Source organism: Lepidochelys kempii, chromosome 5 (genome assembly GCF_965140265.1).
Source record: "Lepidochelys kempii isolate rLepKem1 chromosome 5, rLepKem1.hap2, whole genome shotgun sequence".
In the NCBI taxonomy this organism is placed as follows: domain Eukaryota; kingdom Metazoa; phylum Chordata; order Testudines; family Cheloniidae; genus Lepidochelys; species Lepidochelys kempii.
The window spans coordinates 47,782,640-48,936,072 of record NC_133260.1 but is presented as its reverse complement, the minus strand read 5'-3'; the positions used below and the strand labels follow the sequence as shown (position 1 = coordinate 48,936,072).

Here is a 1,153,433-nt window from a genome sequence, read left to right as displayed (position 1 = left end):
CCAGCATCCTGTCCTGGTGTGCCCATCCCGATTCCCTTTAGGAGTCAGAAGGTACTGCAGTCTCCATGCCCATAACTCTAGGCCTTTCTGTGGAGACTGAGAATTATTGCCATGGGGTTGTTGGATTCTGGGATATCGACACCACTAGTCCATTGAGAACAGGACTGAGACCAGCAACTCTTTTGATATAGGCCAGTTCACAGATAGCAACAGCTTTCAGTCACTGCAAGCCAGGAATCGGTACCCTTTACCATAAGCCATCCAGTTCCCCACAATTGATTTACCCAAGAAAACCAGTGATATCACTGAACAGCAACAGTTGCAGACAGTCTCTCTTTCCTTCTTCCTCCAATGAGAGCCTGGTCCTGCTTCCTTTGAAGTCAGTGGCAAAGTTCATATTGACAGTTAAGGTACCAGGCCTGGAGTGAAAAGCGAAGATGTCAAGAACCGTTGTAGAGGTCTCTGAAACTAAGTCAGTGTTATGCACCATATTGCAGCAGTCCTGTTGACTGCCAAATCAGAGGCTTCATAATATTTATTCTTTGTCATGCTTTCCGTCCAGCCCTGGAGAAGGGAGGGGAGCATCCTGCTATGCCCTCCAAAAGGGAAAACAAAAAGCAGACAACAGAGCAGTGGTGGTAGTCCCATATGAATGAGCATTTAATAACCAGTGGAGTTATCTAAAGACTCCAGAATACATCACTAGCACCTGATGTAAGACTGTTGTGCCTTTGACATGTCATATACAAAGATAGCTGACAATCCTACTGTCCTCGTTATCTCACCTGCAGTCTGAAGCTAGCCATGAACATACACTGAAGTTGATTCACCACTGCCTTGCCCCTTCAATAGCAAGTGCAGAGTGGGTATAACATGTTACCGTTCTGATCTGGTAATGTTTTACATACTCGTTCTACAGGTCTAAGTGGACTACTCAAGGTCTAAAGCAGGGGAGAATCAGGCCCAATGAATCTTTTAAATATTACCAATATATCTGTCTTAGTGGAGTGCCACCACCATACAGTAAAGGATGTACGTTCTTTTCATATTGATTAAACTTGTTAGTCACTTCTTCCATGACAATACTAATGAGAGAATTGCCTTGCCACCAGTTGCTTATCTAGTCATCTATTCCATATGATAGAGATCACAACCAGTGGTTTCAGAGGAAGGTTAAATTAATCATGTTAAGGACAATTATGGAACAACCTGCCAATAGGGGGAGTTTCCTTCTGTTAGGCAATTAGAGTTGGATATAATACAGAAAGGAGCAAAGAGAAAATGAACTCTCCAGCATTTTAGTCACTATCAATTAGCACAATAGCAAAGGTCATGCTGTGTGCCGCATCATAGCATTTTACTAGTCTTCCCATTCGCTACAAGTTGACACCTTCCCTGGATCTTGGCTCCCCTCCACTCAAAAGGCAGTTGTGCTTTCTCCCCCTCCACATGATGTAGCCACATTTAGTGTACAGCCTTCTCTTCAGCTCCTGTTATCCAAAGCAGCACTATCTACCCACTAATTCTTTTCAAATTGCATCTAAAAACATACCTTTCATTAACAATGGACCAGGGCTAGAACCTACTTCCATCAATGGACTGCTCTGGGAGAACATTCCCCTACAGAAAGAGCCACATGATGCATCATGTTCCTCCACTTCCGCCTTCCCCATAGCTAATGCAATAAAGCTATTTTCCTTCCCAGAGCCAACCCCAGACAGTCAGTGTTGGGTAATTACTTATGATAATGAGCATCACATGTGCTGGATCAAGCTGTTTCTTAGGAACATTTTGGTAGTGACTGGGGCTCTGGAGCATTTTGATGCTGACCCATCCCCCAGTGGGATGAGTTTTAAATCATTCTTTGAATAGTGATAGCTGGTGAAACCCACCCTAACAACAACAGTCTCACACTTGGAAGTGATCAACTTTAACAAAGCTAAGTGATACTGATAAGGAGCTTGCACTAATGTTTAAAATGAAGGTATTTTAATACTGGTTTTGAGTTTTTCCAGAGTACTGTGGAGGGGTTACTCATGCACTGCAAGCCAGGCAAAATCCTACAATAATCCCTTTAACTAAACAACATTTCTTTAGTTTACATCAAAGTTTTGTCTAATTTGCACCTCCCAAAGGAAAACATATTCCCACTAGAAATATTAACACAAACTGTTAATGAGTTGTGAATTCCTTATATACTCAGGCAAAGACAACTTGCTGAGCTTCAAGCAAGCAAACAGAATTTAAAGCAGATTGCACAAGAAGAGGGAAAAACTCCATGATTGTATATACCCAGGAACGACGACCAGCACACAAGAGGAAAGAGCAATGTAGTAACAGAGACGTAGAGCTTATATATGGTTGAGTTTAGAGATATACCACAAATCTACAGGACAAGATAGTAATCCCACAAAGGTATTTAAAGAAATCAGATGTGATGTTTTTTAATTACATGAGACCTCACAGTAGGTAAATCCCTTTTCACCTGATTTTCCAATTCAACCAAGTGACATAAATAGATATGCAGATTTCAGAATGAGCCCTTAACACCAGCTCCCAAAAGCCAGTTTCCAGTGGAACTGGGAGCTGATGGAAATTAAGGTCTTTCACAGTACTTAAACAGCACCTCACCATCTTTAATTAAGGCCTAATTTAAAAGGGGTGTTAACTGGTATTTGCAATTAAATTTGGTTCCAGTAATTAAAGGGATTTTCTAAATCTTATCCTCAGTGTTAACATACTCATTTGAATAGTTGAAGACTGTTTCCTAAGTCTTTCTTATGAAGGAAAATTTTAAAGAGAAAAGAGGAGATTTGGAAGTGCCACCAAAAATAGACAACATGAGCCTGAAATTATTTGTTGGACTCTAATTAAAAACAAAGGTCTCACTTTATTAGAAATGGCTCATGCATGCGTTTTGAAAGGCTTTCCCCCTTTTGTACAGTTGAGTCAGTCTGCATATTTCACAGCTGCTTCACAAACATAACTGGGCATAAGTGATCCACATGCCACAGTTTGTGTGGATTTACAGCTAATGCATAAGTGTCCTCATTCTCTTGTACTCAGTGTCCAGGGGTAGTGTACACTAGCTGGGCACTGAAAGAAAGGGCATTCCTTTATTAACTCAATATGAAAGTCTTATCATATTCAGAATGTTTAGGAACACACTGTACAGAAGACTGATTAGCATATGGGAGAACATATTGTATCGGGGGGAGAGAACTGATTGCTGCTAAAGCATATTAGCACAGCTTCATGACTGTCAAACTCATCAAAGAGAAAGTGCTCACACAATTCAGTCAGATGGCTGGAGTATTTCAACACAAGGCCATGAGCGTGTAAAGAATTACTCACATGCTTAATTTAAATCACTGTGAGTAGTCTCACAAACTTTCCACACAGGATGGATGGCCTAGTGGTTAGGGTGCTAGACTAGGGCTAACGAGAGTTGGGTTCAGTTCCCTCCTCTCCCATAATCTGCCTGAATAACCTTACGCAAGTCCCTAAGGCCTTATCTACACAGCAAAGTTATGCTGGTATAATGGAAGGTTATACCAGTATACAGCTGCCTGTTAGGACTCATTATATAGGTCTCCCTCTCTCTAGCCATGTTGCTATGACTGTGTTAGAAGAGGCTCAGTCAAAGAAATACACCTGGCACTTGGAGTAGGTGGTGGGGATGTTTGTGGTGGTTCTTAATTCCTGTGGAATTTCATTTCACAGTCTCAATCTGGCTCTTGAGAAACCTCTGCTTCCTGCACAGGTGAGCTCTACCCTTTTAGTAGAGCATTCCATTGTGCCACAGGAGTGAAGTTACCAAAGTCTTCACCCCAGAGCTTGCAGTATGCTTTAAGCATCAAAAGCTCTATACATTTATCAGAGGGGAGAATTTGGCTTGACTACTATTTTCCCTCCGCACAGTAATAGTAAGGATAGTCAAGAGCTTGGCTGGAAATACGTTCCAGAAAGGACTAAGATGAATGCATGTGTCCATACCTTTTATATTATAACAGCAAAGGTTGATAGTGTACTGTGCAATATAGGCCTGATCCAAAGTCTACTGAAGTCAGTGACTTGGATCAGGCCCTTCCACATTTTACTAACCTATAGCTTCCATGGACATTCTTTTTCTCTACTCCCCTCCTCCTTCTCTTCACTCTTATAGCCTTCTCTCTGTCCCTCCACCCGATCTAGCCATTACCGGCATAAGAGCATTCTCCTCTGCAGCTCCTGCCCTCTGGAACAGCATCCCTGTATCTTCCCTCTTGATCCAGCCTTCAGGTGTTTTCATTTCTCATCTAGAGACATCTTTCCTCCCTTTCCTGTACTTCTTAACTGCTCTCTCCCCTCTGATTTTTTTTCCTGTTTTCATTCAACGGCAAAAAAGCATTTGGGGCCACACTTTGTATAATAGGTGCTCCACAAAATAAAGTCAGATCGCATCACATTGTAGCCTTCACTGGCTCTACATCCATTCCTGAATCCAATGCACAACTACCCACCTGGTTTTCAAAAGCCCCTTTGACTTGTTCCACCTTGTTGCTATATCATACTTCTCTGATAGCTCACTCCAGCCCTGCAATGGTGGCCTCCTCTCTTCTAATACCTGCACTTCGGGTATATTCTCTTTCACTTGGACAGTCCTGTCTATCTGGTTAGACCTTCCTTCCTCTACAGGGATGGCTTCAGAATTTGAACACCCAGGGCAATTATTTTGGGAGGCCCTCATCTACTTATTCAATCCTCCCCCACCCAAATCCCGTCACTATCCCTATGCTCATTCACCCTGCTACTTCTCTCCTCTCACCCTCTTCCCTGCCATAGCTGCAAAGTAAAGTACCCACAGATCTGCTGTTTTAGCAACACGGTGGGTAAAGAGGCCTAGCAACCAGGTCTTTTCCCAGAGAGAGCAAGTGAAGACATTAATGATCTTTGCTCTGCAGATATCAATGCATCGTCAGTGCATTCAGACAGAACCCATAGTGCCAAGTTAATTTTGGGACTGTCTCAAAATAATGGGGACCCTCATGATTCAAGAACCCCTTCAGCTACAGGTTTCAGAGTAGCAGCCGTGTTAGTCTGTATCCGCAAAAAGAAGAGGAGGACTTGTGGCAAATTAGAGACAAACAAATTTATATGAGCATAAGCTTTCATGAGCTACAGCTCACTTCATCAGATGCATTCAGTGGAAAATACAGTGGGGAGATTTATATACATAGAAAACATGAAACAATGAGTGTTACCATATACACTGTAACCAGAGTGATCAGGTAAGGTGAGCTATAACCAGCAGGAGGGCGGGGGAAAAAAACCTTTTGTAGTGATAATCAAGGTGGGCCATTTACAGTTGACAAGAATGTCTGAGGAACAGCGGTGGGCGGGGCGCAGGGGAATAAACATGGGGAAATAGTTTTACTTTGTGTGATGACCCATCCACTCCCAGTCTTTATTCAAGCCTAGTTAATCATATCCAGTTTGCAAATTAATTCCAATTTAGTAGTCTCTCCTTGGAGTCTGTTTTTTTGCTGAAGAATTGCCACTTTTAGTCTGTAATCGAGTGACCAGAGAGATTGAAGTGTTCTCCGACTGGTTTTTGAATGTTATAATTCTTGACGTCTGATTTGTGTCCATTTATTCTTTTACGTAGAGACTGTCCAGTTTGACCAATGTACACGGCAGAGGGGCATTGCTGGCACATGATGGCATATATCACATTGGTGGATGTGCAGGTGAACGAGCCTCTGATAGTGTGGCTGATGTGATTAGGCCCTATGATGGTGTCTCCTGAATAGATATGTGGACACAGTTGGCAACGGGCTTTGTTGCAAGGATAGCTTCCTGGGTTAGTGGTTCTGTTGTGTGGTGTGTGGTTGCTGGTGAGTATTTGCTTCAGGTTGGGGGGCTGTCTGTAAGCAAGGACTGGCCTGTCTCCCAAGATCTGTGAGAGTGATGTATCGTCCTTCAGGATAGGTTGTAGATCCTTGATGATGCGTTGGAGAGGTTTTAGTTGGGGGCTGAAGGTGATGGCTAGTGGTGTTCTGTTATTTTCTTTGTTGTGCCTGTCCTTTAGTAGGTAACTTCTGGGTACTCTTCTGGCTCTGTCAATCTGTTTCTTCACTTCCGCAGGTGGGTATTGTAGTTGTAAGAACGCTTGATAGAGATCTTGTAGGTGTTTGTCTCTATCTGAGGTGTTGGAGCAAATGTGGTTGTATTGTAGAGCTTGGCTGTAGACAATGGATTGTGTGGTGTGGTCTGGATAAAGCTGGAGGCATGTAGGTAAGCATAGCGGTCAGTAGGTTTCCGGTATAGGGTGGTGTTTATGTGACCATCGCTTATTAGCACCGTAGCATCCAGGAAGTGGATCTCTTGTGTGGACTGGTCCAGGCTGAGGTTGATGATGGGATGGAAATTGTTGAAATCATGGTGGAATTCCTCAAGGGCTTCTTTTCCATGGGTCCAGATGATGAAGATGTGATCAATGTAGTGCAAGTAGAGTAGGGGCGTTAGGGGACAAGAGCTGAGGAAGCGTTGTTCTAAATCAGCCATAAAAATGTTGGCATACTGTGGGGCCATGCGGGTACCCATAGCAGTGCCGCTGATTTGAAGGTATACATTGTCCCCAAATGTGAAATAGTTATGGGTTTGGAAGATCCCATCTCCATACTGCCAGATCTTGCCATGTGTTATTCACTTTTAGCTTACAACCAACACTAAACACCAAGGACATTTCCATTCCTGTTACTTTAGCAACACTATTTGTGTCCCACTAGCTAGTGCAAGTGCCTATTCCTACAAACCTCTATCTTTTTAACCCTATGCTTTTTTCTCAATCTCTCTGTACCACGTTGTCCTTTTAAAGACAGACTGCAGAAAGTTCTAGATTATTCACTTTTGTACCTAGAAAGCAATATTCATATTGAGTGAAGGATGCTCCATTGGGCTGCTTCTCCTTTTACTCATCTGTGTGTGTAAATTGGCACTAAGGATTCACTTCAATAAAGTTACAGTGGTGTTATATCGGTTTTAGTGAGAAGAAACAACATTCACTGTATTGCATTATATGGTAAATAGATTTCTTTCATATCATTCTATGCATGTAGATTAACTGATAACCACATTGAACTCAACAAGTATTCCCAGGTTTGCTGACAATTTTTTCCTCAAATATTATTTGATCTAGTTTAAAAAGATGAAAAACAGCCAAAAAACTGATTACTCAGTTATGGCCATGCCATGTACTTTCATAACCAATAGCTGTCACCTGGCTGCAAAGTTATTACATGTTTGTGCCTTGTGAGAAAAGCTATATCAGGAATTCTGTTCTCAAAGACAAAGAAACATTGTAATATTTAGAGCAACTATAAGTTAGGAAGAGTGTGCGCACCACTAAGAATGAACTGGAAACCCACTATATTGTGATTACTTTCATGCTAATTTAACAGATCTTTAACAGCAAAGAGACAGGATAATTGATAAATTTATAAAAATATTTTTCTGCCTAAAAATGAGAATAGTTTATCTGTCCAATTGTCCATTGAAGAACTTTTTCCATAGAAAATAGCTAAACAACTTGCTGATTAGAAGCCCATGATTGGTCTAAAAAGCCCACTTCAGTCCAGTGATGGTCAGCTGACACCACAACAGGTCATGGTGGAGTTAGTTTGCACAACTACCTTGACTGCATGTTTAGCATAGTATAGGAGGCACTGAGCAAACGCTATTTGAAAAGTGCACTTGATTTCATTATCCCAACACTTTCTCTTAAGGGAAGCAGACAACATTTCCTCTCTCCTCCCCCACCCATTATTATTGCTTTTCTTTTTAAAAAGAATGTGCAATTTTTCACCTGGTGTTAACAGACTTCTGTCGACTCAGTTTCATGAAACCCTGATTCCTCTTCACCTTCTGTTGATCTACAAGGGCTGAAAAATTATAGACCCTCTTCCCCAGATTTTCCACTGGGCACAGGGGAATAAATGAAGAGCCTGCGCAGCACCCCTTGCACACCACAGAGTAACATCCTGCAATGGCTACCTCCAAACTAGTCTTTGCTAGCTAAATTATCTCTTGCCGACAGTAGATGCAGCTGAACCACTGCTAGCCCCCACTTAGCCATGGCCAGACTGTTCAGTCACCATATGTAAGGGGGTGAGGTCTCCCAACACCCCTAGCAGCAGGGACATGTCCCTGCAGGTCTCACACGTCACTGGAAAAATCCCTATGGAGGCTCTAGTCCCACCCCAAACCATAGCCTTAACAAAGTCCCCAAGGAACAGCTATGACTATCCCATATGATTTCTTATGCTGTCTGTTCAGCCAGACCCATTTTAAGTTTCATGCCACTCCCACTTCTGATGGAGGACCACCAGATTCTGCCCTGCCCAATGTTGCCTGACAAATGAAGAAATTAAGCCATCCTCTCCATCCTGAGGTTAAATCTTAGTTCCAGACAAAGTATAATCCACCTGGGCTTGTATCTGCTCCAGGAGATTCTGGCAATGCCACCTAATTACCCCTGAGATGCTACCTCTCTAACCCCAAGGCAGACCAGTTGAGAAAGGCCCCTTTTCTGTCTGCCCTTCATTTTATATAGTGCTGTCCCAGCCCTTCCCCAGCTGTTTACTGATAGCCCCACATGTACTCAACCAGGCAAAATCGGCCCCACTGAGAGGCAGCCACCTACTCAAAAGGGGACTGTCCCATTCCCTCTTAAAGGGACCATGCACCCTGTGACACCACATTTAAAACACATGTTGTTGAGCTAGAGTGTGCATTGAGAATGTAGAAATAGTTCATATAATTTAGCTTGAGAGAAAACTCTTGGAAGGAGGTAGACATACATGATGGCTATCCCAACAGGCAACTGCCTTTCAAAATGCTGAAGAGCAAGTCCACAGGGAGGAAAAGAGGACTTTAAAGAAGTTGTGGCCTTTGGAGTCACACGCCTGATGCTGACTAGCTGCATAACCTAGGATGAGCCCCTTTAATTCTTTGGCTCAGATCCTGTTAAAGGGTAGATGCTCCAACCCTGCCAATCTCTACCACCATAATGGGATGTTGTCCCTTGAGTAGATTGGATCTTCATTTCAGACTTCTAATACTAACAGTAAGACCTTGAATCTCATTTGCTAGACATTCAGTAGCCAATGCAACATTAGACTGTTATGTCTACACTACAAGCAAGGATGTGATTCCCCTACTCATGGGTCTCCATGGCTCTCATGGAGCTAGGGCTAGTATAAATAGCAGTGTAGTCACAGTAGCATAGGCAGTACCAGTGGAGGCCAGTTTAGCCAGGCCAAGTACAATCCCCCCCAAACTGGTGGATGTGTATTTAGCACCACTGAGCCCTGCCCCTGCTACCTGTGCTACCAGGGCTACCCTGCTATGTATACTTGTGCTACAATGATGAGAGCTAGCATGAGTACGTGTACACAGGCAGGGGAATCACACCCCCAGCTCACAGTGTAGATTTAGCCTTCAGCTGTACTGATATTTCTGTATATTCTTTGGTATAACAATATGCTTCTGGAGAAACAATGTTAAGAACATAACATAACATAAGAATGGCCCTAGTGGGTCAGACCAAAGGTTCATCTAGCCCAGTATCCTGTCTTCCGACAGGGGCCAGTGCCAGGTTCCCCAGAGGGAATGAACAGAACAGGGAATCATCAAGTGATCCATCCCCTGTTGCTCATTCCCAGCTTCTGGCAAACAGAGGCTAGGGACATCATTCCTGCCCATCCTGGCTAATAGCCATTGATGGACCTATCCTCCATGAATTTATCTAGTTCTTTTTTGAACCCTGTTATGGTCTTGGCCTTCACAACATCCTCTGGCAAGGAGTTCCACAGGTTGACTGTGCGTTGTGTGAAGAAATACTTCCTTTTATTTGTTTTAAACCTGCTGCCTATTAATTTCATTGATGACCCCTAGTTCGTGTGTTATGAAAAGGAGTAAATAACCACTTCCTTATTTACATTCTCTACACCAGTCATGGATTTTATATAAATGTTGAAATTGTTGTCTTTGGAGTTGCAACTATTATGCGTCCCCAGTCAAATTAGTAAGACAAAAAACAGTGACTGCCTTTAATAAAGGCTAAATTCAACTGCAGCAGAAAGCTGGAGCTAATTCTAATACTAGCAGAAAGACTCCACTCCTTGAAAAAAGAAAAGGAGTACTTGTGGCACCTTAGAGACTAAAATATAAATTTGTTACTCTCTAAGGTGCCACAAGTACTCCTTTTCTTTTTGTGAATACAGACTAATGTGGCTGCTACTCTGAATCCACTCCTTGAATTCCCCTCAACAGGATATCAGAGCAGAATACACTCTATCAGAAATGCCAGGCAGAAACATTACACCATCAGAACAAGCTTTCATTGGCTGTTCAATGATCAAACATGTAGCTACCTAGCAACTTCTCCGAGCTGATTAACCCTTTTGTAGGTATTCCATACACCATAGTGATCACTTTAAAAACAAAGTGAAACCTGATACTGGAGCCTGCCAGGATTTTCCCTAGAAAATTATCCTGTATCTTGGGTCCTCTTTAACCTGCCATTAAACTCATTTGCTAGAACACTTGTGGAAAGTAAACATGGCTGAAGCAAATTCAATTTTTATTTCAGCAAATAGTTGCAGACATTTTGGGGGGAGGCAGAGAGGAGAGACACTCAGCTCCAGCTCAGCCTCTTCTGAGCTCTAGTCGATGATTCAGCCCAAACAACACATAGCCCTTATACAGCCCTTGGTCTTTTCATCGCATTATATAAACATCAAATACAAATTCTCTCGTGTTTCAAAGGCTTCCAAGCCCCACCACTTTTGTTTTGGAGAGCAGCAGCTCTTTCAGGCGCAGGCCCTTAAGCAGTCATGCTGCCTCGCTTTGCAGCATTGTAGCTACAAGCCGCTGTACAGGTGCTTTAAAGGGTAACTCCTTCTCCTTCCAGGAGTAAAAAGAAAAGGAGTACTTGTGGCACCTTAGCGACTAACCAATTTATTTGAGCATGAGCTTTCGTGAGCTACAGCTCACTTCATCGGATGCATGCCGTGGAAACTGCAGCAGACTTTATTTATACACAGAGAATATGAAAAAATACCTCCTCCCACCCCACTGTCCTGCTGGTAATAGCTTATCTAAAGTGATCATCAGGTGGGCCATTTCCAGCACAAATCCAGGTTTTCTCACCCTCCACCCCCCCACACAAATTCACTCTCCTGCTGGTGATAGCCCATCCAAAGTGACAACTCTTTACACAATGTGCATGATAATAAAGTTGGGCCATTTCCTGCACAAATCCAGGTTCTCTCACCCCCTCACCTCCCTCCCAAAAACCACACACACAAACTCACTCTCCTGCTGGTAATAGCTCATCCAAAGTGACCATTCTCCCTACAATGTGCATAATTAAGGTGGGCCATTTCCAGCACAAATCCAGGTTTTCTCACATCCCCCCCACCCCCATACACACACAAACTCACTCTCCTGCTGGTAATAGCTCATCCAAACTGACCACTCTCCAAGTTTAAATCCAAGTTAAACCAGAACATCTGGGGGGGGGGGGTAGGAAAAAACAAGAGGAAATAGGCTACCTTGCATAATGACTTAGCCACTCCCAGTCTCTATTTAAGCCTAAATTAATAGTATCCAATTTGCAAATGAATTCCAATTCAGCAGTTTCTCGCTGGAGTCTGGATTTGAAGTTTTTTTGTTTTAAGATAGCGACCTTCATGTCTGTGATTGCGTGACCAGAGAGATTGAAGTGTTCTCCGACTGGTTTATGAATGTTATAATTCTTGACATCTGATTTGTGTCCATTTATTCTTTTACGTAGAGACTGTCCAGTTTGACCAATGTACATGGCAGAGGGGCATTGCTGGCACATGATGGCATATATCACATTGGTGGATGTGCAGGTATACGAGCCTCTGATAGTGTGGCTGATGTTATTAGGCCCTGTGATGGTCATCTCAGGCATTGGCACCCTGACAGCAGGATTGTCTGGCTATGTAGACTCCCTCCTCAGGCCCTACGCTACCAGCACTCCCAGCTACCTTCGAGACACCACTGACTTCCTAAGGAAACTTCAATCCATCGGTGATCTTCCTGATAACACCATCCTGGCCAGTATGGATGTAGAAGCCCTCTACACCAACATTCCACACAAAGATGGACTACAAGCCGTCAGGAACACTATCCCCGATAATGTCACGGCTAACCTGGTGGCTGAACTTTGTGACTTTGTGCTTACCCATAACTATTTCACATTTGGGGACAATGTATACCTTCAGATCAGCGGCACTGCTATGGATACCCGCATGGCCCCACAGTATGCCAACATTTTTATGGCTGATTTAGAACAACGCTTCTTCAGCTCTCGTCCCCTAAAGCCCCTACTCTACTTGCGCTATATTGATGACATCTTCATCATCTGGACCCATGGAAAAGAAGCCCTTGAGGAATTCCACCATGATTTCAACAATTTCCATCCCACCACCAACCTCAGCCTGGTCCAGTCCACACGAGAGATCCACTTCCTGGACACTACAGTGCTAATAAACAATGGTCACATAAACACCACCCTATACCGGAAACCTACTGACCGCTATTCCTACCTGCATGCCTCCAGCTTTCACCCTGACCACACCACACGATCCATCGTCTACAGCCAAGCTCTGCGATACAACCGCATTTGCTCCAACCCCTCAGACAGAGACAAACACCTACAAGATCTCTGTCAAGCTTTCTTACAACTACAATACCCACCTGCAGAAGTAAAGAAACAGATTGATAGAGCCAGAAGAGTTCCCAGAAGTTACCTACTACAGGACAGGCCTAACAAAGAAAATAACAGAACGCCACTAGCCGTCACCTTCAGCCCCCAACTAAAACCCCTCCAACGCATTATTAAGGATCTACAACCTATCCTAAAGGATGACCCAGCACTCTCACAAATCTTGGGAGACAGGCCAGTCCTTGCCTACAGACAGCCCCGCAACCTGAAGCAAATACTCACCAACAACCACATACCACACAACAGAACCACTAACCCAGGAACTTATCCTTGCAACAAAGCCCGTTGCCAATTGTGCCCACATATCTATTCAGGGGACACCATCACAGGGCCTAATAACATCAGCCACACTATCAGAGGCTCGTATACCTGCACATCCACCAATGTGATATATGTCATCATGTGCCAGCAATGCCCCTCTGCCATGTACATTGGTCAAACTGGACAGTCTCTACGTAAAAGAATAAATGAACACAAATCAGATGTCAAGAATTATAACATTCATAAACCAGTCGGAGAACACTTCAATCTCTCTGGTCACGCAATCACAGACATGAAGGTCGCTATCTTAAAACAAAAAAACTTCAAATCCAGACTCCAGCGAGAAACTGCTGAATTGGAATTCATTTGCAAATTGGATACTATTAATTTAGGCTTAAATAGAGACTGGGAGTGGCTAAGTCATTATGCAAGGTAGCCTATTTCCTCTTGTTTTTTCCTACCCCCCCCCCCAAGATGTTCTGGTTTAACTTGGATTTAAACTTGGAGAGTGGTCAGTTTGGATGAGCTATTACCAGCAGGAGAGTGAGTTTGTGTGTGTATGGGGGTGGGGGGGATGTGAGAAAACCTGGATTTGTGCTGGAAATGGCCCACCTTAATTATGCACATTGTAGGGAGAATGGTCACTTTGGATGAGCTATTACCAGCAGGAGAGTGAGTTTGTGTGTGTGGTTTTTGGGAGGGAGGTGAGGGGGTGAGAGAACCTGGATTTGTGCAGGAAATGGCCCAACTTTATTATCATGCACATTGTGTAAAGAGTTGTCACTTTGGATGGGCTATCACCAGCAGGAGAGTGAATTTGTGTGGGGGGGTGGAGGGTGAGAAAACCTGGATTTGTGCTGGAAATGGCCCACCTGATGATCACTTTAGATAAGCTATTACCAGCAGGACAGTGGGGTGGGAGGAGGTATTTTTTCATATTCTCTGTGTATAAATAAAGTCTGCTGCAGTTTCCACGGCATGCATCCGATGAAGTGAGCTGTAGCTCACAAAAGCTCATGCTCAAATAAATTGGTTAGTCTCTAAGGTGCCACAAGTACTCCTTTTCTTTTTGCGAATACAGACTAACACGGCTGTTACTCTGAAAGCTTCCAGGAGTGTTTATCCACCCTACAGGCTATGAAGCGCAATAGCAAGGTCTATGTCCAAAGGTATTATTTGATTATGGCCAGGAGGAGCAATTAAGGCCATGGCATGATGACTTTGCTCACTGTGATTTGTATTGGATCTTTATGAACCATACAGGTAAACAAGCTACTGCCTCTACGTTTACTGACCGGCTGTTTCTGTAGAATGGGAATTTACAAAGCCTCTCATGTCATCATTGTATAACTTGTAACAACTGGTAAATATCTCCCTCTAATATACCAATGTTATGGTAACAGATTAGCATAGTTTATTTTACACAGACAGCAGGCCCAATCCTGAATTAATTTCACACCCCAAATCGCTGTTAATTTCATTAGGAGTTTTGCCTGTCACACTGACCAGGTTCCTTACTGTTTTCTCTGTACTTCTATTGGTCTGTTTATATCCATCTTTTGTCTCGTATTCCATATGTGCAGACTTCTGCTGGCACCAGTGGGTGCTCGACCCCCCTCTGCTCCTGGCCTGACTCCACCCCTGCCCTGTCCCCATTCCAACCCCTTCCCCAAATCCCCGCCCCGGCTCTGCCTCTTTCCCGCCTGCTCCCCTGATTATGCTACCTTCCCGCTCCTCCTCCTCCCTCCCTCCCTCCCTCCCTCCCAGAGCTTGTTACACCGCAAAACAGCTGTTTTGTGGCGGCAATCTTTGGGAGAAGCAGGGACATGGCGCACTGAGGGGAGGAGGCAGAGTCGAGGTGGGACGGGGGGGTGGAGCAGAGCAGGGAGGGGAGCTTGGCTGCTGGTAGATGCAGAGCACCCACCAATTTTTCCCTGTGGGTGCTCCAGCCCTGGAGCACCCATGGAGTCAGCACCTCTGTTGTATTCTATACATAGGCTCTGGTTACACTACAGAGCTTACAGCAGCACAGCTGCAGTGCAGACACTCTAAGCTGATGTCAGAGAGCATACCTGTCAACTAATTATTCCGGTCCCCATGAGCAGCGGTAGCTATGTCAGTGGGAGAAGCTCTCCACACCAGCACTTAGGTTGGTGAAATTTACATCCCTCAAGGCGGTGGCTTATTCACATCCCTGAGTGACATAACTTATACTGACGTACAGTGCAGTGTACATAGCCTTAGATTGTAAGCTTTTAGGACAGGGACTGTCTTTTTGTTCTTTGTACAGCACCTAGCACAATAGGGTCCTAGTCCATGACTAGGGCTCCTAGGCACTATGGTAATAATGATAATAATTGGAAGAGCCCAAGAAATGCAGAATTGGGTCCTCTTCTTGTGATGGGATACAACTGCTAATATCTAATGATGGGAACTTTTTTGGCTGCAAAGCTACTATAATTTACTTGTTGGACCAATAAAAAAATCACATTATCTACCCTGTCCATAAAATTTATAGTCCATCCATAATGTAGCAGAGTTCTAAATTCCTACCCTATTGTAAAAGGAGTAATCCTTATTTTTTTTACATTCTGAAAGGCAAGGTAGCGGACTGCATGCGTGTAGCCTTTTTAAATAGTCAATATATTTAGGATTCCCCACTCCCAGGTAGTAGAAGTTATGGTCAGAGCCCCCTGCCAGTGTTGAAAATATATGGAACTCTTGACATTAATATTGCCCATCCCACAGCGAGTTCAAAGAGAGGAGGTTATTTTAAAATATACAGTGCTATTGAAATCCTTTGAAATGACATGGGCATGGTTTCCATAGATGGTATTAGAGTGGAACTGTGATAAATGTAGCGAAGTTTTGTACTAATTTAAAGTTAACTCCTCTCTGCTGTAGCGACATTCCAGTCAACTGTGTAAATATATATTCTATACATAAATAAGTTAAAAAACCTTTGTGTGGAAGTGAATTTTCATGCCTAGTATTTTAAAAAATTTATCTGAGTACATTACTATGTAGAAGATAACTTTAGTGCTACTTACATAGAAATATTGGACATCCACTCATTCTAAGCTGATCATTCTTTCATTAGCAGCAATGAAATAACTGAATCAAGAATAACACATTTATGTGCATACCAGGAATAGCCAGAGCGATTAGAGTAAATGTTAAAATAATTAAAATGAGTTTTGGAAGGGAGATAAACCCTCATGCTTCAGGGGTTTAAGCCAACCTCTAACTATTGGGGGTTAGGAAGAAACGTTCTTCGGAGGCAGGTTACCCCATAATTGCCTACTGTGGGTTTCTTGCACCAATTATGAAACTTTTAGTACTGGCCACTGTCACTAAGAGGACACTAAACTAGATGTGCCAGTATAACAGTTCCTAGGATCCTAATCTATAGCCCTGATCCTGAGAGGTGCAAGTACCCACAACACTCCTTGAAATCAAAGGGGGTTGCAGGTGCTTAGTACCACTCTGGATCAGGCTCTGCTGCCCAGCCACTACCAACTAAGTATTTAACTCCCAAATTCAACTGTCAAGACTAGTTTGTAGGTAACCTATTCCTAATTGCTAGAAAACACCTTTTTAAAGCTCTAAACTCCACCCCACCACATGCCATTTTAGACAAAACGTTGTTTACTATCAAATGGTTGGGTTTTTTTTTTTTAAATGTATTACTCAGGGATAAAACTGAATAAAGACAAAATTATTCTCTGGGATCTATACAGCCATGCTCAATGCTGGCAATCTGCTCTCCCTACACATGTGAATCTCCCAGGGATGTCAGTGGGAGTTCTGCACATGGAGGGAGCATATATTTGAGTACCACTACATGGTTCTAAGAGAATTTTGTACTCAGCGGTTTCAGTTTGGTTAAGAGACTGTAGCAGGTCGACAGTATTAATGTTTGCACAAAACACTGGAGAGATCAGTGATATATACTGTTGGACAAATTCTTTGCTTCTGTAAATTGGCACAGCTCCACTGAAGTGATTTAAACTTACTGAGCCTTGAGTTCCACTGAGTCAAGTATGGTGAGACAATTTACACCAGCAGAGAAAGTGACAAGATATTATTAGACAATAAGTGTCTTCAACAGGGACTGTGATCTCTGCCACAAAGGAGAAAATTGGAGCTAAGGTTGGCAGCAGCAGACCACTCCGTGACAGCTGTGGATCTAGCCAGGAAGATTAAAGAGGACGTGACTGAGAACAAAGATGGAAGAGAATTGGTGGACTGTAGGCCTTCTGGAACTGGGCGTAAAACCTGTCTGGGCTGGCTTCCTACTTTAGATATTATAGAAGAGCCCAGCCTGCACCCAGCTTGGTCCAGTTTGAATTTAGTTTACCCAAACTCATAAGAACAGAAGAAATTAACTTGGATGATTTTTCCATCTATTCCAAGGCCAGAAGGGAGAATTGGGAACATGTAGTCTGATACTGGACAGCACTAAGCACAGGTCATAGAAGAATTCCTAGAGCAGGTCTTTTAGAAAAACATCCCATCTTGATTTAAAGTTGTCGCTCGTGGAGAATCCACCAGAACCTTTGGGCAATTGTCCCAATGGTTAATTACACTCACTGTTAAAAATGTACACTTTATTTCTAGTCTGAGTTTGTCTAGCTTCAGCTTCCTGCCTTTGAATCATGTTATATCTTTCTCTGCTAGATAGAGGATCCCATTATTAATTATTTGTTCCTGTCACCAGGGTTCCTACAGGAGGGCATCCCATAGGCTCTGGGCCAAGCCCCAGCACTCACCCAGGCCTCTGCTCTGAAGCGTCTGCATGTCTCAGCACATTAATCTGCTTGTAAGAGGCTCAGCCCTCCAACTGAGCACCAGATAGTCCACCCCTTCCAGGGTTTGTCAATAAACACAGCTGAAGTAACAACACATGAAACTTCCCACAGGTGGAGTAAGAGTCCTCATCCCTCAGAGGGCTTCTGTAAAGTAGCGGGCACAAGTAGGTAAGTCCATCCATCCTCCCTGACTAGAGGGGTACCAGGCAACAGTTAGCTCAGGAGTCCTTGCCTTTAGCTAGGCCTGACTCCAGGAGCTAAGGAAGGGAGAGCTGTTTTTCTCACTAGCTGCCACCAAGTGAGCTGGATTTCTCCCTTTGAAGTGCTTCCCTCCAATGTTGACATCTCCCACAGGTGCAGCAGGGCAGGGCCACCTGAGCCCACGTTAGCTCATTAACTCTGTGTTATACAGTGTGGGGTTTGTATGCAACATCGTAGTTCCTCATGTAAGTACTTATAGATAGTAACCAAGTTACCCTTTAACCTTCTCTTTATTAAGCTAAATAGACTCAAGTACATTTTCTAATCCTTTTAGCATTCTCTTGGATCTTTTTCTGATTCCTCTCCAAATTATCAAGATTCTTCTTGAATTGTGGGCACCACAACCGGATGCAGTATTCCAGCAGTGATCGCACCTGGGCCAAATTCAGAGGCAAATTAACCTGTCTACTCCTTTTTGAGATTCCCAACTTCATGCATCAATGGATCACATTAGCCCTTGGCCACACCATTTGTACTGGGAGCTCATGTTCATCTGATTAGCCACCATGACCCCCAAATCTTTTTCAGAGTCACTGCTTCCCAGGATAGAGTCCCCCATCCTGTAAGTATGGCCTACACTCTTTTTCCTAGATGTATACATTTACAGTTAGCCATATTTGCACCCAGTTTACCAATCAATCCAGATCACTCTGTATTAGGGACCTGTCCTCTTCACTATTTATCTCCCCCAGTATTTGTGTTATGTACAAACTTTACCAGTGATTATTTTATACTTTCTTCCAGGTCACTGGTAAAAATGTTAAATAGAATCAAGTACTGATCACTGTGAGACCCCACTAGAAATATACTCACTTGATGATGATTCCCCATTTACAGTTACATTTTGAAACCTATCAGCTAGCCAGCTTTTAATCCATTTAATTTGTGACATATTAATTTTATATATTTTTAGTTTTTTAATCAAAACGTCATGTGATACCTATTCAAATGCCTTACAGAAGTTTACTACATCAAGGTTATTATCTTTATCAACCAAATGTGTAATCTCATCAAAAAAAGATATCAAGTTAGTTTGGCAGGATCTATTTTCCATATATCCATGCTAATTGGCATTAATTATATTACCCTCCTTTAATTCTTTGTTAATTAAGCCCCTCATTAGGTGTTCCATTATCTTGCCCAGAATCAATATCACAGGCCTATAATTGCCTGGGTTATTCTGTTTACCCTTTTAAAATATTTCAACAACATTAGCTTTCTTCCAGTCTTCTGGAATTTCTCCAGTGTTCCAAGATAATGAAAATCAACATTAATGATCCAGAGAGCTCCTCAGCCAGCTCTTTTAAAACTCTTGGATGCAAGTTATCTGGACCTGCTGATTTAAAAATGTCTAATTTTAATAGTTTAACATTCTCCTGAGATACCAATGGAATGGAAAGAGTGTTATCATGATATGATGAGACTACATCATCTGTTTACCTATTTTTTATCTAATGATATCCCGGTATTACAAAAATTGAAGCTGTTTTTCATGAAGTGAAAAAGCAACTAAAAGATCTGGGGATAGAACATGTTATGCTCCTGCCAAAAGTTATAATTATGCATACTATGGTATGGTAGTAACTAGAGGTCCCAGCTAAAATCAGGGCCCATTGGGTTAGGTGCTGTACAAATAGCATAAGAAATAGTCCTACCCCAAAGAGCTTACAATCTAAACAGAAGATAGACAAAGGGGGCAGGAGAAGGTGAAGTACAAGTGTAGAGGAGTGAAATGACTTGCCCAAGGTCACATAGCAAGTCAGTGGCAAGGTTAGACCCGAGGTCTCCTGACTCCCAGTCCAGTCACATAGCTGCTAGGCCATGAAAAAAAATTCTTGGCAGTATTTAGTGGTCAGAAGTATATTTTAACTTCTCTGGAGATTGCTACTTGCTTTGTTGACCACTGTACAAAATACTATGACAGTGGATACAATGGATTCAGTAACTGAAGGTTCTTAGGAGGCATAAACATTCTTCATCTCAAAAATTAAATATTAGGGGTTGTGTGTATATTATGGAGTGTTCTTACATTGCCACTCACTCATTACAGCCTTTTTTATTTTATTTTCCATGGTAAACTGAAATTAAGATTTAGAGCAAATTCAGATTCACACAAAGTTCACACAAAATCTGCATCTTCTATCTACTGGTTTAGTGTGAATAAGCACTGATATTATTATAAGTTTCCCACACCCCAGGGATGGATCATTTGCTCTACAAGGTGAGGCAGGTTGGCAGGGATGTTCTTCAGACAGAACAGGGCTGCCATTCTCGACTATTTCCATAAACGATAGATGGGGAAAGCATCCTTTTCTATATTTTACTTCAGACATACTTTGAAATATTGCTTGGTTATTTGTGTCGGATTCGTTTGTGCCCAACAAGAGAAATGGACTTTTAGTTTGAAACCGTAATAGGTTTGTGGCATTAACTCCGATTTATGACGGCGTTAATTATGTTGAATTTCTCTTTCTCGGATGAGAACTGCAGAAAACATTGAGCGTGGAAGTGACAGTGAAAGTTCTGTACAAAGAGGGCTTGCAGATCTGGGTCTCTTGCATGGGGAAGGTATTGCCCTCCTGTTCATTCTGAAGAATTAATTCCCTCCATGGCTGCTTAAATGAATGTACCCACAGCAGAGCTAATGCATTGCAATGTAGATTTCAGTTGCCAGACCCATAGCTACTGCAGCTAAGCATGCCCTTTAGGCAGCATTAGAGGTGCTATCTATGGGATTTACTGTTTAAATGGTTGGAGTAAATTCCAGTGGCTGCCTAGTTGTTTTGCTGCACTGAATGTTTTATAATTATTCTATGAACCTACTACTTTGTATGGTTTGGAAACTTTAAATATGATCTAATTATAACATTTTGAAAATATTAACTGAAAAAAACTCTGAAGTATTTATAATCTCCTGGTATCAGAAGTTAAGTGCAATTTCTGATGTTGTCAAGCCACAGCAGTTCAAACAATACTGTTCCTCTCTCTTTTTTTCTCAAAAGTATTGTTTTCGAATTTTAAAAAGTAAAATTCAAGAGCTTGCAGGTCCCTCAGCTGAATTAAAAACAGTGTCCTGAAACAATACTCTAGGAAATTGTGGAACTATTTTGCCTTTTTTACCAATCTAGGCCCCAATCCTCCAAAGACACAAATTTAACTTTATGGACTGCAAGTAATCCTATCAAATTCAGTGGGATTACTCCCACTGTGTAAAGCTAAGGTCATGCATAAATATTAGCGCTCATAAGAGGACAAAAAAGATTTTTATTTTATTGGCCAGATCCTCATCAGGTGTAAATTAGCATAGGTCCATGGACATCAAAAAACGCACTTTTTCAAACACTGAAGACCAACACTAAAGAGTTTGTTGTTCTCCCAGATGAGTTAAAAAGCTGCTCCTAGAGCTTTTATTTAAATGTGCTTGCTGAAGAGTATGATTATGTAAATGAGCAATAATCCAGTATTGTTTACCAAGGCATTTTAAAAGTTTATGTACAAAAGATTCCTACAGTTGGCTTTTTTAAACCATAAGTACTACTTTTTCCTTCTTGAGATTTTGACATGGATTAGACAAAGGGGAATGGGCTGAGTCCCTCTAACAGGGGAGGCGTCAGAAAGAGCTGCGAAGAGTTTATAGGCGGCCTTATTTGTATTGTCTACAGTTGAACACAGGTCTAGAGTCAGAATCCAAAGCCACCTATAAATTCTCTGGGGTTGTAATCAGAACTTGACCTCTGAAAGCAGGAGAGCCTTGTTTTCAGTAGAAAGGGTTCTGAGAAACCAGACCTTCTGTAATCTGTGGGAAGGCCTGAATGAAAGCCTTGTTAGAGAGGGGATTAGGGTTTAGACTCCAGCAGGCTGAACCATTTTCTGGGAGTATTCGCAAGGGCTTTTGACTGTCTTCCACTGAGACTGCAGGTGGTCCCGGGAACTCCTTTCAGCTTTATCGGAACACACAGGCAGATTGGAATTCTCAGCAGGTATTGGGAAGAGACGTTAGAGCAAACTCGGCTGGAACCATCTGTCCATAACTGCTGTCTAATTACATGAACTGCTTCTTGCCATTTTTAAGATCCGACACCCTGTCTCTGGCAAATGACATTGAGTGGCAGTAACAGAGTTATGCAAAAAAATCTGCAAAAATGTGATTCGGGGAAAGACATGCAAGAATGAAGAACTGGTCTGGTGGGGGGTTAAACACTGATTGGGTGGAACAATGATTTGACTTCATTTAATTTCAGGGCTAGGAAGTCTAGCTTATTCTATTACTACAAGGTCTTTGTGCTTCCCTCAACTTTAAATTGTTGTTTGAAAATAGTAAATGAAAAATAAACTCTGTTAGATAATATATTGGATAACTACTTTGTAAGAATGATGTAGGCTATGTTTAAAAATCTGAATGCACAGCAGTGCTATATACAAAATTTTTTAATAAAAATATGCATTAAACTGTTCCAAAACCTTTTATTTAAAAAAAAAGAGGAGCATTTCACATCAAATGAAGAGAACTTACATCATCAGTGCTGAATAGCCTTTTAGAGTTAACCAAACGCTACCTACCACAACACATCAGATCTTACTTAATGACTCTGGTATTTTTAGGGAACTGTGAAGTTAACCAGAAGCCACTACTAGATACTGTGATGTGCCAGAGTTACTGTTTAAACTGCAAACCATTTTGCAAGGGACGATAAAGCTTTTTCAGGTAGAATGAGTCGCATTCCAGCAATGTTCAGGGCTGTCACACAATGGGATTCAGACACAGGATCAAATTCAGAGGTGATCCTTCAGACTCAGAGGGTCCAATTCATCCCTGTGCCTGCGCTTTGCCTGGCACAGGGACGCTGAGGAGGCAGCTTGTGCCTCCAGTATCCTGGGGCTGCCAGGGCTGGTCAGTCTGGCCCCTAAGGGAATAGCTAGGGCACAGAAATACTCTGGCCACACCTTCTACTTCCCCCAGTTTACCCCCTGCCCGCAGGGAAGAAGGGTGTGCAGCGCCAGAAGAGCCAGAAGGAGGCCTTATGGCTGCTGCTTTGCAACCCCTTTGTACCAGCATAGCCAGCTCAAATGAACCACAGGCCACCGATGAGTTGGGTCCAGACTCCCTTAGACCTACTTATATCCACTTAATCATGCAGAGAGTACAGGAGTCCAAGCTGGAGTAACTTACACACAGTGGAGCTTCAAGGAGGTGTAATTTCAAGTGTGGCGTGACCCACTTTAACTCCCTCCCTCCCGATTTTTTGCTAGTCTTGCTGCTCTTCTCTTCTGGCTCCAGGGTATGTGAATTACAGCAATGTAGCGGAATGTAGTGTTTAGTAGAATCACGGGGGGCGGGGGGGAGCCGCTGTGTAGCTGTGACATACATGAGAAGGGGTTCAGGGAGGGGAGCTGAGGTTGGGATAAAATGTAAGGTGCACGAGCCCCTCTACACTAACCTCTGAATTTAGCCTTAGTCTTTAATTTTTAAAATGAGGTAATTCTAGTCTTGTAACTGAGAGTAAATGTATCACTTTGGGATGAAAAATCAGAATTGTATCTTCATTTCTTATTGCTTAGGGACTCCATTGCACAGAGACCAAAAGCTCCTAGTGTCTGAAGGCATCCTGCAGCTCTTGATATCTTTTCTCACATGCAAATACTGTGCTATCAGCAGGTCCCTAAGTCCGTCTGTTTCCTATCAGCTGTCCTTAACTAGCTAAAGTGTAACCATCTTCCTGAAAGAACCATTGTTCCTTTCATGAGCCTATTAAACAAAGTGCCAGCCAGTTTGTTTACCTTGTGGCATTTTTCTACAGCTCCATTTCAGTCTGGGAGACATCAATTCTGTACACATTTTAGTTACTTCTCACACCCATAAATGAATAAATAAAAATTTAGGTTATCACAGCCAGTCTTACTGAGAAGCCCCAACCCTCAGATATCCATTAGGAAAATGGAATTGTATGCATAATAGTCTTGTGCTTACGGTAAGTGAAAGTCTAAGGCCTGTTCCACACTATAGGGTTAGGTTGACATAGGCTGGCTTCCGCCTATGTAAGTGCCTCTCTATGCCAATTTAGTAACACCACCTCCCCAAGCAGCACAGAGGCACCGTCAACGTAATTAGATACAGCGCCGGGTCAGTGCAGACACTGCATTGCTTGTGTCCAATGTTACTGGCTTTCAGGAGCTGTCCCACAATGCCCACATGGACAATACAATTGATATAAGCGCTCCTGGTAAGGATGCACACTGCCGACACACGGAACCAAGGGTGCGCACGCCCAAGCGATCTAATGATGGAAGTGGCTGTATGCCAATGTAAGTTAGGACAACATAATTTTGTAGTGTAGACATGGCCTGAGGTTTGGTCCTTAGCTCTGCTATAGACTGCCTTATGTGACATCAAGGTAAGTCACCTAGCCTCTCTGTGCCTCAGTCTCCCTTTCTTGGATACTGGGGAGTGTTCTTAAGCCACATCAATTAATGAACCATTCTGAAATCTGATAAAAGGTGTTACAGATGTGTAAAGTATTATTATTTATCATTGTGACCATATTACTATTTAAATATCTAGTTTTATGCAGTGTTGTAGCCATGTCAGTTCGAGGATATTAGAAAGACATGATGCGTGAGGTAATATCTTTCATTGGGCCAACTTTTGTTGGTGAGAGAGACAAGTTTTCAAGCTTACACTGAGCTGTTCTTCGGGTCTGGGAAACTTAATGAGAGTGTCACAGCTTAATACAAGATGGAACAAATTGTTTAGCATAAGCAGTTAACACATATTTCAAGGGACCATTCAAGGTGAAGTAAGCATGGCAGAAATCATCATACTGAAGAGGGCTGAGACCAGTACTCAGCCCTGCTTGAATCCATTGGTGACTGGGAATGGTTCAGATGACTCACCGTCGTCCATAACACAAGCGAGCACGGCATCGTGGAATTGCCGAACCATTGAGATGAATTTCTCCGGGCAATCAGATTTTGCCATGATCTCCCAAAGGCACTCCCACTGACTGTAACAAATCCTTTTGTCAGGTCAATGAAAGTCAGACACAGATTGGAGTTCTGTTCCTGGCATTTCTCCTGAAGTTGACAAGCTGCAAACACAATGTCTATGGCTCCGCGTCCTTTCCTGAAGCCAAGCTGACTCTCAGGCAAGAGCCCTTCTTCAATGTGTTGCACAAGGCGAGCAGAATTCTGGTGAGAATTTTGCCAGCGATTGACAACAAGGAGATGTTCCGATAGTTGTTGCAGGATTGTGTGTTACCTTTCTGCTTGTACAAGTGGACGATGCATGCATCCTTGTACTCCTGGGGTATAGTTCCTTGAGTCCACAATAACTGGAAAAATTCAGCCAGTTTCCGGCCTTATAGACTTCTGCTGGTATAGCATCTGCTCCAGGTGCTTTACCATTTGACAGCAAGTCAATCGCTTTCGCAGTTTCAGTCAGCATTAGAGATATTTTGATATCAGTCTGGGGCAGTCGATCACTTGCCTCCTTGCTAATAGATGATTGTTGATGGAGGATATTGTTAGTGTTCTGCCCACCTTTTGCAGTATCTTTTCTTTGTCAGTGAGTAGTGTGGTGCCATCAGCACTCAGTATTGGAGATGTACCTGGTGATCATGGTCCATAAATGTCCTCAGAGCATCACAGAAGTTCTTCATATCATTTCTGTCTGCATAGTACTGAATCTCATCTGCCTTGTTGCTCAGCCATGAGTTTTGCATCTCTCTAAGTTTGCATTGGACAGTCCTCTTGATATTGTTGAAGGTCTGCCTTCTTAAATATTGAAGTTCTGCCTCCTAAACAGGCCTTATGGAGCCAATGTTTCTTGTTCAATAGTCTCCCTATGTCAGTATCATTTTCATCAAAGCAATCTTGATGTTTACATGTGATGGAACCGAGGGTATTGGACGCAGCTGAGTACACAGTCTCTAAAGGATGCCCAATTTTCCTCAATGTTATTAGAGTTTGCATCAATTATTACAAGTTGGTTGTACGGTCCTTCAGTATGATGTTTTCTGCCATGCTTACAGATGCTGTTCGTGACTGTGACACTGGGATTGGCATCAGAAACCAGATTGATGGCAAGCTTTTCAATCTGAAGAGACTACAGGCAAAGACAAAGGTACAGGAAGTGACTGTTTGTGATCATCTGTTTGTTGAAAAAAGAAAAGGAGTACTTGTGGCAGCTTAGAGACTAACCAATTTATTTGAGCATAAGCTTTCGTGAGCTACAGCTGACTTCATCGGATGTTTGTTGATGACTGTTCCCTGAATGTCAAATTTGAGTCTGACATGCAGCGGAGGATGGACTATTTCTCTTCATCTTGTGACACTTTTGGTCTCACAATCAACATCAAGAAGACAGAAGTGATGTATTAGCCTTCACCAGAAAAGCTTTACATAGAGCCTTCTATCACAGTGAATGGCCAAACCCTCCAGGCAGTGAACAAGTTCACCTACCTCAGCACTACACTGTCATGTGCAGTTCACGTTGACGATTAAACCAACGCTAGAACTGCCAAAGCAAGTGTGGCCCTTGGCAGACTATGTGCACATGTGTGGGAGCGTAGTGGCATTAGTCAACAAACAAAACTGAAGGCCTACAAAAGTCATTGTGTTGCCAACTCTGACGTATGCATACCTGGAAGGTGTAAAGATGCCATGCTGTGAAGCTGAATAAATTTCACCTCGGCTGTCTGAGGAAACTGATGAGGATAAGATGGCAAGACAAGGTTCCAGATACTGAGGTTCTCATACGGGCAGGTATTCCAAGCATCCATATTCTTTTGATGAGACGAGCAGGCAATGTCACCAGAATGTCAAATGAGCGACTGCCAAAGAAGATCTTTTATGGTGAGTTAAAGGAGGGAAAGCACTCTCAGGGAGGCCAGAAGAAATGTTTCAAGGACTCCCTCAAGTTATTCTTGAGGCGTTTCAACATTGACCCAGAGTTTTGAGAAGATCTCGCTCATCATCTTTCTATCTGGCAAAATCTCATCCATACTGGAGCCAGAGACTATGAGCAGAGGATAACTGCTGAGGCAGAGCAGAAGCTCCAGCAGCATAAATCCCGCAACAACAGCATGTCCACTGTTAATCAAGTAACTCAGAGCAGCATCTCTTGTTCAGTGTACCACAGACAGTTTACAGCTCAAATTGGCCTGATCAACCAAACCAATCAGTGATGTCATGGTCATCTTCAACCATGAAGGATCAAAACAACAACAACAAGGTGAAGTGGCCAGTTAACACCCTCCAGTTACAGTGAGGAAAGGAACTGGGGGGAGAACAGGGCCGGCTCCAGCGTTTTTCCCACCCCAAGCGGCAAAAAAACCCCCAACTTGCCGCCGAACGGGGAAGCGGAATCCTGCCTGCCGAACACAGAGGTGGAGTGATGGTGCAGCCGCCAAATCGCCGCCGGCAACCAAAGAAGAGTCGTGTCCCCGCTGCCAAATTGCTGCCAAGAGTGAAACGGGCTGTGATGGAGCGGCTGCCGAATTCCCGCCACTGCCGAGGGCGGATTGCAGCCCCAGAGCCCGATGTCCTGCCGCCCCTTTACATTTGCCGCCCCAGGCACCTGCTTGGTTCGCTGGTGCCTGGAGCCGGCCCTGGGGGAGAAGCAGCTTGGGGGTTGTTACTACAATGATCCACACCCGTCACAACAAATTTTTCAAGTCCATGAGTCCTAGACATGCCTATTACAACATGTGGTGTACCTCATCCAGTGTTCTAAACACCCCAATAGCAACCATGTGGGTGAAACCAGACAATCACTATGCTCTCGAGTGAACTCACACAGGAAAACGATAAAAATCAAAAACTCCATGTCATCTGTGGGTGAGCACTTTTCACAAAGCGATCACTCTATATTTGACCTATCAGTCCTCATCCTCAGAGGAAACCTGCACACTTTCAAAAGACAAGCTTGGGAGCTTAAGTTCATAATTTTGCTCGACACCAAAAATCATGGACTGAATGCAGACATTGGATTTATGGCTTATTAAAACAATCTATAGCTCACTAACAACCTCCCCGCCAATTTCTTTCCCGCTTCCCGCCCCCCACCATCCCCGTCCCCCCCGCCACCGCTTTCCTCCCTATGATTGGAGGGATGTTAATGGACCACTTCACCTTGAATGGTCCCTTGAAATATGTGTTAAATTACTGATGCTAAACAATCCGTTCCACCTTGTATTTAGCTGTGACACTTTGTTTCCCAGACCTTAAGAGGTCTGTGAAAGCTTGTGTCTCTCACCAACAGAAGTTGGACCAATAAAATATATTACTTCAACCACCTGGTCTCTCTAGTTTTATGAAAATTAAATGCAGTCAGCCATAGATTTTATCTTTGAATCAAGGGATCTGCATATGATCAATAAAAGGGGCCTTAGATTTTACAAAATATCAAACACACACCCCAGCACCATCTAGTATGCAAGTGTGAAATAACCGAACAGCGAAAATCTGATAACATAAGAAAAGGATTAGCAGGGGTTTTAGCTGAAATTCCTACTGCTCTCCCTCCTCCACTGCTCCCCATCTCTTCAGAGATAAAGATTATGGTTGCTAGGGAAACCGGACCAAAAAAAGAAAAAAAGAGGGAAACTTTGTCTAATTTGGTTTCCTGAGACTCTCAAAGCACTGCTGGGCCAGAAGCACAGCCTAAACATGATTGCGAGAGATTTGTAATTTACTTAACTAAACTCATTTTAATTCATAGTCATGCCTTACATATTGAGGCTGACTCTTACTCCTAGCTGTACTGTCTCTAACAAATAATGATGCTTTAAAATTCATAGATCACCATTAAAGTCACATTCCAGACAGATGGTCTCATCTACCTGTATGTCTTAGACAGAGGGAACTCATATCTTATACATTTACAACAAGCCTATAAATACAATGTAAATCTGTGTGTAAACGTCACCTTTACCTATAAGATACATATGCATGTTTGCGTATGTCGTATTCATGCACACAGACATAAATTCTCATTTCTGCTCCAGCCCCTTTGCACTATTTGGGCAAGGAGGAAGAGTGAGTAAGGGGACATGATAGGGATGAAAAGACAGTATGGTGACACCACGCTATCCCATATCACTCCTCCACTGGTGTAAGAGCTAACAGAAGCCTATGCCAGTAATCTAAGTCAGAGTAAACTGTGCTAACTCATGTTGGAGGCAGGGTCAACCAAGAGAATCGAAGGTCCAGATCCTCAAAGGTATTTAGGCTCCTAACTGCCATTAATTTCAATGAAAGTTAGGAGCCTGAATAACTTTGAGAATCTGGGCCAAAGAGACTAACTGGCTCCCTGATGCCTACTCTGCTTCCCCGCGCCAAGCTGCTCCAGTCTCTCTCTATGTAAGTATGCGCATACACATTCATACTATCTATACACAACGGATTAAAAAGCCTCATTATACCTTATTTTTAAAAACTACACAAGAAAATACTTTACCTGCTTAGACAAAGCGCTGAGGATCCTGCCATTTCATACACTCTCGTGCACATGATTCTCTCCGCTTTAGCTCTCTCCCCTTATCACCTTCAAGGTCCCCAGTTGCAGCATCTATCCTTCTGGACAAGCAGTAGGTATCAACCCTCCTTTTGGAACCCATCCGTTCTACTCCTGGAGTCCCTGTAGGATGATACAAGGCATTCCTTCCCCCCATCAATCCTGCGATACTACATTGACATGAAATGCTATGACTGTTATCTGAGGTCTCTGACAGAGGTAGGTACAATTAATCTCCCCAGTCATCTAAGGACTGATCATGTTACCAAGGAAGCATTTCAAGGCCTTCTTAGCTGAGGACTGAGCATCTAGGTATGCTTAATTTCAGTGCAAGGAGCCCTACCACAATGCTAATAAATGGTGACCCCCTGCAACTATTAAAGAGTGTTTCCTATTCACTCTTACTGTGCCTACCATCTTGATTCTTGGCATTTACATTTGGTAATTCATATAATCCATTTCAATCACCCTGCCCTGCAATCCCTTCAGCTTTCATGGGCTAAGTGGGTCAGGCCAAGCCAGTGTTTGGATGGAAGTCCTCCCCAGAACAACTTGGTGCTGCAAGAAACGATGCTGATGGCATTCAACTCTGAGTCATCATGGCCATGCATAGAGCTGTACATAGTGCCATATTACCAGATTAGATGTAAACCCAGCACCCAGAGCTGTGTCGAGGCAATAGTGTGCAGGGAATAATTTACTCCATTCCTTTATCCTTTTTTATCTCAGCAGATGGCAATTTACTTCAATTTTTTCCATTATTCAAAATTACTCCAGTGACTAATTTGTTTTCATCCCTCTATGGATTGTAAACAGCTGAGCATTGGATACTCAAGCTATGTTGGTTAGTTCTGCCTAGTCCTATAAGTTACTATGTATTGTGTCCCTGAGTAAGTCAGCAGAAGCCTCTGAGCAGAAAGAGGGCTTGAAAAAGAACTGGGCTATTGAATCTCTCAGGGAGTAGCAGCAGAATTTAGTGAGAGCCTGGTAGCAAGATTAGGGGATTTGGGAAAACTGCATCTTTTTCTTTCTGGTCTTACCCAAAGCACTGCACTCTTAAGCACAATAGGTTACTGTAGATTGCAGTATTAGTTGGGGGCTGATTTTAAATGTAATTGTCTCATTATATTCACACAAGTGATTATACATACACAGCCCACAGTACCAAAGGTGAAGCCATATACCCACATAGTGCCTGATCCAAAGGCCCTTGAAGTCAATGGAAAGAGTCCATTAACTTCAGTGCTTTGAATCAGTCCTTTAACTCATGATGTACCAAATTTTTTTGAACATGGTCCCTCTCTATTTCTGTGAGGTGACACGACTTGCCCTAGATCACATGGCTGACCAGTAGCAGAACCCAGGTCTCCTGACTCCCAACCCAGTGCTCTATCCACTAAACCATTGCTTTTTCTGCGTATCCTGCATACTAGAGGGGATTTCTGGGAACAACCATGGTAGGGAAAGCACAACTATACTATCCAGAGACTAGTGGAAGCCAGTGAAGCCACACAGCAGCCCAAGGCTACACCTTGCATCCTTTAGTGCTGTGCAGCTCTCAAGTGATCTGCAGGTTAAGAAGTAGAACACCTGGTCTCTTTCTCACTGGGGAGTGATCCCCTCCTCTGCCACCTCCAAGGAAGAATTCCTCGGAATCACAATGGGTTGACAAGTGTAGAATTATCCCTCCCCTAGGCAGAAGAATGGGGCCATTGGCCACAAACCTTGGCAGTACCCTGGGGTATGCATGCATGGGTCTCATTGTGGGATGGGGGCCTCAGTTTATAAAAGGATCCCCAAACCAATAGCACAAAAAGTAAGCTTAGAAATTCATAGGCTGTGCTGGTGTAAATAAGAGATTTTAGCTCAGTGTGTGCGTCTGTGTATATACACATACAAATATATACATCTTAAAATGCTTTATACAGATCCAGGAACTTTTTTTCCTCAGGAACTATGCTGGAAGATCTGACTTGTCTAATTCTGTTCTAGATTCATATTAGACCCTAAACTGTACTTCAAAGGCCAAAAGAAATCATGAAGGCTTGCATTTCCTGCTGGTCGTTGTTTTAAAGCTCTTGTAGTTTTACCTATTGAACTTTGAGATCTAGATCATAATAAAGGGGCCTAATAGAGCAAAGGGAACAGTCCAAGTACAACTGAAGCAGAAGTTTAAAACAAACCAGTAAACTACATATCAAGGATGTCTTTTTATGAAAGAGATGCAAGTTACAAGGATAAAAAAAAAAATGGCAGGCAAACAAACAAACCCAACCCTCAAAGGAACTACTCATTGAAGAGAAAATCTCTAATAATTTATTGACCTTCAGTTTCACATTGTGAAAAAAAAATGCAGTTTTACAAAACCTTAAAATATAGTAGCAAACAGAGACAGAACATAGACATTTTCCTTCTTCACTTGTACAATTTTCTGTTAGTATGTGAACCACAACTTCAATAGTCAGGGAAGGGGCATTATTCAGCTCTAATCACTCTTATTAGACAGGTGTCAGGCCTAGAGAAAAGGGTCTACACAATTATACCAGAAGTGGAAGGCTGTCCTTTGTTATAAGTTTCTACAGCAACCAGCCTACAAAATAAGAAGAACCTTCCCGTCCTATGCCAAGGTTTTTGTGTGCACTCTGCTGTGAATTGCATTTGCTTCAAAGTGTGGGATGTTTTGCACGACTGGAATGGTCAAGTAGTAAGCCAGAATTCCCACATCAATTCAAAGAGCAGAAGCCCAGAATATTCCCTGCAGGGCCTGAGGCCCACCCTGACTTCAGTTTCCTTCAGCCTACACAGAGGAATTAATCAAGCAGTTGAAAGCACACCACAACTTTGAAAACAGCTGCAGAAAATTCATCCCACTTTCAGAAGTTACATGGTATTAGAAAACAGATTTTTGTCAGAAGCTAAATAGCAATGTACGGTGCAGCTTCAAGACAGAACTATATATATCCCTTCGTTCAATAAAGAAAACGGAGGGCTTGATCAGATATACCTTTAGTCAAATGAGTCGTCTCATTGGACCCAACAGTTCACTTCCCTGTAACTTGTGTAGCCACAGACACCTGTGCGAGGAGGAGGTAAAACGTGACTATTTGGATTTGGGAGCATTTTACACCCACATCGCACAGGTGTGAATAACTGTCCAACCTACAAGGCAGTGGAGAATCCAGCCCATTTACTTTACTGGGGCAACTCGGGCTTATAGGAAGGTGCTCTACCTAAGAAGCATGTCTATCGTTTAAAGCCATGTCGAAGAAGGGGACTGATGTTTTAACACTTCAACAGCTCAACCTAACCTAGCGGAACTACAACTGTAACTCGTTTACTACACGGTTATGGAGTCCTGTTCATGTCAAACCTTGGGTCACCGTTTAAAAATTCTTCCCTTGTGAGAAAAATTTAAGGGTGATCACTGTAAACATTTTCAGATGGTAAGCTTAAAGAGCACAGTGACTTCACCATCATAGAGAGAAATGCAAACATCAACATTATCACTTTTGTTTTTGCATGCATGCAACTAAGAATCTTTTACTTATACTGCAGCAGAATACTACCACCATGTTGTTGACCACATCATTATTATGTTGGGCTCAACAGACTTATGAAAAACACAACATGTGCTTCACAGTGAAATCTGGCAAGGAAAGCACCTGTGAAACAGAAGAAGAAATGAATGGGTTCATACCCGATTCAAGACTAGACTGAGCAAATAAAATGGGCATTCTTTTTTTAATCCTTTGGTTTATCATGATTATATTTGACATTTCTCAATACCAAAGTGTCTGAAGACTCATCTCTGGGCTGTGTGAAAATAAAAGATGCAGCAGAGTTTGAGGATTATTTTGAAGTTCTAGTTCTGCAATTTTTCATGCTTCATCGTAACAACTGTGCCACACCTTTCGGGTCTTTTGACACCATGGCACTCATTCATCCCACTTCCGTGCAGAGAGAGGAGCCAATCCTGTCAGTGCAAGTTGTTGGTTTTTTGTTTTGTTTTTTAACTAGTTCACTACTAATCTATTTTGTTTTTGTGAGTCAGCCAGACTCCACTCAGTCAGGTAAATGTAGTTATGGTAAACGTCCCATAGTCTAAACTCATAAATAAATAAATAAATAACTTTTTGGCCAATGCCTTTCTTGGGGCTCTGTGTACAGAAACCATCCCACAGCATCTTCTAGGTAATTGAGAAGCTGCACAAAGAGAAAGCTGTCTATAGTTTTGGCTAGTTCCAGATAAGAAATAGAAAGGCATAAACTGGCCAATGAAAAGGAGCAGGGACGCTATCTACAGGATAAACCACATCTAACCTGGGGAGTTGGTGGCCTGAGAAAGTGACCTCCATGGCTTCTTCCTTTAGTATGTGTGTAATTTAAGATCCTGCCTTGTAATCCTTCCATTTCCGACTGAGGAAGCCATCCCATCACTCGCTCCCACCTCCAACTATTATTCAACAGTTTTCTTTTTTGTGTGCAGCAGAGTGAGTCAGAGACCACAAAATGTGCAAAACAAACAACAAATCACACAAATCCTTACAACATGAAGACAACTGCAGGCATTGTTTCAGCATGCAAGCACTGAACAATAAATAGCTACATCTACAAGTAACATAACAGGAATGGGACAGTTTAAGTCACCTATAAATACAGGGAGGAAGGGAAAGAAAACATTTGGGGAAAATGAGTTCTTTTTAGTTCCCCCACTATTGCAAAAACCTTTTATTTTTTAATTGTGCTGTTCCTTAGCCAATGAAGGGTCACTCACTGCAGATAGGACAATCGAATGGATTCTTCAGACACTGCCTATAAACAAGTTCATTCCTGCAGCAGTACTCTGCAGTGACACAGCTGTATCTTCATTCACGCGACATCTCACTGTTTCAAACCTGGCCTGCTTCCCCGGCAGCTGGTGCTGACACGTCAAACTGTCACAGGGAGAGGTGACAACCATTTCAAATTTCACACACACACACAATGGAGTCCATGAAAATCAAGAGTTGTAGGTTGCACAGTTTTGGAAAGTTCTGGACTTTTTTTGTTTTTCCTTTTCCCCATCCCCTCCCTTTAAGGTCTGATTAACACTGACATTAATCCACTATTACTAGTGCAAGGAATCAGACCATAGGTTCATTCTTTCATATTTAAACCATGTGCTGATGCACCAAAGACAGTTTTTTCCTCCCATTCCTTCATGTCCAGGTTAGATAATTTACAAGGTGCAGATATTTTTCTTCAAACTCAAAGACTCTGAACAATTTTTCTTCATTAAAACCATTTCTCCGTAGCTGAGATTCCAAGTCTCTTCTCCAACTAACAGAGCAAACTAAAAAAAAAAAAGGAGGGGGAGAAGAAAAGATTTACAGGATTCTCATGAGACAATATACAATAAAGCAATAAGGTTTTCATTAGATGTCAAAGAAAAACTAAAAGCCTTTTGTGCATCTCTGTGTAATAACTAATCACGGATAGTAAATAAACCAACCACAACATTTAGGTCAGATTCTGCCTTCTTTACTTGCCTGGCCTTACTCTGCAAGCAGTCCCAGAGACTCCAATAGGGACTAGCCATGGAGTAGAGTTGTACTTCTGAGTGAATCTGACCCTTATAAAATAAAAGGTTAAATAGCATTTGGTCGATAGTGCTGTTTTTGCAACACACTGCTTTTCCTGTTCTCAACAAATGGGGTAGGAATATGCTTAAAAAAAAAAAAGAAAACAACCTCATGCAACTTCTCTCTTCCAGAAAAGCCTCAAAAATTATTAGGGCAACCAGTTTATTCTACTCATGGGCCCTACTGAACTAGAGCAGACTGATGTTGAAGAAAGAGCTGGGAGGGAGCCGGGAGGCTGGGTGCTCCTCTGTTCACCATGAAGAACTCTAAATTGAATTTATTCACCATAGAGAAAGTGGACATATTAATCCCCTTATTTAAAACTTCTCTGCTATTCATTATGGCAGAAATCTGTCTCGCTTCTTTTCACATGACAATGCACCATGCCTCAACAACTCCACACGGGAGTCTTTTCCAGGAGCTGATTATTCAGTGAAAAATATAGCCCTTGGATCCTGAGATTTGGCTACCATATTTAATTATGAAGCCTATGTTAAGTGCAAGTTTCCAAACCAGACACCAGCCTCATTATTACAGTAGCTTTAAATAGCACAGCGGGAATTTAGGGTGCACATGCAGAGTAACTCTTCTGAAGCCAATGTAGTTAATCTGAACGAACACAGATATTCAGGAGAGCAGACTGTAGCCCTATATGGTCAGTGCCGCAATGCCCAAGAACAGCCGGGTATACTCACAGCCTTAGCCTGAAATCTCTTTGCCTTTGTGGGTTTAAGACAGACCCTTTTCATTATTTCCAGTGTAATTTTTTGCCATTTCTTATTGCTGATTAGCGTCACCTAGACATTCTTCAGACTAGTGTGTCATTTTTTCCCTTCTTGAAAGGTATATCTCAACACTGAGGCCAAAAATTATGTTTCCTGTCATGGGATGATTAACCAAAAGAAAAAAAAAATAACTCTTGCAAGGAGAAAATAAAACTAAACCTACTCAAAAGAGCAAAGTTTGAAGGAAGAAACAAAGCAGACTAAAATCTTCCTAAGCTGCGGCAGGCTGGGGCCACACAACACCATGAAAACAGAGGATAATCAGAAGTAATTTCCTTCTTGTCCCTCCCACCCACTGACAGAACAGTGGGAGTCAGTAAAAATCTACTGGCTAGATGAGCATGCTGCACTAGAGTGGTTTCAGTTTACGGTTGCATTCATCCCGTTATCTTACAGGCTAGTGAGGCTAAAGTAATGGCCTTTAACAGGATATCGCAAAGCAAATGAAAGCCTTTAGTGCCATTATATTCGGACTACTATTTTTCAGGAAAAAACCCCCTCTGTTTCTATGTGCTGTAAATTTTAGAACAATGAAGTCAATCTTAGGAAAATAAAAGTCAGTATTTTTCTTGGCACAGATCCTGAGTTTGGCCATTCGTTACTACTGTTCTGATAACACTGAGCCCTGCTGAAATGAGTAATAATAGAAACTGGTTGAATGGTATGGATTTAAAGATGTGTTCCCAGCTTTCCGGCTAGCAAGGAAGTAGTCTCAAAGAAGCCTATTTACTCAGTTTTTGAGTTATCGGAAGTGTGTGATTAGTCTCAGATACCCAGGATATGATCAGTCTCCAATGTTTGCAAACGTTGGATGGAATCCAAAACTCTGTTTTTCTAAGACTAAGTTGTGGGTGGAGATGGAAAAGTTACAGGTGGTTATTCAACTCAAAGACCAAAGTGTCATTGAAAACATGACCTCACTACATTTCCTACTAGATTTCACCTCTGAGTTGTTACTCTGCGGTGGCCCAAAAATGCACTTCTTACTTAGTCAAAATTCCTATTCAGCTCAAGGGGAAACAGCAAGATGAGGCCTCAGCACACCACTGGGTGAAAAAATTCCACAATGATCCCCAAATTATCAGATTTACCCTGTTACAAGGACAATCGGATGTCCTGCTATTTATTGCAGGAGCCAGCCAGCCATCTCCTTGTAGTCCAGTTGCCAATAAAATCCTGTCAACATGACCCTTCTGAAGAGCTAGATGCTATGAAGTCTATAAAAGCAGACTGGTATCATTATCTTTCTGAGGTATCTACTTTGACCTGGAGGTTCTAGGTTACTGCAAAGCTGATTTAATTATTTTAAACTGTTTTTCCTTCAATAGTTTTTTGCAACCTGGCTGGTTTTATGGTTACATTATGCAGTATTCAAATCCCTTAAGAAATTACTACTCACAAGGCATGGCTCATTTAAGCAACAAAGGGTGCTTCTGAGGGTTAAACATGCCATCAAAATGTGTTTGTAGCCACAATGCTGCATTGCAGTCTCTCAGAAAAAACTGAGCAACACACACTAAAGCATAGTATTTGTACGTTTTAATGCAAAATAACTCAAGTAAGAACTCTAGAAAATATCAGAGACTTAAGTGATGCAATTCAGGAAAATATTGGGGGGGGGGGAATAATGAAAAATCAGATTTAGTTTAAGACAATGGCTAGCAAGTTAACTCTGTTTTGTTTATAAACTGACAATATTTTGGGCTGCTCAGATATTTTAGTGGTTTTCCAAATGAAGAAGAAACAAAAAGTAAAAAAGTGGAGCCACATAACCAGCAAAACAAGCAAGGCCAAACTTAGACTTGCCTGTAAGAAATTGCACGTGGTGTGAGTTTGGCCCATAATGCTTAACTGTAAATGAGACTGCATTTGCTTTGAAACACTGCCAAGTAATTATTTGAACCACAGTATTACTGGTATATTGGAGTGACATTATATATAGTCAGACATATAAACACAACTTTCCTTTGAAAAACAAGCGCTTTAAAAGTATATTTAATGGGCCCAATTCAAAATTAGCATAAGCAGGTGCAATTCCATTTACTTCAGCTGTTGCAGAAGGGTTGACTTGACCCAGTGTGTTTGTGCAACACCTTACATATCCACTGGTAACAATGCAGCTGCAGCAAGATTGTTCACACAAACAGAGAGCTGTCCATTTGGACCGAGTCACCACCCTGCTGCAGCTCATGATTAGAGGGTTAACAGAAGTCTTTTTAGGTTCTCATGTTGATTGACCAGTTCTGTATAGTTAAGGAAACACCACCTATCCCTAGTAGGTTAATGATTTATAACTGAATTTGTCATAATTAAACTATATTTTCCCATCAGCATTAGACCTAGTGGAAATAACATATTCAACATCTAAACTGGGAGGCAAAGTGATCAATCCAGTCAAGAGAGCATGGTACGGGGAGCCAAGCAATCTGGGTTCCATTCCTGGCTCGGCCACGAATTTGATGCATGACCTTGGACAAGTCACTTAACAGCTGTGTGCCTCAGTTTTCCTTACTGTAAAATACAAATAATTTACTTACCCTCCTTTGAGATCTGTGGATGTAAAGCACTGTGAGTGCTAAGTACTATTATATTTGTATTCATAAGTCTATTTTCTTACCTGGCAAGCTGCAATCGCAACACACACACAGTTATGAGGGGAGGTGTTTCCATGTGCTGACAAATGCTGTGGGAATTAGTGAATAGGGCACTGTGGTTATGCTGTTCCATACATCTAATGTGGGATCATAGCAGTCCAATGTTTTGCATCTTTGAATCCCAAAATAGCCTCCCACTACATATAGTTTGTTTCCAGATGCTACTGCATGGCAGCTCATTCGCTTAGCTGTCACATCTCCCACCTTAGTCCACTGGTATGTTTCACTGTTGAATTTATAAGCTGAGCATGCAGAGAATTCAGTATCTCCACCCATAATAAAAATCTGGTTACCCAAAACAGCTGCAGCTGTGTAGCGCCAGGGCTGGGGGCAGGTGGCTGGTACTGTCCATCTATTTTCACATTGATCATAACATTGAACTTTGGGCAGCTTGTCATGGCTAACACTGGTGCCACCAAAAGCAAATAGCTTAAGCTTTGCACTAACTACAGCTGCATTGCTTACTCCTTCTCGAAGTGGTGCAACCATTGTCCATTTGTTGGTCACAGGGTCATACTGTTCTACTTGCTTTAAGGATACTGAAGGGGAAGCTGGAAGGCAACCAGTTGCTGCTGTGTGTCCTCCTACTACATACAAACAGTGTTTGAGTTCAGCAGAACCATGCCCAAACCTAGCTACCAGCATGGGGGCAGCCTTTGACCACTCCTCATGAAGAGTGTCATACACCCAAACATCTTTGGAGACTCCATTTTCTGATCCCCGACCTCCAGTGATATACACTTTGCAGCCAATAGCACAAGCACTGAACTCTTTCCGTGGACTTGGGATGTCAGCCTTTGGAATGATCTCTTTTGCCTTTTGGTCCACCAGATACAGCTTGTCACACATAAAGGTTTGGCCCCCCAGAAGAAACAGTGCATGGCCAGTTTTACGAGGTCTGGCACACAAACTGGTGACCACACCATCATTCTGTAAGATCTTTAGCTTGCATCTTATTGCTTCTTCTACTATATCTTTGCTTTTCCTTTGCTTAGTGATAAGTTCTTCCATGGCTACATTCTCCATAAGGTAGATGGCTGGCAAGAGAGCCAGTCTCACAGTTTGCAATAGTTCAGGGAGATAACAGTGGCGCTTATTCAGATCATAGTTAACCCAGTTAATAGCTGACTCATATACTAATCTTTCATCTTCAGTTTCTAGTTCTTCACTGGAAAGGAGCTGCACAACCATGTCTTTTGGCAGCTGGAGAAAATCTTCACTTTTACTGATGGTTTGGAAGTTGCTAAGACACATCGTCCAAGAGAGTTCATAAAGCTTGGTGCACTGGTGAGCATCTGACAGCAGCAGCATGCCAAGGCAGTTGGTGGGATGAAGGTTCTTCTCCAGAAACTCTGCACAAGCATCTCTGATATCCTGGAATTCTAGCATGTCTCCAGCCTCTAGCAGGGACTCTGCATTCTCTTCATTGATGATAACCCTGGAGGAGTACGCATAGTCCAGCAGAAGTTCTAAAACTTCTGGATGAATAGAATTATGAAAATTGACTTCACTAGCCTGGCTCTCTTTAAGTCCACCGCTGAACATTGCTTCAAAATAGCGACTACATGCAGCTAGGACAGCTCTGTGGCAAGGGAATGACCTGTTGCCAGCATGGAGAAGTACATCTGTAAAAAGCCTTTGTTGGCGTAGAAGGTTCAGGTGAGTAAGGACGCTATCAGCATATGATGATTTATGGAATAAGTATATGTTTATAGAGCCAGTGCTGGCTCTAGACTTGCGATTCTCATGCATGCTGACTGACATTTTCTGCCACACCTAAAAATAAACAAAAATTAAATAAGATTAAGGGTTCTCATGACAAATGTTTATGACATACCTCTTTTAATTAAAAACAATTATATGCATCCCTGATAATGATTGTAAGCAGGAAGACTGCTCTGAGCCTATTATAGACATGAGAGGACAAAGAATTGTATCTACTTCAGTGTATGTTTATTTTTTTCCCCGATAAGTTTCTTAAATGACATGCCCCACTATTATTGCCCAAGAGCAGGTTTACCTTGGGAAACCTGATCTCCAACTTTCATGACAATAGTAGGCAAGGAAGACAGAGGAAAAATAAGGACCGAGAGCTGATTTTCTCACCCCTCCCCAGTGTAGCACAGCTGATTCATCACATACACACACTCAAACACACTTGAAACATTCTCCTGCTTTGAATCATAGTAGGAAGAGCCACCGGAGAGAATACCTCTTGGAATGTAAAAAAACTGCACGGGAGAACAAGAAGGTACTCATTCCATTTTGATGATTTCTTTTGATATAATGGTTCCATATCCAACAGCAGGGAGTGGGAAAGATACGACAGAGACAGATAACATTGCAAGGATATTGTTACATGACCAAAGCTTTATTACAATATCATGGCTAAGTATTATAGAGATCTACATCTTGAATATCTCCAGTGGAAGCCTGCTACTGGGTGACAGTATATGCGTACAGTCTTGGCAGGGTAAAGCGATTGTACTGTCTGCTGATATCAATGCAGGACTGCTATTCTGCAGTCCCCCTGAGTTAGGCTCTCAGAGCACAAGAGTCTGCAGTTGTTGGTTTGGGGGTGGGAGGAAAGAATATTCTACATTGCTACCCCATCCTTTCAAAACCAGGGCTGTTCTGCTCCCATTTTAAGGGAAACAAGTTATATGTGACCTTGGAAGGATTCAACTGCCCTCCATGGTCCCTTCCAACCATTTGCAAGTTTATATATTTTGTATGGGCCAATCTTCTGGATTAAGTAAGGCAAGTGGTTGGCCCTGAATGAAACTGAACTGATGTGTGCTATGGGACACGGGCTCTAGATTTGCATCTACACAGATCCATTGACCAAATCACACAGGTGGGCAGTGGAGGTTTGACAGACTAACAGCATCCACAGAAGTTACTGCAGACCAGGGGCTGCCATCATGGAACAGCTTCACTGGTGCTCTACAGCCTGGATAGATGGTGGTGGGGAAGAGGTTTGGTGAAGGAGTTCAGCTTCTCTGATTACCATGAAATTCCCCTCCCCATTTATATTCCTGAACATATATTTCTATGCTGCTAATTAAGACATCATTCCATTTCCACAAGGTTCATGTTTTTTAGAGGAAAACTTTGCCCATTGCCCTCAGACCAGTGCTCTGATAAAGAGACTATGTAAGAATCTGAATAGCCTCAGAGGTCTGTATGTCATTCTAAAAATCAATACAATATTCCTTTCATTCTTTTGGAAATCATAGGCTAGAACTCACAACAGAATAAAAACCTGATTTTTCCAGCATTTAATAATATTACATTTATATCTGCGAAATTATAGACTTCTCATACACCTGCTCATGGATTGCTGCATACCAAATAACCTGTGCTCTGCTCCAAGCAAGCAGCAGTATGGCATAGCTCTGCACAAATGGCATATCACAGACAATAGGAAGTTTGTGATTTGCCTTTGACTTCATGGTCATGCTCAAATAAGCACCAAAATACTGCAACCTCTTTCTTTTAAGCTGGAACTTAATTTCCTAATGATTATCATCAGGACTTTAAAGAAGGAGCAACATGGGAAATACACAGTGTTTGTCTTTATCAGGCCTGATCCAAAGCCCACTAAAATCTATCGGAATCTTTTCAGTTACTTCGGTAAGGTTTAGATCAAGCCCTCTTCATTGTGACTGAAAACATGAGCTGCACAAAGCACTTTGGACCAATGTTTTAGGTTAACTGCAATAACTGTAAACACAGTACAAGTAGCCAAGTATGCTATTAAAATGCATGCAACTACTTTTACATGGTAAGTATAATTGCAATACCCATTATATATAATTGCATTACCTGACAAATAATCATCATTCAGAGGACATTCAAGGGTCACATACACTAATCCAGGACTAAATGTACCCATTTACCCTCTTGCCAAAGGTTAAACTGAACATGCGCCTCAGTTTCAGATTTGTTGTGGCTACAGAATTACACAGAGGATCATGGCTCTGCGTATTGGTGCATCAACACTTTAGATGCAAAAGTGGGAAGATCAACCCTCATTTGGCAAACATTGTGGAGTCAGATTTTAAAACCGTTACAGGATTTTGTTATTTCATAAGTTGTTATGATTCAAATACACAACATTCTGTATGTTTTTCTGGATTGGTCTGTCTCACATGTAGGGCCCAATCCTGCAAGAGGCTGAGTGCCTCCTGTGGGGTGTGGAGCCACCTCAGCTTCCAGTCTCTGAAGTCAGTGGGAGATGCAGGCACTCAACATCCCCAGGCAGCATTTAGCGTTTTATAGGATTAGGACCTTAGGTGCTCATCCTAACACGAGCTACATGTGGACAGATCCCTGCACTCTTGGGCATCCCCAGTTAAGTCAATGGGGGACCAAGCAGACACAGGGATCCCCCCTGGGTGATATTCACTGCAGGATGGAGTCTTTGATTGCAAGTTCTTTGCATCTGGGACTATGTATCCCGCTATGTACTGCTGCAATGCTAAGCATACCAACAGCACTCAGCACTAAATAATAATAATAATTAAAAAAAAAATCACAGCAGCATTGATAAAGAAAAGTTCAAACTTTGGAAATATAGGTCTGTTCTGATCCAGAGTGGTGCTGTGAGTTCTCATGAGTTGTGGCTGCACAGAACCATGCAGGATCAGGTCCTGAACACAAAATAAGAGCTAAGAAACTAGAGTTATCCCTATGTTTGAGAATGGTGAAACTACAGACCCTATGCAGAGGGGTAGGACAGAGGTAGGAAAGTGCAGATCACTGCATGTTGCCCAAGCCCACCCACAGCCCTACCACGAAATACTGATCTCAGCTGCAAAAAGATAAAAACCACCGTGAGACTTTTGTGGCATAGGGAGGTTCAGGGTTTCACGTCATTTCTGTTTTGCACACAGCAATATCCTAAAAGACAAGGTCTGATCTTTCAGTGTCCAAAGCCATTTTTATTAATTACTTGCAGTACTCATATTTGTTCCTCTTTAGCAAACCTTAACAAAATCATTACTTGTATCATTCTAAAGTTGCCTCTTTAGAAGAATTCAAGGTGTGGCAAGTCACATTTTAGTAAGCTAAACATATTTCCTCAAACAAAACAAAGATACACACTGTAATTGTACATCTTCCCCCTCAAGTCCCACACTAGTTTTTGACTTGTTCTACAAGTCAATATGTCGAGGCAAAGTACCATTAAAAAGGATTCCTTATAATTTACTAGCAAAGTAGTGTTTTTGTGAATAAATGTGGTTTGTGATTGTTGAGAATGCAATTTGGGCCAAAATGTTAATAAGTATATTCAAAACTACAAAAATATTCAAACAGACATCTCTGATTTCTCTATTTGTTTCTGCAAATTATGCAAGCCTCAAACATTTCAGCAGAGGTAATTCACAGTCACTGAGCAAGTGTTCATCTTGAATAAAATGAGTGAACTTCCGTCAGGCAATTTTTCCTTAGAAACAGTAACATTTGAATAGAAAGGACAAATGGTCAGTAAAATACAAATCTATATTTATCATGAATCACTAATGAAACAGACATTGAAGCAAGGGATGATTTATGATGTACTTCAACCAGCTACTTGTCACAGCAACCTCAAATCTGGTAGTACACAATGTTCAACAACCTCTTGCCCTACTTCTTAACAGCTTTAGATTCTGAAGATCTCACCTCAGTCAAATAAATTCTTTTTAAAGTGTTTTCAGTTATTTGCACATTTATTATGTACAAGATAAAACTTCCTCTCAGAACACTATAATCTCATCGGTTCTCCAGTGAGATACTTGGGAAAAAAATCACCGTTTCACGACTATCCACTGCATGAATTGATCCTTTTCTCAGCTGCTAAGTCTGCAGTGATGCCCAGCCCCTCTCTAACACTCCACAGTATAACCCATTGCACAGAAGTTATATGAAGTGTAAATCAGGCGATCACTTATCATGCATTAATTTTTTGTACAGTTCCTGGGTTTTTTTTTGCCAAATGCAGACCATTTCAAAATGACTGTGTGATTGTACACACCTATGTACCTACGTGCCTATATGCTTGCTCCCCTTCAATGTAGTATCCGAACACCTCCCCAGTATTTCAAATCAGCAATAGTATCTGTTTCTTGCCAACCTGCAGAAGAAATAACTTAATTAGCTTATACAGATTTCTGTTTTATCTTTGTGTAAATGAGCATTGTATTGGTTGTGTATGAAAAACTTCCTAAAAGAAAGAATAGAAGAAATGGGTTTTGCCTTTGATTCTGAAAGTGGTAAAGTCCATGGTCATTCAAATTCTGGTTACTCAGACTTATTAAAAAAGCCAACTGATATTTCTTATGTGTATTTTCCAAATTAGTCATTTGAGAAATTTGAAAAGGAAACTACAATAAATCAATATTTAAGGTTAGTATCTAGTATTAAGTGTTTCTATTTGCCAAAGACAGCCACATACCAGAAATATCTATCCACCAGTGTTGCATTTTCCTTCAAAAGGTTGCAATGGGCACATGGTGCAGAAACAGCGGGACCTGCTTCCAGGAGTGAACACAGGATGCTTACTAATGCACAGAATCTATCATTTGCGTGATCTGATGTTACCATCAAGCCCACACAGTCGTTCAATATTCAATTAGAGATCGATACACAGACTCAGTTCATGTGTATAGTAAAAAAAAAGCTATGAGGCTGCTGAAAATGCGCCCTGACAGCGAGATGAAAATATCTCCCAACTTAACAGCCTCAGTGCAGTGGTGCTTCATTTTGCAACACAGACAATCAGCCCGCCAGCTGATTTATGCAGGGAACAAGTTGCACGAAGTCTGCTAAGCTGGGGGGGGAGCGGGGTGCGCTCCCTGCCAATGCACCTTTTCAGCCGCCCGCAAGGCTGTCCGTGGCAACGGGTCCCGCACCCGGCTCGCTTCGCTTTGGAGTGAGACTCAGGGCGACCCCTGCGAAGGGAGAGAGGGAGCCTAGCGCAGTCCTCCCCTCCCCTCCCCACAGCCTCCCCCTTCCCGGGGCTGGGGACGCAGACGCGCGCCCTGCCGGGAGCGCCCCGCCAGCAGGGAGAGAAGAGCTGCTGCCCCAGCCCCGAGTGCTGCCCGAACACCCGCCCGCGGACCGGCAGCCCCCGCCAGCCCGCCCGGCCCCCCGCAACAGGTCAGCGCGCAGGAACTTACAGCCGCGGCGCCGGGCTCCCCCCTGTCTCACGGCCGCTGCTCAGGGCAGGCGAGAGGCTGCGGGAGCCTGTCCCGTCCCGCCCCTTCCCCGGCGGCCAGCAGCCTCCGGCTCGCTCCTTCCTCCCTTCTCCTGCCGGGCCGCGCCGGGGGGCTGCGGTGCCTCCCCACTGGAGCCCGGGCTGGGGGCAGGAGAGCCGCGGGCAGCCGCACTCGGGCCGGGCGAGCGCGTGCGCGGAGCGGAGGCGCTGTTGCTGCTGCGGGAGGCGGCCGCTCGCCGGCTGCTGCGCTTTGCGGCGCGGGGAAGCGGGTATATGGGCTGCGGCCGGGAGGGTGGGGGGCACATATGCAAAGAGGCTGAGTGACACACGGGGGAGGGGAGGGGCGGGGAGGGCCGGGGGAGGAGGACGCGAGTTAACGGAGCCGCGGGGAGGCTGCAAGCAATGCTGTCACATGGGCCAGCGCGGGGAGGGACACAAAGGGAAGAGGCTCCGCGGCTGGGTTGGGGCACCTCGCCCAGCCCGGGCCCCAGGAGGAGCCGCGCGACCTGTGCGCCCAGTGTCCCTAGTGAGGAAGGCCAGCCCCCGCGCAGAGCAGGAGACCACCGTCTCCCTCCCCACGTCCTCAGCAGCCCGGTGGATCCCAGTGCACTCAGCAAGGGCCACACCTCCCATCTCCCTCGGACAGGTCTGCGGGGCACGGGCTCCTCTCCAGCCTCCTCAGACAATGAGGAGCCAAAGGTGGCTCCTCCAGCGTCCGGGGCTGAGCTCTGCCCCGGCATCGGTGCAGGCAATCTCCATTGCCGGGCACACCGCAGGGACACGCCCGCCACCGGAGAGCTCGTGTCTCCGCACCGAAGGAATGAGACAGCGTCGATCTGCAAAATGCTACAGACGCTAACGGAGGAGATGTGCTATGAGGTGTATTTTAAGAGATGAGCTACATGAGATGGACTCAAATATATGTTACAGGGAGCCCGGGTAGACCACGCTGAGAAAAACCCATCATAGATCTGATTACATATAAAAAGGCTTAAGCTGTGATTTGCAGAAATAATAAGGCATGTCACAGAGCTTTTTAACTGTGCAGAAATTCCCCAGGCTAATGCAATGCAAGGGAACAGGGTGAATCCGTCACACGTGGGAAGCCAGGCTTTAGGAAGCGAAGCGAAAAGCGAGGCAGGACTGTTTTGTCTTTAAATGCTTTTCTGTGCGATGATAAAGCTAGTTCTGGGAGCGGAACAAAGCAGCTGTTGGCAACTCCATCTGCAGCCCGCTAGGATCTTCCTCCCTGGAAGAAAAACCAGGCTCGGCGCTGGAAGCATCTGCTGCTGACCTAGGAACACTACGGCACCCTCTCGGTCTTATGCGAGTGGAAGTGGCCAGTTTCTACTGCTGGCAATGCGTCTTCCTCCACCCCCTCCACGTGTTTCTCAACCAATAGCCAGCAGCGTAGGATTCAAAGCAAACTACAGTGCTCAGAGGAACTGTACACTGGGGTTCCTTCTGTCTGCTGAGATAAAACATTCGGTTGTGATTGCATTTTCATTAAGCCTTTTTAGTTTTATCGCTTAGCGCTTATACAGTAAAGTAATTGAGCATCGCAAACTTCGGCCTGACTTTAATTATTCGCCAATTAGCAAAACGGAAAAAAATAATGGGCAAGAAGGCTGATTTTAAAAATAAACATCTAAGCATACAATAATATTATATAAAGACACTGAGCAACTCACTACATTTTAGTAGATAAGAAATCTGATACTGTCATAAAGTTCGTCAAACTTGTTACCAAAATATGTAAGGAGATTTGGGGGTGGCATTTATTTTGGGGTTTTGTTTGTTTTGTTTTTTTAATGGTCTCTAATAGCTACAGAAAGAAAATGGAAATGACTTTAAGCTCTCTGGATAGATCAGTTTGGGAAGTTCATTCTTTCTTCACAATGAAAGAAATGGAGGACTTGTGGCACCTTAGAGACTAACAAATTTATTTGAGCATAAGCTTGCGTGAGCTACAGCTCACTTCCTCGGGTGCATTCAGTGGAAAATACAGTGGGGAGATTTACATAGTTTATGCTCAAATAAATTTGTTAGTCTCTAAGGTGCCACAAGTCCTCCTTTTCTTTTTGCAGATACAGACTAACACGGCTGCTATTCTGAAACCAATGAAAGAAATGTTATCCAATGGCCAATTCATAAGACCTGTTTCCTGTTTCCTTTTTCATGTACGTGTCTGGATTCAAAATACTCCATAGAATACAGATATGCACACAATCAATTTACAGCAGGAGCACATCATGAGGAATTCTAGAGAGCCGAGCGGCATGCATATGGAAATAAAAAATGGTGCAGTGGTGAGCAAATGAAAGGGTAATTTGTTACACAGTTTTGTTCTGTTTTTTAAATACAAAATTAAATTATGAAATTAGGCACAAGAGATACAGAGATGTTAAGATATTGCACATCTGTATGTAATAAAATACGTTTAAAGCCTGTTTGGGTATGTGAATTTCTCAGAACTCATGCAGAGTAAGCGACTTCTTGTAAAAGATGCTGTAGCCTAGAAACCAAGAGCCTGATCCAGTGCCCGCTGAAGTCATTGGAAAGTCTCCCATTGACTTGAAGGAGCTTTGGATTTTTGAACATTTGGGGTTGACCATACTGTCAGTCCATCCTCAACTCAGGCCTCATCCACTCACAGAAGTTGCACCATTTTAACTAAACTTGTTTAGCAACACACTTTTAGTGTAGATGTGGTTCATACTGGCAAAAAAAAGTCCTTTTGCTAGCATAGCTTATTTCACCCAGGGCAATGGTATAAACACCACCAGAAACAGGACTTTTTTTGCCAGTATGTACCACATCTACACTAGCAGGGTCTGCTGATATAGCTGTACTGGAAAACCTTTGAAAACACAGACCAGGCATACGCGCCTGCAGCACAGACTGCAATCTCATATTTAATGCTATTAACAGCTGTGTCCTGGTCTGGTGCCTTGTTAGACTCTTAACATCATTATTTTGTTAGACTGCTAAATAAACAGCATGGGGTTAAATGTATTAGCAGCCTTCAAAGGTAATTTTTCTTCATTCCTTCCTAATTTACACTTTGACTGAATTAATTAGAATGATCTAATTAACACTGTACAACAGCCATACGAGTGTCAGACACATCTCAGGAGGATAGGGCCACGCACACCTCTCAATGGCCCACACCTGTTTTTCTTATCAATTTACTTTTATGGGTTTCTCCAATATGCCTCTAAAATATAGTTCCCATTTGATGTAGCACAATATTTTCTTGTTGAATGCCAAAGATATTTATAAACATTTTGAAAGAAGATTAAAATATAGTGATTCTTGATGAAAACTGTTACCAGTCACCCATTTTATGGGAAAAGACAAAAGGAAAAAGCTCAACTTTTAAGAAGGGGAAAAACTATTTTAGATTTTCTTCCAGGGATTGTAATCTGTGGCCATCGCCCTTAGACGTCCTCACTGCCTGGCATTGAAATGCAAAGCAAAATAAAGCCTGTTTCAGGCTGAAATTTGGTAGCCCTGTGGGCCGAATTCTACTCATAGACTTTAAGGCCAGAAGGGACCATCATGATCATCTAATCTGACCTGCACATTGCAGGCTACAGAACTTCACCCACTCACGCCTGTCATAGACACCTAACCTCTGGCTGAGTTACTGAAGTCCTCAAATCATGATTTAAAGATTTCAAGTTACAGAGAATCCAACATTTACATTAGTTTAAACCAGCAAGTGACTCATGTCCCATGTTGCAGAGGAAGGTGAAAAACTCCCAGAGTCTTGGCCATTCTGACCTGGAGGAAAATTCCTTCCCAACCCCAAATATGGTGATCAGTTAGACCCTGAGCATGTTGACAAGACCCACCAGACACCTGGGAAAGAATTTGTAGTAACTCTAAGCCCTTCCCATCCAGTGCCACATCTCCAGACGTTGGGATTTTTTCTACTAGCAATCGCAGATGGGCCACATGCCATTGTAGGCAATCTCATCATATCATCCCCTCCATAAATTTACCAAGCTCAGTCTTGCTTTAAAGCAGGTTTGTGTTTATTTTGTGCCAGTTTGTGTTCCCTGCCCCCACACACTGCTCCCATTGGAAGGCTGTTCCAGAACTTCACTCCTCTGATGGTTAGAAACCTTTGTCTAATTTCAAATCTAAACTTGTTGATGGCCACTTTATATCCATTGGTTCTTGTGTCAACATTGACACTTCACTTAGGCGACTGGTAACTGCTGATAGTGGGGGACACAACGGCAGCCCCCGATTACAGCCTTGGTCAACTTCCTGGTGACTGCCAAAAGAGCCTCCAGCAACAGCCTCTTGATGATGGTGCCCCCTTGATCACGGCAAGACCGCCCACCCTTAAGGTCAGCCTCCTCCAGCCCCCCCACTCCTGATATCTCCCCTGGACCGCCAGCCCTCCCCATCCCCTTGGCCCACCCTGCCTCCCCCACCCCCTTATTGCCACTCTGCCCCTCCCCAGGGTCCCCACCCCATCTCCCCTGGCTCCCACTGCCTCCCCAGAACCCCGCCCATGGTCCCTGGCCTCTGCTGCCTCCCTCACCCCCCACTAACCCTGTGGCCCCCCACCCTCCCCTGTCCACCCCACATTTCCCCTGGCTCCCACTGTCTCCCCAGCCCCCCACTTATCCACCCCATGGCTCCTGCTGCCTCCCCTCCCAAATCCCCAATTGCCCATATCTTCACTGCCTCCCTCAGATGCCCACCCTTCCCCCCTGGCTCCCACTGCCTCCCCCCCTGGCTCCCACTGCCTCCCCCAGCACCCTACCCTTCCACCCCATGGCCCCTGGCCCCACTGCCTCCCCTCAGATGCCCACCTATTGCCCCTGAGCCCACTGCCTTCCCAGGCTCCCCACATATCCCCTATCCCTGCTGGACCCTGCTGCCTCCCACAACCCTCCACCCATCCACGCCATGGCTCCTGCTGCCTCGCCCAGACACCCACCCTTCCCCCCTAGCTCCCACTAGCTCCCCCAGTCCCCCACCTACCCACCCTATGGCCCCTGACCTCATTGCCTCCCCCATCCCCATTGCCCCAGCTGCCTCCACTGGCCCCACACCCCATCCCCAGGCCCCCCTTCCTCCCCTCGCTCCCTTTGCTTACCCCAGTCAGTGGTACTCAGGCAGGCTAGCCCAGACATGTACCTGAGCAGGTAACTGCAGCTGCCAGCCAGGAAGGGACAGAACTGCTTCCCCACACACACACCCCCGGCAGAGCTGGGCTGCCAGCCCAGTCTCTCTTCCCTGCTCTAGGCGCCACCTTCTGGGGATCAGTGGGGTCACTAGCTGCTGGTGCCTTTCCTGGGCATATCTCTGCAGTGGAGCTCCCACCCTAGCAGATATCTGGGCGGACATATGACCCCTCAGCCCCCACCGCCCTGTCACCTCTGCTCCCTAGTATTTATCCTCTGATGTATTTATACAGCACAATCATGTCTCCCCTCAGCCTTCATTTGGTTAGGCTAAACAAGCCAAGCTCTTTGAGTATCCTCTCCTAAAGTAGGTATTCCTTCCTCTGATCATCCTAGTAACCCTTCTCTGCACATGTTCCAGTTTGAATTCATCTTTCTTAAGCATGGGAGACCAGAACGGCACACAGTACTCCAGACAAGGTCTCACTGGTGCCTTGTATAATTAGGGTGACCAGATAGCAACTGTGAAACAACGGGACGGGGGTGGGGGGTAATAGGAGGTAATATATAAGAAAAAGTCCCCAAAAATGGGACTGTCCCTTTTAAAATGGGACATATGGTCACCCTATGTATAATGGTACTTCCCTACCTCTACTGAAAATATCTCACCTGATGCATCCTAGGATTGCATTAGCCTTTTTCATGGCTGCGTTATAACACTGTTGGCCCATAGGCATCCTGTGATCAACCAAGGTCTTTCTTCTCCTTTGCACCCAGGTCTTTCTCCTCCTTTGTCGTTTCCATCTCAGTAACACTGATAAAACTCCGAAGTCAATGGGATTGCACCAGTGTAACTAAGAGTTTTGGGGCCTGAGTCTCTGGGCATTTGCACTGCTGTAAATCACCAATAGCCCCACTGAAATCAATGGAGTTACACCACTGTGTACTGGTACTATGTGGTTTCCATAAGATTTAATGTTACGTGACACAATAGAAAAAAAAGCAGTTTGGTTTCTTTTAAGCAATAATTTTAAGAATCTATCAATCAATGTATATGGCAATGGTTACAAATGCTTTTTTGTAGTCCCGCAAATGAAAATGGATTTGCTTTTTATATTGATATTTTTCAGGCAGGTTTATAACATTGGGTATTTTGGGGAGGAGGGAAAAATTATACTTGTTTCATTACAAGTTAGCATAAGACTCAAACTCCATCCTTAATTTTTAGGGAGGATAGAGCTGGAAAGGCCCTCTGGACATCTAGTCCAAAAGTGCTCCAAGTTTCATATTGTGTGAGCCACATCGTAGTCATGGAAGTGCCTGGTGGATCATCTCTTCGCTCATCACAATTATTCAGTTCCTCTGTGGCAGCTGCTAACATGGAGGAGTAATGTTAGGAGAGAATTTAGTTGTTTAACCATCTTTAAAGCAAGAAGTGTTTTGTCATTTAAAAAAATCACTAGTTTTGCTTTTCAATGTGTTTCCCTCACCCATCTGCTATTTTCCAATTCCTCTCAATCTCCACTTGCCCTATATCTCTCACCCTTTCTCTACTCCCTGAAAATAGTTACCTGATACCTGGTCCTCTTCTTACCAGGAGAGGTCAACCCTTGTGCAGAGGACTAGTACAAAGACAATGCACCACTTAAGTCACACTGAAGCTCTGTTTTGACTAGTGCCTAGTTCTTATGCTTGCTCTCTCCAAATTTAATTTCCTCTGATGCTAGGTTCCCTTCTTCAACCAGTGGCTCCAACTCCATTGGCAACTCCTGGCTTCTCTCCTGCAGGTTGCTCCCATCCCAGTGTTGACTCTGGTCCCTGCAGGCAGCTCCCATTTTCATCTTCTCCTCCTATGTAGCAGTGGCCCCCAGTGGAAAGAGCTATCTTTTACAGCCCTGAAGACCGCAAGAAAAAGCCTGGAAGCAGAAAATTGACATAGGTGGAGGAGTCATCCCCATGTCATCTTCCATCCATTCACAGACCACAAGCCAGTGCTCTGTGGACCTGCAAGGGCCCCACAGACCACAGTTTGGAATCCACTGATCTAGTCTAAGCTCTTAGAGTCAGATCGTACGCTACATTAATCACTTCAGTGGTTTAGCTAGTTTTTTTCTTAAAGACTTTTAGTGATGAACGGTAATTAAATGAACGAATGGAATAAGTCATCTAGCAAGGTCCCTGAATGATCAAGGAGTTTGGTTATCGCCAATTTACTGGTATTATTATCTAAAGTGAGTGCACAAAAATGCACGTGTACTAACACCTGAATGCAAAGCCACATTTGTACAGACAAACAGAAGGAGTGCGTGTCTAAGTACTTGTTTACACATTCATAAGTACCAGTTTGTACATGTATTTAAATGGTGTGCATGGTTTTGTACATCTGATGGAATTGCATATTTTGTTATGGGTGGATATCGGGGCACTAATGTCTAAAAATTTAGAATTTTGTATCTGTCTCAATCTTTTCTGAGTTAGTTTTAGGACTTTACTTATTATAGAACCTTCAACCTATTTCCCCACCTCTTTCACATTATATCCCCTCAGATAGGTTAGGCCCTGATCCTGCACCCATTAAAGTCACTGGCGAAGTTCAGGGTCAACCCCTATATACTGTGCACAGGTACTGCAGCAACTTTGAACAGTGGGTGATTCCATATGAGCAGAAATGCCCTGACCAGGATGTGTGTTCAGGACAGAGTTTCAGATTTGATTCAGGCTGGTAAGGAAGAAAGAGAGAGATTGTTATTTCTATTGTTGAGTACTTGGGAGGCATTCGTATGGTGACTGATATGGGCCATGTAAATATTGAGAGACCGTCCGACCGAGAATTCCATGGATTCAGGGCAGACCCAGCGTGTTATTTTAAAGCAGGTTTGTGTGAATGTAACTTTGTCCATTTTACTGCTGAGCTATTTACCAGGTACAACTGGAAAAAACACTACCTCGGAGGCCATCTGAACTTTGCACATCCTCAAGTGAATTTCAACAAAGGGACACTTTTTGAAAGCTCTACCAGAATAGGAAAGTGCTCCACTGGAGTCTCAATTCTCTGCTTTTGCTCTGAGCTGGCTGGCTGTGTTCGCCTGATTCCATAGTATTTTCACAGAAATGAAATGTGTCATAAGGATACGGTATTTCTGTGGTTTAGATCTAACTTTTGAAATCCTTGGCTAGACCAGGACATCAGTGAGTACAGAGGCTGTTTCCCAGCAGTTCTCCTAAGTATAATATACTCTTCAATATCCTATCCACCCATTTCAACTTAACTGGATTCATGGAGGGGGACCCTTTTGTTTTTTTGTTTTAAATGAGTTTACTTACTCCCTAATAGCATTTATTTGAGTCTTTACTGTTCTTGTGCATAAAGGAAACAACTGACTTGGATTTTTGCCATATAGTTTATGCATTATGCACAAGATTACAGGCTCTTTGTGAGGTTTAATCCTTCACTGATACCAGTAGCATTTTTTTAAATAACCTGAGTGAAAGAGAAATTCACTGTTATTGTAATGCTGCTGCAGTCTCTATTGCTATGTATAATAAGACCTTTTAAAGGAAAAACAATTTACATATGAAGAAATTCTACATAATTATAGGTTAAACTAGTTTGAAACCTTGAAATATTCCTGTTCAGAGAAAAAAAATAACCAAAGCTTGTAGGTTACTTTGGTTCCAAAAGTTCAAATTATCTTTCTGCTTTAAATATTGATTTAGATGAGTTAGTCATGTCTAAGCCTCTCTCTCTGCACTACACATTTTCCCATGTTTCAGCATAATCCTTAAGCATGGTAAAACACGTAGGGTAGGCTGGGCTTTAATGATTTTTAGTAATATCATTCGTAAGACATTTATTCTGATTGTTGATTTGCATCTGTAAAGTTCTTTTTGCTTTTAGGTTACTGTTTTTTAATTAAATTAGAAATATGATCACTGCTGAAAGTGGTAAAAATGAAAGTGTCACTATTTTATTTGAGCTGTGTATTTTCTGGCAATTTTCCAAGCCTCCAGAGCATGTCTGAGCATGTCCATACCTGAAGAAGGAACCATTGTGGTATGAAAATTCATGTATATCCTAATTTAGTAAAAGGACTCTCAGTAGTTTAGAAATACAGGCAATACTTTCTCCCCTTAATAATCAGCTGTGTACTGGGATATAGAAGAGATGAGGTTTAAATTAAATTAGAAAGAATTTGAAATATGCATTGGAAGAGTGTAAAGAGATGGTAATACCAGAGTATTGATGATTTGCATTTACAAAATAGGGTTGCCAACTTTCTAATTGCACAAAACCGAACACTCTTGCCCTTCCCCAAGGCCCCCCTCCTCCCCCCCTCCACTCACTCAATTTCCCTCCCTTCTGTCACTTGTTCTCCCCCACCCTTGCTCATTTTCACCAGGCTGGGGCAGGGGGTTGGGGTGCGGCAGGGGGTGAGGGCACCGGCTGGGGGTACAGGCTCCAGGGTGGGCCAGGGATGAGGGGTTTGGGGTGCAGGAAGGAGCTCCGGGCTGGGAGGTGGAGCTCAGGGGTTTGGAGTGTGGGAGGTGGCTCTGGGCTGAGGCAGGGGGTTGAGGTGTGGAAGGGGGTATGGGCTCCGGGAGGGAATTTGTTGTGGGAGCGGGGGCTCTGGGCAGCACTTACCTTGTGGAGCTTCCCAGAAGAGGCAACATGTCCCTTGGCTCCTAGGCGGAGGCACGGCCAGGTGGCTCTACGTGCTGCCTCCACCCACAGGCACAGCCCCCGCAGCTCCCACTGGCCATGGTTCCTGGCCAATGGGAGCTGTGGAGCTGGTGCCCGAGGTGGGAGCAGTGCACAGAGCCCCCCTGGCCACACCTCCTCCTAGGAGCCGAGGGACATGTCGCTGCTTCCGGGGAGCCAGGTAGGGAGCCTGCCAGCCCTGCCAACCAGACTTTTAACAGCTTGGTCAGCGATGCTGACTGGAGCCACCAGGATCCCTTTTCGAACGGCGTTCCAGCTGAAAACCGGACACCTGGCAACGCTATTACATAAGGAAATTTACCTACTACTTTTCTGGACAAAGTCTTTTTAGAATCTACCTTTAACTCTACATAGATACTAAAGTTCACTCAAACAGAACCACAAAGGCAAGTGATTCATTTCATTTGAATACACGGAGGAGGAAATACTAGATTTTCATAATGGAATAAAGCAGACAAATGAAAGAAAGCACTAACCTATGCCTGCTAAATGACCCCAGAAGGTGTTCACCAATATGTTCTTCCGTGAATATAGGCACATCTTTAACATACATTGTTAGTGGCCAGAAAATGCACAAATCTCTTCATCTCACAATTCTGGATGGAAAAACTGCTTATAGCTGTGTCATTAAAATTAGCATAGTGCATTTTAAAAATCTGCATTCTGAATTGCTTGCCTGACAAGTACTGTCTAACTAAACGGCATTTAACTGGACAATTCTGTAGTGCAGCCACCTACTTGCAAATGTAGCCAAGCTGACATCTTCAACTAACGAATATATGTGAAGCACCAATATGTCTCCAATGATACATGAAAGAACATCCTGAAGTTCAAATCAACAAATTTGCAGCATTTTGTTCTAATTTGCACTAATGGTCTTTGACATATACAGATGAGGTGTGGAGAAACAGCCAAGCATACATATTACCTGTGAGCTTTTCAAACATAGCCTCAACAATTATGCATGCTAATTTAGTATGTGCATTTTTCATGTGAACAATGTGTGGAGTGCAAACTGCATAGCTGCACATCTTACAGGAAGAATTGCATGCAAACGACAGCTTTCTGCATGTACAAAACAAAATTCACTTGTACTTCTATGACAGATGCACTCTGGACAGCACTTCTGTTTTTCTTTTGTCTGAATACATTTGACCTATTTTTCCTTCTGTTTGTTGGGAATCAATCAATGAGGTTCCAGTATTAACATATTACCAGTCTGATGTTAAGAAACAATTACTGCACAATAATTACAATATCTTTGACTGCTACAGAGCAGGGACCACAAAGTGCTGTCCAGATGTCAATCAATTATGCCTTACAAAGTAGGTAAGTATTACACCTATTTTACAGATGTGGAATCTGAGAAGAACAGAAAGATCAAGTAAATTGCTCGGGATCATGCAGGTAGTCTGTAGCAGAGATGAATAAAACACAGGGTCTCTTGGCTTCTCATTCTATGTCATAACTACATTACAGTCTTTCATTACCTATTCCAGCCTACTACAAAGAGCAACAACAGTAAATTGTAATCTGATGAAGTATGAAATATCTGATAAGATCATGTGAAGAAAGGGCTCTTAGTGCACCTAGAGGTGACAGGCACATTGTGTAGAAAATGGAATTAAAAAAAGACACAAAAACTCTCAGTATCTGAAGCAAGAAACTACATGGAATTTTGTCACTAACATTCTGAAATAAATTTACATGAAGGCTAACATTTAAATTCCTTTATTTTTCAGAAGTCCAGTTTTTCTTTACTCTGTCTTATCATTTACCCAGGTTTGCTCAAAGGATTACAAAACCAAGACTAGTGTTTTACATGACAAAACAGATTATCCAATCAATTAAATGACTTAACAAACTCAAGGAATCTTTTACTTGCTAGACACTCAATATCACTTTTCAATGGTGATAACCCACAAAACCCAGACTGAGAGTTTTGTACCTAGATTACCTGCTCTTCTCCCGCCACCATGTTGCACTGCTGCTGAATGTACTGGATATGAAGATACCTGCAAGTGAAATTGTATTTTTATATATTTGAGTGAAACAAGAGCGCCCTCTTATGGTTTCAGGTTAAGGATTAATGCACATAATAGGGTATAAAACCCACAAAAAACCCACCAACAAACAAACACACACACACACCAAAAATTTCCAAATAATACAGAACAAAATATTGCCCAAGATTATGAGGCTTGATCATAAATAGATTGTTTGGACAATCTTTTAACAGCAATATGAGTAAACATAAAGTTATTAAAGAGAATGAAATCCTGGCTCAATGAAGTAAATGGGAGTTTTCCAATCAATCAATACAACAAAATAAATAATCATTCATAAGACACCCATGACTATGGCACTGTTTTCTTCCACCTCTTTCTCGCCCTCAGTGTGTTTCTCTGTCCTCATCTGTCCTTTTCCCCCTCCCTCCATCCCAGTATAGTCAGTTTGGAAATGCCACTTCTCTGAGCAGCTCCTCCTAGTTTTACAATATTTGGTCTATAAAGATGAGAGAAGCTTCAGGGAGTTGCTGAGCGTCTACACTTAGGCCATGTCTATGTCTACTAGAGACCTTATTGTGGCATAGCTGCACTGGTGCAGCTGCGCCCTGTAAGATGTCCTGTGTACCCGCTCTATGCGGACGGGAGAAAGCTCTCCTGTCAACATAACTAAACCACCTCCAATGAGCAGTGATAGCTACATAGTGCTGTCCACGCTGGTACTTCTGTCGGTGTAACTTTCGTCACTCAGAGAGGTGTTTTTTCACACCCCTGAGTGACATACGTTATACCAATAAAAGTGTTAGTGTGGACATAGCCTCAGTCATGTCCTTGCAATTCCATTGACTTCCGTAAGTTTGCAAAGGTGTGACTAAGATCACAATATTTATGTAATCCAATCTCCATTCAACTCCTTTTATTTTAGTAGGTACCATACAGACGGATGGAGCTGTCGAAAGATCGGTCTGATCTGTTGATGCCTGTAGGCCACAGTTTGTCCACTCCAATCTAGCGACACCAGTTTGAACCAATTTAACTCAAATTTCTGAAATAAATTTGTAATCAATATTCATTTAAGAACAAATCCCAGCTCCACTGAAGCTAATGGGAGTTTGCCAAATTTCAGCACCTTTACTGGTCTATTCCTAGGTCTCTCTTAAGCAGAGACTGCCACTCATGAAACATTATGGAGTGATTTTGTGATGGGTCCAATCCTGCTCCCAGTAAAGTCAATGGAAAAATCATCCACTGTCTTCAAAGGGAGCAGGCTCAGGCCTTACGAGCAGACCACCCAATCACTTTTTAACCAGAGAGGAAATTCAAGCCCAAGTCTACAGAGCTGACAGACTAGACCACTACCCACAAGAGCACTGAGCCCCCATGTGAGAGTTGTTTTAATAAAGGTTTTCCTCTCTTTCAGAAGCCAAACATTTTACATTTGCTGTTGAACCAACAATCAGCCTTTGGTAGGCTGCATGCTAATCGACCTAATTAGGCTCCATGCTGTTATTACATGCAAATGATTTTAAGAGGTGAGAAAACACACTGCAATTTGTTATTTAAAAAAAAAAATCCAAACTGCATCTGTTATAGGAAAATCATCTTCAGTTCTGTAACAATTCGTGAATTTTCACTTGAGTCCCTCAGCGTACAGGGTTAATAGTGGGGACAGGCATTCTTTTAAGTTGATCATTCAAAAATTCAGCATTAAGCAGCCTCTTCAGCTGTACCAGAGCAGCACTTGGCACAGTATCATCACTCCAAGCTGCCCCAGCACATCCCTTTGCAGGCAGGTGTTGTGTTGCAAATGAGCCTTTCTTTCATTTCCCCCCTCACCAAAGGTCTCAACAACTCCAAAGAGCCCAGTTGATGCTGAAGAGCACCACTCAGAGGGGGTCTGATTTATTAACAGAAAAGCCAAAGCAGAACACAGACAACACCCCAACATCTCAGCTGGGTAGCTACATCATTCTTAGACCATCTATCCCCAACCTGAGCCCAGCACTTGCCTCTACCTAGCCTCTTCCCTAAGGATTCTCTCAGTTCCAGTCTCTGCCCCCGGTGTTAGGCCCCTTGCTCCTACTGAAGTAATATCCCTCCCTAGAGTCAGGGGTTCAGTGGCCATGTGCATTCAAAGTCACCAGCAGTGAAAAACAAAGACGGAAAGTTCTGACTACTTTGTGACGTCTGTTTTTAATTCTGAATTGGTATTTTCACTATGTTGACCAATAGAATCACTTTCTGACACCTTCTACTAGTTTCAGTAAATATAATAAAAAGAAAAGGAGTACTTGTGGCACCTTAGAGACTAACCAATTTATTTGAGCATGAGCTTTCGTGAGCTACAGCTCACTTCATCTGATGAAGTGAGCTGTAGCTCACGAAAGCTCATGCTCAAATAAATTGGTTAGTCTCTAAGGTGCCACAAGTACTCCTTTTCTTTTTGCGAATACAGACTAACACGGCTGTTCCTCTGAAACCAGTAAATATAATGCAGACTATCTTTACACAGAACATCCCAGGTAACAGCAGTAGCTGCACTGACCAAAAGATGTGTGAGGTATTAAGTAATACATCACATGATTTCCTTTGCTACACATACAGTACACAATCTTTAGAACTCAGAGAACAAAAGAGATTGTTTATAAGCTTTCAAGATAGGAAGGAACATCTGTTAATGGTGTTTATTACAAAGAAAACAGTATTACCATTCAGATTTATTAGTCTCTAAGGTGCCACAAGTACTCCTTTTCTTTTTGCAAATACAGACTAACACGGCTGCTACTCGGAAACCTGTTATTACCATTCAGATGCAATCAAAATCATTCCAGAGCTCCTACAATCCAGAATCCACTTTAAATATATTTTACTTTCTTTGAAGACTGAAATTTTCTAGGGTTTCCTTATCATTTAAAAGTGGTTTCCCCCTTCCCCCCAAGACATTTCACAATAAATATTGGAATTTTTTTCAGCAAGTACAACTCTATTTACAAATGTGTATCATCTACTCACCCTGGGCAGTATGTCCTAGGGCAACTTTGGATCATGATTCAATGTTACGTTACTCCTATTTTCTAAGGATCGTTGTCATACAATTCCTAGTTGTAACTCTCAGTTTCCGTGTTGCATTCCTGGAAGCCTTGTATATTAAATTGCAATCAGCGGGCCAAATGCTGAGCAACTCATTATTTTTGTTCAAGCTCTCATTGTCATCACTGGGAGTTTGCCTTAAATTATGAATAAGGATTTCAGCAGAGCCAGAGCTAAAGCTAGAAAGAAATCTGGCCATGCTGTGGAGATTGTAATAGATAGAATTACACACAAGAAAAATGTAGAAGGAAAAAGCAAGTTCAGGATCAAGGATGGCCGCAAGATTTCTATCCTTCACCCCCATGAAAGATACATAGGCAAATTATAATGGCACTTGGGTTCCATTTATAAAGTTTAAAGAAGAAGATTCCACAGCAGCCAAGCCAACATCTCACCTGTCTGTTTTCCACAGTAAATCATAAGGAGAGATGTGCTATGAGTATTGTACTGATATTTTGTATACTTGTAACTTACACAAGTTCAGCCTGCTCTCACTTCATGCATTTTCCTTAGAGTGGTCTATAAAATAGTCATTTTGAACTACACATCTAGTGTGTTTGGTATTTGTTCTTGAGGCTGTATTGGTTTGGTCCAGTTAAAAATGTAATTAAAAAAAAGGTTCAAAAGAGATTAAAAACAGAATGGGGCAAAGAGTTTTCAGCAAACTGTAAATTTGCCAAAAAATGCATTTTGACAGGCAATGAAACTATTCACAGATATGGGCTAAAAAGAGAGAGAGAGAGAAAATTTCAGAAATGTCAAAATGGTTCATTTTGAAAATGTTGAAACCAACTATTTTGACCAGGGCTGGATCAACCTTTTGTGAGCTCAGTGCCGAAAGTATTTGTGGGCCCCCATGAACGCAATGGAGCATGGCAGAGGGAGGTCAGTCCCCATAGCAAGGGGCCAGCCATGGGCAATGGGGCATGGCATGGAAGGGGCGGCCCCGCTCCGCCCACCTAGTAGAAGGGCACTATTTACAAATCGGCCGTTGACAGATGCCTAGCAGCCCACCCGGCCCTGTCCCTCAGGGACAGAGGTCCCCATGCCACACCACACAACACCTCCCCCCTCGCCCAACATGAACACCCCTCCCCAACGCCCTATGGCCAGAGCCCTCCAGACCTGCTATGCCCAGCGCCCCAGCCAGACCCTCTCCACAAATGCACAGCACCCTGCACTACACCACCCCTGTCCAGCACCCCCCTGCCCACAGCCCCAGCACAACTGCCCAGCACCCCCCACAGAATCCCCACTCTCTAGTGCCCCAACACACACATCTTCCCCACCCCCTCACAGTCCAGCACCCCCCCAGACACACACTCCCCCATGCCCTGTCTCCCGGCCACATCCTTACTAGCCCTGCTGGGAGATGACTGTCTGCCGGGTTGAGCCAGCAGCAAAGCCAGGGCTGGTCCCGGGGCAGGGAATCACTCTGGCCCCTCAGGAGTGGCATGATCAGCCAGGACAGGGCCTGCCCAGCCAGGCTCCCTCAGGACCCACTTGCCTGGGGGTGCCCCGCTAAGCCCCCAACACTGTCTGTCCCCCCAGCTGGCCAAGACTGTCCAGGCTTCTGCACCAATCCCAGGCGGCTCAGCTCCTGGGTGACAGGTGGGGCCCCACATTTGGTGGGAAGCAGAGACTGCCCGGAGGGGGGGTGCACTGGGTCTGGCCAGGGGGCAGAGAGGAGCTGGTGGGTGGGGCCAGAGGGTGGAGAGGAGTCCTTGGCCTGGTGGTGGGCAGGCTGAGAGGAGCAAATGGTGGGCTGGGGGAAGCCAGCGGGATGGTGGGGTCTCGGGGCGCAGCGCAAGCAGAGCAGGCCAGGGCCCCTTCTGAGCACGGGCCCGGCTCCGTGCCGCCATTGTAAGCCCGGCACTGATTTCGACATTTTCTTTTGATCAACATTTCAAATTGAGATTACATTTCATTTCAAATTGACATTTGAAAAGTTTCGTTCAACCCACATGAATTTTTGTTGATGTTTCATCGTGGCAAGAATGGCTACCGAAACCAAAAGTCAGTTATTCACTTAGCTCTAATTAGAAATTGAGAGCTCAGTTAAGAATAATGAAAATGGAATAAAGGACACAGAACAGAAGAGACTTCAGCAAAGAAGAAAGATAGTAGTGGGGATGTGTTGTGTAACTGGGAAACAGACCAGATTCAAGGAGTTGCAGAGTTGGGCACTGTCCTTATCAAAGTACTTACGAGTAAGACTGACGATAGCAGAGATCTTAGATGGTGAAGAGAGCCAAAGAGGACTAGAAAATAAGCATATCAATGCTATCTACTTTTGAAGTCAGCTCGGGAAATAGCAGTCATAAAAGTGAGGTGGATGGAGTAGCTTTTCTATCAAACATTTGAAATTCATTCCACTGAAACCCCATGCAGGACTGTAAAAACAGAGATTGTGCAGGTGGCTTACATGCAAAGTTATTATCTTAATGAGAAAATGTGAAAGGCTGGAGAATAAACATAAAGGAATAATTATTTCATAGAGTTGTAAATTTAACAGAACACAGGCCTAGTAAGGACATAAACAACTGAAGATCAAAGGATTCATGATCCCATTCATTGGAATAGTAAATGGAAATTTATTAGTAGAGTTCTCTTTTCTTTAAAGCCATCTCACAATAAGTGCATAGTTTAATGTCAGCTTAAATTATATCTGCAGTTTTCAGACAGATTCACTCACTTTTTCAGGTTTATACCTGACACATTGACAGTTTCTAATCAATGGGATACAATTCCCTTTGAGAGTTATTAAAATATACCTTGCATTTAAATGCAATAAAAAGCATGACTGAACACGCCTCTGTTCTTCATAACACATAAATACCACATCTGGTCCATAAAAAATCCCATGCTTTATACAGCGGTTGTATGGATGCCAGATCCATATTATTACATAGAACTGGTTTATCCATTTAGTCTAATTTTCCAGATGTTTTATAACTTGTAGACAAGAGTGTTGTCAAAACTGTTGCTGAAGTCCATTCATTTCAAGGGGAAATGGGGAGATATGGTGGGTTTAGCTACATGGAACATTTCTGCGATATTGTTAATGGTATGTCACGTGATACTGATGAATGACGTGTGATGGGGAGTCTCATTCACCCATTACATTGAAAGGGATACATTTAAATAATGCTATCAGCTAAAATTTCTACGGCTGCCTTTTAAAGATGTACTTAGTTAATATTTCACATGTAAATGCAGGCACAAATATTGAGGCAATGTTTACTATGAGCAGATCAAGCAACTAATGTAATTGAAACTGGAAATATTAGTGCAAGCAGTATTGCCAACCTCAAATGTTCAAAAATATAGGAGTCAGGCCTCAGAAAGTCATGAGCCTGGCTAAAAAGTCACAAAGTTTTTTAAGATAGTAAACATTAGCTTCTCCTTATTTGCTTTGGAACCTGTAGGGTTTGCTTTCAAGCTTTACTCCACAAGCACGAGGCCTGGAACTTTTGTTTAAAAAAAAAAAAAAAAAGTAGAGATTTTCATGGAATCATATGACTTCTGATGTTGGAGCTTTAGGACAGACACCAAATATTGTGAGATTTGTGATCAAATAGTGAGATCTAGCAACACTGTAACAAGTGAACGCACAGTACAATGAAATACTGGATGAAATACTATGGGCTGTATTATGCAGGGGGTCAGACGAGATGACCACAATGGCCCCTTCTGGCATTAAAATCTGTTGAGGAAGCAAATGCACATGCAAAGCAGGGATTTAAGAAAAATACCGTAGAGCCCATGAATCTTTGTTCAATAACTTCAGAATATGAGGAGGAGGGATAGCTCAGTGGTTTGAGCATTGGCCTGCTAAACCCAGGGTTGTGAGTTCAATCCTTGAGGGGGCCATTTAGGGATCTGGGGCAAAAATTGGGGATTGGTCCTGCTTTGAGCAGGGGTTTGGACTAGATGACCTCCTGAGGTCCCTTCCAACCCTGATATTCTATGATTCTAAGATTCACTGGAATTGCATCACATCAGACCACACCGTCTGTCCCTGTCTGCACAATCCTCTCACAAAGGACTAGAACTCCATTTGAGACACTTAGCAGCATGATATACCTATACTATGTGTTCGTGCAGGCATGCATGCCCCAAGTTCACCAACACTGATAAAAGAACAAAACTTTTCCCAAAGCCCTGGTGATTTCATACAATATAAAATGTAAATACCTTCAATGGATACACAAAAGTGGGTAGGAACAAACTACAAGCCATTCATTGTCTGGGGCTCTAACCTTTTTATTTTTTGCCTTTGTGAGTTTAGCTGCTATGTCATTTTACCAAGGAAAGTTCCATTTGATTTCCTTCGTTGTATAACTTACGAAGCATGGGATACTTTCATGGATAGAAAATCTGTCCCTATCCCATACGCTGCAACAGTTACACTCTCTTTATTAACTAGAATCTTATCAAAGTATGTGACTAGTGAGTTTGTGTCTTACTACTCAAAATTTAAATAATCTATGAAATAAGTGTCTCATTTTCATTGATCTCTTGCATAGTAACAAAGTGTAGTAATACCTGTTTATTTCCCAAGAATGTATATGAGAACACAGTCAGGACACAATACACACAAAGCCACAATACAACCAGTAACCCACTGCTTGCAAATCAGCGAACAGCAGATCTAGATAGGACTTTAAGAGTTAGCCCAGGGACTTAATGAAAGACACTAGTGAGTACTGTACTGCCTACTGGCTGAGATTAGACTTTCACTAATAAAGCATTCCTCCATCCTTCATTTGAGTCAAAACAAAAAGAAGTCACAAAAACTCTACACCATGTGTAGGGCTGTCTACAAATTAGGTAACACATTTCTGGTGATTTTCCAAGACCTGTGGCTTGTAACACTTTGTAACACTGAAACAAACAAGCACCATTAAGGACCCACCCACCCTCTTAAGTGTTACATAATTTATGGACAGCCCCTATACTAAATGGGTGTAGTCTGCCATTCCAACAGGTTTCCAGGTTGGTCTAACGACCCATATCTCATTCACAATCAAGGAGCTAGATGCACCTTTATTCCCCCTCTCTGGTTACTTGAGGGCACCTACTTTAGGCTTCTGGCTCCTCATCCATGACTTCTCTTGGGCAAGGAGTCCCACATCTCTCTCACTCCTGACCAGGGTTTTTCCAAGCTGCACAGTTCCCTGCCTATTCTGCAATATCTCCTGCAAGTCAGACTGCCTAAATAGGCCACTGTCTGTGCTTTGCTTTTTTTAAGAAGCTCATGAACAGCTGTAATTGCAGCAGTTATAAGTTACCACTCAGCCTTTTTTAAGCATGCACGTTTATTCTTAAGGTGAAAGGATTACAGAGAAAACATATTAAAAACAATAAAAGAACCTACACACATGTTAATGAGCTTCCAGAGATCACAGCAATGGCTCTGATAGAAGTCAGTCCTTCAAACTCCACAAAGGGTTTTGCTGTGGTTACAAGTTCGTTACAGCCTTAGAACCATGAATAGTTCAGTCTTTACTGTGCACAGCGTGGGACTTTGAACTTCAGATTCCAGGAACAATCAGCAGACAAAGGCCCACTCCTTAGAATGTAGCTTCAGAAGGCTGGGTTTTACATATCTGGGGTGGGGAATTTCCATTCCCCTCCACAAAATATTTCCCAGGAGATCCACTTCACACACATTGCCCCAAAGACCATTCTTGTCTCCACATTGTTCAATATAGTCCCGTGATCTTCCAGGCCCACAATAAGCTTAGGGGGGAAAGGCTGGCACAGGGGCGGGGCTTTGGGTGGAAGGAGCGGCACAGGAGGGCAGGCCCACAGTTCAGGCACCAGGGGCTTTCCCACTTTTAGGTAGCTTCCACTGCTTCTGTTTACATGGCTCTCCCACACAGCAGGTGTTCTTCACATCTGCCTTAATGGTGGCAGGCAAGTTACTATATGCTCTGTGGATGTGCAAGAGCTGGGTAAGAGGGGAGTTGGCCCTCTCTGGTGTTCGCCTGAGTCAGTAGGGAGATGATGTGGTCAGTTCTCCCCTAACCGATTGACTCCCATGTTTGGGGGGAGAGGGGAGAAATGAGGATGCAGGTCTCTCCAGGTCAGTGGAGGGTTGAACTGGGGTGAGTCTATCCTGGCGGGTATGTAGGGAAAAAGGCGGTAGACTCCCTCACAGTGCCAGTACCAGCTGTTCAGACCTATGGCTGGGCAGGCTGTCACCAGGGGGAACAGGCAAGCTGTAGTGGTTACAAAGCTCTACTCGGCAACAGCAAAGCTTTATTTCCTCTCTGCCCCCTTTGTACTTCTGGAGTGGTTGGCAGGGAAATGGGGAACCCGCTGTGTGCACCTATAAATAATGGTGCGGAGTGTGGGGGAGCGGGGCTTTTGCAACAGCTGCTGCAGTTACAATAGTGCTTGCCCTCTCTGAGGGCTGGACGTAGAGTGGCCTTATCATTTTACCTCCATTTTGCCATAACTGTTTTCCCACCTCCTCCCATAAATGATACCCAATTTCTATCTACAACTATCACTCCATTATGCTTAGCCAGATGATTCTTTGGAATACACCCTACATTTCACTGATTCTTTTTATATAAGACTTATTGAGGCGGTGGGTCTCTACATCACCCCATCTGCCTGTTTCAGAAGTGGAGCCCAGCTATATATGTTTTAATTTTAGCAATTAGTTTTTATTTTCAAGGTTTCCCTGAGGCAAAGGGCTAGAAACTTTAAGATAAATGCCTAGATTCTTCTGTACAAGATCCAGAGGCCATGTCATAAACATATAGCTCAGGGTAGCATAAAATCCCTCCTTTACCTGTAAAGGGTTAAGAAGCTCAAATAACCTGGTTGGCACCTGACCAAAAGGACCAATAGGGGAAGAAGATACTTTCAAATCTGTGGGGAAAGGTTTTGTTTTGTGCTCTCTTGGTGTTCTCTCCAGGATAGAGAGAGACCAGGGCAGGAAAAATACAACTCCTAAAGTCAGACCTGAAACAAGCATGTAAGATTACAAATTGTAAGTAATAGCAAGGAAATGCGTTAGGTTATCTTTTGTTTTAGCTTGTGAATTTTCCCTATGCTAAGAGGGAGGTTTATTCCTGTTTTTTGTAACTTTAAGGTTTTTGCCTGGAGGGGAATCCTCTGTGTTTTAAATCTTATTACCCTGTAAAATTACCTTCCATCCTGATTTTACAGAGGTGCTTCTTTTATTTTTTCTTTATAATAAAGTTCTGTTTTTAAGAAACTGATTTTTAAGAACCTTTTTAGTGTCCTAAAAGCCCAAGGGTCTGGTCTGTGCTCACCTTGTTTACCTATTTGGTTAGTATATTATTCTCAAGCCTCCCCAGGAAAGGTGGTGAAGGGACTTGGGGGATATTTTGGGGAAACAGGAACTCCAAGTGGTCCTTTTCCTGAATCTTTGTCTAACTCACTTGGTGGTGGCAGTGATACTGTCCAAGGACAAGGAAGAATTTGTGCCTTGGTGAAGTTTTTAACCGAAGCTGGTGGAAATTAGCTTGGGGGGGGTCTTTCATGTGGGTCCCCACATCTGAACCCTCGAGTTCAAAGTGGGGAGGGAACGCTGACAGGCCAGCTCTGTTAACAGGATGATCAGACAAGTTCCCTCCAGCTCATCAGTAATTTCTGCTTGCAATACTTTTTTTTAATTTCCATAGAAATGCAAAGTATTAATAACTACTGTTACTCATTTTTAAAATGTCAGTTGTGGGCTGTTAAGTTACACAAGACCTTATTACAAGCATAGATAAAAATATGTTCCCTGCCCTAAAGAGTTTACAATCCAAACAAGGAAAGACAATCAAGATAAAACCTCGGAGAACAGTCAGATTAGGAGTGAGATTTTGTGCTGCACCTCTAAGGCCCTGTCTACACTACAAAGTTTTGTTGGCAAAAATTATGCCGCTTTAATTAAAACAGCTATCGCATATCCATGCTAGCTCCTTGTGTGGGCAAAGTGCATCTGCATCTAGTAACAACTCTTGCATTGGCACAGAGAGCAGTGCACTGTGGTAGTATCCCACTGTGCAACTGGCCACAGGCCACGTGCTTTGGGAAGGGTTTGCAATGCCTCATGGGGCAGGTACAGCATCACACGATGCAGGTTTCTCAACCCCATCACTCCGGGGCATCCTAATAGGTTGTCATGTCAGACACTTTTCAACTGAAGCGGAGGGCGGGGAAGGGAGAGGGGTGTGTCTGGGGCCAGGGTCACAGCAGGCTGGTGGACCTATCCTGAGACAGGGGGAAGGGGACACCCCTCCCCCACTTCAGACCCCGACTCCGCTCGGCACAGCAGTCTCTCCCGAAGCAGCCCACTCTGCCTGCCTGCCTATGGTTCTGTGATTCCCTCTGAGTTCTCCCACAGCCTCCTCAGCTTCTTCCGCACTGAGGAATGTCAAAGCAGCACAGCAGTCTGCCCCTCGCCCCCTCAGCACAGGAGCAGTCCATGCTAATGATTTGCTCTGTGTTCCCCAAAGGGAGCAGCAGGCTCAGCTGTCAGATAGTTCCCGGAGCTTTGGAAGGGGAGGGGTGCATGCCTGCAGGGCGGCAGAGATCAAAACAGTGAGCAGAGCGGTCACGGCAGGCATTGTGGGATACTGGTGGAAGCCAGTTCTGTCGACAAAACAGACAGCAGTGTCTACACTGACCCTTTGTTGCTTTAACTTTGCGACAAAAAGCTTTATGCCTCTCGTCGAGGTGATTTTATTTTGTCGGCAAAACAGCAGAGTTTTTTTGCCAAAATTAGCTTTGTAGTGTTTACACCTCCTGTTCTGTCGGCAAAAGCTGCCTTTTGCCGACAAAACTTTGTAGTGTAGACAAGGCCTAAGAGTACACCTACACTGCAAAAAAAAATACCCTCTCCCCTCTCCCCAAACCCTGCAGCAGCAAGTCTACGGACTCAGGTTTGCAGCGGTTGTGCTCCAGCACTAAAAATAGCCAGGAAGATATTCCAGCTTAGATCTGAAAACCCATTCCCCGCCCTGGAATTCAGAGCCTGAGCTCCAGACCAAGAGGGAATGTCTACATGGTTATTTTTAAGCACTGCAGTGTGATCCCCAGGAGCCCAACGATTTAGACCCAGGGTCTGAGACTTGCTGCTACAGGGCTTTTTTTGCAGTGTAGACGTACCCTAAGAAAGACAGCACAAAACTTGCACCCCTGGGGGAGGAACAGTGGTGGAGGTGTCTTTATGCCACTTTTGTAGTCTAGTGATTCCAAGCTGGCTCCTGGCATAAGTTACAGCACCTCCCCAGGGTGCCTTATGGCTTAGCAGCACAAAGCTAGAATGGCCCATAGGGGAAGATTACTTTAGCAGAAACATTTAATAGCAGCAGTAGCATGGTAATGTCACCACAGTTGAGGCTGCATCTGGATTCACCATTTAAACCTCTTTGTAACTCACACCATGTGCCTTTAAAAAAAAATTAAAACACTCTCAGTGGTGCCTTGGAATTTCAGAGTCCATTTGGCACACCATAACGTGTTCCTATTCCATGAGCAGGAAGGATCCTACATTCAGGCTCCAGCCCAAGCCCAAATGTCTACACTTCAGCTGTATAGCCCCGCAGCCAGCAGAGCCCACAAACCCAAGTCAGCTGATACAGGCCAGCTACAGGATGTTGTAGTGTAGACATACCCAATGAGACTGGAAAATGCTCAGCTCTCTGCTACTAACCCTAGCTGCTCTTCCCCCAGTTCCTTGGAGAACAGCAGAGGATTCCCCACCACAATCCTGCCTTCTCCACACTTACTCCCCCTACTCCATCCCAGTACTACTCTCTCCTCTGCCCTCCAGCATCTCTCCTTTCCCCCCAGTTACTAACTCCTACAGGATTCTATACAAATAAAAGCTAAAAAAAACAGGAAGTTCCCACAAACCAGAACTTCTTTAAGAAGCAGACAAGGGTAAATTCCAGCCACACAAGCCTTTCAAAATAAGGAAATCACAAGTTCAGGAAACCTTCTTTAACGTGCCTCCCAGGGGCGTCATTTGAGAAAAATTCAGGAGGGGAGGGGGGAAGTTGTGTCAGGGTATAGAACACTAAATGTGATTATATTATATCCTGCAAAGTCAGAGGGGGGAGGAGCAAAAAGTGATGCATATCTATATCTATGAAAAGTCAAACATAACTGCCCCTCTTTATCCCATAGTAAATAACATCCCTATGTCTCACCACCCACACATCCCATTAGCTACTCCCACCAACAGAGGCCACACCTCCCCAAATAACTCCCTTTTACCTCTAAAAAGTTAAAATAACAAACACACCAGTCACATACAATACACTTCACTAACATGCACCACAGCACAAATCCTGAACTCTGACCTTAGCCACAGTGCATGTACATGTCATGTGTGCACTATCAAAGTAGGTGGTTTCTTATACTCTTAAGGGAAGCATGAGGATGGAGTTCCTTGTTTTGAATGGTTTGTGTGGTTATGTTTCTCCTACTCACCCGTATCTGTTTTTAATGAAGTTTTTGTTTGTGAGAATCTTATCATATACAGGATTAATTAACATAAATGTGGCTGATTCACACTATTCACGGACTTTTTACATACGTCTATCTGGCCAGTTATTTATGCCACACTCATCATCATTTCTGACTCCTTTGATAAGTGCTTTTAAAGATAGGCAACTTTCAACAGCATTGATTTAGGATCCATTTAAGTCTTCTTGGTCTGTGTCCTCTCCCCTGACCAAGGTAGTACAAAGAAAGAGCCTTGCAGAAATGTCTGCCTAAAGCATACAAAAAATGCAGAGGCTCACTTGCCCACCATTTTCTATCCTCACGTTCCTTTCAATATCTCAGCAGACCTAGCCCACTTTTACAATATCTTTATTAATATTTAATGTACCGTTGATACGCTCCCTGGATTCCCCCTGAGAAGCTGCCCATAAAGTGCCTTGGGGTCTTTTTGCTTCTCATTGAGTTACATTGCCACCTTCTCATCCAACTGCTTGTACACAGTGATCAAAATGGCTAAGGCCCCAAACCTGCAATTTGTTGCACACAGGCAGACTGCTGTGTTGCATGGAACTTCCACTGACGTCAGTGGGGGTCCATGAGGACCCAGCTGTCCGTCCATATGCAATACATTGTACGATTGAGGCCAAAAGCCATTAAGTACTCCTGAATTCCACAGTCCTCTATTTAACCTTTACATGTCTTCTCAGTCTTAAAACCACAGCCACCAGATGGAATATGGAATCTAATTACATTGCAAAATTGCAAACACAAAACAGTATGAAAAAAAACCTACGCAAGTCCTGACCATTTATGGCTATTAAAGATTAGAAAGCAAGGGTCTTTATGAAGGCCAGATCATCAGCTGGAAGTAAAGTCCCAAGAAGACTCTGTGACACTCTGTACCCCAGACCAACGCCCTTACACTCCCCTATTTACCATGGTGATATGATTATAATATGTTTTGAACAAAGTATGCCTTGTGAAGTATCATTCTAAAAGTCTTGATCTGTTGAACATTAATATCCTGTTGAATTGTATGTGCTGTCATTGTATGTGAAGTTATGAAGTTTTGCTCTGTGTATGTTACTGAAATATATTGTGAGGTTGGGAACACCCACAACTAGCCTTTCTGGTACAACGATGGAGAAGCTAGATGGTGCTAATGGCCGCATTAAGGGAAAACACACTCAAAAGGACTATCACAGGAGCTATGTGCAATGAAGACTTCTCAGAGGGAGCATGTAGACAATGGAAGGTGCTTGACCGGGGCGGGGGGACCCCCATGTTATGAGCAAAGTTCTTTCCAGCAAGCTGCAACAAGCTATAAAAGAGGAGAAATGACATGATCACTTGGCCTCACTCCAAACTGAACACCTGAAAACACATCTAGAAGACAAAGACTTGGACTGGGGAGTGGTTCCAGGTGGAAAAGGAGGAATCCCAGTCTGTGTATGGAAGATTAGTGAACTGTTTGTACCATCAGGGTAGACACTGCTTATTTCAAATCCTGTCTAGTTTATAGAACTTAGATTGCAGTTTTGTTGTATTTCTTAGGTAATCTACTTTGATCTGTACACTTATTACTTTTAATAACTTAAAATCTATCTTTCTTTAGATAATAAATCTGTTTTATATTTTACCTAAAAACAGTGTGGTTTGAGTTAAGTGTATGAAAAATCTTAGCTCAGTTAAAAAAACCTGGTTATGTCGTCTCCACACTGAGGGAGGGAAGGACTGGGTAATAAATTTACACTGGTCAGGCTTTTGACCAGGGCAGGATGGTACAGTTCAGGGATGCAACGCTGGGGAGCTGGGGGAACTGGCTGGAGCCTCTTTATTGTTGGTTCATGAGTGGCTGGAAAAAGCATTCATGTAACTCAGCAGATTGTGTTCTTGCCTGTGGATGGTTGTGTAACTGCAGCACTTGGCTCAGGTTTGTAGCTGGTCACAGCATCACAGTGAGAGAGGGAACCCAGGCTGGTGAGACAGAGGGTTCAGCAGTACCCAGTTCCAGGTTGCACTTGAGAACGCCCGTCACAGACTCCAGCTACATTCCTAACCATGACTCTGGAATAGTTAGAGCCTGCCACAAAATGGACTACCATCTTAAGTTTTATAATTGACCCAGTGCATGCTGGGAGAGAACTTTGGGACTTTATTGAATGCTCTGTACATGCCCTGCAGTGATATGGTCGATATGAGGTAGTTATTTTCTTTAATGATGAGTCTTGGAACATTAATTCAAGAAGGTCAGTGATCTTAAACACTATATCATTTGTTTTAATCAATTTGACAAGCTTGTATACTGACTACATGGGGAGTTGCATTGCATTACCTTGGGGTTGTTTTTGTTTTCTGAGAGATGGACCCAACCTCCCACTCAGTTGACTACAGCCTCTCACCATAGAGTCAGTACAACCTGCATCAGCGCTGAGCACCATCCTACTTTGCTGAGAAGATCACACACATTTGGCAAGCCTTCTTTAACAGCATGGATCTGATCTGCCTGCACCCACCAACCAATATCCCACCTGCATTCCCAGAATCCAATACATTCACTCATCAAAAAGTTCTGGACACCCTAAAGGAGTCCCAACCCCAGACCTGTGAATCCAATCCATGCTCTTCCTGACTCTCTTTCACAAACTAGGAACAAATGGTGCCACTCCTGATTGAAACTGTCAACCCCTCATTCAGAGGTGGCCCCTTCCTTTCCTCCTTCAAACATGAAATAGTCCTACCAATATTGAAGAAACTCACCCTGGAGACTTCAGTGCTAGCCATGGGTGGTGGGTGGAGCCCCCCCTTTGGGGAGGCTAGCCCCTGGCTCCATCCCTTCTGCCTGACGCCCCGGGCCGGACCCCAAGCCCCTCCAGAGCCCCAAGCCCCCCCTGCCTGGAGGAGCCCCAGGCTGGCTGAAGGCCCGAGCCCCCCATACTTGCCCAGAGGAGCCCTGAACCCCCCCACCCCCCACACTTGCCTCGAGGAGTTCCAGGCCAGCCAAGCCATGCCGCGCCTCCCCTCCCCAGACCCCAAGCCACCTGGGAAAAGCCATAGCATGACAGTGAAGAAGAACCTGAGCTTTTGATATGCCTCATGCAGGTTCCGGGGTGGCTGAGAAGGTGATATCTGTTACTCAGCTTCCTGGATTCATCAGTAATCTCTCTGGAACCCAGGGAGATTACTGATGAACCTGGAAAGATGAATAGCACATACTACCTCCTCAGCCGCCCCAGAACCTGCGTGGGACATAATAAAGCAAAAACTTTCCCAGCCAAACCCTGCAACAGGGGGTCCGATGGCCACGGCAGAGCCTCCCCTGGCCTATTATACCTGCTGCCCATGGTGCTAACTATCGCCCTATGTCAAACCTGTCATTCCTGTGCAAGCTCAGTGAGACCTGCTGCTGGTCCCTTCCAGGGCGCAGCATAGTGTCACAACAGGTAGGGACTAGCCTGCCTTAGCCAGGCAGCACCGCCAACAGGACTTGTAACAGCCCAGTTGGCAGTGCTGACCAGAGCCACTGCAACCCAGTGCCTTACATTCCATGACCCAGTCCTGGGTCATGACGCGCAGTTTGAAAACCCCTGCACTAAGGAACTGTCCATAAATTCTGTAACACATTTTTTGGTGGTTTTCAAGACCCACCCACCCCTTGTAACTCTTTGTAACACTGAAACAAACATGCAAAATTAAGGACCCCTCCAATGCAATACATTATTTATGGCCAGCCCCAAAAATGGTTTGAGTCCTTCCTGGAGGAAAGCACCCACAGAGTAGTTATGGGATACTGCACATCCAACATTAGACCCCTCTCTTGTGAAGACTGACAAAGATCAGTTCTGGTTTTGGTTCCTTTCAACATTATGCAATCAGTAGGTGAAGTGGTCAGATGATATGAACTCAAGTGCCAGCAATATGCAGATGACATTCTACCTATCCTTTACCACATACAACCAAACCCCTCCAGCAAGATAGTCCAGTGCATGGATGAGATCAGCTCACGGATGAAGAACAGCTGTCTGAAGCTGAACCAGAGCATGACAGGGATGATGCTGGTGGGCAGAAGAAAGTATTTTGAGGAGTTTGCACCCATGGTGCAGGCTCCTTTGATTGAAAGTTCACTCCACAAATGATCAATTCAATGTGTTGTCTAGATTAAGCACGCTTGGATTCCTTGATGACACTGAGCTCTTATATCACAACAGTCGCAAGTAATTCTTTCTACTATCCCCAGTTGGCGAGAACACTGCCACAGCCTGGTGGATGAAGACCTGGCCTCAGTTATTCATTCCTCCATCACCTCTCATCTGGACTACTGCAATACGATATACCTGGGCATGAAACCTTCAGTACAAACTCCAACTAGTACAAAACACTGCAGCACATCTCCTCAGCAACACAGGCTTCCGTGAGCACATCAAACCTGTCCTCCACTCTCTACCCTGGCTTCCCATAGAATTTCTAATCAAGTTCAAATTTTCAGTCCATCTCTTCAAAGTGCTCCATGACTTGGGCCCAAGATAACTAAAAGACCATTTAAAGCCCAGGATGAAGACTGTGGTTGACAACTTCGCTCCTCTGGCACAATAGAACTCTCAACAATAAAAGTAACGCTTGCCTCTGTGGGAGACAGAACCTTTTCCAGGTGTGATCAGAGACTATGGAATGAACTCCTGCAGAAACTAAGGACTACCACTAATCTCTCCACATTCTACTACCAGTGTATGACACATTTCTTTGACCTTGACTTCTCTAATATAAACACATAGCAACAGGTATATTTAACAACAAAAACCTCAACTCCCTACCAACACAAGACATTCCTGTCCACATGCTTCTCCTTCTGGGGACAAGATGAGAGAACAAACAAACATGATAGATGTTAGTCACATTGCTTAGTGCACTACAGATAGCCTGAAACAATGACGCAGAACTGTGAACACCTGTTAATTTGAATGGAGTATCAACTTTAAAGCCCAATGAGAACATTTTATTTAATTAGAGTGGGGCAAAACTCAATTTTCATTCCATGGGAAATTCTGACATTTCAAAATTTGATTTTGTTCGAATTAGAATGAAAACAAAAATTTTGAAGTTTCCCATTGACTGAAAATTCCCCCCAAAATTTGTTTCAGATCAATCAATCAATCAATCAATCAAAAAAAAAAAAAGAAGTCACCATACTCCCATGGAAAGTTTTAATTTTTGACGAGCTCTATGGATGGTAGGAGATGGACATGAGGAGCCCTGAAGAGGAAATCAGGAATTGCTGCATGGAAGAAGATGCAGAAAAGAACAGAAAAGATTTACACAGCTAGGCAAGAGAAAGAGAAACATAGAGAAGAGGATGGGGAAGGAAGAGAAACAAACAACGGAAACAATTGTGGGCCTAAAAGGGAGCTTATTTTTTCCCTGAGTGATGACAGCAACTATTAGGTGTTGAACAAATAATTAATAAATAGGTTTAATTATTCCTTGATCTCTGTGCAAATCTCCTGCTGACATCTGTGGGCATTCCACTCTACACTCTCTGGTGTATATAGTCCTGAATATATACCCTGGCCAATGGGACACAGAATTCCTCCCTCTTCTCCAAATGGGTTAAACATCCCTACCCTATGTGGCAAGACACTATATGAATCCATGTGCTGCTTTCTGTGAGCTAGTCACAAAATGGCAGCATCACACCGGATCTATCTAACTTCAGGATTTTGACTTGAGAGTCAGGCTTTTGACGATTTGTCAGGCCCTCAGGACAGCCTCTCAAAATCTTGGGATTTTCAACAGCAAGGGACGCAGGGACTTCTTCATGCCAACTGGCAGAGAACACAGGGATGCATCGGATTATCCAGGGATTCCCTAAGTCAGATATATGCATATTAGTTCACCAAAGGGTGGCATGTGAGGTCTTTTCCAAGATCCAGTAGCCCACTGGTCATCATAACCATTTAAAAATGTAAGTACAGATACTATTTAAGATGTTATGTAGCTATACTGGAAATAATGTTTTCAAAGCCTTGGCGTTAAGGAAGGTAAACAGGAGATGACATGCCTTGAGCAAGTCTCTTTCAGGGAGGGGGCAATAGATGTTTATCTCCCTGGCTGGTAATTGTGTTTTGTCTGCTTTGCAATGTAGGTCTATTTTCATACTGACTAAACAAGAGAGTGCAAAATCAACAAGACATTGTGAAATCCTCAAGAAAGGAATATGGGGTGGGGTGGCGGGGGAGGCAGGGTGATGTCTTGTTTACAAATGAAGACAAAGGAAGGGACTTGTTATCTAGAGAAGCAAAGGAACACATGGTTATCTTTTATGTAGGGGGCAAGCTGGCAAAATGCTTGTTCTCATGAATAAAGGATCACAGCCAGGCCTGGCTGAAAAGTGCTGGAAGGACTTTGGGGTGAGCTTTGCTCTATAAGACACTAAAGTGTCTAGGTCCTAGAATGCAAGTTATGAATTTATTGTATATGTAATCACAGCTTTCCAATACTTCTGCTTGCTCTCATTAGAATCTTTTTGTTAAATAATTTTTTATTTTCACTATAAACATCTAAGTGCTGTGCATCTAGCAGAATGGTGATCTGAGGTGGAACTGGGAAGCTGGGGTGTTCTGCTTCATTGGGAGCAGCGAATCTGTGAATACTGCATGAGTCCAGTGTAACAGGGGCTGGGCACTTTTGGGAGATGTTTGGAACACTCTAGAGTTGGAGCGTGACTATCGCTAGCCTTCAGAGGGACAGTGGAGCCTGCGTTTGCTGAGAGGTGAATGTTTGTGTTGCCCGTGGTTGGTAGAGTCAGGGAGCTGGCCAGCACAGACAAGGCTTCCTCATGCTACAGGCAGGTGGTTGTGAGTATCCCATAACCCGGCTTTCCCCCAGCAAGTGCCACAGCACCACAATCATGAAAGTGACACCAAAGTGTGCTCACAGGGAGTAATGAGATGAGCCCTGTCCCTTTATCACAGGACAGAAGTAACTCCAGCTGAAATCAAATGGGAGTCACCTCCACACTGGGGTAACCAGCTCCACCCACTTCCCCATTCACTTGGGGCAGGAGATATGGTTTTGTTAAAGTGTATTGGAGATCAGGGATTTTCCTTTAAATGGCAGACAGAAACTGAACAGGGCAGGAGAGTCTACCCCCAGGAAAATCAGGCACTTCACTTTGCAAAGGGAGGTATGTGTCACTCACACACAAACACAGCACCGGGACAGGTAGCACCCAGCAGCGAATCAGAGCAGGCGCATATTGCTGAAGGGACACCTGGTGCCCCAGGCCAGACATTGCCTGGAGCCCTGTGCTAGCAGCTGGCTAATAGCCGACATAGGCCCAGTGCCTTCAGAGCTTTGGGGGAAGGAGGGAGCCGAAGAAGTGGGCAGCGATGCAAGGAACTCAGCGGGAGGGGATGAGGGCAGAAGGAGCCTGCGAATGGCCCTTTTAACAGCCTCTTGGGGGAGCAGACATGCCAAACCCGTGGAAAAAAACACAAAAATTGGGCTTGTTTTTGGCTTAATTGGCTTGTGAGTTGTTTGTTGGCTAGTTTTTGGCTTTAGCTTGTTTGGCTTATAACTTGTTGCTGCTTCTTCTTTTGGATCAGCTCCTGGCAAGCAGGGGAGAGAGCCAGGGGTACACAGTAGGCCCACCACAGTCCCAGACTGCATGCCACGGGATCTAGTCACCTAGAGTGTTGGGATTCTCCGGGATTGGCTTGTTTTGAAAGGCAATTAGCTTGATTTTGGGGTTATTGTGAAAGTCACGGTGCTTATTTACCCCTGAAAGCTGGCAACTGTGCAGGGATGTCAGGGCCCAGGGCACGCCAGGGGAGCAGCGGGAGGGAGGGGCCAGGCCAGGCCAGAGCCACCGCCCTGGCCTTGGCCCCAGCGCCCCCCCGGGCCGAAGTCCGGACGCCAGCACCGCTGGCTGCCGGTACAGACGGAGCCGGGCTGCGCCTCGCTGCCTCGTGACAGGTCGGAGGCGGAGCTCGGGGATCATTTGATCCGGTCCCGCCCGGGCGGCTCATCACGCAGGGACAGCGCCAAGCCATGGAGCCAGCCCGGCTGTTCCTGGGGCTCCTGTGCGCCTCCGCGGCGCTGGCCGCCTCCAGCCTCCACCAGCGCGCCCCGCCGCCCGAGCCCCTGCTGCTGGAGGAGGAGCCGGAGCTGGGCGAGTCCCCCTCCGGCTCCCTCTGGCCTCTGCCCCGCTCGCTCCGCATCCTCCCGCGCCAGCTCCAGCTGGCCCCGGCCCGCTTCGAGCTGGTGCACGGCCCGGGCTCCACGGCGGGGCCCGGCTGCGCCCTCCTGCAGGACGCCTTCCGCAGGTGAGGAGGGGCCCGGCCGGGGCTGGGGGCCCGCGCTCCTGCAGCTCACCGTTGCTGTGGGGTGGAAAGCAGAGCGACTTATGGGGCAAGCGCAGATCAACCTGCCAGTGGCCGCCGAAAGCGACTTCCTTCCTCCTAGATGCAAGCAAAGCAAAACGGAGAGAAGGGGCATCTGCACTTTGAGCCTCTCCAGACTGTCCCTCGCCTGATTGTTTTTATAGGATCGCGGCTAATTGGGAGTGGGAATTAGCCTGAGGCTTCTGTGCCCTGGTTCCCTGTACAAAATTTCCCCAGCTCCATTGCGTTGGTCCTGGGCACTGAGGGTGGGAAGGAGGGGCCACTACTCACTTCAGAGCTTCCTTCCCTGGCTTTGCTTCTTGTGCAGATATTACGAGTACATCTTTGGTTATTCCAAATGGCAAAATCAGGGTCAAAGACAGCTTCCTGCCGGAACAGAGTTATTGCAGCTTCAAGTCATAATTGGTTCCAAAGACTCTGAGTGCGACAATTATCCCAACATCACCTCGAATGAGGCCTGTGAGTATCTGACCTAGTCTTGGGGAGGAAGGAAAAGTCCATTGGAATCATACACTTCAGCTTTCTGTAGGTCAGCTTTTTTTCCTTCCACAGCTATAAGAGCCGTTCACAATTTCCTCACTAGTATTTGTTTTCCAAGCACACACATCATCTGAATGTAATAGTCAGCAGCATATTTAAAGGTTTATTACAAATGAAACTAACAATAGGCTCACTCAAGCTGTTAAAAGACCTTGAAAACCTCTCACAGTTGTAGCAGCCTGACACTGATGGCTGCTTTTATAGCTCTGATGAGTTTTTTTTACTTATTCTTACTAGATAAGTTGGTCAGTGACTTCTTCAGTTTACATTCCAGGTAAACAGGTTAAATGGTGGAATTCTTAGACCTTGTCTATGCTTGCCCATGCCTGTGGCAGCACATAGGGTACACAAAGCTATGTGCTGCAGTGAAAGGCAGGTTGTGTCCATGGTCACTGGGAAATGCTCTGGCAGTGGGGAAGAGCTCTGACAGCTGGAGCCTTTACCCGCTGTCTCCCCCTGCCAGAGCTGTCTCCCCCTTCTACAGTCTTTCACTGTGGCGGGGAAAGGCTCCAGCAGTATGGAGGCAGCAGGATGCTACCCTGCTAAAAATAGCCGCGTAGACATGGGAGGCACTGCTTTGGTGCACAGAGAGCTGTGTAGGGCATACGCCCTGGGGTTCAGATGTGTAGGGTACTCTGCTCGCCTAAGCAGTGCCTCGCTGTCTACCCTGTTGTTTATACCTTTGCTAGCTGGGTGTACGGGGTCAGTATCGTACATGCTGCCCAAGTGTAGATCTACCGCTAATAGTAATTGTGATAGATCCTGGAGTAACTGACACTTCCCCAGATCTAATTCTGCAGGACACGATTTAGAAATATTCAGGACTTAAACATCTGTTCAAATTCTGGAAGGTGGGGGAGGGATGGTTTTACAACTTCTTACTTACAGATCTACTTCCTTCTTGAAATCACTTCATATGCAGTTGTGGTAACCTTTCTTAGCATAAACACTGCAGTGTTTGCATCTCAAGAAATATAGGAAGAACTTACTGCAATAACTTTCTTATTGCAACATTGTACATCTACTTTACTTTCCTTCCATTGGGTGAAACTTGTCCTTTTCAGTAACAAAATGAATTTTCATTGTTAATAAATATACGTGTGCAAAAGGACATACACTAACGCAAAGTTGAAATAGTACAACACCACCACTTAAAAGCAGCGGAAGTCAGAGTTAAAAGTTGTTATAAAGAAAGGTTAGGATTTGTAGAGTCCTATTCTAGCACTCTGTCTGTTACAGTCATTATTATCTTTTTGTTTAAAGTTAACTAATCCCCATTTTATCTTGTTGAGACAATAACTTGTATTTTGTCCATTTCCATCAAAGATCAGTTAAGCGTAACAGAACCTGTGGCAGTACTGAAGGCAGAAAAGGTCTGGGGTGCATTAAGAGGTAAATTAACATTTTATATGCTGCTCTCTAAGGGTTTCAATACCTCAGAGTGAAGTATTTTGTTCCTGTTTGTATAATAAAAGCAAATACATGACAAGAAAACCATAGAACTACTAAAAGTGTATTCTGAATGGTACTTAGTAAACGAATGTCTTTGAGTGAAAACACCTATCAAGATTTTATCATACTGTTTAAGGTTCTGTTTTCCTATAACTTGTGGAAGAAGGATGTTGTCCAAATCCTTCTTAAACTTGAAACTGAAAATGAATGTTCACACTGAATCTGGAATTTCTTCCATTGTGTAACTTTTCTTTGCTAATATTTGAAAATAGAATTGGACTTGTCAGTATCTTGGAATTTTCTGGCTCATAAGCACAAGCTTAGTGAAATCCTTCTTTATTTTCTGGAGGGCTGTATGTATGTAAAGGTTTCCATTCCTTTACAAGGTTAATTTGGTGCAGTGGAGAAGTCTTAGTACATTTAAATTTAATATACATAGAATAGTGGAGAGAAGTTTACCTTATCTTCAGGATTAACAGTTTCCTCTTCCCAATTAACATAACTAAAGTTGGGTCTTGGAGGGAACTGAGATGCAGTGTACAGTGGAGAGGAGAACGTATCTCAAAGGATACCTGAAACATGCTTTTTAGCTACGTAAACTACAATAACTGGTGATGCTCCCATGTTAGACTGTGTTTCAGTGACATACGTATTTGGATTGTTCTCCACAAACCTCAATCTCTTTGATTCTTCTAGGTTTGGAAACCTTCAGTCAGTTGGTCTATGAAGATGACTACGGGAGTGTGAGTATAGCTGTTAACTAAAAACCTGTTCTTGGTAGCAATAGAACCACATGCTGCTATTGCTAAGAGACACTACTACAGATCTTCTCGACTAGAGGCTGCATTGATGATCCTCCCCATGATGTCTTGTCTTCCTAAATGGTCCTCTGAAGCTAGTTAATAGAGACTTTTCACTTGATGTATGGTTAACTTAAGACTTTAGAGGTATTATCTATTTGAACTATATTTCTGTACACTGTACTATAGCTGAACTTAATGATACATTTATGAGAATCTGTTTTAAAATAACATCTTTTTAATTCTTCAAATCCTGTTTGTAATAGTTCCTTATCAATGAATCAGAAATCACTGACTACCCAAGATTTGCTCACAGAGGAATCTTACTTGATACATCAAGACACTTTCTACCCCTCAAAAGCATTCTTACAAACCTGGTAAGTTGGCATTTTGTAATAATCAGTGGTTTTTTCTCAAATGTCTGCTCAGTTCTTGTTATACACCTTATCTTGACAAACTTCACTAAATCTGTCACTGTAAAACAATAACTTTATAAAATAATCACAGGTGGCTAATTGTTAAGAAAGCAATTAGTCCTAGAAACTTGGAGACATTAACGAATGCTTATTTCAATTGCTAGGCAACTTAGAATTGCCTAGGACTGTCTAAAACTATCTTGGTCTAGTTTCCTCTCTGTCTGGACATACAGCATGCTTTAACTTGTAAATTTCAATCTAAAGAGAAACTGATGGGGGGGATTGACTGATGGAAACGCTCTAGATTTAGAACAGAGGGACTAACATCACTTGGCACAAATATTCTTCATAACTTTATTTAAATACAAATGGCTATGCTAACAGACCAGAACACTGAAATGTTTGGGGGAGCGTAACTTCTTCTGTATCTACATGCATACAAAGGTAAAGACAAAAACAACTATTTAAAAAATGAGCAGGAGCAGCAAAAGTTCTTTCTTACCATGTAGTAATATCAAACAAGTTGAATTTCCCCAGTGGTAGATGGGATAATGTATAGCCCGTAACTGTTTAAGGGAGTGGGCAAATGAGCCCTTATTGAATTAATATTCATAATTTAGATCATCTCTTCAGGGCTATGGGAATAGAGCTATTGGAGGGGCAGTGTGGTTTGGTGGCTTGAATAAGTGGACTTGAAACAGGGAAATCTGGGTTCTGTTATATACTGATTTATTACGAGACCCTGAACAAATCTCAGCCTCTCTTCGTCCACTTCTCCCAACTGAAAGGGGAGATACTTGCCCCCCTTTGTGAAGCACTCCTGAGGTTTTAGTGAGTTTCTTCTGTCCCCATCTGCTATTTCCATCCTGGTTGCTTCCATTATCCCCATACAAAGAAGAGGACAACTGCTGTAGGAGAAGCCCCTGAAGTCCTGGCGTCAGGTCCCCCTCTTTTCAGGAGTTGATTGATAGCCCTTACTTCCTAATCAAACAGAAAGTGACCTCTGCATCTACATCGTGATCCTACAAAGAGGAAATTGGCCGTGAGTTGAGGTGGGGAAAGAGATGAAAATGAAACAGACTAAATATTTTTAAAAGTTTCTGAAGTGGTTCACAAATGAAATGGGATTAAGGTGTAGAACCACATTGTAAGTGGTTTAATTACTGTTTTAAGTAATAGTGACAGGTAGCTTTCCCGTTTATTGTACTTTACAAAGTGCAACCCACTTCAATGCAGGTGTTTTAACACATTCAACAAGGGTTTTTATTAAAGTTAATCTTGATGCACTAACATTCTGGATCCTTCAGGAAATCTTGTAATCTGATTTGCAAACACAAGTTCTTCACAGTGTTCAGAGAGAGCCATGGGGGCACAGCATTGAAGTTGATGGTTTCTGGCCTCCTAAAAACATTTTTCTCCCATCAAGCTGTCTCTTCTAACCACTAGCTGCACAACTGAGGAATGATGTGGATGCTCTTGACAACCTAGCTTTTCCAGATTGGGTGGTGTGTGTCTCTCTCCAGCCTATTGTATAGAGGCTGTGTCTACATGGCTCCTCTATTTGGACTGTGGGAACGTGAACGGCAGTATTCATTAAAGTGCTACACTGTAACTCCCTTGTGTGGACGCTGTAGGCACAAACTAAAAGGTGTCTAGTGTGCATATCTTTTTCGTTTGCACCTGCAGTATCCAATGGGGGCGTTGCAGTGTTGCACTTTAATGCATATTGCAGTTCACACTCCCGCAGTCCAAATGGTAGAGCTATGTAGACACATTTTAAGATTACTAGACTTTTTTCACTCTGACCTAATCTGAAGTTGAGCCTACTCTTTGAGGGTAATGCATTTAAAGGAACAGCAGTGATGTTAAACCTATCTTGAAGATTTCAGGTTCACTTCTTCAAACTGATCGATGTTGCAGTGGAAAAGAGTATATTTGCCAATCACTATACTATAGCACATGCAACACTGGGTAATATATCAGAGGAGGAGCCATGTTAGTCTGGATCTATAAAAGTCTGGATCTTAAAAGCGGCCAAGAGTCCTGTGGCACCTTATAGATTAACAGACGTATTGGAGCATAAGCTTTCGTGGGTGAATACCCACTTCGTCGTATTCACCCACGAAAGCTTATGCTCCAATACGTCTATTAGTCTAGAAGGTGCCACAGGATTCTTTGCTGCTTTTACTGGGTTATATGGTTCCCCTCCACAGTCCTGCAACATGGTTTATTTGGTAGAGGAAAAATGTACCTAGGATCATGTAGAGAAGCCTTTGAATAGGAGAATATATAACTTCCTCAATTCCTTATTGCCTTTTTTGTTGCTTTTTTAAGACTGAATCAAGTGCTTAAAGTCTTTTTCACTATTTACTGCAGTTTACCTGTAACAATTCTGATGCATTTAGATCTAAGTCAGCTGGTATGTCGACTCAGTGTGTGTTTGACCTCTAAAATGCTTATTTTTAGGATTCTGTTTGTGCCCAGCAAACCAGGTGTTTGTACACTCAGTAATTTATAGACTCATGCTGCATATTCTGCAGCATTTCCAGTGAAAATAATACTTGTTCCTCTTTTCTCTGAAAGGGCTGACCTCTTAACATTCTAAGAAAGTTAGACAAATGTAAGTTGACTCTCTCTTAAGACTTACATTATTCTTAAAGCTTACCCACATATTTCTTGCTTTCCTAATGTTTTTTCTAAATGCACTAAGTTTGTAGCGGTCATACAGTGGCTCTCAAATGAGGGCTGCCACTTGTTCAGGGAAAGCCCCTGGTGGGCTGGGCCGGTTTTACCTGCCGCATCTGCAGGTTCGGCCGATCGCAGTTCCCACTGGCCGTGGTTTGCCGCTCCATTCCAATGGGGGCTGCAGGAAGCAGCGCGGGCTGAGGGATGTGTTGGCCGCCCTTCCTGCAGCCCCCATTGGCCTGGAGCGGCGAACCGCGGCCAGTGGGAGCCACAATCAGCCGAACCTGCGGACGTGGCAGGTAAACTAGCCCGGCCCACCAGGGGTTTTCCCTGAACAAGCAGTGCCCCTAGTTTGAGAACCACTGCTCTAATACCCTCCCACCTTCTTGCTTTTTATGTCCTTTCTACTTGCTTGAAAACATGCATAACTTTCCTCTTATCTGTCTAGCTAAACTTCTGTTTGAATTCAGTACTAATCTTCCAGTAATGAATTATAGACAATTACCAGGTAAGTTAAAATACTTGTTCTATCATTAGTAAAGGTGGATAACACAGTTTTGAGAGACTACAAACGGTGTAGGTCTTAACTTGGCTTGAGAGAGAACCTGGAAAAGAGATGGCAACGTTTTTTTTTTTTTCCAATAATCCCCAAAGTGGGGAGCCCCATATATCACATCTAGTCTCAGTACTACAACTCCATATGGAGAACTTGTATTAATGTGGGAAATCTCAACTATATCCAGTTCCCAGGATGTAAGTGTTGCTGCCAAATTAACTGTAAACATAAGGGGGAAAACCAATCCTGATGAGGAACCAATAGACAAAAATTCAGTTGCATGCAAAATAAAGTAGAGATGTAAAAACCTGTCGACTCTAGAATCCCTTGGCACACTGCTTGCATCTAAACCCCTGGTATCTGGGGGGAAGCAGTGGTGATATAATGCTGACTGACTATAGCACTGCATGAAGAACTAGCAGGATTTGGTGTGAAATTCAAACTCGTCAGTTTCTTAATTTGACAGCTGCTTTGCTATGAGCCAGTCAGCTAGAATCAGGTTGACTACCTGCAATGGATGGCGAGAGAGAGTAGTAGTAGGAAAAACACCTAAAAGCATATTCAAAATTCATTTAGGCTTCAAGAATGTGTGGCAGCGGAGGCGGTGAGGACACTTGCAATGCGCCATAAGGCACTACGGGATACTGCAGCTGAAACTAGAGCAGGACCAGTAGTAGCACCCTTCAAACAGTGATGCAGTGTCGGGGAAGCACTTAACTAAAATGTTAATCTTGCATTGTTCATTTCAGGATGCCATGGCTTTTAACAAGTTTAACGTTCTCCACTGGCACATAGTAGATGACCATTCATTCCCTTACCAGAGTATCACTTTCCCCGAGTTGAGTGGCAAGGTGAGTCAAAAACATCAGTGGAATATTTTGAATTTCTTGGCATGAAATCCTCTACAATAAAATATTTAGGTATCTGTCACATTTTGAAGTTCAACCCAGGCCAGTGAGAGGTTGCATTTTTGCTTAATCTATAACCCTGAGTGCCTCAAAACACTCTGCTGCTGTAGCTCCTTGCTTGAACTCTTTCAGACATCATACAAGCATGCACTAAGTGTCCGTGTGTTAAACAGCCCCGGTTCAGCAAATCTGACTCCAGCAGCCTGCTTGTTACACCACAGCCACACACTGGTCTCCTCCAGCCTTGGTTATTACTAGCCAAATGACCCCCAACACACCCGAATATCCCCCAAACCCTCTGCCCTGAAATGTCTAGCCCTCTTGTGGATCATTCAGAGCAGTAATAAGTAAGGCTACATTTTAGTCATGGGTATTTTTAGTAAAAGTCCTGGACAGGTCATGGGCAGTAAACAAAAATTCATGGCCCGTGACCTGTCCAGGACTTGTACTATATACCCCTAACTATTACTTGGCCCGGAGTGGGGGGGATGGCGCGGGTGCTCTGGGGTGGCCTGGGATGTGTTGGATTAAAGTAAAACAAGTTTATTAACAGAAAGAAAAGAGGTTTTAAGTGAGCTCAAGTATAAGGGATAAAGTCAGAAATGGTTACAAACAAATAAAAGGGCAAACGCATCTTAAAGTCTGAATTTTAATCTGGCAAGATACAGTCTTTGTTCAAGATGGTTTTCTCTCATCCGTGGTTGTCTTTCCAACTTTTTGCTGGCTGGCCTGGTCAGGACCCATCACAGAGGTCAAATCACGTGGTTTCTTTGTCTGAAAGTGAAGGATAACTTAGGGGTTCGCTCCCCCTCTCTTTATAGTTCAGTGAACCTCTGAAATGTATTCTTCAGAAGGGTACAAAGGTGATTAGTTCATGCTGAGTAAAGAAGCCATGAGGTCTGGAAAATAAGTCTCTGTGATGGTTCCTCCCCTGCTTGTGGTTGCTACTGTGCAAATCCTCTCTTCCTGCTGCAGCCTCCAGCACAAATGAATAGCCCATTGAACTTGGGCCCCACCTGGTTTGGGATGTCAGCTACCTTCCTTTGTCTAGGAACTGACCTGCTTATCACCTTTACCTAGGCCCAGCTGTCTGTCTTACACATGTTCTAGTAACATAATGGGAATTCATAACTTAACCATACATGTGAACACACATGCATTTTACAACAATATTAATAAACAGCGTGGTGTTAGTTTTCATGTGAGATACCTTCCAAGGCATATTTTGTACAAATATTATTGCATTAGTGTGTAGAGTGAGAGTACAGGAGTGTGTCGGGTCACAGCATGTGAACAGTATAAGTGATACATCTAGCTTCTCAACTGGCCTTGAAAAGAGAAACACTGGTTCTTTGTCAGTGTTCTCTTAAATTCAGCAGGCATCTGCAACATCACAGGCTTAGCCCAGTAAATGAAGGTGGTCTTGCACCATATACAGTTTTCACCCTAGTTTCTGCAAGATGGGCATAAGCCGTGCCAATCGTACATAATTCGCACATGCCAGTGGCTTCTCTGCAGTCTTCTATGATCCATCAAGCAGAGCCAATAGTGAGATCTTGTACGAACAGATTAATGTTCCAAAATATACTACAGAATATTCATAGCATACTATGAAAGTCTCTTAAATGACACTTTAGTGTACATCATTATGCTGGTTAGTCACTAATTCACAGTGTGTTACCTTATCAGTAATGAGGTTCTGCTCTACGCACAACACCACAAAAATTTGACCAAATTTAAATTTTGTTGGATTACTCCGTTATTGGAATTCTATCCTGTTGAGCGTAAGAACAACAAATATGTCTCACCAAATTCATGCTCTTCTATTAAAAGTTGTTTGACAGCTGCTGATCTTCATATCAAAAAATCCAATGGCAGTGCTTGGGGTAGAGGTTTGAAGAACTTATTTAAAATCAAGGTGGGGATTCCATATGGTGCACTTGAGTTAATTTTCCTGTTGCTGGCTACAGTCCGTCCTGCCTCTTTCCAACCTGCAGGCTGTGGGAGGGAAAGCATCTTGCCTCAATGACCAGTTGCATTTTTGTCAATGTCTGTTTCTGCAATTGAGTCCCCATTTAGCTACAACTCTGAGGCTTAAGATCCTGTTGATAGCCACAAAGGGTCATGTTGTTGTCCGTTGAGAATTCACTTTGTGACTAGCATGTGCTACACCAAGTCAATAGCTGGAGAAGGCAGTACAGTGCTCAAACTCAGCACCATAAAATGGACACCATAGTTTCAAATCAGGCAGCAGACGAAAACTGACAACCAAAGACATAGTAACTTCAAACTGACTCCACCTCTCAACTCAATCAGCCTTTTCCATTAATTTGGTCTTTCATGGGGCCAGCAAAAGGGCCCATAATGTTTCAGAACCAGTAAAGCTGGTATGACCAGATGGATGTGGGGAGAAGTCTAATAAACAATTACTTTGCACTTTGTCAAACCCATGACTCTTATAGGAACTGGCTTGTTCAAATCAGACTTTTTTGTAACTGGAAATCAGTGACTGATTTCATTTATTAAGCAAGATCTAGGACAGAATAAATCTCTTCAAGTGCAGACCATTCATTCTTGTTGGATAAAAATGCAGTTCTCACAGGGCTGGACTGCCAGACTTATTGGACCATAATTATCCCTGGTGTAATTGCACATTATTTGTGACTTGCTTTCAATCTGAGCTGAAGGGATTGCAAAATTTCAATTTTTTTTTTTTGCAAGTTCCTTGTATACTTTATAAACATTCTCTTTAAATGTGAACATTTCACAGGGCTCTTATACCTATGATCACATCTATACTCCGACTGATGTCCGTCTGGTGGTTGACTATGCTCGGTTAAGAGGCATTAGGGTTATCCCAGAGTTTGATAGCCCAGGACATACACAATCTTGGGGGAAAGGTAAGATCCATGTTTCTCTAACAAGGTTACAAAGGTTAATGCTTGTAATGAAGTGAGGCACAGAGTAATGTGACTATATGAATTACTACCCATGCTCAAAGCACATTATGAAGATTTTGAAAGGCTTTTCAGTGAGAGGTAGAAGAATGATAAAAGCCCTGAGAAGGATTCAGTGAAGATCATGACCTTAGTTTGAGAAACAAAAGTGACATTGGAAGCAATTGAAATCCTATGCTAGGTACATGCTGAGCTTTCATTTCATTGCAGAGTGGATAGGCACAAGTGCGGGCATAGGAAAGCGCATAAATGCCGCTGTATTTATTTCATTATCTGAGTGTGTTAGAATTTTCGGGACTCTTCATGACATGTTCTAGTTCAGTTGCTGTTAGAATGATGGAGATAGGGATAGCTCAGTGGTTTGAGCATTGGCCTGCTAAACCCAGGGTGTGAGTTCAATCCTTGAGGGGGCCATTTAGGGATCTGGGGCAAAAATTGGGGAGTGGTCCTGCTTTGAGCAGGGGGTTGGACTAGATGACCTCCTGAGGTCCCTTCTAACCCTGATATTCTATGAGATAGGAAGTTGATTCAGCTTGTGGAATGCTATTACAGTGAGAGGTGGAGTCTCACTTTGTTGTTTGTTTGAACTTCTTCTTAAGGCAGAGTTGCAATGGAATGTTAACCAACTACATCATATATTACTTATTCAGGATCAGGTTAATATGAAAAGAACTTGGCTAAAGATTCAAGCTTACTTGCTGGGGAGCCTTCCTTCTCTGACTACATTAAAATACACCACATTTCTAAATACCTGTCCTCTCTTTGCCACTTTGGTTGGGTATGTATTTGGTGTGAAAGCTTTTCTTTTACAAGGACAGTCTGTTTTACCATGCTACAGTTCTACTGGAGGAGAAGTCAGATTTTTCCAATAACACGATACTCCACCAAAGCATAGATGACCGCAACATAGGTCACTTGCAGCAGTTGGGGGTCGCAAACACCAGAGTAACACTTTTTAAAATAAAATACCAAACCCAATACTGTACAGGGCATTGAGATTATCTAGAATTGATGGAGGAGGCCATACCACTTGGCATCCCCATAGTGTCTATTTTATATAGGTTTTTATACTGCGATCATCACCAGAGCATCTGAACACCTTCCCATAGTGCATTAAGCAACATGACTATGCATGTGTCATGTGTTGCTTATTCTCTTCTTCTCTCCCCCGAGGGAAAAGTGTGTGTGGGGGGGGGAGGAGGGGAGAAGCGTCTTATTTGGTAAGGTGGTTGCGTGGGCTGTGTGTTTTGTTTTAAATATACCTGTTGCTGTGTGTTTATATTCGGGAAGGCAAGGTCAAAGAAAATGTGCCTTCCATTTGGAATGGAAAGTCGTGAAGTTTGTTCTAGTCCTTAGTTCCTTGGGGAGTTCATTCCACAGTCTTAGCCCCTGGGGAGGTTCTGTCTCCTGCACAGACAAGTTTAATCGTCTTATTGAGTATTTCATTGTGCCAGAGGAGCAAAGTTGTCAACCACGGTCTTTGTCCTGGATCTTTAAACAGTCGTTTGGTATCTTGGGCCCAGGCTCTGGAATGCTTTGAAGATAAGGACTGAGACACCCTGAATTCAATTAGAATTCTGTGGGAAACCAGTGTAGAAAGCAGAAGTCAGGTGTGATGTGCTCAGAGCAGCCTGCGTTGTCAAGGAGATGCACTGCCACATTTTGTACTAGGTGAAATTGAGAGCTGATGGTTTCATGCCCAGGTATAGCCTGGCATCGGAGGATTTCATGTTACTTTACAGAGTCTATTGAATGAAGTCTGCTCTTCCTCCTGCAATGTAGGGAAACAGGCTCTATTTTCAGGTGGGGAAATGAGACGTGCAGACATAGTGACTTGACCTAAATCACACAGGAATCTGGCAGCAAAGCTAGGATTAGGACAGAACTCCTGATTCTTAGGAGTGTGCTTCGGCCACAAGACTGTCCTTCGTTTCTTTGCGGCCATTGCTTATAAACAACCTGGCACTCTTCTTGGGGGTGGGGAGAGGGTAACTTTATTAAAATGTTAGAACCTGCATATGCCCCCTGACAAGTACCCAGGAGCAAAGCTTTGGTGGGAAGCATTAAGATGTGAAGCAGTAGGCGATTCATAATTAGGAGGAGAGAGGAATAAGACCAAGAAGCTGCATTTGCTAAAAAGCTTTTTCTAAATCCTTAGTCTGGGAATGGTAGGTGCTTTTTCTATATAGACCTAACTGTGACAGGTCAGGGCAACTGCACCCATATTTTCCCTCAGTGGTCCAGCAAAGTCACCCGCTCTCCTGGCCATCACTCCCTTTGGTGGAGAGCTGTCTCTCACCCCGGTCAGAAGGGAGTCTCTCCAGGCTGCACATTACCCTGCCTTCGCTCTGTATGTCCCAGCATGGACAGTCAGTCTAAACACTCCAGATTGCTTTCTCTTCAGAGACTGATAGCTGAATGATTACTACAGATATGTTACGATGCAACACTTCCTATGCAAGTCTACTTTAACTTAAGGTAAAAAGCATTCCAGAGAAAACATATCATACCTTTCTGTGCCCCAGATGATTATTTTGAGTCTGTTGAGTGGCTGTTTGATCAATTGTGATCAGATTTGCAGATGACTCTACAGCTCTGGAGGAGTGACAGAAGGCCAAAACCTCAAACTGTAAAGTAACAGAGTGATTTAAAAATAGTGGGTGTACAGGCAACAAGAAGAAAGTTGGTATAAAAATCCTACTGTTAGGGAGAAGAAATAGGGAGGGTACAAAATAGATGTAAAAAGCAATGGCTATTTCATTATCTTGTCTTAATACTGACATTTTCCACATAATTTTGCATTGGTTTCTGCAAGGAAAGTGTTCTTAGAACGAGTAGGTGACAGGGACTCCTGTCCTAAATTAACGAGGAGTCCTTGTGGCACCTTAGAGACTAACCTATTTATTTGGGCATAAACTTTCATGGGCTAAAGCCCACTTCATCAGATGCATAGAGTGGAACATACAGCAGGGAGGTATAAATACACAGCATATGAAAAGATGGGAGTTGCCTTACCAAGTCTGGGGTGGGGAGAGGGGGAGGGAAGTCAGTGCTAATGAGCCAATTCAATTAAGGTGGAAGTGGGCTATTCTCAACAGTTGGCAAGAAGGGGGAAATCACTTTTGTAGTGCTAATGACACCAGTGTAGACAAGGTGGCCTACTTTGAACAGTTGACCAGAAGGTGTGAGTATCAGCAGGGGGAAATTAGTTTTTGTAGTGACCCATCCACTCCCAGTCTTTATTCAGGCCTAATTTGATGGTATCAGTTTGCAAATTAATTCCAGTTCTGCAGTTTCTCATTGGAGTCTGTTTTTGAAGTTTTTTTGTTGAAGAATTGTCACTTTTAAGTCTGTCATTGAGCGTCCAGGGAGATTGAAGTGTTCGCCTATTGGTTTTTGAATGTTACAATTCCTGATGTCAGATTTGTGTCCATTTATTCTTTTGCATAGAGACTGTCTGGTTTTGCTAATGTACATGGCAGAGGGGCACTGCTGGCACATGATGGCATATATCACATTGGTAGATGTGCAGGTGCACGAGCCCCTGATGGTTTGGCTTATGTGGTTAGGTCCAATGGTGGTGTCTCCCTTTAATAGATATACGGACATAGTTGGCAGCGGGGTTGGTTGCAGGGCTTGGTTCTTGGGTTAGTGTTTTTGTTGTGTGGTGTGTAGTTGCTGGTGAATATTTGCTTCTGGTTGGGGGTCTGTCTGTAAGCGAGGACTGGCCTGTCTTCCAAGGTCTGTGAGAGTGAGGGATGTCATTTAAGATCCTTGATGATGCGCTGGAGAGGTTTTAGTTGTGGGCTGTAGGTGACGGCTAGTGGCGTTCTGTTACTTCCTTTGTTGGGCCTGTCCTGTAGTAGGTGACTTCTGGGTACCCTTCTGGCTCTGTCAGTCTGTTTCTTCACTTCACCATGTGGGTATTGTAGTTTTAAGAATGCTTGACAGAGATCCTGTAGGTGTTTGTCTCTGTCTGAGGGATTGGAACAAATGTGGTTGTACCTCAGAGCTTGGCTGTAGATAATGGATCATGTGGTGTGGTCTGGATGAAAGCTAGAGGCATGTAGGTAGGCATAGCGCTCAGTAGGTTTCCGGTATAGGGTGGTGTTTATGTGACCATCACTTATTAGCACTGTAATGTCTAGGAAGTGGATCTCTTGTGTGGACTGGTCCATGCTGAGGTTGATGGTGGGCTGGAAATTGTTGAAATCCTGCTGGTTGAAATCCTACAGTGTTAATAAGAAATCTGCAAAAATGGTCTGAAGTGGATGCGGATACCCACGGATACAAAGCGGATTTGCAGGGCTCTACCCATCCAGGGATGCATCAGAATCCGGTTTTCCAGATGGTAGCCTGTTCTGTAAATATTTAGACATTAAATTGGACATCAGGAAGTCCTGAGTTCTAATCTTGACCCAAACTCCCTCTGGGGTCTTCATTTAACTCCCTCTTCTTTTGCCGATTACATAAAGTAGTAATAATACTTAAACCAGTTTTGGGTGTGCTAATATTTGTAAAGCATTTTGTCTAATAAAAGAACTAGAAGTTTTGCATATCCTCTTAATTGCTTCCTTTATTAGGTCAAAAAGACCTTCTCACACCATGTTTCAATGGAGAGCACCAGAGTGGTTCTTATGGACCTGTAAACCCCATTTTGAATACAACTTATCATTTCATGACTGACCTCTTCAAAGAAATTAGCAGTGTATTTCCTGATGCCTACATCCACTTGGGAGGAGATGAAGTGGACTTCACTTGTTGGTATGATGTGACCGTTCAAAGCATAGAGGCTGGTGCATCTAAAATGTACCTAAAGTCAGCAATTACAGCATTCAGTTCAGTGATGCATATGGAAAGTAATGTGGCTTTCCCTGTTTGACGTAAGGGTGGGGTCTCGTGACTTGAGGTTTCTTCTAATCATAGCTACATAACAAGGTGCATTATAGGGAGAAGTGTTTGCAACTTCTAGGAAGTGAAGGGACTAAAGTGGGGCTAATTCTATCTAGCATGGATGTTTGTTGTTTAGATTAAAACATTCAAAGTGACATTAAAGATGCCTTTATAAAACTAATATGGCAAAAGGGAGCTACAGCCTTGTGGAAAAGTGGTATATGAAATAACTCATCTAATCCAAAAAATTGAACTCTTAATGCATTTTGAAAACTGAAAAGCAGCCTCTTCTTAAATAAATGGACTTTTTCTTTAAAAACCTGCCTTTTCTCCACCTGCCCAACTGGGTTTAAAAGGATAGTAGTACAGATAGCTGTATGCTGTTAGTTTGCAGTTTAAGTTACTTTAAATGGTAGTGAGCACTGAATATTTTGGGGAGTCTATAAGTAGGAGTGACTATGGTACAGAACTTAGCTTCTGCAACCTGCCTTACAGGCATGGTTCCAGTGGAAGTATGTTGAAATCAAACAGTGTCTGAAATGTTTCAGTTCTGACAAACTCCACTGAAATTTTTTCAACCCGCTCTACTAGAGTCTTCCTAGAATTGGGAACATGGAGTAGGGAAATTTCTGAAAATAAGTTAGACTGTACTAGTAATTTAACACTTCATATATACATACATATTTTTAAATATCAACATGATAAACTTAGGCCTGATCTAGAAAGGATTTAGATTTATCTACCTGCCTGCTGCCCCGCCCTGTTCCTTGGCAGCCCACCCCGCAGACTGCTTTGGAGAAGGGGACCCTAAGACTTCTGGACAGCCTGCCAGATGAATTGCCCCAGATATGGGAATCCATGCCTTTTGGAGAACTTTTTCTGATTTGGAACAAAACTCAAAGTTGAAGTTTTGAATTACCAAAATTCTCTGTAAAAAGGAATTGCTTTTCTCTGCCTAGCCTTACACTCTGGGTTGTGACATTTGTCTTGCCTCATCTTGTGCATCTACAATGGGATATCAGTAGCGGTAACACATAGCGAGCAGTCTTGTGCTAAGTATAACTCACATTACTGAAAACTGGGTTTGGGAATCTTTGTAAGGAATCAGAATTACACTGCTAATATTTTCCCCTCTTAAGGAAATCTAACCCTGACGTGACAGAGTTTATGATGCAGCAAGGATTTGGCATTGACTATGCTAAACTGGAATCTTACTATATTCAGAAGTAAGTAGTTTTTCACTTTTGCCAGCATATTTAATAAAACATATTTTTTCTTTCTGCCCAGTCCTTTGCCCCACCCTCAAAAAATTGTCAGCCCTAAAAACACCTAGTTTGTTAGAGTGCATATGTGAAGGAGTGGGGGGGTAGGGTAGGCTGAATTACAAGAACACCCATATTTTTCCTTTTCAAAGGTGGAGCATGAAACTTACAACTTTGTGGTGTAGTGCAGCATTAACATTCAGGTGCTTGCATGATCATGATAAGCATGCTCTAAATACATACGTTGTATATGTCTGGTCATTTAAATGCCTTAAACCAGAGCTGACTGTTTAAAATTTTGGTAGAAGGACTCAGGTGTGACCTTTGTCTCCCTTAACATTTTTGAGCTAACTTATTTCCTTAAAAAAAAAAATTAACTAAAAACTTTGCTAACTTTGTAGCAATGAATCGCTGGCTAAGGTCACCAGTTTGCATTAATGCTCATGAATTTCCTGACAGTATGGCCACTTCCCTTTCATGTGATTCTTAGAGCTCGTGTCTTGTGTAAGGTGGATGGGTGAAGGACAAGAAATGCAAAGATCAGGTTTTCTCTTAGGCCCTCCACAACACTGCACAGTGGGCTGAGAGCCTGTTATGGCATAAACATCACACAGGCTCAGTATTTCTGCGGTAAAATCAGGTGATCTAAGATCTGCCATTCTTAACTGTAATCCTATTTTATTTTAAAATTCTAGAATCTTGGATATCGTTTCCTCTGCTCACAAAGGATACATAGTCTGGCAGGAGGTATTTGATAAAGGAGTAAAGGTAAGATCTGACAACTGGACAAATCACTTAACACCACAGGACTGCAGTAGGCTTGTAAAATGCCTTGGTAAAACACGTCTCTGAACCTGCAAAGGTTTAGGCATATGAGTAGTTCACGGACACCAATGGGGTTGTACAGGTGCTCAAACTTTACAGAATTGGAGCCTAACTTGATTCATAGTCATAAAGGACCGTCATGATCATGTAGTCTGATCTCCTGCACATTGCAGGTCACAGAACCTCACCCACCCACTCCTGTTATAGACCCCCTAACCACTGGCTGAGTTACTGGGAAGTCCTCAAATCATGATTTAAAGACTTCAAGTTACACAGAATCCACCATTTACGCTAGTATAACCTGCTGGTGACTCATGCCCCAGGCTGCAGAGGAAGGAGAAAAACTCCCAGGTTCTCTGCCAATGTGATCCAGCGAAAAATTCCTTCCTGACCCCAAATATAGAGATCAGTTAGACCCTGACCCTTCAGTCAGACACCTGGGAAAGAATTCTCTATACTAACTCGGAGCCCTCCCCATCTAGTGTCCCATCACCAGCCATTGGAGATATTTGCTACTAGCGGTTGCAGATCAGCCACACGCCATTGTAGGCATCCCCTCCATAAACCTATCAAGCTCAGTCTTGAAGCCAGTTAGGGTTTTTGGCCCCCACTGCTCCCCAGAGTTAAAATGCTAGAACAGGAACTTTACCAAGCTTCTTTCGACAGCACTTGATTTGAAAATGATAGTCCTAAGGACTTCAGAACTTCTTGGTAGGGGTGGGAAAGTCCAAAGAGTAATCTGTTTGTCCTGGGCTCTGTGATCTATAATTTTGTACTCTGAAACTGCATTGGAATAGTTCTGATATCTGAACTGGGAGTTAAAGTTTACTAATAAGCTACTTTCTATTTCATCCAGACCAACCCTAAGGCATTTACTTTTAAAAGAGATTGTAACAAAATGAAGTCTGGAACATATATTTTAAAAATATCACATTGATATATCAAATCCAAGAACTTAATTTTAGAGAATACTCTAATTTCTGTAGAAAAAAACCCCAAGGAATGGAAATCTGACATCTTTGAAATACTGGTCTTACTAAAACAAACCCTTTGTTTGGCACTAGACTCAGGTATTCAGTGATTAAACTAATTGCAAAATCATATGTAGCCATTTACTTATGTTAGTGTGTTTTCTTATTTTTCTAGCTAAAACCTGACACAATAGTTGAAGTGTGGATAGGGAGTTGGTATACTGTAGAACTAAGCCGTGTAACAGGAGCTGGGTTCACCACTATCCTGGCAGCCCCCTGGTACCTAGACTATATTAGTTATGGACAGGACTGGAAGAAATACTACAGCGTTGAACCACTCAACTTCATTGGTTTGTTAAACTGTTTTTAAATTACTCATTTCTATTTGGATAACTACTCATATGTGGCTCTTCTGTGTGCATGAATCTCTCTTATGAAAGTCCCGTGGCTACACAGGCTATGTCTACACCGTGTTTCGGAGCCTGCAGGAGCCATCCTCCCAGCCTGGGTCAATAGACTTGGGCTACAGGGGCTGACGCTGTCAGTCCAAGAATAGCGGTACAGACAGCACTTTGAAGCTGGGGCTTGCGGGAGGAAGTGTCCAGGTGGCTCTTTTTCTGGGTCACTAATACAATATAAAAATATGCAGTTATTTGCATTATGTTCTTACATCCCCCAACTAATACAAAATTCATCACAAGAGAACCACAATAATGGCCAAATAATTAGGGGTTTTTTTTTTTTTTAAGGGCAACTGCTTTTCAGAGTTGCAGTCTTCACATCCATACACCTACCCTTTTTACGTAATCAAAATATTTACTGGTACTTGAGTGCACTTCATGATACAGAATGATTCAAGATGGCTTCAGAAACTTAACTAACATGTAAGACTTCATTTAGTTCATGCTAAACTTGTGAGCCTATCCTAGACTGTGTTAAACGTCTAATGGCTGTGATCTGTTTAACGTTCATGTTAGGGGATTTGAGTTTGGGTTTTTTTTGGGAAAATCTACATTCAGCTATCAAAAGTGAAGTTTATGCCTGTCAGCTGTACCTGGAGCGAACAGTTAATTTCCATGCTATTTTTGTGGTTTGAATACAGGATCTGAAAAGCAGAAAAAGCTGATGATAGGTGGAGAAGCCTGCCTTTGGGGAGAATTTGTGGATGCAACTAACCTCACACCAAGATTATGGTAGAGAACTTCTTGATCACTTTCAGATTTTTTGGAAAATGTTAACCGTCATGAGGATTGAATTAATCCCACAGTCTACTTAGAATTTAAAGCCAGAAGGGTCCATTAGCTCTTCAAGTCTGATTTACATATCACAGGCCATTAAATTTCACTGTTGTCCAGGTTGAGCCCAATAGTTAGAGCGCAATACAACATTTGTCCTCAGCCTAAATGGTTGTGTGCCACAGGCAGAATAAGAAACACTGAGGTGCCATTAATCCCTGGGGATGGATTAGGTGAGATGCCCAGGTGATCCATGCTGCAGAGGTAGTAAAAATCCCCCGAGTCCCTGCCAAGCTGACCTGGGAGAAAATTCCTTCTTGAGTCAGATGTGGCAATCAGTTTGACCATGAGCCTGTGGACAGGACTCACCAGCTAAGCATCGAAGAAAAAGAGGATTCTCTGTACCACCTCAGAGCTCTGACTTACTCTATCAGATGTCCTGTATCCAGCTGTGGCCAGTCCCTGATACTGGAGAGGAAGGCTAAAAACCCCAGCCTACATCTAGCCAATTGTGCATCAGGGGAAAAATTGCATCCTGATCTCTGCAGGTGCAGCAGCTGAAGCATGAGATTTGATTAATCATTGTCAGTGCAGAGCTGCAAGTGTTCTGAACACGTTGAAGGCACTGCAGAGCTTTGTAGCTTTCTTTGTTGCTAATATTGGTCAGTGTAAAAAACTTTCCTCTGGGCTCAAGCCCCAGTATTAAATTCATTCTATTCTGGGAAATAGAATAAATTCTTAGACTGAATTGAATGTCTTTGTACAGGCCTCGAGCAAGTGCTGTTGGGGAGAGGCTCTGGAGCAGTGAAAATGTGACTAACATAAAGGATGCTTATAACAGACTAGTGAAGCATCGTTGTCGCATGCTCAGGTAAGATAGCAGGAATTAGAGTAACCCTCAGCTCCATGATTCATTAGAACTAATGAATTTCAACCACTATCAAGTATGATTGTAAATTGCTTATTTAGAAACAATCCACTGTCTTGTTTTAATGCATTTAACTTGCTGTCTTCAATTCTAAGGTTTGCATGGAACAGTTACTTAACCAATAACTGTAGATCTCTCTACTTAGTGGTACCTCTGCATAGTCACACTTGTCAAATGCACTGAGTTTCAGGAGCTTTCTAGAAAAGCCATACCTATTGGGTCTGTACAAACTACTTCATGCTACCAAACACTCAGCCAAGGTCGCATACATGGAGGTCATGGGTCTAAAGAGAAATCTCCCTGCTCTGAGGGTTCTAATTCAGGACGAATGTGTAGTGACAAAAATTTCTGGATATTGGAAAAGAATGCTCTAGTTTGTATAAAGTCCAAAATAGAACTGCTGAAAGATGATCAGTGGCTGCCTTATTTATCTACAAATCTAGGGATTGAAATGCACTGCACATTATTTCCAGGTATTTCTAAACCTTTTTATGGCTGATTCAGACTCTTTCTTACCTATCGAGGGACAGATAAACAACTATTACCTGCTGCTTATGATATGCAGCTACCACAGCCAATATGTAGCATAAAACTACAGTAGATTATCCAAATGGCAAGATTTGGAAATGATTGTCTCCACCACGAAAGTACATGTCCTTTCAGTAAGCTAGCCTAAATGCATGCCATTTTTTTAAAAGGTGAAGAGTCCCAACTAATCTCTCTCTCTGAGAGGACAGGGATAACAGAAGCTACAGCCAGCAGTTGGAACTTGATACCCCCAGGACAGTCTTCCGGACAAGTAGTACCATACATTAGGCCCAATCTAAATGCACTGTTGCACTAGCTTAACCCAAAGTCAATTAAAAAACTCTTAACCTAGTGTAAACCCTTGTGTGGACACTTATTTGAACCTCACTTAAACAAATCAAGTTGAGGGGCTAGAGAAGGGTTTCCAGGTTAACTAAATGTTTTTAAACAGTTTTTAGTTAAATGAGGGCCTTCATGCCTTTCCTCCAAAGATCTACAGTGCCTCTTATTAATAATGAATCCCACCTTTGCTCTGAGCAGGGTCTTGTAAAGGGATGCGGGGGAAATGAACTGTATCTCCAACACTCAGCATAGCATAGCCGTAGATTGACTATTTTTCTTTATAACAAACATGCTCTAGGAGATAACAAATGCAGCAAAAAAAGAGTTTGGAGAAACTTGTCATTTTTTAAGGCTGGGTGGATAAGGATGGAAACTTACCTGAACTTTTTATTTTCCAGTGTATCACCTGTTGTTGGCATAGATGAAACTTGTGCGGAAGTGTCAGATAAAGGGAACTTCATTCTGTTGCTGGGTTGTGTCAACTGTAGCGATTGTGCTGTAGATTCAACCTCCTTTTCCAGACCTATGTGGATTTTGCTGGCATACAAATCCTCACCTTGAGAGATCTTATTTTAGCCAAAGCCACCTCTCAACAGCAAGACTAGACTAGTGGAGAGTGAGATGCCTCTTTCTGGGTTATATTTTGATTCCAGCATTCCTCATATCAGCCCCTGCCTGCTGGATAAACCAACTGTGAACACAAAGGAAAAACCACCATCCTCCTTTCCCTTTGCAAAAAACCCCAACTTTTTGAAAAGGAAGTGTGTGGAAAAAAATCACACAGTGCTTGTGTGTGGCCTTAAATTACACACTGCCTATGTGAGGTGGGACCTGCTGAAACTTTCCTTTCTTGAGATAAATTAGATTTAGGGACCCAAACTGGGTGAGGATAGTCTAGTTTATTAGGACCTAAGCACTTTAGTAGACTAACCTGTCCTTCCAGCAGTGTCTTAGATGCTAAGAGGTTCAAACAAAAACTCCATAAAGGCAGCATCTGTGAGCCTGTTTGCCCTGCTGCAGTAAGGATTTGTGGACTGAAGCTGCCCATCTGTGGTTCTTGAGATGTCCTTGCTAATGCTCCACTTCTGGGCTGCTCTAGCTGTCTGTGCAGTGGTGGGTGGGGGAAAACTGAAAAGCTTTCCAGGCCTCGAGGGAAGGTCCCATACTTGCAGCTAGCCTCAGAATGGAACTGAGGTGGGTAGTTTCTTATAACCTTGTGCTGAATGTTCCCATCACAGACTGCTTTTACAGAGCATGCCTGAAGCTCAGAGCCAGGAGGTGTATCCCACAAATGGGATCATGCAGAGGTTCCTCAGAACTATTTCTCCATGTAAATGATCTAAACAAATTTAAACGCTACCACTAACGGTCATGCTGAGATGCCACAATGCTGGAGGGAGGAGGACTTGACAATTGCCAATAGTAAAGTTACCATTGTAAATGCTCTTTACCAGGGATTTAATTGAGGTAGTTCCTAGCTATTTACTGTTCCTGCACTTTCTGGGTGGCTGCATCAGTATCTGACTCTTCAATTAAAAAGAAAAAGTTGCAGCCCTTCTTATTCAGAACGTGACCTGGTGTAGTGCTGAGGCTAGAGGAAGCCAGTATCTTCAAGACAATCAGTGCCCTGCCCTCCTCAACAAGCGAAGGAAACCACCACACCAAGGCCTTTACAGCTGTTGCAGTGGTGATATAGGGGCAATGGCTACTGTTCAGAGCCACAGCTGTAACTCCCTATGTAGGAAAACAAAAGTCAATGGGCCTGTAGGATTGGCAGCAGAATAGCTGGACCCCCATTCCACAGAGTTGGGAGATAAGAGCCTCTTATCTAGAATCTGTCAGTGCAGAATCAATTAAACCTGCTGTAGAGGTGTGCAAGATTTGACTGACGTACTGACTATGCCATTTCTTTCACTGTAGCTTTGAAGCTTAATTTAGATGCCAACAATATTGCACCATTAATCATTTTAGCAGAGATTATAAATACCACCACTTCCCATCCCCAAACTTTCTTCAATCCATACTGCACCCACATCTTATTTGCACAAATATTACTAAAGTATTATGTAGAAGTCAAGGATCTACTGCACCATCAAGTCTGATTTTAAGACCTCACTATTTCCTGTACAGGCTGCTACCCCAAAAACTAGAATAGCCTTAAAAGACTGAAGAGGAATTGAGTGGGAATGGAGTGAATCTGACAGACATTAATGCTATACTGGGACAGAGGTCTTGTGCACCAGACTATTTCAGCTGTACTATAAACTGGCCCAAAGTAAAATAACTAAAGCTACATATAAAGGCAAAATGTAGTCTATTTTTTATGATTCTCCTGCATGCTGTATGTTTTCAAATGGCAGCCAGGCTATGCTGAAGCTCCTCCAACAGTATGGAGCACCCTGTACTAAGATTTAGTATTCACTATATGCCAGTATCTCTAGTTAGACCACAAACAGTAGTATACTTCATAAGCCAAGTGTGACTTTTAAAGCTCAGAATGGGGCCATCTTTTCATCCCCTCAGTAAGTCATCCATTATTTTATTGCCTTGACTGACAAGTTCTCTTACTGCTTGGGCCTAATTTGCTCTGTAAGCAAAGCTAACACTGTCTCATCTTACTATTTGTACTACTAATTCCTTATATATAAACGTGCATGGTATAAGACATTTTTTCTTTTAACAGACGTGGAATAGCAGCTGAACCCCTCTTTGTTGGGTATTGTGATCATGAAGCTAGAGGTCTGTAACTGCTGCAGCAAGATTTTACCGAATTACCTGAAGTGTCTTTGTGGGAAGTGAATTTACACATTCAGCACCTGAAATTTGCACTGAAAAAAAAGAAAAAATCCTGACAGTTTCATAGATGTTTTAAAACTATTAAAGTTGATACTAATGCAATAATAAATCACAGTAGATGTACAGAGAATCAAGGACTCATCTACTGAAATCTCTGTAGTTATGCTGTATATATGTAGCAGGTTTTATTCCTTTTGAACAAGTATAATTCCAAATGGCAGCTACCAGCACCTGACGTAGATGTCGCCATCCATATAGCTGTCAACTGGAATTCTTCACTCTACAATCCTTGAGCATGACAATCACAATGAGATGACTGACAGACCACTCAACGTTAGGCAGTAGAGGACAACAGAACACTGTGCCTAGAGGCTCAGAGCTTACAGTAAACTAGCATTAAGTGGTAAAGGCAAGTTATTTATATAAATGTGTGACCATAAGGGATATGAACAGTACGCTTTTGATAAAGCACTTAATCTGTTACAGCTGTATAAGTATTATGTTAGCAATACAAGCTTCCTCAAATGTACTCTGGATAGAGTATGAGGGGAAGAGGAAAGTAGTTCATTATCTGTGTCTAATCAATCCTTAGTCTGCTACCTCAAATAACCCAGAGGTTGCAAAGAACTGGCATGAGACTAGACAATTTCAAGTAGACAAGTTCTGATCCCTAGTGACCCAGAGCTGACTGGCTATAGGATATACATTACCGTAAACCATTCATTTACTCTTGAGGGTCATAGATTCATATAAGCTGGACTTTGCACTTATACATAATGCTAGCAGCAGAAACAATTCTTTCTTTAAATAAGCGTAGCATTATTGGGCACAGATCTTTTGTGGAAAGATCCTGCACTTAACCAACATTTCCCCCTTTCCACGAAAGGTTTTTGTCATATACAACATTCTTCACTCTACCTTTAACTAAATTTGTTTCAGTAGTTAAACCATGATGCCCAAAACTACTATTTGCTATAGCCATGTTGGTCCCAGGATATTAGAGATACAAGGTGGGTGAGGCAATACTGTTTATTGGACCAACTTCTGTTAGCAAAAGACATAAGCTTTTAAGCTGACACAGGGCTCACTCACCTTATATGCTACCTACCCTGTACCATACAACATTCTAACATTAAGGCAAGTAATTCTTGTTTGGACAGCTTAAATGACAATAGCAGCTTTCAGTGTTCAGTTGAAGCTAGACCAACAGAAGACGCTGACTAGCAGAGTGGCCAATAGTTAAGTTTACTTTTATATGTGAAATATTAAATGTTTTAAAAACAAGTTTTACTACATACTTTAGGTGAAACAGTTCTGACATGATTCAGTAAGTTGCATGTAGTGCTCACTTTCACAGAAAGAGCTGCACCATCATTTCTTGTAGGGGATTTGGAATGTTGTCTTCCAGTAAGGTATCAGCTCCAACTGTTAGGCATGTGAAGTGTAGTACACGGAATATGGTGGATATCAAAACAGTCAATTCTAGTTATCTCTGGTCTAACTCCCTTCATGCAAACAAGGCAATTCCAGGATTTCACAGCACTTTTTTCTTTGCCACTTACCACTGGACAGCCGTAGCATGTTATTTTAAGACCGTTCTAACCCCACACACTTTACCCAACCCATTTTTCAGAAAGAGGATACTTGGCAAACAGTTCCCCTAACATTTTCTAGTGAGAATAAAGCAGGTCTTCGTTGTTCTCCCATGGAGTAAAAGTGGTCACACCAACCCACTCCTCTTCTGAAGCAGTGCGCTTTGCTCCTGAATGTTCATGGCTTGGTAACTGGCTAGTTCCAAAGTGAAAGTTGCTGAGCCTGATGTTAAAGAGCGCAGAACTGTTGAGTAACCCTAGACAAAAAACAAACTATGTTTAAATGTAATTACTATAATCAAATAAAATTAGGGTTGGGTGGAGATAAAGAAAGCTTTCTGCCCTGATTTAATTTACTACAGTGTGATTCAGCTGGGGAAAAGACTATCACAAGCATAATACAAAGTATACAGTAAACATTACCTTTTTAATAAGTGCACTATTTTTCACCCATATTCCCAATATTACAGAAACAAGTGTTGGTTCAGTACAACATAAACGATGAGACATTTTCTTTCATAGCTGTGTGAACCACACTGTATCCTCCCAAGATCTTAATCCAGACCTTCGGCAAAATTAGAAATATCAGTTCCTGACTTCATCATGTGAAAACAACTGCATATATCAAAAAGAATCAGAAGTGGGCAGGCACACTTTTTTGCTTTTCTTTCATCATTATCACCACCACATACCATCATTTCTGCTAGGGGAACAGCTGCAATCACTACTTTGTTATCTTGACGAATTTGGATTTCCTGAATGCTGCCTCTTCTCTGCGCAAGGTCACCAAGCACTGCACTGAGGAGATCTTCGCTCACTGTAATTTCCAGATTCATTAAGGGTTCCAGCAGTTGTTTACTGGCTTTCTTCAAAGCCTAAAATCAAAAAGAAATAAGTTACCCTTGGCTCCCTTTTAAAAATGCAAATCTTCTATGGTGTGGACTATATAATGAAACTAACTTCTGTCTCATAATCCCTACATCCCATAGGGTATGTTCCTACAGAGTGTATTAGATCAGAGAAAAAGGAAACTATGCTATACCGATAATTGTGTGTATACATACACACACACACACACACCCCCCTCGCTTTCCCTACACATGAACCAGAGATGACAACAACAATTTATTACTAAGAGGCCTCCAGCCATGTCTCAGCCCCCAACAGCAGTAGAAAACTATATTATGCCAACTCCAAGTGTTAAGGGAAAAAAAAGTATACAAACGTCAAGAATCCCGTGATTCAGCGTGAACAACAAAACATGATGACATGAAACAATGGCTATTGCAAGTTAATATGTTAAAAGAAATGAAGTAGCTGAAATTGAAGGCTTTAAAGCTTAAAAAAAGCAAGATGTTGTGAATTAATGGTACAGTACCTCACTTTGGAATAAGGTAAGATTGACCCAAGGCTAAAAGGGACAAAAATATTTTCACAGGAAAAAATATAGGATATAGAGGAGCTTAGTAAACCCAAGACAGTGCCAACTTCGCTCCACGCAACAAGCCATATTATGTTGAATCTCCAATTCTTAACTAATTCAACCCGGATAACACCACACAAAATGGTAAGGATTGATGCCAAAAAGTTGAGTGAATATTCCCACAGTGCAATCTGCTCTAATCTGGGGGCTCCTGAAGGGGTGTTAAAGAGCTTATTTCATTCCAATCGATTACACAATTTTATTTGATACTCTAGGTATCTAAAATAGTTTGCAAAAAATACTACTAGTGCTGTAACCACAGGCAACCAGGTTATGCACTTCAATAGCTCACACCGAGTTTTAAGCAGTAAAGCCAATTTTACCAAGAACGCATTACAAAGCCCATAGCAAAAAAGTTTCATTTTTCAGCTGACAGTAACTGTATATATCGCTACATACAAAGCTGGGAAGTGGTACATGCCACTAAAGAAGTGCACAAGATCAGTACAAATTCAGAACTGATTTCTTAGGATTAAGAAGAAAGATTCCAATAGGATGTGTGAATTAATAATATGCAGAGAAAGTAGAAGCTACAGGGAACACACTTCAAGAAACCTGATGGAAAGTAAAGACAAATAATGTGACACTACATAAGAAGTAACTGAGCGTATATCTTAAATCTATGCAAAATATAATGCAGATCACAAAAACTGCCAAGAGAACACAATGATAAAATCCAAGTATTCCTGAGGTAAACAGCCCTCCAGATGTAAAGAAAATTATGTTGATTTTCTAACATGAAAGACTAAAGACCTATCACGTACACCTGGAGGAGTTTAAATGTTTTGCTGGAAGCTACCTGGCTAGAGGTGACAATCAAAATTCTGAAGGACATCAAACAAGGGAAAAAGGAAGATTCAAGACATTCCTTATGTTGTGAGTGTTGTATATGTTTCTGAACAAGTAGTAAGGTGCACACATCTCTGCCATCTTCCTAAAGGCTGCATTTTTGTCTAATTCACCATCATATTTCCCCATGAAACTGCACTGTAGAATAGTCTTCTAGTTGCATTATACCTTTTGCATACAACGAGAAACACAAGCAGAAATCATAGTCAGGGAAGTTTCAGGGTGCATGGTCATGGAATACACAGTCACTGCTACATCCTGAACTGGGAATCCCAGGAGCGGTCCTAGACAAAGAACAAACAATGTGTTAGCATTACAATGTTTCATGTCATTTTTCACATTATCAAGTTATAGAAAAAGTATTTGGGGATTAACCTGAAGGGTCTGACATCCCCTCTGACCTACTCAGTAGACAAGCTATTTGTTTTATTTCTTGCTCTAACAATCATTTTATCATTGTCCAACTTTGCCAAAAGGGGCAGATAGGCAAATCATCATGTAGCCTTATGGTTTATTATCCCTCTTGGTCAACAGCATAAGCAACATTTGCCAGAATTAGGTCTCTGATGTTCCCAGAGTGTATTATAGAAACAAAAAAGTGGACCAAATTAATCTTACAAAAGAAAAAAGAAATCATTTTCAGAATAGACTTGACTGCTAAAGTGTCTTCATAAAGAGAGAGAACATTTAATTATGATTAAAGATGTAAGGACATTCATGTTAATCAAAAATAGATGTACCACCATAGCACTTTTTTAATAAATTGTTATAACAACTAAGGGCAGCTGTTGACTTCCTGATCCAAATGTAGATTTTAACCCTCCTGGAGTGAGGTCAGCTGTCTCCCTGGCACCATTTTCTTCCCTACCCAAATCCTGAAGAGCATTCTTAGCAAAACATGGATCTGTGTGGGGGAGTAGGCAGAGGCCCATACTGGGCAAGGACAGGACTTGGGGAAAACAAAAACAACCCCACCCCACCATCCAGCAGTCCCAAAAGGAGGTATTATGACCAGAGCACCTTTTCTGCAACTCCCATTTAAGTGAGAGGATGTATGCCTGAGGCAGACACACGTCAGGTAGGCCCTGTTAGTGGGGCTCTGAAACCAGCAGGTGCCTTATTTCATGCCAGGAGTGGGGAGCAAACCCTGCTCCTGTCAGAATATTATGGGGAAAACTTTACAATGTTTTCCATCTAGAGTTTTTCTCCCCTTACCACCACATCTTCCCATTGACTTTCCTATAGTAAAGAGCAATTTGGCCATGTTATTAACTTATATAGTGAGAGTATAGTTAATGTTTTGTGACGTCAAGAGATGGTTAGTAATAAAACTAAATACCAATAATCAATCAGTACAATGTGTCTGACGAGTCTGATGCTTTATCCATATTTGAACTTCAGATGAATATTATTTGCAGTTACTTACTGGGCAATGGGCTGGATTTGAATCAGTGACTCAGAGCTACATTAACCCTCTGTCATTTTCTCTGACTTTATGCTGTGCTCTCTTTGCATTATGACTGCTGCACTCCTTTTTCCCCATTATTTCTTATTTTCCCTTCTGCCTCACACTGCCCTTCCACTCCATTTCCTGATCTGTGTTTTCCATGATGTCCTGAGCCAAGTATCTTAGCAGTCCAAAGAAACTTCACTGGAACCCCACACTTTGATGTGCTGGCCAAGGTGGTTTCAGAGACTGCGATTTCTGTTAACTTCACAGTGCATGTCAGAGAGATGGTGAGAAACACCAACCAGCATGTCAACACAGAATGAAGTTATAGAACAGCAGTTTAATGCCTTTTTTTTTTTTTTTTTTTTTAAAAAAAGCCTATATTGTGCAGTTAGGCAAAGCTTTTTATTTTACACCTTCAGAGACTATAATATATTTGAACGCATGCAAAACAATTCAGATAATATGGCAAAAATATGGCATTTTCATGACTGCCTCCCACCCCACAGGTCAGTTCCATCACACCAGCATTGTTTATGGAATATCATAAGAATAATACACTTCTCATCATGTGGGATATGGAGTCAAATCAAAGTGGGGTTCAATATCGAGATACCCAAGAGGAAGAAAAAAAGTGGAGTTTTAAAAATATGCCAAATTTCCGCCCGAGTCAAGGGGCATTCAGCACATTCTGTGGAAGATGAAGGAATTCTGAAAATTTGCTTTTGCCCCTGTCATTTTAATAGTGCTACCATGATGCATTTTAGTTTTCTGGCTATGAAGAAGCCCTTCTTTCTAATAGCTAAGGCTACAATTATGTCATGGAAGTCTCGCAATCCGTGCCTTCCAGAGACCTCTAGAACATTTTCCACTTCAGCCCTGGGACAGTGGGGCTAGAGCGGTCAGCTGGTAACCCCCATGCAGCTCCCAGCCACTGCAGGTGGCATGGGGACTCCAGAGATCCCAGCCACCATTAGGTGCAGGGGTGGGGAGAACCCAGAGTCCAAGCAGCTGTGGGCACTGGATCCTCTTCCTTTCCCATTCTGTCAGGGATATTTTTAGTCAAAGTCATGGACAGGTCATGGGCTTCTGTAAATTTTTGATTACTGCCCGTGACCTGTCCATGACTTACTAAAAGTATCCATGACAAAACCTTAGCCTTACTAATAGCACTCGGACCATGTAATTTCTAATGTGAAATTTTATTCAAATACCTACAAAAATTTGTCATAATGGTTTCTTTACCTTGAAGATATGAACTGTTAATTCCATTTTCTATAGCTTCTTGAATGTCTTTCTGAAGTGGTTCCATGAAATTGTCAGCATATTCAATGACTGGTGTTACTGATGATCTCTCTCCTACCCATGGTCTTACTCCCAGCTGGGTGGTCACCAAGTGCCGTTTATCTCCTATCGTTCTGTCCAACGTATCTATGGTAAAATGAAGGACATATTTGAGAAACAGTTAATATGCTCCACACATCATCTAAAAGTTAATGTTAACTAGTCACGTCATTAGAAGACCATTTAAAAATGAGTAAGCAAACAAGTTGCAAGGACAGAAAACTAATATTCTCTGTATTCTTTCATTTTACCTGTGGCTTGGACCGAGTTTAGGATGGTTTCTCTATATGCTATCTGAAGGGGTCCTAGATAGGTCTCAATGCCATATTCCCGTTTGATTCGGTCATGAATAATCTCAATGTGCAGCTCTCCCATGCCACAGAGAACAGTCTAGATAAAGAAGTGAATCAAATAAAAAAAGTGAGAGACAAAGTAAATATTCACACAATCTTACAATCTCTCTTCCTCCATGGGTCATGTTTATAGGATTTCATTTTAATCTGATCAGATACACAATACTTATTGCATTTATAATGTGAACACCATTTATAGTGCCTTTCACCGAAGGATCTCAGAACTCTAAAATAACTGCTTATAACTATAGGAATTAGGGAACTAAGTTTAAGTCAGCAATGTATCGACAATCTTACTTGTCCAGTGTCAGGATCTATCTTCACTTTCAAACTTGGATCTTCACGCTGAAGGCAGTTCAATGCATTATCCAAGTCTGTGTATAAACAACAAATATTGCTATATATAAAAATATATTAGTAACTTGTAACTAGCTATGAGTAGCTATCTGAAGCATTCACCCATAAGATCAGATTCTATCCTCAGTGGTATTGTAGAGTCATACAAGAAAAGTATGACAAAGTATAACCTTGTCATGGCAGCCTTTACAAGAAAAGTATAGAACTATAGTTTGCCTCATTTCAAAGTAATGGGTTCTTGAGTTAACAAGGTGTAATAAAGTAACTGGTATACAAGTTTTAAAAAAATGCCTCATCAGAGTAATATTTGGCACTTCTATAGCTCCTCAGAGAATCTGAAAGCACTTTACCAAGAGGGGTAAATATCCCCATTTTACAGATGGGGACACTGACACACAAAAATTAAATGATTTGTCTCCGATTTCAATGTGAGTCAGCTGTGGAGTTCAAAATACAAACTAGATCTCCTGACTCCCCATCCTCTGCTCTAATTACTAGAAGACAGCAACTCCAAAAATAAAGTAATAAGCTAATAGTTTTGACTTGTTTATGCACTTTGTAGGTTTTTTCCAAAGATTGTAATCAAAGGATCAATACCCAGGCAATCCACTCAATCATTCTGCACCCCTTCCCTCCAATTCCACTAGAATCCAGGAGACCAGATGGACATGCTAGAAGTCCTGATAGTCAACAAATCTAGGCTCTGCTGGGCTAAGGAGAGAGAAAAGAGGGTTTCCAGAATCAAAGATCCAAAGTTGCCCATCAGGTTCTCAGAAAGATGTTTATGAAAGAGGCAGTGTTCTGTGGGTGAATTTGCAAAAAGAAAAGGAGTACTTGTGGCACCTTAGAGACTAACCAATTTATTTGAGCATAAGCTTTCGTGAGCTACAGCTCACTTCACTGGATGCATCCTAAGGTGCCACAAGTACTCCTTTTCTTTTTGCGAATACAGACTAACATGGCTGTTACTCTGAAACCTGTGGGTGAATTGTGATAAGTGACTTCCAGACTCCTGATCAGTGGAGATAAAGGCCATAGAGGGTGGTGGATAGTGCTGACTGGAGAAAGTACCTAGACTTGGAAATGTACTTTCATTCAAACACATTGCACACAATACAATATCCTGCTCTCTCAGCAAGAGGCTGCAAGTCTCAAAGCTAACTGTGCAAGTGGAAACGGATGTAGGAAGACAAAAGTGCAGCTCTCCCACCTTCCAAAATGAGGTAAGAACCAATCATCTAATCTTTAGGGTTGACCAAAAAAAAAATCATGAAAAGAATAGTAGCAAAGCACACACAAATTATAAAATTTAGCACTTATGCAAAATCATTAAGGGTCTCATTGTGTTACTGATCCATGCATGCAATTCAATTACATCACATCAACTGTATGCGCATGCACAGATCAAGGATCATTGTGGATGATAGTATATAGTATAACTCTAAAACTGCTTTAGTAGCTGTGTTGTACCTGGCTGTTTGGACATCGAAGGTGGTTCTATTGTACAAAAGAAGACTGGCTCGGGGATCTCTACGCCAGCTAATAAAAGGCTCTCTACTTCACTGTTACCGCCAGGCTTTCTCCCAACCTCTCTTCCAGCTCGACGGGCTGCAGCCACAGCAGACGCCTTTGATGAAACAATGGTGTCTCCAGTGGCACTCTAAAGTACGCCAAACGTCAAATGACATCAGGTTGTTTGCAAAGAATTGTTTTTTTAACGCTCTTCATGATAAAAACTAAGTAATTACTGTAGGTTCTCTTTGGATAATTAAATTAAAACCAGATTCAGAAGGACATCAGAAGCTCTAATTACATAGCTGTCTGTTCAGTACCAGCTGAGTTTTTAGTAGTTCTTGTATGCCAAAGTGACTGTATTTTTAAAAGACACAACATATACAGAAAACAGAGGAAATAGATCAACTACATTTATAAAAAAAAATAACTGAAATACAGTGAATTTAAATAGAACATTAAAAGCTAAAAATATTTGAAACTAAAAGAAAACGTGATCTTGTATCTCATATTTATGTGGTGAGTAGCTTTTCAAATAAAACTCTTGAGAATCAAATGTCTTCCTTTACCTGTTTCAGCCCAACAGTAAGGGCAATATTGCCAGCCATTAGTGAAGGTATTTCTATTTGCTGGTCAGCAAAAGGCAGCAGAAGGCGACTCATTCTCTCTCTGCAAATGAATTACTCATGTTATCTACTATTCAAATACAAATGCCAATGCTTCAATGAACATCTCTCATCTCACTCCTACTCACGTGCAATTTTTGTTGATGTTATATACAGCTGATTGAGGTTTCATTGTGCCTGAGTAAATGCGTATAAAAACTAATGGCCCACGTTGTTTATCATGAAGAACTTTAAATGCCAGGGCACACAAGTCATCTTTGTACCATGGCCTGTAAAACATAACCAATGAATCAGAAGAGCAACCTCATACAACTCATTAACAAAAAACAACCTAGTTCCAGTTTTAGCTACATTTCCACTCATTTACAATACCTATTTGTAACTATTAATTCAGAGGCAGATTTTTTTTTATTTTTACAGCATATAAATTTACACAATTAGGATTACTCTAGGTAGTCCCCCTAACAGTAAAAATAGCTGTGCTGAAATATGATGTAAATCAGTGGATATTAGAGATGTCCCCTACTGGGCTTTGCAGGAGTATGGTGAACGTTAGATACTTTTTTGAGGTGAAATTAAGAACAGAAGGTGGCTCATGCAAGGCCCTTTGTGCTCTGCAGGAAGGTCATCTTGGAGTACCTCAGGCTACTTCAGAACAGTGCCTAGTCAATGATTGCTCCTATTAACAACCAGAATGCACCAGTTCAAAAGCATCAAACCTGGAAGACCATGAAATAATAATTCACATGTATGGCTTTTAAATTAAGCTTTGAAATAGGAGCAGTTCACTCAGACAAATCAGTTAAGGAACGGGCTTACCTACTTCTCTTCCCCACCCCCCTTTTTTATGGTTAAACTATGAGTAACAGCAATTAGAGAACTAAATAGGGAAGAGACCTAGCTTTTATTTTCAGCTTCATTGCTAACACACTGCATAACCTTGGCAAGTCACCTATAAAATGGAGAAATAATATTCACCCACCTTTGTAAAACGCCTGGATCTACAGATGAAAGGTGGTTTACAGCTATAAATTATGATTAAACAATAAGTTTTGCAGTCAAAAAATATACACAGATGCTTTGGATAGTACTGACCAAGTAGCTTCAGTACTCGAGTATATTTTTATGACTGCATATCTTAGTGTTATACCTGGTGTAAAACATCATTCCTACTGGATAAAAAAACCCTCAATACTTCAAAAAAATATACCCCGATTTTGGAAATCACAAACAGTTCTACATTTTCTCCTTGTAATTTTACCAATTCATTTTCCCAAACAGTTGTTAAATCACTTTATCTTCTCATTACACTTACAGAAAGTCATAGGAACGCTCATTAGGTGCAGGTAAGTACATAGCAATGGCATCCAGTAAAGGCTGTACTCCTTTATTCTTCAATGCGCTTCCACAGAACACAGGTACTGCTTTCTGTGCCAGTGTTACTCTACGTACAGCAGACTGTAACTGCAGAAGGAGAAAGGAGTATTTTCAATTCATGTATTTATGACTTAGCCTTTAAAAAAAAAAAAAAAAAAAAAAAGAATACAGAGAAGTAGTGAGGAAAATTAAGGCACAATTCCAGAAACCCTCCACACATGGGCCTTCCACTGATTTGAATGGGAGTTTTTCCTCACAGAGCCACACCTATAATTTGTAGTAACTGTAGATTACAAATCAGGTGGTTTCTGGGTGCACAAAAATCATGATTTTTAAAAATCCTGTTTAAAATTTAAACAATTTCTTAATTTAAATCAGATTTCTTTTATTTATATGTTGCTAGTTCTTTATTATATTTCCATTTTGTAGTCTTAAATTACTGAAGTGGATGTGTTCTGCTGGTTTCTTTCTTTAGTTTGATTTTTTTTCTGAGAAATTTCATAGTAAAAGTGCTCATCTACCCTGAATAAAACAAGTCCAAGGCCATTATTACAGCCTTACGGTGAGACCACCACACACTCAAACACAAAATTGACATGCAAATAGCCCAATACTGTATTTGCCAACAAAAATAAATGAGATCATGACTTTCACAAGTGAAGAAAGTGAAAGTGGACATGCTTCAGACAGGCTATACTCCTTTCATCAGGGTTTGCGTCTGCATCAAATGGGACTTGTGCTCCTGAGTCACTTAGGGTACGACTACCAGGGCGGGTGGGGGGAGGGAAGTGGGAGCGGGAAATCCATGGCAGCGTGTCTCAGAGTCTGAATCAACTGACGCAGGCTTGCGAGGTTCATCCTATGGATCTAAAGATACCCATGTGTAGACATTCAGGCTTGGAGCCCAGGCTCTAGCCTAAGCATCTACACACCTTTTTTTTACCCCCATAGGGCTCTGAGTTGACCTGGGCTCTGTGACTTGCTGCCGTGAGTCTTTTTTTCCTGTATAGACATACTGTTAGGTTCTTTTGAAAACCTTACCCGTAGATGCCTAAATATGAGCTTAGGAGTCTAACTTGAGACTCCTGTTTTTGAAAATTTTGATATGTTTGTACAAAGTAAGTTCACAATTACTTAGTGAAAATCTAAATAACCTTTCAGTGTGAACAATGAAGCAATCTGTTTTGAAGTGAAATATTTTGGGGGAGAATTTTTTTTTTCAAATACAATTTTAGTTCCTGACGCTGCAAACACTTATGTACATGTGTAACTCTAAGCACATGAGAAGTCCTACTGAAGTCAACGGGGCTATTTGCATGAGCAAAGTTGTGTACCTAGTTCACTGTTACAGCATCATGGCCTTGATTTTCAATATTTTGCTTTTTTGCCTATAGCAGTTTTATAAGCCTCAGTAAAATATTCTGCAGTGGCTTAAAAAAAAATCCACAGACTTTATAATGTAGTTCATTATTAATTCTAATCTAAAGTTGCAATAGCACAAATTTTACAATTAGCTTTATTTTATTTTTACTACAAAGCCTCCAACTGATTTATATCCCTGATATTAAAATAAAAAATAAAAATAAAATGATCTTGATTTAAAATTGCTCCACCCTGGCTCGTTTTGATTTTAACAGTTAACCTTTCTGTTGGAATATACAAGTGACAATACTGTGCCCCACATTTTAATTGCGTTCCTTACATTTTAAAGGGGACTGCAGGTCTATATTTGATCTCAGGAAGGTTAGAAAGTATTTCAAACTACTTTAAATACAGTTGTACAAAACTCACATCAAGGTAACAAAATTGTTCAAAAACAATAGCCTCCTCCAAGAGCCTGATCCGAAGCCCACTGGAGTCTTTCCTCTGACTCCAACGGGCTATGGATCAGACTATAAAACAACTGCATGTTTAGGTGCTGCAACAGACAAGAGCCCCTGGGCCCCAGACCCCATGACTTCAGAACAACAACAAAAGTCACACAAGGCAAGGACCATCTTTTTGTTGTGTATTTGTAAAGCATCTAGCCCAACATGGTCCTGGGCTATGACGAGGGCCCCATAGGCACACTAAGGTGGTGGTAATAATAAATGTCAATAAGGCGGTCACTATTTCCCCCCATCCCCTATAAGAGGAAAGTCAATCAAGGGACTCTGTGTCAGACATCCATCCTGGGATGTTTGAACATCCCATCAATTCACACCAACCAGATTCTGCTCTCAATTACACTGGTGTAAATCCAGACCTGCTCAAAGTGGAAACTGGCCCGCTGCATAGGATGTTCTATTTTCCCTTCCTTAGCCTCTTCCTCCAATATCCAGGTAACTTTAAACGAAAATCACCCATGATCAAATTAACTTATTTTTATTAATTGTGTCCAACATGTTTGAGAATCAGATTCAATAGCAATATCAGATGAAATCCTTACATTATACAGTTTGAGTATAATACTGCTTGTTAAATTCACAGCACCTTAATCACCATCTAAACTGGCTTAATGCTTTAGTACCAAAAGAAAAGGAAAAACTTCTTCACATGATCTACAGCTGGCTATGGTAGCTTTTGTCTGAAATTTAAACGTTTATTTATTTATTTATTTTAGCACTGGTCAACACAGAATGCATGCTTGCCACATCACACTTAATCCACATGCACAACAGAAAAAAATATAATCAGAATGACAACTAGTAAAAACATACAGTCATAGTAACTGGATGGTAAAAATGTACCTTATCAGCTGGTAGTAAGTCAAAATTTTCACTAAAATCTCCTAAAACCAACTCAGCAAATTCATCATCCAGATCTGCAACCTGCAAGAGAGAATATTTCTGCATTATCAGTAACTATACTATTCCACAGTTGGCCCAGCAATACTACCTATCTGAGCCAGAAAACTAATGCAGAATGAAGCTTTTGCAAACATTGGAGATCATGGATTCAGAGTCTTGCAAACATAATTTACATTTATTACAATAAAATTGAAAAATTGACAAGATTAGCTAACAACATTGATGGAATATGAATTATTGAGATGCTGAATTTTGAATAAAAGCGGTTTTATTTTAGAAAATTTCAATTTTGAATACATTGTTAAAATGAATGTTTCCCTCTTATGTTACAGAATCTGTTAGTTTATAACAATAGATACTTTAGTATGCTACCAAATAAAAAAAGTAAACTGAAGCAATCTGCTGTGTTATGAGGAAAGAAAACTTTGAAATAATAAATGAACATTACATGCTAAAATGTCCACTTGCTAATATCAGGGGGTAGCCATGTTCGTCTGTATCCACAAAAACAACAAGGAGTCCGGTGGCACCTTAAAGACTAACAGATTTATTTGGGCATAAGCTTTCGTGGGTAAACAAAACAAAACAAAACAAAACACTCTTTCAGATGCATGGAGTGAAAATTACAGATTCAGGCATTACATACTGACACGTGAAGAGAAGGAAGTTACCTCACAAGTGGAGAACCAGTGTTGACAGGGCCAATTTGATCAGGGTGAATGTAGTCCACTCCCAATAATTGATGAAACTTGCTAATATGCACTCTCCACCTAGCCCAACTGCTTTTTCAGACCCTTTTAGGTACTTTAGACTGCTATCTGGGATTTTGGGGGACTGTCTGGAGAGTGAATCCACAACGAGAAAAATCAGAGCCTCTGGGGTAATGGTTCTTCAAGAAGTGAGAACTGCAGGCTGACAAAGTTGCTGGACAATGTATTAGACCGACAGATAATGCACGTCCATCATCTCTCAGACTGAAAGATTTCAGCCAACAGTGACAGCTGTGAAGGGCTCAATTAGAATAAATGCTTCTCAGCTGTAAAGGATTATGCTCCCTCTTCTGACTAACAGAGCCACTGATCAGCTAAAACTGAAATATATATATATATATATATATATATATATATATATATATATATATAGGGAAAACAGATAATCAGCTAAAACATGAAAAGTAATAAATTTACTTCATTAACTAAATGAAAGGAAAATGCTACAAATTTTCCCCACAAGATTTGTATTCCAACTATTACATTTTAGATCAGCATTAAGTGGACAGCTCTCACACAAAGTTATTCAATCAAACAACATTACTGGTCCATCAGATCTTATATCCAGCTTCTGCAAAGGACCAGTAAACACTCTGCCCTTATATAGTGCTTTTTATTAAATTATTCCAATGTAAATCCCTTTGACAAATGGTGAAGCACTATCACCCCCATTTTACAACTGGAGAATTTGAGGAACTAGGTGGTTAAATGATCCTCCTAATGTGACTTTGCGAGGAACATAAAACAGATCTCCCAACTCTCAGACTGATACTCCGATCATTTCATCGCCATCTCCCATAGCTGATGTTTTAGAAGAATTTGAAAATCCTCAATCATCTACTTAGCCAGTTGTGCAGTGCTACAAATGCTGTTCCTTGACCACTACAGTAAGTCAGATTATACCACAATTTTAACTTGCATAACTACAAATATTAGAAATTATAAAACTATCCATTAGTTTCCTTATTCTCCAATCAACATTACTCTTGTAAATATCAGAGCTAACAGCATGCACTAAAACCCTGTATTTTGAGAGAAAAAACCGCAATGAAATGCAGCAAAATCATTCAGATATGGCTAACCCCTCTATTACAATTTATGAGTTTATTCCAAAGTGTGTGACATTAGAATTATAGCAAAGGAAAAAGACGCGCTGAACAGACAACTCAAAGACGATGCCCTGTTTAAAATGTCATAGAATTTAAGGCCAGAAGGAACCACTGTGATACTGTATTCATTCTCTGGGCCCAAAAAATAGCAACCTAAACTGATCCAACTGTACCACCTGTGTGTTTCAAGATTTTTATACAGAAATAGATGGAGTTTATATCTTGTCTTCATAACACAGTAGTGCTGAAAAGATTCCAAAAGTTGCAATCTGCAAAAGGGAAGGATAGCTAACACAAAGAACTGGGAGTTAGGAAATATTGGTTCTTCTAGTCTCAGCTCTGCCATGGACTTCCTGCATGAGCTTGGCCAAGTTATTTAATCTCTCTGTACTTTAGTTTTGTCATCCCTATGTTGTCACATAGGTGTTGCGAGACTAAAGGGCCCAATTCTGCTTACACTCAAGTCAGTGGCAGTTTTGTCAGACTTTGGTCAGAGTAGGTTTGGGCCCTAATTTATTAATGTTCATGAAGTGCCTTGAGATCTTTTGATGGAAGGAAAGCAGTGTAGATATACAGAATAGGGCTGTCAAGCGATTAAAAAAATTAATCGCGATTAATCGCACTGTTAAACAATAATAGAATACCATTAATTTAAATATTTTTGGATGTTTTCCACATTTTCAAATATACTGATTTCAATTACAACACAGAATACAAAGTGTACAGTGCTCATTTTCTATTTATTTTTGATTACAAGTATTTGCACTGTAAAAAAAATATATATAGTATTTCTCAATTCACCTAATACAAGTACTGTAGTACAATCTCTTCATCATGAAAGATGAACTTACAAATGTAGAATTATGTACAAAAAAACTGTATTCAAAAATAAAACACTAAAATTTGAGAGCCTGCAAGTCCACTCAGCCTTTCTTCTTGTTCAGCCAATCGCTCAGACAAACAAGTTTGTTTACATTTGCAGGAGATAATGCTACCTGCTTGTTGCTTATAATATCACTTGAAAGTGAGAACAGGCATTCTCATGGCACTGTTGTGGGCGGTGTCGCAAGATATTTATGTGCCAGATGTGCTAAAGATTCATATGTCCCTTCATGCTTCAGCCACCATTCTAGGGGACATGCGTCCATGCTGATGATGGGTTCTGCTCGATAACAATCCAAAGCAGTGTGGATCAACGCATGTTCATTTTCACTATCCGAGTCAGATGCTACCAGGACAAGGTTGATTTTCTTTTTTGGTGGTTTGGGTTCTGTTGTTTCCGTATCAGAGTGTTGCTCTTTTAAGACTTGTGAAAGCATGCGCCACACCCTGTCCCAATCAGATTTTGGAAGGCACTTCAGATTCTTAAATCTTGGGTTGAGTGCTGTAGCTATCTTTAGAAATCTCACATTGGTATCTTCTTTGCGTTTTGTCAAATCTGCTGTGAAAGTGTTCTTAAAATGAACAACATGTGCCGGGTCATCATCCAAGACTGCTATAACATGAAATATATGGCAGAATGCAGGTAAAACAGAGCCGGGGACATACAATTCTCCCCCAAGGAGTTCAGTCAGAAATTTAATCAACACATTATTTTAATGAGCATCATCAGCATGGAAGCATGTCCTCTGGAATGGTGGCTGAAGCATGAAGTGGCATACGAATGTTTAGCATATCTGGCATGTAAATACCTTGCAATGCCGGCTACAAAAGTGCCATGCAAATGTCTGTTCTCACTTTCTGGTGACATTGTAAATAAGAAAAGGACAGCATTTTCTCCTGTAAATGTAAACAAATTTGTTTCTCTTAGCGATTGTCAGAACGAGAAGTAGGACTGAGTGGCCTTGTAGGCTCTGAAATTTTACACTGTTTTGTTTTTGAGTGCAGTTATGTAACCAAACAAAAAAAAAAAAAATCTACATTTCATGACAAAGATTGCACTACAGGTACTTGTATGAGGCGAATTGAAAAATACTAATTTCTTTTGTTTATAATTTTACAGTGCAAATATTTAGAATGAAAAATATGCGCTTTATTTCAATTACAACACAGAATACAACGTGAAAATGTAGAAAAACATCCAAAATATTTAATAAATTTCAATTGGTATTCTATTATTTAACAGTGCGATTAAAACTATGATTAATCGTGATTTTTTAATCACAATTAATTTGAGTTAATCACGTGAGTTCACTGCGATTAATCGATAGCCCTAATAAAAATATATTAATTTAAAAAATACTGTGTAAGTACTTTACATATTTACTTTAGAAACTTTACTTGTTCTATTAAGGCATTTCTTGCATCGTTGACATCCTTTAACAATTCAGGATCTTCAGTTTCTGTCAGGGGTTTTTGCTCAAAAACTTTTCCATCATCCAGACTAGAAGCAGGGTTCCAAATAATTTGTTCCTTGGTCACTACATCAACCAGTCCCTTGAAGGTCTTGGCCTCACCAATTGGCAACTGTAAAGAGAAAGGAAAATTACACAATTAGGAAACACTAGCATGAATACAAAACCTACCTGTCACATGCAGATTTGTTCAACAGTAAAATTATTAACACTGCAAATAATGAGCATTGCATTTTGTTATTTATATGCTATTTCCATTGTGTGAATGTATTTAACACTATTTGTTGGTTGTTTATAACAATAAAAATAAAGTTAAAAAATAATTAACATTAAATTTCTTAGTTTACCTGTAAAAGCAAAGGTTTTGTCTTCAACTTTTGCTTGATACTGTCAACAGCATAAGTAAAACTATATTAAAAAAAAATAACAGAAGTTAAACAGAAGAGTTAGCCAACTTTAATGCTACACATCAGTTTATCCATTGGTTTAATATTTCTTATTTATTGCTAAACTAGTTCCACAATCAAAAAAAAAATCTTTTGAATAAGATTTAGCATTATAATTTTTTGCTGGCCACACCCACTGTGATATTTTCAACTCTATTTCATAAAATGTTCCGCTTCATTATAATTAAGGCTACGATTAGATCACAGAGGTCATGGAATCCATGACTTCCACTGACCTCCGTGATATTTTCTGCCCCAGGGCTGGAGCTCCCAGCCCCTGCCCTGGTTGGGAGACCGGAGCTGCCCAGCTGTGGCAAAGGGCGGGGCGGACTCCCTGCAGCTGCCCAGCCATGACGGGACCCCACAGCTGTCTAGCCAGCAGGGACTCCCGGAGGGATCCTACAGCTGCCCAGCCTCTGTTGGGTGCCTGGCGGACCCTGCGGCTGCCCAGCCGTGGCAAGGGGTCCCCATTGCAGGCCAACCTTGCAGGCAGGAGGACCCTAGAGCTCCCATACACCGCAGCAGTGGGTGCAGAACCTGCCTACTCCTTTTGTCAGGGCTATTTTTAGTGAAAGTCAGAGATAGAACTCTGTGATTGTTTATTGCCTGTGACCTGTCCATGACTTCCACTAAAAATATCCATGACCAAAAAACAGCCTTAATTATAATTAGAAATATTCTCTCAAACCAGCCCCCCTGTAGTGTGCTTATCGTTTATAAATAAATAAAATTGTGGTCTTCATACCTTGCCCCATTTTTGTCCATCTTATTTAAAAAACAAATTCGTGGTATATGATGCTTGTCTGCTTGTCGCCATACTGTTAGAGTCTGTGCCTAAAGAAAAATGACAGAAAACATCAAAATGCTTGCCCTGATGGCCGAATGGCAGCTCACTGATTTACGAGACCCAGATTAATTTTCTCATCTTGAGCTCTTGCTCCCTTGCTGCAAGGGCAGTGTGATCAGCATATGCAGGGGAAGGGACCGCTCAGCCACTACTCCTTGACCTGTTAAACTGCAGTGTTGATAGGCTCCAAAATGAGCCTTGTCCCATCCAGGCTTCTCAAAGGTGGAAGGAATGACTGTGCCCCGGATTGGGGCCTCAAGGACGCCAGGGATAAAATGAGGGGAAAATGGAAGCAATCTAAGTGATGTGGGGGATTCCATAAGGAATAAAAACCTAATACGTATGCACACTATAATTATTATTGCTAACATGTCAAAGTGCATGCAAAGTAAACACTTGTATAGCTATGAATAGGCCACCGATTTTTACTGCAATTGGGTTGGCATAACAGCAGCAATCAATACAACCTGCACATTGCTGGGCATTTCTAATATTTTTTTATTAAAGCAAATTAAATCTGGTATATTAGAAATAGTTCAAATATTGAAGTCTAGTCACTTAACACATGAGGAAAGTTAATACAAGTGTTCCATGTATTAGTTGATGATTAGAACCCTTAAGCTCTATTTTTGTTGTTGGTAATCAAAAGCGTCTCTCCAACATGGCAGCACATACTGTGCCACAAAGGAAACTCAAATAATGGGCTGTTCCCAAGACTTCTGTACTCTGATCTGATGGTCATACTAGACACTCCAAGCAGGACCTGGAGAACCTCCAAGGAGAAACAGCATTCTAGCTGAGAATTAAAGTAATTCTCTACAATTAAATTTGATGTGAGAAATGAACAGCTACTTATTTCTTCCCACAGATGAAGCTAGCCCAAAACATCTTAAAGATCTCAATCTCTGTATCTGTTACAAAAGACCAATGGTGAAAACACTTATTTGTGCCCTGTCATCAGGAACAAGCACATGAAATCAGATCTCAAAATTAGGTCGGAAACCAAACTTTGACTGACTGAAACCATCAGAGCATAAACTGCATTCACACTGAACAGGGTCTCAGAGGAAGCTACTTGAGCCTATTTTAAGTCATTACATGTTGCAAAATCTTCACTGCGAGTAATTTTTACCTCCACACCAGCTGAAGCATCAAATACAGCCACTGCCCCATCCAACACTCTCAGGGAACGTTCAACTTCCACTGTAAAGTCCACATGACCTAAATGATTTACATTACGCAATGTCATAATTCAAACAGGTAAAAAGTAATAAGATAGATAACAAGTTTTTCACCATGTTAAAATGGCAACACTTTTTTAAGTTTATAAAAATACTCACATCCAGTGTTATGGGCTCTCATATACTCATTACAGAATCATAGAAATATAGGGCTGCAAAGGACCTTGAGAGTCCAGCCCCATGCTGAGGTAGGACAAGTATTCCTAGGCCACCCCAGACAGGTGTTTTTCTAAACTGTTCTTAAAAACCTCCAGTGATGGGGATTCCATAACCTCCCATGGTAACCTATTTCAGTATTTACCTATTGTTATAGTTAGAAAATTTCCCCTAACATCTAATCTAAATCTCCCTTGCTGCAGATTAAGCATATAATTTATTGGCCTACCATCATGGAAAACAATTGATCACCATCCTCATTGTAACAGCCCTTTACATATTTGAAGAATGTTATCAGGTGCTCCCTCAGTCTTCTTTTCTCAATACTAATCACACCCAGTATTTATTACCTTTCCTCGTAAATCAGGTTTTCTGAACCTTATATCATTTTTGTAGCTCTCCTATGTGCTCTCTCCAATTTGTCCACATCTTTTTTAAATTGTGGCAACCAGAACTGGACACAGTATTCCAGATAAGGCCTCACCAGTGCCAAGTAGAGCAAGTAAATTACCTCCAGTCTAACATATGGCATTCTTGTTAATTTACCCCAGAATATTAGTCTTTTCCGCAACTGTCACATTATTGCCTTATATTCAATTTGTGATCCACCCAGATCCTTTTCAGCAGTTCTACTGCCTTACAAGTTATTTCCCGTTTTGTGTTGTACATTGGAGTTTTTCCTTCATAAGCGTAGTACTTCGTACTTGTCTTACTTGAATTTCATCTTGCTGATTTCAGATCAATTCAGCTTGTCAAGGTTGTTTTGAATTCTAATCCTGTCCTCTAATGTGCTTGCAATGCCTCCCAGCTTGGTATGATCCACAAATTTTATAAGAACACTCTCGATTCCATTATCCAAGTCATTAATGAAAATACTGAACAGTACCAGATGCAGGACTAACCCATGCAAGACTCACTAGATACGTCCTCACAGCAAACCACTGATAACTATTTCGAGTTATGCACCCCTCTTTATAATAATTTCATCTAGACCACATTTTCCTAGTTTGTTTAGGAGACTCATGTAGGACTGTACCAAAAGCTTACTACAAATCAAGATATATCACATCTGCTGCTTCCCTCTTCCTCCCCACATCCACTAGGTCAGTAACCCTGTTAAACGAGGAAATGAGGTTGATTTGGCAAGATTTGTTCTTGATAAATCCACGTTGGCTATTATTTATTACCCCATTATTCTCTAAGTGCTTACAAATTGCTCCAGTATCTTTCCAGGTATCAAAGTTAGGCTGACTGATCTATAATTTCCCAGGTCTTCTTTGTTCCCCATTTTAAATATAGGTATTATGTTGGCCCTTCTCCAGTCCTAAGAGAACTCACCCATCATTTCTGAGTTCTAGAAGATAATTGCTAATAGCTCCAAAATTGCTTCAGCCAATTCCTTAAGTATTCTAGAGTGAATTTCATCAGGCTCTGGTGACTTGAATACATCTAACTTATCTAAATATTCTTTAATCTGTTCTTTATAAAACAACACCAACAGTTGGGTCCAGCATCCAACCAACTAAACCTTCTGAGATTGCACAAAAATTTAAAACCAAGATTCACTTTCTAAGCTACCTGAGCCCATCTATTCCTCCCCACTACCAGCAGGAGAAAACCTGATAGAACATATTCAAAATACTGTACCTGGTGTGTCAATCAGGTTCATTCTATAGCCCTTCCAATCAAAAGTAACAGCAGCAGACTGAATGGTAATGCCACGTTCTCGCTCTTGTACCATGAAATCCGTCACTGTGTCCCCATCATCGACATCTAATCAGTATGAACATATGCACCATTTCAGTTTGGTCACATAACTTTACATTTTGAATTACCTGCCTTGGACCAAAGTAAAGATGATGATTATTTCTCCTAGACCATATTTACTCTGTATACTTCCAAGCCATGAAAATTGCTTCCGATACAGAAAATCATAGAACTGGAAGGGACCTTGAGAGATGATCTAGTCCAGTCCCCTGCACTCATGGCAGGACTAAGTATTATCTAGACCATCCCCACAGGTGTTTGTCTAACCTGCTCTTAAAATCTCCAATGATGGAGATTTCACAACCTCCCTAGGAAATTTATTCCAGTGCTTAACCACCCTGACAGTTAGGAAGTTTTTCCTAACATCCAGCCTAAACCTCCCTTGTTGCAATTTAAGCCCATTGCTTTTTGTCCTATCCTCTGAGGTTAAGAAAAACAACTTTTCTCCCTCCTCCTTGTAACAACCTTTTACGTACTTGAAAACTGTTACGTTCCCCCTCAGTCTTCTCTTTTCCAGACTAATAGAACAGAATGATAAGGCTGATAACTAAACTCCTCCTCTTTAGAAAACAAATGCTCTAAATAAATAAATAAATCTAATAAAGCCCACCTCCCCACTCATGTCTGAAATCTCAGCTGTGGTAGAACACTGCTGAATGCAGCCAAGGAGTGGTAAACTTATGCCACCTTTATGTTCACTCCCCTCAGTCCTGTGGATTGATATGGGCTGGTTTATGCTCCCCCAACTCCCATGTAACTTTAAAACCATCTCAGAGCTACTTTAAGTTGTGTTGGCAGACAGCCCCCAACAATTTCCAGCAGCTGGAGATCACCAGAGCACAGCAGTGCTCGTGCCACACATCTTTCCCACAAAATACTGCCTATGCCAAGGCCAGGCAAGCAGGTTGTGTAGAGCCAGCTACTTCAGCTTCTTGCCGCATGGGGAATCCAGGGCCAGGAACTATTATCCAGTTGCATTTATTCAATCTTTCTTGCTTTCATTTGCATTTGCTTCTTTGATATATTAATACAAAATCCTCCCAGCAGTAAGAAGCCAAAACACTTTAACACAGATGTACCTATTTCTTCTCCTAAATATTAATTTACTTTATACTTAGTTTCTCATCCTGAATGCCTACTAGTTTATAATTAGACTGCTGACCCCACTCATAATGCTGTTCTCAGACACCAGCCTAAACGAACACAGGAAAGAGAATTCAGCATCCTCGTGGAATACTTGATAAATTCTCAAACAACTCAGTGGGGAAAACCACAGTCAAGTGCTGCCAACAACAGGGTTTTTGCTACTGAAGAGTCACTGTGCAAAATGTAAATAGCAAGACAAAAACACAAAACCTGCGAGCCGGAAGGCACTATTACAAAAAGGAATATCACTGGGAGCATTTACTATATGCACCCTGATTACTTTTATTTTAATGTTTTAAAATATATCTTAAAGCTGCTTTTTGATAAATATTGTTACTGTCAAAGCGGCAGCCCTTCTTTCCCAAACAAGTGCGTCAGAACTTTCAGCAACTGGGATCTCTGGCGCAGCTGAACATTCATGGATGCTTTATTTTTGTAGAATTAATGGATGGGATTCTGTGATGTTCCAGTTAACAAGTGAAGCACAGAACTCACAACACAGGAGGGTGGGAGGCTAAAGTATGCCAGGTTTGTGCCACCCCGATCTTCAGTTTTTCCAAAACTGAGCTATTCCAAGGGCTGGAGATAGGCTGGGCCTGTCTATGCAGCTTCCTTGGGCTGCCTTAGGGGCAACAGGTACTGCCCAGAAACTTTGCTATAGTCTACCCTCCATCATGCCCCCCCTATGTCCAGGCTTACAAAGAATGCAGGCTCAAAGCTTTCTGTTTCAGTTCCTATGCCAGGAAAATCATTCCCTGGACAGATATTAGGCTTTTAGGGACTTTTTATACCACTCTGTCCTTGTTACTTGGCACGCTGGAGCAAAACTGAGGATCTCGCTAGCATTTCTATCTGAGTTTGGCTACGATATTCTGTGAACAATACAAAATAGATAAACTAGGGGGATCCTGAAATTTGAAGTTAACCCAATTAAAAGCTGTTTACGAATTAAAAACTGAAAACCTGTCAAGATTCTTACTGCCCTAGTGTTACACATTGTACTATATAATGAAATATGCATCGTGCTTTCATTGTATTTCAGTATAATATCGGAATGACAGATTATATTTGATAAAACATATTCTACAGGACAACCTCTAATTTTATATTAATTTTTGCTAAATTTCTCAAAGCTACTAAAATAAAAAAAGCAGTTCTAACCTCCCAGTGCTCTTGTGTATCCGGAATAGTATAACATTCTCTCTGTGGTTGTAGTTTTCCCTGCATCAATATGAGCCATGATGCCAATGTTACGGATCCTGCATAAAACGAGCAAAGGCATTTAATGTATATGTTTCTTTATTCAGCAATATTGTGATTTTGATCAATTAAATGACTTCATGATCAACAGAGGTAGCTTTTTTCCCCATTCACTGCACAAATGATGTAGTTAGTGCATAACTGTAGTATATATACTCATAACACTTCGATGGTAAAATATGGTAGAAATATAGCTCCAGGCTTTCTTCCACATCACCGCTAATCACCCATTTTCAAAACAAATGGGCACAATACTAAGAAGATTAAAATGAAGGAACACATGTTTGCACTACAGTTTATATTCAGATATTAAGCACTGGAATCAGAACAGACAGCTAGACTGCATGCCACTAGGTTCTCACTGGCAACCACTGCTACCAAGATCAGAACAGATTGACTTCCAATCAGTATATACATTGACCTTTCCACTAAGGGTTCAATCCAGAGCCCATTGAAGTCAATGGAAAGACTCCCATTCTACCAACCTGAAACCCCCTCCACAATTGGTTCCTGCTTCCTTACATTTATTCCTAGAATATATCCCTGATTCCCCATTAAAAAAAAAAAAGAACTGCTATCAAGTGCAATTTAGAACATGGGTAGATTGAAGCAGTGGTCATTACAGTATTCTGTGGTTCTTTTGAAACACACACCACTATGATATCTATTGCTTACATACAGAAAATAGACAGTACTTACTTAGATATAGGAGGGGTAATGATAGAACGCAAAGATTTGACATCTCCTATTGCAGAAAAAAAAAAAAAGCAATGGTCAAAATTTAAATTCATGGTCTATGAATGAAACCTGAGATCTCACCACTGCTGAGTAGAGCAAGACAATTATCTATTTTGTCTTACATATGACACCCATTAATACGTCCTACGACGCATTTCTTTTTTCGCAACTACATCATGCTGTTGGCTTATATTCCATCTGAGATCCACTATAATCCCCAGATCCTTTGCAGCAATACTACTGCCTAGCCAGTTATTCCCCATTTTGTAGTTGTAAATTTGATTTTTCCTTCCTAAGAGTAGTACCTGGCACTTGTCTTTACTGAATTTCATCCTGTTCAGACCAATACTCCAATTTGTCAAGGTCATTTTGAATTCTAATCCTCGACTCCAAAATGCTTCTAACCCCTTCCAGCTCGGTGTCACCTGCAAATTTTATAAGCATACTCTCTACTCCATTACCCAAGTCCTCAATGAAAATATTGAATAGTATTGGACCCCACTAGATATGTCCTCCCCATTTAACAACAAATTTAAATTAATTTTTTGTTTTCACAGAAATTTTCCCACCAGTCCCCTTTTAACAAAGATTCAATAATGAAACTGTCCATCAGGAAGTTCAAAACATCTCTATCTGAGCAGGAATCCCTCTCTCTCCCTTCACATGCTACATGCTCGAGGCAGATTTTGATATTACTAGCCATTCTATCTTTACTGAGCACTTCAAGCCAAAAGGCCAGGTCTCAAGAACACTTAGCTCATGGTCTGATTCTTTTTCATTTTTGCTAAAGGATTTACATTTTCCTCTTATGCCCTCTGCTATGCAATGCCTCTCTGCTCTGTCCTTAAGCCTCTTCTCTACACTGCTCTTTTCCTGCTTGATATACTAAATGTTATACACAATGGTTATAAAATCATAAGATTACAAGGAAGTATATTTTAGGATTTTTCCCCCCATTTTCTTTCTACTACAGATAAGTGAAAGGCAAGTTAAGAAAAATTAAAAAATAATTTAAAGTATTACCTGATGGAAAGCTGTAATTTCTTTGATGACATTCTTGTGATTTTAGTCTTTTTACAACCATCGTTCTTGCCCACTTGCAGTACGTACACTTTAAAGAAAAAAAAATTAAAAATAGTTACTTTGTAGAAATACTTTTTGGAAACTATGGTAACTTCTTGCACTGCCTTTTCCTAAAATGAATATTAATGATATCTGCAGCAACAGATGTGTAAATAATTTGATCATGCTTTTGTGTGAGCTATCCTGAATAATATTTTGGACTCTTGCAGGCATCTTAGCATTACTTGCTAGAGTCAAAGACCAAAAACAAATCCATACCCAACAGAATTTGTAAAGCCTAATGAAAGTGCAAGTCAAAGACTATACTGAAATAAATATAAACTGTCAGTATCAACAGTATTTAAACACATACAAGGAGTGAGGCAAAATCGTATACTGGACCTCACTGGAATCACAAGTATAAACCAAAACATTTACAGAAACTGCCACTTTATTGAGGTAAAGATATACACATGAAAACCCATTTACCTATTTCTGAGCTTCCCCACAAACTATAAAATAAAAACTTTTTTTGATATTTGAAACAAAATGAATATTAAGCTTCATTCCAGACATTAAAATATTTATATTTATTCAGATTGGCCTAGGTATCCCATTTTGCTTAAAAGAAAATATTTAGCAAATGCTCATTGGCAAATAAAAATCTGAGAAAAGCTTACCTCATTGCACAAACTTGATGCTTTCAGGACATTCAGTGAAAATTTCCTTGGAACTCTCAACATTATTACACTATTGTCTACAGCTGTACCCTGCCAATATAAGCAAATACTGTGTAAAAAGATCATGATCCAAATTAAGTATCTGAACAGTTTCCATTCAAGTCACCGGGAAAACTCTCACTGGCCTAAATGGGAACTGTATTGGACCATATTTTATCAAAAATAGAGTAATGCCAACAGATGTTAAAACTGTACATGTACATCTACATACAATATAAAGTATACAGTACAGACCCGTTTACACACGAATCTGCTTAACGTGCGGTAGCACCATGCCTCCCACTGCTACCTATTTAACACGCGAGGCTCGTTAACACGCGGTACAGGAACTTGCTATGTAACGCTACAGATTTGCTCACTAACTCACTGACACAGAAATCAGCAAGAAGTGCAGAGCAGAAACGTGTTGTACGTCTTTACTGATATTGGTAAAGACGTATCACGCATGCTTAGTCATTGTCACACTAGAGAGATATATAATATATAGTAGTTATATAGTAATATATACACTATATTAGAAAATTTTAACCGTATGCCTAATATAATGGCAGAGGGCAAGCATCAGCGTTCCTATACTGTAGAAGAAAAGCTAGCTGCAATAGATCGAGTCAACAGCAGAGAAACAGAGGCCAAAGTTTCAAAAGATATTGGGACTGCCGAATCTACTCTCAGAGGATGGCTAAAAAACTAATCTAAACCGAATGGCTTTGTACAAAATATCGATTCTGCCACGGGGCTTAAGCGAAAACGTGTGCGCTATTCAGCAAAACCCACAATAGACAAGGCCATGCGCATGTGGCTTGCTCAGGAAAGCCTGAAAGGAATGCCACTAAGTGGGCCAATTCTTCAAGCCCAAGCGACAAAATTTGGAAATTTAATGGGGGATGAATCATTCCAAGCCAGCAAGGGGTTTATAAGTCATTTTAAAAAGCGTCATGGCATAGCGCAGGTATCAATTTCTGGAGAAAGCTGATCAGCAGATGAATCGGCCGAGAACGCGTTTCCTGCTGAATTGAAATCTATTTTACAAAATGAAGAATACCACGAAGAACAACTTTATAATTGTGATGAAACAGCTTTATTTGCAAAACTGCTACCTGATAAGACTTTAGCCTTTAATTATGAGACACAGAAAACAGCTGGATTTAAAAAGATAAAAGATCGTGTGACTCTTCTTTTTTGTAGTAATAAGACAGGCAGCCACAAGCTTGCCCCTCTTCTCGTTGGCCAGTTTCATAACCCTTGCTGCTTTAACAACCTCAATAGAGCCAAACTGCCAGTAATATTTCAAAAATAGCAAAAATGCTTGGATGACGAGACATTTTCGATGACTGGTTCCACAACAGCTTTGTTCCAGCTGTTCGTAAGTATCTGCGGTCGAAGAAACTCGAAGCCAAAGCACTTTTACTACTTGACAATTGTCCAGCCCATCCCCCAGCCGAATCATTGTTATCAAGCGATGGAAAAATTTGAGTGTTATACCTACCATTCAACACAACATCAAAAATTCAACCTTTAGACCAGGGCATTATTCAGAATTTTAAAAACAATTATCAACGGGAGCTGATTTTGGCGATCGTGTCATGCACATCTTCAGGCATTTCCGAATTCCTGAAACAGTTAAACATGAAGGAAATTATTTATTTAGTTAAAACAATCTTGGGACGGAGTAAAACAGAAGTCCATTGAAAACTGCTGGATGAAGGCTCGCGGTGATGCCTTTTCTGTCAAAGACGGCTCAGACTCAGAAAACTCCAGCAGTGGCACTGATTCAGAGCCAGACTTTGAAGGATTTTCGGAAGAAGATTCCTACAAACACGCACACAGACAAAGGAGGATAAAGGTAAACTTCTCTTTCAAATGATAAAAGATTTTAGTTTGGATACGTTGCCAGAAATCATTGCCGAGTGGCTGGAGATGGATGAAGATTGCCCGACTTCAGAATTTCTGTCTGAGGAAGAAATATTAATGGGCTGCGAGGCTCAGTTGGACCACGAAATTGATGGTGAGGATGTCACTGAAAAGGTCAAAATTTCGCCCACAGAAGCCCTTAGTGCTGTAGAAACTGTTGTAAGATTTATGGAGGAGCAAAATACGGAAAATATCATTCATCTGCGGCAAATGACAGACTTCATAAGAAAGAAAAAAAATGCGAACCAGAAAGAGCAGAAAATAACGGCATTTTTTTCTTAGTGAATCATAGACACTTTTTTCAGCATGGCCCTCTTAATCCGCGGTCCATTAACAAGCGGTCGTGATGGCTTGACTCCTGATATCTGCGCGTAAACGGGTCTGTACTGCATTTCTAAGACAAAAAATATGCCAGTACTTACTTTGTAACCATAAACTACTCAGTTTAAAAGCATGGGCCATATTCAGGCCCAAATGGTTGCTGAAACTCCTGGACCTCAGGGCTAAGTTCCAGAAGTTGTACAGTATGCCTCTAATTCCGAGGCGGAAATATGGTTTGGTAGCAACAGCATAATACCAGTTCAGGTTTTCAACAGCATCAAATCCATTACATAGCAATCAGACTCAAGGGAATACTCAATGACTCAAGATCCCAGAAGACAAGCTCTTGAACGTCAGTCAGCAAGGAAACAATTCTAAAAAAGAGCAGAGCCCACAAAACACAGGCTTTTGCTGATCTTAAGCTGTATTTGGGAGCTCAACCAGAGAAATGAAAAGAAGTCATGTCTCATGACCCGCATTATCTCCTTCACATGACAACTAGAGACTGGTTGGAGCCAAGGAAGGAAGAATCTTCCCCTGCAAAACACCAACTGCCCATACTCGAAATCCTGCAGTTTGCTCAGGAGAGGTAGGGGCAGAAAGAATGGAAAACATTAACTTCTCTCTTCCTCTAGGTTGGACAAACTGGTATACAAATTTTAGCTCTCTCTCTTGGGATCCAAGTATCATTACTACAGCTATTAGGTCTATAAGACCTCCCAGGACTAATACCTACAGTATTCCTGGGATTATGCGTTGTGCAAAGTGTCAGGTTTTTTTATCTTGTCCAAATGCTTAAGATGTGCTGTGGCCACACACACGCTAGATAGACTTTTTGATCATCACACTGTATTTTTGTTTTCGGTCTGTAGGGCTATTAAAAATTTAAAAAAATTAAAGTGAGCTTAAGTTTGGTGAAGAAAATAATATATTTGCTTTACAGTTTGTGGCTAATAAGGAAAAGGCCCCAAATAGCAAATAAAATAAGGCTGTAAGAATAATAAGTAGTATTCCTTATTATTTGCAATGTGGGAAGGATGCATGGTCCAAAAAGTAATGAATAAAATAAAGAGCTGCAGTAACAAGACAAAGAAAAACGGTCTTAAAAGAAACGAGCACAAACCTTCCCCCTGTTCTGCTGGTAAGCAAGGATGGGGGAGGAGATAAAAAAGGAAGGCAGCAAGGATAAACTGCTTCAAACTGGGTTTTTGCTAAAACTAGCAAGTTAGCTGAAGGGTATAAAACAAAGCCATGAACCTGAAGGTTCTTTGTCAGACTGGAGCATATCAGGACAAGACAGTTTTCCCAAAGTCTATCCTATTTGTACATACACTGATCACATGCCTATGGTAACTTTGTTACTGTACGGGGTGTAACGACTACTTATTTTTAGGCTATTAGGCATGTTTAGTGCAATTATACAAAATATCATTTGGCCTTTGGACTTAATAAATGAATTTTTGGTTGAATTGGTGTCTAGTGGTCTCCCTGATTAATATTAACAATGTCAAATATCATGAGTAATTCCAACATTGTCTGATTAACATAAAAAAGTTTGAATTAACACTTCAAATTAAACACACAGCAAATCTACATAACCTTATTTTTCCCATTACTGTTACTTCCCCTCCTCTCCATGTCCTCCTGGTAAGTCATGTTTATTTAGGCCTTAATCATGCATTGCAATCTGTGCAGGTGTAGCAGTCCATCCATGCAGATCACAATCCTGCATCAGGCAGACTATAAGATTTTCACAGAAAGGTTTGTAGTGCAAACATCACAATGGAGCCATAATCCAGTCTAGCACCCTTGCGCTCTATCACAAATCATCAGCCTAAAGCAGAGGTGGGCAAACTACAGCCCACAGGCCACATCCGGCCCACAGGACCGTCCTGCCCGGCCCCTGAGCTCCCAACCAGGGAGGCTAGACCCCAGCCCCTCCCCTACTGTCCCTGCTCCTGCTGCAGCAGCCTGACTGGCTCCGGCAGGGCGGTTGCTCCTGCTGCTCTGAGCAGCATGGTAAGGGGGTGGGGAGGGGTTGGATAACGGGTAAGAAATCCTGGGTGGCAGTCATGAGGCGGTTGGATAGGGCAGAGGTTCGGCGGGGGGAGCGGTCAGAGGACTGGGAACAGGGGGGGTTGGATAGATGTGGGAGTCCCAGGGGGCCTGTCAGGTGGCGGGGGTGTGGATGGGGGTCGGAGCAGTCAGGGGACAAGAAGCAAGGGAAGGTTGGATGTGGGTGGGGTCCCAGGGGCAGTTAGTGTTGGGGGCATCCTGTGGGGGGGATCAGGGGTCAAGGAGCAGGGGGGGTTGGATAGGTTGCAGGTTCTGAGGGGGGCGGCCAGGGGCAGGAAGCAGGAGGCGGTATACAGGGGGCTGGGTCAGGCTGTTTGGGGAGGCACAGCCTTCCCTACCCGGCCCTCCATACATTTTCACAATCCTCATGTGGCCCTCAGGCCAAAAAGTTTGCCCACCCCTGGCCTAAAGATTTCCATATACATTTTCTTTTTACGTTAAGTTTCTCTTTTAACCATGTGTTGTCTCGGTAACGACAACACTGGGTACAGTTATAAATATTAATGACCTGTTATTAATAATGGCTTCTCAGGAAAACGTGAGACGAGAAACAAACAACTCCCCAAGCATCACCAACCCCAACGGCAGCAGAAAGGCAGGCTGGTGGTGTGGTTAAGGCACTAGACTGGGCGTCAGGGTTAAAGTCCACAGACCCCTTAGGCAAGCCACTTTGCCTCCCTGCCCCTCAGATCCCATCTATCAGGGATCCCGCCCGGCCTCTCGAGGAGCTGGGACAGAGCCTGGGAGACGCCGCGATGAGCCGCACGGAAAACTCCGTCAGTGACCCACACCAGCAGGGAGCCGGGACCGGGGGCTGCGCCCGGCCAGCCCAGCCTCTCCAGCCCAGCGGCTCGGCAGCTCGCTCTCGGTCCCAGGCGCCGCTGCCCGGCAACACTCACCGGCCGCAGCCAGGACACCAGCTCCCAGAGCCTCCTCGCTCACTCCGGCCCGGCCTACGAGGGGTGCGGAGAAGGGGGCCTCGCCCGCGGCTGCCCGGTGTCCCCGTGCGGAGACGGGTGGCGACCTCCCGGAAAGATCTGACCCGTCACGCTGCGCCCCCAGCAGCTTCCTTCCGCTTCCGCCCTGCTCGGCCGCGCCGGCACCGCCTCCCGAGCCCCGAGAAAGCCTGCAATGAAAACACGCCTTCCCAGAACGCACCGCGGCTCGGTGTCCTTTCTCTCCCTCCCGGCCAGCCCCTCCGACTCTCCCCGGGTTCCGGGCCCCGCAGGGAGGTCCCAGCAGGCCCTGCTGGCGATGCAGCTGCCGGGTTATGATTCACGCTTTTTTCAACGCCTCGAGGCGGGTGGAAGGGAAGGGCCTTGGCCAAAAGGGGCGTGTGCCGCTTGCTACAGGCGGAACGAAAGTGCCAGTGCCGGAAGCGGTTCTACCCGGCGGCGTTTCCCGGACGCACCAACCCTTTCCTTCTAGTCGCGCGGCAGCCAGACAGGATCGCCGGCCGCTGAAACTTGAGCGCGGGCTGCTAACAGCCGCACCCAGCCCCACGAGCTAGGCCGCCATGGTGAGAGGAGGAGGAGGCTGTTTGAGAAGCAGGGGGCGCTGGGAGGGGTGACGAGTGTCTCCGCCGAGAGAAGGGGGGAGGGGTGGTCTGTGCCTGGAGCGGGCCTTGGGCCAGGCGTAGCCGGAGTGCAGAGTCCCGGTCTGACCCGAGAGCAGCGGGGCCCTGCGCCCCCTTTGGAGCGTCACGTCCCGGGCGCCTCTTCCTCGGAGATAGGCTGGCCTGGCTCCGGCGAGTCACGAAGCAGCCCCCGTCCCAGGCTCTGCGGGGCAGAGAGCGGCTCACCGAGCGGGGAGCGGGTGGGTCGCGGCGGGAGGAGCCCGTGGCAGTGCTGCATAGACCGGGGTCCGTCCGTCCCCCACCCCGGGCTCCCCATTAGGGTTTAAAATACGCGTCTCTATGAGCACAGCAGGCCCGCCGGGCCACGGTGAATGATACGGCTAAAGCCGCGGGTCAGCGCCCAGGAGAGCAGCAGGCTGCTGCCGGGCCTGGGCTTCCCGGTGCCCCCCTAGAGACTCTCCCTATTGCTGCCTTGCCCCAGCGGACACGCGTCTGGACGCGCTCCCCTCTTTTCCTCACACCCCCCCCCCGCGGTGGGGCGCCCCACAGTTCACAAAACCATGCCCTGGGGCAAATGGCCTCAATCTCTAGCCCCCGCTGCGGCATTTCCGCTGGTGCCTCCCTGTGCACATAGACAAAGCATCAGCCTGACAGCTCGGTAGTGTGCTATACCCCCTACCCCGCAGCTCAGTCTCTGTGAAGGACAGGTGAAGGGGAGCTCAGCCAGACACGCATCGCACTGATCACACTCCTAGAAACGAAACCCAGGAAACTAATCCAGCTGTTGCTCCTCCAAGCTAGGATGGAAGAAGAGAATATTTTATATCTGTTTTGCAACATGCAGGAGATGGTCTGATCATGTGATGTTAGCGACCCAGTTAATTGTGTAGATATTTAAACATTGGGCAATCTAAACTGTAACTTAAGTGCTTATCACTTTCACACAAGCCACCATTACATTCCTGTGTGGCTAAACTAGAGCACTAGAAAAGAGCTGTTGGAGGAATACAATATAATAGGTCTGCATTAATTTGGGCAGGCTCCCAGGACCCTGTATAGGGATACAGGACTTCTCTTTTGAGTTATCCTGAAGTTGGGAGCATGAACCATGGGAGCAGATACAGCTCATTAATTGCAAACAGGATATGAGGGATTGACACATCTATCTTTATCATCAATTATATATATGGCCTCCACTACCATAATGTGAGTGCCTCACAACCTTAAATATGTTTATCCTCACAGCACCTATATGAGGTAGGGAAAGATTATTATACCCACTTTTCATAATGGGAACTAAGGCAAAGAGAGAGACTGATCACCCAGGAAGTGTGTGGTCAAGTAAACCTGGCAATAGCTGCTTTATCTCTCTGGAAGAGGCAGTCCTGCAGGGAAACTCTGGGAATAGCCAAGCTTCAGACTGAGGATTAGCTCTGTTTTTGTTTGAGTTAACACTAAGATGACCTCAGGAATGAGGTATGTGTGGACTCTAGATCCAGTGTGTGCATTCTGTCCTGAACAGTGCAGGAACCCCACCTGTTTAGTATCACAAATCTGAAAAACTAAAGTAATTTTTGCTTATACATTGACTGTTGTAACAGCATAGTACTGTTATTAGTCCATTATTAATTGACCATGTCACGTGTGATGCATCCATCAGTTTTGGAACCAGCTATCTCCAAGAAGTATTCCACTATGCAGATAAGAGGAGATTGAGTATATTGTGCAAAAAGCCTCACCACACTTTACTAACTTCTAAACAAAATATCTCCTTGCCTGTACAGCCACAGAATGATTACATAGAGTTACACCGCAAGCGATATGGTTATCGCTTGGATTACCATGAGAAGAAGAGGAAGAAGGAGGGCCGTGAGGCTCATGAACGGTCAAAGAAGGCCAAGAAATTGATTGGGTTGAAGGCCAAACTCTACCATAAGCAGCGCCATGCTGAGAAGATACAAATGAAAAAGACGTGCGTATCCATTTTTTTTCCTTGACACTGTTACACTCTCATGGTAGTTTAAGGTTGTGACTAGACATTGATATAGTTATGAATTATTAAACTGTCCATTGAGGCCTGTTTGAATTGCGCACTAAAATTTGAAAAATGCATCTGACTTGCAGGAACAAATTATTGTGTCATAATTAAAATATTTCTCCTTCTTGCTCTCCCCTATCAAAATTGTTCCTACTATTAGATGTTAGCAGTGGACTTAGCATCTAGCATTGTCAGGGATGAACATTAAATACTAGAACTGCTTCTAGATCTAAAACTGATCGAGGGGTGGGGCTTAATGGAACAATACAAGGTAATGTGTTTAAAGGGCTTTCCATGACTTTTGTATTCATTCAGATGTTTCTCTGTTGCTCTTCTTGTAAACTGTTAACAGAAAAAGCACAGTGGTTTATACCATATTATTTGGATCTTAAGATAAATTACCATACTAATCTTAACACTGTCAAATTAAAATCACACTTCTGTTTGAAACTTTTACCCTATATTGTTGCAGATAACACCCACAATTTATTATAACTGAATTAATTAGAAGAAAAATATTCTTATTTAGCTTGTGCACTTGACAACATTTTGTGCATAGATAGTTTTGGTCATATGCTGCTGTTGGAAATAACTTATCTTTAAAGAGAGCCTCTGAGCATACATAAGGCTTAAGATGACAGGTCAATGTGATAGTGGCTCATGTTGTCAAGCTTCTACATTAGATTTTTTTTTGTACACCCTGAGGATGTTTTTCTGAATACTTGTTGTTTTTCCTTTTAGCATTAAGATGCACGAAAAGAGAAACACCAAGCAAAAGAATGATGAGAAAACCCCAGAAGGAGCTGTACCAGCATACTTGCTGGATAGAGAGGGCCAGTCCCGGGCTAAAGTTCTCTCCAACATGATCAAACAGAAACGAAAAGAAAAAGCTGTAAGTAACAATAGAAAAATTCAGATAATTGCTATTACTACGGTTTATTTAATGACCATTCGCAGTATTCATGCTGACTTCACTTGCAATCTGGAGGCAGAGTCTGAATAGTTCTGCAGGTTTGATTAGCACCTTGTTAAGCACTTTTTTTTTTGCAGTAAATATAAACTTAGTATATTGGTTCCTGCAAAAACTCTTAATGGCAGAGCTATTGAGTCAGAAAAATAGCTAACAATCATATACAGTAACTTAACTTTCATGACATTTAGCAACAGTGTTAAATCACCATTGACTTCAATAGAATATGAGGAGGAAGAACAATCAGTAATGTTTCCTGCATTTAAAAAATATTGCCAGAAAAAGAACAGCAACTAAAAATGTATCATCTAATAGATATAAAGAATTCAGATGTTTGAGACAATAGTGTGTTCCCTATGCTAATTGCCCCAGTTTGTCAGAATGATGGTCAGTGGCTCTTTTTATACATGTCTTTATTACAATAATATTTTGAGTTGCTACACTGTAAATCATATAAAAAGGAAGAACTATAATTACTCTTTAGTAAAACTGTATTTTATTCTTTGATATCTCTTCCCTTCCATTCACCAACACTATAATAATGCTACCGGCCCTCCATTGTAGGGGAAATGGGAAGTTCCTGTGCCAAAAGTCCGTGCACAAGGAGAAACAGAAGTTTTAAAGGTGATTCGTACGGGAAAGAGAAAGAAGAAGGCCTGGAAGAGGATGGTTACCAAAGTCTGCTTTGTTGGGGATGGCTTTACTCGAAAACCTCCTAAATATGAACGATTTATTCGACCAATGGTAAGTTACTTGTATACAAATATAGTTTAACGTATATTTATAGCATTGAGTCAGTACATAGTATTTGTCAACAGTGACTCTCCCCAGTGAAAAGAAAAGGAGGACTTGTGGCACCTTAGTTTCTAACAAATTTCCAGTGAGGAAATATACTTTGGTGATAATTAAGGTTAAGATTTTATTATTTTTAGTAAAAGTCATGGACAGATTGCTGGCACTAAACAAGAATTTACAGAAGCCTGATCCCCACTGCCAGGGCTGACAGCGAGAGAGAGAGTGAGGATGTGGGTGTGGCTGACAGCTAGAGCCCCGCTGCTTGGGGCTCACCAAGGTTGAACAAATCTGGGTTATCAGGGTTGAACAAATCTGACATCTTACAACTGACAGGAGACTCTTTAAAAAATACCAAAAATCACTTCAATCACTTCTTGCTGTAATTCCTAAAAATACAGGAAATTATGGAAACAGCAATTTAGTTAGTTGGAGGTCAATTTTTTTTACTAATGGCTTTTATAATTTTATATTTATATAACAGGGCTTACGTTTCAAGAAGGCTCATGTAACACATCCTGAACTTAAAGCTACTTTTTGTCTACCGATACTTGGTGTAAAAAAGAATCCCTCTTCCCCTCTGTACACAACATTGGGTGTAATTACCAAAGGTACTGTCATTGAGGTGAATGTGAGTGAGCTTGGCCTTGTGACACAAGGGGGCAAAGTTATCTGGGGTAAGTATCCAACAAAAAGTTATCAGCTGTATTCCATAACTAGTCTAGAATTTTAACAAAGAATAAAGAGATTTTAATCTGATTTGTTATATTATAAGCATGTTAGTCTTAAGCTTTCAGTTCACCTTGCAAATGTCAAATTATGTAAGGGTCCAAAATCAACAATACAATACCCAAAATACTTGAATATAGCTGTTTTGGGATTTAAAGTTCTTCATTATAAACTCTGAGCTCTGGAGGGCGCTTTCATGCGTAAGCTGAAAAATGTTGCTAAATTGAAATCTATTTTTCTTTAAGAATATTATCAAAATGCAGTTCTTATATTGCAATTAGTGTTTTGGAATGGGAGTCCATTAGACTACACAGGGTGGGATTGGTGGAGGGAACTTTTAAAGGTGAATAAGCTTACATTTATTCTTAAAACATAAGAATTAGGGGTCACCAAATGCAATTAATAGGCAGCAGGTAAAAAAACAAACACAAGGAAGCATTTCTTCACACAACACACAGTCAACCTGCGGAACTCTTTGCCAAAACATATTGTGAAGGCCAAGACATTATAACAGGGTTCAAAAAGGAAATAAACCTATCCTCCATGAATTTATCTATCAATGGCTATTAGCCAGGATGGGCAGCAATGGTGTCTCTAGCCGTTTGCCAGAAGCTGGGAATAGGCTACAAGGGATGGATCACTTGATACAGGTTCTATTCATTCCCTCTGAAGCATCTGGTACTGGCCACGGTCAAAAGACAGGATATGGGGCTAGATGGACCTTTGGTCTGACCCAGTATGGCCGTTCTTATGTACATTTAACTGTCTTTCAGGGTTAAGTTTTTATTTTCTGTAGAACCAGAAGCTGTTGGAAAATGATGCTTTATTCCAAGTTCTTTTCTCTTTTTTTTTTTTTTTCCTTTAGGGAAATATGCACAGGTAACCAACAATCCAGAAAATGATGGCTGTATTAATGCAGTCCTGCTTGTTTGATTGGGGCCTTACTAAATATTGCACATGGACTCTTGCAAAATTGAGGCGAGTAAATCAAGAAGCTTGCAAGCAATTTAAGACTTTTAGCTTCCCACAAACCAAGCGTCAAACTTGAACCTAAGAGAGGAAGGTCAAAGAACTTAAACAATCAAGTTCCTGAAAATTTTACAATTAAAGCCCAATGGTATATAAACTGTTTGTTCCATTGAATGTTACCAGAATAAAGTCAATAAGCTTTCCAATTTTGTTTTTGTTGGGACAAAGTTATGTTTTTCTAAACTTTCTACTGTAACTAATTGAAAGTGATGGTTGCTCTCCTTCTGCAATTTGTGATGCAGGAATCACTTTAGAATTGCTAAATCTGGAAGAAAATTCAACTGAGGTTCTTGACAATGGGAAACAAGAAGGCAGAGTCATGCATGCAAACTGCCCATCAGTGCATAGGTTAAGTTGGGGTCCTAAAGGTGGATGGAAAACAAGAGGAAACCCCAGATACAGAGAAGAAAGATCAAGATGATGATGATGCAGTTAAGGGCCAAGCAGCTGCAGCAAAGAGTGCTGATTGTCAGAAACTGCACAGCACAAAGGGCATGTTCTGCCATATCTCCAGCTTACTTGCTGGTGGGAAAACCCCATAAAGAGGGAAGATATGTACCTAAAACTCCACATGTTCACATGTTCATCTGTGAACTAATGGAGAGAACCTACAGGAAGCAGTGCAGCTGGGAGAAGGGAAGGAGATAGTGATATCTGAGCACAAGTAATAGTACCAACATTTTAGTACTTGCCACTAAGTATCCTGCTGGGGTTAGAAGGAGGAAAGGCTCTGACTTGCAGGCATTAGTATCTAAGAAGTGTGTGCTTTGAACAGTTTTTTTTTCCATCACTCAGACTTTTGATGCAAGGATTGCCAGAGGTGTGTCAATCTTTATCCTATGTATGAACCTACTGTCTTCATCATCATTTCCTCCCCCCCCCCCCCCCCCCAAAATCTCAGCTGCATCAGAGGAGGAAGTAGGGCCTGAGAGCATGACTCTGTGCTTCCAGGCAAGGAGGTAGTGAATACTGAGGAGTCTGTATTCATAGATTTCTTTGCTGCCTTGTTTCCTGATAGATGGCAGTATCTGCTAGATGTATATACCATCTACTGAATTATCTAAGAAGTGAAGGAAAATACAATACCTACAATTAAATCAATGACTCACTTTTTTTTGTTTTTTTAAAGCACTAATGTAAGTTCTTTAGTGAATGTGTAAATTCAGGGGTTATTCTAAATTCAAATTAGTTTGAATGCCATTTGGTTATACTCTAAATATTTATTCAGAAAGCAATCAAGCCTTCAAAATAAGAATTTTTCCTTCTGCTATAATATTGGTCAGAGATCATGAACATACCAACAAGCTGTAGAAAAACTCCTACCTCAATTAGTAGTAGCTGAAAGTTATGCAGTGAGTTTTTAAAAATAACTTTTTTGTACTGGTTGAAATATGCTTTAACAATTGGAAACAGAACTTTTTCAATAAGTGACAAAGACTTGAGTTATTCAGAGTACGTGGCTTGATTTTAAGAGGTACATAATTTTAGTCTATAAGTACAGTGGGACTTACAAAACCATCCAGTCAAGCTTCATTTGTTAGAGGACACTGCTAGTGTGAAGCTAAATTAGACCCTTAACTTTATTTTGAATTTTGGAAAAAGATACTCATTTCAGAAGTGCTTGTTGATGCAGTTACTACTGGTTACAAGTGTAATGATGGTAGTAGACTAGACGAGTAGTCCCCCAAACTTTTCAGGGTTGTGCTCCCTCCCTGCCCTTTGTGGGGGCTGGTCCTGTCCTGTCCCATAGGGGGATGTGCCCCACAGTTTGGGGACCTTTGGACTAGACAAATACTGATTCCTGGCTCTTCTCATACTGGGGGTATGATCTAGTCAAAGCTTTGTTCCCCCTCCTCTCCCAAAAATACATCTTCAGTAGTTCCCTCTATTACAATCTCCCAGATTGTACAGTTTGTGCTTATTAAGTTTGATTGGAATGAACAATCTGATATGCTGAACATGCAGTTACTTTCAGCTTTTATCTTCTGTCAGTTGTTCGGGAATACAAGTTTTTGGGTTGGATGACCCACTATATCAGAAGTTAGAAAAAACAAACAACCAGATTCTTTAAAGCGGTGCATGAAACCATCACCACCACCAATAAATATCCAATCAAAGATGTTAAAGGTCAGGTAGCTCAGAAGCTAACTTGTCTTTAGCTACTCCATCTATACTTGTTTCAAGCCCTCAGCAATTATACATATCAACTATCTTATTCTGATGATTTAAGAAGCCAGAGGTAGTCCTAAACAAGGAAATAATTTGCAATTAAAGTTATTTTGTACATGTAGAAAGTATACCACTAGCAGTACCTTATGCTGCATGATCACATTTCTAGCTCCATAATGGTATAGTTGTAAAGGTAGAATTTTTGTAATAGAAGGCAACGTAAAAAATAGAATATAAATTAAGGCCCCAAACCTGCAAACATTTGCACACATACTTCAGTCTGTAATCCCACTCTTAAACAGGCCTTGTATGAAACACACTGTTGCAAGCTCATGCCATATGTGATTTCTTAAAGCCCCAGTCCCCTTGTGTCAGGTGATTACATAAGAATTGGCTTTTGTTTTAAAAAAAGTTCCAGCCCCCCCTTTTTTTGTAGAAAAAAGGACCCAAAGTCCCAAAGGTATTTAGGCTCCGAACTTCCATTGATGTCAAAACCTTTGAAGCTCTGGACCAAGATGCCTAAACACTCGACAGTGTGATTTTTCTGGACCCGACTCATTTATTTGAATGCTTGGAGTTGATGGTACTAGATATATCAAAAGGTACTCTACAGACATAGTCAAATGGGACTGCTGACATGCAGAAAGTGACGCATATGCACAATGCTAAGTGTCCGCAGAACTGGGACTTAAGTCCATAAGAAACTGCCATTAAATGGATCAAGCTAAATGCATTTTTTGTACCAATTTAACTACAGAAGCTTCTGTCTAAAGTTACGTTCACGCACTGATTGGCTTAACTGCATTTTTTTTTAAAGCCAGAATTTGTGTGTGTTTTAGGAAAGTCTTGTCAGAGCCATGTATGTCCCAAGACTGTGCCTTCTAATTGGTTAACTAGTTTTCAGACAAACATTTATACAATGAACAAACAAAAAAGTTACATGACTGATTTGAATTTAATGAGGTTCACAAGCAAATATAGTGTGTATTGATATTTGCTTGGCAGGTGGGGGGACATTTTTGTGATGATAGGCTCTGGCCCCAGCCCCAACCCCTCCCACGTCTCATGTCTGAAATACCAGTTGAATTTGTTAAGATCTACACATACAGATAGACAATTAGAGGGACGTTTTCATCTAATTGTGGTCTCTGTTTATGAAAACACAATCTTAAATATGTGTTTTAACTTAACTTGTATTCATGCTATAAACACAATCCACTGTGAGCTGCATAATACAGCTGTTGCCAATAAGGACTTACTCCCGCAATTGTGTCTTCATGGCACCTTGTGGAGCCACGCGGGCCTCACTTGGGGGGAGTTCACATAGGTCCGTCCACCTGCATGGATGCAGTTGCAGGATCAGGACCTACATATGCGATCTCTACCTTCTCTCAACTTACGTTTTTGTTCCTCCAATCTGTGTATTATCATGTTGCAATTTGTATTTTGTTACTATTTTAAAAACTTAAGGTTAAAGAACCTCTAACTCTGGTTCTAAGACCTGTTTAAGATATGTTTGAAATATACTGCATTGACTGGATAAATTATTAGTTCTACCTTATACCACCAATAGTTTAGTCTGAAGTTGTTAATGTATAAGAAAATTAAATGTGGACATATGAAGCTATAAAGTGGGGAGTGAGGGGGGAAAATCAGTTTTGTCTTGCAGTTCACATTTTAAGCCTGCAATCCTGGGGTTTATTGAACAGTATTTTTCATTAGGTGAAAAGTTCAGATTCCTAAAGCAAAGTTCCATAGTAGTATTTAAATTATGGACTAAAGCTAACATAGTTAAATACTGACATTTGGAGAACTATAAATTGTACCTTAGTGAGCTACAGTGATTGAAAATGTTTGCTGTTTAGCAGAGGGGACTCAAATACTGAAACCAAGAAAGAAAAGTCACAAAATATAAGTTTAATTACTACTTTGAAACATCTCAAAAGCCATTAAGACAATACCAAAGGAAAAACTAAAAATACTATAACAAGACTTAACACAGTAATCCAGAATAGCAGTACATCTTCCATAAGAGATTTATAAACATAGTACCACATGTTTAGAAAACATTCAACACCACATTTATGAAAATAAATTTAAAATGTATCTCCTTGGAAATAAAGTTTGAAAATGGTGTATCATTAATCAGAATGGAGCACATAAGCTGACACTAGGACTATTTATTGCTAGCGTATGTATAACTTAGGTAGTGGTGTTGATGTCATTGCAAATGAGATCTAATTACTGAAGTCCAGGAAATATTATGATGGGCGGGGGGGGAGACACAGCAAAGAATAAGCAACATAGCATTTATCAAGCTAAAACTCAAATTCCATTTCTGAAAGAAGATATGAATTCTAAGTTTAATGTGATGGGTTCTGAGAAACAGAATGAGAACAGTAAACAATATTTCTGCATGAAATGAACATGGCCTTTACAAAGAAAAGAATACAAATTTGTGGGAAGCAGAGCAATCTTCATGAAAATTAGTGAGCAATACAAATAAGACATGAACAAATGTCAGGTTCAAATACAAAGCCATTTATCATCTAAGGGTGAGGCGGAGATCAAAAGTTAGTGTTCTTTAAGCTCTGATTCTAGACTAAATAAGGCTCAAGAATAATACTGCTTGCTTTAGTTGTCCATATATTGTTCCACATCGTGTTTTAGTAACATTTAGTACAAATTGTATAAAAATCAAACACTATTCTGATTTTGGATTGCTGGTGTGGTAAGACCTTAAAAAGTTCTAACCGTTCAATGGTAATCCGAAACAAGACAGTATTTTACTTCTGTTAAGCCTAAAAAAGGGTAATTTTATTTCCCAAAGTTAAACTTTTCATTGACATGCTTAGTTGTAAATGGAGATGTTCTCTTTGCAATAGCATAGCAGAAAGTATATTTGAGATTATGCTATGTTGTAATTAGACTTTCAACACTGTAATGAAAATTAATTATTTTGTGTGAATAGCTTGATTTCACCAGCTCATTGTTCAGATAGCCGATACCAAATATGACATTTAGCTCAAATGACTGGTGTAATCCTTCTGTAGTAGTAGGATATCCCTATTAGCAGCAGAATGGCTGTAAGAATTCTTAATTATGCACCTGTTCTCCATACTCCTAATAATCAGGGGCCTGATTCTGATCTCAGTTTTGCTAGTTTTACACAAGTGTAACTCCTTTGGACATCAATGAGTAACTCAGTTTACACCAGTTTAAGTGAAATCAGATTCAACCCCTAAGACTCTGCTCTTGCTGCCACATAAGTCAAGTGGAGTTTTACTGTTGAAATAATAATTGGTGCTAACTGTGCGAATGCAAATGTAAATGTGCAATGAACAGGAAATATCTGAAACAGGATATGTTAGAATAAGTTAGTTCTGAGTTATCCATATGGGGGGAAAAAAAAAAACACACACAAGTGAACTGACCTTAAATGCAGCAAGCCAGGGTGCATGGTCTGAAAAATGCTGTTGTTCAACACAATTGAAAATGAAAGTGAGTTTTAATTAAAAGTAGATATTTTTGTAAGTATCTACTGAAGTACACGAGTCTATTACTCTTTCCCAAGGCTTAACTCTTTGCAACTAACAGCCTAACATTCATATCCTCCACTTTTTAAAATTTACTATACACAAAAAACATATTTTTAGGTCAACCCCCGTCCCTAACGAGTTCAATTCTTGCAACAACAAAATGTAGTGTTTTCCAACTGTCTATTTTTACAACTAATCTTAGCACTAAAAGAGAAGCCACAGCATACATAACAGGTTTTTCTTGTGTGCTTTATAGAAAATGTTTAATTGGTTTTTAGAAAGGCTGAAGGTTCACTTGAATATTTATAAGCAATCAAGAAAAGTTCTGCTTATACCTCTCATCCACAGTGTTAATATACAACAAATGTACATTGACAGGAAAAGTTGCAACATTTTAAGAACTCCAAATATAACTCAATGATTCTATGAACCCCAATTCCAGAGCATATGCAATACAAGCCTCTAAAAAACCTGCACCCTCATTGTAAAGTGAGTGAAAACAGTTTAAAAGAACAAGGGTGTTTCACCAGCTAAATAAGATAAGAAAATATCTAAAAAGTTAAACTGTACATTCATAAAATCAAAGCAGATTCTTATACTTGTTTCATAGAGGATAAAAATTAAAAGATCATTGATGTTATTCAAGTGAACCTTTTATTTATAAACCCTAAAGAGAAATAAGTAGGTACCTCCAATTTTGAGACATTTAGGTGCCAACTTTTGCTCATCTATCTTATAAAATATGTAAGAGTACAAATAGTAACATTTCTTCCTTTCTGTGCACGCACCACTGCTCACTCTTATTCCTGAGTTTTTACCCATTATTGCAGAAGCTTCATTATTGGACAGAAATAAACGGCGATTTAAAAATATATAAATTGATGTATAACATTGCAATTTGAGTCAAATGTGTTAGAGGTATCACTGAAGATGGGGTAAAAGGGACTATTCAGAAACATGGATGAATGGTCTAGTTTTTTTCCTGCCAACTCTGTCTGTCTGTCTGAATGCTGCAAGCTTGGGTGTTACTAGCCAAGTAACCAAACTGGAAAGCTGTTATCCCAGAAATTATATCAGAGTCAGGGCTACTTCACTCTTTCATCTAACTGCAACAATCTCCTGGTAGTTAGACAAAGACAAGAATTTGGCATACACGGATGTTTGCTGCAACTCCGATTAATGTTTACTTTACACTAATGAAATGTCATGGTATACCTGGAATTTTTGGGCCCACAGAAGTCTTGCACCTGATAGACATCACATCTACCGGCTGCTGAATGTACCAGCTAAGTATTTGGAAGATACCAGGTAGCATTCCCTATTCAGCCCATTTCCAGCTGAAGGGTTATTTTAAGTTATTTTCTGCACTGTGACACAAAGAACCAAATCAGCACATGTACATGGGGTGGCAGTCCAAACAGATCTGTAAACGTATGGGTGGCTCAACACACAAGTAAAAGTAGATGCTATAAAAGTATGCTTAATGTTGAATTTTGAAATTATAAATGTATAACTTACCATATAAGCATCATTAATGCTCCACTAAAAAAGCTTCATTATTGTATTGTACAATGCTAGACATTGTTTTGACAGTGCTTCAGATCATGGACTCAGCTGTTTTTCTTTCAAATGAATAGTAAATGGGATTTGGAAGTAGGGGTGGAAAATCAGTTCACCTAAAACAATACTAGAGAAAAAATAGATAGTACTGTTCATGTTATTTTGGACCATTAAGTTGTAAGAGTAAGTTCTTGTGTATACTCCCCTCATCTTGAGATCAATATTTATGCCATATATTCTTTTTCTCTACTCTATTCTCTGGTAGCCTATGTGGGCTTTCCCCCCGCTGTCCTGCTTTTTTCTCAAGCGGAGAACACAATTTTATAAACATCTGGTGTGAAATCCTGGCCTCACTGAAGTCAATGGGTTTAGGATTTCACAGATGGTATTTTCTTCTAACAATTCTAATCTTAAATGTAAATTCTGTTGCTTTGCTAACACAACTGTTCCATTTATTCAGCATTTATCCTTTATAAAGGGGGAGATTGGCCATTTACTTCCATACTCCGATGAAGCTCATTGTATAGTGGTTAAAAATTCGAGAAAAGTTGAGGAAAGGTGGTGAATCCCGAAGAGAAGTCTAACCCAAACTTCTGAATACATGTGTATCCTGTGTCCCATGCAATTTAATAATACCCTATTTTAAATGAAATAATAACTTACAAATAGCTGGATTAACAAGCGACTTCATTGTTAAGCTGGCTTTCCTTTCTTCTTGGGTGGTCCTTTGTATCCTTTGGCCTTTCTTCGTAAGTTCCTCCGATCTACTATTGGTACCTCAATTTCTGTTTCTTCTGAGCTGCTGTCAGCAACTCTCTCTGCTGCTGTCTGCGTGTATTGATCCATCTGTTCAGAAGACTCCTCATACTGCTCTTCTGATTGGTTCTTTTGTCCTTCTGAATGTTGCTGGAACGACACATCCTCAAGTTCAACCACTATCAAAGAACTCTGACCAAGGACAACAGGGGTTTCTTGTGAATCATGCCCTGCTTCCTCACTTTGCTCCTCCAAGGAAGAAGATGCGTTGGGCGACACATTTTCAGAAACTGATTCTTCTAGTGCTTCAGTTACCACAGAGTTTGAAAGGCCATTATCGGATGGTTCTTCTTTTGGCACTGAAGCTACAGTATCTGTACTTTCATCAGATGATTTCTTCCTTTGCGCTGTTTGCTGCTCCTCTTCAATGCCCTCTTTTTCCATAGATATACTTTCCTCCGTCAGTATTTCTGAATCAGTAGTGTTCATAACCTGAGAAAAAAATAAGAGTCAAAACCATCAAGGGGACAATTCACATGTTCTGGAGATGGTACAGACTCTGGGCCTTCCCCTGCAAGGTGCTGAACACCCTCAGCTCACAGTGGGAGTTGAAGCACCCAGCAATTTACAGCATTGGGTGGACCATTAACAATCCTCTCCTTCCCCTCACACAAGCCATCTTCCTGGCTTAAGGGCCTTGACATTATCTGATGTTTTCTAAAACTTTGAAATACAAAAATTCAGAGGATCACTCATGCACAATGGGGCACACTTCAAAAGCAGTGCAGAGTAAGCATATGGACATTGGCTTGTCTGTACTTGTTCCAATAGTTAGCATTCTGCTTGGTGCCTATAACTGACTGTGCCTTTAGATTGTAAATTCCTTGGGATGTGGATCTCCCTCTCTATTGTATCAAACATAAATTACTTGTCTTCGCTGTCAAGGCCCTTCAAGACCTATCCACACCCTACCGATCATATCTCATTCAGTATCAAAAGGTTGACTCCCACCGCTGATCACCCTATGATGCCAGCCACCATCGCCCACTGTTCAATTTTCAAACAAGCATCTTTGTGCTTTCTCCCATGCTGCTCCCTACTCTTGGGAGCAGCTCCTCGTACATATCCACAAAACTACATTATCCTCCTTAAAACTCTTTTGCCTAGAAAAAACTTGACAACAGTTCAGTTGCTACAGTGCTGAGACCACTGTATCATGGTGACCAATATTGTCTCATTTCCTTGTTCTCCTGTCTGTCTGTATCATCTCTGGTCTTAGATAGATTGTAAAGCTCTTTGGGGCAGGGACCATCTTTCTGTTCTGTGTTTGTACAGCACCTAGCACACTGGTTCCCAAACTGGGGGGCATGAAGAAATTCCAAGGGGGGCGCGAGGCTACCCAGTCCTTGAGCTCCCGGCCGGGGAGGCTAGCCCCCAGCCCCTCCCCTCCTGTCCACCCTCCCCCACAGCCATGCCGGGAGCGCAGCTTGCGCCCGCCCACCTCCCAGGCTTTCCAATAAGCCAGTCCTGCCGCTCTGAGCGGCCTGGTAAGGGGTGGGAGGGGTTGGATAAGGGGCAGGAGGTCCCATGGGGGGCAGTCAGGGGACAGGGAGCGGTTGGATGGGGCGGAGGTTCTGGGAGGCAGTCAGGAGACAGGGAGCGGGGGGGGGGTTGGATGAGCTGTGGGGTCCCGGGTGGAGGTGGTCAGGGGACAAAGAGCAGGGTGGGGGTTGGATGTGGGTAAAGGAGAGGTGGGGGGTGTGAGGGTTTCTTGAAAATTAAAAAGGGGGCCTGATGCCAAAAAGTTTGGAAACCACTGACCTAGCACAATGATGTCCTGGCCCAGAACTGGGGCTCTTAGGCGCTATGGTATTACAAATAAATAATAAGTTTCTTATACTTTACCAGCAATTAATGGTGTAATATATTTTATTTTCCCCTACTCATTTTATCAAATCTAAGTACTGAGAGAAATTACTAGCCACAACAGAGGGACGGCTTGTTGAATATCGCTATTTTCCCTGACGATACTGGAGACGTATTTGAGTATTACTAAGGGAGATTGGACCAGAGCGTTGTTTTCCTTAGTTTTAATGAACATAGATTTATTGTTATTGCATATTACTAAAACACCAGTCTTATTTTATTTATGGATTTTGCCATGTGTTCTGACAACTGCTTTTGCAAGTAATTCATGGCCTATACCTATTAAATAAATAAACGTACTATATGCATTGCAGAAAAAAGACCTAAAATATCATTTTGTTGCACTTCCCTCACCTTATCTGATGCAGTGTCTTCAGAAGATTTTGCTGAAGAGTCAAGAATTAACGGAACAAACAGAGTTAAAGATTCTTCTTCGGGATTGTCAGACTGTAATTTTGATTCACCATCTAGTATTTCACTAGCTGTTTCCTCTTCAGTCATGAGAGATGGTTTGATAGTCTTTTCTGTTAGCTCACCATTGAGTGGCTCTGATTCAGTTTCCTAAAGTGACATTCATAAGTCAAGGTAGGGCACAGCCATTGTTCAAAACATCAGCGTAAAAAACGTCAGAGGCAGTACTTTTGCATACAGACATTGATCAGCAGGGTGTGAGGTTCTACCAAGACGCAAATGTTACTTCTAGCTTTAATTTCATAACTTCTGTTACAGAGTAAAACTGTTGTTCAAACAGTTATATTTATCATGTTTTTTTTATTTTTTGGCTTTTTTCAAGCATAAAAATTAAAGCACACATTTTCAAAATTTACAGGAGTCTCTGATATACAGCAAGCCATTGGTTCCTTAAGGATCATCTAATTTTCTTCAGAGATACTAGACCAGATTCTGGCCTCTGCTCCAGCTACTTTGTGCTGCCAGAGTTAACAGGCTAGCTGGGGATTTACGTTACAGAAGCTCTTGTGGACTCTAATGTTCACAGTAAGTATAGAGGACATTTCCCTAACCTTAATTCTGTACCAGCTTCATCTTCCAAATGGATTTAAGATGTAGTCCTACATAAAGTGCATTGCAATAAATTTCATATAGAGTTAGCAAACACACACACAAGATGGTAGCAAAGACCACATTTGACACAAAAGGTTGCAATTTCCTGCTCAGATGTGGATGGAAAGCTTCCTCAAGCCTATCACCACCACCTGGGCCTTATTTACAGGGAACCTCAGCCAGACTCAGCTCCTACCTCTTTCTCATCTTGTTTTTCAGGTGGTGATGTACATAACTCTTGTGTTTCCAATACTGACTGGTCCTCATTTTCAGCTACTGTTTCCTCTTCATTTTCAACTACATTTTCTTCAGTTTCTTCTACTAACTCTTCTGAGCTTTCAGATGTATGTGCTACAGGTTCCAACCTGCAACAGAAAATAAAACAACTCTTTTTTTAGGTTAATAATCTCAGTGACACCATTTAATAATGAGAACTTTCTCCTACAGCAAGTTAATTAGTATAATACACATTCATCATATAGGAGTGTGGAACCCAGCTAAATAAATAAAATTATATGTTGAAAATGGACAACTCCTAACTAGACAGCTATTCAACTAGACTGTTGCTGCACCAATACATAAAGAGGCCTCTATCTTGCATCCGTTAAATTCAAAGCTAGAAATCAGGAATACCTTCGTGAGGGCTGCAAGCTTTTGAAGTAATAAAACGTTAATCCCTTAACTGTAAAAAAAAATTTGGACCCTGTGAAAAGAGACCCAGCTTCTCCCAACCCAGGTATACCAGTATCAGTCTCATGTGACTTAATTGTCTGAGTAGCCTTATAGAGCTAAAATGATCGTTAATTTCATATAGTTTACAAAATGTCTAACTGGATTAGAATTCAAGATAGCAGACAGCATGCAGATTGGCTGGAAAAGTAAAGCTTTGATGTAGCCAAAAGGTAATGAGGTCTCGGAAATGTTCACTTTTTATTTTTGGGATGATGGAATTTTTTCATCTTCAAGTGCACTTAGGTTTTATATATGAAGAAATGATAGTGTGCACAGCTGACTTGTATACAGTTGTTTCACCAGCATTCTATAACTACACACCACAGTTTCTCAAGATAGATTATGGCAGTGGTGCCACAAATTTTTTACCACAAGCCCTAATATCCTGATTTTCAAGAACAGTCATGAGCTTCCCAACTATCCAACTAGCCAATTATCTGTGGCTACAAGTCTCGAAGCACTGATTGCCAATCTGTGGGACAGGTGGTTAGAAATCACAGAATAAATTTCATATATTCCAAACACTGTCCATTTTACAGCAGCACATTGTCTACAAGTGCATAATAGCAGCATATCATCTCTGGTTCCATTTAGCTATTCATCAGGAAAGTAAAAAGCAGACCCCGGACAGTAGCGTAGCTAGAGGGGGGAGCAACTGCTCCCCCACTGAGCACAAGTGGAGCCTTTTTAATTTTTTTGCGCCTTTTTTAATTTTTACTCACCCGGCGGCACTCTGGGTCTTCGCCGGCGGGTCTGACGCTTCGGCAGCGGGGGACTTCACGCATTCTGGGTCCTCGGGGGCATTTCGGTGGCAAGGGCCTTCAGTGCTGCCGAGGACCCGGTGCGCCGCCCGGCAAGTACAAGCAGGTGGCACCTTTTTTTATGTCTGCTGCCCCTGTTCGCTCCACCTAGCTGCGCCACTGACCCTTGAGAGTGCAGGACACGTGAAGCCGCTTAGGGCTTGTCTACACTGGCAATTTACAGCGCTGAAACTTGCAGCGCTGTAAAGTGCCAGTGTAGACAGTGCTTTGAGCGCCAGTAGCTGCGCTCCCAGCGCTGGTAGCTATTCCCCTCATGGAGGTGGTTTTTTTAGAGTGCTGGGAGAGCTCTCTCCCAGCACTATGCTGCAACTACACAAACCATGTTAAAGCACTGCAGCGTTGTTCCTATGGTTCCCAAAATCTGCTGAGTTTATATGGAGAAACAAACCATTGCTTTGGTGCGATCACTTCAGAGTTGGCAGCTTGCTTTTTCCCCCTAGAGTTTTATTTTTAAAGTAATCAGCAAATCAGACTAAAGCAGGGGAAGGGAGGATATATCAATTTTGCTTTTTAATGGGATAGGAAATAGCATGTACCACATGAGTAGGTACACCACAGCTCTGACACCACTGAAACTGCAAAATGAAAAAAGTGACACATTACCTGCTTCCTGATATCCAAAGAAGGTTTTCATCCTCTCCTGAAGGAATTTCAGTTTCAGATTCCTGGCTCCTCTTTCCTATCCTGGGACGTTTTAACTGACTGCTTCGTGTTCGAGTAGAAACGGGTGTAACATCAAGCTCTTAAAGATACAAAAAATGAATGTAAATGAAAGAATACTCATACCTAATGGATCTGCACATTGTAAGAGAATAACTTTAGTATTTTTCATAAAAGTAGGCATATGCAGAGCCTAATTGAAAAAGCATTTCATTATAGGATTTTTTTTAAACACACCAAAATAAATATACAATACTAGCATTCATCCAAGGATGTTAAAGTACTTTACAAACATTGCTTAGGCTTCAAAACACCTCTAAAAGAGGTATTATAATTTATCCATTTTGCAGATGACTAAATCAAGGCACAGAGAAGTTAAAAGTAATGGTGAAAATGGGCCATTACCCTACTAAAATTTAAGAACCATAATACTGATGTTCAACATTATTTTTACCTTCAGAAGTGCTTGCATGGGCATCAAAGATGTCTTTGCCTTTTTGAGAATCAACCTAAAGCAGAAAAACATACTGTACTTTAAAAGTCTGAACCACTGGAGAGTCTATTCTCCTGATTGAAATGCCTTCATCTCCCAACCCCCAGTTACATTCTGGAGTATTAATTCAAGTCACTCTTTGGGAGACCGACTACAGTCAGGTGAAGAAATACGTGAAAAAACGGTATCTTCTCGACAAAGAGATTGGCTCATGAGGTAAATTTAGAATCAGATCTACTCTCTTACGGACTAATACACATTTTTACTATCCCAAAACATATAGCTTGGGATTATTAAAAGAAAAATCAACCAAATTAATAAATCTCTATTACTGGTGATGATGTGTCAAGCTGGGTAAAACAGAGCTTCAGCCTTAGATTCTAGGTGTAGTCTGCAGAGCCAGCAGGTACCAGGTCTTTTTATTTATGACCAAACTAGATCTGCAGTCATTGAGAGACAAGCATCCAACCCCACAAATCTATTTTTACAATAATTTCTCAGAGTATAAACTTCTTGTTTTTAAAACAGAACTATGATTAATTGCCCTAGATTAGCTACTTTAGGTAAACTAGCACTAAAAAGAGGCCATGTCCACCTGCTCTGCTGCAATTCCAACCCACCCCACAGACCTCTGCTGCAAGACCCAGTGGGTTGCAATCAGTTCTGTAACACATTGATATTTGAGATAACATCAAGTAAACTTAAATAGTGGGGTTTGTTTAATTATATATTAGTGTTACAATCATTTCAGTATTCCTTGTGTTTTAAAAGATAAAAATAATGTAATACACAGGTACATGTGGGAATCGTTTTCCACATTAATATTTTACACTACTCCTAAATCTTCAGTGTGCTGCAGAATTTTGTACAGATAATGCAGTCATCAGGGAGAAAGCCAGTTCTAGTATTTTGGAAGGGATTCTGGGATTTGGGATTCTGGCCTCCAGAAGATATTTGAGGCTTTTGACATTGGGTGCATTTCTTTTTTCCCCTCCAACTTTTGGGCAGAGGCACAGGTGACTTGACTTTTTTGGGAGGGCTTGAATTCCTAATTCACCACTACAGCAAGCCTTAACAGCAACTAAATGTTCCACTGCTCCTTCCCCCATAATACGTGACTGCATCCAACAACCTTATATAAGTGCATTAATCAGTTGTTTCTGCTAAAACAATTACCAGTGGAGATGACATTTAAATAATCATAATCAAGTTTCAGAGTAAGAAACTTACTGTTATGAATGACAGCTCTCAGAGTTGTTGTTTCAGGCTTGTTTAAAAACTCAAGAAGAAAATACTATATCTGTTTGCATTCAGTTTACCCTTGGGAGGTAACCTTCTCAACCATGCTACACACTTAATTTTACTTTGAACGCAAAGTTTAAATTTCAGTAGCTAGGTTTTGTGCCTAAGGCACTGGTCTTGCATAATTAAAGTTTACTCCCAACTGCATTTTGACTGGTTTGTACAATGCAAATTACTACCTCATTAACATTCATCATTATTCACTGTATGCAATCTTGCAGAATGTTCCATCTCTTAACAGCTGCCTAATAGTCAACAAACAAAAATATTCAACTGCATATCCATATGCGGGTGAAATTTGGCTGAGGTTTCAAATATGCACAAAGAGACTCGCATTCCTTTTGTGGTGGAACTGAATAAACCTGAATGCAGGCTGTACACTTTACATCATGATCATCTACAATGCGATTATGCACTCTAAGACACTATCTTCTTAGACTTATGCATTTGATGCGTCCATCTGATGCCAAAGAAATGCAGCCTTTGCACTCTTTGTGAGTACAATGCTTCTAAGTGTCATAATCTGGATATTCACATATCCCAAGAGTGCAGGGTCGGGGAGGAAATCAGTTGAAATACCCTCCCCCCCAAACCTATAACAATCTACTAGTGCAAGTTATTAGACACTACTAAGGCCATCTCATACCCTACAGCATACGAAGAGAGCATTGGTTGAAAAAAATGATAGTACAAGATGCATCCTAGTTTTCTATTAACACTAGGTGAATTTGCAATGTCTAAACAACAAGCTGGTGCTGCTTTGCTGAAAAAAGTAACATTAAACCAAGTGTAACAAAAGCATCTGTCTTTCATAGATCCTGACACCCATGTCAATTTAGTTCAACCACAACAAAATTTCACAATAAGTATGTTCCTGGCTTTCTCATTGAAGCCAGAACTATGTCTTCAAGGGTAATCTGATAAAAAGTCATGGGTTTTGATAGACTGGATAATTCAAAAGAAAGGCTATAGTCCAGGCTCACAGGCCCAGAGAACACTGAGGAGATACTGGAAGTTCAAGATGGATTGCTGAAAGGACTTACTGAGGGAGAGAAGCACAGGAAAATGGAGGCTAAAGCTGGAGTATTTAACAAGGAGGGCACACACTTTTATTAAATTCATGGACTTTATAATTTATTTCCTAGGAATCATCTATATTTTTCCCAAAAGTTTATCTAGTATCACTGCTCTCTAATTAAAAGTTTAAAAATGGATAATTAAAAAATATATAACTTCCTATATGGAGACCCATCTCTTTCTCTTCAGTAAAAGATTTTACGGAACAAGTAATTAAGGAAGCCAGAAGAATATGAAAATATAAATTATATAATTCTGTAAAAGCTCTTTGCTTTTATGTATACAGAAAACACTGTGTGTACCTACCCTTAGCTGCGTTTCAATCTCTGTGCTTTGTTCACTTCCTGTTTCAGATTCCATTGCAGACGGCAGAAAACACTCCTCAGTCTGGGAACTGTTGTTTTCTTTTTGAGAGGCTCCTGCTCTTAGAAAAATTCAACAGAAAAAAAGTGCAGATACAATTTAAATAATGAAGTTAGCTGGCATCTTTCCAATGACTTCTATGGGGATTGTTCACAGTGGGACTGTCTACAAAAATTGTTGTAGACACTGTACAATGTAACTTTACTTTTCAAGTTTCAATAGTTTCCTGGCCTTGCTTCCAAAGCCTCTTTACCTGTAGTTTTGAGTGTTTCTCTCTGCAATACACTGGTAATAGGTGTTCTCTGGAACCAGTGTCCTGCTCCTTCAACTTCCCATAGAAGATCATGATCCCCTGGGTACTTTTCAAAATACTGCTTACAAGCTGAAGAAACATAAATAAAACAAAACCACACCACACAGTATGCACATCTGTAACTCATCTTAAGAAATTATTCAAACACTATCCTACCGAGTCAATTATAATCTGACCTTCTACTTTATCATATTTATAATACATCACAAACAAAATGGAACTGAGCCAGCAAGATGTGCATGTCTAACCTGAGTAACTATATGATAACATTTCTGTAATCCTCATCCATCTAGAACCCAGTCCCGTCCTCTTATTTAGCACCTTTCATCATTGTGCTATGTCTTACATTTAGATTGGTTTCAGAGTAGCAGCCGTGTTAGTCTGTATTCGCAAAAAGAAAAGGAGTACTTGTGGCACCTTAGAGACTAACAAATTTATTTGAGCATAAGCTTTCGTGAGCTACAGCTCACAAGTGAGCTGTCATAAATATAAAGGGAAGGGTAAACTCCTTTAAACTCCCTCCTGGCCAGAGGAAAAATCCTCTCACCTGTAAAGGGTTAAGAAACTAAAGGTAACCTAAAGGTAAAGCTAAAGGTAACCTCACTGGCACCTGACCAAAATGACCAATGAGGAGACAAGATACTTTCAAAAGCTGGGAGGAGGGAGAGAAACAAAGGGTCCGTGTCTGTTGGTATGCTGCTTTTGTCGGGGATAGAACAGGAATGGAGTCTTAGACCTTTTAGTAAGTAATCTAGCTAGGTATGCGTTAGATTATGATTTCTCTAAATGGCTGAGAAAAGAATTGTGCTGAATAGAATGACTATTTCTGTCTGTGTGTCTTTTTTGTAACTTAAGGTTTTGCCTAGAGGGATTCTCTACGTTTTGAATCTAATTACCCTGTAAGGTATCTACCATCCTGATTTTACAGAGGTGATTCCTTTACCTCTATTTACTTCTATTTCTATTAAAAGTCTTCTTGTAAGAAAACTGAATGCTTTTTCATTGTTCTCAGATCCAAGGGTTTGGGTCTGTGGTCACCTATGCAAATTGGTGAGGATTTTTACCAAACCTTTCCCAGGAAGTGGGGTGCAAGGGTTGGGAGGATTTTGGGGGGAAAGACATGTCCAAACTACATTTCCCACTAAACCCAGTTAGAGTTTGGTGGTGGCAGTGGTTATTCCAAGGACAAAGGATAAAATTAATTTGTACCTTGGGGAAGTTTTAACCTAAGCTGGTAAAAGTAAGCTTAGGAGGTTTTCATGCAGGTCCCCACATCTGTACCCTAGAGTTCAGAGTGGGGGAGGAACCTTGACATGAGCGTTAAATTTAGATGGTAATCTTAAGGGGGCAGGGACTGTAGGGTTTTTTTCCTGTCTTTTAGGAAGCATTTTTGGGTATTAAAAATAGTTACAGTAACTGCTTGCTTAATGTTGTAGTTATGTTCCTGAAAAATGTGACTTCAAGTGAAACGATGTTAAGCGAATTCAATTTCCCCATAAGAATTAACGTAAATAGCATGGGTTAGGTTCCAGGGACATTTTTTTTGCCAGACAAAAGACTATATATAGATATCTATATAGAAGACTATATAGTTAGATATATAGATATACACACACACATATATATACACAGTATAAGTTTTAAACAAACAATTTAATACTGTACACAGCAATGATGATTGTGAAGCTTGGTTGAGGTGGTGGAGCCAGAGGGTGGAAGAGGGTGGGATATTTCCCAGGGAATACCTTACTGATAAATGATGAAGTAGCACTCGGCTGAGCCCTCAAGGGGTTAACACATTGTTGTTAATGTAGCCTCACACACTTCAAGGCAGCACAAATGAAGGGAGGAGACACAGCATGGTAGAGAGAGACAGACACACAGTGTGTGTGTGTGAGTGTGAGTGTATGTGTGTGTGTGAGAGAGAGAGTGTGAGTGTGAGTGTGTGTGTGAGAGAGCGAGCGAGAGAGCCAGACAGACAACATACTGTGTGTGTGAAAGAGAGATGCACATTTCCCCTTTAAGTGCGCTGGCCCCACTCTAAGCACATTGCCCTTTTAAATAGATCAGCCAGTTGAGACAGCAACTACTGCCAGCAAGCTCCTTCCATCCTGAGCCCTGTCATGTCCCATCTCATCCCCCACTCTGTAGAGGCAGGAGACAGAGTGTGTGTTCTGGTTCCTGAACCATTTCTGGATATTGCCCCTGGCAGTAGAGAGTAGACAGGAACCCCAGAGGACTCCCACAGCCAGTATGCTTCATTGTGGGAGTGCAGGAAGCGCCTCCACACGTTATTAAACTGCCCTTATATTTTGGCTTTGGGACATACCACAGCCTCAGGAACCAGGAACCTTCTCTCCCTCCTCCACACGCATTCTGGGGTAACATTTGCCCTCAGAGCTTGTCAATATTTGTATCTCACCCATGAACACTTCAGTTATTTCACCAGTTTGGATTCTTGTTCACCTCTGTGGCAAGATCTCAGCAAGCCAGCACCGGAGAGACAGCAATCCCCCCTCCCCTTATTTAATACTAACTAATGTTACAATTAAAATAAACTAATATTTTAAACTTTTAAAACTAAAGGGGAAAAGCATTATGGACTTATTTTGGGAAGAGCACTTTCAGCCAAGTGTATCTGCAATTCCAAAAGTAGCAGAGTCAGAAAGAGTAGGATTTTTCTGGTGCCCACAGAAATATGAAATATGTGTCAGAATGCAGGTAAAATGGAACAGGGGAACCCCCAAGGAGTTCAGTCACAAATTTAATTAAACCATTATTTTTGTAAACAAGCGTCATAGGCATGGAAGTATGTCCTCTGGAATGGGGGCCGAAGCATGAAGGGTCCTACGAATCTTTAGCACATCTGGCACGTAAATACCTTGCAATGCCGGCTACAAAAGTGCCATGTGAATGACTGTTCTCACTTTCTGGTGACATTGTAAATAAGAAGTGAGCAGAATTATCTCCTGTAAATGTAAACAAACTTGTTTTTCTGAGTGATTGGCTGAATAAGAAGTAGGACAGAGTGGACTTGCAGGCTCTGAAGTTTTACATTGTTTTGTTTTTGACTGCGGTTATGTAACAACAAAAGCTACATTTGTAAATTGCACTTTCACAACAAAGAGATAGCACTACAGTACTTGTATGAGGTGAATTGAAAAATACTATTTCTTTTGGTTATCATTTTTACAATGCAAATATTTGTAATAAACAATATACACTGATTTCAATGACAACACAGAATACCATATGAAAATGTAGAAAAAATCCAAAATATTTAATAAATTTCAATTGGTATTCTATTGTTTAACAGTGCGATTAAAACTGCGATTAATCGTGATTAATTTTTTTTTGAGTTAATTGCATGAGTTAACTGCGATTAATTGACAGCCCTAGATATAATATTAACCAATAGAAATTCAAGGATTACAAGAAAATAAAACAGCATGCACATTCTCCATCTGATTTTTTAAGGTTCATTGAATAACAGCATATTTTATATTTATTTAAATTTAAAGTTTGTCATGAACTTTAAGAAATTTAATCTCTTCCTTCCATGTTGAACTGAGATGGGAGTATTTATTTGGAAGTTTAAAGAAAGCCAGAGTGGACAAGACAGGAAAAAAATTACAGAGTTTACCTGTATATATGAAAGATGACAGTGGGTAGCGAAGACCAAGTGTGTCTTCAGTGAAGGAATCCACAAAATCCTCCAACATCATTAACCCAAAATCTTTCCCACGATGTCTCTTTCTCACAAACATTGTGTCCAGCACTGGAAGCTGATAACTTTGGGTAAGATAGGAGCTACATAGGCTTCCTGAAATCATGAAAAACCATACATCATTATTTCATCATTGATTTGTCACAGTTTTAGATCATCAGCAACATATAGGGGCTTGGCTTTTACTGTATCCTGATGATAATAGATGTACTGCACACATAGCAGCCACATTCAGTCACTCACTGGCTCGCTGGCCCAACTTTGTATTTTTGCAGCTTTACAGATGTAAGAAAGCTTGTCTGGTATAGTGGCCTACTACTACACGATAAAAAATGGAAGGCTACAGATGAGAAGGTAGTGGGGGGAAAGGCACACTTTGGAATCCTGCTGAGTTATTTCTTGGGGAAATCTGGAAAAGAGAATGCAGTGAAAAGATGGAAGAAAAAGCCAAGAGGCTCAATCCAAATATATTCTCTTTACATAGATTAAAAAACTGTTTAAAAACAAACCCATAATTATGGAAGTCAGCTCTCATTTAGGAACTGAAACACAAATCATTATCCCCCCCCAACTTTTTACAGAACATCAATAATGCTGAAGTCAAGGCAAAATTTTACAAGAAGGGATTTTTCCATTCATAGTATAGCATGGATTACAAATAATAATTATAATTAAAAACAGGTGCACTGTGACACAACACAGCAATTTAAGTATTGAAGAATTCTTGAATGGTAACCATGAACTCACTGGTAGAGTGTAGTAGGGTAGACACCCGCTCCGGCCCAGAAGGGTTTAAGATAGCCCTGGGAGAGGGGCTGGGGCAGGGGAAGAGCTGGGCTGATTGGCAGAGCAGCCGCAGCTGGGGGCCTCGCCCCAAACAGACCCAGTGGGCCTTGTAAAAGCCAGGGAAGCCAGGAGCAGAAAGACACTCTCTCTCTAGTTCTGAGAGAGAGGGACCTAAGCAGAGTACCTAGATTGGAGCGGGGCTAGGGAAGGGCCTGAGGAGCTCCAGCCAGGAAAGCCCCAGGCTGTGGCCTAGCATTAGGCCCAACAGGTACTGCGGTTGCAGGAGACAGCCCAAGGTTAGACAGAGGCAGCAGGTCCAAACCCAACCTTGCCTCTGATGAGTGGCTCATACTGCAGTCTGCCCCAGGGTGCGGGGGCTAGCTGGTGACTGGCAGGAGCCTAAAACTGAGGCGAGGTATGGATAGTGGGTGCAAGGTTCCCCTGGGAGGGGGAGACCCAGAACTGTGGGGTACTGCCAGTGGGCAGCAGCCAGTGAAAGGGGCACCAGGCACCACTGGGAGGGACATGGGAGCCAGCAGCAAGGCGAGACACCAGCCTGAAGAGGGCCCCCTAGAGGCTGGAACGCTAATTCCCTGAGATGACCAGCAGGAGGTACCGCCGGTGATTCTGCGCCCGGTTACATAGAGTAATAAATGTTATTTATCTGGATTTGTATTACAGTGGTAAATACTGGTCCCAAGGTGGGACTGGAACTCCACAGTGCTAGGCCCTGTGCACACAAAGAAAAGAAAGCCCCTACCCTAAAGAGTTTACAATCCAAATAAAATAATAATACACATCTCATATATAGCACTCATCACAGACATTAACTAATTAGTCCTCACAATACTTTTGTGAGGTCAATTGCTATTCTCATTTGCCAAGCAAGAAAAACTCAGGCAAGAGAGATTAAGTCATTTGTCTAAGGTTACGCAGTAAGTCCACATCCAAGATGAAATTAGAAAAAAACCCAGTCCTGTGGTCTGACCACTGGACTACATCTCAGTCTATCACCGCAGAAAGGAGGGGGGGAAACCCATGAAGTATAACAGTATTTCACATACAAATAGTCTTGGATGTTTATTATCTCCGGATTAGTAAATGATAGAACATGAAAAGTAAGTGTACTTGCATGATCTAATTGCCACAACGTATATGGAACAAATATTTATTATAAACACTCCTCCCTCACTCAGAATGTAATAAAATCAGTTGTAACAGAAACTAGAATAAAGTATTAACATTTCAACCCAGAAGTCATTTTTGTGATCATTGTGGCGGCTTAAATTTTAGCGTGAATATTGCTCCATTAGGACCTGAGCAGTTTCATAGCTATGTTCACAGACACAATATTGATAAACAAAACAAAGACATGCCATCTGCCAATTACCTTCCACACAGGAATTACCATACTGGAACAGATCAATGGCCCATCTGGCCCAATATCATGTTTCTGATAGTGGACAAGGCCAGATGCTTCAGAGGAAGGCATAGAACCCTTCTTGTGCACTTAGCTGTACAACAGTTGCAATTCACCACAAATTTCCCTGAAGTTAATTCAAAAACCTTCTACTGAGACGAGGATAAAGTTAGGATGTCAGATCATACCACTTTGGCCCAAAATTAGATATTCTATTATTTAAGGAGGGCTGTCAGTGTGCTCAACAAATTATTTACAATTAAGTTAGATTTAATCCAGCAAAAGTGAAAAATGCAATCAAGTTTTATAACAATCAGAATTTATAATGTATATTTAAGCAGTGAGAAGAAATGAGAGAACTATCTATAAAGCAATGTTAATGACATGGAAACATGCTACTTAAATTGTAAGCTCCTTGGACCAATCATTTTGTTCTATGTTTGTACAGCACCTAGCAAAATGGGGTCATGGTCTGTGACTGGGGTCCTAGGCACTAGCACAATACACACAAATAAAGAACAGCAGTAATGAGACCCGACCCTGCAGCCACCCTGAGATCAACTAGGGTTCTGCACACAGGAGAATTGCAGGATCAGACCCTAAATGTGCACAATACAGCATTAATGTTTGTAACTTCCACAGTCTGGGTGAATTTCACCTTCACCAAATTGTTCTGACCATATGCAAAATATATTAGACTGTGCACAAAATATTGTCCCCTATGACGCACATATGTCTTTATGCAGCACTACTGTACATCTTCAGTGTTAAAAGGGTAGAACACTGGACAAAATTTTTGCCTCTTGAGTTATGGGGATATAAGAAGAAGCTACTTACCTTTGTAATTGGAGGTTCTTGTGGTCCCTATCTGTATTCCACTGTGAGGTATGCAGGTGCTCCATGCACCCAGAGCCGGAGAATTCTGAAAGCTGTACCTGTCAGTCTGGCATGCACCTTCACTCTCCTCATGTCTCCAACAGAAGAGATTGTAGTAGGGCAGACTGATTGCTTCTCCAGTTCCTTCTCTACCATGAATCAAAAGATGATTCAAAGCAGCAGGGAAGAAGAGCGGGTACTGGAATATAGATCGGGACCAAATATCTTGAAGGACCTCTAGTTACGAAGGTAAGTAACTTTCTCTTTAAGTACTGGTCCCTATATGTATTCCAACATGGGTGAGTGCAAACAGTACTCAAGCAGAACAAGGGTATGAGGATATAGATGGCAGGGCAGACCAAGGACTGCCCTTCCAAAAGAACGTATCAGCATAGGAATCTTGTACTAAACATAACGCCTCGCAGACGTGTTGATGGAACGCCATGTAGCTGCTTTGCAAATATTATATAGAGGTACTTCTTGAAGCGATGCCATAGACGTCACTTGTGCTCTTGTGGAATGAACCCTTGCCCCATGAGTGAGAGGGAGAGAGAACAAAATACAGCCTGAGATATATTTCGAGATTCTTTGAGAGGTTATAGCTTGACCCTGAACACTTTCTGCTACAGTGACAAACAGTTTAGGAGATTTTGGATTGGACTCTCGAGATATCGAGTGCCTTGTGCTGTGTGGTTGCCAATATGAGCTACCTAATCTAACAAGGAGGTATCTGTAATGATCATCCGATCCAGTAAGGAGGAAAGGAATGGCATGCCAATGCATTCTTGGCAGAGTCTTCCACCACAGCAGAAATGATATTAATTTGATGGGTGGGAACAGTTACTATTGTGTTCATGGATGCTGATTTGGTGAGCACACTGTTCGAAGCCACGCTTCCAGACCAACTGACAATGGATGGTACTAGAGACACTACTGTCGCCAAACTGTGGTCTGGTACCAACAGAGCCCTAGATTTGTGGGCTTTCTTGTCATGCCCCTGAAACTTAGGACGTTCTAAATTCTCTTGGATTGAGCTAGAAGACTTGCTCAATTTAGGCAGGGCTCTATTCAACTTCTTCTAAGTGGATTTGGAGGAGGATTTACTCTTTTATATTTATGAAAATGCTCCCTGTCCTCCTGACAAGATGACACCAAGAGATCTGTGGGGGTCGACTCCCTCACTCCTGAGTCGGCCCTAGTGGCATGAGACACACACCTTACTAAGTCAGGCTGAAGTATGGGAGTGGTCCCATGGCCTAGGTACGACTGCAGCCTCAAGGCCTTTTCCATTAGATGAAGTTCCCACCCTTCTTGGGGAACAAGCAGCAGACACTGCACCTTGCCACGATATGGGTTTCGCCGTGGCACTACAGGCATTGTTGGTGGTGTGACAAAGTTCCTGCTCTTCCTTGGTGGTCTTGCGTTTATTGGCAGATTTGCTCGCCTTGGAGCCTCACGGCAGCCCTCAGCTTGGCTGGGTTTTTTTCTGAATTCACAATCCAGGTAGACTCCTCCTGTGTCTGACCAGGAGTTGGGGGGAACCCGGGCCCGCCCTCTACTCCGGGTTCCAGCCCAGGGCCCTGTGGAATGCTGCTGTCTAGAGTGCCTCCTGGAACAGCTGTGCAACAGCTACAACTCCCTTGGCTACTTCCCCATGGCCTCCTCCCAACACCTTCTTTATCCTCACCAGAGGACCTTCCTCCTGGTGTCTGATAATGCTTGTACACCTCAGTCCTCCAACAGTCCGCATTCTCACTTTCAGCTCCTAGTGCCTCTTGCTCCCAGCTTCTCACACGCACACCACAAACTGAAGTGAGCTCCTTTTTAAAACCCAGGTGCCCTGATTAGCCTGCCTTAATTGATTCTAGCAGCTTCTTGATTGGCTGCAGGTGTTCTAATCAGCCTGTCTTAATGGTCTCCAGAAGGTTCCTGATTGTTCTGGAACCTTCCCTGTTACCTTACCCAGGGAAAAAGGGACCTACTTAGCCTGGGGCTAATGTATCTGCCTTCTATTACTCTCCTATAGACATCTGGCCCGACCCTGTCACAATGGTCATTGCTGACTAAGAAGGATTGTGTGCAGGAAGCAAAAATTTTGAAACCTAGAATCCTGGGCATAGTGCAGTACCCATAATGACTACTAAAAAGATTATGGGCAAAATTAAAAAAAAAAAAAAAAAAAAAAGCATAAGTGATTTCAGAGCCTAAAGTCACTTTTGAAAATTTTACCCAAAACCTTGCCTGCTCTAAGAATTCAAGAAAAGGTTGATGTCTCAATCACACACATGAGTGCACCTTAAAAGTTCTGATAAAGGAGTTTGGTTTTCCATTGCTTTATTTAAAAAAAAATAATTATTTTTACCTGCAGGTTTAACAGAATAGAACCCAATGGCCTCTCCTTTTTTCCACAGAATCTTAGCATAGTCATTGCTGCTGTGACAGAGGAAGGGGATCTCATTTCGCTCAATTTCTTGTTTGCGATAAATAATTCGATTCAGAACATACAGAACCACCCTCTCTCCAAGAGTCTTCACCTATGGAAACATGTAACTACATTTAAATGTGCAACAGTTAAAAGGCAAACATCAATTTAGTTGAAGCTTAGATGTTAGGGGGCTTATTTTCCGAGGTGCTGACTATCCATAACTCCAGCTGATGTCAGCAGGAGCTGCGAATGACGAGCACTTCTGAAAGACCAGGCCTAACATTTTTTGAGGGGTGAAGAGAGCTCAGATGCCATGGTGACACAGTGTATAAAATCAGAGATTAGATAAAATGCACTGAACACCTTAATATTAAAAATGTGTTTTGATGACTTAAAGGCTTTATTTTTGTTTTTTGAATTTAAATGAACACAGTATTTTGGGATTTTAAGAAACATTCGCCAAATACAACAGCACTGTGTCAGTTAGTCTTAGTCTTCCCAGGCTAGCTGGAGTTTGGAGTGCTACAAAGAACATGTGCTCAGATCTTCTGGGAAGGCCCGCATAACATACTTCTCCATCATTATTGGATGTAGAGGTATAGCACTCACACAGAAATGTCAGAGTTAGATTTACCTGTGCCCTGCCCCCCTCCCATTAAGGACCGAAGGTCTGCTGAAGGAGCCAAAGAGGATAGCACTGGTTGCAGCAGTAAAGTTGTGTGTGCTCTAAAAGAACTGAGCAGCAATGGGGCTTCTGCAAAAGCTGTGTTTCTTTAACTAAATTTTATTAAACTCCAGTTTGGAACAGTCTCTGATGTAGGAATGTAACACTTAACAAGCACAGACAGGAGAAGCTGAATGCAATGATCTGACCACCTTGAGGCCTTGTCTACACTACAAAATTACTCCGATTTTACAGAAGTAGATTTTTGGGAACAGATCGTATAAAGTAGAGTGCATGCATCCACACTAAGCACATTAATCGGTGGTGTGCGTCCACAGTACCGTGGCAAGTGCTGACATTCCGAGCGGTGCACTGTGAGTAGCTAATCCCACAGTTCCCGCAGTCCCCGCTGCCCATTGGAATTCTGGGCTGAGCTCCCAATGCCCGATGGGGCCAAAAATTTGTTGCAGGTGGTTATGGGTAAGTGTCGTCAGTCAACGTTCCCTCTGTGAAAGCAATGGCAGACAATCATTTCACACCCTTTTCCCTGGATTGCCCGAGCAGACGCCATAGCACGCCAAGCATGGAGCCCGTTCAGCTCACCGCAGCAGTTATGGCCATTGTAAACACCTCGCGCAGTATCCTGCAGTTTATGCAGAACCAGAACCTGAAAAAACAGGCAAGGAGGCGATGGTGGCACAGTGACGAGAGTGATGAGGACATGGACACAGATTTCTCTAAAACCATGGTCCCCGCAATTTGGAGATCATGGTGTTAATGGGGCAGGCTCATGCCGTGGAACGCCGATTCTGGGCCCGGGAAACAAGCACAAAGTGGTGGGACCGCATAGCGTTGCAGGTTTGGGACGATTCCCAGTGGCTGCAAAACTTTCGCATGCATAAGGACACTTCCATGGAACTTTGTGATTTGCTTTCCCCTGCCCTGAAGCGCAAGAATACCAAGATGAGCAGCCTCACAGTTGAGAAGCGAGTGGCAATAGCCCTGTGGAAGCTTGCAATGCCAGACAGCTACCGGTCAGTCGGGAATCAATTTGGAGTGGGCAAATCTACTGTGGGGATTGCTGTGATACAAGTAGCCAACGCAATCATTGAGCTGCTGCTATCAAAGGTAGTGACTCTGGGAAATGTGCAGGTCATAATAGATGGCTTTGCTGCAATGGGATTCCCTAACTGTGGTGGGGCAATATACAGAACGCATACCCCTATCTTGGGACCAGACCACGAGGGCAGCCAGTACATAACCTCAATGGGTACTTTTCAGTGGTGATGCAAGCACTGGTGGATCACAAGGGACGTTTCACCAACATCAATGTGGGATGGCTGGGAAAGGTACATGATGCTCACATCTTCAGGAACTCTGGTCTGTTTCAAAAGCTGCAGAAAGGGACTTTATTCCCAGACCAGAAAATAACCGTTGGGGATGTTGAAATGCCTATAGTTATCCTTGGGGACCCAGCCTACTCCCTAATGCCCTGGCTCATGAAGCTGTACACAGGCAGCCTGGACAGTAGTCAGGAGCTGTTCAACTACAGGATGAGCAAGTGCAGAATGGTGGTAGAATGTGCATTTGGATGTTTAAAAGCGCACTGGCGCAGTTTACTGACTCGCTTAGACCTCAGCGAAACCAATATTCCCACTGTTATTGTTGCTTGCTGTGTGCTCCACAATCTCTGAGACAGTAAGGGGGAAACATTTATGGCAGGGTGGGAGGTTGAGGCAAATCGCCTAGCCGCTGAATATGCACAGCCAGACAGCAGGGCGATTAGAAGAGCACAGCAGGAAGCCCTGTGCATCAGAGAAGCTTTGAAAACCAGTTTCATGACTGGCCAGGGTACCGTGCGACGCTTCGATTGGTTTCTCCTTGATGAAAACCCGCCCCCTTGGTTGACTCCAATTCCCTGTAAGCCACCCGCCCTCCCCCCTTCGATCACAGCTTGCCTGCAAAGGAAAAAGTCACTATGTATTCTTTATTAATTGATTATAAAAATAGGGAGACAACTCACAAGGTAGCCTGGGTGGGGTGTGGGAGGAGGGTAGGAGGGAAGGAAAAGGCCACTTCAAAACCTGTTGAATGACAGCCTTCTGTTGCTTGGGCTGTCCACTGGGGTGGAATGGTTGGGTGCCCAGAGCCTCCCCCACCCGCACATTCTTGGGCGTCTGGGTGAGGAGGCTATGGAACTTGGGGAGGAGGAAGGGCGCTGCAGCAGCAGTCTGTGATCCTGCTACCATTCATGAACCTCCACCAGATGCCAGAGCCTGTCCGTTTGATCCCGCAGTAGCCCCAGCGTTGCGTCCTTCCTTCTCTGATCTTCCTGCCGCCATCTCTCCTCTCGATCATCCCTCCTGTCCTCACATTCATTGGCCGCTTTCCTGTACTGTGCTACTGTGTCTCTCCACACATTCTGCTGAGCTCTGTCAGTGCCGGACAACTGCATGAGCTCAGAGAACATTTCATCACACGTGTGTTTTTTTTCACCGCCTTATCTGAGATAGCCTTTGGGACGGAGGAGGGAAGCTTGAAACATTTGCAGCTGCGGGAGGAAAAAAAGGGAGTGAAGTATTTAAAAAGACACATTTTACAGAACAATGGCTATACTCTTTCATGGTGAACACTACTATTCACATTAGATAGCACATGTGATTTCGGTACAAGGTCGCATTTCGCATCTTATATTGAGTGCCTGCGGCTTTGCTGTTAGAGATCACACACGCAGTGCCGGGCAACAGAATTCAGCTTGCAGGCGGCCATGGTAAGCCATAGTCTTTCGGCTTCTGCAACCTTCGTAAGAGCAGCGCCCCCCTTTCCCATACCAAGCAAAGCCCGTTGAGTTGACAATTTAGTTCTGTGGTTTTCATGCAGCAGCAGAAACCAAACTAACCCCCCCAATCCAATTCTCTGGGATGATTGCTTTACCCTCCCCCCCACCACGTGGCTGGTATCAAGGAAGATCACTGCTAGCCAAACGTGAACAACTCAGCACCAATGCATCCCCCTCCGCCCCCCACTAGGCTAACTACAGGGAGGATTTCTTTTCAGCCACAGGCAAACAGCCTAGTAGGAATGGCCACCTCTGAATGTCCCCTTAATCAAATTCCCCTATTTCAACCAGGTTACCATGAACGATATCACAGAATAAGGCTGCTCTCCCCAGAAACCTTCTGCAAAGGCTTTTAGAGTACCTCCAGAAGAGCTTCATGGAGATGTCCCTGGAGGATTTCCGCTCTATCCCCAGACATGTTAACAGACTTTTCCAGTAGCTGTACTGACCACAAATGCATCCCAAACCTCAGGGCAAATTAATCATTAAAAAACGCTTGCTTTTAAAACATGTATTATATTTAAAAAGGTACACTCACCGGAGGTCCCTTCTCCGGCTTGGTTGGGTTGGGAGGGTATTTCAGTCAAGGTGATAAAAAGATCCTGGCTGTCAGAGAGAACGATGTGCTGTGTGCTCTCCTCAAGCTCATCCTCCTCATCTTCTCTGTCCGCAAAATCCTCTGGCATGGCGGAGAGTAACCCATCATCAGTGGCATAGCCAGGTGGAGAAAACAGGGGGAGTGGAGATAAAAAGGCACCACCCGTTTGTACTCACCCAGCGGCGCTCTGGTCGTCAGCGGCAGTTCGGTATCAGGTCCTTCACTTGCTCCGGTCTTTGGCGGCACGGAAGGACCCCCCACTGTTGAAATGCCGCTGAAGACCGGAGCGAGTGAAGGACCTGATGCCAAAGTGCTGCTGAAAACCCGGAGCGCTGCCCGCCCCGCCGCCGAACACCCGGAGTGCTGCCAGGCAAGTAAAAATTAAAGTGGCACCAAAAAAGTAAAAAGGTGCCACTTCTGCTCGGTGGGAGAGCAGCCGCTGTTCCACCCCCCCCCAGCTACACTACTGCCCATCATCAGAGTCCACGGACAGGGGTGGGGTAGTGGTGGCGGCACCCCCTAGAATTGCATGCAGCTCAGTATAGAAGCGGCATGTCTGGGGCTCTGTCCCCGAGCGTCCCTTTGATTCTTTGGTTTTCTGGTATGCTTGTCTGAGCTCCTTAAGTGTCACACAGCACTGTGTTGAGTCCCTGCTGTAGCCTCTGTCCCTCATGGCCTTGGAGATTTTTTTAAATGTTTTGGCATTTCGTCTTTTGGAACATAGTTCTGATAACACGGATTCATCTCCCCATACAGCGATCAGATCCAGTACCTCCCGTTCGGTCCATGCTGGAGCTCTTTTTCGATTCTGGGACTGCATGCTCACCTGTGCTGATGAGCTCACCTGGCCAAACAGGAAATGAGATTCAAAAGTTCCCGGAGCTTTTCCTGTACACCTGGCCAGTGCATCAGAGTTCAGAGCGCTGTCTAGAGTGGTCACAATGGTGCACTGTGGGTTAGCTCCCAGAGGCCAATACCATCGAATTGTGTCCACCCTAACCCTAATTTGAAACAGCGATGTCAATTTCAGCACTAATCCCCTCGTTGGGGAGAAGTACAGAAATCGATTTTAAGAGCCCTTTTTATGTTGACAAAAATGGCTTCGTTGTGTGGACGGGTGCATGGTTAATTCGATTTAACGCTCCTAAATTCGACAAACTCGTAGAGTAGACCAGGCCTGAGAGATGAACCTACAGGAAACTGCTGTAGACTATTCCAGGAAAAGCTGCCAGGGAAGATTTAATTGTTTGCAAGCATTATGGCTGGCAAAGAATTAGAGGACCTTCACAGGGAGGTAGACTTTTATACCAGCCAAAGGATGAGCATTTAAGAGAAGTTTGTGACTCTTTGAGCATTTCTGGAACAAGTTACTGTGAAAATGCAGCAAAAAAACCCATTTTGCTTAGGGTGAACATACATCCCATTTTGGCCAGCACAGTCCCTTTTTTAAGCTCTGTCCTGATCGTCCCAATTTTTTTGGCAAAATTATTTTTGCTCTTAATCACTTGGCAAGAGCAAATGGGACAAATGCCCAGTTTTGTCAAAAAAGTGGGGTGCAGAGGTACATGCAAGGGGCCAAGCAGTGATACCAGCCCCAGGCAGGGGGGCAAGTAGGGCTCGGGCGAGCAGTGATAACAGCCCAACCTCGCGCAGGGGTCAGGCAGGTCTCAGGTGAGCCGCAACGCTGACATCAGCCCCATGCGGGGAGGGGAGCTCAGGCGAGTGGCTTTGGGGGTGGGGACAGGAAGGACTCAGGCTAGCCCCACGCCATATCCCATTTTCACTTTGGGAAATACGGTCACCCTAATTTTGCTTTAATCAAATCTATAATAAGCTTAAATGCACAGGAAGAGTTGAAAGATCAAGGATTGTATACACTGCTGGGATTAAAAGATAAGCTTTTATATCTCATTGCTATAGCAAAGCAGCAAACTGGAACATTTGAACTAGAGAGAGTGCAGAACCAGTATGCTGAAAAATAAAGATATTTCTGAAACTGTATTTCAAGCTGTGTGAAAAATTAAAAGCCAAACGTCTATGGAAAATTTGTCACTCCCAACTCAGAAAACAGACCCAATTTTAAAGAAAGACTTTAAAACAATGGGACAGAGTGGGAACTCCCACCAAAAGGGCAGGTTTAAGCCTAACTAGTCTGGTTTATTAAATTGAAAGTGGGATTCAAAAGGGGGTACACTGACGCAGAGATCACAGAAGCTGTAATCAGGGCAGTTTGACCAGGACTGAGCCTCAGCTAATCTGAGCCTGCCAAAATGGAGGTGTACCTTAAAATCCTATTACCAGGAAAAAGGTGCAACTGAACTTTACCTAAAAAGAAAAGGAGTACTTGTGGCACCTTAGAGACTAACAAATTTATTTGAGTATAAGCTTTCGTGAGCTACAGCTCACTTCATCGGATGCATTCAGTGGAAAATACAGTAGGGGGATTTTATATACACAGAGAAAAATGAAACAATGGGTGTTACCATACACACTGTAACAAAAGTGATCAGGTTAGGTGAGCTATTACCAGCGGGGGGGGGGGGGGATCTTTTGGAGTGATAATCAAGGTGGGCCATATCCAGCAGTTGACAAGAACGTGTGAGGAACAGTAGGGGGGGAAATAAACATGGGGAAATAGTTTTACTATTGACACTAAACTGGGAGGAGAGGTAGATACACTGGAGGGCAGGGATAGGATACAGAGGGACCTAGACAAATTAGAGGATTGGGCCAAAAGAAATCTGATGAGGTTCAACAAGGACAAGTGCAGAGTCCTGCACTTAGGATGGAAGAATCCCATGCACTGCTACAGACTAGGGACCGAATGGCTCGGCAGCAGTTCTGCAGAAAAGGACCTTGGGGTTACAGTGGACGAGAAGCTGGATGTGAGTCAACAGTGTGCCCTTGTTGACAAGAAGGCCAATGGCATTTTGGGATGTATACGTAGGGGCATTGCCAGCAGATCGAGGGACGTGATCATTCCCCTCTATTCAAGATTGGTGAGGCCTCATCTGGAGTACTGTGTCCAGTTTTGGGCCCCACACTACAAGAAGGATGTGGAAATATTGGAAAACATCCAGCGGAGGGCAACAAAAATGATTAGGGGTCTGGAACACATGACTTATAAGGAGAGGCTGAGGGAACTGGGATTGTTTAGTCTGCGGAAGAGAAGAATGAGGGGGGATTTGATAGCTGCTTTCAACTACCTGAAAGGCGGTTCCTAAGAGGATGGTTCTAGACTGTTCTCAGTGGTAGCTGATGACAGAACAAGGAATAATGGTCTCAAGTTGCAGTGGGGAAGGTTTAGGATGGATATTAGGAAAAACTTTTTCACTAGGAGGGTGGTGAAACACTGGAATGCATTACCTAGGGAGGTGGTGGAATGTCCTTCCTTAGATATTTTTAAGGTCAGGCTTGACAAAGCCCTGGCTGGGATGATTTAGTTGGGGACTGGTCCTGCTTTGAGCAGAGGGTTGGACTAGATGACCTCATGAGGTCCCTTCCAACTCTGATATTCTGTGATGCTATACTTCGTGTAATGACCCATCCACTCCCAGTCTTTATTCAAGCCTAAGTTAATGGTGTCCAGTTTGCAAATTAATTCCAATTCAGCAGTCTCTCGTTGGAGTCTGTTTTTGAAGTCTTTTTGTTGAAGAATTGCCACTTTAGGTCTGTAATCGAGTGACAAGAGAGATTGAAGTGTTCTCCAACTGGTTTTGAATGTTGTTATTCTTGACGTCTGATTTGTGTCCATTTATTCTTTTATGTAGAGACTGTCCGGTTTGGCCAATGTACATGGCAGAGGGGCATTGCTGGCACATGATGACATATCACATTGGTAGCTGTGCAGGTGAACGAGCCTCTGATAGTGTGGCTGATGTGATTAGGCCCTATGATGGTGTCCCCTGAATAGATATGTGGACACAGTTAGCAACGGCCTTTTTGCAAGGATAGGTTCCTGGGTTAGTGTTTTTGTTGTGTGGTTGCTGGTGAGTATTTGCTTCAGATTGGGGGACTGTCTGTAAGCAAGAACTGGCCTGTCTCCCAAGTTCTGTGAGAGTGATGGGTCATCCTTCTGGATAGGTTGTAGATCCTTGATGATGCACTCGAGAGGTTTTAGTTGGGGGCTGAAGGTGACTGCTAGTGGTGTTCTGTTACTTTCTTTGTTGGGCCTGTCTTGTAGTAGGTGACTTCTGGGTACTCTTCTGGCTCTGTCAATCTGTTTCTTCACTTCAGCAGGTGGGCACTGTAGTGTAAGAATGCTGATAGAGATCTTGTAGGTGTTTGTCTCTGTCTGAGGGGTTGGAGCAAATGCGGTTGTATTGTAGAGCTTGGCTGTAGACAAGGGATCGTGTGGTGTGGTCGGGGTGAAAGCTGGAGGCGTGTAGGTAAGTATAGCACTCAGTAGGTTTCTGGTATAGGGTGGTGTTTATGTGACCATCGCTCATTAGCACTGTAGTGTCCAGGAAGTGGATCTCTTGTGTGGACTGGTTCAGGCTGAGGTTGATGGTGGGATGGAAATTGTTGAAATGATGGTGGGATTCCTCAAGGGCTTCTTTTCCATGGGTCCAGATGATGAAGATGTCATCAATGTCATGCAAGTAGAGTAGGGGCATTAGGGGACGAGAGCTGAGGAAGCGTTGTTCTAGGACAGCCATAAAAATGTTGGCATACTGTGGGGCCATGCGGGTACCCATAGCAGTGCCGTTGATTTGAAGGTATACATTGTCCCCAAATGTGAAATAGTTATGGGTGAGGACAAAGTCACAAAGTTCAGCCACCAGGTTTGCCGTGACATTATCGGAGATACTGTTCCTGACAGCTTGTAGTTCATCTTTGTGTGGAATGTTGGTGTAGAAGGCTTCTACATCCGTAGTGGCTAGGATGGTGTTTTCAGGAAGATCATCGATGGATTGTAGTTTCCTCAGGAAGTCAGTGGTGTCTCGAACATAGCTAGGACTACTGGTAGTGTAGGGCCTGAGGAGGGAGTCTCCATAACCAGACAATCCTGCTGACAAGGTGCCAATGCCTGAGATGATGGGGCATCCAAGATTTCCAGGTTTATGGGTCTTGGGTAGCAGATAGAATACCCCTGCTCGAGGTTCTAGGCGCGTGTCTGTGCGGATTTGCTCTTGTGCTTTTTTCAGGGAGTTTCTTGAGTAGATGGTGTAGTTTCTTTTGGTAACCCTCAGTGGGATCAGAGGGTAATGCCTTGCAGAATGTGGTGTTGAAGATATCATCCTATTCTTATACAACACAAGTTTCTCTATTCAGTCCTGACAGGATTGCAGAATGTCAACATTTGGACTGTGATGCAGCCTTATTTAAAAGATAATCAGGCCGCAGATGAGACCTTGTTTGAGAAGCTGCACACTGCTGCAAGGCAGAGAAACCACTGATGAGGTAGAGAAACAGCACAGGAGCATGTACTAGGGCAGTAGCATGTAATTCTGTGCAATCACCCTACACTGACCACCAGTCACAGAGTAAAGTGGCACCTCCTCCTCGGGTACAAGGAGTCTCCACACATGACCCATTTACAAATCAGAAAAAGGAACTTTAGGCTAATATTGATTAAATCAAAGGTGTGAAAGCCAAAATTAACATATTAAAGCAACCTGCCCAGGAGTGGGACAAAATAACTGATAATGTCATTGGGGCGGGGGAGTGAGAGAATCTTTTCTTAGACCCAACTGCCGTTGCTGAGAGAGACAAACTTTTCGCTCACACAGCTCGAAAGCTTGATTCTCTCTCACAATTGGTCCAATAAAAGATATTACCTCACTCACATAGTCTCTCTAATAAATATCCTGGGACCGACCCAGCTACAACAACCCTGCATACAATGAACAGTATGAGCAGACAAGCAATCCCAGAGAAGAGAATCTGGCAGGCAATCTGGCACAGGCAGTACCTGTGACCGCTGTTACAGATGTAGAAGTAAAGAACACTACCAGTCAGGATGTCATGCAGGAAAATCACAAGAGAGCAGAGACAAAGCTGACACAACATGGGATTTATCAGGAGCAGGTGGCCTACCTTTGTTATCTAACACCCAAGCAGCAAACCAGAGTAGCTAATTTAGTTGGAAAGAGATGTTTGGTTTGATGTTTCCTCAATAAAGTACACTGGAACACAGGTGTGCATGATCTCAAGTCAGTGGGTAGAAGACAATCTCCCAGAGACACACCTCAAGCTTGAAGAGTTATTGGAAATAGAAGATAGGCTTGATTTTAAAGCTACCAATGGAACTCAAATCCCTTACAAAGGATGGACTCCACTTCCAATTAAGCAAAGATGATGACATCTTGACTGTTCCTGTGCTGGTCAGTCCACATAAATTGGAGAACTTGATCAGGGGCTACAATGTTATTAAGGAGACAATCAAATGCCAGTGCTGCAGTTCCCCTGCAGTTAGTGAGACACCAGCCTCATTAACATATGACATGGGAATTGTCTCATGTTGGCATGGCAAAAGTGGAAGCTCTTGTGAACTTCATCAGAAACAGTTCAGACAATCTGTAGATGGCTAAAATGGGGAGAAGGGATGTAATCACTAATGTAACATGTTGGGCTCATGCAAGCCCAGATACTGAAAGTTTAATAGCAATATTTGAGCCATATGCTGCTGCTCAGTGGCCTGAAGATTTGGACATAAAGGAAATACTAAACACATTACCAAAAGGATCATTTTGCCAGATAAATATCTTGAAAGTAACCTATAAAACTATATCATCGTTTTGAAAAGACAAATTGCTGGGTAATTTATAGCAGATTAAATCTGAAATACCAGTGGATACTCAGCAGATAAAATTCTTACTAGAGGCACCAGTGTCAAAAGAGAGAGACGGTGGTACCAAGAATCAAGGACTAAGGGCAAGTCCACACTTAAAATGCTGCATCGGCACAGCTGCTCCACTGTAGAACTTTAATGAAGACGCTCTAATTCGATGGGAGAGAACTCCCCTGTTAGTGAAGTTAATCCACCTAAGCGAGAGACCTTTTCTTTATAGAAGGCAGTATATGGTAGGTCCACCACGAACACGCTCAGCTCACCGACTCTTCTGGCTGACATTATGGTTATTAGAAAGGCCACCTTCAAGGACAGATGGGCCATAGAGCATATGGTCCGAGACTCCAAGGAGGGGCAGGTTAGTGAGAGATGACGGAACATAACTGATATTCCACTGAGGTGCGAACTTCACCAATGGTGGACAAGATTTGAGAATCTCCTTCAGAAATCTGTAGTAAAATCTTATTTGACTAAGCTGGCCTAATAATTTGAGATCCTGAACCAGAGAGAAATGGAAGAGAAGACCTTTCTCCCTAGAAGGTTGAGTAGCTTGTGTACCTTAGAGGAAGTAGCCTTTGGGTGCTGTTGCTTGGACTGATCTGCAACCTCCCGCACTAAAGAGTTAGGCTGTGGGTGAAGGGAAAAAAAACACACCTCTCCCCCCTTGGACAGAACAAAGTAACGCTTCTCGGCCCTCTGAGTGGTAGGGGCACAAGAAACAGGAGTGTGCCAAATCATCTCTGCCAGTCCATGATGGCCTTGTTGGGGAGGGCCACTCAACTGGGACCAGAAAGCTGCAGAATGTCTTGTAAACTATGCTGAGGCTCCTGGACTTCCTCAAGCTAAATCTATAGCTCTGCATGAGCTCTTGATACTGTTTCAAGTGGTCTGGTGGAGATGATGAGATTGCTCCCAGTACCATTGGACTCTGTGGATCTGGCTCACCTTCCCCTTCCGAACATTCCAATAGGACCAGTTCTGGGTGTCTGAGCGATGACAAATAGGACTCCTATGCTGATCCTGGATGTCTAGGGTAGGACTCCGATGCTCCCCAATATAGCCAGTAGGATGGATCAATTGGCAAAGGAGAACCCAATGGCATAGGGTACCACCATTCTCTTGACCAGTCAGATCTGGTGGGAGGCCAGAACCCCAATCTTCTGGAACTCCTATCTTGTGCCACCTCTGCCCAGTGCTGCAGAGACTCCTGTGGGGTCTCAGATTCATTTGAAGATAAAGACTGATTCCTTGTATCTGTCATAACTGACAGTACCAATGGGTGCACCTCAAGGCTGAAAGATGGGATAGGAGAACACTTTGCCTCATTGGGGTAGTCTCTTCCTTAGTATATGAATGTCCCGGAATAGAGACAGTCCTGATAGGAAGGAAAAATGTGGATAGGGAAGAGCAAAGATGTCTCTGGAGAGACGTAGGTTTCTGATTGCCCTGGGGTACGAGGAAAGTCCATTGGCAGAGCCTTCAGAACTCGAGCTTCCCTGGTCACAAGGGTGGTCAGCTCCCACCAGGGCCACATCGCTACCGGTATCATATCGGCTTTAGAAGTGGATGGGAGCACCGGTAGCTGTTTATCCCAAGCCTTCACCATCAGATATATCAGGGGTCAGCAGCCTTTCAGAAGTGGTATGCCGAGTCTTCATTTATTCACTCTAATTTAAGGTTCCGCATGCCAGTAATACATTTTAACGTTTTTAGAAAGTCTCTTTCTAGAAGTCGATAATATATAACAAAACTATTGTTGTATGTAAAGTAAATAAGGTTTTTAAAATGTTTAAGAAGCTTCATTTAAAATTAAATTAAAATGCAGATCTTATCAGTTTAGTGACATTGTGTTAGTCTGTATCAGCAAAAAGAACGAGGAGTACTTGTGGCACCTTAGAGACTAAGGATAAATTTGTTTTGTCTCTAAGGTGCCACAACTACTCCTTGTTCTTTTTAACAGTTCAGTGTGATCCTTGCTTTTCCTTTCTGAGTTTTCCAATGTTTGGCATGTATTTGAATACTTGAAGCTGCACACAGGATTCTGAGTGATTAGTTGTTAACTGGCTCCGAGAGGGACAGAGGACAGATTTCATGTGTGAAAATACCTGTTCACACAGGTATGTGGATCAAAATGCTGAAAGCACTGCAAACACAATTTTCTTCTAACAGTTAAATTTCACTGGCAGGGATGTCCAGCAGGTCAGAATAGAAGCCCCATGATCTCTCTTGGTAACTTCAAGTGCACTCCGCAGATCTCCAAACTTTGATGGCCGCAATTCTGAGCTTTTTAATTGAATGAGCTGCATTTCGAAATCTTCGACACCCATCCACTGAAATACAAACAAATCCAAGTCGCTTTCGTTGAACTTTTCAGGTTTAATTAGAAAAAGCATTGGGCCAAATGGCTTGAAATCTGTCAAATTCTGATTCCAGTTCTTGCATGTACACTCTAATCTTAACGTCAAATGCAGTGCGCTGTTCCACATGGCATGATAGTGATGTAAGCAGGACTTAAAAATATCCTAGCACAGTGGCGCTGGAACAATTTTTAAGGTAGGGGTGCTGAGCTGCACCCCCTCTTGCTCCTGTCTGCATCCCTCATTACCCCAGGCTGGGGCCAGTGGGCCACAGCTGGAGGCAGCTGCAGAGCCCCAGGCCGGCAGCCAGGACCCCAGGCCAGCAGCAGAACTCCCCAGACCGGTGACCAGGACCCAGGGCCAGCAGTGTGCTGAGCGGGGCCGGCGGATGGAACCCCGGCTGGCAGGGGGCCAGCAGCCAGTACCCCAGACCAGCAACGGAGCTCCTGGGACTGGTGGCCAGGACGCAGGGCCGACAGCGGGCTGAGCGGGCCTGGTGGACAGAACCCCAGCTGGCGGGGGGCCAGTACCCCAGGCCAGCAGCAGAGCACCCAGGACCAGTGGCCAGGACCCGGGCAGTGTGAGTGCCACTGAAAATCAGCCTGTGTGCCACCTTTGGCATGTGTGCCACCTTTGGCATGCGTGCCACAGGTTGCCTACCCCTGAGATACATAAACTTGCACGCCTCCTTCTCCTGTCAAGAATATTTACTGAGGCCTAAGTTCTTAGTGCCTGTGCACACTGGCTCTCCCAACTTTGATGGAGTTGGGGAAGGATCCTCTCTCTTTGGGGCAGTTGTAGATGAAGATGGCGATGGCTTGTCCTTATGTCTATGAGAGTACCCTTTGCTCATGTGAAGCCTTCTCCTTAGGCTTAGCACCCTTAGCTTTTGTCCGTGAGCTCATGCTCAAACCAAACACTTGATGAGAGTGATGAACAGAGGGTGGTTCCTGGGCCAGATCTCCTTCTCCATGAGATCTTTTCTGAGTCTCAGTTCCAGACCCTCATAAGTTCTGGGGCAAAGAGAGAGGCAGACCCTGCACTTGGCAGAACTGCGAGCAGTGAGGCAGTGTAGATGTTTACCGCTCGCCGAAAAAGATGGCAGGAAACAGTTTTTGAACCCCTGGGCTGTGGGCGTAATCCCCGACTTCTTGAGGGGGAAAAAGTCACCCGAAGGGAAGAAAATGGGGAAAAATACAATCCAACTACACTATGTAGACTATAGTATAAAGACTACTAAAATAACTATATACAATATCTTATCGCAATGACGCAGTAACAAAAAAAGGCGCTGAGGAATACTGAAGATTCTGACTCAGAACATGAGGTGGTAAGAAGGAACTGGAGAGGCATCGGATCACCCCACATTTTATGCCCTGGGCTTGGAGCATGGGGAGAGAAATGGCACACATGTAGGCCAACAGATACGGCTTGCAAAAAAATTCCAGACTCAGGCACAGAGTATGCATGCATATCCCACATGAGGAACACACATAGGGACCATCACTCAAAGAAAAACTTGGAGTTACATAGTTATACCATTGATCATTTAAGAACTGTTATTTCATAAGGTATGCGCATCGTTCAGGATTTAAGGTGTTCAGAACTGACTATTCAGTTGGATAGTGGAACTAAAATTGCTGCAAACATTTTCTGTTTAATGTGAAATAAACTGAAGAAAGATACAGAAGCCTCCACCATCAGTACCAGAACTTGTGACAGAGGAATGACTCAAAGAATCACTTGAAAATGACTGTTATGATCTTGTGCATGACTTCTAATAAGTCAAATGGATGAACTGTATTTTAAATTTTGTTAATAGAAATGTTGGGATGACATTACATTTATTCGGGGGTGGGGGAGGCGGGGAAGAGAAGGCTGAGTACAGTTTTCATAAGGGAATGTCAGGGTTAGATTTACTTGGTCCCTGTCCCATTAAGGATTGAAGGTCTGCTGCTCAAGGGATCAAAGGAGATTGCTGCTGCAACCAGAGCTAAGTTGTGTATAGTCTAAAATGACTGCAATGGGGTGTATGCACACAGTTTTTGTTCGTTTGTTTTTTTTTATATACCAAGCTTAATGAAACTCCAGTTTTAAAACTGTCTCTGGTCTTGGAGTGTAACATTGGCAGATTTTGGGATGTGTGGCAGAACTAGCTATCATCAAGATTTTCTGTGACGGGAAACAAGGAATTCAACCCCCCTTTACACTGAAAATCCAGAGTCACCATCATCCTGCCCCAAAAGAAGAGACACATCCCCTCTTCCCCCATGCCAAAAGTCTCAGGCACCCTAACCAAGCTTCCCTCATTTCTCCACACACATTTCAATTATGCTTCACACTGAAAGAGATTGTGTAGTCGGGGGAGCTGCATCACATAAAATCAGTTTAAATATAAAAAATAAATTAAACAACAACGCTGCATTGATTCTACTGAACATGGGGGCAGCAAAGAGGAAGAGGCTTGTGTGGCAATGCTGAAATATTCTGGACTCCCTGCTGCAAAATTAGAGTCTAATGTGCTTCAGAAGACACAGGCTTTAGCTATGGTTTAACAAAAGTTATACAAGCTTGATGATGAATGATAATTAAGGCTGCGAGTTTCTCAGAGAGGTCACGGATTCCATGACTTTCTGGGATCTCCGGGACTTCTGCAGCTCCCGGTACAGCTGACCCAGGGGCCGACTGAGCAGCTCAGGCAGCCCCTGGGCCAGTCGCAGCAGCCATTGCCCCCAGCAGTAGCAGGAGTTTAGCTGTGGGAGGGGGCTCAGGGCTGGGAGTTGCAGAGCAGGAGGGGGTGAGGGCTCTGGGCAGCACTTACCTTGGTGGGGGGGCTCCCAAGAAGTGGCAACACCCTCAGCTCCTAGTCAAAGGCACAGCCAGACAGCTCTGCACACTGCCTCCACCTGTAGGTGCCAACCCTGTAGCTACCATTGGCCGCAGTTCCCAGCCAATGGGAGCTGCGAAGCCAGCTCTCTGGGCGGAGCCGGCGTGCAGAGCTGTCTGGCCACGCCTCTGCCCATGACCTGTCCATGACTTTTAGTAAAAGTACCCATGACTAAAACATAGCCTTAATGATAATAGACAGTAGGGCATGTCCTTTATCTGGATTTCCTGGCTACCATCCCTGTATTTCACTTAACTCATCCCCAACCTTTTCCCTCAGAAAGATACTCTAACAATTAACAAACTTAAAGGGGGGGGGGGGCGAGGCCAGCAAGCTTCTCCAGTAGTACAATGCACAACTCCCATGATGTACCTTATTGCCAGGGGCCCAGACAGCAGGAGTCTCAGACGGTAGCCCTTAAACCATTAGTGGCAAAGTATCTTTCACATGAGAGTGCTGCACAAGAGCAATGTTGTTTTGAAGACGGCAGCTAAATGGAAAACTAATACGTGAAAAGAGCCCCAGCTCCTCGATCTCTGCTGATGCTTCCACTACGCGAGATGGCCCACCTATTTATTTGCACCATCAGGTTCATTTCCAAATCAAATCAAATCAAAATGTACAACACATCAGATCATTAACTATCCCCATTAAATCTATATAAAGTTGTCCTTACAAGATTAAAAACTGTTCAGATATAAATGCTGGAGCTCTTTACCTGCTGAAGTCCTTCTCTAGAAGGGATAGATGTTCTCACAATATCATTGACGGCCCACCATTGGTCAGCAAGATACAGGGCTACGGCTTGAAAGTTAAAAGATGGGGAAAAAAGTTAGTGGTCTTGACATTTTGAAATTTAAGATATTCACTAAAGTTATTAGTTTTACAACTATAGTTACCAAGTTATAGAGACATCTTAAATAAGCTGTAGTAAGAAGCACATTAATGCAGTTATTTTCTTTAGTGCAAACAATGTGCTCAGTGCTGTACAGCCACAAAACGAGACACTCCCTGCTCTGAAGAGATGATCATTTAAAAGGACAGTAAGCGAAGAGACGGGATATGCTCGGGACCAAAGGAGTTATTTTTTAAAAATTTTGTTTTAATTGTGGGCATCACAGAAAAACTGAATCTCAACAAGGGAGATGAATGTGGAGAGGGTGGCAGGATGGTGATCAGCATGAGGGAGGCATTCTATACTTGGGGTGGCATGGGCAAATTCAGAGACAGAGTTGGGAGAAGGAGACAAGCATAGCATTGAGAGTGGCACAGTGGAGGACTGGAAGGTAAATGCAATAAGAGATGTCAGCTGCAGCTGAGCAACGTAGGGTCTTGCAGGCAAATATAATGAGCCTGAATTTGATGTGGTAGACTAAAGGGTGCCTGAAGAGGTAGGCACATCAGTGGAGAGACTCAATTCCTGCTTGACAGAAGAGGAAGATAAATTTAGTAGCCTCATTTTAGATGGACTGGGGAGGATGGCTGGGTATCAAAGAAGCCAGAGAGGAGAAAATTCAAGAGAAAGTACATGGTGCATTTAATTATTATGCACATTAAATCAGGAAGGCACTGTCTTTCATTTTGTTACACACTTTCCAAATTAATCTAGCTGGTTCCGCTCCAATTGGTACAGTAATTTCACACTTATTGAGATGTGGATAAGAATCTACAACAGAAATTAACAATAATATGAAAGTGGAGATAATGGACACTGCATTCAAGCTGAAAAAGGTAATTTGTTATCGCAAGGTAGCATGGAATGAGTAAAGGATTGGTTACATGTATTTGCCACAAAATGCTACAACATTTAGATTAGAATTTTAAAATGAAACCTGTGAGCGAGTCCTCAGGTGCAAATAAAGCAAGAACTTTGTGTGTCTGATCTCCACCGTAAAGAGGAACGAAGCCTATAGTTGACAAGCTAATAGGAATCTGAAACAAGAGTTTAGAATGGTTCAATGGACTCTTGCTAATATAGCATTAGTAAAATATATAGAGCATGCTAAAGAGGACAAGCAAACCCAGTTTTCAAACTTGGGTGCATAAAGGTGACCTGCAAAAACAAAAAAACACCCCCACCACTGGAGTTTGGCCCTGTTTTGCCTCTTTATAATACAGATCTTCTTTATAAAGATGACCTCTAAGGTGTGTGCATGTCGGAGGGAGGAGGGTTAAAAAGTTTTTCCTCTGTTAAAACAAAAACAAACAAAGGAATTCACATTTTGTCTATCCTATTTTTCCTGGATGATTCTATCTATGACTGAGGAACTATTAAGTTTATGACATCAGATACACTGGGCCATTTGCTCAATTTTAATAGGCCAGCCTTAAATTTGGCCTCAGGGTACATGACTCTGCAAAATTCAATCAACCCGCAGCAGCGAGTCTTAGAGCCTGGGTCTATAGACTTGGGCTCACACTATGGCGCTAAAAACGGCAGTGTAGATGTTGCTGCTCAGGCTGGATATTAGGCTCTGAAACCTGGGGGAGGTGGATGGTTTTCAGAGCCTGAGCGGCAATATCTACACTGCTGTTTTTAGCACCATAGCATGAGCTCTGTGAGCCTGAGTCTGTAGGCCCGGGCTCTGAGACTCTCTCCCACCATATATAAATATATATTTATTTTATTTTATTTATTTTGCAGCACAGACATACTGTAAGTGACCAGCTGGAGATTCCACTGGTTAACACCGTTCACTGCCTCTGTTCAGGAGCATGATGGGGTGATCTCTGGCTGCTGTAACTTGTGCCAGGGAACAGTGGAATGCAAAGCTGACATATAGCCCCTATGTTCCTCTTTTCTCCCCACCATTAGGCTTTGCACTGAACAAAGCTCAGTCTAACATTATGATCTGACCCCAAGGAAGTGAATCTCTACTGAGAGGGGAAGCCATTTTTAGTTCTATTCATATCTATTCGACCCAAAAGCTGTATGAACTGGACGACAAGCTGTCTTTATTAAAGATTCAACATCTCGTCCTCAATTAAGGGCTAAGAAAGCCTCAAATACATTTTGTAGACTCTTCTAACAAAGACTTCCAGGAAACAGGAAAGAAAAGACTTGACATGCCTGATACACAGACCCGAATTGTCTTCCCTTGCAGGCCAGGTCACCTTTAAAACAGGGGAACATGTCCCACGTTTTGGTGCTAAAATAGGCACTTCAGCATCCAAATGCTCAATTGAGCACCAGAATGTGGCATTAAGGCACCTGCATATGAAAACTGGGACCACCTGTTTTAGAAAGTACAATATCTTCATCAAAAGGATTTTAAAGTTATTTAAATTCAAGTATTTCTAATATTTAATGAAGATATTTGAGAATATATATATATTAGCACTGATTGTGACGTGAACAAATGACTAGGCGTTCAGACTATGAGAAAGATTTGCTTGCTTATAAAACAGTTTAAAGCTTATGGTATGCTATGGCTCAGAATTTTTTTTTTTTTTTTTTAAACGCACACGGCACTTACCATAATTAGAGAAAAGTGCCTAAAACTCTGTTCCTGGAAAGGGATCTGCAAGTGAGGACCCCTACTCCCACTTAGAGTCCCACTGGCCTTGCTTACTCTTGACTCTTTAGTTAAAATTTCACACCATTGTTACCACAGATACTAGCAAGTGGGAGTGCCTGCATAGGCAGGCCCGATTTTGACTACTACATCACAGAGACAGGCTAAGCGATAAAGTGGGTCAGATTATGAAATTCCAGCATCCGGTCTCTATTAGTACCTCCACCAGTACAGCTGCTGTGATGGCAACAAGGAAAGTTTTACGACAAATCATCCAACAGACACCATTTTGGATGTCAGTGGGATGGCCTATGGGATTAAAGGTCCACCCAGGCAGACCACTTTGCAAAACTGAGGCATATATGACCAATTAGATGCAGTAACTGCTAGCATAACTTATGCCTGTGCGTTTCTGTGACTAATTCTAGCAAAGAGTTTGTCTGACTCACCAGTTGAGATTTAAAATGAAAGAGAATTGTTCAATATACTTAAATTCATCATCCAACAATCTGAGCGGCTGACACACAGATCCCACTTGGTACAAAACAATGTGTTTTTTGGTGTTCCAAAGTACAATAAAAATATAGTTTAAAGAGGATAGGAACATATAGAAAATATAATACTTATTTAAATAGTTATTTTTACACAGTAGAGACAGACTGGATTTATCTGCATTTTTACTCTAAGTTCAATTGCAAATAAAGAGGAAAATCTGCACTGATTTATTTCTTGATTCTTACTTTGATGTTGCTGACAAGAGACAAGAACTCTGGATTCTCCGGATCCCCACATCGAAGATCAGACATGTAGTCTTCTGCAGAACTCTCCAAGTCTTCATGACTGTAATTATCCAACATATCCACAGGGAATGCCATCCCCTTGAAAAATTGAACACACATATTTTTGTAGAGATACCACACAGTATATGCCTGAAGTTATCTTGTCCTACTAAACATAAAATTAGAATGAGTTTATTAACTAGCACCTCTTCTTCTCTATAGGGAAGCTGTTCAATTTTATTGGCAGTAAGGAGCATGAGTCACAGCCTCATGTCAATTTGTCACAACCATCGCAAACAATTATTTCCAAATGTTATTTGGGCAGAATAAGGTGATGTGTGTTCCAGCACAATTTGGTTAATTTAATACATGCTTTCTTTCTTTTTCTATACAATGTTTACAGAGTTGTGGTTGCATAAAGTACAAAGGATACATATAGAGCCAAATCTTTCATCACTTCACCTAACCAGAGTAAAATAGTTGTACAGGGGTTGCTGCATGGATGTTGGCGAGAACAGAATCTTCTCCACGCACCCGTCCATTGCTTCAAGCCTCCCACAATATGGCCTATGTATCCCACCTATGCACGGGGGAAGCAGGGAGAAAGGGATTGGCCAAAGGATCCCTGTAGACATCCATCCATGGACTAAAGGACATGCACAGATATCGGGGGGGCTTCCTTGCCTGTTTTCACCCAGCTGTTCCACTGACTGCACCATTGGTGCACTAAACTTCACTTCCTAGGGGTCCTAGGTGTGTTTTCTTTTGAAGTCCTCTTCCTGAAATTGCCATTGCCTGAACTTTTCCGCTAGTCCCCCAACTATGGTGAATCAGCACTATAGCCAGCAGCATGCTTCCTTGCCAATTGTCAATGGGAAGCCCTGCATTTAGAGCAGATGGTTTACCAAACTGACAGCAACGGCACCTAGAGTAAGAATTTTTTAAATATCAGTGATGAGAAGAGAAGAGAAGAGAAGAGAAGAGAAGAGAAGAGAAGAGAAGAGAAGAGAAGCTCTCTCACTCTTTAACACTCCCTCCACTAGCCCAAGAGCACTCACCAGGGCTCTCCAAGGTTCTTCCCAAGAACTCATGGCAAACTCAGAGTTTGCCTAAATAAATACTGATTATCTTTCAGGTTTTTCCACATCTGGTGGATATCTGATGTGTCAAGTAGTCTGATACTGTTCTTCAGGTCAAGAATTGTGTCCGTCCTGTGTATTTGTACTGTGCCTCTCACAAAGAGACTTTAATTTAGTAAGGATCTTTGAGCACTACCACAATTCAAAAAAAGAAGAGAAAAATGAAAGACCGTGGTTCCTCCTGAAGAGCGAGAGAGAGGACACCTATATCTCAGTGTCCATGCATCACAGGAATTATAGCTTTATGCATTCATTTCCACTAGTCTCACATTCGCACCATTCTCAAATACTAATAAAATCCAGCATCCTTCAGCAGGCATTTCTCTAGATAATTAGGTTTTTCAGGTTTAAGTTAATAAAAATGAAACCTGACTACCACACAAACCTAACAGGCTTTTAAAAATATACACACACAATAGGACAGACCAGTGGTTTGATCTGCATTGGTACTTAATATGTTCCTTCAATTACTCTGTTGCCTGTGCCCACCATTCCCTCTGCTCTCCACTCCAACACATGCACCGTATTCTCAGTGTCACACAAACACCCTCTATCCCCTCCTCCCTCCCTCCTCCTCAGTACAAGCACCCTTGCCAGCATAGCAATCATGCGCTAGCCAAGACCTCTATGGTTACTGTCAAAGAGTCATCCCACCACACAAGGGAGTTGGGTTTAGCCCCACCTGTGCCTAATTATCTGCATCCCAGGTGATGGGATTGATTTCCTTTATTGGTACTCACACAACCTTTACAACACAAGATACTGGCAACACAGCAAAAGGTCCTTTCAATGGGACCATAAAAATTTCAATCCAGATATTTACAAAATAACCACAAAATACAAAGAATTTTTTTTTCTTAATTGTGGAAATGGCAATAGCAAATAATAGACAGCTCCTAGCTGCTACTGATACTATTACTGTATAGTAGTGTCATAGAGTCAGCTGGTCCTTTAAGGGAGTTGTCTAGTTATCTGCCTCCCAGATGATGAGTTTGAGGCCAGGGAGCAGGTAACCTGAAAGCTAAAAGGTCAAACAGCAGCTCAGTTAGAGAGAGACCTGCAGGAAACAGAATCCGGTTTATCTGTTTAATTTACATAAGACTTTTGATTTTAAGAAATTAACCCATCCCTAAAAAAAGGATCGGAAATTCTGAAGCTGGGATGCACTAGTAGTGAGGGAGCCCACCAGCTTACAGTTACCATAAACCGGACCTAAGAGGCAACTGGGGGGGTGGAAACGACGAACAAATCACCTGGTGGCTGAAGTACAGCTGGCAGACAGACATGCCAAACCCGTGGGGGGGAAAAGCAGAAATTGGGCTTGTTTTTGGCTTACCTGGCTTGTGAGTTGCTTGTTGGCTAGTTTTTGGCTTGTAGCTTGTTTGGCTTGTTGCTTTTTTTTTTTTTTTAAATCTGCTCCTGGCAAGCAGGGGCTAGGGAGGGAGAGAGTCAGGGGTTCACAGCAGGCCCACCATAGTCCCAGACTGCACGCCAGGGGGATCTAGTCACATAGAGTGTTGGGGTTCTTAGGGATTGGTTTGTTTTGGCCTTGTTTTGAAATGGGATGAGCTTGATTTTTGGCTTATTGTGAAAGTTGGGGTGTTTGTTTACTGCGTGAAAATTGGCAACTGTGCTGGCAGTCGTGGCAGCAGCAGCTTCTCAACACTTGGGAGAACCTTTGATTCAACTGCCCCCAGTGAAAGCAGTGTCGACTTATGCCTCCTCCTCAAGATACCATCGGGCCAGAAGTTACACCCCCAAAAGAGCTCCACATAGGACAGAGAGGACCTCATTTTTAAGGTTTCATCCAGAGCTTCCACAAGCAGTGAACTACCACAGCTAACCAATTTATCTCCCTTGGAAGGATGAGGGGCTGAATTGACCTTGCCCATAGCTACCAAGTTGTATGGCTTCTTTATATGACTTTCAGATATGAGCAATCAAGTCTGGGAACTTTTCGCTGACAAAATTCCTGGTTGAAGTCTCAAATTTCTCCCCATTCATTTCTAGTCTCTCTTATGCATTCTGTGCTTTCACTTGGAAAGGTATGTCATATGACAAGACCCCTTCTTTTCCCCCGCCAGGAGACTCAAAGGTAATATATAAATCAAGCTTCACAAAAAGTAGGTAAGGGTGATATATAGTACCTATAGACACTAGGGTCCAGGAGAAGGGATAGGGTCACCTCTTTCACAGCCAAAGGGCAGAATTGTTTTCCTTTTTTAAAAACACAGCCATGATTTAGTCACAGATTAAAATTGCTGTCAAAACTAGATTTCCAGGAACATATAACATATGGCTCCCTCATTTTACTTTCCATTTTATCTACCTGCCCTTCACTATTGTTTGTATCTTGGTCTTTTCACTTTCTTAAAATGTCTGCTTTTCAATTGCTTTTCTATTTTTCCATCTCTTATCAAATCAAATCTCTTATCAAAGGATTTGTCCTTTTCTGATTCAGCCCACTTCTTCCCTTCACTGATTTTTAGTGTCAGTATTTTCTCTTACCTTCCCTTTTCTCCCTCAGTTCCTTCTCCACTTCCAGATCTCCCCATCATGTTTACTCCCTCTCCCCATTACTATCTCTCCATCCCCCATACTATTATTCACCATCCACCCCCTGTACTCAGTGATCTCATTCAACTCTACATCGGTCTCTCCTCACTCCAGAAAGATACTCATGGATGCCACTATTTTTGAAGTAATGGCAACAGGCAGGTGAGACATCTGACATTGGCAATTTCCCTCCTCATGCCCTATAGCAGTGAGTGAAAGGTAAAATTTGCAAGCAGACAGCAAGGGGCAATAAAGAGACAACCTTGTCTGCCTACAGCTGCCACAGTGCCCGAGAGTGACCAAAGCAGGAACTGCAAGCAAAAACTGTTCAACCCTAAGAATTTTTCCTCACCTCTGCCAGATCACACACTAAAATACACTTTGCACTGTCTATGCTAGAGTTTTTAAAACACTTTAAAACCCACCTTTTATTCAAGTGTGCACAAAAGCTAAAGAGCTGGAATTATCCTCCTGTCCCACAGTCCTGGGAACAAGAAAAGGAGTACTTGTGGCACCTTAGAGACTAACCAATTTATTTGAGCATAAGCTTTCGTGAGCTACAGCTCACTAAAGCTTATGCTCAAATAAATTGGTTAGTCTCTAAGGTGCCACAAGTACTCCTTTTCTTTTTGCGAATACAGACTAACACGGCTGTTACTCTGAAACCAGTCCTGGGAACCTCATCATCTATTCCCCTATCTTCTTCTGGCTTCCCATCCCCTTCCACATTACATTCACACACACTCTGATGGCCCATCCATGCCACTATAATTTCACCCTTCCCTGCCTAGTGGAATTAGGAAGCAGAGTACAAGGGACTAGTTTGCACAGGAGATTAAGAGACTAGGACAAAAGCTAGTCTTCATTGTAATAAAGGATGAGGTTGAAATTGCTTGTTAACATACAGACTTCCTTTCAGTCTACTACTTTTGTAAGGCCTACATTCAGGGCAGGAACTAAGGAGGTGTCAAGGTTCCTCCCCCACTCTGAACTCTAGGGTACAGATGTGGGGACCTGCATGAAAAACCTCCTAAGCTTATCTTTACCAGCTTAGGTCAAAACTTCCCCAAGGTACAAAATATTACCCCCGTTATCCTTGGACTGGCCGCTACCACCACCAAACTAATACTGGTTACTGGGGAAGAGCTGTTTGGACGCGTCCTTCCCCCCAAAATACTTCCCAAAACCTTGCACCCCACTTCCTGGACAAGGTTTGGTAAAAAACCTCACCAATTTGCCTAGGTGACTACAGACCCAGACCCTTGGATCTTAAGAACAATGAACAATCCTCCCAACACTTGCACCCCCCCCCCTTTCCTGGGAAATGTTGGATAAAAAGCCTCACCAATTTGCATAGGTGACCACAGACCCAAACCCTTGGATCTGAGAACAATGAAAAAGCATTCAGTGTTTTACAAGAAGACTTTTAATAAAAAATAGGAGTAAATAGAAATAAAGAAATCCCCCCTGTAAAATCAGGATGGTAGATATCTTACAGGGTAATTAGATTCAAAAGCATAGAGAACCCCTCTAGGCAAAACCTTAAGTTACAAAAAAGATACACAGACAGAAATAGTTATTCTATTCAGCACAATTCTTTTCTCAGCCAATTAAAGAAATCATAATCTAACACATACCTAGCTAGATTACTTACTAAAAGTTCTAAGACTCCATTCCTGTTCTGTCCCTGGCCAAGACGACTACAGACAGACACAGACCCTTTGTTTCTCTCCCTCCTCCCAGCTTTTGAAAGTATCTTGTCTCCTCATTGGTCATTTTGGTCAGGTGCCAGCGAGGTTACCTTTAGCTTCTTAACCCTTTACAGGTGAGAGGAGCTTTCCCCTGGCCAGGAGGGATTTCAAAGGGGTTTACCCTTCCCTTTATATTTATGACAGGAGGAAATGTGTGAGATCACATGTCACTGGAAAAGACTGATTGGATGACGCTTTAGAGTGAGATCTTAGCTGCATTAAGGTAAATAAAGACCCTAGGATAAAAGCAGAAATTTCACTTCAGGCAAAAGCTAGTTCCAGCTGCTAAAGAAGAGGTGAAGCTGAGAATCTTAAGCCAATAAATTCTGCTTTAAGGGAAATAAAATCACCTAAACAACTAAGATTTTGGTTTTCCTTATATTGGCAGAAACAAACTATCCAATAAACACCCAAGTAACTGAACTAATATGAGAACAATAAGGAATGATAGAGGTTCACTTCAAGTTACATGACAGTATGAGAAATGCAAGCCACAGGCTATTGCTAAAAGCCTCTACTCTAGGCCATCATTCTTGGCATTTTTTGAATTAAAAAAAGGCAGAATCAAAGCAGAAAACATGTAGCAACAGCTGGCTTACTGAATGAATGTTTTTGATTGCTAAGCCATTGTGAAAACAAAAACACAGAAATATATTTGTTTACATCTAAAAATTAACAAGAAATAATCAGTTCATATTTTAGGAACATATTAATAGGCAGAAAATTCCTTTAACATTCTAAAAGAAAATTTCTTCTATTCAACAAGAACTGATGATTATTTAATGAGTCCTGATCCCTGCTGTTTCGGTTTTTTTAACATGTACCACACTAAACAGCAAGGAGAACAGAAGCGAATTATTTATCACTGTAAAAAAAAAAAAAAAACTTTTTAATTTTATTCCCTCCCACCTTTCTCCTCAAGTAAATTAATGAATTTCCAACTCAGTAGTATTCCTACAGAGTTTGTATAAAAACATTGTTCATACATATCTACCATAGCACACAACAGCAGAAAGCTTGCCCATCATTGTTATTCATCATCCATAAATTTTGAATGTGCTGCAGATTACACATCTTTTAAAGCAAGTTCTCAAGCATGTTCATGGTGCAATTCATATCATAGATTCTGCCTTGTGGACTACCTCCCTCTCATTAAAAATCATAGTATTCCTGTGGAAATCACAGTAATTGCTTACATGGAGAATCATCTAATGGATTTTTTGCTGTCTTCTAGAGCAGTGGTTCTCAAAGCTGGTCTGCTGCTTGATCAGGGAAAGCCCCTGGCGGGCCGGACCGGTTTGTTTACCTGCCGCGTCCGCACGTTCGGCCAATCGCAGCTCCCACTGGCCACGGTTCACCGCTCCAGGCCAATGGGGGCTGCGGGAAGGGCGGCTAGCACGTCCCTTGGCCCAGTTCAGCAGCTGGAAACAAGAAGGGCCAGCAACATGTCACTAGCCAGCTCTCTGCAGACCAACAAGTAGCCCCACAAACCAACATTTAAGAATCTATTTTAAAGGAGAGATTAAGCTGTTGGAGGCAAAGCAACTCATTGATCCCAGCAATAAGCCAATTCCATTCCCACCTGCTATGACAATTTGAAATTTCACATTTTTAAGATTCTTTTGAACTCCAGAAAGCAAAAACCATGAAGGTTTTCATCTCCTGAAAGAAGTTGCTTATATAATCTATATTTGTGTGAATTATTGTTCAATTTTTCAGGTGAGAGCGCCTTGCATATTTTCACAATTCTAGGTTTTGGACTTTTTTGGGGGAGGGAGTTGGGGAGCGAAGGGGAAAAGAGAAACAAAGCAGGTCCTCATTGTGAAGCCTATCACTCCTCTTTTTTGTTTCTTTAAGCTTCTGTGTGTTGCATGACTGTAAAACTGTCATGTCAAATCCTTGTCACGTCCTGTGGGATTGTGCTCCATTCATGAGATAACCCTCCAATTGGCCAGGAAATATTCTGGCTGAATGAGCAAATTTGATGTAGCCTTAAGCAACCTAACTTATCATGAGCATTCATGCAAAACAGATATTAAAGGGGAAAGAATGTCCAAATAATTTGTTTTTTAATTAGGCAAAAAATGTAATTCTTTCTTTCATTAAAACAAAAGCCAAATGTCACTTTATCTCACTGTAAGTGCACCATCTTGCATAAGATATTAAAAATTGATTGTATTAAAGTCACACATGCTACACTCGCTTCAGCGTGGACTAGAATGAGACTTTTCACCCTCCCCCTATAAATTACTATTCTAAAATGGCACAACCTCTTTTAGAAACAGCTGTGGTACCAGAGAGTGTCTGAGATCAATTCAAGGAGCCCCTTGAAATAAAACATTTCACAAGAAAAGGAGTACTTGTGGCACCTTAGAGACTAACAAATTTATTTGAGCATAAGCTTTCGAGAGCTACAGCTCACTTCATCGGATGCATTCAGTGGAAAATACAGTGGGGAGATTTATATACACAGAGAACATGAAACAATGGGTGTTACCATACACACTGTAACAAGAGTGATCAGGTAAGGTGAGCTATAACCAGCAGGAGAGCGGGCTGGGGTGGGGAATCTTTTGTAGTGATAATCAAGGTGGGCCATTTCCAGCAGCTGACAAGAATGTCTGAGGAATAGTGGGGGGGAGGGGGCGAATAAACATGGGGTGGCATATATCACATTGGTAGATGTGCAGGTGAACGAGCCTCTGATAGTGTGACTGATGTGATTAGGCCCTATAATGGTGTCCCCTGAATAGATATGTGGGCACAGTTGGCAACGGGCTTTGTTGCAAGGATAGGTTCCCGGGTTAGTGGTTCTGTTGTGTGACAAACACCTACAAGATCTCTATCAAGCATTCTTACAACTACAATACCCACCTGCTGAAGTGTAGAAACAGATTGACAGAGTTAGAAGAGTACCCAGAAGTCACCTACTACAGGACAGGCCCAACAAAGAAAATAACAGAAATGCCACTAGCCATTACCTTCAGCCCCCAACTAAAACTTCTCCAATGCATCATCAGGGATCTAAAACCTATCCTGAAGGACGACCCATCACTCTCACAGATCTTGGGAGACAGGCCCCCAACCTGAAGCAAATACTCACCAGCAACCACACACCACACAACAGAACCACTAACCCAGGAACCTATCCTTGCAACAAAGCCCATTGCCAACTGTGTCCACATATCTATTCAGGGGACACCATCATAGGGCCTAATCACATCAGCCACACTATCAGAGGCTCGTTCACCTGTGCATCTACCAATGTGATATATGCCATCATGTGCCAGCAATGCCCCTCTGCCATGTACATTGGTCAAACTGGACAGTCTCTACGTAAAAAAATAAATGGACACAAATCAGACGTCAAGAATTATAACATTCAAAACCAGTCGGAGAACACTTCTATCTCTTTGGTCACTCGATTACAGACCTAAAAGTGGCAATTCTTCAACAAAAAAAACCTTCAAAAACAGACTCCAACGAGAGACTGCTGAACTGGAATGAATTTGCAAACTGGATACAATTAACTTAGGCTTGAATAAAGACTGGGAGTGGATGGGTCATTACACAAAGTAAAACTATTTTCCTGTGTTTATTCCCTCCCCGTTCCTCAGTTCTTGTCAACTGCTGGAAATGGCCCACCTTGATTATCACTGCAAAAGACTCCTGCCCCCCCGGGCTCTCCTGCTGGTTATAGCTCACCATACCTGATCACTCTCGTTACAGTGTGTATGGTAACACCCATTGTTTCATGTTCTCTGTGTATATAAATCTCCCCACTGTATTTTCCACTGAATACATCTGATGAAGTGAGCTGTAGCTCACGAAAGCTTATGCTCAAATAAATTTGTTAGTCTCTAAGGTGCCACAAGTACTCCTTTTCTTTTTGCGGATACAGACTAACACGGCTGCTACTCTGAAACCTGACATTTAACAAGATGAGTGAACATGATGTTACTGTGTGACTTTCCATCATATTCTAATTCCCAGACACAAAACCTTCATTTATTTAAAAAAATACTAATGCAGACAAGGTTGAAAATCCATTCAAGTTGTGAATCTGAATATTAACTGAGATGCATATTCTCAGTCTTATTTTTGAAAAGCATCATAACCTCCATCCTGTATTCCTGTCCACGAACATGTGTGTGCGCGTGCATAAAATCATCACAAAGATTCACACTGACTGACCAGATGATATTTGTTAGGTTTCCATCAAACTTTCCCCTTCCTAGCCCCTGCTTGCCAGGAGCAGATATTATTTCCCCTGAAAAGCCACACCAACCTATGCTGATTTAAAAAAAAAATCCCCCAAAATCTGATGCTTAACATGCACTCAGCAAATTCAGCTTTCATTCACGTGCAGTATAAACCCTCGACTACAGAGTGCCCTGCACAAAAAAATGAAGGACAAATAGTTTAAATCTAAAAAAATGTTATATTGTTACATACTCTGTGTGTCACAATTGTATAGTGCTTAAAATTATTTTTATGGGTCCTTGTTAGGAATATGAGGGGAAGGGCAGTCTAGTGGTCAGGGTACTAACGTTGGACTCAAGAGACCCAGGTTCAGTTCCCTGCTCCACCACAGACTTCCTGAGTGACCCTGGGCAAGTTACTTAATTTCTGTGTGCCTCAGTTCCCCTCTCTGTAAAATGGGGACAATCCCTATCTTGCAGAAGTATTGTGAGGATAAATTCATTAGATTGTGAGACTCTGGTAATGAGGCCATATAAGTACTTAAGTATTTAAATACATCACTAGCTTGTAATATTATAAAAAACCTACCAAAAAACTTTAGAGTAAAAAAACAACTGGTACAGTTACCACTCTCTGCTCAAAATATATGTCATGTAGTGCAGCCCAGTGAGGCTGCACATCAAGGCATCAGCAGGTCTTTTAACCCCCTCCTCCTCACTCCCCCAGAAACCACACAAACATAGCTCTTTCTACTGACTAGCGTACATACCTGCATTTCTTGATAATTGCAGGGGCTTAAGAGATGAACATAAGACAAGGCTGGAAAATCCCCAAATTTTAAGAACTAAATATTTGGTTTTTAAAAATTCATTCAAAAATACTTGTTTTGCACATTCCTTACTGTATTTCAAATTATTATGAACCACATCACATCACTAAAGTGAGCAAAAATTCCACATTTCAGATAATAATGGAGTTTATTCATTTTTACACAATATCAACATTTCAGAATAGCTGTAGGACTCCTAACCAATTCAGATGAGTTTCTGTTCAAAAAACCTACAACACATAAATCAGTCGTTCTCAAACTTTTGTACTAGTGACCCCTTTCACATAGCAAGCCTCTGAGTGTGACTCCTCCTTATAAATTAAAAACACATTTTTATATATTTAACACCATCATAAACGCTGGAGGAAAAGCCGGGTTCGGGGTGGAGGCTGACAGGTCGCACCCCCCCATGTAATAACCTCGTGACCCCCTGAGGGGTCCCAATTCCCAGTTTGAGAACCCCTGACATAAATACAACTCTTTTTAGCTATTTTCACTACCATGTTTAGCATTTGCACTTCCTTGACAAATCTCTCAGTACGCTACACAAACTTAAAATAAGAACCAAAAAAAACCCCTGTAACATTGATTTTGAAATGTACTGTATACAAATCCAAGCAGAAGCTTCACAAAATTAGATAGACGAGCAAAGCATCATATTTATAAAAAGGATTTATGCAAAATCCAGTTAGGGTTGTGTTTTTGTTGTTGTTTGGGGTTGTTTTTGTTTTGTTTTGTTTTTAAGATTTTGGATTATTTAATCCTTGTTTATCACTAACTCCTTTCAACATTAAAATTTGATCATCTCTTCCTATGTAACACAGCAGAAAGTGAACAGCTAGCTTGCATTACAAAGCATTTTTAAAGGCCCCAAACAAATGGAAACAACAAAGCTGTGAAAATGTTAAACATTTGAACAAAATGAAAACAATGGATTCAAAAGAAACTGATAAATGAATAATACTTTTCATTTCTATAATGCCTTTTATCAGAGGATCTCAAAACACTCTTCTAATATTAATGAATTTAGCCTCAATATCCCCAGGACTTTACCAAGACTACAAAGGGGATCTGTGGCAAAGCCCAAAATACAATTAGGTCTCCTGACTCCTTGTCTTGCACATTCTCCATACTATATTAGTGGTGCTTTTCTCACATACAACTACTAAAAGACTACAAACATGGGACCACAGGTTTATGTAACTTGTGAATTTGGAGATTAAAAACTAAAAGAGAAAAAGCCTTAAAACAGGATATCAAACCAAACAAGAATATACACAATGAAACCTCCATCAAAGATCACCTCAAGTCTGAACTGAACAAGAAGTTCCCCAAAAGTACCCCTGAGGTTTTGTTAATCCTCAGAATAGATAAAGGTCATCTCTATTAGTAAGTTGAAATGTAATGATTCTTTGAGGCAGGTTTAATTGTATTCCTATTTTTAAAAAAAACACAAACCTACCTTGACTACAGAATTTTCTTCATAATCCCTTCATGATAACATAGTGAAATTAACTGAGACCTGTACTTTATCACTCTCTTTAAGATAAGAGTCCACATGAAGACAAGTAACTTCTCTGGTTCTTAATACATCCAGCACTATGCTGATGAGAGAGAATAAAATCTCTTGTCTAGAAAACACTGTCAACATCCACCAAATCCTTTAGATTAATGCACCAACCACATTATTTGTAATCTGTTTCAAGCTTCTTACAATGTTCCGGGTGAGTACCAGAGAAACAAATCCGAGCTGCTGATTTGAAAAACAGAAATCACCATACTTTTTTTTTTTTTTGCCCTTGCCAGTACTACACTAATTTGACAATCATTAATGTTAACATTCTTGCACCACATGGACATGGAATCCTTATGTAGATAAAGGATTCGATCTCAACAATCCTCACATAAGCAGAACTTCAGTGGAGATCAGTTAGAATTTTGCTCGTGCAAGGCCTAAAGAATTGAGCTCAAATTGTGTCTTTTTTTTTTTTTAAGTGTGAATGTAAACACTGGATTCTGCAAGAGAAAGTCATCAGCTTGTAAAATACTACATCACAAATTTTTTTCATTCTAAATCACAACAGAAATATGAATATCTACATTAAACTACATTGTTCTGAATCAGAAGTCTAGCTCTGAGAAAGGATTAAAAGGTTCATTTTTAGTATTAAGATGGAAGATCACCACCATTTAATACCCCAAGAAGATGCCCACTTTTACCATGTGATTATTACTCAATGACATATAGTCACCACTGCCAAATATTTTTTAACTGATAGTCATTAAAAATAGAACTGGATGTTAAAAACACCTTCATGTTGTTAGTATAACAATTTATATATTACTTTTTCTATTAACATAATTGGGAATTTCTCCTACCCTGGATTCACAGCCTGAGAAAAAACAACCCCTGGAGACAAACAAATACATTATTGAATATGTAAGAACACTACTTATACAGCTCTTTACATCTTTTAAGTGCTTTATCAATACTGACTAATATTAGGGTTCAATATTGCTCCTATCGAAGTCAATGACAAAAATCAACGACCTCAATGGGAGCATGTTTGGGACCACAATTAATTGTTATAAACGCAGATGTGGTAGAGTTCAGTTAAGAGAAGCACGTTCTGTAATTGCACTTTAAGGCCCCAATTAAACAAAGTATTTTAGTATGTGTGCCTAATTTTAAACCTGTAACCCCACTGAAGTTATTCAAGTGATCAAAGTTAGGCATGTGATTAAGTATCTTGCTGAATAAGAGGCTAAGTTTCCTTAGTGATGATTCAGGTAGACAATATTTATGTGCTGTCTTGAATTTACATGTTCTGTCCCATGTATTCCTGTTGTAACAAGAAAATCACCAGGTTTCTTAAACAGTAGTCTCCATTCTATACAATTTTTGCCAATTAACCTCCAGGGCAGCTTTCTATAATGAGAATGGGCCAGGAAGTCTTCTAAATTAATTGATTAAAAATCTGTGTTTGAGAGCCTTTGAAGTAGGCACAGTTAATAATTAAATCTAAATGAAGAGTTCATCAATCTGAAAATTATTTCAGCCATCTTCCATCTCTGTCGCTCAAGCTACCAGTTAATGCAGTATTTCACAAAAACAATCTAACACGTAGTACGTCTTTGCTAATATTTCACATCTAAATGACAGAGAGCTATGACTAACTGGAGCAAAAGGGATTTTACTTCATAGTCTGTATTCTTCCTGTAATGTTCTCCTGATCTGCCTTGCCTTGCATCCACTCATCCCCTTATTCTTTTTCTTAACCTCTCTCTCTCTTCTGGCTCTTTCCCTTCTCAATTCAAGCATGCTTTAGTCTCTGCCATCTTAAAAAAACCCCACACTTGTCCCCACTTGCCTCTCCAACCACTGCCCCTTCTCCCTTTCATCTCTAAGCCCATTAAATGCATGGTGTACAATAGCTGTCTGAACTTCCTCCCCTCCAATTCCATCCTAGACCCTCTCTAATCCAGCTTCCACCATTTGCCCTGCTCTGAAACCACTCTCACCAAAGTCTATAATGACTTCTTTTTAGCCAAATCTCAGAAGCAGTACTCCATCTTTATCTTTCTTGACCTGTCAGCTGCCCGACACTGGTGACATTGCTCCTCTTCTTGAAATCTTCTCCTTCCTTGGCTTCTGTGACTCCATCCTATTCTGTATAACTTCTCCTTTAGCATGTCCTTTGGAGGATCCTCCTCACCTCTCCTCCAACTGTCTAGGCTTTCACAGGGCTCTGTCCTTGGTCCTCTTCTTATCTCTTTCTGTCCAAACTAAAATCTCAGCTGGTTTCTCAGACACCAACCCATCAACATCTAGCCATCAGCTCAAACTCAACATGGGCTAAAACAGCTCTTAGTTAATCCACACACACACCACAAGCTCTCTGTGTTAGCTTCAACACTACCATCCTTCCTGTCACACAGGCCCATAATCTGTGCATCATCTTCAACTCAGACCTCTCTCCAGGTCCTCACATATGGGCTACATATAAATCTGGCAGATTCTTTTTATATAACATCTCTAAGATGCAACCTTTCTTATCCATCAACACACAAAAAACCCCTTACCCACGCTCTCATCATCTTGATTACCGCAACATTCTTTTCTCTGGCCTCGACAAATGCAGTCTTCTTGCCCCACTCATGTTCACTCAGAATGCTGCTGCAAAGATCGTTTTCCTAGCCTGTTGCTTAGCCATGTCACCACCTCTCTAAGTCCTCTACTGGCTCTCCCTTCTCTATCACATCGAACAATCTGCTAGTCTTCACTTGCTTCACAACCTATCCCCACCCCACGTACCATCTCTCATTTGCTAGCAAAACATTGATTCCCACCTCCAAATGGCCCGTTATGCTGGCCTCCACAACCCATTTTTTAAATTTTCAGTCAAGCGCCTTTATGCTTTCTCCCATGGTGCTCCTCAGACTTGATACGAGTGCCTCATAAATAGCCAGAAAATTACCCCATTATCTACCTGCAAATCCCTCCTCAAAACTCTCCTTTGCTGTGACGTCTCCAGAAAACATGACAACAGTTAAGTTGATAGTTGCCTATCAATGCTGACCAATGTGGTCTCTTTGGGTATGTCTAAACAGCAATTAAACACCCATAAATGGCTTGTGTCAGCTAATTCGAGCTTGCAGGGGGAGGGCTGCAGGGCTGTTTAATTACAGTGTAGACATTCGGACTCAGGACCTCCCCCCACCGGGTCTCAGAGCTCCACAAGCCCAAGTCCTGCAAGCCTGAGTCAGCTGACAGACCAGCCATGGGTGTTTAATTACAGTGTAGACTTGCTCATTATTTCCTTGTATTTCCCCATTGGTCTGTAACCATATGTTATCTCTTGTAAGCTCCTTGGGGCAGGAACTTTTTTTTGTTCTGTGACAGTATAGCACCTTGCACAATGGAGTCCTAGGCCATGACTAGTGCTCCTTGGTGCTCCATAATACAAATAATAAACAACAAAAGTCAATGAGAAAAGGAGATAACTATAGTCTCTCTGTTACAGATGGAGCAATGTGATGGGTTTGGTCATATCCCTATATCCTGTATCTGTGTGATTTGTTTCTTCTTCCTCATTGTTTGCAGCCCCTACTGTCCAGATCGCTTCGCAATTTGGTTCTATCTTCTCTGTTTTTGCCATTGCAACATCTGACAAAGCCATAAAGCAGTACACAAGGGGCTAACAGGATTTGTTTTTTTCATTTGTTTTTAAGTAAAGGTGATCTTGAGTGCTTAAGAGTCCCTATAAGAATCCCTGACTTGACTACAACTAGCAGGAACCATCAATGCTTGGAGATTCCAGATGTTTCCCTATTGTGATAGAAATACCAAAGTAGCACTACATACCAGTTTGGAAACTGCTGCTTTTAAAAGTTGCGCTTTAAAATATATATATATATATATATATATATATATAGTTTGCAGTTCAAATTTGTGGTAGGTTTGTAATCAAGCAGGGTAAGTGAGGGAAAGGTAATCACTGCAAAACAACTAATCTGACAGCTTCATTTTCATATGTGCTAAGTTTCAACACAAAGTTGCCACACATCCTGCAGAACAACTATGCAGTGCCACTCTTCACATTAACCCAGAGTATCCCCTGAAGCAGGAAACAGCTGCAGAGGCTGAAACAGAGAATACAGCCGGTCATAAAAATAAAGGGAAGGTTAACCACCTTTCTATATACAGTGCTATAAAATTCCTCCTGGCCAGAGGCAAAACCCTTTCACCTGTAAAGGGTTAAGAAGCTAAGACAACCTCGCTGGCACCTGACCAAAATGACCAATGAGAAGATAAGAGGGAGGGGGAAACAAAGGGGTTCGTCTGTCTGGGTGATGCTTTTCCCAGGAACAGATCAGGAATGCAGTCTCAGAACTTCTGTTAGTTAGTAAGTAATCTAGCTAGAAATGCGTTAGATTTCCTTTTGTTTAATGGCTGGTAAAATAAGTTGTGCTGAATGGAATGTATATTCCTGTTTTTGTGTCCTTTTGTAACTTAAGGTTTTGCCTAGAGGGATTCTCTATGCTTTGAATCTGATTACCCTGTAAGGTATTTGCCATCCTGATTTTACAGAGGTGATTCTTTTACCTTTTCTTTAATTAAAATTCTTCTTTTAAGAACCTGATTGATTTTTCATTGTTCTTAAGATCCAAGCGTTTGGGTCTGTGTTCACCTGTACAAATTGGTAAGGATTCTTATCAAGCCTTCCTCAGGAAAGGGGGTATAGGGCTTGGGGGGATATTTTGGTGGAAGACATCTCCAAGTGGGCTCTTTCCCTGTTCTTTGTTTAACACGCTTGGTGGTGGCAGCATAGGGTTCAAGGACAAGGCAAAGTTTGTACCTTGGGGAAGTTTTTAACCTAAACTGGTAAGAATAAGCTTAGGGGGTCTTTCATGCAGGTCCCCACATCTGTACCCTAGAGTTCAGAGTGGAGAAGGAACCTTGACACAGCCAGTCTAGACTGTAGCAGCATCAGTAGGTGTTTGCTGTCTATACTATTATTTTAAGGATACGATTTGTCACGGATTCCGTGACTTTAACAGATCTCGATGACTTCTTCGTCTTCATGCTGTGCATGGTGGTGCTCAGGCTTCCATGATTTATTGCTTGTTGTCTGCGTCTTGTCAGTTATTTTTACTAAAAATACCCATGACAAAATCTTAGTCTTCGTTATTGTTAGTTAACTAAATTATCCTAAAATGTGCCTCACTTAGAAGACAGTGCATAAGTGCAGTATTATCTAAAAATATTCAAGCATATAAATTAAAACACCCTATCAATATAAGCGTCACATAAGGTTAATAATTTATGTTAACGAACATTTACCTATGACTCATCATTATTGCTAGCCATTGGTTTCAATGGATTATTTGTATATGGTGTCAATAATTTATATTCTCATTAATAAAGAGATAAATGTGGCTCAAGAACTTGAATGGCTAAAGATTTTATTTTAAGAACATAATCCAATTGAGTTAGCATTCCTAAAACTCTAGTTCAATACTCATTCTAAGTATCACATTAAGAATAATAAGAATTTGAAACATACTGTAGCTGAAGTATGGCACTCTTCAGAACAGTACTAGACAAATACCTGCGACATTATTATTATAGTCACTCCTATAGGTTGACAGGTAGGTAAAATATTGTGTTAAAGAGAGAACTGAATCTGAAAGTTATCTGATTCTGTTATCTATAGTAAGAATTTGCTGATATAGAAAGTTATCATTTGTACACATTGAAAATATTGGTGTTCCCCAGGGATCAGGACTGATGGTGTCCAATGTATTTATTAATGATCAAAAAAACAAGATGAATTGCATGGCACTCAGATACGATGATGATGAGATCCATTTAAAACAAGATGGCAAAATTTGCTAGCAACACAACTATTTAGATTAATCAAAAGTAGGGAGGATCAGGAACTCCAGAAGAATTTAAGCAAGCCTACGTAACTGGGTAGCAAAGAAAGAGAAGGTAGTTTAAAAGATAAAAGGAAAGACATATGAGAAGGAAGCCAGAGACACCAGCTATTGCGTTCAAAGAGGACTGTGCAATCAGTGGCATGAAATACATTGCACTTAGGCAGAGAGAATAAACATGACGAGGAAACCACTGCCAGCAGAGCAGAGGTGGTCCCAGACCATTCTGACAGGAGTAGTTTCAGGTTATAGTATCACTGGGATCAGTTAAAAGACAAATACTTTATAGCAATAGGCTGGAAGCAAATAAGATGTTAGGCTTAAGCAGAGGATATAGAATACTACAGAAGAATTTATAATGCCCCTACTGAACACCAATGATACAGTAGATCCTCAAAGTTACAAGCTGATGTATCAACCACATCCTTCATTTGGAACCAGAAGTATGCAATCAGACAGCAGCAGAGACCAAAAAAAAACATTTAAAAAAGCAAATACAGTACAGTACTGTGTTAAATGTAAACTACTAAGAAAATAAAGGAAAAGTTTAAAAAAATTTGACAAGGTAAAGAAACTGTTTCTATGCTTGTTTCATTTAAATTAAGATGCTTAAAAGCAGCATTTTTCTTCTGCATAGTAAAGCCCTATTAAGTCAATGTTCAGTTGTAAACTTTTGAAGAACAACCATAACGTTTTGTTCAGAGTTACGGACAACCTCCATTCCCGAGGTATTCATAACTCTGAGGTTCTATTGAACATTTGCACCTTTAATGCTGTATTGTATTGTTGTCCTTTTGTTTCAAGGATCACATAATGTAAGAAAGGTAGAAGTGAAACATGAGCAGGAACAAACACTCATGAAGTGTCTACACTAGTGTTTACAAAAATGTTAGTTAACACTTATTAACTGACAACCATTTAACATGTTACAACACAAACAAAAACTCTAGACAAGACTGGTGATAATCTGTTTGTTTGGTAGGTGAAAGGAATTCATGTACAAACCTCTCCCTACTATATCCCAACTTTCTCTTCATTATTCATTCTGGAACTCTCCTAGAGTCCCACACTCCTTTGTGGGTGTCCGATGCTCTCTTTCCCAAGCCTGTGTTTTGTATCACTAATTTAAGCTACTCCGACATTTCATAATTGTTTAACCTCTCCTGGTCCTATTCCAGGGTGAAGATGGGCTCTCAAGCTACAAAGTATCGTCAGACATTCAAAAATGATTGAACGGTTTAAGTTAGAGCAAAGCTGACACCCCCTTCCCTGCAAGGCTACAGCTGCTCATTTGCACTTGGGGGATGGCTTTAAGCAGCTGAAGCATGCTGCATACACCACTGCTCAAAACAAGATACTGTAGTACACGGACTATCAGTCTGTTCCAATATCAGCGTTACCAACTCTCATGATTTTCTCTCCAGTCTTGTGATTATTTGGTATTTTTATTAAAGCTCCAGTTTGTGGAATCAGATTTTTAACCAGAGAATCTTTGTTTTCATTAAAAAAGTTAAAAGTTTCTAGCCCTTAAGCCTTCAGAGAGAAGCTGGATATCATGAACCCTAAAATGCCAATACCATAACGCCAAAAAAAAAAAAATCCTGTATTTTTGGAATTTCGTGATTTCTAAGCCAATCTCAGAATTTTTGAGCCCTCCTTTGGGCTGGCAATGCTGCAATACAGCAGTTGTTACGCTGCTGCTGTGATGAACAACTAATACGCACTTGAGGCTCTCTGATGAAGTTTTTTTTTTAATCAATTTAGAAATCACCCAAGTTCCAATAGAAGAGTAAGTTTATTGGTTAATTTCCACCAAAGCTTTGATAACTGCCATTCACTAGAAAGCGTTTATCCTCTAAACTCCCTTGCTGAGTGTGTGTAGAATTACAAAGAGCCAGACAACTGATTTGTCTTCTAGTAACACATCAGAATGTACTAATAAAACACCTGCACATGTGACAGCCTGTGTACAAAAGTATAAACTAACTATGGTTAGTACAGCATTCGATACCGGCCCCTGAAGTTATAATGGTAAATAATCACATCTATGTGAAGTTTTCAAATAAGACACATTCTTCTAGCATTGCTCCAGGAGCTACTGATTTGATGAAGTTTCCACCCTTCCTAGTTATGTAAATTCCCCCCCCCAATGATTGCACAGGATTAAAGAAACTTGATAAAACATGTTAATGAAGCATATCTGTCACCTTTATTTTATTTGACTTCATGAAAGCTAGCAAATATCAACAGCAGTGTCAAGTTCTGTTCATCCTTACCCAGAGCTGGCAATTGTAGCCATGCAAGCACAGGGGTCTGCCCACATGGATGCAATTGGAAGACCTGGTCCCATGTTACTACAATATGAACCTCTTATTAAAGTCTCATTTTACTATTAAAACTACATAGCAGCCATAAAGGAGACAGATAAAACTACACTATTTGGTAGTACAAGCAAAGACGTAGAATACTAAATGACAGTTCACTATAAAGTCCACTCACTAGACTCATAGCACAAGGGGTTCAATTTTTATTTATAAAAAATAAAATTCCCAATTATTTTCAAAATACAGAAAAAAATAAGTTAGTCCTGTCTGTTCTCGCTAATTCTGGAAAAAATTTAAGGCAGCCTTGAAAGTCTCTTACTTTTGAAAAGACTGAGGGAATACATTCCAGGGAGATATTTAAAATCTCTCTTGTTGAAACTGACTCTCAGTTTGAGAGCTCCGAATACAACAAAATGTTAACTTTATTATTTGTAGTCACTAAGTAAGTGTTGGGTGTATTCTGTCATTTAAAAAAAAAAAGTTAGTATGCACAAACAAAACCGCAACGATGCCGGACAATAGTTACCCAGGCATAACTATCCTTTTGTGCCTTCCACTTCAGTAGTTTTTAAAAGGGTGCAAGGGGGGAGAAGTTATCCAGTCCCTCTGCACTGAGAATGGCTTATACCCATAATGACATTCCTCAGAGCAAGAGTTTGGTTTTTGTTTTCTTAATTTACAAACAACTTTATTACCAACTCAATGTTACAATGTGAACACACCAAGGGCCATGCACGGATAATAAAAAGTTCCAGAGATGAGTATGTACCTCACATTATTAAAAGCACACAAGCTATTATCTGCCCCAAATTTTACATTTCACAGACCACAACAGGATGACTAATACTTTTTGGAATTTACTGACTGATAAGATTTGATGACTAGGTTACAACTTTGGGGGAAGGGAAGAAAGCACTTTTCTATGCCAGGGTGAAGGAACGGGGCACGCATATAGTCAAATTACCAAGCTTTTCAAAATATATAAAAGCAAAGGAGCTCAAAATACAGTAAAGTTAAAGTCTGTTTCATTTTAGATCCAAAACTATTAATATTTTAAAATACTTGCCACTATAGTCAGTAATACCTGTGAGTGATCACCACAGCTTTGTATAAAGTAGACACTCCTATTACACCAAACCCTATTACATTTAAGAAGTGATACAAATAAAGCGTGGTTGTACTCTGAAGAATTACTCTGTAAAAGTGTCATCATGAGACTCCATACTTGTCTCTCAATGATTCCAGATCAGTTATAGTCTCTCTCTCTCTCTCTCTCTCTATATATATATATACATACATAACTAAGTGCCAGCCTGGTATACTCAAGAAGGTTCTTTCCAATTTGCAGCTCACTAGTAATAAAAATTCTGCACCCTAAATTCTGCCCTCAGAAATACCTGTGCAACCTTACCTTACATTAGCTTGCACAAATGAAACTGAATAATCAATTCTGTTGACAAACAAGCAAGAAGAGACTCAAGCTTACTCTTTCTGAGTTGTATATTCTTTAGAGTGCTAACAGGAGTAAAAAGATAGCAGATACGACTCAATACACACTTGAAGCAGATTAATGGGTAAACTGCTCATATACTTTTTATATACTTTTCAAAGGAGAACTTCTCTGTGTAGAAGTCGTTAACAAGTGCTCTGAAGGCAACCTTTGAACCACATTTGACTATTGGAGAGATTGAGGGGATTAAGTGGAGAATGTGCATTTTGAAAACTTCTCACTATTCTGTCAGATACATATGGGCTCCCTATGTAACTAAGTGACTTTGGTACTTTTGCTTCCCTAAACAATGGAGACTAGGTAGGGTCACATTGGGGGAAAACGTAATATTAAACACAAGTAATGCCCACAGTTCCAAAGTATCAGGAGGTTTCTACAAAAATGATCAGCAATAAAATAACTATTGTTCAAACAAATAGCTATCATTAGGCTTCAGAGTTAACACAATTTGAGATTAACTGAAGAGTTTACACCTCTTTCAGACATACTGTTTCCAACTAATTGAGATAATGGATAAATTCACATTCACGAAGTTTTTGTTGTAACCATTAAATTAATAAACCAGAAATTATTTTAACTGAAAGTTTAAAATTATACAGAAGCTGATGAAGCAACCCAGAAAAAAGCGTTGGTACAGTCAAGGCTTGGAATAACAAACTGACAATGTACTCAGTTTCTGTATTACAAGGTTGGGGGGGGGGGGAAGAGGTACAGACTACAGTGATCTCCAGTAACCCTTTACCAATCATTCAGTGGAGCAACACTGATTTCATTACGCTGATCATCCTACCATGACAAATACACCAATTAAAAACTGGAATAGATATACCACACTTCAGTAAACAGTGATGTATAATATACCAAAGGGAACACCTGTGTTTACTGGCAGTAGGTAAGAGAAGGGGAAAAAAAAGTTGGACACAAAAACAGAAAGAACAAGCAGTATCAACTAGATAATACTACCTCCCACAGTTGACTCATTTTTTTCAGTGTGCACATGGCTAAGGAGGGAAAGGAATCAAAGCTCATAAGACTTCCAAAATGGCAGTTTCCTATTTGGTGTTATTTTTAAAGACTGGTTTTATTGAGCACTTTACTCTTCAGATATAGTAATTAAAAATAAGTATAATGTACATTACACCTGAGATTTCCTTTAAGGTTGGTAAAAGCCATTGCTCTAAATCTGGCTTCCATGGAGTCATGCCACTTTTCCTCAAGCTGATTTGGTCCTCTACAAGAGGACAATAAGGCCAGACCAGCATAAGTTCTAGCCAAGACCTCTCTTCGCTTTATCAATGATGGCTCATGACAAAGTAAAACATTTTGCTGCGGGGCAAACAAAACACATCCCTCAAAGGTCCATTGTACAATATATACCCTTCACAAAAACCGCCTGGCTGCATCAAATAGTTTGGGCTAGAGATGTGGCCATTTCCTTGGAGCAAAGATAAACTTACATAAAACTTTAACAGTATGCAACATCCACCCCCAGGTGTTAGGGTGGATCCAAGTCCTGTGCAAAAGTAACAAGCCGTAGTGCAGCAGCTGACAAACCTAGCACACCTCCCTCATCTAGGTTAGGAAGTTTCCAGTGGACGGGGGAAGGGGACGGAGAGGGTTTTAAGGCAGGTTGTATAGCCCTCTTTACAATGAAGGATTTTGCTGTGTTTGACTAAGGCCTTTACAGTCGCCCTTGTTTATTCCCACCTATCCAAAAGTGACCTCCATTGATTTTTACTAGTACACCTTGAAACCGCTGCCTTTGCCGAACCCTAACCCTTTAATTCACATGCAGCTGGGGAGAGGGCTCCACGCAGCAGCACCCCGTGCCCCCGTCCCCCGGATTTCCGTGAGGCGGCGGCAGCCCAGGAGGGGGTGGCCGAGCCAGAGGAGGAACAGGCCAAAGAGCAGGGCCGAGAGCCCTTGGGGGGCAGGGAGGCCGGCACACACCTGGTGCGACGGCCCAGCCTAGGGGACGGGAAGACCAGCAGCGCAGCCTCCCCCGTGCCCCGGCCAGCGCCTTGCCCCCACCTGCCTGGCAGGGAGACGAGACGCGCCGCCCCCGGGCTAGCGGCGCCCCCGGCTGCAGGCCGGCCGCAGAGGAGGCCGGGCGGCCGCCTCGCGGCTCAACCCTCCGCGCCAGGCCCGGATGACGGGGGAGGAGGCTGGGAGGCCACCGCGGCAGCCAGGTTAGCGCGAGCCCCCCCTCCCCCGCAGTCGCGGCTCACTCACCTCGGCCGGCCCTTGCCGCTGGGAGCGCGGCGGCGGCGGCGGCGGGACTGGGCGCGCGGGTCGGGGAATGAATGGAGGCTGCAGCGCCCGGCTTCCCCAGCAGCGTCCCGCGTCTCACCTTCTGCCTCCCTCAGCGCCGCTGCCCGGCGCCTGAGCAGCTCGCCCCGGCCGCCCCCCCGCTCCGGCTCCCTTCCCCTCCCCTCCCCTCTGACGCACTGGCTGTGCAACGCCGCGAGCATCGCCCACCCTCGGCTCCCCGGCGCGCGGGGTACCCAGTGCAGCCGCCGCCTCTCTCCCCGCCCGCAAAGGCGGGCGCAAAACAGCGAGACTTCGGGACTAAAGCAAGCCGCCTTCGCACAGCAGCACCGAGGCAAGCGGGGCTGAGCCTCCCTTCTTTACCGAGCATGGGGCAGGGCTGGTGAACGACAATACTGGTCTAACAGACTTATCCGTGCTCAGTTGTTTTTTTTTTTCTCTCCAAAAGACACCGCAGGATCCTGCAATAAGACATGCAAATACTCCCAGTTGAGTACACTCTCGCGGATGGCGTGCGATGCCCTTACTGTCCGCGTGAGCGCCTGCGTTTCAGGGAAATAAAGAGCAGCCACAGAGAAAAGCAGGACAAAGCTTATTGTCAGGGACAGCCCTGCTGATGGTTGATTCATGGTACAAAACTAAACGGTTGTAGCACGATGCAAGCCTTTGCATAGATATTGCAGATAAGACGCATTCTAAATTGACATAGGTGGGAGGTTGGATGGTAAACAGCTAGTTGGGGCCATCCCTTAAAATAAGGGGCAAGTGGTCACCCCTCTTACTGCTGAATGCAGTAATGTTTTATGAAGATACATATTATTACAATAACAGGAAGAGAAGGGCACATACACAGTGGTATTTATCACTTTATAGCAGTTATATTTCCGAAGTGCTGTAACTACTGAAATCTATTCGATTACAAGAGGGTTTCTAAGAGATGGAATGGAAAATTCTCCTTTAAAAAAATATAGGGATTGTCTTAAACAAAGAGCTACTTGTATTCAGGCTTTGTCTAGACTGTGGCCTTTTGATCCTGCAAGTAGATTCAAATAGGTAGAATCTTGAACCATACAGAAACCCATTGGCTCCAATGGGGCTCCTTGTGGATTCAAAGATCCACCCACACAGCTCTGCTTGCAGGATCAGGACTTGATCTTTACTGTCTTTTATCCTTGTGTGTTGGTTGCTGATGTTTGTTACTCCTGCACCGGGAAATTGGAAAATATGCTGCTTTATATAATAGTACAAAGTAAGACTGTGATATTAAGATTGTGGATTTACATCCACAAGTAAGAAAATTTAAAAGTTTCACATAAATATTAATTCGCCTATGTTGTACAGATGTGTGCATCATGATATGCATGCAAAATATGCATATATTCAGTGCAAAAACTATGTTAAAAGAACATTAATGTTACAAAGTCAAGCATTCAAAATGCCAGTATTAAGATTGCCTGTGAAAACTAAATTCAGTCCCTTTGTGTGTATGCATTATATGATCTTTAATTACATGATCACATACTATTTTTTTCCACAGGATCCCTGTCTGATTTAGCGTGGGGGATCAACCTGCTCTGGTGATGAATCAGGCTTATGCAGTGAAGGAAGCTGTTTATGAACTCCCTGCCTCATTTGTTGCACAAGTTGGAAGATATGTCATGAATGAGGCAGGGACCTGCAAGAAGAGAAAATACCGTTTCATGGTGAATGGTGTTCTGGAGAACTGGATTTTATCCCTGACTCCAGCACAGAGTTCCTGTATGATGCTAGGCAAGTCAATTAAACCAAATTTTTCAGAAGTGGTTGCTAATTGTGTATTCCTCATTTTCTGGCTGCCCAGTTTGAGACTGATTGGAGGACTGCTGAGCACTCGGCTGCAAATAGGTCACAGGGAGGTGTGCTTTGAATATATAAAGTGCTATGTACTGTTAAGAACTCTGAACAAAATCAGGGCCAAGGCATCTCAAATTGGGCACCCAAAATTAGTGAACATTTTTTATCTGAATCTCTTTGTGTATGAGTTCCTCATCTGTAAAAAAAAAAAAAAAAAAAAAAAAAAATGGGGGGGGGTGGATAATATTATCCCTTCACCTCACAGAGGTGTGGATATGTTCCCCTTTTGACCAGAGCAGTTAGCTAAAATGTGGGGTCTTGTGGGTTGTTTCCATTAGGAGAAGAATTTGATGAGTCTTGTACATAAAGTCCTGTGTCCCTGAACTCAGTAGGAATCAAAAAACAGTAGACTGTTTATTTGCTCTCAGTTCCATGCTTCTTTTCAGCCAGCAGTCTGCCCAAAAGCTCTCTGTCTTAGCTTTATCTCAAGGTCACGCTACAAGTCCTTCTCTGGATGTGTCCAGGGTTTCCTTGCTGATTTTGCTATGTGCTTCTCTAGTGTTCTGCTCCTTCCCTCTCATACACTTGAAATCTATTTAATCCCGCCCCCTTGCATTTATCAAACTCCCAGAAAACCCCTTGGACTGCATGGCCAAGCCACTGCCCAGGCTTGCATGTGGTCTAGGCCTTGGGCAGAGGTTTTCCATTGTTTCAGCTATCCCCTGGCTGGAGCTGCAGGGATAGGCGGAGCCCAGTGGGAAGCCTGTGAGCCCCATCAATCTCCCCTCCTCGCCCCAGCACCAGCAATGTGCTGTCCCGGCACCAGTGGGGTGTCCTGTGCCACCCCCCCAGCACCAGTAGGGGTCCTGGGCCACACCCCCCCAGGACCTGATCACAGACAGAGACTAGTATTTTATTGAACCTTTCCCCTGTACTATATTATTATTGGCTTACAGTAATAAACCTGATGGATATTGGTTAATTGGCCTCTTGAATATATTTCATAATGAATCAAAGTGTGGTCAAGCAATTTACTATACAGTAGAACCTCAGAGTTATGAACACCAGAGTTACAAAGTGACCGGTCAACCACACACCTCATTTAAAACCGGAAGTACACAATCAGGCAGCAGCAGAGGGGAAAAGAAAAAAGTAAACACAGTACAATACTGTGTTAAATGTAAATTGCTAAAAAAATAAAGGGAAAGTTTAAAAAAAGGATTTGGCAAGGTAAGGAAACTGTTTCTGTGCTTGTTTCATTTAAATTAAGATGGTTAAAAGCAGCATTTTTCTTCTGCATAGTAAAGGTTCAAAGCTGTATTAAGTCAATGTTCAGTAGTAAACTTTTGAAAGAACAGCCATAATATTTTGTTCAGTTATGAACATTTTGGAGTTAAGAACAACCTCCATTCCTGAGGTGTTCATAACTATGAGATTCTACTGTACAATTTAACAACAACCCTGTCTCCTCCAACCTGTCCCAGTCCTATCTCTTCCCCACTCCTGGCTCCTCATTCCAGTCCCAGTCACCTTGCCCAGCCAGTCCTAGCCTCCTCCTCTAGACTCCAAGTCCCAGTCTCCTTGTCCAGCCAGTTCTGTTCTCTTTCAGGCTTCTCATCCAACTTCACCACTGGCTCCCAGTCTCCCCTGGCCTGTTCTCCATCCCAGTCTCAGTCCCAGCCTCCACTCACCCTCCCCAGTTCTCACTCTCCTTGCCCAACTAGTCCTTTCCTCCCCTCACAACTCCCAGTCATAGTTTCTCTACTTCCCTTCCCCACTCCAGTCCCAGACTCACCAGGCTCCCAGAACTACTCCTTTCCCTCCCTTCTGGTCCAGCTCTTGTCCCCCTGCATTCAAGCCAGGCAGCTCAGGTCAGCTGCCCAACCTCAGGTCCAGGGTATTGAGCTGGCTTGGACTTAGGTGACGAGCCTGAGCTGCTACAAATGCCACAATGTCCAAACTGCTTTTTAGTGCACTAGCTCAAGCTGAGCTAACATGAGTCTCTTTGCTAGTGCAGTGAATTACACACCCAGCCAGGAGCGGCAGAAGCTCCCTAGAAGTGTGTGTGGGGGGGGCACTGGTTCCTGGACCGTGGCCCCATCCCTGCCCTGCCCCTTCTGGCAAAGACCCATATCTGAGGCCTCACCCTCACTTTGCCTCTTGCCTGAGGCCCCGCCCCCTGCTGACTTGCCCTTAAGGCAGGTAAAAAATGATGGGGCCCTCCCGTTCCAGCGCCTCTGGACACAGCTGCAGAGTAGACATACCCAGAGAACACGGGATAGACAGGTTCCCTGCTCAGTTTTGGTGCCCAGACCCACCCTTTCCCAGAGCAGGAATATAGAGAAAATCCATTTTAGCCCTTGTTGCCACACGCTGGAGCCTGCTTGGTCAGTGTGGGGATGCTACACATGCAACCTGATCAGCACTAATTGCTGTGAGCAGCTGAAGCCTACTCAGTGGGGATGCAATCATCAGAGATTTTAGCTGCCAAAACCTCTTAAGAAGTCTGCGCATGTGCAAACAGAAATTTTTTCAAAGGCTTCTAACAGGTGAAGAAAAAAGCACGTTTCCTAACCAAAGACCAGCCCCTGCCAGCGTTCAAGTCCTTACTCCAGGGGGGGCAACCAAAGCTTCTCAAAGAAAAGGAAAGAGGCAAAACAATGTATTTTTTCCCTAGCCTCATTCTTGGAAATGGCTGAACAGTTTATGCTGGAACAGTCCAAAAAAAAAAAAATTCAGCCTGAGGCAGGCACCTGGCATGAAAAATTAAAGCCCAAATGGCTATAGTTTTGCAAAGTTATAAGCAACTGAAAACAGGGTCTTATAGTAGGAAGTGTTGGGCTACCTTAAGAGGTGATGCTACCAGTGGTGCTTATAAGTAAAGCACACATCTAACAGCATGAACAGTGACTGAAACGCTCCATATTTTGTGTGTGCAATACGGCAGCTACATTGTACCTGAACATTTGAACATCCTGACTTTCATGGATTTAAATTCTTAAATGGGAGAGCGGGGAGGAAATGACTGAAGCTATAATTTTGTTTCTCTAGAAGTATAAGGAAGACCTGATAGTAATTTTTGTTTGTTTGTTTTGCTATTTATTTAGGATTACCAGGAATATAAAATGTTTTCTTTCTAGTTTTTGCTGGCTGACTCCTGGAAGACCAGGGAAGGGGAGCAAAACCTTCCTTATCCCTCAGTAGGATGGATGGGGATGTGTTTAAAGAATCTTTTATTACAACTATTTATTAAGCATTTGAATTAAAAAGACATTAACAAAACAGGAGCTTTACTAACTAAAAATACATCCACCTTTCAGTTGCTCAGGATTCTCTCTCTTGGCCCTTTTGATGTCAGAGTTCCAGCCAGTTTTCCAGGGAAGCAAAGAGATAGCTATGACCTGAATTTCTAATGAACGGGGAGAGTTAAAAATAAAGCAAGAAAAAAGCAAACATTTCAGGCCCCTCTTTCTACATTATAAAGAGACCATAATCCTCAAACATTTACTTTCATTGCAGATCATCTTCAATGTTGTATTAAAATAGTTTTGCATTTAATTCTCTCCTTGTTTTTTCATTTTTTTTCTGTGCTGTCCCTTAGTCATGGAGATTGCTCCCTGTAAAAATCCACAAAGGCATCATATTATCCACTGTGACGGGGCAAGGCCAGATGGCTATAGAAAAGTAGTGGGAGATAGATATATTAGCTCCAGGATAAACAAATCTCTGGTACCAGGATAAGTGAAATGGCAGCTGCTCCAGGTCAACAAAGACACCTGGGGCCAATTAAGAACTTTCCAGAAGGCAGGGAGAAGGCTAGGTTGATTGGGACACCTGAAGCCAATCAGGGGCTGGCTGAAACTAGTTAAAAGCCTCCCAGTTAGTCAGGTGGGTGTGCATGTCAGGAGCTGTGGGAGGAAGTTGCGCTGTTGGAGAGACTGAGTAGTACACACCATATCAGGCACAAGGAAGGAGGCCCTGAGGTAAGGGTGAAGTGGAGCTTGAGGAAGTGAGGGCTGCTGTGGGGGAAGTAGCCCAGGGAATTGTACATGTCATGTTTCTAAAAGGTCAGCTACCATAGCTGACACTATTAGGGTCCCTGAGCTGGAGCCCGGAGTAGACGGTGGGTCCGGGCTCTCCCTCCCCTCCCTTTGCCCCCTGATCAATCACTGAGACTGGGAAACAACAGAGACTGTGCAAGGAAGGATAACTTCTCCTCACCTCCCTCGCTGGCTTATGATGAAAATGGCTCAGTAGACTGTGACCCTTGTCTCTAGAGAGAGAAGGGTTATGTGGAGGGTCACAGTGAGCCTCTGAGGCTAGCAAAATCCGCCAGGAAACGTTGGGACCCACGGAGGCAAGGACAGAGCTTTGTCACACCACCTACCTTCTGATTACACTTTCAAAATCACCTCTCTTGTAATCCCTCCAGAACTATTGGCAATAGATAGTTGTGACTGCTGCTTTTGACCTGTGCTTTTACGCTAATCCTAATCAACTTACTATGAGCTTGCACTCTTCTCATCTGTTTGTTGTATCCAAGAGTTGTCTCTCGTCTCATACTTAAGACCCAATCCTATGAACATTTATGCATGTGTTTAATTTTTCCCCTTTGAAAAGTCAGGGTAAAGGTGTGTCAGTGTAAGTTGCATAAGTGTTTGCAGGATGGGGGACCTTGGAAGTGTAAACTCGGAGGCGGGAATATCTCTTTTATATGTGTGTGCAATACCTATTATAACAGGCCCTTATCCCTGACTGATGGTTTTGTGTACTACTGCATTCCACCCCCCCCCGCATGGACAGGCTTTTCGGGAGACTTAGCCTCCTGTGACCTCTTATACACGCCACCCATGATTGTGATCACATCGTGTATTCAGTGCAGGTGCGTGAACATTCATCTAAACATATGTTCGACTTATCTAATAACACAGTGAAATATACATACAGTATTTGCATATTCTATAGCTTGTCTTGGGAGAAGGTGGGGGCTGAACTTCTCACTGGAGAAAATCAAGGGAAATTTGATAGCTGGGTGAGAGTGACAGGTATTCGCAAAAAGAAAAAGGAGTACTTGTGGCACCTTAGAGACTAACCAATTTATTTGAGCATAGGCTTTCGTGAGCTAGCTGTAGCTCACGAAAGCCTATGCTCAAATAAATTGGTTAGTCTCTAAGGTGCCACAAGTACTCCTTTTCTTTTTGCGAATACAGACTAACACGGCTGTTACTCTGAAAAGTGACAGGTATATCACTGGTACGGGGGGAGAAAGGGGGCAGGAAAAAATATTTAATATCAGATGGAGTTAAAATGCTTGAAGAGCCAAGTTCTGTATACAAGTTCTCACTGCCCTCCACTTACAAGTAATGGGGAAAACTGCAGGTTGTATCTAGCCTAACACTTTTTGTCTGCAGACAATGAGTCAAAGATTCAGGGCTTGAATGGGGAAATTTACTGGCATAACTATACTGGTTTAATTATACTGCTATAATTTGTATCACCATATCTCCCTCCCTGGACACTCACATTCTGGAGTCAGAATGCCTTTTTCCAGTTTATTTTATACCACTTCTGAAGCAACATAAGAGTCTCCACACAGGGAGTTATACAGGTATAACTATACTGATATAATTATACTGGTAAATATTCCTATGTAGATAATACCAAAGTTATAGGCCAATAGTCTTTGATCAAGGTACACAGATTTGCAGACCACTTTCCTCTTCCACCCCTCTTTTTATACAAAGTTCAGATAGAATTAACATCTCACAAGTCTAGGGGAAAACTGCAGGAGAATCATTGTGCAAAAGTTAAGGTGTATACAGGTGTTTCCAGACAGAGAGGTTTACCAATTTTCCAGATAAACACAGGGCCTATTTGAATATCAAATGCAATCAGTACAAGTACACACAAATAGAAACTCAAAATTAACAATACACATGCAGCCATACACAAAAAAGCCATTTGCGGATATCTGTGATTTTTAGGGCTGTCGATTAATCACAGTTAACTCAAGCGATTAACTAAAAAAAATTAATTGCGATTAAAAAAATTAATCGTGATTAATAGCAGTTTTAATCGCACTGTTAAACAATAGAATACCAATTCAAACTTATGACATATTTTGGATGTTTTTCTACATTTTCAAATATATTGCTTTCAATTGCAACACAGAATACAAAGTATACACTGCTCACTTTATAATATTACAAATATTTGCACTGTAAAAATGATAAAAGAAATAGTTTTCAATTCACCTCATACAAGTATTGTAGTGCAATCTCTTTATAGTGAAAGTGCAACTTACAAATGTAGACTTTTTTTTTTGTTACATAACTGCACTCAAAAACAAAACAATGCAAAACTTTAGTGCCTGCAATTCCACTCAGTCCTACTTCTTGTTCAGGCAATCGCTAAGAGAAACAAGTTTGTTTACATTTATGGGAGATAATGCTGCCCACTTCTTATTTACAATGTCACCTGAAAGTGAAAACAGATGTTCACATGGCACTTTTGTAGTCAGCATTGCAAGGTATTTACGTGCCAGATATGCTAAACAGTCTTATGCCCCTTCATGCCTTGGCCACCATTCCAGAGGACATGCTTCCATGCTGATGACACTAATTAAAAAAACAATTTGTTAATTAAACTTGTGACTGAACTCCTGGGGGGAGAATTGTATGTCTCCTGCTCAGTGTTTTACCCACATTCTGCCATATATTTCATGTAATAGCAGTCTTGGATGATGACCCAGCACGTTGTTCGTTTTAAGAACACTTTCCTGCAGATTTCACAAAACGCAAAGAAGGTACCAACGTGAAATTTCTAAAGATAGCTACAGCACTCAACCCAAGATTTAAGAATCTGAAGTGACTTCCAAAATCTGAGAGAGATGAACCCAAACCACCAAAAAAGAAAATCATCCTTCTGCTGGTGGCATCTGACTCAGATGATGAAAATGAACATGCATCGGTCTTCACTGCTTTGGATCGTTATCGAGCAGAACCCATCATCGACATGGAGGCATGTCCCCTAGAATGATGATTAAAGCATGAAGGGACATTTGAATCTTTAGCACATCTGGCACATAAATATCTTGCAATGCCGGCTACTAGAGTACCACATGACCACCTGTTCTCACTTTCAGGTGACATTGTAAACATGAAGCGGGCAGCATTATCTTCTGCAAATGTAAACAAGCTTATTTGTCTGAGCAATTGGCTGAACAAGAAGTAAGTCTGAGTGGATTTGTAGGCTTTAAAATTTTACATTGTTTTATTTTTGAATGCAGTTATTTTTTGTACATAATTCTAGATTTGTAAGTTCAACTTTCATGATAAAGAGATTGCACTACAGTACTTGTATTAGGTGAATTGAAAAATACTATTTCTTTTGTTTTTTACAGTAATACTTGTATTCAAAAACTTGTAATCATAAATAAATATGAAGTGAGCACTGTACATTTTGTATTCTGTGTTGTAATTGAAATCAATATATTTGAAAATGTGGAAAACAAAAAAATTATACAAATGGTATTATTGTTTAACAGGGTGATTAATTGCACAATTAATCATGATTAATTTTTTAAATCGTGCAATTAATCATTAATTTTTTTAATGGCTTCACAGCCCTAAAAAGAAAACTTTAACAGTTGGTCTTCAGTATGATCTTCCATCACATGTGAAATTACTGCACCTACTCCACAGGGGAAAGAGATATTGTAGTGTGTAAGGATACTTTCAGATGCTATAAACTTCTTGGCCTCATCAAAAGCATTGGTGCAGTGTGCATTTCTGTCCACTGTTCAATAGTTTGTTTACAGGATGTAACAATTTCACTATGTTAGGCAAGAATCTGTAGTAAAATTGTGTTAGCTTCAGAAAGGCATGTAATTGTGACACATTTTGAGGTTGGGGTGATTTAAGGATAGCTTCAACTTTGTCTTGTTATTTTGCAAATTATATTAATGGTATGGCCATAACTGAATCATTGAAAAATTCACATTTTCCTTATTTGCTCTAAGATCGCAGTCAGACAGCCTCATGAGTGCCTTCTGGAGGTTTGCAAGGTGCTATTCATCAGTAGTTCCTGTGACCAGTATATTGCCCAAGTAACAGTGAGCACCAGAAATCATCTGTAATACCTGGTCTATGGCTCACTGCCAAATGGGAGTCCTGGTGCACATAATGGAGTGAACGCTGAGACCCACCAATCAGTAGTCCTCAGAACTGTCCTACTGTTCTCACGGAGCTGGTGCCCAAAAGGGACACTGTTAACGGTTGGAGGAAAGTTGACCTACTTATTGATCATTTCTTTCAATAAGCAATGAGGGTTCCAGAACCTTTTTAGGGCCTGGGGTAGGTACCAGCGAATCAATCTAAAATGTTGACCAATTCACTCTTCTCCTCACCCCAACTTTAATTTTCACACGAATGAAGACCTTGTCTAGACTTAAAAGCTTTGCCAATATAGCTATGCTGGCAAAATCCTCCGAGTGTACATGCAGTTATACCGACCAAACAGTGCTTGGGTAGTATAGCTTATGTTGGTTTGGTGAGCTCAATAAACTATTACAGCAAAAACATTTTTTGCAAGTAGAACTGCGTCCACACTAGGGCTTTTGGCAGCAGAGGCATGTGTCAAGGTTCCTCCCCCACTCTGAACTCTAGGGTACAGATGTGGGGACCTGCATGAAAAACCTCCTAAACTTATCTTTACCAGCTTAGGTCAAAACTTCCCCAAGGTACAAAATATTCCCCCCGTTGTCCTTGGACTGGCCGCTACCACCACCAAACTAATACTGGTTACTGGGGAAGAGCTGTTTGGACGCGTCCTTCCCCCCAAAATACTTCCCAAAACCTTGCACCCCACTTCCTGGACAAGGTTTGGTAAAAAGCCTCACCAATTTGCCTAGGTGACTACAGACCCAGACCCTTGGATCTTAAGAACAATGAACAATCCTCCCAACACTTGCACCCCCCCTTTCCTGGGAAATGTTGGATAAAAAGCCTCACCAATTTGCATCGGTGACCACAGACCCAAACCCTTGGATCTGAGAACAATGAAAAAGCATTCAGTTTCTTACAAGACGACTTTTAATAAAAATAGAAGTAAATAGAAATAAAGAAATCCCCCCTGTAAAATCAGGATGGTAGATATCTTACAGGGTAATTAGATTAAAAAAACATAGAGAACCCCTCTAGGCAAAACCTTAAGTTACAAAAAAGATACACAGACAGAAATAGTTATTCTATTCAGCACAATCCTTTTCTCAGCCATTTAAAGAAATCATAATCTAACACATACCTAGCTGGATTACTTACTAAAAGTTCTAAGACTCCATTCCTGGTCTATCCCCCGCCGAAACCAGCATATAGACAGACACACAGACCCTTTGTTTCTCTCCCTCCTCCCAGCTTTTGAAAGTATCTTGTCTCCTCATTGGTCATTTTGGTCAGGTGCCAGCGAGGTTACCTTTAGCTTCTTAACCCTTTACAGGTGAGAGGAGCTTTCCCCTGGCCAGGAGGGATTTCAAAGGGGTTTACCCTTCCCTTTATTTTTATGACAGCATGTCATTAAAAAAAATAAATCACCCTCTAACCAGCATAGCTAAGCCTGCAAAACTTAAGCATAGACGTAACCGAAGAGACCTAAAACAGACACCTTTCTAATGGAAGGAATTCTTCATCCAGTAACAACTGCACAAGCTCTTCCTGTCATTTTCACAACTGGGTGCATTGAAGAGGATATGTATAAGGTTCTTTGGAGAGCATATTACTCAGGTTTTAAACTAAGTGTGGAATCCAATGTTCATACATTAAAAGTCACATAATTTATACCAATAAGGGATGGGGCAGTGAGGCTCTAGTTAGATGTGAGAAGGACAATTTGCCATCTGCGCCCTTTTCATCTGTTTTCAGACTTTTCCAGCTGAACTCAGTATGGTGCAAGGTTCTTTTTGTTAAGGAAAGAGAAATATTGTGCACGTTCAGTATGTCATTTTCAAACATTAATGACTATTTCAAAACCATGTTTTGAACTAGTGCAGTAAAGTTTTCAATACTCACTTGGAAGCAACAATATGCCAGGTTTGAATTTCTAAATTTAAGGCATTTTTTGAGTTATTCAAGTGCAAAAAAGATCTGACGCTTACGTTAAAGGTGAACTGCCACAGTTTACAAACAGCATAATGTGTTTGGCAAGCTTCCAAAAGTGGAAAATAGAATGTCATTGTTTTGAAAAAGTAATTTTCTGAATGAGGACGGGTTTGAGTGTGCTGGCAAACACTGGCTGAGATTTTGCTGAGTTATGAAAATTTGCATACACTGACTATTTTTTGGGTTTGTTTTTTTTTAGACCATGAACCACCAAGTTTCCAGAGGATGTTAACTGGGCTGCATACATATGCACATGTAACTGTGTAACAAGCCTGTACATCTCCTAAAGTTTTCATTAAGACTCTGAATCCTCTACCCAGCAGCCAATCCAAGCAGGCATGTTGGGCACTGGTTACATATACAAGAGTTAAATGGAAGTGTGGGGGGGAGGGGGAGAATCCCTCCCCCTGAGGCCCTCAAGCAGCTGGAAATCTACTCTTGCAGATCATGCTCTGGTTCAACTGCTCAAGTAGGAGTCGGAGCCCCTAATTAAGCTCACCTGCATAGCAGAGGGTAGAAGGATTTTTGCAATACCAGTTTCCTGATCTTGCACCACTCTCCCTTTTTCCACCTTCATGCTGCTAAGCAGGCACTCCCACCTGGTGAATTCCATACCACGTTGGGCAAACTTATCTCCTGCACAGCCCCCTTACAGCTAGCACCACCATTGCACAGCAGAAACACACTAATATAAACACACATGCATATAAAACCACAGAAAAACCTGTATAACTAATAAATTGTATTATTTGAGACATAGCATATGATCATATAACTAAAGACCAGGGATGAAATCAATGGCAAAACTCCAACTGACCTCACTGGAGCCAGGGTTTTACCCCATATCTTCAAAACCACTGCAGACAGGGATGGTGTTAAGTTTGCATGGTGATGTACGAATATTGCCTAGGCGGATGTAGTTTTCGGAGGATAAATTGCACATGTGGAGTAAAAGAAGGAAAATGTATGCAGTGGGATTTTTTTTAAATACAAGCCAACACTTTTACAGCTTACAATGTACCATTGCTCCCAATGTTTATTATTACAAATCAGGCATTTAGTAATTATTCTGAAGAGTTTTTTTTATTTTTGTTAAAGGGAGATAGATTATTTTAAAACCATATTTTTAAAAATATTTTCCCCCTTAGTTTTGTTACTTAGAAATCTCAGAGTGAAATTTGTTTTTAAATCCAATTTGGAATTCACCAGTTTTACGGTTTCTTTTCATATGCTAATTCCTATGCAGACAGAGAGTGTGCTTACACATCCTGGGACTTGCTGCTGAAATGCACCAGGATGACGACATCAGCATTCATTGCTCTGGAAACCACATACGCACTCCCCAAGAAGCCTGTGTATGAGGAGAGCTGCTGCACTAATGCGTTAGAGAAGTGGAAAAATAAGGATATTCGCTTTGCTTTGCTTTCCATCACTGTCAAACAGTATTCTGTGTGTGGGAGAACCAATAGCATTTGGGGGAAGGAAGGGAATCCCCCCACAATAGTATTTTGGGGATGCAGTATCCAAAAAAGCATTTTCAGAGAGGGGGATGAGGCACCATACCGGTGATGCAGTAGTATACTGGGTAGTGGTGGTGCGTATTCCCCCTGCAATACAATTTGGCAAGACCCCAGCAAGAACATTTTAGATAAAGCCTGTTCTGCACTAGCACCCACCATTTTTGGGAGGGAGGGGAAGAATGAAGGGGTGTCCAACATATTACATTGGATTTCTGCATCTTCTGCCACCCCACAACAGCTGGGGCTCTATAGCAACTAAGTTTTGCCCAGCATCGTGTGTGACATTTATTATTCATGCAAATTATTTGCAAATATGCAAGTTAACTCGTAAGAATGGCCATAAAAGGTCAGACCAATGGTCCAGTATCCTGTTTTCTGACAGTGCGTGATGCCCGATGCTTCAGAGGAAATGAACAAAACACAACAATTTATCAAGTGATTCAACCCCTGTCACCCACTCCAAGCTTCTGGCAGTCAGAGGTTTAAGGACACCCAGAGCATGAGGTTTGGTCCCTGACCATCTTGGCTAGTACCCATTGATGGACCTGTCCTCCATGAACTTATTTAATTCTTTAACTCATTGAATTATTTGCCAAGTTTGTAAATTACCATATGTCAAGGTTCCTTCCCCACTCTGAACTCTAGGGTACAGATGTGGGGACCTGCATGAAAAACCCCCTAAGCTTATTTTTACCAGCTTAAGTTAAAACTTCCCTAAGGTACAAACTGTTTTACCTTTTGCCCCTGGACTTTATTGCTGCCACCACCAAGAGCCTAATAAATATATAACAGGGAAAGAGCCCGCTTGGAAACATCTTTCCCCCCAAAATCCCCCCAAACCCAAGGTCCAAGGTAAGTCACTCTGTTTAGGCCTATTTGACACTTCTTAGCCTTAGGTTAAAACTTCCCTAAGGTACAAACTGTTTTACCTTTTGTCACTCTGTCACTCTAAGTCACTCTGTTTAGGCCTATTTGACACTTCTTAGCCTTAGGTTAAAACTTCCCTAAGGTACAAACTGTTTTACCTTTTGCCCCTGGACTTTATTGCTGCCACCACCAAGAGCCTAACAAATATATAACAGGGAAAGAGCCCGCTTGGAAACATCTTTCCCTCCAAAATCCCCCCAAACCCAAGGTCCAAGGTAAGTCACTCTGTTTAGGCCTATTTGACACTTCTTAGCCTTAACAGTTAGTCCTGCCTCCCTTATGCGCTCGAAGACTTTTTGTAGATGTTCCAGGTGTTCTGCCCAGGAATCCGAAAATATGGCCACATCGTCAAGGTAGGCGACTGCATATTCTCCCAATCCCGCTAGGAGACCATCTACAAGTCTTCGGAAGGTGGCAGGTGCATTCCGCAGCCCGAAAGGGAGTACATTAAAGTCATACAGCCTGACATGTGTGGTGAAGACTGACCTTTCCTTGGTGGATTCATCTAGCGGTACCTGCCAGTATCCCTTGGTTAAGTCCAAGGTAGAGATGAACTGGGCCCGTCCCAGTTTCTCTAATAGTTCATCTATGCGTGGCATTGGATAGTTGTCTGGGCGAGTTACAGTATTTAGCTTATGGTAGTCCACGCAAAAACGTATCTCCCCATCTGGTTTGGGAACTAGAACCACTGGAGATGCCCAGGCACTGCCAGAGGGGCGGATTACCCTCATCTGTAGCATATCCTGGATCTCCCGTTCTATAGCAGTTTTAACTTGAGGAGACACCTGGTAAGGTTGGACTTTAATTGGGTGAGCATTACCTGTGTCAATTGAGTGGTATGCCCGTTCAGTCAGTCCTGGGGTGGCTGAGAACGTCGGCGCTTAGCTAGTGCACAGCTCCTTGATCTCCTGTTGCTGCATACGCCCAAGGGTCATGAAGAGGTTCACCTCTTCCATGCCACCATCACTTTTCCCTTTGTAGTAGACACCTTGAGGCCACTCAGCTTCATCTCCTCCCTGGGCTGTAAACTAACAAACCTTTAATTCTTTGGAATAAAAGGGCTTTACAGAATTAATATGGTACACCTTAGGCTTTCGATTGGAGGTGGGGAATGCTATGAGATAATTAACAGCTCCCAGGCGCTCCTGGACCATGAATGGCCCTTCCCACGACACTTCCATTTTATGGGCCTGGAGCACCTTTAAGACCATGACCTGGTCCCCTACTTTGAAGAAACGCTCTCTGGCATGTTTATCATACCAGGCTTTTTGTTCTTTTTGAGCATCCTGTAGGTTTTCTTTAGCAAGGGCTAAAGAGGTTCGGAGGGTGTTTTGTAGGTTGGTTACAAAGTCCAGAATGTTAGTTCCTGGAGAAGGTGTAAACCCCTCCCATTGCTGCTTCACCAACTGTAATGGCCCCTTAACCTCGTGGCCATATACAAGTTCAAATGGTGAAAACCCTAAACTGGGATGTGGTACAGCTCTGTAGGCAAAGAGCAACTGTTGCAACACTAGGTCCCAATCATTGGAGGACTCATTTAGAAATTTACGTATCATGGCCCCCAAAGTCCCATTAAATTTCTCCACCAGGCCATTTGTTTGATGATGGTAAGGGGTGGCAACCAAGTGATTCACCCCATGAGCTTCCCAAAGGCTTTCCATAGTTCCTGCCAGGAAATTAGTTTGTGCATCTGTGAGGATGTCGGAGGGCCAACCTACCCTGGCAAAAATGTCTTTTTGCTAGTGCCTGGCATACACTTTTAGCCCTAATGTTGCTTAGAGCTACTGCTTCCGGCCATCGGGTGGCAAAATCCATGAAAGTCAGTATGTACTGCTTTCCTCTGGGTGTCTTTCTCGGAAAAGGACCCAGAATATCCACAGCTACTCGCTGAAATGGAACCTCAATGATGGGAGTGGCTGTAGAGGGGCTTTGACCTGATTTTGGGGTTTTCCCACTCTTTGGCATACCTCACAAGACCGGACATAGGTAGAAACATCCTTGCCCATTCCCTCTCAGTGAAATGACCTCCCAAAATGGTCTTTGGTCCTGTTCACCCCAGCATGGCCACTAGGATGATCGCGGGCTAAGCTCAAGAGTTTTACCCAGTACTTAGTTGGAACTACCAACTGTCTCTGAGGATGCCAGTCTTCCTGGTGTCCACCAGAAAGAGTTTCCTTGTATAAAAGTTTCTTTCTACAACAAACCTGGATCGATTAGGAGAGCTGAGATGCGGTGGGTTGCTCCGTGCCGCCGTCCAAGCTCTCTGGAGGCTTTCATCTGCTTCCTGTTCGGTCTGGAACTGTTCCTTTGATGCTGGAGACATCAGTTCCTCATGGGATTGTGGACCTAGGCTTGGTCCCTCTGGAAGCGATGTAGGGGATGGGGCTGTTTCTGTTGACTGTGAACCGCTCTCCGCTGGTGCACTATGTTGGGGTTCAGGCTCCGGCTGAGCCTCTTGTGTAGGGTTATCGGCTGCTGCCGGTTCAGGTTCGGTGGGGCCCTCTGGTGTTGAGGTTGCAAGTACTGGATTCAGTGCTGGCAATGGGTCTGGTGCTGGTTGCTGCGCCAGTTCCGGTTCTGGGACTGGCTCTGTCTGGGTCTGGGTCCACTACTGCTGTTGCAGATGTTGGCCTGGGGTCTGGGTCCATCACCTCTGACCGGGTCCTGGTAGAAGTTTCCGGGACAGAGCTAGGCGTGACGGCTTGATTAGCCTGGCTGCGGGTGACCATTCCCACCCTCTTGGCCGGCTTCACATGACTAGCCAAGTCTTCCCCCAACAGCATGTCACTGGGGGCTGTGTCTGAGGGAGACGCTGAGGGGGTGGCTGGGGCAGAGCACAGCAGGGCCCAGTTTCCCGGGTGAGGCACCTGCAGGGTAGCGGTCTGGCATAGGTAGAGGCGGTGCCCATGAGGTAACTGGAGGGAGAAGCTGGGCACAACAGGAGCAGGATGGGGCTTTGTGGTGCTGGGAACTGGGGCTGCTGCTGTCTGGCTAGGACTAGCCCCCCCCTTACCTGTTCCCACCTCCTCTGCTTGCTGCTGCTCCTCCAAGTCCCACCTGCTCCCTTTGCGCTTCAGGCAGCAGAGGAAGCAGTGAGGCAGGGGTCACTTGCCTGCCTGTGCAGCCAGAGCCACAGGTCATTGCAGGTCATTTGCCTGCAGCCCGCATGCATCGGTGTCAGTGGAGATGCACTTGGCTGATCTGGACTCTCAGCTACTGACCTCCCAAAAGGGAGGTGTTTGACTCTGAACGCATGCTTCCCTGGAAGCAGCCGCTCGTCTTTCTCGAGAAGCCCTGCGGCAGCTTAGACTTGGCGGGTGTGCTCCAAGTTCAAACTGTTCCCAGAGCGCTGGTGTCACTTCACATCCTGTGAATCCTTGGCCTTTTCCACACCCCAGCCTGAGTTGTTCACCTGCCAAAAACACACATGATGAAGAAAGATGAATGATTGCCAATACACAGAGAAATGTGGTAGAACAGGATGCGTGACCATACCTTCTTTAAAGTGCCCCAGGAAATTTAAGTTAGGGGCAGGGGTGAAAGTAACTTAAAGGACTTACCAGTACGCAGGGCACTGGGCTCCTGGGCAAGGTGGAGGGAGGCAGCTCTGGGTCCCCAGAAGGGGCGGGGCCTCGAGGGGAAGGGGTGGGGCTGGGGCCAGACTCCCCCAGCCAGCCCTTAAGCACTGCCCGGCTCACAACACCCGAGGCTCTGGCAGCGATTTAAAGGGCCAGGGGTTCCAGCCACTGCAGGGAGCCCAGGGCCCTTTTAAATTGCCAAACCCCGGGGCAGCTGCCCCTTTTGCCCTCCCCATCAGCGGCCCTGCCAGTACAGTGCTTAAAGCTTTAACGTTGGCTATGTACTGTACCGGCTTACTTTCACCTCTGGTTAGGGGCATCTCTTCAATTTAATATTTTGATTTTAATTTCTTAAGGGAATGGCCTAGTGTAATTTTGTAATAGATTCTTCCACCAGGAAAGAAGCTGATTATCTCATCACCCACCACTGAGAATTTTCCAGCTCCATGCAAGAAAGTGCTGTAGAGTGTTGGGAGGAACCTTGAACTTGGCTGATGTAGAGGGAATGAGTTAGTAAATTGCAGTAGCACTGGTTCTTAGCATTACACAGAGTAAAGGAGGGTACACACTTACACATTTGGGGTCCTCATCCTGCAGCCCTTATTCATGTCAGGACAAACATGCTATCTCTTTCCCTATTGCTAGGGTCCCAATCCTGCAAAGACATTCACTTACTTAACTTCCCACACTGAGTCCTCCCATCAAGGTCATTTTAATTTTGCTTATATTATTAGCATATCACTAAATTGCTTTACGATTAATTTTACATCTAGCTAATAGTTATTGACTTCAATTAGTGTGATTTAGATTAATGACTATTCCATTACATTTTCTATCTGTTGATAACTCTGAAAACTCTTTTTCATATCAGTAGTGTTTTTATTTGAAAACTCAGACAAGCCATTGACCTCAGCTGGGTACAGAATCATCTCAATAGATATATGTACCTTATATATATATACCTGCTTTTCCATGTGGGCACCAATGATACTGCCAAGAATGACATTGAGCAGATCACTGCAGACTACGTGGCTCTGGGAAGGAGGATAAAGGAGTATGAGGTGCAAGTGGTGTCTTCATCCATCCTCCCCGTGGAAGGAAAAGGCTGGGGTAGGGATCGTCGAATCGTGGAAATCAATGAATGGCTACGCAGGTGGTGTCTGAGAGAAGGCTTTGGATTCTTTGACCATGGGATGGTGTTCCAAGGAGGAGTGCTAGGCAGAGACGGGCTCCACCTAACAAAGAGAGGGAAGAGCATCTTCGCAAGCAGGCTAGCTAACCTAATGAAGAGGTGTCATAAATATAAAGGGAAGGGTAAACCCCTTTGAAATCCCTCCTGGCCAGGGGAAAGCTCCTCTCACCTGTAAAGGGTTAAGAAGCTAAAGGTAACCTCGCTGGCACCTGACCAAAATGACCAATGAGGAGACAAGATACTTTCAAAAGCTGGGAGGAGGGAGAGAAACAAAGGGTCTGTGTCTGTCTGTAGTCGTCTTGGCCGGGGATAGACCAGGAATGGAGTCTTAGAACTTTTAGTAAGTAATCTAGCTAGGTATGTGTTAGATTATGATTTCTTTAAATGGCTGAGAAAAGAATTGTGCTGAATAGAATAACTTTTTCTGTCTGTGTATCTTTTTTGTAACTTAAGGTTTTGCCTAGAGGGGTTCTCTATGTTTTTGAATCTAATTACCCTGTAAGATATCTACCATCCTGATTTTACAGGGGGGATTTCTTTATTTCTATTTACTTCTATTTTTTATTAAAAGTCTTCTTGTAAAAAACTGAATGCTTTTTCATTGTTCTCAGATCCAAGGGTTTGGGTCTGTTGTCACCTGTGCAAATTGGTGAGGCTTTTTATCCAACATTTCCCAGGAAAGGGGGGTGCAAGTGTTGGGAGGATTGTTCATTGTTCTTAAGATCCAAGGGTCTGGGTCTGTAGTCACCTAGGCAAATTGGTGAGGCTTTTTACTAAACCTTGTCCAGGAAGTGGGGTGCAGGGTTTTGGGAAGTATTTTGGGGGGAAAGACGCGTCCAAACAGCTCTTCCCCAGTAACCAGTATTAGTTTGGTGGTGGTAGCGGCCAGTCCAAGGACAACGGGGGGAATATTTTGTACCTTGGGGAAGTTTTGACCTAAACTGGTAAAGATAAGCTTAGGAGGTTTTTTCATGCAGGTCCCCACATCTGTACCCTAGAGTTCAGAGTGGGGGAGGAACCTTGACAGGAGGGCTTTAAATTAGGTTCACCGGGGGGAAGGAGACCAAAGCCCTGAGGTAGGTAGGGAAGCAGAATACCGGGAGGAAGCACAAGCAGGAGCATGTGAGAGGGGAGGGCTGCTGCCTCATACTGAGAATGAGGGGCGATCAGCGGGTTACCTCAAGTGCCTATATACAAATGCACAAAGCCTGGGAAACAAGCAGGGAGAGCTGGAGGTCCTGGCAAAGTCAAGAAATTATGATGTGATTGGAATAACAGAGACTTGGTGGGATAACTCGCATGACTGGAGTACTGTCATGGATGGGTATAAACTGTTCAGGAAGGACAGGCAGGGCAGAAAAGGTGGGGGAGTTGCACTGTATGTAAGGGACCAGTAAGACTGCTCAGAGCTCAAGTATGAAACTGCAGAAAAACCTGAGTGTCTCTGGATTAAGTTTAGAAGCATGAGCAACAAGGGTGATGTTGTGGTGGGAGTCTGCTATAGATCACCAGACCAGGGGGATGAGGTGGACGAGGCTTTCTTCCGGCAACTCGCAGAAGCTACTAGATCGCACGCCCTGGTTCTCATGGGAGACTTCAATCACCCTGATATCTGCTGGGAGAGCAATACAGCGGTGCACAGACAATCCAGGAAGTTTTTGGAAAATGTAGGGGATAATTTCCTGGTGCAAGTGCTGGAGGAACCAACTAGGGGCGGAGCTCTTCTTGACCTGCTGCTCACAAACTGGGAAGAATTAGTAGGGGAAGCAAAAGTGGATGGGAACCTGGGAGGCAGTGACCATGAGATGGTCGAGTTCAGGATCCTGACACAAGGAAGAAAGGAAAGCAGCAGAATACGGACCCTGGACTTCAGAAAAGCAGACTTTGACTCCCTCCGGGAACTGATGGGAAGGATCCTCTGGGAGAATAACATGGAAAGGAGTCCAGGAGAGCTGGCTGTATTTTAAAGAATCCTTATTGGGGTTACAGGGACAAACCATCCCGATGTGTAGAAAGAATAGTAAATATGGCAGGTGACCAGCTTGTCTTAACAGTGAAATCCTTGCTGATCTTAAACACAAAAAAGAGGCTTATGAGAAGTGGAAGATTGGACAAATGACCAGGGAGGAGTATAAAACTATTCCTCGGGCATGTAGGAGTGAAATCAGGAAGGCTAAATCACACCTGGAGTTGCAGCTAGCAAGAGATGTTAAGAGTAACAAGAAGGGTTTCTTCAGGTATGTTGGCAATAAGAAGAAAGCCAAGGAAAGTGTGGGCCCCTTACTGAATGAGGGAGGCAACCTAGTGACAGAGGATGCGGAAAAAGCTAATGTACTCAAAGCTTTTTTGGCCTCTGTCTTCACGAACAAGGTCAGCTCCTAGACTACTGCGCTGGGCAGCACAGCATGGGGAGGAGGTGGCCAGCCCTCTGTGAAGAAAGAAGTGGTTCGGGACTATTTAGAAAAGCTGGACGTCCATGGGGCTGGATGTGTTGCATCCGAGAGTGCTAAAGGAATTGGCGGATGTGATTGCAGAGCCATTGGCCATTATCTTTGAAAACTCATGGTGATCAGGGGAAGTCCCGGAAGACTGGAAAAAGGCTAATGTAGTGCCCATCTTTAAAAAAGGGAAGAAGGAGGATCCTGGGAACTACAGGCCAGTCAGCCTCACCTCAGTCCCCAAAAAAATCATGGAGCTGGTACTCAAGGAATCAATTCTGAAGCACTTAGACGAGAGGAAAGTGATCAGGAACAGTCAGCATGGATTCACCAAGGGCAAGTCATGCCTGACTAATCTAATTGCCTTCTATGATGAGATAACTGGTTCTGTGGATGAAGGGAAAGCAGTGGACATGTTATTCCTTGACTTTAGCAAAGCTTTTGACAGTGTCTCCCACAGTATTCTTGTCAGCAAGTTAAAGAAGTACGGGCTGGATGAATGCACTATAAGGTGGGTAGAAAGTTGGCTAGATTGTCAGGCTCAACGGGTAGTGATCAATGGCTCCATGTCTAGTTGGCAGCTGGTATCTAGCGGAGTGCCCCAAGGGTCGGTCCTGGGGCCGGTTTTGTTCAATATCTTCATTAATGATCTGGAGGATGGTGTGGATTGCACCCTCAGCAAGTTTGCGGATGACACTAAACTGGGAGGAATGGTAGATACGCTGGAGGGTAGGGATAGGATACAGAGGGCCCTAGACAAATTAGAGGATTGGGCCAAAAGAAATCTGATGAGGTTCAACAAGGACAAGTGCAGAGTCCTGCACTTAGGACGGAAGAATCCCATGCACCGCTACAGACTAGGGACCGAATGGCTTGGCAGCAGTTCTGCAGAAAAGGACCTAGGGGTTACAGTGGACAAGAATCATAGAATCATAGAATATCAGGGTTGGAAGGGACCCCAGAAGGTCATCTAGTCCAACCCCCTGCTCGAAGCAGGACCAATTCCCAGTTAAATCATCCCAGCCAGGGCTTTGTCAAGCCTGACCTTAAAAACCTCTAAGGAAGGAATTTCTACCATCTCCCTAGGTAACGCATTCCAGTGTTTCACCACCCTCTTAGTGACAAAGTTTTTCCTAATATCCAATCTAAACCTCCCCCACTGCAACTTGAGACCATTACTCCTCGTTCTGTCATCTGCTACCATTAAGAACAGTCTAGAGCCATCCTCTTTGGAACCCCCTTTCAGGTAGTTGAAAGCAGCTATCAAATCCCCCCTCATTCTTCTCTTCTGCAGGCTAAACAATCCCAGCTCCCTCAGCGTCTCCTCATAAGTCTTGTGTTCCAGACCCCTAATCATTTTTGTTGCCCTTCGCTGGACTCTCTCCAATTTTTCCACATCCTTCTTGTAGTGTGGGGCCCAAAACTGGACACAGTACTCCAGATGAGGCCTCACCAATGTCGAATAGAGGGGAACGATCACGTCCCTCGATCTGCTCGCTATGCCCCTACTTTTACATCCCAAAATGCCATTGGCCTTCTTGGCAACAAGGGCACACTGCTGACTCATATCCAGCTTCTCGTCCACTGTCACCCCTAGGTCCTTTTCCGCAGAACTGCTGCCTAGCCATTCGGTCCCTAGTCTGTAGCTGTGCATTGGGTTCTTCCGTCCTAAGTGCAGGACGCTGCACTTATCCTTATTGAACCTCATCAGATTTCTTTTGGCCCAATCCTCCAATTTGTCTAGGTCCTTCTGTATCCTATCCCTCCCCTCCAGCATATCTACCACTCCTCCCAGTTTAGTATCATCCGCAAATTTGCTGAGAGTGCAATCCACACCATCCTCCAGATCATTTATGAAGATATTGAACAAAACCGGCCCCAGGACCGACCCTTGGGGCACTCCACTTGATACCGGCTGCCAACTAGACATGGAGCCATTGATCACTACCCGTTGAGCCCGACAATCTAGCCAACTTTCTACCCACCTTATAGTGCATTCATCCAGCCCATACTTCCTTAACTTGCTGACAAGAATACTGTGGGAGACTGTGTCAAAAGCTTTGCTAAAGTCAAGAAACAATACATCCACTGCTTTCCCTTCATCCACAGAACCAGTAAGCTCATCATAAAAGGCAATTAGATTAGTCAGGCATGACCTTCCCTTGGTGAATCCATGCTGGCTGTTCCTGATCACTTTCCTCTCATGCAAGTGCTTCAGAATTGATTCTTTGAGGAGCTGCTCCATGATTTTTCCAGGGACTGAGGTGAGGCTGACTGGCCTGTAGTTCCCAGGATCCTCCTCCTTCCCTTTTTTAAAGATTGGCACTACATTAGCCTTTTTCCAGTCATCCGGGACTTCCCCGGTTCGCCACGAGTTTTCAAAGATAATGGCCAATGGCTCTGCAATCACAGCCGCCAATTCCTTCAGCACTCTCGGATGCAACTCGTCCGGCCCCATGGACTTGTGCACGTCCAGCTTTTCTAAATAGTCCCTAACCACCTCTATCTCCACAGAGGGCTGGCCATCTCTTCCCCATTTTGTGATGCCCAGCGCAGCAGTCTGGGAGCTGACCTTGTTCGTGAAAACAGAGGCAAAAAAAGCATTGAGTACATTTGCTTTTTCCACATCCTCTGTCACTAGGTTGCCTCCCTCATTCATTAAGGGGCCCACACTTTCCTTGGCTTTCTTCTTGTTGCCAACATACCTGAAGAAACCCTTCTTGTTACTCTTAACATCTCTGGCTAGCTGCAGCTCCAGGTGCGATTTGGCCCTCCTGATATCATTCCTACATGCCCGAGCAATATTTTTATACTCTTCCCTGGTCATATGTCCAACCTTCCACTTCTTGTAAGCTTCTTTTTTATGTTTAAGATCCGCTAGGATTTCACCATTAAGCCAAGCTGGTCGCCTGCCATATTTACTATTCTTTCGACTCATTGGGATGGTTTGTCCCTGTAACCTCAACAGGGATTCCTTGAAATACAGCCAGCTCCTCTGGACTCCTTTCCCCTTCAAGTTAGTCCCCCAGGGGATCCTGGCCATCCGTTCCCTGAGGGAGTCGAAGTCTGCTTTCCTGAAGTCCAGGGTCCGTATCCTGCTGCTTACCTTTCTTCCCTGCGTCAGGATCCTGAACTCAACCAACTCATGGTCACTGCCTCCCAGATTCCCATCCACTTTTGCTTCCCCCACTAATTCTACCCGGTTTGTGAGCAGCAGGTCAAGAAAAGCCCCCCCTAGTTGGCTCCTCTAACACTTGCGCCAGGAAATTGTCCCCTACGCTTTCCAAAAACTTCCTGGATTGTCTATGCACCGCTGTATTGGTCTCCCAGCAGATATCAGGAAAATTAAAGTCACCCATGAGAATCAGGGCATGCGATCTAGTAGCTTCCGTGAGCTGCCGGAAGAAAGCCTCATCCACCTCATCCCCCTGGTCCGGTGGTCTATAGCAGACTCCCACCACTACATCACTCTTGTTGCACACACTTCTAAACTTAATCCAGAGACACTCAGGTTTTTCTGCAGTTTCGTACCGGAGCTCTGAGCAGTCATACTGCTCCCTTACATACAGTGCTGCTCCCTTACATACAGTGCTACTCCCCCACCTTTTCTGCCCTGCCTGTCCTTCCTGAACAGTTTATAGCCATCCATGACAGTACTCCAGTCATGTGAGTTATCCCACCAAGTCTCTGGATTGGAGCTGGATAGGAGTCAACGGTGTGCCCTTGTTGCCAAGAAGGCCAATGGCATTTTGGGCTGTATAAGTAGGGGCATTGCCAGCAGATTGAGGGACGTGATCGTTCCCCTCTATTTGACATTGGTGAGGCCTCATCTGGAGTACTGTGTTCAGTTTTGGGCCCCACACTACAAGAAGGATGTGGAAAAATTGGAGAGAGTCCAGCGAAGGGCAACAAAAATGATTAGGGGTCTGGAACACATGACTTATGAGGCGAGGCTGAGGGAACTGGGATTGTTTAGTCTACAGAAGAGAAGAATGAGGGGGGATTTGATAGCTGCTTTTAACTACCTGAAAGGTGGATCCAAAGAGGATGGATCTAGACTGTTCTCAGTGATAGCAGATGACAGGACAAGGAGTAATGGTCTCAAGTTGCAGTGGGGGAGATTTAGGTTGGATATTAGGAAAAACTTTTTCACTAGGAGGGTGGTGAAACACTGGAATGCATTACCTAGGGAGGTGGTGGAATCCCCTTCCTTAGAAGGTTTTAAGGTCAGACTGGACAAAGCCATGGTTGGGATGATTTCGTTGGGGATTGGTCCTGCTCTGGGCAGGGTGTTAGATGACCTCCAGAGGTCCCTTCCAACTCTGATATTCTATATTAATTATGCTATTTTTAAGTATATGGTAAGCAGGAGACCTGATTCTGTGACGTAATAGTGGTATTTCTGTATACAAGGTCTGTGCACTGTCTTTAAAATTTATTCCAGGTGACCCAATTTAAGTTCTTTCACAATAACAGTTGAATATATTTCTGCATATGATTTTTCATTTCAGGCTAGGAGCGACAAAGCACGTAAGAGAAGGAGGGAATTTATATGCAACTCCAAAATATGCCCACATTAAAAAAAAAGTATTACAAAATAGTCAGTTGCTTAGTCAGAAGAATAGTTCTGTAGACAGATGCCAGCAAGCAGGATCCAAAGCAAAAACACCCACCCCCCACCCAGTGTCATATTTCAGAGTAGAGATAGTTGAAAAAAATTCTGGTAGAACATGTTTTCCATTGGAAAACACAGTTTAATTGAAATCTAAACAGGAAGGTGTTGATTCAGACATTTTTTGAGTGGAAATTTTTTTTGAAATTAATTGTTTAGACTGTTTCAATAATATTGAAATGTTTATTTCAATAAGGTGAATTTGTTTAGACACCACCATTTTGCTTATTTTTTGACAAGTTATATTAGGATAATATATATATTAGGATATATTAGGACAGTGGGGTGGGAATAGGTATAGTTTCATATTCTCTGTGTATATATAAAGCCTGCTGCAGTTTCCACGATATGCATCTGAGGAAGTGAGCTGTAGCTCACGAAAGCTTATGCTCTAATAAATTGGTTAGTCTCTAAGGTGCCACAAGTCCTCCTTTTCTTTTTGCGAATACAGACTAACACGGCTGTTACTCTGAAACCTATATTAGGATATTGATTTATATTTTATATTTAATATTTCAATAGTTATCTAGAAGATAAAAATGCTTTGCTTTGAAACACTGATTTGACATCAAAACTAAATATTTAAATAACCCAAAACAAAATTTCCTGTGGAACAAAAATTGTAAGAGTTTTGGCTTTTGGTTCCAATTCAGAATGAAAAAGATTCTGAATGTCAATTTCCAGTGGAACAAAAATTCAGTTTTCTGACTACTTGAGACAAGTCAAGTAAGGCTAAATAACACTACAGAACTTTTGCAATTATTTATGCAGAATAATCATAGACCCAACTATATGCACAGATCTATCTGTGCAGTTATGGCATATTAATCATCATAGTATCTGAGCACTTTGAAGAGGCCCTAGAGTGATCTGGAAGAATGTTCTCATTTTGCCCCAGGCAATTATACTGAAACAAAAATGCTGTTGTCCCAGTTTCAGTATAAGTAAGACACTGCTTGTTAGTCCCATTTGCAATCTCCCACCCTACAACACCCCTCTGTGTACCTAAAATAAATTTGGAGAATAGCTGCTTCTGTTCCGACACTGCATTTCTATAGAACTCTGTGTGTGCTGATGAACAAAAGGGTCCAGGTTACCCTATAACCTGTAGCCTCACAGATCAGGCCATGAAACACATAGAGAAGTTTAGGACAGGAAATGAAGGATACCATACCCATTTGAAATTGCAGGGAGAATTTAGATAGGCAACATGTAGTTATCCGAACTGAAATTAGGACTGTCTACTGGGATTACAGTATCCCAGTTAGAAAGGGACAGGAGATCTATAAAGGGACTTTTTAAAAAAGATTGCCAGCAGCGTAATTCTAAAAGCAGAAACAGCCATTTTTATTATAGAGATAACTTCTTCAATAAGTTTGTGAAGTATACAGGTGTGAGATGCAATCGCTAACATTTTAATTTGACCAAACGTTTTTGTCAAGAGTTCATCTGAAATTCATGTTACTCAATCTAAAGACTCAAGACTTCCTCTGTACTTACCAGTTTTATTAACCAAAATACAATTCAAAAACAAAAGCAAGTTATGGAAAGTAACACAAATAGTTCCATGACAGGAAACAACAAGAACTGACTGTCTGAAGTCTAACTTGGGATGCTCAATATTTATCAAAACTAATAAGCAAATTTAACAAACGTAATACATATAGTTATTCAGGCATGATTACAAAGCATTAACCTTGCTTAATTCTATTCTTCTACCATGAGAAGAAACTTTTTTGTCCAAACATGGTTCCTTTTAAGGTAAGATAAGTTTATCCCATTTAGTATTTATGGACTGACAGTGACAATCAAAAACGAACACCAAAATTAGAAATTAAGGCCCAGATTCTGCAGATAATCTTATATTTAAACAAACAAGTAGTTTTTGTTGATTCGCTCTTGACCATTCATGTTTGGCTGGGCTTTCAAGAAATAGGTAGATTCTTCAGTTCAAGATGTAACAATGACTGTAGTCTTTTCTCGTAATGCAGGTAGGCTTCTCTGTTCATGGACTGAAAGGGTATGCCTACACTGCAATAAAAACCTGTGGTGGCCCATGCCATCAGGCTCGCAGGTGGGACCCTGCGAGGGTCTCAGAGCCTGGGCTGCACATAAGCCTGAACAGCCCCATCACAATTAAACAGCCCCTTAGTCCGAGCCCCACAAGCCTAAGTCAGCTGGCATGGTCCAGCTATGGGTTTTTAATTGCAGTGTACATGCCCAGAGAGAGACAGTTAAAGATTGTGCCTGTTTTCCAACTGATCTTAGTGTTACCAAAAGAAGGGCTTCCTGGATGGACAGCCAGTCTGTCCAGCTGTTGTTCAGTTTACAGGAGGGAAGCAAAAAGATTTTGAGATCAGTGGGGTTTTCTATCCAAAACTGAAGGGTGCATCCTGCCTGTTACATCAAATAACGTAGGCCATAATTACAGGATCGGGGACCCTATCCCTCGAAAGAAGCGACTCTGAAATAGTTTTGGGAGTTGTGACATATAATCAGCTGAACATGAGTTCCCAGTGCTATGCTGTGGCCAAAAGGACTAATGCGATTCTTGGATGGATAAACAGGGGAACCTTGAATAGGAGCGTCAAGGTTCCTTCCCCACTCTGAACTCTAGGGTACAGATGTGAGGACCTGCATGAAAACCTCCTAAGCTTACTTTTACCAGCTTAGGTTAAAACTTCCCCAAGGTACAAACTATTTTACCTTTTGCCCTTGGACTTTCGCTGCCACCACCAAACGTCTAACCGGGTTTATTTTATTAGGAAAGAGCCTGTTTGGAAACATCTTTTCCCCCCAAAATCCTCACCAAAACCTTGCACCCCCCTTCCTGGGGAAGGTTTGATAAAAATCCTCACCAATTTGCATAGGTGACCACAGACCCAAACCCTTGGATCTTAAGAACAATGAAAAAAGCATTCAGTTTCTTAAAAGAAGAATTTTAATAGAAGAAAAAGTAAAAAAGAATCACCTCTGTAAAATCAGGATGGTAAATACCTTACAGGGTAATTAGATTCAAAACATAGAGAATCCCTCTAGGCAAAACCTTAAGTTACAAAAAGACACAAAAACAGGAACATCCATTCCATTCAGCATAGTTTATTTTCTCAGCCATTTAAGGAAATCATAATCTAACGCATATCTAACTAGATTACTTACTAAGTTCTAAGACTCCATTCCTGTTCTGTCCCCGGCAAAAGCATCACACAGACAGACACAGACTCTTTGTTTCTCTCCCCCTCCAGCTTTGAAAGTATCTTGTCTCCTCCTTGGTCACTGTGGTCAGGTGCCAGCGAGGTTATCCTAGCTTCTTAACCCTTTACAGGTGAAAGGGTTTTTCCTCTGGCCAGGAGAGATTTTAAAGGTAGGAGTAAAGAGGTTATTTGGCATGGTGCAACCACTGCTAGAATATTTTAAGAAGTGTTTAAGAAGGATGTTGCTAAATTGAAGAGGGTTCAGAAAAAGCCACAAGAATGATTAAAGGATTAGAAACCATGCCTTATAGTGACAGCCTCAAAGAGCTCAATCTGTTTAGCTTAACAGAGAAGGTTAAGAGGTGACATAATTACTGGCTATAAGTACCTCCATACAGAACAAATATTTGATAATGGGCTCTTCAGTCTGGCAGAGAAAGGTATAACATGATCCAGCAGCTGGAAGCTAAAGCTCGACAAAAGTCAGACTGGAAATGTGTACATTTTTAAACAGTGAGGGTATTTACCAAGGGTTGTGGTGAATTCTCCGTCACTAGCAATTTTTAATATCAAGGTTAGATGTTTCTCTAAAAGACCTGCTGTAGGAATTATTTTGGGGACGTTCCAGAGTCTGTTATACAGGAGGTCAAATGAGATGATCACAGTGGTTCCTCTTGGCCTGGGACTTTGATGACTCATTTTTCAAGAGTGCTACAGAAAACCTCCTTGTGTTGTTTCCGAATAGATCAGTACTTCAGGTTACCACAGTTCTTTTCTGAAATGACTTTTACATTGAGAGGAAGGATGGTTAGTGGCTAGGGAGTTGGAAGAGTGGGATCCAATTCCCAGCTCTGCTACAGACTTCCTGTGTAACCTTGGGCAAGTCACTGTTACTCAGCTCCCTATCTGTAAAGTGAGAATAAAGAGTACTTCCCTACCTCACCAGGTACTATGGAGGATAAAATCCATTCCTGATTGTGAGGCATTTGTTATGCAGTTCAGGAGGCAATCCAGACCAATGAGGGGTTGTATCACCACTTGCCCTGTAACCCTGGCTGCCTTACAATGCTGTAGCTCCCAGCCTGAGACGCTCACAACCAACTCACAAGCGTACAGGTCACACTCTGAAGTGTCTGTGTGCCAGGCAGGCTCAGTTCAGCAGCTCTGACCCCAGCAGCCTGCCTACAGCCCCACACGCCCATTCTGGCTTCCACCAACCTTGATTACAACTGGTATGTCCCCAATGCACTCTCAGACCTGAATTTTTCCAAAACTGTGCTTGCTATAGTGTCCAGCCCTCTCCTAGACAGTTCAGAGAAATAATAAGGTTCATTTGTTGAGCTGAAGACACAAAAGCACATCACTGAGTATTAACTTAACTGGGGTAAATACACCCCACTGAATTTGTTTGTAGTAAAAAAAAAAAAATTAAACCACAGGACATAAGTGATGCCAAGTAAAAGGAATAAAGTTAGAAAGGATTAAAAGCAAATCAAAGTGAAAACATGCATTTAAAACTTAATCTAGCAAATTACAGGTTTTGTTCAAGAATGTTTCTCTCACCAATCTTCCTTCTTCCCTGCCATGGCTGACTTCCCCTCAGTCAGGACCTTCCACAGAAGTATAAGGCACTGGGTTCCCCTGGATTCCAAGGTGGAAAATCTTGGCCTAAGCAGGTTTCTCACCTACATTCAGTTTCCAGAGACTTTGACGCCCCCTTGGTTGAAAGACCCCCCTTTCTCAGCTTGCACGAGCGCTGTTCCCTTGCATCAGTTTAGCAATGGATACCAAGGATGGCTTCTATTTTTGCTTATGTCTTCCATAATTCAATGACTTTGTTTCAAGAGGTAGGATGACCTCATGATGTTTTTCCCTTTCTGTGGGATCCTCCTGTTTGTGAATGGGGCTTCCATTCTTTTGATTCTACCATGCTTAAATTTACATAGGACATTTGAAATGTTCACAGGCATTAGAGTGGAGGAGGAGTTCAGAAAGGGAGCTGCTCTATGGCTGCTACTGCAGCCTCGTGTGGATATAGTAGCCCCATCTCTGTGGTGTTCCCCCTTTGTGCAAGGGCTGGGGTAAAGAAGATACAGATCCACTGGCCCCTTTCGGGGGCTGCTTCCCCTCTGCAAAAAACTTTCCTGTGTACTAGGATGCAGGGAGCCCAGAACAAAGCTGCATGGTACACAGAGGATACCCTTTGCAAGGAGTTCCCTCAGTTTTGACTGACCGTCACCCGCTATGCAATGGAACTTCACTTACAGCAACAACAGCTGTGTTCAGGGCCTTCCACAATTATGGTAAGGTGAGATGAAGTAGAATTTGCCCCACATGGCAGCAACAATCAGTTTTCAGGGTATAAATGACATGACTGGCATTAATATTTTACATTCTGAAAACCTAATGAATATATGTACAGTATTATTACATAAAATGAATACCTGGTAAAGGAATATTGCTGCTGAAAGAATTAACTCCCTGTGTCCCAAAGGGTAAAACATAACATAGCACTAACTTCATGAAAGAAAGCATGTGCTGAATGAATAAATACAATTTCTGTGCACCAAATTTAAATATTTTTAAAATGGAAGTGCTTTTAAATGAACACCTGCTAATCTTAATGGAGCAACATTTTATACTTTTATCTGTTTAGGAGATTTGTATACTTTACCACTGACTTTAGTGGGAATAGAGTTGGGAAAGAAAATGTATATGAAGTGTACTGCTATGACTTTAAAGCTGCATTATGAGGGGAAGTAATTATCTTTCTTTCCTCTAGATGGTGCTGCTTTAAAACTGTTTGCAGTTTTTTAAAGGTCAAATTTATGATAGGGAGACTGGCTTCTCCTTCTGTGATCTGATAACTTCAAATTTTATGACCAATCTTAATTAAGATGTTCAAACACATAATTGATTTTTAAATATAAAGCTTGTGAATTGTTTTTGCTTAAAAGGGTCCAATCCTGCTGAGCTTATTCTAGGAGATGCTGGGTGAAGTCAGAAGGTACTCGGTGGATTCCCAGTAGCCTTATCATGTAAAAAGTACGTAATACCTGGTTCTGACCCCCTCCACATGCACAGACCCGTGGTTTCTCAGAAAAAACTCAGAAATGAGGGACAAAGAGGACCACTGACTGCACCACTACCACCACTTTCTGTGTAACCAAAGGATCAGATTTAGGGAATCGGTCTCAATTTTTCCAGCATCTAATCCTGGTTCTGACACTTGCTGATTGATCCTGGGTAAATCACTAATCTCTTTGAGAGTCAGATCTCCCATCTGTAAAATGGGGCAGATATTTACCTTATGGGCATTTTTAGGCAATACTGGAATGCCGGATTACAGGATCCCAAAGAGTGTGCTGTATTCTGTAGTTCACAAAGGGTCTAGAAAGAGAGGCAGACCGCTGCATAGATTTCAGGATGATTGCAAAGATGATTTAGTATCCTTTGGAATCTCTGTGGTTGACTGGGGAAAAAAATGCAGAATGCCGCTCTGGTTGGCGGAGTCAGCTAGTAGATGGAGCGAGGCAGAAGATCATAAAATTGCATTATGATTATATTAACTGCACTGTGATTTGGTATTACAAAAACTTGTTTCACTGCTATGTCGATGTCTTACTGAGAAAAGAATATGGAGGCATCTGTTATTAGATTCTGATATTCTTTTAATGCACCATGTGGGACTGTGCAAATAAAATGAATTACTGTTTTATGTGATCTACTCAATGGACCAGATTAATCCCTGGAGTAAATCCACTGATTTAAAAATAAAGACTATATTTGGCCCCATATCCACAACAGAGCAGTAGACAAATGAGTGGAGCTTTTCTTTTTCTGTACTGTTAGGGGAAAATCCAATAACAAATGAGTTTGTTTTTTATTATTAATGTGGCTAGCAGATGGAAATAATTGCATTCATGCCTTGTCATTCTCCCTTTTGGAGCTCAAAAATAAACTATTGTGTACACTAAAGAACTGATCCAAGGAAGGGGAAGTATACTCAAAAAATCTCCAGAACAGGCATCCATTAAATATTACATGTGTTATATTCATATGCAAATGCTAGGGCTCCAATACTGCAAAGAGAAAGACTAGCATCGGCCACTGCATCCCTACAAAAGTACTCTACACTCTTCAGAGCAAAGACTGTCTGCCTGTCTGCGCAATAGCTAGCGTAATAGAGACCCAATTCTGACAGGAGTTTTGGAAGCTACTGCAATAATAAATAATAGTTACTTCTCCTGCTGCTGCAGGTCAAGGCTAACATATCTGTTTGTGGGCAATAATTACTAGGGGTGGGATTTTCAGAGGCACCTAAGGGAGGTTGAGGCACAAATTCCATTGAACTTCAATGGCATTTAGGTTCTTGAAAATTCCAGCCTAGACTTCTAACACAGTAATATAGTGTGTGATGATACATATTGGATATATACAGAAAATCCATGGTGTCTATGGGATGGAGATATTTAAATATTTTGCAAACAATCCCCATTCTCTGCATTTAGGTTGTTTCCTCCTATGTCCATTAAGAAGTCCTCCTGTTAACTAAACCTTCATTTAGTAGAGTAAATTAAATGTCCCCATGATGGGATGTTCACCCCACACCAGCCCTGAAAGGGTTAATGAAGCTGAGAAAGGGTCACTTAGTGTGATAGGCCACACGTGAGAAGATTAGGCTGGAAAAGCAACTCCTGATTGGAAGATGAAGCTCAGCTGAGCTAGTAAAAAGCCAGGAAGCAGCAACAGAAATAGCTGCAGTGAGGGAGCCGGTAGCCAGCCACTCTCCGGACATTAGAGCGGGAAGGAAGGAAACCCCAAGATGTCATGGGATACTCATTCACCAGAGGCGGTACCTCTTCCTGGCTGTTCTGGGTATTAGCTCTCTTCCACATCCAACGACTCACCTTGCAAGCTCTCAACTCACTATCCTTTCTCTCTGCAGCCCTTTTCTCACTCCAGGAGCTGCAGGTCCTCTGCGTGACTTGGCCTTCTGGCCAGGTCATTATGTGGTTTCCCCTTCTGAGGTACAGAGCCTCACTGGAGCTACTGTCCAGGCTATGCCACTCTAGCAGTGCTGGGTAGGGGAATTCAGGCCTGCTCACTACTCCAGGTTCCAGCCCAGGGACCCTACAACATTCAGCCAAAGTCTGCTCAATCCCCAACCTTGCTGTTCTCTCCCTGGGCTGCTTCCTATTCTGCCTCCCACAGGGTCTCTTCTCCACCCTTCTTGGTACCTCCTTCCCTCAGGGACAGGCTCCTAGAGGTTCTACTCTTTCCTTGGATTCTCTCCTTCCCTCTGTAATGCACAGAGGGTTTCTGCAGACTTACTCAATGCATCCCTTCTGTTGCCAGCTTCCTGGCTTTACACTAGCCCAGCTCACACCTGCTCAGCTAACCTTCATCTTCCAATAAGGAGTTGCTTCTCCAGCCTAATCCCCTGGTGGGCAGCCTATCACACTAATTGGCCCTTTCTCAGCTTTCTTAACCCTTTCAAGGCTGGTGTGGGGAGACCACCCCATCACAGTCCCCCACCCCTTTTGAATAGAATTATTAGTTCCTGTTTGTATTCTGGCAGCACCTAAAGACCCCAGCTGGAGTTGGTGCCTCCTTGTGGTAGGCACTCGACACACAGACTAGAAGATAGTCCTGTTCTGAAATGCTTACCATGTAAAAAGCAAGACAAAACAAGACAAACAGAAACAAACAAAAAAAGTAATATGTCAAAATTTCTGTACAATTTCCCCTACTTTCCACTCACATAATAATCCAGCCCCCACCCCTCTCTGCTGAGCTGCCAGTTACATTCTTTCACAACCCTTGCCTACCTAAAACATCCTCCTTTCTTTGCACCCTCCTCCCCCCAGGAAGATACTCCATCTCACTCTGTTTAAAGGAGTTCATCACAAACCCCCACTACCTATGTTTGGCAGGATTGCAAGCCCCAAACATTCCAAAATCATGAGTCAGGCCCTACAAAATCACAAGTGGATAAAAATCATGGAAATTTTAAAATAACACAGTGGGAGTTCTTATGTCCCTTTTGGGTTTTGAGCCTTTAAGATAAACTTGAGCCACGTTTTCAAGCTTTTCTTCACAACCATGAAAGCTAGAAACTTAGTTTAAGAAATGAAAGTTGAGATTCTTGCAAAATGATGTGGCTGGCATCTGTGGCTTTATGGAAAAAAAAAACATTGAATTTTGCTTATGTGCCCAGCTTCCACATCTCAGCAGAGGGGATGGGAGGGGCCTTACTGCCTCCCCTGGGTGCTGCTCTCTGAGTTCTACTTTATCAGCATTTACAGGAAAATGTCAGACATGTTGTGTACTTTTCCTATTCATGGAAGCACCTGCATACCAAATTTTAACTCACCTAAACTACTATCTTGAGTGAAGAAAGTATAAATATCCCAGAAGCTCTCTGAAGGCTCTGAACTCATAGTGCACATTCAAGATTTTGTATGCAGACCTGCGTAGGATGACAAAAATTAAAAAGCTTTTTCAAAGTGGAATATATTCTACCTTTATCATTACTTTAAGGAGATAAACATTTTGAGGGTTACAAAGACAAGAGGGTTACCCTGTACCCCTACATAATGACAGGTTTCAGAGTAGCAGCCGTGTTAGTCTGTATTCGCAAAAAAAAAAGGAGGACTTATGGCACCTTAGAGACTAACAAATTTATTTGAGCATAAGCTTTCGTGAGCATCTGATGAAGTGAGCTGTAGCTCACGAAAGCTCATGCTCAAATAAATTTGTTAGTTTCTAAGGTGCCACAAGTACTCCTTTTCCCTGTACCCCTAGAATCAAATCTAGATTAAGTGCCTTACTTTATATACTATTAGAGAAAGAATGCATCATCCTATACAAGAGTCCTGTAATCAATTGTAACATACGAGGTACATTTCTACAGTTGTTTGTTTTGTAGTTATATCGGTTTGCTGGAGTTAACATAGGTGAAAGCAAAACTATTGGTATTTGATTGTCAGGGTGGAAAGAGCTGCTGAAACGATTTCTACTTCAGAGTCTTTTCCAAGACAAAAATTATTTATTTGAATGAGGAGCCACTTTTCTTCATTAACAGATGAAACTCTAATGATTCCAAAACCAGATGAGTGTAGAGAAAATCTAGGTGCAAAGGTAATTTCTGTGATCTACTACAGTCAGTTACAGCACACGAATTAGGAAGCTGCATTCAGCAGTCTCTTTCCTGGTGATGTCACCAAGGCTAATAGAATAACCTTGCATGAGATTTACCTCAAAAATCCCTGCAGACAAAGCAAACTATGTCTATATGTCTATTTGCCACTGAGAGTTTTGCCATTGACTACAATGGGAGCTGGAGCAACCGCTATGTTTTGGAAACAGAATTATGGTTTAAGGGATTCCACATAAAATTGCTTTAATCCAAGGGTTCTCACAACAACATTTTGGTGGCCTCAGAGTGCAGCCAGCATCTCTTGCTGGTGGCCACTATGACAATTTTTCCAAAAAACTTAATTAACTTTAGGAAAAACAAATAAATATGTACATATACCTGTCCAAATAATTGTAATTTATTTATGTAGGGTTGTTTTTTTTGCAGACTCAATAACAACAACATACAGTTGTTTCTATTCTTTACTGGACCTAAACAGAATAGAAACACAAATAAGGTGTTTTGCATGTTCTTGTTGTTGTTGTTTCTTTTGCTTTTTTGGTTTCTGTTTTGTTTTGTTTGTTTGTTTTTTAAATAGAATTCCTAGCTAGTAAGTCTTCTTCTGTGAAAAGTGATATTTGTATGTTTGTTAATATCACTTTACACAACAGCAGACTTGTTAGATATCTGGGAAGCAGTGAAAAGTGATATTAACAAACATACAAATATCATTTTTCACAACAGACTTACTCAGCCCTGGCAAGCTGGAGGACAAATTAAGCCTTGGATGGGGAGGTGGGTAGGGAGGCATTGGGGGCTAGGGATGATGGGGTGGATGGGTCAGGGGCCGGGGGAGGCAGCAGGGGCCAGAGTCGATGAGGGGGGTGAAGAGCTTGAAGCCCAGTGGCCGGAGCCTGCCACCACGTGGCCACCAAAGCTTGCCCCCTGCCATCCCAGGGCTAAAGCCAGAAGCCTGAAACCCGCTGCCCATAGGAAGGTGGGGAACTCACACTGGCTGTCTGGTCCTCTGGTGTTTGTGGCTCAAGAGGGGGGCAGGGCCCAACCCCTAGTTGGAGACCAGGGGAGGGGCCAACGCCCTCCCCCTCCTCCTTCTCCCTCCCCCCTCAGTCACCAGTCCTGGCAGCTGTGGCCACAAGAAAAGCCTCTGGTGGCCACATGCGGCCACATTTGAGAAACACTGCTTTAATCTCATTTCGTGAAGTTATTATGGTCTCCTAGCAGAACATTGGGCAATGCTGCCATCTATCTGTTCAACCATGTTGTGTACGTGTGCTTTTGAAATAGCAGTTGTCTAAATAAAGCAAGCTATTTTTTCACATCAGAATAAGAGTGCAGGAATTTCTATGTGCCATTTCTGCCCTCTCAAAGATTATTTAATTTCCATTCTGTAACAGATTAAGCAAGTTCACACACAATCTAAACAGCAGTAATTGCTTTAGAAGATATAAATCTTGCTCTCTCTAGCTGCTTCTTGATTTTCTTGTATTTATTTGCCATGAACTTTTGTTAAAAGCTGCTGTACAATCTCTGAAATTCTCTCGATTACTTAAAGCAATACAGATACAATTACTAATAATTTAATAAGGCTTTTATTATGTGCCTACTGTATGTTCTGGAGAATATTTTATCTGGGATTAACAGTTTGTGCCATGTAAATTTTAGACAAGTCAATTTATAATTTCTGTTAGGGTGAGAGAAACCATAATGGACATACTGAACTTTAAAAATGAACTAGCCACTAGGGGACAGCAAGTAATCCGCTATTGTGATACATAATAATCAGCTATAATGTAACTAATAGATGTCAAAAGTAAATGTGTTGTGATATCTGCTGTGATATCTGTCTGAAAATAAGATGTCTCCCAGTTTACACTGGGGAATTACCCATCAGATTTAGTTGATCAGATAGTATAAATAAGAATTATTTATGATACAACAATGAAAAATGCAATAATGATTGTTAAAGGTCTATCAAACTGAGCTTCACTTTTGCTGCTGTTGAGTCTCCACCCACATTTTCTGTACAACTCTCCTCTTCTGGTAAGCAGTCCACTTCAAAATTTCTTCCAAAGGTTTTAATCAGAGTTTCTGAAAGCACACTTTGACCAACATTTGCATTAATTGATGCAATGCTTCATTACCCTTTAATGAATGTTTAAACAATGGGGCCTTTTGCTAATGTGCTTTGCAATTGCATACTGAGATCCACACCAAATTGAAAGCAAGACTCTCCCACAAACATGGTCTGAAACCATCAGATAATAAATAATCTATTGCTGTTCTTGTTATCAGATATTGGCTTGAAACTCAATAGCTTTTATGGTTTCCCACTAGAGTTGACAAACATGTGTCTGGTCCCCAAGAAAGAGGTATAGTGTAAGACAAAGGAATAGTAATGCTATGATCTTGTCGTTTTCCCTTGCATCATGTGAATATATAATTGGCCTGGATAGCAGATCTATCATGAAGAGCATGGTAAATAGGAGACTACTGAAATATTTCAGATAGATACAATGAACAAACACAAACTACAGTAGTATGTATCGTCAACCCAAGCATTCAAAATTTGTGAGTCAAGCCTCCACCCCATCAAGATATTGGCTTAAAAATCATGAGATTTAAGAAATAATAAACTTTGGATTTTCTCTCTCTGCTTTCTGGTTTTCAAGCCTTAAGTATTCATGCCTTTTCAAGCCTTAAGTTTGTGGACAATACTGAGCTGGGAGGGGTTGCAAGTGCTTTGGAGGATAGGCAAAATGATCTGGACAAATTGGAGAAATGGTCTGAAGTAAATAGGGTGAAATTCAATAAGGACAAATGCAAAGTACTCCACTTAGGACGGAACAATCAGTTGCACACATACAAAATGAGAAATGACTGCTTAGGAACGAGTACTGGGGAAAGGGATCTGGGGATCATAGTGGACCACAAGCTAAATATGAGTCAACAGTGTAACACTGTTGCAAAAAAAAAAAAATCATTCTGGGATGTATTAGCAGGAGTTGTAAGCAAGACACGATAATTAATTCTTCCACTCTTCTCTGTACTGATTAGGCCTCAACTGGTGTATTGTGTCCAGTTCTGGGTGCCACATTTCAGGAAAGATGTGGACAAACTGAAGGAAGTCCAGAGAAGAGCAAGAAAAAGGATTAAAGGTCTAGAAAACATGACCTATGAAGGAAGATTGAAAACACTGGGTTTGTTTAGTCTGGAAAAGAGAAGTCTGAGAGGGGTCATGATAACAGTTTTCAAGTACATAAAAGGTTATTACAAGGAGGAGGGAGAAAAATTGTTCTTAACCTCTAAGGATAGGACAAGAAGCAATGGGCTTAAATTGCAGCAAAGGCAGTTTAGGTTGGACATTAGGAAAAACTTCCTACTGTCAGGATGAAATAAATTGCCTAGGGAGATTGTGGAATCTCCATCATTGAAAATTTTTAAGAACAAGTAATCTGTCAGGGATGGTCTAGATAATATTTACTCCTGCCATGAGTACAGGGGACTGGATTAGATGACCTCTCAATGTCCTTTCCAGTCCTATGATTTTATGATTCTATGTGTTCAAGCTTCCTTCCACAATTATGAGGACTAGAAACTTATTTTTTTTAAAAAAAACCAACAGCTGAAATTCTCACAGTGTCTCACAACTTCAGGGCTTGGGGCTTTAAGGAAAAAACACCACATATCACTAGACTTCCAATACACAGGCAGTAACATTGCAAAACTTAGAGAAAGTCTTGAGACTCCTTTCTGTGTATCATCTGATACATTAAATATATTCAGACAATTACTTTTCTTATTATTCGTATGACATTGCTTAATCTCACTGATTGTGTGTTAATTAATAAGGATGTCTCCTGTAACAGTCATCGGACAGTCTAACTTTTAATGGGTCTGAGAGAGTAGTCTCCACTTTCTACATACTCTATAGCAGGAGCGTCAAACTCATTCTATGGCGATCAATGCCCAGGGGTAGCCTCCACACAGGCTTTGTGGGAAGCCTCTAAGAAAAAAATTAGAGGGACGACCCATTACGTATATGACACAAACCAAAATAGCCTTTTCAATAAAGAATTTGACCTTGCAAAAGAAACTAAAATCACATCAACAACAACTGATCACAAAAGACAGACAAACTCAGGCTGAAAAAATGTAGGGGAAGATTTGTTGTTGTTTTTTTTTTACAGTCTAATGGATTTGGGAATGCAAAGTAAGGTCTGGAAAAGGTTTGCTGCTATAGCTATATTGGTATCACTGTTAACTGGCAAGTCCTCCTAGTGTAAACACAGTTTATACAGGAAAAAAAGTGCTTTTGCCAGTATAGCTTACATCAGTTCCTCTCAAAAAGAAACTATACAATAAAAAGAAGTCTCTTGCCATTATAACTGCATCTGCATTTAAAAGTGTTGTAACCCCTCCCCCGCAATAAAATCCAACATGCTTAACCAACATTGCTATGCCAGCAAAAGTTACTAGTGTACAACAGGACCACATCCCATTGATTTTAAATGGGACTTATGTTCCTAAATCCTTTGGAGCTTTTGCAAATCTCCTGCATAGTTGTAACTTGACATCACATTTAGGGCACAAGCTGCTCTCTCAATGCACTCAACAACTGGTTTTTTTATATTTGGAAATAAATGCTTTCAAAAAAAAATATCAACTCAGTAATGCCTCAGCTATTATGCCTGCAATTAGGATGTTAGACAATAAAAATACAACTCTAGGAACAGACTTTTTTTCTTTTTAAGTTCTACCATTTTTTTTAATTTCCCCTCAGGAATTCCTACAAAAAAGTAAATATGTAATTTCTGGGAGAATTTAAAAATCCTGCAGGTTACAGAAGAATAGAAAATAGAGTTTGAACCAGAAGTGTCAACAGACAAAATGCAAAATGTTATAAGGAACCCTCCATATGACTAATTTCCAGGGCTTGGCAGCAAGATCTTTCAGTCTTTTCAGGAGCTCCTAGCACCTTCAATATTTCAAATGTTCTCCTACTTCCTTAAAGAGGAAAACACTGTCCGATTCCTGTTAGGAAGGTAGTGCAGCTGTACAATAGCTCTGATAAAAGATTTTTTTTTAAAAATCTTAAAGATTATGTATCATACCAACCAGTATAATTAATCCAAAATATAAGGCAAAGTCAACTATCTTTGATAGGGTTTTTTGGAACCATATTTTTGTAGTGCTGAATACATTTAATTTTGGACATCAATTAAAACCTCCGTCAAGCTGTTCTACCATTCTCCATGTGCATTCCTTTATTTGAATGGCTCCTGATCAGACACTCTCTCTTTAAAGAGTGGCACCAAGCAAGAGTTTCCTTACTCACTTCTTTTGTTTGCTCTAGCCATTGAACCTCTTGTAAAAGCTATCAGATTTTTCAGAGATTCAGAGCATCACAAGCTATGATGAAGAACATAAAAAAATTGCTGTTTTCAAAGATGACATCCTACTTTATCTCAATAATGCACGAGACTCCATTAGGGTATTTCAAGAAGTCTCAGATACCTACAGTACTACAGTATATTTGTTTTAAATAAAATATGAGAAAGTCAGAGGTGATGTCCTTAGGCAACCATCCAGTGAGACACATTAAATTTTCCATGCTGATGATTCCCTGAGGCATTCACATACCTGGGGGCACAAAGGTACTCACTTTTACTATAATGTAAAATCTGCACCCCTTTTTATGCACATTATACCAAGCCTTCCAAAGGTGGCAGAATTTGATAAAAATGAGTGTCCTTCCTTAGTATTATACTTCCTACAAGTCCTCCCAGTATTTCTACCTAATTGATAGAAAAAGCAGCAATTTCACCTGGCATGGAAAGAGACCAAGAATCAACTAGTTGGGCTCAAAACACAGAAAACAAAAGAAGTTGTAACTTTTTTTAACTCTGAGATTATTGAGCAGCTGCAATTAAATGTTTGGAACAGGTTACATTTTACAGGAACTCAGAACAGCCCTACTTGGCAAAGCACTGACGCAGCATAGTGAGTGAGCTCTTTTTATTCTTTCCAACCTGATTTATGGCAAAGACACTTTTCTGCCTCGGAGATCAGACAACATCCTATCTTAGGCACCACTCTGCAAATGTAGAAAAAGGAAATCAAGTAATTTGGGCCAAAATTCTGTGCATCTTCCCGAATATGTACACCAGCAGCTTTTCCTCCTGGACAGGAAGATGATAACTTAAAAGACGGGGTGCCAAATCCACTGGATATCTTTTCCCAGGGCCTAACACTACTAAACTTTGAACATCTCAGAATTAATTTACCTCCAGTTTTGAACAAAACAAATCAAGATCTACCTTTAAGGTGCTCTAAAGATGTTTGTCACCCTCATTCCTACATAGTTAATGGAGCCGCCATCATATACTGTATGCCAATTTTGGGCAATAATGAATAGTTTCATACCATCCATTTTAACAGGTGACTCAGTGTTTAAGCCTTTATTAAACATATTGGAAACTGAACTTAAAGCCAATTCTCTAGCAATGACTTAAGAGTACAAACTACAATGTCTTTTGTGGTTAAAAAACACCCTTGTCCTAAATCTACTGACTGTACAAAGAAAGTCGCTTTACAGATGTGACAATATGAAAGCTGACTCTCCCTTAACCTACTGAAAACACAACACAGAGCAAAGCTTCTATAATCTATGAGGGTACATATATAAATAGCCTGTGACTTTGCTAAAATGGTAAATCAACTGATTACCACTTGGGACTATAGAGATACCCAAGTGTTTCCCAAATTCAACCTATGTTCCCCAAAATATTATCAGCATTTAGTAATTAGATTTGTGAAGTTTAATAGGGATGTGACAGAAAGTTCATTACTTGGAAACTTTAATTTCTATGTGAAATATAAATTGTAAAAAGGAACCAAACAAAACTAGTCATTAATGGATACTTCAAAAACGTAATTATTTCCTTTTTCTTATTATGATTTGATGCAACTTTCAGTATTCAACCATTTCCATGGACTTTTTCTCTTTGTTTTACCCTGAATGCAGTTCAAGTAAGATTAGAAAAAAATAGTAGAGTAAGATGGTTCGCATATAAAAATGACTGTGTTGAGACATGTAAGGGCATCCAAGTGACAAAGAGGAAATTATTTATGCATTAAGGAAAGGGAGTTTGGTCTGTTGCTATGGAAGGCAACCCCATAGTATAATCCTGTTCATAAACTTATCTTAAAGCTAGTTAGGTTGTTTGCTCCCTTTGGTAAGCTGATCTAGAACCTCACTCCTCTGACAGTTTGAAACCTTCTTCTAATTTCCAGCCTGAATTTATTCATGGCTAGTTTATACTACCTGTTCTTGTGCCAACACTGTCCCTTAGCTTAAATAGCTCTTCTCCCTCCCTGGTGTTTTTCCCCCAAAGTATTTGTAGAAAGTGATCATATCCCCTCTCAGCCATTGTTTTGCTAGGCTACATAAGCTAAGCTCTTTTAGACTCCTCTCATAAGACAGGCTTTCCGTTCCCATGATCATCCTAATAGCCCTTCTCTCCATTTGTTCCAGTTTGAACACATCTTTCTTGAACATGGATGGCCATCCCTATCAAATGGATACAAAGCCATAGGGTGGGGTAAATCTGTTACATATTTTGAAATAATTGTTATTTCCCATTCCCTTTCAAACTGGCTGCAATGACTGGGGCATAGGCCATCGGGCCTAGTGGTCAGAGAAGGAGCCAGAGAAGAAGGTCAAAACCAAAGGCAGCATCAGGTGTCAAGCCAAAGGGCAGAGCCAGAGTCAAGTACCAGGCCAGGGGTCAGAGCTAGAGACAAAGTAAGGGATAAAGCGGAGAAGCAGGGCCTGGAGTAAGACACAATAACTGGAATGGAGAATAGACAGAAATCTGGGACGGGAAGACAAGAACCAGGAGCAGGTAGGGGAGCACGTGTCAGATATCCATCTGAGATCATCACAGCCAGCCATTGAGTCCTCTAGTTGCTCAGAAAACTTCCTGCTATTACTTCTTGGTTTATATAGTACTCCTTAGCCAATTGTGGGCTGGATGTTTCCCCCAATCGGGAGCTTTGGGCTCTCTGCAAGCTAGCCCTTCACTGGACCCGTCCCTAGTTATTGGGGTGAGCTGCTAGGTGGCAGTTGTGGCCTGAGTTGTGCCTGTGGGCCTGCGGTCAAGGCCTATGAGCCTTTGCATCAGTCTAAGTGCAATGTTGCTTTTGAGGTTTACTCTGCTCAAGTTGAGCGATGCAGTCATGCTGAATGTGTCCAGGATCCTATATAATTATCACCCATTTTCAAGAAGAGCTTTTAGACATCCTAGTGATGGCAGAGAAATTGAAGAAACAAAGAGCAAAAGACATAATTCAAAGCCCATTGAAGTCAGAAACTTCCATTAAGTTCAAAAGGCTATGGCTCAGGCCCTAGAAGAGCTGAGAATAGCACATGGGGACCCTGATTTCCTGTTCCCTGCTCTAACCATTGCCCTTCCTTCCTACTGTTATTAAAGTGATTACCAGCATGTCAGTAATTCTCTTTATCAACCTACCAATAAGGCTTGTTGTTTGAAAGGTCAGGCTGGGGCTGTGTTTCCTGATATCAATTTCTAGGTAGAGCATTAAATGGGATGTACTGAAATAGATTTACTGTGAAACTGAAAAAAACACAGGATGGACAGCGAGCAGTGGTGATTAGTTCAGGGAGATTTCCATAACCCTCTGGGTAATATTTAAACTAAGCTGTTTCTCTTCAGAGCACAAAAACATCTTCTCTGCAGTCCTTTGGCTTCTCATTTCTATTTTGATTGCACACTATTGTGTTTTTCCCTCTTTTTTTTTTTAATGCAGTGAGCAGACCTGAAGTGGAGAGACCATAGAATCAATCATAGAATCATAGACTATCAGGGTTGGAAGGGACCTCAGGAGGTCATCTAGTCCAACCCCCTGCTCAAAGCAGGACCAATCCCCATATAAATCATCCCAGCCAGGGCTTTGGCAAGCCTGACCTTAAAAACTTCAAAGGAAGGGGATTTCACCACCTCCCTAGGTAACGCGTTCCAGTGCTTCACCACCCTCCTAGTGAAAAAGTTTTTCCTAATATCCAACCTAAACCTCCCCCACTGCAACTTGAGACCATTACTCCTCATTCTCCCATCTGTTATCACTGAGAACAGTCTAGATCCATCCTCTTTGGAACCCCCTTAGTTGAAAGCAGCTACCAAATCCCCCCTCATTCTTCTTTCCCGCAGACTAAACAATCCCAGTTCCCTCAGCCTCTTCTCATAAGCCATGTGTTCCAGACCCCTAATCATTTTTGTTGCCCTTCGCTGGACTCTCTCCAATTTATCCACATCCTTCTTGTAGTGTGGGCCCCAAAACTGGACACAGTACTCCAGATGAGGCCTCACCAATGTCGAATAGAGGGGAACGATCACATCCCTCGATCTGCTGGCAATGCCCCTACTTACACAGCCCAAAGTGTCATTGGCCTTCTTGGCAACAAGGGCAAACTATTGACTCACATCCCGCTTCTCATCCACTGTAACCCCAAGGTCCTTTTCTCCAGAACTGCTGCCTAGCCATTCGGTTCCTAGTCTGTAGCGGTGCATGGGATTCTTCCGTCCTAAGTGCAGGACTCTGCACTTGTCCTTGTTGAACCTCATCAGATTTCTTTTGGCCCAATCCTCTAATTTGTCTAGGGCCCTCTGTATCCTATCCCTACCTTCCGGCATATCTACTTCTTCTCCCAATTTAGTGTGATTGGCAAACTTGCTGAGGGTGCAATCCACGCCATCCTCCAGATAGTTAATGATGATATTGAACAGAAGCGGCCCGAGGACCTACCCTGGGGGCACTCCACTTGATACCGGCTGCCAACTAGACATGGAGCCATTGATCAATACCCATTGAGCCTGACAATCTAGCCAGCTTTCTATCCACTTTATAGTCCATTCATCCAGCCCATACTTCTTTAACTTGCTGGCAAGAATACTGTGGGAGACACTGTCAAAAGATTTGCTAAAGTCAAGGAACAACAAGTCCACTGCTTTCCCCCCATCCACAAAGCCAGTTATCTCTTCACAGAAGGCAATTAGATTAGTCAGGCATGACTTGCCCTTGGTGAATCCATGCTGACTGTTCCGGATCACTTTCCTCTCCTCTAAGTGCTTCAGAATTGATTCCTTGAGGACCTGCTTCATGATTTTTCCAGAGACTGAGGTGAGGCTGACTGGCCTGTAGTTCCCAGGATCCTCCTTCTTCCCTTTTTTAAAGATGGGCACTACATTAGCCTTTTTTCAGTCGTTCGGGACCTCCCCCGACCACCATGAGTTTTCAAAGATAATGGCCAATGGCTCTGCAATCATACCCACCAACTCCTTTAGCACTCTCGGATGCAGCACATCTGGCCCCATGGACTTGTGCTCGTCCAGCTTTTCTAAATAGTCCCAAACCACTTCTTTCTCCACAGAGGGCTGGTCACCTCCTCCCAATGCTGTACTGCCCACTGCAGTAGTCTAGGAGTTGACCTTGTTCGTGAAGACAGAGGCAAAAAAAGCATTGAGTACATTAGCTTTTTCCGCATCCTCTGTCACTAGGCTGACTCCCTCATTCAGTAAGGAAACCTGGACTTTCCTGGACTTTCTTCTTGTTGCTAACATACCTGAAGAAACCCTTCTTGTTACTCTTAACATCTCTTCCTAGCTGCAACTCCAGGTGTGATTTGGCCTTTCTGATTTCACTCCTGCATTCCCGAGCAATATTTTTACACTCCTCCCTGGTCATTTGTCCAATCTTCCACTTCTTATAAGCTTCTTTTTTGTGTTTAAGATCAGCAAGGATTTCACTGTTAAGACAAGCTGGTCGCCTGCCATATTTACTATTCTTTCTACACATCGGGATGGTTTGTCCCTGTAACCTCAATAAGGATTCTTTAAAATACAGCCAGCTCTCCTGGACTCCTTTCCCCCTCATGTTATTCTCCCAGGGATCCTGCCCATCAGTTCCCGGAGGGAGTCAAAGTCTGCTTTTCTGAAGTCCAGGGTCCGTATTTTGCTGCTCTCTTTTCTTCCTTGTGTCAGGATCCTGAACTCGACCATCTCATGGTCACTGCCTCCCAGGTTCCCATCCACTTTTGCTTCCCCTATTAATTCTTCCCAGTTTGTGAGCAGCAGGTCAAGAAGAGCTCTGCCCCTAGTTGGTTCCTCCAGCACTTGCACCAGGAAATTGTCCCCTACACTTTCCAAAAACTTCCTGGATTGTCTGTGCACCACTGTATTGCTCTCCCAGATATCAGGGTGATTGAAGTCTCCCATGAGAACCAGGGCCTGTGATCTAGTAACTTCCATTTGCTGCCGGAAGAAAGCCTCGTCCCCCTCATCCCCCTGGTCCAGTGGTCTGTAGCAGACTCCCATCACTACATCACCCTTGTTGCTCACACTTCTAAACTTAATCCAGAGACTCTCAGGTTTTTCTGCAGGTTCATACTGGAGCTCTGAGCAGTCATACTGCTCTCTTACATACAATGCAACTCCCCCACCTTTTCAGCTCTGCCTGTCCTTCTTGAACAGTTTATATCCATCCATGACAACACTCCAGTCTTGAGACAGGTTTCAGAGTAGCAGCTGTGTTACTCTGTATCCGCAAAAAGAAAAGGAGTACTTGTGGCACCTTAGAGACTAACAAATTTATTTGAGCATAAGCTTTCGTGAGCTACAGCTCACTTCATCAGATGCATTCAGTGGAAAATACACTGGGGAGATTTATATACACAGAGAACATGAATCAATGGGTGTTACCATACACACTGTAACGAGAATGATCAGGTAAGGTGAGCTATTACCAGCAGGAGAGAAAAAAAACCTTTTGTAGTGATAATCAAGGTGGGCCATTTCCAGCAGTTGATAAGAACATCTGAGAAACAGTTTGGGGAGGGGGGGGAATAAACATGGGGAAATAGTTTTACTTTGTGTAATGACCCATCCACTCCCAGTCTTTATTCAAGCCTAAGTTAATTGTATCCAGTTTTCAAACTAATTCCAATTCAGCAGTCTCTCATTGGAGTCTGTTTTTGAAGTTTTTTTGTTGAAGAATTGCCACATTTAGGTCTGTAATCGAGTGACCAGAAAGATTGAAGTGTTCTCCGACTGGTTTTTGAATGTTATCATTCTTGACATCTGATTTGTGTCCATTTATTCTTTTACGTAGAGACGGTCTAGTTTGGCCAATGTACATGGCAGAGGGGCATTGCTGGCACATGATGGCATATATTACATTGGTAGATGTGCAGGTGAACGAGCCTCTGATAGTGTGGCTGATGTGATTAGGCCTATGATGGTGTCCCCTGAATAGATATGTGGGCACAGTTGGCAACAGGCTTTGTTGCAAGGATAGGTTCCTGGGCTAGTGGTTTTGTTGTGTGGTGTGTGGTTGCTGGTGAGTACTTGCTTCAGGTTGGGGGGCTGTCTGTAAGCAAGGACTGGCCTGTCTCCCAAGATCTGTGAGAGTGATGGGTCGTCTTTCAGGATAGGTTGTAGATCCTTGATGATGCGCTGGAGAGGTTTCAGTTGGGGGCTGAAGGTGATGGCTAGTGGCGTTCTGTTATTTTCTTTGTTGGGTCTGTCCTGTAGTAGGTAACTTCTGGGTACTCTTCTGGCTCTGTCAATATGTTTCTTCACTTCAGCAGGTGGCTACTGTAGTTGTAAGAACGCTTGATAGAGATCTTGTAGGTGTTTGTCTCTGTCTGAGGGGTTGGAGCAGTCTTGTAAGTTATCCCACCAAGTCTCTGTTATTCCAATCACATCATAATTCCTTGACTGTGCCAGGACTTCCAGTTCTCCCTGCTTGTTTCCCAGGCTTCTTGCATTTGTGTATAGGCACTTGAGATAACTTGCTGATCGTCCCTCTTTCTCAGTATGAGGCAGGAGCGCTCCCCTCTCACACTCTCCTGCTCGTGCTTCCTCCCTGTCATATCCTTTGTATCCCTTTTTCAGTATTGAGATGTCTTTGTATTCCTTCTCTCATATTACAATCTCATCTAACTTCATTATTTTTAAACATGAAAAATCTGTTCCCTCTCCATTGCACTAATTTATTTCTTTGCTATTTGCATTACTCAATAATGTAACACAGTGGTAGAAGCTCAAGATGGAAATTCAACTTGCATGCAAAATCTTCAGCAACGTCTGAGTCGTGGTGAAGGGAGGAAGATGCTAAATATAGAAATTAAATAGCTTCTATAGTTAAGATAGAGCAAATTAAATATTTACTACAGAAATTAAATAGTCTACATGGCATTTAATCAGTAAACTGATGGGTCACGTTTCCACATATAAAACCAAAACATTTCTTGTTCAATGTTTTCCAAGGGTAGCCGGTTATGCTTTGGAACATTTTTTTTTAGTTTCTGTTCATTGCGCTCATAAATCTGGATCAGATGTCAGATGCTTTAGATCATGTGATCATTTAGCCACTAGCCAGCTGAGGATTCACCCCAGGGTCTACCATAGCTTCTGCCACATCTGGCACCCAGAGGCTAAAAGTCTACTGGGTAGAGATTGCAAAGGCAAAAATCTGCCATGCCAGCGAGAGGCTATCGGAGTGACCTGAGTGTACCAGGCCAATTTAAGTACAATTCTGCCCCAGAATCATTGTATTCTATCTAAATTATTTCTTGTTTGACTAGATGCTGTAGTATAATTTTGAGTCACTTTTCTGCTGGCATCTGCTGCAATCAATGGATAAAATAGACTAAAACAGGAGAGGGAGCTCTCCCTGCACCAGCTGAGGAGGAGGAGGGGGAGCTGCAGGGAACCACTGCTTATCCAAGACAGAGAGCTCCTTTTTATTTCGGAAGGGAGAGCTGACCTCTCCTTCATTCCCAAGTTATTTAAGCCATGGCTGCTACAGTATCAACCTCTCCACCTTTGGCGTCTAAATGTAGTGCTTTAGGAGCTCTGTCTCTGCTCCATCTCACGCATCACATCCCAAAGGGTTCCTGAGGGTCTCCATTCCTTTTATTTCTGGGTTCATTGTTTTAATCTATTCTTCAGTCTACCATGCACTCTTTATCCACCAGGGAGGGTGGCTCAGCACGACTGCGGTCTTACTTCTGGGCATAATTTATTCATCTGCACCAATACAGTGATTCCCTAGAAGCCACGTAATACAATCATTCTCCCAGTTCCACAATAAATACATAGCAGGTTTTACCCATTTCCTCCTGATCCAGGGCCCAATTCAGGCCTCGGCTGCCCAAGTTGGGGTCAGCTAACCAGTAGCAGTTGCACAGGCTTCTTCCCGCTTCAAGGACCAGTGCTACCCTCTGACAGAACTGAGCAGGGGTTTCCCACGTCTAGAGGCAGTGCTAGCCCATTAGAGGCCCGACACAGGAATATTTCCCCCTCCCCCCCAGCCCATGCAACACCTACTAAAAAAGCAGCTGGGGCCCCCCTTGATCTACTCAGGGTCCAAAGCAAGTGCTTAGCCCACTTATGCCTCGTGTTGGTACCTTTCCCAGACGTGAAGAAGAGCTCTGTATAGCTTGAAAGCTTGTCTCTCTCACCAACAGAAGTTGGTCCAATAAAAGATATTACCTCACCCTACCTTGTTCCTCTAGTATCCTGGGACCAACATGGCTACAACAATGCTGCATACAATAAATTTATACAGCTGGCATGTAGGAGTAGTGTCATCATAAACACTACAGATGTTTTAATATTTACTGCAGTCTGTATTGGATACATTTTGCAATGCTGAACATGAAACAAGTGGCAATAACATGACAGGATGGATAAAATATTGAGTGTGTTTAGAAACAAGTTTTGAAACCTGAATATTTCAGCATGTGTGCATCTCTTCTTCAGATGTTTAAAGTGGAAGTTGGACTGCAATATAGGCCACTAACGAGGCCTAAAGTTGCTGTGTCTCCAGTTTAATACAGTAGAGCAAATCCCTGAAAATAAACAAGCTAGTATCTTTTGAAGGTGCTATGTAATTGCTAAGTAATTACTTTGCTCCATACACATAGCATAGGAGACATAAAATTAAATTAACCTCACATAAATTTCTTCTTGGAAGAAAAAAGGGGAGAGAGAAAGACTCACACATGGTAAATACTAATCATATTGCTTAATGCACTTTTGGAAGGTGCTGAGATACTACAGTGGTAAGAATCTGATAAGACTAGACTAAACTTGCAAAGTGCTTAGAGACTATATGACAGAATCAATTCGCCTACCACTGAAATGAAGACATATCTGGGTTGAACACCATTTAACAGCACACAGTAACATTGTCCACTGGTTTTGGAACAGAAGGGAGAGAATACCACTGAAATGGCATGATACACCTAGCAAGAACTGAATACCTGATTTGTACTGTAAGGTATATGGAATGCTGTGTGGTTCCACAATGCAGACACTGCCCTGCTGCCTATGGTGTGAATGACTTTCTTTGGACCGTTTAATTGTGCACTGTATAATTTTCATGCTCTTGAATTTCTCTCTCTTTTGTGGTAATTTTGTGGCAATTTTCACAGAGAAACATAGAACAAGTGGTCCATCTAATAGAACAGGGGTGGCCAACCTGTGGCTCCGGAGCCACACGCGGCTCTTCAGAGGTTAATATGCGGCTCCTTGTACAGGCACCGACTCCGGGGCTGGAGCTACAGGCGCCAACTTTCCAATGTGCCGGGGGCAGCTCACTGCACAGACCCTGCCTCCACTCCACCCCTTCCTGCCCCCTCCACTGAGCCTGTTGTGCCCTTGTTTCTCCTCTTCCTCCCCACAGAGCCTCCTGCATGCCACGAAACAGCTGACTGGGAGGCGAGGGGATGGAGGGTGGGAGGAGGGTTGCTGACATATTACTGTGGCTCTTTGGCAATGTACATTGGTAAATTCTGGCTCCTTCTCAGGCTCAGGTTGGCCACCCTTGTAATAGAATAATGATCAGACTCAGACCCAGGTCCCTCCCTGTCCCTTCCTTCCCCCCCAAAAAGTATTTATTTAAGATGGAGTTAAGGTTCTAAATAAATATCTAGTAATTCAAAGCAACATCATTACAATGTTAGAGTTATTAAAAAATGCAGAAATTTGAAGGTGAGGCAATTCATAGTTAAGAAACCACAACCAGCTTTAACTTTGCCCCATATCCTTGCCCAGTCTCAGCCTATGGTCCTGAAGCAGGAGGACACCTGCCCTACAGGCTCTCATATACATTTCTATGATAGGCCTCAAGCCATCACCTATGGACCAGAAAGTCCAATCTACTCCATCCACCCCTCCTTTTACAGATTGGGTACTCTACTATAGCTTCCTTATTCAACCTCCCCATATGAAGCAGACACTCCATTCTGCAGGCACAGACCTCACCTCCATCTTTACTTGATCCAGAGTAGCCCATTCATGAAACTAGATGGTGACTCAACAGTTCTGTTTTTTGTTGTCTTAGCTTTAAGAGGTCCTGCTGACTTTTAGTTTACTGGGAATCTCAGAGACAGTGACCTCCCAGCTTGTGGTTTTCATATGCAAAGTGTGAAATTCAAAGCTCCAAACCTAGAGCTCTGAGAAATGCATTTTGTCAGGCTCCGAGTCCTATCTCACTTCCCCGTCCCTCCCTAGGGTCAGAAGGAAGTACAGAGCTTTTGTGATGTAACAATACACTTTAGCCCTGCACTAAAAGTAGCACTGGAAGATTATAGGATACCCTACTATTTTTAGCAGATAAATTGATCCTGATGAATATTAGCTTAATTGGGAAAGCAAGAAGGTGATTTATCTCAACTAGAGCATATCTTCAGTCCAATTGTAATGAATGGCAGCATATAGGCAGAAATGTGCGTTTAACAGAGATGTTAAACTAATCTAAGAGCTGATGCCAAATAACTCTGGTGTGTTAATGCCAGCTTAACAAAACAGATGATTACACTGTAATTTGCAATGTCCTGTAACAAAGTCCCAGCCCAACACAAGCCCTATATCCAGAGACAATACAGATAATGCTAGTGTGAGACAAACATCCTTGCTGACATCAAATGTGCACAAGAACACTTTTAATGCACACCAATAGGGCCCACATGGGCCAATTAGTGCACAGCCTATGGGCACATTTAGAAATCACATCCCCTTAGGGTGACCAGACGAAATGGACAAAATATCGGGACACATGGGAGAAGCAAAAAAAAAAAACCAACACAACAACAACAAAAAATGCCAGAGTGGCCAAAGCCACAATATCGGGACAAATGGCATGCCAACCATACATTGGTCAGGACGCGGGACAAAGAACTAAAAATCGGGACAGTCCTGATTTTATCGGGACATCTGGTCACCCTACATCCCCTTAGTGTGTATTGCAGCACGGTGTAAACAAGCCATCAGTGGCAGAATCAGAAATAGAATTCAGGTTCCTGGCTTCCAGTCCCCTGCTCTGACAACTAGACCACGTTGTTTAGATTATTGAAACAGAGGGTGGGATTTTCAAAAGTGATCAGTGTTGGCCTGATGCTGCTCCCATGCCATGATGATGTGAACAGTAATGAATAGAAATCAATGTAAAACTCCCACTGACCTCACTTGGAGCAGAGTTAGGTCAGAACTGAGCACTTTTGAAAATACCTAGTGATAGACATTAGTGCTAGAAGAGATCCTATTACAATGGACAAGTTCCTCAGAATGCCTTAAGAAATAATTATGCTGGTCATCCATTGAATTAACCACAGTTCCTTTTTATGTGTTTAGCATAGGTAAATGAAACAGAATATTTGTTCATACTCATGGCTTACTGCATCAATCTATGAGAAGCAACAATATCAAACAGACTTTATATTGTGTGCCCTGTTTGTCATAGAAGGCTGTCATCATGAGTATAATCAAAAAGTTACATGTCTGGTGCTAGTGGAGATTGTTCTCCTCAAGGGGATGTGCTTGGGCTACAGGGTGAGGGCGCTGCATGCTTGCTGCTCAACTGCCTTCTGCCATCTGACGGGCAGCATTGGAAATGGGCTCAGAGGAGGCCTCGGAGCTGCCAGAGAAGAGCACTTTGATTACAGCCAGCAGGAGAGCGTTCGCAATAAAAAGGGTCACTGAAGAGATGGTAGCGCAGTTCATTCTCTCTTTGCAGCATGGCCTCAGTCACAATTTAGCCAGTGAAACCGTTACACTCGATTGTGTAGTTAAAAAACTTGGGAATTATCAAACAAAGTAATCCACGTAAAATGTGGGAGGCCAAATTCTGATTTCAGTCACAACACTGTAAATCCAGAGTAACACTGCTGTACTCACAAAGGCAGTGTCCACACTACAGTTACTAACTAGTGTTAAATAAAGTACATCCACATGGCAACTTTAAAAAGTGCTTTATCTGTTTTGAAGACTTCCATTTGAGCTCTGCTAAAGGTGTTGCTCTTGAACTTTGTTCTATATAAACTAGCTTAATTTTAGGTTTTACAACAGAACAATGTTAATGGAGCCTGCTAGGCCGGAAACCCCAAAATACACAGGACAATGCCATCAAGCTAGATGAAGTCCTTGCAGAGGGGAACCTCTGGAACCAGGAAGTAAAAGTGGAAAATAGAGGTGTGTGCAACCTGCTTCTTATTGAAGGAATTATGATTCTGACTTTTTGAATTGTTATTGCCAAGGAGAGACACACAAACCTTCTTTTCTTCAAAAGAGAGACCTCATGTTTCTTTCTCTTGCTGTAGAAACCTCAAAGTCTGCTTGGTGAGCTGAACTCCCTCCACTGTCAAATCAGGTTACAGTTGGTCAATGTTTGAGTCTGTCCAGGCTGTACCCAGCACAGTGTAAGAAAGATAGGGTATAAAACAAACCTGCAAACAATTGCTTAGCTGATTACCCATATCACTTTTCTTACAGTTCCTTTTTATTTCAATTGCTTAACTAAAGGAAAGGATTCAAGAGTTGAATTTAGTTTTATAAATATTATGAATTATCCTTAACAGCAGCCACTAATAGTATAGGATATAAGAGGGCAAAAGTTGTATTAGATTATGATTTGGTTACATAAATCAGAAAATTGATCATTATAACAATTCAGGTTTTCAGAATCAAATTACACAACCACAATAGAGAATAATACTTATTCTTAATTACTATCATGTGAAGGTGACTTTGCTTAGATTTTTGACCAAGAGTGCCTCAAAGGGAAAATATCCTCAAGCCAGATCATAATTTGAACAGTTACTTTCATGCCAATTCACCAATGCCTCCTTCCCAATAGATCCCACTGTAGTCAACCCTTTTGTGGCACTCTGGGCTTAGGCCTACATATCAACTAAGACTGTCAGGCTTAATGCTGCTGGAATGTTAAGTTGTTAAAATTGCAATAAAGGATTTAGTGTTTGGACTTTCCTAAATGCTGGTGAATGGATGACTGTAGTGCTAAGCTCTAGATTTGTCTTGTTAAGAGTAATGTCTGTACATTCATGTTATCCAACTCTCACATGGCTGGGACACACCCCAGCATAACAAAAGGCATTAATCGTTGCTGAGTTTCATCCATAGAAAGGTTTCAGAGTAACAGCCGTGTTAGTCTGTATTCGCAAAAAGAAAAGGAGGACTTGTGGCACCTTAGAGACTAACCAATTTATTAGAGCATAAGCTTTCGTGAGCTACAGCTCACATCTGAAGAAGTGAGCTGTAGCTCACGAAAGCTTATGCTCTAATAAATTGGTTAGTCTCTAAGGTGCCACAAGTCATCCATAGAAAGAGCTCCCTTAGGGGAAGGAGTAATCTATTAAGACTCATTAAAAAACAATGTGTCCATGGGAAACACCAGTACAGCAGATAGAAACCAGTTGCCAGGACAATGGAGAAGGGATGAGTCACACAGGATGACTTCACTGAAGAATTACCTCATGGACCTCTACCCCGCACACCCACCCCACCTTTACATCTGGGAGCCCTGGGATCAGAACGGTCACATGGCTGGGTTTTCAGATAAAAGCTACCTAAGGAAACAAGGTTCTTTTCACCAGACTTGGTTGTCAGTTGTAAAGACAGTGTGCCAGATAAACAAACCCTCGCTCCCACAGCTGAGACAAGCCTTAGAATCTGGACCTATCAGACTTTGTTACGTTGAACAGAAGTTTTATAAGGTAATAACCACAGTTTGTCTTTGTCTGCCTGTGTCTTTAGCAATGTGTAAATATTTCTTTATTAATTGAATGAAAATGAAGCAAGCCTACACAGGTTTATTACAGGTTCAGACTGAGCATTGCCTTATTGGATAAAGGAGGGAGATCTAAGAAGGAGCTGACCTGTGGTATGTGTCTGGTCCTTTTGAACAGAAGAATTTGGATTTTCTGTGACATTACAGTGAAAGGGGCCTAATATCCGAGAGGTCTACTTACTTTGTGTCAAGAGGGACTGTTTAAACTCTATACTGAGGCTGGCAAAAGTCTAGGGGAGTTAATAAGCAGTGTGGTTAGCTGGTGTGTCTAAGGAGTTAAAGACATAGCTGGCACTGGATTAAAGGTCACTGCTACTGAACAATCTGTCCTGAAGTGGAACCTATGATCTTGAGATAAGAAGGGGTGTGATACCTTTTAACTTAACTTATTTTTCAGTGAATGATATTAGCCCCAGGATCTGACTAACACTTCTAACGATCCAAAAATAAATTTTGACATTTGTGGTCGACAGAGTGGAGTTCAAAAAGCTTGCACATGTTGTCTTGTTTTATGTCTATATACACACCTAGAACTTGATAGACACTGTGAAACCATTAACTAGTGCAGTGTTCTATAAGCCTTGTTAACAATAACTTAGTCTGCTTGAGAGCTACTTTACAGCAATCTCAATTGAAAGCTGTTACAAGACAAAGACACACACTGTAACTCTGTGACAATTCATTACAACATACACACAAGCATATCAGGGACCCAGGGTGGGGCTTGAACATCTTAAGGTCAGTGATGAGAACTTGAGAATTGGGCAGAGCAAGAGTCAGACTCCAAGTCAGAGCCAAATTCAATGCGGAGAGTTTGGGAGCAGAGAAGAGGAATCAATCATGGCAGCTCACTGTTGAGCCAAGTTGTTGCTTGGATGCTTCCTGGTATGCCCCATGAGATTGTATGGGGACAAAGGGCATACTGAGAGCCTCCACGGCAGCTGCCAATTGGCTCTCAGGTGAGATTTTCCGTGGTGTAAAAAGCTGCTGTGATTTGTGGGTTGCAGCCAGAAGACAGCCGCTGCCTAGTGGCAGTGTGGAGGTGTCTGTTGCCTCCTAGCTTTGCTCACCTGGGTTTGAGTCTCACCAATCCCTACAAAGTATGCACACTGCCTTACTAATTAGGTGCCCTGTTTCAGGAAAAAGAAAAGGAGTACTTGTGGCACCTTAGAGACTAACCAATTTATTTCAGCATAAGCTTTCGTGAGCTACAGCTCACTTCATCGGATGGCTTATGCTCAAATAAATTGATTAGTCTCTAAGGTGCCACAAGTACTCCTTTTCTTTTTGCGAATACAGACTAACACGGCTGTTACTCTGAAACCTCTTTCAGGAAGTGGTCAATTGACTGATTTGCATCTTCACACAAGAACATGTCTGTATGTTACTGATCAGCAGATGTTTACTCAACCATAAGCTTTCAGCTCAGTTATCAGTTCACAGCAGGATTTGACACTGCAAACACAGGTGGAGAAAAGATAAGGCACAAGTGTTCTCTCTTCCTGGTGCCCTAGCAGGCAACCTGAACTGCTGAAAAATATAAACAGTCAGTTAAAGGTGCCTATATCCAAAACAGGTATTTGATGTCACCAGGAGGACTCTCGCGTAGGCTGTCCAGGGCTTCTATCTTCCCCCTTCTAGGAGTCTTTGGCTTTTGGGAAGTGATGTGCTGAAAGGTGATCCAACTTGGCTTCTCTTCTTGGATGTGCTGGCATAGACCAATCAGATGGTGACCCATACTTCTGAAGATTAAAAATTCCAACTAAAATGAGAGCTGTCCTGTTCCCTGATTGGATGGTGAGAGAGGACATCAGCTTTTAAGTCCTTGCAGCTGGGAGTAGAATTTTCCAGGCTCTGTAAAAAGAAAAGGAGTACTTGTGGCACTTTAGATACCAACAAATTTATTTGAGCATAAGCTTTCGTGAGCTACAGCTCACTTCATCAGATGCATTCAGTCTCTATGTAAACACATCTTATCACACTAGCTTGCGAAAGACAAGTTAGGCCATAACAATTGGTACAACCATCCTGGGACAGACCTTGAGCACTGGCTAGTTTGCTGCGGTCAGCAGCTTATCTCTGCAAGTCTGTGGGCCTCTTTGTGGTGCATGACTTAGCCAATTTTGCAATTATGCTTTTTTCAAGTTGCAGCTTCTTCATCAGCACTCTCCTAGCTGCAAGTGTCCAGTTTAAAGTATATACAATCAACACAAAAATCACTCTATATTCTTTGATGCTCTTTAAACTTGGTTTAACAGTCCATTATACAAAGTCACTTCAAGAACTCTTTGCAAGCCAGAACAGCTGTATAAATCTTGTGTGCCTGTTCTCCATGTTTTAACAAGAATGATAGGATGTTAGTATGTATGGCTGAGCTGATGCTGTGCACTATGAATGAAAGAGTTAATTTCTGATTATTCCACTCTTTGGTCAAGTGGGCTTATAAACATACGGTTTGATTTCAGTTCTTTTTATTTACGGCTCCTTTCAACACAGGTATTTCATGAACTTGATAGCATAAGCATGCTTGACTACAAATATTAACTTTACTTCTTCACTCTTACTAAATTAAGAGAAATCAATATGAATGCAACCCCTTTCTTTCCCTGACAGGATTGTCTGAGGTAAATCTTGTCATTAACTTTTACAATATTTTGCTCACAGCTGTGTCACTTATAGGTGACTTCCCTTTTATACACAGTTCAAATTAGATCAGATTCTATCATCAACTTCCCTCATTTACTACTGTATCGACCATATCATAGAATATCAGTGTTGTATTATTTTTAATTTATTAATAGACAAGGAAAAAAGGGAAGTCTCTTTCGCTGCTCCAGCGGCACACTCTTGCGAAAGGTGGCAGCAGCTGCATTTTCTCAGACTACTGAAGAAATCTAGGTGTTTAGATCTTGGGTTTTTATTTTCTCAGCTTTCTGTTCTATCTTTACGAAAAAGCCTAGAGACTTGGGTAATTCTTAAATAGCAATAACTCCTAATTTGGGGGCCTTACTTACCACAACAGGATGCACCACCTGCACACCACCTTTATGTCTTCCCCTCTCTGTGATCCTGGGGCTGATTCCCCCCCTGCCCCCAGCACAACTTTGAGCAGCCTCAGTGCTGCTCAGAATTACACCCAGCTGCAACAGCCTGTCAGAGGTCAGTCTGGCAGCCGCCAGGGTTTGAAAGAGAGCTGCTGCACTCGAACGCTTCTATTTGCTACACTCTCTCTGTCAGGGGCTGCGAAGAGGAGTGGTGTCGGGCCAGCAAACAGAGCCAGGTGCCTCTAGAGGAGTCACTCAGATGGAATGATCAGTTGGCCACTTAGCAGCACTTTGGTACCTTTTTCCCCCACACTAGGTCACATCAGTAGTTGAGAACCAATTCTTCTCGTTTAGTCAGGTTCTTCTAATGCACCCAGCACCGTGGCATCCAGGTACCCCGAGGGCCCTACAAGGTGCGGATTGCCTTAAACTGACATTGAAGGTGCTCAGCCCCTTGTAGGATTGGGCCTTAAATTTAGAGTCAGTTCAACAACGCTTCTTGCAACTGTTAATTGTGAAGGGTTCCTCAGAAACGAATATCTGAGCAGTGGGGTGGCCGAGCTGGGAGGATGCAATTGCTTGAGTACTAAGTCAGGAGATCAGACTAGACAGCCATTGTCTCTTCTGGCCTTAAATCTGTGGAACTCTGAAGATATTTCAATCTTCCTCAGCAAACAGAGCCACCTGAGGAATGGTGAGGCCAATTGGGGGTGTGGGAAAAACTAAATGACCTGACAGGTACTCACCACCATTACAGGTTAGTTACTTGTTCCTTCCATTAGTCCTTGCCTCACAAAGCACCTAGGACTGGTTTTCAGAGGTGCAGTCTGCTCTGGCTTGGTTGCAATAGCAGTTTAATACAGAATGCTGTGCAGCTTCAGCTGTCAAGCTAGGCCCTTTTTAAAGTGGTTTGTCTTTTTTACTTTGGAGGCTAAAGCCACAGGAACCAGCTTCACTAACCACTAAGAAAAACAATGTTAATCTGTGATCTGCACTAGTTCTAGCTGCATTCTGTTTCTAGCCCCTTTTGAATAAACTTCTTCACAACCCAATTCTAACACATGTTACCAAGGAGCCCACTTCACTCCACAATAACAGGTTATTCTAAGGTAATTCTCAGCATTACAATAGCCATGCGCTACAGAGCAGGAATTATGCTCAGCGGAGAAATGAGACACCATCTTTGTTACACTCTGATGGTTAAAAGCGCAGCTTGTCTCCTAAACCAGTGGAGAATGTTTGTGATTTTTGAGTCCACCATATACCATCGGGATACACGGACATCACCATCAGTCCAGAAAGCACTGACAACCTGGTGTAGCCTGACTGTTGTTGATGGTGGTGTCACATTACTGCAAGATGACGAACAAACAGCTGCCTTGAACAGGAGAAGAGGGTGAAATCGTGCCTATGGGACCCCAGAGGATAGATGTAAGGGTGTGCCTGATCAGGGGTTAGCAGGCAAATAGATATGGGTAGGATGCTTGTAGCCTGCGTCAATATGGTCACCAAAGATGTCTCCAGGATTCTGACTGTGGGTACATGGGAAGTTATTTTTCTCAATGTGTTATTTTCTGTAGTGATGTAACAGGATTAAACTCTGGGAGCTCTAGTGCAAAACTGTCCAGGCCAAATTCAGTGGCTGACGGGGCAAGTTTGCGGTCTACACTCATCGGGGAAACTGAGTCAGTGCTGAGTGTGTGTGTGTGGCCAAGAGTCCCGCTGGGTGTGGTGAGACCTTGATACAGCTTGGAGATACTAAGGGCCGGATCTTTGCTGGGAGCAGCTCAGATGGTGGCACAGCTTGAAGGTGCTGTGGCCCAGAACGCTGCTGGAACAGTGAGACATGGATACTGGTAGCGGATGCAGTGATTCAAAACTCCCCAGAAAAAGGGAAACCAAGGCACAGCCAGACGACTTGGGTCAGAGCTCCCCTGGAACCATGATGACAAATGCATGATACCTGGCAAAAGGTGGGGAAAGCCTCAGAGGGGGTGAAGCAACTGCTGGGAAGGGGTAGATGGGAAAGAGGGGGAGTTGCCCTTTAATTTATGGTTTCAGGGTGGTCAGTTGAGATGTAATTAAAACCTGAGGGGACGGCTGAAGGAAACACCTCACCCCTCCCCAAGGGGCTTTGACCTGTGATAGCGTCAAGAAACTCTATTTTGGAATTCATTGGAATTGTTTACTGACTAAATGTATGAAGTTCAAATTAATAAGTAGTAACAGCAGATGCTCTGTCTAGAAAGTGGGCTGCCACAACTTCCCTGAGGTATATGTCATGTACCCCTGCTCTGTTCTACAAATGGGGAGATGACCACAATGGTCCCTTCTGACCTTAAAGGCTATGAATCTATGAAAAGTTCTGTTTGTGCCACTTCTGAATTGCAGATGATTTTATGAAGTTGTATCATGATATTATTGTGTCATGGGAAGCCTCTATGTATGTGGCTCCCCACTGAGTTAGCCGGGTTGTGTCGAAGTCTCTGCCAGGCGAAAGACAGTGGTGAGTAATCAGCATTCAGCCATGGTCTACTCAAAGTAAAACACCTTAGAACAATGGGATTGCTTTAGCTGGGAGAAGACAGGCCCCCCCTCCCCTTCTCTGATGGGGAGAGGGAGGTTTGAAATCAAAAACGTAATAGAGAATTACCAAAAGGCAGATGAAAAGTAGCAGGTGACACCCCACCACGACCGGATTCTTTAAAGGGACTCAAGGGGGGTGGGGGGAGCCAGTTTGCACCAGACTAAGATGAGGGAGGCTGCTGCAGGGTCAGGGTAAACAATGGGATAGAGGACTCTCCCTGCCTGATGGAACACAGATGATCCCCCCAGGATTCCCAGGGAAGGGTGAGCTAGTGAGGAACATTTAGGATGTTCTATTGTTGTGTATGATCTGTACTCTCCTGTGCTTTACATGGTTAAATATAATGTGTCAGACTGGACGAAGCGTGAGTGTGTGCTGACTGCTTCACAAATACTGTGTGCACCTCAGGAATTTACTGTAAACCAGAAGCTTTACACCTTCTGGGTGGAGTTCTGGGAGAGGGGCGTATTTTAAGTACCAGGGAATCTGAAGTGTCAGGGCTAGAGGGGCTAGGTAGCTGGACAGCAGGTTCCAGCACTTGAGGGGGGTGCCAGAGAGAAGGTCTGCACCCTTTGTGCATGCCTAGAGACACCAAGGCTGGAGCAGTAGCTGGATTCCATTCAAACTCCAGCAGCTTGAAACACGCCAGGGATCCAGAACATCAAAGGCTTGGATTCCCCTCTCAGCACACCTCGAGGGTGGCCAGGAAAGGGCGCTCACTCGGGTCTGTGACAGAAGATAGTTCAGTGGCCTGATGCTGCATTGCTTACGCCCATGACTCTGCTAAGAGGACTTGCAAATGTAAACATGTAGGCATGTGAAGGTCCTGCCCATGTCACTGCTGCACATGAGAGAGCACTGTTGGACCAGGTCCTCTGAAAAAGGCTCACCTCCCTTTCTGCCTGGTTCCCTGCAGCCTTGAGCAAAGCCGATATAAACACTACCAAATCAGACTGCTAGCATTCTACAGCCACTGTATACAGCTAGAAGCAACTACACAAGGTGCAAGGCAATGGAGAATCAGAATCATCAGGGATATCCTGCTGCACCATGCATTTTAGTGGGCATCCCATTGAAGACAGCCATTCCGTGAAAAGGATGGTCTTGAGAAGTGGATGGATTACTCTAGTCATGTGTCATTTTAGGGTTTGATTCTGCATATTCCAGGTGCAAAAACTGTTGCACTTAAAATAAGTAGAAAGTGATGTACAGGATAGAGAATGTAGAGGAGCCTGATCCTGCATTAGGGAAAATGCTCGTATGCAACAACCAAGTGTCTCTTCTTTGCAGAAGCTTAAAAAAGGGGGGGGGGGTGTAATGATCAGAGCATAAGACTCAGGCCAGAAATTTTGACACCTGACCCCCTCTGGAGGGGCATCATGATGATTAGTTAATGTCAAAATGTGTGGAGATAAAAATGTTAAAATAATTAGCCTCCCTCCCCCCGGCAATTGTACCAGAATAATGAGTTTTGTTGCTGGTAAACAGCTGAAATGTATTTCAGAAGTATATGATCATAGATTCACATTATATATATCCCATGTACTGAAGATTCACACACACTGAAATTCTACTTCTGTGTCAGAGTCTAGTGTTGTTTTCTTCACATGAGCATGCTGAGCACTTTATATGACCTCTGATACAGGTGATTTAAAATACATTGATATTGCTGATTCTTCTTGTAGAAGCTCAAAAGAGCTTGTTTTTTTTCCAGACAGGAAAACTAAGAAAGACTGCTTCCTGTGTTGTATTTGTAGATAGAGCTGTGAAACATTTAACCGGAAACCCATTCATCTGCCTATCTAGTATTTAGTAGTTGTATCCCCACGGAGAAAATTGCCTACACTACTAAAACCATTAGACTGAGCCTTGAGAAACACAAATTCACAGCCCTAGCGCTTAATAGCAAACTAGCTACAATTACCCTCAGTGATAATCTAATCTAGTGATTTTTTCCTTGCTGTTTTTTCTCACGTATTACAACATCGCAATCACATATTTTCTATTTGATTCCCATTAGCTTAATGTTTCACACCACATACCCACCCACACACTGAACAAGAGACTTGTTTATTCTGAACACTGAAAAGCCAATTGTGCCTTTTGTATTCTATATTTCAGAAGCTGAACAAACTTAAGAAAATATGAATGAAATTATGAACCATAAATATGCATGGTATGTAACAGAGGAAAGATGTGGTCCCTGCCTCAAAGAGTCTAGAAGCGGATATACCTTATTCAGTTAAGCAGTTCTTATTCATGAAAAGAACCTTGCTGGGCTAGATTCTGATCTCACTGAGATCTGTGTAAATAAGAGTAACTCCACTGAAGTCAATAGTGTAATTCTGGATTGATGCTGCTGTAAACAAGGTCATAGATTCATAGCCTTTGTCTGCACGATGAGCTAGAAGTGCAAGTCCCCTGGTCCCAGATACATACTCACACTACCTTTCCCAGTAGTGTGGGCAGTGGCAGCAGAGGCGTGGCTCAGCTGTACTGAGCACATACAAACTTGCCTGAAACTGGGGGCTACTTGGCATGGCCAAACCAGGCCTCTGTTGCCTGTGCTACTGCAGCTACACTGCTCTTTATACTCTCACTAGCTCAGAGAGTTAGCACCACTATGTGAACGTGAGCAGGGGAATCACAGCCCTAGCTACTGGCGTAGACATAACCCCATATATTCCAAGACCAGAAGGGACTATAGTGATCTTCTCATCTGACCTTCTGTATCGCACAGGCCATAGAACTTCCCCAAAATAATTCCTAGAGCAGGTCTTTTAGGAAAACATCCAATCTGGACTTCAAAATTGTGAGTGAGGGAGAATCCACCACAACTTTTGCCTAAGTAGAGATTATGTGGAAAGGGGAGGCCTAACTATTTATTACTTTGTAATCAATCAGTGCCAAGCAAGCATAAAACACTACTACCAGTGTTTGTAAGTGGGAAATTTTGATTTGGCAGCATTTTTAGTCCAGGCAGTGGAAAGCAAGTTCTTGAGTAAAGATCACAGAAGGAGCACACACAATCAGCTCTATTTGTAGTGTTTAATTTAAAACAAACAAAAGAAACAAAAAAAACCCCAAACTTTACTTTTAGTATGCGTACACCTAAGGGTGAGTCACAAAATACTAACCACTCCCAAGGCTGAGTGACATGAGAGCCACAGAAAAATAAATACTTCTGAAATAGCTAGGCAAATATATATAACTCCTTCTGTGCACATAGGAGGGAGAGTCAAAAATATTCAAAAACAGGTCACTCCACACTTTCCCAGGTAAGTTCCAAACTATCTGTGGTCTTGACTCCCACATCTCCTGGTTGCTTTCTTACAATGTTATGATACAGGCACTTCAGCCATTCAAAATGTCTTAGTTATTTTGCTACTGAAAACATAAATTGTACCCAGTTTATGTATAAGAGGATTTGCAACCCATGGTATTTTTCAACATGCAGCCAACTCAGATGAGGCAACTTATTACTCTGGGTTTACACTAATGCCAACCATAAGAGTTAAAAATTATGAGTCAAGGCCTCAAATTTGAGATGATTATTTAAAATCTCAAGATTTTTAAGCCAAATACATTTTGGATTTTTTATTTGCCTACTTATTGAGTTTTTAGGGTTCACTTATTCAAGTTTTTATCCACCCCTAGGTGTCTGGGGAGGGGCATGTGACCATTCCTGCCTCTCCCTAATGTTACTCCTGCTGGCGAGCATCAGTGCACATGTGAGTGGAGGCTTGGCATGGGTGCAAGTAAAGTTCTACTTCTCTGCACTGAACAGTTGTCTCTAGTCCAGGGATGGGCAAACTTTTTGGGCCAAGGGCCACATATGGGACGGGAAATTGTATACAGGGCCGGGGCGGGGGTTGGGGTGTGGGAGGGGGTGCGGTGCGGCAGGGGACTCAGGACAGGGGGTTGGAGTGCAGGAAGGGTGTGAGTTGCAGGCAGGGAGTTGGGGGGCAGGGTGCAGGAGGGGTTCAGGCTCCAGGGCGGCAGCGGCACGCACCGGGGCAAGGGCAGGCTCCCTGCATGGCTGCCCCAGCCCCACTGCTCCAGGAAGCAGCTGGAACCATGTCCCTGTGCGGCCCCTGGGGGAGGGGGAGGCACAGGGCTCCGCGTGCTACCCTTGCCATGCCTCCAGGTACCTCCCCCGAAGCTCCCATTGGCTCCCAGCCAATGGGAGCTGCGGGGGGGGTGGTGGTTAGTGCCTGGAGGCAAGGGCCATGCACAGAGCCCTCTGCCCCCCACCCTGGGGCCCCAGGGACATGGTGCCAGCTGCTTCTGAGAGCGGCACGGGGCCTGCGGCACCACGGGGGGCAATCTCGTGGGCAGGATCTGGCCCGCGGGCCATAGTTTGCCCACCCCTGCTCTAGTCCCTTGCACGTCTATTCATGTACTCTCTGGAATGTGGGGTAAATAGGGGATAGGGGTTGTGCAGAGAATGAGGGTGTGAGGAGACAAGTGTAATACTCTGCCTGGAAGGCCCTGTCTTGACTGGCAAAAAGTGGATTTTTCATTGAGCTACCTTAACACAACTGCAAAACACTCCCTTTTTGCCCATCAAGATAGGACCTCTGAGATTCACTTCGCTACAAATTTCCCTCTTTGGTCTTATTCATGCTACCAGTAAGGAGAGAAGCACCATCAGCAATGCAGGATCAGGATCTCCTATGCTCCCCATTCCGCTCATCAGTGTTTACTATGTGTTAAACATATATTATGAACTGGGTGAAACCTACAGTTGCCAACTTTCACATGGTAAATAAGCACCCTGACATTCACAATAAGCCAAAAATCAAGAACCCCAACACTCTGACTAGATCCCCCCTGCATGCAGTCTGGGACTGTGGTGGGCCCCCTGTGCACCCCTGACTCTCCCCCGCTTGCTGGCAGCTGATCAAAAAAAGAAGCAACAAGCAACCAGCTACAAGGCAAACAAGTAATAAGCTAGAAGCCAAAAACTAGCCAACAAGCAACTCACAAGCCAATTAAGACAAAAACAAGTCCAATTTCTGCATTCCCCCCCCCCCCAGGTTTGGCATGTCTGGTGAAACCTTGTTAATGGGTTGAGTTAAAACCCCCTTGAGCTGGATAACTATGAACTCATACTTCAGTTAATTTAACTGTAAGCATAAACCCCCATTTAAGACAAGAGAAAAGGTGTGCGTGAACTCATCTGGGAGCTTTTGGCCAAGTATTGTGATTTGTGGGGGGGAGCAGAGAGAAAAACAAACATACACGCACCCCAACCACATAGACAGGAACAAAGAAAAAGGGAAAGCCAAGACAAAGCATGTAAGCACTGTGTGACCCTGGAAAAAGCTAGAGCACTTACTTTTGGGTCTGGTGTTGGCTAAAGAGAGACTGGGAGTAACCTGGATATTGTGATAAGGGACTGTCTATCACAAAGGCAAGCTTGCCTGGGTGGCAAGATAAACTGGAATGCCCAAGGGGACTGTCTGTGACTCCATATTAAAGCTGTCCTAGAGCCTGAGGAGTTCACACTTGATTGGTGAAATCTAGTTATAGAACACAACCAGCTTGGTGTTTGTGCCCTGGTTTGTAACAGTCTGCCCTGAGTTTGGCACACTCAGTCATGAGCCACTCTAGATAGCGTGACATTTGCTAAATCCAATAACTGAATGGCATCTTTTCAAATGCCATTTGCCAACTAGTCACAGAATGAAATACTGTAACCCAGAAAAAGCTTTCATCTGCACTCTGAGTAACTCTTTTCCATGTAATTAGAAAGTAGCATTATTAAGATGATTGAAATTTGACAAATGATATCCAAGTTCTTTGCATAACTAGTTCATTAAAGGAAAGGTGTTTTCATTACAAATACAACACATGGAACAATTTTGTAGGTTTCCACAAACTTGATGAAACTCAGAGCTTGTGTTTCTGTGACGAAGTTTTGGAATTAAAAAGGAAAGAAAGTGGAGATATTCCAGTCACAGAAGAAGAGTTGTCCAAATTCCTTGGAAAACAATGTGTACCAACCCTCACTGCAGCTGTGTGAGTCTCAAAGCAATACTAAAGACACTAGCTGTTCCAACTAATTGTAGTGCATAGGAATAGCGTAGTATCTGCTAAAGTGGTTTGTGAGCCTTCTAGAGGTGCTCACTGTTTTCTAGGTTCTGGAAGCCATCAGAAACCAGTCAAAGCAGCAGTGGGCATTAAGCTAGTCGTACGTTTGCACATAGTTAATAAAGGATGGTTATTTGGGGGGTCAAATGTGTCCATGTACTTTCTTCATATTATTTTTGATGTGTAATGAGCAAGAGACAATGATAATCATAACAAATGCATTTCTAACACACTTAAGTGTTGATAAATGTAGCCATTTTCCTGTTCTCCATTTGTCTAAGGAAGTTTGTAGGAATGCTTGTCTGTTCTAATAGACAGCTCTCAATATAATTTCTATGAAAATAGGATAGATGGATTTGCAACAAGTTAGTTAAATATAACATTCAGTTTATTTTTACATGCCTTTGGAACAGGGGTGGCCAACCTGTGGCTCCGGAGCCACACGCGGCTCTTCAGAGGTTAATATGCGGCTCCCTGTACAGGCACTGACTCCGGGGCTGGAGCTACAGGCGCCAACTTTCCAATGAGCCAGGGGTGCTCACTGTTCAACCCCTGGCTCTGCCACAGGCCCTGCCCCATTCCATGCCGTCCCGCCCCCTCCCTTGAGCCGGCAGTGCCCTTGCTTCTCCCTGCTACCCCCAGAGCCTCCTGCACACCACAAAACAGCTGATCAGGAGGTGTGTGGAGGGGTGAGGGGAAGGTGCTGATCGGCAGGGCTGCCAGTGGGTGGGAGGTGCTGGGAGGGGGGTGGGGGAGCTGATGTGGGGGGCTGCTGATGTATTACTGTGGCTCTTTGGCAACGTACCTTATTAAATTCTGGCTCCTTCTCAGACTCAGGTTGGCCACCCCTGCTTTAGAAGATGAAGTACAATATCTGAGAGAAGTTACCTCAAAAAAGAAAAAAAAACTTTTGCTATGGGTATGGCATCTCCCAGCTCCCTCAGGACAATCCGATGATGGTTGTGGGATGGGTCAGTTGGAGTGACCTGAGACTTGTATTGTCACATACAGTCAGTCAAAACCCAGCTCCTTATGGGATTATTTAATAGATTCAAAAATAAAATGTTTATCCCAATCATATTAATTTCTAAAAAAAATAATCTTACTTTGGATATATTTTTAAATAATTTTGGACTTTGAATAAGGAACTGGGAATTAGGAAACAACTTCATCCTCATTAGAGAATCCCACACTGCTACTATGGGAGCAGGAACTAAGGATCAGATTTTCAAAGGTATTCAGTGTCTAAAGATGCAGCTAGGTGCCTGGTAGGATTGTCAAAAGCTCTTAAGAAGGCTAAACACCCACCTCCCGTTATTCTAATGACATTTGTCACAACTACAGCCATGAGCACCCAGCCATTGGTGTAGCTGCACAGGTGCAACCCATAGTGTAGACAGGCAAAGCTACTATTCACACTAGTGGGGCTTAGCTCAGTTTCAAGCAAGAGTAAACTCGTCACCAATTGGTGTAATTAGGGCAAATCCCCAGGCAAGATAAAGCATCAAGGTAGTTTTGAAGACACAATGGGACACATCTGAGGAACTCTCCCATACTGAGGTGTCAACAGAGGTGGTTTTGGAACAAATGGATAAATTAAACAATAATAAAAGTTACTGGGACCAGATGGTCTTCTCCCAAGAGTTCTGAAGGAACTCAAATGTGAAACTGCAATACTAACTGTGGTATGTAACCTCTCAGTTAAATCAGCTTCTGTACCAGACTAGAGGATAGCTAATGTGACACCAATATTTTAAAAAGTCTTGACAGGTGATCCTGGCAATTACAGGCCTCTGAGCCTAACTTCAGTACCAGACAAACTGGTTGAAACTATAGTAAACAGAATTATCAAACACAGCTAAACACACTTCGTTGGGGAAGAGTCAACATGGTTTTTGTAAAGGGAAATTATGTCTCACAAGTCTATTTGAATTCTTTGAGGAAGTCATCAAGCATGTGGACAAGGGTGACCCAGTGGATACAGTGTACTTGGAACTCATTGCCAGGAGATGTTATGAAGGCCAAAACTATAACTGGATTAAAAAAAAGAATTAGATAAATTCCTGGAGGATAGGTCCATCAGTGGCTATTAACCAAGATGATCGGATGCAACACTATGCTCTGGGTGTCCCTAATCCTCTGCCAGATGCTGGGACTAGGGAACAGGGGATGGATCATCTGACGATTGCCCTGTTCTGTTCATTCCCTTTGAAGGGTCTGGTATTGGCCGCTGTCAGAAGACAGGATACTGGGTGTGACCTGTTGGACCCATTGGGATGCCACCTGATGTGCTGAGATACCACTGAGTCTACCTGTTCTGCCAGCATGGGCACCCTTTAACCTGTCTTGCTGAGCCTTCTCTAACACAGTCACACCCAGCTGCAGATCAGCTCTGGGAAGACTCATCTTAAGGGATTTGCTTCAGCACTCAGGTGTCCACCTCCCTTGGAGTGCAGACCTGCCACGGGATGAGACTCACCCCTGGGGTGCCTCCTGCTGGTCTCTCAGGAAATTAGCTCTTCCAGCCTCCGGAGCACCCTCTGCAGGCCAGTGTCTCACTATCCCCACCTTGCCTCAGTATATGGCTACTGCCCAGTCATCATCTAGCCCCTGTTCACTGGGGCAGACTGCAGTATATAAGCCAATCACCACAGGCAAGGGGGCGGGGGGGTTGGACCTGCTGCCTCTGCCTACCTGTGGGCTGCCCCCTGCAACCCCAGTATCTATCTTAGGCCATCTGCCAGGCCTGTAGCCCCCCTGGGGCTTTTCCAATCTGGAGCCTCCCAGCTCTTCTAGCCTTCCCCAGCCCTGCTTCACCTTAGGTACCCAGATATGCTCCCCAGCAACCAGGGGCTTCTCCCTCTAAAGGCAGAAAGAGACTCTGTCTGCTTCTAGCCCACTACCTTCTTATAAAGGGCCAGCTGGGCCCTGATTGGGGCGTGGCCACTGCTGAGGTTGCTTCCCCAATCAGCCTGGGAGCTGCTTTCCCCCAGCCACAGTCCTCTCCTGGGCTGTTTTAAGCCCCTCAGGGCAGGAGCGGGGTGATCACCCCGCTACAAGACCCAAAAATATATTATGAAATTCCCCCCCCCCCCGTCAATGTGGAGAGAGGTGTGTCCGCCCCCCATTAGAAATTACAAAAACTGGGTTTAAACAAAGAAAACAAGTTTTATTAACTAGAAAAGGCAGATTAAGTGGTAAAGGGGATAACAAACAGAACAAAGCAGATTACTAAGCAAATGAAATAAAATACGCAAACTAAGCTAGTTTCACTAAAGAAATTGGTTACAAATAGTATTTCTCACCCTAGATATTGTTGCAGGCAGATTACAGAAAGTCTTGAAAGGCAGACAGACACACTGGTCTCCCGCTTGAAACCTCACAAGCTGGATGCCCTTCCAGCCTGGGCTCAATCCTTCTCTCCCCAGTTCAGTTCTTGCTTCCAGGTGTTTTTCCAGTGTCTCTTTGGGTGAGGCGGCAGAGGAGAACCTTGATAATGTCACTCCCCTGCCTTATATAGCTCTTGTGCAAGGCAAAAGCCCTTTGTCATCTAGTGGAAAAAATCAATGGCATTCCAAAAGGGGAGAAGGGGTATCAGCACCAGGTGACTCAGACCCCTGTCTCTGCATGGCTGTGGGTGCCATTGCTTGTAGGTGGTCTCCTGTGTCCACAGGAAGACTAAGCCCTTTCACCGTCCATTGTTTCTGCTAATGACCCATTAGCCCTGTCTGGCTTTTCCACTGTTGTACCTGAAGAGCTGGTTGGGGTTGACACCCAAAGTAACACATTTGAAATACAGATCATAGAATATCAGGGTTGGAAGGGACCTCAGGAGGTCATCTAGTCCAACCCCCTGCTCAAAGCAGGACCAATCCCCAACGAAATCATCCCAGCCAGGGCTTTGTCAAGCCTGACCTTAAAAACTTCTAAGGAAGGAGATTCCACCACCTCCCTAGGTAACACATTCCAGTGCTTCACCACCCTCCTAGTGAAAGTTTTTTCCTAATACCCAATCAAAATCTCCCGCACTGCAACTTGAGACCATTGCTCCTTGTTCTGTCATCTGCTACCACTGAGAACAGTCTAGATCCATCCTCTTTGGAACCGCCTTTCAGGTAGTTGAAAGCAGTTATCAAATCCCCCCTCATTCTTCTCTTCCGCAGACTAAACAATCCCAGTTCCCTCAGTCTCTCCTCATAAGTCATGTGTTACAGTCCCCTAATCACTTTTGTTGCCCTCCACTGGATGCTTTCCAAATTTTTCCATATCCTTCTTGTAGTGTGGGGCCCAAAACTGGACACAGAACTCCAGATGAGGCCTCACCAATGTCGAATAGAGGGGAACGATCACGTCCCTCGATCTGCTGGCAATGCCCCTACTTATACAGCCCAAAATGCCATTGGCCTTCTTGGCAACAAGGGCACACTGTTGACTCATATCCAGCTTCTCATCCACTGTAACCCCAAGGTCCTTTTCTGCAGAACTGCTGCCAAGCCATTCGGTCCCTAGTCTGTAGCGGTGCATGGGGTTCTTCCATCCTAAGTGCAGGACTCTGCACTTGTCCTTGTTGAATCTCATCAGATTTCTTTTGGCCCAATCCTCTAATTTGTCTAGGGCCCTCTGTATCCTATCACTACCCTCCAGCATCTCTACCTCTTCTCCCAGTTTAGTGTCATCTTCAAACTTGCTGAGGGTGCAATCCATGCCATCCTCCAGATCATTAATGAAGATATTGAACAAAACCGACCCTTGGGACACTCCACTTGATACTGGCTGCCAACTAGACATGGAGCCATTGATCACTACCCATTGAGCCCGACAATCTAGCCAGCTTTCTATCCACCTTATAGTCCATTCATCCAGCCCATACTTCTTTAACTTGCTGGCAAGAATACTGTGGGAGACACTGTCAAAAGCTTTGTTAAAGTCAAGGAACAAGATGTCCACTGCTTTCCCCCCCGTCCACAGAGCCAGTTATCTTGTCATAGAAGGCAATTAGATTAGTCAGGCATGACTTGCCCTTGGTGAATCCATGCTGACTGTTCCGGATCACTTTCCTCTCCTCTAAGTGCTTCAGAATTGGATTCCTTGAGGACCTGCTCCATGATTTTTCCAGAGACTGAGGTGAGGCTGACTGGCCTGTAGTTCCCCAGATCCTCTTTCTTCCCTTTTTAAAAGATGGGCACTACATTAGCCTTTTTCCAGTCGTCCGGGACCTCCCCCGACCACCATGAGTTTTCAAAGATAATGGCCAATGGCTCTGCAATCACACCCACCAACTCCTTTAGCACTCTCGGATGCAGCACATCCAACCCCGTGGACTTGTGCTAATCCAGCTTTTCTAAATAGTCCCAAATCACTTTTCTCCACAGAGGGCTGGTTACCTCCTCCCAATGCTGTGCTGCCCAGTGCAGTAGTCTGGGAGCGGACCTTGTTCGTGAAGACAGAGGCAAAAAAAGCATTGAGTACATTAGCTTTTTCCACATCCTCTGTCACTAGGCTGACTCCCTCATTCAGTAAGGGACCCACACTCTCCTGGACTTTCTTCTTGTTGCTAATATACCTGAAGAAACCCTTCTTGTTACTCTTAACATCTCTTCCTAGCTGCAACTCCAGGTGTGATGTGGCCTTCCTGATTTCACTCCTGCATGCCCGAGCAATATTTTTACACTCCTCCCTGGTCATTTGTCCAATCTTCCACTTCTTATAAGCTTCTTTTTTGTGTTTAAGATCAGCAAGGATTTCACTGTTAAGACAAGCTGGTCACCTGCCATATTTACTATTCTTTCTACACATCGGGATGGTTTGTCCCTGTAACCTCAATAAGGATTCTTTAAAATACAGCCAGCTCTCCTGGACTCCTTTCCCCCTCATGTTATTCTCCCAGGGGATCCTGCCCATCAATTCCCTGAGGGAGTCAGTCTGCTTTTCTGTATTCCAGGGTCTGGTATTCTGCTGCTCTCCTTTCTTCCTTGTGTCAGGATCCTGAACTCGACCAGCTCATGGTCACTGCCTCCAGGTTCCCACCCACTTTTGCTTCCCCTACTAATTCTTCCCAGTTTGTGAGCAGCAGGTCAAGAAGAGCTCTGCCCCTAGCTGGTTCCTCCAGCACTTGCACCAGGAAATTGTCCCCCTGCAAAGTTAATATTCCTAACTTCAAATACAGAAATGATACAAGCATACAAATTGGATAATCACATTCAGTAAATCATAACCTTTCCAATGGTATCTTATATGAGCCATCTTGCATACAATACATATTCATATCAAGCATATTTTCATAATGGATATGGAATGACACGTCACACTGGGCTTTGATGGACCATTGGTCTGACCCACCCTGGCCATTTCTTATATTCCCATGTTCATTTAATCCTATTCTAAATGGCAGAAGCACCACTATTATGAATTAGGCCTATTTTATTTTAAGCAACAGCACTGTCAGTTCACTGATAATTAAGTGAAGGGCATGCTCCCTTACAGTGTTGTCCTCTGAGAAAACCGTCAGCTCACGTGGTCAAAAGGGATGAGTCACTGAGGTCAGCACTTTAGAGGGTATACAGGAAAATATCTTGGGCTAAATGTGCCTAGATCAGGCAGATGGGTGATATTAATGGAACAAAAGGGATCCTGCATCTGAATGTATAACTTTGGTTAGCTAAGCATGCAGACAGCTTCTCATGCCCTAAGAAACCAATCAATATTTTATAGGGTTCTATAGACATTCTAAAAACATACATCATTTAATCAAAAAGGTTAACATTTCTATAGGTATTTTAAAAACCATTCTACAGAATTCTATAGCAGGGATATAAGCTTCTGTTAATACTAAAGGATCTGACTGAGGAGATATCTGAGCCATTATTGATTATGGGGGCTGTTGATCAATCACAGTTAACGCATGCGATTAACTCAAAAAATTAATTGTAATTACAAAAGTTAAATCGCAATTAATCGCAGTTTTAATCACACTTAAATAATACCAATTGAAATGTATTACATATTTTTGGATGTAATTGAAATCAATATATTTGAAAATGTAGAAAAAACCACAGAATACAACGTGTACTCATTTATTACAAATATTTGCTCATTTATTACAAATATTTGCACTGTAACAAAAGAAATATGTTTCAATTCACCTCACACAAGTACTGCAGTGCAATTTCTACTATGAAAATGCAACTAACAAATGTAGGGTTTTTTTGTTAAATAACTGCACTTAACAAAACATTGCAAAATTTTAAGAGCCTACAAGTCCAGTCGGTCCTACTTCTTGTTCAACCAATAACTAAGAGAAACAAGTTTGTTTACATTTATGGGAGATACTGCAACCCACTCCTCACTTTCTGGTGGCATTGCAAATAAGAACAGGTGTTCACATGACACTGTTGCAGCCGGCATCACAAGATATTTAGATGCACTGAAGATTAATATGTCCCTTCATGCTTCGACCATCATTCCAGAGGACATGCTTCCATGCTGATGATTCTTGTTAAAAAAATAATAATAAAATAAAATAAAAAATGGTGTGTTAATTAAATTTGTGACTGAACCCCTTGGGGAGAATTGTATCTCTCCGGCTCTGTTTTACCCTTATTCTGCCACATATTTCATGCTATAGCAGTCTTGGATGAAGACTCAGCACATGTTCATTTTAAGAACACTTTCACTTTAGATTTGACAAAATGCAAAGAGGGTACCAAGACGAGATTTCTAAAGACCCAAGGTTTAAGAAAGTGAAGTGCCTTCCAAAATCTGTGAGGGACGAGGTGTGGAGCATGCTTTCAGAAGTCTTACAAGAGCAACACTTAGATGCAGGAACTACAGAACCCAAATCATCAAGAAAGAAAAATCAACCTTCTGCTGGTGGCAGCTGACTCAGATGATGAAATGAACATGCGTCGGTCCGCAGCGCTTGGGATTGTTATTGAGCAAAACCAGTCAGTCATCAGCATGGACGCACGTCCTTTGGAATGGTGGATGAAGCATGAAGGAACATATTAATCTTTAGTACATCTGGCATGTAAATATCTTGTGATACTGTCTGCAACAGTGCCATGTGAACGCCTGTTCTCACTTTCAGGTGACATTGTCAACAAGAAACGGGCAGCATTATCTCCTGCAAATGTAAACAAACTTGTTTGTCTGAGCGATTGGCTGAACAAGTAGGACTGAGTGGATTTGTAGGCTCCAAAGTTTTGCATTGTTTTATTTTTGAGTTGTACTTAATTCTACATTTGTAAGTTCAACTTTCATGATAAAGAGATTTCACTACGGTACTTGTATTAGGTGAATTGAAAAATACTATTTCTTTTGTTTACAGTGCAAATATTTGTAATCAAAAATATAAAGTGAGCACTGTGCACTTTTTATTGTGTTGTAATTGAAATAAATATTTGAAAATATAGAAAACATCAAAAATATTTAAATAAATAGTATTTTATTATTGTTTAACAGTGCAATTAATTGCAATTAATTTTTTTAATCACTTGACAGTCCTACTGATTATCTCTGAAAAGTCATGGAAGATGAGAGATTCCAGAGGACTGGAAAAGGGTAACTATAGTGCCAATCTATAAAAATGGAAATAAGGACAACCCAGGGAATTACAGACCAGTCCCCTTAACTTCAGTACCTGGAAAGATAATGTAGCAAATAATTAAACAATCAATTTGCAAACACCTAGAAGATAATATGGTGATAAACAGCCAGCATGGATTTGTCAAGAACAAATCATGTCAAACCAAATAGCTTTCTTTGACAGGGTAACAAGCCTTGTGGATGGGGATGGGGGGTGGGAGAGAGAAGGGGTAGATGTGGTATATCTTGACTTTAATAAGGCTTTTGATAGTGTGTCACATGACCTTCTCATAAACAAACTAGGGAAATGCAACTTAAATGGAGCTACTATAAGGTGCATGCATAACTGGTTGGAAAACTGTTCCCAGAGAATAGTTATCAGTGGTTCAGTCATGATGTAAGGGCATAACAAGTGGGGTCCCGTAGCGTCTGGTTCTGTTCAATATCTTCATCAGTGATTTAGATAATGGCATAGAGAGTACACTTATAAAGTTTGCAAATGATACAGGGGTGAAAGTAAGTTAGAGGACTTACCGGTACGCCAGAGTCCTGAGCAGGGGGCGTGGCCTCAACCGGAAGAGGCAGGGCCTTAAATCCCCGGGCCCTTTAAATCTTGATTTAAAGGGCCAGGGCTCCAGCTGTGGTAGTGGTGGCTGGGAGCCCGGGGCCCTTTAAATCACCACCAAGCTACCAGCTGCAGAGGCGGCTGGGACCCCCGGGGCTCAGGGGCAATTTAAAGGACACAGGGCTCCAGCTGCCACTACCGCAGCGTAGCCCCGGGCCCTTTAAATCACTGAGGAGCCCTGCGGGCTCCCGGCTGCCACCGCTACCCCGGGGCTCTGGCAGAGCTTTAAAGGGCCTGGGGCTCTGCTGTGGTAGCAGCTGCCGTAGCCCCGAGCCCTTTAAATCCCTGTCTAAGCCCTGCTGCCCAAGCCCTGGGGTAGCAGTGGCCGGGCTCCACTGGGGATTTAAAAAGGGCCCCGGGGCTCCAGCCACCGCTACCACCCCGGCCCTTTAAATCCCCTCCGGAGCCCCGCCGCCGCTACCCCAGGGCTTCGGCATCAGGGCTCCGGTGGGGATTTAAAGGGCCGGGGCAGTAGCGGTGGCTGGAGCTTCGGGGCTCTTTAAATCCCCACCAGAGCCCCCCCACCCCTACCCCAGGGCTCGGGCAGCAGAGCTCAGGCAGGGATTTAAAGGGCCCTGGAGCTCCACCCGCCGCTACTGCCCCGGGGCCCTTTAAATCCCCGCCAGAGCCCTGCCGCCGCAACCCCGGGGCTTGGGCAGCAGGGCTCAGGCCAGGATTTAAAGGGCCCCGGGCGGGGGTAGCAGCGGCTGGAGCTCCAGGGCCCTTTAAATCCCTGCCGCAGCCCCACCGCCGGTACCCCAGGGCTTTAAATTGCCCTCTCGGAAAGCCGGTCCTGGTACAGCGCACCGGCTCTTACTGGTACGCTGTACCGGGGTGTACCGGCTTACTTTCACCTCTGAAAGAATACCAAGGTAGGAGGGTTTGCAAGTGCTTTTGGAGGATACGATTAAAATTCAAAATGATCTGGATAAATGGTCTTAAGTAAACAGGATGAAATTCAATAAGGACAAATGCAAAGTACTCCACTTAGGAAGGGACAATCAGTTGCACACATACAAAATGGGAAAGGCCTGCCTTGGAAGGAATAATGCAGAAAGGGATCTGGGTATCATAGTGGATCACAAGGTAAATAGGAGTCAGTGTAACTATATTGCAAAAACAACAAAAAAACCCTCCCCCCAAAAAACCCCATCATTCTGGGATGTATTAGCCAGAGTGTTGTAAGCAAGACACGAGAAGTAATTCTTCTGCTCTACTCCACACTGATTAGGCCTCAATTGGAGTAGTGTGTCCACTTATGGGTACCACATTTCAGGAGAGATGTGAATAAACTGGAGAAAGTCCAGAGAAGAGCAACAAAAATAATTAAAGGTCTAGAAAACATTGAGGTCTAGGAGGGAAGATTGAAAAAACTGGGTTTGTTTAGTCTGGAGAGGAGAAGACTGAGAGGGGACATTATAACAGTTTTCAAGTACATAAAAGGTTGTTACAAGGAAGAGCGAGAAAAATTGTTCTCATTAACCTCTGAGGATAGGACAAGAAGCAATGGTCTTAAGTTGCAGCTGGGCAGTTTAGGTTGGACATTAGGAAAAGCTTCCTAACTGGCAAGGTGGTTAAGCACTGTGGTAAGTTGCCTAGGGAGGTTGTGGAATCTCCATCATTGTTTAACCTGCTTTTAAATATCTCTAAACACCTGTCAGGGATGGTCTCGATAATACTTAGTCCTGCCTTGAGTGCAGGATGCTGGACTAGATCCCCTCGAGATCTCTCCCCGATTCTATGATTTCTATAGGATTTCTTAAAATAAAAAAAATAAAAAGACACCCTATAACATTTTCATTTTCTATTAACCTATATGGAAAGGATTTGTCAAATTTAAATTTGTCCATCTAGGTTCTGAAACTGTCCCATCACAGTGTTATCTGAATGCCTCCAAACTGTCTGAGCACTTTCACTGGACAACAACAACAATTCAAAATCCATTCAGACAAAGATCTTTTGGTTTTGTTTTTCAGAAAGCATAGAAGTCTGTTATTTATAATGTAATGTAAGGGAATATTTGCTAGTACATGAATAATGGTATTTGCTAGCTAGTAATCTCAAATTGTCATACAAAATAAAACTGCTGCTTGGTGGACACCAATTTTCAACTGTACAGTGAGCATTATACTGGATTTTTATAAATTGAACTCCCCAGCTCCCCACAGAAAGGGATGATCCCCTCTGTTCTGACCTGAGGCCTGTAAACATGCCACCCAAAGCACATTGCCCTTTTCTGCTGCTCCACACTAAACACACTACAAACTCTTATTTCATTGGCAGACTTTGACCACCTCACTGCTCATTCAGAATTACTAATGGTTGCTGTAGTTGTGTTGGTCCCAGGATATTAGAGAGAAGGTGGATGAAGTAATATCTTCTATTGGATTGGTCTTCAAACCTAAAGAAGAGCTCTGTAGAAGTTCAAAAGCTTGTCGTTCTCACCAATAGAAAGCTGGTCCAATAAAAGATACTGCCTCACCCATCTTGTCCCTCTAACTTCTCGGTTTGTTTTTAAATGTCTTCCCCAAATACATTCACTTGCATTTTACCAAGCGAAACCCCATTTCATCTTCCACCTACGAGTAACCACCAGCAAAGCAGTTGCTTAATTTTCAGCACCTGACTAGTTTTCAGTGGGCAGGCGCTTAACTGGATTGGGTTCCAACTCCTTCTGTATTATTACTCTGTCCTCACTGGCGTTCACGACATTTTCCAATTTTGTATCATCTGCAACATTCATGACGGTGTCGCTTACCCTCACTACCAGACTATTAATGAAAACATGAAATAAGACTGTCCCTAACACTGATCTCTGTGGAACAATATCATATTTATCATTCACTATTTGACATTTCTCATGCCATTTGGCAAAACATCCTTATGTGGGTGACTACAAACGTGTGTGTCCCATGCACATTACAGCGCAGTGTGCTAATCCCAGTGTAAACGTTCACTGAGATCATTGTATTCCATTATTCTTAGTAACCACAATTACCTCTGACATACTGGGCATCTAGGAGAAGGTTCTACAGAATGCTGTTACCATGCCTGCCTCTTGAGTCACCCTGCATTGAATGCTCTCCCAAGGTCAACACTGATAATCCTTATGAACAAAAGGTGCCCTGAAAAATGTTCTAGGCAATATTTTAAATAGCTCTTGCAGATAAAAATACACATTAAAACCAGGTGCTTCAGGGATGTTTATACAATCACTAGAACAAATAAGAAATGTGAGTCGGACACCAGTTGTGCCATCACATTTCGGTTTTATCACCAGTCCCAGTTTTTAATGTGGCAGTCCCCAACCCTCCCCTTATTTCCCCTGTCATACTAAATGCTGCTCATCATAGCAACCTTCCCACTAGCTGAGGATGACTGGGCTAGCCTCCCTTGCCCGCAGCCATTCCCACCTTGTGTTGTGAATATATAAGCTAGACCCAAGCAGTGTTTGGACTAGAGATGTCCCAGGAAGGCCCAAGGGTTGCAAGACATGGTGCTGGTTGCAGGATGTACCAATTCAGTTGGTGGCATTTACTCCCTTTGAGTGAGTGCTGAACTAGAGGGGCGGCTGTGCTTCTGCAGTCTTTCAAATGGGAAAACCCAGCTCATTATGGCTTGAGGTCATTAAAGATCCTATATCATTTTTCCCCACAAGACTAGGGGGCTGAATCCTAGTATAAACCCCAAAACCAGAGACCTTAGAGGGCTTTAACTCTCCTCCTTCTAGAGGGTAGAATGGTAAGAGCCACATCTAGTCAGCTTTATTTACCTTAATTATAATATTCTTTACCTATAATTCCACGTATTCAGTTTGTTGCACTGGTTGGAATTATTTATGGTTTGATCGCACACACAGGTTATTGTTATGCTCTTGAAAGGGCATGGAAATCGTGCAGACGCTACCTCGGAATGAGTGGGTCACACGGAGCTTCCAGGGAGTGGACTCTGGTTTGGAACAAAACTCAAGCTCATCAAGGTGGAGGAGAGAAAGGGTTCTAACCCTTGAGTGCATCCTGGTTGCTAGGGTTTGTTTTGCTCTGGGTCCCCCACCTAGAACAACTAGACTAGCTCACTCTACAGCAAGACCAAAGCAAAGCAGTGGTGGAGCAAAGCTGATTTCACAGCGAAGCCCGATTGGATCAGCAGTAGCACAGAGCGGACTTTGCAACAACCTGACACGTGGTAAGACTGCTAGGATGACTTCGCAGCACACCAGGCCAGCCCATGCAGAGCGGATATCACAGAACTAGACCAACTAGCTGCACAATGGAGAGGACACTTCTGAAGCAGTTCTTTCTGCACTGGAGTGGACTGGCATGGGAGATCCATGCTTTGCCTGTCACTGGATCTACTTGGACGCAGGAGTGAGGGGTTTAGGTGGGTGGGGCTTGTGATGGACCTCCTTAAATTGGACAATTACTTTGCAAACTGTGATGATACCCAAACTCCTTGCTACATTGATTTGAGATGCCAATTTTCTGATATTTAAGTATATAGAGAGGTTTCATGTTTGTATTTTTTTTCTCCTTTTCCCCCCCAGATAATATACTTTGTAGTTGCACATTCCCAAAGGACTCAGTGCTTATAAGTGGGGAAGAGTCACCAGCCTACGTCACCCATGATCCACGACCCCCATAGAATTCCCAGGATGAATCATATTAATGTCCACCCAACCTGAAAGATGATATTTAGTTCTGGATAAACAAACTGGAACAGTTCAATTTGGAATGTTAAAACTTTTCAACATCCTGGAATCAAAGTTCAGAACTTTTCTTTCTGCAAAAAAGCTTCAATATTTTGACTGACTGTCATTCTAAACCAGACCAAAGTGTTGAATTTCCATGAGATGGAAATTCCTTTTTTCAATTAGCTTTAAACAGAATATGGTATTGTTTGTCTCTGAAATATTACCTTTCCTAATGTTGGAGCATATTAAATAAGTTCTGTATAAAAATCACAAATAAGTTTGATTCCCCATGGTTTAAATTCCAGGGTATTACTAATTAAGAGGTCTCTTGGTTTTTGGTACTGTTTCTCTCCCTTTATGGGTGAAACTTGCAAGCTGTTAATTGCGTTAGTACATTCTAAGACAGAGTCTGTTCTCAAAGCAATTCACCCAGAGAGACTCAAAGCAATATTCTGTAACAACAGAAACAGCACCCAGAGACTCCCCGTCCTTTTGTTGTATTAACAGTTGTGATTAAAATAGAGAGAGGATGTATGTGGATAGATGCTTGGTGTGGATAATAACTGAATGATCAGGGAAGTGCCAGCCTAAGAATCTAGTGTCCATCGGCTGAAGAAGGCATCAAGTGGAAATAACCAGAGGACCCCTGGAAGGCAGACTGGAATCCACCCAACAGCCTCAAGAATGGGAGAACAAAAGAACAAGATAACATCTAGCAGTATGAAACCGTCAGGAATGTGCTATCTGCTGATTGATTCAGCAACAGCATGATGAAGCAATTCCCATAGACTGGCATAGGAAGAAATGCCTATAAAAATGGACTCTAGAAAGTGAGAACTTTGGGGTCTGATTCTGCAAACCAACTTCCAGGAGCATCAGATGAGCATGTCCAGGCCACCTGGCCAGTGGCTTGGCATGAGCAACTCTAAGGCCGGTAACTATGATAACGACCTTGCAGAACCTCTGTGTGTGTGTGTGTGTGTGTGTGTGAGAGAATAAATATGAGATTGAATGGAATGTTATAGCTATAACTAACTGCTTACTATGATTCTTTCTGGATTCACAATAAATGTGGTATTTTGCCTTTTCCTCTTTAATAAGATCCTGCTGGTTTTTATTTTATTGGTACAACATTTTGGTGGAGAATTGCGGAAGGGGGAATATTGGTAAAAAACCTCAGTTATTGTAAATATTGGTGAGCACACCGCCAGCTCTATTGAGCTAGGCATTTCTATTAGGTTAACCAGACCTGCTGGCCTCCGGGAAGGTAGCAGGGGACCTGCTGGCCTCCGGGAAGGTAGCAGGGGACCTGCTGGCCTCCGGGAAGGTAGCAGGGGACCTGCTGGCCTCCGGGAAGGTAGCAGGGGACCTGCTGGCCTCCGGGAAGGTAGCAGGGGACCTGCTGGCCTCCGGGAAGGTAGCAGGGGACCTGCTGGCCTCCGGGAAGGTAGCAGGGGACCTGCTGGCCTCCGGGAAGGTAGCAGGGGACCTGCTGGCCTCCGGGAAGGTAGCAGGGGACCTGCTGGCCTCCGGGAAGGTAGCAGGGGACCTGCTGGCCTCCGGGAAGGTAGCAGGGTAAAAACACATAGATTAAGCTATGATTTCAGAATCTAGGCTGTGTCACTTGCTAAGTAATACCAGCAGTGACAAAGAGATTGAAATATCCATGTTAAGATGTTTAAAAGAAAACAGGGTAAGCCAGTACCAGAGAGAGGAATGGAGTCAGAAGGAACTCCAACCTCACCTTTTGTTAAAGAAATTACACCTTTTAAACAAATCCTTCAAAAATTTGGGTACAGTCCTTGGAATAAACAAGCCCTAGCTGATGTCTGCACTATTTCGGACCTAGAGGATAGATTGGCTCCATATATCCTCATATACAAACCTTCTAGTGCTGCCAAAAGAGAGCAGCAATTTGGTTGTTGTGGGAGGCATGTAAGGATTCTTACCTCCGCTTGTCTTCATGTAAAGAGGAAAAGGCACAAACGGAAAAAGGAGCGGACAATTGGAAGGTGCTGGCTACAAATACCCAAAGCCAGCTGAAAATAGTGAAAGAGGCACTCCAGGAATACAAAAAGTGAAAAAGTTAACTCTGCAGAGGCTGGGGGGACGCAGGTAAAGGGGGAGAAGGTCCTATGTACGGCACCCCCAGGCATAATTACAAAGAGAAAAGAGAGTAAAAAGGTTAACTCTGCAGAGACTGGAGGGAATTAAGCAGCTAAACTTTGTGAAAATGTTAAAAAGGAAAAGTGTTAGAGAAAGAGCATTCTTGGTTTCTTTGCAGCAATTCTGAAGGAAAAATGGGCCCTTTTCCAAAGGAATGTCTGTAAATTAGCCAGGCAAAAATAAACTCTCTGATTAAAATCATTTGACTGGACAATTTAGTCAAATTTGTTAAAAGAACATAAGGGGGTTCTATAGGAACTTAACTGCCTCAAATGTATAAAGGGAATGTAAGATGTAAAAAACAGAGCAGCATGGAAGGGATGTTAAGGAAAAGAAAATGTGTATGTATATATGTAAAGTTCTAAGGACCAATTGGTTTTGTTTTTGTTTTAAATAATGCCACTAAAAATCCATTTGACTCTTTAATTCAAAGTTGCAAAACAGACAGACCTTTTTGCTAGACACAGGTAATTAGTGTTTGGCTTTGGGATTTGGCATTTAACCCTTAAAAGGTAACTCAAAGCTTTACAAAATTTAAAATGTTTTTAAGCTGTGGCTGCAGCAAGGCAGTCGAAATCAGGAGAATAGAAAAAAATTCTGAATTCTTTGTTTATTTGATTTTTGGGTTTTTTTTGTAACAAAATAGCAGATGAGAGTTGTAGTAAAAAAAAATTAAAAAAGACAGTGGCCCTCTGAAGCAACAGCAGGGGTGAGGTACACAAAACAAAAAGAAGCAATGTTGGAAACACTGAGTCTTAAAATGGCTCTGAGTAATCAGACAGTCACTTTGATAAAGGTACATGAAAACTCTGTAAGCAAAAAAAAAAGAAATAGTGACACCTTATGTAAAAATTGATATGGATAATGTTATAGAAGTTAAACTATGGAAGGAATGTGCATTTGCCGCAGAACATGTGCAGGGTATATTGTAGAAGGGGCAAAAGAAATGCAAACATACAATGCTACTTAATTAAAATGCTATTAGGGCTCTAAAGGGAGCCACAATAGGTTGGGATTGCTTTTTCAGATTGCTGTGTGTTTTGGAAGCAGAAGTTAAAAGTGATCAAAACTCTGGTGAAAGTTGATTGTGTCCCTTTTAAGATAGAGTCTCTGAGCTGCTGATGGCTTTAAATCCAAAAGCAGGAAGTGTCTGTGAAAATGCAAATTATCTAAATGATAAAGGAAGGAAAGAACTAGCAGCACAAAGGAGCTACAGATAAAGGACACGCCTGGTCAGCAAACAAACTGTCTAAATAAAAGGCATGGGATAACAAGATAATTTTAATAAATTTAATGATAATAAGTACCCCTGTAACACTGTATAGTGTGTATGATTTTTGGAAAAACCCTTTAAGGTTGTATGGTAATGATGCTTCTCAGCTATTACCTGTAAATAAACTTAAAGCTTAACACAGCAGGAAAAACATTATAAACTTGGTCTGTTGTATAAGAAGGAAAACTGAGGTACCCCACCTCAGGGATTTAATGACTAAACAGTGGGATAATTTCCCCATAACCCTTAAAAGATAGAAACCATTGAAACCTGATCTGCCTATAGAACATAAACAGGAAAACGTGGGGGCCAATTCCTCTGTTTTGCCTGCAATCAGCAAGGGTATTTGTAAAAGAAATATTTTAAGCAATAATCTGCCACCCCAAAAGGGGTAGAAACATGTTCTTTTTGTCTTTCAGAAAATCAGGAAAAGCTGATGCCAGCTAAGAGCAACCCAATACCATGAATCTACTGTCACAACAGAAATTGTGTTTTGTGTTCTATGTTCTATGTTTTGTGTTGTTGCTAGCACAGTTGTGTGTTTAAAAAAAAATACTAAAGATCTGCAGGTAATTAAAAATAAATTAACCTCTCTGTCCCAGCTACAGGACAACCTGATACAAAAACAAGTACATGCCAATGTAGACTTGGTCTGGGTAACCTAAAAGCCCGATGGAATCTTTGGCAATGGCTTAATACTACCACATGGCTTATGTATAAGAAAAAAAAATAGGAAACTACACAGCCATAGCTATGGGATGCACTGAAATGCAGATACTTGCCCTAGCTACTTTGGAACACGAAATGTTCTGGGTCATATTGGGAAATATTAAGGGTTTGATGCATTTGTTAAAACAAAGAAAGAGATCATTGTTTGACACTTGTATTGCATCCATTCATATTGATGTTTCCAGTATTGTAAAACCAGACTTGTTAATGGGAGAAATTGTCAAAATTGCACACCAACAGTCCCTGGAGGCAAAGGTATTGAAGGTTAGCCCACTCCCCATATTACTCATGGGATCCTTCTGGCTATCCTGGACCTCGAGCCAGTGGGCTGGGGAGGGAGGAAAGCTATTGGACACTAGAGGTTGTACCGAATGGACTCCTCAAAAGTGGGTGTGCCTCACCTTGCCTGTTGCCCCAGAACCTTGTAGTAAAGATACAGCACTAGGATCATGTATGTGGCATGAATTGGAAACAAACTCAAATTGCCTCACAGTACCTTCTCTTGAATAGGCTACATAGAAAGTGACACTGACGATTATAAATCTTCATGTCAAAAGGGGGATTATGTTGGATCATATTAAAGAAGTTCTGTATTAAAATCACAAATGAGTTTGATTCCCCATAGTTTAAATTCCAGGGTATTACTAATTAAGAGGTCTCTTGGTTTTGGTACTGTTTCTCTCCCTCTATGGGTGAAACTTGCAAGCTGCTAATTGCGTTAGTACATCCTAAGACAGAGTCTGTTCTCAAAGCAATTCACCCAGAGAGACTCAAAGCAATACTCTAACAACAGAAACAGCACCCAGAGACTCCCCGTCCTTTTGTTGTATTAACAGTTGTGATTAAAATAGAGAGAGGATGTATGTGGATGGATGCTTGGTGTGGATAATAACTGAATGATCAGGGAGGTGCCAGCCTAAGAATCTAGTGTCCATCGGCTGAAGAAGGCGTCAAGTGGAAATAACCAGAAGACCCCCGGAGAGCAGACTGGAATCCACCCAACAGCCTCAAGAATGGGAGAACCAAAGAACAAGATAACATCTAGCAGCACGAAGCCGTCAGGAATGTGTTATCTGCTGAGCATCAGATGAGCATCTGACAAGGCCCTGCTCCCTCCTCATGTCCAGGCCACCTGGCCAGTGGCTTGGCATGAGCAACTCTAAGGCTGGTAACTATGATAACCTTGCAGAACCTGTGTGTGTGCGCGTGTGTGTGTATGAATAAATATGAGATTGAATGGAATGTTATAGCTATAACTAACTGCTTACTAGGATTCTTTCTGGATTCACAATAAATGTGGTATTTTGCCTTTTCCTCTTTAATGAGATCCTGCTGGTTTTTATTTTATTGGTGCAACACTAACTTGTTGGTCAACTTAGCGGTGCACTGTTAAACAGGTGTGCTGTTCTACCCCAGAAGTGGATGCACTTCAGTAATGGTCAACTGATTCCTGAACTGCTCATACATTTTGTGAATGGTTTTTGGATGCTCCATTAGGAAATATGCAGGAAAAATGCAAGAATTTTAGATTTTTTTCCTTCTCTGGAGCCCATTAACATCATTCTGAGAATTAGCCATGAGGGGAGGGGGGTTACCCAGATCCAGAAGGGAATGAATAAAACACTCCTAGCCATTACTAGCCCAGGGAGCTTAGTACACCAGCTGGACTCCTCAAATGGCAGCATGCCACCAGCTCCAATATTTATATACTTTATCATGCAAACATGCAGATGACTTTTATACAAATGTGCACATTAATAGCTAAAAAGTAGGTTAATGTAGTAGGGAGAGAAGATGGACAAACTCATTTGAAAATGACTTCTTTAATATCCTCTGTTAGCTCTCTAAAGACAGTCTCTGTATCTGTATGTTCAATCTAAGTGGATGCATCAGGAATGGATTCTGTGTTCTTGCTCAGGTCTGGATACGATTGTGTGTGTTCTGGTTGTCCCAGATTCGGAAGCATAAAATAGCTTTTGCTCTGCCCAAGTTCAGCCTTAGGAGTCTGCTGCTCCACATGACTGTCTTCGCAAACGCCTCAAGAGCTGCTCTGTGGGCTCTTTGGACACTGCAAGAGAATTATCTGCGCTGAAGAAGAAAAAATGTGCAGAACAGACTATTCCAGTGTCAGTGAGGATACTAACCGTCACAGCATGACCCTGAAGATCCACAGAGAGAAGGCACGACAGGAGCATTCTCCAACATATACACAGATGGATCTTCACACATTGGGCAAGTGGCTATTAAAAAAAAAAAAAGTGGGGGAGGGAAGTTGCTATAAACCAACACAGAGAAAGAGCCTCAGAGGGACCTTTTCTGGACTGCTGCACACTGCAAACATTCCCAAGGCTGATGCAGAAAGCAGGATTCATTTTCATAGATTACTGAAGCAAAACAAAACTTCCAGAAATAAATATCACATCCATGGCTGTTGTATTATTCACCATACATGTGCTGTTTGCAAATGTATGCCAAGGTGCATGGATATGAAGGAGTCAAATGCATTCCTAAGAAGCTACACCACAGAAGACAAACACAGCTCATTTCCTATGCAGGCCCCATTCTTGTGCATAAGTTTTTTTTTTAAAAAAAACAAAAACACTAGAGCTGAGGCCCAGTGCAGAATTTGGATATGAATTTTGATTTTTGCCCAAATTTTGGAGGTGTTTAGACCCAAAGATTTGGCTCCATCCAGGTTCATGTGGGATGACACTTACTTATTTGTTGTGCTTTTGGAGCACAGAGTTGCAGAATACAACAAGGAGGCTCTCACTTTCCCACTGACAATAGCTCATGAGCCTTTTTATTAAAAATGATTTACCTTCCTACAGCATCTCACAGACAAGCAGTATCACAAATATGCTTGGAGATGGAATTCTCCCACAGACAAATACAGACAAGACCACCAAACTGAATCATTCAGAAGGGAGTAGATGGGTTAGGGAGTCAACAAAAGAAGGGGGTGGATTTGAAGAGATTTTATCTGAGACCAAGTTATTAGTATTACCAACACTTACAGCCAAACTCTGCATTTGAATATACATGCATCATTCTTATTAGCTCCTCAAAGCGTTTAAAAAAACATTAGTAATCACTCCTCACACCATGGTAGCTGGTATCATGTCTATAGGGAAACGGAGATCCCTTAATCCCAACACAAGCGCAACCCCACCTGAATTCCCCCCGAAATCCCACCACCACCACTCCTAGGTCCAATTAGATGCAGTGATAGGCAGTTAGTAATGGCTTGCCATTAGATCTGAAAGGAGTTACAGATATTTACTGGTATTTAAATCAGCTGCACAAACATAGCAACAACAGTGGGTATTATGATCATTTTTAGAGGATCACAGTACACAGGGTTTCCATACCCTGAGTCAATCTCATGCTCATTATCTGTCCCCCCGAGCACTAGCAATATACCTTATGTCCAGTGCACTTTAGGAAATGGTAGATGTCAATAACAGACACTTTTAAAATTAAAATAGAGGAATTGTACATTTAGGGTTCACTCATGTGAGGCATGTGCCAAAAAACAGGTAATTCAGCAGCCAGTTGAATCTTATCTGCTGTGGAACTAGTGTCTTTATTTGTGGTGCTTAACTTATCACCATATGCACCACGTTAAAACTAGCTAGTGATCCTATTGGGATGCCATAGGCATTTCATAGTGTGGCAAGCTGGGGTGTTAAGTTTACAGTGCTCTAGCCTGCTGCACACTAACTGGCCACGTGGACTCTGCTGCTTCACACTAAAAGTTCTGTAGTGTGCCTGGATCTACTGCTGTGTTTTCTACTAGCGTTAAAGCAGTAAATCAAAGCACACTACTGCCAAAGATCATCATCCTAGAAGCGTGTATGCGGTGTTATTATAGCCATGTTGGTCCTAGGATATGAGAGACAAGGTGGCTGAGGTAATATCTTTTACTTGACCACTTCTGCTGCTGAGAGAAAAAAGCCTTCAAGCTGCAGAGACCTGAAGAAGAGCTCTGTGCAAGCTTGAGCACTTGTCTCTCTCACCAGCAGAAGTTGCCCCAATAAAATATATTACCTCACGCCTTGTCATTCTAGAACAGGGGTAGGCAACCTATGGCACGCATGCCAAAGGTGGCACGTGAGCGGATTTTCAGTGGCACTCACTCTGCCTGGGTCCTGGCCACCGGTCCGGGGGGCTCTGCATTTTAATTTAATTTTAAATGAAGCTTCTGAAACCTTTTTAAAACCTTATTTACTTTACATAGAACAATAGTTTAGTTATATATTATCGACTTCTAGAAATAGACCTTCTAAAAACATTAAAATGTATTACTGGCACGCAAAACCTTAAATTAGAGTGAATAAATGAAGACTCGGCCCCCCACTTCTGAAAGGTTGCCGACCTCTGTTCTAGAAGCTGTACACACTAAAGTTGCGTGGGCCACACCAACAAAGCGGCAAGTACATTTCATCTTTAATATAAGCTATGGCATCAAAAATATGTCTACTTACACTTGAGGATGGATACATCTAATGGATGTCTTTCAGTAAATATATAATTCACATATTTAAAGAGGTACTATTGAATAGCATAGCCCACACATTTTGCCTTTCTACTAGGGGTATAGCCTTCAGATTCTAAATATCTATTTAAGTCACAAATCTGTGGAGAATATTTTAAGACATTATTTATGCTTGATTCTTCAATAGTTTTGCTCTACAGCCTCAGATCCAGACACTCAGCATGCAGAGGGAGAACAAGCTAGCTCATCCCAAAGCTATGCTGATATCATTGACAATATAGAAGTCATCCTTGTGTTCCATAAGGAAAAGAGTGGGTGGAGAATTAGTGTTGGTCATGGAAATAGACCAAATTGGTAGAATACAGCATTGTTTAAGCTTTTAATGGCATAGTGCAATAGACAGGAAAAAAAAACCAAAAAGGACAGGTACTTGACCATCTCTCTAATATATATTTTTAAGTGTGTTGGCTCTTTTGAAATTAACAAGATTCCTTAAAAATAGCCCACACAATATTTTTTGCTAATAAATGCTGCATCCAATATTATGGACAAAATTCACACCTGGTGTAAAAAACAAAACAGATGCCACTCTGCTGCACTCAGTTCTTACCCTAGCTCTGTATTTAGCCCTTGATTTCTAATAACAATGTAAGTCCTGAGTCCTGCAACTGTGTTTCTGTTGATAGACCTCCGCATTATATCGCATCCCACTGAAGTCAGTATAGGTCCTGGCAGTTTCAGGGGATTTCCCCTGCAGAGCCAGTTGCAAGAGTGGAGTCTAAATTCATGTACTATAATGCAATGAAAGTCATTGCCAGTTCATTTAACAAAGGGCTAAAATATTTATAATCACAGAGAGGCGACACTGGTGTGGGTCACTGGGTAGTTTTGGCAGTGGAATATTGTAAGGCTTCAGTACATAAAATTACCATAAAGAAACTTGATGGGCCATATTCATCTCTGGTGCAACACCTCTATCGTTGTTGCTGTTGATATAGAGAGTAAAGGTGCATATCTAGTAGAAGACACACAATGGCATTCAGAGAATTACATTTGTTCCATGAGTTGGAGTTCACATTTTAATTGTGTTTTCCCCCTATTGTAATTACATATTAAATTCCATGTGAAAGACCCTGCATGGTGCCTAGCGAACTGGGATTTAAAACACTGTTTCAGGAAACCAGAGGCTTCACGACTTCCCATAATTATTCTGGAAACTTCTCCTCCTATCACCTAATTGTCAGCAGATATCAGATTCCTTTAGAGGGTGAGAATATAAACATAATTAGGAGAAATTATTCTCCTTGTCTGAAGTGGAATTCTGCTTGAAAAAGAGAGGAGATCAGACACAAGAGGAAGTGTTAAAGAAGTGATGGTGCAAAAATGGCACCTATTGACGTATGTTCAGTTACAGGTGTTTATTTCTGGTGATACAAACTCAGTTTTGCAGTCATGCATCATTGGCAGTTTAACAGAAAAACAAAAAACAAACAAAAACCCACTGCACACACTTAAAATAAAGCTATAGATAGGTGAACAACAATATTGTTTGTTAGTGAAAGGATTTTAAAATTTAGCCCCATGAAGAGCTCACTTTCAGTCCAGACTGGATTATTATATAGATGACAACTGTGGGGAGAGAGAGTGGGGGTGGATAGGGCAGGAGTCCAGGGGGGCTGTCAGGGGGCAAGAACCGGGGGGGGAAGGGGGATCAGATAGGTGGTGGGGGCCAGGCCATGCCTGGCTGTTTGGGGAGGCACAGCCTCCCCTAACTGGCCCTCCATACAATTTCAGAAACCCAATGCGGCCCTCAGGCCAAAAAGTTTGCCTGCCCCTGGGCTAGAGGCAAAGGGGTATCCTTTAAAAATTGGAAGTCAAATCCTACTAAGAAAAGTAGAAAGGAGCATAAACTATGGCAAGTCAAGTGTACTTAGGCAGGCCAAAAAGGAATTTGAAAAGCAACTAGCAAAAAGACACAAACTACCAGCAAAAAACTTCATAAGTACATAAGAAACAGGAAACCTGCCAAACAATCAGTGGGGTCACTGGATGATCAAGTTGCTAAAGGAGCACTCAAGAAAAAAAAAGAAAGGCTGTTACAGAGAAGCTAAATGAATTCTTTGCATTAGTCTTCACTGCAGAGGATGTGAGGGAGATTCCCACACCCGAGATATTCTTTTTAGGTGACAAATACGAGGAACTGTCCCAGATTGAGGTGTCAATAAAGGAGGCTTTGGGACGAATTGAGAAAGGAGGAAGGAACTCATATGAAATTGCAGAAATACAAACTGTAGCATGTAACCTGTTGCTTAAATCAGCCTCTGTACCAGATGCCTAGAAGAGAGCTAATGTAACCCCAATCTTTAAAAAAGGCTCCGGAGATGGTCCTGGTAATTACAAGCCACTAAACTTAACTTCAGTACAGGCAAATTGATTGAAACTAGGGTTCTCAATTAATCGCAGTTAACTCACGCAATTAATTCAAAAAAATTAATTGTGATTAATCACAGTTTTAAAATCACACTGTTATATAATAGAATACCAATTGAAATTTATGAAATATTTTGGATGTTTTCTACATTTTCATATATATTGTATTCTGCTTTGTAACTGAAATCAAAGTGTATATTATTTGATTATAAATATTTTCACTGTAAAAATTATACACAAAGGAAACAGTATTTTTCAATTCACTTCATACAAGTAGTGTAGTGTACAATCTTTGTTGTGACAGTGCAATTTACAAATGTAGAATTTTCTTTTGTTACATAACTGCACTCAAACAAAACAATGTAAAGCTTCAGAGCCTACAGGTCCATGCAGTCCTACTTATTGTTCAGCCAATCCACTAAAACAAAGAAGTTTGTTTACATTTACAGGAGATAATGCTGCCCTCTTATTTACAATGTTATCAGAAAGTGAGAACAGACATTTACATGTGCATGGCACTTTTGTAGCTGGCATTGCAAGGTATTTACGTGCCTCGTATGCCCCTTCATGCTTCAGCCACCATTCCAGAGGACATGTTTCTATGCTGATGACTCTTGTTAAAAAAAAAAGTGTAGGTTAAATTTGTGATTGAACTCCTAGGGGGAGAATTGTATGTCCCCTGCTCTGTTTTACCTGCATTCTGCCATGTATTTCATGTTACACCAATCTCAGATGGTGACCCAGCACATGTTCATTTTAAGAACACTTTCACTGCAGATTTGACAAAATGCAAAGATGGTACCAATGTGAGATTTCTAAAGATAGCTACAGCACTTGACCCAAGGTTTAAGAATCTGAAGTGCCTTCCAAAATCTGAGGCATGAGGTGTGGAACATGCTCTCAGAAGTCTTAAAAGTGCAGCACTGATGCTGAAACTACAGAACCCAAACCACCAAAAAAAAAAAAAGCTGCTTTGGATTGCTATTGAGCAGAACCGGTCATCAGCATGGACGCATGTCCTCTGGAATGGTGGTTGAAGCATGAAGGGACATATGAATCTTTAGCACATCTGGCACGTAAATATCTTGCGATGCTGGCTACAACAGTGCCATACAAATGCCTGTACTCACTTTCAGGTGACACTAAACAAGAAGCATGCAAAATTCTTTTTTTTTTTAATTGCTTGACAGCCCTAATTGAAACTATAGTAAAGAATAGAATTATCAGACACATGAATATAACATGCTGGGGAAAAGTCAACATGGCTTTTATAAAGCCTACCAATCTATTAGAGTACCTTAAGGGGGTCAACAAGCACATGGACAAGAGTGATCCAATGGACAGAGTGTGCTTAGACTTTCAGAAAGCCTTTGACAAGGTCCCTCACCAAAGTAAGTAGTCATGGGATAAGAGGGAAGGTCCTCTCATGGATCAGTAATTGATTAAAAAGATAGGGGGTAAAAGGGAGGGAATAAATGGTCAGTTTTCACAATAGAAAGTGGTAAATAGCAAGAACCCCCAAGGATGTGTACTGGGACTTGTGCTGTTGAACCTATTCATAAAGGATTTGGAAAAGGGGGTTAAAAAAAAATGAGGTGGCAAATTTGAAGAAATACTAAATTACTCAAGTTAAGTCCAAAGCAGACTGCAAAGAGTGACAAAGGGATCGCACAAAATTGGATGCCTGAGCAACAAAATGGCAGTTGAAATTCTATGTTAAGTGTAAAGTTAGGCACACTGGAAAACATAATCCCAACTATACATACAAAATGATGGATTCTAAATTAGTAACTACTCACGAGACAGATCTTGAGTCATTGTGGATAGTTCTCAGAAAACATCTGCTCAGTGTGCAGCAGCAGTCAAAAAATATCTAACAGAATATTAGGAACCATTTGGAAATGGATACATTAAAAAAGGGAAAAAAATAATACCACTACATAAATCCATGCTATACCCACACCTGGAATACTGCATGCAGTTCTGGTTGCCCCATCTGTACCTTTCCCAATTCCAATACATCTTTCTTGAGATGGGGCAACCAGAACCACACACAGGATTCAAGATGTGGGCATACCATGGACTTATATAGAGGCATTTAGTATTTTCTGTCTTGGGGAGAAAGGTGTCTGTCTTAGGTGCCTAAGGCAGGCATACTGATCCATCAGGAGCACTGGCATAATCTCCAAAGCCTTCTTGTTCCTCTCCCCAGCCTATTGGCATTTCTTTCATCTTAAGACGGTTGAGTCACAGCTACTTATCATAGGTTTCAGAGTAACAGCCATGTTAGTCTGTATTCGCAAAAAGAAAAGGAGTACTTGTGGCACCTTAGAGACTAACCAATTTATTTGAGCATGAGCTTTCGTGAGCTACAGCTCACTTCATCGGATGCATACCGTGGAAACTGCACGGTATGCATCCGATGAAGTGAGCTGTAGCTCACGAAAGCTCATGCTCAAATAAATTGGTTAGTCGCTGAGGTGCCACAAGTACTCCTTTTCTTCTTTCTACTTATCATAGAAGATTAGGTTGGAAGAGACCTCAGGAGGTCATCTAGTCCAACCCCCTGCTCAAAGAAGGGCCTACCTCAACTAAATCATCCCAGCCAGGGCTTTGTCAAGCTGGGCCTTAAAACCTCTAAGGATGGAGATTCCACCACCTCCATAAGTAACCTATTCCAGTGCTTCACCACCCTCCTAGTGAAATAGGTTTTCCTAATATCCAACCTAGACCTCCCCCACTGTAACTTGAGATCATTGCTCCTTGTTATGTCATCTGCCACCACTGAGAACAGCCTCGCTCCATCCTCTTTGGAACCTCCCACTTCAGGTAGTTGAAGGCTGCTATCAAATCCCCCTTCACTCTTCTCTTTTGCAGACTAAATAAGCCCAGTTCCCTTCATTTGTCCTTGGCCCAGTTTCTAGTCAATATTCAGTATGTGGCTTGGTTGCATCAGATGAGGTAAAGAACAACTGACCAGCAGTGTCTTCTGGAGCCTCTTAGGAAAAAAGTGATACTTGTTTTGTGTTTCATGCAAACTAGAAAGGGGGAGCATGATCAGAAGCTTGCCTGAAATGTTAAATACAATAAGAAATATTTATCCTGACAACAATTCAAGAGCTTTCACCGGAGGGGGGGTGGGGAGGAGAGAAGAGTATGAGTCTGTCTCTCTGATGAGACCAAGATTGTGATTACAGTGAACAAATATAACCACCCAACCTTTACAAGCCAGCACAGAGAGTTTTCATCCCTTACTTTTTGGATTTTGCTGCTTTGCAGTGGTGTTCAAGTTCCAGGAAATGCACTGGCTGGAGTCTAATGGAGCAAACTTGGATTGTTGACATGCTTGGGGAAGGATGGAGGAGACATCTCTTTCTGTTCACATTAAATTTCATATCATGATAACTTAATGGATTGTTTCTTATCAGTGTGTGTAGAGACCTATCAAGCTAAATTCCCTGAAGGTGCAAGATGGTAGAGAAACCAGGTAACAATCTAAGGCAGGGGTCTCAAACTCCCAGCCCGCAGACCATCTGCAGCCATAACCTCCCCACTGCCGCCCGCGGAAGAGAGACGGGAGAGACGCAGGCAGATGCTACCAGCAATGTCCACTGTAGGCGCCGCCCCTCCCCTTCCCCGTAGCTCCCATTAACTGGGGGAGAGGGACAGAGATATCATTAGTTGCCGGGCAAAGTCAGCCATGGAGGCAGCCTCACTTTTTCCCCCACAATGAATATAAACAAGTCAAAATACCGAACACAACTATCTGATGCCCACCTTGCTACAATCCTGAAGGTTTCAACTGCTCAGTCACAGAGGCCAAACACCAACAAACTGACAGAACTGAAGTGTTGCCAGGTGTCTGGCAAACACTAAAAACTCTCTGGCAGGCGATGAATTGTATAAAGTTGTATGACAGCTTTATTATTTCTAAGAAATTCAAAATAAAAAATACAATATAAATGTTTTCTTTTCTGAACACCATTTTCAGTGACATTATTGGCCCGCCAGGAGGATTTGAGGACTGGCACTGGCCCTAAGGCAAATTGAGTTTGAGACCCCTGGTCTAAGGACAGAGATATTGGATTCATTGAACTAGATCCACCATGATGTTCCTATTGCTTTACATCACTCTGGCAACACAAAGCCCTGTAGGACATCTTAGGTACTTAGAAGGCTCCCATTACCATAATGTCTGAGTGCTTCAAACTTTAGTTATTTATCCTCACGATGTCCCTGTGAGGAAGGATGTGCTGTTATCCCCATTTTACACATGGGAGGCTGACGCATGGATGGATGTCTAGATCCACAAAAGTATTTTGGCGACCCTAAATACCTTTGTGGATCTTGGCCAGAGAGACTAAGGCTTGGATCTACAGAAGCTTTGAGGTGCTGTTACATTCAGCATCATAACACCTAACTTCCGGGTTTAGTGTTGTTCCTGTGATTTTCCTATGATCCAGAAAGTCTGAGTTAGATATCCAGGCTCCCTGTACAATTAATGGAGAGAGATAGGCATCTTAGAGTGTAATCTAAGAAAGACAGCATCTTAGGCAGGGAGACCCTTACACTAGCCAATGGGAGATAATGAGGAGGGATGTGTCCTAAGCCCCACCCCCTCATGTGCACAGTCACCAATTCTCTTCCTACAGCCAAAGCTTACCTTTGCTAATGCACCATAGCCCAGAACCCCTGTCAGGCAGCTTAGCTGCCCAGGTCATTTCTTGCAAGAATGAGCGAGGCAGGCATCTAACTCCACACAGCCAGAAGAGGAATGGGTGTTTCCCCCCGCCAAACTTACAACTTTTAGCCCATAGGTTAGAGCACTCTTATGGAGCGTGGGAGATCCAGGTTCGATTCCTCTCAGCCCAAGAAGGAGAACGGAGACCTCTGTTCAAATGCCTTCTTTCCAGCAGGGAAAGAGGGAAATTGAACCTGGGTCTTCTCACTGTACACAAAAGTGTGCGCTAATCCTGAGCTATGGGATATGCTGCTGTGGGGCTCCTCACTCTTCTGAGGAAGCGGTTTCATTGTGAACAAATGTTAAAGAGTCATTGGGCCATAGATTCTGAGGCCAGATGGACCAGACCTCCTGTAGAGCAGAGGGTGCCTGAGAAATTCTGTAGCCTGGTGGCTAGGGCATCTACCTGGGAGGCCCAGAGCCCAGTCCCCCTGCTCCAATAATTTTTTTTGGAGGGTGTGGTGGGGATGAATCAAGGCCTAAGGGGCAGCTTTAGCATGAGTTCCATTGTACCCACAGAAACAAAACCAAGGGTGCCAAACCTGGGCAACTGTGCGACCCCCATGAGCCAGATCACAACACCTGGAGCAGGGAGCCAGGCCAGAGCCACCACTACAGGTTGAGCACAGCTCAGGCTCACTCTCCAGGCCCCACCCTCCTGGGACCTTCCTTCTGCACTGGACTAGGATTAGGATTGTGGTGCTGCTGCTGGTCTGTGCTCTCCTTGACTACAGCACAAAACCATGTCCAAGCAGAGTTTATTTTACTGTACCCATGGAGGCTACATCTGCCTCTGCCTACAGGACTTGCCCATGTGGCTGAGCAAATGCCAGTCTCCCAAGTCCCAGACCAGCACACTCTTTGCTGGGCCATCCTTCCTCGGACTCAAAGTGGCAGAGTAGAACAGAGCAGCTGGAGCATACTGGGGAATCTAGCTCACTGGCCTCAAAAGGCCCAGACTTGCAAGCCCCCTCGCCCCCTCTGCATGGAACTCCACTTAGAGTTCCAGGAGCAGAGGGCTTGTGCAATAAGAACACAGCTACTTGTTTATTTGATTGCTATCACCACATGGGAAGTCAGAGGAAAGCAAAGAAAGGAGTGAAAAATAATGTCTAGACTATATGTGATTTCTGTTTATGAGCATCCAAATTTTAGAAAGCCACACACTCTGTGTGGATATAAGTACAAGGTAACAGGTTATCTAGAGTTTTCTTCCATTCAAATGCATCTGAAAAGTCACCTTGAGAAGAGATCTTCAGCTGTATGGTGATATTGCCTTATTCATACTCATGAACTTTAAGTAGCTGTAAAGCACTGATAAAGATATTTTAAAATTGACCTTGACGCGTAGGTGTTGCAGTTTATCTTCTAGCCAAGCTTCCTAAGGAAGCTTTCTTCTCAGTAATTAAACTCCTAATTCTATAATTAGATATTAGACAAAAAATGAAGGGCAAAACTAGGCACCTGAATTAAAAAAAAAAATTGACTTTCCAGCCCTAATTCTCACTCTCTAGGTCTTGACCCTTTGCTGAACTGCCATTATTTACAGTTACTTGCTTTTGAACCTTGACAGTTTTGTACTTTAGCTTTTTCCTATTATTCAAGTTGCTTAAGTTCTTAAATCTCAATGATTTTTCATTATAAAATTTCTCAATTTTATTTGAATATACTGTAGATACTAGTATTTTCCTGCTATAACACTAATTTCCACCTTTGTGATAACTATTGTAGGAGTAACTGAATATCCAAATTTGCCCCGTCAGCATGTCTTTTACAAGCAACGTTGTTAGTTTTATTGTAAATTGTCTGCCAGGAGCATGCAAACTTTGCCCTACTGTGTGCTGATTTGGCAACATACCAAGAACACAGAGCTGCCCAAGCTTTTGCAATATAGAGTAGATTTAAGCCACCCTTATCTTCAATAAAGAAGTGTGACCAAGCAGAATTTAGGGCCCAGCTCATACTGCTTAGCACTTTTACGTGCTAGGAAATGGAGGCCACACACTTCCATATTAAGGAGAGTTGGTTCTGAACCACAGTGTAGAACTCTCGTGTTAGTGGACCAAACCCAGCCTACCTTTACATCACATTATAGCCCAGGTGACAGAATCCGAGCAGCTCTATAATACTTTATGAATATTGTATGTTGCCATGGCTACTGAGAATGTTTACTGTGTGAATATATTTGTTTAGCAATGGAGGGGCTTGTGGTTGTCAAGAAAGACAAGCAGGAAGGTAAACAATGGCTCAAGATAAGCTACTCCTCAGTAAAACGCTTAGGGTTTCTTAAGAGAAAGTGCTGGACAGGAAGAGATCTGGGAACAGGAGCTCAAAACGACTATAGCAGTTGAAAGAGGGATGCTAGGAGGGGAGGGAAGCAGTTGTAGAGGAGTTTTTCCACAAAACTACACCTGTCACACAGACACCTGCAGGGATGTCTGACAAAGATAGGCCTGCCTAGATTCCACCAGGGGATGCAAGTTTGACTGGTAAGATACATGGGTGTGGACTGTTTTAAAAAGCCTTCTCTCATGTTTTGTTCCCATTGTGGTAAATACATCCTTGTGTTTATGAAGGCTGTCTGGTCAATATATTCACCACTGGTCATAGACTACCAAAAGGAAGAACCACAAGTGCTGAATCCATTCAGACCTGCTAGGTAAGAATGGTTGATACAGAGGGTACTGTAGCTCAGAGCTCAGTCTCAGAGTGGGAGAATTGCAGGATTACACCCCAGGAGAGGTAAAGGCACAAGATCTGAGACCTGGGGGAAGGTGCATTCAGAGACCAGAAAGGGGTCAAATGTGCTGCTAGCCCTGTAGCTGTGTCTGCCCAATTGAGACCAATTGCACTGCAAGTAAAGGCTACAGGATCAGGTCCATACAGTCTGAAACCATAGCATGTTCAAGTTTGGGGGTGTGGTGTGTGTGTGTGAGAGAGAGAGAGAGGATTTTGGGGTGAAAACTGACACTCAGAGGAGTTAAGGACACATAGTATTGTGTTTAGTATTAATTGATGAATTAATAACACTAAAAAAAAATAAGTGGAAAAAATCATAGACACAAGAAATACAGAATTATGGGGGGGGGGGGAAACCATGCTTTTTTAAATTGTGGCCACATACTCTCAGGATTAAACTAACAAGTCCCCCATTCAGGGCTGAACTTGCTTTCTATATGGGCTGCTGTCACATTCTGGGGTGCTATCCAGACCAGTGAAAGATTGTGTCACCACCTGTCCTGGGTGCCTTAAATGCTCTGCTGGTGTGGCTCACAGCCCAGACACCAAAGAGCCCTGCAGTTCCCTCAGGGCATGCACTGTGCAGCTCTAGCTCAGTGCTCTGACCCTAGAAGTTTGCTTGTTACACCACAACAGCCCCACCCTGGTTACCTTGATTGCAACTTGCAGAGGTGACCCTAACACACTCCCAGCCCTGAAATTCCCCCAAACCATCTGCCCTGAAATGTCCATCCCTCTCCTGGAACACTCAGAAATAACAGGGTTGGTTCACTCCTTTAACTAGACAAAAAAGCACATTACAGCTTAGTAATTTAATTGTGGTAAATACACCCTTCCTTCAAGCACAGCACTGAGTTGGTTTATTGTAAAAACAAAAACAAACCAACAACCAACATAGGTTAAGTGATAACAAGTAGGAGGAATAAAGGTTAGAAAGAGTAACGGTGACAGCATGGGGGAACCCCATCCAGCGTGGGGCAAGTACAGCTGCCCTTGTGCTCAGGGCTATATGCTCTGGGGGCCAGAATCAAATGGCTGCCCTCACACTCAGGGCTGTGGAGACCTAATGCCAGAATCAATATGGCTGCTACCTGGGGAGGTATGGCAGGCAGGATAGGGGCACCTGGGCTCACTCTGCTCTACCAGGTCCCAGACCAGGACCCAAGCAGTGGCAGAGTGTTCCACCACTAAATAAGCAAGGCTCTGATCGAAACATGCCAACTTCCCACAGGACTATGGCTAGTCCCACCTCCCCTAGGCCACTTCTTACCATGTCTCTTGGAACAGTAGTCACGGCATCATCGGGGGCTCCATTCTCCTTGGCATATGAGAGGGACTGGAGTCACCAGGAACTGTGTATGTCTGTAGGTAAGAGAACTCCAGTAAGGGTGTGAGGGCATGTCTTCTTCAGCCCATACCGAGGAGTTAACCCTTCCCTATCCTGTGAGGGGCAAGTGCACTCATCACAATTACAAACAAAAGTAGGAATATGCTTCTAAGACTAAAACTTAATTTCAGCCAGTTACAATCTTTCTCTAAGCAGGTTTCTCGCTTACACTCAATTTCCAAAGACTTCAACACCCTTGGTTGAAAGGGCCATCTTTCTGAGATCTCAAGAGCTCTGGCCTCTTTAGTCACTCAAATGATGGATGCCAAGACGGCTTCTGCTCTGGCCTCATATCTTCCCAAACTTACTGTTTTGGTCTCAGATTCAGGACATTCTCATGCTGTTCTTCCTTTCCTGTGGGCTTCCCATCCCCCTGCAGATTGGTATGCAAATGGGGCTTCCATTGCTTTTGGACACACATTGCTTAATTGCATTAGAGACTGGTAGATGGCTGCCTTCCCTCCTGTCTGAGAGAAAAACTATTTCTCCCGGTGTTTAGCCACAGACTTTAAAACATAATATCATTAAGTATCCATATTTCCTCCCATAGTTTTTCATACATACATTTCACAATGATACTAACCACCATGGTGTCATTAGCTTTCAGAAAAGACCTTACTTGGTATACTTTTAAAATACAGTAATATTGTCTACTATCAGTTGAGGTTCAGACCCTCTGTCTTTATAGCTAGGAAGCCATTTTCCCCACCTGCTAGGCTGAGGGCTTTGTTTGCCTTTTATGTAAACGTGCCTTCCTTGTTTCTGCCTGACAACCAGGCTGGTCAGCCAAGCAAATACACATTTATTTGTTTCTGGCAGACTGGGCTGATGCATTGCTTGCCAAACACATTTTAAGAACATAATTCTAGCACACATCCATAACTCTTTTCCCACATCCTCTACATACATTGCACAAAAATAGCAATGATCAGTGAGTTCTTAGTTTTCCAATGCTATCTTATAGGATATCTTTTAGATACAGATTATAGCAAGTGTGTTAGGCCTGACTTACTCACTACACCTGACAAGAGTTGCTCACACAGAGTAGTTAGCCACAGATGGCCCTCTGCACCATACAGAGTCATTTGCTTATAATAGCCATAGCCTCTGTAGTTTGTAGGAAGCTTTCCCTGTTTCTATCCTCCACTGCCTTGTTGAAAGTGACCATGAAGTTTCAAATCATACACTCTAGTTAGAGAAAGCACTGTCCAGTTGGCCCAGTAACAGTACCCATTGTACTCCTGCTTTGTTGATATTCATTCAGGCACTAGACTAAATTAACTGGAATGACATTTATTCTAAACAGATTCTGGTTTCCCTTCTCTCCTTCCACCCCCAAATCTTTCTCCTACTTTATTTGTCATTTACAGAATTCACCTCCTTCTACTGAATTTTACTGGCACTATATTTCTTGACATGTCAAACATCTCTCTGCCTCCTAAGCCTCTGTGATGAAAAAGAGCAAACAGAATGGGGGAATAAGCATGGTTTGTGAGCAAAGGGAATAAATTTTCCTTGAAATATAATGGGGCAAACTGTGTTCCAGAGTCCCAGTTAGAGCCCTCATCCCCTTCCATACCCCAACCCCCTGCCCCAACCCAGAGCCTCCTCCCACATTCTGAACCCCCTGCGCTCTGAACTCCTCAGCCCCAGTCTAGAACCCCCTCTTGCACCCGAAGTCCCTCACCCCACCCCCACACACACTCCAACCCCCTGCCCAAGCCCAGAGCTCCCTCCCACACCCTGAACCCTTCATTTCTGGCCCCACCCCAGAGCCTGCAAACCCAGCTGGAGCCCTCACCTCCTCCCACATCCGAACCCCTGCCCCAGCTTAGGGGAAGTGAGTGAAGGTGGGGCGAGCGAGTGTCAGAGGAATGGAGTGAGTGGGGGTGGGGCCAGAGGTAGGGTGTTCAAGTTTGTGTGTTTATAAAAGTTAGCAACCCTAACTTTGGCTAGACTGATGAATCAAGGGGCCTTACAACTGTCATGGGACTGAACTGATAAAGAAAAGAACGAGAAAACAACCCTATAATCATGTAAAGCTAGGCTTCTGTCTTTTTTCTATGCTTATCTGTCTTCTCTCTAAGGTTATGGGTAGAAGGAATGTGAACTGTGTGTAACCTGTACTCCCCGTTTTGGGGAAAGAATTCCTTATACAGATAAGCCTCCATGTTCATACCTACCCCAGAACTTCAAACAGACCGGGTTAACCGGCTTGAACTGGAAGAGATATCACACTGTATGTTGAACCAGGCTATAAAAGCCCATCTCTGTTCTTTGTTCGGGGCTTCGCCATTTTCCTCTGTGAAGGAATTGGTGAGCCCTTCAGCTGTCGTACTTGCTAGCATTAAAGTGCCTCACTTTATCAAAGAGCCACGACTCTGCGTTTTGTTTGGCTAATACAGAAGTCCAGGGAAGGCTACCCTCCTAACCCTAGACGGGAGGGGAAACCTTTTTCCCTAACAATTTGGGGGCTCGTCCGGGATCCGCTTCTCCGGACCAGTGGACGGTCGGGACTCTGAATCCTTCTTGCCGGCACCAGGGTTGCTTTAACCCTGAAGGCTTCCCATCTTGCTTCCACCCGCTGTTTTGGCGAAATAAGGCGTCCCGAAGGCATTAGGGTCCGGACCTCTGGGTGAACACCGGCCGGTGGGAACTTGGTGAGTTCTGAATTTTTCCTTTGTGATTGTCTAGACAACAGCCGGGGGTTCCGTCCTTGGGAAAAGATGGGGAGGTCCAGTAGAACTGTTGATCCTTCTACTCCTCTGGGCTATATGTTAAAACATTAGGATAGGGATATCAAGGCCTTACAATCAGATGGCAACAAAGCTTTGTATAAGTTTATATTTCTTTGTCAAGGTCCCTGGGTGGGAATGACGCAAGACTACCCGGAACCAGGAAATCGCTGGCCGGGGGAGGGAACATTTGAGTTACATAACATTGTTCATTTACGGAAAGTATTGTATGATTTGCAACCGCGGCAACTTAAGTATTCTGATGTATGGATAAGGGAGGCCAAACGGCGCAAAAGCGCCAGTGTAACTACTAGTTTACGTGCTGAGGTAGAAAAACTTAAAGCCATGCGGCCTCCACCCTACAATCCAGAATCTAGTAATGCTGACCGGAAGCTAAAAGCGTCAAAGTCTATTTATCCCCAACTCCCACTGAAAGAAGCGGGGGACCCTATACCATTGGAAGAATGTACCTGGCTATGGGGTGGGGTACTGCAGCCTGACCCTGATGCACCAACGCCCCGAACGGGGAGAGGAGCGGCCCCACTCTCCCGCTAGCTACCGATACCCCCACAACCGACACAGAGCTGGGGATGATCCGGAGACTGGCACCTCTACCAGGGGGGTGGCACGTCCTGATCCGCAACACCCCAGTGATGCGACCCCTGCAAAGACCTGGTCTCAGTTCTCTAGGCACACCTAAGGCAAAAGTTACTGGAGCTGCAATAGCTAGCGCAGTCCAAATGCCTATGCGACAACTGCCAAGTGGTAGAGGGGGGACACAGATGGTGTATGTCCCTTTTACCAACACGGATCTAATGAATTGGTCATCTACTTTTCCCTCATTTCAACAGTGTCTGGAAGAATTTATTAAAAAGTTAAAGGGTATTTTCACAATGTATAATTGTAATTATGATGATGTGGAAATGATTTTGAATCAAGTGCTAAGAGAGGGTGAGAAGGAAACGGTGTATAAGAAAGCTAGAGAGGCGATGCAAGGGAGGGCGGCTTATCCGCAAGAGAAACCTGAAATGGATTGGGATGTTCCAGAGACCGTTCAAGAATGGGATAAAATGAGAAAGCGAATCTTAGAAGCATTAGAGGATATGTCTAAACCTGTGTATGACTGGGGAAAGATAGATGCATGTGTTCAAAAGCACGATGAGCACCTAGGGGAATTCTTCCACCACCTTTGTAAGGTTTTAAAAAACCACGGCGGCTTAGATCCAACCTCCCCTGTAGCAAAAACACAAGTGATCGGCCAGTATGTAAAAAACTTATTACCATTCGCTCGGAAGTATGTGTGTAGTCAACCAGCTTATAAAAACAAAATGCTGGAGGTGGTGGTGGGGTTAGCAGCCCATGCCTGGAGGAATAGGAAGAAATTAGACACTAGGAGGTCCGAAAAGCTCCTTAATCTGCAGTTGCAAGGTTTCCAAGACGGCTCTTGGGGACGAGATGCAAGCCATAGGAGGGGAGGCTTTCGGGGACGAGGTGGGAGAAGAGGCAGCTCTACCCAGGGATGGGGACCACAAGGTCAGAACTTCCAGCCACGGCCCGGGAGGGCAGGGCCAGATGAGTGCCAGCAGTGCCGACAAAAAGGACACTGGGCTGCCCAGTGCCCAAATTACCCCCTCCAGTCAGCTGACCCTCTTATGCAAGCCTACCAGAGGGTACAGGAAAGGGGGGGGGGGGGGGGGAAGAAGGGAGTACTGACTGAAAGCTAGCCGCCCACAATGCTTCGTTCCCCCCGCCTCTTCTTGGACAGTGCAGTTGGATGCAAACCACCCGAAACTTCCAGTTGTGGTGGGAGGAAAAACTTATTCAATGTTAACTGACAGCGGGGCAGATAGAAGTACTCTGCAGGACCCCACCCTTCCTACCACTTCTGCAAGCGTAAAAGCTATAGGCGTTGGTGGCACCGTGTGCGCCCTTCCTCTAACTGCGGAGCAAGCGGTCCAGCTTGGCCCGTTATCAGAGCATCATAGCTTTTTAATTGCAACTTCCTGTCCTGCAAATCTATTAGGCAGAGATTTGTTATGTAAACGACGAGCAACTATAACTTGCAGCCCGGAGGGGCTCTCTCTCTCAGTCCCTACTTCTGTCCCTGAAGCTACGGTAATGGCATTGTTAGCCACTAATGCCACCACAATGACACCCACTGCCCCCCTTGTCCCGGCTGAGTTATCCGATATTCCTGAAGCATTGTGGGCCTCGGCGTCCACTGAAACTGGACTTTTAAAGTCAGCAGAACCGGTTTATATCACTTACCGTACAGACATCCCTCTGCCCCAAAAAATGCAATATCCATTGCCTAAAGAGGCCATAGAGGGCATTCGGCCAGTCCTACAACAGCTTTTAACTCAAGGAATCATTAAAGAGGCTACCAGCCCTTGCAATACACCTATTCTTCCTGTTAAGAAACCCAAGCCTTGCCCAGATGGCAAACCGGTTTACCGCTTCGTGCATGACCTCCGACTGATTAATGCTATTGTGATCCCGAGAGCTCCAGTTGTTCCCAATCCAGCAACTATTTTAACTGCTATTCCCCCAGGAGCTACTTATTTTACTGTGATTGATCTGTCTTCAGCATTTTTCAGCATCCCTGTTCACCCAGACTCAGAGTTCCTATTTGCCTTTACCTTTGACGGATTTCAATACGTATGGACCCGCCTCCCTCAGGGCTACAGGGAAAGCCCTACCATCTTCAGCCAGTATTTAAAGCGAGATCTGGACTCTATTTCGTTGACTGTGGGTTCTACTTTGATTCAAAACATTGATGATCTGCTATTGTGCTCTACAGCCAAGACTGCCTGTGTACAAGACACTCGAATCCTTCTTTTTGCATTGGCCGAAAAAGGTCACAAGGTGGCACTCTCCAAGCTACAGTTTGCCCAACCCGAGGTGGAAATTTAGGGCATCATATTTCATATGCCTCTACTGCACTTACTCAGGACAGAATTGAAAGCGTTCTGAGTATGCCGAGGCCTACCACTAAAAAACAACTCCGCCAGTTACTGGGAGCAAGTGGCTATTGTAGAGCCTGGATTCCGGCCTATGCGGAGTTAGTGCACCCTCTCACCGATTTGCTGCTGGATTCCGTTCCCAAATCCCTGCCATGGACAACTCTACACAACAACGCCCTTACAGCCCTCAAACAAGCATTAACTTCTGCACCAGCCCTGGGCAGACCAGATTACGCAAAGCCTTTCACCTTGTTTTGCCATGAACAATCTGGCACGGCGTCTGGTGTGCTAACTCAGCCCTTTGGGCCTGGCCAGCGACCGGTGGCTTATTTTTCGGTCCTTCTTGACCCAGTGGCTCAGGGTCTTCCGCCCTGTCTCTGCGCTGTTGCGGCTGCCGCTGTATTGGTTGAGAAAGCTTCGGGACTTACTTTGGGCCACCCTCTTCTAGTTCAGGTGCCTCATGCCGTTGCAGCGCTTCTTAATCGTGGATCCACGCAGCACCTCACAGCAGCCAGATTGACCAGGTACGAGTTGGCCTTGCTCGCCAATCAGGCTGTTACCCTACGCCGCTGCAAAGTCCTGAATCCTGCAACCCTTTTGCCTCTGCCTGAGGACGGGGAACCTCATAATTGCCTCCACTTGGTGGATTTGATCTCCATGCCTCGTCCTAACCTCTCCGATATTCCATTGCAGAATCCTGACCTCCAATTGTTTTGTGACGGCTCCGCCTGTCAGGACGAGTTTGGAGCCTTACGAGTTGGCTATGCAATTGTTACCTTGATGACAACGCTTGAAGCGCATGCCTTACCTACTCAAAAGTCAGCACAAGCAGCAGAACTCGTGGCACTTGTTAGGGCCTGTCAATTAGCTGAAAACAAAACTGTGGCCATCTATACAGACTCCAAATATGCCTTTTCAATATGCCACTCTACTGGACAACTTTGGAAACATTGTGGGTTCCTTACCTCCAGTGGCTCTCAGATCTCCCATGTTGCCTTGATTTCGGCCTTGTTAGAGGCTATTCAACTTTCTGCAGCTGTTTCAGTTACACACTGTAAGGGCCACTTCCGTGCCTCAGACGAGGTTTCCAAGGGAAATGCTGCAGCCGATTCGGCGGCCCGTCATGCTGCCCTCTGTGGGGCTCCAGCCCCTTTTCCTTTTTTTGGCACCCCTGCTACTGCAACCAGTGACGCCAGCCGTTTTGCTCTCTGCCCAGCAGACAACGCCCCTGGCCAAAGTTAGCCATTGAAAATCCATTGGATGCCACCTAAATGAGGACAACCTCTATGTCATCCGGTCATCCGGTCATCCGGTTCTCCCAAGACAACTCCTCCCTCAGGTTTCCCAGGCACTCCACATGGCCTCGCACCTGGGAAAAGGGGGATTAGTGGCTCAAATGGATAAGTTGTTTTTTGCTCCGGGGGTCCATGCAGCTGCGAAGACCATCACTGCATAGTGTGAATTGTGTCAACGGTATAATCATCAAAGAGCAATCAAACCACAAGTTATGGGACATTGCAAACTGCCTGAGTACCCATTTGCTGTGATCCAGATGGACTTCATGGACTTACCACCAGTGACAGGACTAAAACACTTGCTTGTCCTGGTTGACTTTTTTTCAGGGTGGGTTGAGGCTTTCCCCACTCGAAGGGCAGATGCAGTATCCGTAGCAAAGTGTCTCCTCAAGGAGATTATCCCAAAGCAGGGAACAATGACTCATTTGGAAAGTGACCCAGGCCCCCATTTCACTTCCCAAATTATTCAACACTTCGCGAAGGCCCTCGGCATAAAACAGGCCTTGCATACCCCCTATCATCCACAAAGTTCAGGAAAAGTAGAAAGGGTGAATGGGCTGATAAAAACCCAATTAGCAAAGCTATGCGAGCAGACTGGATTAAAGTGGCCTGAAGTGTTTACCCATAGTGTTAACCAATCTTCGTAATACACCCCACAGGAAGCATTCATTGACACCGTTCGAAATTCTATTTGGCCGACCCTTGCCGATTCCCCTAACCAGTGTAGACGGGTTTGTCCCAGCGAAAATTTCATTAATGGCTGGGCAAGATAAGTTGGCGGGTTATTGTTGCATGTTGCAAGATGCATTGAGTGATGCGTGGGCCAGAGTAAAAGATGCCCAACCTTTACCGCTTGATACTTGTGCGCACTCTCTTTTTCCAGGTGACTTTGTCTGTGTTAAAATCCATCAAAGGAAGCATTGCCTGGAACCAAGGTGGTCGGCCCTGGCCCAAGTCCTTCTGACTACTCCGACTGCAGTGAAGGTCGAGGGCATCGATAGATGGGTGCACTGCAGCCACTGTAAGAAGGTTCCTGCTCCAACATCCCCAATGACTGCCCTCACGACCGCCGCTTCTACATGAACTGTGTACCGGTCGGTCAGTGGAATCAGAAGCAGCTATAGAACTGTGGAGCATTAGTTATGCTGTTACAAATATTGTATTAATATTATTTTTTGTGTGTTGTTAGTAGCCGGTAGTGTTTATAATGTATGCATGGCTATGGGCTTTAACCTGGGCCCCTGCCCTGGGGGGTTGGGATAAAAATACGTTTCTACAATTAGCCCAAAACTTAACCAACGCCTGGAATGTTAGTGATTGTTGGGTGTATTCCCACTTCTCCTCCCATTCACTGCAAGGTTTCCCCATTTTGCCAGTTCCAGCGCTCCTCGATTCTTGGCAAAATGGGTCGGCGTGGTACGGCCAAAAGGGAAAAAGGGGAAGGGGACCCATAGATTTTAGGACTTGGATCCCAAACCATCGCCCAGACTTGCTCATTAAGGCCCCCTTGTGCGTAGAGAAACAGTCACTACGCTCCCAAGGTAAAACTACACTGGGAAAATACTCAAAAACCCACTGTGAGAAAATTCTAATTTTGGGGAAAAATGCAAGCACTACTCTTTTGCGGTATCCCAATGGTACTGAGGTAGCCAACTATGCCCATGCTGGAGGCTGTGTGGGGTACATTCTCAGAGAAAATACGACTCAATTTGCCGGCCTTACATTATGGAACTTGGGGGGAATAGGACCCAATCCTGATGATGCTGCATCCCTGGTGGGACGATTGCAGGACGTTTCTCAGAACTCAGGGGGCAATAAAGGCAACTATAGCATAGTATTAGGAGATCACCATTTATGGTGGGAATGTGGTACTTGGGCAGGAAAAACCTTGCCCCCAAAGTGGTTAGGAAGATGCACGGTGGCCTTTGCCTGGCCAGGAGGGATGCATCATAGAGATGTAATAGAAATCAAAGACAACTCAACGTACCCATCGAGATACCAGTTATAATCCTATTGTCGAGTAAGGCAGTGCAGGCATGAGAGCCTTCCGTATTCTTTTTCCGTGGGTGGGGGTGGGCCAACTTGAATACTCTCTACAAAATATGTCAGCCGAAATGGAAATATTTACTAACGCCACTCGAGATGCAGTCCAAGCCTTGCAAGAAGAAATAAGCTCACTAGCTCGCTACAGTATGCAAAACAGGTTGGCCCTGGATCAGCTTTTAAGTGCGCAGGGAGGGGTGTGCACATTTTTCAATGCCACATGCTGCCTTTATGTGAATCAAAGCGGACGCATAGTCACGGATACTAATATAATTGCAAACGTGTCAGCCTTCTTTCATAAGCAGGCCTATATTTCTCCCAGTGTGGGCTTTGACTTATGAGGCTGGCTCACAGCTGGTTGCCTAACTTTGGATGGCTAAAAACCTTGTTTGTGTATGGAGTGGGATTCCTTATGATTGTGGGTCTGCTGTGTGTCCAGTTGTTGTGCCCTCTTCCACTGGGTATGTACCAAAGCCACGAGCCCAGCAAAGATATTATATATAAGAAAGGGTGGTGTTAACCAAGATGAAAAGCATATGAACATGTTAAACAATGAATAATGAGCCATGTAAGATAATTATCTTCAGGCTCAAAGGGGGGAACTGATAAAGAAAAGAACCAGAAAACAACCCTATAATCATGTAAAGCTAGGCTTCTGTCTTTTTTCTATGCTTATCTGTCTTCTCTCTAAGGTTATGGGTAGAAGGAATGTGAACTGTGTGTAACCTGTACTCCCCGTTTTGGGGAAAGAATTCCTTATACAGATAAGCCTCCATGTTCATACCTACCCCAGAACTTCAAACAGACCGGGTTAACCGGCTTGAACTGGAAGAGATATCACACTGTATGTTGAACCAGGCTATAAAAGCCCATCTCTGTTCTTTGTTCGGGGCTTCGCCATTTTCCTCTGTGAAGGAATTGGTGAGCCCTTCAGCTGTCGTACTTGCTAGCATTAAAGTGCCTCACTTTATCAAAGAGCCACAACTCTGTGTTTTGTTTGGCTAATACAGAAGTCCAGGGAAGGCTACCCTCCTAACCCTAGATGGGAGGGGAAACCTTTTTCCCTAACAGAATAAAAGTCCACACTTTTCTACTTGTTAGAACAGAAGTCCAGAATACATAAGGCACTTTCTAGGCATTAGGAAAACAATAGAATAACACTAGGTCTGTACGGACTAGAAAAAGATTAAAAGCAAGAAGTCATGGGTGGCAAATTGTCTGGCTGCCTTAACCAACTGGCACCCTCTCAAGCCATGCAGGATTTTGCAGCAAGTGTGGCTCAGTTTCCCCATCCCACCAATAATCATTTAGTTCTACATTTGCTAATTTCCTGTCATGACTCCAACCAAGTCATTAATAGTCTCACAAAAGAGTCTGGTGAACCAGGAGCCTAGTGACTCCAACAGAGGGTCAACAGTCCCAGAGCCCCACATGGCCCTGACCCCCTTGCTCCAAAGTCCTTACTATCTCCAGGGCTGCAGAAGGTAGCAGAACCCAGGCATATCCACTACAGTCTAGGGACCCTGTACATATCTGCTAGAACAAGTTCCTCCCAATCCCTCACTACTTCCTACCTCATCTCTCCCAGAGGCTTTTCCCAGACTCACATTTCAATGCTTCCACTCTGGAAAGCCAACTTCCTGGGCAGCTGCTTACCAGTCTGTGACTGAAAAAGTCTCTCCTCCGTAGCCCCTCAGCTTCTGAGAGCCACAGCTGTCCTCTAGTCTGCAGCCTTTTGATCTCCCCAGCAATTAGTCTCAGCTGAGGAGACAGCTAGTCTCCCTGTTAACCCCTTAGTGGCTGGAGTAGCATGGGGGTCTATTTGACCCATGACAATTTGCTTTTAATTTTTTCCCCTAGTACATACAGACCCAGTGCTAATCTATTGTTTTGCTATGCCCAGGAAGTGGCTTATAGGTTCTAGACTTCAAGATGGCTTAGAGTAAATGATAACAATAGTTTTCATTAATCAATACAAATATTTGTAAAGGTCCTAATGAGCTGGGACTGCTGTAGTAAAAAGACAAGAAATAATCTCATGAACAAGAGCACACATAATGCTAACTTCATAAAAGAAACATCTCATGTTTTCAGTGAGACCATTCTGCATCCTTGTAGGAAGAGCCCTTCTATCTGAAAGCCCCCTTGAATCTCCATCTCCATGGGTTAGAGAAAAATGCAGACCTCTGACATTTTTCATCTTGCTTCCCAGAGTAACCAGTGATTCAGTAGTGTTCATATATTTGGACCTCGTCTGTCTCCGACTGTGAGATTTCCAATTCCCATTATGTTTATGGACAAATAAAGCTCACTGAACCTCTGTGAGCTAGTTGTTTGTGTCCTTATTTTACATCATTTTATAGTGATGCTAATGCTACCTGCATGTCTCTCTGTACATTCTGTTCTCCCTTTCATTACTTTAAGCAAAAGTCATTCCATCCTGGAGAACAGACTGAGGCAGAAGTCAGAGAAAAGATGAAATAACAGAAATGCTGCTGCATTTAATGAACTTTTACTATTACAGGATACATTCTGACATGCAGTCTCTAATTGTTGCCCACAGAGGATTATTTAAAAATAAACTCAAACGTGTTTGGGTTCCTGTCAAAAGATTGCATTAGATGAAGAGTGAAAATCTGTCACCTCTTTCTCACATTTTCACTTCTTTAAATTAGCTTTAAATAAGCAACACAGAAAACTCCAATAAAAACGAGCGAACTGCCTTGGCCAAGGAAATTCTGAATGAAGATGACTGTTCTCTCAGATGCTGGCATGTTTTCCTGCCCTCTCTGACCCAAATATTGTAATCTTCTTCTCATTATTATTGTTGCAGCTTTGCCAAGCAGGAGCAGATTCTTAAGGCTTTGCAGTGGGTCTGATTCCTGGGGGAAGAGAAATTGATGCAGCTTTTGACAACTTTCTTCAAATCCATTTTTGTTTTCAAAATGTACCCAAGTCCTGTTTCCCTTGAGCAGAGGTGATAACCTCCAAGCTGCACACAGGCAATTCCACTTGCAGACATCCCAGCTAAGATATTTCTCTGTCCACTTCTGTAGTCAGAAAATAAGCTCTCTCTCTGTTCTGCCCTAGGCACGCTGTCTGGATCCTGCATATCTCATCTGAGAAACTTCCTAGACCTCATTGGGCATGTCTACACTGCAGCTGGGTCTCTGCACTGACCCAGTCTCTCACAGCGGGTAGACAGACTCATGCTAGCAGGGGTAGCAAGCGCACTAAAATTAGCAGTGTGGCCGGGGCAGCAGCTTGGGCTCTACAGCTTGTCCATCCCCTGGGTCTGAGCTAGCCTGAATCTCCACCAGAGACACAACGTCCACACTGCTATTTCTAACCCAAGCCCTGTCACCACAGTCTGTCTGCCCAGGCTGGGACGCTCACTCCCAGCTGTAGTCCAGACTTACCCTGTGTTCTGTGTTTGTACAGCCCCCCATGCAATGGAGTCCAGCTCTGTGACTGGGGCTCCTTGGTGCTATGGCAATATAAATAATAATAGCAACAGACCAGCTCACTTACAGCTACTGGGCCTGGCGCTGGCTTTTGTGTGAATCTCAACCCAACTACATGTTGAACCAACAATCATCTTAACAACCAAGATGTGGTTACTGTATTGAAAGACCTTATAGGGCCTTTTCGATAAGGCCTTTTCAGAGAGAAATATTTGTACATCAGCAATTCATAACATTTGTCCTCACCACTTTTGCCACACTTGTAGGTGTAATAAGAGTTAGTAACTCAGAGGGCTTTGGAACATGCTTTCTGGAACTAGAGGACTGTGTTGTCCTGCTTCACCCTAGCTGTGGGGACAAGCAAGCCAGAAGTGAGCAAGCAGAGCGCTGCCAGAGGATAGCAGAAGTGTCTGAGGTGGGACAGAAGATGTATGGAAACATACAAGAAGAATGGGCAGCAGTCACTCTCCTCTTCTGTCAGAGGAGGCCACCCTCTGCCAAGGGTTTTGGGAAGCAGGGAGGGACGCTTTGAATCCAGCCAGGGGCCAGGGCTCTCTTGTAGCTCTGTTGGCTCTTACTTTAGTGGTCCAGTCTTGCCTTCCTTACCCAGGAGAAGCCGTCACACCTCACCACTTAAATGAGTAAGGAAAGCAGCACTTGGCCCAGAAAGGAGAGGCACTGAACCAGGAGAATGAGAGGCAATGGAAAGGGCGTCTTCTGTCCCACCTCAGACACTTCTGCTATCCTAACTGTTCACCTCTGGCAGCGCTCTGCTTGCTCACTTCTGGCTTGCTTGTCCCCACAGCTAGGGTGAATCAGGACAACACAAGGCTCCTCTAGTTCCAGAAAGCATGTTCCAAAGCCCCCTGAGTTACTAACTCTTATTACACCTTCTTCGTGGTCTCCAGAACTTTCCAAAGGTCAGATGCTCCTGCTCTTCCCTCTCAAGGCAGCCCATCCTAGGACATGATTTGTTTTGATCTGAACTCTGCGACAACCCCTGCAGTACATACTCAGGTAACTCAGGGGCCACACACTTTGTAGCTTGTGTAGACCGAGATCATTGCACAAACCAGGGGCTTCTTGCATCCCTCCATTCTCCTCCACTGTGTGCCACTCTCCCATCCCGCTCTATTGCAGGGACTCCCTGTAACTCCCCCAATTTCCCCCCTGCCAGGGGTTCTGTTTACCTGCATCCCTCTCACCCCCCATACCAGGATCCCCCATTCTCCCCTCCTCATGGCAAGGGTTCTGTGGGTCCCCTGTTCTCTCCTTCTCTACAGCAAGGTTTCTCTCAATCCCATTCCCTTCCCCCCCCATACTAGGACCCCCCCATTCACCACCTGCATGCTAAGGGCTCTGTGCCCTGTCCCCCATATCAGATTTCCTTAATTTCACTCCCCAACACATACTAGGGTTCTGTAACCCCTTATTTCCTCCCTTCCCCATAACAGAGTCTCCTAGTTCCTCCACCCCATGCCAGGGCTGTATGCACTCTCTCATCTCCCTCTCTCCCCTCATTGTTGTTTTTCTGGGAGATGAGTCATTCAGGGTGGCAACATGTTAAACTCAATTGGGAGGAAAAGCAGAGAAGAGAAGGGGTTCTGTTATGCTGGAAGGTGTTAATAGATGCCATCAGCCAGTGCATGATCGACAGACAATCACAGACGTGTCCGAAGCCGTGACTTTGCTGATGCCAGGAGCTCCATATGTCACCTATGTTCTCCCCTTTGGTTTTCCATTCAGACCCCAGCCCCAGCTCAATAGGGCTCTGGCCACTGATGCCTAGAATGTTCCCTGAAATTTTGGAATTGATCAGATGCAGCATTCAAAAGTTAATGACAGACAGATAAATACCATCAAATTGAGTGTACGGCCTCGCAAACTAAGGCAAAATCCCATTACCTTCCCTGGGATGTTTGCCTGAGTATGTAGTGCAGGATCAGGCTCTGTTATTTCATGAACTTCAGACTAAAGGAAAAGGCTACACATTTTTCATCCAATTTGTTTTTTATTTCTGTTTAGTGCGGAGCCTATCGGCTCAGGATGACCAGCTATTGGAATAGTATTCTGTTGTGCAGCATTACATACTTGCATTCATAGGTCCGCAGGTACATTACCCATCTCTTCTGTACTGTACTATGAAAAACATTGTCGCACACTGGAATGTTTTCGAAGACTTTTATACTCTTTGTAAATGAATGGCCAAATCCCAATCCCATTGAGGGTCAGTGGGAAAATTCTCATGGAAGTCACTGGTGTTAGAACAAAATCCTATCTGTAGAAATAGAATCCATGGGCCAAACTCTGCTTGTCTTACTTGCACAATAATCCCACCCACCTGAGAAAGCGGGAGCAGGAGTCGGCCTTATACCACTTCAGGGGCTTGAGATGAAGAACAAGGGATAGACTGAGGAAGATGCATGATGTTCAGTTAGTCAGATTGTAGGCGTGTGTATACATGTGCTCCATCCAGATGTACGGCCTGATCCTTCTTTGTTGAATTTTTGCTATTAACTTGAATGGGAGAAGGGCCCAATCCTAAGTGGTGCTGAGCATCTGCAACTCAGTCCCATTGACTACTCAGGATTTGGCCTCAGTGACAAAGTAACTGTTATAAACTCATTAACCCATTCAAGCATGAGTGGTTACACTGTCATAAAATACACTCCTTATCTTTTGACCTTGTCCCTTGCAATGCTCCTGAGATGAGTGTACAGCATAACATTATGTCTACATTTCCAGCATGTATTATTGATGGATTGACCTCTGCAAAGGGAATGCGTATTTAAGACTGCACCCACTTACTGCCATTCATTAAAGGAGAGATCTCAAAGCCCACTTGATTTTTCATCAAGAGCAACAAAGTGAAATCCTATAAAATACAACTGAATAGAAAATTGATCTGGGGAAACAAACATAGCAGCAGTGTCTGCAAAAAGGTGTCACCAACTGAAATCAAACGTTTTTGGAAAGCTTTACAAGGAAAGGAGTATCAAACTATTCACTTGAAATACAAAAAGCACAGGAATATTTTCAGCAGATACTAGAATAAAATGCACACTGATTACATTATTCTTAAAAAAAAAAAAAAAAAAGGAAACCATCATTTTCACATAAACAGAAATCATTACCTTCAAGAGCTAATTTAAATTCTACAAAAACATCAACAAAGGTTATCCCTGTACTTAACAATCAAGGTCACACTGCTAATTCACAATAAGGTACCATCTACTCACCATTTTCATCTCCTGCATTTTGCTTTTCTCATGGGTCCACATTCTGATTTAAATGACACAAGCTAATGATACAGCAGTCATAGAAATTCTCAACCAAGACTTTTTTTTTTTACTGCAAATATAGAATGTATGATCATTTTCTATATTTGCTAATCTTCCTTTTAAAGTCCTTTTATTCCAACAGTAAAGAAAATATGAACACTGAGAACCACACATTCAAATTGGCAATCTCCCTCCTGCTTTCACCCCAGTCCATTTATTAGCATGACAAGTTACAAAAGTGTTGTCTGTGACTATTTTTCAAAATCGATCAATCTGCTGGCTAAACTTTTAAAGGCCCAATCTAATTCCCCTTGCTGTCAATATCAATCTTTCCATTGACTTCACTGGAAATAAATCAGCTTGGGACCCTTAGTACCAAAGCTTGGTTCCATTGGCATTAATGAGAGTTTTGCCATTGACTTCCATGACACCAACATTTGGGCTCTTGGTGACACTAATCCTGCAAAGACTTATGTGCTTAACTTTTAAGTACGTGAGAAGTCCCATTCTACTTAAAGTTAAGTACACACCTCAGTCATTGTAGGACTGGAGCCAAAGAGACCTGCAGATTCACTTGCCTGCCAAGCTCCAGAAATCCCCTTTCAATGAGCCAAGTAAATTCCTGCCAAAGCCACGAAATTCTCTATCTTCTGCGATTTTTTCTTTTTTCCTTCACACTTTCCCCCGTTTCTCTGACCTCTCAACGTCAGAGAGGCTGTGGTGGGGTGAGAGACTCATGGATGGATTTGGTAGGTTGGGGTTGGATCTGAGCACCAGTCAAGGGTGGACTGTGAACAGGTTTGGCAGTTGGGAGGTAGGGTTAGATCACTGGTTTAGCAGAGAGAAGTTGTTGCAGGCAGGTTCAGCAACTAGCTAGGAGGAGAGTCCATACTGCAGCATAGTCATTTGGGGGTGGTTAGTATCAGGGCGCCATTAACTCACCAGTGATGTGTATCTTCTTTTATATCATCAATCCATGGATTTTCACATTCTTAATTCTGAGATGGAGACAGTGCAGGTAACAGTGGATAAAGAATGTCTAAAGACCTTGAGTTGTAGTTGCTGAGCAACCATGCGATGAAACAACAGAGATGAACTTGGGCTGCAAATTTTGGATCCAAACTTTCCCAGGATTTAGGGTGTCTGGATGTAGGGTCTTGTTTCGTACTCTCATCTGTATCATACTTATTCAACTGCTCTCTGTTAAAAAGAGCCATTACTAAAATAAAGAGCTGCCTCTGATCAAGTGTGTGTATGATAGAGACATGGAGGAGAGGGGGATGGACAGATGACCACACCTAACAAATATGCATATTTCTCAAGTGAATTAAAGTGTACTTTAATTACTGTATACACTAATCATAACAACGATAGTAGAGGGAGGAGACTCAATACAATTTTATATGTCACATTCAAATAAGCTTTATTGTGGCATTCACAATAATTTACTTTGATGAAATCTGTGGCAAATCCTGAACAAAGTCAAGGAGGCGCTCGGCAAATACTGCCCTCCACCAAGAAGGTTTTCTTAGTCTCCTAAACTGGTCACTTTTTCCTCTTCCTTAAAAAATGCCTCTTAGAACTTAGTTACCACTTTTGTCAGCCTCCCCTATTTCCAGCCACTAAAATATCTTTGGCCTGATCCCGGGGACTAATTCTTCTGCCACAGCACAGCCTGGAAGATCCAATTAGCAGTGCTCTAAGTTGTGTCGTCTGCAAAGGCTACTCTGGCAGCCAGGAACCGCAGCAATGTTCTGCAATGTTCATGCCCTCTTTCTGTTGGTAATATCCCTTCCATGTTGCTTTCTCTCGGAAAATCCCCAGCTGGCCAGTTAAATTGCTTTTCCACCTGCTTTGTGCTACTGGAGCTGTGCAAAGGAGGTGGAATGGGACCATGAGCAGGCCCCTTGTATTTAATAGGATGGAAACATGGGACGCCATCTAATGATGCAAATATATTTTCCATTTGAAAATGCTATAGCCATGAACTTATATAGAAGGCTTTTGTGGAGGGTGTGGGGGAAGGTTCTGGCTTTAATAAGCAAAAATTCCCCTCTGTAGTATAATACCTAATTAATAATTGTTTGTATGCTAAGTTTTTGCCCACACTAAATTTTATACTTATCTCAGCATATGTTTGATATGGCCACATTTCTCATGAATGGCAAAGCCACAGGTGGGTCATACCAGTCATTTCAAACAAGTCCCAGCAGAGAGAGAGGGGCAGGGGATGACCTCAAAGATGCATAATTATTGTGATTTTTTGTTCATATTTTATCACAGAACAGTGCCAGGGGTCTCCACACTGCATGTATACATATATACTGTGTGTGTGTTATACATCTATCTATAGCCAATGTTAAATTTTACAAGTGAGGGGGCGAAAATAATCCAGAAATTTAATCTTAAATTTTAGGGATAGACTGTATTTGAAAACATTTTGTAGACCATCATGCCACAAGGTAGAAGAGCTTTGGATTATATCATCAAAAAGAACAGATATTCATCAGGATATTTACAATTCACAGCGTTGTGACTGGGCACACCTTGTACTTCACTTCAAACAAGTATTTCACAGTAACGTGTAGCATGATGGGGGCCCTGGGATACTAACTCAGCAGACAGCATCACTTCTACGTTCCCTTATTTTCCATGGTCTAGGAAGTCTATAAGGCCTTGTTCACACAGACTCGTAGTGGCTTAACTTAAGATGTGTTTTTAAACTGATTTAGTTAAACTGGTGCAAGTTGTCTTGTATAGACAAGGCCTAAGTTTGACCCTCTGACACCCTAACAGCCTTTCATGATATGACAGCATAATTCTATGTATACTATGAGTTCCCAAGTGTGAACATGGTAATGCACAACTCTGTAAATACAATCAATACTTCCTATTCTAAAAAGTCCCCATACACCATATTATCATGATAAACCAAAACAGTACCAAAGGAGTAATGGCAGGCTACCAGCCTAAATTGCATTTAGTTTTAAAAATATATTCCTATTTATGTGAACATCAAGGGAATCTGTGTTCCATGCATTTATAGACTTCATAAATAGTTTTGGTGAGAAGAAGTTGTTATAATCTATAATTTTAACCAAAATAGACTCGTCAGCCACAGATCTCGAGGTGCTTTACAAAGGTGGTTGAACAGCATTATTCCCATGTTACAGTTGGGGCAATTGAGACACAGAAGTTAAGTGACTTTACACAGCAAGTTGGTGGCTGATTTGGGAGGAAAGCCCATGACTCCTGACCCTCAGTGCCATTCTTAAACCACTAGTGACTAGTCCATGGCTACCCTATGTGATAAAGCTAAGACTGAATCACTTGCTCAAATTATGTATGTCCTCAATCCTATCAGTTTGAACCATAATTTTATGTAATCAGCTAAACACTTTCCATAAGTACTGTGCATCAAGGGTACTTCTGGTCCCAGTCTGTAAATGAGACAACAGGGCATTGTCATTACTGCAGCACTTTATGGATAGATAAAGACAAGAGCAATACTGTTATTGAACACCACGAGCCAGTCCCTGGGCTGTCTTGGGACAGTACAAAGCTCTTCTGGTCCCAGATCCAGGTCCCAGATGACTTCCCCCTGCATAGCGGGGCTTGTGGGTTACAACAGCTGCTGTAGAGACTCTTCTACCATCACCACCTCTCTGGGCCCCCAGAGTAGGGGGCATAGCTGAGAGAAAGGGGATGGCAAGGGCTCTGTCATGCCCCAAGATCCATGGCTACCAGGATAACCTTTGGGGCCATTGGCAGCTAGAGCAATTTGAAGCAAGTGGGTTCTAAGTTGAAGTGGGAGCCTGGCCTAGCACAGATCAGCCCAGGAGTAGGGAAGCACCAAGGTGGCATAAAGCCACCTCTGCACAGCACCCTCCTGAGCTGCACTGTGTGCGCCTCAGCCCCAACTCAGGATCTGGGCCTGTGGCTAGGACAAAATCTGGACTTGTGAATATTTTGCATTTTAATGTAACACCAAACTGTTGAATGCTAATTAGAAGCCGCATTTGTTACCTACTGTAGCTACACAGACCCAGGGCACCATCCTAAAATGGTGTCCCTGACCGGAATGACTGTGGTTTTGCAGGAGGATGTTTCTAATGGAGGAGACGGCAACTGAACTCAAATAATACGTGTTCGGGCACTGATTTCTGTTAGGGTTATGAAGGCTGTCATCTCCGATGAATACGTACAGACTTCAAAAGAACTGCCGTGTGTAATGCTGCCTCTATCAACCATCACCAAATTCACAGGTACAGAAAAGTGTATGGAAGCATAAAATTAATAGAGAGGAAAACTAAATACAGAGACACCTAGGCAAGAACACTGCTACTTCCAATGCAGTGGGCAAGGTTCCACGATCTCTCTCCTCTTATATCATCCAATCATATTCACATTGCAGAAATCATTGCTATGGGTCCAATCCTGCAAATGGCTAAGCACCATCACCTCCCATCTTCACAGGATCAGCCCTATGGCTCAGTGGTCATCAGACTCTCTCTTTAGACTCATTGGAGTTTTGGATTTTCCCCTTGCAGCTTTCCTGAGGTAGCAGACCTGGACACCTTCCTTCCTATGTTTCAAAACTTTTAAAGAAGAAGAGGGGAATAAGGAGGACAGACATGAGGAATTATCCTAGCTATTGCGCAAGCAGGCTCAATTTGAAGCATTCAATTACCACAGACAGTGCCACAGCCTCCCACAAAAGCATTCAAAAGCGGAGTTCATTTTTATAAGTATCACCTTGAAAGATATTAAGGACACAATGTTGGTTTGGTGATTTATACAATGATCCATCGCGTCTGGGGGCTGACTCTCCATTGCATTCTGATTCTCTATTGCACCTTGTGTAGTCATTTACACTTGTGCAGAAGGAGCATTCTGATTTGGTAGTATTTTACACCCCATAAATGACTGTACAAAGTCAAGGCTATGGAGCGTCAGACTCTGGATAACACTGACTACTGAGTATAGTGTACTGCTATAGTGAAACATCAGCAGAACGTCTGTGCATGAAAGAGCTTTCAGAAGACAAATCAACCCATTCCTTCTGTTGTTCAGCAAGTTTTTCAGCCAAGCATTTTATTAAAACAGGGTCCACTTTGGAGTCAAATTTATTGGCAAACCAGTGTCCATAATTTATAAGCCACCTTAATTCTGAAGCTCCATAGATGCACACACTGCGAAGATGTGTACCAGTACAAGGAGGATATAAGTGATCCTCCAGATAATTCCATTTTACCAGGCGAGTCTTGCTTTGCAGGTCCGTTATATCTTGAGCTGATCTTGAAATCTCCCCAGGTATTCCAGGCAGACGTGCAAGGGTTGCCCAGAAATGTTCATCTGGAGAATAAGTGTCCTTGGACCATTCAAAAAAATCTTTAGCAAGAGAATTTTCAAAGGTATATTGGATGAATGCTCTACTTAAAACAAAATAGGCACTGCCTACAAAAACCTCAATGTTATGAGGTGGTGGCTCTTTAGAAATGTTGGTTTTTACAGGCATCTGCATGTACTTATAAGGCACTGTCTCAAGTTCATAGTGATATGTGAATCGTTCCCTTTTGCTGCTACTTGGCTTTATGGTCTCCAGCATGTTTCCTCCATTGAGTTTCTTCAAATCAGATACCAATTCAAAGTTTGACCTCAAAGGAAAGTCTTGACCACACAAATTAATAACATACTTCCACGGAAACGACGACCTCATCAAGTCAGACAAACAATTAAAATCTGCTTGGAGCCTAGAAATGTGTGCATATTCCACTGTCTCCAATTTAGATGCAATGAAAATATTGGGGAAGCACTTAGCTAAATTGTCCATAGCACATTTGAAAGTATTAGCGGACTTTTGGTCATAATGGATGCAGTAAATATTTTGATGGCTGTATATTGTGTGTATGAGTCTTTCAACCATTATTGCATCTTTGTGAACAACCAAAGAGTAGGCTAATGGGAAACTTTCCTCCTCCGGGGAAACAGGCTTTAGGTGGTATCCTCTAAGTGTATAATACACCTGACAATCGCTGGTCATAGCTATAACGTCTTCATCTTCTAAATCAATGATGTCGTTTCTTCTTATCTCTAAACTCTTGCCAATTTCACCGGGTTCTTGTTCGTATATATATGAACAGTTAATTTCATACTGGAAGTCGTTTCTAAGATGGGAGTATTTGTTTTTAACATAAGAAGAAGTGCTTAAAAAGTGCTCAACCAAATAAATACCTTTGTGAGGGAATAAGAGTCTTTCAACATTGAGGAGTTTCAGAAGTGCAAGCAGCCACACCGTTAAAAACAGGATCAGGATCTTTTGTCTCATGGGATACTTGAAGGGACACTTATATCTCTTCATTCTGTAGGAAGACAGCAATATAGTGAGATTTTAATCATGAAAGGGTACAGTAAAGATATTCCAGCTTCTGCTAGAAACAAAACCGCATTGATTTGGCTACAGCTTAAAAACAATGATTAGCAGAAAGACAGGGCATTGAAAACACAATTATTTTCTTATATTAAACCTCACTTAGTAGCAGCAGATCATAAGCATGTTAATTCAGGGCCAGATTTTGTCAGCCTTGTTTGCACCAAGCTGTTCCTCATGCTGAAGTAGCATAGTGAAGTCAGTGGAACACTTTGCAGAGTAAGATACTATTCAGCCTGAGTAAGGGTATCTGCATCACATGATTGATTTGCCAACTCCCTTTCATCTCCACCTGCACGCCCCCAAGGAAGAAACCACCAGCAGTCCCTGGTATTGCAGCAGTGCAATTTTCATCTCTGTGCTACTAGGGAGTTGGGCTGAATTTAGCCCCTTGGCTAAAATCCCATTGAATTCAGTTGAAGCAGGATCAGAACCATACAGTTATTTCTTTACAGGTCAGTTAATAGTGGATATTTATTTTGTTCAGATATTTTAAATATTGCTTTTTAAAATTAAAAATAAAGAATTGAAGCCAGTGCTTTAAAAATCAGACAGAGCATCCTCTTTATCGGCAACATTGGGGCTGGCCAATGTGTGGGTGTATAAGCATGGAGGAGGGGTAAGGTACTTCCCCCCAACACCTCCAGGTATGGCTAATCCTTGCACAGAAGACCCTGCCCTCCCTCCAGGGGTAAGGGCTGCTCCCGGATGGTGGCAGCAACTGCTGCAAAGGAAGTGGCGGTGAGATGGGGTCATAACCCTGGCAGCAATGGAGGGGAGCACACAGTGCACCCTTCTGCCTCCTGGAGCTCTGGGAGACTGCTGCAAAGGCACTGCCGAGGTCTAGGTTGTGCAACAGCATATTAAAAGCCACCTGCTATGTAACCACTTTTAAACTTAGGTTTTATTCCAATGAAAGCGAAGTACAATGATCCTTTCTCCAGGTGTTTTTTTTGCTTTCAGCAGCAGAGTGTGAAGAGCATCGTGTCTATTACTGGATTAAAATGAGACAGGACTCAGCATCCAGGTGCGATCTTAGTTATAACTCCATTTTCTCTCTTAATGGAACTGCTCATGCATAGAGCAGTCTGCAATGTTTTTTCTCTGAAAGGAGCTGTTTAGCTACCACTGTATGAGTGTGTGGTTCATAGGAAGGCAAAGAGAAGAAGACAGCTTTGCTACCTTATGGTCATATGTTTTGCTGAATTTGAAAAATATGAAACTGAACCAGGGTGACCAGATAGCAAATGTGAAAAAATCGGGACGGGGGTGGGGGGTAATAGGAGCCTATAGAAGAAAAAAAAACCCAAATCAGGACTGTCCCTATAAAATCAGGGTATCTGGTCACCCTAAACTGAACAGTCAGCAAAGGATACATGTGCAAACTGCTGTGGCAAGGCCTTCTTCAGGAAATGTGCATAGGAAGTACTATTCAATTCCTGGTTTGCAAAACTGCTACAAGATCAGGAGCACCTCAGCCACAGAATGCGTTGATTAATACACTAATAACTATATAGGTATCGGCAATGAAATAAGATGATTTTGGAATAGCTTTTGAACACAGTGACTAGCCTCAGGATTAGGGGAATCCACAAATGGCATAAAGCCAGTATAACTGTCTCTATACTTCTATCCCCAGCACTCCCCCATGTCATAGGCAGGCTAGAGGTGGGTGGGTGAAAGGAGCTGGTGTCTCGTTGGAGTCCGTTGCATCCGATGAAGTGAGCTGTAGCTCACGAAAGCTTATGCTCAGATAAATTTGTTAGTCTCTAAGGTGCCACAAGTACTCCTTTTCTTTTTGCGAATACAGACTAACACAGCTGCTACTCTGACTCCTAATGACCTATAATTCTGTAGCAACTTGGCCTTAGAGCTTCTCTACATTATCCTAGAGTCCAAAACAACCTCAGTTAGCTCCAGGATTGGGGCAGGGTGTGTAGATGGTTTGTAGCCACTATTTCCTACCTCCTCAGCTAAATTCCTGCACCAGTATAGCTGAACCCAAGTGTCCATCCCTTTGTGCTTCTAATCCTGATCTCCATTACAAGAGCAAACCTCCCATCAAATTCAGTGTGAGTTTATGTGAGAGCAAAATGGGTTCTTTGGTGCACATTTTCAGCCCAGGATTAACTAGAGTCTGTTTTTGCACTCATGATTTTACAAATGCAAAAAATTGCAAAGGATAAAATTGTGGCCCCAATTATAAGTGGGTACAATTAGTCACTTGGATGTCTATGTACCTGCTCTGCAGGTGCAACCATAATTCAGAAGTCCAAGTGACATTTATTGAGGGTGCAAATAATTCAGATGCACTTTTTACACAATATTAGGACGTACTAGTTGTAGGCACAAAATCAAAAGCCAGCAGCTGAAAACCAGGCTCTCTTTGGGTGTCCTTTTTATTTTTATTGTTTTCTTTCTTTCTTCAGGTTGTCTGCTGTTCTTCCCACCTTTTCTTTTCCCTGTATGTCTTTCTCCTCCTTAATTATTTACTTTTTGGTGAAGCTGTGAAGAATTTCTTCAACACTCGCCCCTTCCTCCTTCCCCTCCTCTCCCCCACCCCCCACTTCATGCTCCTTTAAGCTTCCAGTATGAACTGATGCTCTTATTGAGAGCAGGATCTTTGTGTTGATCAGTGACTCACACTGCTGAGCATGTATGCAGCTGTGGTGTTCCCACCTCGTATGGATGCCTATACTGTGTCTGCCAGGTTCCCAGAATCCACTCAAGTCAACAGAACATTGTGAACATCACAGTGAATGGTTCTTGAGGCATGTTAGAGACTAGGGGAGCAGAGAGGTGATCTTTCTGGGAAGATCTTTCACAGGATCTAGACCTAGGTAAGAACTAACAGCCTTTTCTCTCCAACTTTATCAACAGTCTGAAGATTGATTCATAACAAAAACAGACAAGAACAACAAATCTCCATTCACAAAAAGACAAAAGAACATAAGAATGGCCATTTTGGGTCAGACCAATGGTCCACCTAGCCCAGTATCCTGTCTTCTGACACTGAGTGGTGTCAAAAGCTTCAGATGGAATTAATAGAACAGGGCAATTATCGAGTGATCCATCCCCTGCCATCCACTCCCGGCATCTGGCAGTCAGAGCCTTAGGGACACCCAGAGCAATGAACCATTTTGGCTAATAGCCATTGATGGACCTATCCCCCAGAAATTTACCTAATTCATTTTTTTAACTCAGTTATACTTTTGGCCTTCACAACATCCCCTAGCAATGAGTTCCACAGGTGGATTGTGTGTTGTGTGAAGAAATACTTCCTTATGTTTGTTTTAAACCTGCTGCCTATTAATTTCATTAGGTGACACCTGGTTCTTGTGCTATGTGAAGGCGTAAATAACACTTCCTTAGTCACTTTCTCCACACCACTCATGCTTTTATAAGCCTCTATCACATTTCCCCATAGTAGTCTCTTTAAAAAGACTGGGACTTTTCAGCTTGGAAAGCTCTCCTCCTATGGAAGCGGTTCCATGCCCCAACTCATTTTTGTTGCCCTTCTCTGTACTTTTTCCAATTCTAATCCTTTTTTTTTTTTTTTTTTTTTGAGATGGAGTGACCAGAACTACATACAGCATTTAAGGTGTGCGTACCATGGATTTCTATACTGACATCATGATATTTTCAGTCTTATTATCTCTCTCTTTCCTAAGGATTCCTAACGTTCTGTTAGCTTTTTTGATGGCTGCACCAACATGCTTTGCTGGCAGCAGTTTGTTTAGCTTCACTTCTTCTCTGAGCTCCTCCCAACTCAAATAAGCCAAGCTTTCCCTTTGCCTACTTAGCTCTTTTCTTAGCCCATGCTCCTGAAGCCAACCCCACTCCAAAGGCTGCTTAGAACCAATGACAGGTTTCAAGCCCTAGTACAGAAGACCTCATGGAGGGAGAAACTGCTGACTCATTTTTGCTTTTCCATGGCAGGAAATGGAACGGATTCTCAAGCTGCATGAATCAGCTCCCCCTATGCCAGCCAACAAACAGCTCACCTGAATTCCCAGAGGTCAGTACATCCTTCACTCTTCAAAAGTACAAGACACTCTGGACACAAGACCTGACAGCCTGACCCAGGCCCTTCCTGATAGGTGATAGAGTCCTGAGCAACTGGTGCCATTCATGACTGAAATAACCAATGCTTTATTAATTAGCATTATTAAGGCATTCTACGCCAACTCAAAATGCTGCATTAAAATGGAAAACAGATTGAGTAAGCCATTCAGCACCAAGACAGGTGTAAAGCAGGCATGTGTCCTGTCTCCTTTTTTGTTTATGCTAGTCATTGACTATGGATTAAAACAATGAGACAGTGATACATATGGCCTAAAGTGAAACAATTCAAGGCTATTTGATGTAGACTTTGCCGACGACATCACTCTTATCAGTGAAGATGCCAATGGACTATAAAAATGCACAAACCAAGTAAAAGAAGTAATGGAGAAGATACGTTTGAGATACAATGCAAAGAAATGTAAAGTCATGTTAGTGGGGACTATCAGGACAAATATCAAAATTGAAGAAGAGAAACTGGAGAAGGTGGACAATTTTACATATCTTGGAAGTATCATCAGCCAAGATGGTACTAGTTCTGAGGAAAGAAAGAAGAAGAACAAGAAGAATCGAGAAAGCAAACGCTGCATTTGGAAGACTCAAAAACATCTCCCTCAAGACAAAACTGAACATGCACAAAGCAATTGTTATCGCCATCACAACATAAAGCAGTGAGACATGGCAACTTACCAAGAAAGATATGCAAAAGTTGGATGCATTTCATCACAAATGTCTGAGAAGAATATTGGGAACAACATACAGAGATAGGAAGACGAATGAAGAAGTCAGAAAAATGACTGGACAAGGCACCCTCTCACAAATAATGTACAAAAGACGACATAGATGGCTGGGACATGTGCTGAGAATGGAAAAAGAATGCTTACCTAATACCGCCCTTGAATGGAAGCCAGAAAACGCAAGAAGAAAGAGAGGAAGACTGCAAATAACATGGAAACAAACAGTTCTGAATGACATCAAGCACATCAACAAGAAATGGGAATATTTGGCGAGAAGGGCGGTCGACAGGCAAGGATGGCAAATGAGAGTCGTTCAGTGTGCAGCAAAGCACGGGATGGGCTAAAGTCTAAGGTAAGGTCTAATTCAATGAAGGAAATTTTCCTTCAAACACACAGTAGTGTTATTAACAGTGAAGAAACCAAGCCAAATACATTGGTTCTAGCCAACTACCACCCAGTATCTCAAACCTTCCATTCCTGTCCTAGCTCATAGAGATGCTAGTCAAAGGCCAACTATAAACTTTCCTGACTGAAGTCAATATCTTAGACCTGGCACAATCTGGATTCAGGCAAGGACCTGGGACAAAAACAGTTTTAGTGGTACTGATGGATGATCTCCTCCTGACAACGGATAGAGGGCAGACATCCATTCTCATCCTCCTGGACATCTCTACAGCATTCAACACTCTTGACCTGAGATACTGCTATCCTGTTTCAGAGAGGTGGCAGAGATCCAGGTTAATGCACTGAAATGGTCTGAGTCCTTCCTGGAGGGGTGCACTCAAAGAATAGTGATAGAAAATTAAACCTCCATGACTAGACTCTTCATTTATGGGGTTCCACAAGGATAAATTCTCTCTCTGGTCCTATTCAGGATCTACCCATGGCCAGCGATGAACTGGTCAGACTACATGGACTCAAGTGCCAGCAATATGAAGATGATACACAACTTTACCTATTCTCCACCATATATGACCACACCACTACCACCAAGATGGCCCAATGTTTAGATGAGATCAGCTCATGGATGAACAACAACTGGCTGAAGCTGAGCCCTGCTGGTGAGCAGAGAAAAACACACTTCGAAGAGTTTGCAGCCTAGGTGCAGTCTCCTTTGACTGAAGGCACACACCCAATTGGTCAATTCAATCAATAGCTTAGGAGTGCTGTTGGAGTCTTAGCTGACATTAAGCTTTCACATAGCAGCATCTGGGAGAAATGCTTTCTACCATCTCCTGTTGGCTAGGAGATCGTGTCCCATCCTGGTGGATGATGAGCTGGCCTCAGTTAGACACACCTTCATCACTTCCCATCTGGGTTATAGCAATGGGATAAACCTGAGCATGAAGCCATTAGCTCTTAAGAAACTCCAGCTAGCACAGAACATTGCAGCACTTCTCGTTAGCAACATGGTTACCGCAAGCACATCAGACCTATCTTTGCTCCCTACACTGGCTTTCCATAGAACATGAAGTCAAGTTCAAGGTCTCTGTTCTTATCTTCAAGATGCTGAGTGGCCTGTGCTCAGCATATCTAAAAGATTGCCTACAGCCCTCAGAGGAAGACTGCGGTTGACAATGCCGCCCCTCTGGCAGAAAGGAGCTGTCCACCTCATCTGTGCAGGAGACCATGCTCTCTCAGGGGCAAGTTCGTCAATTCCAAGTACACAAGATATTTTTTCAACCAGCATGCCCTAACAAACACAAAGCATGTATGTTTAAAAAAACCAAAACCCTACCAAAACATAACACTCCACTGCGCACATCATTCAAACTCTGAGGAAAGGATGAGAGAGAGAGAGAGATGTCAGTCTTGACTAAGGCTAAAGTTTTGTCATGGATATTTTTAGTAAAACTCACGGACAGGTCACAGGCAATAAAGAAAAATTCACAAAAGCCGTGACATGTCCCTGACTTTTATTAAAAATATCCATGATAAAATGGGAAGGGGCTGAGCAGCTGTGGGGTAGCTGGGAGCTCCAGGGACCCTCACCACCCATGGGGGCTCGGCGCTCCAGGTCTCCCCTCCACCCACAGCTCAGAGCTGCAGGGTTCCCCTGTCCCCAGCGGCAGCAGGGAGCTGCAGGGGTCCCTCAGCCGTCCACGGTGGTGGGGAGCTGTGGGATACCCCCTCTGCTGTTTGCAGTGGCGAGGAGCTGCGGGGTACCCCTGCTGTTCATGGTGGCTCGGAGGTTGGGGGCCCTGCTGCCTCAGATGGTGGGGATACCTCACAGCTCCCTGCCATTGCGGGAGGTGGTGGGACCCTGCAGCTCCCAGCTGCTGGGGCTGAAGTCACGGAGGTCTTTGGAAGTCACGGATTCCATGACTTCCAAGACCCCTGTGACAAAATCGTAGTCTTAGTCATGATGCTTAATGCGCTACTGGAGAGTGCTCAGATACTATGATGATAAGAGTGGTATAAGAACCTATACAGAATAGAATAGAAATGCCCAAGTTTACCCTTCTCCTTGGCCTCTCGTTATCTAATCCAATCTCTGGCTGTGCCTAATAACGTATCTCAGGTGCTTATACCATTCCTCTTATTAAGTTCCATTTTCCTTATGTGTTGCATGCAGGGTCAATATTTTTTTTTCCCTTATGTAGGATTGTTATGGCAGGAAAGGAGGTGGGAGTCACCACCTTCTTTTGATGGCCAAGATCGGGTACCGCCAAGGTTATGCCACCTGGTAGCTGTAGTGATTCATCTACCTGCCTAAGGATAGTCCCTCAGGACTAAGTGAAAGCTTATTACATCTTGTAGCCCTCACTACTCTGCACTGACTATCCAGCCTGTCTAAGTTAGAGCAGGGACTTGCTAGCAGAGTAGATAGTAATGACAGAAGGTAAATCGGGTGCTTTTATTTACCTTTCCACATAATGCAAGAACACCATAAAACTGCTAAGCAACACATTTAAAACTGATTTAGGAAACACTTTCTAACCTTGTGGCAGGCTCGTTATATGTTGTATCATAGAGACCAAGAGCTCAGCAGCTTTGTAAGAGTAGGCATTTATCTGACTAATATGAACGTCCACAGTTACGTGAGACAGGGCACAAGTAGGGATAGGGCATATGAACTATTGTGTTTCAAGGCATGTGCTGACCGCTAACTGCCAAGTTTTCAGAGCAGAAACCACTAACAGGCATCTTATTTCACATGACCTATTATGCTATTGTCTGCATGTGGGTTTGGCCACTGATAGACCAGTCTAGATGGATTCACAGCTGCATCCTCCTCTGTTCCTGTGGTTTTTTTGCAAGACACAGATTTGAGCAGCTTTATAAATTCGAAAACCACAAATAATCTGGGGCAGTTTGTGATGGCCTTGTGTAAGTGGGTAAGGGAAAAGAGAGAGAGAGAGAGAGTGGAGGAGCCTCTCTCTTCCTTGTGTTACTGCAACAGGGGTCAACTACAGTTACTGTCCTTGCACTCCCTGAATGTAGAGATGCTCCAGGCTAACCCAAGTGGCTGTAGCCAACCCAAAGTGGGTGGAGTGGAGGTGGGGCCTGCTCCTCTCAGTATAGACATCAGTGTTGAGCTGAATACACACTATGCCCTTCAAATTGGAGGCGGGCTGCCGCTCCACCACGAGGAGACTGTGGAGGAATTTTGCAGTTCCCCAGGGGCTCCCCCTGCAGTGCAGCTGCATCATAACCCCCACAAGGAAGGACAAGCCTTAAACCCACAATCTAGCCCACCCCCCAGCCATCCCCCTTTTTTTTGTCTGTAAGATACTAGCCAGACACATCTCATGCTAGAGTAAATCAGGAACTGTTCCAACGAAGTCAGTGGAATTTCACTGCTGTAAATCCAGTCCAAGAACAGGATCATGTCCTTCCTTAGCAGTGATTGTTCCTCGGCAGTCACCAACTTGGGCAGACTACAGAAGCTGGCACTAATGTAGCTACACTGATGTAGTTAGACCTGGGCAAACCCCAGTTATTTGCACACCATAGCACACCAGTGCAAAACAGGGCTTACACCTGTACATCTTAACCCAGTAATTCACGTGGGTAAGTCACACAGAGTGACCCCCCTGACTTATAGCAGTGCAGTGTATCTATACTGTGAGTTTGCACTCATGTAATTACATAGGGACAAATAAACCAGTGTAGACAGAGCCATGGAGGCAGGACAAACAATATATTACTAAGCTAAGAGTTAATACAAGAATGCAGAAGGGGTTGAAATCCCACTGAGAGATACAGAGCCCCACCTAGCATACTGGTCTATAGACCAACCCACTGACTTGAGAAACCCCAGACAAGGCACCGCACAGTGTAAATAGAAACCTGCTCTTGAGATTCTTCTGAAGAAATATGCTAAATAAAGTTAAAGTATGATAATCACTGCAGTGACTCAACCGAGTCACAGCTCTTTAAATACAGTACCATGTGCCTAGCACAGCCTACCCCGCATGCTTCTCCAAATATCCCTTTGTGGGTGGCCAGTCAGATTCTGTCACAATCAGGAACAGGATCTTCAAAGATCAAAGCACAGAGAGGACTCTCTGCATGCTGATCTCTCCCATCCTGCGCAGAGTAGGAGTCAACAACTTTCACTGAAGCCTTGCTCTGATCCTGGCCACCCCCCACTTTGGACCCTCTGGAAGGACCCTCCATGGATCCAGAGCGCTGCTTGTGGGGAGGAATCTAGAAAGAGAGGGCCAAGGGAACACATCATTCCCTCAACCCAGCAACAACAAATCCAGCTAAAACAGCCTCCGTCGCCTTCTATGCTGGGAAATCAAAACAGCCTCCTCCTCACAACACACATACACTTCCAAAGAAGTTCTCAAAGTAGCAATGGGTGGGGGGAGTTTCCTATGTCAGCAACCCAGGAGGAGGACAGGGGCTCTGGATCTGGAGTGGAAGCACAGGACTTCTGTGTGGCTCTCCCCCAAGATCTATACGGATATTAGATGATCCACTGGCTCAAGGGGAATAGCTCCCCTGCACTTTCTGTAGGGGGCTCAACCTGGCCTCCTTGACAAACCTAGTGGGATTCTCCACCCACCTGCCCACCGAGAGCAGACAGCTCTGATAACACCAAACAGTCTTGGTTGCTCTGTTTGTAGTTAAAAAGACCTCTCCAGACACACTGACATTTTATGGTACCAATGTCTGTAGAATGTTCAAATCCAGGGCAGTCCATCTGAAGAGGTTTTTGTTTGACACATGCATATCTGCAGCTTGTCCGAGATGAAATCTGTTGTAGCCAAAGCAGGGGTGTCCAACCTCTGGCCCTCCAGGCTCTAAATCATGGCACTCAGAGACTATTGGATTAAGAAGAAAATGTGTATTTGATTAGGAGTTCAGTGTGTGTTCCCAGAGCCATGCCCTGTGATTTCTAAATGGAAGTATTTGAATGTGTTCAGGGGCTTCATTTCTCCCAGTGTCTCCCACTGCTTTGACTACAGTCAGGAATGGATCCTCATGGGAGGCGGGAGCACTCTGAACAGCTAGTGTCCTTCCCCTGCTGTTCCTCAGCCTGAGAGGCACAAAGGGAATGGAACAAGGCAGAGAATTGGTCCCCCTTAAGCGCGAATTGTGGTCTCTTGACTTCTTTGAAGCAATAAGTTCCACTGTCATGCTACAAGTGTTGGACACTGCTGATTGAAAGGATATTCAGAGTTTCCCATTCATAAGGCCATGAACACTGCTCAAGATCCTACCAAGTACACATTTAACAAAAAATGAATCCACTCACAAGCACGGGGGTGAGGGCAAATTCTGCCCCCATGCAGCTGAGCTTCACCGGTGTAACTGACAGCAGAATTGAGTCCAGGGTGTATAACTAAATGCTATCAACTCTGAGTGCCCACTTGCAGACCACAGAGGTCAATTACAATTGTTTTGCCTGACAGCAAATCTCTAGAGTTCGCAGCTGATTATTTGGAAAATCAAACTAAAATTAGAACATGGGTCTCAGTGGAAAGGGTTCAGCTGGGAGGGGCCGGTGGTTCCGCTGACATCAGATGCAGTTAATTCAGAGGAACCATAAACTTTATGTGTTGGCAACTGGTGGCCAGTAAAAGTCCTACTTGACATTTTAAAGAATATGTATGTTAATCCTGGTATCCCAGACAAAATCCAGGTGTAATAACTATGTTCTGCAGCAAGCATCCAGCTTTTAATTAAGTTAAGGGAACCATATATATGAAAAGAATTTGGCCCATAGTTTGTGAATAGAAGATAACATTATTGACTACAGTGCATGAGAAACTTTATAAGCTAGCATACACTATACTACGAGATCCTGCTATGTGACATGGGAATTCCACTGTACTGCATGGAGTTATTACATGATATTTAGGAACATTTCATGGCAACTAGAAGATAATGGGTGTACCCATTGTGGATAGAATTAATCTCTCTGGAGAGATTTTAAGTTTGGTTTCTGTTTATAGGCTACTCAGGAAAAATATCATCTTATTTCCTTCCTATTTCATGAATTCTTTGTACTCTAGCTATTTAATCAATGCATAGGGCCTATCACACTGGTATCTAAGTTCTTCGAGCTACTTGTGACCAGCAGTGCTCTGGCAATTAGGAGCACTAGATCGGTTTCTGACCTCACATCAGCGTAACTGAGGAGTAACTCCTGAGAAGTCAGTAGAGATAAATTGGTATAAAACTGGCACACAAGTTCTGAACGAGTCTCATTGTCCTGAAATTGCTAAGGCCAGCAACAGAATCTGGAATTTCAGGGCCAAGATTGCAGGTGCATTTCAGAATTAAACAAGAATAGAAGGGCTTTGCACCAATTCACTGGTCACTCTAGCTATAGGCAAACAAGGCACCACCGAACCAACAGATGGCTCAACGTATCCTCCCACCCCAAAAGTCTGTTCTGGGAGGGGCAGCACACTGAAGTTTTGCCTTGGGCACCAGATTGTCTTGACCAGCTCAGTGACAGCATTGCTATTTCAGCTGGATTTCAGGGCAAGAAAGGCTTAAATTGGGCTTCAAATGAACTAAACACGTTTATGGACTTAAATAATCAGAAGAGGATAGTAAACATAGTCTATGGGCTTGTGGTGTGGCGATATCTGAAGACCCGGACTTAGGCATGATTTCATTTGACTAAGACTAACGATTTACGCAGGGAGCATTTGGGTTGTTGGGAGATTTTAAATGTTTTACTGCAGCTCCTGACTATTATTACAACTGTTACCATAAACTGTGTGTACACAAAGTAACAGCAAATCCCAGGCTCCTTGTGAAACTCAGAGATGCCAATGACCTTTTCATGCACCACCAGCTTGTAGATACATTGACTGTACACAAGAACAGAGGACTGACTCCTACCTCTTCTGGGTAACTCTTTCCTGCATTAGGCCATTCTGTGCTCAGTACTGCTTCTTGCCTGCTTCCCACGCAAGCAGCTGTATCTAGCTGCTTCCTGAACTAGCAATGTGGGGAAGTGGGTCACATCAGGACTGCAGGCCAGGGGAAGAGGAGGAGGTGGTTCTCAGGTGTTCTCAACAACTTTTTCCACCACTAGACTCCTCACCCAGCCTTTCCAGATGGCATCACTCCTCCCTGGCATTGGACTCCCACGTGGCCGTGCAAAACTCTAGATTCTAGAAAAACAGCCAAGTGACATACCATACACTTGGGAATTAACCAGTGTCCAAGGATATATTTAAAGTAATAGCTACACTGTCTAAACTACATTTTTTTTAAAAAAAATCCAAATTTCTTCATCTTTTGGGTTACATATTAAGATAATTCAGTCCTGCCCCCACAGGGAGGGGATAACCATGAAGAACATTTATTGAAATCCAAGGGGGGACAGTTCTGATGAGGGCCACTGGTTATGCTCAGACCTGAAGGTCACCTGAACCAGAGTTCTGGATCTAATCTGTCCAGAAGGACAAACATGTCAATGGCAAGATCCGACATAACTGCTTCTACCCAGAGTCTTGTCCAACCTTTCCCATGAACTGTTGACACATTTCTTATCTTTGTTCAAATGGTGCTATTTTACTGGTGGCATCTTTGCAAGGGATTATTTGTGATCATAAGGAATTCTGCCATTACTAGATTCTTTATCTGATTTCCTCCTCACATTGTTTCTGTTTCTATGCAGCATGCACAGAATATAATTGCTTCAGTGACCCAAGTCAGGAGCTGCCAGATGGGTCTGCCAATTATGTAGTCCCACTATGCTGTCTTGTTAACCCTGCTAAGGAAGATTCAGTAGTGATCCACATAGATTCACTTGCTGATTGTATTCATATTTCTGGTGGGTAAAATCCTACCTTAAGAGTTTCACTTCTATATCCTAAGCCCTAGTATTTGTTCACATCAGAGGGTACATTGTATTTATATAATTATCTATTTGTATTTATACATCTATTGTATTTGTTCACATCAGAGGATACATCTACACTTCAATATAAACCCCACAGCACCAAGTCTCAGAACGCAGGTTGGCTGCCTCAGGCTCATGGAACTAAAAATCGCAGTGTAGACTTTTCGGTTCAGGCTGGAGCCTGGGCACTGAGACCCCACAAGGCGGGTGGGTGCACAGACTTATTTCTCATTCCCTACAGCACCAGATGCACCCAACGTTAACTATTTTACCTCTCTGTCTGTTACTCAGTCGTAGGTGTCTGTATGTTCTTTAAACTTCCTGTATGTTCTTTTCCATCCGTCTTAGGTATTTATATGGCCCAAATCACCATAGTATCTGATCGCCTGAAGCTTTTTAATATATTTATCCTCACAACACCTTGTGAGGGAGGGAAGAACTATTATCACTATTTTACTGATGGCAGCTGAGAAACTAAGTGACTTACCCAAGGTCACACAGGAAGTCTGTGGCAGAGCAGGAAAATGAACATAGGTCTCCTGAGTCCTAGGATACTGCTCTAACCACCAGACCTTTCTTCCCCCCAAGCAAAGTTTAGGTCCGGCCCTTTGTTATGTTATTTGATTGGGAGCTCTCAGGTACAATGCCCAAGATTCAGTAGGCAAATTTCTTCCACTCATATGTCCCAAATTACTGTGTCATGCCAGCTGAGGCCCAGAGATGCAGAACCCAGCAGGAGGGGGGAAATAAGCATAAGATCTAGGGATAAGTAAAGATATAGTTAATGGCAAAATTTTCAAACTTAGTTACCTAAAAGTTAAGCATCTAAATCCATATTTGGACTCCTAATTAAACATAACCTGATGTGAAAGCCCCTGATATGCTTTCCATGGGACATGAAATTTAGGTTAACATGGACAGAACTGGGGAGGGTTCGCAGAGGGCATTAGAAGGAGAGAGGATGATGCTTCCCGTTAAGCTGTAATGGAAGGGGAAACACCCTCGGCTAGTTACCCACAAGTTCTCTATGAGCACGAAGCAGCTCACATTACTACTGAGTTCCTTACGGACTCTTTGGTTTGAACCTTTGCTGTGGATCAGATACTTCAAGGCTATTATTCCACACAGGAATCCTCACCACTCCAACTTATACCTGCTGAGTCAACAACATTGCTCAAATCAACATTCAGTCTAAACCTACCTTTTGAACTTTGCTTTATCTTCTTTCCTTGGGAAAGTGTTCTAGAAAGCTTTGCTCAAGAGACACCATGACTGACTGGATACACAAGAGTAGTTGTTTTCCTCCATCCTCCTAGAACCCACAAACAGTGTTCCAAGCTTTAATATCCTCTTTAACTATGTTTTAATCGAGTATTCAGACATGTATATGTGAGGACCAGGGGGAACATTCCTGCCTGCAAAGAAAAAAAAAATATAAATTAAAATGTTAATTAAAAAGTACAGTAACCGTGGAAGTGTTATGTAATAAGCACATCTCTTTAGCTGCTTATGTTTAGTTCATAATTTAAACAGCTTGGTTTCGTGATTTCACTGTACCAAATCCTCTACTACCCATTCTTAGCATGAACTGTGTGAAATTACTGTTGTCTTTAACTATTGACATCTTCTAAATACCCACAATGACCTGAGTTTGACACTTGCTCAGACTTTCCCCTGATAGCAGGAGAACTATGTAAAAGAACATTTGGCATCTGAAAAATTTGATCTCAGCCCGTTGTTCAAACATACCGCTTAATACACTGAGGCATAGCACCTTATGCTGTCACTCATTTTCTTGTTATGTTATACAATGGAACATAATATCTGCTCCTGATGGTACCTGAATCTGGCAAACTTGAAAAATACGGTTTTGGAGAACTGCAGGTAAAGACATTTCTTTTATTAGACACCAGCTACTTTGAAAGACATTGGGCCTAATTTAACTTTCAGAAATCCTGGTATAAAACAGAAGTAACTCCCTCAAAGTCAGTGGAGTTCCACTAGTACGCAGATCCTGTATAAGTGGGAAGAGAAACAGGCTTTATTTCTTCAGATCAGTTGCAGGTACAAGCAGCGAGAAATTTTGCTCAGATGTTCAGTTTTTGAAATTTTGATTCATGTGTTTAGAAAGAAATGATATTTCAACCTCAGAGGTACTATTGTGATCAGAAAGGCAACATTGTAATTTCTGCAAAACCATATGACATACACACACACAATATCTACACTCTACCCCAGCACTAGATAAGAGGAGAGATATCATTACATACCAACACTAAGTTAACTGGGTCTCCAAGTGCATCTTCTTTTATGCATCTGTTTTTGGCTGGTAAACTCCTTGCAGCAGGAATGGTCTTATTGTTTTGTCTTACACAGTGCCCAGAACATCATGGGTCAAATTTTCTAAAGCACTTACGTAACTTAGAAGCGTAAGTCCCATTGCTTTTCAATTGGACTTAAACTTCTAAATCACTCAGGTGCTTTTGAAAATGTTGGCCCATTTTCTCTTAAAAATAATCTGCAATAATAATTCTCATCTCAATGTTTTCACTCTTGATTTACAATTACAAGGGGCCTAATCATCCTCTGAGACAGCAGCACTGGAACAATTTTTATTGTTGGGGTGCTGAAAGTCACTGAACAAAACTGTAGACCCTGTACATGATGGAAGCCACTTAAAGCTAGGTGGTGCTACCACACCGCCAGCTCCCCTAGTTCCAACACCCCTGTTCTGAGACCCATGTTGCCATTCTTTCTTCCCACTCCTCCTCTCTACAAAGTCAGAGATCCTCAAGTGGAGAGGGGCTAGGCATGTATTGCCTTCTCCAAAACTCATGGGAATCTGCAAAACAGTCAATGTAGCTTGAAGCTTCAAATAACTTTTTCATTGTCCCTCTCTATATCTTGAAATCACTATTCATGGGCGGGGGGAAGGGGCTATCAGTAGCTGCTGATGGAAGAAGCTCCCGTAGCATGGCTCCAATAAAGCTGAGCTACCTAGAATCCTAAAGGGATCATGGGGCCACAGAGCCAAGCTGACGGCTCAATGCCTATGCACAGATGTACCCAGCCTCGCAGACCTCAGATGTATGTGTGGAACTCTCTGTTCATTGCACAGGAGGGCAAACCCCAACCCCTGGAATAATTTAGGGAAACCTCTGTGGACCAGATCCTCAACTGGTGTAAATCAGTGTTGCTGTATGAAATTAAATGAAACAGTGATATACATCAGCCAAAGATCTGGCCTATTATGTGGAACTTCACGGCTAATTTTGCTCCCAATGACCTAATCCATGTATTTTTCTGTGGGATAGGGTGATCAGGTTTGCAGCATGGAAAAAGGAGAGTTCACTAACTAACTCCTCTTCTCTAGGGGGAAATGTTCTCCTGGCTAGACTAGCACTTAACATTTTTTAACTTTTTACCTCTACTAGAAAAAACTGGTCTTGAGTTTAACAAGAATAAATGTACTAGGAAGCTCAGTGCTACTATAAATTAATGCACTAGCCTTTCATCGGTGGAGACCTAACATCAAATGATAAAAAACAAATTTGAATGGCTCAGCCAACTTCTAAGTGGTATTGTAATGGGGAACCAAAATTTACTAAGAAGTTGGCATGATTAACAGTTGCTGTTCATAAAAAGGCCTTAAACTAGAACCGTAAGGCATGAGTGCTGCAGGTCAGACTGGAAGTGCATTAGCAGAGTTTGGAGTAATCTGAATGCCTGACCACAGCCAGTAAACCCAGTCCTTCATTTTTACAAGCCTAACAGTTCTCCTCAAATTGATTTTAAAAACATCCAGTATTCCTGTCAGAAATCTCAAGCAATACACCACTGACAAGAACATGGAATCTCCATCTTGGAGGAAAACCCTTGATATCATTCACTAACTACAGAAAAGAAGATCTAAAATTTTGAAAGCTCTGATCCTCCTCCCGCTTGCACCCACATGCGATAGAAGTAGTCAGTGGTATTGCACTGGTGTGAAGCTGATGCAGGTGAGAGCAGAATCAGGCCCACGTGCACCTTCTTCCCCCCCCACACACACATTTACCCTGTCTATTCCTTGTTTCATTTATGTCAATGGAGTGACAGATGTGGTGCATAGAGCTGAAGCACAAGCAGCAAATGTAAACATGCAATACAATTCCTACAAACTATCCTGTAAATATGTACATACTTCTCCAGATGGCAAGTTACAATTACAAATGTGTGGCTAGTAAAAAACAAACAAACAAAAGTATCATGCCATTCTGGTGCAACACCTGGCACAGAATATTCATTATTAATTACATTTATTAGTAAGTTTTCAAGGAGCATTCAGCACAAATACACACTGTGGAGCCTAAGTTATGCAACCGTTTTTGCAACATTTGGCCACAAACTGTAAATATTGTGCCAAAAAATGTAGACAGAGTAAAACATTCCTTGCCTGAAAGAACTTACAATCTAAAGAATGGTTCTCAGCCTTTCCAGACTACTGTACCCCTTTCAGGAGTCTGATTTCTCTTGCATACCCCCAGTTTCACCTCTCTTGAAAACTACTTGCTTGCAAAATCAGACATAAAAATACAAGCGTCACAGGATGCTGTTACTGAAAAAATTGCCTCCTTTCTCATATTACCATATAATTATAAATCAATTGACATATAAATATTGTACTTACATTTCAGCATATAGTATGTAGAGCAGTATAAACAAGTCATTGTATGAAATGTTAGTTTGTACTGACTTCGCTAGTGCTTTTTATGTAGCCTGTTGTAAAACTAGGCAGATATCTAAATGAGTTGATGTCCCCCGTGTATACCCCTGGTTGGGAACCACTGCTTTCTAACCCAGACCAACAGGGCACCGGCCCCCACAGTTGGTATCAATAAGCCGTGGCAGCAGCTCCCAATGAATTATTATTTCACATGACCTGGATGATAATTCTGTGCCGGCTGTTTCCCCACAAAGGCATGTGATTGGTGCGTGTTGTTCACTTTATTAGATCTTCCTTACGCCCCGGGACCTAGCCGGAGTGACACCAGCCCCTGAATGCTCCCCGAGGCTTCTCGGAGCACCAAGAGGACTCTGAAGTGCCTGGCCCTGGCGCCCCGAGCTTGAACACGGACAAACCAGTCCCGCTTTACCTTTGCAGCCATTGGGCTGAGCGCAGCAACTCAGTGGCTCCGGGCCTCCCCGCGGGTCCCTCCGGGCTTCCTTTCAGCCGGCGACCTTTGCTCCTCCCGCGCCGGGCCGGGCCCGCTGGAGTCCCCGGGAGGCAGCGAGCGCTCGCAGCGGCGAATACCCCTGAGCGAGCCCCTGCGCGCCTCCCCTCAGCTCGCTCGCTCTGTCCTCCCCCGCCGCCAGCCGGGGCCCGGGGGGAGGGAGGCAGAAGCCGCCGCTGTTGCCTCTGGGCTCGGCAGCTTTGGACACGATCCGTCACGAGCCCGCCCCGCCTCTGCCCGCCAGCTCCGAGCCGCGGCGCGCCGCTGCCCCCCCGGGCGGAGCCTGTGCGAAAGTTTGGGGCGCCGAGTGAGCCCCGCCCGGCAAACTGTGTGTGTAGCTGGCGGGCGAAAGCCGGTTCGCTTCGCAGCCCCGCGGTGCTCCCCACGCCCGGGGGCAGGCCGGGCTCCCCCTCCCCGAGGGGAACCCCGACATGCAAAGTTACGGCGGAGCCGGAGCAGCCGAGGGGCGGTGACCCCGCCTCCCGCGCGGGACCAGCCTTCCCGGCAGGGGAGCGGCTCTGAGCCGGGGCTGACTGGGTGGGAAGTTCCCGGGCCAGATTCACGGACGAAGGCGCCGCAGAGCGGGGGAGCCCAGGCTGCGGCTGCGGTCGCAGCAGCTGCGAGGCAGCGCGCGGGCTGCAGCAGATGTTAGCAGCAGGCGGAAGACAGCGGGGCTGGGGGAGGCGCCCCGGGCTGCTCCCTCCCTGGCTGCGGGGCTGACTGAGCACCCCAGGGCGTGACGGGAAAGGAGGGACGCCTCCGCCTCCCTCAACCTGCCGGCCGGCAGGAGCGAGAGGCAGAAGCGCTGGGATGTTGCAGTAACAGCTGGAGCGGCCCGCAATCCAGCTGTGCCCGGAGAGGCCGCGCCCCGCCCCGGGAATCCCCCCCTGCCCCGAGCCGCGCCGCTGGGGCTTGGCTCCCTGGCGGCGGGGTCGCTTTTGCAACCAGCGAACGCTTTGCACATCGTCTGGGGGTACTTGTGCCTCGATGTTGGTCATCTTTTGGTCTCAGCCCTGGGAGCCAGAAAGGGGAACTCATCATACCCAGCACCCCCCCCCCTTACTTTGGCAACCAGGGAAGTGGTGAAAGACGGGGGCGGGGGACGTTCAGTGCTAAACTGTTGCCTTTGAAAACGGGTTACTCATTTCACAGCCTCAACTTCTCTATCCCAGCTGCTGGAGCACAAAACCCGGCAGCAGTGAATCTATATACATCTCAAGTAACGCCTTTCTCTTCATGTTTGTGACCTAAATTTGGATATGCTTAGAAATGTTATAGCGGGCTACTTCTTTTATTTTTAAAGGGATTCACTTTTGCATAGGGTTTATGATGCTGACAGTCACTGAGATCATGTGAATTGGCATCAATCCTCCACTAACACAGGCTGTTTCCTCTCCAGATAAGCCCTAGGGGGACTCTGAAAGTTATGAAAACGTGAAGTGTTGACTGGGGAAAGCAACCATTTTATGTGCGGAAAAGGACTTTGTAACTGTTGTTCTTCGACATGTGTTGCTCATCTCCATTCCAATTAGGTGTGTGTGCGTCGTGTGCAGGATCGTAGGAAGATTTTTACCCCAGCCACAGGCAGTGGGTCAGCTGAGGCGCCTCCTGGAGTGGCGCCTTCACAGTGCTGAAAATATGCCCCAGCTGATCCAGCGCCAGCTCAGTTCCTTCCTGCCGGCTACTCCGACAGAGGGGAAGGAGGGCAGATTTGGAATGGATATGAGCAACACATCTCGAAGAACAACAGTTCTGGGTGGGAAGTTCCCGAGCCAGATTCACTGACGAAGGCTTGCTCATATCAATTCCAATTAGATGACTCTCAAGCCTTACCTAGGCGGTGGGGTCAGAGTGAGATGTCGCGGAGTGCAGAACTGCTGAACCAAATGCCGCATCACCTCTTGACTGCTGGACTATTGCATAGTGGGTAGCAAAGGTATGTACCGATGACCAAGTTGCTGCTCTACATATCTCCTGAATTGGTACATGAGCCAGGAAAGTGGAGGACAAAGCTTGGGCCCGGGTGAAGTGGCCAGTAAGGTGTGTAGTTGGGACACCAGCCAAATCATAGCACGCACAGATGCATGATGTGATCCAGGACGAGTTGCGCTGGGAGGAGACTGGGAGGCCTTTCATCCAGTCTGCCACAGCAACAAACAGCTGAGTTGTTTTCCTAAAAGGTTTTTGTTCGCTCGATGTAAAAGGCGAGGGCTCTGCGAATGTCTAGGAAGTGCAGTTGTTGGTCCCGTCGAGAGGCATGCAGCTTTGGATAGAAGACCAGGAGGAAGATGTCTTGGTTGACATGGAAGGCAGCGACCACCTTAGGAAGGAAGGCTGGGCGTGGTCACAGCTGTACCTTGTCCTTGTGGAACACCATGTATGATGGTTCCAACGTAAGAGTTCTAAGCTCGGACACATGCCTCGCCGAGATGATAGCTACGAGAAAGGCTGTCTTCCAGGAAAGGTACAGGAGCGAGCAGGTAGCCATCAGCTCGAACGGGGCACCCAAGAGTCTGGATAGGACCAGGTTGAGGTCCCACTTAGGGACCGGATGCCGAATTTGTGGGTACAGGTGTTCCAATCCCTTGAGGAACCTGCTGACCATAGGATTGGAGAAGACCAAGGGCCCATTTTCACCCGGGTAGAAGGCTGAAATCGCTGCTAGGTGTATTCTGATGGATGAAACTGCCAGGCCCTGCTGTTTCAAGGACAAGAGGTAGTCCAAGATGGTAGGTACTGACGCCTTCAGGGGGGGCCATATCACTCAGAGCACACCAGCAGTAAAAACGCTTCCACTTGGCCAAATACGTGGATCTGGTAGAGGGCTTTCTGCTACCCAGAAGGACCTGTTGCACCGAGCGGGAGCAACGTAGCTCAGATGGAGTTAGCCATGCAGCGTCCACACTGTAAGGTGGAGGGATCGCAGGTCAGGATGGCAGAGTCGTCCATGTTCCTGCGTGATCAGGTCCGGCCACAACGGAAGTGGAATTGGAGTGACCACCGACCACTCTAGGAGAGTGGTATACCAGTGCTGCCTGGGCCACGCCTGGGTGACCAAAATTAAGTGAGCTCTGTCCCTGCACAACTTGAGCAGGACCCTGTGGACTAACGGGAATGGAGGAAAGGCATAACACAGGTGGTTTTTCCACAGTATTAGGAAGGCGTCCGATAGGGAACCTGGGGAGCATCCTTGGAGAGAGCAGAACACCTGGCACTTCCGATTCTCGCGAGGGGCGAACAGGTCTATGTGGGGAAACCCCCACTTCTGGAAGACAGAGTGGATGACGTCTGGGCGAACCAACCACTTGTGAGCCTGGAAGGATCTGCTGAGGTGGTCCTCTAAGGTGTTCTGGACTCCTGGGAGAAAAGACGCCACCAGAGGGATCGAGTGGGCTATGCAGAATTCCCACAGGAGAATGGCTTCCTGACAGAGGAGGGACGATTGTGCTCCCCCTTGTTTGTTGATATAAAACATGACCGTTGTGTTGTCTGTGAGAACTGCAACAAAATGGCCCTGAAGCTGCCTGTGAAATACTTGACAAGCCAGGCGCACTGCTCTCAGCTCCTGTACATTGATGTGCAGGGATATCTCTTGTGTGGACCAAAGGCCCTGCATGCGAAGGTTCCCGAGGTGAGTGCCCCAACTCAGAAAAGATGCGTCCATGGTTAGGGCAAGGGAGGGCTGTGGGGCATGGAATGGTACTCCCTCGACTACTTACTTGAGGTTCAGCCACCAGTTCAGGGAGCCGAAGATGTCCGGCGGTACCGTGACCACCATGTCCATGCTGTGCCGGCCTGGATGGTATACGGTTGAGAGCCAGGCCTGAAGTGGACGGAGGTGTAGTCTGGCGTGTCTGGTCACAAATGTACAAGACGCCATGTGTCCCAGGAGACCTAGGCATGTCCGTACTGTCAAGGTCGGGAAGCCTTGCAGGCCATGAACGATGTTCACTAGGGCCTGAAAGCGTGCTTCCGGTAGAAATGCGCAGGCGAGTTTTGAATCTAGGACTGCGCCGATGAAGTCTATCCTTTGGGTCAGCTCCAAAGTGGACTTTTCTACACTGAGCAGCAGGCCTAGCTGTCTGAACACGCTCATGGTGAACTGAACATGAGATTGCACCTGGTCCCTGGAGCAGCCCTGAATGAGCCAGTCATCGAGGTACGGAAACACTTGGATACGATGTTGATGAAGGGAGACAGCTACGACAGCCATACACTTCATAAAGACCCTTGGTGCTGTGAATAGACCGAAGGGAAGGATGGTAGACTGGAAGTGCTGTCGGTTGACCACAAAGTGAAGGAAACGCCTGTGTGGCGGGTAAATCGCTATGTGGAAATACGCGTCCTTCATGTCGAGGGCAGTGTACCAGATCCAGGGAAGGAATAATGGTCTCCAGGGAAACCATGCAGAACTTCAACTTTACCATGAATTTGCTGAGTCCACGCAGGTCCAGGATGAGCCGTAGGCCCCCCTTTGCCTTGGGGATTAGGAAATATCGGGAGTAAAACTCCCTGCCCCTCAGTTCCCTTGGAACCTCCTCTATCACTCTGATAGCTAGGAGCATTTGCACCTCCTGTAGAAGGAGTTGCTCGTGAGAAGGGTCCCTGAAAAAGGACGGGGATGGGGGGGGGGCGAGCAAATTGAAGGCTGTATCTACTTTCCACTGTGCGTAGGATCCAGCGGTATGATGTTATAGAGGACCACGCACAGAGGAAATGGGAGAGGCGGTTGTAGAAAGGCAGGGAAGGATCCTGGAAGGAGACTGGTGCTCCGCCTTTGGGCACACCTTCAAAAGTGTTGTTTGGGTCCTGCAAATTATTTGGGGGGACCCTGGCTCTGGCCCATCTGCTGACCAGACTGTCTCCACCTACCACCTCGGCTGCGTCTTCTAAAGAAGTCCTGTCTGGGCCAGGGGTTGGGGTAGGTGTGCTGTGATTGGGATTGGAAGGGCCTACATTGCGTTACCAGGGTATGCATGCCCAGTGAACACATGATGGCCGAGTTGTCCTTCAGACTCTGAAGACTGGAGTCTGTCTTCTCCGAGAACAGACTCTGGCCATCAAAGGGTAGGTCCTGTATGGTTTGCTGGAATTCAGGTGGGAGACCGGAGACCTGTAGCCAGGAGATGCGGCGCATAGCTACTCCTGAGGCTAGAGTCCTAGCTGTCGAGTCTGCCACGTCTAATGAGGCTTGTTTCTTTCTGGCTACTTTCTTGCCCTCCTCTGCTAAAGCCCCGAACTCCTCCCTGGACTCTTGAGGGATAAGCTCCTTGAACTTCTGCATCAAGTTCCAGGTATTATAATTGAATCGACTCAAGAGGACCTGCTGGTTAGTCACTCTGAGTTACAAGCCACTAGTAGAGTATATGTTGCACCTGAATAAATCCAGGCATCTAGCATCCTTGGATTTAGGTCCGGGGGCTTGTTGGCTGTGTCTCTCCCTCTCGTTAACGAACTGTACAACAAGAGAGCATGGCTGAGGGTGAGTATACAAGTACTCGAAGTCTTTGGAGGGGACAAAATATTTCCTCTCCAACCCCTTGGCAGTAGGAGGAATAGAGGCTGGAGATTGCCAGATTGTAGTGGCATTAGCCTGAATAGTCCGAATGAAAGGCAAGGCTATTCTGGATGGTGTGTCGGCAGACAGAATGGCCACTACTGGATCCTCTACCTCCACCACCTCCTCCACCTGGAGGTTCCTGGTGGGCACGGAGGTCTATAGGTGGGGGGCTAGAGGAGGACGTACCCGCTATCCCCTCATCTGGGGAAGATGAGGAGGATACCCCCAGGACTAATGGGTTCTGGGGAAGGTCTTGCTGGGGAGGGTCTGGTTGCCCTAGGTCCACCACGCTAGGGGCGTGGGCCTGAACTGGGGACAGGGCAGTCGCCTCCGAGCCACCCAGGGGAGGGCGACTCACTGTGGCCTCTGGTACCCGGGGCTCTGAGTGGGCAGAGAGAAAAGCCCCCGAGGGGACACCCTGGGCCTGATGGTAAGCCCAAGGAGTCCAAAAGGACCATTGCAGAGGACTCTGACTAGGGTCCTGGCCCTCGTCCTGCCATTGGCTAGTACCGTCCACCTCTTGGTCCTGAACGTGGTAGCCACTTCCTGCTTGAGATGACCTCAAGGCGGAGCGGGATGGCCAAGGTGGGGCCGAGTATGTTTATGGTGCCATCTTGGCATGTGGTACTGCACTGCTCCAGGGAGATGGAGATCGGTGTCGAGATCCTGATCGGTACTGGTGGCTGTATCGGTACCGGGAGCCAGATCTGGACCCCAATGAAGATCTATGGGTGGATTGGCGCCAGGATCGATTCCGAGTAAATCGGCACTCAGACCGGTGCTGTGATCAGTGCCGGGAGCTGAACTGGTACCACCCGTACTGAGAAGAAGATCTTTGTGAGGCGGAGCGACCCCGCGAATGCGACTGGTGCCGAGATGGTGATCAGTGCCAGGACTGCGAGGGGTGCCATGAACGAGACCGGCGTCTGGATCGGGACGATGACCGGGATCGGTGCTGTCCTATCTCGCTCTGTGATGGAGGGTGTAGCATGGAGGGCTTTCCTTTTGAAGGAACAGCCTGTACCGGTGGCACCAGAGGCTGCGATGGTCCCGGTTCAGTGAGCGCCATCAGGTCGCGCGCCATGGAGAATGTCTCCGGCGTGGACAGTGGCCTAAGCTCAACCACGGTGCGCACGGGGGAGCTTGCAGCGCCAGAGCCTAGGGTGCAGGGCTTGGTGCCTATGCCGGTCACTCCAACACTGGATGCGGCTCTGAGGGAGGCCCAGGTGGCGCCAGCGACTGCAACGGGGCAGCATGTTGCTTGTGCTGCCTCTTCGGTCCCAGAGAGAGAGAGCGCGACGCTGCCGCGCTGGTAGGGGTGCCGGAGGCGTCCAGTGCCGGGAGTCTTTGTCGGTGCCCGGATGTTGCGCTGAGCGCTCCGGTGCCGCAGGTGCGCTCCGAACCAATGAAGTCTCGGCATGGGGCTGAGGACATCGGGCTAAGTGACGCTTCCATAAGGTGCTGCTTCAGACAAAAGTCCTGCTCCTTTTTAGTCCGAGGCTTGAATGCCTTGCAGATGAGGCACTTGTCAGCTTGATGGGATTCTCCTGGGCACTTCAAGCAGGAGTCATGGGGGTCTCCCGTAGGCATCAGCTTAAGGCAGGCCAAGCATGGTTTGAAACCCAGAGACCTAGGCATCAGCCCGGGTACTGGGAGGGAAGGGGAGAAGCCCCTTACCCCACAACTACTATTTACACTAAGAACTATAACTACTTACTAAAGAACTATTAACTATTTATAAACTATTTACAACTTTTAACAAGTGCTAATGAGAAGCTAGGGAAAGTGGAGTTCAGCTAAGCCACGCTCCACAGTTCCAACAACCATCACAGGTGGTAAGAAGAAACTGAGGGGGCACTGGATCAGGTGGGGCATATATTGGACACTGTGAAGGCGCCACTCCAGGGGGCACCTTAGCTGACCCCCCAGGTGTTGCTAGGGTAAAAATCTTCTGACGATCATGCGCGCGGCGCGCACACACCTAATTGGAATCGATATGAGGAAGCAGTCGAAGAAGAACAGGAGGTTTAGCTGTCTGTGCCACTGATTCATTGGCTTTCCTTAGGCAAGTCATTTAATCTCTCTGAGCCAAATTCATTGTGTTCCAGCTAATCTCTCTCTGCCAATTTCCCATGCAGAACATGAAGGAAAATCCCAGCTAAAAGTCTGGCTGAAACAAACACAGGACTAATATATGGGAGAGGGAGGGTCCCAACATTAACCAGTGACCTATATAATTATTACATTTACCTAATGTGCGCTCATGGGCTTTATAAACCCACAGCTGTGGATGTATGAAAATTCTCAGGATAATCCCTCAGGGCTTGTATGTCCCTCTTTGACATGTTACTCGTGCACCAGGTGAAGCTCTTTTTGGAGCCTTACATTCTTATTCATCGATTCCAAGGCCAGAAGGGACCATTGTGATCATCTAGAGAGTCTGACCTCCTGCATAACACAGGCCCAGGAAGTCCCCCAAAATAATTCCCACAGCAGATCCTGATTTTGAAATAGTCAGTCATGGAGCATCCACCAGGATTATTATTAGTGAGCATAAATAAATCGTCTGGTGAGACTCCATCACTGTTCCCCTTACAACAGCCCCAACAGCAACACATCCCCACCCCCAACTACCAGCCTCGATCTCAACTCATCCCATCACCCCCAAACCATCTCCACATACCAGAGATAATCCCCTGAGATCGGACACATGACCCCAAAGGACAGCCACCAGCACTAACTCAAAATAACCTCAAACGCCGCCTACCACCAGCCCAGCGCTGTCACCGAAACACCCTCCCCCTTCCCAGACCCCAGCCTGCTCGTTTCCTCCCTGGCGGACCCCAGACAAAGCCAGGCCGGCCCCCAGCGGGGCGCTGCCAGCGCCTTTGCTGCAGATGTTGGACCAGCGGCTGCTGGATCCTGAGGCCGATCTCTAGCCTGCCCCCCAGCTGTCCTGAGCCCGGCGCGGCCCCCCGCTCCTTCCCCCCAGCCGTCCCTGCCTACCTCTGCCCCCCTTTTCCCTTCCCAGCCCGGCTCCCCGCAGCCCGGTTCCTCCGCACCCGCTCCCCGAAGTCCCCTGTCGCTCTCTACCGCCCAAGCTCGGCTCCCCTGCTCTGTGCCCAGCCCGGCTGCCCCGACCGCTCGCTCACCTGGATGCAGAAAGTTTCACTCCTGGGTACAAAGTGGCAGCGATTGTTGCCGCAGCCGGGCCGGCTCCTCCCTCCGGCGAAGCTGTGGGGCTGCTGCCCCGACTCTCATCCTGCGGCCGCCCAGGGCCCCTCCTGCCCCAGCGCTGGCCGGCGGGGTGCGCGGAGCCTCGCGGGCCGGCCCGGCAGAGCTGCTCCGGAGCTTAGTTATTCTGTCTTTATTCCAATATTTTCCGTGATGGAAAAAGTGGCTTGTTTAAATATTTTATTCCACTTAATTGTTCATTACTTGAAACCATGGGAAAGGAGGCACATTCTCTTGCCTAATTTCCTGTCAGTTTCCTCTCTGCAGAACAAGGCTTTCAACTTTTCTGAGGAAAACATGCGACTGCAGGCTTGCCTCGGGGGCCCAGTTTTTGTACACAACAGCGAGTAGGGAATTTACTTATGCAAAGAACAGGGGTGTGGCTGCAGGGGAAAGGAGTTACTCACCCAATCTAATCTGTAATGAAAAAATAAGGTCCATGAATCAGTCCCCAGGAAATGTTGGTGTGTGAGCCAGGAGATAACTAACAACACTGACATGCAACACATTTTAAATTAATAAAATAACCTTTTTATACAATATCTAAAGACCAAGGGGAACTCACTGGCACAATATATTGTTGAGATGTAAACCAGAAAAGGTACACTAGAATAAGAGCTCCCACACAGGCGGTTACACCTGTTAAACTATACGGGTATAATTATATTGGTATAATTGGTGAAACTTTTCCAAGGGCAAAAATTCAGCATTCAAAAAATACAAGTACAAAAAAAAAAACCCAGCTTTAAAACCCCTTGCATACAGTCCCCTCTTTCAATTGCTGCACTGCCTTCCTTAAATTCACTGTATCAAATTTATTATTATTATTATTATCTGTATTACCAGAATGCCAAGTCATGAACCAGGATCCCATTGTGCAAAGCACTTGGCAAATACAAAACAGAAAGACTGCCTCTCCACCACGGAACTTACAATTTAAGTATGAGCAACAGAAGACACTTCTCATCCTTGTTTCCAAGGCCCTGAACAACTCTGTGGTAGCATAAATAAAGATCTCTTTTCTTTTTGTATCCTCCATGCCCCTTCCTCCACCAACAGTTTCACTGGATTTTTTTTAAAATTTAATAACTCAGTTCTCCACTGTTGAAATAAAAAAGGAAGGAGACGATACTTGCCAGATAAACCTGAGGGACGCTTGCAGAAATTATTTATACTTTGCTCTTAAAAATAAGAAACTGCTAGTGGGCTATTGTTAATATACACTTATGGACGTTTTCTGAGCAAGTAGCCAACCTAAGCACGACCTCTGTATAGTTCAGCCAATAAAGCTGGGTAAGAGAGAGGTAATCTGAGATATTTGGGCCCTAAATCCATTTCATAATGAGTAGATTAGGAACAGGAATTTAAATTGGACTATATGGGACCTGGATGTTTATTACTAGCTGACTGGCTGCTGGACAGCCTACCTCACTCCAAGAAGAAGGCAAAATGGCATCAATCACTTCTGCCTTTTTGTTTCTATTTTTTCTTCCCTTAATTTCTTTCAATTGTTTAATCATTAAGTTTTTCCTTCTGTCTCAAATTAGGACTTGAAAATCAGGGGGAAAAAACAACTCATCACTGTGACATAATTGTAAAAATACCCAACTAACCACTTACAGGGCCAAACTCTGCAGTGATTTATACCCTGTGTAACCTAGTGGGGCGACTGGGTTTGCAGGAGATGTAACTCAGCACAGAATCAAGCCCTTGTTGTTTATTTTCTCATTTCTTTACTTTTCCATTTCATATCTACTGTTTGCTCGCTCCCTTCAATGTATTCTCTCATTTTTCTCTTCTCTTCCTGTCTCTCTGTGTCCATTTTCTTTTTTCTGGAAAATGTAACTAGGCCCATTTCTTCTCAAAAAGAATCATGGTTCCTTCTTGTGATGCTGGCAGACTAGGTGCTAGCTCATGCCAAGGCCCAAGGTCTCACAGAACACTGACAAATACATACCTGGACACCAGTCTGTCTTACCTGTGGATTAGGATAGTTAAAAGAGAAATTAGTGTTATAAGAATGTGTTTAGCATTTAGACTTAATGGAAACTTTGTAGGATGCTGCACGTGTTAATCCTACTTATAATGTCGGTATCCCCTAGCAAAGGATAAGATTTTGTCATGGGGGTCACAGAAATCACAGATTCTGTGACTTTCAGAGACCTCTGTGACATTTTCCCTTCAGCTTCAGCTTCCGCAGCAGGGCCCCAAAGCTGTCAGCCACCATGGGGCTCGGGCATCAGTCATCCCCCCATCAACCCGCCCCCATCATTTATTATAAAAGTAATAGACAGTTCGTGGGCTTCCATGAATTTTTGTATATTGTATATTGCCTGCATCCTGTTTGTGACTTTTACTAAAAATAACAGTGATAAAATCTCAACCTTACCCATGGTCTAAAGCAGGGGTGGGCAAACGACGGCCTGTGGGCCGCATCTGGCCCGTCATACCTTTTGATCCATCCCTCGAGTTCCATTGCCCAACTCCGGCACTCCAGCCAGGGAACAGGGTCGGGCGCTTGCCCCACTTCAGCGTTCCAGCTGGGGAGTGGGGTTGGAGACTTGCCCCATTGCGCCCGTCCAGCACTCCTGGTGGGGAGTGAGGTCAGGGGCTTGCCCTGCTCCAGCGCTCTAGCCAGGGAGCCGCCCCACTCAGTGCTCCCGCTGGGGAGCTGGGGCGAGCAAACTTTTTGGCCCAAGGGCCACATCTGGGTATGGAAATTGTATGGTGGGCCATGAATGCTCATGAAATTAACAATTCAGAGATATTCAAATAAACTTCATATAATAAAGATATGTTTTAGTGGAAATAAACATAAAACTTTACTTACTATTGTAAATATACCATCATAACAACGTATTACAATAATTAAACCAAACTTACCCCCTTTCCATGCCCTTTTTTTCTAGCCTGGATTTGTCGGGGGTCAGCGTTCGGTCATTGGAACTCACTGAGATTCACCAGCTCCCTGCTCTGAGAAATCTCCTCCCACGTAGGTCCCAACAGTCCATAACTTTGAAAACTGCCACTGAGCACTCCCATGCCAACTACTCTTTGTTTTATCCTCAACAATGGAAAATTAACACTAGTAAAACATCAAAGTCACCTAAGCCAACAGGTAGCAGGCAAGTTGGCTTGCACATTCCAGGCTCTGATGGCGCCTGAGGCATATTTGGGTTGTGCAGGCAGAGTAACATGCGTGCCCTCACGCCCATCACGCAAGTCATGAACACATGGGAGCGCCAGGTGGGTGGAGCGGGGCCAGTCCCCTACCTCGCTCCCCAGCTGGAGCACCAGAGCGGGGCAATGGAGCTCGAGGGCCAGATCTAAAGGTCTGATGGGCCGATGCAGCCCATGGGCCTTAGTTTGCCCACCCCTGCTCTAAAGTTATACTGAGTGTTTGCATTGTAAACCTCTGTAATTGTAAAAGCTCACTGTAGCTCACGAAAGCTTATGCTCAAATAAATTAGTTAGTCTCTAAGGTGCCACAAGTCCTCCTTTTCTTTTTGCGAATACAGACTAACACGGCTGTTACTCTGAAACTCTGTAATTGTGCAACTCACCAAACAGGAAAAGAAGCATTAATTAAGGTAAAGTGCTTATCCTATTTGTAAATGTAAAGATGGCCCACTGAAGGCAAATGAGGCATTGTGTAGCACCAAAGGACACAGACAGACCTTGTTGACTGCATTCCTAACTCCCTCCAGGAAGGGGAGACCTGTGCATGATCTCATCCCACAAGCTTGGATTCTGTGGTGAAAGGGATAAAAAAATCCCTGACAAGGAGAAACTTGGTCTCTTTCTGCTGTCTGAACTCTGAGGGGCAAAAACTTCTAAACATACATAAGAGATCCTCATGCTGCCTGGCATAGGTCAGCCCTAAAGGACATATAGAGCTGCTTATTATAGAAGTTCATATCACCTTTTAAAATCAAAGCTGTAACTCACTTGTGGGTTTATGCTTCCTGTTTTAACCTTGTAAATAATTCTCATTTCTTTTTGTAGTTTATAAATGTTTAGTTAGTTTATTATAGGATTGGTGACAGGTGTTGTCTTTGGTTTGAGATCTGAGTACAATTGACCTGGGGTAAGTTACTAGTCCTTTGGGACTAGTAACCCAAATATTATTGTGATTTTTGGTGTAAAGTGATCATCTATCACAAAATCCATCTTGCCTGGGTGGCAAGATAGACTGGAATGGCCAAGGGGACTGTCTGTGACTCCATGGTAAGACTGCTGTAGTGCTTTAGGACTTCACATTTGTTACTGTGTCGGTGAAATCTAATTATAGAATTTACAAACAGTTTGGGGCTTCTGTCCTGCTTTTTGACAGTCTGCCCTGAGTTTGGCACTCATAGTCATGAGCCACTGCAGACAGTGTGACACTTGTATCTTCGTCTCATTCAAAATCCACTCTCCCTTCCTAGCTCTGTTGCTCATTCAAACTGTACTTTTGCAGTAAAACTTGAGGTCTCAGAGCAATTTCTAAAGGTGTTTAGGTGTCTAAAGATGCAGAGACATGCCTGGTGAGATTTTCAAAAGTGCCTAGATGCCTAGTACCTATGGGATTTAGGTGCTCAGGTGCTTTTGAAAATTCCACTAGGCATCTGTCTGCATTGTTAGCCAGGTAAATACCCTTTAAAATCTGGTCTTTTCTATCCCATGTCTCTTGATTTGCTCTGTTCTCTCTGGGTAAAATTCACCCCTGTGCAGAGAGCCAGTGCACCACTTCCTGTAATACCCTTGTGCTGGCCCTCTGCACTGGGTGAATTTTATTCTGTCCTTTTTGTTTCTTGTTCCATTGTCACTTCTCCCTTGCTTCCCTTCCCTATGCAGTTCTTTCATAACCTATGGCCTCTGTTATTCAGGAGGTCAGACTACCATAGTTGTCCCCTTCTGGCCTTAAAATCTATTAATCTGTATTCTATTGTCTGGTCCCCAGCTGCTTTCTTATGTTCCTGTTTCTCCCTCCTTATTCTTTTGTCAATCCCCTTTGCTTTCTTCCTCACTTATTTTCATCTCCCCTTTGCCTCCATGACTCTTCCTGGCCCCTCAAATCTCTCCTTTTTTCCTTACATGAAATATTAACAGTGGCAGTGATATCAGCTGATTCCTCCTCTTTGAATTCTCCTTCCTGGCTCCTCTGCTCTGCATAGCATAAGATGTACATTCATTCAGAGCATAGGAGAGGAGAAGTCATTTACTAAATAAGAGGAGTCAGCCAGTTGCTAAAAGCAGAAGGGTCGGGAGGACTAGCCACTACTGTCTGTCACCCTGGGTGTAATGCACCATATTAGATTCCCACTAGAACAGGGGTCTGATGATCCCGCATGTATTGCATAGTGTCTAGGATCAACTGTGCTTCTTTAGCATGGAATGAAAAGTAAAGCATTTACAAAGACACCACCCTTCTCTTGTCCTATTTCTTTAAGTTATGAAAAGAGTATGGATTTGGAAAGTAGAAAACTAGGTTTGCTAATTTTATTAATCAGTAGTTAGGCCAGATTAATTTCTTGCTGTCAAGCTGACACCTTAACGCTATTACTTGCTTAAAGTGCACATGTGAACACTGAAAAAAAATCAAAGAAAATTAAGCTTTTTTACGTTCACATACTGAATGAGTAAAAAACCAGCAGTTTACAAATAATACTTTACATCCTTTTCCCCCCACCTATGAATCAGCGTGTGATCCAATATTTTTGTCACCACCTCTCAATCTGCACTTCCATCATGTGCAATGTTATTATACTGACTATAACAAAGTGTTACTGTCAAGACCTTACAATTTTTGTTAACAATTTTATTTAATACCTTATAACAAAGAAAACATTCAAAATAAACTTACAAGCAATACAGTAGGTCTGATTGTCAAAGGTTATTTTTTTAAATAAGATGGTAGCCTTCTCCAAACAAGACATGAACAATATTTGAATAGCCATTTACTTTAAACTGATTTAGCTTTCTATTCTTCCACTGTAGCAGCTCAGAAAAACGGTTTCTCTCTTTTCTATGTGGAAACTGACTTTTATTGAATACTTATCACTCAAAAGCCTTTACCTTTTTGGCTTCATGACAGTTTGTATTTTTTCAATCTTTAAGGCCTTATCAATCAATGACTACTAATGCATGACAGGGCACAGTATTAACACACTTCCCATTAGAAGCATCCCTCTTCTTCCCCTGTATCAAGTTCATGCTCTGATAGTCTCCTTTTGCCTAAGGCAGTATTCAACTTCCCTTCAAGACAGTAATTCACACCCCAATAACTATTACAGGCTGCCATGTTTTGGCATGGGTCTCTCACTCTGTCCCATTCTCTGGAGTTAAGAGTATTGGGTGTTACCTTTGCACCTTTTCTATTTCTTGTAATCCAGGGAGTGAAAAAGCAAGACTGCAATTTGAATGCAGGTGACTCTCGTGATAGTAGTCAAATGTTGTATAAATGGGGAAGACTCAGACATTTTAAAATTTAAACAAATACAAATCCTCAGGTGGCTGGGGCAAATTTTGAAGCTGCTGTTAGATTTAAAAAATAAATACATTTTACCAGTAAATGACCTCGTTTCACTTTCTGCCGTGCACTAGTGCTTCCTTTGTCATTTCAGATTGCATACATCTGATAATCAGAGAAACCCCACATTTGAGAACTTCAAATGGATAAAATTTTGCTTTTAGCCACCTTGCTCCCATCCCCTTCCCCCACCTTCTAGAAATGTTTATATATTTCTAGGTCATGTAAAGCAATCAGCTATTTTAAAAGCTGCTTATCTTAATTTCTATTTAACAGAATTGCTTATATTGATACATGGACCTTTACAGTCATTTAGGGTGGCGTGTGCTCAAGCAGACTGCCTGTAACGTTAGTTGCAAATTGACTGGCAGTGCTGCTTTTATCTGGACAAGTGAGGACATATTCAGCCCTTGTATAAGTAGGTACAATGCCACTGAAGTCAATGGAGTTGCACCCACCTATGCTGGGACTGAGTATGACCGGAGGTGAGTGCCAAATTTATGAAAGGACTTTGTTTGCCTCTACACTCCCTTGTCTCAATAGTAAAACAAAACATGAGTTCAGCATTGACAATTATCTTCAGCTGCTGCAAATTAAGTTTCTTGTATTAAATCCAGACACCGGGTAATATTTTAGTATATCTGATTTACATTCATATTACCAGGCTAAAGAAGCTATTTAAATGCTAGAACAAGGCAATTTAATTCTAAAAAGTCAGTTTTACTCTTAACTGATGATGAAGAAAAACTGTTATAAATCAGAAGCGTTCTTAAAATCCAAAATTCTCACATTCCACATAGAACTTCCAATGCTGATCCATTATATGACATGGCAGAAGTTCCTCATTATTTATTAATACTATCTCATTTAACTGAAGAAAGCTTCTGGAGTTTTTTAAGGAGTCAGACTGGAGGGACGATTCTGTTGGGGGAAAAAAGCAAATGATTAAAAACACTACGTTAAAATAAGATCCAATTATTCCCGCTCCTATTTATATAGGATCATAGGTGTGAATGACTCTTTATAGACATATAAACTGTGACAGATCCCCTGCCCTGGGATCTTACAATCTTAGGCCCTGATCTGCAATTTATAGTGAAGGCACATTGCTGTACCCACAGAGCCCCACTGATTTCAGTGGGGCTCTACATGGAGGGCGTAGTGTACCTGTACACAGTAAATTGCAGGATCAGGCCTAAGGCTTCAATACTTGTCACCTGAGTATGTGCAGGATTGGAACCTTCTTTAAAATGCATAAAGTGAAGGAGACTGGGTAACTGAGGGTAGAATTTGGCCCTATGAGGTTTAGTTTGCATTATTAAAAACAGTAGCAATGTCACATTATAAAAATTCATTCATGAAAGATGTAGCAAGGCAACAGCTCAGCAGCTGTATGGAATTTGCTGTTCAAATCCAATAATCAGTGAACTGAGGTCTTTGGAAAGCTGTATTTTTTTATTTACTGTTTTGTTTATCCTTTCTTCATTAAATACATTTGCACGCACTATCACTGCTGCATGTCAGAATATTTTTGATGGGGTTTCTGGACACAACTATCACTGACGGAATGGTAGGTCTTACAATAACAGTGCAGCTGAAAGTATTGAAAAGGGGCTACACTCAAGCATAGCAGCTGCGAACCATGGCAGAGTTGTTACAGCTAGCAGTTGCCCTTAGGAGGAAGAATAGGGTTGGCATGAGAATAAGAGTGGCACCAGAATGAAAAGATCAGTGTTCAGTCCCTATTCAAATGTCCAGGGCTCTCTGGCCTTGTCTTAACAGACAAAAAGGATGTGTGCTGGACTCTTGTTAGCTCAATATCTTAACATGATTAAAAAGCCCCATTAAGATTTGCACTAACATATCTGAAGCCATGTTAGCTGGCCATGTTGTAGCCTAGCCTCCCCACTAGGCAACTACATGGCTTCAGATGCGTTAGTCTGCATCTTAATGGGGCTTTTCAATTGTGTGAAGCTAACTTGATTGAGCTAACACAAATGAAACATACCCTTTTTGTCCTTCAAGACATGACTTCTGACAAAAAACAACTCCACCCCACGCACTCTGAAAAAAATAATGAAAGAAGGATCTTGCACGGTGTGAAAAATGGCAAAGCTCCTTTTGACTTCAATCGGACCAGGATTTCACTCAGTTCCCAAAAGATAATTCTTCGATACTAGGGAGACAAGGTGGGTGAGGTTATATCATTTACTGGACCAACTTCTGTTGGTGTGAGAGACAAGCTTTCGAGCTTACAGAGAGCTCTTCTTCAAAGCTCAAAAGCTTGTCTCTCACACCAACAGAAGTTGGTCCAATAAAAGATACTACCTCACCCACCTTGTCTTTCTAATATCCTGGGACAAACACAGCTAGAACAGCACTGAATACAGTTCTTCAATATGTTCATTTCAGAACATAAGACACAGAAGAACAAAAAGTACTAAGGATCTACAATCTGATGTCCAGCATACATTCACATACCCTGGATCCCAGGCAAGCAAAGGCTGACAGCATCAAATAAGTTGTTTGTGTGTCTCTGAAGAGGTTATTACAATGCTGTTCACACAAAGACCTTTATCAACCAATCTCTGAAACAGTAGGCAGTAGCTCCAGAGGCAGTCACTTACCTTCCTGACTATAGGTAATGTGTTAGAAAAATAACTGATAGAAATAGTGGTATTGGGTGGAAGTCACAATGTAGTTTGAAAGAGATTATATTCAGACAGACAGACAGACGTTAACCTCAGAGGCAATTTTTTTATATATATAGGAACGTAAAACCTGCAAAACAATCTGGAGCTAAGGGCTATCATTATTATAGAAACATAGGACTGGAAGGGATCTCCTGGGTCACTCTGTACAGTTCCATGCTATATGACAGGTAACCCCATTCATGAATTTATCAAATTCTATTTTAAAACAACTAGAATGTTTGCCTACACTACTTCTGTTGGAAGAACTTCTTTCCTCTGATGGTTAGAAACCATCTTTTAATTTTTCATCTTAAAGTTATTCATGGCCAGTTTGTACCCATTTGTTCTTGCACCAACGTTTTCTTCTAGCTTAAATAGCACTTCACCCCCCATAATGTTTATCACCCAGATGTATTTGTAGAGAGCAATCATCTCCCCTCTCAGCCTTCATTTTGCTAGGCGAAACAAGCCAGCTCTTTTATTCTCCTCTCATAAAACATCCTCCCCTTTCCCCTGATCCTCCTAGCAGCCCTTTTCTGCTCCTGGTCCAGTTTGAATTCCTCTCTCTTGAACACGGGTGACCAGAATTGTACACAGTATTCCAGATGAGGTCTTACCTGTGCCTTGTACAGTGGCATTTATACTTCCCTCTCTCTTCTGGAAATACCTCACCTGACACATTCTAGAATCACTTTTGCTTTTTTATGGCTGCATTATGTTGGTAGCTTATAGTCATCCTCTGATTGCCTAATATACCCAGACCTTTCTTCTCCTGTATTGTTTCTAGCTGATGGTCCCCCAGTTTATAGCAGAATTATCGATCCAGCAGTAGCATCTCCATAGTTAAAATTGTATGAAATTTCCCATTATAAGGCTGATTTTGACCCCTTCTTCTAATCTGTTGATATTTTGTCTAATATTACTCCTTTATAAAATTTCCATATGTGGTTTCCAGCCAGAGAAAAACTTCTTCTCAAAGTCTGAAACTAATTAGACAAGGCATTTTTGAGATACGAGATTAATATCTCCAAATTTGTTTTATTCATTAATTACCAGTACACATAGCTATTTTAAAAATAAGTTTGGGGTTAATATTTTGAATGTAGCTGCTCAGAAAAATTAGAGTTCTGAGAACTCTATCAGATTTTTGTAAGCTTTATAAAGTTCTTCAGAAGTTTTACAGAGCTTATAAGATCATAGTGTATGGACTGGAGTCTGTAACCTCTCTAAAGTAAATAGTTCTGGTAGACCTTCTAAGCATTAGGAACTACAGAGCTCTTAATGAAGGAACTGAGAATCTTAGGTAGACATGGTCTGCAACCTAATCTTTAGGCCTTTTAGAGTGTCAGAGAAAGCATCTTTTCTGAGCATTTCAGCGAAGACTCTTCCCAAAAAGGTTCTCTGCTTTAAATTTTCTAGTAATTTCCTGGGGCTCTACATTCTCTAAAGGACAATTCCTCACATACAACAGGCCATGTATTGAATCACAGTTATCCTTTATCCTTACTAGCTCACAGAAGTTAATTTTCTTACTCAGATAATTTATCTTTCACCTTCTCTGCAAACCAGAATGCATTTAGGCTATCAAGATGATTGCCACTAAAAAAACCATTACTGAGTGCTTTAGCAAGATTGTAGAATGGTGAAACCAAACATTTTAGCATGTTCCAAGGTGGGAAGAAAAGGAGGACTTGTCGCACCTTAGAGACTAACAAATTTATCTGAGCATAAGCTTTCGTGAGCTACAGCTCACTTCATCGGATGCATTCAGTAGAAAATACAGTGAGGAGATTTATATACACAGAGAACATGAAAGAGCAGGAGAGCCGGGGCAGGGGGCGTGGAACCTTTTGTAGTGATAATCAAGGTGGGCCATTTCCAGCAGTTGACACAAACGTCTGAGGAACAGTGTGTGTGTGTGGGGGGGAGAAATAAACATAGGGAAATAATTTTACTTTGTGTAATGACCCATCCACTCCCAGTCTTTATTCAAGCCTAAGTTAATTGTATCTAGTTTGCAAATTAATTCCAATTCAGCAGTCTCTCGTTGGAATCTGTTTTTGAAGGTTTTTTGTTGAAGAATTGCCACTTTTAGGTCTGTAATCGAGTGACCAAAGAGATTGAAGTGTTCTGTGACTGGTTTTTGAATGTTATCATTCTTGACATCTGATTTGTGTCCATTTATTCTTTTACGTAGAGACTGTCCAGTTTGGCCAATGTACAGGGCAGAGGGGCATTACTGGCACATGATGGCATATATTACATTGGTAGATGTGCAGGTGAACAAGCCTCTGATAGTGTGGCTGATGTGATTAGGCCCTATGATGGTGTCCCCTGAATAGATATGTGAACACAGTTGGCAACAGGCTTTGTTGCAAGGATAGGTTCCTGGGTTAGTGGTTCTGTTGTGTGGTGTGTGGTTGCTGGTGAGTATTTGCTTCAGGTTGGGGGGCTGTCTGTAAGCAAGGACTGGCCTGTCTCCCAAGATCTGTGAGAGTGATGGGTCGTCCTTCAGGATAGGTTGTAGATCCTTGATGATGTGCTGGATAGGTTTTAGTTGGGGACTGAAGGTGATGGCTAGTGGTGTTCTGTTATTTTCTTTGTTGGGCCTGTCCTGTAGTAGGTGACTTCTGGGTACTCTTCTAACTCTGTCAGTCTGTTTCTACACTTCAGCAGGTGGGTATTGTAGTTGTAAGAATGCTTGATAGAGATCTTGTAGGTGTTTGTCTCTGTCTGAGGGGTTGGAGCAAATGCAGTTGTATCACAGAGCTTGGCTGTAGATAATGGATCATGTGGTGTGGTCTGGATGAAAGCTGGAGGTATGTAGGTAGGCATAGCAGTCAGTAGGTTTCCGATATAGGGTGGCGTTTATGTGATGTGATGGGGCAAGGCCAGATGGCTATAGAAAAGTAGTGGGAGATAGATATATTAGCTCCAGGATAAACAAATCCCTGGTACCAGGATAAGTGAAATGGCAGCTGCTCCAGGTCATTTAAGACACCTGGGGCCAAATAAGAACTTTCCAGAAGGCAGAGAGAAGGCTAGGTTGATTGGGACACCTGAAACCAATCAGGGGCTGGCTGAAACTAGTTAAAAGCCTCCCAGTTAGTCAGGTGGGTGTGCATGTCAGGAAATGTGGGAGGAAGTTGCGCTGTTGGAGAGACTGAGTAGTACACACCATATCAGGCACAAGGAAGGAGGCCCTGAGGTAAGGGTGAAGTGGAGCTTGAGGAAGTGAGGGCTGCTGTGGGGGAAGTAGCTCAGGGAATTGTATATGTCATGTTTCTAAAAGGTCAGCTACCATAGCTGATACTATTAGGGTCCCTGGGCTGGATCCTGGAGTAAGGGGGTGGGCCCGGGCTCCCCCTCCCACCCTTTGCCCCCTGATTAATCACTGAGACTGGGAGACAACAGAGACTGTGCAAGGAAGGATAACTTCTCCTTACCTCCCTCGCTGGCTTATGATGAAAATGGCTCAGTAGACTGTGACCCTTGTCTCTAAAGAGAGAAGGGTTACATGGAGGGTCACAGTGAGCCTCTGAGGCTAGCGAAATCCACCAGGAAACGCGGGACCAACGGAGGCAAGGACAGAGCTTTGTCACAGTGACCATCGCTTATTAGCACTGTAGTGTCCAGGAAGTGGATCTCGTGTGGACTGGTCCAGGCTGAGGTTGATGGTGGGATGGAAATTGTTGAAATCATGGTGGGATTCCTAAAGGGCTTCTTTTCCATGGGTCCAGATAATGAAGATGTCATCAATGTCACACAAGTAGAGTAGGGGCATTAGGGGACGAGAGCTGAGGAAGCGTTGTTCTAAGTCAGCCATAAAAATGTTGGCATACTGTGGGGCCATGTGGGTACCCATAGCAGTGCTGCTGATTTGAAGGTATACATTGTCCCCAAATGTGAAACAGTTATGGGTGAGGACAAAGTCACAAAGTTCAGCCACCAGGTTTGCTGTGACATTATCAGGGATACTGTTCCAGACGGCTTGTAGTCCATCTTTGTGTGGAACATTGGTGTAGAGGGCTTCTACATCCATAGTGGCCAGGATGGTGTTTTCAGGAAGATCACCGATGGATTGTAGTTTCCTCAGGAAGTCAGTGGTGTCTCCAAGATAGCTGGGAGTGCTGGTAGCGTAGGGCCTAAGGAGGGAGTCTACATAGCCAGACAATCCTGCTGTCAGGGTGCCAATGCCTGAGATGATGGGGCGCCCAGGATTTCCAGGTTTATGGATCTTGGGTAGCAGATAGAATACCCCTGGTCGAGGTTCCAGGGGTGTGTCTGTGCGGATTTGTTCTTGGGCTTTTTCAGGGAGTTTCTTGAGCAGATGGTGTAGTTTCTTTTGGTAATCCTCAGTGGGATCAGAGGGTAATGGTGGGAAGGTTTACCTTGGGGGGAAAACATCTGAATCTCTGCTGGTGGCCTGACAAGAAGTTCTTGGCCTGCTGGTTTCTGGAACCATACTTGTAAGTCTGAAACCATGTGAGGAGGCTTTAGACTTGCCCGACAAGCTTGTTTGATTTACTGGTTTGTAGAACCATACCTTTAGGCCAGAGACTGGATAAGGAGATAAATTTGTCAGACAAGTCACCTGAGTCTTCCTCAGGGCAAAGAGCTGTCTCCACGCCAGCTATGAAGAGTTCAGCGCCTTATTGCCTTTGCTCCTCAGTTTTTGATTTATTTTAATTAATTTTAGAAGGATTTCTCTCCCTGGTAGCTGCTTGCTGTGACTGTCTCACAAGAGCATGTCACTGAAGGAGGGACCAGACATTGTTATGTTAAAACAACAACAACGAATATTGCCCCTGCTGATGAACTGGTAGCTGCTTTTTTGTTTGGTGGCATAAAAAACTGGAACCTATCCATTCAGAGATTATACTCTGGCTCTTTGTGAGTTTTTCTTTCAAAAGAAAAAACTAAGGATATTTTTAGAGAAAATTTCAAGATAGACCTAAAGCTATAAATCAATAATTTGTAACAGCATTATTAAAATGTTACAATTATAAAGTAAAATGTGTGAAAATCAGAAAATGTGCATTTAAGGTTAAAACATAGATCACAGAATATCTGGCTTGGAACGGACCTCAGGAGGTCATCTAGTCCAACCCCCTACTCAAAGCAGGACCAATCCCCAATTTCTGCCCCAGATCCCTAAATGGCCCCCTCAAGGACTGAACTCACAACCAATACTCAAACCATTGAGCTAACATAAATGTTTGGAAATGAGGAAATAGCTTCTGTAGAAACTGAGTACAGTGTTCTAGCACCTTTTAGAAAAGCATTTCTAAAGCCAAACCTTCTAAAAGTATAAAAGATAGATTTAAGTGGCCCTATTGAAAGAATTTTCTTCAGCAGTTAATGACTTTGAGTGCTTCGTGGTCAAACTCACACTACAGTCCCACACTATCGGATACAGATTTTGTAAATTAAATGCCACCATTCTCCCTTAATAAATCCAACTTGAGCTGAGTGGATAACTGAGCTGAGTCACTACTCTCTTTAGTCTCACTGTAATCATTTTAGAAATTAATTTACAGTCAACAATTAGCAAAAAAAAAAAAAAAGCCTGTAATTCACACATTCTAAACTAGTGCTCCTCAGTTCTGAGATTCATGTTACACATATTTTCACAGTGGTTCACAGCCCCCACCCTCCCTTTTTTTTTTTTTTTTTTTTTTTTGGTTGGCCCCTCAGGATGAATTAATGGCCAAATAGTTAACCACCATCTCTCCAGTTTTCTGTCTGTGTTCTCTCTCCCTTCACCCTTTCTTTCTGTTTACTTCTTTGCTTACTCTTACTTTTTTTGCTCTTTGCTTACTCTTACTTTTTTTTGCTGACTTTTCTCCTCCCTCTTCCATTCTTGTAGCTCCAGTTCCCCTTCCAACTCACTAGAATACTGGCTGCTGGAGATGGAAGAGTTTCCATTGATGCCATCTAAAACTAAACTGAGTGCCTCAGGAACAGAGGAGGAAAGCTTGGATTGGTGAGCTGCTGCTTGAGCCTTCTGCCATCTACATTAGGGGACACATAGGCGCAGGGACGGAAGATGGGTGGCTTTCAAAGAGCAACTTTCTGTTTGTCAGTCAAGTATACACCAGAGTGCGTTTGCGGTGTGTCTATAGGGTATGGTGGGGGTGGAATTGGGGGGGTGGTGGGAGTGAAGGCTGTATCTGCTTTACAGCATTCACTACCCACAATGTCCTGTTCTCTGCCTCTTGGCTCCACCTTCCCACTATAGGGTAATTCACAACTTTCATGACTCACATTATAAAGACTCGTAGTTCACACTAATATCAGAATGACCCTTCTATAAAAATCAGGGAAAAATCATTCCCCTCCTAGGATTTTTTCCACCCTGCTCACTAATATCTTTTCCATCTTTGTCTACAGCTATGAGTTTATATATGATTAGTTTATAGGGTTTAAACCATTCTTAGTATGTTTGAAGTTTTATTTTCATTTTGTTTAGTTTTGCAACAGCTTGTCTATTATGGCTGACTTGCACCTGAAAACCGGGTTTAAAAAGTGCACTTTTTTGCAATACAAAAATGTCCATTTCAGACCAGCATCTCCAGTGATTGAATGAGGGTTACTCAAAAGGCTTTTCTTCTGTAAAAGGAGACACCATTCTCTGCTCATTTAAATTCCTACGGAAAACTCAACTTTTGCATGATGCCCACAACTTGCAAGTCAAAAATATCTATTCTTATTTTTTATCTTCTTCATATATTTAATTTAAAAATTGACTGAACCAACAAGCTGTGCACACAGCTAACAAAATACAACTCTCGTATTTCTGTAATTTATTTGTAATAGGATTTTATACTATCCTGTATGTTTATCACTTAAATATTTGAGAAGCTCACAAACATTAAAATCTAACCTCAACATTTCCATAAGGTAGGGAAGAATTATTACCCGCATTTTACAGATGATAAACTGAGGCACACAGAGTTTAAGTGACGTGCCCAAGATCACAAAGGACATTTGTGGCAAAGCTAGGGACAAAACCCAGATCTCCTGCATTTTACTCCAGTCCACAAGACCATCCTTCTTTTCTAAAAACTTGTTCTTTTGCCTTCTTCCTACTATATATCACCCCTCCTACATTCACTCATATCTAAAATTTAGACTAAGATCTTTTAGGTAAAGCCTGTATCTTTCTACATTTTGTGAAGCACTTGGTATTCTTTTGGCACTACAAAATAGCAGGCTATAATAATACAGTCCTGAGACAGGAATAACAGATGTGAGATCTTTTTTATGGCAGAAGACATGAGTGCTCCTGGACATAAGTGAGGCTCTCCTGTGGGAGATGCCCTGGGTCTAAATTACAAGTCTTTGGACTCTTCTTCAACAGGTTGTGCTGTTGAATCCTCTAAAGACTCAAAATGTTCCACTAGACACTGGCCTTCCAGACCAGGTAAAGTCTTGGAATTGCATGCTCTGTCTCTCACACAGCTTCTTTAGATGCAATGGGTCCTAAAAGTTGTAGGGCTTCCACTCATCTGAAGCAGCTGGTCTATGCTGGTGAGGATTTGGAATCAACTTCTCCTTCAGCCATTTAAGGCCTTTGTATCGCTTAGAAAAGAGTTGTCTGTGGGAAAATATTCTGAGACTGGATTTTTCCATGACGGAATGCAGTGCTTCCCTGGTAGTCAAGTTTTGTATGGAGATGATACTTCTATTATCTGGGTCTCTCCACAGAATTAAAAAATAGGAAGCATAAGCCTTTGGAAAATGCTGAACAATCACATATGAACTTGTAAGACTAGAAGCTGAGACAATGGGGGTTCTGGACTGCTGATGCTTCTGCATCACCACTGAACGCTTAGGCTGGCTTTCTGCTAGAAGACCCTGTGAGCTAGGGTTTGCAGCATGTACCACCCAGCAGGGTCTGCCGGGTGCTCCCATACAGCCCACTGATTGGCTGAGGGTTGGCTAGTATTTAAACCAGGAAACCACCATGGGGAGTTGTCTGAGCAACAGTACAGATCGCCTGCCTGCTTCCGCTCCAGTCTCTAACTTCTGATCCTGGTTCATCCTCAACTTTGCTATTTGACCGCTGTCTATAACCTGATGCCTGACCCTAATATCTTAGTATCCTGAGCCAGCTCCACCCTGATCCTGCTATCTGCCTATTTCCTGCAACCTGGTACCTGACCTTGACTTCCTGGCATTCTGACTCCCCTCACTCCAGATCCCGTTACTTAACTCCCAATTGCAATTTAGCCACAGACCAGGGCACACAGGCCACCCACAGCCTGGCCCTGACAAATCATCTGGTTCTAAATCTTTTGGTCCATCTGTCTCAGCATGGTTTGTACTCTGTTGTGGATCTGCATTCCAACAGCACTTTCCTCCCTATGGATTCTGCAGCTTGAAGGCTCTACCTTGACAGACAATAGATCAGTAATGGAGGGTCCTTGTTCTAGAAGAAGGACACAGCAGGCCCCCTTAAGGTCTAACTGTCTGTCTTCTAAAATGTCCGGGCCTGCAGAGATTGTTTCCCAATTGCCTTGTGACTCTTCCCAAGACTCCACTGTACTAAGTACTTTTCCAAAATCTCGTGATTTACCAGGTGAAACCAGGTTACCTATGTTGGATGTTAAAATAAAGTTATTAATTACTACTTTAATAGGACAAAGCCTTTAGGAATTCCAAAAAGTTTTGTGTACCATTTTAGAGGGGGAGGAGGGGAAAAGAAAGGTCAAGGTATTTCAGTCCAGATTAAACTCCAGACATGTTATGCATAGCTAGTGTTGTACCAGAAAGACTTAAACTACCTTCAGATACCCAACCAATCAATCAATGGTTCTCTCTCTCATTTATAAGACACTGATCACCAGAGTCTCTACATGTCAAAAGATAAGAGCCTCTGCAGCTTGTCTGTCACATGCCCTTAACTGACATTTGTACAGTGGCAACTTGGAATTCAATTCATACTTTTGCAAAACATTATTCGATTGATGAGGCCAGCTAGGACACCTGATTTGAAAAAGTAGTAATTCACGCCCTATTTAAACAGTAGTAGTCCTCTGCATTCCTAAGGACTGTCACTGTTTGCTGGTCTCCTAAAGTGAGGACCTGCAAAAGCAATATCATGAAGGAGAAAGAAAGTTCATTTACTAGTAACTGTTCCTTTCTGAATATATTGCATTAGCAGATCCAAAATGACACCTTTCCCTCCAGTCTACTTTGGAAATATAAAATAAGGGTCTGGAGGTAGACAGCAGCTAACATGCTTAGGGGGCTGGAATTCATGTCTTCTGTTACATAACACTGGATTCAAGGGTTACGTGTGTGCACCCCTATCAATTCACTACTTAGAAAGGTTTCCTTGGCTCACAAGGGAGGGAATATAGTGTGGATCTGCAGAGGCTATACTTTTGAAGAACAACTACTGGTACATCTTTCTTTCTGTCTCTAAATGTCTGAAAATTGTGTATCATTAATGATGGATAGCTTTCATAGAATATCAGGGTTGGAAGGGACCTCAGGAGGTCATCTAGTCCAACCCCCTGCTCAAAGCAGGGCCAATCCCCAATTTTTGCCCCAATCCCTAAATGGCCCCTTCAAGGATTGAACTCACAACCCTGGGTTTAGCAGGCCAATGCTCAAACCACTGAAATATCCTATGGACACGCCCTAAGTGATTGTTAATTTGACAGAAATGCAATACACAGTACTTCATTAAAAATCTTCACCAGCACCACAATCATATGCAATAATTGTTGAACTTTATTTTCTGTCTTTTCTTATCTTCATTAGATACATGAATGTATATCCACTAACATCTTCTCTTTGTTAAATGATACTTCCAGAATTACCCATTGTCCCTCAGGATCTTTAGACTGATTATGCATTCTGATATTTAAATTATTATTTAGCAATATAATCACTCCTATTTTTGAACTTCAAAATCCATGTTGATAATCCAGCAACATAACAACGACCTAATGGGCAAAAAACAGGATCCACTGAGATCTGAAACACGATATCTTCCTTAAGTATAGATGTAATCTGATTTTTAAAAGATTTAAGAAATGGAGTCATGACAACCATATATGTATATGCCAAACAGGGAATTCATACACCCTCCTACATAAAGGACTATATTCTAGATCAACAACAATAAAATATATATATTTAAATTTGATAATAAAAATATATAATGCCCAATTACATGTTCTTAGTGCACACAGATATTTTTGTGTAGCTGTCCAGATGGCCTTCCAGTCCCTCAGATCTAAATCCAGATTATGTTCTTCATTCCATTCAAATATCAAATTATTTATTTAATCCTCCATCACCAAATGTATCCCCTAGTATTCTTTATAAAAAGGCAATAAGCTGTCTTTTGAAGGATTCACAGTAGAGTATTTGTTCAGTATCACCAGTAGATTGCAGTTTCCAACCATATGTTTAAATTGTTATTAAACATTTTATTTTGGATTATAATTTTATTCCTGATTCTCCAGTGCATACACATGTGTGTAAAAGACATCATATGCTCACGTACTGGACTGTAATAAAACGATCATATGAAGGTAAAACATAGTTCTCTAAAATATGCAATTTAAACTAGTATGGATTTTATTAAGGAAGGCAGTGGATTAAAAACAAGATTTAAGGGGTGGTGTCATAAATATAAAGGGAAGGGTAAACCCCTTTAAAATCCCTCCTGGCCAGAGAAAAAAATCCTCTCACCTGTAAAGGGTTAAGAAGCTAAAGGTAACCTCACTGGCACCTGACCAAAATGACCAATGAGGTGACAAGATACTTTCAAAAGCTGGGAGGAGGGAGAGAAACAAAGGGTCTGGTCGGTCTGACTATATACTGCTTTGCCGGGGATAGACCAGGAATGGAGTCTTAGAACTTTTAGTAAGTAATCTAGCTAGGTATGCGTTAGATTATGATTTCTTTAAATGGCTGAGAAAAGAATTGTGCTGAATAGAATAACTATTTCTGACTGTGTATCTTTTTATAACTTAAGGTTTTGCCTAAAGGGGTTCTCTATGTTTTGAGTCTAATTACCCTGTAAGGTATCTACCATCCTGATGTTACAGGGGGAATTTCTTTACTTCTATTTACTTCTATCTCTATTAAAAGTCTTCTAGTAAGAAAACTGAATGCTTTTTCATTATTCTCAGATCCAAGGGTTTGGGTCTGTGGTCACCTATGCAAATTGGTGAGGCTTTTTATCCAACATTCCCCAGGAAAGGGGGGGTGCAAGTGTTGGGAGGATTGTTCATTGTTCTTAAGATCCAAGGGTCTGGATCTGTAGTCACCTAGGCAAATTGGTGAGGCTTTTTACCAAACCTTGTCCAGGAAGTGGGGTGCAAGGTTTTGGGAAGTATTTTGGGGGGAAAGACGTTTCCAAACAACTCTTCCCTAGTAACCAGTATTTGTTTGGTGGTGGTAGCGGCCAATCCAAGGACAAACGGTGGAATATTTTGTACCTTGGAGAAGTTTTGACCTAAGCTGGTAAAGATAAGCTTAGGAGGTTTTTCATGCAGGTCCCCACATCTGTACCCTAGCGTTCAGAGTGGGGAAGGAACCTTGACAGGTGGTCTGGGGTAAATTTATAAAAACAAAAAACTGTTTGATTTTAAAGTTCTTGCAGCTTTCAAGGCAGATTGATGAGTAGACTGGAAGGAATAGGGAAGAGATGGGCTATAAATCAAATTAAAGTGCAAGATAAATCCATGGTTTGAAAGGAAAGCCAACAGCTCGTAGTCATGCAACAACAAGATCTACAGGAGCTGTGATTAAGAGTCTTTGTCCCAGATTTGTAAAGAGACATTCATCAATAAAAATAAAAATGTCTTGTGCACAGATAGCTCAGACAACAGCTAATGAAATTTGTAAAATGGTCATTAGGTCATCCCCCACACTTTCATTTAACACAACTGAATGGTTCTGTCTTATTCTTCCTTTGTCAGAAAGTGCTTCAAGTAAAGCTGTAGGTAAGGCCACTTCCTCTTGAGGTCTGCAGCTTAACCATATTCACTGTCAGTTATCGTTCTTGCTAATTACAACAGGAAAAGAGGGATGTACACAAAGGAAGCTTACTTACAGTATTGCTGTTTGTCTTTGTCTTCTCTTCTCTCAGCCAACATCAAGACAGGTTTTGACTTGCTGGGAATGCCGCCTGCATGTCCCCACCAATGAAAGTGAGGCAGGGGGAACCAGCTGGTGTGAAATGTCAGTTGGTGGAGTCCCTCAGGAATCACAGAACCATAGGACTGGAAGGGACCTCGAGAGGACATCTAATCCAGTCCTCTGCACTCATGGCAGGACTAAGTATTATCTAGACCAGGAGTCGGCAACCTTTGGTATGCAAGCCAATTTTTAATGGCACGCTGCTGTCTGCCAGGGACAGCAGTGTGCAATTAAAAATCCTGCCCAGCCTGGCCCACTCTTCTCCGCCCCCGCCCACTGCTCTCTCCTTGCAGGGCAGACAAGCTTCCCCCTCCCCGCACCTCTTCCTCCAGCGTGCTGGTTTCCTGCCCCTCCTTCTCGCCCTCCCTGCAGCCGATCAGCTGATGGTCCTTGCTACAGAGGGGGAGAGGGAAAAGCAGAGCCACAGCGCGCTCTCTGCTCTGGGGACGTTGGGGAAGGAGGTGGAATCGGCATATCCCCTCCAGCCCCCTGCCGTGAGATGCTCAGGAGAGGGGGCTGGGAGCACCCCCATGACCCTAGCCCATACCCCCAGCCTTCTGCTCTGACCCCTGCACCCCCCACAACCCCCAGGCCCGTGCCCTAACCCCTGCAGCCCCCCACAACCCCAGCCCTGACTCTGGCACCCCCCACACATACTCAGCGCCCCCAGTCCCCTGCCCTGACTCCTGCACCCTCCTCACACACCCCCAGCCCTGACTCCTGCACCCCCCCCCACATATCCAGCCCCCCCACACCCCATGCCCTGACTCTTGCACCCCCGCACATCCACATCCCCACCCCCACCGTGAGCACCAAACGGGAGCTCCTGCACACACACACCCACACCCACATTCCCACTGCACCCCTCGCACCAAATGGGAGCTGCCCAGGTAAGTGCTCCCCACCCAAACCTCCTGCCCCAACCCTGAGCCCCCACCCTCATTCTAGCTCCTGGCCAGACCCTGCACCCCAACCCCCAGCCTGCTCCTTCACCCCCAGCCCTGTGCTCAGTGCACTCCCACCCTCATCTCAGTGCAGAGAGAGGAAGAGAATGGGCCAGAACCAGGGAGAAAGTAGGTACCTACTTTATGTGGACAGGGCCGGGACCCCAGACCGGCAGTGGGCTGAGTGGGACCGGTAGCCGGGACCCTGGCTGGCAGGAGCCGGTGGACAGAACCCCAGACCGGCAGCGGGCTGAGCTGCTCAGCCCACTGCTGGTCTGGGGTCCCGGCCGCCAGCTCCACTCAGCCCGCTGCCGGTCTGGGGTTCTGGCTGTCGGCCCCTTGCCAGTCAGCTCAGCCCACTGCCGGCCTAGGTGAATGGAACCCCAGGCCGGCAGCGGGCTGAGTGGCCCGGTGGTGTAAGATCAGCATTTTAATTTAATTTTAAATGAAGCTTCTTAAACATTCTGAAAACCTTGGTTACATACAACAATAGTTTAGTTATATGATATAGAGACTTATAGAGAGAGACCTTCTAAAAAACATTAAAATGTAGTATTGGCACGCGAAACCTTAAATTAAAGTGAATAAATGAAGACTCGGCACCCCACTTCTAAAAGGTTGCCGACTCCTGCATTAGAGAAAGATTGCTGAGAGTCATCTGTCCCTGTGACCCCATGTTGGTCATCAATGTGGGCACTAATGATACTACCAGATATGACCCTGAGCAGATCATCAGTAACTAGAGGGTTCTGGGAGTAAAGGCGAAGGAGTTGGGGGTGAAGATTATGTTCTCATCCATCCTCCCACTTGAGGGTAAGGGCCAAGGCAGGGACATACACACCCTGGAGATGAATGCATAGCTACACAGATGGTGTCAACGGATGTGCTTCGGCTTCCTTGAACATGGGATGCTGTTTTGAAAAGTGGAACTGCTGGGAAGAGATGGGGTCCACTTGACCAACAAGGGGAAGAGCATCTTCATGAACTGACTTGCCAGCCTAGTAAGTGGGCTTTAAACTAGGTTCAAAGGGGGAAGGTGAGAAAAGCCCACAGGCAAGCATAAAAAAGGCAACTGTGATACTGGCAGACCAGATGTCAGCTCATGCCAAGGTCCCCATGTCTCCACTGCACACTGACAAATACATAGCCAGAACCAGTCTGGCTCATCTCTGTGTTAGTATTGTTAAAATAGGAAATAGAATTATAAGAATGTGTTCAGTGTTAGACTTTATGGAATGCCTGAAGGTTGTTGCACGCATTAATCTCACTCATACCCTCTGTATCCCAAATTATAAGGTAATATTTGACCATTTGCATTGTAGCCTCTGTAACTGTGTAAATCACCAGACAGAAGAGAGACATTAACTTGTCTGAAATGGTGGTCTCCAACAGAAGCTGTTATGTCCTGCCCATCAAGGAAGACCCATCAACAGGAGACTGAATAGAGTGGTACATTAAAGAGGACAAAAGACTTTGTTTACTTTCTTCCCCACACCCTCATGAAGATGAGTCATGCAAGTGAATTCCACCCATCAGCTGAGTTTGTAACTCAGAGAAGAATGGGGGAAGGGAATAAAAACCAGCCTCCTGCTTAATTTCATCCGGCCCGTGGCACGGAGACTTGCCTCAGGCTGGAAGCCCTGAGCCTTGGTGTCCCCGTGTAGGCCTGGAGCCGCGAGCGCTGGCTCACCCTGCTGCGGGGGGAAGCTAAGGTGCCAGGCCAGTTGGACTGCTGTCTTTGTGGCCCCGGCTAGGTGCAGGAGCAATCAGGGAAGCTCTGAGTCCACAAGCACCCACCCTTGCCCACAGGCACCACTCCCCACAGCTGCCATTGGCCGGGGACCACAGCCAATGGGAGATGCAGGGGTGGTGCCTGCAGGGTGCCGCAGGCAGCGCGCACCGAGCAGAACTGCCTGGTCACATCGTGCCTACTTCCAGGAGTGGCACAGGGCCAGGGCAGGGGGGGAACCTGACTTAGCCCTGCTGTGCCACCGACTGGGAGCCACCTGAGGTAAGCGGCACCCGGCCGGAGCCTGCAGCGCTCACCCCCTCCTGCACCCCAACCACCGGCCCCAGCCCTGAGCCCCCTCCTGAACCCCAACCCACTCCCAGAGAATGCACACCCACCCTGAAACCCCTCGCCACGGTCGTAACCCCCTCCTGCACCCTAACTCTCTCCCAGAGCCTGCACCCCCTACCCCGAACTCCCTGCCCCAGCCATGAGCCCCCTCCCACACCCCAACCCCCTCCCAGAGCCCACACCCCAACCCCCTGCCCCATCCCGGAGCCCGCTCCCACACTCCAAACCCCTCAGCCCCAGTCCGGAGCCCCCTCCCACACCCTGAACCTCTCACTTCTGGCCCCACCCCAGAGCCTGGGGGAAGCCCTGAGCCTCTCCCGCAACCCCCGATGGGGCTGTGTGTGGCCCATGACTGATTTTTTTTCTGGGTTAGTGGCCCCCAATAGAAAAAAGGTTCCTCACCCCTGTTATAAACTTTAAACTATCTAAAGATTTATTATACAGACATTGAGGATTGGCTACAAGCATTGTCTCTAGTGTGAGCTCTAAAGTGCAAGTCACCAGTGGTAAGTGACTGGTCCTTTAGGACTGGGAGTAACTTGAAAATTGCTGGAAGGGACCATCACAAAAGTAAGTTTACCTCGTTGGCAAGACAGATACCCAAGACGACTGTCTGTGACTCCATGGTTAGACTGTTATAGTACCTGAGGAGTACTATCATTGATTGGTGAAATCTAAATATAGAACTCACAGCCAATGTGGGATTTGTGCCCTGGTTCTTATCAGTCTGCCCTGAGCCTGGTACTCACGCTCTTGAGCCACTGCAGGACAGCGACCTTAACAGAGGGCTAGATGTTGGGGAGGACATGGAAAACTACAATAGCCCATAGGGGCACCAAGAAGGAAATCAGTAGGGGAATCTGATCATATCTCAGATGTCTATACTCAAATGCAAGGAGTATGGGGAATAAACGGGAAGAACTTGCAGTATTAGTATATAAGCTGAATTATGACTTAACTAGCATCACAGAGACCTGGTGGAATAAATCTCATGACTGGAGTATTGATATAAAAGGGTATAGCTTGTTCAGGAAGGACAGGCAGAGAAAAAATGGAGGAGGGGTTGCATTATACATCAAGAATGTATACATTTGTTCTGAGAACCAGAAAGAGGTGAGAGGCCGACCAGTTGAAAGCCTCTGAGTAAAGATAAAGCAGGGAGGAGGGGGAAAAGAGGGGTGACATCATGGTAGGGTCTACTACAGACCTCCAAGTCAGGAAGAGGAGGTGAATGAGCCATTTCTAGAACAAACAACAGAAATATCCAGAAACACAAGGACTGATAATAATGGGGCCTTTAACTACTTAGGCATCTGTTGGAAAAGTAATATGACAAAACTGTCCAATAATAAGGGGGCTGGACTTGATGTCTTCTCAAGGTCCCTTCCAGCCCTACATTTCTATGGCTTTGTCTACACTGGCAACTGAACGACAAAACTTTTGTCATTCAGAGGTGTTAAAAAACCACCCCCTTGAAAGACAAAAGTTTTGTCAAGGACAAGCGCCGGTGTGAACAGCGTTTTGTCGGCAAGAGCACCCTCCTGCCGACAAAGCTACTGCCAGTCATTGGGGGTGGAAGTTTTTTGTCAGCGGGAGAGCTCTCTCCTGCCGATAAACAGCAGCTACATTGCACGCCTTTTAGCAGCACGGCTGTAGCAGCACAGCCATGTCACTAATAAGTGTGTAGTGTAGACAAAGCCTATCTGGTCTATACTACCACTTAAGTCGATGTAACTTACATTGCTCAGTGGTGTAAAAAAGCCCCTTCCCCCTGAGTGATGCAAGTTACAATGACTCCCACTGACATAGCTTCTGTGTCTCACAGAGGTGAGTAATTATGCCAATGGGAGTGCGCTTTCCCCACCCTCAGTTCCTTCTTGCTGGAAACTCAACAGTGGGGAAGGAGGTCGGGTTGTGGAATGGACAGGAGCAACGCATCTTGAAGAACACCAGTTACGGAAAAGGTAACTGTCTTTTCTTCTTTGAGTGCTTTTTCATGACTATTTCATATTAGGTGACTCCAAATCAGTACCCCTGGAGGTGGGTAGGAGTTCACGGATGTGTAGATTGCAACACAGCTCTGCCAAACCCAGCATCATCTCTGGCCTGCTGAGTGATGGCATAATGAGTGGTAAACGTGTGAACAGAGGACCATGTTACGGATCTACAGATGTCCTGGATAGGAATGTGCACAAGGAAGACTGCCGAAGACACCTGTGCTCTCGAGTGGGCTCTGACAATTGGTGGCGGTGGAACCCCCACCAAATTGTAACAGGTCCTTGAGGTAATCCAATTGGAAATCCTCTGCGAGGACACCGGGTGACCCTTCATCCTATCCACTGTAGCGATGAAGAGTTAAGTCGATTTTCAGAAAGGCTTGGTACATTCTAAGTAGAAAGCCAAGGCCCTCCGGACGTCCAGGGTGTGAAGATGCCTCTCCTCACTGGTCTTGTGCAGTTTGGGACAGAACACCAGGAGGAAGATGTCCTGGTTCATATGGAAGGTGAAGACCACCTTTGGCAGGAAGGCAGGCTGCGGCCGCAACTCAATCTTATCTTTGTTGAAGACCATGAATGGACGTTCTGAGGTCAAGGCTTTAATTTCAGAGACCCATCTTGCTGACATCACTGCCACCAGGAACGCGACCTTCCATGACAGGTGGAGAACTACTACTAAGGGTAACTAAGGAAACTACTAACTATGTATAACTATTTTACAGGATTTCAAAGTTAGGGAACAGGGAAGGAATCAATGCTAGCTGAAGCAGCAGACGTTCCAGCACCGTCACTGGCAGCAAGAAGGAACTGACGGTGGGGGGAACCGGCAGTGCCCTTTATATCGTGCCATGCGGGCGCCACTCCAAAAGACGCCAGAGCCAGTCCTCTGTGGATACTGCTGAGGGAAAAACTTCTGGCACCAGTCCATGTGGTGAGCACACACACCTAATGTGGAATGTACATGAGCAAGCATTTGAAGAAGAATAAATAATAATAAAGCTGCTCTCAGTTATTACTACAGAATGGAGAAGAGTGGGCTGCAGCCAAGAATATTATTAACATAAGTAATCTTCCCTAAAATCCTTCTTGCAAGCCACTTTTTAATTGATTTTAAAACTTTAATTTCCTCATATTTGCATATGTTTTTATGGAGAAACTAATTAATTTCTCTCAATAAAGACACACAACAGTGATCAGGGATTTGAAAGGTAACGGCACCATCCGATGCACAGTAGTGGTTTCAGCAGCTGCAGATCGCAAGCTATGGAATAGTAGAGGCAAATTTGTTTCTTTGGGTCTCACCCCAGGATGACAAAAGTGAAAGTGTTCTTTGAGGTTTCAAGCCAGTGGTTCTCAAACTATGACAGGCAAGAGTGGTGGACAGAGCTCATCAGATAAAAATGCTATAGGACAGTTGATGAGCCAATTCCCTTCTTCCCTCTTTCTCTTCTACCTTATCAGTTCTCCTTCTCCTTTTCATGAGGCTTCCTAGCCAGTGCTAAATAAAAAGTCTTACTTTTTAATACTCTGGACACAGGTTTGTCCTTCCACAGCTTCTACGTCAAGGGATGGCAGTATTCCCATTTCTTCCATTTGTGGAAGTGGTGGAATTTTTTGCTGTATGCTGTCTGCTTCACAGACCCCGGTGTGCTGAAAGGTGGGGGTAGTACCATGATTGAGGTGGCACCATGTGTGACTGCCTGGGTCCAATGTTACAAAAATTCATCTCTGGTAGCGAAAAGATTAAGACAAATTTTTTCCACAAACGGATATATTATTTAGTGCATACAGGTCCTATGAAAGAATGATTCATCATGAGGATTGAGTGAAGATCCTTGATTTAATTGGGTTCTCTTAGTGAGCTAAGTGGGTATATTTATGAGTACAGTGACTATAATTACAGAGATGAGATTAGAGAACTAAACAAATGTATTCAAACAAACTGAATGTATTCTGCTTTGGAGATGCATTTTAAAGTAGAAAATTATTTCCTTGTGGGTTGAAAAAGTCACTGCCATTGGGGTAGGGTGTTTGGAGTTGCAGGTCAGCAAAGTCTCAATCCTGCAGTTTACAAAGTTACCAAACCCCTAACCCACACAGAGACCCGCTGAAGTCATTATGGTTTACATTTAAACACAGGAACAAATCCTAAAATCCTCAATTTCGTGTGAGATCCTGTAACTTGTAGTGCATGGGGAAATCTCTGTTCCCCCATACAGTCACATTAACAGCAGCTGGGTCAATTGCAGGACTAGACATTAATTTTTACAGTCTTCCTTTGGTAAAATTCCATTGATCGCTATGTAAATTTTGTCAGAAAAAGAGACGAGTATAAGCTACATAAAGACTACATGATTTGGTTCAAGGAAAACAGAAATACACAGTATTACATGTAAAGGGGGAAAATTCTGCTCTCACTTACATCCATGCAATCCACTGAAGTCAACAGTTCACCACATGGCTGAACCAACAGTGAGATAAAAATTTTGAACCTGATCCCCAGCTATGGAAAAGTCAAAGGTAATATGTAAGGCCTTGTCTTCACTAGAAAAAAAGAGTGTGTTCCTAACTCCGCAAAAATCCGCACAAATCTGGAGGAGGAGGAGGACTTGCCTTATAATCTTTAGCCCAGTGGTTACTGGCAGTAGAACCCTGTTCAAATCCTTTCTCGTGAGGTAGATGGGGGACAAATTGGTGATCTCCCATATCTTAGGTGAGCATCCTACTGAGCTAATGGTCATAATGGAGGTATTTCTCCTCCTCCTCCAGCTGTTTTGTGTGGAGTGAGATGCCCGCTGAGCATATCTACTAGATCAGGCTCTGCGTGCAATTTATGAGAAGGAGCGCCTATCTTCCCCTAGTTTGTAGATCACTAACAGAGGTAGGCATCTCCCTGCAGCCTGGTCTTAGGCGCTTATCTCTGTGAGGGGGCAGAGCTTAGGATACACCCCTCTGATTGGCATCTCTCCCTGACCACCTTATGCAGCTCTCTGCCTAGCATACTGGCTTTTGTGGAATGAATTGTAAGGCACATATCTCCCCCCACTTAATGTACTGGGAGCCTAGGTGCTTACTCAGGCTTTGTGGATCACAATGCTGTTCCTGTGATTTTCTAGATGCCTAAAAGTTAGGTGTGGCAATGCTTAGTGTCACTATGCCTAAATCCCTTTGTGGATGTTTGAATTAATATACCGTACTTTGTGTTATTGTTTGTTCTTGTATATTGTTAGAGAGAAAAACACTCAGGTTAATAATATTTTTTCTTTTGAGTATTTTTCGGGGTCTCCACTTAAGCAGTTTATTTCTTCTGTTTGAAAAGCATGGTTTGCATACCTGCACAATAAACAATTAAAATGATGAGTAAGACTTTTATCTGTCTATACTTTAAATGTTTTTTTAATAAAATTATTTGGCACCCAAGGCATTTAAAATTACTCCTCCAGCACACTGCACTGTGTAAGGGGGGAAGGGAATATTTCTTTTACCATACAGATCAATTTTTGAAATAATTTTTTCAAGTCTAAGGTATGTAATGAGGGTTATTCCTGAACCAAATCAGTAAGGAGTGAGTGAACTGTGGAAGCCTGAGCGCTTCAGAGACCATTTTCTGCTACTTCCAGACAAAGTGGAAATTAGGTTTTAGTCTGTACATACCAGAAGGCTGTTTTTGTTGTACTGGTAATTCTGGTTCATTGGGAATACATGCTTCTTCAAGAAGAATTTTTGACAGCTCTGTTCCAAGGTATGTGACCTGTATATAAACAAATCTATATAAGTTACTGGTTATTTTATTTACGTTGTGTTTTCTGTGATAATAAGAGTAAAAAATATCAGGTTTCTTTCAAAATTAGGTGTATGCAATTGTAGGTCTAATTTGGTAAATGTTGTTACTTACTGCAAGTACATATTTTGAATACACAATTTGTATAGATAATGCATGCAAAAATTAGATGTGTTACATGAAATGCAATTTTTGCATCTGTCCTTGAAGATGTCTAATTTTGAACATTAGATCCATTGAGATCCTAGTAGCCTGGGACACGAGTTAAAATCTCACATAAAATCATTTTGTGACTGGGAAAAGGTTGTATCTAGTTGGCTTCTGAGGAGTTACTAGTTTCCTCAGGATCCAAGTACTTTTCTTTTGCTCTTCCTTAGCACTACTCCCTGGGCTCTAAAACGGTCACAGGAAAGATGCATTGGTGTGGGAAAGTTAAAGAGTCAATGCTGAGGGAGCAAGCATTGATACAAAATGCACTAAATCTACCACAGAAGCAAGTACAAATGGTAATACAAATGGTAAACAAGGCAACTGCTGAGAGAGAGAGAGAGAGAGAGAGAGAGAGAGAGAGAGAGACATCAACAGGGTGTGTGTATCTGGAGCTCAAGACAGAAGGGTTGCAACAAGCAGGCCCTCACAGAGTGAAGGAGCCAAGAACCTGCCCAAAGCCTGGGAGGGACAGAGTCACAGGCGCCAGCTTCGAATTGTCCTGGGGGGTGCTCAGCCCTAGGCCCCGCTCCTACTCCAACCCTCCTCCAAGCCTCTACCCCTACCCTCCATCTTCCCACCCTCTCTCTGCCCTCTCCCCGCCTCTTTCCGTCCACTCCCCTGAGCATGCTCCGTCCCCACTCCTCCCCCTCCCTCCCAGCACCTCCTGCATGCCTCAGAACAGCTGATTGCGGCAGGTGGGAGGTGCTGGGAGGGAGGGGGAGGAGTTGATCAGCAGAGCCACCACGGGCAGGAGGCACTGGGCACAGGGGAGTTTGGAGCACCCATGAAGTTGGCACCTATGGACAGAGAGGCCGACTGGGGACACCCCAGGACAGGGTCCAGGAGGAGCACTGTGCCAGTGAGGAATTGCCCAAGAAGGATAAACCGGAGCTTGACCCAGTATCACTGCTGCCCAGAGCTGTATGGGGTCGTGAGTACTGGGGCTTGTGACTTTGCATTGGGAATAACGAGGGAAGCTGTTAGCTAGTTAAGTGGAAAGGTTGTCACTCTGTGTGGCTTTGCAGAGAGCGACGGAAGAGGGCACCGGAGGGGTTTGTTGGGGAAAGTTTACTGGCACCAAAGACAACTGTCCAGGAGCACTCAAGACTCACCACTGGATTGGAACTTTCCCCAGGACTCCTGAACTCTGTGTGCAGACACATTGCTCGGTGTCTGCCCTTTCAGACTGTGGTATAGCTGGGCTTGTCAGGCCTTGTGTTGAATGCAACCCTGTTTTACCGCACCCCTTATATTTCCCCCTGTTGTTTTTCTCCTCTCATCCCTCTGCAAGTAAATATTTCTCCTTCCTATATTCATTGTTCTCTTCTGGTGTGTGTGTGTGTTCATTCATGGGGGTTTGGAACAGATGCTCCTGGGGTGGAAGGGTCTTTCCCTGCAGCATTCCTGTGCACGCCTTCTCTTGGTCAGAGCTGCCAGCAGAGCAACTCCATCTTGGCCATGAGAGCGCTAAAGTTACATTTGTTAACACCCATTTAACTAAACTTTATCCTTACCCCTTTTAATAAAGGAGTTAGAGCTCACTATAGACATGTTCTGAGTCACCCTCCAGAAAAAACAGGGAGTAACAGACTGCACATATATAAGGTAAAAACATCTTCTTTGAGCCTCCTTTATCTTAAAGAAATAAAGGCACAAGCTCAATTTAAAAAAAATCTTAGCACCTTTAAGGAGATCAAATAGGCCTGAAATGTGAATGCACTTACAGCAGCCAAAGGCTAAACACTACAAAAATTCTTTAAAGTCACCAGAGACCACAGGTTAGATGATGCTCAAAGCCTCATTTATGCAACGGGATACAACGTCCATGTAGAAGCAGGCCACAGGGCCAATAGCTTGGGTGTGCTGCTCAAGCAAGCAGCATTGGCCTCTCATTCACAGCGTTGCAGTTGTGCAGTGAATCTCCTATCCAAGGGTGTTGAGAAAAATTCCAATGTCTACTTTGTAGAGAGTGGCATCTTGATGAAACAAAATTCAGTTTTTAAAAGGCTGCAGGGGATTAAAAGATGGACAAAGTTGTTCAAGTGTCCATATGAGCTCAGATAAATGCTGCGAAAGTGCTGGCAAATTTTGGGGGACTTCTCAGATGTCTGGTGCTTTATGACTTAGAATTTCACACTAGCCACCTGATCACAAAGCTAGTAGCATGTATCTAAAAGTGACATGGGTATCTTTCTACAAAAGAATACAATAGCTTTTAAGAGATTTTTTAGAAATAACAGTGAGCCTACCTTATTCCACACATACTTCCAGCTCACAGAAATGTGATTTCCCAATAGTGCCTTAACCCACTGAACTGGATTCCCATAAGTTCTGTTGTCGCTCGTTCTGATTTTACCATCTCCCAAAAGAGTGACTTTATGGCTGAAGTCCTAAAAATGAAAATTAAGAAAAAAATTACAATTCAATTGACAAATCAAAATTAATATCCTTAAAATTTAAGCAAAATTCTAAACGTTCATATGAACTGAAAAGTTGCAGCTAGCTATTCTGCATCTTTTCTTTATTCTAGGGGTTTTTTTTCCAGAAACTCATGCCACGATCATAAACTGAAATAAATAAATATTTCAGTTGTAAACTGAGATAAATTTCATTGTATGAGCAACTTAAAAAATATAATACAAACACATGCAAATCACTGTCTGCACAAATATTAAGCTTGATAATTAAAAAAAAAGAGAGAGAGTTTGATGGTCTTCGGACTATGCACTGTTAATTAGGAGAGATTATAAGGACAGGTGCTTTAATAATATAAGAGTATGATCCTGCAAACATCTATGCACATACGTAACTTAGCTTATTTATTTCCAGTGTAGTTAGCATGCAGCATGGCTTATACTACTTATTGACATTATGGTATCTACACTGGGCTTAAGTTCAGATAACATATTTAAGCCAGATTTAAACTAAACTGTGCTCTAACAAGGTTAGGCTGACTGGTGTGTATGCAGTCAAACTGTTAGAACAAGAGATGGGCCTGACAACGTAACATTGGTCCACCCTCCATCTATAGAGTCCATGTCTATAGAGTGTCTGAATTGGAACACACTAAATCCAAGCACCTTGAGGAAACCTGACTTCAGATCTCAATTCTAGAGCTTGGGCCCATCTCTGGTTAGAATAGTGTTCAAAACTGCACTTTGTGAACCCAAGGTAAACCCTAAGTAAGTACCACAAACTCATTGCATCCTTTGTTACCATGTGGTTTTCCATAATCACAAAGGAGGAAGCTTTGTTGTGCTTTTCCTCTGCACAAAGCAACAGACCTAAGCACTAATTTCTATGGTATCCACTGCATCCCATAGGATGAGTGAGTGCTAGTCTCATCATGGTGCAGAAATACAGCTCTTCTACACCCAAAATAGCTACATTCTCTTCCTCGGGTTGCAAGTATTAAAGGCAAGGGTCAATATTGGAGATCATAACTAGAAGGGTCTTGAGACACTGCAATAGGCAGACTGAGTTCTTCATCCTTTAAGCTGGATCATCACATGTTCTGAAGCAATATTACAAACCCCATCCATAAAGGAAATGATTGCATATACTGATGGTTGACTTGTGACCCAGTATAGGGGAGGTCTGTGTCCAACTTAAGAGGCCTTCATGTCATGTAGCATGAAGATGCATAAAATGGCTCTTCCATCAAGAGAGGCACTTCCATAAAAGAGAGTCAGTGGGCCACAGGTGCAGACAAGGAAACCTTCCCATGCTTCAGTCCATAGGTGGCAGATGTAAGAGGCCAAGGGAGGCTAAGCTTCACCAAACAGCCATCGACATAATGCGTCTTCACCAGACGTGCTACATTGGCACCGCTGCATCGATGCAGCAATGCTTATTTAGCATAGTAGTGAAGACAAGCCCATGGTGTTATATTTTTGGCCTAAAGGACTTGAGAGTGTCCTCCTAAGTATCACATTTAGTCATAAAAAAACCTTAAAGCCACCTCTGAACTTTAAAAACCAAAATTATGCAGAAAAAAGGACCAGCCAACCATTCTATTTTGCTACTAGCAATGACAGTAAATGTTAAACAGATAACAGAAATTGCAACCAAAAGCTGTTAAATATACAGTATTCTGAATGCCGCTATTTGCTACATGGTTTGGCAGAAGGCATTTCACCCACTGAAGACTCAGTAAGACTCTTGGCAGAAAAACGTTTTAAAAGCTGATCTGTAAATATTGAATAAAAATTCAATATTACGTGCTGAAGATACTGACTAAAGAGATTAAGGAAACACTTGAACCCATTTCTAAATTAAAATACTGTTATGTTGGGATTTGGGCAATCACACCACCTTGCTGACACTGTTAGGTGTGAAAACTGCCTTCCATTCACGCTAAATGAGGGAGCAATTAACAGCCCTTTTGTTTGTTGATAGCTGAATGGAAAACACCACCTAATGAACAGATCACATGCTAGCCTGGGCAATGGCAGGGCCACGCAGTCCAAGGGTGGTCTGATAACAAATATGGGGGTGGCAGACTGACTTCGGTCTTGTCTACACTGGGAAGTTGTTGACAAAACTTTTGTCTTTCACGGGTACTTAAAAACGCCACCCTGAGAAAGACAAAAGTTTTGCCGACACAAGTGGCAGTGTCGGTTAGCTGTCCTGCCGACAAAGCTAACGCCGCTTGCGGGGCTGGAAGTGTCAACGCAGCTTTGTCGCTAAAAGCTGCGTGGTGTAGACAAGCCCTTCATTGCAGTTGTGTGTACAAAAGCAGCAGCAAAAACACTACAGAAGTACACATGGAAGAGAGCAAGGAAGTCCCACTTGTAGTGTGGCCATGAGAAAAAGCTAAAAAAACGTGCTTTAGGGTAGAGTGCTGGCTGGAAAGAGGCCTGAAACTGAACCATAAACAAAACAAAAATAAAGCACAATTGTCTTCTGTTGTTTGATTCCTATTGTGCCCAGGGCAATCTGACTTTATGTACATTATTTTTAAATAAATAGGGCTGCATTAAAGATATACCTGACTACCATCAATTTCTTCTCTTAACAGAAACTACCACCAAAGCTTGAATATTGTATAATTACTCTGATAAAAAGAGGTTTTAAACTGTACAGGTTTGAGGAGTCCAGACTATCCCTCCTGTTCCATTTCAAACACCTGCAGATGATGACCATATACACCACAGATCAGCACTGAAAACCAGCAACTGTTTCTTAAGGGTTCAGAGTAGTAGCCATGTTAGTCTGTATCTGTAAAAAGAAAAGGAGTACTTGTGGCACCTTAGAGACTAACAAATTTATTTGAGCATAAGCTTTCGTGAGTTACATGCATCCGATGAAGTGAGCTGTAGCTCATGAAAGCTTATGCTCAAATAAATTGGTTAGTCTCTAAGGTGCCCCAAGTACTCCTTTTCTTTTTGTCTCTTAAGGGAGTCCCAATTTTTCTAATTCTGCATGTTTTAAATAGTCTTTTGTCTGACAGGTTACAAGGATGTAAAAAAACCCCTTGTAACTTTAAAATATACAGTTGTGGGGGGAAAAAACAGGACTCTACTCAACTCTCTTCCAATAAGCTCAGGTCTCCAAGCAAAGGTCAGTGAGGAATAACTTCACCAGTAGAGTGGGTAGGGGTGAGCCACTAGAGTTGGCTGTTCAGACAGGAGTTTATTTTGATATTTACAGATTAACTTAATACTCAAACCGCTTTGGTACAGTATAATGTTCAATATTTAATCAAAAATTATTAAAGGTCTAGAAAACACGACTTATGGGGGAAGAATGAAAAAAATGGGTGTGTTTAGTCTAGAGAAGAGAAGACTGAGGTGGTAAACCAATTACCTGCAGTTTGAATTCTAGAACATTTTCTCCTGGCTTAATTTTTCCTAATTCAAGCAGATCTTTCAGTTGATTTTTTTTCCTTCTATTTCCTCTACGGTTCAATTGCTGTTGTTCACTATCCTGATTATCAGAGTACTGTGAAGAAGAATTTTGATTGATGTGTACTGGATAAGGTACATATGAGACCAGATCTGTAACATTACATGAGGTCCGATTATTTTCGAAGATATTTTGTTGAAGAGTAATAGGAGAGATTTCTGCAGATTCTGACACCACTATTGGTTGCGTCTGGGAAGCTTTATTCCTATGTCCACATCTTTGCAGAGTCTTACCAGCAAGAACCTGTTGACATTCAGCAATTGGCTGATGGATATTATTATTGATAACAAAGCTTTTGGCTTCTGAAATATTTAACATGCTGGTTACTGGCCTGGGATTTGGAGACTTGCTTCCTTGTTTTGCAATCGCTATATAATTATTTTTTTCTTGCTGTGAGCACTTTGTTGGAGTAATGCAAATAACAGGTTCTGACGGCGAAGTTCCCATTTCTATAGTATCTGTGGATTTTGATGTCTTATCACAGGTATATTCTCTGACCTTGTTTTCATATGTCAAAGCATGGGAAGAAACTTCTTTGCTTGTACTTGCCTCTTCATTTGCTCCTGTCTCATCTAAGCAGCTGTTTGGATGTTGGCTGTACTCTTGATCTGAAAATTTACCTTCTACAGGAAGAAGTGTTTCCACTAGGTTTCCATTAGTCAATTTGGCACCAGGATCTATACTTACTGTAACTACATCACGATGCACTATTTCATCAACAGTCAGATCATCTCTGTTGTCCTTTTCATGAGAAATAATTGAGTTTGGGATTTGTTTCTTTGAACATCTAGAATACACTTGCTTTGCTTTCCTATAGTTTTTTATTTTCTGGCCTAGTTCTTTCTGTTTTTGTGCCACAACCAAAAGACTCTTTTGCCTAGAAGCAAGTTTAACTAGTTGTTCCCTCAATGCTCCTTGTTTAAAAGACTCCACTGAAGCCCTATAGGAAATAAAACAAACAAACAGAAGATTAATTCAGAACACAAAATACAAACTCTCTCCCCCTCTCTCTCTGTGCACACGCATGTGCGTGTGTGTGTATAAAACTTCTAAAGAAACAGAAATATTTTTTAAAAACTCTGCCAAGGCCCAAAAATTGAACAACCTTTTTATTGTTTGTATAGTTTATGGTTCAAATTCCAATTCTTATGCAAAATAAGCGGTGTGCAGAGAAACCTTGTAGAGGCCAGAATCTTCCTCCTCAGCCTGGAGGCAGGATGTGAAGCATTGTAACTACTGTAATATTCTTGACCTACTATGCATCCCTAAGAGTGGAATTGAGAAATTGGATCCACACAGTCACTGGCCAATTCCCTACTCTCATATCACCAGAGGCCACTGCACAGGGGAAATATAAATCTTCTGGGTATTCCTCTGGACCCTTCCTCTCACAACACTGGTTTATTGCAATCAGGCCTTCTGCAGCCCTCACTTGGGCCCTGATTCTGCAATAAGCTCTGCACAGGCAAACTCATGGGCCTGGGTGGAGCCATACTGAAGTTCATGGAGCTCCACACAGATGCAAGAGTCTACCAGTCTGCCAGGATTTGACATTGTGTAGTCCTTCAAATAAATGTTATTTTGTAAAACAAATGCTTTCATATTCTTTATCCAAACCTTTCCTCCCAAAAATTGACATTAGCAGCCCAGAATTCATGACTTGCTATGCCATGATAATTGTGTGTGTGCACGTGTGTGCATGTACACTCACATAATGAATGAAAATTTCAGTAAGAGAGATTTCAATTTCAAGCTTCTACTGCTTCTTCAAGCTTCTTTCAAGCTTACTTAAGTAGAAGTAAGCAAAGCAATTATTTTTAAAATTGTGAAAAATATCTTGATAATATCCGTTATATTCAACTGATTTCCATGAGTGTCATACCCAGCTTGTGGGTGGCCAGACCTATTAGTTGGATCCAAAATCCACAGTCATGAACCAGGAGTCAAGGGCCAGCCTGACTGGGATACTGGGAGGTCAGAAGCAGGTGGAAAAAATGGAGGTTAGAACCATGAGTTGGGAACCTGAGTCAGGCCAGGTCAGGATACTGGAGGTCAGAGGCAGGAGACAAACTGGAGGTCAGGAACCACAAGTCAAGCCAGGTCGAATGCCAGGAGATCAAGCTGGGGAAACAAGAAGCATGAAGCACACTGTCCAAACCAGGGTGGAGCCCAATTGTTTGGACATATTCCTGTTCCTGCTGCTGACTTAAGTAGGGCCAGCAGACCAATCAGCTACTCTGGGACTCCACCAATCGGACCTCGGGATAGAGCCTCACATTGGGTTTGGGCCCAGGAACTTATAGTCTAGTTTCCAAGAGGGTCTGTCCATGCAGAGGTATCTTGTTGAAAGCTGTAGTTGCATCTATGAAATTGTCCACTGCTCCATAATCAATGAAGGCCCGTTGGAGGAGAGTCCACCAAGGATCCCCTAGGACGCACAGCTTGATAGGTACCTGCAAATGAGAAGCCCCTGGATGGGCACCAGGGTGCCTTTCAGTGAGAAATAAGTAACAGGGACGTTCTTTTCTCTGAAGGCCCATGCCAGTCTCCTCCCCCACAATTCCAGGGCTGGCTTGTGCCCCCAAGCTTTTTAGTGTTTGCAGTGGGCAGGCCGAGATGATGTGGCCAGGCTCACCACAGCAGAATCACAGGTGGCACTGATTGTGCCATTTCTTTTCTTCACATGTGAGTTGCTGATGAGACCTGCTTGCACGGGTTCAGCAGGTGATACAGAAGCTGATGTCACTGTCCCTGGGCATTGGGGCTGCAGCTAACTTCTTTTCTTCTCCCTTCATTCCTATAGTCAATTATCTATGTGGATGATAAGGTCCACCAAGGCATCTGGGCCCTTAGGCATCTCTATCTGGGCCAGTTCATCTTTGATTTCTTCCCACAAGCCCCACTGGAACTGATACTGCTGCTTTGTTCCACTCTGTATCTGCTGTGAGGTGGCGGAAGTGCACTGAATAGGAGGCCACTATGCCTTGCCCCTGCCTGAGTCCCCTCAGAGAGGCCTCAGGCATTTGAGCTCAGTGCAGATCATCGAAGATGGTTGACTTAAATTGGAGAAAGGTGTCTCAGTTTGACAGCACTGGGTATGGCCTTCCAGCCAAAGCGGAGGTCCAGTCTAACACAGCCTCCTGTCAGCAGGCTGATTACCAAGGTTACCTTGGCCAGGTCAGAAGCACAGATTTGGGAATGCATCAGAAACCAAAGGTGTGGTTCCTGTCAAACCATTTGGGCAAAGGTATTGCAGGCCCCTATTTGGGGAAAGACACTGTAGGCTATGTTCATAGCGTGGTGTTCTCAGTGCTCAGCTGCCTCTTTTCCTCTACAAAATGGCATCCTTTGCACAGCATGACCTCACATGTACTATATGTACATACTCATGCATTTTGCAGTACATACCATGCATGTGAGGTCATGCTTTGTGCAGGACACCATTTTGCTCTAAAAAATGGCATCCTCCATGCTAGAGTCCTGGGACGAAACAATTCATTCAAGTGGGCTCATGCCAACAACAAGGAATCCCTAGGCTGGGGCGTGTGTGATTTTTTTCTTCTGAAATAATGATACCATGAAAAGCTCTAGATTATAAACAGGTCTTATATTAGTATAGCTTATTCTATTTCCTGAATCAGAATAAGCTATATCAGTGTAAGCCCTTTTATACCAATATTACTGTGTCCATATGAGAGTTTGTTTTGATTTTTTTCTTCCCTGTTTTAATTATACTTTAAAGCAACAAAACTTTTCAGTATAGACAAGGCTTAAGAGAAAGCACCATGAAAAGAAGATTCGAATGACCTGAAAGTAAGCACAGTAATGAGCCCCATTTTAACTACTTTTCACATAATCAAATGGAAGTGTAAAGCTGGCATGCAGTTCATTACACTTGAAAGATAGCAGCTATATTGGTTACAGCACATTTGCAACACCTCAAAAATATTTATCAGTTCAGTGCTATAGAACACAGCTTCACTAATAACATTCAAAGATTGTCTGATAGGCTTGTGCAAATGTCAAATCAGTTATGCTGTCATTACTTGTCTCTTTAACTACTGAGGATTTGTCTATATGAACACTTACTTTGCAGGAAGGTAGGGTGTAAATCTAAAAATGTGTGCACTTTGATCTGTGAAATGGGAGTAGATTAAAGCACACTATGGAACTTTTAACGCATGGCAGCAGGGTTCACACGGACAATTAATGCACAGCAGGCTAACGTGAGATAGATTTACACTCCAACTGACCGCAAATTAAGAGTTCACATAAACAAGTCCTAGTTTATTCACAAGGATGATCTTGGAATGTTAACTCCTTTTCACTTAGAATCAGAATATCAGAGTTGGAAGGGACCTCAGGAGGTCATCTAGTCCAACCCCCTGCTCAAAGCAGGACCAGTCCCCAATTTTTGCCCCAGATACCTAATGGTCCCCTCAAGGATTGAACTCACAACTGTGGGTTTAGCAGGCCAATGCTCAAACCACTGAGCTATCCCTCCCCACAAGCCTCGCTTTTTTTAATGACCTATCTTATGTGTCTATATATATATTATCTCTTATGGGAGGTGCATGAACTGCTGGCTGGGGGAGGCTAGCCCACAGCTCCTCCCCTTCCACGCCCCCTGACGGAACCCAGCCCCTCCCCCTGCATGGTTGCCACCCTCCCCCAGGTTAGCACCCCCAGCCCTGGAGCGCTGGGAGGGCAGGTGGTGTGGCCACAGCCCCCAGCCCCGGAGCACTAGGCGGACGGGTGGCGTGGCCTTGGAGCACTGGGCGGGCTGGGCAGTGCAGCCCCAGCCCCAGTCCTAGCCAGGGCCACGGCACAGGGACAGGGGAAATGGCAGGAGGGGTTCTGGAGGAGGAGTGTGGGTGGGGCCATGCCTGGCTGTTTGGGGAGGCACAGCCTCCCCCAGCTTATGATTCCCGCTGCCCGAATGATCTATGGAATGAAGAGGGGTTAAGGGCTTGGATTGGACTCAGGAGATGTGGGTACAATCCCAGACACTGCCACAGATTTCCCCTGTGACCATAGGAAAGTAATCTAATATCTCTGTGCCTCAGTTTCTAATCTTCTGTCATATCCCTTTCTCTCAACCCTTATCTTCCTTTTTATTTAGACTGCTCTTTGGGGCAGGAAACATCTCTTATTATGTGTTTACACAAATATTTTACATGTTTGAGTCAGCCAAATCCTGAAATTCTCACTCAGGCACAAACTTTCACTGACGCCAATAGGAGTTATAGTTGATAAAAGACTGAGTTAGGACCACACAGTTTTGCCTTCACGTTACTGCTTGCTGGCCTTCTAATAAGATCCATCTGTGTTGCTTTTAAAAAATAAACCTTTAATAAAACCACAGTTTACATTCCACTTACCTGTATTTTTTAGCTAGGACATCCCTTTCTGCTTTCTGTTTGGCAAGCACTTCATTCAAAGTGTCTTGTATCTGTGATAGGCCATGAATATACAGTCCTGTTCAGCATTTAAACATAGTCAAAATTATTATTAAAATGAGAGGCAGAAATTATGATCATTACAATGGTTGAGGCAGCAAAAACAAGGCTGGAGAATGAAAATATTGTTATGGCAACAGGTGATACTATCATCTACGTTATGAGTCATTGCTTTATAAGCACTCAAGATTAAATTCTCCACAGGAAGTTATATTTAACTACTTAAATTTGAATAGCTCAAATTTTAGGAAGTATGGAATTGCAGTAGCCACACCCACACAGTAATAAGGGAATTGTGTAGGTTAAAGCGCACTCTTTTGGCTGATGGGCAATTAAATCTTTTTGAGGTCCTTTGAAATCAATGGAATTATGCTGACATACACTAGCTGAGGACCAGGCCCATTAAGACTATAGAAGCAAGAATTTGATAAATTGAATATTTTATATATTAGAGAATAGCCTGGATTTTATTTCTTCAAGCCAAATATGACATCTGAATCAATGTATAATAGTTTCACATACTGTATTAAAACATACATCACAGAAATTAGAAATTGATTAAGTTTGCTAGCTATATCCCTCTGTGAATCACAAGGAGGAACAATTTTTAAATGGTCCTATTAGATGCCCCCTTTTCTTTGGCCTATAATACAACAGAAAATTGAAAGGTCTCAACTGGCACAGATTTAACAACATCACAAGTGCAGTGTATGACCCAGGGACCTCTAGGTGCCAACTGGCAGAGTGTACAGGCATGCCCCATAACCTCAGCCATACAGAACGCAATGCCATCCAAAACTGGTTAGTCTCTAAGGTGCCACAAGTACTCCTTTTCTTTTTAGAAACAACTCTGACATTATAATCAAAGGAACTGGCAAAGGAGGTGCTATAGTCATAATGAACAGGTTGGATTATGAACAGGAGGCTGCCAAGCAACTCTCCAACACCACATTCTATAGGCGACTATCCTCTTATCCCACTGAGGGGTACCAAAAGAAACTACACCATTTGCTCAAGAAACTCCCTGAAAAAGCACAAGAACAAATCTGCACAGACACACCCCAAGAGCCCCGAGCAGGGGTATTCTATCTGCTACCCAGGATCCATAAACCTGGAAACCCTGGACGCCCCATCATCTCAGGCATTGGCACTCTTACAACAGGATTATCTGGTTATCTGGACTCTCTCCTCAGACCCTATGCTACCAGCACTCTTAGCCATCTTCGAGATACCACTGACTTCCTGAGGAAACTACAATTCCTGAAAACACCATCCTGGCCACCATGGATATAGAAGCTCTTTACACCAATATTCCACAATAGGACAGACTATAAGCTGTCAGGAACAGTATCCCTGATGAGGCCACGGCACACCTGGTGGCTGAGCTTTGTGACTTTGTCCTCACCCATAACTATTTCACATTTGGGGACAATGTATACCTTCAAGTCAGCGGCACTGCTATAGGTACCTGCATGGTCCCACAGTATGCCAACATTTTTATGGCTGACTTAAAAAAACGCTTCCTCAGCTCTCGTCCCCTAGCGCCCCTCCTCTACTTGCGCTACACTGATGACATCTTCATCATATGGACCCACAGGAAAGAGGCTCTTGAAGAATTCCACCAGGATTTCAACCATTTCCACCCCACCATCATAGAATCATAGAATATCAGGGTTGGAAGGGACCTCGGGAGATCATCTAGTCCAACCCCCTGCTCAAAAGCAGGACCAATCTCCAATTAAATCATCCCAGCCAGGGCTTTGTCAAGCCTGACCTTAAAAACTTCTAAGGAAGGAGATTCTACCACCTCCCTAGATAATGCATTCCAGTGTTTCACCACCCTCCTAGTGAAAAAGTTTTTCCTAATATCCAACCTAAACCTCCCCCACTGCAACTTGAGACCAACCTCAGCCTGGACCAGTCCACAAAAGAGTTCCACTTCCTGGACACTACAGTGCAAGTAAGTGATGGTCACATAAACACCACCCTATACCAGAAACCTACTGACTGCTATACTTACCTACATGCCTCCAGCTTCCATCCAGGACATATCACACGATCCATTGTCTACAGCCAAGCCCTAAGATACAATCAAATTTGCTCCAATCCCTCAGACAGAGACAAACACCTACAAGATCTTTATCAAGCATTCTTAAAACTACAATACCCACCTGGGAAAGTGAGGAAACAGAATGACAGAGCGAAATGGGTACCCAGAAGTCACCTACTTCAGGACAGGCCCAACAAGGAAAATAACAGAACACCACTGGCCATCACGTACAGCCCCCAGCTAAAACCTCTCCAGCACATCAACAATGATCTACAACCTATCCTGGAAAATGATCCCTCACTCTCACAGACCTTGGGAGGCAAGCCAGTCCTCGTTTACAGACAGCCCCCCAACATGAAGCAAAGACTTACCAGCAACTACACACCACACCACAGAAACACTAACCCAGGAACCAATCCCTGTAACAAACCCCGTTGCCTACTTTGCCCCATATCTACTCTAGTGACACCAGCAGAGGACCCAACCACATGAGCCACACCATCAGGGGCTCATTCATCTGCACGTCTACTAATGTGACATGTGCCATCATGTGCCAGCAATGCCCCTCTGCCATGTACATTGGCCACACCGGACAGTCTCCACATAAAAGAATAAATGGACACAAATCAGACATCAGGAATGGTAACATACAAAAGCCAGTAGGAGAACACTTCAATCTCCTTGGACATTCTACAACAGATTTAAAAGTAGCCATACTTCAACAAAAAAACTTCAAAAACAGACTTCAAAGAGAAACTGCAGAGCTACAATTCATTTGCAAATTTAACACCATTAATTTGGGCTTGAATAGGGACTGGGAGTGGCTGGCTCACTACAAAAGCAATTTTCCCTCTCTTGGTATATTGACACCTCCTCATCAATTATCGGGAATGGACCACCTCCACCCTGACTGAATTGGCCTTGTCAACACTGGTTCTCCACTTGTAAGACAATTCCCTTCTTATGTGTCAGTATACTTATGCCTGCATCTGTAATTTTCACTTCATGCATCTGAAGAAGTGTGTTTTTTACCCTCAAAAGCTTATGCCCAAATAAATCTGTTAGTGTTTAAGGTGCCACCGGACTGCTCGTTGTTCTTGAGGTATGTAAGACAGGTCACCAGAAAGTGATAAACAGGTTCTGTTCAGACAAGGAATAAGAGACATTTATCTCCCTGGCTGACCATTGTGTAGCTTACAACAGAAGTCTATTTGCATACAGAATCACCAGCTAATCAACACTACGAAGTTGAAAAGTGATCACAAAATCTACAGAAAGGAACACAGAGCAGGAGGGTGTCTGGTTTATGACTAAGATGAAAGAATTAGTCTGATGTATCAGGAGAATGCAAGGAGATGCCGAAGGTCTTCAATCTAGGAAGTAAGATGACCATATGTTTGCTTCACGAAAAATATTACAGCCAAGCTTGGCTGAAAACACTGGAGAGACTTTGGGGTGAGCTAAACTTAATTAGACAAAGTAGTATCTTGTTAATTAAGTTTAGGCTCTGGTACGTGTGTTATGATTTTATTTTATATGTAATCCTTTGTTTCCAATATTTCTGCTTCCTATCATTTTAATTTCTGCTCTTTGTTAAATAAGCGTATACTTACTTTCACTATAGACAAATCTAAGGACAGTGTGTTAAGTGGAGCTATGTACTATGGTGTAAAACTGGTAAGGTGCAGTGTACTTTTCCTTTGGGAACAGCAGGTCTGGTAATTCTGTGAGTGTCCAATGATCAGCAGCTGAACACTCCAGGGGGACATCCATAGGACTAGGCGGTTAGAATATGCCTTTCGCTAACCAGTAAAGAAAGAGTGTGTTCTGAGGAGGCCTGGTCGGGAGTGCTTTTATTGCCCATAGCCATGGAGTTGACCCATGGCAGGCACAGACAAGGCTTGCTCCTGCTAAGGGCAGGTGGTAGCAAGATACCTCACAACCCTAGGGACCCCTGAGAAGCGTCACACCAACATGTCCCTGTGGATGCCAGTGGGATGATATGACAACCAAATATCATCAAACCCATTAGTAAACAGGAAATACACAATTTTTGTTTCTATCAACCATTACACCTGAAAATGGAACACTGCAGAATGAAAAAAACAACCCACAACTCACAGAATGTGTTCAGAAAGCTGATTTTCTCATTTTACTGAGCATTGCATATATTTATTTATCAAAATAAGGGAAATGTGCACATATTGTGTTTATTAAAGTGACAAATCACAGTACTTCTAAGAGCTGGGTATACTGCATGTAACTGTGTTGCTAATTTATCTTCATAGTAATCCCAATGCACCTTTATACTGTTGATCATTCTTGTGCTTCTTCCTAAGCAACTAATTCAGTTTATGTTAAAAGGTGCCAAATTATTAGGTGGTTTTGTCACAAGGGACTTAAATAAAGACCATCATATCCATTTCTCTTGTGACCTTAGCCAGAGAAAGTCTGATACTCCTTATTTCTGTTTTACGAAACTGGGTGGATCTCTGCTTCAATCACACAGGAGCCTGTCTGGTTATTCAAACACATGGAAATGTAACCATTTTGATCAGTAATTCTCAGCTTTGATTTATTTATTCAGCTGTAAGCTCCATGGGTGTGACTGATATTCCACACTGCTGAGCAACTGACTGATGATATGATTGAAAAGCTTTTATATACAATCACCTGCGTCTTTTTTTCATTCCTTTTCCCTATGAACAAGAAGAACGTTTTCCCTAGTTCACATTTCTTTTAATGAGGCTCTGTTGATCTTTGCAGGACTCAAATTTAGTTAGTTTACAAGACATGTGGCTATATTCATCTTGGGTTTACACTGGTGTCCGCTAGTGCAAACCTAATCACTGAGCCCCAGCTATGAAAATTACACTAGGAGTGGTTTCAATGTTGGAAAACAGCTATAACTTCCTTTTGGGGGGAATAGAGTGATCACAGAGGGTCAGATCTGCCCAAAAAATAGACAGCACCAGCTGGGAAGGCCACATGTCAAGTGAGGCCAGGATATGCACTTTTTAAGTACATTCCCTCAGGAGCATCTGCCAGCTTGGTTCCTATGAATCTACAGCAACAAACTAAAGCTGATCTGCACCAGTAGAAATCCTGAGGTGGTAGGAGGTCTGCACCATCAGGTATCCTCTTTTGAAATTAATCAGTCCTGGGCACAAGAGGGCAAAGGTAATTTCCAAGGCACTTCCAAGTGCCATCACTTATGAATCTGCCCCATCATTTCCCCTAACACATTTTTTATTTTTTGCCATAAAATGTTTTGGGTCCCTACAACTATAATTGCACTGGAATGAAATGCTGCATTCATTTGTGCATATACATGCGTAGTTCTTCTTGCCTATGGAGAGGCTCCAAAACAACCATGTCCAGTCATGAATAAGAGATCCTTGTCAATAATATTGGACTTGAGTTATTGAGCACTGTGTGACTATTGCTTGCTGTTGTTCTTGTTGCTGTTCAGATATTCATGTTTTTTATGGCTAGCCTGATTTGTTCAAACTGAAAAGGTAATATTTCCATACCTCCAAATAGCTTGTTTCACTTTTTTATCATCTGGTATATTGCAGATATGACTGAAAGTACCCTGAAAGGTATGTATACCAAAAGTTGAGACCCCCCTACTTTAAAAGTCTTGAATTAAGTACTATCCTAGAACCGTACTCTCAAATTGTATTTTCCAGAAGGATGTATGAAAGTATATTACTTTGCAATACACTAGAGTAATGATTGCATACATTAGAGCAATAATGAAAATTGAACTTGAATTCACATCTACCTTCATCTTTTGGGTTTCTTACTTCAAACAGTGACAGTTTTTCCTGCTTCTTTTCTATATCTTGTAATGTGGCAATGATGGACTCATGCTATCAAATACAAACATTGTTAACTTTATTGTTACAGAGGTATAGACAAGGTTTTGTATACTGAACCTAAGCAAACTGAACCTAAATTTTATGGCAATATTCCTGACTTCCACAGTATACTGGCATGGTTGATTCATTTAAATAAAGAAAACATAGGTTTATAATTAAATATGAAAATGAATCAGTATGAAACTAGTACAGCAGCCCATGTGGTTTATTTTGATATTAAATTCACTCTATCTGATCTTTCTCCACATTTTACACTTTTGTTATGCCAAAGATTTTTGTATTGAGAAGCCTAACTGCGACGCAGAAGGGCAAAGCTGAAGATTTTGACAGCCGGGAAAAGGACAGCTGGGGTTTCTGGCACTTGTAGAAAAGAGGGAGGCAGTTGAGATAAGCACATTAGCTGAGCGCGTCTGTTAAAATGATCAGCAGTGGAATAATTAACGTTGATATTTAGAACCATTTTCCAGGCTTTTTTGCAGATTTGGGAACAGAACACTGCACCGGTTTACATTTGGTTAATGTTTTCAAGGTTTCCTGTGCAACCATATGGGATAGAACTTTTTTTTAATGAACGTTTTGTTTCTGCAGCACAATATGGGTGTTTTCAGCAATGGAATGCATGGGGCTCTAGGTATAAATAGTTTAAAAAAGGCATTTCCATCACCTCTAGTGCTGTGATTTAAGGTGCCACAGACTCATATGTATCAATGAGAGTTTTACTTTCGCAGGGCCAATGTTCAAATATTCCAGCTTTGTTTTAAACCAAAATAACCTTTCATCTCTCTCCAATTAACTTGATTGCCAAGTCATTGCTTCTCAAAAGGGCCACTTTGGAAATGCTGGTGAGAGACTTCATGGATCCTGGCATTTTCCATCCATATGAACAATATGAATATGAATGTAGCCTGCTAATTGTACAGGAAGTATAGATGCACAGAAATCATGAACAGAAACAGATGGAGATAGATTGCACAAACTGAATTTATCTTTACTTTCTTCATGCTTAGCTTCATAACATGCTGCTGCTCTCAGCATCCACTTCAGGGATTATTACTTTATCTAACCACATGGTGTAATTACATTATTCAATCAATGGATGACCATGTACAGAACAGAAATGTCCTGCACTGTAAAGCAATCTTTAAAAAACTCAACATCTATACTTACTGTGCCACATTTTTCTCTGGTCATATCATGGTGCAAAACCAATGGAACATCAGCCTTTTTACAGCAATCATAACAAGTATGAGTTGGTCTTCTTGACCTAGAAGGACCTATATCTTTTCCCCCCACAATTAAGAAAACAAACATAATTTTAAAATAATGATGGAAATATATGTATAAAACCAATAGAATAGAATAGACGCCAATTGTACAAATTACCAAGAGTAAAAAGCCGACCATGATATAAATAAAAAATTGTATATGCAGATGAGATCAAATCAAATTAGTCCAATACTGTTCCGGAGACTGTACTTAAGTCTAAGACCCACTAAAACATTATTCCAATACTGAATGCAAAAACGACAAGGTTTATGTGAGGGAAATACAGAAAACCAACAAAATTTAAGGGACCAAATACATCCTTTTTATAACCCCACTGACTTGACCAGGAAAGAATTTGTGCCATACATTCTACTGTCTTAACGATATAGATAAATAACCATCAAGGATATAAAAAGAAAAGGAGGACTTGTGGCACCTTAGAGACTAACCAATTTATTAGAGCATAAGCTTTCGTGAGCTACGGCTAGCTCACGAAAGCTTATGCTCTAATAAATTGGTTAGTCTCTAAGGTGCCACAAGTCCTCCTTTTCTTTTTGCGAATACAGACTAACACGGCTGCTACTCTGAAACCCATCAAGGATATACTACTACTAGAAAATGCCTGTCCCTGACATGAAAACAATAAAGCAAACTTGCAGCATGTTTGAGACGAGGATGTAAATCTGTGATTAACATTATGAAATAGCTAACGTACCAGTAACCTCCGTTGTTTCATAAGCAACTTCACTCTCAGTAGCACCATAAGACTTAAGCAATTCCTTCATTTTATCATTGCATGCTTCATCCAAAGCATTTTTCCCATACTTGTCCTTCTCATTAGGGTTTGCTCCATGATGTAACAGAATATTGACTGCCTACAATATAGTTCTTAATTATTATTATCATCGTAGTAGCCCCTAAAATGTGCTAAATGCTGTGCAGACAAATAAGATGACACAGTTCCTGTTCTGATGAGTTAACACTTTAACAGGACAAAGAAACATATGAACAGAGGGGGAGAGATACAGCAATTTAGCTTGCAAGTATCTTTGGCATTTATTTACTTAGTTCTATGTCTTATACTTTTAATTTGTTTATTACATATATGACCAATTCATAATTGCTTGTTTAGTTTGTCATCTTCATAGTGTTACTGTATGCAACACATTCCCATGTTGCTACAGAACATCATACATCAGTTCCAAATTAACAGAATCTGGTAAATGTCAAATAACCATTTTGGATAAATATAAACAAGATACAGAAAATAAGTGGACTTTTGTTTCTCAGTGGTATGTGATGGTGACTTCGGCCCCAATTCTACAAACACTTATTCACATGCCTAATTTTAAATACATGACTAGTCCCATTGAAGTTAATGGGACTATTTAAGTATTTAAAGCTAAGCTGTATGTGTTTGCACATGTAGGCCTTACCTGCTAAAAATTTTCAGATTTACGACTCTTATTTCCCTGCCTGAATCTTCCTGCTCCACCATTCATGCCAGTGGAATCATCTCCTTCATTTTTATTTTCTGTCACAGAGAAGATGAAAGAGATGGAAAACCTGCTCTTTTGACTAATTGGAGGAAGGGTGTGTATGTTTGAACCAATCTGGCATCATCTACCCAGCTTTAACTTAATGGAAGTCCCTATGCAAAACAGCATGGACTTTTAAGTGTCCTCTATATGGCACCCTTCCATGGCAAATACACAGGAATATTCTCATTTAGATTAATACTGTCATCACTAACTTACAAAGACAACTATTTTGGACCTTCAAACTATCTCACATGGAGGTGAAGTGAGCGTTAAAAGGGAAATATGTTGCTATGGGGGATGGAATGCCCCAGGGCAACTGCAGAAGGTATGAACCTCAGTGCAGATGCTCTGGTCCTTCTCAGATACCTCAGATTCCCCCTAAAGGATCAAGTCATCCATGAGTTGCTCTCCTGGCAAGCAAACCTCTGATCCTCTCTCTTCCTCCCTGATTGCATCCTACCTTAGAAACTCTGGACCTGTAAAATTGCTGGAAAGTTCTGAGTATCTCTCGTCCTCCCACAGCTTTTCATTTAGGAAGAAAAAATAAGGTACTTTGTTTATTTGTAATAACAATTTTCTCTTACTACCTTGTTAGTACATTTCTTTGCTGAAATGTGAGGGTGTCAAGAAACAGAAACCACCTGGCCATAAGCTAAACTTCTCAAGGTAGGGTCTCCTTTTTATGGGAACCTCTCCCAGCATTCTTTTCTGGTAGCTGGTGCTTTACATTTTGCAAGTACAACCAGCTACTACCATTAAGGGCAGATCTAGACTAGAAACTTGCATTGGTGCAGCTGCACCACTTAGTGCTTCTGGTGAAGACGCTTTAAACCGACAGGAGAGAGCTCTCCTATCAGCTTAATAACTTCATCTCCATGTCTACGCTAGCATTTAGGTCAGTATAACTACGTCAGTCATGGGTGTTGATTATTCACACCCCTGAGCAACACAGTTATACCGAAGTAATTCTATAGTGTAGACCAGGGCAATTGGCTAACTGGAAGGTGGCTTCAGCTTGATGCATCTCTCTCCCTTCCAGCTGGTAAGTATTCCTAATATGTTTTCAACTTTCTCTTGACATTGACGAGAAGCTGGCACAATCTCACATTAATTCTTACAACAAAACTGCAATTAAGACATATTTCTTCAAAGATTAATTGAAACACTTTTTAACAAACTGTTTATGATCCAAAATCATTAACACAAAAAAATGGAGATGTCAAAATTAAAAATGAATGCATTTTAAAAACACTGGGTTTGACTCTTTGTTCACTTACATCTGTTTTAACCTGATATAACCTCATTAACTTCAGTGGAGCTACTCCTCACTTACCCCATTGTGAGAGCAAAATCAGGCCCACCATCTGATTTTGAAAGGAATTTAAAGGTATTTAGGCACTTACCTCCCCTTGAAATCAGTGGAGTTAGGCACATGAATTCCTTTAAATATGTGACCCGCATTATTTAAAAATCACTTATTTCTTTACTTACTGGCAAAGACCTGCATTTCAGGCCTACAGGGTTCTGTATCTTCTTACGACAAAATTCTGTCCTCTGATATGTATGTTCAATTCCCAATATTTCAATGAGAGTTATACATGCACATCCCAAAGCAGAATTTGGTTCTTACAATTAACATCAACAGTACATAAAGTAGCAGAAGAAATACAGCTACATGCTCTGATTTAGATGTTCATATTGTCATTGTTTGTTGCAGAAGAGACACAATGCTGGACTTCACAGAATCATAGAATATCAAGGTTGGAAGGGACCTCAGGAGGTCACCTAATCCAACTCTCTGCTCAAAGCAGGACCTAATCCCCAACTAAATCATCCCAGCCTGGGCTTTGTCAAGCCTGACCTTAAAAACCTCTAAGGAAGGAGATTCCACCACCTCCCTAGGTAACCCACTCCAGTGCTTCACCATCCTCCTAGTGAAAAAGTTTTTCCTAATATTCAACCTAAACCTCCCCCACTGCAACTTGAGACCATTACTTCTTGTTCTATCATCTGATATCACTGAGAACAGTCTAGATCCATCCTCTTTGGAACCCCCTTTCAGGTAGTTGAGAGCAGCTATCAAATCCCCCCTCATTCTTCTCTTCTGCAGACTAAACAATCCCAGTTCCCTCAGCCTCTCCTTATAAGTCCAGTCCCCTAATCATTTTTGTTGCCCTCCACTGGATGCTTTCCAATTATTTCACATCCTTCTTGTAGTGTGGAGCCCAAAACTGGACACAGTACTCCAGATGAGGCCTCACCAGTGCTGAATATAGGGGAATGATCACGTCCCTCAATCTGCTGGCAATGCTCCTACTTATACGACCCAAAATGTCATTAGCCTTCTTGGCAACAAGGGCACACTGTTGACTCATATCCAGCTTCTTGTCCACTGTCACCCCTAGGTCCTTTTCTGCAGAACTGCTGCCTGGCCACTTGGTCCCTAGTCTGTAGCAGTGCACGGGATTCTTTCGTCCTAAGTGCAGGACTGCAATTGTCCTTGTTGAACCTCATCAGATTTCTTTTGGCCCTCTAATTTGTCTAGGGCCCTCTGTATCCTATCCTGACCCTCCAGCGTATCTACCACTCCTCACAGTTTAGTGTCATCGGCAAACTTGCTGAGGGTGCAATCCATGCCATCCTCCAGATCATTAATGAAGATATTGAACAAAACTGGCCCAAGACCGACCCTTGGGGCACTCTGCTTGATACAGCTGCCAACTAGATATGGAGCCATTGATCACTACCCGTTGAGCCCGATGATCTAGCCAGCTTTCTATCCACCTTATAGTCCATTCAACCAGCGCATACATCTCTAACTTGCTAGCAAGAATACTGTGGGAGACTGTATCAAAAGCTTCACTAAAGTCAAGGAATAACACATCCACTGCTTTCCCCTCATCCACAGAGCCAGTTTTCTCATCATAGAAGGCAATTAGGTTAGTCAGGCAGACTTCAATTTTGACGGGTTAAAAAATTAGGTTTTTATTTATTTTTAATGCAAATCTACATATGTATTCTATTAATAATTTTGGATTCAGTTATTTAAACCATCATTTTCATTTGCATGCGCAAATTGTGGTATTTGTATGCCCATAATTGAAAATCAGGCCCAGGCATGGTAATGTGAGTAGAATCGTACCTTGAAATAATTGCCAGAAACTGCATCATGTATTGGTAAAGTCCCATCCAGGCTTTTGCTATTAACATCAGCACCAGCTTTTAGTAACTCTAAGATCACCTCTGTAAATCCCCTGTTGGAAGCTTCATGAATTGCTGTCCAGCCTAGTAAAACCAGATCAAAATTTAGATTCTGATTCTGATGTCTAAAACCCACACCGGTCACAGACAATTATACACTTTTTTGTATTCAGTCCAGTAACTGTCAGACTTCTTTGTTTATAATAAATCTGAAACAAAGAATTGCCCTGAAACACTGGGGCAATTTTTCCCTGTTGTAACTCAGTTGACTTCAAAGATAAATTTATTCCAATACTGGCTAAAGAAATGTGCTATTTGCTTTTTAAATCATATTATCAGAAATAATAATAGCATAGAAACTGCAGATTAGAAATATCAGAAATCAAAAGCATAAATACTGACAATCCAATTTCTAGCACTGGTGGCATCATGTGATATCAAACTTTAAACCAGCCCTGGATCCAGAATGGATTACTAGCCATCCCTGGGGCTAAGGCTTGTGTAATTTAGGAGGAAATTCTACATTTAGGAGGAAAAGAAGGAAACGTCTACCTTGTAATTTAATTTTTTTAAAAATGGAACTGCCTGAAGTGGCTCAAAGGTTGAGAACTTGATTCTGCATTTATGCATGTGGATAACTTTACTTATGAGTAACGCCACTGCATTCACAAGCCAAGTGGGCAAAGTGAAGGGGAGGTACGTGATAAATGTGCATCACGTGTCCACAATTTATCACATACCTAAGCAATTTATTACATGGATGTTGTGACACTACACTCCATATTCATCCTAGTAATATTATTATGAGATGATTATGGCATAATTGTAATGTATTTTGTACAAAATAGGTCATATAAGGTATCATTGGAAAAGTTATGATTTGCTGAATACGATTATCCTATTTATATGCATGTGTCATTTTTGTATCATTTTTGTATCTGAAGTTCTGAATATTGACTATGTATCTGTATTTCACATGTAGTCACACCTGGGTGACACCCACAAGGCAAAAATGCTTCCAGTCTAGATAGCCGACTGTGAAGGGCCTATTCAAGGTAATGGGCCATTAGGAAAAACTTAGGAGAAGCTTATCCACCACCTGGTGAGTCTTCCTGAGAACACTCCAGACAGCCTGTAAGTAATGGCTGCTATGACTCAGCCACATGACACGGAATTCCATCTTGGATACCAGTGTTTTTCCACAAACTGAATTTGGGACAAAGGGTTCCAGCCGTATGCTAAAGCTATATAAGGCAGGGAGTGACATTGTCTGTTGTTCATTCCCCATACAAGAGGACTCCTGAAAACACCTGAGGAACAAAGACTGAACTGGAGGAAGAGCTGGACCCAGGCTAAAGGGATTTCTAGCTTGCGTATGGAACCCTGGGAAACCCAAATTGCAAAGCAAATGCAGCTTGTGCCTTAAGAATCTGCAAGCCTGCTTGTATCAACAGTCAGGGTGAGATTGTTAATTCGAATCCTATCCTTCTAGTATGTTAAGCTTAGTTTGAGATTTTGTTTATTTACTAGGTAATCTGCTTTGATCTGTTTGCTATCACTTATAATCACTTAAAATCTATCATTTTGTAGTTAATGAATTTATTTTATGTTTTAATCTAAACCAGTAGGTTTGGAGTGAAGTGTTTGGGAATCTTAGCTCAAGGGGCAGGGACTGTTCCATTTCTTCTCCACATCGGGAGGTGTGTGTGTGTGTGAACTCTATGAGTTTACGCTGTACAGTATACTGTGCGGCGCAAGACGGTATAATTTTGGGTTTATACTCCAGTGGGGTGGTGCATGCCTGGGGGCTGGGGGTAAGCTTGGCTGTAGTCTCTCTATTGTTGGTTCATAGAGTGGCTGGTCAGAGAGCCTGCATGTAACTGCACCTTGGCATGTCCCTACCTGTGTGAGTGCTGGTGGCAGTGTAGGACTGGGAGTGGGTCTGCAGCTTGTCACAGCAGCACAGTGTGAGAGAGAGCCCAGGCCGCTGAATCAGAGGGCTCAGTGGTACCCCAGTTCCAGGTGGCACCCTGAGGGGTACCCACCACAGATTACACCACAGTATGTGATCTGGGTGTATATGCATCCACACACACATTCATACAAGTGTGTATATAAATATATATACACAATTGTCTGATGCACTGGTCAATATACTGCACATTATTGTCAAAAGATTCATATGTATCATTTGAAAGACTGCAAATACAAATTCAAAGATAACAATGACATAACAAAGTAATCTTTCTAACTAACCTTGTTCAATAAAGTAGGTACCAATAAGTTATTTTCTAAAACATCTTGGTTACATTCTTTCAAGAGTTTAAAAAAAAAGTTGAGTTTCTTAATTGCCATCAAACTGAATCACTAGAGGATCACCAAAGAAGTAATTTTAAAACATCCAAACCTGCATTATCCTTTAGATTTACACATAGTCCAGATGCTATAAGAGTTTTCACTAAAGATAAATCTCCTTTTTTAGCAGCCAGGTGCAGGCGACTTTCCCCTTTGGCATTTCTTTTTTTTATCCCAGCTCTTATAATATAGGTAGACTGAGCAGATACAGCTGCTACCTCTTCTTTGCTTGATAGTGAAGATTCTAAAGACATATTGAACACCACAATTTCTCATTAGAAAACTGGGCCAAGCTTCTGATCTCACTTCAAACAGCATACCTCTATGCAATTCTATTGTCTTAATTATTATTACTTGACAGCACCAAAAATATAATACAGATCGAGTACACCTGGATTGTGGTCCAAAGAGTTTACAATCCACTACCAGACAACTTGCAATAAGGATGCAACTGGGTAAAGATGGAGGGAGACGATTACATAGTTATTCAGCACAACTACGTGGTATAGCAACAAGAAGGTCAGCATATTTCTTCACAGACTTCTTCTCAGTTACCAGGAATGACTTCAGAAGATATTACTACTTGCTGGGACTTCATCTCCTCTAGACAGAAATGGGAGGAAGCTGCATAGGGTTAGGTACTGAGAGGAGGAGCAACTGACAGTTTCTCCTGATAACACTGTGTGATGGTCTATACTATTATGTTCACCACTTTTACAAGACTATGATAATCTGCTGAACATTGTCCTGGTAAAGTATGTGTATTAACATTGTATGTAAAGTTTTAATTTTCTACTGCAGAACATTGCTGTAACATGTTTCAGAGTTAGATAGGCAGGCCCAAACTTTTCAGCGACAAAGACACAGTAGCATCCCCAGCCAGGTATCAGCATAATCAATTGGACAATCGCCTAATTAAATGACCATTCCTTGGCAGGAAAAAGGGTGTGAGCCAGGACTTTACATATTGGCAAAAACACAGTGGGGGAGTTTCTGTGTAAACAGTTTGCCTGTCACCTGAACCCCAGCTGGAGATAAACATAAAAAAGGGGAGAACTAAGGGTATAAGAATGGAGGACACAAACAACACAAATTACCTCTCTCATCCCCATCTCTACTTATGACTGCTACAATGCTTGAAAGACAAAGAAAGCATCATTGAACTGGGGGAGAGGTGGTTCTGGCTGGAAGGCTTTTCAGCCAATACAGACTGCTATAAACATGGGGTGAGACAAAACCTTTTTGCTTTTAAGTTCACTTGGTTTGTTAAATTAAGTATTAGCTTGCGTTTTCCTCTTCTATTTCTTTTGTAACCAATCCTTTTATGCACCGTTGCTTGTAATCACTTAAAATCTATCTTTCTATAGTTAATAGACATATCTTATTGTTGTATCTTAACCAGTGTGTTTGGATTAAAGTGTGCGGGGAAACTCCATTTGAGATAAGAAGGTTGGTGCATATCATTTTCCACTGATGAAATGACATACTTTATAGTGTAGTGTACTGAGCAGTACAAGGCACACGTTTCTGGGGGACAAGACTGGGATTAGGAATCTGCTGTATTCTTCTGCAGTGTAATTTACGAGGGGCTAACTAGTAGCACTCAATACTGTGCAGCTGGGAGCAAGTTACATGCTGGAGGCTGTGTGTTAACTGGCCAGGAGTGGCTGTTCACCAGTAAATCAGTGTAAAAGGCATCCTATAGAGAACTGAGGAAAGACAGCTATTCAGCAGTCTAGATTGTACCTTGGGGAATGGCACACTTCGCTGTCAGACAATGAAACCAGGCATAGGTATGTCACCAAAACTAAAGCCATCTGCTTGAAATTTCTCATATGTGGTCCTTGGTCAAAGGATTTCACATTCTATAAAGACAGGTTTCAGAGTAACAGCCGTGTTAGTCTGTATTCGCAAAAAGAAAAGGAGTACTTGTGGCACCTTAGAGACTAACAAATTTATTTGAGCATAAGCTTTCGTGAGCTACAGCTCACTTCATCGGATGCATACTGTGGAAAGTGTAGAAGATCTTTTATACACACAAAGCATGAAAAAATACCTCCCCCCACCCCACTCTTCTGCTGGCAATAGCTTATCTAAAGTGATCACTCTCCTTACAATGTGTATGATAATCAAGTTGGGCCATTTTCAGCACAAATCCAGGTTTTCTCACCCCCCTGCTCCCCCCACACAAACCCACTCTCCTGCTGGTAATAGCTTATCTAAAGTGACCACTCTCCTTACAATGTGTATGATAATCAAGGTGGGCCATTTGTTAAACCCTGGATTTGTGCTGGAAATAACACAAATGAAGTGAGCTGTAGCTCATGAAAGCTTATGCTCAAATAAACTGGTTAGTCTCTAAGGTGCCACAAGTACTCCTTTTCTTTTTTTAAAAGAATCCAAGTGTTCCTGTTAAGTATCAAAAAGAAAAGGAGTATTTGTGGCACCTTAGAGACTAACCAATTTATTTGAGCATAAGCTTTCGTGAGCTACGTGTTAGTCTCTAAGGTGCCACAAGTACTCCTTTGCTTTCAGTTACACCACTGGAAATCTGGAATAACTTCACTGAAGTCAAGGAAATTATTATAAATTTACATTTACAATGTACTCTAACCTGTTTAAAAAGATGCTTTTCTGATCATACAAATCCAGGGCATAATACACTAAAAGAATCCAGGTTTCAGAGTAACAGCCGTGTTAGTCTGTATTCGCAAAAAGAAAAGGAATACTTGTGGCACCTTAGAGACTAACCAATTTATTTGAGCATAAGCTTTCGTGAGCTACAGCTCACTTTATCGGATGTATTCAGTGGAAAATACAGTGGGGAGATTTATATACACAGAGAACATGAAACAAGCTATTAGCTATTATCAGCAGGAGAGTGGGGTGGGAGGAGGTATTGTTTCATGGTCTCTGTGTATATAATGTCTTCTGCAGTTTCCACAGTATGCATCCGATGAAGTGAGCTGATGCTCACGAAAGCTCATGCTCAAATAAATTGGTTAGTCTCTAAGGTGCCACAAGTACTCCTTTTCTTTTAACATGAAACAATGGGTGTTACCATACACACTGTAACAAGCTCACTTGGTAACACCCATTGTTTCATGTTATCTATGTATATAAATCTCCCCACTGTATTTTCCACTGAATACATCCGATGAAGTGAGCTGTAGCTCACGAAAGCTTATGCTCAAATAAATTGGTTAGTCTCTAAGGTGCCACAAGTACTCCTTTTCTTTTTGCGAATACAGACTAACACGGCTGTTACTCTGAAACCTGGATTCTTTTAGTGTATTATGCCCTGGATTTGTATGATCAGAAAAGCATCTTTTTAAACAGGTTAGAGTACATTGTAAATGTAAATTTATAATAATTTCCTTGACTTCAGTGAAGTTATTCCAGATTTCCAGTGGTGTAACTGAAAGCAAAGGAGTACTTGTGGCACCTTAGAGACTAACACGTAGCTCACGAAAGCTTATGCTCAAATAAATTGGTTAGTCTCTAAGGTGCCACAAATACTCCTTTTCTTTTTGCAAATACAGACTAACACGGCTGTTACTCTGTAACTGAAAGCAAAATTCGATACATTGTCTTTACATGCTACCTATAAGATGCTGTATAATAGTAGTATGAAACACACAGATTTCACTTTGTGCAAATTATAGTATACCTTTCATACTATGTATAGTGATGGAGAAAACATATTCCATTTGAATAGGAAGTAAAACCTACATTATAGAATTATAGGACTGGAAGGGACCTTGAGAGGTGATCTACTCCAGTCCATAGACTCTTGGCAGGGCTAAGTATTATCTAGACCATCCCTGACAGGTCTTTGTCTAACCTGCTCTTAAAAATCTCCAATGATGGAGATTCCACCACCTCCCTAGGCAATTTATTCCAGTGCTTAACCAGCCTGACAGTTAGGAAGTTTTTCCTAATGTCCAACCTAAACCTCCTTTCCAAGCTCTCCAGAAAATAAGCTTTGCCCATCTGAGATGCCAAAATTAGATGTCAATCACAGTAGATTTTGAAGAGGTTCAAACTATGGCGATGTTTACTCTGCTGGGCTCCTTGGCTTTGGCTCCCTCTACATGGGGTCCAACTAGATGCAGAGGCTCTGCTGATCCCTTCAATTTTTGCTTCTCCTCAGCAAATCCTCAGTTCCCTGCATTCCTAGAGATAGCCTCCTCCTTGATAGAGGAAAAAAAATAAGTGGTATTCTCTCAAGTGCCACCTGATCATGGTGCCAAAATGAGTTGTAACTCACAGCAGATTAGCAATATTGACATTTAAATGATCATTCTAAGTATCTGAGTTAACACCCATTAGAGATGGATAGGGGCAATACACACATCTCCCTGCGCTATTGTTTCTCACTCTTTGCAAACTCAGGTACATATCATTGTATCAGCTGAACTTGATTCACATTATCTTTGCAGCCTTAAAGGCTAGGGAATTACTTTTTCATAATGAAAGCTGAGATTCTGGAGCACACAATGGCAGCTTGTATCATCATGTACCCCTTCAACTCAACCCTTTGTTTTCTTTGAGATAATGTACTGTATTTTAGCCTAAAAGCTTCTGGCTCTGAAATCCCAAATCAATCATCTGTTCTCCAGTTCCTGCTTCTTCCTTAAACTCCTGGGACTGGAGGATGTCCAAGGGAGTCTTTAGAGAGGTAGACAAAGAAACCCAACAACAGCCCATTAAGCTAATGACTCTTAGCAACTGGCTGCAAATGAACACAAATAATAGCAAAGTTTTACAGTGCAGTTGTCATGCACAACAGTCTGCTGCAGTTTCCACGATATGCATCTGAGGAAGTGAGCTGTAGCTCACGAAAGCTTATGCTCTAATAAATTGGTTAGTCTCTAAGGTGCCACAAGTCCTCCTTTTCTTTTTGCGAATACAGACTAAGACGGCTGTTACTCTGAAACCAGTCTTCTTTATGTTTGCTAAAAAAACATTTGCAGCAGCACAATGAGGAACTGTTAGATTACTCTAAAGAACAATGATTCTCTCTGGAGTGCATCCTCAGGTGGGTTGTGGGTGGGAAAGGACAGGAACTTGGCAAATACAGCATCCAATTTGTTGCATGATTTTTTGGTTTGTTTTTTATGTAAATATTTTTGTGTGTGACTCAGTATTAAAATCCTATCAAACATAAAAATCAGATTTAAAAATCAAAAATGCAACTGGGTGGTATCCATACTTTAAACAAATATTCAAAACCTCAGCACTGACCTGTTAACTGTTTAGTGAGAAACATGTGACTTTTGTGACAGACCAAACTATACGAAGAGAGTTTAGCAATTTTCACCTAATTCTATGTAAGCCAAAAAGGAATGGGAAGGGCCTAATGAGTGATGTACTATAGATGGGTGAAGAGGATACTCATACTGACCACTGCATATATGACAATGTAGGAAGAACAAGTTTCTGTTCAGGAACAGAAAGGGTCAGAAAGTCCACGGGGGTGTGGAAGAGATAAGGTAAGGAAAAAAATAGCCATCCATGATGGACAACAAAGTTGATGAATGAGGAAGAAGAGCAAGCCAAGAAACATCAGCTCTCGTCCCCTAACGCCCCTACTCTACTTGCGCTATATTGATGACATCTTCATCATCTGGACCCGTGGAAAAGAAGCCCTTGAGGAATTCCACCATGATTTCAACAATTTCCATCCCACCATCAACCTCAGCCTGGTCCAGTCCACACAAGAGATCCACTTCCTGGACACTACAGTGCTAATAAACGATGGTCACATAAACACCACCCTATACCGGAAACCTACTGACCGCTATTCCTACCTACATGCCTCCAGCTTTCACCCTGACCACACCACACGATCCATTATCTACAGCCAAGCTCTGTGATACAACCGCATTTGCTCCAACCCCTCAGACAGAGACAAACACCTATAAGATCTCTATCAAGCATTCTTACAACTACAATACCCACCTGCAGAAGTGAAGAAACAGACTGATAGAGCCAGAAGAGTTCCCAGAAGTCACCTACTACAGGACAGGCCTAACAAAGAAAATAACAGAACGCCACTAGCCGTCACCTTCAGCCCCCAACTAAAACCCCTCCAACGCATTATTAAAGATCTACAACCTATCCTGAAGAATGACCCAACACTCTCACAAATCCTGGGAGACAGGCCAGTCCTTGCCTACAGACAGCCCCCCAACCTGAAGCAAATACTCACCAGCAACCACATACCACACAACAGAACCACTAACCCAGGAACCTATCCTTGCAACAAAGCCCGTTGCCAACTGTGCCCACATATCTATTCAGGGGACACCATCACAGGGCCTAATAACATCAGCCACACTATCAGAGGCTTGTTCACCTGCACATCTACCAATGTGATATATGCCATCATGTGCCAGCAATGCCCCTCTGCCATGTACATTGGTCAAACTGGACAGTCTCTATGTAAAAGAATAAATGGACACAAATCAGACGTCAAGAATTATAACATTTATAAACCAGTCGGAGAACACTTCAATCTCTCTGGTCACGCGATTACGGACATGAAAGTTGCAATTTTTTTGAAAAAAAAACTTCAAATCCAGACTCCAGCGAGAAACTGTTGATTTGGAATTCATTTGCAAATTGGATACAATTAACTTAGGCTTGAATAGAGACTGGGAGTGGCTAAGTCATTATGCAAGGTAACCTATTTCCCCTTGTTTTTTCCTAACCCCCCCCCCCAAGACGTTCTTGTTAAACCCTGGATTTGTGCTGGAAATGGCCCACCTTGATCATCATACACATTGTAAGGAGAGTGGTCACTTTAGATAAGCTATTACCAGCAGGAGAGTGGGTTTGTGTGTGGGGGGCAGGGGGGTGAGAAAACCTGGATTTGTGCTGAAAATGGCCCAACTTGATTATCATACACATTGTAAGGAGAGTGATCACTTTAGATAAGCTATTGCCAGCAGAAGAGTGGGGTGGGGGGAGGTATTTTTTCATGCTTTGTGTGTATAAAAGATCTTCTACACTTTCCACAGTATGCATCCGATGAAGTGAGCTGTAGCTCACGAAAGCTTATGCTCAAATAAACTGGTTAGTCTCTAAGGTGCCACAAGTACTCCTTTTCTTTTTGCGAATACAGACTAACACGGCTGTTACTCTGAAACCACCCATATATGTTCGTCCTTTTAGTGGTTCCCAATCTGCTTCTGCTGACAGCTGGAAGCCATGGTCCCAGTTTTCAGTGCCTTCAGCTACACCAGTGATGGCATCTCCTTCCCTGATTCATCAAAACAGCTGCTTTCCTATGGGGCCATGCAGCTAAAAAAATGCTGGATGAATAAAATGTTTTCTGGAGATAGTATCCTCAACTGGGCATGGCGGGGGGCGGGGAGGAGAGAGAGAGAGAGAAAGAGCTGAGCTGTGAAACGATCTTCCAAAGGAGATTACACTGCAAGATACATGGTTTTGATAAAGTTTTCCCACTACAACTGGAAATACAGAATGGGAGAACAAAATAATATGCATACAAGTATATACACATACATATCTCATTATACAGATCAAACAGAAGTGGCAAACAGGGGTTTTGGAAGGAGTTTGGTGAAAGTAGTGTGAGAAGCTTTCTCTCTAGGTACAGTTCTACATTCGTTACAGTGATGGCCAGTGATGGAACAGTTACTGTGATCTGGAGTGGATGTGCCATGTCTTCTTTCCTGCCTGAAGACAAAAGGGACTTCCTGTGTATAAAGAGCAAGTTTATGGCTGTGATGAAGGAAAGGATTAATGGTTTGAAGAATAAGTACTGACACTGCAGAGCATCAGAGAAGCTGAGGAGTACTTGGGGAACCAGATTCAGGAAGTGTCACCATCCCAGATTCAAGAAAGAAAGGAACTGGTAATCAAGGAATCAATGAGAGTGGAAATCAGAAAGGAGGACTGGCAGTTTGTAACCACCAGAGTCAAGAGGATCAGGCAGCATTCTACACAGCTGGAGGTGGATGGGGAGGAGTAGGCTGTGAACACCAGAGAGAAGAGGACATAGTATACGCATACAGCTGTTATGTTCTCAGCCTAAAAGCTGCAGAACACCACTGTGGCTATCCAGGTGGTCAAATGGAACGGAGAGCTGAACAGGACACAATTGCTGCTCAGCCCAACCTGCAAGACCATCAAGTGTGCCCACAAAGAGATCTTCAACCATCCAAAGAAGACAGATGAATCCTTGTACGAGATTCTACACTAGACCTGTGCTAGCTCAGCTGGCATGCAGTGTCTGTACTTGTCTACATGACACTACTGTAAATGTAGACAAACCCTTTAAGTCAGCTCTTTTCCCTGTAAAGAAGTAAGTACCAACGCAGAGAAAAAGTGCTTGAAACTTTGTTCGTTCTTGTAACTTTGTCAGTAAAAATATTTATCTTTTAAGTGCTTACTCTCCCATAGCTCCATAATAACTATCAATACATTTAGAAGCCCTGACAGTGGTTCACACACTTGGCATTTGTTGGACAGGACATATGCTTCATGCACTATGCTTATTTTTCTAAATCACTTACTATAAATTACCAAAAGTCTCCTTCTTATAAATCTTGAAAAATAAACATATCTTTATAAAATATTAACAACTCACCTGATTTCTCAGGCATTTCCTGTTCTGCTGCTTGACTGAATTGTGATAGATTAGATGAATTACTGTTATTGGCACATAAATCTGTATTTTGGCTGGTCTCCTGAAGGTCTTGTCTTATTCTTTCAGTTTGGATTGTTTCTGTTTCAAGTAATTGTAACATTATAGGAGTATTGTTCTTTGCAGTTCCTTCTGCTTCATTTTTCTCAGTGCAACATCTTCCAGTGCTTTGCTCTCCACTTCTCTCAGCAGTCATTCCATCATCTGTTTGTTGAACAAAAGGACTTAAAATATCTGTGCTATGACTCTCATAACTTTCAGAAACATTAGCTCTATTAACTGATAGATGAAAATTAATGTCAAAGTGTTTATGTAGCATAGGCGAAGTACTTCTATGATATAATTATCAAAACCTTTGGAAATATTTTTGCATTATAAACATTTTGTTCACCATTCACTATACAATGAAAATTGTAAACATTGAATCAATAAGGATTCAAAATTTCTTCTGTGAAAATGTGGTGTTTTAGTCTGGTTTCTCTTTAAAGAAAAATTCTTTAGCAAAGTTAGAGTGCTTAAGAATATCTTCATTTTCATTACTTTAGTCAATATCAATATTACAGTTATATTTTGATAGTAACAAAATAACTACCAGGGGTTCGGCTGCAAAAATGACCAATCAATTAATTTTGCATATCTGGCAATATTTCTGGAATGCAATTCATACATTTACCATTTGTGTATGCTACTGTATATGCTGCATATATTGTGCTGCTCTAAAAAATCTATAACAAACTACAACATGCCTACAGAGAATTCCTAAAATAATTTTTTTAAAAATAAAACTTTTCACCTGATTTTTGGGAAGTTTCCTGCTCTGTTTCTTGGGTCAGCTGAGATGGATGAAGTGAATTCTTGTTCATACAACTAGTGGAATACAAATCTGTGTCTAAGATGATTTCCTGAAGGTCCTGTCTCTTTCTTTTCACTCGAAATGCTTCTTTTTCATGTAGCTGTAAAGCTGTAGATGTGTTAATCTCTGAATTCATTTCATCTTCAATTTTCTCAGTGCAACATCTTCCAGTGCTTTCTTCTGCACTTAGCATCATCCTCATTCTGTCATCCGTTTGATGAGCAAAAGGCATTAGCACACTGATGCTAAAATTCTCAGGACTTTCAGAATCACTAGCTCTATTAACAGCTGCTGAAAATTCATGCAATGAAAGTATTTCTGTACTTGTCTGAAGTGTTTGTACAGTACACTTATCTACATCTTTAGAGATATTTTTATAAATGTTTTGATTCTCATTTTCAATATACTGTTCAGATAGGACTGTAGAGTCTGAATCAGTGAGGTTTACAGTTCCCTTTGGTGAAAATGTAGTTACGCTTCCTGATTCTAGCCAGTTTCCCTGTAAAGAAATATCTTCAAAAAGAGGTAAAGAGTGTTTTAAACTTTGTTCCTCATCATTAATTCTGTCTCTATCAATATCAAAGTTAATTTGATCTCTGAAGTTTTCAGAATAAAGAAACTGGTCTGACGGTCTATTATTCTCAGTGTAAATCATGTTTTCTTCAACGAAGTGGATACTACTTTTTCTCTTAGTTGTATTCAGATTCTTGTCACCCATGCTACCATCTTTATTGTGGTTAAGATAATGGTGTTCATTATCCTGATTCATAAAACATTGCTCTGCAGTCACAAGAGGAACAATAATTTCTTCACACAAAGAAAGTACTGAGTGAGAATCAGGTTCCGTTAACTCAACATTCTCAGACTGCTCTGTAGATGCTTTTACTAGAGGAATTGAGGATTCAGTGCATGGTAAACTAATTACCTGGTCTGTCATTATTATTGAAGGTTTGTTGTTGCTTCCACAAGTCTTCTCCCTTTCTTCTGAAACTGGAGTATCACTATTACAGAAGTCATATTCCTTTTGCATTTCTGTCTGTTTGGGTATGCTGGGCTTTCCCCCTACTTCACAAATGTTATCTGAACTATCATTACGATGTACAGAGGACCTAGTTATTCTTTTTGAGGAAGAGGTATTAACAGTGAACCCAGTGTTATTATGTCCAACATGAGGATCATATGTTTTGTGGCTTCTGCTTCTTGTTTTGTCTCTAGATGTATCTGAAGGAAATACAATTGTCCTGTACTCACTGATATTCTCGATGGATACAATCTTTTCTACAGTCCCTGCTGATTTCTTTGTCTGTGTTGGAACCAGTCTTCTATCTTTTGAGTTTTTTTCATTCAACAATCTATGATCCTCAAATACTCTGGAGATGGAACCTTTGGAGTTTCTTATTGAATTATCTTTGCTACTTTGTTCAAAGTTGATAAACCCTTGCTTTGATGTATTATTATTACCAACATCTGAATTGTGAACTGGGCTATCTGAATGTACTTCCAACTGCAAAAAACAAAACATATGATTAATTTAATTTTCTGGTAGATTGCTTTGTTATATTTCATTCTAGGTTGCTGCTTCGACTGTATAGTCAACGCTACAAGTCACAAAATATGGTAGACCTCAACTGGACTTGTCTTAGTGATTATTTCACATCTGGTGATCTGCCTGGAGCAGAAACACAACAAAAACTTAACTAAATGTTGAAAGCAGCAATTACACGATCAATAATATGTTTTCCAAATAAAGGGTCTATTTTTGTGTTTATGGTACTCTGTTTGGTGAATGCTTATCATCAATAAAATATAAAACAGTGTTTTAGGATGTAAGTTAAAAATAGAAAAAATGAAAACACTTATATTCCAATACAGCATTTCTGAGAATGATAGTCTCTACCAAGGTAAATTACACAGACATTTACCATAACACTTAAAATTATAGCAAGTAAGAAAAAAGGTCTTTCCACACCGCATCATATGCTACGGATATTATTAGTTATGAAATGTTTAGTATGTACTGGTTTCAGAGTAGCAGCCGTGTTAGTCTGTATTCAGAACCATCTGATCAACATCCTCTACAGCAAACAGGGAAAGATAAAGGAATGCATCCAATGAAGTGAGCTGTAGCTCACAAAAGCTTATGCTCAAATACATTGTTAGTCTCTAAGGTGCCACAAGTCCTCCTTTTCTTCTTAGTATGTACTGTTTCTCAAGGGCATTTCAGAAATGCGCTACCTTTCTATGATACTTTATTGTAGAATAGCAGATGCATGACAGTTCATCACCAAATGACAATGGTTGTTCCTTAAAAAAAAAAAAAAAAAAAGTTACCTGATGCTGGTTTGTGTCATTTATTCTTTGAGCATTTAATGTACTCTCTACATCCTTTTTAGCTGAAAGTAAAACGAGAGATTGAAAGGATCAATATCAAAAGAAAGTTACAATCCTCTGCTTTACAAGCACAGCGCCCTATGCTCAGAGTCTAGCTTGTAGTTAAACCTAACAGCCATTTGCTATCTGGAAATAACAAAAAAACATAAGGATCAAAAAAGTTAGACATTAAAATCATGGGCTCAGATCTCCAGTTGCACCAGAAGTCTGCTTGGTACAGTTGAGAAGCAGTAAATGTGGCTTTAAGCATCCTGATTCCTGAGGAGGTTGGTAGTCTGTCCGGCCCACAAGGCTTCTCTAAGTTACACATGCTGTACTGGCCCTTTAGAGGCCATTCTGAAGCCAGTGATAGCTGGCTCACAAGTTGCTCAAACCATGTCCCTTCCACCCCAGCATGCTTTGTACACTGGGCAAAGGAAGGTAACGGGATGGTGTAAAAGACAACTCATCAGCTCAGCACATGCCAGGGATTGCCCCCTGAATCAGTTTCGTTCCTGGCTGGTTGTTTAAATTAGCTTTCTGTCCACCCCTTTGTGTTGCCAGAGTGGCATAAGTGCGCTGGAATAGGGGCCAAGCTCTGGTTCTAGATAGTTATGTAAATAAATTAGGCACTAAAATCATAGCATATAACCACTGTGATCTTACATTCCAGTATTTATAGCTTCATCAACAGTTAAAAACACTCTTTTTAGAGCTGGGAGCTTCCTCCTAAGGCATACGTAAAGTTAATCAGGAGAGGAATAAAAGACATACATTCACCTTCTGTCAGTTACTAATTAGTCATACAACAGGACAGAAAAATGTAAAGAATAAATTCTTTATACAGAAAACATGGCGAGTATAAAAATTCTTATGTGTGACTACCTGATTGGCTATGAAACTGGTTTCAATAAAGTTCAAGTGACTGAAGAATTTTCATGGTGACAACCATGTCTCCATAGCCCACAAGCATCATGAAACTTTGCACTAAGATATCCTATGCTGAAACTCAATACCTGACTGACACACAGAATGAGGTTACTCACCTTGTGCAGTAACTGGAGTTCTTCAAGATGTGCGTCCCTATGGGTGCTCCACTTCAGATGTGGTTGCACTCCATGAGTCTTAGAGCTGAGATTTTCTGTAGCAGTGCCTGTTCAGCCCACACATGTGCTCCAGATATCCTCATGCCCTATACCAAGGATATATAGAGTTGCATGGGCAAAACGGCCTCAGTTCCTTCTCTGCCACGAAGTCCTATAAGACAAAACTCCAAAGCAGAGGGGAGGGAGGGTGCGTAGTAGAGCACCTATAGGGACACACATCTCAAAGAATTCCAGTTACTGCATATGACAGAATACACTCCTGTATTCAAGGAATTCAAGGCTGTATTTCAAGGAATCCCTGTTGAGGTTACAGGGACAAACCATCCCGATGTGTCGAAAGAATAGTAAATATGGCAGACGACCAGCTTGGCTTAACGGTGAAATCCTAGCGGATCTTAAACATAAAAAAGAAGCTTACAAGAAGAGGAAGGTTGGACATATGACCAGGGAAGAGTATAAAAATATTGCTCGGGCATGTAGGAATGAAATCAGGAGGGCCAAATCGCACCTGGAGCTGCAGCTAGCGAGAGATGTTAAGAGTAACAAGAAGGGTTTTTTCAGGTATGTTGGCAACAAGAAGAAAGCCAAGGAAAGCGTGGGCCCCTTAATGAATGAGGGAGGCAACCTAGTGACAGAGGATGTGGAAAAAGCTAATGTATTCAATGCTTTTTTTGCCTCTGTCTTCACGAACAAGGTCAGCTCCCAGACTGCTGCGCTGGGCATCACAACATGGGGAATAGATGGCCAGCCCTCTGTGAAGAAAGAGGTGGTTAGGGACTATTTAGAAAAGCTGGACGTGCACAAGTCCATGGGGCCGGACGAGTTGCATCCGAGAGTGCTAAAGGAACTGGCGGCTGTGATTGCAGAGCCATTGGCCATTATCTTTGAAAACTCGGGGCGAACGGGGGAAGTCCCGGATGACTGGAAAAAGGTTAATGTAGTGCCAATCTTTAAAAAAGGGAAGAAGGAGGATCCTGGGAACCAGTCAGCCTCACTTCAGTCCCCGGAAAAATCATGGAGCAGGTCCTCAAAAAATCAATCCTGAAGCACTTACATGAGAGGAAAGTGATCAGGAACAGTCAGCATGGATTCACCAAGGGAAGGTCATGCCTGACTAATCTAATGGCCTTCTATGATGAGATTACTGGTTCTGTGGATGAAGGGAAAGCAGTGGATGTATTGTATCTTGACTTTAGCAAAGCTTTTGACACGGTCTCGCACAGTATTCTTGTCAGCAAGTTAAAGAAGTACGGGCTGGATGAATGCACTATAAGGTGGGTAGAAAGTTGGCTAGATTGTCGGGCTCAACGGGTAGTGATCAATGGCTCCGTGTCTAGTTGGCAGCCGGTGTCAAGTGGAGTGCTCCAGGGGTCGGTCCTGGGGCCGGTTTTGTTCAATATCTTCATAAATGATCTGGAGGATGGTGTGGATTGCACTCTCAGCAAATTTGCGGATGATACTAAACTGGGAGGAGTGGTAGATACACTGGAGGGCAGGGATAGGATACAGAGGGACCTAGACAAACGGGAGGATTGGGCCAAAAGAAATCTGATGAGGTTCAATAAGGATAAGTGCAGCGTCCTGCACTTAGGACGGAAGAACCCAATGCACAGCTACAGACTAGGGACCGAATGGCTAGGCAGCAGTTCTGCGGAAAAGGACCTAGGGGTGACAGTGGACGAGAAGCTGGATATGAGTCAGCAGTGTGCCCTTGTTGCCAAGAAGGCCAATGGCATTTTGGGATGTATAAGTAGGGGCATAGAGAGCAGCTCGAGGGACATGATCGTCCCCCTCTATTCGACATTGGTGAGGCCTCATCTGGAGTACTGTGTCCAGTTTTGGGCCCCACACTACAAGAAGGATGTGGACAAATTGGAAAGAGTCCAGCGAAGCGCAACAAAAGTGATTAGGGGACTGTAACACATGACTTATGAGGAGAGACTGAGGGAACTGGGATTGTTTAGTCTGCAGAAGAGAAGAATGAGGGGGGATTTGATGGCTGCTTTCAACTACCTGAGAGGTGGTTCCAGAGAGGATGGTTCTAGACTATTCTCAGTGGTGGAAGAGGACAGGACAAGGAGTAATGGTCTCAAGTTGCAGTGGGGGAGGTTTAGGTTGGATATTAGGAAAAACTTTTTCACTAGGAGGGTGGTGAAACACTGGAATGCGTTGCCTAGGGAGGTGGTGGAATCTCCTTCCTTAGAAGTTTTTAAGGTCAGGCTTGACAAAGCCCTGGCTGGGATGATTTAGTTGGGGATTGGTCCTGCTTTTGGGCGGGGGGTTGGACTGGATGGCCTCCTGAGGTCCCTTCCAACCCTGATGTTCTATGATTCTATGATTCACACCCTACACGCTATTGTAATAATCTTTGTACAAAGTACAAAGCTGCCTTGTAAGGTATCATCTGAAAAACCTGTAATTTACTGGTTAGTATTGTCCTGGTAAAATATGTGCAGTAACATTGTATGTGAAGTTATAAGGTTCTCCTGTATGGTGTTATTAACACATGTTCCAAACCCCACAGCTCTGCTCAACAGATGGCTGACAAACAGGTCTGTCCTAAACAAAGAAATGTGTGCTCTGCTTAATGTGCATTTAAGCAATAAACAGAGTCATCAAGCAGGAAGGAAAGACAAAGGAAGTTCAAAAAGGTGGGGAAAAAAACAGCAGGGAACACCCTTCCACATAGATTCTTTGTCTCCTAGTGTCCAGCTGGAAATGTTTTTCAAGAGGGGGACTGAAACTAATAAAAGGGACAAACATCCCAACACATCCCTCTCTCTTTCTCCCTGCGCATCACATTCATTACACATGAAGACAAAAAGGAAGCAGATGCTGGACTCTGGGAGAAGGTCCTGACCTGAAACTTTTGGCCATAATCTGGTGAAGCATATGGTAAGAAACTTTGCTTGAATCTAATATAGTTTGCTAAGTTAGGCATTAGTAAACATCTTATCTTTATTTTTCTTGTAAGCATTTCTGACTTTTATGCCTCATTACTTGTACTCACTTAAAATCTCTCTTTGTAGTTCTGGAGTCAGAGTCAAGCCACGGGTCAAAACTGAAAACAGCATCAGCTACCAAGCCAAAGGTCAGAGCTGGAGACAGCAAAGGAAGTTAATGCGGAGAAGCAAGACCGTGGCTTAGGGCAGAACAGCAGGAACTGGGAGTAGATGGGAATCTGGGACAGGAACCAGGAGCAGGCAGGGAAGCAGGGCTCAGGAGTCAGATAAGCAAAAGGGGTCCATAGTAGCAGCCAGCCAGGGATTCCTCAAGTTGCTTGGACAATTTCCTGTTGACTCTTCCTGCTTTATATAGAGTACCTCAGCCAACTGGGGAGCTGGACGTTTCCCCCAATTGGGAGCTTTGGGGGCAGGGCCCTCTGTGAGCTAATTCCCTGGTTAGTTAGGTGAGCTGCTGGGTGGCAGTCATGGCCTGGACACTGCCTGGGGACCTGTGGGCCAGGGTTTGAGGCCTGTGATTCCCCTACAGGTTGATATGAAGGAGAGACTCTTGAGTTCCTGGCTTGTGGGTTGGCTGGAGCCTAGCACAGGAGTAACTCTACATCGTCATAGCCTGATAATTTGCCATTCTAAACTGGAGTGTCACAGAGGAGAAAGTTTTGTACCCAATGAGGTCAAGGCATCTATGTTGCTGTCTAGGGTTTTATTATTTATGCGACCCTATTGGAGGGGAGGACGGATCTTCCAGTGAACATAAACAGTCTTTTCCAGAGGCCACCCTCTGCGTAGTTGGAGCGGCCTCTCGTAAGCAGAGAACCACAGCACCACGCTTTGTCTTCACAGTAAACATGCAATACCACTGAATGTGTGTGCTCACTAAAGTTTAACTGGACTTTCATTGTAACTCAACTCAGCAGAGGTGCCTTCCCCGGCATCACGGTTGGCCACCATGATGTCCTGCAACCCACAGGGCTCCATGGTTAAAAATATTTCCTGGCTCTCGGGGAGAATGGATCCACCACTTGCCTGTCTCCCATTCTCCTCCTCCTCCTCCTCTTCCTCATCCACCATATCGTCCTTCTTGTTGTCCTTAGATTCATACATCTGTAAGGTGTCCACGTTGCTTGTGGGGGTGCTGGTAGGGTCACCCTTGAGAACTGCATGCAGCTCATTGCAGAACCTGCCTACGTGGGGTTCAGCACCAGAACGACTGTTCGCCTCCCATGCCTTCTGGTACGCTTGGTAAAGTTCTTTTATTTTCACACGGCACTGCTGTGTGTCCCTCATGTAGCCCTTCTCACCCATTCCACCAGCAATCTTTGCATCGATGTCAGCGTTTCTTCTTCTGGATTGGAACTCTGCCTGCACAGACTCTTCTCCCCACATAGCTATGAGATCCACCACCTCCTGTGAAGACCAGGCTGGAGCGCTTTTGGGGCGTGTAGTCTCCATGATCAGCTGTGCTCAAGCTGTGATCAAAGCTGTGATCAAACAGGAAATGGGAAATCAAAAATTCCTGGGGCGTTAGCAGGGCAGGGGCTGTTTCCTGTGTACCTGGCTGCAGTGCAGCAGAGTTGAGAATGATCTCCAGAGCAGTCACAGAAGAGCATTGTGGGACACCACCTGGAGGCCAATTAAGTCAAATTACACAACACTGCATCTGCACTACCTCACAGTCGACCCATGAAAATCAAATTAAGCACTACGCCTCTCGCAGAGGTGGGGTACAGAAGTCGACATTAAAGGCGACTCAGGTCAGTGTAAAGGACCTGATAATGTAGACACATACATTAACAGGTCAACGTAAGGTGGCTTCCTTCGATATAACTTTTTAGTGTAGACCAGGCCTCTGTGTCTAAGGTCTTTGCAATATGAGCAAAGGTCTCCTAAAAAGCCTTAAAACTGTCAACCCATGGGCAGAGGCTAGTTGAACTGTTGCATCAGGCAGTGACTATTATTCTTTTGGTGTTGACTGGGCATGCTAATGTTTTTCCTCTGCTCCTCCCAGCTCCTGGGCACCAACGCTGTGCTCTGGCGACAGTAAACAACGTCACCAGGGAGCCAGTTCTCCCCCTTTTCCTGGATCTGCAGGAAGGAGATCTACTACGGGACACTTGTAATGATAGTCCTCAGTAGGGCCAGCGTGCCTGGGTGGCACGTTGAATGAGTACTGGCCCAGTTGCAGCTGGCGAGCCCACTGCCATTCATGCCTCTGCTGGGTTGCTGCCTTGTGAGTGGGATCTCCAGAACCAGCCCTAGTGTTGCTCTCTTAGAGGAGAAGTGTTCTTGCTCAATGCCAGGGAGAAGGTGAGATGGTGACAAGGAGTCTTCAAACAGTACTCTTCAAACAGCAGTGCCATGGGTCAGTACGCTTGGCTCAGTGCCAGTCATCAGCCCCATGCCAGTGATGTCCCCAGACAGCATCTAGCTGTTTCCATGAGGGCATATCTCAGGCCCATAATCACCATGGTGGTCAGTGCTAGAAATTGAGTTTTGATCTCACTTTGGCAGAAGACTAAGACGCCCTGTCTCTGAAGGAGTGCTGTGTCTTCTCCTTCCAGGACAGCGATGTTTGATGCCCCCTTCACTCCACTCCACCTCTGTCAGTCTCACCCTTGTGTTGGGGCACCAATGCCAGTTCCAATAATGGCATTGCCAGTGGCTGCGATTGGCGGTGCTAAATCATTGGTCCCAGTACTGGTAGAAACGTTGATGCTGATGTAGTGGCCGGTGCCAGTGCTTCCAGTGCCAAGATGCTTGGCATCAATGTACTTGGCACTGATTTTGAAGGCATTTTCTTTCCTGTTTTCCTGTAGCTGCTCAACAGCAGAGTATGTTGCCTGCCTGAGGGAGCAGTCACTGAAGATGATCCTTTTCATTCCTTAGAGGTAGTAGTTTCCTCTGGGTCTGAGGTGGTGCACATCGATAGCTCAAGTAGATGTAGCTTCAGCCATGAGGTCCTGTGATGGGGCAACTGGATGGGACTCCGCTTCAGTGCCAGGAAGTGTGCATTCCTGCATATCGATGGCAGTAGAAGGCACTCGGTCCAGGCGACACCGTTTCAGATCCAGGGTGAACCCGTGGTCTTCCTCAAGGACGGGCAAACATACCAACATCTCGGCATGCCAACGGTTTCTGCGTCAAGCAGACATCTAAGGATACCATCACGGAGATCCTACGAGATGTGGCCAGGATCAACTCCTCCCTACTGGCACCGTGGCAGAAGATCAACGTCTTGAACACCTTCCTAATCCCCTGTATTTCATTTGTCCTGAGGGGATCTGCCATGGCGAAGGTACCTCTTAACAAGGCAGACAACACCATCCAGCAGCTGGTGAAAAAGTGGATTTTTCTTCCCCAGAGGGCCAGCAATGAACTGGTATACATCTCACACAGACAGAGCGGTACCAGCATCCCTCGAATGGGTAATCTGTGCGACGTTGCCGTGATCACTCATGGCTTCCACCTTCTGATGTGCCCAGACACCACGGTGAGGAACATCACGGAGAGTGCTCTGCAGGATGCCGTCAAGAGGTGAATCGCCAGGACCTCCTCCAATCAAGATGTCACCACCTATCTGAGTGGCTCCCTGGAAGGTGAATTTGGAAGAGATGGGGAAGACTTTGCTTTGCTCTGGACTCCTGCCCGCAGCACTACGTGATGACTGGAGAAGCGTATCGGCTGCCACTGGACGTGGTGCTAGGAATGCCAGGAGATGGTGTCACAGGTGAAGAACACAAAGCGCACCATCATCACTCCGAGAGCCAGAACCAAGCTGGAGAGGACCCTGAAGGATGCCATCTGCTACCAATACGTGGAAAACCTGAAACGGAAGCTGGACCAGAGCAAGGCCTTTAAAGTGACGCGCAAGTGGGACACCAGCAACCACTTTCTCCCCGGGGGCATCTTCACCCAATTTGCCAACTGGAGGTTCATCCACTGGGCCTGGCTCAACTGTGTCCTGCTGAATGGAACCATCCGCCACAAGAATTGGGACAAGCAATGCTGGAAGTGTGGCTAGGCCAACGAGACACTACCCCACGTTTTGTGTAGCTGCAAGCCCCATTCCAGAGCTTGGCAGCTGCGACAAAACGTCATCCAAGATCGCCTGGTCAGAGCCATCTCACCACCTGTGGAAAAGGTAGCCGTGAACTCCGCCATCCCTGGAACCAACAGCCAACTGCGACCGGACATCGTCATCACCAACGAGGACCGGAACAAGATCATCATGGTGGATGTCACAGTGCCCTTCGAAAACGGGACCTCGGCTTTCCACAATGCCCGATCTTGAAAGATGGAGAAATACGCCCCTCTGGCCGACACCCTGAGAGCTAGGGGCTACGAGGTCCAAACTCACGCGCTGATCGTTGGCGCCCTGGGGACCCCGGTAACGAGCGAGTTCTGAGAGAATGTGGAGTTGGTTAACACTACGCTCAGCTGACACGGCAACTCATGGTGTCAGACGCTGTCAGGTGGTCAAGGGACATCTACATAGAACACATCACCGGACATCGGCAATACCAGGAGGAATGAGCTGGAGTGCCGATGAGAAGCACAGTTGGGAAAGTAACTCAAATACTTTCCTGATGGACTGTATTTTTCTCTAAATGGACAACCTATCCTAAATTCTCAATTACTGAGGGACAATCTTCACTCATTGATATATTTTGTTTTCCACCACCAACTCTCTGTATAACTTTTTTCATGAGTAATGTACCCGAATGTATGGATGCTAAATATCTAAACTGTATTATTAAATTCATTCATCTAAATTTGGGTTATTGCTGATTATGCACTATATGTATTTTATTACTTTAAAAACAAATGTTGTATTTGTGGATAATCTAAACACTATACCCAGATGTACAGACACTCTTTTCTTAACCTTTGTATTATATAATTTTTTTAACATTAGCTTTCATAAAATTTTTAGTCTATATACTGTTCAAATATACACAAACGATACACAACTAAGATGCGCTCAGAGTTTATCACCGTATCATTTTATTTCATCTCATGCATGCATGTTAATGAAGACAACCAACTAGAGGACTCTGCTCCAAGTCTGCTAGTACAGTGGTTCTCGACCAGGGATACTCAGAGGTCTTCCAGGGGTACATCAACTCATCTAGATATTTGCCTAGTTTTACAACACGCGACATAAAATGCACTAGCGAAGTCAGTGAAAACTAAAATTTCACACAATGACTTGTTTATACTGCTCTATATACTATACACTGAAATGTAAGTACAATATTTATATTCCAATTGATTTATTTTATAATTATATGGTAAAAATGAGAAAGTATGCAATTTTTTGGTAATAATGTGGTGTGATACTTTTGTATTTTTATGTCTGATTTTGTAAGCAAGTAGTTTTTAAGTGAGATGAACCTGGGGGGTACACAAGAGAAATCAGACTCCTAATAGGGGTACAGTACTCTGGAAAGGTTGAGAACCACTGTGCTAGTATATCAAGCGAGCAAAGCCCATAGAAGTGTTGGCTATAAGTAAGGGAATGTGACAATGGGATTTCTGTTGTTCTCTATCTAATAGTCACGAATATGCCAGAATAGATCATTCCTACCTGATGTTGAACCTCTTCTAGACTTAGTTATATAACTTTCAAGCAGCTTCTTCATACGCTGGTCAGTAGCTTCATCAAAGGCGCACCTCCCCTTCTCATTTTTGAATAACGGATCAGCTCCATACCAAAGCAGTAACTCTGCCACCTAGAGGTAAAACTTTTCAGATACTTTTTCTTTTTCTTCTAATATTTTATTTTCCACTCCTCTCTCCTCATATATGCTTCTCTGTGGTGTACACAGAAATACCTGTCGCTAGTGTTAAAATACCACTAGAGTTTTAAAATTCCCAGTAATGGAATTTACCAGTACCAAACATTCCTCTAAATACAAGTTTGTTCCAAACCCTTCCATTTGTTTTTTTCATTTTTGAAAGCTTGCTTCAGTGAATAACCAGCTGACTTTCTAAAATCAAGGTCCAATAATAGAGTTTCTTGTTAACATGGTGATTTCTTAAATTATTTTTAAAAGGTTAATGTTGTGAATAAAGTCATAAGAATTCTGTCCAGTTTTACTCATTATCCAATAAGTAGTGTAGAACAATTATATTTAAGTATTAGAAAATTTGTAACTTAATGATTTCCTTTCTGGGACTTACTCCTCCCTCCCTCACTTCAGCACTACTGGGGTTTTGTTTTTCTCTGCATATCGAAAAGGCAGTTTAATTCTCGGCCTAGGTCACACCTTCTTCTTCTAGTCACTAGGAGAGCACTTCCTAAATTCACAGTTTGCAGGTGATTCTATCACTGACCCAGTTCTTTCTCTGCCTTCCCTGTTCACCTAATGGTGAAGGAGAATTAAGATAAAGGAGCACTCAATCTGCAGTGAAACCCTCTCTAAAGCCACACATTAGGGGAATGCTGCCAAAGGTGCTGCCAACCTGCAGACCCTTACTCAGCCAGAAATGTAGAGAACTCTTAGGCTTTGTCTACACTGGCAAGTGAAAGACAAAACTTTTGTTGTTCAGAGGTGCCATAAATATAAAGGGAAGGGTAAACACCTTTAAAATTCCTCCTGGCCAGAGGAAAAATCCTCTCACCTATAAAGGGTTAAGAAGCTAGGATAACCTCGCTGGCACCTGACCAAAATGACCAATGAGGAGACAAGATACTTTCAAAAGCTGGGAGGAGGGAGAAAAACAAAGGGTCTGTATCTGTCTGTGTGATGCTTTTGCCGGGGACAAACAGGAATGGAGTCTTAGAACTTAGTAAGTAATCTAGCTAGATATGCGTTAGATTATGATTTCTTTAAATGGCTGAGAAATTAAGCTGAATAGAATGAATATTCCTGTCTGTGTGTCTTTTTGTAACTTAAGGTTTTGGGGAGGGATTCTCTGTGTTTTGAATCTAATTACCCTGTAAGGTATTTACCATCCTGATTTTACAGAGGTGATTCTTTTTTACTTTTTACTTCTATTAAAATCCTTCTTTTCAGAAACTGAATGCTTTTTCATTGTTCTTAAGATCCAAGGGTTTGGGTCTGTGGTCATCTATGCAAATTGGTGAGGATTTTTACCAAACTTTCTCCAGGAAGTGGGGTGCAAGGGTTGGGAGGATTTTGGGGGGAAAGACATTTCCAAACAACACTTTCCTAATAAATAAACCCAGATAAACGTTTGGTGGTGGCAGTGGAAGTCCAAGGGCAAAGGATAAAATAGTTTGTACCTTGGGGAAGTTTTAACCTAAGCTGGTAAAAGTAAGTTTAGGAGGTTTTCATGCAGGTCCCCACATCTGTACCCTAGAGTTCAGAGTGGGGAAGGAACCTTGACAAGAGGTGTTAAACCCCCACCACCACCACCAAAAGACAAAAGTTTTGTTGACGACAAGTGCTGGTGTGAACAGCGCTTTGTTGGCAGGAGTGCTCTGCTGTCGACAACGCTAACCCCACTCATTAGGGGGTGGAATTTTTTTGTCGGCAGGAGACCTCTCTCCTGCCAACAAACAGCAGCTTCATTGTGTGTCTTTTAGCGGCATGGCTGTAGCTGCACAGCTGTGTCGCTAAAAGGTGCGTAGTGCAGACATAGCCTTACTTACCCAGTGTTAGTTGGAACTTCTATCCATGTAATGTACTTATACCTCCCTCATTACTGTATTATCCAAGGACCTCACAATCTTTAATATATTCTCCCTCACAACACTCCTGTGGGGTAGGGAAGTATCCCCATTTTACAGATAGGAAACTGAAGCAAAGAGAGACTAAATGACTTACCCAAGATCACACAGGAAGCTTGTGGAAGGGCAGAAAATTGAACCTGTGTTTCGCAAGTCCCAGATGAACACCCTAATTATGGGATCAGTGATGGACCTTGAGAAAGCAGGTCAATTTTCTTCTGGATTTGGAGAGCTGGAGAAGATTTTAGGAATAGAACTTGCTACTGCCGACCAAAAAAGCTACAAATCCTGAGATGAATAAGGGTTAGGCAGGAGCAATGAATCGCTCTCTGGGCAATGCTGGAGACAGACGTTCTGGCAGGTGGTGGAAGAAGTATGGCTTAGGCTTGGTCTACACTACAGAGCTAGGTCGACATAACGCAGCTCAAATGACTTACTCTGTTAACATAATGTTTTAGTGCAAAGTGAACAGAAAATAATTCAGACCAGTGATTACAGAGTAGTATTTCCATGGGTGTCATGCATTGTTTCCCTCTAGGCTAAATGCTTGCACAGCTGGACATCCTGCTAGCAGGCACTAGTGGGGGGAAAGTTCCACTGTGCTCCTCCTTCCTCTCTCTAGCCCTGGCTGATAAATTTCTTCATTTCTGTCTCCCTCACTTCCTCCTCTCTTCTTTTTGCCTGTTCTTTCCTCTCTCTCCCTAAGCTCTTCTCTCTCTCACACACATACACACACACACGCACTGAAAGTGAGGGAGAAGGTACCTGGACTTGGAAGAAAAGTGAGAGAAAATGAAAGGGAGACAGTGAGTGGTGGTGAAGAGACAATCAAGTATGGAACGAGTGAGGAAGGAAAATGATGCTATGTCTACAGTGGCTTGCATGCTTGAACACTGGACCATGTACATGCTCATGCATGGTCCCCATACCTGCCCGAAGTGTCTGCATATGCTGTGCTGGACACAGGTATAATGACATATACACACTCATACACATGTCCATACTGTCGCTGTTGTTACGTAAGATTAGTGCTACCATTTCATGGGCTGTATACAGGATTCTGTGCATCACAGGGAGACATGCTAGGAACCGCTTTGCTGTGTGTTGTGGGTACTGTCCCCTGCCTTCACACATTTGCTGATGGCAGTTCCTAATCATATCGCCCCTCATTGTTATTCCCTGAAAAAGTAGGTGGAAGACATTTAGCAATGAGATAACTATCTGATTCTGTTCCTGTTTCTTACAGTGGGACAAACGGTTATGCAGTAGAGTAGGCGACTGGTGAGATGTTGGATGGAATTTGGCCAGAACTTTCTGATACACTGAAGTCAGCTGACCGTGAGGGTCAATGACAATTCATTCAGCTCACATGGTACTGATATGGTGAATGCCAGTGTTGCCAAGGTATGTCCTTGGGTGGACCATCATTTCTGGTGCCGGAGAACCAGCATGTTGTGCTGGGATCACATCATTTTGGAAACCTGGAATGACCAGCAGTGGCTTCAGAACTTCCAAATGAAGAAACAGATCTTCATAGAGCCACGTGAGGAACTTGTATCAAACCTCTGGCACCAGAACACTCAATTCAGGGGAGCCACACCGGTTCAGAAGCAGGTTGCTATTGCTCTATGGAAGCTGGCACCACCAGGTCTGCTGCAAGTCACTTTGAGGTTGGAAAGTCCATTGTTGGGGTCACAGTTGTGCAGGTTTATGAGGCAGTTAACACTGCGATCTACTCAAGGTGGGTGCCATAAGAAAAGTTCCAGAAATAAGAGCTGGATTTCAGAGGATGGGCCTTCTAAACTATGCAGGGGCCATCAATGGCACCCACATCCCAATACTTTGCCTACCAAAAGGGGCAAATGCTTATGTGAACCACGTGTTCTGCAAAGCTTAGTGGTCCACAGAAGCAGATTCATGACTACAAACGTGGGAAATACTAAAAAGGTTCATGACACCAGAGTGCTGAGGTGATCAGCATTGTACCTGAAGGGAGTAGGACTTTATTCACCAGAAACTATATGGTTCTTTACAGTGTGTCGATGCCAACTGTTATTTTGGGGGACCTTGCATATCCACTCCTATCTTGTCTCATGAAGCCATTCCCCAACACCAATGACACTGGAAAAGGGGAATTCAGTTACAAGCTCAGAAGCTGCAGAACGGTTATGGTATGTGTTTCCTGGGCTGGAAGCTCATTGGTGCTGCCTACCCACCTGTGTCAGAATGGCCATTCATATACTCATCGCCTGCTGCACACTCCATAACATTTGTGAGGGTAAAAGAGGAGTGTTTTCATTCCAAATGGGCTCACAAGTCTGATTTGCAAACTTTGTACAGAAAACCAGATCCCACCCATGTGCACATTGGTCCTGGTTCCCAACAAGCAAGGGAAATTATGAACACCTTACATGCACACATCTTGGCACAGCAGGGAGGCAGAGGGTGACATCTGCCTGTGCTGAGGGATACCTTCCCACCTTATACAGCTGCTGGGAATGCATATAAGGGAACATTGGTGCCTATTTGTGAGGTGACATAGCTTTGTGAGGGTTTCGTTTTCCTGTAGCGAAAGATCAGGAACTATTCATTCCTGTGACATTGCACACACTGAAGACAATTACAACCCGGTGAAGATGCCCTGTTAACACCTTAGGGTTGAGTCTATGCTGTGGAGGGTGGCAGCTGAGTTGTAATGTGGTCATTGTGCAATGATTTTGTCTTCACTATTCACACTTTTTTATAAACCTCTTATTGGGAGCACTCAATCTCTCTTACCAACCTTATGAAGATTTCCTGGGGCAGGGGTGAGTATTCAGCCATTCTGCATGGTATGCTGTCATTTTGTTTTTTGACTGTTCATTGTCAGCAGTGCTAACTGCATTTAGGGGCTGTTACAGAGCACTAATCCCTATTACCACTGAAGCTGGTTAAGCTTTCAGTGGGAAGTGGGGGGTATTTATGCACAGGGTAGTGGCAGATGGTGTCATTACCTGTGTTGCTACTGGTACTGTTTCAATTTTCTGCATGTGAAGTAATCCATATAGATGTTCATCTACCCATTTTCTGTGTTTCTGACTTCTGTTACATTGAAAACTAGTAGCACTTTCTGTAAGAACATAATACTAATTGCACTTTCCCATCCCTCCCATGTATCCTTGGGACTTAGTATATTTCTGAACCGCAGGAGGGAGGGTTTGGTGGAGGACAGACAGAAAAGTGTTTGCAGTATCATGGCATCAGATAATTATATACCATTCAATTTCATGTGCTATGAATTGTGGGGCCCAATTCTGAATCTGAAAACATCTTCATCTCACCAAGCTTAGGAAGGAGGGGACACACACAAGTCTGGGAAATGATAACATTTATTAAAAGTATTAGATAGAATGGGTAATTGAAATAATTTTTAAAAGGAAGGGTCAAAAACAAATCTTTAAAAAATAAAGGGAATGCAAGTGGGAACACTGGCCATATATTAATGTCTCTGTAGCTGTCTCCTTGCCCACCTCCTGACAAGAAGGAATGACGGGAAAGTGACTTTTGGGGAAAAATGGGAATGTCTCCTGCGAGGGACTTGGGGGGTGGGCACTTGGTGGGGTTCTGGAACTCTTGCAGATTCATCATTCCCCTCCTGGTCACTCAGTAGGGTCCTCCTGTGAGGGGTTTTGGGTGCTAGTGGTGGGCAATGCCCCAGGAGTCCTGCAGGCTCTGGTGTCCTCCCAGTCTCTTAGGGGGGTCCTTGAAATAGGATCCTCTGGCTCAGTAGCATCCCGCGCAGCAGCTGGAGGAAGAAATGGATGTAGTGGTTCATGGACTGGTTCAGTTGATTCGGCAGCAGGTTGACCTCGAACTCATTCACAAGTTCAATGGGGGAATGTTCCCATTCTCTGTGCTGTGCCTCCTGCTCCATGAACCAGTACATCCGTGTCTCTTCCTGATGAAGTGCCCAATCCTTCCATGCCCAGAGGAATTTAAATGGTTCCTGGTTTCCCCTGCCCATGCCTATATGCAGCTCTTCCTATGTCCTTCTCCATCTGTCTCTGGGGCATTGCTCCAGCCCTTTTTGTGGGATGGTTTCACTCTCAGGAACTGAAGGTCCTGACAATTGAAAGAGAAGGGTAGAATTACAATTTTTGTCCTTGGGAAAAAGCTCAGAAATCCCCCCCACATAACATAATTTTACTGTAGAAGGCCACAATTTTGATACTTTTCAGCATTCCATGAATGTGACTTTTAAACTATCCTTGGTTCTTAGGCAACTTTTGCAGCCCATGAGGAAGGAGCACAGGCTCCTAAGAGTAAATAAACTGTACTAATACTTTTAAAAATTTAAATGTTCATAGTGTCTCAAGGTAGTGGGCAGGGGGAAGAGAGAGTGGCAGTTCCTTCCAGGGTGCTAAGTTACCAGTTTGCAATTCCTTTTTTAAAGGCTGGCTAACATTTGGAGAACATAGCTGTTTCCAAGATACGAGAACGGAAAAGAGAAGTGGCTTTCTGTCCTGTGGAGGAGATCTGCAATCTATGCAAGAGAGTTTGTTTCTGCTAATGGTCACTCCTCTACATATTGCGAAATGAAGAGGGTTGGTCAGCTATAAAAGTGGACCAAGCAGAGCTGCACTGCTGTAAAACCTCAAGACCCAGCTAGAGTTTCTGCTACACTGGAAACTTGCTGAAATATGCTTGTGCAGCATAGCTCAGTGGGGGAGAGGCAATACACCAGGGACAGGGACAGTAACAATTTTGTAATCTTCCAAGGGAGAAAGGACTGCTGTGACTAACATTTCCTCAGAGAACCAAAGTGTTCTACAACTGTGTTCTGCTCCCTCCCCATTCCCAGACCTAACATCCCCTCCACCTGCCCACCCCGTTCCACATAGCTACCATTTGTAAGGTGATGGTAAGATCAGAAGGTGGGAGAAGCACTAAAACTGTGTAATCTTTAAAAGACAAAAGATAGCTGTTACTAACTTTAGACAACCTACTATAAGCTTTCTGCAACTGTTCCATCCCCTATTGGGATTTTTCTAACTTGACCCCTTCCTTCCCAGGGTCTGTGCAGCCCCAGAGCCTTTGCTGTCTGACCCCTGGCCAAGAAATGCACAAACACAGAGGCAATGATTTTTCCTGAATAATCTGTTTTTAAGAAACAGCTTTATCCAAATGCATAATACAGGTTCATCAGAAATCAATAAAATCATTGATTTATAACTATGTCTTGCTTGGGGACCATCTGCGGGGGTGGGGAGCAGGGGCTGGAGGGAGCAGGGGAGAGTTGGAGGAGTTTGGTAGGGAGAGGGGGCATGACAATTCCATAGCTTTCAGCACTGCAGTTCAAACTCACAGACACATAGCAATGCATGGCATATTATCCAGAGGGGAATAGTCAGTGCACAGTATTTCAAATGCCCTGGATCATAAAATCAGTAATTTAGCATAAGATGAAGAGGGGATATTGGCAGGGAAGGTCCATTGTAACTTACCAGCGTTAGGTTTTGGTTCCTGCCGTGACTCGGGATCCTCCTTGGATTCATCAGGGTAGGAGGCTTCCTCAACAGGCTCCACTGGAGAGAGGTGCAGAATAACATGCTCTTCATCCTCCAGGTCTTCTGGGGCACCCTCCATGGTCCGTGCTGCCTCCTCACTCTACCCCTCAGCAGCATCCTATTGGACAATGAGGCTGGTGGGGTTGAGGAAGGGATCATGAACCACTTCAGGCTCTGTACCAGGAGCCCTTGACAGCACCTGGTCAAGCTCTTTATAGAAGGGGCATGTAGAAGAAGCCACATCCCAGAGAGACTGTTTGAGTCTTTTGCTCTCCTGTATGGGAGCCTCATCTGGTTCATGTGTTCCCGCCCCTGGGCTGGAGACCGCTCAACGCCTGCCTTCTCCAGCCTCCATGAAATTTCCTGGTACAGGTGTATGTTCCTGCCGCTCTGGCTGAAGTCACGGAAGACAGTGCACTCTGACCACACATTGATAAGCACCCAAGTGTGCTCAGTGGGCCAAGTGGCTGCTCTCAGAGCAGGATGCATTTTCACCTGTATTGATCTGTATGAGTTCAATGGAAAGCTGGTCACTGCAGCTCGCTACTTCCACTGAAAACGATGGGACAGGAACCTTTATAGAGTGGGCAAGGGTCAGGAAGAAAAGGGTCCAGTGCATTGTCAGAATGGGAGTGGAGGACTATTGAAACTTGAGTCCTGGTACATGACCCTTATCCACACCCCTCAGGCATGCTAGCTTACTCACTCTCTACATTCCTTCAGACACATGCTTTGGGGTTCAGGTGTGGGTTATGACACAACCGCATTCATAGGCACGTGTACAGTCACTAATATAGAAATAGTCCTTAGTCAATGGAGAGGAAGGAAATAGAGATTATGAGTGACCAAAGAGGTAGCAAGAATGAGGGAAAGGGCAGAGTAAGTGGAGAAAATAATATAGCAGGAGAAACTGCACCCATAAGTTTTAAACTTGAGCTCTAGAAGCCATTTGTTATGCACATGGGGGGAAAAAAATAGAAAAAAATATTGGTGTCAGTCCAGATCAAAACCCTGATCTACTTTCAGTCCATATTTTGTCTCCAACTGCAGTCTCATACTTCAAAAGGAAGTACAAAAAACATATTCAGTTGTGCAATAATGCGTATTTTGATGTCTTCAGACAACCTGAAGCGTGAGACCTGTAGCATTATCAATTTAGATGATCTTTTCTGTGCTATTTTCGTAAACAGTTAGAAAAATGCAGCTAATTTCTGCTATCACACACTAAAGAACAAATCTGTAAAGTGTTGCTCATGATTTTATCAGAAGTCGGGCAGCAAGAATTCCAAATACCCTGAAATCTTAACATGTAACCCTAAATTCTAAATAATTAGCAGGACATGTAATGAAACGGAAATGCAACGTAACCTCCCTGACCCAATCACAGGAATTTTTATAGGTAAAATGTAGTTTGTGCCCAAATATAAAAATCCTACCTCATAATGGCCCTCTTTAACTGCATCCTGTATTGGTGTTACTTGTTCACTTCCTTTACAGTTAACATCAGCTCCTGCTTTCAAAAGCTCATTTGCTGTCTTATAAAAACCTTCCACACTGGCTTCATGTAGTGGAGTCCAACCTACGACAAACGAAAATTGTCAGCTAAATCTTACATTTCATATCTGAATAATATTCTTGACACCAATTTTTATCCATTTTGAAGACCATTTAATAAAGTTTTAATTTTAAGATAGTCTAAATTTATTAGAAATTTCAATATTTTAAGAATAAGTTGACCATGTGACAAATTTTTATATGGTTCAAATGTGATGTAGGTGAGAGGTCCTAACTGTCAAAATATGCACTTGCCTAAGAACTGTAAGCCATTATAACAAATGTAGATGTTAGATTATGTATTGGCTCAAAAAGGAAAGAAACCTTAACCTTTGTATACCAGCAATTTCTCTGTGAATGAAACTTTTACACTTTGGGTATGTCTACTCAGCAGTTGGGATGTGTAATTCCCAGCGTGGGTAGACATACATGTGCTAGCTCTACTTGACCAAGCATGCTAAAAATAGCAGTGGAGCTACAGCAGCATGCGGGGCGGCTTGGGCTAGCTACCGGAGTACAACCTCATTGGAGGTCCTAGACAAGCCACTGCTATTTTTAGCATGCTAGCTCAAGCACAGTTAGCATGTGTAAGTCTACACAAACAGGTAATTATACTTCCCAGCTGCTAGATAGATACACCCAACAACCTTTGTGTGTGGTCTTGTTATTTGGTCAGTCACACTGAAGATGATAATTAAGAGAGAAGTGAGAAAATAAAGAACCTGAGCTATGAATAATACAACATATGTTCCTGTCTCAGGAACAGACACTAGCAATTAATAATGGTGGGGATCATGTTGATGTCCATTTCAGTATCTCCAAGCATCATTAAATGTATAAACTCGTAGACTTTAAGGCCAGAAGGGACCATTGTGATCACCTAGTCTCACCTCCTGCTTTAAGAACATCTAAGAATGTGAACATTAGAACCTCTAAGAATCTAAGAAATAATGTGATGAAAAATGTTTACTCGTTTTCCATTTCCCTTTCTGATCACACAGAACAAATCCAACTTTTACCTTTGCAGACAGCAGAACTGTAGCAATCAGAGGTTGAGTAGCAGGTGGAGCAGAGATGCTCTGCAGGGGGAGGGAGGGAAATCTGGGGCTGAGGGGGCAGGTTGGGTTCTCTGCATTGGGAACATGGGGAGCTACTGAGACATAGCGGGAAGTAGCTGTTCCTATTTGCTTCCCAGCCCAATCCCATGAGCCACAGCAGCTGCTCCAGCCCCACCAGTCCCACTTCACCTCCACCCTCCTATGCATGCACACAGCTTACAAGGAATGACATGTTGGGGTAGAAACATAAATCAGCCTCTACAATATTTCCATTTACTCCTGGGGCATTCTGCACCAAAAAATTTAAATTTCTATGCCAAAAAATTAAAAATTCTGCACACAATATTTTAAAATCCTACAGATTTTATTTGTCCAATAAATGAGGCGGCTCCAGCATGGCATTGCGGGAAACAGGCCACTGGCAGCACTGAGCTGGGAGATCACTCTGCAGCTCCCCCCGGGACCCAGACTCAACAGTGAGGCTGCACCCAAACCTTCCCCAGAGCAAGAACTGGGCCTGCCCCAGAAACACCCCAGGGCCCTGACCCTCTGTGCCAGGTGCACCAGGTGTGGGCATGCAGACTCAGTCCGGCAGGATCCAAGTGCAGAGGGACTTAGTGTGGGGGAATCCAGGTGTGGGTTGAGAGGGTTCTGTGTGGGGCAATCTGGGGTAGGCAGCTCAGTGGGGGATCCATGTGTGCATGTGCAATCTGGATGCACAGGGGTTTGTTGGGGGGTTCTGGGTGCAACAGTAAGGGGACTCTGCAGGGGGGTCCAGATGAAGGTGGTTGGAGCTCATCAGTGGGGGCTTGGGTGGGGGGGCAGAGCTGGGCAGGGGGGTCTGGCTATGGGGGGTTCAGTGTGGAGGTCCAGATGCTATGGGAATGGGGCTAATGAGGTTGGAGACCCAGGTGCTCCTGGTTGGGGCTCAGTGGAGATCTGGGTGACTCTTCAGGGTGGTCCAAGTGCAGGGGGAGTGGAGCTTGGCAGGAGGGGTTCTGGGTGTGTGTGGGGAGGTGAGGCTCAGCGGGAGGGCCTGGGCATGAGGGGGTCTGGATGCATGGGCACTGGGCAGATGAGGGAGCAGCTCCCTGTACAGTGATCCCTCCCTCTGCAGATGAGGAGTGATGGGTGTGTGTGGGGGGGAGAGTTTGCAGAGCTTCCTGGAGACTGGGGAGAAATCTAGGGCTGGGGCTGACCCGGCTCTGGATGCTGTGCAGGGGAAGAGGAAGTCCCATCCTCCCCAGCCCAGCCAGACTAGCGGCTGAGCCTGGCACAGGGTAGGAGCCACCAGCCAGGTCTTCCCCAGTCCTGCCCCCTGCCTCACAGTGATTTATCTCTCTGCCAGCTGCCCTGGGCACCCAAAACATACTGCTGGGGAGGGTCACATGACCACTCTTGTGGCTTCCCTTTGCTTCCCCCTCAGAAAGTCATTTTTCTGCAGGGAAGCAAAGAAATCTGTAGGGGGACATGAATTCTGCACATGAGAGGTGGCACAGAATTCCCCCAGGAGTATTCCATTGCAGGGGCACTAGCCTCCACTCCCTCTCACGTCGGTTCTGCCACCCAGGAAGCAATTCCACTCAATGGAGGAAAGAGGATTTGGGAAACATGAAGGCAGTATGTAAGCCCTGAGCTGCACTGACCTAGCTTTGCATGAGTTCCCTGTATGGCAGTGTTCTTACTGAATCGGCAGAGTGAACTGGGGGAGAAGATAGAAGATCCACGCCCAGAGTGCTTTCTAATCCTCCTTCCACCACTTCCTGCATCAAAACACACTAAGGTTCCATTGACCACAGTAGCTTTTTCCTTCAACCATCTCCCCACAGGTGGAGATACCCCAGTACATATCTAGAATGCTGGTTGGGCTCTAAATTTGACACAATCCTTTTCTCATTTAACTCAAGGGCAAAACTCTCATTAACTTCATAAGAAACAAGACTGATTCCATCAAGCCAAATTCTGGGCTGTTTTACAGATTATGCATGCCAGAAGGGTGTAAAATCAGTGCATTAAAATGGAGTTTTGGAGGTAATGTCTATATTACATATATGGCTCTTCACATTTATTACCTGTCTCGTGAGAACTTATAAGAACTTAAACTAATAAGAATTCAAAAAAGTGGTGGATCAACTCTAAAACATCTTTCTGTTTGTGATCTGGTAGCATGAGCATTTATTACTTATGCTTACATATTTGTTTTGTAATTCATAAAATTATCTTTTAATTGGAATTGAAACTTACCAGCATAATCCTGAGTATTTACATTTGCACCAACTTTTATAATTTTGTGTACAAGGTCTGTATCATCTTCAGCAACAGCTTTATGCAGTAAGGTCTCACCAAAAAGATTTTTCCTACAGATTTTTGAAAGAGGAATGGAGGCAACAGGTGCAGTATTTGAAAAATTTTTAACAGAGGTTTGTTTTGCTGAAAAACATAAAATAAAGATCTGGTAAACTGAAAAAATATGTTTGATTACTGTTTTGGCCTCAGCACTACAGTTAGCATACAAGTTTTCTGAAGAAAAATCTTGTCAACAGGAATTTTTGCCCAACTACTAACCTGTCAAAAACAGACATTTCAGAAAGTTGCTCCTTCAGTGAAATACGTAAACATCAATCTCACTTACTAAAGATTGTATTTAACCCCATAAACTCTGCACCGATCTCCTGATATCAAATGGGTTCAATGCACAGAATGAAAGAATATGGCTTTTAAACAGTGTTTTTTTTAAACTCTTGGCTCTCTACATTTTAGGCAAAGTGTACTAATCATTTTCAACAAGTTTGATCAAATCTGCTATCCTGTGCTACATTTCCTTAAAAGAAAAGCAGTCAATATATAGCTAGTTGCTTAGTCACTCCTCTCGTCCTTACCAAACCTATGGCATCTATTAGCAATTATTTTATGTTTTGTGTTTTATGTATGTTTCTAAGTTTACAAAACAAAATATAGAAACAAACATTATTACTATACTTTGGAACAAATCCTGCTTTCCATTATGCACCCATAATGTAGGATTCAAATGTAGTGGAACCATTTCTATTGTACTGGGGCACAAGACTACACTTTACCAGCAGTGAGGAATTCTGCCTTCTCCCTTCATGCTGTGGAGAGGTGTTCCAGGGCTACTGTCTATGCTGGAAGGCAAAAGGATGGGGATGCATTATGGCCAGGCAGGAGGCATGGCAAGGGCACGAGCATGGTCCATTCATTGTGCAGATCCAATAGCTTAACATTTTGCTCATGTGGGAGTAGAGAGCTACCCCTCTCCATAGTCTGTGGTTGTAGGCTGCACAAGAAGCCTGGCTGGTTGTGACTAAAGATTTCAATCTTCAGCCTTTTGATATTTTTGAAATGGAGGAAAGTCCATGTACATCAGTGGTCTCCAACCTTTTTACGCACAAAATCACTTTTTGAACTTAAGTGCAACCCAGGATCTACCCCATCCCTTCTGAGGCCCCACCCCTTCCCCAAAGCTCCACCTCGCTCACTCCGCACACACACACCCTGTCACTCGCTCTCCCCCACCCTCACTCACTTTCACCGGGCTGGGGCAGGGGGTTGAGGTTCGGAACGGGGTGCAGGCTCTGGGCTGGGGCCAACGGGTTCGGAGTGTGGGATGGGGCTCCAGGCTGAGCCTGGGGCAGGGAGTTGCGGTGCAGGAGGGGATATGGGGTGCTGGCTCTGCGAGGAGGCTCAGGGCTGGGGTGCAGGCTCCCACTGGGCAGCACTTACCTCGGGCGGCTCCCGGTCAGCGGTGGTGCAGCACGGCTAAGGCAGGCTCGCTGCCTGCTCTGGCCCCACACTACTCCCAGAAGGGGCCAGTGCACCCCTGCGGCGGGCACGTGGCTCCGTGTGGTGCCCCTCTCTGAAGGCACTGCTCCCGCAGATCCCATTGGCCACAGTTCCCCGTTCCCAACCAATGGGAGCTGTGGGGGCGGTGCTTGCAGGCAGGAGCAGTGCGTGGAGACCCCTACTTCCGCTCCCCTAGGGCCATGGGGGCATGCTGGCTGCTTCCAGAAGTGGCGTGAGGCTGGGACAGGCAGGGAGCCTGCCTTAGCAGCAGCCCCACTGCAGCCAGAGATCATGATCGACTGGTAGAGTCTCCAGATCAACCAGTCGATCGCGATTGGCCAGTTGGTGAACACTGATGTACATTAATTTTGCTCTACGCAATAGGATTTGCCCATATAACTACAGCCAATCATGATGAAAACAGAAAAATACATTTTATTTTGAGCATTTTGTTTTAAAAATAATATTTTGCTCTTGAATGAAAACCTGTTGCTGACTTTATTTTAATAAATATGAGTCATCTGATTAGAAAACCCATTGTAAGCATGGTTATAGTGGAAATACTGACAACCCTTCCTGAAAGCAAGGTGCTGGGTAGTGGTAGATTTATAATTAACAACTTATATTATACCTACTATTATAGTTCATATAACATATACCTTCAAAAAGTTTTAAAATATATTAGGTACACAGTTAAAGCCAAACTGGACTTGCATAAATGGAAATAATTATAACACTCCAATCTTAAAAGTAATTATGGTTCAATGGTTAGGGGATGAAGGAGTCAGGAGGCCCAGGTTCAATTGTGTGCTCTGCCACAGTCTTCCTGTGTCACCCTCAGCAAGTCTCTTTACATCTCAGTTCCTCACACGTAAAATGGGAATAATAGGACTTCTTTACTTTACAGGAGAAATATATCACAGAATGTGAGGTGCACAGATGTAATTGTGATGGAGGTCATAAAAATACATCAAATCAATTGAAACCTGCAATCTACTCCATGGGGGTGAATTCCTGTGCACGCTGAGTCACACTGACTTCAGAGAGACTCTGCACAAGCAGTTTGCCTTTGCAAGTCAAACTGTAGGACCTACATTTGTACTCTGGATCTATTTTTTGTTTTGGTGTTTCTGAATACTTAGTCATTTCAATTATAATGTTACAAAATTAGATTTTCACCCCTGAATGTTTTTCTTAAATTTTATGAAGGATGTGTGTAAGCAGGTCAATTATTAGAGTCTGTACTGTAAACAGTGAAATAAAAACTGGTACAAAGTATCATGGATTATTATTAAAACTAATGTATATAAAGCTTTTTAAAAAGGTAGCTCATAAATCCACATTTCAGTGACTTTGAAAACACCATCCAACATTTTCTGGTTCAGTACATTTGTTTGAATCAGTTCAACAGAAGAGTAACTTATCTGGCAAATAAATGTCAGAAGCATCTCTTACTAATTTTCTTTGCAAGCCTTTGGCTTTTCCTCATCTGCTCAACCTTGCTGTTTACATTCATAGTTGATGCTTGGTATGTACTGGCTTCCGGCTCTGAACACTGTTCTTTGCTGTCCTTACAAGCAGAGTCTTGTGTTCTACTGATAAGAGATTTATTCAGAATGAATAATAATATTCTCCACTTTATAAAACAACAATGTAGTATTTATACTAGATTTAAAAGTAAACATCTAATTTGTAAAGGAGGTTTATAATTATGTGCAGATGCATACTCCATGTAATCACACAAACTTCAATGGGATTGTAAGGAGTATAAATCAGTGCAGAATATTACCTTGAGTGTTTCAAAGAAAATGTAAAATCTTTACCTTTTAGGCAACTTAAATGAACATTTACACAATAGAAATGAGGAATGAAAGGCATGTATGTTTCATATTTATTAAATAAATTGGAAGAGAGATAGAGAAAGAGTTCATGCATAAAGAGAAGTAAGCTTTTTATGTTATATATGTCATACCCAAAATCTTTAGATGAAAGTTTATTTCCTGTTTCTTCATCATTACTATATATTCTCTGCTGAGTTTCTTCTAGCATTTTATAACAACTGGAAACTTCATGTATGTGCTTTCTAGTGCAGTTTTCTCTTATTCGAGTTGACTTCCTTAATGTATATGAAGTTGCTTTGGTAGCTTCTACATCCGAGATATTCTCTATTGAACTTGAATTTCCTTCACCAGCTTGTTTGTCATAAGAGGCGACATTGCAGTAATCAGAAATTATCAAGTCTTGGTTCTTCTGGTTACCTACAAGCTGTGACAAAAAGTATTATTTCAAACTACTGGTAGTCAAGCTTTAAAAAGAAATACTGTGCCTGGATTATTGTGTTTGGTGTTAAAAGTAAAATGTCATTTAAGTTATACATGCACAGATAGATAGATAGAGACTTAGAATAAATAGGTTACTTAATAACTGGAGTTCTGCAAATATATTCCCTACACAGGGGGAAGCACTTGGAGTTGTATGCCATGCTATGCAGGCCCTGGAACTACTAAGAACACCCAGCAAGGGAAGTGGATGGCTCAGGAAACAGGGATGTAATGGGACAAAGATGTAAAGTCAGTGGATGATATGGCTTTTTTAGCTGATGCCTTCAAACAGAATCAGGCATCTATTGAGGACAGGCCACAGAAAGAGGGATTTGAAACTGGTAGAAAGGGAGCCCCCTGGGAAGAGAGAAGCGGGTTGGGAGCCTAAACATTCTCTTACCCAAAAACATTCCTCTAACTTCATCCCAAATCTCCTGTAAAAGCAGAAGAGCCCAAAAGGTGCTATCAGTGTAATTCCACTGATCACCTAAGGAATAAATGCCCTGTGCTAGGAGGAAGTGGGCAACAAATAGCTTGCTAGTTCTGCTGTCCTCAACACAGAAACCCCCCAAGCAATTGAAACCTATCATATTGGTTTTGTGAGGTTAGCCTCTGCAGAACCAGATTTGGAGTATGTTAAGGCTGTCCAAATTGATGATAGGGAGTACTTGGGGCAGAGAGATACAGGGGCCCAGATCTCTCTGTTTAAGCAGAGTGTGGTCCCAAAGGCTAGTATGTTGCCTGGCCAAATGGCAGAGATTGTGGGGATGGGCGAAAGCACATTCCTCAGACCACTAGCTAAAATCCATGTGGTGTGGGGAGGTTTGGAAAGTGTTCTGACTCTGGGGGTAAGAAAACACCTCCTAGTCGACCTGTTTCTTGGTAATGATTTTTTCCGTGAAGCTCAGGTTAAAGTATTTGCCTGCAGCAGGAGGGAGTTTTAAGCTGGGACCCCCAAGGGAAAGGGTAAGGTCTCAGGAACTGCTGAGAGAATGGGAGAGAGTCTCCTTGATTCTTCTGCAGCAGGGAGAAACCACATGCTTCCAGGTGGGAGGGTGGTTGAGACCAACTCCTGCACTGCAGCTGGAGGCAACACCACATTAGGAAGGGATGGGGTGGGTGTAACACCCGCCAGGGAGAGAATTGCCCAGGTTGTTAGCTGCCAGCAGGTCGCAGCTGAACCAGAGGCAAAACCGGCTCTAGGGAACATAGAGCAATGTGTCCCAAAGGAGAGCCCAGAGAAGAGCAGGGGATCTCAGAAACCACTGAGGTGAGTGAGGATTCCTGAGACTCTGTACCGCAGGGAAGTAGGGTGCTTCCAAGTATGGGAGGGGCTGAGACTAGCTCCTTTCCAGCAGGAGGAAACATGCCCTCAGGCGCAGGGGCAGGAGAAGTGTTGTCAGTGATTAAGGAAACTGTCCCAGTTGTTAGCTGGCAGAGTTCTGCAGATGAACAAGAGACAGAACCCTTCCTAGGGAGCACAGAGAAATGTGTCTTAGGAGGGGCCCCAGAGGAGGAAACTGGGGAAGGAATAGTGGGGGCACAGGAATGTCTCCTCACTAGAAGGGGGTGTCTTCCCCCACAACAGAGAAAGCAATTATGGGAGAGCTGCTGGGAAAAGGTGCATCTGATTGAAGGGTTAACACACCTAGCCCAGAGAGCACAGATCACAGCCCTCTAGAGGGCAGCGAAGGACTCAGTGCTGGGAAGGGGAACACACAGAGTAACCCCAAAAGGGGAGCTGGATTTTCTGCATATGTACAGTCCTGGGTTAGGAGACCGCTCCCCAAAGGGCCAGCCAATGTGCAGGATCCCCCTGAACACCTATCTTGCCAGACCCTGTGTTGGATCTTATTAAAGAAGTTCTGTATTAAAATCACAAATGAGTTTGATTCCCCATAGTTTAAATTCCAGGGTATTACTAATTAAGAGGTCTCTTGGTTTTTGGTACTGTTTATCTCCCTCTATGGGTGAAACTTGCAAGCTGCTAATTGTGTTAGTACATTCTAAGACAGAGTCTGTTCTCAAAGCAAATCACACAGAGAGAGACTCAAAGCAATACTCTAACAACAGAAACAGCACCCAGAGACTCCCCACCCTTTTGTTGTATTAACCATTGTGATTAAAATAGAGATAGAGGATGTATGTGGATGGATGCTTGGTGTGGATAATAACTGAATGATCAGGGAGGTGCCAGCCTAAGAATCCAGTGTCCATCGGCTGAAGAAGGTGTTAAGTGGAAATAACCAGAGGGACACCCCCCCCCCCCCCGAGGGCAGACTGGAATCCACCCAACAGCCTCAAGAATGGGAGAACCAAAGAACAAGATAACATCTTGGAGCCGTCAGGAATGTGCTATCTGCTGATTGATTCAGCAACAGCATGATGAAGCAATTCCCATAGACTGGCATAGGAAGAAATTCCTATAAAAATAGACTCTAAAAAGTGAGAACTTTGGGGTCTGATTCTGCAAACCAACTTCCAGGAGCATCAGATGAGCATCTGACAAGGCTCTGCTCCCTCCTCATGTCCAGGCCACCTGGCCAGTGGCTTGGCATGAGCAACTCTAAGGCTGGTAACTATGATAACAACCTTGCAGAACCTGTGTGTGTGTGTGTGTTTGTATGAATGAATGTGTGAATAAATATGAGATTGAATGGAATGTTATAACTATAACTAACTGCTTACTATGATTCTTTCTGTATTCACAATAAATGTGGTATTTTGCCTTTTGCCCTTTAATAAGATCCTGCTGGTTTTTATTTTATTGGTATAACACCTGAGGCACCAAAATTCCAGAAACCTGATTAAATTAAGAGCCCATACAGGGGGAACAATGGAGGGAGGGAAAAGTCAGTGGCTGATTACATGGGAGAGGGTCAAAGGACACCCTGGGTAATAAACAAAATAACCTCATACTACACTATCTGAACAGAGGGTGTGGTATCATAAAGATACTTGTAAACACACAACATTAATACCAAAATTTTTATCACAGATAAGTTTTGGGGATAAGAATTTTGACATGGATGTTAAACCTTATGATAATGCTACTTTTCAATTAATACCTGTAAACAGGTTTAAAGATTATTACAGCAGAGAAACCATAAAAAACCTGGTTTGCTGTGTGTGAATGGGGAAACCGAGGCACACTGCCTCACAGCCTTAATGGCTGGATGCCAAGAGAACTGTAACACAAACTGCTTTCAAGCTAGTCAGTGACTAACCCTCCTTCAGTAAGCAAAGAGGGGAGGTGTGACACTCTGTACCTTGGGGGAACACCCTACACCCCCATGTTCATCTTTATAAAATGATTGTGTGCAACTGCAAATGCACTGTGTGCCAATGCAAAGTTTGTAATGTTGGGTGTCTTCGGAAGGCTCATGATGCACTGAGCATGGTTGTTATAGTGATGTTATAGTAATTGTTACAGTAATGTTATAGGTTATAATTTCATGTATATAGTTATGAGGCTGAAAATGTATCCTCATGGCTTAAAGAAAGCCCAGGCAAAAACTCTCCAAGAACAGAGAGGCAGTTCACATCTCATCAGGGCATGTATGGGACAAACCCAGCTCAGCCTCACAAGAACCAAGGATGAAGGCCTAGGCAACAACAAAAGGATCTTTTAGACTCTGAGTGAGTCACCCCCCTTCCTGAAGTGGGCAGGGGCGGGGCAAAGCCAAGAGGGAAGAAAGAACATGATAAAAGGGAGAGACGTTTGCCATGCTCTCTCTCTCTCTACCACCTCCATCTACAGACACCACACCAAGCGACTGAAGCACTGATCAAAGGGGAGAGCCTGGCTGAAGAGCTACCAGCCAGCTTGTGATGAGAAGCATCTAAGTTTGTAAGGGCATTGAAAGTGTTAAGATCAGCTTAGAATGCGTTTTGCTTTTATTTCATTTGACCAAATCTGATTTTTATGCTTTGACTTAGAATCACGTAAAATCTATCTTTATAGTTAATAAATTTGTTTATTCTATTTGAAGCAGTGCATTTGGTTTGAAGTGTGTCAGAGGCTCCCCTTGGGATAACAAGCCTGGTACATATCAATTTCTTTGCAAAATTGATGAACTCATATAAGCTTGCAGCGTCCAGAGGGTATAACTGGGCACTGCAAAACGGAGGTTCCTAGGGTTGTGTCCGGGACTAGAGATATTAGCTAGTGTCATTCAGTTGCAAAATCCAAGGAGCAGCTTACATGCCAGAGGCTGTGCGTGAACAGCCCAGGAATGGGGGTCTCACAGCAGAGCAGGGTAAGGCTGGCTCCCAGAGTCAAAGGTTGGAGTGACCTAGCAGATCACCGGTCCAGATAACACCAAGGGGAATGTCATACTCCCTTGCTGCAATTTAAGCCCATTGTTTCTTGTCCTATCCTCAGAGGTTAAGAACAACAATTCTTCTCCCTCCTCCTTGTGACAACCTTTTATGTACTTGAAAACGGTTATCATGTACCCTCTCAGTCTTCTCTTTTCCAGACTAAACAACCCCAATTTTTTCAATCTTCCCTCATAGGTCATGTTTTCTAGACCTTTAATCATTTTTGTTGCTCTTCTCTGGACTTTCTCCAATTTGTCCACATCTTTCCTGAAATGTGGCGCCCAGAACTGGACACAATACTCCAGCTGAGGCCTAATCAGCACAGAGTAGATCAGAAGAATTACTTCTCGTGACTTGCTTACAACACTTCTGGTAATACATCCCAGAATGATGCTCGCTTTTTTTTGCAACAGTGTTACACTATTGACTCATATTTAGCTTGTGGTCCACTATGACCCCCAGATCCCTTTCTGTAGACTCCTTCCTAGGCAGTCATTTCCCATTTTGTATGTGTACAACTGATTGTTCCTTCTTAAATGGAGTACTTTTTCCCTCAGTAAATTCTTCCCACATACACCACACAAACTCTCACATATAATTATACATACAAAATAATCCTTTCAGCTAATCAAGCTAGTTATTATACAGGCTGAGAAGAGATTATTTCTATTTTTAAATATCTGTGAGATGCTTAGATACTATAATGATGGGGAACGCAAAAGCAGATATTGCATAGCATAGAATAGTATGAAGCAAGAAGATGAAGTTTACTAGGATTTCTCCATTCTAAAAACTTCAATAACTGATGTGAAAAAGTAGAAAAGGATTAGTAGACTTTAAATAAAGAAAAAGACTGTAATAAAAATGTAAATTCCAGACTCAATAATTCTATACCAACACTAATAACATCTTAGAAAAAATTAACTCTTCAGTAAAATATTGTAAGATACACAAAACATTTAAAATAGCTATTAAAACATGTACATACTTGTTCATCTAAAGTACCCTGAAATGCAGCCTCTGTTAATGCTTTTATTTCTTCCAATTGCTTCACAGAAAATTGAGGTTCAAAATTGTTAATTGTTATTTGAGTGCAGTCATCTATCTGGAAAATACTGGGTTCTGATCTCAAATGTTCTTCTTCAGCATTAACCTCTCTTTCCTTCCCTACTAATTGACAGAGAGGCTGTACTACAGATTCTGAAAAGGAGTTCAGTGCTGTCAGAAGCTCTAGTGGCAGGACATTGCTGTTCTCATCTACTGATATATCTACAGATAGAGCATCCCCTTGACACTGTAATGTGTCTTGCAAGGGGTTTATCATTTCTGGACTCTCTGAATCACTGAGTGGTTTCAGCAAATCTCTAATTTCAAATTCATCAGCCATTATACTTTGTTCAGTTAATGTTTCCCTGGAAATCTTCTCTGATGTTGATGATAAAATAAAGTCAGGTGTAAACTTCTCAAGAGAATTATCTTTTACTCTAGTATCTAACTCAGTAATGGTCATAGTGGCACTTTGACAATCTTTTAAAACACCTGGAAATACATTCTCTGATGTCCATTCCTTTGGAGCCATTAGTGTTTCTTTTACAACTGCACTTGACAGTAGGCTTCTTTCGGGAGAGTCGTCTTCATCAGTTAATCGATGTGAAATCTAAATGAAAAAATGTTCACAAAAATGGAGAAATGTTTCTAAAAGCATGTAATGAACATTTACTTTACAGTTCATTAATGCTCATAATATTAGGTTTACAATTTTTTGATAAAGCAAGCTACAAGCCCCTAAGAATTTCCACAATGGAAAAATTCCGATTGACCGTAATAGGGGACAGACTGTACCCTTACTCATAAAGGCAGACTGAATTAAGTTGCTGACACCCTTATTACTGAAGATCCAGGATAAGATGCAGAATAAATCTACCACTATTTTGAGATCAAAGGTCTGATCCTGCTCTCAGGGTACTTGTGTCCCATGTTAATGCTCAGGATGATTTCTCTTCCTTTTTAGTACGACATGAAGTCATTATGTAGTCAAAGGAAATAGTAGAAGTGCAGACTACTGCAGATACAGTCTGACATATATGTTTTGTTTTAAATCACATGCAACTACTGACAGGGTGCAGAAAGTTTGTCCCACATCCAACACTGAATATTATGCAAAAAGTAGGGTAAATATAGTTATTTAGACTCATAGACTTTAAGGCAATAAGGCACCATCATGATCATCTAGTCTGACCTGCACATTGCAGGCCATAGAACCTCACCCACCCACTCCTGTAATAGACCAATAACCTCTGGCTGAGTTACTGAAGTCCTCAAATCATGATTTAAAGATTTCAAGTTACACAGAATCCACCATTTACCCTAGTTTCACCTTCAATTGACCCACGCCCCATGCTACAGAGGAAGGCAAAACAAACAAACAAACAAACAAAAAACCCAAAACCCAGGATCTCTGCCAATCTGACCTGGGGGAAAATTCCTTCCCGACCCCAAATATGGCAGTCATTTGAACCCAGAGCATTTTGGCAAGACTCACCAGCCAGACACGTGGGAAAAAATTCTCTGTAGTAACTCAGAGCCCTCCCCATACAGTGTCCCATCACTGCCTGTTGAGAATATTTGCTACTAGCAGTCACAGATTGGCTACATGCTATTGTAGGCAGTTTCACCAGTTTTATAGTAATTTTTGTCATGACACCAATAGACATGCCTGTGACAGACTGATAATATCCTGTAATATCCTGAACCTTGGGGAGTTAAGATAAACTTTATTGAATTAAGCTAATCCTTACTGAATTAGGTATAATACCTTTGGTTTCCACTGTATTACAAATACAATTGTATATGTGTTATTGTGGAATTGTATGTTTCTTCTCTAGTAGGAGGGGGATGCTAATGTACTTCTTCCATTATTGTCGTCTGACCCCACCCCCCTTGGAGAGGTATGCATATACTAGTTCAAACTGGATTCTCCAGGGACCAACAGACAAAGCAAGGATTTTTAGATAAATAGCCTGGTTTTAAACTGGCTCAGGGCCTTCTTTCTGATCCAGCAAATGGGCAAGATCTCTAGTCCACAGAGGGCCCCAATCCTTACAGAAGGGTTAGAAGGACTGGGCCTACTGAGGCCCATAAGACTGTGTGCTTGTCCTGAGCTGAAGCTGCGATGTGAACTTGTAACCACAAAAGAAACTTCTTGGGTGGGTTTGGAAGGACTGCTTCAGAACCCATGTTGGGGTAGGGGTAATCTCTGGTAAACTTATAAGCATTTGTGTAGGTTCTTTTATTGTTTTTAGTATGGTTTTTCCATAGTGCTTGTACCTTAAGAATAAAATAGGCTTACACAGAAAGAATTGTTTATAAGAAACGTATAACTTGACAATAACTCTTATCGGTCTCTGAACAGAAAACAAGCAGGTGTGTTTGTGCAGCCTACCAGTGCCTCTGCAGCCAACGACACAGTGAAGGCAGGAAACTGCACAGCCTGGAAATACCACCCCCAGAAGGGAGAGAGAGACATGGGACTTCACCTAAGAAAGGCAGTGACTGGGGAGCTAGAAACCTGAGAGCAGGTGCCCTCATGGGACCACTGAGGGGAAATACAGGTGCAGTTGCCCTGAACTGTGGAACTGTGCCTGTTCTTCATTCAGTGAAAATACAGAATTTTTTCTCCTTCCTATGAAGGATTGTCTGAAATTTCTGAGCCAGGTACCTCAGTTAGTAGCTCAGAGGACTGACGTGTTTACAGTTTTTACCAACATCATATTTTTCGCGGCTCATACTGTTGCCACAACATGGTATTTTAGGGTAAATTTCCTTCAAGAGACATTTTAAAATCTTTTGTTGCCAACACATGGCAAAACTGTATCGTGCAACAGCATTTTAATATCAGCAATTATAAATCTGATCAACCACACTGACAATTACAACTGTAATAAAACAACAAGACGACAAGATCGCTGAGGAGAAGAACCTTCTTCATACTGATTTATGGATTTTTAGAACAAACTTGGAACATGCAGTCCTTTAGAGAAACTAAATTTTAAGCATTATGATATAATCCAGTAACCAAGGATGCAAATTAAAAGATCTATTGGCAAGTTAGGAGGGAGAAGGAGAAACAAATTTGTTAAGTAACGGGAAAATTACTACCATCATATGATAAATATGATTTCCAAAAGAGACTAAGAATATAGTTAAAATGTTATAATTATACAACAGTTTAAGGGACTGAGAAAAGGAGGGATACTGAAATGATAATCTGATCCAGTTTAAAGAGATGTATTTTATAATTAAATGGAGAATTCAGTTTACTGCAGAAAAGGGCTTGATCCTGCACCCATACAGTGTATGCGCAGGAGGGTTAACTGAAGAAGAATTACGGTTTATGAAAGACCAACAATGGCCAACTTTTGTGAGATTAGAATAAAGATTATTGCAAGATACTAGGGCATAAGGAAAATCAGAAGACAGAGGAATGGTAGAATAAAAAGGAATACTACTTTGTCAAAATCAATAAAACCCAAATATGACTCATTTTAGGATATCAAACTTCTATTAAATTACAAAATCTTGACAGACAATTTGTCTTGAAGTTTTTTCACAGTTCTAGCTGCAAAACTGGCAAGCTTGAGACAGTCACAGTGTCTATGCTGGGAAGACTGTAATAGCTATCAGTTTCTCTTGCTACAGTTCTTTCTGGAGCATTTTGGTCTGTTCATCATATAGTGCTAGAGATCAGAGAATATGAAAAAATGAAATTTACTGTAGTAACTGAGTCTCAGGTACAAGAAAAAGCAAACTCAAAAGAGCCTTTTACTCCTACTAGTTTATCAAATATCATCTCTGGGAATTCTCCCTAGACACTGGAATTCCTAGTTCTCCTAGTATCTTTAGGTTTTACAACCTCCTTTGAGATTATTAATCATTGGTATTCTGTTTCAGGAACTTTCATATTGGATTTTATTCCATTGAACCAACTCTGTAATATAGGGAAGTTTTACTTGATGAAATTTGTTAGTATCAATATTAATATGTACTGTAAAGAAAATAATCTCCTGGCTTTGTTTATGATATGATTACTTACTCATATAGTTTAATCTGTTACAAGATATATGTTTTATTATATTGTCTTTAGTATTTTCTTTTGGGAATTTTAGAAGATTCTGTTATTTTTCAGATGTTAATCTCACTCAGAATCTATGAAGAAAGTAAATTCTATTTATATGAAACTTTAACAGCTTTCTTTTGGATGCAAATTTTGCTTCACCCACCTTATATAATTTAAACAAGGTGGCAACCCTTGTATGAAAAAATGTGTCTCTATTTCTCCCTAATAAACAGAATAACTTGTGGCTTAAAAAAAAAAATCAATGGTAAATGATTTATCTGTGTATGTGGCACAGACTTGGTCTTCTGTTACTTAACACTAGAGTATAACTCTAGTATGGAAAATGGCTTGCACAAATTACAGGTTGGTATCTGAAGTACACATATGCTAGTGAACTGATCATAAGCAAGGATTCACACAGCATGCATGATAACACAGGAATCTTTGGATTCAACACCACAGACAAAAGAGATACAAAATGCATCTCCCTGAACCAGCAGGGGCCAAGGTTCTAGAGCAGGGGTCTCAAACACGCGGCCCGTGGGGCTATTTCCTGCGGCCCACCAACTCCCTGCTGTTCCCTCTCCCCCTCCCCCCAACGTTTACCTAGAGTGGCTCCTGCCCAGTGTGCACGCCGGCGGCAGCAGGGCAGGCTCCCTGCCCTGCCCCTACGGTTCCCCCTTCCCAGACAATGGGAGCTGCTGGGGACGGTGCCTGGAGGCAACAGCAACACACAGGTCCCTGTGCCCCCCCCCCCCCAGGTTCCGGCCACTTCCCGGAGCAGCGCATGGGCAGGCAGGGAGCCTGACCTGCCCCGGTGTGCACCGGGCCAGAGCCCATCCCCTAACCCATCCCGCAGCCAAACCCCCTGCCCTGAGCCCCCTGCACCCTGACCCCCCTGCCGCACCCTGCACCCCTCCTGCACCCTGACACCTGCCCTGAGCCCTCTGCCACACCCTGCACCCCGACCCCCTGCCCTGAACCCTCTGCCACATCCCGCACCCCTCCTGCGGCCCAACCCTCTGCACCCTGACCCCCACTGCATCTCTCACCCTTCCTGCACCCCACACCCCAATTCCCTGCCCTGAACCCTCTGCCGCACCCCGCACCCCTCCTGCGGCCCAACCCCCTGCACCCTGACCCCCACCGCACCTCTCACCCCTCCTGCACCCCACACCCCAATTCCCTGCCCTGAGCCCCCAGCCGCACCCTGACCCATGCCCTGAGCCCCCTGCCGCACCCCTCACCCTCCTGCACCCCAACTCCCTGCCCTGAGCCCCCGCCACACCCCGCACCCCTCCTGCAGGTGGTGGAGGAGGGGGTGGAGTTAGGGTGGGGATTTCAGGGAAGGGGTTAGAATGGGGGCAGGGGATGGGTGGCAAGAGGTGGGGCAGGGCCTCATGAAAGGGCTGGAGTGGGGGCGGGGCCGAGGGCGGCGGCGGGGAGGTGTCAGTAATGTGGCCCTCAGGCCAATGTACTAGTCCTCATGTGGCCCTCGTGGGTCATTTGAAGGTTTGAGACCTCTGTTCTAGAGAATAATTCACTCCTCAAGCAAAATAGGCCATTTTATCACCAGCAGCCTCCAACACTGGTTTGTCAATCAGGAGAAGCTCTAAATTTAGCAGTTCTAACTTTTTGGATTACTACACACCTGTGGAAGGGAAAATTGCAACCACTTTAAGTAACTACAAGTCTGCCAGCAGGGCAGGTTTCCTAGGGCGTCAGCATCTAGGTGAACAGTGATTCTGGCCCATTAAAGGAAGCCACATTGTTTATAAGTTCGTGTCTATTTCAGCTTCAGACACACCACTCTTGCAGTAAGATATTGTCCCTCCCCAAACTGCTTTCAAGCTATATTATGCATCTGTGTTAAGAACATGTGCTTCACAGTGGGTTTGGACAAAGACTGGTATTTTTGCTTTAAATATTCTAAACATATGGAGCCTCATTTTTTCCCCCAGAAAATATTGTGTAACTGCTAATTAAATCAAATCAAATGGTTGACATGCATTCTGTTGTAAGAATATACTCACCTTTCTCTCTGTTTTCAGAAATCCAGACATGTCATCATCTAAACCTATAATGGTGGTGAATAAAATAATATTTTTCAAATTTACTGTCACTGAATTGCACTTGTTGAGCTTCTCAGCCTTTTCTGATTAAGGGGTCCCCTGGATGTTATAAGATGTTGAAGTTTCAAATTCCCTTCACACTTTTTTCTTGAGGTGGTCCCTGGCTGAAGCTAACTGAGTTTGGTGAAGGAAGCTCTATTTAACAACATTTTCTAACTTAATTACGTTTTTTTTATTACTTTTACCTCCTGTTTTCTTATATCTGTGACCCATAGTTCTGTGCCTTTAAAGGTTACCTATCAACTACCACCATCTGTTTCAGGGAATGCAGCATACTTCTCACACCCTCCACACTCAGTCAGCTCCGTTGCCCACTTCCTAGCGCTCAAGACACCCCTAAAAGGGGAGGAAGGAGCACAGGGGCCCACAGGGACTGTGATTTTCACACTCTCCCTTCCCTTTGCACATCCCTGGAACATCCAGGCAGTCTCACCCACAACTTTATTAAGCAGTGCTACCACAGTAAACTCAGCTTCAATCTAGAACTATATCAATATCTTAGGAAAACCATGAATAGCAATTATTTTATAAGAAACTTGCAAAAGTTATAGAGTCCCAACATCACATGAAAAATAATGTAACCTGTACTCCAGGACATCTTTGAAAAAGGAAGCAAGGGCCAGATTTTTAAAGGTACCTAGGCACAGGGGCACCATTTGGAGGGTGCAGGGGGGGCTCTACGCCCCCACCCCGAGTTTCGTACTGCAGGTCTACTCACCCTAGCCCCAGACGGATCTTTTAACTGCAACATAGCTCAGCCTGAGTGAAATATATGATGAGTTCGGAAGCTGGGAACAGTACAGCATTTGGGGCAGGGAGTTTGTTTATAAACAGAGGCAGGATGATTAATATAACAAAAAGCTGGTCATTAAAGTAAATTAAGGATCGTTAGATGATCCTGAAAAAATTTCCAGGCACTCCTGTTAAAAGATAGGAAACAAAGGGTAGGAATAAATGGTTAGAAGGGAGAGAGGTAAATAGTGGTGTCCCACAGGGATTTGTACTGGGACAAGTCCTATTCAACATATTCATAAATTATCTGGAAAAAGGGGTACGCATTGAGGTGGCAAAATTTGCAGATGATACAAAACTACTCAAGATAGTTAAGTACAAAGCAGACTGTGAAGAGCTACAAAGGGATCTCACAAACCTGGGTGACTGGGCAACAAAATGGTAGATAAAATTCAATGTTGACAAATGCAAAGTAACGCACGTGACAAAATATAATTCCAACTATACATACAAAATGATGGGGTCTAAACTAGCTGACCCCATCAATAAAGATATCTTGGAGTTGTGGATAATTCTCTAAAAACATCTGCTCAATCAAAAAAGCTAACAGAATGTTGGGAATCATTAGGAAAGGGATAGATAATAACAGAAAATATCATATTGCCTCTATATAAATCCATGGTATGCCCACATCTTGAAAACTGCATGCAGATCTGGTCGCCCCATCTCAAAAAAGATATACCGGAAAAGGTACCAAGAAGGGCAACAGAAATTATTAGGGGTATGGAACGGCTTCCATCTGAGGAGAGATTAAAAAGACTGGGACTTTTCATCTTGGAAGAGAGATGACTAAGGCAGGATATGATAGAGGTCTATAAAATCATGAATGGTGTGGAAAAATTGAATAAGGAAATGTTATTTACTCCTTCAAATAACACAAGAACCCAATGAAATTAATTGGCAGCAGATTTAAAACAAACAAAATGAAGTCTTTCTTCACAGGCAACCTGTGGAACTCTTTGCTAGGGGAGTTGTGAAGGCCAAAACTATAACGGGGTTCCAATAAGAACTAGATAGGTTTATGGAGGATAGGTCCAACAATGGCTATTAGTCAGGGTGTGCAGGGATCCAACACCATGTTCTGCATGTCCCTTGCCTCTGTTTGCCAGAATCTGGGAATGCATAGGAGCCGGAGCAGGGACATGCCGCTGCTTCTGGGAGCTGATTGAGGTAAGTGCTGTCCAGAGCCAGCACCCCGAACCCCTCCTGCACCCCAACCCCCTGCCCTAGCCCTGATCCTCCTCCTGCCCTCTGAGCCCCTCGATCCCAGCCCAGAGCACCCTCCTGCACCCCCAACCCCTCATGTCCAGCCCCACCCCAGAGCTCGCACCCCCAGCTGGAGCCCTCACCCCCCTGCACCCCAACCCCTTGCCCCACATCCGGAGCCCCTTCCCATACCCTGAATTCCTAATTTTTGGCCCAATCCCAGAGCCCTCTCCTGCACCCCAAACCCCAGATTCATGAGCATTCATGGCCCGCCATACAATTTCCATACCCAGATGTGGCCCTTGGGCCAAAAAGTTTGCCCACCCCTGCACTAGACCCCACTCTCCTCCCAGAGCTGAGATAGAACCCAGGAATCCTGAGAGGGTCTCTCTCCCCACAGAGTTAGTAACAATGTAAGAATATACGTTAAAATTTTAAACCTAACCAGTGTCCCTTAAGTGTCTTGCCACAAGACGTCAGAACATGTGAGTATTAGAGCTGAGTGGGTCTAATATTTATTTCATTTTCTTTCTTTTATATAGGAATTAGATACAGGGCTCCTGTCTGCTAATTGCTAAAGTTATCTGCCAAAATACTAGAGCTTTCAAGTGCCTAAGTAGCCCCTAGAATAACAGTTAAAGTTGGACCCCCCCACCAAAATCTGAAATGAGGTCCCTGCTTGGGCACTGTCCCACTCAGTGCCACATGTTTCACCACCTAGCGGAATTTTGAGAGCCAGGATAGGTGCCAGTTAAGCACTTTTCTCCCTATTCGCTTAGATGGGGACCATCTAAGCAGCTACATATGGGACTTTAAAAAGCTGAAATGAGCGCTGCCCTGCTTAACTGGATATCTTCTTACTCAAGCTAGGCAAGCTTGGAACTTTGCAAAGCGATGAGAGGCTGACCGGCCCTTACACACGTTTGACTGCTCCACAGTTCACAGGCCATTTCCACTATCTACTACAGCGCTGGAAAAGAGAAAATACATTTTATTCCCCTCCCCCTGGAGTCTCCCTGAGCACTCCTAGGAGCCCTAGCCACTTGATCAGACACACTCCACTTCCCTGCTGCCAGCCAGAACCAAACCACAGGACAGAAAAAATGGTGAGCTGAGCTTCCGACCATGCTGTCATGTCAGCATTCTGGAGGGTGGGAGAGGAGCAAATGGAGAGAAAGGGAGGGAGGCACGCCATGCCAAGCAGCACACACTAATCCAATTCCCGTTGTCCATAGCCTCAGAGGGTTCCCAGCAACTCCTGGAGGAAGTCAATTTCAACAATATCCCTGAACATATAAAAGATAGCTTTCGCCATCCAGCTGGGTTGAAGGAACCCTGAATTTATGCTCTGGATATACTCAAGTGCTTAGTGGATCCCCAACTGCTATAGGAATGCAAGGGGACAATCTCCTACAAGGGTGGAAGGAACAGGAGAGAGTCCTGCCTCTTCGTTTAGTCCTGGCTTTAGAGAATATGCTAACAGGAAAAATACATGAAAATCCCTCAAATACACAGGAAGAAAGTAAGAACCACCATCACTAAACTCCTAAAGTGACCCAGGGGGGTCCTGGTGCCGTTATGCCAACCCTGCTACTGATCTGAGCAAAACCTTCCCAACCCTCCTTTCCTATCTTCCCCACCAGGACACTCATGGACAGACATGCATTCCTCACTCACCCCTGCTCCAGACCACAGTTACTGGGTTACAAAGCTACAACCATTTGCTGTGGGGGAATGGCAGCACTTAGGACACTAAGGCTTAGATATTTCAGTGCCAATGGGCAGGAAAACAGTCACCCAGGGGGGTTAGGCAACTGCTGAGCAGGGGATTTTAAAATACCATGGGCATGTAAGTGGTGGATTTAGGCACTTAGTTCTTCTTTAGGCACCTAAGTACCTTTAAAAATCTGCCCCTCTGGTCTCAAAGGTCACATATCTATATCCTAAATAAATCTATATGTATACTCATTTACAGTTTCTCAGTTGTTTCTTCCAAATTTAGAGTGACTGTATTTTAGGTTGTTTTTTACAACATAAAACATACCTACAGTGTAATTTTGCTCTCTACCTACTGAGGCATTTAGCGGAAGACCAGGCTGAGAAATCTTTGTAGTAAATACTGCACCCCTAAAAAGAAATAAATATAATTTTAAAAGTTCACCATTCAAGGAGCAATGCACAAAAATACTTTGCCTGTTCTCATGGGCTAAGCCTTCCCTGGCGCAGCTGCCACTGACCTGCTGCTGGACACCTGGGCCGCAGTGGCCCTGCCTCTTCCCCGAGGCCCCAACCATCTGTTGCTGCCTGCCTGCTGCGGCTTGCCGCGTCTCACCTCCTTAGGGGTGGGGGAGTGAGGAGGAAACACAATGAGCCAGTGGTGGGTGAGAGGGTCTGGCGGGGGAGTAGTGAGGCTGCTCGCTTGGCCGTGCGCTGGGGCTTGCCGGCCATGGGAGGGGGGAAACGCTGGCAGGGGCCGGTGGCTCAGGCCGGTGCTCAGGGTGGCTGGTGGCTTGTCCCGGTGCTCGGCCTGGCAGCTCGGGGTGGTGGCTCAGCCTGGTGTGGCTGGGACTGGACTGGCAGGGGGCAGGAAGGGGGCAGCAGCCTGGCGTGGCTGGGGTGGGCAGGCTGTGGGGCTCTTCTTGTTATGGGGGAGTTTGGGGCTCCAGCGTGCGGGGGGTTGCTGCCTCAGGCAGAAGGGTCCCGGCCAGCAGGCTAGCCTCCCCAAAGCGGGGGTTCACCTGCCACTCATGCCTGTTCTGGTACTTTGGACAAAATTTTCAGCCTTGTCTTAACCAGGCCTCTGGTTGTAGTTAAGACAATTAATGTAATTTTTCTGTGCAATTATTTGTGGAAGCACTTTAGGTCTTTTAGAGGCATAAATTCCCAACTCACAAGTGTAATCAGTAACACACTTCTCAATTATCTAAATTGGGCTGGCTATTATATTCAAATTGCCACAACAGCCACACTCTGGCTTGCAGCAGCCTCGGCTACTATCTGCAGGGTGGCCGCGACATACTCCCCACCTTGAATTTTCCCAAAAGACATATATTCTGTACTGTCCAGCCCTTACCTGGACAGTTCAGATATTAGAGGCCCGTTGCCCCAGTTTGCTACTTTAATTGGAGTTACCAACCTATTCAGTGCAAACACAACCCTGGATTAGTTTTGATTAAAAAATAACACAAGTTTGTTTAACTATAAGGAGAGATTTTAAGTGAGTACAAGTACAAGGTATTAAAGTCAGAAATGGTTACAAGAGAAATAAAGATAGAATGCTTTCTAGTAGCTAAAACTTTACAAACTAGACTTGGGTCAAGATAAAATCCTGACCACATGTCCCCTGCAACCAGGCTGACCAAATTCTCAGGTCATAACCCCTGCCAAAGTCCAAAGGCTTGTTCCTGTGTTCTTAGGTGAGAGAGAGAAAGAATCTGGGGTGCTGTTGTCCCTCACTTTTATAGTCCAGGCACCCTTTGAAATGCATTTTCCTGAGGGCTACCCCTAGATAAAATTCCTTCCCGCTGTGAGGACGGAGACATGGAATTTCATGATGAAAGAGGTTCCACGCTGTTACTTGCTAAAATGCAGATCGATCTGTTCCTGCTCCCCACTCATTGCCAAAGAATGGCCATTTAACAGGTGATTGCCAATCAGCTTTCAGGACACCTGACTAGCAGCATTAGCTTGTCCTTTGTCTTTGAGGAGTAGGTTTACCCCCCTTCCCAGACTTGTCTGGTAAACACATTTAGGTCATAATTTCAGCTTATGTTCATAACTTTACATATAATGTTGCTACACACATTTCACCATGATATCAGTGACTATTGAGTTATTAGTTTTCAAACAATACCTCACAAGGCATATTTTATACAAAGATTACTACAGTGGTGTGTAGGGCAGAGGTCCCCAAACTGTGGAGTGTGCCCCCCCCAGGGTAGCACAGAGGAACATTCAGGGCCAGGCAGCGGGCCAGGCCAGCCCCCACGGGGGGGGAAGGAAAGGAGCACCACCCAGCCCCTAGTCGTGGCCCTGGGTCCCAGCCCCGGGTCTGACTCCCGTCCTCAGCCTCAGTGCAGTTCTGCGCCTGGCTGGAAGCCTGGCTGCGGCTCTGCTCCCGGCCCCACCCCCAGCCTCAGCTGCAGCCTCATCTCCCATACCCCTGTCTGCGTCCCCCACTGCAGAGCTGTGGCCCTGGGGGGGCCTGAGGGGGTAGATGGGTGTGGTCGGGGGAAGGGGGGTGCAACCTTCAAAAGTTTGGGGACCACTGCTGTAGGGTGTGAATACAGGAGTGCATTCAGTCACAATCTGCAATACCAATGTGACCAAATCGTTGAGTCCTCTTCATCAAGCAGGCAGGCGGTAGCCCAACCAGATGCAGGATTTTTGTGACCAGGAGCTTCACCAGTGGAGAACTTCCAGAGCTGGGTAAACATATGATCATCTTAGGCTATGCTGACCTTCTAGTTACTTTAAGCCTGATTGTTTCATGAGGTATTCTGTGTAGGTGCCCATACTGGTTTTGCCACATCACCGAAAACAAGTAAAGTTCCAAGAGAAATTTGTTTTTCTGTGACGTGGTAGCCACCAATATGGATTACTAAAGTCTGACCTGCAGACTGCACCCACGGAAGAGAAGAGTAACTACAGAGATGTTAAAATAGGCATGTCTAAAATGACAGTAGGGAAGAAACTGGGAGAGCAAGGTGTGTCAGAGCCTGCTGGAGTCTGGAAGAGAACTTCCAGAGAACTTGCTGACCAAATTCAGCATCAGCTGAATTCATCCACCGAGGTCACACCACGTTCAGCAAAGGGCATGACTGATGCCAACAACAGGGCCACCACTCAAGTACAGTGAGCTCAAAGCCTGTCTAAGCAGAGGAGATCTGCAAGGAAGGAGGAGTGCAGACAGAAGGTCTGAACCTGCAGGAAAGGACATACAGTATCTACGCCCTTTAGTGAGGTTCTTTGAACAGGATGAACAGGGACTTGGATTTGAGACCTATTCAGTTCAGGAAAATAAGACTAAGTTTGGCAGACATTCAGGGAGTGCTACCAGACCTCAAGTCTGGCTTTTGGGTGTGGGTAGAAGTTGGGGAGAGGGATCTCCTAGCTAAGGTTGGACCATCTGCAGGAGAAAACTGGAGCATGTTTGGAGAACTACTTTCACTTTTTGTAAAATGAGGCATGGGTGCCACAAGTCACATCTGGGTGCTCCCTGAATCACCAGGCTGTGGAGACCAACACTAAAAAGGCCACTTTCTATGCCAGGAGACAAAGTTGAATGTTGAGGATGGGTTCAAATGTTTCAGAACAGAAGTCATTTAGCACCAGGTTTGGGCTCCAAAGAGAACAAACTTAACAGGAGGCCTAAGGTAAGAAACTACTCTAAGGAACTTGGTTGGGAGCTCATTAAAAATCTTCCATAGAACTCCTAAAGGCGCTGCTAAAGGATGAGGCCCAAACCATAAAAGGTGAGGGCCCTTTCTCAAGCCCATCCAGATGAACTCTGCTAAACTGGCACTAGCAGATTTTCTGGTTTAGGTCCCAGGGAAGAGGAAAAGATATACACGATTCTGTAGTAAGAGGGGAAAACATCCTTCAGGGCATAAGCCTGCAGGAATCAAGAACGAGCTTTTTCTGCCATGTATATACCACTGACAACTGGATAGGTGCATTACTGAGTTTGTGAAGCATCAGGTATTGGCTACTGCTGGAGACAGAATACTCCATTAAAGGGACAAATGACCTGATATAGTATGGGAAATATAAAAAGATGTACTTGCAGTTGTTTATAAAGCAGGTTAAAAAACCCCAACCATTATCTCATGATACTTACATATTGATTTCCATTATCATAAATTCATAGTATTGAAACATATATTAGATCAATGATACTCAAACTGAGGCTTGCAAGCAGCTCTTTAACATGTCTCCTGCGGCTCTATGCAGCACATGATATTAAAACAGTGTGATTTACTTATAAACCAATCTAAGTTATTGACCAATCAGGATGTTTTTTCTATGTTATTAACCAATTGTGGTTGATAAAATAATAGTTGGTCAGTCATTTTGCTGTGAGAATTATACAACTAAATATTTCCCGTACATCTATCTATATGTATATAAATATAGTACACCTCTACCCCGATATAACGCGGGTTCACATACAACGCGGTAAAGCTCCTACACGCTGCTCTGAGCAGTGTGTTAAGGGGGCCAGGCCGGGCCAGGGCCGAGGGGTTGGATAAGGGGCAGAGGGTCTTGGGGGCGGTCAAGAGCTCCCCCCGCCCAGGGTTTAGGAGGCAGGAGCTGTGGGGGGGGCACTTTTGGGGACCCTGCAGTCCCAGAGTGGCATGGGAGGTTAGCGGGGGGCCAGGAGCACCCGCTCCGCTTCCCTCGCCCCAGCCCCAGCCGTGTCACTTGCGGGAGGGGGCTTGGGGGAAAGGATCGCCCCCACATTCACCAGCAGCGGCGGAAACGGAGCAGCCCAGTCCCAGCTCCCTCCACTCCGCCAGCTCCCAGCCATGGCGCTCCACTTTCCACCGCAGGTGAGTGCGGGATCTTTCCCCTATCTCCCCCTCCCCCCAGCGACACGGACAAGGAAAGCGGAGCGGGCTGGGGCCACGTCGCTCTGCTTCCCGCCACAGGTGAGTCTGGAGGCGTCCTTTCTCCAATCTCCCTGCACTCACTGGCAGTAGGAAGCAGAGCGCCGCGGCTGGGATGTGGCGGAGTGGAGCGGGCTGGGGCCATGTTGCTCCGCTTCCCGCCGCAGGTGAATATGGGGGTGTCCTTTCCCCAACCTCCCTGCACTCACCGGCGGTGGGAAGCGGAGCAGCCTGGCCCCAGCCCACTCTACTTTGCCAGCTTCCAGCTGCAGCACTCCGCTTCCTGCCGCAGGTGAGTACGGGGGGCTTCCTTTCCCCAACCTCCCTGCACTCACCGGTGGCGGGAAGCGGAGCGCCGCGGCTGGGAGGTGACGGAGTGGAGCGGGCTGGGGCTGCGTTGCTCCGCTTCCCGCCGCTGCCAGTGAGTGCCTGTCAGGGGGCGAGAGGTGTGGATAGGGGTCGGAGCAGGGGGGGTTGGTTAGGGGGTGGGGTCCTGGGGATGATTAGGGATGGGAGTCTCTGGAGAGGGAACAAGGAACAGGGGGACCAAAGCAAGTTCGATACAACACGGTCTCACCTATAACGCGGTGAGATTTTTTGTCTCCAGAGGACCGTGTTATATCTGGGTAGAGGTATACTATAGTAAACAAAACAATGAATTCACACTACCACGGCTTTTTTGGGTAATGTCGATCGCTAATTTGGTTCCTGAACCACTGAGTATCACTGTATTAGATCATCCAGCCTCTTTTCTTCCCAACACAGATTATTCTCTACCGGGTTTTAGGATTTTATGTTGTCTAGTGTTAAATGTTCCAAGGTGCTTCCACAATTATTCCATGGCATAAGCCATTCTACTAAATAAATCTCAGTGTCAGGACGTTTTTCTGACAACCTAAATTTTCCTTTATTATTTTCCAGTTATGCCCAGTTATATATCCTAACTACTACATACTAATATATATATATATGAATGGACACAAGAATGATTTCATCCATCACTGATATAAAGTGATCTCTGGCATTAAACACAACTGCTTATTAGCAACCAGTAAAATTATTTTATAGTTCAAGGCTGGAAAAAATATCCCATCCAAATAAGGCTACAAGGGAAACTTTTTGCTGGGAAATTACTGTTTGCCTGAATGGAATTTATCCAGTGCTTATTATACTCACTGTAGCAGAGACTGAGATTGTTCAGTTTCACTTCTCTTATGAGCCAGCTGGGAGAAAAAAGTGTTTGAACAACTTGGTGAATATAAACTACTCAGTGATTTAATTTTTCAGCATTACTATATACCTAGCCTCTTCCTATTATTAATGATTTTGGAAGACCTAAATACAGCAGTTATCAGTGAGACTCCGAATTCTGCTAGACCGGATTACTAATATTGCTATGACATATGGGCTACTTACTCAATCCAAGTCATAGAAGACAAAATACAGTCAGAATGAAAATATACCTTATATAATTAAATTGTAATACCCTTAAGCTTGAGCTATTTTATTTATGAAGTGACCAAAGTACAAATTAGATATATTCCTCGCCTCAAATTCACGCTCTTTAGTGGAGTCCTGCAAGCAAATACTCTCCTATCCCCAATTATTTCTAACCACTCTTTCTTCCCTCTGGTAACAATAACCGCATCTTCCAATTAAAGAGGATAGGCTGCTACTCCAGAAATGGCTGAAGTAATAGCATCAATCACAACAACTATGAGAAATGCTAATAGTAACCCAAACTGTCCCCTAAACTAAGGCCTTGTCTACATTGGAACGTATTTTTAACCTAAAATGTGAATTTAAATTAATATAGTTATGCCTGTATAACACACATTCCTCTCCCCTCCAGTGTGGACCCTCTTATTCTAGAATAAGAGTTCCTTCTTCTGGTTTAATTTATGTCTCTTGGGAAGGTTTTAAGCTAAACTAAAAATAAGTCACTCATATCAGAATAAGAGCGTTCACATAGGTGATTACATTGATGTAACTATACAGGTACAACTGGAAATATTTCCCCAGTTATTTAAGTCTAAAGAAATTCATATACAGCACAGGAATCTACACGGTAACAATCTATAGTTTCCTCCTACTCATTCTGTCAGCCTGTCATCTGCAGGTGGGAAAAACTGGTTACCAATTTGAACATCCGGTAATTTTACAGGCTAATTGCAGCCCTGCTCCTGAAACCGTAGCAAGGCACACCCCCATGAAACTCCAGAGGAGACTCTTCTGTGCATTCCTGGGCTGAGTATATACTGCAGGATTTCCTCCTTCCATAAAACCCTTTTCAGTTACATACACTCTGGCTCTTTCCACATATAGAAGCGGGAGGGGCACAGTCAGACACAGTGAATCTAATAATTATCAATTACAGTATGTGTGTAGCTGAGGAGCTGTAATTTCTATACATACCGGATTTATCTGGTTCTTTTGCTTCATATTTTCTAGATTATCACTCAATTTACAGACAAGCTGAATCTCTGGAGAGAGGTTTTCTAAAACTAAACACAAAAATAGGTAGTTAAAGCCATTTCTGTTGTGCTACTGTAACACAGACTCAAGGAATTTCTGCAAATTCCAACAGCCAGAAAAAATAATTGGACAAATCACACGTTCACACTGGTCACGTCTCTCAGCCTAGATTCTGAAAAACATAATATGGCAGATGCAAGAACTGAAAAGAAAACAATTTAGGGAAAAATTATTTTTTTTTTTGCAGACAATATTTTGGAAACATGGGCTACACATCAGACAGTACGATTCATTTCTGACAATAGTTTTTTTTCCTGACAACTGGAATTATAGTCAGTGTCCTGATGCACGTAATAAACTTTAGTACTCATCTTTACACATTAATTATCAAACTGAGATGAGAAGATTAAAATTACTGAATGATCATACTGAGAAAAACCCAGCTCTACAGTAATATAGAGTGCTGCTCTGTTTAATTTGATCCCTTATGCTGTAAAAATCACAACGCTGGTATCCACATTATTTTGTTGATTATTGTATTAATTTAGATTGACTATAGCCCATGTTTTCTTGTCATGAAATTGATGTGATAAAAATTAGCACAAATAATAACATGCTAATTACAGTGGGATGAATAGAAATGCCATCAATGCAAATATGCAAATCACATTTACAGGGACAACAAAAAAGCATGCAGACAAAGTCTCACTCCTACAAACCAAAAGCTTAACAATGAGCCAAACAGAAGCTTTGTACTCTGAAGCTCTAATTCCAGTGGATGACCAGGAGGAACAAGTTCCACGGGTGAGGATCCTCTCTGCTGACAAAACTCTATCATCAGACCTAAGATAATTCAGCTCCAGTAACTGACACCAAGAAACTCCTAGTCATTTAGAAAGACTCCCACGGAACTTTAATGGGGTTTGGAATCAGACCCTTACCTACTATGAGTAGATATAAAGTGAGAAGTAATCTCTCAAGGGGACAGATTTCAAACCATGCAGGGGGGGCTTAAAAATAGGCAAAAATGCCATGTTTTGGACCCAGAAACAAACAAGATGCTAGAGTAGAGTTCTTCACACGAGTATTTTGCGTTTGGAACAGCTCAAACACTTGCAAGGTAGACAGTAGAATTCTGCTTTGCCAGTCAAGTTTTTATTGACATGAGTATGAGATTACCAAATTACTTAAAAGTGATTAAGTGAGGCTGAATTACGGAAGGCAACCCAGACAGGTCCCAATGAAATTTTATGCCACACCATCAAATACTTGTTTATGCCCCTTACTTTGAGGAGCTATTGTAGAAACCTTTAGAGTTAACAAAAAATAAATTCATACCCCTACTCTTCTTAAACTAGGTACCCTTAGTAACAACATACAGGCAGAATGAAGGAAAATAAGCACTAACAAATTTATGTTTTAAATGTATTTATTTAAAATTTATGAAAAATTTGGCCTGAAAGATTATGCCTCTAACTTTTATTCAGATTTTTATTAGAGATACAAAATTATTCTGCTTAAAAATACTGTACAAAACTGTTCTAGGCTTAATTTTTAGCCTAAAAATTAAGAAAGAGTCAAAGAAATAAAGGTCTCAGGAAAAACAACATATATTTTCTACTGAAAAAAGAACAATTTCTTACCTCCATTTACTCTTCTTATTTCATCAGCAAAGATGGTTTCAGTTGTTAGAGATATGTCCTTATTAACAAAAGATAACCTTTAAAAAAAAACAAAAAACTACGAATTGTTCTATCATCCTCTTACCAGAGGTACAAACACAGGCAACAAAATATTAACCAAAGCCTATATTTCTAACTCCATTCCCTATAATATCACTCATTAAATACCACTGTAACTATGTAAGAACATTTTTAAGGTAAACACTATTTTTCAAAAGTTTAGAACCTGGTTGTAAAAATCTGCATCAAGCTGCAAATTGGCATAGAAGGATGTGAGTCATGAATACATCTTTGTTTTTACAAATTTCCAAAAATATTTAGTCAACATTTCTTAGGAAATACACAGTAAGGGTAATGTTGTTCAGTGGGTTTAATTTCCCAGTAACCAAAGTATCAGTTTGAATGAGATCATCAAGAGAGTTCTGAAATTAAAACATAAAAGAAACGTCCACATTTGCAGTATTTTAATTTTACCAATGTTTTTATCATTGATTTTATTTTCTTTGGGCTGGATTCTGATACCTTTATCCCATTTAGTAATACATTATTTCTCAGGTAGTCCCACAAAAACCAATGGGACTATTTCTGGAGTAAGCTACTATTGCACATAAGCAAAAAACAAACAAACAAACAAAACGAGGAGTACTTGTGGCACCTTAGAAACTAACAAATTTATTTGGGCATAAGCTTAACTTAGGGCACAAATACTCCTCGTTTTTTTTTGCTGATACAGACTAACACGGCTACCACTCTGAAACCTATTCCGTATAAGGGTCCATGGAATAGCGTATGGAGCTTTTTCCCCCTCACGCTTCAACCTGTCACAAAAAGTCTTAAAATAGATATTTATCAAAGAATCTAGGAAGGCTATTCTAAAACCATTTTATCCTCTAAGATTTTAGTCAGGTTTATATGAGGTAGATTCCAGTCTCATAGGACTGTTCTTTGTGTTTTTTGTTTTCAAAGGTGATAGCCTTAAATGGCATGGATGCAGCATTCAACTCATCACATATGTCCCAGAAATGTATTGACACTCATTTTTTAGACACACCTGCTCCTATACATATATATTTATCACCTCTTCATGTGCAGCTCCTCTTCGTCTAGGTCACTCTCAGTTACTGAGCCCTCCACTACTGTCTCATCACTGTCACTGTCAGAAATGTCAACTCCCTCCTTCATGCCTCCTTCTCCAGTCCTCAGCCTCCTAGGGACAGCTCCGCCAGACAGCCTCTCTCTCGCCCTTGGACAGCTCCTCCAGGCAGCCCTCCTCCCACACTTTGGGCAGGTCCCCCCACTCCTGAGGCACTGAATCACAAGCGGAGCAAGCAAAGGGTGGTGCAATGCCTTCTGGGAATTGTAGTCCTCAATGGAGCCTTCTTGTGATCATCCAAACAACAAATTTAACCTAATTGCAAGCTTAACTGTAAGGAGTGAGTGAAAGTTCATAAAAATGTCACAATAACCTATAATAAATAAACACCGATGGGAAAAGCTGCAAGAGAGAGAGAGACTGAATTAGTCCAAACAAGAAGGCCTACTAATGTAACTCAAGAACTGTGTTAAGATCAGGTCTGATTAATATGAAGTGTGTGCCACAGGACATCAACGAATCAAAATTGGTGTGTCAGAAATTAGGTCTAAACTGGCAAACAATATAGTGAGGGGACAGGCTATTACGCTCATCACTCCCTTTGGAGGTCCTTAAAAGAAAAGACCCTTGAGGGGAAAAAATAAAGAAGCAGCTGTCTCCCAACAACCTCTGACTGAAAGACAGGTGAACAGGAAAGTGTTGGGGACACTGAGGCATGGCCACTAGGTAACTCGAGGGGATGGAAGACCAAAAGTGTCCATGAAGCCCCCTCGCACTAGGCCCAAGTGTCCTTGGCCCCTCCCCCCCGCCTGGAGGCACTCGCAGCAGCTCTGCGTATTAGGCCCAAGTGTCCTTGGCCCTGCCCCGCCTGGAGGCACACACAGCAGTTATGCTGAGGATCTGCAACAATATGTTGCAGAGTCAGACTGCCTGAAACTAAGCAAGGCCAAACATGGCGGATACGGAAGAACAATGCTGAATAAAGCAGCTTTATGTACGGTTTAAGAAATGATACAGAGCACAAGGGCACTAGCTGGGAACTGGATTGGCTGGCTATATGGATACTTAGGGCAGCTTGCTATTGGATAAGTATGCTGGGAAAAAGGATGTATAAAAGCCTGTGTAACTTCCTGCTTTGTGTGCAGGATTTGAGATTTTATTCTCCCTGTACCTTTTTGCAGCTGCAAATAAACTTTTCTGCTTCTCCACCCCATTGTGATTATTGGGTGTAGCACACCGGGTAGCGAACCAACTCCAGCTGTTGTTTAGCCTCTTGGCACTGGGTGCCGGCAACAAAAGGAACAAGCTTTACCATCATGGCTGCCACCCGCAATCATCTTCTTGGATCCACTATGACACCATTGAGCTTTTGCCATCCTGATAAACAGAATCAGACTTTAACAACAGCTCCAGCCCATCCCAACTAACTTCTTCTCTGCTCCCCAAAGAGGACAATGATCATCATCTAAGAGACTGTCAAACAAGGGTTTTTTTCCTTCTAGACTTTCTCCAGCTAGAGGGAATGGGAACAAGAGATATTGGTAAAATGAAAGCCTTACTTAATATTCTACATTTCAAATGCTTTAACTGCATCTTTAATAAAAGGTTTAAAGATTTTTAATGGTGTGTTCACCATGGTACTAAGCAGGCTGAGCTCATGGTATACCAAACCCCAAACTTGGTACAACATTGTTTAATGTTGGATGTGACAGGGTCACGTTAACACTTTTGACTCTTTGGGCCCATTTATTCCATCTAAATTAATACAACAGCCTGAGGCATATGAAGCTGACAAGAACTACACATCGCAGACTCTGAGGGACAGGGCATTAAAGAAACTGCTGAAAGTGGCAGGAAACACAGGGCTGGTCTTCACTGGCCGAGAATTCTAATTGGTGGGAAGTGCCTCACTGAGGTCTATCTGTTAGGCGCCAAATTCCCTTTTATGGATCTGCCCCCTAAGCCCTTCCCCTGTCCTTTGCATTTCTCTCCTCCTGGCTATATTAGGCAGCTCCCTAGACAGCTTGCTGTCTTCTGTGAGTCTTTCTTAAAAGACTAACTCTCTCCCTACAATGCATGGCGAGTCTGGGCACTTAACTGAGGGCTGTGAATTGCACTGGGAGTCAGGGAGTTGGGCATAACATTGCAACACTGAGTACTGAAACACTTTGTGACACTAAGCATCCCTATATTCACACCCTACAAACTATTGCAATAATGTTTGTACAAAATGTGCCTTAGGTGGTATAATTTGAAAACAAATAACTCACTAGCCAATAATATCATTATGAAATGTATGTAGTAACATAATATGTGAAGTTAGGAAATCCCCCTGTATAATATTATTGGCACATGTTCAAAACACACATGTTCAAAACTATTCTAAACAAAGGCCTGTTTAGTAGTAGTAAACTTGGTCTTCGAGACAGCAGGGGAAGGAGATGGCAGAAAATAGAATAATATGCATTTTAGCAAACAATATGCATTTCAGTGGAGCTTGGCTGCCAGTGGGTACAGAGCACCCACCAATTTTTCCCCTGGATGCTCCAGCCTTGGAGCACCCCTGGAGTCGGTACTTATGGGTGATGTCCCTTTCTTCTGTAAGACTGTTCCCTTCTTTGTCTTGAATTGCATTAGCTTTGGTCCATCTTTCCTTCATCATAACTTTTACAACCTGGAAGACTCGTTTGCTATTTTTATTATTGATATACTCTTCAAGTTTAGAGCATTGTTTTTCAATCCATATCTCTAAGCCCTGGTCTACACTAGGACTTTAGGTCGAATTTAGCAGCGTTAAATCGATGTAAACCTGCACCCGTCCACACAATGAAGCCCTTTATTTCGACTTAAAGGGCTCTTAAAATCGATTTCCTTACTCCACCCCTGACAAGTGGATTAGCGCTTAAATCGACGTTGCCGGCTCGAATTTGGGGTACTGTGGACACAATTCGATGGTATTGGCCTCCGGGAGCTATCCCAGAGTGCTCCATTCTGACCGCTCTGGACAGCACTCTCAACTCAGATGCACTGGCCAGGTAGACAGGAAAAGAACCGCGAACTTTTGAATCTCATTTCCTGTTTGGCCAGCGTGGCAAGCTGCAGGTGACCATGCAGAGCTCATCAGCACAGGTGACCATGATGGAGTCCCAGAATCGCAAAAGAGCTCCAGCATGGACCGAACGGGAGGTACGGGATCTGATCGCTGTTTGGGGAGAGGAATCCATGCTATCAGAACTCCGTTCCAGTTTTCGAAATGCCAAAACCTTTGTGAAAATCTCCCAGGGCATGAAGGACAGAGGCCATAACAGGGACCCGAAGCAGTGCCGCGTGAAACTGAAGGAGCTGAGGCAAGCCTACCAGAAAACCAGAGAGGCGAACAGCCGCTCTGGGTCAGAGCCCCAAACATGCCGCTTCTATGATGAGCTGCATGCCATTTTAGGGGGTTCAGCCACCACTACCCCAGCCGTGTTGTTTGACTCCTTCAATGGAGATGGAGGCAATACGGAAGCAGGTTTTGGGGACGAAGAAGATGATGATGAGGAGGAGGAGGTTGTAGATAGCTCACAGCAAGCAAGCGGAGAAACCGGTTTTCCCGACAGCCAGGAACTGTTTCTCACCCTAGACCTGGAGCCAGTACCCCCCGAACCCACCCAAGGCTGCCTCCTGGACCCAGCAGGCGGAGAAGGGACCTCTGGTGAGTGTACCTTTTAAAATACCATACATGGTTTAAAAGCAAGCATGTGAAAGGATTACTTTGCCCTGGCATTTGCGGTTCTCCTAAATGTAGTCCTAAAGCCTTTGCAAAAGGTTTCTGGGGAGGGCAGCCTTATTTCGTCCTTCATGGTAGGACACTTTACCACTCCAGGCCAGTAACACATACTCGGGAATCATTGTAGAACAAAGCATTGCAGTGTATGTTTGCTGGCATTCAAACAACATCCGTTCTTTATCTCTCTGTGTTATCCTCAGGAGAGTGAGATATAATTCATGGTCACCTGGTTGAAATAGAGTGCTTTTCTTCAGGGGACACTCAGAGGAGCCCATTCCTGCTGGGCTGTTTGCCTGTGGCTAAACAGAAATGTTCCCCGCTGTTAGCCACAGGGAGGGGGGAAGGTTGAGGGGGTAGTCACGCGGTGGGAGGAGGCAAAATGCGACCTTGTAACGAAAGCACATGTGCTATGTATGTAATGTTAACAGCAAGGTTTACCCTGAAAGAGTGTAGCGACTGTTTTATAAAATGTGTCTTTTTAAATACCGCTGTCCCTTTTTTTTCTCCACCAGCTGCATGTGTTTCAATGATCACAGGATCTTCTCCTTCCCAGAGGCTAGTGAAGCTTAGAAAGAAAAAAAAACGCACTCGCGATGAAATGTTCTCCGAGCTCATGCTGTCCTCCCACACTGACAGAGCACAGACGAATGCGTGGAGGCAAATAATGTCAGAGTGCAGGAAAGCACAAAATGACCGGGAGGAGAGGTGGCGGGCTGAAGAGAGTAAGTGGCGGGCTGAAGAGAGTAAGTGGCGGGCTGAAGACAGGGCTGAAGCTCAAATGTGGTGGCAGCGTGATGAGAGGAGGCAGGATTCAATGCTGAGGCTGCTGCAGAACCAAACCAGTATGCTCCAGTGTATGGTTGAGCTGCAGCAAAGGCAGCTGGAGCACAGACTGCCACTGCTGCCCCTCTGTAACCAACCACCCTCCTCCCCAAGTTCCATAGCCTCCACACCCAGACGCCCAAGAACGCGGTGGGGGGGCCTCCGGCCAACCAGCCACTCCACCACAGAGGATTGCCCAAAAAAAAGAAGGCTGTCATTCAATAAATTTTAAAGTTGTAAACTTTTAAAGTGCTGTGCTTAAAGTGCTGTGTGGCATTTTCCTTCCCTCCTCCACCACCCCTCCTGGGCTACCTTGGTAGTTATCCCCCTATTTGTGTGATGAATGAATAACGAATGCATGAATGTGAAGCAACAATGACTTTATTGCCTCTGCAAGCGGTGATTGAAGGGAGGAAGGGCGGGTGGTTAGCTTACAGGGAAGTAGAGTGAACCAAGGGGCGGGGGGTTTCATCAAGGAGAAACAAACAGAACTTTCACACCGTAGCCTGGCCAGTCATGAAACTGGTTTTCAAAGCTTCTCTGATGCGTACCGCGCCCTCCTGTGCTCTTCTAACCGCCCTGGTGTCTGGCTGCGCATAACCAGCAGCCAGGCGATTTGCCTCAACCTCCCACCCCGCCATAAACGTCTCCCCCTTACTCTCACAGATATTGTGGAGCACACAGCAAGCAGTAATAACAGTGGGAATATTGGTTTCGCTGAGGTCTAAGCGAGTCAGTAAACTGCGCCAGTGCGCCTTTAAACGTCCAAATGCACATTCTACCACCATTCTGCACTTGCTCAGCCTGTAGTTGAACAGCTCCTGACTACTGTCCAGGCTGCCTGTGTACGGCTTCATGAGCCATGGCATTAAGGGGTAGGCTGGGTCCCCAAGGATACATATAGGCATTTCAACATCCCCAACAGTTATTTTCTGGTCTGGGAATAAAGTCCCTTCCTGCAGCTTTTGAAACAGACCAGAGTTCCTGAAGATGCGAGCGTCATGGACCTTTCCCGGCCATCCCATGTTGATGTTGGTGAAACGTCCCTTGTGATCCACCAGAGCTTGCAGCACTATCGAAAAGTACCCCTTGCAGTTTATGTACTCGGCGGCTTGGTGCTCCGGTGCCAAGATAGGGATATGGGTTCCGTCTATAGCCCCACCACAGTTAGGGAATCCCATTGCAGCAAAGCTATCCACTATGACCTGCACATTTCCCAGGGTCACTACCCTTGATATCAGCAGATCTTTGATTGCGTGGGCTACTTGCATCACAGCAGCCCCCACAGTAGATTTGCCCACTCCAAATTGATTCCCAACTGACCGGTAGCTGTCTGGCGTTGCAAGCTTCCACAGGGCTATCGCCACTCGCTTCTCAACTGTGAGGGCTGCTCTCATCTTGGTATTCATGCGCCTCAGGGCAGGGGAAAGCAAGTCACAAAGTTCCATGAAAGTGCCCTTACACATGCGAAAGTTTCGCAGCCACTGGGAATCGTCCCAGCCCTGCAACACTATGCAGTCCCACCAGTCTGTGCTTGTTTCCCGAGCCCAGAATCGGCGTTCCACCGCATGAACCTGCCCCATTAGCACCATGATGCATGCATTGGCAGGGCCCATGCTTTCAGAGAAATCTGTGTCCATGTCCTGATCACTCACGTGACCGCGCTGACGTCGCCTCCTCACCCGGTATCGCTTTGCCAGGTTCTGGTGCTGCATATACTGCTGGATAATGCGTGTGGTGTTTAATGTGCTCCTAATTGCCAAAGTGAGCTGAGCGGCCTCCATGCTTGCCTTGGTATGGCGTCCGCACAGAAAAAAGGCGCGGAACGATTGTCTGCCGTTGCTCTGACGGAGGGAGGGGCGACTGACGACACGGCTTACAGGGTTGGCTTCAGGGAGCTAAAATCAACAAAGGGGGTGCCTGTACATCAAGGAGTATTTCAGGCAGGACTGCACGGAGGGTTCCAATAAGAAATGGTGCACCTAAGTTATCATTCTTATTGGAACAAGGAGGTTAGCCTGGCCTCTGATTGATACATGGCTAGATTTACCTCGCTGCACCTTCTCTGTGACTGCAGTGTGATCTAGAGGAATGAGTCCCCTAGACAGGGGAGGAGGCAAATGAGTACAAAACAAATCTGGTCTATTTCTTGTTCTGACCCACTCCATCTATCTTTTACATCTTTGGCTGGCAGCAGACAGTGCAGAAGGACTGCATGCCATCCACATCTCATGGCTGCTCGGCAGAAGATGGTACAGTACGACTGCTAGCCATCCTCATCTCTTGCCTGCCTGGCAGAAGATGGTACAGTACGACTGCTAGCAGTCCGTATCGCCTGCCCGCTCACCATAAGACGGTTCAATAGGACTGACTGCAGGACTAAAGAGAATGACCTGGTCAAGTCACTCCAAATTTAGTCCCTGCGCCCATGTCTGCCCAGGCGCTCCCAGCCGATGTGGCCAGGAGCACCTCGGACACGACGAGGACGACTACCAGTCATATTGCACCATCTGCTGCCAGAAGGCAATGGGTTGCTGCTACTGTGCAGCAAAGCCATACCGCGTCTGCCAGCACCCAGGAGACATAGGGTGACGGTTACCTGAGCGGGCTCCATGCTTGCCGTGGTATGGCGTCTGCACAGGTAACTCAGGAAAAAAGGCGCAAAATGATTGTCTGCCCTTGCTTTCACGGAGGGAGGGAGGGAACGGGGGCCTGACGATACGTACCCAGAACCACCCGCGACAATGTTTTAGCCCCATCAGAGTGCTCCATTGTGACTGCTCTGGACAGCACTCTCAGATGCCCGATTGTTTGCCGTTGCTCTGACGCCGGGAGGGGCGACTGAGGACACGGCTTACAGGGTTGGCTTCAGGGAGCTAAAATCAACAAAGGGGGTGGCTTTACATCAAGGAGTATTTCAGGGAGGACTTCACGGAGGGTTCCAATAAGAAATGGTGCACCTAAGTTATTGTCCTTATTGGAACAAGAAGGTTAGCCTGGCCTCTGATTGATACATGGCTAGATTTACCTCGCTGCACCTTCTCTGTGAGTGACTGCAGTGTGATCTAGAAGAATGAGTCCCCTAGACAGGGGAGGGGGGGAAGCAAATGAGTAAAAAACAAATCTGGTCTATTTCTTGTTTTGATCCACTCCATCTATCTTTTACATCTTTGGCTGGCAGCAGACGGTGCAGAAGGACTGCATGCCATCCACATCTCATGGCTGCTTGGCAGAAGATGGTACAGTACAACTGCTAGCAGTCCGTATCGCCTGCCCGCTCACCATAAGACGGTTCAATAGGACTGACTGCAGGACTAAAGAGAATGACCTGGTCAAGTCACTCCAAATTTAGTCCCTGCGCCCATGTCTGCCCAGGCGCTCCCAGCCAACGTGGCCAGGAGCACCTCGGACATGACGATGACGGCTACCAGTCGTACTGTACCGTCTGCTGCCACAAGGCAAGGGGTTGCTGCTACTGTGTAGTAATGCCGTACCGCGTCTGCCAGCACCCAGGAGACATAGGGTGACGGTTACCTGAGCGGGCTCCATGCTTGCAGTGGTATGGCGTCTGCACAGGTAACTCAGGAAAAAAGGCGCGAAATGATTGTCTGCCCTTGCTTTCACGGAGGGAGGGAGGGAACGGGGGCCTGACGATATGTACCCAGAACCACCCGCGACAATGTTTTAGCCCCATCAGGCATTGGGATCTCAACCCAGAATTCCAATGGGCAGCGGAGACTGCGGGAACTGTGGGATAGCTACCCACAGTGCAACGCTCCGGAAGTCGACTCTAGCCTCGGTACTGTGGAAGCGCTCCGCCGAGTTAATGCACTTAATGCACTTAGAGCATTTTCTGTGGGGACACACACACTCGAATATATAAAACCGATTTCTAAAAAACCGACTTCTATAAATTCGACCTTATTCCGTAGTGTAGACATACCCTTAGCCACCTTCATTCCTTTCTTGGTCTTTCTGCCAATTGCTCTGTATTTATCAGCTCCCTTAGTGCTGTTCTTTTCTCTCTTAAGTCATCTTCTAATGTCACACATTTGTAGTATTTCATTTGTGACCCATGGTTTTGTCTTTTTACAATGTTTCCCATCTGTCCCCTGTGGGACAGAATAGGCCCACTGCTCCTCCTGCATGTCATAAGAGGCAACTAAAAGGGGGCTGCCTGGAAAGGGATGGGCTCCACCAGGTTAGAAATTTTCCCAAGACATACCGTATGATGAGCAAGTCAATGATGGCCATACCAGATTGATCGCAGCCCGGGTTAATAATGACGGCGCAATCCGTCTCCCACCAGGGGAGACACAACAAGTATACTACTAGTGTAATCCCAACAAAGAGGATCTGTGGAAGAGATAACATCACCATAGCCACTTGGAATGTAAGGACATTGAAACAAACTGGGAGGTTGAAAGAACTCACATACAAAATGGAACAATACACTTGGTATCTCCTAGGAATCTCTGAGGTCAGACGGAAGAACTTTGGAGAGGTACTAATAGAAGAAGGCCATGTACTCTATTGCAATGGAGAGGACAAACAGGTCAATGGCGTAGGATGTCTTGTGCATAAAGATAATCAAGAATTCAGTATTAGGATGCCGCTCAATGACCAGCAGGCTTATTTCCCTCCATCTAAAGGCAGTACCATTTAATATCACAGTGGTACAAGTCTACACCCCTACAACAGACTATGACGATGAGCAAATTGAAGATTTTTAGAATCAGCTCCAAGACATCATCGATAAGGTACGCAAGAAAGATATCTTGATTGTACAAGGAGATTGGAATACTAAAGTAGTATTGATGCACAGGGAGATTGGCAAGATTATTGTGGCCATTTCTGTAATGCGGTAACCAATGAGAGAGGATTGAGATTTTTGGAGTTTGCCAACTATAACAATATGGTTTTTGCAAACACTTTGGAGCACATAAAGCATCCAGACGATCAACATGGCCCACAACTAATGGTGTACATCACAGCCAGATTGACTACGTCATGGTGCAAAACCGATTTCGTTCTGGGATTAACAGAGCTAAAACAAGGAGCTTCCCCGGTGCTAATACTGGAAGTGAACAAGACCTTGTGATGCTACATTTTTGGCTGCAGCTAAGGAAAAACGTCAGGCCAAAGTTCACCAGAACCAAGTTTGACTTAGAAAGACTCAGAGACCGAAACATTGCAGTCATTCCAAGCAATGATTGGTGGAAAATTTGTCCCGTTGCTTGCTCTAGAGGAAGACGTAGAAACAATGACCAACAAATTTCAATGCTGTAATGAATGAGGCAGCAATGGACAAACATCAAACATCATATCTCAAATCACACGTAACAAAAACAGAAGAGGTTCAGAGATGGGTGATTTCTGTCTGAGAAGAGACTGAAAACAATAAGATTGTCTCCTCCATGAACTAAACAAATCCAAAAGGACAGGACAGAAGTACATAACAAAAAGAATGGGAAAGACCAGGTTTATCTGGCACCCCTGTTTGCCCTCTTAGTGCAAGAACATGAAAAGCAACAAATTTAAAACTGATAAAATACTTTTTATACATCACATAGTTAACCTGTTCAATTGATTGCCACAAGATATCAGAGAGGGCAAGAATTTAGTACGATTCTAAAAGGGATGACAGTTATATGGGTTTTGGGAACATCCACAGTTACATCACATAGGATTTTCAAAAAACATTGATTGCATACTTCAAGGAATAGACCAAATACTATTAGGCCCAGACAAAACCTTTTCTTCAGGGAGATTATTCCATAATTAGAAAAGGAGTACTTGGGGCACCTTAGAGACTAACCAATTTATTTGAGCATAAGCTTTCGTGAGCTACAGCTCACTTCATCAAATGCATCCGATGAAGTGAGCTGTAGCTCACGAAAGCTTATGCTCAAATAAATTGGTTAGTCTCTAAGGTGCCCCAAGTACTCCTTTTCTTTTTGCGAATATAGACTAACTCGGCTGCTACTCTGAAACCTATTCCATAATTGTGCATTATGGGGTTTCTTGCATCTTGTCCTTAAATCATCTGGCAGCCGATGCTACCAGGAGCAGCACACTGGACTGGACGGACCACTGCGGTAACCAGATGGCAACACTTTAGCTCCTGCCTCAAAGGGGCTATGCAAAGTTGGAACAAGTCAGAGGCAGCAGAAGTTATGGACCAGCGTGTTGTAACTGACAAAAGGGAGCACCCGAGCAGCCCGCACTGGCTCCCCTGGGGGAGAGCGGAGAGCGCACAGCTCAGTGGAGGAAGCGGGCATTAGCTCGTGCGGCAGACGCCCGGGGTGCCAGGCCACGCCTGGCGCTCGAGGGGCGGCACAGCGACCTGGGACCGCGAGGCGACCGGCAGGCGCCCGCGAAGCAGAAGCCCCGAGGACCGGCGGCCTGAGGGGCTGATGCAACGTCGGTGCGGACCCGGGGCCGCGTAGCCCTGCGGGAGTTTGCCCCGACAGCCGCTGGTACACGCCGGGAGGAGGCCGGGCCAGACAGCTCCGGCACCACGCCCCCAGCACGGCGGCGCTGGCAGGAGTGGCTCAGCCTGGCACAGGGCAGCGGTGCCCGGGCAGGTGCGCGCCGAGGGGCCGTCATTCAGGCCGGGGGAAGCGGGACCCAGGTGGGGAAGAAAGCGGAGTAGGGCCCCGCCCTCCGCTCTCCCCACAGCAGGAGGGAGATAGCCCCGCCTCCCTGCGCCACGGGGAGAGCTCTACCGGTCTGGACAGCCCGTCGCAGTCGCTCTCTAGATGGCCATATGCAAATAAACCCAGTCTGCCGACCAATGAGAGAGTACTTAAGAGGCAGCACAACGGCCCATTGGCCGTCCGCCCGTGGCGAGATGGCGCGTTCTCCCCTCCTGATCCGTCTCGCGTTGGGCAGCTTCTCTGGCCGGTTGCTAAGGCAACGGGCTAGTGACGCGTCGTGTCGGGCGCCCGCCATTGGTTGTGCGATCGGGCGATGGCGGCGGCCAGGGTGTCGCGCGCTGGGGTTGTCCTTGTCGCTGCGCGCGCGGCTTTCTCAGTCTGCCGCGGCGCGCCGCGCGAGACGAAAGAGGAGGGCAGCAGCTGCAGGTGCGAGCTTCAGCAGGCACGTCCAGCGATCGCGGGGGCTTGCGGGGCGGTGAGCGGGGAGACGGGTGAGAATTTCCGTCAGGCGGGGTGAGGACTGGCCTTTTTACGACACTGGCCCTTCCGCGCCGGGGGACCGCGGCCGTCTGGGCTTGACTTACAGGTCCTGAAAGACCGGCTGCGGTGAGTGGGTCCTGTCCCCGCTAGTGTTTGGTGTCTCCCCCCCCCCCCGGAGTCTGGGGCGGCTGGATAATGGGGGAAGCACCCGTGGGCTGCAGCTGCTCGCTCCCCCGGCGTGCCCGCCCCGCCCTCCGGCGCGCTGCAGTGCCCTGGGCAGCGGCGCAGGGATGGTCCCACCGGAGCCTCTGAGGCGCGATCGTTCTAAGCAGCCGGGCGGAGAGAGGTGTCCCGGGCTGTGGGGCACGGGGGAGAGAGGCCATAACGTGCCGCTGGCACACCGCGGGCTCGGGCCAGCTCCCAAACCCGGAGCAGTCACGTCGCTTGTTGCGTTTTTTGCGGGGGGAGGTGGGGAAGTGGGGAAGTCGTATCGCTGGCACGCGCCTGCCCCGGGTGCCCAGGGGAATTGAGGCCTCACCCCCGCTGACTGTACAGCGAGCCCCTGTGTGACTCCGCCCCAGCCCGGGTTCCCATGGCTTACCCCGAGGGACCCTCTCCCGGGAGCGCATCTTGTGATCCAGAAATGCAGCGCACGGAGCTAAGGGGGAGCCATTGGGCGGCACCTGCTTTCCCGGCTGTAGATTTCTGCAGTAAGATAAATAACACTTTTGTATACTGAGGTGGTGGTACTGTGAGGAAGCTCCACCCCTGCATCTGTATTAATTTCCAACACATCAAATAATGTTTCTCTGCATTGTGCCCGTTTAATGGGTATGGCTGGCTACAAGGAATTTTTGCATACTTAAAATTGATGAAAAAAGAAAAGGAGTACTTGTGAGCTGTAGCTCACGAAAGCTTATGCCCAAATAAATTTGTTAGTCTCTAAGGTGCCACAAGTACGCCTCGTTTTTATAAAATTGATGGGCTGCTCCTGAAACTCGGTGATATTTTTTTTTACTGGTGGTGGGGACCCACGCTGAATACATCCATACTGTGGTCAACCATCTTTTTAACTAAGAAGGACTGGACAGGATTTCCTTGGGAACTTGCCTCTGTAACTCAATGAGTTGTACCTCGGGTGACCAGATGTCCTGATTTGATAGAAACAGTCCTGATTTTGGGGGCTTTTTCTTATATAGGCACCTATTATCTCCTACCCCTGTCCTGATTTTTTACACTTACTATCTGGTCACCCTAGTTGTACCACAGGCTTTCTCATAATAAAGCTAGTGCCTCCCAAGTCAAATAGCAAGGGACAGAGCACTGCAGAGAGTTGCCCTGAGGCTTGTGAGATAACTCAGAGTATGACAGTTTTAAAGCTAACCAGATCATATTGCTGAATGTCAGAACAGTGGGATTAATAGAAAATTATATCCTTGGAATGCCACAACAACTGCCTAGCACTTTTTGTGGTTTGGGACAGTTGGCTCCAGTTGCATTTTTGGAAGAGCATGAATTAGTTGGTGTTGCAACTCTACTGTTTACATCATTCCTGAAAGGTAGGAGGCCTTCCACTCAGAAACTGTATCAAACACAATGTGTTCATCTTATATGCAGGCCCCAGGATGGCGCTTAAAAAAGGAGGTGAATGTGGGTAAACCAGTTGGTAATAGTGACCAAAGTGTAATTAAATTTAACATTACTCGAGGAGAGGAGATACCAAAGAAGCCCACTACAGTAGCATTTAACTTTCAAAAGAGAAGCTACACAGAAATGAGAAGGCTAATTAAATGGAAAATAAAAGGAAAAGTCTCGAGAGTGAAATGCCTGCAAGCTGTTTGGAAACTTTTTGAAAACACCATAATAGAGGCTCAAATTAAATGTGTACCCCAGAAAGAAAAAAGAAAAAAAAATAGAGGGCCAAAAAATGCCACCAGGGGTAAATAAGTAAAAGAGGCGGTTAGAGGCAAAAAGGTAACCTATACAAATTGGAGGTCGAATCGTACTGAGAAAGGAACATAAACTCTTGGCAAGCCAAGTATAAAAGTATAGTTAAACAAGCCAAAAAAGAATTTGAAGAGCAACTATCATGAGACACAAAAACTAACAGCAACAAATTTAAGTACTTCAGAAGCAGGAAGCCTGCGAAACAGGCAGGGACGACTTGACTGAGGTGCTAAAGGAGCACTGCAGGAAGAAAAGGCTGTTGCAGAGAAGCAAAATGAATTCTTTGCATTGGTCTTTACTTCAGAGGGTGTAGGGGAGATTCCTGCCTCATGAGCTATTCTTTTTAAATGTCAAATCTGAAGAACTGTTCCAGATTGAAGCATCAATTGAGGAGGTTTTGGAACAAATTGATAAATAGTAATAAGTCACCAGAATCAGATGGTATTCACCAAAAAGTACTGAAGGAACTCAACTATGAAATTGCAGAAATACTAACTGTGGTATGAAACCTATCACTTAAATCAGCCTCTGTACCGGATGACTGGAGGATAGCTAATGTAACTCCGATTTTTAAAAAAGGTCCAGAGGCAATCCTGGCAATTACAAGCCGGTAAGCTTAACTTTAGTACCAGGCAAATTGGTGGAAACTACAGTAAAATTTTTCTGGGGAAGAGTCAACAAGGCTTTTGTAAAAGGAAAACATTCCTCACCATTAATGCATCATTCTGTTTGCTAACAGAACATTTCCTTACATTTTTACTGCTATTTTTTATTTTGTTCTACTTCATCGTCTCATAGTTTCCACCTTTCTGTTCATATGAGTGTCTGTACTACATTGTAAAGCAATATTCTTATTATGCAATTCTATAAAGTGTTTGCAATAGTTGAATAGCTTCCCTTATAACAAGCAAGATGTATTTGTAATTAAAAATTCAAAATAAACATAGGAACATCTTAATGGTAACAAATAATGAGTTTGAAATGGCCAGAATAATTTAATGGTATTATAATTTTTTCTGTTAAGTAGTAAAAATGTTGCAGAATGTTCTGATCTCCAGGCTGCTGGGGTGGAATCCTTGCATCACTGAAATCAATGGCAAAATTCTTAGTTACTTTACCAGTCAAGATTTCACCTCTGTTCTCCAAAGTAATCAAGGCTAGCAACATTCCTGAACCTCCTTCCCATCAACACTTTAAAGCACTTCTACTGTTCTGAGCAAATAAAGTGACATTAATGTAAGGTTTTTCAAATCAAATTTCACTTCAGATGCTATTTCAGACACTTAAGAGCAAAGCCTGAACAGGTGTTTGTGTTATCAAATGTAAGTGATCTCACTAAAATCTGTTAAGAAAAAGAATGAAATGATTTATTTGACTGGGAAACTAAATCATGCAAAATATCTAGTATTTGTTACTACTGTACAATTAATTATTGATAATAAACACAAGGTGCCTCATTGCCAATCCTGCATACAAATGATTGCATCAGCCAGTGATGGGCTCCTGTTCCTAACCTAAAGACATCTTGTCATAGCGTTGTTAGCTAATGGAGTTCTAACATGGCTGAATGCAGCAGCATTCATAAAACTATGCTACTTGTTTTATCTTTATTTAAAATAATTGACATTTTAGATGGTGTCAAGATATTGAATTACATTATTAATTTGCTTTAAGAAATTTTGCATAGTTACACTGATTTGTGGCTTGAAATTAGCAAGACATGATTTTAAAAATAAGAAGATACACTAATGTTTACTATAAATTTCAATTTGAGTTTTCTTGGTTTCTGCTACATTTTTAGATGGTGTTGAAAAATAGAAACCTTAGAAATCTATCACCTTCTTGCCTGCCCTATTCACCCATAGCCAACTTTATTATTTTCAACACAGTCAAGGCTTCCTGACAAACAATTAAGCCAACAAATACATGGTTTTGAATCCCACCTTTTGAAAACTAGAATTGCAAAAACATCTCTACAAATATTTCAAATCTCATCAATAGTCTCTACAGAATCATTAAACGTATTTGATTTAAACCAGCTTCAGACCTATAGTTTTCCAGAATTAGAAAATTATTTATTGGATTATTGTAGAAGCTTGATTTTCTTGAAATGATGGGGAACAGTCTGCTACTCATCAATCTATGAAGTAGTGACCAAGTGCAATACTCTACAAACAGTAAAGTATCAGTTATTATTTAAATTTATACAAGACATTAAAGAGCACCTGTGCAAAATACGAAAGATTCTAGATGCCTTTGTCGTATATTAAAAATACAATCCAACTAATACAAACAAAAAAAATCCTATGGTAGCCTCCCCAAAACCTAGAAGGTAATTGGGGGTTGGGAAGAAGTACTCTTAACCAGAAAATGCAATCTGAAACATAGCCAGATTGCAAAGATCAAATGATGGGTACCCAGTCCAGTAGGTTCCCTCATTCCTGTTGAAGCTGTTCCATTTGGATAAATATATAAACAATTGCACCAGAGAGAGAATGACTCTAGTTGGGTGGTTAGGGCACACTTCTTAGAGATGGAAGACCCTGGCTCCAGTCCTCCTGCTCCAAGCACTCTTTCATTATTTAGCCACAGTGGAACAACTTCAACAGGAGGGACTGAAGGAGCTCCACATTGGAAAGCTCACAGCTCAGTGGTTAGAGTACTCTCCTGAGAGATGGGAAGACACCTGTTCAAATTGTTTTTCCCTCATTAGTAGAGAGGGAAAATTGAATCTGGGTCACCCACATCTCAGGCAAATGCTTTAACCACTAGCCTAAATGCTACATGCTGAAGGTCGGGGGTGAGGACAGGCGCCACCACCTCCTCTAGCTGTTTTGCATGGTGTGAGTCAGGTACCTAACTCATTCCTGCAAGAAATGCCTTAGGCACCTGACTCCAGCAAAGATGTGCCTGTGGGTGTATTGCTAAGCAGAGATAGGCTTCTCTCTACAGCCCAGACTTAGACACCTATCTGTGAGAGAGGGCCGGGGCTTAGCACCCCTCTTGCTTTTGGCTAGCTTAGGCGGCTCTTTGCCTTGCTTGTGGCTTTTTTGGATTGTATTTTAAGACCTCTCTGTCTCCCCTTTCATTGTATACGGAGCCTATGTGCCTAAAGTGGCTTTTTGGATCTCAGTGTTGTTCCTATGATTTTCTAGGCTCCTAAATATTAGGCGCCATGATGCTCAGCATTGGAATGCCTATATTCCTTTGTGGATCACACCCTAAATGATTATAAAGGCCAGCAAGTGTTCAGTTGAAGGGAAATGGAAGAGAGAAGCAACAGGAAGGGACAGGCTCCTTGTCCACGTTTGCTGCCCCACCCCCCCAAGAATTCGTGGATATATAAATGTAGATATATAAATACGAGCAGAGCTCATGCATAATTAACAATCCTTAACTCACAGGAAATGCTGCAAAGTCCTCTGTCTCTGCAGGAGGATGAAGAAAAATATTGTGGTGCTAGAACCCACCCCTGTGATTAAGGTGGTGCACTTGGACAGAAAAAGACTCTGCCAGCTGCTGAGGACCTCACCTCTTCAGCCTGTAGATAAGCATTTTTGCAGGCTGGTTTATGCCTCCCTGTTGAGTGACTGCAGCATTTTTGGTGTCTGAGAAGATGTGTTTTGAGAAGAAGGCATATCACTTCCCTGAAGGGGGACAGTTGCTACTTCTAATTTCTGTTAATGTGGTTTTTTTTTAATCATTTGTGTTATGGAAATGCTTAGAGGCCCCAATCCACAATTGGGTCCCCAGAGTCACATAATGAAAAGATGTCCCCTGGCCTAGTGATCTTATAATCTAAGTACTGATTAACTTTAAGGTTTCAAGTATTTTTAAAAAATTCATCTTAGATATTTAAAATAAATTGACTTAATGTCATAGAAAAATAAGCCACAAACTCCAGTAGTACTTGTCACAGTAACAGCCCTAAGGTGCAATGAAATTCTAGTTCTAACTATGTAACCTTAAACAGGGGGTAAACATCCCTGAAGAGCTTAGAATCCAAAAGTACAAGAAACAGCAAAGAAGATGGCGTGTGGTTTTCATAGTGGAAGGATTTACAGGATAGGTGGGCCTCTTGGTGAATGTTAACTAGGAGTGTTAAAAGAATAATGGGATGATGAAAGGCGGCACTGAAAAATAAGATTGTGAAAGAGGTAAAGGATATTGGAAAAGCTTGGGCAGAATATTGGTTGTGGAAGGGGATTAATATTTTTAGATGAAAGAAGAAATAGTGCCTTGAATTTGGTTTGGAAGCTAGTAATGGATATTGAGAGATGTGGCGAAAACAAGAGTCAGAGTAGTATGAGAGGAAAATAACCTTCACAGCAGCAATTTGGATGGTTTGAAGTGATAGGCAAGTTGAGAGGCAGGTAGGCTGGAGGGGGAATTAGTATAGTTGAGATGAAAACGATTAAGGATTAGAAGGAATTAAAAGAAAGGGATCAATTTTTAGTGGGATTTATAGTGAAGGAAGGTGCACTATTTGGTAAGGGCCTGAATACAGAGGAAGAAAGAAAGAAAGAAAAGTCAAAATGGCTTCAATTGAGTGCTGTGGAGGATGGTGCGAGTTGTCAACATTGGTAGAGAAGTGAGCCAGAGGAGGAGGGTGAGGAGGAAAGTTATCCTCAGATTTGAGGTGTCTATAAGGTGTCCAGGGGATGTTTGAGCTGCTGATGGAGATGCAGAAATGGAGAGAGGGTGAAAAATCAGGATAGAGAGGTAGATTTAGTAGTGATGAGTATAAAGATAATGGATAATAAAGATAATATAAAAGATAATAGATAAAAGAAAAAGTTGAGGTTTTAAGAGAAGATGTAGTTCCCCCCAAGAAATATTGAAAGAGAGGTCATTGAGATAAGAATCCGAGGCCTCATCTACGCTGAGCTTTTTGTGAAAATCTCCCACTGCTACAGTACCACTAGTGGCAGTGCTAACATGGAATGGCAGGTTGCATTTTGATCACAGCATTTATTACACAGGGTTAGATGATGTAGTATAGCTCAAACACCAGTGTTTTTAACACCAACTCCAACCATTACTAGCAAAAAACCTAAAATATAGGCACCGTCTGGAGAGTTCAAAGTCACTGAAGGCCATTGAGGAGAGTATGTGGAGAATGAAGCAGTTAACAAGGTCAGAGGTCAGGTCAAACAGAACAAGGATAGAGTAGAACTGGCCAGAGGTTGGTAAAATTTGTAAGTGGATTTCAGTGGATGGAAGAGTACAAAAGTAAGATTGGAAAAGAAGAAATCTGGGGGCTTTGAGTAGATCTCTGAGGGAAAAAAAAGGCAATGGAGTGCTTGCTGGCGAGGTGGGAAGATGACTTTTTTCAGGTTTTGAGGAATCTGGAGAAGCAGATAGATTAGAAGATTTTTTCAGAACAGGAGAGGCAAATACATATTTGGAGATGGATTCTGTAATGTCTTAAAACATACAGACTTGATGAGAAGTAGTAGCTTAGAGGAAATTATACAATGCTCATTCTTTTTCCACTTTTTGAAGTGTTTCACTTAATTACACTAAATTTTCTTTTGTTGCATATTCTAGGTGTAGAAAAACAAACTTGAAAATGCTGTCGAGACTCTTTCGAATGCATGGCCTTTTTGTAGCCTCTCATCCATGGGAAGTCATTGTTGGGACTGTGACTCTCACCATCTGTATGATGTCCATGAAGATGTTCACTGGCAATGATAAGATCTGTGGCTGGAATTATGAATGCCCAAAACTTGAAGAAGTAAGAAGTTAAATTTATTTTGAAACAGTTAATCTACTACGTAACCCTGAAACTACTCTTAAAATGCTGATTTTTCTCATAGAATAAGGGCAGAGGGAGGGAAATGGCCTAAAATTTTAGAAATGAAGTAATTCTCCTCGTGCTAGCCACCATAGAAAGGAATGTCTGCATAATTTCCCCATTTTGGATGTGTATAGCTATAAGCAATTAGTAGACAGTGTGACGCAGTAGGTCTTTATTAAATTGAACTCTTAATCATAAGACACTTGGTGAACTAGGAATTCTTGGCGTTAACACTTACATTTTTTGCAATATTTAAAGATTTTAAAATGTGATATAGTATGGTCACTTATTTTTCAGAAAATAATTACACATTTTTATTTTACAGCTTCAATAATTTAAATGTATGGTACTTTTAATTGTTAAAAATTCATTGGTTTTTAATATAAGAGCCAACTAAAGCCATCTTTATTTCAAACAGGATGTTCTGAGCAGCGACATCATAATCCTGACAATCACGCGCTGTATAGCAATCCTTTACATATACTTCCAGTTTCAGAATCTAAGGCAGCTTGGATCAAAATATATTTTGGGTAGAGTATCTTATTTTGTATTTGTTATTTGTTACCTTAGTTTCTTAGTTGGAGAAAAGTGTTAGTGAATGTTATAATATAAATGGTCACATATATAATGGAATCAATCTGCCCCTCTAACAGGTAGCAAGATGAACATTTCAGTACTGCTTAAAAGTGAAATGATTCTTTATTAAAATTTTGACTGTCTCATAGGTTTGGAAAGACAGAAGTGAGGTGCGAGTATATAACTGTTGTTTTAAAAAAATGTAATTATTGAAGTGTGTATTAACAAAACTTGAAATAACTTCTGTGAGATCATCCTCTCAGATTTCTCATGAGGTGCCTTTTTCCAGTGAGTAACCAGGAGATTTGTGGCTTGGATTCCTTAGGATCTTTAATTTTGTTAAAATGCAGTACTAATCACACTTTTGAAGTGCCATAAACTGTGATTCTCTTTGGGGAATCTTACAATTTTTTAAAAAAAAGAGTATTCACATTTAAATCCCAGTTCATCAGAACTTTGCACGTGCTTGTGATTTTCACATAGATTGACAAAAAATAATTGAAATTTGCGAAGAAAAGAGGAGGAACTTCTCCAAAGAGCATGTGTTTTCAAATGTTCTTATTAAAGGGCCAAAAAGACTAGTGTGTACCAAAACTAACCAAAGTTAAATACATTTCCCTTAGACTGAACTCCAGCCCCCATCCATTGCCTTTTCTCCCCTCAGCATACAACCATACGAGTTTTCAAACTGGATTTTGTTTATATGTTTATCCCCTTGGTAATTTCTTAACTCTGTAATTAGTTAATTAAAAACAAGCTATATTTAATTCAATCCGGAAATGATGGTTAACAATTTAAATCTGTATTTTAAAGCTCTTTTGGCTTATGTATTAATTCAGAAGGAATTTAAACTTGCAATTTCACAATTATCTTCAAACATTATTTCAATGATTGAGGAATAGTGGAAATCAGAAATTAGATTAAAATGTGGTCCAGGGCTAAATCCTAGAACTTGAAACATCTTTTAGAAAAGACAAACCCAGAGTATTAACAGTGAAAACTTAGCCTAAGAAAATACAGTATGAAAAGCTGAAGCAAAGCTAAACATCTTCATTAACCATTTTAATTCTGTATTTTACCTATGCATAATAAACATGCATTTGTCATGCTTCCTGGGGCTTGCTCTCTAATAACAGAAAAATAGATATTTTACCATGATCATTCATAAATGATAGGGTTGGAAATGTCCTCTCTCTTCATCATATTCAGCCATTGGTTTTAAGCAGGATTTCTGGACTCTCTAATAAAATATATAATCTGAACTAAACCCATCCCTCCCAAACTGAGATTAAATTGGAGCACAATATTGAAAAGTCTCTCTCAGCTAGTGTAGCAGTTAAATACTTGAGTCGGAGATACTTGTTTATTGCTGCAAACGAGAAGAATGGAGTGTAAAATCATGTGAAAAAGGTCCTTTGGAAGAAGGAGAAAGTTAGTTTGTAAAATGTTTGGGTTTAGGGGCCTTCTTATTTTAGTCTGGAATGATCTAAAAGTGCAACTCTTACAATTTTTTTAAGGTATTGCTGGCCTCTTCACAATCTTCTCAAGTTTTGTTTTCAGTACAGTGGTGATTCATTTCCTAGATAAAGAACTGACAGGTTTGAAGTAAGTATTGCATATTTTCAGGTTTTTAAAAATTTAAATAGCTTGAAATCCTTGTGCTTATGTTAAATCATGTTTTAATTCTAATATAAAGCATGGCTCATTCTGGTCTAAATTATGTAAAGCTCTGTAATTGATAGATTAACATGATTAGCTACTGCTTCAAAAAAAGTTTGATTTTTCCATTTTGTATAATGCACAAGTTTGGTTTTTTTAAACCTAATGTTATTGGATCATTAATGTATTCCTCTATGTCTCTTGTTTCAGTGAAGCTTTACCATTTTTCCTGCTTCTGATTGACCTTTCTAGAGCCAGTGCATTAGCCAAATTTGCACTCAGTTCCAACTCACAGGTCAGCCTTGCTTTTTATGATGTAGCTATTGAATTTAACATCTGAATATTAATGCCTCATGAGACATATATACATACATACTAATGCTATGTCAAGTGTTCCTACATAATCCTACAAACACTCAAGTGAATAGTTTTATTGAGGTCAATTGAATTAGTCAGGTGAATAAAGTTGCTCATGTGCATCAGTATACTTACAGGATCAGGCCCTGTGACTGTAGTGGAAACAATATTAGCAATGCTGTTTAGTGAGTCTACAGTTCCCAGACAAAAACATCATTAGAATTAAGTTAAGATTGTAAACTGTCACCAACTAAAGGAAAAATGTTGTAGTGGTCTAAAGAATATAATAAAAAGTATGCAGAAAATTTGTAAGTAAGATTAAAATAATAAAAAGAATGGAAGTACACAAGTACAGTAACCTGAACAAACTTAACAAAATAAAGTGTAAAATGTTCATTGGTATTGCAGAGCATGAAGTGGATTTTTGTTAGCACCCAGGCACTGTGTGGCATCTGTTGTGGACTCCATATCTAATATTTATGCAAGTCCAAATCAGCGTCCTCTCCCATCTCCTGGATTTGAACTGTGTCAAGAATCTTTGCTTTTTTCGAAGATACGAAAACATAAGAATGGCCATCCAGCACCATAAATAGCTAAACAGGATATAATACTAATTATGAGTACAGTAGATGGCCTAAGTTCCACAAGGATTTCTCACTATTTGGAGTGTCCTATGTGAAATTAGTGCAGAATAGATTTCTGGAGTTTTTAGTGTAACAGTTTACACGTTTAAAAAATAAAAAACTAGTAAATCCTTAGTTCTCTCAGGCATGTTAGTGATTTTCAGTTGCCAGTTCTCTGCTCTATTTCGTCAGACTTTCATCTTATTCCATACCAGGTCTGAGACTACTGTTGTGATGCTGATTCCATGACAGTAAATCTGTTTAGCTCTGTCGAACAGCTAATTAAATCCCTCAACACTAGTTTTTACAACCTGCATTAGCCCTGTAAATGATACAGCATTTTAATAAGGTTCAGGCTTTTGGATATTGAGATTTTTTAAATCTAAGAATCTAGATTTAATTCTTGTGGAGGAAGGAAGGCTCCTATTTGTCCCTCACTACAGTATGCTCACTATAATGAATCCCTGGGGATCCATTTGTTCGTTACAGCCGGGGGATCGTTATAGTGAAAGAGCCCTGCTGGGGGGAGGGGGCAGCTGACACCTCTAGCCTGGCAGTGGAAGCTGAGAGTTCTTTTGGCCCCATGGGGTTGGGGAGGTGACAGCTCCTCCGGCCCCCGGGGCGACGGTGGGGCACTGAGCTCCAGGTGGGGCCAAGGGAGCCGTCAGCCCCATAGGCTCCAGGTGGGATTCAGGGACTGGGTTCCCTATAGCCCAAGGTTTGTTATTGTGTAGGGCATTATAGCAAGGGTATACTATAGTTTTGTTTTTTTTTTTAAATGTCCTGAGTGGAAGAATTATTATTTTTTCATAATGGGGATATATCTGCATACAAACATACCCCAGTGGAATTGTCTTTTTATTATTGAAGACATGAGTGGCTTTTTTAAAAGTTGATTATACAAGTAATAAGACAAACAGGAAAGATGTGTTAGTGACATAGCCTTTGATCTGGAATATTCTAGGTTTCAGTATAGAACGCACAACCATTAAACTATTAAAAAACTACTAAACTACTTTAAAAGGATCAGAACTCAAGTAGACTCATGCATAGACTTTAAGTGTTCACTGATTTTTATCTTAACAAAACTTTGTGTCCTAGTCTCTTTAATAAATATTACCAAAGGTCTATCTCAATTAATGTAAGAAATTTAGAATAACTACCAGCTAAGGATGGAGAGCTGTACAGTCAGTACATAAATTGTGAAACAATACAAATTATTATCAAAGGTTAACATCTTGGATTAATTAAATGATTAAAGTAAAGAACAAAATCAGCCTTAGGAGAATTTGAGAAATGAACCCACATGTCTGTATTAAGCCATAGATTCACATACAATATGCATTTATATAATCAAGGTGTTAAACCTTTTTAATCCTCTTTATTAATCATGATTGCAGCTCTTTTTTATGAAGAAAAGATGGGAGCTCATATTCCTACCTTGGGCCTATTGGCTCTTTTATCGTGTTGTGAGGGGTTGGGTGAGAAATGTTAAGGACAACAAGTCTGCTTGACCTGTTGTGCCTGCTTTTTTCACATTTTATCTGAACCTCACTTTTTTGCTTAATCACCATGGTCTACAGTTCACTTCCTCTACACGAATCAAAAGTTCATGTGATTCATCCCATTCTCTGTCAGAGAGCTGTCTATTAGTATAACTTCGCAAACACATCACTGTTCGCATTTTGCCTTTATTTTAACTGAGGGAAATTCCTGTGTTTTTTAGGATGAAGTAAGAGAAAATATTTCACGGGGAATGGCAATTCTAGGTCCTACATTTACACTTGATGCCCTTGTTGAGTGTCTTGTGATTGGTGTTGGTACTATGTCAGGTGAGTAATGTAGTCAAGAGTCTAGTTATCTCAAGATAAAAAAAGAAAGAATTCACAGGTAAGGTGTCAATTATCTCCAGGTCCTCAAACAATAGATGTTCTTACTGGTCGTATTTCAGTGTCTTGGCACAATTAGGGAGCTATAGTCATTGCCTATATTTTGAATTTACAGTGGAGTCGCATCTTATGCGGGGGTTAGGTTCTAAAGTCAGCGCGTAAGGTGAAAATCGCATATAGTCAAAATTACCCTTGAAAATCCCTTAAATTGCCCATAAAGTACAGTATACTGTACATGGTTTTGTGTATACTGTACAACACTGTACAGCAATATGTATAAATGTCTAATATATACAGTCATGTACAGTATATAATAAAGAGTACATATGCAAAATATAATTTTACAGTATTTTAATTACAGCGGACCCTCACTAGTGCGTGCATCGCTATAGCATGGATTTGCATATAGCGTGGTTGTGGCGATGGATCCCAAATTTAAATATTTAAATTGGGATCCAGGGTAACGCGGCCACCGCTATAACGCAGTACTGCGCATAGTCCAGCGTTCTAGCGAGGGTCCAGTGTACATGAGAAAGAGAGAGATGGAAGAATGAAAGAATGAAAAAGGAAAACAGTAAACCTAACCACTCACCATTCATCCTGGATATTCTTGCTAGTCTACGACGACAATGATAATGGTGAAGTGGTTGGCTCTGGTTCAGCTCGAGAAGTTGATTGCATAGGCTCATCTGATGCTGGTTGTTTTTTCTTGAAAAACATGGTGATCGGCAACTGTCACTGTTGTCTCTTGAGCTGCTCAAACGTTTCTTGATACGGTCTCAAATCATCTGTAATACTACGTGTGATTTTGAGACTTTGTTCTATAGAGGGATCGTATTCAGAAATTAAATCATTCCAGTGTTTCACTGCTTGGAACACTTCAGCAAGTTTTTGAAGGTTCCAACTTGCTGGGTCTTCCTGTTCGTTGTCGTCATCTTCGTTTCTGTAGACAATTTTATCAGTTCCTCTAACTCTTCGTTAGTCAATGTTTCTCTATGGCCCTCAATTAATTCTTCAATTTCTTCCTCAAGGATGTCGACGAAGCCATCACCACCCACTTGCCTGGCCACCTGAACAATGCATTTCACTTCTTTCTCAATGGTCGGGAAACCCTTAAAATCATTCACACATTCTTTCCATAGATTTCGCCAATGTGCATTGACTGTTTCAGGCTTGATTGCATCCATTGCCTGTTTAATATATGTGATGCAATCGGCAATGTAGAAGGACTTCCAACACTCCATCACATTAAGATTGGGATCAGCATCCACAGCACTATGTATCTGTGAGAACGTAAGCCTCATGTACGTGGTCTTAAACCAGTGAATTGTGCCTTGTTCGAGAGGTGTTACGAATTACACCTGGTAGGACACGCACACCAATGCTGCGAATTACACCTGGTAGGACACGCACACCAATGCTGCGAATTACACCTGGTAGGACGCGCACAGTTCGAATCTAGGCTGAGGCACAGAAACAAAGTCCACAACTGCAGAGTTCCCAAAAAACACTAAGTTTATTACGCTCGAGTGTGGTGCCCCCCTGCTAGCCAGGGGGGGACCATGAATACAGATTATACAAAGGTTATATATTTTTTAGCAAAGCATGTTGCCCTCGTGCATCGGAAACCTTAGCCAATAAACAAACCTTTGTCTTATCTACCACCTATCCCTGCTTGGTGCATTCCTCGTGCTATACCAGTATGTTAATTACACAGCATGGTCCTAAAGCCATGCATCAGTAACTTTTATTATCAGAATGGGAGGCCTCACATCAAGGCCAAGAGACAGGGAGTTAGAGACTGATAAAAACCAGATACTGGGAGTCAAGGCAGGCTGGAGACAAGGAGGAAGATTTTCACAGGGATTCAGTATCTAAGGATCACTCCTCCTGGTGTATGATGTGCTGGCATTTAAACAATGGTGGGCCCCAAACCAAAATGGAGTCACATGTGCTAACTTTTCCTTAACAGTCCTCCCTTTTTTTTTTTTTTTATGTCAGTAAGCTATATTTGGGCTGAGTAACCGCGCTGCAGGGTTAGCAACTGCCGACAGCACATACTGCAGCATTGTAGGCATACAAAAAATAATGCAAAAACAATAACAGTAAAAAAGAAGTAAATACAAAATACGCCGTCCCCAAGTCCCCACATCCGGTAGCCATGAGGTGAGCCAGTCCCAGACCTTCTGGAATCCGGGGTTGGTAGTGTCGAGGCTGATGTGGTGGAATAGGGCTGCCTGTTGCTTGAGGATGTGGATGTCAGTTTCCACCCTATGGTGCTGATTTACAAATACACAACAGCTTGAATTGACCAGAGCACAAACCCCGCCCTGATTTGCAAGGAAATAATCCAGGGCTAGGCGGTTTTGCAATGTAGTTTGGGATAGCTGGGTGACTTCAATTTGAAGGGCAGAGAGAGCATCTGCAGTAGCATTTGCCATTAGTTCCAAAGCAGCTGAAATGTTAACTATAGCTTTTTTTCAGCTCGCTTACTCCCAACCATGGCAGAAACCAACGCACAAAGGAGTGAAAGCCTTTGGGCCAATAAGAAAGGGGGTTTAAAGGAATACTTCGTTGGTCCCTCTATACTAGATTGCGGATCTCTCCCCGGGTCAGGTTCTGGTGTACTGTCATGGTGGGTACTATAGCCCCTAAGGTACATGTACCACACCATCCTGCTGGGAGAACCTTATAGGCTGTGTGATTACATAACCAATACCAGCCAGACCCCTCGGGGACGGGCCACGGGTTCTGGAGTAGGTAGAGGGGCCTCCCGCACCAGAGCTGATTTGGGTGGTGTCCTTGGCACCCCACAAAATTCCCTACAAAAACTGTATTTTCTATGCCCTTACGTCATGACACACATAAAGCATAATTACTCTGGGCCACCATATCAATAGACCATATTTGAATTGTAACATTCCAGTTAAATGTAGTGTTTGCCCATAGCTTAGCTTGGAGTGTTCGATTAAGGGGGATAGGTACCCCTACCATGGGACCCCCTGACCTAAATATGTGGGGGTACGAATACAAATCCAACACTGCGTTCGATTTACACCCTGTTTGATAGCATGGGTTAAATTCAAGAAGCTATTGCCCTCCCATCCTTGTACTGGACTTGGAGAGGGAGAGGACCCCCCCCAGGCAAACCATACCAAAGTCGACATCCTCCCCTGTACTATACAAAAAACACTACCCCCAATGTAAGTCCAATAAACAGGAACACAAAAAGTCCTGGTGGGCTGTGAAGGTCCCAGTAGCTGGAAAGCTTAGTCCATGGGTTGGTCGTGGTGTTCATTCGTGAAGTGGCTCATCCAATGGCTTGTCAGGGTCAGGTGGGGGTCCCAGCGCCAACTTAACGTAGCTATGATGGATCCAGGAACCTTTACCTGCAAAGGAGTGGTGGCAGATGGTGGGAGTAATGTTCGTTGCTGTAATGCGTTTTTGGTATTTATACTTGCCTACAAGCACAGGTTCCAGCCTCTGGAATAAACCCACCCCACCACTTTACTTCACATTCCCAAGAATACATTCCGCAGCTTTCTCCCTGCCAATGTACAATGCTCCGTCTTTGCCATCAAGGCCAATTCTCAGTGTCTTTTGCAGTCAGGAATCCTTGGATTTTGGTGGTTTTAGCAGAGCAGGCGTTTCTTTTTTTTTGGAACAGTCATGGTTTTGCATTCTACAGGGGAGAGGTTACTAGCACGTCACCCTGTAGTGCTTTGTTTTTTTTTTTAGCAAATACTGAATGCAGGTTAGCTTTGTCAGTGGACAAGGGAGAGGTTACTAGCACTTCACCTTGTTATTTTTTTGCTGTTCAAAAGGAGGAAAGAAAAAAAACCCAGAAGGAGGGACAGGCTGATCAGTAGTCGAAGTGAAGTCACCTCGAGGTGGAGGGGTGTTTTTGCAGTAAGAAGCATGGGTCTAGGCAGTCAGTCCTTGGCACTTCACAGCGGTGTTGGTAGTTAGCAGGACTTAATAAGGGCCTTTTCAGCATGGGGCCAGAGTAGTCTTTTGTTGATGGACCTTTATGTAGACCCAGTCACCTGGTTTTAACAAATGGCAGGTTTGCTCAGGATTCTTGAAGCAGGACTTCTTTTACCTGTAAATACAGAGACCTAACACATTTCATTAATGTCTGGTAGTGTGTTGCAGATCTCACAGCTGCTTGGGCACATTTAAGCCCCCCTCTTTCTTGGCTGTTAGCCAAATCCTAGCTGTGAGTAGTGTCCTTGGGCAGGCCCGTGTCTTATCTTTGGACTGAGCCTGCCAGTTACAGCGTTGAATTAGCTCGTCCTCCGTTTTATTTTTTTTCCCCTTCTTGGCTTTTATTAACCTGCAAAGGAAACTTTCACTTTTTACTTATACACCTTTGTTTAAAAAGGAACACATGTACATTGCCCATTATACAGCACTTTAGTCTTATTGTATAATGTATGCCACATACACCCTTCTAGGAAAATGACTTTATTACAGAGCTTTGGAGCAACAAGCCAGGACAAGCACACCCACTTTTGAGGAGTCCACTTGGTACAACTTCTGGTGTCCAATAGCTTTCCTCCCTTCCCAGCCCTCTGGCTAGAAATGTGAGGTAGCCAGAAGGATTTCATGTATAATATGGGGAGTGGGTTAACCTTTCATGTCCTTGCTTTCAAAGACTGTTGGTGTGCAAATTTTAACAACAATTTTTTCAATTAAAAGATCTGGCCAATGAATTTTTTTTTTTTTTTTTTTTTTTTACTTAAGCAAATGTATTAAACTTTAGTATATCATATTTTTTGATATTATCCAAACACTTTGTATTCCAAGTTGAATAAAACAAGTATCTGCATTTTGATTTTAACCCTTCTATTTAGTTTTAAACTAAACTGTCCTATGAAAAATTAAACACAGCAATTCTGGCCACAAGACAAACACCACAAGACAGGACATAGAACACAGAACAGAATTCCTATTGTGCCAGTAAATTCATGAGATGTTGAATTGCTTTTCAGCTGGCATCAGTTTTTTTCTGATTTTCTGAAAGACAAAAAAACCCCACAGATCTACCCCTTTTGGGCAGTCAGTCATTGCTTAAAATATTTCCTTTTTATACAAATACCTTTGTTAATTGCAGGCAAAACAGAGGAATTACCCATATTTTCTTGTATTTGTTTTATAGGCAGCCCAGGTTTCAGTGGCCTCTACCTTATCAGGTAGGTAATTTACATTAAAACAAATGCTTTCCAGCTTGCTTTTGGATCCACAGGTTAAAGATTCTTACTTTAAAAAGGGCACAATAAACTTTACCAGACTTTTGATTGCCTTTTACTTTTAATTCCTGCTGTCAAACACACAGCGACCTGAAAAGGAAGACATCACCTATTGTAGCCTCTGGGAACCTAATAAGATACTAATTAAGTAGCACTGTATAATTGCATTTCTTTGGAAAAGGGCCCATTTTTTCCAAAATGGCTGCAAAGAAACCAAGAATTCTTTTTCTTTCCAGTATTTCACAAAGTTCAACTGCTTAATTCTTTCCAGCAACTAAAGAGTTAACTTTTTACTTTCCTTTCTTAAATCACTTGCTTATTTCCCAAAACGACACCCAATTAACTTAGATTTTACCATTCCAAGTATTATTCCGGGATTTATGTTTTCTATTCCTGTAATTATTTACTCCTCTTTTTTCACTATGACCTTCAAGTTTCCAACCTGTTTTCCAATCTCTCTATCTGTTGCCTGCCCGCTTGGGCCCGATCCTGTTTTTTTTCCTCTGAACTGTCCCTTCCATGAGCACCAGCTTTGTTTCACTACCAAATTAACAAGGAGGGTTCTTAACTAGCCACCAGCCCTCCTGGTCTCTTTTCTTAAATATTTTTACTTACAAGGGCTACCCGAGTCCTCCCCACATGAGGCTTGTCACCTGGACAGAAAGCTCGGCTAATTGGCAAGCAACGAGGTGACGGGCATAAGTCAGAAAGCCGAGGGTAAGCCGGAGGAGGGGCAGAAGCAGGCATAGCACAGAGTGGGGCTGGAGACCCCTGAGATGAATAAGAAAAGGAGGAGGAAAGAGGATGTCCTTTCGCATGCACATAAGCCCAGTTGTCCCATACATACCAATAATTCATCTGGGCTGGAGCTTTGTCCTCCAGCCTCCTTCTAAGCACTGTTAATGTATCCCCAGCAAAGGACCCATCCGGTGGCCATTCAACAGATGTTTGAGTTGTTAGTGTTGGCCACTCAACCTTACATAAAATAACAGCTTTCTTCCTGCCTAACCCATAGGTGCCAGAAATATTCCCCCCAATTCTCGAGAATTTCAGCCAAAGAGGTCCCCTTACTTATACTCTGCTCACAACCCATAATGGGCTACCAAAAGAACACAAAATGTGCCACCTTATCGCCTAAGCGACGGCTCACACACCCCCCTCCTCAGAGTTCTCAAAGGTGAACTCACCCTGTGCCGGCTGGAGCTGTCTGAGAGGAGGAGTGTAGTCTCGCTTGTTGGGGCGAGCCTAGAGTCCCATCTGGGTTGCCAAAACTGTTACGAATTACACCTGGTAGGACACGCATACAACTGCTGCGAATTATACCTTGTAGGACACGCACACAAATGCTACGAATTACACCTGGTAGGACACGCACACAACTGCTGCGAATTATACCTTGTAGGACACGCACACCAATGCTACGAATTACACCTGGTAGGACACGCACACCAATGCTACGAATTACACTTGATAGGACACGCACACCAATGCTACGAATTACACCTGATAGGACACACACAGTTCGAATCTAGGCTGAGGCACAGAAACAAAGTCCACAACTGCAGAGTTCCCAAAAAACACTAAGTTTATTACGCTCGAGCGTGGTGCCCCCCTGCTAGCCAGGGGGGACCATGAATACAGATTATACAAAGGTTATATACTTTTTAGCAAAGCATGTTGCCCTCGTGCATTGGAAACCTTAGCCAATAAACAAACCCTTGTCTTATCTACCACCTATCCTTGCTTGGTGCATTCCTCGTGCTATACCAGTATGTTAATTACACAGCATGGTCCTAAAGCCATGCATCAGTAACTTTTATTATCAGAATGGGAGGCCTCACATCAAGGCCAAGAGACAGGGAGTTAGAGACTGACAAAAACCAGATACTGGGAGTCAAGGCAGGCTGGAGACAAGGAGGAGGATTTTCACAGAGATTCAGTATCTAAGGATCACTCCTCCTGGTGTATGATGTGCTGGCATTTAAACAATGGTGGGCCCCAAACCAAAATGGAGTCACATGTGCTAACTTTTCCTTAACAGAGGTTGGAGGATGGAGGGGGTATTGTGGGGGAGAAAGACGACTTCAACATCGTTATGCGCAAACCAGAGTGCCGCAGGGTGGCCAGGAGCATTGTCTACGATCAGCAACACTTTAAAGTCAAGTCCTTTCTCTTCGAGGTACCACTTGACCTCTGGAATGAAACACTTGTGGAACCAATCCAGAAATAATGCTGCCGTCACCCAAGCCTTTTTATTTGATTGCCAGAACACAGGCAGGAGATTTTTTTGCCTTTTAGGGCATGGGGATTTGCAGCCCTGTAGACCAAGCCCAGCTTTATTAAATACCCAGCCGCATTGCCACAAAACAACACAGTCACACAGTCTTTAGCTGCTTTGAAGCCAGGAGCTTGTCTTTCTAATTTCGAAGTGTAAGTGCAGTTGGGCATTTATTTCCAGAAGAGCCCAGTCTCGTCAGCATTAAAAACTTGTTCCGGAAGATAGCCCTTTTCTTCTATGATTTTCTTTAATTGTTCGGGGTAGGCTTTTGCTGCCTCTTCATTGGCAGATGCAGCTTCACCAGTAGTCTGCACGTTTTTGAGGTTGAAGCGGTTCCTAAAACTGTTAAGCCAACTTTGGCTGGCTTTGAATTCCTTCTCATCAGAAGGCTGTCCCTCTTCGGCAGGAGGTTTGAACAGCACGTAGAGGCTAAGAACTTTTTCTCGCAAAGTGTTGCCTTCGATGGGCATATGTTTATGGTTCATGTCTTCCAGCCATAAGTTTAATGCCTTTTCAGTCTTCACTAAAGTCTGTCACACACCTGGCTCGTCACCTTAGCAGTTATTGGAGAACTTGATGCCACGGCTTGACGAGTTTCTCTCTCTCGAAACTTGATGGCACGGATGCTAGATTCATTGCGGCCATATTTACGCACCACATTGGAGACTGACATACTGTCTCTCAATAAGTCCAACACAGCCAGTTTTTCCTCCAGCATTGGAACAGATCGCTGTTTCTTCGGTTGAGCACCAGATGAAGTAGTTGGCTTGCGTTTAGGGGCCATGTTGTACAAAAAATACAGTATGTATCTTTAAACACTAGAATCACACTCAGCGCAGTGAGATGCTCACACTATGAGAGGCACGTGAGAACTGAGACCGACTGAGGGAACAGCAGATTCACATCTCACGCTCGCTCTGGGGCATACGCTCATTGAGTGGAATGGTGGGCGGAATATCCAGCACTACAATATTTAAATTGTTGTTTTTCTTTTTTTTTTGCCTAGCGCATATAGTTGAGTTTATGTAAGTTAAATGCGCATATGATGTGATTCCACTGTACTTGCTTTTTGTTATCTTAAAACAGATGTGAATAATATTGCAGGTGCTGATGACATAAAGGAAAATGTAGATTTCCATTGAATTCTTATAGGACACTGCATGGGTCAAGGGTCTCCTGCACAGATCACTTTACAGGGTTGGGATCTTATTTTGTACGCTGTTCCCTTACTATTTTGGGATGAACTGAAATCTCTCACTATAGTGGAACTTTTTAAATCTATTACACTTTCAGTACAGATGTATGAAATAACTATCACTTGCCTCCTTCATATTGTTGTAAGAACTAATGTTTCTAAAATGAATTACATGCTAGGGATTATTAGTCTGTTTTAACTGCAAACAGGCAAAGAAACTTCTACTTACATTTTTCTTTTCTATAATTTTTATCTTCATTGGCGCTGTAGATTTTTGTTTTAGGAAATGTAGCTACTAATCGTAAAAAGTAAGAGCTTTTCAGATGTAAATAATTCAGCTGTTTTTATTGGTTTGAAGACTTTTGTGCTTCTTTATGATGTATAAACAGAGTCTGAAACTGTGTGTGTGTGTGTGTGTGTGTGTGTGTGTGTGTGTGTGTGTGTGTGTGTGTGTGTGTGTGTGTGTGTGTGTGTGTGTGTGTGTGTGTGTGTGTGTGTGTGTGTGTGTGTGTGAGAGAGAGAGAGAGAGAGAGAGAGAGAGAGAGACACAAAGCCCTGGCTGGGATGATTTAGTTGGGGATTGGTCCTGCTTTGAGCAGGGGGTTGGACTAGATGACCTCCTGAGGTCCCTTCCAACCCTGAAATTCTATGATTCTTTGTTAACAAAAACATTGTTTAAACAGTCAGACTAAAAATTCCTTCCTCTCAGTTTCTCAGGTCTCATTCCTACTATTGTTGATGACATCATTTCATTAGCTCTCCAGCCCTCACAGAGGCTTCTAGGCTAGACAGGACCTGAATTTCTAATGTAAAAACAATTTTGGTGGGATGGGTTTGAAAAACCTTTCCGGCTACTTTTGTACATCAGAAAAGTGCACAAGACTACTTTTTTTCCCCCCTGAGACCTGCAGGGTGAGGTAATATCTTTTATTGGACCAACTTCTGTTGCTGAGAGAGACAAGGTTTTGAGCTTACACAGAGATCTTCTTCATGACCTGTCATCTTTAACCTTGAAAGCATATTTAAACCTGCCCATCTCAACCCCGTAGTTCTAAGTTTCAGCTCTGTGTGATTTAAATATACCTGTGGAAAAACCACGTAATGAAAACTTCAGTTTTCTTCTAATTACAGAAATGCTCATGGGGCAGACTAATTCTGAAAATATTCATAACATTTAATATCACTTCAAAACTTTTTTTAGTATAAAGCAAAGTTCAGAAGGAAGATCAGTAACTGCTCATATATGCAATGCTTACAAGAGAGTAGCCACAGATCAATACTTTTCCTGACTCCTTAAATACATGACAGACTACCTCTGCCCAAATATCACAGATTAAAGTTTACTTTGAAATCAACTTCTGGTAGACAGATGAATTAGGAGTCACAATCTGAAGCCTGCAAACTTAGAACCAGTCCTTCATTGAGAGCTTTAAAATACTAATGCTAATTTACACTTTAAATAAGATGACAGTAGTATTCTTAAAGGTACACCTTACAGTGTAGGTCCTCATCTTGCATTTGTAGATCCTAATTATTTCAACATCAATGCTTAATGTGCTCACTTTTCGCAATCTAGGGATGGGACAGTCAGTCCTTTTATGATGTACAAAGTCATGTTAATGTTGTGCTACCATTGTGATACCTTTTCAGCATAAAGAAAGCAAATTGTGTAAGATGTAAGCACAAAATGTAAGACTGTTTTTGCCTCTTTTTAATGTAGGAGTGCGACAGCTTGAAATCATGTGCTGCTTTGGCTGCATGTCTGTTCTTGCCAACTACTTTGTCTTCATGACTTTCTTTCCAGCATGTGTGTCCTTGGTATTAGAGGTAAGACCAGTTTCAAGATGGCATCAGTAGCATAAGAGCATGTTGGCCTAATGGTGGTGTCCTGTTTTTCTTTGTATAGCTATTTAATTTAAACTGAGAGATAACAATTTAGTATTGCACCCAAGTTTAGCCTTCACAATTTATATCCTATTATACATTTATTTCTTTGTTCAAGAGGAATCATAATCAAAGTCATAACTTGTATGGTTGTGGTATATCTGGAACAAAAACATGTCACCTTCAGTTGTTTTTAGATGTTGAAAATAATAATAGTATATAATCTTCCAGTTATCAATATTTAAAACTTGTAGTTGTTTTTTGTGTGTGTTCAACTTTATTCTTCTGCAATAGCTTCTAAACCAATAAGGTAATTGAATATTCCCTGTATACATATGTAATGAACTAATCTAATGAACATGAATGTGTGCTTGGAGGAATAAATTTCTCATAAAAACAGAGATAAATTATGTCCTGGGTAATATCCCCTTTTACAACTAACTCTGGAGCAGAATAGAGCAGAAAATTACACAGTTTCTTATACTACAGTTCCAGTAATTAACTTGAAAGGTCAGCATTCCAGTTTATATGATGTCCTTTAGCTTTCAGTATTAAGTTCAGGCACAATCTTACGCTAGGAAATGCTGTAGATCATATTTTGAGGTCTGTATTAGTGTTAATCTTGATTTCTGGATTTTTGATTTACAGGCAATATGATTTAAATAGTCAAAATTTGTTGCCTAATGTTACTCCTTCATTTGTATTTAAGCACCTAAGTGGCATGGATTTTGTTTTGTGCTGGGCAGCTCTCACTCTTGCTTCAGTGAGATTTGTGGATGCTCAGCTTCTCTGAAAATTGAGCCACTTCCAGGCCCCAATTCAGGAAAGCACATTCTTAAATATTTTCCTGAATGAGGAGGTTTTTGTGAACCAAGGCCTTATTTATTTTATGGATTTAAGGACTTAACTTTAGACATACAAATTTGAACATTTTGGGCTGAGAACCTCCTGCTTGGGTCTTAAATTTTCTGTTTTGTTCCTGTATTGCCACTGAGTCTTCAGTGTGGTATTAAGTGGATCAGATGTAACTACAGGCTTGTGTACAGGAGAAAGCTTAACCAATTTAACTAAAGGTGTGATTTTTAAATGATTTAGTTAAATTAGTGCAAAAGGCTGTATGGACACCCTTATTGTGGCTTAGGTTAAGTTGATTTGGATTCATTGTAAGCTAAACCAAAACAAGCCAGTTTTAAACCAAAAAGAAAGTGCCCAACATAGGTGGTTGCCATGGTTTAAAAACTGACTTAGATTAAACTTGGTACAGCTTCCTTGTGTTGACAGTTTTCTTGTATTTTCTAGTGACATACTATTAAAAAGTTTGCTTGCTGCTCTGTTTCTTCAAATATATGCACTGAACAGGATCTTTTGTTTTTTGTTGTAGCTTTCTCGTGAAAGTCGTGAGGGGCGACCCATATGGCAACTTAGTCATTTTGCCCGTGTTTTGGAAGAAGAAGAAAACAAACCAAACCCTGTAACGCAGAGGGTTAAAATGATTATGGTATGTGGGGTTTTTCCCTTTCTTTAGAGAAAAGCAACCATATAATTAAATGTATGCATAAATATTTCTCAGTTACTGTAAAGTTATATTCCCTGTCTGTTGTCAACAGCAGCTTTTAGTTTTAAACCTAGGAGGGCATGGGAAAGTAAAAAAATATTTTTTTTAAAAAATTGCTGCTTGTTACTAGATTTGCTGGCCAGTTACATCTGGAAACAGGTTTCACTCTTCTCTCTCTCTTTCCTTTTTAAGTCTCTAGGTCTGGTTCTTGTTCATGCTCACAGTCGCTGGATAGCAGAACCATCTGCTCAAAACAGTACAGCAGAAAATTCAGTGGGAATGGATGAAAATGCACCAAAGAGAATTGAACCTAATGTTTCTCTATGGCAATTTTACCTGTCTAGGTGAGTGAATATCTTGGTCCTTCTAAGTATTCTGTTGCATCTTCCACTTACTGGGGCTTATTCTCTGGTGCTTTCAGGTTACTTTGTAAGGCAAAGTACTTTGCAAAGCAGCCATAAACCCATCTGCTTTGGCCACTGTAGGATTTTCTACATATGGAGATCCTTGTGTGACATGGCATTCCATAGTCATTCCTGTACAAGCTCCACAGTCTAGCTATGGTCAGGGACTAGCAATCTTTCTTCATATGCCATAATGCTGCCTTAGGTCCATTGCTGATGTATTTCAAAGCAGGCTTAGGCAGACTGAGGATCTGCGGCATTATTTTTAAATTTTGTGATTGTACTACAGTAGATTTCATTTCTTAAATTAGTTCCTAAATATGAGTCTTTTATACCAGTTACTAAGTTAAACAAATCTTTTAACACACATTGCATAGCAGAGGAAAATTGGAGCTGACTGTGTGGAGAGATTGTGAATTTAATGGTAATTGATGTAGTCTAGTCAGGTGTTCAAACCAGCTTCCCTTCTCTCTGGGAACGTGCACAGCTTCTCCCACATGTGCACCACCCATCCCCAAGGACTGGGAAAAAGGGTCCTTGTCATTGTTCTCTTTCCTTGTGATTTTTTTCTAATGTTAAATTACTATGGGCTTGATTGTCAGAGGTTCTGACAACTCACAACTCAAAGTCAGTGGGAGCTGTGGATTCCTATCACCTCTGAAAATCAGCCTCTAAATCTCTTGATTCCTTACCTATTTAAGCGGCTTAATTTCTGTATCCACTAAAATAGCTGCCACGGATGGCAAGAGATGATAATTGAATCACACGACATTTACCAGGAAATAACTGTTAAATCAGTGATTTAGCTGTTGAATGGCACATGCCTTCTGAGCGATTTGGTATTACATTTCTCTTTGCTAGGGTTTCAACATAAGAATTGCTGTTCACTGTGGTTTAGTAAATATTTAGTGAGAGATGTTTCACGGCTTTTCTTCAAACATGCTGAACTGCCGTGCTGTTTCTTATCTAAAGTAACTTACTTAAATTATCTGTTACAAAGGGGGTAGAGTGATTGAGATTCTAATAACTGCATAAATTATGATCAACATATTGCTCTTGTTAAAGCAAATGGATGTCCCAGTGATACATTTTATCAAATGTAGCTATATACACAAGATTATATAAACATTGCTGGTTAGCTTTGTAGCAGTTTCTTGTTAGGTATTAGCTTGCATGTCTTGCTTGTTTGTTAAAGCAGTGTGAGTTTATAGTGATAAACAAACATTTTTTATATACTCAAAACACACTTAACTTTACTTCTTGTTTGATCCTCCTTCAGAATGGCCAGTTTGGACATTGAGCAAGTAATCACTCTTGGTTTAGCTCTTCTTCTTGCTGTGAAATACATCTTCTTTGAACAGACAGAGACGGAGTCCACACTCTCACTGAAGAACCCCATAACATCTCCCTTGATAGTTCAGAAAAAGATTCCTGATAACTGCTGCAGAAAACAATCTGGACTTGTAAAAAATAATCAGAAATCCAGCACTGTAGAAGAGTCTGTAATTTCCAAAGAGAGAAAAGGTAATATATATGCTTTGGGTATCTTAGGTACTGGGGCTGCTCCTGAAGGATCCAATGGTGGGGCTATTTTGCAACCAAAAAACTGTAGTCTGTTTGAGATTTTTGTAATCTAAATTCCTATTTTAATTTGTGTTTATGCAGTTGAAGTAATAAAACCTGCATTAGGAGAGCCATCAGCCAAGGCTACATTTGTGGTTGGTAGCTGCATCCCTACGGAAACTTCTTCACTCCTTAATAGAAAGGAGCCTGAAACTGAGTTGCCCAAAGAGCCACGCTCCACTGAAGAATGTTTATGTATACTTGGAAATGCAGAGGTAAGAAAAGAGAACTATAAGGTTTCAAAACCAAAAAATTTTAAGGAGTATTTTAAAATTTTACAGTGAAACCATTGTTTGTGGATACATTCTTCAGTTGATTGTATTGCTCTTACAATTGAATGTATGTGTAAATAGTGTGGCTTACTTACACTCTTAGTATACACCCATTGCAAAATGCACTTTAGAGATCATTTCTGGTCCAGTGGATTCCTGCTTTTCAATTATTTGTATACGTTCTGTTTCTTGAATGCATGCAGCCAAAAATTCAGTTTTTGCCCATTTTTGTAAACAAAAGATTTGTTACCATATCTTCCCCCCAAAATTCCATATCATGGTAGCTTTCCTGCTCATGAACAATTAGAGTGTTAGTCCATACGTCTATTAAAGGTGGCTGGTTGAGAGCAACATAAGGTGCTCAGTTTTCTTCACTCTCCACTCCCAAGCTGAAATCTCTGAGGTTATGTGGCTACTGATTCTGATTCCCCATGTGACAGAGTATTATGCTCCCTCCAGACCAGTGGTCCCCAAGCTTTTCATATCACACCTCCTCCCATCCCCCCGCACTACCCCCCGGTCTGCATGTCCGCCACAGGAGCTGCGGTCAGGAGCTGGGGCCTGGGGGAGGGTGGGGAAAGAGGGGAGGTGCGGACAGAGGTAAAGGGGCTGAGGTGGGGCCAGAGCCACGGCCAAGCCAGGGGCCTAGGCTGCAGGCGGGGCTGGTGGAGGGAGGGCTGGAGCAGAGCTGAGGACCAAGCAGGGCTGGGTGGTGCTCCCTCCCCACCTGCTGTGGGGGGTGGCTTGGGCCCCACATTGTGCCCCCTTTCCCCCCCAGGGGGCATGCCCTACAGTTTGGGGTCCACTGCTACAGACCACCAGACTTCCCCCTAATCCCTAATATGTACTTTACAGAAAAATTTCCATTTATAAACTTGTACATAATCTGTCTTCTTTAGATAGTTCAATACACAGAGCCAGATCCTCAGCTGGCATTTGACTTCAGTGGAGCTATGATAATTAATGCTACCTGAGGATGTGCCCTGTAGTGTTTAAAGTAAGAGTCTGCCTTCACTCTGGAAAAGCAATGAAATTTCGTAATGGAACTTTTAGTCTATACATAACTTTTTAGTTTGGGGCTAGGTATTGCAGGTTATTTGATGGTAAGCATGTACTAAAATACTTACACTACAATGAGTAAAAGCCTCACTCTGAAGTTTAAATTGCAGCTGGGGTATCTGGCTGCGGGTTGTTAGTTTTCTTTGCTTTTGGTTTATATGGATTCATGATTGACACAGACCAGAAATTCATTTAGAATTATTTTCTTTGTATGCTGCATTTTACTGATGTTGATAATGAAACAGATTCTTTAGGTATGATTTGCAGAAGTAACGAGTATCCTTTACCATACTGGAAAGATGAAATATTACTGGAAACATTAAAAGTTGTACTGCAGTTTGTACAAACACAAACAAAACTTTTTTTTTAATTTCTAGAAAGGTGCAAAATTCCTCACTGATGCAGAAGTCATCAACCTAGTCAATGCTAAGCATATTCCTGCTTACAAACTGGAAACTCTGATGGAAACTCATGAACGTGGTGTATCTATTCGCAGACAGATGTTATCTCAGAAGCTCCCTGAACCATCAGCCTTACAATATCTTCCTTACAGGCATTACAATTATTCTTTGGTAAGTATAATGGAGACAAGCAAGAGTGAATTAATTTTTAAATTTTAAGGTGACTCCTTTTGTATGTTTTCCCCAAATTCTTCTCAAAATTATAATTCATGTACACCACTTCCAAAGAATTAAGACAAAGCTGTCAATTATAGTTTCAATCTGTCTTCATACAAACACAGTCTGCATGGGTATTCATTCAGTTCACATCTGAAAGTTCTCACAGACATAAGATCTGGATACTTAATTTTTTGAAATGAAAACTTAAGAGTCCAGATCAGTTTTGTAGCATGATCAAAAAGGACAATTCTGTATTAATGTATAGAGTTCCCTAATCTCAGTAAATTTAGGGCTTTGATAATACCACAGCTGAGTTTACTGGGATGAGTGGAAACATGAGTTGAGTCATAATAAAAGGAAAGTTATTCAAAATCCAGATTGTTACTTTAATACAGTTTTCACTTTGTACAGTAACTCTCCTAATAGATACAAGTACATAGCATTCACTAATATAAAAAATTTTTTTCTGCAGTTTTATCTGTTACTATACATTACTTCAATGATTAAACACTTCAGTGAACTTCAGAAGGTTACGGTCAAGTTTTACTAAATACTTCCAAACTTTGTGCACAGTATAAAACATTGTAGTGTAAAAATGTTGTATTTTATTGAAAAATCAAGTTGGTAAAGTAGGCTAATTTTGATTTATTTTTTTGGTGATGACTATTTGTTATCAATTTCTCAACATGCTATAGCAATGCTGTATCCTTAATGACTGTTAAATCTAACATTTTTTTAAAGGTAATGGGAGCTTGCTGTGAAAATGTGATTGGATACATGCCCATCCCTGTAGGTGTAGCTGGGCCACTTTTCCTGGATAGCAAAGAGTTTCAAGTTCCAATGGCAACAACAGAAGGCTGTCTGATAGCAAGCACAAACAGAGGGTGCAGAGCAATATGCGTAAGTAAAATTCAGTCTTGGATGGTTAGCTCCTTGCCTTTGTTAAGAGCCCATCACTTAATACAAAATGAGGTGAATTGTGTAAGATAGATATCTGTTTAATTAAAGTTATTAAATATTACCAATAATTCCCAGTAATCGTATTCATTTTCCCCTTTGGTCTTAGCTTGGTGGAGGAGCAAATAGCTGTGTTCTAGCAGATGGGATGACTCGAGGACCGGTTGTAAGATTACCCACTGCCTGCCAGTCTGCAGAAGTAAAGGCTTGGCTTGAAAACTCTGAAGGGTTTAAAATAGTCAAAGATGCATTTGACAGCACAAGTAGGTTAGTGACATGGCTTTCTGTAAAGTATTTACTAATGTAAATCTATAATGAAATATAGAAATCTCCCAGCTTTAGGTGTACTACGATGCAAGAAATTACATGATACTAGTTTCAGGAATCCAAATAACTTTGGTCTAAGTAATCAACAACGTCTTTCATGTCCAATATCTGGTTAACCATTAGAACTACAAACAAATGTTATATCCCCTAGGAAAATAAGGAATTCAATCACAGCAAGAAAACGGAACTTAAAATGGTATTATTCTGATTACCATTCATACTTGTTTCCACCTCCAAAAACACACACACACTTCAGTTCTGACTTGATTTTAGTGGTCATTATCCTGCACTTGTAGAATTAGAACCAGTGTTGTACACCACCATCTAATCTTTCAAATGATATAACATGTTCTTCTCTAATTCTAGGGGCTAAAGAGAATATTGATCCTATAATGTCAGAACTGACAGGGTGGGGAGAAGCATAACAGTATTAAAAGTAATATGATTTAGAGCAGTGGTTCCCAAACTGGGGTTCTAGAACCCCTGGGGGTTCGCAAAATGTTACAGGGGGTTCTCGGGGGAAAAATTCCCTAATGGTGGACAGAGCTGTCCCTAGGGACCCCGGGCAGCACGGGGCCAGCAGCCTGGAGCCCCTGGACTTCCAAGAGCTAAGCAGATCAAAGCAAGCATATCTATCACACTGAGGAGATTTAAACTTCAAGACTCTTTATAAGAAATAGAAAGGGAGGTGGATTTTTTTGCTGTTTTTTTAAAATTAAATAGGCAGCTAGTATTGTTTTTAAACTTATTATGAAGAACAAGTTTAAGCTTTGTTGCAACGTGCGTTGTTTGCCTGGACTACCTGAATGCTTGTGTAGGAGGAACTCTTTGCATTGGCTTTTTAAATACCTTCATGCAGTTTCATATTTGATACTCCTTGATGAAATGTAGGAGCCTTGTCTTATAGTAGGCTTATTCAAAGTGATACAAGCTACGAAAGTGAGATCTTGGAAGAGTGTTGCCGTTTTCATAATGTAATAAAAAGACTGTAATGATAAATAATAATTAATAATAAATAGCAAGTAATAAGCATGTCATAAAAACAAATTTTATATTTCCAAGATCACAGTTTTTATAATTTATACTCAGGTAAAGGAGAAAATCCCTGGAAATACTCATTTTTAGGAGGGGGTTTGCGAGACTTGACGTTTCAGTGAAAGGGATTCACAGGTTGTTAAAGTTTGGGAACCACTGATTTAGAGCATGACTGTCATAACTTCTCTTATCCCCATCCCTCCCCAGTATTATTTGTTGTATATTATCTCTGGAAAATTGAAGACTGATTTTTCAGTATTGGTTAGCAGAGTCATGTTCCACAAAACCATGTGGAGGTCAGTAGTACACTTGAGCATATTCCAGCAAGGCTTGATAACCATGGTATAGAACCATCCTTGCTGCTGTTGAATAATGTGCAATATCTTCAAGTTTGTTTGTTTTTGCTTACTGCATAGCAATAGAATTGAGTTGTGGGACATGCCCTCACTATCACTGCTCTAGACACTGTTTCTGTATATAACTGACTTAAGAATTGCCAAATCTCCCTCTTTTATTAGTTTGTATGCAGTAACACAGAATTTGGGCGGGGGGAATGGAGGGAGGGAATTGTTGTTTGAAATTAGGTAACTATAACACTAGGATCCTGTATTTCACAAGTTGCAGGGCTAGAAAAATTAAGCAAACCAGTACAGATACTTTCAGGAGCAGTAAGTTTTCTTAAACATTTCTCTTGGATCAGCAGTCAGAGGATTTTGTGCCTGGTAGTTGGTGCTGATTTAGTTTTGAGCATAGAGCAGGAGGAGGAGCGCACAATGTGCATGGTGCTTAGCAGGGTTATCCGGGACTAATGGCTTACTGTCATTTGTAGCTGAAAAGCAGCCTGTAGTCTTTAGTGAGATAAGGGAGAGAGAAGGAATTGTAAATAGTTAGTTGATTCTCATTTATTTACAGGTTTGCTCGTCTGCAAAAGCTTCACATCAGTCTGGCTGGTCGTAACCTTTATATCCGTTTTCAGTCTGAAACAGGGGATGCAATGGGAATGAACATGATCTCAAAAGTAAGATCCAGTCTGTTTCTACTTAGCATTTTTTGAAAAAAGAACTAGTTAAATAATGTCACTAAATTAACTCTGAACTTCCTGTCTTACATGACCATACAGGGAGTGGAAGCAAGGACACAGGACTGTCTCCCCACTTCCCTCCCTCCCTTCAACTTCTCCCCCTCTCTTTTTCTGGGGCTTGTATAAGGGCCATCCAGTATCAGAGTCCTGTGTTAAGGTTCATAGTGCTTTTTAGAGTAAATTTTACTTTGTCCCTGAAGTGCTTAAATCTAAAATAGGCAAAACAGGTTTACATGAGTGAGAAATTAAAAGTGATTATTAATCCTACTTCAACTTCATTCTTATTGATCATCTTCCCATATGAACTTGAATTTTTTACCTTTTGCTTGTTTTATTTACCTATGGCAGGCTGTGTCTCTCTCTAGTGATATAAAATGGTAACATGTAATGGTTTAGCTTTGTGTCTTTGACCATAATCAAGAGTAGTACCTAAGCAATGAAAAAGGGAGGGTTAAAATGACTATATTTAAAAAGAAAAAAAATCTGCACATGCAACTCAGGCTCTCCTTCTTCCCCCAATCCAGAATAAAGGGAAGAATTGATCCCAGATTATTAAGATTCATGTTGTGTGCATACCTTGCTAAGTGCCAGTGTTCTCTGGTCCTATGTAGCCACTCGGGAGAGTTAGAGGGGGCAGAGCCTCCACCCACCTGTGCAGCCCCAGCATGCATGGTGGGGAGGAACAAGGGCTTGTGAATTCATTATTTCCTCTACGAGCAAGTGAGTGAGACGGGGGCAGAGCAATGATTATATTATCCCTACCCACCAGCACCATCTTACCTAAAAGGGGAGTCCAGGTTCCTCTGTGAGGAACAATTCCTTCCCATTGCTGCTCCTGAGGTAGCACAGTGATATGCTTTCCCTTGCACAGGGGCTGAGCCCAAAGGTTCAATCTAGCCCTGATGTGTTACTGTCTCTGTGATGGTTAGTCAAATATTAGTTACGTTCTCCAGTGGTTTATAATGCAACCTTCACTGGAAGTTACACTTCATTTATATCTGCTTCTGTCAGGGTACCGAAAAGGCACTTGCAAGACTGCAAGAAGAGTTTCCTGATCTCCATGTTCTAGCTATTAGTGGTAACTATTGTACAGACAAAAAGCCTGCTGCCATAAATTGGATAGAAGGCAGGGGGAAGTCTGTTGTCTGCGAAGCAGTTATTCCAGCCAAGGTGGTCAGAGAAGTAAGTACCGCTTTGATTCATCTTGGGAAAAAAAGCATGTTTTTTCTAACCAAACTAATCCTTTAATAAAAATTAAACTTGAAATCAAGATTTATAAATTGTACATAATGATCACTCTTCACTTTGAGCATTATTGTAGGATCATGGACGTTATAGATAAAAAATGACTTACTAGTAGAGGATTTTTCATTCAATATACTTTTGTGATGTCTAGTTTAAAATGTCTGAAGTGGTGGATCTTCTGCTCCTTCTTTTGAAAGACTGTTCCACAGTCTAATAGATCTGACACTTAAGTAGTTTACCTGATATTCAGTTCAGTTTTAATAACCTTTGTAACCGGTCCCTTGGGTACTCCATGGCAAATTAATCTGCAGCAGTTAGCCTGGGTTCTGCTACACATCACAGTACACAAGACTGGAAATTCTTTGGGACCTTCATATAAAGAGGTTTTGATTGAATTAAATATGAAAATAAATAATACAATCAGTAATATTTCTTGTGACTTAATTTGATATTTAATTTTATAGTGCCCCAGAACTTTTTTAACTTTCAGTTGTACTGCAGAATTTTGTATTAAAAATATATAACTACATTGTAGAAGTGATTGGGGGAAGCTGGAGATTGTGGCAAGCTGGGATGGGGACAATTGGGGGTTGTTGCTATTGGAGTTACCTGAGAGGCAGGTAGGTACTATCATAGCTTATTAACAGGCTTTTTCTTCCAAACTATTTTTATATTGTCATCATTAAGTTTCAAATTTAATGTCAACATTCCATTGAAATAAATGGGGTGGTTCACCACACCTCTTGGAAGTATTTATTTCAGGCTGTCTTTAGACTTAGGCAAATCTCTATGCATTGGTTTGCATTCTGTTCGTATTTAGAAAGTTTTAGCAACTGTAAGAGCTTAAATTATTTTCTTTTATATGAAAGTCTACATTTTAGAGAACTGTTCTGAGGCAAGTTCCTCAGCCATGGAATCATAGTCTGAGTGCTAATACTAAACAACATGGGATTACTACTGCTGTCTAATGAGAAGTATAATAAAAGCATATGGTTTTGTCTAGCTATTGAAGACTACTACAGAAGCCATGGTTGAGGTTAATATAAACAAAAATTTGGTGGGGTCTGCGATGGCTGGTAGCATAGGTGGCTATAACGCCCACGCAGCAAATATCGTCACAGCTATCTACATTGCATGTGGACAGGTAAGTTCAGCCAATTCACAGCACTATTAGGTTTTGGTTTTTTAAATATATTCTTAAGATAGTTGAACTAAATGTTTTTATTCTGACTTTAAGGATGCAGCACAGAATGTGGGCAGCTCTAACTGCATCACTCTGATGGAGTCAACAGGTCCCACAAATGAAGATCTGTATATCAGCTGCACAATGCCCTCTATAGAAATTGGAACAGTTGGTGGAGGAACCAACTTGCTACCACAGCAAGCTTGTTTGCAGGTACAAAGCATCAAAGAAAATTAAAATAACATCCTTTTAAACCAAAAGTCCTCCTGGTTCTATTGTATACTGTGTGTCTAAGTAATACTGCAAGTTTTTTTCAAACTTTAGTAGGCTTTAAGATATAACTAACTAAACTGTTCTAAAGAGTATTTATGCATCTGATTTTGAAGCTAAATGCTACTTTTTAATGTCTGAGGGACTTAAAAGCTGGTTTGGTTCACATAATTTAGTAAGGACCATTAAATAACTCTAACTGAACACAAATTTACCTTTACCAGCGCTTGGTTTTAAAGTGTAATGTTGTATATTTTTGTCTACAGATGTTAGGGGTCCAGGGTGCAAGTCAAGACAATCCTGGTGAAAATGCACGTCAGCTTGCTAAAATTGTATGTGCTACAGTAATGGCAGGGGAATTGTCATTAATGGCAGCACTGGCAGCTGGACATTTAGTCAAAAGCCACATGATTCATAACAGGTACGAAATGCAAAGCTTAGTACTATGCTCTGCATCTTCCCCTGTCCCAAATACAGCACAATATGTAATAAATGGTACATGAAACAGTTAAAGCTACAGAGAGAGTGCTGACTCCAAATGGCTTATCTTACTATTTTTGTTAGGTCAAAAATAAATCTACAAGATCTTCAGAGAAACTGCACCAAGAAAGCAGCTTGAATGTCAGAGGAGCACTGACCAGGAGTAAAGAATAATATATATTTATGAAATTTAGAAGGCAGTGTTCAGTACAAAGATTTTTGTGGAAGATAATTGAGAAGATCAGCAGACTTGTGATAAGTGAAACTCCTCCTTATGACTTTGACTTTCTTCAGCTGTTAAAAATTACTTCCTTTATGAAGATCCCAGATGTCTTGAACATGGTTTAGAATTTTTGATATTTCTCTTACTCTGCGCATGCTCTTCTGAAGGGTCAGCTTTATATCATTAAGGATTGAGGGTTTTTTGACTAGTGAACTCCCAGTTATGACTGAGATGGAAAACAAGTTCTGTAGCGTAATTTGTTGTGTGTTTAAAAAAATGATTTGGCTAAAATTGGTTTGTATGTAATGTTCCTTGTGGTTTTTGTTTTCTGGTTAAAAAAGTAGGTTTTAAATATAAAGTGATAGCAGCCTAATTGCTTCCATGAACTCCTGATTTTAATTTTGTTTGTTCAAGTTTTAAGCTTACGTCTTGAGTTATGAGATAATTTTATTGAGTCTCTCATTAATCTGTAGAAACATTGATCTATTTATAGTACTTCACTTGGTGCTGTTCCACTTAATTATTAGCTCCCTAATTGAGTTACATCATTTTTTCCTTTAAGGAAAATCTATTGCTACAAAGTGTAGAAATGTTTGACATTCTTTAATAGGAGTATGTGTTCAACCGCCTGGGCATTTTGTTCAGAGAGAAGTACTGTATCATGACTTTCTAAAACTTTCTTGATACAGATATAGAAACAATTACACATCAGGCAGTTTAGAGCTTTGATAATGTTAATACAGTTTTTTACATAACTTTTTCTGTAAGTAGCAATGGATTCAAGTGAATGAATCAAGAACAGATGTTTACACTTTTAAAATCTCATCTTTTTAAAGTACAGTGCGTTGGCACATTAATAATTTTTGGTGTTCGACACTTTCTCCCCAGGGATCGGTGTTTGACGTCTGCTTAACTTGAGATGTAATAAAGCCAGAAAAATCACGTGTCTTTAATGTTCCAGTTGGTTTTTATGTTTGATTCTTTTTAAATATTCTCTTTTGTGAAAAAACTGTAATTTATTTTCTGAAAAATCCAACTTATCCATCTTACGAAAACTTAAAGGGTCCATTGAAATGATGTTACTAGAAAAATTAATACAAGAAATGTAACTGTCCATTAAAATACTGTATTTGGATCAGTGAGATAACATAGGGTGTTTGTTAACATTATGCGGGAAATATTAGGTAGGTTTATTTTGGTTTGACTTGCTACTGAGAAAACGAGTATCAGTTACTATGCTAAACAGTTATTCTGTTCAGTCACTGAAGGAAAACTATAAATGGATTTGAACATTCCTGCTTACTGGAAGGATGGTGTCAGCAGGTTGGTCTTTTTATGGGGATACAGAGGCATTTCGGGGGTGGTGATGAAATAGAGAGAATGCTGTTCTTCTAATGTGCAAGCTTGGTATAACTCGTGAGGGACTGATTTTGTAGAACATCAGCTCTAATATTAATATATTGGTCTCACAGAGCTAACATTCAAGCTGGAAGACATACTACATGCTAGGTATGCTGTGGTAGCATGAAAATATCATGAATGTTTATCTTTTTGCATTATTATGAGTAGTTTTTTCTTATTTATGGAGAGTTGAAACTGCTTTGTTTCTGTGTTCAACCAGTGATTTATTATTTAAAGTAACACTGAGCTGGCAATAAATGGTGGTTCAGTGTTCATTTTGGTGAATGTAACTGACATTCTGTCTTGCAGAATTAACGTTTTGTATTATTACTAAATTGTGTACATTTTGGTACAGAATACTTTTTCAGTTTCAGTAAAACAATGGAAAAGCATTTTGGCTTAATTGTGATATTTTTAAGTATAATTAGTGACTTTATTAAATATTAAACATTGTTTCAGGGATTGTTTACATATTGTCCTTTGGTGGTATGAAGAACACTTAAGGAGTTGCAATAACTTCTCAATACAGTAGTTGAGTATGACACTTTCCATTGAGGCCTATTTTGGACATGTCTCTGTACTTTCCAGAAAAGAAGTTTTTCTTGCCTGGAATTTGGCACACGGTAGTGGTCTGCTAAAACAGAATATATTTTGCAAAGTCTGTGATGGTCATTTCAGAGAGATATGTGACCCTAAACACAAAAATGCACTTTTAGAAAAGTCTTCCAATCTGTTTGGGCTAGGAACGCTAAACTTACTGCATTCGTTCTGCATCAGTGAAAGCTAGTGCATCAAAATTAACTGACCAATATGTTACTCTCTACATTACACAGAACTCTTGAACATGAGAATTATTTAAGAGGAGGAGGGAGAACTCTCAAATGAAAGTACCAGACATACAGTTATGTAAATAAATATTTAATCTTAAAACCTAGTCAAATAATAACTACTTTTTTTAAGTTAGCAAATTTTAACATTTTAAAACGTAAGCTGAAAATAAGGGTTTTTAAACCACTTTCCCATTAAACAAAAAGTCTGGAAATATATACCAACTTTGACTCCCTAAATTTCATCTAGGAGCCAAAAATCCTACTATCACAAAGAAATCTGTCACCTACACCTTTACATTTAGAAGCTAAAGGCCTGATCAGAGCCTCTTCCCCTTCTGTTTCAGGTCCTTGGCCATAGTATAATTTCCATGTCTGGCCCACCCAATATCCAGCATTAGTCCACCTACAACTGGATACTCTTTCAGCTTCCTCTCTACATCTCATGCTCTAGACCAAGGGTAGAGATCAACTTTATATATGGAGCAAATAATTTTTGGTTCTCTATGAAGCCCTACATAAAACACTACAGTGGAACCGCTTACCACAAATGCAAAGTTTGGGGACTGATGTGGGTCCAGGGCAGAAGGTAACATGCTTACAACAAGCCACCCTCAGAAACAAAAACACCCTGAAACCAATATAGAGCACTTGTAATTGGATGGTTGGGGTCAGGTTCTTAGAGCTGCAGATGTCTAAAGGCTACTGTAGGGCAAAGGATGTATGTTTTAAAAACGTGTTGGCTAACATGTTAAATCTCAGCATAGATGGAATAAATTGTATTTTAACATGTTAGTTGATTGAGGTGAACCCTAGGCTGGCTTTCCTCCTCAACCCTGAGCACCTGGGGCTGGTTCACTTTCCTCTTCCAGCCTGGTTTTGCTGCCCTACCACATGCACAGACTTGGTCCAGGGCTATACTTAGGCTTTGCTAGTGTGGTGGCAGCTTATACTGGCAAAACTGTTCTTTTGCGGGTATAGCCTATTCCAGCCATCTTGAGCAAAACAAGCTACCCAGCAAGAGCTCAGTTTTGCCAAAATAACTGCATCTACAGCAGGGGCTTTTGGTGGCTCAGCTATGTCAGTCATAAATCACACCTCTGACTGACACAGCTATGGCGGCAAAAGTTGATCATGTAGACCTGGCCTTGGCTATAGTAGTTCTGTGCCCTCCTGCAGGACCCTCCAGCACAGGAGTTGTTCAGGCATCACAGTGGAGAGTTATTAGTCCGTTCCCAGAAGGACCAGGATTTAGAAATTCTGGCAGATAGATCTGCAGATTTGACATTCCAGTTGCCTGTCAATTTAATAGACAAACCACAATACCAGGTACATGCCCTGATATTTGCATGAGTGATGTTGCAGGTGATATTCTAGATGTCCTACCATTCAAGGGTGTGGGGATATGATGTTATTGACATGAACTGGGACCACATAGATCAGTGTTGCATAGATCAGTCCTGTAGTGGCACCGAATCTTGTATAAAGGGGGTCAAATGAGGTGTCTAAGACAAGATTATGGTTTGCTGATTATGATTATGCTGACTATATGTATCATTTTTGTAGTTAAAGTTATGAATATTGACTCTATACTGTCTGTATTTTCAAACTTGTGCTATGCTTCTGGGTGTCAGCTCTGCCTAGCCTGCTTGATGGTCCATTAAGGACCATCAGCTATACAACTGACCCACTGAGAGAAGGCAGACACGCCTTGCGATTCAGCAAGGTATGAAGGGACATGCCTTTGGACAGAACTCTGAGGTTTTTCCATGCCATGTGATGGACAGCTTGTCTTTGGAACAAAGAAAGAAAGACCATATGACAAGAGAATATAAAAAGCTGCTGCAGCTCCTCCATCTTGTCTTCAATCCTTCTTCTTACCTCTGAAGGAACTTTGCTACACTGAAGCATTGAACAAAGGACTGATGACCCATCCCAGCCGTGGATGTACTCCAGAGACTTGCTTTGAACCTGCAGTTTATTCCATCACTGCTACAAGCCTGAACCAAGAAATTTGCCATTACTGTATGTAATTTATTCCATGTAACCAATTCTAGCTCTCATCTATATCTTTTTCCTTTTATGTATAAACCTTTAGATTTTAGATTCTAAAGGACTGGCAACAGCATAATTTGTGGGTAAGATCTGATTTTTATATTGACCTGGGTCTGGGGCTTGGTCCTTTGGGATCTAGAGAACCTTTTTCCTTTTTCTTTTACTGGGGTATTGGTTTTCATAACCATTCATCCCCATAATGAGTGGCACTGGTGGAGACACTGGGAAACTGGAGTATCTAAGGGAATTGCTTGTGTGACTTATGGTTAGCCAGTGGGGTGAGACCAAAGTCTGCTCTGTTTGGCTGGTTTCATTTGCCTTAGAGGTGGAAAAACCCCAGCCTTGGGCTGTAACTTCCCTGCTTGAAGCAATTTGTCCTGAATTGGCACTCTCAGTTGGGTCCCGCCAGAACCAACATCATTACGGGAGGAAAAGACTAGATGACAGTGGTCCATCCCCATTTCATAGGGCAGCATTTCCCAAACTTGGGACGCCATTTGTTCAGGGAAAGCCCCGGCAGGCCGGGCTGGTTTGTTTACCTGCCGCGTCTGCAGGTTTGGCCGATCGCAGCTCCCCCTGGCAGCGGTTAGCTTTGCCCAGCCAATGGGGGCTGCAGGAACCGTCGCAGGCCGAGGGACATACTGGCCGTCGCTTCCCACAGTCGGGCACAGTGGGAAAAAAAAAAGGGGGGGCGGGCAGGAAAGAGGTTAGGAGATGCTACAAAATAGCCATTTTGAAATAGTATGCAGACCATCAAAAACAATCCAGATTGGAGTACTATCATTAAATTGTAATGAATCCATACTCCTAGGAGAGATCCTCAAGCCTCATAAAATGAAATATGCTACCAACTTTTCAACCAAATAATATTCTCTGTGTAATAAAGTGGAGCTGGAAACCAGACTTCTCTCTCCCCTTCTTCTGTCTTCCAATAAAAAGGACTTGGCAACGTGCCCACTCTCTCCCACCACCCTCTTCTGTGTCCACTTGCCGTTCCATGTTCAGGCTTATGGACCAAACCATAATTCTATTGAAAGGGCCTGATGTATACAGATATTTTGTACTGATATAACTATGTTGGTTAGGGGCTGGTTTTTGTTTTAACCAAAATAGTCACACTACTCCAATCCCTACTGTGGATGTAGTTATACAAGCATAAAAAGTGCTTTATAGCAATATAGCTATTCTTGTGTAGAAAGGGGAATAAGCTATATCAGTAGAAATACATCTGTACTGGTATCAGTGCATCCACTCTAGGGGGGAAAACCACTTTAACAATAGTGGCATAATTAAAGGTGTATAACCCTTAAACTGCTCCAATGATAAGGAAGAAGCGTCGGCCTACTAGAGACATAAAGAGGTATTACTGTTATGGGAGTTTCAGACTATACAGAGTTATCACGCTTCTCCCAAACTAGCTTCTTCAGAAACTATTTTGGGTTCTACTGAGAATGTCATGTGTAAGCTTCTGTAAGCTTCTGCCCTAACCTGGTCTGAAGGCTAAGCTTTCCCAGTTAGCCCAAAGACAAGAAGGCCCAAGCTGCCTGCAGTGGGCCCCTGGTGCAGACATCAGCTTTGGTGAGAGATGAACTGGGGTCAAGCAGCCTATTTCTCCACTTCTTCCATTGGCAGAGATCCGTGGCAGCGTCACTCCCTGGCACCGAAGACGCTGGGACTCGTCCGGCACTGATCCCATTCACCGGCGCAGAAGCAGCACCGGAGCCGGCCAATGGGGCGCATCCCAGGGAGGAACCCCGGCATCAAAACTTTTGTAGCCTGTGCTGCTGACTTCAGCCCCACAAGGGGGACCATTGAGTCCAGTGCAGTTGGACTCCCCGGGTCTGGTGGTGGAGGAGGTAGCACTGCCTTCCACCCCAGACACCTTTGAGGCTGCCACGAACCTCATTGTGATGATGGCACCGAGGTCCCCAGCCCTTCACATAAAGCTTCTGATACCGCCACGGGCAGCGCCATGCTGGGGAAAGCCAGCAATGATCCGCCCTTCGACTCAGCCTGCAGAGGGGAGGTACCGCTCAGAGTTCCGGCAGCTCTTGGAGTCCTGGTGCCGGTCGCACCTGCGGCGCCGGTTGCACTCGTGGCGCCGGTCTGACTCGCGGCACTGAACCAGATCCCGCCAGCATTCCCTCTCACAGCACGGATCGCCTTCACGCAGTAGGTCCCGATCTCAGCACTGTTTTATCAGCACCGATCTGGCTCTCTGCGCAGACCATGCTCACGGGACTGCTCCAGATCTCAGCACTACTCCCCAGCCTCGCAGCGCTGCTCCCCGGCTCAGCTGCGCTCGGCACCGCCATGGCCATCACAGTCCTGGGCCCCATCTTTGGACTCAGAGATGGGGTCCACATATTAGCAGCGACCCTGGCACAAGTAGGTGCGGGACATACCTAACATCGGTGCAGGATCATGGCCTGCGCAGTGGCACATGCCAGTGCAGTGGCTATTTTGGACCCATAGGCGTACCACCAGGCCCAGGGTGCCCAGGCCAAGGCCTCATGCTCATTGGATCTGAGCCTAGTGTGCCTGAGGCAGCGGTCAGTCGCCCCACCCCTAGGGGAGCAGAGGAGTCGGCTGTCGCACTACCTCTTCCGGAACCCACCCCAGTTCCTGAGCCAGACCCTGGAGTGGCTGGCACGGAACTAGAGGCGGGGCAGGAGGTCCCTGAGGACCAAGAGTCCAGAGGACCCAGTTCTCCCACTAGCGTCTCTGTCAACCACCGCGGACGAGGCGGTGGTGGGCACCTCCATCTTGGGGCCACCCCCTATAGATAGCCATGCCCACCAGGAACTCCTGCGCAGGGTGGCACGGAATATGAACCTGCAGGCTGAGGAAGTGGTAAACTCAGAAGACCTGTGGTGGACATCCTGGCACCAGAAGGGTCATCCAGGGTCGCTCTAGCCCTCATCAAAACTATACAAGCCAATACAAAGACCATTTAGCAGATCCCAGCATCCATCCCTTTCACCACTAAGGGTGTGGAGAGGAAGTACTTCGTACCCTCTAAGGGGTTCGACTACCTGTTCATACAACCACAGGCTTGCTCATTGGTAGTGTCGGCAGTAAATGAGAGGGAGAGGCAGGGTCAGCTAGCCCCAGCGCCTAAATCTAAGGACGCCAAGTGCCTGGATTTATTCGGACGCCAGTGAGCAGGCAATCCTGAGCAGGTACAGTTTTAACTCCTGGAATTCTGAGGAAGTTTAGGGAGCTGGTACCAGCGGAGTCCAGGGAGGAGTTTAGGGCAATTGTTGAGGAGGGCAAGGCAGTGGCATGGACCTCTTAACAGGCCTCTCTGGACGCTGCGGACTTGGCAGCACGCTCCTTGTCCTCAGGGACAGCTATGTGGCGTAGTGCATGGCTACAAGCCTTGGGCCTCCCGCCCGAGGTTCAGCAATCTATGCAAGACCTACCCTTTGATGGGGTGATCCTGTTTGCCGAACAGACTGACTCCACACTGCATAGCCTCAAAGACTCCAGGGCAACAATGAAATCTTGGGGTATGCACACCCCAGCAACCCAACGAAAGCCCTTTAAGCCCCAACCGCTGCAACGGCGCTTGTATCCTCCTCTGCCAAGGCAGGATTTTTACAGGCACAGGGGTAAGAATGGCAGGTATAAGCCTTCTCATCCCCTGTCCGCACAGGGCCAGGGCCCGACTAAGCCTTCATCAGGCTCAAAGCAGACATTTTGAAGGTGTGCCCAAGGACAGAGCACCTGTCTCAACACCGGATCCTTCCCTGTGTTTTTTGAACCAGCTATCCCACTTCTACCGTGTGTGGTCCCTAATAACATCGGACCACTGGGTTCTTTGCATGGTGGAAGTGGGATATTCTCCCCAATTCTACTCCTACCCGCCCTTCCCTGTCCCTCTTCAGGATCCTTCTCATGAGCACCTCCTTATCCAGGAGGTGCAGGCGCTCCTCAACGCAGCAGCGATGGAGGAGGTTCCTCAGGAGCTATGGGGCAAGGGATTCTATTCCCGCTACTTCTTAATCCCCAAAGCCAAGGGGAGGAGGGAGGTCTCAGACCCATTTTAGACCTGTGAGGACTAAACAAGTTCATGGTAAAGTTGAAGTTCCGCATGGTTTCCCTCAATACAATTATCCCTTCTCTGGATCCGGGAGACTGGTTCGCTGCCCTCGACATGAAGGATGGGTACTTTCACATAGCGATTCGCCCTGCACACAGACGCTTTTTAAGGTTCATGATTGACCAAAAACATCAGTTCACGGTCCTTCACTTCAGCCTGTCGACAGCCCCACCAAGTGCATGTCGGTGGTAACAGCCTTCCTCCAAAGCCTTCCTTACCTTGATGATTGGCTACTCAGGGGGCACACCAGAGAACAGGTGGAGTCGCAGGTCTGTCTGGCCATATCCACTTTCAAGAGACTGGGTCTCCTTCTCAACATGAATAAGTTCACCTTGTCTCTGACCCAGAGGATAGAGTTTATTGGGGGCGGTGTTGGACTCGGTCCAGGCAAGAGCAAGCCTGCCAGAATCCCGATTCCAAGCCATGGCAAGCATCATTCAATGCATGAGAGAGTACCTGACCACTACAGCAAGGAATTGCCTCAGTCTCCTTGGTCATATGGCGGCCTGCACGTACACGATCCGACCTGTCAGGCTGAGACTCAGGCCTCTACAGATGTGGCTCGCTTCGACATACTGCCCGGGGCGCCACAGCCTGGGACTAGAGGTCATGGTGCTACAGCAGATGCTAGAGTCACTCCAGTGGTGGCTCGATGCTTGAATAGTCTGCGAAGGAGTCCCCTTCAGCAGCCCTCAGCTATCCTTGTCTCTAGTTATGGATGCATCATCTCTAGGTTGGGGCGCCCATATGGAAGATCTCCGAAAGCAGGGCCTCTGGGTCACAGGATGAGCTCTCTCTCCATATCAATATCAAGGAGCTCAGAGCGGTGTGACTCGCATGCCAGATCTTTCAGTCTTGTCTGCAAGGCCAGCACAAGGCAGTCATGATGGACAACACCACTGCAATGTTTTACATCAACAAGCCCCTCTGTCAGGAGGCCCTCAGGCTCTGGGAATTCTGTATAGCCCACTCCATTCACCTGGAAGCATCACATCTGCCAGGAGTCTAGAACGTACTGGCTGACCACCTCAGCAGGTCCTTCCACAGCTAAGAGTGGTCCATCCGGCCACACATCATTCACTTCATCTTCCAGAGGTGGGGTTTCTCCAGGTCTACCTGTTTGCCACTCAGAGCAACAGTAAGTGCCCAGTGTTTTGCTCCTTCCAGGAAAGCAGCCCGGGCTCACTCGCAGACACATTCCTGCTTCCCTGGGGAGGTCGTCTGCTCTACGCCTTTCCCCCGTTCCCTATCGTGCACAAGGTCTTACTCAAGGTCCACAGAGACGGGGCAGAGATAATTCTGGTGGCACCGCTGTGACCTCGACAACACTGTACACCACACTTCTGGATCTGTTGGTTGCCACTCCTCCCCAACTTGATCGTTCAGAACCACGGTCATCTTCATCACTCAGACCTCCAGTCCCTCCATCCATGAAGCTTCCAGGCTGTGAGGCGAACCCTATGGATGTCTTGTGCTCGGAGCAGGTAAGGGAGGTCTTACTTGGCAGCAGAAAGCCCTCCGTGAGGGCCACAAATCTAGTGAAGTGGAAGAGGTTCACTTGCTGGTGTAACCAGTGACATACACCCCCACTTCAGGCGCCGTTACCCTTTATTCTGGAGTACCTTCTGCACCTGAAACAGCAAGGCCTGGCAGTATCATCTGTAAAGGTACACCTAATGGCTATCTCAGCTTTCCACCCCGGAGTCTCTGGACGTTCTGTCTTCACCAACCCCATGGTTGGACGGTTCCTCAAGGGTCTGAACTAGCTACATCCCCAAATTAGACAGCCTATTCCTGTGTGGGACCTTAATTTGGTCCTCTCCAAATTAATGGGTCCCCCATTTGAGCTGCTGGTGACTTGCTCCCTTCTCTACCTATTGTGGAAGGTAGGCTTCCTAATTGCCATCACATCAGCAAGAAGGGTGTCTGAGTTAAAGGACCTTACCTCCAACCCACCTTATACAGTTTTCCACAAGGACAAGGTGCAGCTCAGAACTCACCCAGCCTTTCTGTAAGGTGGTATCACATTTCCATACCAGCCAAGACATTTTCCTACCTGCTTTTTATCCAAAGCCTGATACCAGAAGCCATGAGCAGAGGCTGCACTCCTTGGCTGTTCAGTGAGTGTTAGCCTTCTATATCAAATGCATCAAGCCATTCACGAAATCGAACCAGTTGTTCATAGCGGTGGCTGATCACATGAAAGGACTACAGGTCTCATCTCAAAGAATATCTTCCTGGATCATGTCCTGCATTCGCACGTGCTATGAGTTGGCCAAGACACCAGCCCCGTCACTTACGGCATACTCCAGAAGGGCACAGGCCTCATCAGCGGCATTCCTGGCCCAGGTCCTGATACAAGAGATCTGCAGGGGAGCAAGTGGTCCTTGGTGCATACGTTCACCTCTCATTACGCCATTGTCCAGCATGTCAGAGATGATGCAGCTTTCAGCAGAGCGGTACTCCAATTTGCGATTCCATAACTCCAACCCCACGGCCTAGGTAAGGCTTGGGAGTCGATATGAGCAATCACTTGAAGAAGAAAAAACGGTTGCTCACCTTCTCGTAACTGTTGTTCTTCAAGATGTGTTGCTCATATCCATTCCAAACCCACTCGCCTTCCCCTCTGTCAGCGTAACCAGCAAGAAGGAACCGAAGAGGTGCCGGGTCATATATTGAGCACCATGAAGGCACCACTCCAGGGGGCTCCATAGCTGACCCGACGGGTGCTGCTAGGGGAAAAACTTTCCAACGACTGTGCACGCCATGCACACAAGTGAAAAAGGCTCTTTGATAAGAACTCTCCACGTATTCCCATGGGACTATTTTACACTCACTTTGGACAGACAAAAATGACTCCATAGGCAGCAGGGAACCAGGCCTGAGATCTGTGAGGTAGTTTGGAGCACGACCATGGTGGGTTTTAATAACAAGGAGGGGCAAACACTAAATCCTGCCCAGACCTGGGTGACCCTAATGGAGGCACTGAGAGAACACAGTCCTCTGTCCACAACATGCATTACTGTGTGCAGTCAGCACCACACAGAGCTAATGGCAGCTCTGAACCATAGATCCCCAGCTATTTGTCTCCTAATCCATTTACAAATTATGTTCCCTTTTTGTTAAAGGGACCTGGAAATGATATAGACAAGTCAAGAGGTTTGGGTTATATTTGCCATTTGGGGCTATTTACCCAGTACCTCTGGTGCATGGGATCCTTTCTGCATGAAAGACAACAATCTTTGGTCTTTCCGCTCTGCTCCCAAATTAGCTACTGTATGCTGACTTTCAACTCACACAGTCCCGTAGATTTCTGATTTCCAAACTAAAATAAACCTGGCATTTCCATGTTAGTAAACAGTTCAGTAGAGACACAGACAGTTCCACAATACAGACAGGAATGAAGACAGCCCAGAGGGTGTTAAAGCTGGGTATCAAACACACTGCCAAGAAAGGATGGGGGAAAAGAGTGTTAACTTCCAATTTCACTGTGGCTAGGAGATCTTTAAATTCCATGTAGACCAGGTAAATTCAAAGGGATAGAATGTTTTAATTGTTTGAGCACTGGAATGGGACTAAGAAGATCATGGTTCAGCGCTCACAACAGCAACAGACTTTCTGTGTGACCTTGGGCAAGTCACTTAATCTACCCTGCTATAAAATGGGGATGAGGACAAAATCCATTCATGGTCATGAGGAGGAGTGTACTATGATGACAAGGGCTGGATTAGTATCTAGATAGAAGGGGGTTGAAGGTCTTCTTTGAAATATTTGCACACAGTCAACTGGTACTTAATTTACCTACCATGGAAGCTGAAGAGCTGAGTCACAGTTTGCCACAGTTTGAACCTGTTGTTCCAGGGAGTCTGGAGATTTCAAACGTAGACTGGAACGTGAAGGTGGCCTAGGTCTTGCACTGCTCAGTTTCTGGCAACGTGATGCTTTGAACTGATGCCACTACAAGTCACCCCATACCTCCTCCTATAACTGTCAAGCCTACTAGCATCCTCTTGTTTTGAACTGCTGCCCTAGAAGATACAAACCACCATTACGTTATTTTGCAATAGAAAATCAGTTTTCTAATCCTGGGAGTCCCCCAGGCTTTTCAGGAAAGTTTTTTGTTCTCAGAGTCATAAGATGCAAGCTCCAGGCTGGGAGGCTTGGGTCAAGAAACAACAAACCAAAAAGGAATGTCCTGTCTAGACCAGAATACCTCAAAAAGGAATATGTTATCAGCGCAATAAACCTAGGAGTGAAGTGGGCCTATACCAACCCCCCTTTCGTTTCAAAGAAAAATCTCTCCTTGTGTCTTTAAAACTCCACAAAAAATATCTGTAGTTGGAAATGTTTTAATCCTTTTGTTTATTTCTTAAATGTTGAAATGCAAACACCTTTGTGAAACGGATACTTACAAATATGTTAGCTAAATGCCAAGTTCCTAGGATTATTACTATATAAATGGTAAAATGTTTTATGTATCAACATGGAATCTAATGACCTTGCTAAACTAATTAATATGTAAGAAGCCACTTAAGTATAGAACAGTGGTTCTCAAACTTTTTTTTCCCGCGGACCACTTAAATTGCTGAGGGTCTTGGTGGACCACTTAATGATCTTTCAAAATGTTGATTGTACCATTAGCGAACTATTGTAAAGCGCTTTGGATAAAAGCGCTAGATAAAAAAACTTTAATAATAATAAACTTTTTTTGTTCTACAAATAAAAGCACACAACTCATATTTTAATATCAGTAATCTTACTTTTCTAATGTGATGGATATACCCTCTCTCCCCCGCCGTGGCAGTCCCTGAGCTGGGGCTGGGAAGGAGAGGTGGGGGGGTCTCTCCCTCTCTGCCCTGCCGCGTCAGCCCCCGAGCTGGGGATGGGAAGGAGGGGGGTCTCTCCCTCATCACAGCACACACAGAGCTGAGGCTGGGAAGGAGGGCCCGTCTCTCCCTGGCAGCTGCAGCCCTGGAGCTGGGGAAAGTCGGCTCTTTCTCTGGCCGCTGCCGCCCTGTGCATCCTAAATTCCTCCCACCCAGTCTTCTCACCCCACCTCCCACTCCCACCTATGCCCTATTCCCCCCAAGACCACCACCTCACATGTGCGTCTTCTCCAGGGTCCAGGCACCTAATTAGTGGAGCCACACCTGAATGGGTGGGTGGACCTTCATTCTGTTATGTGCAGCCGCCCAGGCCCGCACCTTAGAGGGAACTATCCGCGGACCACAGTTTGAGAACCTCTGGTATAGAACATTTATATTAATGGGAAATTAATTAATTGCTGGTAATGCTCAAGCAACTTTCCTACCCAAATCAGGAAGATGAAGAATCATCACTCCAAAAATTGGCAGGTTTTTTTTTGAGAAAAAACTACTTTAATAACTAATTAAGCTAACGACTTCCTCCAAGTTATTTAGTTTAAAAAGAATGTCTTAAGAACAGTTTATATAAAGAATAGGAGTGTTTGGACTTTTTGAAATCAGAATTTCATTTCCTGTTACACTCTAATAAAAAAGGAGTATCTCTAAAGATGGGCTGAATTAAAAAAAAAGTTAAAACTAACTTTAAAAGTTATGTGATGTTTTCCTGCCAGAAGAAGAATAAAGGCAATTAAAGAAATGTTACATATTCATTAAGCATACTGCATATTCAGGAACTGAAGGTGAGACAATCCTGAAGGCATGAAGCCAAAAAAAGAGTGATCGCACCGACTCTGAATTTAAACAAGCCTGAAAGAGGTGTGTTATCCTATAATTTCATAGAAAGAAGGAGGAGTGTATAAAAATCTTTGAAGTAAGCATTCCTTCCCCTCCCCACACACTCCCTGCTATCCTGCTTAAACAGCAAGCACTCCATAACTCATCCTATTACAGACAGCTACAAAAAATAGGGATGACTCAAAAAACAAAACCAACCCAAGGAAAACTTCCCCAAGACTTCAACATGGATTGGTGAGAGAAAGTTAACAGAGACACTGCCAAGGGATTAGATTTAAGAAACTTGTAATAGTTTTTGCAATATGGAAATGCTGTTGTAACTTAATATTTTAACAGTTCTCCTGTTAATTACGAAATGGTTAGACCATGTATTCGTGGAGAAGAGACAGGGGCTAACCAGTGGGATTCAATTGGAGTTAAGATTCCTAATATTTGTAATTGGCCTGTTTTAAAACAGATCCTTAAATGGCTTATTTTAAGTAACTGATTTAAATATTTTCTTCAGTTTCATAGGCTTTAGTTACAATTGATTATTTTGCCCAATTATAAACTGGTTATTACTAACAACCAACAGGATCCACCTTTCCTTAAACAAAGTTATATTGCCCCTTAATTATCTAAGGATACACTAAGATTGGTTTCACAACCATTTTTGGAAATAAGCCCTTAGTCTCAACTTGCCAAAAGAAGAGTCCTCCATCAAAGGCAGGCCCACTCTCAGAGGGACATACAGAAGCAATTCCAACAGAAGTGAAAAATGGTTCTCTTCCTGTACTGTAACTGTTGTTCTTCGAAATGTGGGTGCAGACATGTATTCTGCTCAGGTGTGCGTGTGCCTCATTCACTGAAGCTGGAGAACTGTGCTTAACAGTACACACCCACTGGGGCAGCACTCGTACCATCTGGCCCTTGTACCCCCCTCATAGCCCCAACTCCCCTCAGTTTCTTCACCCTGGAATCTAAGACTGGGGACTCAGGTGCAGAGGGTGGATTGTGTAACACATCTCAAAGAATAACAGTTACAATACAGGTAGGCAACCCTTTTTTCTTCCTAGAGTGGTTACAGATGTGTGTATTCTACTCACAAACAGTAATTGGGACAGATGCAACTGAATAATGTCATCTACTACGGGACAGATGCAACTGAATAATGTAGCTGTCTTTAACGTGCATCAAGACCATATCAGGAAAGTAGATGTAAATAAGTTATACATCTTATAACTGCTGACAGTTATCCAGAAAGCTACAGTTAGACGTAATGTATTTAAACTGGGACATTAGTGAAGACAGCTTGTAGGTGATTGCAATGATTTTAATATGCTGTAATTCATGATAATGTAATTATGTAGTTCTTAACAATTAAAATAGTAGATACCAATGATACATACATACATATTCAATAACTAGAATGTGTATAAATATGCTGAAAATAGCCTCCCCACCAAAACTGGCAAAGCTCCCCCACAAGCACACACACCTCTTCAAAAGCACCCACCAGCAAAAACAAAAGTGCCTATGCTTACAGAGAATCTCATTGTGTTCACAGTAACCAGGAGGTAAAACCCACACAGGAAGCTCCAACTCAGACTGTGCTCAGTGCGAAGGAACTGAATGGGATCAGGACAGCGCCGCCCTTAAATAGCCATAGGAGGAGCCAGAGGGCACGAGCACTGCCCTGTCAGGTACTGCTGCACAAAGTTCTCCGGCTATAGTACACTGGGTGCATGCACACCTGAGTAGAATACATGTCTGCAACCACTTGGAGAACCATTTTATCAGTTGTGTCATGTCATTTATGTTTTTGTTTGTTTTCTTTTCCTCTCTTTAAGAATAATATAATCATGGTTAATAACTGTGATTGTTTTGCTTGGTCTCAATCATGGTGCCCCCTAAGGTACATCAAGACCCTCTGTGACTAAAATAGTGGAAATCAGATCTCTCTGAGATAGAATTAGTGATACAGGCAATTCATGAGAGTATCTTTTAACATTGGTTTTCCCTGAATTGTCAGTAAGACAAACAAACAATAAGAGCTGTCCTACTTTTCTTGATTCTCTGGACTAAATATTTATAGTAATTTAAAAAAATAAAATTACATGGTGTCAAACAATTTAAAGTTACCCCTTTCTATCCCACAGCTACCTGCAGGGATTGAATCATGAAGGCCAGATTCTCTGTTGCCCTGCATGTTGTGTCACCATTAACACTTGTGCGAAGTGGGCATATAGTGGTACCTTTCTGATCTGGCCGTATTTTACATTAACTTTGCACAGGTGTAGATGTCTATCCAAAGTACAGGGCCTTAACTGGCCCATAAATCTCTTCATGTGGTTCACAGACTAGACAGAGGACAAAGAAGGATGGCATACTGGGAAGTACACTGCTTTAGTACTCAAGACATCTGGATTCAATTGCCAGCTCACCTGCAGACTTCCTGTGTGACTTGAAGTCTCTACGCAAAAGAATAAATAGACATAAATCAGACGTCAAGAATTATAGCATTCAAAAACCAGTCGGAGAAAACCTCAATAACAAACTTAAAATCGGGAGCGGCAATTCTTCAACAAAAAAGCAGACTCCAATAAGAAACTGGAGAACTGGAATTAATTTGCAAACTGGACACCATCAAATTAGGCCTGAATAAAGACTGGGAGTGGATGGATCACAACAAAAACTAAAAACTAATTTCCCCATGCTAATTTCTCCCTACTGTACTCACACTTTCTTGTCAACTGTTTGACATGGGCCACCCTAATTACTGCTACAAAAGTGATTTTTCTCTCCTGTTGATAATAGCCCACTTTAATTGAATTGTCTTGTTAGAATTGAACCCCCACTTGGTAAGGCAATTCCCATCTTTTCATGTACTGTGTATATATATCTTCGTACCGTATTTTCCACTCCATGCATCTGATGAAGTGGGTTTTAGACCACGAAAGCTTATGCCCAAATAAATTTGTTAGTCTCTAAGGTGCCACAAGTACTCCTCATTGTTTTTTTTTAAAATTACTCTGTTCTTCATCTGTAAAATGAGGGTGCAAGTGCCCTACTGTACAGGTGTGATGTGAAGATAAAATCCTTTACCAAGGATAAGGTGTTCAGATACTATGGTGGTGAGGGTCAGAGAAAAACCCATGATGGTAATGTGGGTTATATAAAGAAATCAGTGGACAACCTTGTCACCTGGATCGATTGGTCTTCAGCTGTCGTTAAGACTGCACCGATCACAACACGTCCGCCATTCTTCTTGCATTCTTGCCTTTCTTCTCCACGTTCGTCCGAAACATTTAACAATGTCATCTTCCCATCAAGCCCCATATACAAAAGGAAAGTGGGGTGAGGGAGTGCCATGGCAGCACACTGCACAAGAATGAAACTTTGAGTGCAATTTCTACCAGCTCCTTTGAAACAGTCTGAGCATCATGGGGACCTGTTACAGACTCACCTGGGGTGACCCAAGACTTGTTTAGGCACATACAGTCAGCCAAACCCCAGGTTATTTGATTATCTAGTTAATAACTAATTACTGATTTACATGTTTATCAGATTAATTTTAATGCCATTTCTAAAAATTTAATCTTACCGAAAATTTAATTTTCGCCTTTTTAGAACGAACCCAAGGGCCACCAATAAGGAGCTGGGAATAAGGAACCAACTTCAGCCTCTTCCTGTGTTACCCGGGCTGGCCGCGGGGGGGGGCGGGGGCCGGCGGCGCTGAGGGAGGTGTGCCCCAGGCCGGCCGCGGGGAGGGAGGGTAGTGCTGAGGGGGAGGGGGGGTGTGCCGCGGGCCGGCCGCGGGCGGGGGTGGCGCTGAGGGGGGGTGTGCCCCGGGCCGGCCGCGGGGGGGGAGGGTGGCGCTGACGGGGGGTGTGCCCCGGGCCCGCCGCGGGGGGGGAGGGTGGCGCTGACGGGGGGTGTGCCCCGGGCCCGCCGCGGGGGGTGGGGGGGTGGCGGGCGGTGCTGAGGGGAAGGGGTGTGCCCCGGGCAGGCCGCGGGAGGGGGCGGCGCTGAGGGGGTGTGTGCCCCGGGCCGGCCGCGGGCGGGGGTGGCGCTGATGGGGTGTGTCCCGGGCTGGCCGCGGGGGGGGGCGGCGCTGAGGGGGTGTGTGCCCCGGGCCGGCCGCGGGCGGGGGTGGCGCTGAGGGGGGGTGTGCCCCGGGCCGGCCGCGGAGGGGGGAGGGTGGCGCTGACGGGGGGTGTGCCCCGGGCCCGCCGCGGGCGGTGCTGAGGGGAGGGGGTGTGCCCCGGGCTGGCCGCGGGCGGGGGTGGCGCTGATGGGGTGTGTCCCGGGCCGGCCGCGGGGGGGGAGGGTGGTGCTGAGGGGGGGTGTGTCCCGGGCCGGCCGCGGGGGGGGAGGGTGGTGCTGACGGGGGGCTGTGCCCCGAGCCGGCCGCGAGGGGGGGCGGTGCTGAAGGGGTGTGCCCCGGGCCGGCCGCGGGCGGGGGCTGCGCTGATGGGGTGTGCCCCGGGCCCGCCGCGGGGGGGGAGGGTGGTGCTGACGGGGGGTGTGCCCCGGGCCGGCCGCGGGGGGGGAGGGTGGTGCTGACGGGGGGTGTGCCCCGGGCCGGCAGCGGGCGGGGGGTGGTGGTGGTGGCGGGCGGTGCTGACGGGGGGCTGTGCCCCGGGCCGGCCGCGGGCGGGGGCTGCGCTGATGGGGTGTGCCCCGGGCCCGCCGCGGGGGGGGAGGGTGGTGCTGACGGGGGGTGTGCCCCGGGCCGGCAGCGGGCGGGGGGTGGTGGTGGTGGCGGGCGGTGCTGACGGGGGGCTGTGCCCCGAGCCGGCCGCGAGGGGGGGCGGCGCTGAAGGGGTGTGTGCCCCGGGCCGGCCGCGGGGGGGGGCGGCGCTGATGGGGGGTGCCCCGGGCTGGGCGCGGGCGGCGCTGACGGGGGGTGTGCCCCGAGTCGGCCGCGGGGGCAGGGCTGCTGAGCGGGATGTGCCCCGGGCTGGCCGCGAGGGGGGCCAAGGCATCGCGTACGTTTCTCCACGCAGACGAAGCCCCGCTGGTCTCCGCCTCGGAGCGAGCAGGAAACCCCGCCCCCCCTTTCCTCAGTCCGCCCGCCCGTGGGCGTGCGGCGCATGCGCGCTCGGGAGCAGGTCGGCGGCCTGGGCGGAGGAAGTGAGGTTGTGGCGGGGCGCGCGGGCCGGAGCCGGGGGAGCTTTGGCACAGCCCGTAAAGAGGGGAGCCCTCGCCGCGCCGCCCCGCCCCGCCGGTGAGAGGTGAGCGTCCGTCCTGCTCATGGGGCTCCAGGCCCCCCTCGGGGCCGGCTCCCGCTCCTCTTCCCCCCCCCGGGCCGGGTCCCCAAACCCCGCCATCCTTCCTCCCCCGCGGCTCACCTGCACCCCGGCCCCTCCCAGGAGGTTGTATCGAAGCCGCAGCCGGTTGCCCTACGCGCTCTGCAAGGAGCTGTTCCCGCGGGGAGCCCCTCATCGGGGCGTCGGTTCCCGTACAAGGAAGGGCAGCCTCCCTTCCCCCCCCCCCACACACACTGCGGGGTCGCGGGGGTCTCCCGGCGCCTGAAAGCCTGGTGTAGTCGTGGACCTGATTTCTTTGTGCTTCATCTAGGGAAGCCAAAACCATGGAGGCCCCACCGGTTACCATGATGCCTGTCACTGGCGGCACCATTAACATGATGGAGTATTTACTCCAAGGTAAGGCTGGTGGGAAGATGGCTTTGATTTCAGGTCACAGTGGTATGCTGCCAGGTTCTTCTGGAAACTCTCAGCTTCCCCGTACTGTACCTAAGTCATTCCAGTATTTAACGTTTTGAGATGAATTGGGGAGGGGGAATGGGGAAGAGAAGAAAAGACCTTACCTCAGTCAGAGCCTAAACTAGCGAGGTCAGACTTCTTTTGTGAAAGATGTTGACCTTTAGGGCTAAAACTCTCCAGAAGCAGGCGATCTGTGGACAACATCCCATCCCCCTCCCCCTTTCCAAACTCCTTTTTGGTGCAGAATATTCCATTACAGAAGATAAGATTTGTTTGGGGTTTTGCTCTTGCCCTTATAGTTTTTGGTTCTGCTGCAAATTCCTCTGGAAGCTTTTGCAACAGCCTCCAGTGTAATTATTAACATTATAGTGGTGTCTCGGTGCTGCTGTTGTAGCTACAGTGTGGAGTATAGACATTGAAAAACAGTACTAATGTACCTGCAGGTCCTAGGTGTGTTGTGTTGGGAGAGTGGTCCAGAGATTTGGACTAGTAATTAGAGCTACGTCTTTTTCGTCACTGCCGATCTTGGACAAAGTTATTCAAGTGTTGTACACCTCTTGTTCTATAAAAAATAAAATGGGGAATACATTTGTAAATGTTTTGAGATTCCCAGATGAAGAGCACTATGGATAAGTTTTGCATCCTCTGCTTCTTTTTGAAAAATGAGTTTGGATGAGCATTTGTTCTCTTTGCTTTTTTTTTTTAAATATGGTGCAATTATTTGGGGTGTCCCATGCACTGGTGGATGAAAAAATGCAATCATAATGGCTATAGTAAATGGCTCAGTGGTGAAATAATGAACTTGTTCTCCTTCCCAGGAAGTGTTTTGGATCAAAGCCTGGAGAGCCTCCTTCACCGGTTGCGTGGTCTGTGTGACAACATGGAACCTGAGACTTTCTTGGACCATGAGATGGTGTTCCTCCTGAAAGGGCAGCAGGCCAGTCCCTTTGTCCTGAGGGCACGGCGCTCGATGGACAAAACTGGCACACCCTGGCACTTACGCTATTTGGGACAGCCAGAAATGGGAGACAAAAACCGCCATGCTCTGGTGCGCAACTGTGTTGACATCGCCACCTCAGAGAACCTTACTGACTTTCTGGTGGAGATGGGCTTCCGCATGGATCATGAGTTTGTCGCCAAGGGCCATGTGTTCCGCAAGGGTATCATGAAGATTGTAGTGTACAAGATTTTCCGCATCCTGGTTCCAGGAAACACTGATAGCATTGAGCCCTTGTCTCTCTCCTACCTCGTGGAGCTGAGTGTAGTAGCTCCAGCAGGACAAGATGTAGTTTCTGATGACATGCGAAACTTTGCTGAGCAGCTAAAGCCCTTAGTTCACCTGGAGAAAATTGACCCTAAAAGGCTCATGTGAGTGAAAAGGACCCAACAAGTATGTCTAGTTCCTCTCTCTCCTAATGGTCCTGGTGACCAGCATGTAGAGACTCTTCTTCCAAAATGACTCTTGCAAGAACTGAGGAGATTAAAGATTTTTGGTTTTGCTGAGGGGTAGTGGAGAGGTTGTCTCTGGTGTGTTTTGTCACTGCAGTAATTGACAGTTGGATCACTTTTCCCCCCACTTAATGTTTCCCTTTATATAGATCTACCATCAGTTTGACATTTTTTGAAATTTACTAATTTGGAATTTTCTTATTAAGAATCCCTTTCAACAGCATGGATAGAAACATTTCTTAATTTCCTCTATTACTTCATATTAGTGTTTCTGCTTCCGTATTAATAAGGGTCTTACTCGCCAGAAAGTGAGATCTAAAGTATCAAACATGCTTAGGTTCAGTACTCTTTCTCAGTGCACATCTCTAGCTGCTGCCTCTTCATTTGCAGCATAGCTGCTTCTATTCTAATAGCCTCATCATGCAAAGACTGGAAAAGAGCATGTACATGAGCTTCATCCCTCAAGTAATGGAGGAGTGATATCCTAATGTTACTGCATGAGACAGGAAATACAACTATCAGAATCAACAATACAATGGAACTGACTGCACACTGTTGTCAAAGAGGAGCGCATTTTTCCTACACTAATTTTTTCAATTAGCGACCTTAGGTGTTACTTGTAACACTAGCAGATACAAAACTAAGGTGGAAATGAGTTTAAGGTAAAGGTGTACCCCTTTAAAAAGTATAGATTTTAAAAGCCAATTTGCTTAGCTATGTCATGACTTGAGGTTTTCAAAACTGAGAACTCTCAAAACATAACTTATTTTTAATTCTGTTTGTTGTATGTACTTCGCTGTGCTTGGCCTATGAAAATAACATGGTTAGTTTCTCAGGCTGTAGTAGCAGCAGCAGCTTGTAGATAATATTTAAAACAATGTTTTCAGGGGAATTTTAATAATTCTGTACATCTAAGGTTTTGCAAAAAGTCAGTTTTAGGAAAACCAAAATTTTTGGCGCCAGGTTTACCTCACCATATTGCCAGTTGCAGATTTTTTTTGAAGTCATACACTTCGGTGCCTGACCCCTCTGACTGTGTTAAACGAGTGAAACAAGACCTGGGGTTTGTGTACTCTTTACTATTAGAGCAATTGCTGCCTTCAGTTTTCTGCTGTAGTAAAATTGGAGGCATTAAAAGACTTATGACTAGTAGGTGCCCAACACTGTTAATTTACTATTTGGTGGTTTTGTTAATAGCCGTTCTGAGCTGTTTAATCAGTTCCTTATCCTGTGCCTCTGAGGGCTGTAGTCAAACTATACATATTTGTACTGACAGTTATTGTAATTCCAGAAAGGTCTTTTAACCACCCTCTCCCAGGGCTAATATTTATGGTAAAGTACAGTAAATAACTTACAATTGTCCTTCATTTAAAAAAATTGTCATTAATGCCAGTAAATATATAATAGGTTGTGTGTAAATGTTTCTTAACATGCTCTACAAACATGCACAGAGCAATCATTTCACTATTAACATGCAATCACCCTTGCCACAGAACTCTGTTGTAGTGGAATGGCATACAGAAATACAGTTAAGGATAGGCCCTGATGAAGAATACCACATTTAGATGAAACTGCAGAAGGAACTTCTAGGTGGACAGCAGAATTATACATAATAGAATTTGGCCAGAATAAACTATTCTTGTTGACTGCCAAGTGTTCTGAGGTGAGTGGAACATCCCATCTGCCACACAGATGAAGTTGAGAAACCAACTGGGAGTTGAAAAACAGAAATTGTTTTCCTCTTCCAATTTATGAATAAAATGGTGTGAGGATGAGTTCTACCATCATGAAGGACATAGGTATCTAAATACCTTTGACAGTTTGGGTCATACTGACCAAAACCAATCAATTCAATTCACTAACTACAGTTAATACTTCATTTAAATCAGTTAATTTTAAACAAGAAAAAAATTGTTTAAGAGCATAAGGTAGCTTTGTTTATCTAAAACAATTTTAGAATGCTGTTTTAAACGTTTGTGCATTTAATTGAATCAAACTTCCAACCAAATGCCACTTAACACAAATGAGTAAAAAAATTAAAGTGTCACTTGTCATTTTCTAACAAAAATAAATCAAGAACCTAAATAAATGGACATGTATATAATTGGTTAAGTAGATGTGTATACAGTGTATCCACTTGGTTAACTAAAAGTACCGAATTTAGCATAAAGGCTATAGTTAGTAGTTACCTCTCTTTAGGAAAATAAGTAAAAATGAAGAAAAAAAAAATTTAAATTAAGGTTTCCTTCTTCTTGATTTATATTAATTCACCCTGTCTTGTATGGTGCTTATTTTCCTAGGAACAGAATGTAGTTTTTCTCATGGGCCCAAAATGCACCTAGTGTCCTTTATGTCTCACTCAAGAAATAGACCTATTTTCTTTTGTAATCAAGCATGTTCTCTTCATTTTCAAGGTGCATAATACCCTTTCAAGATTTGCTCTCTCCTATATTTACACCACCTGTATATCCAGAGAGCAGAAAAACACTTCCTGTAACACCCTAAATGACAAACAGTAGGTACTGCTGTTTGCTACTGGGTAGCCTTCTGCTGGTACATAAACACTAAAGAATCTCGTGAGTCTCTGTCCTATGAGATAGATATAACTTCTATGACTTGACACAATCACCTGTGATATTTCTTCATTGAGTCAGAGACGGTGAAGGAGATAATACCTCTTATTGGACCAACTTCTGTTAGTGAAAGAGAGCAACTTTCAAGCTACACTGAGCTCTTCTTCAGGTCTGAAGAAGGTAATCAGAACGTCGCAGCTAAATTCAAGATGGAATAGATGTTAACTCTTGATGCTTAATCTATTCCACTTAGTATTTAGCTGTGACTTTCAGATTACCTTCCCCATACCTGAAGAAGAGCTCAGTGTTGCTCAAAATCTTATCACTTATCAGAAGTTAGTCCAAGAAGTGATATTACCTCACTGTCTCTTATTTCCTGAGACCAACATGGCTATAACACTACAACCAACATTTTTTACAGTGAAACATTAAGATGGCTTACAAAATGGTGTGTGTGCTTTGTTGTGCATTTTCACCCTCCTCAGCACTGATTTTTATTATTGTAATTGTGAGGAAGTCAAATTTCACCTGTTTCTACCCAAAGAATGGGAACTCAATTGGGAACTCCACTTGCTCCACTTCTAACTTGGCTTTGCTAAGAAAACGTGATCTTGTGAGTTTTACAAAGTAATCTGCTGTCCTGATAAGGAACTGGGATAACAGTGAAGCTAATAATGTTAGCACTGACAGAAAGATTTTTAATCTTCAGAATGCATAGCTACTGTTTCATCAGCAATCCTCTTCGCTCCCCATTCCTGTCCTCTTTCCTCCAAAATACTACATGAAAGGGTATTTGAATACAAACAAAAATGTTTAGGTGTGCTATCCTGTACTATCTTATGAGTCCTGGAGCTAGGTAACATGGGGTGGATACATAAAAAGCCATATGCTGAATGAGACAAATAGAGTCCAAGGAAAAGGGACTGATGGCGGGACAGTTACCACAGAACATACACTTTACAACTGCTAGTGATGATGGGGTCAAATCTTGACTAATGGGCTGAAGCAATGCCCTTTAAGTCAATGGAACTGTGTCCATTAATTTTAAGGATAACTTGATTAGGGCCCAGGTTTGTAGTTATCAAAAATAGCTCTACTCCTAACTGCAATACCCTTTCAAATGAATGGATCATCATACTCTATATTAGTAGTATTACCATATTGCTGGGGTCCCTAGTCATAGACCAGGACTCCTCTGTGTTAGGTGCTGTACACAGTCCTTGTAGATATCCAGCCTCAATGAATATGCATACTTTATGTTTATATGGTAATAAGGAGGCTTCAACCTTGACACCTGGAAATGAAAGGAGGTGGAGGGACTTCACAACAGTTATCGGTTAGCTTACACCCATAGTAATAAGATTTGTTACTTCATATATTTTTTTTAATGTTCTCTATCTGTAAAAACAAATAAACCTTTTTTAGATTCTGCTAAGCTCCTGAATTCGAATGGATCTTGGGACAATTGAGTTCCATAGAGTAATTTTCAGTATGCATAAGCACAAGTGTTAGAAAAACTACTTTTAAAATGAAACAGATTCTAGAACAGTAAAATCTATGAAAAGACCCATATGTGGGTTTTCTACATAGGCAACAACAATATATATCTGCATAACTGCCAATTTTCCCCTCTATTAAATTGTCTCTCTCAAAAGAGGGAAGACATGTAAAGTTTTCAGATTAGTTTTTTCCATAGGTAATGCACTACAGTTTTGAAAAGCCTAGTGGTTCCTATTAAGGCTGGTCAAATACATCCCCTAATTACCAGTGCCACCTGCTCAACAGAATGACTTTAAAAAGCTGAATTCAGAGTTGAAAGTTTGTGGGCTCATGTTCCACTTGAGAGATGGTGAAAAAGTGAGTGGAGAAGGACAGAGTGAGAAATCCTCTGAAAAAAATGAAACAGGCAAGAGCATATGGGAGGTGGAAAGAAATGGAAGTTTTAAAATGGTAAAGTTAGTTAAAAAATTTGAGAAATAAATGTTGGGAGATAAAGCTTTTACATGACAGGGAAATGATTAATAAATTTGAACTCATTTTCCAAACTTGTTGTCACATTGAGGTCAGTTAACACTGAGGACATGAAGCAACCCATCGGAAGTGTTCCATCTCTTCCCAGGATCAGAACCTTAGAGATTAATATTATGTAGTTCAGGATAGTGCTTTGTTTTACGTAATATGGTGAAAGGGTTAATTTCACTGGTTAGTAAAATAGAGGCCATGCTTCTAAGGAATGGAATGCTCCCACCATGAAGTTGTTTACCATCATGAAAGGATTAAAATGAGAAATTGCTACAGAAAGCCTCTTTTATCATCACAAATTCTTTTACTCTGGGAGGCAGATTGCCACTCTGATTTGAAACTTCTAGCACCTGGAGATTAAGCCATCTTTAATATTACCTATGAAGATAAATTTAGGATACAGACAGCTACCCACAACACTAGAGTACTTTTTAGGTGTGAAAAAAATGTTTACAGAATTACCCCCAAAGAAGTTGTTCAGTAGTACATGGATGTAAATGTCCATTGTCTACACAACGGTTGTGACTGAAAGAAGACATCCTTGGCTGATTCTTTTCTGTGGCCGTTTTGCAGCAGTGGTAAGATTGAGCCAAACCTACCTGTCCCTGTGCTGGGGGAAGAACAGGACACTGCTTGGTGAACCAGGGTGTGGATAACTGGGTAGTGCATGGCCTGCTCCTCCAAGCTGTGAGTAGAAATCCAATCATAGGGAAGACAACAACTCCGTGCCAGGAGGAATTTCAGGATTTAAGCAGAGTTGCCTGCCTGCCCACACCCTTCTCTGCTGAAGGTGTCCTGTTTTCTTTTCTAAATCACACAGGGACAAATAGATTTGAGCAGTGAAACAAGTGATCCATAAAACTAGTACAGGAACGAACAAGCAAAGGGCATCTTATTCTATTATCAGAACATGTTTGTTTAGGAATTATTCACCAGCCCCCTTGTGACTGGGATGACATCCATTCTGCACCAGCATCAGTACAACAGGTGTTTCTTTTAGCCCATGGGAAAATCAAGAGTAATGTCTCCAGTTAACAGAGGGAAATATGTTAAGTAGATACAAAATGACTTATGCTGGAATTTTGTCAAGACTTGTGTGTTGAATACTTAGTTACAAAAGATAACTACTGCCCATTCCACTAGGCAATGCTAGCAAATGGGGTTTATTTTCATAAGTCAGAATGTTGCAGACCTCGTTTGAGGCATCATCTGATTTATGGCAATTGGATGTTTATTAATCTGTGCTGTTAAAATGGTGCCTTCACCTCCAGTGCCCCCGTGCACACCATGTTGTCACCATGTCTCAAAGAGGAAGTTCAACATACAATGTATGTAGCCAACTAAAGAGTAAAGGAACCTGTCAGGATACCAACCATAAAACAGAGAAGTTTATTTTTGGGCAGGTGAGGGGGAGAGGAAAAGAGGAGAGCAACTTTGTAAAGCAACAGTTAGTTTACATAACACCTCCCACATCCTTGACTAGCCATTTGCCCAGATTTTAGGCCTTCAGAATGACCTAGCACTTTAAGAACCTGCATGCACAACAGTTCTAAGAGCTCTGTTTTTCTTTGAGCCAGTGCTATTGGATGGATGTGCCTGGAAGGTGCAACTGATGGACTGCTAATCCATTGTGCTCTGCACACGTGGGTTCGCATCCCATCCTCGTTGGGAGATGCTTTGGGGAGGGATAGCTCAGTGATTCGAGAATTGGCCTGCTAAACCCAGGGTTGTGAGTTCAATCCCTGAGGGGGCCATTTAGGGATCTGGGGCAAAAATTGGGGATTGGTCCTGCTTTGAGCAGGGGGTTGGACTAGATGACCTCCTGAGGTCCCTTCCAACCCCGATATTCTATGATTCTGTGGGAAAAAACAGTCAAACAATCGCAGAAACCCAAAGAAAACGGTAACCAGCAAGCCAAGTGTGTCATATAAAACAGTTTAACAGATCTTGGGTCTCATTCTTGGGACTGTGAGAGTTGCACTTGGCATAGGACCAAGGAGAGGGCAAAGAAATGTAGGTTTAAGCATGTAGTCCCCAAACTGTGGGGCATGCCCCACTAGGGGGACACAGAGGAACATTTAGGGGGATGCAGCTGGGCCTGGATCATCTTGGCACAACTTTTATATAAAAAAAACCTTTCTAGTTAAAAACAAATTCAAAATAAGTTAAGTATTTTTAAATCCTTCCCCCACTGAGAGTTTTAAAGTTACCAGTAAAGAGAAAAAAATCATCTGCAATATCCTTTAGCATGCCTCAGAGGAAGACTTATTTTACAAATCAATCCAATTTACTTTTGGACATTTCCACTAGGTGGCCACAGTAAATGAAAAATAGCTACTTTCCTACAAGCTCATTTCTTAGACTCAGGAATGAGAACTATGCAAGGCTTTGCTTGTTTTATTAAAACGCTATGTATGACATTTTACTTCTTCAAGGCACTAAATATTAAAAATAACTACAAACCAGAGCTATTTTTCATAATATTTTAATACTTTTCACTTTTAAATCTTGGTTTTAAATTTGTGATTGTAACATGGAAGAGTCAACTTTTAATTTTTTAAAACTTATCAGTATCATAAAGCTATCACAGAACAAACAGCTACACGCTATGCACTCAAGGTACTCAGAATATGATTCATGTTTTGGGTATGTGGAGGAACAGTGGCAATTCAAATACAGCTTCATCTGTACAACTGTGACAAAAATTTTGGTGAAAGATTTTTACTGGACAATTTGGTTAGTTTAAAGAAAAACCAACAACTTCAGATAAACCAGCTCAGCCCGATTAGGTAAAGGATGATTTCCTCTCAAAAGGTGCAATCACATTTTTTCTAGAGAAACTTATGAGAAATTATTCAGATTCAGAGAACTGGTTGAACCACCTCTTTCCCTGATCCCCTCATCCCCAATAAAAACTGTGTCTAGTCATGGAGAAGATCTAATCTGGTGACAGATCCAGGTTCCCAAGGTAACAGAAGTTAAGGGACACTATCACATTTGAAGGAGAAGATTGCTGCATTCTCTGAATAGGCTGAATTAAAAAGAACTGATTTAACTTACAAAAATGAAAATCTGAAGTCTGAGGCTAGTGCTCAGCAACAGTAACAAAACACATAGTTAAGGTGACATATTAATTGGCAGAAAAAAGCCCAAGTGTTGGAGGAGGAAGGAGAGAGATTTCATAAACGCAAAAAAGGTTCAGAGATCTCTTCTGGAAGAAAGGGCATAATGGATACTCAACATACATTTACACAGCATGAGAAGAAGCCTGCAGACTAAGCTTTTATTTGAAGGGTCAGTACTTATGACTCTTGAACCTGCAACTCTTTCCATATTCAGTAAGGAGCTTCTTCTAACTCTGATTGGGCAAGACTAGCTGTAGTGAAAGACCAGTGTTTTTATCTAAAAGTAAAATGTATTCTTTACAAATAGTATCTTTAGTGTAATTTTATTTACAGAATAAATTGCAAAAGTACATCACATTTAGTGCAAATGCAACTAATGATATTAAGATTTATATACTGCTTTGTAAACTTTCCATACCTTTGTAAAATAAAGCTCTCCATTTAAATTAAGAAACAGTTACTTGCCTGTGTTCAATGATAGTTACCAGAAATGGCAAATAAAGAGTTAAACAGTTGTATTTTGGGCATAAGACTTTTTGTAAAGTTCCCATTAGTGGCTATGGTCAATGAACCATTTTTCAGCTGATTTCAAAAAGATGAAACATTTGAGGTATAAGAAATTCTTTTCAACATCACTATATAAAATGCTTACTGGTGATATAGTAAACATGTACAATTTAATCTTGTTTGCCTTACTAGCATTACCATATAGGCACTTTTCTACATATTCAAATCAAGAACAGAATTATTCTGTAATAAGGCATATTCCATGCACACCATTTAGAGAAAGGCAAATAAATGAGACAAGTTTTATAGATCATGAAATCTGCATGTATGTGTGTAACCATGTGTTATATATGTGTTTGTACCTCTTTATATAGAAGACTAAGACACAAGGAGTAATTCACTTACAACATTGTGCAGATATCAGACATTTATCAGCCAACTCTTCATTACTACTCTTTTGTAGTTATATCCAGGCACCTGCAATACTATATTAAATAAGACTTTCAGCTTTCTTTTGAAAAAAATATATCTGAATCCTATGTTGTTCTACATATACAAGTTAGTGAAGTGCCCAAGAAATGCCTTTAAATAATCTCTACCTAAAGGCCACCAAGCGAGATATCCGCTCAAGTGAGTACTAGTCTCTGCCCCCACAGTCCACTCCTCACGGCTACTTCCAGAGATCAAAGGCAGGCAGATATTTGCATTCAAGTTCTCACAGCAACTAAGGGGAACTTTTCATTTAGAATCTGTGGATTCTTATAGCTCTGTTAAGTTTCTGATCAAGTAGTAAATATTAACAACTCACATTTTCTACACATATCTCATCGCATGGCTTTAATTAAGATGAGAAACAAAAATGTGCAGGACCAGGAAATAATATACTCGCTCTTATTTGCAGACTGGGAATGTTGTCCTATGTAGTCCAATTTGCTTTAATAAATATTACAGGGTACCTTCTTGTAGTTTCATGCAACCCACAGTCCACATGTAACGTAGCATGGACAGAGTACTGTTGTAGTTTTCAGGCACAATCTCGTCCTCTCATATAGAATCTACCTAGAAATTTCTGAATCATGTTCAATAAATTCTGTAGCACAAATTACATAACTAAAAAATACAATAGAAATATAAAGATATCTTGGAAAAAAAATAAAGCTTTTCACACTCTTCCTCCATCGGAGCCAAAGGTCTTCATAGGAGTAAGATAACAGAAAAGGCAAAGTCATATGGATATTGACAGCCCCCAATTAAGAGACATTTTACATAACAAGATGATTCATTATAGAAACCAGCAGCAATGAACTATGATTATACAAAGCAAAACAAAACCCCTGCCCAAAGGTCACCTAGACTTTACTGCAAACCTGAAAAAAATACCACACACAGGTTTTTGTGCACATAAAGCACATACAGTATGCTATATGTGCATTTGTCTTTTGTGCTTTTTAGACATGCACAAAAACAGAAAACTGTGTGAGTGTCTTATGAAGGGCCACAGTAAACAAAAGCTTTGCAAATTGTTTAAAATTGAAGCAGTAACCCAAGTTGGTGATTCAAAGTTGTATTTTTTTCTTCTCTAAAGCAAGCAAATAAAAATATATCCATATACATGTATCAATACATGTATTTCTAATTACACACTGATTCAACAAGGAGAGCTAGCAGGAGACAGCTAGTGTTAGATGTTCAGCCTCACGGCGTTGCAGTATTTCTTCACTTCAGAACACAAAGCCTAGGACTTGGGCCACAAAAAGACTGTAGATCCTACGTTCCAGCTTGGAGCCTTCAATTTGTTTTTTTTCCTCCAACATGGAATGTTCACACAGTCTTGTTCCAATCACTTTAGAAACATGGAAAGGACACAGCAGAATACATTTAGAACACTAGTAAGTAAATGAGAAATAGTTATGAAACATTCCAAAAGTACAATTTAGAAACAATGTCGTGTCTCCAAATTTTTCTTGTTTGATAATGACAAACACTTGAGTTTTTAATTATTCACATTTTCAGACAGGCCTTCTTTAACTAAATGCAACGGAAGTAAGTTGTGAGCTAGAACCTATAGGGACAAACTATCATTACCAAAGAAGATCAAATGACCCAGACTTCTAGGATTTTGTACACTGAATAAAACCTACTCAACATAGGCAACTATGGGAGATCAGGACAGCAAATAGGCAAAAAACCTCTATCAACTCTCCATAATATCAGAACTGCCAAATTCTGCATAAACTGCTGGCACTGGATTGTTTTGACAGGACTTATGCATAATGAAGAATACTGAAGTGTAGTGTAGTAATCTAAATCTAACATCACAAGAGTACATACTAAGATCTTCCAGTAAATGAAGGCCCAGTCTGCTATTAATATAAATATAGCCAGGCTGCCCTGAGGATGACTGAAACCTGGTTTAGCACATAATTTTGTTTTTGCTGATGTTTAACACATGCCATTTTTGAACACAAACTATATCTATGATTGAAATATATCCATAGAGAACACATATATATCTGTGTAGGGATGGGGTATCAAAAAGACTCTGAAAATCCAAAACTATACCCACCAAAACCCTTGAGTACTGATGACAACTAAGATTGCATTGGAACCATTATAACACATCCTAAAACATGACTATCCTGCCAACTAGGCAGCGTAAAAGAATGAGATTGTTCAGTCAAACACTGTGATGGACTTATATCAACTATTACATTATCTTGAAGTCCCTGCTTTAACTATTAGGTGGCCAACACCCCAAAGAATACCGGATAAACTCCTACAGTTTGAATGACAACATTCTGTTTTTACAAAAGTTTAAAATTATTTACACTACTCATTACACTGCATTATCTTATTCTAAAAGACACCAAATATTAAACGGTTTGATTTTGGCAGCTATCTGAAGAAAGGCCAGTGCTTGATCCTTTCTACCTGCATTTCTAGTTTGCTAAAAATATAAAATATACATTTTTATAATATGTCAACCTGTTCAGTCCAATATGTAGGTGATCCTATACTAAACCAAGATTTTCACTGAACTCAGAAAATCACCTATAATGCAAAAATACATTTTTAAAATTTGCACAAAGACTGTATATTTTTTTGTAGGAAGTCAACTAATTGTATTAACCTTATTATTTCTTTATGTATGTAGAAAATGCATTGGTTTATTAACTTCGCTTTAGCATATAGCTCAAAATACAGATAAACTCACAATAGCTGTGATAATTACAGTAATAAACACATTTCTAGATGGTCTAGCTTTTTTGTTTGGATTTTAATATTTAGAACAATATATACAGAAGACAACACTCCACAAAAAGTTTAGCAAATACCTGTTAATACTAGAAGAAAATAGGCTTTCCCGCTGTTTTGTCTTGCACGTATGATGTAAAACGCTTCAGGAATTTGGGATACTCTCGTTTTGCCACTGCTCGTAACACTGAGGCTGGTGCCCATCCCCCAGGATTCACTAAAAATAAAGATAAAACTAGATAAAAGCTATACTCTAAAACAAACACATATATAGCTGGACTAGTAAATGCTTAACACTAATTTGTAGACAAAACAAATTATTGGTTTAACATTGACTATCCATCCCTTTGCATCCAGAGTCAACATTTCTTGATAACTACTAGTTCAACAGCTAGGAGCATCAGAAAATCTGTACTATAACTCATTCAACATTTGTAATTTAATATTGATTGAAAGCACTATTTCAGTTTACTGGTTATATAGAACCACAATGTGTCATTTAATAGCACTCTTGCTTCTGAACTAGGTCAGGCTCAAATTCCAGATCAGGATTTGGGATCACAGCTAATACTGAGACTATAGGTACAGTATAGGTATATATTTGACACTGTTTACATCTTATCAGGAATACAGTGCAACATTAGGGGCTATTGCTTCATTAAGTGACCCGCAGAGGGGGAAAAACAACACCTCAGCTTTGACCAATTTTGCTTCTTTTTGGAGTGTGATGAAGACATGAAAGGTTTTTTTTTGTTTTTTAAATTGTATACAATTCTGCTTGTTTTTTACATGAGAAAATCAGGTCCTGTCTAGCTTGGAAGGCTGTAGTGCTGATCCTGCAATAGGATCCACATGGGCTGACCACTGAATCCATGCAGGGCTCAATGAAATCAATGGGACTATGCATAGATGCAGGGGTCCACCTGCATGAATCATCTTATAGGATCAGGTCTTACGGCAATAGGAGTCTACAAAATGAAAGCTGAGCAACTGGGAAGTTTAGTCAGATTGTTTAGAGTTTGCTTTTGTTAACACTAATATCACTTCTTCCCAAATTTTCATATTAATACTCAACATTCCCTCACCGTCCTGTTAGGATGAATGCTAACAAAACGCATCCTCAGACATTTCAGGAGATCCTTTAGCAAAGCCGGGGAAAAACAATTAGCATTCCCAATACTTTGAAGGTAAAACAAAATGGGGGAAAGTATCTTTCAGGCCCTCTTTATACGTCAAAGCAGCAGAAAAGGGCATGAGCCCAGATTTTAAGACCAATTGCAGTCCATTTTTAATGGTATCATCCCTTTGGAGAGGTTGTTAAAACAGAGTTACTTTTTCTCATCTTTGGTAGATGTCCAAATGGAAGACTATAATCTCATGGCATTTTTCAGAAAGAACAGGAGACAACTCCAGTGTCCTTGTCAACATTTTCAGTTTCAGAAATGTATTCTTATACAAAAGGCTATTTGATTTATTGCTGAGCGCTCAATGGCTGTTGTATTTGCCTGCACAACCACTGCACTCTCAATTTTTAGTGACTGCTTATTATAAAGCATTCATAAAGTTGAGTCCAAATGGATCTCTTTGGTCCTATGTACTCCTTTTCTGGAGCCAAGCAACTGGTCAGTGTCTGCCACTTTCTGCACAACTGTGCTTCAGAAACTAAGCTCTCATTACAAAAAAGTTTCTAGCCCTTGTGGTTGCAAAAACCTTCTAAACATGAACCAAATGCAAACCAATGCAGCCCTAAATATTTCCTCCCAGCTGTCAAAACCTCCAGCTTCCCCCAACACCTTCTATAATGAAGTTATGGTATTTTAAATACAATATCCCACAGCACAACGACAAATAAATATGTAGGATCAGCACAAAATTAAGTTCAGCATCACATTAACACAAGGAATACTGATTTAATTATTTTCATATTTCATTAGATTTATAAATGGAGGTCATGACTGATGTTTGAAACTTGAAGATTCTACAATACTGAAGTTTCTGCTGCAAAATTCAGATCAAATTTGCCACAGAATACTTGGGTGGGAGGGGTGTCTTCACTTACGAAACCCAATTATGAAGTAATTTAGTACTAGATTTACCTTTCCTTCTTATTAGTACTGTAATATATTTAATATTCAGATGTGCAGGTAACAATTGAGTCTTCACTATGCTATTTAATAGTGGGGCATAAGAATGTTGAAAACATGAAAGATATATAGGCTAGTTAGAAATGTTCTGCACTTCCATAAAAGTGGCAGACTGTTACATGGTTCCCATATTATTCTTTTCAAGCAGGCCTCTGAATGTGTGTACGTGTATAGGAATTTTAGTTTACTGACGATAATCTTATATTTGGCTGTTGAGGATTTTGGTCAGCATGGGAAGAAGCTGTCATTCTCAATTTCTACTGAAATCTATAGCCTATCTGCCTGGGGTCGTTTTCCAGCTAAACAAATGTATTTCCACTGTTTTGGCTAATTACTTTAAAAGAAAGAAAGATTTTACACCTTTATTACCAGCAGCTTCTCCTCAGCCTAGCCAATAGGTTGTTTACGGAAATAACAGACTTGACATCAAAAGATTAATACATGTATACTGCTAAAGAAAGTATGATGTATGCCAATCAACTCAAATAGGGGAGTTGAAACTTCTTTTTTTCAACACTCTTTCTATATTTATGATTGTGTGATGCAACACATTTGACATTTCTACTGTTCTCCCAACCAATCACACAGTGAATGTTTGAATTTATTGGTGACTGCGGCACCTGTCTTAGGTCTTTCTGATTTTGACTAAAAGGTTCATAGATGTTGATCTAAAAGTAAGTTTAACAGAAAACTCTGAACTTTATTTTTGCCAGCAATCACAACCCCTAGAAGTAATGTAAAGAATACTATATTGACAAATCTATACGTACCATTAGCTACATATGTAATCTTGCATAGGATATTGTCTCTGCTTATTTCCTTGTTCCCTTCTGGTGGGCTCACCAACGTCTGACAGATCATAGCAATGTTTATTTTGGCACGAACACATCGATTGTTCAGCTGCCAAGAAATTAAACATTTAATAAGCATTACCCAAAGTTTATTTCCTCTATCAGCATTTCTGACATCTGAATGTCAAAATATTAATTTACTTTACAGTAATGCTTGGTAGTGGCAATCAAGATTTGTGCGAGGCACTGCACAGACAAGTAATAAAGATGAGTCTCTGCCCCCAAGAGCTTACAGTCTCGGTGTCAGACAGGTTGTGATGTTTGGATGAAACAGAAAAATGTGGTAAGGGTGAACGGGGAGGGAACTAATAAAAAAACAGAGTTGAACTGAAAAGCACAGCTCTCCACTTGTCTAACCAATACGAGAAAGTGATTATTTGCAGGCATCATGGCAAAGGTGGATTTTTAAGGAAGCATTTAGAAGAGAATAAGGTGACAGCTTTATGAAGTGTGATGCATTTAAGATTTTTGGATTAAAAAATTCTGAATGCACAGTTTGACAATATTCAGAGGAATTACTTACAGGGGCACTATCATGTTCCACAGAGAAGTTACAGACAATCCAAGTTTCAGGATCATTTTCACTGAACGCTGGTATCTTTCTAATAGCAGACAGATACAGCACATCCCGCTGAGAAGCTGGCCACACTCTCTGCAGGGAGAGAGAGTAGCTGATTGTTAAAAAAAAGTTAAAATATTTACTGCCCAGATGTCAGCCTAAAGTCATCAATTACAAATCTGGCAAATGATATGGCCATAGCCATATTATTGTAGAGAAATTCAAGTTTGACAAAATCAAGTAGAAAGTTTCTTCAAGCTCAGTAACAGTTGATAATCCATTTCCTTTTTCAAAATATTTGAAATGGGATATAAGCTATTTCAAGCATTCTTATGTTTGGTTCCAGAGCTAAATTTATTCTGCTCATGTCCATCTCTGTTGGTCTGATTTTAAAAAAATGGATAAAATTTTCTCGCGTTCTATGAAAAGAGATGATGTGCCAGCTCACACAACAGGTTAGTCACCCTTTAACAACAACAAATATAGGCAGCTCCTTCAGGGTTTTCCAGTATCAGATCTAGGTTTTGTATGGTTTGGTGTCTGAGTCACCAAACTGAACTCCATGGTATATGTAATATATAGACCTATCCACCATTAGTAGGACTCCATATTTTGAACAGTACGTAATATTTAAATGGCAAGAACTATTGATTCAGTAATATATTATGTAGGAACGCTAAAGGAGGGTATGACAAACTATGTCACTTTCCAAGAAAAAAAAGTTTTAGAAGCAGAATAGCTACAAGATAAAATGCAAAGTGTATTATTGGTAGAGTTGGATCCAAGAAAAAAATTTGTTCTGGATCTCAGCCATCTTAAAGTTTGATTCAGACTCTTCTCTAATAATCAGAAGCTATTAATATTAAATGTTCGGTGCAGACTCTGTGGGTAGCACATAATACGAACAAGCATCCTGACAAATGTTTGCATAGGAACTAATTAAACAAGATTACAAAGTGAATATTGTACTTGTAACACACCAGTTCAGAATGTAACCTTGTCAGTTCTCTCAAACTGTGTGGGGTCAGCTATGGTCAGGACTACCCCAAATAAAAACCCATGGTGTTACAGGAAGTGGTCTTGATGACTCTGATGACTCAGGACTCTTCCCTGGAGTTACTAGTGATCCAATACTGCAACCTGGCATTAGGAGACACACTAATGATGGAGGTGCTATTATTTCAAAGAGATGTAAAAGAAAGCATGGACCCTAAAGTCTCCATGACATACATGCAAGGCTAAAAGTGATAATTCTGCCATCTTTGTTAAATTCCAAATTGAGGAAAATGCAACTGGGTACAGAATTCTTCACTTCCTGTCCTAAACTTTTGTATAGTGCTGTTAAACAGCTGCAACGTTTCACAATAGAGGAGACTATATTTAGTGATTGGTACAGCAGTTTCTATATAAAGTGCTTTGGGATCCTTCTGGATGTCAGGTGCTATATAAATGTAAGATATTGTTACCTTGTGTGTCTGGTAAATGATGATTGCATTATCTGCTAAAGTTTCCACAACATGGAAATTTTCAATGGTTGCTAAAAATAAAAGAACTAGATCAGTGTACAAGCATAAACATACATAAATTAGGTAAAGGTTTTAAACATTCAAACCAACAGTCATGACTTAAAAAAATGATTTCTTACTTTCCCAGTCATTACGAACATCAACATTCCAGAAGTACTGGCAGACCTCGTGTCCCGTAACCCCTTTGACTGCATGTGTGGCTTTCAAAGGATCTAGGACTATCCCATTTTCTTCCACCTCTCTTCTGTACACCTTTAGGCAAATACAAAATAGCACAAAAGAAATGCACAGTAGAAAAGGCTAAAACTGCTTTGGATTTTTGTTGTGCTTCTTCCTGAGAATCTAATTTGACAGTCCATTTAACAAAGTTACATCAAACAGCAGTAAGAATGACTGAACAATCCTAGGCAAAGTGGATTATTTTTTTAAACAGAATATTCATGCTATTTGAATGGTTTAATATTTTATAAAAAGACTATGTTTAGGAAGGAAATATGTCAGTGATTAAAATAGATAATCAAAGAAGCTAAGCATTAATATAATCCAGTACTTAAAGGGGTAAGAGAAAAATTCTGCAAGACTGATTTTTCATGCTAATGTGCTGGATGCAGTACTAAGATTAAAAGAAATAACTAAAGGCTGCCCTAACAGCAGAGGGAAATCCAGTTACCACAGATCTGACTACAACTTGGTGAATTGAAGGGAGTAAGAGAGGGAGAGAAAGGGACAAGAAAACAGTTATTTCAAAATATATTATGAAATGCTTAGGTGACCTGCAGAAAAAGAAAGCCAGAGTCAGCCCTGTCTTATACCACAGTGTTATCTGAGGACCTGACAAGGATGTCCCCACTAACCAGGTTGTCTGGGATATTCACCAGAGAGATGGAAACTAATTTGTTTTTCTTTAATCTTTAAAAGCTGATAGTATAGTATCTGAAATACTTTAGTACCTATGTGCTCCAATATGATCACACTATGCTAGACACTATACAGGAAGCACCACAAAGTCATCTGGCTGATTCCAGGTTTGCAGAATTTCGTGGAAGTCACTGATACAGGAATATTTCACTGTATTACTGAGCCAATCCATTATAATTTTTTGTACATGGTATGTTTTTCTAACTTATTTAATTATTAGAACAAGTATTTCATCTAATAAGAGGCACCTTCAGAGCTAAAGAAATATTGCCATCCAATTTTGGGGTATTTGTGACCTTTCAGAATGGAGCATTCTAAGATATCAGTGAGCATGTACTTTTGAGGACTCCACAGCACTTAAAACAGAAATTTGTCCATTCAAATTCTATTATTGATATCCGCTCCACCAAAGTATCTGATCACCAACAAAGTACCTAAAGATAAAGTATCCCTTTTGTAACAGGTAGGAGTAAATTTTTGATTAATATTAAGGTTTTGGATCCCCCCCTCCCGGAAAAGACAGGGGCCAATGGGTGAGTAAAGTCAAAAATAAATTTTACATTTATTTAAGTGTGTTCAGGTTACTGGCCATTTTTACCTCTGGCAGAAAGTTGAAAGCCTTGGCTCCATTACCATGAGAGTTCTATTTCCTATGCTCAAGAGTTTCCCCCTAATGAAGAACACTTTCACTTTGCAAGTGGAATAAAATCCCAATGAAAGGTCATGGATATGTATGGGGAAATGATCTGCAGAAGCCAAGGCCAGTCTCATGGACTTTAAAGATCAAGATAGAGACCTTACACTAGATTCTGTTTTCATTAAGAAGCTAATGAGCCCAATGGTGTTTTGCTCACAGCAACTCATGTTGCTTAGAATGGGTGCTGCATTTTGTACTAGTTTAGAGTTTTTTCAGGGAATCTGGCTTCATTCATAGTAAGAGGTACATTAAGCAAGCCTGGAGGTCATGAATCCATGGATCACCATAGCCAGGTCTGGTGTCTGACATATCTATGATTCTATGACACCAGAGGTAAATATACCCAAATCTCTACATCTAGAAGAGGGGCTTGTACATGTGAACATTTTGTGCAAGCTGGGGTGTGAACTAGCACTAACCTGCGGTGGACTAACTGTCCATGCGGCTCCTATGTACATGGGTCCTTGGAAGAAGAGGAGGCCAAAGGCACCCCCACATGTTCATCCAGGGGTAAATTGCACTCACAATCTGTTTCCAAATGGTCCTGCTCGAAGAGGGAGCTACTTCCTTGTCTTCCTCCTCCTGACAGCATTTCAGGCATCACTGTACATAATCCAGATGGGCTGGATCCGAGGATCTCTGGACTGCCAGATCCTTTGCAGATGAAACATTACCTCTCCTTCCACATAGAGGCTAACTGAGAAATTCCTGAGGTGGCCCACAATAAGGCAGCAGGACTGCCAGTTTCTCCAGCAATGGGGGTTTGGGAACATGCCTGCAGGTGGCAGACCACAGGTGGTACAAATAGAGCCACAGGTCGCCACATTCTTCTTCTATCTTCCTCCTGGTAAAGATATGGGTCTGGATCCAAGACAGAATGCACCGGGGATCAGTGGATCCAGAGGGAAGTATGGAGATCCAGTTCTTTGTGGGGACCTTGTAGGGATCCTAGGAGAAGGAAGCATAATGTGTTCTGGCCTCTTCCTAACAGAAGAAGGCAAGAATGTTCTTGGAACTGGGGAAACAGGTCTCCTTGTGGAAACCTTGTGTTTCATGCTCTGAAGCAATGAACACACTGGACTTGAAAGTAAATTTGGGCTACCATCGTGAGAGCGCTCTCCAAAACGGAGGATGAAGCTGGAACCAACCCAGGAACCGAAAACCGATCCGAAGAAGCGGATATCAGATCCAACATCATATGCAAATCCATCTCCCTTGTTACTGAAGTTGGTGGTGGAATGGGTCCCTCTTTTTTAAGGATAAGGCCTTTTCCTGTAGCCATATTGTAAGGGCTGAGGCGTTCGTCTGCAGCCATATTAAGAGAGCAGTAGACATGAGCTAAGAAGCAGAGTCACGTTCTCACATTCCATCTAAATTACATTAAAACATTGTAATATCGGGTTGTTAAGAAGGCGATCCTGTCCTAATACTACCTACCATCGCCAGATAAAGAAACAGATCTTAAGATGGTTAAAGAAAACTTAGTTTGATAGTATTCTGTCTGGCAAGAAATCACTTATCAATAGCTGTGGTTGTGAAATCCCCATTTCTTTATTGTTTTGTCTTTATGGTCCCCACTTCTCTATTGTTTATCGGTATGGTCTTTGTCTGGTTCTTTGATTGTTTCCGTCTGTCACGTAATTAATTTTGCTAGGTGTAAATCAATTAAGGTGGTGGGGTATGATTGGTTAAATAATCGTTTTACAATAGGTTAGGATTAGTTAGAAAATTGTTTAGTAATATTTTAGTAAAATGATTGGTTAAGGTATAGCTAAGCAGGACTCAAGTTTCACTATATAAACTGGGATCCAAGGAGACCAGCTGGTGGTGGTGGTGGGAGGAGGAGGAAAGACCTGGATGAAGAAGAAAAGGAACTCACTTCTAAGACACAGCCTAAGATCAGAGCTGCTAAGAATCCTTTGCACGACTGTGACGTGCAGCAACCAGAATCCAGACGAGACTGACCTTGCCTGGCCAACAGAGAAAGTCTGCCTGCATGATCAGGATTCGTGAGCATATCACTGTATGCTTAGCACGTGTATTTTGCTTGATAATTGTTAACAAACAGAGGATAAAGATATTACTGTGTAAGGCTCTTTCACTGTAAAAAGGTCCTGCAAACCCACAAAGAGTATGCCCTGAACCCTAGGAATTGGGAAAGGACAGCGGTGCCTAAATCAAGTAGGTTATGCTTTGAGCCCTGGGAAATAGGTAAAGTTGGGTGCCCTAGTGTGTGTGTGTAAGTAACAGAGAATGTGTGTGGGCAACACTTTGGAGATGTTATAGCCTTGTCAGAATTGATGGATCCAAAAGTTCTGATGCATGGGAACAGCCACTGCTAACAGCAGCTGTATTTTCCCTATGCCTCTTTCTTCGATGCCAGGACAGACAGAATTAAAAGGCACTGACGGCCCTGATTCTGACACATGAATCAAGTCCATCTTCCTAGATTTGGAAGTGGAAGTCAGAACAGACTCTGGTGCTGCAGCCGGAGGGGTTCCATCAGGGTTTGGTAACTGTGACGCAAGAGGTACAGGACCGGTGACAGAGGCCAAACTGTCTCTCAACATTTCTTGCGGAATCGAGGCAGTCGGATCTGGCCAGGTGGCCTTGGTTCAGACATGTGAAGCCTTGGGGGCTTGACTGAGGGAGTTACAGGGACTTGATCCAGCCCTGACAGGGGCTGTGGCCTCTTGGAATCCTTTAGTTACTGGGAACTACTGGAAGCCCCAGGAACTGAAGCTGGCCTCTCAGGGTATGTCTACACTGCAATTAAAAACCTGCAGCTGGCCTATGCTAGCTGACTTGGGCTCGCAGAGCTCAAGCTAACAGGCTGTTTAATTGCCATGTGTTCAGGACACTCCAACTTGCAGGATTCTAGGGGCCATGCTGCAGTCTGAGCCTGAACATTTATACTGCAATTAAAGCCTGAGTCAGTTAGCATAGGCAAGCCACGGGTGTTTAACTATAGTGTAGACTTACCCTTCGACCTTGGATCGGAGGACTGATTAGATCAGGAGAGTCTAGCATTGTGAGCTTCCTTGAGAAGGAGAAGCTCCAAATGAGTACCTTATCCTTGTGGGCTTTGGGAAAAAAGGTCTGATAAACTGAACACCCAGAAAGCAAATGTTCTTGTCCGAAACTTTTGAAGCACCACACGTGGTCATCAGATGCCAGGAAGACAACTGGGCAGGAAACACACTCTTAAATGCCAGCCTCTTCTGTTTCTTCAATTCTACCATAACCGGGAATAACACTAACTACACTAACAAAGCTAACACTAACGAAGAGGAGAAAGGTTCCGGCTCTGAAGACATCAGAAATGTTCACATCCTTCCAAGCACGTGCTTGGAAGGAACTGAGCTCCCTATCTAGACTTGCCCTCAGAACGTCAGTGCTGCTCAGGAGAAGGGTGCGTGACATGGCTCTAGCTGACACTGCTAGAAGAAGGTTCTACTGTAAGACACCACAAAGTGGTATAGTACCTATAAGTATGTATATGCAAAGCCATTTGAAGAAAAATAGTTTGTTAATGCACTTTGAGATAGCCCCATTTCAATGAGGCCTAGATGAAAGAGCAATAACAAAACTGTTAACGCGTGTCAGCATAGTCCAAGCAGTTAGTCCATGGCAGGCTAGTGTGGAGTAGATTCTCACTCCAGCTAGCCCAAGCCAGTCTAATATGGGACCTTCAGGAAGAGAGGGTGATAAAGGAAAGTGACCTCCCTCTGCACAGGAATGAAATGTCTGGCATGAAGTCATAAAGAATACTGTGTGTACTTAAAGATATAAAATGGTTATCCTTGTATATCTCATCAATAGTACCTTACTCAAATAGTCATGTTTTAAATCAATGTGACTACGTGTGGAGTAAGGGTATCAGAATATGGGCCTATATCAGTATTAACATGACAGACAGATTTCAGTGTAACATTTTATATAAATTCAAAAATGTTATAAAATATTGTGCAACGCAATTTTATTTACCTTCATTTCACCTTCTTCTACCACCAACTGCCAATTGGCATCTCCTCCTACATCCTGTAAAGAGTAAGTCATGTGATTCTGCACCATCTCTTCCACCTTTAGAAGAAAAAAAAAAATGCAACATTTATAAAGGTTCCTGCCACCTTCTTGCCAGCACATTCAGGGCACTGTACAGTAATATCTGAAGCCACTATAAAATACTAGCAATAGATCTAGTGCATGAGCTGGACATAAACAACGGAACAAAAAAAACAGTGAAGGTTAAATTAGCAGAGGCCTTGCAGCATTCAGAACCAAAAGCAAAACTGATCCCTAATAAAATGAATCTTCGCACAAGCACTTCCCACCCATCCCCATCTCTTTCACCCCCACCTTTAACAGTTGAATAATTGTACTAACTATTCAAGTTTTTACTTCTACCTATAGGGAAGGAAGAGAGATTACCTCTATTACAATATTTAAGAAGAAAAGGAGGACTTGTGGCATCTTAGAGACTAACAAATGTATTTGAGCATAAGCTTTTGTGAGCTACAGCTCACTTCATCGGATGCATATTTAAGAGGTGCTCTGATCCTACAGAGATATTGGCCATTATAAGTACCTAAATAAACAGAATCACACTGAAGTGCAGGACTTTTTTTTGAAAATTTACATTTAATGAAGAACAGCATTTAAGAACCTGAGCAATAAAAAAACCGATCAAAGCCACTAGTTTTCTACGCTTAGAAAGTTAAATCCATATTGTAAGCATTCAGATGTCTCAAAAGCTTTATAGGCTGTAGTGAAGGAAAACCAAGTACATGTGACATGTTGAACATTTACTATTCTGCATTAGCACAAGCTGCTATGGTCTTTCAATAGCATCCTGGGATGCCGATTGATTTAAAGGGACACTCTCAATAAGTTTAATTGCCAACGTGTTTGCACTCCTTCATTAAGTCATCTTTTAATTTTATGTTTTTGCATCATTTAAAAATATTTTAAACTTTTAAAATCACTGATGTATGTGAATTACTGTAGTCTTTAGAAAAATGTACTTGATATACCTCCATCTATTCTTTAAGCTACACAAACACTACCATATTTGTACTCCTTATGTCTGTATGAAAAGCATCCTTTAGGTATATGGCTGTGGGGTATGAACAGGGCTGAAAGGGTCCCTTTAAGTTTTCTAAACACATTTATAGTGTCTGCCCTGGAATGTAGGTGCCAAATCCTGTCAGATCACATTTCCAGACCTGCTCTTTTTCAATTGAAATTATAATCTGAGATAATTATGGAGGAAAGAAAGAATATTACAAGTTATTTCACAGATACGTTTTATAACATGGTAGAAAAGTTTGCTTCAGTTTTTTGTGTGTAATTTAAAAACAAGTGAATACTCAAAATAGGTGTTACAACACCTGCAGATTAATGTGTAATTTGCAATGTCTGTCAATCCTACAGAGGTAGTGACTAAAGGATGTTTACTGGAAAATATATATCTTGATTAAAAAATAAACAAGGTATTACATTGTATGTCTGGTACTTTAAGCAGTACACAATCATGAATAAAATTAGCAACACTAGGGCATAAATACCTTGTGTATGATATAGAAAGACATTTCTTTATACACAAACAAATGCCACTTGTCAAATAAAGGCATTTATCAAATGAAGTACATTATAACAAGTTTACATGGAGGAATGAGCAAAGGAATATTTATTAATGTGTTTTTCTAATTTGCTTGAGATGGAAACAAAAAAGGTTGTGTTTATATTTTATTTTAAAATAAAGAAGGCTTTTTTTGTACTATGTACCTTCTGGGCTGTACACTCAAGATCAGGAAAGGAGGTAACTGTACCCTGAATCACACTTTAAATGTTAAGCCTCTCAAACAAATAATGAAACACTGTATGCAATGAGGACTATATTTCATGGAAGTTCAGTGCTGATTTATAGATGTTCCGTGGAAGCAAAACGAGTGATATGGGAAGGATGAGAGACCAGACCACAAAGTTTTCGTTAAAACTAACTGACAAAGAAAAGTTTGTCTTCCTTTCACTTTATAACTCAGGCAGGAAGGCCACCCTTTCCTAGACTTGGGCAACAGGTTTCCTAGACACGATTCCTCCCCATCTCTGCTTTCCAGGACACCATTTACGATCTTCAAGTGGGCAGATTTTCTAAGTAAAGGTCCTCTAAAACTTCTGGACACTAAGAGTCAGCTAGGTAATTGATAATTAATGCAAATAATTGAAGAAATTCTTCTAGAGTAATGGAAACCTTACTGGCTTCAAGAAGATAATTAGGCTTGGCCGAATTAGATTTTTTTTAAAAATAATTTTGATGGATAACATTAATGATATTTTTAGCATTTTTTACATTTTTTTAATTCATTTAACTTTTCACAGCTGTGGGAAATGGGGGGGGCAGTGTCCGACTATTATTTAATGACAGTAGATGTAGAGATTAAAAAACTTAAAGCTTTATAACTCTTAAAACACACTGTACATTTTGACATCTGATATTGACAAAGTAAATATCCTTAAATCAAACTAAAGTACTCAAGCAGCATTTTTCTTACTTTGCCTATCTGTAAATTTCAATTATCAATGGAAATATTTATCGTTTTGTGTGTGCATGGTGAAATTGACATTTACCGATATTAGCAATAAAAATCGAACCCTTCCAAGTCTAAACAATTTACAAATTCCAAATACTCTATAAAATCCAATCAAAATTTAGAGCATGGTGCACAACTAAAATTATCTAAGATCAGCAAAGGTCCCTTGAAACCTAGAAGGGGGCCATAAAACTAACATGCTCAGAAAGCATTCTTCATCTACTTCCTCAATAGCATAAGTTAACTAGCAACGTTGGATTGTGTCTCATCTGTAACTCCAGTGATTTCTGAGGGCAGCATCTTTGGTTAATTCTCTGAGAACTCTGAATATTCCTTTCAGATTTAAACTTAGTCGTAGGTGCAAATACCAGACCACTGTTTGAACTGTATTTCGGTTTTTCTGTTCTTAATTATCAAAGCAGACTTTCTAGTAATCATCACTTGTGCACACAATGTTTGAACTGGACGCATTATTGCTAGAATCTCAGTACTGTACCTTCCACAGTAAAAGGAATCAACTCAATTCAGTCTTCACTCCCAGAAGTAACACAGCATTCCACAGAATTCAGAAAACAGAGGTCTAGTGGTGCCAACTGGCTCAAGGTTCACTGTTCTTTACAAGCTACTTCTGTCTAAGACCTGAGACACACACTACACCTAATACAATACTTTCATGATATTTATTTGTGAAGGGTAGCATGTAGGGTCTGTACTGAAAGCACATAACTTATCAAGATTCATAATCATTGTGAGATTTTTGTACAGATAATATTTAAGGAACAATGTAACAGATTGGCTAAGTAAGTGAGGTGGGCTTTAAACGAAGTTCGATGGGGGCAGGAGACAAAAGTCCACAGGTAAGTCCAGAACATGGAGACCTGGGTGAAGGGTTGAAATTTCGGGGTGGGGGGGGAGAAAGAGGGGCAATTAAAGCTGGGGCAAAGGAGAAACAAGAGGGAATACAGTTGGGAAATCTAATGAACATCTTAGATTTCTGCATACTAATCCAAGGAAGATAGAGAATAGTCTGGAAGAACTAGAAGGAACAGTAAATAATCACAATTACAACATCATTGGCATCACAGGGACTTGGTGGGATGATTCACATGACTGGAATATTGGTACAGAAGGGTACAGCTTTTTCAGGAAGGACAGGAAGAGGGAAAAGGGGAGGAGGTGTTGCCTTATATATCGACGCTTGCACTGAGGTAGAGATAGAAGTGGGAGGCAGACCTATTGAAAGTCTCCAGGTAAGGATAAAAGGGGTAAAAAACAAGGATGATGTCACTGTAGGGGTCTATTATAGACCACCTAATAAGGAAGAAGGGGTGGATGAAACTTTTATTAACTAACTAACAAAATCATCCAAAGTACAGGACTTGGTGGTGATGGGGGACTTCAACTACCCAGACATCCATTGGGAAAATGATATAGCACAAGGTAGATTATCCAACCAGTTCTTGGAGGTAACTTATTATAGCAAGTGGAGAAAGCAACTAGGAGAGAGGCTGTTCTAGATTTGATTCTGACAAACAGGAAAGAAATGCATGCGAATTTGAAGGTGGAAGGCAGTTTGACAGAAAGTAATCATGAAAAGATACAGTTCATGATTCTAAGGAATGGTAGGAGGGAGAACAGCAGACTGAAGAAAATGGACTTCAGCAAACTCAGAATTGATAAGTAAGGTTGTGTGGGAAACAAGTTTAAAGAAAAAAGTTCAGGAGAGTTGGCATTTTTTTGTAAAGAGACATTAAGGGCACAAGAGCAAACTATTCCAGTGCATAGGAAAGAGATGAAGCATGGAATCGGATCACCCTGGCTTAAAAAACAATTACTAACCTTTTGTAACTGTTGTTCTTCGAGATGTGTTGCTCATGTCCATTCCAAAGCAGATGTGTGCTCGCCCCAAGCACCACCACCATCAAGTTTTTTCCTCAGTGGTATCTGTTGGGTCAGCTCCAATGCCCCGGTATGACACGCTCATAGCGCCAGTATAAAGGGTCCTGCCACCCCGTTGATCCCTCAGTTCCTTCTTGCTGGCTAACTCCAACAGAGGGACAGGCAGGGGGTGTTGATGGTTTGGAATGGACATGTGCAACACATCTCAAAGAACAACAGTTATGAAAAGTTAGTAATAATTTTTTCTTCGAGTGCTTGCTCAGTCCATTCCGAAGTAGGTGACTCCCAAGCAGTTGTGCAGGTGGAGGGTTCGGAGTTCTTAGGCATGCTGACTGTAATACCACAGTGTCTGAAACCTGCATCATCTCTAGTCTGCTGGATGACGGTATAGCAAGACACGAAAGTGTGAACCGACGACTACATTGCCGCTAAACAGATGTCCTGGATAGGAACTTGAGCTACAAATGCTGCCAAAGATGTTTGAGCCCTGGTAGACTGTACCGTCAGGGCAGGAGAGGGGACTTTTGCCAGGTCGTAGCATGTGCGGATACATGAAGTGATCCATGATGAAATTCTCTGGGCTGAGACTGGAAGGCTTTTCATTCTGTCTGCAATGGCTACAAAAAGCTGAGCATATTTTTGAATTGATCTAGTCCTTTCTATGCAGAAGGCTAGTGCACACCTCACATCCAGAGAGTAGAGTGTGGTTTCAGACAGAAGACCGGTAGGAAGATATCCTGGTTACTATGGAATTGGAAGGAAGGCTGGATGTGGCTGCAATTGAACCTTGCCCCTGAAGAAGACCACATAAGGTGGTTCCAAAGTAAGGGCTTGGACCTCCAAGACTCTTCTGGCAGAAGTAATGGCCTCCAGGAAGGCCACCTTCCAAGACACGTAAAGCAGAGAGTGCATTGCCAGCAGTTCAAATGGAGGCCTTGTTAGCCTTGCCAACACCAAGTTGAGGTCCCAGGGAGGAAGTGGCTGCTGTACCTTTGGGTATAATCTCTCCAGGCCCTTAAGAAATAGACTATAGATGAAGTTTGAGAAAACAGAACGGCTGTTCATCCATGGGTGAAAGGCCGAGATTGCAGCTAGATGGACCCTAATAGATGACATGGTTAGGCCTTGTTGTTTCAAGTGGTATAAGTAATCTAAAATGAATGGAAGTGTTGACTGTGTAGGTGAAACTCACTTCTGCATAGAGCAGAGAGAGAATCTTTTCCATTTTGCCAGATAAGTGTCTCTAGCGGACATTTTTCTGTTCCCTAAAAGCACCTTGCGACCAGTCCCAGAGCACGTTAGCTCTGCGGGGTTCAGCCATGGAGCTTCCAGGCCATGAGATGAAGGGACTCAAGGTTTGGATGATGTAGACAGCTGTAGTCTTGAGAGATCATGTCTGAAAACTGAGACAGATGGATTGGCATTTCTACCGAGAGTTCTAAAAGGATGGTGAACCAGTGCAGATATGGCCAGGCCACGGCTATCAGGATGAGACCTTGTCTGTCCCTTAGGAAGGCCTTGTGTATGAGAGAGATGGGAGGGAATGCATAAAAGAGATGATCCATCCAAGGGAGGAGAAAGGCATCAGAGCAATCCTGGGCTGTGACCCAGGAAGGAGCAAAACTGAAGACATTTCCTGTTGTCTTTCATTGCCAGTAGATCTATCCGGGGAGTCCCCCACTTCTGAAAGACGCCTTTTATGACATCAGGATGGATGGACCACTCATGGTGGTTGGAGAAGGATCTGCTAAGGTGATCTGCTTCCTCGTACTGTGACTGCTGGAGATACAAGGCTTTGAGGCAGATTGAGTGGGCTATGCAGAATTCCCACAAGTGAAGAGCTTCCCTCACCAGTGAGAGGAACGCACTGCTCCACCTTGCCCGTTTATATAAAACATCGCTCTTGTGTTGTCTACAAGAACTGACACGCACTTGCCCTCCATGTGGGGCTGGAATGCACTGCAGACTAGGTGAACTGCCCTGAGCTCCCTGATGTTGATGTGTAGCAAGAACTCTTCTGGAGACCAGAGGCTGAGTTCTGAGAGACCCGAAGTGAGTTCCCAAGTCTATCGCCGAAGCATCTGTGATGAGAGACCTCGATGGTGGGGGTCTTGAGAATGGGACTCCTGCACATACTGCCAGCGGGTCCAACCAACAAAGAAGGGAAGTGATCACAGATGGGGGAAGTGTGACAACTATGCCCAAGTGGTGTTGCCCCAGTGTGTATAGCGACACCAGCCAGGAATGAACAAGTAGGAATAGGGAGCCTGGAAATGAGTGAGAAATTTGATGCCTGATGATGATTTCTCTTCACTGAATATCCAGATTGGTCATTCCAATCTGTCCATTAATTGGATGAACAAGTTTAGTTTAATGAAAACTGTTACAATGCTGTGAAGACACACTTATTCAAGGAAAGTTTATTACATACACACACATATTACTACACTGTTTTTCAGTTTTGGAAGTATTTTCACTGGCTTGCACATTCTGAAGAAGAGCCAAGTTGTCTTCCTGATGACCAACAGATCTGGTTCTGCCTCTAGTAATGGAGAGCAGAGGGAAAACCCAGTTGTGGGAATGGCAAGTCTGGGAATTCAGTAAGTTCTTCACTATTTTATCTTTCAAAATTCTTAAGTTTATGGACACTACTAATTTTCTTCCAAAATTTACAGCCCCCTACTCGTCTAGACACTAACAAGTTTTCATCAAAATGGGTCCGCAGCCCATCCTTCAATCTTTGCTGTTAACAATATAAGGGCTAAGGCCCAGATTTTTTAAAGGTATTTAGGCATTGACTGTTAAAGGGATTTGGTTCCTAAGTGCCTAAACCCCTTTTGGAAATTAAACTTGGGCTCCTAAATCAATTATGCTTTGCAATGCTGAGCACAGCAATGCCTAAATACTGTTAAAAATTTGGCCCGGAAGCTCTTGGTAGGGCTTATTAAAACAGGTGTATTGAGCAATTGTATCATGGCCATGGTTAAAAGCTGTAGACCAGCCTATATGACAGCAATATGTCAGCTTTTTGATGAAGTCCAACAGTCCTCCTTCTGTTGCTTAATTGTCAGAAGGGTGTATTGTTATTATCTTAGTACTGTTTTCCCCACTGCTTCTTTGAATAGCTTGTCCGTTGAACACTTCCAGGAGACCATTAAAATGTTTGGCTTGCTTATACAGATCTAAAAGTGTATTTTAGCTTTGGTATTGCATGCCTTAGTGAATCTGCCACAAATAGGTATAATAAAATATATTTTAAAAAAAGGTTCCAAACTCAAACTGTGCATGCCTAATAGAGTCTAGCATACACTTTTAGTGCTGAATTACAAACAAAGTCTCAGAGGTGCAAACAGTACCGTTGGACTGTAGAAAGATTTAGTTTCTTAATGGTCATTACAAGATATATGAACTAAATATGTGAAAAAGATTGGGAAATTAAACACTTCTTAGAATAAATGATTTACATGCAAACATAACAGCTCTCCCTCATTTTAAAGTCAAATTTATCTCCATCCCACACAGCTGTTATTTCACTTTTATTATTTTAAGTTATTACATCAGAAATGTGGGATCTTGAAGTTACACATTTTTTCTGCAGATATTAATCCTCATTATTTTTAAGATTCAGGCCCTTGCAAGAGTGATATAGATGCAAGCAGAATGCAAAAAGACAATCTTTCAGTAACAGGACTAGAGAATTCCTTGGTATGTGTCTATCCGTACTCATCTAAAACAAGCACAAGTGATTTATGGAACAAGGGGAACCCAGGTTAGAGAGAAGATGAACTACAGCAAAATGATATACAAAGCCACTATATGCTTACAATACCTGGGTGCTGAATCTGTGAACATCATCAGAGGCACTGACTAGATCAATGGAAGACATGGAGGAAGAGCGACTATAGGGCTACCAGAGACAGACAAAGAAAAAAATCAAGTAATCAGAACAAAGGCACAACAGAGCTTTCAGTACCAACTTCCAAGCACAAGATAATGAAGAAAAGGAAAACAAAAGCACCATAAGCAGCAAGCACAGCAGCAAAAGCTGATTTCATGCAACTATTATATATTATACTCCCAACATGGCCCTGAAAAAAAAAACAGTGTTTCCAGTAACATTGAAAAAGGTCAAAATCAACCCTGATTAAAAAACCTAGCTTTTTTTCTTTTAACTAGTTTAATGATTTTATATTTAAGAAAAAGCACATTTAAAGATTATTAAGTTACTGGCATAATTTTTTTTTTATCTCAAACTATGACATGCTTGCTACATATCAGGAATATTCTAAAATAGACACTCAAAGATTTTTTTTCAAGGAAAAAGTCCTCTCCAACCCTGGATATGTCAATTCTAATGAGTGACGTGTTCAAAGTTACTAGAAACATCTATAAATTAGATCTCACCAATCCGTATGACAAATGTGTTAGTTAAAATGGAAATATGATTTTATTTACAATAAGTACTCTCTAAAAAGATCCTGGGAAACATCTCACCTTTTGGACAAATCTGTGAGTCCCCACAGCAGAGTATCCATCACCAGAGGGTAATGATGTTGGCCAGTGTGATCTGACCTTTTCACTCTGAGACTAAGAGAAACAGGTTAAATGTATTAGTACATAGCTGTTTGGTGGAGTATTTAGTAGGTGGCAGTAGAACTGACAGACTTATATAAGAGGAGGGAGCAACTAGATAGTCTCTCTTTACTATTTCACAGGTCATGAACGGTAACAGGCACTTCAGGTGGCAACAACAATTAGATTTAAGAAATATTTATCATGTATTGGATATACTTATTTGTGTAGGTTATTCACCTAAGTACAGTCAAGGTGAGTTTTCTATAGGATTTTTTAGTTACTTGCATCTATTAAGAATTGCTTTAAAGATAATAGGGGAGACAAATTGACCCATATTAACAACACTTTTTATGCTGTCATGTTCTGTAGATAATGGACTTTTGTTTCCACTGTGCCCAAATTTCTCACATTATTTTAGTTTTAAAAATAAATAAATTAAAAAGAACCAAATGTTATATAGAAGGAAATGTTACTCACCTATGCACTAACTGTAGTTCTTCGAGATGAGTGTTCCTATGTGTGCTGTATTTCAGGTGCACATGTACCTCTCGAGCCTTCAATAGGAAATTTCTAGCTAGCAGTGTCCATTCGACCCACACATGCGCCCTGTCACCTCGTGGAAGAGGCTGAGACTATATAAAGGTGTGTGAACAAATTGCCCTCAGGTCCTTCTCTATTCAGTCATCCCCTAGGGAACAACTGAAGCAGAGGGGAAGGAGAGCCAATAGCAAAGCACCCATAGGGACACACATTTCCTCCTTCATTGAGAATTGTGCCTGTGGGTGCCTCACTTCAGGTGATTTCTGAGCACTATTCTAGGAGGAAAGTTTCAGAACAGGATCCAAAACTGAAGACAGTACTGCAGAGCCAAGTGTCGCAACAGATCTGATGGCATGAAGCAGGGTCTAAAACTTTAAAAACATATGGTCTGAAATCCATTTAGTGGCTCTGTGTGTCTCGAATAATTGAACATTCTTCAAAAATGCAGCAAATGTTGCCTGTGATCTGGTTGAATGTGTTCTAACCCCGGGGGGAAGGGGGATGAGCACCTGCAGACTCACAACAGGTAGAGATACAGCCCGATATCCATTTCAAAAGTCTGAGCAGAAACAGGGGCCCCCTCACATCTATCTGCAAAGGATACAGACAGTCTAGGAGCTTTCCTAAACTGCTTAGTCCTATCCAGGTAGAAGGCCAAGGCCTTTCTAACATCCAGAATATGAAAAGAGGACTCCTGCTGAGAACAATGGAGGTTTCAGAAAATATACTGTTAGATGGATTGATTGGTTAAGATGAAAATCCAATTGCAACCTTTGGTACGAACTTAGGATGCAGACATAAAAAGACTTTTTTTTTTTTAAAAATAAAAGGTAAAGGGGGTAATCTGCCATCAAGGCTCCAATCTCCCTTACCTTACTGGCCGATGAAGTAGGGAGCAGGTTGCCACTGGTACAAACTGAGGTCTTGTGAGATGGCTGAGAAACAGGTTAAGGTCTCAAGATGGGGTGGGAGGTCTAATGTGGGGAAGGAAATTACTTAGACCCTTAATAAATCTGGAGGATATCCAGGGAGCAAAAATGTCAAGTCCTTGGACAGGGAGATGAAAGGCTGATATGGTGGGCAAGTGTACCTTGACCAAAATGATGGATAAGCTGGGTGTCTTCAGATCCAGCAGGTAATCTAGGACGAGGGAAACAGGAGTGGATTCCAGCCAAAGTTATCAACCACCGTCCCAACAGATGAATCTCTTCCATATTTGCAGGTAAGTAGTGCGGATTGATGTTTTGCTACTGTTTAACACCACCTGCTGCACCTCCGTAGAGCTGAAAACCTGTATTCCTGAGAACCATCCAGGAACCATGCACTGAGGTGTAAAACTACTAGACTGGGGTGAAGCACATGACCAGCATCCTGAGACAGGAGATGTGGAATGGTTGGGAGCTCGATTGATAGCTGGACACAAGCAGTTAAGGGTACCAAGCTTGTCTTGGCCAGGTAGTACTAGAAGGATGACTCTGGCCTTGTCCTGCCTGATCTTGTTCAACACCCTTAGAATTATGGGTGCTGGGGGAAAGGCATAGAACAGGCTCTTCCTCCACAGGATTGGTGACTCAGACCTGCCTTGAACAGAAAAGAGGACACTTCCTGTTCTTGGAGGTGATGAAAAGACTGATCTCTGGCAGTGTCATCTCTAGAATAAGCCATAGAGAACCTGAGTACCCAGCTCCCATTCACAGTTGTGCGAGTATTATCTGCTGAGAGCATTGGCTGTGGTGTTCCAGCGAGGTGGACCACTGAAATATGGATACGGTGGGCTATGCACCAGTTCCAGAGCTTTATAGCTTCAGTGCACAAGGAGGATCTTGTTCCTTCCTGCTTGTTGATGTAAAACATGAAGGACATATTGTCCATCATGACCCTGATCGCTCTGCCCCGATGAGGGGTAGGAAATGGAGACAAGAATTCCTGACTGCCCTGAGCTTCGACAGGTTGATGTCAAAACTAATTTCATGGGCTATCCATCCGCCCTGAACTCAGAGTGTGTTGAGGTGGGCAATTATAGTTGCTAGAGTCACCATCCTCAACTTTTGAGGCTTCACTAATTTGTTCAACTGATCTGTCTTAGATCTAAGATTGGCCTCCAACTTATGTCCTCCTGGGGCACTAGAAAGTATTTTGAGTAGAATCCCGACCCTGTAAAGGGAAGGGATTGGTTCTATTGCTCCTAGTTGGAGGAGAGAGTCCAACTTGCCTTAGTAGAAGCTCATGAGAGGGGTCCCTGAAGAGGAAAGGAGAATTGGGGGGGAAGAGAGACACACACACACACACACACAGACAGACAAACTGGATGGTATAATCTGATATTATGATCTCTAAGACCCACTGATCCATGGTGATCTACTCCCAAGTTGGGTTGAAATGGATAACTTGGTCCCCAAAGGGAAGGGAGGGAGGTGGGCTAAAGGGGTGCAACTGTAAATCCGGGGGGGGAGGAAGGATTTCATCTCTTGACCAGCCCATCAAAACTCATGTTTAGGTGACACCTGGGTGGTTGTCGAGGGCCACTGAATAGCCCTCTTGCTGTGCAACCTCTGGGGAGTTCCACAGGTCTATGATATCCAAAGAACTAAACAGGGCATGATCTCTGGACAGTCTGACCTACTAAAAAGCTTCTTGCTCCTTGATGTGTAAATGCCTAAGAAAGGTAGGGTAGCCCTGGAGTCCTTCAACATGTGCAAGGAGTCATTCATGATCTCTGAGAAAAGCCTATGACCAGGAGGGAGGTCCCCTACTGTGTTCTGAAACTCGCCTGGAAACCCCAAAAGTTGGAGCCATGACACCCTGCGCATAACTATTGCCATGGAGATAGAGCTGGCAGTAATGAGCAGCATCTAGGGATGCCTGGAGAGCTGTTCTGGCCAGCAGGTGACTCTCTGCAACTATGAACTGGAATTGTTCCCTGCAGTCATGTGGCAGCTGCTCAATAGCGCCCATGAGCTTGTTGCGATTAGTAAAATTGTATTTGGTCATGAGCACCTGAGAGTTTGTGATCTGGAACAACAGGGTTGCGGACAAGAAAGATTTTTGCCCAGATTCACTTACTTCTGGTCCTTGTCATAGGGGGCAGATGTCAAAAAATTGCTGCCTAACCTGTTCATTCACTGCATCCACCAATAGGGAGTAAGGTGGAAGATGGGAAAATAGAAAGCTGGATCCATTGGTGCAACAGAGGCAACCTCAGTCTTAGCCAGATCCAGGAGAGCCACATTAATAACTAATGCCACTCTGAAGGGGGGGTTGCCGACTGCAAAGTATCTAGCAGCTTGTGTTGTGGATCTTTGACCTCCACCAGAGGGATCTGCAGGGTGTCTGCTACCCTTCTAATGACATCCTGAAACCGCCTGAAGTTGTCAGCTGTGGAAGGTGGTGAAGCTATAACTGCCTCTTCCAGCAAGAACGATGAAATGGGAAACTCAGGGGTGATCTCTTCTTCTACCCTAGCCTCCTGCTCTTCAAATATCTTCTCTTGTCTTGGATGGGTAGGGGGAGGATGTGAAACCTTGTCTTTGGAGAGATAATACCAGTGGCTGTTAAATTGCTGTCGATCGGCAGCCCATAGGTCCCAATATGGCCATTGGGGGATGTCCATAAGGAAGTAGGGATTGCATACAAAGTTAGTTCCACCTTTCTTGCTGACCAGCAAGGTCCTCCCTGTGAGAAAGTGGATTCCTGAAGGGGTATGCAGGAGAACCCTTCATTGAAATCAAAGAGGACTCCCAACTGGTCTCCTTCTCGCATCCTCCCATAGCGGAGCAGGATTTGAGGACAGAGCACAGTCCTGTGCCATGAAGTGGCCACTCAGAGACTGAGGTCTCAGTACTGAGAGACGCTTGGTACCCAACAACAATGGACACTCTAGTTTGTCTGATCCAGAGAGGTCCATTGAGTATCGGAACTCCTGTGGTACCAGAAGGACCCCAGTACCGACACCATAGCAGACATTGCTGTAGCTGACAGTCCCAAGGATGATGGGTGTACTTCAGGCATTGTAGATGTCAAGTCCCAATGTTTGCTCGGTACCCCTGCCTGAGCTGCTTACAACAGTACCAATGGCTGGTTAAGACACAACATCACTGGCTGAGCAGGATACTCTGGTGTTGAGCAGGGCCAAAATAGGTAGTACCCTGTGCTTACTCTCCTTACTGGTGGAGGATATAGTTGCCCTATCGGAGCTGTGCTTCCAGTCCTTAGAGCTCCAGGGGCTTTGCAGGCCTACTGGTACTGGAGAAAGGGTCCTTGACCTCAACAGTACTCTTGAAGTACAAGGATCTCAACGGGGACAAAGTCTTTTTTGGAGCTGGCTCAGTGAGAGTCCATGCTCCTCTTTCTGGGAGTCTTCCCAGCAGGCTCCAAAGACGTCCCTTTGTTAGGGGAAGCATGCCTCAAGGTTGATGGGGTACAGGATCTGTCCATGGACAAATGTACCGAGGAGGGGAGGGTAATCTCCTGATCTGGATCAGAGGGTAGTTGCAGGGAGCATTCTCTTGCCAACAGTATGACCTTTACCTCCCTGTTTTTTCTAGCTTTGCTCTTAAAGGGCCAAACAGAAGGAATGCTTCTAGGAGACAAGGGACTCCCCCAGGCAACAGACACATATGGAGTGCCCGTCACTTACTAGCATAGCCTCCTGGCAAGAGAGGCAGCATTTGAAGCCTGGCAAACAAGGCATACCCCGCCAGGAGAAGACCGGTATTCCAGAGGGAAGAAAAAAAACATCCTCATCTGAAACCAACTGTACTAAATACTGACCTACAACAATAAACTAACTGAGAAAAAGAGAAAAGAAAGAAGTCCAAGTATGCTGTAGGCTGACACACTAGGGTTCTGTCTCAGGCTGAGGTGGTAGAGAAGAAACTGCAGGCAGTTTGCCCACGTACCCCTATATAGCCTCAGTGTCTGCCACAAGAAGCCATGGGGTCTATGTGTGGGCTGAATGGACATTGCTAGCTAGAAATCATCCAATCTTCATGTACACCTGAAGTGGAACACCAAAAGGGACACTATTCGAAGAACTAGTAGTTACTACTTAGATTGCAGACTCTTTGGAGTAGGAAAAAACAGTTACCTACCTTTTGCAACTGTTGTTCCTCAAGATCATAGAATCAGACGATTAGGGTTGGAAGAGACCTCAGGAAGTCATCTAGTCTAAACCCCTGCTCAAAGCAGGACCAACCCCAACTAAATCATCCCAGCCAGGGCTTTGTCAAGCCAGGCCTTAAAAACCTCTAAGGATGGAGATTCTACCACCTCCCTAGGCAACCCATTCCAGTGCCTTACCACCCTCCTAGTGAAATTGTTTTTCCTAATACCCAACCTAGAACTCCCGCACTGCAACTTGAGACTATTGCTCCTTGCTCTATAATCTGCCACCACTGAGAACAGCCTAGCTCCATTCTCTTTGGAACCACGCTTCAGGGAGTTGAAGGTTACTATCAAATCCCCCCTCACTCTTCTGAAGACTAAATAAGCCCAGTTACCTCAGCCTCTCCTCGTAAGTCATGGGCCCCAGCCCCCTAATCATTTTCGTTGCCCTCCGCTGTACTCTCTCCAATTTGTCCACATCCTTTCTGTAGTGGGGGCCCAAAACTGGATTCAGTACTCCAGATGTGGCTTCACCAGTGCCAAATACAGCGGAATAATCACTTCCCTCAATTTGCTGACAACACTCCTACTAATGTAGCCCAATATGCTATTAGCCTTCTTGGCAAGAAGGGCACACTGTTGACTCATATCCAGGTTCTCGTCCACTGTAATCCCCAGCTCCTTTCCTGCTGGACGGCCGCTTAGCCATTTGGTCCCCAGCCTGTAGCAGTGCATGGGAGTCTTCCATCCTAAGTGCAAGACTCTGCACTTGTCCTTGTTGAAAGTCAGATTTCTTTTGGTCCAATCCTCCAATTTGTCTAGAAAAATGGTTACCTACCTTTCATAACTGCTGTTCTTTGAGATGTGTTGCTCATGTCCATGCCATTCTAGGTATGCACGCACCCACGTGCATGTCTGGAGATTTTTGCTTTAGCTGCAGTCAGAGGGCTGGCTGTAGCGCCCTCTAGAGGGCCACGCTCATGCCGCGGTGTATCAGGCACTGAGAGAAGGAACTGAGAGGGCGTGGGCTTTCTGACAACTCTGACAGAGGGGCAGGAAGGAGGGTAATGGAATGGACATGAGCAACACTTCTCAAAGAACAGTTACGAAAGGCAGGTAACCATTTTTTCTTCTTAGAGTGCTTGCTTATGTCAATTCCATTCTAGGTGACTCACAAGCAGTATCAATGGAGGTAGGCTTGGAGTTCACCATTGTGCAGCTTGTAGTACAGCTCTGCCAAAGCCACTGTTGTCTCGCACCTGCTGAGTCCGTGCGTAGTGCAACGCGAACGTATGGACCGATGACCAGGTGGCATCCCAACAGATTTCTTCAATTGGCACCTGTGCCAGGAAGGCTGCTGAAGACGCCTGCACTCTAGTGGAATGAGCCATCAGTCGCTGGCAGGGGCACTTTCGCCAGCCCGTAGCAGTGGCGTATGCACGCCATGATCCAAAACGAAATTCTCTGGGCTGACACCAGGCAGCCCTTCACCCTGTCTGCGACAGCAACAAAAAACTGCGCTGACTTATGGAATGGCCGTGTTCTACCAACGTAGAAGGTCAACGCCTGTCTGACGTCCAGCGTATGCAACCTTCACTCCTCATCTGATGGGAGGCTTCGGACACAGGACCAGTAAGTAAATATCCTGGCCCAAGTAGAACTGGGAAACAACCTTGGGCAGAAAAGCCAGATGCGGGCACAGCTGGATTGTGCCCTTGTAGAGCCAACATTATAGCGACCAAAAAGGACACCTTCCAGGAAAGAAGCAGGAGGGAGCAGGAAGCTAGGGTTTCAAAGGGAGGGCCCATGAGCTTCAATAGCATCAGATTCAGGTCCCACGGGGAGACCAGGTCTCGGACATGTGGGTATAGGTGCTCTAGACCTTTCAGGAACCACACTGTCATGGGAGGGGCGAAGACCGACCTGCACTGAAGCAGAGGGTGGAACACAGAAATGGCTGCCAGGTGCATCTTGACCAAAGACGAGACAACCCCTGGAGCTTTAGATGCAGCAAATAGTCCAGGATGTCTTGCAACGAGGTCTCCTTAGGACAAACGTGCTTGTCCAAAGCCCAACATGCGAAGCGGTTCCACTTGGCCAAAAAGGAAGCCTTGGTGGAAGGCTTCCTGCTGCTCAGCAGGACCTGTTGGACCACTGCGGAGCACGCTCGCTCGTCCGTGCACAGCTATAGAGCAGCCACATCATCAGGTGCAGCGATGCCATATTTGGTTGCAGCAGATTGCCATGCTTCTGAGACAGCAGATCCAGACAGAAAGGTAACTGCAGCAGGTCCATCACTGAAAGACTCATCGGCATGCTAAACCAGTGCTGGCGAGGCCACGCCGGGGCAATGAGAATGATCCAGGCTCTGTGCTGCTTCACCTTTAGCAGGACTCTGTGGATAAGCAGCACTGGCGAAAAAGCATAAATCAGCGCTCCTGAACCCCGGTGGGGACAAGGGTTCCCTGTCAGATGCCTTCCTGATCCTGGAGCAGAACACCTGGGACTTCCTGCTCTGCCTGGACATAAACAGGTCCACCTGGGGAGTCCCCCACCATTGAAAGATCAGGTTGACCACCTCTGGATGGAGGGACCACTCGTGGCGAGAGGAGAAAGTTTTGCTGAGGTGATCTGCCAGGACGTTCCAGGTAAGCAAGTGGCCATCAGGTGGATGGCATTCTGCACACCAAGGTCCCAGAGACTGAGGCTTCTTGGCTCTTGACACATGGCTGAGGACCTGATGTAATGTTGATGTGATACATCACGGCCATATTGTCCGTAAGGACCTGCATCACCTTGCCTTTTAGGTGGGGCAAAAACGCCTGACAGGCCAGCCCACCGCCCTGACGTTGATATAAAGAGCTAAATTGTGCTGCATCCAGCGACCTTGGCTGCCGCACTCGCCCAGGTGGGCTCCCCAGCCCAGATCTGATGCATCTGAGACCAGGGTGAGTGACTGTGATAGGGACACAAAGTCAACTCCCTGCAGTGCTGGATCATATTAAAGAAGTTCTGTATTAAAATCACAAATGAGTTTGATTCCCCAGAGTTTAAATTCCAGGGTATTACTAATTAAGAGGTCTCTTGGTTTTTGGTACTGTTTCTCTCCCTTTATGTGTGAAACTTGCAAGCTGCTAATTGTGTTAGTACATTCTAAGACAGAGTCTATTCTCAAAGCAATTCACAAGAGAGAGAGACTCAAAGCAATACTCTAACAACAGAAACAGCACCCAGAGACTCCCCACCCTTTTGTTGTATTAACCATTGTGATTAAAATAGAGATAGAGGATGTATGTGGATGGATGCTTGGTGTGGATAATAACTGAATGATCAGGGAGGTGCCAGCCTAAGAATCCAGTGTCCATCGGCTGAAGGCGTCAAGTGGAAATAACCAGAGGACCCCACCCAGAGGGCAGACTGGAATCCACCCAACAGCCTCAAGGATGGGAGAACCAAAGAACAAGATAACATCTTGGAGCTGTCAGGAATGTGCTATCTGCTGATTGATTCAGCAACAGCATGATGAAGCAATTCCCATAGACTGGCATAGGAAGAAATTCCTATAAAAATAGACTCTAAAAAGTGAGAACTTTGGGGTCTGATTCTGCAAACCAACTTCCAGGAGCATCAGATGAGCATCTGACAGGCCCTGCTCCCTCCTCACGTCCAGGCCACCTGGCCAGTGGCTTGGCATGAGCAACTCTAAGCCTGGTAACTATGATAACAACCTTGCAGAACCTGTGTGTGTGGGTGTGTATGTGTGTGTGTGTGTGTGTGTTTGTATGAATGAATGTGTGAATAAATATGAGATTGAATGGAATGTTATAGCTATAACTAACTGCTTACTATGATTCTTTCTGTGTTCACAATAAATGTGGTATTTTGCCTTTTTCCCTTTAATAAGATCCTGCTGGTTTTTATTTTATTGGTACAACAGCAGCACTAACTAGGGGTCTAGCCAATAGTTCAAGGATGAGAGGACGCGGTCCAGTACTGTGACTGCTTGGTCCCAGCAGTACCTGCTGGGAACGTAGACCGTTGCTTGCCATGTATGCAAGGGTGGCAGACGAACCCAGGTGTGCCTGACCACGTACATGTATGCTGCCGTGTGGTCCACCAGCCGCAGGCAAGCATGGACCATGGTGATCGGATGTCTCCTCACCTGGACAATGAGATCCACCATGGCCTGAAAGCGTGCTTTCGGAATGAAGGCCCTGTCTCGTGTGAAATCGAGAACCGCTCTGATAAACTCTATGCGCTGGACCGGCATTAACGTGGACTTTTCTGTGACTATTAACAGGCCCAGGTCATTGCAGGTAGAGCATACTAGATCAAGGCTTCTCCGCACCTGACCCAGAGACGTGCCCTTGAGGAGCCAGTCATCAAGGTACAGACAGATCTGGATCCCCTGACATCTGAGGTAAGCCACTACTGGCGCCATGCATTTCGTGAACACCCTGGGAGCGGAGGACAGGCCAAAGGGTAGTGCTGTGAACTGTAAGTGGTGCCCAGTCCCCATGACACAGATGGTTCCTGCGTTTCATAGTAATATGGAGACATGGAAGCAAGCATCCTTTAAGTTGAGAGCGGCGTACCAGTCTCCCAGATCCAGGGAGGGGATAACGGAGGCCAGGGAGACCATGCAGAACTTCAGCTTCTTGAGAGGAGATTGAAAAGGGTGTCCTCCTGCTCCACTATCTCCTGCACTTCCAGCCTCAAGTTCTTGGGCACCCGCCTGAGAAGGGCTTGGTGTTCTTTAAAGTCATCTGGGGAGCTGGCCCTGGAAGGTCCCATGAGTGCCTTGTCCAGGGAAGAGGAGGCATGAGGGCTCAGCAGCCGTTGGAGAGGGAGGTTTGAGGGTAAGCACCGCATCCTCCACCCTGACCTCGGAGCGAGCTTCCAGTACCATATCTGGTGCCAGTGGGGCAGTCTATATTCGCTCCAACGCAGCCACTGATGCGTGCTGCAAAGGGGGCATCATCATCACCAAAAAGCCCCATGCTCCCCAATACAGCCACTGTGTTGGCCACTGGCTGTGCTGCCACCACAGTGCCGTGGACAGCAGAGAAGTTCCCAGTGTCCAAACCCATTGCGGAGACCGGGGCGATGGGCTGAGCTGGGCCTCCGCACCAAAGGAACCAATCTTCAGTGACCAGGGAGGACCTGTTGACGCCTGGGTCTACTTGCTGGTCATGGCTACCAGTGAGCTTTGACCAGGCGTAAGTGACCGGTGGCTATTCCGGGGTGAACGGTCCTGGTCCCAGGGAGATTTGGGTCGGGTGGAACGGTGCCGGGGAGACCAGTAAACATGAGGAGAAGTAGTCCCACGGTCCCAGCAACCGAGACAGACGTCTAGATGCGGCTCAGCGAGGGGGGGAACAGAGTCGGTCATAATATGGAGAGTGCAGACCCCGCACTGGGGAATAATGTCTCGACATCCAGGGGGAGAGTTTGGGCAAATCGGCGGCGCGGCTCTGACCTGCCACAGGATTACTTGTCCAGTGACCTATGGAGCTCTCCCGTCCCCAGAGGAGACTTAACAGCTAGCTTTCTCTCTCAGGAAGCCTTAGACTGGTCCTGCATCACCTGAGACATCATAGGAGCAGGTGGAGAACCGTGCCCACTCTGCACCTGGGCTTGGGATGACGATGGTGCAGGCAGCGTGGTGAGTCCTATGCTGCTCACCAAAGTCGGTGATGGACCTTTAAGAGGGCTAAGAGCCCCAGCCACAGAGGCATGCTCATGTTGCTCTGGAGAAGGCTGGCGGACAGGCCCGGTCTCTCTACTGGATGACCCTTGGGCCTTCTTGCTTGGCACCGGTGAGTGCTTCTTCGCCTTCTTCTTCAGTGCCAATGCACTGTGCACGGAAACCGAAATCCTCGGTGCAGCCTGCATAGAGGACTGAGAAGTTGGGCAGAGAGGGGACTCCATCAGGAAGCCCTGAGGCAAATGTCCCTCTCCTGGGTGTGAGGCCAAAAGTTCTTACAAATCCAGCAATGCTCCTTGATGTGCGATTCCCCCAAGCACTTAAGGCAGCTGTTGGGGGGATCACTCACAGGCATAGGCCTGTCACAGACCGAGCAGGGCTTAAACCCAGGAGCTTGGGGCATGTCCTGTTTGAGGTAAAGTCCCCACTGGGACCTTAGCTATCAGCTAACTATACCCTTAACAACTACTTAACAACGTAACACTAACTACAATCAAGCAAAGGCCTGAAGGCATGAAGTCCATTGGAAGAAACCCCTAGCTCTTGACAAGTGAGAGAGGCACTCTGACTCATCACCACAGGTGGTAAGAAGGAACTGAGGACACACCAGCCAGCAGCACCTGATATACCGCGGCATGAGCACAGCACTCTAGAGGGTGCTACTGCCGGCCCCACGGGTACTGCTAAAGCAAAAATCTCTGACAGCCACACATGTGGGTGTGCGCACACCTAGATTGGAATCAACATGAACAAGCACTTGAAAAACTGTCTTTTTGTTCTGTTTGTACAATGCCCAACACAATGGGGTCCTTGTCCATAAAAAGGTATCCCAGGTGCTATAAATACATCAATATTTTACTATACAAATTCTAACTGTCAAACTTCTGTACACATTCCTGTGAGCAAATTCCTACCCAAGTTAACATAAGTTCTGTGAACGTATCCCTGGAGAGAATTTGGACCATAAAAGACGTAAAGATCCTAGGCTGAAGCACAGTATTTTTTTAAAAGTAGGAACATAATTGCCTCTTAAAACATTTAGTACTATTAATACCTGTTCTTCTATTTTATCCTGTCTGTCAAGAGCAGCTTCAACAGCATCAAAGAATTCTTCTTCATTAATCAGACTATTAGGACCCTCCTAAACCAAAATACAGAAAAGCAAACAGCTAAAGAAAATGGAGGAAATACGAATGCTACACTTCAGAAAACGGAGTTTAATTTAAAAAAGTGAATGTTAGCCAATTTGATAAAATTGCATTTCTTTATCAGTGTAAAAAAGTCCTAATTCATCTGCAGATGAAGCATATATCAAATATAAAGTTATGAACCTATACACAAAAGCCATTTTTCATAACAGCGAGTCTTTTCACCATTACTTGAGTATAACAAAATTATTGGAGTATAATTCAAAATAAAGCACTACTTGGTAAAATAAGATAATACTCCACTCAATGCATTTAAAGAACTACAATTTAAGAGCTGTAACACAAGACAACAAAAGCCAGGAAATTCGCACTTCAACAATCAGGTAAAATTTGGCCTCAAATTTAGTTTTTAAATTTTTTTCTCTCTCTCTCACACACACACACACACACTTTGAGAACTCTTTTTACAAAGTTTGTGACAAAAATGTTTCCATAAATTATTTTACAAATCCCAGCATAAAGTGTAATTTAAATCATCATTCCATTACAGGATTTCAGCACAAAGACACTGAAATATTCAGCTGTATTTCAGGCATGAAAGGTTAACAACACAACTAAAATATGTTAATTGTCCACGCAGAGAAATATGCAAAAAGTAAAGAACATAGTAAAGCTTAAGTTTGATCTTAAAGTTCCTCGAACCGTGATCACTTAAAGTGTTATTACTAATAAATGTATATACTTTTAAAAAAACATGATCATAACACTGGCTTTTTAAAACCGGTCTGTTCTTCCTTAATTCACCCCATTATAAACACATACAATATGATGTAAAATCTTGGACCCTGCTATACGTAGACTCCTGAAAGAACAGATGGCCTGTCAACTCTAAAAGTTCTTTTATTAGTTTGTCAGTTTTAACATTACATAATAAAAAGCAGTTATTTTTTTAAATGGAAGTTCAAGACGACTCCAACTTTCCTTCGTTTTTGCATGAATCCATGTAATGGACTCTGTGGTTTAACATATGAAGTTTTATTTTACAGATTTACTGTGGAGAAACTACTTCCCCTCCATAATAATCCATATTTCAATGTTGAAGCTAATTCTATTATAATCATAGTTTTCAAGCCTTCTCCAGCTAATTTAGTAACAGGAACATCTTGATATTTTGTGTGCTACTTATCATTCCAGTGAAGAGTCTTTGTGGGAAGTCTGATTTTTTTTTTTTAAAAGCTATTTGTACACTGAATCATCTTTCTAAAACGGCCTGCGCCAGAAATTCAAAATTCATTTTTGTTTGTAAGTCTTGCTAAGAAGTGACAGCCACTATTTTTGGGAGTAGATAGAAGTTTAAAGAAATAAAGAGGTATTTTAAAAAAACCCATGTATAAAGAGCATTGTTTATAAATATAAATATTTAGAAACAACCTCACCTTTTAACTCCAGCTGCTGGGCTGAACCAGGGGGAGGGGAGCAAAGAGACTGGGGACACAGAGTGACAATGGCCCCGGATATGATGGATTGGGGGAGACAAAGGAGAGGATCATGGAACCATGCTAACCAGCCTCAAAATGAGGGAGTTCTAGGACAGGACAAGGTACTAACTGGAGGGTCAGAAGACATCAGGAGCAGAGTGGAAATAAATTCAAAACTGTGAACTGAACAAAAACACAAAATCATGCCTGCTGAATCTGCAGATGGCCTGTAGCTGCTGTTTGCTCCCCAGCTTTTCTTTTAAAGGGAATTAACCACATTACCTTCCTGCCCTACTCAATGGAGTAGGATGGCTCCATCCACCCACCCTTTCTTCCCTCTTCTATGGATTGACCACTTGCAGCCTGACTTTCCTTTCTGGCAAACTTAGACCAAAATGCATACAGAATGCTTGCCAGCCACCCTGATACTTCAAAGGAGTTGAAGTAAACTAGCAAAGGATTTTGGGACATGCATACAGCCATTAAGAGGTGGGTCATTTGGAGACTAACCATCCATCTTGAAGAAAGAAACTCATTGAATTTAAGCAAAAAGTTACCAGTTTACAAAATTAGAAGACTGTTTCATATAGTAAACCTGTAAACATGAAAGCCCTTTGAGCGCCATTATTTGGTGTCATTTGATAGTAAAAGACTCCATGGCTCATAAATACAGAAACGACAATATTTGAAACAAAAACTTCAACCAGTGTTGTGCTGGAATCTGCTGCAGCTTGTTAAGTTAAAGTAATTTCCTTTTCCTGTGATTCAGTGAACTGACAAATTCATGACATGGCTGGATATATTTGGCAAACTGCTGTTTAGAAGAGTTCAAGGAAGCCAATTCTTATTATAACTGGATGAAACTATGGTAACTTATTCTGCCCAACTTAGTATTTGTCCAATATGAGCAGGAAAGACCCATATGTGAGGACTGCCTGTTTTGCTGTCCACTGAGAGGATGTGGTATGGGACGATGGGTGTGTGTGGGGAAATCTGAAGTTTTCAGCTCTCAGTTTTTGCAGCTGGAGTGGATTGTGTTAAGACTGGCACTGATAATGCCAGAGCTATAAGAAGAAAATACAGTGATCTTGTGACTAGAATCCAGACTATTGCACTCCAAGCTATTTGGACACGTTTACTTCACTGGAGAGCTTTGGCAGTTAAGTGGACGCCAATGGAACTGAAAAAGGTAACTGATGAGGCTGCAGAAGTGGAGAATTTTATCAAAAGCCCAATGAATGCCTCTTCACTGTTTGAGGCCATCTAAAAATGTGTGTAAATACATGTGACGTTATCATATTACTAGGAGATTTTAAAATGCCATTTTCTTATGGCAGTAATAAAATCCAATACAAAAAAAAGTTAGTTGGTGAGTGTTATAAGTAAGTTACACCATTTAGCAAGGCCCATAGACACTCACACACTTCACCTATTCACCAACTCCAAAGGTAACAAATGTTTTTCCTTTTATCTTTAAAGCAATCTTATGAAGTCTGATGTTTGCAGAAGTCCAGTGACTTTAGCTTTAAATTTTTAGTTCTTGTTAAATCACAAGGCTAGATGTCACACACAGGAAAAGTTAAGGATGGGGGAGGAAGCATGTAGTCAGTGAAGTGAGTGAAGACAAAATACATCGAACAACTGAAATGATTATTCCTTGGAATCACAGAATATCAGGGTTGGAAGGGACCTCAGGAAGTCATCTAGTCCAACCCCCTGCTCAAAGCAGGACCGATCCCCAATTAAATCATCCCAGCCAGGGCTTTGTCAAGCCTGACCTTAAAAACTTCTAAGGAAGGAGATTCCACCACCTCCCTAGGTAACGCATTCCAGTGTTTCACCACCCTCCTAGTGAAAATGTTTTTCCTAATATCCAACCTAAATCTCCCCCACTGCAATTTGAGACCATTACTCATTGCTCTGTCATCTGCTACCACTGAGAACAGTCTAGAGCCATCCTCTTTGGAACCCCCTTTCAGGTAGCTAAAAGCAGCTATCAAATCCCCCCTCATTCTTCTCTTCTGTAGACTAAACATCCCCAGTTCCCTTAACCTCTCCTCATAACTCATGTGTTCCAGTCCCCTAATCATTTTTGTTGCCCTCCGCTGGACTCTTTCCAATTTTTCCACATCCTTCTTGTAGTGTGGGGCCCAAAACTGGACACAGTATTCCAGATGAGGCCTCACCAGTCTCGAATAGAGGGGAACAATCACTTCCCTCGATCTGCTGGCAATGCCCCTACTTATACATCCCAAAATGCCATTGGCCTTCTTGGCAACAAGGGCACACTGTTGACTCATATCCAGCCTCTCGTCCACTGCAACCCCTAGGTCCTTTTCTGCAGAACTGCTGCCGAGCCATTCGGTCCCTAGTCTGTAGCGGTGCATTGGAGTCTTCCGTCATAAGTGCAGGACTCTGCACTTGTCCTTATTGAACCTCATCAGATATCTTTTGGCCCAATCCTCCAATTTGTCTAGGGCCCTCTGTATCCTATCCCTACCCTCCAGCGTACCTACCTCTTCTCCCAGTTTAGTGTCATCTGCAAACTTGCTGAGGGTGCAATCCACACCATCCTCCAGATCATTTATGAAGATATTGAACAAAACCGGCCCCAGGACCTACTCTTGGGGCACTCCACTTGATACCGGCTCCCAACTAGACATGGAGCCATTGATCACTACCCGTTGAGCTCGACAATCTAGCCAGCTTTCTATCCACCTTATAGTCCATTCATCCAGCCCATACTTCTTTAACTTGCTGGCAAGAATACTGTGGGAGACACTGTCAAAAGCTTTGCTAAAAAGTCAAGGAACAACACGTCCACTGCTTTCCCTTCATCCACAGAACCAGTTATCTCGTCATAGAAGGCAATTAGATTACTCAGGCATGACTTGCCCCTGGTGAATCCATGCTGACTGTACCGGATCACTTTCCTCTCCTCTAAGTGCTTCAGAATTGATTCCTTGAGGACCTGCTCCATGATTTTTCCAGGAACTGAGGTGAGGCTGACTGGTTTGTAGTTGCCAGGATCCTCTTCCTTCCCTTTTTTAAAAGATGGGCACTACATTAGCCTTTTTTCAGTCGTCCGGGACTTCCCCCGATCGCCATGAGTTTTCAGAAATAATGGCCAATGGCTCTGCAATCACATCCACCAACTCCTTTAGCACTCTCGGATGCAACGCATCCGGCCCCATTGACTTGTGCACGTCCAGCTTTTCTAAATAGTACCGAACCACTTCTTTCTCCACAGAGGGCTGGTCACCTCCTCCCCATGCTGTGCTGCCCAGTGCAGTAGTCTGGGAGCTGACCTTTTTCGTGAAGACAGAGGCAAAAAAAGCACTGAGTACATTAGCTTTTTCCACATCCTCTGTCACTAGGTTGCCTCCCTCATTCAGTAAGGGGCCCACACTATCCTTGACTTTCTTCTTGTTGCTAACATACCTGAAGAAACCCTTCTTACTCTTAACATCTCTTGATAGCTGCAACTCCAGGTGTGATTTGGCCTTCCTGATTTCATTCCTGCATGCCCGAGCAATATTTTTATACTCATCCCTGGTCATTTGTCCAATCTTCCACTTCTTATAAGCTTCTTTTTTGTGTTTAAGATCAGCAAGGATTTCACTGTTAAGACAAGCTGGTCGCCTGCCATATTTACTATTCTTTCTACACATCGGGATGGTTTGTCCCTGTAACCTCAATAGGGTTTCTTTAAAATACAGCCAGCTCTCCTGGACTCCTTTCCCCCTCATGTTATTCTCCCAGGGGATCTTGCCCATCAGTTCCTGGAGGGAGTCAAAGTCTGCTTTTCTGAAGTCCAGGGTCCATATTCTGCTGCTTTCCTTTCTTCCTTGTGTCAGGATCCTGAACTTGACCATCTCATGGTCACTGCCTCCCAGGTTCCCATTCACTTTTGCTTCCCCTACTAATTCTTCCCGGTTTGTGAGCAGCAGGTCAAAAATAGCTCTGCCCCTAGTTGGTTCCTCCAGCACTTGCACCAGGAAATTGTCCCCTACACTTTCCAAAAACTTCCTGGATTGTCTGTGCACCGCTGTATTGCTCTCCCAGCAGGTATCAGGGTGATTGAGGTCTCCCATGAGAACCAGGGCGTGCAATCTAGTAACTTCTGCGAGTTGCCCGAAGAAAGCCTCATCCACCTCATCCCCCTGGTCCGATGGTCTATAAGTAGACTCCCACCACGATATCACCCTTGTTGCTCACACTTCTAAACTTAATCCAGAGACTCTCAGGTTTTTCTGCAGTTTCATACTTGAGCTCTGAGCAGTCATACTGCTCTCTTACATACAGTGCAACTTCCCCACCTTTTCTGCCCTGTCTGTCCTTCCTGAACAGCTTATATCCATCCATGACAGTACTCCAGTCATGTGAGTTATCCCACCAAGTCTCTGTTATTCCAATCACATCATAATTCCTTGACTTTGCCAGGACTTCCAGTTCTCCCTGCTTGTTTCCCAGGCTTCGTGCATTTGTGTATAGGCACTTGAGATAACCCGTTGATCGCCCCTCTTTCTCAGAATGAGGCAGGAGCCCTCCCCTCTCACGCGCTCCTGCTTGTGCTTCCTCCCGGTATCCCACTTCCCCACCTACCTCAGGGCTTTGGTGGTCTTCCCCCGGTGAACCTAGTTTAAAGCCCTCCTCACTAGGTTAGCCAGCCTGCTTGCGAAGATGCTTTTCCCTCTCTTCATTAGATGGAGCCCGTCTCTGCCTAGCACTCCTTCTTGGAACACCATCCCATGGTCAAAGAATCCAAAGCCTTCTCTCCGACACCACCTGCATAGCCATTCATTGACTTCCATGATTCGACAGTCTCTACCCAGGCCTTTTCCTTCCACGGGGAGGATGGACGAGAACACCATTTGCGCCTCAAACTCCTTTATCCTTCTTCCCAGAGCCACGTAGTTTATCATTTTAAAAATTCAGTACTTTTTAGATATTTTAAGCAGACATTCTATGGAAATTACAGTACCTTTTTCAGGCTGATAGGCAGAAGCACTTTCAACCAATTCATTCCTTACAATGTTTACAAATATTATTTATTAATGGATGTAAGGGACTGTGGAAGACTTTGTTATGGCCTAGCTAGGAAACTTCCGTTTTCTCGAGGCCGCCTGGTCACTGTAAGACATGGAAAACCCACTCTAACTGGTTTTAGGCTTTTTTTTCTGCCTTGCATGGTCCATTGCCAGGTAGCGGAAAGCCCCTTTAGGAAAGTACCTAATTACATATTCATGAGCTGTCTCTGTGTACTGCTTATTAGGACTTGCTGTTTACCCCTTCATCGAACTCCGTCCCAGGCAAAGCTCCGGTGTGCTGGGTTCTCCGCCTCCGTGTCAGCAACACTTGGAGTCCCCGTTGCGGGTGTGTCACTAACCTTCAATAAAGCCAATAACTCGCTGCTTAGCTGCGTGTGGGTCTCATTTTTCAAAGTGCCTCTGCTGGCCTGTGGTGCTTCCAACACCTGGGCCCAGAACAATGGATTTCAATAAAAGCCAAAATTCCTGACTACAATATATGTTAGAAGTATCAAAACATTTTATTTGAACTCCTACAACATACCTTAGAGCTTATCCACAAAGAGACTGTAGCCCTTACATCCCAACTTGCAGTGCACTAAGTGCCACCACTTTTTTGTGCACTAAGGCTATGTTTATACTGTGCTGAAGTGTGAACTGTGGGGCTGTGACCGCAGAATCAGGGGTACAAAAACTCCACCTCTGTACTTCATCTCTATTAGTTGAACTGCGTATTCCTCAACCACAGCAGAGCAGCTGAAACTAACAGACCACACACAAAGCAGTTGCTTGGCATCTTAGAACAAAACGTATTAATATTCATCTCTCAGTCAAGATTTCTATCTTTGTATTTACAAAATTTTGACCTACATGGAAGTGAAAATGTTAGCGTGCCTGTAATTTAGCTTAGTTGCAATATGGGTGTAGAAACTTAATATTCCACAAAGAGGTTTATGGCTGCAAACTTTGACCAACTGCATACTTGAGTGGGAAGCTGCTTAGATGTTCACAGCTTAACCGAGATAAACTTTTAAGATGTGAATTCCCAAAACCAGTTTAAAGGGAGACTAGCAAGTCAAAAACTTGTCAACGTTTAAATTAGATTCAGATACCATACCAGTCTCCAAGTTCAATTATTATGTTTTTATATTTGCATTTTTCTATTTCAAATGTTTTTTTCTCTTCCCTGTTCTGCATAAGTGATGCATACAAACAGGGAAATACTGATTATGGGATGGTGGGGGGAGGGTGCCAAACTAACTATACACAAAGTGCTGTGAAATGTATAAAGCAAACTGACAAAAACTCAGAAAAATCGCATAATCATAGAATATCAGGGTTGGAAGGGACCTCAGGAGGTCATCTAGTCCAACCCCCTGCTCAAAGCAGGACCAATCCCCAATTAAATCATCCCAGCCAGGGCTTTGTCAAGCCTGACCTTAAAAACCTCTAAGGAAGGAGATTCCACCACCTCCCTAGGTAACGCATTCCAGTGTTTCACCATAGAATCATAGAATATCAGGGTTGGAAGGGACCCCAGAAGGTCATCTAGTCCAACCCCCTGCTCGAAGCAGGACCAATTCCCAGTTAAATCATCCCAGCCAGGGCTTTGTCAAGCCTGACCTTAAAAACCTCTAAGGAAGGAGATTCTACCACCTCCCTAGGTAACGCATTCCAGTGTTTCACCACCCTCTTAGTGAAAAAGTTTTTCCTAATATCCAATCTAAACCTCCCCCACTGCAACTTGAGACCATTACTCCTCGTTCTGTCATCTGCTACCATTGAGAACAGTCTAGAGCCATCCTCTTTGGAACCCCCTTTCAGGTAGTTGAAAGCAGCTATCAAATCCCCCCTCATTCTTCTCTTCTGCAGGCTAAACAATCCCAACTCCCTCAGCCTCTCCTCATAAGTCATGTGTTCTAGACCCCTAATCATTTTTGTTGCCCTTCGCTGGACTCTCTCCAATTTATCCACATCCTTCTTGAAGTGTGGGGCCCAAAACTGGACACAGTACTCCAGATGAGGCCTCACCAATGTCGAATAGAGGGGAACGATCACGTCCCTCGATCTGCTCGCTATGCCCCTACTTATACATCCCAAAATGCCATTGGCCTTCTTGTCAACAAGGGCACACTGCTGACTCATATCCAGCTTCTTGTCCACTGTCACCCCTGGGTCCTTTTCTGCAGAACTGCTGCCGAGCCATTCGGTCCCTAGTCTGTAGCTGTGCATTGGGTTCTTCCGTCCTAAGTGCAGGACCCTGCACTTATCCTTATTGAACCTCATCAGATTTCTTTTGGCCCAATCCTCCAATTTGTCTAGGGCCCTCTGTATCCTAACCCTGCCCTCCAGCGTATCTACCACTCCTCCCAGTTTAGTATCATCCGCAAACTTGCCGAGAGTGCAATCCACACCATCCTCCAGATCATTTATGAAGATATTGAACAAAACCGGCCCCAGGACCGACCCCTGGGGCACTCCACTTGACACCGGCTGCCAACTAGACATGGAGCCATTGATCACTACCCGTTGAGCCCGACAATCTAGCCAACTTTCTACCCACCTTATAGTGCATTCATCCAGCCCATACTTCTTTAACTTGCTGACAAGAATACTGTGGGAGACAGTGTCAAAAGCTTTGCTAAAGTCAAGAAACAATACATCCACTGCTTTCCCTTCATCCACAGAACCAGTAATCTCATCATAGAAGGCGATTAGATTAGTCAGGCATGACCTTCCCTTGGTGAATCCATGCTGACTGTTCCTGATCACTTTCCTCTCACGTAAGTGCTTCAGGATTGATTCCTTGAGGACCTGCTCCATGATTTTTCCGGGGACTGAAGTGAGGCTGACTGGCCTGTAGTTGCCAGGATCATCCTCCTTCCCTTTTTTAAAGATTGGCACTACATTAGCCTTTTTCCAGTCATCCGGGACTTCCCCCGTTCGCCACAAGTTTTCAAAGATAATGGCCAATGGCTCTGCAATCACAGCCGCCAATTCCTTTAGCACTCTCGGATGCAACTCGTCCGGCCCCATGGACTTGTGCACATCCAGCTTTTCTAAATAGTCCCTAACCACCTCTTTCTCCACAGAGGGCTGGCCATCTATTCCCCATGTTGTGATGCCCAGTGCAGCAGTCTGGGAGCTGACCTTGTTCGTGAAGACAGAGGCAAAAAAAGCATTGAGTACATTAGCTTTTTCCACATCCTCTGTCACTAGGTTGCCTCCCTCATTCATTAAGGGGCCCACACTTTCCTTGGCTTTCTTCTTGTTGCCAACATACCTGAAGAAACCTTTCTTGTTACTCTTGACATCTCTCGCTAGCTGCGGCTCCAGGTGCGATATAATAATCTTAGGTGTTGCTCGTAATAAGTAAAATCTTTCAGACAGAAAAATGTTTGACAGTCTCACTAAGCCCTGGTCTACACTAGGTAGGAGGATCGATCTAAGTTACGCAACTTCAGCTACATCAATAATGTAGCTGAAGTCGATGTACTTAGACCTACTCACCGTGGTGTCTTCACTATGGTGAGTCAATTGCTGCTGTTCCCCCGTCGACTCTGCCTGCGTCTCTCGCAGCGGTGGAGTACAGGAGTCAATGGGAGAGCACTCAGGGATCGATTTATCATGTCTAGACTAGACGCGACAGATCGACCCCCGCTAGATCGATCGCTGCCCACCGATACGGCGGGCAGTATAGACATACCCTTAGTATACTCAAATGTATCATATTATCCCCTTTCCCTCATTTGCTACAAATGTATGGATTGAAACCCTTCCTATAAGTTTCCCTGTTGCAGAGTTTGTATTTAATAAATATGGATAAAAGCAGATGTCAGTTACAAGGAAAAATCACATGGTTTAATGTTTGACACTTGCACAAAAAAAATCACTTCAATGAAGGATACAAGTTAGTCAGGAAAGGATTTAATCTGTGAAAACTCTAAGCGAGAAAAGAAATAAGCATAATTCATACCTCATAGTCTGGCCCTCCAAAATGGCACTTTTTCTTAAGTTCCGTCATGGCATTTTTGTACGCTTCTTCTATTCTTCGCCTTTTCTCAATCTCCTATAAAAACAATCAAATTTTGAAGCTATTAGTCAGACTCAAACATTATGAGAAAGTCTGACAAAAGGTGGACAACCACTTTAAAAAAAAATGTTGTGGGGTACCGCCTCACGCTGTTTTAATTTCACTTTTTGCACATTTGTGGCAATGTTGACGTTTATGAACTTTATGTATATATAGATTTATGTACTCTATGGCTATGGCTACACTACAGAGCTTACAAGTGCAGATGCTCTAAGCCGACAGGAGAGAGCTCTCGCGTCGACTTAATCACTCCATCCCTTGCGAGAAGTGGTACCTATGTTGGTGGGAGATATAGCGCTGTCCACACCAGCCATTAGGTTGGTGTAATTTACGTTGCTCAGGGGGTTGGCTTATTCACACATCTGAGCAACGTAACTTATACCGACATAAACTGTAGTGTGTACATAGCCTATGTTTGTAGTTCATTATTCTAGCCTTCAAAATAATGGTGTACAAAAAGTTTGTGCAATCCACCATCCTTGTATTGAAAATGGTCCCGCCCTAAGGAGAACTGAAGGTATCTTCTTATGACTGTATCAAAATATGGAAATAAACATCCTTGAGGCTGAGAGCTGCAAACCTATCTATATATCAAAGAAGTGATGATGGATCCAAGAGTCAACATTCTGAACCGAAACTTCCAGATGTACCTGTGTCAAGGTTTCTTCTCCACTCTGAACTCTAAGGTACAGATGTGGGGACCTGCATGAAAGACCCCCTAAGCTTATTCTTACCAGCTTAGGTTAAAAACTTCCTCAAGGTACAAACTTTGCCTTGTCCTTGAACCATATGCTGCCACCACCAAGCATTTTAAACAAAGAACAGGGAAGAGCCCACTTGGAGATGTCTTCCCCCAAAATATCCCCCCAAGCCCTACACCCCCTTTCCTGGGGAAGGCTTGATAAGAATCCTCACCAATTTGTACAGGTGAACACAGATCCAAACCCTTGGATCTTAAGAACAATGAAAAATCAATCAGGTTCTTAAAAGAAGAATTTTAGTTAAATAAAAGGTAAAAGAATCACCTCTGTAAAATCAGGATGGCAAATACCTTACAGGGTAATCAGATTCAAAACAGAGAATCTCTGTAGGGAGAACCTTAAGTTACAAAAAGACACACAAACAGGAATGTATATGCCATCCAGCACAGCGTAGTTTACCAGCCATTAAACAAAAGGAAATCTAACGCATTTCTAGCTAGATTACTTACTAAGTTAACAGGAGTTGTAAGTCTGCATTCCTGATCTGTTCCCGGCAAAAACATCACACAGACAGACAGAAACCTTTGTGTCCCCCGCCCCAGATTTGAAAGTATCTTGCCCTCTCATTTGTCATTTTGGGTCAGGTGCCAGCTAGGTTACCTTAGCTTCTTAACCCTTCACAGGTGAAAGGGTCATGCCTCTGGCCAGGAGGGATTTTATAGCTCTGTATACAGAAAGGTAGTTACCCTTCTCTTTATATTTATGACAACCTGTTTAATTTTCTTAGCTCCAAGATCAGATGTACAACCCTATTTGTCTTTGGGACTAGTAAATAATGGGAGAAGAAGCCAAGATTTGAGATTTATTAAGACCTCCTCTATTGCTTCCTTTAGTAAAAGAGTGAATTTCTGTTCTTAATAGCTTCTTAAGAGAGGGAATCAAGAAAAGGAGGGGGCATCCTCAAATTAAATGGTATAACCTTTTTTTATGATGTTCAAAACCCCTCTGTGGTAATATTTTGCAACATATAAAAATGAGATAGATGGTCCCCAAAAGGGAAAGGAGGATCAAGATCGATTTGCAGCTCTCAATCTTGATGTAAAACTTGAGGTCTAGCATCATGCAGAGAAGTGGAAGAATTCTTTGGTCTCACCCTGATTTGGAGGATCACTTTCAAAATATTGTGGTTGAGAAGCAGTAGAATGCTGCTGTAGATAGTGAAATTTTCAGGAGTATAATTCGAAGACAACAAAGAAAGGCAGATAGCATTGTCTGATATCTAAGGCAGGTGCAAGATTTCTCATTTTAAAGGACTGCAAAAGACCCGAAGTCCTAGCCGCTGATCTCATCTTCTGTTTTCTTTAAGACTTTGTCCATTTCAGAACTGAAGAGACCATTTCCCACAAATGGAAGATCCTGAATTTATTTTGTTTCAAAGGGAAGAAAGGAAGAACATAACCATGTGCGTCTGCAAAGAGTTATGGCAGCGGCTGCTGATCTTGAAACTGCATCTGAGACTTCAAAGAACTCCCTCAGATGTACTTAGCCACATTCTGTCCTTTGACAGGGGCACTGACTAATCTTTGATGCATTTCAGAAATATTCTTAAAAAAAAAAGTGCAATTATGTCCAAATGATGAAATTGGTACCTAGCCATGATAGCTTAATAGTTAGTGATCCTCATGATCAGAGAAGTGGAAGAAAAAAAGTTTTCTTCCCAAAGAATCTAGTCTTTTCCCTTCTCTGTCATTAAAAGTACAAGTAAATATTCTGATCTTGATCTCATTTGTTCTGGCTGCAACAATGCAGAGGTGGTTTTTTTTTTTTTTTTTTTAAAATAAAGATAGTGGTTGAGAGGGTGATAGATTATTCCATACTGATATCCCTGGTTGCCAGAGACCTTCCAAGATGGGGCAAGAATATACCTTGTTAGAAGATGTAGTATCAAGGATATCAGGGACAGGATGGGGAGCTTCCTCTACTGTCACAGATGGTATTTTTAAAATAGTAACCATTCTGTTGACTAGTTCCTGAAATTGAGTAGCATCTTCAGAAGGAGATGAAGCTTAAAGGACACCAACATTTTCATTAGGAGAGGAGTCCCCAGCTAACTCCTGTTCAGGATGCTGAATGTTCATTTGACGAGGTGAATCTCCCTCCTCCTCTTCTATGTATAGTGTATCAGGAACAACAGTGCGTGACTTATCTTTCACTTAAGGATCCCACTGTCTAGGATCCAAGTTTTTCAGATCTGTAGGGGCACCACTACCTGGACATGAAAATCAAGATGTAGATCTTAAAAAGGATTGATAGGGAAACTCTGGAGTCAGCCAGCATAACGATGGCATCCAGGATGGCATCTGCCAATCCTGACAACTGTTCTAGTCTGGTATCATGTCGTAATCAGGATAAGGACATTTGTGATAGTCTACCTCAGAAAAAATGTTTCTTAGAAGGTAAAGGTAATGACTCAGTTTCTGGACAGACAGACTGATCCAGCTCTTCTGAATGCAGAACCCATTCTAGACTGACAGAGAAATTATAGGAGATACAACTGAAGTAAGGTTCTGCTACAAAGACAAAGGAAACAATTTCTTCTCAGACCATCCAACAGGGGTCTTTGGTGATGGTAAAATGTCTGCAGATCATGTGATAAAATGTCTCCTCTCTGTCATTTATCTGATGGAAGGAGCTGAGCAGAGTCCTTGTACAGTTCCCCAATATTGGTGAGGAATTGAAAGGATCCAAGGGACATGGTTCTGAGTGTACTTGTGCAGTAACACTAGATGGAACTGGAAATGATGAGATACTCTGATCCAACTGTCTTCTTGGACCCATTGCATGGGAACGTTCTCATGATATAGAGCCCTTAATGTTTGGATCTATAAATGGCTTGGATCCACAAGTCCATAATCTGAGGTGAATGACTCACTTCAATGGGAAATCTTCAGAGGCACCAAAAGGTGTTTAGTCTTGGCCTTCTTTTTCCTCAGAACCAGGGTCCCAGATCCATAGGCGCCTCAAGCATAGTTTCAAACAAAAAAGCAACCTGTTTCAGTCAAACTGTACCTTTCTTGGAACTGGGTGCAAAGGTTTAGCTAACAAGAGCTCAGTTATCTTAGAACCAAAGCTCAGAGCAGAGGATGACAATTTCAACACCGTCTTTCTGGAACTGGAAATGCCTCATTCCAATTAAGGCCTCTATTCTCCCCCCCACGAGAAGCTTAAGAAATTTCTGATCCAGAAGATTTAATAGATAATGCTTCTTGTAGTAAGAGGGCTTGGAATCTATTCTGCCTCTTTTCTGGCATGTGGGGTAAAGGTCCCATATAAGGAGAATGGTCCTCTCTTAAAAACTTCAAACTTCAACTCTGAGTGTAGGCATCCAATGCAGGAAAGACCATGGGGTGTGATGTGCATCTCTTGTGTCTGTATGTCTATCTTTAAGATCCGCCATCAATGCCCATGTTGACACTAACTAATTGTATATACAAAAGGAACAAGGCTCGTATCTAAAACTCTACGGATCGAGGAAATCCAAAGAAGGTTCATGTCCATTTGAGTCAGCGGCTGGAAAGAATGGAGGCTGCAACCGCTGCTGCACCCCCTTTTATAGCCCTGCCCCAGAACATGCTCAACTGCTGGGAGGAGCAGCAGAAGGGGAAGCCTGAGTGCTTCAACATTGTAACAGGCACTGATAACAGTACATTCCACCATTCAGCTGCAGCAGTCTACCCATAGCCTCAGGAATTAACATACAGAGGACACTTGAAGAACTAAGGCATCAACACAAGGGTTTAGCATGGGGCAGACAAAAGATCAGATGCTGGAGATTATGTAGATATTTATTTCCTTGCTTACTCCCTTTTCTTTTCCTTATCTAATTCAACTTTAATAAAATGAAGTTCAGTTTTTGTAGCCTATATATTAAACTTAGAGGCCAAATCCAACCAAATTAATTAAAAAGCTATTTTCCATTCACACATAGGTTAATTACATTTTAATTGCTTTCAGTATGAAACATTTCAAGTTCATGTAAGGCAGAGGGATGGGGAAAGAGATTGAAGTTAATCACAGCAGTTTGTAAGGATTACCAATATGACACTTAACTAATCAGAGGCCCTAACTAAGCTAATAAACTACATGCTGACACTGCTTTTTGCCAGGAGCAACAGCAAAATATCTTCACAAAAGTTGCATCAGTGTTAAAATATGCACACAAGTTGGACATTATATCCACGCTAAACAAAATCCACTCTTTCACAAAATGTCATTTGTAAAGCTATGCTCTAGAAAAACCACCTTATATTTTAAAATAGATATTCTATACCAAGCTTGGACTGGCCTACAAAGAAATTTCCCAGAAGATCCTAGGACTCCCGTTTGGGGTCCTCTTGTATATGAATTTAATATGTCAGCATGCTACACAAACTGAAGTAAGACCTGAGATACCACATGATGCACAGTATGGTAACATACTAAATTCAAACAAGAGGTGGCAAATGACTAGAGGACAGCACATGTGGCAGGCCAATCACAGTGAAGGCTGGGCCCTGGGAATCAACACATTAAGTGGTAGTAACAGACACTTCCAGCAACCTCATCTGAAGGGAGAAGAGATTATCCCTGTTCCTTCTAGACTTTAGCGGTATTCATGGTCATTGAACAGATTCAACATGAACCACTACTGCCATTAGCGATTAGCTCCAGAGTAGGTGGTGCTGTTTTTCTCTTTAAAGTTGCTTCCCTAATTACTGTAAGATTTGATTTATTAGCATTTAGAAATTACTTTGTTTTCAACAGGTGTATTAATTACACCATATATTTAGACAATATTTTAAAGTCGTAAAAGAGCACCCCACAAAATGGTTATGTCCCAGTATTGCCACCATCCTTTATCATTACAATTAACATAGTACTATAGATTTATAGAGAACTTTATAAAGAAAAGCTACTGGTCTTTCTCTTAGGAAGTTGCACGAAATATGCCTATTGTTATGGAGACCTGCTAGCTCACCTCTACATTTAAAAACAATTAAATTTAGGAATAGTCTGTGGAACAAGGTGTGGATAGAAAACTAGCACAGGATGGATGACATGCTATATGATCTGCACAACAAGGATCAACCTTTGGCATTTGCCTAGTTTCTATATAACTTTATGGAATAGGAATACAAGTTAACATCCTCATCACAATTGAAGTTTCGGGTTAAAAGACAGCAACTTGATCTACTGTAGTAGCAAAATAGAAGGGAAATCTCTTACCTTATCCAGTCTTTTTTGCCAGCTCTCCTCACGTTTTACCATGAGTTCAATACAATGAGAAAGTGTAGCTAGGATTCCAGCAGTAGTTGCCTTGAAAGTTATAGCTTCCCCTTTAAAGTCTATTCCATTAATTCCTTTGGGTGTTACATGTGGAAATACTGAAACAAATAGATAAGATTCATTCTCTCTGATACAGTATTCATTTGAGTCACTAAGGTGGGTACAACAAGCCCTAGATTACAGCCAGCTGTCTAAAGAGGCTTCTAGCTAACTAGTGTGAAGTTCATTTAAAAAAATTAAAATAAAGGTGACCAATAATTCCCAGCTAACCGTAGGAGCAGGAAAGAGGCTCAAAGGCAGGAACGCATTCCTTCAGCTTCATCTTACTGTAGTGTATTTCCCCAAGTCTACTCGCTATGCTATGTTACTCAGCAAATCATGTGGGTGGAGGGAGTGGTAATACTTTTTAACAATAGCATTTTGACAGCTTGAAGTGGGGTCTAATTAAAACAGAACAACCTTAAAATTTAACTGATAATGTATTGAAAAAGCAACAATTTTAAAATGTAATCATACCCAAAATGGAATATTAAAGAAACTTTAAATAGATGATTTGAGTTTTTTAAAAATAGTAATAATAAAGTAAAATACATTATCTTTAAAAGGTAACCATTATAGCAAGTGTGTTGAATTCTCCGTAAGTACAGTGGGTTCTGTAGTTTCAAATACTTCATGCTGCCAGCCAAACCATCTGTTGCTAAGGCTATTTAAACAAATCACTTAAAAATGTGACAAAAAAAGTACTTATAACACAAGCTCATACAAAGGGTGACAAAATAGTGCATCAAATACAGCACATGTAATGTCACAAAATACTAGAAAGCACAAGCAACTCCCCTCTTAATATAGTTAGATAAGAAAGTAACTCATAATTGAACAAGCTAAAGACCAACTGTCTTCATTCATCTTCTGGTCTTTGTCAGTTTGTCACAATATTATTTACTTTGCATCTAAGTTAGATTTTATGAATTTTTAAAATAGAAGAATGTTTGTATAAACCTATGTAACACATATTTGTCTGACAGACTGAGCTAATGCTTTCATCTGAGTAAGCTGTTCAAGTAAAAAATAAAAAATTATCTAGATGTAATCACTGTTCTCTAATGGTAAAAGACTGCAAACACCTACAGTCAGGGAGAATGGAAGGAGGGTGTCACATGGTCTCAATGCGTGGTCTAATGCTCTAGAGATACTTAGGATTCTCTCCTTTAACAACATGAAAAAGCTTTTTGAAGGGAGGGTTAAGGATTATATATCGCTTCAAGTCTTCCAATCATTAAGTATAAATCAAAGGCTTCAAATACCCTAATCTACACACATTGTGATGTGAAAATAAATTGTATTCTCATACAGATAACAAAACATACTCCATGTTGAATAATATAGAGAAATATCATTTAATTTGTAGGAGAGACAGGAAAAGAAAGTTGTGGAAGGAGAAAATATTGTTCCACAGGGACAGTGAGGCTTTGTCTACATGGTGGGGTAATGCACGCTATGGGGTTGTGATTTCTAAAGCCCACAAATGTATTGTGCACTAATTGACTTTTGTAAACCCGGCAGGTGCGTACTAAATGTTTCCTAGTGTGCTTTAAAGTAACAGTATTATGTTAAAGCACACTAAATGTTCCCTAGTGCACTATAACAGTGCTGTTACAATTAAAGTGCACTAGGGAACATTTCGTGCACACCAGCAGGGTCTACATGGACAAGTTAATGCACACCACTTTTATGCACTTTAGAAATCGAAACACCCTAGGGCACTTTACCATATGGTGTAGATAAGCTCTGAGCAAAAGCCAGAACCTCCCTCATTCTCTTCCGCCACCAATGGAGAATACTGGTGAAAGAATGTAAAGGAGGTCAAGACTGTAAGAGTAGAGTGAGGAAGCAAGGGAATGGTGCATTGGGTTCACTGAAAGCATTGGAAATCAATAGCAATTTAGAAATGAATTCAGAGATTGATAGGAAGTATTGAAAAAGACGGATTAAGGGAGGAGGCCCTACTGCCTTGTTTCCTAGAAAAACTGAGTCTGACTATTATGGACTTCCTGATTTTTAGGCCATATCAACAATATAAAATCATAATAGGAATGCAGCAAATTCTGCAAAGACCCAAAATCATGATAATCTACAACTTCTCCTGCTCTTTATGTCGAGGTCTGAACAGTGGTGGGAAGAGATTGGGTCTGTTTTTAATTAGCACTTGCAGTCTCCCTGATGAAAACTATTCCAACTGCTTGTCTCTGCCAAAGATGCCTGATTAGGTCAGGAAGGGAAAATGTTTGTAGTAATATCAGACAGAGGGTGGAGGCCTCATTAGACTCTTAAATATTAACTTGCTCAAAAATGGATTTTTCCATTTCATATATTAATACTGTCCCTAATATCAAATGAAGGTACTAGTCCACAAGAAGGACCACATCCATCTTAATTTTCAATCTTCAGCTGTTTTACTGGAGCCCCATTAAAAATTGTGATTAGAGAAATTGTGGTTAAGGCATGGGACTGAGACTCAGGAACTCTGGGTTACTTTCATAGTTCTTCCACAGACCCTGTGTGTGACCCTAGGCAAATCACTTAATCTTTCTGTGCTATAGCTCCCAATCTGTTAAAAGGGGATAATACTTTCTCTTTCCCACCCTTTACCTATCTAATTAAATAAGCTCTTCAGAGCAGGATAGTCTCTTATGAGTCTGTGCACCACCTATCACAAAGAGGCCCTAATCTCTGTTAAGGCCTCTAGGTGTCAATACGATACACTAATAAAACCCATCATTTTTGTTTTTAAATACACAATGGGAAAAAGTACTCTCCCCACTTGCCATTAAGATGCAGATGAATAATTTTCACTCAGACTACCTCATCTTTGGGCAGTGTCCAAGCATGGAAAATTTCAGCCACACAAGGTGACCATCTTGAAAGTTACGAGCATACAAAAGCAAAGGGTTATAGCAGTAACTGCTTTGTGACCTAAACTACAGCCAATATATCAGGTACCAATAATATACTACATGTAATTTTATAGATTCATACCTTCCAAGGCCAGAAGGGACCACTGTGATAATTCAGTCTGAGCTCCTGTATAACACAGGAGACAGAACTTCCCCCAAATAATTCCTAGACCATATCTTTTAGAAAAACACTCAGTCTTGATTTAAAAAAAAAGCTAGTGATGGATAAACCACTAAGACCATTGGTAAATTGTCCTGAAGGCTAATTACAGCCTTATTTATTAAATAGCCTTATTAAAAATGTATGCCTTATTTCCAGTCCGAATTTGTCTAGCTTTGACTTCTAGTCATTGTATCATGTTATACCTTTCTCTGTTAGAGGATAGAGCCCACTATTAAATATTTGTTCCCCATGTAGTTACAGACTATAATCAAGTCACCCGTTAACCTTCTCTTTGTTAAGCTAAACAGATTAAGATCTGAGTTTACCGAGAGCCATGTTTTCTAATTTTTTAATCATTCTCATGGATCTTCTCGGAATACTCTCCAATTTATCAACATCCTTTCGAACTGTGGATGCCAGAACTGGACACACTATTCCAGCAGCGGTCACACCAGTTCTAAATAAAGGGGTAAAATAACCTCTCTACTCCTACTCAAGCTTCCCCCATTTATGTACCTAAGGATCGCATTAAGTCCTTTCGCCAGAGTGTCACACTGGGAGCTCACGTTCAGCTGATTATCGACCTCCACCCCCCAAATCTTTTCCAGAATCACTACTTCCTAGGATACCTAATTATGGCTTACATTCTTTGTTCCTAGATGTAGACACTTACATTTAGCCATATTAAAACATATTGTTAAGATTGTGCCCAGCTTAACAAGCGATCCAGATTGCTCTTAATCATTGCTCTGTCCTGTTCATTATTTATTACTCCCTCAATTTTTGTGCCATCTGCAAACTTTATCAGTGATGATTTTATTTTTTCCCAGGTCTTTGATAAAAATGTTAAATAACGTAAGGTCAAGAACCGATCTCTGTGGGACTCCACTAGAAACACAACTGGTCAGTGATTCCTCACTTACAATTACACTTTGAGACCTATCGATTACAACTGTCCTTGAAGAGTTAAAATTGGCTATTTTGGCAAACTTTTATAAAGGAACATGATTTTCAAGTGATATCAACATAAAAAACGAGAAATGCAGAGACACAATAATTTCTACATTTTTCAGTCCCATGATGACCAGATGCACACATTAAAACACAAACAAAATGTGGGGTGGATTTCATAATGGGCTGTCCCATACATCACAATCTAGTTTATATAGCAAATATCTCCCTGAAATGCAGATACAAAGAAACAGAATTACTGACAATTCCACCTCATCCTTTTAAAACATATTATGCAGTGAAATTAGTTAGAGTTTGTATCTCCCCGAGTTTAGTTTTAATAGCTAACATTACAGCTTATACTTTCATGTAAAAAACATCAGCTTGCAAGCAATGGAACCATATCAGAAAAATTCTGTGGAGGCAAAGTTGCATCAACATATATAACATATATGTTATATTATATCCTGCAAAGAGAAAGGGAGGACAAAAAAGGAAGACAATGGAGCATACAGACCTCCCAAAAGTCAGGGGGGACAAAACGGGTGGTAAAGCGGGTAACTGCCCCACTTGTCCCATTGCGAATGACTCCTCTGCATTCAAGTGGCATTGGAAAAGGCTTTTTCCAATATTGTGGGATCCACCCTAAATATCTCTCATCGGCCTCAACAGCAAGGGTTTTCTGTATAGGATGAGGGGGATAGTAGGCTTAGTCTATTTACACTTAAAAGTTTTGCCAGCATAACTGTCAGTTTTGAATGTGGATGGGGAGAAGCAAACCCTTACCAACATGGCTATGTCAGTAAAAGCCCTAGCATAAAGGCAGATTATTCTATTCGGGGAACAGTTTTAAACTATAATAGCAAAAGAACTCTTGCTTGTATAAGCTGTGTCTTCACTTGGGGTGTGGGTGTTGTCCGAATAATTCTCCCTGAATATGGACACTAGCAAACACGTAAGTGCAGGCAGGGCCTAAAAATGCAGCTGATGAATGTTAATTCCATGATGACAGTTTCTACTGATAGAAGTGAGATGGAAAGAAAACTACTTTCTTTAGTAAAAACAGAATAGTTAAATCCTAGCACACCTCCTTGATTAGATTATTGTATTCAATCAATCGACCTTTTAATAGATAGTGTTCAGTGACAATTATTTCAGATAATAAACGTATTTGCCACTATACATGAGCTTCCAAGCACAACTTCATACAGCTTTATAGTCTCACAACAAAATATTAAAATAAAGGGCATCTACGATCAAAATTCTACCTTCATTATTCTACCAGCATATCACTCCTAGTATGAATGCATCTTATATGGGCAAACTGCACTCCGTCTGACGTAGCTTATTCCAGTGGTCTCCCCCACTCCCTCCCTCCTCCCAAGTGAAATAAGCTATACTGGCAAAAGCACAGTTTTCCCCTAAGCTGCATCCACATTAGGGGTTTTTCTGGCACAGCTATTTCAGACATAAATCACACCTGATCATACTCCAACCAACATGGTATTGCCAGCAAGAGTTCACAGTGTAGACCTGGAGTTAGGCACAACAGGAAATTTGAAGCTGCCAGGCTCACAACATTAACATTTACGTGCAGCCTTTAGTATTCAATATTCCAAAGTGACAATCACAAAAGTAGTTGGTGAATGTTAGCAGAATACTGAAATGTGACTTAGAGAGCCTTGACACTAATTGACTAGTGAAGTTATAGATTTAAAATGGTTTAATCAGTGAGGTATGAACAGCTACCATTCCTATACACATCATTAAGCTGTTTTGTTTGCTTTACAAATCAACACATTATAACTATCTACATCAGTGGTTCTCAACCTATTTACCATCGTGGGCCACATCAACACAATATGTATACTACTTGTATGGCTCTGAGGATGTCGCATCATCTGCAGCAACTGGGCCGCAAGTGGCCCACAGATTGAGAACCACTGTTCTAGATTTATATACCAGGCTCGTCACTATACTTTCTATAAGATAGGAATAATTGGAATAACCTATATCTGGAGAAAACTTGAGTTAATGCAAATTTAGAAGTACTTACATTTTTCCTTACTGCCATTACTATTATGCAAGAAATCTGCATCAGAACGCATTGTAGGAAAATCATCTTCATCATCTTCAACCACTAAATTTGAGAGAGAGAGATTATTTGCATGTCCAACTAAGAAGCACATGACAGAAAAGGGTTCTTTTCAAATTCTTATTGAGCAGGAAAGTATTACTGTAGCATTTGGATGGTTGACCAGTATTTCCATATTTCCAAGTATTAATAAATACTTCTAAAGTTACTTTAATTTTGCATAGGAAACGTTTAGACTCTTGTTGCCTGGGGCCATAATTTGCTTAACAGTGACAGAACTGTAATATTGGAGTCCAGTGTAAAATACTGAATTGTTTTCCTTCTTTCTCTATTACAATAGAGCCTCAGAGTTATGAACACCAGAGTTACGAACTGACTGGCCAACCACACATCTCTTTTGGAATCGGAAGTACACAATCAGGCAGCAGAGACAAAAACAAAAAACCCCAAAACAAATAAACCCAAATACTATACAGCACAGTACTGAGTTAAACATAAATTACTAAAACTATAAAGGAAAAGTTGTAAAAAAAGATTTGGCAAGGCAACTGTTTCTGTGCTTGTTTCATTTAAATTAAGATATTAAAAGCAACATTTTTCTTCTGCATAGTAAAGTCTCAAAGCTGTCTTAAGTCAATGTTCACTTGCAAACTTTTAAAAGAACCACCGTAATGTTTTGTTCAGCGTTATGGACAACCTTCATTCCTCAGGTATTTGTAACTCTGAGATTCTACTGTACTAAATAAGCAACAAGGTACTAGAATTGTTCCAAGGTCCAGCATAGACTCAGACTAAGGTCAGAAGGGACCATTATGATCATTTAGTCTGACCTCCTGTACAATGCAGGCCACAGAATCTCACCCACCAAATCCTGTAACAAACCCCTGACCTATGTGTGAGCTACTGAAGTCCTCAAATCACGGTTTAAAGACTTCAAGGCGCAGAGAATCCTCCAGGAAGTGATCCATGCCCCACGCTGCAGAGGAAGGCGAAAAACCCCCAGGGCTTTTGCCAATCTGCCCTGGAGGAAAATTCCTTCCCGACCCCAAATATGGCGATCAGCTAATTGATCAGTGATCAATATGCTAAATCCTGAGCATGTGGGCAAGACTCACCAGCCAGACAGATCTTGCTGGAGTCCCCATCAGCAGAAAGTCTGCTAAATGGAGGGTTACACACGTACACACTGTCCACAACCTTGCCCCACTTTGCTAGGGACTAAAGACAGTCAGCACCGCCATAAAACTAGAGGGCGTTTCAGAAGAGGGCACTCCTAGCACAATCAAGGATGTACTGAAACCCCAATTAAGCAGGGCACTTAAGCATGTGCTTAAGTGCATGTGCTAAAATGCTTTGCTTATTTGGGATATCAGAGCATCCTTAATTGTGCTCGGCGTGCCCTCTGGGTGTGTTTTGCTGAACTGGAGCCTGAGTCAATAGATCTCAGAAGTCTCTACCATGGGAGCAACTTTGACCATGCCCTCTCCTCATCGGACAGAACCTCACCATTGCTTTACTACTGAATTTTGACCAAGAATTTTAACCACACAAACATTATCACATTTTATTTAATACGGCAAACAGTTTGTCTTCTGACAAAAAGCTAATATTAAAGCATGAAACTCAAAATATATACTGGAATTTCAATATTGCTGATTTTACAAATGTTATCACTTTTCAGCAGAATTTCTGCCACCAGAAGGCTCATATTTCAAATTTAAACTAAAATTACACAAACACACTTTCTGGAAATTTAATGAGAAAGGCCTCCATGCATCTGATGAAGTGGGTTCTAGCCCATGAAAGCTTATGCCCAAATAAATTTGTCAGTCTCTATGGTGCCACAAGGACCCCTCGTTGTTTTTGCTGATACAGACTAACATGGCTACCACTCTGAAACCTGCTACCATACTTTGTGAACCTTCCGAATGCTGAAGTGAGAAGGTAGTTTTCTTTTGAGTGATTTGTTAACTTCTTGGCCTTTATGGGTTTAAGACAAATTGCCTTAGTTTAACCAACCAACCAAGAATGGCAGCTCAGATTTGAGAAATAATCCATTATTCCAAGTATCATTTCAATTTGTCACAACAAAGGTGAAGGATGCAATATCAAATATAAACGTGACTGCCATCTTTTGTGGGTTTAAGCTAATCTTTTTAAAATGAACTACCAACAGTTCAACGCTACAGGCTCAGATGATATCTTAACACTTCAGTGATGTTGAAAGCTACCAGTTCAAGATATGTTTAAAAGCTGTGGGGTTATGGGCAGCGAGGTCAAAATCCACCCTTTAAAAAAAAGACATTGTTAACAATGCTCTCATCATATAATTTGGTCTGGCTGACTACACACTATGGTGAACAATACATTAAAATACCTAGATAGTGTTTGATCCTGTCTGCACTGTTTTAATTGTTATGGATGCCACTATTTTGAAACTGGATTCCACAACATGGTAGCTTTCTGTAGTGAGGACAATACAGTAAGTAATTTTATTTAGTTTATTTACCTTTATCCCTCTGAAGTTCATCCTTGGAGACTGCATCTGCACAGGCATCAAAATATTTCTGTAAAGTATCAACCTGTCTACAGAGGATATCTCTGAAGGTTTCCATTTCAGCAAGCTTCTCACGCAAGCTATGACCTTTCTGGAAATATGGAAGAAAAGCCTCAAGTAACACTACAGTTGATAATGGAAAAATATAGTAATAAATATACAAAATAAAAATAGTGTAAGAGTTGTATTTCAAGCACTCACTGCTACCTACAAACACTTCCAATAACATTCCATAAATGTTAAAAGTAATTACTGCATTTTATAGCACCATGTTATTGTGTCATAGGTGTTAGACCTAATGCACTTACAGTAAAACCTCAGTTATGAATGGACCAGTCAACTACACATCTCATTTGGAATCAGAAGTATGCAATCAGGCAGCAGCAGAAACGGAAAGAAAGAGCAAATATGGTACAGTACTGTTAAATGTAAACTATTAAAAAAATAAAGGGAAAACGGCATTTTTCATCTGCATAGTAAAGTTTCCAAGCTGTAGTAAGTCAATGGTTAGTTGTAAACTTTTGAAAGAAGAAACAATGTTTTGTTCAGAGCTACGACTATTTCAGAGTTATGAACAACCTCCATTCCCGGTAGTATATTTTCTAATATTTTTGTTCACTCTACCTTGCGGAGTCCCAAATTGAGAGACTATTGCCTCCTATACCTTGGGTAAAACAGGTTCTTACTTTCAAATGCTGGACATTTTTATAGCTCTGAGATACAGAAATTCAGAAATGAACAGTACTATAAGATATTACATTGTTTCAAGAGAATTAAAATGTTAGTTGAATTATAATACGTGAGGCGTTCCACAATAAAGGCTATGATGTGCATGAAATATACACACTAGGCCAGTTTTCAGAGTAGCAGCCGTGTTCGTCTGTATTCGCAAAAAGAAAAGGAGTACTTGTGGCACCTTAGAGACTAAAATTTATTTTAGCATAAGCTTTCGTGAGTGGGAAAGTTGGAAATATTCCTTGAGTTGGAGGCGTCGAAAATAGGATTCTAGGTCATCACTCCTGCTGGTAATAGCTCACCTTACCTGATCACTCTCCTTACAGTGTGTATGGTAACACCCATTGTTTCATGTTCTCTGTGTATATAAATCTCCCCACTGTATTTTCCACTGAATGCATCCGATGAAGTGAGCTGTAGCTCACAAAAGCTTATGCTCAAATAAATTGGTTAGTCGCTAAGGTGCCACAAGTACTCCTTTTCTTTACACTCGGCCAGTGGTTCTCAATCAGGGGTCTAGGACCCCCTGTGGGACCACGAGCCGGTTTTAGGAGGTCTGCCAAGCATGGCCAGAGTTACACTTGCTAGGGCCCAGGGCAGAAAGCTGAAGCCCTGCCGTGCAGGACTGCAGCCCATGGCCCTGAACCTCAACACCCGGGACTAAAGCCGAAGCCTGAGCAACTTAGGTTCCCGGTGCCTCCTGTGGCATGGGGCCCCAGGCAATTGCCCTGCTTCCTAACCCTGGCTTTTATATGGAGAAAAACAGTTGTTGTGGCACAGGTGGGCCGTGGAGTTTTTATAGCACGGGGGGGGGGAGGGGGGACCTCAAAAAGACAAAGATTGAGAACCTTTGCACTAGGCAGTTAAGGTTTCCTCGCTCCCACTCCAGTGCACTTTCCTCTAAGTTATAGGGCATCTTGTGGGAAAATCTCTGGAAACAATGTAGATGCCCTTCAGTGATAACGTCACTGCTAAATATGATTGGTTACTCCTGGCATGCTTTAATAATGTTTAAACAGGTAAACTGTTATACCAGCAAACTTTCCATGTATAAAATGGATATTGGAGTAATTGGTACATGTGAAGCAGTCTGGAGTATTTCTGATTTCTCACAGAAGGGTTCCAAAAAAGGAGAGATAAGTTTCAACGAGTGGTTATTTTTGAATTCTTATTTTCTCTGTATTAACCATTTTTCATCAAGCCATCATGAACTCCTCAAATGATCTTCGAAGTTTATATCTGTGTTCTGTTTACTGCTATTTAGAAGATTTTAACAAAATAAGTGTTTAAGCCGTCTGTTAAACTGAAATCTCAGCTGCTATCAGCTCAACCGTAACCTAATTAAATACTTGATCAAAAACACTGCTAGTTTCAGCATAAGAGTTCTTCACTCTATACTAGGGCTTTCAAACAATTAAAAAACATTAATCACAATAAATCGCAGTTTTAATCACATTGTTAAACAGTAAGAAAATGCCATTTATTTAAATATTTGTGGATGTTTTCTACATTTTCAAATATATTGATTTCAATTACAACACAGAATACAAAGTGTACAGTGCTCACTTTGCAAGTATTTATAATAAAAATAGTATACTGTAAAAAAACAAAAGATAGTATTTTTCAGTTCATCTCAATTCAAGTACTGTAGTGCAATCTCTATCGTGAAAGTGCAACTTACAAATGTAGAATTCGTTTGTTTACATAACTACACTCAACAATGTAATACTTTAGAGCCCACAAGTCCACTCAGTCCTACTTCTTGTTCAGCCACTTGCTAAGACAAACAAGTTTGTTTGCATTTACAGGCGATAATGGTACCCACTTCTTATTTACAATGTCACCTGAAAGTGAGAACACTTGTTTGCATGGTACTGTTGTAGCCAGCATTGCCAAGTGTTTATGTGCCAGGTATGCTAAACATTCATATGTCTCATCATGCTTCGACCACCATTCCAGAGGACATGCTTCCACGCTGATGATGCTAGTTACAAAAAAAAAAAAATGTTTTAATTAAATTTGTTACTGAATTCCTTGGGGGAGAATTGTATGTCTCCTGCTCCAAGCTTCTACCCGCATTCTGCCATATATTTAGTGTTATGGCAGTCTCTGATAACAACCCAGCATGTGTTGTTCAATTTAAGAACACTTGCATTGCAGATTTGACAAAATGCGAAGGCACCAATATGAGATTTCTAAAGGTAGCTATAGCACGTGACCCAAAACGTTTAAGAATCTGAAGTGCATTCCAAAATCTGAGAGGGACGAGGTGTGGAGCATGCTGTCAGAAGTCTTAAAAGAGCAACACTCCAATGCAGAAACTACAGAAACTGAACCCCCAAAAAGAAAATCAACCTTCTGTTGGTGGCATCTGACTCAGACGATGAAAATGAATGTGCATCAGTCTGCACTGCTTTGGATCATTATCGAGCAGAACCCGTCAACAGCATAGAAACATGCCCTCTGGAATGGTGGTTGAAGCATTCAAGGGCATACAAGCATTTAACATACTTGGCACGTAAAGACCTTGCAATGCCAGCTACAACAGTGCCATGCGAATGCCTGTTTTCACTTTCAAGTGGCATTGTAAACAAGAAGCAGGCAGCATTATCGCCTGTAAATGCAAACTTGTTTGTCTTAGCAAGTGGCTGAACAAGAAGTAGGACTGAGTGGACTTGTGGGCTCTAAAATTTTACATTGTTTTACTGTTGAGTGCAGTTACGTAAAAAAATTAATTCTACGTTTGTAAATTGTACTTTCACAATAAAGAGATTGCACTACAGTACTTGTATGAGGTGAACTGAAAAATATTTGTTTATTTTTAGTGCAAATATTTGTAATAAAAAATATAAACTGAGCACTGTTCACTTTGTGCTGCAAAATCAAAATATTTGAAAAATGTAGAAAAACATCCAAAAAATAAATTATAAATTTCAGTTGGCAATCTATTATTGTTTAACAGCGTGATTAAAATGGCAATTAATCACCATTTGTTTAATCGAGTTAATTTGTTTTGAGTTAATCACTCGAGTTAACTGCAATTAATTGACAGCCCCACTCTATACTCTACACAGATTAATTTCTATCCCTTTTCTTTCTGTGATGCTCTTCCCAAGTGTTGTTTCCTCATCAAAAACTACTGCCCAGCAAGGCTAAAATGGTGAACATTTATGATAGTAAGATGCCTCTTTTGTTCATTTCTTTCCAGTTTATTTCAGCCAAATTTGTTCCTATCAAGGGAACTGCAGTCCTCTTCAATTAGAGTCCTGCTGTTCAGTGTCCTTCCAGAAGAGACAAGTGAAGTGTTCCCACAGATTTAACTGCTTCCTATTGGAGAAACATACCTTTTAAAAACTGACAATAGAGCATGGAGACACGTGGACACTTACTGTATCACCCCTCTATTATCAAATATTGAACTAAACAACACTTACCTTCAAAATGATAAGTAATCAAAGTATCTTTACTGATATTTCATTTTATATTGCTACAGATGAACAGATTAGAATCATGGGTCTCTTTACATGTACATTCTTTTTCAGAAGTGTCTCCCCTTTGTTCACGAATCATATTTATAAAATGTCACTCACTAACCTTGAATGATGAGGTGGATGTAGCAGAATATCCACTTGCTCCAGACACCAGAGACACCATGGAGCCATGGCGCCGTAAACTTGACTCCGATCCATAGCCAGATTCAGTCTAAAAAACAAATGTAATAAGCCTTTTAATAATGAAGAAACCATGAAGGAAAATCAACATTTCCTCTAAAACGGGCCAAATAGTTACTAAGCCCATGCTACTTCCTGGTAAGTGACAAACTATTTTTACAATCAAAGCATTGCATAAAGCATGCAACTAGGAAAAGGAAGGAATTTTTTGACTTTCTAGTTTGACACCACTGTTTACCCAAGATCATGATTAAGGAAAATTTACAGCTCATTCATGTTACATTATTCCCCAAAAGTGCACAGTATTTCTGGGTATATAAAATATTTGTAAAAATTTGGAGGGGCTGCACAAATTCAGCAAGAGCAATATATGAAATACAACACTGCTTTTCAACATCCAAACTGGGGTAAACCAAATATAATTTTGTCGTCGGGGAAAAAAGATTCACCATTTTTTGGACATTTAAATCCTAACACAACCAATTTACATAAATATTCCACAAGGAAACTACAGTAATCTATGATTATTTGCAGGCACTAACACATAGCTTCATACTGTGAAGAGGAAAGCAGCCTCAGAGTCCACCCTTCCAACAGTTTGAATACTGCCACTTCATTCTTATGAAGGTATTATTTATCCCTGTAATTCTGGAGGAGTCAGTGGAAAAAAAGTAAAAGGTTTGTCTGCAGATTTTTGTTAGTGCCCAAAAATCTCACTCAGGTACAAGACCCCATATTCTGCTAGGTGCTGTACACTACCCACACACCTGGGAAGATACAACTTCTGCACTGAAGAATTACTTTCTTATTTAAGAGATGAGATACATGATAGACAGGAAACAAAAGAAAGAGAGGAAAAGGGTAATAGTAACAAGTTCACATGATTACATATTCGTTACCCTTTAACTTGACTTGGTGGATCTGAATTTAAAGTGATTTGTCTTGACCTATCATTAGTTCACTGATTTCTCATAGGCGTAACTGCAGAAGCAGGTTTTGAAAAGGGAACTGAAGATAGATAATAGTGGCTGTAAGTACTAATTCAAGGGCAACATTCCATGAATAAGGAGTGGCATGACAGTAAACAGTGAGAAGCAGACAAATAGGTGGTCAAAGACAATGTCTAATGTGACAAGAGAACCTCGAAACAAGTAGATAGAGACAGCATTGAGAAGGGCCTTGGAGATGAAGGCAAGAAGCTTGAATCCCAGGTGATGGAAAATGAACAGACTCTAGAAATGTTGGTGGAAATCTTTGCCATCTTGAAGTTTTCTTATAACCATATACCACTGTATGTTATGAAATCAGAGAAGAAAAATGTTATTTCAGTTGAGAGATTCCCCCACCCACCCCCTTGCCCCCATCTCATAGACTTTAAAGTCAGAAGGGACCATTGTGATCATCTAGTCTGACCTCCTGCACATTGCAGGCCACAGAACTTCACCCACCCACTCCTGTAATAGACCCTTAATCTCTGGTTGAGTTACTGAAGTCCTCAAATCATGGTTTAAAGACATTAAGTTACAGAGAATTCACCATTTAAACAAGTTTAAACCTGGCAATGACCTATGACCTGTGCTGCAGAGGATGGTGAAAAAACCTCAGGGTCTCTGCCAATCTGACCCAGGGGAAAATTCCTTCCCGACTCCAAATATGGAGATCAGTTAGACCCTGAGCATGTCAGCAAGACCCACCAGCCAGACCCCTAGGAAAGAATTCTCTGTAGTAACTCAGTGCTCTCCCCATCTAGTGGCCTGTCTCCAGCCATTGGATATTTTAGCTACTGCCATTCCCCTATGGGCAACATGCCATTGTAGACAGACCCATCATACCAACCCCTCCATACATTTATCAATCTCAGTCTTGAAGCCAGTTAGGTTCCCCTCCCCCACACTGCTTCCCTCTGAAGGCTGTTCCAGAACTTCCCTCCTCTGATGGTTAGAAAATCTCATCTAATTTCAAGCCTAAACTTGGACAATTTATATTCATTTGTTCTTGTTCCCTCATTGGTGCTTAACTTAAACTCCTCTCTCTCCCTGGTATTTTTCCCTCTGATGTATTTTAGAAAGCATTAATATCTCCCCTCAGCCTTCTTTTGGTTAGGCTAAACAAGCCAAGCTCTTTGAGTCTCCTCTCATAAGGCAGATTTTTCCATTCTTTGGATCATTCTAGTAGCCCTTCTCTGCACCTATTCCAATTTGAATTCATCTTTCTTAAACATGGGAGACCAGAATTGCATACAGTATTCCAGATGCGGTCTCACCAGTACCTTGTATAATGGCACTAATACTTCCCTGTGTCTACTGGAAATACCTCCCCTGATGCATTAGGATTGCATTAGCCTTTTTTCACAACTGCATCACACTGAGGGCTCAGTCATTTTGTGATCAACCAACAAACAGGTCTGTGTCCTCCTTTGTCACTTCCAACTGATAAGTCCCCAGATTATAGCAAAATTCTTCTTGTTACCAGGATTCTTGCACTGATGCACACACATTTTGTTTCTGCTTGGCTTCATCCAGATTTCTCACCTGATTAGGTACGGTCATTTTACTCCCAATATCGCCTTTCTGACGGTCACGGTCAGTGGCATTAGCAGTATCTTTCCTTTTGTTGTCCATTTCTCTACTTTGTTGTTCCTTTCTCAATTGCTGTATCCTTTTACTTGATTTTCCTTCCACTCAATTTTAGAATCAGGTGTGAAAATTACACTAGCATCTCCCAACATCCTCCCCAAAATTCCTAGTTCAAAGCTCTTTTAATCAGTTGTACCAGCTTCCATCCCAGAAGCCTATTATCTTCACTACTCAGGTGCAACTCACATGAACAGACCTCTGTCCATGAATGCCTCCTAGTGGTCAGACATCCTATTATAGCACCATTGTCTGAGCCATCTGTTGAGCATCATAATCTTGTCTTGCCTTCATTCTCCTCCTCTAGAATCCCACTGAACATCACCTGGGCCTCCATTTCTTTAAGCATCATCCCCAGCCTGGCACAGTGTTCGTTGATGTCTCCCAGTAAGAATCTAACAGTATAATTTGTTCCCACATGAAGGACAAACAGTGTATTATTTCCCACTCCCATTAGGATCTGTGATAGTCTCAGGTTCACATCCCATATCTCTGCTCACAGAAGACAACAAACCCTTCTGTTCTCTGGATCAACTCTGGTGAAGAAACTTGTCTGTTCTTAGTAGGGAATCCACACTTATGTAGACCTGCCTCTTCATGATATGGGTGCAATTCTCTGGGCTTTCCCTTTCTGTTCTGTCTGGCTGCAGTCATCTTGTCTTCTATTCTCCCTTGCAATCTGTGAGTCACCCTCTATCCTCCTGGGCTCCAAACTCTGACTATCTCCATTGTCTCTTTCCCCCTTCTTGTGGGACTCGCCTCTCTTCTCTTCTTCCTTGCTCTCCCATCTTGGAGCAAGGCAGAGGAAAAGCCACATGCCTCCACAGGCCACTTTCTTCATCCAGAAGTCTACCCTCACAGTACCGCTGTCCAGCATGCATCTGCAAGTCTAGAATTTTTTCTTCAGCCGCCTCTTTCCTTTCCTCCATCACTTGCTCAAATCCCCTTCTAAAACTTAACCATTGTTTCTTGCTGCATCTCCAAACATCGGATCTTCTCTTCCATCAGATCTATCAGGCGGCACTTCGTACAAATGAAGCACCTTTCAGGTACCCTCTCCAGAATAATATACCTCCTGCTATTTCCACATCCAGTCATCTTCATTACCTATTTTATTCTTTGCGTCTCTGTAGCTGTCATAGCCGTCCCTTCTAAACACACACATGCACACCCTCCCTCAAACACGCCTCACAACTCCCCCCTCTACGGTGGCTTCTGCACTAGTGTTGCTCCTGCGCTGCTGGCTGGTTATCTTTATAAGCCTGCGGCCTAAGGAAGTCCCAGCCCATAATCAAGGTTCAGATGCGATCAAAAGCTCCTTCCGTCAAAACACACTGCCCCCTACCAGACTGCTTGCTGGTTTGATTTCAGTTTACAACCAAACAAACAAAAGAACTCACTCACTGCCCCTAAGGAACAAGGGTTGTCCCCCTTCTCTTCCAATAGATCTCCACTCAAGCTCCCTTGTTGGCCAGCTCCGTTGCTGCTGCTTCACATAGGGTAGGAGCATCTTCATTCAATTTTGCTTTTAAAATTTCACCTTAAATGCTGTAAACCTAAACAACATAGCATTGTTCTGTTGCAGACCAGCTTCAATGTCCAGGAAAATATAAATTATATATAAAGTAAATTAATTATATTATATTTATCATATCTAGAATTAGACAATTACTAACAAAAAGTGTTTTTAAAATATTATATTAGGGTCATTTTGAAAATGGTGGCCCATTTTGTTTCCTTTTATCTTACAGTAAATTCTGTAAGGCTCTGATTTCAAAACTGAGCTATCTTTAAATGCTACTAGTAAACAAGGTGCCAAAAACATCCATCCACTTTGAACTACTGAAATTTAGTTAAAAAAAGGGGACAGTTGGTTTCAAATTTTGTTTTAGAATCCAAGGACACACAGACAAAATATGGCTATGCAAAAATTGGATCCAAATTGTCTACAGATGAATAAAGCATAACAAGTGTAAGGAGAGTTTCAGCTTAGCTTCCAAACTTCCGTGGTTTTGAAGATCCAGCCAAGGTTACTAAATATTTGAGTATTGTTTTGTTGCTTAATCTAATATATATTTAAAGATGGTAACATTACTGAATAATAAACACAATTCAATTAAAGTCATTTAATAAGTCTTAATTTGCTTTGATCAAAAGCAAAACATTCCTGACTTTCCCTTATACTTTTCTGTCCAAGTTACCATTATGTTTTAGAGCCAATTTAATTAAATTTGCAGAATAAAAGCTCAAGATGAAAGAAAACTCCTTTATCCACAAACAAAAATATTTTAATTTAGAAGGAAATGCAAAAAGATACCTTTACAGCAGTACACTGTCAAATCAATTAGTTCTGCTTGTACTGTACTGGACAGCTCCATTACAACAGTTTTCCAGACTTCAAAATGGTATACAAGCAAGTGACCTAGTAACTCATAATTCTAATGAAAAGCTGCTACATAAAAAGCAAGTATCTAATTTTATCTATATTTACAACCAATAAGGAGGAAGCTCAGCAGACTAAGCTGCACACAACTAAAAATATGAATCACAGAAGTGTGTACATTTACAGATGGTGTTGACATAATTATTTTGCATTAGAATTATGTTTTAGTAACTATTGTAGGGAAAAAATAAAATTAGGTAAGGAAACTTGGCTAAAAGGAGAAAGGCAAAAACCAAGTATTGCTTTTTAACTGGTGTACACACAATTGTGCAGCAAGTTCCAGGTAGATGCAAGAAACTAGAATAGAACAAAAAATAATGAAAGCATGCATCATTCAAAGCCCCACCATTCCACTACTGCAACATCTAAACAAGCACAGATCACTGCTGCACTTGTCCTGCCAACCAGATCATTATCAGCTATTCACTGAAGAAAATACTCAATTATATCGAGGTGAAAAATATCAGTACAAGCCAGATAATTCTTAATTTCCCAGGATGAAAACTGAACAAGCAGGCACAGTCCGCATGATGGACAAGTTAACAGTCACTGCTCAAAAATGAACAAATTGCCCATGGAAGTTGTATCATCGATCAATATGCAGCATTAATACACTAATGTCTAATTACAATGCTGAACATCCAGATGCAATTTTATTCGAGTTCCACACACATACAGTAGCCTCGCAGTTACACTCAAAACTGACATTGTTAGTATACTGCAACACCATCTCCAGTTTTCTAGATCTCTTCATGGAATCCATTATCCCTTTCAGAAGTCTTTTTCATAACGATAGATGTGAAAGGCAACAAGCACATCATCAATAACTTCATGTGATTCTTCTTTGCTTGTCTAGGACTGGTGACAGCAGCAAAACAGATCAGGAAAGCAACTTTCAGTAATACAACAGTAAATGTATTCAGACAATCACATTGCAGACCTCCATCACAGCACATAATGATTTGTCAGTTAAGTATTTCCTAAAGTGGGTCAATAATACTCCAGAATAAAGCATGCACTTATGGGTAACACTTCTACTTAAATAAAGCATGTTATTTCTTTCCTGGGTTTCCTCAATTGCTTTTGACGGTGCCTTGGCAGACTTGTTTTACCATATCAGTTGTCTCAATACAGATGCTTGTCCACCAAAGGAGATATTTTTCTACGAGCAATAGGCAACTCCTCACTTCCAAATATAGCCCTAGGAGTTTGGCAAAACTGAAACTGAGGAGGATACTGTGATCCTAGCCATCTTCTCTAGAATGTTTTTATGTAAAATGCTACTATTGTTGACTTCAGACTAAAAACTGAAGTATTAAAATATGATCAAGAAAAAACAGCAAAAAGGCAAAAAAGAGAAAAGAAAACCTGGGATGAAGGGAGATGGGGAAAAGAGCGAAGAAAAAAAAGCAACGAAAATGGTAAAAATGGGGAAGAGCAAACAAAAAAAATTAATAAAAGGGAAATAGATGGAAGGAAGCTAGGAAAGACTGTTGGTTGGGGGTGAGTAGGAAGAGATGTGTGTGAATTCCTGTGGTCCAGTGCTTTTTCTGAAACACTGAAGATGATGCCAGGTATACTTGGAAGCAAAGGGGAGAGAAAAGGTCAAATCTTATTTTAAATACAGGAGATCCATACATCTGGTGCCAGATGTAAGAGTTAAGGGAAGAGTGTGCCAAGAGACAGAGAAACAACTGAGCAATTTGGAAAAGCACAAGGGCGAGGGGGGGGGCAGGAAAGAAAGAAAAAGGACAGAAAACAATCAGGTGAAAAATAAGGAATGGGAATATCCATTGTTACTGGGAGGAAGTTGTGAGGGACCTGGTAGCCTCAAAATGAGTGGACCGTGTGCACAGAGGAAAGACTAGATTGATAGAATGGGACAATGAATAAAGGGATGGGATAGCGGATACGTTTAATGGAGACCGAGAGAAGAATAGTGCATGCAAGGACATCAACAGACAGTGACAAGTTACAGAACCAGTGGGGGTTGTTTTTTATTTTAAGAACACTATTTTAAATTATTTGGAACCATCAAGTTATGCAATAGCTAACCGATGTAAATGTTTTTACCATTAACTTTAAGCTCCCTCCCAATCTTTATTACATTTACTTGCCGTGCACTGAATACACAATTAGTTGCCTCACAGACTTTTCTCTGATGCTCTCATCACAATATCCAAGTGTTTAAAAAAGTTAATGAATCTTCACACCACCAATGTGAGGTAGGAAGATGTCCCTGTTTTCCAGATGGGAGAACTGAGACACAGAGAGATTAAGGTCATAATTATCAACATATCTAGTAATTTTGGGTTTCTAACTTGATACACCTAGGGTATAGTTTTCCAGAATACCTAGCATTTTTTACCACTTTAAATGTTCAAAGCACAACTCCAACTTCTGTTACCATTGTGCATGCTCAGGAATTCTGCAAATCCAGCCCCACGTCTTTCATGCTAGGCACCCAGAAAGTGAGGAACATGATTAGTAGCCAAACCGTGAACATTTTGGTTTAAGTGACTTGCACCACACAAGAACTCTGTGGCAGAGCCAGGGATAGAAACCAATTCTCTTGGGTAGCCTTCAACTGCCTTAACTATAAGACCATTCTCTTCCCGCAGTTTATTATCTCAGTAACTACACACTTTCTAATTTTTGCAACAAATGAGGCAAGAATCCATCAGACATCATTCACTACACAAATCTGATGCTATGCAGTGAATTAGAGAGACCCTGAAAAAAGAGATCTATGTGATCATGTAACTGCTCAGGGTTTAGCTGATCGCCATATTTGGGGTTGGGAAGAAATTTTCCTCCAGGGCAGATTGGAAGAGGCCCTGGAGGTTTTTTGCCTCCCTCTGTAGCATGGGGCACAGGTCATTTGCTGGAGGATTCTCTGCTCCTTGAAGTCTTTAAACTACGATTTGAGGACTTCAATAGCACAGATATAGGTGTGAGGTTTTGGTTTTTTTTGTAGGAGTGGTGGGTGAAATTCTGTGGCCTGCGTTGTGCAGGAGGTCAGACTAGATGATCATAATGGTCCCTTCTGACCTAAATATCTATGAATCTATGAAGACTGTATCATAAAGCATATGCACAACATTGCATGGGTTTAAAATCACGCATTTCCTAACTTCTTAACTCAGCAATCTTGGAGTCCTTTTAAATGTAGTCTATATAATTTCCTGTTTTTCAAAAAGCAAACTGAAAAAACATTTTCCCCCCTGTAACTTGTATTGACCCTCTTAAGTCATCAGCAGGCTTAGAAGCTTCAGGTGCACAGCTCAGACTCCCAATTTGAGCTAATGGAGTAATTGACAGCAGTGTTTGGTAGGTTTCAAAGTAGCAGCCGTGTTAGTCTGTATCCTCAAAAAGAACAGGAGTACTTGTGGCACCTTAGAGACTGTTTGGTAGTCATCCATTTTTAAATCAGCAGGTCTAGATAGCTTACACCTAAGAGTTGGTGAGGAGAGCTCTGGCCCACTGATGTTCATTTTTAATAAATCTGTGAAGAGTGGGGCAATTCCAGAAGACTGGATGAATGCTAATGTTGGGTCAGTATTCAAAAAGGGCCAGCAGGATGACTTGGTTACCTACAGGCCAGTTAGCCAGACATCAATGCTGGGGAAAATAATGGAAAAGCGAATAAGCGATTCAAGTGAAATGAATTAAAGACCATAATATAAATAATGGCAGTGAACATTATTTTACAGAAAATAGGGCGTGTCAAATTTTGAGAAGATTACAAGTTTATCTGATAAAGTAACTGCACAGATGTAATCTAGAAGTTAGTAAAGTATCCGACTTAGTGACGCATGCCATTCTGATAAAAAATTATTGTACAGTACTATTAATAAAGCACACATTACTGGATCAAGAACTAGCTAACTGACAGATTTCAAAAACCAATCCTCAATGGGAAATCAAATGGTGGTGTTCCTAGTGGGGTCCCATTGGGATTGGTACTAGGCCTAATACTATTCAAAATTTTTATCAATAATATGAAAGTAAATAAATCACTGTTGATAAAACTGGTGGATGATAAAGATTGGCAGAGCGGTAATAAAGAAGACAGGGAAATCTTATAGAGCAGAGGTTCTCAAAATTTTCTTATTGCATACCCCGTTACAGATCTACCAGCTGCCTGAGTACCTCTACCCTTCTCATCACTGATACTTTGAGTGTTTTTAACACTACCTGTCTTTAGTCTTCCATCCATGATCGAGTTGGTGGGCAACTGAACCCACGCTTTACAGTGATGGGAGGTGAGGGCTCTGTACATCAATGTTTCAGTGTATCAATATTCTCATTGGTACATCTTTAAGTAAATTAACTACTGTACTTTATATAACAAATTCCCACAAAGTTTTAAAGCTTCGTCTGATTAGCCTATTATGAAAATGCAACAAACAAACAAACAACCCCCCAATTACATAATTTCTCCCACATACCCACCAGAGATGTGTCACATACCACAGTTTGGGAACCTCTGATGTAGAGCAATCTAGATTACTTGGTAAACTAGTCCCATTCAAACAAAATGTGTTTGAATACAATTACAATGTGTTTTACATACATCTAGGAAGAAGGAATGCAGGCCATATCTACAGAATGGGGGACTATATCCTGGAAAACAGTGATTCTGAAAAACTTCTAGGGATTACAGTGATAAGCAACTGAACACGAGCTTCCAGTGCTTACTTTTCTACTAGTGTTCTCAGAAATGGTTAATTTTTTTTGCTGAAACTTTCAAAAAAAATTCAGTTTGAGGTACGATGATGGGGGTGTTCACCCCGAAGGGGTTAATGGAGGCCAGATAGGCCAATTAACCTATTTGCCTACAAAATGGGAGAATTAAGGCTGAGAGAAAAGCCCTAATCAGGGGAAGCTCACTTGTGTGGGAAAAGGCAGCACTTCTATAAAGCCAGGACCAGGTCATGAAGAGTTGCAAGGTTGCAAGGGGGAGAGAAGGAGAGAGAGAGAGAGAGGGTGTGCAGCAGCAGGGAGCCTCAGACCTGGAAAGAGCTGAATCCCGAGAGCAACCAGGTTTAGTGGCAACTAGACCCTGTGACAGGCAGACACCTGGCATGGAAAATTTCAGTCCAAACTGTTATAGTTTGGCCAAGCTATAAGCAACTGAACTCACACTTCTAATGAAAAGTGTTAGGTAACCTTGACTACAGGTATAACTACCAGCATCACCTATAAGAATACATATTTAAATTGAATTTAGAGAGTGTCCACACAGGGCTCTGCACTGGTTCAACTAGGTCAGTTTAGATCTCTACTTTTCCCTTACCTTCAACCTCAAACAGGTTGAAGGCAAGGGATGTTCAGATTTAGTTCTTATTAAAACTGAGGAAACCCTCTGATCATTATTTGTGCTTGCAACAATTTAGAGAGAGTATCCAGACACACTGGCATAAGTGTATTGGGGCATCCACATATAGTGCACCTTAGAGGCACTGCTGAACCAATCCTTTTAGAATATGTAAATAGCTAGACTGTCCTTCAAGCCTCCAGCTGTGCCTCCTCTCACCTCTTCCAACTTTCTACAGGGTGATTTTATAAATACAAATATCTGGTATAATGAAATCTGAAAAAACCAACAACGGTTACCTACCTTTAGTAACTACTGTTCTTCGAGATGTGTTGCTCATGCGCCTTCCATTCTAGTGTGCACGTGCCCACATGCACCACTGTTGGAGTTTTTTGCCTTAGTGGTATCCATAAGGCCATCTGTGGCGCCCTCTGGAGTGCTGCGCTCATGCGCCGGTATATGACGTGTCACCGGCCCTATGCCCTCAGTTCATTCTTACTGGCAACTCTGACAGAGGGGTACGAGGGCAGGGAATGGAATGGACATGAGCAACTGTCAAATATAAAGGGAAGGATAAACATCTTTAAAATCCCTCCTGGCCAGAAGAAAAACCCTTTCACCTGTAAAGGATTAAGAAGCTAGGATAACCTCGCAGGCACCTGAACAAAATGACCAATGAGGACACAAGATACTTTCAAAGCTGGAGAGAGGGAGAAATAAAGGTTCTCTCTGTCTGGGTGATGCTTTTGCCAGGAACAGAAAAGGAATGGAGTCTTAGAACTTAGTTAAGTAATCTAGCTAGATGTGTTAGATTTGGTTTTGTTTAAATGGCTGATAAAATAGATATTCCTGTTTCTGTGTTTTTTTGTAACTTAAGGTTTTGCCTAGAGGGACTCTCTATGTTTTGAATCGGATTACTCTATAAGGTATTTACTATCCTGATTTTACAGAGGTGATTCTTTTACTTTTTTTCTTCAATTAAAATTCTTCTTTTAAGAACCTGATTGCTTTTTCATTGTTCTTAAGATCCAAGGGTTTGGGTCTGTGGTCACTTATGCAAATTGGTGAGGATTTTTATCAGGCCTTCCCCAGGAAAGGGGGCGTAGGGTTTGGGGAGGATTTTGGGGGGGAAAGATATTTCCAAGTGGGCTCTTTCCCTGTTATATATTTATTAGACGCTTGGTGGTGGCAGCAATAAAGTCCAAGGGCAAAAGGTAAAATAGTTTGTACCTTGGGGAAGTTTTAACCTAAGCTGATAAAAATAAGCTTAGGGGGTTTTCATGCAGGTCCCCAAATCTGTACCCTAGAGATCAGAGTGGGGAAGGAACATTGACAGCAACACATCTCAAAGAACAATTATGAAAGGTAGGTAACAGTTTTTCTTCGAGTGCTTGCTCATGTCGATTCCATTCTAGGTGACTCACGATACTGCTCTATTGAAACCAGCATTGTCCTGCGCTTGCTGGGTGATCGCATAACGGGACGCAAACATATGGATGGACAACCAGGTACTGGCGCTGCAGATATCCTGAATCGGCATGTGGGCCAGGAAGGCAGCCGACAAGGCTTGCGCCCTGGTTGAATGGGAGGTTACGATGGTGGCATTTTCACCTGTTCATAGCAAAACCCGATACAGGTAGTGATTCACGACAAAATTCTCTGAGCAGACACAGGAAGGGCCTTCATTCTATCTGCTACTGTGATTGAAGAGCTGCGTCGACTTATAGCTTGGACCTTTCGATATAAAAGACTATCGCTCTCCTGATGTCCAGAGAGAGTAGTCTGCGTTCCTCATCTGACTTATGAGGCTCTGGGAAAAAAACCCACAAGTAAACGACCTGGTTAGTATGAAACTGCAAAACTACCTTGAAGCAGGAATGCTGGGTGCGGCCGCAGCTGAACTGTGTCCTTACAGAACACTGTGTAGGGAGGCTCCGAGAAGAGTGCTCTAATCTCAGAGACCCTATGGGCTGAAGTTATTGCCAACTTCCATGACAGCAGAAGGAGGAAACAAACAGCCAATGGCTCGAAGGGAGGACCCGTGAGCCTTGACAGTGCAAGATTCAGGTCCCAAGGAGGGACAGAGTCACGGACTTGAGAATAGAGCCACTCCAGACCTTTTAGAAACCAGACTGTCACGTCATGAGAAAAGACTGACCTGCCTTGGAACGGAGGGTGGAAGGTTAAAATAGCGGCCAAGAGAACCTTGATGGTTGAAAGAGACAAGCCCTGGAGCTTGAGATGCAGACGATAGTCCAGGATCAACTTTAGCGAGGCCTGTTCGGGACGAAGATCTTGGTCCGAAGCCCAACACGTGAACTGTTTTCATTTGGCCAGGTAGGTCACTCCAGTGGAGGGCTTCCTGCTGCCCAACAAGATCTGTTAAACACAGGCCAAGCACTCCTGTTCCTCCGCATTCAAGCATGCAACAGCCAAGCTGTCAGGTGCAGAGCAGCCAGATTCAGGTGCAGTAGCCAGCTGTGTTTCTGGGAAGGCAGGCCCAGCCAGAGCGGCAGCTGTAGCAGAGCAGCTACTGAGAGGTCCAGCAGTGTGCCGAACCAATGTTGGCGATGCCAACCCGGAGATATCAGGATTACCCTCGCCTTGTCCTGCTTGATCTTCGTGAGGACTCTGTGGATTAATAGTGCTGGTGGGAAGGTGTACAGTAGAGACCACGGGAGCAAGAAGGCATCGGACAGCGAGCCTCTGTCGATCCTGCGAATTAAGCAGAATATGTGGCACTTCCTATTCTGTCTGGACAAGAATAAGTCCACCTGGGGAGTCCCCCACCCCTGGAGCCGACCACCTCTGGAGGGAGTGACCACTTGTGGTGAGACGAGACGGTCCTACTGAGGTGATCTGCTAACATGTTCCTGGCCCCCGAAAGGTACACCGCCACAAGATGAACGGCATGCTGCACACAAAAGACTCACAACCAGAGAGCTTCTCCTTGCTTGTTGATATAAAACATAGCAGCGGTATTGTCCATCAGGACCTGGACCACCTGGCCCTCAGGTGAGGCAGGAAAGCTAAGTGTAGCACTCAGAGCTCTCTGACATTTACAGAGAGATCAATCATCTTGTGACCAACGACCTTGTGTGCCGAGATTGCGGAAGTGAGCTCCGCAACCAAGGTCTTAGGCACTGGAGACCAGAGTTACAGATGGGGCCATGATCGGACCTCCCTCCAACACAGAGCTGGGATCCAACCACCATTCTAATCACTGTGTTCCAGCACCCTGACTACGCAGTCCAGATCATGCCTGGCGCCATACACTTTGTAAACACTCTCGGGGCAGACGAGAGGCTGAAAAGTAGTGCCGTGACATGGAAATGGCACTGGCTCACCGCAAAATGCAGGAACTGCCTCTGCCCCTAGAAAATGGAAATATGAAAGTATGCATCCTTCAAATTGAAAGCAGTGTACCTGTCTCCTGGATCCAAAGAGGGGATAATGGAGACTAGAGAGACCATGCAAACCTTCATCTTACTGAGATATTTTTTGAAGTGGCACAGATCCCAAAAGCAAAAGGGAGCTTCAGACCCATTCTGGATTAGGAAATAATTGGGAGTAGAACCCTTTCTCCTTCATGTCTCAAGGGACCTCCTTTACTGCTCCCACCTGCAGGAGGGCTTCCACCTCCTGAATGAGCAGTTGCTCATGAGAAGGGTCCCTAAAGGGGGGGAGGGAGGAAGGGGCAGTGGAGAACTGCAGAGTATAGCCCATGGACACATTGCTGAGCACCCAACTGTCCAATATTGTCTGAAAACATGCTGACAAAACGGACGGGGCACAATTGGTTGAGGAATAAGGTAGGAGTCAGATCCTAGAGTCCGACTGGAGCACCGTCCTTGTGCGCACCATCAAACGCCTGTCTTGAACCCTCTTGATGTCTTGCAGGGCTGGACTGGGCAGGCAAATGGGAGGAAGAGGGGCAATGGTATTTTTAAACCCCCTTGTGTCTCCCTTTTCTTCTGAAGGTACTTTGCCCAGGAGGCCCCCAGGACCTGGGTGACCTGGCTGGAACCGCTTGAGGCCAAGAGAGCATAGCGTGGCCCGAGAGCCTTTCAGCCCATGCAGCCTCCCATCTGTCTGCTCCGAGAAGAGTGCATTCCCTTTGAATAGAAGGTCCTTGATGAAGGAGTACATTTCTTGGGACAGACCAGAGGACCGCAACCACAAACTGCGCCTCATCACTATGGCCGAGGCAACCACTCTGGCCGCTGAGTCAGCAGTGTCCCAGGCCATCTGGAGGAAGCCCCTTGTGACTGTCTTGCCCTCTTTCAGAATGGCCACAAACTCCTGGCCAAGGTCCTGCATCAAGGAGTTCTTGAACCTATTGAGGGAGTCCCACAAATTAAAGTTATACCTCCCCAGCGAGGCCTGAGGGTTGGACACCCTGAACTGGAGACTGGCTGTTGAATAAATGTTTCGTCCAAAAAGGTCCCGTCTTCGTGTGTCCTTATTTTTAGGCATGGTGCTTGCCTGTCCCTTTCATTAGCCACTGAAACTACAAGCAAGCTGGGGCGGGGGGGGGGAGGGCGAATGCAGAGGTATCCAAGCCCCTTGGCAGGGACATAATATTTCTTTTCTGCCCGCTTGGACATGGGTGGGATGGAAGAAAGGGTTTGCCCCAATGTCTTAGCAATCTGTAATACCCCTTCATGAACTGGCAGAGCAACCCATGTCGGGGCTGCCGCCATCAAAACATCAAACAGGGTGTCCGATGGCTCTGCCAGTTCCTCAGTCTTCAGATCTAGATTGGATGTCACCCTATTAAGTAGGGCTTAGTGTTCCATCAAGTCCTCAGGAGGGCTTGCATGCAAGGGCCCCTCTACTGCCTTGTCCGGTGACAAGGATGACAATGGCACCATAGCGGGAGGGCCTGGGGCACTTTCCTCCATCAGGGAGAGTTCACGGGGCGTTTGCACCTGTCCTTCCATACCTGTATCGGACTCGGTGTCATGTTCTAACCTCAGTGCCAGCAGTGCAGGGGGATGCTTCTCCGAGGCAGCCAGGGAGGGGTGGTCAGAGTTTGACACTGGCATCACAGGAGGCCCCATGGATTCCAACAGGGCCACTGAGTTGGCCAGTGGCCCTGCTGCCACGCTACCATCGTCAGTGCCACGCTGGACTCTGGAGCCCAAGGAGAACGCTGTTTCCACAGTGAGAGGCTGAACTCCCGCTCCGATCCAGACAAGTCATCCCTTGGGGAATGGGGTGTGTGTGTGTGGCATGGAGGCTTGCCTCTGTTGGCTGACCAGAGGAACGGAGGGCTGGTGCCGAGGCTCCCGTGACTGATGCCTCTCTGGGGAACAGTGCCAGGGCGATGGGGGCCGGCACACTGACGGCTGTCCAGGGGACGAAGACCTGCACTGGGACACAAAGAGGGCTGGTACCAGGGATGCGGAGACCAGTGCCTCAATGTAGACAATCCGCACCTTGTTGGTGGGGACCGCGAGCGCAGTGCTGGTGACCTGGGATGTGTGGCCAGGGATTGTGGCCTCAGAGTCAGGGATCGACCCCTCTGCTCCACTGCCCTCTGAGGTGGGCTGGCTTGCCCTTTGTTTGGGGAGCCTTAGCTAAATCAGATGTTGCATGTGGTGTAGGCGGTGCCGGAAGGGCCATAAGGTTCCTAACTGCCTGGAAGACTTTGGGCGTCGAAGGCACTAACAAGTACTGGGGTCCCCTACCACTCCCAGGAGTCAGAGTTGGATCCCTGGGCAGGCTGAAGGGTCCAGTCAAGGAGGTACCCCCATGGATCTCAGGGGTGGGCAGGCGGCCTGAACAGGGTCCTTTGCCAGACACCCTATACCCCTCTATACTTGGACACCAGCAGGCGGGGGGTGGGGGGGAGAGTAGGAAGGAGCGGTGCGGGGAGGAACTAGGTGCTGGCAGAGCACTCCGCACCAAATGCCTATGTACTATGCATTGACTCAGAGCAGGAAGGCTCAGACGCTGGGTGAAGTGTGTCTCTCGATGAAGAGAGCTTTAAGTGTTCTGTTCTTTTTGGATCCTCAGCTTAAAGTTCTTGCAGATTCTGTACTTCTTTCATGTACGACTCCCCCAAACACTTTAGGCAACTGCTGGGGGGGCCACTAATCAGCATAGGCTGACCGCATGAGGAACACAGATTGAAGCCTGCCCCGCAGCGGGACAAAGTCCCTGCTGGGACTCTAACTAAACAAAAACTTAACTAACTATCTGACACCTATGTACAAAAGAAACAGTCAAGAGGCTGTAAGAACCATTATCACACTTGCAAAGAAAGAGGAAGGCGCTTCGACCAATCATCACAGGCGGTAAGAAGGAACTGAGAGGGCATAGGGCCGGCGGTGCCTCATATACCGGTGCATTAGCGTGGCACTCCAGAGGGCGCCACAGCCAGCCCCTACGGATACCTCTGAGGCAAAATATTCTGACAACGGTGCACATGAGCAAACACACACCTAAAATGGAATCAACACGAGCAAGCACTCAAAGAACATGGGAATAGTGTAAAATAAATGGAATTTGGGATACAAAATGAATACCACAAGAGCCACTGCACTATCATCATGCATTAAGCAAACAGACTAGAATCATTTAATTTATTGAAGCAGCTGCAGAATTTCTAGTTTTCTGCATTAATGTTGTGAACAGCAGCACATGTCACAGATTTGAGGAGTTCAATTTGCCACTGAGTATATTAAGCCTTGCTTATGGTTAAGGACAGTAAATGGGAAAAGCTATTTCTGACTAACAAGAATATATTCTGCATATTGAACATAAATGTTAATATTTTAAAGCAACTGTTTTGACTGTGGTCTTAGGATCACTTGTGGACAGGGTCGGAAAGTGTTTTTTTGCTTGCAGTTGCTAAACCATATTAAAAACTAAACATCCATTAAATATTGGACACACGGCCAGAAAGGGTTAAGCAGCTTGCAGGCTAAATGACCGAGATTCAACCTTTAGAGAGTTAGAAAAGTATATAAATGGTAATTAGGGCCATTCCATGTTAGGTAGGCTAGAACTTTGCAATTCAAATCTGTATTGTTAAAGAATTAGGTGATACTAATCGTATGTGTTTATTTATATCTCGTTAGATGTTAGCCATTTAAACAGATCATTCCTGTCCATTACTATAGCTTTTGATTCAGAAATCAAAAGGAAATATTAACATTTAGAGGACACGTGAGTGAACTAATATCGTATATGTCTCTTTAAAGTTTGTGGTAAACAGAATATGAACTGCTTAATGGATAAATTACCCTATGTTAATCCATGCAGTTAATTACCGGTGATGTTTGGGAACCAGAAGATTACATCAAAGGTCTATTGTTCAGTCAAGGACCCTATGCTGCCCAGGAACTATATAAAAAAGTCTTGGGACCTGATCCTTTTTCTCTTGAATGTGCTTATGCTTTATCAGGGGAAGCAATGAGCTGCAAGATTGGGATCTCCAATTTAATTTGGAGTACCCTGGTATGGAACATAGAATTAATCCATAAATTCAGACCAAAGAACTCTTTGCAACTCTAAAGCTCACCATCTCTACTATGAAATTGATCTCAGAACTGTACTCATGGCTGTATGCATAATAATCATTTAATGAATAATCTTTTTTTCTTTTTAAATAAATTTTAGTTTAGTTAATAAGAATTAGTTGTAAGTGTGTATTTGGGTAAGCTCTGAAATATTCATTAACCTGGGAGGTAATGTGCCTGGTCCTTTGGGAGTGGAAGAACTTTCATATTTGACTTGGAGGTTGGGAGGGAGCCCAAGGCTGGGTTGCTATAAGGGAACTGTGTTTTTTGCTTCTGTGCAACCAGTAAGGTATTATTGAAGAGGTTTTGTGCTGTCTTGGTAAATCTAAGTATTGAAATATCCACCAGCTTTGGGGATTGTCTGTCCAGTTCTTTGCAGTTCCCCTACTTGAGTAACCTCAGTGTAGGCCCCACCCGAGACCCTGGTCACAATATCAAAAGCAGTTGGTTACATGGAAATGTGCGGTAGGTGTGATATGCAATTACAAATAGGATCGAAGGCTATTTATGATCATCAAGAATGGGCACAGAGGTCCCAAAGACAGCCTTAAAATGTGTCAGTTGAACCTGTTTTAAAGGACAGTTTCTATGAAGTGTCCATTAGATGGCATCAAAACATGCAGTGTGTCAGATAGGGTGCATAGTACAAAAAATAAGCTAGATATTAGCCAGTTCTATCCATATCAAGTGAGCAATACAGAGAAAGACTTGAAGTGGAACACAGTTCCTTCAAACACTAGCAGGAAATGGAACATTGAAACTAACAGATCGGGGAGTAAGTTATAAAATACATTTTTAGATATTCAGCTATTGCTACATTTCCACTTCAAGTCTTTCTCTGTGTTGCTCACTTGATATGGATAGTACTGGCTGATATCCAACTTGTTTTTATCCCTCAGAAGAACATTTCATCCGGACACACTGAACATTTTAATGCCATCTGTGCACACCTCTTCGAAATGGTCTTCTAAAATGAGTTCACTAATTGACACATTTGAATGTATTCAAGATAGTTGTAGCCTGGTTGGTCCCAGGATATTAGAGCAACAAGATGGATGAGGTAATATCTTTTATTGGACAACTTCTGCTGGTGAGAGAGACAAGCAAGAGACACACAAAGCTCTTCTGCAGGTCTCACCAGCAGAAGCTGGTCCAATAAAAGAAATATATTACCTCACTCACTTTGTCTGACACATTTTAAGACTGTATACAGGACCTCCATGCCCATTCTTGATTACCACAACAGCCTTCAGTCCTTTTTGTAATTGCATATAATCCCTGTAGCACTTTTCCATGTAATCAATTGCTTTTGTTATTTAACATTTTTTTTAGCCTTTAATGTGGTTTAGCAGCTGGAAACAAACGAACAAACAAAAAGCACCTTCCGACCAGCCAGCTAGCTACAGACTAACAAGTTATCCTAAGACCACACTCAGAACAATTGCTCTAAAATATTAACATTTATGTGAAGTGGATGGCAATGAACCCCACAAACTGTTTCATCACTACTTTAAATATGGATTTTTTGGTAAATATTTACCTTAATAGTGGTCTCTGCAAAGACAAAAAGTAAAAAAGCAAATATGCAATAATCAAGTGTTATGATAGGCATTCTTAAATTAGATAGATCAACAAAGGACTTTACAAGCAGTATAACTCTCTCAATAGGAGAGAAAATGAGTACTAGTGGCACCTTAGAGACTAACAAATTTATTAGAGCATAAGCTTTCGTGAGCTACAGCTCTCTTCATCGGATGCATCAGAGCTGTAGCTCATGAAAGCTTATGCTCTAATAGATCTGTTAGTCTGTATCCATAAAAAGAAAAGGAGTACTCGTGGCACCTTAGAGACTAATAGATTTATTAGAGCATAAGCTTTCATGAGCTACAGCTCTGATGCATCCGATGGAGAGCTGTAGCTCACGAAAGCTTATGCTCTAATAAATTTGTTAGTCTCTAAGGTGCCACAAATACTCCTTTTCTTTTTATGGATACAGACTAACTCGGCTGCTACTCTGAAACCTGTCAATAGGAGAGGTCACACTTAAGAGTGGCTCTTTCCTCTACTAATGGGCAGACCTAAGAGGTGTGCGTGTTTACTGCAGCCATTGAACTAAGAAACCTGGTACTTCAGGTCATGCAGGAGAAAAATGCTTTCAGATCCAAGGTACTGGAAGATAATTAGATGTCATTTCTGTTCAAAAACAGTTAAGGATACCTCAGTGCAGCACCCTCCCACTGCCACGCAATATAAAGCATTGTGGAACAAAGGAATTGGTATATCCTTAAGTCTTAGTAATGGAAACGAATAGGCAGAAAAAGCAATTGAAATATCAACACATTTGAAGAGCTAAAAAGAGACAAATAAGAGCATTTAAATGATCTTAAATTAAGACTAGTAGCTGAGAACTTAAACGCGAATCCTAGTGATGATTGCACCTGGTGATATTCTAAACAAAAGAGCTTGCAACTGTTTCCACTGCTTCACAGACAACAGATATTCTAAGCTTCAGAGTGATGTTTGGGTTTATTGTGTCCACTAGTGGTGCTGATTTGTGTGAGTTGAGTTGTGCTGGGAGAGTTGTGTGGATTTGTGCAGATGGGGTCTGTGCTGCAGTGAAGGGCTGTGTGTTTGGCATCGTGTATGGTGGTTGTGTCATCCTTTGGGTGGCTGTGTTGCAAACTGGATGCTGATTTGTGTGAGTGGCGACTGAGGGTGTGTGCTGCAGTGAGGGGCTAGGTTTCAGGTTGCGTGTGTTGGTTGTGTTGTGCGTGGGTTGTTTTGTGCTGGAAGAGATGTCTGCATGGCAAATGAGATGTGTGCACTGTGGTAAGGGACAGTGTTTGGTTAATATGGATGCTAGTTTTGTGGGTGCGTGACCCTATGCCCCATATTCTTCAGAGATATGATGATATGAATATGGCAAAACTAAGCTATATTTTATGGAAGATGGGTCATGTTAGATATCATTGGAAATGTTATGATTTACTGAATGTGATTATCCTGTTTGTATCTATCATTATACATCAATTACAAAAGTGCTTGCACCTGGGGAATGCCCAGACAGTAGGCAATCAGCCTGGATGGGCCATTAGGAAGGACAAGAGGACTTTGAAGATGCTAATCTCCCTCCTTCCTGAGAAGTTTCCTGGGATGCTGCTTTAACACTTCAATGTCAGGTGACCATGTCACCTGGTACTAGACTCCATCTTGGACATCTAGTGTATTTCCATTAACAGGGGGTGTGGGTCAAACTGGGAAACAAAGGATTCCTGCCATATGCAAATCCTGTTTAAGGCTGGGAAGTGAGTTAAGCTTGGCTCTTCTCCACTGCCTTCCTGCCCAAGAAGGAAGACTGCTGCAAACATCTGAAAAAACAAAGGGCCTAAACTGGGGGGAATAGGGGCTGAGCCCAGACGAGAAAGGTCAGCCTATGAAGGGTATAGCTGGAGATTTAAGCTGCAACTAGTGCAGTTTACGTTCAAGAAACTCTGCAACCTGCATAAAGCAATATTTCGGGCGAAAAATTACTATTTGTAGCCAATTTCTTTAACGTATTAGTCTAGTTTGCATGTTTTATTTGCTCAGTAATCTGCTTTAATCTGTTTGCTATCCCTTATAATCACTTAAAACCTACCTTTTGCAGTTAATAAACTTTTTTTTTGTTTATTTTAAAACCTAGTTTGTGCAATTCATAACTGGGGGGAGGGACAAAAAGCTGTGCACATCTTCCTCCACATTTAGGGAGGAAGTGAATTTCATGAGTTTACGCGGTATAGATCTCTATATAGCGCAAGACAATATATCTTTGTGTTTACAATCCAGAGGGTCTCTTCACCTGAGTGCTGGGAAATTCCCTGAGCCGAGTCTTCCTACATAGAGCTGATTGCAGACTCTGTGAGATTCTACGGTGCGGGGTGGGTGAGAGAGACACAGCGGGACAAGGTGAGGGAGCCCAGGCTGGTGGAACAGGCAGGCTCAGTGGGACCCCAGCACATCAAGTGGCACCCCGGAAAGGGGGTCCAACCCATCAGAGGGTGGGTGTGTTCTGCTGGGAGAACTGTGCCCGCTGCATGGGTGTTACAGTTGGACCAAATAATCCACAGTCTGTGCAGTCTTCCTCAAGCAACTAACACCACTGTTGCATGCAAATTAGCTGTAGAGTAAGGGTGGTAATTGGCTGATTTACCTCTGATATTACAATGGTCTAGAACTCTTGGCATGGCATAGATGCATGACTTACTGTAGCTGTATATGATACAGGTCTAATTTGTAAAGTCAAAAACACCTGAGAACTTTAAAATTAGATGGTAACAGACCACAAAACCAATTGATGATTCAATGTGGTGATATTCTAAACAAGAATACCTGTCAGCTATGCTTGTAACTGTTATCACTTCACAATGACTCAGACATTTTAGGCTTCAGAGTGACAATCCTGGAAATTTATATAAAAACCACACTGTCCTAGCACAATCATCCTAAAGTGCTTCAACACAAGGAAATGGATCAGGCTTTCCCACTCACTTCTCAGTACTCCTAAGGGAATTCTGTGCCCCCCCTTTCCAAAAAAATTCTGCGCATAATATTTTAAAATTCTGCAACATTTTGCAAATTTTGTTTTTCAATAAATACATATGGAGGCTCCAACATGGCAGTGGGGAGCATAGGCCACTGGCTGAATGGAAATGGGAGATCACCCTGCAGCACTCCTTCTATCCACCCTGGGACAGGACTCAGCAGTGAGGCTGCACCCAACCCTGACAGTGCAAGAGACAGGCGCACCAGGTTTGGGCAGGCAGGCTCAACCCAGTAGAATCCAAGTGTGAAGGGGTTTAGTGTGGGCGGGATCAAGGTGTGGGGTGAGAGGATTCCGGGTGCGGCAATCTGGGTGCAGACAGCTCAGTGGGGGATATGGATGCACAGGGGCTCGTTGGGGGTTTCAGGTGCAGGGGCAATGGGACTCTGCAAGGGGAGTTCAGGTGAAGGTAGCTAGGGCTCAGTAAGGTGGGGGTCTGGGTGTGGGAGATAGTGCTCTGCAGGGTAGGTGTGGTGGCGATGGAATTCGTCAGGGGGGTCCGGCTGCTGGAGGAATGGGTCTTGGTGGGGTGGGGGGGCTGGGTGCATCTGGTTGGTGCTTAGTGCTGTAGGGGTGTGTGGGGGGGGCTCAGTGGGGTGGTCCAAGTGCAGGGGGCGTGTGGCCCGTTGGGATGGGGGTCAATGGGATGGCTTAACGGGGGAGCCCCAGCTGCTGCCGAGGAGATGCTGCATGCTGGGCTCCCACTCTCCCACCAGTCCCCTTCCCTATTGCCTCTTCCCCATCCTATCCCCCACCCCATCCCCTTCCCTTCACTCCCACATCCCCCTCCCTATGCCATCCCCTCCGCCTCTTTCTCCCACCCCACACCGCTTGCCCTGCCCTGGGGCCGGATTTGAGGACAGGCGATCCAGGCAACTGCCTAGGGTGCTAGGCTGGGGTGTGTGCTGTTTTTGTTAGCAACAAAAAGGAAAATGGAATGTTTGAAGTAAAATGTTTCAGATGTTCCTTATGTGGATTCATTTTTTCCACTAACCTCCTAGAATGTTCTGGACATTAGTAGAATCTTGTGGAACCTTCCAGACTTTGAGAACTACATTTTCCTCGAAACTCCTAGAATTTTGTCAGCCATGCCCTTGCAGGTATATAAGGGGTGGGACGTCACCAGTCAGTGAGGTATAAGAACGAACTGAAGTGAAACGAGAGCTCAGCTGCTATATTATGAATCTTGTTTTACTGTGTCATTTTGAAAATGTACTTGTGTTTTAAGACTTGAAGAGTAAGTAGTGACTAATAAAGGACATATTTAATGAGACACCAGAAATATCTATTGAACCCCTAACTCAACAATATGAAAGAAATACTGTTACTTCTTTTGCCATGCTTAACATATAATGTTTGGATGACTTCCTAAGACTGCGGAACATAGACTTTTGCTCTCCCTAATACTCTCTGTTTCCACCCATAGAAAAAGATGCCTCAAGAAGGAGCAAAGCATAAATGATGGAAATCCTGTTACTACGGAATTAGATTTACCTGAAGACAAGGAATGGAAATATTAGGAAAGTGATGGAGAATCGCCCAGTTTTTTTGGAGGTGTAAAGGAGAGTGATGAACAAAAATCTGGTTTTGCACAATAAGGAGAAAAATGATAAAGAATCAGCCTCGCATGAAGACAAACAGGAGTGAGAAAAATTGCACACCACAAATCAATATATCAGATCCTGCTTTATGGCCAGCAATCCTAAACTCTGCCAATATTGATCGTACAATTTTGAACGGGCCAGGCAAAATCAAGGCTATGACATTTCCCGTAAATGAGCAGAAGAGACGCTTCTCAAAGTCACACTGCAAAGGAGTGCTGAAGAATGGTGAGAAACTGAATTGGCATTGGCAAGTTTAATCAAAACCAACTGACAAAGTGTTCTGTTTTTGTTGCAAAATATTTACAAGAATGCCAAATTGTTGCTTGCACTTTTTGGGTACAATTACTGTCATAACTTGGCTGATGTTCTGAAGCAACATGAAAAGTCACCAGACCATTTTATGGCCAACTCCAAATGGACGGAGGTCAAGTCCAGGCTCAAGCTGAATAAATGCAGAGACACAGAAAACTAGCATATTATTGCTGGGTTTCTACATTATCTGGAGGAGTGTGCTCAACGGTCTGATCTCAATTACCCTCTTCCTTGCAAACCATTACTTGGCTTTCTGGGGCTCGTCAGGTAAGTTATTCATGGAACATAACAGCAATTTCCTTGGTTTGGGAAAAATCTCCTTAGGAAATATGACAATGTCATGTATGAGCACCTGCACTGAGAGTAGTTTGTAAAGAAGCTATGGACCATTACTACTGCAAAACAATTCAAAACTAATTGATTGACCTTATGGCAAGGAAGGTGCTTGATAACATACTGGATGTGGCTCGGCAAAGCGAAGTAGTATGCAGTAATAATGGACTGCACTCCCAACATTAGTTACAGTGAAAAAATATCTTTTATGGTAAGATTTGTTGACAACGAGGATGGCTGCATCCAAATAAAGGAACACTATTTCCAGTCTGTAGGTGACACTACTGGAAAAAGCCTTACAGAACTGTTTAAGAAGGTTTTGAATGAATAAAATAAAGCTTTAGGACTGCCACGGCCAAGGCAACGACAACAGCGCAAACATGAAGGGAGGAAACAGTGGCATCTAAGCAAGGATCCTTTCGCTGAATCCAAGAGCTTTCTTCATGCCTTGTGGCTGCCATTCCCTCAACCTGGTTGTGTCAGATCCAGCATAATCTTCTTTAGATTCAGTATCTCTTTAGAGTACTGGAAAGGACATACATCCTGTTTTCATGCAACAACTATCAGGTAGAAGATCCTCATGGACAATGAGCCGCACTGACAGTGTAAGGCTAGTGAAGTACCAAGTGACTGAGGTTTACAACACCCTGATTGAACAGGGGCAGTCAAGTAAAGCTGAGGCCAGAATCTGACAAGGCGCAAAGCCTAGCAAACCAGATCACAGACTTCAAATTTCTGGTCTCTATTGGCGTTTGGCAAGAAATCCTGTTCCAACTAAATGTTGTAAGCCAGGCATTAAAAACTCAGTCGATGGACATCGCAAGCGCTACTACCTTGATGAGAAGCTGCCTTGATTTCACTGTAGACTGCAGAGACATCAGATTTGAAGAGGCCATCCTGTTGCCAAAGAAATGGCGGAAAACTTAGGAATTGAGCCTGTCTTCAAGGAAACTCATATTCATCAGAAGAAGAGGCAATCTGGTTACCAGGGCAGAAATAAGGTGATGGGAAGCTCGGAAGACAAATTCAGGAGGGAGGCTTTTTGCTCGCTTGCTGACACTCCTCGAGTGTCTATCGAAGAAATTTTTGGATAGAAAGCACCATAAAAGACCTTATTTTTTTGGTATGACCTTAGTAAGCTGTCGGACAGGAAAATGCTCTTGAATAATTTACAGATCTTCACCGTACATTGACACATGGGAAATGACTGGACATCAATGATAAGGACCTCTATGTTGAATTGGACAACCGTCACATTTTGCCACATGGGATGCACTCTTCACTCCAAGTTCTTCAATTCATTCATGATGCAGAGCTGAAGGACATTTTTCCTAATGTGTGGACAGCTTTGAGGATTCTGTTCATGCTGTCGGGCACAGTCATAGCTTTTCAAAGCTCAGGCTCATCAAAACACATCTTCAATCGACGATGGCCAATGAGAGACTGACTCTGCTTGCTATTTTATCACTTGAAAATGCCTTTGACCAGTGTTTGGATCTCTCTGACGCTGTGCTTCAGTTCACAAGGGTAAAGGCAAGAAAAGCGACCTTTGGAACTAAAGGACTAGACACGAATTCTTGCACGCATGCAGTGGCACAGAATTCCCCCAAGGAGTAGAACTTCTGAGGCAGACAGTACACTCAGTTAACTGAGGGAAGAAATATCTATTTGTTAAGTGTTCAGTGTGCTTAAGAAAACACAAGCAGTGAACACTTCCTGCCAACTCATGGAGCAGCAACAGAAGAGGGAGGGAATTGGATCTAAACACTTCTGAGATGGATGACTGCCATGATATTATGGCTGCGAAGGGGTCTGGGAATAATTTAGGATACACACTGAAAAGGTGAAATAGGGAGAACTCAAGTAGTTCTTGTTCAGAGTTTAAATATTTGTAAACTTAAAAAACAATGGTGGTGTGGTGAAACTACTTTAGCTTAGTACTTGTTCCACATCTCAAAATATGCCATATTTCGCATCTCTTAATTGGAATTAGCTAAAACTAAAAGTAAATCCCCCTTTCCTCTTTAATATGGCCTTCATTTTTAATCAAAATAGATATTTTACTCTTTTTAAATTCTTACTTTGCTCAAGTCCCCCAAATGCACTTTTACATGTTTAACTTTTTAGACTTCCCTGGTCTAAGCATTAATTTTTATTTTAGATCATGAAATTAGGAAACATGGCATTTCTTGTTAGTCACTGCAAACACCTCAGTTTCATCTACATTCTTGCACCATTTTCCATTATTTTATTATTAAGTAGTATATTTAATTAATTTCATTTTTACATGTAAATCTTTTAATGACAATTTGGTTTCAGGACGGAGTTCAACAGTTTGCCAGAAGCTGGGAATGGGTGGCAGGAGATGGATCACCTGATTACCACCTGCTCTGTTCATTCCCTCTGGGACACCTGACATTGGCCACTGTCAGAAGACAGGATACTGGGCTAGATGGACCTTTGGTCTGAACCAGTATGGCCATTCTTGTGTTCTTAACTCTGGGCATAACCCCAAATTCCTTGCGCACACAAAAGTCTCACTGAAGTCAGGATTCAAGATAGCTTGAATTTGAGGTTTGACTGGGTCCTATCTAGCTAGACCCCAGTCCAGCTCAGTGGTAATGTATGTTGTCATAAATATAAAGGGAAGGGTAAACACCTTTAAAATCCCTCCTGGCCAGAGGAAAAATCCTTTCACCTGTAAAGGGTTAAGAAGCTAGGATAACCTCGCTGGCACCTGACCAAAATGACCAATGAGGAGACAAGATACTTTCAAAGCTTGGGGGGGGGAGGGGGGCGACAAAGGTTCTGGGTCTGTTTATGTGATGCTTTTGCCGGTGACAGAACAGGAATGGAGTCTTAGAATTTAGTAAGTAATCTAGCTAGATATGCGTTAGATTATGATTTCTTTAAATGGCTGAGAAAATAAGCTGTGCTGAATGGAATGGATATTCCTGTCTGTCTTTTTGTAACTTAAGGTTTTGCCTAGAGGGATTCTCTATCTTTTGAATCTAATTACTCTGTAAGGTATTTACCATCCTGATTTTACAGAGGTGATTCTTTTTACTTTTTCTTCTATTAAAATTCTTCTTGTAAGAAACTGAATGCTTTTTTCATTGTTCTTAAGATCCAAGGATTTGGGTCTGTGGTCACCTATGCAAATTGGTGAAGATTTTTATCAAACCTTCCCCAGGAAGGGGGGTGCAAGGTTTTGGTGAGGATTTTTGGGGGAAAGACGTTTCCAAACGATCCTTTCCCAATAATAAACCCGGTTAGACATTTGGTGGTGGCAGCAAAAGTCCAAGGGCAAAAGGTAAAATAGTTTGTACCCTGGGGAAGTTTTAACCTAAGCTGGTAAAAGTAAGCTTAGGAGGTTTTCATACAGGTCCCCACATCTGTACCCTAGATTTCAGAGTGGGGAAGGAACCTTGACATGGTGGCAGAGCGGTGGGATTAACCTGAAATCATTTTGAGATCAATTTGAGATTTTCTGAAACAGAAACAGAAATTTTAAAAAGGGAATATTTGTTTCCTTTGGGCTGCTGGAAAGCAGGCTTCCAACTGGAAGCAGTTGGAGTTTTTTTCTCTGCTTTGGGGCCAGAGCAGAGACAAAAGGAAATTGTCTTTTGTGAGCTGGAGTTTTCTCTACCTAAAGGCAGGGTAGTTAACCTCCTGCAGGGAAATTCACAAGTCTTCACAGACCTGAATTTTTTTGCTTTTTGTTTTTTTCTTCTTCTCCTAAGAGCAACTAGAGGGGTTTTCTGCCTATTTGCCTGGAGACAAAGGTGTTAGGTTTTTTTTTTTTAGGATTTCTCTGTAGGCTGACAATCACTATCAGAGAACATAGGTATCCGGACAGCACAGCAAAATTTTACAAGCCAAGTATTTTTTGTTTTTGTTTTCTTTCTAACTCTCGGGTGTAAAGTTAGTTAAAAACAGAGAGGTTAAGATGACAGACTCCACGGTTCAACAAAACCTGGAATTAGCCAGATTTGAGGCTGAGGAAAAACAAAAGGAATATGAAAGACAGATAGAACTCATGCAGATGGAGATGGATGCACATGCAGCCAGGGAAAAAGAAATGGAGGCTGCCAACAGAAGGGAAATGGAGGCAAGGGACAAAGAAATGGAGGAGAAGGAAAAAGAGAGGAAGCATACACTGGAGATGGAGAAGGCAAAGGATCAGCAGAATATACCAACAAACCCTAGCAATACTTCTCCAGGTGCCACTTCCCATCCCAGAAAGTTCCCCACCTACAAGGCAGGCGATGATACCAAGGCCTTCTTAGAAAACTTTGAAAGGGCCTGCCTTGGGTACAGCATCTCTACAGACCAATACATGGTAGAGCTGAGGCTGCAGCTCAGTGGATCCTTAGCTAAGGTGGCGGCTGAAATGCCTAAGGAACAAATGAAACAGTATGAACTGTTCAAAACCAAGGCGAGAGTCAGAATGAGGCTAACATCCGAACATTCCTGTCAGCGGTTCAGAGCCCTAAGGTGGAAACCAGACGTGTCATTTACCCGACATGCCTACTACATTGTGAAACATTGCGATGCCTGGATATCAGGAGCCCATGTTAAATCTCCAGCGGATTTGCCCTTCCTAATGCAAATGGAACAGTTCTTAGAAGGTGTTCCTGAGGAAATAGAAAGATACATCCTAGATGGGAAGCCCAAAACTGTAATCGAGGCGGGGGAGATTGGAGCCAAATGGGTGGAGGTGGCAGAGAAGAAAAAAACTGGTCGCAGTTGGAATGGATACCAGAAGAGACAACGAGCCGGGGCATGTAAAGGCCAACTGCCCCAAGAACCTCAACAGATTACAGTTCATTGCACCGGAATCACCCCAGAAGTCCTCAGGCCTAGATACCTCCCAGATACCCTCAGAGTGGAGGGAAACTGAGTGTGGGCGAGGAGAAGGTCACCGCATGGAGGGACACTGGAGCACAAGACTGTTAAGTGCTGAATCTTGTAGAGCTGTTCCCCTCCATAGGGGAGGGAGGAAAGCTCTTGCCTATTCCGTTTTACTATGGTAACAAGAATTTCCTTAGAAGCTTCTGAGATGGGCAGTGTTGTGAAAATTGGGCCTACAAATTTATCCTAATTGCAAGATCAACTGTGAAAAGTTCATAAAGCATCACAATAACCTATAGAAAGTATTGATGAGAAAAGGTGCAAGAGGGAGACAGACTGAATTAATTCAAACAAAAAGACCTACTGATGTAATTCAAGGATTGTGTTAAGATCGTGTCTGGTAAACAAGAAAAGTGTGGGACTGGAAATCGATGAACCAAAACTGGTGTAACAAAAAACAAGTCTAATCGGTGGACAAAATGGGACTATTCTGACCATCGCTCCCTTTTGGGTGCGGGGAGGGGGATCCTAAAAAATGCCTTTGAGAGGAAAAGCAGGCTACCACAACAATGGCTGGCTGAAAGAAGAGGAAGGAATGAGCTTCACCAAGATGGCTGCCACCCTCACAGTCTCCTGGACTTTCTTCATGCTAATCCTGAGAGATGTCCTAACCAGTCTGGGCTAGAGAGATGGAGCCAGATGACACTGCCACCTCTGCCATGTCCAGCTAAATCCCAAACACCATCTAGGATAAGACACACACCCCAACTCTCTCCAGTGCATCCTTTTCCTTTCTCACCTTATTTTTTCTCTTCTTTTACCTTCTGTCTAGTAAGTATTTGGCTTAGCCATTCAAGACTGTATATTTTTAACAATGCTGTAAGCCTGTGACCAGAAAGGCAGCTAAAAATGCCCTAAACAGCCTGATGCTGGCACAAGTTTGCCAGGTCTTGGAGTGATAAGATAGTGCGTTGTGCCTATATTTTTCCACCAGCAAAGCTGCAAGTTAGAGTCAACACCAGAGACAGAATATGAAGTGCATCTTTGCTGTTCTTCTTCCCCTTTTGTCTGTGTGTCTTGTTTTTCTTGTAGGAAATGGGATCGAAATTTAACAGCAACAGTGACAGATCCAGCCCATCTCTACTAACTTCTTCTCTTTTCCTTCATAAGTACAATCATTACCCTCTTTAATGCCATCTGAAAGACTGTCAGACAAGGGAAGGGGGTTCTTTTTAAAATCTTTCTTCAGCTAAAGGGAACAAGGGATGTTAAAATGAATGCCTTACTTAACTTTACATTTCAAATACTTTAACTGTATTTCCTTCTTTCTCTGTATCTTTAATAAAAGGCTAACAGGATTTTTAATAGTGTGCTTGCCATGGTACTTAAGCAGATTAACACCTTTAACTCTTTAGGCCCTTTATTCTATATACATTAATACAACAGCATGTTAAGTGTTCAGCCATCCAACTAGCTAGAGAAGTAGGACTCTCCTAAATTGGTCTTGTTAAAAGATCTGCCTTTCTTGTGTGAAGCCTCACCCAGCTATTCAGAATTAAATGAGCTCTCTCAGCTGTCTCAGAGGAACTTACTATCACTGGGGAAGAAAAATAATGGACAATCAAAATTCGCTCCTCTGCTAATACCCCTGGCACCAAGTTCATGATTCCCACCCATATGACTAAGCTCTATAAACACCTATTGTTAAAGGCTAAACTTTGGTCTTTGTTCCCTTAAGTCAGCTCAGCAGTGGATTTCTGTTCTTGTAAATCCTCCCTGCACACTGAAGGAAATTCGAATTCCAGAAACCTTCCGAAAACTAAAGTAGATGGGGCTCTTAAGCTTGCAGCTCGCTGACTTACTATTTCTATTTGCTCTCTGCTGCAGAGCCCCTAGTTGAGTGGGTTGGTGTAATTTTTCAGCTTTTCTAAATGCAGATCCATTTGACAGGTGTCCACTTTTTGCAGTTTAACCTCCCACTACTTTCATGCTGAAGCTCCACAACTGCTGCTCCTTTCAACCTTGATATCTTTAATGTAGCAAGGAGAACCCTCATGCCATTCTGGATTGGAGAGGATTTCTCCAATAAATTGAAGCTTGACATCTGTTCAGGGAACCATGTCAAGTGCTGGAAGACCTTACTAAGAGAAGTGCTCTCTGCCATCCTGTAAACAGAAGCCCAAAACTTTGTCATCTCTTCACCATCAGCCCACTAAGAACTTCTAATACAAGGAATAGTTATCAATTTCAGTTATTGCTACCTTTGTTGAAAGCAACTAGACAGCAATTAGACATTTTAATTTATTGTCCTATTACAAAGTTGTTTATAGCAAAGGTATTTGTTTATTTCCCATTAATTTGTACAACTTCATGCGTGTAAGAAGTTTTAATCAGTTTAATTTAGAACTCTGGAAAGAGCTCTGAAAATACTTAAAGCATGCAGGCTCTTGTCTTCTTAGCATCAATAGATACTGTGTAATTTAGTACAGCGGATTTGTGACTCTCTCAATGGTTCATCAGTTTCTTGTCCATCAAGCATACCCCAACAAGGTTTAAGTAGTATCTGTCACTCATTGCAGTAACAGTCTCATCAAGTAACTTTCAAAATGTCTTCTTTTCATACGGTATCCCTTAGGAATTGGTTTTGAAGACTTGTGTTGTGGCCTATAATTTTAGAGTCTTTAAAAATTCTGCCACATGTATTAAAAGCTTTGTTTAACCATAGTGGAAAGAAGGTGTCTATAGGTTAAACTGACCTATCAAACGTCTTCTGTACTTTCAGTAATTTTACATAACTGAGTCAAAGGAATGTGCACAATGAGTTTTGTCTAAACAGTTTATATGGGAGTGTCAAAACTCCCAGTGAGATTACAGAATTGTTATAGCAACAGACCAAAATGGTTTTAAAATGAAAAAGCAAGCAAGCATGTATGTATATGGACCATGATTACTTATTTTAGCTGGCTATTTTTGATAGGATGGGTGCACCACCATCATGACTCATCACCCTATGCGTGGATCGAGTACCAGATAAGAAGCCACCACAAGAACTCTAAGCAACCTCTGGGATGCAAGCTTTAAGGTTACTGCTATCCACTTCCTCTAGTGTCATTTTATTCCTATTCTATTTTCTCCATCGATCCTTTTTTGGTCTTCTATCTAATTTTAACTTAGACCATCTTTGGAATTTACTACACTTCATGACACCACAACCAGCATGATATTTTAAGACAGTATAAGCAGCATGGCTCTAGCACAGGGGCAGGCAAACTTTTTGGCCCGAGGGCCACATCAAGTTTCCAAAATTGTATGGAGGACTGGTTAGGGGAGGCTGTCTCCCCAAACAGCCAGGCCCCTGCCTCCTATCTGACCCCCCCTGCTTCTTGCCCCCAATGGCTTCCCCAGGACTGCTGCCCCATCCAACCCCCCGTCCCCCGATGGACCCCCTGGGACTCCTACCCCATCCACCACCCTCTGTTCCCTGTCCTCTGACCACCACCAGACCTCCCACCCCTGACTGCCCCCTGCCGCCCCATCCAACACCGCCTCTCATTCCTGACTTGTCCCCCGGAACCCCTGCCCCATCCAACCCCTCTGACCGCCCCGACCCCTATCCACACCCCGCCCCCTGACCACCACCCCTAACTCCCCTGCCCTCTATCCAACTTCCCCTGCTCCCTGCCCCCTTACCGTGCTGCCTGGAACACCGGTGGCTGGCAGTGCTACAGCCACGCCGCCCAGAGCGCCAGGTCAGGCCGCAGCTCTGCAACTGCACTGCCTGGCCGCCCAGAGCATTGCGCTGGTAGCACGCTGAGGCTGCGGGGGAGGAGGAAACAGCAGGGGAGGGGCTGGGGGGCTAGCCTCCTGGGCCAGGAACTCAGGGGCCCAGCAGGAGGGTCCCGTGGCCGGATGTGGCCTCTAGTTTGTCCACTTCTGCTCTAGCATAAAGGAGGACTAGTGATGGGAAGAGACTGAAGTACGGTAGCCAAATGTCACAGGACTAGTCAAGTGCCATCTTCTGGTCACTCACCAGATTGCTGTGACAGAACCTCTCTCACTGGGCCTCATGTGCTTTAAGTCTCAGGAGTCTGAAAAAAGTCCAGGCACTGCCCAGGTTTGGGGTTTATAGACAAACCCTCAGGATGCAGATCCCCTGTGTAGAACCCCAACCTAAGAGCTGAGACCTCACTGTCCAACTGCCTAGTCTCTGTTACCAATGATGACCCCTCAGACTCTCACACAGCTTCAGCACACTTTCTGCAGAACTCCAGCTGTGTGCGTGTGTGTGTGTTTTCTAGGTCCACAGATTAACTCTCCAAGGGCACATGATAAATGTAATTGACAGGCTTTTCACATGATTTTAAGCCACCACTGCTCTCTTCAATGGCATGAGAAATGCACAGACATATAAAAAAATAAACCATACATGCATTTCCATGCTTCAGTATCCTCACCACTCCAGAACATTAAAGCTGGGATCAGACCCCTCTGAGGCCATCCTTCTGCTGCAGCCCATGGCTTGTCTTCTCAATCATGCAGCTTCTCTCTCCAGGTCAGCTTGCTTTCTCTGAGCTTGGTTGGTCACACAGCTAAAATGCCCCCTTAGTGACAAATGCATGTCATTCGCTTCCCTTCCGGCCCAAAGCTTCCTCCAAGTCCCTCAGATTTATATATTCCACTTCTTGTTTCCTCTGGCTACCACTGGTAGTTCTTCAGAACTGGTAGTTCTCCAAACCCCAGCCTCCAACAGACAAGCAGCTTCCCCCAAATTCAGCCAACCTTCTTAACATATCACTTGACCAACCGAAGTGCAGTCATTAAGGTCAACTAATCTGGGAGAGATATGCTTACAGGTTTGTCAGCAATGGTGGATATACAGATATTTCATGGTACAGCAATTTTTATATGAACAGCTTCACAATATGAACCAGCATTCATCATTAAGGCTACGATTTTGTCATGGATATTTTTAATAAAAGTCATGGACAGTTCACAGGCAATGAACAAAAATTCACGGAAGCCGTGACCTGTCCCTGACTTTTACTAAAAACATCCCTGACAAAATGGGGAGGGAGGAGATTCCAGCACGCTGCCCTGCTGCATGCAGTGGCAGGGAGCTGCAGCCCCTTGCCCCTGCCAGCAGAGGCAGATGTGGAACTCCGGGGGCTCCCTGCCACCCACATGGGCTGGGGCTCTGGTGTATCCCCTGTAGGTGGAAGCAACTAGAAAGCTCCAGGGTATTTCCCCACTGCCCACGGGCGCTAGGAGCTGTGGGGGATACCCCACTGCCCTGTAGGGCTGGGAGCTGGGAAGGGCCGACTGGGAGCTGCGGGAGATCCCCGCCACCCGTGGGGGCTGGGGAGCTCGGGGGAATCCCCCTCTACCATGGCGGCCAGACTGCTGCAGGGCCCCAATGTCATGGAGGTCGCAGAAAGTCACAGAATCCGTGACTTCCACAACATCTGTGACCTACTTGTAGCCTTATTCATAAATTGTACAGACAGATTTCCCCAATCACCACAAGATGTCATCCTAGATCATGGGGAAAAGCCAAGGTTCATAGGCTAAAGTGCACCAATTCGTGAGTCATCTATGTACCATAACTTGCCTGGAGTACACCAGTGAAACCACCATCAGTGAAACAAGTTTTCACTTTTCTATCCTCCTCCCCCCAACCTGGTATGCATTTCTCATGTTTGTCTTAAAAGCAGAATTGATTAAGCCAAAAACAGTAAACTAATTCTTTCCCCCCAAAGCCAACTTCTGGTACCAGCCAGAGACTTTTTAACTAACATCCCCGAGGTACTTTACTGAATATAGAAATAAGAAAGAGGAACTTTTCCAAAATTGATAACCATTTCACTCTTGAATTCCAAGTGTTTTTAATGTTTTTTTCTTTGCAGCTTTGCATAATTTAAAATGATTACTATGGTCTGACTGCTGCAATAAAGGCAGATAAGAATTTTTACACAAAACGCTGAACTACAAAGTTAGTTGTTTAGTTTCAAAACTAGGGATTCTAATAACATCCTTAGACCCCAGATACCTTCATCACTACAGACTAGCCTATACATTTCCATCCCTTACAAAGAGGTAATAGCTGGACTTCTATACCTTGAAAAAAACACTTAAATTTTACTCTTACCTGCGTATCCTACTGCAACAGCCTCTCAAATCAGTTAATGGTGCTTTTGGCAATGGATGTTCCATAGCTTTATGAACAGAACAGAGTCAGGCACTAATCATAACACAAGAGTTGCTGCTGAGTGATATTGCAATTCGAGATTGTGTTCAATAATTTATCTTCAAGTATGGATATTATCCTCAGATTTAAGCAATGGTGTATATCTTTGGTCCTTAGTAAAACTTTACCATCACTACTAGTAGCGATCACCACAAAGCCAACAATTATTCTGCAAAACAGATTTTGGAGCTATTAGTACTTGTGAGTTTTCAAGGCTAGATCACTGTTCTTTATTCTCAGGAGCTACTGCATGCATATTTAGGATGCAGCTGACTAAATGCAGCCTCTCATCTTTACAGGCACATGCCTTTTTTAGCATATTACTCCTGTTTTAAGACTTTAGCTACTCCCTGGCAGCTCATATACGATGCAAGTTTTTGCTTCCATTCAAGAGCCTTAATATATGTTGCAGTTTATGAGGCCAATGTTCATAACAAATTATTGTCAGAAGAAGTTAGGGTATATTACAACTCTACCAGTCACTGCCTAATGCAACTAGAGAAGCGCCATCGAGTCCTTCAAGGCAAGACTAAAGAGGTTTGCTGTAGCTTACAACTTCATTAGTTAATTGTACAATTTTGAATTACAAAACCCAAATTAAAAGAATTCAACAAATATAAAAATGAGGTCTTGTGTAGACATATTGAAGGATGGAATGTTTATGATAGCCTTAGTGTTAATAATATAATCTTGTTCTGTTCTGAAGTTGCTCTCAGGGAAACCTTATAAGGCAGTGAATACAGAACTAGGAACATAAATTATTTCAAGTGTATAGTTGAAGAGGAAAATTGTAATTGTGATTAATAATTAGTTAAATTAGTTGTCAACTCTTAAGACAGGAAAAGTTTGGCAAGGCTTCCTAGGAATTCTGCCAAACATAGGATTATAAACTGGAGCCTAAGTATAGCTCTACTTCTTTTAGAAACGCATCAAATATTTTTAGTATCAATAAGTTATGAAGGTTAATAATTTCACAGTATGGTCTTTTTAGGTGTTATTTAATAAACTATAGAAACTAGGTCACTGTACATATGTTTTGCTGACTGCTTTCTATTGATAATACAAGCACAAATATATTTGCTCTTCAGAATTTATTCTGAAGCATTTATTATGCTTAAATAATAGTGTCAGAAGACAGAAACAGTATCTTGGATAGTTTAGGTTCAGTGAGATTGGTACTCCCAAAGCCAAAAAACTCAAGTCTTGCTAGTGCATTTTGATACATCAATTCTGAATGTTTCCCTCAATCACAGGGCTGACACTCAAACACCAAACTGCACTATGCATTTTGGTGCTGATGAATAAGGCTACGATTTAGTCACAGAATCTGTGACTTCCAAAGACCACCGTGACTTCAGCCAGTGGCTGGGAGCTGCAGGGTCCCGTCGCCTCCTGCAGTGCCAGGGAGCTGTGCCCGCTGCTTGAGGCAGCAGCCCCCAAGCTCCACGCCGCCATGGGCAGCGGAGGTACCTGGCAGCTCCCTGAAAGCCGTGGCGGCAGCAGCAGGGGAACCCCGGCAGCTCTCCGCCAGCCATGGCAGCAGCAGGGGGATCCCCGGCAGCTCCCAGGCCACCAGGCCAAGTGGAGGGGACCCTGGAGCTCTGAGCCCCCATGGGTGGTGGGGGCCCTGGAGCTGGGAAACGGGAATGGTCATGTGAGTGAAAGGCCCATGGGACATAGCAGGGCATAAAGAACCACAGAAAACACCAGGCCCACTCTGGTACACAGGCCACTGCATTTTGATTTGACCACACTGGTGCAGAAGCAGATCCTTTATGATCATGAAAATAGCAGAAAACTTGAGTTGATTGAGACCTGCTGAAAGTAGGAGCTATCCTGGACACCAAAGCCTAGCAACCATGAAGGGGATTAAGCTTCTTGGTGACCGTGTAGCAAAGAACAGCAGTTTATTAAGCTAGATGTGTGTGATACTGTTTGTCTGCAGAGCCTCCCAATCTGGAAAAAATAAACTATACTCAGAACTTTTCCATTCGAGAAAATTTTGTTATAAGTATACTATGGAAGCCTAGAATGTTAATCAATAGGAGTGATTTTCAATAGCAATGGTTTGTATTCAATTGCCAACATCAAGACATTAACAGTACAATTGATTGTTCACTAATAATGACTTTTTACATCAGTGCCCAAATATAAACAAACCCAGAAAGTAACAAACTGCTGCACCAATTAAAATTTGTGCAAGACACTGTGAATCCGCATTATAACCAAAATAATTCCCAATGGACTAACAAAATTAATATATCACCAGTAATGGAGTCAAATAAATTACCGGTATGGCTGCCAAAAAAAGGACTATACTATTAGCCAGAAGTCTTAGTCAGACGTCTACACACAAATGCTTGACGAAATTAAGGTTTTTTAGAACACACACAAGCACTAATGTTTAAAATATCAACTCTCAGAGGGAATATAGATCAAGTTAATCAGGATTTATGTAATCATTTGAGAAGGATTTCCTCTAAAATAAAAGCACCCTTCTGAGACATAATTTTTAAGAGTGCAAGAGAAAAGGCTGCCAAAGAATAAAAACAAAACCCCTTAAGTATAGCTAAATTAATGTCAGAAGTTAGACCAGAGATACAAACCTACTTCAATCTCTTTTACCTAATACGAGAAAACTGTTATTCTGAACCAAATATTTCTACAATCTTACTAAATTCCACTATGCTTCCTTGCCGATCTTGAAATCCATCCATTTTCAAGTTCTTATTTTACCCTTATCTATGGGAATAAATCGTAACTAAACTTTGTTAATATTGCTTAAATGTTTCAGCCTTAAATGTTCAGCCTGTAGCAGAGATGGTTTGCTTGAGAGTTTTGAAACTACTTTTGGATAAGGGCATTGTCATGCCATTGTTCTATAGCTAATTTTTGGATAAGGGCATTGTCATGCCATTGTTCTATGAGGGGTGGGAAGAAGGGGTGTTGTGTTCGAGAGGAGTGTTTCACTTGGTCAAAAAGAGATTAAAGATGTACTCGTCAAATAATTACTTTTAATGTTGATAGCTAAGTTTAGTATTGTGCAAAAAGTACAAATGTATTTAAGCATTCTTTCAACATTATTTTGTTTTTAAAATACTGTTTTTTCAATTTTCAATGAAAATTTTTGATCACTCATCAAAAATGTATGCTTTGGGGTCTCTCAAAACCAACCCCCCAGGTATTGCTGTTCTGATGCTAGATAGGCGCTCTCTCTCTCAATGAGCCCATGTCCGGGGGGGGAGGGGGGGGGGAACGGACGGACGGACCTACAGACAGTGGTGAATTCCAAAAGAATCATGGTTAAGATTCCTGAATAACTTAACCTATTTTCCCCTTTTTTGTAAATACGGTTATAGAATAGCTTTTCCAGCTCTCTAGAAAGTATACCAAATACTGTAGTTTAACATTTACCATTTTATTTGTGTTTTCTTGCAACCAACTTGCTATTAAAAGCACAATTTATTCAAGTAAACCATGCAAGAAAAACAAAAGTGAATGCTACAGATAGTATTTGGTCCTAAAACGGTCTGGTACTGAGAACATTATCCCCATCTTGCTGGAGGCAGATAAAACTGACAGAACAACCTGAAAGTAAGACTTCTTTTAAACCGTGGATTACCAGATAAAATTGTGCATAAATTGGGAGGCATGAAGGGTGAAAAATCTAAAAAAGTGATAGGTAGTATCCCACGGTATCTTCCATAATCTTTATCCACAGATCATTTTTAAATATTTCACAAAGGACTGTAAATAAACTAAGTAAAATAAATTATTCCATGTAACAGAGCAATTTATTTATAAGGTATAAACTAAAGATTTACATCCAAAGGGGTCCGCACTTCCACTGGAAATTTTTTAGGGGTCTGCAAATGAAAAAAGGTTGAAAACTACTGCTCTAAAGTAACCATAGCCTAACAATGCTTTACAATCTGATTCCAGCAAGAAAAAAAACCTAGTGGTGACAGAGTCAAGAATATTTCTAGAGTCTGAGAATTCTCGAATAGTAATTATCCATAGTACCTTGATACTTTGAGGATTTTATGGTAAAGAGCTGCTATCAGTATAGGGTAGTGTGTTTCTAGACTTAACTGTGTTTAACAAGCAAACTCACTATAGGTTCTAGTTGAAGCAATATACTGGGATCCTAAGGCAGTGGGGAGTCATTTCAAAATTAAGTCAGTTTTACTCTTTTTGGAAACACGAGCTTCAATGTTCACCAAAAGGATAATGCTTTAAGATGTACAAATATGTAAATTTGAACTAGAATGCATAAACTTTTAGATTTCACATTTAAAGATATTTGATCATTTCTTTATTCACTAGCCTGCCAAAACCCAAGTTTGTGGTTCTCCACTGTTCCTATAAGTATTGTACTGTAAGCCATTAAAACAGTAAAGACCAAGGTAAAATAAATGTGGAAGGGTCTTACTGGATTTACATTTTGGCAGATATTTACATCTCCAAAACAAGTTAACTGAATTTCTATAATAAGTCTACATATATACATATTCTATTCTACAATTGGTATTGACAGGATTATAGTTGCTTTAAAATTAAGATTACCTTTATTCCCCCATCAATTCTGGTTTTGGTTCTCAAAAGTTTATTTCCCCATTCAGCTTGAAAACTAGCACAATAGAACTTTTTATGTCAAATTTATCAATCTTATCTTTTCCATTCAATGCTGCGCCATTGAGTGGCTCATTTTTTCCAATAAAATGATGATCAGAATAGTCTCTTTACAATGATAGACCTTGAAGGAAGCCACCAGATACCTCTCACTATCATAAAAAGGAGACTTTAGGGGGTATGGCAGTTGCCATATGAGGCAAGGTTAAGACGACTGGGACTTTTCAGCTTGGAAAAGAGATGACTAAGGGGGGATATGATAGAGGTCTATAAAACCATGACTGGTGCAGAGAAAGTAAATAAGGATGTGTTATTTACTTTTTCCCATAACACAAGAACTAGGGGTCACCAAATTTAATGAATAAGTAGCAGGTTTAAAAACAAACAAAAGGAAGTATTTTTTCCCCACACAATGCACAGTCAACCTGTGGAACTCCTTGACAGAAGATGTTGTTAAGACCAAGGCCATACCAGGGTTCAAAAAAGAAATAGATAAATTCATGGAGGGTAGGTCCATCAATGGCTATTAGCCACAATGGGCAGGGATGGTATCCCTAGCCTCTGTTTTCCAGAAGCTGGGAATGGGCGACAGGGGGATGGATCACTTGAGGATTACCTGTTCTGTTCATTCCCTCGGGGATACCTGGCACTGGCCACTGTCAGAAGAAAGGATATTGGGCTAGATGGGCCATTGATCTGACCCAGTATGGCTGTTCTTATGTTCTTATTGTGATTCTTTGATCTACAGACTTAATCTAATTGTGAGCTCAGCTGTAAAAAGTACGTGAAAGTTCATAAGATGTCAAAATAACCTATAACAACAAATGTTGACAGGGAAAAGTACAAAAGGGAGACAAAGACCGAATTAGTCCAAACACTCAGGCCTACTGATATAACTCAAGGACTGTGTTAAGATCATGGTTAATAAACAAGAAAATATGGGTCCAGAAATTAACCAAAACTGATGTGTTGCATATTTGGCCTAATTAGTGAACAAAATAATGATGAGATAGGCTATTCCATCCATCACTCCCTTTTTGGATCCTTAAAGAAAAACTTTGGAGATGGTGGGAAATATGGAGAAAGAACAGACTGAGGCTACTAGCACAATCTTCACCAGCATGGCTGCCACCCCCACCATTTTCTGGACTCCAGGCCTTCATCATCCTAATCCTGAAAGATGTTCTGACCACACCGAACCAGAGAGAGGGACCCAGATAACATGGACAAATCTATCAGCTCTAGCTGGGATAAGACGGGATCCGACTTAACAGCAGCAGCAGCAACAACCACTACTGCTCCAGCTTATCTCAACTAACTTCTCTTTTCCCCAAAAGAACAGTTACCACCATTTTTAATACCACCTAAAAGACTTTTAAACTAAAATCTCTCCAGCTAAACAGAAAGGGAACAACGAATGCTGTCAAATTGAAAGACGTATTTAATACTTTACACTTCAAATGCTTCAACTGTTTTTCCTCCTTTTCTTTATCTTTAATGGTGTTTCAGCCATGGTACTAAGATGGCGAAGATCTCTGTATACCAAATCCCAAACCTTGTTTAACACTGTTAAATGTTGAACAGTGACCAGGTTATGTTAACATCTCTGGCCTATTTAATCCATCTAAATTAATAGAGCAAGGGTCACATCTTCCACCCCAATCATAAATGGTAAGATGGTATTTCGTGGTGCAGTATCTTTAGGTGACTGTCCTGAACTGTAAAAAAATCCAGGGAATCCTCTCTCTTCCACATACCTAATATACACACATGGATCATCAGATACAGGAGTAATCCAGTTTGACACACTGTTGCCTCCAGAATTTGGGGAATTTTAAAAAGTTCAATAAAACTTAACTCAAGATGATTTTCTTGATTGCAAAACTTTGAAAAGCAAGGATCAATCAGAGTCTCCCTTCTCAGATTTACAGAGATTTAGGTAGTTCACAAGCACTTTACAAGCTGTATCTGGGAAGCTTTTGATTTGGCCAAGGCTCAGGACCCTCAGAATGCATACAAAAGCAAAAAAGACGACAAATACATGGAGTAGCAAACTCTAATCTAGTTCTCCTGCATGAACCTGAAACAGTTTATATTTCTCCTCTGCTACCAGCTACTCATCCATGTCTTTTCTAAGTATGCTCACACTCAAAATGAAACTTAAAGTTCAGTTTAAATCAATGTTTTCTGTTCAGAGTACAATGGAATGCAGTTACAAAACTCGTACAGCCTTGGCTTTCATACTTGAAAGATAAACACCCTCCTTGTGACATGCTACCATAAGTCTTACAAATATAGTTTTGTTAACAAGGAACTTCAGCAACCTACTTAGAGCTACCTACCCACTTAGTAACCAACAAAGAATTTTACACTTAAAAAACCAAAACAGTAAATAGTCCATAAAATGCTGGATTAACTAATCCAAGGGAATTTTTAAACCAGAAGACAAAATATCCACTTAGAAATAGTTACGGTAAACAAAGTAATTTTCCCCAACTTTATTTATAGTATTATGGTAGCCAATTAATTTAAATTTGTGTAACCTGGAAGACCAATTTTGACCTTTCTACCTGAATTTTTACACTTGTGACATTTAAAATCAGGAATATTTATTTGCAAACTTCCAGGTTAACTAGGTAAGCCACATAATACGTACAATTTGGGGAAAAAAATGTAGTATTTCACTTTCTGAAAGAGTCTAACCTTTTTCCCTTGCTCGTCTCAAAAAAGGTTTGGATTAAAAGCTTCAACAAGAATTACAACATAGGATAGTACTTTTTAAGGATGGGTAGAAAGTATCAACACTACTCCATGAAAAATCCTTCAAGCAGCTATCTTTCATTATCCTAAATTTAATCAAGGAAATTGAGTAATTTGCTGCCTCTATAGACACCACCCCTTCAGACCTCGTAAATTTGCTGTGGCAATAGCAAAATGTATTGCCTTTAAAATACAGATTTGTAACTGTGTTGGAGAGTTCTACTTAGAAAATACAGTGAAAATGAATTTTAAATTACTACATTTGGATAAAAAGGAAATGCAATCTCAAAGTACACTCTTAGCTGGGGCAGATGAATATATGGGTTCTCTCAGGGAGGATCACTAAAGGTAATGAAAGGAAAAAAATAATTTGGGCTTTTTCTGCTTCTTTTATGGTACATAAAAAGAAGGCCTGAGAAAGCCTCTCCACCTGTTTATGTTTAACCATAGCTATCAGGAACGTAAAACCGAGTTTTGTACAAGGATTAGTTAGGTTGTCAGAAAAGTAGATTGGGAGCTTTAAGCCCTTAACTGAAAGAGTTGGTCGTTAACCAAGGGAGTATTTTAGATACTCCTAAAAATAAAGAACAGGCTTCGAATGGCCTGATAGTCATTCATCACTTCCAGAAAGCTAGAATATTCCATAATGAAAGTTGGTTGAGCACTCTTAAGTCAGCCAGTTGAGTGTTGGTATTATACCATCTCATTACATGGTTACATACTATTTCCCCCAAGACACATGCCTTATTCACTGCACAGGATAGAAGGTGTTCACTGAATAGGAAGCTTTTTAATATCTTGTTTTATTCTCATCTTGTGTGTGTAGCCTGAGGCCTTAGTTACTGCAAACAATCCAAACCCTGCATTAAATATGATTTGGTTCTTATGGGATTTTCTAGGAAATTCTGTCATGTGGAACCATGCTGACTCCCACATGGGTTTGCAGCAGCATTGCAACCAATAGATCCACAGTACTTACCTCTGCCCCTTGAGCAAAAAACTATAAATAGCAGGAAAGGAACACTGATATTTAGAAATCCTAGATCAATATTATATTCTGGAGGAAAGTGAGAGCTTCTGGTTATGCAACTGCCCCGGTTCTCCTTAACCTGATCCCTTCTGTCCATGAAACTGACCTCCTTTTGTTCCTGTTTCCACCTTCATTATATATTTCACACCATCACTTCCAACTTGTTTTAGCCCCCAATCATCTCCAATGCAAGGGGTGGGTAAACTTTGTGGCCCGAGGGCTACACAGAGGCTGTGAAACGGTATGGAGGGCTGGGTATGGTAAGCTGTGCCTCTGCCCCATATCCACCCCCTCCCACTTCCCGCCCCCTGACTGCCCCCCTCAGAACCTCCAACCCATCCAACCCCCCCCTTGTCCCCTCACCGCCCCCTCCCGGGACTCCCTGCCCCTAACCGCCCCCCTGGGACCCTACCCCCATCAAACCCTCCAATCCCCCTGTTCCCCCCCACTCCCAGGACCCCCCGGGACCTCACTCCTTATTCAACCCCCCCCCATCTCCTGACCCCCTCCCCCCCAAACCTCCACCCCATCCAGCTGCCCCCTGTCTCCTGACTGCCCCGGGACCTCCTGCCCCTTATCCAACCCCATCTCCCCCCACCCCTTTACCATGCTGCTCAGAGCAGCAGGACAGGCTTATTGGAAAGCCTGGGAGGTGGGCGGGCACAAGCTTCGCTACCCGCACAGTGGCATAACTGCAGGGGAGGGAGGACAGCGGAGGAGGGGCCGGGGGCTAGCCTCCCCTGCCAGGAACTCAGGGGCCGGGCAGGACAGTCCCACGGGCCGTAGTTTGCCCACCTTTCTCATATTCTCTCCTTAACCCTCTCAGTCTCCCTTTTGCTGCTCACCCATGTAATTACAGTCAAGTTGGAAGAGCACTGAGAACACAAGTCACAGGCTACCTGCTCTGCTCCTGTACCAGTGCCATTGCAGCCAAGAGGTACAACTGCAAGAAGAGTTCTGTTTGGCTCCTATATATCCTGCAGTCCCAGGATGGAGCCCAGTACAATGTTTGGAGTAATGTGACCCAAATAACAAAGCTCTACTAAATAGGTACAAATGGCAATTTTCAAATATTTATCATAGCTAAATTTGGGTGAATTTCCTCTCTCCCTACATGGCTAAGGACCAGGAACAGCTCTCAGAAGTTTGAAGTCAATCTGTGCAGCATAGTTATAAGCCAGGCTTGGCTTACAGATGCTGCCATTGGTTTCATACGGATGCTCTATCCAGCATTTTGTTTGTGTGCGCGTGCACTCAAAAGTTGAACCCCCCCCCAACCCCAAAACAACCGGTATTTGTTGGGGGCCTGAAAGTCAGGAACTCCTTGATCAAAAGAATCAACATTTTCACCACAAACTCCACTCTGGGTCCCTCCACCAAGTACTGAACTGGAATGCCAATTTTAAGCCAATTGGACAGTCCATATGAATTTTAAAAAGGTTTGAAGACTGGAATATGAACAGAATTCCAGTGCAACTTTATCTCCCTAACTACAATAGGTGTTCCATAAGTGATAAACTGCTTGAAGTGCTTATTTTGCAGAACTGAAACTAAGATATTCAGTGGGAGGATTAGAAGCCTTCAGGGAAAGTAATGCATCGGGATAAGGGGTTGCCAGGACCACTGTACTGTCCCTCTCCCACTCCAAATTCAAGCGACAGCAAGAGACAAGAGTTATAAGGTAGTGGTGTCATTGTCAATGAGGCAGATAGTACCTACAGTTTTTCTAAATCCAGTATATAATAGCTATTGACAAAATAGCTATGTGTTCTACAACTATGAAGTCACAGTAACTGCTTACAACATAATAAGACTGTTATACTATAATGTAATAGCAAGTACAAAGTATGTCCTAATAAGGCCAAAAAAGCAGGGTGGATAAAAATCAATGATTTAAAAAAAAATAATTTTTTTTATTTAAATCCGATTCTTTTGAGGAAAAAAACTATACATTATAGCTCAAAGATATCTCATCATGGAATAGGGATTATAAATTCTAATTCTATAATAGGAGACAATATATTCATGTAATATTTAAGAAAAGTTTTGCAAATGAGTTCCAATAATTTATGGATTAGGGACCCAATCTGAGGTTCCAGGAGCTTCTGTATAGATTATTTAGGTTACTTTTTCTATCTACCCAATGGGACTCAGTGCTCAGTCCAGAAGATACCATCAGAGATGCTTAGTTTTGCAGTTCTCAAACTGTGATTTGTGCTTCCAGAGATAACTGGCTTGTTAACAGCAAAAATGTTTTTAAATAAAAAAAATAAAAAAAATTAGACAGACAGATGTGAGAAACAACAGACCTCAACCCTATTGTTCCTCTGCAAATTTGTGTACACAGAGTCAACCCCTTATCTCTCTCTAAAAGGGCAAAGTTTCAAAAAGTTCAATGAATAGAAGATTGTTGGGGGCAGAATAGATCTGGACATGGAGAAGAAGTCTGGAGATAAATGTGAGAAGGGAAGGACAGGCAGTAGAAACAAATGTGAAACTGTTTGAACAGCAGAAGTCTTGAGGTCTTTGAGTGTAGCCTTCATTGATTTGATATCTACCATTCCATTCTCTCACTAGAAGGGAAAACCTATAATGGCAGCAGGCCGTAAAAGAGACCCAGTTTTGGAATATTTGAATGAAGTTCCTCTACCTGTGGGTAAGACAGGCATGCATGCAAAATGCAAAACAGTGCAACAAAGAAATGCACGGCCTGGCTGCCCGAATGAAACATCATGAGAAGTGTTCCTTCTCAGGAGGAAGCTGCATTGAAGATGATGAAAGGAACATGTCTGAACATGCAGGATCTTCAGGTTGGTAAACTTTTTTATTTCATACTCCTTTCTTAAGGACTGCCTGTCTTCCTTCCAGACTATTCTTGCATTCTTATGTTTGAGCAAAAAATGTAGTTGTTACTCTATGGTACTATCGTTTTAGATACAGTTGTGATAAAAAATAAATAGCTGAAATAGGCAGATCTTCCTTTTACAATTTCACCTCTAAAGTAGTACTGAGTGTCACTGAATGCAATGAGTAATACTAAATGAGCAGTACTAAATGAGCAGTATGGTAATAATAATTAAATAACAGCACTGACTTATTTTGTTTAGGAGAATCCATGCTCAACATACAGGATTCTGAAGACTATCCACCTTCAAGATCACCCTCATTTTCTATAGTTTCAGAGTTATCTGCCAATGATAGTGTTTCAGTCACATCATGTATGTCACATAGCCACAGTATATATCACCTGTAGCAAAAAGAAAAAGAAATCTCCATCATCCAGAAACAACCATAGATAAGTTTGTGGTAAGAACCAGCAGATTACAAGAAGAGGTAATTACTGAAAAAACTGCCCAGTTTGTTTATTCAACAAACTTTCCTTTCTGTATGATTGAGAACCCACATTTCATTAGCACGGTTCAGTCATTAAGACCATGGACAAGATGTACAGTCCATCCAACAGAGCAGATGTCGCAGGCAAACTGCTGGATAAAGTCTATGAAAGAAAAATTGAGCAGTGTGCAAAAGGTCTAGAGGGTAAAATTGTTAACCTGAGTCTTGATGGGTGGAGCAGTGTCCACAATGATCCTGTTGTATGTGCTTGTGTGATAACAGAAGGGAATGTCTTCCTTACGGAAACAATTGATACATCAGGAAAAGCACACAGCAGAATACTTACAAGTAGCAGTAAAAGCTATAACAAACTGAAAAAAATTCAAATGTCTAGTATGCAGCTTGGTCACAGCCAATGCTGCAAATGTATCCAAGATGAGAGGAAACTATTTAGAAGAGCTTCCATACATTTAGCTGAAAACTAAGGACAGAAATTACACATGATCTGACCACATAAAATGTAATCCAGTTCAAAAGTTACATTCTGAACCAGTACTATCTGCAAGAGTATGGAAGCACGTAGTGTATCTGGCATGCTTATTTGCCTGTTGAAAATCAGAATACCTAGAGGTATTTTAGAGGTGTGCTTATATCCAAGACATGGAAAGGAACCAAGATTTAGGGTTTTCTTAAAGTACACATATTTCTTTATGCGATGCAAGGGTTTATTCTGGCATTTTAAAATGCTAAAGTTGGTAAGAGAGACTAGATATTATTCTGAAGTAATATCTGCTTGCTTTTATGAAGAGATTAATTTCTTTAAAATATTGTCATCACTATAGAAACAGTACAATCGGGGAATGTGAGCTGATTCTACTCTGGCTCACACAACAGCACTGTTAACTAAGGTCCAAAGGCAGACCTTTAACAATGATGTGGAAGCAAGAAAGCCAGACTTTCAGATCCCAAGTTGAGTTTGCAATAATGAGACACACAACTTGCAAATTGAGTCTGATATCAGTCACAGAGGAAATGTGGAACACTCCACTGTCAACTTTGTAGTCTTCCAGAGTGTAATTGCAGTTTAAATCAGTTTAAAGTGGGGGCAAGGGGACATTTAGAAAAAAAATGTACAATGGAGTTGTCCTAATGTTAGAACACCATCTTCAATTCCTAAAGTTCACAGCTGCCTTAATGGTTTTGATTAATCTGCAGGTCTAGAAAGAGCAAGACTCATGAAACAATACGAGGATCCCCTCAATAAGATACGAATATATCTTTGTGCTTAGTAACTCTGATATTGTCCTTCAAAGATAACCTGCAAATAAAAAATTGGAATTGTGCCATTTTTGCTCCTCTATAATGGAGATGTTCAGATATCATGGCCATGAATGTGGTATATATACACACTCCACAGAACACTTGAAAGGGTTCCTCCCCTGCCCGGCCTGACGCAAAAAAGCTTGTTCTTGAAGTTAATAATATGGAAATTGGGCTTCAGTTTTTGTTGCAGGTTTCCTAGGAGGACCAGAATACACTCACGGGAGGTCTCTGGCAGCTGTTATGCAGAGTTTGGCAGGTGCCTGAATTAACAGGGTATTAAAGTTTTTGACTATAACTAAAAATCATTACCTTTCTTAATTATTCAATGTGGGATGTAAACGTTGGGCAAAGAACTAACGCTTAAAACCAATCAATCAATCTTCAGACAGCAGTTATTAATTATGACCAAGTTAGAGACATTCAACACAGGTTTGAGCATGCCAGGTATAAACCAGTTGTAAGTACCTGATCCATGCTAAATGGGTATGGTTATTGCTGAGACACTTAAGGCATGTTCAGAGCAGCTGTATAAATGCTACTTGGCCTTTAGATTTAATAAAGGAATTTCTGGTTGAATTAGTGTGAATTATTCCCTTTATTATTATTATTATTATTATTAATGGTAATAATAATTGCAACACCATAATTTAAGCATGAACAAATAAATAAAAACAACATGTTCAGGCAGAGAAACAGATATTCAGGCCTGTCTGTAAAGGCCTATACTCTAAGAATTTAGGTGTATTCTTATCACTTGGCTAGTGATAGAGCTATAAAAGAAAGAATCAAAATCACTGTCTGCTGGTGTAAGGTCCTTCTCTTACTGTGACAGTCTGAGGCCCTGTTCTTAGGCTAAGGCCTTTGGCTAAGCAGCAGAGGCAGCCATAAGCTGGGAAGCGAACGGTCACATCCTCACATTCCAAACTAGTCACATTGAAATAAGGTGCTATTGGGCTGTTAGGCACTATCAGGACAGGATTGTATTCCTATCACCTCCAGAGAAAGGGAAGTGCCTAGAAAATGTAAAAGGAAACTTAGTTTGATAGCATCCTGTCTGGCAAGAACTCACTTATCAATAGCTGGGATGTGAAATCCTCACTTCTGTATTGTTTTGTCATTATAGTTCCTACTTTGCTGTTGTTTGTCTGTATAATCTCTGTCTGGTTCTGTGATTGTTCCTGTCTGCTGTATAATTAATTTTGCTGGGTGTAAACTAATTGAGGTGGTGGGATATAATTGGTTACATAATCATGTTACAATATGTTAGGATTGGTTAGTTAAATTTCAGGAAAATGATTGGTTAAGGTATAGCTAAGCAGAACTCAAGTTTTACTATATAATCTGTAGTCAATGAGGAAGTGACTGGGGTGTGGGTGGGGGTGGGCATGTGGGTGTGTGAGATGGGAACAGGGAATGGGGGTAAGAAAATTGGAATCATGTTTTGCTAAAGGGGGAGATGGGAACAGGGAATGGGAGTAAGGAAGTTGGAATCATGTTTGGCTAAGGGTAGGAATGGGAACAGGGACACAGGTGTAAGGCTCTGTGGTGTCAGAGCTGGGAAGGAGGATACTAAGGAAGGAAACTGGAATCATGCTTGCTGGAAGTTCACCCCAATAAACATCAAATTGTTTGCACCTTTGGACTTCGGGTATTGTTGCTCTCTGTTCATGCGAGAAGGACCAGGGAAGTAAGTGGGTGAAGGAATAAGCCCCCTAACAAACCCCACTTCTTTCCCCCCACATTTCAGGTTAATTTAAATTATATCATATTCTAAGTCAGAGTTATTGGTAAATACAATGGTCTCTTGAAACATCTTGAGAAACCAAGTGTATCACCAATTTGTTTAAGGTCCATTATTTTAGGAGAAGAGGCCTGCTAAGGACAGAGCATTAACCGGGTATGTTATATGGAAACAGTGCAAGCCTTGTCTTCAGAGTATTTAGTTTCTTGTATTATATATTCAATTTTTTTTATTAAATAATTTGTTGCTTTATTATAGTAAATGATGTGCTCTGACAACAGTTGTATTGACACGAGTTTGGTTTTTGTATTTTAAAATAGTAGTTACTTTTCCTGAGCATACACAAAGTTGTATGGAATGAGAAAGGTCAAAGTAAGACGGTCACAACCACAAGGGTAGCCTAAAATTCCTTGTTACCTGTAAGGGGTTAAGAAGCTCAAATAACCTGGTTGGCACCTGAACAAAGAAACCAATGGGGACAAAAGATACTTTCAAATGGGGGCGGGGGGAGTTTAAGATCAGTTAAACTTATTTCTTTGCTTAATCTCCCCCACAGTCTGGTTGGGGGAAACTGGTGTGCAAAATTTTCTGCTCAATTAGACTTTTGTTTTAAGCTTTGCAATTCACCTTCAACTTTATTTGAACAGAATGTAATGTATAGTTACCTACAGAAAACTGACATGAACACCAATTCATTTGCTCAGATCTGACCAAAAGTAGCTTACCACGCACTGACTTTATAAGAATTGAACATTATATATAATAAATGTCTGGTGATACCTAGATCAGAACTAAAATGACAGTGTCTCTTTTCCCCTCAACTTTGAGGATGAAAAATCATGGAGCAGGTCCTCAAAGAATCAATCCTGAAGCACTTGCATGAGAGGAAAGTGATCAGGAACAGCCAGCATGGATTCACCAAGGGAAGGTCATGCCTGACTAATCTAATTGCCTTTTATGATGAGATTACTGGTTCTGTGGATGAAGGGAAAGCAGTGGATGTATTGTTTCTTGACTTTAGCAAAGCTTTTGACACGGTCTCCCACAGTATTCTTGTCAGCAAGTTAAGTAAGTATGGGCTGGATGAATGCACTATAAGGTGGGTAGAAAGCTGGCTAGATTGTCAGGCTCAACGGGTAGTGATCAATGGCTCCATGTCTAGTTGGCAGCCGGTATCAAGTGGAGTGCCCCCAGGGTCGGTCTTGGGGCCGGTTTTGTTCAATATCTTCATAAATGATCTGGAGGATGGTGTGGATTGCACTCTCAGCAAATTTGCGGACGATACTAAACTGGGAGAAGTGGTAGATACGCTGGAGGGGAGGGATAGGATACAGAAGGACCTACACAAATTGGAGGATTGGGCCAAAAGAAATCTGATGAGGTTCAATAAGGATAAGTGCAGGGTCCTGCACTTAGGATGGAAGAATCCAATGCACTGCTACAGACTAGGGACCGAATGGCTAGGCAGCAGTTCTGCGGAAAAGGACCTAGGGGTGACAGTGGACAAGAAGCTGGATATGAGTCAGCAGTGTGCCCTTGTTGACAAGAAGGCCAATGGCATTTTGGGATGTGTAAGTAGGGGCATAGCGAGCAGATCGAGGGACGTGATCGTTCCCCTCTATTTGACATTGGTGAGGCCTCATCTGGAGTACTGTGTCCAGTTTTGGGCCCCACACTACAAGAAAGATGTGGATAAATTGGAGAGAGTCCAGCGAAGGGCAACAAAAATGATTAGGGGACTGGAACACATGAGTTATGAGGAGAGGCTGAGGGAGCTGGGATTGTTTAGCCTGCAGAAGAGAAGAATGAGGGGGGATTTGATAGCTGCTTTCAACTACCTGAAAGGGGGTTCCAAAGAGGATGGCTCTAGACTGTTCTCAGTGGTAGCAGATGACAGGACAAGGAGTAATGGTCTCAAGTTGCAGTGGGGGAGATTTAGATTGGATATTAGGAAAAACTTTTTCACTAAGAGGGTGGTGAAACACTGGAATGCGTTACCTAGGGAGGTGGTAGAATCTCCTTCCTGAGAGGTTTTTAAGGTCAGGCTTGACAAAGCCCTGGCTGGGATGATTTAACTGGGAATTGGTCCTGCTTCGAGCAGGGGGTTGGACTAGATGACCTTCGGGGTCCCTTCCAACCCTGATATTCTATGATTCTATGATGACACAGGAAGAGAAACTAGCAAACTACCCAGTCTGAAAGGCTCCTAAATTCTAGTCATCTAAGAGTCTCCAGGGACTTAATCTTCTACTGCAGCTCCACCCCTTACACTGGCCTTTTCCAGGAGAGTGTACGCAATTCTCAGGACTAGTAGTGAAGATCCTAGAGCACTAACTCCTAAGCCCTCATATGGAAGGATGATAGTTCTTTCACTTTACCCACTCCTCTTCCCGCAGTCAAGGGAAATCTTGTCTACCATGGTGCTGTTCCAGCCTTTCAAGAGAATTTCACATGTAATCACCTACAGCCCATGCGGCTGCTGGACAAAACGCTCTCCAGAACGCCATTTCTGTCCCAGAATACAAATGGCAGGAAATCACTGATTAGCAGAACAAAACTTGCAAAGGAGTTGGGAAATGTTGCCACAGCAAACCTGTCATAAATATAAAGGGAAGGGTAAACCCCTTTGAAATCCCTCCTGGCCAGGGGAAAGCTCCTCTCACCTGTAAAGGGTTAAGAAGCTAAAGGTAACCTCGCTGGCACCTGACCAAAATGACCAATGAGGAGACAAGATACTTTCAAAAGCTGGGAGGAGGGAGAGAAACAAAGGGTTTGTGTGTCTGTCTGTAGTCGTCTTGGCCGGGGACAGAACAGGAATGGAGTCTTAGAACTTTTAGTAAGTAATCTAGCTAGGTATGTGTTAGATTATGATTTCTTTAAATGGCTGAGAAAAGAATTGTGCTGAATAGAATAACTATTTCTGTCTGTGTATCTTTTTTGTAACTTAAGGTTTTGCCTAGAGGGGTTCTCTATGTTTTTGAATCTAATTACCCTGTAAGATATATACCATCCTGATTTTACAGGGGGGATTTCTTTATTTCTATTTACTTCTATTTTTTATTAAAAGTCTTCTTGTAAAACACTGAATGCTTTTTCATTGTTCTCAGATCCAAGGGTTTGGGTTTGTGGTCACCTATGCAAATTGGTGAGGCTTTTTATCCAACATTTCCCAGGAAAGGGGGGGGTGCAAGTGTTGGGAGGATTGTTCATTGTTCTTAAGATCCAAGGGTCTGGGTCTGTAGTCACCTAGGCAAATTGGTGAGGCTTTTTACCAAACCTTGTCCAGGAAGTGGGGTGCAAGGTTTTGGGAAGTATTTTGGGGGGAAGGACGCGTCCAAACAGCTCTTCCCCAGTAACCAGTATTAGTTTGGTGGTGGTAGCGGCCATTCCAAGGATAACGGGGGTAATATTTTGTACCTTGGGGAAGTTTTGACCTAAGCTGGTAAAGATAAGCTTAGGAGGTTTTTCATGCAGGTCCCCACATCTGTACCCTAGAGTTCAGAGTGGGGGAGGAACCTTGACAAAACCCCACTGGCCTGGAATCAAAGGATTGGGAGAGTATTGAAGAGAGAACTCCTGTATTACTGATATTATGGTATTGCCAGAGGCCCCAATTTGCTAGGCATTGTACCAAATAAAAGAGAGAGTCCCTGCTGTGAAGAGTTTACAATCTAAAAAAGACAAACGAGGTGGTGAATGGGACAATACAAGCAAGGTCAAGGTGTAAGCACATCTTATTAGTTCCATCTTTTCCCACATCCATTCCTGAAGAGGACCAACACATAAAGGGTTAATAGAAAAGGTATTTGGTCAAAATATGTTCAACTCCAGATATGTTTTCAAAAAATAATTTACACTCAACACCTTGCTTGATCTATCCATTATTAGTTGAGAGCTCTCTTTAGGTATTGCAGAAGAAGTGATGCAAAGTGGACCTCTTACCACCTCTACTACTGACTGCACAAAAAGGAATTCTGGTTTGGGACTAATTATATACACTCAAAAGTGTTCTGGATACACCTTAAATTGACGACATAAAAAGGCACAATACAGGAAAGAGATATTCAGACACTATTTATTATCTACCAATTATCTACCAATAGAAAAGTATTTTTAATCAAGTCAGTATATTTCCTAAGAGCACTTTCTACACAACCAAATGCAATTTAACGCAAAAGATTTCGGAATGGTAATGCACATGTGGTGTTTAAACTGTACCTGATAAAAGGAGAAATTTAAGAGTCTCAGATAAGTATATACCAGTGAAAACACTGCTGGAAGTTCATAAAGATAAAAAAAATAAAAATAGGTAAACTTAAGTTATTACCATAGCATCTGAGCACACCAAAGATTGGGCCGCTATTGTGCTAGAAACAGCACAAATAAAGAGACAAAAAACTTCAGGATGGGGATTGTCTCTTACTCCAGGTCTGGACAGAATAAAGTTTTCAACAGTGCGTAAGTGATGACTTAAGTGATTTGGGTGACATCAAGGTCAGAGGGAGAACAGAATGCAGTAGTCCTAAGTGTGAGATGAGAGTCTAAACAGCCTTAACAGACAGAAAAGGCCAAATCTTTGAAATGTACAGATGTACCTATGGTAAAATCAGGTACTGGCTAAAAGATACTCAAGAAAGGTTAATGTTTTTAGTTTTTGCTTTTTTTTTGCTCCATTATTTTTAAAGTAGGCTTCTAAAAGCTCTATTTGCCCTTTTAAATTATATTCAAGAACATTTTTAAATCACGTGTACCTTTGTAAGTATTTTAAGGACTGTAGATTCAGATGTATAACTCTCCATAAGCACATACAGATATCAATTTCGAAAAAAAAATCATCAGAAGCCATACCTTGTGTTGTTCTATCGCATCTATCCATTGTTGTCTATGATCAGGATCCTGAGCTCGTAGGTACCAAACACTATCGTTTACGCTAATGTCAAATCTGCATTCATCAAAATCATGAGGCTGTGGAGGGAAACAAAAAGGGGAATATGAGAAGCACAGCTAGAATTAAGCATAATAAAGATTAGCTATATCAAGCAGAATGCTGATAGTCTAGCTATAAGGTGTTGTAGACCACACTATTTGCTTTTTTAACCATAGAGTTAATTAAATTCCTATTATAGTATTAGCTCCATTTTGTATGGTGGGTCTAAATAAGACTTTAGGTAAATTTTACGTTTAAAAAAAAATGTTAAACCAATAAATTACACCTTACACCAACCCAGAAAACAGCCAGCAGAAGTTTACAGCATGACATATTGCATATAGTAAGAGTTGATGAAACATTATAGCAACTGCCACAAGATCCATTTAAAAACACTGAAGTATTCTTGGGATTCTACCCAAACATAGACCAAACACTCCTTCCCCCATCCAAATAAACAAAAACCAAACCAATCTTATAGCAGATTAAAAAAGCAAAACTAATAAATACCCCCAGCTGAGTTTTAACTTCAGAAAAAAGAGGAGAGGCGACACTCCATGAAGTCCACTGTGGCTACTGATTTTAGATACTGTAGTAATGGACAGCAATATAAAACCATAAGCTAGATTACCTACTAAACATTTGTGTTCATGTAGAACGATACAAATGCAATGCTAGTTGACAGACAAAAGTATGGTCTGACAGATCACAAAGAACCTTCAAAATCCCCAGATAATCACATTTAATCAAAAGGCTAACAGAAAATTTAAAAGAATACACAATAAATGGGACATTACAGTATACAGATACTGTGAACACCAATAACAATAAGTTGACAAAAAGTTAATTAAAAACATGCCTTTAAATGTTACATAGAAAAACCACAATCAACATTAAAAGTTGATTGCTATGGGGTAACGGGTATCTTAGTACAGGGGTGGGCAAACTTTTTGGCCGGAGGACCACATCCAGGTATGGAAATTGTATGGCGGGCCATGAATGCTCATGAAATTGGTGGTTGGGCTGCGGGAGGGGGTGAGGGCACTGGCTGGGAGTGCAGGTCCTGGGGTGGGGCTGAGGGTTTGGGGTACAGGAAGGTGCTCTGGGCTGGGACCAAGGGGTTCAGAGGGCAGGAGGGGGATCAGGGCTGCGGCAGGGGGTTGAGGCGTGGGTGGGGGGAAGAGGGTGGGGGTGCAGGCTCCAGGCAGCGCTTACCTCAAGCAGCTCCCAGAAGCAGTGGCATGCTCCCTCTCTGGCTCCTACGTGGAGGCATGGCCAGGCACTTCTGCACTCTGCCCCGTCTGCAGGCACCGCCCCTGCAGCTCCCATTAGCCATAGTTCCCAGCCAATGGGAGCTGTGGGGGTGGTGCTTGGGGCAAGGGCAGTGTGTGGAGTCCTTTGGCAGTCCTCACATGTAGGAGCCAGAGCGCAGGGGCGGGTGTGTGTGTGTGTGTAGGAGCCAGAGCGCAGGGGCAGGGGCGTGTGCGCGTGCGTGCGCGTGTACCCCACTCCCCAACTGGAGCACCGAAGCAGGGCAAGCCACGGACCCTGCTTCCCAGCGGGACCTTGAGGGACAGATTAAAATGCCCGAAGGTCCAGATGCAGCCCTCAGGCCATACTTTGCCCACCTCTGTCTTAGTACAAGGACTAGCTCACAATCTCAAATATGGAACCCAAATATTTAACTACAGTCTCTGAAATTACATACGTTCGACTTTCACATATGAAATGGAAACTGGCCGCGCACACTGGGTGACTATCTTGTTTACAAGCGCACAGAGACTTTGCATGCAGTTTGCCTACACAATTTCAGAGGCTGACTTGAAATGTGGCCTGTCATGTTCTGTCTTCAAATACATAAACATTACTATGCATTCATGAAGCATGGTAGAAAATACTTTGGGACAGTGGTTCTCAATCAGGGTTACGGAGCTCCCTGGGGGGGCTGTGAGGAGGTTTCTGGCAGTCTACCAAGCAGGGCCAGCATTACACTTGCTGGGGCCCCAGGCAGAAAGCTGAAGCCTCATGTATGGGTAGAAGCCCAGGGCCCTGAGCCCTGCCACCTGGGGCTGAAGCCAAAGCCTGAGCAATGTAGCTTTCAGGGCCCCTTGGGGCATGGGGCCACAGGCAGTTGCCCTGCTTGCAACCCCATAACACCAGCCCTGGCTTTTATATGCAGAATACCATTTATTGTGGCACGGGTGGGCTATGGAGTTTTTTTAATAGCATATTGGGGGCCTCAGAAAGAAAAAGGTTGTGAACTCCTGCTTTGGAGCTATGCCACATGAACCATTTTAGAATAATACATAAAAATGTCAATATTACATCATTTCTCTCATTTAACAGAGACTTCATAGTTAAGGTTGACATCTACGTAATTTATTTTAACCTCCCATCTCCCAAATGTAACTTACTATGTAGACTGTATTGAAATAAAGAAATGGGTGATCATTTTAGGTTAAAGTGTTGTTGATTTTTTAACCACAGCATTTCAGAAATCAGGAATACTTAGAATTAACAATATTAAAAAATAATAGTTTAAAAATTTCTTAAGTGCCTCACTTTCAGTCCATTTCTACCTTTCCAACAGAATATTAGAAATCACCAATTCACATGTGCAGAGATCTGCAATCACTCATGGGTAGGATAGCTCCGATTAAAACGGATTTTAAAATAAAACATTAACAGTATGTTTATAGCTAGTGCAGCAGGGAATTAGTGATTAGGTACTTGGCTGCCTCTGTCTGACAGCACCATGGATAGATATAATAAGCTCTATAAGGAGGCAACAGCAGCAAGAGACAGAAGAAGGAGCTGAACAAAGAAGGAATGCAGTTAGACTGTGGAGGGAGACAGGAAAAAAGAGGCTTAGTTGGTAAATTACTTGCCCCTCTCCACAAACATTAGGCTGCCTCAAAAAGAAACTGCCAATACTGTTCCCCTAGCTAGCCAACTCCGATTCCTGCCTCACTCTGAAAAGCAATATAGGATCAAGTAAGTACAGGCTATCATAACACATACGCACAAGGGAACTGAATTAAGATTACACAGGCAACCTTAATTCTGACATTTCCTAACTGAAGTGGTTTGCTTCACAAAGTTCAACATTATTTTAACAGTTTTTTTGTAGGTAATATTTATATACTAAAAAACACAGCAGTTAATCTAGTGAATTGGGCATAGGGCTGGGAATCAGGAACTCCGGATCTCAATCCCTGGCTGTGCCAACTATTAACTGTATAACTTTGGGAAAATGAAAGCTTTTATATTCCTTATTCAAAATGAGAAAAATTGCTTACCTCACAAGGCTGTTGTAAAGATACAAGCGCTTTGAAAATATAAATACTGTCATAATATTATATTTATATAAAAGCACAGAGCCATGAAATTTCATTAATGCCAAGTCAGGAGATAGCCACAACCCTCCAGAATAGCAATATATTCAAGGCTGATAAAAATGCATTCTTTTTCAGACGCCAGAGCGTGTGATCCAGTAACACCTCCCTGTTCAGGTGCAGAAATAGGAAGAGGAGGTAAATGACAGTCTGTACCTCATCCAGTGGTTAGAGACTGAAACAGGAGGAGGGTGAATTCTCACAATAGCCAAGGAAGTGGGATTTATTAGAACACTAAGGGTACGTCTACACTACGAAATTAGGTCGAATTTATAGAAGTTGGTTTTGTAGAAAGCGTTTTTATACAGTTGATTGTGTGTCCCCCCACACAAATGCTCTAAGTGCATGTAGTTGGCGGAGTGTGTCCACAGTACCGAGACAACAGTCGACTTCCGGAGCGTTGCACTGTGGGTCGCTACCCCACAGTTCCCGCAGTCTCTGCAGCCCATTTGAATTCTAGGTAGAAATCCCAGTGCCTGATGGGGCTAAAACATTGTCACGGGTGGTTCTGGGTACATATCGTCAGGCCCCCGTTCCCTCCCTCTCTCCGTGAAGGCAAGGGCAGACAATCGTTTGGCGTCTTTTTTCTTGAGCTACCTGTGCAGACGCCATACCACAGCAAGCATGGAGCTCACTCAGCTAACCGTCACCGTATGTCTCCTGGGTGCTGGCAGACGTGGTACTGCATTGCTACACAGCAGCAGTTAATTGCCTTTTGGCAGCAGACAGTGCAGTATGACTGGTAGCAGTCATCAACGTAGTCCTGGGTGCTCTTTAAATCAGATACCTGGGCAAACATGGGAGTGACTCAGCCAGGTCATTTCCCTTGTTTTGTCTTGTGGCGATTCAGTCCTACCGGCAGTGCACTGTCTTTTAACCTCCAGCCAGCAGAAGATGATGGCTGGATGTCATACTGCACTGTCTTCTGCCGAGCACACAGGAGATGATGATGGCTAGCGGTTGTACTGCACAGTCTGCTGCCAGCAGGATGTATAAAGACAGATGAAGTGGCTCAAAACAAGAAATAGACCAGATTTGTTTTGTATTCATTTTCTCCTCCCTCCCTCTGTGAAATAAATGGCCTGTTAAACCCAGTTTTGAGTTCTAGCCTTGAGGTTTTGAGTTCTGTCCTTGAGGGGGCCATTCAGTTTCTCGCAAAGCCACCCCCTTTGTTGATTTTAATTCCCTGTAAGCCAACCCTGTAAGCCATGTCGTCAGTCACCCCTCCCTCTGTCAGGGCAATGGCAGACAATCGTTCAGCGCCTTTTTTCTGTGCAGATGCCATACCACGGCAAGCATGGAGCCCGCTCAGATCACTTTGGCAATCAGGAGCACATTAAACACCACACGCATTATCCAGCAGTATATGCGGCACCAGAACCTGGCAAAGCGATACTGGGCGAGTAGGTGACGACCTCATCACTCACATCACCATGCTGACATGGACAGAGACTTCTCTCAAGCACGGGCCCTGCCAACGTGGGCATCATGGTACTAATGGGGCAGGTTCATGCCGTGGAATGCCGATTCTGGGCCCGGGAAACAAGCACAGAGTTTTGGGACCGCATAGGACCGCATGGGACCGCATAGTGTTGCGGGTCTGGGACGATTCCCAGTGGTTGCGAAACTTCTGCATGCTTAAGGGCACTTTCATGGAGCTTTGTGACTTGCTTCACCAGGCCCTGAAGCGCAAGAATACCAAGATGAGAGCAGCCCTCACAGTTGAGAAGCGAGTGGCAATAGCCCTATGGAAGCTTGCAATGCCAGACAGCTACCGGTCAGTCGGGAATCAATTTAGAGTGGGCAAATCTACTGTGGGGGCTGCTGTGATGCAAGTAGCCAACGCAATCAAAGACCTGCTGATATCAGATACAGATACAAAGATATGCTGATACAGATCTGCTGTATTTTAAAGAATCCTTATTGGGACAAACCATCCCAATGTGTAGAAAGAATAGTAAATATGGCAGGCGACCAGCTTGTCTTAACAGTGAAATCCTTGCTGATCTTAAACACAAAAAAGAGGCTTACAAGAAGTGGAAGATTGGACAAATGTCCAGGGATGAGTATATAAATATTGCTCGGGCATGTTGGAATGGAATCAGGAAGGCTAAATCATACCTGGAGTTGCAGCTAGCGAGGGATGTTAAGAGTAACAAGAAGGGTTTCTTCAGGTATGTTGGCAATAAGAAGGCGGCCAAGGAAAGTGTGGGCCCTACCAAATGAGGGAGGCAACCTAGTGACAAAGGATGTGGAAAAAGCTAACGTACTCAATGCTTTTTTTGCCTCTGTCTTCACGAACAAGGTCAGCTCCCAGACTACTGCACTGGGCAGCACAGCATGGGGAGGAGGTGGCCAGCCCTCTGTGAAAGAAGAAGTGGTTCGGGACTATTTAGAAAAACTGGATGTGCACAAGTCCATGGGGCCGGATGCGTTGCATCCGAGAGTGCTAAAGGAATTGGCGGATGTGATTGCAGAGCCATTGGCCATTATCTTTGAAAACTCATGGCGATCGGGGGAAGTCCCGGAAGATTGGAAAAAGGCTAATGTAGTGCCCATCTTTAAAAAAGGGAAGAAGGATGATCCTGGGAACTACAGGCCGGTCAGCCTCACCTCAGTCCCCAGAAAAATCATGGAGCATGTCCTCAAGGAATCAATTCTGAAGCACTTAGATGAAAGGAAAGTGATCAGGAACAGTCAGCATGGATTCACCAAGGGAAAGTCATGCCTGACTAATCTAATTACCTTCTATGATGAGAAAACTGGTTCTGTGGATGAAGGGAGAGCAGTGGACGTGTTATTCCTCGACTTTAGCAAAGCTTTTGACACGGTCTCCCACAGTATTCTTGCCAGCAAGTTAAAGAAGTATGGGCTGGATGGATGGACTATAAGGTGGGTAGAAAGTTGGCTAGATTGTCAGGCTCAATGGGTAGTGATTGTCTAGTTGGCAGCCGGTATCTAGCAGAGTGCCCCAAGGGTCGGTCCTGGGGCCGGTTTTGTTCAATATCTTCATTAATGATCTGGAGGATGGTGTGGATTGCACCCTCAGCAAGTTTGCCGATGACACTAAACTGGGAGGAGTGGTAGATACTCCGGAGGGTAGGGATAGGATACAGAGGGACCTACACAAATTGGAGGATTGGGCCAAAAGAAATCTGATGAGGTTCAACAAGGACAAGTGCAGAGTTCTGCACTTAGGACGGAAGAATTCAATGCACCGCTACAGACTAGGGACCGAATGGCTAGGCAGCAGTTCTGCGGAAAAGGACCTAGGGGTGACAGTGGACGAGAAGCTGGATATAAGTCAACAGTGTGCCGTTGTTGCCAAGGCGGCCAATGGCATTTTGGGGTGTATAAGTAGGGGCACTACCAGCAGATCGAGGGACGTGATCGTTCCCCTCTATTTGACATTGGTGAGGCCTCATCTGGAGTACTGTGTCCAGTTTTGGGCCCCACACTACAAGAAGGATGTGGAAAAATTGGAGAGAGTCCAGCGAAGGGCAACAAAAATGATTAGGGGACTGGAACACATGACTTATGAGGAGAGGCTGAGGGAACTGGGATTGTTTAGTCTACGGAAGAGAAGAATGAGGGGGGATTTGATAGCTGCTTTTAACTACCTGAAAGGTGGATCCAAAGAGAATGGATCTAGACTATTCTCAGTGATAGCAGATGACAGGACAAGGAGTAATGGTCTCAAGTTGCAGTCGGGGAGATTTAGGTTGGATATTAGGAAAAACTTTGTCACTAGGAGGATGGTGAAACACTGGAATGCGTTACCTAGGGAGGTGGTGGAATCCCCTTCCTTAGAAGTTTTTAAGGTCAGGCTTGACAAAGCCCTGGTTGGGATGATTTAGTTGGGATTGGTCCTGCTCTGGGCAGGGGGTTGGACTAGATGGCCTCCAGAGGTCCCTTCCAACTCTGTTATTTTATGATCAAGGGTAGTGACCCTGGGAAATGTGCAGGTCATAGTGGATGGCTTTGCTGCAATGGGATTCCCTAACTGTGGTGGGGCCATAGACGGAACCCATATCCCTATCTTGGCACCGGAGCACTAAGCCGGCGAGTACATAAACTGCAAGGGGTACTCTTCAATAGTGCTGCAAGCACTGGTGGATCACAAGGGATGTTTCACCAACATCAACGTGGGATGGCCGGGAAAGGTACATGACGCGGGCATCTTCAAGAACTCTGGTCCGTTTCAAAAGCTGCAGGAAGGGACTTTATTCCCAGACCAGAAAATAACTGCTGGGGATGTTGAAATGCCTATAGTTATCCTTGGGGACCCAGCCTACCCCTTAATGCCATGGCTCATAAAGCCGTACACAGGCAGCCTGGACAGTAGTCAGGAGCTGTTCAACTACAGGCTGAGCAAGTGCAGAATGGTGGTAGAATGTGCATCTGGACATTTAAAAGCACACTGGCGCAGTTTACTGACTCGGTTAGACCTCAGCGAAACCAATATTCCCACTGTTATTACTGCTTGCTGTGCACTCCACAATATCTGTGAGAGTAAGGGGGAGACATTTATGGCGGGGTGGGAGGTTGAGGCAAATCGCCTGGTTGCTGGTTTCACACAGCCAGACACCAGGGCTGTTAGAAGAGCACAGGAGGGCGCGGTGCGCATCAGAGAAGCTTTGAAAACCAGTTTCATGACTGGCCAGGCTACGGTGTGAAAGTTCTGTTCGTCTCTCCTTGATGAAACCCCCCCGCCCCTTGGTTCACTCTACTTCCCTGTAAGTTAGCCACCCTCCCCTCCTCCCTTCGATCACCACTTGCAGAGGCAATAAAGTCATTGTTGCTTCACATTCATGCATTCTTTATTCATTCATCTCACAAATAGGGGGATGACTACCAAGGTAGCCCAGGAGGGGTGGTGGAGGAGGGAAGGACAAGGCCACACAGCACTTTAAAAGTTTAAAACTTTAAAACTTATTGAATGCCAGCCTTCTGTTGCTTGGCCAGTCCTCTGGGGTGGAGTGGCCGGAGGCCCCCCCACCGCGTTCTTGGGCGTCTGGGTGAGGAGGCTATGGAACTTGGAGGAGGACGGTTGGTTACACAGGGGCTGTAGCGGCCGTCTGTGCTCCTGCTGCTTTCCTGCTGCTCAACCATACGCTGGAGCATATTGGTTTGATCCTCCAGCATTGAATATTGGTTTGATCCTCCAGCATTTGATCCTCCAGCATTTGATCCTGCCTCCTCTCATCACGCTGCCGCCACCTTTCAGATTCAGCCAGTCATTTTGTGCTTTCCTGCACTCTGACATTGTCTGCCTCCACACATTCGTCTGTGCTCTGTCAGTGTGGGAGGACATCATGAGCTCAGAGAACATTTCATCGCAAGTGCGTTTTTTTCACCTTCTAATCTTCACTAGCCTCTGGGAAGGAGAAGATCCTGTGATCCTTGAAACACATGCAGCTGGTGGAGAAAAAAAAAGAGGCAGTGGTATAAAAAAAACACATTGTCTAGAACAATGGCTACACTCTTTCATGGTAAACCTTGCTGTTAACATTACATACACAGCACATGTGCTTTCGTTCCAAGGTCGCATTTTTCCTCCCCCCACCACGTGGCTAGCCCCTCACCTCTCCCCATGGCTAGCAGCGGGGAACATTTCTGTTCAGCCACAGGCAAACAGCCCAGCAGGAACGGGCACCTCTGAATGTCCCTTTAAGAAAACGGAAAAAGAAAAGGAGTACTTGTGGCACCTTAGAGACTCACCTTAGAGACTCTCCTGCTGGTAATAGCTTATCCAAAGTGACCACTCTCCTTACAATGTGTATGATAATCAAGGTGGTCCATTTCCAGCACAAATCCAGGTAAAAGAATAAATGGATACAAATCAGATGTCAAGAATTATAACATTCATAAACCAGTCGGAGAACGCTTCAATCTCTCTGGTCACGCGATTACAGACATGAAAGTCGCTATTTTACAACAAAAAAACTTCAAATCCAGACTCCAGCGAGAAACTGCTGAATTGGAATTCATTTGCAAATTGGATACAATTAACTTAGGCTTGAATAGAGACTGGGAGTGGCTTAGTCATTATCCAAGGTAGCCTATTTCCCCTTGATTTTTCCTACCCCCAGCCCCCAAGACATTCTTGTTATACCCTGGATTTGTGCTGGAAATGGCCCACCTTGATTATCATACACAATGTAAGGAGAGTGGTCACTTTGGATAAGCTATTACCAGCAGGAGAGTGAGTTTGTGTGTGTGTGTGTGGAAAAAAAAAGGGGGGGGGGTGAGAAAACCTGGATTTGTGCTGGAAATGGCCCAACTTGATCATCATACACATTGTAAGGAGAGTGATCACTTTAGATAAGCTATTACCAGCAGGAGAGTGGGGTGGGAGGAGGTATTTTTTCATGCTTTTTGTGTGTATATAATAAGATCTTCTACACTTTCCACAGTATGCATCCGATGAAGTGAGCTGTAGCTCACGAAAGCTTATGCTCAAATAAATTGGTTAGTCTCTAAGGTGCCACAAGTACTCCTTTTCTTTTTGCGAATACAGACTAACACGGCTGTTACTCTGAAACCCTTAAGAAAAGTACCCTATTTCAACCAGGTGACCATGAATGATATCACTTTCCTGAGGATAACACAGAGAGATAAAGAACGGATGTTGTTTGAATGCCAGCAAACATACACTGCAATGCTTTGTTCTACAATGATTCCTGAGTACATGTTACTGGCCTGGCGTGGTGAAGTGTCCTACGATGGTGGACAGAATAAGGCTGCCCTCCCCAGAAACCTTCTGCAAAGGCTTTGGGAGTACATCCAGGAGAGCCGCAAATGCCAGGGCAAATTAATCATTAAACATGCTTGCTTTTAAACCATGTATATTATTTTAAAAAGGTACACTCACCAGAGATCCCTTCTCCATCTGGCGGGTCCAGGAGGCAGCCTTGGGTGGGTTCGGGGGCGATTGCCTCCAGGTCCAGGGTGAGAAACAGTTCCTGGCTGTCGGGAAAACCAGTTTCTCCCCTTGCTTGCTGTGAGCTATCACCTTCCTCGTCCCCAAAACCTGCTTCCGTGTTGCCTGCATCTCCACTGAAGGAGTCAAACAACACGGCTGGGGTAGTGGTGGCTGAACCCCCTAAAATGGCATGCAGCTCATCATAGAAGCGGCATGTTTGGGGCTCTGACCTGGAGAGGCTGTTTGCCTCTTTGGTTTTCTGGTAGGCTTGCCTCAGCTCCGTAAGTTTCACGCGGCATTGCTTTGGGTCCCTGTTATGGCCTCTGTCCTTCATGCCCTGGGAGATTTTGACAAATGTTTTGGCATTTCAAAAACTGGAATAGAGTTCTGATGGCACGGATTCCTCTCCCCATATAGCGATCAGATCCTGTACCTCCCGTTCGGTCCATGCTGGAGCTCTTTTGCAATTCTGGGACTCCATCATGGTCACCTCTGCTGATGAGCTCTGGCCAGCGTGGCAAGCTACAGGTGACCATGCAAACAGGAAATTGAAATTCAAAATTTCTCGGGCCTTTTCCTGTCTACCTGGCCAGTGCATCTGAGTTGAGAGTGCTGTCTAGAGAGGTCACAATAGAGCACTCTGTGATAGCTCTCGGAGGCCAATACTGTCTAATTGCGTCCACAGTACCCCTAATTCGACCTGGCAAGGCCGATTTAAGCGCTAATCCACTTGTCGGGGTGGAGTAAGGAAATCGATTTTAAGAGCCCTTTAAGTCAAAAAAAAGGCTTCATTGTGTGGACGGGTGTAGGTTTACATTGATTTAACACTGCTAAATTCAACCTAAACTCCTAGTGTAGACCAGGGCTAAGTTGTTTGGCTTACCCAAACCAGAAAGAGGAAGGGGAGCTCTTCTCTAGTTTTAACAGAGGTGCAACTGTACTTCCTCCCCTCACTTCTTTTATCTCTGGCCTCGTCGTCTTTTTACCTACCTTAGGTTCTATGACATAGAACTCATGGTTCCAAGGATAACAACATATTAGAGGTGTGTGTATAACTGTTTCAGCTAGTATTTCCTTCATAATATGAGGACTAGCCTAAGACATGGTACATATGAGAAGACAATATGCTGTTCAGAATTCTCTCTAGTCTATCAGTTTAAGGAGGAAAACAAAGTTTAAAGATGATAATTTTGAAGTTAAGCAAATGAAAAATATCATTAGGTTATTTAATATAACTAAGCAACAATATTACCATGAAATGGCAAATGCTTTTTTGGCCATGAGCCTGAGTACTGTAATATCCCTTCAGAAGTGCAGCACACACTACAACCAATCAGCTGACTGGTACTAGTAACAAAATTATTTAATACCCAACCATTATAACTTTCTATATAGAGATAATAAAGAGGAAATAAACCATGGAACAGATTTCATACTGCTTTACTTTCCAATCAATATGGAGAAAAAAATATTAAAGTTGCAGTCTCTCTTCATAATCCATAGGAAAATTACTTGGCTAAAGCAGCCACAACCTATTTTGAAGAACTTTTTGCAGATCAGCCTTCCCACCCTTGCCTCCCCGCCACCCAAAAAAAACCCCAAAAATCAAAAAACATTTTTCTCCACAAGATCTCTAAGTGGTCAAATGGGCAAAAAGAAAATGGCGGTTCTAGATTGGGAAGGTTCTGCAATGTTCCTGTTCCTTTTTGGCATCCCTAAGGGGGCAAAGTTAAGGTTGCCTGGATGTACTGTGTGGAACGTGTCATCTTAACTACTTACTATTTTTCTAATGTTTATCTTCTTCTAATGCTAGCTTTTTTGAAGGGATATGTAAAAAGGACCTTAATGTGACATTGTCTCATGTTACAACAGAGCTTTAAGAAATACACATTCTGGAGAGCTTAGAGAGCCTGCAACCTTTCACATTAATGAAGCTTTTGAATGTAATTTTCCCTTTTTTAAAAAAAAGCAAACTGGGAATAAGTGAAGGGGAATCTGCGTGACATCTGCTGGGGGAGCAGCTTCCGAGGTGCTCATCACAGATCGTCAGCTACCAGCTCCTCTACTCCTCCTCCCTGCCCTTGGTAGCTTTGAAAGGCCAGTAAAGGAGGGGATCATTTAATCAAGGAGTGGTGAGTGAATAGGAGTCACTATCCACCATCCAGACCTAGAGCAGAAGAAGGGGAACTCTGGCTCCCGTTTCAACTTATTTCCACAGTAGCCTCAGAAAATGCAAAGCTACACATGCAGGCCTCCAGAGAGCATTAAGCAAATAGGAGAGCAGGGTGGAGAAAGAGAAGACTGTTCACATAGAATGTTTTGGCTATGGATCTTATACAGATTGCAAAACAGCTTTTAAAAGTGTAATGTGGCAGGTTGCATATGCAAGGGCTCTTTCAAGACCCACCCTTTCACAAGAGAGGGCCCAATCACTGTTGACAATCTAAAAATACATTGTATGAAGCACAACGTTAGAATTATTATTATTTGTCCAGGATATTACCACAGCACTAATTTAACCATAAATTCCTTTACTAAATCCAAAGGCTGAATGGTATTTGCTCTAAACATGCCTAAAAAGCTTAAAAAATAAGCAATTTATTGCACCCAAAGAGTAACAAAACATTTAAGCATTTGATCAAGATACTTATAAAATGGACTAAACCCAAAAGTGCTTAGACCCATACTGCTCAGCTCCAACTTGGTCAAATAGGTATTAGCAATGGACTCTTTAAGAGTTTACTTTTTATACCCCTTTACAAACAAGTGATGTCACTGCTAATTATAGAACTTTAGCTAAGGCCAGATGAAGCAGATTCATATATAGCCAATTATTTATTGCACCTGATACGCAGCTAACCATGTTTTATTTCTATTACTTCAGTCCATACCTTAAATAAGAGGATATGGTATTTTAAAGGGTCACTACAAGTTTAACACAATAACTCTCAATCTCTCATTCTTTTTGGTCATATGCTTTGGGCTGATTGCTCATGTTAATATACCAACTCAGTTTAAAACCATAGTTCACCCAAACCTAACGTGGGCCTGTTATAAAGATAAAGGGAAGGGTAACCACCTTTTTGTATACAGTGCTATAAAATTCCTCCTGGCCAGAGGAAAACTCCTTTTACCTGTAAATGGTTAAGAAGCTAAGGTAACCTCACTAGCACCTGATCCAAAATGACCAATGAGGGGACAAGATATTTTCAAATGGGGGTGGGGGTGGAGGAGAAGAGAGATGACACACAAAAGGTTTTGTTTGTCTGCATGATACCTTTGCCAGGAACAGATTAAGGATGTAAGCCTTTCAACTTCTGTGAAGTTAGTAAGTAATTTAGCTAAAATGCGTTAGATTTTCTTTTGTTTTTTGGCTTGTAAATTCGCTGTGCTGGAGGGAATGTGTATTCCTGTTTTTGTGTCTTTTTGTAACTTAAGGTTTTACCTAGAGGGATTTTGTTAGGTTTTAAATTTGATTACCCTGTATTTACCATCCTGATTTTACAGAAGTGATTCTTTTACCTTTTCTTTAAATAAAATGCTTTTAAGAACCTGATTAATTTCTCATTGTTCTTAAGATCCAAGGGTTTGGATCTGTGTTCACCTGTACCAATTGGTGAGATTATTATTATCAAGTCTTCCCCAGGAAAGGGGGTGTAGGGCTTGGGGGAATATTTGGGGGGTGGGGAGAAATGTCTCCAAGTGGTCTCTTTCCCTGTTCTTTGTTTAAATTGGTTGGTAGTGACAGCGTATCAGGTTTTAACCTAAGCTGGTTCCCAAGGCAAAAAATAAAATAAAATAAAAAAAATCTGCCTTGGGGAAGTTTTAACGTAAGCTCGTAAAAATAAGCTTAGGGGGTCTTTCATGCAGGTCCCCACATCTGTACCCTAGAGTTCAGAGTGGAGAAGGAACCTTGACATGGTGGCAGAGTGGTGGGACCAGAGATCATTTTGAACCAGAAGCACAGAAGGATTTTAAAAGGTTTTTCTAAAAGGTGATTGCAGCTGCAGATTCTGTCTATCTGCCTGGGAACAGAGCAGCTCCATAACAAAAGGATTTCTCTGTAGGCTGAAAACAGCTATCAGGTTACCGTACAGCAAATTTTACAAGCCAGGGTTTTTTTTCTTTCTATCTCTCGGGTATAGCTAGGTTAAAAACAGAGAGGCTGAGATGACAAAAAGCAATGCCCAACAGAAACTGGAGATAGCCCGACTGGAAGCAGAAGAGAAAAAAACGAACATAGGAGACTGGTCAAATTAAAACGATTCGATAAAGGGAAAGAGGCAGAGAAAGCCCACGATGCTGCCCGCAGGAGAGCTATGGAGGCAAAGGAAAAAGAAATGGGGAGGAGGGGAAAAAAGAGGAAGCATGCACTGGAGATAGAGAAGGCAAAGGCTCAGCAGAATATACTGAATAACCCTAACAATCCTTGCCCAACAATCCACAAATGGGAGCGACTATGTCCACAGTATGATAAATCCACTGATATTGCTGAATATTTTCTCACCTTTGAGAGACTGTGCACACTCCATCAAATTCCTGAAGCTCACAAGATGACCACATTGGTCGCAAAATTGACTGGAAGAGCTCTGAACATATTCAATAAGATGCCTATTAAGAAGGCTTCTTACTAAAATAAATTCAAAAATTTGGTTTTAAAACAATTTCAAGTTACACCTGAAACTTACAAAGTAAAATTTAAAGCCCTTAAGAGAGGGCCTGGACTAAGTAATGTGGCTTATGTAAGCCAGATAACAAATCTGTTTGATAAATGGCTCAATGGACAGGCTGTAACTAACTTTGGAGAAATGTGGAATTTGATGATACAGGAGCAATTCCTAAATATGTCCAAGGATAATATAAAACAAACAGTGTTTATGGAATAAGAAAATGGACTCAGCAGAAAGTCTTGCTTCTTATGCTAATCAATACGAGCAGTCCCAGACCGCCAAAAAGGCGGGACAAACCAAAAGACAACGGGTGGAGGGAGGAGAGAGGAGCAACCCGGGTCACAGTTTAAGCGAATACCAAAAGGTACACCCTCCGACCACACCCTACTACCCGGTGCAGCCCAAGGCTCCAACTACACCCCAAGGAACACTCCAGACACCTTATTGTCCCGCCACACCATTCTCCAGCAACCCACCTCGCCCCAGTGACCAATCAGCTGGGCGATGTTTTAAATGTAACGAGCCAACTACCAAGAACCCCCAACAAATTACAGTTCATTGCAACGAAATCACACCAAAGATGCCTCCCAGATACCCTCAGAGTGGAAGGAAACTGAGTGTGTGCGGGAAGAAGGTTACACCGTGGAGGGACACCGAAGCACAAGTGTCAGCTAGCCACACTTCCTTAGTGAACCCCAATTTAATCAACCCAGAGGTCCAAGTGACATTCAACCCTTCAAGTCGAACTCTTTTGACTTGCCTACAGCCAAGTTGCCGGTCCACTACAAGGGCTGGTCAGGAACGTGGACTTTTGCAGTCTATAATGATTATCCCATCCCCATACTGTTGGGGGAAAACTTGGCCAATCACGTAAAGCTAGCCAAGAGGGTGGGAATGGTCACCCGCAGCCAGGCTAAGCAAGCTGTCACACCTAGCTCTGCTCCAAAAACTTCTACCAGAACCTGGTCAAAGGTAATGAAACTGGACCCCATGCCAACACCTGCAACAGCAGTAGTGGATCTAGTCGCAAAGACCCAAACAAAGCCAGTCCCAAAACCAAAACCAGCACCAGCGAAACAACCAGCACCAAAATCATTGCCAGCACTGAATCCAATGCTTGCAACCCCAACACCAAAGGGCCCTACCGAACCTGCACTGGCAGCAGCAAATAACCCTACACAAGCGGCTCAGCCAAAGCCTAAACCCCAACATAGTGCACCAGCGAAGAGCAGTTCACAGTCAACAAAAACAACCCCATCACCTGCATCGCTTCCAGAGGGACTTAGCCCAGGTCCACAATCCAATAAAAAACTAATGTCTCCAGCATCAAGGAAACAGTTCCAGACCATACAAAAAGCAAATAAAAGCCTCCAAAAAGCTTGGACGGCAGCACGAAGCAACCCACCGCCTCTCAGCTCTTCTAATCAATCCAGGTTTGTTGTAAAAAGAGGACTTTTATACAAGAAAACTCTTTCTGGTGGACACCAGAAAGACTGGCACCCTCAAAAACAGTTGGTAGTTCCAAATAAGTACCGGGTAAAGCTCTTAAGCTTAGCCCACAATCATCCTAGTAACCATGCTGGGGTAAACAAAACCAAAAACCATTTAAAAAAGTTGTTCCACTGGAAGAAAATGGGCAAGAATGTTTCTACCGATGTCTGGTCTTGGAAGGTGTGCCAAAAAGTAAAAAAACCCAAAACCAGGTCAAAGCCATTCTCCAGCCACTCCCCATAATGGAGGTTCCATTTCAGCAAGTAGCTGTAAATATTCTGGGTCCTTTTCCAAAAAAGACACCCAAAAAAAAGCAGTACAAACTGATTTTCATAAATTTTGCCACCCAATGGCCGAAAGCAATAGCTCTAAGCAACACCAGGGCTAAAAGTGTGTGCCAGGCACTAACAAACATTTTTTCCAGGGTAGGTTGGCCTCCAACATCCTTACAAATGCAGGAACTAATTTCCTGGCAGAAACTATAAAAAGCCTTTGGGAAGCTCGTGGGGTAAATCACTTGGTTGCCACCCCTTACCACCATCAAACAAATGACCTGGAGAAAAAAGTTTAATTAAACTTTAGGGGCCATAATACGTAAATTCGTAAATAAGCACTTCAATAATTGGAACCTAGTGTTGCAACAGTTGCTCTTTGCCTACAGAGCTGTACCCCATCCCAGTTTAGGGTTTTCACCATTTAAACTTGTATATGGCCACAAGGTTAAGGGGCCAGTACAACTGGTAAAGCAGCAATGGGAGAGGTTTAAACCTTCACCAAAAACGAACATTCTAAACTTTGTAACCAACCTACAAAACATCCTCCTAACCTCTTTAGCCCTTGCTAAAGAAAACCTAAAAAATGCTCAAAAAAAGTAAAAAGCCAGGTATAATAAACATGCCAAAAAGCGTTCCTTCAAAGTAGGGGACCAGGTCATGGTCTTAAAGGTGCTCCAGGCCCATAAAATGAAAACGTCATAAAAAGGGCCAATCGCAGTCCAAAAGCGCCTGGAAGCTGTTAATTATCTCATAGCATTCCCCACCTCAAACCAAAAGCTTAAGGTGTACCATATTAATTCTCTAAAGCGCTTTTATTCCAAAAAATTGAAGGTCAGTTTACAGCCCAGAAAAAAAAACAACAACGTTAAGTGGCGTAAAGGTGTCTACTACAAAAAAAAGTAATGGTGGTGTGGAAGAGGTGAACCTCTCCATAACCCTTGGGCGTATGCAGCAACAGCAGATCAAAAAGCTGTGCACTAGCTATGCGCCAACATTCTCAGCCACCCCAAAACTGACTAAAGGTGCATACCACTTCATTAATACAGGTAATGCTCACCCAATTAGAGCCCAACCTTACCGGGTGTCTCCTCAAGCTAAAACTTCTATAAAACGAAAAATCCAAAATATGCCATAAATGGGTGTAATCCGCCCCTCTGGCAGTGCATGGGCATCTCCAGTGGTTCTAGTTCCCAAACCAGATGGGGAGACATGTTTTTGCGTGGACTACCGTAAGCTAAATGCTGTAACTTGTCCAGACAACTATCCAATGCCACGCACAAATAAACTAATAAAGAAACTGGGACAGGCCCAGTTCATCTCTGCTTTAAACTTAACCAAAGGGTACTGGCAGGTGCCGCTAAATAAATCTGCCAAGAAAAGGTCAGCCTTTATCACACGTCGGGCTGTATAAATTTAATGTACTCCCTTTTGGGCTGCGAAATGCACCCGCCACTTTCCAAAAACTTGTAAATGGTTTCCTGGCGAAACTGAAAAAAATATGCAGTCACCTACCTTAAGGATATGGCCATATTTTCAGATTCCTGGGCAAAACACCTAACACATCTACAAAAAGTCTTCAAGTGCATAAAAAAGGCAAAACTAATGGTTAAGTCTAAAAAGTGTCAAATAGGCCTAAACAAAGTAACTTATCTTAAACACCAGGTGGGTCAAAAAACGATCAACCCCCTACATGCCAAAGTAAATGCTATCCAAAAGTGGCTTGTCCCAAAGTCAAAAAAAGAGGTCCAATCCTTCTTAGGCTTGGCCGAATATTACAGGCGATTTGTACCGCAATACAGCCAAATCACCGCCCCACTAACAAACCTAACCAAAAAAAGCCAGCCAAATGCAGTTCAGTGAACTAAAAAGTGTCAAAAGGCCTTTAACCAGCTTAAAGCAACACTCATGTCTAACCCTGTGCAAAGAGCCCCAGACTTTAACAAACCATTCCTAGTAACCACAAACGCATCCAATCTGATTACCCTGTAAAGTATTTACATCCTAATTTTACAAAGGTAATTCTTTTAATTTTTCTTTAAATAAATTAATTTGTCATTGTTCTTAAAAGCCAAGGGTTTGGATCTGTCGTTCACCTGTACCAATTGTAAGAATATCATCATCAAGCCTTTCCCAGGAAAGGGGTGTAAGGCTTGGGGGAATATTTGGGGGGGGGGGGGGGGGAAGACGTCTCCAAGTGGTCTCTTTCCCTGTTCTTTGTTTAAATCGCTTGGTGGTGGCAGCGTATCAGGTTTTTAACCTAAGCTGGTTCCCAAGGCAAAAATAAATAAATAAATCAATCTGTGCCTTGGGAAAGTTTTAACCTAAGCTAGTACATATAAGCTTAGGAGTTCTTTCATGCAGGTCCCCACATCTGTATCCTAAAGTTCAAAGTGGGGAAGAAACCTTAACAGGACCTACATTCCTACACAAAACACTGGATCCCCAGACCTGCAGCATCCCTCAACATCCTTTTTAGATACCAGCCACCCCTTACCTGCCTCCAAGAGCCACCTACAGAGGGCATCTCTGAAATAAAAACTAAGTGTGAGAACATTTGATCCCCCTGTGACAGACTGACAATATCCTGAACAAAAAACTTATGGAATTAAGATAAACATTATTGAATTAAGTTTAATACCTTTGGGGTTAATTGTATTAAAAATGCAGTTGTATCTGTGTGTTACTGTGGAATTGTATGTCACTCTTCTAGGAAACTAACACAATCTCTAGAAATTATTAGGAACTTCAAAGGGCTTTTTGGATAACGTGTATGAAATGGATTTCCTACAAAGTAGTTGGGAGGAGGGAAATGCAAATTCTCTCCTGTTGTAATAACTGGGCCTCCATATTTACCTGAATTGAGATCTTAATTGTAAAAAGTATGTAAAAGTTCATAAATGTCACAATAACGTATAATAAATATTAATAGGAAAGGTTACAAAACAGAGACAAGAAACTGAGTTAGTCCAAACAAAAAGGTTCACGGACTTAATTCAAAGACTATTAAAATCATGCTGAGTAAACTAAAAAAAGTGTAAATTAAAAATCAGTGAACCAAAACTGGTGTGTCAAAAAACTAGGCCTAACTGGTGAACAAAATAACATGGGAATGGGCTATTTCATCCACTACTTCCTTTTGGGGTTCTTAAAGAAAGGGTATGTCTACACCTTAATGTAAGCCCAGGACTTGAGTCAGCTGACCTGGGTTAGTGAAACCAGGGCTTGAGCATCTACATAGACTGTTAACCCTACATTAAGATCTTTCTAACTAGAGCTCAAAACTGGGGCTCTGGCATCCACGCTGCAGCGCAGACACATGCTACTGGCACCCTCCCAAAAATGTGACAGCTCTAACACTTGGACCATGGTGAACTGTGGAAAAACTTGACTGTCCGCCCAGCATCTTACAAGAATTTTGAATAGCCCACCAACATATCCTGCCCAGCCGTTGTTTTGGTCCTTGTGTTCCCAGCTACCAGAGCCAGCAACACTGAGGAGACACCTTTTCAAAGACTTCTCTTTGTTTTGCTTTCACTCCCGTGTCACGAAACAGTCAGAGCTGCCATGAAATGCTGGTAGACATTTTGGCAGTGTTTTCTGACCTATCAAAGGCACCTGACAGAGCTTATGACAGAGCAGGAGGTGTTAGTGGAGTACCACCACCAACCAGGTATGACAGACTCATATTGGCTGATGCTGCTCATTTACTCAGTACAGGCACTGATGCCCGCTATGTAGACTGGCGGGATCACAGTCACGCATACCTGTGATGACCAGCAGTGGGTCCAGAACTTTTGCATGAAGAAAGCTACATTTCTGGAGCTTTGTGAGCAGCTTGCCCTGACACAAGACAGATTGCTATAGCCATCTGGAAAGCTGGCTAACCTAGACTGCTACAGGTCCATTGCAAACCAGTTTGGTGTTGGAAAGTTGACTATGGTAAAGTGGTGACAGAGCTTTCTGAGGCAATTAGGCTTGTAGTTTACCCCCAAGGTGGTGGGCATAGAAAATACTCCTGAAGTAACTGCTGGCTTTGAGAGAATGAGGCTTCCAAACTGTGCTGGTGCCACTGATGAGACTCGTGCCCACAGTTTGCCCTCCTCAAGGGGAACGAGTACATAAACCACAAAAGGTACTAAATATCCAGGTCCTCATGTACCACAGAGGGGAATTCATGAATGTTAACATGGACTGCACTGGGAAAGTTCAGGAAAAAATTCTGGCATTGTGATCAGGAGTCTACATTCATGGACAAGCTGGGATACTATTCTCACCAAATGAGATTGGTCATAAATGGAGTTATTGTCCCCACTGGTATTCTGGGGGACCCTGCATACTCACTTTACCTTGGCTTATGAAACCATACCCTAATTTAAAAGGGCCCGGCAAAAGACAGTTTAATTACACTCTCAGAAGATGACGACTGGCTGCTGAATGTGCTTTTGGCTCGCTGAAATCCCATTGGAGATGTCTAGAGACCCATTTGGATGCCAGCATAATCAATGCTGTCCACATTACTGTGGCTTGATGTGCTCTTCACAATTTTTGTGAAGCCAGAGGTGAGTCATTTCCCCCTGAATAGACCTATGACCACAAGGGGCCACTGAATCAGTATGCTCAGCTAGAAAGTGCACCTATCACAAATGGAGCTGGATGCACCCGGGCACATCAGGGATACTTTGTGCTCCCACCTTACTGACTTACATGGCCCAATGGAAGAGGGGGAGATAGTACCATTATTAATGTGTTTGGGAGAGGGGCTCATTGATTGTGGCAGGTTTTAGTACTATGCCATATACTTATGAATGACATGGCCACTTCTGAAGGGGGTGGAGGTAGTCACAGTATGGACTGATGTAAGGAAAAGATTGAAGTATATATTGCTAGACAACTGTATTGCAGGATAGTCTTTGCAGACAAATTCATAACTGTCCCTGATCATGCATTTACCTTTATTATTTTAAATATTCATTGTATGATGTGAAGCAGTGATAGCAATAAACTTTCTTGATGAAATAAAAAAAACTTTATATAAACAATGTATTACAAAAGTACAAAATTCATCAATTCCCAGACAGGCCAGCTGTCATCACATCAAAACACCAGTAACAGAATTTTACAGAAAAAATGAAGTGTATGAACCAGTGCAAATAGTGAAATCATGTACAGGACATAAACTTCCTACCATGGCATGTCCTCTGGCCACCTGTTCTCCTTTCTCTTCTCTCCCCATTTGCCATGGAGTTGGCAGTGTGAGAAGGGGTTGAAGGCATCCACAGGGGAGGGACTGAACATGGAGGGCTTCATGGGGCAAGGCTGCCCTGCCCAGCCACTCATGGATGTGCCACCCAGCCCTGGAGTCTTCTAAGCTGCTTTTGGACTGCAGCACCGGGTAGCAGGCAAGGGACTCAAGCTGTGGTGTGGGTGATGCAGCAGGAGCCTTGCAGACTACTCTTGCAGTCATTAGCAATATGAGCCACTGAAAGTTTTCTGCTGAGCTCTCTCCTGTTCACTTATCCTGTTCAAATGCGTGCTTCCACACTGAAACCCTGGCCTCAATCTGTGCAGCCAGCCTGAGCCTTTCCTCTTGGCACGCCTTTCCTCTAGCCGCAAGTCCCTCTGTTTTTGGTACAGGACCTGCTTGTTGGTCTTGTCCAAAACCTTAACCCTAAATTCATCAGGGAAAGGCTTCCTCTTCGAATGGTTCGTGAAGGTACACTGGCCCAGATTTCTGATGCAATGTGTACAAAAGGTGGAGGTACTGAAGCCAGTGGAGGTCAAAGGGCCTGGAACAGAACAAGACATGGAGGGTTACTGTCTCAAATAGCTCAGTGCAGGAGTACAGAAAAATTCCTTTTGAAGTTTCAAGGACAAAGTCACAGGAGCTGACTTTCCAAAGTGCCGGGAGGTGCTTGACCCCTTCCCCCAAGGCCTCACTCCTGCCCACCTCTTCCGAGCAGGCCACTTCCTCGCTCCTCCCCCTTCCCTCCCAGCCTCCTGCACACCATGGAACAGCTTATTGTGGCATGCGGGAAGGGAAGGGGAGGTGCTGATTAATGGGGCTCGCCAGTGGGCAGGACGCGCTGGGGGAGGAGGGAGGGGAGGTGCTGATATGGGGGCTGCTGGTGGGTGCTCAGCACCCATCATTTTTTCCCCATGAGTGCTCCAGCCCCGGAGCACCCACGAAGTCGGTGCCTATGGACAAAGTGATACTTCTCCAAACTGTAGTTCTACATATTGTGAGAGGGATGCTTCAGACCACAGAATTTCACTGGACACAGCTTGATTAACTGCAGCAAAAGAAGTGCATACACAGCGGTGAGTTAAAAATGCAAAGCTGTTTGTTTGGTTTTAGAACTCTGCAGAATTACCTGAGTTGGGGTTAGGGGAGAAGACTGCCATCAGTGACTGTGCTACAAAATCTTTTACTATCATTTCAGGCCTTCCATATTTTCAAGGACACAGCAGTTCTTGTGGTGCCCAATTGGCAAAGGGAGATGTTATTCCAAGCTGTGGGTAGGAAACTGCAGTTTATGCAACCGAGGTATTCAAATATAGTGATTGAACAGCACATCTGAATGGAGTGGGCTGGTCAGCTACCGAGATGGCCCGGAAAAATATGCTCTTCCCCAGAATATGACTGACTGGAGTTCCTGCTTCAGGAAAAGCTTGCAGCTATCAGCACCTGGGAAAAGGTCAGAATTCATGAGGGAATCAGCAGGATGCTACATTAGCTTCCATATGACTTACTCTGTTATGGCTGCATGCAAACATGCAGAACTCCACAGCCTTCCTGCTCTCCTTTACCTCTGGCACATTTCTGGGTAAAATTTCAAATCCAGTAGTATTTGGGACTAGATTTGTAAATCAAAAACACATTTGCACATCCCTCAACCACACATAGTTCTCTGTTTCCAGACAGCTCAGTAGACCGGTGAGTGCTAACAAAGTAGCATACTTACAGGCATAGGAGGGAGGGAGGGGGATGCCAAGGCGCTGGCATACAATCTGCCATTAGTGGGTACACACTGCTAGCTGACAATCTGCACAACTTTTGCATCAGTTCGTAGAGCAGAAATGCCTCCAATTAGTGTATTAATAAACATTAAAACACAGCCAGAAACTTACCAGGCTTGGGCAGCTTCTGTCCATCTGTGTCTGCTGCAGACTCTGAGGTGGGTTGTTTCTCAAGGAGGCATCGAACAGTTGCTCCAAGTATGGACCCAGAACGTGCTGCTGCTCCTGCTCTAGAACCAGTTTCAGCAACAGAGTCACTTCATTGTCCTCACGGCCTGCTGCTGGCTCCCATCATCCCCCATACTGGATTCTGGGACCAGCAGGGCACCTTTCCAGCTAACAGGTTACCATTGGGCTCTGTGCTGGGCACGATGCCCAGCACCCAGGTCATACTCATAAAACCGGCATGATGTTGGTCATCTGCCCGAGGTGCCGTACTAATCCCTGGTTTTCCAGTACTCACTCTTGAGACAGTTAATCTGCTCTCTGCATTGGTCACCAGCCCGGTAAATTGCAAAGCTGCCAGCTTCTTTGCTATTTGCTGGTATGCGCGATCATTGCTGGTACTCTTACTAAAGTGCACTTTTTGCTGGCTTTGCGTCAAGGATTTACCAAAATCTGGCTGTGTTCCCATGACCATGAAGCAGCACTCTTTGCTAAAGGTTTCTTCTGTTCAGTCTCCTTTACAAATACAGAATGGGATGTTTGCAGCTCAGTGGTCAGAAGATAATGGCAGGGTTAATGCTGACTCACCAAGTTGCTGCTGCACATCAAGGGGGGGCTGCTTCCGTTTCCACTGGAGTTGGAGATTGTTGGGAGAGAAAGGACAAAGGAAGTTGGTCCATGGGATTGTGAGACACTTTTGGCAGAGTCCCAGAACCTGAGTAAGGAGTGGGGGAGGGAGATAGGGCTGAATCTACACTGCAAAGCAATAGGGCTTGAACCCTGGGTCACAGCTTGACTCTGGCTCAGACCCTCCATATCCACAGGGTCCTCGGAGCCTAAATCTGAGCCAGAATTGGAGAGATGTGTGTGTAGATGGAAGGGGGAGTCTGGGTTCCAGCACGAGTCTGAACCCAGGCATACATTACAGTGTAGGCATACTCTAGGACACAGTTTCTCAAATGCTGCTACCATGACTGCATGCAGCCACCAGGTTTCCCTACGGCCACAGCAGTTTCCTGTGCAGTGGGGGGGGGGGAAGCATCAGCCCCTCCCCTTCCTCTGTCTCTCCTGCATGAGCCGCCTCTCTGAAGACACAGGTGGAACACACAATGCTTAAGGAGCAAGGTAAGGTGGCAAGGAGGGGGTGAGGTGGCAAGCAGCGAGCTGAGCAGCGGGGAGCCTGGTGAAGGAGTAAGGAGACTAGTAGCAAGCCAGCAGCAGGGTAAGGAAGCAGGGGTCGGGGTGGGGTCTGGCTGTGAGGAGGGGAGTGAGGAGGTTAGCAGTGAGCCACCAGTAAGTGGAAGTTCTCCAGGTGGGCAGGGGAGCGAGGAGATGAGCAGCGGGTGGGGGACTGAGGAGGGACGCAGGAGATGAGTAGTGGGCCTGTGCACGAGGAGGTGAGCGGCAGGTGGAGCCGCTCTTTGGGGAGGCTAGCCGCCAACTCCACACCTTCTTTCCGCCTCCCTCCTGGTAGCCGCAGGCCCGAAACCCCCTAAGCCTGCAGCCACAAGATCCCCGCCTGGAGAAGCCTTGAGCACCTCCCCCCGCAGGAGCCTTGGGCTGGCCAAGGCTCCAAGACCCCCACATACACACACACCTGCCCAGAGGAGCTCTGGGTTGAATGAAGCCTGGAGCACCCTGCCCCTCGTCCAGAGGGGCTCCAGGCTGGCTGAAGCCCCGAGCCACCCCCACCTGCCCAGAGGAGCCCCGGGCCAGCCACAGCTGTGCCTCTCCTTCCCTCCCCAGACCCAAGCCACCAAGAGGTTTTCATTATTATTTGGACTTCTATTATGTCAAAGCATTTTTAAATTTACTTCAGAATTATTATACAGACAACCATTATAACCATAAAAAGCAAAAGAAACAATAAAAAAAGACAAGAACATGCAAAGAACCTTATCTGTGTTTCAATTCTGTTAGGTCCAGTAAAGAATAGAGATAACTGTGCATGATTTTTTATTATTGAGTCCGCAAAAAACCCCAAAAACCTTACATAAATAATGATTTAGATGTATATATGTGCATATTACTTTATTAACTTTAGGAAAACACAATTTTTCAGGAAAAAAAAAGGGTCAGTGCGGCCACCAGCAAGCGTTGAGGCCACCAAAAAATTTGTCGCGAGAATCCCTGCCTTATGAGATTTGTGGAGCGTGTAAATGGCTCTCTCAAAGACAAGGGACAAGCTGACACCTCTAGTCAGGTGTCAAAGTTGCTTGGCAATCACCTGTCCAATGGCCTTCTTTGGCAACAAAGCGGGGCAGGAACAGATAAACCTGCATTTTAGCGAACTTGGAACCTCTTTCACCACGAGTCTCCACGTATCCTTCCTCACAGCAGGAAGGAACTTTATCTAGGGGTAACCCTCAAGAAAATGCAATTCATAGGGTGACTGGACTATAAAAGTAAAGAGCAAAAACATCCTATCGTCTTACTCTCTTTCACTTAAGACAACAAAGAAACCAGCCCTTTCACTTTGCGGGGAGAATCTAACCTGAGAATTTGGTCAACCATATTGCTGGGAACCTCTGGTAAGAATTTTACCTTGAACCAAGTTTAGCTTGTTAAGTTTTAGCTCCCAGGAAGCGTTTTATCTTTATTTTTCCTGTAACCATTTCTGACTTTAATATCTTTTACTTGTAATCACTTAAAACCTCTCTTTGTAATTAAATAATTCTTTTTAATCTAAAATAATCCAGTGTTGTGTTTAAACTGAACTGCCTGGTAACTTCAGTTAAAATAGCTAACAGTTGAATACTGACCCTTTACAGGAGCAATGGACCTTTAATACCTGAATTGTCCAGAAAAAGGCTGGACAGTGCAGAACACACGATTTTTGGAAAAACCTCAGGAATGGGAATGTGTTGGGGTCACCCTGAAAGTAGTAAACAAGGCGAGTGCAAGCCAGAATAAGACTGGAGTGTTGCCGACAGCCTGCTGGGATCACAGTTGCTGGACCAGGGCTACAACTATACACAGATACTCAGGATGTGACCGGCATGCTGTCAGGCTGTTTGGAAGAAGCCCTGGTTGGGAGCTACAACAGCAAAGCATTGTGAGGCATCCATGGTTGCGGGGCAGGTGGTGACAACACCTCACTGATCTAGATTGTACCCTGGAACATGACAGTGCTGTGCCTGTGTTTTTCCATCAGTGAGGTTTCAAGTCATTATCAGAGAAAGAAGCTGAATTTTCCATCTTCGCTATTCTTCTCTCCCCTTTTGCATGGATTTGTCTTGTTTTATCTTCTTAGAAAATTGAATCAAGCTTTAACGCCAACAACAGTTCCAGTCCATCTCAACTAACTACTTCTCTTCCCCAAAAAAGGACAGTTATTACCAACTTTAATACCATATAAAAAAAACGGTCAAACACGGATTTTCCCCCTTTAAAAACCCCAATAAAATGTGAAGTGTTAAAATAAAAGCCTTACTTAACATTCCAAATAATTGAATTTTTTTTCCTCCCCCGTATCTTTAACAAAAAGTTTTGAAAAGTTAATAGTGTATTTGCCATAGTACTAAGCAGGCTAAAGTCTCTCTATGCCAAAGCTCAAACCTTAGTTAACACACTGTGTAGTGCTGGACAGTAAATGAGTTATATTAACACCTTAACTCTTTAAAACCATATATTCCATCTTAAATACATACACCACCTCTTTGAACCCAGTCTTTTGAAGCTGAGACTGGAGGGAAAGACCCACTGTCTACTAATAACCAGTTCCCAACCAAATACCCCCAAACTGCATAAAGGAAAGAGTAAACTTTTCAGGAAGGTGCTAGTTCTGAACTGAGGCTGTTATGAACTTGTGACCATAGAAGAGAGACTCCTTTGTGGGGTTTGCAAGGACTGCTTCTGACAGAGCCTACATTAGAGTTGGGGTGATCACTGGCAAGCTCATTGGCATGCACATACATTCTTATTGTTTTTAATGTGTTTTCCTCTGTAGTGCTTTTATCTTATGAATGAAATAGGCTTGCACAAGAAGTGTGTGTGGTAACTTAATTGTTGACAATTGTTCTGAAGAGAAGGCATTATTAGTATCTGAAGAGAAGGCATGTGAAGCCTGCTTAGGTAGCCTGTCTTTTGCTGGGAACACCACAGTGAAGGCAGTGAACTGTTCAGCTTGGAAATACCCTGGTCCAGAGGGAGCAAAACATGTCTCCACCCAAGGTAAGTGACTACCAGGGGAGCTGGAAGCCTGAGAGTGGATGCCCTCATTGAGCCAGTAACAGGAAATAATGGTGCAGCTGCCTGGATCTGTGATGGTTTCCAGAGCTTTAGAAGGCTCCTCAGCACTAAGTCATCCATGAGCTCCTGAATTCTAAACAAGCCGAAATAGCCTATGTAAGGAACCAGACACAGATTAAGTCACTTGACTAAAGTCTGGAATTGCTAAACCCAGGAGTTGAAGCCAAGCCTCATGAGTCACAGTTCAGTGCATTGCCATATCACCATCCTTTCTGCTAAATTTCACAAGGAATGAAGTAATTCTTTACTCAGATTTCAGAAGGGTTGCCATATCCAAAAATGCTGGTGTAAGTGTCTTTCCCTTCATCACATAGGAGGTTTGTGGTAAGATCTTGTGAAGTGCACAAATACACTGACAGCATTCCATGGAAGAAGATACCTAAAATAAAGAACTTTTGGGTTTCCAGGCCAACGCGCCTTCCCCAAAGCTACAGAGTTCCTTCTGGAGGAGGGTTCCTCTCTCCTTAAGTGGCAAGTCACCAGGGACAAGTTCACAGGAGTTTGAAGCCAGTCTGCACAGCATAGTAATGAGTCAATCTTGAGCCCTAAGCAGAGCCAAAACCAAACTCCAATAATCTTAATCTTTAGATACTAAGTTTCTTCTTTGTGCTGGACACTAGACCTAACGAGATAGATTTCATATGGATACTGTCTTCCCCATTTTTGTTTCTCTCTCTGTGCAAACACCAAAATAATTGAAACTCCAAAAAAAAATGGTCTTTTTGGTGGATTCGGGAGCACCTGAACCTCTTGATCAAAAGAATATACATCTTCATACAAATGCTACCCTGGGCCCCTACCAAGATTCCTTCCCCACATTGAACTTTAGGGTACAGATGTGGGGACCTGCATGAGAACCCCCCTAAGCTTATTTTTACCAGCTTAAGTTAAAACTTCCCCAAGGTACAAACTATTTTACCTTTTGCCCTTGGACTTTATTGCTGCCACCACCAAGCGTCTAACAAATATGTAACATGGAAAGAGCCCACTTGGAAACATCCCCCCCCCCAAATCCTCCCAAACCCTACACCCCCTCTCCTTGGAAAGGCTTGATAATAATCCTCACCAATTTGCATAGGTGACCACAGACCCAAACCCTTGGATCTTAAGAACAAGGAAAAAGCAATCAGTTTCTTAAAAGAAGAATTTTAATAGAAGTAAAGAATCACCTCTGTAAAATCAGGATGGTAAATACCTTACAGGGTAATCAGATTCAAAACAAAGAATCCCTCTAGGCAAAACCTTAAGTTACAAAAATATACATTCCATTTAGCACAACTTATTTTATCAGCCATTTAAACAAAACAGAATCTAATGCATACCTAACTAGATTGCTTATTAGCCCTTTGCAGGTCAGAACTCCTGTATTCCTGCTCTGGTGCGGGCAAAAACAACACAGACAGAGAACCCTTTGTTTCTCCCCCCCTCCAGCTTTGAAAGTATCTTGTCTCCTCATTGGTCATTTTGGTTAGGTGCCAGCACGGTTATCTTTAGCTTCTTAACCCTTTACAGATGAAAGGGTTTTTTCCTCTGGCCAAGAAGGATTTAAAAGTGGTTAGCCTTCCCTTTATATTTATGACAGCCCCTCAACCAAGTGCTGAACTGGCATGTCAATTTAACAATGCATGTGAATTTTAGAAAGGTTTGAAGACTAGAATTTGTATAGAATTCCTGCTGCATTTTTAATTCCCTAATTACAATAGGTGTTCCATAAACGACAAACTGCTTGTAGTGCTTATTTTGCAGTACTTAAACTAAGGTACTGAGTGGGAGGATTAGAAGCCTGCAGGGAAATTAATACATGGGGATAAAGTGTTGCCAGGACCACTGTACTGTCCCTGTCCCACTCCAAACTCAAGTGACCACAGCTATGAGAATAGCTGGTGGTGTACCTAGGAATGAGGCAAGAAGTCTGTGTGCACAGAGTTTTCCAGTACAGTATATAATGGATATTGATAAAAAAGCAATGCATTATACAGCTAGGAAGGGATATGTTTTTTTAGTAAGGTCTGGACTCCACAGGATGGGTTAGCTACAAAGAACATCCTTAAGCTGGTAACCACATCATCACAAGCATCTGAAGAATTAACCTGGGGTGGAGTATTCTTCCACACAAGATACATTGGTGGCACAAACGCACAAGATGACAGAGAAATTAACATCCATGCTGGTCCAAACACTGACAGCACCTGTTCTTTTGGTGGTAATTCAACAAGACTCACTGTGGGTTTAAACTAATTTTTCCTGAGCACATAACCCAACCCACATACTCAGTTTCTATTTTTCCCAGGGTACACTTAGTTAGATTGGCCATGAGTTCTGCTCAATGAGACTCAGAGGCCAAATGTGCAATTCACAATCAAATGAAGACAACCATATAATCTAAATATGTTGCTCTGTATTGCAGGTAACCACAGAACATTTTTCAACCAATGCTTGGAACATCACAGGGGCCCCATGGAAGGGTCAGGAAGTAACCAAAAATGGGGTTAAATACATTTTTTTCTCCTAGATACAGAGAGGGCTCAAGCAATCTCTTCATCAACTGCAGGGTCTGGAGGTATTTGAATTTTCTTAGGTTATCCAGCAGCTAATCCACTGGGGAATAGTTAAGCATCAAATTTGTACTCATTGTTCACTTTAGAGAAGATGATACAAAAATCTGATAGACCAGTCTGGTCTGAGGAGAAATGTAATCAAGATGCACCCATTCAACTAATAGGCTTCCTCCACCTTCTGCCAGAGAATTTGCCTGTTTTGATGTTATGTTTAGGGCAGCTGATCATGCTTGAGGGAGAAAAAAATTCTAGGGATTATCTGGGATGGGGAAGCGAAGCAAGAGGAGTTTACTTGATGAATTGTGAAATGCATCTCTAGCTGCAATTTCTAGATCTATTTCTATTAAGCACAAAAGTTATTATTATTACTATTATTTGTATTGCCATACCACCAAGGAGCCCTAGCCCTGGACAAGATCCCCACTGCACTAGGTGCTGAACAAACAAAATGACAGTCCCTGCCTTGAATTTACAATCTAAGTATAAAACAAGAGAAAAAGATGGATACAAGCAAATCAATGGAGGAGTACAAGGAAACAACAAGAATATTGATAAATACACCAATAGCCTAACAGTTGTCAAAGTTTTTTGTAGGCATTTTATCAAAGCAGAGTTAAGGAGGATGAGGTAGCTTTGCAGATGTTTATGGGAGTTTCTCACAATTGAGAGGGACAGTACTGGAGAAAGCAAAGATGCTTGCCTGGAAATTTAACAAGTGGTGATGAAGACTCGTATCACTGGCCAATTGGAGGTAGGAGATGACATCTCAATAATGAATGCAATATGACAGGGGTGGGGATAGGCTGTGAAAGGTCATTAAAGTGAGGATGAGTAGCTTGTTTGATGAAATAGAGCGAGCCAGTCAGTGGAGGGATGAAAAAAAATATATAACATGGTCGAAGCGACAGACTAGGAAAATTATCCTTGCTGTGGCATTCTGAATGGATGGGCAAGATTCATCCAGACCAGAAAAAATAATGTTTCAGTAATGGAGATGTGGGATGAGACTACCCAGAATAAGAGTTTTAGCTTGGTGGATGGATAGGAAAGGCTAGGTTGTATCTTAGATGTTACACACACAAACTGTCCACAAGATTCAGACAGTCTAGATTTGAGGATTTACAGAGACGTCCAAGATGAAAATGACAGCCAGGTTATAGGGTTAAGTGACCACAGGATGGTGTTGTCCACTGTGATTGAGAAAGGATGTATTATCAAGACCACTGAAATACTGGGTCCAGCCCAGGCATTCACGCTTTAAAAGAGTACATTCCTCTTGGCTGCATGCAACTGCAGGCCCCACTGCTGCTTCTCAAACATCTTCTCCCACCACCAATATAAGTTCTAGGTGAGTACTGTAAACCCCTCTGCCATTAAGTCTTCCTCCCTGCCCCATTAAGATACCATGCTGAGACCAGCTGGTGAGTCAGGGAGGCTAAGAAACAGCATCAAAGAATGAGAGCAGCCAACACAACTAGGGAACACTACCAGTGCTACTTATGGAGCTATTTATTATGATGTATAAGGAGAGTAATGTAAAAAGTACATGCATAAGTCTGTGTGTGACAGCTGCCCTCATGTCAGACAGCAGAGATTGAACCAGGCGCCTCCAAAACTAAAAGCATGAGCTGCTACAGCTTGAGCTAAAGCTCTGTAGCTGCGGGCTAGAACAATTCATCCTCTGTAGACTGGCACAGAGAAGAACCTGTGCAATACACACATTAGTGAGTTATATGTACAAACTCTTTTGCCATGCACATGTGATGACAGTGTTGTTTGTTATTTGCAGAGGCTGTGGTTATTAAGCAAGAAGGATCTAAACAGATGAGATACCCTGATCTAATTTCAAGAAAGGGATCATTTTTAATACATCTGTCAATGTTACTAAATGCTTTTTAAAACATTTTGGTTATGACTAAGGCTACGATTCAATCATGTATTTTTAGTAAAAGTCATGGACAGGTCATGGGCAATAAACAAAAATTCAGGGCTGGTGACCTGTCCATGACTTATACCCATGATTAAATCAGGTGGAGGGGTGGGGGGTAAGGAGAGGAAGGGGGCTGTTGCTGGGTGGGACAGCAGCACCAGCTTCCGAGAGCTGGGGCCAGCAGCTGCTCCAGCCAGCTGGGGACTGCTGCCCGGGGCCAATGGACCACAAGTGCTCCAGCCGGCCAGACCTCTGCCCAGGGCTGCCAAAGTAGCAGCTGGTGTGGACCACCTGAGCAGTTGGCCCAGGAGCCAGCTGCTTGGGCGACCCTGGGGTCAGCCAAACTGGCCCCTGCAGAAGTCACGGAATCCATGACTTCCATGACATCAATGACAGACATGGAGCCCTAGTTATGGCTGATGTATGTATATTTGGGGAAAAAAGGATCACTTATTATTATATGGCCTTTCAACTCACTTTAAGTTTGTTACTTATGAAACTGATATTTTTAACAGAAGAAATAACCAGCTGTAGTACTTTTCATTGGGATGATTATATCAGAAGTATTCTCTTCTATATGGCAAATAGTATTCTATATACTTCTTGAACATGCCTAAAGTTAGTTGGTTTAAGAGCGCTCCATTTTAACAATGAGGCTGCGATATTTAAATTACAAATTTTACTAGTCAAGATTCTCTTGTAATACATCCCCAGCCACCAGAGTACAGCATCTCTTGTCCTGCTGATGCTGGGGAAAGTAATTTCTGCCAAATTAGTGTAATGTTGATCTGTTGGCACCGGGATCAAACCTGGAACCTCTGGAGCTTAATGCATGAGCTTTTACTGCATGAGCTAAAAGACACATCTCTTACCCTGTCTAATTGGGAACTTCAGTGTGCATGGTTGCAATGCACACTTAGGAAAAACTTTCTATATTTGTAATAGTTTTATTAAGACAGTGAGAAGAGAGAAAACAAAATGAGTTGAACATCCATATACTCACAGCAACTCCTGCAGAACCATCTTCCCCCACACAATCATCACCATCACTAGTGGTCATTATCCAAACATCTCCCAAGGCATGCAGGCTGGGATACAGCTTTTATAATGTGTTACACTCACACCACTTCACCCAATACATATTCAATTGGAATTTCAGCCCCTTTTCCTTATTTCCTACTAACGTTGGGGTACCCCTCTTCCATAAGCTATTAATCTTTTACATATGCATCCATTAGTTACCATGGCTTTCTCATGATCTGCTGATGTCCCTACTTTAAAACATCCTAAATTAGTATAGACTAGCATCTTGGGGTTACCTATCAGCTGTTTGGTCATTACAGCATTCTATCTTATGATTTATGTTTACTCTTGGTTCACTTCTTATGCTAAGGCTTTTTGACCTTATGCCTTTATTAGTTTAGCTACGTTTTACAGGCCTTGTGTACTATAGGCTCATTGCATTAGTGCCTTAACTTATACCTATGCACCTATAAGCTACACATTTAATACAGTAACTGCCCAATTTTGTAAATTGCTCCCCAGATTTTACCAAGCAAGTGCCTAATTTCTTTGGTAAACATAAGACATTTATAATTTAATGGGAAAATTTCACATGGCGTCTAGGCTGCAAAGATGACTTGAAAGTTTCTTCACAAAAATTAACTTGCTTGCAAGTATTTTTGTATTCTTTGCTATTAAATATAGCAGTATATTTTAAATTGTTAGCTTCTTAGGCACAACTATTTGTTTTGGACAGCCCAGAGCAAACTGTCAGCACTTCAATAACAGTTTTAATAGTTTGTCCTTCCCAGCCCAGCTTCTGCTGCATCTTACAAGTAATAATTTCTAGTAGTTAGCAAACCATAATTTATTATGAAAATGAATACAAATTCACAGATTCAGCAGAATTAAGGAGTACAAGTGTGTGTGTGAGGAGCAAGCCTTGTTCAATTTCTAACAGCTTTAATAGTTATGCAACAATCAGGATGTTAAGTATATATTTGACGCTGACAGACCATGGGTGAAGAGTGTTCCATTACAAAAATCCTTTGGCCTACAGCAACCAGGAGGATGACGTACATTTCTGATGTATAACATGTCTAGCCTGAATTATGTGTTCTGACAAAGATTGCTGGTACCAAAATATTCTGATTCAGAACATTCAGTCAAAATTTAATATTTAAATCTTTCAGTAAAAAGCTAATGTGAAAATAAAAAGGAAAACAAAGTAACACTCATAGCATAAATTTCTTCGGAGTCCCAGTCATGACCCACTACACAAGTGTTATGATAATACATGTATTATTTATTGTATGTAAGTAGTGGTCATAAACAATTTTGGCCCATTTAGTACTAAACCATATCCCTCACTTTCGAAGAGGTTTTAACACACAGCTGAAGTCAAAACGATGAAATATTGAGAGAAATGGCTTTTCTCTTGTAGGATACTAACTGCAGTCAGTCCAAAATATTTGTACACTATACAATTTATCATTAATTCCATGTCTGAATTGTAGAGTAACTGTTTATTACAATGATGTGTTTGAAATTAAAAACATTCTAAAATAGAATAATTCTGTAAGTACTTGTGGATTGGGACAACTTGTTCAACATAATCTGGATCAGTGTCAGTTATTTTTCACTCTTTACTTAGGAATTAGTTTAATTACTACTATTGAAAGGAATCCCTCTCCATATCAATGCTATCCCAAGAAAGCAGACATCTTTTTCTTTCCAAGAACATCATCCAAAAATGTAGTTAGCTAATTAAAGGACCATAATCAATTTAAAATTCTCAGTTCTCCGAACACCTACCTAGTAGAGTTACTAGTAACATTTAAGCACAGTAATTCAAAGACAAAAACCATTTCTCATTTTCAGATTTTGTGCATAACACCACTTTGCCCGTTTCCCTATTGTTGTGTGAAAGACGCAAATAGGAAAGAGAAACATTTTTAAAATAGGAAAATATGATTGTTAAACAAAAATTGTCCAAGGCAGGGGCTCATGTAGAAAGCTCCACTTGCCCCAGTGACCCCAGCCCATCCTATCCCCAGATCTCCCTTGCTCCCACTCATCCCTTCCCTTACTTTTCTCCTTAACCCCTCATTCTCCTTTGCTTCTTTCCCCTGATAATACAAGCATGTTTTAGTTGCTCTCATCTTCAGAACCTACCCCAACCCCCACTTGCCTCTCCAACTAGTGTCCCATCTTCCTCTTATTTCGAAGGTCACTGTCTACAATCAGTTCTCCAATTCCATCTTACACCCTCTCAAATCCGGAAATATCCATTTGGTTATTTAAGATATGCCTTAAAATCTAGAAGTCCTAATCACCTTCTACGTCAAACAAGCCTCAGAATCTAGTTAGTGATTTCACAGCCCATATATTCTCCATTTCTAAATTAGTTCAGGGCCTCTGTTTAGTAAAGAGGCGGCTGAATAAATGCTGTACCAAACCAGGAAAAAATGAACTGTTTACTTAAATGCTAAATATTTGTTAAAACAGCCTTTATAGGCTTATTTTTTACAAATTAAGTAGTTGGAAAGGAGTTACTATTCTTTAGTGTAAATAGTATTTTTTTGGTACACAAATCCACTGCCTTGTTATCTGAACACATAGCATTGATCTATTCAAGTCTTTTCTATAAAGCCCACCACCGTAGTAACTAAAGGCTAAATGATGATTGCATTTAATTTAACTGGCTGATTGCACAAACTTAATCAAACCTACCAGTGGACAACAGTCATAAGTGTATATTTATATTTTAACTGGAATTTCTTTTTTAGTAATATTGCTCATTCAGGAGTTCAGGATGTGCAAGTTGGAGAAAATTAATCCCCAGATTCACTTAAGGGGCTACCTGGGAAGTTCATCTTTATTCATCCTTTAAATGCACTTATAAAATTGCTTAATTTCATCCTGAATAAATCCAGTAGCCCATTTTGAATTTCCCATTGTATACATTTTAAAATGAAATACAACAAGAGACAACTTTAAGGAGATTAGAACTACGGATAAAGTCAAGTTTCCCTTTAAATTTTCCAACTTTAATTAATCCAAGTCCTGAAATTGTATTTTATAAACAAGACTACTTAAAAAGAAAATGGATGTCAATCTAATTGTTGTTCTAAGCATATTTTTTGTTTAACAGTAGTTCTGACACCCCAGGTTCTTATTTTTACTAGTAAGCAAGTAGAAATCAAGAGTTAAATTATATTTTCAGGTTTTAAAACATGGAGACTCTCTGAAAGGGATTTCACACAGGAAAACTCATCTGTATGTGTTCAAATTGACAAATGCAGGACATCCTCTCTCACTGTTTTAAAAGCCAGTCTATTTAAAGAAGGATTTCACTGCCTCTTCCTATATTTCCTTTTAGCTTTCACCATTGGTTACCACTGTGTATTGGGAACTAAGACCATACTGTAAATAATCCAGAAATAAATTAGGTCACGAAAAAGAAATCAGAAATGTTAGCTTGCTGAAAAACTTGAGTATTTACCAAGTCTGTAGAAAAAGTTGCTTTTGGTAAGCATAAACAAATTAGAGACTTTAATGAAGAGGACATTGTCACCTATTCCAATCTCTTTGTATTCTTTGAGATACCAAATTATGATGATTACTCATGTCCAAGTGCAGTCACTGTAAGTGTCCAAATCTAAAACATCTCTCTTTACAATACAGAAATATGACAAAAAAATGTTACGAAAAACTCAAGAATGGTCCTTGGTACTTATTCATTTACTTCAGTGTATCCATTTCACAATTTTCTTATTGGTTTGGTCACAACAATCTCAGTGTAAATATAAGCAAAAATAGAGAAAAATCTATACAACTGCATGAAAATTGACAAGTCTTGTCTGGTCTTCCAAATGGAAAATAAAAACAGTTTTTCTACAGTAGAATATAGGAATCACTGCTGATTAAAACTGCATGATGTCACTGTTTTAATAAAGAAACCCATTTGCAGTGAAGTCATAGATTATTTGGAGCAATGATACGGGGGGGCAGGTCTTGCATGCATCAGTTACTTCTTGTAATAAAGTTTAGTAGCATATGACCATTAGAGTTTAAGATTCTCTGAGGATTTCTCAAACATGACATTTTCCCAAATGTTTAGTAAAATCATCTGTTCAGCTCCATGCTGAAGGGCTGTTCTGACAATGTGCACACCTCATAAAATGGGCATTTTTTTAATTCTGAAGGTTTTCAAAGAATTTTACAAGCTATACTATATGAAAACAGCAACTTTAGTAGTAATGCAATCCTTGCTACTAGAGCTAGGACTATAGTAATACTATACACATTCTGCTGAGCCATATGACCATTGAGAGCTGGTGCTATGGAAATCTAACAGCAATTTGTCCTTCTTTTGCACATCAGCAGTGATGGTATGAAGCACAAAAACAGAGGCCTCCTGCAGAACAGAACAGAAGTCTCCTGGACAGTGTTCAAAGCAATGAGGCACAAGATCTAATCTGTAACCTACAGTTGTGGTTTTATTTTTTTAATTAGACCTCAGCAGGGAGAGAGGGGTCAGCTGCTAGAAGGGACAGCTCAGGGAGTCTCCCGCCTTGGCGAGCAATACTGGCTTGAGGAGAGCTGTTTCCCCACTACAAAGAGAACTAATACCAGCAAAAGCACTTGTAAACTCTATTCTATATACTAGCATTGCTAGCATCTAGAAGAGATCAGAAGAGGAGGTTGGGGGGGGTGGGGGGAGAGTGGCTCCCTTACAATCATGTTATCAGGTCTCATGGCTGGTATTGTGTCTCAGTAACCAGCATGCACAATGACAGGTTTCAGAGTAACAGCCATGTTAGTCTGTATTCGCAAAAAGAAAAGGAGTACTTGTGGCACCTTAGAGACTAATCAATTTATCTGATCATAAGCTTTTGTGAGCTACAGCTCACTTCATTGGATGCAGTGAGCTGTAGCTCACGAAAGCTTATGCTCAAATAAATTGGTTAGTCTCTAAGGTGCCACAAGTCCTCCTTTTCTTTCAGCATGCACAATATTATTGTTGTTATAATACTGTAAGCTACAATGGAAGTACTGCCATAATTCTGGATAGTTACTTTCTACCCTTAAAAGCTTACTGATCCATGAAATGTAGTCATTCTGAACAAGAAGCACTAAATAATCCTTTATAAGAAAGTAAAAAAGAAAAAAAAAGTCTCCAGTTGAAACTGCAGGCAAGTTTTGAATATGCATGACTACCTAAATGTGAATTTGCCCATCACATAAGAGAACCTGTACCTTTTCTTTCAAGAAAGCATCATGGAAGTTGTCCTTTAATAACAAATGTTTTATGTCTCAGACCAAAGATATCACCTATTAGTATAGTGCCATCTAGCATCATGCTGAGGCAGTTCTTTCAATATCAATTCAGAGGAAAGACTGTCGCACACTCCACTTCCTGCATTGTTGTTTGCCATTAAGAACTTGTACACAACTATTAACTATGCCTAACTTATGAGATCTGGCAAGATCACGAGACACTAAAGATAGGTTAAATTTAAAGCCTAATAGAGGTCTGTACAAGTAGATATTCCTAATAAAGATTCTGACTTTGTCAATTCAGTATCCTCGCCAAACACTAGTTGATAGTGAGAAGTCAAGATAAGTCAAGATTTCCACTTTCCATTGATGCAATCATAGACCAGACACAGTAGAGAACAATTTCTACTGATACACAAGTCTTCTGCCCTTCTTCATCTATTTATCTTATCAGTTACTAATGTTTTTATATAGAGTTTGAGTATAAATACACAAGCCAACTAGCTCTGTTGTGACAATTAAAAGAAAAACTGAGGGCCAACATTAAGATTTCCTTGCAGGTATCTATTTATAGCTGATGCACATTTTAGATTTCTTAATTTGACTGACATTCAGTTGCATTTTCTACCCTTATTGTGTTAAGAAACTCGTGACTGAAGCGTAATTATAAATGTAAGTTATTGTCACCCATGTGCAACCTCAGTCTACTTTTTATGCAACAAGAATCCCTTAGGAATCCCAACGTTATTGTGCTCATCCAGTTCTAAAAAGCCTAAACATACTCTGATTACATTATTCAGATTTTATATTGATGAAACAAATTAGCCATACTAAATTGTAATTGGAGCATCATACTTTACTCAAGATCCATGTCACCTATGCTTAATCCACGTAAGCGGAAACTCTTAAAATATTACCCAAAATGAGAACCTACCAGTCCAATGCTTGGCCACCTTGCATAAGGAGGCATTTGAAGAGGCTTCTAACATCTATTCACATGTCTGAACTTGCCCACAGAAAGTCTGTGAAACAAAATCCAGTTTGGAGGCTCATTCAGCTAACTAGTCTATGCTTTCCTCAATAATTCAGGGTTAAAGAGTCTGCTCGCTGACTTGCTACTAACCAGAACAAGTGGGAAGCACTCCTTCTAGAGTACTGGGGCCTAAGCCAACAATTTCTGAATAAGCTTTGATTTAAAGAATTTTTAGCCCTTGATAGTATCAGACAGCACACTTCTTTAACATTTGGAAAGTTAACTGACGTAATAGTTTTCCTGAGCTCCTAGCGCCTACACTAACATTCAAAGATTTGCCTGCTATCAGCAGCATGATAATAACAGGACTCTGCTCAGTTTTGCTGAAGCCCTTCAGAATTCAAAAGCCAAAATAGTGGAACTCAAGAATCACGTCAATTTTATAATCCTGATAAAACTGAGCAACAGGGACAGTCACTTTAGTTATTTGGGAGATGTACTCCCCACCAACAAAAATGGAGTAGCAGAATTCTTCCCCACTCTTCCTTACCATGTTCAAGAGGTTCTGAGAGGGGGCAAAGTGGTGAAGAGTCCACTGTACCTTCTAGCAGCTAAGAAGCTGTAGATGGCGAGGGGAGACGGAGAGCTCCTTCTGCCTTCCAGCAGCTGTATGCATGCATGTTGACCTTCAAGTTTAGACACCTATTAGCCAGCAGATATGAAAGATTCCAACTTCCCTTTTTGCTGGATCCTGCTTTAAGAACTCTAATAGAAATCTCAGTACTATCCACCACAGAAACTAGATTTCAGGCTGCTAGGGATGAGCCTTGCTTCTCAACAAGGCACTCTACCTAGAGCTCTCTAAGGCCACCTTCCTGCCACTATCCCACTTCATGTCTACCACTGGCTATCATGTTTGCCTTTTTGACTAATAAGTGTCAGGTAAATTTTTTTAAGACCCGGCCTTAATTAGTGTGTTCAAAGTATATCCAGTAAAGGAGTATTTGTATAGCCCACTGTTGTGCACCATATGCTCCTTAGTGGGTCAGAACAAGGTACCCATTTTTTAAAAAAGCTTTAAGTATAGCATAATATGCTATTTTTAACAATCATTTTAGATGATGGATGTTTGTAACTGCCGAACAGCCAAATGGAAAAGTCTTACTTTTTTCAAATCTACCTTTCAAAATTAGTAGTTTCTATAGTTAATCCAATCAAATACCTTCAGTGACAGGAATATTTATAAGTAGTAAAATTCTCACCTCACCCCCACTTTACAACTATAAAAACTGAACACATTCTGGTTTTTGGGCTTGCAGAAAGTTTAAGCATTGCTGCTTTTGTCCAATTATATACTACAAAACACTATCTGGTATTTCCCATATCACATAACTCACTCAAAGGATGACAAATATTCAACTGAACCCATCAAACGTTATCCTTGCAAAGTTGCTGCACATTTTGTAGCTCTCTATATAGTATTAAACCACATGAAACCATACGATAATATTCCTAAAGCTAAAAAAACCCACAAAGTTTCCAGGCTTGCTGGAGCGGTTTCACTTTTTTGAATTCTATTCTGTTAGATTCTAGACACTGTAGTATCTGAGTTCCTTCCAAGAGTTCAATTAAGCAGCGTTACTAACATTCATCATACGTTTTCTCATCCTTTCGACAGGGGAGAAGTGTTCACAGTAAAGTGTTCTGGACTTTATAATTTAATATTTCTACATTTACATGAATGGACATGGGCAGGCATACACACACACACACACACAGAGCTATATTTATGTTAGAGAAGACAAGGTCACAGAAACATCTTGCACCTGGAGCAGAAGTTGCTTAGGTTTGTGATGGGCCGTACTCCCCATGGGAGTTCATTCCACAGGCTTGGGTCAACTCCCAAGAAAACTCCGTCTACTGCACAGACGACCTTTACTTTTATTGTAGAATATTCTGTTGTGTCAGAGGAGTGAAGAAGTCAATCATGATCTCCATCCTAGACTGCATATTTATTCTTTATTATCTTACATATGTTCCCTGTTCGGTTGCAAACATATTGCTTTTAAACCACTGACAAAAGAGGACATATCATAAAATTCATTTTCCTTAGCCATTTTCACCAAGCTTTTTGTCCATAAAAATAAAAACCTATCTATAAAGCTCTAGTGAAACAAGAAAGACATCAACTTTGAGATAATGCTTACCGTAATAACAGCCTTGCTTAGACAAATCGAGCCCCTGCAGCCATACTCAGTTTCATCTTCAGATTTGTAGTAACTTAGAGTGTTGTTTTTCAAAACTACCCATCGGTCCTGCCACCCATGAATGTAGTTGGTCCACTGTAGAGAACAAAGAAATAAATCTCAAAAAGCTGAGCAAGGTCTGAAAATAGTAAAAATACTGATGAGAAGACACCTTGTTTGCTTATTAAATTTCGTTATTTAAAAACTAGAGAAAGTTTTTCCAATTTCTCCCCAAATGATGGATTTGCTATCCCCTTGATCAGAACTCTCAACATTTTTCATCAACCATTTGTGTTACACAGTACCTTAAGCCAATTTTGCTTCATTAACAATAAGACTAAAATTATGTCGTCTGTAAAAGCGGTATCACACCCAACTAAAACAAAATGTTCTTTACAATTAAGAGCACTGATGCAGAAAGAAGTTTAGTGAAAAATTAGAACTATTAATTGGTAAAAATATAGGTTTTATCTTTTCTAGGCTTAGAAGTTAATCTTTTGGTTTTAATGTTGCTAAACTTTCTATTTAAGTAAAACAGAAGGTGAGCTTTCATAAGAACTGTTTCCGTAAGATAAAGATACTGTTTTAAAAGAGTCTCATCCTCTAGATCATATAAAGATTCATTTATACAAGGTGCTCCCTTAATCCCCCTTCACAGCAATATAAATAGAGAATTTGTACATTAAAAATCACCGTTTTCACACTAGTAACTTAACATTTGCCAGAGTCTCAAAGTCACTTTTGGGTACTAACACTGTACACCCTGACTAATGAGCACACACTTTGGCATTCAAGTTCTCTCTAAATTATTCGGCTCAAAGCAACAACGAGTTAGAAGAGGATATACTACTTAAAGAGCAATAATGGGAAAGTGAGTACAAAAATGTTGTTCGTAAAATTGTTCTTAAATGTTTAGTAGATCATGATAGTGGTTCTAAAATGAAAATTATCACTGAAACAAGATGAGGAAATGCTGAAAAATATTTTATATTTCTTTCATTATAACAGGAGGATTCTTTCATTGTAAGGCAGGAGAATGGGAAAAGGGAAGAGAGTCGTTCCTCCACTAACACAAGTTAGATGGTACCTTTGAACAGCTTTTATTAACCAGAATCTTGTGCTTATGACATTGGTCTGTTGCTCTGAAAAAGTTTCCCAAATTCACCATTATGTCTTCAATGTAATACCGGACGGAAGAAAAGATCTCTGGTAAAGAAAATTCTAACTGTTTGAACAAGTGAATTTATTTACATGTGACACAAACTAAAAAGTCTGATATACCTGAAAATCTTCCCTAGTTTGTATCCACCTTTAAGTGATGAACAATACACACATTGTAAAAAGTGCTTTTCAAATGGTTAAAATTTCTAATCAGTAGGACAATATATGGGAAAATTTAGGCATTCTAAATACATTTGAAAATCAAAAAACTTAAAATTTAGCTTCTTTTTCCCTTACTTGTGGAATAATGAGGGCTTATCTAGATCGCGAGAAGACCCTAAAATAGCTATTCTGCACTAGCTCCTGGTGTGGACACTCTTCTTCCACACTAAAAGTGCTTTTGGGGTGCTTAGGTTCAAGCACTCTTAGTACAGAACCAGAATGACCACAAGGGGGTAGTGCAGAACAGTTACTGCACTTTAAATTAACATCCTCACTATTTTGCACTAACTTCCCCATGAACTTCCTCTATAGACAAGCCATAAGCTCAGGCTTTTCCCTCCTGCAAAAATGATGAAATCCTGAGCACCTAAAACACCACAGGGAATGCAAAGAAATGCAACCTTTTATTACTGGTTTGGAGTCTTGTTTTTAAAAAGCTTTTTTTTATATTTAATCTCTATTTGCTGACAAAACACGTTATTATGCAATAATTTCAGTTAAACTCATTTGCCTTGCAGGTGTTACAGAAGACATTAATTAAGCAGCAAAGAAATTAAAGTTAGACAGTCACTCATAATACCTTCCAGCAGGTTCACTCCAACAGGTTTTATCATATTTCACAATTCAGGTTATTTTTCATTATGTGTTTTCACTTGGAGGTTAACAGAAAAGACAATAGCTGTAATATAAGCACTACAAACAAAACTCAAAATTGTACATAGTGCGTGTATAATAAGACACAGATGTTTGGGAAACACCTTGGGATTTAGCATACATGAAAACCCACCATTAAGATTTAGAATACAATTTTAGACTCCATTTCATTTGCCAATATTAAAATGGATGGCGTACTACAAATACCAGATCATTTCTACTTAATGATCTGGATCACCTAAAAAGGTGGTAACATTGCAGAAATCTCAGGCAATAAACCACACTTCCAAACCAAAAAACCTACTGTAACATACCTCCTGTCCCTCCCCAGCATCAGGTATGAAACCCTGCAGATCAGCGTGCCAAGGCCTACCTCCTCTCCTCAACATTGCTCCCCTCTATGAGCTCAAACATTTTTTTAATTGGAAAGAGTTCATAAACAGAGTCCTACTCTCTCACAGAAACAGTACCATAGGTTTTTCAGTATACAGGGGATGTTCACAGGTCATGGGATACCGAGATCACGCATTCAGTTCTAGCTTAAACCCCTCCTCACAGTGTAAAGTGACAGAGAGATACAAAAACAACATCTCAATATATACCCAAATATCCAGAGAATTAAAAAGCTACTTTCTGCTACCGAAAGTGTTCGCTCAGAATATTTAGTCTTTAAAACACTCCTTAAAACTGAATCCCCTAACCTCATCTCACACACGTCAAACTGATTTATTAAATTCACAGTAATACAAAGGGAGGAATAGGTTTAATCCTTCCCCATGCCCCCCACAAACATAAGCAAAAAAAATTTTTTTAAGCAAGCATTCCCACAATTTTCCCTTGTTCCCCACCCTTCGCTCAGATCTCCCACTGCAAGGGTATTTTATTGCACTATTTTGACGCTGGGACTAAAGCCCATGCCACTCCTCTTTGACGTATTCCTATTGATTGGAAGTGATTTGTATGTGCATATCACACGCTGCTACTTCCTGCAAAAAAGTCTTGGCAAGAAAAAAAAAAGCAGCATTTCCTCTGCAACCCCAAGAACTCTCCCTCTTCCCCACCAGCAGGACAGTGGGGTGGGAGGAGGTATTGGTTCATATTCTCTGTGTATATATAAAGTCTGCTGCAGTTTCCACGATATGCATCTGATGAAGTGAGCTGTAGCTCACGAAAGCTTATGCTCTAATAAATTGGTTAGTCTCTAAGGTGCCACAAGTCCTCCTTTTCTTCCCCACACAGGCTCAGCGTGTAGTCCTACATCAGTCAGCACAAGTATCAATACAACCTAGCCCGCAGCGCACACTACCTAGGATTGGATTGCCAAGCTCCAGTCAAAAACCTGATGAATGGAGATGCCCTCGCTGCCAGCACTCATATTCTGCATGAGAATTATTCTACTTACAGACCCTGCTGTCCCAAAATTTACACTTGGGGAGGGTGAGTCAAAGGGTGGGGTGCAAAGTGGGGGGGATCGAGAAAGAAGGGACAAGGGGACGCTCATTCATGCCGAGGATGCCTCCTCATTTAGGAGGGGAAGGAAGCTAGGAGAGACTCCCCCATCTGTTTGGAGGATGGATTGTAAGACTGTCTCCAGAGCCTCTCCGCGAGGAAAGGCTCCCCGCCCCACCTAGTTTACAGGAAGGAGGGCACTGAAAGCGGCGCTTAGCTTCTCCCGGAGAGACGGGGGAGAGCTGGGAGTACTGCGGGGGTTCCTCTCGCAGCAGGGCGGGCTGGAGGGGACGGCCTCGCGGTGTGTGCGGGCCGTTAGAGCCCCTCCCGCAGGCTGGGAGTGGATGTTTTGCGGCGAGTGACTCATTGCCAGGCTCCCCCAGGTCATGCGGCCGCTGCCCCAGCCAAGCCAGAGCCCTGTCTCCGCAGGCGAAAAGGGCTGCGGGGCTGCCCCGCAGGCGGGTAACCGGGCGAGACAGGGGATCCTAGCCCGATTCCGCCGGGCAGCGCGGGGGTGCACACGGTCCCCACCCGCCCGGGAAGGAGGAGGCTCCGAGTCCCCCAGGTGGTGCGAGGGAAGGGGCTGCTCACCTTGCTGAGGACCCCGCAGAGCTCAACAGGCGGCCCGGACTCGGTCTCGGGATCCTCCTCGGAGCCGGAGGAATTCCAGCTCTGGTTGTCCGACATGGAGACGCCGCCCGCAGCCACCACCGAGCAGGGAAACAGCGAGCGGCCCCCGCCCACAGCAGCCTCTTCCTGCCTTGGGGACGGGAGCGACGGCCGGGTGGGCTCTACCTGGGCGACACCTCTCAGCTCCCGGGGGGGCGCCAGCCGCGCCTGCCCTCTCTGCAGCTGCCGGGGCCGCGGCTCCGTGGCTCCGTGACTCGACTCTCCGCCTCTGCCCTCACTGCAGCGCCGCGGCCCCGACCCACAGCGAGAGCCACAGTGCGAGGGACGAGTGCCTGTCTCCGCTCAGAGCGCCACCGCAGCTGCTGCCGCCATCTTCCTCCAGGCAGGAGCTCGCTCTCTGCTACTATTTACCAACTCCCCGCAGCCCCACTTTGGAGGGGGGGCGCATTGCTTGCTGGGAATTGTAGTCTGGAGGGAGGAGCACGATGCAGGGAGGGGCTGATGGCGCGATGCATCATGGGAATGCCACGGGTGGGGGGGGGAATGATGCCCTCATGGAGCACTGCATCCTGGGAGTTGTAGTCTAGGGCGTGGGAAGGCCTCCGCTTTTGATTTGGAAGCTGAGGACGGCCATTTTGGTTCGGCTGTGTGTCTTCTAATTACGGCCTCCCCCCCAAGTCCTTAGCCAGCGCCCGCCCAGGTGCGTAGCTGCGGCTTCACTTCGGTTAAGGCAATAGGGAGGCTGGTCTGTACCCTGACCTGTCACTCGCTCTTTCCTCTAGCCCCTGTCGGACGGGCGGGAGCGGGTTCCTCTTCCCAGGTAGGGCAAGGAAGGAGGCAAATCGTCCCTCCCCCCACCCCCGTGTCCTCGTCCTCCACACTGCGGCTGTCAGTTGAGGCTGGCTTCCCTCCCTTCCCCCCGGCATGGCCCTTCGGGGAACAGGCTCGGTGTTTCCTCCAGTTACAGACGTTTCCCTTAACCAATATGGAGGCGGGGGGGGGGGTCAATGAGAACACAGGAAGTGGGGGGGGGGCAGGGACGTTAGATGCCTCCGGCTCTGAGCTGAGAGACAGAGCAGGGGGAGCTCGGAAGTGAAGCTTCTTCCCATCCACAGGTAAAACATGCCGCGCCTAGCCGCAGCGTCCTCCCGTCCTGGGCGCGCTGGGCTCTGCCCACTTTTCGTGGGGTCGGTACAGAAGGGGCTGGGACTCACGCGGGTCACTGAGGAGCTGAGACAGAAAGAGGGAAACCAGCAGCAGCCAAATCATCCTCTGCCCAGTTCTCGCCTCCCTTCCAGACTGAGCGAGAGAGACTTGGGGGGGGAGGCCATTCACTGCACTGTCCCCTGCCCTTCTCAAAATAAATGTGCTAACCTCTGAACTGCATAGTGGTTTTGAACGAAATCCTTTCTGCACCGATATGTGACTCTGACAGTCTGCTTTTCTGGCATGACCGGGCATGTCTGTACTGCACACTAAGGCTATGTCTACACTAGCACTTTTGTCCATATAACTTATATCACGGGGGGGGGTGTGAAAAAAACACACCCCTGAGTGACATAAGTACACTGACAGAAACACTGGTGTGAGCAGTGCTATATGGACAGGAGATGCTCTCCTACCAACATAGCTACTGTCACTCATTAAGAGTGGTTTAATTAGGTCGACAGGAGAGTTCTCTCCCAGTCCTATCAGCATACATGGGAGATCTTACAGCTGTGCAGCTGAATCAGTACAGCTGTGCCACTGTAAACTCTCTAGTGTAGACATGGCCTTAGCCTAGGCTCTGACTCTGGTTTTAATCCAGTCCCTGCTCCCCTTCCATCCACACACACACATCAGTCAGATTCAAGTCAGCAAGCACTCAGGACTTAGGTCCTAGGATCCTTCGTGGGGGAAAAGGGGGTATGTCAGAGCCCAAGTCCTGTTGTGAGACTGGTCCAAGTCCTATTATTTTGCAGTATGGATGCAGGTCAAGCTGCGGACCCAAGTCAGAAGGTCTGCATAGTATGGTCCCGTGACAGCTGGTTCCAGGAATTGTAAATCAAGTTGTGCGATACAGTGTGGAAGCTTGGGGAACACCAAGTCCACAAGTCCAGGTCCAACAAACCCATGTTTAGTATGTAGTGTAGAGATACCTTCAAGGTTTAATTGCATATAGTGCAGTAGGCCCCAAACTTTTAATGTCATGCTTCCCCCCCAGCTATAATGTAATCTGTCCACGCCCCACGGGCGCTGTGGCTGGGGCTGCATCCAGGAACCAGGCAACGGTCAGGGGCTGGAGCTGTGGCTGGGACTGCAGCCGGGAGCTGCAACCTGGGGCCAGGGCTGGGCTGTGTTTGGGGCTGTAGCTGGGGGTGGGGCCAGAGCAGAGCTGGGGGTAGATCGGGCTGGGTCATGCTCTCTCCTCACCCACTGTGGGGTCTGGCCTGGGCTCCACTCTGCCCTGCCCCAAACATTCCTCTGTGCCCTCATAGCGGGGCACGCGCCACAGTTTGGGGATCACTGATATAGTGGTTTAGTTTCATTTTGATTATCTTGCTACAAAAAGAGGAGGCAAATTGTATGTTGGTGGAACATTATTACAAACTTGGCACTCAAAAAAGAAAGTCATGCCTTATATTTGTGTAATCAATGTAGTAAACTTTAGCTACATAATACTGTACAGTGCAGAGAACAATGACAAGGATTTGTGATTTTTTTTGTTGGTTTTCAAAATCACTTATGAATAAGTAGTGTAAGGGCAGGCCTACACTACAAATTTACATTGGTATAGCTGCACCGCTGTAGCGTGTATGGTGAAGACATTCTAAGACAATAGAAGAGAGCTCTCCCGTCAGCTTAATAACTCCACCTCCATGAGAGGCGGTAGCTATGACAGCAGGAGAAGTTCTCCCATTGGTGTAGTGCTGCCTACACGGGAGGGTGGGTGGGCGTGTTAAGGTTGGTATAACTGCTTTGCTTAGGCATGAGGATTTTTCACATCCCGGAGTGACATCGTTATACCGATATAAATTTATAGTGTAGACCTGGCCTAAATATAAAGAAGAAAGGGGTTAACAAAACATATAATATAAACAGAAACTGAGTACCAAAAATAGAAATACTTCCAGGTTGCTAAAACTGACAGAAAAACCTCATTCAAGCAAGTTTTACATCTAATGTAAAATTGTGCATTTAATGAATCATACTGGCAAACATTATTTTAACACCTTACAGGCAGGGGTTCAAATAAACAAAATTTTAAAAAAGAAAGGGTTAAGATTGAAAGTGTGTTTGATTTGAGTCCAGCTTCTTTTTTACATTGGCTTTTTTTTTTTTTAAAGTCCACATTCAGAAACACCCCAGTGTTACAATGTCTAGCCTTCCCACAGCCATATAACCCTTCATCCTTTTTGACTAAAAAATTGTAAACATATAAAGCTTTTATTCACACTTTTACCTATAACTCACCCCCTCCATGATTTATCCTGGTCCTCTACATTCTTCTCTGTTCCTTTTCCTGATTCCTTGTAACTATCTCCATGCCCACTCTAGTCCCTATCACATCTTTTTAATGTCTCTTGTTCTGCCATCTCCAGGTCCTGTGCCCCTATGTGTCTCCCAGTGCTTTAGGCTCCTTTCCAGACACTCCCATACCTTTTTCTTCCATGCACCCTTTTATTTTTCTTGGTATCCTTATCCTCTTTTCCATGCTTCATCTTAGTCCCCTGTGCAGCCTTGTTCGTGCCACCCTCAGTGTGCTACACTCTCTCATGGCTTTTCTGGTCCCCAGCACTCACTTTCCCTGTCTTACTTCCCTTTGTCCCCCACCCCTATTCCATGCCCCTTCTGTGTTCCTCCTCCAGAATCCCCATTTTTAGACCAGGGTCCATGTGACCTCTTAGTTCCCTACCCCAATCTCTGTTCCTTCTGGTCTCCTCGATATAAATTGTGGGGAGCTTAAAAACTAGTTTTATAATAGGAAACTAGCATCAATCTAAACCGTGGAGTAGCTACTGTTGCTCCATAATTATGATGTATTGAGTAAAATACAAGAAAATAAAATACAAAAATAGCTTTTCATAGTTCTATTAAACAAAGTATGACATTTGTATTAGATGATCATTAGAGCCCTGCAAATCTGCGGATATCTGCTTTATCACAGATCATTTCTGCAGATCACAGATCATATGCAGATACAAATTTTATATCCGCACAGGACTCTAGTGATCATGATTTATCTTTAAAAAGAGTAAGTTTTAAATGTATGAATGATTGGTTCACTCACTTTTTCTCCACTGCTTCTGTCTTTCCCTTATTTTCCCATTACTGTCCCCAGTTTCCCTATGTGACTCTTGAGCTTCGTTTTCCGAATCCTGCATAAACACAGCTTGAGCTGGAGCCTTCAGGATCCTGTATTCTTTCAGAGATATCAATTTATAATTGTTCTTGCATTTAAAACCATTTTAAAAGGCTGTCCTTCAAGTGTTTTTGTTTAAACAGCAAAATTTGGCTCTGATATTTACACCACTTTTAATATTTTTGAAAATTTGATTTCTTTCCAGAACAATTGCATGTGATTTCCAGAAAAGAGAATACAATTTAGGAATTTTTTAAGTGAAAAATGAAATATTTTAGAAGTTCTGTTGCTGAAAGATTATACAGAATATAAATGTACATTTTTCTGTAAAAACGAGATTGCAAGTGGCAGTACACCTTTTGGCATGCCCTCTGCTAGCGAATTTTGATCATGGCAATTTTTTAAGTAACCTTTTCTGGGTATGTTACAAATTGTTCAACATTTGTTTTCTGTGGTTCAGATATATTAAATAATATCAATAAGCATATCTATATACTGCAAACCAAGACCAGTGGATTTCATTTGAAAAGATATTGTAATGCTACATAAATATTGAGAGGAAAAACTGAGATAACAAAACAATTCTTTGTCTTCAAAGTAAATTTGGAAATCTTCAAGCCAAACCAATTTTTCTAGCCAAAGTTGTAAAGGAGCTAAAAACTGAGCTTATAATGGGACCTGATTACAGCCTTATCTTGGGAGAATTGATATGTGTGTGGACAGCACTCAGTGGAGTTCAAATAATTTAATAATAGGTGATAGCATAATCATTGACATTTTTTCTTTATTTTTTTGTTTGTTTGCTTTCAAATACTGTGTTTCAGAAGAGACATGATTTCAGACATCTGTGAGGGAGCCTGATTATCAGAAAATACTGAGCCAACTGCTCTTTCAAAAATCAGGTCTCATTAAGATGTCTCAACTTCAGCACCCAAAATCACTAGTCTTGTCTGAAAATCTTGGCCTAGTTTTATATTCATCTATTCAGCTGTATCAGCACATCACATCCTTAGCAATTTACAATTTTGCAATACAAAATTGGGATAAAATACTTAAATTTCTCTCTTTACATGTTTCATTAGTAGCTCTGTAAAACAAAGGCTACAAACATGTAACAGTCTCCGCTCTTCATCTGAATGCATCACCAGCAAACGGAGGATGTTAAGTTTGTGTATGCATAGATGCTACTGTCACTATCCATCAGCTCTTCCTGCCAGTTCTATTCTTGTAAATCAGCAGGGGATTGAAACTGACAAGAATCCTGTTCTCCAGGTTCTTCAGAAACCAGAGCTGTTGTAAATTTCAAACCCCTGTGGATCAAAAGAATGGAGCTTGTGACCCTGTGACCTGCATATTGGCAGGTGTCTTTGTTTGTTTGTGGTTTAACACAGCTGATAGATGTTCCCCTTTCAACGATTAAACTATTTTTTAAAGGGCTTAAAGAGAAGGTTCATTTGAGCCTGTCAGTGTTCCTTTTTCTACAAGAATCCTCAATAGCACAGGGGGATATACATTAGGCGCATAGACATTATTCAGAGAGAAATCTGGAATACAGTGTTATTATTTTACGTTAAAACAGTGGTCACCAATCTTTTTATGCACAAGGTCACTTTTTGAATTTAAGTGCAACCCAGGATCTACTCTCCCCTTCCTGGAAGCCCCACCCCACTCACTCTATCCCCCTCCCTCCATTTCTCGCTCTCCCCCACCCTCACTCACTTTCACTGGACTGGAGCAGGGGATTGGGGTTTGGGAGGGGGTGCAGGCTCTGAGCTGGGGACAAAGGGTTTGGGGTGCAGGAGGAGGCTCCAGGCTGAGCCTGGGGCAGGGGGTTGGGGTATAGGAGCGGGTGAGGGGTGCAAGCTCTAGGAGGAAGTTTGGGTGCAGGAGAGGGCTCCAGGATGGAGCAGAGTGTTGGGGTGCAGGAGGGGGTATGGGGTGCTGTCTCCAGGAAGGGGGTCAGGGCTGGGGCAGGGGATCGGAGTGCTGACTCTGGGAGGGGGCTCAGAGCTGGGGTGGGGGCTTGGAATGCAGGAGTGGGTTCAGGGTACAGGAAGGGGTATAGGGTACGGGCTCCCACCAGGCAGCACTTACGTTGGTCGGCTCCCAGTTAGCAGTGCAGCGGGACTAAGGCAGGCTACCTGCCTTACCCGGCCCCACGCCACTCCTGGAAGGGGCCAATGCGCCCCTGTGGGGGGCACAGCACATGGCTCCATGCGCCGTCCCTCTCTGCTCCCATTGGCCACAGTTCTCCATTCCCAGCCAATAGGAGTTGCAGGGGCGGTGCTTGCAGGCAGGATCAGTGTGCAGAGACCCCTGCCTCCTTTTGCCCTGCCAGGGCTGTGCTGGGGCGTGGGGCAGGCTGGGAGCCTGCCTTAGTAGCAGCCCCAGTGGACTTTTAGCGACCACTGGGTTAAAATGTACCCATATACATCCAAATAAAGGATAAATCAAATATTGTAGTTTGAATTCAACAAAATGCTGAACTTGGCAGAATAACTTTCCAATACATAAGTTCTTAAGAAATATTTTAATAGTATTGAACTTCCCTAACTCTAACTAACAGAAACAAATGGATGTACGTCTTCTGTTGCTGCCTAGAGATTCAGCAAGTAATTAAAACTATGCATTTGGGGAACCCCCCTGGGTCTATTTGGGGGAGGGATAGCTCAGTGGTTTGAGCATTGGCCTGCTAAACCCAGGGTTGTGAGTTCAATCCTTGAGAGGGCCATTTAGGGATCTGGGGCAAAAATTGGGGATTGGTCCTGCTTTGAGCTAGGGGGTTGGACTAGATGACCTCCTGAGGTCCCTTCCAACCCTGATATTCTATGATTCTATTGGCTTATCTTTTGTATTTTATGTACATTTATCAAGATCAGCTTATTCTTGTACTTGGATGGTTGTAATTTAATTATGTAATGGTGGGAAGTGTTCCTATATGGCCGCCAAATCCCTCCTATTCAGCAATAGGAATAAAGCCAATAAATGGATCACATAGTTAAAATATCTTAATTTTTTAATAATAATACTGAGTTTTTGTGTACTGCTTTTCACCTGTGGATCCCAAAGTGCTTTACAAAAGAGATGAGTCTTAAAGTAGAACTCATAGGCACCAACCAAAATAAGGGCCCCATTGTTCTAGGGCTCTGATCCTACAAGACCTGGTCCCTGCCTCAGATAGTTTATAATCTAAGTAAAGTGACATATGAAGGGTGGTGGCTGAGGATTACTCTTAAACTATCTCCTTAGACCTTTGCCTGTTCTCCATCCATACTTCACTCTTATTCTATCCTGCAAAAAGTAAGGAAGCAGGTGCATGAGGTGTGTGGTACTCACTTGTAGAGGATTGTACCTAGTACTTAACCTTATTTGTGCCCAAGAATATGCTCTACTCACGTATGTGATGGAGCTTAATTTTGTACCCTTCTCTGAACTTGGTTCAAGTATGTGTAACACCAAAGCTCTGATCTCTATTCTCCAGTCCAGGATGTGTGTGCCACATAGTTTCTTTACCTTATAAAACACACTCTAAGCAAATAGACTAGTAGGAACCTACCTATCAGAGATCCAAAATAATATCTGTTAATGTTTTAGCATATTGTATTTTTAGTGGTGAAACGTTGTTCAAAAAAAGTTGGGCTTTTGACAGCTTGCAGTCTGACTGATCTGTTAAGTTAAAGGAGAGGCTATGATTATCAATGACTTCCTTTCATAACATTATGCTATGTTGAGGCACTTAGCCTGTTTGCCTGCTATCCTTGTTATTTGCCTTGGCTCTTGAGTCCTTTGCCTGCCCCAGGGGGGTAGGAAAGTGGGGAGGAGGCACAGTAAAGTTGTCATGACAAATATATTTATTGGGGTAATTCACTGCTTTCTGAATCCCAAAAGAATACTGAATTATCCCCACACCCTTATAGCAGTGAATTGTAATCAGTGTTGTGTTTAACTCTTTTCTGATGTTTGACTAAGCTCAGCATGAATGCAGTTTTAGTGTTTAACTAAAAATGAATGATTTTATTGTGGGATTTTTTTAAAAGGTAAATGTTCTTGTCTGATTTTTAATCTCTGGTACTGGTAGCTGTGGATTTCTTTAGGATAATTTTTCACCTGCCTATCCATGTAAAGGCCTTAGTGTTATGTATGTTCTTCATCTGAGAAATTCCAAGTCTATTTCTGAACTCATGCCTGTGTAATTATAGGTGGAGCTGACATTGCCTAATACTTTCCATTAGAAGACTCTTTTCAGTTGCTAGTAAATTTGCAAAACTTTAACCATTTGGGCTGAAATTTCCTATTCCAGGTGTCTATCTGAGGCTTAACTCCCCCTCCCCGCCCCCCCAACCCACCCATAAATTTCAATAAAAATGGTTCGGCTATTTCCATGAAGGATGTTAAAGAAAAATATGCTATTTTCCCAATGTTGAAAAATTCTTACAAGTGTTTTATTAAAAGGTCTAGTGCCTCCAAGCATTGAAGCAGAGACTTGAAATTCGGGGGGGGGGGCATTGCCCTGGGCCAGGAGGTGTCTTTTGCTGTCCATGTGAAAATCCATACAATTAGCAGAATTATAAGCCACTGAAAATCACCATTTGGATATGCTCAGTAGAGCTTAAAGAAAAATTCTCCAAACAGGTCCCATTCAGTGCACACAACGGATTTTGCTCAAGAAGTGAAGCAGGAATGAATAGCAAACTGTTCATAGCAAAAATGTTTTTTATAAGATGCTTCAAGTTGGGTACTCAAAATCAGTGAACAATTTTGACAATTTCATCTCTGTGCCTTAATTCCCCAACTGCAAAATGGGGATGATAATAGGGATGAAAAGAAATCCACTAAATCAGATATTACTATGAGCACCATAAAAAAGCCCACAAAGAATCTGATAGCTCGGTATTCGGTATAGAGATGGGATTGTCTGCAGTAAATAAGGCATGTCATCACACATTCACTGATGATAATAAAAATAAATATTGAATAGCTACACATTCATTGAGGTTCATCCACCCTGTGGAAGAAGAACAGTATGTGATCAAGGAATTAAAGACTGTATCTAATGCATAAGCCAAAGGGGAGATGGGTGAATTAAGGTTGTATGAGCAACTTCAGTGTTGCATTTTCTAACTTTTGAGTGCTTGACATTGCAAACTTAATACTCCTAACACAGTTTTTGTATGTAATATACTAATATTGATAAACTAATTGTGAGGTTGGGCACATTTTCACACTTCTGGCTGCAGTCCTGGCCCTATTGAAGTCAAATGGGAATTTTGCCATTGACTTCAATGGGGGCAATATTATACTCCAGGTGTCTGTGATAAATATGTAGAGAAAACTGAAAAGATTCTGCTCTTGAAGGACTCTGTGTAATCAAGTACCCAAGAAAATAATAAATATGACAAATTACTATGTGAATTGTACCGGATATTTAAAATAGCTATTCTGTAAATGTACATTATTGGTGATGGAGCCAAGTGTGGTGAAGTGAAGAAGAAAGAACCAACCTTTCTCCACTTCACAGCAGGATATAATAAGCCTGAGTTAAGTGGTCCTCTAGCAACTTAATTTGCAGCCAATAGGTGCATAGATGTGATTATTGCCAAATGTATCCCAGAAGTTTATAATCTGCTGAGGAATCAACAAGTCTATTAAACACAAATGTAAGAGATTTTTCCACCATACAGAGCACTTTGGATTTTAACAGTACTTAACAGTAGGCTACTTATAATATTCATTTTTTATTAAAAAAAAAAAGAAAGAAATTGGGTAGCTATATAGTGTACTCTGTCACTAGGGAAAGGAGAGTTCAACTCCTGGTTTTAGCCTCTTGATCCCTGGGCTGCATGACTGTAAAGCACTTCAATCCCAATTGTAAGTGGTATCTTGTATTTATCGATAGCCGTCCCTGGTTAGGTGCCATATTGATGGGAAGCCAGGGTAAATTCTGGTCTTTTATTCTGTTTCTCTTTGATAATCTCATTTGTACTATTAACTTCAGAGTACCCTATCCCTTTTGTATCTCTTGTTTTGTATGCACAGTGATCCCTTGCAGTCAGAATTCAATGAAATTAAATCCTTTTTCTTCTGACTTAGTTAACTGTGGTGTCTCTTGTCCCTTTGGTGCATCTGTAGAATTCTTATTAACATTAATAAGAGTTGCACTCATTGCTGCATACTGGCTTTTTTCACTAGGATCAAAGATAATATTAGTTTTACATTGATATGCCCTCTCTCTGTGGATTAAATCCTGCACTGATAGGGGAATGTGTACAATTATCCAGTAGGGTTTTTTCATTCCCAACATTTGTGTGTTGAGATAACTCTTATACTTTGCCTTGTTCTCATTTGAAAACAGACATATCTACAAAAGCAGAGGTAAAAGAATAGTTAAATCTATTTTTACTTGTGAAAGTCTCAGAAGGCCATGCAGTAATGATACCAAGTGTTAAGTTTTAATTAAATGTTTTTGTTGTCATTTAATAGTCTTATTGGGATTGTGAAGAAATCATGAAATGGGGCTCCTGACTTTAGTCCTTCTAAAACTGAACAGGTTTTTTTTTTCCTAAGAAGGAATGACTACAAAAATCCTATTTGCTATTTCCACCATTAGGTGTTTGTTTGTTTAGGTTTTTGTTTGTTTATTTGGTACACATACATGAGTCGTTCAAAATATGCAATTTTAGGGCAGTTTTTCGGGTGGGATTTTTGGGTGTGCGAATTAACAGTAGGATTTTTTGGGTAGTTTTTTCAACTTACTCCGCATTTTTTCTTTTGGTCTCAAGTCAGATGACTGTGATGGTTAAAGTGCTACACATTTGTTTTTCTTGAAAGAGGTGTATGCAAAATATGATGTGTGTTTTCAGTCATCCTGATTGGAAATAAATTCTCTCCAAAGCTTTGTCCCTACTTGGATCACTTTCGAGTCCTAATATTCCTTCATAACTGTCCATTTCACCGTGAGTGAAACGCAACTTGCCAACAAACTTCAATACAGCCCTGCACCATGACATAGCCTCCACCAAACTTTCTAGTCTTGGCAGTATTATTTTAGGGTTTCTTTTTCCTGTTTATACAGTAGAACCTCAGAGTTACGAACACCTCAGGAATGGAGGTTGTTGATAACTCTGAAATATTCGTAACTCTGAACAAAATGTTATGGTTGTTCTTTCAAAAGTTTACAAATGACCATTGACTTAATACAGCTTTGAAACTTTACTATGCAGAAGAAAAATGTTGCTTTCCATTTATTTTTTTAATAGGGCTGTCAAGCGCTTAAAAAATTAATCGTGATTAATCAAACTGTTAAACATTAATAGACTACCATTTATTTAAATATTTTTGGATATTTTCTACATTTTCAAATATACTGATTTCAGTTACAACACAGAATACAAAGTGTACAGGACTCACTTTATATTTATTTTTATTACAAGTATTTGTACTGTAAAAAACAAAAGAAAAAGTATTTATCAGTTCACCTAAATCAAGTACTGTAGTGCAGTCACTTTATCATGAAAGTTGAAGTTACAAATGTAGAATTATGAACAAAAAAAACTGTATTCAGAAATAAAACAGTAAAGAAGTAAAATAAAAGAAGTAAAATTTTAGAGGCTGCAAGTCCACTCAGTCCTACTTCTTGTTCAGCCAATCGCTCAGACAGACAAGTTTGTTTACATTTGGAGGCGGTAATGCTACCCACTTCTTGTTTACGATAAGGAATCCGGTGGCACCTTAAAGACAAACAGATTTATTTGGGCATAAGCTTTCGTGGGCTGGAACCCACTTCATCAGATGCATGGAGTAAAAATTACAGATGCATGCATTATTATACTGACACATGAAGCATAATAAGCATAGTATAATAATGCCTGCATCTGTAATTTTCACTCCATGCATTTGATGAAGTGGGTTCCAGCCCACGAAAGCTTATGCCCAAATAAATCTGTTAGTCTTTAAGGTGCCACCAGACTCCTTGTTGTTTTTGTGGATACAGGCTAACACAGCTATTCACTGATACTTGTTTACAATAGCACTTGAAAGTGAGAACAGGTGTTCTGATGGCACTGTTGTAGCCGGCATCCCAAGATATTTATTTGCCAGATGTCTTCATGCTTCAACCATCGTTCCAGAGGACATGGGTCCATGCTGATGACGGTTTCTGCTCGATAACAATCCAAAGCAGTACGGACCGATGCATATTCGTTTTCATTATCTGAGTTTTCATTCTCTATTTTGGTGGTTCGGGTTCTGTAGTTTCTGGATCAGAGTGTTGCTCTTTTAAGGCTTCTGTTTAGTATATCTGACGTGTAAATACCTTGCAATGCTGGCTACAAAATGCCAAGCAAATGCCTGTTCTCACTTTCTGTTGACATTGTAAATAAGAAGAGGGCAGCATTATCTCCTGTAAATCTAAACAAACTTGTTTGTCTCTTAGTGATTGCCTGAATAATAAGTAAGACTGAGTGGACTTGTAGGCTCTGAAGTTTACATTGTTTTGTTTTTGAGTGCAGTTATGTAACAAAAAAAATTCTACATTTGTAAATTTCATTTTTATGACAGAGATTGCACTACAGTACTTGTAAAAGGTGAATTGAAAAATACTATTTCTTCGATCATTTTTACAGTGCAAATGTTCGTCATCAAAAAATATAAACTTTGATTTCAGTTACAACACAGAATACAATATATATGAAAATGTAGAAAAACATCCAAAATATTTTATAAATTTCAATTTGTATTCTATTGTTTAACAGCACAATTAAAACTATGCTTAATCGCGATTAATGTTTTTGAGTTAATCGTGTGAGTTAACTGTGATTAATCGACAGCCCTATTTTTTAGTAGTTTACATTTAGCACAGTATTGTACTGCATTTGTTTTTTTGGTCTGCTTCTGCCTGATTGTGTACTTCTGATTCCAAATGTGGTATGTTGACTGATCAGTTTATAACTGGTGTTCGTGACTCTGAGGTTCTACTGTAAATCTTTTCTCTTATTGGAATGAGGTTAGTTAATTTTTTAGCACATCACAAACAGCAAGTCAGAGGATTCTGGTGGTGGAATTACTGGCATTTGAACGAAGGCAAGCTACAGGGTTGCAGCAAAAATAGATGCTTATTTAAGTTAGGAGAGGGGCACTTGATATATAATCATTTCCTCTTAGTGCCACTCCACACACACATCCTTATTCCTCCTCTGCTCTCCCCATGCTGCTCCCTTTCTGGTATTTCCAGGACTATTAGATTCCCCATTTCTTTCAGGCTTCTGTGCCTTGCCTCTTCCCTGCAATAAGTAATGCTTCCTTGCTGTTTGCTGCCTTCAGTCCTGATCATAAAATTACTTCGAGGTGGGATACACAGCCCAATTTCTTCTCAGTGGAGCCCATCTCACCGGTAGAGCATCCCACACATTAGTGACATCCTCTGAGCTGCCACCACCACCACTTGATTCTGTATCTCCTATGGAGCTATGGAGGACAGCAGCTGCTCCTCTTGACCCTCATTAGGGAACTCTCAGAAGAAACACTTGTATTCTCCCCTAGTTATAGTAGGTCCTCTCCTTCCAAAATAGGGTGACCAGATAGCAAGTGTGAAAAATCAGGACACAAGGTGTGGGGGTAATAGGCGCCTATATAAGACAAAGCCCCGAATGTCAGGGCTGTCCCTATAAAATCGGGACATCAGGTCACCCTACTCCCAAATAACTGGAGAAATAGGTTGATGCTTAATTGCAGGCTGACTGTCTTCATGGGCTTCTCTGATCCTACACTCTACACAATGGGACACCTGTTCCTGGTCTACACTAGGACGTTAGGTCGAATTTAGCAGCGTTAAATCGATGTAAACCTGCACCCATCCACACAATGAAGCCCTTTATTTCGACTTAAAGGGCTCTTAAAATCGATTTCCTTACTCCACCCCTGACAAGTGGATTAGCGCTTAAATCGACGTTGCCGGCTCGAATTTGGGGTACTGTGGACACAATTCAATGGTATTGGCCTCCGGGAGCTATCCCAGAGTGCTCCATTTTGACCGCTCTGGACAGCACTCTCAACTCAGATGCACTGGCCAGGTAGACAGGATAAGAACCGCGAACTTTTGAATCTCATTTCCTGTTTGGCCAGCGTGGCAAGCTGCAGGTGACCATGCAGAGCTCATCAGCACAGGTGACCATGATGGAGTCCCAGAATCGCAAAAGAGCTCCAGCATGGACCGAACGGGAGGTACGGGATCTGATCGCTGTTTGGGGAGAGGAATCCGTGCTATCAGAACTCCGTTCCAGTTTTCGAAATGCCAAAACCTTTGTGAAAATCTCCCAGGGCATGAAGGACAGAGGCCATAACAGGGACCCGAAGCAGTGCCGCGTGAAACTGAAGGAGCTGAGGCAAGCCTACCAGAAAACCAGAGAGGCGAACAGCCGCTCTGGGTCAGAGCCCCAAACATGCCGCTTCTATGATGAGCTGCATGCCATTTTAGGGGGTTCAGCCACCACTACCCCAGCCGTGTTGTTTGACTCCTTCAATGGAGATGGAGGCAATACGGAAGCAGGTTTTGGGGACGAAGAAGATGATGATGATGAGGAGGAGGTTGTAGATAGCTCACAGCAAGCAAGCGGAGAAACCGGTTTTCCCGGCAGCCAGGAACTGTTTCTCACCCTAGACCTGGAGCCAGTACCCCCCGAACCCACCCAAGGCTGCCTCCTGGACCCAGCAGGCGGAGAAGGGACCTCTGGTGAGTGTACCTTTTAAAATACTATACATGGTTTAAAAGCAAGCATGTGAAAGGATTACTTTGCCCTGGCATTTGCGGTTCTCCTAGATGTAGTCCTAAAGCCTTTGCAAAAGGTTTCTAGGGAGGGCAGCCTTATTGCGTCCTTCATGGTAGGACACTTTACCATTCCAGGCCAGTAACACGTACTCGGGAATCATTGTAGAACAAAGCATTGCAGTGTATGTTTGCTGGCATTCAAACAACATCCGTTCTTTATCTCACTGTGTTAACCTCAGGAGAGTGAGATATAATTCATGGTCACCTGGTTGAAATAGAGTGCTTTTCTTCAGGGGACTCTCAGAGGAGCCTATTCCTGCTGGGCTGTTTGCCTGTGGCTAAACAGAAATGTTCCCCGCTGTTAGCCACAGGGAGGGGGGAAGGTTGAGGGGGTAGTCACGCGGTGGGAGGAGGCAAAATGCGACCTTGTAACGAAAGCACATGTGCTATGTATGTAATGTTAACAGCAAGGTTTACCCTGAAAGAGTGTAGCCACTGTTTTATAAAATGTGTCTTTTTAAATACTGCTGTCCCTTTTTTTTTCTCCACCAGCTGCATGTGTTTCAATGATCACAGGATCTTCTCCTTCCCAGAGGCTAGTGAAGCTTAGAAAGAAAAAAAAACGCACTCGCGATGAAATGTTCTCCGAGCTCATGCTGTCCTCCCACACTGACAGAGCACAGACGAATGCGTGGAGGCAAATAATGTCAGAGTGCAGGAAAGCACAAAATGACCAGGAGGAGAGGTGGCGGGCTGAAGAGAGTAAGTGGCGGGCTGAAGAGAGTAAGTGGCGGGCTGAAGACAGGGCTGAAGCTCAAATGTGGCGGCAGCGTGATGAGAGGAGGCAGGATTCAATGCTGAGGCTGCTGCAGGACCAAACCAGTATGCTCCAGTGTATGGTTGAGCTGCAGCAAAGGCAGCTGGAGCACAGACTGCCACTGCTGCCCCTCTGTAACCAACCACCCTCCTCCCCAAGTTCCATAGCCTCCACACCCAGACGCCCAAGAATGCGGTGGGAGGCCTCCGGCCAACCAGCCACTCCACCACAGAGGATTGCCCCAAAAAAAGAAGGCTGTCATGCAATAAATTTTAAAGTTGTAAACTTTTAAAGTGCTGTGCTTAAAGTGCTGTGTGGCATTTTCCTTCCCTCCTCCACCACCCCTCCTGGGCTACCTTGGTAGTCATCCCCTATTTGTGTGATGAATGAATAAAGAATGCATGAATGTGAAGCAACAATGACTTTATTGCCTCTGCAAGTGGTGATTGAAGGGAGGAGGGGTGGGTGGTTAGCTTACAGGGAAGTAGAGTGAACCAAGGGGCGGGGGGTTTCATCAAGGAGAAACAAACAGAACTTTCACACCATAGCCTGGCCAGTCATGAAACTGGTTTTCAAAGCTTCTCTGATGCGTACCGCGCCCTCCTGTGCTCTTCTAACCGCCCTGGTGTCTGGCTGCGCGTAACCAGCAGCCAGGCGATTTGCCTCAACCTCCCACCCCGCCATAAACGTCTCCCCCTTACTCTCACAGATATTGTGGAGCACACAGCAAGCAGTAATAACAGTGGGAATATTGGTTTCGCTGAGGTCTAAGCGAGTCAGTAAACTGCGCCAGCGCGCCTTTAAACGTCCAAATGCACATTCTACCACCATTCTGCACTTGCTCAGCCTGTAGTTGAACAGCTCCTGACTACTGTCCAGGCTGCCTGTGTACGGCTTCATGAGCCATGGCATTAAGGGGTAGGCTGGGTCCCCAAGGATACATATAGGCATTTCAACATCCCCAACAGTTATTTTCTGGTCTGGGAATAAAGTCCCTTCCTGCAGCTTTTGAAACAGACCAGAGTTCCTGAAGATGCGAGCATCATGCACCTTTCCCGGCCATCCCACGTTGATGTTGGTGAAACGTCCCTTGTGATCCACCAGAGCTTGCAGCACTATCGAAAAGTACCCCTTGCGGTTTATGTACTCGGCGGCTTGGTGCTCAGGTGCCAAGATAGGGATATGGGTTCCGTCTATAGCCCCACCACAGTTAGGGAATCCCATTGCAGCAAAGCCATCCACTATGACCTGCACATTTCCCAGGGTCACTACCCTTGATATCAGCAGATCTTTGATTGCGTGGGCTACTTGCATCACAGCAGCCCCCACAGTAGATTTGCCCACTCCAAATTGATTCCCAACGGACCGGTAGCTGTCTGGCGTTGCAAGCTTCCACAGGGCTATCGCCACTCGCTTCTCAACTGTGAGGGCTGCTCTCATCTTGGTATTCATGCGCCTCAGGGCAGGGGAAAGCAAGTCACAAAGTTCCATGAAAGTGCCCTTACGCTTGCGAAAGTTTCGCAGCCACTGGGAATCGTCCCAGACCTGCAACATTATGCGGTCCCACCAGTCTGTGCTTGTTTCCCGAGCCCAGAATCGGCGTTCCACAGCATGAACCTGCCCCATTAGCACCATGATGCATGCATTGGCAGGGCCCATGCTTTCAGAGAAATCTGTGTCCATGTCCTGATCACTCACGTGACCGCGCTGACGTCGCCTCCTCGCCCGGTATCGCTTTGCCAGGTTCTGATGCTGCATATACTGCTGGTTAATGCGTGTGGTGTTTAATGTGCTCCTAATTGCCAAAGTGAGCTGAGCGGCCTCCATGCTTGCCTTGGTATGGCGTCCGCACAGAAAAAAGGCGCGGAACGATTGTCTGCCGTTGCTCTGACAGAGGGAGGGGCGACTGACGACACGGCTTTCAGGGTTGGCTTCAGGGAGCTAAAATCAACAAAGTGGGTGTCTTTACATCAAGGAGTATTTCAGGCAGGACTTCACGGAGGGTTCCAATAAGAAATGGTGCACCTAAGTTATCGTTCTTATTGGAACAAGGAGGTTAGCCTGGCCTCTGATTGATACATGGCTAGATTTACCTCGCTGCACCTTCTCTGTGAGTGACTGCAGTGTGACCTAGAGGAATGAGTCCCCTAGACAGGGGAGGAGGCAAATGAGTACAAAACAAATCTGGTCTATTTCTTGTTTTGACCCACTCCATCTATCTTTTACATCTTTGGCTGGCAGCAGACGGTGCAGAAGGACTGCATGCCATCCACATCTCATGGCTGCTTGGCAGAAGATGGTACAGTACGACTGCTAGCCATCCTCATCTCCTGCCTGCCTGGCAGAAGATGGTACAATACGACTACTAGCAATCCTCATCTCTTGCCTGCCTGGCAGAAGATGGTACAGTACGACTGCTAGCAGTCCGTATCGCCTGCCCGCTCACCATAAGACGGTTCAATAGGACTGACTGCAGGACTAAAGAGAATGACCTGGTCAAGTCACTCCAAATTTAGTCCCTGCGCCCATGTCTGCCCAGGCGCTCCTGATCGACCTCACAGAGGCGACCAGGAGCACCTCGGACATGACGATGACGACTACCAGTCATACTGTACCGTCTGCTGCCACAAGGCAAGGGGTTGCTGCTACTGTGTAGCAATGCCGTACCGCGTCTGCCAGCACCCAGGAGACATAGGGTGACGGTTACCTGAGCGGGCTCCATGCTTGCAGTGGTATGGCGTCTGCACAGGTAACTCAGGAAAAAAGGCGCAAAACGATTGTCTGCCCTTGCTTTCACGGAGGGAGGGAACGGGGGCCTGACAATATGTACACAGAACCACCCGCGACAATGTTTTAGCCCCATCAGGCATTGGGATCTCAACCCAGAATTCCAATGGGCAGCGGAGACTGCGGGAACTGTGGGATAGCTACCCACAGTGCAACGCTCCGGAAGTCGACTCTAGCCTTGGTACTGTGGAAGCGCTCCGCCGAGTTAATGCACTTAGAGCATTTTCTGTGGGGACACACACACTCGAATATATAAAACCGATTTCTAAAAAACCGACTTCTATAAATTCGACCTTATTCCGTAGTGTAGACATACCCTAAGATATTTAGCATCCCTTGCATTGAATGCTATAAGGGAAACAATGCAATCTTACAGAGGTTTCTTCTGGTGACAGCACCCCCAAAATACATTTTTCTGTGTAGCCATCTACTCTGCCTCCTGTTCTGAGTAGAATATGTTCATTTATGTTTCTTCAAACCATAAAACTTTTCACCCTTTTTCAAGTTGTCATAAACAAACTTTAATCTCACTGTGCTTTAAAGTCAGACAGGGATTCTTATAGTTAATTTTCATAGGTCCATTTAAACCTTTACTCCTTATCAATTTCTGCACTGATATCAGCAACATTTTGTTCCTTCAACTTTGTTTTTGCAGTGTCACATGTTCTCCCCCTCTGGTGTTTCTTTACATGTTTAAATTTGTTCTTTTTATTCTGTTTACACTGGTAGATCTCCAACTACTTTGATTTGACAGTGCTGTGCCTGTTGTTTTATTATTGCTTCCACAGTTCATTTCAGTGCAGTGAGCTGATGTCTTTTTTTCCTAAGGACACGCCTTTCTGTAAACAAAATGGTCTTCAGTTTCTGTTTGTCCCACTAGGCAGCTGAAAGGTATTTACCTATGGCTCACCTTTTCTGTTTTGTGCATCTGTAAATCCTATGGAGAACTAAACTCATGTCTCCAATAAATAATTTTTTCTCAATTATAATTAAGCTATTAATTTATATTTATTTACTTTATTATTTAAGTACTAATAATGTGCTCTGTGCTATACAAGACTAGCCCTACCTAGAAGAGCCTACAGTGTCAAAGACACATTAATAGACCAGAATTAGTATTACCTTAAAATGTTACTGTTTTTTCATCACCAATGTCTTCATAATTCTCCTCCCATTTATGTATGTTGAGGTAAAGAAGGCATTTGACTGACATGAGGTAATGCTTGAAGCTCTTGCAGAAAAACTGAGTCTTTAGAAATAATGTTAATTAGGAGAGGGTTGAAACCTGATGTGCTAGGATAAGGAGATCAATCCAAGCATAGGGAGCAGCATGGAAGAAGCCACAAAGACTGGAGTGGGCAAAGGAAGGAGGTAAGGAGAGAGAAATTATCTAAAATGTAGGCTTGGTGAGGCATTTTCTCTGGGGAAAAGTCATTAAATCCATTGGTATTTATAATGTCTATTACTGGTGCAGCTTCTAAATTGCTTTTCTCCCCCACACATTCTCACAACCAGGCATTGCCAGTACCAGTATGGCTACTGTTGGACTGACTGAAATGGAAGTGACAGTTAACCTTGCACAGAGTTTAGTGTGATCACTGAAACATGGGGAACAGTGCTTTTGGCTTGAGCTGGGAAGACTAGCTACTCTGTTGCAGTTGCAGGGCCAGTGGTTCCCAACAGTGTGGTAGATTGCACCAGCATGGGTGGAGAGAGTATGAAAATGTGCTGAAATGGTCTCAGGTCTGCCTGGCACTCCCCACTTCCTGCTGGCCTCAGAGCACCCAAGGTGTTCGTCTGATGTCTGCTTTGTCTCAGTAACTCCTGTTCTGTGTTCTGACAGGCAAGAGCCAAAAAACACACAGATTATTACTCAGCTGGTCTTGGCTCTTCTGAAAAAATGTCACAAATAATAAACCCAATGCACTGAATATAATTAAAATTTAAGATTTTTTTAATCAGATAGAACTTTTATATTTTAAAAATATAACTTGCTCTACTACTGGAATGCAGTTGGTCTCCTGTTCCAAGGGAAAAAATTTCAGCAAAAACGAACACCTCCATCATTATAGAAAATAAGGGAAACAAATGCATTTGCTTGAAGATTTGATAAATCCATTCACTCACAATGAATAAAGAAGTTCCTTGATTAGGGTTACTCATAAGTTTCTGCAGAAACTTTCAGCTTTCATTTCTAATACAATTGGGAACATAACCATCTAAATGTGAACAGAATGCCATACTGTCAAGAGCTCAAAAATCCTAAGAATGAGTTAAAAAACACAAGATTAAAAATTAATTAATTAGTGATGCTTTTGGGTCAGTCTTCTGAGTAATTAACATATAGAGGAATCCTTTTCCTCCATGAACCATATGTGATCATTTCAGGTGGAAAATTCAACCGTAAATGCCTAAACACAAATGTGGGCTGCCTCCAAATCTTTGGTAGGGGATCATGCTTATTCTTTCCTAACCCCTCAGCTGGAGAAGCAACAGTTTTTAAACATGCGTCTTGCTTGCAGTGTTCCAGCACAGTTTTATATCCATTTGTGATGGGTTGGATTGCAGAAACCCCCTTTGGGGGTGCCAACTGATGTGCCAAGACTACTTCTGCCCCTGCTTTCCCTGCCAGCTTGATATTCCAGCACCCTGTCTTGCTGAGCCAGACACGCCAGTCTGCTCCAACACAGACCCAGGGTTTGAACCACGTGCCCCAAAGCTGCAGACTTAACTGAAAGCAACTTAAGAAGTGTTCCTGTCTTTAACACTCAGATGCCCAACTTCCAATGGGGTCCAAACCCCAAATAAATCTGTTTTACCCTGTATAAAGCTTATACAGGGTAAACTCGTAAATTGTTCACCCTCTAGAACACTGATAGATATGCGCAGCTGTTTGCCAGCCTCCCACCCCCTTCCAGGTACTAATACGTACTCTGGGTTAATTAATAAGTAAAAAGTGATTTTATTAAATACAGAAAGCAGGATTTAAGTGGTTCCAAGTAGTAACTGACAGAACAAAGTGAATTACCAAGCAAAATAAAACAAAACACACAAGTCTAAGTCTAGTACAGTAATAAAACTGAATACAGATAAAATCTCACCCTCAGAGATGTTTCAATAAGTTTCTTTCACAGACTGGACGCCTTCCTAGTCTGGGCACAATCCTTTCCCCTGGTACAGCCCTTGTTCCAGCTCAGGTGGTAGCTAGGGGATTTCTCATGATGGCCACCGCCTCATTTGTTCTGTGCCAGCCACTTATCTATCTTTTGCATAAGGTGGGAATCCTTTGTCCCTCTGGGTTCCCACCCCTCCTTCTCAATGGAAAAGCACCAGGTTAAAGATGGATTCCAGTTCAGGTGACATCACATGTCACTGTAAGACTTCATTACCCATTTGCCAGCCCACAGGTATACAGGAAGACTTACAACTAAAACAGAGCCATCTACAGTCAATTGTCCTGGTTAATGGGAGCCATTAAGATTCCAAACTACCATTAATGGCCCACACTTTGCATAACTACATTAGGACCTCAGAGTTATATTTCATATTTCTAGTTTAAGGTACAAGAGTGATACAGTTATACAAATAGGATGACCATGCTCAGTAGATCATAAGCTTTGTAATGATACCTTACAAGAGACCTTTTGCATGAAGCATATTCCAGTTACATTATATTCACACTCATTAGCATATTTTTATAAAATCATATAGAGTGCAATGTCACACCACTGTTGTGCAATAGAGTAACTGTGGTAACTGGGTCTGGGTGTGCAGCACATTGAGAGACAGCTCTTGAAGGGGTGTGGCTCCTATCAGACAGAAAGGACCCTTGACTGCGGAAGTAACTGAGAGGAAGTTAAGGAGATGGGTGCTCCTTGCCTGGGAGAGAAGATGAAATTGTTTTTTTAATCAGCAGTAGGAGGGAGCTGCCTTTATACCCTCTTCCGATAATAAATATATGTTCTCTAATTTATTGAGCTCATGCTGAGTTGTCATTCTGAGAACTCTGCTTTTTTTGTGCTAACCCACTGAAAAGGAGATTTTGTCATGTGACAGTTGCTTGGGCAGCATTTCATTTACATTTTATTGAAGAATGACATGAGGTCTGGAAAACATGCTGAGAGTGAGAGATTTAAGAGGCTCAATCAACTTACTGTATCCAAGTAAAGGTTATGGGTGACTTGCTTATGATCTGCAAATACCTACATGGATAAGAAACAAGTGATAGTAGATGGCTGTTTAATACTAGCAGAAATAAGCATAATGAGATCCAATGGTTAGATGCTGAAGCTAGACAAATTCAGACAAGAAAAAAAAAATTAACAATGAGGATAATGAACAAATAGAATAACTTTCCTAGGGACATGGTAGGTTCTCCATCACTTCAAGTCTTTATATCAAGACTGGATGTCTTTCTAAAAGATATGCTCTAGCTCAAACAGAAGTTATGGTTTGATGTAGAAATTACTAGTTTAGGTTTTGTGGCCTGTGTCATGCAGGAAGTCAGGTCTCTAGATGATCATAACTGTCCCTTCTGGCCTTAAAATCTATTAATTTACATTTAAAAAATAAAATTAACATGCTGGTGGGCAGTGCCAGTTTGATTTTATTTTTACAATGAGTCTGGAAAGATAGCCTGTCACAAAAAGAGCCTCTGTACAGCTGTAAGTTTAATGCAGTAAGCTTTGCACATAGGAATGTTTTTTACTTCAAATTGGCAGTTATTTATTTATTTATTTTGTAAACAAAACCTCTCAGAAAGGACTATTGTGATTGTTTAGTCAGACCTCCTGTATCAAACAGACTATGGGGCTTTAGGGTTGCCAGGCATCTGGATTTCAACTGCTAAAAGTCCGTCTGGTGGCGCAGCAGGGCTAAGTCTGGCTCCACGTGGCTCCCAGAAGTGTCTTGCATGTCCGGCTCCTAGCGCAGGGGCAGCGACAGGGTTTCCGTGCACTGCCCCCACCCTGAACATTGGCTTTGCAGCGCCTATTGACGAGAAACCGCGGCCAATGGGAGCTGCACAGGTGGCGCTTGCAGGTGTGGGCAGTGCGCAGAGTCCTCTGGCCCCTCCGCCTAGAACCGGACATGCTGGCAGCTTCCAGGAGCTGATGGAAGTAAGCACCACCCGGCTGGAGCCTGCATCCTGAACCTCCTCCAACACCCTGACCCCCTGCCGCACCCCAGAGCCCACACCCCCAGTCGGAGCCCTCACCCCGTCTCGCACCCCGACCTCCTGTCCCAGTCTGGAGACCCTCCCACACCCTGAACCCCTCATTTCTGGCCCCACTCCGGAGCCAGCACCCCCAGTCAGAACCCTCACCCCTTCCCGCACACCAACCCCGTGCCCCACCAGTGAAAGTGACTGAGGGTGGAGGAGAGCAAGCAATGGAGGGAGGGGGAGTGGAGTGAATGGGGGCAGGGCCTCCGGGAAGAGGGCGGGGCAAGGGTGTTCGGTTTTGTGCAATTAGAAAGTTGGTAACCCTATGGGGCTTCCCTGAATTAATTCCTATTTGAGTGACAACATATCTTAAAATAACCAAATTTGGTTTAAAAATGGCTAGTGATGAACAGTCCACCACAACCCTTAGGAAGTTGTTCCAATGGTTAATTACCCTCACTGTCAAGAAATGTTCACCTTATTTCCAGTCTGAATTTGTCTTGCGTCAACTTCCAGCCATTGCATCTTGTTATATCTTTGTCTGCTTGATTGAAGAACCCATTTTATTCCCCTTATAGGTTCTTAAACACTGTGATCAAGTCCCCCCTTAACCTTCTCTTTGTTAAACTAGATTGAGTTCCTTTAATCTATTACTGTAAGGTATGTTTTCCAATCCTTTAATCATTTATCATGGCTCTTCTCTGAACTTCCTCTCCATTTTATTAACATCCTTTTTGAACTGTGGATAGTAGAACTGTACACAGTATGCTAGTGGCGGTCACACCTGGCCAAATACAGAGGTAAAATAACCCCTCTAATCCTACTTGAAATTCCCCTGTTTATGCATTCAAGAGTTGCATTGGCCCATTTGGCTACAGTATTGTTCAGGAAACTCATATTTGTCCACCATGACCCCCAAGTCTTTTTCAGAATCAGAGTTTCCCAGAATTGAGTCCTCCTTTCTGCAAGAATGGCCTATGTTCTTTGTACCGTGACGTGTAACTTGACATTTGGCCATATTAAAATGCTTATCATTTGCTTGAGCCCAAGTTACCAAGTGAACCAGATATAAAGCTAGTTGGAAATTTTTCAAACAGGTTTTTTGGTTGGAAAATGCCAGTTCGTTGGAAACTAAACTTTTTGTGGGAATGTATCAGTTTAGACAAAATTTTTGATGTGAAGGTTTCTCAAGTCCAGGATGGAATTTCTGGTCAAAACAAGATAAAGAGGAATCACTGAGTAGCTAATAGCCAAGTGGTTAGAGCACTCACCTGGGATGTGGAAGCCCCAGGCTCATGTTCCTGTCTCTCTCTGATGTTCTTTCGCCTCAATGTAGAATGAGGAAAATTACTGAATCTTGAACATTTTCACAGGATGATAAATCATTTCCCATGCAGCTGTACTTCAGACACTAACACAGTTGAGATTTATTCTTTGTTTGGTGACTGTGTGTAGTTGAGCTACTTTGAAGAATTCCATATTAAACCACAGTATTTGGTGTGTCTAATAAAATTGAAAGTGATTGTGGAATTGTATTATTCATCAACTGGAGTTTTGAAAGACGTATGTAACTTATATTCTCTTTTAGGTTATTAAAGTTTGAAAAAGCACTCACTGCGTTGCGCTATGGACAGCACAAAGAAAGTTGTTAACACTTCTGATGATGGTGGATTTCTACTTAGAGTGGGCCTCAATGATAACAAGGCTGGAATGCAAGGACTGGATAAAGAGAAAATCAATAAAATCATAATGGAGGCCACCAAGGTTTGTTTGTGTAACCTTTTTCACTAATGCTTCGGTTTTTACTTTTTTATTTCTTAGTTTTGCATGCATAAATGGGGGCAGCCTCCTCTGTTCTGTATGTGGGTGACACAGGAAAGGTTGCTTTTCATCACCCTCCCCACAACCATTGGGGAATCTGCTGGAAAAGTTAATATGGTTTGCGGTTGTATAAACTTTTTCAGTAGAACTCCTCAGGGCTGACTACACGTCCTTTTTAGGGTGTGTTCGAAGGGAAAGCAGCCAGTGGTGCAGTACCTGTCAGCACCTCTCCTTTGGAACTTGGGAAGAGGCCCCAAATCTATGAGGTTTTCAGAGTCCTCCTATCAGACAATCTAGGGATAACCGAGCAAGGGTAACCTCTCAGAGTGACCCCCCATCCCCGCCCACAGCATTCTATTACAAGGGGGGGGGTCAATCTGGCCCTAGATTTTTTGTTAAACAATTATGGTAAAATAATAAATGTTGTACTGTTGCTTTATGGAAGAGCTAATACTTTAGGGAGAACTTTGAAAAATATAGCATTAAAAAACAATTCTGCTATTGCAGACTGCTTTTGTATTGTCCATTTTTTCACCATGCTAAGGATATTTGCATGAAACAAAGGGTTTAGTTTTTCATATATTTCATCTGATCTTACTGTTCAGCAGTTCCTCAAACCGTAATCCTTTGTAAGACACATCCCATTTGGTATTTGTTGAAATAATTCCTGCAAAACTGCTACGGCTGCTGCCGTTATGTTGAGAGAGAGATGGAGCCAAGTGAATAATAGATAAAATGAGGAGAACAAGTCTCATGCCCTTTTAAAAATCTGCATTTGTTGGGGGGAAAAAATCAACAAACTGTAAAGTATCAGGTGTATTATAGTTGTAGATTCTTGTATGGAACTCTCCCAAATCTCTCTTCCCTTTCAGCCGCTCCAGAAAACAAACAAAAAAGCCCTTGTAAGGAACACAATCTTATTGCATCACTACTGTGAGGAGCTACAAGACAGATATAGGGAACCCAAATTTCATAGTTCCTTGACAGCATTTACCAACCTCTTAAATACCTGTAAAAAATTTACTACTAGCACCAATGAGAAAAAGTATGGGACTTTCTTTCCAGTAAGCACAATCCCTAATGTTCACTTATCGCGGGAAGAGAAGATTACATGCATGCCTGATACTGAAGGAAAGTTCATCCTACTATCTGCTAGTTAGAGATTGGTTTAAACTTTGAAGAATGAGGTTTTATATCTCTTCCAATACTTTTTTTTTAGCATTAACTGTTATAAAACTGGATTACATTCCTCTCTGAATCTTATTAAATTCTTGGCCTCAATGGCATCCTGTGGCAATGAGTATTGTACTCTAACTACACATTCTGTGAAAAAGTATTTAATATGTTTTGATTCTGCTCCCTTTTATTTTCATTGAATATCCCCTCTTGTTCCTGTGTTATGAGACAGGGAGAAAAGAAGTTCCTGATCTACCTTCTCTATTTCATTTATTATTTTCTATACCTTCATCATATCCCCTCTTATTCATTTCCTTTCCAAATAATCTCAGTCTTTTCCATCTCTCTTCATATGGAGATTTTGCATACCCCTGAACATTCTCATCACCCTCTTTTAAACTCTTTCTAATTCTGCAATATCCTTCTGAGATTGGGTGACAAGTACTGTGCGCAGTATTCCAGATGAGGTTGTACCATTGACTTACGCAATGGCATTATTTTTCTCCAGATGAGACCATATGGACCAATGAGGAAATGCTGCACATGAAAAGTAAAAATGCCTGAGCTCAATTTTCAATTTTTGCATTCAATATCTTTCAAGATATAACAGAAAATAGCCTAGAGAGTGCAAGTAACTTATTTCCGTTGAGTTATTTTGGCATCTCTCTGATCTAGCTAATGTTTTTAGAATTGCATCATCATCACATCAGGACATGTTCCCGCCTTGCTGGTGCCATGCAGGTTTCCTCAAAAGTATATTAAACTCTGAGTGGCAGAGGGAAGGAAGAATATGAACTTCATGTAATCTGAGTACCACAGTTGTCTTTTGTGTGTATACCTCAATTATATGAATATCCAAAATATATATAATACGCGTAAGAAATCCTTAAAATATACAGAGCCCAGCATATCATAAGGCTGTATCTGCTTCTCTGATAGGATTGGAAACAACTGTCCATTTTATTTCAGTGCTGGTTTTTTCCATTTAAATGAGTTGTTAGCAGACAAGTTGCATCTTCTTCTGTTGTTCAGTTATTGTAAGATTATAAGGAAAACAATGAACTTTCAGATGTATCTTAACTTTTTATTTTTCTTATAGGGTTCTAGATTTTATGAAAATGAGCTTAAGAAAGATCAACAAGTCAACCAACGAATTGAAAAAATGATGCAGCTAAAAGATAAAATTACCAGCCAACAGCTTCTGAAAGCACAACTACAGGTACTAACCAATTTGGGAAGTTTTTTGAGAGGAGAGAGAATAACAATTTTTAGGAGTATATTATTGATGCCTGTCCTAAAATTTCATGGTGGTGCACAAGTTGTTAGTTGCCTGGTTCCATTTGATGTTAGCAACAATTGTGCAACTAAACCCTGCATAATGTTTTGATGGTGTAAATTTATATTTAGTTAGAAGAAAATTTAAATAGATAATAAGACTCTTTATTTGAAGTATTTCTTGTATGAACAAAATGGAATTAAAACAAGAACTCCTTTCCCCCAATGCTGAAAACACCAAATCAACTAATAAATAAAATCCATTGCTCATGATGTACTCCTATGAAACTTGCTGATTAATTTTCTTAACAAATACCAGAGTAGTCATTTTGGCTTAAACATTTTGTGTGTATTTTTTTAAAAAAGTCCTGGCTTATGCATGTATTATGTTAGATGGTTTATAGTGATAGGGAGAAATGTCACTAGGATTATCCTATTACTTCAGCTGGTGATTTATCTATCTTTGCGTGCTAACTACTATGATTGTGTCATTGAAGTTTTCAAAGTTTTATATATATAAAATCTGGCCAAAGGTGCATATTGCCTACAATAGAAAATTGGTTTCCTTTATTAGGGCCTTGGTTATGAACATCCATATACAGTGGAAGAAAATAAAGAGTCTGAGAAAACTATGGATATAAGAAATGGAGCTGTGTATGAAAATGTTTCTGTGGTCCAAAAGAAGCACTTTTGCATAGGTATTCAGATACTGTAGTGTTGGACAATGTTATCAGGCCCTAGACAGTATTGCATACAAAAATCACATCAAAAGAACATTGAAGTTGCTAAGTCAAGCACCTTAATTTGTCTCTTTGTTTACATGCAGTATAATTCAATCTTTAATTACGTGATTGCATACTACTTTTTTCAATGTGATCCCTGCCTCATTCTGTGCACAGGATAGACAGTGTTCACTGAATGAGCAGCTGTTCAACATTTTGTTTTATCTTCATTGTTCAATATGTGGTCCCATGTCTTGTTTACCATATGCTAGTCTAACTCTGATCTGGATACAGAATTACTAATTTCCTCATATTTTTTTCTGTGATGCTCATCACTATAGTATGTGAGTGCTTCACAAACACTGATGAATTTATTTTCACAACACCCAGGTCATATTATTATCCCCATTTTACATGTGGGAAATGAAGGCACAGAGAAATTAAGGTTAAAGAGTCCACTAATTTTGGGTTCCCAATTTGACCACTGAATGCCTAGGACTTGATTTTTCAGAGTACTTGGAATTATATCATACTGTATATGTTTAACACGCAGCTCCCAGTGACTTCATTTGCAGATGTGAGTGCTCAACACTTCTACAGACCAGACCACAGGGTATCAAGTTGGGTACTCAGAAAATGAGGAACAAGCAATTAGTGACCACCTGTGAAAAGCTTTTTTCTTTTTTGATAATGACTTGCCTATCATCACATAGGAACTCTCTGAAAGAGGCAGTTCTCCAAGGCAACATTCAACTGTATTACCCATGAAACCATGTTTTCTTTTACTTTCTGATATCACTTCCTTATGATCTGTAACCAGATGCTCTAGTCCAGCAGTTCTCAAACTGTGGTTCGGAACCCCAAAGTGGGTCGGGACCTTGTTTTAATGGATTCGCCAGGGTTGGCATAAGACTTGCTGGGGCCTGGGGCTGAAGCCAAAGTCCAAGCCCCACTACCCAGGGTGGACGTTGAAGCCAGAAGGATTCAGCCCTGGGCGGTGGGGCTCAGGCTTCTGCTTCAGCCCTCGGTGGCAGGGTTTAGGTTACAGTCCCCTTGCTCAGGGCTGAAGCCCTCAAGCTTTGCCCCTCCCCCACAGGGCAATGTGGGTTGGGCTTCAGCCATGCTGTCCAGGGTGACAGGGCTCAGGCTTCAGTCCCCGTTCCTGGAGTCATGCAGTAACTTTTGTTGTCAGAAGGGGATTGCGGTGCAATGAAGTGTGAGAAACCCTGCTCTAGTATTTGCCTCAGCTTGGTAAGGGGGAGACAACTTGTGCAGAGTTACAGAAGTATGAAAAGCTCCATGCTTCTGTGTAACACTGTAAATTCTTATCTTCAGCTCAAGTCTTATCAGTTTATAGGATGGTAGAGGGATGGAAACTGGGCCCTTTTAGGGTGCTCACTAACATGACAGTTCTTTTCAGTGCTGATACTGTAATATACAAGATTTCTAAAAAGCCATTCCTTTTGCTAGACAGTATCCCAGTGATGCTGGACATGGCAGCAACATAAATCCATAGCGTCTGCAACATAATGCTCCTTTTTCTAGTGTTTTGTTGATATAATAGACCCTGCACCTGCTGTGGGACTCTTTGTCTGTTTGTTTTTCTTTATTTTAGACAGCCTTCTCTGCAGCCAGCTAGGGGCAAAGGAGCACTTATCACCACAAATGTCCCAAAGTAATCTCTAACATCTTCAGTACTCTTGGGCAGTAAGTAAACCCCTCAAAACTTACCTTTAGCATTTTAAAATATTTTATTTGGCTTTATAAATAAAATAAAATCGTTTATTAGTCGGGCCAAGTTTTCCTATACAATACTATATGCAGTAAGTTCCCACTTCGGATAAATTGTTCATGGCTGGTTGAGACTCGTCTACTACACAACTCAGAAGTGTCTGAAGTTCTCCAATAATCCATAATGTGAAGGATAAAAGCTATATTTTTATATTCATTTATTCAATACTATGATTAATTTAAAACTTTCAGAAGTATCCAGCTTCTGAATTGTATTCACTATTGCCAACAGCCATTGGTGCCATTTTTATGGATGCTGGTTTCTAGCTTAGTTTTTAACTCTGCATGACATTGCTGTCCCTTTGTAACAGGGTATTAGTAGTCCCTCCTAGTTTCTCTCCATTCTGTCAGATAGTTTTGCAAACATAAATAGGCACCAAATTAAGTTCTTTAATTCTTATTTCATATATGTTACTTAAGAAAGTTTTTCGGCGTCTATATCACATCTTTGGGCAAGAACAAATCACAATAACTTCTTCAATCAATTTGTCTAAAAATAAATATAAAAATCTAAGAATTTTAAAAGACTAATGGCCCATATTTTCAGCACTTTTCTCCTATAAAATATATAGAAAACCCCCTAAATCTTCCATATCAGAATTTTCTTTCAAAAAAGAATGCTACATAATTTTTAAACTTATGCACCTGGTTTACCTCTGAGACTAGTCTTTAACTGTCTTCAGTTTTAGTAGGGAAATCTGGTTACAGACAAACATGGTTCTCAGAAATACATCTACAAAGCTTTTGTTTTACTGTTTCCTTTAATGAGCTGCTGTTGCTATTTTAAATAATCATCATTTTAATTTGTGACTAGCTTAAAGGGGTTTCCATCTCTATTTTTATATGTGCATAAGATACTAGTGAATCATTAGATATGAGATTATGCTAGTAATGCAGTTTGGGGAAAAACAAAAGTTTTGTATAAAGACAATATCTGGAAATACAGATTAAATTGTGTGACTGAGGGTATGGGAGGCAATATAAATTCAAGTAATTAAAGGTCATTTGAGTTTGAGAATAACCTACCTATAGTTCGTAGAATATGAGATCAGAACTAACAAAGGAGAAAAAAATTAATTAAAATGTAGAGAAATGCCTTTTGATAATTTTACATGGATATTAGCCCTTGCTTAATTGATATTACAATGAAAATAGCTGAGTCCTGGAGGATTTAAATGTAATTACTTGTTTTTCTTCTATATATTGTATCATGCTCTTTTCATTATTTTTTCAAATATTTCTTCTGTTGTTATTTGAATTCCTCACCTTCTACCCTTCCCACTGGTGCCTTACATTTTATACAAACCAGTTTGACCAGCCCAACGCACTGAACTAGGATATGTGCTGGGCATTGCTATGTGGAAGAGCTTAATTTGATTCCGCATTGTGGTCTTTCAGTGTTCAAACAAAATGGCTCAGCGCAAACCAGAAGGAAGGGGGGAATCTCATATTACTCAGTAGTGATCCTTTTAGCAAATAAGTTGCAGCATGAGAGCTCAATTAAGTGAGAGGGGAGAAACCTTTAAGTTTTTTTAAAAAGTAGTTCTGTAAACAATAAATACAACTTGTATATTTGTGGAATATTATACGTACTTGCATTTATATGTATAAATATGACAGACTTTTTCACTTTCCATCTGTTAGCTACCTCCTTTCCCCACAGAACAGGTTGCAGCAAAAACAAGCTTTCTTCATCTAGTGCTTGCTCATATAGATTCCAATTAGGTGTGTGCGCGCCACGACCACAGTCGTCAGAAAGTTTTACCCTAGCAGCACCTGTTGGGTCGGCTGTGGTGCCCCCTGGAGTGGCACCTCTATGGCGCTCATAATATGACCCTGCCAACCTGGCACCTCCTCATTTTGTTCTTACCACCAGTGATGGTTCTTGGAACTATGGTGATTTGCTTAGAAAGTTCTCCTAGCTTTCAGTTTGTTGTAGTTTTAGTGTTAGTATTTTTAGCTGTTGGTTGTGTGGGTTTCCCCTCCATCCCGACTGCCTGTCTCCCCTTGCAAGTCCTGCAATAAGCCCATGCCGACAGGTGACCCCCACAACGTTTGTCTAAAGTGTCTGGGGGAGGCGCACCAGGCCAATAGGTGCAGGATTTGTAAAGGGTTTTGCCCGAGAACAAAAAAGGAGTGGGACTTCCGTTTAAAACAGTTCCTTATGGAGGCAATTCTGAGACCACAATCCACCTCAGCGTGGCAAGACCTGACACCAAGTTCAACGGTGCGGAGCACTCCAGCATCCATGGCAGATGCGACACCGCAGAAGGACTTGGAGCATAGAGACCTGCGTCACTGCTGCTCCCCGCTGCCAAAGCCGATGGGAACTGTCCGGCACCGATCCCAGTTCCTGGCCCCACAGGAGCAGCACCGGAAGCAGAGTAGGAGTGGATCTTAGTCTTTGAGACCCACTCCTTCAGAGTTGGCCAATGGGGCGCGCCTCAGGGAGGCACACCTGGTGCCAGAACCTTTGGAGTCAGCACCATTGACTTAGGCCCCGCAAAGGGAATCGTTGAGTCCAGTGCCATTGGACTCCCCAAGCCATATGCTGGAAGAAGTGGGGCTGCCATCCACCCCAGACACCTTTGCCATGATCGCACTGCAGTCTCCAGCCCTCCGGGACAAGCCCCTAGCGCCAACGAAGGCAGCACTGTCACAGGGCTAGCCGGCAATGTTGTGTCTGCCTGCATCTCCAAAGCACCGCTCACCGACAACACAGAGACACTGCTCTGAGTCGCAGCACCAATCCATCTCTTGGCACTGCTCTGACTTGCAGCACCGGTTGGACTCGCGACACCAGTCTGACTTGCTGCACCAATCACTATCCTGGCACCAATCCCCGATGTGAGGGAGGTCCTGTTTTCGGCACCAGTCACCACGGCAGCAAATCGAGGTCTCGGCACCAGTTGTCGTCATGGCACTGCTCCCGATCCCGGCATCGATCCTGATCTGGGCACTCTTCCCCATCCTCGCGACACTGCTCACTGGCCCAGCTCTGCTTGGCACCACCATGGCCAAGATCCTGGTCCTCATCTTCGGGCTTGGAGACAGAATCCAGATACTCACGCCAGAGCCTGCACCGGTTGGCACATAGACGTCCCGATGTGGGCACAATGCCATGACTGGTGCAATGGCAGGGACCCGCACAGTTGCCCTTTTGGACCCCCTGGGCATATCACCAGGCCCAGGGTACTTTGTCCAAGGGCTCCTGGTCGGTGCTATCTGAACCGAGGTTGCCAGCGGCTTCAGACAGCCACTCTGCCCCGTGGGGTGCTGACAGGACTCTGGCCTCAGTGCTTCCCCCGGCACCAACCCCTGCTCTGTCAGTGGACCCGGTGATAGCTGACCCGGAACAGGAAGCTGGGCAGGAGATCCCAATGGACTAACAGGTCCAGGATAGTCCTTTTTCCCCTGCTTGCATCCTCGTTGTCCTCTCCAGAGAAGGTGGTGGTGGGGACTTCTACTTCAGGGCTACCACAGTGGCAGTGGAGGAAGTTCCTCAGGAGCTAAGGGGCAAGGGATTCTATTCCCAATATTTCCTAATCCCCAAAGCCAAAGAGGGTCTCAGACCCATTCTGGACCTGCGGGGCCTCAACAGATTCATGGTGAAGCTGAAGTCTGCATAGTCTCCCTGAACTCCATAATTCCTTCTCTGGATCTGGGAGATTGGTACGCCGCCCTCAGTGTCAAGGATGTGTATTTTTATATATCCATATGTCCTGCTCACAGATGATACCTCAATCACAACCACTTCCAGTTTAAGGTTCTCATCTTCAGCCTGTCCACAGCCCCTCAGGTGTTCACCAAGTGCATGTTGGTCATTGCCGCCTTTCTTCGGCAGAGACAGGTGCAGGTATATCCATACCTTGATGACTGGCTGCTCCCGGGGCACTCCAGGGACCAGGTAGAAGTGCAGATACGCATCATGAGGTCCACGTTCAACGGGTTGGGCCTTCTTCTCAATGAGAGCAAGTCGACCCTGATACCCACTCAAAGTGTAGAGTTTATCGGGGCAGTACTGGACTCAGGTCATGCCAGAGCATTCCTGCCAGAGGCCCGTTTTCTGACTATCTCGGACTTCATACAATGTCTCAGACGGTACCCTACCACCGCAGCAAGGGCCTGCCTGAGGCTACTTGGTCACATGGCATCTTGTACGTACATGGTACAGCATACCAGGATGCATCTCAGATCTCTCTAGATTTGGCTCGTATCATAGTTTTGCCCAGGACATGACAGTCTGGACTCAGTGGTTACTCTTCCACGTCACTTCCTCCAGTCCCTGGGCTGGTGGCTCAATCAACCAGATGTGTGCAAGGGAGTCCCCTTCCACAGACCTCAGCCCTCCCTGTCCCCGGTAACGGATGCGTTGGCACTGGGGTGGGACGCACACCTGGGGGACCTTCAGACTCAGGGACTCTGGTCTCAAGATGAGCTCTCACTCCACATCAACATCAAGTAGTTGAGAGTGGTTCGGCTAGTGTGCCACACCTTCCAGGCTCGCTTGATGTGTCAATGTGTGAGAGTCATGACGGACAACACAACTGCAGCGTTTTACATAAACAAGCAGGGTAGGGCCCGTTTCTCTCCCCTCTGTCAGGAAGCCCTCCAGCTGTGGGAGTTCTGCATAGCCCACTCTATCCACCTGAAGGCGACATATCTCCCAAGATCACAGAACGAGCTGGCGGACTAACTCAGCAGATCGTTCCACAACCTCAAGTGGTCTATCTGGCCGGATGTCATTCTTACCATCTTCCAGAGGTGGGGAACTCCCCGTATCAGTCTCTTCACCATTTGGAGCAACAGGAAGTGCCCAAGGTTCTGCTCCTTCTGGAACCACAGTCAGGGCTCCCTTGCGGACACCTTCCTCCTCCATGGTCGGATCATCTCATGTATGTGTTCCCACCGCTTCCTCTCGTGCACAAGATCCTATTCAAAGTCCGCAGGGACAAGGTGGCAGTCATCCTGGTGGTTCCAGCGTGGCCATGACAACACTGATACACCACGCTCCTGGACCTCTTGGTAGACACTCCAATCACGCTGCCACTGATCCCGTACCTGATTACCCAAGATCATGGTCGCCTTCGTCACCCAGACCTCCAGTCTCTCCACCTCACGGCCTGGAAGCTTCATGGCTAAATTCCATGGAGCTCCTGTGCTCAGAGGTGGTCAGGGAAATTCTGCTCGATAGCAGGAAACCCTCCAGTTGGGCCACCTATCAGGCAAAATAGAAACGGTTTGCGATCTGGTGCTCCCAGGGCCATTCTCCACCATTGCAGGCCCCCATTCCTGTCCTCCTGGACCTGCTGAAGCTCAAGCAGCAAGGTCTGGCTGCTTCGTCCATCAAGGTGCACCTGGCAGCTATCTCTGCATTCCACCTGAGAATGGCTGGGCGCTCCATCTTTGCCAACCCCATGGTAGGCCACTTCCTCTAGGGCCTAGAGCACCTGTAGCCAACTGATCCCTGCATGGAACCTCAACTAGTGGGACCACCATTTGAACCGTTGGCAACTTGCTCACTTCTGCATCTACCATGGAAGGTTGTTTTTCTGGTTGCCATTACTTCAGCAAGGAGGGTTTCGGAGCTCAAGGCCCTCACCTCTGATCCTCCATACATGGTTTTCTTTAAGGATAAGGTGCAGCTCAGGCCTCATCTGGCTTTCCTTCCAAAGGTGGTGTCCCAATTTCACTCTAACCAGGACATTTTCATGCCTGTGTTTTACCCTAAACCCCATGCGAACAACCAAAAGCAATGCCTCCACTCTCTGGACATTCGATGGGCGCTTGCCTTTTATATCAACCATGCAAGGCCATTCCGGAAGTCGAACTAATTATTCGTGGTGGTAGCAGATCACATGAAAGGTCTCCCGGTCTCGTTGCAGAGGATCTCATTGTGAATTACTTCCCGTATCTGCAATTTCTACGAATTGGGCAACTTTCGAGCCCGGGCTCTCACGGCCCATTCCACGAGGGCACAGGCCTCATCAACAGCGTTCCTGGCCCAGATGCCAATCCAAGAAATCTGCAAGGCGGCGACATGGTCATCGGTGCATACATTTGCCATTCACTACACTATAACCCAGCATGGTAGAGATGATGCAGCCTTTGGTAGAGCAGTGCTCCAGTCTGTCATTCCATAACTCTGACCCCACCTCCAAGATAGGGGTTGGAGACACCTAACTGGAATCAATATGAGCAAGCACTCGAAGAAGGAAAAATGGTTACTCACGTTCTCGCAACTATTGTTCTTAGAGATGCGTTGCTCATGTGCATTCCAGACCCATTCGCCTTCCCCTCTGTCAAAGTAACTGGCAAGAAGGAACTGAGGAGGCGCCAGGTCAGCAGGGTCATATATTGAGCGCCATAGAGACACCACTCCAGGGGGCTCCACAGCCAACCCGACGGGTTCCGCCAAGGGAAATCTTTCCGATGACTGTGCACGTGGTGCGCGCACACCTAACTGGAATGGATATGAGCAACACATCTCGAAGAACAGTGAGTACTCAAAAGTGAGTAACTATTTTTTCTCCTTTTTACTATGTGACAAGGGTTTTCTTTTAGGATTGTTTGGACTGTGGCACCTTGGCCAGACTAATATATTTCTGTAATTTCTATGTTTGTGTACGTTTTATACACTTTTGTACAGGCTGACAAACTTGTGCTGGAGCTAGAGCAGAGCCGTGATCTCAGCTGCACTATTGTACACATTGACATGGATGCCTTTTATGCAGCAGTAGAAATGAGAGACAATCCAGAGCTGAAGGAAAAACCCATAGCTGTGGGATCGATGAGTATGCTGGTACGGTCAAATGTCAAGCTGATACAAAGACCAAATTACGTAAAGATTGAGAGAAACAAGATACTGCTGTGACAGGGACATTAGAAATGCATACAAAAATAACACAGATGGCAAAAATATTTGTTTTCTTACTGTGTGAATTTGGATTTTACGTTTCAAAGGACAAGGTAGTTTGCAAAATTTTAAGTTATGAAGAGGTAACAGAAAGGAAAAAGTTGTCTATTAAGCATATAAACTCTTGGCCTGGTCATTCAATTCAAGGTGGAGAATTGCATGTTGGGGCCTGTAGTCTCTTTGTGCTGTATCTTTATTTTGATGTTTAGAGCCACCCTAGGCTTAACTGTAGAGCTCTGCGGGGCACACTTTGGTTGGCAAAATTAAAAGCCAGTCTAATGTTTAGCTCCAATCTAATGTATAGCTCCTACATGGAATAAAATTTATTCATTTTGTTATTGATTAAAATATGAAAAGATATACTAATTGAGGGAGATCCTTAGAACTTAAACTACTTAGATTCAAATTATTTTAAATATGTAAAATGAGACCGGCATTTTGAAGTCTTTTTTTGTCCTTGACTGTTCATTATTAGCTAGGGTTGCCAACTTTCTAATGGCAGAAAACCAAACACCCTTTTCACGCCCTTTTTCCGAACCCCCGCCCCCGCTCACTCCATCCAACCTCCCTCCCTCCCTCGCTCTCCCCCACCCTTGCTCACTAGCTCATTTTCACCGGGCTGGGGCAGGAGGTTGGGGTGCAGGAGGGGGGCACAGGACTGGGGTAGGGGGTTGGGGTGCAGGCTCTGGGCAGTGTTTACTTCCGGCAACTCCCGGGAAGCAGCTGGCATGTCCCTCTGACTCCTAGGCACAGGGGCGGCCAGGAATCTCAGCACGCTCCCCCTGTCCACAGGCGCTGTCCCCGCAGCTCCCATTTGCCGTGGTTCCTGGACAATGGGAGCTGTGGAGCCAGCGCTCAGGGTGGGGACAGCACACAGTGCCCCCCTGGCCGCTCCTAAGTCTAGGAGCAGGATGCCACTTCAGGGAGCTGCTCGAAACAGGTAAGGAGCCTGCCAGCCCCGCGCCAAATGGACTTTTAACAGCCCGATCAGCAGTATTGACCACAGCCACTAAGGTCCCTTTTCAACCGGGCATTCCGGTCAAAAACAGGACACCTGGCAACCCCATTATTAGCAGATTCCCATCGATTTAAGTGTGAAAAGAAAACTACATTAAAGCATACAAGAAAGCTTTTAGAATTTATTTATAAACCAATGGATTTATTTTGTCTGATTCTAAAAATGATGCTGATGTGGATTATGATTAATTTGAGTGGCACATATTGGGCCAAGGTTTGTGCTGATTTACATCAAATTCAGTCAATGGAGTTGCATGGGGAATATATCATCCTAGAATTTGATCCATTGTATATAGTATGCTATAGAAGCGAACAGGGTGTAGAATTATCATTACTTTAGAGATATTATCCATTTTAACAGATTTTTTGGTGGCGCTTTTATTTTTTCTGGTCTAATAGAGTTGAGGGTGCTCAGTACCTTGCAAGATTAAGCCTATAGGCTCTGAATAGAGCAGAAGCAGTAGTAACTTAACCTTTCTTTAGTTTGTTTATTGCTTTCTCTGGAACTAGTCCTGGGAAATAATTCAATCTCCAGATATGTGTCTCCCACATAGCCTCACAGCATGTCATGTCTCAGTCCTTTTCCCATATTTCAGTGAGCCCTACTGCTCCTCAGAGTATACTAAAAGTGGAGGCCTTCAGTTAATAAAAAATATCAAGCATACTGGAATTTTATTAACTTTTAAAATTAATATTGTCTTGGATGACCATTTAATTTCAATTTTTGTTATTAATATTGGAATTAATCTCCAAAGCAAGAAAGAGAAGTATAATTTAAAGGGCATGTGAAAGATGCTGGATTGACAGGAGACTGATGTCCTTTAGCCCTGGAACAAGAATGGCATAGACAACAGCCATACAAGCTTCCCCATGCTGTTCAGCCAATTTGACTCACTCCTCTTCTAGAGAGACCACCTTTTGGGGGCAAATGGGAACAGTGTCTATGGCCTGCTCAATACTGTGCCCTTTGCTAACGTTTCTAACAAATGCCGGGTTAGTGCCTCTCTAAGCAGATCTGCAAAAACTGAAAACACTTCAGTTAAATAAGTTTATCAATTAACAAATTGACTTAATCTGAACCCGCAAACTAGAGATGAAAACTGTCCAGTTACCAGTCCCTAAAATCATGTAGTTCTCATAATGCGAATAAATTACAATGAAACATAACATACTGAATCTACAATGGAACTGGTTACTGCAGTTTGATGGATGTTCTGTGACGAGAGCATTGTCTCTATATCTTTTTACTTCAATCTTTAAAATTGCTGCATGTATTAAAACTCACAAGTATACTGTAGGATATGATTATTTAACGCTACATCTATTTTTTCCTTGCTAAGTCCACTTCAAATTACCATGCTCGGAGATTTGGGGTACGTGCAGCCATGCCTGGATTTATTGCTAAGAAACTATGCCCACATCTTACTATAGTGCCATTAAACTTCAAAAAGTATGAAGAAGTGAGTAAAGAGGTAAGTACTCAACGAGAACATCTCTCAAACCAATAGCTGTACATACTTTGTTTTAGATTTTAAGACAACAGTAAATCAAAACTTGTACATAAGATTCAAAAAAGCTAATTTTAAAGGTTAAATTTTCAAGACATGGCTTTGAATGTAAATTAAATACAGCATTTAAATTAACATTCTGTGGCAACAGGGACAAATTCATCCCTAATCTGGTTCCATATAGAGATAAGGTAATAGAGGTTTTCAAAATTATGTAATGAACAGATGATGTTGTTATATTGGTAAATTCAAAACCATAGCACATAATCTAATAATTAGGAAACTAGGGGTAAATAGGGAGAGCAAAGAGAATTACTTCATACCATAATAACCGTATGGAATACTAATTACCTGGGAGAACTCTTGAATCAAAGAGCATTAATGAGCTCAAAAGACATCTACATTTGTTTCCAGAGAATGAATGGACTGAGGAGTAAAGTGGAAACAATTAAGGAGGAAGGAAAGGTGATTACTGTTTCTTGTCCCTAGAAAAGTATGGTACATTCCTTTCCATTAAGGGAAAAAAAAACCCTATGCATGTAATTAATATATTATGATGAATAACTGTATACGTTTAAAGAAAAGGAGTACTTGTGGCACCTTAGAGACTAACAAATTTATTTGAGCATAAGCTCTCGTGAGCTACAGCTCACTTCATCGGATCACGAAAGCTTATGCTCAGATAAATTTGTTAGTCTCTAAGGTGCCACAAGTCCTCCTTTTCTTTTTGCGAATACAGACTAACATGGCTGCTACTCTGAAACCTGTATATGTTTAGATACTTTGTGTTCTTTTAAGATTTAAATAAATTGGTTTAGATTATAATCTTAAAGATTTATATGAGAGAGCTGCAAAAGCTCAGTTTGGATTAACATCCGCAAAAATATTTAGAATACATATAACCTTGTATGAAGAAAGATGAAATATATTCTGTAGATGTTGAGGCAAATTAATTGTTGGTGTAAATCCATTAATTTCAGATGAGTTACAGCAGGGATGAATTTGACCCAAGATCTACAAAAAATAGTGTGTTTTTTTCACTTAACAAGATTACTGGTAAACTAAACACTGATGTTAATTATATTTGAGGTTCTTCAATTCCATTTTATGAATATAATGTATATTATATAAATATGTGGTTTTGAGAACGAATCGGTCTTGTTTATGGTGTAATCAGGACCTCAGGATATGGATGTAGTCTTGTATTACAGTTTGTCTTGTGGATAAGGGTAAAATAGTTGAAGATTTGTATATATTTTTATGTTCTTTTATTATTGGCACTTCAGATATTATTTCCTATGACAAAGTTCCTCCTCTGCCTTGGTGGGTCCTGCGCTTACTGGCGGATTTTCTCACCTCAGAGGTTCACGGCAGCCCTCAGTTTGGCCACTTTCATGGCTCAAATCTGCCATTCACGCAGTTAGCCTCATCACTGGCCAGCATGGGGAAAGGAAGAAGAACAATCCCCGCAGTTTCTGCTGATCCACCTGGTGGATCGGGGAACAGGCCAGAGACCTTCCCCTCTGGTGGAACCCACAGTCCAGTTCAACTTCTCCGGTATCAAGTAGGGAGTTGGGGGGATAGAGGGATGGGGGGAACCCGGGCCCACCCTCTACTCTGGGTTCCAGCCCAGGGCCCTGTGGATTGCAGCTGTCTACAGTGGCTCCTGTAACAGCTGCGTGACAGCTACAACTCCCTGGGCTACTTCCCCATGACCTCCGCCCAACACCTTCTTTATTCTCACCACAGAACCTTCGTCCAGATGTCTGATAATGCTTGTACTTCTCAGTCTTCCAGTAGTATGCCTTCTCACTCTCAGCTCCTGGCGCCTCTTGCTCCTAGCTCCTCGCATGCACCACAAACTGAAGTGAGCTCCTTTTTAAACCCAGGTTCCCTGATTAGCCTGCCTTAATTGATTCTAGCAGTTTCTTGATTGGCTGCAGGTATTCTAATCAGCCTGTCTGCCTTAATTGTTTCTAGAAAGTTCCTTATTGTTCTGGAACCTTCCCTATTACCTTGCCCAGGGAAAAGGGACCTATTTAACCTGGGGCTAATATATCTGCCTTCTATCATTCTCCTGTAGCCATCTGGCCCGATCCTGTCACATTCCATTAAGGGAGCATTTGATATAATGAGGCCAGACTTCCCCATATACAAATTGTTGCACCTTCCATTGATTCCAAAGATTAGGAGGAAGGAGGCAGCGTTGTTCCCATTTTACAGATGAAGAACTGAGGCTCAGCAAGACTAATTGCTTGCCCATGGTCTCTGTGGCAGAGCCAGAAATTTAATCTAGATCTCCTGAGTGCCAGTCCAGAGCCTGAAATCTGATGTGTAGGGATCACTCTAGTGGTAATAGTATGGATCAGTGTACAGACCCATTTAGTGCCTGATGTTATATCCACTGAAGTCAATGGCAGATCTTCCATTGACTTCAGTGGTGCAGGATTATGCCCTTAGGCCTTGGCCCCTTCTTGAAAATTTCCATTTCCTCTCATTTGTTGTGGTTGTTTTTATTATATTTATACCATTTTTACTCAGACCTGGATTGAAAATAGCAAACTGATTTCACATTAGCAATCAAAACTCGTTGGGAAGGCTATGTTTTAGTCACTTTCAAGAAGAGGAAGAACCCACGACTGTCCTTGAAGATTTAAATCACAAAATTTTACTAAGAATTCTCAAGTATTTTATAGTGAAAATGAAGCATTTAAAACTAGAGAAATAGGTATCAGAATTTTATTTTGAGGATTTATTCTAAGATTTGCATTTTATAAGACCTTCAAAAGAATATTTAAACAAGAGATGACCACTGTGAGTGGTTTGGGGAGATGAAGATCTGATAGACATAAATGGGTTTTAAGGTCATATCCATTAAATAAACAGTAAATTTCTTTAATACAAAGAAATGTCACTATCAGATTGAAAAAGTAGTACTTTTACACACCACTTATGTAAGAGTGGTGTTAGTGTTAGTGAGGTCAGAGCAATGAATTATAACTTCTTAGGTGTAAGAAACCACAAAACTTTTCTGTATTTTATCAAAAGAATTGCAGTATGTAAATTAACTAAAATGAGCTGTGTGATTATTGGTAGGAATATAACTAGCACTAAGCATTGCCTATTGTCCTCAACAACTACACTAAAATATCCTCAAGCTGTCAGCTACATCAATTTATTTTTCCTATGGTTAAAGCTTTCTTCTCTTGGGCAATCATTTTTCCATATGTTAAATTAAATGTATTATATCCTTCAGATATCAATGCAAATCACAGCACAGCATGAAAAACTGAATTAGACCACATACGCATCCCAAGTTTCTGATAAACTTACAAGCCTCTTGAACTTTTTTCACATGGTTACCACAGTGTCATGGGAACCTAATGATGTGAGAGTTTATAGCCACTTAAACATATATATCACAGCTACCTCTTCAGTAAAATGAGCATTGCTCAGAGAGCCTGTTCTTTGTTTTGGTGTGTAATACTGACTTATTGCTGCTTTTAAATGAGAAACAGAAGTTTTATAAATTTTCCATATCAATGCATTATTTGCCTCATAAATACTTACAGTAATGGTACTGATTGATCATAATGGATGTGCAAGGTATGCATGTTATTGCAAAAGTATCAACTGCATTTTAATACACACCAACATGTTTTGCTATTGCAGCACAACTTTAAACTTTCTTTGTGTGTTTATCAAGGTTAGAGAAATACTGGTTGAATATGATCCTAGTTTTATGCCCATTGGCCTAGATGAAGCCTACTTGAACATAACGGAGTACTTAGAGGAAAGACAGAACTGGCCTGAAGATAAAAGAAGTTACTTCATCAAAAGAGAAAACACTGCAAAAAATGGTAACCAAATTACTAAATATTATAGATATTAGCATAGTAAAATGGAAATTATTATATATGAAAATTATGATGTATAGCTCTGTAGAGTAGTCAGTTCTGAAATGTAAACAAATCTCTTCCCTATTATAGAGGATCTTGACTCTCTGAATAGGTATTTTATAGCATACTGCAATCAGCACCATGGTATATAAGCCCTAACTTTAGAAGTGTCAGAAATCATGTTAAAAAGGCACTGCACCTGAGCTCCATTAAAGTGCATTACAAGAATAAAAATACATAAGAAATGAACTCTTCAAAAATAAAGAATGAGTAAAACATGATTACATCAGTTCTTGCTATTGGAATGTGGAAAGGCAGAAATTCCCACAGCGGGATCCACCACTGGGGATATTAAAAAGTTTTGTAGGCAAAGGCTTATGCCAGTTATTGACTTTATGCACAGATAAACTGCATAATTTTAATCTCTCACATTTCAAAACTATCAAGAAGGCCACAGAGGAGCTAAACAAGAAGACACCTTTCAATTCTACTGAAAAACACTGGCCCATCTTCTATCAGTACAAAGATGTAACAAAATGGGCATTATAAATATGTTGCATATTGGCAAGTATGCACTTAGGCATGTCTAACTTCAAAATAACACAGTTTATGCTTAAATGAACCCACTTCTTTTTTTTTTAATACCACTTGCAAACCCTCGGGACATGGAATTCTCATTGAAGTCAATGGTGGCTCTGAATGTTGAAGGCTTGTAGAGTCAGACCCTGAGAATCATAAAAATGTAGGACTGGAAGGGACCCCAATAGGTCATTTAGTCCAGTCCCCTGCACTGAGGCAGGACTAAGTATTATCTAAACCATCTGTGACAAGGTATTTGTCTAACCTGTTCTTAAAAACCTCCAATGACAGAGACTTTACAACCTTCCTAGGTAATTTGTTCCGGTGCTTAACTACCCTTACATTTTAGTTTTTCTATGTCTAACCTAAATCAGCATTGCAGCAATTTGACCCCATTACTTCTTGTCCTGTCCTCAGTGGATAAGAACAGATTATCACCTCTTCTTTATAACCACCTTTTATGTATTTGAAGACTGTTACCATGTCCCCCCTCAGTCTTCTTTTCTCCAGACTAAACAAACCTGATTTTTTCAGTCTTTCCTCGTGGGTCATGTTTTCTAGACGGTTAATCATTTTTGTTTCTCTCCTCTGGATTTTCTCCAATTTGTCCACATCTTTCCTGAAGTGTGGTGCCCAGAACTAGACACAGTAGTCCAGCTGAGGCCTTATCAGTGCTGAGTAGTGTGAAAGAATTACTTCTTGTGTCTTGCTTACAACACTCCTGCTAATACATCCCAGAATGATGTTTGCTTTTTTTGCAATAGTATTATATTTTTGTCTCATATTTAGTTTGTGACCCACTATTACCCTCAGATCCTTTTCTACAGTACTCCTTCTTAGGCAGTCATTTCCCAGTTTGTGTTTGTGCAATTGATTAATCCTTCCTGAGTGTAGTACTTTGCATTTGTCCTTATTGAATTTCATCTTATTTATTTCAGACCATTTCTCCAGTTTGTCAAGATCATTTTGAATTTTAATCCTGTCCTCCAAAGTGTTTGCAACTATAGGCAGCAAGTTATATGGACCTGTGGTGCCCGCGCTCCACCAATATTTAGGAACCTGTGCCCAGCTCCATCAATGTTTGGGCTTACCATGCTTTGGGGGCCCCTTGCTTCAGAGGGACGCGGGGTCCAGGGTGGCCTGGGGAGCTAGCAGGGGGGCCTGGCACGGGCAGCAGCAAGCGACCCGGCCTCGGCCTGCCCCGCTCCGCTCCACCCCGCTGGCTCCCAGCGTCGCTCGGTGGAGGGGGTGGAAGCTGGAAGGAGGTGGGGCAGGTACTTGGGGGAAGGGGTGGAATGTGGGTGGGGAGAGGGCGGAGCAGGGGCAGGCTTGGGCCAGGTCACTTGTTGCTGCCAGGAGCCCCCCATAATGGTTGCCCTAGTCTGTCCTATGGACTGGACAGCTCTGCTTGGACCCATTCTGGACACCACCAAAAATTATACAAACCTGGCACACATGTTTGCAACCCCTCACAGCTTGGTATCATCTGCAAACTTTATAAGTGTACTCTCTATGCCATTATCCAAATCATTTATGAAGATATTCAATAAGAATGTCAGAGAGGCCACAATGGGTCAGACCAAAGGTCCATCTAGCCCAGTATCCTGTCTTCCGACAAAAAGAAAAGGAGGACTTGTGGCACCTTAGAGACTAACAAATTTATTTGAGCATAAGCTTTCGTGAGCTACAGCTGTAAAAAGTGAGCTGCAGCTCACAAAAGCTTATGCTCAAATAAATTGGTTAGTCTCTAAGGTGCCACAAGTCCTCCTTTTCTTTTTGCAGATACAGACTAACACGGCTGCTATTCTGAAACCTATCTTCCGACAGTGGCCAATGCCAGGTGCCCCAGAGGGAATGACTAGAACAGGCAATCTCAAGTGATCCGTCGCCCATTCCCAGCTTCTGGCGAACAGAAGCTAGGGACACCATCCCTGCCCATCCTGGCTAATAGCCATTGATGGACCTATCCTCCATGAACTTATCTAGTTCCTTTTTGAACCCTATTATAGTCTTGGCCTTCACAACATCCTCTGGCAAAGAGTTCCATAGACTGTGCATTGTGTGAAAAAAATACTTCCTTTTGTCTGTTTTAAACCTGCTGCCTATGAATTTAATTTGGTGACCCCGAGTTCTTGTGTTATGAGAAGGAGTAAATAACACTTCCTTATTTACTTTCTCCACATCAGTCATGATTTTATTGACCTCAGTCATCAGGGCCGTTCTTACCCATGTGCAAAGCACGCAGCTATGTAGGGCACCAAGAAATTTATTTCCTGGTGCCCTGTGCAGCTGTGTGCTGCTCCCGTCCCTGCTCCACCTCTTCTCCAGGTCCCCTGCCCCAGCCGCACCCCCACTCCCCTGAAGAGTGCAGCAGGGCCGGGCCTGCACTCTCCGGCGGCGGGAGTGCAGCAACCCAGCCCCAGCCGCACTGCCAGTGAGAGCTGGGAGGTGGTTCCCCCTGCCCACCAAGCCAGGCCCCCTCCCCTCCTGGAGGCCTCTGGCCCAGCTCCCCCCCCCCGCCCGCAGAGGCCTGGGGTCCCACATGCACCCCCCGCAGAGGGGCTGTGGAGGGTGGACCCAGTGCAGGAGCCCACTCTATGCCCTTCCAGCTTGATTCTGAACCACTAATAACTACTCTGAGTACGGTTTTCCAGACAGTATAAAATGAACTTGTAATAGGTTTGTCTATGCTATATTTCTTTAGTTTCTTTATGAGAAGGTCATGTGAGATGGTATGAGAAGCCTTAATAGGGTCAACATATATGACTTTTACTGCTCCACCCCTATGCACAAGGCTTGTTACCTTGTCAAAGAAGGCTATTAGGTTGGTTTGACAAGATTTGTTTTTGACAAATCCATGTTGACTGTAATTTATTACCTTATTTTCTTCCAGATGCTTACAAATTGATCAATTATTTGCTCCATTATCTTTCCAGGTACCAAAGTTAAGCTGACTGATGTATAATTCCCTGGGTTGTTTTTATTCCTCTTTTTTATAGATACATACTATATTTGCCATTTTCCAGTCCTCTGTTATCTCTCCCGTCCTCCATGAGTTCTCAAAGATAATCGCTTATGTCTCAGAGATCTCTTCAGACAGTTTCTTAAATAATCTACTGTGTATTTCACCAGGCTCTGCCGACTTGAAGACATTGAACTTATCTAAGTAATTCTTAATTTGTTCTTTGTCGATTTTAGCCTCAGATCCTACCCCATTTACACTGATGTTCACTGTGGTAGTCATCCAATCACTGCTGATTTTTTTGGTGAAAACTGAAAAGGCATTTAACAGTTCAGCCATTGCTGCATTTTCTGTTGTTGTTTTCCCTCCTCATTCAGTAATGGGCCTACGCTGTCCCTGGTCTTCCTCTTGCTTCTAATGTATTTGTAAAATGCTTCTTGTTATCCTTTATATCTCTAGCTAGTTTAATCTTGTTTTGTGCCTTGGCCTTTCTAATTTTGTCCCTACATGCTTGTGTTTGTTTTTTTATATTCATCCTGTATAATGTGACCTAGTTTCCACTTCTTGTATGACTCTTTTTTAAGTTTTAGGTCATTGAAGATCTCCTGGGAAAGCCAGGGTGTCCTCACTTCCTGTCTTTCCTGTGCATCTCTTTTGCCTTAATAATGTCTCTTTTTTAAAAACTGCCAACTCTCCTGAACTCTTTTTCTCTTTTGCTTGCGTCCCATGGGATCTTATCTACTAATTTTCAGTGACTGACAAAATTTACATGGCAAGCCTCTTGTTGAGGTTGGCAGAGAAGTCTGGTTAAAGGGTTTTCATTCAGGGAAGAACTTAGAGCAAATGGTTTAGATATTTCAAAATAAGATTATAAGCAAAGCTTTCCTTTTTTTTTAACACTGAAGTTATGCTTTTAATGGATACCTTAAAGTAGTTTTGACCCTAAATTTGTGGTAGACTTTGTGTATTTAAAAGAAAATAATTTACAAAATCTAAAGCTATATTAATAGAAATATTGGAGGAACTTTATACACTTCAGTGAACAATTTTTGGTTTTGGATATAAATATTCCCTTTCAGTGTGTGCAACCTAGATATAGCAATGTTTTGCTACTGCATGAAAAACTGAAACTGATCCTGACTAATCTATTTTAATTTCTGAGTCAAGTGAAGTCCAAAAAAGTAAATAATCAGCATTTTTAAGTCATTTTTAAATGGTTTTTTATTGGATTTTTAATAATCAGAGATTTAAAAATCAGTTTTAATATGCTGCATTAGTAACATATATATATATATTTTAAATCTGCTTTTTAATGCAAAAATTCCTTCAAACTATTTTGGAAAAAAATCTGATATTAAAAAAAGACACTTTCAAGGTATATTTTTATAACATTAAAATAAACCTTTGGAACCTTGACAGTGAAATCCTTTTCCTTAGTGAAATAAGTGTTTTAATTGTGGGGAGGGGAGGACATATGATTATTTACCCTCTACTCCCCTGCTCTCCCCACATATACATTCTGTTCGTCAAACCTCGGGGGCCAGGTGCATCTGGAATTCCCATTTCGCTCCTGCCATGGGCCATAATCAACATAAAAAGTATTTTTCTCTCTCTCCCTTGAGGACACAGTGGGCCTGAATATTCCCCAAGATGTTGTGTAATTTACACATGATCTCACAAACACATCTACTCCCACTTGTTCTTTCCATTTTTTTTCTCATTACAGTTTTCTTTTCAACAGATCTCTTAGCTGTTGTAAATATGTGCAAAACTTGGTAATATTTTCCATATTATCGAAGTACTATAATCTTTTTTCAGTTTGTTACCTTCCCTGCTTTGGTACTTTTGCAAGCTGCACTGCAGAGCCCCTCACTGGACTTTACCTGGTTGGATACACCTAGAAGATATTGGATAGAGCTGGTCAGAAATTTTCAGTGGACTGTTTTTCCATTAGAAAATGCAGATTCATCAAAAGCTACATGTTCTGCATGAATGTGTGTCTTTTCACCAATCTTTCAGTGGAACCCCTCAGCAGTCCAGGTTATCAAGGATTCCAGACTCAAGTTCCTCACAGCCCATATGGCAAGGAGTTTGGGAACCTGGGGTCATAATCTCCCTGGCTCTCCGGCAGCCTGCCTGGCACTAGGAATGTGGGCTCCCCAGTAGCTCACCAGGTGAGCTTCCCATGAGGCTGGGAAGCTCTGGCTGCTGGGAGCCTGAATTCTGCTGCAGCCTGCCAGGTGAGCTGCAGAGGAACCAGGGAACTTGGGATCCTCAGTATCCTGCTTGCGGGGGGCCACATGGCAGGCTGCAGCAGAGCCAAAGCTTCTAGGCACCCTTGTTTCAGAAACACCAGAATATTCCCACAGAGAGAATGTTTTAGTGTTTCTGAAACAAAATGTTGCAGAATTTCACTTCCACAAAAAAATTGTAACGTTTTAACTTTTTATCTCAATTTGGGACAAAAACATTTCCAAAATTTCAATTTTTTTCCCCACCAAAGTGAAATTCAGTTTCCTGGCCAAATCTAATCCTGGGCCAAGCTCAAATTGCATATACAATGAGATGGTTATGACCTTTCTTTTTAAAAAAATGGACCAGTAATTGAAATTATTTCAGCTACATAATTACTTGAACTTTGCAAACAGAAAAAAGTGAAATAGCTAAATCAGCTTTTTTCAGGAGCTGTGCAGGGGAATCAATTCACAGAATATACGTTGCTTATTAAGAAGTATGAGTTACACATCTATGTACCCTTTCATAATGTAGGTAAACAAGATGTAACTGCACCCAATGAACTAAAGTTGAATGAAGATGCACACTCATCCTCACCAATATTGTTTGAAGATAATACTTTTATAACAGAGGAACAGCCAGTTGCTACTTCCCATCTGTACACTGAAGAACAGGGAGATCAAGAACTGTTGCTAAATTCAGTGGTCTTTGGAACTTCAGCTGAAGAAGTTGTGAAGGAAATTCGCTTTCGGATTGAGCAAAAAACTGGATTGACTGCCAGTGCAGGTACACACATGTATATAAATAATACTAATTGCATGTTTGTAGTGCCTTCCACCCAGTGATCTCAAAGTGCATTACAAGCATTAAAAAATTAGCCCTGCACCACCTCTTTGGTGTAAGGAAGTATACCCCATTTACAGGTGTGTAAACTGAAGCATCAAGATTGTGACTTGCTCAAGGCCACATCACACAAGAAATCTCTTTCAGAGTCAAGAATAGAGCCCAGTATTGTGCTTTATTTAACCAGAAGAAATCTTTCTTCTTTAATTAGTTGCTATTGCTGGCATTGTATACTTTTGGTTAATGATAGCAGTCACATCATCCTTTTTCTTCCTGGTTTCCTTTTCAATCATATCTCCTCCGCTAATGTGGAAAAGTGACCCAGTTGGCTCAGGCAGTAGTCTTACATCTCTGGACAGCTGCATTTAAATCTTAACTTGCACTGCTGATTTTGTAAGGTTTTGATCAAAGATAGATTTAACACTGGAATGCTATAGTTGCTACTAGTTAGGATAAAGGCACATTAGCAAAGCTGTGTGGAGAAAGAAACATGTTCAGCGCTTGCCCATCCTGTGCCTTGCTCGAGCTAGTTTTTAATCACTTTCTTGAGCACGAAATACACTGACATATTAAAAATAAAATAAACTGTTTACTAGACAGATTAATATTTACTTTCCAAGGCAGTGGAAGTTTTAGATCTGTGCAGCTCGTACTTGCCCAACTGATCTTCCAACTGGAACTCGATCTATGATATCATAGAATCATAGAATCTTAGGGTTGGAAGGGACCTCAGGAGGTCATCTAGTCCAACCCCCTGCTCAAAGCAGGACCAATACCCAACAATATTCTGTCTGAATTGCCCCTATTAGGATGCGTCAGAGATTAAATCCCCAAAGTGCATTCAGTCCATTAGTTCAGGTAGTTGCTCTTCAGGACTCTTAGGGCTAGTCTACACTGGCAACACTAAAGCGCTGAACTCTCCCAGTGCTCTAAAAAAACTACCTCCACGAAGGGAATAGTTACCAGCTCTGGGAGCACGGCTCACAGCACTGGTGCACTGTCTACACTGGCACTTTACAGTGCTGAAACTTGCTGCTCTCAGGGGGGTGTTTTTTCACACCCCTGAGCGAGAAAGTTGCAGCGCTGTAAATTGCCCGTGTAGACAAACCCTTAATGACTAGCTGATTTGTGTAAAAGAGTTATCAGAGCCTGCGGAGCTTGGAGCACAGGGGAGAGGCAGGCAGGAAGTAGGCAGGGGAAATGTCATGTGAAAACATGGGTAGAGGAGAGAGCAATAGGATGAGACAAAGCCGGATGAAACCCAACATGTTACTTCAGGTAGGGCCCTGCAAAACTCAGGAGCAATACTGCTTGACTGTCAAAAAATTTTTAGTTTCATTTCTCTAAAATTTCATCCTTCTCTTGATGAGTCACTGTTTAGAAAAGGGGGGTGGACCTCTTAAGGATGCCAGGGATTTGAAGAACGAAAATGAAAAGTGATTACTGTTTAATAATCTGACAATCTAGAAAGCCAATTGGACAATATTAGTAAGCAGTGATATACAGAATGGTTCCTAGCATCACCAGGAATACATTATAATCACTGTAAACAGCAGTCAGTCTTTAAATCATCGAGGCTATAGAGAAGAATCAATCTATTAGTCACCTGCTATTCACCTCTTAGTACCAACAGGGTTCAGCTGTAAAAACCCAGTTATTTTGTGTGATGACTGGGAAATCTGTCAGTACAGTTTATGATTTCTGGTTGATACTATGAAGTTGTATTATGAAGAACTGCTGTATCATGAGTGCCTTTGTGTATGTGGATCCACCATTACTGATAGATCCTGTAGCAGGGACAATAGGGAGTACTAAAGTTTAACAACAGTACTTTAACCACTCCAAAGTTATGCTAAAAAGCAGCTGCATCCTTAGAAAACCAGTGTTATCTTATTTCTCTGGACAGTGGGCGGGGGAGGTAGGAGCAATGGAAAGTTACTCAAAAGACAGAACAAAGGAAGCTGGAGATAGGGGGAGTTAAATAGCAAGCCACACAAGGAACAGAGGAAGAACGAGACAGGAAAAGGAAGTGTGGGGCAGGTGAAAGTAAGATCATACAAGCTGGGGAAGGGACTCTATGACAGAAAGAAATCACCCAGCATGTAACAGCTTGCATGAGGCCTGGCCCGCCTGCCTGTTTTTCTGGACACAGATGGTCCCTAAGGGCTCACAAGGGAATTGTGAGCTGGGAAGTGGCATTGTGGTTAAATGTTAGTTGTTCTGTAGGATCTGTGCTTTACATGACTAAGTAAAAGAGCATTAAGATAATGGACTCTATGCAGAGTGTGAGAGTATGTCATATGCTTTACAACTACCGGAAGCTCTGGAGAGCTCTAAACTGTAACCAGAAGCTTCACACCTTTGGGGTGTAGTTTTGGGGGTGAGTATGGTTAAATAACTGGGGTACCTTGGGGATCAGTGCTGGCCCTGGGATATAAGGTGCAAGTGGGCTGAGGAGCTCTGCCTGAGATTCAGTGCCCAGGCAATGTGCTAGAGGGGCCAAGGGAGGAAACAGGGCTACAGCCTGCTGAGACTCTGGAAGCTTAAAACATTGAGGGAGCCAGAGGCTTGGGTTCCCCTCACAGCAGTCCAGTGGATGGCTGGAAGGGAGTGCCCAGCTGGATCTATGGCACTTTATTTACTAAAAAGAGCAAAAAAGACACACACAAATCAATAAAAAGGATAAATCACCCTTAATTCTCAAGGACAGATAGATATTCCATCTATCCTTGATACTTACATGATACCCATTACCATAGTACTTGAACACCTCACAGTTTTTTGTGTAATTATTTTCACAACATCCCTGTGAGGTAGGGGAGCATTATTATCCCTTTTTTACAGATGGGAGAACTGAGGCACTGAGAAGCTAAATGACTTGCCCAGAGTACCACAGAAGGTTGGTGGTGGATCGGGGACCTGAGCTCAGGTCTCCTAAGTTCTAAGCTAGTGCCATAACCACTAGACTATCTTTCCTCATCCTTGGTGAAGCTCTACTAAAATGTTTAGGTTGTTAAATGTGTCATAACTATTTGCCAGATCTCTGAACTGTAATTGATTGAGATACCTCATTCATATTTAGACCAAACATAACTTCTCTTCCTCACCAAGCTCTCTCTTTTACTGTAAATTACTGTCATACTAATGTGAAATCATGTACCAAGTTGCAGAAAACTTTGCGTTTAAAGAAACATAACCCCTCATCACTTAATTATATATATTGCATTTATATATAGTCCCTTTCATCCTGCATATCTCAAAGTATTTTATACCCCTAACCTGATGTACAAACTATATACAATGAGTGCTTTAGCCACTATTTCATAACTAAAATGAAACATAGCAGTTCTCATGTGCCTATTCTTTCAAAAAGTGCCGAAGGACTGTAGTGACCAAAATGGGTGAAGTATCAGAGGGGTAGCCATGTTAGTCTGGACCTGTAAAAGTGGCAAAGAGTCGTGTGGCACCTTATAGACTAACAGACGTATTGGAGCATAAGCTTTTAGTCTATAAGGTGCCACAGGACTCTGCCGCTTTTACAGAATGGGTGAGAATCTCTGTTTTACATCAGTCTTCTCCTTTCTGTTCTTGTTTGGTCTTTGCCACGCATAGAATGACTAATTTTACACCTTTAAATCTAGGAACATTGAAATGGAAGATTGAGACTTGTGATTAAAATGTTTGTTGTGTTTCTTTCTTTTGTTTTGTTTTGTTCGTTTGTTTTTAAGGAATTGCTCCAAATATGACTTTGGCAAAAATGTGCAGTGATCAGAATAAACCTAATGGACAGTACAGAATCTCCCCTGATAGGCAATCTGTAATGGACTTCATCAAAGATTTACCCATTAGAAAGGTGAGAATATTATCAAATTTACTATACACTGATGTCCTCCTTACATGAATGCTAGTGTTCTAAAACAGATCATTTACTTAAAGATAATTTCATTTCTTCAGTGCCAGCCTAGTTCTAAAAATGTGTTTGAGTTGAATTATACTGAATGTTAAACATTAAGCATTTATCCAAAGATTTCAAAAATTGCAATTTCATTGAGACACATTAATTCTTGTTCTTCAGGTGCCTGGTATAGGAAAAGTAACAGAAAAAATGCTAAAAGCTCTTGGAATTCTGACTTGCACTGAACTTTACCAGCAGAGGACACTGCTTTCTCTCCTTTTTTCAGAAACATCTTGGCATAATTTCTTGGATGTCTCACTTGGTTTGGGTTCAATGGATTTGGAAAAGTATGTCTTGGTATATGCTTTGCTGCGTGTACTTTACGTTTTGTTAAATATTTCCCCAAGTGTGTTACACATGTTACACATTGTGAGTGTTATAAGATGGATTTGCTGGGGTTGACATTAAAAATATCTGTCAGGTAAGTTTGGATAGTATCGTATATAAAAATTGTGACTGTTAGTAATATCTTACACATAACGCCTGCTTTATTGCTGTACAAATGTTAACTTACAAAGCAACCACTTTTTAAAAAGTGTAGGATTTGTTAATGTATGGCTCTTTGGAGTACACAGAATAGGTAGAGAGCTTATAGAAACCAAAATCCCTGTCTGGTTTATGAAATCTAAATGGTCTGCCAAACAAAGCTCTGGCCATGCATGCACACCAAGAAAATGAATAGTGCCTAGTTTGAGACAGCTGTATGGTGAGCACATGTTGTTGAGAACAGGGTTCTCAACCTTTTTCTTTCTGAGGCCCCCTACAACATGCTATAAAAATTCCACGGCCCACCTGTGGCACAAGAACTGAGTTTCTGCATATGAAAGCCAGGATCGGCATTAGGGGGTTGCAAGGAGGGCAATTGCCTGGGGCCTTACGCCACAGGGGCCCCTGTGAAGCTAAGCTGCTCAGGCTTTAGCTTCATCCCCCGGTGGTGGGGCTCAAGGCCTCAGCCCTATGCACTGGGGCTTCAGCTTTCTGACCTGGGCCCCAGCAAGTCTAATGCTGGCCCTGCTTGGTGGACCCCCTCAAACCTGCTCACAGCCCCACAGGGGGCCCCAGACCCCTGCTTGAGAACCACTGTTTTAGAATAACCTTTGTTGTTGGTAGCTACTGGTGTGGTGCCTGCTCTTGTTCGATGATGATAACAGTCAGCTGCATGCGTGTTCCCTCTGTGTGCTGCCCCAGCTCTGCGCAGATAGCTAACACAGCAGACCTTGAGAGAACCCCCAAAAATCACAGACTCTAATAAGGCACAAAGGAACCCAAGCCAGGTTTATTGTCATACAAAGCATGGTAATAGTTCCCTATAGACTCTACAGGGCATACTACGAATTTGTGCTCCCTGGCAGTGGACACAGCTCAGTCAGTGGTGGGACACTCCACTGCCCCCTAGGCTGGACAACGATGTGCGCTCCCGGACCTACTTTTATACAGTTGCAGGACAGATTACTCATCATAGTTCAAATGAATCTATCCATCTTGTTGTCCTTTTGACCCTATCTTTGAGATGCACCTATCTGTTCCTGGTTATGTCTGTGGAGTGTTCGGATGCCATCTTGGCACACGTTCCTCTCACTAGCACTTATGTGTGTGTGCACGTGCTTCTAACAACCTTTTCTTGCCAACTTCTGTGAGTGGGACCTGCCTCTGGCTCACAGCCCAGCTTTGCTTAACACTGCCTGGAAGTATTTTGGTTCAGGCTTCAGGCCTCAGACTGGGCCTCTGATACAAGAGTTTATGTTTCAGGGCCTTCTCTTACTACAACCTTATCAATACTAAAATGGATTACGAGATATGTCATACATATAACTAACCTAAACAGGGTTTATTTTATTATAATTATTTAGCTTCATCATAGAAGTGCACAAGTATTTCTTCCATGTAGTTAATACACCTTCGCTATTCATAATTATTCCTATATGATCTTAAAACAAACACATAGTGTCAGATCTTCAGCTGGTGTAAATTGTCACAGCTCCATTGACTTCAATTGACTACATCAGTTGAGGATCTGTCTCTAGTTTCTATGTCTCCTACCGTGATTAAATATAATTTTTTAAAATTGATAGTATGATCGACTCTGAATTTGTTGGGGTGGAACCCAACGTTTGTCTGTCTTTCTTCATATCTAATCTAATCCATAGTATTTCTGAAGCTCCTATCATCATAGTATCTAAATGCTGCCCTTATAGGCTCCTAATGGAGAAAAAAGAGGGTCCAATATCTGCTCAAAAACTATCACCCTCCCACACGCCTGCCTTGAATGCAAATACACATCCTCCCATCACTCTAAAACCACTGAACATTTTGCCATTCTGCTCATGTTTAGTAACCAAGAGCCCTAGTTAAAGATTCTGAAACCCTTTCTTTTTAATCCTGCCATGCTGTTGCTTTTGGGTATGTCTGCACTGAAAGTGTGTGTGTGGGGTGAGGGAGAGGGGGTAAGCCTGTGACAGCAAGTCTTAAACTCTGAGTCAACTGATTCATGCTTATGGGGCTCATGCTACAAAGCTAAAAATAGCAGTGTAGACATTCCCTCTTGGGCTGGAGCCCAGACTCTGAGACCGTGTTCTCTCGCTGCGTTTCAAAGTCCAGGCTCCAGACCAAGCAGGAACATCTGCATTGCTATTTTTGGCTTGTAGTACAAGCCCCAAGAGCCTGAGTCAGTTGATCTGGGCTCTGAAACTCATTGCCGTGGTTTTTTTGTTTTAATTTCTAATGTAAATAAAACCAAGCAGTGTAGATGTACCCTAAGAGAATTTGGAGCCTAAAACCATTTTCAAAAGTGCTTTGGCACTTAGGCTAAATCTCATTGAAAGTCACTGGGACTTAGGCTCCAAAGGCTCTTAAGCACTTTTGAAAATATTACCTCTTGTTCTTACCATTGCTTCTCTGGTATTAACAGAATGAGAAATCCTTCCTTTAAGACTGAAAAATAATCTCATAAGTAGTCAAAAGAAATACAGCTGTTTAACAGCACACATTTTGAAAAACAGTTTGGGGGCTCTTTTTAGGTTTGAAAAGCACAGTATAAATGTAAGCTATCATTTATTTAAAAAAATAAAAATAAAAAAGTCTTCACACCACAAAAGCTTAGATCAATAAAAAACACCACAAATCTTTGTACTTTTTCCAAAGTACATAGTAAATTTATATCTTTAAAGGTGACTTGTGAAGCATAACATAGCTTGTCCAGTTTTTCTTTATGATGGATAAAGAAAGCCTGAAAGTTTTTGTTTTTAATTACAAAAATAATCTGCTTGATTTTATTTACATTAGAAATCAAAGTCCTGTCTGGTTTTGAGGACTTCATAATGACTGTGAAAAGTTAAAGCAATAGGGACATTTATAAGAACGAAGAACAAAAACATTAAGTCATCAGAAAGGCAAGAGATTTTTTGTCAAACTGTTTTAAAGCTTTGTTTTTTCTTTGGTCTTGTTAATACATATTTTAACTTCAGTGATGAACATTTTGGAGAAAGCAAGCCTTTGTTAAAGTTTCAATCCTTGCTCCTTCCAAAGATGTTTGAGTATACGGTAAATATCCCAGAGAGCTCTCAGATGATTGTACCTAATTTTTTTGGAGAACAAACTTGATATTCCTGATCCAGGCAAAAATAAGCCAAAATTAATTAAAAAAAAAAAAGCCTGAAGACACATTGGTTTATACTATATCTCATAAAAAGTGACAAAAGGCACACAAGCCCCACTTAAAAGAAATCCTTTACAAGTCACTTTTTTAAAGGATGAAAGTCTGATTCAGCTGGAAAGAGGATTTTCCTCTTTCTTTAAAAAAAAAAATAAGATTGGTATATTCATGATTTTAGTAGAAGCACTTTGCAGAGATAGTGAGTCAAGAAAGTGGAAGAATTGTATGTAATCTGTTAATTTGTTTTTAAAGCCCCAAAGCCCTTCTGGTCACTAATGGGTATGGCTGACTCATAGTGCAAATGGTTAATTGTATTAACAGCCATTACTGATCTACAGTTTCTTTCTTCATCTGTAATATACACAATTTTAAGAGGAAGAAAAATTCCCAGTTTTCCATTTCCTTGCAATGCTGATTTATGCAAGGTTCTCAGATACGTTAACATTCAAATCCCATAGAAAAGATTACAATTATACACTGAAATCTTCTTGGTTAACTATGAAGCAGTGGGGGCAAAAGACATATCTGACTTCAAGACAAAGCTTGATAAGTTTATGGAGGAGATGATATGATCGGATGGCTTAATTTTGGCAATTAATTGATCTTCGACTAGTAGCGGAAGATATGCCCAATGGCCTGTGATGGGATGTTAGATGGGGTGGGATCTGAGTTACTACAGAGAATTCTTTCCTGGGTGTCTGGTTGGTGAGTCTTGCCCACATGCTCAGGGTTTAGCTGATCACCATATTTGGGGTCGGGAAGGAATTTTCCCCCAGGGCAGATTGGCAGAGGCCCTGGGTGTTTTTCACCTTCCTCTGCAGCGTGGGGCACGGGTCACTTGCTGGAGGATTCTCTGCACCTTGAAGTCTTTAAACCACGATTTGAGGACTTCAATAGCTCAGACATAAGTTAGGGGTTTGTTACAGGAGTTGGTGGGTGAGATTCCATGGCCTGCGTTGTACAGGAGGTCAGACTAGATGATCATAATGGTCCCTTCTGACCTTAAAGTCTACGATTCTAAGGGGTTATTAAAAAAATTAAAAATTCTCTGTGAAAATGACTTAAGTTTATGAACACATTTTTTCTTTTTTAAAGGTATGGAGAAAGAAAAAGTATGAGCACTGAACGGTATGTATGATAATGTTAGTATCTAAAAAATGATGACATTAATCACTAACTTAACTAAAACTAATCAATGTAAAATAATGTAGTTGAGTCATCACATTTATTTGACTTGTTGCCTGATCTACTGATTGTGTATTATTTATATCGATTACTTACTAATTCCCCATTAACATTCTGAGGCTTGGTAGATTCTTGTCCCAAGATCAGGCCCAGTAGCATTAGAATTACTGTTCAGCTGAAAACCCCAGTGTGCACAGTTGCAACACGCACACTTAGGAAAAGCTTTTTAAATTTGAAATAGTTTTATTAACACAATTAGTAAAGTCACAAACACTCCAACCCAGCAAGGTAGATAAAGATAATACAGAATGTTTGTCTGAGCAACCACTAAAGGACAAAAAGGATCCAAAATGTTAGTTGTCATTCTCACTGGTCACCATCATTACCAGTAGTCATCAGCCTGACATCTCCCAAAAGTTACATCTCCCAAGGCACACCGACTGAGATACAATTTAATAATGTGTTACACTGACTCCACTATGCCTAATGCATATTCAGTAGGGATTTCTCTCCTTTTTCTTATTTGTATTTCCTCACCCTACTAATGTTGGGGGGTGCCCTTTTTCCATATGTTACTAGTCTGTTTACCTCAAGCTTATTAGCATATATGTCAATTAGTTACCATGGCAGTCCTGTGGTCAGACATATGCTGATGTTCCTAATTTAAAATATCCCAAGTTGGTATAAACTAGCATCTTGTGGTTATCGGTCAGCAGTTCAGTCATTATACAGCATTCTTTCTTGTGATATCTTATGATCATAGAATATCAGAGTTGGAAGGGACCTCAGGAGGTCATCTAGTCTAACTCCCTGCTCAAAGCAGGACCAGTCCCCAATTTTTGCCCCAGATCCCTAAATGGCCCCCTCAAGGATTGAACTCATAACCCTGGGTTTAGCAGGCCAATGCTCAAACCACTGAGCTATCCCTCCCCCCTCGAGGTCAGTGTAAGGTCGAAAGCTTGTCTCTTTCATCAACAGCATTTGGTCTAATAAAAGACATTACCTCACCCACCTTGTCTCTCTAGTTTTTAGAGATATTATTTCCATTTGTTATAATTCATTAATTATACATCTGGGGAAAGAAATAAAATACTTCTTATTAAAGGAAGCCTCTATGTTCATAGAATATCAGGGTTGGAAGGGACCTCAGGAGGTCATCTAGTCCAACCCCCTGTGCAAAGCAGGACCAATCCTCAATTTTTTGCTGTAGATCCCTAAATGGCCCCCTCAAGGATTGAACTCATAACCCTGGGTTAAGCAGGCCAATGCTGAAACCACTGAGCTATGCCTCCCCAGCTAGGGTTACTCCTGGTTAGCTGTTTATGCTAAGGCTTTTGGACCTTATGTCTTGTTTAGCTCAGCTATTAGGCCTTGTAGGCTTATTATTTATTACTTAACTTATACCAAGACCTTACCTAGCAATACATATACCTGTAGAGGCTAAGACATCAGATAGTACAATCCTATAATGTTAGTTGATATTTTATGTGTATTAGGAGAGCTAAGTTTATGTTTAGTAACTTTACTACATAAGAGTCAAACTTCCTGTCCTTGCCTTCAGGGTCCTGCATAACTTTTTTCCTACCAGTTTTCCACCCTCCATTCCACCTGATTGCTTTAAATGAGAAGAAAGCATCAGGTTTCTTTTCTTAGGTCATCATCTAGGGTGAAAGTGTGGGGCTTCTGACATTACCTAAGAAGTAAGTAAACATCAGTGTAAGCAGCTCTGTGTATTTATAGATATGCAGATATATATGGATTGGTCTTGTGCTCCAGTGGAGCATCTAAATTATTTCCTTTTCTGCTAAACTGTTCTGACTATACTCTAAAGGAGTATTTATCTTTTGCCCCATAAAATGTATACTATCAACAGCAACTTGTTTTTTCTCTTGATGCTGATATAACTTCTCCAGATGTAAGCTATAGGTTTGGTGAACTCCAATAGCAGTTCACAAAGTATTTGTGTATAGTGACAAAAATTTTAAAAGTGTCTTAGGCCTGGGCTTCACTAGGGTATTGTGTACCAGTGTAGATATGCTGTTATAGATACCACCCGTGACTGTCAATGGTGCAGCTTCCCCAGGTATCTCCTGAGTCCCAGACCAGTGACTTTTGTTCTCTTCTCCTTAAATTCTGCTAGTCTCCAAGCAAATCAATTTGACTTTTCCACCCTGATATAATCCCATATCTGAAATCTCAGTCATGTGTTCACCACCTTTGACACTTTCCTGCCCCCAATTCACCTTCTGCTCAGGATCTCACTGATTTTTTCAAAGAGAAAACTGACAAAATCCAACATGACCTCATCTTTCCCTTCTTCCAGTCTCTCCTCTTCCCCTGTTATCCACACCAAGATTTCCTGTCTACTTTTCTCCATCAATTCCTTTGCCTGTCCTAGAAACCTTTCACCCCTTGTGCGTCCAGCCTGTGCACTGAATGAGGCGGCTCCTGCAGAAAAAATAGTTTGCGATCATGTAATTAAAGACTGTATCACAATACATACACACCAGGTGGAAAGCTTAAGGTTGCACAAGCAACTGTAAATGTAGCATTTCCTAACTGTCATGTGCTTAATTTTATAATGTAAAGTTCTTTAAACGTAGGTTGGGGTTTTTTTGTGTGCGTCCTCCTTGTTTTTTTTTAAAGGAAAATAACAAAATCTATTTTGTATAACTGTAACAAACACTCTGTTATGCATCAGCAGCCATGTTTGAATCCTGAAAATTCTACACAGTTTGAGGTATAGGATTATGTTAGCTATGAGAAGGAGAAGATGGTTATCCCACAGGGATGATGGGCAACTGGCAGCCATATGCTGGATCTGAATAGGGTGACCAGATAGCAACTGTGAAAAAACGGGACAGGGTGTGGGGGGTAATAGGTGCCTATGTAACCCTTCTGCCCGTCAGAGTTGGCAGCAACAAGGGCCGGGTTCAATATCTAGGGGATCCATTCCAATAACACAATGCAAACCGGCTCGAGCCCCCACCCAGTGACCTGGGACAAATACATACCACCCCCGCTGGGCGCCACCCAGAGGCAATACTTCCCCTCTCGCAAGCACCTAGTCTGAGTGTAGCAAAAAGCCTTTTAATAACAGAGAGAAACAATGTGGCATTATGTTGGGGAAACACCACCAACAGGATTCATAACACAACCCATGAGCAAAAAAACCCACCCCAAGCAAATTGGGGCATGCCCTTTCCCTTTGGTTCTTGAGTCCAGCAACCCCAAATCACCCAAAGTCCCAAAAGTCCAATGACCCAAAAGTCTCTGTCCATGGTCAGGGCAGCCCCAGAGTTCGAAAGTTTATCTGCAGAGCTTTACCTCCCAACCTGGGTGGAGATGGGGGTGGGGGTAAAAGGCACCTTACATGATCTGAAGCGGACCGCCCCACAGCTCCCTAGGCCTTCGCTTCGTTCCACCAGCCGCCCCACGAACTGCTTTGCTCAGCTCCGCTCCACAGCCCACAAGCAGCTCCCGCCGTCCCACGAACTGCTCCGTTCCGTGTCCCACCAGCAGCTCCCGCCGTCCCATGAACTGCTCCCCCAGCCTGTCCACAAGGCACTCCAGCCGTCCCGCAAACTGCTCCACAGTATATCTTCAGGCTCCCCCACTACTTAACACAACGCTCAGTGATTTCAGCTCTTAGTCAGTTCAGCTCTTTGGTGAATTCAGCTTGTAGTAGAGGAGCCTCAGTGCTGGTGTACCATTAGCCCAAAGTGAGCTCAGCAGCCTGTAACTAGACTCCTAATGGAATCAAAATTAGCTCTGATATTCTACAGTGGAGAGAGGAGGAAGTGCAACTAGCATGTAAGGCCCTCACCAAGGGGCCCATGCCACCAAGTATTAATACCTGTCCCCAGCCTCTCTCAATTCACAGAGTTTTGGAACCCATGACCCTTGCCTAGCGAGTGCTACTTAGTTGATGGTGAGTCCCTCCATCATAACAAAAGGCCAACTACAGTTCCAAGCACAGTTCCCATAGTCAGGGTAATAACAATTTATTCTTTCTGCCCCAATAACAGAGACACTGGGGATCCCACAGCAGCCAAAGTGACCATTTGGGCAGCTATGGCCTCATTCTAGGCGGGGTGGGTGTGCCTATGCAAATGAGATCGGCCCCTGAAGTTCTTTTCCACAACTTGCCACACCTCACCACCAGATGTCAGGGTGGAGTTCACCCTGACACTGCTTACACCTATATAAGAAAAAGTCCCAAAAAACGGGACTGTCCCTATAAAAACGGGACATCTGGTCACCCTACATCTGGGTAGTTGTGGAGAGCCTGGCCCATACTCAGGAGGTGTGGAAGGACTTCTTTCTGTGTGGAAAGAGTGAGAAATGGGCTAATGTGGCCATGTGCTCTCTGGGGCAGAGTGGGATAGGCAAGGTAGTTCAACTCACATGGCCCGCTCTTTTTCTCTGAGAGATAGGAGTTTAGCTCCTGCTCCCTGATGCTCTCAGTTGGGGGAGGGATGAGCTACTGGGAGTATGTGCTTGATTGGGCTCCCTGTCCATCCCGCTCACACTTCAACAGCTCTAGCAGCAACTTGATGTTCCCAGTGCAGAGTGTGGTGCTGCTGCTTTAGGAGCATTGTAGGCCCAACTTTAGAATGTTCATGTTCAGTTATTATTTTGGCAGCATGCCATCATATTTTGAGAAATGTAAGTTACAACAGGGAAATGGCAATTTTAACAATTTATATATCAGCCAAACATGAACACAAATTGGACAAGAAAAAGACACATCTCTAGCACAAGGACTTTCTCACTGCCAAATAGCAAAAGACTATTGCAAAAAATGGAGGTGTAAGAGCTTCTCAATGGAAAGAATCTTTTACAATCGAAAGCGTTAGACAACCATGAGTGTCACTACCAATTCCCTCTATAATCACGAGACCAGCCTTCCTTTCACATTATCACTGAGAGCCCAGATACACACTTGAAAAGGTAAGTAAGTATACCCTGGAAAGGTACAGCAAAGACAGAATTAATTAAATTTTTGGCAGAAAGCTAGTTTTTCCTTCTCTGCTACTAGACATAATTACCATAACATCTGTTTCTTAGCACCCGTGTTACAGTCTTTACTTTTGATACTTGGCTCTTGGATTAATTTCCTAATCCTCTCTTCCTTCCAATGTTACACAACACTATGCGGAGAAGCTTATATACAAATGTTTTGGCTGGCTCCATGAATTCAGTTGGTATTAGCATTCTGTCTTGTATATATTTAAGCATTTATCAACCTAAATCTCATGTCTTTTCAAACACTGCATGAGAAGTGTGACTACAACACCCCATTTCTTTGTTTGGTGGGATTTGCAAACCAATTTTGTGCAGTTGTTAAATGTACATATATGTTTCTGTTTAATATAAATATACATCCTGACTTTAAAAAAAAACCCTCAAACCCACAAAACTTTCTTGTTAAACTGTTCATGAAAAATTTTAAATCTTAAGGATGCATCATTTCAAAATGCATGTTGGGGAAAAAATGACTAATCTGTGTGTTCATTTAGGACATTCAGTGAAATTAACACAGTAGAAGAGCAATACCGCTTGTGTCAAGAACTTTGCAGAGATCTCGCTCAGGATCTGCAGAAAGAAGGACTTAAGGTATTTAAATCATTCTTTTCTTATTTAAAAAAAAATCAACCTCTTTGCACTATCAGGTCCCAGGTCCGCAGTGCCCTCTGTTAGCGGTAATGCTTTCTGCATTATCATGCCCTACCTTCTGGCTTCAAGGGATTCTGTTATTTTGTTCATTGATGATTAGAATAATTTAGAACAAAATTGCATTTAGCTTCAGGGGGCTATCTTGTGAGATCCTTTAAGAAGTGAAACCAATTCACCAAGTTATTTAGCATATCGTACATGTTGTTCTAAAAGCTATGTTAATTAAAAGAAGGAGTAGTAGAGCTGCATAAAAAATGGATTGCCTGCAGCCTTACTGTGGCCAAGCATGTAAATTGTAAAGCATTGAAAGGATGTATTCCTCCTTGTCTTATCATTAGTAAATATACAGATTCACTGTATACACTGAATTTTTACTTATTTTCTGGGAGGAACACTTCAGTTATTCAACAGGGATCTTTATTGGTAAAGCAAAGAGTAGCATTCAGAGATTCCTAAAGGTACCAATGAGTCCTCTTCAGCCATGGAAGGTTGTTGCGACACAAGGATATGGAATGATAGCATGGAGAAAAAGCTTCTGTATTGACAAACAAAGGGTAAACTTGTCTAAAGCTCTGAAATGACTTGGCCTACATCCCATTGTTTGCAGTGCTCCTAAGCCTTTAAGTGCTTTTAAAAGAGTTACCCAAACTCTTGGAGTTGGAAGAGAGATATGGTAACTACTTTTAGCTTATCACTTTACAAACACATTTTCAAGTGATTGGGATTTACGGTGCACTTATTGAATTGCATGTGCACACTTGCCTGTACAAATATTAGGGCAGATTCTCTGCCTTGTTCTGCTCCCTTTGCACCACTCAAGTGATATAAAGGGAGCAGAGGCGTTGGAGATCCTTAACTGGGCATCCCCGAAGCAAACAAGAGACCCTAGTAGATGTAGACTTGACATAGCTGGCATCTGCCCTTCATCTCCCAGTCCAGGAGATACATGGGAGGTGGGTAGAGACTGGGGAAGTGGCCAGAGTACATTAGCAGTATGCATCTGACAGATAGAGATAGCCAGCTGGTGCAGGTTAGAGCAGCCCCCAGCTACTCCGCTCTGGCAGCAGGCTATAGCTAGGCAGAGAATCTTATGATAACAGGCTCCATTATAGCACACCATCCATGCTGTGTCCAGCACAAGTTGGATGCAGCAGTGAATCTAGCCCCCTGCTTTAAAGCCATTGTTTAGACACTGAAGTAGAGTTCAGCTAGGTGAAAAAAGACTTCACTTTAAAAATTCTTCAGTACCATGTATGTTAAGTGTTTTATTTGTTTTCTAGGGTAAAACCGTTACCTTGAAACTGAAGAATGTGAATTTTGAAGTAAAAACAAGAGCTTCCACAGTGCTCTCTGCTGTTTCTACTGAAGAAGAAATATTTGCTGTTGCTAAAGATATGCTAAGGACAGAAATTGATGGTGTTGCCCCTCACCCTTTGCGGCTAAGACTTATGGGTAAAATATTTATAACTTTTTTGTTTCCTTTTTAGGGCAAGATCCCCAAGTCCCTCAGATCAAGCATGCTACACACCTGGGAACGGGTGGCATAGTTGGTTTTACCCTCCCCCCAATAATCTCGAGAGCAAAGCCCCTGATGCATGTTAGAGCAGTTTCAGGGTTGCTCTAACTTGTCCTGGTGGATAGTGGGTCCCAGGGAGTTGCTCCACCAGCTGAGATTGCCTCCTCCCCAGCCACTGCCTACATTGGAACACCCTTATGCCAATATTGAGGTGCCATCCTGTGACATGGGAATCCTCAGCTTTGCCTCCTTAAAGTTTTTAAGTCTCCTTTGCACTGCATCAGGGAAGAGTTGAGTATATGGCTCTATATTTTTGACAGAGGAATGGCCTAAATTATGGTGTTTATAACTTGGTGGTGCTATATTTTGTCTGAAGTTATAATTTCTTGCTGAAATAAATAGTATTTGTTTATTCTAAATGTAAATAGTCCACTATTCCTTTAAAAAAAAAAAGTAATATCCCAGTTTTAAGAAAAAGTTCAAAGAATAAATATTTTAATGGAAAATTTCATGCCAGAGACTCTAGCCAGTAGGAACAGAAGCACATAAAACAGGGTAAAATGGGGCCCAACTGGGCCCAGGCTGCTCCCCAGCTAAACCCAAATTTTTGAAGGGGACACTCCACACTCATTCTGGGACCAATGGGATCCATGCAGTGCCACCCCTTCTCTCCTCCCATACCGCATGGTCTTTGGGAAGAATTGTAGAGAGGAGCCAGCAAGAGACTCCAGCCTCTAGGAGCAGAAGCAGCCGAAGCAGGGACCTCTGAACATTCAGAGAACTTTCTACAGTTTTGACTGGACTTGCTCTGCCCTTTGCTGATTGGTCCTTTGCTCCAGCGCATCCTCTCAGTTGCAGTCTCTTCACCTCAGCTTCACTCCACACCTACCCATCTTACTCAGTTCTACCCTGCACCCCTCAACCTCCTTCCCTTCCCATTTAGCTGATCCCCCTCCTAACTAAATCCATTCCCTCAACCCCACCAAAAGCTGTGGAACTAACGTGACATCTTCTGTCATCACATTGATGACTCTGCTTGTGTGTCAAGCCTCTTCCCTGTGTCTGTCTTGTCTATTTAGATTGTAAGCTCTTGGAGGCAGGGACTGTCTGCTACTGTTTGTATTGTCCCTAGCACAATCAGGCCTCATTCTCGGTTGGCCCTTAGGCGCTGCAATAAACATGATTACTAATTACTGGCATCCAGAAATAAACAACTTTAGAATTTAACTTTCCACATGACTACGTGATGTTTATGGTATCACATGATATTGCAATGTGGTGTTTTAAGGGCACTGAAATTCCTAGTAAACTTGAAATAGCTGGCAAATCTTCAGGACTGGTAGTAAAATTGTAATTGCTTTGTGATCAGCTGCTAACACATGTACATAATACAGTTTCTGTTATAAGATACCTATTTATATTGAGTGGCTTTGTTTTGCAAAACTTTTTGATGCCCATTAGTGTTAATTAAGTTTTAGTTTTATTTGTCAGTTACAATTACATTTTTATTTGTCTTGTTTGTCATGTTCAGGTATACGAGTATCAGGGTTTCTAAATGAAGAAGAAAAGAAATACCAACAGAGGAGCATTATCAATTTCTTAAAGCCAGGAAAACAAGCAAATGCTTCTCTGCTTCAGCCAGGGAAATCCAGCCATGAACATTTTACAAAAGCTTCAGAAACATCTCACAGAGAGAGTTTTTTTGATAAAAAGCGAGCTGCAAGGCAACAAAGCAACCAGGAGCTTCTTATAAACAAACCTGCAAACAAGCAGAACTCACATGATATAAAATCATCAGTAAATACTATGGAAGAAACAAATGATGCCATAGGCTCAGAGAATTTGAATGAGTGTCATAGCCTCACTTGCCCTGTTTGCTTGAAGGAGCAAAGAGACAGCAATTTAGAAGCACTTAACAGACATATTGACAAGTGCCTCAATGGGACATTGGTAAAAGATAATGCAGAAATATCAACGAGTGAGAATTCATGGGAAAATGCATATCATTTTTCTCCTGACAATAAAGAGAAAATATTTGAAATGTGTCAAAAAAATAAAATGAACAAATCAGTGGATACAGTACAGTTAACAAAAGTAGCTGACAACTCTACTAGCAGTAACACAGAAGCATTCCATAAAGTAGTAGCTAATACTAGCAAGGAAAGAGAGCATAGTCTGCTTAGTGAAACTGCTAGCAACATGTACCTAGAACAGAATTTTTCTTCCAAAATCATTTCATTGGAAAATGCAGAATACTTTGAAAAGTCTGAATGTACACAAGAAACTCAGCCTTCCTACTCCTCTGGAGCCCTCAGAGACAATGTTCTGGTTTGTCCAGTTTGTAACGTGGAACAAAAAACAACTGACCTTTCATTGTTCAACAGGCATGTGGATGTTTGCTTAAATAAAGGCATTATCCAGGAGTTGACAGAGCAAATAGTTTATCCAGTTAAGAGTCAAATTATGGAAAATTCAAAGTCAGTTGGTGAGTATTTAAGTTAAGAATGTCACCTTTTAAAATTGCCCCATCCAATATACAATAGGATTTTTAAGGAATGTGTTGTACATTTTAGGGTTCTGAGTCTGGTAGAGCTATTGAATTTTAAGAAGACCTGTGTAAAGGGGTTGGCTATTTCCATTTGAAAAATACCAAATTCCTTTGTATGACATGAATCAGTTTGGTGTATTATGGGTTTCAGAGTAACAGCTGTGTTAGTCTGTATTTGCAAAAAGAAAAGGAGTACTTGTGGCATCTTAGAGACTAACCAATTTATTTGAGCATAAGCTTTCGTGAGCTACAGCTAGCTCACTTCATCGGATGCTTTCACTTCACGAAAGCTTATGCTCAGATAAATTGGTTTCAGAGTAACAGCCGTGTTAGTCTGTATTCACAAAAAGAAAAGGAGTACTTGTGGCACCTTAGAGACTAACCAATTTATTTGAGCATAAGCTTTCGTGAGCTACAGCTCACTAGTATGCATCCAATGAAGTGAGCTGTAGCTCACGAAAGCTTATGCTCAAATAAATTGGTTAGTCTCTAAGGTGCCACAAGTACTCCTTTTCTTTTTGTGAATACAGACTAACACGGCTGTTTCTCTGAAACCAATTTATCTGAGCATAAGCTTTCGTGAAGTGAAAGCATCCGATGAAGTGAGCTAGCTGTAGCTCACGAAAGCTTATGCTCAAATAAATTGGTTAGTCTCTAAGATGCCACAAGTACTCCTTTTCTTTTTGGTGTATTAGTTTGCCACTAATTGGCTTGCTTTTACTTTGTCTTTTTGATTATGGAGAGTTAACTTTGGAATTGGCTCAATAAATAGGACAAGATTAGAAACCTACGACTAGTATTTAGGAAACTGTTCAAATGTGCGTCCTTTCTGATCCAGCATGAGAAAGTTGCCAAGCATATTTATAAAGCTATAATAGCAGCATTATACTATATGTGACTGTTTTTACAAAGATGATTTCCTAAAATACTGGTGTAGATCTCCCTAGCTATGCAGGCAAGTTGTGGTATAGAAGAAATGCTGTATATTAGTGAAGATTTTTTAATAGTTTTATTCCCAGAAAGACCAACAGTGTAAAACAAACATGAATTTCAGTAGGCCATCTTGGAAATCAACAGCATTACATTCTGTTACAGAAATCTGTGATCACATTCAAATTTATTCCTTAATTTGTTATTGGGCTAAAGGGCTTTTTTGTTTTTACTTATTTTGAATATAATTGACAGTACTAAGGAAATGATCAAATGTTATCTGCTTGGTAAAAGATTCAATCCAACTGCTTCAGAAAATAATAGGAAGGAAATTCTTCATCTAGAACTTTCCTCCTAAAAGTTCTGCTAGTCATGCAGCTCCCTGCTGTGCTCATAGTGTGTTTAAATAATTTATTTTGATGTTCACAATTGTTCTTTAGGAAGCATGGGCAGAGGACATCAATATATGAATCCCACAACAGGAACAAAAAGGTACGATAGATCTCCTCAAGCGTCCATGTACTTGTGTTTGAAAGTCAAGCTAGCAAACTATTCAGTGTTGTAAAAGTTACTTTAGGTGGTTTTATATTTGTTTGTTTTTGGCTTTTTGGTGGGTGTTTTGCTTTGTTTGTTCCTAATGTGTTCTTTTTTTATTTTAGGCCTGGACTAATGACACCACAGTCAACACCAAAGAAAGCCAAACCAAGTACTTCCAAACACACGATTGAAACATTTTTAAAATGATGGTGTAACACTTTATCATATATGAAGAATTTCATAATCAGTGTTTTATTATTCAAATTAGTTTGGTGCAGGTGAAGGATTGGACTCTGATACTTGTCACTTTGGAACCCCTGTAAACCTCCGCTGGAGGAATACAACATTTGAGACAAAATAATAAGTGATCCACCAGGGACCAGAGCATTGAATTAATTTTCCACTCAAATCATTTTTTCACAATAGTTTTTGTCTAAAATTATATCTGTGGAAAAAAGAGCATGCTAAGAGCGGGCTTTGTTTTATCTTGACATAGTGGACACTCAGGGTATGGAAGTCACCAGCAATTCAACTTAGGTTGCTAGTGACCGATAGTTAATACATGATGATTGTTTGTTAACCAGTGTGAAATGAGGTTGGATTGAATTCAGTTTCTGGTGGCCAGATATCCACAGCACAAAACAACTGGTACTCATTGATGTCCCTGTTGATATTCTCCATAGGATTGGACCCCAAATCCAACTCTCATTGAAGTCAGTGGAAAGCCTGCCACTGACTTCTGTAGGAACTGATGGGCCAGGTGTGTAGGGCTCAGTCCTGAACAGTGTTTGGCACTCTTGTGGTATGTTGAGTGACCTCAACACCCACTGACTACAAACACCTTGCAGGATCAACCCCTTCGATGAGCATGGAGTGTGAGAGACCCCCAGAATAGGTATGGGGTGTACTGGCTGTGCCTCACTGGTTCTGGAGATAGAGAGAGCTTCAGATTCCTATGCAGTTGTCAAACCAGCACCTTTCAAAAGCAAATTCACTTTAAGAAAAGTTAAGGATAAACTAGTACAGTGACAATGTGACTGATGTGCAAATATGTATGACATTGAAATAATAATCCTGAATATATTAAGACAGGAAATAACCTTCCTTCTTTTGCTCACATTTTTCTCTTTGAAGAGACATAGTTTATGAAAAATACTTTTTGTAGTTTCTTATAAACCATGTTTTTATGAATATATGTAAGGGGGGAAAGCTGTAAGGTACACTTATGTATTTAAAATACTCTATTTACATTCTTTACTTCCCAAAAATTCAACTGTTTAAATATTTAGTGTCAATTTATAATCAAATATGCTTATAACGTAATATTTTTTCAAGCAAGTCACTTTGTAATAATGAGAGAATTCTTAGAGTTTATTTTTTTAAAAAATCATTAAAATATGAAGTAAAATGGCATCTCAAAAGAAAATATCCACCACAAATAATGCATTTGTGAACATTAGCTATGTGAGGACTTTTTTCCTTTAAAAAAAAAATACAGCTGCTCTGGTTTTATGAATCTGGCTGTCTCTCAATTTACATCTGTTTAAATACAATGTGATAAACCTTTATCTGGATTGCTTGATTACTTTTTTATCTTCTGCTAACATGGGACTTAAGTCAATAAAAAAGTGTAGAAGCCAAGTGTATTTTTCTTTTTCTGAGAATAGCTTTATAGAAGTAGGTTTTACATATGTTGCACGTTGTTAAAGGAGAAGGAAACAACCACAGTTATTTGAACAGATGAAATAAGTTTGTTTTGGCACTGGCAGTTATTTCATCATCCATACAAAAGTGTCATAACTGTTGACATAGAAGCATTATTTCTATATATGGAATAAAATACTAGTGCAAAATTAGTGATTTCTTCACACCTGAAAACTTGGTGAGTTATTCTTTGGTACAAGTATAAAATTTAACTGCATTTAGAAAAGAGATGATATATTTAAAAGGAGAAACTTGGCTTGATTGTTTAATACTTTTCATACACATAATATATTGCTGAATATATAGTCTGAAATAGAACATGTTTTCTATTTTATTTTAATTAGGTTCATGTAGTAAAATAGAGCAATAAGCAATGTGACAAACATCTGCCATGTTTGTTTTCTTGCCCTTTCCCCAGAAAGAGAAGTATGTGCAGGAGGGTATTTTTGTGTAGGATTTTTAATTTAGATACACACAGTTTGCTCTATGTTTGTTAGAGAAGGCAGTGTCACTTTTTTATTTAATTAATTTATTTATTTATATTTTAAGGGAAGTCATTTGCAAGATTGTAGCATCTTACAGATGCACATCTTTTTGAAAAATTCAGTGTGGTGACTCTGAAGAAGAGAGAAATTTCATTTTTCCACTTCTAATCTCTCTCTTTTATATATAATACACAGCGAGAGAGAAAGATTTCTATGTATAGCTAAGTATTGAACTTGTTGGTTTTAAATTAAATATTCCTGTTATACAGGTAGCGACAGAAGATCTTGACCTGAAATTTGCTCTTGTTAACATCCAGGAAGTCCTTTTTAGACAAGTTAGCTTGCATGGATCTAAGCGATGGTAGAGATCATAGAAATGTAGGGCTGGAAAGCACAGTGAGAGATTATCCAGTCCAGCCTCTGCGCTGAGGTAAGACCAAATATATCCCTTCCCTGACAGATGTTTGTCCAACCTGTTCTTAAAAACCTCCAATGACGTGGATTCCACATCCTCCCTTGGAAGCCTATTCTAGAGCATAGCTACCTTGATATCTAACCTAAATCTCCCTTGCTACAGATTGAGCCCATTACTTCTTGTCCTGCCCTCAGTGGACATGGAGAACTAATGATCACCATCCTCTCTATAACAGCCCTTAGCATATTTGAAGACTATTGTCAGGTCTTCCCTCAGTCTTCTTTTCTCAGCACTAAACATGCCCCATTTTTTTACCCTTTCCTCATAGGTCAAGTTTTCTAAACCTTGTATCATTTTTGTTACTTTCTGTAGTATCGCCACATCTTTCTTAAAGTTTGGCTCCCAGAACTGGACACAGTACACCTGAGGCCTGACTTCTGCAGAGCAGAGTGGGACAGTTAACACTCCTGCTAATATGCTCCGGAATATTAGCCCTTTTTGGAACTGTATCACATTGTTGACTCATATTCAATCTGTGATCCACTATACCCCCCAGATCCTTTTCAACAGTTCTACTGTATAACCAGTTATTCCCCATTTTGCAGTTGGGGATATGATTTTATTTTCTTCTTAAGTGAAGTAATTTGCACTTTCCAATTTCATCTTCTTGATTTCAGCTCAGTTCTCTAATTTGTCAAGGTCATTTTTAATTCTAATGTCATCCTCCACAGTGCTTGAAATTCCTCCCAGCCAGGTGTCATACACAAATTTTATCAGCATACTCTCCACTCCACTTTCCAAGTCATTGATGAAAATATTGCCAGACCCAGAAATGACCTCTGAGAGACCCCACTAGGTACACCATCACAGTTTGACAGTGAACCATTGGTAACTACACTGAGTATGGTCTTTCAACAAGCTGTGTACCCACCTTATAGTAATTTCATCTGTACCACATTGTCCCCTTGTGTTGATACCACCAAATATCCATGTAAGAGGAAAGGCTTGGGGAGGGAAGGGGGGTTAATCTTGGTGTAGAAAATGGAGATCTTGAACTGCTCTCCATTCTCAATATGCCCTACTTTTAGTTCTGTAGCTCTTTCACTCAGCTTTCGTGCAATATGAGTTTCTTTCTTTTTACTTAAAATGATAAAAAGAACATTTCTTCTTCTTGAATTCATGTTTCTTTTAGTTGCAAGTGACCGAGTGAAGGGTGAATATTTCATGGCCCTAGCCATGAAAGGCATGAAGAGTTTATACTTTGCACTGCTGCTTCTGAAGAAGAGAAACAAAAAAGCAACAAGCTGAACACTGATGGTTTGGAGGGAATTTGTTGGGGGAAGCATATACTTAGTATGGCTAGCACAAACATAAGGCGAGGTCCTCTTAAGCACAAAGCAGGTTTCAATTATCATGTAAATTAACAGAACCAAATAACGCAGTTGAGTGTAATAGCATTATAACAGCATTGAGTCAATTTAACACATATCTATCTACAGTAAGTTTGTCGTTTGCTTTTTACTTCTAAATTCTGAAGTGTCATCCTAATCTTACCTACAGAATATCTCACCATCATTTGATAATACTATGACTAACTTTGTATAGTTTCTTTTAATTGTCCAGAGTCCATTACAGTAGACTCCCTTTTATCCGACCCTCTGTTACGTGGCTCTCTTTATTAACCGAACAATTAACCGAACAACCAGCACACACAGGTACAGAAGTGGGTGATCTCTCCTGTGGCCACTAGATGGCACTGCAGCCTTGGACTTTCCCATTCTCCATCTTACCCAAATTTGACTATCAGATCTGGCCCAGATCCCAATTCAATCGCATAAATGGGGTTCTGCTGTAGTTGGATTCCTGAATATGCTACGGGTCCAGTCAGTCACCTTCCTTCTGCACCCACCCACGTACCTGATCAGATTGGAGATTTGGAAAGCATTTGATTCTTCCAAAATTGGGGTGATATTCCAACCACTGTTTTGCTTTCTTCCCAGTTCCAAAAGCCACTCTAATTGATGGTAGCTCCAAAGGTGTGGACAGCAGGGGCTGAGTCTGGGCAGCAGTTCCACTCCTGAACTACTGGTAGACTCATACACTGAAATTATTGCTGTATTTACAAATCAACTGAAATCCTTTTCTCTGTCTTCTATCCCAAAGGAGACAAATGTGGGGGATGTCTGTTAGAAGTCATGCTGCCAGGAGAGAGGCCTGGGGAGCAGCCCAGAGGGGGCTCAATACCCACCAAGATGCCCTGGGGCTGGGAACAGATTTCCTCTTGCATGTTTTTGTTCTGAGGGAATCTCACAGCTATGCCCCCATTCACATCGCTATTTATATTACTACAGCACCAATTGGGATCAGGCTCCTTTGTGCTCAACTCTGTTTAAATACCTTTGTTGAGATTTGCCCTGCTCCAAGGAGCTTGTACTCTGATTAAAGACAAGGCACAACAAATGAGCATAACAAATAATAGGAGACAAGGGGTGAGGAGGAAGGAGAAGGACACCAATAATCAGGATAACAAGGCACTGTCGTTACACAAGCTAATAGCGTGTGCATGAATTGATGGTTCTGAATCACGTACATGTAAATGTTATTTCCCTATCAAAATCAAATAATCTGTGCTCCTGCAATTTTTGCTTCTGTCCCCTAATCCCTGTGAAAAGCGACCCAAGGTTCACTTAGTTTTCTATTATTTGTTTGTGTTTGTTCCCTTTCCTTTTTAATAGCCTATCTTCAGCCACCACTCTGCCTAATATTACTAGCTTAGCCACAATTTTTGTAATATAAACTAATGCCTTTAGCTCTCAAAGATAAACCCTGGGCTTCTGGGGCTATGAGCTGCGAAATCCTGGCTCTAGTCTAGGGGCACAGAATGAGGGAGATTTACAGCTACCCCTTTGCCCTGGTACTGTTGGCAGCTACTCACTCAGTCTTCTGGAAGATGCTGAAGCCTTCTGAAATGGTCACTAGCCTGGTGAATTCCATGGCAAGTTCACCTCATTTGGTGCTCTGGTTTTATCATCTTCAAAGTTTGAGCACTTATGACATGGCTGTAATGGAAGCGTTAATTCAGATGACGGAGAGGAATTGTAAACTGGTGCTGTAAGTACTGATTAGAACCTTGAACTAGCAGCCAGTACTCCTGGATTCTATACTCAGCTCTACCCCTGGTTCTTTATGAAGCTGCAAATCCCTACCCTCAGTGGTGCCAATTTCACAAGGTAAACCTTATCGTTTAGATAGTTACTCTTCTTTGGGTTTTACTGTGGGAAATTAATACTCAGACCTGTATTAAATGACCAGTGCCAGGTATAATACAAAAATAAGTCTCCTACTCAAAAGAAACTATTCTGGAATACCTGACTCATAGGAATTTTAAGCAACTGAAAGCAAAACCTTTGTGATTCAGCTGTGACATGGTAAGTCATACATTCTCATCTTTAGATGTTTACTTTCACACTGATTCATTTTTTTTTATTATTTCTGACGTGTACGTTGATGACGTTGCCTCTCATAATTAGGCCTAGGTTTATCGTATTTAAGGTTATGCACTTCAGCATGACTGTATTGGAAAGATTTTAGCCAGCTGACAGAAAAAGCTGTAAAATAATGCATTGCACAGTGATTCGAACCTAAGACTAGTAACCAAGACTTCTGGATTCTATACCCCACTCAACTTAATTTGTAAACCACTGTGAGAGTCAGATGAAACATGCTATGTAAATTCCTGTTAATATTTTTTAAAATAATTAAAAAGACAATTAAGCTATTGAAATGTTAGCACTTAATTCAATAGCCAGAGGCAAAAATATTTAACCTTAAAAGTGCCTTCAACCACACAAGATAGATTAATGATATTTTTGCCCGTGTTGAAGTAGTTTTTCCAATATTAAGTTAACAATATTATTACAGAATGTTATATTCATGTTTTTAAAAGGTCACATTAAAAGAAAAATATTTCTATATTCTATAACAAAAGCATACTTGCCTCTTAAATAATAAATAAAGAGTGGCTAAAGTAGATCAAAATAGCAGTGGGGAGTGGACCTAGTTTGGTGGTACTGCCACATGTCTTGACTTTGTAGAAGCACACCAATTTGCATGTGCAAAGCCAGTATTTTCATACACGGTTATTACTTATTTGTACTGTGGTAGCACTTAAGGTATGTCTTCAGTGCAATAAAACACTTGTGGCTGGCCCAGACCAGCTAACTCAGACTGTAGGACTATAAAATTGCAGCATGTTCCTGCTCAGGCTGGAGCCCAAATGGAATGACTACACTGCAATTTTATGGCCTCCCGAGCCTGAGTCAGCCAACATGGGCCAGCTGTGTGTTATTGCAGTGTAGACATACCCTCAGGACCCATTGTATTAGACATTGAATGTACATTATTGATTTATTTGTATTCCTGTAGCTGTATCATAAAAGTCTGTGCTGTCTCCAAAGAATTTACAATCTAAATGTATGAAAAGAGACTAATAAGGGGAAGTCCAGATAAAGGTGACACCATCATAGTTTGTACAGTGAGCAGCAATTAGACGGTCTCTGTTGCCTGGGCAATATCAGTGTTTGGTTATTTCCTGCCTGCCTTATTTTAAGGTGATTTTAATCTTTTCCTTTTGTCAAGGAGGCGGTAAAGCTGGTGGTGGAGGATGGGAGTTGTACTTGATGGTGCCTGGCATGGTTTGGGCTCACTACTAGTATTGTGTGCCCCACAGCCTGTGCCGGGAGGGCAGAGTGGCCCATTCTAGCTGCCTCTCGGTTATAGCCTGCATAATAACAACCCTAACCAACCGGTTTTTCTATGCACTTAAAACAAGTCAAAGTCAAATACTTCTCCTACGCACACAGGGCGCTGCTGCCGGCGGGCACCTCCCTCCTCGCACCCTGTTGAGTAGCGCTAGCCCCAGAGCCCTACCTGAAGGCGGCTGCTTCGCTGGAGGGCAAAGGAGAGGAGTTGGGGCCGCGCTATGAAGGCGCTGACCGATTTCCTGGGCGCGCTGAGCCCCAGACACGATGGAACGCAAAAAGCGGCGGCGGCGGAGCTACCCGCCGCCGACAATGAGACGCGTGAGTGAGCGCGAGGCTGGGGCTGGGGCTCGGCGCTGCGCAGCCACAGCGGGCTGGAGCAGCGGGGAACGCGCCGCGGGCAGACCACGGAACGGGGGGAACGTGGCCCAACTGCTGCGGAGCAAGCGTGAGGCGGGAGAGAGCAGCCCTGCTGTAGGAAGGGGAAGGGACTGCTTTTAGACAGCTAGACTGGGCAGAGGCTGTTCCTCGGCTCTGCACCGGGCCGTTTGCACTTCTCGGGCACCCGTTTTACAATCCCCGTCAGATCCCTTGCAGGAGGTGGTTTCCTCAGCCTCGACTGAGAGAAATCGAAGGCCTGCGGGTTTCTTCGCGTCCCCTCCCTGAGCTGCTTTTGGCCCGGGCTCAAGCTCCACAGTTAAGATCCAGACTTTCCCAAGGGCCTGGGATGTTTGGCTCTGCAGTTCGGGGTTGTCCCACTGTGGAAAGTGGAGGGGAGCTATAAAGTTTGGCTACAAGTCTGAATTCCTTCCCCTCCCAACATGTTTGGGGGGATTATTATTAATTTGTAAAAAGAAAAGGAGTACTTGTGGCACCTTAGAGACTAACCAATTTATTTGAGCATGAGCTTTCGTGAGCTACAGCTGAGCTGTAGCTCACGAAAGCTCATGCTCAAATAAATTGGTTAGTCTCTAAGGTGCCACAAGTACTCCTTTTCTTTTTGCGAATACAGACTAACACGGCTGTTCCTCTGAAACCTGTTATTAATTTGTGTTATTGGTATAGTAGCATCTAATCAGGAGGCTTTAAGCGTAGGACACACACGGTGTCCGAGAGAACTTACCTTCTAAACTAGAGGAGGAGCAGACAAAGGGGTGGGGGAACAAGATACAACATGCAAGTGAAGTGGTCAGGTTATCAGGTCCATTTTTTGGTTTTCCTTTTTGTCCCAAAGGAAGGAAAATACCAAGGGTGGCAGAGAAGGAAGTAATCAAACTATGTGCAATTTTATGTACATTAAAAATAATGCACGTGAATATCTATCAGAGCCCCTCAGTCTTTATAAATCTGGTATAATGAGAATCAGGGGTGCTGGTTTTGGCCCATGTCCAGTCCAAGTCCCTGAACCTGCAAACACTTGTGCACACACTTAACTTGAAACACATAAGAAATCCCCCTGATTTCAATGGGGCTGCTCACATGCTTGAAACACATACAGACATTTTGCAGAATTAGGGCCCAAATCAACTATGAAAGGACACTGGGTGAATGTCTGGCCCCACTGCAGTCAATGGTAAAACTTTTGCTGTCTCCAGGGTGTGGTATCCTCCTTCCTGTCTGCAGCCCGAACAGAAAACACTTTTGAGGTTAGGTGGGAAAGGGTACTATAACTTATAGTTGATAAGTCAAGAAATATTGCTATAAGAGCTTTAGAGACTAACAAATTTATTTGAAAAAAGAAAAGGAGTACTTGTGGCACCTTAGAGACTAACCAATTTATTTGAGCATAAGCTTTTGTGAGCTACAGCTTATGCTCAAATAAATTGGTTAGTCTCTAAGGTGCCACAAGTACTCCTTTTCTTTTTGCGAATACACACTAACACGGCTGTTACTCTGAAATTTATTTGAGCAAGTATTCCTTTTGTTTTTGTGGATCCAGACTAACACGGCTGCTACTCTGAAACCTGTCTCTGTAAGAGCTGGCAGACATTTGTCAAGTGAATAATTTTTTAACAGGAAAATGGCCCTTTTTTAGACATTGGAAATGTTAATTTTAAAATGTATTTTTCATTTTTTCCCTCCTTCCCCCAGTTCAATGGCAAACAGGGAAAAAAGGGGGAAAAGGTTTGGAGGAAACGACAGAAACCTGAAAAAATTAAAATTCAAAAATGAAAAATTTCACCAAAAAATTGAGTAAATGAAAAATCATACCTTCTCAGAACCCTCTTCCCCAACTATTCAACCAGCTAAACTCTGTTGAGCCTGCAAAACATTGTATTTCTTGCAGGGTAATGAGAGATTTTATCTTTGTGGCTAACATGGCAGGAAACTAAAAGTGAGACAAGCATAGAAAGATTCATTATTCAAACTCTAAACCAAGGGTAGTCAATAGGTGGACCATTGGCCCAATCCAAACCTCCAGACACTTTTGACCAGACCCTGAAATCTTTATTTACTTACTATCAATTTTTGTTGTTTTTTTATTATTATTTTCTCTTGAGTCTGGACCTCGACTGTACCTTGACTGAGAAAATTGGACCTTGACACAAAATAATTGACTATCCCAGCTCTAAACCATTCCAAGAGAGAATGCTGGAGCAATGCAAACCTCAGGCTTAGTGAGGGGTGTGTTTTGGTGGCTCCTGCAATGGAAGAGGGCAAAAAGGACAGGCTGCGTCCTGTGAGATTTCCAGCTCCATCAAGACTTCAGGATAGGCTTCGGTCTCCTGGGATTTGGCCAGTGATTTGGAGCCAGGAGATTTGGATTTAATAAAACCCAAGTGGTCAGAGCCACTTCCTGTTTGTTGGTTTCCAGTAGTCCACCCACCCTGCCTCAGCTACCTAGGTTCTTTGTGGGCTGTGCTAGTTGCCACTTTGGGGCTAGGAAGGATTTTTTCCCTGTACCACCAGACTGAGTGAAGTTGGTTGGTTTTATTTGTTTTTGTTTGCCTTCCTCCCAGTGAAACCTAGGGGTTGGATATTGGACAGCCAGAAGGCTGGAATTCTCCCCCTCCCAAAGGTCACAGCTTGGACCTGCATGAGAGTCATTTAGTTGTTCCAACTTTTGGCAGGTGCCCAGTGCAGGAACTGGCTGAGTTAGGCTCCGGATCCAAAAAGGCAATGCTGTAGGCATCCCAAGGGCATCTTCTTATGAGATGGGGGCATCATGTCTAACCCACTAGGAGCAAAAGCAAAGCAGTGGCCAGGGCAGTACCTTGGTGGACTGCTCTGCCAACACACCTGGCAGCGGTGCTGGCTGGGGGTTGAGCTCCCTCCTTTCCTCAACCCCCAAAAGTGTGAGGGAGCTAGCAGGCAAGTAGAGCTCACAGAGACCCTCCTTGTGTGATGATTGGCTCCCCCTGCAGTGGAAGACTCCAAGGATTGGCAAATGTTCAAAGAGAAGTGAGTGACTGCTCTGGGCTGTCCCCCGATGAGAATCTTGGGTGTAATTTGACAAAGTTGCGGCCTGGTTAAAAATCCATACCACGTGTCCTTGCCTTCTTCCACACACTGAGCATACCAAAGGACTTCTCTTTCAACTCTTGATTTCAATAGAATTATTCCTAGTTTACAGCAATGTAGGTAAAGGAGAATCAGGTCCATTAGTGCTGAAATAATGGTTAAATGTGGCAATGTAAGAAGCATAGGGATTTGTAGGCTTGGCCTTCCAAACATGATTTTTTCTTGTTTCTGTGCAGGTTATTTCTTCTGTACTGTTTCTGCCATCAGTCTTACTCCTCTTTATCCCAGGCACAGTGTGAACAGAGTAGAATGTTTTTTTACATTAAGCCCACTTGAAAATTAATTAATTTTCGACATTTGTGAAATTCAGACTTCAGGACTCCGGGTGAGAGGGAGAATTAGACTATGTCTACACTACAGGTTATGTCGGTATAATGTATGTCGCTCAGAGGTGTGAATAAACCAGCCCCCTGAGCAATATAAGTTACACTGATATAAGCACTCAGGCTTCTCCTGCTGCCATAGCTTCTGCCGTTCGCGGAGGTGGTTTTATTATGCCGACGTGAGAGTGTGTTCACTCGATGTGCTGGAGCAGCGCAGCTGCATCCGTACAGCTGTACTGCTGCAGCACTGTATGTGTAGACATGCCCTTAGTATGGTGGGGAACTTCCACATTACTGCAATATAATAGCTCTTGGGATATCACGGCTTTGGTGAAGCATGGCTAGATAACTTCTTAGGCGGTTGTCTTTCGTATTTAGTGCAGAAATGCATGTTTGTTTGCATCTTGCTGATTTTCTTGGAGATGAGTAGTTGCTGCAGAAAGTGGTGCTGGTGGTTCAGTAGGTAGCACTGTCCTCTCTGCGACCGTTCCAAACTGGTGCCCCGTCAGATATCTATCTGGTCTCTATGATATTTTAGCCTAACAGCTAAAGGTTAGTTATCTGTATCTATTGTGCTAGGAAAGAGGTGTGCTGACAGAGAAGTGTATAGGGCCATGTCTACACTAGCACTTCTGTCAGCAAAACTTTTGTCGCTCGGCGGGTGAAATAAATACCCCCTGAGCGACAAAAGTTTTGCTGCCATAAGCACTTATGTGCACAGTGCTATGTTGGCGAGAGACACGTTCCCGCTGACATAGCTACCACTGCTCGTTGAGCTGGTTTTATTATGTCGACGGGAGAGCTCTCTCCTGTCAGCATAACACGACTACATGGGAGACCAGCTGTATCGATACAGTTGTGCCACTGTAAGCTTGTAAGTGTAGACATAGCCTTAGACTTCTATTTTAGCTAGACTGATGTTTAATGCTCACTCTTTGAAATCTCTTTTCTGAGTTTATTAAACATTAATAGTTTTGTCAAAGCCAACCACGTGGGTGCCTAGTGATTTTGTTACGGTACCCAAAAAAGCCCAGCTTCCCCAGGTTTCTTTGTTACTAGAGGTGCTCTCTTTTTGGGTGAGGCATAAAACCAAGGTCTTGAGCTCTAGTAAATCTCATGAATTTTCCAAGAATTGGAATACTGTATTATCTCAGGTGTCCCAGTCAAATTCCAAGTAGGTAATCACCTTCTTTCTACCTAAACTCCTCTGTCAGTTTTACTTGGACGTATGCATGCATCAGTTCCTGCCCTACAGTATTATGGAGATTGGTGGTGTGTTCTGTTATATAGTTGTATGCAATGTTGTTGTAGCTGTGTCAGTCCCAGGGTATTAGAGAGACAAGGTGGATGAGGTAATATTTTTATTGAACCAACTTCTTCTGGTGAGAGAGACAAGCATTTGAGCTTAAAAAAGCTTGTCGCTCTCACCAGCAGAAGTGGTCCAATACAAGATATTACCTCACGCACCTTGTCTCTCAAACAATTGCTTCGTTTCACTCCCAAGGTGGCTGTATTTAAAAGAATGAGTGAAATAATTCCTGCAGTTTTGTACTGTTGGTTGTTACATTTGTAAAGCACCCTCGGACTCATTTGGGTGACAGGACCTATAGAAATGCAGTATCATTATTCTGGGAAGTGCAATTAATGATATTTTTGTGCGGTGAAAATTCTGTTTCTATTTGTTCTTAAAGAATTGGAACTAGAGAGATCAACCAGATTCCTGGGGGGGAGATGTAATATTGTAACAACAATTCCATGATAAAAAGTAAATAATTCACTTAGAATATTGAAACAAGAGGTGCATATCTCAAACAACAGGAGGTAAGAGGAGTAGAATCATAGAAGTTTAGGGTTGGAAGAGACCTCAGGAGGTCATCTACTCCAACACCCTGCTCAAAGCAGGACCAACTCCAACTGAATCATCCCAGCCAGGGCTTTGTCAAGCTGGGCCTTAAAAACCTCTAAGGATGGAGATTCCACCACCTCCGTAGGCAACCAATTCCAGTGCTTCACCACGCTCCTAGTGAAATAGTTTTTCCTAATATCCAACCTAGACCTCCCCCACTGCAACTTGAGACCATTGCTCCTTGTTCTGTCATCTAGCACCACTGAGAACAGCCTAGCTCCATCCTCTTTGGAACCCCCCTTCAGGTAGTTGAAGGCTGCTATCAAATCCCCCCTCACCCTTCTTTTCTAAATAAGCCCAGTTCCCTCACCCTCTCCTTCTAAGTCATATGCCCCAGCCCCCAATTATTTTCGTTGCTGTCTGCTGAACTCTCTGTAGTGGGGGGCCCAGAACTGGACGCAATACTCCAGATGTGGCCTCACCAGTGCTGAATTAGAGAGGGATAATCACTTCCCTCCATCTGCTGGCAATGCTCCTACTAATGCAATCCAAAATGCCATTAGCCTGCTTGGCAACAAGGGCACACTATTGACTCATATCCAGCTTCTTATCCACTGTAATCCCCGTGTTCTTTTCTGAGAACTGCTGCTTAGCCAGTCGGTTCCCAGCCTGTAGCAGTACATGGGATTCTTCCATCCTAAGTGCAGGGCTCTGCACTTGTCCTTTTTGAACCTCATCAGATTTCTTTTGGCCCAATCCTCCAATTTGTCTAGGTCGCTCTGGACCCTATCCCTACCCTCTAGCATATCTACCTCTCCCCCCATCTTAGTGTCATCTGCAAACCTGCTGAGGGTGCAATCCATCCCATCATCCAGATCATTAATGAAGATGTTGAACAAAGTAGAGTTGTCATTTAAGTTTTTTATGACTATTTCTTAAATACCATAAACTACTTTGTCACATTTTCTACAGTGTTACCACATGAGAGAGAATTTCATCATGCTGCTAAAATGAACAATTTGGAAACCATGGAGAACTTACTTAGGAAGAATGTTAACATTAATGCTGTAAATACTGTGAGTATAAAATACTGTATGATATTTTAATTACCAGAAATATGCATTGTGTATGGTCGCTAAGTCAAATCTCAAAAGTACTAGTGTATTTGACTGCAAGAGGAGGAGTATAAAGATACCCTTGAAGAAAATTCTCTGCACAAGTAGTATTTCAGGTGTCCAGTTGAGTGCCCAAATCTTGTGAAGTGAAGAGTGCCCTCCACTTGCACTTAGCGAGAGTGTAGGGTGATCCGTAATTCATAGGTCTAGTGGTCAGTGTATAAGAGTGGGACCAGGAACTTCTGAGTTATAATCTTGATACTCTATGACCTTGGGCAATTAGTTTAACCTCTGCCTCAGTATCCCCATCTGTAAAATGGGTATACTTAACCTCACAGACATTTTTGGTTCTTGTGAAATGCTTTGCAGATTAAAATGCACATAAAGAGTTGTGTTGTTCAATGTGTGCTGCAACATGACTGCACTTGTATTGTATTGTTACTCTGAAACCTGTCACTTGTATTGTGTGGCTACAAGGTGAGGTCAGAATTCAGACCTGATGCAAGCAGATGGAACTCTATTGATATCAACAAGAGTTGTAGCCTTGTGGTGTAGATCTAAATTTGGACTAGAATATTCTACAGAAAGTGTTGCAGCATTTCATGGAGAAGAATGTTAGTCCCATCCCAGAATAACAAAGAGTGGGCCTTTTTCCCCCTATAGTGCCTGCCTACCCACGGCAATTCACTCCCCTTAGGCAGCCCATTCAGGGGGTTCGTACAAATGGTTGCCAGCCTGCATCAAACATTTAGGTGTAAACTGTCTGACTTAGCACATCCTACTACTTAATCACAAGTTCTGAAAAAAATGTGCCTCCTTTTCCACATGCTTGGTTTTGAACGGGGGAAATAAGAGTACCTGCAGCTGGATTCCTGAGTCCTCCTTCAGAGAGGAAAGAGAAAAAGGATCCCTTTAAAATTACATTCTTTTGGATAAGAATATTGTTTCCATCAATACATACTGCTATTAATGGTACTCTGGACATGAAATTTTTGACAGCCCTGAGCAATGTAACTAGGTTGATCTCATTTTTAAGTGCAGACCACGCCTATTTCATATGTGCAGACCCACTGAACTCCTTCAGTTTATTTGCACGTGTAAAGTTATTCATTGAGGGTTGGAGGATGGAAACCTTTGTTTGCATAAACAACAGACCAAACTGAAATGGTGACTAATACCAAGTAAGAGGAGCATTTGAGTCGTGCATTACAGAGATAAAATCAAAAACAAATATGTAGCAACCAGGATATCATCAAGAAACAAATGGAATTACATAAATCTTAGACCTGGTCTACAGCTATTGCAGAGCACTCGTGGTATAGATATCACCTAAATCTTTGCTTTTAAAATCAAACAGTAAAATAGAAATTGTGAAAATGAATGTTTTCTGCATAGCATATCTCCTCTCTCTAAGCAATGTGTGTTTAGTAAAGCCCTGTTAATGACACGTTAGTGAGTTGCAGTGAATGGATTAGAATGGCACATAAATACCTAATGTACTCTGGTTCTACTAGATTTCATTAAACACAATATTTAATTTAGATACAAGGGAACAGAAATACAGATAATGGCAAATGTTGGCTAGAGAATGTGCAAATGAATGTGTATTGGTGAGTTTTGATCAGAGGATTCAGAAATCCTGATAATTTGTGTAATAAAAATAATTATATTATATACCTATCCACCCAGGCTTGTTTTATTTCAGCTGCAGCGCACAGCTCTCCATTTTGCTGTGGCAGGAAATCATGTGTCTACTGTGGATTTTCTTCTCCATCACAAAGCTAGAGTGGATGTTGCAGATAAGGTAAGCAAACCACTACTGTCAGATCAAAAAACATGGTCTGAATCCTTGGCTGCTACAGTTGCAACAGCACAGCACAAGAGAGGTATCTGTGTGTGTGTAAAGGTGATTTAATGCCATCAGTGCAGTTCCTCAATCCTGGGGTGGGTGTGTCCCAGTTTGGATCTCTCTGTAAATTAGAGCAGCTGTTAGACTGCTCTAATTTACACCACCAGTAGCCCCAACGGGCTGACAAAGCAACCAGGGATCACTGGAGAACAGATAACCACTGGCCATGTCCCCTTTCCTCCAGCACACCACCTCTCCTCTGGCAGCTGAGAGGGGAGCAGTATAGTAGTCACTATGCTGTCTCTATGCTCTCAAAGGACTCCCTGCACTGGGGTGGATGGCTAGATTATGTCAGTTTTAGAGCCACTTTGGCCGGCAGTATGAGGCAGAGTGGCTGCAGCACAGTGGGAGATCCGGCCCATATACTAATGAAGCAAAACTCCTTATGGGTTAGTAAGAGTGAACAGATTTCAAAGGGAAAGAGTTTTTAAAATGCAATTCACTTTTCACCAGATATGCTGTTTGTTTACTTTTTGTACTTCATTCTGTTTGGATATGATGCAAATAGATTAGCCATTTTGAATTTTGTTTCGGTTTGTTTAACTGTCTTCCCATAACTAATACAGTGCTGTAATGTTTGACTTACAAACACTGAAGGGAAATGTATACATCCAAACAGCTGGGTTACAAGTTATGACTTGTAATTCATGACAATATTTCTATGAATAATTAGGTGGTGTAATTTTTAAAAAATAAAACTGACATTTAGGTGTAAACTCTCTGTCCTTCCTTCTAGAATTTCTCATTCCTGTTTAAGGGCCCAGTAGAGAGGTTTTGGAGTTCTTAAAACATTATATTAGAGATGTTTTTGTGAAAATTCTAGAAATATTTATACCCTTTTCATGCGAGACTTCTCCTGTTTTATACTTTTTTTTCTAAACTAAAACTAAACCATCGCTAAAAAGAATTTACAGTGCAATCCTGATTACGGGTGAGATTAACAGGGTGGCTGGGCCATTAAGAGGAACGGGGCTCAGTGAATCTGTTCCTGTCCAGGTGCTCCCAGTTGGGCCACTTAAGAGGGCGGGGCAGCACCTAGGATACTCTGTCTAATGAGACCCAGTGCATCAGAGCAGACAGAATTAGTCAGGAGACAGAGCAGGAGATGAGAGCTATCAGAGAAAGAAGGTGCTCCCTGGGAAAGGATGAAGGCAGGAGATCCACAAGGAGATTCCTGGCTGGCATTCCCAAGCTAGAGAGCGCTAAAGGCAGGCGAAATAGTAGAGTGAGATCCTGTTGACTCTGCGACAGAGGGCTGGAGCCAAGGGCCAAAGAGGCTGAAGGAAGGGAGAGAAGTAGAGGAAATGACCCGCTGGTATCTCCTTGCTGGAGAGCTGGGGCCCAGAGGAACAATAAGAGGCTCTCAGCAAAGAGGCTGTGGAAGTTCCCACTGGGAAGAGTGGGGTTGTACCCCAGAAGGAGGGTTAGGGTGGCTGTGTTGATAGAGGAACAGAGGAGGACTAACAAAGAGTCTGGGTGTGGTAGAGGACACTGGAAAGTGGTATGTGTAAAGTGAATAACCAAGAGGATATATGATTTTTAAGGCTTACTTGCACTGGGGTGATATGGACTATTCTTGGAGACTTTTGTATTGTGTTTGGTAAATAAATTATGTTATGGACTTGAGTGTGTGCTTCTGTGGAATTACTGAGAAGCCAAAAGGGAAAATGAGGCAAAGGGCTACTTGCAAGGTTACCCTGAGACCACAATGAGACAGCTGGTTGTGAGCTAGGAGGGAAAATAATTATCTGTGAAATATGTGAATACTTCTTTGTGTGACCTATCTCTTCCACAGTATGTGATATTCATAAGCTTCAAAAAAATGCCATGGCAGGGCATGTTCCAGGGTATGTTAGATATTGTAGAATACTTTAATGTGAAGTGTCCCAAAGGGAGAAAGGAGGCTGCCTGGCATATGGGCTACTGTGTTACGTCACACAAATGCTGGCTCTGTGTTGCAAATGGGAATCCAGATTGAGGCAGCGAGGGGAAGAATGGGGTGATTAGTTTGATCAGGAAAAAGTGCCAAGATGTCACTCTTTTGTAGCCCCCTTTCACCTGTTTTTTTGTTACTATTGCAGACCTTGGCAATACAACTGCTTTTTGTTCTGCAGAGCGTTCTGCTCCATTGAAGTCTATGGAAGTTTTGCCCTGGACTTCAACTGAGGCAGGATTGGGCTTCTGTAGTCCTAGGTTAAAAATGTATGTGCAGTCTACAAAGTGGATTTATCACAACTATCCTTGTAGCTTTAGGCACTGGGGCATGTGAAAGCAGCTATATTTAATTAAAGCTATATATAAAGAACAATAGAAACACTCGGAAGTGAACAAAGAGCCAGCGCAAATTGGTGCTTCCCATCGCTAATATCGCACTGTGCTCCAGCTATGGCTTCTGAGTGGTCTTTAAAGAGTAGCCCCATGTGCAGTGTTATACAGTGTTCCAGTGGAGGTCGAAAGGCATGAATAACTGTTATAAGGTCTTCATTCAAGAGAAACAGTTTGTGTGAGATGTTGATGGAAAAAGTCACGTGTGCCAACAAGTCCACCTGGGACTCCAGAGCAAATGAGGCTCCAGAAGGACCTCTAAATTGTGTACCTCTTTGACAAAGGCTTGGATAAACACCAGCTCAGTTAAGGAGGCAGACGCTATCCCTACCATGTCCTTCAGATGCTCTCCTCCAATCAACCAATATCCCTTCCGTCCTGTCTGGTTTGAGTTTTGGCCAGTTCGCTCTACTCCAAACCCCCTACCTTGGCCAGGCACTGGAAAAACAAAGATAATGTAGCCTTTGGGCTCAGTGAGAGAGAGACCTGGTGCTCAGTGTCCTCTGCATACTGATATCTGTGCCTCCCAAACTGTCTCTCCCAGTCGGCATATCTACAGTACAGGAGAGGTGAGACAGAACAGAATCCTGCAGAGCCCCATGAGGAAGAGACTTTAGCATGGTGGAGCAATTAACCTAGACCACCTGCAGGGATCTTTTTGAAAGGTAGAGCTGAAATCACCTGAGCAATATTGTCCACTGCTGCCAGGGTCTGCAACTGAGTTAACTTTTGTACATCCCATAGTCTTTGACTTGTACTACAGCTCAGAGATTTCCTTATTGTGAATCACTTGCAAGCAGGGCTGGGAAACTAAACAGAGTTACCATTTAGAAACTTAAATATTTATAGCAGGGGTCGGCAACCTATGGTGTTGGCTGCCAAACCCAGGCCAGCAGCAGGCTGAGTGGGCTGGCGGCTGGGACCCCGGCAGGCAACAGCATGCCATTAAAAATCCTGCCCGCCCCGGCCCACTCTTCTCCGCCCGGCCCCCACGGAGGCAGGGTGAAGAAGCTCCCGTCTCCCCTGCTTCTTCCCCCAGCGTGCTGGGTTCCTGCCCCTACCCCCCTCCTCTCCCTCCCTGCCGCCGATCAGCTGATGGCCCTTGCGAGGGAGGGGGAGAAGTGGAGCCGCAGCCCGCTCACTGCTCCGGGGAGGGGAGGAGGCAGAGAAAAGGCAGGAGCGGGGCCTTGGGGAAGGGAGGTGGAATCAGAGCATATCCCCTCCAGCCCCCTGCCGTGAGCCGCTCTGGGCAGGGAGGTGGGAGCATCCCCAGGATCCTAGCCAACACCCTCAGCCCTCTGCCCTGACCCCTACACCACCAACCCCCACACCCAGCCCTCTGCCCTGACACCTGCACCCCCCGACCCACACCCAGCCCTCTGCCCTGACCCTTGCACTCCCCTCACACCCAGCACTATGCCCTGACCCCTGCACCCCCCACACCCCATGCCCTGACTCTTACACCCCCTACATTCCCACCCCCACCCTGAGCACCAAATGGGAGCACCTGCGCACACTCACTCACCCCCCACATTCCCACCTGCACCCCTCGCACCAAATGGGAGCTGCCCAGGTAAGCACTCCACCCCCAAACCTCCTGCCCCAACCCTGAGTCCCCTCCCTCATTCTAGCTCCTGGCCAGACCCTCCATCCCAACCCCCAGAAGCCTGCTCCTTCACCCCCAGCCCTGTGCTCAGTGCACTCCCACCCTCAGCTCAGTGCAGAGAGAGAGGAAGAGAATGGCTAGAACCAGGGAGAAGGTAGGTACCCCTCTATGTGAGCAGGGCTGAGATCCCAGACGGGCAGCGGGCTGAGCAGGGCTGGCAGCTGGGACCCTGGCTGGCAAGAGCCGCTTAGCCCACTGCCAGTCTGGGGTCCCAACCGCAGGTCCCGCTCAGCCTGCTGCCGGCCTAGGTGAACGGAAGCCCAGGCTGGCAATGGGCTGAGCTGGGTAAGATCAGCATTTTAGTTTAATTTTACATGAAGTTTCTTAAACATTTTGAAAACTTTGTTTACTTTCCATATGACAATAGTTTAGTTATATTATATATAGACTTAGAGAGAGACCTTCTAAAAATGTTAAAATGTATTACTGACACGCAAAACCTTAAATTAATAAATGAAGACTCGGCACCCCACTTCTGAAAGGTTGCCGACCCCTGATTTATACCATCAGGAAAGACAGTTAAGTAAGTCTTATCATTCTGAACCCAAAATGTTCATAGCGAATTAGCCATGTGATTGTACCTTTTTTTGTCTGACAAGCTGAAAGCCGCATGTATGATTAATATGAAAAGTTCTAAAATGACTACAGCTGTAATACATTCAATTTTATAAGTGGTGGACAGCTGGCTTTGAACAATAGTCCTCCATAACAATGACTAAGGGACTGCCTATACTGCAGTCATGAGGTGTGATTGCAGCACATGTAGATGTGCCTAAGTCAGCTTTGAACTAGCTAGATCACAACTAGCTGGAGTAACAATTGCAGGGTAGCTGCAGTGACACGGACTAGCCGCTTAAGGGTATACCCTGGGTAGGGTTGTACTCGGGAGGCTAGCCTGTGCCACCACCCTTGCTGCTGCAGCTACACTGCTGCTGTACTCAAGCTAGCTATGATCTAGGGTAATAGGGTTATATCGATAATACTGGACCCAGGATGTACGTTTGCAGGACCCAACTAGATACATTCTCCCAGTTTGGCAGTGAACCATTAATAAGTACTCACTGAGTACAGTCTTTCAACCAGTTGTGCACCTACCGTATAGTAACTTCACCTGAACCACATTTCCCTAGTTTGTTTATGAGAATGTCATGTGGGACTGTGTCAAAAGCCTTAGTAAATCAGATATACCACATCTACAACTCCGTCTGCCATTCACTAGGCCAAACCTGACAAAGAAGGAAATTAGGTTGGTTTGGCATGAGTTGTCCTTGCTTAATCCTTAAAATCCTCTAGGTGTTTACAGACTGATTTTTTTAATAATTGGTTCCAGTATCTTCCCATATGTTGGAGTTAGGCTGACTGGTCTATAATTTCCCAGGTCCTCTTTGTTCCCCTTTTTGAAGATAGGTGCTATGTTTGCTCATTTCCAGTCTTCTGGGACCTCACCTGTCCTCCATGAGTTCTTGAAGATAATCCCTAATACATATAATTGTAATGTATATTAATTCCAAGTTTGTATCTTCTGTATTTGTATAACTTATATCTAAACTGTATTAAGCTATCGTCAGTGGTAAACTATTTCCAATATTCTCTCTGAGCTTTTTTAAAAGTATATTTAAGCAATAAAATAATTTTATGGGATCATTAACATTTTTGGGTGCATCATAAGGCTGTAGAATTACAAAGGTGTATGCTAGTTGCCTCATTAAACATGCCCCTCAGTGTCTTGTTCTGATTATAACTAGGCTTGGAAGGATTAGGTTTTAATTAATTTAATTAGTAAATGTTGGTAATCCCCTAGTTCTCCCTCCACTGAAAACCCTATGGAAATATTTTCCCCATCGTTATTAATTGAAATTTAAAATCTATATAATGTAATGCGCTTGCAGATAACTCATACACTCTTTGGCAGTCAGTTGTAACTTGCAATTAATAAGAAATGCTATGATATATCAAACATTCTGACTTTGTTTCTGAATCTGGTATGAATTTCATCTTCATTCTATTCCAAGTAAATAAAATTCCAAATAAATAACAGTAAGGTCCAAGGTGTTCTTAAAAATCATTGTTTGTACAAAATTTAAGTTGGGGGGGGGAATTAAAACCTCGGAAATAAACATAATATTGTTCTTCATTTTTCAGCTTACCTGTTAAAAATGATATATTTAAAAGCATTTTTCCTTTTTATTCTACTTACTAGTCCACTATGGAAATAATGTCTAATACTATGTCTGTGGAGATGACAGTGTGTTCTGGCTTAATTCCTGGAATTACAACATCTAGAAAGTATTATTGCAGGTGGGGGGAATAATGCCGCAGGCAGTTTAACATTTCTCACATTACACCAGCCACCTCTAAAATACAGCTGTGTTCAGAGAGGTAGATTCCAGAAATGACTAAAGACACACTTTAAGGACTCCATCTTGCAAACATTTAATCACATGTTTAACTCTGAGCATGCAGGTAATCCTGCTGAAGTCAAGCACGTGCACGCATTTTGCAAAGATGGGGACTTTTATGATTAAAGTGTCTTTTTTTTTTTTTTTTTTTTTTTTTAAAGCAGGGATAATGTCCCTAACCTCTGTTTGCCAGAAGCTGGGAATGGGCAACAGGGGATGGATCACTTGATGATTCCCTGTTCTGTTCATTCCCTCTGGAGCACCTGGCATTGGCCACTGTTGGAAGACAGGATACTGGGCTAGATGGACCTTTGGTCTGACACAGTATGGCCGTTCTTATGTAATCCTGTATTCTAACCGAGCTCCTTTTGAATAGTATGGTGTGAAATTGTGAGGTTTGTAAAAACTCCTTTTAAAAAAAATTAAGCTTTCTTCTGCTCCCATGTTTGTTTAGAAAGGTCTTTGTGAGCCACAATCCCACCCGTCTACCCCCTTTCTTTACGTGTGTACGGTGGGTGATGCTTGTTCCACATTCACTTTCAGCTCTGTTGCTGCTGTTCATTGTTGTTTAATATTTATATTACAGTAGCACCCCGAGGCCCCAGTCACAATCAAAACCTATTATGCTGAATGCTGTACCAACACACATGAAGACATAGTCCCCGCATCCTATTGTAGACTCTAGTGGAGAGGGTGTACCATCAACAATATAGTGAAACTAACTATACGCAAATGTACTAAGTTGACAACTGGGGAATAAATAGGATAAAATAATTGCTTTTCTCTAATTTCTACGCTCGCCTTTTTAATATCAACTGTAACAAAGGCAGGTACAACATTTTCAGATAGAAATGTGATTTTCAATTTGGTGGTGATCCTTCATACAACGTGATTATATCCCTATGGCAGGGGGAGCATCAGTATAATAGCAAATTGCTACACACATCTGGTCAAAATTCTGAGTCCAGAGGTCTCCACAGTAGATCCCTTGATTCTGATTGTTCCTGTGTCATATTCACCTGTATTGCTGAAACAGGCTTGTTTAATCTCTTAGTTCCTTGGCTGTATGGCTCTGGAGGACTTTAACAATCCTCTTCTGTAGCCTGCTTGCCTTTATTCTCACTGACTTCAGAGAACTAGGATCACAGACTGAGGAACAAGTAGCCAGGTTTGCTTTGCAGAGAGGAGATGGAGTGGGATTGTGACAGGGAACAAGGGGTAGGACTGAACAGAGAAAGGTTGGTGGCAGGACATAGCCATTAAGCAATTGCCTTATTGTTTCTCCATACTCCCCCGACTGTCTGTATCCATCAGTTGTGTCTTGTTTTATACTTAGATTATAAACTCTTTGTGGCAGGGGCTGTCATTTTGTTGTGTGTCTGTCCAGCACCTAGAACAATGGGTCCTTGTCCTTGATTGAGGCTCCAGTATAAATAATAATAATGCTAATAAAGGAAGAGAGATGGGGGATCCAAGGAGGACAAGAGACAGAATACCTATGAGAATGGTGCAGAGATAGAGAGATTAAGAGCTCCTGATGTGTATTCCTTTGGTGGGAGTTGAGGAGGAGGCTCAAAGAGAGAGAGAGAGAGCCCAAAGAGGTTTATCAGAGATGAAAAAATGCAGGACAAAGGAATGAAAATGAAAGGAGGTAACTTTTATTCACCTGGAAAAATTATGGCTATGTTATTCACAGTTAGTCCCTTAGTGTCTGGGAATAGTGTTAACAGGGGTGCCCTAGAGCCTGTGTCATTGAGTCAGCTCAGCACATTAATCATATAAGATCATATAGTGCAATTTGAATAGTAGTCTGGGATATTTTAATGGTAATGTTTGCCTTTTTCATTTTATTTTAAGCACGGGTTGATGGCGATTCATCTTGCAGCTTGGTCTGGAAACCTAGACATAATGCGAATGTTAGTTAAAGCAGGTGCTGACCAAAAGGCTACAAACCAGGTTTGTTGATGACAAATTTAAACCAACACTAAACATATTCATCTTGAGAAGAAGTGTAATGTAATCTTATAGAACTGGCTTGTGTTTTCCTTAGGAGGGAAGGAATGTCCTGCATTTTGCAGCTCTGAACAATAACGTTGACATAGTGGATTATCTTCTCCAGGAACTTCAGCTAAAGGACCTAAACAAGCAAGATGAGGTACAGTATGTGTCTAGTTACTTACAAAGTATAGGGGCTTGTTTCCTTCACATTGTGAAGTGAAGTACAATATGACCTACATCACACAGAGACTCCTTGGATTTTCTGGAGTGTCAGGGACAGACCTGAACTTTTTCTGATTAGCCCTTTGCCTTGCTGTGTCAGGATCCCACATTGCGGGCTTACCTAGCCAAGTGGTGTATTTTTATCTTTGCACACGAGAATGTAGTCGTCTAGGATCTGATCATGTCAGGTGCTGAACTCCCACATCTTCCTTTGAAGCTAGTGGGCCATAATAATCTGATTGTGCAAGGTTCTAAGCACCCTCAGTTTGCACTGAGGTATCTTTGGGCAGGTTATTCCATAATTGTCTGTTTTGGAGTTTTATGCATCTCGCTCTGAAGCATCTATCCATCCCATTGGTGGCTGGCTAGATGGCCTGATCTGGAAAGGCAATTCCCACAGTATTGTTTCAGGAGAGTTTGCTAGGACTCAGTTGTAAATACTATGGTGGGTTAAGATGAATAAAAATTCTCTAATTCCCTCTCCACCTTCTCCACCCCTCTTGATTTCAGAGGTATCTAGAGCTGGCTCTGTTTTCAAAATTCTGGTCACATACAGCATATAAGAAAAATAATAATTTTTTGGACTTTTAGAGTGCCTCTTTCTGAGGAGCTCAAATGATTTACAAACAGTAGTGAAATAATCTTTCCAACCAATATTTGCATCTCAGGAAGATGTAATAGCTAAATATTAAATATTTGAAGAACAGCTTCTGTTTCTAGTGTTGTTATTTCAGGATTTCTGGTCAGTTTACAAATGTTTTCTTTAAAGTATTTAATCCAGATTTTACACTGAAGGCATTTTACTTCTTTTTCCCCTTCATGGGTGGATCTAGACTCCAGTTTTTTGTTTACCTGTGCATATGACATGTAGATATTTATTCACAATATATGTGCACCTACATATGACCTGGCTTTTCTAATAATTGGTGAACTTTCTGCAACAGAGTGACTTTTTATTTGATTATTTCCTATTAGAAAGGTAAAAGGGCATTTCTTCTGGCAGCTGAAAAAGGCCATGTTGAAATGATATACAGTCTGATTTCTCTCAAGCTGTTCACCTCTGAAAAAGACAAGGTAAGCCTCCCCTTTCCATACAAATCCAGATAAAGTGTGCTTAAGAGTCATAACTGTCCCCAGTGTAGTTACTTGTGTAACTAAAGGTCATAAACGCATACACAGTATTCGGATATCATGGTACTGGATGTGGTATACAAAATGTAGACAGACGAGCACAGTGATTTTCAGTAATCCAGAGAGAATAGTGGAGCTGTCAGTAATTATTGCCAGCAAGGTTTTGTATGCATATTAGTAGGACATGTGATGCAATCTGAAGTTAAGCTTTCTAATGCTTGGAGAGGAAGGACGGTCTAGTGCGTAGCCTAGGACTTGGGAAACTTGGGTTCAGTTCCGTGCTCTGCTGCAGACTTCCTGTGTGACCTTAGGCAGGTCCCACAGGGCCAGATTTTCAAGGCATTTAGGTACCTAATGCTGCAGAGATGTCTAGGAGTGTAACTCCCATTGATGTAACTTTTGGAAACCACCGGGTGACTGTCTGCACCTTTTAGGTGCCCAAACAACTTTAAATATCTGGCTCTTAGTCTCCTTATGCCTCAGTTGCCCATCTGTAAAATGGGGTAACAACACTCCCCTACCTCAGATACTATGGAAATGGGGGCCCTATGAGTACTTTGGATAGATAAGTATCCATTAGCTTACATTCCAAACAGAAAATGCCATAATGGTGAGGGAGGAGAAGGCTGTATATAACATGCAAGCAGGGTGATGGGTGGCCAATGCCATGTTAGCTCTGTGAGCTGCTTTTAGTTGTTTTCCTTTTTTTAATTTTATATAGTAGGGGATGGTGTCAGCAGGGGGAAGACGACTACACTGACTTCAATTAAGCTATGCCTAATTACACAAGATCAGGTTTTGGCCCTTAATCTTTACATTGTTTTTCAAGGGACTGTGGGCTAGCCCAGTCCCCTTCCATGGAGAAACCTATGGAAAAAACTCACTGGCAGTTCCAAGATTTACTTCATGGATTTTCTTCCGAATTGTCCATGCGGGGAATGGGGGTTTGTCCCCTGGTAGAATAGGTAAGAATTTCAGGCCTTTACCTCAGATGTCCTGAGAAGTGGAGGGAAATTGAAAAGATATTGAGACATCCATTAAATCCTCAGAGCTCCTTTCCCTCTTGTTAGCATGGCTTCCTCTGTGTACACATGGAAGGACTTCCTTAGAATTAGGGCTATGTCAGAACATTCTGTAAAGCTGCTTCTTTCCTGTCTGTCACATGAGGAGGTGGTTTCACTAGGTTTGCATCCCTTCTGTACGTGCTGGAGGAAGAGACCATAGGACCTTGTGTTAAAGTACTTGTCCACAGTCCGTAGGTGGTTGTTTTTATTAATTGCAGCATGTTCTACTTAATTTGGGGTTTACAGTATGTTTCTGGCTGTTTTCATTTACAGGAGGGAAACACAGCAGTGCATCTAGCTGGTAAAAATGGTCACTGCGAGGTGCTAGAAGTTCTGCTAAATCAATGGGAAGAAATAAATGAACTCAATCAGGTAAGGACACAGAAGCTGCAGAGGGAGATAAAGAATAAAGGTAAAAGGTGCAAGACAAAGTGAAAACAAAGTTTTAAAAAAAATACCCAGAACCTACAAATATCTGTAAATGGAATCTCATTTCTGTGGTGGTCAAGCTAATCAGCACAAAGCTTGAATCCACCAAGATCCCTTTAGACCTAGAGCTCCGTTAAAGAGGAATGACTAGTAAGCTATAGTCTTTCTCAAGTTTTCTGATTGGAATCCAACCCAGGTCAGTAGTGTCTGAAAGACGCTATCTGTTGGCCAATTTGTGGTGCATCTGAAATGAATTGGTTGGATCAGTCCAATTCCTAATGGAATGTGCATCACAGAAAACTCTCTGACAGCTTGAACTCCATGTTGTAGTCTCAGTGGAGAGGTCATAGACTAAACAGACACAGAGGCTTCACTCCTAGAAGTGGTCCCTTCTGATGTGGAATACCACCTCCCCAAACCACAGTAGGTAGGTTGATGGAAGCATTCTTCTAGCAGCATAGCTGTGTCTACGCTTGGGGTAAGATTGACATAGCTAGGTTGGCTGGGAGCGGGGCAGGGGAGTGGGGGTGTTTTTCCACAAGTTAAGGGTGTCAACCTAACTTTCAAGCATAGCCCAAAGCTGAATTCCGTTGGCAGAGTACTGTGAGTGGAGTGCTGCTCTCTGGGTTGTATTTACCTGCTGTGTTCTGTGGATAGATAGAGAACTTCCGCCTCCACGGTTGTCAGGGTGGTGCCTTTCACAAACACTAAATTTACTAAAAACAATAAAAAAAATCACCCAGAGTTCAGGCGCAATAGAGCTAGAAATTTTTAATACCGCAGTGAATGCGGTGATTTGAAATAAGCATAGGTAGTCCATAAAAGAGCAGAATGTAGTTTTATTTTAAAGACCCACTAAGGCTTGGTGGTGGTGGTAGTGGTGGTTTAATGTAATCGTGTCCTGAGGATTACTGCTCTTTTTAACTGGTGCCAAAATCAAGGACTTACAAACTCATGAAGCTGGATTAGCCAAAACTATAGTTGCTGGCATTTGTGATCTGTGCTTGATGGGTCACACAGTAATGATAATGTTTTACTATAGGAGTCAGTCATTGCAAGCTGTTGTAACACTGTATTAGCACAGGTTTTTTTTTTTTTAAACACAAGAACGCATTAAAAATATTAAGTAGTAGCTTGTCTATATTTTTGACACATTAGGTAAAGGATAAATTTGTGTTAGAAATGTTTGTTGTTAATTACCATTGTATCTGAATGCTAATATTGAATTATTCAGATTACAGTAAAAGCTGTTTCAGAGTAGCAGCCGTGTTAGTCTGTATGCGCAAAAAGAAAAGGAGGACTTGTGGCACCTTAGAGACTAACAAATTTATTTGAGCATAAGTTTTTGTGAGCTATAGCTCACTTCATTGGATGCATGCAATGGAAAATACAGTGGGGAGATTTTATATACACAGAGAACATGAAACGATGGGTGTTACCATACACACTGTAACGAGAGTGATCAGATAACAGCAGGAGAGAAAAAACACCTTTTGTAATGATAATCAAGGTGGGCCATTTCCAGCAGTTGACAAGAACATGTGAGGAACACCGGGAGGGGGGGAGATAAACATGGGGAAATAGTTCTACTTTGTGTAATGAAACATCCATGCCCAGTCTTTATTCAAGCCTAAGTTAATGGTGTCCAGTTTGCAAATTAATTCCAATTCAGCAGTCTCTCATTGGAGTCTGTTTTTGAAGTTTTTTTGTTGAAGAATTGCCACTTTTACGTCTGTAATCGAGTGACCAGAGAGACTGAAGTGTTCTCCGACTGGTTTTTGAATGTTATAATTCTTGACATCTGATTTGTGTCCATTTATTCTTTTACATAGAGACGGTCTAGTTTGGCCAATGTACATGGCAGAGGGGCATTGCTGGCACACGATGGCATGTATCGCATTGGTAGATGTGTAGGTGAACGAGCCTCTGATAGTGTGGCTGATGTGATTAGGCCCTATGATGGTGTCCCCTGAATAGATATGTGCACACAGTTGGCAACGGGCATTGTTGCAAGGATAGGTTCCTGGGCTAGTGGTTTTGTTGTGTGGTGTGTGGTTGCTGGTGAGTATTTGCTTCAGGTTGGGGGGCTGTCTGTAGGCAAGGACTGGCCTGTCTCCCAAGATCTGTGAGAGTGATGGGTCGTCCTTCAGGATAGGTTGTAGATCCTTGATGATGCATTGGCGTTTAGTTGGTGTTCTGTTGTTTTCTTTGTTGGGCCTGTCCTGTAGTAGGTAACTTCTGGGAACTCTTCTGGCTCTATCAATCTGTTTCTTCACTTCAGCAGGTGGGTATTGTAGTTGTAAGAACGCTTGATAGAGATCTTGTAGGTATTTGTCTCTGTCTGAGGGGTTGGAGCAAATGTGGTTGTATCGTAGAGCTTGGCTGTAGACAATGGATCGTGTGGTGTGGTCTGGATGAAAGCTGGAGGCATGTAAGTAGGAATAGCGGTCAGTAGGTTTCCGGTATAGGGTGTTATTTATGTGACCATCGCTTATTAGCACTGTAGTGTCCAGGAAGTGGATCTCTTGTGTGGACTGGTCCAGGCTGAGGTTGATGGTGGGATGGAAATTGTTGAAATCATGGTGGGATTCCTCAAGGGCTTCTTTTCCATGGGTTCAGATGATGAAGATGTCATCAATGTAGCATAAGTAGAGTAGGGGCATTAGGGGACGAGAGCTGAGGAAGCCATAAAAATGTTGGCATACTGTGGGGCCATGTGGGTACGCATAGCTGTGCCGCTGATTTGAAGGTATACATTGTCCCCAAATGTGAAATAGTTATGGGTGAGGACAAAGTCACAAAGTTCAGCCACCAGGTTTGCCGTGACATTATCAGGGATACTGTTCCTGACAGCTTGTAGTCCATCTTTGTGTGGAATGTTGGTGTAGAGGGCTTCTACATCCATAGTGGCCAGGATGGTGTTTTCAGGAAGATCACCGATGGATTGTAAAAAGAAAAGGAGTACTTGTGGCACGTTAGAGACTAACCAATTTATTTGAGCATAAGCTTTCGTGAGCTACAGCTCACTTCATCGGATGCATACTGTGGAAAGTGTGGAAGATCTTTTTATACACACAAAGCATGAAAAATACCTCCCCCAACCCCACTCTCCTGCTGGTAATAGCTTATCTAAAGTGATCACTCTCCTTACAATGTGTATGATAATCAAGTTGGGCCATTTCCAGCACAAATCCAGGTTTTCTCCCCTCCCCACACACACACAAACCACACACAGCAGGAGAGTGGGTTTGTGTGTGGGGGGGGGAGGTGGGGAGAAGGCCCAACTTGATTATCATACACATTGTAAGGAGAGTGATCACTTTAGATAAGCTATTACCAGCAGGAGAGTGGGGTGGGGGGAGGTATTTTTCATGCTTTGTGTGTATAAAAAGATCTTCCACACTTTCCACAGTATGCATACGATGAAGTGAGCTGTAGCTCACGAAAGCTTATGCTCAAATAAATTGGTTAGTCTCTAACGTGCCACAAGTACTCCTTTTCTTTTTCCGAATACAGACTAAGATGGCTGTTACTCTGAAACCGATGGATTGTAGTTCCTTCAGGAAGTCAGTGGTGTCTCGAAGATAGCTGGGAGTGCTGGTAGCGTAGGGCTTGAGGAGGGAGTCTACATAGCCAGATAATCCTGCTGTCAGGGTGCCAATGCCTGAGATGATGGGGCATCCAGGATTTCCAGGTTTATGGATCTTGGGTAGTAGATAGAATATCCCAGGTCGGGGTTCCCAGGGGTGTGTCTGTGCGGATTTGTTCTTGTGCTTTTTCAGGGAGTTTCTTGAGCAGATGGTATAGTTTCTTTTGGTAACCCGCAGTGGGATCAGAGGCTTGTAGAATGTGGTATTGGAGAGCTGCCTAGAAGCCTCTTGTTCATATTCCGACCTATTCATGATGACGACAGCACCTCCTTTGTCAGCCTTTTTGATTATGATGTCAGAGTTGTTTCTGAGGCTGTGGATGGCATTGTGTTCTGCACGGCTGAGATTATGGGGAAAGTGATGCTGCTTTTCCACAATTTCAGCCCATGCACATCAGCGGAAGCACTCTATGTAGAAGTCCAGTCTGTTGTTTCGACCTTCAGGAAGAGTCCACCCAGAATCCTTCTTTTTGTAGTGTTGGTACACAAAGTAAAACTATTTTCCCGTGTTTATTCCCCCACCCCCACCCCCGCTGTTCCTCACACGTTCTCGTCGTCTGCTGGAAATGACCCACCTTGATTATCACTACAAAAGGATTTTTCCCGCCCCATTCTCCTGCTGGTAATAGCTCACTGTATTTTCCACTGCATTCATCCGATGAAGTGAGCTGTAGCTCATGAAAGCTTATGCTCAGATAAATTTGTTAGTCTCTAAGGTGCCACAAGTTCTCCTTTTCTTTTTTTTAGTAAAAGCTGTGTTATCCAGCACTTTACCAACTAGAAAGCTTTATAACCTGCATTTCTGATCTTCAATAGAGTCCGGTTGGTGCAGGGCCAGCTGGCTCCCTACCTGGCTGTGTGGCTCTCCGGAATCAGCGACATGTCCCTGCTGCTCCTAGGCAGAGGAACAGCCAGGGAGGTTCCTTGTGCTGCTCCTGCTCCGAGCGCTGGTTCTGCAGCTCCCATTGCCCAGGAGCCACAGCCAATGGGAGCTGCGGAGTCGGCATCCACAGGTGGAGGCAGCGCGCAGAACCGCCTGGCCGTGCCTCTGCCTAGGAGCATTAAGGACATGTTGCCGCTTGTGGGGAGCCGCCTGATGTGAGTGCTGCCCGGATCCAGCACCCCGTACCCCGGTCCCCTGCCCCGAGACCCCTCCTGCACCCACACTCCCTCTTTGTTAACTTGAATTTTTGACTAACTGGCACCCCCATTGCCCCAACATGCTGGATAGCAAAGCTTTTACTCTATTGACATTTGTGACCAAATCTTATTTTCCCTTTACACTGTATCAGTCTGGTTAAGCTTGCATACCACCTGTACCAAATATCATGGTGTAATAAATCAGCTTTACAATTGCACAGTTTTTGAATTTGAACAAACATTTTTCTCTTTCATTGTGTTGGGCCAGAATGGAGAAACACCATTTTATTTGGCTGTTGAAGGAGGTCATGAAAAATGTGCTGAGCTGTTACTGGAAGCAGGAAGTGACATCAACATTTCAAATAAAGTACGGACTTAATATTCCCTCTGGCATATTATCAGGACATCATAGACTCTACAAAGATCCACATCCTGTCTGTTCTCTATGTGGCAAATAGGCAAATGTGACTTATATTGTTTAATAGGGTATTACTCAAGAATATGGAGAACTTTTAATATTTGAAAAACGATATGGAAAAAGAAAAGGAAAAATAGATTTATTTTACATTGTATTGTGTTGGAGCTTTTTATTTAATGTATGTGCAGTAATACAACATATGGCTTGGAAATGTGACAAAGAGAAGTAATTGAAAAATCTGCATTTTTGGCAGGATATAAAACTAAGCTAATAATAAGCCTGTTTTCCACATCTGGTTCCTGGACTTAGGTCCAAGTTTGATTTGTTTTATGGCTCACACGCTGTAGGAATTTGAGGTGAACCTTTTGGTCCCTAGCAAATTGAGAACAGAAGCATGTGCTGATAACAATCAAGACAGTGACTGTTGCTTATATTAAAATATGAAAGAATTTCTGATATGTTTTGACTTGGAAACCATTAATAATTACAGTGTTTGATAATTCATCAGCAGGGTGAATTCTCGTCTGCAGCACAAATGACTAGTTTTGATCCTCAGGAAAGCTCATCTTTGCTGCCTTTAGCGGAAGTATTAAAGGAAGGTTTTTCAGTGGTTTTCAAAGTGTGTAAATGTGAATGTAATTACTTGTTAAAGATCATACCCAGCTACAGGACTGGGAGATAAATTGAAATCCTAATTTTCAGTGACACAGGATGGCTGACAAAACTGATTCTTCTCTTTTTTATGGTAGATTAAAAAGGAGTAGTAAATTATCATCACTGCTGGATACATATTTTGCCAACTACCTGTGTTGTAGTCTAGTAATGATTTATAGTACCTTTGACGGTCATAAAAATGTTGTGTGAATTTATATCCTACTTCATCATTTAACTAAAGGGACTAGTTTTGACAGTAACACAAATTTAAACGGAAGCTTCCTCTGTTTCAAAAGATGTTTTAAAAACAGTTTTTTATAATTCTCTGAATTCTTTCCAGTGGTAAAAAGTCTTTTCCCCCTTCCCCAATGTGTTTCTTTCAGCACAATAGTAATGCTTTGCACATTGCAACACGGCATGGACATACGTCCTTGGTCAGATTTCTTATCAGTAAAAATATCAATCTGGTTCCTAAACCTGAGGTGAGTCTATTACAGTTACTGTTTTAGTGTTACTTCCATTGTTGTCAAGCGTGTTTTATCTTTCTTGACTGCCTTTTCTGAGATTTGTGGTCATTTACCTATTACTGTTAGTCATAGAGTTTAAAGCCAGAAGGGAGCATCAGATCACCTAGCCCAACCTCCTGTGTATCACAGGCTAACGGGAGTTGGTCCAATAAAAATATTGTCTCATGCACCTTGTCTCTCTAATATCCTGGGACTGACCTGGCTACAGCTACGCTGTCTACTGACTATTTGCTGTTTGTTTTATCACTGTGGAGGAGGTGCAATTATATAAATAATATTAAAGTCTTTGAAACAGTTTATTTTATTAGTTTAAAAACCAGTCAGCCATGGTAGTACTGCTTATTTACATTCTCCTTCTATGGCTGCAGTAACTTATAAAATGTTAATATCAGTGGGTTTTTTTCTTTGAAATGTCTTCAGTAAAAAACTGGATAAGAGCTTTTTTTTCTACAGCCTTGAAGAAATGGGTATTGTTTAAAAAGAGAGTAATGAACTGGAACTGATGCTGATTTTTCTAAAAGATCTATTTAACAGGGAACCTCCCTGGTTTACAGGTTCAACATAGAAACTGATCTGATCAGTCTCATGGTTGCATGGTGACTAGAGTTGGGCAAATGCCTGATAATTTTTTCCAATAATAATCACTTGAATAGTAAAACTGAACTCACTTCCAGCTGTGTTCACTCTCCACAGATATTGTAGCAAACAAGTTCACTGGCAAGAATGCTCACCGAAGCAGTAATATTTAAGTGAATGTTAGAGAATATTCCTGGAAAGTGGATTTTGAATGTGTATTCTTGAGTATTTTCCCAGAAGCCGGATTCACAGCTATGCACAGTTCATCCAATTTGATTGAATGGGTGCAACCTCCAATCATGTTGCTAGGGCAAACAGAAATAATGCCATGTGACCAATGTATTCAATCAAAACTATACCAGCACTTCTTTAAAATGAAATACTTATTATGGACTGCTTGCAGACAATCTACAGACCAAGAATTATTCATAGACATTATGCAGTGAATAATTACATTTTTCTCTATTCTGTTTGTTCTTTGAAAGCTGCTTTTGGGTCATTTGTAAGTGGTAAGGGGCTAGGAACTGAGCCCTGTGACTAGATCTACCCCAGAACCCTGCACCTCTGTGGTGACCTGCATCCTGTTGGGGACCAGGGCCCAAATGTGTCAAATACCTTCTCTAAGACAGTATAGTCACTCAGCTGTAAGTGCAGATGATTTTGAATAGCTGCTTAATTTCTTTCTTGGCAACCTTAAAAGGACTTTTTAGTATTACAAGGATGAAGGGGTATCCCTAAATCACAGTTTGTTTAAATATGGGGGAAACAATAGTTATTTAGAAATTTTTTTTTTTTAATATATAACAGGGAATACTTAATCCGTGAGGCAGAATTCAGGTAGTTCTCTTTTGCATGGGCCCTTCTCATTCACAGTACCACTTTGTGTAAAGCAGTGGTTCTCAACCTTCCCAGATTACTGTACCCTTTTCAGGAGTCTGATTTGCATACGCCCAGTTTCACCTCACTTAAAAACTACTTGCTTTCAAGATCAGACACAAAAATACAAAAGTGTCACAGCAAATTGTAAACGTTGTAAAACTAGGCAAATATGCAGATGAACGCATACCCTCTGGAACAGTGGTTCTCAACCAGGGGTCTGGGGCCCAGCTGGGGGCCGTGAGCAGGTTTCAGGGCATCCGCCAAGTAGGGCCAGCATTAGACTTGCTGGGACCCAGGGCAGAAACCTGAAGCCCCACCACCTGGGGCTGAAGCCAAAGCCTGAGCAATTTAGCTTCACAGGATCACCTGGGGCCCTGGGCAATTACCTGACTTGCTATCCTCTAACGCTGCCCTGGCTTTTATATGCAGAAAAACAGTTGTTGTGGTACAGACAGGACGTGGAATTTTTATAGCATGTTGTGGGGGCCTTGGAAAGAAAGTTTGAGAACCCCTGGCCTGGAAGACCACTGTGTGCCCCCAGGGGTACATGTACCCCTGGTTGAGAACCACTGGTATAAAACAATTGGCTGCCAAGGAGATATGTTTTGACAGAAAATTTTTACTGGATCATGCCATGTGTTTCAAATCTGAGCAACAGGTTTTAATGGGACTCTCCTGTATTATCTGAATGCTATTGTTAATGAAATTGTACTAGTCTTACAGTTCATTTGTTTCTCTCTACAGCAGAATTCCCCTCTCCATTTGGCTGTCCTCAATAATCACCTTCCGGTAGTAATTAGCCTCTTGGATGCTAATCATGATATAAACACCTTGAATCAGGTAAGCAAACTGAATCAGAGACCAAAAAAAGAGATTGTATTTTCTTCACTTTAAATATAAGTGTGTGTTTTTTTACATATCTCTTGTAAAGAGGTCAAAGTACAAAAAGGGGGAAGAAAAGGCAGTTGCCTTCGGTTTATGCATGAGTGTGTTGTTCATTCCACACATTCGGCTGGTATTGTTTTAGAGTTGGACAGTAATGTGATATATATTCAGAAAATGCTTTCATTAATTTCTATTTGAATATTATACTTTATATTTAATACTTTGGTAAAGCATATCACTCTACTGGAGCCTAAAGACAAACCCGCTGCAGCATGTCAGAACATGGAAGAACATTTTATTTCCTCAAGAAAAAGTCTAAATCCACCCCCACTTTTTTCCTTTTAAAGTGATCTTCTAAGGTGCATGTTAAATGAGGCAGAGGCTTGTAGGATCCCAGTTAACTCACACAGTTGAAAACTTGATGTGATGCATAAAGTTTTGATCCACATAGAAGCCCTTCCCTTGGTTAATGGGAACCTTGTGCAGGTCCAGTCAAATAGTTCCAGATTAGGTATTTATTTGTCCTTGACCAAAAAAAAACAAGAACAAAAAGCAGTGAAGGAATTCCATGAAAACAACTATATCAAGAGAAAATTAAAATTGCCCAATTAGGCATTCAAGAGTCAGAAAATACCAGACTTAAGATTCCTCTGCCTCCTTGTGCATATGTTGTTTTCTGAAGAACTACTGGGTTTTGTGGAATCTGCTGCTTTTTCTCTATTGTAACTCTTGGATTGTATTTGTAATATTGTTACAGGACACCTGGAACTGGAGAGAGGCAGGATTTTGCATATTTCTAAATCTAAACATTAAAAATAATACACAGTTTAACTACATGATCCATGCTATTTCTCAAGTAATACAAGAGATAAACAAAAAACATTAACTTCTCAACACACACACTTCTGCAAACTTTTCTGGCCCATCTTATATATAAGTTACTTTTATTATCTCTGGCACACTTAGATAAATACATGCTAGTAAGAGATATTGTATTTGTATTTTTAAGATTGTAGAAAAAGTTGTGACATTTTATGAAGAAGAGTAAGTGATCATGCAATCAAAGACTGTATCATGGTGCATAAGCACAAGAAGGCATATGGAAACGTAACTCTGGCATTTCCTGATTTGTGAGCATTTAGCCATGCAATCTTAACATTCTTTTATGCTAGATTTATAATGGATATATAAAGACATAAAAATCACTCTAAACAGACCCACAGACTTCATAAATTAGCAGGAGCATAGAATCAAAAAATCTTCAACTTACAAGGACCCTGTGGACAACATGAGATTTTTTCAATTCAAAGGTATCAAAATATTTTGATTCTTATATGGCACTCCCATAAATAACATACCTTATCTGCAGTGAAGTGGCACTCATACAGGTGTTAAATACTTTCCTATACTTTCTATACTAGATAACAAAGAAAATCAAAGAATTACCTTTCAGTCTGATATAAGCAAGGGGCAAATGGTTCATCGTGAAAAGAAAGTGGGAAATTCAGTTTGATTGTTAGGGGAGTGATTACTAGAACTGAATTCCAGTGTATACTGAGTTAAAATCTTGTTTGGAATGTAATGCTCCAGAAAGGCCAAGTAATTAGGCTTTATGTGGGTGAAGTGAAGAGCATTGTGGGAGGTGGGGTGGGGACAACAACAAGATTCCCATCTTCAGGTTCAGGGAATGAAACTGAAGTGTAGCACCCCTGGGCCCACTGCTCCAGCCTGTGTGCCTTTTGTTCACAGTTTGAAGGCCACTGAACCTGCATGATTACAGATTCTGTGGCTCCTCCTCTGGCTTTGCTCCAATTTCGATGCCAGGGCTGGTTTGGAGACTTTTCTCTCCATAGAGTGTACGCTAACTTGCGTAGGAAGACCGTGGATTCTCCATCCCATTGAATCAAGACTGGATGTCGATCTAAAATATATGCTGTAGCTCAAACAGAAGTTATGGGCTCAATACTGGAATCGCTTGATGAAATGCCATGTCCTGTGTTACACAGGAGGTCAGACTGGATGACTATAACGCTCCCTTCTGACCTTAAAATCAATGAATACATGAGAATTCCACCAAGACTATCCACTGCTTTCCCTCTGCATAGCTTCACTACATGGCTTAAGTAGTGTGCAGGGCCTTGAACAAAGATTCCTCCCAGGGTGAATTTCACCCCTATTTACTGTTCAGTGGTACTTAATTTACGCAAGCTGGATTCTCCTTCCCTCTGAACAGTCAGTAAACAAACTATAAAGTCCTGCTAATCTGCTTGTAATTCTCTCTCTCTCAGAAAATGGACCGTCCGTGAAGCTGGTCGATTAAACAGGCAAAGAAAGGGTAACATAGGTAGCAAACATGATCTACAGCTGGGTTTGCTGCTACTTAGAAACAAACATTTCTAATGCGAGAAATTTTAGGCTTTTCTCCTTTGCCAGTTCTCATCTATGTAAACACAAGTCATGTACACAGCCAAAACATTTCTGCATATGTGATATGCATTGCTTTAGAGACTCCAGTCACTCTCTTGTTTGAAAGAAAATTGACAGTTTGATCATTCAGCTGTTACATGTCTTCATTCTGTTCAGGGTTTTCCAGTGAAGTGCATGTTCTCATCATAAACCTTTGGATTTTAATCATCTGTGTTTTATTTCCAAAGATACAAACTGGTTTACTGCACTTTTTTGTATTAATCCCTGCAGAAGCAACAAACCCCTCTCCACCTGGCAGCTGATCTTGGCAATGTGGAACTTGTGGAACTGCTGCTAAAGGCAGGCTGTGATCTCAAGATTGCCGACAAGGTATAGAGTACTGCATTATTCACATGGCGCTGCAGTTATGTGATGATTGCTTTGATGCCCCTCTCGTTGAAAATGTGGAGGTCAATGTTTCCAAACATTCTTCATAAAATGAGCATGACTAGAATGTAGCTGTTATGAAGAGAGTTTCCCTTTCATACTGTCACGGGGCTACAACTCACAGTGATCTGAATTTATTTTAGTGAATAGCTATTTGTGAGGTCAAATGTGACGAAAAAAGATGGTTACTCACCTTTGGAACTGTTGTTCTTCGACATGTGTTGCTCATATCCATTCCAATTAGGTGTGTGCGCGTCGCGTGCACGATCGTCACAAGATTTTTACCCCAGCAACACTCAGTGGGTCGGCTGAGGCACCCCCTGGAGTGGCGCCTTCATGGCGCCGGATATATGCCCCAGCCAACCCAGCGCCCCCTCAGTTCCTTCTTGCCAGCTACTCTGACAGAGGGGAAGGAGGGCGGGTTTGGAATGGATATGAGCAACACATCTCAAAGACCAACAGTTACAAAGCTGTTTTTCTTTTCTTTTTCAAGTGCTTGCTCATATTGATTCCAATTAGGTGACTCCGAAGCCTTGCCTAGGCGGTGGGATCGGAATGAGATGTCGCAGAGTGAAGGACTGCTGAACCAAATGCAGCATCACCCCTAGACTACTGAATTATCGCATAGTGAGCAGCGAAGGTACGCACCGATGACCAAGTCGCTGCCCTACATATCTCCTGTATGGGTACATGTGCCAGGAAAGCAGAAGATAAAGCCTGAGTCTGCGTGGAGTGGGCAGTAAGGTGCATAGTTGGGACACCGTGTGTACTATGACTTGGCTGGATGCATGATGTGATCCAGGATGAGATGAGCTGGGAGGAGACTGGAAGGCTCTTCATCCGGTCTACCACAGCAACAAACAGTTGTGACGTTTTCCTAAAAGGTTTCGTTCACTCGATGTAGAAGGTGAGGGCCCTGTGAACATCAAGGGAGTGCAGCTGTTGTTCCCATCGAGAGTCGTGCGGCTTCGGGTAGAAGATGTCCTGGTTGAGATGGAAGGCAGACACCACCTTAGGGAGGAAGGCCGGGGGGGGGGGTCACAGCTGTACCTTGTTCCTATGGAACACTGTATATGGCGGTTCCGATGTGGGTGCCCTGAGCTCAGACACGCCTCGCCGAAGCGATAGCTACGAGGAAGGCTGTCTTCCAGGAAAGGTACAGGAGTGAGCAGGTGGCCATCGGCTCGAACGGGGCAGCCATGAGTTTGGGGAGGACCAGGTTAAGATCCCACATAGGGGACCGGTTGTTGAATTCGTGGGAACAGGCACTCCAACCCCTCGAGAAATCTGCGGACCATGGCTTTGGAGAAGACCAAACGCCCGTTTTCGCCCAGGTGGAAAGCTGAAATAGCTGCCAGGTGCACTCTGACGGATGATATTGCCAAGTCCTGCTGTTTTAAGGACAGGAGGTAGTCCAAGATGATAGGTACTGAGGCCTGTAGCAGGGCCATATGACTCTGAGCGCACCAGCAGGAAAAACGCTTCCACTTGGCTAAGTACATGGATCTGGTAGAGGGCCTCCTGCTACCCAAAAGGACCTGCTGTACCAAGCAAGAACAGCACAGCTCAGATGGAGTTAGCCATGCAGCATCCACTCTGAGGTGGAGAGATTGCAGGTCAGGATGACAGAGTCGTCCGTGGTCCTGAGTGCTCAGGTCTGGCCACAGTGGGAGAGAAATTGGAGTGTCCACCGACAGCTCTAGGAGAGTAGTATACCAGTGCTGCCTGGGCCATGCCGGGGCGACCAAAATCAGACAGGCTCTGTGCCTGCACAGCTTGAGCAGGACCCTGTGGACTAGCGGGAATGGAGGGAAGGCATAGCACAGGTGATTCTTCCACTGTACGAGGAAGGAGTTTGACAGGGAACCTGGAGAGCGTCCTTGTAGAAAGCAGAACACTTGGCATTTCTGATTCTCGCGAGAGGCGAATAGGTCTATTGGGGAAAGCCCCACTTCAAGAAGACAGAGTGGATGACGTCCTGGCAAACCGACCACTCGTTAGTCTGAAATGATTTGCTGAGATGGTCTGCTAAGGTGTTTTGGACTCCTGGGAGAAACAACGCCACCAGATGGATCGAGTGGGCTATACAGAATTCCCACAGATGAGTGGCCTCCTGACAATGGGGCGACGAGCGGGCTCCCCCTTGCTTGTTGAAGTAAAACAAGGCCGTTATGTTGTCTGTGGGGACTGCAACACAACGGCCTTGAATGCGCTCTCGGAATGCTTGACACCCCAGGCGCACAGCTCTGAGTTCCTGTACGGTGATGTGCAGGGTTAACTCTCCTACCAACCATAGTCCCTGTGTACGGAGGACGCCAAGGTTGGCTCCCCATCCCAGGGATGACGCATCCGTGACCAGGGACACGGGGGGCTGCAGGGTGTGAAGTGGCACCCCTTTGCACACTGATTTGGGGTCCAGCCACCAGTCTAGAGAGGCTAATATCCCTGGCGGGATGGTAACTACCGTGCTTAAGCTGTCCCGACCTGGGCGGTATACTGTTGATAGCCAGGCTTGGAGTGGATGTAGCTGCAGCCTGGCGTGCATGGTAACATATGTGCAAGAGGCCTTATGTCTGAGGAGGCATAGGCATGTTTTCACGGCTGAGGTTGGGAAGTTTTGCAGACTGTGGACGATGTTCACCAGGGATTGGAAGCGTGCTTCCGGCAGAAGTGCTCAGGCTAGGCCTGAGTCTAAGACTGCTCCTATGAATTCTATCCTCTGGGTTGGTACCAGAGTAGATTTTGCGACATTGAGCAGGAGGTCCAGTCGACTGAACATGTTGATGGTGAGCTGGACATGAGACTGCACCTGATCCGTGGAGCAGCCCCAAATAAGCCAGTCATCGAGGTATGGGAACGCTTGGATCCGTTGTCAACGAAGGGAGGCAGCCACAACAGCCATGCACTTGGTAAACACCCTAGGGGCCGTAGATAGGCCAAAAGGAAGGACGGTGAATTGAAAGTGCTGTTGATTGACCACAAAGCGAAGGAACCGTCTGTGCGCTGGGTAGATCACAGTGTGGAAGTATGCGTCATTCATGTGTGGAAGTATAACATTTTATAAGTATAACGTTGTATAAGGGGACATGCTGGATACATTGTATATGAGAGGGCATGCCAAAACATGTTACAAAGTATCTGAGGGAGCACACGTAGAGATGGTTAGCTTTTGAATGGAGAAGCAATTAAGATAGAGCCAGCACGTCTAAGAAGCAGGCATCAGAATGGAAGGTGTGAAGGGCAATTAGTTAAGTTAACTGGAAGCTGTTAAAGGAGATTGAAGATACGTGACTGGTCTCAGGGATCTCGAAGGATGGTGACTAAAATCTTTTTCTTCTTTTGTCTGTAACTTCTCTGTAACTTGTTCTCCAGCAAGCTGTATAAATTAAGAGACACAAGTCCCACTCGGGGGGCTCACTTCTAAATGTATTAGCAGAGCAGCTTTGCTAATAAAACAGAGTGGTCTGATAAATTGTGAGTCTGAGTCAAACTTTGACACATGTCAAGGGCGGCATACCAGTCTCCAGGATCTAAGGAAGGAATAATGTTCCCTAGAGAGACAATGCAGAACTTCAACTTTACCATGTATTTGTTGAGTCCGCGTAGGTCTGGGATGGGCCGAAGCCCGCCCTTGGCCTTGGGGATTAGGAAGTAGCGGGAATAAAAACCCCTGCTCCTTGACTCTCTCGATTGGTTTGGAATGGGGTGAGTGGGTCGGGGCATTCCCATCCCTGTGTTAGGGAAAAGGCAGCCTGCTTGGATTGATCTTGTGTTGTTGCCAGGCCTTTCTCCCCTCCCACATCTTGAGTCTTCAATTTTTGTGGCTAGAAAGGTGATGGGCTGCTCCTAGATGCGTGTTGTTGCTTTTTAGTGCACAGAGGATGCTCCGTTTGGCCCTGTTTCTTTCTCCAGATTCATTAAAATTCTACCTTGGTTATTGGACTTTTCAGTGGCCAGGAAAGAACCCCCCCATTTGTCAGGATGTCATGTAACTTACTGAGTATAGCAACAGGTGTCCTAATGGCATGAACATATATTAGAGAAGGCAGGATTGCTCTCCTGTGAATGGGGAGCGACCAGGCAGATGTGGGTTCCAGTAAGTTCTTTAGGCCCTTTGTCTTTTCTTTTATGTAGAATATTCTCTCTCTGATGAGGATTTTGTGAAATGTAAATTCCTGGGCTCCCAAATGGGCTAATTATAATGACCTTGAATGGAGCTGGAATTCAGAAGGTATATATTAGCAAACTTTATAATAGCTGGAGTGTTAAAGTGCTTTGTAATTTAATTTCTGAGCCCTCTAATTAGAGGCTGATTTCTTTCAGTCCTAATGTGACAGATCACCTACACCTTAATAGGTGGAAAATATCTAGAATACTTATATGTAGGGCGGCTGAGCTCCGTGCAAATCCAGTGACAAAAAAGGATTACAGAGATAAACCAGTAAAGTCACAGAAGCATTTACATGGCTTTGAACTGTTAGTAGTAGAGAAGTATTCATATGGATTAAATAGTGCTCTGTGGCTGGAATTAAAGCAGTGGTTCTTATGTGTTTTGGTGGCTGTACCAGACACTGAGCACCACCTCCTAGTTAACCTGCCAAGAAGTTGCTCCACCCTGTATTCAAACAGCCCATGTCCTTTACAGGCTAGAGTACACAATAGAGAATGAGAGGTGAGCAGCAGCAGTATACCAGGGTCTGGGACATAAACTTGTTCTTATGCTAGGGGCTTCTCATCCCTACCTTAGTAACCACAAATATCTGAAATGCTCTACTTGTCCATTTGCAGTCTGGAATGCACTGAACTAAAGGGCTCCAGTTCACCCAGAGCAGCGACAGTGACATACTGTCACTCTGGAGGCATAACATTATATTGAAATATTTTCTTTGCAAATGTCAGGGCTCAGTAAACAAAGACTTTAGATTCTTGCTATTCTGCCCCTGTCTCCTGGACACCTGCTGTAACTCACGGTCTCTGTTTTCAGCAAGGAAAAACTGCGCTGGCTGTCGCATCCAGGAGCAACCATGCCCTCGTTGTTGATATGATTATTAAAGCAGAAAGGCATTACACCTTGAAACAGGTACGAAACAGCTCTCTCTTTCCAAAGGGGCCAGTAGCTGAAGAAGCAGATTCTAACCAGATTTAAAGTCCCTTCTGCCTCAGCTGGTTTCCTTCTTGCCTATCACCAAGTGTCACCTACCATTTACAAAATTCAGAAGAGTGAGTGCAGGATTGGCGAGTCCAGAGTTCTAGTCCAGGTTTTGCCTCTAACTGTGAGGCCTTGGGCATATCCCTTCCCCTCTCTGCCCCAGGCACTAACACATGGAAAAAACTGCAGAGGTGACAACGTTAACCAAACTTCACATTGTTCCATGAAGTCCCAGGAGCCAGGCTGTTCCAGATCCAGGCTGCTCCTCTGAAAATCAAGCCCCACCTATTTAAAAAAAGCAACCAGCCAAAAGCATTAACTAAGCTTCAGTTCAGTTAATGTGTCTCTCACAGCATTCTCACCTGACCAGCCTTCCTTTCCTGGCATCCAGTGAGACATTTCCTCTGGCTGAGAGGCCCACCATTATATAAGTATTGGCAAGTGGACTTATATCACTACTTACAATACACACACCCAGTCAGACAATGGAACCACCTGCCTTTTGACAATGTTTGCTGGTTCTTACTAGTTCCTTGGAAATATAAATAGACTGAGAGAGACATGCAGTTGCCTGCCTCCTTGTTATACTTCAGTGTGTAACTCTGTAATCTTTTCTCTGCTTTACCTCTGCTTATCATTGCTAAGCTATTACACAGATACATTACTTGTCTTTCCTTCATATTTCCTGATAATTAATGCTGCAGGGAACCAGTGCAGGTAAAGCAGAGTTCTTGGGGAAAACAAGTCCACGGACTACACAGCTTCTGTGTGTGTCTGATTGGGTTTGGTCCAGCTGAAATTGTTGTCAGGTACATTATTATTCCTTTCAGCTTAAAAGGGAAGTGGAGGTCAGGCTATTCATTCCTGGAGAAAATATGACCACTGAGATAGCACTAAGGAATACTCCTTTCGATACATTTACTTAACTGTCTGAGGAAAAGAAAAGATGTATAAGCAGGTGTTTTTGTGAAACAGTTGAACAGATGTTAGAAGCACTATGGTTTTATTTTCTACCATGTTATCTGTAGCTAAGTATCTCAATACAGATGGGCAAGGGCGCTGGAGTAGCAAAAATATTACTAGTATTATAAGCTAGTCATCATAAGCTGTCATCATTATCAATAAGCTGCTAGGAAATAAACAAGTGGTGCTGTTACAATATTCTAACTATATTGTTTTGAACCATTATTTTAGAACAAAACTTTTATTAAATTAAAATGTCCTACAATCCAAAGCCATACTTCGGATGCTTTAGAGAGCTACCCTCTTATTCTCCTGGCACACTGTTCTGGGGTTTAAAATATTCATCCCACTCCCATTATGAGCAGAGTTAAGCACATACTTTAGTCCCATTGAATTGACAGGCTTAGATGCTTTGCTGAATTGGGGCCTTACAAGATGTCTGCAATAGAGGTACCATTCTGGCCCTTTGATATCAATGATAAAACTCCCTTGTTTTCCCCCCACCCTTCCAAGATTCTCCACTGGTGCTGCTCCATTAGTAAGAGCCTCAATGAAGTAAGGACTCCAAGGGTCCACTGTGTTCTGCTTCTAACCATGTCATCTAACTGTGAGAGTTGTCTACATGTTGCTGTGGTTAACTTGCCAGCAACCAGCGCATTGTCTATACTAGTGCCCTCACTAAGGACATTGAGCCAGTGGTAGGAAATTTGACAAAGCCTAATGTAGACAGACCACGAAACATGGCTTGCACGTGTTTTTTCTGTTCACAGAGGCAACAGAAAACATCTTATGTGGCTTAGTCACAATTATGTTTAAAAATGATCATTTCGGTAGCATAGACAGGGCCTACCTACAAAAGCATATTAACAGTAAATCTATAGCAAGATTGCTGGTGAAATCAGCATTTAATTTGACAAGTATCTTAATATATTACATTTTAACTCATACAACAACAGGCTTTAGGTCCTGTCCACTCTACAGTTAATTTTGCTCAGCCATGTTTTGAGATTAGTTGCAGTTACCCTAAGCAATGGGGAAAAGGGATTTCCCCCCTGCTTAGAGCTCTGCTAGCTAGCCAAACTATGGTAACAGGGTACTCTTTATTTTATCTACACTAAGAAAATTACCTGTTGCTGACAATGGATTTCAAAGTCCACAGCTGAACGTGGTTTAACTGTCAGGGTAGCCAAGTACAAATGTTCACTATTGTTTCTGAATCTGTAGTTAAAATTTGTGCAGCTTATTTAACATCTTTGTTTTCTTTTTAGGAACATCTAGAAAACCATGTTGATGCACCAGATTTTAGTCTAGTCTTCAAACAAGATCACAGTGCACAGACTAAGCAAATCCGTTACTGCCTCTGGAATCTGGCTTACAATCAGTTAAAACCCCAAGAGTGGAAGACGCTGGCCTTGTTCTGGAAGTTTACAGAGGAGCAAATTAAAGCTATTGAAGAACAGTGGACAGGTAATGAAATGCACTGATCAGGTACAGTAGTATATAAATAGCTTAGGTGAAGACATGGCTGCTGGGAGTTATAGTCAACTCTGACCTGGTTTTTGACATATGGGTTCACAGCTACACATTATTTCCTTAGTCAAATAGGGACATTTCACTCAAATCAAATTCATGCTATTTTATCTGATTTTTTTTTAATTAACTTCAATTGTGAATTTAAATAAATTTCATGTTAACACATCCTGAGAGACCTCACTCATGCACCTGCTTCAGAATCCTCGGGGACTGCTGACAATCTTTCCATATTTTTTAGGAAAGAACCATATAGTGTTGACAGTTCACCATTTCTGCAGCACATACTGCATTCTTTGCTAGTACACCATGGTGTATTTCCATACATTAACACAAGTTAAAAGAATAAATTTATTTTAAGAACCATTAACCTTGATTTTTTCCATTCGCTTTAGTCTTTCACCTTTGGAAGTCTTAGTTTCCATCTTGCTTATAGGACAGAAAGGAAGTAAGTGCGTGAGTGGAGTTGGAGAAATGCCGTACAAACTGGGATCTTTTACAAAAGCAGCTGGGACAACAGGGTTTTTTACTCCAAGCAGATGGCACAGACATGTATGTTGTATATTGCATAGGAAAGAAGAGCTATAAGGAACATGGACACCGAATGCTGCTCATCTGGTTACATGGTGTATTGCTGGCTCACCAGAATCCAGTCAAATATATATATGAAGATCTGGTGCATGTAGGATTTCAACAAGTAGCTGGTAAGCTATTGTTTAATATGCAAGACAAAGCTATGTGGGGGAGATGCTCTGTAAGTGCAGTCCTGCAAAAAGAACAAGGCTCCCTACTAGATCTGTAGTTATGGGGATTTTGGGCTTGACTGGGCAGAGGAAACTATTAAAATTACTTCAGGGTTGGGGGGTGGGGAGATGGACAGACTTGTTTTACAACAAACGCAGTTCCAATTGTAGTAGCATACCTGACACGGGCCTGGGAAGGAGCAATGCCTGTCTAGTAAGAGCATTTTTCCATCTTTCTTTACAGATAAAATCAGAGCTGAAATGAGCCCAGAGATGGATTCGAGGAAATGTGCAGTTTCATGAACTCTTTAATAGAAGCTGTCATAAGCTATGGACTACGTTCCAGATGGAAAATCATTTGTAAATACTCTTTCCAGAAAAGATCTTACAATAGAACCTCAGAGTTATGAACACCTCAGGAATGGAGGTTGTTCGTAACTCTGAACAAAATATTTCAAAAGTTTACAACTAAACATTGACTTGATACAGCTTTGAAACTTTACTATACAGAAGAAAAATACTGCTTTCCTTTATTTTTTTAGTAGTTTACACATTTAACACAGTACTATACTTTTTTTTTTCACCTCTGTTTCTGCCTGATTGTCTACTTCTGGTTCTAAATGAGGTGTGGGGGTGACTGGTCAGTTCATAACTGTGAGGTTCTACTTTATTTGCAAAATGTAGCTCACCGTCTATGAAGTTTTTCAAAGCTTATTTATTAGTGCTACAAACTTCTATACCTGAGTTATTAATTTGGTTAGTTCCAGACTCTGCCTTTTTTTGACACTTCATCTTTGAAAGAAATTACACAGTAATTTTAATTGAATTTTTTATGGCAGAGAATGACCACTACAATTACACGAATGTTAATTTGTGACTATCCTGCCAAGTGAGAGAACATGCTACAATGTTTGTGTATGTGACTTAAACTAATACACTAATTCCATATTGGAACTGCACTTAAACCAGTTTGTGCTTAATACTGAATGTAGTTCCTGTCAGCTAGAAAGCAGATCACTTGTATTTCATAAGTGAGGATTATGTGAATAAATAAACACCTTCTCCATAAATAGGCCAGCACCCAGCCTAAATTTGAGATTTAGCTCATTTTAAAGTAAATTGCGAAGAGGATAACTGTTTCCTGTTTTGACTGGCTTTGACTTGTTTAATGACATGACTTGGGTGGATATTTATTAACATTTTTTGATTATACAGGACAAAAATACAAGATACAACTTCAATATAACATGGGCAGGTGCCTCATAATAGGAATAAACTTATCCAACAAAAGGACACAACACTATATACAGATTACTCTTGTAAACAGCTCATGGATGCATCTGTACTGTTCCTTTTCCAAAAAACCAAGCTTTGTTATTTGGGAATTAATATGTGATGATAGCTTTTCTCTAGAATGAGAGCACTGAACATTTGTTGTGAGTACCATTGGGCTGTTTTAACAATTTACATTTGGTTCTGCAGAAGATGCTTGACTTGTTCGTTTAAAGTATCTGTTCATCTGGTAATTTTTTCATTTATTAAATTCTAATGACAAAACTGAAACTTATTCTTTTCTAGTTGCACGCATCTGGGGGAAAAAAATCTCCAGGAAGCCTGACTTTTGCATTGGTAAAGGTGGTAATAAAACAAATTCTGCATTAAAAGCATTCTGCAGTCCTGGGCATTGCACCTGTGCAAGAGCGTAGGACCAGGTTCCCTTCCTTTAACATCTTAGACGAATAGTGACTGTGTTGTCACATGAGCTGAAACAATCCATTGGTTTGGTCTTAATGAGTATTGGGATTCCTTCCATTTTTATGGAAACAGCTAGGAGGCTGCTATGGTGAATAATTTTTTCCTTGTACTATCTTGGATCTGTTAGCTAAAGTTACCTTCATACTCTTTCCCTAGCATTAATCCGCACACCTAATTTCATGTGTTACAGTACTACACAGAATCTTAAGTCTTTTAGTCAGTGACTGAATCCAGTTCAGTTTCTTTTAAACTTAAACCTACTTGTAATTAACATTTTATATAAAAAACCCTGGACAAACATCGATTTTGATCCTTTATTAAAAACCGTATTCAACAGCTTCCTTAAATATACATGTAATAAAATAGGTTCTCAAATAGACATAGCTTGCACTACATTGCAAAGTCAAATTGCTATTTTTCCTCCTCAACATTTGAATATGTCTACAATTTGATTTTTAAAAAGTAAAAACATGATGTATCCTTGAGCCTTGTTACATCAGTCTGGAAACATTGGGAAGAGCTTTACTCTGCAACTTGGTAAAACTCTGCACCTGGAAGGAAAAATTCAAGCCTTTCAAAATACTCCTTAGTCCACAACTTTTATTGACTGAACGTTAGTATGAGCCTGGCTATGAGGTGTTCGTCCACCATGTCCAGTAGGTCTCACACTGGTGGCATTAGAAGCATGGTGCACAGTTCGAGAGTATTTAGCAGCAGTGGCTTGGGATATAGTTTGCTGAAAAATAAAATAAGATACATCTTACTATGAACATTTTAAAAAGTACTCCTAGAAACTGAATTCCCCATTAAGTTATCTGGAATGCAGTGAACCTGAACCTAAAACAGAAGAACCAACCAGTGATAGATGGAGAGTAATACAGGTCACTGACCTCACTTTCTCTTAGCTATTCATCACCATCTATGCTTTAACTCTTTTCAAAATAAAAAAAAAGTTCTTATTTGTGCAGATGGAAGCTTTTAATAAACAGTGCAGACAACAGTGCTAAGCTTCTGTAATTAGCTTAGAAAAAGATCAGACTGTTTAAGTCAAGCACCTTGGTTGAGTTATTCTGTTGTGGTCCGATTTAGTTACAGCAACATTCCTTTAAAGTTAGGATAGTTTCTGAATAAATCAAGATGGCTTCCTCCTAAGGAAATATTCAGATGTCAGTTACCCTTTGGTAAGAAGACAGTTACATTTCCATCACAGGAGTTTCCTTACAAGGCTTAAGGCTGTTTTGCTACAAGGCAGATGGCCTCCCTGTTGCAGTAACTATGGTCATTCTCATTTTAATCACACTTAACTACTCTCCAGCCAGAATCTTTCCATTGCCAAAGATTAATTCAATCAGAAAACCACTTCACGACAGCTGATGCAGCATTATGTATTTATTGCCAAATGTACATGACAAGTGGTAAGGTATGTGTGACAAAGGCCTGAAACATCCCCTGGTTCAGAGAGCTTCAAGGGGGCCTAGTTTCCTTTTCTAGTTTGAGGCTGAACAGAGGGTGCACATGCCTTCCAAATTTGCTCTCATCCCCTGCCCCTTTTTAAATTCCTTTTCCAAGCTCTAGCCAGCTCATATTTAACACTTCTACAAACAGTCTAACAGTTTGAGCGTCCATATAGTCATACAATCTGCATCCAGTCCTCGCCGTCAGAAAAATAAAGCTAACAGCATGCCTCAGGAGCCCCAGGGCCGAAAGTAAAATGGAGCTCTTACTGGTATGGGGCCAGCTCTGGCCCCCCTGAAATGGGCGGGGCTGGGGTCAGCATCCCCCAGCCCGCACTGCTGAGGGCTCCAGCGGCCATTTAAAGGGCCCAGGGCTCTGGCTGCCGCTGCGGGCCCTTTTAATTCGCAGCCCCAGGACAGCTACTTCTTTTGCCTCCCTCCCCTCCCTTCCCCATCAGCAGGGGACCAAAGGGGCAACAATGTTTTAACAGGTAGGGACCCAGCAGGGCCGTCGATGAGGGGCGCAAAAGGGGCAGCGATGTTAAAGGGCTGCTGCGGCAGCACTTTAAAGTCAGCAGTATAGGCCACTACTGGCGGCTACTTTTTACCGATGCCGTCTTACTTTCATCCCTGCCCAGGGCAGGGACCACCACTGCTTACGAACCTGTATCTTTCCCAAAAGCCCCTGGAAAAGACGTCTTGCCACATGCTAGAAGGTTAAATCCAGGCTCTGGTGAACCAAAACCAATGGAAAATTGTCCTGGAAAACCAATGTAGAGTTGAGGAAGTGTTCTGTTGGCAACCCCAGCTGCTTATATCAAGGAAGCTCAAGCACATCGGCGCTATTATGTCAATATCACCCCAGGAGGCAGATGATCTTTCATGTAACCAGACCCAAACAACTTAGGACTTCACAGGTTAAAACTAACATCTTCAGCTAGATTCCTCCTTCATATACATCCAAGTGATCAAAGGCTCTTGCTCTGATGATGGTCAGCCTAATTAGCTGTACAAACAACTTAGAATGATCTCTTTATGCTAATAAAGCCACTGCTCAAAACCCTCTTTCCTTGGTGTATATTGGCTATCCAATATCCTATTGCTATAGTCATTCAATTCACCATCACACAACATACTGCATAGGAAAGGATGCGTGCGCGGTGGGGAAGGGAGTAGTAAGAATCAAGTGCAGCAAAAAGCGGGGGTGGGGGGACGGACACGGGACGACTTTGTTGCCATCCACACAGTGGTTTGGTTGGGGCATGATATTAAGAAAAGTGATACATGCTTTAAGTCAGTACATCCTGTCACTACCGCTTTTGACCCACCCACATTTCTCACTCATTAAATCAAGTTCATACTCAAGTTCTAGCTCCACAACGACTGAGGAAGCATTGCTTCCAAAAAGCTATTTAACCTCCATTGTGCAGAGGGTACTGACAGCAGCAGATGTACAATGAACCAACAAAGGCTTCTAAACCTATCAAAACTATTATTACAACCAGAAGGGGGAAATGAGGGTAGAGTTTAAGTGGGATTATTCATTTCCAGCCCTCATCACTTTGATGTGAATCTTTGTTGCTAGAACACACCCACCAGAAAAAAAAATACTGCTTATTTACTCTAATAGCGCTCACATGTACCTGTTAAAACAAAGATGAGACCGCCCCACCACGATGAGCTTTTAAACTACTCGTAGACATGGTGTAACAAGGCAATTATTACCCCAATGTCAGTTGGACTTACCTGAGTGACTGGATGATGCTTTTCTACAACAACTGAACTCATGGGTGGGGAGACTCCCATTACAGCTAAACTACTACAAATTCTGTTCTTTTGTCCCAAATCAGATCGGCCTGTGATTCGAGCAGTGATTGTTCTTCCTGCCTTCTGCTGAGCAGATGTCACTACTCTTGCTACAGGCTACGAACAAACAAGACACATTAGTAGAGATGCCTACACACAGTATTTACAATGCAACCAGGCAGCTGCTTTGGTTTATTAGCTACATATGAGTAGAATTTATGGGTACTGTAGGTAAACTAGAGTCCATAATGGTATAGAACAGATTCCATACAGTGGGCACAATTAAAAATTGGGTATTTATTACCTGCAGTTACATTTACCATGGTATTTCCCATTCTATATAAAGGCAATGCTACATTTATCATGATACTAGCAAGTACGGTGATGTGATTAATGGCTATCATGCTGAAGCATAGCAAACCTCGATCATGAAAGGGCCCTCTTTGTCAGCTCTTTTGACAAATCTAGCAATATGGAACAATTGTAGCTTTACTTTCTGGCTGCAAGCTAGTGACAGCTGTCGGCACCCACATCAGCCCAGCAGGGTCCTTGAATCAATAATGTACCAGGCACCAAAAAGGTTACACATAATGAAACTGAGGCACTGCAATTTTTCAATCTTCCATCCTTCCCCAGAGGAAGTACTGGGAGCAAACTGCCAGATAGGAGTGAGCTTAGCAACAGAGAAGATGGAGGAGGAAGAGAAACAAAAAGGAGTCTGTTAGATGCAAGAGCAGAGGAGGGAATGAGGAACAGATTTCAATTAGTAAGCTAAAAGCGAGGCAGATTTGTTTAAAAAAAAAAAAACCCAAACCCAACCTTTCAGCTGTTGAAATGTTAATTGCTCATGATGTGCTGTATATAATTTTGCACAAATGTTTCCTCTCACATCATCCATTTTATTTCCTAACCCCACACATTTCTTTTCCTAAAAGCCTTCCCCATTTTTAACTTAATTTAATATACAACAAATAATCCATTTAAAATGAACTGATGCATTTTCAAGTTTCTCTCCAGGCCTTTACCTAAACTCTTGGACAAAAACCTCCACTTCATACTTCTGTATATTACCCCAAATACTCACAAAAAAGGAACCAAGACAAACTTTAATACCTACAATGAATTCAAATATTAATCAATTCATTCTAGTTTGTTACCAGTTTTTGAGCGGATGTAATGCCAGATCCTACAGCTGCACTAGCGACTATTACTGGAGAATTTGATTCTAATCTGGTCTGAGAAGTACTTGCGTGGCCCAGATGGGATGAAAACTGTAAATAAATCAAAGGGTTTCACAGAGGAATGAGAACTGTAGTTTGGATCATACTTAATTCTTTACTGAAAATGCAATTTTATTATTTGATTAGTCTGACACTTCCATTAACTGCTGAATTTTATTCTTTACAGATTCTGTACTCATAAAGCTAAATAGAGTCACACTCAACTTAAAGACCAACACATTGTCAGAAAGTTGGGTACCTATAGAGATCTGAGTAATATCCAAGATTCTGTAACAAAGATCAGAAGTAAAAAATGTTGACACTTTTTCAGTTTGGCTATTTTGTGTGTAGTCAATTTCACTGTTTCCCCTGCTTGGGCGGGTCTTTAATAAAATGGAAAAATGTAACTGTAAACATCACAAATTGTCAGTGGGATCTAAGGGCAGATGTAGTACCTGAAACTATTTTTAATTCAGGTTTTGAAAATGACTAGATTCCAAGTTGGCACTGTCCATTGTAAATAATACATTTCTGAAAATTAGCCTTTAAATTATGTAAAATTCTATTTTCTCAATTGAAATCAAGTTCAGCTATTTTTTCCAAACAAGTCTCAGCAACTGTTTTCCACAAAGGTACCTTGGAAAGCAGATTCTGCTTAAGATTGTGACCTTTTTTATCCTAAGTAACTTTAGTTTACAAATTTTCTACTTACAAAATTAGAACTTTCTGAAAAAACAACATAGCAACCGTAACCCAACAACCGTGTGCATATAGTGTTTTATACTATAGTACATGCTGTTATATATAAGTACTTATGTTTCCAAAGTAACTAAGTTCTGACATTTTAAAAAGAAGCTATTTGTAAATTATCCAAGTGCAAAAACATTACTGAAAGTTCTCTCAGTGTAGGAGTTATTCAATTTGTTCAGTGAAAAAACCTGATGTCTAAATAGCTTAATGAATAAACTTTTTCTACCACCACATTTTTTAAATTCTATTCCTGCTATAGTACGTACAATTTCCTCTTGTGAAACAGTGGCTGCTGTTGGAGGGGGTGGTGATGGAGGATCAAATTGGGAAGGAGGGAGCCTTCCAGTGGCATTAGTTCCAGGATCTTCTCTCCTATTTACTGGATCTATTATTAGAAACACAGATTAAAGCAACAAGCACAGAACCTGGTAAACCCAATGAACACTAGCAAGCCTTAAAGAGAGAAGATGAGTCACAGTAAAACCTTTCTGTTCCTTTGGGATTTGTATATAATCTTATTAAAAGGATCAGTCTATTATTACATAGGGTTTTATTTCTCTCTCCTCCATTTGAATCCCTCTCTCAGAAGCTTGCAAATACCATGGGCCAGATCCTCTGTTACACCCCAACCCCTTGGTGCTGGTCAGGTGATGCAAATAGGTAGGATTCTGGACATAACTTGCCAATGGAGAATTCCCTAGGCAGAGGGGCTACTATGTTGGGTGCCCCACCCCAACCTCGGTGTAGGGAGCATGGCAACAAAAGGAGGTAGCATGTTGGAGCCCTGCTATACTGGTGCAAGATCACTTAGGGACACTGCATCAGTAGGGTAAAGTAACTAACTCACCCGAGAATTGGCCTGCTACAGATTCAGGGAGCCATAACCAGCTCCCAACACTTTGCACAAAGCAGAGGTCAGGGAGAACAGAGTCCAGTACCTTTTCCAAACAGGTTTTGTTCTTTTCTTTCAGAACACACAGTTTCTTTAGAACAGCAAGCAGGAATATGGTTTTTATTTATTGACTTCCTTGCCCTCTCTAAACGCAGATTCACAAAGCTGAAATTTTCACTATTGGTAGTGCTTAGAGATTTTGATCATTCTATAGACTACAGTGACCCCATGTGGCAGTTAAATTTTCATCACTCTAAGTTTTAGAACAACCTAACATTACTACTTTAATTTTCTCCTATATGTATTCATTTCATAATATTTGCTTTTATGATGTGTTGGTTTAAACTTGTATTTTTCTAGAAAAAACAAGTCAATAAGCAGGACATTTCTGTTAATACAATAATCACTACTGAAGTCAGAAAACAAAAATAACCTAAGAAGTGTTTTTTGTAATGACATGTGTGCGTTCAGATGCTTTGATTTCTTTTTTTTCAAATATACAGAGAGAAAATATAAAACTTGGATGGATTTTCAGACCTATCTCCATCAGACCTGAGTGCCATACATCCACGCCAAGGGGAAAGGGAGGAGTTTTTAATTAAACAGTTTAAAAGTCATTTCTGTAGCTGATTCTTGTCTTCAAAAACAGGAGTTGTGCATAAATAACTGATCACTGATTTTTGGCCTATGGTCTTTGAAGCTTTCAAATTCATAGATTATAAAGCCAGAAGGATCACTGTTTATCATCTAGTCTGCCCTCCTAAAGGAATACGGTCATCCCTAATACTATTCTGCCACTCCCTCCTTCACTATAGAACTTCTGCCTCGAATCTTGTCCAGCCCCTTCCTGCCTGGCCTCCTGCTATAGTTTTAGAGGTTCTCTCTCTTCCTATCTCACAGGTGTATACATTTGTAAATACCCTCTCACTAATGACTGGGAGACCCACTGAACTACAAAATTTTATTAACCAACAAGTAAACAAAAAAATTGCTTGCTGAATAGAAGGAGAAAAGAAGTGTTATAGTCAAGTGTTCAAGAGATAGTCCCTTTCTACTGTTCTGGAACAAAGCTAAAAGTTGAAGTACCTAATGCGGCCCTTAAACTTTTATTCTTAAGTTCCACAACTGCAAAAACTTTGTTAAAATATAACCCAGCTAAGAAAATTTAGAAAACTTAAATGTCTGTCATTCCAATTAGTACTCACTCAGAGTAGTCAAACTACTTTAAAAAAAAACAAAATCATTGTTAATAATAGAATACCATTTATTTAAATATTTTTAGATGTTTTCTACATTTTCAAATATATTGATTTCAACTACACAGAAAACAGCGTACAGTGCTCACTTTATTTTTGATTAGAAGCATTTGCACTGTAAAAAACAGAAATAATATTTTTCAGTTGACCTAATACAAGTATGAGAGTAACAGCTGTGTTAGTCTGTATTTGCAAAAAGAAAAGGAGTACTTGTGGCACCTTAGAGACTAACCAATTTATTTGAGCATAAGCTTTCGTGAGCTACAGCTCACTTCATCGGATGCATACTGTGGAAAGTGTAGAAGATCTTTTTATACACACAAAGCATGAAAAAATACCTCCCCCACCCCACTCTCCTGCTGGTAATAGCTTATCTAAAGTGATCACTCTCCTTACAATGTGTATTATAATCAAGTTGGGCCATTTCTAGCACAAATCCAGGGTTTAACAAGAACGTCGGGGGTGGGGGGGGGGAGTAGGAAAAAACAAGGGGAAATAGGTTACCTTGCATAATGACTTAGGCTTGAATAGAGACTGGGAGTGGCTAAGTTAATTGTATCCAATTTGCAAATGAATTCCAATTCAGCAGTCTCTCGCTGGAGTCTGGATTTGAAGTTTTTTTGTTGTAATTTCGCAACTTTCATGTCTGTAATCGCGTGACCAGAGAGATTGAAGTGTTCTCCGACTGGTTTATGAATGTTATAATTCTTGACATCTGATTTGTGTCCATTTATTCTTTGACCAATGAACATGGCAGGGGGCATTGCTGGCACATGATGGCATATATCACATTGGTGGATGTGCAGGTAAACGAGCCTCTGATAGTGTGGCTGATGTTATTAGGCCCTGTGATGGTGTCCCCTGAATAGATATGTGGCACAGTTGGCAACGGGCTTTGTTGCAAGGATAGGTTCCTGGGTTAGTGGTTCTATTGTGTGGTATGTGGTTGCTGGTGAGTATTCGCTTCAGGTTGGGGGGCTGTCTGTAGGCAAGGACTGGCCTGTCTCCCAAGATTTGTGAGAGTGTTGGGTTATCCCCCAGGATAGGCTGTAGATCCTTAATGATGCGTTGGAGGGGTTTTAGTTGGGGGCTGAAGGTGACGGCTAGTGGCGTTCTATTATTTTCTTTGTTAGGCCTGTCCTGTAGTAGGTGACTTCTGGGAACTCTTCTGGCTCTATCAATGTGTTTCTTCACTTCTGCAGGTGGGTATTGTAGTTGTAAGAATGCTTGATAGAGATCTGGTAGGTGTTTGTCTCTGTCTGAGGGGTTGGAGCAAATGCGGTTGTATCGCAGAGCTTGCCTGTAGACGATGGATCGTGTGGTGTGGTCAGGGTGAAAGCTGGAGGCATGCAGGTAGGAATAGCGGTCAGTAGGTTTCCGGTATAGGGTGGTGTTTATGTGACCATTGTTTATTAGCACTGTAGTGTCCAGGAAGTGGATCTCTTGTGTGGACTGGACCAGGCTGAGGTTGATGATGGGATGGAAATTGTTGAAATCATGGTGGAATTCCTCAAGGGCTTCTTTTCCATGGGTCCAGATGAAGAGGTCATCAATATAGCGCAAGTAGAGTAGGGGCATTAGGGGACGAGAGCTGAAGAAGCGTTGTTCTAAGTCAGCCATAAAAATGTTGGCATACTGTGGGGCCATGCGGGTACCCATAGCAGTGCTGCTGATTTGAAGGTATACATTGTCCCCAAATGTAAAATAGTTATGGGTAAGGACAAAGTCACAAAGTTCAGCCACCAGGTTAGCCATGACATTATCGGGGATACTGTTCTTGACGGCTTGTAGTCCATCTTTCTGTGGAATGTTGGTGTAGAGGGCATCTACATCCATAGTGGCCAGGATGGTGTTATCAGGAAGAGCACCGATGGATTGTAGTTTCCTCAGGAAGTCAGTGGTGTCTTGAAGGTAGCTGGGAGTGCTGGTAGTGTAGGGGCTGAGGAGGGAGTCTACATAGCCAGACAATCCTGCTGTCAGGGTGCCAACGCCCGAGATGATAGGGCACCCAGGATTTCCAGGTTTATGGATCTTGGGTAGTAGATAGAATATCCCAGGTTGGGGTTCCCAGGGGTGTGTCTGTGCGGATTTGATCTTGTGCTTTTTCAGGGACACAAATCAGATGTCAAGAATTATAACATTCATAAACCAGTTGGAGAACACTTCAATCTCTCTGGTCACACGATTACAGACATGAAAGTTGCGATATTACAACAAAAAAACTTCAAATCCAGACTCCAGCGAGAGACTGCTGAATTGGAATTCATTTGCAAATTGGATACAATCAACTTAGGCTTGAATAGAGACTGGGAGTGGCTAAGTCATTATGCAAGGTAACCTATTTCCCCCCTCCTCAGACGTTCTTGTTAAACCCTGGATTTGTGCTGGAAATGGCCCACCTTGATTATCATACACATTGTAAGGAGAGTGGTCACTTTAGATAAGCTATTACCAGCAGGAGAGTGGGTCTGTGTGTGGGGGAATGGGGGAGGGGGAGAGAAAACCTGGATTTGTGCTGGAAATGGCCCAACTTGATCATACACATTGTAAGGAGAGTGATCATTTTAGATAAGCTATTACCAGCAGGAGAGTGGGGTGGGGTGGAGGTATTTTTTCATGCTTTATGTGTATAAAAAGATCTTCTACACTTTCCACAGTATGCATCCGATTAAGTGAGCTGTAGCTCACGAAAGCTTATGCTCAAATAAATTGGTTAGGTCTAAGTTGCCACAAGTACTCCTTTTCTTTTTGCTAATACAAGTACTGTAGTTGAAAGTTAAACTTAGAAATGTAGAATTATGTACAGATAAAACCCTGCATTCAAAAATAAAACAATGCAAAATTTTAGAGCCTGCTAGTCCACTCAGTCCTACTTCTTGTTAAGCCAATCGCTCGGACAAACAAGTTTGTTTACATTTGCAGGAGATAATACTGCCCACTTCATGTTTACAATGTCACCTGATAGTGAGAACATGCGTTCTCATGGCACTTTTGTTGCTGGAATGATAAGGTATTTACATGCCAGATGCACTCAATATTCATATGTCCCCTTCATGCTTCAACCACCATTCCAGGGGACATGGGTCCAACTGATGGCCAGTTCTGCTCGATAAGAATCCAAAACCGTGTGTACTGATGCCTGTTCATTTTCATTATCTGAGTCAAATTCCACCAGCACAAGGTTGATTTTCTTTTTTGGTGTTTGGGTTCTATAGTTTCTGCATTGGAGCGTTGCTCTTTTAAGACTTCTGAAAGCATGCTCCACGCCTCGTCCCTCTCAGATTTTGGAAGGCACTTCAGATTCTTAAATCTTGAGTTGAGTACTGTAGCTATCTTTAGAAATCTCATATTGATACCTTCTTTGCGTTTTGTCAAATCTGCAGTGAAAGCATTCTTAAAATGAACATATGCTGGGTCATCATCAGAGACAGCTATAACATGAAATATATGGCAGAACGTGGGTAAAACAGAGCAGGGGACATAAAATTCTCCCCCAAGAAGTTCAGTCACAAATTTAATTAACGCATTATTTTTTAATGAGCGTCATCAGCATGGACGCATGTTCTCTGGAGTGATGGCCAAAGCATGAAGGGGCTATGAATTTTTAGTGTATCTGGCATGTAAATCACCTTTCAATGCCGGCTACAAAAGTTCCATGCAAATACCTGTTCTTATTTACAGTGTCACCAGACAGTGAGAAGAGGGCAGCATTATCTCCTGTAAATGTAAATAAACTCATTTGTCTTAGCGATTGGCTGAACAAGAAATAGGACTGAGTGAACTTGTAGACTCTGAAGTTTTACATTGTTTTATTTTTGAGCGCAGTTATGTAACAAAAAAAATCTACATTTGTAAATTGCACTTTCACGACACAGATTGCACTACAGTACTTGTATAAGGTGAACTGAAAAATACTATTTTGTTTTGTTTATCATTTTTACAGTGCAAATATTTGGAATTAAAAATAATATACACCGATTTCAATTACAGTACAGAATACAATATATATCAAAATGTAGAAAAACATCCAAAATATTTAATAAATTTCAATTGGTATTCTATTATTTAACAGTGCAATTAATTAATTTACATATTCAGTGCATTTTTTTAAGCATGTAACAAAGCTGATCCCATGATAAGTTTAGCGCTGTCATACTCCTATTTAAATCCCCAAATTAAAAATAAAGAGTAAACTAATCCAAATGGCACTGCGAGCAATGCCATGCAGGGATATATTTTTACTTTACTTTTAATACTAACCATGGTCTGTCCTACTTTCTTTGCCCTGAAACATGGTCATTGCTTCTAGATTCAGTGCACACACACCACGCATAAAGGCTTTTTTCATGGTGCCTTCATATTGTTCCCTTTCACTATGCAGTCTCAGGATATCAGCTTTTGCCTCTTCCAGATTAACATTTAACTACAATAAAGAGATAAAAACCAAAGAATTATTTTTATACACCTGTGAATACACAAAACCACCATATTATTCATTCAGCTTTAAAAAGCCACTTTACTAATTCCTCAGTGTAATATATTCCCTCCATGATTTTGTTGTTTTAGAAATAAGATTAAATATAGGTCTCTCAAACACAATTGTTTGAATACCTCAGTCTAGAGTATGTACATGGCAAGGATGGAAACCACAGGTGCTACCATACCCAAAAAGACTAACAGTCTGTGCAGTCCAGTATTCAGTCCCAACCATGATTAAAACCAGGAACTTCCAAGTCAAATCCTTGTAATGTATTTAACTGTGCTATACAATACCGTGGTATGGCAGGGGGAAACACAGCAAATACTTCTTCCTGACCCCACCTAGAGATCAGTCTAACTGTATCTTATAATTTTATCTTTGCTCCTGTAATGTAACCCCAGCTGTTATTCTTATTAGCATGGAAGGCCATACTTCCATGAACTTCCTTAACTGCATCCACAAACACATCTATCATTTTACAACCATTTGCAAAACACAAGGTCTGTGTTGGTTAAGGACAGATTAAGTTACACATGCATAAAGCAAGGGATTTGGATATTTTTCCTTAAGTTACATTTTCAAAATTAATTGTTTTCGGGCAGGATTTTCAAAAGCATCTAAGTGACTTAGGAGCACAAGTCCTCTTTGACTGTGCTTTTTAATTTCTTTAAATTGTAACAACCTTGAAAAGTAATATCACAGTGGTCTGATGTGTGATAGCTACCTTAGCTTAAATTTTCACACATCTTCATTAGGATGAAGTTGAGAGTTGTAAGGAAAATATCTTTATCAACTTTTAACAGAAAAGCAGTTATTATACAAAGATTTCTGTTTTTACAATATGATAGACTTGCTCAGTCACAATAATAATCTTGCATTTCTATAGGACAGGGGCGGGCAAACTTTTAGGCCTGAGGGCTGCATCGGGTTTCCAAAATTGTATGGAGGGCCGGTTAGAGGAGGCTGTGTCTCCCCAAACAGCCAGGTGTGGCCCAGCCCCCGCCTCCTATCTGACTCCCCCCCACTACTCACCCCCTGATGGCTCCCCCGGGACTCCTGCCCCATCCAACCGCCCCTATTCCCTGTCCCCTGACCACTCCCGGACCTCCCACCCCTGACTGCCCCCTGCCTCCCCATCCAACCCCCCCTCCCTCATTCCTGACTGCCCTGCCAGGACCCCTGTTCCCTGCCCTCTGACCCCCCCCAACCTCTATCCACACCCCCAAACTCCCCTGCCCTCTATCCAACCCCCCCGTCCCCTTACCGCGCTGCCTGGAGCACCAGTGGCTGGTGGCGCTACAGCCGTGCCACCCAGAGCACCGGGTCAGGCCGCAGGTCTGCAACTGCGCTGCCTGGCCCTCAGAGCGTGGCGTGGCACGCTGAGGCTGCAGGGGAGGGGCCGGGGGCTAGCCTCCCAGGCCAGGAGCTCAGGGACCGGGCAGGAGGGTCCTGTGGGCTGTAGTTTGCCCACCTCTGCTATAGGACCATCCATGAGAGGATCCGAAAGACTTTACAAACATTAATGAATTAAGACTTACCTACTTAACAGTGGTATTTGTATATGTCATCCCCTTTTTGCAGACAGACAAAAGGAGCCAACAGATAAATTGACTCATCTAATTTCAAACACAGATTCTAGTATCAGAGGGGTAGCTGTGTTAGTCTGTATCCACAAAAACAACGAGGAATCCGGTGGCACCTTAAAGACTAACAAATTTATTTGGGCATAAGCTTTCATGGGTAAAAAACCCACTTCTTCAGATGCATCATAGGTTCTGATTTTCCTCTCTGGCATAAGTGTTGAGTAACTTCATTTATATTGGTATACAACTAGCACTAGGGCCGTCCCTAGCCATTTTGGTGCCCTACACAGGCCCCTGCGGGTGGGTGCGGGGTGGGGCTGGCCACTTCCTGTGGGAAGTGGAGTGACCCGGTCCCAGCCTGCTCTGCTCCCCTGGCTTCCAGGCTTGGAACCGCCTCCTAGCTGGCGGCACAGCTGGGAGCCAGGGAAGCGGAGCAGGCTGGGGCCAGGTTGCTCTGCTTACCGCCGCCAGTGAGTGCAGGGAGCCCGACCCCTCCTGCAGGGGCGGGGGCCATGTGGAAGAGGCGGGGCGGGGGCTAGAGCAGCACACAAAATTTCCTGGTGCCCTACGCAGCTGAATACTTTGTGTATGGGTAGGTATGGCCCTGACTAGCATAAGTGACAGGTGACTCAGGCCTAGAAAGTTGGAATCTATAGCAGAGCTACCTACATAACCCAGATCTCCCGATTCCCAGTCCTGCAATTGGGAAAGGTTTCCTGGCACTCTGAAGAAAAGCAGTGTATTTATTTAAAAGTTTGTTTAGTAAGAGGCACTCAAAAAAAAAAAAAAAAAACCACAACACCTTACCTCCGCAATTTTAGCTTCATAATCCTTGGAAAGCTGAAAACAGACTTCCTCAGCCCTTGACTGACAGGCTTTTGCTACTTTCTCTTTCCATCTTGCTTCACTAAGAGAGCGCCAAGCTGCCCAAACCCTCTTCATCAAAGCTATCTGGAACTGTCTGTCCGCCAGTTTATTTGCATATGCCTTAAACAGTAAAATATTACCAAATTATGTGTTTCCTATTTCTTTAATGAGCACTATGATCATTAAAGAGAATACAGTCAATTGTTTTGTAACATTAAATGGATTATAGCATAACAGATTATATGAAATATTGTAGTTTATACTTTGTTTACATATACTTTAGCTGACACACCACACACATACCGCTGCCACTTCAGAAGTGCAAGGTACTTGTATGGAGTTACCGCAGCAGCATATGAGCATATGCTATACTGCATAGAAGCTATGCAGTATAGCACCTGCAGTCACAGTCGTAGCTGGAGATTCACAAGTACCAGATGTCATTTTTAAAATAATTGAGTTTTCAATCTCTCTCTCACACACACACGAGGGATTTGTACCTTTTTTTAAAAAAAAAAAAGAGTAAATTATATTTTAAAAGTACCCGACACTCAAAATATTTTTCTAAAATGGTAACAGTAGATCCACTTATCCAGTCTATCAGTGAGATTAAAACAAAAAGAACAAGCTGAAGAAAGGCTGAGTAGCCAAAAGATGTCCACATCAGCCTCACAGCTACCAGCAAACTCTAGGTGGGAAGGGAGAAGAGAGAAAATGCTCCTCCCTTCCAGCAGCCAGAGGGGTTTTGTGTGATGAGGAGCTTCAGACTTCGCAAACACCATCAAAAACCTTAATGAAAAATGGAGCCCAGAGAGTCCTTACTGACAGGTTGGGGTGAGAGGGGTTTGGGAATTGACCCTGGACAGTGGGGCTTTTCATCTTTCATGTCAGTAATTGGCTAGTAGGTTTAGTTAGCTGACTATCAGAACTTCCAACATGTGTGAGAGTGTGGCTGACAGATGTTTTAGGGCTGAGGAAGAAGTGTGGAGACACCAAATATAGGGAAGGGGAAGACAACACCACAGACCTTAACTGCAAAACCAGCACCAAAATCAAATGGTTATAAGAAATTTATTTTTCACATTTCACATAAAAACAATGGCTTCTATGACAGGATTTTAGAATGAACACTTTTATTCGTGCTCTTGCAGATATTGGGAAGATATCATCCTTACTAATATAGGTGGTAACTGACATTGTGATCAGCTATCAGCATAACCTTCTAATTAGTGATAAAAAGGGCATAATTTTGATTCACTTGTCCCTGCCATGACTATTTCTGAAAGTACGGTGTAATGTTCTCTTTTGAACTGATGCTCTTGAACTTATTCAATATCTTGTCACATAACTTTTCTATTTTGATGTGTCATTTCTTTTGATTGTAACAAGATCTGCAGTAACTCTGACCCTTTTCAGTTCAGAGGCTTATCTACCATCACATCTTCTGTTTTCCACACATACCTCTTGTCTGGCCTCCACGTGCTGAATCCGCCACCGTGTAAATGTTTTCATCAGCTCTATCCTCTCCTTTTGCTTGTCTAGCGCATGGGACAAGTTAGTGATTACCTGCCAAAATATTTATTAAAGAGAAGATTTAGATAGATATTTTTATGCTCTTTGGGGAATGAATGGAAGTTTACTACCTGGATAAGTTATTTATCATTTTAATGAAATACTTCCAACAAGCTTTCCATGTGTCTTTTCCTTAAAAGAAGGACAATAAAGTTCAAATCAGAACTAAAATTAACTCGACTTCATCATTCAATGACATTGATACACTCGAAGTTTTTACACTGTGTAACTTCTATCAAAATTAAACTGTTATTTTCTACTATATCTGCAAACGTATGTCATGAATGCTACACTGCGGCATCACTGAATTAAAAGGAAGCAAAAACTTAACACAACACAGCAAATCAGAAACAATGATGATTTGTATTACTGAAAGTTTGACATGGGGATAATATATTTGCTACCTCACAGAAGAATTATGGAAATTAGTATTTGAAAAGATATACTAAAAGGTGTAAATATCTGTGGTAACTCAGTGGTTCCCAAAATTTTTACTTAGGTGACACACCTTTTCTCTCTTTTTGTTTTGCAATCCACCCAGGGTCCAAATTCAGGGCCAAACCTCATTAGTGCTGCAACCATAAGCACTAGGTCGTAACACTCAGAGCAGGGAGCCAGGCCAAGTCCCACAGGACAGGAGCCGCCACTGCGGGGTGAGTGCAAGGTGTGATTGCTTTCCATGATCCCAGGCCTCCTCTGCACCAGACCGCATGACCCATCTTGGAACTGTTTAATAATTGGGCTGACAAATTTACCCTAATTGTGAGCTTAATTATAAGAAGATATGAAAGTTCATAAGATGTTACAATAACCTACAACATCACATGTTTATTGAAAACAACCTGACCTACTTTCTATCATGAATATTATAAACAGGAGCAATAGAACCAGACCAAAAAAACCCAAATTAGTCCAAATAGAAAGGCCAAGCTGATATGATTCATGGACTATGCTGAAATCATGCTTGGTAAAAAACAGAAGACGTGGAACTGGAAAGTAATGAACCAAAATTGGTGTCAAATATTAGGCCTAAGTGGTGGACAAAATAATGAGGGAATGGGCTATTCCATCCCTCACTCCCTTTTTGTGTCCTTAAAGGAAAGTTTTGGAGGAAAAATGGAAGAACAGATAGATAGAGGCTACTTAAGCAAGCTTCACCATCATGGTTGCCACCCCACATTATCTCCTCAGACCATGGGTTTTATCATCCTACTCTTGAGGGATGTCCTAACGAGCGAGAGAGCGCGCCAAACGACATTGCCACCCCTGCCAGCTCCATCTTAATCCCAGCCACCACCTGAGATGAAATGGGATCAGATTTTAACAGCAGCAGCAGCTCCAGCCCATCTCAACTAACTTCTTCTCTTTTCCCCAAGAGGACCATTGTTACCATCTTTGATACCATTTAAGAGACAGTCAAACAAAGGAGGTTTTCCTTCTAAAACTCTCTCTCCAGCTAAAGGGAAAGGGAACAACACCTGTTAAACTGAAAGCCTCACTTAATACTTCACATTTCAGAAACTTTGTTTTTCCTTCTTTTCTGTATCTGTAATAAAGATTAGAAGGTACTAAGCAGGTAAAGGTCTCTGTATACCAAAACCCAGACCTCGTTTAACACTATTTAAATGCTGGACAGTAACTGTTATGTTAACACGTTTGGCCCATTTATTTCATCTAAATAATACAGCAGGACCCACCACTTCGGACACACTGTGCTATTAATAATTTGCCACATAACTACCACTTTGAAGGACAGGATTAGAATTCAAAATGACCTTGATAAGTTGGAAACTGGTTGGAAACCAAGAAAATGAAATTCAGTAAATACATGCAAAGGACTACACTTTGGAAGGAAAAATAAAATGCAGAATTACAAAATGGTGGATAACCGGTTAGGCAGTACTACGGCAGAAAAAGATTTGCAGTTATTGTGGATTATAAATCAAATATGAGCCAAAAGTGTGATGCAGTTGCAAAAAAAGCAAATATTCTGGAGTTTATTAACAGGAGCATCAAATGTAAGACATGGGAGGTGATTGTTCCGCTCTACCTGACAATGGTAAGGCCTCACCTGGAGTATTGTGTCCAATTTTGGGTGCCATACTAAGAAAGATATGGAAAATCTTTCTGTCTGTAAGGCTAGTCAAGTACTGGGATAGGTTTCCAAGGGAGGCTGAGGAATTCCCATCACTGGAGAATTTTAAGAACAGGTTAGACAAACTCTGTCAGGGATGGTTTGATATACTTGGTCCTGCCTTGGTATGGACTTGACGACCTCTCAAGGTCCCTTCCAGTCCTACATTTCTATGATTCATTCCATTAATGTACATTTATCATAGAAGTAATGGACCAGAATTGCTTTGTAATCAAAGCAGTTACCTAGTGACTAGTGCAGTATTCCTATACCTCCATGCAGAATTTAACTCATGCTGTAGTGGTTGTAGTTTGCAGAAAACAACAATTTAAGAAAATTATGCCTTTTGAGGCAAGTTAAGTTTAGCTCAAAAATACTAAAAGCAGCAATAGCAAAAGCCTATTTGAAGTATCTTAAGTAAGGCTGATCCTTCTTTAGTTTTTAAAGATAAGCAATTCATAATGTTGTATTTTGTGAAATCTACTTTGGTTAAACTACTTTGTTCTGCCTGGGTGTCATGGCTAATTTTAGCTTTTGCAATTTCAGTGTAAATGCTGAACTGATGTAACATTGCAACGTAATCATCATGAAGTGTTTACAAGTCAATTAGAAAACAAAACAGTTTTTGCATATATTTTATTTAGTAGTTTACAGGCTATTTGATTTTCATGTTGGCAATATTTTTGCCTGTTATTGTGTTTACAGTGGCACATATAGCCACTACCAACTTCTTAAAACTGTACAAGTTTAAGGCAGCTGCTGTAAATGAAAAACATTAAATACTTCTTGCTATTAAGACAGAAAAATCAGTGATAGATCTTTATAAGGTTTTTAAGACTACAGCAAGAACCTAAATTATGAACAATTTTTATTTATGAAATTGGTAGGTGATTACTACTTGAAGTTTAAGACTTTGCCATTCTTGTTAGGAGAAAGGTTAAAGCAGTGAACAATTTAGGTCAACTTCTAAAAAGGCCTATGGACCAATATTTTAGAATTCATTCCACCAAATCATGCACTGAAGTGAGGAAGCAGAACACCCATCTACAACTAAATCAAAATATGCCATTATCATTACACAATTAGCTCCATAAAGGATACTGATAGACGCGATTTGGTGAGGAAGAGTTAGTCTTATAGGGGTAGAGGTGTTAATGTAAATGCATCACCAGCAATTCCAATACATTCATATTAGTGCTATACAAGTATAATTTTTGCATTGAATTACTCCATCTGGAACTAAATATATCAAAATGGAATACATTGGAAGGATTGTGGGCCTGACTGAATGCAAGTGAAATTCCACTGGCAAATATGGGATTTGTATGCAGTTGCAGCAATTGAATGTACATGGTCTGCGTAACTGGGCTCTGTGTATGTCCAGTGAATCCGGGGAGTGTACTTTTACTCTTTCTACGTACTGTCTTTCAATGGGTGTTTGTGAGTATTTTCAAAATAAATTGTTAAAATTCAAAATTCAGCTGAAGTGTTCTCAAGTGAAGGTTTTAAATGCTATTATGTAGAAGAGGGGATTAAAGTGGCATATGATTGCAAGATTCCCACAGTTCTTACTCTTTTATACCTATCTGTATAATACTAGTTGAATTCAAGACAATTGGTATAGGTGCTGCAAGGAAATTTTTACTCTAAGACCACAGAACCATAGTGCTCATTTTATATCAGATCATACTTAAAAGAAAACTCCCCCTAAATATGTAAGAGATTTCTTCCCATTTGAAAGATTATGTGGAGACCCATCCAATCTACACAAAAAAATTAATTAAAGCCTTTAAACCAACTTGGTTGTAAGGGATGAGGTAAGTGGAAGCGATTTGTAATTACTAATCCAAAACAGTGTTATTTTCATGGAAGAGAAACCATAAATTAGGGACAAAACAGTAAAATTTCCCTATTAGTATTAGAGAATGCACAGTAATTATGTGGTTTACTGATAATGTTGTTTGAGTCTACCCTTGCTAAAGTTAATCCTGACTGGCTTGAAATACCCTGATGCTTCTTTTCTGACTAAGCAAGTAAGTTTAGAGTGTATAAATTATCTGTTGCAAAACAAGTTCCTGATGTGAAAGTACAATTAAAAAGATTCAAATCTCAGAGAGTTCTAAAAATAGAAGACAGAACAGAATAAGAACACTGTTACCTCATCCTTTCTGCCAATGGAGATTTCATAAGTATGTAGCAGCTCTCTCAGGTTCTCCATCTGATTGTTCAGTTGTCTCACATGTGCAGCATGTTTCTCTTTCTCTTGTCTCATTTCCAGCTTGTGATGTTCAATAAAAGTCATTTTCCATTTTCTGAGTTCAGTCAGAACATTTGTCTGAAAAGGGTAGCACTAATTAAACTAGGAAAATTATCCTCTCCAAGTCTTTTAATCCTAGAACACATGGCAGCTAATCAGACATCAAAATTTACACTGAACCTTGCATGTACAACTTTGTCCAATTACCAGACAGACACATCTAATTATGATAACTTAAATACAAACATTTAATTATTAGACTGCTAATAAAAGCATGTAAGATAGGAGGAGGAGAATCAAATCATGATCAATCTACTAAGAATATTTCATTTTGGTGCCACAACCAGTGACACTTGGAAAAGTACCATTTTAATCTAGCCAGTGGAGCCAACAAGGGAGTTGAGAGGAGCTTGGGTAACTGAGCACCACTAAGAGGAAGCCACCCCTGCAGGGCATCCAGCTTCACTCGGAGCCAAACTCAAAGAAGTCCAGCAGAGCCCATTGATGTTACAAATTCCACTGAAAAGGAGCCAATCCTGAGAAATCCAACAGAACATGAATGTGCAGAGGTTTAAAATATGACCCATTCTACTGTGACTGGAGTCTCATGCTGGTGTCTCAAGTGGGTGGAGCTTGATTGCAGGTGGGAGATGGAAGAATACAACTATTGCTCCACCCATTCCCATTTGATCTTTAAAAGGAAAGGAGTGCTTGTGGCACCTTAGAGACTAACCAATTTATTTGAGCATGAGCTTTCGTGAGCTACAGCTCACTTCATCGGATGCATACTGTGGAAACTGCAGAAGACATTATATACACAGAGACCATGAAACAATACCTCCTCCCACCCCACTCTCCTGCTGGTAATAGCTTATCTAAAGTGATCATCAAGTTGGGCCATTTCCAGCACAAATCCAGGTTTTCTCACACACACACACACACACACACACACACACAAACAAACTCACTCGCCTGGTTTTTCGTTTCTGGTTTTTGGAGGGGGGTGGGGCAGTGAGAAAACCTGGATTTGTGCTGGAAATGGCCCAACTTGATGATCACTTTAGATAAGCTATTACCAGCAGGAGAGTGGGGTGGGAGGAGGTATTGTTTCATGGTCTCTGTGTATATAATGTCTTCTGCAGTTTCCACAGTATGCATCCGATGAAGTGAGCTGTAGCTCACGAAAGCTCATGCTCAAATAAATTGGTTAGTCTCTAAGGTGCCACAAGTACTCCTTTTCTTTTTGCGAATACAGACTAACACGGCTGTTACTCTGAAACCTGTCATTTGATCTATGTTTTAGATCTATGTTTTTGATTGGCAGTTCTGATCCAGCCTGTGCACATCCACAGAGCTTGAAATGTAAGGATCTTTCTGGGACCACAGATACAGACACACTTATAGCTTCCACTGCATGAACAGAACTGATTCTTGGAGCATTTAGTGTTCGCTAGTCAAAGGCAAACAGATTATTAGTCCATCTCTGTGCCAGTCCAGTAGGTTTTCAACTGCTTAGCTATCAAGCAATAGAAGTTACATCGATTTCCCAATGTAGTTAGATTATATTTTCTCCTGTGCTTCTACAAATGCCACAATAATCATCTGCTCAATATAAGGATATTACATTTAGCACAAATTTAATACCTTAAGACTTCCACTCCAGAGATCAAGTATGCTTTCTATCTGGGTCACTTTTTCATCTGAAATAGTTAACTCAGTCACCATAGTCTCATCAATCTCTCTTGGACCAGATGAGGACCCTTGTGAAGAAGTCTCTCCTGAACGAACAGGGCAAAGTCCTTCCATGTCTGCCCGAGAAGGTCCCTCTACCGGTGTTAAAACTAAAAATAAAACAAAAAGGTTAAAAGTTGATTCTTTGAAGGGTTTAGCTGTTGAATATTCAGGAGGCAAGTCAGAAGTTGGGTATACAAAAGCCCTATGTCATCAGAAATCTTCCTTCACTATGCATGTAAACCCTATTCAAAAGTATGCCTCTAAGCGTATGTCTACACTGCATCTGGGAGCACGCTTCCCAGTGCGGGCAGACAGACATACTAACTCTGCTCAGACCAGCACACCGAAAATATTAGCCTAGCCAGCGGCAGCCCAAGTGGCAGCTTGGGTCAGGCCCCCGCAAGTACACACCCCTGTTCGGACACCCTAGGTACATGCTCAGGCACCAAGCTACCCCCTGGCTACACTGCTACTTTTAGCATGCTAGGTCCGCTCATGCTGGGAAGTACACTGCAGTACTGGGAAGTACTACAGCTGCAGTGTAGACATATCCTAAGCGATGAACATCTGTAAAACAGCAGTTGGCTGATAAGTTTTACTCTTAGAAAGAATGAACTATGCTTCCCAAGTCAAAGTATTGTTCTCTTTAAAACCAGAAACTTTCAAGGTCACTTATGCCAAAACATAGCACTGTTTATGGACCAAGTGAATTTTCTAGTGTTGAGAAACCATCTTTACAAGGATGCAGAAAGCTTCCCTCTATTTGAAAAACTTCTTTCAGAAAATCATGTCAAGTGGAGTTCCATTTAAACATTACCCTCACCATTTTCTGAATTGTTTCCCCAGGTTTCATAATACAGCAGGACCCCATTTATGCGATCTAATTGGGACTGGGGCCAGACTGGATAATCTAAAATCCGGATAACCAGAGAATGGGAAAGCGAAATGCTGCAGTGCCACAGGAGAGACCCACCCCCCCCACCGACTTTCTGGACCTGTGTGCACTGGTTTTCCATGTAGAACCGGATAATGGAGGGTCCGATAAATGGGGTTCTACTGTATCTACATTAGACAGTAAGCGCCTCAGAGCAGGGAGCATGTTTTGTATGTTTGCAATGTACAGTGTACCTTTATTTATACATTCAGATATGTATATGGCCCTCCTCATGATACCATGGTATCAACATAAACAGCACTCCATAAATAAATGAAACATTACACTGGATTCTCTGTGCCTTGGTACCCCAGCTGTAAATGGAAGAAATAATGCCTACCTTTCCGGCACCCTTTGACTTGATCGCCTGTTATGATTTTTAACTCTTTGGGGCAGGCAGTATCCTACTATGAGTTTGCACCATGCCTTAACACAATAGGTCCTAACTGTGAGTTGGGGCTACTAGGTGCCACTGCAATACAGATAAATAAATGCCAAGAAACTATTGGAGACAGACTGAAGATGAAGTAGGACTGGACTTTACTTAATTCAGGAAAGGCAAATATGCTTATACACAAAGAACAACTAAAATATGCAACAAGTCCCCCAAGTTCACAATATGAAGATGAACAATATTTTTAAGAGCAATTGGAAAGCATAGCCATTGGAAAATTTCTGTTAGTGTTATATTTAGAACTGGGATGGGGGAGATCCCTACACTAGCCCTGCAAGAACAGAATAGGGCCAGGTAGACCCAATCAGATAATTGACTGCAAAGAGAGGAAGCTTTAGACCAGAGGCAGTTAATTAGAGAGAGGCTAACCTGTGCAGGAACAGGCAGGGCCCATAAAGACAGGTAGCAGGCTACATACTGGGCTGCTTGGAAATCAGGCAGCAGTCACTCCCTGGGAAGGGGGGCGGGGAGAAAGAGATGGGGGAAACCAGAGTGTAGGAATCAGTCCAGGGAAGGAGCAGCGAGGGCAGAAAGAGGAAGCCCAGAACCACTGAGCTGAGGGTCCCTGGATTGGAACACTGAGAAGAGGGCAGGCCCAGGTTCCCCTAGCGGACACCGCATAGCATAGACCTGAGGCAGTGAATGGGAAAACTGCCTAGGACTGCTAATGGACTGTCCCCCGGAAGGGGGAATGCTGAGTGACCTAGCTGGAGGGCTAGGTCACAAAGGAGACACTGAGGATCCTGGAGCAAAAGAGGAGCTGCAGACCAGAGGATGTCTACCTCAAGAGGTAATCAACAGAGTGACCAAGGGGAGGCACCAGTGTAGCGACAGGGGAGCACCCCCTGACAAGAACAAATTCTAATTTTTAAAAAGGTATTAAAAAGCAGCCCCGGATAGAATGTCTCTTTTCTTGTACACAGGGAAAGGAGAAGTCTCACACATTTGTGTTTTATTTTAGTTCTCAACATTTCTGAGGGTGGGTGGGTGGGTGGGTGGGTGGGTGGGTGTGTGTGTGTGTGTATAGAGAAAATTGCAAGATAATGTTGATTTTTGAAACTTAACATATAATGGACATTGTCTTGTAAATGAAAAGTTGAGATGTTATAATTACAATCTGGCTGGGGAATATCATTTGGATTCTAAATATTTAGTGTACTGGAAGAGTTTTTGCTAACTCTGAAAGGACCTATAGAAAGTCAGCACAGACAAGCAAAAAGTAACGTACACTGAACAGAAATATTTCAGGGGGAGGAGAAAACAGTCACTATTATCAGTGCAAAGATCCATTTAAGTTGCAACTGCCGTGGAGCAAAAAAAACAAGACAGCCAGGCTCTATTAAGGGAACAGAAAATAGAATTACAGCAGAACCGCAGAGTTACAAATACCAGAGTTACAAACTGACCAGTCAGCCACATACCAGAACCAGAAGTATGCAATCAGGCAGCAACAGAGAGAGAAACCCCCCCAAAACAACAAGTACAGTACTGTTAAATGTAAACTACTAAAAAAAAAAATGAAGGGAAAGCAGCATTTTAATTCTGTACAGTAAAGTTTCAAAGCTGTATTAAATCAATGTTCTGTTGTAAACTTTTGAAGAACAACCATAACATTTTGTTCAGAGTTACAAATTTCCATTCCCAAGGTGTTTGTAACTGAGGTTCTACTGTACATAATTAATATTAGTCTTGAATTCTGTGTTCATTTGAATAGCAGCAGCATCTGATAGACTGAGCATACGGAGCCAGAAAATGTGTGTTTCAGTCTACCCAAGGCAAGTTGGCTAGCAGTCTTTTGGGACTCGATTGTGACTCTACATTATGGCCATTCAGGGAAATAAGTTAGGGCACTGAGGGTGAGTGGCGTCAGCAGGAATGCCTTCCCTGGACTGATATTTCCTTCCAAGCAGGAAAACATTTAAACTCAGATTAGCATCTGAAATCAAGAATTAAAAAGTCTCTCACACTCCAAGGCATAAATTAAATCACCAACTTGGTTTAGGGAGATATACATATTCCATTATATGTTTTTGCATAGCTTGCCAGATGCCTTTTATTCTGTTTTCACATTACTCTAAAGCATTTCATATAGGTAACAGTTAGAGACAGGATATTAGGCTAGATGGACAATTGGTGTATTCCCATATTTTAGTAGCAGTATAGGTTTTTAGCTTTGATTTTTATTTAATCGTCACTGCAAATTTACCTTCCTTTTCACTATATGAATGTATTTATACAAATTATACATACATTTCCAAAGTACATTCAACTTTTGCATTTTTCTTGGCCTTCCAGATTTGTCATAACTACCCAGCTGCATGATTATCAAATTCTTCCAATTTTTCATGCTGTCGTCCTCCTATTCCACCTTTCCCAATACGATTGCCCAATACTACTTCTGCACACACCTTTGCTTTTGCTACATTATGCCATGAACATTAGAGATAGAAACTGTTACTTTCTATTCCTATCCTGCAATTTAACAGACCCCTATAAAATCAATAATCTTTTAGTCATTACATTCCCTTTAATGCTTGAGATTTAACAGGGACAGCAAGTCATGCCAAATAACACAAGTGGTTAACTACGCAGTAAACATATGGAAGATTATTATACTTGCAGTAGGAGAATGCCTATTACTTGAGAATAAATCCACCACCTACTCAATCCTGAAAAAACTATACCTTCTATCCTTGCCATCACAGCTTTGTAAACAGGGACCGCTAACAGGAAGCTTTGAGAGGGAGTTCTCCAGGTGAAGGAGGAGCAAATACAGGACCCTCGGGGTAAGTGGCTGTCTGTAGTGCGTGTTTGTGTTTGGGGGTTACTTGCTGTGTGCTGAGCTTGTGTTTGTCTGTCTGTCTGAAGGACCATGTGCTGTGGCCGGCAGTTGGAAACTGTGAGTTTCTAAACAAGGCTTGAAATCTAGAAGCCTCTGTTCATTGGCTGAGCCTTAGTCAGGGGGCGGGGCTATCAAGAAGGCCAGGGCTTTATAAAGCAGTGAGCAAGCGGCCAGGGAGCTTTGCAACCAGGGACCGTTAACAGGGAGTTTCAAGAGGGAGTTTGGAAGGGGAGTGGAAAGGTGGCGAGGTACACTTGCCATTCTTTAAAACCTTTAAACTAAACTATAATCAAAACTTCTTGATTTAAACAAAAATCCTATCATTAACCTAGGTAGCTGTAGGAGAAAATGCAGGCAGAAGCCCAGCAGCAGAGTGGGAGCTATCCTGTTTATTGCGCTCAGTGTAGCATGTATGATTGCCTGCTCTGTGGGCGGGTGGCATTGTGTGCATTCGGTGCAAGGAGCTCCTGGCCCTCAGAGACAGTGTATGGGCTTTGGAGGCCAGAGTGGCGGAACTGGAGGAGCTGAGGGAGGCAGAGAGGTATGTTGATGAGGCTTTCCGGGACACTGTAGATTTGTCCCACCTCTGGTCAGACAGCCCCTGCGCTGTTAAGGAGAATGAAAGGCCTAGAGAAGGAGAGCAGTCAATGGGAACAGAGGGAAACCTTCCCATAGTTGGGACCCTCCTTCCAGATGATGTTGAGGTATCCTCTCGCACTGAGGTTACCTCTCTGGGGGAGGGAGCACCAGTCATTAGGAAAAGGCCGGTGTTAGTAATGGGAGATTTGATCATTAGAAATAGATAGCTGCATTTGTGATGACTGGGAGAACCGTATGGTGACTTGTCTGCCTGGTGCGAAGGTTGCGGATCTCTTGAAGCATCTAAATAGACTTACGTGTAGTGCTGGGGATGAGCAGGTGGTCGTGGTACATGTAGATACCAATGACATAGGGAAGGGTAGAAGAGACGTCCTGGAGGTCAAATTTAGGCTGCAAGGAAAGAGACTGAAATCCACGACCTCTATGGTGGCATTCTCAGAAATGCTTCCAGTTCCACATGCAGAGCCAGGTAGGCAGGGAGAGCTTTAGAGTCTCAGTGCTTAGATGAGATGATGGTGTAGAGAGGAGCGAGTTAGGAACTGGGGAAACTTTTGGGATAGTGGGAGCCTACACAGGAAGGATGGGCTCCACCTAAACCAAAGTGGATCCAGACTGCTGGCACTTAGTTTAAAAACTGCTCTGCAACCTTTTTAATGTTAAGAGATGAGGGAAAGCTGATTGCTGCAGGAGCACACGTGAATTGGACAGAGACTTCTCTTAGAGGAGAATCTATTGGTAGAGATTCTCTAGGTTTTAGTCAGGAGGAGGGGACGGAAGAGGATAAAGTATGGGCCAGATCAGACAAGAAACATTCACATAAAGAATCTGACACGTCAGAAAAGGGCAGGCAAATAAACAGTGACAAGTTTTTAAAATGTTTGTACACAAATGCTAGAAGTCTAAATAATAAGATGGGTGAACTAGAGCGCCTCGTGTTAAAGGAGGATATTGATATAACAGGCATCACAGAAACCTGGTGGAGTGAGGACAATCAATCAATGGGACACAATCTATAGCTCACTGGTTTGAGCATTGGCCTGCTAAACCCGGGGTTGTGAGTTCAATCCTTGAGGGGGCTATTTGGGATCTGGGGCAAAAATTGGGGATTGGTCCTGCTTTGATCAGGGGGTTGGACTAGATGACCTCCTGAGGTCCCTTCCAACCCTGATATTCTATGATTCTGGGGTACAAAATATATCAGAAGGACAGAACAGGTCAGGACATGCGGGGAGGTGGGGGGGGGGGAGAAGAGTGGCACTATATGCGAAAAAAAATGTAGAATCAAATGAAATAAAAATCTTAAATGAATCCACATGTTCCATGGACTCTGTATGGATAGTAATTCCATGCCCTAATAAGAATGTAACAGTAGGGATCTATTATCGACCACCTGACCAGGACAGTGATAGTGACGATGAAATGCTAAGGGAGATTAGAGAAAAGGAGTACTTGTGGCATCTTAGAGACTAACAAATTTATTAGTCTCTAAGGTGCCACAAGTACTCCTTTTCTTTTTGCGGATACAGACTAACACAACTGCTAGTCTGAAACCGGAGATTAGAGAGGCTATCAAAATAAAAACTCAATAATAGTGGGGGATTTCAATTATCCCCATATTGACTGGGTACATGTCACTTCAAGAAGAAATGCAGAGACAAAATTTCTCGATACTTTAAATGACTGCTTCTTGGAGCAGCTGGTACAGAAACCCACACGGGGAGAGGCAACACTCAATCTAGTTCTGAGTGGAGCGCAGGATCTAGTCCAAGAGAAAACCATAACAGGACCGCTTGGAAATAGTGACCATAACATTTAACATTCCTGTGGTTGGAACACCACCTCAACAGCCCAACACTGTGGCATTTAATTTCAGAAAGGGGAACTATGAGGAGGTTCATAAACAGAAGTTAAAAGGTACAGTGACTGGAGTGAAATCCCTGCAAGCTGCATGGACACTTTTCAAAGACATCATAATAGAGGCTCAATTTAAATGTACACCCCAAATTAAAAAACACAGTAAGGGAACTAAAAAAGAGCCACCGTGACTTAACCACCATGTAAAAGAAGCAGTGAGAAATAAAGGCATCTTTTAAAAAGTGGAAGTCAAATCCTAGCGAGGTAAACAGAAAGGAGCATAAACACTGCCAAATTAAATGTAAAAATGTAATAAGAAAAGCCAAAAAGGAGTTTGAAGAACAGCTAGCCAAAAACTTAAAAGATAATAACAAAATGTTTTTTAAGTACATCAGAAGCAGGAAGCCTGCTAAACAACCAGTGGGGCCCCTGGACGATCGAGATACAAAAGGAGCACTTAAAGACGATGAAGTCATTGCAGAGAAACTAAATGAATTCTTTGTTTCAGTCTTCACAGCTGAGGATGTTAGGGAGATTCCCAAACCTGAGCAGTCTTTTGTAGGTGACAAACCTGAGGAATTGTCACAGATTGAAGTGTCACGAGAGGAGGTTTTGGAATTAATTGAGAAACTTAACAGTAACAAGTCACCGGGACCAGGTGGCATTCACCCAAGAGTTCTGAAAGAACTCAAATGTGAAATTGCAGAACTATTAACTATAGTTAGTAACCTTTCCTTTAAATCAGCTACTGTATCCAATGACTGTAAGATAGCTAATGTAAGGCCAATATTTAAGAAGGGCTCTAGAGGTGATCCTGGCAATTACAGACTGGTAAGTCTAACATCAGTACTGGGCAAATTAATTGAAACAATAGTAAAGAATAAAATTCTCAGACACATAGAACAACAGACACATAGAATAAATTGTTGCGCAAAAGTCAACATGGTTTTTGTAAAGGGAGATCATGTCTTACTAATCTATTACCGTTCTTTTGGGGGGGGGAGGGGGGGGAGTATCAACAAACATGTGGACAAGGGGAATCCAGTGGATATAGTATACTTAGCTTTCCAGAAAGCCTTTGACAAGGTTCCTCACCAAAGGCTCTTACGTAAATTAAGTTGTCATGGGATAAGAGGGAAGATCCTTTCATGGACTGAGAACTGGTTAAAAGACAGGAAATAAAGGGTAGGAATAAATGTTAAATTTTCAGAATGGAGAGGGGTAACTAGTGGTGTTCCCCAAGGGTCAGTCCTAGGACCAATTCTATTCAACTTATTCATAAATGATCTGGAGAAAGAGGTAAACAATGATGTGGCAAAGTTTGCAGATGATACTAAACTGCTCAAGATAGTCAAGACCAAAGCAGACTGTGAAGAACTTCAAAAAGATCTCACAAAACTAAGTGATTGGGCAACAAAATGGCAAATGAAATTTAATGTGGATAAATGTAAAGTAATGCACATTGGAAAAAATAACCCCAACTATACATACAATATGATGGGGGCTAATTTAGCTACAACTAATCAGGAGAAAGATCTTGGAGTCATCATGGATAGTTCTCTGAAGACATCCACGCAGAGTGCAGCGGCAGTCAAAAAAGCAAACGGGATGTTAGGAATCATTAAAAAAGGGATAGAGAATAAGACGGAGAATATCTTATTGCCCTTATATAAATCCATGGTACGCCCACATCTTGAATACTGAGTACAGATGTGGTCCCCTCATTTAAAAAAAGATATTCTGGCATTAGAAAAGGTTCAGAAAAGCACAACTAAAATGATTAGGGGTTTGGAAGGCTGGGTGGGGGGGAGATTTTGGAGGTCCATCATATTCTCTTAAATGAGCTGGGAGTTCAGGCCCACTGGGGTGCCCGGTTTACATTCTAAGCACATTATCAACTTTTAAAAACAACATTCAGGGAGAGAATTTTGTTAAGTAAACTGCAAATGTGGTATATAATGGGTCAGTATTGAGGACTGATAGCCTAAAGAGAACTCACTTCTCAACTGTTTGGAGAGGAGTCACCACTGTACACCTCTGATACAAGAAATGTCTTGTTCCAGTCTCTCAAGTTTTCAGATCCAATTAACTACACTGATAACACGGAACAGGAAACTAAATGTTAATTTTTAAAATTCCAAAGCCTCTGAACTCTGGCTTTAACAGCACAGCATGTTTTATTCGGAGTCGTTTTCTTATTTGACTGGAAACTATTATTTATTGTGAAAACTATTTTAACAAAGGTTACGACAATTGAAGTTTTACATCTACAGTATATCACCTCTGCAGAGCCACACTCATTGACTTGAAATGCATGCTTCCAAAAGTCATGCAACTATTTGAAAAAAACAGTAACCAATGGAGCCACCTACACACTTATCCCTCATACATACCGTATAGAACACAGCCTTGTAAGAGTTGCAATTCCAATTGCCCTCAAGTTCAAAAATCTAGTGGGTGGGGAAAAAAAATAAACTTTAAAAAATGAGGGGAAGCTGGGTAAACAAGAATACTGAGAACTCCAGCCATTTAATATTATATACAACATAGGTGTACACTTCCCCCCTGTGCAGGCAGTTAAAAAAAAAGTTATAGAACCCGGTCTTGAGAATTTTACTGTCATAACACAGCTATAGATAAAGACCAAATGGGAGCAGAGTGGCACAAGAATTTTTGTTGAAGATCCCCCCTTAGTCTTTTGAAACACCCCTGGTGCTCAGAATGATAAGCTCTCTAGGGTAAAGCAGGGAAAGGCATTTTCAGAACTGGGTTAAGATGATACTGGAGTAAAACCCTCTGTGACTGGGCTGTACACCACTAGCATTCCTAGCACTGGTAGAGTTGCACCGGTGCTAAATCAACAGTGGGAGAACATCTGAAAATACCTATTATGTAGACAAAGGCTACGAACAAGCAGGGTAATTTCCAAAAGAGTTTGGCCCTATTCAAGGCATTGAAATAGGTCTTAAATCTCTTAGTTTATGATAAAGAAAAACTGATCAGAGAACTAAAAATGAATAGTAGCTTAGGTACAAGTGATCATAACTGGATTGCATTTATAATGTGCAAGGAGAATAAAGCCCAGACCATTAACATTATTATTTGTTATATGTGTTTATTATATATATATATATATATATATATATATATATATACATATACATATACACATACATATACACACACACACACACACACGGTGCTTAAATATGGCCAATTTCACAAAGCTGAAAACAATTATGAGCCAAATCCTCTGTGAGGAAGAATGTAAATCAGAAAAAAATGTGAGTAAGCGGGAATCACTTAAGAACACCCTATTAGATGCCCCCCGCCAAAAATAAATAAATAAATAAATAAATAATCACAAACCACAATCAAGGGAGAAGGCTGGACTTGTTTAAAAAACCAACCTGGTTCAGAGGGGAAGTGAAGGCAGGTGTGTGTGTACACACACACACACACATAATATATATATATATATATATATATATATATATATATATATATATATATATATATATATATATATATATATATATCAAAAAAACATGAAGGAAAGAGGAAGTTGATAGTGATGAATATAAATCAGAAGTTAGGAATTGTAGAAAATTGATAAAGGAAGCCTAGCAGATATAAGGACAAAAGGAGTTTTTGAAATATATTAGGAACAAAAAGAACCCCAACAGTGGTATTGGTCTATTACTATGAGGAAATGGTAGAATCATAAAATAATAATATAATAATAATAATAATAATAATAATGCAGAAAAGTCAGAAGGGTTCAATAAATATTTCTGCCCTGTATTTGGGGGGAAGAAACAGATGATATATTCTCACCATATGGTGGTGATGATACTCTTCCCATTCCACTAGTATATCTGGAGGATAGTAAACAGAAGCTAGTAGAGTTAGACATATTTTAAAATCAGCAGGTCTGGATAACTTGCATTCAAGAGTTTTTAGAGAGCTGGCTGAGGAGCTCAGACTGTTGATTTGATTTTCAGTAAGCCTTGGAGCACTGGGGAAGTTTCAGAAGACTGGAAGAAAGCTAATGTGCAATTTTTTTTAAACAGTAAACAGAATGACCCAGGTAATTATAGGCCTGTCAGTCTGAAATCGATTCTGGACAAGATAATGGAGCAACTGATACCAGACTCGATTAATACAGAACTAAAGGAAGATAATGTAATTAATGCAAATTGTCACAGGTTCATGGAAAACCGATCCTGTCAAATTAACTTGATTTTTTTTGGACGAGACGACAAGTTTGTCTGACAGAAGTAATAGTTTTGATATAATATATTAGACTTCATAGATTCATAGATATTTAGGCCAGAAGGGACCATTATGATCATCTAGTCTGACCTCCTGCACAATGCAGGCCACAGAATTTCACCCACCACTCCTAAAAAAGACCTCACACCTATATCTGTGCTATTGAAGTCCTCAAATTGTAGTTTGAAGACCTCAAGGAGCAGAAAATCCTCCAGCAAGTGACCCGTGCCCCATGCTACAGAGGAAGGCGAAAAACCTCCAGGGCCTTCCAATCTGCCCTGGAGGAAAATTCCTTCCCGACCCCAAATATGGCGATCAGCTAAACCCTGAGCATATGGGCAAGATTCATCAGCCAGATACTACAGAAAATTCTTTCCCGGGTAACTTGGATCTTACCCCATCTAAAAACTTCTGTAAGGCATTTGACTTGCTACTGCATGACATTTTGATTTAAAAAAACTATAATATATAATGAACGTGGGGGCACATTTAATGGGTTAAAACTGGCTAATTAATTTGTCTCAATGTAACTGTAAATGGGAAACTATCATTGAGTGGGTCTATTTCCAATGGGGTCCAGCAGGGATTGTTATTGGCCCTACCCTAGTCAATATTTTTATCAAATGACATGGAAGAAAACAAAAATCACTGATAAAGTTTGCAGATGACACAAAAATTGGGGGAGTGGAAAATAATGAATAGGACAGGTCACTGACTCAGAGCAATCTGGATTGCGTGGTAAACTGAATGCAAGCAAACGATATGTTTTATAACATGGTGAAATGTAAACATATACATCTAGGAACAAAGAATGTAGGCCATACTTACAGGATGGGGGACTATTTTGAGAAGCAGCGACTCTGAAAAAGATTTGGGGTGATGGTTGATAATCAGCTAAAGATGAGTGCTCACTGTGATGCTGTGGTCAGCAGGGCTGATGCGATCCTTGGATGCATAAACAGGGAAATTTCGAAGAGGAGTGAGGTTATTTTTACCTCTAAATTTGGCATTGGTGTGACTGCTGCTGGAATATTGTTTCTAGTTCCGGTGTCAAAAATTCAAAAAGGATGTTGAAAAACTGAAGAGGATTCAGAAAAAACTCATGAGAATGATTAAACTATTAGAAAACATGCCTTATAGTGATAAGCTAAATAGATTGAGCTCCTTGAGTCTAATAAAGAGATGGTTAAGGAGTGACTTGATTAGCCTATAAGTACCTCCCTAGGGAACAAATATTTAATAATGAGTTCTTCAAGCTAGCTGAGAAATTTATAACACAAACAATAGTTGGAAGTTGAACCTACACAAATTCAGAAGGAAATAAGGCATACTTTTTGATGGTGAGAGTAATTAACTTGGAACAGTTTACCAAGGGTCGTGGTGCATTCTCCATCACTGAATTTTTACATCAGAATTGGCTGTTTTTCTAAGAGAGATGTTCTAGGAATTGTTTTAGGGAAGTTCTATGGCCTATGTTATACGGGGTCAGACTACATGATCATAATGGTTCCTTCTGGCCTTGGAATCTATATACTCTGGCTTCTCCACATGAACTGCATGGGAATAGAAAGATTGTCAGGATAATAAATCAGAAGGCTTTCCAGGGGAAGGATGTAATGTCAGTTTACGCTTGTGTTTAAAAAAAAAATTAACAAAAAACACACACCTATGAAAGGAGGATCAACAAGCACCTAAATTTCACTTATTCTATCAATTGAAATAAGCACAAACAAAACTTTAGAGATGGTATAAGGAATAGTCCCCAGCACACTCAAATGGTGGAAAGTTAAATCTAGTAAGAATTAAGCTTAAGTAGGATGAGGTGGAGGAATTCCATACCCAAGCGTAAAGATAAATCATCCTCTTAAGGAATCATTTAACTGTAGAATGTGCAGAAACTGAAGATTCTTTAATTGGGTGGGGGTGATGGGTGAACTGCTACTCACCAATGAGCCTAAATCATTGCAACAGATAAACCATACATCTTTAGAGGTATAAAATGATCCAGGATAAATTGAATGGAGCATAACTGAGAGGCTGCATTTTGCATATAGCTCACCTAGAAAAATGTTTCCATTTTAAGTTCAGAACAAATTACGACCAAATTACGAACTGAAAGGTTTTAAAATGACACAAAATGTTAATTCAAGGCCAATGAGGACTGAAGAGAAGTAAAGGTGAATCTTTTTTCTGTAAAGAACCTAAAGGTTCTTTAGTTCCCTTTTCTATTTGTCAGTTTTAATTGAACCATGAAAGAAAACATTGTTTATCTGGAAATATTTAGTCTCAAAAGTCAATATTTCCTTTCTGACCTGACAATTTAGCAGCTCAGGTTCTATGTTTAGACAGCAAGAATACCCACTCAAACTAAAGCAGAACTGCCAATTCAACTCTACACTGTCAGGCACTCAGATACAGAGATGATGAGCACAGTATAAAAAAATAAACTTTAAATAGTAAGCTCATAAATCGTGACAAGAAAAAACACAGAATCCTGAGCGCTGACCTTGGATGTAGGATTATTTTTAATTTATGAAAATTTTTAGAAGAATAACTTGCAGGGAGAAAATCTCTCAGTTTCTTATTCAGTTATTAAGCTTGTCCTTCACAAGGTTTTGGCTGTTTCATTCTAGAAATGCCTGTGTAACCAGTCTGTTTTGCCTGACTGAAAATAAATGCGTGTTTGTGGTGTACATGGTAGCTTTAAAAATTCTCAGCATTCTTTTCAGACAGATAGCCTATCTTCCTGTAGTACCCTCTTCAAGAAAGTAGGAGCAATCATCAAACAAACGGCTGTCTATGGGCCCTGATTCTGTACCTTTACTTATACCAAGTATTATCATACTCCATAAATAATCCTGTTGCAGAGCAAGGTACTGAACTTGAATAGGATGTCAGCATCAACCACTACATTTGTTCAATTCTGAAGAAAATCATATCATGAATTAGAAAACTGTATCCATGGAGACTGATTGGGGATTGGTCCTGCTTTTTTTTTTTTTAATTAATCTTTAAATTTAAAAAAAAATATTGGGGGGAGGGATAGCTCAGTGGTTTGAGCTTCGGCCTGCTAAACCCAGGGTTGTAAGCTCAATCCTTGAGGGGGCCATTTAGGGATGTAGGGCAAAAATTGGGGATTGGTCCTGCTTTGAGCAGGGAGTTGGACTAGATGACCTCCTGAGGTCCCTTCCAACCCTGATATTCTATGATTTCAGTGTAGTTGGAATTGAAATCTCTAGTCAACACCAGCAGTATTTTTTTTGACTGGGATTTGCTATGTAATGTTGTTCCAAACTGGTATGAAATTGGGACCTTTCCTCATTTACCTTCACAGGCTCAGCAACTCAGGGGTTTCCAGCAACTTGTTCTAGAACTGTCCTACAATTCTAGAGTGTTACAATTGTGTTTGAATCCTGTTGACCTACATCATCATGTTAATACCACCTAACTCTTTCTTAGTGCTTTTAACCATAGATATCAAAATGCTTTCCAATGGGGATGAGTCTCATTACCCCTATTTTACAGAAGGAGAAACTGAAAGATAAATAAAACCAACCAGTTGTAATTGTTTCCCTCACCATCCGCATTCATTGTGTTGGGAGATTTGAAGCCCAGAGAAAAATTCTTTTGACTTCAAATCATTTATACCATAGTGGACTCTATTCCCAGATGTATCTGCTCTTACTCTAGCAAGAGTTGGAGGACAACATGGAACTCTATGATTAAGGATACGAATTAGTCACAGAGGTCATGTATTCTGTGACTTCTTTTGCTCCGGCTGTCGGCACTGGGCATGTTACTGTTTATTACACAGCACTGACACACTTCGCATACAGGCTATGTCTACACTACCGCAGTAAGTCGACCTACACTACGCAAATGGCCCACCTTGATTATCATGCACATTGTAAGGAGAGTGGTCAGTTTGGATAAGCTATTGCCAGCAGGAGAGTGAGTTTGTGTGGGGGGGGGCGGAGGGTGAGAAAACCTGGATTTGTGCTGGAAATGGCCCAACCTGATGATCACTTTAGATAAGCTATTACCAGCAGGAGAGTGGGGTGGGAGGAGGTATTGTTTCATGGTCTTTGTGTATATAATGTCTTCTGTAGTTTCCACAATATGCATCTGATGAAGTGAGCTGTAGCTCACGAAAGCTCATGCTCAAATAAATTGGTTAGTCTCTAAGGTGCCACAAGTACTCCTTTTCTTTTTATGTTATTCATGTAGCTGGAGTCGACATACCTTAGGTCGAATTATCACCGAAGGTCGATTGGAGAGTGATCTGCTGTCGATTTGGTGGGTCTTCACTAGACCCGCTAAATCAACTGCCGGTGGATCGATATCAGAGTGTCAATCCCAGCTGTAGTGTGGATATAGCCACAGACATTCTCATCCCAGAGAGGTCACTTCATGCTCATGCCCATAAGCTTCATAAGTACAGAACTACGCAGACTGCATTTGAACCTTTCCATGACAGCATTAATTGTTCTCAAGTATGAGTTTTCAAATTCCTTGTGTGTGTGTGTCTGCATTTCAGTATCACCTGCCACTCTTGTGCTCTTATCAGGGGTAAAAACCGGCCTTCTACCCCTTCCCACAGAGGTTCTTGTGTTCAGAGAATCCACTGTGGTTGCGCTGCACTGGGGAGAAGTTTTGGAGATGATGCACTAATGGGACTCAGTGCCTCTTATAAATGAAGAAATATTTCTTCAAGTGGCATCTGTGTGTTTGGAAAGGAGGGGTGGAGTAGGAGAAAGGGTGTTGTTGGCCAGAATGCATGAATGTGGCTTTCACTACACAGATTAACTGGCCAAACCTCTGTGGAAGGGGAAGTACAAGGGACACAGCTGCTACTGCTGCCCTGAAAACATTGACTTACGGCCTGGAATATCCAATGAACCGTTAAATTGTTACTACTTGAAAATTAAAAAAAAAAACACCATTAAAAAAATAAGCCATTCAAACATTGTGTAGATGTAGCAGATTCCTAATGATAAAAAAGCACATTAATAAATGCTCTCCATGTTGGAGCATCTTTTCACATTAGACAACACACAAAATGCTTTGCTTTATCTTAGGATGCTTATTATTCTTGCTCAAACTACTCTCACAACAGCTCTCTAACATGAAAAGCTATGTTCTTAGGAGAAGTTAGTATGTGTTATTAAGATGAAAGGGAATATTATCCAAGAAACTTTGAAGTAACACATAGCACTGGTTTCTTAGGTTTAAAGTTGTCAGTTCAAAGACATCAGTGGAAGGGTATTATCAAGGGGCAATACTCGGTCACTAGCATCAGAGAAATATCATATATTTGCATGGATGTAAGTGAAAAGGAGACTATTTTATTTTGGTGTTATTTGCTAGTATGTTCACTTCTTAAAAGAAGCACATATAATCTCATAGTATGTATTTGAAAAACATTGAAAATACTTGCTCTTAATGCAGACCACATCTTAACAGAGTGCACTTTGTGGACCACTTCCCCTCCCATTCCATATTGCAAAATATCCCTATGGTAACTATGGCAATCGCCTACAGGAAAACAAACTATTTATGTATTTTTAGTTCTTTGTTGTGATTTAGCAACTAGAAATTAAGAGAACCACCAGCACCATGTAACCAGCCAGTTTCCATAAACCATCTGGAGTGCTCCACAGACAGTGGTTTTGGGATCCCTGTTAGTAGAACTCCCTCTTTAGCTTATTTTCAAACTATTACACAAGGTAGATTTAAGCTAAAGTAAGATATAAGACTGACAGAGTAGTTTCTTTAAAAACGTCAAAATTCCCTACAAAACTTAAGACTAGACAAACAATGCTACAGGCTTTAACTATATCACAAACACTTATGTTTTGAGCTCCAGAATAGCAGATATTTAGAAGAACCCTTTATCACGGAGTTTTTTTCTTAAGGTAACCAAAGTTTGCATATTATATCAGCCAGTGCAGTTCAAATGATGCAATCACCAGATACTCAGATAACAGTATCTATTTATGTTATGAAAATTCTATTTATACTCTAACATATAAACACATTTCTCCCTCTCCCCCCCAGACACACTACCTGGAGTCTTAGGGTAATTGATGACTTCATCCATTAAACTTGAAAACCTGTCATGTGCTGACAGTTCTGCAGCAGGCTCAGACTGCCTCAGGACACATGGTTCAAACTTTGGAGTCACTACAGCATAACGAAGCAGCTCTTCATATTCATCCTGTCACAACAGGATGATAAATAATTATAAAGCTACTGTTATAGTTTTTAAACACGAACACAGGAAGAAAGGAATGAAAATGGATATGTTAGCTTTTAAATGAGTGTTTTGTATCACATGGTAGAATAATAATTTTACTTATGTTTTCATGGCTCAGCTGTTTCCCTTCAATTTAATAGGCAGAGTTAATGATTTAGCTCCCTTTTATTTCCTATTTTAGAAAGCCCATACTGCATTCTAGTTAATGCATTATAACGACCATACAGTACACATTCTAAATAATTCTTTGCTATCTGAATTAAAATTACAGATCTTATAGGAAGCACTCTAAATTACTTTAAAAAACAGCATAAGTGTTGGACAAATATTTCTTCAAATCACTTAAGTTATCAGATGACCTACTACTACTTTTGCGCATCATTCTTATTGTATATGAAGAAGTATACTTTTATTCCCAACACAGAGGTGCCAATGAGGAGTACATCAGATTTAAATGTTTGCACAATGAGAATATATTTGGGAGGAATTACAAATACAACATTTGGTTGTTTAATGTCCTCCCGTCTAAATTTGATTTGAATATTCTCACTTACTTTAAAATATTTAACTTTTGTTGTGTGTTACATTTATACCTTATTGGAAAAACAAAGGCCACCACCACAAACTCCAGAACTTGGATTCTATAATTTTCAATGTGTGTTATTGTAGCATATTGGAAATGGGTTGTATCACTTTGGATAGTATGCAAGCACCTCTAGTGAAACTGTTCAGAAATCTGCCATGTATTATAGCAATTCTGCAACACCACTATAGTTGAGGTTACATCACAACTCCTGTTTAAAGGTTGAGCTTGCTAAGTACTCTAAAAATGAAATGCAGAATTGGATTCCTTTGAAATTTGCTGTGACCAGAACACAGTGAGATATCAAGGAAATGAAAGCCCAACCAACAGCTCAAAGTTGTTAGTGAACTAACTGCATCACTATTTACTCCTACTGTCCCTTCTATTTTAGAATATCAAGGCACTACACAATACAAATGATAAATTAAGTTTCATTGCAACCCTGCATGGTGAGTTAAGTAAGGATTAATTATTTAACCAAGGTTAATGCATCTGCTGAAAAACAGACAGCAAGAAGGTAGCAAGACACACAGATATAACACAGATATTTTCATTTCCAGTCACATGGTTTGGCCACACTCTTCTTCTCACGGTCATGCTGCTTAATATGTACATCCCGAGCACTCAAAATATTCATACCAAACCCAAGGGAAAATTAGAGTATATAGACAGTCCTCTGAAGTTCTCATTTCTCTCAGTAAGACCCCATTCATTACTTGCAAGAACAAATATGACGCTATATCCAAACTGATTCAACATGTAATATCATGGAAGTATTGCTCATGTATCTAAAACAGCCACCAAATTTATGGCATGAAACTTTGCCATAGAAAGTTACAGGGCAATGCTGACAGAAAGGAAGTTTGTATTTTCTTTTTTTAATTGAAACAAGAAAAGAGCAAACTATGAGATTTAATGTGAACTATGAACATTTTAAGTAATTAACCAAAAGGAGAAGCCGCTATCCTATTAAAAAAAAAAAAACGAAAAAAAACAACCCTGTCATTGAAGTGCAGAGGTGGCCAACAATTGTGAAGTATAAAAAAAACCCCAACTGGTTTAAGGTTCACATGGATACAAAACGTTATTTCCCCCCCCCCCACACACACACACCCCATGGTCTAAATATCACTCCAAAGCTATTTCAGTGCTGCACATCAAGTACAAAATCCCACTGGAGCATAAAATTGGCTTCTAGAGGTAAAATGCTGGAAACTGGAGGTCAGAGAGGTTGGGATTATTTAGCCTAGTTTTGCAATATTAAAACATTAATGTATTTGAGAACACAATATTTCCATTATTCTATGAGATGGGAAAAACTAGAACAGAAAACTCAGCAACAGCCGAAGCATTAAACGATTTTTTTTAAATTTCAGCTTATGCCAAAAAGGTTAGCATGATCGGATGACAAACGTAGCGAACATCAGTGTAAATGGGTAGGATCTAAGGCTAAAATAAGGAAAGAACAAGTTAAGAATTACTTAGACAAGCTAGATGTTTTCAAGTCAGCAGGGCCTGATGAAATACATCCTAGAATACTTAAGAAACTGGCTGAAGAGATCTGAGCCACTAGCGATTATCTTTGAGAACTCGTGGAAAATGGGAGAGATACCAGACAACTGAAAAAGGGCAAATATAGTACCTATCTATAAAAAAAAAGGGGGGGTGAGGGAGAGAATAACAACCACCCAGGGAATTATCAACACATCATCTTAACTTTAGTACCCAGAAAGAAATTTGAGCAAATAATTAAACAATCAACTTGTAAGCACCTAGACATAAGGTGATAAGTAACAGTCAGCATGGATTCATCAAGAACAAATCAAGTCAAACCAATCTAATAGCCTTATTTGACAGAGTAAGAACCCCTGTGGGTGGAGAGAAGAAGAAAATGTAATATATCTTAACTTTAGTGAGGCTCTGATACTGTTTCACATGACCTTCTCATAAGCAAACTAGGGAAATATAGCCTAGACGAACCTACTATAAGGTGGGTGCATATGGTTGGAAAACCAAACTCAATAGTTATAAGTGCTTCACTGTCAATCTGGAAGGGCATACCAAGTGGGGTCCTGCAAGAATCTGTCCAGGGTCTGGTTCTATTAAATATCTGCATAGAGAGAATACACTTATAAAGTTTGCAGACAAACCCAAGCTGAGATGGAGTGCAAGCACTTTGGAGGACAGGATTAGAATTCAAAATGATCTTTACAAACAGGAGAAATGGTCTGATATAAATAGGATGAAGTTTAATAAGGACAAATGCAAAGTACTACACTCAGGAAGGAACAATCAATTGCACAAATACAAAATGGGAAATGACTGCCTAGGAAGGAGTACTGTAGGAAAGGATTATAGTGGGTCACAAACTAAATATGAGTCAACAATGTAATACTGCTGCAAAAAAGCAAACATCATTCTGGGATATATTAGCCCGAGCGTTGTAAGTAAGACACAAGAAGTAATTCTTCCATTCTACTCAGCACTGATAAGGCCTCACCTGGACTAGTGTGTCTAGTTCCGGGCACTACACTTCAGGAAAGATTTGGACAAATTGGAGAAAATCCAGAGGAGAGCAACAAAAATGATTATAGGTCTAGAAAACATGACCTACGAGGAAAGATAGAAAAAAATGGGTTTGTGTAGTCTGGAGAAGAGAAGACTGAGGGGGTACATGGTAACAGTCTTCAAGTATGTAAAAGGAGGTTATAAAGAGAACAGTTTATAACTCTCCTCCTTATCCAGGACAGGACAAGAAGTAGTGGATTTAAATTGCAGCAAGGGGATATTTAGGTTAGATATTAGGAAAATCTTCCTAACTGTCAGGGTACTTATTCAGTGGAACAAATTACCTAGACAAGCTGTGAACCTACATCAGTGGAGATTTTTAAGAGCAGGTTAGACAAACACCTGTCAGGGATGAAGATAATACTTAGTCTTGCCTCAGTGCAGAGGACTGAACTAGATGGCCTATTGAGATCCCTTCCAGTCCTGTTTCTAGGATTCTATTATTTCAAGATTAAAAAAAATAATCAGACTCTAATAGTTCTAAGAAAAGCAGCATCAGTATATAGATGTTAAGTACCTCTGTAAATCTGACCCATAGTGACTATGTCACACTAGACTAGACTAGACTTTGAACCAACTGTAAGGATGATTATTATCTGCATGTTGTCCTCAGGATCTGCCTGATATTCAGTAACAATTTAATGCAGACACAGTCCTATTTTCAGAACTTATCCTCTGACTTAAGTGTTGGCAATATGGATGAATTGTTCTTATTGATAGGCTTTCTGATGGTGGATTCCACAAGAGGCATAGCCATATATACTATACTTGGGGAAGAAGCACATGCCTTGCAAAAATATATCACTTCTAAATTTATAGTTCAAAGGGACAAATAGGGCCACTGACTCAAGTACTTGACCACTCAAATGTAATTGCTCTACCAAAAGACAGGCTCTCAACCTGGAGAACTAGTTTGTCACGGCAGAGGTCCCCCTAGCAACAAGATCAATAGTTGGTACTGGCCAGGAGGTCACATGACAGAGGGACTAGAAGGTTATAAAAAGACAGGAGCTGATCCTTCAGTCCCTTCAGACTCTTCAGTCATTTTTCACCAGCTCAGGCTGAAAAGAGTTGCATGTAGGACCCTAATGAGGTAGGGAGAACCCTGCCTTCCTGAACACAGATGGGAAGGATGAGCTAGTGAGCAGCACTGCCTTTAGGATGTTAGTTGTTTTCTAAATGATATGTACTCTTGTGCATTATTTGTTAAGCAGAGTGCAATGGTGTTAGAATATTGAGCTAAGTGTCTACCTACCATTTGGCCTGTTGAAGAAGGAAACTGGAAGGCTCAATAATTTGTGAGGAATTCTGGGAGAGGGTATATTTGAGTTACTAGGGTATCATATGGGTCAATGCTGGTCTTTAGGGGCTGAGGCAAGTGGGCTGCAGGGCTCAATTTCCATGAAGGGGTAGCAGAAAGTGCACAAGAAGTGTGCCAAAGAGGCTAAGGGAGGAAATAGCACTCCAGGTACCTCAGACCCAGGAAAGCACACAGCACATGCTGGATTGAGGGTCTCGATTCTCTCACAGCCATCTGGGTGCCATCAAGGGGAGCCCAACCAGATATGTGACAATCTCCTCTTACGCTCATGAAAATTGATATTACAAAGGAGGATATTTCTGTTGAAAGGAGCTATAGAATTCCTATGTGTAAACTGGAAAGAAGAACAACCACCACCATAATAATCTCTATTAGAATCCTCAAGGCAGCAGAAGACATTACTTATAAAAAACAATAGAATTATTATATTTTCTAAATTAAGCCTCATCACACAGGCCAGACACAACGGGTGAAATGTTGCCATTGACATAGAGGGAGCCAAGATTTCACCCATTTATCCTTCATTCGGGATAAATGGGGGTTGGGGGGAGAGAAAGCTTCATTGTTTAAGTAAGATAGCTGAAATAATAAGAACAACCATCCAAAAGACATGCCAGAGGCAACACCAGTCACAAGCTGAGCTATGTGGGCAGACAGGTTTCACTGGAGGAAGAATGCAAATGCAGAAGACTGGGTACTTGGGGGGGGGGGCATGGGAGTTGCACGCGGGGGGGGGGGGGGAGAAGGGCGGGCAGACAGATAAATATCACAGAAGGAGAAGGCAGCAGAAAGGTAAGGACAGCCAGAGAAGTGCTTGCAGCACCACGCTGGAAGAAAGCAAAGAGAGAACCTTCTGGGTAGAGTGCTGGCTGGAAAAAGAGGCTTGGAATATCAAGCAAAGAAACTGCCTTCTGTTTGATTGCTATTGTGTTCAAGGAAACGGGACTATGTACATTCTTTGTAAATAAACAGGACTGCACCAAAGAAACTACTAGCATCGTTCTTTCCTCCTCTTTCCTAACAGAAAGAACATTCAGGATCTTGAATATTGGTTAGCCACTAAGGTCAAAAGGCAGAATGATGCTTTCTATCCTCAATAGCAGTTTTATTGTTTTAATTTAGTAATGCACACCAGTGAGAACAGCTGTAAGAAAGCAGCACTTTTCTACTTTTGGGATTAATGTGCTCTCTCTTAAACTTAAGTTAAGACACATGCTCCATATATTAAATTTTTTTGTGTAATTACATCGAGTTTGCTAATTTTTGCTTAGTAAAGATTCAGTGTGGTTATTTGCTTATTAAAGCCTCAAATTTTGTTTGTATTCTCTATTTTGCTTCCTTCCATTAGCATTTTTATTTCTCTTGTATGCCTAAAATCAATAAAAATTTAAAAAGATGAAAAAGTTATCCACAGCATTTCTTCACAGTTACACTTTGTCAAATAAAATGCCGTAAAAGAGGTTCAAATGCAGTTGCTTCTGTCCTACCTGAAGATCTGAAGAGACAGAACTGCCTCGATCTGAGTCTTTTGGCAAAACTGGACTTGTGCTTGTTTCCTCATCTGATGACATTCTGCACAAAGACAATTCTATAAAATACCAGAAGCTGAACTTCATTTTCTAGTTACAACAAATGATTGTGGCCCTTCCCTAAACAAAGGAGTTGGGTAGGATAGACCCTATGTAGGGACCTGGGACATGGAGCAGCCAAAGGACTTGAGGCCCAACAGGAAGAAAGGTGCTGACGTATTGCAGCTTTGAAGAGCCCCTGCTGAAAGGCAATAGATTTTGTTGGGCACAGAAAGAAAACTGATTAATTTTAGGGTATACGGAAGAGAATGGGTGAATAAACAAATGATTATTGAGTCAAGTATGAATTTGTGAGCTAGGAGGACTGATTAGACAGTGTATAACAAGGTGGTGTAGTTATCTGGTGTGCATGGGAGGAACAGCTATTAGCTGTGTCTGAGCAAAAGAGAACAGGGAAGTTTTGTATAGAGTACGTTCATGCAAGTGGTTTTATAAACAGGGGAAAGGGTTGTGTATAAAAAGACCTACACAGACAACAGGCAAAACTGGCTGTTTATACAAGTGAAATAAAATACGAAAAGAGAACTGAAAACATACTTTCTATCTAATTTTTAAATAGATATTTTTTGATAGAAGTATCATTTTTAATTTGCCAGTATTCCTTTAAATTTTATCATTAAATTGGCAGAAAGTAACAGCCTTTAAGTATCTGTATATCTATTGTTGTTGTTTTCAAAATGACAAGCAAATAGGTAGTGTCTTATTCCCCTAGTTATATGTAGTAATGTGGATGGAAGTTGTGTTTGCACATTAAAGAGAGGGGAGACTCCATTACTCAGAATAATTGATTATCCAGTATTGCTTAAACAGTTTCCAGTATTATTTTGTTTTGTATGGAAAAAAACAAACTAAAGAGGCTCTTCTTGCACTACATAAGCTTTTTGCCACTAGTATAGTTGTTTTTTACTTTCAATACTTGCAGAATTTAAGTAACTTTCCTAATTTTCTGGTGTGCGGAAGAAAACTTTGTAGGCAGAAATCATGTATGCAAAGATTTCACCATACTGAACTTTTACACCAGCCAAGTATAAACCCGTAAATCCAGTCATCTGATGTAAATGTTGTCAGGGCTATACACATTGCAAAGAGCAATGCTACAGCAGCTTGCTTTATAAAATGGATTTAAAAATGGGAGCACACCTTAGTTAATAATTCCAGGTCCCAATTCTGCAACTGATTCTAGATGGGCACACCCTTGCATTCACATAGAGCTCCACTAAATTCAGTGATGCGCAGGCATGCTGTCAGGGCCCAAACTCACATTTGTGGAGGATAGCACAAAAAGACATCAGAACAAGTTAGCTACAATAGCCTCCAAGATCAATACAGTCATGTAAAAAGATAAAGAAAAGCTTTAAGCTACTTTCCCAACTATGATTTTGAATTTGTTTTAACTCATTTAAAATCAGTTAGAGAGACTGGAAGCCCTAGGATGCTTAATCCCTTGCTGAAATTCACACTTTTGGTTTCTCAGTGCTCAGGGTCACTGTTGTAGATACTTCAAAGACAGGAGATGTAGCATTTCCTGCCTTTGAATTATCCATGACTTGGGGAATGGAAAGTTACTCTCAGAACAGAGAAATTGACATTTTAAAAATGTTTTAAAAACAATTTAAAGGCTGTGATTGTTTCTGGTCCAAACTCAAAGAGACAGGACCGCTGAGTCTCTGATTAATGCTAGTGCCCAATGTGCCATAAACTATATAATAGCTGATATATATATAGACATACAGAGTGAAATTTCAAGTATTTGCTAAAACACTTTGTATTACTTCACTGTGCATTTTATTGTGCAACTAAAACAATTGCAAGGTTTGTCAGTTTCAGGTTTGGGTCATTTATTTGAAAGAAGAAAATCCAGTATGTCTTAAATTTTGGAATTCTCTCAGTTTATATCCAGAAGAATAGATTTCACAACAGAAACCCACACTAAAACAAAACAGGAAAACTGGCTTACTGCATTGAGGTCACTATTTTCAGAAATCAAGATCATATTAGGGCAGGGAGTAACTTATTTGTTTTGATTTCAGTGGGCAAAGCACTTGATTTTAAGTGAGGATATGAGATCAGTTCAATGTTTACTTTTCTTTGGTAAGCCTAGTATGTTGCAAATAACCTGGTATTGACACAGCTCTTAGCAGGGGAGTCTTTCTGTAGATTAGAAAAGAAAATCTGTCCTCTCTCTATATAAGCCAGGGTTCACCACATCTTCCCCCCTCCCTCCACACCTCACCTGAGTTTGCAAACACAGGTGATAGCTATATTATTAAGTTTTGTATTTGGAATTTCCAAGTAATGTCCACTCTACAGCTTCCACCATTAGCACCACCGGTAGAGTTGCTCCAATGGTGGGTGAACAATTGTTACAAAGGGCACAAGTGAGAGCAAGATCAGACAGAACAATAGTATTGCTGAGATGTGCAGATGGGGAGGAGCAACTGAGTCTTCAAAAGTCTCTGGGGAAATGCAGAAGACAGGAACATACAACTGAGAAAACAGGTTACTGACTCCCACCGGGGAAGAGGATTATTATGGTATCTGAAATAGGAGGTGGAAGGTCACGTGTTCCGTGAGGGCTGTGGATAACTCCACAAGTAGTCGTGTAGGCAGAGGGGCAGCGGCAGCTATGGTTATGGGGCAGGGAGACAGAGGGCTAAAGGTTATGGGCAGGAGGGATTGTGGGTATGGATGAGGAGGCAGAGGGGCCGTAGCTATAGGGCAGGCTGGGAATTAGGGGCCGAGGCTGTAGGGCAGTAGCCATGGGGGGAGGGGACCGTGGCTATGGGGTGGGGTGGATCTGCAAGCTCCTGGAGCTGTGGAGACGCTCCACTGTATGGTGTGCACGCTTCCCTTCTCCTCCCACAGGCAGCACCCCGTGCCTCCCCCAGGGAGGCTGGCAGGGACTCAGTCTCCCCTGCAAGCTCTTCATACCTGCGCGGCCCCCCACCTCCGGGCTCAGCCTCCCCCAGCGCGGCCCCGGCTGACTCGAGAGCTTGACAGTTTCAAACTGCCGTCGGTAAAAGCCAAACCCGCTGAGATTGGTTCTGAGTACTTTTGTAAAGCAGCCTATCATTGGATAGCCGTTTCGCAGCGCAGCCAATCACTATGTGCGCAATTAACTCGGGGCGGGGCTTACAAGTAACTGCCTCCTGTAATCAATCGGCTGGCAGCCGCTGCCGCTTCCACGGGGCCTCACCTCTGGGAGTGGAGCGCTCTGCCCGTCTCAGACCGGCGTCTGCGCAGGACTGCTTCCGCCCGCTGATTGGCCAGCGATGCTGCCCGGGCCGGGAAGGCGGGCAGCGAACGGGCAGTTAGCGTGAGGGTGTCACGTGAGCAGGGCCGATTTTGTGTTGCCGTCAGTCGGCTGAGGCACGTCGTGTACGTGGCTGACGCTTGGGCCCGGCCTAAGGGCCGCGGCTGCCTGAGACGCTTCTGCCAGTGGCGGAAATCCGTGATAGGCCCGCCCGTCACGTCAGGGGGCTGCCCGCGCTGGTGCTGGGGCCTGATTCAGCAAAACACATGAAAGTCACCCCCACGCCCATTGGTTGTTTGAAACCCTCAGAAACGGACGCTGGAGCGGAGACAGAGTGGGGGTGCCCCTCTGGCTCCTACCGGCACTGTCGCTCCGTGTTTGGCAAAGGCTGCATCTTTGGCATTTGGAGCAAAATCATTCTGTTGCATAAAGAAAAGGAGTACTTGTGGCACCTTAGAGACTAACCAATTTATTTGAGCATGAGCTTTCGGGAGCTACGGCTCACTTCATCGGATGCATGTGTTGCGTGTGACCATTGAGGGCAATAGCAGTAAGTCCGGGGACTATAATTAATAGAAAGTCAGCCTTAGGTTTTAAGGCTGTACTTGCATATAATAGGGAATATAGAGAGCGTCCCTTTGCCCGTTAGTCTCTTTGTTGATCCTGATACCATTTAAATCATGCTTTTTGTAGAACAGGCGGTGGGGTGTAAAACCCTTCCACACTAAATTATAGCCTTGGGTTATGCTGGTGACAGCTACACCATGTGGTGTACAACAGTCAAGCTCTGATAACTTATGAAATAGACATGACATTTAGCCTGACACTAGCCTGATGACAGAAGAAACACAGCACCTAAATGTATAAACTTAGAATCATAGAATATTCGGGTTGGAAGGGACCTCAGGAGGTCATCTAGTCCAATCCCCTGCTCAAAGCAGGACCAATCCCCAATTTTTGCCCCAGATCCCTCAATGGCCCCCTCAAGGATTGAACTCACAACCCTGGGTATAGCAGGCCAAACTTAGAGCAAATATACACACAAAATATACTGTATTTTATTTTAGATTTTTATAAATATATTTTAAAACCCTTCTGTTACTTCTAGACACTTTTGACACCCATTAAAATACACTTAATCAAAATAAAAGTAGCCAAACCACAACAAAACTTCACCCCCATCAATAGTCAGTCGCCATCCTCAAAATAAAGTCTTCTCCCCACACAGATTGCCCCCCCATCAAGTCCTTTCTACAGTGTTCCTTGGCTGCCACAGTAACTCCTTAGAGACCATTGCATTTGGGTGCAAGTAAGAGAAGCCCTAAGGTCAGCTCAGGATCTGGAGAGTGTAAATGTGGGGTTACATGCACCTTTGCTTCCACCAACCTCAGGTCCTGTTCCACACAGAGTCTGATCTGACCCACCAATCCAGCACACTATTTTAGCCAACATCTCAGTTAGCAAAGAATTACAGTGTTTCATGAGAACTAACTATTGGAAAATTTCCTTTCTAGGAATTCTTCTTTTAGCTTGTCGGGGGGATAGGACCAGTGGTGAGCTGGAGCCGGTTTGCACGAACCGGTTGTTAAATTTTGAAGCTGGTTTAGAACCGGTTGTTAAAGAATACAAGGAACCCGACAGTGTGCTGTAAGGCAACTAGAAAGTTTTTGAATGCTGTAACAAGAGAACACTTAAGCACATGGTTAACTTTAGGCAATTTTTACGCATCAGGCGGCACTCCGGGTCTTTGGCAGCACGTCCTTCACTCGCTCCGGGTCTTCAGCGGCACTTCGTTCAGTGCCACTGAAGACCCAGAGCGAGGAGTGAAGGATGTGCCGCCAAAGACTCGGAGTGACTGAAGGAACCGGTCCTTCAGCTTTTGGCAGCTCATCACCGGATGGGACCTTTTCTTACCAAGGCACATTCAAGGTTATTGATACCGTGTACATTCCTTTGCCATGTTGTCAATAGAATGCTGACTAAAGAAATTCAGGGACTCTGTTGTAGTATCAGTTAAACATGAATTGGTTTTGCTCTGAAATGTTAGGTAGGGCAGCTGAAGAGTGTAAAAGGTTTTTCCATAAGGGGTCTTTCCTTGCAGAGAAATGTATAAACAGTAATTGCAAACTAATTTTCTCAGACAACTGTTTTCGTTGTGTGAGGTTTGCACAAGTGATAGGTAAGATTTATGAATGGAAAAAGTATATACTCTGGCGGGGAGCGGGGTTGAGATTCTAGAGCTGAAACTTTAGAAAACCAGAATGAGGAGCCAGAGCAAGTTTGCACTTAATATTTTAAAATATTATCCTCCTGTATAGTTTGCTAAAGTTAATGGGCTGGAGAGGTTATATGATGCACCATTTATCTTTTTCTTTGTTACACATTTTATCAGATATTTTCAGATGAGGTTGTTCATATATTTTCTTCTTCCTTCCTTTTCTCTTGTCTCTCCTATTTTCATCTATATTTATAGTATTAATTTGTTATATATAGTGCCTACAACGTGCTCCAGTGACTTCCAAACACAAAGACACAGATCCTGCCACATAGGCTTCACAATGTGAAACAAATAGCTGACTAAGCATAGGGAAAAAAGGCATAAATGTAAACAAAGTGGTTATTGTTGGAACAAAATATATTACCTAACATGTTTAATCAACACAGATTTTTTTAGATACATAGATTATCTCCCAAGTTTTCACTTTTCTTTATGTATCTTGTTTCGCCCCTTTAAAACCTTCTTTAATTCTAACTTATCCTTGTTCTACTTACTCTATAAATCTCTCATTCTTTAAATTAATATTAGTACTGTCATACCAAGTGGTAAGTAATTTAGAATGTGCAGTATCTTTCCAATACTAAAGAGTCCATGATAATATAAGGTATGCGTACGCTACAGTTAGATACCCACAGCTGGCCTATATCAGCTGACTCAGGCCTCGGGTCTGTTTAATTGCCTGGTAGATGTTTGGGCTCAGACTGCAGCCTGAACTCTGGGACCTTGCAGGGTCATAGAGCCTGGGCTTCAGCCCAAGCCCAAACATCTCAACTGCAGTTAAACAGTCCCATAGCTTGAGTCAGCTGGCACAGGCCAGCTGTGAGTTTTTAATTGCAGTGCGCGCACTCTCTCTCTCTCCCTTCATTTTCTGCTTTCATGTGACATTTTTAAAGTCTAGTCACAGTGATGTGTAAAGAGCTAGGGAAGAAATGTACAGAAGCTGAAAAATAAGATGGATGGCGTTGTGCCAGAAATAGTCAATTTGTTGACATCTCGTTTATATATAGTTCTTTAGAAGAGTCCATCAAATGTTGACTTTTCAGTAAAAGGTGCTCCTTGTGTGATTAATGTGGCTTCATCTCTCTTATTTACCCACAACTTCTGGCCTTCATATGCCCAATCATCCTACCACAAATTAACCCAGTTAAATTTTTTCCTCAGATGCTTTTGGAAGCTAAACTATGTGAGCAAAAGTTTGTTAACTACAAAATATTGATTGGACCAATTGCCATCAGAAAACATCACGTGAGAAAGGATCTCAGATGAAAATGAATGAATTGAAATGTCTCATCTAGAAGTTGTGGAAACAAATGCATCTCTGCATCTGCAGTGACCTCATCTTGCATTACTGTTAATATAAATTTTTCTTCCTATAAGATGATTGGCCTGTGCACTTTTGCACTAGATTTCAAAAAAACATTTATTGTAAAGTGAATGTTTTTAAGGAATGTAAACTCAAAATCACAGTAGCTGTATAAGCTTTTGTATTCTCCAATAAATTTGTTAGTCTCTAAGGTGTCACAAGTACTCCTATTCTTTTTAATTATAAATTATATGAGGCATATAAATTGGCATACTTTCATCTCTGAGACACGTTGGGAATTGCTGCCTATGATGTAGTTTGCAATGTCTCATGTAACTGAATAGTCCAATCCAAGATTTGCATGATCTTTAGCAGTTATTGCAAGTATATGTATCTTGGTTGTATGTATCACTATATATGAGGCATATATAGTGCATGTTATCCTGGACTTTAAACTGTAGAAGGGAAAACTGTACTACCTAATTCACTGGGAAGGTTATCGTCCTGAGGAATGTTCCTGGGAACCTGTTGCCCATGTCCATGCCTCTGACCTGATTAAAAGGTTTCATTGAAACCACCTGGATAAATCAGGCCCAGTGCCCACCTGGAGGAAGGGTACCCCTAAAGAAGAGGGTAATGTCACGATGGGCAACTAGAACGTGGATCTGCAAAGTCTGAGAGAACTGATGTTCCCCCCGTGCTACCAGGAAGCTGTGCAGAGCCTCATCCATGGAGCACTGTGGAGAATAGGCCCTGCAGGAACTACTGCCAAAGGTAGTCAGAGTGACAGGACCCTGTAGCCCTCTGATTGGCCAGCCGGACTCTTGAACCCTGAGGAGTGGCCCAGGACGTTGTTTGGGCAACACCACATACTTTGGGCCTGCTGTGACTCCAGACCTCACCTCTTCTCTGGCCTCTGATCCTAGCCTGACTCTGACCCTTGCCTCCTCATACCAACCTGGTATTATCTCTGATCTCCGGTCTCCAACTCTGGTCTGATTTTGACCTCAAGGGAAGAAAATTAGCAGCATGTCATCTCCAGGAGGAGGAGAACCAGTATAGCCTGAAAGCAATTACCTACTTCTATCTGCACAGGTACTACTGCTTATAATGCCTTGAAAGAGTCATCTGAGAGAAGGGATCAGAAGGAGATCCTGTCAACTGGAAGGTATGGGATGCATTGCCCTAGGGATGGGGGTTCTATGACCACCACTCCCAAGAGGAGAAGGGCAGTGGTGGTCAGGGCCTCTCTCCTAAGAGGGCAGTCATCCATCTGCTATTGGACTGGGAATCCCAAGAAATGTGTTGCTTGCCTGGTGCTAAAAATTCAGCATGTGATGAGGAGTCTGCCGAGACTCATCATACCCTTGGACGCTACCCCTTCCTACTTATGCACGTGGGTGCCAACAGTTCTGCCAAGAATGACCTTGAGTGAATCACTGCAGACTACATGTCTCTTGGAAGAAGGGTAAAAGAGTTTAGGGCGGAAGTGATGTTGTAGTCCAACCTCCCTGTTGAAGGAAAAGGCCCAGGCATTGAATTGTGGAAGTAAATGCCTGGCTACACAGATGGCGTTGGTGAGAGGGCTTTGGCTTCTCTGCCAATGAGCTGATGCTCTGGAAAAGAGGATTACTGTGCTGGGATGGGTTCCATCTACCAAATACTGGGAAGAGCATCTTTGGACATCTCACTAATCTGATAAAGAAAGCTTTAAATTAGATCTTATGGGGGATGGTGACAAAAATCTGGCCAATGTGCATCTAGGCTCAAGTCATGAAGACAAGGGGAAGGGGCTAAATTCTGGAGAAGGGAGTGGAAATCACAACTGCATTAAAGAGGCAAGAAGAAAAGTAACAGGGCAGGCTGCAAAATATATTCAATCCCCGTATTCCAATGCAAGGATGAATTGGAAGTCATGGTATATTGAAAAAAAAGACATAATTGGCATCAGAGACTTGGTGGGACAACTCCCATGATTGGGGTACCAGCATTGAGGGATATAGCTTGTTCCAGAAGGATAGGGAAAAAAGGGAATAGGTATGGGATAGGGATAGGTATGGGAAAAAAGGAGGAGGAGTTGCACTGTTTGTCATGAATGTATACACTTGCTCCGAGGTCCAAGAGGAAGTGAGCAAGAGACATACTGAGTTTCTGGGAGAGGATAAAAAGGGAAAAGAATAGTAGTGATGTTATCGTGGGAATCTATTACAGATCACCAATTCAAGAAGAGGAAGTGGATGAGGTTTTCTACAAGCAGGTAACAAGATTAGCTAACACACACAAGCTAATATTAATTGTGGATTTTAATTTCCCTGATATCTGTTGGAAGACTATTACAGCACAACATAATATGTCCTGCAAGTTCTTAGTGTGTGGGGGGAACAGCTTTCTGATTCAGAAAGTTATTGAAATGACTAGGAGGTCATCCATTTTGGATCTGGTGTTGACCAACAGGGATGACTTGGTTGTGAATTTGAAGGTGGCCAGGAACTTGGGAGGAAGTGATCATGAGCTGATAGAATTCAAGATCCAAAGGAAAGGAGGACATGAGAACAGCAAAACAAAGACACTGGACTTCAGAAAGAGAGAGAGATTTCAACCAACTCAGAGAAATAGTAGAGAAGGGCCCATGGAAAGACAAATTAGGAAGAAAAGGAGTCGAAGATGGCTGGCAGTTCCTAAAAGATGAAATACTACAGGCTCAACATCAAGCTATTCCAATGCAGAAGATAGATAAGAGGAGCCAGAGCGAGAAAATGTGGCTGTACAAGGAGCTTTTTAAGCTATCTAAAAGCCAAGAGAGATACATATAGGAAATGGAAGGAGGGGCATGTCACCAAGGAAGTATACATAGGAATAGCACAAGCGTGTAGGGACAAAAGCAGGAAAGCCAAAGCAAAGAATGAGTTACATCTGGCAAGACAACAAGAAGAGGTTCTACAAATGTCAGACAAAAAAGAAAGATCAGGGACGGTGCTCTGCACACTGGAGAAGATGAGCTGGTAATGGAAGATAAGGCAGAGCTGCTCAATGCCTCTTATCAGTCTTCTCTCAAAAATAACATGTGACCAGACAACTAGTGAAGTACCATAGACAATAAAGGGGAAGGGATGCAGATCAAGATGAGTAAAGAACATGTCTGAGACCTTCTAATTTCAATCAATTCAAGTCAGCGGGGCCCAATGCTATTCCCCCCGGGGTGCTGAAGGAATTAGCTGAAGAAATCTGAGAGCCACTGGCAATTATATTTGCAGACTCATGGATGACATGAGGTCCCAGAAGACTGGAGAGGGGCTAACGTAGTGTCCATCTTCGAAAAGGAGAAAAAGGAGCTGAGGAACTATGGACTAGTCAGCCTGACCTAGACACTAGAGCAATATATAAAACATTCAGTTTGCAAATATCTGGAGGATGAAGGGGTAATCAGTAGCAGCTAGAATGGATTTACTAAGAACAAATTATGCCAGACCAGCTTGACTTCCTTCTTTGACTGGATAACTGGTTTGGTGGATAGGGGGAATTCAGTGGACATAATATACCTGGACTTCAGCAAGGCTTTTGACACAGTTCCATATGACATTCTGATAAGTAAACTGGAGAAAAGTGGACTTGGCAGGACTACCATTAAATGGATACATAATTGGTGAAACAACCACAAAGTGTAGCTATTAATGGAATGATTTCAGATTGGAGGGAGGTCTCAAGTGAGGTTTCACAGGGATCTGCTTTGGGTTCAGTGTTATTTAACACCTTTATTAATGGCCAGGATATAGGAATAGAGAGCATACTGATCAAATTAGCGGATGACACAAAGCTGGGTGGAGGGAGGGGGGTTGCTAACACTTTTGAGTCTAAAACTAAAATTCAAAAGGATCTTGATAAATTGGAGAACTGGGCTATGGACAACAATGAAATTAAACAAAGACAAATATAGGATGATCCACTTAGGGAAGAAAAAACAAGTGCACAAATACAGAATTGGCAACAGCACTGCTGAGAAGGATCTGGGAGTTGTGGTGGATCACAACATCAACATGAGTCAACAATGCAATGCTTTTGCAGGAAAAAAAAGAGCAAATGAAATTTTAGGCTGCATTAACAGCATAATGTGCAAGTCACGGGAGATGATAGTACTGCTCTACTCAGTGATAATTAGGCCTCAGCTGGAGTACTGTGTCCAGTTATTTTGGTCACCAACGTACAGAAAGGATGTAGTGAAACTGGAAAGGATCCAGAGGCAAGTGACAAAAGGAATAGAATGCAAGCTATATTAGAAAAGAAAGGCTGAAGGAACTGGGTATGTTTAGCTGGAAAAAGAGGAGAGTAAGGGAAACATAATAGTGGTTTTCAATTACTGTGTAGCAGGGTGCAGTAAGGCCCCCCTTGGACCTGCCTCTGCTGCGTTCCAAAAACCACTCAGAGACCTTCTGGCTCAGCAATCACCGGTGCAGTTTATTTACAGCGTGCAATCCCAGCACCTTCTCACCACATACAGCTTGCGGGCTTCAGCCTTAGGAACTTCTCAGTCTCTGCAGCCAGGAAAGAAGAGTACCACTCTCTGACTTCCCCACTGTTTCCTTCTTCTGGGCCTACATATAGCCCCAGATTAATCAGGCTCTTTCCCCTTTGTCAGTCAGGTGCAGGTTTTTCCAGACAGCTCCAATTTACCTCCCTTAATTGGAGCTGGCATGACAGAGGGCTGGCTCAGGTGTTCCTTCCCAGCAACCTGGCACATGCTGCCATAAAATAGATGGAGAAAAGTTGTTCTCTCTTGCCACAGAGGGCAGGACAAGAGGCAATAGGTTGAAACTACAGCATAGCAGATTTAGATCAAATTTCGGGGAAAACTTCCTAACTGTGAGAATAGTAGGACAATGGAACAAGCTGCCTAGGGAGATTGTAGAAGCTCCTTTACTGAAGATTTTCAAAAGGAGGCTGGATAGCCATCTGTCTTGGATGGTTTAGATCAGTGGTCTCCAACCTTTTTACACCCAAGATCACTTTTTGAATTTAAGGGCAAACTCACCCCTTCTCTGAGGCCCCTCCCCTACCCCAAAGCCCCACCCCGCTCACTCCATCTCCCCCTCTCTCTGTTGCTCACTCTCCCACACCCTCACTCACTTTCACTGAGCTGAGGTTCGGGAATGGGTGCGGGCTCTGGGCTGAGCCTGGGGCAGGGAGTTTGGGTGCATGAGGGGGTGAGGGGTGCAAGCTCCAGAAGGGAGTTTGGATGCAGGAGGGGGTTTGGGGTACAGGAGGAGTATGAGGTGCTGGCTCCAGGAGGGGGTTCAGGGATGAGGGTTGGGGTGTGGCCTCCCAGTGGGCAGCACTTAGCCTCGCTGTGCCCACCACTGACCAGGAGCCACTGGAGGTAAGGCAGGTTCCTTGCCTACCCCAGCCCCACACCGCTCCTGGAAGGGGCCAATGCGCCCCTGCGGTCCATGGGGGAGGTCGGGGGGCACGTGGCTCCACATGCTGCCCCTCTCTGCAAGTACCGCCTCTGCAGCTCTCCCGGCCAATGGGAGCTCTGGGGGTGGTGCTTACAGGCAGGAGCAGGGAAACCCCTGGCGCTGCAGGGCTGCGCTGGCCGCTTCCACAAGTGGGGCTGGGGTAGAGAGGGAGTCTGCCTTAGCTGCAGCCACACTAAGCTGCTGGAGATTGCGATCAACTGGGAGATCCTCTAGGATCAACTAGTCTATCGCAATCAACTGGTTGGTGACCACTGGTTTAAATTCAACTAGATGACCCTCGTGGTGGATTCAACTCTTTCTTATTGAACCTGGCTCTGGAGATTCCTCCGACCTCTGCTCACTGGCTACTGTTCCTCACTTGGGGACTTCAGCCCAGCTGTGATCTCTAGCCCAGACCGCTTATGCTTTGGTCCCTTACAATGGGTTAATTTCTTCCTCATCATACCACTAATATGGGGTAAATATATACTTCTAGTTCTACCCAATTGGCACATTTCTGTGAAAGAAATATTGCAATGCCATGTGGGCATTTAAAAAGACTGCTCCAGCATGCGTCAATTAAAGGATTGATTAGTGTTTCTACATAAGAGGTACATGTACATTGTGAAACTCTTAAAAAAAAAATCTTTCAAATGTTTTCTGATATTCCTAAAAAGTAACCAAAGATGTGAAGTTACGTTATATAGGGGCAAATATGACCTGTACTGCATGGGAACAGTTGAGGGCAAAAAGGAAATGTAAGGCTTTTCACCATCCACCCTCTCAACAGTGCATCAAGCTATCTTGCCTCAGGCCAGAATACCTAAGGAACACACTCTTCTGACTAGAAGCACGGTCAAGCTCCTGAACAGCTATTGCATATGCTGTGTTGTGCAGCACAAACTAGTTTAGGGTGCACATTGCTCCTTCTTTAATAAAGCAATGCTGTATGTCCCACAGAACAGTTCAGAAACATATGGTCCATAATAAATAAATAAATAAAATAATAATAATAAATTGCAATAGGATTCTCACCAGTCAGGGCAATATTTGGCCTTTAAGAAAATGAGTGGGTCAGTTTTTCAACCTGATACTGCCTTTAGTTGAGGAGATGCAAGCATTTGAAAATTGGGGGGGGCAGGGCAGGTTTGCAATGATTACTCAAACCAATCTTTATTGTGCAAACGTTCACCAGCACTTCGTAATTAGGTGGATAAAAGAAAAGGAGATCAAAGGGTATGAAGCTGATTATCCTTTTCATTGTAGTAATTGTAGATGCCTAGAGAGTGGGGAAATGGCAATAATTATTCTCCTCCCACACTTCGGGTTTTGTCAACTAATTAAATCTACTGAAACTTTTTGATTCCTACTGTGCATCAAAAATACTAATCTTCACTGTTAGCTTCTAGTGCAGTGCAGTATGTACAGATATTTTCACTGAGGGAAGATAATGATTCTAGGCCTTTCCAGCTACTTATATTCATTTGCTTTTCTAGCCAAACAAGAGTCACAGTAGTGGTTTGAAGCCAGAAAAAGTATCTGTACAGCCTGAACCATGTAGGAAAAGTTAAGTCTAAACACTGTAGCGCTTATTTTTTTCCCTCTGTGTTTTTTGCACAGATTTAATCATTTTAATATCACCTACAACAAAAAACCAACCCTTGTTCTTCAAAACACTTATTGAAGGATTTAAAAGGTATCAGTGAACTTAGTCTCATCTGCATGACATTTTCATGCTTGTCAAGCTTGGCCTGAACTATGTTACTTACACACACACACACACAAGTTCTTGTAATACTCAATAAGTTTCCCTTGAATTTGGAAACTAATAAGCGAGTCCTCCGTGGTGCAAGAGAGGCTACTCTGTAATGTATGAATACTGTATTTGACCTGGTTATTGGGATGTTTACTGTATGACAATACTGGGCTAAACATTGGGATGTTTATGTACGAATGTTTTGGTTTAATAGCAGGCTGTTGGAAAAAATAATCAGGAAGCAGATTAATGGCTTGAGATAGCCGACTACTAACACTTAGAGACAATACACGAGCCATTGGCTTTGGTGTTTTACCTTTGACCTCCTGATGAGCTCCCTGGATTAGACTGTCAAGGTGGGGTCCAAGGAGAACAAGAGAAGAAAGATCTGACTAGATTTAAAGTGACATACTTCTTCAAGCAGAGGGAGAGAGAGTGATATAGATTGACACACTGACCCCAGAGGTTAGAGGTGACTGGGAAAGTGAGGCCTGAATAGGGGTGCTACTAAAGGATGGCAGGACTCTAGGTAAGAAAGGGGTGTAGACCTTCTACGGATTTAAAATCCTTTTTCTCTTGTGTTATGCTTTATTCCTACTGTTAAGATAAAACAATACTTGGGTTTAAGACAGCTGCCTGGTCATTGGTTCATCACTAGTCAGACTCCTATGGGGAGAATTGCAGGTTCCGAACTCAGTCAGACCTGCTAGGTAAGCATGGTAGATACACAGGGTACTGTAGACCAGGTTTTGGTCTAAAAGGGGAAGAATCACATGATTCCACCCCAGGAGAGATAAGGGGACAAGGCCTGAGGGGGTGAACTCAGAGACCAGAGGGGAAGAGAAGTGCATTTAACCCTGTAACTGTGATACCCTCCTGTAGCTAATTAACACATATTGATTGCTATGGTCATAAACAGAGTCTGTCTCCTAGTGAAAAAGTGCTTCATACCTCAGAAGTCATGACTTTAAAATTGTTTTATGAAGAGCTCACCATAAGTGAGCCCCCAACAGAAAAGTTTAATTGCTATTGCTGAGCCTGTAGCCTTCTTCATGCTTCAGCAACAGCACTGACCAGGGTGCTTCTCACAGGGCCCTGTCATAGCCCTCCTGTGCTTATATCACCAGAAGTCTTCTCTTGCCTCCAACAGAGGTCTTCTTCACTGTCCATGCCCTACAGTCTTTACAGGGTTGGGATTCTACTGGGGGGATCCCGTTCCCTTTGGAGCTAGCCTTCCATGGAACACTGGTGAAGGTCTCCTGTCTTCCACCCACAAAAGGTACAATTAGAGGGTGGAGGTTTCCCCCCAAACATCTTTCCTCTAGTTTACTTGGCTCCAGGCTCATATCAACCCCCATGAATTGCCCCTCTAGAGCTATAATCTTGGGATCCCTCTCTTCCCGACTTATCTTGCCCCCAGTTTGGGGCTAGTAGGGTAGGTTTGCCCACCAAAGCTTTTTTGTCAGAACTCTTCCCTCTGCGGTGTGTTCGCTATCCCATGCCTTTCCAGGCGTCCATCAGGGCTTGTACCTCCCGGGAGTTGGCCAAACCTCTACCCTCCTTCTCTAGGTGTCCCTGATCTAGCACTCCCTGTTTCACTGCCCCCTTCTCACGTTTTCCTCCTCTCCCTCCCCAAGTCTTCTTGTGTAGTGCATCTTTCTGAGCTTGTTACTGTATGTCTAGGGTTATCATACACTAGACCTGGAGGACTCACTGGAGCATATATACTGATGAGCTTTTTGCATGGATCCAGCAGTTGGGTTCTCTTCCTGCATAGTCTACACATTTTACATAAAGGGAATGGGCTCCAGTCAGTTCCTAGGATTACTGAGTAAGGCAATGACTTCACTGTCCCTACTTGCTGCCATCTAAACTTCCCTTCTACTTCCAAGTGGATAACTGCCATGGGATAAGTGCTCTTTCCCTCACTCCCCCATGCATACAATAGTTATTGTCACCCCTTCCTGTCACCACTGAGACTTAACCAGGGTGCTCTATACAAGGGAACATGCTACTGCAGAATCCACAATGCTCTGTCATTCTTCAGCCTGCTGTGACAGGAATCATCCTTATCCCAGGTTTCCCTTTTACACCTGTCCACCCTTAGAACTCTGCGAGCCTGCAGTCCATGAAAGTGAAGTTTCTCTTTGTGTGTCCTCTGCACCGCACTAGTAGCAAGCTACTGCACAGGCAGCTGAGGCCCCCTTGTATCTCCTTCCTGGGCTTCCCTGCATGAGTTTCTTCAGCCTTATTTCCCCCCTCCTTGGCCACAGGGGGACAGAGCTCTTTCCATGGAAAGTCCATCTCCACATACACCTCTGTTAATTTTACTGCTGCCTCTGAACCCTGACCCTTGTAGTCTCAGGGAGGCCCTGTGTAAACTGTTCCAGAATAATGGAGTCCATTAGGGCCTCAGTGTCCTGTATCTGGCTGCAACCAGCAAGTGGTCCAATCTGAAAATTTCTGTGCAAAGGCCCTGGGACGTATCCTGCCGTTTCAACTGGCTACCCTGAACTTTTGGCAGTATTTTTCTGACAGGGTATCAACCAGCCAGATAAGGGGCTAGCCAAAGTGCCCATGCATCCTTCTCCCATCCAGTACAAGTAGCCACCCATTAATAGGTTAGTAAAAGAGGCATCAGGTCATCCCCCAGGGACATTTTGCATTTCCCCAGGTTCACTGTTCAATTTCCAATCCCCTCACTGGAACTCACCAGCCTCTGCAGGAGACATTGCTGCATCTGGGCCTGTTCCTTGAACTCCTGTAACGTTGGTTGCTGCGCTGCCTGCTAACCCAGAAGTGCTTGCCTCTCCACCTGCTGGGTCTTTATCTCCTTTTGCTGTTCCACTACTCAGTGCAGCATCTCGTTCATTGTGCCTGCATCTCTTGCCCTTCTGCAGGTCCCCTTAGAGTCTCCTTTCAGTGGAGAAGATTAATGCTCCTGAACAAGCCCCCATGTGTCATAGGGTGTCTGTCACTACCTGGTCAACTGTACTGCCTGGCCAGTTTGTGTGGACTCTCAGTCATAGACACACACCACCTTTTCACCACGTGTGTATTTATTCCTTCCTTGCAAAGTAACACAGTGTACTGCAGGTTTATAGCAAGAGAAGGTGTCCCCACAGCCTTTGCTCCTCAGGCCAGTTTCATCCTCCGAGTTCCCCCTTACTTCCTTTTCCTTCCACTTGTATCCTCCAAATACAACTTTAGCCCAGCAATTAGCATGCAGGTGCTCGGTCCCACAACAGAAAGCATATAACTGCTCATAGCTAAGCCTGCAGCCTTCCTCATGCTGCAGCAACAGCAGTGACTAGGGTGCTACAAATAGTGCTCTGTCACACCATTCCAATTCACTGACTTATTCCTGCTGCCGGAAATAGTCTTCAGTGTAGTCAAAACATCCATCAAGAATTTTGCTAAACAACCACTTGAGTATTTCTGTGGTAAAGATCTTAATAGTTTAAAAAACTAAAAAGAACAGATGATCAATTAAAATCACTTGTGATAGGAGATCAACAACATTTCCTGAGACCTCAATGGTAATACGCATATGTGCAACATATTTATGGTGACATTTTTCTTCAGCAGTTATAGAATTCTACTATAACTATATAGTATTGAATGACCAAAAAATGCACAATATCAAAATCTTTCAGAAAAGGACTGTAGTTTCTTCTGAAATCTGTTATTCAAAACTAGACAATTTTTATTTTGTAATTCTTGTTTGCATTAGCCTAATATTTAAAGAAAGGCAGAAAAGGCTTACTTGTTGACTCTACAAAACTGTTGGCAACAATTAAACTGTTTTTTGTGAACATAAGTAAAAAGCTTTTAAACTTCAATAAAAACCCTTTAGAAATAACAATAGCTTCCATCATTATCTGTCGGCTTTAATTATATTCATGCTACTTATATTATTGCTTTTAAGAGTTGCTTTGTGCAAAGGAATGCTAGGTCAAATCTTTATAAAGGAGATTCTATTCAAAGTATAGATCTGTTTGGAAACTGATGTGCAAGAAAAGAAAAACAAATTTAAAATTAATTTAAAAAACAAGCCATCTTTCATCCTTCCTCCAACAGTATCCCATTTATATGAGCGATTGTGTGACACTCAATGTTTGTGGCAGGATCATAGCGTTAGCGATAGAAAAAATGTACAGCTCTACAGTTGTCGTTCAGTTTGAGTGCTGTAATGCCCTTGCCTGACATCCTAACTTTTCCCCTTGTCAAATCATCTAGCTGTGGGGATTAGACACAGGACTGTTGCTGTCCAAATACAAGACAGAACAAGGCTTTAAACAAGCAAGCAGGCTGGTCTGCCTTGTCAGCTTTCCACCCTCTCTTTTATTCTCTCCCTCCTCCTGCGCATTACATACTCCAAGAGAAAAGGAATACACTAGCTTTTTTTAATATTCTTATCTACTGCATTCCTTGCTCTCGGGCCTTGAGCCCAGTCCTGGGAGGCTTCCCACAGTTCATGTCCTCTGGGCGAGTTTCCAAGTTTCATGCACTTTAGAGGAGCCGTGTGTGCACTACTCCTACACAAAACTCAGGGTGTGCCCTCAATGTTGCCAAGTGCATGAACCCTGCAAGAATCCTTCATCCCCTCCTTTTTTGTTTATTTGTGCTCAGCCATCTCCTGGTAGCCATCAATTTGCTTTTGCAAGCCATTAACTCCCGGACAGACTAGGTCATAACTCGTGGAGCCTGCCAGGGCGGGTCTCAACAAAGCCTTAACAAAAAGGAAATACAGTGCACACAGCAACAGCAAAAAATAAGCCCAAGAAGGTAAAGTGTAGTTGGCCGGGCCCCAATTAGCCATGCTAGAGTACTGGGAAGAGAGGTTCGCGTAAGCAGCGAGCATCGTCTCATTCCCTATTTCCTCAGGGTGATGACATACTGGAATAAGGCACGTACCTAACAATTCTTCAGCTGCTACAAAATCAAATAAACAAAAGTGGGTAACATTTGCTATTGAAGCCAATTTTTCCCATAGGTTATATGTCATTTGGGCCCATAACAGAGGAGGCGCTCCCGAGTCAACCCCTACAGGAAATAGGAGGCACATAAGGCACACAATCAATACAGAATTAGCAGTAATTTGGGTGAGAATGGCCACAAACAGAGTCTCAGGAGTCTCTGGCTGTTGGTTTGCTGCCAGTCTTCGTTGAGCCGTGGTGACCAATGCTTTCACTGCTCCTCATGTCACGGGCTGGCTTGGGACGCTATGTCTCCTCCTTCTCCGTCCCGCCATTGTAGACCCGGGAGGCACCGCGTTCTCCTCCAAGGTCAGCTAAAACTCCGGAATGGGGTTCAACAGCCCCTGGTGCCACGCCATGCTGTATCAGTGCCAGTCGCACACACCGGGCCGGAACCCACAACGGTCCTGCAGGGAGAGACACAGCAGTATATCCCCGACCCCAAGAAATTAAAGGTACTGGGCCCAACCATTGCAGATTGGGCAGCTGACGGTAATAGACACGCGGTCTTTCCAGTACCTCGGACTTATGAAAATGCCAATCCGCGGGGGTCTGCTGATCTGTATTCAGTGTTAAATTATTTAAAGTAAACAAAAGGACACGCAATTGTTGCTGAATGTCTCCTAAGGTTCAGAGACGCAGCTCCCCTTGTTTTAATTGTTTGTCAAGCAAGGTTTTTAGCGTGCGATTTTGCACGTTCAACAATGGCTTGGCCTGTGGAATTATAAGGGATCCCGTGTTTGAGACGGACGTCCCATTGGGCACAAAAGGTGGAGAGGGCGGTGGAGCAATAGGCTGGGGCATCATCCGTTTTTATCCGGCTCGGGCGACCCATAACAGCAAAACAGGCTAGCAAATGGTGAATAACTTTGGGAGTGGCTTCCCCACGCTGTGGGGTCGCCCAGAGGAATCCCGAATAGGTATCAATGGAAACATGTAAAAACGAATAGGGGTGGAATTGTGGCACGTGAGTGACATCCACTTGCCACAGCTGATTCGCTGCGGTACCTCTGGGGTTAACGGCATAAGAAAAGTTAGGGGCAGCAGCGGCACAGTGGGGGAAGGAACGAACAATAGAATGTGCATGATCAGCAGGAATGTGAAACTGTCGGGCCAAAACAGAGGCAGACTGATGAAAAAAGGAATGGCTTTCGATGGGGTCAGAAAAAAGGGAATTTACCTGACCACGTAATGCACGATCAGCGCGCGCATTGCCCTCAGTAAGTAGCCCAGGCAGAGGGGTATGACTGCGAATATGAGCAACAAAATAAGGGAAATTATGAGTGGTGAGGAGATACCGTAAGAACAAAAACAGGCGGAGGAGGTCCGCATCAATCTGAGGGGTAATGAGGGCAAGGGGTAAATGATCGATTACCTGATAAACATAATGCGTGTCCACAATCAAATTAAAGGGACAATCAGCAAAAAATTGAAAGGCCAAAACAGCAGCAGCTAGTTCCAAGGACTAGTGAAGCTCTCCAAGCGCTGTGCATGCAAATATTGTTGTACAAGTGAATGAAACACTTTCAGCTTTTCTAGGGGGAGGGGCCACTGGTCAATCCATACGGGCTCTAAGGATTGCCATACCAATGGTAATGTGGAGGGCAAGGTGATTGGGGGAGGGTTTTGGGCCATTATATATTAATATCGAGGGTGGTGTCCAGCTTTACAAGTAAGTCACGGCCCCAAATATTGAGATGGATAGGGAGCACAAAAGGGCAGATCGTAGCAATGGCACGGCCTCCTGGTTTAGAGACCATGACCCAAGACAAACTTTGGCGCCCAGGTTTGCTACCCCCGATCCCCCACAACTCTTTAGAAGGAACTGTTGGCCAACTGACCGGCCAGTCCTGATCACGAATCACCGTAACGTCAGCTCCAGTGTCCACCAGCCCTGTAAAAGGAAAATTATTTAAAAGAAGTGTTAACTGAGGTTTCGAGGGGCGGAGTGACATTGTTAGGGCAACAAATTGAGAGGATGTGTCGTGAGGTGGCGACTGAGACAGCGTCGATCCAAAGCCGCCTCCGCCCCGGGCTCGATCCTCTGCGGCTGGCACCTGATAGGGGACTTAAATCAATTGTGCAATTGACCGTCCACGCGGGAGCGACTGCAGAAGATGGGTCCACACCTGAACCTTAATAATGCCAGTGTAATCGGCGTCAGTGACCCCTGGGATGACAAAAAAACCCTGTTTCGTGTGAGCAAGGGAGAACCAGACCCACAAATCCGGCAGGGAGAGGTCCCATCACCTGTGTAGGTACGGCGCAAACCTCCCCCGGCAACTGAAAATCAGCGTCCTTCTGCATAATCAAATCAAGCCCTGCACTTCCGGCAGTCGCTGCCCTCATGGAGTCTATGGATTTTAAGGCAGAGGAACAGTTGTCTGAGTGCGGAACACCCCCGTTTGGCCCTGGGTTCGGGGGAGACCAGTCGTGCGGGTTCCCGACCCGCTACGACACTGATTAGCCCAGTGATAGCCCTTCCGACACTTGGGGCACTTCTTTGAGGGGCGGGCGGGCGCCGGGCACTTCTTTGAGGGGCGGGCGGGCGCAGTCGATGAGCGGCACTCCCACTGAAAGTGACCCTCCTTACCACAGCGATAACAACGCTTCCCCTCCTTCTTGCTTTTCCGCAGGGCGGCGGCCAGAACCCCAGCTTTATGTGCTTGTGTGCCAATGTTTTGGCACGCCCGCAGCATTTCCGACAGCTCTAGAACGCCAGCGGCTTGTGCCGCCTGGAGAGCACAGCGGCAATCCTCGTTCGCATTTTCAACCGCCATTTTTAACAGAATCTCCTGAGCTGCCGCAGGGTTATCCACCTGTCGGAGGATAGCCTCCTGCAATCTGTTGATAAAATCCATAAAGGACTCTGATGCACCCTGACGGATACTGGCAAAGCTTTTGGTAGGCTTGCCTGAATCTGGGAGCTTCCAGAAAGCATGCTGGGCGCAGGCAGAAATAATGGGGAAGACAGCCTGCTGGAGTTGAGACTGCATCTGAACGGTAGCAAACAGGCCCTCCCCTGCTAACTGCTCATAAGTGACCCCTTGCGCTATATATACCTGGGCTTGGCGTTCCGCCATCTGCCGATACTCACCAAGCCAAATAACATGCTGACGCCCAGTCAGTATCATGCACAACAGCGCCTTCCAATCTTCAGGGACCAGGGTGTACCCAGTACCTCGCCCTTCAAGGGGACCACGTACATACGTGCTAGTGAGGCCGAACTCGTGAATTGCTTTCTTTACCTCTCTGATCACTGAGTAAGGCAAACTGACCCAGTTTGCAAGCTGGTTGCCCTGGCCATCATCCTGCGAGGTCACCGGGCAAACTGAGACCAGATCAGCTAATTCCTCTGCTGTAAGATCTGGGCGAGTCTTCCCTGCGTGAACCATTTGTTGCACCAGCGAAAGCCCCTGAGCAGATGCGGATGACCCCCCGGGGGGCCCCGGAGCATGGGGGCCCCACGGGGGGACGGTGACCACTCACCGGCTCCAGAGGGGAAGACAAAGGAGGCGGCAGTAATTGAGGCACTGGGGGTGAAGCAGGGGGAGGGATGGCTGCAGGAGCGGACGGGGGTGGCGAGATTGGCAGCCCTTCTATTGGCGCGGGAGAGGGTCTTTCCGAGGCGACACGCTGTGTCGCATCACCAGGAGGGGGGATGGCTGCAGGAGTGAATGGAAGTGGCGAGATCACCAGCCTCTCTATTGGCGTGAGGAAGGACCTTTCTGAGGCGACACGCTGTATCACGTCGCGGTAGAGGTGCCAGGCATGTAAAGTCTGCATGGACGCCCGAGGCTCTTTGTGCAATGTCTGGCCCAACCGCTCCCAGTCCTCTAGCTTAAGGGTTTCGGCTTCAGGGTACCACGGGCATTGGGCACTCACCTCCTGTAGCAGGAGAGTGAGTTCTCGAGTGGGGCAATCATGCTGAGCCTTACGCAGCAAATACTGTAGCTCATTGCAGTGTTGCACTTGCAAAGCAGAGAGGGAGCTTCCCATACTTACCATGACGAAAAATACTCACTGGGATCCACGAAGCGGATGAGTGATGCATCTGAAACCTTTGCTGGGCGAGGTGAGTGCTGAGGGCCCCACGTTTGGGCGCCAGTTGTTACAGTCCAAATACAAGACAGAACAAGGCTTTAAGCAAGCAAGCAGGCTGGTCTGCCTTGTCAGCTTTCCACCCTCTCTTTTATTCTCTCCCTCCTCCTGCGCATTACATACTCCAACAGATAAAAGGAATACACTGGCTTTGTTTAATATTCTTATTTACCAATTTCTATCTACTGCATTCCTTGCTCTCGGGCCTTGAGCCCAGTCCTGGGAGGACTCCCACAGTTCATGTCCTCTGGGCGAGTTTCCAAGGTTCATGCCCTTTAGAGGAGCCGTGTGTGCACTGCTCTTACACAAAACACTCAGGGTGTGCCCTGAATGTTGCCAAGTGCATGAACCTTGCATGAATCCTTCACAGGACTAGATCACAAGTTGGAGTATAGTCTTCTGCACCAGAATTAACTTCAGTCCACTGCATGAGTCAGCAGGCTGGTCACATAGCGGAGATATTTTTCTTTTCCTGAGAGACTTGCCTTTCCTGAGAGAATTATGCAGGTTTGCTCACATAGGAGTGAAAGAGGTTTTGTTTAAAAAAGTATATATCTCATATCTACACCAGGTGGCAACACAACATGCTGCTCTGTCATGAAGCTGCATTTGAAAACAAATTCTTCCAGTACACTGGAGTTACTGTAATCTACACAGCATAGGAAGAGAGACGGTTTTAGTCTGGGTTTTATTGATGGTAGTGGCAAAAGACATTTCTTGCTGAAGTCTGCACTAGGGTCAGACAGGCAAAGAATGCCCTCTGTCTTCTCAATTTCCTGGAATAAATAATTGGGGTCAAATCCTGGTAAATTTACCAAACCCCAGGTACAACAATTTTGCAGAGTTCAGGGATGAAACCCCCAGACCCAACTAACCATGATATTATTACAGAAGGGTCATGGCCTCTTAATAGATGTATATGCAGGAGGAACAGTTGTTGTGGTCTACTGCTCCCATTCCGCTTGCATTTTGGCCTAGTGGAAATACACTGTGTATGATTGACCCACCATAACCCTTGACCTACCCACAGTACTCTTTGCAATGAGTAGCTGATGACCACTGCAGAGCAAAACTACGAAGGATAAGCGGAGACGTTCCATACACCTCTGTGAATACATTATTTGCTGCCTGCCCTTTCCCCACATGCACCTCTCTGGCTTCTTTGTTCTTCATAAAAGGGGCTGCAGTGGTTTAAAAAGGACCCTAAAAGCTTTGTATCTAGACGGGGAATGGATTTCCCTGGCTCAGGCACTATGGAATACAGTCCTAAGACTACTTTTCCAGGATACCTTCACAAGCCTCAGTTTAGGGAGTGGGTTTGAGGCTGCAGTACAGCCAAGACTACTGAATCTGACCCATGTTCTTCCTGGCTTGTGAAAGAGTCATGAACACCTAATGCCACTTCTAACCAAAGTAGCCAACCTCTCATTCAGAGGGGGACTATTCCCTTCCACCCATGCAATAGGCTGACCAACACTGACGAAACCCACCCTGGATACATCTGTCCTAGACAATCACTGCCCAGCTCACAGAGAAGCTAAGAAAAGGCCAATGACAAGATCTAACTGAAGCCAACATTCTAGACACAACACAGTATGAATTCAGGCCAGGACACAGAATTTTTCAATTCCACTTTAACAGCACTGATGGATTATCTTCTCAGTCAGTGGATAAAGGACAGACATCTGTTCTTACCCTGCCAGACCTCTCTGCAGTATTCAGCACTGTTGACCATGAGATTCTGCTGTTTTGCCTGAAGAAGGTGGCAGGAGTCCAGGGTAATGCAATAAAATGGTTGAGTCCTTCCTAGATGGACATTCCCAATAAGTAGTGATGGGAAACTGAACCTCCACCTCTCACTTGTAGAGTCCCACAAGGATCAATTCCTATCTGGTCCTTTTCAACATCTACATGTAACCACTAGGTGAACTAGTCAGACAGAGACTCAAGGTGGCCCAATGTTTGGATGAAGAACAGCTGGCTGAAGCTAAAACCAAGCAAGACCAAGGTGATGCTTGTGGGCAGAAGGTAGTATTCTGAAGAGATTGGGGAGACACTGTGCCTGCCTTCATTGAAGATACAGACCCACAATTGGTCAGTTCAGGCCCCTGCAGTCCCGTCTAACCCTATGATTCTATAATTCCCTGCTGACACTGAACTTTTATATAGCAGCATCCGCAAGTAACTCTTCCTATCATCTCCAGTTAGCTGAGAAACTCCATCCCTTGCTGGTGGATGAAGACCTGGTCCCAGTTATACTTGCTTTTGTCACCTCTTCACTGGATTACAGCAATGAAATCTAACTGGGCGTGAAGCCTTCAGCAGTTAGAAAACTCCAGCTAGTACAGAATGCTGCAGCATATCTCCTCAGAAGTGCAGGCTACTGGGAACATATCAAACCTGTCCCCTGCTCTCTACACTGGCTTCCCATAAAATCATAAAACTAGAAGGGACCTCAAGAGGTCATCTAGTCCAGTCTCCTCTAATCAAGTTTCAGGTCTCAGTCCTTATCTTCAAAGTGCTCACTGGCCTGGGCCCAGGATACTTTAAAAACCATTTAAAACTCTAGGGCGTTGACCATGGTCAACAACTCTGCTCCTCTGGCAAAATGGAACTCTCAACAATAAAAGTAAAGTTCGTCTGTACAGGAGACAGAATTTTCTCCAGAGACAGTCCAAGACTGTAGAACTAAGGATCATCATAAACCTCACCACTTTCTGGTCCAAGTGCAAGGTGCATTTCTTTGGCCTTGCCTTCTAATGTGTGCTAAAACACGTTGCAAGAGGTATATTTATATTGAAAAGAAAAAGACACCCTACCAAATCAAGGTACTCCACCGCATGTGCTTCTCCCTTTGGGAGAGAATGGGAACACCCCAGGACCAGGAGGGTGCTTTATAACTACTTTAGCACCCTCTCTGTTGGGCTGCAAATTCTCAAAGCATGCTGTTTGTGATGCATTTTGGATCTGTAGAAATTTCTAGAATTTGGACTATAGAGAACTTTTTTCACCTGTGACAGTGACAAAAAAGGCTAGACTAGTGTGTTTTACCAATACTAAATTAATTCCATTTTCCCTCAAGATTTTACACAATTTTATCAGCTACCAGTAAGGGGAAAAGTCTTCTTTATTACTGGTATGGTGATGAACATGTTAGATTCTCAGCTCTACCATCCTCTTTTCAAAGCTCTTCAAATGAAGTCAAGTTAAATGGTCCCCAGGAACTGATGTGGTGGAAATATGGGTTAAGACTAATTAAATCCTGCCTTGTTTTAAAATTGTTATCTCAAAGTATTAAATGATTTTTTTAAAATGACCCTTGGTATTATAATAGTGAACATTTATAACAACAAAAATTATTTTTATAAATTATTGTAATTATTTTCTTAAAAAATTGCTGCCACCTAATTAATAGAAGAATCCTACCCATTTATACAGAGAAGCTCCTTTTCATCATAAGACTAATGACCAGATTTCTGTCTGTGAATAAAAAGAGTTGCTTGAGTTTACATAAAAATGACCTGCAGGCAAATTTTCAGAAGCAGCCATTGATTTTGTATGCCTCGTTTTGGGGTGATAAGATACGTGAGGTAATATCGTTAACTGGACCAATTTCTGTTGGTGAGAGAGAAGCGTTTAAGCTTACACAGAAGTCTTCTTCAGCTCATTCTGTTTTGGTGGGGGAAGCTGGAGACATTTTGAGCTTAACTTCTCTGGAGCTTAACTTCAACTAGAGTTAAGGGTCCTCAGATCTTCTGGTAATCAAGCCCAATCTTTCTCAGTCTGGGTGCCCAAATCAGCAGCCACTTGTGAAAATGTTGATACGAATGGGCTAAATTTCTGGACTAAGCTGGCACAATTCCAATTAAATTAAATTGGAGCTGTGTCTGCTTATGCCAAGCTGAGTTGGATCCAATGTGTTATGGACAACAGAAAAGCACAGAGAAATGTAAAGCTGAGAAGGAAGATCTTTTCTTAAAAAAATTAAACTTGTACTGTGCTATACATGCAATGAACATAAAATCAAAATGGAATTGTAGGTGTTTAAAGAGTAAGATTTTAAACTATTCAAAAAGTCAAACAAAACAAACTGGTACATGAGCCAAATTTAGGAAGGACATTATTATGAGACATAGCTGAAAAGAGGAATAATATATAATCTGATGACTGGGCCGGGGGGAGTTTTAATTAAAATAAAATAGAATAAAGTGATTATAGGAAATTGTTACAGACCTACAAGACAGGAGAAGGCAGAAGATAAAGACATGTTTATGTAGATAAGATGTATAGAGTGTGACAACATTGATTATTGCAGAATTTCAATAGTCTTGACATTGATTGGAATAAAATTAATAAATCACTAATAATGGAGTGGGAGGCATGTTTGTATTGGGCTGTTTTATACAATTTGTGAATTAACCAACACACTTGGAAGCTGCTGTTGTGAGAATTCCTAGGAAAAGAACGGACTGATTATTTCTTGACCATGTAAGCTACTAGTTAAAAATTCTTGGCAAAGTTTTCTTCTCAGGATGTGACACTAGCAGATTAGCATCACAATTTGAAAACACAACTCTTATCAGCACATGTATTTTGATTTTTTTTTTATTTTTATTTTTTTTAAAAAAACATGCATCAGCTCCATCTCTTATGTGACACTTAGGAGCGGGCCTTACTGTAGTAATGCAATCATATTTTAAAAGGTAGAGGAGCAGTTAGAATGTATCAATCCTGCAGTCATACTGAGAAGAACATGAACAAAATAGTAAAATATTGGAGGGACATGTCCCCTTCAACTCTGTAGGAGCTACCTGTATTCCTTATACACAAAGGTTTCACTGTCAGGTCTAGTTTGTTCACCATGTTCAGCTTTAGCAAGCACTAAATACTGTTGTACAAAACAAAAACATTCACTTGCCATCATTCATCTTTTAGCGATGTTTTCCTTTTATTAATTGGAGAGCACTCTCAGTCAATGGCACCAGCACTGCAACAACTTACAATTAGTTCTCTGCTTCTATTTTTCAGGACCCTAGATACTTTCATAACTACTAGTATGTTTCACACCAGATTTATTTAACACAGCAGAGACCAGCTATACATTCATGCTTGCTTATTTGTATGTGCTAGGCCGAGGAGCAGCAGCAGCCATACTGCTAACTGCCACAGCAACAACAACCCAGTGTGGCCCAGGAAAAGGCGGAATAAGGAAAAGTGCAGCTGTTTGCTAGGAGAGTGGCAAAGGAAAGAGGCAGGGAGAAGAACTGTGAGCATTCCATGTGATTTTACTTTCAATGGACTCTTAAAAGCTGTGAAAATGTAGTGAATATTTCTAATTCTAAAGTAAGTGTCTGCTAAGAGGCAGGAAGAAGGAAATAGAATATAAAAGCTAGCATTCAGTTGAAGGTGAACTATTCCTATCTGTTCTATTAATTAACTATAGAGATTGCGGTTTTAAACTCCTATGACAGTCTTAAATTCTCCTCTCAGCACATATTCACAAAAGCCTAATTCAACATTAACGTGTGAGAATTCCCTTTGCAGCATGCATAAGCATATCATCCATCTGGAGATGGGCATGAATGTTCTCCCCAGATCCCTTTACCTCTTAGATAATTAATGACTGTTCGCAATTAAGTCAAAACAAATATTTTTTCCCCAGGCAAAGTTATAAAAACATTTCTTTTAGACTATGAACACAGAGCCTTGCTCAGATGTAAGGATTTCCCCTAGAGGCATTTGTAATGAAATAAAAGTCCCAGAAATGTAAATGTGACGTGGGGGGGGGGGGAGGAAGGGGAAAAATAAATAAAAATCTACAGTCCTACCTGATCCAAGAGTAGCATTTCTCAGTTCTGTCTTAATCATGATTTCTCTGGAAAGAATAAATTGATAAAATACAGTTTAAAAGGGATGAGTTCTTTTTATATCCCTTCAAAACCCTCTTATGGAATTCCCGTCCTAAGTGGGTCTTCACAGTCAGTCCTGGAGAAGCTTGTGCCCTAGAACAGCCCTAGAGCTGTGCACAGTTTTTCCTCCATAAAGGGAGCTTTTTTCACTTGTCACTTTAGTATGGCTTTTTCACTTGTAGAAATAGCTTCTTTAGTAAAGATCATCAGTTCTCAGTAGCAGCTGTAATTACAATAGTTTCCTAAATGGCTTTTTTGGGGGGGTGGGGGAGGGAAGACTGCAGCCTTCACTCTCTGGAACCTTTTCCTCTCTCCTCTCATTGGTTACAGAGTTTTAACATTTAGTCTTAAGAAACCTGAAAATTACATTATTATTTGAGGCTAAACTCTCTCTCTAGTGTTTCTATCCTGTTTTCAGTTCAAGCCTCTAAACTAACTAGCAACTAGATTTTCTCTGTTGATTTTTATTTACTGCCTAGATTACTTGAGTAATCTAGTTTATCCACTGAAAGATGTAACTGTGTGCTAGTGACATCTCCACGGTGCTAGCAGAAAATGCAGAGTGAAATTGTCTATTTATAGTAAGTATGGAGCTTATGTTACACAAGCAGTGAAAGTTCTACATTTTAAAAAGCAATTTAAGATTTTAGACAGAGATCATTACTTTTTAAAATGTCAGGTTTCAGAGTAGCAGCCATGTTAGTCTGTATCCTCAAAAAGAAAAGGAGTACTCGTGGCACCTTAGAGACTAACCAATTTATTTGAGCATAAGCTTTCATGAGCTACAGCTCACTTCATCAGATGCATCAAAAGCTTACGCTCAAATAAATTGGTTAGTCTCCAAGGTGCCACAAGTACTCCTTTTCTTTTTAAGATGTGTGACTTTATACAAAATAAAAAAAGAGTCTACCTCTTCAAAACGTTAGCAAACGGATAAATGTGTTTAAAAAACAAGAACTTGACATTGAACAATTGTTTAGCATCTGCATTTACAAATGAACTGTGCAAGTATTGGGCAAAACTGGGAATTATTTTCTGAGAGAACAGAAAGACTAATTTTGTGACATCACCTTGTGACGGATGTACTGTTAGACCCGCAATAGAGGTTTTCTTACAGGATGGGGGACCAGGCAGATATTGGACAAAGTGTTGTTATAGAATACTTTAAATGCTTTTTATTGATTACAAAACAAACTTTACTCACTCCGCATTCACACCCCAAACATACTGTACCAGAGTCCAAAGGTCAGAATGGTCCTGATGGCCAGTCGAGATTTCTTCCAATCATAAAATCTTAAGATGCAGGGAGTCAGCAAAAACCACATCTATAGCCACACAGGGCTCTAACAAACAATAAACAACTCCAATTTGCAAAGATCAGAGGCAACCATTTATAGTCCATTCTGTCATGTCATTGATTCTTTGCCTTTGTTTACTAGGCTTTCTACCCACATTTCCAAAGAAACAATCCTGGATGGGCTACCATAATTCAAGGTGTTCCATTTCCTCCAATTCTCATACAATTTTATATCAGTCCAGCTGGTGTCATTTCCTTTTCTGCTAATTTTCCGTATTTTTCCCAAAAAACAACAAAATTGTTCTTGCACAAATAGTTCTTAACCTTAAATTCTTGTTTCAGTTGCCAACTTGCAATGCATGTATTCATGTCAAGCAAACGCCATTCATACTAGGCCTCAATAACCTATAATATATTACATGAATCACTATCTATCTATCCCAACAGTACCAGGCCTTCATGGCTCCTGCTGGAGGCGTTGCTGCTCCAGGAAGCAGTGAGGTCAGAGGAAAAGAGCAGCAAAGGTAGTCCTTTAAGCCAGCCTAGAGAAGGCACACTGGAGCAGCTATCTTTCTTTTCCTGTTGTTTTATGGCGCAGCTGCCTCAGCTGTTACCCTGAAAAATGAATTTTTGGGTGCCCCTAGAATGACCTGCCTATTGCTTCCTTAATCTGTCCTTACTGAGGTATAAATTTCTAGGATTGTTAAGGAAAACAGTAAAGGATACAGATATAACCTTCTGATAAAGTAATTGACACAAGCAGTATTCTATTTATAGATAAAACAGTATCTTTTTATTAATGTAACTAATGATCCCTAGTACAGTATATTCTAAAAATCCTAAATAAGGCACAATCCCTTACACAAATCCCTTATTGCAAGTTTAAAGAGCATTCAAGCTACAATAGCATGTATGCTAAATGGTTATAAGTGAATGCTTTTCACCCATTCTTATAAGCACACACAGGCTAATCCTATATACTATTCTACACTGTACTTTTGGTATACTATAATTTAAAATAGTAGGCTTACTTTATATATCTGTTGGTATTCCTTTAAATTATAGTTGCTGCCTGCCACTGCTTCTCGGCTCTGATCACTCAGCCTTGCTCTGATCGAGTCTTCTTTTTTTCCCCCCCTCTGTGGCAGCTCCCCTTCATCCATCCTTTCCATATCGCTCTTTCTCCAAATCCCATTCAGCCTGCTGGCCTTTTATGCTGCACTCTCTCTCTCTCCTAAAATACCTTCCTATTCTTGTAAGCAATTACTTCACTTGCACATGCTCAATGTCAACCTTTACCTCAGAGCTATGACTAATGGACCTGATCTTTAGAACTAGTTGTAACAGGTATGAGTGTGGTTCTTCTTAGCAATAAACACAACATGACCACGATTCATCACTGAATTTGGTCTGCTGGTTGGATCGTTAGCTTCCCTGGCCCGGGAACTAATGAGGTGAGACATGAACACTGATCCATCTCCCCTCCATGAGTGCACTGTGACTAGTCAGCTAGCTAACCTCTCTCTTACCTTGTACTGCACATGCTCAGTAGCTATTAACTTTTTACATGCTCACTGCCGTTGTTTACCTCAGAGTGATTCTGGTGACCCCTACACACACACTTGGCCTTTTGCCAAGTCACTATCTTGGAAATTCTGGGTTTTCTGCCAATTGACAAAACTTTTCACCCTATCTCAGGACTGAGGACGCTTAAGATCAGCAGCTCCCATCTTAGGGTGGATTAGTTCCTGCTTGTTCAGAAAAAAAGATCAGGCAGACAAAAATGGAGGCTGGAGAATTTATTTATTAACACAGCATGTGAAGCTATGACTGCCATTTACCGCAGTTTTTGCATTAGTAAAAAAATCTATATCCTCTCACTCAGTCAAATATCCTTTAAAAAGTGAAGAAATGCTTTTTTTGTGCTACCCCACTTTCCCAGAACTCTCACCAGTCCTTTCAGACTATATTCTTTCATTTTGAGGCATCTCAGGTCTTTATAAAGAATCTTTCTATCTGTGTAATTCTCCCTGCATTGCTATAGCAAGTACTCAACTGTTTCTTGGACTTTACATGTGTTGCACAACTCATTTCTGTGCTTGTTTAGTAAATATATATTAAAATTCAGGCCACAACAAGTTATCACTGTAACTATAGTTACTTCACTTCTATCATTGCTATTAAAATATACCTTTATCCTCAAGTTTAAGATATATTAAAAAAAGGTGTGCCTCTCTGGCCAAAGGAACTTGAGTAATAAGCAGAGTTTGTTTTCTGCCTGCATTTTGCATAGCAAGGTTTTCAGGGAGAGAGATCACCTAAGAACCTTAACCCTGAGATAAGGGTGAAGATGAAGGGACAACATAGGAAGAGGCCCAGGTAAGAAGCCTCAATTAGGTTAGTTGCTAAGTGCTGTTTATAGGGTCCCTGCATTGGAAGCTAGAATAGTAGGTAACCCTGGGTTTGCTTACCAGTCACAGATAAAGTTGCATAAATCCTGTGGCTGAGTGGGCTGCACCCATGTGTCCTCTTGTGGCCAAAGAGGCTCTGCCCTGCCCTTTATTCTCCCTGTTCCAGGCTCTTTTACAGAGACTCCTTATAGTGATATAGGTTTACTCAGACAATAATATAAAAGCAAAATTCAGAGCCCAAAATCTGTCCCAAGGCGTGGCTCTTATCTCAGAGCAAGGGTGAACAAAAAGGTTCCTTCATCAAATCCTTTCCCTTATTTAAGAGTTTGTAGGGGGTGACCTGCCTCAACATTCAGCTTGTATCTGTCATACTTACAGCTTATTCCCCTAGAGACTTTCCAGAGTCAGCTTCCTCAGACAACTGTTTCAGCTTTCTTATAAGGAAACAGCTGCTTGTGTTCCATTCTCACACCAGGTGTCTCTGGTTAGGTCGTTTAGCAAGCTTGCTCCAGGCATCAAGTCTCCTACAGGCAGCTCTTTCATTCCTTTTGCTCTCTTACAAATCCCACAAGCTTACCTGGGAGCTTGAACAAAGGGATGAATTTAAAGGACCGAGAGCTGAGGCTGAAGACCCGAGGGAGGGCAGATAAAGAGTCTAGTAAATAAACAATCTGGTACCCCAGAAGGGGTTCATTTGGACTTTGTGAGTTGGCTGGAGGCCCAAGCCACTGAAGGCCCACCAAAGTTGGCTGGAAGCCTACAGAGGGCACCACATGCAAGAAAAAGACTGTGATACCTTGCCACTCTGAGACATGTCATGGGTGAGTGCCTGATTACATGCTTGTAATCATTATATACCTCTCAATATCTGATTTTTCCAGTCCTTGTCACACTATACATAACAGTTAATGTCAAAAAGCTAAAGGCTAGTAATGCTGATGGTAGTAGGAAACCTAGCTTAAAGCCATCCTAGACTGATGAGTTATTGAGTCAAATATTATTCCTCTGTGTTGAAATAAAGAAATTAGTGACATTAACAGACTTAAGAGGAAGGTCAGCACAGGTCTCAGGGGAAAGAGGGTATCTGTGATGTATAGTGTTTGGGAATAGAGGATAAAAAGTATGACAGATGGAATAGAGAGCCCTAGAAATCCCTGAAAAAATAAGCAGTTTGGATAGAGAAATAGGCAGATGCAGAGAGGAGAGAAGGAAAGTGCCTGTTGCCCAGAGTTTACTGTTATAGCCACTGGGTAATGATTTTGGGTATAGAACTGCTTTAGACTGTCCAGCTGTAATTGGGGGAAGAAGTCATGGGGAGGTTTCTTCTTTTGCTCCACAGGCCATGTTCATGCCTGCAAGGCACAACACAGTAGACCCTCAGAGTTATGAACACATTGGGAATGGAGGTTATTCAAAACTCTGAACAAAACTTTATGGTTGTTCTTTCAAAAGTTTACCAGTGAACACTGATTTAATGCTAGAGTTTTGAAACATTACTATGCAGAAGAAATATGCTACTTTCCCTTTATTTTTTTAGTAGCTTATGTTTAACACAGTACTGTACTGTATTTGCTCTTTTTTTCTCTCTCTCTTTTGTCTCTGGTGCTGCCTGATTGTGTCCTTCTGGTTCCAAATGCGGTGAGTGGTTGACCGGTCAGGTCATAACTCTGGTGTTTGTAACTCTGAGGTTCTACTGTATTCCAAACCTACTACTCGAGAGCATTACGTTGGGAGATCAGCCACCACTACAGCTACTATCCTCTGGCCTAAAGGAGGCATAGTTTGTTAGTTAGGGGTCATGGTGAGACCTGTTCTGCTTTGTGTGTGCTATCATCAGTTGTATACCTGAGAAGGGATTACATGCTGCGTCAAGTTATGTAAATTGCACCCAACTGTATGTTTCCTTATCCATACTGGCTATAGTCAGGCATCATATCCATGCTGATAGAATGGCTCAGTGCCCACCATGCAGCTAGTTCTGCTATGTTCTGCCCACTACTATGATGAGTAGCGGCCTACAACAGACAGGACACTATTATGCCTTACGTAATAGTAAGGTAAGTTGTTAGAGATGCTTTATTAGAATTCTCAGAAATCTATTTATTTCTGGTGAGACTCTTGTAGTCTGTGACATGGTTAGTATGGCAACATCATTATTTAAAATAGGGCCTAAGGATACAACAAAATATTAAAGAGCACTTAGTTTCACATTAGCTAAGACTTGGTAACTCTTAAGGGATCCAGAAGTGAGCATGTCTAAAAATAGCAACTTGATTAAAGACAGCAAACATGATTTCAGGAAAGAAAGGTCATGGTTCATGAATGCTGACTTTTGGGACTTTCTTGGCATATTGCTATTGTGTAAGGGCAGACAATAAATATGCAAAAGACATTATGGACAATAATTTAGAAAACACCAAGAGAATTTTCTGTGAAGCAAGTAAGGTGCAGCGTTATGGAGGTCTAACAGGAGCAGATTCTATGAAGACAGAAAGTGTCAATTGATTAAAGAGCTGGACACAATAGTGTTTTTCTCTGAGAAGAGGTCATTGTGAGGTATAGAAGGAATCAATTTTGTATTATTATCTTTTTATTCTAACTATGTCATTTAGGCCCTCAAGATCGGTTATTGTTTCTATTTGTGTGTATGGGTTTATAAGATTTTCATAAAGTTTATTTTTCAGATACATTTGGGCATTTTAAAGTCACAAGCCTGCCGTAAAATTTTGAGCCTTCCCACTCATTCTAACACTAAAAGCAGCTTCATTAAAAATATTGAATTGTGTGAGCAGTAAACCAAGATCATAATCTGTATTGAACTCCTTGATTTTTTTGATTAAATAAGACAAGATATAAAGGACTGTAATAATTTTCTGTACATAGTCAATGTGTTTTTCCATCACAACACACATCCTAAACACCCAAACAGTCATTTTCATTTACTTGGTACATAATATTTATTGTCAAAAACTGCCTAATTACTGAGTGTTGTTTGTAAAACTAGAAGCATAAATCTTTTTGGTTAAAAAAAATATATATATTTTTGGTCCGATTTTTGATTTAAAATATTGTTATAATTGTTTATCCAAGACACCTAGACAATTAAGTAAACAATATACTGTAAATTGCAGTCTGATTATGTTGCAATATAGATAATATATATAGTGACTAATTTAAAAAAAAAAATCACACATTTTATGGTTTAAGGGACGCGGGGGAGGAGGGGGGGTCAGGGTGCAGACCCTGGGTGGTGCTTACATCAAGCAGCTCCCGGAAGCAGCGGCATGTCTCCCCTCCGGCTCCTACGCGCTGCCCCATCCGCAGGCACTGCCACCGCAGTTCCCATTGGCCATGGTTCCCGGCCAACAGGAGCTGCAGAACTGGTGCTTGGGGTGGGGGCAGTGTGCGGAGCCCTCTGGCTGCCACTATGCCTAGGAGCTGGACGGTGGATGTGCTGCTGCTTCCGGGAGCCGCACAGAGCCACAGCAGGCAGGGAGCCTCCTTTAGCCCCGCTGCACCGCCGACTGGACTTTTAACGGTCTGGTCAGCAGTGCTGACTGGAGCCGCCAAGGTCCCTTTTAGACCGGGCATTCCGGTCAAAACCCAGACACCTGGCAACCCTATTCCTCCTCCTCCCTTTCTTCAGGAATGTATTGTCGATGTCTCCTGTTCCTTTGGTAAGTCTGTTCTTCAGGAGTGACTATTTCATATGCCCTATGAGCTATTGCACAGGTAACTGTTGACTTTTGTTCCCAACAATTTCCATCGTATGTGCACACAACGTCTTGAGGCTGTAAAGGCTCTAGTTCTTGTGACCCTCAGTCATAGTGCATTTTTTGTTTTTCTTATCAGCTTTCTTCAACCCTTTTACATCACGGTCATTGTTAACATGATTTTCTACAAAATTAGGCAGTCTTATTTTTAGTTTTCCATTGAACAGAATTTCTGCAGGAGACAACCCACATCTCAAAGGTGCTACCATATAGTTAAGCAATGCCAAGTAAGGATCTGAATTAGATGCTTTCACATTTTAGGAGCCTCTTTATTATTTGTATACCCTTCTCTACTAGACCATTTGGCTGTCAGTATGTAGGACTCTCTGTAGTATTCTTAAACACATAGTCTCTTGCAAATTTCTTGAGCTCATATCCTGCAAACTGTAAAATGTTGTCTGACATTACACCTACAGGAATACCGTGTCTAGCAAATATTGATTAATGCATGTTATGCATACTTTGCCGTGGTGTTGTCCAGTAAAGCAATCTCTGGAAAGTTTGAGTAATTTAAAATTAAAACATAATCTTTGTCAGCATAATAGAATAAATGAATACCAACTTTATTCCAAATTTTTAAAGCATAGGCTCTTTCACAGGTGTAGGCTGTAAATTTAACATTTCACATTTAACTGCTTTTTCTATATCCTCATTCATTTGATGCCAATACAACACATCTCTGACCCTTCTGCAATTTTCAGTTCCTAAATGTCTTACATCCTGACATACTTATTAGAACTTATGAAACACTTTGGGAACCAATTAATTGGTTGCCTCTAAACAAAATACCATCAGTCACTGAAAGTACTTCTTTGAAGTGAAAATATGGACTAAGTATATGGTGTCCAGGCCAACCTACTGTTATAACTTTGATCAATCTTTGCAAGGTTTCATCCTGTGCTGTGACTTCTGCAAACACAGTCCACATTTTGTCAGAGACTGAGTAGTGGTGTTTTGTTTTTTGTTTTGTTTTTTTTTAAATAAGGTTCACATGCACTATATCAGATTCTGAATCATTTTCTGCTACAGTATTGTCAAAAGCTCTAGACAAAGTGTCCGCTACCACTAAACCCCTTCCTGGTTTATATTCTATCTTCAAATCATAAAACTGTAACTGAAAAAACGGTATCTGTATTCTGGGAGGAGTGTCAGCCAGTCCCTTCTTTGCAACAGATATTAAAGGCATATGGTCTGTTTCAGCGATGACCTGTAGATGAACACATGAAATTTCTTGCAACTGTGCACCAATGCTAAAGCTTTCTTCTCAATTTGTGCATATTGACATCCAATTTTAGTGAGGGCCTCAGAAGCGTATGTCACTGGTCTCCAGTGTTCTTTGTACATTTGTAGTAACGTTGCCCTGAGGCCTGCCTTTGTGGCATCTGTGGACCCCTTAATCTGTCACTTGCAATCATAAAAATCTAAGGACTGGAGTCTTCTTAATTAGCTGTTTCAAGTTTTCAAATTCCTTGTCTAGATTGGCATCCTATGTCCATTGATTATTTTTTGCAAGAGTGCTCTAAGGCAGTGGTTCTCAAACTAGGGCTGCCGCTTGTTCAGGGAAAGCCTCTGGCAGGGTGGGCCAGTTTGTTTACCTGCTGCATCCACAGGTTCGGCCGATCTTAGCTCCCACTGGCCACGGTTCGCTGCTCCAGGCCAGTGGGGGCTGCGGGAAGTGGTGCAGGCCAAGGGATGTGCTGACCGCCCTTCCTGCAGCCCCCATTGGCCTGGAGCTTTTGCCAGGACCAGGTCAGGAATGCTCTTCAGAACTTCTGTTAAGTTAGTAAGTAATCTAGCTAGAAATGCGTTAATTTCCTTTTGTTTAAATGGCTGGTAAATAAGCTGTGCTGAATGGAATGTATATTCCCGTTTTTGTGTCTTTTTGTAACTTAAGGTTTTGCCTAGAGGGATTCTCTGTGTTTTGAATCTGATTACCTGGTAAGGTATTTACCATCCTGATTTTATAGAGGTGATTCTTTTACTTTTTCTTTAATTAAAATTCTTCTTGTAAGATCCTGATTGCTTTTTCATTGTTCTTAAGATCCAAGGGTTTGGGTCTGTGTTCACCTATGCAAATTGGTGAGGATTTTTATCAAGACTTCCCCAGGAAAGGGGGTGTAGGGCTTGGGGGGGGGGAAGACGTCTTTCCCTGTTCTTTGTTTAACACGCTTGTTGGTGGCAGCATAGGGTTCAAGGACAAGGCAAAGTCTGTACCTTGAGGAAGTTTTTAACCTAAGCTGGTAAGAATAAGCTTAGGGGGTCTTTCATGCAGGTCCCCACATCTGTACCCTAGAGTTCAGAGTGGGGAAGGAACCTTGACAGTAGGTAAACTCCTATCCATGTGAGTCTGTTTTTATTTTTGAGGTATATTTGTGCCAATAATCATTGTAACTAATAGGCTGTACATCTTGCAGGATTGAGAATCAATGAAATATAATTAAACAGGTTCACTGAAGAAGTTGCTGCTGCAGCTCATGTTTGCTGCTCTGTTCCTGGATTCTGCTGGCTCACCCATTCATAAGGCAGCATATTCTGTCAATGAGTTGCAAGAAGTGCCATTTAAGTAAAACTAACTGTATTAATGCATATGGTTTTACTGCCAAGTTAGCATACTGGAAATTAGAGTAAACTATAATAGATCATTTTAAATCTTATTAAACTCTTAATGCTGGAGTACAGGAAGAGAGAGGAAAATTGGGAATTGGATTGGAAGTTTTTCAAAGCCACTGTCCAGCCTGGTTCAGGTTTCTGCCTAATTGGTTACTCCTCTCTATCTGTCCTTTGCAAGTTAAACAGGACACCAATACACTAATTTACATGAAGAAAGAGATCTTCTGCCCTGATCCTGAGAAATATTGATTCCCTGCGAGGTTCTGCATTTTGTTGTAACCCACTGTATCACCTTTAATTTGACGCAGGTGGGAGTTGAAGCTTGCAAGCACTGTGCAGGATTGGACACTTTATTACCAAAAGACCAGGGAAGTAATTCTGTTTTAAAAGCTTGAATGCTGGATAATGGAGCAATATTTCTGTTTTTTCTGTGCCTATGGATTTTTGAAAAGCCGTGTGTTGTGTTCACTTTATGAATGTTTCATGCAGAAACGTTAGTGAGGGAAATCCATATGATTATGGTTTAAGATTCGATGCAGTAGAAGTAGAACTGCTATTGATGGGCTGGCAACTCAGCATTGGATCTTGCAATATCTTCCTGGAAAAATAACCTCCGTAAAGTTGTGCTTTAGCATATTATGAAAATCAGTTGATAGAAAGTTCAGTTTCTTGTTATAATCAAAACCCCTTTATTTAATACTTGCTATTGAAATGGAGTAAGGATATCTGCTCTGTTCAGTGACTAGAAGTATCCATTGATCTTTCTACTCATCAGGAGGTTGTACTCTTGACTGATGGTACAGTTAGGCAGCCAGTTTTTAAAGTCACAGTAGTAAAGTCTTATTGGTTATACAGAACACTGCTTTTTAAAATAGAACTTCTATGTATTTACAGAGACCTAATATTCAAACATGTTTTTAAATACGTTCATGTCTTCCTAGTTTTCTCATTGTGTTTTCCAAAATAGCATCACCTGAATTTCAGCAGTGCATAAAGGCCGTTCTTGAGGACTGGGGCCTCGTTGTACAGTTAGACACTGTTCATTCATGTATTGAAAAGCCTGTCCCAGTGCCGGAGAGCTTACCATCTAAGTAGATCCTCTTTGAAATCAGGTGAATTTTTAGTTTTTGTTCTCCCACATCCTTCTGTGGTTATCATGCACCCTTTCCTTCCGTGTTACCCATAGTCAGACAGGGTTAAATGGGTAATCTTCTTAGTGGGTGAAATTCACTCCCGTAGAGGGTCACCATTAGGCCTATGCACCACTTAAGCAGCACTTAAAATAAATCTTAAATGGAACTAGAAAGGCACATAGGCCTTGTGCTGGCCCTTTGCACAGGTGTGAATTTCACCCAGAATGAAGAGATTGTTTTACCCATACTATGGATATAATCCTGGGCTCATTAATATCAATGCAACTTTTGCTGTCAACCTCAATAGAACCAGGATTTCATCCCATGTGTCTCAGATATAAAAGTTAATGTACTGCCTGCTTCTTAAGATCTGCATCTTGCTTGACTTTTTTTTAAAATATTTTTTCTAAATTTGAGGATCAATGAATGGTATATTAAGATTTCAGGATGCGTATTATCCCCAGTTTGTTAATCACTAACTTTAAAGCAGTTTCACCTCTGAACTGAAGTTTTTCCTGAGCTGCAATATCTTAGAGAGATATTTAATGCTTTTCCTGTTAAAATTCTTTGGATAGATGGCAGTAATCTTGATCTTGTCGACTTAAGTCCTCCTCCATTCAGTTTCCTGTAGGCAGTGTGGTGGTGTCGTTCTGTGTGCAAACTATATTTCATTTGCAAAATAAACAAAGCCTGGAACATTAAAAGGTGGATCACTGTCTGATTTAACTATTGGTTGAATTGTTTACACTGTGAATAAACAATCTGATAAAGATGCGGATGATACCACTGCTATTGCAGGAAATCTGGAATACTCGTCAATTATTACAAATGAGTAATGACTCCTCTGCAGTGTTTCATAAAAATCTGTGGTCCCTTTGAGGAATAAAGTGACATCTGTATAGGTTCTCATTTGTGAGTTAACCACAGGATACAATGTACAAGATTTCTGTTTTCTTTATTTATCTGGATGGCTTTCTAAAGCTAGTGTAGTAGTTCAAACGGAAGTAATGGGTTTGATGCAGGAAATATTGGGGTAAGTTCTCTGGCCTGTGTTATGCAGGAGGTCTGAGTAGTTGATCATAATGCTCCATTCTGGCCCTAAAATCTATGAATTTCTTTGTCCCTTTGGGGAAAAGACCTCTCCTCTCAATAGGTGTTTAGTCTTCACTAAACATCAGTGTTTTGAGTGTGCTATATTCAGTATTAGATAGTCAGTATTTTTGTTCTCCTTTTTAATAGGATCTTCTACTAATGGCAACTCTTTAATATTTCTTAACATAGTGAATTCTTTTAAATGACCCACTAACTTCCTTTTGAGGGTTCAAGTCTCTTCTCTGTCACAGACTTCTGGTGTGATCCATAACAAGTCACATTGTCTTTCTGTGCCTGAGTTCCCCACTTGTAAAACAAGGAAAATAATACTTCCCCACCTCAGAGGTTTTGTGAGGATGAGTACTTTAAAGGTGCTTACATGCCACAGAAATGAGCCTTATAAGTAAGTCTACGTTGATGTCCCTGAAGTCACAGCATCCAGAGGTAACCGTTGACATTTCCTGCTTCAGCCCCTGGAGCTGTGGGACTGGAGCTGGCAGCCAGTGGGGCCCCAGCAGGGTTCCAGCAATGGTGACAGCCTCCTCTGGGTCCCCCTACAGGGTTCCAGCGACCAGTGACAGCCTTACGCACATGGGAGGTGGGGAGGGGACCCAGCAGCTCCCAGCCACCTCAGGAGAAACTATGGACCTGCAGTAGCAAAAGTCAGACAGGTCACGGCTTCTGTGAATTTTTGTTTATTGCCCATGACCTGTCCGTGACTTTTACTAAAAATAACCATGACAAAATCTTAACCTTACTTATAAGTACCTAAGATAAGAGACATGATCTGCTTAATTTGTCTCTCTAATCACCTTAAAAGGTTGGTCCACACTCTGTTCTCAGTTGTACCAGTGTAAATTCAGAATAATTCCACTAAAGTCAAGAGAATTATTCCAGGTTTGTACCAATGTAACTGAACAAAATCTCACCCTTAGTGTTCTAGATAGTAACTTTGCAACAACATAATTAAGATATTTCTCTGCTGGTGGAAGTTTTAAATGTGTTGCACAGCGAATGTCTAGACAAATCTCCATCTTTCTAGTCTTCATGGCTGCTTTCACTCTAATTTTCTGAATAATAAAACCAAAGTTTCAGTAGTCTGTAACTACTTGACAAGGAGCTTCATAAAGGTAAAACAGAATGTTTGTGTTCTCCAAACTATAACTAGGGTTTATTTCTGCTCCACCTCAGTTAATCTGTGTATCAGCAGAGTAAACAGTGTGGTGGTTTGCAAATGTCATACTAGTTCCATGATTTTTTTTGTTTAATTTTGCAACGGGGGATTGTAAGGAAGGGATTAACTAAAAGAGAAGAAAGGGAACATTTGTTTCAGGAGTCTTCTGTTTCTGTGTGAGTAGCTAGTTAATATCTAGGGAGCCAGTAGATGGCACTTAAGAATAAGTAGCATAGTTCCTGGGATTTGTAGGACCAATGAAGCTATTTATGCTGCAGTCTCTGGCTGCTCTTTTCCTGAATCTCTTAATAATGTTATGGGGACGTTAATAAAGAGGATAAAGGAGAAGAAGTAGTGAAGAAAAGGCAGAGGGCAGAAGGAGTGAGGCTGAACTGAAGTGATTTTGGAAGATGGAGCTGGGGTGTTAGGGCAAGCTGCCAGTCAGCCAGGGAAGGAAAGACCAGTGTAAAAACTTGGGAGGGGGAAAAAACAAACAAATACCACCTACCCTCCCCAAAAATCCAAGTTTCCTACTGCCCTATTGATGTCTGCTCCTGCTGGCTGGCTCTGCCCAAGAGTTTCCTCCTTTCTCTGGCCAGGGTAGTGGTAGCACTACCTGGCGCCTGGTGCCCTTGGAGGTATGGGAGGCTCGCCCCTGTGTAGTTCTGGCCCCGGGCAGTCCTGGGGATGAGGAAGTGGAGGTTAGGTGGAGGCTCATCACTTCCACATGCCTCCCCCCCCCCACCACCACTGCAACTACTTCTGTGTCTGCTCCAGCCTACTGTCTCTACCTCAGGGCTAGCTCCTCCTGGCATTTCTCCCTTCCCTGAGCCTACATGTCTGGGGGATGATTGGTGCTGCATGGGGCCTGGTGTGTTCAGATCAGAGGGGCTGGATGTGGGGAGTGTCCTCTGCAGAGTTTTGGGGCAGGGTAGTGAGGGTTAGTTCTAACCTCTCCTGTAACCACCCCATTTCTGCCCTCAGTCCTGCTGCAAGATGGCACTTCATGGGGCCTCGTGCACCCAGAGGGGAGGACTGGTGTGAGGGAAAATTGGAAGTGGTAAAAAAGTGGTAGAACAAAGTTTCTGAAGACTCTGTTTGCTGTTCTGGCGTGACCCTTTCTGTCTTTCCCTTCTCCCCATGTGAAAATGACTTTGAGGTTCGTGATCTGGGGCAGGAGGGAGCCTCTGAATAACTTACTCTCCGGACAGATTCTGGAGCTCCTGTATCAAATGAAGCACAGCAGTCAAATAAGAAAGCAAAGCCCAGCAGTCATCCTTGAAGGAAGCAAGTGGATCAAGAAACTGGGAAACAAAAGGAAGCTGTAGCAGCTGACTGCTGAGGAATCTATCTGTTCTTTACAATCAATTTCATCTCCCTTTAGTGGTAAGAAAATGATGAAATAGAGTTGACAAAAGCAGCCTTATGCTCTTTCTTCTGCCTTGCAGAGCAGAACTCAGAAATCTTTCTGGGGAAGCCCTTCTGGAGCAGAGGCCATCCCAGCCTGGGGAAGTGAAATGTTGGCATTTACCACGTGTAACAAACTGAAAACACAAATAAAATGTTCTTGATTGAAAATGTGCAGCTGCAATGGTCCAGAGTTACTGTCCCCAGGGAACATGTCCCTCTGTAGAAGCGTTAGTAAGTACTGCATTAACTTTAATGCTTTTGAAAAGATGCAGTTGGCCGTGAGATGGAGCAGTGTAGGACAACTCAAGGATTTGTGTTATGTGCAATGATTTAGGAGGTTGAACTTCTTCCTAATAGTGAAAGAACAGATTTTTAATAGTGACCTTATTGAGATTAATTACCCTTTCACTATGGATTGCTAAAATTTGATCCACATAAACCCTTTATTGGAGACAAAAATATAGGAAAAACAAGAGGACATAATGCAAAAATGGGAGTATGTAAGAGTAGAGCTTAATAGAAATACATGAAAGAAGTTGGCAAAATAGTCACTGAAATAAGAAACATTAGTGTATGCAAGAGGACTAGATTTAGAAAAACAAGCCAGAAAATAGATACTGGAGGATTTGAAGGGGTAAGAGCCTGATACATGAATGTAACAATGATATTATTGCTTTGTAATATCCAAGATAATTTTTTCTCTTCTAATCCAAAAGAACTGTCTGATAAAATTTTAATAAAGGACTATTCTATTTTTTAAAAAAGAAAATCTAGCTGAAGTAAGAAGAAAGGTTAAGAATGGGAATTTTCGGACTGAACATAACTGCCACAAAATCTGTGCCTAAAGGGCCAGAGTTGGGTTCTGAGAAATGCTTTGTGCTGGAGGAGAACTGGAAGAGGAGCACGTCAGTAGGAGGAATTTTGGCTGAGTCAGCCAAAATTCTTCTTGGGGCCCAGGAGGAGCACGTGCCGGAGTGACAGACTTGCTAACCTTCCAAAAGGCATAGTATGCACTCAGGTCTTTGTCAGGTGGACTCTGCAGACCAATGTGAAGAGAGTGGGTCCATAACCATGCTTCTTTTTGGGAACCTGCAATTCACAGCCCAGTCATGCCTGGCTGTTATGCATGATTTGAGGACTTCAGTAACTCAGCTAGAGGTTAGGGGTCTATTACAGAAGTGGGTGGCAGATGTTCTGTAGCCTGCAATGTGCAGGTCAGAGTACATAATCATGATGGTCCCTTCTGACCTTAAAGTCTATGAGACTAAGGAGTAAAGGGTCCTTGTGACCTCAACCAAGTGATACACTCCCATGCAGACCCAAGCAAAATTTAGCCGAAGTGTTGGCTGGGGAATGGATTTTTTGATATCACTCACTATTTTATTTTGATAATGCACCTAACAAAATCAAATTATGATTGATTTAAAGGGCATTTATTTTTTAAAAGCATGATCATGAGTACGTATGTATATCCTATTAGTCATACAATATGCAATGAAATTAAGTGCTGGGCAATGATTAGGCAGTGTAGTATCTTTGCTCCAAATTGTACACTGTCATTATTATTTCTGAGGCTGCAGTTCTGTTTCTTCAGTCTGATTCATTCTGAGTCATACAGAACACATCCTCATTGAAATGGGGGGCACAGCAGAGAGGGCTGTCGTGTTTGTTCTGCACCATTAGGTAATTGTTTGAGTCTTTCTGCTGGAGATGTGTGTTGCGCAGGCAGTACAAAGAGACTAGAAGAGTGTAGGCGTCTGTGGGAGGATTCAGACTTGGGAGGGGGGAATACCCAGTCATATTCTACTGCAAAAAACTTTGACTTGAGCTCAATTCTGACAAACTCACCAGTATTTCTAGTGTCACAATTTGTGGACAATAATTCAAGATGTGAAAACTGTTGTTGGTGCACAGAACAGACCTGCCACAATTCAGTGAAAAAGTAGAGTTTTAGTGGTAGAGAATTGGGGCCTGATTCTGATATCTCATCACTTTTTATGCCAGCGTAACCCCATTCGCATTGGTGAAATTGCTCCTGAATACCACTGGTGTGAGAGAAATCGCAATTGGGTTCATAGTCATTTTGGTGTTTTTTATGGGTTCACTCATCAATGCTTTCAGTCCCACAGAGAGCAACTTTTACCCAGCAGTCTCTATTGGTAAGGAATGGGATCAGGCATGTTCTGATTTATGAGAGCGATATCTGCACCAGGATGGCATGGCAAGGTGAGGCAGCTGCTTCCATGCTGTAGTTTTAGTTAATTTGCTCATTCTCTTACTAAAATGCAGGAGTCATTTACCTATGAAATAGTGGAGTCTCATGTTCCTCTCCTACTTGGGGAGATATCAGATACAAATGAATAAACCAAGGCTGGACGCATCACAGAGCTGAATATTTTGCCACAAAGGGAGGTACCTACATAGAGATGGCGTGTCCCCCCTCCCCCATGCCACTAGCTACACAGGAACATGTATGGATAGCTGAGAAAACATCTCTCCCCTTACCCTGCTGATTATAGAGGAGAAAAATGCCTGAATACTTGATTTGAAATAAAGAAGGGAACAAAACAGAATTGCTGAAACAGACTATGCTTCATTTTGAAGCATTGGCTGAAGTACAATTGTCTGGTTCAGCAGCAGCAAGGACTTGTACTGGACAGAGACATGAATAGCAGCTTCATTGAGCAACAAGAAATGAAAGTTACTATGTTCGTGCAAAATAACCAGAACATAACAATAGTAATGATAACAGTTAAAATAAAAATAAGAATGTAATTGGTATTGCTTTCAGGGGAGGTAGCCTGCTGTATCAGGAGAAAATAAATAAGTTTGTGGTTTTCCAGCTAATGTCTTATTTGAAATCCTTTTTTACTTTGAAATGTTGTCCATAGTTGTAAATTATAAGAGCTTCTTTTTTAACTATGTAGCTTGCAGTAAAACCCATGATCAGTTCCTTTGTTTGAATTCAGTTCACATTGTCTTCTCATAGGCTATAAAGAGGTTCAATCTGTTCCAGAACAGTAATCACAATCCATTAAACTCTGTTCCCTGTAGTCTTTGTTCCCAGTTACATCCAATACTCTGTGTGTGTGTGTGTGTGTGAGAGAGAGAGAGCGCATGTGCGTACACACACACACAAACGCTGCTTGTCTGCCCTTCAATAGAATGAAAATTACAATAAAAAAACCCCCTGAAGATATTTTATATGCCCTTTAAAAAAAATCCCTACCTGGGTGAATAGAATTGTGCAAGGCTGTATTTACAGAATTATTAATACTATAATCCGTTTAGTCTTCTCAATTGCCAGGTTAACCTGTGTGCAGTATTTAAATCATATGCTGATGCCAAAAAAATCAAAAATTTTCTCCATAACAGACACTCACTAACCATATTCCTATGTGTTAAATTCCGAGTTAACTGAGCTCATAATGTAAAATGTTGCCTCTAAAATTTTGGACCTGATATTCCTCAGGCACTTAAGCAAGTTTTACACAGCTGTGATGCCACTGATTTTTCAGTGGAGCAGCTCCTGACTTACACTGGGGGGAGTTCAGAATCGCGCACTTATTAAACTTATGGGCAGTGGTCATTGTATTCATTATGAATGACTAAATGAACAAGGGGTTGTTAAATTAAAGCTGCAACCAACCATTTTCTTTTGGAATTCATTGTTTAAGATCAGTGGTTTTTGAACGTGGGGATACAGCTGCCCAAAGGACAAGAGAAGAGGAAGGAAGTTGAGCAAGCAGCCTGCCCTGGCTTAGCACTACAGGGAGCTCCAGGAGAAATAACTCACATTCCTTTGATTATATGCCAAGGTCTGAAAATGGTGAAGGATTCTATATGCCTTAGAGCTCCAGAGAGATTTTTTTAAGCTATGCTGAAAGAATTATAGTTGGCCCAAAATTTAGCTGTGCCCTTTTAAAGTGTATCTCTTTGAAAAGTCCATGTAACTCCTAGATGTTGATGGAGGGGAACAATATCAAGTGGAAATAAGGCACAGAGGAGGGAGAGCAGCTCCCTGGCCTGGTGCACCATGCCCAAGTCTACAGAAGAGCCTCTGTTGTTGGGGCACAGTCCTACAAGGGCTCTGACCCTGATCCCCAAAATGCTTAAACAGGTGCTTAAGTTGAAGCATATGCATTGTCCCTTTAGACTACTCACACGCTTAAAGTTGAAGTACTTATGTATTTTGTTGAACTGGGGCCAGAGTGCTCGGCAGTTTGTAAAATCAAACCCTTATGCTCTGTTGTCTGGTACCTGAGGATCAATAGTGTGCCATGTTGGAGGCAGTGCCTTGGAGCAGCTGCTTTTACATGTCATAGACCCTTCTGACCCTAGCAGATTTTAATAGTAAACACATGAAGGAGTTAATGTTGCACTGGGCAGCCTTAACTCCCCCTATGTCCTCTCTACCCCTCTTGGAGGGAAAGTGATTGCAATTGCAGGGGGGAAATTTTTGCAGCATGGTTCCTGAGGGAGCCATGCTGCCAGATGGAAGGGGAATGGCCGGGGGACTTCATGGAAAGGTCTGCTCTTTGTACCACTGCCCGGAGAACTCATGGGAATGGAGCCTGCTTTTTTAAAGAATTGTAGGGCTCCATGTAGTTTCTATGTCCCACCCTCTCCCTTTGCACAAGATCAGAATCTCACAGATTACAAGGCCAGAAGGGACCATGTTGATCATCTTGTCTGACCCTCTTTATAACACAGGCCTTAGAACTTCCCCAAAATAATTCATGGAGTATATCTTTTAGGAAAATGTCCATTCTTGATTTAAAAAGTGTCAGGGATGGAGACTCCACCATGACCCTTTGTAAATTGTTCCAATGGTTAATTACTCTCACTCTTAAAAATGTACACCTTATTTCTATTCCAAATTTGTCTTGCTTCAACTTCCAGCCATTGGATCATGTTATTGCGTTCTCTGATAGATTCAATGGCCCATTATCAAATATTTGTCCCCCATGTACTTACAGATTGTGATCAAGTCACCCCTTAATTTTCTCTTTGTAAATAGGTTAAGTTCCTTGAGTCTATCACTATAAGGCATGTTTTCTAATCCTGTAACCATTCTTGTGGCTCTTCTCTTAACCCTCTCCAACTTACCAACATCTGTCCTGAATTATGAACACCAGAACTATACACAATATTCCAATAGCAGTTGCACAAGTGCCAAATAAATATAGCTCCCATAGCTATTTTTCCTCTGAATACTGGTAGGAACAATCAGAAATCTACCTATTTTTTTCTTCTTCTCCAAAACAAATGCTTCATTGCAGTTTTCCAGATGAATAATTGCCATGAACAACACTCATGAGTAGCCCCACTGTAACCCTTCTGCCAGTCAGCGTTGGCAGCAACAAGGGTTGGGTTCAGTATGTAGGGGTTCCTTTTTGCAACTATTCAACACAAAACCAGCTCGAGTCCCCACCCAGTGACCTGGGGCAATTGCACACCACACTCTGGGAACCTCTAAGGGGCAATACTTCCCCTCTCGCAAGCACAGAGTCTGAGTGTAGCAAAGAAACTTTTAATAAAAGGGAGGGGAAGTAACCCGGCATTAATTTGGGAAAACACAGCAAACAGGGGTCATAATCATAAACCATGAGCAAAAGCTCACCCCCAAGTAAGTTGGGCAGTGTCCTTTTCCCTCAGGTTCTTAGTCCAGCAACCAAAAGTCCCTTTAATATGCCCATCCCTTCTCTGCACCCCACTCACAGTTGCTGTCCTTGGTCAGTGCAGATCCAGAGTTCAGAGGTACATGTGCAGGGTGGGAGGTGAACCCTAGGTGGAGGGGTGGTAAGAAGCCACCTTACTTGCTCCGCTGCACAAGCACTTACTTGCTACTCCTCTCTGCCAGCCGCCCTGCTGGCCAATCACCACGCCTCTCTGCTGGGCTCCGCTCTGATCCTCTCCAGCAGCTGCCCTGCTGGTTGATCACCACGCCGCTCTGTGGGTCCCCACTCTGGTTCTCTCCAGCAGCTATCTTGCCAGCCAATTGCCACGCCTTTTCCACTGGCTGCTCTGCCAGCTGATCACTAATCCACCGGGTTGTCTTCAGGTCCCACCACTTAACACCGCTCTCAGTGATTTCAACTATTAGTGGGGGAGATTCACTGTTGGTGCATACTGAGCAGTCCCTTGCAGCAGAGACACTGTCCTAAAGCAGGTCTAACACTTAAACCTAGGTATCAGTGATTTCAGCTTTATTACACAGTGGAGAGAAGAAAGCTCAAATGGTGTCTAAGACCCATAAGCAAGATCCACACCCTAAGGGACAAATACCTGTCCCCACCCTCTCTCTCAACTCACTGGGCTTTGGAACTCATGTCCCCTGCCTAGTGAGTGCTGTTCAGTTGAGGGCGAGTCCCTCAATTGGGATATGCCAAGCATAGTTCTGCTGCCTTTGATGCACACAACAAGAATAACAACGCTTTATTACTCCTGCCCCAATAACAAGGAGACTGGGAATCCAACACCAGCCAAAGGTGATAATTTGAGCAAACAATCCCATCATTCTAGGTAGGGTTGGTATTCCCATGCAAACACCTAGGCAGGGTTGGTATTCTCATGCAAACAAGATCAGGTCCTGAAGTCCTCTTCCACAGCTCATCACTAGATGTCAGGGGAGAGCTCATTCAGACCCTGCTTACACTATAGTAATATGCAGTGTGTGAGCATGAAAGAGGAAATGGATTTCAATCTCAAGTTTTCACTGAGTTTGTAATATTTTGTGTGAAATATTTTGATGTCCTTTTAAATGAAGGCGTTGACTTCAAGGCTTCTCATGTGCAATACAATTTCACTGTGAAACTGAATTAATAATTGCCTGGCTTTTCTATTTTTTTTATGTATCAAATTTGTTCAATTGTGAATTTGGTAGCAACCTAAAATCTTCTATTGGCCATGGCAGTACAGTACTGACTGTTTCTGTTTTTATATGGATGAAAATGAAAAGATCTTGGATCTTTGTCTGGGCTGCAAAGCCTTTGTGTGGCACACAGTGGGCCAACAAAAGAACATATTTTGAAGGCTAAATTTATGACAGCTGGAGCAGCAGTAGGGCTATAGTTAAGGCTGCACAATAGTTTCCATTCTAACTATTAAGCAGTGTGGTCTAGATAAGTAGCATAATCTTGTGTATCGGTCATTGGACTGGGACTCAGGGGACCTGGGGTTTATTCCTGGCTTTGCCACTGACCTGCTGTGTTATCTTGAGTAAGTCACTTTTTTTCTGTTTTCCTTCCCATCTATAGTCTTGCATATTTAGACTGGTCTGGCATTGTGGTCAACACCACTGCATGCTTTAACCAACACAGAGCCCCACTGAAGTCAATTACAATACAGGATAGGGCGGGGTGGGCAAACTTTGCGGCCCAAGGGCCACATCAGGGTTGCGAAACTGTATGGAGGGCTGGGTAGGGAAGGCGATGCCTCCCCAAACAACCTGGACCCCACCCCCATCCGCCCCCTCCCACTTCCCGCCCCCTGACTTCCCCCCTCAGAACTCCCAATCCATCCAACCCCACCCTGCTCCTTGTCCCCTGACCGCTCTCTCCCAGGACCCCTGCCCTAACCACCCCTCGGGACCCCACTCCATATCCAACCCCCCCTGCTCCCTGTCCCCTGACTGCCCCAACCCCTATCCCCACCCCCTAACTGCCCCCCGGAACCCAACCCCCCACCCCATCTCCTGACTACCTGACCCCTATCCACAGCCCCACCCCTAACTTCCCCCTGGGACCCCACCCGCTATTCAACCCCCCATGTCCCTTGACTGTCCCCCGGAACCCCCTGCCTTTTATCCAACCCCCGCTCCCCGCCTCCTTACCATGCCTCTCAGAGCAACAGGAGCTTGCAGCCACGCTACGCGCTACCCAGCAGGAGCGGCGGGCCAGAGCGCTGGCAGCATGGCAAGGTGAGGCTGTGGGGGAGAGGGGACAGCAGGGGAGGGGCTGGGGGCTAGCTTCCCCGGCCAGGAGGTGAAGGGCCGGGCAGGATGGTCCTGTGGGCCGGATGTGGCCCACGGGCCATAGTTTGTCCACCTCTGGGATAGGGACTTCAGATTGTAAACTCTTTTGGAGCAGGGACTGTCTCTCACTGTTTGTATGGGCATGGGACTGAGAGCATGGACATGTCTCCGCTGTGTCCTCAGTGACTTCCCCACTCCTGCTCTCACTCCAGCAGTACGGAGGAGGAAGTTGCCTGATTTGAATGTTGAGGGGATAAGATCTGGATCAGGGAGGAAGGAAAGGATCCTAGTTAAACTGGGACTGGGAGTGGGAAGGGAAGAGAGAAACTAGGACTGGGAGTTGAGGGTGGAGAGAGAGACTGGAACTGGCTGGGGACTGAGAGCCAGGATTGTGGGACACTGGGGATGGGAAGCAGCTGGGAAGGGGAGATGGGGGGTGGGGAAAGGAGACAGATCTGATGAGGAGTTAAGGTGAAGGGGGAAAACTAGGCTTGACTGAATAAGGAGACTGGGACTAGAAAAAGGGAGAGACTAGATGTAGAGGGGAAAACTGGGACTTCTATGGGGAGCCAAAAGGAAGAGACTAGGTGTGTCTGGGCAAGGAGATTTGGTTGGGGATGAGAGGACTGGGACAAGGACGAGAAAAGCCTAGAAAAGGGACAGTTTGGAGGGGATGGAGTAGAATGGGCTGAAAGTGTGTGCCCACAAGAGAACACTCCCCTCCAGAGCCTGGAATAGAACCCAAGATTCCTGAATCTCACCATTCCTCTGCTGTTGGCAAATGTCTGTAAAACCCAGTGAGCAAGTATGTGTCTCATCCCCCGCTATTGCTGGTCCACTTAGTGGATGACAGTCTGTTTCTGCTATCAGTTACTCTGCTCGCTCAAGTGGCAAAAGTCTGTGTGGTCGATCTAAAGGTTCTAACCCTGCTAATAAACCATGTTGGTATCAATATGATGCCACATGATAGTATTGCTGGCTTTTCAATATGCTTTTTAAAAAAAACTAGAAAATTATATACTGTTTGAACAATATTAAGGTTGCAAAAACCTGTGAAGTTAGGCAATGCCAGAATTAAGGTTGCCTGTGCAACCTTCATTTGACCTCTCCACCCAGTCTGTATACATTATGGTAGTCTGTCATTACAGGATACCACACTATTTTTTTCCACAGGACCCTACCTCATTCATTGGACAGGATGGACAGTGCTCACTTAATGAGCAGCTATTCAATATTTTGTTTTATCCTCATTATTCAATGTGTGGCTTCATGCCTCACCTACTGCATACTATTCAGACCCTGCTCTGAAGAAAGAATTATCAGTTTCCTCATGGGCTTCTCTATAGGACTCATCACTATACTGTCTGAGTGCTTTACAGACATTAATTTTCACAACACCACTTTGAACTGAGGGGGTAGTATTATACCCATTTTACAGGTGTGGAGTTGACCTCTTTGCTTTTCTGGCCTTTCAAATAAAGAAGCTTACTGGCTTCTTACAATCATTTTTAACAAAGGGGCTGTGAAAAATTTCATGCCCTTTGTGATGTTAAGCTGACCTAAGGGCCCCCCCACCCCGTATAGACATCACTAGGTCAACGGAAGAGGTGGATTAACTACAGCAATGGAAGAACCCTTTCTGTCACTGTAGTAAATGTTTACACTGCAACAGCTCAGCTTTAGCTGTGCCACTATATCATTTCTAGTGTAGATGTAGCCTAAGTGACTTGCCAGCCTTATGTGGTTACTCTGTGCCAGAGGCAGAGAGAGAATCCAGTTCTTCTTAGAGTGATTGCTCATGTCCGTTTAACTTAGGTGTGTGTGCTCACCACATGCACAAGTGCTGGAAGTTTTTTCCCTCAGCAGTAGCTGTAGGGAACCGGCTCTGGAACCCCCTGGAGTGGCGCGCATATGATGCAGCATATAGGGTGCCACTGGCCCCCTCCATCCTCAGTTCCTTCTTGCTGCCAGTGATGGTGCATGGAGCTGGTGCTGCTTCAGCTAGAGCCGTTGCTTTTCGTTCATTCGAACTCATTTGCCTCTTGCAAATTTTATTGTGTAGTTTCCCTCTAGTTTAGTTCAACCTATTTGTTAAGTTAGAGACTTAATAAGTCACTAAAGGGACTTCGCCTCCAGGCTTTAAATCCCGCGATTGCTGTAAAGGCCCATGCCCATTAGTGATCCACATAATAGTTGTTTACGGTGCTTGGGCGAAGATCACATTAGCGATAAGTGCAAAATCTGCAAGTCCTTCAAGCCCAGGACGAAGAAGGAGCGTGACATTTGATTGAAGGCACTCCTCATGGAGTCTGCCCTTCCCCGATGCCGGAGCAGCGCTCCCATTTAGCGCCAAGCACCATGACCTCGGTGTGCAGCACCCAGCCGGTACCATCTACGAGCTGGCACCAGTCTCCTTCCATGGCTCCAGCCAAGAAGCCCAGGAAGACAGGGCGAGGAAGGTCTCCAGCTTCCTGCAAGGGAAAGGACAAGTCTGGGGTGGACCAAGGACCTGTCTCTGGCGCCTCTTCACTCCCTCCGCAATCCAGGGCCTCAGCTCAGGTAGAGTGGTGTAGCCCATCCTGCTCTCCGCCAGCTACCCTGGATAGCTGTGGAGGTCCTTGTCAGCTCTGGGTGCCGTCCACACCGGAGGCCCTGCAAGCAGCGCAAGACATTCTGTCCCTCCCAGTACTGCCCACTCCAGCATCTGCGGGGTCCCAATCCTGGGGTAAACCCACATTGGGACCACCACAGCCTCCACCTTTCCGGCAGCGCTCCCTGTCGCAGGGGACGTCCCGTCAACAGTCGCCCTCTTGCAGCCGACACGTTTCTGACTTCTGGCTTCACAGCTCCATCCGGTTTTCAGACTTCGGACAAGGGCAGAGAGGCTCGAGGCGCTGCTTGCTGGTAACCGGGTGCAGACCTCTGGAGGCACGCGCCCCTGGCAGGAGTTTCAGAGTTTGCACCCAGAATCTCCACAGCACCAGTACCGCTCACGGGACAGGTCAAGGGACCAACAGTACAGTTCCCTGGGCTGTTGCAGTCCTCCAGGGTGGCATCTCCATGATGCCAAGCCTGCTCTCGTTCCTGCTCCCACTCCACATTCCAGTACCACTCGTTAAGCATGAGGTGTAGATTGCTGGCCTGGGGCTGTCGCGGATCTGCTGAGCGCTGCCAGTCGCCAAGGCCCCAATCCAGATGCTCATCGAGATCAGCCAGACCCAACTCAGGGAGGGGCGACCAGAACCGATCAGGACAGACCCACCAATTAGCCCCATCTTGGTTGCAGGGGAGCGACTGCTTGGGCTCTGGCTTAGGTTTGGACCAAGGTTCCTTAGTGGCGGGACAGGCTCTGGCACCTACGGTGCAGACTGTCAGCAGCGCCACAGCCGGATCCATGGCCTCAAACTCTGTGGCCGGCATAGTGATACCCATGGGGGTTCACTCAGCCCTCTCAGGCCCCCCGCTCGCTATCCAAAGCTTTGGTGAGACCAGCTACCGCCCTCTCCTGACCCCTTCCAGCTCAAGAGGCCTCGACTGCAGGCACCCTGCAGGCACAGAAGGAAGTGGGCAAGCAAGCCGCTGGACAACCTATGATTGGGGAGGACCCCTTGGTACCGGCTTCCTCTTCGTTGTCGTCCAACGAGGCCATAGTGGGGCCCTCTCCACTGGTGCCCCAGGATGATGCTAAGGCACATCAGGAGCTGTTAAAGAGGGTTACCACCAACCTGGGCCTCCAAGCGGAGGAATTAGAGGAACCTGCAGACTCCCTCTTTAATGTTCTCTGCCCCACAGCTCCAGCCAGGGTACTTTGCTCCTACATGATGGGGTCATTAAAATGATAGATGCCCTCTGGCAAACCCCCTCCTCCTTGCCTCCAATCTCCAAGAAGGTGGAGCGCAAGTACTTTGTGCCATCCAAGGGCCACGAGTACCTTTATACCCACCCTGCTCCCAATTCCTTAGTGGTAGAGAGGGGTCAACCACAGGGAGAGACAGGGTCAACTGGGGGCTACCCCTAAGAATAAAGACTCAAGGAGACTAGACTTGTTTGGGCGTAAAATTTATTCGTTTTCCAGTCTATAGTTGCGGGTGGCCAACCATCAGGCCTTAATAGGCCGCAATGATTTTAATATGTAGCAAGCCAAGACCAAGTTCGAGAGTGCCCTTCCTGAGGCTTCTAGGCGATCCTGGGTGAGGGTTTGACTGCAGCCAGAGCAACTCTCCAGGTGGCACTGGACGCGGTGGACACCACAGCCCATACCATGGCATTGGCCGTCTCAGAGCGCAGGGCTTTGTGACTGCTTCTCTCTGGTCTTTCCTTGGAGGTTCAGCAGTCAATGCAAGACCTCCCTTTCGACGGGCACACCCTGCTTGCAGAACAGACGGACATTAAACTCCATGGCCTGAAAGATTCCTGCATGACCCTAAAAACACTGGGCCTGTACATCCCTGGTCCTGCCCGCAAGTGGTTTAAGCCACAGCAGCCTCAGAGCCAGGGGAGCCACCCTTGCCAGGAGCCTCCCCACAAAAGATCTAGGGGCTACAAGAGGCACCCTGGCCACCAACCCCTGTCTATATCCCAAGCGGGCTTGACCTGCAGTAAGCAGACGAGCAAGGCCCGTTTTGAGGGTACATCTGAGGGTGACATACCAGATTGTTCCCTGGATCCTTCCTCCCCTCTGTTTGCCAATGCCTTTTTTCCTTCCTTCCTGTGTGGGTGTCTATAACACTGGACCTATGGGTCCTCAGTACAGTGGTGCAGGGTTACACCCTTCAGTTACTTTCTATCCCCCCTTCCAAGAACTCCCCACATCCCTCTTCAGGAACCCCTCTCACGAGAATCTTCTCGAACAGGCAGCAGAGTGTCTACTACAGCTGGGTGCAGTGGAGATAGTTCCTGTACTCCACAGGAACTAGGGGTTCTACTCCCAATCTTTTTAATCCCCAAAGACAAGGACGTTCTGCAGCCCATAATAGACCTGCGGGGCTTGAACTGCTACTTTGCAAAACTGAAAATCCACATGGTCTCCCTGGCTTCCATCATCCCCTCCCTGGATCCAGGAGACTGGTATGTCGCCCTCGATCTGAAAGATGCGTACTTCCACATTGCCATCTTCAAGGGACACAGACGCTTCCTCTGGTTCATGGTAGGTCCCAACCACTATCACTTTGCGGTCCTTCCATGTGACCTAGCGACAGCACCATGGATATTTACCAAGTGCACGTTGGTGGTGACAGCTTACCTCAGACATCGGGATATCCAGATCTATCTGTACCTCGATGACTTGCTCGTCAAGGGCAACTCCAGGTCCTATGGTGCTGCTAGCCATGTGCCGTTGCCTTGGCCTATAGAGTTTATCGGAGCGGTGCTTGACTCGACCTATGCCAGGGCGTTCCTGCTGCTGGAGAGATTTAGGGCACTGATGGACCACATCGCGGAAGTCTCCATGTTTTCCCTGACCATGGCCAGGGTTTGCCTACGCATACTAGGTCACATGGTAGCGTGTACATATGTGGTGTGCCACGCCAGGCTCCGGATGTGACCCCTGCTGCAATGGCTGGCGATGGTCTATTCCCAGTCCAGGGACCACCTGGAGAAGGTTGTCACCATCCCTGTGACGGTACTTACCTTGCTGCAATGGTGGACCAACCCTGGGAAGGTCCTGGAAGGAGTTCCCTTAATAAATTGGTTAGTCTCTAAGGTGCCACAAGTACTCCTTTTCTTTTTGCTTAATCAGCACTTCTCTCTCAGTCAAATTGGTTTCAGACACTTTGGACCTTGGCTGGGGGGCGCACCTCGGCACCCTTCAGACCCAAGGTATGTGGTCCCCAGAAAAATCGATGCTACACATAAATGTCAAAGAGCTCAGGGCGGTGCGCAGAGCATGCACAGTCTTCCTACCTCACCTGTTGGGCAGAGTAGTCAGAGTCATCACGGACAACACAGCCTCGATGTTCTACATCAACAGGCAAGGTGGAGCACAATCCTTGCTCTTTGCCAAGATGCACTCCGTCTCTGGGACTTCTGCTTTGACCATGGAATCTATCTAGAAGTGTCACCTTCTGGGTGCCAGGAACATGCTAGCAGATCACCTAAGCAGGGACTTCTCCTCTCACAACGAGTGGGTGCTCTACCTGGAGGTAGCTGGCATGCTCTTCCGGGGGGGGGCGGGTTTGCTCCAGACAGGGTCTGGGCAAGGGCTCCCTCTCTGACGCCTTCCTCCTGCCATGGGCAGGAAGCCTGATGTACATGTTCCCTCTGATTCCACTCTTCAGCAAGGTCCTAGTGAAAATCAAGGCGCAGGTTATCATAGTTGCCTCAGTGTGGCCTCGCCAGCACTGGTTCAGGAAGCTATCAAGCTTATCAGTGATCCCACCTTGGCCTCTGCCAAACTGACTGGACCTGGTGTCACAGGATTATGGCCGACTCTTGCACTCCAAGCTTGCGTCCCTCCACCTTACAGTGTGGATGTTGCGTGGCTGAACCCAGATGAACCGGCCTATTCTGACGGGGTCCAGAAGGTCCTCCTTGAGAGTAGAAAGCCCTCGACACAAAGTGGACAAGGTTCTCCTGCTGGGTGGCTGAAAGAGGCATCTCCCCTTTGTATTCTTCGGTGCAGTCAATCTTGAACTACCTGCTTCATTTAAGGAACCAGGGCCAGGCGTACTCCTCTATCAGGGTGCACCTGGTTGCCATTTTGGCCTTTCATCCACCAATCCAGGGGCAGGCTGTGTTCTCCCATTACATGACAGTCAGGTTCCTTAGAGGCCTTGAGAGGCTCTTTCCTCAAGTCCGGTCCCCGGCCCCTCAGTGGGATCTCAACTTGGTTCTGTCCAGGCTCGCCCTTTGAGCCTTTGGCCTCATGCTCCCTGTCTCACCTATCATGGAAGGTAGCTTTCCTGGTAGTGTTGACATCGGCGAGGCGAGTCTCTAAGTTGCAAGCCCTGACCTCAGAACTGCCATACGTGGTCTTCTATAAGGACAAGGTCCAGCTCCAGCCCCACCCAACCTTCCTCCCCAAGGTGGTGTCCACTTTCCACATGAACCAGGACATCTTTTTTCCAGTCTTCTGCCATAAGCCCCATGAGACTAGTGAAGAGAAATGCCTTCATGCTTTGGACATAAGAAGGGCTCTGGTTTTCTACCTAGATTGGACAAAACCTTTCCATAAGTCGACTCAGCTTTTCATCTCTACAGCTGATAGGATGAAGGGCCTCCCAGTGTCCATGCAAAGGATTTCTAACTGGATCACCTCTTGCATTCGGACCCGCAGGCCAGGGACAATGCTTGGTTTGGCAGAGCTGTATTGCAATCTACATGTCCGTGAACTCCTTACCCGCCTCCAGGGGTACTGCTGGGAATCCCCTATGTTGACTGGACATGAGCAATCACTCGAAGAATAAAAGACAGTTACCTTTTTCTGTAACTGCTGTTCTTCAAGATGTGTTGCTCCTGTCCATTCCACAACCCGCCCTCCTTCCCCACTGTCAGAGTTTCCAGCAAGAAGGAACTGAGGGTGGAGGGGGCTGGTGGTGCACCATATGCTGCGGCATACCTGTGTCACTCCAAGGGGCATCAGAGCTGATCCCCTACAGATACTGCTGAGGGGAAAAATGTCTGGCACAGGAAGAGCGCACACACCTAAGCTGAATGGACATGAGCAACACACCTCGAAGAACACCAGTTACATAAAAAGCTAACTGTCTGTCTTTTCTCCAGGACAGCATTCAAACTGCCCTAGCCCTGAAACTATCCTTTCTCTTCCTGCCATCCCCTACCTCATTTATGACCCACAGAGGCTGCTCTAGCTATAGGCAAGTGAGGCAGCTACCTGGCGTGGCGGTTTTCTGGGAAGATGCCGAGGATGGCAGATTTGGCCTGGCTGCTTCTCCGTCATGACAGAATTTGAGTGGTGTGGAGGCAGCACACTGAAGTGTTGCCTACGGTGGCAGGTTGCCTTGAACTGGCTTCCCAGTTGGTTACGCTGGCTTCCCAGTTCCCTTGCTCAGCCCCTGAGCTGCACCTCTCTGAGAGAGAGTCCGTGCTGCGCAGGTGTGTGCAGCTCCGTGAGTTGTATCGTTAATTGCCTTATCACCTGGATTGCACCAAAAGAAGGAAGACTTTGCTTCTGGTTGAAATGTGGGTGGTGACAATTATTAAATATATCCTTAAACAGAAGAGAACCTACATCCCAAAGCTTTCGTCAGTAAAATATCCTGGACTTTTGGATATTAAATAGTTGTAAATATAAGAAAAAAAATTACAGACAATATATGTATGCAGGAAAAACAGCAGTTTGGTGATAGACTCTTGCGCAAGGATTACAGTATATCATCAGGAAGTGAAATATTGTATCATAACATTTGTGCACAAGGGGGCAGATTTAAGGTTAAGAATATAGGCTTAGATTCTCAGCTGCAGTAGTATTGCACCCAGAGCAGCTGGTGGGTGGCTTGATGCCATCTCTGTCCCCCGTCCCAATTCTGAGACTGGACCTGTACCCATTTGGCTTCCAGCACAACTTTGTGGCCTCAGGGCTGCTCTAAGTTGGGTGCAGCTGCTACAGCCCCTTTGGGGACATTGGAATACACCCCCTTTCTCCCAGCCATGACCAACATGCCATCTGTGCCCGGACAGGGGTGACGTAGTGGCATTATTGCCCAGTGACTTCCCTTAACCTAGTGGAATCCCCAGGTAGCCAGTATGACTTGAGCCTCCAGCACAGTTCAAAACAGCCAAAGGGGAAGAGTTTAGGATCTGGCCCATAATTCATAGCAGATAGGCGCTATTTTATTTTCATTGGCAACATGGCACCATTGTTTTCAAATTATTATAAAGATAAAAACAATTGAATGTAAATTGCAAATAAAACATTAATCTCAGTTTCCTTCCCCCTTTCTCCTCTCTATTTTTCTGTTCCTTGATCATTTCCAGTTGGGAATCAAAAGGAGAGACCAGAATGCTAAAAGCTTTTCTCACAGCAGTGTGTGTGTATGAGAGTGTGTGTTATGAATGCCAGCACTGATTGCAACAGCATGAGCCAGCTTCAGGGAACAAAGGCTGTTTTCTCCTCCCTGCCATTCTCTGTTCCAGAAATTAATCTTGTGTGTGTGCGCACACACCGCACAAAACATCGCTGGGACTGGAATTATCCTTTCCTCTGAGTACAACGTGCTCAATATGCTGCTGGAATCTTCACTCACATGTTATTGAAACTAGTCTCTGAGCTGAAATATGGAATTATTTTACTACTACAATTACTTTTTTTAAGACTGTCTTTGTCTTTGACTGCAAGATACAATGGAGTTCAAACACCCTTGATAAAATACGACATGCATTATTAGAACACAGCAGTTGCTTGGATCCCTTCCAGACATGGAGATGCTACATATGTCCTTTTAAAAAATGAGATGTATCAGAGATTGGGACTCCTATTAGGTATCTGACTATTGGCTATCAGAGATGGGTGTATTCTTGAGGCAGCTCATTAGTTGCTGGAGGAAAATGGAGGAAGGGATGGGATTTTACATGTGTAAATTCTGTCATTCATGTGCTCCAGTGGCAATGCCCAATTTCACATTAAATGATTGAATATGCAAAATTGCCTACACACACATTAAAGCCACATTTTGAAAATGTGAACATTATTGACCAAGGTCAGATTTAACCTCTTTAAGCCTGAACTTCTGAGGTCAAAGTGTTTTAGTGTGTGTTGGGGAGTTGGGAGTGGAAATGGTACATTTGCAGAAAACATTGCAATTCAAAGAGGACTGGAGTGAATGGATAATTCTGTTTCCAGGGGGACAAGAATCCTGTCTGAGTAATTGCATTCAGCCTGAAGTTCCCTTTCCCTGGCATTTTTCTGGATGATCAGTCTTTGTCCTTTGGAAACAAGGCAGGCCCTCTCAGCGTGGGTGCTGAAGAGGAGCACCAAGGGATCTGTATTTTTCTTACTTTGCCTGTTCCAGAGATGAGGCAGAAAGGACCAAAGGAGCCCAGATGAGTTTTCCTGCTTTGTCTTTCAAATTCCCGTAACAGTGCAGAAATGCCATTGCAGTTAGCCACTATTTAATAGGGAAAATAAGAAATATTCTTTAGAAGTACCTGTTAAAATGTAAAAGTGGGTGGGACTTGGGTAGTGCAATAGTGGCGGCTGATAGGCATTGCCATCAGCATGCAGGGCAATATGGAGGCACATTGGTGAGGCATATTGTGCTCTCTGACTATACTGTACATGTCTCTGTATCTTAGTAACATGTTTGTCGTGTTCCTCAGTGACTATGTTAATAATACCACTTAGCACTTGTATAGCATGTCACAATTTCAAAGTGCTGTACAAGCAGGTAAGGTAAATTCTGAGTTTAGGCACAGCCCTGAATAAGGATGGTTTATAAACTGCAACAACCCCGGAGTAGCCCTGGGAAGCATTATGACTCAGACACACCTCTGAGTGTGGGAATAGTTTACTGATCCCTATATCATAACTAAATAATGGACCATCCCATGCTGGTTCAGCTACTGTGACCAGTGAGTGGGGTGAAGCGCAGGCTGTGCTCATTCCCCACTGCTACCGGAGGATGATGGGAATGTTAAAATCAATGGTTATTGATTTAGGAAGGATCGAGTGGGCACAAGGGGAGGGGAAGTGGCAAAATGGCATCACCTATTTCAGAGTCACTGATAAGTTGGAAGAAAATGATCTTGAATGCTTATGGGTTGATGTCCTAACAGTTAAAGCACAAGATGGGGTTGTGATGCTGGTAAACCAAGAGCCAGCTCTGACCAAAGCTGTAGGTGTTAGCTAAGAACTGACAAACTTATAGCTGGAAACCAAACCTGTTCACCTGTATGTTTGTTTTGTTCAAAATAGGTATTAGTTTTATAAGAATGTATTTAATGTTTAGACTCCATGAAATGCTTATAAGTTGCAGCATGCATTAATCTCACTTGTAATGTCGGTATTCCATGCTGTAAGAAAATATGTAAGTTTTACTTTATAACTTTGAAAATGTTTGCTCTGAACTTGTGAATCCAGGCATGGGAATTGTCCCTCTGCCCATCTAGGAGGACTATCAAAAACTAAGTTGATTCAGAGGAGTTTTCAGCTGCTCTCTGTGTGCTGAAAATGCTGTTCAGTACTAGGCGCTGTCCAGCATCAATGGTGCTGATCTGTCACCATAAGCTGAAGCAGAGAAAAGATTGAGGTTTGGGCTTATGTAAATTAGTGAAACTGGAGTGGTGACCATGAAACACAATGATAAGGTGTATATAAATATGTAATTTGTTTAGTAATTATAAGAGTTTTAAAAAGTTAGTTTTAAGCAGTCACAGTGAGTGAAAACAAAATGGCAGCCACAAGGAATTAGAGCTGTGAATACCAAAATGGTGGCCTTAGAATGGTCTGACCAATGGTGAGCAGGTAGAATGGGGTGAAATAAAGGTCACTTCCATGCCCGAAGGGAGGGGTCAGTCAGGTAGAACGTAAGGCTTCAAACAGGTCCCTCTAAAGGCACAAGTTTTCAATCAGGTCCACATTCTAAAGGGCTTGAAGCTGAATGGCGGGTCAACTGTATATAAGGCAGACCGCTGGCAGGCTTCAGTCAGTCTGTCAGTCTGTGTTCAAGGTCATCTGCGTGAGTGAAACACGCTGGCGTGAATGGGAGCAGTAGCGAAACCATTAAGAAGTTCAAGACCAAGAAGGAGAACGTCGTAAGAGCTGAAATCACAGAAGAAAGAAGCAGAGCTTGGAGCAACATCAGGAGACCGAGCAGAAGGACCTCTCAGAAGGAATAAAAGACATCGGAGAAAGTAAGCATGATGATTTTAATAGAAGACTCCCATTGAAGTGTGTATGTGTATGCCTGAGTTAATAAAGCTGGATGTCTGTGTATGTGTGTCTATGTGCTTAATGTTTTAACGTTGTGCTGTCAGCATTCTGCATGTGACTGGCCATTGCATGCGGAATGTAACCACCTAAAACTGTGTTTAATTGTATGGTATTGGGTATCTGAATATGCATATGTGTTGATAGTTTTTGTATTCTAATTTATGCCTGTTATATTTATAGTTTATTCCTTTGGTATATGCATTAGACTTATTGTATTTGAGAATATTATGTGTTAAATTAAGAATATTTTATTTTTGAAGAAATTACTGCCTGAGTGTTAATCCTTTGAGCAGAAGGTTGTATTCATGTCCTCCCAAGAGTTAACAGAACTAGTCGGTTCTCAGGAGTCCTCTGTTGGTCACAGACAAACTCCCTGGTAAAACCTAGGCAATTCCTAGGCAATTCTAGGGTGGGCCACCACCTGTTAACTGAGTTAGTAGGGTAGAAAGGCCATTGTGGGGTGCCTTATATCTGAATTTTGGATTAACAAAGTGGGCCATTATAAAGTGGCTTAGGTACAAGTGATCATGACTTGAACACATTTATAATGTGCAGACAGAATAAAGTCCTGACCAATAATATGTACTTGGTGCTTTAAAAGGGCCAGTTTCACAAAGCTAAAAACAATTATGAGTAAGAATAGATTGTCATGGAAGTCATGGATTCCATGACTTTCAGAGACCTCCATGACATCTTCCACTTCAGCCCAGAGATGGATCTGTCTGCTAGCTGGGGAGCACCGGATCTCCCAACTGCCACGAGTGGTGGTGAGTCCCCAGCTGCCATGAGGCTCTGCTCAGTCTCTCTCTTCCCCCCGAGTCAGGCTTCAGTTGTCGTCATCCCCGTCAGTCTCCTCCATTATTTTTAGTAAGACACAGACAGGTCCTGGCTTCCATGAATTTTTGTTTATTTCCCGCAACCTGTCTGTGACTTACTAAAAATAACTGTGACAAAATCTAAACCTTAACTGTGAGACACACAAAAATGTGAATGGTAAAGTGGGACTTGATTAAGAACACTTTACTAGATGCTCAAAGAGCCACAATTGAGGAAGAAGGTCATATTGGTTAAAAAACTGACCTGGTTTAGCGTGGAAGTGAAGATGGCAATAAAAAAAAACAGTTGGAAGAAAGGGGAAGTTGATAGTAATGAATATAAGTCAAAAGTTAGGACAAAAGAAAATAGATAATGGAAGTAAAGGGACACGAGGAAGAGTCACTGGCCAGCAACTAAAGGACAATACATTTTTAAAGTATATTAGAAATAAAAGGAATCTTAACAATGGTATTGGTCTATTACTAGATGGAAATGGTAGAATTATCAATAAGGCAGAAAAGGAAAAAGTGTTCAATAAATATATCTATTCTGTATTTGGGAAAAACAGATTATGTAGTCATAACATATGATGATCTCAGTTTTTCCATTCCATGAGTATCTCCGAAGGATGTTAAAAAGCAGCTACTAAAATTAGTCATTTAAAATCAGCAGGTATGGATAACTTGCATCCAACAGCTTTAAAAGTGTTGGCTGAGGAGCTTTATGGACCATTAGTGTTGATTTTCAATGAGCCTTGGAACACTGGGGAAATTCCAGAAGACTGAAAGAAAGCTACTGTTGTGCCAGTATTTAAAAAAAAGTTAAATGGGATGACCCAGATAATTATAGGCCTGTCAGTTTGACATCGATCCCAGGCAAGATAATAGAGTAGCTGCTACTGAAATCGATTAATAAAGAATTAAAGGAGGATAATGCAATTAATGCCAGTCAACCTGGGTTTATTAAATATAGATTCTGTCAAACTAACTTTATATTTTTTTGAGTAAATTAAAAGTTTTGTTTATAAAAATTATAGTGTAGATGTAATATACTTAGACTCCTGCAAGGTTTTTCACTTGGTATTGCATGACAATTTTATATTGTTCTACTTTTTAAATAAAAAATAACATGACATACATTAAATACATTAAAAGCTGACTAACTGATAGATCTCAAAATGTAATTGTAAATGGGAAATGATAATCAATCAGGTGTGTTTCTAGTGGGGTCTTGCAGGGATTGGTTCTTTTGCCTTATACTAGTTAACCTACCTAAGACAGTTATTTGAGCTGTATGTAAAAATGTTATCTTTGTTTAATATGTTCTTTTTGGAACTATAAAGTAGAGAATTTCTGGGAGAAATCCAAGACTCCAGTTTATTCTGTGATGGAAAATGAAGGCATTGTACTACAGGGCCATATAATTTTAGTCTTGTAGAGACTCCTGGAGCAGCCTGAAGGGAGATTGTGATGGGAGAAAATTGATGGGATGTTCTAGCTCAACCAGAAGATATTGCATTGATGCAGGAGTTAGAGTGAGGTTTTGTGGCTGGTGTTATGCAGGAAGACAGACTAAATGGTCACAATGGTCCCTTTGACCCTTTAATGTATTAAGATGAAAAATTTGGTTGATAAAGGTAATAATGCTGATCTAATATACTTAGATTTCTGTTTGACTTGGTACCACAAGACATTTTGATTAAAAATACTAGAAAGATATAAAATTAACATGGCACAAGTTAAAGGGATTAAAAACTGGCTACCAGAGAACTCAAAATGGAATTGTTAATGAGGAATTATCAAGTGGGAGTGTTTCTAGTGGGGTCCCACAGAGATCTGTCTTAACAATGTTAAATAGCACAGGGTCATCAATGACCTGGAAGAAAACCTAAAGCCATCACTGATAAAGATTGCAGATGACTGAAAAATAGTAGGTGTGGTAAACAATGAGGAGGACAGGTCACTAATACAGAGAAGTCTGGATTGCTTGGTAAGCTGGCCACAAGCAAACAATGTATTCTAATATGGCTCAATGTAAATGTATCCATCTAGGAATAAAGAATGTAGGCCATGCTCACAGGATGGGGGGCTCTATCCTGGGAAGCAGTGACTCTGAAAAAGATTTGGGGGGTGATGGTGGATAATCAGCAGAACATGAGCTCCCAGTTCAATTCTGTGGCCAAAAGGGCCAATGAGATCCTTGATGCATAAACAAGGGAATCTCAAGTAGAAGTGAAGAGGCTATTTTACACTGATGCGACTGCTTCTGGAATTGTGTTTACTTCTGGTATCCACAATTCAGGAAGGATGTTGATAAAATGGAGAGAGTTTAGAGAAGAACCACAAAAATTAAGACATGGCTTATTCTATTCAACTTAACAAAGAGAAGGTTAAGGAGTGAGTTGACTGTCGTCTAGAAGTAGCTACTTGGGGAACAAATATTTGATGATGGGCTCTTCTATCTAGCAGACAAAGGTGAAATACGATCCAGTGGCTGGAAGCTGAGGCTAATAAATCTGAACTGGAAATAAGGTGTATATTTTTAACAGTGAGGATTATTAACCATTGGAACAACTTATCAAGGGTCAGGATCAATTCTCCATCACCGACAATTTTTAAATCAAGATTGTATTTTTTTTCCCAAAGATATGCTTTAGGAACTATTTTGGAAGTTCTAGGGTCTAGGTTACACGTGAGATCAGCTTAAATGATCACAATGGTTCCTTCTAGTCTTGGAATCATAGAATATCAGGGTTGGAAGGGATCTCATCTAGTCCAACCCCCTGCTCAAAGCAGGACCAATCCCCAATTTTTGGCCCTAAATGGTCCCCTCAAGGACTGAACTCACAACCTTGGGTTTAAGCAAGCCAATGCTCAAACCACTGAGCAATCCCTCTTCCCCTGTATGACTCTCTATGAACCTACTCTAGTAGGCCAACTTATTCTTACATGACAGGACCTAAAGGCCAAGTAACCCACATAGGTGTGTAAAGGGAGTTCTTTCTCTTGCTCCCTTGCACAGGCATGAAGGGAGAGTCAGAATCTAGCCCTAATTAATTAAGCAGAGAACTTTTATTATCAAGCAGTGTCAATTCTTTCACAAGCACACCAAATAAAATGGGGGGGAGGGAGGAAATAATCCAAAATAGATAATTAATGCACAAGAGGCCATTTATTTTTAAACTCATACTGAAGTAAACATAGTTACCCATTATCATTTTTTGGGGAAGCCCCAACCAGCTTTTCTCACCAGCATCCAGCCATTTGAAGTTTATTTATTAAATCTCTGAATCCTGATAGCCAGTATTTCTAACAACTTTTTTTTCCTCGTGATGGACAGCATCTCTTTTGAGTTCCTGATAGGGCAGAAGGAAGGTGAGGAGGGGAAAAAATCATAAATATGCCAAAATGAATCTTGCTGCTTTGAATAAGAGGAAAGTGTATGGTGAAGTTATGATAGCTAAGGTGCCGCTGCCTTCATTCCCTCACAGGATATCTGGTGTTTGAAATTCAGCCCCTGGTCGGATTTTACACTCTGTAAATGTATGTACAATCCTTGCGTGTAGCAAGCTTATTTTATTTTTTTAAGGATAGAACAGAATGACTGACTGAATGTTAACTAAGGGGAAACCTGGTATTAGAGTCAAGAAATGAAGCTTCAGCATGAGATCAAGTAGGCATTAATTTGTCAGTTCACTGCTGAGTTCTTGATGGAGCTGTCATGGGTTCCTCAGCTGAATCGGCATTACACACCAGGTTCTAATTTCTCCTCTAAGAAGCAGCTGTTGGAGTCAGCAAGAAAGCATTACCTTGTCTTGAGCTCAGGATTCCCACAAAGTGCAAAACTGAGAGAGCCTATTTTGAGAGGGTAACAGGTGAGGATATTCTGGATAAGGAGATTAATTATTCATTTTACAATTTGTTTTGGAAGGTATGAGTTTGTTTCACTAAGGTTTTTACTAGTTGGCCATGTATGCTAATCCAGAATCAGTCTTCCATCTGATAGGAATAAGAAAAAAAGAAGAAAATTATAAAGAAATACAAACTAAAGTTCTGATCCTGTAAAGACTTTGGCACATGGTGCATGCTTCACATGAAGCAAATACATAAGTCTTTGCAGGATCAGGTTCAATTGGGTAGAATTCTTCACTTTTCTTTTACTTATTGCCTAGCTGACAAATTTAAATACGGTTAGCAAAGAGCCAGATTGTGGCCCATCCTATGTAGCAGCACAAGGAAGAAAGGCTGTGCCCATTCTCCATCCCTCCCAGCATACCTGGTCTAGAGAGGGAGTAAGAGATTGAGGATCTTCCTTGTTCAGGTGTGCTCTCCCACCACATACTACATGCAGGGGAGGAGTCTTTGTAGAGCCACTATATAAACTGTCATCAGACGTTACCTGTGTGGTGCTCTGCTTTGTTCAAGGTTGTTAACAGTCGGCTGCGTGCATGTGTTCCCTCTGTGTGCTGCCCTGGCTCTGCAGATTGCTGACACAGCAGACCCCGAGAGAACCCACAATGACCACAGACTCTGATAAGGTATGAAGGCATCTGGCCAGGTTTATAGTCAAATGAAGCACAGTAATAGTTTCCAGCAGACTCTACAGGACATACTACGAATATGTGCCCCCTAACAATGGACACAGCTCAGTTAGTGGCAGGATACTCCACTGCCCCCTAGGATGGACAAAGACATCCACTCCGGGATGCATTCTTATACACAGGTACAAACAAGTTACACATCACTCTTGATGCATTGAGGTACAACCCCTCTGCGTGTTGGGGTGATTTCTCTCTACTGGTATATGTTGGTTTGAACAAACAAGTCTATCCATCATAGTATCCTTTTGACCCTGTCTTTTAGGATGGGTCAGCCTGTTCCTCATTATTTCTGTGGAATGTATTTGTACCTGAATGTTCCGGTGCCATCCTGGCACGTTTATCCTTTTAGTACTTGATACCCTTTAGACATGTGTATACGTCCAATTAGCAGCCTTCTTCTTGACAACTTTTGTGAGCAGGGCCTGCCTCTGGCTCAGAGCTTAACTTTGCTTTATGTTAGCAAAGTCTTAACCATTACTTTAGTTCGGGCCTCAGGCCTCATACCAGGCCTCTGATACAAGGATTTATGTTTCAGGGCCTCATCTTACTACATTAACCACTTGAGAAGGTGGGCAGGAGGGGATGGGAAGTGGGTAGAGCCTTGAGTCCAGTCCCCCACAACACGCTAGGTCGTATACTTAGTGGGCCAGTAGTAGCTTTACTTCCTCCCCAGAGCAGTGGGAAGACCAAGAGGGAGACTGTGATTCCCTGAGCCCACGCTTCTCCAGGGAAGTGTATTAACACCCTGCCCCTTGCTATGGGTTAGCCAGATGACAAAGTGTTTAATATGCTTATGTGACACTTTCCCAAGGCATCCAGAACTATGCGTGACCTCTTATCCCTCTGCCTTAGCAAAGAGAGACTTGCTGGAGCTAGACTTGGTGACAGCTCCCAGTCACCCCAGTTAATTAGCCACCATAGACAATTTCTCAGGTCTCTGTCAGCCCTTACTTTGCCTTGCAGGTAATACTTGGTTTGTCCCAGTTCCTGAATCCCCTGGAAAAGCATTCCCCTGGAGTATCCAGCCCCTGTCGGTGGACACTCACAGAAATTATCATGTTGACTATTTCCAAAGAGACAGTATACACATCAGTTATTTGATTCAATTAAGCATTCACACTTTGCTTAATATTACAGCCCTGAGATCTATGCAGGACAAAACACAGAGACATTTATTAATGAAGATAGAGATTTAAGTAACACCGAGTAAAGATAGTAGAAACTGATATGGCTACAAATAAAACAAAAGTATAACATGCTCCTCAGAGACTAAACATAATGCTAGCAGGCTAAAATCTCTGTCTAAGCCAGTGGTTCTCAATCTGCAGCCCAATCAGCACAGAGCTGCAGCCCATGTGGCATTCTCAGGGTCATACTGGTAGTATTGGATGCAGCCCACAATGGTAAATAGGTTGAGAACCACTGGTCTAAGCTAAGTTTCTCACTTAAAGCAATGTCTCAGCATTACTATCTTCCCAGGGTCCAGGATCTAGCTTTCATGGTTTCAAAAGGTGCTCCCTCAATGATGGATAACCAAGGGTCTCCCTTTCCTCCTGCTTTTAGTCCAGAAAACCTTTCTCACTCTCCTGTTAACTTGCTTTTCCTGATGATGTAATATGCAAATAAAGCTTCCTTTGTGTTGACTTACACATTGCTTGATTTACATTGGTGAGCTAGGCAGATAGGTAAACCAGCATTCCGTTGCCTGGGAAAAACCTGTTTCACAGCCCTGCCTGGTTACTTAGTTTAAACATAATTTTAGTCCATACAAACAGCTTCTAGTATAACAACCGTACATACACCTCACCATGCTTATGATGACCAGTATGATATAAGCTTTTATTTGACACCTTACACAACATTTTTCTAGATAAATGCTATGATAGCAATGTGTTAGGTGTAGTGAGTTTGTCAGACCTGACAGGAATTGCTGTTACATGACCGTAAACCCTTTGCCAGTTGGCACTAGGGGCTCTTAGGGTCACAGCTTATTGATATCCTGTGGAGATATAGTAGGCAGTATCTGTATAACTCACAGTATTTTCTACTCTGTAAATTTCTTATATTTGATAAGAACATCAAAAAACTAGCCCTGAGATGATTTTTTTTTAGATAGCCCTAATACTGGGTTAGCTGGCTTCCAGTACACTGGGTTTTGTTTTTTTTTGGAGGGGGGGTTCCCAGAAAATCAGTCAGTAACTTTAAAGGGACTCTGTCAAGATTCAGTTTATATTTTTTTAAAAAAAAGTCTCACCTCTTTCGCTAATATACTTGGGCAAGTTACTTAGACTCTCTGTGCCTCAGTTCTCCAGCTGTAAAGTGGGGTTACAAAATTTTCCTATCTCTCAGGTATTGTGAGGATAAATACATTAAAGTTTGTGAGGTGCTTTGAGATCTGCTGATGAACAATGCTATATAAAAGCTAGGTATTAATTATTATTTATTAAAATGGAATATTTTAAAATGTCAGTTTTCACAATTTATGCAAATTACTTTTTGTATTTGGGTAGTGAAAATGTGGATAATAAAACTGTTCTAGTCAATTTCATTTTCTCTTATGGTTAGTTTGTGGGTCTCATATGCTATCACACTATTGTTTTGTTTAGTCTTCCCTCACTTTGAGGGGACTGTTTAAATCACCTACACATACCTGTTGCCTGATTTAATGAAAATTTAAAAAATGCTAATAATGAGAACTATTCACAGCCCTAACTCAGGAAAGCATTAAACACATGATTAAGTCTAACTGAAGACAATGGGACTTAAGCACATGCTTAAAGTTAGAATCGTGATTAAGTCTTTCCTGAACAGGAATGGATTTTAGCACTTGCTTAAGTGCTTTTCTGAATCAGGTCCTATTTTAGAGTTCATAGCGTGCCTTTCCCCCAGCACCTCCACTATTTAATTTTGCTTTTTTTTAAGCAAAACCAATTTGGGACCTAAACTCCTCGAGAGAGTGTCCCTTTAATTAATAACTTGGGCTTGAAAGGTTGCAACTAAAGATTTTTAAGAAGACATCAGTCTAAAGCAGGCATCTGCAGCCTTTCAGAAGTGGTGTGCTGAGTCTTCATTTATTCACTTTAATTTAAGGTTTCGCGTGCCAATAATACATTTTAACATTTTTTAGAAGGTCTCTCTCTATGTCTCTATATTATATAACTGAACTGTTGTTGTATGTAAACAAGGTTTTCAAAATGCTTAAGAAGCTTCATTTAAAATTAAATTAAGATGCTGATCTTACACCGCTGACTCGCTCAGCCCGCTGCCGGCTTGGGGTTCCATTCACCTAGGCCGGCAGTGGGCTGAGCGGGGCCAGTGGCCGGGAGCCCTGACTGGCAGTGGGCTGAGCGGCTCAGCCCGCTGCCACTCAGCCCGCTGCCAGTCTGGGGTTCCGTCCACAGGCTCCTGCCAGCCAGGGTCCTGGCTGCCGGCCCTGCTCAGCCCGCTGCCAGTCTGGGGTCCCGGCCCTGTCTACACAGAGTAGGTACCTACCTTCTCCCTGGTTCTAGTCATTCTCTTCCTCTCTCTGCACTGAGAGGCACTTAAGTACCTGCTGAAATCCAGCTCTATTCTAAGTGATGGGTTTTATTATTTATTTATTATCTAGCCCGCAGAACACTTAGGGCTTGTCTATACTACCTGCTGATCGGCGGGCAGCAATCGATCCAGAGGGGGGCGATTTATCGCATCTAGTCTAGATGCGATAAATCGACCGCTGAGCACTCTCCTGTCAATTCCGGTACTCCACTGGAGTGAGAGGCGCAGGCAGAGTCCCTGGGGGAGTGGCAGTAGATCTAAGTACGTCAACTTCAGCTGCTTTATTCAGGTAGCTGAAGTTGCATAACTTAGATCAATTTCCCGCTCCCCCTCCCCTCCCCAGTGTAGACCAGGCCTTAGCAAGTGCTTTGCTAAATTGGGGCCCATATCTGCATGCATATTAGAAGCTTGAATATAATTATTTTTCTCTGTAAATTTCATTTTCATTTACAAAACACGTATCCCCACTCCAGTGGTGCACTTCTAGTGGAGCCTGAAGCCAACATGACATGTTTTGTTTACTCCCTAACTTAAGCACTGGAGTGATATATTTAGGTGCAATATTTTTCAGCTTTTTTTAATTTAAATTCAGGTTTTAAAAATCAGATGAATAATGGAATTACAATTTTGTAGTCTTGGGCAAGAGGGGATTTCAAAACCTTGGGTGAGATTTTTCAAATCATTCTAGGGATTCAGCCACACATGTTTGTTAATCTTCCATTAATTGACAGGAAGGGTAACTGAAGGGTCTTGTATTTAACAGAACCAACCCTGATTAAAAAGTTCTAGCCAAATAGTTTAGATTGAATGCACATGTGATAACTAAGCTTAATTTTACATTTATATCCAGAAAAAGTAGTGTGGCCCTAAAAACTGTCTCATTGAGATCTTAATTAGTATTTTTGCTGATGTGCTGTAAAGTCTTTGCAGGTTAATATTTTTTCACTGTCGTTTGATTTTAGATCTTTTAAGTCTGAAAGTATACATGCTTTGAAAGGCACTTTTTAAGTTAGCTTTGTGTTGCTGATTGTATTTTGTAATAGTACAGTGTTTTGAAATGGCAGGGAATGTTATTGGTAGAAAGATATAACTCCTGTGTGCTAAGCTGAAAACTGGTACCTCAAGAAGCACATAAACAACTGTACAAATAAAAAAAGCACAAATCTCTAAAGACACACATCTTTGAAAATTTGGCTATCTTAATATGTATCTGCTAAATATACACATACTGTGCAAACAGATAATTGCACGTGAAGGATATTCAATGACATGTACCAAAAAATCATCATCAAAATTACCTGTTTGTAACCTTTACATGTATATTTTGCACAGACTTCGTATGGGACTTGTTTTACAAAACTTTGCCCTAATTTGGATTCATAGCTGTGATACATGTATACATAAATTAGGTACGCAGTCAAATGCTTATTTTTGTATGTCCAAATTTTGAAAATCAATCCCTAATATTTTTAAATTTAATCTCACTTTTTTAGAATATTTTCAAATACATCTCCATATGCTGGATACGTTTATTGACTAAAATGTACCTAAAATAGACATCCACAATCAAATCTCCAAAGGACACAGTACTGTTTCTGGATATGTGAATAGCATATTATAGCTGCTTTTTTCTTATTGGCTAGTGTGTACAGGGGGCTAGCTGGTGATATTAAATTTCATATAATGCCACAGCAGTTATTCTTGATTTGTTTGGTATAACCTATTTTTGATAGGACCATGTTGTTTGTTCATTATTAGGCCCCTCTCTTCCCATTGTTTACATAAAGGCTTTCTTTTTATGTGATCAGAATAGACATTTAACCGAGAATAGACATTGGGCAACATAGCTGGTGATTTCCTAGTTCTTCCTTATGGCCCTTAAAGAACAGTGATAAAATAATATCTTTAGTGTCCGGTTTCTCTGAAAATATTTGTCCTTATCATTTTTTGGAGATCTGTGTATTGGTAAGTCTTCTGAAAAATAGTGTGTTATCAAATCTTACAGGGATTTTCCAGTTCTGTTAACAGCACACGTTTCTCCTGTCTGCAGCATGTTGCCTAGATTGCAATTTTCCCCCATCTTTTCATAAACACTATTATAGTTTGCAGTTTGCCTTTATTTCTGCCAAGCCAATATATTGTTTGCTTGACTTTCGCATGTTACTTGCTTAGACTGTAAGTGGATTTTTCATAGTACACAAGGTAAAACCAAGTTAACCTGAGTCCATCTAAGGCTTGGGCCTTAGGGGACAGTGAATTGAAAAACTGCATTTTGAAAGGCTGAGAACTGTGGAGAGGGAGACTGAGAGCTGCTGCTGCCAACTCACAGAAAAGAAACAACATAATGAGCCAAATTTATCCCTGATGTAACTCAGCTGAAGTCAGTGGTGTTATGCTAGCAATGAATTTTTAATACAAGATTCAGAAATGTTCAAATAAAAAGGAAAAGAAGAAATATTAAAAAAACATGTTTTGTGTTTAGTCTCGCTAGATATGGGAGTAGAATTTTATTCCAATAGTAGAATAGTCTCATTGCATCTTTTTTCATGTTACCATTAGGCATGAAATGTTTGTGGGAAGACTGGTTTTGGTTGAAAACTAGAATTGTTTGATCTCCATTTATTTTTTAAATATTTTCTTATTATGCAGTTGATGATGATACTGTGTTTGTATAGTGCCTAGCATAATAGGGTCCTGAGCCATGATTGAGGCTCCTAAATGCTACTACAGTGTAGAATAATAATGTTTTGACCTTCTTCTGAACCCTACCTGAGTTGTTTCAGAGTAGCAGCTGTCTTAGTCTGTATCCCCAAAAAGAACAGGAATACTTGTGGCACCTTAGAGACTAACAAATTTATTAGAGCATAAGCTTTCGTGGACTACAGCCCACTTCATTGGGTGCATAGAATGGAACATATAGTAAGAAGATATATACACACACATACAGAGAAGGTAGAAGTCGCCATACAAACTGTAAGAGGCTAATTAATTAAGATGAGCTATTATCAGCAGGAGAAAAAAACTTCTGTAGTGATAATCTAAATGGGCCATCTTGATTAGATGTCAGTCATCAATCTGATTGATGTCAGTCAGTCAGTCAGACATCAAATCAGATTTTGACTATCATCAAACAGTTATAAACCATGCTTGATGAGGACCACACCGTGAAAGAAATCTTTCCAAAACCCCCTCTTCTGGCCTTCAAAAAATGTCCCAACCTCACCACATTCATCAGAAGCTAGCTCCCCTCAAACCAGGCCCCACCAACTCAAAGTGACACCAGACCCTGCCAGAACAACAGATGTAAAAACTGCAGACATATCTCCACTGTTATGATGATCTATGTGAAGATAGAAAGGTCCTACACAAACCCATCACAACATATGGTGTACCTCATCCAATGCACTAAATGTCCCAATAACAACTACATGGGTGAAACCAGATAATCAATATGCTCTTGAATGAACTTACATAGAAAAATGATAAAAGACAAAAACACCGTATCACCTATGGGCGAACACTTCTTCAGAAAATAATCACTCCATATCTAACCTCTCAGTCCTTGTCCTCAGAGGAAACTTGCACAACACCTTCAAAAGACATGCTTAGGAGCTTAGGAACTTCAGGTAAGTGTATACATAAATTTTCCATTACAGGGATGGCCGCCCCAAAATAGCAGAACGCAGCTTTTGACTTTTCATTAATTTACTCTTGCTAAAAGAGGTAGTGGTACAAACAAAAGAGGTAGAATTGCTATCCACTTTACAGTCCCCTCTAGAGTTGGGGAGGAGAGGAAGGGAAAGGCATGCAGAGCAGTTTGTTTATGTACAGAGGGATTTCCCCAATGAAACTTTCACGGAGGTACTCTGCAATCAGGCCCTCTCAGAAGTCCAGAGAGGCCGAGGTCACTTCCAGCTTTTGAGGCCCTTAGCCATAATAAAAATAAAAAATGACAACACATGAAAACAAAATAAGGCACCAAAAAAAGTGAGACACAATTTGAATATTTTTTTATTTAACAAATGCTTTTCTAGCCTTTTTCTCTGCAAATGCACTAATTATTGAGGAAAAATCTCGCTTTTGTGCAATGTCATAGTTGATATTAAGCATGGCGAGCCCATTCAAATGCTCTTGTCCCATAGTTGAACGGTGATAGTACTTTACCTGCTTCAACACACTGAAGGTGCGTTCACCTGAAGCCACTGATGCAGGCAAACTGACAAAAATACACAATGCAAGTGTGATATTAGGAAACACCCCGGAGAGTCCAAGTTCAAGCATTTCTTGAAGCAATTCCTTTGGCTTGCAATCCAATTTAAAGTTCATGGAATATATTTGTTTGAGGAAGATGACCTTGTCACTGAGACCTTTTGAGATTTCTTTGTTGTACTGTTGCTGAAATTTTCATCTGCAGAAAGTAGATCTTCATTACTCAGTCTGTTGAACTGCCAAAGAAGGTACCCAAAAGGGTACAAATTAGTCACAGTGATTCAGATCAACGTGTAAGACCTGGTTGAATAGAGTCAATGACGACAAGGAAGACATTGACCCTGTAATGCTGCTCGGCATCGAATTCAGTAGGTAAGTTGAGATTGGTGGAGAACTCAGATGAAATGCCAGTATTCTGTGCTACTGATTTGGACTAAGTCAGGATCGCATCCCATTGTTCACGAATCTGTTGAATGTCATTGATAAGACTTTCAGTGTTATCCCGCTTAACTTCAAGTGTAGCATTGCGTGCTTCAATTACCAGATTCGTTTGGTGGATCATTGTAAGTAGCTTCATCCACAAAAAGGACATGTGCTTCTGAATAGACTGAAGTTCAGTTTGAGCCTGTGCAGTGAGATTGAGAGATTCAAGCTCATTTAAAGCCTTTCTCACTGAATTCTAATGCTGCGCAACTGGTTGAACACCATCAATCTGTGCAGACCATCTAGTTTTGGACATCCTATGCAGTGAAACAGGAAGATATTGCTTCAGAATTCCCCACCTTTGTGGACTGCTACTGAAGAGATCGTACATTTGCTGAACAGTTCCAAAGTAAGTAATTGCCTCCTTGCATGATTCAGCACAGTCAACACCTACAAGGTTTAGTGTGTGGTTTCCACAGCTGGAGAAAATACAGTTTGAATTATGCTCAAGCAGAACTGCTTGTACACCTTTGTACTTCCCAGCCATATTAGATCCATTGTCATAGGCTTGACCAATGCAGGCTTGAAAATCTAACTTAAAACCTTCTAGAATTGCTAGTACTCAAGCACCAATTTCTTTTCCCGTTTTTCTCGTGAAATTATCAAACAAAATAAACCTTTTCTTCAATTGAAAATTTTGAGCTGTCTACATTCTTAACATATCAAATAACCGTAATAGTCTGTTCTCACAAGGAACAATCTGGAGTGGCATCAACAATGATTGAAAAATACTTGGCATTTCGAATCTCATCAAGAATTGTTGTTTACATATGATCCACATAGCTCAATACACTCATTTTGTATGCGTGTGGAGAGATAATGGACTTGCATGCATTTTTGACTCTCTTGCAATTCTCGAACACGTTTAACATGCTCTGATAAAAGTGGGTCATGTTTTCTGAGGAGCTCAACTATGCCTAGAAAGTTTCCATTTGCATGATTGTCAATACGTTGACTGGAACCAAAGAGAGCCAATCTCTGCTCAGAAAGAAAAAGGATGACATTCAGGATGCGCTCAAGAAGTTTTTTCCAGTTATTAGTTTCTGTACAGAGTTCAGTGAAGAGTAAATTCTCCGCTGAACTTTCAGCTGATGCTGCCCTACTGGCTGATTTCCATGCAACATAGTTTTCTTTGTGTGATGTTGAACTCTCATGTGATGGTATTCGGTCTTTCAACTTCCTCCAACCTCTGTTGATGCTCCATCCTGATTGATAAGAGAGAACTGATGCATTTGCAGCACTTTTGCTGAAAATGAAGCAGGATGCACAATACAAAGATTGTTTTTCCATACTCCAGTATAACCAGTCTCTTGTGTAGGTCTCCATTTGGAAGAGTTTTTGTCAGCAGACGAGCAGGGTAAGCATGATTATCAGCATCTCGTGCAATGTTACTTAGAATTTCAAAACAACCAATTTGAAGAAGAGATTGCATTTGGGCAGCATTGCTCTTATCAATAATACCAATGTCAGTCACAGTCAAATCTGTAGTACTCATGAATTGCTCTTGCTACATAAGATCTACATTTTCTTGTTGCTGTTGAGTTTCTTGATCGTACACAGGATCTTCTGCTGCATCTGTTACTGTTGGCACATCTCCTTCATGACTACTGTTCTCCTGTTCAGGTATTGGCTTTGAAATATCACCTGTTGCAGTTGTGGAGTTTTCATTATCTGTAGCATTGTTTAAGGTGTGTTTTCCAGTGGTTTGAGAAATGAAGTTATTGGCTTTGAGCTCTTAACTGCTGCTTTATTTTGTTGTTTTCACCGTCTCTTGCTTGCACCACTTTCAAATCTCCTCTTCATAGTGATCTATGTGGTCAATATATAGCCTATCCACACTTGAAATATTCTGCTGTAAGGAAGTAGCTTATCTACACTTGAAATCTTCTACTGTAAACATGTACACAAATGCTGAAAAGACTTAAAACGAAGGAATACTAATTAAGAACACAAAATGAAACAGTCAGACAGGTGGTTATCCTTATCACTGAACCAAAACTCAAGCACGCAAGGTATAATATAACAGGCTGAGCTGAAGACAAAGGGATGACAGATATAGTATACACAGACACAGATACAGACAGAGTCCAAAAATTTCAAATGTGTGTTCTCACAAAATTCACTGTACAAGATTGTCCTCACAAACTTTCACCTTGAATCTGGGCCTATAGACTATGATAGCCTATGATGATGGCCAAGCTACCAAGCTAGGACTCAACCAACGAACGAGTCGTGTCTTTTAGTTGCCATATGAAGATAATAATGAGGAATTCTCTCACACAAATAATTCCTTCGTCAACTAGAGTATAAAACTATAAACACACTAAAATGTCACAATTCTCTGCCTTTCAGCATGCACTTGATCCAGCACCAGCCACTAGTCATGGTTTGTTTATATCATCAGCTGATCTGAGGGGACACGTTCATCACAGTCTAATCTTGTGCCATCCGAACCAATATATTTTTATTAATATTTATGAACCTTTTAAACTCTTTAATATGACAAAATCTATATCCGTTAACAAAAAAATTATGTCTTTTACCAAATCACATCTCTTATTTGCTTAAATTTGCATTTTTAAGCTGAGAGTGTGTCACACTTTGGTCCGATAGGGATGCGCATAAAAACAAGTTGTGAAACTTATCAAATGCCAAAACATTAACAAGTGTCTAAATTTGAGGCCCCCTTTGAGCTTGAGGCCCAGGCCAATTGGCCCTCCTGGCCCCCCCTCTGATTGTCCCTTTCCGCAATCCTCTGCCAAAGGTTTCTAGGGATGGCAGCCTTATTTCTTACTCTGCGGTAGGACACTTTCCCATGTCAGTCAGTGATAACTTTGACAGGCATCATTGCAGTACGCAGGCTAGCAGCATATGGACCCACGTGGCTTTGGGATGCCAGTAGCAGCTGTGCTCTCTGTGTGTTCGTTACCCTCAGGAGTGAGATATCATCTAAAATCACCACCACTTGTGGAAAATGGTGCCAGCATTCAGTGCCAATGCCCTATGCTACAAGTTTCATGCAACCAAGCAATTCCCTCCTCATTTTTCTAGCCCACAATGGGCCATACTCACCATGTCTGATGCTGTACAATGAGGGAGGCAACCTAGTGACAGAGGATGTGGAAAAAGCTAATGTACTCAATGCTTTTTTTGCCTCTGTCTTCACGAACAAGGTCAGCTCCCAGACTGCTGCGCTGGGCATCACAACATGGGGAATAGATGGCCAGCCCTCTGTGGAGAAAGAGGTGGTTAGGGACTATTTAGAAAAGCTGGACGTGCACAAGTCCATGGGGCCGGACGAGTTGCATCCGAGAGTGCTAAAGGAACTGGCGGCTGTGATTGCAGAGCCATTGGCCATTATCTTTGAAAACTCATGGCGAACGGGGGAAGTCCCGGATGACTGGAAAAAGGCTAATGTAGTGCCAATCTTTAAAAAAGGGAAGAAGGAGGATCCTGGGAACTACAGGCCAGTCAGCCTCACTTCAGTCCCCGGAAAAATCATGGAGCAGGTCCTCAAAGAATCAATCCTGAAGCACTTACATGAGAGGAAAGTGATCAGGAACAGTCAGCATGGATTCACCAAGGGAAGGTCATGCCTGACTAATCTAATCGCCTTCTATGATGAGATTACTGGTTCTGTGGATGAAGGGAAAGCAGTGGATGTATTGTATCTTGACTTTAGCAAAGCTTTTGACACGGTTTCCCACAGTATTCTTGTCAGCAAGTTAAAGAAGTATGGGCTGGATGAATGCACTATAAGGTGGGTAGAAAGTTGGCTAGATTGTCGGGCTCAGTGGGTAGTGATCAATGGCTCCATGTCTAGTTGGCAGCCGGTGTCAAGTGGAGTGCCCCAGGGGTCGGTCCTGGGGCCGGTTTTGTTCAATATCTTCATAAATGATCTGGAGGATGGTGTGGATTGCACTCTCAGCAAATTTGCGGATGATACTAAACTGGGAGGAGTGGTAGAAACGCTGGAGGGCAGGGATAGGATACAGAGGGCCCTAGACAAATTGGAGGATTGGGCCAAAAGAAATCTGATGAGGTTCAATAAGGATAAGTGCAGGGTCCTGCACTTAGGACGGAAGAACCCACTGCACAGCTACAGACTAGGGACCGAATGGCTAGGCAGCAGTTCTGCGGAAAAGGACCTAGGGGTGACAGTGGACGAGAAGCTGGATATGAGTCAGCAGTGTGCCCTTCTTGCCAAGAAGGCCAATGGCATTTTGGGATGTATAAGTAGGGGCATAGCGAGCAGATCGAGGGACGTGATCGTCCCCCTCTATTTGACATTGGTGAGGCCTCATCTGGAGTAGTGTGTCCAGTTTTGGGCCCCAAACTACAAGAAGGATGTGGATAAATTGGAAAGAGTCCAGAGAAGGGCAACAAAAATGATTAGGGGTCTAGAACACATGACTTATGAGGAGAGGCTGAGGGAACTGGGATTGTTTAGTCTGCGGAAGAGAAGAATGAGGGAGGATTTGATAGCTGCTTTCAACTACCTGAGAGGTGGTTCCAGAGAGGATGGTTCTAGACTATTCTCAGTGGTGGAAGAGGACAGGACAAGGAGTAATGGTCTCAAGTTGCAGTGGGGGAGGTTTAGGTTGGATATTAGGAAAAACTTTTTCACTAGGAGGGTTGTGAAACACTGGAATGCGTTGCCTAGGGAGGTGGTGGAATCGCCTTCCTTAGAAGTTTTTAAGGTCAGGCTTGACAAAGCCCTGGCTGGGATGATTTAATTGGGGATGGGTCCTGCTTTTGAGCAGGGGGTTGGACTAGATGACCTCCTGAGGTCCCTTCCAACCCTGATATTCTATGATTCTGTGACTGGTGCCGTGCACAAAAGCAATCCCAAGCAGCAGTGAGAATGAGCATCTAGTGCTTAAAACTTTAGGGGAGCAAGGAGAGTGACTTTTTCATCGTAAGTTTTGCTTTACATTGTGACTATACTGACAATGGTATCTCTGTTTTATGTGCAGCTGCAGCCATTGTGGCCCTGATGGTCCTCCCCACATCACCACCGCCCATGTAGGCCAAAAGCCTAATGGGGAGAAATTGTCTTAAGCAAATTGTTTTAAGTAATAATATGAGAATTGTTCTAAGCAGTAATATTTTTCCATTTTGCTTATTTTGTTAGCTTTGAATTAGTAAGAAGAAATTGTTTTGGTTTGATTCTTTGCTTTATGTGTTTGTTTTTAGAAGGCTAGAAGTGTTATGACTGTAATTCTTGCTTTTGAAATTATTTACTGTTTTGTGTGTGAGTGAAGAATGTGTGGCCTGCTGACAGAGAAGAGATAGGAGGCTCCAGTACTAATGGGCCGGATAGTTGAGAGAGGAGTGGAGAAGTCAAAAGGCACCAACTTTATTATCAGAATCATCCAGATGGCAGATTGGGCCGTATGCCTTTGCTGTAGGGTCGTCAAGGACAAGATAAAGAGTGGAACCAGAGGAACAAGAAAAGAAACAGCTGCAGATACTACCAATAACAGCCCAAAATAATGTTGATTGGGAGCAATCTTGATTACCTCATGATTAATAGCTCCAGTGTGACACAGCAAGGTCCCTAGACTTGTATGGGACTTATTACTATAAAAGAAGGGTGTATTACCATGGGACTTTGGGTTCATTCTGCATCAATGTCGGAGCTTCGTACACATCTGACAGAAGCCTAGCTCCAGCTCCTCCCCACCCTTGTGTACAGTTTCAGCTGGCCACTGGAACTGACAGAGCAACACTAAGGACACTTAGGATGGAAGAATCCAATGCACCGCTACAGACTAGGGACCGAATGGCTAGGCAGCAGTTCTGCGGAAAAGGACCTAGGGGTGACAGTGGACGAGAAGCTGGATATGAGTCAGCAGTGTGCCCTTGTTGCCAAGAAGGCCAATGGCATTTTGGGATGTATAAGTAGGGGCATAGCGAGCAGATCGAGGGACGTGATCGTCCCCCTCTATTCGACATTGGTGAGGCCTCATCTGGAGTACTGTGTCCAGTTTTGGGCACCACACTACAAGAAGGATGTGGATAAATTGGAGAGAGTCCAGCGAAGGGCAACAAAAATGATTAGGGGTCTAGAACACATGACTTATGAGGAGAGGCTGAGGGAGCTGGGATTGTTTAGCCTGCAGAAGAGAAGAATGAGGGGGGATTTGATAGCTGCTTTCAACTACCTGAAAGGGGGTTCCAAAGAGGATGGCTCTAGACTGTTCTCAATGGTAGCAGATGACAGAACGAGGAGTAATGGTCTCAAGTTGCAGTGGGGGAGGTTTAGATTGGATATTAGGAAAAACTTTTTCACTAAGAGGGTGGTGAAACACTGGAATGCGTTACCTAGGGAGGTGGTAGAATCTCCTTCCTTAGAGGTTTTTAAGGTCAGGCTTGACAAAGCCCTGGCTGGGATGATTTAACTGGGAATTGGTCCTGCTTCGAGCAGGGGGTTGGACTAGATGACCTTCAGGGGTCCCTTCCAACCCTGATATTCTATGATTCTATGACTGCAGAACCAGCTGCAGATCCAGCTGCAGAACCTTTGGGGTGTGTGTGTGTGTGTGCGCATGTATGTGTATGGAAGCATATGCTGATTTTAATGCTTAAATTGTACTCTCAATAAACGTGGCAGATTGCCTTATCCCCTTAAAAAAAGATTCCGTGTGCTTCTTATAAGCATAACATTTTTGGTGGAGAATTGTGGTGGGGGGAACAAGGTGAGACACCATGCTTATTGTAAGACTGTAAGAGTCTGCATAAAACAAATTGATCTATCGTAATAGAATTTGGTGTGCACATCGTCGGTCATAGCGAGCCAAGTAAAAGTAGAGGGGAACATAGAGTTTCTCACTCTAACCCAAGCACCGGAGTAAACTCTAAAGGGTATAGGAGTTTCAGGCAATATTTCTTGCATTTCCTGTGTAAGACCCAGCTCTGAAGGATAGAGGAGCATGGGCAAACAAGGAATAGATTTCTGTAAGACCCCACACTGGAGGATATAGGAATGTGGGCAAATAGTGGTACATAAAGCAATAGTATATAAGGTGGCACCTTTATAAGAATGTTTAAAAGGAAGCAATCCAAAAATGATGCCTCCAAGGGAGGAGGACAGGGATCACTGCCTTTTGTTCAAGAGATTATGCCTTTTAAACAAATCCTGCAAAAATATGGACATAGTCCATGGACCAAACAGGTACTGGCAGATGTCCATGCCAACTCAGATTTAGAAGACAAGTTTGCTAAATACATGCTGGTGTATAAACCTTCCAACCTGGCTAAAAGAGATTCGGCAGCAATCCGGCTATTATGGGAAGCATGCAATGAGTCATATCTCTCTGGCTGCTTGCCAAGAGGAGAATGCCTCCCTGCATAAGAAGCTTTCCCAAGCAGAAAAAGAAATTGAAAAATGGAAGGTACTGGGAACAGGAATACAAAGTCAGTTAGATTCCCTTCGGGATGCATTTAGAGAAGAGAAACAGAAAGAGAGAGAGAGTTAGTGGAGCAGATCGGGGAGAAGGATAAGATAGAGAGAATCAAGTGTTACAAGGGATGGTTAAGAAATTAACTTTAGAACAAGGCAGAGCCCCTGCCAATCATAATCGCTGTGAATCCCTTATTAAACACCTTAAGCAAAAATTGGGATTTGAAACCCGCCAGATAGCGGCAGTAATGGCAGGATAATGGGGTGACAACCAGCAAAGCAGCACCCCAATTGGAATAATGAACCATGGGATACCAGTGAAGTATGGGATGGAGATATTTGGGATTATGATTCTAAAAACCAGGAACTTGAAATCCCTGTTGCAGCCATAAGACACACTGCGACTACAATAGTGACAGACGAAGGAGGGAGCACTACTGTCACTGCAACTCCTGCATCTGCCTCCAATCTCCAAGCGATATCAAAATGGTTAGGACCCTTAAATCGAGAAATTTTTTCTAAATAGAGTTTAAATGCACTCCAACTTGCAGGCTGAGAAACTCTGGATGCAAATGAAGTGTAGCGCCTAATGAGTATCTGTGCTGCATCCGAAATTCAGGGGGTTATTGATAGAATAATTTTGCGAGCCCAACACAAATATTGTAGCATTGTTAACAACTTTTGGGGAACTGATGGGCCACGGGCATTTAATGGCACAAGCGATGATAATGGCACAAGAACCCAATGAGGATCCTGAGAATTATTTAACCCATTGGGGCTTAATGCAGGTAATGGCGGGTTTGACCAGACCCATAACTGCACAAAACCAACCAGCCACCTTAATTGATATTGTAGCATTCGGCACTGACTCCTTAAGAGACTGTGCCACTACCTTAACCCCTTATTACTCTGGTAAACTGGGAATCTGGCCACAGGGACACCCAGAAAATTTAGCAGAATTAAGGGCTCTAATTCAGTAAATAACCACTCACTCTGGCCTACAGCTTAATAGAAAGAAAGAAATAACTCCCTTTGTGGCCGCACTAGAAATGCCTGACCCAGATAACGAGGATAAAGAAGACGACTTGGGAGGACATGTTCAATGAGATCCTGCAAGTCAGTGCTGCATCGGACCATGACACAGGGCCTGGAGGATGAACACTGAGGAGAGTCTGGAGAAGGAAAAAGTGGAGTGGGGAAAGGTGCAGGAAAAAGAGAGGGAGATGCATCAGGACATAATGGAGCTTCTCAGGCAGCAAACACAGATGCTCCAGATGCTGGTGGACGTGCAACGTCAACATTCCGAGGTTCTCCTTCCTCTGCAGCCCACTGAGAACTCAACTTTCCACATACATCAGGGGCTGCCGCACTACCCTTACCACTCCAATCTGGGGGACATTAAAGACAATCACAGCTTCTCATACACTAATTTGTGAAAGCCACACAGTTGGTGTAGGTGAAATGGACATAAATGTTCTTTTCCTTTCATACGTTCAGTTCTCTTAATTTATTATGTTTTAGTAAGTTTTAAATATAATTTGTTTTAAAATTTCACAGTTTCTTTTAGGGCTGTCAAACGATCAAAAAATTAATCATGATTAATCGCTGTTTAATCACACTGTAAACAATAATAAATACCTATTTAAATGTAGTGAAAAATATCCAAAAAGATGTATAACATTTACAAGTATATTGATTTCAATTGCAACATAGAATACAAAGTGTACAGTGTTTACTTTATATTATTATTTTTGATTGCAAATATTTGCACTGTAATAAAAATAGAAAAGCGAGTGCAATCTACAAGTCGAAGCATGAAAGGGCATTTGAATGTTTAGCATATCTGGCATGTAAATACCTTGCAACGCTGGCCACAACAGTGCCATGTGAACACCTGTTCTCATTTTCAGGTGACGTAAATATAAAGCAGGCAGCGTTATCTCCTGTAAATATAAACAAACTTGTTTGTCTTAGCAATTGGCTGAACAAGAATTAGGACCGAGTGAACTTGTAGGTTCTAAAGTTATACATTGTTTGGTTTTTGAGTGCAGTTATGTGAAAAAAATAATTCTACATTTGTAAGTTGCACTTTTATGATAAAGAGATTGCACTACAGTACTTGTATGGGGTGAATTGAAAAATACTATTTCTTTTCTTTTTTACTGGTCAAATATTTGTAATAAATAATATAAAGTGAGCACTGTACACTTTGTATTCTGTGTTGCAGTTGAAATCAATATACTTGAAAATGTAGAAAAACATCCAAAATATTTATAATAAATTTAAATTGGTATTCCATATTGAATAACGGGTCACCCAGGATCACTATTGGCATTTCAACATTTCAAGTAGTTATCCCTGGTTGTGAAAGAAAGTCCCTGCTTGCAGCTTCCTGAAAAATCCAATGTTTTTAAAGATGTGCGTGTCATGCACCTTCCCTGAACAGCCCACACTGATGTCAGTGAAGCATCTCTGGTGATCCACCAATGCTTGCATGCCCATAGAAAAGTAGCTGTTTCTGTTGAAGTACTCTTTGGCAAGCTGGGCTCGTGTCAAAATAGGGATATGTGTGCAGTTTATCTCTCCACTACTGTTTGGGAATCCCATTGTTGTAAATCCATCCACTATGTCCTGCATGTTGCTGAGGGTCACAGTCTGCACAGCAGAGGTGATTAGAAAAGGAGTACTTGTGGCACCTTAGAGACTAACAAATTTATTTATTTATTTATTTAGAGGTGCTTAGTGGCTCTGCCTATGTACATGACAATGGCCCCCACAGTGGATTTCTTGATTCCAAATTGATTTCCAACTGACTGGTAGTAATCTGGCATTGCAAGTTTCCACAGTGCAATTACCACTTGCTTCTCCACTGTCAGTGCAGCTCTCATTTTGATGTCCCTGTACTGAAGGTCTGGGGCGAACTCAGCACACAGTTCCAGGAATGTGGCCTTCCCGAAAGTTCTGCAGCCACTGCTTATCATTCCAAGCCTGCATTACATTGCAGTCAGTGCTCATTTCGTGGGCTCAGAAGCAGCATCCCACTATCTGAGGCTGCTCCATGAATGCCACCAACAACCTTGAATTGATTCTCGCTGTGTCCCGCAGCAGTCTGTCCTCCAAGAAATTGTCATGTTCCCCACTGAATCATTGGCTCTTCTTGCAGATCTGCAAATATTGCAGGATTGTGCGCCCTGTGCTTGCAATGCTCATGACAATACTGCAGAGCTGTGCAGGCTCCACACTTCTGGTGAAGATGGCGGATAGCAAGGAGGGCTGCATAGATTTGTGGGATTTTGAAAAAAGGTTCAAAAATTATGGGAAGTTGATCTCTTGCTCTGAGTCACCCCTGCAAAACTAATTTTTTTCCCCACCACGCATTGCCAAAACTTCTGAAAAAGCAGTGCGCTGGATGGTGGTGATACCTCCCGGTGGCACACCACTTTTGTGCATCAATACAAGCACTTCTGGTGAGTACACACACCCGCAACAAAACGATCAGAGTATGCACACTCACAAGCGATGTGCTAACCGCGGCAGTTTTATGCCAACATAATTTATGTCAAAATAATTTTGTAGAGTAGGCGTGGCCTAACAGAATTTGGTCCAATAAAAGATATTACCTTACCCCCATTGTCTCTGTACAAGCAGTCAGCTATTAGTAGACTGGCCTTTATACCTTTTTAATTCCATTATTCCTAAATTTTCCAATACATAAAACTTGCATTTAGCCCATATGCGCAAGAAAGTGTATATCAAGAGGCACTTTGCAGCTTAAGGGTTATGCAACTTGTTCAAGATAATAAATCTACCTTAAAAGGTATAATATTAATTGTGCAGGAAAGGGAGACTATTGCATTTCATATAATATCATGCGTAGCCATAAGAAGATTGAGGTATGTTTTAGAGAAAGATTCTACCTACTTATCCATTGGGAGGAAAGGCTTTTTGGTACCTAATAATTCCACACATGTACTTGTGCAAAAAGGTGGGATGTAACATGTTTGTTCCCATCTTTCCTGCTATTAAAGAATTGATGTAATAGTATCAGTATGATATGTTACTGCTGCCAGTTAATGCCGGAAAATCCCATTCTGGAGGTAGTGTTTAGTTGTAGCCTGACCTGGCTGCATGGAAAGAAGATGGAGACCTCTTCAGATATTATCTATAGGTGTCCATTAAAGAAAGGCAAACGGTTTCACAGAGCAAATACTGTACAGGCCTGATTCTCCACGCACCAGTGCAAATCAGGAGTAGCTCTTATGGAGTCAATGGAATTTCAATAGTGTAAAACCTGGATAAGTGTGGAGAAAATCAGGCTCTGTATACGTCAATCAGCTTTAATTTTTTAACAGTGCATAGGCATTATATACCTCTCCTCTTGTTGCTTACCTGCATGTGAGAGACTCAACATTATTTTTTACTTGAAAAAAAATGTTTCTTAGTGGTAAAAATTAACTTTATTTCCATGTTATTGGGCTATCTGCCACAAGCGGCTTTCTGGCTTTTTCAGGCTGAGGCATATAACAGTCCATGTATAGGTACTTTACACATGTGGACAGTTTAATATTCTAATGTGATTTATGTTAACAATATAGCTGCTGACTAAGGGAAGAAGGATGTTGATTTCTGTAGCCCAGAAAAAACCTATGAAATTCTAAGTGCCTTTCACTCTGAGGGCAGTGCCGTCAGAGCTCTTACCCAATAAATCATTTGGGATGTTGACATGGGAGCATAGATAACTTGTGCACGGTATTTGCTGCAGAATCTTTCTGTGAAGCTACAGGCTTTCCCCACCTCAGGTTTATTATGTGTTTCCCAATTTTAGACAGCTGTATCAAGCAGTATGCAGTCCATTTGACAGTGCCACCTCTGCAGTACCTACCAGGGTCTGGATGGCTTATAGAATAAGCAGCTGGAATGGAAATTAGAGCACAAACGAGTGGTTCCGTAAAAGAAATGAACCGTTTCACTTTTTCTCCTCCAAGCTGTGTAGCCATTTTCATGTTTTCAGCTTTCTTTTCATCATGCCCATTGGCATGCTTTGCTGCTGTGGTAGGAATAACAAGCTGTTTATAATGATGTTGGCAGTCTCACTCACCAGGTAATTAGAGCTGGTGCTACAGAAGGGGGAAGCTGCCATGACAAGCAATTTAAATAAAGGCAACTTCCTGACTTGCTAGCTGCACCGTAAACATTAGTGTGTATAGTGGGGATTATGCACCTTAATTTACTTTTGATGAGTATGTGTTCTTCAGAAAAAGCAAGCCACATGACCAAAAGGGGGAAAACACTTGGCTCCCCGTCATCATGCAGAAATTAAAAAACAAAGACAGCCCTGAGGTTTACTAGAGTCATCTTCAAATGCTTCTAAAAAGAACCATGATGGCTTGTTCAGATAAAGTTGCTCATCCAAGATTACCTCACATGGGAGCACCTAGATCTGCCCTATAAATATTGTAGTTCAGTAACTGCTTTTCCTTTAGACAGTTTCATTTCTTCAGTCTACTGTGTTTGGGCTCCATATCTGTTGTTGTTAACTTGTTCACAGTTCTAACTTTAGTCTGTCAGTTGGCTCTCTGTCTCTTTATTTCAGTGCCATACATCCCATTATACATCCCTATTGTGATCCAAGCTCTGTTTTCTCATCACACTAAGATGCAAATGCAACAGAAGCATAACATGAAGTTTCTTTTTTTAACTGGATTTCTATCTTATTGCTTGATAATCATTTCCCAACTGTTTCCTCTTGTCAAATGAATTGTTTTTCATGAACTGTGACTTCCTGTAGGACTGAGGAATACATTTATTCTCTCTTCTGTGTATACTGTGGGTGACATTCTGTTCAGAAAAGGTATGAATCATCCAAAAAACATTTTTTAAATATACCAGGCTACTTCTTCGTGTCTGTTCAGCAGGAGGCAATTTCTGCAAGGTGAAAATTGTTGAAGAGAACATAAAATATGAAATCTGTCTGTCTGATGGGTGAACATGTGTCAGAAAATGATAAATCAGTCCTTATTACTTACAGTGTGCCTGCCTGGTGGGTATTTGGCTCACATCTATGACCAAGGGATAGATACTCTGAGGCACTGTGGTCAAGAATTCTCCTCACTAGAGCCTGACCCTGCAAGAGACTGAATGTTTCCCATGGTTTGGGGTCCTAGATGTGTCATGTGGATACCAGGTTAAACACACCACTACTACTACTATTTCATAGCTGTTTAGCACTTTTCATCTACAGATCTCCAAGTGCTTTGCAAAGGAAGTTGTATAATTATCCCCATTTTAGCGATGTGTTTTATTTCCATTCACATAATCCCACAAAACACATGCATGATAATGGATATCAGACTGGAAAATAAAAAATAATGGTACTCTCCCAGGCTCTACCCATTGAAGACACCGAAGGAAGATGATTCTCAGAGTAACCTGTGGAATTTTCATGTGATTATCCTACTTCTTTCTTGTAGGACCACAGGAACATAGGAATTGTGATCTGACTGAGGTCCATCTAGTCCAGTATTCTGTCTCCAACAATGGCCAGAACCAAATGCTGCAAAGGAAGGTGCAAGAACCCTTCAATAGCAGATGTGGGATAATGTGGTCCCACATTAGGTCTTATCCTGCTCTATAATAGTTAGAGATTGGCTTAGACCTTGAAGCCTAAGGTTTAATATCCTGTCCACAAAGTTTTTGTTATATTTATTTAGAATACTAAATTATCTACATAATTAGCCTATGCCTTTATGAATCTTATTAAATTTTTGGTCTTTAGACTTACTGTATCAATGAGTATGACTGTTTAGACATTGGTTGAAAATATTTTTCCTCTTACTGGTTTTGAGTTTACTATCTTATGATTTCATTGAATGTCTTCTTGTTCCTGTGTTATGGGACAGGGAGAACAGGAGTTCCCGATCTACTTCCTTTAGACTATTCTTTATTTTATATACTTTATTATGTCCCCTCTTGTTTCTCTCCTTTTCCAGGTAAACAATCCCAATCTTTGCAGTCCCTCTTTAAATGAGAATTTTTTCCCCAGGCTTTTGATCATTCTCATCACCCTTCTCTGAACTCCCATGGGTTCCTTTTGAGATGGGGTGAAAACTGCACACACAATTCCAGATGAGGATGCATCATTGATTATAAGATATAATTAATTAAGTCACATTTTAAAATATAAAGACATTATAATAATCTCCATATTATTCACTATCCCACTCCTTATGCATCCTATTATCTTATTTGCCTTTTTAACTGCAGCTCCACATTGTGCAGTTTTCAATGAGCTCTCTACAGTGTCACCCAGGTCTCTTTCTTGAGCTGATACTATTAAGAATCCTCTAGGGTGCATGAGTAGTTTACATTTCCCTCTGTATTCTTTGATCTTTGTGAAATAGTTAACAGTGCAGTTATTTAAACAACTATCATTAGACTTCATAGTGAACACACTGGTGAGATGAGTTTACACCTCTTAGAACAGTGGCTCTCAACCTTTCCAGACTACTGTACTCCTTTCAGTAGGCTAATTTGTCTTGTGTACACGCAAGTTTCAGCTCACTAAAAACTACTTGCTTACAAAATCAGACATAAAAATACAAAAGTGTCACAGCACACTGTTACTGAAAAATTGCTTCCTTTCTCATTTTTACCATATAATTATAAAATAAATCAATTGGAATATAAATATTGTACTTACATTTCAGCGTATAGTATATAGAGCGGTATAAACAAGTCAATGTCTTTATGAAATTTTAGTTTGTACTGTCTTTGCAAGTGCCTTTTATGAAGCCTGATGTAAAACTTGTCAAATATTTAGGTGAGTTGATGTACCCCCTCGAAGACTTCTGTGTACCCCCAGGGGTATGCATACTCCTGGTTAAGAAACACTATCTTAGAATGATTGTTCCAGACTGAGGCAGACATTACTGCATTGGTTTATATGCAGTTCACATTCTGAAGCTTTTATTCATTTATTAAAAGAATTAAGATTAAAGATTAAAAGATTAAAGATTAAAAAAATAATTTTAGGAAAAAAAGAAAGTTTTGATTCCAGAGCACAAGGTGGCAGGCACCATGAGAAAATACTGGCCACTTCCAGCTCCTGATAATGGTGTTTTAATTAGAATATAAATAATTGAATTTTATAATTCTTTTTACGCATAGTGGAAGGTGAGAATTCTACATACAGTTTCTTTCAAAACACTTTTGTGAGAATGTGAAGCTGGTCACTTATGTTGCTGAGTACTGTTGGCGAGTGCAGAGTCTTGCACAAACAGGAGATGAGAGTGTTTATCACTCTTAAAGATCCGGCCTTTCCTGTGCATTTATCCAGGGACAAATTTTGCCCTCAGATGCTCACAACTCATTCCTCTGTGGGAGATGAATACCAATAATTGAGGGTGGAATTTGGTTCCCAGTATATAATGCACACAATGACGGATAGGAATTTTTTTATTAGAAATTTCAGGAGAGAGTGCTATAATAGTGTTTATACATGTAGATTTCTGTTTAGCTAAAAGATAGTTTACATTCTTGTATAAATGCTAAAACTACAGCTACTAATGTTTTGGATTTAAGTTTTGCAAATTGACATATTGGATTGTCTTTATTCCTTTGTTTTTGTAAAATGCACAGCTTTTTAAATGACATCTTAGATTTCCTTCCCGCATCCCATCCAGAATATGTGACATAACACTGTCACCTTTATTGTAGATCAATATGTACTGTTGAAATAGTTGGAACAAGGAAGGCATGGTTGGGCCCATCTTGATGGGGAGCATTAATGGCTCTCCGAAGGAGGGCAAGCAGCTTTGCAAGCTTTTAAGCTGCAGTGCTCTGGTGCCTGTGTGGGGGGAAAACTGTCTATTGACATTAACAAATTCCCCAACTGCTGCTGATCAAGTTTCTTATCTCTCCTCCTTGGAGATGGTGACTGAGGTGAGCCAAATTCAGCAGGATATGGTATTGCCTCAGTTTTCAAAGCCCAGTCACGCTTCACACATGGATACAGAATGGAGAGATATGAATACAGCATGGAGATAGCATTAAAGTGGCTGATCAAGGGTCTTCTTAGACCAATGGAATGAGGTTAAACATCCATGTTGATTATATTAGATCAACCAGCAACCTTCAATACTGTTCATCATGAAGTGTTGTTGATGTGAATGTAGGCTAAAACAGGAAATGGCAGATTTACTTCAGGTCAGCCTCACCCATTCCTTTCAGAGAGATCCCTGGCTGAACTGTGTGTTGTTTTGCTTTTAGAGTCCCAGAGAGAAGTGGTAGACTCAAACACCTTCTTTCATTAGTGACCAGCCAAGAGAATGCAATCTCTTTTCTTCGCAATATGGACCTTGCCATGGTTACCTCTGCCTTTGTTGCTTCAAGATTATTGTAGCATTCTGTGACTGTGGCTCCTCTTGAAGGCAATTTAGAAGCATCAGCTCATACAGAATGTGACTGAGCACATTATACCTGAATCTGTACCCTCCACTGGATGCCAGTTCACTTGTAGGTGCCTAGTCACTTCTAAGGTGAAATGCAAGTGCATCTTTTTGTTCAGGTATTTGACTACCTGTCGGAATATAGCAATTTGACTCCTGGGGATAGATCTTCACTTGTGTAAATTGTTGTATGGCAATTTATATCAGCTGAGAATCTGGCCCCCAGTAGGTAGCTTCCCAATTACAATCCATTTGATTAAGATGGTTCAGTCACCTTGATGAGACACAGAGTACATGCTCATTATTTCGGGAGAAATACATTGATCTCAATTTGGTAAATTGTGTCTAGCCACGACAGGGGTGGGCACTTTCTGGGTATGTGATAGTTGCACTACGAGTCATTCTTTGTTTGGCATTGATAATGGAAGATTCCTTTAATAGGTACAAAGCTATGGTTATTTAGAACTGGGTTGATGGGGATTCAACACAATTTTTTTTCTCCAGGAGGGAGAGGAATTGGCAGAAACCCTGATAGAACAACACCTACTTGATCATTCAGAGTCTGAAAGTAAGGTGCCTTGATAGCTATTCTTAACATACATAGTTGTAATTTGAAAAGAAGGAGCAGTCCGTGAAGGGGCCTACCACTGAAAGCACAAAGAAAACCCTATTGCTCTGCTTGAAGTATGGGGAAAGCAAATTCAACTTGGGTAATTGGAAGCCATTTTTAAAAAATGAATGTTGTCATAATAGTTTCAGATAAATGTGAGCCAGTGTGCTTCAAACTACTAGAATTTCATGACAATTGGGCTTTTGAAAAGTTCTTTTGTAAAATTTTATTTATTGCAGTTGCATTCACATAGACATTCAAGTCAAGCGGGTTGGTCTAAATGTCTTAACTATTCAGTAGCTGAGGGAAGGGCATTATATAAGTTCATGAGGCAGCCCTTGCCAGTGGCTGCAGCCTGAATGTATTTAATCTACATCTTCTAATTGGCCACAGGGGCAAAGGAGCGTCAAGAAGGCCCCACTTATAGTCACCTGAGGCACATCTAGTTACTCTACTTCTGATGGAATTGAGCTTTGCCCACAGATGGCGTGGAAGGTCAAAACTGGGGGTCTGGACTGTTGGATCTGTCATGAGATAGGCGTTGGTGAAAATTGGTTTGAAAATTGATCTTGACATCTAGTACGCCATCTGGAGGTGACACTGAGGTTCTGTAAAGGAATTGTCCAAACGGGGTGCCTTGAGCTAAGATAGTGGATAGGTGGATCAGACATATCTTTAAACAGGAGTAGATAAGGTATGTTTTGCACCTTAAAGAGCAGATTCTGGAAGGCGACTTATCACCTGATGTCAGAAGGGGCAATGCAGGACAGGACCAGCAACCTGGCCAGGTTGGTTGATCTCACAGAATCAGTTATTATATGCATAGTTTCGTATAATGTCCACTGGTCCTGTGTGAGAGGATATGAGCCACATTGGGGAACAAAACTCTGCTACAGAATAGCACAAAGCAAACTCAGAGCATCTTAGTGTCTGCACAGTGGCTCCCCGGGTAGAACCAGATCATTTGCTGATCAGGTTGTTTCTTATCTTTATTCTCAGCAAAGTCTAGGTAGGATGTTCCTTGAATGTCACGGTGTGCTTCAGTGTAGCACCTAAATATTCAGGCTTTGGATTGTGGTGTAGCCTGTGGCAATTCAGGAAGATGTTGAGATGTTTGTTGGACTTTAGGTGGTTTTGATGGAAACAACTCGAAACTGTCTTTTTGGAATTTGGTTTAAGTTGGTTGAGATCATGCAGCTACATTTCTCTTCTATCCCCTGTAAATACTTTGCTTTGGCAGGGGAAACCAAAGCTACTGCCAGTAGGCCAAATCTGCCAGATCTGGCCAGCATGGATTCTCAAGCAATCTTAACCATGATTAAGAAATTTTGGGCATTGGCCTGTTCCTAAAAATCCTTCAGTGAAACATTGAAGGTCTTTCAGATGCTAAATTCTCCGCTCTCCAGTTTCTAGCCGCCACTGTAAAATGTTTTGCACACAATGCAGTACATTGAGGGAATGTGTTTTGTTTCTTTTGGGAGTGAATTTTGGTGCTTCTGAAGGTAAGATACACTAGTGAAAGCTAAACATAGATTAGACAACCACTTTTCTTACATGGTTTAGATAATTCATTTCAATCCTAGCCTCATTATCCCTTGGTCAGTTATAGCTCTGGGACTATCCTGAGACAAAACTAAAAGTCCTACTGAATTCTCTGGAAATTTAGTGATGTGGTCAAGCATCCACACAAGATTATAATAAAACATTCCCTTTCACTGACCCCCCCCAAATTTGTGACCAGAATCAAAATTTCGAACGGTCATCTTTAGAAGAGAAAGCCTAGGGAATTAAACTAATGAATCCCCTAACCTGCAGCAGCAAGATATTTGGTTTGCAACAGGTGTTGTATTGTTAGGTCACACCCACAGATAAATCCTATTCCAGTGGCTAGGTGCTCATCACCCTCTGGCAGCCTTCTTGTACAAAGGGGCTAGCCAATCCCGCCCTAATGCTAATCTAGAAGCAACCACCTACTGGTTCCCTCCTCCTCTCTACTCCCAGTGGGTTTCTGGGGATCAGAAAGTCAAGAGATTTTCCATTTTTATGAGAAAAAGACCTGGGAAAGGCTAGACAATGATAGACCTAGCTACTCCTTTCTCCTGCTCTAAGAAAGGGCAGGTCCCTGTCACAGGTGCATTTTAAATACATTGAGATAAATGAATAATACATTATATTGTTTTAAACTTTGGGAGATTTTGGTTCCCCATCTGCCTCTAGACTGAAATTAGTGTTCTTCTCCTTACAAGGCCCTTAATGAACTGAACAACAGAAACTTTAGACACCGTTTGTCACATTGTGGGGTGCAATCCAGAACAGTGGGTGGTTGTATCACTGACTGCCCTGTAACCCTGAGTACCTCAAAATGCTCTGCTGTAGCAGCTCTTTTGTCTGGACACTTCCATCCAGCATACAAGCATGCACTGAGTGTCCATGTGTTAAGCAGTTCTGGTTCAGTAGCTCTGATTTCAGCAGCCTGTTTGTTACACCACTGCCACACTCTGGCCTCCACCAGCAATGGTCATATCTGGCAAGATGACCCCCAACACCTCCCCGTCCTGAATTTTCCCCAAACTATGTGTTCTGCAATGTGTAACCCTCTTCTGGACCGTTCAGAAAGAAATTAAGGTTCATTTGTTCCTTTAAAGATACAATACCCAGCGGCTTGCCACATTAACTGGAGTTAATATCCACTTTAAATCAGACACAATACTGGGTTGGTTTAGATTAAAAGTAAAAGAAGTTTATTAACAAAAGGAGATAGGATAGATTTAGAGATGGTTACAAGCAAAATAAAAGTGAAAAATGCTTTCTAGAGGCTATGACTCAACAAACAAGCTACAGCCTCTGTTCAAGGTAGTTTCCTTACCAATCTACCTTCCAGCAAGATGGTTGACCAAGCCCTCTGGTCAGGATGCCCCACAAAGTCCAAAGTGCTCGGTTCTGTGGTCTTTTTAGGTGAAAGGTAAGTTGCAGTTCTTTGCCCTTCTGTTTATAGTCCAGTGAACCTTTGAAAAGGACTCTTCTGATGGTTACATCCCAAAGTAGAATTAATTCAAGTTGTGAGGAAGGTGACAGGGAGTCTCCTGGAGAAGGAAGTTTCATGCTGGTTTCTTGCCCTGTTGGTGTTTGCTAAAATGGAAATTGATCCTGTAATCTCCTCCCTTTGCTGTAATGCTGAGTGGTTATCTCCTCCACTTGTTGGCTTGATGGTCCTGTTTAGCTTCTATATAAATTGCATTCCCTTTGTCTCAAAATGTACCTTGGAAATGCCATCAGGTGGCAGAGCCACATTCCCTTGTCTGGGGGGGCAATGTTAGCCTTGCCTCCAAGATCCACTTTGATAACATTGTAACATTACGCCCCATATTCTTCATAGAAATTGTTATGATATGAATATGGATATGTTTTATGCAAGATGGGTCATGTGAGATATCATTGGAAAGGTTATGAGTTATTGAATGTGATTATCCTATTTATATGCATGTATCATTTCTGTATCTGAAGTTAGGAATATGGACTATGTATCAATTACAAAAGTGCTTGCACCTGGGGAACACCCATGCCATTAGGAAGGACAATAGGACTTTGAATATGCTAATCTTCTTCCTTCCTGAGAAGTTTCCTGGGATTCTGCTTTAACATTGCAGGATCAGGTGATCATGTCACCTGATACTGGACATCGTTTTGGACTTCTGGTATTTTTCCACTGGAAAGGGGTGGGGGTCAAACTAGGAAACAAAGGATTCCTGCCATATGTAAATCCTATTTAAACCTGGAGAATTAATTAATCTGGGCTCTTCCCACCCAAGAAGGAAGAGTGCTGAAAACATCAGAAGAAACAAAGGAACTAACCTGGGGGTGGGGGAGGCAGGGGCTTAGCCCAGGTGAGAAAGGTCAGCCTGTGAAGGGTATTGTGATGGGTTGGGTCACAGAAACCCCCTTGGGGCTGCCAACTGATGTGTCAAGACTACTTCTGACCCTGCTTTCCCTGCCCTCCCAGCTTGGGACTTCAGTGCCCTGCCTGGTTTGAGCCAGACCCACTAGCCTGCTGCAAACCCAGACCCAGGTCTGAACCACATCCCCTAACAGCTGTAGGCTTAAACTGAAAGCAGCTTAAGACATGTTCCTGTCTTTAACACTCAGATGTTCAACTCCCAATGGGGTCCAAACCCCAAATAAATCCGTTTTACCCTGTATATATCTTATACAGGGTAAATTCATAAATTGTTCGTCCTCTATAACACTGATAGAGAGGTATGCACAGCTGTTTGCCCCCCCCCCCAGGTATTAATACATGCTCTGGGTTAATTAATCAGTAAAAAGTGATTTTATTAAATACAGAAAGTAGGATTTAAGTGGTTCCAATTAATAGCAGACAGAACAAAGTGAATTATGAAGTAAAATAAAATAGAACACACAAGTCTATGTCTAATACAGTAAGAAAACTGAATGCAGATAGGAACCTCACCCTCAGAGGAATTCCAGTAAGCTTCCTTTTACAGACTAGTCTCCTTCTAGTCTGGGTCCAGCAATCACTCACACCCCCTGTAGTTACTGTCCTTTGTTACAGTTTCTTTCAGGTATCCTTGGGGTTGGAGAGGCTATCCCTTTAGCCATCTGAAGACAAAATGAAGGGGTCTCCCAGGGGTTTAAATAGACTTTCTCTTGTGGATTGAGACTCTCTCCTATGCAAAGTCCAGCTCCAAGGTGGAGTTTTGGAGTCACCTGGGCAAGTCACATGTCCATGCATGACTCAGTTTTTACAGGCAGCAGCCATTGTCCATGCTACCTTGAACGTCCTCATGTAGACTTCTTATGTGGATTGGAGCCTTCCAAGATCCACTGTGCACTAAGTACTTCTTGACTGGGCACTTAACTTGCAAATTTCTTTCTAAAGAAGCTGATGAAATGCCTTACTAAGGTTATTTAAAATCAAACAAGTATACAGCCAATATTCACAACTTTGAATACAATAATGACACAGGCATACAAATAGGATGAATAGATTCAGTAGATCATAACCTTTACAGAGATATGCTACATGGCATATGCAGCATAAAACATATTCCAGTTATGTCATATACACATTCATAAGCATATTTCCATGGAGCCTTATGGGGGGCACTGTCACAGGTATACCTGGAGATTTAAGCTGCAAGCAGTGCAGTTTACCTTCAAGAAACTCTGCAACCTGCATAAAACAACATTTAGGGTGAGAAATTACTATTTGTAGCCAATTTCTTTAATGTATTAAGTCTAGTTTGCATGTTTGTTTTATTTGCTCAGTAATCTGCTTCAATCTGTTTGCTATCCCTTATAATCACTTACAATCTACCTTTTGTAGTTAATAAACTTGGTTTTTGTTTATTCTAAAACCCCGTTTGTGCAATTCATAACTGGGTGGGCGAAAAGCTGTGCATATCTTCCTCCACATTGAGGGAGGGAGCGAACTTCATGAGTTTGCACTGTATAAATCTCTGTACAGTGCAAGACAATATAATTTTGGGTTTACACCTCAGAGGGTGTGTGCACTTGAGTGCTGGGCAATTTCCAAGCTGAGACTTCCCACACAGAGCTGATTGCAGACTCTGTGTGATTCTACAGCTGGGTGTGTCCCTACATGGGTGTGTGTGCCTGACACTGCAGGACAGGGTGAGGGATCCTAGGCTGGTGGAATGGTAGGGCTCCTTGGAACCCCAGCACATCAGGTGGCACCCTGGAAGGGGAGTTCAACCCGTCACAAACATAATTTCCAATAGGTTTGTAATTTTGAATTTGTCCTCCATATGTACACCATGCAATAATAGTAATAATAAATGTTATTAGCTTTCAGTTGATACCTTACATGAGATTAATGAGTTGGAGTACAACCAACTGGCCAGGGCAGCTGAAACTCACTACTAGATACCAGTGAGCCCCCTACCCTCTTGCATTGGGATGCTGTTAGTGTCCCACCATTTCGCCATCCACAACCCTCAAAGACAACTAAACTCCATGTGGATAGTGCAGCTAACAGAACCCTTGGTAACCTCTTTGGTGCTGGGAGTAGAGTCTTCTGCTCTCAGCAGTATGGTCCTGGCTGTGAAACTTTCAGTGGAATTGATGCATCTGAGCCCTAACCTAACCATGCCTCTTCATACCCCACTAATGGTGTAATTATTTATCACCCCTTCACAGTAGGGACAAAGAGAGACTGAGGAGCAGAAAGAGAATAAAGATGGGAAATGTGGAGAGAGAATCTCTTTGGATGCTGAGTGATATCTAAATTGTGAGAGGCTTAGCTATTGAGGAAGAAACAACCTATATATGTAGAGAGTAAGATCCATCTTACAGGGCCAATGGACCCCTGGGTAGTATTAACCCTTGAAGAAATCTGAAATTACCCCAGACCTATCACAAAGCCAGGGAAGACCAACAAAATACATTCCCCTGCACTGACAGGAGCTAAAGGGAAGCCTGACTCCAAGCAGCAAGAGGTAATTCTCAGACCAGGATAAGGCTGTGATCATCCTAAGTACACATCTGCAGTCCCAGTACATGTGTGGAACATTGTAAGTCCTTAATGTCAATGACAAACAACAGTAAAAAACATATTGCTTTTTCTCAAATGTGGTTAGAAAGATATGAATCAAGTTCAGGGACAGAAAAGCAGAACATGGAAGCCGTTTCTGGGAACCTGTTTTTTTCACAATGCAAATGTGGCTAGTAACTAAGAGCAGAAAAATCTCTCTGCAGCAGCTGCTACTGATGCACACCACTAACTTGTTATAATTAGAACAAAAAGCTTTCTCAGCAGCAGTAAATCTGCAGTGTTAAAAATAATGAGAGCACTGAATGAACAAATGTCCTGCTATCTGCTCTTGCATTGATTCCTTTGTCAAGGTTCAGCACGTACCTCTTGGATTCTTCCACTCTGTAAAGAAATACTTGAAAATATTACTCCAGTAGCTGTCATCAGTAGGAGACTATTCCATGCCTTTGTTCTCCCCAGAAGCAGTTGATCAGCAGCTACTCCCCCATACCGGGGGTCCTATGTCTAGGGAAGGTGGGACAGCTGAGTGGAAAGGAGTGCTTGGGATAGAGATTGGGGGTAGTGGTTGCCTGAATCAGCTGGGTAGGCAATAAATAGTTCCCGAGTCAACTGGAGATGTGCACGCCTTGCAATTTGGTGCTGTTTAAAACTTCCTAGTGGGCAAAACTCTGGATGTTAATTTTCAATCACAAGCAAATATTTATGATCATGCTAGATAACTGTCTTCCTCACCCCCACTAACTAAAATGTTTTTTATAATTTGTAAAGACTGAGAGGACCTAAAGTGTTGCAGTGTTAATGCCACGAAATATCTATATCACAGAGCTGCTATAACACGGTGTTTCATTCTGTTTCAGTAAATGAACACTGTAATCTGTTCGATTAAGGTTCACTTAATCAGCAGATGGGTCTAACAAATATTTATTAAAGCAAAACACTCAGAGTAGTGATCATCTACAAGTGGGAAGCCCATCAGATTTCGTTACATTTCTCCATATGTAATTATGCTGGGATTGAAAGGAATGAGTTTTTTCCAACAAGACACAATAGACAGTGCATTTCTGGACCAATAATAATATGCCTTGAATGGTGTTAAAAAGCACAAGGCCAATAGTCAAGAGCCTTTAACTCTCTGAAAAGTATAGTAACCCTCTGGCCTAGTTTCTTACTACTGTGAAATGGGATTTACCAATAAAAATGAAGAAAACACTCAGATCTGGGCAAAGCTTTAACAACTAACAATTTAATTTAATGTGTTGGAATCTCTGGTCTGCCAGTTTGCAGGGGAAAGTAAACCTAAAGCAGCTGGAGATTTCCCTTTGGAGGGGGAAACTACACAAGTGAGGAGGTGACTCTGCTACCTCCTTCTGATGCCTCCCACACCAGCTCTGCCATTGGTTTCACCACCTCCTGTGCTGCAGGGAGCTCCCATCCAGAGTAAGGGGTATTTGGGGGATGGGGTTGGGAAAGATAGCGAGGGTGCATGGGCAGAGTGGGAGTCTGCTAAAACCAATTTCCCATGGATATAAACAGGGCCGGCTCTAGGATTTTTGCCGCCCCAAGCAAAAAAATTTTTGGCTGCCCCTGTTTTTTTTCGTGCCGCCCCAACTCCACCCCTTCCCAACCTCTTCCCCAAATCCCTGGCCCTGCCTCCTCCCCTGGGCATGCCGCATTTCCCCCCTCCCCATTGCTTCCTGCGGCTCCCCCCTGCCTTAGCTCACCTCCGCTCGACCTGCTCCCCTGAACACACTGCCGCTCCGCTTCTCCCCCTCCCTCTCAGGCGAGGGAGAGGCAGCACGTTCAGGGGAGCAGGCAGAGCGGAGGTGAGCGAGGGTGGGGGGAGAGCAAGAAGTAACGGGAGGGTAGAGGAACTGCTTCCCGCCCCAGCTCACCTCCGCTCCACCACCGCTGCTGCCACCTCCCCTGAGCGCGCTGCCGCTCGGCTTCTCCCTCCCTCCCAGGCTTGCCACACCAAACAGCTGTTTTGTACACTGCAAGCCTGGGAGGGAAGGGGGAGAAGCGGAGAGGTGGTGGCGTGCTCAGTGGAGCAGGCGGAGGCGGAGGGGAGGCAAGCTGGGGCAGCAGGGACACATTTCTAGGGGCAGCATGGCCGGCGCCGGACTGCCTCCCCTAGAAATGTGCCACCCCAAGCACCTGATTGTTTTGCTGGTGCCTAGAGCCGGCCCTGGGTCTAAACCCCCTGATAAGTAGGTTTGGAAGGATTCGATTTTTTTTTCTTTTTTGCTAAATATCAATTTCACCATAGACATGAACTGAGAAAAAATAATTCCATCAATAATTGAAATTTACAGACAGGAAAGTAAGAAAAATGCTTTTTGAGAACTTATTAGAGTTTAATTTAAGGATATTTAATATTATATTTTGACAAGTGAGGTTGATAATTTGTATTTTAACAGTTATAAAACTTTTAACTTTTTGAATCTCAACCTCTGCTATCATTAAATAATGAATGTCTGACCCCTGCAACAAAATTCCCACAACCGTGAAAAATTAAATAGATAAACATTGAAAAAATGCTTAAAAATAAACATCAATAGCTGTTGAAATTGTAAAAAATTAAAAAAAAATTGAATTCTGCCAAGCCTATTTATAAGTTATAGCTGCCCTCATGCAATGTAACTTACTTCAGGGCAGGGCACCTGCACTGGCAGTCATGCTGAAAGTTCTTAATTTTAAAGCTATTCCATTACCTATATTAAGTGCAGTTTGTATGGAAGAAAGCAAGTAGGTCTTAATCTGTTAACATACTTGAATGGGCAACTCACCTACAACACAAAGACCACATGCAGCTCTGACATTGCTTTATCACAGTGCAGCTATTACAAAAAGATTGGCTGCACTAACTTTCTGTAGAGTTTCTCCAGCGACTTCAAGTCACAAGCTACCCAGCAAGATAATGTAGCTTTGTTTTATTAAGAATACCCTCATTTAAGATAACATTGTGCACACTATCTATGATGTATCCTTGCTGCTGCTCAGGAATACGCTTGATATTTGAAGGGTGCCTGAATTACCGTGTTATTCAACTCTGTCATGCAAAATGACATGCGAGGTCAACAGGATGTAGTTAGATTAAGCATTGCAGAGCAGGGACTGTGTCCTGTTCTCTGATTCGTAAAGTGCTGTGTATAGCTAATAATTACGATAACAACAAGGAACAGAGCTTCGAAGCACTGCCACTAATATGAGATAAATAATTTTAAAAATTGCACTGTGAATATTTGGTTTGTTAAAAATATATTAAGTTTTACATATAAAACATTAATATTTTAAGGCAGGTAAAAAGACTAGTTTATGAGAGTTTTCAGTAGCAGCAACACACAAATGTTTCTGTTCCTACAAGAAGATACACATTGTTGTTATTTATCTGCATTGCATCCTATGGGTAATTATTCAAACTATTTATACTTCATACTCCTATTTATAGGCCTTTTTCCTCTCTGATCACTTATCGATGTCTTCGCCTGACCTGAACATTTCACTTTATGCAGTACCCAACCCTATAGCAAGGTTAACTCTGTTTTCTGGACTCTCCTTATCCTCTGGAGTCTACTTTTATACTTATGGAATAAAAGTAGACACACACATTCTTTTGACATCATCTGCTGTCTTTAACTTTTGTTTAGGTCTCAAGTAAACTTCTAGGACAACTATATTTGATGGCAAAGGCCATTATTAATTGATTATTCATTTCCATAGTTAATGAGGACTAAGTCTACTGAAAACATTAGTCAATTATTTCACTTCCACTACCTCAACCTCTGGTAGGATTTTTTCTTATATACCTACAAATAAGGCAGATTGGTATAAATACTTAGAGCGTGCATGTAATTATGCAAAATGGGTTGCATTTTCCAGCCTCTCCCCGCAGTTGACAGTTATTCAACAGCCAGGAACAATAAGAGTCCTTGCACTGAAGTAGTATAAGGACTTTACAGGACAATAGCAGATTTCTGCAAAGAAGTAGTGAGGGGGTGGGATTGTGTATTCACTTCTCAGAACTCCTGCTGAGCCAGTGCACCTCTCCAGTGTGTGGTGACGGTGATATGCGACAGCCTTTTGATCTTGGGGGCGGGCAAGCTTCCCTTTATTCTTCATGTTTTGCTCAGCTCCGACTCTCCTGGTTCCAGTCCGGACTAGAAGCAGAAATGCCAAAAAAATAGGAGAAAAATGGTTCTCATGGTGTTTCCAGCCTGACTGGAAGCTTGAAGTACCAGAAATCTAGAGAGGACAGGCTCAACACACAAGAAATTCAAAAAGTTCATACAAACTTTGAAGAGGCCTTTGAATGAATAGATTCTTTTCCACGCTGAGGATCAGATATTTAACTCGTGTCAATGGACACCATTGACTACGATGAGGTTACATTGATTTACAGCAGCTGACAATTTGGTGCTAAATGTGCAAATCTTTCATCTTTTATTAATGTGTTTACTTTGTGTGTAGCATATGCGCACAAGAGTACAGCATAGGTTTGATCCTGTACTTCTTGCTAAGCGAATTTCCTGGTAGTTACTGGTGTTCAAGAAGTGCTGGCTTGGATCCCATTTGTCTCCTGATGTGGACACCCACAACCCCAAATATATATATATATACACACACAGAGGGAGATAGTATAACACATACAGTTAATTTTTTTCTTACACCTTTAGGGAGGATATTTTTGGTTTGACCTGGATATCACTATACTTATATTTGGAATGCTGTTAGGGCCAGAAATATTTTACTCACCTGTAAAAGGTAAAACAGAACTTCTCAGCTGCACTGACTATATATTTATCGCAAGAGCTTAGCAGAAAGAAATGGATGCTTCCTCATTCAACCGAAAAATCTAATTCTCACCATTTGATCTGTCTGCATCTGTCTAAGCTGTTTGTTTTATTATTTCCAACATCATTAGTAACATGCAACGAATTCAGGAGAAACCCGCTGCCCCCAGGTGTGGCAGTTGGGGAAATCTGTAGAAGGAATATGGGAGCAATCCTTCCCTCTCCACCCCAGAATGATACGGAGTTGCTCTGCAGACACTACTATAGATTTGGAGCTAAAACAGCCTCTGTGGTTCCCCTATGTAGAACTAATACGCTTGCTCACCCGCCTCCCCCACCTGCCCCCGACCTTCCCACTTTACATCACATACTGATGTGCAGGCAGCCCTGTGACGGGATGTACACCAGGCAACTAGGGGCTAAAGGGTAGCCCTGCTCTGTGGCACTTGTGAAGCACGTCAGTCTTGGATTGAGTCTTAAAATGGAGAGGCCCAGTTCAAAAGGGCCCAGCCCTGAGAGATGGACTGACCACTCCCTCCAGCTACCAAGCAGAAGCATTGCAGAGGATGAGGCTGGCAGAGGGTTCCTATGAACACTTCATGATACGGCTCGGCAGGTACCTCCCAAAGGAGGGAGGCCAGGAACGTGTTTGGACTATTTTTGTGGTGGGCCTTGCCTTTGTTACTTTCCCGTGGAGGGCTGGGAAAGAAGGCCTACAGGCAGACCACAGCAGGAAGAAGTCCAGGAAGAAGCAGGGTCATAAGTCCTAATTAGGGTGACCAGATGAAATGGACAAAATATCGGGGCACATGGGGGAAGAAAAAAAAAAAAAAAGGTGGCTAGAGCCGAGTTGCCGAAGCAAAACAAAACAAAACAAAAAACCCCGCTGGAGCAGCCAAAGCCACAATATCGGGACAAATGGCGTCCCGACCGTACATCAGTCGGGACACAGGACAAAGAACTAAAAATCGGGACACCCTAGTCCTAATGGGCTTAGAGTTGGGCTGAAGCTCTGGCACAAGGCTGCTGGATTGTTATTGCACTGGACTCTGACTTACCCCGAAAGGTGTCAGACTAAAAAGTGACCTGGCTGGAGGATCGAGTGGCAGGACAAAGGATGGCCGGCAGCAGACCTGAAACGCTGGTCAGCAAGATTATGGTGAGGAACAAAGCTGACAATGCTGTACCCAGCCACAAAGCAGTGCATTGGCTGGTGAGACACTTTGTCGCAAGTCTTGAATCCTATGTAGGATCTCTGCACTTGCAGAGGACGTGTCATGATATTTTGCTGCTTATTGAGAAAAACTTGCATAAACAAAGCAATATGGTTCACAAGCCAACCACTAAAAACTTGACTACAATCAGGGTCATATGGCATAAAACTAGTGTAATGAAAATGGAAAATAGGGCCCTTATGACTTTAAAACAAGACAATTTTGAAGATTTTATCTTTTTTGTGTTACCCAATCACACTGTGCTTTACTGGGACATATGGGAAAAGTGTATGTTGTATTTTCCCAACTCTTGTACTTTTTAAACTCAAACATGGCACAACAAATTTTGCTCAAAGTTGTGCAACGATTCACCATGGGCATAAGACAAATTTTGGAAAAATAACAGTCCAAAGTGAATGTATTTGGGAAACTGATGAGGGACTGAAACAGGCAGAAAGGAGAATGGAGACTATCAAGTCAAGTGTAACATTTGCTCAAACCTCTATCATTTATTATACATTACCTACTTGTGGGTGGCAGTGACATAAGTGCTGAATGTTTACGGGTTCAGGCACTTACTCATTGTTACTACTGCAAGAGAGTAACTGACTGGTTCTCATATTCCTGCCTATCTGTTGAACTTGCAATGACATCAGTTTTCAGCTTTCAGTTACTTTTTCAAACATAATTTTGTAACTAAATACACCTGTGATAGGGCCCTCAATGGCCGGGCAGCCTAGTGGCTAGATCATTGGTTAGGGGGGCTGTAGGGAGACCTGACCCCTCCTTCTCCCTTAGATCTTGGCCCAGGCTCCTGTGTTGCTCAACCCCTATACAGTGGAGCTGGATCTTTCTCCCAGTCATATGTGTGTGTGCTGGTGGTGATGTGGGGAGGGGGGGTTCGGGGCCTGTTTTCCTGGCCTGCTCTCTATGCAAGTCCTTTTAGTTTGGGGTGTGGCCCCTCTAGTCCAGTTGCCCCACAGTTGTGGCTTCTCTGTAGGTTCCCCTTGGCCAGGGAAGACTTAGTTGCCTGCAGTGGCTGCGTTGCCAGGCAGGTTGCTGGTCTGTGCCTTCAGGCAGGCATCCAGAGAGCTCCTGCCCCTGACTGAACCAGGCTCCCTTCTTTTCTCCCTCCTCCAGGCCTGGCATTGGCTGCAGGTATAATGCAGCAGAGCTAACTGAACCCAAAGGTGTTCTTTAACCACTGCTGTGCCCGGCTGCAGTCTCTCTGCATCTTCACAACACCCCTTTAAAAATGTGTAAGACAGGAATGTCTATTCATCAGGCTCTGTGCCTTTCAGCAACCATCACCCTTTTAGACATAAAGACCAGAAGTGAGACTATGGCTCCACTCAAGTAATTGGCAAAACTCCCATTGACTTCAATGGGGTATGGATTTTATCAGGTATTTGAAACGCAAGCAAGGATGGACTTTCAGGAAAGCCCGTTAACAAAGAACGTAGTTGGGTTGTTTGGTGTTTTTTTTTTAAGCCCAGAAAAAAAAATAGGCTCAATCCTGCAATTTATATCACGTGAGCAGATCACTACACCCACGGGAGTCCCGCTGAAGTTAATGAGGGTGCAACAGCCAACCTGAGTGTTGTACATTGCAAGATCAGGGCCATGATTTGTAAATGACAAACAGCAATGAAGCCAAACGGGAACACATGGTCCTCTTCCAAAACTCTGGGAACGCTCAAGCCCCATTTCTACCTAGAGAGTTTGTTTGGGACACTTGTCCAGAAAGTATGATAGACAGTAGAATTGCTTTAGAGGTGGTGACTATTTTCTTGAAGCTTCTCTCTGCCTTTTGTGTTCTTTCTAAGACACCCTAACATTTTATACTTACTGCAGTTGTTTAAACTCATCATTGTATGTAGGATATAATTGAACTTTCTCCTGTAGGAAGAACACAGGGTAAGAATGCTATAATTCTGTGTGTCTCTGTTCTTTAGTGACAACCTGTCATTTTCTGTACTTTGCTAGAAATTATGAATAGACAATATATGTAGGCTGAATGTAGTTGCTTGGTAACCGGTTTTTTTAACTTTCTTACATGTAATTGCTTCTTTGCCAGAAAAGCATAGATCGGTTTAATTTCTTTTGATGTTAAGGCAACAAATTTGCATTTAATCTCTCTAAATATCTCAATAAATAAAATGGAGAATGTTTCAAGTTTAAAGTTATTTAATTTTCAGGGCATTCTGAGGCAACTCACCTAATAGTAACTAGGGCAGAGAAAATGTGGGATGTTATAGTAATCAGGGTTTCCTCCCCACACACTTGTTGAAAGTACTTGTCTAAGGAACTGGTATATTCATCACAAATAAGTTAAATTTCCAAAATGAGTAAGTTTTACAGTTTGAATTTACCCTTACAGAGGAATAAAATTCTTTCAAATCTACATTTCCCTCTTCCTGCCAAAGTCATACTTTTTTACCTATATGCTACCTATCTGCATTTTATTATGGACATCAAAGTCATAGGTAAAATCTGAGACCTTATTTTAAATGTAGGGGAAATTACCATGCTGAGTAACATGTAGATGAATTCAGAGGAGACCAAGGAAAACTGATTAAGATGCTGGAGGAACTGAGAAAAAGTTAACAGCGCTCCAACTAGTGTAGCTATGGGACTCACTGTGGAGACAACTTCTTTGTTGGTCAATGAGTTGTAATATCCAAGTTTAGGATAAATGTAATGGATTCCCATGGAGCTCCACCAGCTGAATCATTTGAGCACTATAGATTAGCTACATGATGGGTAGAGGGACATGATACATGATGAATATTTGAAGGAAGAGGAGGAGAAATTGTGCCCAACCCTGTGAAATATTGAGCACTCTTAACTCCCTCTGACTTGCTTCATTCTGGCTTATTACTAATCAGATTGTGTATGATGGGTATGTTGATTTTGAAGCATACTGACATCTGGGAGGGGTTTTAGCTGATTGCACTCTTAGCTGATCACATTGAAATAGTGGATAAAATGCAACAGGTAAGGCAGTAATATTATTTGCATGAGCACTTTCAAGGATCAGCATAACTGCAAACACTTTATGTAATTTCAAATACAGGCAGAAAGAATCCTTTTCTTTTCACTGGGTAGGTGTTTGTAAAACAAGTCACACCTCATTAACCAAGGAAACTGTCTCAAAGGTGTTGTGATCTGGAGCAGGTTAGTTCCAGGGCCTGGAAAACTGCCTCTGTGCAGTGTGCTTCTGATGCTGATGGTCTGGATACTTCTCTTTGGATACTTCTGATGTTATAAGTCTGTTACCTTATTATCCTCTACTGTTAGTGCTACTGCACGCTAACAAGTAACGGGACAAAGGAAAGCGCATTTACATGCAAGGTAAACAAAGCCATCAGGAGAGCGAGTGGGGAAAGACGAATACCTAATCTTGAGGGGGGACGGAGACTGCACCCCCAGGAAGCCTTCCTGCCTCTTGAAGCAGAGTCAATGAACTTTGGGAAGACAGCATGGCATCTACACCACTGCAGGCGAGAGCAGCTTTTTCTGGGTTTACTTTCCTGAAGAATACAGTTCGAATACATTTTACTGAAGAATACGTTTCAAAGCTGTAGAGGATTATAGAAAGATAGGGGAGAGAACCCCAAGGTTATCCATTACTTGGGGGTTTAAGATGATAGAGCTCTTGAAATCACAGAATGTTGAATCCTTCAACCAAGGGGGTTGAAGTCTCTGGGAGCTGAGTTTAGGTGAGAAACCTGCTTAGGCAAAGAGTGTAACTTGCTGAAATTAAGTTTTAGTCTTAGAAGTGTATTTTTACTTTTTGTTTGCTTGTACCCGTTCTATCGTTATACTTGCTATCACTTAATCCTATGTCCTTTTGTTAAATAAACTTGTTTTTACTCTAAACCAATTCAGTGTTGTGACTGAAATGGGTGTTTGTCAAGCCCCAGTTAAATTAATGAGCTGCAGCATACCGTTTCTTTAAAGGAACATGGACTTAACTTCTGGACACTGCAGGGAGATGTCTGTCGGGAACTCGGGAGTTGGGGTTCGCTCGTTATTACCTGCAAGGCAAGGTTTGGCCTGGCAGAGTCCTGAAGAGGGTGCTGTCACACAGTAGTAAAACTCTCCCTTGCTGAGGCTGAGAGGGGTAACACAGTAACTCTCAGTTCTGGGAACTTCAGCAGATTGTTACACCAATAAACGGCTTTGGGGAAATTTGAAACAGGGAGAGTGTTGGGGTCACTGTGAAAAAAGTAACTGGATGATGGAAGCCAGGCTGTGACATGCAGGTTTGTAGGCCAGGGGCAGGTGTCGCTGATGTGAGCCACAGCGGCATCTCATTTAAGGCACCCAGAGTTCCAGGGCAGGCTCTGACACAAGCCTTTACTGGTCTGGGTTGAACCTCAAAGCATCACATATACATTAGCTGGTTAAACCTCTCCACCCCCCTGTGAGATGGGTAATTAAATTTTACTAGATTTAATTGAGTTTAATAATTAAAGGACTTTAGAAATGTAAATTGCTGTAAAATGCTAAGTATTAACTATCCGAAACAACCCAATCCCAGCATTCTGATTTGAATAAACTTTATACGAAAAGCATTTTAAAATGCAAAGCTTTGTAAGGAGAGTGCCAAGAGATACAAATATGCACCAGCATAGGTACGTGGAGTGGGGGACACCATAACTTCCCCTTCCTTACACATCCTGAGCAAGGGCCAGACATAGTAGCACAAGGATTGCTCAGATGTAGTAACCTGGGGGGGTTTAAGTAGCCCCAAAGGGGACAAGGAGGATATAAGATCATAGCTTACTTCCTCCTCTGCACAAGCCCATGAAGTTGGCCAACAGCTCTGGGGTGCGCAGGTTACACCTTCTCGCAGAGGGCCTAAGCAGGAACATTTTGCTCCCCGCCCCAACACATCCTAATAATGACTAGGGGGTCCCTTGAGCTGCTCAGGGCCCTAACCAATTGCTTTGTCTGCTTATGCCTAGCGCTGGTTCTGCCCTCTAGATACATTCAGGGTTCATGCTTATGGGGGAGATTTTCAAAGGCACAGCTGATCCCATTGAACTGAGTGGGACTTAAGTATGTGCTTAATAGTAACTTCACATAAGAGTTTAATTCCTTTGCTGGATCACGGCCATGCTGCAGTGTGCATACTCTGTCTGCATACCTTCTAAAGCACAGTCCTTCCTGCAGCTACCCCGGTGCGGAGGCTCTGCCCTGTTCTCAAGGGAGGCCCATGTTTAAAGGCTAAAATGCAAAATGGTGGAAAGACCTAAATAATGTAACAACATTGGGTAACTTTAGCTAACTTCTGATTGGGCAAATTGTGAAGTGTTCATGTGCAGCATTTGTTTTTAAGTTCAACAAAACTTTCATATGCTGCATGTGGACAATTGATAGATAAAATCAGCCTAGGTTATGTTGCATGGTCTCTAGCTAGAACAATTTTTTTCATATTTTTAGTTCTGTCATACAGTACTTTCATCTAATGTAACTAGATTCCTGCCTTCTGGATGAGTATAGTAACCATAGACTTGTTTGGAAAAAGAAATTGATCCTACCGTATTTTTACTAGTTTATTTTACATATTTCTGAAAAGTTTGTCAGTACCTGTAGACACAGTGTGTGTTCATACACCGTATACACACTTTTGCATATAGCTTTAAAAAAGATCTAATAAACTTTAGACATTTCTCAGTTATGAATCAGTCACTGCTAGACAAGCTGTATTGTTGCAAGTAGTATTGTAATAACATATAATGAAACAAGACTAACGCTATTCAGCACTGATTTATTTCCACCACAGTGCCTTACCAATGCTAAATGCACATAATGCATTTTTCCAGTTTCTTGTCTGATAACTCAATGTGTAGCGCTTGCATCAATTACTTATTCCCTGATAAAGCTGACAATATGATGAATGTTTTTCTCTCATTGTTTATATTTTTAGCATCCTCCCGGCCTTTGACTTCTTTTTTAAAATGAAGATCTAGACTGGTGTACTGTTATCAAAAGTCCTGGACGCTATGACTCAAAATGTAGTTAAATGAGATTTCATAGTTCCCCCTGTCTTACTAACACAGGCTCAAAGTATTCTTTGTGCATTCACACCATAGACCATTTCTCTCTGTTCTCCCTTTTTTATTGGTCCTGCTGTACTTACATATGCCCCACATTGCTTTAGCCCTAAAGCTGCCATCGCTAGACACGGGGATCACCCCAGTGTAGAGGGCTGCTCTGGTGATGCAGAGCCCAGGGGGACAGCCAGGGGCATAGCGGTTGCTTCCCTATGTAGGCTGTGCTAACAGCATAGGGCCAGTAGAGTGAGTGCAGCTGTGTGACCTTTGCAGATCTGCACATGTGCAAAAGGGCAACCTGGCCTGAGGAGCATGGGTCTGCAGGTCCTGTTGTGGTTGTGATCCAGCTGAAGGTTACTATTCCTACTCTGCCTAGCAACAGTTTCTGACCTTACTCAGTGACTCTGCCCGACCAACAGAGCTCTGGTGCTTATGGCTTTACTTTAAATTCTTTTATAAAGTTTATTATTTAAAATACTCACTGAGGACTCCAGAATTTGGATATTGGACAAGGCAGCTAGCAGGAGCAACCCGCAAAGGGACGCTAGTGCCTGGGAAGGGAAAGGTCTAGCAGAGTGCGCTCCCACACCTTACACCCTGCTGTCCTCCAGCTGCCACATTGGTCCTTTGGGGCCACCAGCAGCCTGTGTTATTTAAAGTTGTCTGAAAGCTCCTTTAACTTGTGATGGGAGATTGACGTGGCACACAGCTGGCCCAAGTTTATGCCATCTTTTCAGCCCCTGTCCTGAGCTGCCCTGTGGGCTTCTTGGCCACTGCTGAGGATCTAGCCCAAAAGGCTTGTCTACCAGAGAGACTTTTCCCAGTTATATTGACATCATTTTACTGGCATAGCTAAATTGCTATGTTATACTAACAAATTTATTTGAGCTTAAGCTTTTGTGAGCTACAGCTCACTTCATCATCTAGTCTGACCTCCTGAACATCACAGGCCACAGAACCTTACCCACTCCGTCCTGTAATAGAGCCATAACCTCTGGCTGAGTTACTGAAGTCCTCAAATCATGATTTAAAGTGACCCAATCTGACCTGGGGGAAAATTTGTTCCTGACCCCAAATATGGAGATCAGTTAGATCGTAAGTATATTGATGAAATCCACCAGCCAGACACCTGTGAAAGAATTCACTGTAGTAACTCAGAGCTTTCCCCATCTAGTGTCCCATCTACAGCTATTGGAGATTTTTTTTTTTTTTTTTAGCAATCACAGATGGGCAACATGCCATTGTAGGCAATCTCATCATATCATCCCCTCCATACACTTATCAAGCTCAGTCTTGAATTCAGTTTGGGTTTTTTGCCCCCACTATTTCCCTTGGGAGGCCGTTCCAGAACTTCACTTCTCTGGTGTTTAGAATTCTTTGTCTAACTTCAAGCCTAAACTTATTGATGGCCAGTTTATATCCATTTGTTCTAATGCCAACATTGGCTGTTAACTTAAATAACTCCTCTCCCTCCCTGGTGTTTATTCCGCTGATGTATTTACAGAAAGCAATCGCATCTCCCATAAGCCTTCATTTAGTTAAGCTAAACAAGCTGAGCCCCTTAAGTCTTTTCTCAGGGTAGATTCTCCATTCCTCTGAGCATATTAGTAGCCCTTCTTTGCACCTCTTTCAGTTTGAATTCATGTGCTCTCCTTTCCCCTTATCTTAAATCCTTCCAGAAATGGGCAAAATAAGTACTTGCTAACTGATAATGTTGAACTAGAGTGTATTTTGAATTAGAGGGATTACTCTAATATACAATACAAAATATAGATATCAATTCCTCAATGCATCAACTTGGGCAAAGCTAAAGCTAGGTTACTATTGGAGTGTGAGTCAATTGTGTGAGATGTGCAGCTTTAACTGGCTTTCTGGTTTTGTTCTTGTTGCTTTCTCTTTTTTCCACCCCTCCAATGTTCTTGGAAGATGAATAAATATTGAGGAACTAGAGAAATGTTGCTGCAAAAGTAATTCCAGATTAACAAAGTTTTTTTGGCTGTCGAATTTCCTTAGAGTTTTGTCAGCCTTACTTTTGAGAGATTGATGTGGTGAGAGGATATTAAATGAGATGCAAAACAAAAGAGACAATGACCTCACAACAGCATCTTTTCAAAGGGTATTTCCACAAAGGGACTTCGGTGTGACAATGCTCAGCGTCATGGCACCTAACTTTTAGGAGCCTAGAAAATCACAGGAACAACAGTGCGATCCCCAACTTCTGAGTTACACACTTAGGTTCCCTATACAACAAATCGGAAGAGAGAAGCACCTTCAAATGCAATCCACGAAAGTTGTGGGGCATTCTGATGTGGGGCTCCCTCAGTCTCTCCTGTTGAAGCTGCTGCACTGTGGATAAATGGAAGCGTGATTGGAGCAACAGGACCAGATCTGGGGTCCCTCACTCCCAGGTGGGTGCCCTTACCACTGGACTCTGAAGTTATTTTCATGCTCTTTTTCTCCCTGGCCCCACATCAGAATATCCCATAACTCAGTTATTAGCCCATTCTCCTGAGAGATGGGAAACTCTTATTCATATCCTTTCCTCCCCCTACTTCAGGCAGAGGTGGGAATTGAACCTAGCTGTCTCACATCCCAGGTGAGTGCTCTAACCTCTGGGCTAAATGTTATAAAATGGACAGTGAGAGCACCACTTCCTCCTTCCTCTCCCACATGCAAGAGAAGTGGGAAACATCTATTTTTCCTCAGTTCATGGATTGCTTTGCAGCTTAGGTAGGAGAAAGGTGTCCAGACACCTAGAGAGAGGCAGCTGTACACATGCTTGGAGGCGGGAACATAGGCCCCTAGGGAATTTGTTCCCTAAAAATCAGAGTGAGTTTAGGAACCTATAGTGTTCATTGGGAATTTTGTGGATTGCAGTGGAGCCTAAACCCAAGATTTAGGCACCTAAACGCCAGACTTAAATGCATATGTACCTTTGTGGATCCCATCCGAAGGGTCTAGATTGTACATAATTGGATATCTACTGTAGCCATGGGTTGGCTGCAGGGTATAATCACACGCAGGTTCTAAGGAGTCTGGCATCCTGTATAGCACAGGCTGCTGGACTCACATGTGTCGCTGCCCTCCCCTGAATGTGTTTAAGGCCTGATCCAGAGCCTATTAAAATCAATGGGGAATTCTGACTTCAGCGGGTTTTGGATTAGGCCCTTAGTTTGTAGAAAGTAATATTCCATAGTGTAGTTCCACTTGTTATTAGGCTCTAGATCTCAGGTAAGTGAATTAAGTGTTGTTTATCTCCTCCTTTCTTTCTTTTGCTGTGAAAGGCAATAAAAAGAATGTTTGAATTCTGTTGAACACTTCTATCCAGGGCCAGCTCCAGGCACCAGCGAACCAAGCAGGTGCCTAGGGCGGCAAATGTAAAGGGGCGGCAGGAGGTCGGGCTCTGGGGCGGCAATCTGCCCTCGAATTTGGCGGCCGCTCCGTCACAGCGTGTTTCGTGCTCGGTGGCAATTCTGCGGCTGGCGGCAATTTGGCGGCCGCACCATCACTCCGCCTCCGTGTTCGGCGGCAAGGTTTTTTGTTTTGCTTTTTTTGCCGCTTGGGGCGGCAAAAACGCTGGAGCCGGCCCTGCTTCTATCTTTAGTGTGTCATCATTAAAGAACCACTTTTATAAATAACTTAGAATTTCAAAGAAAAATTCTCTCTCAGCCCCAAAGCAGATCTACCATTTTGAGGCTTCGATCACATTTTTTTGTGAAGCTCGGAGACAGGGCAAATATTGTGTAACTGAATTTCTGTTATAAATACAATCTTAACTCTAGAGTGACTGTTCCATAATAAGCCATTTCCCTTGAAGGGAAGCCAGATACAGCTTCTTAATCTCTAAAATCAGTGATGATTTTTAGCTTTAATAGTATTCTTAAAAGCAGTCACACACTGAGTAGACAATGACACTACTAGTATTAACCTCAAAAGAACAAAAAGAAGAATACTTCAGCAACTCCTCCTTTCTTCCTCCACATCCCTTACCATTGCTTCTGGGCTCTTTGTGCTGCTAATCGACAATAAATGTACACCGAATTTGAAAAAAGCAGAAGAAAAGCGTTACAGATATTCTGAGGTGCCTGTCAAGATTACATTGTACAGAGCAGAAGACTAGTACATATAATTAAATCCTCCTACCTTTATGATTACTAATTACGCCTACAAAAGATCTCTAGGGGAATCACTTTTTTTATTATCCCAAATGTAATCAGTTTCCAACAGGGCCTTCTTGCTGAAAGTGTCCACCCACCCCTAACAATCTCTGCAGCATTTCCACACCAAAACCAGCAGTTCTAAAAAGCCACTTTGTGGAGAACAAGAAACTCTTCAGCTACTTGGTGATACAGTTTATTTAAAAGTGATCACTGCAAATGGGAGAGTAAAGGGGTTTGACTAGATCTGATATATCAGCTACACCTCCAGAGTTTAGGTCTTGCTAAATATAGGTCTCCACTATCCTTACTGTCCAGAAGTTTTGAAGTTTACTTTCTCCTTTGCCTGCCAGTGTGGGGAGAGGGAAAATGGAAGGACTATAATGAATCCATGTTCTTGTACATACAGAGGGTTAGAAATAAAATCTGTCGTCTAAACTCTGGACATGTGATTTGCAGACTAGAAGTCTTTTTCTGTCAGAACCACAGGCATGCGTCAGTTAAAGGAGTGTTTCCATTCAAGATAGTTAGTATAGTTTGTAAGCCTGCCACTTGAAGGTGACTTAGGGTGCAATTTTAAACTGACAGTTAGCACCTCTTGTGAGATGCTGCATGTTCTCAACTTTCAACTTACTTCAGTTGGAGGTGCTGGTCATCTCAGAGGATTACAAATTATGAGTAGTTCTAGTTCCATCCAGTCCAGGGACCGCTGTACATACTAGGCTGTACATTAGGCTGGACACAAAGCTATGTTTTTCCCATAATTCATTAAAGTACCATTTTGACAGTTGTTTTTGTGGCAGCAAAAATGTGTTAAGTTGGTGAAAGGTAATGCATATGAACATCAAGTTTACTCACATAGTAAGTCAGGTTTTTTGATGGTACTCCTGAGTACGAGTGTGTGGCAGGTATATAAATATTCATCCATCTCAAGATGAGTCATGAACAGACCTTAAAATCTAAGACAGAATGAATGAAGTGAGGAGATCACGCAAATGAGAATCTTAGGGGTAGATGCTCTGCCTTGTTCTCCTTTTGTGCTCTTCAGGTGGCCCAAACGGAATGAAAACCACCTACCAATCACCTGCTTGGGGTTCCCCCAGTTTGGGAGATTCTCAAGGGGGCATAGAGCCAGCAGAACTAGCTCCTACACCCTTCTTCTTGTCACCATGAGCACAGGGGGACATCTCAGGCAGAGGGGTATGACCAGACCACCATGTGCTCCAGCTATCCCCAATTGGTTATGGTTCCTTGGGAAGTCATAGCCAGCTGGCTCAAGTTAGAGCAGCTCCCATGATGGGGCTAGGAGAGAGGGACAGGGAGTTGTAACTGGCAGCTGCCCCCACCCTGCTGTAACTGGCATCTGGCCCTTAGTTTCTGGTTGTGGAGGGCCAACCACACTCCTGGCAGATCAACATAATATTGGCATTGGTGGCTAAGCTTCTGGGCTGCAGATTGCCAGTGAAATAAGAGAAGAATTAAAGCAGAACAGAGACTGTGAAGAAAAGGATAATCAGACAATGACAGCAATGAGGAATAATCTGCACTAATTGTAAGATCTTTAGACCACCCATAACTGACCCTCCTGGTCTTCAGCCCATTCACTCATTGCTGAATGCTACAATTTGTCTAAATTTAATCATTATAATTACATACTTGAAACTTTTCCCTTTTGTGGGTTTTTTAACTAAACTGTATGGTTAGTTTTTTGTTTTGTTTTCTGCAGTGAATTTTTGTTGAAAAGTCTGACTCTGCCAACATGTTCATTCTTCTATTTTTTGTTCTTACCCTAAGTGAAAATATGTAAATGCTAGACATTATTGTTTTGCTTTGGATCATTTTTTTCCCCAGCTGGTGTGCTGGATAGGTCTTTTTTCTATCCACACCCCCTCCCCTTCTTTATTATCTTATCTTCTGATAAGCACATCTGGTTTTTCTATTTCTAGCACCCTTAATTTTGTTACTTATCCCATAATTGAGTTTAACATTCATCTGGCACGTCTTAGAATGTGCAAAGATCACTAGTATTTTTACTGGAAGTTTTAAACTCAGTAAAGAACAGAACTGAGACTTTTTCTCTTCGAGAAGTTTCACTGTAATGTTGTAAAAGTTCTAAAGTAGTAAATCTGCAACATAGTTTTATTGGGCCAAATGCTCCTCTCTGAATGGAAGGGACCAAAAAACAGGGAATCCTAGGAGGAAGAGATTATGGAAGGAGAAGTATCAGCTTTGCACCAGCTTTGAGCCTCACCTCTCCATGGGTAATGCATGGCAGACCAGGGACTGGAAAAGGCAGAGCTAAGGGAACCTTATGTAGTATTTCCCTTTATCCCCAAGAGGTAAGTTGTACCTTTCACACATGGGGTTTTTCACCTTACAGCAAGCCCACGAGCAGCAGCCAGCTAGGATGTCCATGGGAGCATGACTTCTGCAGAAACCATACTACTAAGGAGGCCAGGAGGCAGTGCAGAGGCATGGAGACTCTCAACAGATCTACAAGTTTTGGGTTGAATCCTCCCTGCCTGTTCTGCTGGAGAAGAGGCACCCTTGCTCCCCATGAAGGAATGATCAAACTTACTGAGCTCCATGTCCTCTATAGAGGAACAACCCATGATTTGGCTCAAAGGCAGTGCAGGCTAAAGACATTTAGGCCACATCCACATTGTAACCAGCTATTGTCATCATTGGCTGAAAACTTGATTTGTGTCCACAGATCATATGATTACATTTCTGTAAATGTCTCTCTAATATCCTGGCACCTACACTGCATACAATAACCGTGGTGAATAGAAGAGCTTTGCTCCTGCAAGAAGCCTAAGCTGGCACATGATCGTCTGTGTGACATGTATACCTATGTTCCCATTCACTTCTAATAAAATCATGACACATTTAACTGAGGCTTTACATTATGTTTGTTTTTCTGCTTATACATAATTATTCAGAACAAGTGATGCATTATCCTTCTAGTTACGTTACAATCAGCTTGATCATCCTGGCAGACCTCATAGGTATAACTGGGTCAGAGAATGAACAGTTTTAAGGGAAGAAAAAGATTAAACTGTTCCTTGGAGAGGGCAAGAAGTCAGTCAAGACTGATAAAATCGGGATCTAAATTGAGAAGGACCGTCCAAAATGAGAAAGGTAGAGGTGGAGATTACTGTTTGTGTCAGGATGGACTGATTGAACTTGAAAGGTATTATGGTTACAACGAATGCATTAGATCCTAAACGTTCATTGTTTGTGAATTCCATCTTGGAAAACCAATTAGTTTGTAGGTAGAAAAGAAGAGGAAAAGTTACAGATGTCAGTGGTTGATTTGCAATGGGGAAATCAGGAATACATTTTTGGCTTTAGTCTGTTTTGGAATTTTATAGATCACTTCCCAGTCTTTTCCATCTCAGGTTTTGCTGATGACTTTCTGAAGGCATAATACTCTGCATGTATTATACCCTTTCAGGTCCTGTGCCCACACAGAGATGTTTGCAGTATCAGGGCCTTAGATGCTTGGAAATATTTCTTCATTATGTATCTTCACTTAAGAAACATTGTATTTTTCTTGTATTTTAACTGTTTTATTTTATAATACCAAATAAAACAATGGAACAAAGTCATTTCAAAACAAAAGTTCAAAACATTTGTTTCCAAAAATGTCAAAATGAGATGTTTCAACATTATTGAATCTTTTCTGATTTTTCTCCAAAATGAATTTTTGGCAAAACCAACACAATTTCACAAAACATTTCAATGGTTACTAAACTGAATTCTGTCAGAAACTGGGATGGAGATGGTCAGGATTAATGCTCAGAGCCAGAATCAGGCATCTAGGGTGGCGTTGGAGTTGGACTAGGAGCAGGGCAGCAGCAAGAACAGGGTTGGAGCAGGACTAGGGGCAAGTGTATCTATGCAAAGTAAAAAGAAAAGGAGTACTTGTGGCACCTTAGAGACTAACCAATTTATTTGAGCATGAGCTTTCGTGAGCTACAGCTCACTTCATCGGATGCATACCGTGGAAACTGCAGCAGACTTTATATACACACAGAGAATATGAAACAATACCTCCTCCCACCCCACTGTCCTGCTGGTAATAGCTTATCTAAAGTGATCATCAGGTTGGGCCATTTCCAGCACAAATCCAGGTTTTCTCACCCTCCACCCCCCCACACACAAATTCATTCTCCTGCTGGTGATAGCCCATCCAAAGTGACAATACGCACTTGATTCAAGTTCCTCATTGTGAAAGTACCTTCACTGAGGTTCTTCCAGACTTTTAGACCCATGTCACAGGCTGGCTGCTGAGCCTTGCCTGTAACCTAGCAGCTAGGGTATGGTAACTTAATGATAATTAGTGACCTCAGCTGCAGGGAATCAGGACTACTTAAATAGAGCTGGGACCTGAGTCTAAAGGAAGAGACTGCAGAGTAGGCATGACTCTCCTGTAGGTAGGAGAACCCACAGGTGCCAACACTGCTTAGGCTTCTGTGGGGGAAGCTCTGAGTTAGGGACAAAAAGGAGCAGAGAGATTTGTAAGGGAAGCTGCCAGAGTCCCTGGGAAAGAGAAACTGAAAGCCTGCTAAGGAGAAATGAAGAAAGATTTCTGCAGGAATTGGGTTCCTGTGGGAGAGGTCCTGAGGTAGAGTCAGGAAAAGCACTTTTGTGGAACCCAAGAAGGGTAGAAGACTTATGAGTTCAGTAGAGAAGGAAGAATCCAGAAGCCTGAGCTCCAAAGGGAGGCTACACTATGCACGGACTGTAGGGAAGCAGCACAAAGGAGTTTATTGGTAGAAAGTGGCCCAGGGAATCAGCAGCATGTCTCAAGAAGCAGGTGTAGCTGCTTAATACAGGATTCCTGGGCCAGAACTCTGAGCAGAGGGTGTGTCTGGGCTCCCCTACCAGCCTCTGAGGAAGGGCCATGCAAGCCCAACTAAAGGAGTAGATTAGGTTCCTGTGAGGGAAGCCCTGAGGGATGGCCAGTAAAAACATTGCAGTGGGGCCCAAACAGGTAGAAGAATTATAATTATTATTTGGATGTTTAGTCTGGCTTTTCATTTGGACCTTTTGTTATCCTGGAAGGGGTCTTAACTTTATGTGACTTGGCCAGAGGGCTGAGCAAGGGAAGACCTAGTGGGAGGCAAATGGCCAGACAGAGGCACCAGAGACAAGGTCCCCTTTCAGCATCACACTCTGACACAAAGGGGCACTATGCGTGGTGAGTACCCTACCTTACAATCCACTTACTAATGTGTAATTTGTCCCCAAGTCTTTGTTGAGGTTAGAACACAGTTTACAACTGAGCTATGGCTCCTATGCTTATTACCCCTTCCCACACTGCACAGATATTGTCACATCCCAATTATGGGTGAACCAATACCTCCACTTACTTGCTTTCACACACCACTGATGTCAACTTACACATCCTGACATATTATCTTTCAGTTTGGCCCAGTGATTGAAAACACACGTTCAGGTATTTGATTTTTGTATAAATACCTATTTGCTTAAATTTTGCCTGAGGTATGCAGCGCTGTAAATGAAACACAGGATTTCTTTGTGGATAGCACATCGTATCACTGAGGTTTGTGTATAGATAGATAGATTAAAAAGAGAGCCAGCAAGCCACAAATGCTGCCCAGCCTAAGTGAAACACAAAGATTAAAAAGAAAAGGTTGAAAGTGCATTTCAGTGTAGATCAGATACACTCCCCAAATTAGTTTAACAAAAATTTTACCCCTTCAAAAATGCAAATATTGGACACAAACAGAAAAGGATCCAATCAATTCCCCCCACAGAATCCTTGGTCACTCACAGTTGGCTTATATCACTGACACTGCCCACCCTGGCTCCTGCCCCTCTGCCTATCCTTCACACCTAGCCTGCCTTGCTTGTAATCCTGCTCTTCCATCCCTTGTTTGCTGCAGCAGCGCTTGGAGTCAGCAGAAGGTCAGTCTATATAAATGGATGTTTATTGTTACAGATTCATAGACGTTAAGGCCAGAAGGGACCATTCTGATAATCTAGTCTGACTTCTTGTATACAATACAGACATAGACTTTGACCAAGTGATTGTTGTACTCAGGGCCAATTGGGGAGGGCGGAGAGGGCAGGAGGGCCATTTGGCCTGGGCCTCAAGCGCAAAGGGTGCCTCAAATTTAGACACTTGTTAATTTTTTGGCATTTGATAAGTTTCACAACTTGTTTTTATGCGCATCCCTATCAGACCAAAATGTGACACGCTCTCTCAGCTTAGAGCTGCAAATTTAAGCAAATAAGAGATGTGATTTGGTAAAAGACATAATTTTTTGTTAACTGATATAGATTTTGTCATATTAAAGAGTTAAAAATGTTCATAAATATTAATAAAAATATATTGGTTCTGATGGCACAAGATTAGACCGTGATGAATGTGTCCTCTCAGATCAGCTGATTATATAAACAAACCACTGCTAGTAGCTGGTGCTGGATCAAGTGCATGTTGAAATGTAGAGAATTGTTACATTTTAGTGTCTTTATAGTTTTACATCTAGTTGACTAAGGAATTATTTATGTGAGAGAATTCCTCATTATTATCTTCATATAGTAGCTTAAAGAGGTGACTGGTTGGTTGGTTGAGCCCTAGCTTGGTAGCTTGGCCATCATCATAGGCTTTTGTAGTCTAGGGGCCCAGAATCAATGTGAAAATTTGTGAGGACAGTCTTGTACAGTGAGTTTCGTGAGGACAATCATTTGAAATTTTTGGACATTATCCCTCTGTCTGTGTCCATGTCAGTGTTTACTATATATATGTCATCCCTTTGTCTTCAGCTCAGCCTGTTATATTATACCTTGCGTTCTTGAGTTTTAATTCAGCGATAAGGATAATAACCTGTCTGACTCTTCCATTTTGTGTTCTTAATTAGTATTCCTTCATTTTAAGTCTTTTCAGCATTTGTGAACCATTCAGCATTTGTGTACATGTTTACAGTAGAAGATTTCAAGTGTAGATAAGCTACTACTTTACAACAGAATATTTCAGGTGTCGCTAGGCTACATATTGAACAGATAGATCACTATGAAGAGGAGATTTGAAAATGGTGCAAGCAAGAGACGGCGAAAACAACTGAGTGAAGCAGCAGCTAAAAGCTCAAAGCCAATAACTTCATTTCGCAAACCACTGGAAAACACACCTTGCCCAACAAACAATGCTACAGGTAATGAAAACTCACAACTACAACAGTTGATATTTCAATGCCAATACTTGAACATGAGGACAGTAGCCAAGAAGATGTGCCAACAGTAACAGATGCAGCAGAAGATCCTGTGTACGAACAAAAAACTCAACAGCGACAGGAAGATGTAGATCTTATGCAGTGTAAGCAATTCATAAGTACTACAGGTTTGACTGTGACTGACTTTGGAATTATTGACAAAAGCAATGCTGCCCAAATGCAATCTTTTCTTCAAATTAGTTGTTTTGAAATGCCAAGTAACATTCCACAAGATGCTGATAATCATGCTTTCCCTGCTCGTCTGCTGACAAAAACTCTTCCAAATGGAGACCTGCACAAGAGACTGGTTATGCTGGAATACGGAAAAACAATCTTTGTACTGTGCACCCTGCTTCATTTTCAACAAAAGTGCTGCAAATGTATCAGTTCTCTCTTATCAATCAAGATGGAGCATCAACAGAGGTTGGAGGAAGTTGAAAGACCGAATACCATCACATGAGAGTTCGACGTCAAACAAAAAAAGCTATTTTGCATGGAAATCAGCCAGTAGGGCAGCATCAGCTGAAAGTTCAGCTGAGAATTTACTCTTCACTGAACTCTCTACAGAAACTAATAACTGGAAAAAACTTCTTGAGCGCATCCTAAATGTCATCCTTTTCCTTTCTGAGTGGGGATTGGCTCTCTTTGGTTCCAGTCAATGTATTGACAATCATGCAAATGGAAACTTTCTAGGCATAGTTGAGCTCCTCAGAAAATATGACCCACTTTTATCAGAGCATGTTAAACGTGTTCAAGAATTGCAAGAGAGTCAAAAGCGCATGCAAGTCCATTATCTCTCCACACGCATACAAAACGAGTTTATTGAGCTATGTGGGTCATTCATACAAACAACAATTCTCAATGAGATTTCAAATGCCAGTCATGTTGATACTACTCCAGATTGTTCTCACAAGGAACAGACTACTATGGTTATTTGATATGTTAAGATTGTAGACAGCTCAAAATTTTCAATTGAAGAAAAGGTTATTTTGTTTGATAATTTCACGAGAAAAACGGGAGAAGAAATTGCTGTTCGAGTACTAGCAATTCTAGAAGGTTTTAAGTTAGATTTTCAAGTCTGCATTGGTCAAGCCTATGACAATGGATCTAATATGGCTGGGAAGTACAAAGGTGTACAAGCAGTTCTGCTTGAGCATAATTCAAACTGTATTTTCTCCAGCTGTGGAAACCACACACTAAACCTTGTAGGTGTTGACTGTGCTGAATCATGCAAGGAGGCAATTACTTACTTTGGAACTGTTCAGCAAATGTACAATCTCTTCAGTAGCAGTCCACAAAGGGGGGAATTCTGAAGCAATATCTTCCTGTTTCACTGCATAGGATGTCCAAAACTAGATGGTCTGCACGGATTGATGGTGTTCAACCAGTTGCGCAGCATTAGAATTCAGTGAGAAAGGCTTTAAATGAGCTTGAATCTCTCAATCTCACTGCACAGGCTCAAACTGAACTTCAGTCTATTCAGAAGCACATGTCCAAATTTGAATGCATTCTGATGTCATTTTTGTGAATGAAGCTACTTACAATGATCCACCAAACGAATCTGGTAATTGAAGCACGCAATGCTACACTTGAAGTTAAGCAGGATAACACTGAAAGTCTTATCAATGACATTCAACAGATTCGTGAACAATGGGATGCGATCCTGACTTAGTCCAAATCAGTAGCACAGAATACTGGCATTTCATCTGAGTTCTCCACCAATCGCAACTTACCTACTGAATTCGATGCCGAGCAGCATTACAGGGTCAATGTCTTCCTTGTCGTCATTGACTCTATTCAACCAGGTCTTATACGTCGATTTGAGTCACTGTGACTAATTTGTACCCTTTTGGGTACCTTCTTTGGCAGTTCAACAGACTGAGTAATGAAGATCTACTTTCTGCAGCTGAACAATTTCAGCAACAGTACAACAAAGAAATCTCAAAAGGTCTCAGTGACAAGGTCATCTTCCTCAAACAAATATATTCCATGAACTTTAAATTGGATTGCAAGCCAAAGGAATTGCTTCAAGAAATGCTCGAACTTGGACTCTCCGGGGTGTTTCCTAATATCACACTTGCATTGTGTATTTTTGTCAGTTTGCCTGCATCAGTGGCTTCAGGTGAATGCACCTTCAATGTGTTGAAGCAGGTAAAGTACTATCACCGTTCAACTATGGGACAAGAGCATTTGAATGGGCTCGCCATGCTTAATATCAACTATGACATTGCACAAAAGCGAGATTTTTCCTCAATAATTAGTGCATTTGCAGAAAAAAAGGCTAGAAAAGCATTTGTTAAATAAAAAAAGTATTCAAATTATGTCTCACTTTTTTTGGTGCCTTATTTTGTTTTCATGTGTTGTCATTTTTTATTTCTATTATGGCTAGGGGCCTCAAAACCTGGAAGTGGCCCGGGCACCTCTGGACCTCTGAGAGGGCCTGGTTACACTAAGCCTATAATGTTTGTCTGAGACAAACCATATCTTTTAGGAAGGCATCTAGTCTTGATTTAAAGATTTTAGGTGCTGGAGAATTCACCACATCCCTAGCTAAGTTTTTGCCAGTGGTTAATTATCCACACCGTTAAAACTTAGCACCTTGTTTCTTATGCCTCTATTAATACTATTATAAACATTGCTCTCTAACTAGTTTACAAATTAATAAACAGTTATTTATGTTCCCACTATTTCCCCCCCTCCCTGCCAATAATTGCTAAAGGTAGCTCAGTAGGGCCAAAAAAAAAAGAATTCAGAATTTGCAGGCCAGATCACTTTGTGTATACTGGCATTATGATCCAAAACCAGAGTTAAGAAAATGTTTGAATGGTAAATGAGAGGAAAATTTTGGAAATACCATAACTTTTCTGAATGTTACCAGACTTCCAAGAAAAATTCTACCTTGTAATGAAAAGTTGCATGGAAATTTTAGGGAAACTGATTTGGGCGGGGTGGGGGGGGGAGAGGTGGTTTTTTAAAAAAAAAAAATAGCTTATAATGGGACACGAACTTCAGCTTTAACTATGGAACAGCTTTCACTTCTCCATAATTACTGTTAATGAAGATTTATGGTCAATTGTAACCAGACCCAATGATGGTAGTCTTGTACAGTGTTCTAGCAATACAAAAATGCATTATTTGTCATTAGAATTAAAATAGCCTTTAATCATGCACAGCTTGATTCAGTGACATAAAACAATTACAGTGTAATCATGCAAAATAACATTGTTGGCAGTCTCCACTTATAATTTCCTAAACTACCACTTTTCCAAGAGTCGTGCATTTATTAATGCTACCATAAGACCAATCAAACTACACTTGCACTATTCCCTTTAGTGCATCTGAAAGACTTTTGTTTAAAAATACAGAGAATGATCAATTCACAGCCAGTTCCTTAAGTGTCTTTTTAACCTAATAACTGTAATAAACAGTTAACTTTTGTGAATCCTGACTGATATTTTTGTCTTTGATCTAATTTTATATAGTTAAATCCAATGAACTGCCTTCCCTCTCAAAAAGGTAACTTCTATTGTAGAGTAAAAAACTTTATTGTATTCTCTAAACATCAAATAATATTGTAACTATACATTTGAAGCTGAAGATCATGATCTATACCTATATGAGATAAAAGGAAAATCAGAAGATTTTAGAATGAGCAATAACTGGATGAATAGGTAAAAGTCAGCTCCTAATTTTCCCAGATTTCTATAGGCTATGTTTTATCAAATATGTTCTTTATAAAGAAGATACATTTTAAGAATAAATAATGAATAGTGCATTCCTAGCCTACATTAATATGAAACCTATGTTCCTGCATATGTGGTGCAATGAGAATTTAAAGTGGCAGCAGATTTGTGGTGGACAACTTCCCCTGTAGGGGGAGGGTCTGCCAGTTTAAAGATGGGAGAGGTTACTCTGTTGCCTCCTTGCTAGAACCTACCCTCCAGTCACCATGGGAAGGAAAGGGAATGACAGAGCAAAACTCCACTATGTCCAATTTTCCACTGGCATAATTTATGGTCCCTCAGGTTCCTTACATCACAGGTGTAAATTAAACCCCGTGCCTGCCCTCTCCACCTGTAAATTATACTAGGGCCAGGCAGCTGAGAATCAGGGAGCACTAACTTGCTTCCTGACAGTATCTGCTGCACCTGAGCGGAGTTCAAACACAGTAGAGAATCGTGCTAACTATGCTTAGACAATAAGATACTAGCTCTCTTGACCTACCTTAGACAGTTATTTGAGCTGTATGTAAAATGTGTTATCTTTGTTTTAATATGTTTTTTGAAACTGGAATAGTTGGGAACTTCTGGGAGAAATCCAAGACACTAGTTTATTCTGTGATGGAAAATGAGGGCATTGCACTACAGTGCCATGTAATTTTAGTCTTGTAGAGACTCCTGGTGCAGCCTGGAAGGGAGATTGTGACTTGGCCAATCTCCCCCTTAGTTTTCCTGCTGCTCGGGGGGAGAAAGGGGAGAGAAGATTTAAGGGCTGCTCTAGCTCAACCAGAAGATATGGGATTGATGGTGGAGTTGGTGAGGTTTTGTGGCCTGTGTTATGCAGGAAGACAAATTCAATGGTCCCTTCTACCCTTTAATGTATTAAGATGAAAAATTTCCTTGATAAGGATAATAGTGCTGATCTAATATTACTTAGACTTCTGCAAGGTGTTTGACTTGGTACTGCAAGACATTTTGATTACCGCTTCTTTGGTGTGCTGTAGATATTTGTTCTAAACATATCTGTTCTTGCATCAGGCCTTTCTTTTGCAAATGCTCAGTGGTGTTACACTACACCTAGTAATAGCAGACTGAATTGTAGGTGGAAGGTTTTTCATTTGGTGCAGCCACTGAAGTGACATTATAGAAATAAGAGACAGGGTGGGTGAGGTAATGGTCTTTTACAGGACCAACTTCTGTTGGGGAGAGAGACAAGCTTTTGAGATTAGCTGTGTAAGCTCAAAAGCTTGTCTCTCTCCATCACAAACAGAAGTTGGTCCAGTAAAAGACATTACCTCACCCAGTCTCTTGAATATCCTGAGACCAGCACAGCTACTACACTGCATACACTATTGAAACAAAACATTCTGATCTTATAGAAATGATGTGTTTTGATAAGTGCCATTAAAAAATGTCACAAGTTGTTCTGCAAAGCATTTCCCGATGGGAAAACTAGTTCCATCAGAAAACTTTCTCCCAGCTCCACTCCAAGCCACTTGCAATGGGAGCAGTGGTTAAGTGGGCGGGGGCTCTGCCTGAACAGGTGCTAGCACTTCTGATCCTTTTTGTTTCCTGCAACAGTCTTCTAAGATAAGTGACAGAACACTTCAGGATAAATTGTGTGAATGAAGTAAACCCTCCGACAGTATTAAATTGACTTGTCTCCACTGATACATAAAACAAATGCTCTGTCAAAATCAAACAACACAGTGTTTATTGCCTCTATCTCTCTTGGGAGAATGAGAGGCAGGAGGAAGAGCTGGTTAGGATGGGTACCGGCGTGCCTGACAGATACTTTGTGAAGGGATCAATAGAAGTGGAGAGAATTTTCATTTTTCATATCCAAATGAGGCTCTGTCACTAGCTTATTGTGGTACTTCAAAAACAAATAGTAAGGAAGGGGAGGGTGAAACATCATTAAATGTCACAAGATCCTGTTTTCAGGTGGGCTTATGTATCTTTCATTCAGCTTAATCATTAATAAAAACACTATTACTATTTATTTGCTATAAATAAAAGTGAACTTTATGATGAAGTAAATCATAGAATCATAGGACTGGAAGGTACCTTGAGAAGTCATCTAGTCCAGTCTCCTGCACTCATGACAGGACTAAGTATTATCCATTCCTGACAGATATTTCTCTAACCTGCTCTTAAAAGTCTCCCATGATGGAGATTCCACTACCTCCCTAGGCAATTTATTCCAGTACGTAACCACCCTGACAGTTAGGAAGTTTTTCCTAACGTCCAACCTAAACCTCCCTTGCTGCAATTTAAGCCCATTGCTTCTTGTCCTATCCTCAGAGGTTAAGAACAACAATTCTTCTACCTCCTCCTTGTAACAATCGTTTATGTACTTGAAAACTATTATGTCCCATCTCAGTCTCCTCTTTTCCACACTAAACAAACCCAATTTTTTCAATCTTCCCTCACAGGTCATGGTTTCTAGACCTTTAATCATTTTGTTGCTTTTCTCTGGACTTTCTCCAATTTGTCCACATCTTTCCTGAAATGTGGCTCCCAGAACTGGACACAATACTCCAGTTGAGGCCTAATCAGCATGGAGTAGAGCAGAAGAATTACTTCTCTTGTCTTGTTTACAATTTTCCTCCTAATACATCCCAGAATGATGTTCGCTTTTTTTGCAACAGTGTTACACTATTGATTCATATTTAGCTTATGGTCAACTATGACCCCCAGATCCCTGTCCGTAGTACTCCTTCCTAGGCAGCCATTTCCCAAATGTACAGGGTGCTTTACAAACCTATTGTTAGACTCACTCCCTGCCATAACGAACCTACAAGCTAAGCTTTAAAAAGGCCAGTTTCTACTCTGTTACACTTGTTATAGCCAGGTCTTAAGGTCAGAAGTTAACTTTCTAATCTCCAGGGTGCCTGGTAACTCACACAGTCACCACGTCCAATTCTACTTATTTAAAATAACGTTTCGTTGGCATAAGGAAAAAAAATCAAGAAAATCACAAACCATAAACATATGTTAAACATAACATGAGCACAGCCAGCCTAAACACTGTGGGGAGCATAGCTAGTGTGTCCCTATGCTTCATTAGTTGCGGATTTTAATTAGGCTATCTATGGACCTCACATGTTACCAACTTTTCTATTTGCTTGCTGGCCAGGCTATCAGCTAGACACTCTAGATACCTGGAAATCTCTTGTTTCAGGTACTATGGTCTCCTAGAAACAAATGTTACTCTAAGAGCTTCTTGCAGTGGCAAGCGTGGTCAGCTGAACTGTTGCTTTTCTTGGAACAACCAGGTGTTCTGGTCTCCCTGAAAGCAGGTCGTGTGTTTTCCAGCCACAGTGTGTTCAGCTCCATTCTTCCTCACTTTTCTTACAGTCCTGTGCAGCTTTCAGAGTTTGGGTATTAAAAAGCTTACTTCACGTGATGTATATTGTCTCATCCTTTAGTCCAGGCATCCATCAATAAGTACAACTGCATTTCAGAGTTCCAATAAATTTGATAAAGTGCATTATTCCTTTATCCACATGCAAAATCTTGTAATTTCCTTCTAGTTTGCATTGGTGCTTATGGGTAATCTCAAGGATCTTTGGTCCATTTCAAAAGAACTCTGAGCCTATCTAGGGGATGAGTTCTTTAAGTTGGATAGAAAGTCCTTGGTCCTTGTGAATTTAAACTCGCATCCTTCATGAAGCAGTTTTTGTTAGGGTTTGAAGTATTCATTAACATGCTAAGATTAGCTCTTTTGTGTGTGTGTGTGTGTGCTGAAAACAGTGTTCATAGACTTTAAAACAAATATTCATAGACAATATAAAATTGTAGCAAATGAAACTCGTAACAGAAAGCAAGTCATCTGGTGTTACAGTGCGGCAGTGCCCTGGACTTGCACTGATATAATCCCCTTGAACTGAGGACACAATTTGGCCCGTAACCTCTAGTACACTTCATGCCTTTGCATCCTATATCACTTCATAATGCAATGCTAGATAATGAGTAATCCAAATGACACTACAACTTTATTTCCTACTTAACTCTGCATTTCTAGTGCATCCCTCCATGATATCTAAGCATCACTATGTCCTATCAACTGCAACCCAAAATGCTTTATAACATTAAAAATTAAGACAGCAGAAAGTAATGTGCTATAAATTACAGAAAAATGTCTTTATAAAGCCATTCAATAGTGGAAATAACTGACTAGTATCTGTGAGTGGGTGGGTGGGTAAAAATGTGGAGGCAAAGACAAATATTTTCAATATGGATTTGAAGGGAGATAGAAGGGTATTCCAGATGGCAAAAGTTGTAGAGGAGAAGATTCCTGTGACTGCAGAAAGCAGTCCAGAGGAAGCAGGTGCTAGATGAGTGAAGGGAGAAGGAAACTAGAAGATTTGGTCTGTGAGGTAAACTGGAACAGGGAAATACTGCCTAGAATACTCTGAGGTGGTGAATGTAAATGGTTACAGATCAAAAATACAAATAGGTCAGCATGCATTGTGAAGCCATTCAAACACAAACTCAAATTATAATTAACCCCCACTTCAGTGCACAGATGAGTATTAATTAAAAAGCAAGATCAAAGAGAACCAATTCTTAGAACTCCAGCAAGGTGGCAATGGAAAGATGGTTGCATTGTATAATGGATAAGTTGCCAAGTATATTCCAGGATAAATGAAATGACATTGAGAAAAGAAAGAAGAATGAGTCAACCAAAGGCAAGAACGATATGGAAAGTTTTGAAATTACTGCTAGAATTAAGTCTTTTGGCAACAAACAAGACTCTGCTATTCCTGACTTTGTCACAGACTTCCTGTGTGACTTGGACAAGTCAATTAACAGATCAGTCACGTAGTTTCCCCCTCTATAAAATGAGTATAATAGTAATTTGTACTTCTGGAGTAATTCTGGAGATGTTGAGACTTAATTCATTAATGTTTGCAAAGTGGTGTGCTTTGAGATCCCTAGATGGAATCCACTGGATCAGTGGTTCTCAACCAGGGTCTTCCAATGGGTACTCCACTCCTCTAACTCATGTTTGTCAAGCTGGGGGTTGCAGCCACTGGGAGGCGAGGGGTGGGTTTAGGGGGAATCACAAGTGCAGGGCCTGCATTAGGGGGAGGCTGGGCAGTTATCAAGGACTTCATGACACAAGGGGCTCTGCGAAGCTAAGTTACATGCTTCAGCTGGGCTGCCTGGGTCTCTTGCTTCAGACAAGGCTCACAAGTGAAAAACAGGCTCAAGTGTCACACTGAAATGTAAGTACAGTGTTCATATTCAAATCAACTTATTTTATATTCATATGGTAAAAATTAGAACGGAAGCAATTTTTCAGTAACAGTGTGCTGTGACACTTATATTTTTATGTCTACTGTAAGCAAGTAGTTTAAGTCAGATTAAATTTGGGGTACACAAGACAAATCAGCCTAGTGAAAGGGATACTGTAGTCTGGAAAGGTTGAGAACCACTGCTGTAGATCGGAGCAAAGTGTTATTAATTTGTCTATTGATATGTTGAATAAAATATTTCTATATTGAGGCCATAGTTGACAGAAGTCTATTGTTGAACAATATTCATTATCTAAAGTTGAAAATTTGCGATTTAAAGACTAGGCTTTCCAATATCTTAATAATTTTCTTATTTTAACTTCATATATGTATATTTGCATACTTTATGGAGCAACATTAAATATTGGTGGGTGATAATGGTCCATGAAGGACACTATGATTGTAGGGAACTGACTGGATCTCTTAACAGTTCACTTTCAGATTTTTCTGAACATCAAACTTTTTTTCTTTTAAGGATGTAACACTTATGTCTTAAAAAAAACATAATACTGGTTTTGGGAGTGTTACACGCCACTGAAACATGCTTTCAGCCTTACTGAAACTTTATTAAAGCAGAGTTATGTGCTTTTTTAATTAATTCCTTCACAAAAACTAAAAGGGAAGCAAATCAAAGCAGGTGAGAAAAGGTAACAGTAATGTTTCATCAGCATCTACCTTCAATATCCTAGTTCTGTGATAACAGATTTACTTTGCAATCTGCCACTAGCTGACAGTCACTGTCCTGTTTTCAATACAATGGTTATAATTTTTTGTATTACTGTAGTGCCAATGGACTCCAGCTGAGACTGGGACCCTATTGTATTAGCTGTTGTATAAACACATCCCTGATCTGACGAGCTTACGTGCTATATGGACAAGACAGACAAAGGGTAGGAGGGGAAACAGAGGGCCAGGGGGTAAAGTGATTTGCTCAAGGTCACTTAGTGGATCAGTGAGACTGGCGGTAGAAACCAGGAGTGAATACTGGCATAAGTGAATTTAATAGGAGTTCTGCCACTGATTTCAGTGGTATCAGGACTTTACAGCCGGTCTTCTGACACCTAGTCTAGTGTCCTATCCACTAGACCACCCTGCCTTCACAAGCAATTAAGTGTCAGTAGTGGCTGAGCACCTGGAAGAAAGGTTATTCACCATTTTGTTAAACTATGTAAATTGCTAAATATTATCCTTAGTGTGGGCTTCCTATTGGAACCAATTGGAAATTCTGCATCAAAATCTGTATCCGAGTATGACCTTATATGTACAATGCTGAATGTCACTGACTTGGGAAACCCAGAGTATCAGTCATTATCTTCATCATTGCCATCATCAGTGGTTGTCTTCCTGGTTACCCTGCCTGGGGGGAAATCAGGATAACATCTCTATGTTATGCTCACACGCATGGTACCTTATGCCCCTTATCATTCAGCCCCTTTTCCTTATCTTAACTTCCACTCTCCAGTTCTGTTGAGGTTCCCCAATTCTTATAGGTTAATTAAGTATTTTACATCAAACTCATTAGCATTTGCCAGTTAATTACCATAGTATTTCTGTGGGTGATACATAAAAGTTTCAGTTTTTGTTCCTTAAACTTATCCTAAAATATCTAACTTTAGTTTTGAGGTTTTCACTTCCCTCTGTACTCAGTCATGACACTGTCATTTGCCTGTTAGTTCATTTATCAAGCTATTCATGTAAAGCTACACCTCAGTTATTGTAAGCAACCTTATCATACAGGATGTGAGCCTGCTATTTGCATTGCAGCATTAATCAATACTTCTTACCTATATCTCTATATGACAGGCTACGGGGACTATTGTATACTGGGAACCCCCAGTATACATCTTCCCCCTTATCTGTCGTTTCGTGTATCCGTCGCTCATCAATAGGGGAACGTGTTTGGATTCACATTGGTCCTGATCCGTGTATCTGTCGCTTCACCTTTTGCATTGCTTTTCTTAGGGTGCATCCCCCAGCGTTCAGGAGGCGCTGAGAAGGAGCGGGAGTAGTTGAGATGGGGCATGCTCGGGGCCTGGAGGGGGGGGGGGGGACGGGACGGGAAGGGGGGGTGGGGCAGGGGCAGGAAGAGGTGGGCTGGGCCATTATTTCTTATGGGGAAAAATTCCCTGGTATCCGTCGTTTCAGTATCTGTCACCCTCTTCAAGAATGCAACCCTGCCGTATACTGGGGACCCCACATATTAATAATTAATACAAGTATCTCTGCTACAGCTGATAGAATCACCTTATAACAGGCACCATGAGAGTGATTCTCTTTCTCCAGAATACAGCTCTGGATTCAAACTTGCTATTGATACATGTTTCCTTAATCCTTAAAATACTGCCATAAAAAAGATAGAGAAAAGTTGTTCTCTCTTGCCACAGAGGGCAGGATTAGAGGCAATGGGTTCAAACTACAGCATAGCAGATTTAGATTAAATCTCAGGAAAAACTTCCTAACTGTAAGAACAGTAGGACAATGGAACAGGCTGTCCAGGAAGGGGGTTAGGGGGAGAGAGGGATGGTCAAAGCAGGTCCTTCACTGGAGGTTTTCAAAAGGAGGCTGGATAGCCATCTGTCTTGGTTGATTTAGACCCAACAAATCCTGCATCTTGGCAGGGGGTTAGTCTAGATGACCCCTGTAGTCCCTTCTAACACTGTGATTCTATGTTCACTGAAGATATTGGAGTTATCTGGGTGAACTCCTGAACCCACTGAAGTCTACAGGAGTTTACCATTGACTTAATGGATCCAGGAATTCACCATCTGGATTTACACTAGCACAACTAGGATTAGGATCTCCCTTTATCCTTAGATCTAATACAAGTAATATTTCTCTCGTATTTTGATCTTTGGCTTAATTCTTCACAAACTCTGTAGTCACACAATTGATGAAATTACATTATATTATTCATGGACTGTAATTAATCAAAACTATGCTGTAGTCAACTGACTTTATTTTACTGATCCCTTTTTTTAAAAATGAGGAACAACTGCAAAAGCCACTGCCCAGGTACCCCATAAAAATGCATCTTTTGTGTCTGGATTGCTAAAGCCATTTAGAAACTGCAGCTAATTCTCACTGATTTATCCTTAGATACGTGTATTGGTGCACTTCTAAATGTACTGATGGTTCAATATTGTATTTTACTGTTATCTTATTCCTTGATGTTTTATTCATCTGTTCCAACTGAGACCTAATCAATAGTTCAATAGCAGTAAGTGTGGGGAAGGTTTTTTTAATCCTTTATTGTTCATCTATTCAAAAAGGTAAATTAACCTGGATAGCTGGTTTCTGGAAATTATGGTGAATATTTACAAAGAATAATAGATTTGTAAAGGCCAACTGTTTCCAATAGCATATAACGTAAAATACAAAAAATGAAGAATAGTGGTCTGTGCAAACAGGAGATCAGAACAATGTATAACTAATAAACTCTCAGGAAGAGTAACTGGCATAGATAAAATAGGAGGTGACCTGAACTATCCACCAAAACTTGAAACTTGAAGTTTGAAAAAGCCGATTTTTAAGAAAATTGTAAGGTTAAAACATTTGTCTTAGCTGTGTAATATTTATTAATAAAATTACAACTGACTTTAAAAAAAATTCATTAGGCTGTTTTTATTTCTCTGAGCTTGGCCAATGATCATATTGGTCAATTTTACTTATTCCACTCAAATTCACTGTCATGCATTATTACAATGATTCAGCGTTTGGTTTGCAACTGCTCTGGGAAATGTTTCTGTTTTTAAAAATTCTTCTCTTTTAAATATTTGCATAAAAATTGCAGTTAGGCACCAAAATGGACCAGTGTCCACAAAAGCTTGTGTAAGTCTCCACAAATACTCACAACTATCATTTTGTTATTGCCATGCTGCCAACTCTACCCATTCAGTATCCCGAGAGAGGCTTAGAAATTGAGATTTAAAAAAATAATAAAGTGGACTAAAAATTTATCTTCTGGATTCTGAACCTTTAGTTTGCATGTGGATTCCACCCCTTGCCCCTTTCCCCCCAAGCTTTTCTCCCATTAGAGAGAGTAAATTGCCAACTCTGAAGGGTGAAAGCTGACTTTCTCACATAATCAAATAAATTCAGGAGCTAGGGCTTTAAGAAAAAGACCAATTATCCCAAGAGTTAAAAACACTATGTAACTTCACTTTCCACAATCCCCAGATATCTGCAGCCTATTCTGTAGTCTTTGAGTATTTTAAAGATCCATTTTCAGATTGCTGCGGGAAGAAGAATCAGCAAAACATAATCTAGTCAGGCATATCACAAAACCATGGGACAATTAAAACAAATATTCATAACTCAATCTTGTCCAGCAATATAAATTCTTGCAGATTGAAGTTCAAGTTTTAACTCTAAACCCCCTTCATCAGCCTCTGATGCATTTTCTTTCCTAGTTTTTGTTGACAGATGCTTAGCTGATTTTGATCCTCCAATACAAAAATACTCTCTGATATTTGCAGGGTGTATACCTACAGCTCCTGTAATTTCATTGTGGAAAATACAGTTCACCTCCAAGTTTTTTCTTGTGTGATTGCTAGTGATCAGGACTACTAGAATTTTGTTTCCTTCAGTTTTTATGTTTCTCCTCCTGCCCCCGGCCCCAAGATTACAAAATTGTCTTTGTTCCTTCGATCTGGATTTGTTGGACCTGTGCTTCCAACTTTCTTCATCTGTGAGATGGAAACACCCACTAATATATTATACTAATGTCTTTCCCCACTTTTCATATAATTTACCAGACTACTGAAGCACATTTCACACATTCCTGCCTCTCCCCCCCCCCCCCCCCGGTGTTCTTTGAACATGAAACTGTTGATTCTGGCCAACAACTTTTTTTTTTAAACAAAAGTTTAACTGCAATCGAATACATCATTTGATGTAACACTCTCAAAGGTCAAACAGTGTATGCTCAAAGGTCAAACAGTGTAGAGCCCCCCCGATTGTGCCTTTAAATGTAGAGGACTCCCCCTCCTTTCTGCAGAGGTAGCTATTGGTGTTTCAGCTTAGGTACAACCTGTTAATCGCTGTACTCTCCTTCTTATGGAGATTTTATATTTTTTATCAATTTCTTATGTTTTTTCCTATACACAAAGCAAGCCATGTATATTTAGAGTTCATGGCTTATTTCAATTTAAGGAAAACTAACTGGTCTCAACTCTGCTTTTCAATATTTGAACCAAATTCTACACTGATATGCTGGTGCAAAATGGGGACTTCAGATGGGTGTAAATGAGTGGAATTTAGCCCAGTATCTTTATTAGTTTTTTCCAATGCATACAGCAATTCCAGTTTTAGGTTTTTGTTTTAGGTGAATGACAGCTGGATCAACGTATTTTATTTTTATCTTGTGCCATTTGTCTAGTAGTTGTAGAGCAAAATATTCTTCAGGCTTTTGAAGATGCTTTCCTTCGTTGTCTCCATTATCACCTTTGCTTCCAGTATTGGGCATTTCTTTTATAGCCATGCCTGCAGGGGGAAGTAATACTGCATGCATCCTTGCTTCAGCTGTGATTCCTTTGACTGTTAAAGTTGCTAAGCTCAGTTTATTTTATTATTTTCTTCAGACTGGAAGCATTAATCTGCCTTTACAACTGGCTAGGAGGTTTGGCATTGAGATTTGACCTGATATTTGTGGAAGGACTGTGATGCTGACCCGTTGAAGTAAGCAACGCTCTCTGAATAAAAATGCGTCTATTGTAGTTTTGTTCTTTTGTGGCTGTCTTGCATACCTACTCTACAAAGTTTGGCTGACGTAAATTACGTCAGCATAAAGCTGCCACAGTTACTATATGGCTTATGCGCGTGCATACTTGGCTCCTTGTTTTGGTGCTGAGTGTAATCACAAGGAGTGCTTGTCCATGTGCAGTGCACCATGGGTAGATATCCCAGTGTGCAACCCCCACCATCCAGTACATTACCTTTTGGGGAGTTTTGGCAATGCATGGTGGGGCAGAAACAAGTTGTGCAGGGGTCACTGGGAGGAAGTGGTCAACCTCCCAGTGTGCAACTATCTCCATCCCATAATGTCATCTATATCCCATAATTTTCGTGCCTTTTTAAAAAATCCAGTGAATTTGTGTGGCTGTCCTCACTGTCTGCCATCTCTGACAGAAGCATGGCACCTGCACAGCTCTGCACTGTAGTCATAAGCACTGCAAGCACAGGACAATCCACTGGTATTTGCGGAGTAAAAAGAAGAACCAGACCAGTGGGCAACATGATGATCTCATGGAGGACTGACTGCTGTGGGACATAATGAGAACTAATTCAAGGTTGTTGGTGGTGTTCACGGAGCAGCTGCAGATGGTGGAGTGCTGCCTCTGGGCTTGAGAAACAAGCACTGACTGGTGGGATTGCATCGTTATGCGGGGTTGGGGTGGCTGCAGAACTTTCAGATGCACAAGGCCATGTTCCTAGAGCTGTGTGTCAAGATCCCTCCAGTGCAGGGACACCAAAATGAGAGCTGCACTGACAGTGGAGAAGCGAGTAGCGATCTCCCTGTGGAAATTCGCAACACTGGATTGCTACTGGTCAGCGAAAAATCACTTTGGGGTTGGAAAATCCACTGTGGGGGCAGTTATCATGTAAGTGTGCAGGGCCATCAATTGTTTCCTGCTATGCAGGACTGTGATTCTTAGCAGTGTGCAGAACATAGTGGATGGATTTGCAGCAATGGGGTTCTTGAACTGCGGTGGAACAATAGATGGCACATACATCTCGATTTTGGCACTAGGCTACTTTTCTATGGCTATGCAAGTGCTGGCAGATCACTGGCAATGCTTCGCTGACATCAGTGTTGACTGGACAGGGAAGGTGCATGATACTCACCTCTTTAAAAACATGGGACTGTTCAGAAAGCTACATGCAGGGACCTTCTTTCCTGACTGGCTGATTACCATTGGCAGTGTTGAAATGCCAATTGTGATCCTGGGGGACCCATCCTACCCCTTGCTCCCCGGCTCATGAAGCCATACACCAGGCACCTTGATGTCCACGTTGCTACAGCTGGTCAATATAGAGCTATATGGCTCAGGGAGGCTTGGAAGAGCACTTTAACAGCGAGCCGCAGTAATGCATTGTGGTCTACAGTGCTCTATTTGGCCATGCTGTTCTGGGGCCTGTTAGGAACTGTATGGTGCTTGGTGCACGTTTATGAATATGACAGTTGAGCTCTTTTAATAGTCCTTGTGTCTGGCTGTTCAAACTCAGCAGACAGCCGCTCCACCCTCCAACCCTCCGGTGACTTTCCCCTCAGCTGCCTGCTGTGTCCTGCATAATAGCTGTGAAGCTATAACCATTGGAATGTTTATTCACAAGATTGGACCTCGATGGAAAAAACAAAACAAAACACCAGTGTCCCTTCAATCTACCCAAAGGGCACTGAAGTGTCATTCTGCACTTGCTGAGCCAGCAGTTAAATTTTTCCTTGGTGCTGTCAGTGAAAGTTGAATATGTGGGTTGCAGGGAGTCTGGTATAGCTCAGGGAGGCTTTGAGATTGAGGAGTTGGGCCTCTGAGGCACAGTTCCTCCCTTATTGTTCTGTGGGGTGTGGCTCACTTCCTCCTCATGTCAGCTGAGTTTTACTGGCTGGTGCATTGCTAACCGGAGCTGTGGTGTCATCCACTGTCACCTCCCCTGTCCACTTGCTCACAGTGCAGAATATATGGTTCTGCAGTTCCTGCTTTCCTCCTGTCCAGACCCTACTATGCAGGGGAATGGGAGGAAGCCTTGCTCCCCTGCACATCCGCATCAGGACTACTCACAACCTAGCCCTTAGCTTATAAGCACTTTGGCTCAGGGACCTTGCTTGTTTGGTTTTGTCTATGAATTGCCTAATACGCACAGGGTCAAACTCCTATTGATGAGCAGTTACTCATGGAACTAGTGCCATTGATTTCAAGAGCTTGAAGAATTTAAATTCTAGGGACTTGATCTTGCCATCCTTCCCTCATGCAGCTAGTCCCATATTTCGAGTGTGAAATCGCATGGGACTACTCACATGAGTAAGGTTTGTAGGATCAAGCCCTATTTATGACTAAACAAACACAGGGGAATAATTCAATTAAGATGGTGGGGAGAAGAGGCTTGTTTACTCTGATTAGGGCAGGTGGAGGGATTGCTTGAAGATGTGGGCTTGAAGGAAGGATTTCAAAGACAAAGATTTGGGGTCTTGTTGGGGAGGCTGGATGGGCATTTTGCCAGCTTCTGAGCTGTGGGCACAGTCTCATCCAACTCACTGAACTATCAAAAGTACGGGTTGAACTACAGAGACAAGGGCATGGAGATGCAAATATCTTGCAAGCTCAATATTCAGGGTGACTCAGTGTGTTTAAAAAATTCCAACTTTTGATTCCTTTAAAATATTCAACAGAAAAACAGAATAATTTTTTCAGATCCAAAGATCTCTTGTAATAGCAAAGCAAATATTCTGACCTCTCACAATAGACTAGCACAGAGCTGCTTCTTGTTTGTTTCTTTATTCAAAGTAGAAAGGGGCAGCAAATGGAACACAATAGCTGTTTTATTAATGGAATTTGCTGCTAGAGATTCTCAGAAATGTCCTTATTATCAAATATATCCTAGGGAAACTTGCTCCTAGTCCTGCTAGCATGGTGGTCATTTCTCTGAGCCAACACAGTCCGCCTAAATGTATTATGCAGTGCTGTATACTGCTCTCTTCCTTTTGTCTCCCCGAGAAGGAGCATTGCAGTGACTGTTGGCTTAAGATTTAACTCTGGTGAGGACACTACTTGTGACTCTCTTGGTCTCACGCTGAGTAGGCTAGACTTGCATTCTAATGAAGAATAGGGCTGAGGTAGGATGGGGAGCATTTTCTCCCAGGCACAACAATCCGAAGGAAGCTGATCTCTTCCTTCTCGGGTGACAGAAGGAATAAACCCTTAAGGTGGCTACTCAACGTTATAGTTACAGATGTGAATGATACACCCAGTATAACCAATTCTGTTAAGAGTCTTCCTTTCCACATAGCTCCCAGTGCTTTTGCCTGTTGGGGTCGATGCTTGTAAAATTCCAGTTCAGTGATCCAAAAATCTGCATCTCTCCTCCTGAATTAGCATTTCTAGAAATGCTCTAATGCATCTGCAGGGCACCAATAAATGGTGATAGACATGGTTAGGGACTTGGCAGCCTATTCACCAAGGAAGAGGGGTAAATTCCCATACCACGCATTTGTGGTCAGGTACAGTCTATTGATACTATGTCCTGCAATTTCGAGGCATGGACTCTGTGATCTAACATTTCTTTTCCATCTCTAACTTTCATGCACCTATCGACATGTTGGGAGGACTCATGAAATCTTATTGGAATTGCAGATAGAAAGGAAAGTCTCCTTTGTCCCATTTGTGGGTACATTTATAATGCCAATGTGTCTAGCTGGCAGAACAGAATGGATACACATAATCTGTCTGACTGGCTAATTGTAGGAATACAGAACAAGCACTTATTTCTGTTGAGTAGTTGTGGATGTGCTTGGAAAGCAAAACATATGTCTGCAGGAGTTTACATAAAGAATGGCTTCAGCAGTAGTATGATCACCAAGTTGCTATATTTGGGCTGGGTTAGGGTTATTTCATTATAGCATTGTGCCAGAAGTGCTGTAGTTCTGGGTCAGATGATGCTTTCATTCTAAGATCTTACTTCCAGTGATTTATGACTCCCCACTCAATTACTTTTTCAGCTGACATTTCTCATGCTTGTTCTTGGTCCATTTCTAATGGAAATTTTGAAAAGAACCTGTTCAGTTGATTTTGAGTTATTTGAGCATGAAAAAGCAATGTTCCTTCAACTGTAAATTTCAGGCAATTTTTTACACTTGGATATTTATAGCCATAACTTTATTTAATATCCGGGTTTGGGGATTTCCCCCCACCCACCCCATTTAATATATTTACTGCAGGTGGTTTTTGCAGTATTTCCATCTTTGGTACTAGGCTTGCATTCAAAATTTACACAATGCATGAGATTCAGAAAATTGTGATTGTCATAATTGGAACAACTTAGTACTTCCCATTCCTTAACTTGTGAGCCAATTGCACACCTACCAGTTAGGGACCAGATCATGTGAAGATGTGAGTACCCCTGGAATATACTAAATGTCCTCAACTCCCATTTAAGTCCATGCTAGTTTCACAGACTATAAAGTCAAAGGGATCATGATGATCATCTAGCCTGACATCCTGCATAACACAGGACTTCTTTGAATTAGTTCCCATTTGAACTAGAGCATATCTTTCAGAAAAGTACACTTGCTTAAAAAATTTCCAGTGATAGATTCCATTATAACACTTGGTAATTTTTCCAATGGTTAATTACTCACTGTTAAAAATTTACACCTTATTTCTTGTCTAAATTTGCTTAGAGTCAACTTCCAGCCACTGGATTTTGTTATACCTTTGTTTACTAGATTGTAATGCTGTATTATCAAATTTCTGTTCCGCAGGTAGCAGAGGTGAAAGTAAGCCGGTACGCCCTGGTACAGCGTACCGGCAAGAGCTGGTGCGCTGTACCGGGATCGGCTCTCCTAGACGGCAATTTAAAGCCCTGGGGTAGTGGCAGCGGGGCTCTGGTGGAAATTTAAAGGGCCCCGGGGCTCCAGCTGCCGCTACCACCCTGGCCCTTTACATCCCCTCCGGAGCCCCGCCGCTGCTACCCAAGGGCTTGGGCAACAGGGTTCAGGTGGGGATTTAAAGGGCTCGGGGCTCCGGCAGCTGCTACCACAGAGGAGCCCCAGGCCCTTTAAAGCTCTGCCAGAGCCCAGAGCCCCGGGACAGCGGTGGCAGCTGGGAGACCCCAGGGCTCCTCAGTGATTTAAAGGACCCGGGGCTCCACTGCGGTAGCGGCAGCTGGAGCCCTGGGCCCTTTAAATCTCCCTGAGCCCCGGGGATTTAAATCTCCCTGAGCGGCTGGTAGCTCAGGGATGATTTAAAGGGCCCGGGGCTCCCAGCCGCCACTACTGCAGCTGGGAGCCCCGGACCCTTTAAATCATGATTTAAAGGGCCAGGGATTTCAGGCCATTGCCTTTTCCGGTTGAGGCCACATCCCCTGCTCAGGACTCCGGCGTACCGGTAAGTCCTTTAACTTACTTTCACCCCTGCCAGGTAGGTACTTAGACTGTGATCAAGTCACCCCTTAGCCTTCTCTTTAAGTTAAATTCAAGGTGCTCAATCTATTTATCACTGTAAGGCATGTTATCTAATCCTTAAATCGCTCTCATGGCTCTCCTCTGAACCCTCTCCAATTTAGCAACATCCTTCTTGAATTGTGGGCATCAGAACTGGACACAGTATTCTAGCAGCAGTCGCACCAGTGCCAAATACAGTGGTAATATAACCTCCCTGTTCCCATTCCCCCCCCCCCTTAGCAAAACATGATTACAATTTCCCCACCCCATTCCCTGTTCCCATCCCCCGCCCTTACTTCCTATTGACTGCAGACTATATAGTAAAACTTGAGTTCTGCTTTGCTATACCTTAACCAATCATTTTACTGAAATTTAACTAACCAATCCTAACATATTGTAACATGATTAGCCAACCAATTATATTCCACCACCTTAATTAGTTTACACCCAGCAACATTAATTATACAGCAGACAGAAACAATCACAGAACCAGACAGAGATTATACAGACAAACAATAGGAAAATGGGGACTACAGTGATAGAACAACACAGAAATGAGGATTTCACATCCCAACTATTGATAAGTGAGTTCTTGCCAGACAGGATGCTATCAAACTAAGTTTCCTTTTACATCTTCTAGGCACTTCCCTTTCTCTGGAGGTGATAGAAATACAATCCTGTCCTGATAATGCCTAACAGCCCAATAGCACCTTATTTCAATGTGACTAGTTTGGAATGTGAGGATGTGACCGTTCGCTTCCCAGCTTATGGCTGCCTCTGCTGCTTAGCCAGAGGCCTTAGCCTAAGAACAGGGCCTCAGACTGTCACAGTCAGAAAAGGCCTTATACAGTCAGACAGTGATTTTGATTCTTTCTTTTATACCTCTATAACTAGCTAAATAATAAACATTTACCTAAATTCTTAAAATATAGGCCTTTGCATTCAGGCCTGAATATCTGTATCCTAACACTTTTATTCAATATTCCCCTATTTATACATCCAAGGATTGTGTTAGCTCTGGGTGGCACTGGGAGCTCATATTGAGCTGATTATCCACCATGACCCCAACATCTTTTTTTCAGAATCGCTGCTTTCCAGGATAGTCTCCCACATCCCATAAGTATGGCCTGTGTTTTTGGTTCCTAGATGTATGACTTTACATTTAACCCTGTTGAAACGCAGACTGTTTGCTTGGCCCAGCTCATCAGGTCCTACCTTGTAGTAGGTACAGTACTCAACACCTTGCAGGGCTGGGCTTTTCATGAGGAGCTCTGACAACAATTACACAAGCTGTAGGAGTGATTGCTACACTTTCTACTGAAACAGAAACTTCCTGCCCACTACATTCTCATAGTGGCCCCCTGAAATGGCACTTAACTCACTTAAAGCTTTGAAAGTCCCCTTAGGCACCTATCTGCAACTTTAGGCACCTGATTACCTTTGAAAATCTGGCCCAACATAGCTAACTCCCTCAAATGGGGCATAATCGTCGAACTGCTTATGTGCTTAAAGTTAAGCACGTGTTTTGTTGGATCCAGGCCAGATTTCTCAGCGTTTTGCAGTAGTGAGCCCATGAAGAGTTCCAAAACAAACTTCTATGTGCCTTATTTTTCAGAAGCATCTCAATAGTCTGGTCAGAATCTTTATCTGCACATGAACTCTACTACTTGTAAAATGCAATGGAAAATATTTTTACTACATTTTGTTTGTGGCACACTTTGATCCGAAACACTGGTCAAGGATAACAGAAGGGCACAACAGGGCAACATAAAGTATAGTAATTAACTATAAAACATATGGAACTGGTCTAAAATAATGAATGTCAACATATTTCAGTGGGGGTCGGGGGGAAAGGGACAAATGTTTGTGGAAAATTTCTCCAATATAGCAATTCTGCAATGACCTGCACATGGGCAGAGCCTCCTTGAAGTCCTTGAAGGCTCCTGCTGGACCCTGCTCCACAGTGCTGGGAAAATGGTCTCCCATTCCTTAGAGGCCTTAAAAGGACCTGAACACTCTTGGGACTTTTTTCAGAATCCCTCAGCTGTAACCCCAAATATTTGATGATGTCCCATTGAAATCAATGGGGTTCTGTGCTGACTTTGGGGGTCTACCCCTGTGGAGCTCATTGTAGTACTGGGGCCAGAATGAGAAAACAATAGGAGGACTGGAGGAGACATCAGATCGTTAGAGGTAGAAGTCCCCTTGACATGTCAACTTTCAACAAACTTCAATAAGATTTTAATAAAACTGTGAAAGTTATTTTAAAATACCCAAGAATGATTAAACATTTATGACAAGAAACACAGTGCCTGGGAATTAACTTGAATCTCTTGTATTTTCAGTCTTTTCAACAATGTTGTTACATTAAACTGGGCCTTGGGGAAACGAGTCGGTTAACTCGTAGTTTGGGCAAACTTTTGTAGCATGTTCATCAAAATAACCATAATGGTGGTGGTTTCTTTTTGTTTTGTTTGTTTTTAAATAAAGGATGTTATCTGAATTCTGTCGCTTCAATGGTACATAAGCATGTGCTTAAGTGCTTTACTGAATTGGGTTTCAATTCCTGATGGAGTGCCTGGTTGCTGGATCACCCTGGCTGGGCTACATTCAGATTCCATACATGTCCATACAAAATAGCTTCCAGAAACCATCTAGATGTATTAAAATGGATATTTAACATCTTTAAGAAAACAAACAGAGCTTTTCTGCTGAAATCTGAAATTTTCTTAAGGCAATTTAGTAAAATGACTGTCATATTTATTGCTGTCTTATTTACAATACAAGCACTTTATTTTATTTGACTTTTTAATTAAGCAAAAGTAACTTGTTAATGAAAGCTGATGGTGTGGTTAGGATAATAAAAGGAATCATATATAGCTGCATTACACACTGCTTTTTGGCAGCATATAGTGTACATGTGGTTACACACCACACTGAAAAGCACACCGTGTCCGTACTGCAGTCTGTAGCTACGTGTGTCAGAGAGAAGCTCTGGCAGAGCGAGAGACAATAGTTCACTCACTGGGGGTGCACCTCCTTGTGACTAGGTCTGGGAATTATCTCTCACCCCATCTAGTACCCACGACCATTGATTACTTCTTGCACAGTGGCCTGGGACTCAGGGTGCTCCTTCTTCATGACTCAGCCCTCTGACCAGGTCGGAGGGTATAGCCATCTGCTCCTGGGGTAACAAAGTCCCATTGGACAAGCTGTATGCCACTTCAGGCAGTCTTTTATTCCAGCTCTGGGTTCTGTGCAACTTTTCCAGCGTCTGGTAGGGGAACCTGAGCCCATCCACTAGTCCCGGTTCCAGCCCAGGGACCTTATGACTAGTAACCTAGATCTGCTCAATATTGGACCCTGTTCCTATTTCCCAGGGCTTCTTCCTACCCTACCTCTCTATCTTCTCACTTATCTCCAGGTTTACCACTGGAACTTCCTGCACTCCCTGTGGCTACTTCACCCCTCTCAGCCTCTTGTTAAATTCCCTAACTCAGGTCAGGACCCCAGGGTTTACTCTCCATCTGGATCTCTGCCTTGTCCCTAGCCAACTCCTTTTCCCCTTAAGGAATTACTGTAGACCTCCCCACTGCAGCATCTTCTGCTCTTGCTTCCTGGCTTTATATTCCTGGCCTAGCTCCTCCCTCAGCTGGGTTTCATCTGCCATTAGGCACCGTCAATCCCTGGCTTCCCTACAGACACAGCGTCTAAGATTAATTGGCCACTACTGGCCCACACTGTCCCACTCAGGGCTTGTGTGGAGTGGATACCCCATCACAGGGACTATTCATGTACATAAAGTTACTCATGTTTGTATGCAGCATCAGAGCCCTGAGCACCAATTGTGCAATTTACAATGGGGAAAGCAGACTGCTTTGCCTGCATGCAGCTGCACTGACTTCAGTCTGCTCATGCAGTGTAAATAGTACTCCTGAGGACATTCTGCGTCAAAAAGTTAAAAATTCTACACACAATATTATAAGATTCTGCAAAACTCTGAAAGTTTTATTTGTCAATAAATAAATGCAGATGCTCCAGCATGACAGTGGGGAGCATAGGCCACTGGCTGCATGAAGATGGGAGATCACCCTGCAGCCTCCTCCCACCCCACCACAGGGACACAGACTCAGTGGTGAGGCTGTACCCAACCCTGACACAGCGATAAGGCCTGGGCCTGCCTCAGAAACATCCTGGGTCCCTGCCCCTCTGCACCAGGCACCCAGGTGTGGGGCAGGCAGGCTCAAACAGGAAGGATCCAAGTGTGGAGGTGCTCAGTGTGGGGGGATCCAGGTGTGGGGTGAGAGGCTTCTGTGTGGGACAATTCTGTATGGGGTGAGGCTTGGTGGGGGTGTCTGGGTATGGGAGGTCCAGATGCACAGGGGTTGGGTTGATGGGGAGCAGCTTCCCATACAGTGACCTCTTCCCCTGCAGTTGAGTGATGGGGGCAGGAAGCAGGGGAGGATGTTGAGCTTCCTGCAGCTGGGGGAGGTTTCTGGGGGTGGGTCTGACACAGCCCCAGCCACTCCTTGTAGGGGAAGAGGAAGTTCTGTCCTCTCCTGCCTCCAGCCCAGCCAGGAAGAGCAGCTGATCCCGGCTCAGGGTAGGAACCACTGTCCCCAGCCCTGTGGTGATTTACCTCTCTGCAGGCTGCTCTCAGTGCATGTGCAGCTAGGGAGTGCCACTTCCCACAGCTCCCATTGGCCGGGAATGGCAAACCACGGCCACTGGGAGCTGCAGGCAGCCATGCAAATGTAAACAAACTGTCTGGCAGCCTGCCAGCAGATTACCCTGATGGGCCACAGGTTGCCCACCACTGGTTTATACAGTGTCTAGCAATATGGAGCCCCAGTCCTGACTGGGTGTCTAGATACTGCTGAATTATAAATAATGTAGTACAGAGGAATGCTGATTTTCTCTGTTGATGGAGTGTGAAGCATTGCCATTGTTTTTCTAGCTGTGCATACTATTTATTTATTTTCTTATTAAATATAAAACCCTCTTATGCATTTAAATTGAGCAATAAACGTACTGTAAGTGCCGTGGAAAATAAAACCTGTGAAGAAAGCTTAAAGAACTGGTCTTATTCAATTTAGAGAGTAGAAAACTGAGGGGACACATTAATGAGAACAAATATATAAAAAGGGGGTGTTAAAAGGAGGACAGTGGGTAATTATTTTAATCACTCAATGAGGACAGATCAAGAAGTAAGAGGTTTAATCTGCAAACAGGGAAAACTTCACTTACATATTTCGACAAACTAATAAGAACAATAGTGCCAGGTAAACTTACTGATAGTGAATAAATTATCCAATTAATTTAGTCCTTATCTCGCTTTTATAATTTTTCTGTAAACAGACTTTGGAACTCACTCCGAGCCCCCGGTACAAAATAGCCTGAATGTGTTGACCAAAGCTGGTCTCTTTAGTGGTGTCTTTGGGGTGGGGATGTTCCTGAGAGGCATGGTTTACGGAAGTAGGTAATATTTGTTTGCTATAAGTTCTGACTAGTTATTGACATATGTAGAGGAGGCTGCTGTTGGTTTTGTCATGTTTCACTGTATTTTTAAATAGTTGTCAAACACCTAGCACGTGGGCTAGGCACTTTTTGCGTATGTGGTTTTATAAATCTAAATAAATAGAATTAATAACTAAGGGGGATGAGTACACACCAATGTCCTTAAATCAGAAATAAAAACAAAAAATGAAACGAGATTGTTTCTTTGGGGTCAGGGGGAAGTGGGTAAGTCACACAATAACTAGGAAGGTGCTAGAGAAGCAAAAAAAGTAAAGTACACAAAAATTGGTATATACCAGAAGGCACTCCTATAGCAACCTGTAGGCTGAAACTGTTGATATTGGGGCTGATCCATCACCTACTGAAGACAATGGGAGACTTTCCACTAAATTTAATGAGCACCGGATTGGGTCTAAGTATCTGTTTCACATCCTCTCTACACATCAGCAGAGGATTCCCACAAATCTACCTGCTGGCTATTATAAAAACAAATCTCCAAGTGTTTGATACATTCTGCACAACTATATGTGTCACTGCTGCTCCATGTGAAATACATCCAAGGTAGGTCTTATATAAGCACTTTCTTTATTCAGTGTGGCGTAGGGAAGAAAATCATCTATTGGGACAGAATGAAAACTTGCACAATTAAAATGCTTGTTTCTTCTCATGACTCTGTTTTATCAGTTCTCCTTTTCACCCAGATGAAATTGCTGTAGTACCTGTCACTGATATTATCAGGTATAGCTCTAATTTATTGCCATACTGGGTAAGAAGCAACTCACTCATTTGTCGTGTATGTGTACATATCTGTATAAAGTATTACACATACATATACTATGTTAGGTTTATATTGATACAGGACAAAGAATAGTGGTTACTGCTGAGCAAAGAAAAGAGGTGATGTTATTGTATAGTACATCTTTAAAGATAATAGGGTCAAATTGCTTTTCATTTTTCTTACATGCCATACTAAAACAAAAACTTCCCAGGTTAAAGCCAAAGGTACAATACTGGAACCTATAAAAATAGAGATGGATCTGAGCCACAAAGGATGGATTCAGAGCTGAACTTCCCCAAAGTTTGGGATGTTCAGATCCAGGGTTTTGGTTTGGGCCCATTTCAAGCAAAAATATTTGAGCAGTAGATTAATAAATTGCCAATGGTCTGAAATGTGAAAAGGACCTTAGGCAGGTCCTTAATCAAACTAATATAAAAGTGTTTTTTGACCTGATATATAAGTTTAAGGACAAATTTCAATGGCTTCTGAGCTGTGAGAAGTACAAGATCATTCTTACTACTCTAAATAACCCAGATGGTGGCCTAAGTGCATTTTGCTTTATAAAGAGTTGGAGCTTCGGGGTTCTGAAAGAAGGGAATCCCACCAGGGAGAGCATACTTGAAAGGTACTTAAAAAAAGAGTTTATTATGCCCCTGTGGTCCTTCAATCATATCTCCTTGTTGTTCACTGTTCTTGCAGTTCACATGACATAAAAAAATTAACATTTTATATACTGAACTGGGCTAGATTCAGAAGCAATGCTGTTCATATGGCCCTGGTGACACCTGACCCAAATGTCAGTGGCATGAAGCAGAGGATTTTTTTTAAGTGCCACTTGTGCCTCATTTTGGTGACAACTTCCTTAAATAAAGATGATTATGAGACTGGCAAAAAAATGACAGTCCAGTACCAGAAAAGGAATGTCCTGTGCCCTGTAAAATTGGTTGTCATCAGGATTTCAGAAGTCTCTGTCTGGTTGGACTTTATTAATGAGTCTTGTGCATTTTCTGCTGCAGCGATAATTTTGCTAATTAGTTCTGTGAAGTAGATATATACTTGTTGACTGTCCCATATAAAATGATTAAGTTTATACAAAAAATTTCAAATTAACCTATTTACCATGCATTGTTCTGTGATTATTTCATTTTCCATTTCTTAGAATGAGGACTGCACAGAGTTTGAGTGTTCTGCACCAAAATAAGATCTTCATCTTGCACAAGAGAGTTCATGCATTTTTTGAAAAAAAAAAAAGATGTTGAAAACTCAATCTGTGGTTTATATTTGATCTTCAGGGATCCTTCCCTTTTCCCTTCATTTATTCTCTGGCCAACCAATGCCTCTTGTTTACAGTTTCATTCCTTCCAGCTGCCAATTGTTGCAGATGGCTCTTGCTGGAGATCTTCAATACCAAGTGGGGAGTTTTTGAGGACAGTGTGAGGCTCTCTTCCTTTCCAGGGCCTGAATCCATTGCTCGGGGGGATCAGGAGCCCAGGGCCTGAACTTGGAGTCCAATTTCACTAGACTACCAAGCCAGCAAGAAAATCCTTTGACGGCACTTTTTTTCTTTGGAAGATTGGCGCCTTGGTCTTGATCAGCCATGAAGCAGAGACATAACCTGTTTTATCCCTAAGAAATTATTAAGATGCTAATGACTATATGTCCAGCTCAAGGGAACTATCCATTCATTCTAATAATAAGGGAGGCTGAAGTTACGGGGGTGGGGGGAGAAACAGAACGCAAACTTAGGTTGGCTGGAGAGTAAGAGCTCATGTCTACATACTGTTCTCTATGCCTCTGATTCTGGTACCAACATTTCTAACAAACTGGATGTGAGGAAAGTGGTGGGGGGAGCCAAACAAAAGAAAGTGACACATGCCACTAAATTCTACTTTCGTTATTTTGAAGTTTTACTCATCTTTATTTTTTCCTTTATATTAGTTTATTTTCTTTTACTGTTGTTTCTCATCTGTATGAAAGTTTTGTCTCATTATTATTCATGCTACTACAATGGCAATTAGTATAAAATATATTGTGAATTTACAAAAGAGAAAGATGTATGGGGCGGGGGAGGGAGATGTTTAAATTGCCATAGCACCACTGACTGCGATGGAGCTGAGCTGATTTACATCACATGAAGGGCTAGCCCATTTCTTAAATAGTGTGACAAAGTTATAACTCTCCTCTCATATGTGACTGTGAAGTGCTCAGTTCTTTTCTCTAGTTTTGCATTTTGACTAGGGATGTTAATGCAAGCAAAGGAAAGCTGGCATATAACAGACAACTATCACTAATAGACAGTGGTTAAAATATATTGAAAAAGGAGGCAAATGCTTACTATGCCAGCCAAGGAGGAGATGGAGCTGTGGGAGAATGCTGCTCCCCCAAGCCATGGAGCAGACCCTCTTACTTGTGCTGAGGCCTCCTGTTTCTGCCTTACTTTAGCTCCTGATAATAGTTATTCTTTAAGATCTTGAGAACAATGGGAGCTTTGATTATGCAAGCAATGCAGAATTCAAACCCTAAAAACACAGAATATATGACGCTATGTATCATAGAAACTTTGTATCAGAGCTGAACGGCAAATAAATGGGCATAAGCATGACAATATGTATGGACAAAACAAGAGCTAAATTAAAGAGCAGAAACAGGACAGAGAAGAGCAGCCAAAGACTCATTTTACCACAGCTTGGGTTCCCTGAAAGACATGTTCTTATTTCCCTGGTCAGGCAGGCTTCTCTATGCTTTCCTGCCAATCCAGCTTGTTCCCAAAATCCTGCTAAAGATCAGATGGGACCAGGCCAGAGTCATTCTTATAGCCCCAGCACGGCCCTGCCACCACTGGTTCTCCACACTCCTGGTTTTGTAACTGAACCTCTGATTTCCTTCCCAGTACTCTCAGATCTGAGATCAGGGTGAGATGCTCCACCTGAACCACCAGGCTCTTCATCTAACTGCATGGATGCTTGAGGGTTGGCTGGTAGAGAACAATCTTGTTCAAAAGAGGTACAGAATGTCCTGCTAAATGGTAGAAAACCATCCATAAGAGCTACTTACCTGTCTAAGTAGAGCTATATTTCCATCTTGTCAAATCATTCTGGGGTTTTGCCATCCTGCTCCTCAATCCAGCACACGCTAGAATATCTACTATATGTGAAAGGTCAAGGTTTGGCCATTAGTTCTATCAGGGTACATTTACTGGCAATTTCTCCTTTGCACCCTCAGGTGGATAATTGATCTGCATTTTCTAATGACATGTCCATAAGGTTTCTGAAAGGCCTAGACAAATTATATCCTCAGGTGCATAATCCTGTTTCCCCATGGGACCTCAATTTAGTGTTAGCAAGACTTATGGCTCTGCTGCTTGAGCCTCTGTCTGTTTGCTCACTGTTACATCTATCGGTTAAGGTGGCACTGTTGGTAGCCATCACTTCTGGTAGAAGAGTAGGAAAGCTGCATGTGCTAATGTCCAGGCCTCCCTATACAATCTTCTTAAGGGACAAGGTTTACCTACCCCCTCATCTGAAGTTTGTCCCAAAGGTGGTTTCTGTTCCATGTCAACAAGCCAATTTTCTTATCTTTGTTCTTCCTGAAACCACACTCAAACAGGGAAAAACAGTGTTTGTACTCCCTAGGTGCTGGCATTCTTCTTTGATAGAACTAAGCAGTTCTGAAATCTTCTCATCTATTTGTGACGATAGCAGACAGAATGAAAGGTCAACCAGTTGCTGCTCAAAGAATCTCTTCTTGGATACCCTCAAGCATCTGCATGTGCTATAACCTCACTAATCTCACCCTGCCAATTAAGATCCCAGCTCATTCAAGAAGATCTTAAGTGGTCTCCACGGCATTTCTAGTGCAAGTTTGAATTCTAGACAATCGTAGAGAGGCAACTTGGTCCTTGATGCACATGTTTGCTTCACATTATGCCATTTGCTAAGGACTTGAGAGATGATGCTAGAGTTGGATGGGTTGTCCTCCAGTCTTTGTTAAATTAGATGCCAAACCCACCTCCTGTTTCATGGCTTATGAGTCACCAAGAGTGGAATGCACATGTGCAATCACTCAAAGAAAAAATGGTTACTAACCTTTTCTGTAACTGTTGTTCTTCAAGATGTGGTGCACATGTCCATTCCTCAACCCGTCCTCCTGCCAAACTGCATTGGAGTTCTGTGAAGAAGGAACTGAGGGAGGGCTGAGGGCTCTGCTCTTTATACCTGCATACTCTGTGCATGACAGCAGCGGGTGCTCAAGCTGCCTGGCTGGGAACTGCTGGGGGGGAAATGTTTCCCACTGCCATGTGCTTGGGTGCACAGACACCAAGAGTGGAATGCACAGGTGTAACACATCTCAAAGAACAATAGTTATGGAACAGGTTAGTAACTCTTTGTTTTTTTCCTATTTAGGATGAGAATTTTCCTGGCTAATAAGGCCTATTTGGAGAGACTGTTTCATCCTCAGTAATTTATGGGAAAGGGCACCTTGGTTTTAGGTTTCTAAAGCCAAACCACACATACAGTAAACAAGGGATGAAATATCAATGATGAAATGTGGAAAACGGAATGATGTAATATTGAGCTACCTACTGAAGAAATGTTGCTGGTTCACGGAGCTGTGTTAGTTTCTAATCTGTGGAGCCAGACTATATGAGAAAGAACCTTTTCTGATATCTGTCAGATTTACACCAGAGGAACTGCACATCAATTATTCCAAAAGTTATTTTTTGACATGAGCGTCACTGTTTCAAACAATGGCAACAAAATACTCTCAAAAAATCCCCCACACTTTCCCCCCACCCTTCCTTGGTCTCTAGTCTATACTTCAAAAGCTGAGGCAGTGACAGCTTTGCAGGTGAGTCAGTCATAACACAAGCAGGAGGATTTTAGGCTTCACCACACTGTTCTGCAAAAGTACACAAATCTTAGGATCCGAGTTTCAAATATGCTTGGCACACCTTCACAGTCTTCTGCCAACCTCTTCTGCTTTGGAGCTGGCCCTTCACCCAAGTGGTACTTGGTCTGCAGAGTATGTTCATCGGAGCTGCTACCAAACCATAAAGCATTGCACATTGTCACAAATGTGGTACTATATGCCAATCCAGTGACAAGGAAACTGAATTTACAGAACCCTGGCTTCCAGCTTTGAATTTACTTTCCCAGAAATTTGCCTCTGGTTTCCCACATAAAAGAGCGCTTTGAATTTGCACTCTAAAGAGTTTCGTACCCTATCCTGGAGTGCCCTTAACTCCCACTGAAATCAATTTTTCTTAGATTATCTGCCAGCGTCACATGACAGTGAGCAAGAAACACTTCCTTGGGGCACTCAGGATTGTGCGGCATCTTGTTTCCCCTCTGCCTCCAGCATGAGGAATTTTTAGCTTGTGATAGCTGGGTGTCAACTTTTGTACACTGTCAGCCTTTCAAGCACTCAGACACTCTCTTCAGATTCTGTCAGTCATATTTTGCTTTGCAGGTTAATGGGAGGGGGACTCCAATCCTTGAACCCCCTTTGAAAAGTATTCCCTGTAGCTTCCAGACACTGTCACTGGACACTCACAGAAATTACATGGCAAGTTGCCTCCCAAAGAAACAGTATACATATACACACAGCTGGAAAGTTACAACTCAGGTTTTGGACCCTTTATACCAATACAGCACTGTAATTTATTTATAGTGAAAACAAATATAAGACCACATATCCATTACATTTTTTCCCCAGCCGGCTGATAGGCAGTCAACCACAAGAGAGTTAGTAGATCCTTACCCTCTCATGTCAATGAGAAGACAGGAGACTCCCAATGTTATTTTTAATACTCTTTGTATGATCTTTTCAAAAATGCCTAAGTCCCATTTTCAAAAGTCATAGGCAATTAGGAATCTCTTTTGAAAATGGTACTTAGGCTCCTAAGTCCATTAGGAATTGAAAATGTTACCCGTAGGCTGCATTTGGTCTGAATATCTAGAAGTGATAATATTTACATTGGGGATTTTTATGACACATTTAATATTCAGAGTGTTTTACAAAAAAATAACTAACTAATCCTCGCAGTATACCAGTCAGCTAAGTAGGTATTTAGCAGATGGGAAAACCAAAGCACAGAGAAGTTATGTAAATTGCCTAAGGCTGGCGAGGAAAGGAATTAAAGAGCTATGATTACAATTTTCTGTCTCTTCATCCTGTGCTCAGACCACTAGACCTTTCCCCAACCCATCAGTATTTTAAATAACTTATCCATTTTATGACATGGTGCAAAAAAGTTAATTGGTGAAGGCACACAATGTCAGTGGAACAATGACACACAAAGTCTAATTTTTCCAGTATTTGATTAAATCACACGGGGATGCATATATTTTTAAAAGACTTGTAATTCACAGAAAAGTAATAGCTTTTGAAATCCATGCGGTCTCATGTCTTCTTTCCCCCTACCAAGTCAGCTATAGCTCACTTCAGAATCCGGGGCTCTCTAAGGTTGTTTTATCTGTACTCTAATTTTATTAAAAATGTAACTCTGATCTTTGATTCCTGTTTGTTCCCAGCTAATGCTATATAGTATATGCTGTGATATAGAGCCATCCTATCTATATTTCTGTGCTTGTGCCTTCTCTAGAAAGTATTTCATGATACTTTGAGTATCAGAGGGGTAGCCATGTTAGTCTGTATCCACAAAAACAACGAGGAGTCTGGTGCCACCTTAAAGAATAACAGATTTATTTGGGCATAAGCTATTGTGGATAAAAAAAACCACTTCAGATTCATGGAGTTAAAATTACAGATGCAGGCATAAATATAGTGACACATGAAAAGAAGGGAGTTACCTTACAAGTGGAGAACCAGTGTTGAAAGGGCCAATTCAATCAGGGTGGATGTGGTCCACTCCCATTAATTGATGAGGTGTCAATACCAAGAGAGGGAAAATTGGTTTTGTAGTGAGCCAGCCATTCCCAGTCCCTATTCAAGCCCAAATTAATGGTGTAAAATTTGCAAATGAATTGTAGCTCTGCAGTTTCTCTTTGAAGTCTGTTTTTGAAGGTTTTTTGTTGAAGGATGGCTACTTTTAAATCTGTTATAGAACGTCCAGGGAGATTGAAGTGTTCTCCTACTGGCTTTTGTATGTTACCATTCCTAATGTCTGATATGTGTCCATTTATCCTTTTACGTAGAGACTGTCTAGTTTGGCCAATGTACATGGCAGAGGGGCATTGCTGGTACATGATGGCATATATCACATTAATAGATGTGCAGGTGAATGAGCCCCTGATGGTGTGGCTCATATGGTTGGGTCTTCTGATGGTGTCACTAAAGTAGATATGGGGACAGAGTAGGCAGTGGGGTTTGTTACAGGGATTGGTTCCTGGGTTAGTGTTTCTGTGGTGTGGTGTGTAGTTGCTGGTGAGTATTTGCTTCAGGTTGAGGGGCTGGCTGTCTGTTAGTGAGGACTGGCCTGCCTCCCAAGGTCTATGAGAGTGAGGGATCATTTTCCAGGATAAGTTGTAGATCATTGATGATGTGCTGGAGAGGTTTTAGCCTGGGGGCTGTATGTGATGGCCAGCAGTGTTCTGTTATTTTCCTTGTGAGGCCTGACCTGTAGTAGGTGATTTCCGGGTCCCAGTCTCACTCTGTCAGTCTGTTTCCTCACTTCCCCAGGTGGGTATTATAGTTTTAAGAATGCTTGATAATGATACTTTGATTATTTTAAATATATTTTCCTTTGTCCATGCTCACATAAAATATAGAAATTTTGTGTAAGACTTTTCAACATCCTCATGCATAAAAAGTTTCTAAGATTGGATATGAAGCTCCTAGGTGCCTCATCAATACCTGAGATAGATACATAAAAGGCATTAGTATTAAGGCATTATTTTGAATATTTTGCTGTAATGTCTATCTTTTGTGCTTAATGTAGTCTAGTTATTTTTGGCTGGAATTTTCAAAGGAGAGGTGTCCAACTCCCACTGAAATGCAATCGGAGTTGGGAGCCTTAGGGAACTCCTTTAGACTGTGCTGAAAATCCCAGCTGTACATATTTTGTAACCAGAAACAATATATATTTGTAAAAGTTATTTGCAAGTGGTAGAACTCATCTATTTTCCTAAGCAATAAGTTACCTTTCAGAGCTCATTTCCCCTTCAACAGAGAACAGAGCTAAGGGGCCAGCTTGTGTGGCCTGATTTGCCACCAAAGAAGAGACTAATGAAAGATCAAGAAGGAAAAGTTTCTTGGGCCTGGCTTGTGGTTTCCCACTGCTGCCTGAGATGGACAGTTTTTTGAGAGAGGTTTGCAAACCTTGTTTTGAACTAAGCCTTTGTAATCAAATAACTTTTCCTTCAGAGGAACGAGGATTGGGCTAGGAAAGCTACTCCCATCCCTCCCAGCACATACGCATGTGTTTCTTCTCTTCCTCTTCTGTAGAGAGACTGACCCTCCCATTTCTTTCACAGAGTGGGTAGGATGGACTGTGAGAAACTGCCCTCTGTCATCCACCTTCTAACTCTCCTGGGAGGCTCACTCCTCTCATCTGTGTACTATGTGGAGGTGTGGAAGCAACTCCACCCCCGCTCCCCCAATGTGCACATAGTTTTCACTGCTGGGAGAGAGGGGGACAGAAACAGGGCAGTTTATTATGAACGAAAGGTAAGTATGTAATGGGCGGATTTATTGCAGGGATCCTGTCTCTATGGGGAGATAGTGGGCTACTAGAAACAGACTCACTCCATTCCTGCCCTTCCCCCAAGCAACCAGCCCTCATTCTCTGCCTCTTCCCACTACTGTCATCACCAGTGTCCACCCAAAATATCCCCCAGAGGCCAGCCTTGTAGCACACATTGCCTTTTCTTTCCCTTGAACTGAACCACTGAGGGGACATTTGGTGTCCCCTTTTTCACCCAACTGCATGTTACTTTAACATCCATAGAGTTTAGTATCCACATGATTTACAAAGGTCAGCTACATAATTATTTGGCTTTTGATGCAGCAAATCATGGTGAGTCATGTCTTAAAGTGTGGTACTTTGCTAGAAAATATTCACCACCAGCAATGAAGTGTTGGGGAGATTACTTGGCCTCACCTGTCATAGCTAAATAGTAGTATATTTGACAAACCGTTTTTTACAAATCCGTTCCAAATGGAGTAATAAAACCATGTCTGAATCTGTCAGAAACAGCTTGAACAGCTTATAGATGTTGCAAACTACATTGTGGCCTTGTCTTAGGTCCTGACCTTGCAAATATTTATGTACATACTTGGCTTTCCACCTGGGTAGTCCCACTGTGCATAAAGTTAATCGTGTGTATGTGTTTGAAGGATCAGGGTTTAATAAATGGGAATCCTTGTTACTCTTTGAATGGTTTTCCTTTTCTCATGGAGAATAATAGGCAATGGGATGGGAATTATGCTGCAAACCTAGCAAGCTCCCTTATGGCGTTGTGATCATTAGTTTTGTCTCATTCACTTTTCCCTTTATAATATCTTTAAGTAAATTGTAGAAGCATATCCATGTATGGTCATTTCCTGGGTAATTTAAAGGTAATTTGTTATTTATTTTAAAGGCATACCGTCAAGGCTGCTAGCCTTGACTTAGATCTACCAGACTTTATTCTTATTGGTAGTGCCTATAGCCCCCATTGGGGACCATTTGTGCTGTACGTGTCCCAAAGGGTTTACAATATAATTTAAAACAAGATGGAACAAGGAGGTATGGGAGGGCAACATGTTTACATAGACCAGCTGTGTGCATAACTACATGCTTTGGAGTTTACTGATTGATTAAAATGCATACATAAATTATAATCTATAATTTTGGCCAGCCCTGTTTTTGGGGTGTAGGAATGAATACATATGTCCCTCTTCTTTGCCTGCTTTCTTCCTATACCTATATAAATCCAGGGTATTTACATTTACAGAATTCCCTGTTCTGTGAGTGTTCACTTTGGATTTATTTTAAATGTTAGCAAGAGATTGGCCAATGCCTCAAAGGATGGGCCACATCAGAACCTTCCATAAGTCTGGGGCTGTATCAATGCTGCATGGTGCTTCAGGCTATAATGTTCAGCTCACACAATTTTATTTTCTCCATTTTGTTTTCACAGCTCTATTCAATTAATTAGTGAAATCTAACACCTATGATGGAACCTTTTCCCCCCTTAGCTGCCAATGTGGTCATTTTGTTTATTATGAACTATTTATAAAGGCCTTGACCCCCAAATGGGTATAAAGAAACCCATAAAATCTTACAACTCCCCCCTTTTATATATATCTATGAAACAAAGTAGGATGCATAAGGCCATTTGTTTTTATTTTACCCAAAACACTTTTCTTGTATACACACACACATAACACAACATAAGAGAACTGGGAGTAAACCTCTGGGTTGTGAGGCCCTCACAGATCACTGATCTGAGAGATCACAGCCTGATCTCTCTTTTTTTCCATGGCCTGACAACAAGAGTGTGAGTCTTGAAAATTGCCTGGTTTATTCTTGCAGTATATTTTAGCTTAATAAAAAGGCCTTCAGCAATTTTTTTTTTTTTTTTGGTTTAGCTTTTTTTCTATATAAGCAATTGGCCTCCATGTTGCATTGAAGTTTCAGTGTAGAATTTCTGGTCTAGCGGCTGCTTAGGGCATTGGAGACACCGTTAAACATTTTTTACCCTAACATGCTAGTCATGAATCATCCGTGTAGACACATATTTCCAAATAAAGAATCTGGAGATTAACTCCAAGGTGAGAGAGGAAAGCCCCCAGACGTATTGCAGCTTGAAAATCATATGGTACTTTCTCTTCCAACTGAGGAAATTCTAGACTAGTTTTTCACTGCATGAAGGTTAATCTCTTGGAAAGCAGTCACAAAGCACAACATTTCATTGTCACTTTCAGATGAAAATCCAGCATTTTACTAACTGGAGGTTAAAGTAAGTAGTACATCAGCAATTGCTTAGAAATAGAACTTTGTTACAGTGCTATTTCAGGATGAAATCCTACTATATTATATATATAAAAATGTTTTTCAAAGTTTTAAATCATGAGACCTGAGCAGTAATAAGGAGAATTCCTGGAAGACTGTTTTCAAATCTAGTGCACATTGCTTACTCGTGACACTTAAAAATAATGCAGTACAGCAATAACAGAGAAGACAAGTTTTACTTAAAATGGGAGAGCATTCATGCAGCCATTACCAGTCTGTGATTATGGGACCATTACATAGGAGAGAGGTTTTCCTGATCTTAGCTTCAGCTTGATGTAACTAAATACCCGGATTCATTTTATCTTGCCCTGTTCAGATTCCATCATATGTTATCCTTTTTCCACACATAAACAGCAACTTTATACTTTCGGTATGACTGATTTTTTTTTTCCATTTTAGATTAAGAGAAAACTAGGAAAAGACAGAACAAAAAAAGTCTCCATGAGAAAACAGGGTGGGTTTCTCCTCTGTAATGGGCTGCATCTGAACGGAACACAAAATGCTGCTGCTTCCGGCAAAGGGATGACTTCTAGAAATACGAAGGTCCTGTATATTACAAATAAGTTATGACAACTGTATTGCATTGTACACCACAATGTGCAAAATGTAATAGTGTAGCGGAAGCTGAGATAGTGCCACGGCTGTGGTTAGTGCAAACCCAGTTGTTCAGACCTCTAACCAAAAAAAGGAGTAGATCAAAACCAAAAAATATTTGGCTTTCTTGGCAACGGTATTTCTCACTGCCATTTTAACTAACTGTCAAATGACGGGCTAAGGCTCTGATTCAGCAATATGCTTAAGCACATGGCTAAGGATAGGACTGCATACTTAGTGTTAAGAATGTGTTTGGGGCAAATATCTCTTTATTTTGTGTTTGTATGCTGCCTAGCTTGGTCCATGACTCTGGCTCCAAGGTGCTACAGTAATACAAATTAATAATAATAATAATCATAATAATATACTTTGATACTTTGCTGAATCAGGACCTAGAATGTCTTGAATAGAAAATATAAGTGAGTGCCATTTGGCTCAAAGGGGGTTTTAAATGTTCCCTTTCTCCACATTTTAGGCTGCTATGGAATCACAGGTCACTAGCTTTCAATGCAAAGTGATGGCCAGCAGTCGTCATTCCCCTGTGGGATTTCACAGTGGCCTGGCAGCATTCTGTATGGTGGGGTGTCACTTTGGAGAGAAAACACGCAGGTTCTTTTTTCAGCTGACAAAGAAGCAAAACAATAAAAACGGTGTTTGGACAGGTTGAAGAGTCTAACCATTTTATAGACACAGACAGAACTTCGCTTTTCAGATCTGTATATCTAGCCCCTTTCAAGCACTAAGTTCACCTTCCAAGTTCATTATATTTATTCTCCTCTTAAAAGGAAAAATCTTTTTTTCTTTTACAAATATTTTTATCCCAGAGATCTATCTTGCAGAGCTGGAACCAAACTCTAATCTCAGAAGAGAATGAGATGGATGGGTTTTTTGTCACTTTGGCCTGTGTCAGAAAGATGCAGCTATTTCAGTACATAAACCTCTGCCTTTGGGAGCTGCTATAATGTATATTGATTTAGGAGACAGAATAGCATTGATTTCTGGAGATCTGTGTGCAGAACCAAATATACTTTTTATATCAATGCATTTAAGTAGACTCTTCTTTTTTTTTTTTTAAGAAGTATTTACATTCACATTTTTAAATGCTACAAGGTATTTTGTTAAATTCTTTTGGGTCTCAGTCAAGGCTTAAGCAGATCATTACATTTTGGATTTTGGCATAAATTGATTTTCTGATATACAACTCACTGAGATTTGGGGGCTTCATATCCATTTGAATAGAATTCTAATTAGTGTTCCAAGCTACATACATCATTTTAAAAACATTGATATTTTTCCTTCCATTTGTTTTCAGAAAGATTAATATCTAGAACTAACATGGTAGATATTAAAAATGCTCACTTGCCTGAAGATTATGCTTTGATACTTCTTGATTTGGGACATTTTCTAATCCTAACCATGATTCATCTGCTTTTGAGAAATTAAATCAGTTATTACTTGTAAGTCTTTGTTTAAGGGGATTTTATTCAGTGATATCTACAATATTTTCCAAAGCTCTATGGGAGTTATTGGCATTGTAAGTTGCAGGGAAGTGGCCTTTTTTTGAATGGTGTGTGGTTGTTTTGAATGGTGTGTGGTTGATGTTCACAGTACTACCTCTTATAAAGTATCGCATGCAAGGAGAAATTGCTACAATGATTGTTATCTTTGGAATCAAGATCTGGAGGTGGAAACTAAGGCCCAGATCCTGAAAGGTATTTAGGATCCTCATTCCCATTGATTCCAATGTCATGTTTTTTGCCCTTCCATAAGGCTCTATATACACTATCAACCAAATGGCAGCTTATCACTTTGCAATAAACTTAGTAGTTTTATTTCTTCAATCATTGAAGATTGTTAGGGGTATTAAACATCTCAAGACTAATAAAGCACCTAGCCCAGATGGGTGTCACATGAAAATGGCTCTGCACATTAACAACGCTCTGGGTAATGCTTGCTTCTAAACAGGAGGCCTTTCCTGGTGCTGGGTTCAGTAGAACCTTCAGTTGTATCACATGGCTGGTGGCCCTGGAACATTCCTTCACTGCCCAGTTGAGCCGAGTCAGTCTAGAGGCTTGGTTACCTGTTGTCATAGTGCTGCCTACAAGTACTCCTCCAGCTCCTATGCCTCCTAAACCGTAGCCTGTCTTGCTGCCGTGGCTCAGCCACTCCGTTCTTCTTCCAGATGAAGCTCTGCCGTCACCCAGTTGCACGGAGGCCCCAGCACCGTGTACACATACTCACTGTGGTGTCAAGTAGAAAGAGCAGATGAAGCATACAGGCCTGGATCCTCAAACATCTTTATGTGCCCAACTTTCTTCCTCTGAGTTCAACGGGAGTTAGGTGCCTACATAGCTATAATGCTCTGGGCCCAAAAGACTGTGCTTGGCTGGCACTGCAGCAAGTAACACCTCCCCCTTCCTCCTGTATTTTCCTATTACAGCCTAACATCACACTGCATCTATTTTGCATGTGTTGTAATGTCACTAGTACTGCAATGAACCCACCCTGGAGCTGCAGCGGCCTCACAGTGACTGGGCCAGAGGCCCAAAACCAGAGATTAGGTAGCTCTGCTCCAAAGCATTCTAATCACTTATGAATTTAAATGCATACCATTTAAGGCAAAGGGACAAATGCAGCCTGGATCTAGGGGCGGCAACTCCAGTGGAAGTCTGTGGTCCAAATTCACTCAGTGGTGGTTTAAGATGTTGAGGTAAATTAACAGCCAGATTAACAGTTAATCTGCTAGCCAGGAATAGCCAGAGCACAGAATGCTTTGGCTGCACCTGCTCTGTCCTGACACATACACTGTGCCAGGTGCTGGAAGGGGTAGACATGAGCCAGATATGCCAGGAATTTGTTGACTGGCACTTACCTTACAATGGGGGAGCCTCTGCCTGGGTTGACCTGGGCAGTTTCCAGCCCCTTTGCATCACCAAAGGGCATAGAGAAAGCTAAAGAATCTAGGCCCCAAGGTGAGGAAGATCCCTGGTGATTAGTAAAGTGTGACTTTGAATCACATAAACACCATGATGTTGCTGAGATGAGAATCAGAGGAAGCCTCTTTGCCAATCTGTCACTAATGAGAAATTAAAGAAAAATATAACTCTCAGAAAATCAGCCCACAGTGCATTTTATATATATCTCAATATAGATATATAATGTAGTCTTCTGTGTGTCCCATTGCCACAGAAATACATAATGAATATTAAATCATAGCTGTCAAGAATGCCTCCTTCATGTTTTCTTTAGGCTAGAATGGTTATTTCTGAACTAGATGATCTGTTTTGCCAGTGGCTCTGTGAATCACCTAGTATTTTGTTCCCCTTATGTTAATTTGTTCTTTCAAATAACTAAATATAAATTAGATTCCTTAAAAAATAACCAAAAAAACTTCTGCCTCTTCTGAAAACATTCTCCAAGATAATTTTACAGAAAAAGGTACGTTCTCTGGGAGGAATACTTACAAATATCAAACAAATGCACGGTGAATCCATTTAACTTTCAGTTTTTAAATTGCTTGTCACTTCTCAAACTGCTTAGTTTTAAGCAAAGGGTTTTTCCCCCAAACAGCCAACCTTCCTCTGATTCATCAATGAAGTCATAAGGCTGGAACTCTGAGATCACAATCATCTCTATGGCAACAGATTATGAATTCAAAAATAGCACAAAGGGCCAGAGCCAAAGCCCCCTGAAGTCAATTGAAAAACTCCCATCAAACTTCAGTGGGCTCAGAAGAAGCAGAGCAGGGTAGGGGAAAACCCTTTATTAAAATACAAATATCTTTAATAACAGGAACAGAAGATATTGATGAAGTAAATTCCTTTGTAAAAACACTTTTATTTATCAAATTTGTTCTACTATACAAGTCCCTCTTTAGCCAGTTATCACTGATATACTCTTCCATCTCAGTGAGTTTGGGGTGCTTTTGTATTGTACTTAAATATGTTCAGTGTTTGTAGTTTTATTTTTTAAAGTAAAATGCAGTGTATGCTTTCATAAGCTGCACAGAAGTTATAGTTCTAAAAGGAGCTATGTTTGTGTGTTACGTGTTTTTGTGCAAAATCTACACTATGAAAAATAGTATTGGCTCTTAATATTCCTCTTCTACAGATAAAAACTGCTAAAGCCTTTTTCTCTCCCCCAAAATAAAGTCTGACACCAGATTTTAAATATCAGAATTTTAAGGTCAGGATTTTTCCTAATGGCATAAAGCACTCAAATGCCAGTGAAAGTCAATGGGAATTAGGCACCTGTTTCTCTTATGTAGTGTCAGCCCCCTCCCATGTAGGCCTGATGAGAGGGAGGGAAAAGGGGGACAATTGTACTAGCCCCCTGAGCTCTGGGGGAGGGGGCCCTAAACCATCTGTGTAAATACAGTGAAATGGCAGGGTATGGGAACTCAGCAAACAGGATGCCCTGGGACCCTCAATTTCTTTCAACACACCTCCTCCCATGCAACCCCTCTGCAATGCTAACAGTTCCTCCCTTCTCACTGCATTCCCGGACAAGCTCACAAGCCCTTCTGGCCAGGTTTTTATTCTTGTTTTCCTAATACAGCAAACTGCAACATAACAATTACCCTGGTGGTCTCCAGCTCTATCCTCACTAGGGGCAGGGCATTTCCTTTTCCCCAGCTTACTACCAGACACCTCACCCACTCATTGCCACTTCCAGCGGCTCTAACAGTGGAACCATCTGATCCAAGCCAGGTATGGCTCCTTTGTAATCAGGGTTAGCTGGCCCTTCAGGGCAAGCCGCCTTGTTACAATCCCCTGGAAAATCCCACCCTAAGTCATTAGTTATAGACCGACCATCTTTGTTGCATGTTTTTATAGTGCCTAGCACAATGGGACTAGGGCCTCTAAGTGTTACCATAATACAAATAATATATGGGAATTCTGAGTTCTCAGAGGCTCTGCTGCTTTGAAAAATTAAAAGCAAGAAACAAACAAAAATAAGACAACCCACTAAAAACCAAATCCCTTGCCAGCTCTGATTTTTTTAAAAATTGGACCCAGAAAATCTGCTTATAGCATTTGTCAGTAGGTGTGTGTGCGTGAAAGAGTGACCACCCTTTGATCTCTTGGCTGGTAAGCACATGAAATACTGGAGTATACTGGAATGCATAGCCCTCTTCATGTACGCAGGTCTCTGAATCTACTGCACAAGATTAATCACAGCATGTCAGATGAGCCCAACTGTTCCTTTTTTAACTCTTATCCTCTGGCATGTGGAACTTGCAAAGTGGATATGTCTTTTAATTCAAGTGATGGAGGCATGTACTTCTAACAGAAGGTAACCAATTCTATTCCCAATGTCACATGGATGTGACAGCCGTGGGTTTTGTATTTATGTAGCCAGCAAACTAGGATCTGACCATTTGATTTTGAGGAGAACCCCAGAAGTCCTAGGATGAGCTGTACCTTAACAAATGAGTGTGTGGGTAGTGATGGGGTTATGAAAACGAGGCAGGGGATGTGCTGAGACTGTCGCATATTGTACCTGGTAGAGCTGATTTTCACAGTTACTTTGTTCCCCAGCCCCATTTGTTTGTTTTCTCCACCTGTTTCCTGGCATGAGATGCTAAAATTGTAAGTGTTTGGAGACGGAGACTGTCTTGTTATTCGCAGTGTGTATAGTGCTCAGTACCTTACATCCTTGATCCCTGGTGGGGGCCCTTAGGTGGTACTGCAACAAATAATAATACTAATGAACAGGAAAAAGAAAAGGAGGACTTGTGGCACCTTAGAGACTAACCAATTTATTAGAGCATGAGCTTTCGTGAACAGGGTTTCTTATGTGTGTCTGCTTGAATATATGAGACCTGCTCCAACTATATGCTGAGCTCGAAAAATCACTGGGATTCACAAAGGCTGAGTTTGGCACCTAGGCTCCCTAGACAATGGATGGAGAGAGAGGTGCCTTAGAATGGGATTCACAAAAGCCAGCACCTTAGGTGGCTCCTCGCATAAACTAGCCAATGGGAAATGTCAAGTCCAGAAGGGTGTGCTAAGCCTTGTCCCTCTTTTGGACATAGGTGCCTAAGTCCAGGGTGTGGGGAGATTTAACTCTCGGCTTGGGATTCTCAGATGCAAACCCTCTCTTGGTGCATGGTGCCTACATTTTTTTAGCAAGAAGCTGGGGGCAGGAAGAAGGACTTCCCTCATAATTTTTAGCCCCGTGGTTAGGTTATTCACTCCCACCTCCCAGGTGAGTGTCTAACTACTAGGCAACAGAGTCATTCTCATACTTGCAGGCTCTCTCTCTCTGCACCACTCCTGACTCCCTTTGTGAATTCAGTCCTGAGAGGTGAAGTGTCTTGCCCAAGGTCACGCAGAGTGCACCAGTGTCAGAGTTGGGAGTAGAACCCTAGTCCAACACCTTATCCATCAGATCACACTGTCTCCAAAGAGCACTATGACAGCCCACAGAGCCCTAGTTCCTCCAACAGACAAAGAGCACTGACATTTTGGAGCTGGCTGCTATGAGCTCTATGGCTCTGACATGTACATATTTTAGTATACAACCCTGGTGTCAGTATATGTTGTATGAGACTAATGTCTAGTTGCTCTTCTGCTGTGTCTGTAACTGAGAAGCTTCAGCACTTTATCCTATTATTTTTCCTCCCTGTACGCATTATATGTTTTAATTCTGTTTTATATGAAGCATCCCCAAAGCCAGGCATGGAAATGTACATATTAATGATCATCTGTATGAACTGTTGTATTATAAAATACAATAAAGCAAGTTTTGTGGCTTTACGATACATGTATGCTCTCAGTATAATGGACAATAAAAGTGCAAAACCAGGGACAAAATACATAATTTACCACCAACAGGGTGAAATAGTTAATCAGTATTTTCCCTCTCTCTTTCTAATTATTTTTGCTGAAATTCCAATGCTCTATTGTCACAGACTTCCTTTTTTGGTATTTCATTATTGTATCTTTGCAGTGCTTGCCCAGGCTGTCCCAGGCAGCCTATGAAACACCAACATGTACATCTCTGTGCTCCAGCTGCTATGGCTTCTCTTGGAATGAAACAATGCCCTGGAGTTTGCTTTTCAAACACTCCTCTTACTGCCCAGCTAGTGAGGTCAAAACATCTCTGTCCATAATGGACCAGTCCTGTGCTCAGTAATGAGTCTGAGATGATACATCTTTTTATATGAACCCAAAAGAATTGTAATTGTAATATTAATGCACATTCATCATAAAACCAAAATCATATAGCAAACAAAACGACATAAAAATGGTCTCCTACAGGACATGAACTACATTTCCAGAAGCTACTCAGTAGGTTTGTTCATGCTACCAGAAAGCTTTACTTTGAAGAAAGATAAAGAAAAGCTTCAGAAAACAGACAAACATCCACGCTTAGGTATCGTGGCCTGACTTGTGTCTTAAGAGCTGAAAGGCATGCACTTACGCTGCAAGAAATAGACTCAGAGGATCCATCTGTGGTTCTCCGTTGCTCTCAACCTTAATTCTCCACCCCCACCTACACCGACACCAGGAAGAGACAGAGAGGCTGGCTGTACCTCTGTCCAGCCATCACAAGCCCGTCATTAAATGTACTTTGACCCCTTTTGCATAGACAAGTTTATATGAAGGCCCAAGAGCTCTGACCATGTGGTCCTGAGGTGATAGACTGGCCCTTCACTTCTGCTCTTGTGGAAGTAGTGTTAATACTTCCTGTTTCTCCAGCCCTCTTTCATACTTCATCATGCATACTGCTATGTTCAGCGATCTTACAATATATCTAAACTGGGCCAACTAAGTCCTCCACCTCCTTCAGTCAAAGCAATTATGGAGCTGTTTGCCCCTTACACCTACTTCAACCTAAATAACCCATCATACACTCTTTCTCAGAATAATAGTTTATTCTCAAGAGCAATTAACTTTTACTCCCAGATGCAAAGTAAATTGTCTGCTTACTTCTCATTCAAAGAAATATTAAAAATTTCAAAAAGAAAAGGAGTACTTGTGGCACCTTAGAGACTAACCAATTTATTTGAGCATGAGCTTTCGTGAGCTACAGCTCACTTCATCGGATGCATACCGTGGAAACTGCAGCAGACTTTATATACACACAGAGAATATGTATTGAATATGTATCATATTCTCTGTGTGTATATAAAGTCTGCTGCAGTTTCCACGGTATGCATCCGATGAAGTGAGCTGTAGCTCACGAAAGCTCATGCTCAAATAAATTGGTTAGTCTCTAAGGTGCCACAAGTACTCCTTTTCTTTTTGCGAATACAGACTAACACGGCTGTTACTCTGAAACCTTAAAAATTTCAAATATTTCTCAGGGAAGTCCTATTGTTTCAGACCTATGATGCAAACTAGAGCAGCGGTTCTCAAACTTCATTGCACAGCGACCCCCTTCTGACAACAAAAATAACTACACGACCCCCAAGAGGGGGGACCAAAACCAGGCCCTGCCACCTAAAGTGAGGGGGACCAAAGCTGAAGCCCAAGGGTTTCAACCCCAGGTGGGGGGCTTGTAACCTGAGCCCCATCACCCAGGGTTGAAACCCTTAGACTTCGGCTTCAGTCCTGGATGGTGAGGCTTGGGCTTTGGCCCCGGGGCCAAGCAAGTCTAACACCAGCCCTGGTGACCCCATTAAAATGGGGTTGCGACCCACCTTGGCGTCCTGACCCACAGTTTGAGAATCGCTGAGAGTTCTCTGGCCTTTTTCTTTCTCATCAGTTTTGTACATGACATACGTTTTCATTTATTTCTATTTGCACACTAAAGATTCTGTAAGTGAAATTATTTGTCCTGGAACATAAAGAAGGAGAATTTTGGTTATCTTTTCTTATTAATCTTGAGCACCAGGTCATTAGCCAAGTGGTCAGAAACCAGCTTTTCAGTGCATGCAAATTTTAGAGTATTTCATTCTATGTATCTTTAAAAAACATACATAAATTAATTTTAATGGTAATATCTGCTGGTTTTAAAAGCTGTCTGGGAATTCTATTTAGACTGTTTAGAAATGTTTTAACAAGCTGGAAGGTTCTCTGTTCCGTTCCTTTTTAATGTGGGAAATGGAATAAATGTAAACGTATCACAGGCAGCATTTTCAGCCTCTGCAGGAGATGATGTGCATCATGTCACTTTCCAGCTGTCCCTATGGCAATCATATGTGACTCCAAAGGGGCCCTGGCACCTTTCTTGTCCTGAAAGATGGGTTGGATTTATAGGGATCTTTGATGGAAGGGGTGGGGTACAACAAGGTATAATGATGAAAAGTATAAGGATCCTAGAGGATTTCTCCCTGCCCTCCAAAGGCTGTATCTCCAAATGACAGTCACATCTAGTACATAGAGATTATTTTGTTTTGAGACTGAGTTCTGACATGTACCATCGATTGCCGTGATCAATGGCTGTCATGCAACCTCTCAGGGCGGGGGTCAGGGAGAGAGGTAGAGGAAAGGACTAAATACTTTAAGAAACAGATTATGATTACAAGAAGACAGCCTCGCAGTAGCTCTTTTCTCTTTCCATGAAAAGTTTTCTATATAAGAAGAAACAAAAGTTAGCAAGAGTCAATAGGCTGAGCTAGGTGAAATTTAGTATTTTCACATGCTGACATTTACACAAACTAAAATATGATTTTCACTCTGCCTTTATGTAGGGGTGGGATGGGGTAATTTCCCTCTATGAGGTTGTCCTGAAAATGTAGACATTTTATTCCATGAAACTTATTTAGGAATATTGCTGCTTTTATCCTATATAAAATTAACAACACATAAGCTGTTGTTTCATGTACTGATATGATGGTGTAATTTCCTTATTGAAAACACCATCCTGGTGGATTAAAAGTAATACAAAATTCCAATATCTTCTGTGATTTTTACCACCCATGCTCTCCTGCCTCCCACTCTGGATATTTATATGAAATCAACATGAATGGGGCAGTAGACCTGCATATTTGACAGCACACTGACACTGGTGTTATCCTGTTGATCGTCTCAGAGCTCACGCTGCTGTCAATCAGACCTCTCAGTCACTGACTCCTATAATCTTCAACAGACCCAGTCCTGAACAGAAACAATTGGTGGTTTTAATTTGTCTAGTGTTTTTACTAAGGACATAGTAATCAGTCATCAGTGATGGAGATGAGACCATCAAATTAATTTTACTATGAATTTGACTTTGATTGAACCCTGACTCCAAAGTGGATAAGCCCAGGTCCACAATTATTACACCACTTAGCCTCTCAAATGATATGCCTTTCTAATGACCTGCTAAACTCCTTCAGCTCCTAGTTGTATTTGCATACTAGGGAAAATGCCTTGATTCATATCCCTTCAGGAAGGATGTGACACATTTCTATTAGCCTGAACTCTTTGATTAAGGGAACTGGAGTTGTGTTGCTAGGGATACAAGAAAGAGCAGAATACCGTAGCAACCGATGTGCTGGAAGATTACCTCTATGATGATAAAGCAAAAACAAGAATAATCAATTTTGTTGCACAGATTCAGGCAACTGTCAAACTGTTCACTGCAAAAGAATGACACAAGATTGATATTTCCATATTAAATCCATTGTAAACAATAAACTTCCACACAGCAAGCTAGAAGAGATGCAAAATTGCCACAATATTGAGCATTATAATCGAACAAAATGCAGTTAATAGCACTGAACATCACAGCAATTGTTTTCTAACTTTCAAAAAGCAAAAGTTTTAACTCCCCCAAATTCAGTGTTTCAAAAAGCTCCAGATTTGGGGGTTTTAAAAAATCAGTAGCTCCTGCTGATCTTTTCTGGTTCCTTTGCCTAGCATAAGAAATATAAATAAGTATAATCTTTTGTTAGTAAGGCTGATATACTAGGGAATAATTAAATTATAGGATGTACCCCGCAATGCTGCATAGTCTTGCCCCAGTTCTAGATTTCATATCAGCAATCCTAGACTGAGCCACGCTTGCAATTGTGGGTGGTTAGAAACAAAGAAAGATCAGATCTATGTGTGAAATCCTGGCCCCATTGAGGTTAATGTTAAAACTCTCATGCGTGAAACAGCCTGTAATGGAGTAGACAGACCCCACACTGACCAAGAAGGGGTTAATGAAAGTCTGTGGACTCAGTCAGTCCCATCTCACTAAACCTGGGAGAGGTGTCAAGATTGGCGAAGAGGTTAAAAGGGGGAAAGTTCAGCAGTGACTGACTGGGACAAGATTTATTTTCTGGCTAGTGGTTTGAAGGAAGGTTTGGCTGAGGTCAGGGTCTTTCCAGAGACTGTCTGAAGGAAGGCCTGGCTGAGGCCAGGATCTATATACCGACTGCTAGATGCTAGAGCCTCCCTAGTGTTGGGGACACTGGGGCATGGCCACTAGGTAACTCGAGGGGATGGAAGACCATGAGTGTCGATGAAGCCCCCTTGCACTAGGCCCAAGTGTCCTTGGCCCCACCCTCCCTCCCCCCCGCCTGGAGGCACTCGCAGCAGTTATGCCTACTAGGCCCAAGTGTCCTTGGGCCCCCCGCCTGGAGGCACACACAGCAGTTATGCTGAGGATCTGCAACAATATGTTGCAGAGTCAGACTGCCTGAAACTAAACAAGGCCAAACAGGGCAGATATGGAAGAACAATGCTGAATAAAGCAGCTTTATGTATACAAATGATACAGAGAACAAGGGAACTAGCTGGGAACTGGATTGGCTGGCTATATGGATACTTAGGGCAGCTTGCTATTGGATAAGTATGCTGAAGAAAGGATGTATAAAAGCCTGTGTAACTTTCTGCTCTGGGTACAGGATTTGAGATTCTGATCTCCCTGTACCTTTTTGAAGCTTCAAATAAACTTTTCTGCTTCTCCACCCCGTTGTGATTATTGGGTGAAGCATACGGGGTAGCGAACCCCTCCCCCCGCTGTTGCTCGCCTCTGGCACTGGGTGCCAGCAACAGCTTTTGGCGTCCCTGGGTGGGTGACGAGGCTGCTATTTAGCCTTGCCCAGACCCCTCCTGGAGGTCGAGGATTGCGGCAAGAACCGACGCCTAGCGCGCACCGGTGAGTTCATCGGGGGCCTCGGAGGAGACGCGATTTGATCGACCCCGGAGGGCACAACGGTGCAACGCACACATATAGTGGAGGTTTCAGAGTAACAGCCGTGTTAGTCTGTATTCGCAAAAAGAAGAGGAGTACTTGTGGCACCTTAGAGACTAACCAATTTATTTGAGCATGAGCTTTCGTGAGCTACAGCTCACTTCATCGGATGCATGTCGTGGAAACTGCAGCAGGCTTTATTTATACACAGAGAATATGAAAAAATACCTCCTCCCACCCCACTGTCCTGCTGGTAATAGCTTATCTAAAGTGATCATCAGGTGGGCCATTTGCAGCACAAATCCAGGTTTTCTCACCCTCCACCCCCCCCCCACAAATTCACTCTCCTGCTGGTGATAGCCCATCCAAAGTGATGGTCACTTTGGATGGGCTATCACCCATCCAAAGGGTGTGTGTGGGGGTGGAGGGTGAGAAAACCTGGATTTGTGCTGCAAATGGCCCACCTGATGATCACTTTAGATAAGCTATTACCAGCAGGACAGTGGGGTGGGAGGAGGTATTTTTTCATATTCTCTGTGTATAAATAAAGCCTGCTGCAGTTTCCACGACATGCATCCGATGAAGTGAGCTGTAGCTCACGAAAGCTCATCTCAAATAAATTGGTTAGTCTCTAAGGTGCCACAAGTACTCCTTTTCTTTTTACATATAGTGGAGAAGCAGCTGTGGGCAACGGTGAGGAACCGGTCCCTTGGGTAAGGTAGGAACCTTTTGAAATCTGGATTGTATGCTCTGTTGGAACCTGGGGACGCCAGAGTTACCCTGTAGGTATGGGACAGGGACAGAGCTCGGGGGTTAGGGCACGGTGTACGCCACTAGAATGCATTCTAGCAAACTGGAAGGTATTTGGAAGGTATTTGGTGCGGATCCGATGACTAAGAGTCAATTAAAATGATTCTGTACAGTTGACTGGCCTCAATATCAACTAGAGGACCGGGAGTGGTGGCCACCAGGAGAGTCAATTAATTACAACACGATCCTCCAGTTAGTTTTGTTTTGTCAGTGAATGGGTAAATGGAATGAACATTTGTACGCACAAGCGTTTGTGGCTTTAAAAAATAAAACAGAGCTGTAATTCTGCAGAGCTGTAATCTGACTCCGACTGGTTCGGTAGCAGCTAATGTTAGTCCCCAGACCCCCACCCCCAGTGTAATGGCAGAGCTGGTGTCCCCTTCGGCCCCCACACCCCCACCTTATAAGGGTAGGATGCCTCGGGTTACAGAGATTGCCCCCCTCGGTGGGACTCTATCCTTTGATTACCGAGACTGTTGTGGCTTGCCCCAGGGGCAGACTGACGTCAGGCTACCACTATGCAAGTTTACACCCATGTGCCATTCAATCCAATAGATTTAGCAGCTTTTAAAACACAGGCTGGGGAATTCTCCATGAACCCAAGCCGGTTTATTTCAGTCTTTGAGGGGTGCCTCAGTAGTCACAAGCCGGACTGAGACGACTGTAATATCCTCCTGAGAACCCTGTTGTCTGAGGTAGAGCGGAAAAAGGTTACAGCTAAGGCAAGGGGAGCATCAGCTTTCAAGCGAAAAAAAAAAAAAGGAAGCTATCTGTCAAGTCCCTACCCCAAGCACTCATAAGCGGCTCAGGGCATTTCTGGGGATGGCAGGCTTTTGCAGGAGATGGATCCCAGAGTTTGGACTATGGGCTAAACCCCTGTACGACTGTGTAAAAGGAGCAGATCATGACCCCTTCTATTGGACCCCAGAGGCTGACAGGGCATTTAAAATCTTGAAAAGGAAGTTGATGGAAGCCCTGGCTCTGGGCCTGCCGGATCTCTCTAAGCCGTTTCAGTTGTATGTACATGAATGAAAGGGGGTGGCCCTAGGAGTGCTCACACAGCTGTTAGGAGCATGGAGACGTCCCGTGGCTTATTTTTCTAAGCACCTGGATCAGGTTGCAAAGGGTTGGCCGGCATGTTTACGGGCGGTCTCAGCTACTGCCCTAGTGCTTGAGGAAGCTGAGAAGCTAACATTGGGAGGGGTTATGCAAATCTATACTCCCCATATGGTCCGAGCCTTATTGGATGCAAAGGGAGGGCTTTGGCTCACCCAGGCTCGGATTGCTCGGTACCAGGCTAAGCTGTTAGAGAACTCTGAAGTCACCTTACAGACTTGCCCCTCCCTTAACCCAGCCACTCTCTTGCCAGAAACAGAGGAACAGAAACATGACTGTTTAGAGATCATAGATGCCCAGTACTCCAGCCGTCCAGATTTAATGGATGTACCTCTCCCAAATGCAGATTATGAGTGGTACACTGATGGTAGCAGTACTGTAATAGATGGGCAAAGGGGGGCGGGTTATGCTGTTGTGACCCTCCATGACACTGTGGAAGCTGAAGGTTTGCCTGCTGGGACCTCTGCCCAGCTTGCCAAACTAATAGCCCTGACCTGTGCACTTGAACTGTCAAAAGGAAAGCGGGTCAACATTTTTACTGATTCAAAGTATGCTTTTGGTGTGCTGCATGCTCATGCTGGCCTATGGAAGCAAAGGGGAATGCTGACAGCCCAAGGCTCCCCAGTCAAGTACGGGCCCCAAATCCTCCGGCTCCTAGAAGCCGTACAACTTCCCTCGGAAGTGGCGGTGGCACACTGTAAAGCCCATCAAAGGGAAGATCAAGATGTGGCCAGAGGTAATGCCTGGGCAGATAGAGAGGCTAAGCATGCTGCCACCCTGCCATCCCCTCAGACTGAGAACGCCCATATGCATGCCCTTATCGCATCAGTAGGGGAGCTTCCAACCCCTCAGTACTCTGGGGAGGAGAGACAGCTAACTGACAAACTTGGTCTCCGGGAAAAGGAGGGATGGCTCCATTCCCCAGAAGGGAAGGTCCTCCTACCAAAGGGCCTGATCCAGCCGGTGCTGCAGAAACTTCATCAAACCACTCATGCTGGCAGGGAAGCACTTATCTAGCTAATGGGAAAATACTTTATCACTTCCGGACTCCGACCACTGGCTGCCCAGGTACAAATGGACTGCTTAGTCTGCCAAAAGAATAACCCCCGACCAGGACATCCTGTGTCACCAGCTGCCCTAGAACCTACTCTGGGCCCCGGACGAGTGTGGCAAATAGACTTTACTGAGTTTCCCCGGATCCAAGGGTTCAAATATCTCCTTGTCATAGTGGATTGGTTCAGCGGATGGCCAGAAGCTTTCCCATGCCGTAATTGCACTGCCAGAACAGTGGCCCTCAGGTTTGTTAAGGAGATCATTCCTCGCTTTGGACTCCCCCTGTGGATGGAATCTGACAACGGGACACATTTCACGTCAAAAATCATTCAAAGCATCTCACATGCCTTACAGATCCCCTGGAAACTCCATACGCCCTGGAGACCGCAAGCCAGTGGGGTAGTGGAGCGTACCAATCAAACCCTTAAATGGCATCTCTCAAAAGTGTGCCAAGAAGCCTCACTGCAATGGCCTGATGCTTTGCCCCTCATCCTACTCCGCATCCGCATTCTCCCAAAGGGTAGATTAGGGCTTAGTCACTTTGACATTATGTTTGGAAGGGCATGGCCTATGAATGGCACCCCAGTTCTGTCAGGGGAATGGGAGTTGGGTAATGTTTTTTTGTCACAGTATATGTGTTCCCTGTCTGCTGTTCTCTTGTCTCTTCACAGGTATACCAAGGATTCCCAGCCTCTCCCCTTGGACTCTGCCGTCCACTCCTTACAGCCCGGTGACTCTGTGCTTGTTCGCACCTGGAAAGACGAGCCTCTCCAGCAAAAGTGGAAAGGACCCTATACCGTCCTGCTGGTCTCCCATACAGCGGCAAAGATCGAGGGACACAAGAACTGGATCCATCACTCTCGTCTGAAGGCAGTACCCGGCCCCTCGTCAGCAGGACAGTGGGCCGTCCAACCTGCTGACTCCTCATCTAGTGACGATCTCAGGCTAAAGCTACTGTTTAAAAGACGCAAATAGCGGGCACCTTAATGCTAAAATGGGCCCACCCAGGTGCTGGAGACCCTGGTTTGGGAAGACTCTGGTGATAATTAATTGGGTAACATTGTTATTCTCTGTATTGGTATTTCCAAACTGTGCATATCGGGAGCATAACTCCTTTGTTTCGCTTGCGCACCATGTTGCTACTTTAATAAACCAGACTGATTGCTGGGTATGTGCTCCAACTCCACTGTCCCCCAACTCCACTGTCCCCCAAAACGGGAATGCCCCTTGACATGCTGCCCCTGACCCTAACAGAATTAGCCGCCACCAAAGAGCAAAAAAGAACGGACTTGCCATTCTGGAATAAGACCTCTTTACAGCAAGCCACCTATCAGGACCAGAAGTATTCAGTTGCAGTACTCACTGAGGGAGTATTATGTTTTACCAGAAACCAATCTGATCACTATGGGCGTCCTGTGGGAAAAAGCTCCTGTGTTATTACACAGTGGGCTGATGGGTATTGGATAAAGACCAAGAGGGGAGGTCAGCAGTGTGGGTGTAATGGTTCCTCCCCTTTTAGGAAAACTCTTACAAATAACCTTACCACAAAAGAAGGGTTTGGAAATATAACTTGCTGTCCAGTTAATATCTCCAATGTAGCAAGCCAGTGGTGGGTTTGTAGTGGTCCCTATGGTGAGTGTAATTTGAATGGCACAATTAGAAACACCCCCACTTGTACCCAATCAGGAGGATGGGATGCCCCCTTAGGGGCATATGAACTGTTTGGAAAAGCAGCCAAAGCAGCCTTAAATATCCCAGGAATCCCCTTAAGAAACAGTCCTTACTGGGCCCTACAGGATCACTATTTTGTTTGTGGCCGAAAGGCTTACAAGGTGCTGCCAGCCAACTGGACAGGTAGCTGTTATGTAGCTCATGGAGTTCCTCATCTGTCAATAACTGCCACGCTGCCCAAAGGAAAGATTAGAAATGCCTGAGACACCTGTGTTGAGTCACGAGAAAAGACCCTGCGGCGACTGACTACAGCATTGGAGGGCAATATGAAGAATTCCCTCACAACCGAGAAGCTTGTAGGGTGCTCTGTACTGGGAATAGCGCCACTGTTTACCGGGCCAGCCATGGCATGCATAGGCCGCTATACTGTAAGGCTGCAAATGGTACTTGAGAAAGTTGCCTTAGAGTTAGAGGACTCAGTTAGTGATTTAGGGTCAGCAGTAAAAACATTAAATAAAGAGGTACAGCAGCTCAGGATGTTTTCCCTCCAAAACAGGCTGGCTTTGGACTATCTCTTGGCATCCCAAGGAGGGGTTTGTGCCCTCGTCGGGCCCCGATGTTGTATATATGTAAATGATAGCAGTTATGAGATCTATGAAAAGGTGGTACAGGCTGAGGCCCATGCCCGAGCCGGAGCACAGGTTGCCTATACTGCCCCTGAGAGCGCTTGGTTGCAAACCTTGTTTTCAGGCTGGGGTTTGTCATTTTGGCTTGGTGGTTTATTTAGCCTGTTATTGAAACTTCTCTTTCCTGTATTGCTTGTATTAATGGTATTATGCTGTGCAGTATCATGTGTCAGGGCCCTTTTGCAAAAGTTAATAAGTCATTCTCTTCAGGGCTATCAGAAAGTGCTTATGCAAAGTTCTATTGTAAAGAAATAAGTTGCCCAAGTGAGAAAACTCAGAGCCAAGGCTGTTGAGTGTTTTCAGAGGGAGTTGTTGGGGACACTGGGGCATGGCCACTAGGTAACTCGAGGGGATGGAAGACCACGAGTGTTGATGAAGCCCCCTCGCACTAGGCCCAAGTGTCCTTGCCCCCCCCGCCTGGAGGCACTCACAGCAGTTATGCTGAGGATCTGCAGCAATATGTTGCAGAGTCAGACTGCCTGAAACTAAACAAGGCCAAACAGGGCAGATATGGAAGAACAATGCTGAATAAAGCAGCTTTATGTATACAAATGATACAGAGAACAAGGGAACTAGCTGGGAACTGGATTGGCTGGCTATATGGATACTTAGGGCAGCTTGCTACTGGATAAGTATGCTGAAGAAAGGATGTATAAAAGCCTGTGTAACTTCCTGCTCTGGGTACAGGATTCGAGATTCTAATCTCCCTGTACTTTTTTGAAGCTTCAAATAAACTTTTCTGCTTCTCCACCCCGTTGTGATTATTGGGTGAAGCACACCGGGTAGCGAACCCCTCCTCCCCCTGCTGTTGCTCGCCTCTGGCACTGGTTGCTGGCAACACTAGGAACAGGTAGGCCTGGTATGGGAACTTTTGTATTTGCTGTGTTTCTTCTGGCTAATGTGCTTTCCTTTTGGACGTGGGGGCTGAGTTTGCTGCCCTATGTGGGCCCTGCTTAAAGTTGAAGTATGAGCATAATAGCCCGTGGCTGCCAGCAATACACATGTGTTGATTTGACATTATTGGAGCTCATGTAGTAGTTTGTCACAGGATCTGAAATGACTTGATTGCTTGAACAAGGGGATCACCAGGCTACATCAGCCATCAGTTTACCTGCTGATTTAAAAAATTAAAATAAATGGCAATTTGCCTACTAGACCACTTTATGCAGGAAAAGAGTGAGAAGAAGACAATTGCCCTTCATCACTGCTTGCTTCTCAGCGTATGCTAAGGCCTTAGCAACACATACAAGTTGCACTAGCTCACACAAAAGTGGCTTTAAAATGAACCCATGCAAACCCCATTGTGGACACACTTGTATTTAAAACTGGTTATATCATCTTAGTTTGTGCTTGTACACTTACCAATGCAAACTAAACTGCTAGACACTCTTAAATCACTTTAAGATTTATATCTGCATTTTACCTTGGTTTAACTAACCTGGGTTGTAGGACCTTCAATTAAACTGGTGCAACTTTGTGTGTAGAGCAGGCCTTAACTACCATGAAATCCACAATTAATGATAGGGCACAGGGTTCTTGCCTTGGGAAATACTTGCAGTAATAGAATATGACTGACTAACTTAAAACAAGTTTAATACAGTGTATGTAGCAAAGCCACTCCAGGATTTTTTTTTGCAAATATGGGGGAATGGCCAAACACAAAACATATTCATAGACATTACCACAGGGAACAATAACTGATAATGCTAGTGAAGGTGTAGTCAGCTGCTGTTCTGTATGGTCAGACCTAGATTTCAGCCATGTGCACATGATTATATCTGTATTATTTAGCTATTCAAATTTTTATTTGAATTAGAAAAAAATTATGATCTAGTCTTGGCTTTGGCTCATTGGCTTTCCCTGACTTGTGGTGCCATAATTTACAGTAAAGGACCAACTAAACATAACACCAACTTTTGTAGTAGCCAGGCAAGGTACTAACAAACTTCAACAGGACTTTATTTTTTAAAGTGGAAACCTCTTTTCCAAACTGCTGCTGCGTGCAACCCATTCTGAGGAGTTAATCTCTTCAATAATGTCCTCTGAACAAGTTTTCTAAGTTCCTCTGAAACCGCTTCCCTGACTGAAAATGGTAAGCGCTGTAATTTCTGTCTTACAGGCATCACATTATTCCGAATTTTAACTTTATGCAAAAACCCATAAGCACAGCCGAGTTTCTCCTCAACCTGGTGTTGGGTCCCAGCTGAAACTGGTGTGAGTACCACAAGAGTGCCTTGCTGAGGAAGATCAATTTGTCCATTAACTACCCTGAGATTTAAAGCAGCCAATAAATCTCTGCCAAGGATAGGAGTGCCTTTGTGGACAATGTAGAACTCTGCAGTTACACAGCAATCACCAAAAGTAACTATTGCTGGCAGACAGTCATGTACTGGAATATGGTTTTTCAAATAGCACACCAAGCGAAGCTTGGGTTCAGTAAGAGGCACATCTTTAAAGTAATGCAAATAGATGGAATCAGGTAGTATAGATACTGCTGAGCCAGTGTCCAACATTAGCTGAATAGAGTATGATTTGCCTGAGGGTGTGGCAGAAATGTTTACCGTGCGCTTTATTTGTTCTGGAATATGTGCAGTAGTGATTTTGTCCACGCTCAGTACAGTAACATCTGGTATTGTAACTGCATGCACCTGTTGATTGAACTGGTTGATGCGACATAATTTAGCAAAATGCCCAATCTTTTTGCAATGATTGCATTGAGCTACTTTTGCCAGACATCCTGTGTAGCTTGCAAGGTGTTGTGGGGATCCACAGCGAAAACATGCTTTTAATGTATTTTGAATTTCCTGATTCGGTGGCTTTTCATTAGTTTTTCTCTTGTAATTGTTTGTCTGCAGTGATAGTGAACTTTTCTGCAAAGGAGTCACAGTCTGGACTGTGCCTCCTGTATCCATGCTCATTATTTTGGCTTCAGCTATAGCTGACTCAATCTGGGTAGCAATGGTTTTTGCTTTTTCTAGGGTAAGTTGTGGTTCTAGAAGTAAACATTCTCTTACACGAAGCATGGTTGTTTTCTCAATGAGCTGATCTCTAATCATCTCATCTGCCATATTCCCAAATTCACAAGTTACAATCAGACTCCACAGGGAAGCAATATACTGCATTATAGCCTCCCCTGGTTTCTGCTCACGCTGGCAAAATCTGAAGCGATTAGCTACTACATTCACTTTTGGTACAAAAAAGTTCTTTAATGCAGTGAGTGCAGTCTCATATTTATTGTCTGCAAGGGGAAAAGTGTAAAATATACGCTGCCCTTCTGCTCCAAGGCGGTGAATTAGCAGAGCACGCTTTCTTACTTCAGAAATCTCTGTAGCACTGATTGCAAGCAGATAAGTCTCAAACATATGGATCCAGGCAGTAAAAGCAATTGGAGGCTCACCTGGGCTTTGTAGAAAGGGTACAGGTGGGTTCAGAGGCAAAAGATCCATCCTCATTGCCAAAATGTTGTAGTAGCCAGGCAAGGTACTAACAAACTTCAACAGGACTTTATTTTTTAAAGTGGAAACCTCTTTTCCAAGCTGCTGCTGCATCCTCAGTAGCTCTCCCTCAGCCTCTTCAATGGGGGGGAGGGATAGCTCAGTTTGAGCTATTTGAGCATCGGCCTGCTAGACCCAGGATTGTGAGTCCTTGAGGGGGCCATTTAGGGATTGGGGCAAAAATTGGGGATTGGTCTTGCTTTGAGCAGGGGGTGGGACTAGATGACCACCTGAGGTCCCTTCCAACCCTGATATTCTATGAACTCTGCCCACCTGTTTCCTGTCCTTTCAGACTTCCAACAGCCAGTGCTCCCAATTCTAATAATTACAAGCATCATCTAAACAGCACACAACTGCAAGTCAGACAGATGAAAAACAAGAGAACAGAACTGAGCCCCTGGCACAGTAGTCCATAATGGATCAAGCAGAATGCAGATAAATGCCTTTAGCCAATCACAACAACAGTATTTCATTTTAATCTACCTGAGAGTATGAGACCTGAGCTTGAAAATTAGCTTTCTTGTTGAGCAATCTTGATCAGAACACCTTTCTTCCCCCCGCCCCCTTCAGTTTGCTTAATTGGTCACGAGATGCTGGACTTTAAGCCTGTCACTAGCCAAAGCTGAAGCTGAATTGCTCATGCTGCTCCTCATATTTCTTTACCTAAAATTATGTAGGTTTAATTTGGGGGAAAAGAAGATGGAATTCCCCAATTGAGGTAAAGAAAGAAACATTTCTCTGGTGGGCTGAATTAGAAAACAATGGCTACTCTTTGAAGTTAGGTGCTGGTGAGGCTGTCCTGTAAATGGCACCTTTGGCTGTCTTGCTGGCAGTTTGTTCACTGATCCATCTACCTACCTCGATCAGAAATATTAACAACATTGCAAATCACTGAGCAACTTTTAAAGAGTTGTCATTATTTTTAAAAAATGGCCTATCACAGAAATGTCCCACACCTCATAACCAACAACAATAAACCAACATGATCTGAAATGCAAGATTGGTTCTGAACTGTTTGCAGTTTTAAGAATCACTAGCTTGTTAGTCCTCAGGGCTAGGAATGGGTACTTTAAAACACTGGAATGCTAGAAATCCCCTCCTTTTTAATAAGGTGCAGCACTTGTTTCTATGAGAGCAAAGATATCAGACCTTACACATCACATTGAGTTATAGAAAAGCTATTTTGGATCATTTCTAGAGGTTTCTAATTTTTTAATTAACATTTTGCTTCCTCCAACACTTCTACACTTGGACTCTTGGTACTAAAGCTACCTGGCTTAATGGACAGAGTGCTATGAAGAAACATATCTGTGCTTTTTTTCAAAGCACTTCTAAAATAGCTGTTTTGTACACAATTTGGCACAAACAAATCCATCTTCATACAGTATAGCATAAAGCTTTTATTAGCGCTCTTTTGCGATGACCAGCATAACCCATTTGTGCCTTTATATAACTCAAGTAACATGTCCATCACAAATTCATGCAGTTAAACCTGGGTACCACACCATTACATCACATTCCTCACTCCTGAAATAAATCTATAGAAATATGTATATCTATATATAGGATATGATACCTACTGGCCTGTAAGAGGAAAAACTCCCAAGGGAAATGGTGTAAGAGCTATTCACTTAGCACTTTAAAATTAGACTAGACAGGATACTAATAAATCTGAAATCTGCATATCCCTACTAGCAGGAAGATGTATAGTGTGTGTGGATACACACTGAAGGGTTCATGTTTAGCTATTCCACCTGGAAGCAGGCAGGGCACACCCTGACTGTTCTGTAGAAGCAATGCACACATTGCTCTATCCAAGGACAAGGGCTAGATATGAACCATGAGAACTTGATTGTTGGGACAGCAACTGTGGGAGGCTTTCTTAGCCTGGGCTCAAGGCCTGAGAACCAGGATTGTAGTAGATAAAGGATGGCAAATAAGTATATTAATCAACGTCATACATTCCTTTGGGTATCTTTTTGCGGTAGCAGTGTGTAATGCTTAGGGGGGAGAAATATAATAAAAGGAGAAGGTGGAAGGCGGGGGGGCAGAACAGCCCATCTCAGCTGACCAGCCTGCTTGCTTGCATAAAGTTGTGTTCTGTCTCATCATTGAACCACCACAACACACAATGTATTTTATCATTTTGTCAAGTACATAATATATTACAGTCAAATAAGAAGCATGGTACCTTGCAGAGCTGTTTGAAAAAGTGAATTTCCATCCTGTGGGAAATGTCAATACTTTAACATTTACTTTCATCCCAAAACAGGACAAAAAGCTGAAATATCAAAAATTTTCACAGAAAAAAGTTCTGAAAAACTTCCTTGGAAATGACAATGTAATATTTGGATATTTTCAATGGAAAGGAAACAGTTCATTTAGAATGTCAACATTTTATACACTTTCCACATTTTTAAAATATCAACATTTTCAGAATTTTGAAACACTGACATATTGATTCAAAACAAAATATTTTGGTTTTAATTTTTACATCAAAAATTGAAAAGTTTGTCAAAATTGACATTTCCCTAGAAAAAATTCTATTTTAATGAACTGCTGTATTTTGTTGGGAAAATGTGTTGGTCAAAAAATGCCTACCAGCTCAAGTACCTTGTAATCTAAGGAACTGCCCATGAAAGTCAGTGGGAGTTTTCCTGTAGATTTCAGTGGGTGCAGGATTTGGCTCTAATACAGATAGACAAACGAGATGGGAAAACAATTCAAACAGAAGAGGGTGAGTAGACCATGTCACTGTGAGGATGAGTGCTAACAGATTTTGTGAAAGTTTGATATGTTTTATATGTATTGGTATGCTTACATAGCAATAGTGTTTTATTGTTTATAATGCATTCTATGTGTGAGAGAATAGTGGTCACAGAAAAAAAAACACTACATAGCAGTATAATACTATTTTTAACATGACTGACACAAAAACGGAAAAACTTCCCTTCTTTTAATTCCATTATTCTGTGCATAGAAGTCCTTAGCAGTCCACTCTGAAGTCCCCTTTTAAATAAATCTTAGAGCTTTCAAGTCTCATTATTGTCAGAAAGCCTGCCAGGTCTGAGGGTTAAAACTTCCATTAGCTGCTAATTCAGTAGTTGAGGCGGGTGGGGTGGGGTGGAATTAGCTATGAAACTGATAGCACTGAATTGACTTTTCAGAGGTTTAAAAATAAAATACCTGTAGTTTTAGACAATGTTGGTTTGCTAAAGAAAGCTTTGGAGGCAAAAAAATGACTCCAAGGTTCTCTGATTCATGTAATCTGTGGGGACTTCAGATCTAAGGGAAACGATGAAAGACTAGTAACGTTGTTTTGTTCTGAGAGTTGCAAGGTGATATTGCAGGTTCAGACTGAATGTCATCAGGTCATATATGCATTAGCTTTAGTTGGATGGACTCCTCAAAAGTAATAATTCTTCATTACTTTGACAGATTTATGGGTTGTTCTAATTCACGCTGAGTGATTCAAGCTGGAGTTCGCTGGGTACAGTTGTAGTTTGCATATACCACCTTATTATATGTTACTGGAAATCCAGAAAATTGCCAGTGATCAAGATTGGTATTCCCTGAACAATCAGGATTGTGGCATCTGAAAGGGAAGTGGTGGCGGTGTTTTCACAGAGACGAGATTAATTAGTTCAATAGTTACTACTCTTTTACTAAGTGTTTTGTCTGCCTCCAGCAGATGAACTAACCATGTAAGCAGCAGTTGTGAGGAGTCTCATGAATTCTTCATTTCCTCCATTCTTTCTTACTTTGCAATTTCTGCTTCTGGTTTCTTCTTCTTTCCCTTTCTTTTTAATGTTTCTGCTTTGGGCCAGTTTCAGGCGAGTCTTAAATCAGGTAACAAAATCCCATTTATATACTACTAAAAATCTAGGAGCACATAATGCGGTCCTGAATAGTAAGGACAGGATGGATGGTCTTGTGGCTGAAGTCCTGGACTGGGAGTCAGACTTGGGTCATATTTTTGTCTCTGCCATGGACATCTTGTCACCTTGGGAAAGTCACTTTACCTCTCTGCGCTTCAGTTTTCCCTTCTGTGTAATGGAGCTGTTACAAATTCCTGTGAGCCAAGGAATTTGTATAGCATATTTTTTAATAAAGAGCTTTGAGATAATACTCTACATGCATATAGTGGTGTTCTAGCCCAAATCTCATCCAACTTTCACCAGTTTAGTATCAGTTTAATTCCATTGACTTCATTAAAAATATTCCTGATTTACAACAAAGTAATCAAGATCAGACTCTGACTTTTCATTGATAGATCACAAATGTTTTACCAAGATAGATAAGCATTATTAATCCCATTTTACTGACAAGTAATTAGAGGCCCAGAAAGGTAAATGAGGGAGGAAACCTAGTGACAGAGGATGTGGAAAAAGCTAACGTACTCAATGCTTTTTTTGCCTCTGTCTTCACGAACAAGGTCAACTCCCAGTCTACTGCACTGGGCAGCACAGCATGGGGAGGAGGTGGCCAGCCCTCTGTGAAGGAAGAAGTGGTTCGGGACTATTTAGAAAAACTGGACGTGCACAAGTCCATGGGGCCGGATGCGTTGTATCCGAGAGTGCTAAAGGAATTGGCAGATGTGATTGCAGAGCCATTGGCCATTATCTTTGAAAACTCATGGCGATCGGGGGAAGTCCCAGAAGATTGGAAAAAGGCTAATGTAGTGCCCATCTTTAAAAAAGGGAAGAAGGAGGATCCTGGGAACTACAGGCCGGTCAGCCTCACCTCAGTCCCTGGAAAAATCATGAAGCATGTCCTCAAGGAATCAATTCTGAAGCACTTAGAGGAGAGGAAAGTGATCAGGAACAGTCAGCATGGATTCACCAAGGGAAAGTCATTCCTGACAAATCTAATTACCTTCTATGATGAGAAAACTGGTTCTGTGGATGAAGGGAGAGCAGTGGACATGTTATTCCTCGACTTTAGCAAAGCTTTTGACACGGTCTCTCACAGTATTCTTGTCAGCAAGTTAAAGAAGTATGGGCTGGATGGATGCACTACAAGGTGGGTAGAAAGTTGGCTAGATTGTCGGGCTCAACGGGTAGTGATCAATGGCTCCATGTCTAGTTGGCAGCCGGTATCTAGCGGAGTGCCTCAAGGGTCAGTCCTGGGGCCGGTTTTGTTCAATATCTTCATTAATGATCTGGAGGATGGTGTGGATTGCACTCTCAGCAAGTTTGCAGATGACACTAAACTGAGAGCAGTGGTAGATACGCTGGAGGGTAGGGATAGGATACAGAGGGACCTAGACAAATTGGAGGATTGGGCCAAAAGAAATCTGATGAGGTTCAACAAGGACAAGTGCAGAGTCCTGCATTTAGGACGGAAGACTCCAATGCACCGCTACAGACTAGGGACCGAATGGCTAGGCAGCAGTTCTGCAGAGAAGGACCTAGGGGTGATAGTGGACGAGAAGCTGGATATGAGTCAACAGTGTGCCCTTGTTGCCAAGAAGGCCAATGGCATTTTGCGGTGTATAAGTAGGGGCATTGCCAGCAGATCGAGGGACGTGATCGTTCCCCTCTATTTGACATTGGTGAGGCCTCATCTGGAGTACTGTGTCCAGTTTTGGGCCCCACACTACAAGAAGGATGTGGAGAAATTGGAGAGGGTCCAGCGAAGGGCAACAAAAATGATTAGGGGTCTGGAACACATGAGTTATGAGGAGAGGCTGAGGGAACTGGGGATGTTTAGTCTACGGAAGAGAAGAATGAGGGGGGATTTGATAGCTGCTTTTAACTACCTGAAAGGTGGATCCAAAGAGGATGGATCTAGACTATTCTCAGTGATAGCAGATGACAGGACAAGGAGTAATGGTCTCAAGTTGCAGTGGGGGAGATTTAGGTTGGATATTAGGAAAAACTTTTTCACTAAGAGGGTGGTGAAACACTGGAATGCGTTACCTAGGGAGGTGGTGGAATCCCCTTCCTTAGAAGTTTTTAAGGTCAGGCTTGACAAAGCCCTGGCTGGGATGATTTAGTTGGGATTGGTCCTGCTCTGGGCAGGGGGTTGGACTAGATGGCCTCCAGAGGTCCCTTCCAACTTTGTTATTCTATGATTCTATGAAAGGTTGAGATCAGCATTTCCAAGAGTGACTTGTCATTTTTTGTGCTTCAGTTTTTGGGGTGCCCAACCAGAAATACATAAGACCTGACTTTTAGAAGTGCTGGGCACCCACAGCTCCCATTAAAATCAATGAGAGCTGTGGGTGCCCAGCACTTCTAAAAGTCAGGTCTTATGTATTTCAGGTTGGGCACCCCAAAAACTGAAGCACAAAAAATGACAAGTCACTCTTGGAAATGCTGATCTCACCCTTTTATAGAATCATAGAATCAAAAGCAATGAAAGTCATTCAAAAGCAGTGAAAGTCAGGCCTGTGATACCTCAAGGTAGGTACCTTTTTGGATTGATTAAATCAACATTTTTTGGGTCATACTGAATGCTTCTGTAAACTAGGATGACTCCAATAAAAAACAAGGGCTCATGTGTCTGCTATTCAAATTCCATCAAATTCAAAGGCATTTAAAAGAAAACATAACCCCAAAATAAAAATATTCCCCAGGCTTTTCATGGGTCTGTATGCTCTGTTATGTCTTCCACTCCCATAATATCACATACAATGTTCTAGTTGCTGACACAACTTTACTGCCCGCCTCCAGCATTTTACTGAAATGATGTCTCTGTGGTTAAGTCTTTCTGTGGGGGCTCCATCTCATTTATTTAAGTAAAGCTATTCATTGCATATATTCAGCACTGTGATCACACAATGCTGGGCTGCCAAATCTTACAAAGATAAACACAGAGATCCCAAGTCAATGGGTGTGCATCCCATGTGACTATCTGGATTTTCTGTAGCTGTGAATATGTCTGAGACAAGGAGAATGCTGCCTCCTGCCCCAGATTTGATCTTGCATCTATCTCAGGACCCCAAATGGTAATGAATTCAATAGCACACATGTTAATTCAAAGTCATTCTATCCCACATGCTGTAACTTTGGCTCTGTTTCAGCTGCATTGGCTGTCAGTTGCAGCAGAAATTGATTTTAAGGTCTAGCTGGCACATCAAATTCATCATTGTCTTGCTCCTGTGGTTGAGGTTGAATATAAAATTATTGGTTCTTTGTGTTCATTAGATGCATGTCAGTTAAGTGTTGCTAGAATTCATCCTGCTAATAAAGATTTTGGCTAAACAGCTCAGCATCTAGATGACTCTGGCTCTGGTATTAAGGACTGCCGATAAAAAGATATTTTCATTTCTAAAGGCTTATTCAGTGTATTGGGAGTTTTAATTATCTGTTATGTGAAGTTCCTTGGGATGCATACATAATAGATGCTATAAAATAAAGATTGGATTGGACTAGCAGAACAGTGACAGAAGCCCCATACTAAAGCTGTCTTGAATCAGACCATTATAACTGAGCATTGCAGTTTTCAATCATGTCAGCCCCTTCATCTGTTTGAGCACAATGATTACTCAAATGCATATTAAAAAACCATGAGAAATACTATAGTTTTTTTTTCTTTCACGAGTGAGAATTCAATAAACATGGTTGTCAATGAGCTATTTGTGACCCATCATTTAAATAGATCTCAGTGCAAAAAATAAGAGGAATCCTTTTAAAAACAAAAACAAAAAACCTCATTTTAAATAACCCCTTTGAAGATCAGACTTTTTGTGGGAGGAGAAAATTCCGTTGGAGTCCACTTTGGCTGTGGAATTCACTTGAGTGCAGCAGAGGCTGGATTTGTTGACCCTGGGGAAAAGCTGCAAGACTCACTTGTTTTCACAGATGATTGATGGGGGGAGTTTGTTTTGGTGCTTGGGAGGTTTTTCAGGAAGACTGGATATTTTATGGTTGCCTTAAAATGATTTGGTTGAATTATGTATTTAGAATTGTACTGTGCCTAGCAAATCTGAGATGCAACTGGAAAAAAAAATTTTGCAAAGCAATGAATTGGTGTGAGAGTGTGCTGCTTAATTTTTGTATCTTTTACCCCTTCTATTTCATTTAAAGAGACAGTTAGACTTTTAAAGCCCCCAAATTTTCTTTCTAACCACAACACTCGTCATATAATGAAACAATACATAGGGGGTGTGTAGTCATGTTTCTTATCTATGAATACTGGGGCTTACAACTGTGCACTGTCATAGCTCTGTACAGTGTATTAGGATAGTTGTTTTGACAGTCAGAAAATTAAACGGATTGATTACAAGGGAAATAGAGGATTTTGATTTCACAGAAAAAAGGGAGGGAGGAGTTCAAGCTATTTATCTGCTGTATCGTTAATTTCCAAATTTCCTCTATAATGAGATGGGAGTATTATATGCAATTCGGTAACAATGCAGCCTGTATTGCAACAGAATGTTTTCACTGAGTGGATTTCACTAATGCTTTCAGTGGGGCTTAAAGCGGGAGGTGACTGCTTTGTGAGATAAGCAAGCCCTCAAACTTGAAATGTCTGTGTCTCTCTGTCTTTGGAGATTTACCCTATTCCTAGTCTCTCATCTCTTTTCGGCTAATAGTTAAGCTGGCACTGAGTGTTTGCTTATACATGTGTTCTTGGTTTAGAATTCTCTGCTTCAGCTTACTGGACTGGCCTTCATAGAGGATCATCCTACCTTAGACAGGGATGAGTGCCACAGTCACCTGTGTCTTTAAGTAACAGCAATATTGCCACCCCTGAGTGGTCAAAAATCATGTCAGCTCTCTTCCTCCCCCTCACCCCCCCACCCCCCCAAAAAAGACTTGAAAAAAATGTGGGATTCTTTTTATTTGTTTCTGGGTCTTTAGGGTACACATGGAGTCATGTTTTCAAGCTTCCCTCTGCCATCACGAGGGCTAGGAGCTCACTTTTTAAAATGAAAATGGAGATTCTCTCCTAATATGTCTCCAAAAGCTGGGGCTTTAAGATCAAATGTTGCAAAACATGTGACAAAATTGTGAGAATTAACAATACTGTGGACCATACAAAATCTATGCAATAAGATTCCACGATTCTCAATGTGTGTCACTCTGAAGCCTAGAATATCTGAGTCAGTGAGAGAGGATGGAAACAGCTACATGGATGGCTGAGACAGAATATCACTAGGATGAATTATCATTGGGATTCACAGTCTGCCACAGTCCAGTTTTAAAGTTCAGCCATTTTGACTTTATGAATTATACCCATGTGGTGTACAGCTACAATAAGACCTGCATCTATGCCATGCCAAGAGTCTTAGACCATTGTGATATTAGAGTTAACTCACCCAATCACCATCCGTACTCTACAGCTAATTTGCATGCAACAATTTCATTGGTTGTATGAGGTGTAGACTGCACAGATGGTGGATTACTTGACCCAACTGCCACATCTGTGCGACAGCACAGGCTTTCAGCTAACTAATATCATGATAAATGTTTTCCATATCAAGTCTATCTAATAATTAACCAGAATGGGCAAATACCATACAATACTGCAAGACTGTCAATCAGTTAAGACCCAATGCTATTAAACAGTCTACAGAATAACAGTAATGTATTCGCTTTATTAAAACCAAGGTGGAAATGGCAGCAATAGTACAAAATCCATCCTAATCTTCACACTAGAACCTTAACAAATGCCATCAGTTCTGCTGTGGGTTTCCACTGAATAGGACTAAGTTCCTCTTTGGGGTTTAATATTTCTTTTTTAAAGTCACTGTTTTTCTACAAGACAGGAGGAGTTTTACAGCTCCAAGACTTTAGATGTCATAGGCTAAATAAAAATCTGTGTCAAACATGGCACAAGGGTCAAACCTCTCTCTTTATACAAATATAATAATGCAAGCCAGGACAATTTGCCAACTAGCCTGCCACAAAACTCTCATGTTGTGAATGGCATTTGCCATGGTGTGGAGTTCCCTCACACATGGCGTATGGTGACTGTCTCATTCACTATGTCCCCATCTGGCTCCTCACTGAGGCATGAAAATTTCATTGATGACTCAGTCATGTTCTTCTGCTGCATTTGAGTGTCTTCCTGCTGAGAGGACTTTTTTTTTACATTTTTGCCTACTGATGTGAACACTTCGGTCCTTTTTTCCTGTGGTCTTGTGTACAATATATAGGATCTGAACTGTACCTGTCACAAGCTGCCAGATAATTCATAAAGTGGAGGGGACATAACCTCTGAAGAGTATCTATTTGGTGTTCTTGTGTGCTGATGTTTTCTTGCAACTCTTCCATTAGGAGATTGTCAGTATGGCTTAACAATTGGATAAACCTGTCCGGCTCTTCAGCAGCCTCATTTCTGTGTGGTAATTGCACACCACTTAATCATCTGTAGGCATGGACTATCTCTTATGTCCAATGCAGCCTTCATTTGAATTGTATTTGGGACTACAGGACTTGGAGCAGGGACATATTGAGTCATCTCTTGGCTAAAACCAAGCCTATTTTGCCCTTCACCCCTTAATATCTACTGTAGCAAAGTGTGTATTGTGAATAGCAGTAGTATTCCAGCAGCAGTCACACTGGTGCCAAATACAGAGGTAAAATAACTTGTCTGCTCCTACTCAAGATTCTTTTATGCATCCAAGGATCACATTAGCCCTTTTGGCCACGGCATCACAGTGGGAGTTTATGTTCAGCTGATTCTCCACCATCACCCCAAATATTTTTCAGAGTCACTGCTTTGCAGGATAAAGTCCCCCACCGAGTATGTATGACCTACATTCTTTGTTCCTAAATGCATACCTTTACATTTAGCCATATTAAAAAACATATTGTTTGCTTGTGCCCAGCCTACCAAGAAATCCAGATCGCTCTGTATTAGTGTAGGGGACATAACCTCTGACAATGTGCTCACCATTTACCACTCCCCCGATTTTTGTGTCATCTGCAGACTTTATCAGGAATTATTTTATATTCCAGGTTATTAATAAATATTCTAATTAGCCGAAGGGCAAGAACTGATCCTTTGGAACTCCACTAGAAACACACCCACACATTGATTCCCCATTTCCAATTACATTTTGAGACCTATCAGTTAGCCAGCTTTAATCCATTTAATGTGTGTCATGTTGATTTTACCTTTCTATTTTTTTAATCAAAATGTCACATACCATGTCATGCCTTACAGAAGTCTAAGTATATTACATTAAAACTAGTAATCTCATAAAAAAATCAAGTTACTTTAACAGGCTCTTATTTGCATAAACGAATGTTAATTGGCATTAATTAGATTACCCTCCTTTAATTATTTATTAATGGGGTCCATTATCTTGACTGGGTTCAATGTCAGACAGGCGTAAAAACACCTTGGTCATCCCATTTACCCTTTTTAAAATATTGGTACATTCACTTTCTTTCAGTCTCCTGGAAGTCCCTCTGCTGGTCTAACCTGTGACAGGGCAGGCACAGATCTATCATTAGGCAAAATCTCTATCATGAGAATCAAGGATCCATAACTGGGTATTGTTGGCTGCAGGAAGGCATGCTGAGAAATATAAGGAGCAGCCTTCCCTCAGAACGGAGTGGTGATAAATTGTATAGTCAATTGCTTGACCACACTTGAATATATTTCATAATGATCCAGAGGCCAAATAACCAATGTCAGTCAGGTTATTGCTCTAAGCCAATAATATAGTACAGGAAAAAGGTTCAATAAGGTGCCAGTCTCCAGGGAGCAGTCTCAGTCAGTGGTGTTGCATTCACTTTACACAAAAGGTGTGCTCCCAAAGTTGCTCATTTCAGGTGGTATTGTTTATATGATGATTTTACAAGTTACACATTTCTTAACACACCACTAAAATCCAACCCAGTTCCTAACTTCTTGTTCCGTTTCTTCCGTTTCTTTGTTTTGGCTATTAGAGTTCCAGATACTGGTCCATGAAGGTACTTCCCTAGCTTGTACTAAGACATAGGGCAAATGTATCTTTATTTTGACACGTTTCCTAGCTGCTTCAGCAAATGCAAGTTGCTATGGGATACTTAACATAAGTGGACAGGATTATGGTGTAACACCGACAGACCCCAGTCATCAGCAGGCAGGATCGAACCTGGCCCCTCTAGAGCTAAATGCATGAGCCTATACTGCATGAGCTAAAAGCCACATGGCCCTTAGCTAAGGCTGTAGAGCAGACTCCTTAATCTCTCTCTAAGTGGTCTTGGTGCCACTAGATGTGATAGAACACCACACCCAGGAGATGTGTGTGTTTCAATGGCATAGGCCAGTTTAGGGTATATCACTGTTACAATATTTGTGCTTAATGGTACTTGTGCTTAATGCATCCTTGTGTGTATATGGTACAGATAATATATACTATATGTAATGGATAATCCTATTATTATGATACATATGTGCTAGCCAGCATATATTAGTCAACAGGGGAGTGGGTAGAGAGAGACTAGACCTGTTGGAGGTCTATGTCTACACTGCAGCTGGGAGTGAGCCTCCCAGCACAGGTAGACAGGTAGCATACTAAAATAGCACTTTGTGACTCGGTAGCTCACACTGTAGCCCACCCTTCCAACTCAGAGTCTGAGTGGCCAACTCAAGTCTCCACTGGAGTGGGCATCATCCACCATGGTATTTTTAGCATGCTACTGCAAGCCCTGCTAGCACTAGTCTCTATACCTAGGCTGGGAAGCTTGCTCTCAGCTGCAACATAGACATATCCCCAGATGATGTCTAGGAGGAAGCCTGTAGGTTGCTGAAGGCCTGAAGAGGCAGGACATAGAAAGAAACCCTGAGATGGGGTAGGCTGCAGTGGAGTCAGAGACTGCATATGAGCCCTGTCCCGAAGAATGGAGACTCTCACCATCCCAAAGAAGGATTCTTTGGCCTGGAATGAAGTGGTATGGTGTGGGGTTGCACTCATTTAGGGGTCCTACTCTAGGTTGGTGTTTCTGGGAAGTGTGGGGAGGGGAATGAACAACATAGAATGGCCCTACTGGATCAGACCAATGATCCATCTAGCTCAGTTTCCTGTCTACCAACAGTGGATGATGCCAGATGCTTCAGAGGGAATGAACAGGACAGTTATCAAGTGATCCATTCCTGTCATCCAGTGCCAGCCTCTGGCAGTTGGAGGTTTAGGGACACCCAGAGCATGGGGTTGTGTTCCTAACCATCTTGGCTAATAGCCATTGATTGACCTATCCTCCATGAACTTATTTAATTCTTTTTTGAACCCAGTGAAGCCCCGCATCTCTTTCACCTCCATGTGCATGTTATTCTGAATTATGTTTGGATGGAGGGCTAAAAGACCAAATTCTGAGGCAGCAGGACTGGGGCACCAAGGTGAGGAAACTAAGGCACAGCTGAGTTCTGATACTAAAAGTCTGATCCATGACAATCTTATACATCTTATCCTAGCTTATGTACAAGAAATGCAGATATTCTTTTGCATATACAGTAACTATCTAATCTTTTAAATTCCTAGCAAATCCTTGACCTCAGTAATATACTCAATGACTGATACCTAGAGGTACTTTCTAGTCCACTTGTAACCAAGGAGGGTGTTAGACAATATCTGAGGGATAAACTTTTTTAAAAGAAGCAGGCCTGGATAATTTACAATGAAGAGTCCTAAAAGTTGTCTGAGGAGATCACTGGACTGCTGATATTAATTTGTAATACTCTTGGAATATTGGGTAAATTGCAGAAGACTGGACAAAGAATGACAAATGACTGGACAAAGAATGACAAAGAATTAAAGGTTGGGGAGATATTTAATGCCCAGTCAACGTGGCTTTAAGGAAAATAGGTCTTGTCAAACAGACCTGGTTTCATTTTTTGAGAAGTTTAAAAGTTTGCTTGATAAAGGTAACTGTGTAGATGTAATATACTTAGCCTTTCATAAGGCATTTCACAAAGTACCACACAACATTCTCATTTAAAAATTAGTACGATACAACATCAGCAAAGAACATGCTAAATGTATCTTTATGGGGAGAAAATATCAGATGCTAAAGGTCTCTGTGTTCTAGCACAGAAAGGCATAACAAGTAGCAATGGCAAGCAGTTGAAGCCAGACATTCAAATTAGAAATGATGCACAAAGCTCTAACAGGGAGGGTGATTAATCATTGCCACAAACTACCAAAGGAAGTGGTGTATTCACTGTCTCTTGAAGTCTTTAGATCCAGACTTGGTGCCTTTCTGGAAGTTATGCTTTAGCCAAATGCAAGTTACTGGCTCAGTGCAGGAATGACTGAATGAAAGTTAATGGCCTGCGAGATACAAAGTCATATTAGATGATCTAGCCTTAAACTCTATGAATGTGAATCTGATATCTTATTGTAATAGGTTCCACAGGTTAATTATGTACTGTGTAGAACAAACTATTTCCTTTTATCATGCCTACATTTATTGCGTTTCAGTTGTATTGGATGTCCTGTTCTGGCAAAGGATAATTAGAAGGGCCAGGACAAACTGGTCTGTACCATTCATTATTCTGAATGCTATCTATGACCCTTCTCCAAACTGACCAGTCATAATTCCTGCATGCATGGAGGTCTCAATTTTTGTTGTCTCACTCCAAACCCCTGTGTAAAAAGAAGAGTGACTTTGAATGAATGGAGTCAAACTCCTTTGCATGTCCATGCCAAATCATGGCTGCTTTTCACCATTCTCCATATCTTCGCCCCCATGACATAGCTAGGAAGAGACAAGAAAGAATACATGCTCTTGATTCTTTTTGCTGGTGCTATCTATTACATGAGGAATTAGAGTGATTTAGGATTGTCAGGTTTTGTCCAGGTAAACTGAGATACTATGGGCAGAGAATATACTTTTTGTAAATTGCTGTTGGAAAATCAAAACTTGTTTTTTTTCTAATCTAGTTCAAATGTGCAGACTTTTATCTTTAAATCCAGTTCTCTGCTCATTGGCCTGCTGAGTCACTTTTACATCAGGGCAGGATATAGCTCTGGCCTGTGAAATACAATCTGCAGCTTGTTGTTCGTCACTTATATCAATGGACATCATAATTCTAATTCAGGTTCTTTAGTCTGAAGTCAGCCAGGCTATTTAATCTTATAGTAGAGGTACACAATGAAACCCTCTCAGCCTAATGGGTTCAGGCATATCTTTCTTTGGCTGATCTCCAGGAACTGATTGGTGATTTGTAGGGTTTTTTTCTGCCTTTAACTAACAGAATTTACTTAAAGCAAAAGACTTCTTTCCTTCTACAGGGAAGGAGAATTTTATCCAAAATACTCCCTCTGCCCAACCCCACTGTGCACACTTGTGTGGGGTCAGTTCTTCCCCACTCTTGCAGGAACACCCTCTCCTTATACAACCCATCCCCATTGTAGGGAAGCCACCTCCATTGCTTCTGGTTCCCCAAATGACTGTCAGGCTAGGAACTGGTTGTAGTGGGAAGAGGAGAGCTTGTCAAGGGTGAGGGCAAAGCTGATTGTGTAATATTTGGTTTGAGCTAAAGTATTAACAGCTTGGCTTGTTTGTTGTCATTTCAAACTGCATCAGGGAGTTTGGATTCTGCAGTAAAATAGGAATGTATAAAAGGAAATGAGGGAGAGCAAGCATTCTGGGAAAAATTTCCTTAGCCCTGAAAGCAGTAAAGACAAATACATTGGAGTTCTATGCTGAGAAACTGTGCATTAGAACTCTGGCCATCTCCCCGCACCTCCCTTGCTTCACCCAAGGAGAATCATGCTTTTCTTCTGCCATGAGATGCACTCTCTCTTCCATCTATATAACCCCTCTACAGCATTCCCCAGTGTCAAATATCCCCAGCATCACCAAGCAGACTGACTGCTTCAGTTTCCTTTCCGCCAAAATCCCTTCTCAGTTGTCTCCTGCTGCTAGCTCTGTCAGTTCTTTCCATGTATTTGGCCTCCACTCAAGATACAAACAATCTCCTTCCCCTTGCAATTGGTTCACAGCCTGAAGGCCAGTTGGCTCATATCAGGAGAGGGGAGCTTCTGCAAGGGTCCAAAAGGCCTAGACCCATCCAAGAGTTCAAACATGATCCTCTATTACCACCCTGTTCCCACCTAGTATCTGTCTGACCAGAATCTACAGACTTGGTGTCTCCAAGCCTGTGTTTGAGCATCCACATTGTATTGGAAACCTGAGCCTCACAGCCATGCTGGTGCATCCATACTGCACTGTGCAGACTGGAATCAGAACGTTGGCTTCTGGGAGCATGTACCATCATATCCCTGGGTTCCTAGCATCCTTGCCAGCTGAAGCTGCTCTTTGGTTTGGTTCATTGTGGGTTGTGAGAGAACTTGTGTGTCCATCCTAAAGGAGTTGACTTTGTTGAATTTTCACACAAGGCTACAATTTATTTTACATACACTTACACATCAGTGTAACAACCAGATAGGCAGACCAGATGTCCTCAAAACCTACAACACAATAAACAAGCTCAAGTGCCAAAACAGCAAAAGATCAATGTTACCAAATGACACGGCCAGCATTCTTGGGAGTCCTCTGTCCCTCTGTTCTGCTTGGCCTTTCTGGTGCATTTTGCACTTACAGGCCATGGCTGGACAGGAATGGATGAGTGCACAGGGTACATTTGTCCATTCCAAGTGCTACTGCTCCTGGCCTGTGACATGGTCCAGCCAGCCTCAGAACTGGCCACAGCCTGCATAGGCTGGAGCATGAGCTGAAGGTGGCAGTGCAGTCTGGTAGCCACAAGCAGAAGTAATCACTCTAACAGCTCCTGCTGCTGCACACTGTCTTCCTCCCTCAACCTGCAGTCATGCAACATTAATTTGTCAGCCAATCCATTCCCACTCTGTGCGACCTCTGTTTTTCCACATTTCTTGCATCCTTGTCCTTCTGGAACGCTATCTGCAGATTTGTTTTATCCGGAATCTCTCATCAGCTTATCTTGGACTTGTTCTCCTTGCCCTCAGTAGGTGGCTCTGCTCCCCCAAGCTCCTGGTGCCATGTATTTGTCCTGCAGAGGTAGAAGGGCCTTGAAAGGAAAATGACAGCACATTGTTGTCTGACCATGATAAAAAGTTACACTTGCCACTCTATCAAAGGGGGGGCTGCTTACATTCAAGGTCAAAGATCCTTTTTATCAATGGGCTTTATTTTAGTCACACAAACCCTGGCCACTTTAGTCATCCTTTGGAGCAGCACTGAAAGCCATCACACATCAGGGTAAGATACCCATACAAAATTCAAATTGGAATTGAAATGATTTATATATCCCCTTCAGTTTTTCTGGAGCTGGGGGGACTTATGAGTGGTCTAGTCACTAGCTATGGTTTTTCCATCCTTTCAGGTGGGGCAAGCTGTGGAGAATATTGATATTCTGGAGGTCCCCAAGCAGAATTAGGAACTTCTGTTCCAGGCAGGTGGAGGACAGTCATCTGTGTGTGCTAATCTTCTAGTGAGTGACCAGCATATTTCAGAATGGACAGAGCCCATGAGTTAGAGGCGGGCCTAATGTCATACCCTGGAAAGTAATCAAACATCTGGAGTTCCTACTCCATGAGAAGTTTGCTTTCATCACCCGCCAGCAATGGGTGAAATGTCATGTTTCTTATGTTCTTATGTGATGGTAAACAACAAGATGCTGATTTGGCATGGAGATGCAGAAAAGCCTTCTTAAAAGCACCCTGAGTTCAGGCACAGACCCAACTGACTGCCAAATGGACTCCTAATATAGACAGCCACCCTCCATTGGCATTTGGACTCTGTTTTGGTTTTTTTTTGTTTTGCTGGGGGGGACTCCATTTACAGGTGCTCCAGGATGGTGTGGGCATGGCCCACTTATTATAAGATGTGCTGTGTTAGACAGGATGGGTACGTAAGGCTGTTAATTTTGGGTACCCAACCTGTACATATGCCAGTCAGCGAGTAACTAGTAAAAATGTCATAACTAGTTGTTTAGCTTTCTTCCTCACTTCACAGGGTCCATTCTGAATCCTACATGGAATCAGGGGGCATGAGGGAGTGTTAGGGGTGTGGCATAGGTTCTGCCCTGAACAGAAGCACACCAAAACTCAGGCATTACAAACAAACATGGTGGAAGAAACTTACCAGGCTCTGGCTTTAGCACTTGCTCTGTAGCTGGTTCTGAAGTGAGCTGCTCCCCAGGACTGTATCCAGACAGCTCCTTTGAGTACAGATCCAGGATGCTGTAGGTGCTCTGGCAGCATAGTCTTTTTGGTTACTGGCCTCAGTACCAGGGTCAACTCTTGCTCTTCGTCCGGTGGCTCTCTCTCCTCTGGTGGTGCCTTTGACTGGGGGGGATGGACGGGGTCATCCCCCTGCTCAGCATGTTGTCATGCACCACTGTGGGCTCAGTGCTACCACAGTTCTCACGACCTGGTCTAATTTCTCACAAAAGAGGCAGGAAGCTGGGGCATTCCCAGAGGTACTGTTAGAATCTTTGACTTTGCAGTAATCTGTTTGCAGCTGCCTTATTCATTCTCTGCATTGTTCTGCTGTCCTGTCTATCTCCAATGCTGCCAGCCACTTGCATATAGGTATGTGGATATGATCATTTCTTGTGCTCTTGCTGAAGGCAAACGTCTTGCTTGCCTCGCATCAGAGGTTAATCAGAATCTGGTTATGTGCGCACTCGATGCATCGCTTCTTAGAACTGACCACAGTAAATACACATGAGGGTTAACTGTGTTTCCAATTGAGTCCATCTGGAATTGGGAGGTTAAACATCAAGAAGCTGCATTTGAAGTTGGTTCTGGTTCCTGGGAAGTGAATAGAAAGCTTTGGGATGGAAGGTTAGGCAGAGGGCAGTTCAGCCCCCAGGGACTGTTCAATAGTAGTGGTGGACTCTGTCTGGACTTGAGCAAAATTTCTGGGCTTTGACCTGCTCACAGCACGACTCGGGCTCTGATACACCCCCCTAGCAAAGTTTGTGGGCTGGAGTCCAGAGGAATTCTTTCCCAAGTCAGACTGATTTCTGTATGGACAGAAAGGCGGCTTGGGCCTAAACCAGAGTCAGAGCCCAGGGTTAATATGCAATACACTACTGGCCAGAAACACTCCATGGTATGTTGTCAGTTATCAGCTCTACAAAAACACTTTAAAAACTAGTCAGTCCTTAAGTACTAAACTGGGAACTAAGTATTTTCCAGAAGACTTACTGGCAGGGCCGGTGCAACCACTAGGCGAACTAGGCGGTCGCCTAGGGCGCCAAGTGGTTGGGGGTGCCAAAAAGCGGTGCCCTGGCTCGGCAGGGAGGAGCCACCTTCCAGAGAGCCAGAGTGTTGGCTTGCGGGGGCAGCGAGCCCCAGCCATGGAGGAGCTGGTGCGGCCCGGGGGGGACAGCAGCCCTGCAAAGGCGGCGGTGCCGCTAGCTGGGAGCAGCCATGCCTCCTGCCCCTCCTGCCCACGCTGCGACCTGGTGCGTGCCCCCCCAGGGGCTCCTGCAGGCTGCAGCAGATAAATGTGGGCAGCGGCCCCTGTGTGTCCCCCGGCTCCCCATCACCGCGCTCTGGCTCTGTGGCTCCCGGGCGTGTGAGCCGCCGCCGGGGCACGGGGCCCTGAGCCTGTTCCGGGAGGGGCAGCGGCGGCGGCTCACACGCCCGGGAGCCACAGAGCCCGAGCGTGGCGAGGGAGGCGCATGGGGGGCCGCTGCCTGCATGCATCCGCTGCAGGAGCCCCTGGGGGGGCACACAGGGCTGCAGGCTGCGGGGGCACCAGGCCACAGTCCAGGCAGGTGCGCCCCCTGGCTTTCCCTTCACTGCGCTCGGGTTCTGCAGCTCCTGGGCGTGTGAGCCGCCGCTGCCGCTCCTAGAGCAGGCTCAGGGTCCTGCGCCCCGGCGGCGGTGGCAGCAGCTCCTCACATGCAGGGATGAGTGCTGTCCAATGATCTCCGAATTCCTGGTGCGGGTGCCAAGAAGCAGCCAAGCAGGGGAGAGGAACCAGCTGAGGCAGCAGCCAGGAGTGTCCAGGAGGAAGGTGCTGAGAACACACCGTTCGGGGCCTGGTACTGCTTTGGCCTCTGGCATCTCAACTGGGCTCAATCCTAGGTACACAAACAGTGCTGCATGAAGGACCTCAGAAACAGGCTGACTTGGGAATTCACATAAGGGCTGAATTTGTGCCCCTGCTTTGTGTGTGTGTGTGTGTGAGAGAGAGAGAGAGACGTATGTCCCTGTGTGCGTGATGTGTCTCTACGCATCCGTTTTGTGTCAATGGGCATCTCTGTGTATCATGTGAGTCCACCTGTTTTTGACGTCTGTCTCTGTGTGTCGTGTGTGTCTCTCTGAGTGACATGTCTGTCCATGGGACATGTCTGTCTGTGTCCCTCTATGTGTGATGTGAGTGACATGTATCCTTGTGTGTGTGATGTATCACATGTGGCCTGGGGGGAGTGTGTCTCTGCCTGTGTGAATGCTCAGAGGATTAGCAGCAGAGCTGATATATCTGATAGCACTGGGTGCACCTTAGGACGCTCTGGTGAGCATCAAAAATCAGGATGTTTATTTGGAGCTCAGTCCTGGGTCTGCTGAAAAACATGGATTCAGGATCTGGAGTGTCTCATGTGGCAAAAGAAAGGGCCATCTCCTTCATATCATTGAGATAAGGGAGGGAGTAAAAACTGGATCATCCCATCCCAAATGACTCACACAAGTTCCAGGAACTTTCGGCTGTAGCCAAATCAGTTGCGCAACATTGAACTTGCATGTGTGTGGCACACTGCGGGCAGCAGGGAGAGGTGAGAGTCTGTGCCTGGAGTTGGTGGGTGTGGTTGTGGGACAAGATAATATCTTTTATTGGACTAACTTCTGTTAGTGAGAGAGATGAGCTTCCGAGCCAAGCAGAGTTCTTCTTCCCTCTGGGAAATATACTCAGTCACTGCTAAATAGATTGTTTAGCATAAGTAGTTAACATGCATTTCAAGGGACCGTTCAAGGTGAAGTGGCCGGTTAACAGATTCAGGCTGTCTGAGGTTTGGTTGTGGCTGTGGGCTGGGTTTTTTTGTGTGCAAATGTGGAGTGTGCGTGACTGTTGCAGCTGCTGTGGAGTGTAATGTATGTGACTGCAGCCAGGTTGTCACAGCTAGTACACCGGCTCTGCAAGTGCCTATCGGATGGTCGTTGCAGAGGTGCATGGGGAATGAAATTGACCTTGGCAAAGCCAGTGAGTGGACTCAGGGCAGGGGCCGCCGGCGTGGGTTGGGGAGGGCTCGTGGGGGGGGGGGGCTGTGCACCCTCCAGGGGAGTTCAGAGGGCGGAGAGGGGGGAACCTGGTCTGGGGAGCAGCCCCTGGACACGGCTGGCCCCTGGGAAGGCTAGCCCCTGGGGTCTATAAAGGCTCGTTGGGATTTGCCCTTCAATGAACCGATGTGCAAGGAGCGGGGGGACGCAAGGTGGAAATTTCGCCTAGGGCGCAAAATATCCTTGCACCGGCCCTGCTTACTGGCATTCTGCCATGGCCAGAAGGCCTGTTGTACTAGGCTGACTAGAAGCAAGAAAGCTAGAAAAGGCCAGTACTGTGAGATAGCCAGCCCCGTTCTGAAGTCCCAAACAACCACTTGCTCCTCTAGTCCCCTCCCTGAAAACAAGACCCAGTTTCGCTTCCTAGCTTGCTTCTGCCCCTGGCTCAAGTCCAATTCACTAAAACAAAACTTAGACTGACACTCAGCAACTGTTACTACAATGTTATGTCTCTAAAGCCTCAGTTCAGCAAAACATTTAAAGGTACACAAGTCATATTGGAGACAATGGGAATAAGAACATATGGCCATACTGGGTCAGACCAAAGGTCCATCCAGCCCAGTATCCTGTCTACCGACAGTGGCCAATGCCAGGTACCCCAGAGGGAGAGAACCTGTTCAGCACTTGTTTAATGTTAAGCATAGAATCATAGAAATATAGGGCTGAAAGGGACCTTGAGAGGTCATCCGATCCAGTCCTGTGCAGTAAGGCAGGACCAAGTAAATTTACTGTGCCTCACAGATGTTGTCCAATCCATTCTTAAAAACTTCCAATGATGAGGATTCCACACCTTCTTTGTAACAGCCCTTAACATATTTGAAGACTGTTACTGGCTCTTCCCACTCCCCTTACCCCCAGCGCAGTTGTCTTTTTCTCAAGACTAAACATGCCCCGTTTTTTTTAACTATCCTAAAAGTTCAGGTTTTCTAAGCCTTTATCATTTTTGTTGCTCTCCTCTGGACTTTCTCCAGTTTGTCCATATCTTTCTCCAAGTGTGGCACCCAGAACTGAACTCCAGCTGATACCTCATGAGTGCTGGGTAGACTGTGACAATTACATACAACATTCCTGTTAATACACCCCAGAATGGTTTGAGCCTTTTTTGCAACTGCATCACATTGATGGATTAAAGTTGTGATCCACTATAACTCCCAGATCCTTTTCAGCAGTACAACTACCTAGCCAGTTGTTTCCCATTTTGTAGCTGTGTATTTGATTTTTTTCCTTCCCAAGTGTAGTACTTTGCATTTGTTTATTGAATTTCATCTTGTTGACTTCAGAGTAATTCTCTAATTTGTCAAGGTCATTTTGAATTTTAATCCTGTCCTCCAAAGTGCTTGCAACCCCTCCCAGCTTGCTGTCATCTGCAAATTTTATAAGCATACTCTCTACTCCATTATCCAAGTCATTAATGGAAATATTGAATAGTAGGACCCAGGACTGACCACTACAGGACCCCACTAGATATGCCTTCCCTGTTTGACTGCAAACCATTGATAGCTAACTACTCTTTGAGTGTGGTCTTGCAACCAGTTGTGCACCCACCTTGAAATTTCATCTAGATCACATTTCTCTAATTTGCTTATAAGACTGTCATGTGACCCTGTGTCAAAAGGCTTACTAAAAACAAGATCTACCACATCTTCTGCTTCCCCATCCACTAGGCCAATAATCCTGTCAAAAAGAGGAAATCAGGTTGGTTCTTGATAAATCCATGCTGGCTGCTGCAACCTTATTATCCTCTAGATGCTTACAAACTGATTATTTAATTTATTGCAGTATCTTTTCAGGTATCTGAGTTAGGCTGACTGATCTGTAATTCCCTCGGTTGTCTGTTTCGCTTTTTAAAGATAAGTACTATGTTTGCCCTCCTCTGGGACCTCACCTGTCCTCCATAAGTTCTCTGTGGATTAGTATGTTGTTCAGAGGTGTGTTGGAATCCCACCATCAACCTCAGCCTGGACCAGTCCACACAAGAGATCCACTTCCTGGACACTACGGTGCTAATAAGCAATGGTCACATAAACACCACCCTATACCGGAAACCTACTGACCGCTATTCCTACATACACGCCTCCAGCTTTCACCCAGACCACACCACACGATCCATCGTCCACAGCCAAGCTCTACAATACAACCGCATTTGCTCCAACCCCTCACACAGAGACAAACACCTACAAAATCTCTATCAAGCATTCTTACAACTACAATACCCACCTGCAGAAGTGAAGAGACAAATCGACAGAGTCAGAAGAGTACCCAAAAGTCACCTACTACAGGACAGGCCCAACAAAGATAATAACAGAACGCCACTAGCCATCACCTTCAGCCCCCAACTAAAACCTCTCCAACGCATCATCAAGGATCTACAACCTATCCTGAAGGACAACTCATCACTCTCACAAATCTTGGGAGACAGGCCAGTCCTTGCCTACAGACAGCCCCCCAACCTGAAGCAAATACTCACCAGCAACCACACAACAGAACCACTAACCCAGGAACCTATCCTTGCAACAAAGCCTGTTTCCAGCTGTGTCCACATATCTCTTCAGGGGACACCATCATAGGGCCTAATCACATCAGCCACACTATCAGAGGCTCATTCACCTGCACATCTACCAATGTGATATATGCCATCATGTGCCAGCAATGCCCCTCTGCCATGTACATTGGTCAAACTGGACAGTCTCTACGTAAAAGAATAAATGGACACAAATCAGATGTCAAGAATTATAACATTCATAAACCAGTCAGAGAACATTTCAGTCTCTCTGGTCACTTCAATCTCTCTGGTCACTCGATTAGAGACCTAAAAGTGACAATTCTTCAACAAAAAAACTTCAAAAACAGACTCCAACGAGAGACTGCTGAATTGGAATTATTTTGCAAACTGGATACAATTAACTTAGGCTTGAATACAGACTGGGAGTGGATGTGTCATTACACAGAGTAAAACTATTTCCCCGTGTTTATTTCCCCCTTCTCCCCCCCCACTGCTCCTTAGACGTTCCTGTTAACTGCTGGCAATGGCCCACCTTGATTATTACTACAAAAAGTTTTTCTTCCCCCTCCCCCCCGCTCTCCTGCTGGTAATAGCTCATCTTAAGTGATCACTCTCCTTACAGTGTGTATGATAACACCCATTTTTTCATGTTCTGTGTGTATATAAATCTCCTCACTGTATTTTCCACTGAATGCATCCGATGAAGTGAGCTGTAGCTCACGAAAGCTTATGCTCAAATAAATTGATTAGTCTCTACGGTGCCACTAGTACTCCTTTTCTTTTTCCGAATACAGACTAACACGGCTGTTATTCTGAAACCTGTCATTATGCAAGGCACTGCATTTAGCCATATGAAGTGGAAATCTATCAACTTCATGAAAAAACTCGTACAGATACAGACAGACATCATCTTTCTTTCCAAATGCAAACAGATGGACATCGTACCAAAAGGACTGAAGGTAAAAAATCCATTACAATCTACATACCACACAGACTATGCTGACAGCTTGTGCCACACGCTCTCAAAGAAGCTGCGGAACCACCTGATCAACATCCCTCTACAGCAAACAGGGAAAGATTAAGAATGAGCTCTCAAAACTGGATACTCTCATAAAAAACCAACCTTCCGCACAAACTTCCTCGTGGCTGGACTTTACAAAAACTAGACAAGCCATTTACAACACGCACTTTGCTTCTCTACAAAAGAAAAAGATCACTAAACTATCTAAACTACTACATGCCACAAGAGGCCACAGCAATGGTTTCCTTAACCCACCCAGCAATATTGTCAATCTATCCAACTATACTCTTAGCCCAGCAGAAGAAGCTGTCCTATCTTGGGGCCTCTCCTTCTGCCCCTCCACCACCACGAACATGATACAGTTCTGTGGTGACCTAGAATCCTATTTTCGACGTCTCTGACTCAAGGAATATTTCCAACACACCTCTGAACAACTTATTAATCCACAGAGACCTTCCTACCAACACTACAAAAAGAAGGATTCTAGGTGGACTCCTCCTGAAGGTCAAAACAACAGACTGGACTTCTACATATTGTGCTTCCATTAATCACCTCAGTCATCCACTCTCCTTCCCCACTGCATAGAGAACCTATACTTTCCTTCATCTTTCTGTTGTGCCTAATGTGCATTAAAGTAGGGCTGTAAAGGGATTTTAAAAAGCAATTGTGATTAATCGGTTTTAATTGCACTGTTAAATGGTATTCTAATATTTATTTAAATATTTTGGAGTTTTCTATATTTTCAAATATAAGGTCAAAGCTGGGGGCTCTCAGATTCTCTCCTGCTTGGGGCTCCAGCCCCTCTAGGGACTTGGGGCTGTGGACTAGGGCTGCTTCAACCCCCTGCCGCTGATGCCTCCTGTCCCACCCACAGGTATGGGATTAAGGTGTTAAAAAAATTAACGTGCTAATTTTGCTTTCAGAATTGCAGGCGTTCATTGCAATTAATTGACAGACATAGTTTAAAGAGCCTCTTCTTATTCCCTTTCATGTCCCTTGCTAGATGTAACTCATTTTGTGCCTTAGCCTTTCTGATTTTGCCCCTATATGTGTGTGCTATTTTTTTTCTACTCAGAAATTCATCCATGTTTCCACTCTTTCTAGGATTCCTTTTTGATTTTCAGGTCATTAAAGAGCTCCAGATGGAGCCATTGTGATGCTTTGGGGTTTCATCTAGATCAGTAAGGGGTTTTGTCATCACCTTCTTTATAACACTTCTGTGCTGTGCAGCTTAGGCTCAGAGCCCTGGCCAAGCAGTGTCCTCACAGCAGAATGGCCTCACCCTGGCTTCTACCAGCCTGGTTACTGCTCGCCAGGTGACTCAACAACCCTTCCAGTCTCTCCTGTAATGTTCAGTCCCTCTCACTGGACCCTCACAGAAGTTATCAAGTTCGCTGCCTCCAAAGAGACAGAAGACACAACAGCCTGCTAGATAAACAGAGGATTTTACCCTTTAGTTTAATCTACACAGAGATGCTTTTGTAAAAGTAAAATAAGTTTTACTAACAATAGAACTTAGATTTAAGTGATACCAAGTAGAGAAGGAACAGCGATAGAAATGATTACAAACAAACAAAAGTAAAAATATCCTTCTATCACTAAAATCTAACTTGTGTGTATACTGCATGTCCTCCCAGCTTTCACATAGTGATGCCAATGGGTAAGGTGATAACTTATTTAGAGTGTAAGCCCATCAGGGTGGGGAAGCTCTAGGTCTGGTTGCATTGACTGGCACAATAGGATACCAATTTTGGTATGTAGGCTCTGTGATAATACACCTAATAACTTGACTTTCATTGTTATAGCCTCCTGCTTTCACTCGCTCAGAACGGTCTCAAAAATTCTCCTTTAGGGCTGAAACTTTCCATGCTGAGCCTTGGCCTTTAAATTAAAATGTAAAACTGATTTTTTTGATTCCCACAATAACAAACCTTCCCAAACAAACTAAAATGCTACTGGCTGAAATGTGCATCTTTGAAGCGCACCTGTGTAAGGTGAACATGCTATTAGATAAGAATTGCTCCCTGAAAAGAGGGTAGGTAGGTCACCTTTTCATATTGTACTGCTTTATCTTTAGACAATACATATAGCTAAGTTTGGCTATTTGGTCTCTTAAATATTTTTAAGACTGAACTGCAGCTGTAGTCAAACAGTTGGCTATACCTTTTAGTCAATATGATGATCACAGTATATATCCAAGAGAGGCAATGTTGAGAATTTATTTTGAGCCTGTAAGGACTGTTTGTATCTTCCTTTCTTTGCGGGAATAGCTGTGAATACTTCTAAATGGCTATGGCAAGGAGATTATTTGTATTCATATTTATGATTTCTATTGTAGTAGTGCATGGGAGTCTCAGTGATGGGCCAGAACCCCATTGTGCCAGGTGCTGTACAATCACAGAACAACTAGACAATCCCTGTCCTGAAGAATTTACAGTCTTAAATTGCTAATGTTCCCCATTCAGATGTCTCCAAACCAGGTTAGCAGGTGAGTTGCACAAGCTACATGCACTTCATGAAGCAGCAAAGGTGGCCCAAACGAGTGAGTGAAAGCCTAACACCTCTCATGCACCCAGATGAGACCAAATTCCCTGAATCAGATTAGGTTGTGGGCATATGCCTTGCCATAGATAGTTCAGAAGATGGCAAGGTGATTTCAGTGCTTCATAAATCTGTTAGATCACAACTTTCCCCTTCCCACTTTACTTCTGATTTTTGAGAGGCTGGGTGGTTTGTTGCTATTACCATACTTTGTTAATGTCCAGCTCTGCTCCTTCCAAATTTTAAAGGTCTCTGAGTTGTGTTGTCAAACAGACACTTAGGCCCACATCCTCAAAGCTACTGAAGTGCCAAACTCTGCCTAAATAGCTTTTTGAGAACCTGTGCCTCATTGTATTAAGGTCCCTATTCAGCAAGGTACTTAAGCAGATGCGTAAGTTTAAGCACATGAGCAATTCCATTGTCTTGATTGACATGAATGGGACTATTCACATGCTCAAAGTTACACATCTGATTAACCACCTAATTCAATGCCCAGGACATGTTACCAGTAGGGGGGATTCCAGATACCTTCACAGTAATTACTGCTGTGCATTACACACTTCAGGGGAGAGTTCTCATTATGCAGTTGCAATGTTTGAATATCTTTTTGATTTGCTATTAAAGGCATGTTTGCAAGACTTGTAGCCTAAAGTGAAATATGCCAGCTCACTTGTTTCCCATGGAGCATGCATATATGAACCCTCAAATCTTCCTTTCTGCTCCATTCTTTGAGAAGTCATGCTATTGAGTGTTATGAGAATCACGTTTTGGAAGAGAGTCTCAACTTTCTCTCTAACAGCAAAATTCATTCTTGACTTTTGTGTCTCTTCCTCATTGATGGTTTTAATAGTTCAACTGTTTGAAGCTCAGGATCAAATAATAAATATTAAGGCTGAATCTTCAGAAAATGGGTAAACTTCTACTTTATTCATGTCATGTAGTTTCTCTTGATTTTTTATCTGTGCTTAATAGGCACAATATGCTAATCTAATCTATTCTCTGTAAAATAAATGTATTCACTGGAGTGGCCAAACAGTTGCACAAATCTTTTGGAGACCATTTTTCACAATCTTCCAAAGGGGAAGCGATGCTAAGGTTTCCCAAACTATTTTCTCAACTATTCCTGGAGATGTTTCATGAGGAGTGGGAAGTCCACCACATGCTGGGATATAACCAAACCCTTAAATTTAGTTTTTCATTTAAATTATGGATTTAACCATCCTACCTTTTTTAGTAATTTTGCACCTATATCAATCAAATATTCTCTCCTCAAGTATCTGAATACTCAGCACATACAAATGAGAAGTATTTGGTTAATAAATTAAACTCTTCTAAAACAAGGTGCAGTTCTAATAGATATCTGGGTGGGATCGGTAGAGAATTGAAATGAGAATAAATGGGGTTGCTCTTGTATCAAAGTTTGGAAACAAAGCTTTCCTTTTCTATCAGTTGGTTCCTATATTTAGCCATAGTCAAAGTTTCTGTGTAAGAGACAGTAATGAGTTTAATCTGCATTAAATCTAAATTTAACAACATACATCCAGTTACCATTGAAGCAGCTGTGTCTATTATCATAATTCCCGTACCAATCTACACTAATTAATCTCTTTAGATTGGAAAACAAAAATTAGGAGAGGAGGAGAGTTGCATTTTGCTTAATTATAAATATGGGCTCAATCCTTCAGAAAAATGAACTAACAGTAGCATCACAGCTGTTCAATTATCTGCCATTCACCTCTGACTCACACCCAGACACTATTGCTGTCACAACTTTAGAGAATCTTGCTATAAAAGCAGTGGAATGACTAGGAATTTCAGTGATCTTTCTCATGTTAAAATGGAAACCTTTTAATAGTCTTAATATTAAAGTATTCTTTTAAAATCTTAAACTACATGAACTCCTAATGTGACACAGTTTAAGGGGAAGCACATTGGTTAACACAGCACAGAACTGTAGGTACATTGGATCCTATCAAGTAGGCGTCCCAATTCAAAGCACCATCTGTTTGATGGTAAGCAAATTGCCCTAGTGGATCTGGATGATTTTAGGGCAACAAACTGACCACTCTAGGTTATCAATTTAATTCCAGCTTGGTAGTTACCAAGTTATCCCCTGATGGCTGTTGGTAGATATATGTGAAATTGATTAGTGGCCTCTGTCTAGATACTAGAGGGATGTGTGTCTCAAAAACCATCTCAACAAAGGGGCACTCTCAACAAATGTCATATCTCTGTAAATGGCACTCTTGTTGACAGTGCCATAAGAGAGACCATGGACTGGATGGATATGAGAGACTGTACTAAACTATAAAAGAAAAGGAGTACTTGTGGCACCTTAGAGACTAACCAATTTATTTGAGCATAAGCTTTCGTGAGCTACAGCTCACTTCATCGGATGCATACTGTGGAAACTGCAGCACTTTATATATACACAGAGAATATGAAACAATACCTCCTCCCACCCCACTGTCCTGCTGGTAATAGCTTATCTAAAGTGATCATCAGGTGGGCCATTTCCAGCACAAATCCAGGTTTTCTCACCCTCCACACCCCACACAAATTCACTCTCCTGCTGGTGATAGCCCATCCAAAGTGACAACTCTTTACACAATGTGCATGACAATCAAGTTGGGCTATTTCCTGCACAAATCCAGGTTTTCTCACATCCTCCCCACCCCCATACACACACAAACTCACTCTCCTGCTGGTAATAGCTCATCCAAACTGACCACTCTCCAAGTTTAAATCCAAGTTAAACCAGAACATCTGGGGAGGGGGGTAGGAAAAAACAAGAGGACACAGGCTACCTTGCATAATGACTTAGCCACTCCCAGTCTCTATTTAAGCCTAAATTAATAGTATCCAATTTGCAAATGAATTCCAGTTCAGCAGTTTCTCGCTGGAGTCTGGATTTGAAGTTTTTTTGTTTTAAGATAGCGACCTTCATGTCTGTGATTGCGTGACCAGAGAGATTGAAGTGTTCTCCGACTGGTTTATGAATGTTATAATTCTTGACATCTGATTTGTGTCCATTTATTCTTTTACGTAGAGACTGTCCAGTTTGACCAATGTACATGGCAGAGGGGCATTGCTGGCACATGATGGCATATATCACATTGGTGGATGTGCAGGTGAACGAGCCTCTGATAGTGTGGCTGATGTTATTAGGCCCTGTGATGGTGTCCCCTGAATAGATATGTGGACACAGTTGGCAACGGGCTTTGTTGCAAGGATAAGTTCCTGGGTTAGTGGTTCTGTTGTGTGGTATGTGGTTGTTGGTGAGTATTTGCTTCAGGTTGCGGGGCTGTCTGTAGGCAAGGACTGGCCTGTCTCCCATAGAGTCTAAGCATTCCTCACTATGGCATCTCAGGGCTTCCCAAACATTATTTATCTTCACAACACCCCTGTGAGCTGAAGTTTTGGCTAAAATCATTCAGACATTTCCAAGAATGAGATTAGAGGAGAAATAAGTGTGGTAGGGGTTTTTTTGTATATAGATGAGGAGCTAAGGCACAAATTGATTAGGATCAAAAGTGTCTGCTAAGTTTAGGTGCCCAGTTTGAGATACCTAAAACCGGATTTTTCAGAATAGCATTATAGAGCACATTATATGTTTAAAGCACTGATCCTGTAGACTTCAGCTATAGCTGTGAGTACAAAACACTTTTGAAAATCAGACACCAGGGTCAAGTTGGGCACTCAGAAATTAAGAAACACACAATTAGGAACCAGCTCTGAAAAGTCTAAGCAAGTTTCCTAGCATCACACAGGAACTCTGTGGCAGAGGCAGGGATAGAATCCAGTTCTCATGGAGAGCACTCCACTGCCTTAACCATGAGACTGTCCTTTCTCTTCCTGCAGTCCCCTACCTGATTCACTATAGACCTTCCAACTGCACAACCCTGAATCATCCCTAGAGCAGGTCAAGCATATGCACTGGGGTCCTGTGGAAAAAAAACAGTATGCAATCATGTAGTTAAAAACTGTATCACAATGCATGCACATGGTGGGAGAGGAAGGACAATCACACATGGGAGCGGAGAGGGGATGGAGCATGCTCAGTGCAGATGGAATCTTCCAGGAATGTAGCTGCCAAATTCTAACAAGTCTCGACTGAACATGTGCAAACTGTCATTTTTCAGAGGCGTATAACTTGGCCAAATTTGGGTGACTTTTCACAAGGATGGCAAAAGACATCCCTCTCCCTGACAAATTTCAATACTCTGCTCCAAAGCATTGGGACACTACAGGGTTTCAGCAAAAATGGTTATAAAATATTTTTTAACATGGGCAAAAAAAACAACAAAAAAAACCCCTACCACACTTATTTCTCCTCTAATCTCATTCTTGGAAATGTCTGAATGATTTTAGCCAAAACTTCAGCTCACAGGGGTGTTGTGAAGATAAATAATGTTTGGGAAGCCCTGAGATGCCATAGTGAGGAATGGCATAGAAAGTCCAGGAAGAAATTAAATAAATCTGTCTTCAGAGCAGGGTTTGACTAATGTGGAGTAAATAAGGCATGAGGCCTACATTGAACAAAGAGGATAAAATGTTGTCTAACAGCTCATTCAGTGAGCACTGTCCCACCCACACACTGAATGGGTATGGGATAATGCTGCTCTTGCGGTGTCCCTGGAGCCTCTCCCAAAGAAGGGTTCCACAGTGCAGAGGATGAAGCAATTCAAGTTAATACGGTCCTAGCTGTATGAACTTCCTGTGTGTTCCCCTGTCTGCTTAGGGCCCCCATCACTAGCAGCAGAGCACATCAGTCATTAGTGTATTTGTCCTGACAACACCTCTGTAGAGTGGAGAAGTATTATCATCCCCAGTTTTAGAGCTGGAGAACTGAAGTCCAAAGTCACACAGGAAGCCTGTGGCAGAGCAGGGACTTGAGCCAGGTCTTATGGGTCCCAGGCCAGTTCCTTAACCACTTCCAATCCGGTGGAGATTGTATGGGAGAATCTTAAGGAACTTACTTGCATCTTACAACTCCACATAGCTAGAACCTCACAGATAAGCTTTTGGAGGGTTGCGGAGAAAGGAGCATGCTGCAGAGGTGTAAATCCCTCTTTCCATGGGAGAGTGCAATATGCAGAGTGGAGTAGGGGCTCTTAAAAGCTTTCTTCCTCATGCAGCGTATAGAATTTGGGCATTCTGAATATATGAAAAAAGAAAAGGAGTACTTGTGGCACCTTAGAGACTAACCAATTTATTTGAGCATGAGCTTTCGTGAGCTACAGCTCACTTCATCGGATGCATGCCGTGGAAACTGCAACAGACTTTATTTATACACAGAGAATATGAAAAAATACCTCCTCCCACCCCACTGTCCTGCTGGTAATAGTGAGGGGTGAGGGGGTGAGAGAACCTGGATTTGTGCAGGAAATGGCCCAACTTTATTATCGTGCACATTGTGTAAAGAGTTGTCACTTTGGATGGGCTATCACCAGCAGGAGAGTGAATTTGTGTGAGGGGGTGGAGGGTGAGAAAACCTGGATTTGTGCTGGAAATGGCCCACCTGATGATCACTTTAGATAAGCTATTACCAGCAGGACAGTGGGGTGGGAGGAGGTATTTTTTCATATTCTCTGTGTATAAATAAAGTCTGCTGCAGTTTCCACGGCATGCATCCGATGAAGTGAACTGTAGCTCACGAAAGCTCATGCTCAAATAAATTGGTTAGTCTCTAAGGTGCCACAAGTACTCCTTTTCTTTTTGCGAATACAGACTAACACGGCTGTTACTCTGAAACCTGAATATATGAAATACTGGATGACTCTTAGGTAAATAGATACTGCAAGCTGTGTCATATTGTCACTTGAAAGGTTGTTTTGCCTAGGCTTGTAGTAAAGTCTTGGGTTTGACCCATAGCAGAAAGGTATTAATGCTCTCCATGCAGGTAACACATAGGGAAACGTTATAGTTCTTTGATGGATTTGCTAGTGTAAAATGGTCTTCTACTCACCACTCAGCAGCGCTTCCTTATGGCTCATCTGGGGAATTAGTTCACCACTGTCCACACCCCATTTGGCAGTCACTCAACCCATTGAGTGACTGTGGCCCCTCTCTTGCTCATCAGGAGCTGCAGTGCCTCTCCTTCATGGTTTAGCCCTCTGACCAGTCACAAGAGTCCTTCCCTTTCAGAGTATTAACAGTCTCCTTCCTCAAAGTCTCAGGCCATCTCCATCTCCACTGTGCTGACTGTGCCACCCCTGCACTGGGTGATAGGGGAACCCGGGCCTGCCTGCTACACCGGGTTCCAATCTAGGGACCCTTGAACCAGCAGTTCAGGTCTATCCCTCTCAGATCTGGCTGCTTCCTGCCCTGCCTTTTTCAGGCTCCTCATCTCCCCCTTGTATCAGGGAGCATGACTGCAGGCTCACCTCACTGCACCTCCTCCATCCTCGACTCCTTTATAGAAGTCCTGCCTGGGTGAACTTTTTGTTTGCAGTCTCAGTGCCCCTCAGCTCCCCAGCAGGTTCAGCCTAAGGCTAATTGGCCTCTCTTGCCACTTTAACCTGATCCATGCTGGTGTGGGGTGAACGCCCCATCAGAGCTAGAATATAATTAATGTACAAAGATAAACCCAATTAGCAGAACTCAATTTCTAACTTTTAACTTAGTTACAGTACTCTTCTAACTAAGTAGCTTCATAAATATTTAAGGCCAAATTCTTCTCTCATTAACACTATTTGAAAATAGAGTTGCTGAACGTCATTAATTAATGTTAAATAATGAAATACTTCTAAATAGATATTCATGACAAATGAATACTAGAGCTGCTGGTATCTGCCATTCTTTCCTTAGCCAGATAACAGAAAGTGCTGTTCTTAGACAATGCAACAAAGTAATTATTCTCTGAAAAGTCTCCACAGATACCCTGTAACTTCCATTTTAATGGTTAGCAGAATACTAAGAATTGAAAAGGATGGCTCTGCTTAAAGTGTAGTAGAATCATGGAAAAGTGGTAGTCCATCTCCTTGCCAGCACAAAGTGTATTCTAGTGCAGTGGTTCTCAACCAAGGGTACACAGAGGTCTTCCAGGGGGTACGTCAACTCATCTAGATACTTGCCTAGTTTTACTATAGGCGATATAACAATCACTAGCGAAGTCTGTACAAACTAAAATGTCATACAGACAATGACTTGTTTATACTGCTCTATATACTATACATTGAACCGTAAGTACAATATTTATATTCCAATTGATTTAATTTATAATGGTATGGTAAAAATGAGAAAGTAAAGCAATTTTTCAGTAATGGTGTGCAGTGACACTTTTGTATGTTTATGTCTGATTTTTTTTGTAAGCCAGTAGTTTAAGTGAGGTAAGACTTGTGGTATGCAAGACAAATCAGACTCCTGAAAGGGGTACAGTAATTTGAAAGGCTGAGAGCCACTGTTCTAGTGCTTTGTCCAATCCATTTTAAAATGACTCCAGCAATGGGCTTGATGAAATATCCTTCAGTGGAGCAGATCTCACAGTGAGGACACTTTCATTGCAAATTTTCATTTATTACCTTAATTTTATCCTTTACTTGTAGATGTAACTCCTTTATTAGCTAATAAAGCAGAGCTTTATATTGTAAAAATATATGGGATTCAAACATATGTCTCCACCATGCTGAATTATAGTCTGAAGCAGAGAACCAGCAGGTGGATAAAAGCCATCTTGTAGGGATGCCAGGCTCTGTTACCTGGTGGCTGTCTTATGAAAAAATCAGAGGGAAAACTCCATTGTAATACTTCTCTCCCTTGTATTCCTTTATACAGAGCTTCCCCGCCCGCTACAGACTAGCACATCTGATGGATACATGTGCTGTATATGTAATTTTTGAATTCACTGTAAATGAGTAATAGATTAGTGCTAGAATATTCCCCTAACCACAGGTGTATTTCCATAGAACAGATGGCTCTTTGGACAGTCCAGGCTGGGAATTCTGCCATCACTCAACACCGACTTGAGGCTCATGGATGGTCTCTTGGCTACCTATGCTCATCCCAATATGTTTGGATGGCAGCGTGCCCTCTCACCAGCTGACTGGAGTGTCTTTCTGTGGTATAGATGTCTAGTGTCCATAGTTTCAGAGGCAGCCAACATAGCACCAAGAAGCTCTGTGTGGAAGCACTAATCTATTGTGTGACAGGGTCGGGCCAGATGTCTATAGGAGAGTAATAGAAGGCAGAAATATAAGCTCCAGGCTAAGTAGGTCCCTTTTCCCTGGGTAAGGTAACAGGGAAGTTTCCAGAACAATCAGGAACCTTCTGGAGACAATTAAGACAGGCTGATTAGAACACCTGCAGCCAGTCAAGAAGCTGCTAGAATCAATTAAGGCAGGCTAATCAGGGCACCTGGGTTTTAAAAAGGAGCTCACTTCAGTTTGAGGTGTGCGTGTGAGGAGCTGGGAGCAAGAGGCACTAGGAGTTGAGAGTGAGAATGTGGACTATTGGAGGACTGAGGTGTACAAGCATTATCAGACACCAGGAGGAAGGTCCTATGGTGAGGATAAAGAAGGTGTTGGGAGGAAGCCATGGGGAAGCAGCCCAGGGAGTTGTAGCTGTCGCACAGCTGTTCCAGGAGGCAGTCTAGACAGCTGCATTCCACAGGGCCCTGGGCTGGAACCCCGAGTAGAGGGCGGGCCCGGGTTCCCCCCAAACCTCCCAACTCTTGTCAGACACAGGAGTCGTCAACCTGAACTGAGAATTCAGAAAAACTGCCAAGCTGAGGGCTGCCGTGAAGCTCCAAGGCGAGCAAATCCGCCAATAAGCGCAAGACCCACCAAGGTGTAGAGCAGGAACTTTGTCACAACTGGTGTCGGAAGTGGGATCTGGTGTCCACAGCGCGGCGGAAGAAGGAGGGTGTTCGGAAGGAAAAAAAAAAAAAAGGGAAGAGAGTCTATTTTTATTTTTTTTCATCACAATGGAGGAGGTAGTGCGGGCAATACAAGCCATGGCTGCGCAGCAGGAGGCTACTCATGTCCAGGCAGCCGCCCAACAGGACGCAGTGTGGCTGCAGCAAGACACTAATCACCTGCTGATGGACCAGGCTGCTCAAGACCGGGCTATGTTGCGGGAACTGGTAAACCAGGTAAAGGCCCTTACAGAGCTGAACTGCCGCCATGATGGGACACAGATCATGTGGGCCAGCAATTGGCTGCAGAAAATGATGCAGGAGGATGATGTAGAGGCATACTTCCTGGCCTTTGAGAGGACAGCCCTGCGGGAGGGGTGGCCCTGAGAACAGTGATCTGGCATCCTCGCTCCATTCCTGTGTGGGGAGGCCCAGAACGCCTACTCTGATTTGTCTGAAGAGGCTGCGCAGACTACCCCCAGCTGAAAGCAGACATCCTGGCCAGATCTGGGGTAACGACCGCAGTGCGGGCCCAGTGATATCATGAGTGGAGGTACCAGGAAAACAAAACCCCGTGGTCCCAATTATATGATCTCATCCATCTCGCACGAAAGTGGTTATGAACTGAGTCCCGGAGTCCGGAGGAGATACTAGAGGTTCTGGTCATCAACCGGTACATCATGGGACTACCGCCAGACCTTCGTGCCTGGGTAAGCCAGAACAAACCCTCCACCTACGACGAGGTTGTCGCGCTGGTAGAAAGGCAAAGGACGGCGAGGGAGCTGACCCAACCAGTTAAGGAAGAAGCACCCTGGGTTAAACTAGCAGCACCAAGCCCTAGAGCTCAGGTGACTGGGCCACCAGGAGAGCCCAGGTAGAAAAAGAGAGGGGCTGAAGGCCCACCAGAAGCCACAAAGAGTCAGAGCACTGAGGGGGAAGAGGATCGTGATGTTAGACTACCGAAACCAAGAGACCGGGGAATGCCTAGGGCTCCATACAGATGTTATGCCTGCGAGGAGTGGGGACACATAGCTGCACAATGTCCCAATGCCAAGGAGCCTATGCAGTGTAACCTGGGGAACTGGGCAGACCCATGCTCCCTAATCCACCTTGTGAGGGTCTCACTAACCCCACCTATGTATACTAGACTAGTGAAGCTAAATGGGGTAGAGACCACAGCACTGGTTGATTCAGGGAGTGCTATCACGCTTGTCTCAGGGAAGCTCGTGAAGCGTAGTCAGCTGCTGTGGGCTAAGCGTACGGGGATAACATGCGTCCATGGGACAGTTGGTTATTACCCCACCATCCCAGTAAAAATCGAGATTCAGGGGAACACTACTGAGGTGGCAGCTGGTGTAGTCCCTAAACTCTCATACCCAGTGCTCATAGGGAGGGACTTCCCAGGGTTTGGAGACTTACTCCCGGTAGGGGAATTGGAGAAAGGGGGAAGCCCGGAAAGTAGTGAGGCATCCACAGTAGACTGTCAACCCCCAACCTTCTCTGAAATATCCCCAGATTTGTTCTCCACTCCCAGACAGCGTAGAAAGATGAAAAGGAAAAGAAGGGCAGCTAAGGCCTTGGGAACCCGAATACTGGCCCAAGGCCAGAGGGTCACTCTCGTAGGTAGGCGGACCCGAGCAGCTGAAAAGGAGGCCACCCAGGAGGGAGAAGCACCCAAGTCTGACCCACACCCTAACGCCTCTGAACCGGTAGAGGCAACAGAGACTGGCCCCCTAGATCTCTGGCAGATTAGCCCCGGGAGAGGAAATTCTGGACAGGACCAGGCTGAAGACCCAAGGTACGGCAACATTAGGAAGGAGGTGACTGAAATAGATGGGATCCCCGTGGAAGGGAAAACCCAGGGACCAGGACCCTACTTCATAATGAAGAAGAATCTCTTATACTGGGTTGCACCAGTACAGGGGCAGAAGGTACAGCAGATCCTAGTACCTCAAAAACACCAGAATGCTGTATTAAGTCTGGCCCATAGTCATCTTTTTGGGGGGCATTTGGGGGTAGAGAAGACCCTGGCACGGGTCCTGCAACGATTCTTCTGGCCCAGAGTACATGAAGAAGTGCGGAGGTACTGTGCGTCCTGCCCGGAGTGTCAGCTGCACAGTCCCCGTCCCCACTTGAAGGCACCTTTAGTACCCCTTCCCATCATAGAGGTCCCCTTCGAGGCATAGCCATGGATCTAGTGGGACCCCTGGAGAAGACAGCCCAGGGCCACCAATATATACTTGTCATTCTGGATTATGCTACTCGCTACTCAGAAGCCGTCCCCCTGCGAAACATGGCCTCTAAAACGATAGCTAAAGAGTTGGTGGGGATCTTTGCCCAAGTGGGGCTACCAAAGGAGATATTAATGGACCAAGGTACCCCATTTATGTCGAAGCTAATGAAGGACCTCTGTACGCTGCTCCATATACATACCCTGAGAACTTCAGTCTATCATCTGCAGACCAATGGGCTGGTAGAAAGGTTTAACCGAACCCTCAAGGCAATGATAAGGAAAGTGGTAAGTTGAGATGAGAAGGATTGGGACACCCTACTACCCTACCTTATGTTTGCAATCCGGGAGGTACCTCAGGCCTCAACTGGGTTTCCCCCCTTTGAATTATTATATGGACGCCATCCCTGTGGCATACTAGATATTGCAAAAGAAATCTGGGAAGAGGAACCCAATGAGGGGAGAAATATAATTGACCATGTGTTGCAGATGTGAGAATGGATAGCCTGGGTCACCCCTATTGTACGGGAACATTTGGAAAAGGCACAGGTGGCCCAGCGAACCCATTACAATCGCCAGGCAAAAGTCCGACAGTTCCAACCAGGGGATCGGGTGATGGTGTTGGTACCCACAGCAGAAAGCAAGCTTTTGGCCCAATGGCAGGGGTCCTATGAGGTGGTTGAACCCATGGGGGAAGTAACCTATAAGGTGCGGCAGCCAGGATGCCGGAAACAAGAACAAATTTATCACATTAATCTCTTAAAGCCTTGGCACCAACGAGAGGCGTGTGTAGTGGCCCAAGAGACCCTGATCCAGGGAAATAACATGCAGGAGCAGATCAGGATATCCACTGATCTGACACCAAACCAGAAGAAGGAGGTAACAGAGATGATCAGCCGATACCAGGACGTGTTTTCAACCAAACCAGGCCGGACCATGGAAGCATATCACCACATTATCACAGACCCTGGGGCAAAGGTAACTTGAAGTCCCTATCAGGTCCCAGCACCAAAAAGGGAGGAGATCAAGGCAGAGGTAAAAAGAATTTTGGAGTTGGGAGTCATCGAAGAGTCCCACAGTCAGTGGTCAAGCCCGATTGTGTTGGTGCCAAAACCCAATGGCACCACTAGATTTTGTAATGACTTTCGCTGGCTGAAGGAGATATCCAAATTCAATGCATACCCCATACCCTGTATCTATGAGTTAGTTGACCGCCTGGGCAATGCCCGATTTTTGACCACCCTTCATTTAACAAAGGGATACTGGCAGATTCACCTTGCCAAAGATGCGAAAGAAAAGATGGCATTCTGTACACCAGAAGGTCGGTTTCAATATACTGTTCTTCCTTTTGGACTGCATGGGGCACCTGCCACCTTCCAGCGTCTTATGGACAAGCTCCTACTGCCCCTACCAGTTGTGCAGCGGCATACCTGGATGATGTGGTTATTCACACCCCCGACTGGGAAACCCACTTAGGAAAGGTGGAAGCGTTTCTGGACACGCTAAGACGGGCTGGCCTCACAGCCAACCCAGCGAAGTATGCTATAGGGCTAGCCGAGGCTAAATACCTCGGCTACATTGTAGGAAGGGGCATGGTCAAGCCCCAACTAAACAAATTAGAGGCTATCCAAAATTGGCCCCAACTGAATCGGAAAAAGCAAGTCCAGGCATTCCTGGGTGTGGTGGGGTACTACCGATGATTTATTCCCCATTTTGCTACCAGAGCGAGTCCGCTGACAGACCTGATAAAAGCCCGGGGTCCAGACACGGTGAAGTGGACAGATGTCGCAGAGAAAGCATTCATGGATCTACAGACAGCCCTCTGCAGTAACCCCGTGCTTATAGCCCCAGACTTCAACAAAGAATTCATTTTGCAAACAGATACATCTGAAGTAGGATTGGGAGCTGTCCTATCGCAGATGGTCGGAGATGAAGAACACCCAATCCTCTACCTCAGCAGGTAACTCCTGCTGAGAGAGCAGAAGTATGCCGTGGTTGAAAGAGAGTGCCTAGCTGTGAAATGGGCCATGGAAACACTACGTTCTTACCTTCTGGGATGACGGTTTACCCTTGTGACCGACCATGCACCCCTCCAGTGGATGCAGCAAAATAAAGAGAAGAATGCAAGGGTCACCAGATGGTTCCTGTCCCTTCAACCTTTCCAATTCACCATACAACACTGGGCTGGAAGCTACCATGGCAATGCAGATGGCTTGTCATGAGTACACTGCCTGACGTCCCAAGTTGCCCAACCCCGTAGTGTTGAGCAGAGGGGAGGGATATGTGACAGGGTTGGGCCAGAAGGCTATAGGAGAGTAATAGAAGGCAGATATATAAGCCCCAGGCTAAGTAGGTCTCTTTTTCCCTGGGTAAGGTAACAGGGAAGTTTCCAGAACAATCAGGAACCCTTCTGGAGACAATTAAGACAGGCTGATTAGAACACCTGCAGCCAATCAAGAAGCTGCTAGAATCAATTAAGGCAGGCTAATCAGGGCACCTGGATTTTAAAAAGGAGCTCACTTCAGTTTGAGATGTGTGTGTGAGAAGCTGGGAGCAAGAGGCACTAGGAGCTGAGAGTGAGAACGTGGACTGTTGAAGGACCGAGGTGTACAAGGACCGAGGTGTACATTATCAGACACCAGGAGGAAGGTCCTCTGGTGAGGATAAAGAAGGTGTTGGGAGGAGGCCATGGGGAAGTAGCCCAGGGAGTTGTAGCTGTCGCACAGCTGTTTCAGGAGGCACTCTAGACAGCTGCATTCCACAGGACCCTGGGCTGGAACCCCGAGTAGAGGGCGGGCCCGGGTTCCCCCCAAATCCTCCCAACTCCTTGTCAGACACAGGAGGAGTCGACCTGAACTGTGAATTCAGAAAAACGGCCAAGCTGAGGGCTGCTGTGAAGCTCCAAGGCGAGCAAATCCGCCAATAAGTGCAAGACCCACCAAGGTAGAGCAGGAACTTTGTTACAGTTGCTAACCCATCTTTTGTAAATTGATGATGCCTGCTGAATTTTAAACTATATGCATTGACAGAACAACTCGTGGCCTTCCAGGCTATTCATTTCTCTAGGTAGATCTTCAGTACATGGAGACAGAGAGATAAGGGCATCTTATAAAGCCTGGTGATTGGTGAAGTTCTTTATGAGATATTTGCTGCTGAATGTAAAGGGCAACATAAGGAAGCATTCAGTGTAGCTTGTGGGATTTCTTGCTGTTTTCTCTCTGCCACCTACCCCTGCCCTGGATAAAGGTCTCTAGTGCTGTCTCTTGATTCGAAAATCAAACTGTTGGTAGCTGAACCAATGGGACAGCACTGTAGGGTGTAGTGCAGGGGTAGGCAACCTATGGCACGCATGCCAAAGGTGGCACGTGAGCGGATTTTCAGTGGCACTCACTCTGCCTGGGTCCTGGCCACCGGTCCGGGGGGCTCTGCATTTTAATTTAATTTTAAATGAAGCTTCTGAAACATTTTAAAAACCTTATTTACTTTACATAGAACAATAGTTTAGTTATATATTAGACGTATAGAAAGAGACCTTCTAAACATGTTAAAATGTATTACTGGCACACAAGACCTTAAATTAGAGTGAATAAATGAAGACTCGGCACGCTACTTCTGAAAGGTTGCTGACCCCTGGTGTAGTGTATCAGTGTTTGCTATGCTGTTTCAGTTCTGCCCCACATATGTTTGTGCTGTTCTACACCACTGCATTTACACTGCTCTCTAGGTACCTGGCAGTGGCATCAGGGAGATTTCAAAATTGGCTTGATGACCCCTCAAGTCCTATGTTTAGCCGACTTAGACGTTCCAAGCTATTCAGCTTCCCATAAGCCTTGAAAGGACAAAAAAGCCACCCTAATTGGTTTCATCTTCTCCTTGAACTTCAGATCCAAAAAAATCACATTGGGTTAGACAAGGTAATTTGAATTTACCTGTGTAATACTATAAACCAGAGCCAAAACTAATAGATTTCATGTGAACCCATAGAACACCAAGGTGTTCATAAGGGCCTGACTAAACTGATTGGTGGTGAGGACTGGAGTTAACAGCTTCCCCTCCTCAGGCATAATGGAATAGTGCACTACAAAAGTAAAACATGTCTGTGCAGGAGATTGAAGCTTTCTTGGGGGCTGGTCCAAGATTGTGTAACAAATGCCCACACAATCTAAGAACTACCAAAAACTTCTCTCTGGTGTGCTCCAAGTGCCAGGCAGACGACTTCAGCTTTGCGGTTGCTAATGTAAGCACTCCACAGAGTGTACATAGATTAAATTTAAAAATCCTCACAATTTCCCATGGGGAGAGGAAATGTGAAAGAATGATGTGACATATTCGTCATGTAGCTTAATGCACTACTGAAAGGTGCTCAGATAGGGTTGTGGTGACAGGGGTATAAAAACCTGAAAGGGATAGAAAAGGCTGAAAGGAATTGTGAAAAGTCTCTCATTTTTGCTCAGCAATAAAGGTTTCTGCAGAAGCTTTTTAAAAAGCAGTTGTGTGATATCTGAAGCAAGCTGGTGAAGGTGTTCTGGCAATACCGTAGACAGCCAGATACAGAGACCAGCAGTTCACAAAGTTTGTGTGGCAACAGTTGTGCACACTCACCCTCAAAGAAACTGGCTTTATGATGCTGAAGGTTCATTTGGTGAAGTGCTGCTTTTGAGTCTGGATCATGACTACAGGCTGTTGGGGACTGTGTTCTCAAAATGCAGGAGAAGCAGCAATAGCTACATAACTTTAGAATGAAGAAAGACTTTTCTATACCTTTGTGGTTAGCTCATCCTGATATTTCAGTGCAGCCCCAGGAAGATGAGAGCTTTGATCACCATGAATATCTGTTGCCCTGAGGCGGCTAGGTACCCTGGTGATGTACTGGTCAGTTGAGTACTATTCTGGTGTCAGGAAATCCCAGGGTGGGTGGTGTCTTGAAGGTTTGCATGGCACTACATAGAATGTTGCAAGGTCTGTGTGTGTATAAGATGTCCCTTGTCCCTGAAATCACTGAGGGATTTAAACAATTGGAATAGGAGCTATCAGTGGCCTCTCCGCATTCTACTCCACCCTTCCAAAAGAGACCAGGAAGGAGTACTGTTCAATGATGTAGATATTGGAGGGCATGTGGCAAGTACATAAGCTGGCCAGGCAAAGCACAAAAGCCCAAACTTTCAAAAACTGTGGACTTTTTTTAAAAAATGGACAGGGTGGAGGAATCTGTTCACAAGAAGTTAAATTGATACTAATGATGTCTCCATCCCCACAGATGGAGGTGACCCTATATACCTACTTTATCTGTGGCTAATGAACTCTGATTACACAAAGCTAGTGAGATCCCATTCATCTATGCACTCAGCAGGTGGAGGATGATGACAGTGTGTGCCTTCAGAAAACTGAAAGCAAGATGGAGATGTCAGATCAACAATAACAGTTCAATGACGAATGTAACCATTTTATAATAACTGCCTTCTGCATTTTGCATAACATATGAAACCAAGGTGTTGACTTCTGCTTAAATGCCATATTTCCAGGCATAAACAAGTAGAGCATGAAAAGAACCTGATAGCAAAAAAGAGAAAGAGAGATGGCTTTATCCATCTCTCTTTAAGGCAGTGCCTGCGTGCCCCAATGACTAATCAATGACACTCAATTTTGTTAGGTATGTGATCGCCATGAAATGTAAAGAGATCTCAGTCTGTATATTAACAGAGACTAACACAGCTGGAAACTAGACCATATCCATATGATCCGGTGTGATGGTATGCAAAGCTTTGAGAGCACTGGCAAGTCTGATGTCCAAGTTCTGTAATCACAGTGGAGAAGAAATTAAGTTTCTGAAGTACTACACTTAGGATTTGCAGCAATCACTTCTTTCCAGACATCTTGATGATTAGAGTCCTTTAATTCTGAAGGGAATTTTAGGCATGGATGACCTATGAACTCTGTTTCCATGGTGATATACCATGGTGAAGGCCATAAAAATAAAAGAATAGTGATAAACTGAGAGATTTTCTAAGTGGTTTCATTTCCTCTAGCTTCTGTACATAGAAAGGATGTTTTTACCATCTTGTGGGATTGGTAGGTTAGATTAGCATATTTATCACATATATAAAGATTAAGCCAAATCCATGCAAAATCTAAGCTCTCTGAATATGTTTAAATGATAGTTCTGAAAGGATTAACGTTGATATAAAAATGCGCTGCTAATTTGGAAAAAAGAAAGGAATGCAGAATATTGCTTTTAATTATATCTACAAATTTGTCTAATGAAAATCAGAAAGTCCTGGGGGTGGTAACTTACTCTGTCAGTGCGTAAGTGCCTTTTATTTCAAAGAACTGTTAAAGCTATTTCAATATTCATAGCAAGATATAGGGAACATACAGTGTATACTTGATATTGTTGGCAGGAAGAGAATTTGGAATTAAACCCTTTTGCATTTTGTATAGCATTCTAATAGCTTGTGAAATGGCTCTGCGAAGATTAAATGTTTTCTGCAAGTAAACTCAAGCTACTTACATATATCATTGCCTTTTTCATTACCAAGGAGTTCTGTAAAGGAACACCCAGGAAAGACATAATGGAGTTAATATTCAACTGTGCTTTGTGTCTGACTGTACAGAAAAGCACATTTGAAATTTCAATTAGATACTTTTTTACCCCAAGAAAGTAACAATAGCAGAAAATTAGGAAAATACAGGACTTTGCTCATTGTGGTTTTTTAGCTCTTTTGTTCTGCATTTTGATATTAGCACCAACGACTCTAAAACCAGAGATGGTTGAAGTAACCAGCAGTGGTATACTATAGTGAATAATTGGAGTGCAAAGTATTCGGGTTACAATTTTTTTCCTGTTAGCCACTCAAAAGTCAAGTTATCTGTCACTCTTCTCTTCATAAAGCATTTGTATTCTACCACACTTCTGTGTAACTGACAGAAGGTCTAGACTGTTTCATTCACTGCCAGTAAAGCTGAATAACATGCAAATTTCTGGCAATATTTGTTAAATAAAGCTAATTTATCAACTCCCTTGATGGTCGTAAAATATTTTTGATCATAGTTTGTGCATCTGTTAAAACTTTACACAAAAGCTAATTCTACACCTGGTAAAGGGCTTCTAGATTGCAACTAGTCTCATCGCTTGCCCACAGATGTCACAATCCAGTATTATGTCATGAAATTATTATTTTTGTTAGATTAGTTTACCAAGAAAATTAACTGACCTCTTTGCGGTGCAACTAGATCCTATGCGTAAACTATAGCTAAGTAGGAGCAGCTTTTGTGGTTTTTTTGGCTCAAGGAAGTGGGGGCAGAATTAGGTGAAAGGGAAGAATGTTGATCTGAGAAGTAGTAAAAGCAGGCCAGCCACTGGGAGGAGGTGGAGTGAGTAGGCCCCGTCCTCTTTTAGGAGGGAACCAGATGGTTCTGGACATAGGTGCCAACCCACAGAGGGAAAAAATGAGTGGGGTGCTTAGCACCCCCTGGCAGCCAGTTCCCCACTTCCCCCAGCGCCTCTCACCCGCTGGCAGCCCTGCTGGTCAACTTCTCCCCCTCTCAGTGCCTACCACCTGCTGCAATCAACTGTTTTGCAGTGGGAAGGAGGCTCTGGGAGGAAGGGGGAGGAGCAGGGACAGGGCAGAACTGGGCAGGAAGAGGCAGAGTGAGAGTGGGAAGAGGCAGGGTGGGGATGGGGACTTGGGAGAAGGGGTGGGGTGGGGTGGGAGCAGGACCTGGGGCAGAGTAGGGAGGTTGACCACCCCTCAGACCCAGAGGAAGCCGGCGCCTATGGTTCAGAAACGGAGGTATTGTATTAATTGAGATGGAATAAAGGGCCCAAAAAGAGAAACTGATCCCAAAACTGCCTGACAATAAACAGTTTTAAAGAAGGTTTGGGATTTGATATACAGAGACTTCAGCCTGCTGAGTACCATGGGGAACACATTATTAAAATCCATGTACCTTTATAAAAAAAAAAAGATACAGAAAAGAGAGGAAAAACAGCTAAAGTGTTTGACATATAAAGTATTCCATAAGGCTTTCATTTTAACATCCCTTGTTCCCTTTCTGTTGAGTTTTTTTAGAAATGGCCCCCACTGTTTAACAGTCTTTTAGATGCTAATAACTCTCCTTTTTGTGGGGGTGGGGTAAGCAAAAGTTAGTTGTGGTGGGCTGGAGCTGTGGTAGTTGCTGCTGCTGCTGCCAAAGTCCAGTCCCATTTCCTAAAAGACCAAACAAAATGAACCCGCAGAAAAGAAGGTGAGGAAAAGAACAGAAAGATGGAAAATGCAGTTTCTGTCTTTGATATTCACTCTCAGACTACATCTACACTGGGAGTTAGGACTGTGATTCCTAGCTTGCGTACACACACCAGCACGAATAGGAATCGTCGTGTAGCCATGGTAGCACAGGCAGCGACAGCATGGCTATACTGAGGACAAACCTTCCTGAATCCCATGAACGCTTACCCAGCATGGCTGCTGCCCCTGCCCGTGCTTTCATGGCTACGCTGCTATTTCTACTCACACTAGTTCTCATTGAGCTAGCGTGTACCAGCACCATGCAGTTTACCATGCCTCCTTCTGGTCACCAGCTTACAGCAGTGATGCAAAATACACAGTACCGGCTGGCTAACCCAGACTTATTACACAAAAGGAAAAGGAGAGTGATAGGAAACAGAAGAACTCAGCTGGGGAAGGAAAGAACACATGAAGTGGGGGAGGGGTGTGAGACAAAGGCTTCCATTCCAGGTGGTGGTTGGGATTTAGCAGGAGCTGTTGGTGGTGGTGGAGATGTCATTTGGCTCCCTCTCTCTGGGCTAGTCTGGTCAGGACATCTCTCAGGAGTGGGGTGAAGAAGGTCTGGGGTAACAGCCCTGATAGTGAAGCTTGCGCCTTAACCTTCTTTGTCACAAACATTGTGGTAACCAGCCTTCCACCACACACACACCCCCCGCACCTGCAAAAAAAAGTTTCTTTCTGAGAACCCAAAAAAGGGGACTGGTGGGAGAAAGACTGTCCCTTCATTATTATTTTGGGGGGGGGGGCTCTCTAAGGGCACCTTACCCTCTGCAGCTGTATTTGCCACTGGGGGCTGTAGTGTAGGGGACCCATAGATGCTACGCCTCACAGGGCATTGTGATCCTAGGCTCTGGGGGGTTGACAAAAGTAGCTAAACCCCAGTAATCAGATTCATCGCCAGAGATACTCTCATCTTCATGTCCCTGTTCGGTCAGAGCCAGACCATCATAGTTATGTGGAACAGCCTGATTTCTAGTAATAGGCATAGTTGCCATCTCTTTCCCAGGCTCACTTTCAGGGACTGATACCAATTGCCCAATAGGCAACAAGTGATTCCTGTGAAGAGTTCTGACATTTCTCCTTCTGTCCATCCACCTGGAGCTGATATATGGGAATCCCAGGTAATGTCTGAATGACCTGTCTTCCAGTTTGGTCTTCCCTTTTACTCCCAAGTTTCTTATCAAAACCTGGTCACCTGCGAGTAGATCTTGCTCCCTTATGCACCAGTCATGTCTGATCTTATTCTGAGTTGCTATCTTCACTGCTGTGTCTGTAGCCAGTCAATAAGTGTTCTCCAGTTGTTGCTTTAATTTCTTTATATGTTGGAATTATGTTTCAAGGCAACCTCCATCTTGGTGACACTCCAAAAGAAATATCCACAGGTAGTCTTGCTTCCCTTCCAAATGTTAGATAATAAAGGGAGTATCCAGTAGCGTTGTTCCTGGTACAGTTATTAGCGTGTACTAGCTGTGAAGTGTACTAGCTCTGTTTGTGCTTTTGTATTGGACTGAAAGTCCAAGCATGTTCAAAAGCATCCTGTAGAAATGTTCTGGCTGTGGGTCTCCTTATGGGTGATACAAACAGGTCCAGGATTTCTTTATCCCAATTTGTAGTAGTTCTATAAGTTTCCTGATCGAAGTAATTCTGGCAGGCCAACCATAGTGTACAAAGTACTTGTCCCATAATATCTTGGCTATAGTGGTAGTCTGCTGATCTTTCATAGGCAATGCGTGGGAGTATTGAGTGAAATGATCTGTGACCACTAATATTAGTGTTCTTTTTGTTGTCAGGTTCTAAGGACAAAGTCAATACATGACAGATCCATGGGTTCCTGGCTTTGCATGTTAACTAATTGGGCAGATGCTCTGGGTAACATCTTCTAAGCTAAACATCTGGTGTGATTCTTATAATATTCATCTATATCCCTCACCAAATGGTAAGCATAAGGTTCTATTTGCCCAGATTAAAGTGTCTGCTCTACCCCAGAATGCCCTCTTCCGTCATGCAAGGACTTCATCACCAGGTCCCTGCATTCTCCTGGCAACACCAGCTGATGATGATGGTGATTAAGAGGATCCATAGTGTCTTGATATAGCAGGCCTCCTTTCAATGTTAACCAGTCCTACTGTCTCAAAATCTGTTTGATATATATATGGATGGATATTCTGTATGGTATTCATAGGACTCCCCAGTCTTTTGGCAGTCAGGATCGCTTTCAGGCTAGGATCCCAAAGCTGGGGTCTGCGGATGTCTTGCTGATGCAATCTGGGTAAGGAAGTAAGGTCCAGATGGGTGGTATTTGTTTACAGCTCAAGTAGAGCATAGAGAGGGATGCCAAGTGTCTTGATGGCCCTAATCTGGTTCACAGTGGCATCAGTAGGCTGGGCTCTTGGCCATCTTACACAAAGCTCTCATTCCAGGATTTGGGATGTCAATCCATTCCTGGTCTGGTGACACCTCTCTATGTGGCTTTTGGGATAGTGTATTGGTATCCAAGTTCATGTGTCCTGGCCAATTCTGTATTTGGAAATCCTAGGTGGCCAATGCTGCTAACCACCTATGACCTATGGCATCCAAATGATGCTGACTTCAGGATGTAAGTTAAGGGATTGTTATCAGTATGGACTGTGAATTTTGCTCCATTGAGCTAATCATGGAATTTCTCCGTCACATCCCACTTTAATGCTAAGGACTCTAATTTGTGCTAGACTCCTGCTGGCATAGGCAGCTGCTCTCCATCCATCTTTATATTTTTCGTAGAAGACTCCTCTAAGTCCTTCCATACTAACACAATGTGTAGTAGATACATATTTTTATTATCAGTAAAAGCTAACACAGGAGCATGCATAAGTGCATCTATTCACATCTGAAAAGCAGTCTCACAATCTGGAGTCCACTAGTTTCCAAAGGGTTCTCTGACTCTGTAATAGTTGGTATGTGGATGCAGAGCCTGACCACTTCTTGTGGAGGCAGAAAATCCCTCTACAAATTGCCTGTAGTAATTGCAGAATCCCAAGAAGCTCTGCAATTCTTTCAAGGTTTTGGGTCTTGGCCATATCCTCAGGGCTTCCAGCTTGTCCAGATCTGCAGCAACTCCATCTTGAGAGACGATATGCCCTACGTACTTTACTTTTTCTTGACAAAACTAGCATTTGTCTAGGGATAGTTCAACCCTTGTTCCTGCAAGCAGTCCAACACTGTCAACAAGCATTCTTCCTGCTCTTCCAAAGTGTGACAAAGAGCTATGAAGTCATCCAGATACACCAGGCCTTCCAGAAGGTTCATGTCACCAACTGTCTGCTCCATGAATTTCTGGAATGTGGTTGTGGCCCCAGATATTACTTGGAGCAATTGCTGAAATTTGTAGAATCTGTGTGGACAAATGAAGGCAGTCTTTTCCATATCAGCTGTATGGGTACCTGATAGTATCCACTTCTCAGTTCCAAAATGGAAAACCAACAGCTTCCAACTACACAGTCCAACATAATCAGCTCTAGGGGTGGTATATTGGTTAGATTGTATGTATATCTATTCACTGCATGATAATCTATGCACATATGTACATCCCCATTCTTTTACTGGGCACAACAATTGAGGCAGCCTAAGGACTTCTAGAATTCCTGATGATTCCCAACCATCAGCTCCTGGGTATGTTTCCAAACATCTTTGACATCAGCATGTGCTAGCCACCTTGATCTTTCAAGGAAAGGTCTATCATCATTCAGCTGAATGTGATGTTCAGCTCCCTTGGCACAACCCATGTCCCACTCAAGGTGGAGAACACTTGGGCTCTTTGTGCTAGCATGGCACCACTCCGGCTCCCATTTCAATTTCTCTTTCCACACTAGAGGCCTTGAGGTTCCTAAATTTCAACTTCTCTAGGTCAAATGTGGGCATGATCTTCCTGCTAGGGGCAGTATGGTCCACTTGCTTATGAGATGAGGTTTTGGCTACACCTCTCTTCACCCTCAATCCACTTGGCAATGTGTCTGTATCTGGTACTTCAACCAGGATTAACTGATTGGTGGCCTTCTGATCCACTTGAGCAATTCCATCCACTAGATGGGTTGTCCTAGTAGGAATAATAATTAGAGGTCCATATCTTAGTTTGATTGTTCCCACCAGTCCTCCAAGTCCACGTTGGTCTTGCTCTCCTTCTTTAGATTGATATGCTTCCAAACAGTGCATGGATCTTCAGGCTTTGTGTATACTTAGGTCCAGCAAACTCTTTACATAGCTGAGCCAAGGGTCCAAACATGGCTGCATTTGTTCCTACACTCCAAGGCACCTGGTTCAGATATCCAATGGATGGACAAATCAAAGCAAGAGTGTCTGTCTCTTTCTCAATTCCACCCATATCCTTTCACAATTTTAATTTCACTAGCACATAACCAGTATCCATACCTGGGATATCTCCTAACCCCCATATGGCCAAGCTGGTTAAGGGCTATAGGGGAAGATGGATCAGATGTTGCCAGTAAAAGGGTTTGAAGATGATAGTGACCTGAGACCACTATCTAGAACAGCTCTGCACTCTATTCCATGAATAGTCATTCCAGCCTCAGACTTTGGTCCACTCGGTCCTTCAGGCAAGTCTGGGATAATTGGAGGCAAAGACTCAGTCTTCACATCTTTGAGTTTGGGGGAGCAAAGGTGGTTATGGGACCCAGGCTGCTCCCGTACCTGGTTCCTCTGAAATTTCCTGCTGTCTTACTTATGTAGAGGGCCTTAAATTGTTCCTCAGCTCTCCTGGGGTTTACAGGATGCAGACATCCACTGCGGCCAAAGAAGAGGGACACTGTAACAGCTCCTGTTGATGATTAGCAGCCCTTAGGTATATGGAGACCCATAAAACCCCCTTATATTCTTGGAGGCACTACTGGGATTGGAAAGAGAATCCATCCTCTCTGTTAATCAGCATAGATAGAAGACAGGTCCTAGAGTGGCTTCTGGGAGCTGCGTGGTGCGGCCCCCAACCTTGCGCCGCGGCTGGAGCACCGGAGCGGGGCCATGCCGCAGCTTCTGGGAGCTGCCTGGTGCAGCCCCTGACCCTTCGCCCTGGTTGGAGTGGGGCAAGCCCCAGACCCCACTCCTCAGCGGGAGCTCGCGGGCCGGATCCGCTAATAAAGTTTGCCCACCCCTGATCAAAACTGTCTTACAATCTTTGGTTCTAAGCTATATATAAGGTGTAAGAGTGACTATATAAGAGTACTCTGGGAAGGATAGCTTCCCTATTTATTTATTGATTATTGTAATGCTTTTGGAAATAACTCTAATTAATAGTAAAAAAGGGGACTTTCAGATATAGAAAGCTTGTTTGAGTTGGGGGGGGGGCAGGGTGTGCGGGAATATCAGGCTTTAAAAGTTAAAAGCTTAGAACTTTGCCTGATGTCTTCTGAAAATCAGCCCCTATTTTACACTATTATTGAGAGCTTAAAAAAAAAAGAGAGCATTGCAAAAAGTTATCCTTCTAATGTGCATCAATGTACAGTTGCTTTAAATACAAGAATGTTCTAACAAGATTGGAGTGTAGAGAACATGATATTTATTTCATTCTGTAAATTGCTCTGGCAGTTTGATCTTTTGAACAAATTAGGAAAGTGTGACCCTTCCTCGGATATATATTTAATCTCTTAAAATAATTCCTATGACTTTTCCCATTACTGAAATTAAAAAAAAAAGAGTTGTATTTTTAGATCCACCTTTAATAATATGTTGGCTGCATTCCATTCCTCAGGGTTCTCCTCGGACTGAGCACGCTTCTTAAAATTCATTCTGAAACTGCTTCTGTAACTAAGCATTTAGACCAATGTTTTAGAAAGTGTCTAGTGATATGGGGGGGGGGGTCTCAATTTTTTGGCTTCTAATTTTGAGGCACAGTAAAGGGCCATGATTTTCAGAAGGTGGGTACTCAGCACTTTCTGAAAATCAGGCCCCTGATGGTAAATGACTACAGAAGTATTGCACCTAGTATGAGATAACTCTATTTTGAACCTCATTATGATAGATAAAGATGAAGTAATCACTGGGGTGGAAGTTGGTGGTTGCCCAGGGATCAGTGATTGTAACCTGATTACATTCAATATGGGAAAACAGAAGACAGTCCCAATTAGTTATACACACACACATACACACTCTCTCTCGGTGCTTTAAAAGGGCTAATTTCCCTAGACTGAGGAAAATTATAAATTTGAAAAATGTCAATTCCACAATCAAGAAAGAGGAGAACTTTGGGTAAAAGGGGAAGTAGATGGGAATCGATACAAATCAGAAGTTATGAAGTGTAGAAACTAACAAGAGAAACTAAAGACATCAAGGAACCTTTCTGGTTGACAGGGCTAATGGACAATAAAAAGGAGTTTAGATTTTTGAAGAACAAAGGAAATCCTAACGTAGTATAGGCCCATTCTTAGATGGGGATAGTAAAATTGTTAATTGTGATGCAGGAAAGGCAGCCATACTCCATAATATTTGTATTCTGCATTTGGAAAAAAGACTGATGCACTCATATCACATGAGGATGATGAAATATTTTCCAGCTCATTGTAATTAATGAGGATCACAACCTCTATGAGGGATAAACACTTTTAAATGAGCAGGCTCGGGTAACTTGCACCCAAGAGTCCTAAAAGAGTTAGATGAAGAGATCTGGCCTGCTGACAGGAATTTTTAGTACATTTGGAATAATAGAGAAATTCAAAAAAACTGCAAGAGTACTTATGTTGTATCAATTCAAAAAGGGCAAGTTGGTTGACTGGGGTAACTGTAGGCTGATTATATTGACATTGACAATGGGCAAAGACAATACAGGATTCAATCAATAAAGAATTAATTAAAGGTTGGGAATATAATTAATGCCTCTCAATATAGCAGGGATGGCCAAACTTACTGACCCTCCAAGCTGCATATGATGATCTTCAGAAGTTTGAGAGCTGGGTGTGCCTGTTGGGGCTTGGGGCTTCCACCCTGTGGGGTGCTCCTACTGGAGCTCCTGCCCCATGGGAGGCACCTGCCATGGCTTGGGGCTGAAGTCCTGGCAGGCGCCTCCAGCAGGGCAGAAGCTCCGAGGTGCCCCCTCCCCCCGGGGCAGAAGTCCCAAGCCCTGGCAGGCACCTACCATGGGGCTGAAGCCCGAAGACCTCCTCCCCATTGTGTAGAAGCCCCTAGCCCCATCACCCTGCCACAGCCAGAAGCCCCAAGCTCCCTTCCCCCACCCCGAGTCTGGTAGGCAGAGAAAGGTAGGGAGTGCAGGGTGGGGAGGTGCTCTGCAAGCTGCATTTTAACTGCAAAAGAGATGCATGCAGCTTGCGAGCTACAGTTTGGCCACCCCTGCAATATAGTTTTATGAAAAATAGGCCTTGTCCAACAAACCTGATTTTGTTGTTTGAGGAGTTATCAAGCAAACTTGATAAAGGTAACTGAAGGTAATATACTCAGCCTTTTGTAAGGCATTTGACTTAGTACTACACAGCTTTCTGATTTAAAAATTAGCACTATACAATATTAATAAAGCAAATGTTAAATGGATTAAGAGCTGACAGATCTGAGAGTAGTTGTCAATGGGGAATCATCATTGAATGTGGGGTGTCATGGGGTGTATGTACCCCATGCCAGGCCAGCAATCAAAGAGTTAACACATTGCTGCTGATTGGCGGCCTCACAGTAGCTGGGAGGATAAAAGGACTCGGAAGCAGAGGAGTGTGGTGGCTACCAGAGGAGTGAGCCAGCTGGAGAAGGAACTCTTGCCAGCAAGCTGCTGAAGCGCCACTCAGGGACAAAACCCTAGAACAGTGGTTCCCAAACTGAGGTTTGCGAACCCCTGGGGGTTTGCACAACGTTACAGGGGGTTCACCAGAAAAATTTCCCTAATGGCGGTCAGAGGACCCTGGGCATGGGATGCAGCCGGTGGGACCCGGTTGCAGGGCAGACAGCCGGAGCCCTATGGAGCACTGAGCAGGCAGCTGAGCCCCAGTCAGTGCGGGGCTGGCAGTCCAAGCCCCAGCGGTCAGCACGGGGCTGGCAGCCCAAGCCCCATGGAGGGCGGGGTTGGGCAGTTGGGGCTAGCAGCCCGAGCCCTGGTGGTCAGCGGGGAGCTCAGAGGAGCTCTGAGAGGGCAGCCCGAGCCCCAGTCAATGGGGTCCAGCAGCCTGAGCCCCGCGGAGTGCGGAACCAGCAGCGCAGACCCCGGCACTGGGCCAACAGCCTGAGCCCCTTGGTGGACAGGGCGGCAGTTGGGACCCCAGGTGGCAGCTCGGACCCCTGTCCTTGGCAGACAGGGGAAGTTGGGCGGCATGAAGGGCAGAGTGAGCAGGGTCCACGCTGTATGTGGGGAGTCGTCCAGGCTAATTTGTCTCTCGCGGGACACCCCTCTAGGGACGGCCCTGGTGGCGGAAGAAAAGGTGTTTGCACGCCAAACCAGCTGGAACCACGTTGTAGCCAGTGTAGCAGCGTTAAGGTCCCTCAGTAATTCTCTCTGGAGTGCTGTTTTGCTTCAGTGAGACGTGAATGAATCTTCTCATTTTCTAGTTTGTTGGTTGTTAGCATTCTCTCTCTATTATTTTTATTAGAACTTTTGTACACAAATTCAGTGGATAAGTGGCTGAAAAAGAAAAGTGTAAAGATGCAAGACTCATCTAGCGTTTCCTCAAGTCCACACTGGAAAATCTAAATCTAATGATCATGATGGTCCTGGAAAGTCACTTATAAAGAAATGAAAATATAAAATATGGCTTTACATGCACTGGTGATCAAGAACGTCCAAAACCACTGTGTGTAATTTATGGTATGTTCTAGCAAACAGCAGCCTCAAATCTTCTCTACTTCAGTGCCATTTAGAAACTGGGCATCCTGCACAACTCGACAAGCCTGTTGATTTTTTTTTTCAAGCCAAAATTAGCTGAGCGGAAAAGTGACATTACCAGTTTTATATCCAAAGCAAGTACTGATAATGAAAACGCACTTGAAGCGTCATACCACGTGAGCTACCGAGTAGCAAAAGCATCAGAAGCCCACACCATAGCAGAGAGTTTGATTGGTCCATGTATAAAAGACATAATTCATTGTGTGCTCGGAGAAAAGCCTGCAGAAAGGATTGACATGGTACCTTTGTCCAATAATATGTTGTCACAAAGAATTAATGACATGTCAAATAATGTAGAAACTACAATTGTACATAGAGTGAAAAATAGTTCATATTATGCTATACAGTTGGATGAATCAACTGATGTAGCTAATCTAGCTATTTTGCTACTGTTTGTATGTTATATGAATGAAGCTATGGTTGAAGATTTGTTGTTTTGCTGACCGTTAGAAGAACGTACAACTGGAGAAGATATCTTCAATCTGACTAATGCATATTTTCAAGAAAAGGAAATAGATTGGTCTTATTGCCTAGGCATTTGCACTGATGGGGCCACATCAATGACGGCAGAAGTATACTGGATTTGTAGCTTGAACAAAAAAGGTTGCATCAAAAGTCTCTTGGACTCATTGCAGTATCCATAGACAAGCCCTCGCAACAAAACACATGCCTGAGGGACTGAAGTAAGTGCTGGACAGTGCAGTGAAAATGGTGAATTTCATAAAATCACAGCCAACAAATTCCAGAATATTTCACATACTTTGTGAAGAAATTGGTAGTATAAACAATTTTCTGTTGATCCATACCGAAGTTAGATGGCTCTCACGGGGCAAAATCCTTGGGTGCTTGTTTGAGGAAATCCTAGGTTGTTGTTTTTTCAACAGCCACCCTTTCCACCTTGCCAGCAGTATAGAAAATGTCTGGCTCCAGAGCCTAGCTTATTTAGCAGATATTTTCTCAAGAATTAATTACCTAAATTTATCTCTTCAAGGCCCCAGTATGACAGTTTTCAATGTGCAAGAGCGAGTTGAATCTATGATAAAGAAGTTGCAGTTCTGGGAAAGTTGTTTGGAAAACAATCAAACTGAGTGTTTCAGTAATCTTCATGACTTCCTGGCAGAACACAAACTTCAGTTGGATCAGTGCACTAAAACCAATATAACTGCACACCTAAAAGGACTTTGCACAACTTTCAGGGAATACTTCCCAGCTATGTCAGGTGATAAAGACTGGATTCGCAACCCTTTTGATTATACCTCTTCTCAACACAGATATTGAACACTGAGGAAAAAGAGAAATTGATTGAGATCCCCTGTGATTATGAACTGAAAAGGAGTTTCAGAAATCTGTCAGTGATCAACTTTTTGCTGAGTTTAAGAAACGAGTACCCCCTTCTGGCAGAAAAAGCTACTACAGTTTTGTTACCATTTTCAACAACATACTTATGCTTGAAAGTGTTTTCCTCATATGCACATCTGAAAACCAAATACAGAAACAGACTTCATGCCGAACCAGACCTGAGACTTTATTTTCTCCAGTGGTTCCCAACTTCCAAGAGCTATGCAGAGCAAAGCAAGTCCATCCATCACACTGAGGAAATTTTAAACTTAAATCCCTGGAAATATTCATTTTTAGGAGGTGGTTCACGAGATTTCAGAATTTCATGAAAGGGGTTCGTGGGTGGTTAAAGTTTGGGAACCACTGCCCTAGAAGGAGACAGCCAGACCAGCAGGTTGAAGAGCCTGCAGAAACTGGGGGAGGCTGGAAGGAGCTCAGGGCAGCAGGAAACAAGCTTATCTTACTTGAAGGCCCTGAGCTGGAACCCAGTGGATTGGGTGGGCTGGGGTTCCCCTACCAACCCCCTGATGAACTTAAGAGTGGAGAGGCCTTTCAGACCCCGGGCACTAGGAATAGACTGACAGCCCCACCAGACTGAATGAGCTCAGGGACCTCAACCCAGCTGGCCAGAGGGGACACAGTTGCACCAATGCAAAAGGGGGTTTCTAATGAGGGTGAGTTCTAGCCCCAATGCTATTCAACATTTTTATCAGTGGTCTGGTGGTTAACATAAAATTACTGCTGCAGATGACATGACGATAGGCGAATGGGTAAATGATGACGAGGACAGGGCAGTCATACAGAGTGATCTGAATCAATTTGTAAAATGTGCCCATTCAAACAATGTGTGGTGGTTTTTGTTTGTTTTTGGTTTTTTTTAACAGCCAAATGCTAGAGCAAAAGGAACTACATACCTACAGAATAGTATTATATCCTGAGAAGCATCTTGTCTGTCTTTTCGCATGTCTGGGAGAAAGGGCTAATGGATGTATAAACAGAGGAGAAGTAGGTAGAGTAGTGAGGTGATTTTTTGGGTGAGATGGATACTGGAATAATGCATCCATCCTGGTGCCCGCATTTGAAAAAGAATGTTGAAAGATTGGCAAGGGTGCAGAAAAGAGCCACAACAATGATTCGAGGGCTAGAGAAAATGCCTCGCAGTGAGAGATTTAATGAGTTCAATCTGTTAAGCTTATGAAAAAGAAGATTGAGAGGTGATGTGATTATAGTGTAGAAGTATCTTTTTGGGGAGAAAATACTGGGTACTAAAGAGCTCTTTAATCTAGCAGAGAAAGGTATAATAACTAAGGGCTGGATGCTGAAGTCAAATTCAGATTAGAAATAAGGTGCACAATTTTAATAGAGAGAGTGATTAACCACTGGAAAGATCTGCCAAGGGAAGTGGTGGATTCTTTATTTCTTGATGTTTCCACGTCAAGACTAGATGCCTTCCTTTCTGGCAGATGCGTTAGCCAAACACGAGTGGGCTCAATACGGCCAGGCCACATCTGGCAAAATCTATCTCCAGCTATTTCTGTTTTAAGATACAACTCACTCCTCCTAAACCACTTTACTCCATAATCTGTTTGATATACCCACAAACTTACAGCTTTTATCATGTAACATAATGCTACTCAGAATTTACAGTCTCCACCCTGTATTACTTACACTAATGTATGTTTTGGGTTAATCATGGCATGTCATCCACAGCCAATCTTTGTGGAATTATTTAAATGCTGTCTTACTCTCCATGTCAGCAAAAGTGGAAATGAGGAACTGGGCTCATTACTGTACTGTGAACACAGCATGATCTGATTTAAAAAAGGAGGAAATTCTCAAAAGGGAGTTATGCATAGGTTTATGATTTTAACCTTTTAGGGATAAATTGTAATTGTGACAGTGATTCTGGAAAATGTAATTAAGATGAAGATGTGTAAATAGGTCAGCGTTCTGAATTACATTCCTACCCCATGAATATCAAAACGGTCAGTATGGACAGTAAGGGTTTTCACTGTGCATTTATTTATTTGGGGCATTATATTGTGATGTCTGTAAGCTCTTCAAGATGGGGATAGCGTCTTACTATGTGTTTGTAAAATGCTGTAGATATTTATGGAGCACCTTACAATCTTCAGTGTATTTATTCTCACAACACTCTCAATATAGGGAGGTGCTATATCCCCACTTTATAGATGGGGAACTGAAGTGCAGAGAGACTAAGGCTTGTCTATACTTAATGCTACAGTGGCACAGCTGCACCGCTGCAGTTGCACAGCTGTAGCATTTCAGTGTAAACTCGATCCATGCTGATGGACGGGATTCTCCCATTGGCATAGGTAATCTGCTTCTCTGAGAGGCAAGAATTCGTCCGTTGACCAAGCACTATGTACACAGGCACTTAAGTCTGCTAAACTATGCCGTTCAGCTTTTCACACCCCTGAGCAACATAGTTGTGCCAACCTAATTTTTTAGGGTAGACCAGGCCTAAGGGTGGGATCCATGAAGAGACTTGCAACCCTCAGAATCGCAGTGCCTAACTTAGATGCTAGAAAAACACAGGAACAACACTGGGATCTACAAAGCTGAGTTAGGCACCTACGCTCCCTAAACAATGAATGGGGAGAGAGGCACCTAAGAATGCAATCCACAAAAGCCAGCACACTATGTGTGTGTGTGGGGGGGGAGCCACCAACGCGAACCGATGGGGAGATGCCAACCAGAGGGATGTATGCTAAGTCCCACCTGTCTCTTGGATATAGGTGCCTAATTTAGGCTGCAGGGAGATATGATTGCTCTCTATAAATATATCAGAGGGATAAATACCGGAGAGGGAGAGGATTTATTTAAGCTCAGTACCAATGTGGACACAAGAACAAATGGCTATAAACTGGTTATTGGGAAGTTTAGACTTGAAATTAGACGAAGGTTTCTAACCATCAGAGGAGTGAAGTTTTGGAATAGCTTTCCAAGGGAAGCAGTGGGGGAAAAAGACCTATCTGGCTTTAAGATTAAACTCGATAAGTTTATGGAGGAGATGGTATGATGGGGTAATATGATTTTGGCAATTAATTGATCTTTTAAAATATTCATGGTAAATAGGCCCAATGGCCTGTGATGGGATGTTAGATGGGGTGGGATCTGAGTTACTACAGAAAATTCTTTCCTGGGTATCTGGCTGGTGAATCTTGCCCATATGCTCAGGGTTTAGCTGATCGCCATATCTGGGGTCAGGAAGGAATTTTCCTCTGGGGCAGATTGGAAGAGGCCCTGGAGGTTTTTCACCTTCCTCTGTAGTATGGGGCACGGGTCACTTGCTGGAGGATTCTCTGCTCCTTGAGGTCTTTAAACCACGATTTGAGGACTTCAGTAGCTCAGCCATAAGTGAGAGGTTTATCACAGGAGTGGGTGGGTGAGATTCTGTGGCCTGCATTGTGCAGGGGATCGGACTGGGTGATCATAGTGGCCCCTTCTGACCTTGGTGTCTGTATCTGAGTCTATGAGCACTTCTTAGCAATCCACAGTGGGAAACTAACTTCCTGGAGCCAGGCTGCTTAGGCATCTAAGTCACTTCTTGAGGGAATGAGGTGCCTGCTTCATTCCACATAAAATGGAAAAGTGTGTGTGTGGGGGGGGTGGCTTTACTTAAACAGTCATTTGGCCACATAGAAAGTGTGGGTGAGAGTTCATAGTCCAGTGGGTGTGGGTGTGACTCCATAGTCCAGTAGTAAGGGCACTTACCTAGGAGGCAGGAGACCACAGGTCCAGTCCCCCTGCTCCAATCACTCTTTATTTAGCCACAGTGGAGCAGCTTCCACAGGAGAGACTGGTGGAAACCAACATTGGAATATCCCATAGCTCAGTAGTTAGAGCCGCCTTCTGAGAAGTGGGAACCCCTCCTCCCCCCAGTTCAAATCCTTTCTTTGGCAGAATCTGAGTCTCCCACCTCCCAAGTGAGTGCATCAACCACTGAGCTAAAAATCATATGGTGCAGGGTGGCACCTCCTTCTCCACTGACATTTTGAATGGGACCTGATCTGGTAGGCAGCCTATGAGCATGCCTACCAGCTCAGGCCCCGCATGCAGCCTAGGCTGCCAAATGCCTCTCTTCCCCCAGTTCATGAATTACTCTGGTGCTTAGGTGGGAGATAGACATCCAGATGCCTAGAGGGAGGCAGGAGTGCACATGCTCAGAGGCAAATACATAGGCACGTGGGGAATTTTTACTTTGAAAACCTAGGTGCTAAGTGAGTTTAGGCGCCGAACGGGTTCAGCGGAATTTTGTGGATTGCAGTAGAACCAAAACTGGGACGTAGGCATCTAAGTCTGGGGGCTTAGGTGCATAAATACCTTTGTGGATCCTAAATTAATTGACTTGCCCAAGATCACAGAGGAAGTCTGTGGTGAAGCAGGGCCTTGAAATAAAATGTCCCAAACCCTAGTCTAGTGCCCTAACTACTGGATCATCCTTCCTCTCTCCTGGTAGGGAATGACCAGCGGACATCTGTCCCAGGACTAAATGGCCTTCAGAAAAGAATCTGATATGGTTCTTTAGAATGGGTAGTTATTTGCAAACTTTTCAGCACTCGATTAGGAAATGCATAGAAATATGCAATATTTTAGGCTAAGGCTTGTTGTGTATTTTATTGCCTACCTGTATTTTGCACATGTTGTAGGAGGAAGAGATGTGCAACATCCCCTCCATTGGCTCAGTCTTCCAGCTTCTCATTTTAGTTTCTACCTCCTCTCCCAAAGATTGTTCTGCTTTAATTCATTCTCTTTTCAACCTTACAATCCCAGTGTGTATCCTAAGAAGTCAATTGCTTTCTCCTGACTGTTTTTTGGTTTTGCTGACCATACTACAAGGAACGAGAAGTTACGGGCAACAGAAGGGTTCTTCCAGATGAGTCAGAATGAATCCTCCTTATCAAGCTAAACCAGTAAGAACTCTACTAAGCTAATTTCAGCCAGAAGTTTCTTTGCAGGGAACACCTCATGCCTGAACTTGCATGCACTCCTTGAAGTCTAAGGGAGTTCTGGGAGCACAGGAAGTGCCAGATCTGGTCCTTAACAAGTATCTTTGTGTTCTCTTATGGTTTTTTTTTAAATCACAAGAGGACTAATGGTTATTTTACAAGTATCAAATCCATTTCAGCTTGATGCTGCACACAGTTAGATAGCTTTACTCATGTGAATAGTTCCAATAGTTTTACTTGTGTGAGTAGGGTCCGGTAAGTATAATACTTTTCAGCTTTCCTGATTTTGCAAGGATATGCTTAACTTCACATGCAGTAATAGTTCCATTTACTTCAATGGGATCAGTCATGGGCATAAAGTTAAGCATTTATGTAAGTGTTGGCAGGCTAGGGGGCCTAAATCTGGAGTTGAGGAAAACAAAAAGAAACCTAGGAAGTTCAGAGGTGCGTACAGTTTACATGCACAATACCATAGTAGTAGTACTGTACAGAAACCTGGATAGAATAGAATTTAAGCTGGTTGTGGATTTTTCTTAATTCAGTACTACACACTTTTTATTTTGTTAGCCCATCAAAAGTGCATGATGCTGTTGGCCACAAACAGAATTTTTCACAGCTGTTTTCATGTCTCCTTTAGCTTTTTGTTGTCCGCCGCCCCCCGAGTTCAGGCTTACGCTGCAAATCTTAGAAAACATGGACACAAAAGTAGAAGTATGTGGAGAAATGATTGTTTAATATGAGAATCTTTTAAAATATGCTTAATCATTGTTAATTATATGTATTTTTGTGTGTTGAGCTTTTGAATTTTAAAGTACTTTGAAAGCCATTAATGAGGCTTTTTCTGTTTTTGTTCCCTTTCCTTTAATTTCTCAAGAGAATGTGGTATAAAAAAGGAAGAGAGAATCACATACAGAGGAAACAGTTGGGTTACTTCCATCATTACTGAGCTAATGTAGTGCTTACAATGATATAATTCCCCCTCTTTCACAATGCCTTTCTAATTAGGCTTAAAGGGTAGTTTTTCCCATTGTGCTGGTATATTGATTGTTTCTTCACTGCTCTGTGCTCTTCTGCAAGTACTGCCAGCTGCTCCTTCATGCTTTTACTACATGAAGAACTCATATTTTCTCTGAAATGTCAAGAAATGCAATTAACCTTGGTTTGACCTTTTCTCCCCTTTAAGTATACTGATTTGAGTTGTTGTATACAACAGACACATCTTTCATACTATAAAAGTATTAACTTGAAATACTGCATGAGTCCTCCTAAATCCGAATAGCACCTATTTCTCCTATTGTGTGTATAAAAATATGAACACTAACAATATATTCATATCTGTGTACAGCACTCAGCTACTACAATGACTGCTTTTGATATTTTTCCTTCTGTGTCAATTATATATATTTATTTTTTGTAGTGCTTTACACACATTAATGAAACCACAGAATACCTTTCCACCAATCAGGTGGGTATACATTACTGTATTCACTTTACAGATGGGTAAAGTGTGGTATATAAGGCATACATACCTGTATATAGGCATATATACACACACCACCTATATGGCGGTGGTAATCATATGCTTCTTGGAGGGGGGAAATGTGATAACTGGCAGTCATTTTACGCCTTAGATTGGATTTCCTAGAATAACTGGTCTGACATCTGGTCTACATGTCTCTCTTGAAGTGAATTATTTTTTTCACAAACCTACTTAAGTCAACAGATGAGCTCCCTTTGCATTAAGAAAGAGAGCCATGGGGTGGGTAGGTTGTTAGATGAGTATTAATTCCGTTTTACTGATAAGACATTGTGAGGTGTGTACAAAGAAACAGGGATGAAGCGATTTGCCTTTGAGGCACTGTGGTCCAGTGGATTAAGCCAGTGTCAGACAAATGTAGGTTCTGATACTGACTTGCTGTGTGGCTCAATTTTGGGTGCCCAACATGGGCCTGAATTTGGAGGTGTTAGCCACCCACCGCTCCAACTGACTTCACCTGAATTTGCAGGTGCTCAGCTCCTATGAAAATCTACCCCTACAAGCATTTTGTCAGGCATCCAAATTTGAGGCACCCAATATTAGGCGCCTCTTTTGAAAGTTCTAGCCTTTTAGCATGTCTGAGACTCAATTGTCCTAGCTGTAAAATGTGGGTAATTATTACTTACCTACTTCATAGACTTGTGAGGACTAACTAAAAATATTAAGTAGGCACAAATTGGGTAGCTAGAAGTACAAATATTCAGATGCAGGCACAGATTTTGTGGGTGCATGGTGCACATACAGAGAGGTTGGCCTCAGCCCAAACTGACTCTCAAAAGGTTTAGGGACACCTTTGCTGTCAGTGAGTCTGTCACTCCATAATCCTCATTTACAAGATTATAATAATTTACCTTCTTTTAAAGAATATGATAAAAGTGCGGCAGTTAATCCATAAGACAGCTACTTCTTCCAAGAGTCTCAGTATTTTTTGTAAGATGTTTTGGTAAAGAGCCGGGTTTTTTCAAATTATGAACAGCAAACTGCTCTTGATCAGGCACTGGCATTTTTATATATATTGAGAAAACATAATTAAATTAAACTCATGAGGCCAAAAAGGAAATGAGGAAAAAAAACCTCAGATACTGGGATAGCTCTGATTTTTTTTCTTTTTTCCCATTTACATTGGTGCTTGTGTCTCTGCAGAATAACCTGTTAATTACATTTTGCCTTACTCAAGCAGAACTGCCATTGAATTTGGAGATTTGGCCCACAGTTGAATGGGATACAGCTGTTACCACTTTTTACCTTTTAGGTTTTCTTTTTCATTCAGCAAAACAAAATCTGAGCTCCTGTATGAACTTGAACACTATTAAAATCCATTAATCAAAGTTGGATCCTTCTTACATATTGAAAAGCTTTTCTTGAGCCAGTAAGATGTTGCCTTTTTATTATAATTTTTATGTAACAAACCCAGTGGATCCCCTAGATAATTCATTTTAGGCCTAATTATCAAACCAGCGCCTCCACTTGTACCATCTTTTCAAAATCTACATTTATTTATGCAAAAGTGAGTGCAAAAATTAAGTAATTGCAAATCTACAGGGGTTGCCATTAAAAGGTAGATATTAGACAAGTTACATGACAGTATATGTAATACTGCAGTTACTTCCTATTCTATGGTGACTGTAGGCAAATCTTTACCTTTTAGTGGCCACCAGCATACATACTTGTGCACGCGCACACACTGGTTTTACACATGCAAAAACACTGTGGAGCAAGTTCAGGGGCTGTTTTGAAAATCTGACCAATTTGAACTATGGCATTGTGTTGGGGTGTTTACTCCAGACATGCCATGAAAGTGTTATTATGGACCTGAGAGGTCAGTTAACACCTCTGGCCCAGGCCTAATTATAAATAAAACCCAACTGGGGAAGAGCATGTCTTGTAGCCATAAGGAGCTGGGTGAGCCCAGTTTGGGGAGGGGAGAAGACCAGACCAGAGGAGAGGAGAGGCTTCCCTCTTTCTGGGGAGCAACCTGAAAGCTCAGAAGCAGAGCAGACAGCTACTCCAAAAGATGAGCTGGAAGCAGGGGCCCCGAGGAGCTGTAGCCTTCCTGAACCTGGCGTGAGGGGAGAAGTGTGCCAGCCACTGGGCTAGTGAGCTGATTGAGGTACAGAAGCCAGTGATTAGACAGGGACAGTATAAAGCAGCAGATGCAAGCCTGTGATGAGGTGGCTACCAGCTGAACTGGTTTGCTTTTGTTTACATTTCTTTTGGACTTTGGTAAACGACTCTGTGGGCCCAGAAGGGTCAGGACACTCTTGTAGCCAGAATAGGTAAAAATAAGGTGGAGAAAACTGAGGCATAAGGTGCTACAATGCCACATCCAGCCAGAAGAGGGCATGCTGGAGTGGCAACTTTGCCTGCGGAATGATGAAGAAAAGAGTTTTGCTGTCTGCAAGATTAAATAAAGGAATTTTGGACGAAAAGTTGGTTAATGTCTTTCAGGGTAGATAAAAATCAATTTAAAACAAATCTGCTTTTTTTTATTTAAATCAGATTTTTTTGATAAAATACTTTTTGAGGAAAAACTTATCTAAAGATACATTATAGCTCAAAGATATCGCATCAAGAAAAAGGGATGATAAATTCTAATTCCATTGTATGAGACATTTTCATGTAGTGCTTAAGAAAAGTTTTGTAAACAAATTCCAATAGTTCATGGATTAGGGACCCAATCTTATGGGGTTCCAGAGGCTTCTGTATAGATTATTTAGGTTAATCTTTCTATCTACCCAATGGGACTCAGTGCTCAGTCTAGAAGATGCCATCAGAGATGCTTAGTTCTGCAGTTCTCAAACTGTGGATTTGTTTCCAGAGATAACATGCTTGTTAACAGCAAAAATGTTATTAAATTAAATAAATAATATATAGAGGTGAGAAATAACAGATCTCAACACTATTGTCCCTATGCAAATTTGTGTACACAGTCAAACCCTTACCTCTCTCTAAAAGTGCAAAATTTCAAAAAGTTCAGTGAATAGAAGATTGTTGGGGGCGGAAAAGATCTGGACAAGGAGAAGAAGTGTGGGGATAAATGTGAGAAGGGAGGGACAGGCAGTAGAAACAAAAGTGAAACTGTTTGAGCAGCGTAGTCCAGAAGTCTTGAGTTCTTTCTGAGTGTAGCTTTCATTGATTTGAGATCTACCATACCATTCTGTCACTAGAAGGGAAAACCTATAATGGCAGCAGGCCGAAAAAGAGACCCAGTTTGGGAATAAGAACCATTCAAGAAATGTATGTTTGCTGATGATATTTTAAAGAAAGTCACACCAGTGAACTGGTGGAAGTCACTTAAGCACTTGGATTCAGAGACGGGTGAAGTGATAATCTCACTTTTAACAGCAGTAGCTTCTTCTGCCAGTGTAGAAAGAATATTTTCTTCCTTTGGACAAAGTCATTCCAAATTGAGAAATCATTTGGGACCTGAAAAAGCAGGAAAGCTTGTTTTTTTCTTTTCCAGAATATGAACAAACAGGAAAAATGAACATGAGTTAGCTGCAGAAGCCAATATTTTAAGTTTCTCATGTTGACCTTGCCTACATAGTCCATTTAATTTTTAGGTTTTTTTTAAATATTTCATTAACTATTTTAGTTCAAAACAATGTTATCAAAAACAAACCTGATTTTAAAAAACTTTAATGTTTAACTAAATTCAAAAATTCATATGCTTGTTTTGTTAAAATATTATGTTTGCTGTTGAAGAAAAAAATCCAGAATACATAACTTGTTGTTTTAGTTAAATAAAACAATTTAAATGTGTGTCTGGTGATGTTCTCCTCCTAATACAGCATGGTAAGAAAATCCTCCAAATATTAATAATTAACCTGTTGAATTAGAGATAGTTCACCTCCCAAAGACTTCATAAATATCTGCATCAATTACCTTTGGTAAGTGAAATAACCAAACAATCATTCATTTTCTGATATAGCTGTAAAACTAATCTGAAACGTTTTCAAGATAAATCACTTAAAAAATGTATAGTGTGTACCTTCTAAAAATGAAACCTACATCTATCTCAGAGTTCTGAAGAATATGTATTAAGGTTATAACAACCAACAAGAATGTACTTTTATGTAGAAATTCATGATTAAATCAGTGTTTCTGAATAGTGATTTAAATCATGATTTAAATGAATTTGATTTAAATCAAATCCACCCTAATGTTTTTTTTGACATTTCACTCAACATCAAATCAGAGGCACAGTATATATTAAGATTCAAATTTTGGAAGTTTGACTAGGTAGATAGCTGCAACCTCAGCGTTAATCTTAGGTTCAGTTATCAATAAACTAAAGCACGGGTGGGCAAACTTTCTGGGCCGAGGGCCACATGCGGGATGGGAAATTGTATGCAGGGCCAGGGCAGGGGGTTGGGGTGCGGGAGGGAATGTGGGGTCTGGGAGGGGGTGCGGTGTGCAGGAACAGGCTCAGGGCAAGGGATTGGGGCAGAGGAAGGGTGTGGGGTGTATGAGGGGGCTCTGGGTTGGGGTACAGGAGGGGTGTGGACTGTAGGAGGGGGCTCAGGGTTGGGGTGCAGGAGGGGTGTGAGGTGCAGGCAGGGAGTTGGGGGACAGGGTGCAAGAGGGGTTCGGGCTCCAGGGTGGCAGCAGTGCACACCAGGGCAGGCTCCCTGCATCAATTACCTTTGGTAAGTGAAATAACCAAAGGCTCCCTGCATGCCTGCCCTGGCTCCACGCCGCACTGCACCATTCCGGGAAGCGGCCGGAACCATATCCCTGTGTGGCCCCTGGGGAAGTGGGGGCCACAGGGCTCTGCACACTGCCCTTGCCATGCCTCCAGGTACCTCCCCTGAAGCTCCCATTGGCCACGGTACCTCGTTCCCGGCCAATAGGAGCTGCGGGGGGCAGTGCCTGGAGGCAAGGGCAACACACAGAGCCCTCTGCCCTCCCAGGGACGTGGTGCCGGCCGCTTCTGAGAACAGCGCAGGGCCTGTGGCACCATGGGGGGGCAATCCCGCAGGCCGGATCCAAAGACCTGGTGGGCCGGATCCGGCCCACGGGCTGTTGTTTGCCCACCCCTGAATTAAACTTTTGTTCTGAGACTACAATGTGGCTCAGAAGTTGCTGGATGCCAGACATTGATGTAACTTAGTGCTGTATGGATGGTTCATGATTTAGCCAAGATTTTAGGGCTTTTACCTTCCTTCCATTTCTAAATGTCTTCAAATTCTGGAAAATTTGCCCTAATGTTGGGAACTTTGCCATCAAGTCTGAGTACTTTTCAGGCTTATTATAAACAGGCACAGATAAGTGTTTGTGTGTGTGTGTGGGGGGGTTTTAAACTACATATTTCAAAAACACGTTGCCTTATCTAGTTAACAATTGTCATCTTACATTATTAAGATGAAAGAGTTATAAAATCCAACATACTTTTTGCTCTTTATGCTGGTTTTACACTTTGCATTTTACATTAAAGTTGATTTCTCTTTCGGGTCCTAGTGTTGGGTTCTAGTGGTTGCAGACACAGCAGGATGATGTTTAACAGTTGTTGTGGATGCGATTTTAAAAAGAAATATGAAAACATTTCTATTAGTCTTAGGCTTTTGTCAAGGTTCCTCCCCCACTCTGAACTCTAGGGTACAGATGTGGGGACCTGCATGAAAAACCTCCTAAGCTTATCTTTACCAGCTTAGGTCAAAACTTCCCCAAGGTACAAAATATTCCACCCGTTGTCCTTGGACTGGCCGCTACCACCACCGAACTAATACTGGTTACTGGGGAAGAGCTGTTTGGACGCGTCCTTCCCCCCAAAATACTTCCCAAAACCTTGCACCCCACTTCCTGGTCAAGGTTTGGTAAAAAGCCTCACCAATTTGCCTAGGTGACTACAGACCCAGACCCTTGGATCTTAAGAACAATGTACAATTCTCCCAACACTTGCACCCCCCCTTTCCTGGGAAATGTTGGATAAAAAGCCTCACCAATTTGCATAGGTGACCACAGACCCAAACCCTTGGATCTGAGAACAATGAAAAAGCATTCAGTTTCTTACAAGAAGACTTTTAATAAAAATAGAAGTAAATAGAAATAAAGAAATCCCCCCTGTAAAATCAGGATGGTAGATATCTTACAGGGTAATTAGATTAAAAAACATAGAGAACCCCTCTAGGCAAAACCTTAAGTTACAAAAAAGATACACAGACAGAAATAGTTATTCTATTCAGCACAATCCTTTTCTCAGCCATTCAAAGAAATCATAATCTAACACGTACCTAGCTAGATTACTTACTAAAAGTTCTAAGACTCCATTCCTGGTCTATCCCCGGCAGAAACCAGCATATAGACAGACTATAGACAGACACACAGACCCCTTTGTTTCTCTCCCTCCTCCCAGCTTTTGAAAGTATCTTGTCTCCTCATTGGTCATTTTGGTCAGGTGCCAGCGAGGTTACCTTTAGCTTCTTAACCCTTTACAGGTGAGAGGAGCTTTCCCCTGGCCAGGAGGGATTTCAAAGGGGTTTACCCTTCCCTTTATATTTATGACAGCTTTGTGAAAGTTTATTTTTGACAAAAAGCTAAATGTTGGCTCCCATTTTAGCTGACAGTTTCGATCTGATCTTTGCTGGGCCAGATCCTGGCAGTTTTGTGGGTGGGATCCATCTTCTCCTAGGCTACACTGGAGCTGACCTACAGCCACTGTTGCAGCTGCTTTAAGGCCTGGTCCAATGTCCACTGAAGTCAGTGGGATCCTTTTCATTAATTTCAGTGGGTGCTGGATCAGGCCCTTAATCTCAGTCTGTTTCCCGTGTGTAAAATGAGAAGAATAATTCCCCACTTCACATGCATGCTGTGAGGAGAGATTCATCAGTGTCGGAATGTACTTGAACGACAGTGATGAGCACTTTAGATAAGTTAGTAAATAAGGGTTCTGTCTAGCAAAGCACTTAAGCATGTGCCTAGGTGCTTTGTTGGAGCAGATCCTAGTTAAATAAAATAGCGGTAGCTATTTCTGTAACAATACAGAAGTTGTTTTTCCAGACCTGCATAATAATCTTGTTAGAATGAGATGATAGATGTAAAACAAATGGGTACAAAACAAACCTTAAAAATGGGTATAATACAAACCTTAGTGAAGCAACTGATTAACTGCTTACCCGTATCACCTTTCTTAGGGTTTTTTTTAATTATTATTTTGATTGCTTAACTTAAAAAAAAATAGTTAATAGTTCAGATTAGTTTTATAGAGTTTATTAAATATCCTTAACAATAGCAAATAACAGATAGGATATAAGAGGGCAAAAATGACATAGGACTATGATTTGGCGATGTAAATTGTATCAAATTTTTCAATCACTTAGATTTTCAGAATTAAACTACACAACCACAACAAAAAATAACACACACTCAATTACTATCTTGGGAAGGTGACTTTGTTTAGAGTATTGACTGAGTCCCTCGGAATAGGGCTCACTTGTGCTAATTGCTTATCTACTCCAGTATTGCTAATAAAGCAGAGGAAACATAATCAAAGCTAAATCGTTTAAAAAAAATTTTTTTTTTTTTGGTCCATCACTTACATTCCAATTCACCAAGGTCTCATTCCCAGTAGGTCTACAGTAGTCAATCCTTTTAACCTATTTCCCAAAGAATGATATTAGCCCCTGGATCTGACTAACACATCTAGCTACCTAAAATAAACTTACATTTATAACCAACTGAATGCAGTTCAAAAAGCTTGCACGCTTGGTCTTATTTTATGTCTCTATACCTAGAAATTGACAGACAATGTGAAACCATTAACTAGGGTAGACATGCACAGTGTTCTGTAATCCTAGTTAACAAGAGTAAGTTCAGTTCAAAAGCTACTTTACAGCACTCTTGACTGGATACTGTTAAAAGACAGACATACACACACACACACAAGCTAAGTCTGACCATCTTTAAAACACACATGTACACTTCCTTGCTAATTAGGAACTCAGTTTCAGGAAGTGGTCAATTGACTGATTTGGGTCATCACCCACTGTAACGATGCTGGCTTTGGTGGGACCCAGCTGAGAGTACCAATTCAAGACAAATTGCTTAAGGCAGGGCAGTTACAGCCCAAGGCAAACCAAACCAGCCAAACAGAGAAGACTTCAGTTTTACCCCACTAGCTAACCATAAGTCACACAAGCAATTTCCTTAGACACTCCAGTTTCCCAGTATCACCACCAGTGCCACTTACTATGGGGACGCAAAAAGAAAAGGAGTACTTGTGGCACCTTAGAGAGTAACAAATTTATTTGAGCATAAGCTTTCGTGAGCTACAGCTCACTTCATCGGATGCATTCAGTGGAAAATACAGTGGGGAGATTTATATACATAGACAACATGAAACAATGGGTGTTACCACACACTCTGTAACCAGAGTGATCACTTAAGGTGAGCTATTACCAGCAGGAGAGCGGGGGACTACGACACACCTTTTGTAGTGATAATCAAGGTGGGCCATTTCCAGCAGTTGACAAGAACATCTGAGGAACAGTGGGGCGGGGGGGGGGGTTGGGAGGGGGAATAAACATGGGGAAATAGTTTTACTTTGTGTAATGACCCATCCACTCCCAGTCTCTATTCAAGCCTAAGTTAATTGTATCCAGTTTGCAAATTAATTCCAATTCAGCAGTCTCTCGTTGGAGTCTGGTTTTGAAGTTTTTTTTTTGTTGAAGAATTGTCACTTTTAGGTCTCTAATCGAGTGACCAGAGAGATTGAAGTGTTCTCCGACTGGTTTTTGAATGTTATAATTCTTGACGTCTGATTTGTGTCCATTTATTCTTTTACGTAGAGACTGTCCAGTTTGACCAATGTACATGGCAGAGGGGCATTGCTGGCACATGATGGCATATATCACATTGGTGGATGTGCAGGTGAACGAGCCTCTGATAGTGTGGCTGATGTGATTAGGCCCTATGATGGTGTCCCCTGAATAGATATGTGGACACAGTTGGCAACGGGCTTTGTTGCAAGGATAGGTTCCTGGGTTAGTGGTTCTGTTGTGTGGTGTGTGGTTGCTGGTGAGTATTTGCTTCAGGTTGGAGAGCTGTCTGTAAGCAAGGACTGGCCTGTCTCCCAAGATCTGTGAGAGTGATGTGTTTATGTATTTAACATGTTTTCTATGCAATGCTTTCACCTCAAGAATATGTGTTTGCGTAGAAAGAGCTGTGTTATAGGGTTGCTAGGTATCCAGTTTTCAACCAAACACCCAGTCAAAAAGGGACCCTCACCACTCGGTGAAAATGAGTGAGTGAGGGAGGGTGAGGAGAGTGAGTGATGGAGGGGCAAGGGATGGAGTGAGCAGGGCGGGGCAAGGGTGTTCGATTTTGTTTGGTCAGAAAGTTGTGGTACCTTATAACTGTGGGCAATTATGCTGTTTACAGCCTCTAAGGGAAAAAGCAAAGTAGGCCTGCGTAGGCAGCCTATCTTGCTGGGGAACTCACAATGTAGGCAGGGAACTGTGCAGCCAGCAAAAACCAAAATAAAAAGGGAGAAATCTGTGTCTCCACCAAAGAGAGGTGACTGCTGGGGGGACTCTAGAAACCTATGAGTGGGTTCCCTTGGTGGACCATAAAGTGGGAATACAGGTGCAGTTACCCTGAACTGTGACATAAACTTAAGGCTGTTACTATTTTTTTTTCTGTCCCCCCCCGCCCGCTTTTCTTCAGTTATATAACGTTGGGGTGCAGAGGGCATTTGGCTGACATAGATTACTGTTTGTGGGCTTTGTGGAAGAAATGTTTTGATTAAAGTATGGTATACAGTAAATTAATTACTAGTTGTATCTGCAGTACATGTGCAATAAGGATATTGCATCTCAGTTTGGAGGTTATGGTAATTATGTATAATCATAGAATCATCATTAGATGAAGAAAACCTGAATCCTGTTGTGCCCTTATATGCCATCATACTTTGTGCATTTGCTCTAAGGAGGCTGACAAAAGAAAAAACAAATAATTTATAGTGACACTAAAATAACCTTTGATATGTGCAGCTTATTCTAAGTCAAACTCTTATTTCTTTTAGAAAACTTAAATCTGTGATACGATTGTTACAACAGACTTCATAAATATATGTGCATCTGATACATATAAACAATATTTCAATTAAAGAAACAAGTTTTATTAACTTGTTTGCTTATGAAACAGACGCTAGAAATGTGTCAGGACAATGTTTCCTGTCCAATATTTTTGTCTGTGATTTTACTTTCATACTTACATTCATTGCATTGATGCCCCTTGTAATAAAAAAAACCTATGTAAAACTCTCAAGCCCCATTACAAGTTGATCAGTTTGATTCCAAAAGCTATGCCACACTAAAAATAGAAATAAACCTGATTTCCTATGAGCTTTCTATGACAATTTTAAAATCCATGTCATCTTGGAGAACTTGTCATGCTTAATATTAAAAAGGTAAGGTTAGGGAAAAAATACTAATTGAAGATGAACTGCAAAATATAGTGGAGAAAATTATTCAAGACAAACACTTTGAAAGGCCAATGTTCCCCAGAACATAACCTGATAATATTTAGTGTATTATGAAACCACAGATACTGCATTAAAATTAATGACATGACAAATGATATTGGAGAAGGCCCAGTGAGCATTTTGTAGATTTGATTTGCAAATTATTTGACTCAGGAAAGGCTTCTAGATATCTAATATAGAAATGACAGAACAATCAAATGACAGTTCAGACCAAAAGCAAGAGAGGAAGCAGAATGAAAATAAGCCTCATTCAGAGGCAGGATATGAAATACCTAGTCACATTGTTGAGCAGTTACTCACATGAATAATTCAATGGGATACTCAAGATCTCCAGTGTGTGAGTAAGTAGGGGTTTCACAGTCTGCCACTGAATGAGTATGTAGTATGGGATTGTGGGTTGTGACCATTTATAAACTATAATAAGGTTGTATCTCTCTAAATGCAGATGTCCATATAGCTGATTTACATAATCCTGAAATGGAAGAAGAAAATAACACATGTTGTCCTGCTCCTCAGATGATTGCTGTACTTTCTGCACACCAAAGAGGATATTTCAGTATTTTGGATTTATGTCCGTGACTCATCAGTTCAGTAAAAATCTCTACAGTCATTTTTACTGTGGGAATCAAAAGCAATTTAATGGATGGTATCGCCCCTGTATTTTCAAGATGTTTAAAGATTATATTTTTTAAATTAGCCAGCCATTGGCGGCATTTGCAGGCGTACTGGAACAATTTTTATGGTGGAGGTGCTGATGTTGGAAACCATGTATTTGGTGTTTATTATTACTACTTCAAGCCAGGGGGTGTGGCAGCACCCCTAGTTCCAGCACCACTGGGCATTTGTGCACAACAATCCACTCTATAGAAAAATTAGGGCCCAATCTGTACCCCCTAAAGTGGCAAATCTTCCATTGACTTCAGGGGGAGCAGGATTGAGCTCCTAAAATTTAAGATAATGCCCTTCCCCTGGCATGCTGCCAAGCAGCTGGAGCCAGGGCTGAGGACTGAGCCTTAGGGTATGTCTACACTACGAAATTAGGTTGAATTTATAGAAGTCGGTTTTTTAGAAAGCATTTTTATACAGTCGATTGTGTGTGTCCCCACACAAATGCTCTAAGTGCATTTAGTCGGTGGAGTGCGTCCACAGTACCGAGGCAACCGTCGCCTTCCAGAGCGTTGCACTGTGGGTAGCTATCCCACAGTTCCCGCAGTCTCCGCCACCCATTTGAATTCTGGGTTGAAATCCCAATGCCTGATGGGGCAAAAACATTGTCGCAGGTAGTTCTGGGTACACATCATCAGGCCCCCACTTCCCTCCCTCCCTCCGTGAAAACAATGGCAGACAATCATTTTGCACCTTTTTTCCTGGGTTACCCGTGCAGATGCAACACCACGGCAAGCATGGAGCCCCCTCAGCTCACCATCACCGTATGTCTCCTGGGTGCTGGCAGACGTGGTACTGCATTGCTACACAGCAGCAGCTCATTGCCTTTTGGCAGCAGACAGTGCAGTATGACTGGTAGCCATCGTCGCCGTACTCCTGGGTGCTCTTTTAGCCGACCTTGGTGAGGTCGGTCGGGGCGCCTGGGCAGACAAGGGAGTGATTCAGCCAGGTCATTTCCCTTTTTAAGTTTCATCTGATGGAGATTCAGTCCTGCCGGCAGTCGTACTGCACCGTCTTCTGCTGAGCACCCAGGAGATGACAATGGCTAGCAGTCGTACTGCACTATCTACTGCCAACCTAAGATGTATAAAGATAGATGAAGTGGATCAAAACAAGAAATAGACCAGATTTGTTTTGTATTAATTTGTATACATTTTCTCCCCCCTTCCTCCCTCCCTTCGTGAAATCAATGGCCTGCTAAACCTTGGGTTTTGAGTTCTATCCTTGAGGGGGCCATTCTGTTTCTCCTTGATTGGCAAAGCTATCCCCTTTGTTGACTTTAGTTCATAAAATCATAGAATCATAGAATATCAGGGTTGGAAGGGACCTCAGGAGGTCATCTAGTCCAACCCCCTGCTCAAAAGCAGGACCCATACCCAATTAAATCATCCCAGCCAGGGCTTTGTCAAGCCTGACCTTAAAAACTTCTAAGGAAGGAGATTCCACCACCTCCCTAGGCAACGCATTCCAGTGTTTCACCACCCTCCTAGTGAAAAAGTTTTTCCTAATATTCAACCTAAACCTCCCCCACTGCAACTTGAGACCATTACTCCTTGTCCTGTCCTCTTCCACCACTGAGAATAGTCTAGAACCATCCTCTCTGGAACCACCTCTCAGGTAGTTGAAAGCAGCTATCAAATCCCCCCTCATTCTTCTCTTCCGCAGACTAAACAATCCCAGTTCCCTCAGCCTCTCCTCATAACTCATGTGTTCCAGACCCCTAATCATTTTTGTTGCCCTTCGCTGGACTCTCTCCAATTTATC

General features: G+C 42.6%; 16 protein-coding genes and 2 long non-coding RNA genes across 60 annotated transcripts; 8 read left to right on the top strand and 10 right to left on the bottom strand.

The window, feature by feature from the left end:
- Window positions 1-31,942: 31,942 nt before the first annotated feature.
- Window positions 31,943-46,156, bottom strand: ENC1 (ectodermal-neural cortex 1). Of its 3 annotated transcripts, none has more exons than XM_073344258.1 (4): window positions 45,871-46,156; window positions 44,727-44,825; window positions 38,668-40,480; window positions 31,943-34,976 (listed from the first exon to the last, which is right to left on the bottom strand). In XM_073344258.1, exon 3 carries the CDS (start codon window positions 40,466-40,468, stop codon window positions 38,699-38,701), a length of 1,770 nt encoding a protein of 589 aa, XP_073200359.1. In that variant the 5' UTR covers window positions 40,469-40,480; window positions 44,727-44,825; window positions 45,871-46,156; the 3' UTR covers window positions 31,943-34,976; window positions 38,668-38,698. The 3 variants fall into 3 exon arrangements, with proteins under 3 accessions (XP_073200359.1, XP_073200358.1, XP_073200360.1); XM_073344257.1 differs by having other exon boundaries at window positions 44,739-44,825; XM_073344259.1 differs by having other exon boundaries at window positions 44,743-44,825.
- Window positions 46,157-79,282: 33,126 nt separating this feature from the next.
- On the top strand, window positions 79,283-104,102 carry HEXB (hexosaminidase subunit beta). Its single transcript, XM_073344255.1, has 14 exons — window positions 79,283-79,677; window positions 80,063-80,214; window positions 81,622-81,687; window positions 82,444-82,490; window positions 82,814-82,924; window positions 86,954-87,055; window positions 89,883-90,012; window positions 94,653-94,833; window positions 96,102-96,188; window positions 96,920-96,992; window positions 98,196-98,370; window positions 99,123-99,213; window positions 100,022-100,126; window positions 103,737-104,102. Exons 1-14 carry the CDS (start codon window positions 79,403-79,405, stop codon window positions 103,798-103,800), a joined length of 1,659 nt encoding a protein of 552 aa, XP_073200356.1. The 5' UTR covers window positions 79,283-79,402; the 3' UTR covers window positions 103,801-104,102.
- Window positions 93,168-136,621, bottom strand: GFM2 (GTP dependent ribosome recycling factor mitochondrial 2). Of its 2 annotated transcripts, XM_073344243.1 has the most exons (21): window positions 136,425-136,621; window positions 131,158-131,247; window positions 130,439-130,526; window positions 129,377-129,422; window positions 128,579-128,676; window positions 126,152-126,277; window positions 124,240-124,328; window positions 123,006-123,094; window positions 122,162-122,222; window positions 121,741-121,926; window positions 117,522-117,602; window positions 114,731-114,879; window positions 113,544-113,684; window positions 113,359-113,458; window positions 112,748-112,937; window positions 111,218-111,294; window positions 110,819-110,957; window positions 110,469-110,654; window positions 107,942-108,057; window positions 106,134-106,316; window positions 93,168-105,698 (listed from the first exon to the last, which is right to left on the bottom strand). In XM_073344243.1, exons 2-21 carry the CDS (start codon window positions 131,218-131,220, stop codon window positions 105,570-105,572), a joined length of 2,337 nt encoding a protein of 778 aa, XP_073200344.1. In that variant the 5' UTR covers window positions 131,221-131,247; window positions 136,425-136,621; the 3' UTR covers window positions 93,168-105,569. The 2 variants fall into 2 exon arrangements, with proteins under 2 accessions (XP_073200344.1, XP_073200343.1); XM_073344242.1 differs by lacking the exon at window positions 136,425-136,621 and having other exon boundaries at window positions 131,158-136,391.
- A 292-nt stretch (window positions 136,622-136,913) lies between these two features.
- NSA2 (NSA2 ribosome biogenesis factor) lies at window positions 136,914-142,805 on the top strand. The gene is made up of 6 exons (XM_073344256.1): window positions 136,914-137,044; window positions 138,886-139,073; window positions 139,881-140,031; window positions 140,674-140,853; window positions 141,386-141,578; window positions 142,496-142,805. Exons 1-6 carry the CDS (start codon window positions 137,042-137,044, stop codon window positions 142,561-142,563), a joined length of 783 nt encoding a protein of 260 aa, XP_073200357.1. The 5' UTR covers window positions 136,914-137,041; the 3' UTR covers window positions 142,564-142,805.
- A 3,957-nt stretch (window positions 142,806-146,762) lies between these two features.
- Window positions 146,763-213,596, bottom strand: FAM169A (family with sequence similarity 169 member A). Of its 10 annotated transcripts, XM_073344249.1 has the most exons (14): window positions 213,083-213,274; window positions 195,851-195,965; window positions 189,060-189,197; window positions 186,637-186,736; window positions 185,523-185,608; window positions 168,604-168,775; window positions 163,076-163,255; window positions 159,373-159,501; window positions 159,063-159,175; window positions 156,339-156,393; window positions 155,828-155,966; window positions 153,868-154,036; window positions 152,964-153,170; window positions 146,763-151,175 (listed from the first exon to the last, which is right to left on the bottom strand). In XM_073344249.1, the coding sequence occupies exons 3-14, from the start codon at window positions 189,192-189,194 to the stop codon at window positions 150,621-150,623; spliced, it is 2,040 nt and encodes a 679-aa protein (XP_073200350.1). In that variant the 5' UTR covers window positions 189,195-189,197; window positions 195,851-195,965; window positions 213,083-213,274; the 3' UTR covers window positions 146,763-150,620. The 10 variants fall into 10 exon arrangements, with proteins under 10 accessions (XP_073200350.1, XP_073200353.1, XP_073200349.1 ...); XM_073344252.1 differs by lacking the exons at window positions 195,851-195,965; window positions 213,083-213,274 and adding an exon at window positions 213,482-213,596; XM_073344248.1 differs by lacking the exon at window positions 195,851-195,965.
- A 104,822-nt stretch (window positions 213,597-318,418) lies between these two features.
- LOC140911936 (uncharacterized) lies at window positions 318,419-323,621 on the top strand. The gene is given in 5 exon segments (XM_073346096.1): window positions 318,419-318,766; window positions 319,132-319,471; window positions 320,046-321,185; window positions 321,188-322,480; window positions 323,422-323,621. Coding segments are annotated over 5 exon segments (3,321 nt in total).
- Window positions 323,622-329,890: 6,269 nt separating this feature from the next.
- On the bottom strand, window positions 329,891-365,105 carry GCNT4 (glucosaminyl (N-acetyl) transferase 4). Of its 7 annotated transcripts, none has more exons than XM_073344235.1 (4): window positions 356,011-356,610; window positions 352,077-352,290; window positions 347,662-347,831; window positions 329,892-337,688 (listed from the first exon to the last, which is right to left on the bottom strand). In XM_073344235.1, the coding sequence occupies exon 4, from the start codon at window positions 337,685-337,687 to the stop codon at window positions 336,320-336,322; it is 1,368 nt and encodes a 455-aa protein (XP_073200336.1). In that variant the 5' UTR covers window position 337,688; window positions 347,662-347,831; window positions 352,077-352,290; window positions 356,011-356,610; the 3' UTR covers window positions 329,892-336,319. The 7 variants fall into 7 exon arrangements, with proteins under 7 accessions (XP_073200342.1, XP_073200336.1, XP_073200337.1 ...); XM_073344236.1 differs by having other exon boundaries at window positions 347,674-347,831; XM_073344237.1 differs by lacking the exons at window positions 347,662-347,831; window positions 356,011-356,610 and adding an exon at window positions 364,801-365,105.
- Window positions 365,106-372,162: 7,057 nt separating this feature from the next.
- Window positions 372,163-484,568, bottom strand: ANKRD31 (ankyrin repeat domain 31). Its single transcript, XM_073346095.1, has 25 exons — window positions 484,287-484,568; window positions 483,170-483,246; window positions 481,467-481,555; window positions 480,228-480,274; window positions 474,488-474,570; window positions 470,347-470,468; window positions 464,186-464,854; window positions 458,526-458,818; window positions 458,009-458,148; window positions 454,997-455,182; window positions 451,577-451,719; window positions 442,486-442,630; window positions 441,073-441,299; window positions 440,307-440,487; window positions 432,791-432,852; window positions 430,393-431,963; window positions 420,982-421,109; window positions 418,516-418,658; window positions 414,555-414,707; window positions 412,470-412,557; window positions 406,555-406,651; window positions 401,075-402,113; window positions 397,516-397,656; window positions 394,930-395,026; window positions 372,163-372,314 (listed from the first exon to the last, which is right to left on the bottom strand). The coding sequence occupies exons 1-25, from the start codon at window positions 484,388-484,390 to the stop codon at window positions 372,163-372,165; spliced, it is 6,177 nt and encodes a 2,058-aa protein (XP_073202196.1). The 5' UTR covers window positions 484,391-484,568.
- Window positions 484,569-495,208: 10,640 nt separating this feature from the next.
- HMGCR (3-hydroxy-3-methylglutaryl-CoA reductase) lies at window positions 495,209-538,554 on the top strand. Of its 7 annotated transcripts, XM_073344228.1 has the most exons (20): window positions 495,838-495,993; window positions 503,529-503,715; window positions 504,197-504,308; window positions 505,872-505,959; window positions 506,224-506,308; window positions 508,720-508,825; window positions 519,328-519,434; window positions 520,873-520,989; window positions 521,239-521,390; window positions 522,730-522,974; window positions 523,116-523,288; window positions 524,782-524,976; window positions 525,766-525,924; window positions 526,091-526,248; window positions 528,256-528,361; window positions 529,436-529,606; window positions 530,673-530,813; window positions 530,907-531,065; window positions 531,389-531,543; window positions 531,687-538,549. In XM_073344228.1, exons 2-20 carry the CDS (start codon window positions 503,551-503,553, stop codon window positions 531,739-531,741), a joined length of 2,649 nt encoding a protein of 882 aa, XP_073200329.1. In that variant the 5' UTR covers window positions 495,838-495,993; window positions 503,529-503,550; the 3' UTR covers window positions 531,742-538,549. The 7 variants fall into 7 exon arrangements, with proteins under 7 accessions (XP_073200333.1, XP_073200331.1, XP_073200329.1 ...); XM_073344232.1 differs by lacking the exon at window positions 495,838-495,993 and adding an exon at window positions 495,209-495,479 and having other exon boundaries at window positions 531,389-538,551; XM_073344229.1 differs by having other exon boundaries at window positions 495,838-495,977; window positions 531,389-538,551.
- On the bottom strand, window positions 510,321-549,488 carry LOC140911364 (uncharacterized). The gene is made up of 3 exons (XR_012158917.1): window positions 549,109-549,488; window positions 544,019-544,241; window positions 510,321-512,984 (listed from the first exon to the last, which is right to left on the bottom strand). It is a non-coding gene; the product is annotated as an uncharacterized lncRNA (long non-coding RNA).
- Window positions 549,489-550,854: 1,366 nt separating this feature from the next.
- On the top strand, window positions 550,855-553,144 carry MED18 (mediator complex subunit 18). The gene is made up of 3 exons (XM_073344226.1): window positions 550,855-551,149; window positions 551,496-551,581; window positions 552,460-553,144. Exons 2-3 carry the CDS (start codon window positions 551,509-551,511, stop codon window positions 553,011-553,013), a joined length of 627 nt encoding a protein of 208 aa, XP_073200327.1. The 5' UTR covers window positions 550,855-551,149; window positions 551,496-551,508; the 3' UTR covers window positions 553,014-553,144.
- Window positions 553,145-560,154: 7,010 nt separating this feature from the next.
- Window positions 560,155-728,922, bottom strand: CERT1 (ceramide transporter 1). 4 transcript variants are annotated; one of them, XM_073344213.1, is made up of 18 exons: window positions 728,441-728,922; window positions 724,325-724,459; window positions 682,104-682,220; window positions 626,509-626,616; window positions 622,132-622,270; window positions 619,584-619,667; window positions 613,400-613,557; window positions 607,317-607,409; window positions 596,739-596,825; window positions 584,254-584,346; window positions 583,589-583,666; window positions 575,255-575,350; window positions 569,772-569,904; window positions 569,593-569,663; window positions 568,091-568,219; window positions 567,487-567,616; window positions 564,653-564,789; window positions 560,155-563,203 (listed from the first exon to the last, which is right to left on the bottom strand). In XM_073344213.1, the coding sequence occupies exons 1-17, from the start codon at window positions 728,534-728,536 to the stop codon at window positions 564,662-564,664; spliced, it is 1,875 nt and encodes a 624-aa protein (XP_073200314.1). In that variant the 5' UTR covers window positions 728,537-728,922; the 3' UTR covers window positions 560,155-563,203; window positions 564,653-564,661. The 4 variants fall into 4 exon arrangements, with proteins under 4 accessions (XP_073200314.1, XP_073200313.1, XP_073200315.1 ...); XM_073344212.1 differs by having other exon boundaries at window positions 560,155-563,160; XM_073344214.1 differs by lacking the exon at window positions 583,589-583,666 and having other exon boundaries at window positions 560,155-563,160; window positions 728,441-728,921.
- On the bottom strand, window positions 690,380-698,010 carry LOC140911361 (uncharacterized). Its single transcript, XR_012158916.1, has 2 exons — window positions 692,452-698,010; window positions 690,380-690,995 (listed from the first exon to the last, which is right to left on the bottom strand). It is a non-coding gene; the product is annotated as an uncharacterized lncRNA (long non-coding RNA).
- Window positions 728,235-806,630, top strand: POLK (DNA polymerase kappa). 10 transcript variants are annotated; one of them, XM_073344203.1, is made up of 16 exons: window positions 728,235-729,179; window positions 753,937-754,112; window positions 756,445-756,564; window positions 765,783-765,935; window positions 768,407-768,538; window positions 772,281-772,434; window positions 778,784-779,035; window positions 782,821-782,945; window positions 783,168-783,334; window positions 787,795-787,827; window positions 793,407-793,503; window positions 794,844-795,015; window positions 796,611-797,564; window positions 798,998-799,049; window positions 799,217-799,263; window positions 806,561-806,630. In XM_073344203.1, the coding sequence occupies exons 2-16, from the start codon at window positions 753,975-753,977 to the stop codon at window positions 806,605-806,607; spliced, it is 2,643 nt and encodes an 880-aa protein (XP_073200304.1). In that variant the 5' UTR covers window positions 728,235-729,179; window positions 753,937-753,974; the 3' UTR covers window positions 806,608-806,630. The 10 variants fall into 10 exon arrangements, 9 of the variants coding, with proteins under 9 accessions (XP_073200304.1, XP_073200307.1, XP_073200308.1 ...); XM_073344206.1 differs by lacking the exon at window positions 806,561-806,630 and adding an exon at window positions 801,553-804,126; XR_012158915.1 differs by lacking the exon at window positions 806,561-806,630 and adding an exon at window positions 802,891-804,126 and having other exon boundaries at window positions 728,236-729,179; window positions 799,217-801,713.
- LOC140911934 (uncharacterized) lies at window positions 742,962-744,778 on the top strand. Its single transcript, XM_073346094.1, has 2 exons — window positions 742,962-743,547; window positions 744,136-744,778. Exons 1-2 carry the CDS (start codon window positions 742,962-742,964, stop codon window positions 744,690-744,692), a joined length of 1,143 nt encoding a protein of 380 aa, XP_073202195.1. The 3' UTR covers window positions 744,693-744,778.
- Window positions 806,631-806,679: 49 nt separating the features above from the next.
- ANKDD1B (ankyrin repeat and death domain containing 1B) lies at window positions 806,680-847,918 on the top strand. 2 transcript variants are annotated; one of them, XM_073344224.1, is made up of 15 exons: window positions 806,680-806,779; window positions 813,122-813,225; window positions 814,970-815,068; window positions 823,421-823,519; window positions 823,614-823,718; window positions 824,759-824,857; window positions 826,252-826,350; window positions 831,465-831,563; window positions 832,652-832,750; window positions 834,998-835,090; window positions 837,833-837,931; window positions 842,973-843,068; window positions 845,369-845,567; window positions 846,203-846,334; window positions 846,618-847,918. In XM_073344224.1, exons 1-15 carry the CDS (start codon window positions 806,680-806,682, stop codon window positions 846,674-846,676), a joined length of 1,581 nt encoding a protein of 526 aa, XP_073200325.1. In that variant the 3' UTR covers window positions 846,677-847,918. The 2 variants fall into 2 exon arrangements, with proteins under 2 accessions (XP_073200325.1, XP_073200324.1); XM_073344223.1 differs by having other exon boundaries at window positions 834,995-835,090.
- Window positions 847,453-896,803, bottom strand: POC5 (POC5 centriolar protein). 6 transcript variants are annotated; one of them, XM_073344218.1, is made up of 12 exons: window positions 896,606-896,803; window positions 893,308-893,392; window positions 887,159-887,309; window positions 870,044-870,240; window positions 868,301-868,477; window positions 863,898-864,002; window positions 862,377-862,556; window positions 859,767-859,929; window positions 853,625-853,743; window positions 852,546-852,659; window positions 851,329-851,505; window positions 847,459-848,864 (listed from the first exon to the last, which is right to left on the bottom strand). In XM_073344218.1, exons 2-12 carry the CDS (start codon window positions 893,389-893,391, stop codon window positions 848,715-848,717), a joined length of 1,617 nt encoding a protein of 538 aa, XP_073200319.1. In that variant the 5' UTR covers window position 893,392; window positions 896,606-896,803; the 3' UTR covers window positions 847,459-848,714. The 6 variants fall into 6 exon arrangements, with proteins under 6 accessions (XP_073200320.1, XP_073200319.1, XP_073200318.1 ...); XM_073344217.1 differs by lacking the exon at window positions 896,606-896,803 and adding an exon at window positions 896,341-896,427 and having other exon boundaries at window positions 847,460-848,864; XM_073344221.1 differs by lacking the exon at window positions 893,308-893,392 and having other exon boundaries at window positions 847,466-848,864; window positions 896,606-896,802.
- Window positions 896,804-912,748: 15,945 nt separating this feature from the next.
- LOC140911354 (endogenous retrovirus group K member 9 Gag polyprotein-like) lies at window positions 912,749-916,440 on the bottom strand. The gene is made up of 2 exons (XM_073344202.1): window positions 914,270-916,440; window positions 912,749-912,835 (listed from the first exon to the last, which is right to left on the bottom strand). The coding sequence occupies exon 1, from the start codon at window positions 915,821-915,823 to the stop codon at window positions 914,792-914,794; it is 1,032 nt and encodes a 343-aa protein (XP_073200303.1). The 5' UTR covers window positions 915,824-916,440; the 3' UTR covers window positions 912,749-912,835; window positions 914,270-914,791.
- Window positions 916,441-1,153,433: the final 236,993 nt, after the last annotated feature.

Coding starts and splice junctions, on each gene's coding strand:
- ENC1 (XM_073344258.1), bottom strand. CDS start 40,468: ATGTCAGTCAGCATGCATGAGAATCGCAAGTCTAGAGCCAGCACTGGC.
- HEXB (XM_073344255.1), top strand. CDS start 79,403: ATGGAGCCAGCCCGGCTGTTCCTGGGGCTCCTGTGCGCCTCCGCGGCG. Junction 81,688..82,443: donor GGTCTGGGGTGCATTAAGAG/GTAAATTAACAT, acceptor TGATTCTTCTAG/GTTTGGAAACCTTCAGTCAG. Junction 90,013..94,652: donor TACACAATCTTGGGGGAAAG/GTAAGATCCATG, acceptor TTCCTTTATTAG/GTCAAAAAGACCTTCTCACA.
- GFM2 (XM_073344242.1), bottom strand. CDS start 131,283: ATGATCTTTTTACACAGTATTTGCTTATATTGGCAGGGTACAGCTGTA. Junction 124,329..126,151: donor GAACCTGATTGACACACCAG/GTACAGTATTTT, acceptor TAAATCATTTAG/GTCATGTGGACTTTACAGTG. Junction 105,699..106,133: donor TTCCCCTAGCAGAAATGATG/GTATGTGGTGGT, acceptor TTTTTTGTCTAG/GGTTACTCAACAGTTCTGCG.
- NSA2 (XM_073344256.1), top strand. Junction 139,074..139,880: donor AAGATACAAATGAAAAAGAC/GTGCGTATCCAT, acceptor TTTTCCTTTTAG/CATTAAGATGCACGAAAAGA. Junction 140,032..140,673: donor AGAAACGAAAAGAAAAAGCT/GTAAGTAACAAT, acceptor CCTCCATTGTAG/GGGAAATGGGAAGTTCCTGT.
- FAM169A (XM_073344244.1), bottom strand. CDS start 189,218: ATGTGTGTTCAATTTTTCAAGGGGATGGCATTCCCTGTGGATATGTTG. Junction 185,609..186,636: donor ACCTGAGGACTCGCTCACAG/GTTTCATTTTAA, acceptor TTAACTTTCAAG/CCGTAGCCCTGTATCTTGCT. Junction 156,394..159,062: donor AGATTGAAACGCAGCTAAGG/GTAGGTACACAC, acceptor TTTCTGCTTTAG/GTTGATTCTCAAAAAGGCAA.
- GCNT4 (XM_073344237.1), bottom strand. CDS start 337,687: ATGAAGAGATATAAGTGTCCCTTCAAGTATCCCATGAGACAAAAGATC.
- ANKRD31 (XM_073346095.1), bottom strand. CDS start 484,390: ATGAAGGAGGGAGTTGACATTTCTGACAGTGACAGTGATGAGACAGTA. Junction 474,571..480,227: donor CAATCTCAGTCTCTGCTACA/GTGAGTATAATA, acceptor ATTTCTTTTTAG/GGGTGCAGTATTTACTACAA. Junction 412,558..414,554: donor TTGCTTATGAAACAACGGAG/GTTACTGGTACG, acceptor TGTATTTGATAG/CATGAGTCCATCATTGCCAC.
- HMGCR (XM_073344229.1), top strand. CDS start 495,865: ATGGCGGCGGCCAGGGTGTCGCGCGCTGGGGTTGTCCTTGTCGCTGCG. Junction 503,716..504,196: donor AATGCCCAAAACTTGAAGAA/GTAAGAAGTTAA, acceptor TATTTCAAACAG/GATGTTCTGAGCAGCGACAT. Junction 524,977..525,765: donor GGCATTACAATTATTCTTTG/GTAAGTATAATG, acceptor ATTTTTTTAAAG/GTAATGGGAGCTTGCTGTGA.
- MED18 (XM_073344226.1), top strand. CDS start 551,509: ATGGAGGCCCCACCGGTTACCATGATGCCTGTCACTGGCGGCACCATT. Junction 551,582..552,459: donor GATGGAGTATTTACTCCAAG/GTAAGGCTGGTG, acceptor TCTCCTTCCCAG/GAAGTGTTTTGGATCAAAGC.
- CERT1 (XM_073344213.1), bottom strand. CDS start 728,536: ATGTCGGACAACCAGAGCTGGAATTCCTCCGGCTCCGAGGAGGATCCC. Junction 682,221..724,324: donor TAAGCAAGGCTGTTATTACG/GTAAGCATTATC, acceptor TTCCCTCCACAG/CCTCATGATTTTGATGAATG. Junction 575,351..583,588: donor TTCACAGATTCAGCACCCAG/GTATTGTAAGCA, acceptor TTTCTTCTAAAG/GTGGAAGAGATGGTGCAGAA.
- LOC140911934 (XM_073346094.1), top strand. CDS start 742,962: ATGCAGAGCTCATCAGCACAGGTGACCATGATGGAGTCCCAGAATCGC. Junction 743,548..744,135: donor AGGCGGAGAAGGGACCTCTG/GTGAGTGTACCT, acceptor TTTCTCCACCAG/CTGCATGTGTTTCAATGATC.
- POLK (XM_073344203.1), top strand. CDS start 753,975: ATGGACAGCACAAAGAAAGTTGTTAACACTTCTGATGATGGTGGATTT. Junction 768,539..772,280: donor ATGAAGAAGTGAGTAAAGAG/GTAAGTACTCAA, acceptor GTGTTTATCAAG/GTTAGAGAAATACTGGTTGA. Junction 787,828..793,406: donor AAAAGTATGAGCACTGAACG/GTATGTATGATA, acceptor GTGTTCATTTAG/GACATTCAGTGAAATTAACA.
- ANKDD1B (XM_073344223.1), top strand. CDS start 806,680: ATGAAGGCGCTGACCGATTTCCTGGGCGCGCTGAGCCCCAGACACGAT. Junction 823,520..823,613: donor ACCAAAAGGCTACAAACCAG/GTTTGTTGATGA, acceptor TGTTTTCCTTAG/GAGGGAAGGAATGTCCTGCA. Junction 826,351..831,464: donor AAATAAATGAACTCAATCAG/GTAAGGACACAG, acceptor GTGTTGGGCCAG/AATGGAGAAACACCATTTTA.
- POC5 (XM_073344218.1), bottom strand. CDS start 893,391: ATGTCATCAGATGAGGAAACAAGCACAAGTCCAGTTTTGCCAAAAGAC. Junction 862,557..863,897: donor ACGTGGAGGCCAGACAAGAG/GTATGTGTGGAA, acceptor TTACTGTTTAAG/GCATATGCAAATAAACTGGC. Junction 853,744..859,766: donor AGAAAGTAGGACAGACCATG/GTTAGTATTAAA, acceptor TTCTAATAATAG/ATCCAGTAAATAGGAGAGAA.
- LOC140911354 (XM_073344202.1), bottom strand. CDS start 915,823: ATGGTTCACGCAGGGAAGACTCGCCCAGATCTTACAGCAGAGGAATTA.